The 1,153,433-nt window shown below is 47.0% G+C and overlaps 2 protein-coding genes, 1 long non-coding RNA gene and 1 pseudogene across 3 annotated transcripts; 3 read left to right on the top strand and 1 right to left on the bottom strand.

The window, feature by feature from the left end:
- Window positions 1-274,222: 274,222 nt before the first annotated feature.
- LOC146829875 (vomeronasal type-2 receptor 26-like) lies at window positions 274,223-286,227 on the top strand. Its single transcript, XM_085606552.1, has 2 exons — window positions 274,223-274,238; window positions 285,326-286,227. The coding sequence occupies exons 1-2, from the start codon at window positions 274,223-274,225 to the stop codon at window positions 286,225-286,227; spliced, it is 918 nt and encodes a 305-aa protein (XP_085462678.1).
- Window positions 286,228-380,408: 94,181 nt separating this feature from the next.
- LOC146829872 (uncharacterized) lies at window positions 380,409-1,055,200 on the top strand. Its single transcript, XM_085608537.1, has 12 exons — window positions 380,409-380,512; window positions 438,361-438,446; window positions 477,698-477,811; window positions 605,247-605,351; window positions 726,227-726,277; window positions 775,996-776,049; window positions 778,582-778,635; window positions 788,415-788,465; window positions 800,218-800,271; window positions 872,519-872,537; window positions 979,086-979,148; window positions 1,050,354-1,055,200. The coding sequence occupies exons 2-12, from the start codon at window positions 438,380-438,382 to the stop codon at window positions 1,051,231-1,051,233; spliced, it is 1,512 nt and encodes a 503-aa protein (XP_085464663.1). The 5' UTR covers window positions 380,409-380,512; window positions 438,361-438,379; the 3' UTR covers window positions 1,051,234-1,055,200.
- Window positions 453,908-457,329, bottom strand: LOC146829874 (uncharacterized; annotated as a pseudogene).
- On the top strand, window positions 562,661-565,544 carry LOC146829873 (uncharacterized). The gene is made up of 3 exons (XR_014962049.1): window positions 562,661-563,576; window positions 563,624-564,429; window positions 564,915-565,544. It is a non-coding gene; the product is annotated as an uncharacterized LOC146829873 (long non-coding RNA).
- Window positions 1,055,201-1,153,433: the final 98,233 nt, after the last annotated feature.

Below are 1,153,433 nucleotides of genomic sequence, written 5' to 3'. Positions count from 1 at the left end.
ACGAATCGTACTTCCTAGGTTGTAAGAAAATTTGACGGGGGCGAGTTGTACGGGAAAAACGCTCCATACAACGATTTGTACAGCCTTTTTCCAGGATTGGAATCGGCCCCTAAGAGTTCGTGATGTCTCGCCTACATATCCTTTGTTGCAGGGACAAATTAACAGGTAGATAATGTTCTTAGTCTTGCAATTGCTTATACCTTTAGACATAATCGTTTGTCCATTAAAATGCAGTTCTTTCATTTCTATTGCCAACGGACAAACCTTGCAGGTACCACATTTGTAATTTCCTTCAATTTGGGTCATGCCTTCAGTACTTCTCTGTATTGGCTCTTTTTGTATTGGCATGCGAGATCTGACAACAAGATCTTTGAGATTTCTGTTTTTACGGTAAGCAAAAAGAGGTCTCTGTAATATGTCTGATTTTGCTCTATTTAGATTAAGAAAATTCCAATTGGAACAAATAATTTGACGGATTTGTTTGTTTAACAGTGAATGACGTGTTACAAAGACTAGTTTTGTATCTTGTTTTTGTTTTGTACCCCGTAAAAGGTGTTGTCGATCATAGAACCTTGCGCGTTTATATGAATCTCTGATTCGTCTATTGGGATAACCTCTATCTAGAAATTTAGTTCTCATATCCATTGCTCTTTTATCATAATCTTCCAACTTTGTGCAATTACGCCTCAGGCGTAAAAATTGTCCAAAGGGATTACTCTTTTTTTGTGTAGTGGGGTGAAAACTATTGTAATGCAGGAGAGTATTGCGAGCGGTTGGTTTAATGAAAAGATCTACAAGTAATTGACCACAGTCATGTTTAATCAATATATCCAAGAACTCCGTCTGTGTGTTGCTAACATGAGACGTAAAGTTCAAATTGATATCGCACATATTAAGCCATGTAATAAACTCAGTTAAAATGTCTTCGTTGTCATCCCATATAAACAAAATGTCATCTATATATCGAGACCAATGAAGTATGGACTCGAAGAAAGGGGCCACTTCATTAAAGTTGTATTTTTTTCGAAGTGTGCCATATAGATGTTGGCTATTGTTGGGGCGCAAGATGCTCCCATACTTACTCCTTTTATTTGTCTATACAGTTCTCCTCGAAATTCGAAAACATTTTCCTCAAGAAAAATTCGTAGGCACTCGATAATAAAATTAGCATTACATTCGATGTTGTATAGGTCTAGAAACCATTCTACTGCTGTTATTGCTCCATCACATGGTATGTTTGTATATAGACTTTCAATATCAAGTGTAACTAACTATTGTCTCGTAGGATTAAAAGATGTAGCTTCTAACAAATTAATAATCTGATGAGTGTCTTGGACATATCCTGGAATTTCCTTTATATATGGGCGTAACATGGCGTCCAAATATTTGGATATTGGTTCCGTAACGGAACCGATAGTAGTAACAATTGGTCTAAAAGGTGGATCATACTCATCTTTATGAACTTTGGGTATACCATATAGGCTGGCCAGCCTAGGGAACTCTATGTTCATATAGTCAAATTCTTTGTCACAGATATATCCATTTTTTAGGGCCTTACTTGTAAGTCTGTATATTTTATTTTTTATCTTTTCAGTAGGGTTCCTTATTACTTTAGTGTAAAATCTGCCATCAACCAACATTTCCTCAATTTTCTTGGTGTAAATCATAGTATCAAGTATAGCTATTCCGCCTCCTTTGTCACAGCTTTTTATTGTGATTTCAGTAGAGCAGTTTTTTTAAAGCTTCATGTTCTTCGGTTGAAATATTGAACGGTGATTTAGGTATATATTTCGTAACAGATGGTAGTTTATTGAATACAACTCGTTCAACAATTGGGGGACAGGTCATTCCAGGACTTGATGGTGATGTAAGAGGAGAAGTGGCCTCTGCTGCAGCTGCGATGGATGCAGGGGTTGTAGGTGAGGGCGAGGGAAGAGGAACGTAGGTATCTGGAGGTTTGATAGAAATTCCATCAATGGTTGATGCAGGTCGGTCCTTGATCATGAAGGGCTTTGGTAGAGTTTATAAGGATCGTGATCTGGCATCTCTTCTTGATGGGGAGTCAGTGGACATTTCTGAGGTGGGAGGTGTGGTGTGAATGTTTGGGAAGGTCCAGAATGAGTCTGGCTGCATCATTCTGTTTAGTCTGCAGTTTTCTGAGGAGCTGGATGGGGATGCTGGAATAGAGAGTGTTGCCATCGTCGAGGCGGCTTGTGACAAGGGCTTGTGTCAGTCTTTCTGTTGTTGATTGGGATCCATCTGAAGATTCTGCAGAGCATGCAAAGTGTGTGGAAGCAGAAGGAGGCAAATACGTTAACTTGTCTTTTCATGTTCAGTTGACTGTCAAGGATGATCCCTAGGTTGCTGTTGGATCGCGCTGATGCTGCCTTGAAGCCTTTACTGCTGGGGGAGAATTACTGCCTCCCAAGGTCTTACACTGCAGTAGAACACCAATGTTGGAGCCGAGGGAGTGAGCCACAGTCATCAAGAGCCACTGGATGCTATGTGTCCCATAAGACCCTCTTGCTACTTCACCTGCATGTTGTCAGCTTTATTTCAGTGCTGAGGCACATACACTGCATGGGATATGTGCGGGCTGCGCCCGGGCAAAGACAGGGCCAAGGGTGGGCCCGTCCTGAACCCGTCAGTACCAGGAAGAGCCAGGGCGGTGCCTTTCTTCTTTCATCATCCATCACCCATCATTTACCATCTGTGGGGGTAAGAACTGTGGCTGTTAGTTTTTGAGGAGCTCTTCTGACTCTATGGTTATGCAACGTCAAACAGTTTCTTGAGTTTGGCTTTGTTGGCTTTCTGATGTGAGGAACTTCTGCTTACAGTTGTTTATTAAACATCCACCCTCCTGGTCAGAGACCTGCACTCTCCCCTGGAGGTCCGCTGTTAATGCCGCTGCTCTGTGCAGTACTCTGAGCAGGTAGGTGTTCGAGCTCTGCCTGTGCTCTATTGTGCCTGTCTTCCTGAAATTTTCCTGTCTTTTCTATTGTGCCCGTTTTGCGTTCATTTTTCTCTGTCTTTGTTATTGTGTCATTGTGCCTGTTTTTACTGTCTTTTCTTATTTTTGTCTGCCTTGTCTTTCTCTGTTAGTTTCTGGACATCCTGCCTGTTTTCTCTTTTCCCGCAGCTGCTGGTCCCCGCTCCCACCGCCCAGCTGTGCTTCTCTCCCCCCTTCCCTATTTAAAGGTGCTGGTGCGCTGAAGGCAGGCCAAAGGCAAGCCCGTCAATGCCCGTCCACGACCCAACTAGCGCCAGGGACACTGGTTCTCCGGCCACCCACCACTATAACTCTGCTGCCCTCCTCAAACTCAACCCCGGAAGGAACAACAACTGCCAGCTGTCCACACTGAACAACATCCACAGCCAGTTCTCCTGCCACCACAGCCACGGAACCGTCACTATCCTCTGCACCATCATGCCCACTGCCCCCATGCTGGATGCCAACACAACCAAAGCCCTGAAGTGCATCCTCCTCAACATGCGCTCCCTGCACAAACAGGCCGTTGAAATCTGGGACCTTCTGACACCCATTGCCAGATGTTGCCTTCTTCGTGGAAACCTGGACCAATGCCTCTTTCACCCCGACATCACCACCACCATTCCAGACGGCTACAAGATCCAGAGAAAGGATCGCCCCACATGCTCAGGAGGAGGACTCGCCATCACACACAAGAGCTTCCTCCGACTCTGCATCTCCACCACGAGCGACTCCTTCGCCACCACTGAACAACTTCACTTCCAGATCCAGACCAGCACTAGAACCACTCTTCATGGTATCCTCGCCTACAGACCCCCGGACCTCATGCTTTCTTTGCCAATACTATTGCTGACCTCATCGCACCCCACCCCATCACCTCCATGGAATACATACTCATTGGAGACCTGAACTTTCACCTCGACAACCTCAGCCACCCCAACTTCGCCGCCCTCCTGGACAACCTCGCCAACATCAGACTGAAACAACCGTCTGCACACCTACCCACAAGTCAGTACACTCCCTGGACCTGATCTTTGCAGGTAAGAACAACGTCTGTTTCTCCCACACCCACAGCCCCTCTGGATGGTCCAACAATGCGTACACTTTACTTTAAACACCACCATTGCTCTCAAACCCACTCCTCGCCCTCAACAAAGGAACTGGAGCAAGGTCACTGAGGAGCACCTCAGCTCCACCCTCAGCCACGACCCCCCCCGCCTCGACAGATGCCATCTCTGCAGCCAAGGAACTACACCACTGGATCACCAACTGTGACGACAAGCTTGCACCCCTCCGCCCCACCGACAGACAACGCCACCTAAACGCCACCTGGTTCACCACTGACCTCCAAGAAGCCAGACGCTCCTGCAGACGTCTCAAAAAATGATGGAGAAACAGCAAAACCACGGAAGACGACCACCTAAAAGAACGCCATGACAGACTAAAACCAACACATAATATCCACAAAGAAGACCTTCAATCGGAACAAAATCCTCACCAACTCGAGCATCTCAAAGGAACTCTTCAACATCATCCAGCAATTCATCAAGCCCCACAGCGAAGCCACAGATGTCACTCCCTCACAAGACCTCTGCATCAAGCTGGGCTCCTACTTCCACCTGAAAATCAACGCTCTCTACGACAACTTCAGCGAGCAGACTCCAGAAACCACACTTCCCTCAAGCAACAACAGCCAGCCCACAATCACTGCCTGGACCCCGGTCAACACCCAAGATCCCACTACTACCATGAAGAGCACCCACTCAGGAGCCCCCATTGACCCCTTCCCTCTGCATTTCTTCCACAGAGCCAGCGTAGCCATTGTGCCCAAGCTACAACGCACCATCAATGCCTCTTTCAAATCTTGCACTTTCCCAGATGACTGCAAATGCGCAGCAGTCAAGCTTCTCCTCAAGAAACTCTCCACTGACTGGATGAACCTGAAGAACTACCGACCCATCTCTCTCCTTCCCTTCCCAGCCAAAGTCACAGAGAAGATCATCAACACCCAGCTGACTAACTTCATCGAAGAGAACTCCATCTTCGACCCCTCCCAATCCAGATTCTACAGCAACCACAGCACTGAGACTGCCCTCCTCTGCACCTCTGATGACCTCTGCATGGTCCTCGACCAAGGTCACACCTCAGCCCTCTTCCTACTCAACCTCTCTGCAGCCTTCGACACGGTCTCCCACGGCACCCTCGCAGCCAGAATCCATTACACCGGAATAGAAGGAACCGTCCTCGACTGGCTCCGCTCCTTCCTCGCAGGCAGAACCCAAAGGATAAGACTCCTGCCTTTCCTCTCTGAACTCACAGAGATCAACTCCAGAGTATCAAAATGATCTTCTCTTAGTCCCATGCTCTTTAAAATCTACATGGCCCCCCTCACAACCATCGTCTGACAGCATGGATTCAGCATTGTATCCTACACCGACGACACCCAGCTCATCCTCTCACTCACGAAGGACCCCGAAACCACCAGAACTAGCTTCCAAGAAGCAATGAAAGATGTCACAGCTTGAATGAGCTGCAGCTGCCTAAAGCTCAACTCGGAGAAGACAGAAGTCCTAGTCCTTGGACCCTCCCCCTCCGCTGGGACAACTCCTTGTGGACCTCCACCCTTGGCACCCCGCCACCCCCACGGACCACATCCGAAATCTCAGCATCATACTCGCCTCATCCTTCACCATGACATCAGATCAATGCCGTTGCCTCCACCTGCTTCTACACCCTCCCCATCCTCTGCAAGACCTTCAAGTGGATCCCCCTTGAGGTCAGAAGAGCATCACACACACACTCATAACAAGCAGACTGGACTACGGAAATGTCCTATATACTGGAATCAACAAATCCGTGCTAGGCAAACTCCAGACCATCACGAACACCGTGGCCAGACTCGTCCTCGGAATACCACGACATGAGCACATCACCCAACACTTGCATGTACTCCACTGGCTACCCGTCTAGAAGAGAGTAACCTTCCAGCTACCCACCCCTCCTACAAATCTCTCCACAACAGCAGACCTAAATACCTCAATGAAAGAGTCTCCTTCTAGGTACCCAAAATTAAACTCCGCTCCGCTGACCTCGCCCTAGCAGAAACCCTGCGCATCCGCAGAATAAGGGCGGGTGGATTAGCCTTCTCCTACATCGCAGCCAAAGCCTGGACCGAGCTCCTAGTCAACATCAGACTCTCCCCACTCTGCACACCTTAAGGAAGAGCCTCAAGACCTGGAACGAGCTCCCGGTCACCATCAGATGCTCCCCCACTCTGCACACCTTCAGAAAGAGCCTCATGACCTGGAACGAGCTCCCGGTCACCATCAGACGCTCCCCACTCTGCACACCTTAAGGAAGAGCCTCAAGACCTGGAACGAGCTCCCGGTCACCATCAGACTCTCCCCCACTCTGCACACCTTAAGGAAGAGCCTCAAGACCTGGAACGAGCTCCCGTCACCATCAGACGCTCCTCACTCTGCACACCATAAGGAAGAGCCTCAAAACCTGGAACAAGCTCCCAGTCACCATCAGACGCTCCTCACTCTGCACACCTTAAGGAAGAGCCTCAAGATCTGGAACGAGCTCCCAGACACCATCAGACTCTCCCCACTCTTCACACCTTAAGGAAGAGCCTCAAGACCTGGAACGAGCTCCCGGTAACCATCAGACGCTCCTCACTCTGCACACCATAAGGAAGAGCCTCAAGACCTGGAACGAGCTCCCGGTCACCATCAGACGCTCCCCACTCTGCACACCATAAGGAAGAGCCTCAAGACCTGGAACGAGCTCCCGGTCACCATCAGACGCTCCCCACTCTGCACACCTTAAGGAAGAGCCTCAAGACCTGGAACGAGCTCCCGGTCACCATCAGACTCTCCCCCACTCTGCACACCTTAAGGAAGAGCCTCAAGACCTGGAACGAGCTCCCGTCACCATCAGACGCTCCTCACTCTGCACACCATAAGGAAGAGCCTCAAAACCTGGAACGAGCTCCCGGTCACCATCAGACGCTCCTCACTCTGCACACCTTAAGGAAGAGCCTCAAGATCTGGAACGAGCTCCCAGACACCATCAGACTCTCCCCACTCTGCACACCTTAAGGAAGAGCCTCAAGACCTGGAACGAGCTCCCGGTCACCATCAGACACTCCTCACTCTGCACACCATAAGGAAGAGCCTCAAGACCTGGAACGAGCTCCCGGTCACCATCAGACGCTCCCCACTCTGCACACCATAAGGAAGAGCCTCAAGACCTGGAACGAGCTCCCGGTCACCATCAGACGATCCCCACTCTGCACACCTTAAGGAAGAGCCTCAAAACCTGGAACGAGCTCCCGGTCACCATCAGACGCTCCCCACTCTGCACACCTTAAGGAAGAGCCTCAAAACCTGGAACGAGCTCCCGGTCACCATCAGACGCTCCCCCACTCTGCACACCTTAAGGAAGAGCCTCAAGACCTGGAACGAGCGCCCGGTCAACATCAGACGCTCCCCCACTCTGCACACCTTAAGGAAGAGCCTCAAGACCTGGAACGAGCTCCCTGTCAACATCAGACGCTCCCCCACTCTGCACACCTAAGGAAGAGCCTCAAGACCTGGAACGAGCTCCCGGTCACCATCAGACTCTCCCCACTCTGCACACCTTAAGGAAGAGCCTCAAGACCTGGAACGAGCTCCCGGTCAACATCAGACGCTCCCCCACTCTGCACACCTTAAGGAAGAGCCTCAAGACCTGGAACGAGCTCCCGGTCACCATCAGACGCTCTGTCAGGATTGCCAAACCCTACCATGGAAAAAGACTAAGAATCAGTATGGTGGTGCAGAGCAATTTCATCCCTAAAATGGCCGCCAAGAGTCACATACTGAGGCGACAGGTTAGCACTCTAGTGTTTAGGAGAAAATCACGAAGCTCCAGGTGCAGCGCCTGAGCTGTGGCGCAGTTCACCAGAATTCACCGTGAGTGAGGTTAGGAATCTTAGCGTCGCGTATTTGTCAGGGAAAGATAATACTGCGTCGCGACCTTACTTGGCGTAAGAAGGAGTCCCAGTCCGTAGTTGCTGAAAGAAGAAAATACAGTAAGACTGTTCCGTGTTTTTGGATTAATTAGGAGCATTCCTGTGAGGAAGGATTTCAGTTATTCTAACGCGCTTGAGAGAAAAATGCGCACCCAGTGAACATTACACTAATGAAAGATAGAGTCAGCACAAGTCCGTGTAGCAATATGCGCGGGCGAGTTCTGACTAGTCTCTACATAGTTATCTAAAAAATTAAAGCCAGCACATAAAAGACTAGAGGAGGAAATATAGACAGAAAGTCTACGTGTATATACTGAATAGCTGGCAACGCAACTATATATATATATATATATATATACATATTAGAATGAGAATATATACTTTCAGTGTACATAGTTAGTAAGATATAGCAACCTCGCCTGGTGTAGGCGAAGAAGGAGCAAATCAATATATATATATAAATAAGTAGGAGATACTACTACACAACAGACCCCCAGTGTACTACAAGCAGAGTTTAAGAACAGGTAGACTTAGTAAAAGACAAAGAATTATAAAGAGAGCATAAGGAGAAAATAGGATAAGAAGTAATTACTCACGATTGTAGTTTCAGCACATGAAGCCAGAACAGTAGAACATCATCTAGAAGAGAGGCAATGGTCACACCAAGTCGGGGTAGGTGAACATGAGAGAGTGAATACATAGTGGTTAATATTACATGTAATAGAAAAGGTTAATGAATGTAATTCCCTTACAGAAGAAAACATATCCCGTGCTAAGAGTAGAAGAAGGAAGAAGAAAAACGTCTAAAGCTGAAAGAAGAATCAGACGTGGTGCGACTGTCTCTTCTCTGTCCCATCCCCTTTCCCCCTTTGGTCTTCGTAAGCATACATGCTGATAAGTGCGTGGTGCTGAGAAGATACGAGGGTGGCATTGGGAAATTGCGGCATTCTGTTCCTGTGCTATAAAGGATTGATTGGGCTTCTGACAGAGTGAAGTGCCCACGTTAAAATTAGCACCCGAGCAGAATGACGGAAAGTCTAGATTTAAAGAAGTTAGGAGAAATATTGGAAGGAATACAAAGGGAGTTAATCACAGTTAGAGAAGAGAATAGGGAGCTTAAAAAAGAAACAACGGAGTTGACCCTAAAAGTGAGTAGTTTAGTATCCAGTCCTAATTTAAAATTTGCAGCCTCTTCTGAGGGAAATCTTAGTGATGCATCTGTTTCCCAACCCAAGATTACAACACAAGTTATCCATTCACTCTCCCCTGTTATTCCTCTGGCACCACCTGAGCACTTTAATGGAGATCCACAGAAGGCTCAAGTGTTTTTGACACAATGTACTTTGCATTTTATGTGTCGTCCGGCAGTATTCCCCGATGCGCAATCTTGAGTGGCATTTATACTATCATATTTGAGTGGAGACGCAGCATCTTGGTCTATTCCTTTGGTCACCAGAAATGATCCTATTCTGTATGATCTGGATGAATTCAAAAAAGAATTTCTGTGAATATTTGATAGACGGAGGGTCTCTCAAGCAACAGATAATGAGTTACTGGAAATCAAACAGGGCAGTTATGATCTAATTGCTTATTTGGCTCAATTTAATAAATTGGTAGTAGAGACGGAATGGCCGGAGAACAAATGAGCAGCAGTCTTCTATCGAGGCTTAAAGGACGAATTAAAAGATGCCTTGGCACAAGTGCCTAATAGACCCACGGAGATCTCAGCATTAATAGACCTAGTTTTGGAAATTGATTTTCGTCAAAATGAAAGAAGAGGCGAGAGAAAGAGAGATTATAGACCCAGTGTGCCAAGGTTTGATCGAGCCAGGACAGAGGGCAGTAAAGAGTTAGATTTGTCTCGGGTCAGTGAACCCATGCAAATTGGAGCAATTCGAGGACCCCTGTCAAAAGAAGAAAAAGAGAGACGAAGAGTAAATAAGCAATGTCTCTATTGTGGAGGAAGTGGACATTTTGTTCGGAATTGTCCAAAAAAACCCAAGCAGACATCGTCGGAAAACGCCTCGCACCACCAGTAAATGGAGTTGGACTGGTGGTTGCAGACTCTAAGACAGCTCCAGATACCCACACCTTGGCGAATACCTTGCAATCTGCTTCTCCACATTTGGTTTTGATGATGACCTCACGGTTCAGAGAAAAGACATTGAAATTGGTATCAGTAATGATCGATTCCGGGGCTACGGGCAATTTCTGTGATCTAAAGTTTGCAGATAAGATTGGGCTTGGGGCTACTAAAAAGGAAAAAAGTGAAGCAGTTCGAGCAGTAAATGGGACCAATCTCTCATCTGGACCCATAGTGAGTCATACAGAGCCGGTGGAATTGGAATCAGATGAAGGACATCTAGAAACATTGCAATTCAACTGAATTGATGCTCCGCAATTCCAATTGATACTAGGATTACCATGGCTCACAGAACACAATCCTACCATAGATTGGGCAGCTCGATCCATAACACTCGACTCAAAATATTGTATGGAAAATTGTCAAGGAGGATGTAAGAAGGTACAAGAGAAAACACCAGCATATCATTTAAGTGAAAAAGAGACTACCGTTTGTGTGATAGATACAACAAAACTTCCTGAGCAGTATCTTGAATTCCAAGACGTTTTTAATGAGGTGGAAGCTGAAAAGCTTCCTCCACATAGAGAATACGATTGTAAAATAGACCTGGAACCAGGATCCAATCTTCCATGTAGTAGAATTTATGCCTTGACCGAGCGAGAAGATGAACATTTGAAGGAATACATACAGTAGTATCTAGAAAATGGATTCATCAGACCCTCCCAGTCCCCAGCATCTTCTCCACTATTTTTTATTCCAAAGAAGAGTGGAGAGTGAGAACGTGCATAGATTATAGGGCAATCAACCGAATAACCATGGTTATTCCGTCAGGTGAAAGCACTAACCCCAAAAACTCCATGTTGGACCCGGCCTCGTGGCGTGGTCCTGGCCCCCTTTTGTTTGCATTCAGTCCTTCCCTTACACCCGAAGGCCCACTGCAAAACTTGTGATTGGGGCATAACTACTCCAAATGTTGTGAAAAATCCCTCCAAGCAGAAATGGAGGATGTTCCTTCTTAACTGCCGTTCCCTGCCCAAACACCATACTGAACTGGCCATGCTGATAGAGGAGCTCAATCCAGACGCCCTCTTTCTAACAGAGACATGGCTTCAGCTAGAAACTGATCCTGCAATAGCATGGGCCACCCCCCAAGGCTATACTATTAAACATTTGGATCGCAAGACTGGCAGAGGTGGAGGGCTGGCTATTATCTATAGGGACAACTTTAGATGCCGCATCACTCCCTCCCCCATGCCAGCCTGTGAGAACCTACATTTCACTCTTGAGTTCTCCCCATCCACTACTTTCTCCGGTATCCTAGTCTATCGACCACCTGGCACCCTCAACAACTTTATCACTAACATGACGGATTTAGCCGCCAACCTAGTGCTCACCTCGGCAAATTTCACCCTGCTGGGCGATCTTAATTTACACCTAGATGAGCCACTTGATTCAACAGCCAATAGTCTTCGAACAAACTTTCAGTCCATTGACCTGGCTCAGAAAGGCTTTCAATCAACGCATGTTAAGGGACATCTCCTAGATCACATCTACAGCAATCTAGATAGCTTAACCGTCGAGGCTCCAATACCACTATCCTGGACCGATCATTTTTTAGTACCTTTTACATGGTCCACTTGCTCCCCCCCCATCTCACAAAATCACAATAAGCAGCGGGGAAGAAAATGGGCCTCCCTCCCACTTTCTAAGTGGAAACCGGCTCTTATAGAACACCTACCCCCAAATGTGACCAATCCCAATACAGCCATTGTCAATTTTGATAACTGGATTTCCAGTTCCCTTGACCTAGTCCTACCAGAGGAATCTTTGCACTTAATAAACAGAGCCAAAGTGGCCCCCTGGTACTCCCCGACTCTCAGGACTATGAAGCAATCTTGCCGCAAACTAGAGAGAGCCTGGAGACAAGATTACTCACAATCAAAGAAAGTTGAGTATAGAGCCGCAATAAAGCTCTATAAAAATCAAATAAAATCTGCGCAAGCCCATTTTTATGAAGCCAAAATCAATCTAGCTGCAAACTCCCCCAAAGAAATTTTTAAAATAGCCAAATCTTTAATTTCTCCCCCTCCCCCCGAGCGTCTGTCACCTGACGGCGCACAAACCCGTTGCAATAATTTAGCCACTTTCTTCTCCCAGAAGATCCAGGCCATCTATTCTTCATTTTCTACTGGCAGTGATGACATGGACCACACCACCACTACAGATTCTGACTTCTTAGCCCCCAGCTCACTGGATGAATTCCCCCTCCTAGATTCCGACACTTCAGACAGAATGCTTCTTAAAGTCATCTTGGGATCCCCCAATGACCCAGCACCCCCGCAAACTCTCAATAAGGTGATGGACATCATCCGCCCTGTCATTCTGGATGTCCTTAATGCTTCCATCTCCTCTAACTCCGTCCCAGCACCATGGAAATGTGTGATGGTTAGGGCCCTTTTGAAAAAACCCACCTTGGACCAGAACAACTTGGCCAATTTCCGCCCCATTTCCCTACTTCCCTGGATGAGCAAACTGCTTGAAAGGCACATCAATAATATCTTAGTGGACTACTTAGAATCAAATAGTCTGCTATGCGCCTCTCAGACGGGTTTCCGCCCGCAGCATGGAACTGAAACTGCTCTCCTAGCAGTGACGGAAGAAACTAGATTGGTGCTGGACCGGGGAGGAAAAGCAGCCATCATACTACTCGACCTCAGTGCCGCGTTCGACACTGTCAACCATGCCACACTGCTACACCGTCTGAAAGGCATGGGCGTGTCGGGCGCGGCCCTGGAGTGGCTGACCTCCTTCCTGGACGAGCGCTTCTTCCAGGTGTTTGAGGGCAAAGCAGTCTCCCCTAAGCAACCACTTAGATGTGGGGTTCCTCAGGGCTCCTCCCTGAGCCCCACACTTTTTAATGTCTATATGCGACCTCTAGCGGAGATAGTCCAGCCCTTTGGCGTGCGTATTGTCACCTACGCGGACGACACCCAGTTGGTGGTCTCTCTGGACCACACTGAGGAGCCGTCCAACACCCTGGGCCTCTGTCTAGAGGCCGTTGCTAAGTGGATGCAATCATCCTGTCTCAAACTTAACGGGGAGAAGACAGAGATTATGCTATTGGGTAACCCTTCTCCGACCATTTTGACATCAATTTGGCCCACCTGCCTTGGTGCTCCCCCCCTCCCAAACCGCAGATAAAGAGTCTGGGAATCTGGCTCGATAAAGCGCTGGACTTCTCGGTCCAGGCTACCAAAACTGCCTCCACGTGTGTCGGCCTAATGAAAATGCTCCGCAAAGTACTCCCTCTGCTTCCTTTCCAGGCGAGGAGAATCATGGTTCAGGCCCTGATACTCTCCCGCCTGGACTATGGAAACGCGCTATATCTGGGTGCCCCGGCTTCAGTGACCAACAGGCTCCAAGTCACGCAAAACTGCGCCGCCCGATTATTATTCAACATCCCCCGCTGGCAGTCAGCCAAGAAAGCTCTAAAAGAATTGCACTGGCTCCCGATGGCTGCTAGAGCACAGTTTAAGGCTATGTGCATTGTGCACAAATCTTTCCATCGAACAGGCCCTGCCATCCTGTCCCCCTTAGTTGTGCCCTACGCTCCATCCAGAGCCCTTCGCTCGGGATCATTGCACCTAGTTACCACTTCTAAAATCAACAAAGCACGTTGGGGCGGCCGTTCCTTCTCTCATACTGCTGCGAGACTTTGGAACTCCCTCCCCTTAGCCCTCAGAGAAAATAATAACCGGCTGGCTTTTAGGAAAGCTTTGAAAACCCACCTGTTTGCAAAAACGTGCTAGTCTCACCCTGCGGCCCGCCACAGTGATCAATTAAAGCGCTGCGAGGCCTCCGGGTAGTCTATGCGCTATATAAATATAATTTTTCATTTCATTTCATTTCATTTTTAATTGCCCAGTACATATAAGTAGAATTGATTATATCTTAATTCTATGGGAAGTGCTTTTGGAGTTAGGTAAATGGAATTCCTGACATTTTTTGGGACTATTCTGTGACCAATGACGTCACCATGATGAATGATGTATTGGTCCAAATCTTATTTATTGACTTTTTTGGCAGATTCGGTTTCAGGTTTTTTATTTTTGCATAGTTACTAAAAACTGTTTCAGTACAATAAAACAATCAATACAACCATTGGCACACACCAGTAAAACCATGAATGCACACAGTGAAACCATTGACACACACCAGTAAAACCATGAATGCACACAGTGAAACCATTGACACACACAGTGAAACCATTGACACACACAGTGAAACCATTGACACACACAGTGAAACCATGAATGCACACAGTGAAACCATTGACACACACAGTGAAACCATGAATGCACACAGTGAAACCATTGACACACACAGTGAAACCATTGACACACACAGTGAAACCATTGACACACACAGTGAAACCATGAATGCACACAGTGAAACCATTGACACACACAGTGAAACCATGAATGCACTCAGTGAAACCATTGACACACACAGTGAAACCATTGACACACACAGTGAAACCATTGACACACACAGTGAAACCATGAATGCACACAGTGAAACCATTGACACACACAGTAAAGTGCAGTGCGATGCACACATGTCTGGTGGTAGCGCCCAGCAGGTGTCGAGCGCATGAAATGTAATGCTTCATAAAGAGCTTTTTTGTGTTTTTGTTGCCACGGTGTAACTAAGAAGAACAGCTTTTTCAAAGGATGCGCCCGTGTCTGCGCATGCGCCTGATACTCACAATGAAGCACCGACCAAAGTGTTCACTTTGCAGCGGAGGCAGGAAGGCGCTCGGGGAATAAACCGCTGGACTGTGGTGTCCAAAAGAGAACAGACCCACTGAATGTAATGAATCTACAGCCGGACACATAGAGAATCCCTCCAACCAATGCAAACGGGAACTAATGAAGGACATTTATTACCTTCAAATGTGCAAGCACACCAATGAATGCACATTCACACCAATGAATGCACATTCACACCAATGAATGCACATTCACAACAATGAATGCACATTCACACCAATGAATGCACATTCACACCAACGAATGCACATTCAGACCAACGAATGCACATTCACACCAATGAATGCACATTCACACCAATGAATGCACATTCACACCAACGAATGCACATTCAGACCAACGAATGCACATTCAGACCAATGAATGCACATTCACACCAATGAATGCACATTCACACCAAGGAATGCACATTCAGACCAACGAATTCGCATTCAGACCAATGAATGCACATTCACACCAATGAATGCACATTCACACCAATGAATGCACATTCACACCAAGGAATGCACATTCAGACCAACAAATGCACATTCACACCAACGAATGCACATTCACACCAACAAATGCACATTCAGACCAACGAATGCACATTCACACCAATGAATGCACATTCACACCAATGAATGCACATTCAGACCAACGAATGCACATTCACACCAACGAATGCACATTCACACCAACGAATGCACATTCAGACCAACGAATGCACATTCAGACCAATGAATGCGCATTCACACCAACGAATGCACATTCACACCAATGAATGCACATTCAGACCAATGAATGCACATTCAGACCAATGAATGCACATTTCCAGAAACAAATATACATTTATTCAGTATCCACGGAACATCACATTTCCAAGAGTGAATTCAACGTGAATGGACTATAAAAGAAGCTGTATTCACCCAGGAAAGATGCCACAGTGCATGCACACGCACTCCACTAAAAATATGGAGGACTACCTATTGAGACTGACCATTTCTGCACTGAGCGCTGCCTATCAGGCAATACTCAATGAGCTCGGGTAATCAGTCTCAGAAGGACGAAGAACTATGCTACCCCTCCTAGGACTGCAGCCTTTGTCCCGTGACTGCCATCCCTGCCAGGGCACAATATTGGCACACACGTCACAACACACGTGCGTGTCGGTCATGCGCAGTGTGCACAAGGATGGATGGAACGTGTGTAGTCTGATGTGATATTTCTTTTTTTCCCTTTATGTTACATTTTCTATTTCCTAGAGTTCTGCCTTTGGAAGCTGTAAATCTTCCTGGAGTAGATGGTTTTGGGTGTATCGCTTTATGGTGGTGATGGGAGCTTGCGTGGGTGAGTGTCCAGAAACCCCTCTGGGATTGGTTTGTGGGAAGGGATAACGTAACATGTGCTTTCATCCCTGCTGACGTCAGGCATTGCTCGTTATCTCACAAGTAAAGTCCCTGGGGGCCAAGGGCCAGCAGCCCATGGCAAGCATTAGGGTACAGCGAGGCGTGCCCCGCGGGGCATGGGGCGTGGGTGGGTGTAGGTGTGCCCGCCAGATCGCTGCTGTCTGTGGGCATAGTAAGGCAAACACCTCGGGTCAGACGCACTTCAGTTCAGAATATGTACACAAACAAAAAATGCAAACAAGAAATGCATATATTCCACCAACTGCAATACGGGGGGCTTTCCACTGCTCTGAGCAGAATGCACTTTGTTAACGTGTCTGTCCACGAGTATTAAACTCGTGTTTTATAGATATTTCGAAGTGAGATCGTTGTTGAGACTAAAGGCTATATTTTCTTCATGATACCGCAGCACTTTAAATAGGGACTGATTCATTATTAATACTTCCTAGTAGGGTGTTCGGGACACCAAACCTTAACTTCACAATCTCCCTTCGCCTGGCCTGAGTTTAGAATAGTTCACCCTTCAGATGTACGTGCTTCGGGTTCGCCTGTTTTAAGTCGCTTCAGAGATACTGGGATCATCTCTCACTTTTTAGCACGAGGCTCTTTTTGAACTTTTTTTGAAATCTTTCTCCTTTAAGAAAGTGAAAGCACTTTACTGACCTGTTTAGCTGTGACGTTTAATGTTTACTCGTGATTTTGCTCTGATGGTTAATCTGTGATCTGAATTTTAGGTGCTGTTTCCTGATGATGCGTTTAGAGGAATTCTCCTCCTCTATGGACTAGAAATGTCATCGGGGATGAAATGTGTTTATTGAAGTTTCTATTTTAATACCACACGCTGCTCAGTAAAAAAAGGAATCCGTTGATATTAAGAAACTCCAATAATCCCCTCAAGCTGCTGAACAAGAAACATGTTTGACCACAGAAGGGCGGGGCTATCAGTCAAAACCCCAAAGAGCACCCGGAGCAACGAGGGCAGAGGGTCATTCTCGAACTGAGGGCTGAAGCATGGAATGACCTTCCTCGGCCACTCCCCATTCAGTCAGAGAATCCCTCTAGGAAGCTCCTATGACCCGATTGGTTCACTACAGTGTGAACGTTGATCTTATAGCGCTGTGAGTTACCTGGCTAGCTCCCGGAAGCCTTTGGGGCAGTTGTTTGTGAGTGCGCATTAGCTAGTGCTCTGGGGTCAGTTTGGTGGAGAGGACCACACCCTCCACTGAACCATCTTTCTCTCCTGCGCACAGGAGGTCAGGAAAAGGCTTACTCTCCTCCTCCGTTCCCGCATCTGTGGCAAGAAGCATGCCCACTTCAGACCTCTCAAAGTGGTGCTTCAGGCGGTTCACATGCAGGACCCGCAAGGGGTTCCTGGGAGACTTAAAGTCCACCAAGTAGGTAACAGGACTTTTGTGCTCCACCACCTCAAATGGACCGGTCCACTTTTCTTGGCGCGCACAAGGCTCCACTGGGGCCAGTACCCAAACCTTCTGACCAGGTTGAAATTCGACCAGAGTGGTATTCTGGTCGTACCAATGTTTCATTTCCTCCTGGCTGGCTTCCAGATTTGCCTCAGCAATATTCCTGAAACGCCGAGTCTGGTTCCTGAAGGCCAACATGTAGCTAAATACATCTTGGGGAGGTTCCCTGGGAGATTGCTCCCAGCCTTCCTTGACCAGACTCAGAGGCCCTCTTACCGGATGGCCGTAGAGCAGTTCAAAGGGATTGAACCCTAAGGACTTCTGTGGCACCTCACGGTATGCAAACGACAGGCATGGAAAGAGGACGTCCCACTTATGCCTCAGGGGCTCTTCTAGGCCCATGATCATGCCCTTCAAGGTCCGGTTGAACCTTTTAACCAGACCGTTACCTTGGGGGTGGTAAGGAGTGGTGAACTTGTAAGTTACCCCACACTCCTTCCACAGAGACTTCATATACTGGGAGATGAAGTTGGTTCCCCTGTCACTCACCACCTCTCTGGGGAACCCCACACGGGAGAAGATCCCCATCAGTGCACGTCCCACCACGGGGGCCGTCACTGTCCTGAGCGGGATGGCTTCAGGGTACCGGGTGGCATGATCCACCAAGACCAGGATATACCTGTTGCCCATGGCTGTCTTGGGGTCCAGAGGCCCCACAATGTCAATGCCCACTCGCTCGTATGGGGTACTCACAACTGGAAAGGTCTGGAGTGGGGCTTTGATCTTCCCCCCACTCTTCCCTCTTGCCTGGCAAGTCTCACAGGTCCTACAATATGTATCTGAGCTCTTGCACATCTGGGCCAATAAAAGTGGGTGACCAGCCTCTCAAAGGTCTTGGTCTGCCCCAGATGTCCTGCCAATGGAATGTCATGAGCCAACCCCAGTAGGAAGGACTCGGGTACCACCAGCACACGGGCTGACCCCGTCTCAGCAGCCTTAGGCTCGCTATACAGGAGACGGTTCTCCCAATAAATCTGATGTGAACCAGACATGTCACCTGCTGCCTGGGCTGCAGCCTGTCGCCGCATACCCTCAAGAGAAGGGCAAACTCTTTGCTGCTCACAAAACTCCTCCCTGGTGTGCCCTCCTTCCTGCTGCCAATGGGTCAGCTCAGGCAGGTCCCCCAGGTCGGCACTCTGCTCCCCGGTAGGCTCCAGGGCATCCCCCTCAGGGTCTGCTCCCTCCTGGGCCGTGGGAACCAAGGGGGCCGGCTTCCCGCGCCCCCTGCCCCTTCTCTCTAAGGCAGGGGCCTGGGCCATACTCTCAGGCTCCAGGTCTTTCTCAACACCCTCTCTGGCTGCCATGGACCGAGTGGTAGCACATGCCCACTCAGGCAGTCCCAACATTTGTAAGTGAGCTTTCCTCTCCACTGTAGCCCACGGTGAGTTCTCTAAATCATTGCCCAACAGACATTCCACAGGCATGGCGGGCCTCACAGCCACCTGAAGAGTTCCTGAGACCCCCCCCCCCACTCAAAGGGAACCTGAGCCACCTCACATTGGCTCTCTGTGTTGTCTGCAGACCCTACTGGGTAGAATGCATGGGGCACAACCTGCTCCTTGGACACCAACAGGGAGCTGACAGCAGTTACACTGGCTCCTGTGTCCCTCAGAGCCTCCACTCTATGGCCATTGATGGTTACCCACTGCCTGTATTTTTTAGTGTTATCAGGCAGTGCAGGCTTAGGAACCATTTCAAAGTCTCCTAGTGAGACAAGGGTCAATTCTACGGGATCCCACCCACCTTGGGCACCCATCTCCTCCTCCCCCAGGGCTACACTAGCAAGCTGGAGCGGTGGTGCACGGGTTGGTGTAGGAGCATCCCTTTGAGGACACTGTGGCTCAAAGTATCTGTGGCCCACTTGACCACACTTAAAACAAGTAAGGGGCCCCCTCTGAACAGGCCTACCTGTTGGGGGCACTGGTTTCTTATCTTGGGAGGCTGAGACACCACTGCTTGGTTCCCTTGGGAATTACTTTGGAGTCCTTTGTGGAACTCCCTGGGTTTACCCCTGTCCCCCCCACCTCTCTGCTGGGGACCCTGCCCACCTTTGGCGAAGTCTCCCACTGGACCCTTGCGAACCCGGGTGCTCACCCAGCGATCTGCCTCCTCAGCAAGCTTCCTAGGGTTAGTTAGCTTGCAATATATCAGATGCTGGCGTAGCTCAGGAAAACAATTACTAGAGAAATGCTCCCATGCAATCAAATCATACAGTTGCTCAAAAGTTGCTACTTTACTACCTTTTACCCAGCGCTCCATTGCTCTGCAAAAAAAGACACATATTCAACCCACGTGGTACCCTCTAACTTCTTGCAGGTTCTAAATCTCTGCCTGTACATTTCAGGGGTCAAACCATAGCGGGTAATCAAAGCTTCCTTCATGTGGGCATAAACCATCCTACTGTCTGGGGGCAGATCCAACAAGGTATCCCTCCCCTCACTCACAAAGCGTCCCCACAACCCCACTCCCCAATCCTTCTCAGGGACCCGGTGGGACACCATAGCTAATTCATAAGTGGCAAACCATTGCCCAATATCTTCACTTTTATGGAAATCCTTAATAACCTCTTTAGGTATATACACTCTACTCTCAGTATGCACTACTGGTATGCTGCCACCAGAGGGTGAGATCTCTATACTATTTGCTTTAATCTCCAGCTCCCTCAAAATTCTCTCATGTTCAAGTTTCACCTTCATCATCTCAAATTCTAACTTCTTATTCTCTAGGTCTCTCTGACCATCCAATTTAAGCTTAGCCATCTCATATTATGCCGCCTATCTCTCTCCCTGTCCTCCATCTCTTCTGGAGTCAGACCCCTTGAGGACACACTAGTGCCCGGGCTGGAAACTGCTTTATCCCCTACCATATCTACCACTTCATCCTGCTGCTCTCCTGCATTCTCTCCCCCCTCCACAGGCTCTTCCCTATTCCTAGGGGCATCCCTGGCTTCTAACCAGGCCCTCAGCGCCTTGTAATACTCCTCCCTTCTAGTGAGACCTGTGATAGGGACTGTGAAGCGTTTGCAAAAATATTTGAGCTGCTTGGCATTGTAGGTTTCTAATTTCGCTTCTTCCCAGGAGAGATCCTCAGAGGCATTGGATCTGGGCATTGTGGCAATAACTGGCAATATCAATCAAAAATAGAATCAAAAACCTCAAAAACGTACGTGGTTATGTTATGGTCTGCACTCACTAGCAGTGTACACTATAATTACTGAATGCAATCATAAATGCAAGTCCAGATCCCACCGCTGACCACCAATGTTAGAAATGGGGGTCTCTAGTTGGCAATGGCTGGCCACTGTCCAAGTAGGGACCCTTCTTCCTAAGTCAGTAAGGAGTAAGCAGACTACACCCTTTGATAACCCCTGCTCAACCCTGTGGTAACGTAGCACGAGCAGCTAGGCTTATCTCAGAGGCAGTGTGTGAAGCATTTATGACCATACACCGTAACACAATGAGGAACACTACAAAGGGACACCACACAAGTAGTTATAAAAAATAGGTATATTTATATAGACTTAATCACAAGACCAATTACAGTAAAAATTCACAATACTAGAAAAATAGGGTTACTTTAAAAATGCTGCAAAAATAGTTCAAGGTGCACAAAATGATGTTCAGTTCAATGCAGTGGTCTCTGCGACCCTTTTACTCACAAGGTATCTGGATTCTATAGCAAAGCAACAAAAATGTCGCTAAGGAGTTGTAGCGAAAAATTTCCTCACGCTAACCAGCGATGCATTGAATCCTTACCGCAAGGGAGGATGATGCGCTGGGAGCGACGATCCTGATGCGATGCAGGGAAAATGGCGAACGCACAGCGTCCGCGCTGCGATGAACTTGGTGCGATAATTTTTGGTTAGCGAGCGTTTTGGGGCACGCTAAGAAACAATGCGACAATCTTCAGGTTAGCAAGCGTTTTCAGGCCCGCAGTCAGGCGATACAATAACTTGGGTTAGCAAGCGCTTTGGAACCCGCTGACAGGTTCTGCGATGATCTTCGGGATAGCGGGCATTTTCAGGCCCTCAGACAGGTGATGCGACGTACTTGGGTTAGCGGGCGTTTTGGGGCCCGCTGACAGGTAATGCAATGATCTTCGGGGTTAGCGAGCGTTTTCAGGCCTGCCGAGAGGTGATGCGATGATCTACGGTAGCGAGCGCTCGGCGGCAGCAGAGCGACGATTTACCTCACGCTTTCTAGCTGCAGTGGCTCGCTAACGGGGGTTAGCCACGATTTTTAGCACTCTTTTCTCAACAGTAGAACTAGAGGCCCTGGATCTCACAGGAGCCTCACCTGCAGATAGAAATCCTCGCTGAGAGGAAACAGGAGTCTGGTGGTGGAGTCTGATGAACCTGAGAGGCTAGCTCTCTTCTAGCCCTTGGGTGATTGCTGTAGCCAAAAATAAAGGTTCCTTCAAAGTCCTTTACCTCTTCTCCCAAGTCCAGTAGTAACCACTGCAGGCCAGTCCAAGAAACAGCACACAACCACAAGGACAGTCCTTCTCCTGCAGATTCCTGTAGTTACACGGACAGAGGTTCTTCTTGTTGTCTAGGAGCAATACAAATTGTAGGGGTTTGGGCACAAATATTTATACCCCCAAAGTCTTTGTTCTTAGGAGTCACAAGTCTCTGAACCCAGCCAGAACCAGTTCTGCCCAGCCCTGGAGCACTTTGTTTACCAGGCTGCATCCTTCCTTTCAGAGAGAAGGGGTCTGTCACAGTGGGAGGTGGAGCCAGCATTCACCTTGCCAGGCACAGCCCTTTCCAAGAGCAGGAGCTACCCCTCCCCTCACTCCAAGGCAGATCTCTCGATTCAACCTAGGTCTGACTCAGCCTGCCCTGTCCCTCCAAAACCAGACAGCCAATACACATAATAGCAGAGCAAACTGGAAGGCTTAGGCAAGAAAGTAACTATACTCTAAAAGTGGTAGTTTCAAACACAGAATATAAAAATAACCTTCACTAAAAGATGTATTTTAATATTATATTCTGAGCTCAGACATACTAAATTCGTTTTTCTACCATGTTCTGTGGGTCAGTTAGGACTATAGAATGTAATAGCCAAACCTCCCATTCTGGCCTATGGAGAACAGGTAGCCTTACAGTAGTGAAAAACGAATTTGGGTGTAATTCACTACCAGAACATGCTACACACATTAGAGCATGTCATGCCTTACACATACAATGCACCCTACCATAGGGGTGAATCACATGATGGAAGGGAGACTCACGCCAATGCTGCCAGGTCTAACAATCACGCTCTTGTTAGCAGCAGTTTTCACGGCCAATCCATGAAGCTATAGCGATGTAGCGACGTCTTGTACATACGTCGCTAACATGGCGATAGTTTTACGCGGTAATCAGCGATAAAAAAACTGCTTCTAACTAGCGTTAGCGATAGTTATCGCTAGTCCTTGTACATATGCCCCACAGGCTTCCTCTCCACCGTAGGAGCGTAGATATCCATATTGTAGCAGGTGCAGTGGCACCAGGGCCCAGAGATGGAGCCCTCCTCGGATCCTAAATATGACCTTCTAGAACGACTTTATTCTCTTGCAGGAGGGCCCAGGACACCCATGGTGCGCCACGGCTCACAAACACAGCTCTTAAGCTGTAACAGCCGGAATACCGATAACGGTTCTCTTCAGGGGTGGAGAGGGGGTGTGGGGGGTATTTGGCAGTGGCACAACTCAGCTCTCTGTGTACAAACGGGGTCACCCCTAGCAGGTCCCTATTTGGCCCAAACCCTTTAAGTGTCAGTCAAACTAAGTGATCTACCAGCAATAATTTTTTTTACAGGAGAACCCCATTGTTCTGCGGTACCCCACTGTAGCTCGGCATAGGCTTAGGGGTGTATTCAAACAGTGAGCACCCAAGGCAGACCTTCAGGCACCCCCCACGGAGCGGTGCACATATGCTTATTTACCCTTTATGTTTCGAGGACCAGGCCTCATGCGCCTCGTAGAACTGTGCATGTGCTACATTCATATAGTTGTGTATCAAACAGGAAAATAATAAATTGTCCAAACTTCTTCATCAGACAGGGGACATGGGAGAGATAGTGACCAATGACGCAAGGTTCCCCGAACTCTGAACCATCTGAGCCCTGCTGACGCTGTCGCGGCTCCCCGAACTCTGAACCACCTGAGCCCTGCTGACGCCGTCGCGGCTCCCTGAACTAAGAACCTCCGGTGCCTGCTGAGTGACTCGCGGCCCGCTCCTCCAAGAGAATCGGCCGAGATCGCCGAGAGAAGCAACATCCCCTCAGCTCGAGGATTGAGAGCAGTGCGCCGGATACCTCGCAGAGACACTAATTGAAAGACTGTCCCGCTACCCCTTTTCCCTCATCACAAGATCGCTGCCGCTTGTGGCATTAATTCTGCAGATCCCTGACAACTACCGATAAAAGCTTAATAACGACTACTGTGTGGTGTCCCTCTATCCGAAGAGAAGGTAGCGCAGCGCGTGCGATCCTAGGTGCGAGACCCTTCCAGGCTCTTGCTCGGCCTATATCTGGGAAGGGTGGGCCTCAGGGTGGTCAGGAACCCATTCCGCAGCCTCCCCGGTGAACCCCTTCTAACAATGAGAATGATTAAAAAACTCCTACCCTACCTCCCCATGAGCATGGCCAGAACTCTGGTCAGTGCACTAGTTATTTCTCGCATAGACTATTGTAACGCGCTCTTAGTCAATGCTCAGGAAGGAGTTTAAAAAAAGCTACAGTTGGTGCAGAATGCTGCGGCCAGACTGATCACGGCCACCCCCAAGTACACTCCCATCTCTGGCGCCATCGAACAGCTTCACTGGCTGCCAGTCAAGAAAAGAACCACATTCAAAGCTCTTTGCATTGCGTATGAGGCAATTCACTCTCAAGGCTCTGCCTTTTTAAAGGACGCTTTCTGCCCCTATAATCCTGTTAGATCCCTTCGATCCTCTTCTGCCGGTTTTATGCAGATCCCAAGGACTAAGAAGGTCTCATGGGGCGACAGGTCTTTTATAGTGACCACTATCAAACTATGGAACAGTCTTCCACGCTACATCAAAACCTGTACCTCCCTTCTTTCTTTCCGCAAACAGATAAAGACTTGGCTGTTCAAACAATAACTACTCATGGACATGTACAGTGGACACTCAGCGCCGAGACACCCTCGGGTATTTGTGCGCTTAATACATTTTCTAAAATAAATAAATAAATAAAATTGCTGGAGTAGCGTCTCTTTTGTGACACACTCCAGCAATGCATCATTTTTGTGCCTACAGATACGTCAGAAATACTGTAACTTCTTGCGACATGATGCGTCATACTGTAAATATGATGCATCCAGCATGTCCCAAGGAAGGCGCAATGAAAAGTGACGCATCGCTGTTTTCATGCAGCGATGCGTCACTTTTCATAAATGAGGCCCCTTGAATAATTCAAATGGGACCGTGGAAGATCAGGGACGAAGTTTCAATCAGAGCAACATTTTAAGTTCCGGCGCATGTTTATATCATCCAAGCCTCAGCCGTTACCCCAGTTATGTCACCCGGTTGAAGAGTTTAGGTTGTCACTATAACTACAGTAAGATGTTAACCATGGTGCTAGGCGATAGACGATCATCCATAGACACATACTTTCTCATGTAGACAGAGACAATTGAGGAAATAGAGTACGTATCTTACGATGAAATTTGGTTTTATACAAAGTCTTGATGTATGCTTTGTAAGATGTTTTTTCCTGAAGTAATTGCAAAGTATGCACAGTGTGTAAATAAGAAATTCAGCCGTGAACCATCCTCTGCTACCAGATTTATTAGCCCTTTCTTTTGTGTAATTTTCAGAGACCATAAAGCGCTATCGGACAAATCGAAGTTCTCAACTTCTAAACCTCCTACTTTGTTCTAAGCAGAAAATCTAATTGCTCAGTCCATTCTGCCCTAACTTAAATCACACTTCTAGCAATTGATACGCTTACATCCCATTCTCATGAGACTGTTCAATCAGGTTAAAGCAAGATGATACAATTTTGTGCTTTTTTAGGTTCCTAGGACTCCTTACAATAGAGCTTGTCTCAGCGTCTTTCCAGCGTACATTATCTGTAGCAGGATGAGATACAGGGACCTCTCATTAAAACATTCCAGGAATATCAAACTAAAAGAGAACATTTTTTTACTTGGGAAAGAACGAAAAGGAACATTGCGTTCAATAATTAGGATTCCATCTTTACCTAGAAATTAAATGTACGCATTTCATAAAACAAAATGGCAGACTGCAGCAGTCATTTTAAAATGCATGGCTACATAACCTTTGGTCGATTTAAATGTGAGTAAGCATAGTTAGTAACTATTATTTGTGTATGTATGTGTAAATGTCATTTAATGCAACATTTTAATATACAAAAACAACTTTACAAAATGTAGAAGGTACATATTTATGTGTGTGTGCGAATGCACAAATACCGGTGTATGTGTATCTGATTCTCTGTATTTGTCTAAAAGTGTGTGTTTCTGTGTGTATGTCTGTGTGTGTGTGTGTGTCTGTGTGTGCATATGTGTGTGTGTGTGTCTATATGTGTGCCTGTGTGTATGTATCTGTGTGTATACCTATAGGTTTGTGTCTGTGTGTCTCTGTATTGTGTCTGTGTGTGGCCACGCATGTACAATTGATTCAGCACTTTATGGGAAAGCTGTCATTGGGACTAGACTTATTTTCTCTGCTTTTGTACACTTTGTTTGTGTTTCATATATTTTTGCTTGTAAATGGCATTGCTGGAAAATAAAGCATCCTTCTCGGTGCCATCCCGTGCTACTTTAGGGCCATATTCCTCAATCAAACTGTGTGGTATTTCCCAACTATGGCACTACGTCCAAGTCTGAGTTCTGCACAGACTGATAGAAAGTCTGTACTATCACAGTTTGCTCATATAATCACACTACATCAGGGGACCTGGGTCAGCCTAAAGACCAGCCAATCTACTGTAACAGCCAAGGTGCCAACCAATAAAGGCCTGAAACAAGGTCTGTCCTCACCCCCTTCTCTTTAATCTTTACACAGCAGACCTCGGAAAAGCCCTGGAAGGCACAAGTCTATTAAAATCAAGGCTGGGAAAAACGCGGCTCCAAATCCTTCATGACGAGGATATTGTAATTATGGATCATAAGCGGACCGGTCTACAGAAAGCTCTCAATGCCCTCCACAGTTATAATCAAAAGAACAACCTCAAGGCAGACCAGGAGAAGACCAAGATACTCATCTTTGGGAAGTACCAGTGAAAGAAAAGAGCTCAATGGCACCTAGGCGATCAGCAAATTAAAAAATGCACGAGTTATAACTACCTGGGTGTCAGGCTATCGGAAGGGGCTAAACCAGCTTCCCACTTAAAATACCTAAGAAGCAAGGGGGCCAGCATCATTTACAGTTTGAGACGTCTAAACCAGCGACTTCACAGTCCGACTGCAGAACCCATCCTGAAAGTTCTAAGAGCAAAACTAGTTCCCTCTCTTAACTATGATCATCTGGTATTTCCGAGTGCATTCAATAAGCTTCTTATGAACCTCCAAATCTCTGCTTACAAGAAGGTTCTAGCTCTCCCTCGGCAGACCAGGAGAGCCAGAGTAAAACTGGAGCTGGGACTCGCATACCTGGACATCATTTGCTCAGGGAACATAATAAAATACTACATTAGTACTTTGCGTGCCTCAGCAACCTCACTGAAAGCTCAAATCAAAACACCCTTTGAAGAGGGTGGCTCCCCATGGCAGGCCCAGTTGGTAGCAGCTACAAGGCATCTTGAAATAGAAGTCCAAAATCTGCACAATCAGGATATCCCGGCCATAGCCTGGAAAAAAACAGTGAACGCACAGGTCAAGAGAATATCTTTGAAAGGGACCTGAACAGTTTACACTACCAACCCAATCTCTCTACACTGGACGCCTATTATATCCTGGGAAAACCTCAGCCATACTATGAACAAGCTTTGACAGTCCTGGCCTGAATAGAATCACCTACATGAGACTTCTCGCACTGCCCATTGTGGACTTCAATCCATCCTGGGCCCGGCAAGACAACTCCACCGCCTTTCGTCTATGTAGCTACCACCGTGAATCTGGGCTTCATCTGCTGTGTTGCTGCCCAAAGCTGGCAAGACAGCGGCACTGCTGGGTACTCCCAATTTGCAGGCCTCACAGTTTTAGACAATGTAGAGAAGTCTCAGAGCTGTGCTTCTTCGCCAACACAGCACAAATTGTGGCCCGACTAGGGAAATTCATTGATGCAATCCGGGCTGCACTGACACAAACCCCTAAAGTCACAGGCTGTAGCCAGTTGGCCAACAAGCCAGAGTGACTATCATTAAACCAGTCCTCAAAGCAAAATATCAGCCCTGTGTCTACAGCATATTCAGAGTCCAGCCTCGGATTCCATTCATCACAAATCCCAGGCACACAAAGGAACAAAAACACTATCAAGACTAGAGGACTAAACAAGCAAGATAGACAAGCTAATCCAGGTATCTGGCACAGAAACGAGGAGAATTATGTTACTTTAAATGTTTAGTCTCCATAAAATGAACATTCATTTTATTGGGCATAGGGCCCATCTAAAAGACTTGCAAACTGGCCTCCATTTTGGACAATTGCTTTTATGATTTTATAGCTTTTAGCAAACTCAGTTAGCCCTCTATCATTTCCTTTTTCTTTTCCTTCTCTAAACATGGAAAATGTAACATATTGTAATGATTTTAATTAATTGAACAATAAAGAAGAATACACCATAAACCAATCGCTGCAGGCTTTCACTTTTTTTGGCCAGTTTCCCATTGGAAACATCTCTAGGCTTCTTTTGGCAAAATCTGCAACGGGAGTACCACAGAGGTGTGGTAATTCTATGCAATTCCACTTGTTGGGATTAACAACAGACACTGATCGGTCTATGAATTTCACCACAGTTCATTTGGAGACCCTTAATCTTGGAATGTTCCATGTATCTGTTGCATGAGGTTTAGCAAGAGGTTTTAGAATGTTATTCTCAAATCTTTGCACTCCCTGGACTCTTCCTGCAAATTTGAACCTTTTGTTAGTTTTCAGATTCGGTATTACCGGGACTTGCTGGGACTGCTGTTTGCCACAGCTGAGATCAACAAGAGCCAGGATCTGCTGCCCAACATCACCCTGGCTTTGAAGATCTCTGACCCCTGCATGTGGGAGGCACGAGCTGTGGAGGAGGTTCTTTCAATCCTTTCCGGGACTGAAGAGCACATTCCCAACTTCCTCTGCCAGCCTCACCCACGTCTACTTGGGTTTGTCGGTGGTGCTGCGTCTTCAATTTCGATTGCAATGGCTTCTGTGCTAGGTCTCTACAGCGTTCCTCAGGTATGGATTTTACAGTTCCTGGAAGTACATATGTGTGCATGTCGAGTGCTCTGCAAGGTCAAAAGCACAGACACAGTCAGTGAGTGATTGGAGGGGGAGCTGGGTCCTGAGGGTGGTGGTGGACTGTCACTTGGCCGTGAGTTAGAGTTCTATGAAGACGTTTGTCTTCAGCACCTTCCTAGACTGGAGCTGGTTGGATAGGCCTGAGGTAGAGAGAGATGTTGCTAGAGGCTGTGGGCAGACAAATTGAGAATGCCTGAATGCCTTGAATTTTCTTTTTTGCATTTCCTCACCTCCATGTGATGTTGCCCTGGCTGAGGGTATGCCGCGGGATATGGCAAACTTGTAAGCTTGACAGGCAAGCGTGCTAGTCATGATGACTTTGAAAATGAATTAACTATTTTAAAGCATTATGGAGACCAGCAAATGATGCCAGCAGAGTTCCATAAGGCTGGGGAGGGTGGGATCATATGGTCATATTTGTTCTTGCTGTGGTGGAGTGAGCCTGTGTGGAGCTTGCAAGGCAGTGGAGCTGACGATGGCATCATCCGTATTTAAGAATACATGGCTCAAGTCACCATTCTGAAGTCACTTTCTGGGATGAATGATTTCACTTTTTTCAGTAGAGAGAGCTGGTACTGTCATGTAGTTCCTATAAACCAATTTAGGATCTGCGTGTTTAGAGAACATACACTGTAGGATTGGTGTCCAGACTGATTCTAGATACCCCTACGGGGTAGGTTGGCCTGTATACCAGCTCGCTCACAGTGCCACTTACCAAGGAGAGAATAGTTCTTGGCAACCCTCCAACATGACAACCCTGATCCCTCAGGATCGTGGAAACAGTGTGTTACTTTACACTCAGTCACTCGTGCTCACTTTATCTCAGAGAGATATACAGAATAAATGGTAGGGACGTTTTTCAATAGCATTTATTGAACCAGCGTCATTCTAGTGTAAAATAGGTTTGCTGAAACAACCATTAGACTGAAACAGACATAAATGATTACAAGCACTAAGGGCCATATGTAGGTAGCCTAACATTTACCACTTCATAAATACCGAATTTTACCGATTCGTTATTTATGAAGTGGTAAATGCTATGTAGGTAATTGGTCGGTAAATATTACAGATTCGGAAAAATTCGGTAATTACCAAATCGGTATTTACCGATTCGGTAATGAGGCATACCTTCCCATTGATGGGAAGGTATGCCTCATTACCGAATCGGTAAATACTGATTCGGTAATGGGGGAGCACATGCAAGGGTGGCAGGGTGTCACATTGACACCCTGTTGCACCCCTGATTCGGCCATGTGTGCACATGTGGCACACATACATGCCCTGAGGGCATGTGTGTCTGCCACATTGCACACATCTACGGGCAAAATATTGCATTTACACACATATTCGTCATTTACCACCAACTATTAGTTGGTGGTAAATAACGAATCCCCACACACACCACACAGTCCCCCTACATCTCATTTCTGTATTCGGAATTTACCGAATCGGTAAAATTACCGAATCGGTAATTTTACCGAATCGGTAATTTTACCGATTCGGTAAATTCCGAATACAGAAATTCTCCCCCTACATCTCAAAAGCCAAAATACCGGTCGGTAACGGTATAATTACCGAAAATCGGCCGTTACCGACCGGTATTTGGCTACCTACATGAGGCCCTAAAAGAGTAAAAGGATGGTAGAGTTCTACCAGCATCCTAAAACAATGAATACAGGCAAGTATATAAAATACATGACAGTAGTAAATGCGTACTCCTACGATGTGACCCTAGCTAGATGTACCTAAGTGTATCTAGCATGTATGTAGGTGTAAAGCCAAGAATCCCTCTAGGGTAAAGTCAACCCCATTACCTGAGGTGAGAGACTATGGGACCTCGTCTTGGTCTCGGGATGAACACCCCGCGAGGGATGTCAGACCACTGCGAGCTGGAGTATCTGCGTGCAGGAACCTCAGAGTCTTGCATCAGTGTGTTGGCATTTTTCTCCTCTCTTGCCTCAGAATAGATACGGTGTTTATACTCCCAATGTGGTTCCCCCAGGGGATATACCTTACTGTGTCATGTCGGACTAGCATGACGGAAGGAATGACCCTATACATAGTTATTATGCAGGAGATGGTGTCCTGCTGTGATTCTAAGAATCCTCATGCATAATGAAAGAGGCTAGTTTTGAGAGAAAACCCCATACCATGTAGGCATTACCGTAACTAGGTAAAGAGTCAGTACCAAGAAGGTTTATGTAATGTAATGGCAGGGGAAATGTAGGTGAAAGGTCGGGTTGCTGCCTCAGCCTATATTGGGCACCTGTATGAAACATAACTCCTACTCCTCATCCGACTGGACGACAACATTTTAATAAAGTCTAACTTTTGACAGCTGTGAGCTGGCACCATAATTCAAAGTAGCAAAATAATAGTTACTAAAAATCCAACAACTTTCCACATAGAATTTATTACACATATTGCAAACATAACTCCTACTCCTCATCCGACTGGACGACAAATGAAAAATACTACATGTACTTCTAAAATACGCAGAGAATCTAAGAAGCAAAAAATGGATAAAATATTGCTTAAAATTCTAGTATAAGATGTAAAAGTCTCTTAAGGAATTATCTTAAAATATGTTCATATATAGGTTTTGAACAACTATGAGTGCCTGAAAGCCATGCAATACTAAGAATAATCTATTGATTAAGATTTCCAAATTTAGGTTGTTTTGAAAAAGGCAAAATTTTCCCCAGCGTACGATGAGCCAATATGTTTATGCGGCCTGGCCGGGAGATGCAAGTACTTTCTGTTGTTACTTCAGCTGCGCTGTCGAGCATCGTCAGAGCCCATTCCCCGTTCAGAAGGTGAGTCCTTAGTGTCTGGGCATATCTAAGTTTGAGACCTGCCACGTTCTAATTTATAAACGGAGGTTTTGATTTTGGCTTCTCTTCTTTTTTGGAAGTATAGTCAGAAGTGTGAGCGTGTCTCTGGACTATGTACGCTCTTCTTGTCTGTGTTCTGACCGTCTTTCTCTCTCAGAGTTTCTTGGTGAACCCTGAAAGGAACAAGAGGAATGTGTATCTGTATCCTGATACCTGTCGGGTTTTTGAATGTTATCTCTATTCCTAAGGTTGTCGCTCCTTTCGGAGGGCTCCTGTTGAGGAGACCCATCCCTAGATTGAGATCTATTCTCTCTATTTTTTAGTTTTTGATTGTTTTTGCTCCATTTCTTCTTCGAAGAATCAAGTGTATGCTTGGTGTTATCCTTTTCAGGACCACACATGAGTTGAGGATTTGTTGCTCTAGCTCTCAAACTATCTCTACCTCATTCAACATGGGTGTCTACGAGAATCTTAGGTAATTCACGATCCTGTTTTAAAGCAGTGAAATCCTTCAGGCGTTGGTGTATTGCAACTGCTGCTGCCTCCCCTTTAATGTTAGGTAATTTGATAGCTGATTCCTGGGCAAAAGTTCCTAACAATGTCATCCCTGAATTCAGAGCACGTTCTGCTCCGTACTCACTCTGTATTTGTCTTAATACATCTGGTAATACTGCTAATGTTGGGAAACCATGGGTTCTGGTTTATTTGACAGCGAAAACTGTACCTCAAGTGGTTCTAAGAATCCTCATGGATAATGAAAGAGGCTAGTTTTGAGAGAAAACCCCATGTCATGTAGGCATTACCGTAACTAGGTAAAGGGTCAGTACCAAGAAGATTTATGTAATGTAATGGTAGGGGAAATGTAGGTGAAAGGTCGGGTTGCTGCCTCAGCCTATATTGGGCACCTGTATGAAACATAACTCCTACTCCTCATCCGACTGGACGACAACATTTTAATAAAGTCTAACTTTTGACAGGAGTGAGCTGGCACCATAATTCAAAGTAGCAAAATAATAGTTACTAAAAATCCAACAACTTTCCACATAGAATTTATTACACATATCGCATGAAAGTAGTTATAGAACTTGGTTTCCTGAAGTTATCTAAGCAGCCCTATAGCAGCCTCTTCTGAATGGCCGGCCTTTGACACCCTGAGCCAAGTTGCAATTAGGTGTGAAGAGACCTGGGGCTGAAACAAAAGAGACATCTGGTGGGAGGGGATATGCTGCCTGCAGATGTCAAAACAAGATGGAATTGGGGAGAAAAACTGGTCTTCAAAGGGAGAAGCCCAGATAGCACAGGAAACCAAGCCCACCCCATATCCTTGATCCCCAAACAAATGGGCGCCCCTCTAATCAGATTAGGAGAGGTGCTGGAAGGGGAGTTTAGGGACTGTTAGACACACCTGTGGGGTGGGTTAGCTAGATCTGTACTCCAAGGAGAGAATTTCTCCATTTCTATTTTTGTTGAGTGGTGCATTCTGGGACAGAAATAGGCCAGGCTTCTCAGGAAGTGGTAATCATAGAGGGTGGCAACTTGAACCCCATTGTTTAGGGTTGCCCCCTTCTTGCCAGCCCAGAATGTGGAATAAATATGGGAGAGCTACAGAGCACCTGTGATCCCTCCCTGGACACATCTGGAGATGGACTGCCCTGCTGGACCCTTGGACCACATAAGAAAGGGCTGCATTCATAAGGACGACAACTAATGCACTCACAAGGCTTCAAAGCAAAAAAAGTTTGCCTGTCTCAAAGGATAAAGGAGAGGAATCCCTCATCAGCAATAGGTACTAAAGTGCTCGAAGAAGCTACTCGCAACTTCACCAACAAGGACAACTCTAGCTGACAAGCTTCACCTGGATTTTACTTGGGTTGACCAGATGCATTGTGGGAGTTGTTGTTCCAGACCCCAAGAGGCATACCAGAGAGTCTGAACCCTTGGCTGGTGCTATGGATCACTTTCCTGCATAAAAAACTCCATATAAGAACTCCTGAAAGTTGGGGGAACTTTAGGCAAAGTTTTTTGGAAAACTTCCATGAGAAGACCTGCACCGTCTACGAGAGTCAATCCAGCGATGTCAAACCCTGATTCGGCCTGACTTTGAGGGTAAGCACTTCCGATGATAAAGAAAAAGACCTCCAGGATTCATCGAGGCATCATGCTGCAGCAGGCCTTCATCCAACCGGAGTCTAAATATGAGGACCCACTTGCTCGAAGTCGAGACAAAGAGCTCCAAAAAAGTGACTAAGTCAGGAGGTAAAAACTTGCCCCGGCCCTACCGCTCATCATAGTCGATCTGCCCTCCATCATGGTTGGCCTGAAACTTTGACTTTGTCCCGTTCCAGCGCAACCAGATGGCCGCAGTTGGCGCTTTTCACTTTTCGGTGCTAGAAAGCACATTTTTACATATGATCTGTAAAAATTCATATCTACTGTTCCTTACATTGGATATTGGTACATTTTGGTGTCATTTTGAAGATAAATACATTCACTATTTGTGTTAATAAGTGCTGGATTTTGATTGTGCATTGTGCCCTACCTATTTTCTGTTTTGGTGATATTAAATGCTTTACACACCTGTCTCCTAAGTTAATCCTGGCTGCCCATCAGCAAAGCTACCAAGGGGTGAGCAAGGATTCCTTTTTTGAGACTTGACCTTGTTTGTGATTGCGGTGTTAATATTAGCAGTAGGTATCCACCTGCACCTATTATAAACCACCTTCCTCCAGTGGTAAAAAGGGCAGTGTCTATGATTTGTAGGTTAACTGTCGGCATGTTTCAACATGAGCTGAAGCCAGATATGTGGTCATCCAGGAGATGGTTGGAGTTGATGTGATCTTGGAGTTGAGCATACACTGCTTTTTCGAATATCTTGCTGCTGAAGGATAGGCTTGCCATGTTACTTTAGTATGTGCCAATGTCACTCTATTACATTCTTGCTATTTCCATCACAAAGAGCTTTATTGTTCAGAAAACCAGGTCAACAAATTGGTTTATACATAGCAGAATACCTGCTTGACAGTTCTGGGATAAAAGTTGTTTGAGGTCAGTAATGTGTACCTGTTAGACCTGGCACCTTGGCGTGAGTTTCCCTTCCACTTTTTGATGGTGTGCCTCGATTGTTTTGCTGGTGTTGTCCGCTCAGGGCACGGCGCCACGGCTAATCTGTGCCGCAGTGCAAGTGCTCCCTAGGTAAAGTGTACCTGTAATTGATGTTCATGATTGGTTCATTGGATTCACTGTCAGTCCCCAGTAAAGTGCACCAGGGGTGCCAGGGCTTGTGAATGCCAATGCTGCTGGTGGGCTTGCAGCGCTGGTTGCGCCACCCACAGAAAGCGGCCTTGTAAAGTGTGTCTAGGGTCTGCCACCGCAGACCCTGTGCACGGTCCGGGACCGTCGCGCTGACTGCGCAAGTGCCCCCACTTGCCAGTCCCTAAACCTTCCCTTACCTGCATATTAGCCACCCCTCTGGTAGGCCCAAGGGCAGGGTGCATTGTCGGCATAAGGTAGGACATGCCCTGATGTGTGTGGCATGTCTTAGTAGTGAATTACAGCCCTTTCCGTTTTTCACTATTGAAGGCTACCTGCTCTCCATAGGCCAGAATGGGCTGCTGGGATCACGCCAACGCTGTGACCCCAGTGGACTCAGAGAGCATGGTAGAGTGTCAAGTTTAGTATGCCTGAACTCAGAATAATAAAATACTTCTTGTAGTCAAGTTTATTTTAATATCCTGGGTTTGTAAATACTACTTTTAGAAAGTTAGTATTTACTGACCTGACCATCTCAGTCCGCCTCTGCTGTGTATGTGTGTTCTGCCTAGCAACAGTAAGGAGCAGGGTGGGGGGATCCCCAGAGACAGGTTGGCTGCCAGGTGGTGGGCCGGGAGATGACACCAGGATGGGTGGGAGGAGTACACCTTGACTCTTGAATAGACCTGTGCTCTGCCACCACAAAGCCGGCGCCGCCCCCTGTGGAGCGGCTGATGTCTCTGCCCTGCTGCTGAAAGGAAAGAGCGGAGTCACCATAACAAAGTACTCCAGAACTGGACTGAGCCAGGCCTAGGCCCCCTGGCGCTAAAGAACAAAAGAATCATGGTATAAAAGTAGGAGCCTGGCTCCTAAGAAATCAGAATCCTGTTTACCACAAAGAACCTCTGCCCGACTAGAAGGAGAAGGAGACGCTGGAGGAGCTGGCCTGCTGCTTGCCTTGCTGAGAAAGGAGAGGAAGAGACGACTGAAACGACTTTGCTACTTTGTGCTTGAACATTCTCCAAGGGCTTGATCTGAGCTTGCCCCCTGAACTGAACCCCAGGACCAGTGGGTTCTCTGTGCTTTTGCTCGTCCTCCGATTCGAGCCGTGTGTGCATCCCGCTGGAAAAGAGACTGCGCCCCTCAACGCCCCTCCTAGGGTCGTGACACTCAGGAGCTCGCCTGCCGCAATCCCGTGAGAGCCCCGCTCCGTCCGGAGCCGCTCTCTGCCCCCGGGCTAGGCCGCCTGCCCCCCTGTCACCGCCTGCCACTGGAGCGCGCTGAACGCGCTATCACCCCTCCCGCCGGAAGCCGTCCGACGACTGTGATCTACGCCGGGTCATCCAGCTGCACTGACGGTGCCCTGTGACCCCGCTTCGCTATCCTCGGACATCTCAGGCCGCGCCGCCCCCGCTGTGGAGACCCCCCTGCACCGCCGTGCTGAGGGTCGCTGGCCGCGCCTGCCTGCCTGCCCACCCCTGCTGATTGAGGACCCAAGAACACTTCTCAAGCTGAGAGTCGCACCGACCGGTGCTGGCTCTCCACATCACGAAAGAAGTTCCAGTATCGGGCTCGGGGCCCGCAACGCCTTATTTCCCCGTTCGCAGGAACCGATCTCTGTGAGTACTGGAACTACAAGTAACATTTGCGAGAGACTACAAAGTATCCATTTGAAACTACGAACCAAGAACATTTGCCTGCTGTATAACCTGGTGGCCTAGCGAAAACGTTATTGGTCTTGTGATAAGTCTGCTGAGATATATCCCTATTTTTACATAAAGAAGCGTATTTTTATATATATCCAAGTCTGGTGTCCGTTTCTGGGGGGATTGATGTATTTACTGTGTGTGCGATTGTAAGTGCTTAACCAACAACGCCTGAGGAATCGCCTTGGCTGCTCACGCCACGCACCTAGAGGGTGAGCAAGGGTCATTCGCAAGGGGTTATCCTGCGCCCTGACGTGGAGGAGAGGGTTCCTGCTTGACACAAGGGCAACCTTGCGCCAACCAGAGATCCCCGACTCTAACATTGGTGGCAGCGGTGGGATTTCGGATTTGCACTTGTAATTTGCATACAGTGAATTATTAATCACCAGATAGTGAGAGCAGACCAAATAACGCAGCCACAGGTTTTCATTTTTCGAACTTTGTTGAGACATCTGCCATTACTGCAACCATGCCTAGCTCACTCTCCGCTGGGAGAGCACTCTCTGTGATTTCTGGAATAGATGAGGTGGATTGGGAGAGACTGGAAGGCTACTCGATGGAGCAATTGAAAGGCTACAGTGTAAAATTCCGAGTTCCCCATGCTGGGTTCAAGAGAAAGAACCAGTACACCAAGGCGCTGAGAGCCTGGAAGGAGTCACGAGACCCACGAAATGCGGGGGACATCGTTCCACCCGACAACCTTGAGGAGCCCAGCAGAGTCCGGTCGCCAGAGGAGCTGGCAGACAGGGCAGCAGACAGGGCGCATGCAATGGAGATGGCAAAGTTGGCAGGACAAATGGAAATGGAAAAGCAGAAGTTGGCCCTGGAGGCACAACAACGCCAAATGGATCATGATATCAGATTGAAGGAGTTGGAGCTGAAGGCGAAAAGTTTGGACACCGCTCCTTCTGGTGGCAGCACTCCACCGGTGCAGGTAGAGTCCAAGGTGTACATCCCCAAAGATGTAGTAAAGGAGTATTTTAGAAAGGATGACATAGGGCAGTGGTTTAGAGCCTACGAGGTGGCCATGTCTTCACACCGGGTCCCTGAGAAAGACTGGGGAGCGGGGTTGTGGGGAATGTTCCTTGCTGAAGGGCGTGACACACTGTTAGATTTACCCTTAGATCTCCAAGCCTCATACCCCCATATGAAGGAAGCTTTAATGACCAGGTATGGGTTAACTCCTGAGCTATATCGACAGAGGTTCAGGGAGACTAAGAAGATCCCTGAGAGTACGTATGTGGAGTATGTGACCTTTTTCTGCAGAGCACTGGATGGTTGGGTGAAGGGTAGCAAAGTGAATGATTATCAAGGGCTACTTGATTTAATTGCATGGGAGCACTTGTCCAGTCAATGTTTTCCTGAGCTACGCCAGCACCTGATTGATAGCAAGCTGTCCAACCCGAGGAAGCTTGCTGAGGAGGCGGACCGCTGGCTCAGCACCAGGGTCCACAAGGGTCCAGTGGGAGACTCCGCCAAAGGTGGGCAGGGTCCCAGCAGAAGAGTGGGGGGGACAGGGGTAAACAGAAGGGGTTCCAAAAAGGCCCCCAAAGTAATTCCCAAGGGAACCAGCAGAAGGGTTCTCAGCCTCCCCCACCCCCGCAGCAGAACGGGGCCCCTACAGGTAGACCTGTTCCAAAGGGGCCCTTCAATTGTTATAGGTGTGGTGACCCGGGTCACATTGCCTCTGATCCTAAGTGTCGCCTGTTTGGTAAGACCGCACCCACTGGTGCTCCACCCCGGCAAGTAGCTAGTGTTAACTTTGGAGAGGAGATAGCAGTCCAGGAGGGTGGGGGTCCCGGGCAGATGACCCTAGTCTCGCTAGGAGACAGTGAGATGGTCCCTGAAACTTACTTACCCTCTAACACTAAGAAATATGGGCAAGTAGAGACCATCAATGGAAAGAAGGTTGAGGCTCTTAGAGATACAGGAGCCAGCGTGACCTCGGTGAGGCAACACCTGGTGTCTCAAGAGGAGATTGTACCCAATGCCTACTGTAGGGTTGTCAATGCTGACAACATAGAGAGTCGTTGTCCAATGGCTCAAGTTCCCTTTGAGTGGGGGGAGGTCTCTGGTACTCTACAAGTCGCTGTGAGAACTGACATGCCTGTAGACTGTCTGCTAGGGAACGACCTTGAGAGCTCCCCTTGGGAAAAGGTGGAGAAGACCACGCATCTGAGGATGGTGGGTCTACCCGACTGGGCGTGCGTGACCACCCGGTCCATGGCAGCCAGTAGGGGTGTTGAGAGGGTCCTGGAGCCTGAGGGAGAGGTCCAGGAACCGGCCTTAGGGAGAAGGCGCAGGAGGCGCGGGAAACCGGCCCCCGAAGTTCCCACGGCCCAGGAGGAAGTAGACCCTGAGGGGGATGCTCTGGAGCCTACCGGGGAACAGATTGCCGAACTGGGAGACTTGCCTGAGCTGACCCATTGGCAGCAAGAAGGAGGTCCCTCCAGGGAGGAATTCTGCAGGGAGCAGAAAGAATGCCCTTCTCTCGTGGGTATGCGGCAACAGGCTGCAGACCAGGCCAGTGGTGTTCAGGCCAAAACACACTACGTGTACTGGGAGAATGACCTCCTGTATTCCGAGCCTAAGGCTGCTGAACCTGGGTCAGCCCGTGTGCAGGTGGTACCCCAGAAGTTCAGAACCTTCCTACTGGGGCTGGCTCATGATGTGCCGTTAGCAGGACATTTGGGGATGGACAAGACCAAGGCTTGTCACCCACTTTTACTGGCCCCAAATGCACAAGAATTCAGATTCCTACTGCAGAACCTGTCAGACTTGCCAGGCAAGTGGTAAGAGCGGAGGGAAGCACAAGGCTCCTCTGCAACCTTTCCCTGTGGTCGGTACGCCATTCCAACGAGTGGGTATTGATATTGTGGGGCCTCTGGACCCCAAGACGGCCCTGGGCAACAGGTTCATCCTGGTCTTGGTGGACCATGCCACCCCGTACCCTGAAGCCATCCCTCTGAGGACAGTGACGGCCCCCGTGGTGGGACGGGCACTGATGGGAATTTTCTCCCGAGTGGGATTCCCTCTAGAGGTGGTGAGCGACAGGGGGACCAATTTCATATCCACATATATGAAATCCCTGTGGAAGGAGTGTGGGGTAACTTACAAGTTCACCACTCCTTACCACCCCCAAGGAAATGGGTTGGTTGAGAGATTCAACCGAACCCTCAAAGGCATGATCATGGGCCTGGACGGTCCAATGAGGCATAAGTGGGACGTCCTCTTGCCATGCCTGCTCTTCGCTTACCGCGAGGTGCCACAGAAGTCTCTAGGATTCAGCCCCTTTGAGCTTCTGTATGGTCACCCGGTAAGAGGACCTCTGAGTTTGGTAAAGGAAGGCTGGGAGCAATCTCCCAGGAAACCTCCCCAGAATGTATATAGTTACATGCTGGCCTTCCGAAACCAGACTCGGCGTTTCAGGCAACTTGCTGAGACAAATCTGGAAGCCAGCCAGGAGGAGATGAAGCGGTGGTACGACCGGAATGCCACTCTGGTAGAGCTTCAACCTGGACAAAAGGTGTGGGTCTTGGCCCCAGTGGAGCCTTGTGCACTTCAGGATAAGTGGACAGGTCCATTTGAGGTTGTGGAGCGCAAAAGTCCTATCACCTACTTGGTGGACATGCAGACTCCCAGGAACCCTTTGAGGGTCCTACATGTTAACCGCCTTAAGCCCCACTTAGAGAGGACCGAAGTGGGCATGCTGCTGGCCACTGATGATGGAATGGAAGAGGAGACCGAGCCTCTTCCTGACCTCTTAGTGGCCTCTGAGAAAGATGGGTCAGTGGATGGAGTTAACCTCTCACCCACCCTGACGCCCGAACAACAGGAAGATTGCCGCCACTTGCTGGGACAGTTCTCCGACCGATTCTCCCTGGTTCCTGGTGTCACAGATTGGTGCGTCCATGATGTGGACACAGGAGACAGCTTACCTGTGAAGCACAAGGCTTACAGGGTAACTGACAGGGTCAGAGCTTGCATCAAGGAGGAGGTCTCCAAAATGCTTGCGCTAGGGGTGGTTGAGTCCTCCAGCAGTCCTTGGTCCAGCCCCGTGGTCTTGGTCCCCAAAGCTGCTGCGCCGGGAGCCACACCTGAACTCCGGTTCCGTGTGGACTACAGAGGACTCAATTCAGTAACAAAGACTGACGCGCACCCCATCCCCAGAGCTGATGAGCTCATTGATCGGCTGGGGGCTGCCCGGTTCCTCAGTACGTTTGATTTAACGTCTGGGTACTGGCAGATCGCCTTGACCGATGGGGCCAAAGAGAGGTCAGCATTCTCTACACCAGATGGGCACTTCCAGTTCCGAGTCATGCCATTTGGGATGAAGAATGCCCCTGCCACCTTTCAGAGGTTGGTCAACCAGGTACTGGTTGGGCTGGATGCGTTCAGTGCCGCCTACCTGGATGACATCGCGGTGTTCAGTGCCACCTGGCCCGAACACCTGCGCCACCTCTGGGAAGTGTTGATGGCTCTGCGCCGAGCAGGCCTCACGATCAAGGCCAGCAAGTGCCAGATCGGGCAGGGTTCCGTGGTGTACTTGGGACACCAAGTGGGGAGTGGCAAGGTGGCACCCTTGCAACCCAAAATTGAGACCATCCTGGCTTGGGAACCCCCCAAGACGCAGACCGTAGTGAGGGCCTTCCTGGGGCTCACTGGGTACTACAGGAGGTTTGTCAAGGGCTATGGAACGATTGTTGCCCCCTTGACAGAGCTGACTTCCAAGAAGCAGCCCAGGAACGTGATTTGGACTGACACCTGTCAGAAAGCTTTCGACACCCTGAAGACTGCCATGTGCACGGCGCCCGTGCTCTTGGCCCCTGACTTCTCCAAGGAATTCCTAGTGCAGACAGACGCTTCAGAGCATGGTGTAGGGGCTGTTCTCTCACAGATGACTGAGGAGGGCTGGGACCAACCCGTAGCCTTCATCAGTAGGAGGTTACTTCCACGGGAAAGTAGGTGGAGTGCAATTGAGCGAGAAGCATTTGCTGTGGTCTGGGCGCTGAAGAAGCTAAGACCCTACTTGTTTGGGTCTCACTTCCGGGTTCAGACGGACCACAGGCCCCTCAGATGGTTGATGCAAATGAGGGGTGAGAACCCGAAGCTGTTGAGGTGGTCCATCTCCCTACAGGGTATGGACTTTACGGTGGAACACCGTCCTGGTACAGATCACGCCAACGCTGACGGTCTGTCCAGGTATTTCCGCCTTAGTGACGAGGAACCCCCTGGGCAAGGGTAGTTCTCCCCACATTTCAGCTGGAGGGGACACGTGTTAGACCTGGCACCTTGGCGTGAGTTTCCCTTCCACTTTTTGATGGTGTGCCTCGATTGTTTTGCTGGTGTTGTCCGCTCAGGGCACTGCGCCACGGCTAATCCGTGCCGCAGTGCAAGTGCTCCCTAGGTAAAGTGTACCTGTAATTGATGTTCATGATTGGTTTGTTGGATTCACTGTCAGTCCCCAGTAAAGTGCACCAGGGGTGCCAGGGCTTGTGAATGCCAATGCTGCTGGTGGGCTTGCAGCGCTGGTTGTGCCACCCACAGAAAGCGGCCTTGTAAAGTGTGTCTAGGGTCTGCCACCGCAGACCCTGTGCACGGTCCGGGACCGTCGCGCTGACTGCGCAAGTGCCCCCACTTGCCAGTCCCTAAACCTTCCCTTACCTGCATATTAGCCACCCCTCTGGTAGGCCCAAGGGCAGGGTGCATTGTCGGCATAAGGTAGGACATGCCCTGATGTGTGTGGCATGTCTTAGTAGTGAATTACAGCCCTTTCCGTTTTTCACTATTGAAGGCTACCTGCTCTCCATAGGCCAGAATGGGCTGCTGGGATCACGCCAACGCTGTGACCCCAGTGGACTCAGAGAGCATGGTAGAGTGTCAAGTTTAGTATGCCTGAACTCAGAATAATAAAATACTTCTTGTAGTCAAGTTTATTTTAATATCCTGGGTTTGTAAATACTACTTTTAGAAAGTTAGTATTTACTGACCTGACCATCTCAGTCCGCCTCTGCTGTGTATGTGTGTTCTGCCTAGCAACAGTAAGGAGCAGGGTGGGGGGATCCCCAGAGACAGGTTGGCTGCCAGGTGGTGGGCCGGGAGATGACACCAGGATGGGTGGGAGGAGTACACCTTGACTCTTGAATAGACCTGTGCTCTGCCACCACAAAGCCGGCGCCGCCCCCTGTGGAGCGGCTGATGTCTCTGCCCTGCTGCTGAAAGGAAAGAGCGGAGTCACCATAACAAAGTACTCCAGAACTGGACTGAGCCAGGCCTAGGCCCCCTGGCGCTAAAGAACAAAAGAATCATGGTATAAAAGTAGGAGCCTGGCTCCTAAGAAATCAGAATCCTGTTTACCACAAAGAACCTCTGCCCGACTAGAAGGAGAAGGAGACGCTGGAGGAGCTGGCCTGCTGCTTGCCTTGCTGAGAAAGGAGAGGAAGAGACGACTGAAACGACTTTGCTACTTTGTGCTTGAACATTCTCCAAGGGCTTGATCTGAGCTTGCCCCCTGAACTGAACCCCAGGACCAGTGGGTTCTCTGTGCTTTTGCTCGTCCTCCGATTCGAGCCGTGTGTGCATCCCGCTGGAAAAGAGACTGCGCCCCTCAACGCCCCTCCTAGGGTCGTGACACTCAGGAGCTCGCCTGCCGCAATCCCGTGAGAGCCCCGCTCCGTCCGGAGCCGCTCTCTGCCCCCGGGCTAGGCCGCCTGCCCCCCTGTCACCGCCTGCCACTGGAGCGCGCTGAATGCGCTATCACCCCTCCCGCCGGAAGCCGTCCGACGACTGTGATCTACGCCGGGTCATCCAGCTGCACTGACGGTGCCCTGTGACCCCGCTTCGCTATCCTCGGACATCTCAGGCCGCGCCGCCCCCGCTGTGGAGACCCCCCTGCACCGCCGTGCTGAGGGTCGCTGGCCGCGCCTGCCTGCCTGCCCACCCCTGCTGATTGAGGACCCAAGAACACTTCTCAAGCTGAGAGTCGCACCGACCGGTGCTGGCTCTCCACATCACGAAAGAAGTTCCAGTATCGGGCTCGGGGCCCGCAACGCCTTATTTCCCCGTTCGCAGGAACCGATCTCTGTGAGTACTGGAACTACAAGTAACATTTGCGAGAGACTACAAAGTATCCATTTGAAACTACGAACCAAGAACATTTGCCTGCTGTATAACCTGGTGTCCTAGCGAAAACGTTATTGGTCTTGTGATAAGTCTGCTGAGATATATCCCTATTTTTACATAAAGTAGCGTATTTTTATATATATCCAAGTCTGGTGTCCGTTTCTGGGGGGATTGATGTATTTACTGTGTGTGCGATTGTAAGTGCTTAACCAACAACGCCTGAGGAATCGCCTTGGCTGCTCACGCCACGCACCTAGAGGGTGAGCAAGGGTCATTCGCAAGGGGTTATCCTGCGCCCTGACGTGGAGGAGAGGGTTCCTGCTTGACACAAGGGCAACCTTGCGCCAACCAGAGATCCCCGACTCTAACAGTACCTAAGTTGTAGAATAGTTGTGCGATAGCACATAGGAAACAGTGCAGCGTCCATAAGTGTCAACTCGTCCAAATTGGACTCGATCCTAAAGACTATGCTGGTGGTTGTTGACAACATGAGGATCTAGTTTGCTTTCAGGGTGGGAGGATCTGGTCCATCTTGAGAGCTGCTGGGGAGATGCCTTGAGTCAGAGTAGCATTGACGGTGATAAGAAGAAGGAGAGAGCTTCTTTCTATGAGGATGACTTTGATGAAGGACGAGGGTAAGATATCGTCTGTAAAGAAGGTGGTTTTGAAAGAGTTGAGAATGTTGGTGAGTTTGGCTTTTGGCTGGGATTTGGAAGAGGACCATTTTTAAGTGATCGATCTCCGGCAAGGCGACTCACACCGACACTGGCAGATCGATCCTGAGTGGTAATTGAGGGAGTCTCAATACAGTCTCCACGCTTTTTCCTAATGAGTTGTTTTTGTGTAAACTGTCCTCAGTGATGTCATTTAAACCGTTTAGCACAGTTTGTGTATCTATTCATGACCTAGAATAAGGGAATATTTGAAATCATTCATTATGTGTTTTTACCTTGACCACTCCTCCTCTTGTCACACATCCTTTGTGTTTTATTCTTTGTAAAGGTTTAAATATCTGTATGTACAATAAATACAGAACTTTTCCGAAAAGACATGGATGCCCCAATAACAGTTGGGCGCCCCGTTAGAGGCGACAGAGCTGGTCTTGCTTTCGCTGATCTATTGATGGTGACATGGAGTCACCTTTTGCTCCAATATTCATGCTTAGAAGATGCATACATCAATACGGCCAAGTTACCTATAATAGGCTCTACTCTTAGAGCGGAGGCAGAACATTGACTGCAGGAAGTCTCATTCAATCAATCAATCAATCAATCAGGGGTTTGTAAAGCACGGCTACTCGCCCGTGAGGGTCTCAAGGCGCTGAGCGAGGACATGAACCAGGATACTTTTAAACTTGATTTCGCTCATCCTGCCATACAAGTCCATCCAGCGCTGGAACACAACAATCGGGCGGTGAAGGGGGAGGCTCGGTCCCTGATACACTATGACTTGGGGCTTTGGCTTTAGAAACTGTGTTAGTTGATTACACTCACCAGGAAACACTAATGCACATTTGCACATTCGTTTGCTCTATCGGGCACGAAGTAACTCTCGTAAGGCTCCAACCATGCAAGTCTGTCCACTGCTGGGAGATCAGTGGATGTCCAGGAAAGGGAGGAGCCTAGGCCCCTTCTACACTGTGATTGGCCATTGGGCCCTCTTGAATAGACTATTCACAGTTACATATTGTAGGAGGCTGGCTTAGTATATCGTGCTCACTTATGTAAGTGTAGCACCTGCACTAATCCAAAAAACCCTTATGGTGATTTTCGTGGTCTTAGACAACCTTAGAAAGACTCTCTAAGTGGTAGCTGTGGAGAGCAGCCTTTAGGCGTAATCCAGAAGGAGTGTAAGGGAGTTTGTTTTACCAGTACTAATCATATAGTGTACGTTAAATGAAAAAGAATCACACAGTGTATTTATAAAAATAGGTATTTATTATACACACTCACTAACACATTGCAATATCTCCTCCCCAGAGATATAATAACATTACAGATGATATTTCAATATGAGAACAGGTAAGTAGCACAAATACACAGTGGTCGCCAGGGGGAGATCAACCCATATACTATTAAAGTGGAATGCGAACCACGACCGAAGTCGAGACTGGACCCAGAAGACATAGATGAGCCAGGGACCCAAGGAACAATCCAAGGTAAGTACCCAGGAACTCCACAGAGGCTGTGTGCAGAGTGGGAACATGACCGCGTGCTCAATACAAGTCAAAGGGTAAGTCGGGGTTGCAGTTTTGACAAAGAAGGTCCCTTCCCAGAGGAATAAACAACAAAGCATTAGAACAGGGGGTCCAAGGGAAAACATTTAAAGACCCAGTTGTTTCAAATCCCTTAGAATCAACATGTAAACAACCACAGAAACCTAGGGTCTAAACAGTCGAGCGCTTTAAAGCACAGTAAGAGACAGTCTCATAATGTGAAAAGAAATCCCATCAGCCACCGAAGTAGCATGCATCATCATTTGGGATATATTTGTAGTTGCAAAGCCCTAAGACAACCGAGGGCTGCAACCTTTTTGAGCAAAGAGCACACAAATACTGCAAAAATATAATGAATGCAAAATAAATTGTTTGAGAAAAGAGATCCCTTCAATATGATACTGCAAATGATTTTAGTGGTGATGGTTGCAGTGCAAGTGAAATAGTGTGCAAAAACCTAAAATTGACTGCCAGGACAGTAGAACAACTTTAATAAACGCTGTCCTAGTGACAAGATTAAAAAGCCAGTGCAAATATAGTTTTAAATAATAACTGCTTAAGTCCTTCCCAGAGGACCCTAAAGAAACCCTGTGAGAAGTTGGAAGGTTGGAGAGTCACCCCACCCATGGATATCCCAAGGAACCAGGATACCTACACCAGGGAAGCCGGGTGCATAGTGTCAAAGTGACATCCGTAACCAGAATAGAGGACTTCAGTGAAGATGCCGCTGGTGAAGAAGGTGAAAGAGTCAGGTGGAACCCAAAGGTATTTCAAGATGAGAGGTACCTGCAAGCAGAGGGTACAGAGTCTATGCCACTCAGGAGTGACCATGAGGCATGGAAGACGAATACTCGCCGATGTCAGAGATGCAGGAGAATTGACGGTGCCCTTGGAGTTGCAGCTGCGTGAACTAGGTGACGTTGTTGAAGACCAGGAGCCATTCATGAGCTATCCCACGTTGGATGTCAAGAGCCAGTGGGTCCTTGTCCGTTGGGAGCACAAACAAGCCTTGTTGTGTGAAAAAGGTGCAGTGACAGGACCAGCAAAGTCCAAGTGACTCACCAGGAGCAGGTAGGTAGGAGTGGGCCACAAGCAAGCAGGGGATCACACTGGAGCCAAAGAAGACCCTCAATAAGACCCACGGGCCGAAGGCATGAGTCGCAAGAGGACCTCGAGCAGCTCAACAAAAGTTGAAGATCCATGGTGCAGAGGATGCGGGGCAGGTGAAGATCTTGGTTGCAAGAGATGCTGGAGGCTGGAGCTTCTTGGAGCCCAAAGGAAATGGCAAGTTTACGCTATGCACAGTGGTACTACTCCAGTATTTCCAATGAGGGATTCTGTCTTCAAACTTGCTGTGAAGACAATGCAGGCCTTAAGGGTGTTCCAGAACCACCATCTGTGTTGATGAACCTTTCGTAGGAGTTCAGGAATAGCAGACATGTCAGCTTCGCTGCAATGCCTAGAGATGCAGGAAAGTGACTCCTTCACTTCAAGGGAGATTCTTTGGTGTGTCTTGGATGTCCATAGGCCTGTAGAAGAACCTGCATGGAGCACAGGCACAGATGACGCAGAAGACTGGAAGGACGATGAGACCAGAAGCAGCAAGAGTTTGTCCCGAAACCAAGGACCCACCCACAGGTAAGCCCTTAAGTACCCTAAAGAAAGGGTTGGGACAATTATGGGGTCCCTCCCACAGGAGGGACTGGACAGTGGGAAGGACACTGCAATGTCCTTTGTCCATTTTTGTGCCAGAGCGGGAGCCAACAGCTCCTGAGACCGGTTCTAACTGGAGTATGCAAGGAGGGCACCAAATGTGCCCTTCAAAGCAGTCTAGTGGTGCTGGCACATGCTCCCACCCTGGCCCCATACACTAAATCCTTCTGGGAGTTGGTCACACCTCCCTGTGACAGAAAACCTATTGTCCTGCCTTCCCATGGCTTAGCAGGAGGAGGGCAGAATCGTGTCTGTGGTCGGCAGCAGCCATAGTTTGCTTTCCGGATCTAGTAGACTGGTACCGGGCGCACTGAGGGCCTCCCGTAGGAGCTTTACAGTGCATGGACTCATTCTCCCAACACCTAAGTACTCACCAAGGTCCAAATTAGGGAGGAAACACAGAGACTGGGGTCCTGATTAGCAATTTACTAGTCAGAAAAATATAATGACACCAGCAAAGAGTGGAGGTGACCATTACAGCAGATCCTACTTTCCTAAGCATATGTAATAAAACAGCTTGAGACTCACGTCATGACAAACTTCTCCTTCTTTTAGACAATCCAGCACCACAAACCCTGTTACGTAATACTATATTTACGTGTTTATCATGTGTTTACATGCATGATTCACTCACATCACACAATAATGTATCACTTCTCTCCTCTATCTCTTTCAGTGCATAGTTCTGTCCACATCTTGAGGCCCTACCTTTACCCATGTTTAAGGGGATTTCAATCGCAGGGACAGGGGTCTGCTTTAGAAACAAAATGTTTCCGTATGGGCATCCCTAACATCTAGTCCCTTTTCTGAAACCTCCATGGGTCTGACTTTCATCAAGTAGGAACCCCCTTCTTTCCAGCAGGATTTGCACAGTGTTTGGTTAAAATATACAGTTGTAAATATCGGGAGATATAAATTTGAGAAAAAATATTATGACACAAAAGAATTGTGATGCAGAAATAGCATTGTCAAGAATATCATTTTTTTAGGTAAGTCATATTGTTGTAAAGAATATCGATGTTTTGATTACGGTTTTCAGTAATATCATTATTTTTACATTTTTTAGTTGATATTTTAATTGTATGTATTTATATTGCTTATATAATTGGTCATAAATATTTTTAATGCAGGTTGTAATTTTAGTTGGTTTACAACCTTTAATTTAATTATTAAGAGTAATGTATAGTGTTGTATTGGAGTGTTCGGTTTGTAGATGATAGGGTGGGATGTTAATTAAGTAGTAATTAATAACACATGTATTACTTGGTAAATATGTTATTTAATTGATGATTAGATATGTAAATTGTGTGTCAATTATTTTTTGTACTTGTATTTTGATTGTGGGTTGTTAGGTTTGTGGGATGTAGGGTGGAAAGTTAGTTAAGTATTAATTAATTAATTTATATTTGATATTCAATTGATTTAAGTGAATTTTAAATATGTAAATTGTGCAATGTTTATTTGTTTACTTATATTTTAGTTGCGGGTTGTTAGAATTGTGAGGGTATAGGGTGGGAGGATAATTAAGTGATGAGTAATTAAGAAATTATTATTTGTTAATTAATTATTTAATTGAATTTAAAAAAAAAATTATTGTGTAATATTTTTTTTAACTTTAGTTGTGGGCTGTTAAGTTTGGAGGGGTATCGTGTGGGAAGTTTATTACATAATAATTAAATAGCAAATTAAATAGCAAATAGTTAATAATTGATCATTAATTAGTAGATTGTTTAGTACATATGTAAAGTGTTTAATTATTTTACAATATATATTACTTTATTAATGGATATATTATTCTTACTGAACACTCAAGTAGTGCTCGCTTAAAAATGTTTAAAACTCTAGACAGAATAGAAATATAATAGAGAATATCTAATATCGATGGAGTCCTAAACTGTATGTACCAGTGATGTTTAAGCTTACTGAGCACCTTTGAGGCACCGGATACAATTTCCCTAGGCTTTGTTAGCCTGCACTGCGAGCTGCAATCCAACTGAAGCAACACATTAACAAATAAAGACAGAGGAGCCACAACCCTGGTACACAACCTAGCTGGTTGACTCAGTTCTGCAAAGCAGCAAGGAAGGACTGCTCCAAGTCCTGTATTGGGGATCACAGGGCGATAAAGTGCCAAGCAATCCTGCATAGGAACAAGAAATCATGGGAGGCATCTCAGTGGGAGGACTCAACAAACTCCCTCTATAATCCCAATCCAATGGTGTTCTGGAAGATTGTGGCTATTGGAAGCTGCTCCCTAGAGAACCCTAGCGCTCCGCTCTGATGCTGCTCTTCACCCCGAATCATGGCGCCCCGCTTTTCAGAGCTCTGTAAGGAGCAAGAAATAAATACTTTATCGCCTGAAACCAAAACGCTAATGGCTCAGGTAGGTTTGCAAAACGGAATGGACAGAAAATCTTTACTAGAGTTTGGGATAGAAGAAATGGAATAGGCCCCAAGCCTAATAAAAAGAGAAAAAGCTCCCAGACCAGACAGCATTCCTGGGGACTTGTACCTGGAAGAACCAGCTATATGGATCCCTTATTTAAACATCCTTAGTACATTTTTAAACATTAAGAAATCCTCCCTTCCTGGTGAGGTGTGATCAATTTCCTCCTCTTTAAAAAGGGGCAGCTGGGATCTTCCAACAAAATATAGACTGATCCGATTGATCGACATCAGACAAAAACCTTCTGCAGGCAACTGCTGTCAAGACTCCTGGAGTGGATCTCTGACCATCGTATCCTTTCTGATTTCCAGGCAGGGTTCAGGGGCAGGGTTAGCACCCCAGATCAGGTGTTCCGATTCAAGCTGATAAGTTGGACATACGTTGACCTGAGGTGAGAACACTTATATTTGGCCTTTATGGACCTAAGGGACGCTTTCTTTCAATGTCATTCCCAGTGATAACTTGCGGAGGGTACTATGAAATACCAGGGCACTTATTAAGAATTCTGGTCGGTCTCCACCCTGAAACCTGAGCTCAAGTGAGGTGGCATGATGATCAAAATCTCACCTGGAGAATCCCAATCAAGCGTGGCTTAAGGTAAGGGTGAGTCTTAGCCCCAACTTTCTTTAGTGTCCATACTAATGGCGTAGTGGACTGGCTCGCCAACTGTAACCATGATGCTCCAAAATCTGTGGGTATCACCACTCCTGAGCTGTTGTTTGTGGACGATACTCTTGTACTCTCCAGCACTCCTTTGGGGCTGTAGGCCCTCTTGGATAAGTTTACTTCCTTCTGTGAGGCCAGAGGGCGAGAGAGAAACACTTCCGATTCGAAATTCATGACGATTAGGCCCCACTGCTCATTTAGCAGTAGGATGTCCATCAAGGAGGATCCCGTAGAAAAAGACCAAAACTAAAACTTTCTAGGTGTTAGATTGGCCGACAATAGCTTGTGGGGTCTGCAGATAGCAAAAAGCAAATCCATAATCCAGCACAGGGCAGCTGCTATTGTAAGGAAATTCAAGGCTACCTCCAGTGGAAACATTTCTCCAGTGCTTGAAGTAAATAGGGCCACGGCCTCGGCAGGGGCATGATATGGCACTGAGCTCTGGGGTAACGCTGATATCTCTTCCATGGTGCTTCCAGAGCATACATTTATTAGATCTATCTGTGGCCTGCCCTTGAGCACCCCTTTGGTCCCTCTTCGCCTTGACAGAGAACTGCAAAGGATGAATCTGCAATAACCTTAAAAATGCTGAAGTAATGGATACGGATCAGGATAGTCCCAGAATTAGCCCCTTATCGTGAAGCCTTATTTGAACGAATTGATTTGGACAGAAGGGTCTGCATCTATGGCTTAATAAGGTTAAAATGCTCAGATCCTTTATAAAAAATGGAAGACGTCTGGCACACTCCATTGGTATTACATAAAGACATGTAACCAGAGTGAAGAAAAGCTTTTGGGAGTGTATTTTAGTGAAACATCCAGCTTCGAGCCCTACTTAGGATTAGACCAAGCCATGCCAGAAGCCTTCATATTAGGTTTAGATCGGGCATCCTTCCCCTAAAATCCTTCACATCAAATGGGATAAGCCTGCCAATTCCACTGCAGACTTTGTGCCTGAAGACCCTGGATTCCGAAGCCCTCTTTTTGTTCTTCTTCCCGGATTACTCGGTCCCAAGGAAATGGTGGATTGTCCCTGTCTGCCGGCTGCGAGGCACAGAACATTGGCCGCTAGGCTACTGAGGTGTGACACCTCGCAACATCTTGTGTTCACCACCTCTAGATATCTCCTCTGGGCCTGGTGACTTCGTTCATGGAAAATTTAGGACCTCTGTGATAATGTCCCGTAAGAAGCATGCCCCATGAACTACACACAGGCATCTTTCTTTTAATGTATTTTTATTATTCTGTCACTATAGTCTATGTTTTAGCAGTAGATACAATCACTGTTAAACCTCTACAAGACCCTTACCGGATCCAGACACAAATTGCAGCCTGGAATTGCTGCACATGCACTTCAAAATTGTAATTGTCCACTAATAAATGATAGAGGGAGAGGGACAATCTATAAATAGTTATAAATCAGTTTTCTATGGTCCTGACTGATCAATTGAACAGCTTCCAAGTGCATTCTGTATCGCATATTGGTCTTGCCTTTGCTCTAGGCCTCATCGACAGAGATTAAGAACAAACATAACTTTACTACAAGGCACGACGGACCATGTAGGATTTTTTCTCTGGTTTTTGTTTTTGTGCCTTCTCTTTCAGTGGATCTATTCGAATAGAGAATCACCGCATGTAACGTATCCTACAGGATGACCACTAAGAGCCAAGCACTGCATGACCATGACGACAATGCTTTGTGATTTTATATTTTTTTTATTGTTTGTATTGTGCAGCTTTTATGGCCTATCACCAAATTAAAGTATTCAATTTTGAACTGAATAATGTCTCCTGTATGGGTACATTTGTCTGGAATAGAATTTCTTTAGTATTATAACTTACCACGAATGGGTGCACAATTTTCAAAATGTTTCTAGAAAATGATGTTTGAGTATAAAACAGATAACACAACAATATTTGTGTTGATATTGTCTATATCCTCATTTCTTCTGACTCACATATTGAACGTTTTTCCCAGCAAGTTCATTAATATTGTAATAGCATACTTTTCATAGCCTTTGTATGTGTTTTTACATTAAAGTTAAAATTATAACTCAGAAAGAGAGCATTCAGGTTTTAGTATATTGTATAGTATTAGGTTTCATATATAAATGTTTTTTTTGAGCATGTGAGTCTCTACTTTGTTTTAATTTACTGTTTATGGTTATTTTTCATGTGCTCAGTTATTATTTATTTTTAATCTGTAAAACCAGTCATTAAAATGTGGTTGTAATATTATTATTTTTTTAAAGGTGATGACTTTCATTAGACGCTCTCAGAAGTCAAACACACAAACTTCAGGGTGAATGTGCTTCCTGGTCAGTTCTCGCAACCCTCTCGCAAGCTTATAAATTTGGGATTGAGTAAAAAAAAAGGATTTTGTTGTAAAAATTAACAAAGTAACAGATTACAGAAGTTGATTGTGTTAGTAAAACTGATCATTATCTCTTCCTTTGAATATGAAAATCAATAATATTTTCCGATCTCACGAGAAGCTTGCGGGAGTCAAACACACAATCCCCTACATGGACTCTGAATGGGCGGTATTTTCTGTTTGGCTCCCACAATCTATCTGTGTGATTTTGCATTTGGGATTAGGTAAATAACAGTATTATCTTGTAATACTGAAAAAATTAAGACAATTGAAATGCTGATTAGATTGAAAAAATTGATTATGAATTGTTCCGTGAAATATATAAAGCAATAACATTTCTACAATCTCGTGAGATGCAAGCCGGACTCTCCCGAAAGGTTCGAGAGAGGAACCACACCCTAAGGAAAGATTGTGATTGGTTCATATGGATGTCTTTTTTTAAAAGTAAAAGATTCCACCCTTTATACACTTTGGTGAGAATATCCATATTTGCCTTCCTTTCCAATCCTGCTTCCCTATTGTGCAGAAAGAAGTCTTCATGTTATTCAGAAGAACAACCATTGACTTCTGCACCACCTCAGCCACCAGAGCCAGCCAAGGAGTCCTTGGTGTGGCAATTCTTTGAAATGGGGTCAGGTGGCAAGAAGGCATCAGTAAAGTACGTGACCTGTAAACTTTGCAGCAAAGTTCAGCCGGGTGACCGGAAATAAACATTATAGCATGAGTACCGCAGGGATGTGGAGACATCTGAGGCCTCTGCCTCCTTAAAGGCTTGCATGGACTGATGTGGCTCGTGCTGCAGAAGTAGACTACTCTACTGGGGCTTCAACATCATTGCACCAGGAGGTACTGTGCCTCCACAGGTTCTTACTGCACAGACGGACAATAACCCTGCTTTTTTAATAAAGTGCTAATTTGCTGCTTATGCAAGCAAATCATATTTTTATCTGAAACAAGCTTGCCCAAAAGCAGGAGTGTCCTCTTAGGCAGCAGGTTTTTTTTAATCATTTGTTTGGAAGTTTTTTGTTTTTGTTTTTAAGAAGATGCTGTTTTTATTTGTTTAACACCTCCATAGTAATGTTTTTGTCTAACCTTTTAAAAAGAAAACACCCCAAAACTACTTATGCCTTTTAGTACCCATTAGTATTGGGGGAGAAAGTAGACTCAAATGAGACATGTTCACAGTATACCAACAGTGCACAGTAGGGTGCAAGAAGACAATATAAAATACCACTGACCCCTCTCCACAACCTAACATCTGTGTATAGTAGACTATGGCGAGAGACTGCCCTCTCCAGTGAAACCTTGCAAGAAGATAACCCTTGTGTGGAGTAGGGTGTGACGAGACACTGCCTGTCCACTCACACCTGTCCCCAGGCTCACTGGTTTGCATAGTAGGGTGGGAAACGTACACATCTCACATGTAAGATCTTACTATTCTATAGTAAGTATGACCTCTTCACTGAGACCTCCACTCATGAAAATGACCATATGTATTAGGGTGTGGGAAGGCATTTCACTGTCCGGTAACAGCTGTCCCCAGCAGGACAGACATGTACAGTAGTGTGAAGAGAAACATTCTCCTCTCCACTAACACCTGCAAAGTTTCTCATGCGTACAGTTTTTCAAAAGAGTTCTCAAAGGCTAGTTCGGAGAGAGTTAACTGCAGCGCTCTTCATGTGCTTCCACATCCTTTTAACCCGGATACACTGTGCCTGCTCGGGTACTCGCTGGTGAACAAGACAATAATCCGACTTGTTTCAACAAGGCTCTTTTTACTGCTATAGTAAGCAGATAATAATTTCTTCAGAGACAAGTTTCCCTTTTCCTCCTAAAAAAGAAAAAATAACAAAAAGATGAATGGACATACTGATCAATAATTGATGACAGTGATACACCACTATACTGTCTAAGCTTTACTACATTTTTCACCCACAATTATGTATTTATATCTAGTGCACCGGTAACTTGTTCCTTTCTCCTGGAAAATTCCATACCCTCAACCATTCTATTTTTATATTTTCAAAATTAAATTATTACATTCCGCGAATCCTGCTTCCATAACAGATTATAAAGTAACAAATCCATCTTCACACACTTTTGTTGACACTCCCCACAGTTTTTCACACTGCAAATATTAATATCATCACTCAAACACCTCCGAGGGCTAAAGTATATGTACAGTGAGGTTCATAAAAACACTAGGGCTTGTACTAACACATTCCACAATCTTTCTTTCATAGTTTGAGAAACACTGCTTTCTTTACTTACAAGTATATACAGTTGGAACACTTCCTTTTTCTACACAACCTGTAAAACCTGCTGAAATCTCTCTACATTCCAATGTCTACTTCTCAAAAGCTATATTAAGAGATCTACCCCTAAACAGCTTTTCACTATGTAAACATTGTCTAGAATAAGTTAACCAACATTAGTACACTTACTGACACTTCACAACAAAGTTTATAAACCATAATATTAAGTACCTAAACATGACACTTTTTCTTAAATGCAGCTGAAGACACCAGTCTCTTTCAGCTCCACATAAATTCACCTCTGCTGAGCACAGCTGAAATAGACTTCCTTCTACTCCAAATTGCCAAGGACAAACTGACCTATCACTGATTCTGCACCCAATGACATCACAGCATTTCTTTAACCATGTAATAAGAATGGTAACTATTGATTAAGCCTCGTCCCTTTTTTTTACTTCTCCCCATATGATCTCACAAGACTCTCTTGGGATCATAAAACACTTCATGGCAGGCACAGTAATTTTCAGTGCTGCTCTTATGAGTGTCTTGCAGGATTGTATGAGCCTCATGCGGCAAGCCTCACCCCCTGAAGTTTGCACTCTACTCTCACAAGACTCTTGCAGGAGTGCAACATACTTGTAGGGAGATAGTAGCATGTGGGAGGGACTAGCCTTATTACTGAAACCCTTTTCTTGTGTAATGGGTGTGCATACTTGGGTGTTAGAAGGCACTGCCCTCTCCTTTCAAACCTCTCTCTCAAATGTCAAGTATGCATAGTAGGATATATGAAGGGATTGGCCTCTCCACTGAGACCTGTCTCTTGGATGACAGGTGTGCACAGTGGGGAGTGCGGAAAGACTAGCATCTCCAATGAGACCTTTCTGTCTGATCACAGATGCGCATAGTAGGGTGTGTGGTGGGACTGGAATCTCTAATGGGATCTCTCTCTGTAATGATAAGTCGGCATAGTAGGGTGTGGGTATGGATTGTCCTCTCCTTTGAAACCTCTCTCTCAAATGATGGCTGTGCATAGTAGGGTGTGTAGAGGGACTGGCTTCTCTGCTGAGACTTCTCTCTGTAATGATGTGTGTATGTAGTAGAGTGTGGGAACAGATTGGGCTCTCTCTCAGATGATGAGTATGTGTAGTAGGGTTTGTGGAGGGACTGCCTACTCCTCTTGCACCTCCCTCTCTTAGATGATGGGTGTGCATAGTAGGGTGTGTAGAGGGACTGGCTTCTCTGCTGAGACCTCTCTCTATAATGATGTGTGTATGTAGTAGGGTGTGGGAACCGATTGGGCTCTCTCTCAGATGATGAGTATGTGTAGTAGGGTTTGTGGATGGACTTCCTTCTCCTATTGCACCTCCCTCTCTTAGATGATGGGTGTGCATCGTAGGGTTTGTGGAGGGACTGGCCTCTCTGCTGAGACCTCTCTCTCTAATGACAGGTGTGCATAGTAGGGTGTGTGAAGGGACTGGGCTCTCCACTGAGACCTCTCTCTGCAATGATAGGTTTGCAAAGTAGGGTGTGGGGAGGGACTACAATATCCTGTTAGACCACTTTCTCAGATGATGCATGTGTGTAGTAGGGTATGTGGATATAGAATGGCCTCTTCTTTCAGACCTCTATCTTAGATGACAGATGTGCATGGTAGGGTGTGGGGAGGGACTAGCCTCATCTTTCAGACCCCTCTCTTAGATAACGGGTGTGCGTAGATGTGTGTGGGGAGGGAATGGGCCTCCTGTCAGACCTCTCTCAGATGGTGGGTATGCCTAGTAGGGTGTGGAGAGCGGCTAGACTCTCCTTTCAGACCTATCTCTCAGATAATGGGTGTGCATAGTAGGGTTATGGGCGGGGATAACCTTTCCTTTCACTCCTTTCACACATCTATCTCAGATGACAGGTGCGCACAGTGGGGTGTGGGGAGGAACTGGCCTCTCCTTTCACACCACTCTATCAGATGACGTGTGTGTGTGGTAGGGTGTGGAGAGGGGCAGGCCTCTCTGCTTAGACCTCACTCTGTAATAATAGGTGGCAGTCGCCAGTAGGTACTTATAGTTAAGACCTAGCTTCCATTGGAACTTTTGTTTTGCCAATAACTTGGCACTGTTTGATAAATCTTCACAAAATTTTCAAAACTAGTTTGACGCTCACTTGAGCTACTGTCTTGTAAGTTTCGGGTTGATCTGTCAAGCTAGAGCTGAGATAAAGAGAGGGTCCTAAAACATGTTTTCCCCATGTTAATTCCCATAGGAACTTTAGACACAGCTACAGCCTGAGACACTGGACAGAATGACAACTAATTTGGTTGTAAGGTAGATATTCTTCCAGAGAAAGGCCATTTCGTATTTAGTGTAAATCTGTTTAGTTGTTGCATACTTATTCAAAGAAATTCAAATTTGTATATATAGGATCCAACATTCCCTGTGCTTAAATTTGATTGGCTGCCAACACTTCAAACCAGGAAGTGTTGGCAGCTATCTTGGAGTCCCAAAAAACATAAACGAAAGAGAAGGAGTCAGGCTAGGAATACCCTGACCCCGTAGGCCTCTTGGGGGGTCCCGGGAGCCGCACTGTAGCTGGAAAAAAAAACCAAGAAGCACAGTCTCCCGCGATTCAAGACTTTGCCCCTTTCTTGACCACTCTGGAAATGTGCCTCCTGGTGTACTACTGGCTGGGGGATGAAGTCCCCTTAGATGTTGAGGGTCCTTGGGGGCCAAGAACCCCTTCTTTTTCCTCCAGTAAGTCCCACACCGTGAGATTGCTGAGAGTTCATGGGAGGCCCGCTCTCTTTCTTTGCCACTCTGCAAACACACCTCCTGGCACACTACTGGTTGAGGGATGTATATGTATACATATCCATATAGGTGCAATATGTAGATAGAGTAAGACAATCAACTCTATATTGGTTTTACATTTATTAACATATTTATTCATCCTCACTGTTCCAGAGGTTTCATAAGGTTCTCTTAGAGGAAAAGGTTTTATAGTCTGGAGATTTGATAATCACAATAAGATATAGCATTTTATCAATGACTCAATGTTTGAGGAGGAATCCATCAATGCCTATACAGGGCAAAATGATTATATTTTTATTACAATGCAGGAATTCAGCATTATAAATTATATAATTGTGAAATAAATATTGCTCTATGATTATAGAATACCAACCAATATGAATCTGAAATATTTAAAACCCGTTCTTTGTAAGACAATAAAGGTATCTGGCAAGGCAAGAATAACACTGTTTTAAAATGGCTGCGCCAGTTGCACACATAGGAGACTGAATATGAACAGATTACTTTGTTTGCGGCTATCACATCTATGTTGTTGATTGTAAATGGTTTGAAAAAAGCATGCACAACAGTAAAGACGCTGACATTGACAAAAGGCTGTTGAGGCCTGTTAGAAATGGGGGTCTCTAGTTGGCAGAGGTAGGTACCATGGTCAAAATAGGGACCCTTCTTCCTAGTTAGGATAAGGGTGTTACACTCCTAAAATAACCCCTGCCCACTGCCTTGGTAGCTTGCCATGAGCAGCCAGGCTTATCTTAGAGGCATTGTGTAAAACATTTGCTCATAACCAGCAGTAATACAGTGTAAGCACTACAAAAGGACACCACACCAGAAAAATATCCAATAATTTTATATACTTAAGACAAGACCAAGACTATACAGTACTTAGAAATCTTCGGTTATCAAAATAACCTTGAAAAACAGTTCCTTGAAGTCGATAGCTCCCTCTAGGGCTATCACCGTCATGAACAAACAAATCCAAACAGTTCTTGCTGACCGCGGCGTCGTGGGCCAGCTACGGTGTCGGGAAGACCCGCAAAACAGTAGCTTTAGAAATGCAGGCCATCAGCAACCTCTAGTTGAGCTCCGAAAGCACAACATCTGCAGGCGTCTGTTCCCAGAGGTCGGTGCAGGAGTCGACGGGCCCTTGAAGCCACAAGCGTTATAGATCGAAATCCCCACGGTTGAAGTCAGGAGCGCTGGTGTCCGCAGGCATCCGGTGCTGCGGTGTGAAGTGCAGTGGTGTGGCATGCAATGCCCTCAGGTCACGGTGCAAGCTACAGCTCTGTGGCAGCGTCAGATGACATCGGCAGTCAGACCAGGGTCATGGTCCGAAGTGATGCGGTGTTCGTCACGGTGCAGGCAGGTCACGGTGCACCAGTGTCGGTAGCCCAAGGCTGCGGTGCGAGATGAGGGTGGTGCATCACGTAATCCTATGAGCGGTGCCCTCGAACCACGGTGCAAGCAGCAGCCTCAATTCCGGCGTGGAGCGGCGGCATCGCGGATACCAAGGTGGCGTCATGAAGCAAGGCGATGCTGAGTACAGTGCCCACAGGTCGTGGTGCGAGCAGCGGCTCTGTGGCAGCATCGGCATGTGTCATCGGAGAGACCCATGTCACAGTGCGGCATTGCGGCAGTGTGCTCTGCCGTCCCTTTAGGAAACGGAGTCAGCAGCGGTGTCGTAGACGGCGTCGGATTGCTTTTTTTCTGTAGCAGCACACAGGCTCTGCAATGGCAGGCCAGAGTTACATTTACAGGCTGTTTGCGGTGGGGGGGCACTGCAGCCCACTAACAACATTTGATTTACAGGCCCTGGCACACTCTGTGCACTTTACTAGGGACTGACAAGTAAATGAAATATGCCAATCATGATAACACCAATCCATAACACAATTTACAACAGGAGCACTTACATTAAGCCAGCAAAAACAGAGTCAAAACCGAGAGGTCAGAAAGCAAAAACTCAGGGGATACACGCCAAATGATGCCAAGTCTAACAAGGCCGAAACACGTATGTCCGTGCGCTGGTGGATTTCAGAGTGTGCAGTGATTCCTTTGAGAGGCATGAAAAAACATATATGAGTATACATAAATATGTGTGTGTGGCTGTGTATATTTAAGGGCTCAAGTTTGCTGAAACTGACACATTATTACACATGGTGCATATTGGAAGCAATGCACAAAGGTTATGGTTTAGTGTTAGTAAGCAGATATATTAAACAGAAGATGAAATGTATTTGATTCTCTGGCAATTAATGTTTTGTAAATTATGTAATGATGCACAAACAATAACTAAACATTAGAATGTTAATATAGACTCATTGGTCTGTTTTTTTCTAGTACATGATAATCATAAAATAGTATTTATAAAGTTATTTATAATGTAAGACAACAAGCGGATCTCTGATCTGACAGATATCAGTCTTTCCTTTATGTCCATAGCTGTTGTAGTTTTTGAGTTATCATATGGTTTAGATATGTATAACTAAAGTTATTTGAGAGCCTATTGCGTAGGCCACTGTGTAAACGAATCCTATGGATACAAGTGATTCACTGCAATAAACAAGCACTAAGGTAAACTGAAGTCTGTGCCCAGCTGTTTAAATTGTGACAATTAGTGGATTGGAGGTGAGATACACACACACAAACACACACACACACACACATATATATATACATAGGTTTCAGGCATGTTATAGTTAGAAATTAGCATTTAAAAAACCTTAGAAATTCACTGAAAAAACAGAGGTTTCAGGGACATGTTAGTTGGACATTTCACTTGTACAAAACCAGTGAATTTCGGCCATTATAGTTAGTTCAGCTAACTATATCTTGCGCCCCTGTCAGGACACAAGAGGACCTCATCGCCCCACCAACAATGCACCAAGAAGTGTGTTTGTAGAGTACACCAATTTGACAGTAAGCTAGATCTTGGGCCACGGATTATGCCTTTTGTGATTTGGCTTAAATTTGTTCAGTAGTTTTTGAGACATTAAGGGCCACATGCAATTGTATATTTGGGCGGTTGGGTCAGTGAGAGGCTCAAGAAACTCTTCTTGGGGTGCCAATTTAAAAATGGAACATTCAATTGACCGAGAGAGCTTTATTTACCTTGGACTATCTCGCTTCTGCGGGAGTCAGACTCCTACAAAGTGGGAGCAAACACAAAGTCTGTTCCCAGCAAGCAATGCGTGATGCGTACACTGATGCCGAAGGAGAAACGAATTTAAATATTTCTCTCGAGATAGAAGCAAAATGATCTGCCTCCTGCGAGCGGGAGCAGTGCCGGCATGGCGGGGGTTGATTTACGTATGGCAATTAAATATTGCTATATGTTAAAAGAACCATGGAAATTCACTGAAAAAACAAAGGATAAGGTAACGTTACAGCGAGATGTGATTAAAAGATCCGTTTTTGTTTAAGGAAAAACCTTAGAAATTCACTAAAAAAAACAAAGGTTAAAGTAACATTATAGTTAACTATGATGAAAAGATCTGGTTTTGTTTAAAAGAACAAAACTTACAAATTCACAGAAAAAAACATAGGGTAAACTAACAATATAGTGAGGTGAATTTGTCAGTGACATCATTAACTTTGTGAACAAAAAAACATAGAAATTCACCAGTTATAGATGGCACAGCTAAATATAACTTGTACCCCTCCATGCATTTCTTATGACCTCACATATGACATCACTCATGACATGATCTATGACATCCTTTACAATATCACTGATGACATCTCAAATGGCATCATTGATGACATCACTACTGACATCACCCAAGATTCTTTTGTTCACATGGCTTCATAAGCAGGTGTAGCATTAGAGCTCTGAAAGTAAGTACAAAATAGTTCAGAAGAATATGAGGCATCATTAATGCCATCACAGAAACAACTCCCTCAGGTGTAGAAAGCATGGGTTATGAGCCACATTGACCGTATACCACACAATGCATGGGTAGTTTTGTTCACATTAACAATCAACCACAGATATATATGACACCCTCATTGCATATGGTGTTCAATCTGTATACAATTATTCAGAGAATGTGAAGTTCTTAAAAATATGAACACCTGTTCCAAAACAAATGCCCTACTGTGGACAGCTTTAATTTAACATTGGAAGACATCAACGTTCAACTTAATAAGTACACACAAGAAATCAATGAAAGAAAAATGCGCAATTACAAGCGTGACACCATCGACTATAAACTGGGAGAAGTTTTTTCTTGGACAGTAGTATATGCCAGACACAGACAAAATCGACCTTACAGGCAAAATACTGATACAGAAACATCATCCTCAGACAGCGAGATCAGATCCAAATCGCAAAGAACAATGATTGTACAACCTCTCACTACAGCCAACATAAAAGCACCACAAATTTCTGGTGTTCCTTTTTTTGAGGAGGGCAGAAGAGACAAGGACGACCCAGGAGGAGCAACAGAAAAAGAATAAGAGAACACAGATACAAGGATCCTGCCAGCAGCCAGCAAGAGACTCAAGGGGAAGAAGACCTAGATTATAGCAACTTGGTCATCAACATTTCTACATATGTGCTCAGCCCGATTGAGACTAAAACTTTACAAAAAGATGCATCTTTTGTACCTACTTGTCACACCAACTGTCTAGAGCTAGAGATTAGCTTTTTCAAATTGATGCATAATTTACGCTTAAGAAACTTTTTAGAAAATGTCATTGAACAGCGTGGTTCTGAAGAAGACGACCTGTTAAGAGGTCTAAGACCAAAAAGAACCTTTATGGCTCCGGTCAGCCACAAAAGTTTTGACATTTTGGAAAATTTAGTTAAACACGACTTACAGTCATTTAACTTTAAGAAAAAAATCCAAACATCGAAATTTAACGATCAAAGAAGCCGAAACACTGAAACGCTTAGCGAGCATTCCCACCATTACATGTCAAAACTTTTACAAAGGAGGGGCATTGGTCATTAGGGATACCACCTTTACCAACAACAAGTTCAAAATCATGTCATGGACATCGAAACATACTCTATGCTTGAACACAACCCAACTGAGCAATTTTCCACCAGTCTCAAATGTATTTTGAAAAGAGCTGTAGACAATGGAGTTATCACTGAGAAAGTGAAAAGATACCTGATGCAAACCAATCCTAAAGCGCACACAATGTACATGTTACCCAAAGTACATAAAAATCCACATCAACCTCCATTCGGACCCATCGTCTCCACTAGATGGAGTTTACACGAACCTGTAGGAAAAATCCTCGACAAATATTTACAACCTTTTGCTCTCAACATGAGAACCTACGTCAAAGACACTGCGGATTTTATTTCCAGAATCAATCAAATCACGTTTACAGTGGATGACAAAATGTGGTTGTGCAAAGTAGACGTCAGAGCATTATATTCTTCTATCCCTCACAATCTGGGTTTAGAAGCCATTGAAGACATTTTATCACATTCAAACCTTGACTCTGACCTTCAACTCTTTCTCATGGAACTACTGCACTTTCCTCTTTATCAAAGCTATGCTAAGAGGGAAGACCAGTACTTTTTACAACTCGTGGAGATATCCATGGGTAATCGCGCAGCTCCAGCTTATGCCAATATCTTTATGCTCAAATTTGAGGAAGACAACATTTTGAGCTTACGCATCTAGAAATAACATTCTTTAGTCTTTCTGAGATATATAGATGATATTTTCATCTTATGGAAAGGCCCTCAAAGCTTGTTTATTCATGCCCTCAACGCTTTGAACGAAATTCATGACAGAATTCAATTTACACATGAAGTTCATGAGAACACCATGGCATTCCTTGATGTACAAATGAGTAGAATTTCCAATAAACTGGAAACTAATATCTACAGAAAAGCAACTGATAGGATTAATGTGCTGCATTATAACAGCTTCCATCAACAATCCCTTAAGAACCACCTACCGTACTCTCAATTTTTACAAGTGAAACGCATTGTGTCTCATCCTTAAATCTGTGTGGAACAAACCAACACCATGGTAACGAGATTTGCACAACATGCTTATCCCTAGAATGTGTTGGAACAAGCCATACTACGAAGCACCACAAAAACTCGATCTGATCTCCTCTTGAAAACCCAGAAGAAAGAGCAAAAACGGATGGTAGTGGTATCAACATTTTCAACAATGAGCTACCGTTTCAAGAAATTGACTAACAAACACTGTTCCGTCCTTAGTATGGAACCAGATTTCAAAGGACTCTTTTCTCAGAAACCAATCTTTGCATACAACAGATGCAAAAATGTCAAAGGACTACACACACGACAGCTCAAAGGCACAACAGAACTGATGTACAAAGGTTCCATTCCTTGCTATAACTGTAGCAACTGTAATAATCTTATAAAAGGAGCATGGATGACCCATCCCATGAAAGGAACAAGAAACAACCTTAGAGTCACCGTGAATTGCAACACTTCCAACGTGATTTATCTACTGAAATGGCTTTGTGGCCTAGTATACGTGGGCAAGACTGAGAGAAAAATCAAAACCAGAGTCCATGAACACAAGAGCAGCATCCAGACCAAAAACACAAAGTCAGAGGTTGCCGCCCACTTTCTTGAACACTATCATAACATCAGCCAACCTACATTTTTGGTGTTTGAAATCATGGAGAAATTGGAAAGAATAGACAATAACAACTGTCTTCATAAAAGAGAAAACTACTGGATTAAATTCCTCAACTATCTCAAGTCCAATGGCCTTAACGATAGAATGGAATTCCTGTGTTACTTATAAACTCTGCATGGACCTTTAGCACTTGCTCAGCTCTCTTTATCTCACTCCATCACAACCTGGTTGTAGTTCATACTTGTGCTGTATTACTTTCTATTTAAGATGATACTCTTTATTTGTCTATATGACTTCTTTCTCTGACTTGCTGGTACTACCTGTCCAGCTTTTCTTCCACCCTCCCCCCGCCCCAGAGGGAAGGATAAGCCCGCTCCAGACTATCCAAACCCTCAAAAAAAATGCCTAAAAACACACACATGAAATGAAACAAACTGTCACCTGTCCTATCGTGACTTAAGATCAAAAAAATTATTATTATTTTTTAAAATTATTTTTATATACATTAGCAGAAAAAAAAGGGGGTGGGAGGGAGGGTCACAAAAAACAACCGCCTCGTTTCCTCAGCCACTAGTTTCCCACCCAACCGCCTTCCTAACGTGCGAACTTTCATAAGCCCCGCCCCCTACCTAACTACGTATCTCGCTGCGTGGTTTGTACCATCGCGCGAATCGTCCCAGGGTAAGATAAGATAAGATAATTTTTATTGCACAGTTAATTAAAACTTACAATTTAAGATACACAATTTAAAAAAAAAAAGATGCATGTCAAAAGTAAAAATTAATTGCCAGGAGTTAAAATTATGAAGTTCATGTTAATAGTTTACATTTTTTTGTTATTGTTCGTTAGAGCTGTGGCCCATAAGTTTATGCTCAGAGGCACTGTCTGTCTGTTTCTCAGGTTCCTCGTTTTGTGTCTCCTTAATTCTCTCCGCCACTACGTCAAAGTATTTTGTGAATCTGCAGTTTAATTGGGTTTCCTGCGGATTGAAACATACTTTGACTGCGTGTCTACAGGTTCTAATACCCTTTTTTGTTTCCATATTGCGCGTAATAAGGATCTCCTTTTGTCCGTTAAGATTGGGCAGATACATATTATGTGGGTTAGATCTTCAGGTCCTGTACTGCAGAGACGGCAAGTTTTGTCTTCCTGATTCCTTTTCCATGGAGCCAGGTGAGGGAGAATTGGTAATATACCGAGTCGCAGTTTTAAAAATTTCTCTTTGGTCTTCTGTTTGAATCCGTGGTCCATATACGCTTGAGGCTTTAATGTTTTATAGTCGTTTAGGACTGTCCATCCGTGTGCCCTTTTTGCTAGAGTTTCCTTGTCCTCTAGTAGCGATGTTATTTTTGTAACCTTTGTTACTAGTATTTTAAAACTTTTGTGGTCTACTGGGGTGTTCCAGAGGTCAGACAGTTCAAGTACTTCTAACGATTCCATCAGATATTTCCTTGCGTATGATCGTTCTTGTTGCTGCAGCTCAATCCAAAGGTGGGCGTTTAAAGTGCCTTGCTCCGCATTTCTAATCTTATGCCAGCATTTTATGAAGCTGCCCCTTCTTTCCACTGTCTGTTTTTGAACCCCGAACTCCAAACGGATTTGCCCAGGTGATACATAATTGGGTAGCCAAAAGATGGATCTGTAAGTTTTGCTGATCACTCTGTCGAGGGTAAGAGCATCTTTTCCGAGAGTTGGTTCGCTCCCGTATGTTAGCGTGGGTTGAAGGCGAGCTCTCAATACTTGTAGAAGCGGGTCAAGCGTGTAGTCTGGCAATATTTTCTTCAAGGGGGTCATCGCGAGACAACTCATGGTGCCTTTTCGTTGTAACGTCTCTAATTGTGGTTTGGACGAGCCTCTGCTGTCTACTAGGACTCCCAGGTATTTTTAGCATGCTACATGGTCCAGTTTATGTCCGTCCAAGTACCAGCAGTTTTTCCTGGCCTTCTTATAATTCACAGCCATAGTTTTTGTTTTCTTTAGGTTGATTTTTAATCCATTACGCTGTGAAAATGTACTGGTAGTGTTTAGAAGTTGCTGAAGGCCAATTGGAGTTCGACTTATTAGAACCAGGTCATCGGCATAGAGGAGGTTGGACAGCGTGATGTCCCCCAACCGTGGGGCGTGCGATTTAGTGCTGTCCAATTCCCCTGGTAGATCTGCAAGGAAAAGATTAAACAAAGTAGGGGCTAGGACGCACCCTTGCTTCAGTCCTTTAGAGGTGTTGATTCGCCTGGAGAGGTGCGTCCCGTCTCCCAGTTTAATCTTAACCCAGGTGTTGGTGTGAAGTAAGATTAGCTGCTTCAGGAGGGGTTGCGGTATCCCCCATTTGTCAAGCTTTCGCCAAAGTTTTCCCCGGTCCACATGGTCGAAGGCTGAGCTGTAGTCGATAAAACATAGAAACAGCGAGTTCTTTCCTACTTTGGCCGCGTCTGTCAGCAGAGTTAGTGCCATAACATTGGTGGTAGTTCCTTGTCCTCTGCAGAACCCTGTTTGATTTGCCGGGATTATGTGATTGGACGCTGCCCAAGATGTCAATTCGTCCAATAGAATGCCAGCGTAATACTTTGCTTCTATGTCAAGTAGAGCGATCAGCCGATAATTGCACGGATCACTCCTGTCTCCTTGCTTGTGAATTGGGCTTATGGTCGATCCTTGCCAGGATTCCGGGCAGGTTTCTAATTCTTGTATGCCCACAAAGAGCGGTACTAGTGTGTTGCTCCAGAATTCGATGTCCTGCTTAAATATCATCGGTGGAATCCCATTTGGGCCTGGAGCTCCTTCCATTTTCCCCTTCTTAATTTGAATTTTTATCCGATCCGCTGTTATGTTGATTTTGTTCTCTATGATGCTTGTTAGTGTGCTGTTGTTCTTTGCCCTATCAGTCTTCTTTTGGTCGTATTTTCCCGTTGTCCTTTCCTTGAGATTTCTAGACCCTTTTTCAGTCTTTCCCGTTTCATTGACCTTCTGATTGTTGTCTGTTTCTTGTGTTGTCAGGGCTGTGGGGTTACATTCGTCGGTTTGGTTAAAGTGATTGTGCAGGTAGGCAGCCCAAGCTGCCTCTGATATGTAGGAGTTTATTCCTTGATGGCCTGGTCGCTGCAAGCTGTGAATTGTTTGCCAAAATTTGGCGCTGTTTTTTAGTTTCAAATCGTACTTTATTTTTGCCCAGAGTTCGTCATTCGCCTGTCTTTTGTTTTCCCACGTTGCCTTTCTTAAGTTTGCTTTTCAACCGCGTAGAGCGTCTTGCAAAGGCCCTTTTTTTGGCTGTATACGGAGTTGGTTTAAAGTTTGCTTTATATTCCGTTTAATTCTTTTTATCTCCAGCGTGTTAGTCTTACTCGGTGCAGACTTAGGAGTTTTGCCTTTGACTGGCCTTGTTTTTGTTGCATATTTGGTCCCCAGAGTCTTTGTATACCACTCCCAGGCCTCTATTGGGTTTGCAACCAAATTGCCCTGATGAATAAGCTCCTTCGCGTTTAAAGACAGTTCTTCGATGTTATTTTGTTTATATCTTATGCGTTTGAAGTCTGATGTGTATTCGGATCTAGCGCATGCCCTGACTTCCGTGGGGTTAGCTCTGGTTATCCTTAGAACAATTTCTTGTGGCAAATGGTCACTTTGGTCACTAACACCCAGCTTAAATGATTTGATGATGTCAAATAGAGGGAGAGTTGCAAATGCATAGTCTAGGTAGGAGGAAATTGCTGCCGAATGGTAGGTTGATGCTGGAGGGGTGTCTTCTTTATACTGGCCGTTCAGCGCCCTTAGGTTTAATTGCTCTAATTCTTTTAACAATTGGTTCGAACAGTTGGTTTGTTTAGTTGGAAGTGGTTGTGCCTGAGTTGGTATTCCCCAGGCTCTGTTAAGTTCGTATACCAAATCATCGTCCGTTGCGGTCCCAAAGAGAAACAGGTTGAAGTCTCCTGCCAAGATTAAATTTTCAACATCCCCCTAATCCATAATTCTTGCTGTCTCTTTGACCAGCTCTCTTGCACCTTTCCGTCTGTGCTTCGGGTGTATATAAGAGTTAACTATTACCAGGCGGTGGTCCGGCTTTCTGGTGTTGATTGTTATCTCAATCGCCTGTATGACGTTAGGAGCTATAGTTTTAATCTTTATTTCCTTCATTGATCCTACTTTGAGGATTGAGGCAAAGATCATTAATCCGCCTGAGCTATGGCCAAAGGGTGAGATCCTGGTAGCTGGGACGATTTGCGTCATGTAGCCTTCAAGGGCAATCTCAGCTTCTTCCCAGGTTTCTTGAAGTAGTATCAAGTCAAATGTCCTTAAGTATTTTAGTGTTTCATGATCATCCAATTTGTCAGTCAAGCCATTGATATTCCAAATACATACTCTGAGGTTGTTCAATGTTGTGTGTGTTGAGCGCTGCACAGGGGGTCCTTGTCATTGCCCACCTCTGTTTGTTATTGTTCGCGCTATTATGTCCTGATTAGGAGCTATAGATTTCATTATTACCGTTTTAGTGTGTAAGGACCTTCCTTGGCGGCCTGGCGACTTGCTGAGGGCTCCTTTTAGAATTGATGTAGCTTTGAGCGGATGTTCTTTTTCACTCTCCTTTGAAAACGGTGTTGGGTAGGCGGCCTTCTGCCTGGTTCCAGCCTTGTTCCCCATTGATCGAATTTGTTAAGTTCTCCTAAAATCCGGTCGACCAGATCATTTGACGCCCATGTTGTCTTTGTTGTTTCTAGTTTGGACTGGTCGAGTACAGGGGGACACCCGGCTCGCGCCAAGGTCCCCCCGGTTCCCATCGCGCAATAAGACAAACCACACAAATTTGACTTAGCAAAAAAGGTCACTTTATTAGGACAGGTAACCAAGAACACACTTATTGAGACAATATACATATTATCAAAATGCTTCCAAACATTTTTGCCACAAACAAGTCCAAAAATACCCCAACCAAAATTTACCATAAAATACCCCATGTACTGCCCAATGGCATCATTTCCTTTTTGACCATTTTGGTTTACCTGTCCAGCTTTTCTTCCACCCTCCCCCGCCCCAGAAGGAAGGATAAGCCCGCTCCAGACTATCCAAACCCTCAAAAAACCACCACCCAGGAAAAGCCAAAGAGTTTTCCTGGCCCCACCAAAAGAAAATTGCTCAAAACAAACATATTCTACTTTAAACGTTGGTCACACCAAAGATTCTCATTCCAAAAACCCGCCAGCAAGTCCCTGAATTCCATCATATAATAGGCTTGACCTATCTGGGATAAATGAACCCCATCCTCCCGAAAAAGATGATGCTCGACACTGGTAATGTTATCATGAGGCAAAACCTGAATACCCATTGCATTGCAAAACATTTTCATCGCACGTTTAGTTTTTTGCGAGCTTTTTCCATGGCTGAATGATTGCGAGCCCCCCTCCACTGTTGTCTATAAATAAATTCGGACCACACCAGAGACGTACCCACCCAGTTATTCTTGATGACTGCTAGATCCAATTGCATTTGCTTCAAGAGCGATAGCCCAGATAAAGATACAAGATCATTCTCACCTAAATGTATTATTAACAAGTGTGGAAAACCTCTTTCAGCTGATAATTCAGATAGCGTAGAAAACAACTTGCTCCACCTCATCCCACCTTTACCCTTCCATAGAACTTCGTGGCCCTTGCTAGGAAGTCCGAGCGACCTGCAGTAGATCTGCCGTTCTGCAAAGACAGCAGACCATTTGACGAAGTAATGACCTATGATCCAAGTACGCATTTTTGAGGAGAAAGAATTGATGGCACGACCTAGGCAGAAAAAGCAAAAATTAGCCTGCATCATAGCAAACGTATATGTTATCACAGTCTGACATAACGAGAACAACATGCAGACTTCCGCCTACCAATCCTCTTAATGTCCTCCCAGTCCCAGCCCAATTTAGCCACTTCCGTAGCTGCCCCGATCCTAAATGAGTGAGTCCCAAAAAGTAAGGGGTCCTTCCCAATCCACTTCAAGGATTTGCGTAAAACAACCAATAAATGAGCATCAGTAATTTTTGTCCCATCTTGATGCAAAAATATGGGCCCATGTATGAAATCAGGGGAACCTACAAATGAATCCCATTCCCCAATAGGACAACATCCTTGAACACCACTACCACTCAACTTAATCCAAACACCTTTGCCCAATTGATCAGTTTTAGACTTCTTCAAAAATAACCTGATTGACACCCCTCGTTGAAAATCAATTTCACTGGACCGAATCCCCATTTGTCCTCGCAATCCCAATAATTCTGAAACTCGAAAGGCACCAAAAAACAACCAAATCATGCATAGACAAAAGTGCGAAACTTCCCAAAGGTCATAACAACAAAAAGGCAATTGAACTAGTAACTGCTGTAAAAGCCCAAAAGTAATAGGTTCTCGTAAGGGCCCGGACTGTATTCGCTCCCTGCTCAAACCTTTTAGCATCCGACGCAACAAAACATCCCCAACTAAATCTTGACCCCACCATAACTGCCCATAAAAAGAAATCCCAGCCAATTTGCCAGAAATGGTTGTGTGTGATAAACCTTTATTGATTAAATATAAAACAAACTGTAACATATAGAAATTGGAATCCACTAAAGGGCGTTCAAAACAGTGTGATCTCGTAAAAGTTAAAAATTCAGACCAAGCCTGTTGATAACTGCGTCTAGTAGCAGGGGCTATAGATTTCTCGACCAAATCGATGATCCTCATTCCCCCAGCACCCAGATGTCTTGCGGGATTGGAGTTTTGTAGGTGTCCGCACCAGGCGCCAAGTTGCGGAATTTCTGCCAATTAGAACGAGACAAGGCGTCTGCAATTGAGTTATTGACACCTGGAATGTGCCTTGCTCGAAAAACAATATTGCATTTTAGACTGTGTAACATGAAAAAACGCAAAAGCCTCAAAACCCGCAGATCTTTGGCCTTCTGATTATTTATGAGCTGAACCACAGCCATGTTATCAATTTGGAACATTACACACCTGTTACTGAATTCCACACCCCAAACCATCATAGCCACAATTAGTGGAAACAACTCAAGGAAAGCAATACTGCGCCCTTGTGATAACCAATGGCGTGGCCATGCCTCTGCACACCAACGACCCTCCCAAAAAAGTCCAAAACCATGTGCCCCAGAGGCATCCGAAAAAATCTGTATCTGCCAAATAGTATTGTCTCCAAGATAATATAAAGAAACGCCATTGAAATCTGACAAAAAGGTTAGCCACACCAGAAGATCTTCCTTGATGGCTTTTGTAAGACGAATTCTGTGGTGAGGAAGGTAAGCTCCAGACATCGCAAAGCCCAACCTTCTGCAAAAAGTCCTACCGGCCCTAACAACACGGCAAGCAAAATTCAGGTAGCCCAAGAGCCGTTGGACTTGCCGAAGCTCAATCTTATCCTTGCCAAGAACCTCCAACAGAAAAGACCTGATCTCTTCTACCTTTACAGCTGGCAAACTAGCCATCATAGTTACAGTGTCTATCTCTATGCCCAAAAATACGAGCTTAGTGCAGGGACCTTCCGTTTTTTCAGGAGCCAGCGGTACACCAAACTCCTCAGCCATGTCCTGGAAGAATTTGAGACCTTTATGACATTGTTTGAGGTGTGCATCGCCAATGAACATAAAATCATCTAAGTAATGACAAACATGTGTGTGGCCACTCCTCACTGAAAAACACCATTGCAAGAACGTGCTAAATGTTTCAAACAAGGCACAAGACACTGAGCACCCCATAGGAAGTACTTTGTCAACGTAAAAAGCTCCATTAAAAAACATACCTAGCAATTCAAAATCCGATGGATGGATAGGGAGTAAACGGAAGGCAGATTGAATATCACATTTTGCTAGTTCTGCACCAGCCCCTACCTCCCGCACCAATCTCAAAGCATCATCCACAGACGTATAAGAGACATTGGAATCATCCGAAGAAATAAAAACGTTAATAGATTGGCCTTCCGGCCATGACAGGTGAAGAATCATTCTGAATTCACCAACCCGTTTTTTAGGGACTACCCCCAACGGAGATATTATCAAATTTTCCAAGGGGCATTGACTAAAAGGCCCAGCTACACGACCAGCTTGCATTTCGGCCTCCAATTTCTGTTGCACCACGTGAGGCAGTTCCTTAGCAGATTTTAAATTGTCAGCCCAATGGTGATAACGAGGCCCTTGGTAGCCAATCCGAATACCTTCTTTAAAACCCCAAAACAATTTGGACGCAGCTTCATAGTCAGGATAAACTTCCAACCAAGGCATCAAACGCATCAGTTTAATTGGGGTATGAGCCCTTTGACATAAGTTGAGGGAATCCCCCGCCACCCCTTGGAAAACTCCCTGAACCCCCTTGAGGCTGTTTAGCGAAGCAGTGGGTGATGGCATGTCTACCGCCACATTGAGAGCACTCGTGCTTAAACCTACAGAATTGCCTGATGCATGAGCCCCGATTAAAATTCCAGCAGGCACCTGGCGTCGGCAAGTGTCCCCTACCTGCAACCCCCGCCCCAACTGGAGCGGGGTGAGACAGAAAGGGCCGATATATAATCGGCAGACCACTTGCAGTATGCATCGACGCAAGCGGCTGAGCAGAGGACATCCACTGCAACCAAAGCTCTTGATCCACCTCACCCCACGGTTTATCTTTAAACATACTGATCCTAGCTCTAAATTCTTCATCGCAATTAAGCCATGCATAGCCCCCAAATTGCAGGTGTGCCTTACGAATGGTGTCCATATATTTAAACAATGAAATAGCCCTGTCCGGATACCTCTCACATTACACGCTAGCATATATATATCAAAAAGGCCGCAGTCCAATTTTCTATAGACTTTGGGACCCTGGGCCGCCTAGAAAGCTCCCATTCCTCTTCCTTGGACCCTTCTCTGGCTTGGATGTCCCTATGAAGGAGTTTAAAAACGTCGACAAATTCATGCAGCCAAATCTTGTTCTTGGTGGTAACTGACAGATGTATATCTAATGGCATGGCAAGACCCATATAAGGAAGCTTCTGCCGAGTCCTAGCAGTAACCTTCACCTGTCCTGAACCAGTCGGACCAACCTCAGCAACCCCACTACCCAAAAAAGACAATTTGCTGGAACTATCCGCATTACCAGAAATAGATGTTCGAAAAGCCTTGTCCCTTGTATCCCCACCAACACCAACACCCAACACCTTAGACGCAATTGACTCGTCCACCCCCACCGAGCCCGGCGTAAGTTTGCCTACCAAAGGTTGTGACCAAGCAGCCCACCAATGAGGCTTACCTGACATTAGTTGTGCAGCACGCTTCTGGAATTCCTGAGGATCATCACGACGCCGATAATCGTGACGCCGCTCTTGATCCGACGTGAAATCTTGATTTCTGTAAGACACTAGAAGAATTGATTGCCCCCGCACCCTTTGGAGGCACGAAAGGAACATATTCGGAACAAAAACCATTACCCCCAAGATCCCTTTCTTGAATCCCATCTTCAGTACCATGATCATAGCCCAGACCTCGAATACCATGCACCTCTGAAAATTCCAATACATCCCTGCTTGTACTTGGCATTTCGCCATCACCCGCCCTACCATCGTAAAACTCCCAATTGATCACAGGCCTCCGATTAGAGAGCCCGGCCGCTAGACCAAGATCCACACCTGATCCGCTTAATGAAGATGACACGTTACCAAAAGCCGAAACCTGCTTCTGAAATGCTTTACAAGGAAAAACTTGAGCTGCCTGCTGGCCTGTATAACTTACCGCCTCCTCGCCGCTCGTGCCAGAATGCAATAACTTACCATGACCAGAGACATGATTAGAACCATCCACCTCCGACGAGTCAGGAACAGCATGCTCAACCCAAACCCATTGACCACGTTGAGGACCAAACGGAGAATCAAAATCCACCTGCGGGTGACAAGGAGGGGGACAATGTCTGAAGGGTTAATAACAGTATCTTCTTGCAAAGGCCCAGCATCTTCTAATGACCTCTGTTCAACTACAGCCATGGCCTCTGAAACATCCTCACCCAAAGGGAAACAAGAAGGAGTAACCTGCCCCAAGCCAACTGTTGATGTATGAGCGAAACCACCTTTAGCCCCAGGGGGGCCTCTAGGTAAAGGGGACTCCCCAGAAACTGATAACAGCTTACCAAAATAAGCTTCCTTCACTAGGCGCTCCCCATAAGCCTCAGCAGGGATAGAAAAAGATGACCTTTCCTGTAAAACCTCCTCTTCCCCCCACTATCGCTAGGAGAGTCCACCAAAGCTACAGAGCGTCCAAATGGCAAAACAGGGGGAGCAATGTCAATATTATACCCAGAAATGTTACTGGGTCTGTTCAAGCAGTACTCTGTGTCCATCAAAGACGACCGTTTTGCAGGAGAAGGGGACTCAATAAACATAATATCAGCACCCTCACTAGACATTCCCCTCCCCTTCCCACCTATACCTCTGAGTGATGATGTAGGCAGGCTTCTTGAAACAGCACCGCCCCTGGTGCTGACGTGGCGACGAGCTCGTCCCACACGAGTCACTGAGACCGCCCCTGACTTCCTCACCGTGACTGATGGTGCAGAGGCGCAGTGCGCTGTCAGGAGCCGGGAATGGGCGCTCCGACGAGCAGACCTGCCGCGTTGTTCCTTATTTGAAAAAGGAGCGAGTTCACCGCTGGTGGCAATCTCCTGCACACGGCCCTTGACAGGAAGACAAGCCGCCACAGCGTCGCTCACACCCTTCGCCGCCACTCTCTTCGGGCGCCTCACAGCTGATGATATTAAGGCGGGAACACCGGGGCCAGTAAGTCCACATGGCCTGCCTCCTACAGAACACGGAGCGCATTCTGGACTGCTGAGCTGTCAGCCGTGACAAACTTCTCCAGTGAAAAACAGACTAAATAACTCAAATGAGGCAAAACGTCACAAAAAACAACCGCCTCGTTTCCTCAGCCACTAGTTTCCCGCCCAACCGCCTTCCTAACGTGTGAACTTTCATAAGCCCCGCCCCCTACCTAACTACGTATCTCGCTGCGTGGTTTGTACCATCGCGCAAATCGTCCCAGGGGGACACCCTGCTCGCGCCAAGGTCCCCCCGGGTCCCATTTGTAGTCCGTTTTTACTTGTGATGCTTCAGCTTTTATCACAAAGTCTCTAACTCGGGTTACACTTTCAAGTTTACGCACTATGTGCAGCGTCTAAGTACATGTGAGTACATTGACTCATGCCTGCTCATGCCAGAGGGGTCATTTGACAACTTTTTTCTATTTCAGACACCGGGAGGTGACACACTTATCGGACACTCTGGGCCCGATTCACAGTACAAACTTAAGACAAAATCCTAAACTTAGTACCATTTTGGTATTCACAGAATGCACTTACTACTTCTGGTATTCACAGAATGAACTTACTACTTTTGCAATTCACAGAATAAACTTACTACTTTTGCTATTCACAGAATGGATTTACGACTCCTAACTTTACGTCCGCACTCGGGCCGGAAATTCCGGCCCGGAGGCGGAGCTTCCGGCCCGGAGGCGGAGCTTCCGGCCCGGAGGTGGGGATTCCGGTCAGTGGCGGATCTCCGCCACTGGCCGGAATCCCCACCTCCGGCCCGGAATCCCCACCTCCGATGTGAATCGGGCCCTCTGTTTATTTCCGTTTAATCAACGTTGCATGACACCGTCACTTAAACGCATTTCTCGCCTGGCTCCATTACATTTAAACACTGCTTGATATTATGCTCAAACTCACTTTTATTGTTTTTGACGTCCTTTAGATGGTTTTGTTTCAACATGCATGCGTCTGCACATGGTTTGGAATACACTTCTGAGATCACCCTATTGTAACCGACTAGATTGTCGACATTGTTTAGCTTTTTGTCTTTATGTTAATTTTTTTCACCATTAGCATTATACACGCAGTACAGCAGCTCTCTTTATTTTTTATTTCATTCACCGTTATCATACGGTGTATATGTGTTACACTGATTTGCCTTTGTATTATGACACTGGTGTTTGGACACCCGTGATATAGTTTACTTGTGATAGAGTTATGATAATCCGACAGTTTCAGCCTCCATTGTGGGTTTCACTTATTGTATCATTGTTTCATTTACCCTTGTAGACTTTGTCACCTGACAAAGGGCGATAATGTCCCAAAATGCATCGGGAGAATCATGTTTGAACGCTTGATGGTTAAACTTAAATCTTTCAATTTGGTTTGTTTGATATGAAACCAATATAATCCATTGAATAAATCTTCTATGAAAGCACTGTTTTATTGAGGACTTCAACTTTATTCGCAGGATCCATCACAAACTTTAAATATCCCACTTTGCAGGCTCCACGCTGTGCTCAGGGGGACGTCCCCTGATCAGGAGACGCTGCTTCTGCACGTCAGCTTTAATTTGTTTCATACCCCTGACAGTCACCAAACCTCCATCGAGAAATTAAGTTGACATCAATAGAGAAGTGGGTTCTGTAAACAGTATTCACTCCATGGAGTCCCACACCGTTTGTAGACAGTGGAACTCTCACAAGAAATACACTACAGAGTATTAAATGTATGTACTAAGAACAGTATATACTTTATGCAACACTTGTTAAAAAAGACACTATTTGCTCAAAATAAGCAGCATCTGAAGGTGCTAAAGATCGCACTGCCTGCAGCCTTCATACTGTGGTGACACTTTATAGACAGCCCATCTTCTGAAGCCAAACAAGCACATGTACATAGGTCAATACCTGGTGCACACAGTCTTCTATGTTACGTAGAAATTGTCATGCTGAAACGATTGTCTCTAATAACTCAAGGCTGCTTGCAAAACTTAATACATTGTATGTAGAATCTTTGCCCTGTTGTAAATTTTTTCTGTAGAGCCTAAACACTTGTATGGAACATAATGGACACAAGTTGTCAACTGTCACCTGCACACAATGCAAACGTGTAATGTTTTCAATACCTCTAGACACCTATGATGTATTAGGAGCACATTCATTTTGTAATCAGTTTCACCCATTAACTGGACACAGGCTGTACACAAATTAGGCAGACAAGTAATATAGTAGTTACCCGCCACTAATTAAACTATAAAACAAACTAGCTCACTCATTGGGTGATGTCATCAGTAACATTTTGAACAAAAAAACATATCAATTCACCAGTTATAGTCTGCTAACTATAACGTGTGCTCTGCTATGCACTGCTTATGACCTGCCATATTACATGACTCATGACATGTTCTATGAGATCATTTATGACATCACTGATCATATCTTTAATGACATAATTTTAAAGGGGAGGGAGCCACATGCCCCCCTTCCACAAGACTAATTGGGTCCTGGGCACCCCATCCCCCAGTGCCTTTACTTTTTCAAAGGTGAAGGGGGACACATGGCCCACTCCCAAGCCTCTTTAGACTTGTGGGTCCCAGGGCCATTTTTTTAAAGTGGAGGGGCCACATGGCCTCCTCCCTGAGCCTTTTCTTGCCCCAGGGTCCCTATTCCCGAGCCTGTGTTTACTACAGGTGGGTGCCCAGGTATCCACCCAAGGCACTTACTATGCACAATGTTGGGAGCCCCAGGCGGAACCCAGGACCCCGTTGCTTCAGCCAGCTCCCAGCGTGCTGTGGGGGATGGTATTGCTCCGACCCACAGGGTGCATGTATTTATGCTGGTCCCTCTGGGCGGGACTTATCTGGTGATGTTTGCCTGCCCGCCGGTTCAGCATTGCCCTTGCCCACAGGGAGCAGATACATATGCTGCTCCTTTGGGGCAGGAGCAATATTTTGATCTGTTTCCCTGCCTGCATCACTTTGGGCAGAGCACCAGATCAAACATCTGCTCCCAGCTGGTGGGAGAATTTTCAAAGATTCCGCCCACTGGGAGCAGACATTATGTTTGCACCCGTTTGGCAGGAATTTTGAAAATATGCTGCCAGACAGGAGAAAATACATGTCTCCCTGCATGTCCTGGTGCAGACAGAGAAAGTGATGTGTACTGGTGGTGGGCTCCCTGGTACATAGCAAAATGTTCCGCCCTGGGGAATGGGGGTCCCCGGGGGCACAGAAGGCTTAGGGAGGGAGCATGGACCCCTCCCTTTTAATGTAAAAATGTAACAAGGCATTTCAAAGGCTGGGGGAGAGAGTCCTGTGGCCCCCTTCCTTTTTGGAAAATTGTGGCCCAGGGTGGGCTTTCCAGGGCTTATAATGGCTGAGGGGGGTTTGTATGCCCCTGCTCCAAGTTCGGCTCAGTGAGGGGGGACACCCACCTCCTCCGCACAGTAATGAATTAGGACCCTGGATATGGGGTTCCCCAGAGCCAAATACAACTCAGAGAGGAGGGCCCTGTGCTCCCTCCCCTTAGTTCCACAATGCTAGTGGCTCTGAGCCACCATTTTTTTATGTTTGTGTATCCTGCGTTAGTACTGCACGATCGCAGCAAAAATTGACAATTTCTTTGTATTTAGGCCCCTTATATGTAGCTAGCTTGTGTTATGTGCAACATTTGACCTTATAACATATATTTTACCAGTAGCCGTACAATACAACTGTATTAAAATGTATGTAGGAACAGTGTACACTTCATGCAACACTGTCAAAAAAGACACTATTAGCTTACAATAGCCAAGGTCTGGATGTGCTAAAGATCCTACTAACTGCAGCTTCCATATTGTGATAAAATCTTTACAGTTAGCCCATCTTCTGAAGCAAAAGAAGCATATGTACATAGGCTAGTACATAGTGCAAACATACTTTTATGTTATATAGAAATTGTCATGATAAGACGACTCTGTCTAATAACCCAAGGTTGCTTGCAATACTTAGGGGTCGATTGAGATCTCGTTCGGAAAGGCTCTGAATCGGATTTGCTGTATCTGATTTGGAACCCTTGTTTCCGACCGAATCGTACACAGTTATGAACTACTGAGTACGATGCCCGGAAACCATTAGGGCTGTCTGAATCGGTTCCGAAAGGCATTAGGGCAGGTTGAGCCTTTCGGAGCTGATTCGTACAGCTCTATGGACACTGTTTCCGAGCAAGCGATTATGATGACCGATTCAGACAGCTGTTTCAATTGGGTTTGCCTGAAATGAAACAGCTGTCAGAATCTGTCTTTAGGGGCCCCTAGCAGGACACCCTTTACCTGGAGCCCTCTGAATTGGGCCCGTGGAGGTATCCATGGGTCCCCTCTTCCCAACCATGCACAGTGTGTCATGCACCATGGGGTGCCCGCCACAGGGTGCATGATTTTACCCCGGTACCCATTTCTTCAATGGGAGACTGTGTTCTCATTTGGAACACAGGCTCCCATTGAAGTCAATGGGAGGCCAACCAAATTGTTTTCAGAAGCATCTGAATGCGTCCAAATCGCTTGGTCGGACTCCCCCAATACGAGTCGTCCGGAAGGCATTCTGAAACCAAATCGGTCGGAATGCTTTCCGGACAAGATCGTAATCGGCCCCTTAGTATCTACTACGTATAATTTTGACCTATTGGAAACTTTTTCTGCAGAACCAAAACACTTTTGAGGAACATTCTGTCAGCTGAACACAGAGTTTCTCTTCAGTACAAAGATAGATAATGTTTTCAATACCTCTACACACCTATGATTCATTATGAGCACATGTTTTTTGTAAACATATATTTTGTAAACACTAACACCCATTAGCAGACACAAAATTAGATAGAAAAGTAATATGGTAGTTTCCCACCACCATGTACACTGTAAAACAAAATAACACCCTTGTTAGATGATGTCATCAGTGTGTCATCAATTATGTCATTTGACATGTCATCTGTGATGTCATAAATTATGTTTAAACATGTCACAAGTAATGTCATATGTGAGGTTATGAGCAGTGCATGGTGGGGTGCAAGTTATAATTAGCTATGCTAACAAGTGAATTTCTGTGCTTTTTTTAGCTCCAAACAGTAATGTTGTCACTGGCATATTTATCAAACTATAATATTACTTTAACCTTTGTATGTATATATATATATATATATATATCTTCAAAGCAACTCGGCAGCGTCCCCCACCAGAGTATCCACGGCACAGAGGAATTCCACAGCACGGCAAGGTAGTTCAATTTGTGTTTATTTCATTTTCATCAAACACCAGGTGCAAAACAGCAGGGACGGTCGACGCGTTTCGGCGAATGCCTTCAACTGGACCATAGAGTCTCATAGTCTAGAAAGTCTTTTTTAAAGTGGTAGAGTGCAAAAAAAAAATTTTTTTAAAAAGGGATTACCTTGTTTGTTTAAATAGATTAGAATGTTAACCCAAAATTCAACTTGTGTGAGTCTGGTATGAAGTAAGTGCCATTTTTCTTTTAGTTTTGCTTTTTTTTGTTAAGTATAAATATACAGACAAAATTGGCGGTATTTTCAGTAAAGTACTTAACCTTATATCGGCATGAGAGAAATTTGGAAAACTTTCACACATAGACATAAAACGTGATGAACTCGAGAAATATTCAAAACATACTCATGTTTGTGTATGCATTCAGACAAGAGAAGAACACTGGGTTGAAGCTGTAACTAGATTGTGGATCGATCTTTAGACTGAATCGATATTTAAGAAAATACAGTTAACACTTGATACCATGACCTCAAGTGGCACTATCCCAAGCAGATAAGTTCCCAAAGGTGTGGGATAAAATGAGAAAGTGACCTGTGCAATGTGCAAATTGCATATCAACAAAACAGAGTGCTATGATCTCATGAGGCATGTTTTTAAAAACTAAAGATTAAAGTAATAGGCACTAAGTGCAAGTAATATTGTGCAAATTAGCAGGTTCAAACTCGTAAGTGCAAATTGCAATAACTGTCGCATAGTGCAAAAATATTGTGCAAAATAGCAGTTACGGCCTCATAAGATATATACATTTTTTGTGTAAGATGTATTTTTAAATCCTACAAGTTAAAGTAACTAACACATAGTGCAAATATGTTGTGCAAAATTGCATTTTCAGGATTAAAAAATACTTTGCCATTTTCCAAATTTGATATTTTCAAAATTCCTCATAACCTTTAAAAAATTATATTTTATATATATTGACTTGGGATATGTCACAGTCCAATTATTCAATGTATATTTTTTCAGATTCAGTCTATGTTAAATCTTGTTCTTACAGCCATGATTTTTTCAAAACTCATACTTGTCATTCTCCCTGATTTTTCCATGAGCAAATTAATTTAAGACTAGGACTTCCATAGGGTTTATAGGTGAACATGTAATTCTGCATCCAAATTGTGGCCAAAAGGTTTTTCTGTTCCCAGATCTATTATGAATTTGGACTCTGCTCTTCTAAGTTCCAGGGTTTTATCACCACATCTTTCACTTTGGCTCCGAAATGGCGTAACCCTTGTGCATTCCCTTGATGTTTTTCGGAAAAATGCTTGGCCATTGGGTACGCCAGATCTTTATTTTTTATTGCTCGTAGGTGTTGCAGGATGCGTAGTTTTAATTTATCGATGGTGCTCCCGACATACAATTGTTTGCAAGGACATTCTAAAACATATACCACGTATTTTATTTCACACGTGATATGTGCAATAATCCATTCCTTTTTTCCGTTTGCCAATGTATACGAGAGTGTATTAGTTCCATGTTCACACGCTTTGCATTTGGAGCATTTCCAGAATCCAGGCGTTGTCAGCCAGGTTCCTTTTTCCTTTCCGGGTCTGTTAAAATGACTTTGTGTTAGGATGTCACCTAGTGAGGAAGTCTTCCTATAGGTTATTTTAGGAGTCGATGGTAAATTTCTCTTTAATGAGTCATCAAGCAAAAGTATATTCCAATTCTTTTTGATGATTTTCCTTAGACACTTGTTGTCAACATTAAAATCCAGAATTATCCGAATTGTTTCATCATCATCCAGGTGATCTTGTTCTTTCAGTAATTCTGAACTAGGTTTTTCCATTATCCTGTTCTTAGATTCTTCTATGACTTTCAGGGGATAATCTCTTGCCAGAAATCTAGCACCTGTGTCTTCTAGATTTCTCTCTATAGCATGGGTTTCTGAACAGTTCTTCTTAATGCGAAGCATTTCGCCGTATGGAATACTCCATTTTAGATGTTGTGGATGTCCGCTATTGGCATGGAGGATGCTGTTCGTTGCCGTAGGTTTCCTATGGATTCTAGTACAGAGCTGCTGTTTCTGTGTGAATACTTCTACATCCAAGTAGATCACTTGATTTTTACTCCAATTGGACGTGAAGGATAAGTTGAAATTATTCTCATTCAGGCTCTGGATGAATTCTTGCAATGTCGATTCGTCTCCTTCCCACAGTAAAAACGAATCGTCTATGTACCTCATCCACGCTTTGATATTGGGCCTGTATCTGCTCTGTAGAATACCATCTTCCCAGACTGCCATGAATAGATTGGCATATGTCGGGGCAAAAGAAGTCCCCATTGCTGTGCCTTGTCTCTGGAGAAGTATCTCCTCATCAAAAAGAAAAACATTGTGGTGCCGATTCCGATCCTGGAAAAACCGGGTACGAACCGTCGGTCGGAGCGTTTTCTCCGTCCGACTCGTACCCGGGAAAAAAACCCTACAAACTTGCAAGTACGATTCGTACGGAAACACCATTTCCGTACGAGTCGGAAAAAACACCAACCGACTGAAAAATACATACGAATGAGATCCGGACGTGAAGTCCGGACGGAGGTAGACCTGTTTTTACGTACCAGCAAGTGCGATTCGTACCCACAGCAGTCCGGACGGCAATATTTTTACGGCACCCAAAAAGTGCCGAAAAAGCTAAGTACGCCGTGATGCCAGCGGAATAGGGGGCCCGGTACGCGCCGTACCCCCCCCAGCCGCCGTATGTATGCGCCGTACCCCCCCCAGCCCCCGTATGTACGCGCCGAACACCCCCCCAGCTCCCGTATGTACGCGCTGTACCCCCCCAGCCCCCGTATGTATGCGCCGAACATCCCCCCAGCCCCCGTATGTACGCGCTGTACCCCCAGCCCCCCGTGTATGTACGGACCGTACCCCCAGCCCCCCGTGTAAGTACGAACCATACCCCCAGCCCCCGTGTAAGTACGGACCGTACCCCCACCCCCTTCCCACCTATACCTCTGAGTGATGATGTAGGCAGGCTTCTTGAAACAGCACCGCCCCTGGCGCTGACGTGACGACGAGCTCGTCCCACACGAGTCACTGAGACCGCCCCTGACTTCCTCACCGTGACTGATGGTGCAGAGGCGCAGTGCGCTGTCAGGAGCCGGGAATGGGCGCTCCGACGAGCAGACCTGCCGCGTTGTTCCTTATTTGAAAAAGGAGCGAGTTCACCGCTGGTGGCAATCTCCTGCACACGGCCCTTGACAGGAAGACAAGCCGCCACAGCGTCGCTCACACCCTTCGCCGCCACTCTCTTCGGGCGCCTCACAGCTGATGATATTAAGGCGGGAACACCGGGGGCCAGTAAGTCCACATGGCCCCGGGTCCCATTTGTAGTCCGTTTTTACTTGTGATGCTTCAGCTTTTATCACAAAGTCTCTAACTCGGGTTACACTTTCAAGTTTACGCACTATGTGCAGCGTCTAAGTACATGTGAGTACATTGACTCATGCCTGCTCATGCCAGAGGGGTCATTTGACAACTTTTTTCTATTTCAGACACCGGGAGGTGACACACTTATCGGACACTCTGTTTATTTCCGTTTAATCAACGTTGCATGACACCGTCACTTAAACGCATTTCTCGCCTGGCTCCATTACATTTAAACACTGCTTGATATTATGCTCAAACTCACTTTTATTGTTTTTGACGTCCTTTAGATGGTTTTGTTTCAACATGCATGCGTCTGCACATGGTTTGGAATACACTTCTGAGATCACCCTATTGTAACCGACTAGATTGTCGACATTGTTTAGCTTTTTGTCTTTATGTTAATTTTTTTCACCATTAGCATTATACACGCAGTACAGCAGCTCTCTTTATTTTTTATTTATTTCACCGTTATCATACGGTGTATATGTGTTACACTGATTTGCCTTTGTATTATGACACTGGTGTTTGGACACCCGTGATATAGTTTACTTGTGATAGAGTTATGATAATCCGACAGTTTCAGCCTCCATTGTGGGTTTCACTTATTGTATCATTGTTTCATTTACCCTTGTAGACTTTGTCACCTGACAAAGGGCGATAATGTCCCAAAATGCATCGGGAGAATCATGTTTGAACGCTTGATGGTTAAACTTAAATCTTTCAATTTGGTTTGTTTGATATGAAACCAATATCATCCATTGAATAAATCTTCTATGAAAGCACTGTTTTATTGAGGACTTCAACTTTATTCGCAGGATCCATCACAAACTTTAAATATCCCACTTTGCAGGCTCCACGCTGTGCTCAGGGGGACGTCCCCTGATCAGGAGACGCTGCTTCTGCACGTCAGCTTTAATTTGTTTCATACCCCTGACAGTCACCAAACCTCCATCGAGAAATTAAGTTGACATCAATAGAGAAGTGGGTTCTGTAAACAGTATTCACTCCATGGAGTCCCACACCGTTTGTAGACAGTGGAACTCTCACAAGAAATACACTACAGAGTATTAAATGTATGTACTAAGAACAGTATATACTTTATGCAACACTTGTTAAAAAAGACACTATTTGCTCAAAATAAGCAGCATCTGAAGGTGCTAAAGATCGCACTACCTGCAGCCTTCATACTGTGGTGACACTTTATAGACAGCCCATCTTCTGAAGCCAAACAAGCACATGTACATAGGTCAATACCTGGTGCACACAGTCTTCTATGTTACGTAGAAATTGTCATGCTGAAACGATTGTCTCTAATAACTCAAGGCTGCTTGCAAAACTTAATACATTGTATGTAGAATCTTTGCCCTGTTGTAAATTTTTTCTGTAGAGCCTAAACACTTGTATGGAACATAATGGACACAAGTTGTCAACTGTCACCTGCACACAATGCAAACGTGTAATGTTTTCAATACCTCTAGACACCTATGATGTATTAGGAGCACATTCATTTTGTAATCAGTTTCACCCATTAACTGGACACAGGCTGTACACAAATTAGGCAGACAAGTAATATAGTAGTTACCCGCCACTAATTAAACTATAAAACAAACTAGCTCACTCATTGGGTGATGTCATCAGTAACATTTTGAACAAAAAAACATATCAATTCACCAGTTATAGTCTGCTAACTATAACGTGTGCTCTGCTATGCACTGCTTATGACCTGCCATATTACATGACTCATGACATGTTCTATGAGATCATTTATGACATCACTGATCATATCTTTAATGACATAATTTTAAAGGGGAGGGAGCCACATGCCCCCCTTCCACAAGACTAATTGGGTCCTGGGCACCCCATCCCCCAGTGCCTTTACTTTTTCAAAGGTGAAGGGGGACACATGGCCCACTCCCAAGCCTCTTTAGACTTGTGGGTCCCAGGGCCATTTTTTTAAAGTGGAGGGGCCACATGGCCTCCTCCCTGAGCCTTTTCTTGCCCCAGGGTCCCTATTCCCGAGCCTGTGTTTACTACAGGTGGGTGCCCAGGTATCCACCCAAGGCACTTACTATGCACAATGTTGGGAGCCCCAGGCGGAACCCAGGACCCCGTTGCTTCAGCCAGCTCCCAGCGTGCTGTGGGGGATGGTATTGCTCCGACCCACAGGGTGCATGTATTTATGCTGGTCCCTCTGGGCGGGACTTATCTGGTGATGTTTGCCTGCCCGCCGGTTCAGCATTGCCCTTGCCCACAGGGAGCAGATACATATGCTGCTCCTTTGGGGCAGGAGCAATATTTTGATCTGTTTCCCTGCCTGCATCACTTTGGGCAGAGCACCAGATCAAACATCTGCTCCCAGCTGGTGGGAGAATTTTCAAAGATTCCGCCCACTGGGAGCAGACATTATGTTTGCACCCGTTTGGCAGGAATTTTGAAAATATGCTGCCAGACAGGAGAAAATACATGTCTCCCTGCATGTCCTGGTGCAGACAGAGAAAGTGATGTGTACTGGTGGTGGGCTCCCTGGTACATAGCAAAATGTTCCGCCCTGGGAATGGGGGTCCCCGGGGGCACAGAAGGCTTAGGGAGGGAGCATGGACCCCTCCCTTTTAATGTAAAAATGTAACAAGGCATTTCAAAGGCTGGGGGAGAGAGTCCTGTGGCCCCCTTCCTTTCTGGAAAATTGTGGCCCAGGGTGGGCTTTCCAGGGCTTATAATGGCTGAGGGGGGTTTGTATGCCCCTGCTCCAAGTTCGGCTCAGTGAGGGGGGACACCCACCTCCTCCGCACAGTAATGAATTAGGACCCTGGATATGGGGTTCCCCAGAGCCAAATACAACTCAGAGAGGAGGGCCCTGTGCTCCCTCCCCTTAGTTCCACAATGCTAGTGGCTCTCAGCCACCATTTTTTTATGTTTGTGTATCCTGCGTTAGTACTGTACGATCGCAGCAAAAATTGACAATTTCTTTGTATTTAGGCCCCTTATATGTAGCTAGCTTGTGTTATGTGCAACATTTGACCTTATAACATATATTTTACCAGTAGCCGTACAATACAACTGTATTAAAATGTATGTAGGAACAGTGTACACTTCATGCAACACTGTCAAAAAAGACACTATTAGCTTACAATAGCCAAGGTCTGGATGTGCTAAAGATCCTACTAACTGCAGCTTCCATATTGTGATAAAAACTTTACAGTTAGCCCATCTTCTGAAGCAAAAGAAGCATATGTACATAGGCTAGTACATAGTGCAAACATACTTTTATGTTATATAGAAATTGTCATGATAAGACGACTCTGTCTAATAACCCAAGGTTGCTTGCAATACTTAGGGGTCGATTGAGATCTCGTTCGGAAAGGCTCTGAATCGGATTTTCTGTATCTGATTTGGAACCCTTGTTTCCGACCGAATCGTACACAGTTATGAACTACTGAGTACGATGCCCGGAAACCATTAGGGCTGTCTGAATCGGTTCCGAAAGGCATTAGGGCAGGTTGAGCCTTTCGGAGCTGATTCGTACAGCTCTATGGACACTGTTTCCGAGCAAGCGATTACGATGACCGATTCAGACAGCTGTTTCAATTGGGTTTGCCTGAAATGAAACAGCTGTCAGAATCTGTCTTTAGGGGCCCCTAGCAAGACACCCTTTACCTGGAGCCCTCTGAATTGGGCCCGTGGAGGTATCCATGGGTCCCCTCTTCCCAACCATGCACAGTGTGTCATGCACCATGGGGTGCCCGCCACAGGGTGCATGATTTTACCCCGGTACCCATTTCTTCAATGGGAGACTGTGTTCTCATTTGGAACACAGGCTCCCATTGAAGTCAATGGGAGGCCAACCAAATTGTTTTCAGAAGCATCTGAATGCGTCCAAATCGCTTGGTCGGACTCCCCCAATACCAGTCGTCCGGAAGGCATTCTGAAACCAAATCGGTCGGAATGCTTTCCGGACAAGATCGTAATCGGCCCCTTAGTATCTACTACGTATAATTTTGACCTATTGGAAACTTTTTCTGCAGAACCAAAACACTTTTGAGGAACATTCTGTCAGCTGAACACAGAGTTTCTCTTCAGTACAAAGATAGATAATGTTTTCAATACCTCTACACACCTATGATTCATTATGAGCACATGTTTTTTGTAAACATATATTTTGTAAACACTAACACCCATTAGCAGACACAAAATTAGATAGAAAAGTAATATGGTAGTTTCCCACCACCATGTACACTGTAAAACAAAATAACACCCTTGTTAGATGATGTCATCAGTGTGTCATCAATTATGTCATTTGACATGTCATCTGTGATGTCATAAATTATGTTTAAACATGTCACAAGTAATGTCATATGTGAGGTTATGAGCAGTGCATGGTGGGGTGCAAGTTATAATTAGCTCTGCTAACAAGTGAATTTCTGTGTTTTTTTTAGCTCCAAACAGTAATGTTGTCACTGGCATATTTATCAAACTATAATATTACTTTAACCTTTGTATGTATATATATATATATATATATATCTTCAAAGCAACTCGGCAGCGTCCCCCACCAGAGTATCCACGGCACAGAGGAATTCCACAGCACGGCAAGGTAGTTCAATTTGTGTTTATTTCATTTTCATCAAACACCAGGTGCAAAACAGCAGGGACGGTCGACGCGTTTCGGCGAATGCCTTCAACTGGACCATAGAGTCTCATAGTCTAGAAAGTCTTTTTTAAAGTGGTAGAGTGCAAAAAAAAAATTTTTTAAAAAGGGATTACCTTGTTTGTTTAAATAGATTAGAATGTTAACCCAAAATTCAACTTGTGTGAGTCTGGTATGAAGTAAGTGCCATTTTTCTTTTAGTTTTGCTTTTTTTTGTTAAGTATAAATATACAGACAAAATTGGCGGTATTTTCAGTAAAGTACTTAACCTTATATCGGCATGAGAGAAATTTGGAAAACTTTCACACATAGACATAAAACGTGATGAACTCGAGAAATATTCAAAACATACTCATGTTTGTGTATGCATTCAGACAAGAGAAGAACACTGGGTTGAAGCTGTAACTAGATTGTGGATCGATCTTTAGACTGAATCGATATTTAAGAAAATACAGTTAACACTTGATACCATGACCTCAAGTGGCACTATCCCAAGCAGATAAGTTCCCAAAGGTGTGGGATAAAATGAGAAAGTGACCTGTGCAATGTGCAAATTGCATATCAACAAAACAGAGTGCTATGATCTCATGAGGCATGTTTTTAAAAACTAAAGATTAAAGTAATAGGCACTAAGTGCAAGTAATATTGTGCAAATTAGCAGGTTCAAACTCGTAAGTGCAAATTGCAATAACTGTCGCATAGTGCAAAAATATTGTGCAAAATAGCAGTTACGGCCTCATAAGATATATACATTTTTTGTGTAAGATGTATTTTTAAATCCTACAAGTTAAAGTAACTAACACATAGTGCAAATATGTTGTGCAAAATTGCATTTTCAGGATTAAAAAATACTTTGTCATTTTCCAAATTTGATATTTTCAAAATTCCTCATAACCTTTAAAAAATTATATTTTATATATATTGACTTGGGATATGTCACAGTCCAATTATTCAATGTATATTTTTTCAGATTCAGTCTATGTTAAATCTTGTTCTTACAGCCATGATTTTTTCAAAACTCATACTTGTCATTCTCCCTGATTTTTCCATGAGCAAATTAATTTAAGACTAGGACTTCCATAGGGTTTATAGATGAACATGTAATTCTGCATCCAAATTGTGGCCAAAAGGTTTTTCTGTTCCCAGAGCTATTATGAATTTGGACTCTGCTCTTCTAAGTTCCAGGGTTTTATCACCACATCTTTCACTTTGGCTCCGAAATGGCGTAACCCTTGTGCATTCCCTTGATGTTTTTCGGAAAAATGCTTGGCCATTGGGTACGCCAGATCTTTATTTTTTATTGCTCGTAGGTGTTGCAGGATGCGTAGTTTTAATTTATCGATGGTGCTCCCGACATACAATTGTTTGCAAGGACATTCTAAAACATATACCACGTATTTTATTTCACACGTGATATGTGCAATAATCCATTCCTTTTTTCCGTTTGCCAATGTATATGAGAGTGTATTAGTTCCATGTTCACACGCTTTGCATTTGGAGCATTTCCAGAATCCAGGCGTTGTCAGCCAGGTTCCTTTTTCCTTTCCGGGTCTGTTAAAATGACTTTGTGTTAGGATGTCACCTAGTGAGGAAGTCTTCCTATAGGTTATTTTAGGAGTCGATGGTAAATTTCTCTTTAATGAGTCATCAAGCAAAAGTATATTCCAATTCTTTTTGATGATTTTCCTTAGACACTTGTTGTCAACATTAAAATCCAGAATTATCCGAATTGTTTCATCATCATCCAGGTGATCTTGTTCTTTCAGTAATTCTGATCTAGGTTTTTCCATTATCCTGTTCTTAGATTCTTCTATGACTTTCAGGGGATAATCTCTTGCCAGAAATCTAGCACCTGTGTCTTCTAGATTTCTCTCTATAGCATGGGTTTCTGAACAGTTCTTCTTAATGCGAAGCATTTCGCCGTATGGAATACTCCATTTTAGATGTTGTGGATGTCCGCTATTGTCATGGAGGATGCTGTTCGTTGCCGTAGGTTTCCTATGGATTCTAGTACAGAGCTGCTGTTTCTGTGTGAATACTTCTACATCCAAGTAGATCACTTGATTTTTACTCCAATTGGACGTGAAGGATAAGTTGAAATTATTCTCATTCAGGCTCTGGATGAATTCTTGCAATGTCGATTCGTCTCCTTCCCACAGTAAAAACAAATTGTCTATGTACCTCATCCACGCTTTGATATTGGGCCTGTATCTGCTCTGTAGAATACCATCTTCCCAGACTGCCATGAATAGATTGGCATATGTCGGGGCAAAAGAAGTCCCCATTGCTGTGCCTTGTCTCTGGAGAAGTATCTCCTCATCAAAAAGAAAAACATTGTGGTGCCGATTCCGATCCTGGAAAAACCGGGTACGAACCGTCGGTCGGAGCGTTTTCTCCGTCCGACTCGTACCCGGGAAAAAAACCCTACAAACTTGCAAGTACGATTCGTACGGAAACACCATTTCCGTACGAGTCGGAAAAAACACCGACCGACTGAAAAATACATACGAATGAGATCCGGACGTGAAGTCCGGACGGAGGTAGACCTGTTTTTACATACCAGCAAGTGCGATTCGTACCCACAGCAGTCCGGACGGCAATATTTTTACGGCACCCAAAAAGTGCCGAAAAAGCTAAGTACGCCGCGATGCCAGCGGAATAGGGGGCCCGGTACGCGCCGTACCCCCCCCCAGCCGCCGTATGTATGCGCCGTACCCCCCCCAGCCCCCGTATGTACGCGCCGAACACCCCCCTAGCTCCCGTATGTACGCGCTGTACCCCCCCAGCCCCCGTATGTACGCGCCGAACATCCCCCCAGCCCCCGTATGTACGCGCTGTACCCCCAGCCCCCCGTGTATGTACGGACCGTACCCCCAGCCCCCCGTGTAAGTACGAACCATACCCCCAGCCCCCGTGTAAGTACGGACCGTACCCCCACCCGTGTAAGTACGGACCGTACCCCCACCCGTAGCGCTGGGGGTCCGCTCCGTACATACACGGGTGGGGGTACGGTCCGTACATACACGTGTGGGGGTACGGTCCATACATACACGGGGGGCTGGGGGTACAGTCCGTACTTACACGGGGGGGTACGGTCCGTACATACACGGGTGGGGGTACGGTCCGTACTTACACGGGGGGCTTGGGGTATGGTCCGTACATACACGGGGGGCTGGGGGTACGGTCCGTACTTACACGGGGGGGCTGGGGGTACGGTCCGTACATACACGGGTGGGGGTACGGTCCGTACTTACACGGGGGGCTGGGGGTACGGTCCATACACACACGGGGGGCTGGGGGTACGGTCCGTACTTACACGGGGGGGCTGGGGGTACAGTCCGTACATACACGGGTGGGGGTACAGTCCGTACTTCCGCGGGGGGGCTGGGGGTTCAGCGCAAATACATACGGGGGATGGGGGGGTACGGCGCGTACATACGGGGTCTGGGGGGGGTTCGTCGCGTATGCGGGCACATGTCTCCATGGTTGCTATGGGAGTTCGGTCCGTACGGTGTTTTTACCATGCAGTTGTAACATCGGACGCCCGGTACGGATCGTACTTGCGCGCTCGGACTTGAGTTTTCACATTTGTACGTAAAATCGTCCGGGGACGTGTCGGAAACGTTTTCCGACCCGAGGATGTGTGGGGGAATTTTCCCGATGCGATTCGTATGGACTTTTTCCCATATGAATCGTACTTGCCAGTTTGTACGGTACTTGTACGATTCGTACGGAAAAAAATCCGGATACGATTCGTACGGGGAAATTTTTTCCAGGATCGGAATCGGCCCCTGTGTGTCAAACAATAATCCAACATGTCTATGATCATTTGTGAATGTTCCAAAAAGCTCAATGATCTAGTTTCCAAAAATGTACTCACTGCTGCAAGACCATCTTTATGACAAATGGATGTGTACAATGAGGTCACATCTATTGTGATCATGATCTGATGTTCGTTCCAATGGATGGATTTCAATTTATTCAAAAAGGCCGTCGTATCTTTTAGGTATGAAGGCAATTTCATCACATATTCAATCAGGAACACATCAATGTAATGGGATGTTCTTTCCAACAGGGAACCCATGGAACTGACAATTGGCCTGCCTGGGGGGTTTACAGTTGACTTATGCACTTTCGGAAGAAAGTAAATTGTGGGTGTGACTGGATTATCAACCTTGAGGTACATGAATTCCTCAAAGTTGATTAGCCCTCTCTCCTTCCAGGTCAGTAGTTGTGAATGATATTTTGTGGTCCATTGTATCATCGGATTTTTGTCTAATTTTTTATAGTGATCCTGATTCGTCAGTTGTCTGTGGGCTTCAACAATATATTGCTCACGATTTTGTAGGACAATATTGCCGCCTTTATCGGCGGCCTTTATGATGACGTTGTGGTTGTCTCTTAGTTCTTTCAATGCTTTCTGTTCTCCCCGTGTGAGATTCCATGATCATTTAGTGTTCCTCCTCGATTTTCTCACGGAAAGTTGGTTGATTTCATCTACTACAATTTCATGAAATAGGTCGATCTTATTTCCAGGGGGTAGCTGTGGACAAAATTTAGACTGAGACTTCAATCCACTTTCACCGCCTAAATGAGTGTTGATGCCTTCATCTTGACAGAATTTTAAATCGTCTTCAATGCTGGAACTAGAATTAATACATCTGTCAGGGTTCGAACTTCCAAGGTTAGACAATGTTTTTAAGGCTGGCAGGTCTGTACGATTGAGTGGGGAAATGTCCTGAATTTTGGAGGCCAATACCTCTCCTACTGGTGTCAATTTTTCTTCAAAGTATTTTTTTAGCTTGGCTTTGCGACAGAACTTGTATAGGTCAATGCGTACATTTGGAATATCCAAAGTTGTATTAGGGCAAAATGTAAGTCCTTTATTGAGCAGGCTGCTGTGATCTGAGTTTAGGATCATACTGGAGAGGTATATATATTGGAAAAAGAAAGAACCCACGTGGCTGGCACTCACGGGCAGAAAGGATATAGGCTCTTGCCAGGTAAGTGGCACTCAGCACACACGCCCCCTCAATGCCACTGATCCGACACGTTTAAGGAATTCTTTCTTCCTCATGGATCACTTAAGAAACAATGCGGCAAGCAAATGGGCTGCAAGGAATTGTCCTCCTTTTATTTTTAACAGGAAGTCTGCCTCAAGTGAGATTAATTAGCTGTAGCATTCTGGGTATTGCAGTCCAATTATAATTTATAAAACCCAAGTGGGGCGTCTGCCGCAATGTCTTTAATAAAAGTTCTTTGCAGAAGGAGCCAATAAGCACCGCACTAACCATGGACAAAGCAGCCTCCAGGCCACCCGCATCGCACTCCCGCCATGTGTCACAGGGGCGGCTCTGCTTGGATCCTGCAGAGGTGCCACACCGTGGCCGGGTTATGACCACATATTCCATTGAAAAAAGAAAGAACCCATGTGGCTGGCACTCACGGGCAGAAAGAATATAGGCTCTTGCCAGGTAAGTGGCACTCAGAACACACGCCCCCTCAATGCCACTGATCCGACGCGTTTCAGGAATTCTTCCTTCCTCATGGATCACTTAAGAAACAATGTGGCAAGCAAATGGGCTGCAAGGAATTGTCCACCTTTTATTTTGCCTCAAATGAGATTAATTAGCTGTAGCATTCTGGGTATTGCAGTCCAATTATAATTTAGAAAACCCAAGTGGGGCGTCTGCCGCAATGTCTTTAATAAAAGTTCTTTGCAGAAGGAGCCAATAAGCACCGCACTAACCATCGACAAAGTAGCCTCCAGGCCACTCGCACCGCACTCCCGCCATGTGTCACAGGGGCGGCTCTGCTTGGATCCTGCAGCGGTGCCACGCCGTGGCCGGGTTATGACCACATATTCCATTGAAAAAAGAAAGAACCCATGTGGCTGGCACTCACGGGCAGAATGGATATAGGCTCTTGTCAGGTAAGCGGCACTCAGCACACACGCCCCCTCAATGCCACTGATCCGACGCGTTTCGGGAATTCTCCCTTCCTCATGGATCACTTAAGAAACAATGTGGCAAGCAAATGGGCTGCAAGGAATTGTCCACCTTTTGTTTTTCACAGGAAGTCTGCTTCAAGTGAGATTAATTAGCTGTAGCATTCTGGGTATTGCAGTCCAATTATAATTTATAAAGCCCAAGTGGGGCGTCTGCCGCAATGTCTTTAATAAAAGTTCTTTCAGAAGGAGCCAATAAGCACCGCACTAACCATCGACAAGTGCATTACGGGGCGGCAGTTATAGTTAGCGCTGCTAATTATAATGGCTGAATTTCTCTGGTTTTGTACGAGTGAAATGTCAGCATAACTATAACTTCCATGAAACCTATGGTTTTTTCAGTGAATATCTAAGATTTTTTTAAATTTAAATGCTAATTCCTAACAATAACGACTCTGAAACCTGTGTTTTTTTCAGTGTATTTCTAAGGTTTTTTAAATGCTCATTTCTAACTATGCCTACATAGGTAGGACATGTACAAAAAGAGGAAGAAAGAAGCAGAAAGAAGCAAGAAAAATGCAAAAAGAAGCAACAGAGGTGCCGAAAGACGTCTACTTCGACTGCACCTTTCCACCAACTTATACAAAGTAGCCCAATCACTAATCCTTCCCCCAAGATGTCTTATACCTCAGTTTTCTCTTCAAGGTTTACTATTCATAGACTGCTCAGAATGTTATGCCTACCAAATGAAAAACAGCAATCCGAACCATATCACTCATGTAAGTCTCGCCAAGTTTGTGAAGGTATGTATGCATGTGTCTCTACTATCACCTAGTGAAATGTTACATGAAAATGAACATACAGATACTTGAAGACCTGTGTTTCAAACAGCATGCTCTGTAAATGTGTTTACAAAAAGTTATATGCATTTCTTTCTGCTCACAATACAGGGCACATGGGTATTCAATAGTATATTTGAAGGGCTCTATAACACCTATATACATAAGACATGTATGCCTGTGCAACCGAATGACAGAGCAGAACTGAGAAGATTTGACTACCTAAAGTAGAAGCTACCCGCTTTTTAAGCTACCTTCTTTAGATGTATAACACATTAAGAATACATGTACAAGTAGACGAATACCTTAATCATGAGAGCACGCAGACCTTTAAACTTGACAGCTTGCACTTCCCATTTGAGTACAGAAAGAGGCAAGAGAAGTGCAGAAACAGGCAACAGAGGTGCAGAAAGAGGGAAGAGGGGTGCAGAAAGAAGCAAGAGATATGCAGAAAGAAGCAAGAGAAGTGCGGAAACAAGCAAGAGAGTTGCAGAGACAGGCAAAAGAGGTACAGAAAGAAGGAACAAGGGTGTAGATAGAGGCAAGCGAGGTGCAGAAAGAGGGGTACAAAAATTTACCAGAGAGGTGCAATAAGAAGCAAGAGCAGTCCATAAAGAACTAACAGAGGTGTAGAAAGAGGCAAGAGGGGTGCAGAATGAGACAAAAGAAATGCATAAAGAAGCAAAAGAGGTGGAGAAAGAGAAAAGGGGTGTAGGCAGAGGCAAGAGAGGTGCAGAAAATGGGAAGAGGGGTGCAGGAAGAGGCAAGAGGGGTGCACAAATTTGCAACAGAGGTGCAGAAAGAAGCAAGAGCAGTGCAGAAAGAACCAACAGAGGTAAAGAGAGAGGCAAGAGGGGGCAGAAAGAGGCAAGAGATGTGCAGAAAAAGGGAACAGTGGGTGCAGAAAAAGGCAAGAGAGTTGCAAAAAGAGGGAAGAGGGTGTGGAAAAGGACAAGAGAAGTGCAGACAGGAAACAGAGGTGCATAAAAAAGCAAGATAGGTACATAAATAATCAAGAAAGGTGCAGAAAGAGGCAAGATGGGTGCAGAAAGTGGCAAGAGAAGAACAGAAAGAAGCAAAAGAGGTGCAGAAAGAGGCAAGAGGGATGCAGAAAGAGGCAAGAGAAATGATGAAAAAGGCAAGAGAGGTGCAGAAACAGGCAACAGAGGTGCACACAGAGGGGTGCAGAAAGAGGAAAGGGGTGCAGAAAGAAGCAAGAGATATGCAGAAAGAAGCAAGAGAAGTGCAGAAAGAAGCAAGTGAGGTGCAGATAGAGGCAAGAGAAGTGCAGAAAGAACAAGAAAGGTGCAATAGGAGGCAAGAGAAGTGCAGAAAGAGGGAAGAAGGTGCAGAAAGATGCAATAGAAGTGCAGAAAAAGGAAGAAAGGTGCAGAAAAAAGCCAAATAAATGCGGAAAGAGTTAAGAGGGGGCAGAAACAAGCAAGAGTGGTTTGCACTCCATTAGTACCAATTTAACACCCACATTTAGCAATAAGTAAGAGGTGACCATTCTAGGTTTGCAAAGGGCCTTCCACCATGCTATAACACTTGTCGCTGCATTTTTGGTAACGTTTGAGCCTTTTGAGCTAGAATCAAGGTTTTTTTTGTTCAATTCTGCAGATTATGTAGCAGATGATGTGTTATGTGGCAAATGAGGAAAATATATAATTGTGTGAAAGTCAGTGCAGCCAAGCAGTCGCATAATTCCAGTGGCCCTGCTCATACCTCTGACTAGGTCCAGAAGTGCTCCTCAGTGGTTCCTTCTTTTTTGTCTCATTGAGTTTATAGTTTAGATTCTATGGAAACAAGGAAGAGTAAACCTTTGGACCGCACTCCACAACACAGACTACCATACCACATAATTACTCTCCAAAACACATAATTCCACCCCACATAATTCTTATACACTAAATCCCACATACTTTCTATCCACAAAATTTTACTGCCCAACATACCACAAAATACCACTACACATAAAGTGCATTCACTCCACTCTCATTTACAATGCCAATAGCTCTAACTCTCGCAAATGTAAGACATATTACATTGCAAATACTGCTTTAACTAGTCGTCGCATGTGCAGAGTAGTGGAGAAAGGGGGCTGGTCCCCGACCGGTGCTCAGGATTTGCAGGAGGTACCAAGAGGGCTTCTTGGCCCCCAGGGAGTAAAGTGGACTTCATCCTCCAAACAGTAGTGTGCCAGGAGGCACGTTTGCTGAGTGATTGAGAAAGGGGGCGTGGACTCCAAAGACCTCTTAGCAATCCCACTCTGTGGGACTTACTGGAAGTAACAGGAGGGGTAGTCCTTGGGGTCCAACTACCCCTCCTATTACCTCCACTAAGTCCCACAGAGCAGGATTGCTAACTTCTCATAGCAGGCCACGCCCCTTTGCCCAACACTCTTGAAACACACTCCCTGGCCCTCTCTTGAATGGGGATTTAAGTCCCCTTCACTGCTGGGGGTCCTTAGGAGCCAACTAGAATACCTGTTACCTCCAGTAAACCCAACACACCTGGATTGCTGAGAGATTGGAGGATGAAGTCCACTTCAGTCCTGAGGTTTTCAGGACAAAAGGGGACTTCATCGCCCCACCAGCAGTGCGTGAAGAGGTGCGTTTGCAGAGTGGTTTAAAAGGGGTGTGGCCTTGGACCACCTCTCATCAATCCCACTGTGTGGGGCTTATTGAAGGTACCTGGTGGGCTAGTTGACCCCTAAGGAACCTTAGGATTCAAGGGGACTTAATCCCCCAACCCAGAACGCACCAGGAGGCACATTTGCAGAGTGGTGGAGGGAGGGGGCGGGGCCTCCTGCGAGTTGCCTGTTTCTTTTTATTTTATTTTAGGTGGGGGGCTGTCTGGTCCCCCTTTAATTAACCCTTTTGGCCCCCGGCCTCCAGCTTCTGGTGCACTGCTGGTGGCGCGATGGGGTCCTCTTGTGTCCTGAGGACCTCAGGACACAAGTGGACTTCATCCTCCAAGCAGCAGTGCACCAGAAGTCGCTTTTGCATTGTGGTGTAAAAAGGGGCGTGGCCTCAGAACACCTCACTGCAACACAGCTCTGTGGCACTTAATGGAGGTACCTGGTGGGTTAGTTGGCCCCCAGGGACGCTCAGGATTCAAGGGGACTTAATCCCCCAATTTACAATGCACTAGGGGGCGCGTATGCACAGTGGGGCAGGGGAGGACGTGGGGCCTGATATAACAAGTTAGCAATCTTGCTGTGTGGGACTTACTGGAGGCAATAAAAGGGGTAGTTGGCCCCCAAGGTTGACGTTGGGGGCTAACTACCCCTCCTGTTACCTCCAGTAAATCCCACACAGTGGGATTGCTAAAAGTTGTTTGGAGGCCATGCTCACCTTTGTCCACCACTCTGAAAACGAGCCTGCTATGTTATAGTTAGAAATTAGCATTTAAAAAACCTTTGAAATTCACTGAAAAAACATAGGTTTCAGGGACGTTGTAGTTAGAAATTAGCATTTAAAAAACCATTGAAATTCACTGAAAAAGCCATAGGCTTCAGGCACGTTATAGTTAGAAATTAGCATTTAAAAAACCTTAGAAATTCTCCGACAGAAACATAGGTTTCAGGGACGTTATAGTTAGTTGGACATTTTACTCATACAAAAACACAGAAATTCTGCCGTTATACTTAATGCATGTGCATTGTGGGGGCGTGAGTTATAGTTAGCTGAACTAACTATAACGGCAGAATTTCTATGGTTTTGTACGAGCGAAATGTCCAATTAACTATAACGTCCCTGAAACCTGTGGTTTTTTCAGTGAATTTCTAAGGTTTTTAAAATGCAAATTTCTTACTATAACATACCTGAAACCTATGTTTTTTTCAGTGAATATATATATGCACACATACATTTACATATAGATACCTAGTGCATGTGTGTATGTGTTACTGATCGATTACTATCCTTAATTTCTTTAATTTCTCTATTTCTCTTTAATTTTGTTAGTAGGGAATGACTGGTGTGATTGTTTTTTTCAATACATGTTCACCTAATCAGCTGATACACAAGTATCACATTTAGGCCCCAATTAAAGACCAGGAGAAAAATGAAATGATGACTCCTCACGGTTGGTGTTTCTCATACCGACCATCATTTCCACCCACTACTCCTGGTATTAGAAGTTATGCCCCTTGGAATGCGGAGTAACTGTGCAGACATAGAATTATTGGGTGGAATTCCACACAGTATTCTGTATTCCAGGGGGTGTAATTTAGGCATTTATCACTTTCTTTGAGCAGTCCATAAATGTCTGAAGATGGGGCAGAGCAGAATTCCACATTGAAATGCTCACCTACATTACTTGTAAATGGGCCTTTTTCAATCAATCAGTATATTTGTAGAGCGCTTCTTGTCACCTGTGAGCGTACCTAGGTGCTGGAAGGACCCAGTTGATTAGGAAGAGATGGGTAGGTCCCTAGCTAAAAGGGTAGCATGTCTTTGCTGCTAGGTGGAGAAGGAGCCACCTCTGCATCTGCTACGTTGGATGGGTGGGTAAGGGTTAAAGAAACAGATGGGGAGCAGAGGTGTCTGGTGGGCTGATGGAAGTTCAGGCAGTGGTTCAAGTAGGCAGGTCCACAGTTGTGTAGGGCCTTTTATGTATAGGTCAGGAGCTTGAACTGGCATTGTTTCTGTACAGGGAGCCAGTCGAGTGCCCTGATGTAGAGGGTGATGTAGATTCATCTAAGGAGATCCAGGACAAGTATGACTGTGGCGTTATGTATGGTCTGTAGTCGTAAGAGGAGGTGAGATACGATCCCTGCATAGAGAGTGTTGTTGTAGTCTAGTTGGTTGGAGACGAGGGCCTGAGTGAATGTGCATCCTGTGCTTTGGGATAGTCATTTAAATATATATCAAAGCATAAAGAGGATGAAGAAGCAGCAGGAAGAGATAGAGTTGACCTGGGTCATCATGGCTAGCTAGTTGTCCAGAATAATGCCTAGGATCCGAGTTCTGAGAGCCACCAGGATGCGCCCCATGAGGAGCTCCTATGTCCAAAACTCAGTACCTCTGTCTTGTCCATGTTGCGCTTCTGGTAGTTGTCTTTCATCCAGTTGGTGATATTTGTCATGCAGTTGTGGAAGTTGTTCTTGGTGTTGGTGGTGTCTTTGGAAAGGCAGAGGATGAGTTGTGTTTTGTCGGCGTAGGATATGATTTTGAGTCCCTGGGTTTTGGGGATGCTGGCCAGAGGTGTCATATAAGTGTTGAAGAGGCTGGGGCTGAGCAAGGATCCTTGGGCTACTCCACAGCTGATTTCCTTGGTTGCGGACGACAAGGCAGAAAGGCAGACTTTTTGTGTTCTTCCTGTAAAGAAAAAGGTGATCCATCTGAAAGTGGCTCCTTTGATGCCTATGTTGTGCAGCCTTGTGATGAGTGTGTGGTGTGAGAACATATCGAAGGCTGGAGAGAGGTCTAGGAGTATCAGACCCGCAGTCTCTTCTCAATCGAGCAGGGCTTGGATGTCATGGGTAGCCACAATAAGGGCTGTCTCAGTGCTGTGATTGCTGCAGAATATGGATTGGGAGGAGTCGGGTAGGAGGTTGCAGTCCAGATGTGAGGAGAGTTGTTGATTGATAGCTTGAGGTCTTAGTACTTATTATTTATTAGACTTTCAGTTGTGAAGCATCCCTGAGTATTCATCTGTGCGCTTTTCTTGCTTTTTAGATCAGTCATGCCGCACAACACGATGTACTGAGTGACAAAGCTCAGTTCCCATCCTTTCTACGCACTGTCCCAAGGCTGAGCCCTCAGACTTCAGCACTTACCGAGTTGGTAAATCATTTTGCATGGACTTGGATAGGACTTTTGTCCTCGGATTACGATGTCTGCTACATGATGAGCAAGTTGATAAAAGAGAGCATGGAAATGGCAGGAGTTTGTGTGTCCTTTTGGGAGACAATCTTTGAGAAGTACACCAAGGAAAAGATGAGAAGCATCGCTTTGAGGATAAGGAGCTCCTCTGCCAGGGTTATCATTTGTGATTGTTATGAGATGGACCTCAAACCTCTTCTTCAGGAGCTCAGTGACTTGAACGTAACTGGTAAAATCTGGATTTTCCCAACTGCTTTAACATTTTCTCCAAGTTATTTTCCGTGGTCCTCATTGAGATTACTGAACAGCTCCCTTATGTTGGTGCTCCACGCCCCAGACATACCCGGATTGAAGACATTCATAGAGAGCCTTCACCCCTCAAGGTTTCCTGAAGATATGTTCACCCATTCCTTCTGGGAGGCAGCCTTTGGGTGTATGTGGTCAAACAATGCCAGCTCTTCAGGATCAGTGCCAGTGGACGCTAAGGATGGGGAGCTGCAGTGCACTGGCACAGAGGTGCTCGAAGATCTGGAGACAATGTTTGTATTGTCTGATATGAGTTACACTTATCACATGTATCTGGCAGTGTATGCCCTGGCACAGGCTCTGCAGGACCTGATCTCATGCACACCTGGGATGGGACCCTTCCAGAACAGCAGCTGTGCTGAGGTGGGACATCCAAAGCCGTGGCAGGTAAGGGCATGTTAATGTATTTATAATGATTTTAAAGCACTAAAGCTACCAGTACATTATTTCTGAGCACCCGAAGACCTAATGCAATCCTCCATATTTCACCATGTAGGTCTATGCTATTTGTTTTTGTTTTTACCAAAGCCTGATATCTGCCCAGTTACGTTGAAAACAGGACTGTTATGCGTCTGTATGGGTACTGTTAGAAGCCATATTAATAATGATCACCCAGGTTTGAGGTCTCTATTACTGACCTCAGAATAGAGAAAGGTATCTCAGTTAAATACACCATTCCTAGTTCAGTAATCCCATACAGGAAGGTCTCTCACTCCTCTCAGATCACTCTGTAACAGGCTCACACTTATCATGCACTCAGAGCCAGGGAAACCCCTCTACCCAATTCTCATCCTCAATACACTCTGCACCTACAATTTGTCCCACTTCCGCCACGCATGTAATCTTACGCATTCTGATCAACGCTCTTCTGATCTGCCTCCTATTGCCACTCTAATTCAGGCATTAAGAGGTTTATTAGGCAGGAACAGAACCAGCCGACTCTCTAAGAGACTTAGCCCCAGATTTATATCTGGGTGGGTGGCCCACCATTCCCCCATTGGGACGGAGTACATTGCTTCGTCCCCATGGTAGAGAGGCTGCCCACCTAATTTATAAATGACAGCCAAGCAGGCAGCCAAGCAGGCAGCCAGGCAGGCAGCCAAGCAGGCAGTCATTTATAAAGGCATTGGCAGGAACCGCCGTCATGGTTGTTCCTGTTAATGCATTTTACTGTTTGCTGCAGGGCTTAGTCCTCCAGCAAACAGTACCCTTTTTTCTCCCCTGAAAATGAGAATTTGTTTTTGAAAAGAAAAATGTATACTTCCCTCACCATGGGAGTCCTCTTTCATGGTGAGGGGAGCATCAGAAGGGTTTTACTTTTCCTTACCGCTAGCTGTTGCATGTCGATAAGGAACGCTGAAAAAAGACTACATGTCCGCCCATCTAAATTGTAGCATTTCTCTGATGGCCCTTAAACTCCAGGGCTAACAGAGGGGGTTAACCACGGCACGGACAGAGTCGTTTCCCCAGTGATTAACCCTAAGGTCTGCCTGCGTATAGGCAGACGCACTATTGGGTGGGAGGGAACTCCATTGCCGTTTCAAGGGAGTACCCTCTTCCCCAATATATAAATCAGTCTCTATGTACCTTTCATGCCCATTATCATTACCATCACTTCATTTCTCCTCTCATTAACTGAGAGTTTATGAGCAAGAGAAAAAGAGGCTCAGACGTCAAGATGTTTCAGCAGACCGATGGGGTAAGAGACATTAAAAACAGACAAAGTGGAAACTCCTCTAGACCCAAAGTTTGGGTGATCTGTAATATGTTGGTGTAAAAGAGATTGGAAATTGTACAAATATAAAGATAATAACATCGAGACCAATATACAGCCGTGTTATAAGCTATTGTTTTCCAAAATCTTATTGGAGCATTCATTTCCAGTGGCAAGAGAACTCTTAACCAGTTATTTGAGTGAAGAGATATCAGTGGGTGCAACAACTCATATGGGAAAACAAATTTAGTACATTTGTGCCAAAGTGAATGCCAAAATTCACATATGCCAGATATATTTTAATTTTCTGAGATTTCATCTACTCCTCACTTTCCATATACAAATAAACAATGTTTATCATACAACAAACCTAACAAAAAGGTGACTGTTCAATTGGCAAGAGCTGGACTGCACCACCGGGGAAGCTGCATCTTTTAGTAGGCATTTCACAACAAGCATTTGCAATGCAACAGCTCTCGCATTTGCGAGAGATAGAGCTTTTGGCATTGTAAATGACAATGTCTTTTACATATGTGATTTGGTTTGAAGTGGAGCGGATGTATGTGGTATGCAGTGAAATTATATGGGTTGAATTGGAATTGTATGGGGTGGAATTGAGTGGCGTGTAGTGTATTGGAATTATGTGGTAAGCTGCAAAGATAGCGTTGAGAGCTGCACAGACTAGATAGAAAGGAAGATAGAGATGAATAAGTAATTTGTGCTCAAAGTGGTGAATGAACTCCAGACAGAGGAGCAGAAAGAGTGTGCGAGAGAGAAAGAAGGGGAGAGCAGGCTACAGATGCATTTGAGGGAGCACTCATGTATGGAGAAAACACCTTACAAGAGGAGGAGAGTGTGGGTTTGAGGAACAGAAACCTTGAAAAGGCACAGGAAGAAAACTGTGCTCAAAGACCTGAAGTCAATCATATGAGAGAGGTGGGAAGCGTGCATGTGAGAAAGGGGTAAGAGAGAGTAAGAGAATGAGGGATGAGTGGAAGTGGTACCTAGAGGTATTGGGTGAGAGGTAGACCAGTGTGCAGCATGAAGAGGTACAGCAAGGTAGCATGTGTGAGCAGGTATTATAGAGAGGAGAGAGGGAGTGTGAGGGAAGGATGCAAGGGGGCAGTGGGATTGTGAGATGAGAGGGGCAGTGGTAGTCTCATGGGCAGATGAGAGGGGTAGTGGTTGTGTGGGAGAGAGATGACAGGGGTTTGTGGAAGTGCAGGGGAAATTTGGGTTGGGTTGGAATTTGTTGTGGAATTGTGTGGTGTGGAGTTGTGTAGTGGAAATAAGTAGCATGGTGTGCCGTGGAATTATATGGATAGTAATTAAATGGTATTGAGTGTACTGGAATTATTTAGAGTGACATTGTGTGTTATGGAGTTTATTCTGTGTAATGGTATTGGTGTTGTGGAGTGGCGCGTTGTGGAGCTGAATTATGTGGTGTGCTGTTAAAGTTTGTGGCATGATCTGTGGTGTTGATTGCAGGTATGTGCTGTTTTGCAGGTTGCCTTGTAGGTCACAACAGGAAAGCTAGAGAGGGCAAAAACCAGGTAACACTGAGTTTGGAGAAATGGAAATTTAAATCTACTCAGACCATATACAGACACATTAGGAACATGAAAAAATGTCTGCAGGTAAACACTGATGAACGAGACAGGTCATTAAACTGGCCCAGGAGGCAGAAACAATGGAAAGGTACAGCAGTGATTCAAATGAAATGAGAAGCCAACACTTTGAGAGCACAGAAAACAGTTTGGATCTGCAAAGACCAGTACTAGGGTGACATATTTAAGGACTTCTAATATCTACCATCATAATGTAATACTGCCACTGAGAGTAGTTTGATACAGCACAACTACACCCAGTACTAGGAGCATTAGTGCCGGAAATTGGAGAACATATGGCACAGCGAGAAATCGCCGGACAGCCGCGCAGCCCACAAAGATGCCATCCTCAACCACCACCACCTCATCAGGACCGCCAAGAGGACTTCCTTCAAAGACCGCCTCGACAACAACGCACACAACAGCAAGAAGCTCTTCAACATCGTGAAGGAACTCTCCAACCCCAGCTCCAACGACATCCCGCCGTCGCAAGCCCTGTGCGACTTCCTCGCCACCTTCTTCCACCGCAAGATCACCGACATCCACGATAGCTTCAACCCCCAGACGACCCTAACAGGCCCCAACACGCCAGAACCCACACACCCCACCGACCACGAACCCCTGACAACCTGGGCCAACGTGAGCATCGAAGACACAATGAAGACCATGGGCACAATCCACTCCGGCTCGCCGTCTGACCCTTTTCCCCACCACATCTTCGACAAAGCCGGCAGCTCCATCGCACCCCACCTGCGCAACATAATCAACCTCTCCTTTGAGACCGCGACCTTCCCTGAAAGCTGGAAACATGCCGAGATCAACGTCCTACTAAAGAAACCCAAGGCGGACCCGAGCGAACTCAGAAACTTCCGGCCCATCTCCCTGCTCCCGTTCCCAGCTAAGGTCAGCAAGAAGATAGTCAACATTCAGCTCACCCGCTACCTCGAAGACTACAGCATCCTGGACCCCTCTCAGAGGATTCCGCAGCAACCACAGCACCGAGACCGCCCTCATCGCCGCCACAGACGACATCAGGATCCTACTGGACAAAGGCGAGATGGCGGCCCTCATCCTTCTGGAACTCGCCGCCACCTACGACACTGTCTGCCACCACACACTATGCACACTATGCACACACAGGGATCCGAGACAAGGCCCTGGACTGGACCTCCTCCTTCCTCTCCGGCAGAACCCAGAGAGTCTGCCTCCCCCCATTCCGATCCGAAGCCTCTGAGATCATCTGCGGCATCCTGCAGGGATCCTCCCTCACCCCCAACGCTATTCAACGTCTACATGCCGCCCCTCGCATGCATCACCTGACATCACAACCTCAACTTAATCTCCTACGCCGACGACACGCAACTGATCCTCTCCCTCATCAAGGACCCACTCACCGCCAAATTAAACCTCCACCAGGGAATGAAGGCCGTCACCGACTGGATGGAGGATAGCTGCCTTCAGCTGAACACAGACAAGACGGAGATTCTCATCCTCGGGTCAAACCCCTCAGCATGGGATGACTCCTGCTGGCCCGCGTTGCTGGGGACCCCCCCGGCGCCTACTGACCACGCATGCAACCTGGGAGTCATCCTCGACTCAAAACTCACCATGACCAAACAAGCCAACACAGTCTCCTCCACCTGCTTCAACACCCTCCGTAGGCTCCGCAAGATCTGCAGATGGATCCCGACAGACTTAACAAAAACAGTCACCCAGGCCCTAGTCAGCAGCAGACTCGACTACGGAAATGCCCTCTACACCAGAGCCCGGACCAAGCTCATCAACAGACTACAGAGAATCCAGAATGCCTCTGCATGCCTGATCCTCGACGTCCCGCGCCGCGACCACATCACCCCCCACCTGAGGAACCTGCACTGGCTCCCTGTCGACAAGAGAATCTCCTTCATGCTCCGGATTCACGCTCACAAGGCACTCCACAAGACTGGCCCAGCCTATCTCAACAGTCGACTCTCCTTCTACGTACCCAACAGGAAACTCTGCTCCACAGACCTCTCCCTGGCCACGGTCCCGCGCTTCCACAGAACCACATCCGGAGGCAAATCCTTCTCCCACCGCGCCGCCAAGACCTGGAAATCCCTCCCCCTCAACCTACGACAAACCGAAGACCTGCTGACCTTCAGGAGACAACTCAAGACCTGGCTTTTCGACCAGTAGCAGCAGCACCCTCCCCCAGCGCTTTGAAACCCTCGTGGGTATGTAGCCCGCTTTACACATTATTGATTGATTGATTGATTAGTGCCCTCAATGAGCATATGAATTATAGTGGGAGTAAAGAATAATGAAAAAAATGGTGGCAGCGGTTGGCATGAGATGCACAAACAAAAGAGCGCAGGCATGCTCATCTAAAGACTGACATACCCATGGAAGGTTTAAAAAACACAAAGAATGTATATTACCAGCAGTGCAGAGCAAGGAGAACAACCCGGGACACCCAGGAAGACCAATGATCAGATAAAGATAACACTCTAGTTTGCAGAGATGATGGCACGCTCAGACAGGTGTGTGCAGTCGCATAACGGGACAGGAGGCGGGTTTTAAATGGTTGATGTGCAGGGGCGCGGGAACGGATGCGGTCAACCTAAGACATGAGAGCGATGCAGTGGTGAGATGCTGCTAGTTTAAAGCTCCCAGGGTTCTATCAGCACACTTCAGATATGATCCAGTTAGACGCGGGATGCGGCCAGGATTCTGCTGTGGGTTGGAAGTATCTTAGCTAGGAAGAAGATAGGGTGGGGCCACCCCGGCCTAGCGAAAAGCAGATCATATTTGAGACATGTCTGTCGGATAAGCATTGCATGTTGCCTGACATGAGGTAGATTTTGAAGCAGACATGCCATTTCCAGACATTGCATGTACTTAGACCGGCATTAGGATATTTGTCCTCGGTCTTTGGTGTTCGGCCCTCTGTCCTGCTGTCCCAATAACGGATGCTGTGCAGCCCTTCCGGGTATGATATAGAAGCGCGCAGCTGCCAATCAGAGTTCTCGTCTCGGCCGCAGTGCCGCTGTCCCCGCGTTAGGCGTTGGGCTGCCTTTGTGTTGTTGTGTCCTGCTGGACACAGTCGAGTGTTTCTGCCAGCCACTCCCCCGAGGGCTGGCCCACACACACACCCCCTCACCCATCCAACACGGACGTCACCAGTCAGGTGACCCAGCTAATAAAAGGGCCCGAGTGCACGTGCTCGTGGCTAGTTCCTAGTACAGCATTCCAGTGTCTGTGTCTTCATCCATACACTATGTGGGCCTAGGGCCCAGTACATAACACTGGCGACGAGCGTGATTTTGCCTGCGTGTGCTGCCGCCTTGTTGAAGGTGGTAGAGGGGAGGAGGCTAGCCCATGGAGAGGGCAACCCCCACCAGTGGCGAGAACGCGGCTGCAGACCGGACATTATCCCCCAGAGTTAAACTGGAACGAGCGAGCTGAGTCCTGCCGGCCGAGAGACCGTCGAGGATAAGGAGAATTGTAGCCCATGGCAAGGGCACCCTGCACATTCTGCCCGGCAAAGAGCGGTGACAAAAATGGGAAGCGTTGTAGGTAGCGCCACGCTCAGCCTCAAGGTGCCTCATTGCTGCCGACTTTTTTCTGCATGAAGCCTCACCTGCCCCCGCAGTGCCTAAGTGAGCAGAAAAAGGAGGAGAGGATAAACACCCCAAACGGCATCCCCAAGGCAAGTTGCAGTAGCTGCCTAACACCGGTGAGATCGAGAGCCCCCGTTATGCCTGTAACAAGCTTGTGCCGATGTTAGGCCCAGGCGGTCTCTATCGCAAGCAGAGAGTGCCCGGATGCCCCACACGGAGTGTGCGAGTTAGCCTACAGCCCTGCATCAGTATATACGGAAGCCCTGTGCCGGCGTCCCCTGTGAGCGTAGAAGGTCCACACTTAAAGCCTTTGCCGTGGCCTGTGAGGAGTGGACCCGCATGGCTATAAATAAATGCACCGATCTACGGCCCCGAATGTGACTGTAAAGGAGGGCGGCCAGGCATTTTTGAAGCCAGAATTAGGCATCCCTCACACCTCTCTATTGATGCCTAATCAGCGCGAGCATAAGGTGAATGCTCCGCAGCATAAAATAAACCTTCCACGACCTTAGTGAAACGCCCCCTGGTAACTGGTGCGAAATTGCTGGACGGAGCCTCGCATATTGGATTTAAAGAAAACTGGCTGCCACTGCCCCTGCGATTTTGACCCTACACAGGCACCATGTAGGAGGAAGATAAAGATTGCAGTTTGTCCCCTAGAGGGGAAGAGCCTGTTTTTGACAAAGAGAGTGAGAGAGCCCAGACTGTGATAAGAGGCAGTGCAAATGAGCTCACTTATAGTGCCCACAGAGACTGCTAACTCTCACGAAGGACTCCTGAGGCTAAAGCTGCACCAGCCAAGAACTCTATCCTGGCAGTGAAGAGAACACTTACGAAATGTTCTCCTAAAAGAGGAAAAGAGAGCATTCACGCTCCTGGTAGCAGGACGTCATCCCTACAAGACAGTGCAAACACACAGGGCACAAGCAGACAGCACCCATGAGGACTAGCTACCAGCCCCATTACTGCTTGAGCTGAGAAACAATACAGCCCATGAAGACACGGCACACAGGAAAAGACCCCCAGGCCGCTGGAGAGAAGAAGAGACCCCCAGGCCGGTGGAGAGAGAGGGAGACCCTCCCAGGCCGGTGGAGAAAAGGAGAGACCCCCAGGCGGGTGGAGAGAGTGAGAGACCCCCCAGGCCGGTGGAGGGAGAAGAAGAGACCCCCCAGGCCGGTGGAGTGAGTGAGAGACCCCCCAGGCTGGTGGAGGGAGAAGAAGAGAGCCCCCAGGCTGGTGGAGAGAGTGAGAGACTCCCAGGGCTGGTGGAGAGAGTGAGAGACTCCCCAGGCCGGTGGAGAGAGTGAGAGACCCCCCAGGCCAGTGGAGTGAGTGAGAGACCCCCCAGGCCAGTGGAGTGAGTGAGAGACCCCCCAGGCTGGTGGAGAGAGAAGAAGAGACCCCCCAGGCTGGTGGAGAGAGACGAAGAGACCCCCAGGCCGGTGGAGAGAGAAGAGTCCCCAGGCCGGTGGAGAGAGAGAGACCCCTGACCAGGAGAGAGAGACACCCTGCTGCCATGCACACAGAGCCACCCTGATGCCACTACCAATGTCTTCAGTCAGAGAATTACCTACCCTGGAAAGCTGAAAGTGTAGTGAACCGAGAGAAGAAGCCACGCAACAGTGACAAGCTCTAATGAGAAATGCGAGCATTTGCACGCCAACTTGCGGTGAATGGTCCCATCGCAGTAAAGAGAACCTGGCTGATAGTTCTCAGAAAAAGGGATAGACAAGTATATACAGTATTTGTGGCAAGTGACCACCACAGCAAGAAAAGCAAGTATACAGCGCCACTGCTGCCAGAGCAGAGGCAAGGAAAAGAGGAGACAGAAGGGCGATTACCCGCCATCTGCAAAGCACCAAGGAAATTCCCAGAAGGGAGAGGGGCCCTGTGTGGCCTGAAAGCAGGAGGAAGAGAGATCGTAATCACCCCACCTGCACCAACGTCGCCCAGCAGTGGGCCAGAGATTATTCAGGGAGTGCCCCCAATACTGCCTTAAGACTGCGGTGTGCAACAGTCCAGTGCAGGCAGGAGGAGAGTCCAGCACTCCGAGTGGCGCGTCACCACTACTGACGCAAGAAAAGGGACATACTTACCTCCCATAGCAACCCTAAATTGCAGCCATAATATACGGATCCCTCAAAGCACGCCTACTTTCACTACCGTCCCTGAAAGTGGCGGACGGACCTGAGAAGACGCCCCGTCCTCTCTGACAGGACTGGATTGGTGAGAGGTTGGTGGCGGGAGCAAATGCAAAGCTCAGAGAACACGACGGAGTGAACAGGAGATCTGTACAAGTTTGCCTGGCCTTCTCGCCACATTTTTCAGAAAAGATACGGAGTGGAGAAATATAGGACGGTAACAGTCCTAGGACAAGAAAGCAGACGACAACTGGTGCGCAGTGGAAGTCAACAAAGGGACGCCGTTCACCAGAGTGCACCTTCTAACACACGCCAGCCACTGGGGTGCGGGGACGTCATTTTTCTCAGTGACCGTCAGCCACCTGTCGCCGGCTGCGTAAAGAAAAGGGCATCCCTGTTCTACTTACACAAATGCCAAATCAGAAGAGCTGCACCAAGTGTCCGACGAGTATCATGACTGCAAAGATTCGCCAGTCATCCCTACTCACTGCCAGCTGTCACCAGATGTGGTGCGAGTCGTCTCATGGCATCCACTCCATCATCTGTCATGTGCATCACTGCCATCCTTGGAGCATCAAGAACAATGACTGGAGTCCCACACCATTTGCCAGAACCAGCGACGATCCGAAAATACAGTGACCATCTGTTGAACCAGCGCATGTCCTGATCCTGGTAGCGAGAGCATGTTTCTGCCCAAGACACATCCACCCCTGAAGTTTGCACGAGTGACGAGGCAGTGGCTCCAGAGTCAGAGCCCATATGCAGTCCCGGAGCAACTCATCCAAGGGGCCTCCCAGAGCGTGAGAGATGGCTTGTACTGTGCCTCACCAATGGATTCCAGGAAGTACCCAGGCCATCCAACCGAGAATTTCAACAGGTCACAGAAGGCCAAGACTGTCGTCAAAGGATCAAGCGACACAATTGTCTGGTGTGTTACAGTGGACTCATCTATACGCTCCTGATGCACCCATGTTGAACAATAAGACACTGATTGCCTCACAGCAAGAGTACGCTGGACAGATGGACATCACGTAGGTGGACCATCCCACAACTGAAGCGAAGCTGAAAGGTCCGGATTTCAGCAGCATCGTGTTCATCCCCAGATATACCTGGTTAAAGTATGGACATGTGCAAAGACGTCTGGGTGCTCCCAGCTGCACCTGTCCACCGCTGTCCTGCGAGCTACATCTCTGAACTGTGGGACTTCCATTGTTTTTGTTGTTTTTCTCATTCCTTCCCGTAGGTTGGACTTTTGTTTGTTGTTTTTCGTTTTATTAAAATTTGGGAGGAATGTTGTGTCCTGCTGGACACAGTCTAGTGTTTCTGCCAGCCACTCCCCCGAGGGCTGGCCCACACACACACCCCCTCACCCATCCGACACGGACGTCACCAGTCAGGTGACCCAGCTAATAAAAGGGCCCGAGTGCACGTGCTCGTGGCTAGTTCCTAGTACAGCATTCCAGTGTCTGTGTCTTCATCCATACACTATGTGGGCCTAGGGCCCAGTACATAACATGTGTGAGGGGCCTGCTCCTCTGTGTCTCCCTCTTTGGTGGCACTGACCCAGGGTGGGTAGGGGGAGTGTTGTAGTGTTTCCCTGCTGTAGGCCTCTTGCTTCAGTGCCTTCTTGCTACGTCAGTGTATATTCAAGGAGATAGTCCTGGGTACAACAATAAACTTGTGCCATTGCTGAATAAACGGCTAGAAAGGTGCATTGGGTCTTGAAATCAGGGCCGCTTTGGAGTGTTAAAGAGTCGCTGGTATATGTTATGCAAGGTATGGAAGGCTGCATGCGTGTGTGCCTGCTGCAGGCAATGCTTGTGATAATATCGGGGAGACAGGCCCAGCAGACTTCAAGCCAGGTCCACAAACAGCCCCAAATGGCCCATACTCTGATCTGTGAAGCCAGTCCTTCTGGCGCTGCCTGGTTGCCTTGTCGGCCACTCAATCTTGTGTGTATCCGTATCACACATTGTGATGTTGTTCTGGTTTTGTAGTGCGAAGAGCTCGGCTACTGTGTGTGTTTTACTGTACATATGTGTAAATGGCAGAGGGTGTCCAGCTGGCCAGTATGACAGTGGCATGCGTGAAGGTGCTACCGTGTGTGTTTTACTGTACATATGTGTAAATGGCAGAGGGTGTCCAGCTGGCCAGAATGACAGTGGCATGCGTGAAGGTGCTACCGTGTGTGTTTTACTGTACATATGTGTAAATGGCAGAGGGTGTCCATCTGGCCAGTATGACAGTGGCATGCGTGAAGGTGCTACCGTGTGTGTTTTACTGTACATATGTGTAAATGGCAGAGGGTGTCCAGCTGGCCAGTATGACAGTGGCATGCGTGAAGGTGCTACCGTGTGTGTTTTACTGTACATATGTGTAAATGGCAGAGGGTGTCCAGCTGGCCAGAATGACAGCGGCATGCGTGAAGGTGCTACCGTGTGTGTTTTACTGTACATATGTGTAAATGGCAGAGGGTGTCCATCTGGCCAGTATGACAGTGGCATGCGTGAAGGTGCTACCGTGTGTGTTTTACTGTACATATGTGTAAATGGCAGAGGGTGTCCAGCTGGCCAGTATGACAGTGGCATGCGTGAAGGTGCTACCGTGTGTGTTTAACTATACATATGTGTAAATGGCAGAGGGTGTCCAGCTGGCCAGTATGACAGTGGCATGCGTGAAGGTGCCACCTTTGTGTTTTAGTGTCTGTCGCTGTGCCACAGTCGCGGAATTTTAGTGACAAGTGTTTCTGTACTTGTTTTATATTCCCAGGAGCTGCAATTTTGTCCATGGGACTCCAATTTCAGACATAAATCCATCCATACACCAGAGCAGAGTTTAAAACAAGCAAGATTCAATGTATGCAGAGAGAGATGTGGGATGTGCGCATCATGTATTTGGGCACCTCTAGAAGAAGGCTTCGTTCACTTAAAATATGCAATCATGTTTGCATGTATTTTTTAAACATGATTCATGTTCTGAACTCCAGAAAAATAAAAACATATATTGAAGGACAAGGGAAGGGGAAAGCAGACAGCTACAGAAGTGAATGCAGTGTTCAAACCTGATGGGACCTGAGTTTGTTTTATTTGCAGTATTAGGGGCATATAATCAAGGACGGCGTTAAAATTATCGCTGCTTTAGCAGCAGGAAACTGCCGCTAAAGCGGCGATAATGGGCTTGATAATATGCCGCAGAGAATTCCAATAGAAGCCCATGTCCACACCAGAACATGGGAATTCTCAAGGCCATATTATCAAGCCCATTATCGCCGCTTTAGCGGCAGATTCCTGCCGATAAAGCGGCGATAATTTTAACGGCGTTCCTTGATAATATGCCCCTTAGTTTTCTGCTCGACATGAAACACAGAGAAGACAAATAAAGATTCATTAAATGTGAGCTAAGGCAGAAAATAGGCAAGAGGTCTGAGAAGGCAAAGAGACACGACCGCAGATGAGGAGGAGGGGGCAGCTGTAAAAGAGAGAACAGCCCGAAGCGAGGGATAGGCGAGAGTGTGTTTTAGTGTTTGCCCGCAGTAGTTTGCATGGGGGTGAGGCGTTTGTAAAACCCTCTAAACTGTGCAAAGACTGCAAAACAAATTCCACAAAATCTACCCAGCTCAATACATTTGTGTAAAATTAGCAAATTAACATTGTAAACAAAATTTCTTACATGGAGAGGTGACTCACGTTCCTTGAGAATGTTTTCCCTTCACTTTTTCCATAGTTAAGCATCAACAGTCCTTGAAGCGTGCGCGGGCCGCCCGAGAGTCCGAGTTTTGGGCTGCAGCTACCAGCAATGGGGCAGCGTCACTGCTGCAGAGAAGTAAGAGGCATATTTACAAGGGCTTTATCTCCGCTTTTTTGGCTTACAAAGCCCAAAAAGCAGAGATACAACCAGCGCCCTATTTACAAGAGGGTGCTAACATGCATAATCGCATGTTAGCACCTTTTCCCCCAACGCCTCCCTTTGCATCTCCAATGAGATGCAAAGTGGGTGTTACTGGGCGTAACCACGATGGACCACCTTGCAAATATCGCTGATGTTTACATCGCGATATTTACAGGTAGCCCACAGGATTTTAGCACACATTAGATTTTGGCAAAAACATCCGTTTTCGCCAAAATCTAACGTCTCCTAAAATTCTGACCTAGCCATCCCTAACATAGGGGGTGGATTATGCTGATACGACCCTGTGGGTCGTATCAGAAAGGTTATCGCCCTTTTGCAGGGAACATCGCTGGAAAACCAGCGATGTTCCCTGCAAAAGGGCGATAACCTCGCTATCTCTGGAATTTTGATCGCCCTGGAGTAACGCGTTGTTAATTACGCGCTACCAACCTGCGATAATATAATCATCGCTAAGCACGGCCAGCGATAATTATCGCTGGCCCTTGTTAATATGCCCCTAAGTCCCTGCAGTGTGTGTTCATAACTCCAATGCTTGCTGCTATAGGATAGAAAGTATAGAAATAACGAGCTACCTTACTTCCAGATCTTAAAATCACTCTGTTTGTGTTTGGTTTCACTGAGGGAAGGGTTTTTTACGGCCCGCCATCACCCTGTTCAGTGAAAGGAGAGCAGTTTGGCCAAAAGAAAAGCTGCGTGAAACGCACAAGCAGAGCTTCTGAACCAAGGAAGTTGTAATATCGTGGGTGACTAGGCCAAACTGCGTTAAGGACCACTCGGACACACAGGTGTGGCATTGATGGTTAGCCACAAAACATCACCATGCCCGGTGCCCTGGGCGTTTTATTAGCACACTCACGTGGTCTTGACCTTCGTCGAGCCCACCTACAAAGCCCTCTTTTAGGGGGGTGCTTACTGGCAACGCTTCCCCTGTCGTTGCAAGAGGCGTGGGCTGCCCCACCGTCTCTCGCGATACTACATTCCTCCTTAACCAGGAGGCAAATTGAATAATCATAAACAACGTAAACATAAACTTTCAGTCCTGACCGTTGGCTGCCGGTCGAGTTATAACATAATGAAACAGTCTTACTTGGGAGTTGGCGGCAACCGCTCACCCTGGCTGCGACCCGACATCCGATCGCCGATTAGCCACTGGTTACGTAGTCCTTGTACCTCTGGGAGGTCTTTGGGAAGGGCCGGAGGTGGTACCGGCTTTGACTGTCCCGCAGCTGCGAGTCTGGAGACTGGTCAACTGGATCGTAGATGGAAGTCCAACTTTGATCTCCTTCCGACTCCCGGGCCGATGGCGGCGAAAATGACAGGTTGGTAGAGCAGTCTGTGGGGCTTGACTGCCCTTGTTCGGTCCTTCTGTTCCTCGGGTTTGCAGGTCTACTTTGGGACGTCTCGTCCTGATCGGGGGTTTCCGCTGGGTCGCATTCTTCTGCGGGTGGGACCTTTTTAAAGAATGACACATTGCGGGTAACTGTCTCGGAACCCCTCTGGGCGGTCATCATGGTACCGTTGATGGCAATGATAGTCCATGGATGTCATTCGAACGATGTCTGCACAAGTACCTGGTCGCCCACGGCGATTGGGCTCTCCATGGCACATCTCTTCTGAGATGCCGCGCCGTTGTTTTTTGTCGCCTGAGGTCATATAGATTCGGAGGACTCGCGGCTCTTTCTCATGTGGAGTGATAGGGAATGGTGTCAGTGACTGTTCGGCCAAAACACAGGCGGCTCGGGGATACACCTGTGGTACAGTGGGGTGTGAGCCGATACTCCTGGAGAAATTGATATACAGCTCGTTGTAGGTTGAGTCCTTCTGACAACGCGATCTGTATGGTCTTGTTCAGAGTTTGCATCAGCCGCTCTACTTCGCCGTTGGCCTGGGGCCACCTAGGCGTAATTTTCCGGTGCTTTATTCGATGAGACGCTAGGTATTCAGCGATGTCCATGCTGGTGAACGGTGGTCCGTTGTCAGTCCGGAGTTCTCCAAACAGCCCGTGAGTGTCTATCACCTTTTCCAGTTTAGGGATTACTTCTGCCGCAGACGTGGAGGAAACGAACTCTACTTCCGGATACCTAGAAAAGTCATCAACAATTACCAGCATGTGTCACCCTCCTGGAAGACTGCCGAAATCCGCGCTGACTCTATCCCATGGGCTGCTGGGGCTTGCCTCGGTGATCACCGGTGCTGGTCTGCTCGGGAGACTCGTGGCGAGGCATGCGGGGCAGTGTTGTATGAGTGATTCAATTTGGTTGTCCAGGCCGGGAAACCACACTTTGCTACGAAGCCGGTTCTTGGACTTGACGATCCCTTGATGTGCTCCATGGGCAAGGAGCACCGCTTGTCTGGTGAGGCTTGCAGGTAGAACCAGGCGTGGGCCACGCAGTAGACTTCCTTCTGCCGATACCGACAACTCATGACGGACTTGGTGTAGCGATTTTAGCGTAGCTTGGGCTGCTGCTGTGCGCATGGGTGACGGGTTTTGGAGAGGCTGCCAGTCTCCGGAGCCAACTGCTTGTATCGCCATTTGGAGGCAGTCATCGTCTTGGGTGGCGGCTATGACTTCTTGCAATGACATCGGGAGGGGTCGGGACCTCTCGACAACCATCCACACATAATCTTCTGTGGCGGCTGCTTCCTCGGCTTCGGGAGGGGTGACTGGCCGGGCACGCCGTGACAGGAAATCGGCAGGGTTCCATGTGCCGGGTCGGGATTCTACCTTCAGCTGGAACTCCTGTAGCTGTAGTATCCACTTCTCAATCCATGGAGGGGGCCGGGACGACGAGCCTTGGAATAGCGGAATTAGTGGCTTGTGATCAGTAATGACCGTGAACGGATGGCCGTACAGATAAATGTGGAAATGGCGGCATACCCATAGAATGGCTATGGCCTCTCTTTCAATTTGCGAGTAGCGCTGTTCAGTAGGCGTTAGAGTTCTGCTTGCATAGGCTACTGGCGCCCAGTCTCCGCACCTCTGGCGTTGTGGTAATATGGCACCAAGACCAGTGGGGCTGGCTTCTACAACCAGTTGGGAGTCATGTCGCGGGTCAAGGTATACGAGAGTCGTGTCGGCGGACAACGCGGCCTTGGTCTGCTGGAATGCTTGCTCCTGTGCTGGGCCCCAGGTCCAGTGGGCGGTGGTCTTTGTGAGTTCTCGCAGTGGACCTGTCAGATCCGATAGGTTCTTGATGAACCGGCCACAATACGTGACCATGCCCAGAAAGCTGCGGACTCCGGTCACCGATGTGGGGGCTGGCGCTTCTTGGACGTCCTTTACTTTAGCGGGATCAGGCCCGATGCCTTTGTCTGAGAAGCGATATCAGAAGAAGCTTATGTCCCGGCGTAGGAACTCGCATTTTTCCTTGTGGAGTGTTAGGCCGCAGTCTCTCAGGCGTGTGAACACTGCGTTGAGGTGGATGATGTGTTCTTCTAGAGAAGTGGCGTGGACCAAGAACGTCTCCAGCCGCTCCACCCACTCCTTCCATCGCGCAGCTTGGGAAGGCAGCGAACCAGTTATGGCAAAGGGCTCCAGAGACGGGACGGTGGTCATGGTGGCACCGCTGTGGACGACTCCTGGGGCGCAGGAAGGCTATGCAGCGGCATCTGCGGGGCACTGGAGAAGGAGCCAGAGAGATGCCAGGCGGTGGCGTATCAACTGGTGGCTGACTAGCAGGAGGTGGCGGCTGGGAACTTGATGGGGACGTGCGCACCACAGGCAGCTGGGACCGTCCCACAGCCGGGGGTCATGTACTCGTGGCGCTTGTCAGTTCCTGTGCCAGTGAGGAGTGTGACTCCGATGTGAGGCAGCATAGCACCGTGGGGCACAGTAGTGGCAGTTGCACTTGGAGGGGTGTGCTCCCTTGAAGTGTCTGGCAGTCACTCTCGTGGGCAAACAGTGGTGGTTGGTGGCCAGAGATGCGAGGAAGAAGGCTCTACCCAGTTGCCTGCAGCGCACGTCTCCAGGGGCAGGGTCACCCACAGGTTTTGCTGGGGGAAGGCCGTAGCGGGTGCGATGTCGTCACACGGCCAGAGAAGGCCGTGAGCGCTTACCGCTTTGATGACGTTCAGCAGGCACTGGCACACGCGCTCCAGCGCTTCCGCCCACAACGTGCTTCAGGTGAGCACCGACGGTCCGGCAGGGCTGCTGTGAGGCCTCAGAGACAGGCGGGGACGCAGGCGATGCTCGCGCCAAGCGAGGCACTCCAGCGGGAGGGGCTGCAGAGCGGCAGGCAAGTGCGCGGCGGCGTCAGGCAGGCAGTACGGCGGGTCAGAGGTATGGCAGCAGCTTGCTGACACCACCTCGTCGCCAGTATAATATCGTGGGTGACTAGGCCAAACTGCGTTAAGGACCACTCGGACACACAGGTGTGGCGTTGGTGGTTAGCCACAAAACATCACCACGCCCAGCGCCCTGGGCTTTTTATTAGCACACTCACGTGGTCTCGACCTTCGACGAGCCCACCTACAAAGTTCTCTTTTAGGGGGGTGCTTACTGGCAACGCTTCCCCTGTCGTTGCGAGAGGCGTGGGCTGCCCCACCGTCTCTCGCGATACTACATTAGTGTTTATTTTCTGCCTGGCTCGGAAATGTCTTCTCTGTGAGGCGAGCGAGAGTACAAGGAATGAGCTAAACAAGTTAACACAAGCAGCTGCGCGTCCCCAAACAGCTGAAATAAAAAAAAAGAATATTGTGCAAAGCGGGTGAATAAATGAAAAGAGCATTGCGTCCGTGACGCGTGTGTCACGAGGGAAGTGCTTGAGTACAATGAAGCATGGCAGCCTTGAATCAGATCCCATATGAGTGTGCAAGCCACAAATGCTGAATAACCAGCATACAACATTCCAGTGAGGAGACGGGCAGGCACCATTTCCAAAGCAGCCCTCGTAGGCTGGATTAAAAGCAATGCAGTATAACCAAAGAATTCCCCAAACAACAAATAAACCCTGAAGGCGTAAGGAAACGGCACCTTACTGGTGCTCCTTAGCCTTCAAAGAAAGTGACGTGCCGGCTATTACAAGCACTTAGGAGGCACCAAAGAAGAGCGTTTCGAGAATCAACCAATCATAAGCAGCAGGCGGGAAAATTGTCGGAATATCAAATACAGCAGGTCTTGCAGACAGCGCATGCGCTGTATCTCGACCTAAAAATCGTCCCTGTAATGTCTAAAAGCAATTGGACAACAATTGTTGGAAGAATACGGTCTCGTTTTGTGTAAAGGGGCAATATATACCACCTTTCCAAGACATGGGAGTGACATCTGCCTCCAGACAACAGTCAACCTGTGGTTTCAACATTCCAGCCCATAAGAAGGGGTCTGCTTTACCAAGGCAGGCTTGGATACCATCCTGCCCCTGTGCCCGGCTGTAGTTAACTTCTAAAGCAGCTTTGGTGACGTCATCCTGGATAAATTCAAGATGTTTCACAGAGAATGACAGCCTCGGGTCGGGAAGATTGGACTAGTTGATTCGTACAACTTAGAAAAACAGAAGCACCAACAACCTTCCCCTCCCAGGGTTGGTGTTTTTTTATCTCCACCTTTACTTTTTCCTATCAAATACCAGACTTTACCTATATGAAGATGAGTGAGAGCGGACTGAATGTCAAACTAAACTTCACCTCTTGATTATTTGTATTTCTTTTCCTATCAAACTTAGGGGCATATTATCAAGGACCGCTTTAAAAGTTATCGCCGGTTTAGCGGCAGAAAACTGCCGCTAAAGCGGCGATAATGGGCTTGATAATATGCCCTCGAGAATTCCGATAGAAGTCCATGTTCTGGTGTGAACCTGGGCTTCTATGGGAATTCTCCAGGGCATATTATCAAGCCCATTATCGCCGCTTTGGCGGCAGTTTCCTGCCGCTAAACCGGTGATAATTTTAACGCCGTCCTTGATAATGTGCCCCTGAGTATTCTTGAAGGGTCTAAGGATGGGATGGTTATTAGACAACTTTCTGCTACCCTGGGACGATTTAAACTAGATGCAAAGATATCTCACGAAGAACTCAGAATAGCGGCAAAGGTGGTACTTTTGCAGGATGTACTTTTAAAGATCCAAACAAGCAATGAATTCATATATCACTCTCCACATGTTTAAAAACATGTCACATGGTCTGAATGAGATCATGGGACATGTAGAGCTGTGCCTGTCACTCCAGCAATTGGGCATATTTTCAAATTAGCGATCCCATTTACACCCCAAAATATTAAGATATAATCAGTCAAGGAGCTTGCAAACCTCGTTTCGGAAAAGTCATTCAAAAATGATAATTAAAACAAAAATAGATAGATATATATATTAAAAATAAATAAAAAAATTATAGAGAAGCGATTGTTCAAATCGTCCATTCATCACAGCCACATTTATTTCCAAAACCCAAATTAGCAAATTAGAGGCGCGATCACAGCACCTGTTAATTGGTAGCTTTGGGGATGTAGGACCTCAAAGTGCATCTAATCCCAAAGTCCTGTTTTCCTACAAGCTAAGGTTGAGATTCTAGTATTGAGATCTCCAGATACAATTAAAACAGATTTGGGACCTATAACCAATAAACCTGTAAAATCCATTTAGCAGATCGTACATTGTTAGACCTGTCAGCAATTGGGGGTCTTCCCCCAAAATTTTTGCCAAACCCCGTTATTTTTTTTTCTGATTTTTTTTTTGTTGAACTTAGGACTCTGTGCACTTTACCACTGCTAAATTGTGCTAAAGTGCATGTGCTGACTCCCTAAAACACAGTAAAATTGGCTTACACCCAATTGGCACATTTAATTTACGTGCAAGTGCCTAGTAAAGTGGCACTGCTTGTAGCCACAGCCTATAAATTTAATGCCATTAGTAGGCCTTCAGCACTTATTGTGCCACTCACTTATATAGCCTTTTAAACATGGCTCAGGTTTGCCACTACAACCTTTGTGCAATTTACACTGCCAATTCGATCTGCCAAAATACACTTTTTGCCAGGCCTAAACCTTCCTTTTTAATACATATAGGCTGCCCCTAGGGTGACCCTTAAACATCCCATAGTGCAGGGTACAGAGTTCTTAAGAGGTAGGACATGTATGTTTATGTTTTACATGTCCGGGTAGTGAAAATCTTTTACATTTGTTTTCACCGTTGCAAGGCCTACCTCTCCCGTAGGATAATATTGGGTTACCTCAGTGGCTCCCAAACTTTTTCGACCCACAGCTCCCTTGACAACTGGCCGTGGCTCCCCATTACATTACTTGTGTGGGCAGTGGTGGAGTTGAATTTGCGCCAAAATAAAAATGGCTGGATGAGTCTCTGCTTTGAGACCATATTCTCGATCAAGAGGTGTCTTGATATGACTTGACACCTCTAATGGCTAAGGAGAAACTGCGTCGTTTAATTTGTCACTACCAGGAACGCTTTAGGATGGGCATTACCCACAACCTTTTGTTTTTCATACAATATATATATATAACATGCATACTTTCAGGGGCTTTCTGTCAGCCCTGTTCCTCCATTATGAGTCTACTGTGGTGTCAATCACACTTTGCGTATGCTACCACCACACATGGAATGGGGCACAACATATGCCCACTTCAACCACTGGTTTACCTGACTGTGAGTGGTGGCACTCCTTGCTTGCATGGTATGGATTGTACTGTTCATTCATGGGCCTTCTGGCAGAGAGCTTGTAGAACGATGGCTAATGCAGCGGCAGTTCACAGCGCGGGGAAAGAGACAGTGGAGGGACACACAACACAATAACATGCCAAATGTAATCCAGGCAGCTTGTTGTTTCTGTACACAACCAGATACTGACAGAGGGTACATGTACATCCCCACTGTATTCATTCTGGAAGCAAAATTATATTCAGTGGGGTAGCTAGCCACTGTGCCGGCCGTGGCGGATGCTGCTTTTGGCTCGTGAGAGCAGGGGGTGGGGGTGGGGGTGCTGGCGCTCTGCCCACGGTTGCCGCCCTGGGGGCAAATGCATGAAGAGCGGGGGAGGGGGTGAGCCGCCGCCCCAAACCTTGTGCCGCTGGGGGTGGACTGCCCCCTCCTAGCTACACCACTGATTACATCACACATTTTGTTACAGGGGTTAGCCTGAGAAATAATGGTAATTTAAAGGCGAGATTGACTGTTACAAATACAGGACTGAGGGGAATATTATCAAGAGAATTATCGCTGCTTTAGCAGCCGTTTTCGGCCAAAAAGCTGCGATAATTCTATCACTGTATCAACAAGGGCACGCTAACGCGTGTTTCCTTGTTTAAGCAGCCCTTTAAACGCCGCTTTGCATGTCAGCGATGAATATCGCTAATGACATGCAATGTAGGCGTTCCTTTTTATTGCTCAATGGAAATCCGCACTGACACAGCAGCACAAGATGATCAAGCCTCGTGCCAACCCGTGATGCAATAAAATAAACCGCGCTAACCGAGGTTATCGCAGGTTTGTACCGCCTGGTCAGAAACTGACCTAGCCATACTTTTAATGGCAGGTGGATTGTACGGCTGAGGCAACGGGGCATATTATCAAGGAAACACGATAAATATTGCATTTCCCACTTTGCGCAATTCTGTTTCAAGCCGCTATCGCTGGATTTAATCGCCTTGGAGATATGCATTGATAATAATGCGATATCTCGGCTATTAAATCCGGCGATACGCGGCGTTAAACAGAATCGTGCAAAGCGAGAAATGCAATATTTAGCGCGTTTCCTTGATAATATGCCCCTGAATGTAGAAAAACATGGTAACACTAGCATGTTTCACTTCTTCAAAAGAGAGTCCTGATATAAAATATCCGCAGTACTCCGGCAAAGCTGAGAGAGTGCAACCGTGAAAACAAAACTGAGCCACCTTGAGGGTGCTTTTTGTCTGGATGAGGTGACTCACTAAAGAGGAAAAACATGGGTAGGTAGAAGTTGTCCGTCAGCAATCACAATGATGCAACTAGAGCCTCTTTTCCCAAGTTTGGAAGTATGTGCTCATATTGCCATCTAGTGGCTGTTATAGGATATGCAGTTCATTGAAACAATCTGCAAAGCTTCACTGCTGAACAATGTGTGCAGCATTGATAGTTTTGTAGTGAACACTGCACCCCTGGATGAGTTTGGTGGCACACCTGGGTGCCGTGGCGCACAGTTTGGTAACGACTGGGTTACCTTATTACCAGATAACTACGAGCAACACTTTGTGCTTTGAGGCACTATTCTCTAAAACAGCTTACCTCCTGTTCTTCTAACTGCATTTTTTTGTTTTGTTGTGTTCTCAATAATTTCTTAAATGTTATGCTATTTTTCTAAATTAGTGTGGGGTTTTTCTTGTGTTGTGTTTTGACCTTATTGCTGTTTGAAGTTCAGCATAAATACTTTCCATATTGCCTCTAAGTTAAGCTTGGCAGCTTTCTGCCAAACGAGCAAAGGGTTAAGCACAGGTTAATTTGTGGTTGCTTCTGACTTCACCATGACAAATAAATTGTGGTTGCTGCTGGAATAGGGTTTCACCGTCCTCAACCATTAACTTAATTTGCTACAAACAGCAACAAAGAAAAATAATAGAAGGACCATAGTAGACATTACACAATACAAATTTGCACAATAAGTCATCTGATCTCAAATAAGAACAATAAACAACCATAGCATTGGGAATGTGACTGTTAGACCCGGCCTTGTGGCATGGCCATCCCTGACCCCTGGCCACACCCCCTGACCCGTACACCTCATTCAGTCCCTCAGTACACGGCCTAGCCAGTCCTGCCCACCAGGACCCACACACACCCGACCCGGACTTCCCTGTCAGTGCCCTCCATCTTCCCAGCACCACCGGGCCCGCGTGCCCACTTCCTGCACCTACGATGGCCGCCCGGCCCCAGCACAACCCAGGCCTAGAGGCGCCACCACGGCTGGGGAACATCGCGCTCCCATAGAGTGAGAGAGGGAGGAGCAGTTTCCATCACACCTCTGGCCTCCCCTCGGGAGATGGGTTTCGATCGGCCCTCTGGCCTCCCTGAGGGCTGGCTCCATGCCTTCTGGGTGTCTGGGACTCCTCCCGATCCGGCCCTGAAAGGATCAAAGGAAAACATGGCAGGAAACTCCAACGAGCGCCCCCCAGGCGCTAAGACCCCTGCCTACACGGACCCCGGACATCAAAGAGGAGCTGACCTATATCAAGGGGTGCTCTGGGGCTATCTGGCAGATTCGACTCTGGAACGACGAGAGCCCTGCTGACGTGGTCGCGCCTCCCCTGCAACCTTGGAACCTCTGAGCCCTGCTGAGTGACTCGCGGCTCCCCTGAAGATCGTAAGACCTCCGAACTTGTGCTTGAGCTCTGCTGAGTGACTCGCGGCTCCCTTGAAGATCGTAAGACCTCCGAACTTGTGCTTGAGCCCCGCTGAGTGACTCGCGGCTCCTAAAGACTCCTCTGGTCCGGCTGGACCGCAGCGTATCCCCCGGCTCGAGGATTGTGAGCTGTGTGTTGGGTACGCCCCTGCATCTATCCGGATCCCCCAAAGACTGTCCCGCTACCCCCTTCCCTACCGAGACTCTCTGAGCCCGTGCTCTATTTTGTACATATCTACCTTGGTGATCATAAAGATCTGACGAAGCTGAATAGATAAAGATCTGTTCCCAAGAACCTACCGTGTGGTGTCTCTTTGTCGTGTGGTGCCGTGTGTGCGATCCTAGATACGAGACTCTTCCCCCTGAGGAGTCTCCCGCCAGTGCCCGGCTACGATACCCCGAGTGTAGGTCTCAGGGTGTTCAGGTAACCTCCCTGACTCCTCTGGGGTCACCTTCTAACATTGGTGGCAAGCGACGGGATTCGGGCCCATCATCTAGAGATCGTACCATAAGCAGCGGACGCACCACCGGCAAAAACGGCAGAAGAAAACGCCATGAGCCTCACAGAAACCAACGCGAGTGCTGTGTTCCAGGCGGAAAAACTGGAAGAGTACACGCACAAAGAACTGAAGCAATTCTGCAAAGAACTAAAAATCGCTACCACTGGTCTCAACACCAAAGAAGATATGCAGAAGGCACTGAAAGCTTGGGTGGAATCCGGAGCCCCCCGCCCAGAAGGAGCGGTGGAGCTCCACGACGAAGCTGGACTCTCCCCAAGAGAAAGCAGCAGCAACCAGGTACGAAGCTTCGTACCAGACGGGGGTCTATCCCCGGAAGAACTCGCAGACAGAGAGAGAAGTCGTAATCACGAACTCGAACTGAAAATTGAGGGCGAGTTGAAATTAGCTGAGAAAAAGCTAGCAGTGGAACAGATGCGGGTGCAAGGCGAGCTGGAAGAGAAGAAACTCCAACGAGAGCACGAAGGATGAAGACTTCAACTGGAGCACGAACGAAGCTTGAAAGAAATCGAGCTCAAGGCAAGGAGCGAAGAAACTCAACCCCCGGAGAACAGGGGGGCGCCACCACAGGTGGAACAGAAGGTCCACATCCCCAAAGATGTGGTCAAGGAATATTACAAGAACGATGACATCCAACAATGGTTCAAGGCCTACGAGGTCGCCATGACCTCCCACCGAGTCCCGCAGAAAGATTGGGGGGCCGGGTTGTGGGGCCGATTTATGAGTGAGGGGAGAGACACCCTGCTCGACCTACCATCCTCCATGCAGACCTCCTACAGCCACATGAAGGAGGCCCTCCTCACAAGGTACGGCCTCACCCCGGAGATGTACCGCCAGCGGTTCTGGGACTGCAAGAAGATCCCCGGCACCACGTGGGTGGAGTATGTGAACTTTTTCAGCTGTGCATTCGACGGGTGGATTAAGGGCAGCAAAGTAACCACCCTGGACGAACTAACCGACCTCATGTTATGGGAACACCTGGCGGCGAACTGCTTTGTGGAGCTATGCCAGCATCTGCTCGACAGCAAGCTCACGTATCCGAGGAAGCTGGCTGTCGAGGCGGATCGCTGGACCAACACCCGGGTCTCCCGGGGCCCTGTAGGAGAATACCCCCGAGCCAGTCAGGGACCACCCCGCCAGAGAGGGGGGGGAAACCAGGGAGGGTAGAGGGAACCCCAGTCCAGTCCCCCAAAAAGCCAACCTCCGCACTTCCCGGCACCCCCACCAGCTGTATCCGGTCCAGCCGTGAGACGGGGGCACCGGGTGACCATCACTTGTTTCCGTTGCCAGAAGCCCGGCCATTACGCCAATGACCCCGAATGCCCCATGGCCCTGTGCGTCCCCACTACAGCCCCCCCCCGCCAGACAGATAGCCAACGTAGCCCTAGGGGAGGAGATTGAGGAGACCGTAGAATAGGAACCCGCCGCCATGGCCTTAGTATCATTAGGAGACAGAGAAATGGTTCCTGGGAGCCTCCTGCCCTCCAACACGAAGAAATATGGGCAGCTAGTGACGATCAATGGCCAACAGGTAGAGGCCCTTCGTGACACCGGGGCGAGCATCACCGGTGTCCTCAGCCACTTAGTCCACGAAGACCAGATCCTCCCCAACCTATTTTGCCCTGTAATTACAGCCGACAACACTGAGAGTCTCTGTAAGGTAGCCTTGGTGCCTTTTGAATGGGGCGGAGTGGTCGGTAAATTGAAAGTAGCAGTGAGAACCTCCCAGCCGGTCGACTGTCTCCTGGGGAACGACCTGGAAAGTTCCCCCTGGAAGCAAGTCGAGCACAAGGCCCACCTAGGGATGATGGGTCTCCCCGAGTGGGTGTGCGCCACCACCCGATCTATGGCGGACCGACTGTCCCCCCTTGGGGAAGTCAAGGACGCACCTGCCAACGCGGACAGGATTGTCCCAGCCGAGGTCCCCCACATCTCCCCACGTGGAGAATCGGTCACCAGCAACGAACCCCTACCGTCCGACCCCGCACAGATCGCAGAGTTAGGCGATCCGCCCGAGTTGGCCCAGTGGCGCCACGAGGGAGGCCCCTCCCGAGAGGAGTTCTGCCAGGAGCAAGCCACCTGTCCCTCCCTGGTCGGACCCCGGCAGCAAGCAAAGGCCCAAGCCGCGGGCGACCAATCTGGAACACACCGGCTATATTGGGAAAATGACCTATTGTACAGCGAGCAGAAGTCGGTGGAGCTAGAATCAGCCCGGGTGCTGGTGGTACCCCTACGCTTCCGAGACTTCCTCCTGAGCTTGGCTCACGATGTCCCCCTCGCAGGCCACTTGGGCCAAGACAAAACCTACAGCCGCCTAGTGACTCACTTTTACTGGCCTAAAATGAAAGCAGACGTAGCAACCCACTGCAAGTCCTGTCCCACGTGCCAGGCTAGTGGGAAAAGTGGAGGAAAGCGCAAGGCGCCCCTCCAACCCTTCCCGGTCGTCAATACCCCGTTCGAGTGGGTCGGGATCGACATCTTGGGGCCACTGGACCCCCCAACCTCACAAGGTCACCGCTTCATCCTCGTCCTAGTGGACCATGCCACCCGATACCCGGAGGCCATTCCCCTACGCACCATCACCGCCCCAGTGGTGGGCCGGGCACTGAAGGGGATCTTTTCCCGTGTGGGTTTTCCCCGCAAGGTCGTAAGCGATCGCAGGACGAACTTTATCTCCAAATACATGACGTCCCTGTGGCAACAATGTGGAGTGTCCTATAAGTTCACCACACCGTACCACCCCCAAGGAAATGGCCTAGTAGAGCGGGTTAACCGGACTCTGAAGGGGATGATCGCGGGCCTGGAAGAGCCCCTCCGGCACAAGTGGGACATCCTGCTCCCCTGCCTCTTGTTCGCCTACCGGGAAGTTCCCCAGAAATCCTTGGGGTTCAGCTCCTTTGAGTTACTCTACGGGCACCCCGTCCGGGGGCCCCTCAGCCTGGTCAAGGAAGGATGGGAGGCGGCGCCCCGAGGCCCCCCCGAGATGTGTTCCGATACGTTCTGACCCTCCGAAACCAGACAAGGAAGTTTCGAGAACTGGCCGAGGCCAACCTGGAGGCGAGCCAGGAGGAAATGAAGCGCTGGTACGACCAGAATGCCACTCTGGTCGAGTTCCAGCCGGGTCAGCAGGTATGGGTCATGGCCCCCGTGAAACCTTGCGCCCTTCAGAATAAATGGACCGGGCCCTTCAAAGTCGTTGAGCGGAAAAGCCAGGTCACGTACTTGGTAGACGTCCAGTCCCCTCGGGACCCCCTTCGGGTCCTTCACGTGAACCGCCTTAAACCCCACTTCGTACGGACGGAGCTGAGTTTGCTGCTGGCCACCGATGACGGGCCGAGGAGGAGTCAGATCCCCTCCCTGACCTCCTGTGTACCAAGGAGAAGGATGGCTCCATGGAAGGAGTGAACCTCTCTCCATCCCTCACTTCCCAGCAACGTGAGGAGTGCCACCAGCTCTTAGGGCAGTTCCCCGACTTATTCTCTCTCGTCCCCAAAGTCACTGACTGGTGTGTCCATGACGTGGACACCGGCGACAGCCCGCCAGTGGAGCAACGAGCCTACCGAGTCCCTGATCGAGTCCGGTCCTGCATTCAGGCCGAAGTCTCGAAGATGTTGACCTTGGGAGTGATCGAACCCTCACACAGCCCCTGGGCCAGCCCTGTGGTACTGGTCCCAAAAGCAGCGGCCCCCGGTGTCGCCCCAAAACTCCGATTCTGTGTGGACTACCGGGGACTCAATGAAGTCACCCGAGCCGACGCTCACCCCATTCCCCGAGCAGACGAGCTCATTGACCGTCTCGGGTCGGCTCATTTCCTCAGCACATTCGATCTAACCTGCGGGTACTGGCAAATTGCGCTCACAGAAGGAGCCAAGGAGCGGTCCGCCTTCTCCACCCCGGATGGGCACTATCGCTTTCGCCCTTCGGGATGAAAAATTCCCCGGCCACCTTCCAGCGACTGGAAAATAGAGTCCTGGCCGGGCTGGAAAAGTTTAGCGCCGCATATCTGGACGATATCGCGGTTTTCAGTTCCGAATGGAGTGAGCACCTCCAGCACCTCCGGAGGGTGCTAACGGCCCTGCGCCAGGCAGGCCTCACAGTAAAAGCCAGCAAGTGTCAGATTGGGCAAGGTTCGGTGGTCTACCTAGGGCACCGAGTCGGAAGCGGGCAGGTCGCCCCTCTGCAGCCTAAGATCAACGCCATCCTAGCCTGGGAACCACCCACTACCCAAACGGAGGTCCGAGCCTTTCTGGGCCTCACCGGCTACTACCGGAGATTCATCCGGGGGTACGGCAGCCTTGTCGGTCCCCTCACGGAACTCACGTCCAAGAAACAGCCCAAGAAAGTGCAGTGGACCTCTGCCTGCCAGGAGGCATTCGATGCCCTGAAAGCGGCCATGTGTACTGCCCCTGTGCTCCAGGCCCCCGACTACTCCAAGGAGTTTGTGGTACAAACTGATGCCTCCGAGCATGGCATTGGGGCAGTCATGTCACAGGTGAATGACCAAGGCCTAGACCAGCCCGTAGCCTTCCTCAGCCGAAGGCTGTTACCCACAGAACAGAAGTGGAGCACCATTGAACGCGAGGCGTTAGCCGTAGTCTGGGCCCTCAAGAAACTCCGACCCTATCTGTTCGGCACCCATTTCAAAGTCCAAACCGACCATCGCCCCCTGCGATGGCTCATGCAGATGCGAGGAGAAAACCCCAAACTATTGCGGTGGTCAATCTCCCTCCAGGGGATGGATTTCACCGTACAGCACCGCCCTGGTACTGACCGCGCCAACGCTGATGGCCTCTCCCGGTTCTTCCGCCTCAGCGAAGAGAACCCCCAAGAGGATGGGTAGTTCTCTCCGGCTTCCAGCTGGGGGGGACACGTGTTAGACCCGGCCTTGTGGCATGGCCATCCCTGACCCCTGGCCACACCCCCTGACCCGTACACCTCATTCAGTCCCTCAATACACGGCCTAGCCGGTCCTGCCCACCAGGACCCACACACACCCGACCCGGACTTCCCTGTCCGTGCCCTCCATCTTCCCAGCACCACCGGGCACGCGTGCCCACTTCCTGCACCTACGATGGCCGCCCGGCCCCAGCACAACCCAGGCCTAGAGGCGCCACCACGGCTGGGGAACATTGCGCTCCCATAGAGTGAGAGAGGGAGGAGCAGTTTCCATCACACCTCTGGCCTCCCCTCGGGAGATGGGTTTCGATCGGCCCTCTGGCCTCCCTGAGGGCTGGCTCCACGCCTGCTGGGTGTCTGGGACTCCTCCCGACCCGGCCCTGAAAGGATCAAAGGACAACATGGCAGGAAACTCCAACGAGCGGCCCCCAGGCGCTAAGACCCCTGCCTACACGGACCCCGGACATCAAAGAGGAGCTGACCTATATCAAGGGGTGCTCTGGGGCTATCTGGCAGATTCGACTCGTGGTCGCGGCTCCCTTGCAACCTTGGAACCTCTGAGCCCTGCTGAGTGACTGGCGGCTCCCCTGAAGATCGTAAGACCTCCGAACTTGTGCTTGAGCCCTGCTGAGTGACTCGCGGCTCCCTTGAAGATCGTAAGACCTCCAAACTTGTGCTTGAGCCCTGCTGAGTGACTCGCGGCTCCCCTGAAGATCGTAAGACCTCCGAACTTGTGCTTGAGCCCCGCTGAGTGACTCGCGGCTCCTAAAGACTCCTCTGGTCCGGCTGGATCGCAGCGTATCCCCCGGCTCGAGGATTGTGAGCTGTGTTTTGGGTACGCCCCTGCATCTATCCGGATCCCCCAAAGACTGTCCCGCTACCCCCTTCCCTACCGAGACTCTCTGAGCCCGTGCTCAATTTGTACATATCTACCTTGATGATCATAAAGATCTGACGAAGCTGAATAGATAAAGATCTGTTCCCAAGAACCTACCGTGTGGTGTCTCTTTGTCGTGTGGAGCCGTGTGTGCGATCCTAGATACGAGACTCTTCCCCCTGAGGAGTCTCCCGCCAGTGCCCGGCTACGATACCCCGAGGGTAGGTCTCAGGGTGTTCAGGTAACCTCCCTGACTCCTCTGGGGTCACCTTCTAACAGTGACTAACAATTGTGAGGTTTGCCAATCAAAAGATTATCTCAACAAAATGGATAACCCCACACGTGGGCGACCTCTGATTGGAGGTGTGGCTGGGTAACAATAAACTAGATACTTATCTAAGTCAAAATCATTGATTAACCAGGTTTCTTGTAAACAAATAATTAATACATCATCAAAAAGATAACCAAAATGACCTTGTGACAAGAATGCCCAGCCCAGCCACATTCCAGCTACATACCTTCCACAAGGTCCTAGGGGCATATTTACAAGCTGGCGATAAAAAATTCTCGCCGCTTTTGCGGCCGAAAAGCGGCGATCATTTTATCGCCTAATTAGCAAGGCCACGCTAACGCGTGAAACCTTGCTTTAGCGTGGGGATTCCTAACGCCCAGCATTGCATCTCTAATGAGATGCAAAGTGGGCGTTCCTGACCTAACATGACAGGAGGAATGTTGCTAAGCGACATTTCTCCTATCATCAAGCCCCACGCTATGAAGCATAGCGTCAAGAAAAGTAGCGATAACCCCTGTTATCACTTCTTTCTTTACGCCTGCTTCAGGACTGACTTAGCCATGATATCCTATGGAAGGTGGATATCATGGCTAAGTTTGTGAGTCCCTATCAGCAAGCTAACGCCACATTGCGATAGATTATTGCTGGGTTTCCAGCGATAATCTCACGTTAGGCAGTTAGTGTGAGGATTTTTATCGCTGAGGAGATAAGCGTTGCTAATTGCACGCTATCTCAGCGATAAACATCCATGTTACCCAGCGATAATTATCCTCACACTAAAAGCACTGAGCGATAATTATCGCCGGGTGTTACTGATATGTCCCCTAATAGGAGTGATTGCTGGCAAGTGCATTAGGACACCAAGACCATTGTTAGACGGACCGGGAGGGTCGGCCGAGGACAAGGGGAGAGGTCTCCGGGGAGAGCCGTCTCCAGCGATCGTACAGATAAATAACTTCCCCCCCACAGACAGATACCACACAAGGAGAAGAATTAGCGTTCTTTATAGGCAATTTCTTAAGGTACGATGAAATGGTACAAGGAGGTCTGGACTCAGGGGTCCCCTCGATTCAAGTCTCTCAAGATGGGGGAAAGGGGGTAGCGGGACAGTCTGGTTACCCGTCTGGTAGTTGAGATGGTATGGTGGATAGCTCACAATCCTCAAGCTTGGTGTTCTAGTTGGGACGGGCCGCGGCAGCGCCAGCAGGTCCCGGTGAAGATGGTCGATACACGGTCCGCGGCAGCGCCAGCAGGTCCCGGTGAAGGTGGTCGATGCACGGTCCGCGGCAGCGCCAGCAGGTCCCGGTGAAGATGGTCGTTACAACGGGCCGCGGCAGCGCCAGCAGGTCCCGACGAGGATGGATGTTGCAGAAGGCCGCGGCAGCGCCAGCAGGCAGGACGATGGTTCACAAGGTAGGGCTACGGCAGCGCCAGTAGTCCGTCCAGGCTGAGTTCTCTCGGTGTCTCTCGACTCCAGGATACAACTGCCTTCCTGCTCTGGAGCTGCTCCAGTTATAGGGCTGACGCCCTTTGATGTCCGGACCCTCGCAGTTGGAGGTCGGAGGGTCCGGGATGAAGGTGTCCAGACACCCAGCAGGGGGTGGAGCCAGCGCCTGGGGGAGCTGGAGGCGATCGGCACCTGGCGGGGGAGAGCCCTTGGCGCTTCGTTCTCCCATTGACCTGCCAAGTGATCCGCTCACCTCCTGGGTGGTTGGTGGTGCCGGGATGTCGGGGCCGGCCAGGCCCTGGGTTAGGGTCGGGTGGAGGCCACGCGGCCTCGTGGCGCAGGGCCCAAGATGGCGGCTTGATCCGGCCGGGGGAGCCGGTGGTGGCTTGGTCCCGTGAGACATGGAGGTCCGGGGGCAGGAGTTCCGTCGGGAGATGGGGTGCGGGTGATTTTTGTGGGTCACGTCTGGCGGGCCGGGGCTTGGGCCCTGTCATGCGGGGAGGGAGCAAGCCCTTCGTGTGGCCTGTCCAACATGCGTCCCCCCCAGCTGAAGGCGGGGAGAGTCACCCATCTTCCTGGGGACTCTCCTCGTCGAGGCGGAAAAAGCGTGACAGGCCATCTGCGTTGGCGTGGTCTTGGCCCGGTCGATGTTCTACGGTGAAGTCCATTCCTTGCAGGGAGATGGACCAGCGCAATAGTTTTGGGTTCTCCCCCCGCATCTGCATCAGCCACTGCAGGGGTCGATGGTCGGTTTGTACCCGGAAGTGGGTACTGAAGAGATAGGGCCGGAGCTTTTTGAGGGCCCACACCACTGCGAAGGCCTCCCTCTCGATTGTGCTCCAGCGCTGTTCTCGGGCCAGGAGGCGTCTGCTGATGAAGGCCACCGGCTGGTCATGACCCTCGGGGTTCAGTTGGGAAAGAACTGCTCCGATGCCGTGGTCGGAGGCGTCTGTTTGTACAATGAATTCCCGACTGTAATCGGGGGCCTGGAGCACAGGGGCGGTGCACAGGGCGGCCTTCAGCTTTTCGAAGGCCGCTTGACAGTCGGGAGTCCAGTTAATCCGCTTCGGCTGGTTTTTGGACGTGAGACCCGTGAGGGGCCCCACAATGCTGCCGTAGTCCCTCACGAACCGCCGGTAGTAGCCGGTGAGCCCCAAGAAGGCTCGGACCTCGGTCTGGGTGACGGGGGGCTGCCAGGACTGGATGGCAGCAATTTTAAGTTGCAGCGGGGCCACCAGCCCGCTTCCTACCTGGTGCCCGAGGTAGGTCACGGACCCTTGACCAATTTGGCATTTGCCGGCCTTAATCGTGAGGCCGGCCCGCTGGAGGGCCTGCAGGACCTCTTGGAGGTGGAGGAGGTGGTCGGACCAGTGGCGGCTGTACACAGCGATATCGTCCAGGTAGGCGGCGCTGAACTCTTCGAGCCCCGCCAAGACCTGGTTCACCAGACGTTGAAACGTAGCGGGGGCATTCTTCATGCCGAAGGGCATGACCTTGAAGTGGTAGTGGCCATCGGGGGTAGAGAAGGCGGACCGTTCCTGAGCCCGGGGTGTGAGACCGATCTGCCAGTAGCCCGCTGTTAGGTCGAAGATGCTGAGGTAGCGGGCGGCCCCCAGCCGGTCGATTAATTCATCCGCTCGGGGGATAGGATGAGCGTCGGTCCGGGTGACAGCGTTCAAGCCCCGGTAGTCGACGCAGAATCTCAGTTCAGGAGTGGTGCCGGGGGCAGCGGCTTTGGGGACCAGTACAACCGGGCTGGCCCAGGGGCTGTCCGAGGGCTCGATGACCCCGATCGTGAGCATTTTGGCCACTTCTTCTTGGATGCAGGCCCGTACCCGATCTGGCACGCGGTAGGCCCGGTGTCGGATAGGGGGACTGTCCCCGGTGTCCACGTCGTGCAAGCACCAAGGGGTGATCCCGGCGGTGAGGGAGAACAGTGTAGCGAACCGTAGCAGGAGGTCCCGGCAGCCCTGGCGTTGCTCTGGGGTGAGGGCATCGGAGAGCCGGACCCCGTCCACGGAACCGTCGTTCTCCTGAGTCCTCAGGAGATCCGGGAGGGGTTCGGAGTCCTCCTCCGCCCCACTGTCCGTAGCCATCAGGAGGCTGAGTTCTGAGCGCACAAAGTGTGGTTTGAGTCTGTTGGTGTGGAGGACCCGAAGGGGGTTCCGGGGGGTCCCCATGTCGATGAGGTAAGTGACGGGGATTTTGCGCTCGACCACTTTGAAGGGCCCCGTCCACTTCTCTTGCAAGGCACATGGTTCGGTGGGGGACATCACCCACACTTGTTGACCAGGTTCGAACTCGACGGAGGAGGCATTGTGATCGTACCATCTTTTCATGTCCTCCTGACTGGCCTCGAGGTTCGCCTTGGCCATCTCCCTGAAGCGCCGGGTCTGATTGCGTAGGGCCAGGAGGTACTTGAAGACGTCTGGAGGGGTCTTTAGGGGGGCCATCTCCCAACCTTCTTTGACTAGGCTGAGGGGCCCCCGCACAGGGTGCCCGTACAGGAGTTCGAAAGGGCTAAAGCCGCGGGACTTCTGGGGAACTTCTCGGTAGGCGAAGAGGAGGCACGGGAGTAGTACATCCCACTGGCGACGGAGGGGCTCTTCCAATCCCCCAATCATCCCCTTGAGGGTGCGGTTGAATCGCTCCACTAGTCCGTTCCCTTGGGGGTGATAGGGGGTCGTGAATCGGTAGGTGACCCCGCACTGTTGCCAGAGGGACTTCATATATTTTGAGATAAAGTTCGTGCCTCGGTCGCTGACGACTTCTCGGGGGAAGCCCACCCGGGAGAAGATCCCCATTAGGGCCCGGCCAACCACCGGAGCTGTTACAGTTCGTAGGGGCACCGCCTCGGGGTAGCGGGTGGCGTGGTCCACCAGTACCAGGATGAACCTATGCCCTTGTGCCGTGCGGGGGTCCAGGGGCCCCACAATGTCTATTCCTACCCTCTCGAACGGGGTGGTGACCACTGGGAAGGGTTGCAGAGGGGCTTTCAGCTTACGGCCGCTCTTCCCGCTGGCCTGGCACGTGGGGCAGGACCGGCAGTGGTTCAGGACGTCGTTCCGCATCTTCGGCCAGAAAAAGTGGGTCACTAGGCGACTGTAAGTTTTGTCCTGGCCCAGGTGTCCAGCCAGGGGGACATCGTGGGCCAGGGTGAGCAGGAAGTCTCTGAAGCGGAGAGGTACCACCAGTACTCGACCGGCCCCTAGCTCTGCGATTCTTTGTTCGCTGTATAGCAGGTCGTTATCCCAGTAGACCCAGTGAGTTCCGGTGGAGTCCCCTGCGCTCTGGGCGCTGGCTTGTTGGCGGAGTCCCTCGAGGGAGGGGCAGGTCTTTTGCTCCTGGCGGAACTGTTCTTGGGTGGGCCCCCCTTCTTGACGCCACTGAGCCAGGCCGGGAAGGTCCTGGAGTTGCGCGTCCCCTTCGGTCGTTGGTTCTGGGGGGTTGGCCTCGTCGTTGTCCTCTACTGGGGCGACCGGGGGCGGAGGTGCTGGCCATTCCGGTTCTTCTGATCGGGGGACGGCACGGGCGGCCATGGACCGGGTGGTTACGCAGGCCCAGTCCGGGAGGCCCAGCATCCCCAGGTGCTCTCTTCTTTCGACGGTGGCCCACGGGGAACTCTCAAGGTCATTCCCCAGGAGGCAGTCCACGGGGGCATCATCCCGGACCGTCACTTTCAACAGGCCGGAGACCCCTCCCCATTCGAAGGGGACGCAGGCCATTTGACACAGACTTTCGGAATTGTCGGCTGAGCGGACGGGGCAGAGAATGTTCGGCAGGATCTGCTCGGGCTTCACCAGGTGACAGCGGACGGCCGTCACACTGGCGCCTGTGTCACGTAAGGCCTCGGCCCGATGCCCATTAATGGTTACCCACTGGCCGTATTTCCTGGTGTTGGCGGGTAGGGGAGCCCGCGGGACCATGTCTTTTCCCCCTAGGCACGCTAGAACCATGGCGGCCGGTTCCCACTCTTGCTGGGCCGGCTCATACTCTTCCTGTTCCTCTGATAGTCGTTCTTCCCCCAGGGCGGCGGCGGCTACCTGGCGGGGCTTTGGTGTTTGGTTCTGCGGGCAGCTCGGGTCATTGGCGTAGTGGCCGACTCGCTGGCATCGGTGGCACGTGACGTTGGCTCGGAACCCCGGGCGCATCGGGGGGTTGCCCCGGCCGGCCGGGGGCGGGGTGCTGGCCACGGGTGTTGCCGGGATGGTGTCTCTCCCTCGCCCCTGGCCTCCTCCTCCTCGGGGACGGTGCTGACCCTGGTTGTTTCGGTTTTGCTCGTGTGGTCCTCTCCGGCCCACTTGGGTGCTTTCCCATCGGTCAGCTTCAGCGGCGAGTTGCCGGGGGTCAGTCAACTTACTGTCGAGGAGGTGCTGCCTGAGCTCGACGAAACAGTTGTTCGACAGGTGTTCCCATACTATAAGGTTAAAGAGTTGCTCGTAGGTTGTTACATGGCTCCCCTTTATCCAACCCTCGAAGGCCCGGCTGAAATAGTTGACGTACTCCACCCAAGTTGTACCCGGGATCCGGGTGCAGTCTCTGAACCTCTGGCGGTACATCTCGGGTGTGAGGCCGTAGCGGGTGAGGAGGGCAGCCTTCATGTGGTCGTAGGACGACATTTGGTGATCTGGGAGCTGCAATAGGGCATCGCGGCCTTCGTTGATGAACCTCCCCCATAGTCCGGCTCCCCAATCACTCCGGTCGATCCGGTGGGAGGTCATGGCGATCTCGTAGGCTTTGAACCACTGTTGTATGTCGTCCTCTCGGACATACTCTCGGACAACATCTTTGGGGATGTGGACTTTTTTCTCGGTTGCTCCCGGGGTGTGCGGTCGCTCAGGCACCCCCGGTTCTTTATTCTGTTTCCGGAGTTCTATTTCCGCCAGTTTGCGCTCGTGTTCGAGTGTTATTCTTTTTTCCTCGAGCTCTCTCTGCCTCTGTTTTTCTTCCCGTTCTTCTCGGAGCCGCAGATGTTCTAGATTTAGTTTCTGCTCAGCTAACTTTAGTTCACCGTCCATCTTGAGTCGTGCCATTTCCAACTCATGTAATCTGGTTCTTTCTCTTTCTTGGATTTCCTCCTGCGAGAGGCCCGTTCCCCGCTCCTCGGGAGCCGTGGCGTTCCCCTCTGGTACGACACTGTTTTGGTCGGGGGATCCGGTGGCCCCAGTTTCTGCCCACGACTCAAGGGCGCGCTTCAAATCGTCTTTGGTACTCAGGCCGGTGGTAGCAATGCCTAGTTCCATGCAGAATTGTTTAAGTTCGCGGTGGCTATATTCTTCCAACTTATCCATTTGGAACTTTTCAGTGGAACCGCTATCTTTGGCTGACATCGTGGTTTTGTCGTGGGGTGAGCTACTCTCTGTACAATTACGCGTTGATTCGGATCGCGCCGCTGGCCACCAATGTTAGACGGACCGGGAGGGTCGGCCGAGGACAAGGGGAGAGGTCTCCGGGGAGAGCCGTCTCCAGCGATCGTACAGATAAATAACTTCCCCCCCACAGACAGATACCACACAAGGAGAAGAATTAGCGTTCTTTATAGGCAATTTCTTAAGGTACGATGAAATGGTACAAGGAGGTCTGGACTCAGGGGTCCCCTCGATTCAAGTCTCTCAAGATGGGGGAAAGGGGGTAGCGGGACAGTCTGGTTACCCGTCTGGTAGTTGAGATGGTATGGTGGATAGCTCACAATCCTCGAGCTTGGTGTTCTAGTTGGGACGGGCCGCGGCAGCGCCAGCAGGTCCCGGTGAAGATGGTCGATACACGGTCCGCGGCAGCGCCAGCAGGTCCCGGTGAAGGTGGTCGATGCACGGTCCGCGGCAGCGCCAGCAGGTCCCGGTGAAGATGGTCGTTACAACGGGCCGTGGCAGCGCCAGCAGGTCCCGACGAGGATGGATGTTGCAGAAGGCCGTGGCAGCGCCAGCAGGCAGGACGATGGTTCACAAGGTAGGGCTACGGCAGCGCCAGTAGTCCGTCCAGGCTGAGTTCTCTCGGTGTCTCTCGACTCCAGGATACAACTGCCTTCCTGCTCCGGAGCTGCTCCAGTTATAGGGCTGGCGCCCTTTGATGTCCGGACCCTCGCACTTGGAGGTCGGAGGGTCCGGGATGAAGGTGTCCAGACACCCAGCAGGGGGTGGAGCCAGCGCCTGGGGGAGCTGGAGGCGATCGGCACCTGGCGGGGGAGAGCCCTTGGCGCTTCGTTCTCCCATTGACCTGCCAAGTGATCCGCTCACCTCCTGGGTGGTTGGTGGTGCCGGGATGTCGGGGCCGGCCAGGCCCTGGGTTAGGGTCGGGTGGAGGCCACGCGGCCTCGTGGCGCAGGGCCCAAGATGGCGGCTTGATCCGGCCGGGGGAGCCGGTGGTGGCTTGGTCCCGTGAGACATGGAGGTCCGGGGGCAGGAGTTCCGTCGGGAGATGGGGTGCGGGTGATTTTTGTGGGTCACGTCTGGCGGGCCGGGGCTTGGGCCCTGTCATGCGGGGAGGGAGCAAGCCCTTCGTGTGGCCTGTCCAACAACCATGTGTTATCCTCCATATTTAAAAGGTCTCTTACAAGCCACATACTTTACTTTCTCCTTTGCTTGTCTAAAGTAATTCACGTTAACTGTAAAATTTGCCACAAGGGAATTTAAGATCCCTGTGGAGGTAATCTGAAAGGAAGGATCAGAAAAGTGTGGCAGGAAATGGGGAGCAAGAGAGGCACAGAGCCCATTCTTCACATCAGTGCCAAAGACAGGAAGAATGGATATACCCGTTTTATAAAAGAATATACTGTGTTTCGGTACTTGAAAAGGAATTCATTCTGAGTGAAAATGTACAGTGGACTCATTCACCTTGTCAGTAAACTGCTTCCCCTCCTGCACAACCCTGCCTGGCAGCTCCTGCCCCTGCCCCTTGCTGATCTGGGTTCGAAACCCTTTTCCACCTGCAGGCGCCCACCTGCATATCATCCCTGGTGGTCCAGTGGGGAGCATCTCTGCTCTGCTCTTTGTCTCTCTGCCATCTGTCATTCTGACATATCTTTCCTTCCTTTTATAACTCTGCTTTATTTCCACTTTTTGTCTCTTTCGATCTTGCCTCTTTTCACTTTTTGTGCCTTTTTCCCTCTGTGCCCCTGCCGATGTTCGTCCCCGGCCCCCTCCAGCTCTACTTTCCCCTTTCCCGTCTCCCAGCTGTTCTTCCCTCCCCCTCACACTACTGAATGGCAGCCGCTGTGCGGTGAAAGGAGCAATCTCACTGACCTTGTCAGTGAACTTCTTCCCTTCCCGCACAGCTCTGCCAGGTAGCTCCTGCCCCTGATCCTTGCTGGTCTGAGTTCAAGGCCTTCCTCCACCCGCAGACACCCACCTGCACCTCACACCTGGTGGTCCAGTGGGGATCAGCTCTCCTCTTCTCAGGCTCTGCCCTCTGCCTCTCTGCTTTCTGATCTCTTTTTCCTTCCTTTTATCTTTTCTGCTTTTTCACTTTTTGTCTCTTTTCTTTCACTCTTGCATCTTTTCTCTTTTTGACCTTTTGTCCTCTGTGTCTCTTTCACTGCTCGCCCCCGTGACCCACCCTCCTCCAGCACCATTTTACTACTTCCCACTTTGCCACTTTCTTGCCTGTCCAGCGATCCCCCTCACACTATTTGATGGCAGCCACCATGGCCGCTAAGTGGGCGTGCCTCTGGCATGCCAAAGGCAACCCCATCTGCACCCGTCCATGCATGGGCCGAGCCCAGAGCCATGGACCCCGGCCCTCGGACCATCCACCACTACGACACCAGCACCCTTCACGCCCTCAACACTGGATGCCACATAGCCTGCAGCTGGGTATCACCAAATCACACCCAGGGCCCTTTTTCCTGCCGAAACTGCAGCTGCACCTTCGCCTGCCATGGCACACCAGCCCCACCCACGGCATGATCGACAAATACCGGACTAGACTGCCTCATCTCTATCTTGCTCACCGCACACTCCCTCCACAAACATGCAGTGGAGATCTGAAACCTACTCGACTCCATCTACCGAGACATTGCCTTCCACACGGAAACCTGTATGAACTCCACCTATCCCCCACAAGATCATTCACGAGGACCGCATCAACAAACCAGATGGAGGCATCACCATCTTACACAAAGCACTCTCTCCCTCACCACCCACTCAGACAACCGCTCAACCAACATGTAGCTCCTCCACTTCCAGGTCCAGACCAACCCAAACGCCACCATCTGCGGAACCCTCATTTACAGACCCCCAGACCCATCCACCCTTCAACAACTCCATCATCAACTTCATTGCATCCTATGCTCTTGCCTCCACAGACTACATCATCCTCTGTGACCTCATCTTTCAGCTGAAAAGCTCCAATGACTAGAACACCTCATCCCTGCTGGAGAAGCTTGGCACTGAAGGACTCAAACAACTGATCACCTCCCCAACCCACTCCACAGGACATACGCTCAACCACATCTTCTACACCAGTGACAACATCATCTTCAGCCCCACATCTGAGCTCCTTTGGACCTACTACCACTGCGTCCACTTCTCCTTCACAAAACCCAGCGTACACCAACACGCCCTCCGCTAACCTCACAGAAGTTGGAACAAGGTCACTGAAGAACAGCTCACCACCTCCCTTAGCAAAACCCCACCACTGACATCCATGGAGGGTAATAACTCAGCACGCAACCTCCACTGATGGGTCTCCAACTACGCCGACACACAGGCTCCCCTAAAAAAAGTTCCAAGCAAGCGACATTTCAAGAAAGCCAGCTGATTATCTACCACCCTTTATGAGTCCAGATGCACAATTAGACAACTCCAGTAGAGATGGAGAAGCAGCAAGACCACTCAGCCTTCAAAACCGCTGTCAAAGCACACCACCACCTCATTAGAACAACAAAGAGAGCATCCCTAGAAAAAAGAATCAACACCAATGCATTCAATAGCAACAAACCTTTCCCTGTGGTCAAAGAATTCACCAAACCCAGTAGAGAGACAGCAGACATCCAACCCTTCCAAGACCTCTGCAACAACCTTGGCACCTTCTTCCACCACAAGATTGAGTAGATTTATGAAGCTTTGACAGCCTAGATACCCAAGACCCTCCCACCCGCAACCACAGCACTCAAGACACCAGACGCCAGCAGTCCCTGCTCAGCTGAATCTCCCTCGCTGCCGATGAGACCCTCAAGATCATGAAGAGCATCCACTCTGGAGCACCTCCGGACCCCTGCACGCACCTCATCTTCAACAGAGTTGACACCTCCATTGCCCCCAAACTCTGCTGCACCATCAACTGCTCCATCTTCTCCACCACCTTCCAGGAAGACTGGAAACATGCAGATATCAACCCCTTGCTGAAGGAACCCTCTGCCAACCTGTGGGACCTCAAGAACGTCAGATATATCCCTCTGCTCCCCTTCCCAGCCAAGGTCATTGAGAAGGCCATCAATGCCCAACTTTCTGAGTTTATCGAAGCGAACCACGTACTGGACCTCTCTCAATCCAGCTTCCGAAGCAACCACAACACCTAGACTGTCCTCGCCTCCACAGACGAAACCTGCAACCTCCTCAATCGGGGCGAAACTGCAGCCCTCATCCTCCTGGACTTCTCAGTCACCTTCGATACCATCAACCACCGCACCCTATGCACACAACACCACAATGCAGGCATCCATGTCAAAGCCCTAGAATGGATCTATCCCTTTCTTACAAGCCAAACACAGAGAGTCATACTAACACAGTTTTACTCTGAACCCACAGAGATCAGCTGTAGAGTGCCTCAGGGCTCCTCCCTGAGCCCCAGTCTCTTCAACATCTACATGGTCCCACTCACAGCTATCATTGGGAACCACAGACTTAACACCATCTCCTATGCCAACGACACCCAGCTAATTCACTCCCTCACCAACGAACCCACAGTTGCCAAGAACAACTTCCTTGGTGGGATGAGGGCTCCCAGTCAACAAAAGATTCACCTTCAAGCTTCTCACACACAACGACAAAGCCCTTCATGACATGGGACCTGCATATCTTAACCACCTCCATGCACCCACCAGAGACCAAACTGGACCTGGCCACCATCTCACGGATCCGCAAGACCACAGCCTACCTTGCCACCAAGACCTGGAACACCCTGCCCCTCCACCTCAGGCAATCACCGTCACTGCCCCAATTCAGAGAGGAACTAAAGACCTGGCTCTTTGACTGAACCACAGTGCCTTAGACAGATCAGCAGTCCCCCTTCCCCAGCGCCTTGAGAACCTTACGGGTGAGTAGTCGCACTTCACAAGACACCTGATTGATTGTTTCAAAATCTGACCCTTTCTGACATAACGCTTTATCTCAACCATAGTAATATCCTGAGAGAATATGAACCTAAGTTCATATACATTAAAAATATGTTTCTTAAAAGCTGATAATTCAGGTAAGTGTAACTATGAGGTGTAGAAAACAATTCAGCACATTTTAGAATAGGTGAGTGGATGCAGGGGTCAATACTTCTTGAGAGATGGCTAACTCACCATTACCTAATCCGCTCTCATTTTTGGAGGTAAACATGGCAGCATTTGGATTGAGATAAACATTTCCCCCTGCCCTAGCCATGATAACACCGAGGTTACTCTCACCACCAACATTCCCTCTGCCATCTCTCATCAAGTTCATACTGTGAAAATACAACATCTCATCGTAGTATCTGTCATTGTAGGAATACTGTCCTGTAAAAACATAGGTGTCACAGAATCCTCTTGGGTGGAGGTCCTCCTTTCCTCCAGCACACCTGGTGTGTTTCCCTTTTTTATGATACTTTGATACATCAGGTATTGATATATTATCAAAACAATTAATCTTATTTACATACCTTCCACTGACCAGCCTGAGCAACACCGTCAGTTTCATTACTTGAATTAAACTTAATCAACCCCACCCTATAAGAAGAGTTTACATTAGTCACGCATTTTTCCAACTTGTGTGACGTAAGAAGAATGCAATCCTTTGACTAAAATAGGCCTAGGAAGTTAGTTAATGGTCTAATAGGGCTTGATATGCAAATATGTTCCCCCACAAAGTCCCTGTTTCAATTCAAATATAAATGTCTTTTGGGCCAGCCTGTCCCATGCCAACCTAGATAACTCACAGCATCAACAATTGTGCACCCACAGAAAGGAACGCAGGATCAGGCCAACTGGATCGACATCAAACGAGGCCCAAAGGAACCCAAAGTTCTAAAAGGTCTCCATCAAAAGATTGAGGGACATATTTATCAATCTCTCACTCATCGCAGTGCAGCAAGACACCTTGCTCCGCTGCACTGCATGAAAGGGAGAGGGAAGAACCTGCACTGCATGAAAGGGAGAGGGCAGAACCTGCACTGCATGAAAGGAAGAGGGCAGAACCTGCACTGCATGAAAGGGAGAGGGCAGAACCTGCACTGTATGAAAGGGAGAGGGCAGAACCTGCACTGCATGAAAGGGAGAGGGAAGAACCTGCACTGCATGAAAGGGAGAGGGCAGAACCTGCACTGCATGAAAGGAAGAGGGCAGAACCTGCACTCCATGAAAGGGATAGGGCAGTAATGCATTATATCTATCAAGATATGGCACATTCCTTTTTTCTCCTTGCACTGCTGCACAATGTGCTGCTGTGTGCCAATGAGGGCACCCTTGCGCTGTGGTGCAAAGGTCACGGCATTGTAGGCAGGATTGGTTTTGTGGAGAAAGGGGCACCTTCCCGCACAAAACCAATCCTCAGATGCAGTTCCTCTTTTCACAGAATGCAGCACACTTAAAAAGAGAAACAATGCACAGAAATAAAGATATTTCTCCTTTGTGCTTCCACACAGCATTTTGACACATTGCCAGGTCTACCACTCATGGTAAATGTGGGAATGCGCCACAATCTATGGATGGATGCATGGGAACACCCATGCTCCATCCAAGGAACGCCTTCCCAGGGAAATGTAATGCAGGGCAGACATTTCTGCTGCATTGCATTACTCTAGATTTAGCAGGCCACACAGGGCTAGGTATCCTCATTAGTTTGAGTCCTTGAACCATGGTTATACCTGGTCCCAAACTCAAGTTATGCATTAAAAGGTGTTACAATGAGACAGCCATCCTTGCCAGGACATGTAAAATGTAAGAACACATGTCCCACATTTGAAGTACCATTCACCCGGCCCTGTGGCCCTTCGAGTCTACCTTACGGGTGATTTATCACTGTTAAAAAGGAAGGTTTGAGTCTGAAAAAGACTTACTTTGCCAGCTTGAACATGCAGTTAAAAAGCTGCCACTTGTGCTTTGCTTTGTTACTTTTGTGGTGGCACAATAGGTGTTGCAGTCTACTAATGACATTTAACTTACAAGTCCTAGTGCACAGAGTTGCATTTATTGTGGATTTATAGGTAAATTAAATGTCCTAATCAGGAATTAGCCAATTCTACATGTTTTTAGGGGCCGGAGTACGTACACTGGATGCTGCGTGGCAGCGCCTCATTATTCAGAGTCCATGCTCCAGCAAAACAATTGAGCAAAATGTGTGTGTGTGTGTGTGTGGGGGCATGCCCACGCAAAAAAGGCATTATATTACTGATAGAAATTACATCTTTGAGGTACTTGGCCAATTTGCTCCGGAGTGCTTCACTGCTACTTATATTCCTGGATCTGGGAATGACAGCCGTCTCCCAAGGGCCAATATTCGACCAGTGCTTTTCTGACAGAGGGTTTATTTATTAATTATAAGTGTTATATAGCGTGAACATGACCCAAGAGGGTATAAGAGCGCTCTACAGATGATCAGGGTGAGACAATCATAAACCATAATAAGAATCACAGTAACAGGGACTAGCAGCATTCAGGCGGGGTGAAGGACTCCCATCAGTCCAACATAGCACGTTATCACTGGTCAGGGTGAGAGGAAGAGGCAATGCAGGCAATAATAACCAATAATAACAATTGGATCAACAGTACAGGAAGTAGCAGTACCCTGGAGGGTTCAAGAACTCCCTCTAGTCCAACCGAGAGATCAACAGAACAGGCCACAGCCTGGTGAGTTAGACCACAAGTGCGGACCCTGTGCGTTATCAGTGCGGGAGAGCAGGGCTCAGGGGAGCTAGAGCAACATTGTGTTCACCAGTAGCACCTTCACTTGTTTTTTGAAAGACGCATGTGAAGGGTTAACTCGGATTTGAGAAGGTAGGGAGTTCCAGAGTCTCTGGCAATGCTGGATTGTAAGTTTTCTTCTTCTTGAATTTCTGTGGTTTCAACAGTAACGACGAGGAGCTCCTTGAGGTTCTAGAGCCACCAGACAGCTGTTTCCGTGCAATCTACCTCGGGGTGATGGAGTGAATGGTTTTATGTGTCATGCAGGCAATTTTAAAATGAATTTTTGCCTCGTAAGGGAGCCAGATTAGTGAGTTCAAATGAGGTGTGATGTGGTTATTGCATTTAGATTCAGTAATGAGCCTTGCAGCTCAGTTAAGGGAAACTCTAATCTCAAAAGCCAAAAAAAGAGTAACATTTCCATCGTCCAATCTGGGTATTAGTAGGGCTTGAGCAACTGACTTGAAGTCGTTGAGGGGGAGAAAGGGCTTGATTTTCCTTAAGATGCTCATTTGAAGTTAGAACCTCTCGTGGCTGAGTTGATGTGCTCCTGCATGTTCAAGTTCCTGTCAAGCATTAATCTCGGTGAATTCATGGAATCGATGAGGTGCAGAATGCAATTGAGGGTTAATAAATGTTTCATCCATTCAGCAATGTTGAGTGACTGTTTGGGGATACAACTAAAAGGAATTCTGTCTTGGGAATATTTAGTTTTAGGTGGTTGCAGGTAATCCAATTTTGGTTTTTTTGTACAGTTGCATTGAGAGACCAAATATCTTCAAGGGACGATATTTTCAGGTAAAGTTGGGTGTCATCGGTGTACACGTGATAATTGATATTTGATGATTTCAGAATTTCCGTTAACGGCTGAAAGAACAGTTTAAAGAGAGTGAGTGAGAACGAGGAACCTCGCAGAACACCTGATGAGACAAGTGTGGAGTTGGACAGGGAATTATTAATGTTTATATTTTGAGATCTAATGTGGAGGAAGGAGGCAAATCAGTCTAGAACGGGACCAGAGAGCCCAACCCTGCCTTCCAGTAACTCAAGGAGGCTGTCATATTTGACTGCATAGAATGCTGATGAGAGGTCGAGGAGGATTAGAAGGCAAGATTCATTTTGATCAAGCATTTGCAATGTGTTGTCAACTATGTTAGTTAGAGCTATTTCAGTACTTTGTTCCTGACGGAGGCCGGATTGGTATTAGTCTAAGAGTTGGAATTGCTCTCTGTGATTGCATATCTGGGTATAGGCGCATTTCTAGAGGAGCTTTGAGAAAGTCAGGATGCTAGAGATAGGGCGGAAGTTATTTAGATGAATGTGGTCTGCCGTGGGTTTTTAAGAATGGGGGTAATCTATCTGGGCTCGAGGCAGTCTATTATAGTGCCTTGAAGTAATGAAGCATTTACTATTTTGGTCTAGAGTGGGAGAAGAGAGGTTTTAATCTCACGGAAGAGATTTGAAGGAAGATCGCTGAATTGATTTGAAGGTTTAAGTTGTGACAGGATTTTTAGTATGGTCCTTTCATCAGAGATTTTCAATGAATACCACGAGGCATTATTTTTGGGTGGGTTGCAGGACACTCAGGCCACACGGGTGGGTGGGGGCTGATGTGTGAAGCACCAGGAGGTAATTCAATGCAGTCCCTGAGTCACTTTAAATCTTTTCTGTTTTCCCAAGAAGAAAGCAGCAAGTTCTTCGCAGTTGGGCTGCAGGTTAGACCCAAAAAGATGGCTGGGTTGCCGGTTGGATTGCAGTTTAACGAGTTCAAACAGAGTTTAGGTTGGTTCCTGGTGTTGTTAAGCTGTTTCCTAAAGAAGTTTGCTTTGGAGCTATGTATGCGTTTGTTGTAAATGCTTCTTAGAGATCTCAGGTGCTTGAGGTGTTCGAGAGAGAGGGAGAGTCTCCATGACCATTCAGCCAATTTTAGATTGTGTCTTTCAGCGTTTAGGCTACCATTGTACCAAGGCTTGGAGTCTTTGATAGCCTAAGGAACTAGCACAATATTGCTTTGTCCTTGAAGAGATTATTTTTATATAGTCATTATATAACCCCGTTGATTAATAATGTGCAATCTCTTATGATGTCCCTCAGCCTGGAAGAACTATGGACTAATTGGAGGGGCTGGCCTGTGGTAGCAAAGAATCAAATACAAGTAAATACTGGCAATAAGTGATTGAAAAGATATGGACATTCTAGACAGGGGTCTCTCAGTGTAGCCTCTCTGAATTACAAATGCACTCCCTTATTTGAACCTTTCTGTGATGTCATCACACCTTCTGTTGTCAAACAGTTATATGTCGAATTCTCCTTATATCTTACTTGTAGAGCCCACCCGGCTTGTAAAGCGACAGACAAAACTCTTTTGTAATTCTTATGTAAATCCTGAGAGGAAATGAATAATCCAGATTTGAGGTTTTATTTGGGCAACTCAATATATAGTTCCCATACGGACTCTTAGAACAGATACAGGTGAAGCCATTGTAGGTACGTTGTTTCTCATGACCATCTAGTGAACGGGGAAGAGCTTCATTGATAAAGGGCTAATTTTCTTAACAATCACCTATTGCTTTTTTAATTGTGTTTAAATATTCATAAAGTTATGATGACAATCGTTTCTAATATCCTTTGCAATGTATGTTTAAAATGGGATCTGTTGAACATGGCCCTCTCGGCAGGGCCACCCCCAAACCTTATGTCTTTTTCACTCCAAAATTTGCTGAATTAATTTTTGTTGACCTTAGGAATCTGTGCAATTTATCACTGTACTTACTCCGCTAAACATGTTATAATGGCTTTACACCGGTTTGGCATATTTAATTTATTTGTTAGTCCCTTTTAGAGTGGTATACCACATACTCGGGGGCTGTAAATTAAATGCTACTAGTGGGCCTGCAGTATTTATTGTGCCATTCTCCTAAGTAGCACTTCAAAACTTGTGCCAGGCCCGCCATTGCAGCGTGAATGCAGTGTCACACTGCCATGTCGACTTCGCATTTAAACCCCCTTGGCAAGCCTTAAACTCGCCTTTTATTACATATAAGTCACCCTTAAGGTAGGGCCTAAGTAGCCCATAGGGCTGTGTATTTAAAAATTAGGGCATGTACTTTTAAGTTTTACATGCCTCGAAAGTGAAAAACTACCAAATTAATTTTCCACTGCTGCGATATCTACCTCTCCCATAGGATAACATTGGGGATTCATTATGACTTTTAGTAAGCTGTAATTCCTAATTTAGATGCAGTAATGGTCAAGCTGAGCCCTGCAACCATACCTGTCCCCTTGATTGCTAGAAGTGACTCTAAGGGCTAGTTTTATGGCCTCCTATTCAGAGCCACAGTGATATAATAGGCTCCCACCATCTTGAACCCGCACCTGGCCCCAGCCTAAGTAAGTCCTGAACCCCCAAGCGGTCTCCATCCTGCCCTGGAGCCTAGGTTGTGCTGCTAAATGTGCCTGGATGGCCAACTTCCAAAACTGAGGACTTGCTCAAAAAGTGCTCTAAGATCCAGGAGGAGACCTGAACCAACCTGCTCGTCTATCCGCCCATAGTCCATCGCTGAGCAGATTGACTTTGTGACTTCTCCTGCTACGTCTTCCAATGCAGCAGCAAATCCATTTAAGTGGTGCTTTCCCAGAGGGATATCCGACCTTGTGGAACTGTCTTTGGCTACAGACTTCTGCTTCGTCCTGCCGGACATTTTTGACTTCCATCTCGACAGCTAAGTTCGAAGATAAAAATCTTCACCGCGGCTTCGCTCCACAGCTATCCGACGATGATGCTCCCTCCTCAGACATTTCTGCAGCTTGCTGCTCTGATCTTCTACCTTCTCTGTAAGTTTTCTTCAAACATATTCTAAGTCCGAAGGTAAGTGCTGTCCAGGCCCAATCCACTTCTTGTTTTTGATCTGTGTTCCTTCGCTGTCTGCCTTAACCTTTGACTATGACCTGGTCTTGTGTGAACAGATGTCCTGACTGGTTAAAGGTATATTCCTAATGTGAATTCTTGAGTGTGTTTATTCATGCTAAAAGGAGGTTTGGAGCCAACTAATATTAAATACTCCAGTGAATCTCACAGACCTGCTCAGTAGTTTGCACATGTCACAGTCCATGAGGTTCTCTATCCCATGCTGGTATGTTGACTAAATCTACACTTCCAGAGGGTGTAGAGAACCCATGTCTTGGGTCATGTTCTAAAGAAGTTCCATCAAGGAAGTGAATGTAGGTATTGTATTAGTGGACACATCCTATCTGACCTCTTGAGTATCTCCTCTCTCTGTTGTGATTCAGTCAGCTCACCATCTGTAGATTCTCACCCTCCTTCTCCTTCCAAGTAGAGATGTCGTTAGGATCCTACATTTTTGTTTCTATTGATGCATTGTGGACTTTAAAAATGTACATTTTTTTCCACCTAGTTCTGAGTAGCAAAGAATAGCTTTTACTGCATTTCCTAAATATATCTTGAACACATTTGTGCATCGAGTACAGTTCACTCATGCTGTGTGTATTGTGAATGTTTGTGATTTCACAAAACATTTGTAAACCTGGTCCTATGTCTAACCAAACTGAGCTAATGTTCTTTTGAAATAAAAAAAAAAATCTGAAGCTCAATTCAATAATTGGAATTTCCTGCACTACACAAGAGTTATCTTGATGGAGAAAGCAAAGTGAATGTTTCTGTTCACCATTTTCCAAAGAGTCCTGTCATTTTGTATTTCAGACCTTGCACTATGTGAGGGGTGTGCATTTTAACATGAGCTCTGGAGAAGAAATCGTCTTTGATAAGAATGGTGACGCGCCGGCTGTGTTCGATGTTGTCAATATTCAGATCTTCCCCAGTGGCATTGTTCGACTGGTGAACGTGGGGGTGTATGATGCCACTGCTCCCAAAGGAATGCAGGTCAGGATGAAGGATGAATACATAATGTGGAACACAGACCACAATGAGGTGAGAATCCAGGAGGGATTTTGTCATAGAAATAGACTGGCCCTACAGCTTGAAGCATGGTTTGCATTGATACGAATGGTGAGGATACTTCCAGGGATTGTGATGAGCTGCATTAATTGCCTTGATTTCTTATGCTTGGAATATTTTAAAATGTCTTGTGGCGTGAATCAAACAGGAGACAATTCATCATTCACTGCTGTTCAACAAACCCATCCAGGAAAAGTGTACATGAGACAACTAAGGGGAGGTTTGTTTGATGAAAAGTATAACATTTGTCTCTGCCAGGTTTCAGATTCCAGGCAGTTTCCATTTCAACCCCCAACGCCGGATTCGCATCACACCACACCTGAAGAAGCTCCTCATATACAAATGAGCACAATTATAACTCCTCTCCAACATAATTGGCTTAGTATACCTCAACAAGTGCATCTGCCTGCACAAACCTTCCAGACACCACTGCTCTTCCAGTTTCCTACTTGTACACATCCAATACATATTTAAAAACAGATCTGCAAAGCAAGCATTCTCCTCCGAAAGGGTGGAACAATCTGCTACTTTGAATAATAGTCTCCTTACTTCTAGAATTCCTCAAGAAGCAGAAGACTTGACTTCTTGAGTAGTTCCTCGGCCTTGAGTTTTGCTAGACTAACATCGGCTCAGCGGCAGGATACCCTCTCTGGTGATAGTACTCTCTACAGAACTGTATAACGTAACGCAATATAACATAGCATAACAATGATACAGCACACTTCAGCTCTCTCAGAGCACCGGTGCCAATGCAGGGACCCTTAGAAGAATAGAATATGATTTTATCAATAACACAAGACCAAAAAAATAAAAATCCAATGTGTAGAAGTTGAGATATGGATTTTTAAACAGTAAATTTCAAAATAGCGATTAGAAGCAATAAGCACTTAAATGGGTCATCTGGTTGTGCTAGACCGGGGCAAAGACAAAAGTTCAGGCCGACCGAGATGGACCACGTGCCGGATGCAGGGACCCACTTGGGCCCACAGAACCAAATTACTTTGATCAGGGATGCATCGTCAAGGATGCAAGTTGCAGCCAAAGCTATGTGTTGGTGTCCAGCCATGCAGTGAATGAGACATGTCAATTTTCACCACTTAACTGCAGCGATTGTGAGTTCCAAGTTTGAGCACGGGTTCCAGATGCGATGAGTGGCTGCTGCTCCTGCAGTAGATATTGGTTTGATAACAAAGGCGATGAGCTAGTTCTGAGGCCCATGCAACAGGTCCGCTCCTCTCAACAACTCGGATGTGCTGGTTCAAAGGGCGATGTGCCTAGTCCGCCCTCTCCAACTTCGAGGAGGCGCTGGTTCCGCTTCACCCAAAGGCAAAGATGTGTCGGTTCTCATGAGGATGCATGGGTTCTGGATGAAGAAGCAACTTAGGCCTCACTTCCAAGGGTCGAGGACGGGGTGGCAACACTTGGCAGGGCAGACTCACAGCTTCCAGAGTACCAGTGCCGCTGCAGATATGTCAAGTCTTTGATATCCCTGAAACTTGGAACAGGAAGAATACCAGTCAGTCCTTTGAGTCACTTTGGGTTCAAGTGATGCAGGTGTGGTCCTTCTCACCCAGGCAGGAGAACAGCAGGCAGAAGAGCAGCTCACATGGGCAAGAGCACAGTAAAGCAACAGACCAGCAGAGTGGCAATCATTTCAGCAGAATTGTAAGCACATTCCTGAGTAGGATAGTGTCACTCGTGTTGCACTCGGAATAAAGAACAGTTCATCTTTTTCAGTAAAGTAATCCAAACAAAGGTGGTTCTGAGGTTGTTTGGGCATTCAGGCATAATGTGATATAGAACCAACAGAATGCATACAATTCTATGAGACTACTGAAGAAAAAGGCTTAATAAATTTAATTTAACTGTTCTTTATTCCGAGTGCAACACGAGTGACACTATCCTATCAGGAACGTGCTTACAATTTTGATATTGACATCCCCGCTCAGGGGGATCTACTCGTCTGCACCAACAACGATTTTTAAATTGAATTTACATCGATAAAATTGAGTGCGCACACTCTGTTTTTCAATAGTAATCATTTCAGCAGCGCAGCAGTGCTCCTTCCTGGCAGAATAGTCACAGGTCGAGAAGTGTACGGATTTGGTATCATCAATGGTCAAGTACTTATACCCATTGGTGCCTTTGAAGTGGAGGAGATTTCAAAGAATTTTGACATGCACAGAGGACCTCCCTTCCTGCCTTAGCTATAGACTTACTACAGAGGGGTAATCAGCCCTTTGTATGGAAACAGGACACAGCCCTTTCAAGTGTAAGTGTCAGCCTTCCTTCCAATCCTTCTCAAGATAGCCCATCTGTATGCAGATGACCACTCAGGTACACTTACCCTTCCTTTGTATGTGGCTGTCTAGAGGAGTGCAGGATGCCAGCTGTCACCCACCCCAGACGTGTATTCCAGAGACAGGTAGAAGGCACCAAATGTCTAAAGTAAGTACCCTTGCGGCGGAAGCCGGGGGTGTTGCTCCTCAACTTTTTAAAATTGTACTCACTTGCACTGTTTTCTGTTGATTTTAGAACGTTAACTGTGTTTATCTTGCTGCACTTTTCGCGAGCGCTGCTGGGGGAAGATCAATATCCCGGTTAAACGTCACCACCCACGTAACTCGGGGCAACACCCCTTCCAAGTAGCCACGCCCCCTCCCGGAGGCTTAAAACGCCGTGCTGAGCTGCAGCCGGTGTTGACCTGCTAGTTACCCTTGAGGCGGAAGCCGGGGGTGTTGCTCCTCAACTTTTTAAAATTGTACTCACTTGCACTGTTTTCTGTTGATTTTAGAACATTAACTGTGTTTATCTTGCTGCACTTTTCGCGAGCGCTGCTGGGGGACGATCAATATCCCGGTTAAACGTCACCACCCACGTAACTCGGGGCCACGCCCCTTCCAAGTTGCCACGCCCCCTCCCGGAGGCTTAAAACGCCGTGCTGAGCTGCAGCCGGTGTTGACCTGCTAGTTACCCTTGAGGCGGAAGCCGGGGTTGTTGCTCCTCAACTTTTTAAAATTGTACTCACTTGCACTGTTTTCTGTTGATTTTAGAACGTTAACTGTGTTTATCTTGCTGCACTTTTCGCGAGCGCTGCTGGGGGAAGATCAATATCCCGGTTAAATGTCACCACCCACGTAACTCGGGGCCACGCCCCCTCCTCCTACTTATTACCATGCTCACCTCTCGGAAGCGCAGCGGACGAGCGCAGCGGGCACACCATCGGCACGCTGAAGACACGCCAAAGACTAGCCCGTCTGTGCCCGTCCGTGCCAGGACGGGGCATGGGGCAGAGGCCACCGCTCCCCCTGTACAATCCAGGCTGGTAAGATCGTCGTCGGAATTGAAAGCTCTACGCCCTACCCCCAATCCTAGGTGCACAATAGGTAATCTCCATAAAATTGGAATATGCTCTTGCGCTAACTGCAAACTGACCACTTCAATATGTCAACCCCATCTTGACACCTCCAGAAGACACAGAAAACGCAAATTATTGCCCAAAAACGAGCCTCGAAATTACGTTTTTTATAGTACTAATTGTCGTTCATTACCGAAACATAAATATGACATTTTCAAGTTTTTAGCTGAAAACAATCCCAGTGCCCTCTTTTTAACTGAGACTTGGCTGCACGATAGTGCCGGACCGGATATTGCTACCGCCCTCCCTGACAACTACGCCATTGCCAGAATAGACAGGAACAAACAGTTAGGTGGCGGAATAGCAATTATTTTTAATAGAGATTTAAAATGCACTCTTGAACCAGTAGCTATTTCAGACTGTGAAGCGGGCCTTTTCAAAATTTCTCTGAAATCGAATTTCACGATGTCAGGCCTTTTGATTTATCGTCCCCCAGGAAACCCCTCTCAATGGGTATCAAATTTAGCCAATCTCATCATCCCTCATTATATTACCTCAAGTAATTTTTCCCTGCTGGGCGATTTTAACTTGCATCTAGAGGACCCCACCATCCCTTCCTGTTCTAACCTACTTGACGACTTGAAGGCTCTAAATTTGTCTCTGATCAACTCTAGCCCTACTCACATAGCTGGCCATTTGTTGGACCCTATATTTTCCAACATCAGAGAACTAAAATGTCTCGCTACTATGCCCATATGCTGGTCTGACCACCATCTAATAAAATTCAGCATCATTTTTCCTCCCTCCCTTAATTTGCAATATGATTTCCCAGATACATCTAGGAAAAATTGGAAATCAGTGAACTTAGAATTGCTAAATTCAACATTACAAGACAACCCTCCGGGTAATAGCCCAAATATGGACAGCTTAGCGGCTGCAGCACAAAAGTGGCTTAGCGATGCCGCTAACAAATGCTTGCCCTCTACTTGCATTAAAGGGAGCAGACACCGCCACCCGGCTCCATGGTTTAATGATAGCCTAAAAGCCGATAAATCTAAATGTAAAGCGCTTGAACGCAAATGGCGTAAAAACTACGCCTCTGACGCCAAGAAAAGCTATCATGAAGCCAGGAATTTGTATCACACGGCCTGCGCAAAAGCAAGAGCTGCATTCGTCTCAAAAACCATCTTGGAAGCCACCAATATGCCAAAAACCCTATTCAGCAAAGTTAAAGAATTGGCTGGTGCTCACACTACAGCTGCAGCACCTCCACTTAACACTCAACAATGCCAGGCGTTAGCACTCTTTTTTACTAAAAAAATTGATAAAATCGTCCTAGATATTAATGCTAACAATAAAGAACCACCCTCTTTTTTTGACTCAGATTTAACTCCTCCTTGTGCCAACACACTGGAATCCTGGCCTGCTCTCTCAGTAGATAAACTAAAAGTGATTCTTAAGACCATCAAATCCGGCTCCCCTAGGGACCCTATTCCAATCAAAATCATTAAACAATTTTGTGATAGTTCCTTAGAAATCATTACAAACCTTCTGAACTCCTCTCTTGACCTTGCCACTGTCCCAGCCCTATGGAAACATGCCATGGTTACTGTTATATCCTGAGTTTTACTTATTGTAATGAGCCTAGGTCCTCCTAGCTGCTCAGCCAGAGTGAGAGATGGTAACGGAATGTTGGTGTGACTGTGATGAATGGAATGCCTGGGTGCCTGTGTGGGTGAGTGATGACAGTTGGAGATGGGCTGAGCAGCTAGGCAGGCTGCTCCTGGTGGGGCCGTGTTATGGGCTGTAACAAGGGCCTAAGTTGTGGCTAGAGTAAGAGCTGGTACATGGCTTAACCTAGACTGATGCCACCTGGAACTGGAACTAATAAAGAAGACTTGAAACCTACATCATGGCTACCAGTGTATACTTCATGTAAGAGTACAACATAATTTTGGCGACGAGGATGGGATTGTGTGTAAGTCGCCCTGCGCTTCACTGTTGTGTACCCTCTATGTGGTCCATATTGTGGTACACGTGTATTTGTAGTGTCGGTTCACCCTTGATGTCTGTTTTTGGCCTCGGGTGTTTGTCGTGGTGTGTTCACCTTTCACTACGTGTATTTTGTATGTTCAGGGGAAAGAAGGAGGGGGTCACTGCTAGTTAGACAGTGTTAAGTTTTCCCCAAAGTACGCAGTGTTAGGTGCGTTGTAAATTGGTATAATATTTTTTATGAGGGAGGATGGGTAATGTTGATGATTGTTTTATTATGATATGTCATTTTTGCCTATCTTCTCTTTAATCTGCTTTGTTCTTGCTTTAGTGATGTTTTACTTTTGGTTGCCTCCTTGAGTTATGGACATTACGGTTTATTTTGTGTATAGTTCTTTGTTGTAGTAATGTAAACTTTGTTTTCATTTTAAAAGGAAAGGGATAATGTTATATCCTGACTTTTACTTATTGTAATTAGCCTAGGTCTTCCTAGCTGCTCAGCCAGAGTGAGAGATGGTAACGGAATGTTGGTGTGACTGTGATGAATGGAATGCCTGGGTGCCTGTGTGGGTGAGTGATGACAGTTGGAGATGGGCTGAGCAGCTAGGCAGGCTGCTCCTGGTGGGGCCGTGTTATGGGCTGTAACAAGGGCCTAAGTTGTGGCTAGAGTAAGAGCTGGTACATGGCTTAACCTAGACTGATGCCACCTGGAACTGGAACTAATAAAGAAGACTTGAAACCTACATCATGGCTACCAGTGTATACTTCATGTAAGAGTACAACAGTTACGCCTCTTCTAAAAAAACCTACTGCAAACCCGGAAATCCTTGCCAATTACAGACCCATATCCCTGCTCCCTGTGTTCTCCAAATGTTTGGAGAGGCACGTGCATTCTGTTCTATCTATTTTTGCTGAAGAAAACTCTCTTCTGCACCCCTCACAGTCGGGTTTCAGGGCCGCATTTTCTACAGAAACCGCCCTGCTTGGAGTCATTGAGCACATTCGTAAGCTCCTTGATCAAGGTCAGACGGTCGCGCTCGTGCTATTAGATCTGAGCGCGGCCTTCGACACCATTTCCCACGAAACTCTCGTTAAGGAATTGTACAAAAATGGTGTACGCGGAAAGGCACTGGATTGGATCCGGTCCTTCCTGGCAAATCGAACCTTCCAAATTACTTCTTCACGAGCCTCCTCGGATACCTTGTTGGCACCCCATGGAGTGCCTCAGGGGTCTATTCTCAGTCCTTTGTTCTTTAATTTATACCTTAGACCCCTGGCCGACCTTGTTGAACAATCTGGTCTCACTTTTATGAGCTATGCTGACGACTCCCAAATCATTTTTTCCCTATCCGAATCCTGTCCCAACTCCCCCTCTCTACTTAAAGCAGGACTCCTAAACATCCTGAATTGGATGACGAGAAATCAACTAAAACTCAACGGTGACAAGACAGAGATTCTGGTTCTGGGAAAACATCAAGATCTGTGGAATCCCTTACATTGGCCTGATCAGATGGGCGCTCTTCCTACCCCGGTGACCCATATTCGAAATCTGGGATTTATTCTTGATAACTCCCTTTCCATGAATCACCAGGCCAGTAAAGTTACTGGTCTATGCCTCACCATAGTCAAATGGTTGAGGAAAATCCTCTGGATACTTCCTCCTTCCACGCAGAAGACCGTAGTCAATGCCCTCATAACATCGAGGCTTGACTACGGCAACATTCTGTATCTGGGCGCCAACAAATCAGTAGTCGGCCGACTACAACTGGTGCAAAACGCAGCTGTGCGTCTATTGTACAATATTCCTAAAAACTCCGGAGTCTCGAGTCACCGCCGGGAACTCCATTGGCTTAGGGTTGAAAACAGAATCCGCTTTAAAGCCCTGGACTTTATGTTCAGAATTAAAACGGGCACGGCACCTAAATATCTTCTAACCCTAGCCCACCTCTACACTCCCAAACGTAACCTTCGATCGCAGTCGGCAGCCTTTTTCTGCGTGCCGAGATTCAAACGGGAGAGAGTAGGTGGCAGATCTTTCGCCCATCTGGGACCATCCCTCTGGAACACGCTCCCTCCCTTCATCCGAAAGGAGGAAAATTATGCCAGGTTTAGAAAGCATGTGAAGACCTGGCTATTTGAACAATAAGGTGGCAATTACGATCCGGTAAAAAAAATTCCCGTACGACTCGTATCCGGTCTTTTTACCGTACGAATCGTACAAGTGCCGTACAAACTGGCAATCACGATTCGCACGGTAAAAAGCCCATACGAGTCGCATTGGGAATAATTCCCCACACGTCCTTGGGTCGGAAAAAGTGTCCGACACGTCCTCAGACGAGTTACCGTACAAACGTGAAAAGCGAAGTCCGACCGGGGAATCACGATCCGTCCCGGGCGTCCGATAGTACAACCGTATGGTTAAAAGACCGTCCGCACCGAACTCCAATAGCAACCATGGAGACGTCCAAACAGGTGCCCGGTACGCGCCGCACCCCCCCCAGCCCCCGCATGTACGTGCCGTACCCCCCCCAGCCCCCGCACGTACGCGCCGTACCCCCCCAGCCCCCGCATGTACGCGCCGTACCGCCCCCAGCCCCAGCATGTACGCGCCGTACCCCCCCCAGCCCCTGCATGTACGCGCCGTACCCCCCCAGCCCCCGCATGTACGCGCCGTACCCCCCCAGCCCCCGCATGTACGCGCCGTACCCCCCCAGCCCCCACATGTACGCGCCGTACCCCCCCCAGCCCCCGCATGTACGCGCCGTACCCCCCGTGTATGTACACCCGAGTACGTGTCGAACCCCCCGTGTATGTACACCCGAGTACGTGTCGAACCCCCCAGTGTATGTACACCCGAGTACGTGTCGAACCCCCCCCGTGTACGTACACCCGAGTACGTGTCGAACCCCTCCGTGTACGTTCGAGTCGTACCCCCACCCGTGTATGTACGGTGCGTACCCCCAGCGCGACGCGCTGGGGGTACGCACCGTACATACACGGGTGGGGATACGACTTGAACATACACGGGTGTACATACACGGGGGGGTTCGACACGTACTCGGGTGTACGTACACGGGGGGTTCGACACGTACTCGGGTGTACATACACGGGGGGTTCGACACGTACTCGGGTGTACGTACACGGGGGGTTCGACACGTACTCGGGTGTACATACACGGGGGTTCGACACGTACTCGGGTGTACATACACGGGGGGGTTCGACACGTACTCGGGTGTACATACACGGGGGGGTTCGACACGTACTCGGGTGTACATACACGGGGGGTACGGCGCGTAGATGCGGGGGCTGGGGGGGGTACGGCGCGTACATGCGGGGGCTGGGGGGGTACGGCGCGTACATGCGGGGGCTGGGGGGGGTACGGCGCGTACATGCGGGGGCTGGGGGGGGTACGGCGCGTACATGCGGGGGCTGGGGGGGGTACGGCGCGTACATGCGGGGGCTGGGGGTGTACGGCGCATACATGCGGGGGCTGGGGGGGTACGGCGTGTACATGCGGGGGCTGGGGGGGGTACGGCGCGTACATGCGGGGGCTGGGGGGGGTGCGGCGCATACATGCAGGGGCTGGGGGGGGTACGGCGCTTACCGGGCCACCTACTCTGGTCGTTTCGCGCCGTACTTCGCATTTCCGACACTTTTTGGGTGCCGTAAAAATATTGCCGTCCGGACTGCTGTCGGTTCGAATCGTAATTCCTGGGTCGTGAAACGCTGCCTGGAAGCGTCCCGACGTCACGTCGCAGCATTCCTGGATCACATTTGTATGCATATTTTCGTCGGTCGGTGTTTTTTACGATTCGTACGGAAATGGTGTTTCCGTGCGAATCGTAATTCCATGTTTGTAATGTTTTACGACCGGGTACGAGTCGGACGGGGAATACGCTCCGACCGATGGTTCGTACCCGGTTTTTACCGGATCGTAATCGGCACCTAAATCTCAATAGCCATTACCCTTTCTCCTGTCTTCTAACTAGCTGTGTCTAGGCGCCGGGAAACCCTTCTTGGGTAGCTGTTGCGCCCTACAAATTGAAAAAATAAATAAATAAATAAATGCCAACTTTCTAAAAGTGGCATTTGCTAAACGGGAATCTTAAATCCAACTTCACCATAAGTTGTGATTTTAAATTGTAAGTTCAGTGTCTATTTCTTCACAATTGAGAATTACACTTGAAGATGTAATAATGTAACCCCAAAGTTGTCTTAAGGGAGAGAAAGGCCTTGCAGTATTGAAAAAGAAATTGGGAGTTTTACACTTTAAGGACATGTAAAACTAAAAAGTGCATGTTCTGCCTTTTAAATACATGGCACTCTTCCCAGTGGGTAGACAAGGCCTACTTTAGGGGGGGACTTAGATGGATGAAAAGGGCAGGTTTATGTCTGGCTAGAGGGTTAGCTTGCCAGGTCAATGTTGCAGTTCAAAACTGTACATGCAGGTTTTGCAATGGCAGGCCTGAGACATGGTTAGAAGGCTACTTGAGTGGGTGGCACAATAAGTGCTTCAGGCACAATAGTAGCACTTAATTTACAGACCCTGGGCACATGTAGTGCACTTTACTAGGAACTTATAAGTAAATTAAATAGGCTAATTGGTAACAAGCCAATGTTACCATGTTTAGGGGAGATAGCACAAGCACTTTAGCACTGGTCAGCAGTGGTAAAGTGTGCAGAGTCCTAAAACCAGCAAAAAATTGTTTCAGAAAAATAGAAGGAGGCAAGAAGAAAGTTTGGGAAAGACCACCCTAAGGCTGTTAGGTCCAGCAAACCCAAATATTGTAGCTGCAACTTCGAGGTTGCTCTAGCAGGTCTTTGATCAGCAAACTGTTCATAGTAGTTGTAAATAAGCTTATTCTGGGTTACATACCAATAAAATCATAAAAACAGGTAAAACGGCCCACATTTATGACATAGGTGCTGATTCCAATACGGGTCGGAAAGCACTCCGACTGAGCCCGATCCGGAGTGTTTTCCGACCGAGCCGGAGTCCTGCAGTCCGACCGAGCGAGTATGATTCGGCCGGATGCTGTCGGACTCGGTTTGTGGTCGGACTCCCATAGAAGTCAATGGGAGCCGGTCGTACGACGCGTACAAGGGCTCCCATTGACTGAATGGGTACGTCGCGGACAAGTGCGCCCCCTACAGTGGATACGCGTCGGTGCCATCCGCACTGTACATGCCTGTGTTGGGGAGACCCATGGGTCTCCCCCTGTGTCCGAGTCGTAAGGCTGCGGGTGACAGGGGGTCCGATGCGGACCCCCTAAGGCAACCACCTGGACGTTTTGCGAGCCGGACACTCCGGCTCGCACCGGCTGTCCGACGCGTGCATCGTACTGACTCGGTCGTAAATCGCATCCATTGCACGCCACGGTTAGCTTACGACGAGACGTATGGAGCGGATCGGACCCGGAAACGACTCGGTCGGTGAATTTCACGTAGCTCGCATCGTACTTGCTCGCTCGTACAGCTGTACGAGTCAGGCGGAAAACACACGTACGGCTCATACTTTTTCCGGCCGGATCGCGTTCGGTGACCTTCCAACCCGGATCGGAATCGACCCCTAAGTAGTAAACCCCCATGTGTGAGGATCTCTTATACAAAAGATATAAAAAGTAGAGATTTACAAAAATCTGTGGGAATGATAATGTTCCTCTCCGATTTGTATTAGAGACTATCTTCCTGAAGCAAGTCATATTGTAAGCATGCAATGTCTAGCATAATTGTGACCGCTCTTTACTGGGTTAGGGTGTATGGAACCCCAGGGCTGGGCCATTATAGAATATATGCAAATGAGATTCTGGGCAATGGTGGAAGTTCCTTGGGCTGGTTTAGAGCATGTCCATAAATTGGTCAGCCAGATAGACATCCCACAGTTATGGATCAGCCTAGAATACATTTCCATTGGGGTGGAAGGAAAAGTAAAGGCCAAGTTTATGACCTGACATCTATGCACATACAAGTCTGAGAGCAGCGGGGGTTGACTTTTCGTATGGTCATATAATATTACTTTACATTAAAAAAAAACCTAGAAAGGCATTGAAAATTCAGTTTTAGAAATTCACTTAAAAAACAAAGGTTAAAGTGATGTTATAGGTGTCATAATAAGATCTGATTTTTTTTTTTTTTAAAGTTACAAATGACCTGGACAAAGTTAAGGATAATGTGGGTGATGTTATAGTTAGGTGAAAACTTTAGTGCCAACATAACGTTTTGAACTAAACAAAACACAGACATTCATGAGATATAGTTACCAGAGATAACTATAACTAGCGCCCCAGCCATGCACTGCCTATGACATCACTCATGACATGTTCTATGACATAATTTCTGACATCACGAATGAAGACTCAAATGACATAATTAATGACATCACTGATAACATTACTGATGACATCACACAAGCTTCTTTTTTACACATTACTCTATAGATTAGTATGGCACTAGAGGCCGAACGTAAGTACAAAGTGCTCAAAAATACCATGAAGCATACAACTGATTTAGATGTAGCAGGCTTGTGTTATGTGTAACATTGACCCAATAAATGAGTATGATTTTTATTTTTAGTATTAAATTATATTTAATTGCATTTTTAACTTTTCTAAACATTTAATTTTACATAATTTCCTATTAGGTTTTATTTCAATTCCCTACCTCCATGAACTCTATGGGAGGGCGCTGCAGTACCAGACCATGATCATGTGTGGACCTAGACTTACTACTGTTTTTATTTTTGTAGCAACTTACCCTTAGATTTTGGAAATGAGCTAAATGTAATAAACTTGCTCAAAAGTGTAAATTACTCAAAAGAGTAAGTTGGCTTTGTGAATTATGATATGGTATAGTAGTGTGATATAGTAGTAGGAGTCGGAAGTATGCACTGCACGGTACCTTAGCATATAGTGTGGAATCTCTTTATAGTACTAAAGTATAAGTAGAGAGGTTTTAACATTCTATGCAAGTTATCGCTTTCATCGTCAGAGTTATGGTTTTATTTTCTCATCCGTATCTGCTTTCTGTCTTAGGTCCCCAGCTCCTTCTGCAGTGAGAGCTGCCATCCTGGGTTTAGACAGGCTGTGAGGAGAGGGCAGCCCAGCTGCTGCTTTGACTGTGTTCCCTGCTCTGCTGGAGAGATTTCTAACGACACAGGTGAGAGCAGAGGTTAGTTTATATAAAATAAAAAAGAAGTGCCAGGGCCATTCTGAGAAGGCCACTGCAGATGGCAGCACCCATTTCCCCTGCAAGCGCTGCCAACAATAGCACCGATACAACAGCAAACTATTGCCCTTCCACAAGTGTCACAATTCTGACTATTCCAGACCCCTCAAGCTATAAGAATGGCATGAGCAGCAGGTATTAATGTGAAGGACTACATTAGAAATTACCATCTTTATGCGGTATTCCCCCAGATTTATGCCTTCACTACAGTATTTTTGGTGAAACTGTCTTTGTTGGTGTTAGAAATTGGGTTTCTGGTTGGCAGAGGTGTGCACTCTGTCGAAACAGACACCGCACTCCTAGTCAGGGTAAGTGTAGTACACACTAAGGGCCTCATGTAGGTAAATAAAAATTACCGATTCTTAAATACCGAGCCGTACCGAATCGGTATTTAAGAATCGGTAAGTTATATGTAGGTAAAAATTCGGTAACAATTACCGAATCGGTAACATTCGGTAATCAAGAATCGGAATTCACCGAATCGGTAAATACCGAGGTGGTATTTACCGAATCGGTAAATACCGCGGTGGTATTTACCGATTCGGTAAATACCGAATCGGTATTTACCGAATCGGGAAAAAAAATAACATGACTTGATGAAATAGCCAATCCCGTGCAACCACACCCCACCCAACCAGGAAGTGGCCACACCCAGGCAGGTGCACACAATTAACAGACCCTGGAGAGGCTTGGAGTGCAGAGGAGAGGCAGGGAGCCAGTGCCTGTTTGTGCGGCAAAAATACATCATGTCCAGCCAGAGGACACAGAGAGATGGAGGAAAAAGGAGGAGGAAACTGAAATTCAGCCCCAAGGAACTCCAGGTGCTGGTGGAGGAGGTGGTGAAGCAGCACCAGAAGCTGTTTGGGAGGCAATCCCTGCAAGTGCCTGAGGCTGAAAAGCGCAATATTTGGCTGGCCATCCAGGCGCAGGTCAATGCTGTGGGAGTGACCCACAGGGACATAGAGGTCCTCAAAAAGCGCTGGTATGACCTGAGGATTGTAACCAAGAGGAAGATGGGGGAAATCCAGAACGAGGCCAGCCAGACTGGAGGTGGAACCAACAGGGCACCTGCCCTCACCGAACTGGAGGAGCTGGTGGGGGCCACAATCGAGAATGAGAGCGTCGTGGGTCTTGGGGATGCTGACAGCTCTGCCAGAGCCGCCACCCAACAAGGTAAGACGAATGCACAGTAATGTAGCCCCCCCTACCCCTATCCCACATCCCCCATTGTGAAATGAGTATCCCACTCCAGTCCATGTGTTAGTGCAGACAGGCAATGCATTCTGGGAGATGTAGTCAGGGAAACCCCAACCATGAAGTAAATAGCACAGGACAACAAGGCATGTTACACACATTAGGCACAAGGAGGCAGAGGACAAATTTCGAGTGTAACATGATTTATTGTGATGCTTGCAATGCAGCCCTTCGGGGACACTGAGCCGATGTTGCATTTCTGTCCACAGATGTGACATCACGCAGGACAGGACATGCTGCAGGAGAGAGGGCACACCGGCCACACAGATCAGCTCTGGCCAGCACAAGTTCAGCCCAGGGAGCAGGGCCACAGGCAGCCGCACCACTAACACAGGCAGCCTCGCCTCAACCAGAGCCAGCCTCACCTCAACCAGAGCCAGCATCACCTCAACCGGAGCCAGCATCACCTCACCCAGAGCCAGCATCGCCACTCATGTTTGAGTCACCGGCCACATCACCGCCTGCAGGTGTGAGAATGAGGAGGTGTCCTGCCGCCAGGCTGCGAGCCTTAGACACCTCGTCTGATGACAGCAGGGGCGCTGAGCAAATTACTATGCCCCAGGATGGGAGCCATGCCACTGTGCCCTACACCTCACAGGCAGCACAGACGGGTGCAAGAGGGTGCCGCAGGTCGCGTGTCCAGAGTCCACCAGCAAGCATTGACAGCCATGGTGTCTTCTCGGGGCTCGAGGGCCAAATGTTAAAACAACAGTGCCTGCAAACAAAGGCAGTCATGTCAGTCCAGAGGCATATGCGGTGCGTGAAATCAACATTTGTCAACATAGACAAGAACATCAGCACAATGGCAGTGGGGATGGGTGAAATGGCAGCGGGCATTCGGGACATGTCCCAGTCAATCCAGCAGTTGTGCAACAAATTAGATGCTGACATAGATGCACGGCGCCGGGAACGGCAGAGGAGGGACACTAACACCAGGGCACTCAACCGTCTGGCAACTGCCACTTCTCTACTCTGCCGGCGCTCTGTGTCGATGCAGGAGGGCCTGACACACTGCTGCAGCGACGTGTCTCGGGGGATGGTGCAGGTCACAAGTGCACTAGAGGTGCTATTAACAAGTCAGGCGGCGACAACTGCTGCAGGGGATGCTGCGGAGAGCATCGACTCCAGCAGCAGGAGCAGCATCACACCCCCCGTCCCAGAAGCACGAAGGAGCAGCAGGCGGCTTGGGGTTGGCTGTAGTGAGGATGCTCAATCCGTGCCATCCCACACTGCAGCGCGTATGCGCTAACATTGATGCAGCCCTGCGTAGCCAATTCCCAATGGGTGACGTAACCCTGGACTTACTCCTTGTATATATGCTATGTTGCCAGATTGGCTTGATCTTGTTTTCATGGCGTAGTGCCGCATTAAAACTACGTCATGACATACCACAACTGGCTGTGTCCCCTTACTTACTCAGAAATAGTTGCATGTGATCTCTGCCCGTCTCTCTCTCCCATCTATTGCAGTTGGCACTCCAGCTGCGATGCCCTCTGGCTGGCCTGACTCATCCTCGTTGTCCTCAAAATCTGTTAGTTCCACATCTGTACCTCTCTTCGTGGCAAGGTTGTGCAGCATTGCACAAGTGGCAATGATCTTGCAGCAGTTGATCGGTGTGTACTGGCGTGCACCTCCGCTCTTGTGGAGGCAGCGGAACCTGCTTTTCAGTAGTCCAAACGTGCGCTCCACCACATTGCGTGTAGATTTATGTGCCACGTTGTATCGTCTCTCACTCTGGGTTGATGGGTGTAGGTAGGGAGTGAGGATGAATGACCGGCAGGCATATGCACTGTCGCCTAGGTGAGTAAAAGGGAACCATCAGTCACATGCCTCAATACACTATGATTTGCAAGTTTCATGGGGCGTCACTGTTACTTACCTAGCAGGTATCCCTCTCCAATTCTCCGGCAATCAGTCGTGTGTAGATCCCACTGTTCTGGAAGATGTAAGAGTCGTGGGTGCTCCCAGGAAACTTCGCTACAATATCAGTGATGATGTTCCCTGCATCACAGATCACCTGCACATTGATGGAGTGGGTGGACTTTCTGTTCCTGTAGATGTGCTCTGTGTCAGCTGGTGGGCAGATTGGGATGTGTGTGCCATCAATACAGCCAATGACATGGGGGAACTGTGCCATGTGATAAAAGTCAGTTTTAGTTTTCTGCAGTTCAGCCTGTGTGATTGGGAAGCTGATGTAGTGGTGCATTCTCTGCATCATGGCATCCAGGAACTTCCTGAAGAAACGGGACAGGCAACTCTGGGATACACCGCCCACCGCAGCTATCACCCCCTGGTAACTGACAGATGCAAGTAAATGTAGGCTGCAGAGCACCTGCACATGTGGTGGTATGGCATGCGCCCTTCTTGTTGGCTGGTCCAGGAGTGGGTGCAGGTCCCTTATCAGGTCCATGATGGTTTGGGGGTGTAGCCTGTACCTTTCATGTATCTCTGCATCAGTCAGTTGGAAGAGTGTGATGCGCTGTCTGTAGATGCGTTCCTCCCGTCTCCATATCCTCAGACCTGCTGCCTGTAGACGTAGGCGCCTTGCAATGACATACAGAGCGGCCATGTTGTCCACGCTGTTGCATTTTGGGATTGCTTATATGGTCTGTTGATGGTTACCACCTGCTTTCAATCAGTGTTAATTACCGACTCTTAATTACCGATTTTCATGGATTTCTTCATTACCGATTTTACCTACATGTCTTTTTCAGTTTTACCACTTCATATTTACCACTTCATATTTACCGATTCATATTTACCACTTCATATTTACCGATTCATATTTACCACTTCATATTTACCGAATCGGTAAATATGTATTCGGTAATTATGAATTGGTAATTTCGAATTTGGTAATTATGAATCGGTATTTACCGCTTCATATTTACCGAAAACTGGTTTTTGGCCTCCTACATCTCACTTGTCTAAATACCGGTCGGTAACGGCATATTTATCGAATTTCGGCCGTTACCGACCGGTATTAAGCTACCTACATGAGGCCCTAAAAGTTTACTGTGCTCACCCTTGGGGAGCTTGACACAGAGCAATGAGGCTGAACTACAGAGGCAATGTGTAAAGTATTTGTGCACTCACACACAGTAACACAGTTAAAACACCACAAAAGTACTCCACAACAGTTTAGCTATATAGCCAATATTTACCTGCGTTAAACAAGAGCAAAACAATAAAAATCCAACACAGATGTCAAGTTATGAATTTTGCGGTGGTTAGTCAAAATATCGAATTTTAAATACCGACCTACATTAATATCTAGTTTTTAATATTGTGGGGACAGAATTTCGAAGACAAGAATATCGTTGACCAGAATATCAACCCCAAAGTAAGTAATATCGTTTTTTTTTTTATATCGAAGTAAGTAATGTCGTAAGCAAAAATATCGTTGTCAATAATATCGTTTTTTTTTTTTTTTGTGTCATGTATTTTAGTATGTATTTTCTATGTATGTTAAACATTTTTTAATGTATCTTAAAACATTTTAAAATAAATGTTTAGAAATTAGTATTTTGCATTTTAGTATCAGAGCGGGTTGTGGGTTTATAGGGGAATAGGGTGGGAAGTAATTTAATTATAATTAATTATTTAATATGATTTATTAATTGGTATCTATCATTAATTATTTGTTAATTATTAATTGGCAATACATTTTTATTACTTAGTTAATTATATTAATTATAATGAATTTATTCTTAATTTTTATTTATTGTTATTGTTAATTTATTTATTGTTAATTAATAATTAATTGGTGATTTATTTTTATTAAGTGCTTAATTGGTAATTAAATTAATTATGTGATTTTTTTATGTGCAGTGGGTTGTGGGTTTATAGGGAATAGGGTGGGATATAATTAAATGTAATTAATTAATGATATTGTTTTTATTTATTGGTATTTATTAATAATTAATTGTTAGTTTATTATTAATTGGTAATTAAGTGGCATTAATTAGTTAAATATATTAAATATAAATAATGTATTCATAATTTTATGTGTTGTTATTGTTAATTAATTTATTGTTAATTATAATTAATGGGTGAATAATTATCATTTGATAGTTAATATGTATTAATTAGTTAATGTATAACTATATTAATTATAAATAATTTATTAATTGTTATTACTTGATTAATTGTATTTTTGTATGTGTATTGTGTTGTGTGTTAAAGGGGGAATAGCGTGAGATGTAATTTAATGCTATTTATTAAATATAAATTTTAATTTATTGGTATTTATTAATAAATATTTTGTAAATTAATTATTAATATGTTATTTCTTTATGAAAAATTATTTAATTGATAATTATGTTAATTAAACCCCTACGTTATCCAGCGCTTTCCCTACTGTTTCACTCACTGGAGTGGGAATAGTAATTTTTACCCCTACGCTATCCAGCGCTTTCCCTACTGTTGCACTCTCTGGAGTGGGAATAGTAATTTTTACCCCTACGCTATCCAATGCTTTCCCTACTGTTGCACTCCCTGGAGTGGGAATAGTAATTTTTAACCCTACACTATCCAGCGTTTTCCCTACTGTTGCACTCTCTGGAGTTGGAATAGTAATTTTTACCCCTACGCTATCCAGCGCTTTCCCTATCGTTTCACTTACTGGAGTGGGAATAGTAATTTTTACCCCTACGCTATCCAGCGCTTTCCCTACTGTTGCACTTTCTAGAGTAGGAATAGTAATTTTTACTCCTACGCTATCCAATGCTTTCCCTCCTGTTGCACTCTGTGGAGTGGGAATAGTAATTTTTACTCCTACGCTATCCAATGTTTTCCCTACTGTTGCACTCTCTGGAGTGGGAATAGTAATTTTTACCCCTACGCTATCCAATGCTTTCCCTACTGTTGCATTCTCTGGAGTGGGAATAGTAATTTTTACCCCTACACTATCCGGCGTTATCCCTACTGTTGCACTCTCTAGAGTGGGAATAGTAATTTTTACCCCTGCGCTATCCAGCGCTTTCCCTACCGTTTCACTTACTGGAGTGGGAACAGTAATTTTTACCCCTACGCTATCCAGCGCTTTCCCTACTGTTGCACTCTCTGGAGTTGGAATAGTAATTTTTACCCCTACGCTATCCAACACTTTCCCTACTGTTGCACTCTCTGGAGTAGGAATAGTATTTTTTACCCCTACGCTAACCAACACTTTCCCTACTGTTGCACTCTCTGGAGTAGGAATAGTAATTTTTACTCCTACGCTGTCCAACGCTTTCCCTAATGTTGCAATATGTGGAGTAAGTATATATATTAATTTATATGTACATGTTTAATACATTTTAACATTATGGGGCCGATTCCGATCCTGTATTTTTTTTTCCCGTACGACTCGTATCCGTATTTTTTTCCGTACGAATTGTACAAGTGACGTCCGACCCGTGAAGTACGATCCGTACAGGAAAAAGTACATACGGATTGGCCCGATTTATACGAATCGTGGTGGGAAAAGTTGTACGAGACGGACCGGGACACTTCTCCGTACAAATCGTAAAAATGAAGTCCGACCGTACTAGTACGATCCGGACCGGCTTTCCAATTTACGATTCGTACGGAAAACGTCCCGTAAACGGGGAATGACTTTGCCCGCTACGAAGTGAAGTTTATACGCACCGTACCCCCAGAGCGAAGGTATGGTGCGTACCCCCAGTGTGAATGAACGGTGCGTACCCCCAGCGCGTAGGTACGCACCGTACCCCCAGCGCGTAGGTACGCACCGTACCCCCAGCACGTAGGTACGCACCGTACCCCCAGCGCGAATGTACAGTGCGTACCCCCAGTGCGAATGTACGGTGCGTATCCCCAGTGCGTAGGTATGCACCGTACCCCCAGCGCGAATGTACGGTGCGTACCCCCAATGCGAATGTACGGTGCGTACCCCCAGTGCGAATGTACGGTGTGTACCCCCAACATCGCGTATATACGGCGGATGTTGCAGGTACGCACCGTACATAGGCGATGTTGGGGGTACGCACCGTATATACGCGATGTTGGGGGTACGCACCGTACATAAGCAATGGAGTGTATGCAACGTACATAGCAATGTCCGTGTATGTACCAAACATCCACAACAGGTGTGTGGCTGTACGACTCGTACCCCTGTACGTACTGAACCACGGACACTGTAAAACAGCACAAGGAGGGCCTATTCGACTCACACAACACCCCAAAACACATCTACAATGCACAAAAAATGGAAAGGACTGACCTGGACACATCCAAACAGGCAAACAGAGGGCCAAACTCACAACCACCCCATATAACACACCCATCAAAAATTCAAACTGAGCCCCACCCACAAATGGACCAATAAAAAGGGCCCACACACACAAACCATGAGCCTTTGCAACAGACACACTGCAGCTACAGAGCACACACAAACAACTGCACCCATCCACCTTAACATATACACCTTCACACACCCTCCTTCACACATACCCCCTCTCCACATTCAGACCCACACCGTCACATTCAGACCCACACACCCACAACCATCCACACCCTCACCCCACACCATACCCACAGAAAAGAATCCAAAGTTCACAAGGGAGGAGCTGGAGATCCTTGTCAATGAAGTCATCAGAGTCGAGTCACAGCTGTTTGGAACATTGGTCAGACAGACCAGCATAGCTGAAAAATCATGCCTGTGGCAGAGGATCGTCGATAGGGTGAATGCTGTTGCACCCATCAGAAGGACCAGGACCAAATGCCAAGCCAGGTGGTACGATCTGCGGAGGGCGGTCAAGAGAAAAATGAATGAAGACCATGGCCAGAGCAACATCACTGGAGGTGGTGCGCCCCGCAGACCAGTACATTACCATCCCTGGGAGGAGAAGGTGATGGCCCTGCTTCCGCCAGTGGGAGTACATGGACTTCAAGGACTTCTAGAGCCTGGTGAGTACACAAACAACTTACATAACATGGGGTAATAGCATCCACACCCCAACTACACCAAATGCACGCAACTACCCCCAAGCCCTCACCGGCCAGAACCACACTCAAAAACAACGCGAATGCCAATAACATGTGTATGCCCCATTGAGAAAGCAAGGCCATGCTATGTCCCATGCTACACGAAGCACCAACCCAAGAATGGATGTCCGGTATGCTGGGAGGGTGAGTGCCACAAAACGCATGTTTGAATTCTAAATCAGACACAATTGCCCTCATCCCATATGGCCCAGCTACATACCCATGCACCATGCGCAATGCACAGGGATTGGGAAAGTACTGACAAGATAGCTCACACTCGGCCCTGGTGTAGGCAGCACAAGTCCCTCCTGTGACCAGTGCAAACACAAACACAACAAGGTCAGATAGCTAGGACAGGAACTCACACTCACTGTCATGGCAGCATGCTCCATGGGGGGACAGCTACATCACCTGGGAGCCCCAGTGCCAAATCACACTACACCCACCAGCAGGCCCTGTCACACACACCCCTTACACAAGCAGACACCACCAGGACAGGCAATGGATTTACCCACTGTCACAATGGACATGTAACACAACAAGACCAATACATAGCCGAAGAAGCACCCAAGCCACAAATCTACATGTCAAAGACTCAGGAGAACATATCAATCTGTCCCCCGCAACATACCCATTCACAAGTGAACATTGAGGAGAATGCTAGGCACATACAACTACCTGGAGGAACAGTGCCAACTTGAATGTGTATGAAACATGCATGTTGCATGAAACAGCATTAGCATTGTCTGTCTCTCACACACAGGGCAACGTGAAGAACAGCCCCCCAACAATGGGGGTGAAGAATCACAGTCACAGGCTCGGGAGGAACCTGATCCCACCGGCAGCGACGCCTCTCAACACTCCGCGGATGAGCCCGACTGACCTGGACCCTCTGGTGTCCAAGCCCCTGCAGAACCTGGTTCAGGAACATCTGTGCCAACCACCACCCCCATTCCTGCCACATCCCAGGAGACACAGAGGAGCCCTGCCCGCAGTGAACAACAGAGCCAGTCTGACCAGGAGGGACAAGGTGCGGCGGGCGCCCAGGAGGAGGCAGACAACACCGCCACTGCCATCCCTCACAGGTCCCGTCGACCCGATGTGCCCACAATGGCAGGCCAGGCTCGTGTGGGCAGGGGTGGTGGGAGTGGAGGCAGGCGGAGGCGAGACCCTGACCAGCCAGCTGAAGGGACCGGTATGTCACACATCCACAACATCATGGAGGCATACCGGCGTGACACCAGGGAGATCAGCCAGGTAGTGGTGACCCTCACAGAGATTAAAAAACAGCAGGCGAGCAACACGCCAGTCAACAACAACACCAAAGACGGATGGAGGCAAGACTGGCTGAGCTCCTGGCGGTGCAAAGGGACATAAGTCATTCACTCCGTCGGATCGTCGACAACATGGGCAACCCTCCCTGTGCCACCAGGCGCAGACCAGCACCAGCCACAGGGAGGGAGGAGGAGGAGGATTCGTCCGATGGAGCGTCCCAAGCATCGTCAAGGCCTGCATCTGAGGGTCCCGCGAGGAAGGTTGGTCGTCCACGGAAAAGACCATGAGAGGCAGCGGCCCATCCACATCTCCCAGGTCACCTGGCCTGGCACCTGGCCTTCATGTGCGACAGCATCACCTCATTGACTGACATCATCTGCCACATGGACTTGCTGGTCACAGTCTGACCAATGATGACAAACACTGTGGACTGGACTCTGATGACTTCAAATGCCAAGGATCCCATCTCCCCCTGTGAACTTTGGATTCTATGGTCCCTGCATTGCCCCTTTTTCTGTGCACAAATCACGCCCCAGAGCTAGAAATAAAAAAATTAAGAATTGAAATTTCATGTTGCAGTCATTTAGCATGAGTCCACAACATACGTGTGGGGATATGTCAAAGTATGCCTGAGTGTGGAACTAACTCCAGCCATCCATACACTTGGATCTGAGTCTGGTCGAGGACACACATGGGTCACAATGTATCACAAAATACAGACATGGAGCCCAATACTCACCCATGATGGCCTCAAGCTGCTGAGGGTGGGTTGCTATATTGCTCAGACAGACCAATTTGGAAGAGTTACATGAAGGTGTAGAGGTCATGGGTCATGTTGATGTGCCCGGGGAGGGAGTACCAGGTCTGTTTTGCGAGATGGGAGAACTATCTCCTGCATGCAGATTTTATGTGGATGTGATGAATGTTGGCCAGGGCAAGGTGGGCTGCATGGAGTTGGGCCAACGGGGTGTTGGATGACACACATCCAAGGTTGGTTTGGGTCTGGGGTTGTGGACTGCCTCCTGAGTGTGGTTGAGGAGTCTGAAGGTGATCCTGCAGCACACAGTGAGCCATTGTACCTCTCTCAGGTGGACGGTGATGTGGCTGGGGCGGGGGATGTTGCAGATGAGGTGTGCGGATGCACCCTGGATGTGGATAAGTTCTCCTGCAATTTTGCTGTTGTCCTCCATAGAGGCCGGTGCTGTAGTTGAGCCGGCTGGTGTCCTGGACCAGGGGGACGGTTTGTCTTGCCTTGGAGTGGATCTATCTGTGGGTCATTTGCAGTATGTGGAGGGTGTTGCAGCATGAGGTACATATGGTGGTGAGTTGCATGTTAATTGTGAGCGATGGGTCCATGATGAACACCAGCTTGCATGCATGGCCACTGGGTGCTGGTGCAGTGCACAGACCAGTGGGACACAAGGAGTTGACCCAGCCGTAAGGGGACAATCCTCAGATGATGACCTCTGTCCTGTCCAAGTCCAGCCTCAGGTGGCTGATGTTCAGCCATTCATCAACGGATCTCATGCCTCCTTGAAGTTTGGATGAGGCAATGGCTGGCTCTTTGGTGAGTGTGAGGAGCAGCTGGGTGTCAATGGCATACGAGATGATGATGAGGTTGTGTGCGCATGTGATGGTGGAGAGGGGGGTCATGGAGACATTGAAGATCGTCACGCTGAGAGAAGAGCCCTGGGACATGGGCCAGATGACCCCAGTGTACTACATGTTGCAGGGTGGAGGCAGACTCCCTGGGCCTTGCTGGTGAGCTACTTTCTGATTTAATCCTGGGCCCTCCTCTGGATACAAGTGTTGGAGATGTGTGAGCTGACAGTGTGGTAGCACATGGTGTAGAATGGCGTTGAGAGGTCAAGGGCGGTGGTCTCACCATTGTTGAGCAGGGCAAAGTAGTCGTTGGTGGTGGCAATGATGACGGTTGCAGTGGTGTGATTACTGTGGAAGACGGTCTGGTGCCGGTTGGCTGGAGCTGGTTGCATGGAGGAAATTGGTCAGTTGCTTGTTGAGTGTCTTCCTGATGACATTTGCTGGGTAGGGAAGCAGGGTGATGTACCAGGAGATCCTGCGGTTCTGCATTTAGTTGTTTAAGAAGGGCCTGGGGCTCTGCATGCCTCCTGCACCCATGGAATGTGGCGAACTCAAAGGAGACATTCATGACATGCTGGATGTGGTATTCAAGGATGGGGAATGATGTGGTTGAGATGTTGTGTGGGAAGGGGCCTGATGGAGAGCCAAAGTGGATGGTGCACATGAGCCCGGTTGTGTACTTGCTGCTGACGGGAGTCCAGGACCTGAGGGGGGTTTGTCCAGCGGATAATAGTGCTGTGTGCCTCTGTGTGCCAAGGCTGTTGTGTATGGCCATGAGCTTGCAGTGGTACAAAGTTGCAAGGGATGGGGTCTGCCTTGCAAGGGTAGGGTGTCTTGGATGGAGATCTGCTGTCAGTTCACTCACAATGCTGATGAGCTCCTTGATGTCGTGTGTTTGGGTGTCTCGGCACTATCTGAAGTATCTCCACTTGTCCTTGCTGATGATATGGTGATGGCTGTGTGTGGTGTTTTACAGGGCTGTAAGGAAAATGATGGCTCTTTGTGTTGCAAGGTTTGCACAAGAGTCCGGCTAGGTCTGTAGGAGTCCAGTAGGTCTGCCTTGTCCCAGGTGCCTTAACTGTTGTGCTTCACAGGAAAGTCCGTCAATGTGGCAAGATTGTTGGATCAGTTACTGATCCAGTGCGTGAGTTTGCAGGGCGTGGCGGTGGTGTTGTTTTGAGTGTCCCACACAGCTTGTCTGTGGCGACTTACATCAAGCATCTTTGGGGGATCGGTAGCGGGGTGTGTGGCACTGTGTTGCTTGTTGGAGACGTGGATTCAAATGTTGATGGACCAATGATGGATGGTGGTGTGGTTCCCCTCCAGCAAGAAGTTACTGGCCCCCAGCCACATTTAGCCCGTGGAGGTGAGGGCTTGCGTGCAAATGTACGTGTTGATGGCTTAGCGGAATTGTGGATGTAGGCCTGCAGATCTGTAGATGAGTGTTACTCCGAGGGTTGCCAGGGAGTTGCTGCAAACCCGGACTTGTGACTCTGAGGGTGTACTTGTGAATAATTAGCAATTCAGCCCCCGGGATTGGTGTTGGTGTCCCTGCGGGTGATCTTGGATCCATCTGAGATGGCAATGAAGACGTAATGTGCTGAGGATGCTTTTGTCCAGGTTACTGTCATGAAGGTGATGAGTGGGGCTGTAGTGTTGAGGAGGTAACAGAGTCCAATGGCGTGCTGGTGGATGGAGCGGGTGTGGAGCAGGAGGCACATTACCTGGTTGTTCTGACAGGGTCTGGTAGGCTGGGCAGCGCTGTGTAGGCAGTTGGAGTAGCACACTCAGCATGTGAAGGTGTCATGTGTGTGCTTAGGGGTTACCTGATGGCAGGCGGATGATTGTCACAAGGACATTGCTTGGAGAGTGGATGCAGCATGAGCCTGTTGGGTGACGTGGGTCATGCAAGGACCAGATGGTTGTGCACTGTGCATGTTGCAGGTGCAGACGGTCCAGCCTTTGGCACGGCGCTGGGGCTACAGTGGCACAGAAAAGCTGCTGGCTGCATTTCAAATGGGTGGAGGGGGAAGGGCTGAGCATTTTTGAGGCGTGGGGGTTGCAGAATCAGGGCACTCGGAGTGGAGGGGCCGCAGGTGAGGCAGCAGCAGGCGGAAGGGGTTAGAAATCATGCAAAAATCAACACACAAAGACAAGGAGGTCTGCAAGGCACAGTGCAACAGGTGTATGTCAAGGAAGGAGTGTCAGGTCACTCATGGGTCACTACGAGAAAATGTATGATCAATCACCATAAATTACAGCCACTGTATCAGGCAACAAAATGCGGAGATGCGCAAAGGAGACACACCATCTGCAGGCGTTGACGTCCCGTTGTGGGGAGCAACCTGCACAAATACATACACAACCAGGTACTTCATGCACAATAGAGATCATTAGCCATAAAGCACTGCATGCATGTTGCTAAAGTACACATACACTCATATGCTCAATCTTTGTCAATTATGCCATAGATGACGCATGCAAACTGGTAAGAGATCTGCAGTGACAGAAATGAGGCACTCTGGATTGTGCTGAACACCTTTATTCCACATACACACACAAAGGGAAACATTGTCAGAAATTGCCTGAGCCCTATTCTGCCATACCTGCTGGTGACCTCGACCTCTGCCCTGTGCCCCTGTACCGCCGCTGAAGCTCCTGGGCTCGCCGTGCTGCGCCTCTCCCCTGCTGCCGCTGTTCAACTTCGCGGCCGAGTGCAGGGGAGACTACATTGCCCAGGATTCCTAGCGCACATCTTCGTCATCCTCGTGCCCGGAGGCGCACAAAAGGACGCGGCTCCCTCCGCGTCGCGGGACGCGCGCGGGCGGGCGGCGCCGGGCTAAGCCTGGGACAAGGGCGGGACCGTCTGGGCCACATCTCTTGGTTCACGATACTGGGTTAGTACGGAACCTTCCTAATTGACACTTATTGGACTATATATATTGCTGTTATGCGTATAAGTTACCTACCTATTGTGCTTAGCACGTTTTATTGCTACCCATCTAAGGTATAGAGATTATTTATATCCTTGGGTGAGATTATCTAGTTTACTTTTAGATAGTGTTAGATCTACTGTTAGATTGTACTTTACTCGTTGTGTTTCCTAACTGAGAAAATGATGAAGCGGGGAAAGAAAGTCAAAACTAAGACCCCAGTCACACGGTCACACACCAAGTCATTGACCACAAACTCCCAACCCTTACCCACTCTGACTGCCATAGATAAAATGTTGCAGCAGACCATCGGTGTTGTGGCAAACGCTATTGAGAACACAGAGAGACGGCTCTCTATTACACCATCACTATGTATCCCAATACAGGAAAGAGACACTTCAGTCACTATGACTGAAGCGTTGGAGGCCAGCTCTTATATGACATCATCTTATATAGACCTGCCCTGTAGTCAGTTGCCTGCAGAAAATTTGAAACACCCCCATTGCAGATCTATTACTCTGACCCCCCCTCTTGCCGTAGTGAAAAGGTTGGATGTATGTAAGCCTTGTCCTAGAAATAAGAAAAAAATTATCCTAAATAAATCGAGTAAAAATATCCACACAAATCACGATCTGGTGACTCCATCCAGCAATCTATCCAAATCTACGCCAGGAATACCATGTTGGGTTGCTAATATGGTTTCGGACCTACAAACGTCCTTAGAACGGATAATTAATACCCAACTTAAGCCCCTAGTATCAAAACTTGATAAACTCATTTCTGTGATGAATACCAGAGGTGGAGGGAAAACTGAGGTAGCTAACTCCCAAAGAACTCTTGCGTCCCTTGCTATGGAAGCCCAACCACGTAATGCTTCCTGCAATTTAATAGCTGGAAATAATAGCCCCCCAGCACAGACTACCAATGCAGGAGCAACCCTAGGTGCCCAAAGACCCATACCCACCCCACTCCAAGCCTCGCCTAGAACTGGTTCCCAGGAAAAGAGTAGCCAATCTACAAAAAATCTGACAAGTACAACCAATACATTTTTCATTAAAGCAAAGGAAGGTGAATTGAGGGATAACATTAATACATCTATGAAAAGTAATATGATACTAAGAACCATTACCCAGCCGTTGCCAACAATAAATTTACCCTCTGAAGCCCAACCATTTGTTGTCGCACTTGTGGGTGTACCACCCTTAAGTGAGGGGAAAAGAGAAAGGGAGGATGAGCTAAAAGATAAGTGCATCCAGTGGCTCACGGTAAATAGACCCCTACCAGGAAATATTTCAGGCGAAATCCTGTTGGCTAGAAGAGTGGGTTGGATTGGGAGGAATCCAAAGACCGTGGCAGGGGATGTAATAATTTTAAATTTCTGGGATTCCACTGCCGTACAACATATATGTAGTACTGATACCTATAGACAAAATACCCAAATATCTACATTACATCTCTCATATTTCTACCATACCCCTAGCTTGGAACTACACCGTCCTAGAGCTAGGTTCGACAACAGGGGCCATTACCTCTCATCTTGTAACCCGGAAAATAGAGGAACATATAGGGAAGGTTGGCCTACCCGTGCTCCCCTCTTCCCGCTTCAACCAAATTGGAATAGATTCAGTGTTTTGGAAGAGGTAGATTGACTTAGTCTAGGCGTAAAACCAAACCAACAAGCCATTAATGAAGCCCCTAGCCGGACAAGGTCCTTAGAGGAGAAAATCCCATTAATAGATCTTACAGGCAATCTACAAATTGATGAGATGTCTGGGGGAAGGGCAAATAACATAAGTAGTTTGGCCGCTGAGGGCCCTGATGATTTGATACAAGGTTGTATAAAATTGGTTTCATGGAATATAGCCGGCCTAAAAAAAAAAAAAAAAAAACAACTGTGTACCCCAGAGTGGCCTGCATTTATGGCAAAATTTGATATTTGCCTATTGCAAGAGACCTGGGCATTGGAAGATAGCATCAGTTCGACTTTTGCTACCTACGACATTTTGGCAACATCCACAGGCAAAGGCCGCCCTTCTGGCGGGTTATCAATTTGGATAGCTACACATTTTGGAATCCAGGCCACGCAAATACCAACAAAATCCCTGGATCTCCAATGTGTCCTATTAAAACCTCCAAATAATCCCCCAGTAGCATTAATAAATGTTTATTCGAGACCAATTAGAAACGGCAAAAAATCAGCCACAATCAACGATTTGGCCTCATTTATTTTAGGGCTAGACCCCTCCATTGCTATAGTTCTTGGTGGGGACTTTAACTGTCAATTTGAACCGCTGGGTGGTGTTGAGCTGGGCGACCAGGACGAAGTAGATGTGCTATGGCACATCCCAGATCCTGATATTGCCCCAGTCAGAGCCTGGACACCTTTGGTGTTACAGGTAAAATCCCTCTCCCTTGCAATGTCCTTGCGGGCATGCAATGGGAGAATGGATTCTGACCGCCCAGCAATAGGAACATTTAATCGGACTAATAAGACCTCCATCATTGATTATGTAATGGTAGAAGCCAAAAATTGGGATAAGCTGAAGGACTTTAGAATAGAAAAAAGGCAGGACAGTGATCATAATGCACTGGTCTTAACTTTGAAGCCAGGGTCTTTCGGACTAAAAAACTCTGAGACCAAATTAACTATTCAATTCCCCCCCTCGTACTAACCAACAATCGAAGGAGGGTGAAATGGCCCCATTTGGCAAAGTCACCTTCACAGCTTGCAAAAATCTATCAAGCAGTGATACCCTTTATATCCCAGATGGCTGCCGAAATCGGGCATACACAGGTATTAGAAATACATAAACAACTAGTTACGGTGCTGGGAGATGTTTTCTATCCTGCAGCCAGAACAAAGAGGTGCGTACCTAAAACCTATCCTTGGTATAATAGTGCGTGTAGGAAATTAAAAAAGGAGCTCCTTGCAGAAATTAAACTAAAAAATAAACTGAATATCAGAGCTGCTAGGCAAGCATATAAGGAGGAATTGTCCAGGAGTAGGATGGAATGGGAAGAAGAGAGGTGGGAAAAATTGAGGGATGCCCTAGTATCAAAGGACGCTAAACTTTTTTGGGCACTAGTGAATTGCACCACGAGAGATAGCGGGGAATCCTTCTTGCCAAACATTGCTTCTTCAGTGTGGGAAACACATTTCGCCGCACTGTATACTTCTCCCTCGGTTGCAACTTCGGAGCATCCGAATACGGATATGGCAATGAAAATAGATGACCATCTCTGCACTCCACTGGACTTAGACCCCACGCACGAGTGTCGACTGCAGTGGACCACAGACTGTGGGGACCAGTTAGGCCATTTAGACACCAGGGTGCGGTTGGCTTTTGAAAGTGTTGAGAGCATCTCAATCAAGGAAGTAGAATCCGCAATCGCTACACAGCCCCCAAATAAAGCGCCAGGCCTCGATAAAGTGCCAGGCTATCTCTTCCGCTCCCAACCCAAAATTTGGGCACCCTACTTAGCCGTACTATTTAATGCAGTTTTGCTAGGAGCCAATCTGCCAGATACCTGGGCCGGGGCCGAAATTGTTCCTATTTTTAAAAAAGGCTGCCCCTTAGCTCCCTCAAACTATAGGCCGATAAGCCTCCTGGATACTACACAGAAACTTATGGGCCGGATTATATTGGACAGAATATTAGGGTGGGCGGAGGAGAATAAAATAATAACTACTTTTCAGGCTGGGTTTAGAGCTGGGATTTCGACTCTGGACCAGCTTTTTAGATTGCAGGTCCTGTTCTGGAAGACTGTTAGTTTGGAGGGCGGTAGTCTTTACTTGGTCTTTGTAGACTTATGGGCCGCTTTTGATCTTGTGCCCAGAGAGAACCTATGGAGGGTTTTGGAAGATCTAAACCTCCCGCCCTACTTACTAGATGTCCTGAAGTGTTTCCATAAAGGGAACTACGCCCAGATACGTTGCGGGAAGAATGGAGAACTATCGGACCGCTTTCCTGTTACTAGAGGAGTACGCCAGGGCTGCGCCCTGGCTCCCACACTTTTCAGCCTCTATATAAACGGTTTGGTGGGTAAGCTAGATACTGTCAAGAATAGCGATGCCCCTCGGTTGTCATCTGGCCGGGTGCCTGCTTTGATGTTCGCAGATGAGACTTTATTGCTGTCCCGAACCTCTACAGGCATCCAGAGGGTATTGGACGGCTTTGTAACATTCTGCGCCTCGCGGGGACTTGAGATCAATTTAGAGAAGACGAAGTTCATGATCTTCGGCCCCCCGAAGCGCACCCGCCCCTGCCCAGTTTTAAATGGCATCCCACTTGAAAGGGTCAGAACTTTTGTATATCTGGGTGTTACCCTGACTGAATATTTCAGTTGGGGTCCCCAGGTAGTCAAATCGGCCCTGAGGCTCACACAGCTAGCGGGTGGTATTAATAAGTTCCAAAGGAAAACGCAATTTAAACCAGTCTCTCCAGGTCTTGAAATGTATAGTGCCCAAGCCAGACCCGCCGCAATGTACGGCGCAGAGCTCTGGGGTCATACTCGCGTATTGACCCCATCTAAGGTCGAACATACATTTATTAGAAACCTGTTAGGGCTCCCTCAAAGCACCCCGCTTACACCCTTGAGATTAGACCTAGATCTAGAGCCTATCTCTGAACTCTTACCGAGCCGACCTCTCCTGTATTGGAGAAGGTTGTGGTCAGCGCCCGAGCTCGTTGACTATAGAGCTGAGTTCTCAGCAATTTGGGATCAGCTGAAGAGTAGAAATATACCCTGGCTATCCCATATTAAAGCTGCAGTATATCAGATAGGCCTGCCCCAATTATGGGAGACCCCCGAGGAAAGTTGTATAGCGGTACAGAGAACGGAGCTATTGGTTCTATTTAGACAGTACAATCTAGCTCTGCTATACCGCTTACCATCCATGGGTAGGTTGACCATAGAATTCCTACAAATAAAGTTGGCACCCAGCAGGGAGGAGTTTCTAGATTTGATTCAGCCCCCCATGGCTAAAAAACTATATATCCAATTAAGGTATGGTTGCCTACCAATCGGGGAACTGACTTGTAAATGGATGGGAAGAGGTGAGGGGATTTGCCCTGTTTGTAATGAAACTAAAGAAGACCTAGCCCAAGTTTTATTCTTTTGTTCCGCCTACAATGGAATACGTAGATCTTGGCTTGTCCCACTGTGCAGAAATCTGGGCCTAAAACAATGTGCCCAAGCCTGTAGGATCTTACGTTATGATACTTCACCCCCTATTGTGTTCTCTGTTTCTCGCTTTTTATATGGCATGTGGCGAAGGAGGTCTGCTCTGATAAATTAACTAACTAACCAATTGTTTTTATATTGATGAATTAAATTGCCTATTATTTCTTCTTTGATAAACTTCTGTTTAATAACTTTTTATCTCATGTACTAAATTATTTATGTATTTTATCTTGTATGTACATATTTTATTTGTGCTTTTATGGTCATCGACCGAAATAAAGCTATCAAAGAAAGAAAGATATGCATCCATATTAACAGACTCACAGGTCAGTTGACAGAACATGTGGGACATACGCTGGACCCCCCCTTCACAACACGGATGATGTCAATCCCAATGAACTGGCACACAAGGTAAGGGGATGAGCAAAACACATCCTGCTGCACATGGAGAGGCTGCAATTCCCCATAGAGCATGTTGTTTGGATGTCCCCCACTATGTCCACCCGTAGCATCTGCAATGTTTCAGAGGCAAGGTTCTCACACATTGATGCCTTCATCAGACGCCATACTCCACTACAGATGACTGTCAAGAAGGGTGACTATCATGTCATGGGAGTGATGCTACATGTTATATGCTCCATGGTGAGAAGACATGTATGCATGGTACCACAACATGCACAGAAGCAGTCACCACACATTCCCAACCTGTACCACCACCAAAAAGCCTTGCTGCAATACTTACCCAAACTGACATTTCCACATGTCCGTGCATGGAACGCTGATTGAGCACACGTTGCAATCCTCACGAGGAATAGCAGGACAACGATGACACGAGCAGACAACAGGCGCAAAATACCTGGAAATGACAGACACACGAGAAGTCACCTACAACAATTCTCACCGCACACATGGAAATTTATAAAACATGAACAATGTTGGACACATGTAAATTGCAAATCAAGTCTCTCCACAAAACTGTGTTGCATGACATCATCACTCGAGTGACACATCAGAACACACATCCAAGTCACTTTGCATTCAGTCAGCTGGACACACACATTGCAACACATGCCACTCAATGCTACAAGCTTGCACACTCATAGCCAGTGACTCACCATTATGAGAAGAAGTTGCTTATGAGCTGACTCCGGATATCATCCCCCTCCTCCTCCTCATCACTAGCCTCGTGACCAAGCCCTTGATCCTCCACGGGTGGATGCTCCTGCTCATCCGGATCAAGGATGAGTGGCACTGCCTTCTTAACAGCCATGTTGTGCAGCATGCAGCACACGATGAAGATTTGGCAGACCTTCTCCGGGGCATAAGGGAGGGACCAGCCTGTCTTGTCCAGGCACCAGAATCGGCTCTTCAGGAGTCCAAACGTCCTCTCAATCACTCGCCTGGTCTGCCCGTCTGCATTGTTGTACCTGTGATCTGCAGCTGTTCTTGGGTTGCGGAGAGGTGTCATCAGCCATGGCATGTTGGGATAGCCAGAGTCCCCTACATGGAAACATCATGTAAATAGGTGGGTCAGGAGAGGCCGTAAGAGACAAAGATACCGCAACACATAGGACAAAAAGACTATACCCACCAACAAGACATGCTCGTTCAGTGTGCAGCCGCAGCATCATTTGTGGCACCTCGCTACGCCTCATGATGTAGGCATCGTGTGCTGATCCTGGAAAACGTGCACAGACATGTGAAATCAGCATGTTAGCAAGACACACCACAAGGGCATTTATCGAGTGGTAATGTTTGCGGTTGCGATAGGCTTGTTCCTGTGCCTGTGGTGGTAGAAAGCCACATGTGTACCATCAATGGACCCAATGACATGGGGCATCCCACCCAGGGCATAGAAATCACCCTTGACATCTGTCAACCCCTCTGGAGTAGGACATTTGATGAATTCATCAAGGAGCTCCAATATGGCTGCTAAAACATCATGCAGGACACGGTTGAACATAGTCTGTGACATCCCACCCACATCAGCTATGGTCAATTGAAACGTACCTGTGGCAAAAAAATGTAAGGCTGCCATCACCTTCATCTTGGGGTTCAGCGCAGTAGGATACCTGTGTTGCGGTTGGAGGTGTGGTGCCAGCTTGTTTGTCAAGTGCTCAATCAACTGTTGAGTGAATCTGTAACGGCGGATGCAGGCACGTTCCCTCATGGCAGCCAAGTCTGGCATTAGTCTTGGGACAGGTGGTGCCCTGCAAAACATAGTTTTGAAGAATGAAGATTGAGAGTTGGCCAACATAAATGTCAATAAACATAGCACATGCTACACTGCTAATACACATCAGGTAACTATGGAGTCGGGTGTGTGCAATACATCCAGGACACAGATGCCAGCTTGCTGGCACTCCTACAAAAAGCCTGATACACCTGTTGATTGTCAAGTCTACATGACATGCCCTGAAATGATTTGGGGGCCAGTCTGAGTGAAGAGCCACAGATATGACCGGAGTGACACACAACCACATAGCTGCATTGGAAGGATGTCATCTCATCCAGACAGCTGACTGCAAGGCACACGCACAGGTCAAATGGAATGTCAAATGTACATATCAAACACAGTGCGATGAAGGTGTACACGTGACAACACAAAGACACAGCCATTGAGACAACAAACACATGTATGACTGAAAATATATGATGTCCGATGCACACAGACCCTACAGCCTTGGGAATCCACATGTGGCATGGTGTGCGTAGATGTGTTACATGCCCATCTCCACACAGACCCCTGTTGGATGCACCAACAGCAGATGCCGTTGACGGGACACTGACATCAAGCTCATGGGAACACATGACACACACCTGACATAGTCCCAAAGGGGCACGCTGATCGTGACAGGTCAGTTGATAAAGTGTCCCTGTACCTGGCATCAGGAGACAGGTGCGGGTGTTGATGACTGTGCCACCCACTGCTGCTGTGCATGACACAGTTGGACTGCAGACACACATGTGGCAAGTGTCAAGGTGATGTGTGCCACATCGTGCCCCATCACACATGACATGTGTCCACAGGTCAGAACACATCAATTGTGCAACTAGATGAGATGACCTGTGCAGGATGCAGGGTAGGAATGCAGTGGAACGGATTTCTCCTGATGTGTATTTTGAGGGGGGATTCTTCGTCTGCTGGTCATATGTGTAATGTTGGTCTTCAGGACCCTGGGTGTGAAAAATTAATAAAATCTTTTACCATAAAAAAAAAAATAGATGAGATGACCTGTGCAATATCACTGGCTAACACTCCTAGGGCCTGCACATGAAAGTATGCAATGACAAGTACTTGATGGACATCCATGTGCGACTCGTAGCCCTCCATTCCTGGCATGTGTATGCCTGTATTACCATTGTAAGCGTGTGAAATGCGTACCCGTACGTGTACGACTAGTGCATACCCGTAAGGGGATCGCAACAGTAGTACACGTACGTGTACTACCAGTGCGTACACATACGTGTACTAAGGTAGTACACGTAACCTTAGTACACGTACGTGTACGCACTGGTAGTACACGTACGTGTACGCACTGGTAATACACATACGTGTACTACCTTAGTACACGTACGTGTACAACTAGTGAGTACACGTACGTGTACTACCAGTGCGTACACGTACGTGTACTAAGGTAGTACACTTACGTGTACTACCTTAGTACATGTACGTGTACAACCAGTGCGTACATGTACGTGTACTTCCTTAGTACACGTACGTGTACTACCAGTGCGTACACGTACGTGTACTAAGGTAGTACACGTACGTGTACTACCTTAGTACACGTACGTGTACGCACTGGTAGTACACGTACGTGTACGCACTGGTGGTACACGTACGTGTACGCACTAGTTGTACACGTACGTGTACTACCAGTGTGTACACGTACGTGTACTAAGGTAGTAAATGTACGTGTACGCACTGGTAGTACACGTACGTGTACGCACTAGTTGTACACGTACGTGCCCATAAGGGGATCGCACTAGTAGTACACGTACGTGCCCATAAGGGGATCGCACTAGTAGTACACGTACGTGCCCATAAGGGGATCGCACTAGTAGTACACGTATGTGTACTACTAGTGCGTACACGTACGTGTCAAACGCACTGTGCAACTGGTGCCGTAGGGGTACGTGTCAAACGCACCGTACCTGTGTGTGGATTTCAAAATTACATAGGGGACACATAAGGGACAAGTATTAGGCCCTAAATGCATGCTGGTTGTCATGGAGACAGAGTTTTCAGTTCAAATTTGTCCATCAGGTGTCCTGGAAAAGTCAGTCGGCCACAAAATACAATGTTGCAAAGTGGTTGTTGACTTGACATGATGCTCAACATTTGAACGATGCAAATGCTGTCACTGGTGTATGTTTAAAGGGATTGGAGTAAACGTAAGATGCGAATGATTCTGACCAATCACTATGTACTCCTCAAAATGAATGCCCCTCAGCAAGACAGATATAAGGCAGCCAGAACCCATGAGAGGGCACTTGCCTGCACAACTTTCCTGTCGACAACACTGCTGCTGTCTCTGCTTCCCTGGACCATGTCACATGCTGTGGCGAGGGCCCAGCCATTCACCCAGGAGGAGAATGAGGCCTTGCTGGACGCCCTCCTCCCACAGTACCCCAGCCTGTATGGGAGACCAGGGGTGCAGGTGAGTGCTGAGTCCACTACCTTTGCCTATGCACCTGTTGTGTGACTGTCAATATTGTGTCCAGGTGGGACTGACATGCAATGTTGTTTAGAGTGAGTTCCGGGGGGGAAGTCATGCTTATGGCTCTCATGCAGAGCATCATGTAGTTCCTGTGTGCACTCCTCACTTGCATAGTGCTTACAGTGACTTTCACTGCATAGTGCATGACACATTCAGCCTGGCAAATCCTTGGTGTGTTTTTTTTGTCCTGAGGTGATTCAGTGGCCCCCCGGTGTGACAGGTGACTGTACCTACAGATGTGTATGAGTTGAGTGGACCGGTGGTGAGAGTGTCCAAATGATGTGTACGACCTCATGGACCTAGATGTGTGTGAATGTTCCTTGTCATGTGGGTGAGTGTCTATGTGAAGTGTTGCACCACAGCTGCATGGTGGAGGCTACAGATCTACCCATCTGATGTGACAAGTGAGCCGTGCTTCGTGTCTGACTTGCAGAGCTAGCACGACACCTGTGACTCCCCACTGGCAAATGGCACATGTGCAGAGTGAGGGTTGTATCCGCTGTTGTCAATGACAGGCGAGTGATCTGTGGCTGGGTGTGTCTGTCTAGTCTGCTGAGGGTGCGTCAGTGGAGTGGGACATGTGACTGCATGGCACGTGCTGGCCATCAGCCTGCTGTTGCATGTGCTGCACAGTGTGTGGCATGTTCATTGAGTGTGTTGCACACCTCATGCCACCTGTAGACTTTCAATGCCATGTACTGGATTGGCGCTTGCACACAGGCCAATTTCATGTTGTGAATGAGGCTATTCATGTCAGCATCCTATGCCCTGTTCAGCATTTCAAAGATGTTCTAATGTGTGTCTCTGGGACATGGAGCAGGTGTATTGATGTTGTGTCACTTTGTCATCCTGACATGTAACTGCCTACGAGAAGGGGTTGATCTGGACCAACGTCGTCAGGGCCGTGAGAACTGCGGGGGAGCGTGATCGGCAGCTGCCCCAGGTCCGCAAGAGGTGGCAGGACATCCGGTGCTGGACCCGGCGGATCGCCCGGGTCCAGCTTGAGCTCTCGCCTCCTCGCCCCCACGGTGGCCGCCGATGCCTGACCCCCCACATGAAACGTGTCCTGGCGGTGGTCTTCCCTGACCTCGATAGGCAGTTACAGGAGAGACTGCAGCAAGGACGGGGTAGGTACATGGCTTTTTGTCGTGTTATGTGTCGCCAGCTTTAGGAAGTGCTATTTTGCATGAATACACTCACAGAGTTCATATGGGCAGTGCATTTTCTGTTCCCAAATGTCACCTGGGGCTCTTTTTCATCCCTTACTCTCCTTGACATGTGTCCCCTGGTGTGTGTGTAATCACATTTGCACATGGTCATCTAGGGTGCCAGTACATCTAAGTGCACATTGCTTTCTGCATCATGTGGGAGGGTGGCCTGTGACTTGTGTCGCTACCTTGCCTGTGCCATGACCTGTTCACTATGTAGGGGGTCCATAGTTGTTGTCACTGATGCTGATTCTCAACATAGGAGTGTGAGCTTTCAACTGGACACCCTTGCAGCATGCATGTGCAATGTTGTGGCCTCAGACATGATGTGCAGGAGTGTGAGATATGCATAGTGCCATGACGGTTGTACATGGTAGAGTCAGCTCAGTCCAGGACCATGGAGCAGTGTGCCCACTACAGTCCCCTGAGACACCCTGGCCTCCTAATCATGTGTGCACATTCTCTGTGTGTGCTGCATAGGTCTGCCTCTGTGGCGTTGTTCCCTGCCCTACTTTTATTTGGTTAATGTGTGCTGCATGTGTCCACTGGACAGGGATACAACATTTTGCTTGTGCATACTCACACTGGCCAGTGCCTGTGCGGCTATTCACAACAATCTGTTGATGGTTGTTTGTAACAAATATGTGTTGTCAGCCCCACGAGGTGATGTGGTGTCAATGAAGCAATTTTCCAAGCACAGTTGTTGTAACCCTGAATAAGAGGTGTCACTTCTTGATCTGAATACATCACATAGACTCAGGTATTTGGGGAGGGGGGTGCGGGAGAGGCATACATGTGCAACTCTAATTCTTCAGTGGCAGGTCTGCCTTGTGTGGGAGAATTGCCTGGACTAAAATACACTGGGCAGTGCCCCTGTGATGCTGGCCAGTGCTCAATGTATGTGCTTTGCAGCCTGTGTCATTTTTTTACCAACAAGAATCCTGCTCATACATTTTTGGCACATGTGTGGTTCAGATGCAACGCAGTTTGGACGTGTGCTGACATCTGTGTGTACATTCAGGCTTGCAATGAGGGTGTCCCCACAGTACCGCTGGCCTTTTTTACCACCCAATTGCAGTCCCATTAGCTTATGCATTGTCCTGTTAAGAAAACTAGTGTGCCTGCATGCAATATGTCGCACAAGGCAGTGCACAAAAAAGTACATTGACACTGTCATGGAATGAGCTGGCACATTTTAAATGAGGCTGCTGTTATAAATAAATGTTGTCACTGATTCTCCATATACATGTGCCCACGGTGGTCTTGGTTTTGTGAGACTCATTAGTTGTTGGTGATACAAACTAACGTGTGTCAAGACGTCCAGACCTCCGTGGCCCCATGTATATGTATTTTCTGCAACACAATGTATTTCTAACAGTGGCTCCTCCGAAAAGGTGCCAGCTTCTTCAATGGCAGTGTCAATGTACTTTTGTGTGCACTGCCTTGTGCAACATCTTGCATGCAGGCCCATCAGTGCTTTTAGCAAAATGGCCAATTGGCACATCCCACACATGTAGATTGGTTGAAGTTGTGTGAGTCCCAAGGTACCAACTTTTGTTCGTTTTGTGTTCCAAGGGACTTACAGGTCTCTGAGTGTGGTGACACCTTGAGTATTGAGGTGTGTTAGTTAATCTTGAGTGCACCACTCCTGTTTCTTTCAGGGTAAACAAGAGGTGTCATGACTTCATTGTATTGCTGTGCTCACCGGTTCACAGACACTAGCTTCTCAGTGTATTGCTCATTCAAGTTGTGGCCTTTTGTGTATTGAGTTTCCTGGTGTCAAAGTGGCATGGTGGGTCTACCAACTGGGCAGTACAGGGCTTACATATGTGCGGAGTAATCCAGCTGTTACTCATGACGCATTGCCTGATATGCACTGTGACCTATTGTTCTTGTGCTCATGTGTCAGATGTATACAGGTGACTGATGCTTTCTGGCTTCTTCTCCTTGCCCACAGCATCATCATCCACACGCGAGGGAGACACCGGCATGGACCTTGAGGAGGGACACAGCGACAGTGCCACCAGTGCTGTGGAGTCAGCAGGAGACAGTGGCAAGGAGGGCGAGGGGAGTCAGTCGGAGGAACTGTCCGGAGGCGAGAGCATGTACGACACCGACGGGTCCCAGACTGACATCCTTGAGGAGGCAGAGGATGCAACAACATCTGGCAGCATCCCACGATCTGTACCCGCCTCCTCCATTGCCATCTCCGCCTTCCCAGTTGCTCCCGTCCCTTCTGTCCGTGCACGGTCCCACCATGTCTCCTTCAGACCAGGCACCGCAGACCCTGCCCCTGTCACCCCTGCTGCCCTCAGTGAAGAGTTTGTGGACACACTGCACCAGTTGCAGGTTGGTCAGGCATCGATGCTGCATGTCCTCCATGAACACACTAGACTGCTCACACAGTTGGTGTTGTTCGTGCAGAGCATGTCATCAATGATGAATGAGCAGCGCAGGTTTCTGTGGTCCATGGACTCTTCAGTGATGGAAGCAGTGTCTCTCCTATGGCGCTCTGTCCCCCCCTACCCCGGACCCATCCACATTGCCCTCTCCCATGCCTGTCCAAAGCACACACAGACAGTCACAGGCACACACCACACCAGACACATCCAGCACACCCCCAACTAAGGCACAGCGCACACCTCCTGGCACGCACACTCAGGGGGATGTAGTCACACCACAGGGTCTGGGGGCAAACGGCAGACAGGCAGCCACAGTCAGAGTCTGCAGTCCTCACGACCCACTTCCTCCAAATCCACTCCCCTTAGCTCCCCTGCCAAGACATCACCCAAATTGACCAACAGGGCTAGTCAGTCCCTCAGCCCCACTGTGACACCACCCCGCAAGCGGTTGAGGAAGTCTCCGGCCAGGGGATTTAAGTCCACCCCCATTTCCACCACCTCCCCCGAGAGCGCTGCACACCATCCCTCAGACACCCCCCCTCCGTTGGCCCTGGTGTTCGTTCCGGTGCAGGGGTTCCTCTGGACGCCCTGGCTGCAGTGTGCAGCGAGCTGCTCACCACCACCTTTGGTGCTGCACCACCCCCTGTGGTGGATACGTCCAGCCCTGCACCCACCACACCTACCCAACCCACTCCTGTCCCTGCGGTGCCTGGTACTCCCACTGATGATGCCCCCCCGGTCGACAACCCTTGAGGTGACTTTGTGCAGGCAAGGTAGGGGTGGACACACTCGCATACGTCCACCCTTGGACTCGAACTATGGACTGGCCATTGGCCTTTGTAAATAGTGTTTTATAACAAGTTCTTATTTTTGTGTGCTGAATAAAGTCTTTTCTTTTAGTTTCCACACTATTGCATTTCAGGTACTTGATGTTGGTGATGAGGCCCATGAAGTTTGTGTTCTGGTAATGTGTTAGGGTTCTGAGAAATGTTTTAGTATGATGGTCATGAGGTGGACCATGGTATCTGTGTGCCATCTCAATGTCTGTGCAAATATTCATTGGTAGTGTGTGTTCCTTTGGATTGTGATATATTGTCCCAGGAAGTGTTCCTTCCTCTGTGGCACCTGACATGTTCCCTGCAAACAGTTGCACAATTGTTGTGCTGACCTATGTCAACATATCCTTTGTTGGTGATGGATTCCTTCAACAATGGCCATGCCTGCTCACCGATGTCTCCTGCAGTGTGCAGCGCCGAGCTCACCTCCACCTTTGGCGCTGCCCCACCCCCTGTGGTGGAGACGTCCAGCCCTGCACCCACCACACCTACCCAACCCAGTCCTGTCCCTGCGGTGCCTGGTCCTGCCACAGATGATGCCCCCCCCGCCCCCCGGTCGACAAACCTTGAGGTGACTTTGTGCAGGCAAGGTAGGGGTGGACACAGTCGCCTACGTCCACCCTTGGACTAGAACTATGGACTGGCCATTGGCCTTTGTAAATAGTGTCTTCTTAATTTATTATTTTTCTGTGCTGAATAAAGCCTTTTCTTTTAGTTTCAACACTATTGCATTTCAGGTACTTGATGTTGGTGATGAGGCTCATGAAGTTGGTGTTCTGGTAATGTGTTAGGGTTCTGACAAATGTTTTTGTATGATGGTTGTTGGAAGGCGGACCCCGAGGAGTCGGCGAGACCACCCAGGGGGGGCCCCCACACTGCACGAAGTAGCCGAGCGCTGCAGAGAAGCCTCCTGAGAGGTCCTTCTCCTATCCCGTACTAGCACAGTAACACCACCACACAGGACTCAAGGAAGTTGTCTCAAGACGAGCAATTCTTTATCAGCACTTAAAGGTTACGGGATCAATATTTACACGAAAGGGATCGAGGGATCCACCAAAAAATCTCAGTGTCTCTTTAGAAGGGTAGGGGTAGCGGGACAGTCTTTGGCAGGAGCTCGGTACGAGGGTACCTGGGGCCCAGTTCTTATCCTCCAGCTGGAGGACCTCCGGATCTCGGAGGGGTCGAGCCGCGACGGCGTCAGCAGGGCTCTGGCGTTCAGTTCGTGGAGAGCCGCGATCAGATCAGCAGGGCTCTCAAGATGGTTTCTGCTCAGCTCGAGCCGCGACGTCGTCAGCAGGGCTCCGAGGGAGGTTTCAGCGAGGTTGGGCCGCGACAGCGTCAGCAGGGCCCCGATGTTCCGGGGGGCTTCAAGGTTTCAACAAGAAGGAGCCGCGACGCAGTCTGCAGGGCTCGTGGTAGTTCAAGCAAGAGTTCTTCTCCGTAGGGTCGGCCGCGTTTCGATCAGCAGGGCTCTCGACTCCGGGATACAACTGCCGATCTGTGGCGGGGTCGCCCCAGATATAGGTCTGGAGCCCTTTCATGTCCGGACCCTTGCGCCCGGGGGGGCGGAGAGGCCTGGTGGAGATGGCCAGACGCCCAGCAGGAGAGGCGCCAGGCCCAAGAGAGTTGCAGGGCGATCACACCTAGGGATGGGAGGACAGTTGGGGGTCCCATCGATACTGTCCTCCGCCGGGGGCGGTGAATGGTTCATGTGGCACCCCCTGGCCAGTTCTTGGTGCGTCGATGTCGGGGCTTCGCTGGGGCCGTGGCCGGGTTGAGCGGGGTCACGCCGGCTGGCGCACAGAGTCACGTGGATGCCAACAAGATGGCGGAGCCCCGAGGGGTATGCGAACTCGTGCGGCTCGGGATGAGGGGTCTCGGTGCAGCTCGGAAGGGTGGCCCGTGAAGGCCGGGGCGGGGAACGGGCACAATCCACGGGGGTAAGGACCACGCCACGAGGCCGGGTCCAACAGGCGTCCCCCCCAGCCGAAGGCATGGAGAGTCACCCATCTCCTTGGGGATTCTCCTCGTCAAGGCGGAAGAAGCGGGACAGGCCGTCGGCGTTGGCGTGGTCATTGCCGGGCCGGTGTTCAACAGCAAAGTCCATCCCTTGCAGCGAGATGGACCACCGCAGCAGCTTGGGGTTTTCGCCCCGCATTTGCATTAACCACCGCAGGGGCCGGTGGTCGGTTTGGACCCGGAAGTGGGTATCGAAGAGATAGGGCCGGAGCTTCTTAAGGGCCCACACTACAGCGAAGGCCTCACGCTCGATGGTGCTCCATCGCTGCTCCCGGGGCAGTAGCCGTCGGCTGATGAAGGCCACTGGTCGGTCGAGCCCCTTTTCATCGGCCTGGGACAGGACGGCCCCGATCCCATACTCGGAGGCGTCCGTCTGCACCACGAACTCCTTACTGTAGTCAGGGGCCTGCAGCACAGGGGCAGTGCACATCGCTGTCTTGAGGGTTTCGAAGGCTGCTTGGCAGCAGGGTGTCCAGTGCACCTTCTTGGGCTGTTTCTTGGACGTGAGCTCTGTGAGGGGACCAACAATGCTCCCATAGTCCCGGATGAACCGCCGGTAGTATCCGGTGAGGCCCAGGAAGGCCCGGACAGCTGTCTGGGTAGTGGGGGGTTCCCAGGCCTGGATGGCATCGACTTTTGGCTGGAGAGGGGCCACCTGCCCGCTTCCCACTTGATGGCCCAGGTAGGTCACTGATCCTTGGCCGATCTGGCATTTGCTGGCCTTGATCGTGAGCCCGGCCCGCTAGAGGGCGGCCAGGACGGCTTTGAGGTGAAGGAGGTGCTCCGCCCAGTGGTTGCTGTACACGGCAATGTCATCCAAGTAGGCCGCGCTGAAGGCCTCGAGCCCGGCCAAAACCTTGTTTACAAGTCTCTGGAAAGTGGCCGGGGCGTTCTTCATGCCGAAGGGCATCACCCGAAAGTGGTAATGCCCATCAGGGGTAGAAAAGGCGGATCTTTCTCGGGCGCCGGGGGTGAGCTGGATCTGCCAGTACCCGGCGGTGAGGTCCAGCATGCTTAGGTAGCGGGCGGCCCCCAAGCGGTCGATGAGTTCGTCGGCCCGGGGTATAGGATGGGCGTCCGTCTTGGTCACCGCATTCAGGGCTCGGTAGTCTATGCAGAATCGTAACTCCGGGGGGTGGCCGGGGGCTGCTGCCTTTGGTACCAGGATGACAGGGCTGGCCCACGGGCTGTCGGAGGGTTCGATGACCCCCAGGGCCAGCATCTTCGCTACTTCGGCCTGGATGCATGCCCGCACTCGGTCGGGTACCCTGTAGGCTCGGTGTCGCACGGGGGGGCTCTCCCCGGTGTCGACGTCGTGGACGCACCAGTGGGTCACCCCCGGGGTGAGGGAGAAGAGGGCTGCGTAGTCCTGCAGCAGTTGTTGACAGTCGTCCCGCTGTTCCGGGGTCAGGGAAGAGGCGAGTTGGACACCTTTGATGGATCCGTCGTGGACGTTGGACTGCAAGAGGTCGGGCAGGGGCTCGGAGTTGTCCTCGCCCCCCTCGTCGGTCGCCAGTAGCAGGCTCAGTTCGGTCTGGGCAAAGTGGGGTTTGAGCCTGTTAGCATGTAGAACCCGGAGGGGGTTCCGGGGGGACTCCAGGTCGACTAGGTAGGTGACGGGGCTTTTCTTCTCCACCACCTTGAAGGGCCCGGTCCACTTGTCCTGGAGGGCGCAGGGTTCAACCGGGGCCATGACCCAGATTCTCTGGCCTGGCTCGAATTCGATGGTAGAGGAGTTCCGATCGTACCACCGCTTCATGTCCTCCTGGCTGGCCTCGAGGTTGGCTTCGGCCATAGCTCGGAACTTGCGGGTCTGGTTTCGGAGGGTCAGGAGGTATCGGTAGACATCAGGAGGGGCGCCTTGGAGCTTCGTCTCCCAGCCCTCCTTGACCAGGCTGAGCGGTCCGCGGACCGGATGTCCGTACAATAGTTCAAACGGGCTGAACCCCAGGGACTTCTGCGGGACCTCCCGATAGGCAAACAGGAGGCACGGCAGCAGGACATCCCATCTCCGCCTTAGGGGCTCTTCCAGGCCCTGGATCATTCCCTTTAAGGTTCTGTTGAACCGCTCAACCAGTCCGTTCCCCTGAGGGTGATAGGGGGTTGTGAATTTGTACGTGACCCCGCACTGCTGCCACAGGGACCGCATGTATTTGGAAATGAAGTTCGTGCCCCTGTCGCTCACCACTTCGCGGGGAAATCCCACTCGGGAGAAGATCCCCATCAAGGCCCGGCCTACCACGGGGGCCATTATAGTTCTTAGCGGGACCGCCTCCGGGTACCTGGTGGCGTGGTCCACGAGGACCAGGATGAAGCAGTGGCCCAGGGCGGTCTGGGGGTCCAGGGGCCCCACGATGTTGATTCCGACCCGTTCGAACGGGGTGCTGACGGCTGGAAAGGGCTGGAGGGGGGCCTTGACCCGACCCCCCGTCTTCCAGCTGGCTTGGCAGGTCTGGCAGGACCGGCAGTGGTTGTCCACGTCTCTCCGCATCCAGGGCCAGTAGAAGTGGGTCACCAGACGGCTGTAAGTTTTGTCTTGCCCCAAGTGTCCGGCGAGGGGCACGTCATGTGCCAGGTTGAGCAGGAACTCACGGAAGCGTAGGGGGACCACCAACACGCGGCTGGCCCCGAGTTCTGCCACTTTTTGCTCACTGTACAACAGGCCCTCGGCCCAGTAGACCCAGTGGGTGCCGGTCTGGTCCCCGTTGGCTTGTGCGGACGCTTGTTGTCGGACCCCTTCGAGAGAGGGACAGGACTGCTGTTCTTGCTGGAACTGCTCCCGGGTGGGGCCCCCTTCGTGTCGCCATTGTGCAAGTTCTGGTAGGGCGCCCGGGGAAGCAATCTCCTCGGGGGAGGATTCACTAGGTCCAGGGTCGGTGTCCGCCTCCCCCTCGCCGCAGGCGGGGGGTGGTGCGAGCCCCTCGGGCTGGGCGGCACCGGGGGCCAGGGACGAGCAGGGGGCCGGGGCGGTCATGGACCGGGTGATGGCGCAGGCCCATTCTGATAGTCCCAGCATTCGGAGGTGCTCTCGTCGCTCTACTTGAGCCCAGGGGGAACTCTCCAAGTCGTTCCCCAGGAGGCAGTCTACGGGTGCGTCGTCGCGGACCGTCACCTTTAGCAGGCCTGTCACCCCTCCCCACTCGAAGGGGACCAGGGCCATCTGGCACAGGCTTTCGCTGTTGTCGGCCGTCCGGACGGGGCACAGCACATTGGGTAGGATCTGTTCGGGGGTCACCAGGTGGCAGCGGACAGCGGTGACGCTGGCGCCGGTGTCACGAAGGGCTTCGGCCCGTTGTCCATTGACGGTGACCTGCTGCCTGTTAGACGGACCGGGAGGGTCGGCCGAGGACAAGGGGAGAGGTCTCCGGGGAGAGCCGTCTCCAGCGATCGTACAGACGGGTAACTTCCGCCCAACAGATGTACACCACACAAGGATAAGGTTTAACGTTCTTTATAAGCGATCTTTAGGTACGATAGAATGGTACAAGGAGGTCAGGACTCAGGGGTCCCCTCGATTCTAGTCTCTTGGTTGGGAAAGGGGGTAGCGGGACAGTCTTGTTACCAATCTGGTAGATGCGATGATATGATGGATAGCTCACAATCCTCGAGCTCGGTGTTCTAGATGGACGGGCCGCGGCAGCGCCAGCAGGTCCCGGTGAAGGTGGTCGTTACAACGGTCCACTGCAGCACCAGCAAGTCCCGGTGAAGGTGGTCGTTACAACGGTCCGCGGCAGCGCCAGCAGGTCCCGACGAAGGTGGTAGTTACAACGGTCCGTGGCAGCGCCAGCAGGTCCCGACGAGGATGGAGGATGCAGAAGGTTGCGGCAGCGCCAGCAGGCAGGACGATAGTTCACAAGGCAGGGATACGGCAGCGCCAGTAGTCCGTCAAGGATGAGTTCTTCACGGTGTCTCTCGACTCCAGGATACAACTGCCTTCCTGCTCTGGAGCTGCCCCAGTTATAGGTCTGGCGCCCTTTGATGTCCGGACCCTCGCACTTGGAGGTTGGGAGGTCCGGGATGAGGGAGTCCAGACACCCAGCAGGGGGGTGGAGCCAGCGCCCGGGGGAGCTGGGGGGCGATCGGCACCTGGCGGGGGAGAGCCATCGACACTTCTTTCTCCCATTGACCTGCCAAGTGGTCCGTTCACCTCCTGGGTGGATGGTGGTGCCGGGATGTCGGGGCCTGGCCAGGCCCACGGTTAGGGTCGAGCTGAGGCCACGCGGCCTCGTGGTGCAGTGTCCAAGATGGCGGCCGGGCCGGGCGAGGGAGCCGGTAGTGGTTCGGCCCCATGATAGTCCGAGCTTGGGTCCTGATTTACAAAGATTTGGCACTGCCCTAAACCAAACCAAAAGGGCATGAATGTGCTGTATTAATGAAATGTGATGCATTCCTGTCCTTTCTGCCTGTGTCAGCACAAAAATTGGAGCCTTGTGCCAACGCAGACACCCTTCCACCATGGTTCAAGGGTCTCTGCATTGTTGACACCATTCTTTTTTGTGCAGGAAGGGACATCCTGGGGAGGCATATGGCCCAAGGTGGGTTTCTGCAGGCCCAGAGAGGGTTCCGTATGCCTGAAAGTTTAAAAGCTCTGATAAGCTCACAATCAGAGCTCCAGAAGGTGTACAGGGTGTCATTACCATGACCCCGAACTCCATTGAGCATGCAATGTTGTCACTATTTGAATGTGAGTATCTGCCCAAATTCATTGTAGGTAGAAACAGACAAAAGGATACTAAGGACCCAAGGGCAGGTAGCAGCTAGAAGAACAAGAAGAAAACAGCACCTTTTATGAGTAAAACATGGCAGAATGATGCATGGTACCCGTACCTTGATACGTTACCTAACCACTGGCTCAGGTGCAAAATTTTAAGACTAAGAATAGGTATTAATCCTTAGAGAATAAATGATAAAATATGGTCAGTAACGATGCAGCCCGATGGCAGTTGTAGATGTATGCTAAGAAATAAATGTGATACCGTGCATATATTGGTTGACTGTAGGATGGTCTCAGCCCAGCGGAAACTCTGGCTGAGGCCTATATTCTTAAAGTATGGTATTAAAACGCAGGCTCAAGCTATAGAGCTTCTTACCGGTATGCCTAATATTGATGTTGGTATTGCTATTGGTAGATATATGCAGGCGGTGAAAAGATGTTTTATGAAAAATGACTCTGTGAATTAAGCTATGAATTGAACCAGCCCTATAGCAAAGTAAACCATGACTTTTATCTACGGAGGTTTTTTTTGTTGTTTTTTTTATATACTGGAATCATTTTAAATGTTAGTTTACTCTTAGGAAGGCACTGGAAATATTAATACTATGGAATAACTTTTTAGGAAACCCAATTGTATGAGATATTGACATAAGGCTTCGATTGACTGGAAACATTGATGGTATTATGATGATTTTTAAACTATTTATGAATAATGTTGGACTTGGCCCTTTTTGCAGGGTCATCCCTGAACTTTTTGCCTTCCGCCTATATTTTCTCTGACCTGTTTTTGTTGGTTTTATGGCAATTTACCACTGCTGATCAGTGCTAAAGTGCCTATGCTCTCTCGTGTAAATTGATGTATTGATTAGTGACTCCATGATTGGGTTATTTGATTTACGTGTCAGACCCTAGTACAGTGCACCATGTGTGACCAGGGCTTGTAAATCAAATGCTGCTGGTGGGCGTGCAGCACTGGTTGTGCCACCCACAGAAGCAGCTTGTAAAGTGTGTCTAAGGTCTGCCACTGCAGAGCCTATGTGCAGTCTCTGACTGCCATGTCCCTAAACCTTCCCTTATTTTCATATCAGACACACCTAAGGTTATCCCAAGGTCAGGGTGCATTGTACGTATAAGGTAAGACATGCCCTGATGTGTGTGGCATGTCCTAATAGTGAATTACAGCCATTTTCGTTTTTCACTATTGCAATGCTACCTGTTCCCCATAGGCCAGAATGGGCAGTTTGAATATTACATCTTAGAATCCTGGCAGCAAACCGTGGGCACATTGCTGCTCTTACCAGACACTACCCACAGCATGAGCTGGTCACTGAGTTCTGGGTTTCTGCTCCCATGCCACTACCACTCGCCTGGGGTGCTCCTCCATGCTTGCCTGTACCCTGGAGACAAGCAGAGAGTCATGCCCATCTCCCTTTAAATGCTTAGTGCATCCATATTTCCATATTCCCAGGTCATACATGTGGCTGCGTGCTGGGGACACCGTTCAGATGGCATGCGATACATCACATGCCATTACATCACGGTTGTTACAACAACCGCGTTGTTACATTGTGAACCAATCCAACACCTTCCCTGCTGTTGAACAAACTGGAGTAGGAATAGTAAATTATAGTAAATTATACTATGGTTTGCGATGTAACAATGCGGTTGTAACGACTGCGTTGTAATGGCATGTGATGTTTCGCATGTTTAGTAAAGAGGTATATTCCTGCGTGCCATAGGAAATGAATGGTATTATTAGAATGCTGAGATGCCTCTGGATGTCCTGAAGAGTGCTCATTTGAAGCTTTTTACCCAGCCAGGGCTCCAGTAGGTAAATGCATCCACTTAAATGTTCCCCCCTGTTACCAATTATACACAGGATCCTTGAAACTTAGTTATGTTCCTGCAAATTAGTAGCGGCAAGAGGCGTGGGACCGGTTTGTTGTCCAATTGTCCTCTCTCTGCATTTAGAGGACCTTTTCTGGCCCATCATGGGGTCCCATAGGCCTGGCTCTTCAGCCACTTTATGGCCATGTCCATTGACCCTTCTGAGAGCATGTCCTCCTGGTGGACAAACAGGTGGGTGAAGCAGATGTCCTACGCAAGGTGGTCATACATAGACCTGGGTCTTCTGCCACCTGCCATCCCTGTTCATAGGCTACAGGCCCTTCCATGATCCTGCTTTCCTGGAGTGCAGGCTGGGAGACAAAGCAGATATCCTGACATCCTGTCAGGGTACCCTGCTTGAGGATGGTGTCCCCAGATCGGTACTCTGATCCATGGGGCATACTTAGTCTCTTCAGATATGGACTGCTTGGCAAGTCTCAATTGTTGTTTCAAGCAAAGGACTTCCACCTAACATGCAATGGTTTGACTTAAGGATGTTCCTTTAGGGCCTTCCACTGAGCCTACTTGCCCATCTCACCTGATATGTCATGGAGGTGGATCATGAGCATGTGAAATACGACTTGGAAGATGGTAAACTGTGTCTGGGCAGGGCAAAGACAGTGAACACTTTGGTGAGGGTATGTAATGGGTGTAACATGCAAATCAGTCTATCAACATATGTAAAGAGGATAAAGACTAATCAAGGCATTTGGTAGCTCATTCCTTCCAAAGTTTTTGTAGTTGTTTTCTGGTAAAGCAAATAATTTCGGCCAAAACACTCCCAATCTATTTTTAGATTTTAAATGGGATGAATGCCAGTTTGATGGCGTGGAGTCAGGCATTGAATGTGGATGCCTAGTGGGCATCTTTTGGTAAGCAGAACCAGCACTGCAGGATGACTTGAATGTTGGGCTAAGGCACACAACGCCAACACTCATCAGATCCCAGAGAAGTTATTGGTTCATTATAGACAGCGAAACAATGAGCACAAAAGTCAGATTCTGCTAAAGAATGTGCAGAAACTCACTGCCAAAGCAAGTAGAACTTGAGGGCACATTCCCTCACAGATCAGCATGATGACCAGGTGGCTCAAGGTGGGAATAATAGTGTTGCCAGCGGCAAACCATTTGATGACTCTAGAGCCCTGTGACTTCTGGCTTGTGGCTCCAATGTGCGTTGGTAATCTGTTTGGTGTTTCCAGTGTTCCTTGCCTATTTGGTCAGGGGCTGACTTGGGCTATCTGGTTGGCAGTTCTATGGTGCCAGAGCATTCTGGGACATTCTGATCCAATGTGATTAAAATATTTGATCATAGGTTCACCTCGGCTCTATGGTCAGTGGAGGGCAAGGCTACCAAGTTGGAAAGTGGCAGCCAGGGTGACCCGATTGGACTGGCTCGAGGGTGACACAGGTCATCTGGTTGGTGTCTGTCCAAGGCCATATGATTGGTGGCTAACCAGGGTCATCTGGTCAGGCACTAGTCCAGGCCATTTGGTTTTTGTCACCCCTCCTGGATTCCATAACTTCCCACTTCATACGAGCTTAATAGCTTATACCAATTAATATTTATACTGATGTTTTATAAATCAATGTGTGTGTGTTCATTCTACATTTTTCAAGCAGCCCAGAGTTGTAAGCATCCAAGTTGTCTTCATCATCCTTCCAGGCCGATTTCTTATGTCCCTAATGTCCTATTGCTTACTCAGTTTGATATAGAGCTCCATTCAGTGGGACAAAATGGCCTATGTTTGAGGAGGTGAGAGTGGGAGTTGCTTCATGCCAAATGTAGCTAAGACAGATCATTCCTTTCACAGTGTTGTTGATTACACGGCATGCCTTAGCCACCGAAGAATTGAACAGAACACTGTTAAAAAAAAACCTGTGCCTCTGAAAAGGAATGGACTGGAAACTGAAATAAGCCCTGGCAAAAATGTTCAGACCAACCGTACACGCAGAGAAGCTGTCACTATGATAAAGGCCATCGAGCATTCTTTTGTAATGGTGTCCATCCTTCTCTAAAAACCCAAAATAAAAATGCTAGAGTGGTAACATGTCAATCTGACCCTGTCTGTATATTGATATATACAGATATTTTGGAGCCAGTCATCTTCTTCATATTCTCAGTGGCTTCAGCTGGGGAGCGTGAATGCACACCTACAGCTTACAATGCCTCTAGTATAAAGTAGGGGACACATTGAATAATTAATGGCATTTGTTATTCTGTATCTGAATATCTTCACATCTAACATGGGCTTCAAATGGAATTACATAGAGCATATTATCAAGCCCTTTATCGCCTGTCTTGATAATATGCCCCTAACTTTTATAGGGGAATTTTTATAGACAGTCATCTAGCTTCTAGATGGCTGGTCAGGTAGGCCTGTTGGGCTGCACAAGGCCCATTCACAGTTGGACTAAGCTCTGCTATGTTTTTTCAGTTCTTCCCTTGTGCCTACAGACTTCTTAGCCATTGTTTTACTTGCATGTTAACCAGAAATGGCTTGGCCTATGAAGAGTGTCTGGTAATAAATGCTACACAAGCAGGAATTAAGCTGTTGACATTAGACATGTCCAGCAGGACATTTTGCAACATTCAGGACTAAAAGAAACAACACAAAGTACAAGTGTAACAAACCATCACTGAGTAGGCTTTTTAGGTGTCACTACAGATAGTTTTGTTTTGTCTGACTAGGAGACTTCATGTTAGTTTAGAAAATGACACAGAGATGAGGAACTTAGGTTAGTTAGACCACTTCTGCCATCAGCTTCCTTTTGTTTTTTAATGGTTTGCATTGGCTTAGGTGGGAAGTCTATTAGTGCTGAACACAAAGAGGTATACATAACGAAATACCTGGACATGTAACAAAAAGAAAACTTGGAACCTAGAAAAGCAGAGAAGTATTCATTTAATAGGACAAAATCCCTCACCCACCAGAGGTGGCATGCTTCATCAAAGGGATTCACCTCACACCATGATAGCAGATCACAGTGCGGGCGACAACTCCCTCTCTAATCGGCAGGAGCTCTTCGGGTGTTTTAGTATGTTGTGATAATCCCTATTGAGTCAGCCGGGTGTTAAGGCTAGCAGAGTGTATAAAGTGCAAACGAAAATACTGTAAGTGACGTGGTTACAACTAACTCTAAAACAGACATTGAGCTTTATTATTGTTTGTTTAGGGTTGAAATAGGTGAATAAGCTAGACAGCAGTCAGTTAACCCTACCTCTTCATCTCATGATCAACATGTTTCTGCAGCTTGCTTTAGATAATTGTTTATCTAAATATGCAATTCATTGCATTGCAGGGGAGCCCAGTTTAATTCGCCCCATCATTAAATAAAGAAAGGTAGGTGCTAAAAAAAAAGATAATTTATCACAGAATATATGTTTAATGTGTTCCAAGTGCTCCTGCACCACAGTTAAGCTTCAATTAATCTAACCCATCCCATTCAAGAAGCTTCAACCGGCAGAGCATTAGTTGTGAACACCACTACTTTGGAATGTTGAACGCTAATTGATGATTTATAACTCTTCTCTCAGCCTCCGAGGTTTACAGGTTTGTCAATTTTCCGATGTAATACCTGTAGCTCCACACACGACATGGCACACTACACCGGGCATTCTTCGTGGCGCTCAGAAAAGGGGAAAACCTAATAGCAAAAGAATGGCACGTACAAGGGCAAGAACAATTCACCCTGGAAAGGCAAAAAAAAGCAGAAAGCACGAAGCTCATGGACAGAAAGAGTTAATGGACATGACGGGCAAGCAGCGGCAGAAAGAGGTCGCGTGAAACCTGCCAGGAATCAGGCCACTTGGCGCGCGCCCCTCTCGCTTGACACACACGCCTTTGCAGATTGGGCGTGTTCAGGGAACGTGTGTGAACTCCTCTGGACTTCTCATTCACAACAGGGCTGTGGCCTTATTGTTGTGAAACCTCTGTCAGGAAGCAGAAACAGCATGGTTTATTTATACTAAACTGTATAGGAATATTTCACAACTTAAATATATAACAAGCATTTGCAATGCAATAGGTCTCGCATTATTAAAGTTTGAGCTACTGGCATTGGTAATAATAATGCAACACCAATAGCTCAAACATTCAGTAACGCGAGACCTATTGCATTGCAAATGCTTGTTGGATGTGAGTCCCGTGAGGGGCCCCACAATGCTGCCATAGTCCCTCACGAACCGCCGGTAGTAGCCGGTGAGCCCCAAGAAGGCTCGGACCTCGGTCTGCGTGACTGGAGGCTGCCAGGACTGGATGGCAGCGATCTTGAGTTGTAGAGGGCCACCAGACCGCTTCCCACCTGGTGTCCGAGATAGGTCACGGACCCATGACCAATTTGACACTTGCTGGCCTTGATTGTGAGGCCGGCCCGTTGGAGGGCCTGCAGGACCTCTCGTAGGTGGTGGAGGTGGTCGGACCAGTGGCGGCTGTACACAGCGATATCGTCCAAGTAGGCGGCGCTGAACTCCTCGAGCCCCGCCAAGACCTGGTTCACCAGTCGCTGAAAAGTAGCTGGGGCATTCTTCATGCCGAATGGCATGACTTTGAAGTGGTAGTGGCCATCGGGGGTAGAAAAGGCGGATCGTTCTTGAGCCCGGGGTGTGAGACCGATCTGCCAGTAGCCCGCTGTCAGGTCGAAGATGCTGAGGTAGCGGGCAGCCCCCATGCGGTCGATCAGTTCATCCGCTCGGGGGATGGGATGAGCGTCGGTTCTGGTGACAGCATTCAAGCCCCGATAGTCGACGCAGAATCGGAGCTCAGGAGTGGTGCCGGGGGCAGCAGCTTTGGGGACCAGCACGACCGGGCTGGCCCAGGGGCTGTCCGAGGGCTCGATGACCCCGAGCGTGAGCATCTTTGACACCTCCTCTTGGATGCAGGCCCGTACCCGATCTGGTACGCGGTACGCCCGATGTCTGATAGGGGGACTGTCCCCAGTGTCCACGTCGTGCAAGCACCAGGGGGTGACCCCTGGGGTGAGGGAAAACAAGGTCGCAAACTGCAGCAGGAGGTCCCGGCAGCCTTGGCGCTGTTCCGGGGTGAGGGCATCTGAGAGTCGGACCCCGTCCACGGAACCATCTTTCTCACGAGTCTTCAGGAGATCAGGGAGAGGCTCGGAGTCTTCTTTCGCGCCACTGTCTGTAGCCATCAGGAGGCTGAGCTCCGAGCGCACAAAGTGGGGTTTGAGTCTGTTGGTGTGGAGGACCCGGAGGGGGTTCCGTGGAGATTCCACATCGATGAGATAGGTGACGGGGCTCTTGCGCTCGACCACTTTGAAGGGCCCCGTCCACTTGTCCTGCAAGGCACATGGTTCGGTGGGGGACATCACCCACACTTGTTGGCCAGGTTCGAATTCGATGGAGGAGGCATTTTGATCGTACCATTTTTTCATGTCCTCCTGACTGGCCTCAAGGTTCGCTTTCGCCATTTCTCTGAATCGCCTGGTCTGATTGCGTAGGGTCAGGAGGTACTTGAAGACGTCTGGAGGGGTCTTTAGGGGGGCCATCTCCCAACCTTCTTTGACTAGGCTGAGGGGCCCTCGCACAGGGTGTCCGTACAAGAGTTCGAAAGGGCTGAAGCCGAGGGACTTCTGGGGGACTTCTCGATATGCGAAGAGGAGGCACGGAAGTAGCACATCCCACTGGCGACGGAGGGGCTCTTCCAATCCCCCAATCATCCCCTTGAGGGTGCGGTTGAATCGCTCCACTAGTCCGTTTCCTTGAGGGTGATAGGGGGTCGTGAATCGGTAGGTGACCCCGCACTGTTGCCAGAGGGACTTCATATATTTCGAAATAAAGTTTGTGCCTCTGTCGCTGACGACTTCTCGGGGAAAGCCCACCCGGGAGAAGATCCCCATTAAGGCCCGGCCGACCACCGGGGCTGTTACAGTTCGCAGGGGCACAGCCTCGGGGTAGCGGGTGGCGTGGTCCACCAGTACCAGGATGAACCGATGTCCTTGTGCTGTACGGGGGTCCAGGGGCCCCACAATGTCTATTCCCACCCTCTCGAACAGGGTGGTGACAACTGGGAAGGGTTGCAGAGGTGCTTTGAGTTTGCGGCCGCTCTTCCCGCTGGCCTGGCACGTGGGGCAGGACCGGCAGTGGTTGAGGACGTCGTTTCTCATCTTTGGCCAGAAAAAGTGGGTCACCAGGCGACTGTAGGTTTTGTCCTGGCCGAGGTGTCCAGCCAGAGGGACATCGTGGGCCAAATTTAACAGGAAGTCTCTAAAACGGAGGGGCACCACCAGCACTCGACTGGCCCCTAACTCCGCGATTCTCTGTTCACTGTACAATAGGTCGTTGTCCCAATAGATCCAATGGGATCCGGTGGTGTCCCCTGCGCTCTGGGCGAGGGCTTGCTGGCGGAGTCCCTCGAGGGAGGGACAGGTCTTCTGTTCTTGACGGAACTGTTCCTGGGTGGGCCCCCCTTCTTGACGCCACTGAGCCAGGTCGGGAAGGTCCTGGGGCTGAGCGAGCCCTTCGGGGGTTTGCTCTGGGGGGTCGGTATGGTCGGTGTCCTCTACTGGAGCGATCGGGGGAGGAGGTGCTGGCCATTCTGGTTCTTCTGGTCGGGGGATGGCACGGGCGGCCATGGACCGGGTGGTTACGCACGCCCAGTCCGGGAGGCCCAACATCCCCAGGTGCTCTCTTCTTTCTACGGCGGCCCACGGGGAACTCTCAAGATCATTCCCCAGGAGACAGTCCACGGGGGCATCATCTCGGACCGTCACCTTCAACATGCCGGAGACTCCTCCCCATTCGAAGGGGACGCAGGCCATCCGACATAGACTCTCTGAATTGTCGGCTGAACGGACGGGGCAGAGAATGTTCGGCAGAATCTGCTCTGGGTTTACCAGGTGACAGCGGACGGCCGTCACACTGGCCCCCGTGTCACGTAGTGCTTCGGCCCGGCGTCCATTAATGTTCACCCACTGACTATATGTTCTGGTGTTGGCGGGTAGGGGAGCCCGCGGGACCATGTCTCTTCCCCCTAGGCACGCTAGAATCATGGCGGCCGGTTCCCACTCTTGTTGTTCCTGTTCGCATTCTTCCTGTTCTTCGGAGATTTGTTCTCCCCCCAGGGCGGCGGCAGCTACCTGGCGGGGTCTCGGAGTTTGGTTCTGTGGACAGTTCGGGTCATTGGCGTAGTGGCCGATTCGCTGGCATCGGTGACACGTGACATTGGCTCGGAACCCCGGGCACATCGGGGGGTTGCCCCGGCTGGCCGGGGGCGGGGTGCTGGCAGCGGGAGCGGCCGGGACGGTGTCTCTTCCTCATCCCTGGCCTCCTCCTCCTCCTCGGGGACGGTGCTGACCTTGGTTGTTCCGGTTCTGTTCGTGCGGCCCTCTCCGGCCTACTCAGGTGCTTTCCCACCGGTCAGCTTCGGCGGCGAGTTGCCGTGGGTCAGTCAATTTACTGTCGAGGAGGTGCTGCCTGAGCTCGACGAAGCAGTTGTTAGAGAGGTGCTCCCACACCATGAGATTAAAAAGTTGCTCGTAGGTCGTTAAGTGGCTTCCCTTGATCCAACCCTCGAAGGCTCGGCTGAAATAGTTGACATATTCCGCCCAAGTTGTACCCGGGATCCGGGTGCAGTCTCGGAACCTCTGGCGGTACATTTCGGGTGTGAGCCCATATCGGGTGAGGAGGGCAGCCTTCATGTGGTCATAGGATGACATCAGATGGTCTGGGAGCTGTAACAGGGCATCGCGGCCTTCATTGACGAACCTCCCCCATAGACCGGCTCCCCAGTCACTTCGATCGCTCCGGTGGGAGGTCATGGCGATCTCGTAGGCCTTGAACCACTGTTGTATGTCGTCCTCTCGGAAATACTCTCGAACGACATCCTTGGGGATGTGGACTTTCTTTTCTGTCGCTCCTGGGGTGCGCGGTTGCTCGGGCACCTCCAGTTCTTTGTTCTGCTTCCGTAGGTCTATTTCTGCCAGTTTGAGCTCGTGTTCGTACGCTAATCTCTTTTCTTCGAGCTCTCTCTGCCGCTGTTTTTCTTCCCGTTCTTCTCGGAGCCGCAGATGTTCTAGGTTCAGTTTTTGTTCGGCTAATTTTAGTTCACCGTCCATTTTGAGCCGTGCCATTTCTAACTCATGTAGTCTGTTTTTTTCTCTCTCTTGGATCTCTTCCTGCGAGAGACCCGTTCTTCGCTCCTCGGAAGCCGTGGTGTTCCTCTCTGATGCTGCAATGTTTTGGTCCGGGGGTCTGGCGGCCCCGGTTTCTGCCCACGACTCAATGGCATGCTTGAAATCGTCTTTAGTACTCACACCGGTGGTAGCAATGCCTAGTTCAATGCAGAATTGTTTCAACTCACGATGGCTGTACTCTTCCAATTTCTCCATTTGGAATTTCTCGGTGGATCCGCTCTCTTTGGTTGTCATTGTGGTTTCGTCGTGGGGTGAGCTACTCTCTGTACGATTACGCATTGATTCGGAACGCGCCGCTGGCCACCAATGTTAGACGGACCGGGAGGGTCGGCCGAGGACAAGGGGAGAGGTCTCCAGGGAGAGCCGTCTCCAGCGATCGTACAGACGGGTAACTTCCCCCCCACAGATGTACACCACACAAGGATAAGGTTTAACGTTCTTTTATAAGCGATCTTTAGGTACGATAGAATGGTACAAGGAGGTCAGGACTCAGGGGTCCCCTCGATTCTAGTCTCTTGGTTGGGAAAGGGGGTAGCGGGACAGTCTTGTTACCAATCTGGTAGATGCGATGATATGATGGATAGCTCACAATCCTCGAGCTCGGTGTTCTAGATGGACGGGCCGCGGCAGCGCCAGCAGGTCCCGGTGAAGGTGGTCGTTACAACGGTCCGCGGCAGCGCCAGCAGGTCCCGGTGAAGGTGGTCGTTACAACGGTCCGCGGCAGCGCCAGCAGGTCCCGACGAAGGTGGTAGTTACAACGGTCCGCGGCAGCGCCAGCAGGTCCCGACGAGGATGGAGGATGCAGAAGGTTGCGGCAGCGCCAGCAGGCAGGACGATAGTTCACAAGGCAGGGCTTCGGCAGCGCCAGTAGTCTGTCAAGGATGAGTTCTTCACGGTGTCTCTCGACTCCAGGATACAACTGCCTTCCTGCTCTGGAGCTGCCCCAGTTATAGGTCTGGCGCCCTTTGATGTCCGGAACCTCGCACTTGGAGGTTGGGAGGTCCGGGATGAGGGAGTCCAGACACCCAGCAGGGGGGTGGAGCCAGCGCCCGGGGGAGCTGGGGGGCGATCGGCACCTGGCGGGGGAGAGCCATCGACACTTCTTTCTCCCATTGACCTGCCAAGTGGTCCGTTCACCTCCTGGGTGGATGGTGGTGCCGGGATGTCGGGGCCTGGCCAGGCCCAGGGTTAGGGTCGAGCTGAGGCCACGCGGCCTCGAGGTGCAGTGTCCAAGATGGCGGCCGGTAGTGGTTCGGCCCCATGATACAGAGGTGTCCGGGGGCAGGAGTCCCATCTTGAGACGGGGTGCGGGTTGCTTCTGTGGGTAACACCTGGAGGGCCGGGACTCGGGCCCTGTCATGCGGGGAGGGAGCAAGCCCTTCATGTGGCCTGTCCAACACTGCCTGTACTTCTGGGTGTTGCTTGGGATGGGGGTGCGGGGCACCATTTCTCGGCTACCCAGGCAGACCAGGGACATGGCTGCCGGCTCCCATTCGGTGGTCCCTCGGTCGGGGGTTTCTTCTTCCTCTTCTCCTTCTCCCAGGGCGGCGGCCGCAAGCTGTCGGGGCGGGGGCCCGCCGGCCCCGCTTCTTCGGTTCAGGGGGCAGACCGGGTCGCTGGCATAGTGTCCGGTTTGTTGGCAGCCGTAGCATGTTACTGGTGGCCGTGGTCCGGTTCTGGCCGGGGTCGCCCCCCTTCGGGCTAGGCTCAAGGAGAGGTGTTGCTGCGGTGGCCCTCGAGGGGGCTCCTGGGGGCCCCGGCGGGGGGTCCCGGTTCCTGTTCGGCCCTCCCCCTCCACCGCGTTGGCGGGGGGGTCCGGTGGGGTTCCTCTGGTACTCCCCCATCGAGTTCCGGGGGACTCGGGAGTTGACCCATCGATCGGCCTCGACGGCGAGTTTTCGTGGGTCGGTCATCTTGCTGTCGAGGAGGTGTTGCCTTAGCTCCACGAAGCAATTGTTGGAGAGATGTTCCCAAACGATGAGGTCGACCAGCTGCCCGTAGGTGGTGACTTTGCTACCCTTGATCCATCCTTCTAGGGCCCGGCTGAAAAAGTCCACATATTCCACCCAGGTAGTACCCGGGATCTTTTTGCAGTCTCTGAACCGCTGGCGGTACATTTCCGCGGTTAGCCCGTAGCGGGTGAGCAGGGCCTCCTTCATGTGGTCGTAGGAGGTCATCACCTCCTCCGGCAGCTGGAGCAGTGTGTCTCGACCATCACTCAGGAACCGCCCCCACAGGCCGGCGCCCCAGTCCTTTCGGGGCACCCGATGAGAGGTCATGGCCACCTCGTATGCCTTGAACCATTGTTGGATGTCGTCATTCTTATAGTACTCCTTGACGACCTCTTTCGGGATATGTACCTTGGCCTCGGCAGGCGGTAGGGTGTCTCTAGTACTGGGGGTGTCGGTCCCCCCGTTCTTGGCCTTGATTTCAAGCTCTTTGAGACTTCGCTCGTGCTCAAGGGTCAGTTTTTTTTCCTCCAACTCTCGGTGCCGTCTCTTCTCTTCTATCTCCTCTTGAAGCCGTAGCTGCTCTAGGGCCAGTTTTTTTTCCGCCAGCTGGAGTTCGCCGTCCAGCCGCAGTCGTGCGAGCTCTAGTTCGTGGTTCCGGACCTTCTCCCGCTCTCGTATTTCTTCTTCGGAGAGGCCGGTTTCTAGGCTCTTTCTTCCTCCGGTTGCCGGAGTCAGTGCGGTTGATGTGGCCTCAGTCAGGGGCAAGGGACCTTCTTCTTGGGAGTGGCCTGCCTCGGCCTCCAGCCAGGTCCTCAGGGCTCTCTGCATCTCCTCTTTGGTACCTAGGCCGGTGGTTGCAATGCCTTTGTCCTTGCAGAACTGTTTCAATTCCTTGTGCGTATATTCCTCCAACCGTTCGGGCTGGAACTCCATGGTCGCGTTATTTTCCTGTTTGCTCATGATTTCTGTTTGACTGGATGGGTAGCTAGTGGGTACTGGCTGGTACGTACTGCGTTCGGCTCGGATCCCGTCGCTGGCCACCAAATGTTGGAAGGCGGACCCCGAGGAGTCGGCGAGACCACCCAGGGGGGGCCCCCACACTGCACGAAGTAGCCGAGCGCTGCAGAGAAGCCTCCTGAGAGGTCCTTCTCCTATCCCGTACTAGCACAGTAACACCACCACACAGGACTCAAGGAAGTTGTCTCAAGACGAGCAATTCTTTATCAGCACTTAAAGGTTACGGGATCAATATTTACACGAAAGGGATCTAGGGATCCACCAAAAAGTCTCAGTGTCTCTTTAGAAGGGTAGGGGTAGCGGGACAGTCTTTGGCAGGAGCTCGGTACGAGGGTACCTGGGGCCCAGTTCTTATCCTCCAGCTGGAGGACCTCCGGATCTCGGAGGGGTCGAGCCGCGACGGCGTCAGCAGGGCTCTGGCGTTCAGTTCGTGGAGAGCCGCGATCAGATCAGCAGGGCTCTCAAGATGGTTTCTGCTCAGCTCGAGCCGCGACGTCGTCAGCATGGCTCCGAGGGAGGTTTCAGCGAGGTTGGGCCGCGACAGCGTCAGCAGGGCCCCGATGTTCCGGGGGGCTTCAAGGTTTCAACAAGAAGGAGCCGCGACGCAGTCTGCAGGGCTCGTGGTAGTTCAAGCAAGAGTTCTTCTCCGTAGGGTCGGCCGCGATTCGATCAGCAGGGCTCTCGACTCCGGGATACAACTGCCGATCTGTGGCGGGGTCGCCCCAGATATAGGTCTGGAGCCCTTTGATGTCCGGACCCTTGCGCCCGGGGGGGCGGAGAGGCCTGGTGGAGGTGGCCAGACGCCCAGCAGGAGAGGCGCCAGGCCCAAGAGAGTTGCAGGGCGATCACACCTAGGGATGGGAGGACAGTTGGGGGTCCCATCGATACTGTCCTCCGCCGGGGGCGGTGAATGGTTCATGTGGCACCCCCTGGCCAGTTCTTGGTGCGTCGATGTCGGGGCTTCGCTGGGGCCGTGGCCGGGTTGAGCGGGGTCACGCCGGCTGGCGCACAGAGTCACGTGGATGCCAACAAGATGGCGGAGCCCCGAGGGGTATGCAACCTCGTGCGGCTCGGGATGAGGGGTCTCGGTGCAGCTCGGAAGGGTGGCCCGTGAAGGCCGGGGCGGGGAACGGGCACAATCCACGGGGGTAAGGACCACGCCACGAGGCCGGGTCCAACAATGGTCATGAGGTGGACCATGGTATCTGTGTGCCCTCACAATGTCTGTGCAAATATTCATTGGTAGTGTGTGTCCATTTGGTTTGGAGAGATTGTCCCAAGGAGTGTTCCTTCCTCTGTGGCACCTGACATGTTCCCTGCAAACAGTTGCACAATTGTTGTGCTGACCTGTGTCAACATATCCTTTGTTGGTGACAGATCCCTTCAACAATGGCCATGCCTGCTCACCGATGTCTCCTGCTGAATCGTCTGTGCCTTCCTTGCCAGTCACTGTACTTGTGTTTTGGGTATGTAGGAATGGCATCAGGGACCAATTGCCCCTTTTCAGCACCATGCATGTGTGTAATCACGGCCTAACACACAAATGACACGTGTTAGGCAGGGTATTTGGGCACCTGACTCACAATTGTGGGCATTGTATCTAGTCGCAGTAAACCCTATTCCTTCCATGAGAGACAACATCTGGGTGGCTGGACCAACACCTGGACATTCCTATCACTCCTGGGATATGCATGACAGTGTGTGTTCCCTTTGGCTATCTTATTTTTGTATGCAGTTCCATGACTATACATTCTGTTGGCTTGAAATCAGGGTGTGTATTGTGCTGCATCCGCCATGGGTGGGTATGCATGTGTTATATGTCCTCACACCCACATGTGGTGTGTCATGCAGTGTGTGAAAGAAATCCATCCACCTGGGAGTGGGACACTGCTGGGAGTACTCTGCACCCACCCTCATATGCCTGGACACTGCTGGGAGTCCTCTGCACCCACCCCTCATATGCCTGGACACTGCTTGGAGTCCTCTGCACCTATCCCTCATATGCCTGGACACTGCTGGGAGTCATATGCACCCACCCCTCATATGTCTGGACACTGCTGGTAGTGATATGCACCCACCCTTCATATGTCTGGACACTGCTGGTAGTGATATGCACCCACCCCTCATGTGTCTGGACACTGCTGGTAGTGATATGCACCCACCCCCATATATCTGTCCACTGCTGGGAGCACTCTGCACCCACCCCTCATATGCCTGGACACTGCTGGGAGTCATATGCACCCACCCACGCACGCCCTTGGAGCTGTACACTGCTGGCCAGGACCTACACACACAGCAATATGAAGGTAACATGCTGGGCCAGTCCTCTAGGCCCACATTCCTGGCGTGTACGCCTCGTATCCAAAATTTACTGCTGCTGTAACGGGGTACGTGTGGTACGGACTGTACACATGGTACGGTGCGTACCCCTATGGCACCATGTCAACTTAGGTACGGACCGTACCCACGCATGAATGCGTGGGTACGGTGCTACCTAAGTTGACATGGTGCCGTAGGGGTACGCACCGTTCCCATGCATTCATGCGTGGGTACGGTGCGTACCCCTACGGCACCATGTCAACTTAGGTAGCACCGCACCCACGCATTCATGCGTGGGTACGGTCCGTACCTAAGTTGACATGGTGCCGTAGGGGTACGCACCGTACCCACGCATGAATGCGTGGGTACGGTGCTACCTAAGTTGACATGGTGCCGTAGGGGTACGCACCGTACCCACGCATTCAATTCAATTCAATTCAACAAATCTTTATTTGATTGTTACATCATGAAAGATACACTACAATAAAAGGAATAAAAGGGTATATATAAGACAAAGACAGAAAACCTCAGAATGGGACCAGCCCTAGAGGTCATACTAAAACCAATATAACATAGCATAGCGATCTTCCAATTTTGATTAAAAAAAAAAACTAGGAATAACGGGGCATAGGTAGATTTGAATTTCTAAAGCTTAAGGAACTAAAGGGTTGTTCCTATTCACCTGGACCCTGCGTATAGCCCAGGACCAACTGAAGAATTTAGCCAGAGCAACGACTATGTCCTCTCGGGTGTTAGTTCTCAAAATACGCATAGCTGTTTTATGTGATCTAGTGCATAAATTTGAACAAATCGGCTTGAGCCATACTTGCCTAGGGAGAGCAAAGGCTGGGCACACAAACAAAACATGGGCGGTAGTCTCTTCCTGTGTTATACAGGTGGGGCAGTATCTGTCAGCTCCACCCTTCCACTTGTAGCTAAAGGAATTGAGCGGGAGGGACCTGTGAGAAGTTGGCCTGGTATATGATGCTCACTAGTTAAAGTGATCACCTTGTACCATGCCAAGCAACCCTTATGGTGTGGTTGTAAGTCAACCTTTTCGGACTAGCTGCCCTAGTGGTAGCGTAGGCTAAGCAGTCTTTGAGGCTAAACTCGTGATGCGTGTTAAGCAGGCTGTTTTACCAATAGTAACCCCCTTTTATACCAATGAAAGGACACCACACAGATATATATTCAAAATATATATGTATTTATTTCTCAGAGTAACCCCTAGTCTCTTTATGAGCACAGGAGCACAAATCGTCAAACAAGATTATCACAGAATATACAGAAGTTGCACTTTATATGGATAGGCCCTGGTGGCCACTCGAACCATATACTAAAATAGTGGTATGAGTACCACGAACAGAAAAGGGAAAAGGCCTAGGGCCTCTAGAATCGCTGGGCCTACACGGAGCTAACTTCAGTTAGTGACCAGGAGGTCCACGGGTTGCGTGTGCAGAGCAAATAGTCACACGCGGGCTCCCATAGGTTTCAATGGGTGCGTAAAAAGTACAAAGTTACTGCAAAAGGAATCTTCCGGATGACCTAGGAACTTAAGATTTGGAACACAGGCACTAGAGATGTAATACTACACGTGGGCACAGGAGTGCCAGCTTTACCTCACCCACAGGAAGCGGGTGCATAGGCCTCGAAGTGCGTCGGGTTTCTTCTATCTGTTCCGTGGGGCCTGTAGACAAAAGTGCTGCAGGCGGTCGGTCGGGAAGAGATGCAGTGGATCCAAGGGTGGATCGGAGATGTTGAAGACCTGAAAGCAGAGGGGACAGTGTTCACAGTCACTAGCCAGTGACCAGCGTGGCACCAGGTGGGTACCAGGCGATGTCGGGTGCAAACAGGTGGAAAGGTGTAGCTTGTCTCTACAGCCACGTGGTCTCTGAAGGTCGACGACGTCCAGGAGTCGAGTCACGAGCTGTCCCACGCAGGCTCTCGCTGTCGGCGGTGTCGGCGACTTGATCGAAGCAAACAAGCCTTGGCAAAAGCAATTGTTGTGGGCAAGGAGATAAGCTGATGGTTCTGACCAGCAAGGTCAGAGGGACTGCTCCTTTGGAGGGGAGCAAGGGCCAGTCTGGAGCAACCAGACCAGCGGTGTTTGTCGTAGATTTCGTCGCCAAGATGGCCACTAGCCAGCGGGCCAGCAACCGGTTAGGCGCGTCGAGTGGCAAAATGCAGAAGGGCCCCACGCAGATCGTGGAGATGCTGGAGGGCTCACCTTTGGTGCAGATGCTGCTCGAGGGTTGGGCTTCTCGGGACCCAAAGCACAACTTGGAGGGAGCCTCGGTTGTTGCACTGGTCAGCTTGTCGTAGTCGTTCCAAGATGGCCGGCTCCACGTGTCTCGGTGCCTCCACGGGTCTCCTCTTTGCAGGGACTGTGGATCGGGCGGTGAGAGGTCTGGAGGTCCAGGTCTTGTCAGTCTCTGGGCTCGGGCTCCGGCGGGAGGCGGCGGCAAAGCAGACGTTGATTCGCTGGATGGTGCTTGCGTTAGCAAGGTGGTCACTCCCTGACCACAGGGGAGATTTTCTTCAGTCTTCTGTGCAGCAGAATGTCGAAGTTCCCGTCTTCTTCTTAGTTTTAAGTTGATTCCAGGATGTCTGAAGTCTTAGGACACAGCTCCTACCTTTAAGCGGATTCTAGGGGCCGGACTACCTGCTAGGTCCCTCCCTAAGGGTGGGACCAGGAAGGGGGGTGGTTACACCCCCAATCCTTTGTCCAGCTCGCCCCAGGCCCGGGACTGGTGTGCCCCAGGACCGGTTTGAACTGGCATATGCCCCGAGGCTCCTTGTGAGCCACAGGCATGTCTGGTTTCTTTCAAGCCCTACCTGACCAATACACAAAACCCTGTCTGGGGTGGTGCACGCACCTCCCCTGGCAGGAAACCCTTTGTCCACACCTCCCAAGCTGGAAGGACTCCCAGCAGCAGGAGGGCAGACTTGTGTCTGTGGTGGCAGCATCCATTTTGTGGAGCTGAGGCTATGTCTGATTTTACCCGGGTTTCAGGCACTGTACATGTCGTGTCCCTCTAGAAGGGTGGAATGCTAACCCCGTCGCCAGAATTGGCGAGGGGTTAGTATTCCAATTCGTATGACACCTTACTCGACATGTTTTGATAAAGCCAAACCAAAGATAGCATTTAACCGCGAGGTTCATAATGCACTTAAGAGTATATGGTATGACGATATCTGGAAACAGTAGAAGGAAGTTGTTCCGACCACTGCAGACAGGCTCAGCTCATGTCAGAGCACCATCTCACATGGAAACCAAGCACTCTGCCTTCAGGATTGTTAAGGCCTGCCATAGGAGTGACTGATAGGTTAACATGTGTTCCATTTAAGGTTAGGTATAGGTATACTACACCTAAGTAAGAGGTGGTTACACCAACTTACCCCAGCTGAGTGATCAGCCAGTTGTGTCAAATTTGTTAGGCCAAGCCTGGGGTGGGATAATACAGGCTTCAGCCCCGGGCAGGCCTTGGGTACACCAATGCCCTGGGTACCTAGTGTACACTGGTACAGGGGCTGACAGGGTGATCCAACCAATTGGGTATGTACCTAGGGTACATGGAGTCCATTTTAAAGAGAGAGCAGATAGCCTGAGAGCCTGAATGGCAGGATCTCAGGCCAACTAAGTCGAAAAACCAGCTAGACACTAGGCAAAAAATTTGGGGGTAACCATAGTCAGATATCCACCTTCCTACACAACCCCCCCCCAAACGAAGGGAGATAAGGCTGACCTTGACCAGGTAAGCCTATATTGCCCAAGTGGCCATATAAGGAGGAACCAGCACTGGCATGGTTACCCCCTGTCTCACGGTCCACTAAGCAATCCCTCACCCTAAGGGTATCAGAGGGTCTCCACCATAGGGAATCTCTACCTGTGGTGTGTCTTGGCAAAGTAAAAGGCTGGTGTTGAGATGGAGTACTGAAGTGAGTGTCCTCAAAGTGAGGCCTCAGCTTCCTCCAATCATCCTCCACCATGGATGCCTTTCTTTCCTTAACTGAGTTGCACTGTGCTCTCAGGGTCAGCCTCTGGCTACCTAAAGCTGGAGGCTGGGTCCCTTTTGTGGGCTTACTGGAGGGACAGTTCAGGTTTGGGGCCCTAAGGTCCCAGGTTTGCCTGTGCCCAACAGAATCCCTCTGGGGGAGGTCCCTAACTACCTGGAAAGGAGATCCCTCAGGAATGTTTTTACCCATCACCTGACTAGGGCTACTAGCCAGGCAATCCTCATTCTTTTGATGGGGGGGTTCTTGTGGACAGGGGCCCTCTGGGGGTCCACTGGCCTCCCTGACCTCTGCAGCCCTGGGCTGACTGAGGCAGGGTAGAGAGAGGCAGGCTACCTGCACCAGACTGGGTCCCACCTTGGAAGGGGCCACTGACATCAGAGGCTCTGCCAGGCCAGGCCTGGCTACCTCTGGGGCAGTTCCTTCACAAGGGGTGAGGTCATATCCCTGAGGAGGCTGACCTTTTCCTAATGTCTGGGGAGAGGGAGACTTTTCTTCCTCCCCACTACTCTCAGTTTGTGTGGAGTGATCCATTGTTTCAGGCTTCACTACACCTATGTCAGTCTGAGTATAGGCTGAGACCATTACAGCCTTGCCAACCTTTTCAGGGGGGCACTCAGTTTGTGTTTGAGCTGTGACTGTCACAGCTCTGCCAGTCTCTACAGGGAAGTCTGTCTGTGCCTGGGCTGTGGCTACCACTGCCCTTCCAACCTTTTCAGGGAGGAAAGCTACTTGGACAGGGGTTGTGACTGGCACAACCCCACTACCCTTTTGTGAAAGGCCTACCATTTTAGAATGGGTGTCTTGTTCAACTCTAGCCCAGGCTGAGAGTTCTAAGTCATTCCCCAGTAAGCAGTCTACAGGCAAGGTTGGGGACACTGCCACCCTTTTAGGGCCAGTGACACCTCCCCAGCTGAGATATACCTCTGCCATGGGATGACTTTTCTGTTTGCCATCAATGTTAGTTACCTGGTAGGAGCAACCAGGCAAAAGCTGCTCAGAGGGAACTAGCCAATGGGCCACCATTGTGATGCTAGCTCCAGTGTCTCTGTAGGCCTCAGCTTTTGTACCATTGATGTAGGGTTCCTGTCTGTACCTACCCAAAGTGTTGGGACAGGCAGTGAAGTTGGCAAACCCCATGCCACCATCACAGACAAGAGTAGTTGCTGTAGGGGAATTGGCTAAGCCAGGGTCCCCCTGTGTTCCCCAAGTAAACCCACCCAGATTTCTGGGGGCACTCCCACCACCTGGGGGATTACTGCTGACAGTAATAGGTGGTGTGACAGGAGTAATTGGAGGAACAGTTTTGTTTTTAGCCCTTGGGCAACCGCTGTCAGTTTTCCAATGCCCAGGAGTTTTACACTCATGGCAGTAGGGCTTTTTAGCTGTGGTAGAGGAGGGAGTTTGGGACCCACCACCCTGTGTGGAGTTTTGGGGCCCTGAGGAAGGTTTCCCTTTTTCTTTATCCCCACCCTTCTCTTGAGGCTTGGTGGTATCTTTCTTTTGGTCACCACCCTGGTTTTTAGGCCTGATCCTGGTCCTGACCCATTTATCTGCCCTCTTTCCCAATTCTTGGGGAGAGGTCAAATCTGAGTCTACCAGGTGTTGATGGAGAAGCTGGTTTTGACAATTACTTAAAATCTGCTCTCTCATCATCAAATTATACAATCCTGTAAAATCAGATACCTTACTTCCCAGCAACCAACCCTCCAAAGCCTTAGTTGCACATTCAACATATTCAGACCAGTCCTGAGTCTGTGTCTTTTGGGTGTCTCTGAACATTAACCTGTACTGTTCAGTGGTTAAGCCTAACCCATCAACTAGGACACTCTTCAGGACTCTGTAATTTCTGACATCCTCTTCTCTAACAGTGAGGAGTCTGTCTCTGCCTCTTCCCTCAAAGGAGAGCCAGAGGATTGCTGCCCACTGGTCTTCAGGAACCTGCTGTACTTTGCAGGCTCTCTCAAGAGCAGTTATCCACTTGTGGATATCATCCCCACTTTTGTAGGGGGGCACAACCTTAGACAGGTTTCTATGATCGAAAACCCTATCTTTGTCCTTAGGGACAATGCTGCCACCAGTGGGTACAGACCCACTCTCTTTATGCTGTCTAGCCCTGCTCAGTTTCTCTTCCATCAGGGCTACTTCTAGCTCCTGCTTCCTGATCCTCAGCTGGGCTTCTTGCATCTTGGCCTCATGTTCCCTCCTCTGAGGGGTGGTCATCCTTCTCCTGGAGTGACCTTGAGAGCCTCTAGAGCCATGGGAGGCATTGGAGTCACCTGAGCGATTCCTTTGCCTTCCAAGCCCTGGGTTAAGTCCACTGGGGAGATCCAGTGGGGTGAACCCACTGTCAGTCCCCAATAGCCTTGGTTTAGCTGGGCCAAGTATAACACTTGGCACTGGGCTAGTTCTCCCTTCATCCTCACCACTGTCTGAATCCCCCTCACTTTCTTCCTCTGTGGTAGGCATCCCATCTAAGGGGTGACTATTGGAAAGGGGTGTCTCAGTGGCCTCTTCAGAAAGGGGGCCTCCTGTTCCTGTCCCTAAGGGGGCTAACTGGGAAGCTTTCCTGAGCTCTCTCTGATCCTCATCTTCTTGCAAGAGTGCTCTGAGCACAGCAGAGGTGGGGTTCTTGGGCTGTTTAAGGCCTCTAAGAGTTGCCAACTGCCTGAGCTCATTTTGATTAAGGGTAGCATAGATGGATGGTGCCCTCGGGGGGTCACTCTCAACAGAGATGGGTACATTGGACCCCTCTGCCCCAGCCATTGCTCTTAAGTGTGGGTGGATGTGTTGCAATCTACCTACACTTGGGTTTACCTACTAAACCTATCTAGTAGTTGTAGTCAGGGTGTGCTACTCCCTTTGCTCTACAACAACTAAGTTCAGTAGAACTTAAGTATATCTAATCTTGTTTTATATGTACCTACAGGTACCTATGTGATCTTTCAATTGGTAACCAAGAGATTACAATGGTAAAACACAGCAAGCTCAAATCCAACCGCTGCTCACCAATGTGAGAAGTTGGCCTGGTATATGATGCTCACTAGTTAAAGTGATCACCTTGTACCATGCCAAGCAACCCTTATGGTGTGGTTGTAAGTCAACCTTTTCGGACTAGCTGCCCTAGTGGTAGCGTAGGCTAAGCAGTCTTTGAGGCTAAACTCGTGATGCGTGTTAAGCAGGCTGTTTTACCAATAGTAACCCCCTTTTATACCAATGAAAGGACACCACACAGATATATATTCAAAATATATATGTATTTATTTCTCAAAGTAACCCCTAGTCTCTTTATGAGCACAGGAGCACAAATCGTCAAACAAGATTATCACAGAATATACAGAAGTTGCACTTTATATGGATAGGCCCTGGTGGCCACTCGAACCATATACTAAAATAGTGGTATGAGTACCACGAACAGAAAAGGGAAAAGGCCTAGGGCCTCTAGAATCGCTGGGCCTACACGGAGCTAACTTCAGTTAGTGACCAGGAGGTCCACGGGTTGCGTGTGCAGAGCAAATAGTCACACGCGGGCTCCCATAGGTTTCAATGGGTGCGTAAAAAGTACAAAGTTACTGCAAAAGGAATCTTCCGGATGACCTAGGAACTTAAGATTTGGAACACAGGCACTAGAGATGTAATACTACACGTGGGCACAGGAGTGCCAGCTTTACCTCACCCACAGGAAGCGGGTGCATAGGCCTCGAAGTGCGTCGGGTTTCTTCTATCTGTTCCGTGGGGCCTGTAGACAAAAGTGCTGCAGGCGGTCGGTCGGGAAGAGATGCAGTGGATCCAAGGGTGGATCGGAGATGTTGAAGACCTGAAAGCAGAGGGGACAGTGTTCACAGTCACTAGCCAGTGACCAGCGTGGCACCAGGTGGGTACCAGGCGATGTCGGGTGCAAACAGGTGGAAAGGTGTAGCTTGTCTCTACAGCCACGTGGTCTCTGAAGGTCGACGACGTCCAGGAGTCGAGTTACGAGCTGTCCCACGCAGGCTCTCGCTGTCGGCGGTGTCGGCGACTTGATCGAAGCAAACAAGCCTTGGCAAAAGCAATTGTTGTGGGCAAGGAGATAAGCTGATGGTTCTGACCAGCAAGGTCAGAGGGACTGCTCCTTTGGAGGGGAGCAAGGGCCAGTCTGGAGCAACCAGACCAGTGGTGTTTGTCGTAGATTTCGTCGCCAAGATGGCCACTAGCCAGCGGGCCAGCAACCGGTTAGGCGCGTCGAGTGGCAAAATGCAGAAGGGCCCCACGCAGATCGTGGAGATGCTGGAGGGCTCACCTTTGGTGCAGATGCTGCTCGAGGGTTGGGCTTCTCGGGACCCAAAGCACAACTTGGAGGGAGCCTCGGTTGTTGCACTGGTCAGCTTGTCGTAGTCGTTCCAAGATGGCCGGCTCCACGTGTCTCGGTGCCTCCACGGGTCTCCTCTTTGCAGGGACTGTGGATCGGGCGGTGAGAGGTCTGGAGGTCCAGGTCTTGTCAGTCTCTGGGCTCGGGCTCCGGCGGGAGGCGGCGGCAAAGCAGATGTTGATTCGCTGGATGGTGCTTGCGTTAGCAAGGTGGTCACTCCCTGACCACAGGGGAGATTTTCTTCAGTCTTCTGTGCAGCAGAATGTCGAAGTTCCCGTCTTCTTCTTAGTTTTAAGTTGATTCCAGGATGTCTGAAGTCTTAGGACACAGCTCCTACCTTTAAGCGGATTCTAGGGGCCGGACTACCTGCTAGGTCCCTCCCTAAGGGTGGGACCAGGAAGGGGGGTGGTTACACCCCCAATCCTTTGTCCAGCTCGCCCCAGGCCCGGGACTGGTGTGCCCCAGGACCGGTTTGAACTGGCATATGCCCCGAGGCTCCTTGTGAGCCACAGGCATGTCTGGTTTCTTTCAAGCCCTACCTGACCAATACACAAAACCCTGTCTGGGGTGGTGCACGCACCTCCCCTGGCAGGAAACCCTTTGTCCACACCTCCCAAGCTGGAAGGACTCCCAGCAGCAGGAGGGCAGACTTGTGTCTGTGGTGGCAGCATCCATTTTGTGGAGCTGAGGCTATGTCTGATTTTACCCGGGTTTCAGGCACTGTACATGTCGTGTCCCTCTAGAAGGGTGGAATGCTAACCCCGTCGCCAGAATTGGCGAGGGGTTAGTATTCCAATTCGTATGACACCTTACTCGACATGTTTTGATGAAGCCAAACCAAAGATAGCATTTAACCGCGAGGTTCATAATGCACTTAAGAGTATATGGTATGACGATATCTGGAAACAGTAGAAGGAAGTTGTTCCGACCACTGCAGACAGGCTCAGCTCATGTCAGAGCACCATCTCACATGGAAACCAAGCACTCTGCCTTCAGGATTGTTAAGGCCTGCCATAGGAGTGACTGATAGGTTAACATGTGTTCCATTTAAGGTTAGGTATAGGTATACTACACCTAAGTAAGAGGTGGTTACACCAACTTACCCCAGCTGAGTGATCAGCCAGTTGTGTCAAATTTGTTAGGCCAAGCCTGGGGTGGGATAATACAGGCTTCAGCCCCGGGCAGGCCTTGGGTACACCAATGCCCTGGGTACCTAGTGTACACTGGTACAGGGGCTGACAGGGTGATCCAACCAATTGGGTATGTACCTAGGGTACATGGAGTCCATTTTAAAGAGAGAGCAGATAGCCTGAGAGCCTGAATGGCAGGATCTCAGGCCAACTAAGTCGAAAAACCAGCTAGACACTAGGCAAAAAATTTGGGGGTAACCATAGTCAGATATCCACCTTCCTACAGGACCCCACTCTAAACTGATGATATAGTTTGCGGTCCACTACTCTGGAGATGAAATTCCAATAAGGTTCAAAGCTACTTAGGAACTTGTGTTCCAAGAAGAGGCCAGTTAGTGAGCTACTATTTGTCTCAGACTATAGTTTCCGCGACCTGGATTAACAATATAGGGTTTTATAATCTAATTTACTGGGGAATTGATTGCCCCTAGGATCCAACCACAAATGGCCCAGCCCCGTATCAGTCAGACCATTTTTAATATATTGAAGCCAGACTATTCTCCTTTGCATATGAAGATCCTTAATATACCAAATTGCGTTGGCATAAGATAGAAGTTCAGGGGTGGTCCACAGTCTTCTTCAATAGGAGAGGGGTCTGAACCCAGCGTCAGCGTCAACCGCCCTGCACCCCAGATCTAACAATAAGGGCTGAATAGGTGTAGACTGGGGGAGGGTGGTGAATGAGCGCAGAAACTTATTTTGGGCTTTGACTAGGGGCGATAGGTTATCTTAGCCCCAGATCTCCGCCCCATATATGGTTGATGCTCTAACTTTCCCTTTGTATAAAGCAATTGCAGGTCCCACTGATTTTGTATAGGAAGCTCCAAATTCTTTCAATATAGCTCCAGCTAGCTGATTATGTTTAAGAGCAAATAAATCAATTTGTGGCTTCCAGGTCAACTTTCTACTCATTGTGATGCCCAATTATGTAAATGTGTCAGTCTGTTCTAAAAGAATGCCGTTCAGTGACACTTTACTCTTAACTGTATTATGTTTGTGCATCACCATGTACTTGGTGTTTTCGACATTGATTACCAGGTCGTGGTCATTACAGAACACCATAAATCGATCCAGGGCCCGCTGCAGACCAGATTGAGTTTTTGATAAAATAAGCGTGTCGTCTGCAAACATGAGAAGTGGGACCCTGGAATCATCTAATGAAGGGGCGTCGGTTGAATAATTTGTATAATAGGAGATGACCCTATTCATATAAAGGGAGAACAAAGTTGGAGCTAAAACGCATCCCTGCCTAACACCTCTATGTACAGGGAATTTATCAGTTATCTCACCCTGTGGGCCCCATCGAACTTGTGCAAAGTTCGAGGTATGGAGTTCAACTATAAAAGATAAAAGAGGCAACAGCATACCGACTTCCTTAACGGAATCCCACAATGTATTGCGGGGGACTAAGTCAAACGCAGATTTTAAATCAACAAAGGCTGCAAACAAAGTCCCCCCCGATAAAATGACCGTACGCCAGTAAATCATTATAAATCTAAATACCTGGTCAATTGTGCTTACGTGTGACCTAAAGCCGGCTTGATAAACAGATAACACCCGAGACTCATCTATCCATTCATGGACCCTAGCTAATATAGTCCTAGCCACTATTTTTTTAAGTGAATCAATTAGGCTAATGGGTCTGTAATTGCAGGGGCAAGAGCGATCTCCTTTTTTAAAAATCGGAACAATTTCTGCACCTGGCCAGGAGACAGGCAAAGGTGCGCCCGAGGTAAAGCATTTAGCAAAATAAGAATGTACTTTGCCCAATTATTTCTATCAAATTTAAAAAGGTCCGAAGGAATGCAATCTGGGCCAGGTGCCCTGCCAACTGGTGCCGAATCTATGGCAGCCTCAACTTCCGCCAGGCCAAAAGTTAAGACCTCTGAAGTTGCTAGATCAATATAGCCAGGCACGGAGCTTCGAGGACAAGTAAACTGGGCTTGGTAATGGGAAACCCATTTGTCAGGGGGAACATTATTGTGGGGGGTGGGGACATCCACCCCACTGCCCCATTTTATTAAGTGCCAATATTGTGTCCAGTTCTTCTCATAGGAGGCTTTTGTTAGCTCCTCCCATCTATCCTTGTCAAAACGTTTTTTTGCCTTTTGAAGGACCCTTTTGTATGCGACCCTAGCAGATTTAAATGTCTGGATGTCTTTAGACTTAATTGCCAGGGAGAGCAGCTTAAAAGCTGCTGAGCACTCTTTATCGTACCATTTGGCTGCCTTCCGTACAGTAGGTCTGCTTTCCTTTTTTTAAATGGTTAATAGGGACTTCACCTTACCAAAAAGAACCTCATGTTCGCTCAATAAGCAATGAGGGGGTTCATCTAAAAAGTTGAAGGCTAAGAGAGTTGACATTGTTTCCTCGGTAAGCTTACAGAGTTGACTTTGGATACTATCGTTTTCCAATATAAAAACCCACTTCAAGCGACGAAAATTATTTGATACTGCAATATCTCCTACCAACATTTCCCGCTGAAGATTATTGCTCGCTAGTATCTTTAAAGCCAACCTCATTGATAGGGGATCATGATCACTTTCAGGTCTATTAATTACAGTCATGTCCAGTACAATAGACCATAGGTCCAAACTGACAAGGATATAATCTATCCTGCTGCCGCTCCTCCCGTTTGAAAAGGTGTTACTACCATTAAGATCTGATGGAGTTCTCCCATTTACAGCTCTCAGACCCCGCCCCAAAGAAAATCCTTTAAGTTGGAGGGCCGCCTCGGTCCACTTTTTAATGGGGGCTAGGGACAAAGATGGAACACCCCAAATGGAATCCTCTTCTGCACTTAAATTACCATCTTCGTAGCCCAAGGGCTCAAAGGTGCAGTTAAAATCACCCGTTATCACCAATGATTTGGGGCAATTTAGATCATCAAGAAAGGAATCCAGATGCTGTATAGTAGGGGACAATCTGCCCCCCACTTGCCCTCGCGAGTAAATATTAATTAAGGTGAACACCACCATGCCATCCCTCGAGATTTTAAGGGCCAGGATATCTCCATCATTCGTGAGCATTTCTCTGATCTGAAAAGATGAATGTTGCTTGACCCATATTAATAACCCTCCACTAGGTCGTCCTTTCCCTTTGGTAGTTGCTGCTTTCCCAAAAGCCAGATAGCCCGGGCGGTGAGTTGTAGACATCGACCTGGTCTCCTGTAGCGCAACAAAATCATGGTGATCCACCAAATCCGACCATTCAATTGAAGAGAGTTTGGAGGATAAACCAGCAACATTCAAAGACATCAAGAGAGAAGAGTTTATACTTAAAGAATTCTCACAAGGGGCCTGATGTTCTATAATAGGAAGGGTCTGTGTCACAATTGAAGGATCAAGACCTTGGGCTATTGTTGGGGCTAATAAGGGGAGAGGCAGATGGTTAGGACCTTTTCCACACTCCTCTATAAGATCCTTTTGTGGCAGATTACTTGATAACGGTCAATCGCAATCTTCTAAGTCAGATAATGGAGCAAACCTATTGTGAACAGGGGCCTCAAAAAGTCTGGGGCCACGTCTCGAGCTTACTCTCGAAGAACCGGGTCCCTTAGTAGGGATCCGTGGGCGGGATAGATATAGACCCTGCTCGTAGAAGAACCCCAATGGTAAAACCACTATTGAATCAGCTTTAGACCTTAAGGGCCCACTCAGAATATCAAGTATCACTCTGGGGGACTGGATGTTATCGAAAATAACTGTCACACAGTCACCTTTCAATTCCTTATTTCGAGGGCCGACCCATGGACTACGTCTAGCCATAATCATGTGATTAAGAATGTCCTTATTCCAATAACCTACTCCCTTGAGTTTAACGCTAAGCCAGTGTCTTATTTTATGCAAGAGTTGCCATGGGGATTCGGGGCGTCTACTCTGGCTTTGAGGCACGTCACTCAGAATAACCTCTAGGGGTGCAGCTTCCGGCGGTAGATGGAGGGAACCACTGTTAAGCCTAGATCCTTGCATAAACTTTTCGTCTTTCATATCGGTATGTGATAGAGTTCTTACCCTATGTGGGTGTTTACTGAGTATATCGCTACTACTAGCATGTGGGAGACCGTTGAACTTACTACCTGAAATCGTTATGCGCTCCAAAGGGGAGCACAAAGGTGTTTGAACAAATTCTCTCGGCGTATTACCCAAATCACCCGAATTCCCAGGGTGTGAAGGTAGCCTACTAATTTGAGATGGAGCCTTGACAGCACCCTTCCCCATTGTATTAGAGTCCCCAACGGGTTGTCTTAGGGGGTCCACTGTGAGCTGGGATGAAGAGATGCTACCAAGCCTAATATCACTAGGATTGGTAGGGGGCTGTTTTAGGGCATGTTGACCTTCATTAGCAGAAAAATCCTTGTTTACAGAATTGCCTATCTTAAGGAGCTTAGTTAAGTTTTCCTCAATTTTATTCAATCTGTAAGTAATGGGAGTTAATAGAGTGGACATGAGGTTCTCTAATCTGCGCCACATATCTTCACCACCTCGAAGGCTAAAATCAGCAGTTTCTTGGGAGTTCGGGGTAGTTAATGGGCTGGGGGGGAGGGCTAGACCATTACCCTGATTAGAGTTTGCCTCCTTGGCTTGAATGTTAAGTCTCGGCACTTTGGCGGCAGAAGGTCTTTGCGACTCACCACCCCTTTTCCTTTTAGTGGTAGAATCAGATGTGGCTGCAGTGGGTTTAGAAATATTTACCACAGCGGCTCTAGTAGTGACTCTTTTCTTTTTGCTTCGAGCAGCTACTTGCGATGGAGGAGGGGAAATGATGGAATTAGCAAGTTTGTCGCTAATGCTAAGTTGGGAGCCCGGTGACTCAGTGGCCCTCGTCTGCAAGACCAAAGAGGAGGGTTGAGCAGGTGAACGGACTACGGCCAACGGACCCAAGGAAGATCTTTTGTTCAACAGGGGCTCTAAAGAAAGCCGTCGCTCCGTGTTGGCAATCTCTTTTTCCAGCACTGAGGCTGCTCTTGTTATGAATTGATCCAGGGTGCCCACCACTACTCCCCCAGTAGCCATAGGAGTCTTATTGTTTACCCTCCTACTCATTATTAAAAGAGCTACGACTAGGCTAATATAACACAAGACAAACAGATACAAAGAAGTAGCTTTCCACAAGGAGGGGAAGGGCACCACCCAAACAATGTAAGAACGTTAAGGGGGTAGCCCAACCCAACTTCCTTCGACCTTTGACGGCCCTCAGGCGGTCTCACCTTTTATCCTGCGTGACCCGCACAACAAGACCAGCAAGAGCAGCAAGAGCAGCGAGGTCCAACGATAGCCGATTGGCACAGGTAAGGGAATGTCACAGAGGATCCAGGGACTTAAAGTCTCATAGAGCTTGGCGACGTCGGCACTACACAGTGAGTGAAGTGGCTCCATGTAACAACGGGCCGCAAGCAGAGTAAACAAACTAATCACACGTCCACAGTCACAACAGGACTTACAGTTATGTACTCCTGCTGCGGATGTTAGAGGGGTTGCACAGACCGGCCTCCTCCGGACCCTGATGGGCAAGGACGGGCCCGCCCTTGGCCCAGGCTTCGCCCGGGCGCTGCCCGCGCGCGTCCCGCGCTGCTGTGGAACAGCGGGCCTTAAGTGAGACCCGGGCGCTGACTGATGACGTCAGCGGCAGGCACCCGGGGCTTAGGGTGCTGGGAAGTGAAGTTTTCCTGTGGCCGTTCCCCTCACGGCAGCAGTGTTGTCCTTCCTGTGCTGGAGTGAGGTGAGGACCCCCAGAGATGGCCGTTTCCCTCACGGCAGGCTCCTGATACAAGGTATGGCACCGGGTCAGAAATGCGCGTCCCGCGCTGAGGTGGAACATCGGGCCTTAAGTGAGACCCGGGCGCTGCCTGATGACGTCAGCGGCAGGCGCCCGGGGCCTAGGATGCTGGGAAGTGAAGTTCTCCTGTGGCCGTTCCCCTCACGGCAGCGGCGTTGGTTTTCCTGTGCTGGAGTGAGGTGAGGACCCCCAGAAATGGCCGTTTCCCTCACGGCAGGCTCCTGATACAAGGTATGGCACCGAGTCAGAAATGCGCGTCCCCATGAATGCATGGGTATGGTGCGTACCCCTACGGCACCATGTCAACGTAGGTAGCACCGTACCCACGCATGAATGCGTGGGTACAGTGCGTACCCCTTCGCACCATGTCAACTTAGGTAGCACCGTACCCACGCATTCATGCGTGGGTTCGGTCCGTACCTAAGTTGACATGGTGCCGTAGGGGTACGCACCGTACCCATGCATTCATGCATGGGTACGGTGCGTACCACTACGGCACCATGTCAACTTAGGTAGCACCATACCCACGCATGTATGCGTGGGTACGGTGCATACCCCTACGGCACCATGTCAACTTAGGTAGCACCGTACCCACGCATTCATGCGTGGGTACGGTCCGTATCTAAGTTGACATGGTGCCGTAGGGGTACGCACCGTACCCACGCATTCATGCGTGGGTAGGGTGCGTACCTAAGTTATCATGGTGCCGTAGGGGTACGCACCGTACCCACGCATGTATTCATGGGTACGGTGCGTACCCCTAAGGCACCATGACAACTCAGGTACGCACCGTACCCACGCATGAATGCGTGGGTACGGTGCGTACCTGAGTTGTCATTGTGCCGTAGGGGTACGTGTGGTACGCACCGTACACCTCCACTTCCGTTGTTGCGGTATGCAGGGGTTGCTGGACATGGCCCCCAAGTGACCAGTCTCAGGTGGTAATGTATGACCTCCATATTATAGGTTTGGGTTTGAGTATGGGGTATGTTTCCTGCCCCTCACCCCCCCTGGCCCCTGGGTGTTGTTCTCACCTTCTGCGGCGTGTGCATTGGGTGTGGTGCACCAGGTCGTAGGCCAAGAGGACCGGGATGACACGTACGATGGGGTTCATGGCTGTACGTTGCGTACCGGGGCTCCGTGGCGTAGGGTTCTGCTTTCCCGGCAGTTTTTCGCTCCCGTAATCAAAACATGGTACGTAGTGACGTCGGGACGAATCGTACTTGCTGGTCTGGAAAACGTTGCTTAAATACGTGCGGACGTTGCGTACAAGCAATCCGGATCAGAATCGTTGGTATTTTTTAGCTGTATGGTTTTTTGTACGATTCGTACAGAAAAAGGCTTTCTGTACGAATCATACTTCCTAGGTTGTAAGATGAGTTTACCTGGTACGAGTCGTACGGAGAAAACGCTCCGTACGACTATTCATACTGACTTTTTACAGGATCGGAATCGGCCCCTATATGTATTAGTTATTATTTTTTAAATTTGTTTAATATTTATACCTATTTTTTTTTAAATATATGTATTATTTACTTATTTTTACATTATTATTAATGCATTTAAAAAAACGATATTTTTAACAACGATATTTTTGACAACGATATTTTTTTTCCGCTATTTTTGAACTTACCTTTATGTAGATAGGACTTAGATATTTTTGACTTCGATATTTATGTGTCGATATTTTTGTAGGTCGATTTTCTGTCTGTCGATATTTAGTCAGACATTTGAATTTTGCAAGATTAAACAAAAATGCAGTGCTTAAAAAGCAATAGTTCCAACAGGGGTTATCTGGTCACGCTTGACCAGGGCAAATCCAAAATTTCTGTCTGACGACAATGGAGCGTGGGTGGGATGCTGGAGTCATGCAAACCTGCTGAAAGTACCCTGGTTGCGTCAAAGTTCGGGGATGATGCTTTGAGCAAATGAGGGCATGCGACTTTGGCAAAGGAGATGAATTGTTTCTGAAGTCCGGCAACGTTATAGATGCATTGATGTCAAGCAGTGATGTGCATCGAGCCGATGTGTTGATTTTGAACTGCTGGGATGTAGGCGATGCACGCAGCACACAATAAATGCATTGCTGCTAAGCCGCACAGGACCGGGTATGCGTTGGCTTCCGGAGATGATGCATTGCAGACGTAGGTGATGCAGTGCCCAAGACTCATGCAGCAGCGATTATGCGGAGGTGCTGTGTCAGCAAATTCGGGTCTGCGTTGTAAGTTGATAGTTTTAGGGATACTTCAAACAAAGGTCTTTGTAGGGCACAAGACCCTGCCCTTTCCTGCCCTGGCTTCAGACTCAATGTAGGGGGTATGCAACCCTGTGTGTGGGAACAGGTACTGCCCTCTTCAGGTACAAGGGTCAACTCCTCCCTTTCACTCTTGCTCAGGAACACCCATCAGCCAGGGGATTGAAGTACTGGGTATTTTAGACCCAGCGGTGCAGGGGCACACACCCTATGACTTCTGGGTTTCACCCTGTTCCGGACCTACAGAAACACAGAGTCTTCTGGGTGAAGTCAAAGAATCGTTTATTGGCTGCAGACCAATTACAGGTATCCTAGAAGTACAACAGCGTGTATGTTCTCAGGAGACTGCTGAAAATCATGGAAACGGACTTCGCATTAAATAGGCCTTTTCCGGCCTCAAGCATACATTCCTAGGTTTTATGATACGGCAATATACAAGGATATGTTACAAAGAAAAGGCAAAGTCATGATGACCATCCCACATTCCAGTTCGGCCAGTTCACAATGATTTACACAATAAGGTTCAGATCCCACGTTAGATGTAAGCAGACCCCCCAATAAACATGAGCATCTCCTGTTTTGGGAAACAAGTCATAAAGCAGGAACAAGCAGGTGTGGAAGAGATTAGCCGGAGGTTGAGGGTAGAATGAAAGGGTTTTATGATGGGTCAAACCCTGATGCTAATCACAGGTGGAGAGAGGAAGGGGAGCTCGTGAGACCAGTTTGACCCGGGGCAGCAGAGCCAGCTGCCCAGGTCACAGAGAAGTCACGGGAAAGCACATGTACTGTGAGGCCCGTATTTGCTCCATTATAGCCTATGTGAGGGCAATGACAAGATGGCCACTGCTTCCAAAATGGAACCCGCGTAGTGAAGCAGAATAACGTGTACACAGTGCATCCATAGCTAGAACGACAAGTAAAGCACTCGTACATGCCGCATTCACCATTTGCGGTTCGCTAATACCAAGATAGACAGGGGTAGGGCCCTGTCCCCTACGCGGTGACAGAGATTAAAGTACGACAGACCCTCCTTTTGCCCTTACATAGGCAATCACTATACTCATCTCAATCCGAATCTAGGTCAATGTCTGCAAAGTCATGGAGATGTTGTTGTAGCATCATCCTATTACTTAGCTCATCCCTCGATACAGGCTTCCTTACACACAAGGTAGCACAGAGGCCACACATCGCAGGAGCACACTGTATGCACAGACAGAACAGGAAAAGAATGGCTAAGATCATTCCGATGACCATCAGAACTTTCCAACCCCAGGCAGATATCAGTTCCCAGAACCACCCCACCAGTGACCAATCTCCCTTATCCACGTGTATGGCTTCAGATATCTTATGGAGTTTGGAGATGGCCTGATACACCGTTGGAGCGTTATCTGGTATGAAAATGCAGCAACTGGATTGGATAACTTTGCATACCCCACCACGGTCTGCAAGAATAACGTCTAGAACCATGCGGTTCTGCAAAGTCATAAGGCGATCCGCTTGGAGCTCAGCTGTCAGATTACTAAGGGCACCAGCCGTTACATTTATAGTGGATTCAACCACACGCGTCAGCTGTCTCAGGTTCCTACTATTGACCATAGGTCCCTAAAAAGGCAGGAAACCCAAGAAGAAGTCTCCTGCTTCCTGACCGGCAGTGTCATCCTTACTTATCACACCTTTCACAACTCTGGTCTTGTGATAATCAGAGGCAGCAGTAAAGGTCGGCGGTAGCAGATTCGCAATATAACATGTGCCCGAGAAATCAGGGGGCAACCATGTATATGCTCGATCATTACAGATGAAATATGTGCCCTTGGCAGCTAGAAACGCAGGGGAAAACTGTGACGGGAAAGTGTACGTTTCAGTACAGTCACTTCTTCCCAGTTGAGCCCTAGGGTTCTGACCATTACCCTGTAAGCAGAACCGACCCATGTGGGGTACGACCCAGATTGGAGATGAGATTTGTCGCTGTCTTTCACCCAGACTAATACTATACCCCGTCGCATTCCATCCTACATAAGGTCTCAGCTCTTCTTTGGGAATAGTCGAGTATGCGTCAATATCTCTACTCATATCGGCAATTCCTTTCATCAAGGCCTTATTATTGGTGATAGGTCTGATGGAACGCGGTTGGCGAGGGGAGTACGTATCTAGAGCATAAAGAAACATGGTCTGGAATGCCCATGACGATCCATTTGAACTATACGGCAGCACCAGGTAGGGAATACCCTTGTTAATGGTATGTGGCATTAACCCACAGACCCAGCAATTGGTCGTATTCACTACTAGCTGGTGCTGGTGCAGGAGCTGGATAAACGAGTTATTTACGAACTCCGATCGTCTGGTCTGTTCGTGCTCAGGCAAAGGGTGAAAAGAGTGAGAGGAGGCGGTAGAAAGAGGTGTAGGCTGTTCAGTGGGTGCAATGGGCTTTTGAGCGGAGAAAAACACAAATCCTACAATAAACATCATGATACTACACAGTGTAAAAAGGCACAAAAAGACAAAACATTTACTTTTTACAATTCTACACATCCTGGCTTTAAAGTTCATTTCCTCAATTGGTCTCTCCATCTTAAAAAACTCCATCCTCTACTCGGGCCGCTCGCGGCGGATGAGTTTCTTCTGCTGAGGAGTACGCCTGTCAGTCCAGGGAAACGCCCTAGACCAACCAGAACCGTCGACCTAGCGTCTTCGGCCTGTACCCCAAAGTCTTGACACCGCGACCCTGCGGCAGAACCCGGATGGTGGTTCGAAAAACAAAAAATCAAGAAAGTCTTTCAGATGGGAGAGTAAAAAATGTCAAACAGGAAATAGTAAGGAAATCTTTATTTGTCCATGGGCCTAGGTCTCAAATTATAACGGAGACGGCCAGGTGCTGTTTGGTCTCGAAACAAAAGTTCAGGCTCAGTGGTGTCCAGTCGACTTGAAGGTGGCACAGCTTCCTGCAGAATATTGTCACTCTCTTGGTCTGAAGCTGTGTCTCTTAGGCGTGCATCACTGAATGGTATGAAACGAGGTACAGTGTCTGTCTCAGAGTCGGCGATACCCTCTTTGACCCACTGGTCATATGGCAAAGGCAAGGGGACTACCTTGCAGTGGGTACCATGAATCCAGTGCTTCTTCCCTTTCACTCGCACCGCTGATCTTGTCGACAATAGAACAAGATGAGGGCCGATCCAGCGAGGCTCGTCGTTGCTCTTGCGCTGGAAATTCCGGACCAGGACCCACGTACCAGGGTTGATAGGGTGTCCAGGAGTTTCAGAGGCTTGAGGGAGAGTATCATGTACCTGTTGGTGCAAAACACGCAGTTTAACAGTCAAATCATACAGGTAATCGAGCAGTACTGGATGTTCTATTTCACTAAATTTCGTGGGCCTTGGCACACCCCATACATTAGCCGGGCGGCCAAAGACGATCTCATAAGGACTAAGTCCCACTCGTGAGTGTACGGTCATTCTGGTGGACAGGAGTGCTAGAGGCAGGGCATCAGGCCATTTAAGACCAGTGCTCGCCTGAATTTTGGCCAACTTGAGCTTTAAGGCTCCATTGTAGCGCTCTACCAATCCAGCTGATTGGGGGTGATTTGCAGCGTGAAACTTCTGCTGGATACCTAATCCTTCACATACATTCTTCATCACTTTACCCACAAACTCACTCCCATTATCACACCATACCATTCTCGGCATTCCAAACCTGGGGAAGAACTCTTTCACGAGGGCTTTGGCTGTGGACAGGGCAGTGTTATCTTTTAGAGGATAAGCCTCTATCCATTTTGAGAAAGCACAAACAACCACTAGTACATACTTTAGGTTGTTGCATCTTTCCATGTGAATAAAGTCCAGCTGCAAAACTTCGAATGGACATGATGGGGTGCAAAGTGACCGGCTGGAGTTGGGGTTCCCCTACCAGGGTTGTACTTCAAACATACCATACAATTCTTGACCACATTCTCTGCACACTTGGGAATCCCAGCATTCTGCCATACTGGAGCCAACAACTTACAAATTCCTTTCGTACTGATGTGTGCCATTCCATGTGCCATAGTAACTACTGGAAGCACATATGCATCAGGCAACAACCATCGCCTATGTTCTGTCAGATCAATCCAACAACCATTCTCATCCAACTCACCCATACTCTCTCTCCACTTGCTTAACTCTTCCTCTGTGGCTTCAGCCTGAAGCGACCTCACACTCTCTATGGTGTTTTCACACATTCCCACATCATTAACCCATCTTGCGGGGCCTGCAACATACATTCTAGTCTTCACATTCTGTGCCGTTTCTCTCGCAGTCTCATCAGCAAACGCATTCCCACGACCAACATCATCAGTGACTTTCCTGTGCGCACTGCATTTCATGATCGCAACTTGCAACGGTAGGGTCAGTGACTCAAGGAGATCATTCACCAACTTGCCATTCTGGATTTTAGCTCCATGTGACGTCAGGAACCCACGCTCCTTCCATAATCGCCCAAAATTGTGAGCCACGCCAAAGGCGTACTGGCTATCTGTGTATATATTCACTCTCATTCCTTCAGACAACACGCATGCTCTCGTGAGGGCGATTAACTCTGCTGCTTGGGCCGAATTATGTGGCACTCGTGCAGTTTCCACAACCGTATGTAACGTCGTGATAGCATATGCAGCAGTCGTGTCACCATTAGGGAGCTTGAAGCATGAACCATCCACCCATAAGGTACCATCACACTCAGTCAGGGGAGTATCTTTCAGATCCACTCTTCCTTTCGTCTCTTCTTCCGTTCTGAACAGGCAGTCATGTTGCTCAATCTCATCCGAATCTGCTGGAATCGGCAACAACGTAGCTGGATTCAGCGTATTGCATCTTTTTATGTGTATGTGATTCGCTAACAGTGTAAGCTCGTAGCCCGATAAGCGTGCACTAGTCAAGTGTTGTGTCTTAGTTCTATTCAATAATGTGTCTACAGCATGTGGAACCATAACGATCAATGTGTTGTCCATTACCAGACCAGCAGATTGTCGGATAGACATTGCCGCAGCAGCAGTCGCTCTCAGACAGCTTGGCAATGCCCTCGCTACAGGGTCCAAGGCGGATGAAAAATATGCGCATGGGCGCGGCCTGTCGCCAAAAGGCTGTGTTAACACTGACAACGCACATCCATCTTTCTCGTGGACATACAATGTAAAAGGTTTGCTGTAGTCAGGAGTACCCAACACAGGAGCCGAACACAATGCATTACGCAATTCCACAAAACTTTTCTGGCACTCTTCAGACCATGGGATAGGATTCGGTGTGTCTTTGCATGTTAAGGCTAACAAAGGTTTCGCCAACAAGGAAAAGCTAGGGATCCAATGCCTACAGTATGAAGTAATGCCCAAGAAAGCACGCACTTCTCTCTGTGTCTTTGGCACACTCAACTGTGTAATGGCTTGAATTCTCTCTGGGGTCAGTCTCCTTCCCTCCTTCGACAAGAGATGACCTAAGTAGGTCACTTCTTGTCGACAATATTGCAGCTTAGAGAGAGACACCTTGTGATGAAAAGCAGATAAGTGGCGCAACAGTGACAATGTAGCTTCTCTGCAGATCTTTTCAGTATTCCCAGCAATTAGTAAATCGTCCACGTACTGAATCAGGATAGCGCCACTGGGTAAAACAAGTGCATCAAGCTGCGCTTTCAAAGCTTGACTGTATATGGATGGACTCTCACAGTAGCCCTGGGGAGCGCGTTTGAAGCGGAAGCTTCGGCCTCCCAGACTAAAACCAAAAATGTCTCTGCTCTCCTCTGCAATTGGGATGCTAAAGAAAGCATTCTTCAAATCGATCACGGAAAACCATGCAGCAGAGGCTGGAATCATCGTTAACAAGGCAGTTATATCAGGGACAACTGGAAACTGTGGCACAACAATCTTATTAACCTCTCTAAGATCAATCACGAATCTGTAAACAGGTGGCTGTGAAGGGTCCGTTCGTTTTAAGACAGGTAAAATCGGACTATTGCAAACGTTGCCTCTTGTTTCTTCAATCACACCCTTATTAATCAAGTCGCCGACAATGTCTAACAATGCTTTCTGGCCTTCATTAGAGATTTTGTACTGGGGAATACGTGGCAGTCTGACATTAGCCTTTAAAGTCACCACGTATGGCGGTATCTCCAAGAGGCCCACATCATTGGGACCAGTAGCCCAAAGGGCATCTGGAAGGGATGACAATTCAGGTGGCATTGTATTTTTGGACAAGTACATTGGGGAAATCACTTTCTTGCCTAATGTAAGTTGCACTCCCGAAGGAGAACAATACAATGTAGCATTCAATCTTTTCAACAAATCTAATCCCAGTAAATTCTCACCACAACCTGTCGTCAGAATGAGGGGTGCTTTCAGCTCACAAGGTCCAACAGAAAGTGACATAGGACTAGAAATCGGGTTTCTAACCGGGGCGCCAGAAAAACCTACTGAAACATTTATATCGCCAGACAAAGGTGCGCCAGGGAGTTTTGAATGCATGATTGAACTCTTTGCAGCACCAGTGTCTAGCAGGAAAGGCTCCGTTACATTTGCTGTAGTCACCTCAACATACGGTCCGCTCTGATCCACTGGCACTGAAACAACTCCCTCTCTCTGTCTACGGCTGTCCTAGTAATCATTATTTTCTACATCGCCATCCTCTGCATAATAATCATTATTATAATACTGGGCCGTATTACTAGTCGCGTTAGCTTGCTGAGCAAAGCTATTAATGGTATTTTGAGGCGGCAGAGGACGCGCGTTCTGGGGAACATTTCCACGCCCTCTACCTCTAGGAGCTTGCTGACCACCTCTACCTCTTGCGCCATACATATTACCATTCCGCTGCATTAATTTAGGGCAACTATATTTAAAATGACCTTCCTCTTTACAGTATGAACATTGGTTGGGACCTACAGGGACACGTGGCTGATAATACCCGTTCATTTGCTGATTGTTCTGAAACTGTGGGGGTTGGTGATAGACACCTTGGGGTTGCCTATAATTATTCTGACCTCCACGTGGTGGATAGGCCTGCTGTAAAAGGACCTTTGTCTTCAATTCCTTCGTTTTCTTCTCTGTTCTATCTTTCTCGTCTTTATCTCTGTTTTCATAATACTGTGCAGTAGCCAGTATTTGTGCTGAAGAGGAAACAGCCCAAGAACTCTCTGAATCTTTCAACTTTTTACACAGGTCGGGAAGTAAATTCTGCACAAACTTATCCACAAATAACCGTTGGCCACCCTCAGTACTCATATCCTGCCCACTGTGGTCAATAAACGTTTCCTCAAACCTAGTAAAGAAGTCTGACACTGTCTCATCTTTCTTCTGCTTACATGCAGATAACTTGTCCCAATTTACGCGCATTGCAGGCATTAGGGTCTTCATATACGTGATGATTCTACCAGGGAGTTCTGCTACTAGAGGCTCCGGTTTCGCACCACCAGTTTGTCTTGCATCAGCAGCAATAATGTTAGCCCATGTATCCCCTAATTCTGCATCATGATCCGCATTACGGATTGACCCCCATAGGGGCTGTGGAACAACATTACCAAACAACATGTCTATGTCGGCCAGATTCATAACGCATGACCCTGCCGTCTGTGACAACTCTTTATAATAACCTGCTGGGTTTTTACGGGGATCAGGTAAGGACTGCTTAAGCGCTAACACCTCAGAACGCTTCCATGGAACATGCACCCAAACACGCTGGAAATGTGCTGCCACAGCGGGGTTACCACCGGCAGCTGCAACCGCTTCCTTCCATACCGGGGGAACTTCTCTCATGGGGTATTGTCGCGCCTTTACCTTTTTCCCCACAAGGGCATCCTGTTCGAACAATGGCTGTTGACAATCATCATTCCTGAAGGACAATACAACTGCAACTGCTTTATCTATATCGCGGTCCACAATCATACCAGCTCCAAAATCAAACCTCACTCTACACAATTCCTGCGGCCTCGGATTTCTACCACTATCCTCCAATTCTTCACAGAGAATTTCGCACATTTTCTCGAACACATATCTCTGCTTCGGGGCATCCCACTGATGGAAAACACTAACAACTGATTCCACATCATACAATGAAGGGAAAACAATCCATCTGTGCGCCATGCTGTCTATTACCTTCTTCTCATCAGGGGTAGGCAACTGACTACGCAATTGCTTACGCTGCAGACAACTCAAAGAGAGGCGACATTAATGAAGTAACCACATTAGCTAAACGCTGTCGCGCTGAAGGAGAAGCTGAGGCAGAAACAGGGGGGAAAACAGAGGGAAGAAAAGAGGACGTAGGAACAGGTACCGAAGTGGTGCAAGGAAAAGTGTTGGGAGAGGCAGCTGCTGAATTAGGCAAAGTCAAAGGAAGTGCGGGGGCAGTTGGAAGCACAACTGGCGGCCCTTGAGAGGGCTGCGTTACATGAATAAGAGCCGGCTGTGCAGCAGCTGGCGGTTGCGGCAAAGCTTGCAATATATTAACTGGAGGCGGCATATTCACAAGCTGGGGAGGTGCCGTGGCATTTTGCGCATATGGGGGTGGCGAACTCAACAAATGTGACATCAGGGGATCTTTCTCCTTGTCTTCGGACTCATTCTGCTTAGAGTGTGGTAAAGCCGGGTAACATTTGTCAATCCCTAACTTACGCTGCCTGTGCAATTGCTCGCTCATCTGCTCCTCTTCATTGTCCCTAAATTGTACAGCTGCCTGCATTACTGACATACCTTTCTCTCTTTTATTCTTTTTCGCTAGCTTAATTTCTTTCTGTTTGGCTTCCTTTCGCCATAAGCGGAAAGAGTCAAACATCGCCGGCCGGGCTTTCTTCTTAAACAATTTAATTTCTAAATTATCTAGAATGTCGGTATCAAAACTACCATTTTGGGGCCATTTTAGAACACCGTCTTTCCTAGTGTAGTGGATCCATACTTCGTTATATGCAATGGGGCCTACGCCATGCTTCATATAGAGCTCATAAGTTGGAGTTCCAACCGGAGGAACCGGACATGATTCCTCTAGCTGGAAATCTTTTCCACAACCCAAACAGAATATTCTACCAAATATTCTAGAACCAGGCATCTTCGCTCACTAGTCTAGATCCAAACGTCAAAGGATTATCGATTACGATAGTCTCGTGAATACACGAGTCCTCTGGCTTTGGGGTTTGCAAACACCAAATCACCAATTACCAAATCAAACCAAACGATCCCGAGGGATACCAAAACAAATGGGAGACGCTCCACTTATACTTAACTGAATATTGTTGATCGATGACGTCACCAGAAGACTCTCTCGATTGTTTCGCTCTCTCAAACTCGTCAAGGGTCCAAAACAGGTCAATTAATCAGGGCAGCAGTCCTTCGTAGCCGTCGGGACGCGGAGAACCTCGCAGAAAAGACTTTCGGACCACGTCGACATGCAGGGGTCGATGAAGTGGCGGCCTTCCTCCGGAATTTCCACACGAAGCTCCTCACGAACCTCTGGCTTGGACTGGTACCGCTGAAATCGGCCCGAGTTGGGCGCCAAACTGAAGTACTGGGTATTTTAGACCCAGCGGTGCAGGGGCACACACCCTATGACTTCTGGGTTTCACCCTGTTCCGGACCTACAGAAACACAGAGTCTTCTGGGTGAAGTCAAAGAATCGTTTATTGGCTGCAGACCAATTACAGGTATCCTAGAAGTACAACAGCGTGTATGTTCTCAGGAGACTGCTGAAAATCATGGAAACGGACTTCGCATTAAATAGGCCTTTTCCGGCCTCAAGCATACATTCCTAGGTTTTATGATACGGCAATATACAAGGATAAGTTACAAAGAAAAGGCAAAGTCATGATGACCATCCCACATTCCAGTTCGGCCAGTTCACAATGATTTACACAATAAGGTTCAGATCCCACGTTAGATGTAAGCAGACCCCCCAATAAACATGAGCATCTCCTGTTTTGGGAAACAAGTCATAAAGCAGGAACAAGCAGGTGTGGAAGAGATTAGCCGGAGGTTGAGGGTAGAATGAAAGGGTTTTATGATGGGTCAAACCCTGATGCTAATCACAGGTGGAGAGAGGAAGGGGAGCTCGTGAGACCAGTTTGACCCGGGGCAGCAGAGCCAGCTGCCCAGGTCACAGAGAAGTCACGGGAAAGCACATGTACTGTGAGGCCCGTATTTGCTCCATTATAGCCTATGTGAGGGCAATGACAAGATGGCCACTGCATCCAAAATGGAACCCGCGTAGTGAAGCAGAATAACGTGTACACAGTGCATCCATAGCTAGAACGACAAGTAAAGCACTCGTACATGCCGCATTCACCATTTGCGGTTCGCTAATACCAAGATAGACAGCGGTAGGGCCCTGTCCCCTACGCGGTGACAGAGATTAAAGTACGACAGGATGGGCCATCAGGATGTGAGTGATACACCTGAGCTTCTTTTGTGTGTGTCTGTCAAGAGGAAATGCACAAAGCCCAGCTGTCACCAAACCTAGACGTGTATACCAGAGACAGGCGGAAGGCACCAAATGATTAAAGTAAGAAAAGGCCAACTTTCTAAAAATGTCATTTTCAGACCTGCAATTTAAAAAACAACTTCACTAAAAGATGTGTTATTAAATTGTGAGTCCAGAGATGCCAAACTTACTGTTCCTTCTTTTCCCAATTGGAGTTACACTTGTAAAATGTTTCAAGGCAGCTCCAATGGTAACCTATGGGAAAGATAGGCCTTGCATCAGTAAAAAACAAATGTAATAGTTTTTCACTACCAGGACATGTAAAATGTAAAGTAGATGTTCTACTTTTTAAACACACTGCACCCTGACCTTGGCGCGGCCTAGGGCCTACCTTAGGGGTGACGTATATACAATAAAAAGGAATGTTTGGGCCTGCCAAGTAGGTTATCTTGTCAGTAGAAATTTGCAGTTTAAAACCACACACAGGCTCTCTAGTGGCAGGCCTGAGACATGTTTGAAGGGCTACTCATGTGGATGGCACAATCAGTGTTGCAGGCTCACTGGTAGCAATTGATTTACAGGCCCAGGGCACATGTAGCGGATTGTACTAGGAAGTTATCAGTAAATGAAATATGCCAATCATGGAGAAACCAAATGCCATTACATCTTAGAAACAGAGCACATGCACTTTGGCACTTGTCAGCAGTAGAAAAAGTGCACAGAGTCCTAAAGTCAGCAAAAATGTAGTTCCGCACACAGTCAAAAACAGAAGGTCAGACGGCAAAAAGTCAGGGTAAACCACGCCAAATGATTCCAAGTCTAACAGTTGGCATACAGACTTTGTGCACTTTACCCCTCCTAACTAGTGGTAAAGTGTGTGTGATGATCCTTTTAAACATGGTTAAATTAGAATATACCCAATCGACACATTTCATTTACTCATCAGTAGCTAGATAGTATATAGTACTTGTCATGACCCCTTTCAGAGAGCCAGGGGGCACGCAGGGTCTATTGGACCGAACCATGGTGGTTGAGGCCTTTTACTCCTGCTCTCCCAGGGCCACACCCACTGTGAGTCCTGAATATCTGGGCCAAATACCTCTTCTGTACTTGACTCTCAGTGGTAGCTGTGGTCAAGCAGGCAATGCTCCCTTGGGGGGAGGGGGGGGGGGGTTGCAGATACAGGTTGGTGAACATGACCCATAAATCAAAGTGCATACAGTAAGAAACAATAAAGCAATGTCTGGCCAAATACTTGTTTTATAAGAAAAAGTTGTATTTCATTTCTGGCTCTACACATGCAAAGGAATACAACATTCAGAATCAACATACATTTCCCCTTTGATGTTGGGACTCTAGTAGTTGTCAGACAAATCCCTGCCCCCGCCCTTTGTGTAAGATGTTCAGGGTTATTACCTATTCACTGATAGCGATCTCAGGTATTACAAACCATTAGGCCATACTCAAGAGTTCTCCCTTCTGACTCTTCAGGATCTCAGTCAAAAGTGTCTATGGTGCCGCAGAACGTTTATCAGCCCACTTCTCATTGGACCGCTCTTGCATCACAGCAGAGTTCAGTGATTCAGGGGAGCCTTCAATGCACACCTGCAAGTCCTGCTTTAGTCTGAGAAGTCAAGCTGCTTGTGGCTGTTGCTGCAGCACTCGGCTGAGCAGGTTCTCTCTCTGACGAGGTGAAGCTGGAGGTCCTTCAGATGTTGGAGCAGCTCCCGGCTCATGTAGAAGCGGTAAGGTGATTTGGTTCGATGGGGGTGGGGAATCCAGTGAGGATATAACATCATCCACAGCGTCTCCCACAGTCCTCTTCATTGAGTCGGGGCAGTTCCTTTGTGGCGCAGGCCAACCCCCAATTCATGGCCTCAGTCTCTCTATTGGAAACGTTGGTACCAGCAGCCCCTCCTGGTGTATATGGTGATACAGGGTGCATGCTCTTCCACCCCAGTGCCCCAGCCTGGACAGTCACAAGTCTTAACTTTTCTGGAAATTCTTTTCCAGTGGGCTCCTCTGGCATACAGGGTCACCACAGCGTGGGTGTGGCAAGACCCGCACGATGCTCGACATATGTCTCAGTCTACGTCGTCCCTCTCCTGGCAGACGGGGATTGTAAAAACAATCTGGCCAAATTAGAGCATAGCTGAATCCTCACACCGCACAGAGGGAGTCCTCACGTTGGGGTTCTTCATTCGACCTTGCTCCCTCCAACGCTCACCTCTTCCTCACAGGGAACCATGCTCTTGGCAAACAGGCATGCACTGTTTCTCCAGACTCTAAGGCGGGTGGTCTTTGTGTCCCTGGGTGGTGGCCCTGCACCCAGCAGGAGGCTAGCAGGCCTAGGCTCCCAATCCTGGTTCCACAAACAAATCTTGCAGAGCTTCCCCTTCTCACACAGCCCGTCTGGCTGCTTGGCAGATGACATTTGTCGGGGACTCAATCTTACCTTCTTGTGGTCCTTTTCCAGACACTAAATCGAATTTAGGGTCTGGGTATTAGAGGTTTTGTGTTGGGGTCCTGCTTCTTTTGAAGTGGGCACTTCTCCTGTTCATCTCCCTACATGAACTAGGTCTGCCACAGCAGGCACGACTCTGAAGCTGATTGTCCACAACACAACTGATGGGAGTGACTATAGTTTATGCCTGGATATCAGCCACACAGATTTGTGCATCAAAGGGTTAATCTCAGGCCCCCAGACCTGTTCATCCGTGACAAAAAATCAGCATTAGGGATCCAGACAACAGTGCCGTTGGGCACCCGGGGCTAGGGGTATATGTTTCCTGCCATGCAGAGGACCTTTCTGTTCCAACAACACTACTTATACCATAGGGCTTGTAAATTAAATGGCACAAGTAGGCTGCAGCACTTATTGTGCCACCCACTAAAGTAGCATTGAAAACCTTTCAGGTCTTCCATTGCAGTCTGTGTGTGCAGTTTTAAGCCTGCCATAGCCCTTTTGCCAGGCCTAAACCTTCCTGTTTAATACTTACGAGGTATCCTAAGCTATGCCCTAAAGGCTCATGAGGCAGGATATTTAGAAAGTTAGACATGTCTATACATTGAAAGAAGCATCCTTGAACATTAGAGAGCTCTCAGAAATGTGGATAACAACTATCCAGTGGCAAGACATGTTTCTTTAATGCTTAAAGTACCAACGAGATGTATCCACGTAAATATTCTTTGATATTGACAAGATATGTAAAAATATACACCGGGCTGAAAGAATTATTAACTTTAGCAATTAGAATCTAAATACATTCTGAATTTACAGAAGAAACACTGCGGGTCTCAATAAGGATGAGGGACTGGAGATTCATGAAGGTTATTTGGATGTGAACCCTGAGGTTCTGAGAAATATTACGCTTACCCGGCTATAACAGGCTGTATTAAGATCTTACGACGTGCTCTCCTTGGGCTCTGAAGAATGATGTGTTATTTCACAGATGTATTGATTTGATTGTCTAATCTGACTACTATCATTTGAATCTCACCAGTTTGACTGGAACATTTGCACAAATATCATGTATTTTTAATATTGTGTGATTCAGTCTCTGACATCTGTTATGCTCTGCATTATGACAAACTCGCCTGATGCATTTCAGTCTATGCAACAGGTAATCATGAAGTACCGACTGGGGTGGCATTACACAAATGTGACTGGTGGCGAATTGATAATTTATGTATTTGGACGAGTCGCCTCAAATTGATGCAGGATTCCTGCCCTGGAGAGAAGGGCCCGGACCGAAGTCCATGAGATGTGTTTAATTTCAAACTAATTCCTCATTTTCCTTCCTTTTTTCTTCCTTTATTATATATGATGTTTTTGTTTTACTGTCTAATGGATCATACTAGGTTGATTAAGAGGACATTCTTTCATATGGACTCACCGTATATCCACATGGTACATCTTATTTGTTAGTAATTTTTCACTCTCTATGAGTATTGAGCTAGAAGGGTGATGGGGCTTCACAGAGCAAAAGAGGACAAGACAGACAGCAGAAAAACTAGCATGAAAGGGAAAACAGAGGCAAATAAATGAGCAGGAAAGGCAAAACAGAAGGCAGAAAAGCTAGCAGACTTATGCATCCACTCACAGACCCTCACAGACACTCATGCACCGACGGCCATGCCTACTCAGTGAATCACACACCCATTCACAGACTCTCATGCACCCACTCACAGACCTACCTTCAAGATTCCTGCCACAGCTCACCTCCCTTGACTATCACAATCTACAGGCATATCATTCCTCCCAACACTTATGAATTAACTAACGTCTTGTACCCTGATGTTTGACCATATTACAAGCTGTTGGTGATAGGCAGCTGGTGTCCCCTGGTTTGTTTGATAAGGATTAATAGTTTTTACAAATGTTTTACCATGCATATGCAAGGTCAGGTTTCAGGCGCCGTGGAAACATCCGGATAATCCACCAGAATAAGTATCAAGCAACCACATAGATGACCTCAATGTGAAACTTCCAGAAGGAAGACCTCATCAAATTAATCTCCTGCACCAGTTCCTTGCTATAAGCAACTATACTGTGACCTTTGTGAACATTCTAAAGCACATTTTAGAAGACAGCCTCATCAAGTTAATTATCTGTACTTGCTCCTTGTTACAAACAATTTGAATGTGACCTTTATGAACATTCTAAAGCAGTCTTATTTAAAGACTGTCATCACTCTTCTCCTTCGCTTAGCCTCTTCGCCTGCTACTTACCTGTTTTCCAGCTTCTAGGACTCTGTCTTGCCAGCTCCTTTGATCCTCCAACTTGGAACCCACAGCAAAGAATGTCCTGTATTAGCCTTACACCTGGATGGAAACAAGAACAAGAAGAAAAGGAGAGACTCATTGACAGACTTGAATTTACTACGTACTGAGCTCAGTCACACTATTGCGCTGCAAACTAAGGTAACCAGTGCTTTTGTTCAACTTGTGTCTTCTGTGGGCAGGCCTCTGCCAGGGAGGACACTTGGTTGAATCTAACCTCATCCAAATTTGCTTGTGGATTTGATGCAGAAATCATACTCACTACAGTTTCGAAAACTTTGATGAAGTAGTCTCTACGGACAATCTAAATGAAAACAAAACAACAACAAAACTAAAGGTTGTTGATTCGAAAAGCTTTCGTGGGCTGATACCTTAAAAGATAGAGTTAATACTAGACTAAAGCCTTATTAATTGTTTGTTTATAAATAACATATCTACCAGTATCATTTATCAGACTGGTGTGAATGCCTGTTGCAGTGTTGCTGCTGAGTAGGCGAGACACAGCATCTTTGACTCTATGCGTTCGCTCCATTCCTTCCCCCTAGGATTTGCCACCGGAGCAGTGTCTCCTTTTGTAAATCGAGGGCAAGTCTTGGAAGGATTTGGGAACTAGCATTGCTGCCCCTTTGGAATTCACTGGGATATCTGGGTAAGTGGCTTATGACACCTACTCAGAGAGTCATGCACCCACTCACAGACCCGCGCAGACACTCATGCACCCACTCACAAACCTACTCAGACACCCATGCACCATCTCAGAGACTCATGTACCCCCTCACAGATGTACTCAGAGACTTACATAACAACTCAAAGACCCACTCAAAGACTCATGCATCCACTCACATACCTTCTGAGAGTGTTATGCAACCACTCACAGTACCACACAGATGCTCTCACACCAATCATAACCTACTCAGAGACTCATAAACCCACTCACAGATCCACTGGGACACTAATACACCCTCTCACAAGCCTACTCAGACACACATGCACTCACTCTCAGACACACTCCTACATTTACACAGGCATTTACAGACCCACTTAGACACTCATGCACATACTCATAGGTTCACTCAGAGACTCATGCACCCACTCACAGACGAGGTCCGATGCAGGAACCCATCAAAGACCCTCTCAGAGAATCATTCTTTCATTCACATATCCACTGAGAGACTTATGCACTCACTCAGAGACCACATAGAGACTTATGTAACTACTCACACACCTACTCAGGGACTCATGAACCCACTCACATACCCACTCAGAGATTAATGCATCCAGTCACAGACCAGCTGAGAGTTACACAGCCACTTACAGAACCACTCAGACACTCATGCTGCCACTCACAGACCCACCCTGAGACTCATGTACATACTCACAGACCCACTCAGAGACTCATACACCTACTCACAGACCCATTGAGACACTCATACACACTCACAAACCCACTCAGAAACATATACATCCACTTAGATACTCATACACCCACTAACAGACCCACTCAGACTCACACACCCACTCACAGATCTTCCCAGAGACCCACACCTCCATTTACAGACCCACCCAAATACTCAGACACACATGCACTCACTCACAGACTGACTCACTCACTCACATACCCATTCATAGATCCACTCAAACTCACACACCCCCTCACAAACCTATTCTGAGACTCACACACCCACTCATCCACCCAGTGAGATACTTTTTCAGCTACTCCCAGACCCACTCAGATACTCTCAAACCCACTGACAGACCCATTCAGATACTCCCACACCCATTCACAGACCTGCTGAGACTCTCATGCACTTACTCGCAAACCCACTCAGAAATTCATACATCCACTTAGATACTCATGCACCCACTCACAAACCCACTCAGACACAATAATCCACTCACAGATCTACTCAGAGACTCAGACACCATACATGGACCCACTCAGAAACTCAGGTACTCACTCACTAACCCACTCATATAATCATGCACCCACTTATAGACCCATTAGGACACTCATGAACTCACTCACAGACTGACTCATGCACTCATGCACCCATCACAGATCCACTCAGTCTCACACACCCACTCACAGACCCACTCAGAGACTCATGCAACCATTCACACCCTCAGTGAGATACTTTTGCAGCCACTCCCAGGCCCACTCATACATTCACAAACCTACTGACAGGCCCATTTAGACACTCTCACACCCACTCACAGACCTACTGAGGCACTCATGCACTCATTCACACATTCACTGTCAAATCCCTGTCTAGGTTACTGTTACAGTTAGAAAATACAATTAAAATAACCTTAGAAATGTGCTTAATAAACAAAGGTTACAGTGATCTTATAGGTAGGGAATAACATTAAAAATCTGTAGAAATTCACTAAAAACCAAAAGTTACACAAACATTATAGTTAGAGAATAGCATTAAGAAAATCTTAGAACTTCTCTGAAAAAAAATAAAGGTTACAGGGAAGTTATATTTAGGCTTAGATTTCACTTGTGCAAAACCAGTGAAAGTCAGCACTTATAGTTACCTGAGCTAACTATAACTTATGCCACCACAATGCACTGCTTATGACCTCACATAATATATCACTCTTGACATGATCATGTCATCAATAATGACATCATTAATGACATCTCAGATGACACCAATGATGACATCATCCACAGAACCTCTCGCTCACCCATAGAACCTTTCATACACCCACTCCTACTCCCACACACACCCTCAGATACCCATTCATAGGCCCATACCAATACTCCCACAGCCAAAACCTCATCTATAGAGCTACTCATACATCTACTCACTCATACTGTCACTCACACACCCACTAACCCAACCATACAGCCACTTGTGCACTAGTTAACTCACCAATTCAGCCACTCAAACATCAAGTCTTACAGGCATACAGGCACTTATATGCCCACTCATATACCATTGCAGCCACTTACATACCCATTTAATCACCCATACAGGTACTTGCACACCCACACACTCCCCCTTACTGCCACTCGCTCACCAATACAGCTACTCACACACCCACTCACACATCCACAGAACCACTTACATACCAATTCATGCATCCAGACCCACTCACTCACCCTTACAGCCACTCAAATAGACATTTAATCTCCAATACAGCTACTCATGCCCATTCACCTACACACACCTACCCACTCTCCAATACAACCACTTCACTCACCCATACAGCTACTTGCATACCCACGAACACATCCATATTATGCATGGGCAGAGATCGAGGAGTTCTGCTACATGGAACTCATCAAAGCGATTAAAAAAAACTCCACGGAGTTCCTCAAGCAGCGGAGTGCGGCACCATCTTCCATCCACGCTGATCCTCCTGCCGCTCAGGAAAAAACTAACCCGAGCTGCAGCTTGCGCTCGCCAACTTACTGTTGATGAGCAGGAAAGGGGAAAAATCTCTGCTATGCTGCCCGGAGCAGAGTTTTCTGCACTCCCGGAGCTCCGCGTAGTGCAGATTGTAGAAAACTCTGCAAACTCCGTGGTCAGGGCTGAGTTCATGGCTTAGACACAATATATATATAATACCACTCGAACACCCATACACCCACTCAGACATCCACTCACACACTGATACAGTCAAACAGCCATTCAGATGAAATATGTTAGAAATAGTGAGACTAATTACTAGTACAGAAAGAATAGTAATTTAATTTGTGCTGTAGCTTAGTATATATCTTTAAGTCTCAGAAACCTTTACAAAACACTCTCACGGTGTTAGAATAGAAACTGTTTACGCTTACGCAGAGCTCCATGTAAGTTAGCATTTGCTTCACCATTTTCTTTTTGGGCGCCATTTTAGGCCATTCGAAACTGATCTAGTTCAATTCTGAGAAATGCTCCTCTCTAAGTTTCGTTTCTTCACTTTTGTTTTGTTTCAGGAATGAGTACACTGCTCATGTCAGCACATAGCTTTCTCACTAAATAGAGGCCCTCTCCCACTTGTCTGGTGGCAGGCTCCAAATAGAATGACATTTTAACGATAATTTAATCTACAGATTAGTTCTTTTCTGTTATTGATCTGAAAAACACATTTTCAGTATTTCTATCCATTCAGTTAGTAGGCATTTGTTTAAATTCACTCTGCTCTGACCAGCCGAAGCTTTAGATTCTGTCTCGCTCCTCAGGGCTATAAGGAGAGTCCTAGTTTTTATAGTCAAGCATTGAAAAGTCAGCTGGATTCACTATCGCTTCCTCCAGGTAATGTATTTTAGCAATATGTCGATGACCTGTTAATTGCTTCTGACACGGAATAGGGTTGCAAAGACAGAACAGTGAAATTGTTATTGCATTTGGCACATAATGGTCATAAGGTCTCTCTTTCCAAATTTCAGTATTGTTGACAGGAAGTTACCTATTTATGTAACCTACTGTCGAAGGAGGGTAGGAAGTTGACCCCTGAGCGTATCAGTACCATTGTTAAAATGCCCATTCCACAAACTCAGAAAGACGTTCGTGCTTTTGTAGGTATTACTTCCTACTGTCGGCAGTGGATCCCAAATTACTCGCTACTAATTACGCCTTTGCTTGCATTTACACTGAAAGCAGTGCATGAGCCTTTGCCTTGGACGCCCGAAAGCCAGCAGTCTTTTTAGCAATTAAAAACTTTGCTTTGTTTGGCTCCGGTGCTTGGAACACCAAATTATAACAAACTGTTCGTGCTCTATGTCCACAAGATGGCCGGCTGTTCACTTTCTGTCCTAACACAAGTTTGGAGATTAGCAGAGACCTTGCGCTTACTTTTCTGCTGTGCTTGACCCTATTGCCAGGGCCCTTTCGAGCTGCCAGAAATCGGTTGCAGCTGTGGCTTCTTCAATCAGGCAATCGGCTGGACTTGTACTTGATACTGACCTCATAGTTATGGTGCCCCATGCTGTGGGGTACCATAACTATGAGGGGGCATCCCGGCTTTGCGCCGGGATGCCCCCGGGTAAGCTGAGCGCATTATAAATTTCATATTATTATTAATATTATTTTTTGTGGATACACTTTTGAATAAGACATAGACACAGCACCTCACCATTGCACATCTTACTGGCTATGAATTGACATTGTTCGCTATACATATTATGATTAAGAGATGTGCCACTCCGAACCCAGCCACGTTACTCACCCCACCTTTCTGGGGATGATGCAGTCGACAAACATAACTGTATTTTCCGGACAGAGGAAGAGATGAAAGGATGTGTAGAACTGACTGATGTTCCCTTATCTGACCCTCAAGGAGATCTATAAGTTGATCGCTCTTGTTTTAAATTACCAGATGGCACCACCACTGTTAGACCCGGCCTTGTGGCATGGCCATCCCTGACCCCTCGCCACACCCCCTGACCCATGCACCTCATTCAGCCCCCAAGTACATGGTCTAGCCGGTCCTTCCCGCCAGGACCCACACACACCCGACCCGGACTTCCCCGTCCATGCCCTCCATCTTCCCAGCACCACAGGGCCCGCGTGCCCACTTCATGCACCTACGATGGCCGCCCGGCTCCAGCGCAACCCAGACCTAGAGGCGCCGCCCCGGCTGGAGGACATCGCGCTCCCACGGAGTGAGAGAGGGAGGAGCAGTTTCCATCGCACCTCTGACCTCCCCTTGGGAGATGGGTTTCGATCGGCCCCCCGGCCTCCCTGAGGGCTGGCTCCACGCCTGCTGTGTGTCTGGGACTCCTCCCGATCCGGCCCTGAAAGGATCAAAGGACGACATGGCAGGAAACTCCAACAAGCGGCCCCCAGGTGCTAAGACCCCTGCCTACACAGACTCCGGACATCAAAGAGGAGTCGACCTACCATCCTCCATGCAGACCTCCTACAGCCACATGAAGGAGGCCCTCCTCACAAGGTATGGCCTCACCCCGGAGATGTACCGCCAGCGGTTCCGGGACTGCACGAAGATCCCTGGCACCACGTGGGTGGAGTATGTGAACTTTTTCAGCCGTGCATTCGACGGGTGGATTAAGGGCAGCAAAGTAACCACCCTGGATGAACTAACCGACCTCATGTTATGGGAACACCTGGCCGCGAACTGCTTTGTGGAACTACGCCAGCATCTGCTCGACAGCAAGCTCACGGATCCAAGGAAGCAGGCTGTCGAGGCGGATCGCTGGACCAACACCAGGGTCTCCCGGGGCCCTGTAGGAGAATACCCCCGCGCCAGTCAGGGACCACCCCGCCAGAGAGGGGGGGGGAACCAGGGAGGGCAGAAAGAATCCCAGTCCGGTCCTCTGAAAAACCAACCTCTGCACTTCCCGGCACCCCCACCAGCTGTATCCGGTCCACCCGTGAGACGGGGGCACCGGGTGACCATCACTTGTTTCCGTTGCCAGAAGCCCGGGCATTACGCCAATGACCCCGAATGCCCCATGGCCCTGCGCATCCCCACTACAGCCCCCCCAGCCAGACAGATAGCCAATGTAGCCCTAGGGGAGGAGATTGAGGAGACCGTAGAGTGGGAACCCGCCGCCATGGCCTTGGTATCATTAGGAGACAGAGAAATGGTCCCTGGGAGCCTCCTGCCCTCCAACACGAAGAAATACAGGCAGCTAGTGACGATCAATGGCCAACAGGTAGAGGCCCTTCGTGACACCGGGGCGAGCATCACCGGTGTCCTCAGCCACTTAGTCCACGAAGACCAGATCCTCCCAGATATATTTTGCCCTGCAATTGAGGCTGACAACACTGAGAGCCTCTGTAAGGTAGCCCTGGTGCCTTTTGAATGGGGAGGAGTGGTCGGTAAATTGAAAGTAGCAGTAAGAACCTCCCAGCCGGTCGACTGTCTCCTGGGGAATGACCTGGAAAGTTCCCCCTGGAAGCAAGTCGAGCGCAAGACCCACCTAGGGATGATGGGTCTCCCCGAGTGGGTGTGCGCCACCACCCGATCTATGGCGGCCCGACTGCCCCCCCTTGGGGAAGTCGAGGACGCACCTGCCAACGAGGACAGGATTGTCCCAGCCGAGGTCCCCCACATCTCCCCATGAGGAGAATCTGTCACCAGCAACGAACCCCTACCTTCCGACCCCGCACAGGTCGCAGAGTTAGGTGATCTGCCCGAGTTGGCCCAGTGGCGCCACGAGGGGGGCCCCTCCCGAGAGGAGTTCTGCCAGGAGCAAGCTACCTGTCCTTCCCTGGTCGGACCCCGGCAGCAAGCAGAGGCCCAAGCCGCAGGCGACCAATCTGGAACACACCGGCTATATTGGGAAAATGACCTTTTGTACAGCGAGCAGAAGTCGGTGGAGCTAGGATCAGCCCGGGTGCTGGTGGTACCCCTACACTTCCGAGACTTCCTCCTGGGCTTGGCCCACAATGTCCCCCTCGCCTGGCCACTTGGGCCAAGACAAAACCTACAGTCGCCTAGTGACTCACTTTTACTGGCCTAAAATGAAAGCAGACGTAGAAACCCACTGCAAGTCCTGTCCCATGTGCCAGGCTAGTGGGAAAAGTGGAGGAAAGCGCAAGGCTCCCCTCCAACCCTTCCCTGTCGTCAGTACCCCTTTTGAACGGGTCGGGATCGACATCGTGGGGCCCCTGGACCCCCCAACCTCACAAGGTCACCGCTTCATCCTCGTCCTAGTGGACCATGCCACCCGATACCCGGAGGCCATTCCCCTACGCACCATCACCGCCCCTGTGGTGGGCCGGGCGTTGATGGGGATCTTTTCCCGTGTGGGTTTTCCCCGCAAGGTCGTGAGCGATCGCGGGACGAACTTTATCTCCAAATACATTACGTCCCTGTGGCAACAATGTGGAGTGTCCTATAAGTTCACCACCCCGTACCATCCCCAGGGAAATGGCCTAGTAGAGCGGTTTAACCGGACTCTGAAGGGGATGATCGCGGGCCTGGAAGAGCCCCTCCGGCGCAAGTGGGACGTCCTGCTCCCCTGCCTTTTGTTCGCCTACCGGGAAGTTCCCCAGAAATCCTTGGGGGTCAGCCCATTTGAGTTACTCTACGGGCATCCCGTCCGGGGGCCCCTCAGCCTGGTCAAGGAAGGGTGGGAGGCGGCGCCCCGAGGCCTCCCCCCCCGAAATGTGTTCTGATACGTTCTGACCCTCCGTAACCAGACTAGGAAGTTTCGAGAACTGGCCGAGGCCAACCTGGAGGCGATCCAGGAAGAAATGAGGTGCTGGTGACCAGAATGCCACTCTGGTCGAGTTCCAGCCGGGCCAGCAGGTATGGGTCATGGCCCCAGTGAAACCTTGCGCCCTCCAGGATAAATGGACCGGGCCCTTCAAAATCGTTGAGCGGAAGAGCCAGGTCACGTACTTGGTAGACGTCCAGTCACATCGGGACCCCCTTTGGGTCCTTCACGTGAACCGCCTCAAGCCTCACTTCGTGCGGACGGAGCTGAGTCTACTGCTGGCCACTGATGACGGGGCCGAAGAGGAGTCAGATCCCCTCCCTGACCTCCTGTGTACCAAGGAGAAGGATGGCTCCGTGGGAGGAGTGAACCTCTCTCCATCCCTCACTTCCCAGCAACGCGAGGACTGCCGCCAGCTCTTAGGGCAGTTCCGCAACGTATTCTCTCTTGTCCCCCAAGTCACCGACTGGTGTGTCCATGACGTGGACACCGGAGACAGCCCGCCGGTGAAGCAACGAGCCTACCAAGTCCCTGATCGAGTCCGGTCCTGCATTCAGGCCGAGGTCTCGAAGATGTTGACCTTGGGGGTGATCGAACCCTCAGACAGCCCCTGGGCCAGCCCCGTGGTACTGGTTCCGAAAGAAGCTGCCCCCGGTGTCGCCCCAGAACTCCGATTCTGTGTGGACTACCGGGGACTCAATGAAGTCACCCGAGCCGACGCTCACCCCATTCCCCGAGCAGACGAGCTCATTGACTGTCTCGGGTCTGCTCATTTCCTCAACACATTCGATCTAACCTGCGGGTACTGGCAAATTGCGCTCACAGAAGGAGCCAAGGAGCGGCCCGCCTTCTCCACCCCGGATGGGCACTATCGCTTTCGCGTGATGCCCTTCGGGATGAAAAATGCCCCGGCCACCTTCCAGTGACTGGTAAATAGAGTCCTGGCCGTGCTGGAAAAGTTCAGCGCCGCATATCTAGACGATATCGCAGTTTTCAGTTCCGAATGGAGTGAGCACCTCCAGCACCTCCGGAGGGTGCTAACGGCCCTGCGCCAGGCAGGCCTCACAGTAAAAGCCAGCAAGTGTCAGATTGGGCAAGGTTCGGTGGTCTACCTAGGGCACCGGGTCGGAAGCGGGCAGGTCGCCCCTCTGCAGCCTAAGATCGACGCCATCCTAGCCTGGGAACCACCCACTACCCAAACGGAGGTCCGAGCCTTTCTGGGCCTCACCGGCTACTACCGGAGATTCATCCGGGGGTACGGCAGCCTTGTCGGTCCCCTCACGGAACTCACGTCCTCGAAACAGCCCAAGAAAGTGCAGTGGACCTCTGCCTGCCAGGAGGCGTTCGATGCCCCCGTGCTCCAGGCCCCCGACTACTCCAAGGAGTTTGTGGTACAAACTGATGCCTCCGAGCATGGCATTGGGGCAGTCCTGTCACAGGTGAATGACCAAGGCCTAGATCAGCCCGTAGCCTTCCTCAGCCGAAGGCTGTTACCCAGAGAACAGAAATGGAGCACCATTGAGCGCGAGGCGTTCGCCGTAGTCTGGGCCCTCAAGAAATTACGACCCTATCTGTTCGGCACCCATTTCAAAGTCCAAACCGACCATCGCCCCTTGCGATGGCTCATGCAGATGCGAGGGGAAAACCCCAAACTACTGCGGTGGTCAATCTCCCTCCAGGGGATGGATTTCACCGTAGAGCATCGCCCTGGTACTGACCACGCCAACGCTGACGGCCTCTCCCGGTTCTTCCGCCTCAGCGAAGAGAACCCCCAATAGGATGGGTAGTTCTCTCCGGCTTTCAGCTGGGGGGGACGCGTGTTAGACCCGGCCTTGTGGCATGGCCATCCCCTCGCCACACCCCCTGACCCGTGCACCTCATTCAGCCCCCAAGTACACGGCCTAGCCGGTCCTTCCCGCCAGGACCCACACACACCCGACCCGGACTTTCCCGTCTGTGCCCTCCATCTTCCCAGCACCACAGGGTCCGCGTGCCCACTTCATGCACCTACGATGGCCGCCCGGCTCCAGCGCAACCCAGGCCTAGAGGCGCCGCCCCGGCTGGAGGACATCGCGCTCCCACGGAGTGAGAGAGGGAGGAGCAGTTTCCATCGCACCTCTGACCTCCCCTTGGGAGATGGGTTTCGATCGGCCCCCGGCCTCCCTGAGGGCTGGCTCCACGCCTGCTCTGTGTCTGAGACTCCTCCCGACCCGGCCCTGAAAGGATCAAAGGACGACATGGCAGGAAACTCCAACAAGCGGCCCCCAGGTGCTAAGACCCCTGCCTACACAGACTCCGGACATCAAAGAGGAGTTGACCTATAACAAGGGGTGCTCTGGGACTATCTGGCAGATTCGACTCTGGAACGACGAGAGCCCTGCTGACGTGGTCACGTCTCCCTTGCAACCTTGGAACACCTGAGCCCTGCTGAGTGACTCGCGGCTCCCCTGAAGATCGTAAGACCTCCGACCTTGTGCTTGAGCCCTGCTGAGTGACTCGCGGCTCCCCTAAAGATCATAAGACCTCCAACCTTGTGCTTGAGCCCTGCTGAGTGACTCGCGGCTCCCCTGAAAGTCGTAAGACCTCCGACCTTGTGCTTGAGCCCTGCTGAGTGACTCGCGGCTCCCCTGAAGATCGTAAGACCTCCGACCTTGTGCTTGAGCCCTGCTGAGTGACTCGCGGCTCCTAAAGACTCCCTCGGTCCGGCTGGACCCCAATGACCACAGCGTATCCCCCAGCTCGAGGATTGTGAGCTGTGCGCCGGGTACGTCCCTGCATTGATCCGAATCCCCAAAGACTGTCCCGCTACCACCTATCCCTACCTAGACTCTTTGAGCCGGTGCTCTATTTGTAAATATCCACCTTGTTGATCATAAAAATCCTACGAAGCTGATTAGATAAAGATCTGTTTCCAAGAACATACAGTGTGGTGTCTCTTTGTCGTGTGGTGCAGTGTGTACGATCCTAGATACGAGACTCTTCCCCTGAGGAGTCTCCCGCCAGTGCCCGGCTACGATACCCCGAGGGTAGGTCTCAGGGTGCTCAGGTACCCTCCCGGTCTCCTCTGAGGTCGCCTTCTAACAACCACTGTGGCTTATGCTATCACTACATTGCAGACGGTGTTAAAGACATCACAAGTTCCCTATCAGTTGGCTCAAGCTGCTGAGCTTGCTGCCCTTACTCGAGCTTGCAAATTGAGTGAAGGGTTGGTTGTCAATATTTATACTGACAGCAAGTACGTATTCGTGTTTTCCCACAATTTTGGGGGGCTTTGGGCAGAGAGAGTGTTTCTTTCCTCCCATGGTACCAAGATTCAGCATGGACACCTTATATTGCAGCTTATGTCTGCTTTAACGCTCCCCAAGAAATTGGCAATAATCAAGTGCAGTGCCCATAGAAAGGTTACAGATGATGTGGGAAGAGCAAATGCTTTGCAGATCAGGTAGATAAGGAAACAGCCTGAACTAAAATGAAACGCATGTTTGTTGCAGGTCCGGCTAGGTAGGTTCCCGAGGTTATGTTTGAGGATACTCTTGGGAGTGTAAAGAAGCCACAATAGAGGAGCTGGCTCAATAGCAGGAGAGTATGGCACAGTTGAATGACAAAGGATGTTGGATTGATAAATCAGGGAAGCAGTGATGAATGTTGCCAGACCCATATGTTCTTCCAGTGGTAACTGTGGCCCATGGTTCAGCTCATAGTAGTGCAAAAGGCATTCGTAAATTGTTAGCCCCTGTGTGGCATAATGATAATATCCCTAAGACAGCTGCACATTTGGTGAAATTCTGTATGGTCTGTATGATGCTTAATCCAGGTAAGGTTACCCCTTTACCACCTGGTAATTTTGCACCGTCCACTTTTCCTTTAGAGGACCTTTAAATGGACTACATTGAGTTAGAGAGATGCAATAATATTAAGTACATTTTGGTGGTTGTCCGTGCGTTCAGTAAATGGGTTGAGGCTTACCCCACTAAAGATAATACGGTCATTACGACTGCGAAGTGTACTCCTTAAAGAGAACTTTCCTCCTTTCTGCTTGCCCTGAGTTACCTGGAGTGACAATGGAAGTAAATTTAATGGGAAAGTGATTACATTGATTTGTGAGGGGTTGCACGTTAGGCAGAACTTTCATGAGGGCAATCACCCCCAGTCAGCTGGCCTTGTTGAGAAGTACAATGGTACTCTCAAACTGACAATGGCAAAAATCCAAGAGACAACAGGGATTGGCCATCTGCTCTCTCGTTAGCTCTTTTGTCAACAAGAACCACAGCACATTCTAGAACAGGATTGTCACCTTATGAGGTCGTGTTTGGCCGCCCGAAAAATGTGTGGGGCATCTCACGTCCTCATAAATATTCTGATATTGAGTATCCTTGTTGCTTGATTACCTTGGCCAGTTAACAGAAAGTTCACGTTCTATTCTCCAACAGGTGCGAGAGTCCCTACCGTCTGTACCAGAGGTGCCAGGCGACGACATTCAGCCTGGAAATTTTAGTCTCATCCGGAACTTCCAGAGGAAGAAAAGTTTGGAGCTTGCCTGGAAGGGTCCTGAGCAGGTTCTGTTGGTGATACTGATGGTTGTAAAGGTTGCTGGTCGAAAGAAGTGGGTCCAAGCCACTCACTGCCAGAGGATTCCTTTGCCGTTGCCCTATGACCAGTGGGTCAAAGAGCGGTGGCGACACTCAGTGTGAGCAGGTGGCCAAGTTTGTTCCCTTCAATGAAGCCCAGCTGACCTGGACGCAGACTGATAAGGAGAATGATGATGTTTTAAATGAGGCTGTTCCCCAGAAATTTGAGCTATTCAGGAGCCTTTGTTTATTGATCATACAGTGCAGAAAGTTACCAGGTACAATTTGCGCCCTCTGCTGAGGCATATTAAGTCCAAGGAGAAGAAAGATTAGGAATGAGCTGCACAAGATAGGTAGTACTGAGTCAACGGAATTAATTGAAATCAGTGACAAATTTTTTCCTCACTTTGCCCTTATCGTCTGAACATTAGCTAGGGAAAACAGAAATATACCTTGCAGGCTTTACCTTCTTTATTGAGTTTAGGACAGAGCAAGCTCCACCGCCAGTGCTCAAGAGCGCCAACTTATTGAAGGACGGACATTGGGAACTTGTATATTTTCTTTGCATTTTTGTCTCTTTTCAATTTATTATGCATCCCTTTGGTAGAAAGGCTGCTGATGAAGAGCAGCCAATGGTTCTTGTTGCCCAGGCTAATATGATGGGACATGGAAAAACAAAATGATCTGTGTTGTTCCTTTGGTTCTGCTTATAATAATATTGTGTGGGGTGTCATGGGTTTGGGAAATGATCAAAGTGTACCTTCCTTTGTGCAGCAAGGGTAAGTTTATCTCCCTGAAAAGAGACAAAAGAACAGCCAGAGTAATGTATTTTTAGAAACACATAAAAGGTTCTTTGGAGAAGAGACAGCTTGTTACCCCAACCGATCTGTTGCTAGTGTGTGGACTGCATAGTCATTGTCACTTGTAAACTATACTTATACTCAACCACCTCAATTCATTTATTTATTTGTATAGCGCAGCTAACACCCTAGCAGAATTTATGCCGTAAAAAGCCAAGTCTTCAAACCCTTCCTGAAAGAGATCAGGTCAGGTGAATTTTTAAGTCTGTATAAGTCGTGATTTGGGGACATCCAGCAACATGTGTGAAAAGGACCGCAGCATTCTGGTCGGTGCATACCAGCGAAAATGGTCAATCAGATATGCAGGGCCCTGATTATGCAGTACCTTCAAGGGAATGCACAGTGCCTTAAAATTAATCCGTTTTTCCACTGGAAGCCAGTGTAGAGCATTGAGGGCCGCCTTTGCGGAAGAATATTTTGGCATTCCAAAGAGCAATCGGGCGGCAGAGTTCTGTATAACCTGCAGTTTAACAAGAAGAGCTTTGTTTATTCCAATCAGAAGGCCATTGCAGTAGTCCAGCCTCGACAGGACTAGTGCTGAGACCACTGTTTTCTGCAGGTCCAGTGGTACGAAAGGGAAGATTTTCCTCCAAACCTTCAGAGTGTAACAGGTAGAAGAGGTCATCGCTTTCACATGATGGGAGAAGGACAGGGTGGAGTCAAAGATGACTCCCAGATTTTTTACCTTGGTGGCTGGAAGGGGGGTCTAATTCTGTAACCAGTCCAAGGACCAGAAAGATAAATCTCTGCGCAAAAGAAGAACCTCTGTCTTATTAGAATTCAACTTGAGACAGTTTTCTGACATCCATCTGTTCACCTGTCGCATACAGGTGTGAAAGTTATGAACTGCATTACAGGAATCATTTGAAATGGAAACTATTATCTGGGAGTCATCTGCATATGACACCATGGCAAATCCGTAGGATTTCATAAGCCTAGCCATGGGGAACACATATAGATTAAAAAGGGTCGGGCTCAAGGACGAGCACTGTGAGACCCCACACGGAAATCTGAAGCTCTGGTAACTGAGACCATCCATTTCCACACATTGTTCCCGGTCTGAGAGGAAGCTTTTAAACAACGATAGGGTGGCAACAGCTATGCCTGTTTCTTGGAGAAGGTGTATTAGGAGGCTATGATCCACCGTATCGAACGCTGCCGAAAGATCCAGTAGGATCAGTGCAGCCATGCCTCCCTTATCTACAGAGCGCCTGATTTCTTCTGACGCCGTGATCAGTGCAAGCTCGGTGCTATGCCCACTTGGGAAACATATTCAGATGGATCCAGAATAGCATTGCTAAGGATAAATGTAGCCAGTTCGTGGTTGATATATTTTTCCAGAAGTTTTGCAGATAGTGGCAGGCGGGCAATGATGCGATAATTATCTGGGTCTGTTTTATCCAAGTTTTCTTTTTTTTAAAAGTGGTAAAATATAGGTATTTTTCCAGTTTTAGGGAAGATACCGGTTTTAAGGACGAGATTGAATATCTCCGTAAAATGACAGGCGGCTAACTCGGTCGCAGAGAGTATTATCTTAGGAGGACATGGGTCCATCGGTGAGCCAGATTTGGTGGCAGAACAAAGTTTAATGAACTGCTCATACTTTATAGGCAGAAACTCAAAAAAATGTGCAGAGTTGGGGCTGCAGGAGTTATTAAGGTCATGTAGGTCCAGACTTTCTGCATCAGATGATGAAAACAGGGTGAGAGATACAGTGAACACTAGCGTCCTGTAATCCCCTCTAGCCACTTTAGAGAGTGCAGACTATGTGATAATATCAACTCCAGATCGCGCTGTAAACATATTGGGCCCGATTCACAGAACTAACTTAAGACAAAATCCTAAACTTACTACCATTTCCGTATTCACAGAAGGCACTTACTCATTTTGGTATTCACAGAAGGCACTTACTCATTTTAGTATTCACAGAAGACACTTACTCACTTCGGTATTCACAGAAGTTAGGAGTCCTAACTTTAGGACTCCTAAATGCCTTCTGTGAATACCAAAAGTCTTAAAATTAGGATTTTTCTCAGTTTAGGAGTCGTAAAGTTAGGACTCCTAACTTTACTACTACTAAACTGAGAAAAATCCTAATTTTAAGGCTTTTGGTATTCACTGAAGGCATTTAGGAGTCCTAAAGTTAGGAGTCCTAGCTGTACTACTACTAAACTGAGAAAAATCCTAATTTTAAGACTTTCGGTATTCACAGAAGGCATTTAGGAGTCCTAAAGTTAGGACTCCTAACTTCTGTGAATACCGAAATGAGTAAGTTGCTTCTGTGAATACCAAAATGAGTAAGTGCCTTCTGTGAATACCAAAATGGTAGTAAGTTTAGGATTTTGTCTTAAGTTGGTTCTGTGAATCGGGCCCATGGTAAATACAAAGGGGCAGATTTACAAGGTCTAGCGCTTCTCTGCAAATCAGCAGGGATGTGCCAGAACACTTGCGACCCGCAAAACCACCCGTGCGCCACCACTGATGCGCCGCATTTACAATGCGGCGCGTCGTGGCGCATGGATCGGCAGATGCGTGTCACATCCCCCAGCAGAAATGCGGCGCATTGCTGGAGTCGCGTTGCAAGCGCGACGCGGCTCCAGCAAGGCTCGGGGGTTCCTTATGGCTACAATGCTGTGTCAATCCTAGGCGCAGGGTTTTGACGCAGCATGGCAGTAAAAGTGACTCAGTGAAATCTTGTAGATTTCACTGCGTCACTTTTACGAGGCGTACCTGCGAGGGAACGCCCACCCTGCGGTGGAATGCCCACATGAAACCTGACGCAGGTTTCATGTGGCGCAGGAGTTTACAATATGACGTATCTCCCTAGATGCATCACGTTGTAAATACAGCGCAACATGGCACATGATTTACGCCGCCGCTGCTTCACAGAAGTGACGCAATTGCGGCATAAACGTGTTGCAAGGGGCTTGTAAATCTGCCCCAGAGTACCTTACTACACAAGGTAGAAGCAAAGGTATCACAGAATCAATCAATATATCAATCAATCATTTGTAAAGCACACTACATACCCGCGAGGATCTCAAGGTGCTGGGGGGGGGGCTGCTACTGATCGAACGGCCAGGTCTTGAGTGTTCTCCTGAAGGTCAGCAGGTCTTGGGTCTGTCGTAGGCTCAGTGGGAGGATGTTCCATGTTTTGGCGGCGAGGTGGGAGTAGGATCTCCCGCCGGTGGTGGTTCTTCGGATGTGCAGGACGGTGGCTAGTGAGAGGTTGGCGGAGTGTAGCTGGCGGTTGGGGATGTAGAAGGAGAGACGTCTGTTGAGGTAGGTAGGGCCGGTCTTGTGGAGTGCCTTGTGTGCGTGGATGAGGAGCTTGAAAGATATCCACTTGTTGACGGGGAGCCAGTGCAGGTGTGGGGTGATGTGACTGTGGCATGGTACGTCGAGGATCAGTTGTGCAGAGGAGTTTTGGATGTGTTGTAGTTGTTTGATGAGCTTGGTCGGGGCTCCCGCGTAGAGGGCGTTTCCGTAGTCGAGTCTGTTGCTGACGAGGGCCTGGGTGACTGTCTTTCTTGTATCTGTTGGGATCCATTTGTAGATCTTGCGGAGCATGCGGAGGGTGTTGAAGCAGGAGGAGGAGACAGCGTTAACTTGCTTGGTCATTGAGAGCGTTGAGTCTAGGATGATTCCCAGGTTGCGTGCGTGCTGTGTGGGTGTCGGGGCTGTCCCAGTGCTGTTGGCCACCAGGAGTCATCCCAGGCTGAAGGGTTGGAGCCGAGGATGAGGACCTCCGTCTTGTCCGAGTTCAGCTTTAGGCGGCTGATCTTCATCCAGTCGGCGACGGCCTTCATTCCTTCGTGGAGGTTGGCTTTGGCAGTGATGGGGTCCTTGGTGAGGGAGAGGATCAGTTGAGTGTCGTCAGCGTAGGAGATTATGTTGAGGTCGTGCTGTCGGGCGACGTGTGCAAGCGGGGTCATGTAGATGTTGAACAGTGTCGGGCTGAGGGAGGATCCCTGAGGTACGCCGCAGATGATCTCGGAGGCTTCGGATCGGACTGGGGGGAGGCGGATGCTCTGGGTTCTGCCTAAGAGGAAGGATGTGGTCCATTCCAGAGCCTTGTCTCGGATCCCTGTGGCGTGGAGGCGTGTGTGTAGTGTGTGGTGGCAGACGGTGTTGAAGGCGGCGGAGAGGTCTAGGAGGATGCGTGCTGCGTTCTCACCGTTGTCCAGCAGGGTCCTGATGTCATCGGTGGCGGCGATGAGGGCGGTCTCGGTGCTGTGGTTGCTGCGAAACCCTGACTGGGAAGGGTGCAGGATTCTGTTTTCTTCGAGGTATCAGGTTAGCTGTCTGTTGACGATCTTCTCAATGCCCTTGGCCGGGAGCAGAGAGATGGGCCGGAAGTTCTTGAGGTCTCTTGGGTCTGCCTTGGGTTTTTTGATTAGAGCGTTGATCTCAGCGTGTTTCCAGCTCTCTGGGAAGGTCGCGCTCTCGAGGGAGAGGTTGATGATGTTGCGCAGGTGGGGTGCGATGGAGCTGCTTGCTTTGTTAAAGACGTGGTGTGGAAATGGGTCTGACGGCGAGCCGGAGTGGATTGTGCTCATGCTCTTGATGGTGTCATCGATGCTCACGCTAGCCCAGGCTAGCAGGGGGTCGTGGTCGATGATGTGAGGAGAGTCTGTTGTGTTGCTGTCTGTTGGGGCTGTCTGGGTGTTGAAGCTGTTGTGGATGTCTGCTATCTTGCGGTAGAAGAAAGTGGCGAGGGAGTCGCACAGGGCTTGCGACGGCAGGATGTCGTTGGTGTTGGAGCTGGGGTTAGAGAGTTCATTCACGATGTTGAAGAGCTACTTGCTGTCGTGTGCATTGTTGTTGAGGCGGTCTTTGAAGGAGGTCCTCTTGGCAGCCTTGATGAGGTGGTTGTGGATGGCGTCCTTCTGTGCTGCGAGGCTGTCCGGGGTCTGTTCACTGTGCTGTTTCTTCTCTAGCTTCGGGCAAGCTTGCTTGGAGGCTAGGAGTTCTGGGGTGAACCAGCTGGCCCTCTTGCTGGTGTCTCTGTAGGGGGGTTTCTTCAGCGGGGCAAGGGTGTTGGTGCAGTCCTCGATCCAGCGTCTGAGGCTGTGGGCAGCGTTGCAGTGTTGGAGGGTACGGTGGGTGGGCTGAGAGCAAGGTTTCCATGAAGTTGATCTTCGGTGATTTTGCTCCAGCAGCGGCAGGGGATCTGTTGGGTGCGGTGGTGTGTGCTGGGTTTCTGGAAGGTGAAGTGGATGCAGCGGTGGTTGGTCCAGAGGAGTTCGGTGGTGTGGTTTGAAGGAGACGTGCGGCCTTGAGGAGAAGACCGGGTCGAGCATGTGGCCGGTGGAGTGAGTGGGCGTAGTGACGAGTTGCCTCAGTCCAAGGTTGGCGAGGTTATCGATCAGGGTTGTGGTGTTGCTGTCGTTGTTGTTCTCAAGGTGAAAGTTCAGGTCTCCGAGGAGGATGTAGTTGGTGGAGGTCAGGGCATGCGTGCTGATGAAGTCGGCGATGGAGTCGCTGAACTGGGGGCGGGATCCGGGGTGTTGGTAGACGAGGGTGCTTCTGAGGGTGGAGTTAGGGTCTGTGTGGATCTGGAAATGCATGTGTTCGGTGGTGCTAAGAGTGTCGTCGGTGCTAGTTGAGACCCTGATGCTGTTCTTGTGGACGATGGCGATTCCTCCTCCGACTCCATTGCTGCGGTCTCTGCGGGTGATCTTGTAACCGTCTGGGATGGCTAGGGTGATGTCGGGTGCGGAGGAGTCATTCATCCACATCTCTGTCAGGAAGGCGACAACCAGGGATGTTGTGTCGAGCAGGTCCCAGAGCTCGACGGCGTGTTTTCGTGCGGAGCGGGTGTTCAGAAGTATGCATCGGAGGTGGTTGAGGTCTTTTTTGGCGGGTGGGCCGTCGGCTCTGAGGCTGGTGTAGCTGCAGTTCTGGCAGGTGAAGGGACCATGTGTGCGTTTCGGGGCGGCCTTGAAGCAAGTGTGGGTCCGTCCGGGGTTGAGAGCATGCAGAGTGCAGGCATTGTAGTGGCGGCGTTCCTTGTGGCGGGTGCGGCAACCAGGGGTTCTGGCGCTGGGCGCGGTCCCGGCGCGGACGGGCTTGTCTTAGGCGTGCCTTCGTCGCGCCAGTGGTGTGCCCACTGCGTGTGGTCGCGCGGCGGCCGGCATATATGGGGAGGTGGGAGGGAGGAGCAGCTGGGAGGTGGGAGGTGGGGGCAGCGAATGGGCAGACAGGGGGGCGGGGACGCAGGGGACGCAAAGGCGGGAGCGGGACGACAAAGGGCACAGAAGGCAAAAAAGGCACAAAGTAAGGGGGTAACGAGTGTTGCAGAAGGCAAAGAAGGTTACAGAAATACAGGGCAGCGAATGGAACAGAAGGCAAAACGGGCACAATGGGCACAGGATTACCGGGGCAACGAGGGAGCAGAAGCAAAATGGGCAGAGAGACATGGGAGCAGCGAGGGGAACAGAGGCAAAAACCGGGCAGAGAGACACGGGGACAGCGAGGGGAACAGGGGGAAAAAAACGGGCACAGAGCAAGTACAGGCAGCTGGGGGGACAGAGAACAGCAGTTACGGGCACAACAAAGACGGAAAGCAGTACAGGCAATACAGTGAGAATCGACCTATCTCGAACTTCCTCAGCAGCGGCAGACACACAGGCGGTGCTGTGCGGCGGGGAAGCGACCTACCAGGTAGGGTCAAGTGTCGCTCTCCTCACCGCGCAGCGGCCGGCATATATGGGGAGGTGGGAGGGAGGAGCAGCTGTGAGGTGGGAGGTGGGGGCAGCGAATGGGCAGTCATGGGGGCGGGGCCGCAGGGGGCGCAGCGGCGGGAGCTGACGACGAAGGGCACAGAAGGCAAAAAGGCACAAAGTAAGGAGGCAACGAGTGTTACAGAAGGCAAAGAAGGCTTGGTCAGGTACATTGTCTTTGGGATCTTGTACTCGGTTGAGGTTTAGGACCGTAGCGTACAATTCTTTAGAATTATTCTTCGCTTATCAATTGTTTCCAAAAAATACTTGATTTTAGCATTATGGGTCATTCATTTGATTTGATTTGATTTTTAGACTTGTAAAGCACGCGTATGCCCGAAGGCGTCTTGGCGCTGGAATTGGCAGGAATGCTGAAACTTTAGTAGGCCCTGGTAGTCCTGATATTTTAGTTGACGAATAGCCAAGTTTTCAGTAGTCTTCTAAAAGCCATGACGTGCTATTCTTTATCGAGATCGGTAAACGATTCCAGGTCTTCACTGTCCCTAATAAGAAACTTCTGACCCCCAGCGAGCCTTCTTGTGCCTGGGAATTGACAGCAGTTGTGAGTGAGCTGACCTCAGGTTTCTTGCTGGCAAATATCTTCTGAGGTGCGTCCTCAAATACAGTGGTCCTTTTCCCTGTAATGCCTTATATGCTGGGCATTGTGACTGAATACAATTGCTTTCTCCACTGGAAGCCCATGGAGATCTCTCAATCGGTGGGAAACAGGTTCATATTTAGGGATGTCCAAAATTAATCTTGCTGCGGCATTCTGCATTCGCTGGAGCTTCAATAAGAACTGGGACTGTAGCCCCACATATAGGGCATTGCCGTAGTCAAGTCTGGAAAGAGCTAATGCTGTCACCAGCGTCTTTAATGCATCCAAGGGGATAAAAGGGCGTATTTTCCTAATCATTTTTAAAATGCCCCAAAAAGTAGATGCAAGCTTATTGATTTGACACTCAAATGTCAGTTTTTCATCAAATACCACCCCTAAGTTCCTGACCTTTGGGACCGGGGTAGGGCACTCACCAAGATCAGCTGGCCAACATCTTGGAGAACAAAAGGAGGTGTTTGACCCTAATAGCAGAACCTCTGTTTTTTCGCCATTCAATTTAAGGCAATTATTCTGCATCCTTGTATTTATCTGAGACATGCAGATGTTAAACCGATCACCTGTCTCCTCGATATTATTTGAGACTGTAACCACCACCTAGGTGTCATCAGCATATGTGACCCCTGAAAACCACATTTCCTGATGATCGCTGCCAGAGGGGCCACATAAATATTAAAAAGTGTGGGGCTAAAGGAGGAGCCCTGAGGCACCCCACATGGCAGTTTAAAGGATTTAGATGCCGATCCATCCACTTCTACTATAAAAGTTCTGTCCATTAGATAGGATGGCAGTAGGGTAATCATGGTATCTTGGAATCTCAGGTCCGTTAGCCTAACCAATTAAAATCTCGTGGTTGACAGTGTCGAAGGCCGTCGACAAATCTAACAAGATCAAGGCGGCCTTTCTTCCTGCATCCAGTGGTTTTTTTTTAGTTCCTCTGCTGCCATAACCAAAGCAGTCTCTGTTCCGTGGCCCTCTCTAAACCCATATTGTGAGTAGTCCAGGAGATCTCCGGTGGAAATGAAAGTTGTAATCTGCGTATTGAGTAGTTTCTCCAGCACCTTAGACAGAAAGGGGATCCTGGAGATTGGCCGGTAGCTACTGGGTTCACTGGAGTCAAGATTAGATTTCTTTAATAGAGGCCGGACTGAGGCCGTCTTCCATGCCTCTGGGAACAGACCAGATCGTATTATCTCAGAGAACACTGCTTTTATTTGCTCACTGAATAATTCTGGGAACAGATGAAAGATTTTAGGTGGGCAGGGGTCAGACGGAGCTCCAGGCTGGTGTGGCGGTCCTTCCGGGAGATCTTGTATCCTTGGGGAATGGCAATGGCGATGTCAGGTCCTGTGGCGGTGTTGGTCAAGGTTTAGTGAAGAATGCAACGTCCGGGGTGGTGGTGTCGAGGAGGTCCCAGATTTTGATGGCGTGTTTGTGGAGGGATCGGACGCTGAGGAGAATGCATTGCAGGGTCTTTGGTGCAGTCGCGTTGTTGCAGGCGGGTTGTGCTGTATCCGTGGTCTTCGCAGTGCTGCAGGATTGGTGACAGGAGTGACAGCTGAAGGGTCCATGGGTGTCGGCTGGTGATGCTAGCTTGCACTTGTTGTTGCGACCTGAGTTGAGTGGGTAGAGTGCCGCTGGGTTGTAGCGTTGGCAGTTCGGAGGTCCAGGATTCATGGCACTGGTCGCGGACGGGCACAGATGGGTTTGCCTTTGGCGCGCAGCGGCCACCTTTAAACAGGGGTCGGGGAGGGCTGGACAGCTGGGAAGCCGGAGCGGGGAGGGGAAACTGGCTTGGGTTGGTCGCGCTGGGGGGAGGGGCCGTGGGCGCGGCAGCGGCGGGGCAAAAACGGGAGAGAGGTGTTTTGTGAAGAAAGAAGCACAGTCTTCTTGTAGAAACAGGATTTATTCAGTGGTAAGGAACAGACCCCTGGGACACAACTCTCTCCAATCCAACAGCAACTCCTCTGTATACAATCCGACAGATGGTTGCCAAGAAACCCCAGTGTTCCATGAACTTAAAGGAATACAACACATCTTCCCCCTTAAAATAAAAAAATAAAAAAACTATGTACATATATAATCTTTATATTTTTTAGGCATAGTACATTGTCGTCTCAAATTTGTTCTGACCTTAACAACAGGTAATGCAGCAGGACCGGAATTGGCTTTGCCCGCCATGATGTTTTGTTGCGTACTAGAAGGCAGGGCAACTTCAGTGTCAGGGCGTGGTGATATCTTCCTGGTGTTCCACCACTTTCCATCATCCAGTCTTACACTGTTACCTTTAACCATTATGATTTTTTTTGGAGGAGACCACTTAGAATGACCTTTTCTTGCTTTGTCTCCAATAAATACTCTCACAAACATACCTTGCATAAAACATCGCTTTGGTTTCACAATGTTTTTGTTAAAGCGATCACAATAAGCTTTTTGGTATTTTCCTACTCTATCCCGCACCACCTCCAAATTTGCATTGTATACTCCAGCTCTATTCATCCAAGGTGGCACAGCCACAGAACACGGAACTCTCCCCTTAAGTAAGGAAAAAGGTGTTTCCTTCATCACCGAATGAGTAGTACGATATGACCACAACATGTCTTTGACCTGTTGTTTCCACATCTCTATGTTTCTGCACGCCAATTGGATACATTCAACCAATACCCTGTTGAAGCGTTCTACTAGCCCATTACCCCTTGGGTGATAGACTGGTGTGGTAGTATGTTTAACTCCCCATTTCCTAAGAAACATATCAAATTCATCAGATATGAATTGGGGTCCATTATCAGTGACAATTTCGGTGGGGCAACCTTCCCTTTGGAAAATGTCCTCACAAAATGAAATAATACTTGTGGACCTAACTTCTTTAACAAAAGCAACTTCAGGCCATTTGGAAAAATAATCCACCATGACTATGACAAATCTGTCTGACACGTTCAAAACATCAAAAGGTCCACAAATATCAATGGCTAATTTATACCAAGGACCTTTAGGCATGGGAGAGGACTTTATGGAAGTTTCCTGAGAGGAATGAGTCTTGTCGCTGCACGCACAAGCCATGCAGTCATGAACAAAGCGCTCAATCTGAATGTCCATACCGGGCCACCAAAAATCCACCCTGATCTTTCTTTTCATAGCTGACATTCCCCCATGCCCTTCATGCATGATGTCCAGTAATCTATTTCTTAGTTTCTCAGGTACAACCAACCTGCTACCTCTTCTCAGTAAGTCATCCATCACGTTTAACTCAGACCATATCAATTTGAATGAGTTCAAATCTTTGTGTGATTTCCATCCATGTTCACAACTTAAAACTTTTATGATTTTACTTAATACCGCATCTTCTTCGATGGCTTTCTTCCACTCAAACTCACTGATAGCCATACAAACATCTTTTATTTCAGCAACCATCCATTCATCATCATCCTCTTCATGCATGCCTTTTAATGGCAATCTAGATATACAATCTGCATTTACATTCCTTGCACCGGTGATATATTTTATGTCAAAACATATTCTTGCAGACGGTATAACCATTTGGCTATCCTAGGGGTAGCCTTGCTTGCGCCCCTTGTGGAAAATAGATCTATCAAAGGCTTATGATCGGTATGTAACTGGAACTTGGTTCCCCATATAAATGTTCTAAAATACTGTATACCCCACCAACATGCCAAAGCTTCCTTTTCAATGGTGGAATATGAGTGTTCTGCGCCTTTTAATGTGCGGGAGGCAAAAGCCACCACCCTTTCTTGTCCCTTATGCACCAGGATTAGTACTGCACCTAATCTGTTATTACTGCCATCAGTAGTAATAATGGTTTCATCGTTGGGATCAAAAGGCTTCAATGACACCGCATTAATAATGCTTTTCTTAATAGAATCAAAATTTTGTTGGCACAAATCAGACCACTCAAATTTGATACCTTTCCTCATTAAATTCCTAAGCTCATGTACCTTGTCTGCAAAATGGTGCACAAATTTAGAGTAGTACTCTGCAAGTCCTAGAAATGACCTGAGTTGATCTCTATCCCTTGGGGCAGGAGCTTTTTCAATGGCTTCAACTAAACTACGTTTTGGTTTCACTCCTTCACAGGACAAGGTGTGACCTAGATACTCCACCTCTTTGACCCCGAATTTGCATTTCTCTAAAGCAATCGTAAGACCAGCTTCAGAAAGTCTTTTGAGGACTTCTTCCAGAATTGAATCGTGGTTGTTATCATCACACTCCCATACCAACACATCATCTTGAAAAACTACCACATTTTTTAAACCTGTTAGAATAGATTGCATCACCCTTTGGAAGACGGCTGAAGCAGACGCCAACCCGAAACGCATGCGTTTAAATTGAAAAGCTCCTTCCGGAGTGATGAAAGAGGTGATGTGTCTAGAATCTTCGTGTAGTAGTATTTGATGGTATGCATTTGACAAATCTAAAGTGGTGAATTGCGTCCCCCCTTTGATAGTAGCTAACATTTCGTTTATCCGAGGAAGAGGGTGCCGGTCTATCCATATGTTGTCGTTTACATCCCTCAAGTCAATGCACATCCTAATATTCCCATTTGGTTTTCGGGCTAAAACTACCGGACTTAACCATTCAGACGCTTCAATTCGCTCAATTATACCTTCATTACACAATCTGATCAATTCATCCTTAAGTTTTTCTCTCAAAATTAAAGGTACATTTCTTACCTTGTGTACTTTAGGGATGGCATCTACTTTTAAGATAATTTTGTGTTTAAATTTTTTTAAACATCCTAATTTTTCACTAAACAGTTTGGGAAATGTATTGATCCATTTTGAAGTTGTGCCCGGTGAAGTTAATAAAACTTGTTGGGGATGATTAGGGTTTAACACTATATTGAGTGCTCTCTGTTCCTTCCAACCTAACAGAGATCTTCCCTTTTTCACTATGTATAATTTGGCTGTTGTCTTCCTGTCTAAGAAACACATCTCGCTTTCTATACATCCCAACACAGGAAGCTTTTCACCACAATACCCCTCTGGTACAACGTCAGTGGAATGTAATTCCTCTAATTTACCACCTAACCCTTCCCAAATAGATTTATCTATGATAGTAAATGGGGAACAAGAATCTGCCCATACATGTACATCTTTGTTCTTGATCTTAATAACACATTTGGGTGGGCTATAAGTATCTTGTTTGTTCGCTTCACATTTGAGAACTTGACATGATTCGATGACCATAACCTCAACATCATCATTCTCGCAGTCGTCATCGTAGAACAACTCCTCCTTGTGAAGCAGATCATCCTGAGCCACCAGATTAACTGACTTGGATATTGTAGAAAGTCCCGAGCTCCTACACCATCTTGCAAAATGCCCTAACCTTTTGCATTTGTGACACCTTGTTTTTATTGCAGGACAATAAGTGGCATCAGCTGTATGTTTAGGGCTGCCACACCTATAACAAAATCTGTGTTTAGATCTAGTGTTTTCTTGTCTGTTAACAGATATGGTTTTGCCCCCTGTTCTTTTAGCGCTCCTCTTTATATTGTGTACAGTGTCATCCTCTTGTGGTGTTTTTGGAGATACAGTATTTAGTTCCTTTACATATCTGGAAGTGTTCTCCATCCCTTTGGCTACCGATAGTGTTTTGTCTAAGGAGGGATCTTTTAGACCAAGAAGTTTTTCTTGTATTTTTTAAATTTGACATTCCATTAATTAGTTGATCCCTAATTAGATCGTCCCTCATATCATTGAATTTACATGTAACAGCTAACATTCTCAAATTTGCTAAGTATTGTTCAATGGTTTCTCCTGCAGCCTGTACACGTGAAAAGAAATTGTGTCTCTCCACAACAACACTGACTTTTTTTCCAAAATTCTCCTCTAACGCTTTTAACGCAACTTCATATACATCAACGTTGCTGTCTCCCGAAGATTCATTGTCAGTACTGGCTTCAGTAAAAATGGCTTCCATTAAAGGTAATGTCTTTAAAATATTCCTTCCTTCCGAACCCAAAAATTTTTTAAAATTGCCAATTTCCTTTTTGAAACGTAATCATCACCCCCAATGGCTTCTAAATAAGTTTCAAAAGTTTCCTTCCAGTGTTCCCACAACATGAATGGTTCACCAGGACTTGGTAGGAGGAACGGTGGTGCAGGAATCACCTGTGAAGACATTGTTCAATGAGACCACAAAAAAAACTTGTAGTTGCGCTGCGTGCTTAGTAAACTTGTGTCTTGCCACACCCAAGCAGATCAGAGATGAAGAAAAGGAGAAAAAAAAATCTTACTAAATGCTTCTTTGGCAATCAAAATTTACAAAACCACGAATATTATCATCAACTGTTTTTAAATGAAAAATTCCCAAGTGGTGGTGTGCATGTTGAAAATCAACATGCAAATAATATCTATAAAGCGATATATAAAAACAAACAAGGTTTCCTTTTTTAAAATGGCTGCATGTTTTCTATGTGGAGTTAGTCCTTTGTTGATATTCTTAGCGTCAGCGTCGTTGCGTGTGCAAGATCCTTTGATGAGTCGGTCTGAAGGAGCGCTCGTGTTTAGAACGCAGCGGGAAGAATGTCGGACTGGAAAAAAATCAACAAACTCCAGGTACGTGTGCGTTTGTTTTTTTTTTTTTTAAACAAACACGGTACCGTCAGAAAGTTCAAAAGTATGAATGCTGAGCGAGACGTCCCCCGATGCTAGGCTCACCACAGCAGAGAACACAACGAAAGCTCTCGGATGCAAATCTCAAAATCGAGATTCGTGTCAAACTTCAATTTTGCTGTATAACACATGTATCATTGCAGGGGAAATGCTAGTCAAAAGCAGTAAAGCACACGACAGCAAGTGGAAGGCAGTAATCCAACTCCCCCAACAACAAAGTGTGAAACTAAAGCGGAGATTTTCCGTTTCACACGCGGCACTGTTGCATTGCACATCAAGGAAATGTGGCGAGAAAAAAAAAATGAAATCACGATGCTTGACCACCACAGTGCTTGAGCAGAAAAAAATAATTATATGGAGATGAGCAATTAATGTCAAAAAGTGAAAAAAAACGAATAATCCAAGGGTCACTTACAGTCCTTAATGAGTTCCACCACAGTCCTCAAAAATATTCCCATTGTAGGGTAGCTTCCTCGCTCGTCGCCAGTTTTGTGAAGAAAGAAGCACAGTCTTATTCAGTGGTAAGGAACAGACCCCTGGGACACAACTCTCTCCAATCCAACAGCAACTCCTCTGTATACAATCCGACAGATGGTTGCCAAGGAACCCCAGTGTTCCATGAACTTAAAGGAATACAACAAGGTGTACAGAAGAAAGAGTAGAAAACAGAGTAAAAGTGAAAAGGAGGATGGAAAGTGATAGAATGAGAGTGACAGTAAAAGGGTGAAAAAAGAAGGTGAAAGGAAAGAGGTGAAAGGGAAAAGCAAGCAGAAAAACGGAGTGAGAGAAAGAGTGAGAGGTCCACTGGAACACCCGGGATTAGGCGCAGGTATAGCCTGCGGGTCAAGGAGGAGCTTAAACACCAACACTCGAGAGTACAGGGCACAGGAGGACCTTAAACACCAACACTCGAGAGTACAGGGGCGCAGGAGGACCGTAAACACCAACACTCGAGAGTACAGGGGCGCAGGAGGACCTTAAACACCAATACTCGAGAGTACAGGGGCGCAGGAGGACCTCAAACACCAACACTCGAGAGTACAGGGGCGCAGGAGGACCTCAAACACCAACACTCGAGAGTACAGGGGAACAGGAGGACCTTAAGCACCAACACTCCAGAGTACAGGGGCGCAGGAGGACCTTAAACACCAACACTCGAGAGTACAGGGGCGCAGGAGGACCTTAAACACCAACACTCGAGAGTACAGGGGCGCAGGAGGACCTTAAGCACCAACACTCGAGAGTACAGGGGCGCAGGAGGACCTTAAACACCAACACTCGAGAGTACAGGGGCGCAGGAGGACCTTAAACACCATCACTCGAGAGTACAGGGGCGCAGGAGGACCTTAAACACCAACACTCGAGAGTACAGGGGCGCAGGAGGACCTTAAACACCAACACTCGAGAGTACAGGGGCACAGGAGGACCTTAAACACCAGCACTCGAGAGTACAGGGGCACAGGAGGACCTTAAACACCAACACTCGAGAGTACAGGGGCACAGGAGGACCTTAAACACCAACACTCGAGAGTACAGGGGCACAGGAGGACCTTAAACACCACCACTTGAGAGTACAGGGGCGCAGGAGGACCTTAAACACCAACACTCGAGAGTACAGGGGCGCAGGAGGACCTTACTTGATGGTGGAGCTACGAGGGTGGGAGAGCAGTTTCAGAGACAATAAGTCATGGATGATACTTTGCTTGATGAATGATCCCTCTATCTCGACAGGAACGCCATAGGTCTTTGGTGAAGTCTGCAAGGTCTTTAGCTCTGACTCTTCCTAGTTTGTTTATATAACGGTGGAGGGGGAGAAGGCAACATTTTACAGGAGTTGGAACCAAACATTTTACATTGAAGTAGCCTCCAAGCAGCTCTTAGTAGTCTTTATGACACTGATTTTCTTCTAGGGACTATTTCCCCCCTGTGACAACCTTTCCCCACCCTGCGCCCCAACCTATTCTGTTGGCGTTTGACTATAACATGATATCTAGGTCCCAGACAAAAATGTATTTTGTCTTTTTGGGACAGCCACCATTCCAACTCCTCCCTTGCCCTCCAGAGAAAGGGACATTAATGCTGAATAAGGGCGGCCTCCGCAGAGATGAAGGGCTTTGTGCCATCGTGGGGCTCGACAGGGAAGCAGATCTGGAAAGATTTCTTGAATGAATGTGGATGAAAGGCCAAATATTCTTGCTAACCTAGAAAGGGGAAATCTTTCATTTAAGGATTGGCCGAATCTCTTTCTTTACTAACTCGATCCTCCTTTGTAGAAGAAAAAGTACTGACTATACGGCGTCTATTGTGATACCCAGAAACTGGGGTCCATATTTATGAGCCCTGTTGTTTTGCGCTTGCACCATGCAATGTGGTGTAAGTGTGGCACAACTCATAAATCAGATTTATGAAGCCACGAAAGGCCACCTTGGGTGGCCCTGATTGGCTTAATAAATTTAGAGTAACACAACAAAGGACAAATCGCTGTATTACGTTACTCGGCCCTGGGAATGCATTCCATGGGAATTGCGTGTGTGTTCCAATGCAGCTCCCAGGGTTTTTGACGCATACCCAGATTTACCAGAACTGGTAAACCTGAGAATGCGCCAAGAAGTTATTCCTTTCAGGGGAGGTGTAACGAGGACAAATATGTTCATTTCTCAACGTTACTTCCTCTTTCAATGAGTGCTGCATCCTGAAGCACACATAGAAAGAGGAATATGTCTCACAGGATTGTTTTGTGCAGGAAGGTGTCCTGCATGCATCACCGGCACCCTTGCACCATGGTACATGGGTGCCTGTGTTGGCACTAGGCAGCCCATTATGCACCAGTGCTAGAGAAAGGGCAGGAATGCATTCTATGACATTATTTACAGAGCACTGCTGCCCTTTCCCTGTGCCAAAGCGCAGCGAGGTGGCTGGCGGCGCTGCACCACAATCTCATAAATAAGCCCCTGCAATCGATATTGACTCCGTCTGGTTTATTACAGAACCCAGCCCTGGAGGGGGAAAAGTACCCACTGCATGTCAGTGTGTGACAACGGCTTGGAGTGAGCCATTGTCAGCATGTTGTCTAGATATAGGACAAACATGACCCTATGCAATCTTAGCAGTGCAACGACTGGCCTGGTAAAGCACCAGAGGACCGGTGAGAGACTGAAAGCAATCGATTTTTTATGGGACCTTTCATTATCCAAGAGAAACTGTAAAAAATGTGTGTGAGAGTGATAAAATGAGACAGAGTTGTGAGCACAGGATACCAGCAGCCGTGGTGGAATAGAAACCCAAAACAACCCTTTATAAGTTTTTTTTAAAGTGTAATTTCTAGGGGTAAAATATTTTTCAATACTAATGGATTTTTTGATTATTGATAACCATAACCAATAAATTAATAGTTTTGCACCTAAAACGAGTTTTCAATACATGTAGAAGTGTGTTTAAATATGTGTTTTAGTTGTGCCATATTTTGCATTTTAGATGACATGATTGTTATTTTCTGCTTAACTATACAAACTACTCCTGCTCCTGCCCTCTCCCAATCAATGTCCCTTATGTGATTTCTTAGACTGTTGCATCTGCAGAATCTGCAGGGCACAGGACACTTCGAGTCAGGGCCGGACTGGCCGTAGTGGGCACCGGGTGTATCCCCAGTGGGCCGCCAGGGTGGGGGCCAGTTTCGGGCTGCTGAGGGGGCTGTTTTTGTCACCAGGGGCCAGCAATATTGGGCCCCTGTAACAAAATCGGCTGAAACTGGCCTTTGCAAACAGCTCGGCCGCACCCCCCCTTGGCCCCCAGGAGGGGGGGGGGGGGGAGGGGGGGGCAGCCGAGCAGTTTGCCAGGGACGATTTCGGTTCCCAATCCGGCTCTGCTTCGACTGTATGTATTTTGAATGATGCTTTGATATGAATTGGGTCTGTAGCTGGCAGAGGTATGCACCCTGTCCAATTAGGGGCCACAATCCTAGTCAGGTAAGTTAGTCACAAACCCTAAAGTATCCTGTGAACACCCTCTGGTAGCTTGTCACAGAGCAGGCAGGCTTCACTTAGGAGGCAATATGTAAAGTATTTGTGCAACATAACACTCAGTAACACAATGAAAACACCACAAAAAGACTCCACACCTGGTTAGAAACATATCTTGCATTATTATGAATAAAACAGGACCAAACCAACAAAAAAACAATAAGTAGAAAAGGAGGTATGAATTTTTAAAGGCTATCTAAAAATATAGTGCTTAGAATCATAAAGCGCCAACCTGGGCTATCTGGTCATGTTTGACCGGGTCAAATCCAAAAGTTCAGGTTGACTGTGATGGAGCGCAAGTTGGGTGCAGGGTCCAGCCTTGGCCCGTTAAAAACAGCACCTTTGGTTGGAGGATGCGTTGATATCGAGGGCACGATGTGTGGAGCAGGGAGGCAATGCGTTGATTCCGATTCTTAGGTTTTGACTGGAATGTGTCATCGTCGGGCCTCTGCACTCAGGGATGCAACATCATTGTGCATCACTGAATGAAGGTGATGCTTCATCATTTGGTGAGATACATGAATTTTGTTACAGCACATAAAATCCACTTCCAAGGACCCGGGACTATATTGGCACCATGTGGAAGAGCAAGACTGGCATATGGCAGAGTCCAGGTGATTTTGCAGGGTTGTTGGAAGTTTTAAATGTCCCTGAGACTTTAGAACAGGGAGGAAGTCAGCATGCCCTTGAAATTACTCTGGGTTCAAGTGAGATGGGTTCAGTTGTTGTCCTCAAAAGGGCAGAGGGTAGCAGACTGCAGGACAGCATAGCAGAGTAGAAAAGCAGTTGTTCCAGTGCAGCAGTCCAGCAGAGTGGCTGTCCTTGTAGCAGCATAGCAGCCCTTCCTCCTGGCAGAGTTCTTCACATGTCCAGCAGTGTCAGAGACCACATACTTGTACCCAGCTGTGCCTTTGAAGTCGGTGTGACTTCAAAGAAGGGTCTTTGAAGTGCACTGAGGTCCTTTCTTCCTAGCCCTGGCTCCAAGCTATCTACAAGGGGGTAATCAACCTTTTGTGTGGGGACAGGATACTGACTATTCCGGTGTATGCATGGATGTCATTTAGGGTTCACCAGGGGTTGCAGCTGCGACCCCTGGCTTGCCCCTTGCAACCCTGTCACCGCCTTTGAGACCCCTTGCCTCAGAGTTGGCAAAATCAGTGTTAGTAATGCAGTGGCTATGGGCGTTAGTTGGGGCTGCACTCTCTTTGTATTCTGTCAATTATTTTATTAGACTAATTGTGGATAATTTATATATATATATATATATATATATATATTCACTGAAAAAAACATAGGTTTCAGGGACTTTATAGTTATAAAGTAGCATTTAAAAACCATCAAAATTTACTGAAAACACAATAGGTTTCAGAGACGTTATAGTTTGATGGACACTTCACTCGTACAAAACCTGAGAAATTTGGCCGTTATAGTTAGTTGAGCTAACTATAACTCGTGCACCCTCCATGCACTGCTGAAGACGTCACATATTACATCATTCATGACATGGTCAGTGACATCACTGATGACATCTCAAAAGACATCACTGATGACATCATCCAGTGACTGTGTGTTTCTGTAAAGTTAGACTATGTTTTATAAATATATATGCAAATGTGTATTGAAGTGTGAGTGGGTGTTTGAGTGTCTGAATAGATGACTGACTGTATAAGTGAGTGATTAAACGTGTCTGACTAAATGCATGGGTTAGTGACTAAACTATGTAAATGTCTGTATCAGTCTGTCAGTTGGTGTGTAAGTAGCTGCATGGATTGCTGAGTAGCTACATGAGTGTCTATATGGGTTCTTGATTGGTTGACAGAGTATCTGCATGGGTGCCTGAGGGTCTGTGTGGGTGAGTGGGGGCTGTGTTATTCTGTGCATAGATGTGTGAGTGGGTGATTCACTGGGTGTATGGGTTCAAGAGTACATCTGTGAAGGGCTGTATGGGTGGTTGAGTATGTGTATGGCTATGTTGGTGAGTGAATGGATCTCTCAGTGGCACATGTATGAGTAACTGCATATGTGAAAGGCAGTATATGTAAGTGTTGGAGTATATAAATGACTATACATGAGAGTGAGTGATTGTGAGAGTGGCTGTATGGATGAGTGTGTGCTTGTATCATTGATTGTATAAGAGAGTAGGTATGTGTTATTATCTGTATGAATAAGTGAGGTGGTGTGTGTATAACTGTATAGGTGAATAAATGGGAGTGTCATTGATTCTTTGCATGACTGACTAGGTGTGTGATTAACTCTATGGATGAGTGGAAGTGTGTGAGTGTCTGTATAGGTGTATGAGTGCAAATGATAGTGCTGTATTGATGAGTGACTGCATGCGTGAGTGACTGTATGGGTGAATGAGTGGATGTGTGTGTCGACCTAAGAATCAGTGTATGTAGTAATTGGTATTGGTGTGTTTATGGTTTCAAAAATGGTAGTCTGTATTTCAGAGTAAGTGTATCAAAGGATATATTTGCGTGTGAGGAGGTGCATCAGATTATCACATGGATGATGTCATCAGTGATGTCATCAGTGATGTCATTTGAGATGTCATTAGTGATGTCATCAGTGATGTCACTGGCCATGTCATGAATGATGTAATATGTGACTTCATCAGCAGTGCATTGAGGGGGAACGAGTTATAGATAGCTCAACTAACTATAATGGCTGAATTTCTCAGGTTTTGTACGAGTGAAATGTCCAACTAATTATAAAGTCCCTGAAACCTATGGTTTTGTTTTTTAAATGCTAATTTCTAACTGTAACGTCCCTGAAACCTATTTTCAAAGGTTTTTTTAATGCTAATTTCTAACTGTAACGTCCCTGAAACCTATGTTTTTTTCAGTGAATTTCAAAGATTTTTTAAATGCTAATTTCTAACTATAACATAGCAGTCGCGCTTGCAGAGTGGTGGAGAAAGGTGAGTTTGGCCTCCAAAGACCTTTTAGCAATGCCACTGTGTGGGATTTACTAGAGGTAACAGGAAGGGTAGTTAGCCCCCAACGTCAACCTATGGGGGCCAACTACCCCTTTTATTACCGCCAGTAAGTCCCACACAGCAGGATTGCAAACTTGTTATATCAGGCCCCGCCCCCTCCCTGCACCACTGTGCAAACATGTCCCCTGGCACATTGTAAGTTGGGGAATTGAGTCTCCTTGAACTCTTAGGGTCCTTGGGGGCCAACTTGCCCACCAGGTGCCTCCAGTAAGCACCACAGAGCTGCATTGCAGAGAGGTGTTCCGAGGCCACATCCATTTTTACACCACACTGCAAACACGGCTTCTGGCACACTGCTGCTCGGAGGATGAAATTCACTTGTGTCCTGAGTTCCCACATGCCTGTTTCCTGGTGTGTCAACAGTTTCAACAGTCTGCAGACGCTTCCTAGTGGGCTCGCTAGAAACACTGTGTGTGGTCAATTTTGCAGATGTAATAGTATGTTTATGCATCTCCAGATGACAATAAGGTAGAAGCTGCTGGAGATTTCAGGAAAATGGGATTGTGTGAAAGAAACCGATCCCTGATTGGTTATAGTCAAGTCCTGTGTGAATAACTTAGCGAGACATATTTCGGTCAAAATGAGGAGCTATACCAGTTCAATACACCTACTACCCAAAGGTGCTAATTACACATCAGAAAGACTGATTGGTGTACACATATGCAAAACAGAACTTTACTCAGCATCCTCATAAGTACATATAAATGGCAAAAATATAATGGATCAATTTGTCAGTCATAAAAGTATTAATCAACAATCTCATAATAAGCACCACTAGAAAAACTACGACGGTCAATGATATTTTCCTTCAAAGTAAAAGTAAGCGCAAGAGTCCATCAATGTTTCAAGTCTTCATCTTGTCGGTTTATTCCTTTGGTAGTCCCAGCAAGGATTCAATAGAAGCCACTGAGGGAAGTGTATTCTCCAGATTTTTGTTAATCGCCCACAAACCTCTGTTAAAATGTTGACATGTATTTCATACACATACATGAACATGAACTATAGAACACATATCACATGATATTTTGTTTTCGAAACCTCAAAGAAAGCATCTATTTACACTTCTTATTAAAAAAGAGAAATTCATCATTTGTAACATCAATATATTAAAAGATAGAATTTTATACCAGTCAGCCACATCGTTATGTACTCACATTCAACATGTAGGCCATTTTTTACATATATGGAAACAACATTATGAATATAACCGTCCACCCCACAACTTTTTAAAATCATTTCCCCATCATTGGCTTTTTGCTCACGGTGTTGGTGCATCAATACATGCGCTTTCCAATACACCTAGAATATTAGTAATCATAAAAACAACAACATTTCTAATGTTTATGAATGATGATGATGGGCAGTATAGGTGTAGAGGAAATCTATTATTATTTGTCATGCAGAACATTCTTTAAAAAATGAATTAATATTCAACATCAATCTATATTTACTATTTGTCGCTCTAACGTCATAAGTCCAGTACACAACATGTCCAGCTGATAACAGTTTATAAACATGAAATGACATCACAAGGTTGCATCCATCCAATGTCTAATTACTCTCATTGTTGCTCTATCAGTGCACGCGCTTTCAGTGCACTTAGCATGTTGGTAATAATAAAAACATCAACACTGAAAGCATTAATGTGTAAACGGAAGGCGGCTACCAAGGATGTTATTTAGGGGTAGCCAGGGGTCGCAGCTGAGACCCCTGGCTTTCCCCTTAAGACCCTGGTACTGCCTTTGCAACGCCTGGCCTCTGAGGTGGCAAAACCAGTGCCAGGAACAGCGGGATAGCTCGCCCTTTTGGATGTTGTTCGTGGCTGTACTTTAGTTGTTTTCTTAAATGTTATATTACACTTATAGTAAATAATATTTTATTATTCACTATTAGTGTAATAAAGAATAGATTACAATAAGCTGAAATGAGACCCTCTCTGGTAGCTGAGGTGACATAAAAATGCTTTAAAATGTATGTTGTGTGCTTATTTGTGGGAGTGTGTTTAATAGAGGCAGTGTATGTATGTGTAAGCATTCTTGTGTGAGTTAAAGTAAAGGTTAAATGATGTGTGCTATCACTTCCACTACCCCAGGCATTTTGGTTAATTGATGTTCATGGCGCCTGTCTTTGCAAACCTTGGCCTTTTATTATTACTAATATTCTAAGCGTACTGGAATGCTTTGTTCAGCAAAGGGAGGGCATGCAGGGATGGTATTGGGGGCATGGGTACATCTCTTCATCACAGCAGAGCACAATGTAGGATGTTAGTTAGTTGTGATACGTTTTTATGTATTAGATGTTTGGAATATTGTTCACATTCACCTTTCTAATGCTTTTCTTGACTAATGCTTCAATTATTAATGTGCTGATTAATTTCTGATTTTTTGATACAATATGATAACGTATTATTTTGATTTATAGAAATATCTTGTATTTAATGACTCTCTTCAATGGCTGGGAACCACTCCACATCGAATCAACCTTACAGTGTCCCTTTAGGTCTTTTAGGGCCTCATGTAGGTAGCATACAAGTTACCACTTCTTAAATACCGAACGTTACCGAATCGGTATTTAAGAAGTGGTAACTCGTATGTAGGTAATCATTCGGGAAATATTACCGAATCGGTAAAATTCGGTAATTACCGAATCGGTATTTACCGATTCGGTAATGAGGCATACCTTCCCATTGATGGGAAGGTATGCCTCATTACCGAATCGGTAAATACCGATTCGGTAATGGGGGGAACACATGCAAGGGTGGCAGGGTGTCACATTGACACCCTGTTGCACCCCTGAAGCGGCCATGTGTGCACATGTGGCACACATACATGCCCTAAGGGCATGTATGTCTGCCACATTGCACACTTGTAGGCGCTTTGAAATGCATTTACACATCCATTCTTCATTTACCACCAACTATTAGTTGGTGGTAAATACCGACTCATAACAACACCCACACACTCCCCCTACATCTCATTTCTGGATTCGGAATTTACCGAATCGGTAAAATTACCGATTCGGTAATTTTACCGATTCGGTAAATTCCGAATCCAGAAATTGTCCCCCTACATACCAAAAGCCAAAATACCGGTCGGTAACGGTATAATTACCGAAAATCGTCCGTTACCGACCGGTATTTGGCTACCTACATGAGGCCCTAAGTCTCTGGGCATAACTCCTCCACAATGTAGCTCACAAGCGTGGGAGAGATGAGACCTCTAACTTTTTTCTTCAGTCTTTTTCTCCCAATGGGCTACAGAAAACATAACCAAGGGGCAATTTTGTCTGCTCACAAAAGCAACACTTTCTCCCTAAGATCAATGTGACACTTCATAAGTATAGAAATTGTAATCAGTAACCAACTCCCTTCTTTACTTCAGATTCCACTGACTGCTGGCCTTGTCCTGAAGACCACTGGCCCAACGAGGATAGAACCCGATGTGATCTAACAACTTTCCAGTTCGTGTCCCATGAGGAGCCTTTGGGAATCACACTTTCGTGCCTCGCCATGCTTCTCTTCCTAGTCACTCTCCTTGTTCTCTGCATCTTCAAGAAGTACCAGGACACGCCAATTGTCAAAGCAAACAATCGAGAACTCAGCTATGTGCTTCTCATCGCCCTCATGCTCTGTTTCCTCGCTCCCTTTACCTTCATTGGCCATCCCATGAGGGCCACCTGCATGATCCGACAAAACTCATTTGGGGTCATCTTTGCCATCAGCATTTCCACCATACTGGCAAAGACCATCACTGTGATTATAGCGTTCAATGCTCGCGATCCCACCAGCAGTTCTTCAAAGTGGCTTGGGACCAGAGTTCCCAGTGGGGTGGTCCTTCTGTGTTCATTTGCTCCAGTTCTGATTTGCACAGTCTGGCTGCTTCTTGATCCTCCATTCCCAGTGAAGATACAGATGGGGGGCACCACCATCATCCAGTGTGACGAGGGATCCGTTCTCTTCTTCTATCTGATGTTGGGATATCTGGGCTTGTTGGCCACTGTCAGCTTTGTGGTTGCATTTTATGCCCGTAATTTGCCTCAGAGTTTTAACGAAGCCAAGTTCCTCACCTTCAGTATGCTTGTGTTTCTGGCCGTCTGGATCTCTTTCATACCCGCATATCTCAGCACACAGGGGAAGTACATGGTGGCCGTGGAGATCTTCGCCATCTTGTCTTCAGGTGCAGGACTCCTGGGGTGTATCTTCATTCCCAAGTGTTATATTGTCCTCTTGAAGCCGGAGATGAATACAAAGCAATACCTAAGGCAAAGACCTGTTTTGAAATAAATAGTGAACTAATATCTAAGATTTTGCAGATATAGTTTCGGCACTATCCTCTGATTGCTCGTGCTGTTGGGAAATGGGTGTAGGGTAAATGTTCTCACTTCTTGTGGTCTTCCCTTTCCTAGACACCTTCTGGCAACATGCTGCAAATACAATGAATGCCACTTGAGTCACCTTGTTTCACGCCACAGTTGGTGCTTTCACAGGATTCTGATGATCTCTCTAATTTGACTGGTCGCGTAGAGTGATGGATTGATACATCTATTGCAGTGGATAAAGTGTGAATCTTAAGATGATGGGGACCAACTCCCCACCCCAATGCATGAGCACAGCAACCGCAGCTACACATGAACAAACAATATACCGAGTGCTCGACCAACAACATGTCTTAGATGCGGCACCATCTTCATGCCTTCCCGACTCCTCCGGGTGATTTGTCTATAGAGCCTTCTGAATTATATTCATGTTTGAGAGTGTCTCTGATGTCTTGTAATGCCCAGAATGCTTAGTTCTCAAGCTATGGTCATCTGTTATCATTCCCCATATGCTCACTCTTGGTTACGGCAGAGCTGGACGGTGACTCTTCATGGTCTCTTCACGATGGGACTGACATTGGGCTTGAGATGAAGCTGTTTTGTTAATGTTACTACTGAAATATTGGTTATAAGTTGTCAGTGCTGCTACAGAATAATCAATGTGATGCTTTGCAAAGCTGAGGATTGATTCTCCAAAGCCACTATAGCTGAGTCCATCCCATGGAAGGAAAGGCTGGTGGTTCTTGGAGAGTGTCCGAGACATCTGAAGTGATCCATCAAATGATTGGAGCACTCACTAAGCGGCAGCTCCCTGCAGGCTGGGAATTCTCAGCTGGTTTGGAGGCGTGTAGGCCAATCTGGATATGTGAGTATAACGTCCCTTCTGGTCCACAACATATTTACTAAGCAATTGTAATACAACGATGCTGCGTCCAGGATCATGCATGCAAAGAATAGTTGAAAATACAGAAAAGTTTCCCGAAGGTCCAGTAGGACTGTGGCGCAAGACACATTGCTGCAGTGCGCGAAAGGGAGACGGCAGGAAAGTGCCAAAATTAACAATAAATGGTGCATTCCTGTCCTCTCCTCATGCTTCCACACTTGTGGCTGCTTGCCACCAACAAGGCATCCTTGCACCATTGCAGGCAGGATTTTTGTGAGCAGGAAGGTACACCTTCCTGCACAAAAACAATTCTCTGAACTTATCCTAATTCCATATGTGCTGCAGAATTCAGCACACACAGAAAGAGAAAAAAGGAGGAGAAATAAATATATTTCTCCTTGTTGTGCCTCTGGTAAGTCATAGCATTTTGGCACATTCCCAGATCTGTCCCTCATTGTAAACCTGGGAAAGCGCCAAAATACATTGTTTACTGGTGACAACACCCAGACTCCATTCATGGAACGCCTCCCTGGAGCAGAGTAAGGCAAGGCACCGACTTGCACTGCCTTGCTTTACCTGAAATTTACTAAGCACCACAGGACGTTAGTGTTGCGTTGCCCTTCCGTTACCTTTCCTGCGGATAGGGCAATGGAACACTTTGAAAAATGTAGCCCAAAGTTTTAAAATGAAATAAGAACTTTTCTAAAGGCTGTAGGTTTGTGGCACTACACTTGATAGCTCCCTGTGTGTTTTAAGTCAGGACTACGTTGCTCATTTAGACATCTAGTCTATGTGTCCCCCTGCAGGCTTTCAGATTGGCCCCTTGAAATGTCTATAAGTGCAGAAAATCTTTGTTGGGTCCTGATTAGCTGCAGGGGTAAAGTTTCCAGTTGCATTACCAAAGAGCTGTACAGTGACTGGTGGTGGTGTTTTAGGGGCAAATGCACAAGGAGCTATTGCCAAACCAACAGCACTTTATTGCAGCCAAAGTCATGATAAAAATACCTCCCCATTCACAAGCCGGTGTAAACAGCAGCCAGCACCAGTTAACCCACAATAGCAGCCGCAAAAAATATCACCACAGAGGACCCGCGCAACTATCGCTAATGAGATGCAGAGTGGGCGTTCCCGTGCCAAAATCCGCAACAACATCACACCACAACATTCTCTACGACCAGCCACATTGGCGATAAAAACACAAAATAGGCGATAAGGTGCGTTAGCACCAGGAAATCTACACCTGCTCTGACCTGGTGTAAAGTCGGACGGCAGCCTGCACCACAAAAGGGAGACCAGCCCAGGGCCACAGCCAGAGGACAGCAGAAGGCATGGAGCCACCCATCATAAGGCCCGGACACCCAAGAGGGCCACAACACCCTCCGATACCACACCCAGGCCCGCAACACCCCCCCCAGACCACCCCCAACCCCAGACTAAGAAACTGCACACCAACACCATGAATCCCAATACAAATATTTTGCCTGATGTCGCACAAGCAAGAAAATCAACAGACATACATGCACAGGAAATGGACACTCAGTCAAACAGCAATGCAATCACCAACACAAAACACCATACAAACAAAAGCCCAAACAACCTGTAGGATGAGTCCTAGCGGCTCCTTACTGGACAATCCGTAGCACACAGCCTGGAAGACTAAATCCAAGAGAAGAAGGTGTGCAATGCGCCCAACAAAAGAAAGAGAGGGAGAGAGTGAGGGAGAGAGACGGAGTGAGATTGCACAAGCAGCGCAAGGCCCCTCGGGCATCTGCCTCCACATGCCAACATGTGTGTGTATATCGCCATCTGTACGCCATGAGCAAAAGGCTGTGTCCCAATCTCAGCGCCAAAGCCACATCACATTCCAAAAACGTAAGTAGTAGTCAGACAAACATCAGGGATGAAAGCTCCATTGTTCCAATGCATAAGAAGGGAGGACACCTGCACCTCTGACCTTGGTCCAGAATGCGCCTGGAACACCCTGAGAGAGATGCCATGGCAGACGGGGACAACTCCCACACCATGCATTCCGCAAATGAACTATCCAACTCTTCCACACCCCACACACAGAAGCCCCTGCCTGGGATGTATGACGTTACAACGCATGCTGTTACAACGCATGCTGTTACAACGAAAGTTTTACAACGCGAGTGCATTGACAACGCAGGACATTACAACGCAAGTCTTTACATCGACTTGCACTAGATGGCGTGCTAACATTAAAAAAGTGTAATTTACTATTCCAACTCCAGTCCACATAACAGTAGGGAAGGTGTTGGGATAGTAAACTACACTATTTTTAATGTTAGCACGCCATCTAGTGCAAGTCGATGTAAAGACTTGCGTTGTAATGTCCTGCGTTGTCAATGCACTTGCGTTGTAACAGTTTCGCTGTAACGGTAGTGCGTTGTAAAAGTTGCGTTGTAAAGGTTGTACCCCCCTGCCTGTGGTACCCCCGCATGGCATGCCCTTGACACTCATGGCAACAGCAACCCACTCTCCCCAACTTTGCACACACATTCGAATCATTGCTCAGAGCTGTGGCATATCCTCCACACAACTGCCGCAGTTCAGAACAGTGCCGGTTCCACGAGACGCACCAATGCAATGGCAGGCCATACCGGGCACATGCACAACCCCGTCATGTGGAACAGTACCGTGCACAGATGCTGCATTTACTGGGCGCAGTGCCACTGACAGTGTTGCGGATCAGTTACCGGCTCAGCTTCCCCATTGCCTACGTCACATGCGTCCAGCCATGGTTCCACTGCCGAACATGCACATTCGAGTGTCCCATGGATGTCTGCCTATCCTACACAACTGTTGATGAATTGGACTAGGACTTGTGTCTGCGCCCCCTGTTGGATCACGGACAGGAGTGTAACTGAGACAGCCGTGCATGGGATGCCTTGACATACTGCGTATGTATTGGTAGTTGGGCATGGGAGATTGCACAATTCCTCGTGTGCCGTGACCACATCGAGGCGCTCCCTTATTGGGCTTTGTTGCGGATTGGTGAAACGGCGTGGGCTGAGCACACCTGCCCGGACCACTTAATGGATTGGCTCACCCTGGGGTTCCTTGAGCACGACAACTACGTACTATTGGAACACTTTGCACATGAAAATGCACGGGCATTCATGGATGAGAAACTACGTTCCTGCAGCCACATCCGATTGTCACCCACAGCACATGTCCCAACAACTTTTTGCATCGTGGGGATTGCTCACACATCCCACCACGACAGTGGATACGTCTGCCTTCGTCAGGGCCCTGGATGCATGTGCATGGAACAACGCGTGTGTACACACACCTTTTCAAGGTGATGCAGGTCCATGCCCGGTGCAACAAAGCGTTGTTTGGCAACTTTGCCTATTCGGACACACTGCTGAGGGAGAGCACACACATGGCAATGTAGCACAACATGTGAAAGTGTCGGACCCTAACACCTGATCACTGTCAGCAGAGCAGACAATCGGCGCACTCCGGAGACACAGCTCTATGCAAATCCCATGGGCAGTGAGTTGTGCCCCCTCACACGGGGAAATGGGCAGACGCCAAACAACACTTGACTCATCCAGCAAGGCAAGGTGGGCTGAGAGCGTTGCCATCCGTTATGAATGTTGCCCATTTTAGCCCCAACATTTTCTGAACTTCGACATGTACCCATGCTGCGTGTAAGTGTCTTAAGCATGTCCCTGACTGTTGTGGCTGTTGCCTCGTCCGTATTGACACGCACATGCCAATAAAGTCTATGCAACTCCACTGGTGTCTAACTGTGAGGTGTGTTGTTTGGATTTTCCACTCTTGCGCCAAAATGAGCATCGTACCTACACAGGGAGGAACTGACTGACGCTTGTGCAATGGGGGGGGTCCCTTTTGCAAGCTCCACTTCTGTGAGCCAGACTTTGTTATTGGTTAGGTGCTGGATGCCATGTGCACTTACGTGACTTCAGCAATGTGAGTATGGTGTCCAACCCCTGACCATGTGGAGCAATGTCATATGTCACAACAAAATGTGTCCACACGGATGTGTGTGAGTAGGTATCCGACGTGAACTTCTGGTGTCACATGTGCTGTAGGACACCACTCCTGGCCTGCTTTTGTTTGGGCCAGTCCTACACACGGCCCTATGCAAGACATGGACGTTTGCCTATATTGGGGGTTGTGAGATTGTTGTTGATGTGCACTGGGGACACAGCTAGTACTCACCTTCACAGTCATTCAATTGGCCATGTGTCTCAGGGATACACATGCGCATAGATGTCAGTTACCAGGGTGTACCTTCATGTGCAATCATTGTACCTACATCCAGCCATACTTCCATATGTGAGTGAACATAGTGATGACACATCTGTGTGTTTCAGAAACCTATCTGCTGCTAAAGTATTCCTGCTGCCTAGAACAAGCATCTGAGGAAGCCGAGTCTTCGCCCACCCGTCTCCCGCCGCCTGACCCTTGTTCCATCTGTGGGTCGGACCGCTGAGCGGATGCGCATAAAATTGTTGTCACCCCGGTCGAGTGGGGAACCTTTCAGAAACCTATCTGCTGCTAAAGTATTCCTGCTGCCTAGAACAAGCATCTGAGGAAGCCGAGTCTTCGCCCACCCGTCTCCCGCCGCCTGACCCTTGTTCCATCTGTGGGTCGGACCGCTGAGCGGAGCGCGGTGCTGCGGCTTGCCAAAACTACATTTCCCAGCATTCCCGGCGACGCTGACCGCGTCAATCGAGCGCCAGGAGGCGCATAAAATTGTTGTCACCCCGGTCGAGTGGGGAACCTTTCAGAAACCTATCTGCTGCTAAAGTATTCCTGCTGCCTAGAACAAGCATCTGAGGAAGCCGAGTCTTCGCCCACCCGTCTCCCGCCTCCTGACCCTTGTTCCATCTGTGGGTCGGACCGCTGAGCGGAGCGCGGTGCTGCGGCTTGCCAAAACTACATTTCCCAGCATTCCCGGCGACGCTGACCGCGTCAATCGAGCGCCAGGAGGCGCATAAAATTGTTGTCACCCCGGTCGAGTGGGGAACCTTTCAGAAACCTATCTGCTGCTAAAGTATTCCTGCTGCGTAGAACAAGCATCTGAGGAAGCCGAGTCTTCGCCCACCCGTCTCCCGCCGCCTGACCCTTGTTCCATCTGTGGGTCGGACCGCTGAGCGGAGCGCGGTGCTGCGGCTTGCCAAAACTACATTTCCCAGCATTCCCGGCGACGCTGACCGCGTCAATCGAGCGCCAGGAGGCGCATAAAATTGTTGTCACCCCGGTCGAGTGGGGAACCTTTCAGAAACCTATCTGCTGCTAAAGTATTCCTGCTGCCTAGAACAAGCATCTGAGGAAGCCGAGTCTTCGCCCACCCGTCTCCCGCCGCCTGACCCTTGTTCCATCTGTGGGTCGGACCGCTGAGCGGAGCGCGGTGCTGCGGCTTGCCAAAACTACATTTCCCAGCATTCCCGGCGACGCTGACCGCGTCAATCGAGCGCCAGGAGGCGCATAAAATTGTTGTCACCCCGGTCGAGTGGGGAACCTTTCAGAAACCTATCTGCTGCTAAAGTATTCCTGCTGCCTAGAACAAGCATCTGAGGAAGCCGAGTCTTCGCCCACCCGTCTCCCGCCGCCTGACCCTTGTTCCATCTGTGGGTCGGACCGCTGAGCGGAGCGCGGTGCTGCGGCTTGCCAAAACTACATTTCCCAGCATTCCCGGCGACGCTGACCGCGTCAATCGAGCGCCAGGAGGCGTATAAAATTGTTGTCACCCCGGTCGAGTGGGGAACCTTTCAGAAACCTATCTGCTGCTAAAGTATTCCTGCTGCCTAGAACAAGCATCTGAGGAAGCCGAGTCTTCGCCCACCCGTCTCCCGCCGCCTGACCCTTGTTCCATCTGTGGGTCGGACCGCTGAGCGGAGCGCGGTGCTGCGGCTTGCCAAAACTACATTTCCCAGCATTCCCGGCGACGCTGACCGCGTCAATCGAGCGCCAGGAGGCGCATAAAATTGTTGTCACCCCCGTCTCGCGGGACGCGAGCGGGACGCCGGGCGAAGCCCGGGCCAAGGGCGGGCCCGTTTTAGCCCGTTCTAGACTGTGAGAGACTGGACTGGGCCAGCCCTCTTTCCCCTAACCTCAGATTCACCTGTGGTAAGACGATATATATTCATATTCAAAGTGTAATTGACTTATTATATTTACCATCAGGGCATTTCTGCTCAGGTTTGACTGATCATAATGTCGAGACAAAAAACACCTGTCACCCTGGCAAACACAATGGACAATTATTTGGTCCAGGTAGTGGCAAAGATTAATAATGATCGGAGGTCTTCCCTGGGACTTATGGATTCCCCACCTTGTGCCCAAATTAACCAATCAGGGATATTCCAGTCTGCTAGAGATGAAATCACCACCATCGACCCGATTGAGGACCCCTATGATTCCTCCACAATAAATGTATCCACGGCTTCTATTGTCCAACAACTTGATCCCTTTGTTGATCTACTCATCCTAGAAGAGCCAAATAAATCTGACACAATTGTGGAGCTAGATCCAGAGAGCAACACTCCTCCCACTCCTGTCCCTGCACCAAGAGCTAAAAAAGGGATTACTAAGGTACCTCCTAGAAGAGGTGGCCTACGTTCCTGTAAAACTAAATCTGTAACCCCACCAAGAAGAGCAAAGAAAAGGGTGGAAGAAGGGATAAGGAAAGAAGAGAACGAAAGTGTAGATTGGGAGGATACCTTTTTAAATAAGCTCATGGGAACACTGGAGTCCAAATTATCAGGGTTAATGAAACCTCTTATATCAAAAGTAGACCAATTAGCTAATAAAGTTAATAAATTAGAGACCCTCCTAAGAAAAACCAATGAGGGGGTGGGGGAAATATCAAACCTAATAATAACCAAATTTGAACATATAGAGGCTGCAGGGAAAACACTTGGGGGAATTATAAATACAGGCCTACAAATTCCACCTGACCATATTCATCAAGCCTGCTCTGGACATGGTGAGACTCCTAATACCGCCTCAACATTAGAAACAGTACAACCAGTAGGCAATACTACCTCTGAGACTCTAAATCCAGAAACTGGCCCAGTTGAATTAATCGTTGAAGCTTCCCCCTTGATTCTAGTACTCGCAAACACACCAACGCTGAAAATAGGGCAGATCGAGTCCTCGGACTCCTTACGAAATAAGGCTCTGCAGTGGCTTAGCAATAACATGCACATATCCCCCTGGGGTAAGGAAAAATTATCTGATGATCTGCTCATAGCAAGAAGGGTTAAGTGGATAGGCACTAAGGCAAAGAAATTTCAAGGGGATTGTGTGGTTTTGAATTTTAAGGGCCCTGAAGTTTTATCTGATGTCCTACGGAACATCTTCCCTCCACAACTTAGAACAGCAGAAATAATACCACTGACACTGGATTTCTTCTATAGTAGAAGAGGACTAGTAGCTAAACCTAGCATATTGAGAACAAAGTGGACAGTTGTGGGAAATAGAAGGGCCAGGACTGACCCATTATGCGAGTGGGGGTTAAGGTTGGATAACCACTACTCCGCGCTATCTGACCTAAACGAGTGTGATTGACTCGCATGTGCTTTTCCTGTCGCTCCTGAAATCCAGCTGCACCAGGGACATGATAGGACTCTTATTTCTAATGAGCCTGTATTAGATAAATTGACCCCGGTCTCTAAGGCATCCCCCACTCCCTCCCCAGAGGATCTAAGTAGAGTTTGGATGGGGCAAAAAAGAACACTAGAGGTAATTGAGAATCCACCAATATTGAATGGTGACTTAGTGCCAGGTATAGAACTCGAAGATCGAATATACACTTCTGATATTGATCAGATTCAGCACCAACTGGACATATTGCCATTATCTATTATTTCTTGGAATATAGCTGGCATTACAAACAAGCTAAACATCCCAGATTGGGTCGATTTTATCGACCTTTACGATATAATAATGTTGCAAGAAACTTGGGCGCTCACCCCAATTTTCCGGCAAGGGTATTTGAACTTTCATGTCCCAGCCATAAGAAACCGAGTGGGTCGACACTCTGGGGGCCTGTTAATTTGGGTACGTCAAACATTGAATTGCTCAGTTAAACAAAGGTCTATACCCTCTAATGATATTATAGCTCTTGACATTAGTTGGCAAAATGGTCAACAACTAGCCCTGTTCAATCTCTATTCCAGGGGAGTTGGTAGGGGTAAACCATCAGAGACCCTAACGACCCTCGAGCACTATATTGAAATGCTACCAGTGCTACCCCATGTAATAATAGGCGGGGATTTTAACACCACCTTCGAACCTTTGGGCGAAGAGGATAGGACCCTGGCCGAAGATGTGGAGAATTCCCCAACTGGATATCCCAGCAATTAGAAAATGGAGCACAGTAGCAATCCAACTGAAGAGTCTTTGTCTATCAAGAGGGCTCAGAGCAGTAAATGGACGGGCATCCTCTGATTTAATGGGGAAAAATACATTCGATAACGGTCGAGCAGCCAGCAGAATAGATTATATACAACTGGACGTAAGGGCTTGGGATAAATTGGTGGATATGGAAGTGAAAGACAAAATAGAAAGTGATCACAATCCACTGTGCCTGACACTCCATCCCTACCATGAAATGTCCGATCTTCCAAGAGGGAACCAAATGGTGACGCAAGATCTTGTAAGCTCAAACAATCTTCGCCACCTGAAGTGGAGTATGCTCTTAGAAGATGTTGTCAATCTAGAGACTCTAAAGGAATTAGTGGTGACCGAGGTATTCAAGATTAAGTGCCATTATGGGAGGACTGATTTTACAGACTACATGATGGCTGCCCACGAGAAACTATTTTCGAAAATTCAAAGTTTCTTTGTCAAAACAGTAGCCTCAAATAAAAAGAAAAAAGTCCAAGAGAGTAAAGGGTGGTATGACAGGAGTTGCAGGATAGCACGAGATAACCTTAGCGTGGAACTGAGAACAGGAAATGCAACAGCAGTAAGGTTGGCGAGAAACCAGTATAGACAGGTCCAAAAACTGGCAAAGAAGCGTTGGGATGAGGAATGTTGGCGCGAACTCAAGGAGGCGTGTGCCTCCAAGGATTCTAAGCGCTTCTGGACCACAGTAAAATGGGAAAAGGGTGGCACAGCACTCCATCCTACGAACCATGTTCCGAAAAGCAATTGGGTGGAATACTTCCAACCACAGTATGCTTGTAATCCCATATTTATCATTGGTTGTCCGCCTCCACAAGTTTTCTACAAATCTCCAATATTTGTTGAAAAGGATGTGAGTATTGTACTGGATTGTGTGGCTGGGGGCAAAGCTCCAGGCATGGATGGAATTCCGGCTGATATATTTTTATCGGATCGTAATTCCTGGTGTACCTATTTTGCAATGCTGGCTAATGCGGTGGCAATGGGAGGGAAAGTGCCTGCCTCATGGAAGGGAGCCGAAATTATTCCCATATTCAAGAAAGGTGATAGAACCCTGGCCAAAAATTATAGACCCATTAGTCTGATTGATACAGCACAAAAACTAATGGGCCGATTAGTCCAAAATAAACTGCAGCAATGGATCAACGAAAATAATATCTTGTCATCTTATCAAGCTGGATTTCGCCCTCTAACTAGCAGCGTTGATCAAGTCCTCCACTTTTTAACCATCTACTGGAGAAACGTTACTCTAAAGAAGGGGACATTGTATGCAGTTTTTGTGGACCTAAAAGCCGCTTTCGACTTGGTCCCCAGAGAAAAACTCTGGCAGACCTTGGCGGACGTGGGCTTAAGCCAGGAATTGCTTACACTCCTTGTTCGTCTCCACGAAAATAATTTTGCAAGAATAAGGTGGGGCAAGCAAGGAGAAGTAACTGATCCCTTTCCGGTAGAACGTGGGGTGAGGCAAGGGTGTGTCCTAGCACCGACTCTCTTCTCAATTTATATAAATGGCATCGTTGAGCATCTAGAGAAGATTGCTAGTGACGCCCCAGTAATCGCAGGCTCTCGTGTACCTGTCCTCATGTTCGCGGATGACACGCTCTTACTTTCCCGCACCCCCAGTGGGCTTCAAAAAGTGGTTGATGCCTTTGGTATATTTTGTGACGAGAGGGGCCTTGAACTGAACACCTCCAAAACAAAATTCATGTGCCTCAACCAGCAGTCCACCTTCAAAGGTGTAATAAAATATAAAGGTACACCCTTAGAAAGGGTGGACTCTTTCTCTTACCTAGGTATCACTCTACAAGGAAAAATGAGTTGGAAACCACACATAACCACAACTTTACTAAAGTTTAGGCAGCTAGCAGGCGCAATTACCCTAAAACACCGCTCCTCGCTGACAAAGCCAGTAAATTGTGTGTTGGAAATATATTCTATGAAAGTACTGGGGGCTTGCTTATATGGCTCTGAATTATGGGGGTTTTCTAATTTGAGAGAACTGGGCCGAGCAGAAAACAGGTTTTTACGAGGGATTGTGATGGTCCCCCAAAGCACACCCACAATCCCACTAAAATTGGATATGGGAAGAAAAGGAATAGAGGACATAGCGAGGCTACGCCCTCTTCTATATTGGAGACGGATTATGGTGACCCCAGAATTAAGCCATTATGCGGCGGCACTGACGGACGTTATTAAATTCGACCGTTTCCATACTATCCCATGGCTAAGGGAGCTCCGGGGACTCCTTATAAAATTGAATTTGAATCATCTATGGGACACCAAAGACGTAACCTGCTTTCCTACGAAGGCAAAGCTGAAAGATCTATATTGGGAAATGGTATATCTTACAATGTTTAGTGACGGCACAAGCACAAGCCTAACATCTCGCTCCTTAGACATAAAAATGTACCCTTCTTGCGAAATTTTTTGGGATATTATTGAAAAACCCTATGATAGAAAACTTTATTTTCAATTTCGCATAGGTACACTCCCGGTGAATGCGTTTAAGAAGCACTGGTCCCCAGCATGGGATGAACATTGCCACCACTGTAATGAACAAATTGGTCATAACCAGGCTGGGACAGGCCATACGGCGGTGATGGCTGCTACTGCCTCCTTCCCCACACAGTAGTTCACATCCCCTTCTTACTCCCCTGATACGGGTTCTGTGTCCGGTATGTGTGGTGGGGTGATGGCTGCATCACTGTGTGCCACTGACACATCAATCAATCAATCAGAGTATTTGGAAAGCGCGCTACTTACCTGTGAGGGTCTCAAGGCGCTGAGGGTGGGGGGGGGTTCCGCTACTGCTCAAAGAGCCAGGTCTTGAGGAGTCTTCTGAATGCGAGTAGGTCTTGGGTCTGCCGTAGGTAGGTAGGGAGGGTGTTCCAGGTTTTGGCGGCGAGGTAGGAGAAGGATCTGCCACCGGAGGTTGTTCGTTGGATGCGGGGGACATCGGCGAAGGCAAGGCTGGCGGAGCGGAGCTGGCGGGTGGGGGTGTGGAAGCTGAGTCTGGTGTTCAGGTAGGCTGGTCCGGCATTGTGGAGTGCTTTGTGTGCGTGGGTAAGGAGCTTGAAGGTCATCCTCTTGTTGCCGGGTAGCCAGTGTAGGTCTCTCAGGTGGGGCGTGATGTGACTGCGGCGGGGGACATTGACGATTATGTCAGGATTACCACTCGGTAATGCGCTGAGTGCCGAAAACTCGAACTCCCGAGCAGCAGCGTGACCGCCGCTCACGGACAAAAAAACTACGATTCCAAGAAAGCTCGGGTGAGACCCGCTCCACGTAACAAGCGTACGCTGAAAAGAACGCATATAGGCGGAAACACCTTTGAGGGCGGCGCCGAATATTCCCGGATGTTACCCGTCTTTGCAGTGAAGCATCGGCAGTTCTCCTCGGCTGGAACTGCGTTCCTCGGCTTCCCGAGTCTCACCCCAACGAAGGCACTCCCGCTAGCTACCAGTCCGGAGCCCTTTTGTCATCCAAGGAGTACAGAGCTGCTCCACCGTGGCGTCCGTGCTCCTCTGCTCCCGGCTCCTCCTGGGGCATTGAGTGGTAGCGCGACGCCACCTTCAACGCCCAAGGAGTTCCGGGCCAGTCAACCTTGTGTCAGCGCTCCTCTGCTCCCGGCTCCTCCTGGAGCATCGAGTGGTAGCGCATCGCCCAGAGCCCAAGGATTTCCGGGCCTCCGCGAGCCTAGTAGACTTGCGCTCCTCTGCTCGCTGGTCAGCAGAGCATTGAGTAGCAGCGCCAACACCACCCCCGTCCACGACCATATTACAGCGAGTCTCATAGCGGCGAAGACTCCCCCGACGAGACACAGCAGTACCGTGAGGTAACGTTGCTGGATGCCCCTGTACATTCGTCAAGAAAAGAAGACGAAGCGTATTCGCCCCTCGCAGGAAATACTTTGGGGACATTACGCTCATGCAAGTGAGCCGCCCCTGGCTCCCAGATACCAGTGCCTAGTACGGTACCGTGGCCAAACTCCCCACCTAACCTCAGTGACTTAAACTGATAGGTGTCGAGGAACAGATACATATCCCAAGCAAAAAAGGCGGGAGGAGACGACAGGTAAGAGGGAGATACCCAAGGAAGGGAACCCGGGGAGGTGGTAGGAGAGTCTATTACTCACTATATGTTTGTCTTGTTACAGGTCTCCCTCCCAGCCGTCCCTATCCCTCCTTCCCACGCTCACCTGCCTCCTCCATCCATGTGTGTTACACATTCTCCGGACTAGGGGCAGATGGGAGGTGGACCCCATATAGAGCATCAGCGCCATCCTGAGGAGAGGAAACCTGAGGGGAACACGACAGATTAGTCGGGCTGAGGTGTTTTGGATGCGTTGTAGTCATCGTAGGTGTTTGACTGGGATTCCTGCGTAGAGTGCGTTGCCGTAGTCCAGTCTGCTGCTGATGAGGGCTTGTGTCACCGTTCTTCTTGTTTCGGTCGGGATCGACTTGTAGATCCTGCGGAGCATGCGGAGGGTGTTGTAGCAGGAGAAGGAGACGGTGTTGATCTGCTTGGACATGGAGAGGGAGGAGTTGAGGATGAATCCTAGGTTGCGTGCATGGTTGGTGGGAGTTGGTGCTGTTCCCATTGTGGTCGGCCACCAAGAATCATCCCAGGCTGAGGGGGTGGGTCCAAGGATGAGGACCTCCATCTTGTCCGAGTTCAGCTTGAGGCGGCTGCTCCTCATCCAGTCGGCGACGGCCTTCATCAGACTGAGAAAGGTGATGGGGCAGCATTACTGTGTGCCACGGACACATCAGGGGTCGGAGCTGTGTGTGTCGATGTTCCCGCTGCAGTCATCTGGAAAAAGCTCAGCAGCAGCAATGGCAAGATGAAGTACTGCAGGGCATTGAAGTCCCCAGCTACTACTCGCTGGTGTCCAGCCGTGTCAGACATCCTTCCAGCCTGCATCCGCTCCATGGTCTCCATTGACCTCTGCATCTGTCCCAACTCTGTACTGTCATGGCTGGTGCCTGTCTGCCCACACAGTTCTTGTGTACTATTCATGGCACCAGCGAGGTCAGCCAAGGTCTGTGGCGAGCATGGTGTGGACAGGGGGACTCAGACACCCAGGTATGGCTTCGAGTTTGGCTGCCATGAGCTCGAAACCCACCCGCAGCTGTATAGCCAACTCCACCTGGGAAGACCACACACATTGTATGTGCTCCATGTATTGGTCGGGGGGTCCTGGGAGACAGCTGTGGTGGTGTGTGTTTCCTGCTGTGTGGTCTGTGCAGGTGGTGGGGTCACCGTGAGGTAGCTGGACTGCCCTGCTCCTGGATGTGGGGTGCAGAAGCTGTCCAGTATCTGTTGGAGGGTATCTTGACATATGTGCAGGTTGTCCTCTACATCATCAATGATGGGGTTTGTGTTCTGCTCTGCAGTAAGTGTTGATTGTCCCTCTGCAATGTTAATGGGAGATGCAGGTTTACAGGGTTTCACATGTATTTTGTTGATTTGCATATGTTTACATTCAGCCTGCATGCCAATGTACATTATGAATGTTTTGGGGGAGCTGGCTATTCGATGGCAGTCAGTGTGTTTTCCGAATACATGATGGATGTGTGGTGGTACCCGTTCATTATCATCACACTGTGTCAGGCAATGCCAGATGTGAGTTGACTGTTACTATGCACAAGCAGAACCTGTTGTGGGCTCTGTCCTGTGGTGCTGGTGTTGCACATTGTACCACATTGCAGGTGCTGCTGATGTCCTGTGATTCCTATGTGTGTGTGCTGCATTGTGGGGGAGTTGCCCCTGCAGCTCTGATTTCGTGTGGCCTTCTCCCTTTGAGGCGGAGTGCCTTTGAATTGTGTGCTTTTCGGGGCCTGATTTGCTTTTGACTTGGGTCATATGTGCTGTCGGACAGATTTTGTGGCCTGGTGCATTGTTTGTCTGCTGTGTGTATTGTAAGGCATGGGTTGTGGGTGCACGTGGACATGTCAGGGTGTGACCTGCTCCTTTTCGGATGTGATCCGCATTGGGCTATTTCCATGTCGATTCGCGGGCCATGTCATTTTTTTGGGGCTGCTGCCATGCTATCGGGCATGCAGTGTTACTTGCATAGTCAGTGTGGGACACAGAGCCGCTGCTTTGCTGGATTTGGCACATGTGCATGGGTTGGTGGTGATATTGGTGATAGAGGCCCCTCTGGGCACATTGTGGATGGGGGCCTACTTGGCGTTTCTATGTGTGCTGCAGTGTGCCAAGGCAATCAGGGACATGTTCGACGGTCATTGTGGGTGTGCAGTGTGCTACACATACTTCTGCATGTGTGCCATTATGCCCATCTCCCGTGTCCCCCCGTCCCTGGTCATTACTCACCCTGTTGCAGTTGGGTCAGGTCATATCGTGCTGTGTCCAAGTCCCCCAATCCTGCCACCACCTCCTCACTGCTGACTATGGCCACCATTTGCTCCAGCTCATCCAGCTCCTCCTGTGTTGCAGGAGACCCACCTCCAGTCGCCGTTGCTGCCTCCCTGTTGTCGGTGAGCTTATGTTTGGTTTGCATTTTCAGATCATGCCAGCGCCTCTTGACCTCCTTCAGTGACGTCCTGGACACTCCGACTGCATTGACGTTGGTTACGATGGCCTGCCATATTTCAGTTTTGGTTGCCAGTGCTGCAGTGGAGGTGCTGAACAGTTGTTGATGGTGTTCGGTCTCCTCCATGACGAGGATCTGGTCTTCCTGCACACTAACCCCGTCTTCCTCTTCCTCTTGTCCTTGCCCTTCTACGCACGCGGGGTTCCTGGCTGGTCCTCCATTGGGCTTGTGGTGTTCGGCTTGTCCTCTGCACTCGGTCCGGGTGCATCCATGTTGCTACGCAGTTTGAAATGTTTTTTGGCTTTTTTTTTTCTTGCTTTTATGTTCCTTTTTTCCGCCAGACACGTGGGATTTGCAGGCCTGTGGCTGGTCTTCGCTGATTTGGCCTCATCGCATGAATGGTCGCGTTTCGCATTTTTGCGGCGTGGTGTTGATTTTGACGCTGACATTTGACTTGTTATCTGCTGTCTATCGCATAGTACCATCTTGTTGTGAATTCAACGTTGACACGGGGTTATTTTCCGATGGGCTGCAATATTGAAAGTTGCGTTATGCTACTCTTGCGGTAGTTATCACACGTTCTTGTGAATATACGCCTTAGTGTTTTATGGCCTATGGTTGGCTATCAGTAGCAGGGAGCAGTAGGTCACATGACGCCTGATCTGCACAGTGTCCCTTTAGGCACGTCAGTGTTCTGCTAGCCATTGGTTGGATCTTTCGAAGGGTCCTGAGCATTGGGAAGTATTGCATGCCTGTTGACGGAGTGGAGCAGTGGGCTTCTTGGACCCTGTTTCATTCAGTGACTTTTGGGGCCTTCTGTCAATTTGAAAACAAAGGTCTACTATGGTTCTTTGACATTTTCTAAGCACAAGATAACATTTAATTTATCATGTACACCTGTATTTAGTACTGTTATTACTACCTCCAACTTAGTTTCTGCTCCTTTGGTAAGATTTCAGGGACTTCAACAAACATTCTTCAAAACATTTCCTTGGGGCATCCCCTTGAGTAGGGTATGTAGGTGTACATGTCTTTTAAATGCCCACTATATTTTGCATTACTAGTTTTCCTTATAAACATAGCTCCATACGTGCATCACTCAAGATAGCTGCTTGTTTAAAAAACCCTATCCGACAGAACTACAATTCACCTGAAACATCTGCAGAATGTACATCTGCAGCAACTACTGGCTTGCCAGAGATCCAAAAATCTTGGAAGCTGCCACAGCGCCATCAGCGGCACCCCAGTCTGCAGGGAAACTATGCGGTGAGCCAGAGGAAGTCTTATCCACCCCTCAAGGCTCCAGGCTTTTTGACTTCCCCTGATTTCCAGCTGGGCATCCGAGGCCAGTGATGCCCTCATTGCCCAAGCTGGTGACATGGACTGAGACAGCTTTCAGCAGAACCCAGAGGGTAGGACAGGTACGACCGGCTTGCATGAATCCCCACAGGGGTAATGCAGTGAGTCACTTGGCTTGAAGGCTGGCATGCAGCGAAGTTGTGCCATGTGGTACCCAGTTGGATCAGGGGCTTGGACTTCCCCATGCAGGTTCATGGCTGCCCCTGACGGCAGCAGTCAACCTTGATGATATACCTGCTGGTGGTGAGATAGCAGAGGATCTTGGACACAATGGTTCCATAATGCTGTTGCTATTAACTGCCTGCATTTAGGATATGCATAATGGGCCTGTTTCCTCACTCAAACAAACATGCAAAAAAATAAAGCAATGAAGATAGATTACGTAAAAATAAGAAACGAGGACCTCGAAGATGACCAGGATTAGGTAATCTCAGAATAGTCAGAATCCTTAAAGTCATGAAACAATGGAGGTGTCTGCTAATGGGAGGCATAGGTTAATCTGTTTTAAATTTGAGGATAGGGCCTAATATACGCAGATGTCTTAGGGGAGGGGGTGGACCTCTAAGTTTGAGAACTGATTGAAATATCTCCGTATGTGTAGAGCAGTCAGACGTGAGTGCACCACATTATAGAGACCTTTGGGGCCTGCGTCATTCATACCATTCCAATGGAACTAACCTGCATTACTTTTGTGTCATTGGGTGCAACAGATGGTAGATAGTGTTGCTGCAAATGTTCACGGTGTCCAGGGGTCACGGTTCCACATCACACACGATAGCCACAGGCCTCAGCTTTGCTGTGGACTCAGGGTAGCCTCGGGGAAGTCTGAAAATCCACCTCTGGTGATGCAAAGACTTCAGCGTCCGGCGGGAGCTTCAGAGTTGCAGACCGGTCAGTTACTTCTTTGGTGCCTGCCAAGCAGGGGAGTCACTCCTTGACCCCAAAGGAGATTTCTTCAGTCTTCTAGTCAGGATAGAACGTCAAAGGTCCAGGATGTACATTGCAGAGTTTCGTCCAGGGTAATCTAATCTCCTGGGGACTGGATTCCTATACTTATACTAAGTTTAGGGGATGGACTAACTCTTAGGCCCCACCTATGGGTGGGCCTGGAAAGAGGGGTGGTTACACCCATTTCCTTTGTCCAGTTTCGTGCCAGAGCAGGGGCAGGTAGCCCCTGCAACCGGTTTGAACTGGACTATGCACAGGGACACCAAATGTGTCCCCAGTGCAGGACTTCAAAGCACCAGAGAGTGCTCCCGCCCAGCCCCAATACACATCTGCCTGTCTGGGGAGGTGGTTACACCCCCCTTCGACAGGAAACCCTTTGTCCAGGCCTCCCCTGCCAGAGTTTCGGTCAGCAGCAGGAGGCCAGACCCGTGTCTGTGGCAGAGGCATCCATTTTGTGATGCCAGGCTCAGGAAAGTCCGGGTTTGACCAGTGTGAAGGGTGGAATGCTAACCCCACCGCCAGAACTGGCAGGGGGGTAGTATTCCAAAGCGTTTGACACCAAACACGACATGTCTTGATGCAGCCACTCCAAAGTTAGCATTTACCACGAGGTTATAATGCACTTAAGAGTATATGGCATGGCTGTATTAAAGAACAGCCATACGGAAGTATTTCCGAAAGCTGCAGAGGGGCTCAGCTCATGCTTGGGCACCCTCTCACCCAAAACCAAGTACTCTGCCTTCAGGATTGTTGTTAGAAATGGGGGGGCTCTGGTTGGCGCAGGTAAGTACCAGCGACAAGCAGGGACCCTTTACTTCTAGTCAGGGTGAAGGATGACTCTTTAGAATAACCCCTGCTCACCCTCTAGGTGCGTGGCACGAGCAATGAAGGCTAAACTTCAGGGCGAACACGGTTAAGCATTTGTAATCATACATACAGCAAATACATCGCATGCACCACAAACGGACACCAGGAAGGTTTTATATAAGAATAAGGCTTTTATATATATATATTTAATGCAGACTTATTACAAGACCCAGTAACGTTTGAAAGGTTGGGCCACGATATCTATTATTGCGGAAAGTTCTTTCGTGCGGGGCAACAAGGTGAACGTGTAGGACGACAGGGAAAACAAACGTTGCGGACCCTGGATCCAATGCGAGGTCGAGTTCATGTGTTACAGTACCTTGTTTCTTTGTAAAGGCGGGTGCGGGGTGTCCAGCCGCTCTTCAGAAGGGCGAGGCGGCGGCCGAGGCTACCACGCTTTACGGGGGGATCTGGTCCTTCGGGCTTACAGGGGGAGTGGTGTGTCCAGGTGGGCAGGTGAGCAGAGCGGGGCAGCCGGGTACGTTTTCCACATCCAGGCCGTCTGAGGCTTTTAGAGTGCTCACAGCGCCGATTCCGGCTGGAGGGGTGAAGGCACACAGCGGGCCTCCAGCAGGCGAGGTGACGGGGGCAGCCCAGCACGGTGTAGAGAGAGCGGCTCGGTCGAGCGAGGCTCTTCTCAAGGCAGGAGCGATTAAGCAGCCCGGTCACAGCCCAAGGAGGGGCTAAAGAGCACCAGAGTCACGGCTCTGGCGAGGGAAGGAACACCACAGTCCAGCGGTAGGCGAGTGAAGGTCAGGATGAGCCCAATGGTCCTGGGGCTCAGTTCAGGGGGCAAGCTCGCTTCCAGGCCCTTGGAGATTGTTTTGAAAGCACAAGGTCTTTGAAGTAAAAATGGAGCAAGTCTTAGTAAAGGGTCCTTCTTCTCTCCTTTGGCAGCAAAGTCACCACTGCAGGCCAGTCCCCAGGATAGGGACAGTCTTCCTCCTTACAGCTTTCCTGGTGCCTCCTCCTCAGGCAGAGATTCTTCTTGGTTCAAAGCAGATCTAGTTTCTTAGGAGCAGGGCTCCTACATTTATACTACATTTATTTTGTTCCCCCAGGCCAGGGGGGCCCATGCCTAGTTCAGTCCAGTTCTGGAGCACTTTGTAGACGCGATGCAGGCTTCTTCTTTCAGGGTGCAGGGCAGAGTCATCAGACGCTCCACAGGGGGCGGATCCGGCATTATGGTGGCAGAGCACAGTCCTATTACACAGCAGATACACATCACACAGAGGCGGGCTAAAATGCTTAGGCAAGCAAAGGCCAACTTTCTAAAAGTGGCATTTGCAAACGCAGAATATTAAAATAAACCTTATGAAAAGATGTACCTTATTATTCTGAGTTCAGGCATACTAAACTCGAGTTTCTACCATGTTCCCTGGGCCTGTTAGGATCATAGGATGTAACAATCTTAACAGCCCATTCTGGCCTATGAGAACAGGGTAGCCTTACAATAGTGAAAAACGAAAATGGCTGTAATTCACTATTAGGACATGCCACACACATCAGGGCTTGTCCTACCTTATGCTTACAATGCACCCTGCCCTTGGGCCTACCATAGGGGTGACTAATATGAAGTTAAGGGAAGGTTTAGGGACTGGCAAGTGGGGGCACTTGCCAGTCAGCATGACAGTACCAGACTGCACGCAGGTTCTGCAATGGCAGACGTAGACATATTTTACCAGGCCGCGTCTGTGGGTGGCACAACCAGTGCTGCAAGCCCACCAGCGGTATTTGTATTTACACGCCCTGGCACTCCTGGTGCACTTTACTGGGGTCTGATAGTAAACCAAATGAGCCAATTATGGACTCCAACCAACATAGCAAATTACAATGGGGAGAGCATATGCACTTTAGCACTGATCATCAGTGGTAAAGTGCCCAGAGTCATAAAACAGCCAACAACAGGTCAGACAAAATGCAGGAGGAAGGCAAAACGTTTAGGGATGACCCTGCAAAAAGGGCCAAGTCCAACAATTGTCAAGGCCTGCCATAGGAGTGGCTTATAGGTTTATATGTGTCTGTATATATATGTGGATAGAGGTAGCCTATACCACTGTAAGGGGTGCAAGCACACCCTTACCCAGGCTGCAGTAGCAGACCTGTGGTGCCATTTTGGAGTGCTTCCCAGGGGTGGCATAATACATGCTTCAGTCCCTGGTAGGCCTTGAGGTACCTACGCCCTAGGTACATAGTATACCATATACTAGGGGCTTATAAGGCACTCCAGAATCCAATTAGATATGTACCTAATGTACATGCAAACCATTTTACAGAGAAAGCAGATAGACTGGGGCCCTGAATAGCAGTGGGGGCAACCATATAGTCAGATTCCACCGTCCTACATAACCCCCCCTCCCCAAATGAAAGGAGATAAGGCTAACCTTGGCCAGTTGAGCCTTTGTTGACTAAGTGGCCATATAAGGAAGCACCTGCACTAGCATAGTTGCCCCCTGTCTTATGGTCCACTAAGCTATTCCTCACCCTAAGGGCATTAGAGGATCTCCACCATGGGGAATTACTACCTGTGGTGTGTTTTGGTAAAGTAGAAGGAAGGTGAGGTGTCTGAGTAGAGAGGTGAGGCCCTAATAAAGTTGGCCTCAGCTTCCTCAGATCACTTGTCACCATGGATGCCTTACTTTCCATGAGTGAGTTTTACTTTGCTCTAAGGGTCAACCTCTGGCTGCCTACAGCTGGAGGCTGGGTCCCTTTGGGTGGAACACTGGAAGGGCTGGGCAGGTGTGGAACCTTTGGGTCCCATGTTTGCCCTTGCCCAACAGAGTTCTGCTGGGGGAGGTCCCTACACAATGGTAATGGGAATCCCTCAGTGTATTGAGAAATTCCACCTGGCTAGAGCTACTAGACTGGGTGCCCCATATCTGCTGATGTGGGGGTTCCTCTGGACAGGGGGCCCTGTGGGGTCCACTGACCTTCCTGACATCTGCAGCCCTGAGCTGACTGAGGCAGGGTAGAGAGGGGCAGGTTACCTGCTTCAGACTGGGTACCACCTTGGAAGGTTCCACTGCCATCAGGGGTGTTGCCAGGCCAGGCCTGACTACCTCTGGGGCAGATCCTTCACAAGGGGTAGGATCAGTTCCCTGAGGAGGCTGACCCTTACCTACTGTCTGGGGGGAAGAAGATTTATCTTCAACCCTTGTGATCTCTTGTGGAGGAGAGTGGGCCATTATTTCAGGCTCCATCACATCAAATATTTTCTGGGTTTGGGCTGTGGCCATCACAGCCCCACTAACTCTTTCAGGGATGCCCAGCATTCTTAGATGAGTTTGGTGTTCAACTTCAGCCCAGGCTGAAATTTCCAGATCATTGTCCATCAGGCAATCTACAGGCAAGTTTGGGGACACTGCCACTCTTTTTGGGCCTGTGACCCCTCCCCAGCTGAGATTGACTATGGCCATGGGGTGATCTGTTCTGACACCATCAATGTTGGTCACCTGGTATTTAAACTCAGGTAAAAGCTGCTGAGGGGGGACTAGTTTCCCTGTCACCATGGTAACACTAGCCCCTGTGTCCCTGAAGGCCACAGCCTTCTGACCATTAATCAGTGGCTCCCATCTGTACTTTCCCAATGCATTGGGACCTATGGTAAAAGTGGCAAATCCCATGCCACCATCAGAGTCAGAGGAGTCAGGTGAGGAGGCCCTTCCTAAATTGGGGTCTACCTCTGTTCCACTTGCAAAAGCACCTACCTTTTTGGGTGCACTACTCCCAACTGGGGGATTACTACTGGTAATACCAGGAGGGGTGGTAATGTTAGTTGGTGGAACATTTTCTTTATTGTCAATCCTGGGGCAACTGGGATCAGTTTTCCAGTGCCCAGGCTTTTTACAGACATGGCAATATAGTTTCTTTTCAGGAGAGGAAGGAGTTTGGGACACATCCCTAGAAGAGGACTTTTGGGGCCCTGTAGTGGACTTATCCTTAGATTTATCCCCACCTTTCTCTTGGGGCTTGGTAGAATCTTTCTTCTGGTCACCCCCCTTTTTCTTAGGCCTTACCCTGGTTCTGACCCATTTGTCTGCCTTCTTTCCCAATTCTTGGGGAGAGGTCAGATCAGAGTCCACCAGGTGCTGGTGTAAAAGCTGGTTTTGACAATTACCAAGGATCTGCTCCCTCATAATCAGATTGTACAATCCTTTGAAGTCACACACTTTACTGCCATGTATCCAACCTTCCAGAGCCTCAGTAGCACAATCAACAAAGCCTACCCAGTCTTGAGTCTGAGCTTTTTGGGTGTTTCTGAACATTAACCTGTATTGTTCAGTGGTTAGGCCAAACCCATATATCAGAGCACTCTTCAAGACCTTGTAATCATCAGCATCCTCTTCTCTTACAGTGAGGAGCTTGTCTCTACCTTTGTCTGCAAAGGAGAGCCATAAGATTGCTGCCCACTGACCTTGAGGGACCTTCTGTACTTTACAGGCCCTCTCCAAGGCAGTTATCAATGTGTGGATGTCATCCCCACTCTGGTAGGGAGGGACAATCTTACATAGGATTCTATGGTCATAAGACCTCTCCCTATCTCTAGGGAAACTGCTGCTGATGCAGCGCGGAATACTAAATCCCTCTTTACGTCACAGACCATAGATCTCTACAACCACATTCATCTACTCATTCACTGGTGGGGCCCATAACACCAACATTCATTCAGTCGAGACCTACGGTGCCTTTGAGAGGTGATTCGTTCTACTCCATACGCTGCAATGAGAGGAAATACACAAATTCCTAATGAGCACTAGATTGACCTAACTTTCCCTACCTCACCAGGAACTAATCATTAACTCAGTAAATCCTCCCATGGATAGGCCATGGACCAGCAGGTTGCTGGGTAGAGTAACGTTTACCTATCTAGACAATAAACCATCAATACATTTTACAAATAGTAATAACCCGACACAATTCTGTAATTAATATCAATGTTTATCTAAAATAAAGCATAAAGGAAATCATAAACATTCAGCAATTTGGTTCGCATATTTACCTAGTCTGGCTAAATGTCGCCCTCTAAGTCAGGTTCAAGTCTTTGTCTTTATGCCCATAAGAAATCAAATAGTTTGTAAAGCAATGGGGCATCAATCAGTACATCAGAGTCTCGGGCAGACCACTGTCCAGCAGAGTCACCGTCCTCTCCGTCAGCATAACGTCAGGAAGTCAAGAAGATGTCAAATGATGGCGTTTTTTACCCTCTCTAGTCTACACCTTTTATAGGAAAATTTGCATTAACATGTAACAATATATGATTTTCAACCATTCCCATTGGCTGGGACAGGATCTCCTTTCCTGTTTCTCAGGCGCAAAATGTTTCATTCAAAAGTAATTAAAATTGTATTATTAACTCGCAACATGTTTCACGTTCACTCGGGTCCTTTTGGTTCCCACTCGAGTTGGTGTTTGTGATGTCATCAATTCTCACAATTTTGCTCACGGATTGTCCTTTGTTCAATTGGTCGGCTAGACACACTAGCATAGTTCATGAATGCAAAATGTTTCAATTTTGTTGTAACACAATTTTCTTCAGATTATTGGAGCATCTGGCAGGCAGCCCAGAAACTTCTGTGTGGACTACAGTTGAGTCGAGGTCGCTCAGAGTTCAATGTTGCTAGCAGCAACGCATGCGCACTTCACTTAAGGGTTTTCGAGCGTCTCTGTCAGTCAGAAAGGAATGGCAGCCATTTTGTGGCCACTCCGGAAAGGTCAACTTAAGCAAGAAAACACAAAAAAGTAATTAATACATAGAAATGATTATTAAAATGTTTTTCCCCTGCTAAACCCTTTATGTGTGTGTATTTATCTAGCAGTAAGCAACACGCTTTGCAGATTATACTAACATTTAAAGCACAAATCACAATTTACATTACGCAAGCAACACATAACATACAGATTCTAAATATCCATCATTAGTATGCGTACGGAAATTAATTTACGTATTAATTAGGCCATGCAAATGCAGTTACCACGTGTATTTTATATTAGTAATGTTGGTTAATGTCAAACCTGGGATGTTCTCTCTCTCCTCTCCTGGGAGGTTTCCCTCCCTCTGTGAGAAGGAACAGAGGTTCCTATAGAGGAGTTAGACTGGATAGATCCCCTTGACTGACTATCTATCCCTTCTAGCCCTACTTTCAACTCTGCCTGAAGGAATAAAGGAGGGAGCATTGTTACCCCTAGGCCCACCCTCACCTGCTGCCCCACCCAAACTGTCTACCTTATCAGGCCCACTAGGCCCTGTGATATCATCCAGCTTAAGTTTCTTTATGAGATCCTGGGTGGTTGGGCTTTTGCCTCTCTTCAGCTTCAAAATGGAACATAAGGCCCTAAGCTGAGCAAAGGAGAGATCCTCATATTTATTGGGAAGGAGCTCAGTGGTTCCTGGTAGGGACCCACTGGTTCCTGGCAGGTTAGACATTACTAATGTGGTGTGGTGTATTGCACTACCTACACTAGTGTGGCCTACTAAACTCTCTTGAGTTGTAGAAAGGGTGTGCTATCCCTTCACAGACAACTCTAAGTTCAGTAGAACTTACTTTAGCTAAACTTGATATTATATTTACCTCAGGTACCTTTAGTGGTTTTCAGTTGATCAATTCAAATGAGATTATCTGGTAAAACAATAGCAAGCTGGAATCCCACACGCTGCACACCAATGTGAGAAGGTAGCCTGATATATGCTGTCCACTAGTTCTAGTGGGCACCTTGTATCAGTCCAAACAACCCCTTATGGTGATAGGTTAAAGGCAACCTTTATTGAAAGCGATCCTAGTGGTAGCTATGGAGAGCAGCCTTCAGGCTAAGTCTTGAAGGAATGTAAAGCAGCTTTGTTTTTGTGATGCCAGGGTTCAGGAAAGTCCTACCAGGTTTGACCAGTGTGAACATGTCTCTCCCTCTAGAAGGGTGGAATGCTACCCCCGCCACCAGAACTGGTGGGGGGGAGGTAGTATTCCAAAGCGTTTGACACCAAACACGACATGTTTTGATGCAGCCATCCCAAAGTTAGTATTTACCGCGAGGTTATAATGCACTTAAGAGTATATGGTAAGGCTGTATTACAGAACAGCCATAAGGAAGTATTTCCGAAAGCTGCAGAGGGGCTCAGCTCATGCTTGGGCACCCTCTCACTCAAAACCAAGCACTAGGAGTGGCTTATAGGTTTATATGTGTCTGTATATGGTAGTGATATAGGTAGCCTATACCACTGTAAGGGGTGCCAGTAAACCCTTACCCAGGCTGCAGTAGCAGACCTGTGGTGTCCTTTTGGAGGGCTTTCCAGGGGTGGCATAATACATGCTTCAGCCCCGTGTAGGCCTCTGAGGTACCTATGCCCTAGGTACATAGTATACCATATACTGGGGGCTTATAAGGCACTCCAGAATCCAATTAGATATGTACATAATGTACATGCAAACCATTTTAGAGAGGAAGCAGCTAGGCTGTGGTCCTGATTAGCAGGGCCACAGGCAGACTAAGGTCGAAAAACAGTGAAACACCAACAAAAAGTGGAGGTACCCATGTGAAAAAGATCCTACTCTCCTCCAGGGCAGCAGCTGAGGGAGGGCGTAGGGGTGGAAACTCCCCTGACCCTACCCCTAATGCTGACCAGACTGATGACAATGATCAGAATCTGGTGAACCCAGCTCTCCTGGATGAGGATGAGGAGGATGACAACAATGCTCCCTCCTTTATTCCCCCAGGAAGAGTTTAAATAGGGGTAGAAGAGATAGGTCTCTCTCAAGGGGACCTGTCCAGTCTAACTCCTCTATAGGGACCTCTTTCTCTTCTCACAGAGGGAGGGAAACCTCCCAGGAGAGGAGAGAGAGACTGCTGAAGTATGAGCAAGACAAGTTCAACCTCAGAAAGCAGCAGATGGCCTTAGATAGGGAAGCTCTAGAGCTCTACAGAGCTAGTAAAAAGGAGGGACTAGAGTCCCTTGGTGGCAGCAATTTCCCTAGAGATAGGGAGAGGTCTTATGACCATAGAAACCTAAGTAAGATTGTCCCTCCCTACCAGAGTGGGGATGACATCCACAAATGGATAACTGCCTTGGAGAGGGCCTGTAAAGTACAGAAGGTCCCTCAAGGTCAGAGGGCAGCAATCTTATGGCTCTCCTTTGCAGACAAAGGTAGAGTCAAGCTCCTCACTGTAAGAGAAGAGGATGCTGATGATTACCAGGGCTTGAAAAGTGCGATGATAGATGGGTTTGGCCTAACCACTGAACAATACAGGTTAAAGTTCAGAGATACCCAAAAAGCACAAAATCAAGACTGGGTTGACTTTGTTGACTGTGCTGCTAAGGCTCTGAAAGGTTGGTTATTGGGCAGTAAAGTGTGTGACTTCATAGGATTGTACAATCTGATAATGAGGGAGCAGATTCTTAATAACTGCCAAAATCAGCTGTTGTACCAATACCTGGTAGGCTCTGACCTGACCTCTCCCCAAGAATTGGGAAAGAAGGCAGACAAATGGGTCAGAACCAGGCTGATGCAGAAGGTACAGAACCAAGGTGGTAACCCAATGAAGCAGGATTCTAAGAACTCTGACAAGGGTGGGGACAAGGGTAAAGACTAGAAGTATCCTCAAGGGCCCCAAAAATCTTCTTCTAATGGGGAGTCACAGTCTAACAGGGGAAAAGGCCAAATGAAACCTTGGTGCAAAATCTGTGAACAGAAAACTCACTGGACCAGTGACTGCACCAAGTCCAAAGAATCTACTCCAGCCACCATTGCCCCTAAGGCAACTGTTCCCCCTAGTACAGCTACAATAGGTGGTGGCAATGTTCAGAATAAGTGTGTAGTAGGGTTGACCCTGGGTTCTGAGATGGACTCTGGCCTAGTCAGAGTTCCAACTCAGGCTGTGCTTGTCTGTGATGGGGGCATGGATATGTCCCCTTGTGTGAGTTCCAGTAGTCTGGGCAAATACAGACAACAGCCTTTCATAAATGGAGTAGAGGCTTGGGCATTCAGGGACACAGGAGCAAGTGTCACAATGGTGATAAAAGATCTTGTGGATCCTGGGTAGATCATACTTGGTGAAATGTCCCAAGTGACCAATGCTAGCAATGTCAGAACAGACCATTCTCTGGTAGTTGTTAACTTCTCCTGGGGAGGGGTAACTGGCCTTAAGAAGGTTGTGGTAAGTGCAGAGCTACCAGTACAGTGCTTGCTTGGCAAAGATCTAGAGACTTCAGCTTGGGCTGAAGTGGAGCTCAGGACACATGCAGAAATGTTAGGGATCCCTGCTCATGTCTTTGCTGTGACCAGGTCACAGGCAAAAATGCCTAAAGCTGGACAGGCCCTGGATTCTGGAATAATGGACCAGGTGCCTCACAAGAGGAGGAGCAGTAGGGTTAAGGCAGAGCCTTCCCACCTGACTCAGAATGCTGATCAGTCTCCTCAGGGAGATGATCTTTAGCCTGAAGAAGGAACTGTCCCAGATGAGCTTCAACCTGACCAGGTTGCGTTCTTGGGGACAGGGGGCCCTTCCAGGTCTGATCTGAGCCAGGTGCAGAAAACCTGCCCCTCTCTTGAACCCCTCAGAAAGCAAGCTGCTGATGAGGCTGCTGGGAATGCTAGTGGCACCCATAAAATTTATTGGAAGGATGGACTCCTTTACTCAGAGAGTAGAGACCCCAAGCCTGGTGCATCCAGGAGGTTGGTTATACCTCTGAGGTTGAGGGGTTTCCTATTGACACTAGCCCATGATATTCCCCTAGCAGGACACCTGGGCCAGAACAAGACTTTGGACAGAATTGTCCCTCACGTTCACTGGCCCCACATGTCTGAAGACACAAAGGAGTCTTGTCGCTCCTGTGTAATCTGCCAAGCCAGTGGCAAAGCAGGTGGCACTACAAAGGCCCCCCTGATACCACTACCTGTGGTGGGGGTGCCTTTTGAAAGGGTAGGGATTGACATTGTTGGTCCCATGGATCCCCAAACAGCATCTGGGCACAGATTTATACTGGTGGTGGTGGATCATGCCACCAGGTACCCAGAGGCAATTCCCCTAAGGACCTCTACAGCACCTGTGGTGGCAAGTGCTCTCTTGAGTGTATTCTCAATAGTAGGCTTTCCTAAGGAGGAAGTATTTGACAGAGATGCAAACTTCATGTCTAGTAACTTGACTGCTATGTGGAAGGAGTGTGGAGTGAACTACAAGTTCACCGCACCGTATCACCCACAATGCAATGGTTTAGTTGAGAGGTTCAACAAAGCCTTCAAGGGCATGATTAAAAGACTCCCAGAGAAGCTTAGGCGAAAATGGGACCTACTCTTACCCTGCCTTTTATTTGCATACAGGAAGGTGTCTCAAAAGGGGGTTGGTTACAGCCCATTTGAACTTTTGTTTGGTCACCCTGTCAGGGGTTCATTGTGTTTGGTGAAGGAAGGATGGGAGTTACCTCTCAAGCCCCCAAAGCAAGACATAGTGGACTATGTACTTGGTCTCCGCTCCAGGATGGCTGAATACATGAAAAAGGCAAACAAAAACCTTGAGGCTAGCCAGGAACTGCAAAAAGCCTGGCATGACCAAAAGGCTGTACTGACTGGTTAACAGCCAGGACAGAAAGTGTGGGTGTTGGAGCCTGTGGACCCAGCAGCCCTCCAGGACAAATGGAGTGTCCCCCATATAATTGTTGAACAGAAAGGGGAGGTTACCTACTTGGTAGACCTGGGAACCCCGAGGAGTCCCCACAGGGTACTTCATGTCAACAAACTAAAACCATATGTTGACAGGGCAGACATGGGCTTGCTCATGGCTACTGATGAAGGGCAGGAGGAAGAGAGTGACCCACTCCCTGACCTGCTCGCTCATAACCCTGATGATGGCTCAGTTGATGGTGTAGCCTTGGCAGGCAGCCTCACTGACCAGCAGCAAACTAACTGCAGAAACCTTCTCAGCCAGTTTAGACATATGTTTTCTCTGACTCCAAGTCAGACCACCTGGTGCACTCATGAAGTGGACACTGGGGACAGTCTACCTGTGAAGAATAAGATCTACAGGCAACCTGGCCATGTCAGGGACTGTATAAGGACAGAAGTCCGAAAGATGTTGGGTTTGGGAGTTTTTAAATCCTCAGATAGCCCTTGGGCTAGTCCAGTAGCCCTGGTATCTAAACCTCACACCACAGATGGCAAGAGAGAAATGATGTTTTGTGTAGACTACAGGGGTCTCAATGCAGTCACTAGGACTGATGCCCATCCCATTCCCAGGGCAGATGAGCTGATAGATACTTTTGCCTCAGCCAAGTTTCAAAGCACATTTGACCTGACAGCTGGCTAATGGCAGATCAGACTATCTGATGATGCAAAGCCAAAGACGGCATTTTCTACCCCTAGTGGGCACTATCAGTTTGTGGTAATGCCCTTTGGTTTGAAGAATGTACCTGCCACTTTCCAAAGCGTGGTGAATCAAGTCCTTACAGGCATGGAAGACTTTAGTGCAGCATATCTAGATGATATTACTGTCTTTAGCTCCACCTGGGGGGATCACCTGATCCCCCTGAGGTATGTTTTGGAGGCCCTGCAAAAAGCAGGCCTAACTATCAAGGCTACCAAGTGCCAGATAGGGCAAAGTCAGGTTGTGTACCTGGGCCACCTTGTTGGTGGAGGCCAGGTTCAACCATTACAGAGCAAAATCCAGACCATAATGGACTGGGTTGCTCCAACTACCCAGATTCAGGTGAGAGCCTCCTTAGGCCTGACTGGGTACTATAGGAGATTTGTCAAGGGGTATGTGTAGGAGAGGAGGATCTGCACTTATGTTGTCCCCACTTTTTTTTCTGATTTTTACACTGGTTTCTGGCTATAGTCTGGCTGGGTCCCTGCCAATCAGGGCCCCAGCCTCTCTATTCTCTCTAAACGACTTGGAGTGCACTAGTGATTGGATACTGTGGTACCTTATGAGCCCCTAGTATATGGTATCTTAGGTACCAAGGGCATAGGTACTTCACAGGCCTATCAGGGGCTGAAGCATGTATTATGCCACCTGTGAGAATTTGGCCTGGCATATGCTGTCCACTAATTATAGGGGACACCTTGCACCAGTCCAATTCGACTCTTAAGGTGATAGACAACCTTTAAAGAAAGCTATCCTAGTGGTAGCTGTGGAGAGCAGCCTTCAGGCTAAGTCTTGAAGGAGTGTTAAGCTTATTGTTTTACCATGGATAACCTCTTGAATGACCAAATGAAAGAGTAGTCTACACAGGTATATATTCAAAATATATGTATTTATTCTAAGAACAAATCCCACTAGTCTCTTGTGAGGCTGGAGGTAAAGATACAATTCAATAAAGCATTTATAATCACAATAAATAGCACTGGAATCATAGGTCCCCGGGGGGGACCAAACCATATATCAAAAAAGTGGTATAAGAACCACGACAGTTCTGAAGACAGTGCCTAGGGCACTTAGGATCGCTGGCCCCTTACAAAACCACCCAAGGTAGTGAGGAAGGGGACCCACGGGAAGCGGGTGCAGTGTTTAAACTACAGTCGGGATCCCTATTAAACCCTATGGGAAATGTCGCAGTTGGAAAATGCAAGAATCTATACACTTCTAGCATAAGTTCGAGTTCAGGAGTTTTAAGTTAAGCTCTTGGAGGGCCCACACCCACGACAGTACCGAGGTACCACTGTTACCTGCCCCAGGGAAGCCGGGTACATAGGTCGTTTTCGATGTCGGGTCACGATCTCGTTTTCAATGGAAAAAGGTGAAGAACTGCTGCTGGCGTGAAGCGTTGTGGATGTCGTGCAGATTTTGAAGATGTAGATCTTGAAGGAAAGGACCTGAAAGCAGAGGGGACAGAGTCTGGGTCACTAGCCAGTGACCAGGAGGCTCAGGAGAAAGAGCCCTTCAATGTCGGGTGCTTCCAGGTTGAAGACGGGTAGCTTGGATCAGCAGCCACGGAGTCCAGGAGGCTTCAAGGAAGGCCAGCTGCCTGATGGAGACTGTCCCACAAAGGATGAAGGCCGCTGCGGTGTTAGTGTCCGGATGGATCCACTAAGCCTTGGCAACCGCAACCCATGCAAGGATCAAGAAACAGCTACGGTGCAGACCCACGGGGTCTGAGTGAGGTCTCCAGCAAGGAGACTGTAGAACAGGCCTGGAGCAACCAGGGGAGCTCTTGGAAGTGAAGATTGACCTCGGCTATGGCCCACCAGTCAAGAGACAAGGGACCACGGGAGGCAGCAGTTTGGAGTGCGTAAAGATGCGCCCACGGGTCGCCGGAGCGGGCTAGGGTATCGATCTTTGGCACAAGTGATGCTGAGAGGTTGGCTCAATGATGGGCCAAAGCACAACTTCCCCACTTGTCGGGGTCGTGTGCTATGCAAGAGGTGGCTGGTGTCCTGGGATATTGGGTAACTTGGCACCCACGGGGTCCACGGTACTCAGCCTTGCTGTGCACACTCACTGGCCTCTGGGATTCATGGGAACCCACCTCAGGTTTGGCAGAAGTCTTTGATGTCCATAGGAGCAGCGGAGTTCCAACCGGGTCACTTGCAGTGTTCAGGTGCCTGCCAAGCAGGGGGGTAACTCCTTGATCCCAAGGGAGATTTCTTCAGTCTTCTAGTCAGGATAGAACGTCAAAGGTCCAGGATATATGTTGCAGAGTTTCGTCCAGGGTAATCTAAAGGTGCAAGGACTGGGTTCCCATACTTATACTAAGTTTGGGGGATGGACATACTCTAGGGACCCACCTATGGGAGGGTTTGTCCAGTTTTGGTAATCTATTCTCCAAGGGACTGGATTCCTATACTTATAGTAAGTTTAGAGGATGGACTAACTCTAAGGCCCCACCTATGGGTGGGCTTGGAACGAGGGGTGGTTACACCCATTTCCTTTGTCCAGTTTCGCGCCAGAGGCAGGCACCAAAGAAGCAACTGTCTGGTCTGCAATTCCGAAGCTCCCGTTGGACGCCGAAGTCTCTGCACCACCAGAAGTGGATTTCCTGACTTCCCCGAGGCTACCCTGAGTCCACAGCAAAGCTGAGGCCCGTGGCTATTGTGGGTGACGAGGAACCGTGACTCCTGGGCACCGCGTACTGTTGCTGGTACATCGACTTCCTGTTTATCCTTGAAGTTCTGCTTTGGGCTCCGAGTAGCCCCAGCCATGAGCACTGACTGCACTGAAGATCTCTGGCCTTCACCCCACGAGTGACCCGTGGGTTGGGTTCCGGTGCGACCACTCGAGGCTCCTTCGCGATCGCTAGCACCTTAGCTAGTGGGTCCCTACGAAGGCTACTCCGTTTCTCCTTGGGCTTTCCTGGTAGCTCCAGATGTGTCCCGACTTACCCTTGCTGGGTGAGTCCCTCAGACTGCACTGACATCCTTCTTCTCTTTCCACAAGACTTCTGGACCTCGTGGCTGAAGAGTCAAGACACCCGTCAACTCACCTGAAGCACCCGACATCTGTGGGTATTGGTCCATCCTGCCCTCGGTCACTGGCAAGTGACCCAGATTCTGTCCCCTCTGCTTTCAGGTTCCTTCCATCCTAGATCCAGGCTTGGATCTCTTTGGACACTTCTCCTCTTCATGGCAGCAGCACTTCTTCGCCAGCTGCCATTGAAATCGACGACGCGACCCGACACCAAAAGACACCTATGCACCCGGCTTCCCTGGGTGAGGTAAAATGAGTACTCCGGTGCTCCCAAGGGTGCTAGCCCTAGAACTTCTTAATTCCAAACGGGTTTGGTCCTAACTTGATTCTAAGTGACCCTAATCTTTAAATTTCCAACCGTGACATTGCCCACAGAAGCTAATGGGAACCCGCGGTTGTGTTTACACACTGCACACGGCCCCCGTGGGTCCCCTGTGTCACTACGTTGGGTGGTTCCTTGGGGTCCCAGCGAATCTACAGGCTCTAGGCCTTGTGTCTAGTTCAGTCGTGGTTCTTATACCACTTTTTTGATATGTGGTTTGATACGCCCCTAGGGCCCAAACGTGTATTTGTGCTAGTACTGCTGATTGCTAACTTGTAAATTAAGTACTTCGAACTCCAGTCTCATAAAGAGACTAAAGGGGTGTGTTTTATCCTAAATACATATATTTTAAATATATACCTGGTGTGGTTGTCCTTTCATTTCATCATTCAAGAGATTATAGACTGGTAAAACAAGCTGCTTTACATTTCTTCAAGACTTAGCCGAAAAGCTGTTCTCCATAGCTACCACTAGGATAGCTTTCAATAAAGGTTGTCTTTAACCTATTCACCATAATTGGTTGTTTGGACTGATACAGGGTGCCCACTAGAAGTAGTGGACAGCATATATCAGGCCAACTTCTCTCAAAGCATGCGTGGTAAATGCATGCAGAGTAAAGTCACAAATTGGGACAGAGGAATTCCTACACCTGATCATGAGTCAATCAGAAAATGGCCTCAGGGAGACAGCTTGTCAACACCATTGCAGTGGCCAAACATGCCAATGAGATTCATATGGCCATCTTTGCTGTGTGTTTGGGGAACATGCCATTGATATGTTTGGCTCAAAGATAAGCACTGCCACTTCTTTGAAGATGGTATGCAGCATACCTACAAATTCACAGTGCCGAGCTGTGTCTGCGAACTTACGCACTGAAAAGCACTGCCTCCTTGTGTTTCATCGGGCACACTTGCACAGTCATCTCAGTCAAGGATGTACATGCATTCCATGTCATCTGATAGTCATCAGCAACCCCACTTACATGTCTCCTCTCCTATCAGTGCACTCTGCAATCCACAGGCATGTGCTGTGGTGACGTAACCGATAGACCTAGGGGCATATTGACAAGGAAGTGGCAGAGACAGAGGTTAGCCTTTTTGGATTAACTCCTCTCTCCACCACTTTGGAAATGCAAGGCTGCACCATATTATCAAGGATATGGTGCAGACTTGCGTTTCTCCCTGCGATGGTCCCTGGATAAAGCTCCACGGGTGAACCGAACATAAGCCGCAGCAAGCGCAAACCGCGTCTCATCCCCACGCTTCCCCAGGCGACTGTCCATCCCCAAGCGTCGGCAGTCTAAGTCAAGTGGCATCCCTGCTCCTGTCCGCAGATGCCACGGGTGGAGATCAGCTCTGTGTCCGTCCTCACACCCCCTCAAGATGGAGTCGGCGGTGACCCACGACAAGCAAGAGAGGAGTTGCACACCACACGTGGCAGGCCGCCACGGCAACGGACACTCCTACAGCACAGCGACACGTGACCGGACGTCACAGCGCACAGCAAGTAAGGAGCCCTTCACGCAGAGTGAACAGTCCAGACGAGCACACCGGAAAACCGGAAGGAGCAGTCGCCAAAACGGCGCAAGCAGGAAGCCTCAAGAGAAGGAGAAGACGCCACTCTGCAAAGGAGGCAGAATAGTGTCATGATGACACAGGGCAGACAAACACCACAGGCACGCAAGATGGAACAGAGAAGGGCAACAAGACCAAGGACTCGCACCAGCACAGAGGAAGGTTCTCATCCACACAAGCCAGCCACCGGGGTGCAGGGACGTCACTGGAGACAGCTTCGCGGGAGGACCTACCGTAAGCCGCGAGCAAGCGCAATCTGCGTCCTGGCCCCACGCTTCGCAGTTCAACCGTCCTCTCACCTGTCGCCGACTGCTTGGTATCGATAGCACCCCACCTCGCAATGCACCTGCCTGAAGTCAACGGAGAGGTGCCACAAAGTCCATCAAGTCCTTCTCACTCCCTAAGGTCACCCAGACCGAAAATCACCGCCTGTCTGCCCACTGAAGAAAACTAACAACCTGTTACCACCTCCCAGGTGCATCATCAACAAGGAGCATCGCACCACCCGTGTGAATCCACACACGCCCCAAGCAACCGGAGCGCAACGAGGCGAATCATCCAGGAACAGTCTGTGCACCCCAGTCAACCTACAGCCTGCCGAAGTCGAGCACACCCGGTCATTGGAAGATCCGCCCTTGTGGACTACACAAGACCTGGCCGTGGCCCTGTTGGGAGTTCTGCAGCGACCCCTAAGTGTGGCCTACGCAACGGCCCGCACAGCCCACGCGGTCACGTGGCAGTCCAGGGGACAAGGGCCTCGACGGAGTTCCCGTGCGAAGGGAGTCCGAGTAGGAGAGATGTGTCGGCCACAGCTCCACGTCAGGTGCAGGAAACACGAAGGTCACGGCTGAAGACTGGTCACCCACAAGATCGCCAGAGGAGGGCGCAGGACCCTCGTCCAGACTGCGAGGATGCCCAGACAACGACACCACCCTCGGAGGCTACATGAGCAACTTGGCTGTGAATCCGTCGGCAGTTCCTCAGCGACGCCTTTGCGCGGCTCACACAAAGCCCCGCACGGTCCACACGGTCCCATGACAGCCAGCAAGAAAAGCCATCCAAGAGGCTCCAGTGGCAGAGGAGTCCAGGCGAGGGAGGCAAGTCGAGCGTCGCTCAGCAGTCAGGAGTAAGGAGGGTCACCGAGCACGTAATCCCCACAGGAAGGCCTCACTCCCCGAGATAGTCTCCGACACCAAAGTGGATTTCACCACAGCTCCAGATGCAATCACACTGAACACTTATATATAGACTTCAACACCGCGAGACCAGGCCGGTCTAAAGAACACCACCAAAGCGACTGATGGCATCCCGACCGTGCGGTCTGAGGCTCAAGCGCTGACTGGCTGACGGCCTGTATTTTCTCACTTGGTGTTTTTGTGTTATTTCTGTGTTTTACTACAGGTTGGACTCCTGTTTGGTTTTTCATTAAAGTTTGGGAGGGATGTTGCATCCTGCTAGATGCATTCTAGTGTTCCACTGCTGATGTAAGACACTGTACACCCACCCACCACAGGCGTCACCAGTCAGGTGACCCTGTTAATAAAAGGGGCCGGGCGCACGTGCCCTGGGCCAGTGTTAGTACCAGACTAGTGTGTCCCTGTGGTCCTTGTCCGAGCATGTGGGCCTAGGGCCCGTGACGTAACACACATAACACAAAGTAGACCGGAACAGCTGAAACGGTGCAAATATATTATGATCTGCACAGCTATGTAGTGCTACAAACTATTCCTAAGATTAATAAAAATTAAAGGACCAATCCGAAAGTGCAGAGACATGTGTAGTCTCACGATATCACAAAGGCAAGCAGAGAGAAAAGAAAAAAGCAAAAGCAAAGACAAAACACAGGTATAGAAAGTGAACCAAGATGTAAAGATACTTAAAAATATCAATTAGTAAAACATCTGCTCATGAGTAATAATGTCAAAACATATCGCAATACAATATAAAAAAATTGCACTATAATAGAAAACAGACATTAGTATCTCTTCAGATAGAGGAGCAGCATGACTGATCGGACTGGAATGAAGGAGGTGAAATGCGATACGAGTTAAAAAAGATAAATAATATGGCGCAACATGTCACCCACACCTGTACAGAGATACTCTTGTTAAGTGTTAAAAACATTGTAGTGGTCTTATCAGAAGATATGATTATACAGTTCCAAGTGCACAATACTATTGGTTCTGACATACTTTGAAGGCATAACAATACACAAACAAGTACATTAGATTCCCACATCAATTCACATGCTACAAAGCAGGCCACAATACACGGATTCAAGGTACATATTCCAACATATGGTGGCAAGCAACAAGAAATATAAATACCACAGTCAAAATATGAGTGCAACTGTAGACCTATATAAGATGATCAATCGGCAGTATTGTAATAAATTGTATTCTAGTATATTGAAAATGTCTAAAAACAGATGGTATAATTAGAAATAATGGTCAGTATAGATATTCACAGCATATATCCCTCATTGGACAGGCTGGAAAAGAGAAGTATCTGATCAATGTTCATAGGTGACACACAAATCGATCCATATGGCAACCAATGTTCAAACAATTAGTAATGCCAAAAAATATACTAGAGTAAGATACCACATATACGACCAGTGTACAGGGTACCTAGTCCCCCCAAAAATATTGCATCTCTGAATCACAGTTAAGACCATGTTCAACTGCGTGTAAGCGCATGATCCAAATTGCTTCCGTTCTCCTTAGAAGCAATTCTCTGTTACCACCCTGTGGGCTAGGGTCTATACGTTCAATTCCAAAGAAACAAAATTCCTTACGCGGTCCTTGCGCTGTACATACAGTTGCATTGGTGGCTACCGGATACCTCACATCTTGCTGATGGAGTGCCCTAACATGCTCACCGATTCTCTCTTCTAAAGGTCGTATGGTGCTACCCACATATTGCTTGCCACATTGACATTCAATTACATAAATAACAAACCTAGTCATACAATTGATATTGGATTTAATCTCATAGGTTTTGGTGTTATAACCATTTGACCTTATGATTAGCCCACCTGCACACACCACAGGATCCACATTTGTGGAAACCAGTGGTATGAGTGGTGAGCCAAGTCTCTGTTGGACCAGTCTTAGGTACCGTCGGGCTCAGCCTGGTACGCAGTGTCCTGCCCCTTCTGAAATACACCCACACACCAAACCGGGCTTCCAAGAAGTATTGCTGTAAGTTGCAACATGGATGATCAACAGCTGGGGGGTTCTATACGCAGAGGAGACATGAGTCCTCGTCCTCGTAAGCAACCCATCAGCATGTGACAGCACCTGGTGGGCCAACACCTTCGGCAGGCCCCCCCAAATCTAGGTACCTAGGCACCGTATTTGACTCCTCCCTCTCCATGAACCAACAGGTCTACGCAGTGCCCTGCAGCTGCTTCAGCTGTCTCTGCGTCCTCCATGCGACCTTCACATGGATACCCCATTGTCAGGCAGGGCAGTCACCCACACAGTCATTGCCATCAGGCTGGACTACGGAAACACACTATATGCCCACATGGGCAGGTGTGCGTTCAGCTTACTCTTGACTGTCCAGCACAACACCGACACACTGGGCCTTGTGTACGTACTTTCCTCCGTCACAATTACTTCGTTCCCACCTCTCCCGCATTTGCAAATGAGTGGCGGAGGGGCTAGGCCTTTGGGGATGGTATGTCTACATAGCCAGCCCCAGTTCCACAGGTACTTGTGTTGTTGGGGCTGGTAAGTAGGCATGTTGATTGCCATGTTGTATGTGAGATTGTAACATGTACATTCTCACAATTGTTAGTTGCATGTATGTGGAATTGAGGCATGTCTGGTGTTAAGTTAGTATGTGCCATCCTGGAAATTCTGGTTTATGATGGATTTTAGGAAGATGTAGGAATCATGCACACTCCCTGGAAACTTGGCTATGACATTAGTGAACAGTCACCGGTGGTCCACTATTGCCTGCACATTCATAGAATGGGTGTGCTTTCTGTAGCGGTATATTTGTGCGCTGTCCGCAGGGGGAACAAATAGGACATGTGTGCAGTCAATTGACCCCAACACCTGCGGAAATCCGGCTATGGCGGGAAAGCCTTGCTTGGTCTCAATCTGTTCCTGCACTGCGTTGGGGAAGTGAAGGTGCAGGGGTATCAGGCTGAGTATGCCATCCAAGACAGTCGGGGGGGGGGAGATTGAAAAGGATGCCTGTGAAACTCTGCCGACTCTGGCCGTTGTAGGTTGAAAGGTCCCAGAGGCCAAGATGTGCAGCACAGCCAGCAGCTTTGTCTGCGGAGGGATGCTGGTTCTCTGCTGTGTTGGTGGCGTCAGCCTGTGGGCTGTCAGGTTCAGGATGTGTTAGATGGATATCCTTTTGAGCCTGTAGTGGGCAATGACATCCTCTGGCATTAGGTCTGCGAGGCTGAGACGTCTGGCAGGGCCCGCTGTCTTCCTTGGCGCTGTCTCGGTGGTGGTCCTTGGGGAGGTGGCAGTGGCGGTGGCCTTTGTGTGGCTCCAGGCTGAATGATTAGTACCTCCATGGCGTCAGTCGGTCTTCAGATGGGGCTCTGCGCTAGTCTCCCTTATATACCTCCCTTTATCACCATTTTTGGACCAGCTTTTTTCTGCTCTTAAGTTCCTGCAGCTACAGGGCCTTAGCGTGACTTTTTGTATCGATTTGCTGGTCCGGCCCATTATTACTAATAGTGTGATGTGGTGTTAGCGATATTTTTCGAACGCCTACTTTGCATGTCATTAGCGATAACTATCGCTGGCATGCAAGGAGATCAAAAAAACGGCTGCTATCGCTGGCACTATTCATCAGTAGGTCACACACTTGTAACTAATATTTTTTAAATCAATGTACAGAAATATTTGCATATTGCGAGAGCATAATTTAAAACTGTCTGTAACAATCATAGAATCGTGCATGTATATCAAAAGACTTGAACAGACAAGTTCCTCAAAAGTTATTTTGGAGGAGTTGTGATGACAAAATCTGAAGCAATTCAGGAAACTCGGGGGCTGACATCACAGTTTTACAGGTGCTAACATAGAGCAAGGCGAGAGAATGGCAGATGAACAGCAGACTGGAGGCCGCGACAAACATTAGTTTGAAATATGTGCGTGCACGGTGGACAGGAATAGGAGTCATGGGAAACCTTGAAACGGGTCTCCTTGTAAAGTCATTTCATCTTCATGCCTCTCTGGAGGAGGCCCTTCAGGACTGGTGGCAAAGGGATCAGCACAGCAGTGTCTTCCTCTAAAGAAGAGCAAAAGTCAATGTTGCTTGTTTCAGGGAACAAAGTGCATCCAAAGGACATACAAGTTTAAAAGCAATTGGGCTAAAAAATGTTTGCAAAAGGCCCTGGTCCACTCTCCATACAACACATTCCTTTGAAGAACCAGTGCTAAGATGGAAGCGATTCTACGTCTTCTGTAACTGAAGGAGGAATCACAGTTTGTCTTTCTCAGAAAGTTTTCAGTTGATAGATTGAGGTGCAATGTCCTCATTACATACCAGAAAAAAGATGGACAACCCAATCAACCCTTGTAAAATAAAATATTAACAGCTGAAAGTGCCTATAAGGGATTCACTTAGGCGCACTCAGTCAAACTATTCATGCAATAATATATCAAGGTTCCAGCCTATAACCTGACCTTCACTCGCACGCCGCTGGACTGTGGTGTTCCTTCCCTCGCCGGAGTCGTGACTCCTGTGCCCCCCAGCCCCTCCTTGAGCCGTGACCAGACTGTTTAGACGCCCCCGCCTTGGGAAGAGCCTCGCTCGATCTGAGCCGCTCCCCCGACGCCGTGCTGGGCTGCCTCGTCACCTCGCTCGCCGGAGGCTCGCTGCGCACTCTCACCCCTCCCGCCGTAATCAGCGTTGTGAGCATCCTCAAGCCTCGGACGGCCCGGACGCAGGCTGCGTGCCCGGCTGCCCCGCTTTGTTCACCCGCCACCTGCAACACCCCGCTCTTGCCGTGAGTCCGAAGGACCAGACCCCCATCGTGAAGTGTGGGAGCCCCGGACGCCGCCTCGCCCTTCTGACAAAGAGCCGCTGAAATCCCGCACCCGCCTTCGCGTCAAGAAACAAGGTACTGTACTTACAAACTCAACCGCGAGCTCGCATCGGATCCAGGGTCCGCAACGTTCTGATTTCCCTGTCGTCTGCCGCGTGCTTCCCGGTTGCCGCCTCAGTGCGAAGTGCGCTGAGGCCCACAGTCACCTTTGTGCCCGCCTAAGAACTTTCCGTAACAAAGAGAACTTTACCGTATTTATAGAAATTGTGGCCCCACTGTTTCACCGTTACTGGGCCTTGTACTGAATCTTCTGAAACTATATAAAAGCCTTATTTTTATATACAACCTGATTGGTGTCCGTTTGTGGTGCATGCAAGGGGTTTACTGTATGTGTAATTGCAATTGCTTAACCGTGTACGCCTGAGACTTAGCCTAGACTGCTCGCGCCACGCACCTAGAGGGTGAGCAGGGGTTATTCTGAGGAGTCATCCTTCGCCCTGACTAGAAGTAAAGGGTCCCTGCTTGTCGCTGGTACTTACCTGCGCCAACCAGAGCCCCCTCATTTCTAACAACAGGGCTAATAAGAAATAGCGGTGGAATAACACGTGCCCACTGCCTCTACTGGGGATCTCCTCCACAGACGAGCTCAGCCAGCAAAGAAGGCCCCACAGAGATTTCTTAGTAGTGCAGCATCTCTGACAAGCTGGCAGGGCTGGGGCAAGTACTTGGTATTGTTTCTTATACATTTTTAACACGACCACTCGACATTATAACTTTAAAACAAGTATGATGACTTCGTAAAACATTTGTGCTTTTTAAACAAGTTCAAAATGGGTACGAAAAAGACCTTGTTTTCAGTAATCCTATTGAGTGTGTGCTTGTTTAAACGTTACTGGCTGCTAAAGAAGGAGTAAGGGGTGATTACCAAGCATCAACAAACAATAACATGGCTCAGCCATTTATACTGCGCGTGGTGAGTGGACCCACGTGCTATCGCGATCCACGCAGTGGTGGCGCTTTAAACAAGATGGACGCAACCCAAAAAAGTTAAACCAGAAGACTGGACCCGCTCACACACTCGACAGGAAAACGAAAACAACAAACTCCTTTAGAATACTTCACTAACGGTGTATGTGCTCCAGGAAATCAAATAACTAGATTTCAAAAGCTAGCAGACACCATCAAAGTGTGCGCCTTTTAATGGATGCCCTGTCTCCCCTTCAGAGGGTGGCACGTTCTGGTGAGTTATACTCTGAAGCCAACCTTGGTTTGCAGGCGTTGGCACCATGACTGGCAGACACTGCGTGCTGCATGTGTTCAGGAACCAACACTGCCTGCACAACAGCAACCCCTCCTCATCCCAGCCCCGATGGGGACCTGTCGGGCTGCAGCTATCCAAGGCCAGCCCCCTGGAGGCTTCTGTGCCCAATAAACACCACCAATTATGCCTTTATTTTTCCACCCAACTAGCGGATGGTGGGGCTCAAATTTCCTTTCTTGGACCAGCGGCCCAGTCTCCCTTGCTTCTCCACTGGATACCGACACTCGGTCACCTGCAGACGCTTGAAGGCAAGGGAGGCGATGGACATACCAGACAGATGTCTATAGGTGTCCCCTCATTGATGCCAGGAGCGCATGATTACCACCCCCCCCCTCCAATCCCCGTCCTATTCCGTACTTGTGGAGATGATCACCTCCCTGACAGGAAAAAGAACAGAAGAATGCTCGGACCCCTTACCACACCCCCTCCCCCTGGGTGTACATAACCAGGACCCGCCCAGCGTTCTACCTGTTATACTATACGATCCATGCTGTTACACTATACGGTGCGCGCTGTTACACTATAAGGTGCGCGCTGTTACACTATAAGGTGTGCGTTGTTTCAATATACAGTGCACACTGTTACACTATATGGTGCGCGCTGTTACACTATACGGTGCGCGCTGTTACACTATATGGTGCGTGCTGTTACACTATAAGGTGCGCGTTGTTTCAATATACAGTGCACACAGTTACACTATACGGTGCGCGCTGTTACACTATAAGGTGCGCGTTGTATCAATATACAGTGCACACTGTTACACTATACGGTGCGCGCTGTTACACTATACGGTGCGCGCTGTTACACTATAAGGTGCGCGTTGTTTCAATATACAGTGCACACTGTTACACTATACTGTGCGCGCTGTTACACTATAAGGTGCGCGTTGTTTCAATATACAGTGCACACTGTTACAATATACGGTGTGCGCTGCTACACTAAAAGGTGCGCGTTGTTTCAATATACAGTGCACACTGTTACAATATACGGTGCGTGCTGTTACACTATAAGGTGCGCGTTGTTACACTATAAGGTGCGCGTTGTTACACTATAAGGAGCGCATTGTTTCAATATACAGTGCACACTGTTACACTATACAGTGCGCGCTGTTACACTATACGGTGCACGCTGTTACACTATAAGGTGCGCGTTGTTTCAATATACAGTGCACACTGTTACACTATACGGTGCGCGCTGCTACACTATAAGGTGCGCGTTGTTTCAATATACAGTGCACACTGTTACAATATACGGTGCGTGCTGTTACACTATAAGGTGCGCGTTGTTTCAATATACAGTGCACACTGTTACACTATACGGTGCGTGCTGTTACACTATAAGGTGCACGTTGTTTCAATATACAGTGCACACTGTTACAATATACAGTGCGCGCTGTTACACTATAAGGTGCGCATTGTATCAATATACAGTGCACACTGTTACAATATACGGTGCGTGCCGTTACACTATAAGGTGTGCATTGTATCAATATACAGTGCACACGGTTACACTATACGGTGCGCGCTGTTACACTATAAGGTGCGCGTTGTTTCAATATACAGTGCACACTGTTACAATATACGGTGCGCGCTGTTACACTATAAGGTGCGCGTTATTTCAATATACAGTGCACACTGTTACAATATACGATCCATGCTGTTACACTATACGGTGCGTGCTGTTACACTATAAGGTGCGCGTTGTTTCAATATACAGTGCACACTGTTACACTATACGGTGCACGCTGTTACACTATGAGGTGCGCGTTGTTTCAATATACAGTGCACCCTGTTACACTATACGGTGCGCGCTGCTACACTATAAGATGCGCGTTGTTTCAATATACAGTGCACACTGTTACACTATACGGTGCGCGCTGCTACAATATAAGGTGCGCGTTGTTTCACTATACAGTGCACACTGTTACAATATACGGTGCGTGCTGTTACACTATAAGGTGCGCGTTGTTTCAATATACAGTGCACACTGTTACACTATACGGTGCGCGCTGTTACACTATAAGGTGCGCGTTGTTTCAATATACAGTGCACACTGTTACAATATACGGTGCGTGCTGTTACACTATAAGGTGCGCTTTGTATCAATATACAGTGCACACGGTTACACTATACAGTGCATGTTAAAATATATACGCTGTGTGCTGTTAATCTATATGGTGCATGTCGTTACACTATACGTTCCATGCTGTTTCACTACACACTACACACTGTTACACTATATGGTGCGCCCTGTTAGACTATAAGGTGCGCGTAATTTCAATATACAGTGCACACTGTTACACTATACGGTGCACATTGTTTCACTATACACTACAGACTGTTACACTATACGGTGCGTGCTGTTACACTATATAGTGCGCGCTGTTACACTATACGGTGCGCGTTGTTACAATATACACTGCATGTTCTTACAACATACGCTGTGTGCTGTTACTCTATATGGTGCATGTTGTTACATTATACGGTCCATGCTTTTTCACTACACAGTCCATGCTGTTTCACTATATAGTCCATGCGTTTTCACTATACAGTCCATGCTGTTTCACTATACAGTCCTTGCGTTTTCACTATACAGACCATGCTGTTTCACTATACAGTCCATACGTTTTCACTATATGGTCCATGCTGGTAGACTATACGGTATATGTTTTGTTACACTATACAGTCCATGCTGTTACACAATACAGTACCCGCTCTTACACTAACGGTGCATGTTGTTTCACTATATGGTACATGTAATTTCACTATACGGTCCATGCGGAGCTTGCCTCCTGTTGGAAGTCTCCCAACCATCAAAGACTTAAAGTTCATCTGCTTACAGCACTGGAAACTGTGTGTTTTGTGCTGCAGCGGAAGAAAAACCACTAGGATGTCGTAAACAATGTCTCTGGCGGCTCTGTGACTCCAAGGCACGGTATAGAGCATTGCCCCGCAACCCTGGTCTCACTGCAGTCGCCGGTCACCGTCGTCACCGAGCCGTGTCTTGCACGTGACCGCACTTCATATCACCGCCCTGGTATCACTGATGTCACTGCCTGCACTGTGACCTGTGGATACCGCTTGAGAGGAACACGAATCATCAGCCCGCTTTACACTGCAGCCCTAGTCTAACCAACAACACCACTCCATGTAACATCGACACCGCTGCTTGTGCCGCGGCCTGTGGACACCGCTCGTGAGGTACACAAACATTGCCACATCCCACACTTCAGCCCTGGTCCACAGACGCCCACACAATTAACTTCAGTCTCATCAATAGACACTGCCGCTTGCACCGCGGCCTGTGAACACCGCACGAAGCATCGCTCCACTTTGCATTGCTGCCTTGGGCTGAGTCCAGGTGGCCCACTGATCCAGAGACTTCTCCCCGGCAATCCTGACCCGGGATCCAGCATTGGATGACCTCTCCTGAACTTCCCCACCACGCCTGCATCTTGAAGGGCCCCCCAACTGAGACCAGGTCCGGTGAGAAACTAGGCCCTGCCAGACACCCCAGCACCCGCATCCCCCAAACCTCGGTGTGCCGACCAACAGTGTCCTAGCATCCTCCCACTATCCAACCTACCTCCCCTGTTGGATTCCTTCAGCCAGTCTGCCAGAATGAGCCTGCAGCCTTTTTCTCCCACTGAGGTTCTGCACTGATTTCTAGACGTCACTCGACGCCTCCTTTGCACTCTGCAGCCGGCCGCCGTAGTGCCGCTGGTGGTGCAGTCTTAGGTGCCGATTAGGATCCTGGAAAAAATTTCCCCAACCCAATTGAATCTGGACTTTTTTCCGTACAAATGGTAAAAGCGCCGTACAAACTGCCAAGTACGATTCGTATGGGAAAAAGTCCATACGAATCGCATTGGGAAAATTCCCCCACACGTCCTCGGGTCGGGAAAAGTCTCCGACACGTCCCCGGACATTTTTACGTACAAATGGGAAAACTGAAGTCCCAATTCGCAATTACGATCCGTCCCATCCGTCCGATTGTACAACTGCATGGAAAAAAGACCGTCCGGAGCGAACTCCCATAGCATCCATGGAGATGTCCAAACAAGTGCCCGGTACGCGCCGTACCCCCCCCCAGCCCCCTGTATGTACGGAGCATACCCCCGTACCCCCCAGCCCCCCGTATGTACGGGGCGTACCCCCGTACCCCCCAGCCCCCCGTATGTACGGAGCGTACCCCCCAGCCCCCCGTATGTACGGGGCATACCCCTGTACCCCCCAGCCCCCCGTATGTACGGAGCGTACCCCCTGGGGGTCCGCACTGTACATACAGGGGTGGGGGTACGCTCCGTACATACGGGGGGCTGGGGGGTACGCTCCGTACATACGGGGGTTCGGGGGTTACGGGGGTATGCCCCGTACATACGGGGGGCGGGGGGAGGTACGGCACGTACCGGGCCCCCTAATCAGCTCGCATCGCCGCGTACTTAGCTTTTCCGGCACTTTTTGGGTGCTGTAAAAATATTCCCATCCGGACTGCAGTCGGTGCGAATCGTAATTGCTGGTACGTAAAAACATGCCTAACTCCGTCCGGACGTCACGTCCGCGGTGTCCCGGATCACATTTGTATGTATTTTTCTGTCGGTTGGTCTTTTTTCCGATTCGTACGGAAATGGTGTTTCCGTACGAATCGTAATTGCCTATTTGTAAAGTTTTACAACCCGGTACGAGTCTGACGGAGAAAACGCTCCAACCCACGGTTTGTACCGGGTTTTTCCAGGATCGTAATCGGCCCCTTAGTGTTACTTGGTGGCCCCTGCAGTGCTGACCTCAAAACCCATGGCCTGTGTCCCTGAACAGCGGGTGCTTACCTGCAGCCGGTGCCTCCCCGAGGTGCCCCCAGATCCTATAGGCTAACAGTGGGCCCAGTGACCTCTGCACCCGGCCGCCCAAGTGCAAAAGGTGGTGCAGTAACTACCTTGTTCCGACCCTTACCCAGTGTTAGTCAGAAACCTTGGAGACTGACCTTGTAAGTCGAATGTTTACCTAAAAATTACTTACCTGTCTTTCCTCCTGTCGGATTGCATTGGTTTCTCTGAATTTTGATACTTTAGAGTATATTTTTAGCCCCTTTTTTCTCAATAGTTAGACTGTATTACATAATTCCCATATTAGCATATAGAGCCATTGTGCTACAATGGGGAAAAACGAAACTGGCAGATTTTCCCTCACCAGGGCATATACAACATCTTTTATAAATCCTCCGAATATAGTTACAAGGCACACTACCCCGGGGGTGTCTAGGGGAGCCTTTTGGAGTAACTTGTATGTAAAAATAAGGTTGTTTGAGACTTTAGAGGCACCTTTAATTCCAAAGTCAAATTTGCATGTAACTTTTTTTTAATAGGAGCCTGCAGGGCAGTGCTGGCTTATAAAATGACAACAGGCACCACAGTAGTGCCCACTCCAGTGCAGGAAATCTACTGGGCCTTTAGACCCAAATGATCTACCATATGCTAGATCTTGGGTACTCGCAAACATTTCACCAGGGGCTTCAAAGTATGGTCTGTGGTGTGCCCGAGGGCCACATTGATGTCAGCATGGTGGGAGCGGGTCTTTGTGGGGAACAGGGTTTTGAATTGGTAATGCCCCTCTGGTGTGGAGCATGCTGACCTCTCGTTCGCTCCTTCAGGGAGGGCTATTTGCAAGTAACCTGAGGTCGTTTTATCACCCATCATGTTTTGTATAAGTCGGACATCTACAGATTGTAAATTCAGACAGTCCTCAGACCCCAACTCTGTAACTGTTCTCCCGGGTGTAATGTTTAATTAAACAAACTGTTCTTCTTTTGACAAACACCTCTTGCCTTCTGTTATTAAAGGGATTTCAAATGCAAGCAAAACGCCAAATGTAAGTTAGAGAGGGTATAAAGATAGAATATCGACGGGAAAATATCGACTAGCATTAATATCGTGGTAAGAATATCGACTGTGAAAAATATCGTAATAGAAAATATCTTTGTAAAAAATATCGTTTCGTGAGAATGACAAAAATATCGTCATAAAAAAATATCGATGAACAGAATATCGTTGATCAAAATGTCGTTTTATATAATATCGACAGAAAAATATAAGTTGTTATAAAATTTATAAAAAAATATGTATTATATTTTAAAAAAACTTACAAAACTCCTACTAGTAATAATATGTGTTAAAAAATATTTTCTACAAAAGAATTGTTAAAATTTTAGTAGCGGGTTATTGGTATTATAGGGGATAAGGGTGGGTAGTAATTTAAAATTTGGTTTTTAAAAAATTTATAAAATATAAACAAATTAGGAAATATTTAAGAAATCCAAATTTTAATTAGTAATTTAAAAATGTAGTGTTTAAAAATTGTATAAAATATTAATAAATTAGAAATGTATAATGAAATCAAATTTTAACATCGAAATTTAACATTTTACACGAAATGTATTTTTTTATATTAATACAAAATATTACATTAATATTGAAGAAGCGTTATTTTGGTATTATAGGGGAATAGGGTCTAAAAAATATTTAGATAGAAAAATTTATATTGTTTACTAACCTGCACATTTCCTGACTTATGTTGGATTGGAGTTAGAATAGTAAATTATTATAAAATATAAACAAATTAGAAAATAATTAAGAAATTTAAAATTTAATTTTAAATTTCTAATTGTTTACGAATTTAAATTTGTAATTAAGTTTAAAAATTTCAAATAAAAATTTTAGGAGCGGGTTTTTGGTATTATAGGGGATTAGGGTGGGTAGTAATTTAAAAATGTAGTCTTTAAAAATTGTATAAAATATTAATAAATTTGAAATTTATCATGAAATCAAAATTTAACATCGAAATTAAAATTTTTACACGAAATTTATTTTTTAATATTAATAAAAAATATTAAATTAATATTGAAGAAGCGTTATTTTGGTATTATAGGGGAATAGGGTCTAAAAAATAATTTAGATAGAAAAATTTATATTGTTTACTAACCTGCACATTTCCTGACTTATGTTGGATTGGAGTTAGAATAGTAATTTATTATAGTTTACTATCCAGCACTTTCCCTGAGTTATGTTATGTTTGGAGTTAGAAAAGTAATTTATTATGGTTTACTATCCAGCACTTTCCCTGACTTATGTTGGATAGGAGTTAGAATAGTAATTTATTATGGTTTACTATCCAGCACTTTCCCTGACTTATGTTGGATTGGAGTTAGAATAGTAATTTATTATGGTTTACTATCCAGCACTTTCCCTGACTTATGTTGGATTGGAGTTAGAATAGTAATTTATTATGGTTTACTATCCAGCAGTTTCCCTGAGTTATGTTATGTTTGGAGTTAGAATAGTAATTTATTATGGTTTACTATCCAGCACTTTCCCTGACTTATGTTGGATTGGAGTTAGAATAGTAATTTGTTATGGTTTACTATCCAGCACTTTCCCTGAGTTATGTTATGTTTGGAGTTAGAATAGTAATTTATTATGGTTTACTATCCAGCAGTTTCCATGACTTATGTTGGATTGGAGTTAGAATAGTCATTTATTATGGTTTACTATCCAGCACTCTCCCTGACTTATGTTATGGTTTACTATCCAGCACTTTCCCTGACTTATGTTATGTTTGCAGTTAGAATAGTAATTTATTATGGTTTACTATCCAGCACTTTCCCTGACTTATGTTGGATTGGAGTTAGAATAGTAATTTGTTATGGTTTACTATCCAGCACTTTCCCTGAGTTATGTTATGTTTGGAGTTAGAATAGTAATTTATTATGGTTTACTATCCAGCACTTTCCCTGACTTATGTTGGATTGGAGTTAGAATAGTAATTTATTATGGTTTACTATCCAGCACTTTCCCTGACTTATGTTGGATTGGAGTTAGAATAGTAATTTATTATGGTTTACTATCCAGCACTTTCCCTGAGTTATGTTATGTTTGGAGTTAGAATAGTAATTTATTATGGTTTACTATCCAGAACTTTCCCTGCCTTATGTTGGATTGGAGTTAGAATAGTAATTTATTATGGTTTACTATCCAGCACTTTCCCTGAGTTATGTTATGTTTGGAGTTAGAATAGTAATTTATTATGGTTTACTATCCAGCACTTTCCCTGACTTATGTTGGATTGGAGTTAGAATAGTAATTTATTATGGTTTACTATCCAGAACTTTCCCTGAGTTTACAATTTATTTTTGATCAAAAGGGTATTTAGTCTTCTGGAACGCGTAGACCCTCGGTTTGAGTCGTCACATACTGTAACTACATATTCTGTGGGAAAGTTATGTCAATCCTGGCTGCGACATTCCACCTTAGCATCTGTCAAAGTTCATTTATCGAAGTTACATGACAAAATAGATTTGAATTATTTTGTTAAAGGTCCTGTGGGTGGCAGAACCAAAAGGTGGGCGTATGCTATTTACAACGAAGTGTGGAAATTTTCGCAAATTGAGGCGGCTTCAAGATTGAGAGCTATTGACCAAGCAAACATGGAAAAGGTTTTAGCTGTTATAGATAACAGCATTAGCACTCTCTCTTTCAGAATTTATACATTAGATAATATTGTTTCGTCAGTTGTTGATATTGTGCATGATGATATGTCTGTGTTATATAATGGTCAAAACCAGTTGCGTTCTGTTATGCAGTTTGCATGGACATTGCAGACGTTAAAGGCAGGGAGGGTCCCTTGGGACTATTTGAGCACTACATCGTTATTCATTCCTTTTAACCTTACTGATAAGCAGCGATTTATGTCCATGAAAGATGCTACATATTCATTATTACATATTGAAAAATTAGAACCGTTACCTTTCTCTGTGGCGGAAATCTATTCAGTCACGTGGCTTATACACGGGTTGATAACTCTACCGTTCGCACTTCTTAAGTTTACGTCTTGTATGAAACATTATGCTCTGGGTAGATATGAACAGCTGGGCACCGCTTTCATACATGAGGTTTGGTCCCTCCCCTTTACGTATAGATGTACTAGGGACGGAACTGAGGTTTATCTGAAGGGTGAGGAATGTACCACGACACCAGATCATTCCTTGGTATGTAGGCACATTCAATTACACGGTGCATGCAATGTACAAGCCCCGATTTTGGCCTGCGTCCTACGAGGTGTCCCAGTGCCTGTGATTACGCCTTCTTTGACGTTGCTTGCAAACAGTAGTTATTTAATTTTGAATAATGAAGCTTGCTGCGGGATGTTAGTGGGAATCCCATATATAGTAACTGTATCGCAGAGGGTTGTCTGCTGCAATAATGTTCTCTTTTCACCCCCGCACGGGCGGCTGGATGTTTCCATCTGGCCTTCGATTCCAACCTTGAAAGCAGAGTTCAACAAGTTGAGCAGAATAAGAGCTGTATTGTCCCAAAAAGAGGTGCCATTGACTTCCTCTCGTGAAACATTTGTCCTTCACGTTGCTAATACGCGCACTGAGGTACAGGCGGTTTTGAATACTGACCTCCCCCTACATTTTGGAGCTTTGATCCAAACTATTTTCAATGCCTCGTCCACGACCGGCCTGGCTCATTTTTTTAAACTTGTAGGCTCAGGCCTCGTGACCTCTTTCCAAACTATTTTTGGTGTGATTCCGGCATTTTTTCATTCGATTTTCTCGAGCATCTTTGGAGGTGTTCCGCTGCTTCTGGCGCTGGTGGCAGCTGTGCTGCTTTTACTTTTCATACTACGGAATGGCTGCTGTTTCTGTGCCACACGAGCACCTGTCCCGTCTGCATCTTCTTCGTGATAGGATGCTTGACTTTTATGGTACTCTGCCATTGGCGACTTTAAGCCTGGCATATGGATTATCCTTCAGGTATTCCTACTTCACCTGCGTGCAACCTGTATTTCACTGCCTGGATTGTCCCTTTGAATGGCCTCTGGATTTGTGCTTGACCAACACGGTGTCTCCGGTGCCGGATTTCGATCGACTGATGAGGCCCTTAGTGTCTCACAAGTTGGCCTGTTCTGGTGTCCGGATTATGGCTTGTGGTGCGGCGCATGGTATCCTGGGTAATTGGGACATATCAACGGCTGCCTACGACTTCTTGGCTATGAGCTATTTAGAGGAACATTCCGGTTGCCCTCTGATTGTGCTAGAGGCTCCGATGGTTGAAGAACACGTATGTTCCTTTTCTTTAATTAATTGGATGGCTGAGACTTTTAGTGGCCCTGCAAACGATTTTTTGTTGGAAGCAGTTGCCACGTATGCTGCCTATACATTCATGGATTAACTGAACTATCGTCCTTTGCGCCTGTGCTACTGGACAGCAACCTAGCGCAGCATTCATTTTTTTTTCTAATCATTGTGTTACTTATAGTATTTGGATGATAGTAGTTGTTAATATATGAAGTAAATTGTACATTTACTTAGCAAGTTTAAATAATTTTTATCAGCTATCTAAGTAGACATGGATAAGGTAGTTAATAAATGTTTTTACATGTAAGTTTCTGGTCGTTGTTGATAAGTTCAACATGTTCTTTTTTCACTCTAAAGAAGAACACTTTTTAATTTAGGGAGTTTATCTACTTTATGCTAAGTTCGAATGAAAAAAGCAATGGGATTTTACTTACTTCAAGTGTAGTATGACGTTTTGTAGTTGTAGTCGTAGGTTTGTATTCTCTTCTCTCAGCAAGGTAACCGTTTTTCTCCAAGTTAGGCCCAAAAATGGTAAATTACGTTAAGTGTATAATTGTTTTTATATTAGTGAGTTAATTAATGGTAGCTTTTGATTGGTTCAATTAGTGAAATTTCAAAATCATTGGTCGAGAACGTTATTTTGAATTAGAAAACCGTTAAATAATTATATGTGTGAATAGTTTTGTAAAGTAAAATAGTTAAAAAAAGTGTGCAAAATAAAAGCATAGTGCATATCGCGTTGGTAATAAAAAGACGATATTTTTTGTATATTTCTATAAGCAGATAGGTCGTCGATGTTAGTGTAGTCGATATATATGTCTAAGGTCATGTTATTTAAAATAAAGTCGATCATGTAGTAGTCGATATTTATGTTGTCGATATTAGTGTGAACGATATTAGGGTTGTCGATAAAAAAAAATCGATATTTGTGTGATTCCTTGTTTAAGTATAGGATGACGATATTAATGTAAGCGATATTTTAGTGACGATATTTATTTCTGACGATATTTATGTTAACGATATTCCATCATGGAACCTTAGAGAGACAGTATAAGGGCCTCTGGCCAAATGACTATCTGAAAGGTGAGGGTAGGCAGACACTGGGATCCCGTTCCAGACTGCTTGTTTATGTAACATTTTGTGACCGTGTTGTCCGTTCTTAGCAAAACAACCTGAGTGCGAAGTAAATGAGAGAAGTGAAGCACAGCTAGATATACTGCTCGCAGCTGTCTCCAATTCAAGGAATGAGTCTTTTCTTACGGCGACCACTTCTCCTGAAGTGAGAGATGGCCTAAGGTTGCACTCCACCCTACTTTGCTTACATCTGCAGTCAGGACCTGCGGAGTGGGGAGGGACAAAGGGTGCAGCCACTGCATCATGTGTCAAATGTCGGTGGAAACAGGCACCATGTGTTCCAGGGGCTAAGATCCCAGCTTCAAATGCCTCAGAGAAAGCAATAGGCTCCTTAAAGCACCAGGGACTGTGGGAGACTGACGAATCCTCGATCTGTGTGTAAATGAGCATGGATGAACTGTAGATCCTGAATGGGCTCAAGGTGAGGCTTTCCCAATTTATGAGAAGAGCAAAGTGCTTCAAAACCAGGCAAACAAGATGTATTTGAGTCTGAACAATGGCTGTGATGGGTTATAGAGAAGCCAGTCGTCCAGGGAAGGGTGGATCACTATGCCAAGCTTGTGGAGATGTGCCACAGCTGGAGCCGTTTCTTTGGTGAAGGACCTTAGTGCAGTTGAGAGACGAGTAAGTACCTTGAACTGCCAATGACAACCCTCCACACAGAAACAGAGATACTGCTGATAAATAAATTGGAATGTGAAGGTAGGCATCCCTCAAATCCAAGGAAGCAATCCATTCTCCCGGTCGAAGAGTGTCCATCTGAAACCAAGTCTTGTTTAGAAACATGCTCAGATTGCTAATCAACGTAAAAAATGTATCCGCCTTCTGGACCAGAACCACAGTGGAATAGAAGACTTCCCCCTTTAGGTTTTCTGGAACTGGTGTGATAGCATTTTTATGAATCATCTCTGCAATTTCCTGTGCAAAGATAGAATCTCTGGATGTATGCCCTGGGAATGAAAGAGTGGCCTGGACCTAACTGAGTAGGTAAGTTTGCAAAACACAATGTGCACTGTCTTTCAATGATGCTCAAGACCCAGGATTTGAAACATCTTTGTCGTCTCTGAAGCAAAAAGGAAAGAGGTCTTCCCTTTGGGAGGTCGGCATAGTGAGGAGCGCTTCCCTGACTTCACAGGAGCGGGAAGTTGAGGCTTGGAATCTGTCTATTGGGAAAGGATTAAGGCTGCCTGTCCCTTCCTTCAAGCCGGAAGGGAAGTCCTCGCTGACGTTTCTTCCTGGAAGTTTTATGACACAGACCTGTTTTTGGCTGAAACCTGAAGAGCTGGGCATGCTTCTAACGTTTGAAAGCTTTGTGAAGCATATCTTCCAAGTAGTCACCAAATAATTTACCACCAGTAAAGCAATCCAGATTTTTGAGCACCATCAACCTTCCAGTCTCTTAAGTATATATGGCGTCAAGCAGAAATGGAGGAAGCAATAGAAGAGGCTGATGCCTTCAAGATATTGCAAGAGACATCTGCGAGAAATTTAAGCCCGAGAACTCAAGCCACTCCACTCCACTTAGAGCCAAATTCAACCCTGAGAAGCCTCCACCTTACGATCGACACAATCTGTCATGGGAGCTTCCTCAGTCATAACGGACTGCTAAATTAGCCAGCATAAGTGTAGGAGTGTAGGATCTGCTTCTTATGGTTACCCCCACTTTTTGCTGATGTTTCACTGTTTTTCGACTTTAGTCTGGCTGGGGTCCTGCTATTCAGGACCCCAGCCTAGCTTCTGCCTCTCTAAATTGATTCCTAGTACCTTAGGTACACCACAGATTGGATTCTGGGGTGCCCTTATAAGTCCCTAGCATATGGTATACTATGTACCCAGGGCATAGGTACCCCAGAGGTCTACCAGGGGCTGAAGCATGTATTATGCCACCCCTGGGAAGCCCTCCAAAATGACACCACAGGTCTGCTACTGCAGCCTGGGTAAGGTGGTGCATGCACCCCTTACTGAGATATAGGTTCACTATATCTCACCCTATCACTGCACATATAAACCTATCAGTCACCCCTATGGCAGGCCTTATCAATCCTGAAGGCAGGGTGCTTGTTTTTGTGTGAGAGGGTGCCCATGCATGAGCTGAGCCCCTATGCAGCCTTCGGAATCTCTTCTCCGGGGTTGTCTGTATTGCAGCCTGACCATATACCCTTAAGTGCATTATATCCAAACAGTAAATGCTAACGTTAGACTGGCTGCATGGAAACATGTCATGTTTGGTGTCAAACACCTTGAAATCATACCCCCACACCAGTAACTGGTGTGGGAGTATGATCCCACCCTTCTAGAGGGAGAGACATGACAGCACCGGTATACCCGGTACCAGCTTAAAAGAGCCCTGACATCAAAAAATGGATGCTGCCGCCACAGATATGAGTCTGGCCTCCTGCTGCTGACTGAAACTCTGGACAATAGGTTTCCTGTCACAGGGAGGTGTTATCACCTCCCAGACAGGCTTTAGTGGATTGGGGCTGGGTGGGTGCACTCTCAGAGTGCTTTGAAGTCCTGCACTGGGGGCACATTTGGTGTCCCTGTGCATAGTCCAGCTCAATCCGGTTGCAGGGGCTACCAGCCCCTGCTCTGGCGCGAAACTGGACAAAGGAAATGGGTGTAGCCACCCCTCTTTCCAAACCCTCCCATAGGTGGGTCCCCTGAGTTAGTCCAACCCCTTCCTTGGGTATAAAGAAGGAACCTCTGTAACCAGACCTTTAGTTATCCCTGGACAAAACTCTGAAACTGAATCCTGGACCTTCATCGATCTGTTCAACACCAGATGACTGAAGAATCTCTTGTGTGGTAAAGGAGCTACTCCCCTGCTTGGCAGGCACCAAAGATGCATCTGTTGGGTCTGCATCTCCGAAGTTCCAGCCAGACGCCGAAGACTTTGCAACACCAGAGGTGGATTTCCAGGCTTCCCAGAGGCCGAACCGAGTCCCCAGCAAAGCTGAGACCAGTAGCCCTCGTGGGTACAGTGGAACCGGAACCCCTGGACACCGTGCACATTTGCTAGTGCAATAGCTTCTCGATGTCCCTTGAGCCTGTGCATTGAGTTACTTGTAGCCCAGACCCGAGCAGTGAAACCTTCGAAGAATGCTGGCCTACCCACTCCGAGTGACCCGTGGGCTGCCATTTTGTGATTTCTCTTGAGGTCCCTTTGCGATCCCTTGTCCGTCAACTTGTGGGTCCCTGAGAAGGGTAACTTTACTTTGATTGGGCTTCCATGGTCGCTCCAGATGTGCCCTGACTCTCCATTGCTTGGGGAGTCCCTAGTACCTTGCTAGTCCCCATCAAAGCATCTTTCTACTTTCTGCTGTTGCCAAGGCTTGTTGTATCCAATCCAGGCACCGATGCTGCAGCACTCGACATCCTTTGAGATTCTGCTCAAATCCAGCTCCTGGTTGTCCTCGACGCCTCCTGGTCCTCGTGGCTGAAGAGTGAAGCTTCACCTCTTTCACCTGAAACACCCGACATCGGTGGCCATTCGGCTGTCGTGCCCCTGGTCACTGGCAAGTGACCCAGACTCTGTCCCCTCTGCTTTCAGTTTCTTCACATCTCTGATCCAGCCTTGGATCTCTTCGGACACTTCGCATCTTCCAAGCAGCAGCACTTCTTCGCCAGCTCCCATTGAAAACGACGATGCGACCCAACACCATTTGACACCTATGCACCCGGCTTCCCTGGGTGAGGTAACTCGAGTACTCCAGTGCTCCCGTGGGTGTTGACCCTCGAACTGTCTAAGTCCAAGAGGGTTTGGTCCTAGTCTATACCCCCAGCCCACCTAGCCTTCCTACCTAGAGCTAAATCCTCTGTGAACAGGAGCAAAGAGGGACCCCCGTCAACTGCATGCTCATTAACTGCAGATCAGCCTCTAAACATGCAACCGAACTAGCAGAGGCCATCCTCTCCCATAATATAGACATAGCATTCATAATGGAGACCTGGCTCAATAATCTCTCCTACCCCGGCAGGGACATGGTGGTGCCTCCTGGATTCACAATGATCAACAAAGACAGGCAGATGAAAAGAGGTGGGGGAATAGCAATCATCCACAAAAACAACATCTCCATCACGGAAACTTCCTCCTGTCTGTATAGCTCCTTCGAATGTCTCTCAGTCACCATCAGAATTCGGGGTTCACCTTTCCGACCTGATTGCCCATTGCGCACTCGGCAACTCTAACAGCATAATTCTGGGCAATCTCAATCTTAGATGAAATGAAACAAAAAAACGCTCATTCAAACCCTAAACACCCTACTACTAGAAAACAATCTGACCCAACACTGCTCAGAAGAAACTCATCATAGAGGTGCAATCCTCGATGCAATTATAGCCGGAAGCAATGCAATCTCCATCGACCACATCCTCCCCGTTGACTGGCCCGATCACCACATAGTTCTTTTTCACATCAACCACACGTTCTTGTCCAAGCAAATCCCCACGCAAGACCCCCCCAAATGGGCCAGGAACACAGCCCAGATCCCTCGTGCTGACCTAGAAGAAAGAATTAGCGCGCTTCTCCCAAACACCGCGGACCTCCTCTCAACTACTGAACTCACCTCTCTCTACAACTCCAATATGACGCGCACCCTGTATCCCCTTGCCCCCTTGAAACTAAAAAAATCCAGGATCATTTCCTCCAGATCATGGTTCTCCTCCGACAAAAATGATGAAAGAAGACAGCTAAGAACAGCTGAAAGAATTTGGAGGAATAATCCCTCCGGCATCCATCGTGATCAACTCCAAGTTGCACGCAGGAAGTACAAAAAGCACATTAAGAACAACAATACAGCTTTCTTCTGCTCTGCTCTAGATACCGCCAAAAACCGTCCCAAAGAGCTTTTCAATATCATCAGGAATCAAACCTCTAAACCTATACCCTCCTCAACACCGGCATCCAAAGGACGATGCGACAACTTCGCCATCTTTTTCAATGACAAAATCGCTAAGATAGATCTCTCACTCAGCTCAAATCTCATCCCCTCCACCGAGATCATTTCGAACAAAACTCTTGTCGGCTCCTCCGTGAACCCCCCTAAACACTGGTCCTTCTTCATTCCGATCCAGGAAGCAGAGATAATCAAACTAATCTCCAATGCTACACCCTCATCCCACGCCCTGGATCTGCTACCTCCTCACATGACCAAAGACATGAAGCTCGTCCTAGCCCCGCCATGGTGCAGGATCATTAACAGCTCACTGAGCTCTGGAATCGTACCTGACTGCCTCAAAGTAGGCCAAGTCACGCAACTGCTGAAAAAACCAGGGCTAGACACTGAGGATCTGAATAACTTCAGACCTGTATCGAACCTGCCTCTTTTGTCCAAGATCTTCGAAAGATGTGTACTCCCCCAGTTGACTCAACACTTGAAAGACATCAATCTCCTTGATCCCCATCAATCGGGCTTTAGAAAAGGCTGCAGTACCGAATCCGCAATCCTCAATGTCATAGACGATCTACTCAAATCCCTTGACACGTATCAATGCTGCCTTCTCATCCTCCTAGATCTATCGGCCGCATTTGACACAGTTGACCACAAACTGCTTATCAAGGCTCTTCAAGAAAGGGCCAGTCTTCAGGAGACGGTTCTCCACTGGTTCACTTCCTTTCTCCACCACCGCTCACAAAGAATTAAAATTAAAAACTTCGAGTCCGACCTCCACCCCGTCATCAGGGGAGTTCCTCAGGAGTCAGTGCTTTCCCCGCAGCTTTTCAACATTTACATTGAACCCCTCACCACTCTACTCAGGAAATCCAACATCCCCTTTCACTTATATGCAGACGACACGCAGCTTTATTTGGAAACCACTTCAATTGACGACATCCAAAGACTTAACACCACGCTCATGGAGGTTCAACACTGGCTCACAAGTAATCACCTGAAACTCAACCAAGAGAAAACGGAAATACTCCTCATCTCCAACAAAGACGAAATCCCCAAATCGAAGAATGGCTCAAAGCAATTGACACCCTCAATGGTAACCTCTCCTTAGCGGATTCGGTAAAATCCCTAGGGTTCACCCTTGACCCGAAACTGGACATGAAGAAACACATTTCAAGAACCGCTAATAGTGCCTTTCTCAACCTGAAACTACTATACACAATAAAACCCTTCCTCCCACCCAAGGACCTTCAACAAGCCACACAAGAGCTAGTGCTCTCCAGAATAGACCATGGGATTGCGACCCTGACAGGGACAGCAAAATCTCTCCTCACCCTCCTGAAGACAACCTTCAATGCAGCTGCCAGAATGGTTACGGGTACTAAGAAATTCAAACACATCTCTCCCGCTCTCCAAGAACTTAAATGGCTCCCAGTTGAGTTGCAAGCCAGCTTTAGAACAGCCTGCATCACGCACAAAGCTCTACACACAGGCAAACCGGAATACCTGGCCGCCAAACTTAAAAGGGCCGGCCAGTCCAGAAACCTCAGGAGCTCCAACTCTTTACTACTCATCCCGCCAAAAACTCGTAAGCAGAAAACCGCAGCCAAATCATTTGCTGGAAACGCACCTAAAATATGGAACTCCATCCCCCCACATCAGAACAACCCCCTTGTTTCCAAAATTCAAGACACTACTCAAAGCCCTCTTCCTCGACTGCTCTCGAACGAACCGATAGAGCATAGGATGTTCCTCAGCCAACCCCCCACCGTACCTTAATGTGGGACCAATGTCACTGTCTCGGATCAAGAAAACTTTCTTTGTACAAACCAATTGAACAATGAATACGCTAGGATGATCGTCTGGTTTGTATTGCATCCCCCTTCCCTTTGCTTATGTACCTGTTCCCCACCCTGCGCGATCCCTCTTGCTCTACCTATTACCTGTACCGTCTATTCGCTCATAATTGTATATGCTGTAAAGCGCTCTGATACCCCCGGCTCCAGCCAGCGCTATATAAAACTCCTAAATAAATAAATACATTTCTAAGTGTTCTTTAACTCTAAAAATCTAACAAAGACTTTCCCCATAGAAGCTAACGGGAGCTCGCGGCTGTGTTCTCACACTGCGCACGGCCCCCGTGGGTCCCCTGCGTCACTACCATGGGTGGATCCTTGGGGTCCCAGCGATTCTCCAGGCTCTAGGCCTTGTGTCTAGTTAAATCGGGGTTCTTATACCAGTTTCTTAGTATCTGGTTTGGCTTGCCCCTAGGGCCTAACGTGAATTTGTGCTACTTTACTGTAATATTTGAAGTGTAACTTATGTGCCTTTGCCTCTAGCCTCATAAAGAGACTAGTGGGGTTTGTTTAGTAATAAATACATATATTTTAAATGTATATACCTGGTATGGTTTCCTTTCATTAAGCCACTCAAGAGATTATAGACTGGTAAAACATGCTGCTTTACATTCCTTCAAGATTTAGCCTGAAGGCTGCTCTCCATAGCTGCCACTAGGATAGCTTTCAATATAGGTTGTCTTTAACCTATAACCAATAAGGGGTTGTTAGGACTGGTGCAAGGTGCCCACTATAAGTAGTGGACAGCATATACCAGGCCAACTTCTCACTATAGGATCTATCTTAAAAGTTGATAGAATTGCCACATCACTTTCCGCCAAAGGATAAATATGTGATAGGAATTTGGGGAGGTCTGCTTTTTCTAGATTCTTCTATTCCCTCAGTAGAATATCTAAGATCTTCTTGTTCACTGCCAAACATGTAGGAGGCTGAAAAAGACCCAAACCAGTGCTGGGCAACTCATCCTCCATGGGAATATTCAGATTGTCCCCCAGATATCTGAAGAGAGCTAAAATAAAGGGAATAAGGAGAACTAGCGTTATCCCTTGATTAATGAATAGTTTCTGACAAGGAGGCAATGAAGAGCTGAATCTGATCCTCAGACAGTCCAAAACCCTCAATAACAGCCACTGGACTATCCACATCCTCGTATGCGTCTTCCCATCAACATGGTTGCGGCTGGTACAATGATGCCTCTCAGCTGATCGCTTCTTGTGCTCCAGAGCAAACGACTGGTGAAATGGAAAAGCATACTCAGTTATGTAGCATATAAGGACCCCATGTCTGTCTGACAAAGAGCCAAAGAAGAAAAGCTCCCAAAATGTGCAATTATTTAGAGAGACAGCTGCCATGCCTACTTAGATAACAGAAGTTGTATTCTCCAACTGTTCATAACTTGTAGAAGCATTAACTGACAGATCTGTCCTTCTGTGCCAACGTTCCAGCACAGAACGTACTACGGTGACAATGGGGATGGAGGAAATATAGGAGACGAATCAAAAGGCACATGCTAACCATACAAATACATTAATCATTATGTAAATACAAACATACATGTACAGGAATGGTATAAGTTATATCTTACACTACAACCATTACAACACATCTCCTTCCCATAATCGATTATTTGAAAACATAGTCCCGGTGCCACCCGGGTGGTCGGTGTACACGGGACCTATGGATCCTCTCTGACTGATCCTGGTTGAGGAATCACCCGAATCAGAATCCCTCTCATGTAAGGGTTATTACACTTGGAACTTCTGTCCATGCTCCGAACTCTTCCATCCTCGAGCCTCACTGCTTGGTACTGACCTTAGTCACTCTCACTGGTTTGGAAAACCTGTTGATTCCGCCCTTAATGGTATCCGGTGTTCTGACCACAATCCAATCACCCACTTTCTATTTTCCACCAACTACTCCATGTTTACTGTCATATCTTCTTTTATAATGATTTTGATGACTTCTGATACATTCATCCACAATTTCTTGGTGAACCCATCTATCTTCCCCTCTTCCCATCCAACTAGTAAACAATTTAGTAACAAGTAGTCTACCTTTAACCATCAAAAAAGGAGAAACTCCTGTAACACAATTAGGGGCGGTGTGATAAGACCTCAGCAACTTATCTATAGCACTGTGTGCAGGAACCCCTGTGACCTGTGCTGACTGAATACATTCCTTTACCCTCTTGTCAGTCACAATGGAACTAGGCATCCCTTCCATCATGAAAGTATCAGATAGGAAATCCATCCTGTCCTGTGTAGTGATGCAACTAACCACTTCCACAATGATCCAGTGCGAGTAATAGTCCACCAGTACGATAATGAACTTTCCAGCCCACATGAGACTGTTGAGAGGACCCACTATTTCTACCCCTAGTTTGTCCTGCGGTTTGGTGGGTAAAGTTACTGGAGACAAAGGCGCTTTTCTGATCTGTTTACTTGCGTCACTCATGGAACACACAAGGCATTCTTTGACCTTTTCTTCCACTAGACTATCCAGACCAGGGAACCAATAAGTTGGTAACCATGAGAGTCTGACTCTGAGCTCCTGTTTCCTTGAACAAAGTCCATGTTAAAATGATAGCCCTTTAAACCCAACATCCACTTTGCTATACAAGGAGTAGTGTGTTCCCTCCCATTGATGGTAAAAATGTATGTTAGGGGTTTATGGTCTGTTCTTATTGTAAAGGGTAGACCCCACAAAAATAATTTAAAATGAGCAATCCCACCAAAGCAGGCTAGCGCTTCCCTTTCAACCTCAGCAACCTCAAAACCCCTAGAGGACCTGCCTGTCTTCCTTGTCTCCCATGAACACCAGATTTGTTCATCTGCGACCTTTAGCCTTGGCCGGAAATCAATCAATCAATCAATGTACTTATAAAGCGCACTACCTACCCATGAGGGTCTCAAGGCGCTGAGGGGAAAGGTGTGCCACTACTGGTCGAAGAGCCAGGCCTTGAGGAGTCTTCTGAAGGTGAGTAGGTCTTGGGTCTGCCGTAGGTTGGTAGGGAGGGTGTTCCAGGTCTTGGCCGCGAAGAAGGAGAAGGATCTGCCACCGGAGGTAGTTCGTTGGATGCGGGGGACCATGGCGAGGGCGAGGCTGGCGGAGTGGAGCTGGCGGGTGGGGGTGTAGAGGCTGAGTCGGCCGTTCAGGTAGGCTGGTCCGGTGTTGTGGAGTGCTTTGTGTACGTGGGTGAGTAGCTTGAAGGTGATCCTCTTTCCGACGGGAAGCCAGTGTAGGTCTCTCAGGTGAGGGGTGATCTGGCTGTGGCAAGGGACGTTGAGGATCAGTCGGGCGGAGGCGTTTTGAATGTGTTGCAGTCGTCGTAGGTGCTTGGCCGGGATGCCTGCGTAGAGTGCGTTGCCGTAGTCCAGTCTGCTGCTGACGAGTGCCTGGGTCACCGTTCTTCTTGTTTCAGTGGGGATCTACTTGTAGATCCTGCGAAGCATGAGGAGGGTGTTGTAGCAGGAGGAGGAGATGGCGTTGACCTGCTTCGACATGGAGAGGGAGGAGTCGAGGATGAATCCCAGGTTGCGTGAGTGGTCGGTGGGTGTCGGTGCTGTTCTCAGTGTGGTCGGCCACCAGGAGTCGTCCCAGGTTGAGGGGGTGGTGCCGAGGATGAGGACCTCCGTCTTGTCCGAGTTCAGCTTCAGGCGGCTGTTCTTCATCCATTCGGCGACGGTCTTCATTCCCTCGTGGAGGTTGATTTTGGCGGTGTGCTGGTCTTTGGTGAGGAAGATGATCAGCTGGGTGTTGTCGGCGTGGGAGATGATGTTGAGGTCATGCTGGCGGGCGACGTGTGCGAGGGGGGCCATGTAGATGTTGAACAGCGTCGGGCTGAGGGATGATCCCTGTGGTACACAGCAGATGATGTCGGTGGCTTTGGAGCGGAAGGGGGGAAGGCGGATGCTCTGGGTTCTGCCGAAGAGGAAGGATGTGGTCCAGTCCAGGGCCTTCTCTTGGATTCAGGCTTCTTGGAGGCATGCCATTAGTGTGCGGTGGCCGAGCGTTAGTCCGCACCACTCTGCACCCGCCATCCACGGCCCGAGCTCGAGTGGGCACACCCCACGAGGAGGTCACCCGGTGTTCCTGACCCATGATCCAGTGACCCCTGGCCTGCCTCCAGCCGACGCTTGCTACCTAAATCCAGAAGTTTCCCCCAACTGCAACCAGGAGCTGACCCCAGTTAGCACCCCTGCACCTGATGCCCCTCGGCCTTGTGTGCCCAAACCAACGGTGCCTAACCAGCCCCTAACCTCCCAACTTACCTCTCAAAGTGGTGGTCTCACCCAGAAGTCCTTCGTCTCCCTGCCTGCAGTGCCTTTGCAAACCAGAGGTTCCCTATTGAAAACAACAGGGCGACCAATGTCGAAACAGCACCCTTCACCCTGCCACCCTAGTGCATCTGAGGGTGCAGCTTTGGTGCTACTTTGTTTCCCCATTTGCCCTGAGCTAAGGTCCAGGAGCTTTAATCCCACAACCGTGTGGCATGCTCGTCAGCAGCCACCAACCGGAGGCCCCCTATCCCCCTTTGGATAACATTGGCCCTCAACACTCTGCACCCGGCTGCCCTAGTGCTGATGAGGGTGTAAAAAGAGTGCATCCTTGACCCTGGGGGGCCCCTGAGTCTACCCCCAGAACCTCAATTCCCGCTACCAAATACTTACCTCAAAACTGATAACAATATTTTCCTCCATAGGATAACATTGACTGTTTTTCTGTGAAAAGTTTCTACGTGTGGAGTTTGAGAAACTAAAGAAATTCTTTAAAATTGTACTATTCAACCAAAACGATTTTACTTACCTGTTTTCAGGAAATGTCCCAGAGTAGTATGTAGGTATACTACTCTGTGTAAGCCTAGTAATCTCAAAAGTTACTTTCCTGCTATTTTACTAAAAAGCCTATTCAAGTCTATGTACTGCATTTACTAAGTATTGCATTTCTCTGCATCCATACTGTAAATCAAACCAAAGAGCATATACAATTATAATTGAAACTGTATTCCAATTGCATTACTACTGTAAAGTATGTATTGCTTACCGGTGCCAGGCTTGCTTGGTTCTAGAAAACAAAATAACTAAAAGAATATTTTTATACAAAAACAATTGGTCTGAAGTTCAGTGTGTGAGTGTGTGAATTCATTTGCTGATTGAGTGTGTACAACAAATGCTTAACACTACCCTCTGATACTGCCTTACTGCTCGACCACACTACCACAAATAGAGAGTGAGGTGCTATCTAACTTCACCTCTGCCAGCTTTGGGGTGCCACTGGACTCTGTGCACACGATATCTCACTTTGGTATAGTATATACAGCGCCAGCTTCCTACAGGGGTGCTTTAATTTTTAGAGCTGCAAAGGACCACAACTACCAGCAATCACAGGTAAAGCAACACCCTTTCTGCCAGTCAGTCAATGTGATGGAGTACTGAAGAAGCCATAGACTGTCTTCAGACTTAGAACCACAACACCAAGAAACCCTGGGGCATATTCTCAAGGATCTATCGCCGAGTTATCGTCACTTTATCTCAGCCAAAGTCATGATAAATTAATCGCCAAATTCATTGCCCCATTCACAAGCTGATGCAAACAGCCGATACCACCAGTTTACCTGCGATAGCAGCCGCAAAAAAACATTGCCACGGATGGCCCCGGCAACTATCGCTAATGAGATATAGAGTAGGCGTTCCCGAGCATAAAGCCGTGACAACACCACACCTCAACATTCTCAACGACCAGTCAGATCTGCGATAAGAACACAAAACATGTGATAAGGCGCAATAGCAGCAGGAAATTAACACCTGCTCTGACCTGGTGCAAAGGTGGACTTCAACCTGCACCATAAAAGGGAGCCCAGCCCAGAGCCACACCTGAAGAACAACAGATGCCATGGAGCCAACGATCATGCAGCTGAGAGCCCAAGCAGGGCACAACACCCACCGCCACCCTCCCCTGGACCACCTCTCCCCCCCAGGGCCCCACCCCGGGCCCCACCCACCTCCCCCGGACCAAGAGACTGCACATCAACATCACAAAATCATGAACAAAATCAATTGCCTGATGCCGCAGAGTCACAACAACTAACAGTCATGTGAGTACAGAAAAAGCAGAATGAATCATTCACCATTGAAAGTCCAAACAAAATATCACAATCAAATTTCTCTCCAAACAACTATTTAGAAGAGTCATGGCAGGTCATCTCTGGAAAATCTGTAAGTGACAGCCTGTAAGGCAATATGCAAGATAAGAAGGTGTGTCAGGCACTCCTCAAAGGAGAGAGAAAGAGAGAGAGAGAGAGAGAGAGAGAGAGAGAGAGAGAGAGAGAGAGAGAGAGAGAGAGAGAGAGAGAGAGAGAGAGAGACTGAACAAGGAGCGCAAGGACAATCAGGCCCTTGGTTCATACATGCCAACTGTTGCGTGTGTTTCACAATTGATGCACCCTAAATCTAAGGCCTGGCATCAATTTCAGCGCAAAGGCAACATCACATTTCAGAAATGCAAGCAGTAATCAGACTAAAATTAGGCCTGAAAGCTCCTTTGTCTCAATACACAAGGCGGAAGAACATCCGAACATCTGACCTTGGTCTCCATTGCGCCCAGCACCCCCTGAGTGAGATACCATACCAGACTCCTACGACTCCCACACCACAAACTGTGCTAATGTAAGAGCAACATGTCCACACCCCACACACACTTGTCCCTGCTTGAGGTACACCTGCATGGCATGCCCCCAACACATTGCTAAAAAACAACCCATACGTCCAAACATTGAACACACATACGACTCATTGCTCCGAGCTGTGGCATATCGTCCACAGAACTGCTGCCGGGCTGGGAAGTGCCGGTGGTACGAGACCATTAAACGCAATGGCAGGCAATCCCGGGCACATGCACAACCCCTGCCACGTCCCGTGCATGAATGCTGCATCTAGTGGGAGCTCTGCCAATGGCAGTTTTGTGAATCAGTTACCGTCTGAGTTTCCAGCATGCGTACGTCACATGCGTCCAGCCCTGGTTCCACTATTGATCATGCACATTTAAGTGACCCATGGAAGTCTGCCTATGCAACACAATGGTAGCCGAACTAGATTATGACTTGTGTGTGCGCCCCCTGTTGGCCCACGAACAGGAGTGCAACCGGGATAGCCGTGCATGGGATGCCCTGGTCTGTGGCATAGGTGCTGGCAGTAGTGGATGGGAGATTGCACAAGTCATCGTGTGCAGTGACCACATCGAGGCGCTCCCCTATTGGGCTGTGTTGTGGATTGGTTAAACTGAGTGGTAGGAGCACAACTGTCCGGACCAGTTAATGGATTGGATCTCCCTTGTGTTCCTTAAATTCGAGAACGACGTACTTCTGGGACTGATTGCCTATGAAGCAGCACTCGCATTCATGGTCGAGTAATTACCTTCCTGCAGCAACAACTGATTCACACTCAGAGCACAGGTCCCAATACCGTGTTGCATCATGGAGGAATGGTCCCATAAGCCAGAACAACAGTGGACATGTCTGCATTCGCTCAGACTCAGAATGCATGTGCGTGCACCTTCGCGTGTTGTCATACACCTGTGCAAGGTGTTGCAGCCCCATGGGCGGAGCTGCACAGCGTCATTTGGCAAAGTTCCTAAATCTGACATACTGCTGGAGGGAGACTACACACATGGGAATGTAGCATGACATGTTACCTTGTTGGTCCCTTTCACCTGCTCACTGTCTGCATAGCACACATTCGGCGCAGTCCATGGTACAGCTCCATGCAGATCCCATGGGCTATGAGTCGTTTCCCCTGACATGGGGCTATGAGCAGACGCCAAACAACACATGACTCGGCCAGCAAGGCAAGGTGGGCTGAAACCGTTGCCAACCGTAAGGATATGTGTTCATTTTTGTCTCCCCATTTCTTGCACCTCAACACGTTCCCATTCTGCCTGTAAGCGTCTTAAGCATTTGTCTGCCTGTTGTGGCCCATTACTTACCCGTACTGACACGCACATGCTAATAGAGTCTATGCAACTTCACCAGTGCACACCTGTGATGAGTGTTGATTATATTGACAAATTGTGTGCCTCAATGAGCATTGTACGTACACAGGGACGGACAGACTGCCTCTGGTACATAGGTGGTGAATCCCTATTTGCAGCTCCACCTCTGTGAGCCAGACATTGTGTTTGGGATAGTTGCTGGTAGACCTGTGCTCTTACGTGTCTTCAGCAATGTGAGTATGGTGTCCAACTTCTTGCCATGTGGATCAATATGATCCATTAAAACAGACTGTGTCCACACTGATGTGTGTGAGTACGTCATGTGAACAGATGTTCTGTAGCCACATGCGATGGGGACACTACTTCAGTTGGGCTACCGATTCTGAAATTTACACACACAGCCCTATATAATACATGGATGTGGGGCTACGTTGGGGGATGTGAGATTATTGTTCATGTGCAATGAGGCCACAGCTAGTTCACACCTTCACATTCATCTAATTGGCCATGTGAGTCAGGGTCAAACATGCGCATTGATGACCTTTACCAGGGTGTTCCTTTTTTGTGCAACCAATGTCCCCACATTCATCCATACTTGTATACGTGAGTGAACATAGACATCACACATCTGTGTGATTTGGAATGTTTTATTCACATTGTGGGGAGTGTCGGAGCTGGAGGGGTACATGGCCAGTTCAAGCCCACATTACGTGGTTGCCCAGTGGTGGGACAACCAGAGTCCTTGGGGGAATGCAAAGTTAATCTGAAGAGGAAGAGTTCAGTCCGCAGCCGGGTTGCTTTGTCATTGGTACCAGAGCACATATGGCAGTTCATGTCGGGGTCCAGGTGAATGTCGCAGAGTGTTCCTGGGGACAGTGGGAGGTGTTGTTCCATGGCATGATGCATAGAGCTGAACCAGACAGGGACTGGCCATGTGGCGGGTACGGTTGCTATTGCCTCCTTCCTCACACAGACATTACCCTCCACATCTTACTCCTCTGAGACGTCTTCTGTGTCCGGTGTGTCAGGTGTGTGTGGTGGTGTTATGGCTGCATCACTGTGGAGCACTGACACATCAGGGTGCGAAGGTGCTAGGGTTGCATCACTGTGTGCCAATTACACATCAGGTGGTGGAGATGTGTGTGTCGAAGTTCTAGCAGCATTTATCTGGGACAGGCTCTGTGGCAGCAATGGCAAGATGAGGATCTGCAATGCCTGGAAGATCCCAGCTACATCTCGCTGGTGTTCAGCCATGGCAGCCCTACTTCCAGCCTGCATCTTCTCCATGGTCTCCATTGTCCTCCGCATCTGCGCCAACTCTGTGCTTTTATCGCTGGAGCCTGTCTGACTTAACAGTTCTTGTATCTGAGTAATGGCCCCAGCGAGGTCAGCCAAGGATTGTCGGTGAGCAGGGTGCGGACAGTGGGTGTCCATTAGGGACTGTGAGGGGTCCCTGATGGGACTCAGACACCCATGTATGGCATCGGGTTTGGCTGCCACGAGGTCAAAACCCACCCGCAGCTGATCAGCCATCTCCTCCTGGCATGCTAACACATGGTGTTGGAATTCCGTGTGTTGGTCGTGGGGGTCCTGTGAGCCAGCTGTGGTGGTGTGTGCTTCCTGCTGTGTGGTCTGTGCAGGGTGTGGGGTCACCATGATGCAGCTGGGTCTGCCCTGCTCCTGAGGATGGGGTGCGGAGGCTGTCCACGAGCCGTTGGAGGGTGTCAGGGCAAATGTGCAGGGTGTTCTCTTCATCATCACTGTAGAGATGTGTGGTCTGCTCTGCAGGAGGTGTTGATAGTCCCTCTGCAATGTAACGGGGAGTTGCAGGTTAACAGTGTGTTCCATGTATGTTCACACTTTGTACATGCTTACATACAGACTGCATGACAATGTACATTGTGACTGTTTTGGAGGAGCTGGCTATTTGATGGGAGACAGTGGACATTTCAACTACATGACGGATGTGAGGTTGTACTCATACAATATCATCTCACAGTTTCCTGCAATGCCAGATGTGATTAGCCAGTTTCTACGCACGGGCGGCACTAGTTGTGTCCTCTCTCCTGTGGTGTATGGGTTGCACTTTGTACCCTATTGTCGTCCACGTTGATGTGCTATGACTGCTATGTGTGTGTGCTGCATTGTTGGCGAGTCGGCCCTGCAGCTCTGACTTGGTAGCCCCTTATCCCTGTGATTCGGTGTGCCTTTGACGTGTGTGCTTTTCGGTTGCTGGGATGTTTGTGACATGGGTCATTGGTGCAGTTGGACATATTTTTGTACTCTTGTGCATTGTTTGTCTGCAGATGTGTTTTTGACGTCACGGGTTGTAGGTGCATGTGAATGTGTCAGAGTGTGACCTGCTCCTTTACGGATGTGATCCACACTCAGCCACCTCAAAGTTGTCTTGTGCACCATGTCATGTATTGTGACTGCAGCCATTCTATCGGTCATGCAGTGTCACTTGCATAGTCCGTGTGGCTCACAGAGCCGCTGCTTTTCTGGATTCAGCACATGTGCGCTTTAAAATATTTTATGGGGTTAAGGCGTCTGCCACAGAGCTGGCCAGTAAATCTCAGGGAATATTAATAATGGTGAGCTATCTCTGGAGGTTAAAGCATTTTGTTGGAGAGATCTGTGTTTTATAACAGCGTAAAAGGTTCTACATGTTCTACCATTTGTCGTGCAGAAGGACTTGAACACCAAAATTCCTTCAACAGTCACTCGACAGTTTACATTACAGCATCTTATTTATTATTAGGGTATTTTTATTATGAACATATTTCTAGACTAAACAGCATGCAGGCGCTCAGGAAAATAAAAACTGAATCAATACATTGATGGACTCAACCAAGTGAAACTGCATAAACAGTTGTGTTTTGTGACGTGCATGAGCACCGAACCAACTGGTCCAGGAATAATATTGTATGTGGAGAGCTATGCACTGGTGATTGGGGCTCATCCAGCTCCTCCTGTGGCGCAGGAGTCCCACGTCCACTGATGATTGGAGCTCATCCAGCTGCTCCTGTGGCGCAGGAGTCCCACCTCCACTGATGATTGGAGCTCATCCAGCTCCTCCTGTTGCGCAGGAGTCCCACCTCCACTGATGATTGGAGCTCATCCGGCTCCTCCTGTGGTGCAGGAGTCCCACGTCCACTGATGGCTGGAGCTCATCCAGCTCCTCCTGTGGTGCAGGAGTCCCACGTCCACTGATGATTGGAGCTCATCCAGCTGCTCCTGTGGCGCAGGAGTCCCACCTCCACTGATGATTGGAGCTCATCCAGCTCCTCCTGTGGCGCAGGAGTCCCACGTCCACTGATGATTGGAGCTCACGGAGTCTCCACAATGAAGTGGTGATGAGGAAGAAGACTACAGGTTTCAAAGTCAGTGGCCTAATGATAGATGTGTGCTGTGGCTTCCATCAAAAAGCTCCACACAAGCTCACACATTTAAACTGAGGCGTCACAAAAGGTAAAGTGAGAAACATTCATCAAAACCCTTAAGAAAACAGAACAATTCTGCCTGGGCAGTCAGATGACCGTAATGCTTCAAACCGAGCACAGGTTAACCTATAGACCTTCCTGCTATATTGGTTCTATGTGCTTCAAATAGAAGCCTACAAAAGGGGCCCAACAAAACCTGCCTCCACTTACTTAGTTGATGAGTGCTCTGCTGTGAGAATGACATACATGAGCTTAGAGGGACATCTAATGAATCAAACCCCTGTATATAAGTAAGTCCCATGCACTCGCTTACAGAAAGCACGCCTCTCTTAAGTACCTGTGTGCCCTTGTTTCCCCTCCGTGGCATTTACATTTAAATGAGGTTCCAGGCCGCACCAAGTCAGGATACGTCATCAAAAGGAGCCGCCTAATGACCCCTTAACTTGGCCTTTATCTTCACGGCTGGAAGTGACTATAAAAATGCCCTCCTTGCAGCCTGCACATTGTTTGTGAGAACGCAATGCAGGAACTGCCCTGCACGAGTGGCTCGGCTCTGCTTGCAGGAAGCAGGACAGCTGAAGTTTTCTGCCGCCCAGCCCCGATTTCACGGGCGCTTTTGTAACAAGCATTGGCAGAGCCAATAGGTGTCGCTTTTGGGACCTTACAAGTATTTAGTTATGCAGCACAATATCCCTGGTGCAACAACGTCAACTGTTGCATGGCTAAACACTTATAAGGGCCCAAAGGCGAGACCTATTGGCTATGCCAATGCTTGTTTTTCATTAGAGATGTGCGGCTCCGAAATGACAGGGTTTTAGTTGCAGCGTTGTAGGTAACACAAAACAGGCGATCTACGGTAGGACAGGAACTGCAGAGCTACGTTTCATATTCAGAGACTCGGTGGAGTGAGTGTAGTAGGCAGGCGGATAGTAAAGCATGCACTGAACATCAAGAAATTATAACACTACCACGCCTTTGGTTTGACAGCACTGTCCTGAAATAGCCATACACAGAAAACAGACTACAGGCGACCTTTTACCCGGCTGGAGCACGAGTGCAACCTCTTCATGAGAGTGCAGAGAGGTGCGCGAGTACAGCGTTAGACTGTACTGCTGTTTTATAGCGCTTTATAGCTATGGTAGGCACTGGTTCTGAAACAAGTCAGGCAACTTCTGAGCAGCAGTTGCTATGAGCCAATACAGCCCTGTCACAATAGAGACGGCTGTTATCGGACTCCTATTGTGAAGCGCTCCGACACCTTCGGGTAAAGTCCGCGCTATATAAAAACGCATAAAATAAATAAATAAAAACACCAAACTAGGGGGCATATCAACAAGGGCTTTATCTCTGCTTTTTTGGCTTTAAAAGCAAAAAAAGCAGAGATAAAACTAGCACCCTATCAACATAACTACATTTATCTACATGGGGAAATGCTCGAAATCTGGCATGGATCCGGCCCTCCAGGACCGACTTTGGAGAACGCTGATGTACGATACCAACACTTACAGTGGGCTTTCAGTCAGCCCCTTGCTTATCATTGGTTGGCTAGCTTGTCAATCTCATTTGCTTCCTTCTTATTCAATGGCTTTCCTTCCTCTTCTTTTGTCAGTCCCTCCCCTGGAGCACAGCTTCTTCACCATCCTATTGATTGCACGGCTTGTAACCTTCCACTGCTTACATTCAAGGAAGTATTTTTCTTTTGCTTTCAGAACTCCGTGTGTTTTCTATCTCTCTCCATTTGATTGTCTCCCGCAGATCCTTGTCATACTGCACGCTACATGCAATGCTCCCACACACCTGCACACCCCTTGAACTCTGTTGAAACCGGTACTTTCTGCACGGCTGATTCATGACCCCAGCCAGGCAGAACCTCCTGCTCCCTGTGCTCACCCTTGGGTAGCTTAGCACTGAGCAGTCAGCCTTAATTCAGAGGCAATGTGTAAAGCAAAGGCACAGCAGCCACACATCATCAACATGCAGAGTGCCACAAAAGAGACTTCGCACAGGATGAACGCAAAGCGTTTCTATTTTATACACACATTCAATCATTTGAAAATGAACAACAGGTACCTTTTGGCATAAAACACATTTGGAATTATTACTATCAATACTAGCATGCACAATACGGACAATTTCTAATCACCCCGCACCCCAGAGAGAGATAGAGCACCCTCAAAGATTGCAAAACGCTCGCACACAGTTTTAGGGGACACTTGGGTCACAAAGATATCAAAGATTTGTACATGCATGAAACAACTTTTTAACAGCACTGCATGCCAAAGCCAGACGGGTAAATCCAATGTCAAATGTATTAAGCGTTTCACATGAAATCAATGTGTAACGCGGCACCGCCGGCCAATGTAATGAATCACAGGCAGTCTGCAGACAATCACTTCCACTCACACAGTACTCGCCCAGCGCCGCTGCACGGTGTGACCGGAACCAGCCCAGTCCATACAGAACTCTCTTTCACACATATGCACTCAGCACCCTAATGATGTGCTACTGGGACATAGCAGGTCAAATGGATAAGACCCTGGCCCCAGTCTCCCTCCACTCTCTCGGCCACCCCGATGGTCCTATACCCCCACATGGAAGACAACCAGCCCCTCCTCCGTGACAAGAGGCCACACGTGTCTGAAGTCACACTTAGTCTGGGTCCTTGGGCAGCAGGTGGGATGTGTAGCAAGCTTTAATTAGGGGGTAGACTTAAACAAGGAGAGTTTAGCTGCCACTTTGGAAGATCACCCACAGGTCACAAAACACATTTGAGCCATGCATACTTTGACCCGCTTCCAACAGTCGCGGAAGTGTTCCTTCAATCCAGTGAATCTCTATTCGCACCAAGAGGTCTTAGGGAGGGGCCAGGTGTAGAAAGGGTAGTTGGTCCACTGCAATGAGAGTCAAAAGGGAATAACTGATGAATGAGGAGTAACATGAGGGAGCCTCTCGGTAGGATGAAGCACCCCGACAGGTACACAATGATCGCGGTCAGGCCCAGGCAATCTGGGCACAGCATCTGGTGTGCATTGGTATGCGTCGCACCAGCCACTACAAATCTGATATACGAAGAGTTGCAACTCTGCACCTCCCTGGAAAGGAGGCACGATGACCGGTGCACATTGATATGGGTTGCACCAGGCAATTCCGGTCACACACACAAAGAGTTGCAGATTCTGTCCCTTCCTAGAAATAAGGCAAAATGTCAGTTGCATGATGGTTCAGGGTACAGCCGACCAGTCCTGTCAAACACACAGGTGTGAGGTCAGCAGAGCCACATGAAGTAGAATGAGGCTCTACCAGGGGTACACATCCTTCTCCGAGTGTAGCACCCTGTGAATAGGACATGGTACGCAATGAGTATGCAGTCTGCATGTCGCACAATAGAGATGCGGCATGATTGACGAAGTGAGCCATATGGGTCCCGCAATTGCTGAATCTGATTACCGCCACAAGACGCTTATGAGTGGCAGGGTCCCTGCAGTTCAGGTACCACACGCCTTAGATGCACTAGACAATCCGGTCTCCAGGCACATGTCTTAGTTCCACGCTCACACCACGCTACCCAATGAAATTCAGCAGCCGTTGTGTTACTTGAGAGGGCACCACTCTCCAGATGTCAGGTCGATGGTGTAGGTCCCTTGTGGGAGATCTTTGATGTCCCTGAGATCTCAGAGAGAACAGGAGGCCCTCAGATGGACCCTTGGTGAACAAATACTTCAGGGTGCCACACTTCAGCAGGTCCTCAGCCAAGCCAACCACTATGGGCAGTAATCCTCCATGAGCGTGACAGAGTCCACTGGCAGTGCACCATGCTGTCCCAGGTCTCCGGTTCATGGTCCCGACAAGTGAATGTCTCCATGAGCAAAGGAACTTCTACATCTCTTGTCTCAGAATGAGCACTGCCCCAACTGAAGGATGGCACCAGTAGTTACACTGACCTGTGCCTTTGAAGTTGGGGGGTGGCTTAAGGGGTTTCCATTTGAACCACATATGTCTCCCCTAAATTGTAGGCCTGTCTGCCATGGGGCCGTGGATTGTAGCTCCTAATCTTTAGTGGGGCCATTATCTGGCCCCAAGAGGCCAAGTGTCAAATCCTCCGCTCCCCATCTTTTCCATCCGACCATCAAATGGCAGAGGTCTGTCATTTCAATTGTATGTCCATGGTCGCTGGGGAATGCACAGATGTGCTCCCCGACCCCTGGCATCCACTGGAGTCAGGCAACACAGTACACAAGGCTCTTAGAGCATAGAAATGCCCATTTCCATAAGTGGCATTTCGAAGCGAATTATGCCAAGACCACCTTTACCACTGGAAAGGGTCATGTGCACTAGTACGCACACAGCCCAGCAATGGCAGGTCAGTCACATAGTCCATAGCATCAGAGGTGCAATTGCGCCCGCCCATGTCTGCAATGGTAGACTGGACATGGGTTAACTAATACGGTTGTCAATGCATACGCACAGGCCTAACGCAGGCTGCACACACACTCAGGGGCACCATTGTCACGGGTGCACACACACAGTGGCCTGCGATGTCAGGCTGCTCATGAGTTTAATCATGATTAAAGGCTCCCGGTTTTATGGTATTTATTTTCTTAACATTTCCGTCTGTATTTATTTATATTTATTTTTCGGTCATTTTATCTGCATTTATCCACATTTATTTATGTCGCAAGCAAAAAAAAGACGCCTCAGCTAGAAATTTTTCCCAAGTATTTAAATAGACAATGAGCACTTGGTTTGTATAGGTTTAGATAGACGTATGTGGATGGGTAAGTGGGTAAATGCTTTTCAACAAAGAGATCCTTTGGTTACCTGCAGTTCATGAATTGTTATCCTTCTAATATAGCACCGTGAGCTATGATGGACATGTGTTTCCTACACCTTGTAACCCTCACTGTCTTATGTAACACATCCTACACATTGATTTACACACAGATTATTTATTGTCAATGTATAATGTGTAAGTGTGATGCAAAGCGCTCTGACACTGCATTGGGATGAGTAGCGCTATAAAAGAAATAAAACATAATAGAGGTATTTAAATTGCTATTTGTGTAAATACTGGGACACACCATTACATCTAACATTCCTACAGTGCATGCATATCTCTTATACACAGGGACTGATGAAAGTCAAACATATGCCTCTCGTAAGTACCTGAGAAGTGATAAGCTGTGTGCATTTGTTTTCCCTCTAATGCTCTTAGTTGTGAGTCTCCTACCCACCCCCCTAGTTTTAATCGAGGATACTACTACAAAAGGGGGGCTGATGGCTCCTTACCATCTCGGACACTACAACAAAAGGAGTCCGGATGGCCCCTTACCGTCTAGGACACTACAACAAAATGAGGGCTGATAGCCTCTTACCATCTAGGACACTACAACAAAAGGTGCATGATGTTTCATTATATGAAGCATGCTGTTATACTATATGCCCCATTCTGTTTCACTATGTGGCCCATGCTGTTTCACTTGCGGCCCATGCTGTATCACTTTACGGTCCATGCTGTTTCACTATATGGTGCACGCTGTTTCACTGTACGGTCCATGTTGTTGCACTATACGGCCCATTCTGCTTCACTATACAGCCCATGTTGTTTCACTTTACGGTCCATGCTGTTTCACTATATGGTGCATGCTGTTATACTAAACGGCCCATGCTGTTTCACTATACGGTTCATGCTGTTTCACTAAATGGAGCATGCTGTGACAGTATATGGTGCTTGCTGTTACTCTATACGGTGCATACTGGTACACTATACGATCAATTCTGTTACACTATACGGGCCATGCTGTTTCACTATACATTACATGCTGTTTTACTAAATGGAGCATGCTGTTTCACTGTACGGTCCATGCTGTTTTACTCTACGGCGCATACTGTTACACTGTACCGTGCATGCTGTTACACTATACGGTCGATGTTGTAACACTATGCAGTGCATACTGTTACACTATATGTTCCATGCTGTTTCACTATACGGTCCATGCAGTTTCACTATATGGTGCATGGTGTTTCACTGTATCGTCCATGCTGTTACACTATACGGCCCATGCTGTCCCACTATTCAGCCCATGCTGTTTCACTATACGGTCCATGCTGTTTCACTATACGGTGCATGCTGTTACACTATATGGCCCATGCTGTTTCACTATACGGTTCATGCTGTTTCACTAAAAGGAGCATGCTGTTACAGTATATGGTGCAAGCTGTTACTCTATACAGTGCATACAGGTACACTATACGGTCCATTCTGTTACACTATACGGGCCATGCTGTTTCACTATACGGTTCATACTGTTTTACTAAATGGAGCATACTATTTCACTGTACGGTGCATGCTGTTTCACTCTACGGTGCAGGCTCTTACACTATACGGTGCATACTGTTACACTATGCGGTCGATGCTGTTACACTATGCAGTGCATACTGTTACACTATATGTTCCATGCAGTTTCAGTACACGGTCCATGCAGTTTCACTATGCGATACATACTGTTTCATTTTATGATGCATGCTGATTCACCGTACGGTTCATGCTGTTTCAATGTACGGTCCATGCTGTTTCAGTATACGGTGCATGCTGTTTCACTATAAGGTGCATGCTGTTTCACTATACGGTGCATGCTGTTTCACTGTATGGTCCATGCTGTTTCAGTATACGGTCCATGCTGTTTCACTATACGGTCCATGCTGTTACACTATACAGTGCATACTGTTACACTATACGTTGCATGCTGTTTCACTATACAGTGCATGCTGTTTCATTGTACAGTGCATGCTGTTACACTATACGGTGCATGCTGTTTCACTATATGGTCCATGCTGTTTCACTATTCGGTGCATGCTGTTTCACTATACGGTGCATGTTGTTTCACTGTACGTGCATGCTGTTTCACTGTACAACCCGAGCTGTTTCACTATACGGTGCATGCTGTTTCACTATACGGTGCATGCTGTTACACTAAACGGTGCACTCATTTTCACTATATGGTCCATGCTGTTTCACTATTCGGTGCATGCTGTTACACTATACGGTGCATGCTGTTTCACTGTACGTGCATGCTGTTTCACTGTACAACTCGAGCTGTTTCACTATACGGTGCATGCTGTTTCACTATACGGTGCATGCTGTTACACTAAACGGTGCACTCATTTTCACTATATTGTCCATGCTGTTTCAGTATATGGTCCACGCTGTTTCACTATAGGGTGCATTCTGTTAAACTATACGGTGCATTCTGTTACACTATAAGATGCACACGGTTTCACTAAATGGTGCATGCTGTTACACAATGCGGTGCATGCTGTTACACTATAATGTGCACGCTATTACACTATACGGTGCATGCTATTTCACTATACAGTGCATGCTGTTTCACTATACAGTGCATGCTGTTTCTCTACAGGGTGCACGCTGTTACACTAATCGGTGCATGCTGTTTCACTATTTGGTCCATGCTGTTTCACTGTACGGTGCATTCTGTTTCACTATACGATGCACACTGTTTCACTATATGGTGCATGCTGTTACACTATACGGTGCCTGCAGTATCACTATACGGTGCATGCTATTTCACTATACGGTGCATGTTGTTTCACTGTAGGCAAACACTCTTGGGGAGCCTATTCCAGCGGAGAAACATACCTCATCTTTCACTGCAAAGTCTTTTGCCCATTCCCGCCTCCCGCCGCCGCAGCTCCATCCATCGCGGCCGCGGAGAGGAGGTGGGGACTACCTCTCCCAGGCTCCATAGTGGCAGGAAAGCCGCCAACGCTGTTTCCGTGCCCGGAGGCGCATAAAAGAGAAGCCCAGGCCCGGCAGAGCGGGCGCTAGGCAAACACTCTTGGGGAGCCTATTCCAGCGGAGAAACATACCTCATCTTTCACTGCAAAGTCTTTTGCCCGTTCCCGCCTCCCGCCGCCGCAGCTCCATCCATCGCGGCCGTGGAGAGGAGTTGGGGACTACCTCTCCCAGGCTCCATAGCGGCAGGAAAGCCGCCAACGCTGTTTCCGCGCCCGGAGGCGCATAAAAGAGAAGCCCAGCCCCCGCGTCGCGGGATTGCGCGCGGGTAGCGCCGGGCTAAGCCCGGGCAAAGGGCGGGCCGTCTGTGGCCATCAGGGGCAGACAGAGGCCAGGCCGGGCTACCCCCCAAAGTCCCTCCTGAAAGACATTGAGAAGCAGAGGTCACACTCCAGAGCCTTAGGCCTGCGCAGATATTATTCTTTCACGGACTGGCTGTCACCATCTTTTCGAAAAGGACATAAGGTTGTTAACTGATTAAAGTGGTACTTTGTAGTAATTATCCAACATAACTCTTCCCTTAAATATGGAAAAACGTAAATGTGCGGCGGGCACTTTAGATGCCTATTTACTGAGAGCCGAATCGTAAATAGATCAGGAAATATTATCTACCGAGAGGAGGCTCTCGCTAGACCTATCTAGCAGGGCACACAGAGTTTCTGATACCATCAGTCCCTCCCTACTAAATAAAACACCTACTTTGATATTTTCACCTGATCCCCTGGTTCCCACTCCTCAAAAATCTCCTGAGATTATAGAAGAACCCCCAAAAACTACTCCCCCACAAATTAAAGGACCCTTAACCCGGGGGAAAAATAAACAAAAATTGAACGGAGGAAGGGGGGCAAACAAAAAAAAGGGCGCTCCCAAAAAAAAGAGGGGAAGATTTCATCCCATCCAGTCCTTTGTAATACAGGAACGCAGACAGAGGAGAACCACCAAAACCACCAAAATCCCTCTGCCTATTTAGAAACCCTCGCTGCAATGACAGAGATGATCTCCAAACAATGTGAAAAATCACTACAAATATTAGTGAACCAAGCACTGGAAGAGAAATTAGGCGAAACAATTTCCAATCTTTCCGAAATTTTCGAAGACAAATTTGTTCGATTAGAAAAATTAGTACTCGACAGTCAAACACGACCTAACTTACACAGAGTCCAGGTTGACAATAACCAACCAATCCCTCAAGAGTTATACCCTCTACCACCTGAAAAGGAACGCCCCAATAATCCTACAATAAACACCCACATTTTCCCCCCTATAGTTTCACTAGATAAAAATCAGGGAACAAAAGGAGACACTAGACCAAATGGAACAGTGGAACAACTTATAAGACCCTATGAAGGACCTCAATAAGACAAAACGATTTCACCAAAATCTTTCCCAAACCCAAATCAAGAACTCTTAAATTTGCCACCTGCTGCCTGCCCCTACGCCCTAGTTTTAACCGGTGTCCCACCTTTAAACAAAGGATCAACTGAAACATGGATCTCACTCAGAAACAAGGTCACGGACTGGCTTATCAAATATACATTTTTTCACCCAAATCATATTAATCAGATCTTGATGGTTGGGAGAGTAGGCTGGATCGGTCATTCCCAAAAAAGCATTACAGGAGACTGTATAGTAGTAAACTTTAAATCACCAAGTCTAGTGCGTTCCTTACTCATGGCCAATAGGGGAAAAACAAATCCAAAAACAGCAATTAACTTGGCATCACTCAACTCTTTCTACTACACAGAACCAATCCCTGACAACAGACGGAATGGCTGTATCCTACTACAAAATAGGTTCGAACAACTCACAACATTAGAGGAGGTGGACTGACAATCAACACCGTCAGATAACGCCATTTTCCAAAATGCAATTCAGACAGACAGTGGAGTTAAAAACACCCCCGATCAAATCGACAGTCAAGGTAAAAGTACGGCATATTCTATTTCTCTGATCTACTGGAACTTCAACTGATTCCTTACCCCATCCTAGGCAATCCTATGCATGAGTAGAATCTTGAGAATCAGACGGCCCATAGTCAGACATTTGATATTGGTTCCTTCTGTCAAAAGTGTTAAACCCATCCTGCCCACGTATATTAGCATCAAACCTAGAATGATCACCTGTGCTTCCTCTAGGCCCTGAATATCCTGGTCGATTCCTCATTTGTCCCCGACCACGTGTATACTGCGGAGCACGTAGTGCTGGACAATCCAAAGCCCAGTGGCCAAATTTCCTACATTACGCACACTGGTCAGCAGACAAATTCGAACGAGTATAAGAAGGGAAAGACGAACCATAAGACCCACGTCCACCTCTATCACTACCTCTAGAAGGCGGACCATAAACCTGAGCCAACATAACCTTCATTTTTAGTTCTTTAGTCTTCTTATCCTCATTACCCTTTGCTTCTAATTCCTGGCGTTCATAATACTGAGCCATAGTCAAGAGAGAAACCGGAGAAGAGGTAATCCATGAACTCTCGCTGGCTTTTAGGCGACTAGCTAATCCTGGCAACAGGTTTGCGACATATTTATCGACAAACAGATGTCTGCCCGTGTCATCTGTCAAGGACTGGCCACTGAAATCGTGGAATGCTTCTTCAAAGCGTGTAAGGAAATCCGAGACGATTCATCTGCCTTTTGCTTACAAGACGCTAAAACAGTCCAATCTATCTTTTTAGGGGGAATAATCATTCTTAACTTAACTAATATAGCTGCGGGAAGATCTAAAATTAACTGACATGGCTTCTGTGCGGGTTCCCTTTCTTCATCCATTTGTTCTAAGTCTTTCCATAACGCCCCAAAAGCTGCACGATCATCAATTTTACGAACAGTTCTCCACATATCAGGCGGTAATATCAATCCGAAAAATAAATCAATATCAGGCAAAGTCATAGTACAAGAGCTAATAGCACCCTCAACTTCCTCATAAAAAGCGACTGGATTTTTCCGCGGATCAGGCAATGCAGTTTTAAGTGCCATGATATCCGTCCTATTCCAAGGAGTGTAAACCCAATTATAGATAAAATAACCCTTAGCATCGATAGAAGCCTTATCATCACTTGTACTCTGTCCTTTAGGAGGAACATACAAAGGCGCGGCCTCACGCATAGGTTTCGCATGAACTATCATAGTCTTATCTGTTCCGGAGATAGAAGCTTGTGCCATGCCGGTCTGAGATGTCTGTGCAGCTACGTCTGCAGCCTTTTTCTCCTCTCGCAAACGGACTGCATCGACACGCAGTTTCACCAAACGCCTAATTGTATCATTCACCTGGGGGAAAACAAAAGAACCATCACGCATTTGCTGATAATCAGCTGCTACATCATTGGGCTCTAACTCCTCAGAATATTTCCTAAACAGCTCAAGGAGCTCTGCAGCAAAGATCTCAGTAAAATACAGCTGCTCCCTTTCCTGCCACCCTTTCATACTATCTCTAAGTTCAGAGGCAGGGACAGTACTACAAACTGCTTTTCGAGCATCAGATCTAAGCTGGGACGAACGCGCAGCGGAGAACATAGAACGAGTTTCTCGTGTCTTGTGTTCCTCCGAACCGGAGTCCTCATCTAACTCATGAGGGGCGGAAGGAACAATATACGGAGGTGGAGGACGATCTAATAATAAGAAATCGTCTTGTGGTTTATTAAGTATAGGATAAAGGGGCCGCCGAACAGCATATTGGCCAGTTACCTGTAAATTGAGCTCCCTATCTTCTCTCTCTTTTAACTCTTTTATTTCTTTGTTCTTCAGCTCTAATGCTTTCACATAAATGTTCTTTCGCTGTTCTTTTTCAATCAAAGCTTGCTCACGCTTCATTCGTTCACGCACTTCTTTCTCCCACATTCGTACACAATCAAACATATCTTGCCTAGTCTTTCGCTTACACAGACATTGTTCCACATACTCAATCTTTCATAAATCAAATGACCCATACATAGGCCAACGCAACTCAGGATCCTGAAGTACCGGGGATTTTAGGACCCCAGCGGTGCCAGGGGTAGCACCCTATGACTTCGTTTTGTTGTTGGCGTAGTATTATAAAATTCCACTCTCATGGTAATATAATAAAGAACTTGGCAAAGAAGCTGAAATATGAAAAGACATCTTTATTAAACTCAAATGAGTGAGACTACGTCGCACAGAAGCCTTAGCAACTGAATGAGGCAGTCTCTAGAACAAAAACCAGTCTTCTCTTTTATACAGAATATTACGCTTTGGGCAACACCGCCCCTGTTTCACAAGTGGTCATTCACATATTTTGGCTTCAAAGAAAAGGCAGAGTCATGATGACAATCCCACATTCCAGTTCGTTCAGCCCTCAATCATTTAACCCAGCAAGACTCAGAACCCTCATCAGATATCAGCAGACCCCAATAAAACGGGCACCTCCTGCTCGTAAAACAAGCCATAAAGTAGGAAACAGAGTCAGATGTGAAAGAGATTAGCCGGAGGCTTGTGTGGGATGAAAAGGCTTTATGGTGTGTCAAACCCTGATGCTAATCACAGGTGGCCGTAGGACGGGGAGCTCGTGAGACCGGACTGACCTGGGGCAGCGGAGCCAAGCTGTACAGGTCAAAGAGAAGTCAAACAGAAAGTACATGTGTTCTAAAGGCCCGTACTTGTTTGTAATGTGTAGCCTATGTGAGGGCAACCATAAGATGGCCACCGCTCTAAGATGGAACCCATGAAGTCAATGTATAATATCGTATACATAGTGCATTTATCGATGAAATGTAATGAAAAGCACTTGTACATAACGCATTGGCCATTCGCGGTTCACTAATACCCGAATAGACAGGGGTAGGGCCCTGCCTCCTACGCGGTCCCAAATTTCAAAGTACCACAATCCTTCCGAGTGTATTTATTCCATAATGTGCTGTACATTATAGAAGAAAGACCATGCTTAATATACATATCCCTATTAAGGGTCCCCTCCGGGGGGGCCGGTTGTGCTTCATCAAGTCTCAAATTAGTAACACTACAAGAGCAACACATCCTTCGAAGTGTGCTAAAAACAGGCATGCCAAAAATAGTGCAGAATATGCAGTATTATAATCAAAGTAGCACTTAAGGTACCTTTAGTACGATGTGCCGTTCAAATCAATTCAGATAGAGAAAATTCTCCTCATTACCTGCCTATATAAGTTGCAACTTATATATACATATCATAACAAACCAAGTTGGCCAACCCAAAATGCGCAATCCAAAAGCCACAGTAAGTGTTACTAAACTACCGTACCAATCCCAGGCATCAAAACCAACAGCAAGAGCCGCAGAAGGACACTTACCAATCACTTGGTGTCCAGGTTTCAACTGCCAAGTTCTAAATTCGACCAAATGGTCACTGCACGGCGAAGCAACAGAAGAGATCTCAGTCGAGGACCGGCGCCACCTGGATGGTCAGATCAGAAAGAAAGGAAAAACGCAGTGGTGCCAAGACTCGGGTCTCATCAGGCAGCGATCGCGTCCAGGGCGAGATTCTAATCCTTCGTTGCGACCAATCCTTTGGGCATCCGAGTCGCCGATGAGCCCCACTGATTGGGCGCCAATTTGTGGTAATGGACCTCAGCTAGGCCTACCAGTGCAAGGGGTTCGCCCTTCTCTGCACAGAGTCCTCAGACCAATAGGAAGAAGTTGGCACAGAAACTGGAATAGAAAATACAAAGTTTATTAAACCTCATGAGGTGGAACTACATTCAAACAGCACCCTTCGGTATTGAGTGAAGTAGCAAACTGAACAGAAGGGCCATGGTCCTTTTATACCCACAGAGGGGCTGAAAGAAGGCGGTACGAGCACACATAAGAAGAGTTTATGCACATAGATGGTCATACAGAAACTGCATAGTCGACAAGTAGGAGGAGTTAACAGTTTGCCAATGCTAGTAAACACACCCTGACAGTTACATACTACTAAGAGCTGCAATCTCAACTGGGCATGTGCAAAAGTAGCAAATACTAAATATAGTTTGTTTCTAGGCAGATTACAAGAGCAGTTAACACTAAAGGAGGACAAGGCACATGGTGAGCACATGGCAAACAAAATGGCTGCCAGAAATACAAAATGGATTCCACAAAATGGACAAGATAGTCTCTAAATACCAGATGAATTCCGTTAATGCTAATCCAATCGCAGCCAATTTACGACAAAGCTAGCTCTGAACACAAGCAGTTCTGGAAAGGCTCCGGGCCCCGATGGGGTCCCTATGGACCTCTATAAATCGAACATCGACCTTTGGGCCCCCTTACTACTTAAGGTCCTAGAAGCAATGGGAAAGGTGGGACTACCCGACTCCTGGTCTAATTCTATCTTAGTCCCTATCTTTAAAAAGGGCAACAGAAACAGCCCAACGTGCTATCGACCCATATCCCTATTGGATTCGCTAGGAAAAATAGTAGGAAGAATCCTCCTGGCACGCCTACAAGACTGGGCGGAAACAAACAACATAATATCCGATCTGCAGTACGGCTTCAGGGAGGGAAAAGGCACCATCGAACAGGTCCTAAACCTTACACTGCTGAGAGGAAAGTATGTCCAGGCAAAGGGTGGCAGCCTTTGCATGGCATATGTAGACCTCTCCGCAGCCTTTGACTGCGTGGCGCATAATAAGCTGTAGAGCATACTGATTGACATGGGAGCTGACACAAAACTGGTTAACTACATTAGGGAAATCTACTCTAACGCAATTGCAAAAGTAAGATATGGTTCAGGGGGGCAGCTAACGTCACCGTTTGGGGTTGAGCGGGGAGTCAGGCAAGGGTGCGTCCTCGCTCCCTTCCTTTTTACCCTATATACAAACGGCCTAGAAGCAGCTCTGCTGAAGGGATGCCAGGATCAACCACAAATCCAAAAGCGCCCGATCCCCGCTCTCCTTTATGCGGATGACGCAGTTATAATTGCTCATACTCCTCTTGAACTACAACGCTCTTTAGGTAGATACAAAAACTTCATGAACCAACTGGACTTAAATATTAATGTTAAAAAGACATTTATAATGACATCAGGGAAACAAATCCGTAAAGATAAAGGTATCTACCTAAATAAAACAAGAGTAGATAACACAAACACCTATCCATACCTGGGAGTCATAATAGACAATAAAGGTACTTGGACTAGAAAACTTCAATTCCAAAACACAACTATGGCACTGGTAGCGTTCGCACGGAGACTCGGCAAGAGACCACCAAAAGAACTGCTTGACATCTATCACTCAAGATGCCTCAGTACGGCTATTTACGAGGCAGGGATCTGGGGAAACGCACAAGTGGACTCGATTCAAAAAGCAGAGAACACTTTCCTGAAATTTCTACTGGCTGTCCCGTCGTCTACCTCAACATATAGCATCCACATTGAATTGGGTCTTCCATACATTACAGATGTGATCCGGATGCACCCAACTCTTCTCTGGCACCGCTTCTGGACCACAACAGAACTAAAACTTACACAGGCACTTATTACCGATTGTATGAAATTAGATCATGGGCTCCAAATCACTTGGCTATCTTATGTAAAAAAAAAAATTCTGACCTGGGACACGACCACTTTTATTTTAAGCCACAGGAATTAAACTCAATCCCCAGAAAGAAATTACGAGACAAGTGTTTAAGCCATCTTGCCGATTTACGCCTGGTTTTAGAAACAAATAAACTTCTGTGCAGCATTCTCTCCTTATTCAAACAACAGACAAGATTGAGCCTTATTTATTTATTTATTTATTTATTTATGGTTTTTATAGAGCGCAACACTCATCCCATGGGATATCACGGCGCTATATACCAAAGAAACTACCACTGGCATGTGCTGAGATCATTGAGGGTTGGGGAAGAGATAGGTCTTTAATTTTCTTCGAAACTGGAGGTAGTTCGTGGTATGTCTTAGGTCAGAAGGTAGTTCGTTCCAGCTTTTTGCCGCCAGATATGAAAAGGAACGACCACCTGTTCTGGCCTTGTAGATACGTTTCGTTTTTGCCAGGGCCAATTGGCAGGAGCGTAGGTTCCTGTTGGGTACGTAGAATTCAATTTTTCCATGAAGAATTGAGGGGCCAATCTTGTGTAGGGTCCGATAGGCATGGTTAAGCAGTTTAAAAGCAGCCCGCTGACGCATCGGAAGCCAATGAAGTTTGGTTAGGCATTCCGATGCTGAGTCACGATAGCCTTTATTGCAGATGAGTTTAGCCGCCAGATTTTGCAGAACCTGTAGACGGGAGAATAGGTATTCATTCATCCCTACGAACAGTGCATTGCCATAGTCCAGACGACTAACCAATAGGGCCTGTGTCACTGAACGTCTGCAATCTAGGGGTATCCAGGGAAATATCCTAGCAAGGAGTTTTAGTATGGCAAAGCCCTTGCCAAAAAGGGATCGAACGTGGTCTTTCATGGATAGTGTGTCGTCCATGATAATACCTAGGTTCCTAGCGTGTTGTTTAGGAATAGGGGCCGATCCCAATGAGGGTGGCCACCAGGTATCATCCCACATACGTTTGGCGCCTCCGAACAAAAGAATCTCTGTTTTGCCTGCATTCAGCTTTAAACAGTGATCGTGCATCCATCGTGCCATTTCAGAGAGACAGTCGTGTAATTTGCTTTTGCAGGTTTCTGGTCTCTCATCCATCGTCATCATCAACTGCGTATCATCCGCATAAGAGCAGATTCCAATACCCCACTTCCTTCCGATGTCCGCAAGAGATGATATATAGACATTGAAAAGGGTGGGGCTCAGTGAGGCGCCCTGAGGAACCCCGCAGTCGATGGGATTGGGCCTTGAGTGGAATTGGCCCATGTGTACTGCCTGGGTGCGGTTGCTCAGGAAAGAGTGTATCCAGTTCAACGCTGTGGATTGGACTCCTTTATCCTGGAGTATGTTCATCAGACACTCGTGGGATACCGTGTCAAACGCCGCTGACAGATCCAGCAGTATCAGTGCTACTGCTCCACCTTGATCGGTGAAGGATCTGATACTGTCGGATACTGCCAGCAGCGTTGTCTCGGTGCTGTTATTGGCTCTAAAGCCGGTCTGGGAGATATCTAAAAGGGAATTGTCTTCCAGGTATTTAGTCAGTTGCTTATTTACCAATTTCTCCAAGGCCTTGGAGAGGTATGGGAGCTGGGAAATTGGTCTGTAGTTTTCAGGATTGGAAATATCAGACCCAGCTTTTTTCAATAGTGGGGTCACGGAGGCGTGCTTCCAGGCAGCGGGAAAAGTGGCAGTGGTAAGTGATTTTTTAAAGAGTCGAGTGATCACAGGGCAAAGTGTAGACGCGATTTCTGCGAACACAAAGTGAGGACAGGGATCTGAGGGTGAACCTGATTAAACCGTGTTTAAGACTGCTCGAACCTCAGCTTCTGAGAATGGTGCGAAACTGGTTAGCCGAGGTGTGTTTCCTGGCTCTGGTAAGACTATAGATGTTTCTGGAGACATCATGATTTTGGGTAAGTTATCTGAATTGTTATGGGTATCTTGGGAGGTGAAGGAAGAGTATATTTTCTTAATTTTTTCAGAAAAGAAAATATTGATACGCTCACAAACCTCAGTCGAGGGAGTGAGTGTTTGTGAAGTGCTAGGTGGTTTACTAAGCTCCTTCACTATCCTGGACAACTCTTTCGCTGAGTTGTTATTTTCTTGGATGCGCTTGGTAAAGTAATCCTTTTTTGTGTTTTTAATTGCAAGAATATACTGTTTTCGTTTGTGAACGTAGGTTAGTCTTGTTTCATTATCTTTAGATTGTCTCCATAAGTGTTCCGGTTTTTGGCATTCCTTTTTGAGACCTTTTTGACCTTGTCCTTTTTTACCTTAAATTTAAGCACCTACGATAAATACTTACTAACAAGATTACGATTCAATATTTTTCACCGATTAATTACCTTTCCAGTGACAAATGATTGGTCAAATCAACTGACCCTCTGTCCGTGCGACAATCTCTCTGCTCAGTCTACCCTGCACGTAATCATGTTCTGTAAATTTTACACTGAACCAAGAAAGTCATACTTGATTCCCTTGCTGAAACTGATAGGTCTAAAACAATGTCGACCTGCCCTTATGGCTCTCCAAATGCTAGAAACAGAATTGTTGGTGATAAATATGGCCAAGTTTAAAAAAATGTGTGTACGGCATAGAACAAATCTCTAAACCGTAATTTGTCTTTCGAAAAGTATTTTAATCACGTCAAAAACTGTAATACAAAATCTAAATGACTACAAGACAGTTTTTGTTAAAAAATAATCCACCCTACGATGAACTGGGAACACCCCCCCAATGCATCCTAATTTTGCTGCTGGGGGGTCTGTTTTTTCCGTCTTTTAATCTCATAGTCTATATAATTTATGTAAAGATAAAACGATAATTAACTGAATATCTATGCACTTATGATTGCTATTTTGCACAGATTTTTACCTTGCTGGCATAAAAGCCTTCTTTTAAAAAAAATCATGTGTTTTACTCATTGTAATGTACAGAAACGATGTTAAATGTAAAATGTAAAATGTAAATGTAAATACCGAATAAAGCTTTTTCTGATTCTCTGATTCTCTCTGTACGGTGCATTCTGTTTCACTATACGATGCACACTGTTTCACTATATGGTGCATGCTGGTACACTATACGGTGCCTGCTGTATCACTATACGGTGCATGCTATTTCACTATACGGTGCATGTTGTTTCACTGTACAGTGCATGCTGTTACACTATACAGTGCACGCTGTTTCACTATATGGTGCACGCTGTTACAATAATCGGTGCATGCTGTTTCACTATTCGGTCCATGCTGTTTCACTGTAGGGTGCATTCTATTTCACTATACGATGCATGCTGTTTCACTATACGATGCAGGCTGTTTTACTATATGATGCATGCTGTTTCACTACATGGTGCACGCTGTTACACTATACGGTGAATGTTGTTGCACTATACGGTGCATGCTGTTTCACTATAAGATGCATGTTGTTTCACTGTACGGTGCATGCTGTTTCACTATACGTTGCATGCTGTTTCACTATACGATGCATGCTGTTTCACTATACGGTGCATGTTGTTTCACTATACAGTGCATGCTGTTACACTATACGGTGCACGCTGTTTAACTATACGGTGTATACTGTTTCACTATACGGTGTATGGTGTTTCACTATACGGTGCATGTTGTTTCACTATATAGTGCATGCTGTTTCACTATATGGTGCATGCTGTTTCACTGTACGGTGCACACTGTTTTACTGTACGGTACACACTGTTTCACTGTACGGTGCATGCTGTTTGACTATATGGTGCTTGCTGTTTCGCTATTCAGTGCATGCTGTTTCACTATACGGTGCATGTCTTTTCACTATTCAGTGCATGCTGTTTCACTATTTGTTGCAAGCTGTTTCACTATTCGGTGCATGCTGTTACACTATATGGTGCATGCTGTTTCACTATACAGTGCACGCTGTTTCACTATACGGTGCACGCTGTTTCACTATATGGTGCATGTTATTTCACTATATGGTGCATGCTGTTTCACTATACAGTGCATGTTGTTTCACTATTCGGTGCAAGCTGTTTCACTATTCGGTGCATGCTGTTTCACTACACGGTGCATGCTGTTTCACTATACGGTGCATGTTGTTTCACTATTCGGTGCATGCTGTTTCAGTATACAGTGCATGCTGTAACACCATACGGTACATGCTGTTTCACTATACGGTGCATGCTGTTTCACTATTCGGTGCATTCTGTTTCACTATACGGTGCATGTCATTTCACTATTCGGTGCATGCTGTTTCACTATTCAGTGCATGCTTTTTCACTATTCGGCGCATGCTGTTACACTATATGGTGCATGCTGTTTCACTATACAGTGCATGTTGTTTCACTATGCGGTGCAAGCTGTTTCACTATTCGGTGCATGCTGTTTCACTATACGGTGCATGCTGTTTCCCTATACGGTGCATGTTGTTTCACTATTCGGTGTATGCTGTTTCAGTATACAGTGCATGCTGTAACACCATACGGTGCATGCTGTTTCACTATACAGCGCATGCTGTTTCACTATTCGGTGCATTCTGTTTCACTATACGGTGCATGTCATTTCACTATTCGGTGCATGCTGTTTCACTATTCAGTGCATGCTGTTTCACTATTCGGTGCATGCTGTTGCACTATATGGTGCATGCTGTTTCACTATTCAGTGCATATTGTTTCACTATACAGTGCATGTTGTTTCATTATTATTCGGTGCATCCTGTTTCACTATATGGTGCATCCTGTTTCACTGTACGGTCCATGCTGTTTCACTATACGGTGCAACCTGTTTCAGTATATGGCGCACACTGTTACACTATAGTGTGCATGCTGTTTCACTATATGGTGCACACTGTTACACTATAGGGTGCATGCTGTTTCACTATATTGTGCACACTGTTACACTATATGGTGCATGCTGTTTCACTATATGGTCTACACTGTTTCACGTATGGTGCATGCTGTTTCAGTATATGGTGCACACCGTTTCACTGTATAGTCCATGCTGTTTCACTATACGGTGCATGCTGTTTCACTATATGGTCCATGCTGTTTCACTATACAGTGCATGCTGTGAAGCCGCAGGTCTCACATTTCAGGGAAGGAAGCGCGGTAGGCATTCAATCCTTCACATTAACTACTCTCTCTAGCCTGCCACTTGTTCATTTATATCATGTCTTGTTCTCTTGTACATCCTCCCTGTCACCTCTAATAATGTGCCTGATGTGCGGCGCCACTGCTCATGCCTCACACTTCACTTGTCCTGGCGCTGAAATGCTGCACACAGATGTCGCGCAAGTCGATGTAGTGACGACAGGCACGTGCACCCTCTGCACTCTGACCCGAGGGTCACATTTAGATGTCTGCAGCAGGCGCTGTACCCGCTGAGTGGTGCTCTGTGCTAGGATGTCTCTTCATCAATGAGCCTCCGTGACACCCCCTTTCTCCTCCCCTCGCCCCCCCTTCAAGTCTTCTGCCCTGCCCTCCCTCCTATGCACTGCCCAGCCTTTCCTCTACCGTTCTTTCGTTACTTTCCCTCCCCGGGGCTAGCTTGGGCTGGAAGATGGGGGGGTCGGGTGAATTTCAGGTTTACCATCGGCCAACCTAGCATGTGTATTATAATACATTATAGGGCACCGTACAGGCCTCGAGCATGGGCGAGCTGGGCGCAGGCCCAGGGCGCCATTTGTCTGAGGGGCGCATGGAGCTGGGCATGAAGATTATTTGAACAGCAGCAGCGCCCTTCTCGTCTTGCTCCAGCCTTGTCCCTGTCCCTTCGTTTCTGTTTGAAGTGCCAATTAAAGTGGTTTTAGTCCTTCGTTATCACACGGGGCGATGTTTTTAACACCCCTCAGCCCCCCAACCCCCCTCTGACCCCTGCTGGAGCACGTCAACCATCAGCAGCTGGGTGATGTGGGTGGGCTGACTGAGCCCCGGTCTGTCTGTGGTTAGGGGCAGTCCCTGCTCAACTCGTACTGACCAGTGAGCACAGAAGAGACCCCTGCTGCCTCCTTTAATTCACTACCAACAGCGAGGGTGCCACATTTCTATCCGCCCAGGGCGCTATCTTAGCACAGGCCGGCTCTGATAGGACAAGCAGGGTGCAGGAAGAGGGTTTAAGGGGTGGCAGGAAGGAAGAGGTAGGCGGGTTGGTAAGGATCGTAAGTGAGAGAAAACACACTTTGTGAAATAAGCAACATTTGTGGAGTCTTTCCAAAGAGAGAGAAAGAGTGTGTGCTCGTTTGTGACCGTGTGTGTTAATAATCCTGGTGAAATCCAACACACTCGGCCGAAAACACCTCGCCTAACTGTTCATCCCAAAATACGTTTACTAGGGGGGTGTAATACCTCAAACGACCCCCCTGAAGCCACGCCTCTGCTCCTCCCCCATATAAACTGTACTGACCCCACTCCCCCTTCAGAAGCAGACAGGGGGTGTGGCCTAACTGCCGGAGCTGCCAACTTTTGGTTTGGAAGTGAGCAACCAGTTTAAGTCTCGGCGACGGCTCAGCATCCTGTGATTCTGGGCAAATCATTCAATTTCCCTGCCTTAAAATAAATACCTAAAAATAACTCCGGCCTTGTGCAACATAAGCTGATGGTCGTGTAGAGCGCTCCAAAGCCCAGGGCCGAGTTCACGCTATAAAACCGGAAAAAAGTAGATTCGAAAGTGAAACAAGTTCCGGCCAATGAGCTCAGACTGGGTAGGGCTCTGAGGTTCCCCAAAGTATTTAAAGCTCCGTCGTTTCCCCCAAACCCTCCGAGCTGCCGAGAGAACAAGGCAGAAGAGAGAGCAGAGCGCAGTGCAGGCGTGAGAACACCCCCAGCATCACCGCCCCAATTAAAGCACAAGGGGGGCACAGGTGAGCGGAGACACTATCACTACGGATGGGGGTGCAGGTGAGCGGGCTCACTATCACTACGGGGGCGCAGGTGAGCGGAGACACTATCACTACGGCTGGTGGGTGCAGGTAAGCGGGTCACTATCACTACTGATGGGGGTGCACAGGTGAGTGGGGTCCCTATCACTACGGGGGGCGCAGGTGAGCGGGGTCACTATCACTACGGGGGGCACAAGTGAGTGAGGTCACTATCACTACGGGGGCACAGGTGAGCTAGTTTCACTATCACTACAGATGGGGGGCACAGGTGAGCGAAGTCACTATCAGTACGGGGGCACAGGTGAGCTAGTTTCGCTATCACTACGTATAGGGGTGCACAGGTGAGCTGGGCCTCTATCACTACAGCTGCGGGGGCGCAGGTAAACAGGGTCCCTACCAGGCGCGCAACACCCATTGGACTCAAAGGGCTTCAGCCCCCCCTCCCCCCTCCCCCCGTCGTGTGTGGCAGCCCGGGATGAGACAGCCTCGCGGCGCACACACAGCCGCACCCGAGCACTTCACAGGTCTTTAAAAGACCATTTGCATGTTAATAGGGCCTCCCTGTTGTTTCACCCCTTCTAAGAGCCCCTGCAGCTCCACTCTGCCTATTGCTTAAAGTTCCCGCCCCCCCCCGAAATTTTTTCTTAGCCACCCCCCCCTCCGAAATTTGGCTCTAGTTGCGCCTCTGGTCAATACCACTACAGATGGGGGTGCACAGGTGAGCGGGGTCACTATCAGTACGGCTGGGGGCAAAGGTGAGTGGGGTCAATATCACTACGGGGGCACAGGTGTGCTGGTTTCACTATCACTACAGATGGAGGTGCACCGGTGAGCGGGGAGGCATAGGTGAGCGGGGTCACTATGACTACAGTGGGGCACAGGTGAGCGGAGTCACTATCACTACGAGGGGTGCAGGTGAGCGGAGACACTATCACTACGGCTGGGGGGCACCGGTGAGCAAAGTCACTATCACTACGTGGGGCACAGGTGGGCGGGGTCACTATTACTACGGCTGGGGGGCGCAGGTGTGCGTGGTCAGTACTACTACGGCTGGGGGCACAGGTGAGCGCAGTCACTATCACTACGTGGGGCACAGGTGAGTGGGGTCACTATTACTACATCTGGGGTGCAGGTGAGCAGAGACACTATCACTATGGCTGGGGGGCGCAGGTGAGCTAGTTTCACTATCACTACTGATGGGGGTGCACAGGTGAGCGAAGTCACTATCACTACGGATGATACAGAAGTGACCTGGTTTCACTATCACTAAGGGGGGCACGGGTGAGCGGGGTCACTATCACTACGGGGGGCACATGTGACCTAGTTTCACTATCACTACGGAGTACGGATATGGGTGCACAGGTGAGCTGGGTCACTATCACTACAGCTGGGGGCGCAGGTGATCGGGGTCACTATCAATCACTACGAATGGGGGTGCACAGCTGAGCTAGTTTCACTATCACTAAGGGGGAGCAGAGGTGAGCGGGGTCAGTATCACTATGGGGGGCACAGGTGAGTGAAGTCACTATCACTGCGGGTGGTACAGATGTGAGCTGGTTTCACTATCACTAAGGGGGGGGCACAGGTGAGCTGGTTTCACTATCACTAAGGGGGGGCACAGGTGAGCTGGCTTCACGATCACTATGGGGGGCACAGGTGAGCGAAGTCACTTTCACTATGGATGGTATAGAAGTGATCTGGCTTCACTATCACTAAGGGGGGGTCACAGGTGACGCTAAAGCAGAGTCTGTCACACATCACTCTCTCCCTGACCCGGGAGACACTGAGTCACACGGCAGGTTCATCTACCTCCGAAAGGCTGTCAGCAGGGCTGCCGGCCGGGGTCAGTCGCACAGTAACCTCGCCCGCTCCTTCAAAAGGGGCTGTAGCTCCGTCAGTCACAGTTGCATCTCGGGTGTCCCCGTGGGGCTGGTAGCATCAGAGAAGTCAGTCACATGACAAAGGTACTGATGGTGACTGACCCTTTCCCAGCCGCAGTTGCCCCCTGGGGCAGGAGGACTGGCTGGCGATGCTTCAGTGTGGGAGCTTCGGTGTCCTTCGCGCTCTGCTCCTAAAGAAGAGGCCTCGCAGCGCTAGCATACCCCATAGGGTCAGTCAGATGAAGGAATAAATGCCTGCCTCAGGGGTGTTCCTCTCTTGCGTGACTCTCTCCCGATGCAATCCGAGTGGTGAGGATACAAGGTGGGCGCTCACGCGGAACCCGCTGCACAAGTCCGGGATGTACCACCAGCATCATGAGGGGCGGGGGGTGGGGGGGGGGGGCCTGGCTCAGATCGGTTGACACGGGGGCGCCAAAATAGCTCTATGGGCTTGATTAGCACTTCTCAGCCTTCGCTAAGCATATAGCGTCTAGAAATGCAATTGGGGAGCACGCTGCTCTTAAATTCATATGTTTTAAATGCATTTGTTTAAAGACGCGCTAACCATATTTAGACTCAACATGCCTCAGTAAACAGAGCCATGGTGACGCACCGGGGTGGGGGTGCTGGTATGCGTGTATGAGGTGCCCCTCCCACAGCCTACAGCTGATAACGAAAGTGTATTGTGCTGGTGACTGACGCATTACTAGTTTACTTCCTTGTGGCACCGCTGCCAGCAGCCTGTGCCCATCCCCACAGCTGAGGCCTGTCACCCCGCATGGGCAGGCTCGGGACTTGTAAGTGGCCCGGGCCCCTCCGGCTCGCGGCCATGAGGGAGGCGGGGAAAGATTTCTGTTTTTTTTTTTTTTTTTTGTTGCTTATTTATATAGCGCGAACTCGACCCGAAGGTATTGGAGCGCTTTACATAGCACCGTATTTACATTACACATTCAGGCTCGGGGAGATTAACAGGCCCATGCATCAAGCACAAAACCGGTCGCAAACGGGCAGATTCTCAGAATCCGCCCCTTTGCGACCGGTATTTTTGCATTTGGGATGCATCATCCCAAATGCACAAATCGCTATTTAAGGAATCTCAAAATAGCGATTCCTTAAATAGCGATTGCATTTAAGGAATCCCTAATTGAGATTCCTTAAATGCAATGCATCACAGTTTTAAAAATAGCGATTTCGCTATTAGCGTGAGCAAATTACCATGAGGCAGGACTTCATGGTAATTTGCGAAAACTTAGAAAAATGCACTTATTTGCATTTTTCTAAATTTCATGTTGCACACACACATGCCCTTAGAGCATGTGTGTATGCAACATATGTGCAGAGTTAACATACATGGGTGCAATGGGGTGTCATTTTGACACCCTTGCACCATCGAAATTGCGGGAGCAATTTGCGAGTACCTATTGGTACTCGCAAATTGCTCCCGCAATCTCCAATTCAAACCTATGGGCCTGGAGGCCCATAGGAATGAATGGGAAGACATTCCTTAATTGCGACTCGCAATTTGCTAGTCGCAATTAAGGAATTTGTGGGAATCGCTATTTCTTTAGCGATTCCTACATGCTTAGGGTTTTGCTATTCCTTAATTGCGATTCCTTAATTATCGCAATTAAGGAATCGCAAAACCCTATGATGATGCATGTGCCTGTAAGTGATTTGCCCAGAATCACAGGATGTGGACGCGACCCCGAGGCTCGAATCCTGGTTTCCTGCACCAGAGGCGGCAGCGCAGCCGACGGACCACAAGATGGCCGAGCAAGTTAACAAATATCGACCTAGCCAATGGAATTTTAAGAAGCGCCGCGACTGATACACTCAATAGCTTTTGCTGCCCAACCTCATAAGGATGAGAGTCCAGTCAACAGGGCTAATAATAAATAGCGGTGGAATAACTCGTGCCCACTGCCTCTTCTGGGGATCTCCTCCACAGACGAGCTCAGCTAGCAAAGAAGGCACCACAGAGATGTCTTAGTAGTACAGCATCTCTGACAAGCTGTTTCTTATACATTTTTAACACGACCACTCGACATTATTACTTTAAAACAAGTATGATCACTTCGTAAAACATTTGTGCTTTTTAAACTAGTTCAAAATGGGTACGAAAAAGACCTTGTTTTCAGTAATCCTATTGAGTGTGTGCTTGTTTAAACGTTACTGGCTGCTAAAGAAGGAGTGAGGGGGCCATTACCGAGCATCAACAAACAATAACATGGCTCAGCCACTTACACTGCGTGTGGTGAGTGGACCCACGTGCTATCGCGATCCACGCAGTGGTGGCGCTTTAAACAAGATAGACGCAACCAAAAAAAGTTAAATCAAAAGACTGGACACGCTCACACACTCGACAGGAAAACTAAAACAACAAACTCTTTTAGAATACTTCATTAAGGTGTATGTGCTCCAGGAAATTAAATAAGTAGATTTCAAAAGCTAGCAGACACCATCAAAGTGTGCGCCTTTTAATGGATGCCCTGTCTCCCCTTCAGAGGGTGGCACGTTCTGGTGAGTTATACTCTGAAGCCAACCTTGGTTTGCAGGCGTTGGCACCATGACTGGCAGACACTGCGTGCTGCATGTGTTCAGGAACCAACACTGCCTGCACAACAGCAACCCCTCCTCATCCCAGCCCCGATGGGGACCTGTCGGGCTGCAGCTATCCAAGGCCAGCCCCCTGGAGGCTTCTGTGCCCAATCAACACCACCAATTATGCCTTTATTTTTCCACCCAACTAGCGGACGGTGGGGCTCAAATTTCCTTTCTTGAACCAGCGGCCCAGTCTCCCTTGCTTCTCCACTGGATACCGACACTCGGTCACCTGCAGACGCTTGAAGGCAAGGGAGGCGATGGACATACCAGACAGATGTCTATAGGTGTCCCCTCATTGATGCCAGGAGCGCATGATTACACCCCCCCCCCCCCTCCAATCCCCGTCCTATTCCGTACTTGTGGAGATGATCACCTCCCTGACAGGAAAAAGAACAGAAGAATGCTCGGACCCCTTACCACACCCCCTCCCCCTGGGTGTACATAACCAGGACCCGCCCAGCGTTCTACCTGTTATACTATACGATCCATGCTGTTACACTATACGGTGCGCGCTGTTACACTATAAGGTGCGCGCTGTTACACTATAAGGTGCGTGTTCTTTCAATATATAGTGCACACAGTTACACTATACGGTGCGCACTGGTACACTATACGGTGCGCGCTGTAACACTATACGGTGCGCGCTGTAACACTATACGGTGCACGCTGTAACACTATACGGTGCACACAGTAACACTATACGGTGCGCACTGTTACACTATAAGGTGTGCGCTGCTACACTATAAGGTGCGCGTTGTTTCAATATACAGTGCACACTGTTACACTATACGGTGCCCGCTGTTACACTATACGGTGCGTGCTGTTACACTATAAGGTACGTGTTGTTTCAATATATAGTGCACACAGTTACACTATACGGTGCGCGCTGTTACACTATACGGTGCGCACTGGTACACTATACGGTGCGCGCTGTTACACTATACGGTGCACGCTGTAAGACTATACGGTGCACACTGTAACACTATACGGTGCACACTGTAACACTATACGGTGCGCACTGTTACACTATAAGGTGTGCGCTGTTACACTATAAGGTGCGCGTTGTTTCAATATACAATGCACACTGTTACACTATACGGTGCGCGCTGTTACACCATACGGTGCACGCTGTTACACCATATGGTGCGTGCTGTTACACTATACGGTGCGCACTGTTACACTATACGGTGCACGCTGTTACACTACACGCTGTTACACTATACGGTGTGCGCTGTTACACTATACGGTGCGCGCTGTTTCGCTGTACACTACACACAGTTACACTATATGGTGCACGCTGTTTCACTGTACACTACACACGGTTACACTATACGGTGCATGTTACAATATACGCTGTGTGCTGTTACTCTATATGCTGCATGTTGTTACATTATATGCTCCATGCGGTTCCAGCATACAGTGCACGCTGCTACACTAAACGGTCCATGCTGTTTCATTATATGGTCCATGAGGTTTCAGTATACGGTCCATGCTTTTTCACTATACAGTCCATGCTGTTTCATTATACAGTCCATGCGTTTTCACTGTACAGTGCATGCTGTTTTATTATACAGTCCATGCATTTTCACTATATGGTCCATGCTGGTAGACTATACGGTATATGTTTTGTTACACTATACGGTCCATGCTGTTACACAATACAGTACCCGCTGTTACACTAACGGTGCATGTTGTTTCACTATATGGTACATGTAGTTTCACTATATGGTCCATGCTGGTACACTATACGGTAAATGTTGTTACACTATACAGTACATATAGTTTAACTATACAGTCCATGCTGTTACACTATACGGTGCATGCTGTTACACTAAACGGTCCATGTAGTTTCACTATACGGTTCATGCGGTTTCACTATATGGTCCATGCTGGTACACTATAGGGTACATGTTGTTACACTATACACTACACACTCTTACTCTATACGGTGCACGATGTTAAACTATACGGTGCACGCTGTTACACTATACGGTGCACGCTGTTACACTATACACTACATACTCTATATGGTGCGCGCTGTTACAGTATACGGTGCACGCTGTTACACTATACACTAGAAACTCTTACTCTATATGGTGCGCGCTGTTACACTATACGGTGCACGCTGTTACACTATACACTACACACTCTTACTCTATACGATGCGCGCTGTTACACTATAAACTGCATGTTGTTAAAATATATGCTGTGTGCTGTTACTCTATATGGTGCATGTTGTTACACTATACGTTCCATGCTGTTTCACTATACACTACACGCTGTTACACTATATGGTGTGCGCTGTTATACTATACAGTGCACGCTGTTACACTATACGGTGCGCATTGTTTCACTATACACTACAGACTGTTACACTATACGGTCCATGCTGTTTCACTATACACTACACACTGTTACACTATACGGTCCATGCTGTTTCACTATACACTAAACACTGTTACACTATACGGTGCGCGCTGTTACACTATACAGTGCACGTTGTTTCACTATACACCACACACTGTTACTCTATATGGACCATGTTGTTACATTATACGGTCCATGCGGTTCCAGCATACAGTGCACGCTGTTACACTATACGTTCCATGCTGTTTCACTATACACTACACGCTGTTACACTTTACGGTGCGCGCTTTTACACTATATGGTGCACGTTGTTTCACTATACAGTGCACACTGTTACACTATACGGTGCACACTGTTATACTATACAGTACATGTTGTTACAATATACGCTGTGTGCTGTTACTCTATATGGTGCATGTTACATTATACGGTCCATGCAGTTCCAGCATACAGTGCACGCTGTTACACTATACATTCCATGCAGTTTCTCTACATGGTCCATGAGGTTTCAGTATACGGTCCATGCGTTTTCCCTATATGGTCCATGCTGGTACACTATACGGTAAATGTTGTTACACTATACAGTACATATAGTTTAACTATACAGTCCATGCTGTTACACTATACGGTGCATGCTGTTACACTAAACGGTCCATGTAGTTTCACTATACGGTTCATGCGGTTTCACTATATGGTCCATGCTGGTACACTATAGGGTACATGTTGTTACACTATACACTACACACTCTTACTCTATACGGTGCACGATGTTACACTATACGGTGCACGCTGTTACACTATACACTACATACTCTATATGGTGCGCGCTGTTACAGTATACGGTGCACGCTGTTACACTATACACTAGAAACTCTTACTCTATATGGTGCGCGCTGTTGCACTATACGGAGCACGCTGTTACACTATACACTATACACTACACACTCTTACTCTATACGATGCGCGCTGTTACACTATAAACTGCATGTTGTTAAAATATATGCTGTGTGCTGTTACTCTATATGGTGCATGTTGTTACACTATACGTTCCATGCTGTTTCACTATACACTACACGCTGTTACACTATATGGTGTGCGCTGTTATACTATACAGTGCACGCTGTTACACTATACGGTGCGCATTGTTTCACTATACACTACAGACTGTTACACTATACGGTCCATGCTGTTTCACTATACACTACACACTGTTACACTATACGGTCCATGCTGTTTCACTATACACTAAACACTGTTACACTATACGGTGCGCGCTGTTACACTATACAGTGCACGTTGTTTCACTATACACCACACACTGTTACTCTATATGGTCCATGTTGTTACATTATACGGTCCATGCGGTTCCAGCATACAGTGCACGCTGTTACACTATACGTTCCATGCTGTTTCACTATACACTACACGCTGTTACACTTTACGGTGCGCGCTTTTACACTATATGGTGCACGTTGTTTCACTATACGGTGCACACTGTTACACTATACGGTGCACACTGTTATACTATACAGTACATGTTGTTACAATATACGCTGTGTGCTGTTACTCTATATGGTGCATGTTACATTATACGGTCCATGCAGTTCCAGCATACAGTGCACGCTGTTACACTATACATTCCATGCAGTTTCTCTACATGGTCCATGAGGTTTCAGTATACGGTCCATGCGTTTTCACATTTTTTTTTTTTTTTTTGCAAAAACATTTTTTATTGCATATTTTCAATTACAAATACCTTTCGTTAATTTCTCCTGCCGAAGGACATATCCGACTTCCGGAGATCAATGTGGTATACGATCCTATTCACTGTCATCCAGATAGTCTGTACCCATCAGCACTCCTATATGCGTAATCTCCACCCCCCCCCCCCCTCATGTCAGTGTGCCAAAATACAAGGTATAAGGATGATTCTCTCTTTTTAAACCGCTGTGTCATTGGTTGCGGGCTACTCCCCCCCCCCCCCCCTTCAATGGTCAGGCTCAGTTCTGTAAGTAAAAGTGGTGTACTCGCTCCATCGCTTGTCCATGTGTTTTCACTATACAGTCCATGCTGTTTCACTATACAGTCCATGCATTTTCACTATATGGTCCATGCTGGTAGACTATACGGTATATGTTTTGTTACACTATATGGTCCATGCTGTTACACAATACAGTACCCGCTGTTACACTAACGGTGCATGTTGTTTCACTATATGGTACATGTAATTTCACTATACGGTCCATGCGGAGCTTGCCTCCTGTTGGAAGTCTCCCAACCATCAAAGACTTAAAGTTCATCTGCTCACAGCACTGGAAACTGTGTGTTTTGTGCTGCAGCAGAAGAAAAATTACTAGGATGCCGTCAACAATGTCTCTGGCGGTTTCTGTGACTCGAAGGCACGGCGCAGAGCATTTCCCCTCAACGTTGGTCTCCTCGCCGTCGCCGCCCGCCGTCATCACTGAGCTGTGTCTTGCATGGAACCGCACTTCGCATCACCGCCCTGGTATCACTGATGTCACTGCCTGCACTGTGACCTGTGGATACCACATGAGAAGAACACGAATAATCACCCCGCTTTACACTGCACCACTTCATGCAACATCGTCACCGCTGCTAGTACCGTGGCCTGTGGACACCGCTCGTGGGGTACACAAAGCATTGCCACATCCCACACTGCAGCCCTGGTCCACAGACGTCCACGCAATTAAGTTCAGGCTCATCAATTTGCACCGCGGCCTGTGAACACCGCACGAAGTATCGCTCCACTTTGCATTACTGCCTTGGGCTTACCTGTGTAATTACTTGCCTGTCTTTCCTCACGTCGGATTGCATTGGTTTCTCTGAATGTTGATACTTTGGAGTATATTTTTAGCCCCTTTTTTCTCAATAGTTCGACTGTATTACATAATTCCCATGTTAGCATATAGAGCCATTGTGCTACAATGGGGAAAAACTAAACTGGCAGATTTTCCCTCAGCAGGGCATATAAAACATCTTTTATAAATCCTCTGAATATAGTTACAAGGCACACTACCCCGGGCTTTTGGAGTGACTTGTATGTAAAAATAAGGTCGTTTGAGACTTTAGCGGCACCTTTAATTCCAAAGTCGAATTTACATATAACTTTTTTTTAATAGGAGCCTGCAGGGCAGTGCTGGCTTATAAAATCACAGCAGGCACCACAGTAGTGCCCACTCCAGTGCAGGAAATCTACTGGGCCTTTAGACCCAAATGATCTACCATATGCTAGATCTTGGGTACTCGCAAACATTTCCCCAGGGGCTTCAAAGTATGGTCTGTGGTGTGCCCGAGGGCCACATTGATGTCAGCATGGTGGGAGCGAGTCTTTGTGAGGAACAGGGTCATGTGGGCATAGGGGAAGCGAAGCATGTACATTGTGTGGTCAGTAAGCCATAGTTATTTTGGGGGTTTCATTCCATGCTGCCCTCTAAATTAACCCCTTGTACGCTCATGACGAGCCCAGATCGTCATGAGGCACAGTGGAGCTGTGCTCATGACAAGCTGGGCTCGTCATAACGGTTGCGCCACTCCCACGCGTAATTTATTCGCCGCATGTGCGGGAGAATCAATTAGTGGGCGGAGTCGTGACGAGCCAAGCTCGTCATGAGCACAGCTCCACTGTGCCTCATGACGAGCTGGGCTCGTCACGAGCACAGCGCCGCCACCCCGCCACCCCCCCCACCCGCGCCCCGGGGCAATTACCCCCGCGGCGAAGGGGTTACGCCCCTAGTCTCTAGAAGAGTCACAGATTTGACCATACTGTATTAGTAGTATCTGAATCGCTGTCCCTCTACCGCATCTTGGGGTAAGCCTCCTCTGTTTGCTATCGTTACCTTGGGAGAGTTAAAAAGAAGCAACTTGATTACTGAATTGGAATGACAGAATTGCACAATGTGAAACCACAAAACCTGGGATCAATCTCGGCTTTCCAAGTTGACTACATTGTGTGATTGTATTTATTTATTTTCGGCATTTATAAAGCGCACTGTCACCATTGCAGGCATCCTGGCGCTGACTGGATCAAGAGTGATGTAAAATGAGGCAAAAAAAACAAAAAAACCCGAAAGTTATCAGACAGATGATTTGGGGAATAACCAGGTTTTGATCCTTCTCCTAAATGGGAGAAGTTCAGAAATATGCCTAATATCAGCAGGGAGCGAGTTCCAAAACTTGGCAGCAGTTACCTCGAAGGATCTGCCTCCAGATCTAACTCTCTTGAATCTGGGAACCACTATCAGTTTGGCCTCAGAGGAGCGAAGCTGCCTGGCTGGAGTGTACCACGTAAATTTCAATTGTAGGGAGGCAGGGCCAGTTCCATGGAGCGCCCTAAATGCTATACAAAGGGCTTTGAATTGTACTCTCTGCCTCACCGGTAACCAGTGTAGTTTACTCAGAGAGGACGACCCGTGTGCTCTTCTCGGATGCCCCAAGGCCAGTTTAGCAGCTGCTGATTGAACCCTTTGGAGCCTGTCCAGCAGGAATCCAGGGGATCCCAGCAGAAGGGCATTGCAATAATCCAATCTGCTGAGGATGGTGCATCTTACCACTTGAACACGAGCATGTGGGGGAAGGAGAGGAAGGACATTCCTTATGGAACGGAGGATGGCAAAGCAGCAAGCAGTAGTCTTATGGATATGCGTCTCCAAACTGAACTTGTAATTTAGCATGACCCCTAGGTTACGCACTGATTTCACCGGCCGGACAGTGGTCCCCGTTTCAGGGGGCCAGAAATTATCAAGGAAGGGTCGGGGAATCTTAGTTCCAGCGCAGAAGAGCACCTCCGTTTTCCCTGCGTTAAACTGAAGGGAGTTGTCCCTAAGCCAACGGGAGGTGGCACGCAAGCAGTTGTGAAAGATCTCAACCGAAGAAGAGTCCTCACCCTCCAGCGAGAGGATCATTTGCGTGTCGTCGGCGTAGTTGACAATTTTAATATCAAAACTTTTAATTAGCGTAATCAGGGGTCTAAGATAAAGGTTAAAAAGGATTGGGCTAATTGCAGAGCCCTGAGGGACCCCGTGTGAGATCAAAGTAAAGGCTGACTGAAAAGGAGGGATAGACACCGCCTGCTTCCTATCCTGTAAAAATGAGTGGAACCACTGCACTGCCGACCCTCGTACTCCCGCCTCAGACAGCCGCTTCAACAAAATCTTATGGTTCACCGTGTCGAAGGCGGCAGACATGTCAAGCAGGATCAAAAACGTCGGCTGCTTTCTATCTGCACGCCTTTGGAGTTCGTCCATAGCGGTGATAAGGGCGGTCTCGGTACCGTGAGCGGGCCGGAAGCCGAATTGATCAGCATCTAATAGTTGAAGACGTTCCAAATGATTGGAGAGGGTGTTGCTAACCCATCTCTCGACAATCTTAGCTGGAAATGGTAGCAGAGAGATGGGACGATAGTTTTTTGAGCAGTCCGGGTCTAGAGAGGGCTTTTTTAGTAAAGGAGATACTAGCGCCCGCTTCCATTGAGCTGGAACAGTCCCAGTCGCAAGAGATTGATTGCAAATAAGATGGAGGGATGGGAAAAGTTCCTTCTCAAATTCCTTCCAAATATTTTGTGGAACAGGGTCTAAGGGAGACCCCAAGGAAATCTCCCTGGCTAATTTACCGAAAGCTTCATACGTAAGAGGAGGAAACTCGAGTAAAAGATCATTAGAAGCCAGCGTTGGACCTACAAAAGGGTCCACTAAGGATCCCAATCTCAGATCAGGGGGAGGGATAAAGTCTAGCGAGGGGATGATGGAATTTTTGGTGACACTATTCATAATATTAAAGATGTTTCTGGGGCTGTTGGTGGAATTACAGATCGTGGAGGAATAATAATCCGCTTTTGATTTATTAATCAGGTTCTTATATTCACCAACTTTATTTTTCCACAGCTCCTTAAAAGTTTCTGAATAGTCACGTCTCCATCTTCTCTCGGCTTGTTTGCAACATTGCTTCAGATCTTTTAAGGATTCATTGAACCAAGGAGCGGAGTCATTGCCCTTACAGCTGCGAGATTTTAAAGGGGCATGGACATCAAGGATAGTTGTGATACCTGTGCAAAGTGAGTAGTTTTCATCTACCTGTTTTTTCTCATCAAAGAGTTGCTCCAACTGGAACACTACCCCCGAAGAGTGCAGATGAGTAAGAGCTTTCCAGTCTCTACAGTTAATTTTTCTGGTCAACCCAGGAGCCTTATGATGGCCATCGTTCACGTGTATAAAAAATTTAATAAGTGAGTGGTCCGTCCAGTCCATAGGTAGGGTTTCCCCCATCACAACTAACTGGGGATCTGCGAACAATAAATCTAAAAGATGTCCGCCTTTATGGGTTGCTCCGGTGACCAACTGAGAGAGGCCAAAGCTAGCGCAAGAGTGAAAAAGGTTATTGAGACCCGAATCGAGAGCGCCATTGCGCCAGAGATTAAAATCCCCAAGAATGAGCAGTTTGTGATGGGAAAGTGCGATATTAGTCAGGGTGACCAAGAGCGCTTGTTGATGCTGGAGGCTAAACGCCCCAGGTGGGCGATAACATACTATCCCCGTGACAGTAGTACCAGGGTGGGCCTGAATTGATAAACCCAACAATTCAATGCCAACGGTCGGGTCTAGGGCGAGAGTTTTAATGCTACAAGATGCCTTAAAAATGACACCTACCCCCCCCTCCTCTCCCACTAGCCCTAGGGGTGTGTAGAAATTTATACCCAGGAGGACATGTAAAGCCGGGATCAACCAGGCAATCGGGGCGAGTCCATGTTTCAGTCATGAAAAGAGCATCTAGTTCATGAGTTTCAATAAGTAGCTGGATCTCAATACTATGCCTAGGCAGGGACCTTACATTCAGAAGGCCACATTTTACCAGATTGTTGCCCAGAAAATCGGCTCGCGGAAAGGCTGCATGTAATAAGGTGACAGTGCCTTTGTTTGCATGTAGCTTACCCAGTTGCAAGAGCGCCTCTCTGGAGTAGGGAGGGCCAGCTGGAGGCATGCTGAAGTCTGTTGGGCTAAAACAGGCAGCGTAGCTGGCGCAAGGCGCTACCTTAGCGCGGACGGGCACAGACGGGCTTGCCTTAAGCGTGCCTTCGGCGCGCAAACGGCGCGCCCGCTGCGCTCGTCCGCTGCGCGTACGGAAATGGCACATGATTTATGGAGGAGGAGAATAGGGGAGGGGGGGTGTGGCCTCGAAGGGGCGTGGCCGCAGTGAACGCCGGTGATGGCGGCAAAAGTGAACACTGTGCAGCTTCCGCGACAGCGCTGAAACTGCTGCGCGGCCTGGTTAGGAGCACACAAGTTGCTTGAAAGGTGAAGAAGGGAGCGAGGGGTGAGTAAAAACACAATAATTAGTGACACTCAAAGTTTTTTTAAAAGCAAATCATGCTCCCGGCTTTCCGCCTCCAGGAGATAAAGTCAATCTAAGCAGCGTATGTATTCCACGCCTTTAAAGGCTCAGAGGGGGCGTGGCCTCAAAAAGGGGCGTGGCCGCAGCGAACGCCGGTGATTGCGGCAAGAGTGAACCCTGTGCAGCTTCCGCGACAGCGCTGAAACTGCTGCGCGGCCTGGTTAGGAGCACATAAGTTGCTTGAAAGGTGAAGAAGGGAGCGAGGGGTGAGTTAAAACACAATAATTAGTGACACTCAAAGTTTTTTTAAAAGCAAATCACGCTCCCGGCTTCCGCCTCCAGGAGATCAAGTCAATCCTAAGCAATTGTTTTACTTCACTTTGCCTCCTTTTTCTTTATTATCATATACAAAAGCGCCTTGAAACACTCGGGTTCTGGTTGCTTTTCATTCCACTGATATAATCTGATGTAGTAAGGCGAAACGCCTCTGCATAGTAATAAACTACCCTTTTGCATCGTGTATTGGGCATGTTTAATGCTAGACATTTTAAAAGGAAATGTGTTGATTTAGTTAGTGGTGCAGGACACCTTATATGGTTCCTTTCTTGTACGTAATTTAGGTTTAGGCTTAACTGTTTATTTAACAACTTTCTGTATGTTAGTGCTCTCTCGAGAAATTACAGCTGGCCGCATCCGAACGTCAGGAGCGACGCAAGCAGCCCGCGGGCTGCACTTTGGGTATTACTGACCTAGGGGCTGACAGGTTGGTTGTCACCCAATTACCATATACCTTTTAAAGTCATCTATTCTTTATTGTTCGAGTAATAATCCTTGCAATTGAGATGAGTGACATATATAAAACCCAATTCATGAGTCATTTTAAAGGATTAAATATGTCGATTAGCTAGAACCATTAGCAATTCCATCAAACGCTTCATTGGTTACATATCGTACTAGGACATTGATACCACATATACACATCGCTATCACAGCCGCTTATTGATCATAATAAAAGTAACATATAATGATGAACTAGCACTATAAAACTAACTGAGTAGGTAAGTTTGCAAAACACAATGTGCACTGTCTTTCAATGATGCTCAAGACCCAGGCATTGAAACATCTCTTTGTCGTCTCTGAAGAAAAAAGGAAAGAGGTCTTCCCTTTGGGAGGTCGGCATTGTCAGGAGCGCTTCCCTGACTTCACAGGAGCGGGAAGTTGAGGCTTGGAATCTGTCTATTGGGAAAGGATTGAGGCTGCCTGTTTCTTCCTTCAAGCCGGAAGGGAAGTCCTCGCTGACGTTTCTTCCTGGAAGTTTTATGACACAGACCTGTTTTTGGCTGAAACCTGAAGAGCTGGGCATGCTTCTAACGTTTGAAAGCTTTGTGAAGCATATCTTCCAAGTAGTCACCAAATAATTTACCACCAGTAAAGCAATCCAGATTTTTGAGCACCATCAACCTTCCAGTCTCTTAAGTATATATGGCGTCAAGCAGAAATGGAGGAAGCAATAGAAGAGGCGGATGCCTTCAAGATATTGCAAGAGACATCTACGAGAAATTTAAGCCCGAGAACTCAAGCCACTCCACTCCACTTAGAGCCAAATTCAACCCTGAGAAGCCTCCACCTTACGATCGACACAATCTGTCATGGGAGCTTCCTCAGTCATTACGGACTGCTAAATTAGCCAGCATAAGTGTAGGAGTGTAGGATCTGCTTCTTATGGTTACCCCCACTTTTTGCTGATGTTTCACTGTTTTTCGACTTTAGTCTGGCTGGGGTCCTGCTATTCAGGACCCCAGCCTAGCTGCTTCCTCTCTAAATTGATTCCTAGTACTTTAGGTACACCACAGATTTGATTCTGAGGTGCCCTTATAAGTCCCTAGCATATGGTATACTATGTACCCAGGGCATAGGTACCCCAGAGGTCTACCAGGGGCTGAAGCATGTATTATGCCACCCCTGGGAAGCCCTCCAAAATGACACCACAGGTCTGCTACTGCAGCCTGGGTAAGGTGGTGCATGCACCCCTTACTGAGATATAGGTTCACTATATCTCACCCTATCACTGCACATATAAACCTATCAGTCACCCCTATGGCAGGCCTTATCAATCCTGAAGGCACGGTGCTTGTTTTTGTGTGAGAGGGTGCCCATGCATGAGCAGAGCCCCTATGCAGCCTTCGGAATGTCTTCTCCGGGGTTGTCTGTATTGCAGCCTGACCACATACCCTTAAGTGCATTATAACCAAACAGTAAATGCTAACTTTAGACTGGCTGCACGGAAACATGTCGTGTTTAGTGTAAAAAACCTTGTAATCATACCCCCACACCAGTAACTGGTGTGGGAGTATGATCCCACCCTTCTAGAGGGAGAGACATGACCGCACCGGTATACCCGGTACCAGCTTAAAAGAGCCCTGACATAAAAAAATGGATGCTGCAGCCACAGATATGAGTCTGGCCTCCTGCTGCTGACTGAAACTCCAGCAGGGGAGGCCTGGACAATAGGTTTTCTGTCACAGGGAGGTGTTACCACCTCCCAAACAGGCTTTAGTGGATTGGGGCTGGGTGGGTGCACTCTCAGAGTGCTTTGAAGTCCTGCACTGGGGGCACATTTGGTGTCCCTGTGCATAGTCCAGCTCAATCCGGTTGCAGGGGCTACCAGCCCCTGCTCTGGCATGAAACTGGACAAAGGAAATGGGTCTAGCCACCCCTCTTTCCAAACCCTCCCATAGGTGAGTCCCCTGAGTTAGTCTAACCCCTTCCTTGGGTATAAAGAAGGAACCTCTGTAACCAGACCTTTAGTTATCCCTGGACAAAACTCTGAAACTGAATCCTGGACCTTCATCGATCTGTTCAACACCAGATGACTGAAGAAACTCTTGTGGGGTAAAGGAGTTACTCCCCTGCTTGGCAGGCACCAAAGACGCATCTGTCGGGTCTGCATCTCCGAAGCTCCAGCCAGACACCGAAGACTTTGCAACACCAGAGGTGGATTTCCAGGCTTCCCAGAGGCCAAACCGAGTCCCCAGCAAAGCTGAGACCAGTAGCACCTCGTGGGTACCGTGGAACCAAAACCCCTGGACACCGTGCACATTTGCTAGTTCAATAGCTTCTCTATGTCCCTTGAGCCTGTGCATTGGGTTACTTGTAGCCCAGACCCGAGCAGTGAAACCTTCGAAGATTGCTGGCCTACCCACTCCGAGTGACCCGTGGGCTGCCATTTTGTGATTTCTCTTGAGGTCCCTTTGCGATCCCTTGTCCGTCAGCTTGTGGGTCCCTGAGAAGGGTAACTTTACTTTGATTGGGCTTCCATGGTTGCTCCAGATGTGCCCTGACTCTCCATTACTTGGGGAGTCCCTAGTACCTTGCTGGTCCCCATCAAATCACTTTCTCCTTTCTGCTGTTGCCAAGGCTTGTTGTATCCAGTCCAGGCACCGATGCTGCAGCACTTGACATCCTTTGAGATTCTGCTCAAATCCAGCTCCTGGTTGTCCTCGACGCCTCCTGGTCCTCGTGGCTGAAGAGTCCAGCTTCACCTCTTTCACCTGAAACACCCGACATCGGTGGGCATTCGGCTGTCGTGCCCCTGGTCACTGGCAAGTGACCCAGACTCTGACCCCTCTGCTTTCAGTTTCTTCACATCTCTGATCCAGCCTTGAATCTCTTCGGACACTTCGCATCTTCCAAGCAGCAGCACTTCTTCGCCAGCTCCCATTGAAAACGACGATGCAACCCGACACCATTTTGACACGTATGCACCCGGCTTCCCTGGGTGAGGTAACTCGAGTACTCCAGTGCTCCCGTGAGTGTTGACCCTTGAACTGTCTAAGTCCAAGAGGGTTTGGTCCTAGTCTATACGCCCAGCCCACCTAGCCTTCCTACCTAGAGCTAAATCCTCTGTGAACAGGAGCAAAGAAGGACCTCCATCAACTGCATGCTCATTAACTGCAGATCAGCCTCTAAACATGCAACCGAACTAGCAGAGGCCATCCTCTCCCATAATATAGACATAGCATTCATAACGGAGACCTGGCTCAATAATCTCTCCTACCCCAGCAGGGACATGCTGGTGCCTCCTGGATTCACAATGATCAACAAAGACAGGCAGATGAAAAGAGGTGGGGGCATAGCAATCATCCACGAAAACATCTCCATCACGGAAACTTCCTCCTGTCTGTATAGCTCCTTCGAATGTCTCTCAGTCACCATCAAAACACACGACACCAAGCCCACACTTTGCCATCTTCTTTACCACCCCCCAGGCAACTCCTCAGAATTCGGGGTTCACCTTTCCGACCTGATTGCCCATTGCGCACTCGGCAACAGCATAATTCTGAGCGACCTCAATCTTAGTTGAAATGAAACAAAAAACCGCTCATTCAAACCCTAAACATCCTACTACTAGAAAACAATCTGAGCCAACACTGCTCAGAAGAAACTCATCATAGAGGTGCAATCCTCGATGCAATTATACCCGGAAGCATTATACCCGGAAGCAATGCAATCTCCATCGACCACATCCTCCCCGTTGACTGGTCCGATCACCACGTAGTTCTTTTTCACATCAACCACACGTTCTTGTCCAAGCAAATCCCCACGCAAGACCCCCCAAATGGGTCAGGAACACAGCCAAGATCTCTCGTGCTGACCTAGAAGAAAGAATTAGCACGCTCCTCCCAAACACTGTGGACCTCCTCTCAACTACCGAACTCACCTCTCTCTACAACTCCAATATGACGCGCACCCTGTATCACCTTGCCCCCTTGAAACTAAAAAAATCCAGGATCATTCCCTCCAGATCATGGTTCTCCTCCGACAAAAATGATGAAAGACGACAGCTAAGAACAGCTGAAAGAATTTGGAGCAATAATCCCTCTGCCCTCCATCATGATCAACTCCAAGTAGCACGCAGGAAGTACAAAAAGCACATTAAGGACAAAAAGACAGCTTTCTTCTGCTCTGCTCTAGATACCGCTAAAAACCGTACCAAAGAGCTTTTCAATATCATCAGGAATCAAACCTCTAAACCTATACCCTCCTCAACACCGGCATCCAAAGAACGATGCGACAACTTCGCCATCTTTTTCAATGACAAAATCGCTAAGATAGATCTCTCACTCAGCTCAAATCTCATCCCTCCACCGAGATCAATTCGAACAAAACTCTTGTCGGCTGCTCCGTGAACCCCCCTAAGCACTGGTCCTTCTTCATTCCCATCCAGGAAGCAGAGCTAATCAAACTAATCTCCAATGCTAAACCCTCATCCCACGCCCTGGATCTGCTACCTCCTCACCTGACCAAAGACATGAAGCTCGTCCTAGCCCCGCTATGGTGCAGGATCATTAACAGCTCACTGAGCTCTGGAATCGTACCTGACTGCCTCAAAGTAGGCCAAGTCACGCCACTGCTGAAAAAACCAGGGCTAGACACTGAGGATCTGAATAACTTCAGACCTGTATCGAACCTACCTCTTTTGTCCAAGATCTTCGAAAGATGTGTACTCCCCCAGTTGACCCAACACTTGGATGACATCAATCTCCTTGATTCCCATCAATCGGGATTTAGAAAAGGCTGCAGTACCGAATCCCCAATCCTCAATGTCATAGACGATCTACTCAAATTCCTTGACTCGAATCAATGCTGCCTTCTCATCCTCCTAGATCTATCGGCCGCATTTGACACAGTTGACCACAAACTGCTTATCAAGGCTCTTCAAGAAAGGGCCGGTCTTCAGGAGACGGTCCTCCACTGGTTCACTTCCTTTCTCCACCACCGCTCACAAAGAATTAAAATTAAAAACTTCGAGTCCGACCTCCACCCCGTCATCAGGGGAGATCCTCAGGGGTCAGTGCTTTCCCCGCAGCTTTCAACATTTACATTAAACCCCTCACCACTCTACTCAGGAAATCCAATGTCCCCTTTCACTTATATGCAGACGACACGCAGCTTTATCTGGAAACCACTTCAATTGACGACATCCAAAGACTTAACACCACGCTCATGGAGGTTCAACACTGGCTCACAAGTAATCGGATCTCTGACATATTATCGAAAGAAACCTTATCGAACTACAAAAATTTCGCAACAAAAATATCGACATCAAAAATATCGATATTGTATACTTAATTAAAAAACTACACTAATATCGACACAACAATATCGTAATACAACTATATCGATCACAGAAAAATCGCACACACCAATATCGTAATACAAAATATCGACATAAATAAATATACCACATGTAAAAAATATCGATAACCAAAATATAGACATCAATAATATCGTTTTTTACATATATCGAAAATTCACGTAAAACCAATACTTTAAACAACATAAATACAGTATTTTCCTAAAACATACATTTTCCAATTATATTCAACTTAAACATAAATATAACTATAAATATTTAACAACATAATAAACACAAACAAAAATAATTATCAAATAGGCATTTCAAACATATTCTAAAAAATTAATACACATTATAAACAATGATTTTCTATATAATTATTAAAAACTCTCCTCCTTTAAAAGAAATTATACTCTTAGTTAGCATTTTCCATAAAAGGAAACCAATTAAGTAAAAAAAATTCAAAACATCCAATAGAAAGGCCACACACAGAAATAAACCAATCACCTTCAAGAAACAATTTTAAATCCACTATATAACCAATAAAAACAAGTCTTCTACTGTGCCTTAAACCAAAGCATTAAAAGAAGAAGAAACTCTGCTAAACAGAAGAAGCCTAAATCCTACTACACTTCTAAAAACGTAAGTAAATTACCTTTTCTAACTAAACCGCCAAATTAAACTAAAACACTAATTTCTCTTTACTCAAAAAACTAACTTATATATTTCATCTCTTTATATTTCCACTACAGATATTACTCTAAACAGCTAAAGAAAAGATTGAACATTGCCAGGAAAGACTCACAAAAAAGTAAGTATACTATCAAAATTCTTTCTAAAATATTAGTTAAATCCTACTCAAACCCCAAAACATACTAAACCCCAAAACAAATCCATGTTCTCTTTTTTAAGTTTTTAATAACCTGTATAAATTAAAACCTATAGTCTATACCAAACAGCAATACCACCCCACTTAAAATATTAAAACAGCCAAAACAATATATTTTCACAGACTACATCAACTAAACAGCATTTTGTCTACAAAGAACATCTTCATTCAAATACAACAAAAACACTTGGTAAGTATATATAAAAAAATTATTTTTTGCTATTTTCATTTAAATATATAAAGTACTATTTCATATATTTTCATATACATTTTTTCCAGATTTCTAACACATCACAATGACAGAAGGAGCCCAATTTATATCATCACAGAAAGGAAAATTCCTATTGTTACATGGGTTACACATACACCCAAGAAAAGCAGACTGACTAAAAGTGAACTGGAAGTGTTAAAAATATTATTCAAACAAATGCTATGGTCGCGCAACAACAAGAGAAACAACTGTACTATATACTAGAGAGCATAATCATCCACCCAATATCTCTGAAATAGAAGTAAGATCAACACTTGAAAATATAAAAGAATTAAGCACTGGTTCACAAACTGCTACAAGTGTAATCCTAAAAGAACTATTACCTAAAGTGCCCGAAGAAGCAAGAGGCCAATTACCATCAATTGCTTCTATGAAAAGAACAATTGCTAGGACCAAAAAATCAACCACAACAACAAAACCATCACCTAAAACTTTTCAAGATATCATCATTCCACCAGAATTAACTATCACCCACCATAAAGAACCTTTTATTTTTTTTTATAACAAAAGTACAGAAAAAAGAATTATAATGTTTGCTACTGCAAACAATATAACTAAACTCCAACAATGCCAAACATGGATGATGGATGGCACCTTTACAATATGCCCAAAACCTTTCTACCAGCTTTACACAATACACGGTCAATATCACAACACTTGCATACCTTTCATCTATGCACTATTACCTAACAAACAAAATACAACATTTAATGAAATGCTAGGAAAAATAAAACCAGAATCAAACGATTTTTCCCCTCAAAGAATTATCATAGACTTTGAGCAAGCCATGATAAATTCCATTCTAAAACTGTACCCCCACACATCTATCCAAGGATGTTACTTCCATCTAAACCAATGTCTATGGAGACATTTACAAAAATCTTCACTAAGTGTAGAATATGCCACAAACATAACTTTTGCACATCAAATAAAACTTCTAACAGCCCTAGCTTATGTACCAACCACAGATGTTGCAGAACATTACAATATTTTATTAGAAGGTCAATTCTACCAGCAAAATGAACAAAAGTTATCTCCCCTCTTAGATTATTTTGAGGATACCTGGGTGGGGAGACTACACAGATCAGGCCATAGACGTCAGCCAAAGTTCCAAATACCTTGGTGGAATGTATATCTAACTACACTCAACCAAGAATCCAAAACTAACAACGCAGTCGAGGGCTGGCATAATGCATTTCTAACTTCCACTGGAAGAACAACTCCAACACTAGAAAAACTACTAATTTCCATACAAAAAGAATAAAGTTTCCAAGAATTAAGAATGAAACAATCTGTCCTACAATTAAAACCAAAACAATCTAGACAAACTACTCAAATGTATAGTTACCTACAACAACAAGTACAGGTATACCCTTCCACAAGAGGACTTGAGTACTTAAATATAATAGCTAAAACTCTCCTCTAAACCATTTCAACAAATTAACCCACAATTCTACTAAAACAACTATCACAACATAAAGAAACCACTTTATTATATCCAAAAATTAATTAGTTTGTCTAAAATATATAAATAATTTATATATACATTTAGACAACATAATTAAACAAAACAAGTACACAACAACAATCATAAAAATACAATATTTTCCCACCCACAATTAAAATATTTAAAACAACTTACCTGTCTCGTTGCTCCAATACGATAATTAAATTTCTTCCAAATAAATCCAGGTAGTTCAAAATCCATAGATATCAAAAATAAACCCAAATAAAATGGAAAAATACAATTGTTTTTCGAAAAAATCATCTAGGCAAAAAAATGACAATCCAATAACCATAAAAATCCCGAAAAATATTAAAAAGATAAATAACCGCTCCTGGAAACCCGAACAATAAAGGAAGTGTAAAATAAATATTAGTAAACACAACTAACACACTCTTCCTTTAAAAAAAAACGGAATTTGAAAGAAACGAAATATCTTCTCCGTAAAACCTACAAAAGAGAAACAAACATTCCCACCCACACACAAACACACATAATGCACCTAAAAACATCACTACAAACATTATTCAAACACTATAAAACTTTAACACACATAAATAACAAAACACTAACTAGGCGGCAAACACGGAACACAACGTAAATTATAAAATCGTATACAAACTATTACTAACACCCTAACTTCTAAAACATCACTCCACACACACACTTATTACAACATTACTAGTTCCAGAAAACACTTAAAACTATTTAATAATAAAGAAAATAACTCTTACCTTCTCAAACGCGAAACAGCTCCCAACCGCGACCTGGATTCTACCAAAAAAAAAAAAAAACAGCGAGCGGTTACAAAATAAAAGACCCAAACAAACATAACAACTAAAAAAAAAACAAATAAATATCCAAACTATTTATTTAACATTACACATTACTTTAAAAATTAGTAAAACATTTTAATAACATACTAAAAAAGAATACCTATTTATTTTATATACGTGAACATTCTTTAAAATTATTTAACTTATAATAATAAATATAATAAATTAATTATATTTACTACTATAACAATAAAAATGTATATATTAAAAAAAATGTATGAACATGATACAATATATATCTAGAACATACCAGAACTTAAAATAAACAACTGTTATAACATATAAAAATTATCAATATTAATTATCTAATATTGATAATTAAAATATATTAATCCTATATTTCAAAACATACAATTTCTTATAATTTCAAACAAAGTGTACAAATGTTTACAGTACACAATATAAATAAAAAAATGTTAAACAGCTGTAAAAATCTGGAAAAAAAATGGTTTAATTTTTTTTCTGTTAATATATTAATGTATAAAATATACATTACAAAAATTGATATCCATTATAATATATTTCTTACAATAATACAAATGTAAAATCCGAATTATTTTATTACATGTTTATTTCAATGTTAAAATATGCCTACTAATAAACAATATTTTCTCTGTAATCAATATACCTTCCAACAACTATAAAAATAATTAATATTTTTCTTTGCACTGTTTAATACAAAAAATTTCAATTTGCATTCTGATGTGACTTCTATGTTTTATCCAATAAAAACTAAAATCTACAGAATTATTTTAAATTAAAACAAACTAATTTAACTGTTCCTATTCAACTCTATATTTAATAATAATAACTGCTGTTTAAAAAACTTAATTAATTTACTACTCCCACTAGACACTTAACTTAATTAATTTACTATTCTCACTCCAGTTTATATTTAATTAGGAAAACTGCTGGACACTGAAGTTAATTAATTTACTATTCCCACTCCAGTCTACATTTAATTAAAATAAGTGCTGGACACTGAAGTTAATTAATTTACTATTCCCACTCCAATATATATTTAAATAGGGAAACTGCTGGACACTAAAATTAATTAATTTACTATTCCCACTCCAACCAATATTTAATTAGGGTAGGTGCTGAACACTGAACTTAATTAATGTACTATTCTCACTCCAATCTATATTTAATTAGGGTAGGTGCTGGACACTGAACTTAAATAATATACTATTCTCACTCCATTCTATATTTAATTGCTGTAGGTGCTGGACACTAAACTTAATTAATTTACTATTCCCACTCCAGTCTATATTTAATTAAGATAAGTGCTGGACACTGAACTTAATTAATTTACTATTCTCACTCCAAAATATATTTAATTAGGGTAGGTGCTGGACACTGAACTTAATTAATTTACTATTCTCACTCCAGTCTATATTTAATTGGTGTAGGTGCTGGACACTAAACTTAATTAATGCACTATTCTCACTCCAGTCTATATTTAATTAAGATAAGTGCTGGACACTGAACTTAATTAATTTACTATTCCCACTCCAATATATATTTAATTATGGTAGGTGCTGGACACTAACCTTAATTAATTTACTATTCTCACTCCAAAATATATTTAATTAGGGTAGGTGCTGGACACTGAACTTAATTAATTTACTATTCCCACTCCAAAATATATTTAATTAGGGTAGGTGCTGGACACTGAACTTAATTAATTTACTATTCTCACTCCAGTCTATATTTAATTGGTGTAGGTGCTGGACACTAAACTTAATTAATGTACTATTCTCACTCCAGTCTATATTTAATTAAGATAAGTGCTGGACACTGAACGTAATTAATTTACTATTCTCACTCCAATCTATATTCAATTAAGATTAATGCTGGACACTGAACTTAATTAATTTACTATTCCCACTCCAATATATATTTAATTATGGTAGGTGCTGGACACTAACCTTAATTAATTTACTATTCTCACTCCAATCTATATTTAATTAGGGTAGGTGCTGAACACTGAACTTAATTAATTTACTTTTCCCACTCCAAAATATATTTAATTACTGTAGGTACTGGGCACTGAACTTAATTAATTTACTACTCTCACTTCACTCTATACTTAATTATGGTAAGTGCTGGACACTAAACTTAATTAATATACTATTTCCACTCCAATCTATATTTAATTAGACTAGATCATGTACACTGACCTTAATTAATTTACTATTCCCACTCTAATATGTATTTAATTAGGGTAGGTGCAATATAAATATATACAAAAATCTTTTTTTTTTTTTTAAATCATTATTTCAAATTTGTAATAAAACACTCCCCCCTTATCCTCTACAAATCCAACTCCCCAATCCTAAAATTATAAAAATATTTAAAATTTGAATATATTATTATAACTAAAAAATTACTCTATTACAAATTTTCAAAACTTTTTTAAAACACTCCCCACCCTTATCCCCTATAACCCAACATCTCACTCCTAAAAATAAATATAAAATTCTTAATTTAATTAAATATTTCTAATTACATGTCATAAAATATTAAAAAATAACATTTTTTTTAAACACTCCCCACCCTTATCCCCTATAACCCAACATCCACCTCATAAAATTAAATATTAAAATCTAAATTTATAAAATTAAATATAAAAATCAAAATTCATTTCAATTTTTTAAATAAATCTTATAAAATATTACAACAAAAAAAAATCTTTAAACACACCCCACCCTTATCCGCTATAACCCAACATCCCACTCCTAAAAATAAATATTAAAATCGAAATTTAATTCAATATTTCTAAATAAATTTTATAAAATATTCCAAAATGTATAAACATTTTTAAACAACCCTCCCCACACTTATCCCCTATAACCCAACATCCCGCTCCTAAAATTAAATATAAAATTCAAAATTTCTAATTAAATTTTACAAAATAAATAAACATTTTTAAAACACTCCCCACCCTTATCCCCTATAACCCAACATCCCGCCCCTAAAACAATATAAATATTTTTAATATTGTATACATTTCAACAATTTATACAAACAACTTAAAAATATTAACTAAACATACAATAACGATATTTTGACATGTCGATATTCTTACTAACGATATCACTTACATCGACAAATAATGAAAAAACGATATTTTTAATTTCGATATTTTTTACATTTGATCTTTTTTACTCGATTTAGGTCCATCGATATTCAAAAGTCGATATTTAGACTACTCACCCCAATAATCACCTGAAACTCAATCAAGAGAAAACGTGCGTATTGGATCAATTGAATGTTTTGGACTACAGTGTAGTCACAAAGCAAGTTATAACACTGGTGATGGATAAGTATTGAGCACTGTATCAGCACCCATTACTAGTTTGTTTGTTTGTTACAAGCCAATTTGTACGATATATGTACATGTGGTGATGTGCAGATCAATTTAGCATATCCATCTCTTGGTTTATGGACTCACATCTGAAATCCCGTTCTGGTTGTGTCTCCCTATGATGATCTGTTCTGACACTGGCGTACTCATCATAACACAGGTTGTGGGACTGTGTGATTGATGTGATGGGTGAGTGTAAGTCTTGGTTGGACTGTAGTAGTCAATTTGATGTTTGTAGACATGTATTGCTCTGTCAACAATTTGTGCATTGGGACAAATGAGGTGTGAGATAGTAAAAAAGCTAGGACTAGGTTATACACCTGATTGGTTGGATGTTTTGTCTTGCTACTTGGTAGATCAGTTATTGGTTTTGACTACACTTTCCTGTGTGATTTATACATGTTGTATTTTCTTTAGCAGCTATCCAGAGTAAACTGTGTACTTCCTCTAAGGTGTTTGTAAAATGGTAAAGTAATATGGATGAATGATGTCACTTCCTGCAATGTGACTTCCTATGACATGAAATGTAGTGGTCTTTATATGGATATCAGATCTTAGGATTTAGTCCATATCACTGGTGAATAGAGGTGTGGGCATAGTGCCAGTGAATATGTCTTGGTGGACATACTTTGGTGAGTACATTGGGGTTCTGTTGCCCTGTGAAGTTTTGCTGTGTGTTATGGTGGACTAATGCATTCACTTTGTGATACGTACACAAATGTGACTATGGGCATTCCTGTTCCACCATCAAATACATTTACATTGAACCCCTCACCACTCTACTCAGGAAATCCAACATCCCCTTTCACTTATATGCAGACGACACGCAGCTCTATCTGGAAACCACTTCAATTGACGACATCCAGAGACTTAACACCACGCTCATGGAGGTTCAACACTGGCTCAACCAAGAGAAAACGGAAATACCCCTCATCTCCAACAAAGACGAAAACCCCCAAGTCGAAGAATGGCTCAAAGCAATTGACGCCCTCAATGGTAACCTCACCTTAGCGGATTCGGTAAAATCCCTAGGGTACACCCTTGACCCGAAACTGGACATGAAGAAACACATTTCAAGAACCGCTAATAGTGCCTTTCTCAACCTGAAACTACTATACACAATAAAACCCTTCCTCCCACCCAAGGACCTTCAACAAGCCACACAAGCGCTAGTGCTCTCCAGAATAGACCATGGGATTGCGACCCTGACAGGGACAGCAAAATCTCTCCTCACCCCCCTGAAGACAACCTTCAATGCAGCTGCCAGAATCGTTATGGGTACTAAGAAATTCGAACACATCTCTCCCGCTCTCAGAGAACTTAAATGGCTCCCAGTTGAGTTGCGAGCCAGCTTTAGAACAGCCTGCATCACGCACAAAGCTCTGCACACAGGAAAACCGGAATACCTGGCTGCCAAACTTAAAAGGGCCGGCCAGTCCAGAAACCTCAGGAGCTCCAACTCTCTACTACTCATCCCGCCAAACTCGCAAGCAGAAAACCGCAGCCAAATCATTTGTTGAAACGCACCTAAAATCTGGAAATCCACCCCCCCCCCACCTACATCAGGACAACCCACTCGTTTCCAAAATTCAAGACACTACTCAAAGCCCTCTTCCTTGACCGCTCTCGAAGAAACCGATAGAGCATAGGATGTTCCTCAGCCAACGCCCCACCGTACCTTAATGTGGGACCGATGTCACTGTCTCGGATCAGGAAAACTTTCTTTGTACGAACCAATTGAACAATGAGTACGCTAGGATGATTGTCTGGTTTGTATTGCATCCCCCTTCCCTTTGCTTATGTACCTGTTCCCCACCCTGCGCGATCCCTCTTGCTCTACCTATTACCTGTACCGTCTATTCGCTCATAATTGTATATGCTGTAAAGCGCTCTGATATCTACGGGTCCAGCCAGCGCTATATAAAACTCCTAAATAAATACATTTCTAAGTGTTCTTTAACTCAAAATCTAACCATGACTTTCCCCATAGAAGCTAACGGGAGCTCGCGGCTGTGTTCTCACACTGCACACGGCCCCCGTGGGTCCCCTGCGTCACTACCTTGGGTGGATCCTTGGGGTCCCAGCGATTCTCCAGGCTCTAGGCCTTGTGTTAAGTTAAATCGGGGTTCTTATACCAGTTTCTTAGTATCTGGTTTGGCTTGCCCCTAGGGCCTAACGTGTATTTGTGCTACTTTACTGTAATATTTGAAGTGTAACTTATGTGCCTTTGCCTCTAGCCTCATAAAGAGACTAGTGGGGTTTGTTTAGTAATAAATACATATATTTTAAATATATATACCTGGTATGGTTTCCTTTCATTAAGCCACTCAAGAGATTATAGACTGGTAAAACATGCTGCTTTACATTCCTTCAAGATTTAGCCTAAAGGCTGCTCTCCATAGCTACCACTAGGATAGCTTTCAATATAGGTTGTCTTTAACCTATAACCAATAAGGGGTGATAGGACTGGTGCAAGGTGCCCACTATAAGTAGTGGACAGTATATACTAGGCCAACTTCTCACAATAGGATCTATCTTAAAAGTTGATAGAATCTCCACATCACTTTCCGCCAAAGGATAAATATGTGATAGGAATTTGGGCAAGTCTGCTTTTTCTAGATTCTTCTATTCCAACTACATCGCACCCCACGCCATTACCTTAACAAACTACATACTCATTAGAGAACTGAACTTCCACCTCGACAACCCCAGCAACCCCACCTCCACTATCCTTCATAACAACCTCGTCAGCATTGGGACTTAAACAACTCATCAACACACTGACCTACAGAGCAGGACACACCCTCGCCATTGCCCACAAGAGCACCCTCTGCCTCACCACCTCCAGCGAATCCTTCCCCTCCACCAAACACCTGCACTTCCAGATCCAGACCACCCCCAAATCCACACTCCGAGGAACCCCAGCAACAGACCCCCAGGCCGCCAAAAACCCTTCGCCACCGCCAACTACATCGCACCCCACGCCATCGCCTTAACAAACTACATACTCATTAGAGAACTGAACTTCCACCTCGACAACCCCAGCAACCCCACCTCCGCTATCCTTCGTAATAACCTCATCCGCATCAGACTTAAACAACTCGTCAACACACCGGCCCACAGAGCAGGACACACCCTCGACCCATCTTCGCGGCAGGAAACATCATCCAATTTAGCCACACAACGCAGCCGCCATAGACCAACCACCATTGCATACACTTTGTCATCAACAAGCCCAAGGCACCCAATCCAACCCCACGCCCACCACAAAGGAACTGGAGCAAGGTTACCGATGACCAACTTAATTCCACCCTCACCCAAGACAACCACACCTGGACACCCGACGCAAACGACGCAGCCAGAGAACTCCATGCCTGGATCTCCGACTGCGCAGACGAGCTCGCCCCGCTACGCAACCCCGACAGACAATGTCCCAGGAAAGCCGCCTGGTTCACCACCACTCTCCAAGAAGCCAGACACACCTGCAGACGACTGGAGAAGAACTGGAGAAACACCAAGACAACCGAAAACCACACCCCCTACAAGGATGCCATGATGAACTACCACAACCAGATCAGAGCCACCAAGAGGAACTTCATCCACAACAAAGTCCTGGCCAACTCCACCAACTCCAAGGAACTTCTCATTCAAGAATCCATCAACCCACGCAGCAAAGCCACAGATATCACCCCATCCCAAGACCTCTGCGACAAGCTTGGAACCTATTTCCACCTCAAGATCAAAAACCTCTATGACAACTTCATCGACCATCCACCAGGCGCCACAGACGACCCCCGCCCCCAGAAACATCAGCCAGTCCACCATATCCAATTGGACACCGATCACGGCCAAAGACACCACCTCGACTATCAAAAGCATCCACTCGGGGGGCTCCCACCGACCCCTGCCTCCCTCAAATCTACCACAGAGCCGGAGATGCCATCGCATTCGAACTACAATGCACCATCAACACCACCTTGAAAACAGGCACCTTCCCAGACGACTGGAAGCGCTCAGAAGTCAGACCTCTGCTCAAGAAGCCCACAGCTGGCCCCAACATCCTCAAGAACTATCGGCCCAGCTCGCTCCTCCCCTTTGGAGCCAAAGTTGCAGAGAAAACAGTCAACAGGAAACTGACATGATTCATTGAAGAGAACGCTGTCCTCGACCCGTCCCAATCCGGAATCCAAAGCAACTAAAGCACAGAGACCGCCACTCGCTGCCACAGATGACATCCGCACCCTCCTGGACCAAGGCTACTTAGACACCATCTCCCACCGCACACTAGTCGCCAGAATGCACAGCGCAGGTGATAGAGATCAGGGTATCCAAAATATGCCCACTACCACGGATAGAGTAATCTCACAGTTACACGCACATACATTCATCATACGCTAGGGCCCATTTCACTAACATACGCTCAAATACTCTACCAGCAATAAACCTGTGGGAAGAAAACTCCTAAACCACCCTGCATCTATATCGAGGACGATAGGACCTAATTATAGTGATTGTCCTTAAACATACTCTATATAATCTATACAACATATACAATAATGATCAAAAATATAAACCCAATAATTGACAAGAAAGAAAATTCAACACCATGTTTAAAAGTTATATTGCTTTATCTAAAAAGTAGTCAAAGAAAATCAATCAGAATAAATCATTTCTCATAGTTACCTATTCTAACTAAGTGTCAGAACGGGTCAGGACAAGTCTCTCGGTAAAGTCTCTCAAGACGAAGTCCCTCAGCATCGATCCTCAGCAACGCAAGTTCACGCGGCAAAGGTAAAATGGCAAGTGGGGAGAGCCCTCCCTAAGCTAACATTCTTATAGTGCAAATTACAATGGAAACACACATAAAGTTATTCAGCATCCGCTGAATCACTAAGCAAAGCGAGAAGGAAGGAATGTATCATTGCTACATCTGAAAATCTTCGCTCAGGAAAGTTCACAAAATATAAAACTACGGAACAGGAACCAAAAACTACAATGTATTTAAACAGTTCCGTCTCTCCTCGGCAATCGAGCCACAGTTCACAAGTTTTCTCCAAGGCTCCTTTGTCTCTCAGAGATTACCAAGGACGTTCCATTTCTTTTGGAGATCCTCCAAACTGCTGATGTCCTCATGGAAATTTTCACAACGAGGACTATGGTCAGTTGTCTTCAACCTTTTTCCAGCAGGGGTCTCCCTTGCCACATCACAGAATATGCCACAGCCAGGCTTCGAAATTCAGTTAACTCGGTTAAGGCCTTCATAGGCCACAATAGACCATCTTAATTAAAGAGACAAAATAAACGTTACTACAGCATAATGATTAAACAGTGTTAACCCCACTAATACCCTTATGTGTATGTATTTATCTAGCTTTTGCAACATAAAAAAGCATTAATTCAGACAGCGTTTTGGTGCTCAAAATAAACAGCACATAGCAACGTTTAAACATGAAAACTTGCACGTTTATTATTAAAACAGAAACAGCACAAATAAGCTAACCCTCGTGTAACTTTCTCTTATGTTAGAACAAACGGATTGATTAGTAAAATCACACTTGCACAAGACAAATAATTAATTGTTAATTATTAATAAATTAGTAAAACGCATAGACATGCCAGAGCTTCAAAAGCCCTTGAATTTTCTAAAAGAAAACTCTGCTCCAGCAATCCCCCCTTTGGTGATTTTATCACCAAATAAACCCAAAAAAAAAAATTAGTGAAAATTTAGTCCCATTTTAGGAGAAATCAGAAATGTCTTTCTCCTTACACAACATTACACACCAGTCACTCTTTCATCATCTCTCTTTGTCTCTAAATAAACACTCTCCCTCAATTCTTCTAATTCAATCTCTTGTGGTTCTCTTTTCAAAATTTTTGAATTCTTATTTTTCTTTTCTTTATTCAATTTCTCTTTCCCTCTCCTTTTTTTACAACACACACACACTAATCTTAGTATCAGTAAAGCAACAATCATACAAGACAAAGGAAACAATATTCTACCTATAATAGTACTACCTATTTTTGCAATAAAATCCTTAACAGCTATCATCTTATTAGCTATTTTAGTCCAGAAACTCCCAGTTTCAAGTGGTACTAATTCTTCATGCAAATCAGTAATATTTTTGATATAGACCTTCAGGTCTTTACTTTCGTCAGGAATGTAAGTGCAACAATGTTGAACTTTCAATATTCCACAAACTCCACCCTCCTTGGCCAATAAAATATCAAGGGCAAGTCGATTTTGCATTGACATGGCACGTACGGCACTTAATTCCGTATTCACCAAAAGAAACCCTCCTGCGGTATTCGTCGATAAGCGATCAACCACTGTGGACAGTTTCCGAATTCCATAAGCATTTAAAGAAATTCCCACTGCTGGAATCAAAACCCCAAAAATGTCACCCACAATTTCAGACCAAGTTTCTCTCTTAAAACGTGTTAATAAGTTAATATCTTCTACATCTCTTATTTTATCTGTATGAAAAATCTTAGGAAAAACCAGGCCCACATAACATGTGCCATACCAATGGTCAGGCAACTTGTAATAAGCCTTGTTCCCACAAACATAGTACACTCCTGGAAAAATTGTATCTTCTCCCCCTCTGAAACCCCAACCTGTCGCAACGAAGTATGTATCATGGCACTCACTAGTCCCCACGAAATATGTATCATATTGGGATTTCCTTCTAGTACTGCATAGTTTACCCTTCTGCGGTGCATCTAGAGCTAAAGTCGGACTAACCCCATTTTTCAACTCTTTTCCCATCTCAATGTCCCAAATTGTCTCACCCACTTCATATTTTCCCGCTTTCTCATGCATGTTCACTCTCCTTTCCTCTACCATATCCAGGAAAGCTTTCTCCTCTTCTTTCAGACTGCAAGTTAAATTATTCTTAAAAATGTAATCTAATGTTAATCCTTTTTCTTCAATAAAAATCTCACCAAAAGTGTTAGCTTCTTTAGCTGGATTCAGCTCTTTGTTCATTGGCAAGTGCCCAAAAATACTATCTCTGTTAGACATCTTAAAATCTATTTTCCCTAACAAATAAAAAACACTACTTAAAATACTACAAGAAATACCATATGTAGCTGGTAAATGGTGATAAGTAACACCCTCTGAAACGGATGCAGGTAACTGCATGCAGACATAGCAATCCCTTACTTCCATTGTCTTCACATATTCATACAATAGTTTAGAAAAAACATTACTGGAAAAATTATTAATTGACCTATCTTTGTGTATGTAACTACTACTTCTAATTGGAATTACTTTTTGTGAATTCTTCTCTATATTAGTCATATTTTCTGTGTCCATCCCAAATTCAACCTTAAAAGTTACTAATAAAACTAAAACACCCCATAGAAGCATTAATAATCCAGTACAGCAGCAGCACATCCTACACCACCTTTTAAAGAAGGCACATCTATTTTGATTATTCTCTATGTTAGCCATTTTACTATTTTGCTTTAACCTCTACTACTCCACTACTGAAATTAGAACTTTTCAAATTTTCAACGTTTGTTCCAAACTCTTCAGCTTCTTCAAAAGATCTTTCCGTTCACTCAGTCCAAGTGAATCTTTCTTTTACTCAGTTTGGATACTTATCATTTTTCACTCCAATTTCTTCAACATCAAATTGTATCAGATCTCCAACACTCAAATCCAAATCCTCAGTATCTGACTCTTCTCCAATGTCAGTCAAGAGTACTTTCAGGATTTCACCAGTGTCTTCCTCAACCACTCCTCGTACGGTCTCCTCTCGATTTCCTTGACTTTCCACCTCTTCACCTTCAGGCAGTGTCACATACATCCATTCCGGCGACCTATACTTCTGGTTAGGTTTTCTCACTCTTTTGACTTCTTCTGGTTCTTTCGATTCTTTTGATTCTTTCCCTTCAGCCTTTGAACTTTGACTCGATATTTCATTCACTTGTTCAGCTTTTGATGAATTACTCTGTATCTCACCCTTTTCACTCGGTTGTTAGGCCAACGATCTCCTTTCACAACCTTTTTCGGTTTCACTTCTTTATCATTCCTTTCTCCAATCCAAGTTCTCTTTCTCAGAACTCGACCCTCTGTTTGTTCATTTTCATCATCCGATTCTGTTTCAATTGCCTTTTGCTTTCGTTTCTTAGCAGTTTTCTTTTCTTTCACAGATTCTTTCACCACTATTTGAGACTTCCCTACTTCTGTCCCTCCTCGGGTCTCCGACACGCAATCTTCTTGCTGTCTACTTGTCCCTTCACCTAGCTCCTCATCAATGTTCCCTACACCTCCTCGGGGGTCTTCCGCAATCTGTCCCTCTCTATCTCCTTCTGACCCTGCTTCTTCAAGAATAATCTCAAGTGGTTCTTCAATCTCCTCCTCTTCTGATTCAGGAGTAGTCTCTGTATGATTTCTCTTTTCTTTTCTTTTTCCTCCACTGCTACTTGAAATTTCAGACTCTTTAACAGAATCTGATCTTCTCTCTGATACTCGCAGTGATTCTCTTGAAGCTCTCTCTGCTTCTTTTCTCACTGATTCCGTATCTTCAGTATCTTCACCATCACTGGAATCTGACTCTTCAAAATACTCTTTACCAGTCCCTTCTTTTGGATTTGGAACTCTCAGAGTATGACTTGCATGTACCCAGTGCTTCACTCCAGCACACTTTACTGCAGTCGTCGTAGTCAGAATAACTTGTCTCGGCCTTCCCCACCTTGGAATCAAGCAATTTCTTCTTCTGTGCACCTTAATCCTCACCCAGTCTCCTGGACTTAGATCATGGGCTTGCTTCTTCTCAAGTGTGGTAGCTTCTTCTCCAACCTGGTGAAACACAGAATGAACTGCGTCAGCCAGGCCTTTACAGTAATCCAAAATCATGTCATCAGTTATTGTCACCAATCTATTTACAGGCACGAATGCATGGCGCATTGCACGTCCCATAATTATCTCATGCGGGCTCAAACCTGTAGTTCTATCTGGAGTAGATCTCATAGTCATCAGAACTAGAGGTAAAACGTCTGGCCATTTCATGCCAGTGGCTAAGCACATCTTTCCAATTCTATTCTTGATTGTGCCATTGATCTGCTCAACCACACCAGAAGCCTCTGGTCGGTATGCACAATGTAGCTTCTGCTGTATTTTCAATGCTTCACAAATCAAACCTATGAGTTCATTTTGAAAGTGTCTACCTCTATCAGATTCAACTGTAACTGGAAACCTGTACCTAGGAATCAACTCTCTCAACAGTAATTTTGCCACTGTTAATCCATCATTTCTTCTAGTCGGGTAAGCTTCCACCCACCTTGAAAACAAACAGACTACCACTAAAACATACCTCAGTCTGTTCACTTGGGGCATTTCAATGAAATCAATTTGCATTCTTGTAAAAGGACCTCCTTCTCTGCCAAGAGTCCCTAGACTCACCACTGTCTTTTTCCCAGTGTTAAACTGCTGACAAATCAAACACCTTTGACAGATGCTCTCTGCAATTGTCCTGAACTTTGCATTGTACCAGGTTTGTTTGAACGACCTGACCATCGCATCCCTCCCCAGATGTCCCTGGCCATGATACATCCTTGCCATTGACGACAAGATTGAGTTTGGCATTACTGGTCTGCCATCTCTGTAGACCCAAACATGGTCTGTTTCTCTTGGAGCACATCCTGCCTTAATCCAATCTTGTTTCTCTTCTTCTCCTGCCTCATCTTGTAACTGCTTCACTTCATCCCACGTTTCTAGGACATTAGTAAACATCACAGAAAGGAAAGACATTTCTCCCTCTCTTTCCCTATTAATCGATTGATTCGTCTTGGCACAATATTGTGCCACATCATTTGCATAACGGTTTCCAACCGTTATAAAATCATCCCCTGGACCATGGGCAGCACATTTTACAACCGCTAACTCCTTAGGCAGCTGTATCGCCTCAAGAAATTTTCCAATCAATTCAGCATTCTTTATCGGAGTTCCACCCGATGTCAAGAAACCTCTTTGTAGCCAAAGCTGGCCAAAGTCATGCACCACTCCAAATCCGTACTGACTATCAGTCAACACAGTTGTCCTCAAATCTTTCCCAATCTCACAAGCTTTCGTCAATGCCACCAATTCAGCAACTTGCGCAGATTTCACTCCTTTCAATGGTGATGCTTCCATGACCTCTGAAACTTTGCACACTGCATATGCTGCACATAGCACACCATTATCATTCCTCAGGCATGATCCATCCACAAACAACACATGGTCATTCTCAGGTAAGGGAATATCCCTTATGTCTGGTCTCGGTTTTGTACAGTACTCAAGCACATCCAAACAATCATGATCATCTTCCATCTTTATACCCACATTTTCAATATCCGGCAATAGTGTCTCTGGATTCACATTCACACATCTCTCAAGAGTCACATTTGATGCTCCCAGAATCACCTTTTCGTACTTAGTCAACCGACTATGTGACATGTACTGAGTTCTGCTTCTTGTCAAAAGAATTGCCACATTGTGAGGTACGAATACCCTTACAGGATACCCCATTATGATTCCCTCACTCTGTTCCAGGCTTCTGCATGTTGCAGCCACAGATTTTAGACAACCTGGTAAACCCACAGCTACAGGGTCAAGTGTCGATGAGAAGTACGCAATAGGCCTTCTCAATTGTCCATGTTTCTGGATTAACACTGAAAGTGCACATCCATTTCTCTCACTGCAGTACAACTCAAACTCCTTTTCGTAGTCAGGCATACCCAAAGCTGGAGCTTCACACATTTTACTTTTGAGCTCTTCAAATGCTGCCAATTGTTCTGCATCCAGATCCAATGGATCTGTCATTTCACTTTTTGTCAATTTAATCAATGGCTTTGCTATCAGGGAAAAATTAATTATCCACTGACGACAATATCCCACCATACCCAGGAACATTCTCACTTCTCTCTGGGTTTTTGGAGCTTTCATTTCTCTGATTATTCTAATCCTGTCAGTAGTCACTTTTCTCAGACCTTTTTCAATATTGTGCCCAAGATAATGCACCTCTTTCTTGCAAAATTGCAATTTGGCTGGAGATACCTTTAACCCTCCATCTGCCAGATGATTCAGTAAAGCTATGGTATCCACTTCACAAGCTTCACGTGTCTTTGATGCCACAAGTAGGTCATCAATATACTGCACTAACACTGAATTCTCAGGCATGATCAGACTTTCCAACGATCTTTTCAATAACTGATTGAATATCGAAGGACTCTCCGTATACCCCTGTGGGATACGACACCATGCTAAAATACGCTGGCCAAACCTAAATGCAAAAATCGGCTGGCTATCATGATGCAATGGAATTGAAAAGAACGCATGACACAAATCAATCACTGTATACCACTCAGCATCATGTGGAATTTGATACAGAATCACTGATGGATTTGGCACAATGGGAAAACATGCCACCACAATTTGATTAACTTTTCTCAGATCTTGCACGATCCTAAATTTGCCATTGGGCTTTTTCAGTCCCATTATCGGTGAATAACATGGACTACTCAATAGTTCTATCAGAACTCCTTGCTGAATCATTTTCTCAATTATAGGAGTTATCCCTTCAATTATTTCTGGTGTCATTTTGTACTGAGGAATGTTAGGATATGTAATTCCCTCTTTCACTGCAATTTTCACTGGATCTACATTATTCATCAATCCCACATCCTCTCCTGTAAAATCCCAAACTGCTCTTTTCACTGTGTCTCTCAGCACTTGAGGCAAATCCTCCGGATTGAACACAGCAAATGCACCAATTAACTCACTTTCTCTATTTTCTAGAGTCATTCGGTACAAAACATCATCATCTGGTGTCTCAAAAGCTATTCCATCTGGTGTACAAAAAATTGTGCAGTTCATTTTACACAATAGGTCCCTACCTAACAGGTTCACTGGACTCGTGTCACAGACAATAAATCTGTGCATGTCTGAAAATTTCCCTATCTGTACTCTTACTGGTTCAGTAAGACGTGTTCTGATTTGTGTATTGGCTACACCAACTACTTGGATTGCTTCATCCGAGAGAGGAAGATTTCTAACATCTGTTGACCTGACAGTTGACCTTGTCGCACCTGTGTCTACCAAAAAAGTAACACTATTTCTAGAGTTGCACCAAGTATGCACTCTTCCTCCTCTCTTCGGCACCGTCAATAATCACCCTCAGACTCACTCCCTTCACTCTTTAACAAGTACTGTTGTACTTTGTTAAAACGTCTTTGTTTGTTTACCTGCTCATCATTGAAGAATCCCGAGTCCTGATTGTACTTTTGTACCCCTCTATTCTGCGGCAAGGGCGGTTTTGGCTCTTGACTCTGCTGTCTCACAACTTTCTGTTGCTGTTGCTGCTGGTTATTTCCTTCATTCTGCACCTGTTGATTTAAGGATTTACCCTCATTATTCACTAATGGTGGATTAGGACATTCTGATCTCCAATGTCCCAGTTGGCCACAGTTGTGACACGGGAACTTTTTCTTTGCTTCCTCAAGACTTCCCTTTCCTTTTCCTGCATACCTAGGTCTATTCCCCGCATTATTTCCTGGATTATTTGCCTGTTCTACCAACTGTGCTTCCTGTCTTTCTGCAACTTTCACTTGTGCCCACATCGCTTTCTCTTTCAGCTTTCTTTGTTTTGCTTCAATTTCATCACTGAAGTATTTTGCATGTCTCAGAATCTCATCTACCTTCTTACTCTGCCAATCCACTGTGTGTTCACGAATTCTCTCACCAATTTCAGGTCTTAGACCATATACAAATCTGTATACAAAATGCCTCAAATCCTTGTCACCCAGGTGTTCATCTCCACTGAATTGTTTAAAAGCCAGTATCAGCCTTTCGTAAAAAGCATGAACTGATTCTTTTGCTTCCTGTTGTGTTCGATCTATTTTAACCCAGTCTGTCTCTTTTGGAGGAACTTTACTCTTCAGGTATACCATCACCTGATCATACTTCCTCATTACTTCTGGATCTGGTGCCCCTGTTCTTGGATCTCTTGGATACTCCTCAGTAGGCCAACTCACAACTATTTTACACTCAGTCCACAAGTCTGCTGGAACAATTATATCAAACAGACTATTCAGGTCAACCCACAGCACTTTTGACAATTTCACAAACCTGTCTACCTGCCTATACCACTCGACGGGCTTTTCTCTCAATCGAGGGAAATCATTCGTAAATGATAAAATATCCTGTCTGGTCCATGGAACATGTACATATCCTCCTCCAGGTATTTCTCTCATGGGATAATGCTCCACTGGTTTCTCCTTTTCTCTCACTGGAAATGCTGAATACGTTGTTCTATCTTCAGATTCCTCTCTTTTCTTATACCACCTATCCTTCCACTTTTCTACATCACCCCATCTTCGCAATAATGCCACCATTTCTTTAATCTGTCCTGTTCTACCAGAAGTATTCAAATTTTCTATGTCTTTTTCTGTGAAATCCATCCTGTAGGTTTTCTGCAAAGCCTTTACTTTATCAATGTCAACTCCTTGCTCATTTGCTATCGCTCTTAGTCTATCATGTGTATTTCTTGCTCTCCATGTTATGCTTTTACACATAAACATCAATTCACCATCATGATGACTCTTCAGGATTTCTGTTGGAACTGTTCCTGTCACAAGCTCTTCTAATTCTATACGCAACTTAACCACATCAATAACTTGTGAATCCTTATCTTTTTTCTGAAGAACTTTCATCCAATCATTCAAATCATCAACTGTTATTTCAGCAGTTTTTCTCACTGGAACCACTCTTTTCTGCGGTTCTAAAATTGGCATCCCTGAACAACTAGGTTCACTAGTATCCAGTAGTTCACTACATGTGTCATGTCTGGTTTGTCTCAGGTCACTTCTCCCTGTTCTTTTACCTGAATCTCCTGAAGGACCAACCGAATTTGTCAAATCATTCGCAACATATGGAACTACCAGTCCATTTTCACCTGTCCTCTGTTTATCAAACACAGGAATAACCGGACCTATAGTTACAGGCACCGTAACAGCTTCCAGATTTTTCGTTAACTCCCTAATTTTCTCAGTCAGTTCTGTTGTCGTCTTTGCTAATTGTCTGGCATTGTCCTCACTACCTCGATTCCCTTTCTCCCTGAAAGAACTACTACCTCTTAATTCAGGTGTCACTTTTTCTTTTTCAATAATACAGACTGTATCTCTTATCGGAGAAACAACTGGTGTACTCTCATCTGGTTCTGGTCTATATGGAGGTGGTCTCTTGTAAATCATGTCATTTAAGACCTCATCATCATATTCATTAACTCCAACTGCTTCTTCTTCAACTGTTCTCATAGGATATAATCCCTCTGACATACTAGCATCTCGCCATCTTTTCATTCGATCATGATGTGTTTCACGATCATGTCTCCTCCCAAACATGTACCTGTAGTACCCTCCAGATCTTTGCTTTTCTCGGTCATGAACTTCCTCTTCCCATTCCACTAAAGCCTCGAACTGTGTAGGTCTTGGCTTCGGATCTAAGCATAACATCTTTTCCCGTAAATTTCTCAACACGGCCAATTAAATGAACCATGTTCTGGAAATGCTAAAACACCATCTTCTTTAGTATACCTAACCCAATTCTGCAACCATATACAGGTATGTAATCCATATTTCGCAGCCATAAAGGATGCAGGTGTTTTCGCTGGAGGTAGCAACTCACCCTCTCTCGTCTTAACCTCTTTATCCTTACTAAACCACTTTTTAACCTTTCCAAAGAATGTTTTTTTCTTTTTATCTTCTTGGTAATACATTTTAGCGCTTACCAAAACTCTCTACTCTTTCCGTATTATAAATATACAATACGAGGTTAGGTTGAAAAGCTCAATTCCTGCTAACGCACCAATACTGGAGCGTCTACGTCACTAAACAGCTCTTCCAATCCCTGCGCGACTCACACTAACGCACCAATCCTAGCGCGAACCCTATTCTGATTCACTATCCAATCAGAGCGCGGACTTTCTGACGTCAACAGTCGCTGCAGTCTCTGTCTCCTGTCTCTGTCACTCGTCTACCCCTCCTTTACAAAAACTCTCAGTAGATTTCGTGTCAAAATTTCTACAAAATCTATTAGTTACAACATAAAAACATCTCCATTGTCTGCTTCGCTAACCACAGAATAGTAAAAAGAGAGTCTATTTCTCAAGAGTCAACAAACTTTCATACATCTCATAACTGTTTCCTCTAGGACTTATCCAAAGAGTCTTACAATCAATTAATGTAAACACATTCACGCACATTCATACGAGAAAAATATAGTACATGCACACAGAATCCTGCTTCCCGAGAACAGCGCACAATCTGTCCCACTACAGAATTATAACTCACATTAACTAAGCAGCTTACCTCTGCCCAGTTCCTCAAACAAGCTCAGAGAATACCTATTACTCCTCCCGCAATAAGCTTTAACGGAAATCCTTACGGATCCCTGGGACTTAAGACCAGAGTTTCAAAGATAACCTTCACTACGATACACACTCCTTATATACCAGAAATATATTCTAATAGTAACATACAATAATGTCACTGATTCCGAACCCAGACAATGTGAACGCGCAACTTCAATTGTCACACGTTATTCCTTACAATCCCGTCTTTCCCGAGAGCAGCATATACCTTCCTCTGCCCTACTACGGAACTACTACCAGCTTCCAAATTCCAGAAGCACTACATATAACTCAACATGACGAGTCCAACATATAGTATTAGTACATATACCAATATCATCAAACTAAAATCAATAATCAATAAGCTAATATACAAGCAATCTTATCTTATCAGATCAAGACAACCATCTATAACCATCCTCTGCTACCAGAGAAATTGATAGAGATCAGGGTATCCAAAATATGCCCACTACCATGGATAGAGTAATCTCACAGTTACACGCACATACATTCATCATACGCTAGGGCCCATTTCACTAACATACGCTCAAATACTCTACCAGCAATAAACCTGTGGGAAGAAAACTCCTAAACCACCCTGCATCTATATCGAGGACGATAGGACCTAATTATAGTGATTGTCCTTAAACATACTCTATATAATCTATACAACATATACAATAATGATCAAAAATATAAACCCAATAATTGACAAGAAAGAAAATTCAACACCATGTTTAAAAGTTATATTGCTTTATCTAAAAATTAGTCAAAGAAAATCAATCAGAATAAATCATTTCTCATAGTTACCTATTCTAACTAAGTGTCAGAACGGGTCAGGACAAGTCTCTCGGTAAAGTCTCTCAAGACGAAGTCCCTCAGCATCGATCCTCAGCAACGCAAGTTCACGCGGCAAAGGTAAAATGGCAAGTGGGGAGAGCCCTCCCTAAGCTAACATTCTTATAGTGCAAATTACAATGGAAACACACATAAAGTTATTCAGCATCCGCTGAATCACTAAGCAAAGCGAGAAGGAAGGAATGTATCATTGCTACATCTGAAAATCTTCGCTCAGGAAAGTTCACAAAATATAAAACTACGGAACAGGAACCAAAAACTACAATGTATTTAAACAGTTCCGTCTCTCCTCGGCAATCGAGCCACAGTTCACAAGTTTTCTCCAAGGCTCCTTTGTCTCTCAGAGATTACCAAGGACGTTCCATTTCTTTTGGAGATCCTCCAAACTGCTGATGTCCTCATGGAAATTTTCACAACGAGGACTATGGTCAGTTGTCTTCAACCTTTTTCCAGCAGGGGTCTCCCTTGCCACATCACAGAATATGCCACAGCCAGGCTTCGAAATTCAGTTAACTCGGTTAAGGCCTTCATAGGCCACAATAGACCATCTTAATTAAAGAGACAAAATAAACGTTACTACAGCATAATGATTAAACAGTGTTAACCCCACTAATACCCTTATGTGTATGTATTTATCTAGCTTTTGCAACATAAAAAAGCATTAATTCAGACAGCGTTTTGGTGCTCAAAATAAACAGCACATAGCAACGTTTAAACATGAAAACTTGCACGTTTAATATTAAAACAGAAACAGCACAAATAAGCTAACCCTCGTGTAACTTTCTCTTATGTTAGAACAAACGGATTGATTAGTAAAATCACACTTGCACAAGACAAATAATTAATTGTTAATTATTAATAAATTAATAAAACGCATAGACATGCCAGAGCTTCAAAAGCCCTTGAATTTTCTAAAGGAAAACTCTGCTCCAGCACAGGCATACAAGGAACAGCCCTGGACTGGATCCGATCATTCCTCACCGGAAGAAGCCAAAGGATCAGACTCCCACCCTTCCTCTCTGACCCCACAAAAATCACCTGCGGAGTCCCACAAGGTTCATCACTGATCCCCACCCTCTTCAACAGCTACATGGCCCCCCTGGCAGCCATCGTCCGACAACACGGCCTCAACATCATATCCTACACCGATGACACCCAGCTCATCCTCTCCCTCACCAAAGACCCCACCACAGCCAAACTCATCTTCCAGAAAGGAATGCAAGACGACGCAGTCTGGATGACCAACAGCTGCCTGAAGCTCAATGCCGAGAAGACAGAAGTCCTCATCCTCGGTACCAGCCCTTCTGCATGGGACAGCACCTGGTGGCCGACCGCCCTCGGAAGTCCACCTACCCCCTCAGACCATGCCAAGACCCTCTGCATCGTACTCGACTCATCACTCACCATGAACCGACAGGTCAACGCCGTCACCTCCAGCTGCTTCAACACCCTCCGCATCCTCCGCAAGACCTTCAAGTGGATCACCCCTGAGTCAAGGAAGACAGTCACCCACACACTCATCACCAGCAGACTGGGCTATGGAAAAGCACTCTATTGCGGCAACAACAAGTCCCTACTCCACAAACTCCATACAATACAGAACACCGCCGTCAGACTCATACTCGGCATCCCTTGAGACAAACACATCAGTCAACACCTACGAAGTCTCCACTGGCTCCCTATGGAGAAAAGTTTCACTTTTAAAATCCTCACTCACGCCTACAAATGCCTGCACAACAACGGACCCAAATACCTCAACGACAGAATCAAATTCCACGTACCCAAAAGAAACCTCCTATCTTCCAACCTCGCACTTGCCGAAACCCCGCGTATCCACAGAGCCAGAGCAGGCAGAAGATCCTTCTCTCACATTGCAGCCAAGACCTTGAACGAGCTACCGGCAGACATCAGACGCCTTCAGGAAGACCCTCAAGACCTTGCTCTTCAGCTAAAAAGATCTGCGCCCTTCCCCTCAGCGCCTTGAGACCCTCACGGGCGAGTAGCGCGCTTACAATTCTCTGATTGATTTATTGATCTTTGCCAATCAGGTTCCCAGGGCCTTTGTTTTTTCCTAAAAAACTGTACCTTGTAACCCCAATTGGCCCCTCTCTGGCCACATGTCAGTCCCTTGTAAAAGGTACTATGGGTACCAAGGGCACCGTGGCTAGGGAAGGCCTCTAAGGCTGCAGCACTTATTGTGCCAGCCTTAGAGGCCCTGTACCTTTATATACACACACACACACACACACACACACACTGCCATTGCAGGCTGCGTGTTTTGGTGCAGAAAAAAGTGAAGAGTTGACATGGCACACATCCCTGTGTCCCATGCCAATAACCCAGTGCCCTGGCATAGGTCAGCCACCCCTCTAGATGGGTGCACTATACCAGTGGTGAGGGTACAGGTGCTTGAGCCCTGTACCCCTACCGAGTCTAAGCTAATTAGTAGACATTCTAAGTGCAGTACTGCCACTAAGAGTATATGGTTGTGGGAGTTTGTCATCAGGAACTCCACAGCACCATAATGGCTTTACTGAAAACTGGGAAATTTGGTATCAAACCTCTCAGCACATTAAACCCACTCTGATGCCAGTGTGGGGTTTAATGAAAAATGCACTCAGAGGGCATCTTAGAGATGCCCCCTGAAAAACGATCAGCCTCTGGTAGGTTCCTTGACTGGTACACACCAGCCTGACACCACATGTTTCTGGATCCCTGGGGTGTGAGCCTTCGCTCCCTGAGCCCAGAAACAAAGCCTTTCCTGGGCGGAGGTGTTCACACCTTCCCCAGGCCATGAAAAGCCATCTGTGGCAGGGAAGCTCCAAAGGCCTTGCAGCCTTTGTGATGCAACCCCCAGCCTCTCCTGCTGTCGGGAGCAGGCCCCCTTCCTGTCTCCCCTCCTTTTTGGTGGGAAGATAGGCTGAAAAAACTAGCCAGCCCAGAAGGTGTGCCCAACTCTGCCAACTCCACCCCTCAGGTGGGGGTGGCGAGGTGAAGCCCACTCTTCAGTGCCTGTCATCTTGCAGATAGCAGGCACTCCCCAATCAGGAATAGGGATTATGCTCACTCCCCCATGTGGGGTGAGCACACCAAGAGTGTAGTCAACATAAGGTCAGTAGCCCATTAGCTACTGACCCTGAGACCCCTTAAACAACCCCTAAATAGAGTATTTAGGGGGTAGCCCTGAACCAAGAAAGCGGATTCCTGCAACCTACGAAGAAGAAGGACAAAAGAAGATACCCGGCAGAGGAGACTGCAGAGAACAACTGACTTGGCCCTAGCCCTATCAGCCCGTCTGCAGTTTCCAGAGATCGTGCGCCAGAAGTCGACCTGCCCTGCAGTCAGCGACCTCCAGAATCCTGGGAGGACTGACTGCCTTCAACAAAGACCAGATCTCCTATGGACAGCAGCTCTGTACAAATGAAACATCCAAGAAAGACTCCAACCTGCTGAGGACAAAGAAACCCGATGCCTGGAATCACCACTGCACCCGTCGCCTACGGCCCGAGTTCTAGTGGCCCACCAGTCCAAGTGAGGTCCCCCAATGCTCCAGAGTCCGAGTCCACTGTGGGTTGACCCCTCCAGGACTCCCCGACGTCGCCTGCAGCCTCTGCACAGAGACCCCCTCAACAGCGAGTGGTGAAATCCGACCTCAAAGATACCCCGGCATCCAGCCACCCTGCGCCCTGGAGAAAAGAACCTGAGGGGCACCTATGTCCCTGAGCCCTCCAACTTACCTGCCCAGCTGTTGGTTCCTCCCGGAAGTCTTCCTGGACCGAGCATGCAGCTAAAACCCAAAATCACAAATCCCCATTGAAAACAACAGGGCACTCAACGCCAAAACAGCAACCTGCATCCAGCCGCCCCTGTGCCACTGTGGGTGCACCTTTTGTGCTAAACCGGATTCCCCTTTGCCCTGAGTCTAACACCAGGAGATTTGCTCCCACAACCTTGTGACCTGCTCGTGAGCAGCCACCAACCGAAGGCCCCCTTTCCCCTATTGGATAACATTGGGCCTCAGCACTCTGCACCCAGCCTCCCTAGTGCCGCTGAGGGTGTAACAAGAGTGCATGCTTGACCGTGGGGGAACCCTTGTTCTAACCCCAGAACCTCAACCCCAAAGACAGAGTATTTACCTGATAACCGATAACTTCATTTCTCTCCATAGGACTGCATTGACTGTTTTTCTCTGAAAAATGTTCCAAGTGTGGAGTTGATTTGTATGGAAACCTAAAAAACTACAACTGTGCAAAACTGATTTTACTTACCTTTTCTCTAGGAAATGTAACAGTGTGATATCTAGGCATATCACACTGAGTAGAAAAAGTAACTTAAAAAGTAATCTGAAAAGTAATCTGTACAGTAATTTCGATATTTTGACTTTCCTGTATTTCAATAAAACTGCATTTGAACCTGCATTCAATTGTAAACATTGCATAAAAACTTTGCAAAGCATTTATTTCACTTACCTGTGCCAGGCTTGGTCTGGTTCTAGAAATAAAATAACTAAATAATATTTTTATACAAACACAATTGGTCTGAGTTCAGTCTTTGAGTGTGTGACATGAATTGCTAACTGAGTTTGTACAACAAATGCTTAACACTACCCTCTGATACAGCCTTACTGCTCGACCACACTACTACAATAGAGAGTAAGGTGCTATCTTCTTTACCTCTGCCTACCTTTGGGGTTCTACTGGACTCTGTGCAAACTATACCTCACTTTGGTATAGTATAGACAGAGCCAGCTTCCTACACCATCTCGAAAATGGCTGCAGCGAATCCTATCATGTTTGGTATAAAAAATGTTGGGATCATATCCCCACACCATAAACGGTACGGGAGGTATGATTCCAACCCCTGGAAGAGCCCTCTGTTAGGCTCTCAGTGTTCCCGGTACGAGCCTTCTTGACCCGGACAGCACAAAATGGTTGCTGCCGACCAGAGACACATTTTTGCCCTCCTGCTGCTGAGTTAAGCTCGAGCAGAGGAAGGTGGAACAATAGGGATCCTGTCACAGGGAGGTGTGACCACCTCCCAGACAGGATTTAGTGTATTAGGGCTGGGTGGGTGCGTTTGCCAGTGCCTGAAAGTCTGCATGCGGGGCACATTTGGTGTCCCTGTGCATAGTCCAGTTCAATCCAGTCCTGGGAGCCGTTGGCTCCCCCTCTGGCGCGAAACTGGACAAAGGACATGGGAGTAACCTCCCCCCTGTCCAGACCCTCCCCTGGGAGGGACTCCTGAATCTTCCCAACACTTTCCCTAGGGTACTTAAGGGCTTACCTGGGTGTAGATCCCTAGATTCATCGTGGGATAAGATTCAGAACCGAAACCACTGCCCTGCTACAGTCTGGGCACTCTGGACTTCGTTTGGCCTGACTTAGTCTCCCTTCCAGTCTGCTGCATCGCCTGTGCATCAAACAGGAACTGTCCAAGGCCTGCGAAGCATCAAGGACAACCAAAGTTATCTCCCTTGGAGTGAAGGAGTCACTCCCCTGCATTCGCAGGCACTGCAACTAAGTCAACTGGTCTGCAGATCCCGAGCTCCTCCGGACTCCGTGGGCTCTGCGACATAGGTGGTGGTTTTCCTCAGCTCCCAAGGGCTGCTCTCCCCTCTTACCAAGTTTGAGGCCAGTAGTCCTTGTGGGGGTTGAAATAACCAAACCGCTGGGTACTGCATCCAACTTGCAGTTGCAAAGGCTTGTTGGTATCTTTACAAGAAGATCTTCAGGCTCCAAGTAGCCCCAACATTGAGCATCTCCAGTGACCAGAAGCTACCACCACACCACATCATGTGCATCGTGGCTTGCATCTTTTGGCAAACTGATTGAGGCCCTCTCGTGACTTCTGTGCCTCTGGCCTTTGGGTCAGTTTGAGGGTCACTTTTGTTGTCCTTGGGTTCTCCTGGTTGCTCGAGGCCTGCCCTGACTCCCCTGTTTGTGGTGAGTCTCCTGGACCTTGCTGGTCCCAACCATGCACCTTCTTGACTTCCTGCATGGGTTGCATTTGCCAAGGCTTGTTGGTTCTCCCGCCAAACACCGGCCCCTCAGCACTCGTCATCCTTCATGGGACAGCTCGTTTACGGCTCCGGGTCATCCTCAGCATTGCCTGGTCCCCGCAGCTGCAGAGTCAAGGTCATCGACATCTATCCTAAAGCACCTGACATCGGTGGGCATTCGTCTACCAAGCCCCTGGTCACTCTCAAGTGATCCAGTCTCCTCTGCTTTCAGGTACTCTCCATCAAGAATCCACATTTAGGTTCCTCCAGACATTTTCTCTTCTTCCAGCCGCAGCACTTTCCTGAAGTCCTCCATTGGTTTTGATGGCGGTTTCCGGCACCGCTTGACACCTATGCACCCGGCTACCCTGGTTTGGGGTAGGTGAGTACTATGGTGTCCATGGGTAGGGTGGCTCTCCAATCTTCTTTCTTCCATGGGGTTTCTTCAGGGTCCACTGGGAAGGGTCCTTAAGCTTTAAAAATCCACCTGCCACTTACACGTAGAGTTGTACTGCACGCGTCCTCAGTGGGGTTCCGAACTACTTACCTTGGGTGGTTCCTTGGGTCCCCAGTAATTCTACAACCTCTCAACGTTGTTCTGGCTTGAGTCGTGGTTCTTATGCCACTTTCTTAGTATATGGTATGGTCCCCCCTGGGGCCCACCGTGTATCAGTGCTATTTACTGTGATTTCTCTGCTAAAGTATTGTGTGCTTTGTGTCTATCTCCATGTGGGAGAAATTGTAACGTACTAGATGGTGTTATATAATAAATACATATTTAAAAAAAAAAAACTTTGTGTTTCCTTTTCATTCAATCTATAGTATGAGATTGTATTCTGGTAAAACAATCTGCTTTACATTCCTTCAAGACTAAGCCTGAAGGTTGCTCTTCACAGCTACTACTTGGATAGCTTTCTAAGGTTATCTGAGACCTCTTAAATCACCATAAGGGTTGTCTGGACTGGTGCAAGGTGCCCACTGACATTAGTGGACATCATATACCAGGCCAGCTTCTCACATCTATCATGAGTACATTTGAGCGCATTTCAAGTATACCAGCAAACCCACCCGATTTAGGCAGAAGATTCACACTTTTGTAAGCTACACATTAAACAATGTTGGCTTTTGTCAACATAAAGCTTCCTTTACCCAAGGATTGAAAAAACGAACTCTACTGCCAGCCTATTCAACCAGGCATAATATTCCATATGCAGCACATTTCCGTGTAGATGTGATTGCTTTAGCTGCCTGCGCCCTCCGGATGTGAGACTACTCTCCTACGCAAAGTATTCTTTCTCAGCCTTACCCACCTGCACTCATTTTAGAAGATTGAGGCATTTTTACCAACAGACCATGACCCAAAGCAAGAGAGAAATACAGAAAGGAGAGAGATAAGAATACAATGATGAAGGCAGAAAAGGGGATGGAAAAACAATGTGCAAGAATATGCAATTTTAGGGACGTGAAAGAAAGAGGTGATGGCAACCTTGGCATTCAGCAATAGGACCCTAAGAAAATGTTTGGGGCTCTGCATTTTATGCTCTTACAAATTACACACTGCCCCCCCCCACCCAAATGCCACCTCAATATTTAGCAGCAGACATCTCTCATGTTCTTATTGTTGCCATAACTATATCTAAACCACTCTCACATGTACCAGCTCACCCTGGACCAGTAACACCAGACTGCACGCAAAAAGAATGGACCACACATTTCAAAGTTAGTGGTATCAACGCCACATCAAAGTAAGTGTAAGTCGCACAGTATCCAAGGATGAGGAGATGGTGACAAGAAAAAGGCACATTTAATTCCAGTCCCAACTGGCACTTTATATAAAATATTGGCCTTTCTGAGGAAATATGTGTAAACTACCCAAGAGGAGAAATGTAGGAACAGTGATAGACACACCAAACTATCACCAGACTATGCTCGCTAATAAGACCGCTGCATATTCTAGACATGTTACACTGCCAACAGGGTGCACCCGAGGTGGCTTACTTACCTACTGGTTTACAGTATCACTGACTTGTGGGCTCACCTGTTCACTGTAACCTCATCCTGAAGGAGCCAGCACTAGGGAAGCACACACGATCGTTCATTTTATAGATAGCATAACTCTGAATTACATCAGTCTCCCAAACCTAAGAGCATCATAACAACAAAACTAAACTGTGTTGTTTTTTAATACAGTTTTTGCAAACTTGCAATATCGCTGCAGTAGGTAGGTGTGAGAATTGCATAAAAATAAACCACCCATACCTCGGCAGGGCAACAACTTGGCAAAATTTAATACAGCCATATCCAGGGCTCTCGAATATGCAGAGTTACAAAAATGCAACTTGTCTTCCTTTTAAGGAAAGCTCTTCACACTTGGTGATTGATACTGGAAAATAAAGCACAACATGTCAAATGTTTGGAAATGATATTGTTGTGGTGTGACAGATTTAGATACTTCTGCACAAAACTGAAATGTTTGGGTCATGGAGGAGCAAGCAGGTGTATGCAAGGCAGTCCTTGTTTGAAGTGAAAAGGGCACAGTTGCAGCATTTGTCTGCCACCCACGCTCTAACCTCACGTGCCAAGAATTGAAGACAAAGGATTCCCCTTTGATGTAAAACAGGAGAAATAGGAGGAATAAAGTTATGTCCATCTAATTGCTGAAATGAACGATGTGAAAGCAGAAAACCTGGGATTAATCCCGACTTCCCAATTCTGTGCTCCTAGAAAAATCTCTCTATTGTTTGATTTAATAGGCTGTAATGTTGGACCATGTATAATAAAAGTCTAGGATGTGGGGAAAGGAGGAACCAAATAGGTTCACGGCCAGGAAGAGACGTTTGATGAAAGTTTGACTGCAAGGTCCTCCTGAAGCTCTAAATAAGACTCTTCTTAAGAAATGCGAACATAGCGACCACATGGGTCCGTATGTTTGGCATGAATGGGAAGGGTGATCGGACATTCCACATTTGAATGCAAACAAATAGGATACTAACGGGGATCCTTGTGAAGTGCTGATGAAAGCCAACTAGCCCGGTGAGGCATTGGTGTGATGGGTGAAACATGCGGACCCAGGGTTACAGAGGGTACTAGTTTCCTTAGTGTATCCCCACCTATTTTTAACTCTATGAGAAAATCAAACTAACCCTCAGGACACTGTAGACTATTTTAACTCTAGGATCCTACCCAATAACCAAAGACCTTCCTTGGCAACCAAGGTTGAGTCCACCCAGATACATTAGCTATCTGGACGAGGCCTCTGTGATGGAGCACGTCACTTGGAATCCCAGTGGTTAAGAGCCCTTTTAATACCATAGGGTGATACTTTGGCCTGGTATGGAGAGAGGCTAAGGACGGTAGGGCTTTGTTCCTGTTTTTCTATGGTTCGGTGTTTGGGAAGGGGAGCAAACACTGTGTCCCTTCTCACTCACTCCTTCTTGGAATATAGTAAAAAGAATCCAAACCACATATGTAATACATGTGGCTTCTACCTGCCAGCCACACTCTAATCTCAGGCACCAACAGTTAAAGACAAAACATTGACCTTTGATCAAAATTGAAGAAATAAAGAGATGTCTATTAGCTGAATTGCCCATGACCTCCGTATGCCAGGTGTGGGCCATGGTGATGATTGACGGCTGTCGTCCATGTGCAATGCTCTCTCGAGGAAGGCCATCGCACTGTGCAATGCTGTGACCTGAGGGGCTGTTATCCTGTGTCTGCTGTCATAAAACCCTTATGCCAGGAGGGCGGCTGTGGTGAAGTGGGAGAGAGGTCGCCATGGAGCAGCAGCAGCTTTTGAAGGAGGAGCCAGAGTAAGAGCAATGATTCAACTATCCAAGAATCCATGAGGACCCCAGACCTGCCACCGGATTCAGGGAGGCTTACCTCATCGAGGAGCATGTGGACCCCTGCAGCCTCTACCGTAGCATCCAGTCTTTTGCTCGCCACCGGGCTGCAGACACGAGTCAGGGCACTCCAACCCCCCACGCCAGTGAAAGCGGGTAAGACTGAATATTGGGCCGCCAATACTGGGCTTGCTCTGACTGACACACGACAGTGCAGCGGCACTTTGACTTTCTCAAAGCCATTATGTGTCTTCTAAGACTTAAACTCACTAGCGGGGCCTTCATGGAAAGCCACCTCACATAAAAAAGGGAAAAACTTAAATTCTTTTACAGAGAATTGGAACTCGAGAGCTGATTTAAGGAAAGCTAGTGTGCCTGCCTTTAGAACACTGCGTATATTATTTGTACACAAAATACACGGGTAGATGTACGGGAATGCCAATGCACCACCAATGTAAAAATTATTGGATGTACGGTAACACAAGGTAGTGCAATGGGCTGTCTTGCGTATTTGTTATCCCGAAGAGCCACACAAAATCTATTCCATGAGGTTATCTCCACTTTGTATGTGTGCTGAAGAATGCATCTATGCAAAGAGGAAATAACAAGGAGAAATGGATATATTTCTCCTTGTTACACCAGCCTTGGTTAGACTCACTAGTTTGGTGCTAACCTATGTTTACAAGTCTTTGTAAATATCGGTTTGCACCAAAATATATGGGTGGATGCACAGGAATGCCCAAGGACCACCCCTGTAATGACTACCTGACGTAAGGTAACTCAAGGCAGGGCAATGTGCTGCCTTGTGGTGATTATTTTTTGTGTTTGATTTTTTTTTACACACCCACACAAACAGGATCTGTGTGGTACTGTAAAACCTAAAATAGATTTATGTTAGGGTTGTGCCAGAAAAGTTACTCAACCCTGACTCAAAATCTGGGCCTTAGTTTATACATTTGTTTTTAAGTCTGTCACAAAGATAGTGGCAACAAGGTGAAAACTAACAGTAAATCTGTTGTGCTTAATTGGTTGCAAAGACAGTATTTTAAAATATCTTTTGGAGTTAAGGCACCTGCTGCAGAGTTCTGTGTGTTCCCAGTAAACCTGAGTGAATAATAATGGTAAAATAGCTCTGGAGGTTAATGCACTTGCTGGGAAGATCTGTGTTTTGTCGAGCCTTTGTTTTGACTGAAAGTATCATAGAGGGTTCATATTTCTCCTGCAAAGCACATCATGTAACAGGCAAATTACAGATTTTATGTTATGTAGATAGGTGAGTGGGTTACTGTTTTGAACACAGAGATCCTTATGTTACTTGCAGTTGCATTGTGATCCTTCTAATATAGCACAGTGAGCTATGAAAGATGATGAGGCACTTCCACACCTTGCAAACCTCGCTGTTTTATGTAACACACCCTGTACATTGATTTACAAACTTATTATTTATTGCATATGTAATATGTAGGTGTGATGTAAAGTGCTCTGACACCCTGCACTAGTATGAGTTGCGCTATACAAGAAAAAATAGTGTTCTTAAAATTATTTCAAGTAAGTGCTATCTAAATGCAATTTATTTTGTGTAAATACTGGGAGAGACCACCACATCTGACATTCTCACAGCACAGGCATATCTCCTAAACAGGGACTGAAGAAAGTGAAAAGCTGCATCCCAAGTATGCGCGAAGGGCTAACAAGGTGGGAGCCTTTGTTTCCCCTCTGCTGCGTTTGCACCAGGTGTGAGGCTCCTGATTGCTCCCAGCCAGGAGACTGGGACAAAAGGAGGCCTGATGACCCCTCAGATGTAGCCTTTGTTATCGCCCAGCTGTGAAAGCAGACAACGTGCAGGCGCTCCTGAACGTGTCCGGTGTCTATACATTTTTCTGTGGGGCCCAACTTGTTGGCAGGGTAGACGGCGTCCACACTGCAAAAATACTGGGTGGATGCCGTCCACCCGTGTGTACCTCTGACTTGTGCCCCGGCTATGTGGCTGCCGTGCTGGGGACAACAGAAATGCTCGTGGCTGGAGACGTGACTGTATGAGGGCCACCGAGCTGGGCCCAAGTGTCCAGCAGCACAGATCATAGTCACACATTGTGATTGGTCTGAGTAAGGCATCAGCCCCGCCAAAAACTAAAAAATAAAGGGGCGAACGCTTACAGATCTCACACATAAGAAAGGTCCCACCTTTTATTAATAGAGAATAGAAGCGTTGGTGGCAGGGAGAAATTAACCCCTATACTCCTGATGCTATGCATACACAGCACCCTACGTACTAGGAGTAACAAGCATTGGCATAGCCAATAGGTCTCACTTTTGGGACCTTATAAGTATTTAGGTATGCAACTGTTGCATGGCTAAATACTTATAAGGTCCCAAATGCGAGACCTATTGGCTATGCCAATGCTTGTTAACCTTGTGACAAAACTCAAACCTGCATAAAAAAACAGAAGCCTGTATTTAGAAGGCTTCAAAAGAATAAACTGTTTGAAATATCACTAGCTGCTGTGAAGCCTTAGAAGAATTCTCCAACTTGTTGGCAGCTAGGGTTTATTGGCACTACAGTGCCAACCAGTGTTTAATGTGTAGAAAAAGCTTGTGAGACATAGGCTCTGTAAATTGGCAAAACTAAGAAGCTTTGGGCTTGCCAGTGTGTGCAGGGGTGCCAGTTCTTTATTAAACAACTCACTCTTTCCGTCAACAGAGGATTAAAAGGATGACCGAAACATCTTAAAGCGAAAAACAGATGGTCACAAAACCATAATGATTAGTATTAAACCGGGTACAAGAGGTATTCCATGTAAGAAGGAAGCGTGCGAGGGGCATCGTATGCAAAAACAGAAGTGGGGCATCAGTACATTTTTACAAAAATTCAGACAACAAAGATTTAGCAATATGACTAGTAGGAGAAGCCTCTACAGCCATTCTTTGACTAGACCATGCAATGCTGGAACTAATAGCTGCCGGTGCAAAAACGCAGGTTTCGACTAATGCAGCAGGACAGCTTTGTGAATGAGGGCACGTGGCTACTGCCAATCAGAAAGTGCCTTGTTGAGAATGGAGAAGCGACATTGAAATATTGAGCTCTTAGCTGAATGGCTGAGCTCTGTCCAGGAGAAAAGTCATGTAAAATCTGTTCACTTTTGAAAGAGAAGGGCTGAGGCACCAATGGGTAAGGGGGCTGCCACAAAGCCTCTTTCTGTGTGTTGTGTGCTGGCGTGACGTCTCACACTGACAATCTCTCATCGCGATCACTCTAAAAGCGAAAGTGATTGCGATGACGCACGCTAGGGATGCGCGCGCAGCAGCGGGGGGAGGGGTATGGTGCTGAAGACTGGTGAAGGAGATGGCTGGGCGAGAAGGGAGGGGGGAATGCGGGGAGCAGCTGTGCGCATGCACACCATCGTGCACTGTAGCTTGTCGCCAGCACAAAAGGGTGGGTAGCACTTTCTAAACCCACCTACTAAATGTCTCGCCAGACCAACGCATGCGCTGGGTCAGGCGAGACCTAAAAAGGGGAAGCCTGGAACCCCATACCCCGAGAGACCCAAAGCTTACCTAAAAAGGGCTTTATGGGATCCAAGGTCCATATTGAGGTGCTGATGAGCAGACCAAGAAAACAGGAAGTGTTTTGGGCTCCGATCCTCTTCATCACTACTATGGTGGGAGAAGTGCCTCTGGAAATGCAGCATTTGTCTCCACAATTATTAAAAAAAACAAGTCTTGGCATAGCCAATAGGTCTCGCCCTTGGGACTTTAAAAGTGTTTAGCCATGCAACAGTTGCATAACTAAACACTTATAAGGTCCCAAAAGCGAGACCTATTGGCTATGCCAATGCTTGTTTTAACTGCTGCAATCTATTGAAGCCTCACGGAGAACATGCGGCCGCAAAAGTGAAAGTAATCGCGGTAAAGCGCGATGCGCGTGCCCACGCACATGCACTGTAGTTCTAGGCTGGCCTGGTAGCACTTTTTGGAGCCCTCACAAAATGTCTCGCCAGACCAGCGCATGCGCTGGGTCAGGCGAGACCTAAAAAAGTAAGAGGGAGTTGTTCGGGTTTTTTTTTGTATCTTAAATGCAAAAAATAAAAAAAGGAAAGCTTACTTTTCACTTCAAAAGTAAATATTTATTTGCAACTAATTTATAAGTTAACATAGGAATACCTACAATCTATTTTTGTTCATTGTGCAAAACGTTTTAAAGGCAGTAATGACGGGCTAATTTGAAGGGTGGAAGAAGAAAGAGCGACATGAGGTGTGCGATACCGAGAACATTACAAGCACTCTTTCGGAGGAAGAACGCAGCTTCTGTCCAAACACATCCTGTATTCCTGAATACTAGCATGGGTGGAACCAAAGCGCCTTTCTTGGTGATTCTCACAGAATTGTCTGGCGACAGCTGTTTGCGCGGTGATAAAAGTCACAGGGTCATAGGAGGTTCTAAGATCAAGGTTGCAATGTACAAGACTGTTCTTCTGAGTCCTGAATCTCTAATTGTAGAATCATGTTAACTCTTTTTTCTCTTTTTTACAACAGGTTCATCTCCTGCCTCGCCATGGCTCAGTACACAATCCTTGCCTTCGTTGTGATTCTCTTCGCTTTATCTGGATACTATCTGGGAGGTGAGTGCAGCAAAGAGTCCGGTACGAATGAGTGGTCTGAATGTTGCATCCGCTATCTTGGATTGATGTGCAGACTGCACCCACAGACCCAGCTGGGCATGCACCAGCCCTACTGCGAATCCCTATGAGAGAAATCACAGGGAAAAACAAGCATTGTCAATGCAAATCAGTCTGGCTTTAAAGGAATGTTGTATGATAATGTGAGTATTATGAATAAATAGAATGGAAATTTAAATAGCATGGGAAGATGCATTTGTGTGGAATTAACAAACTGTAGGATAATATTGGTTTAGGTTAAAAGGTCAGGTGAGAGTTTCACTGTAAAGCCATGCCTAAACATCCATGTAGGTTAATGACTGCCCTCATTCAATCTGTGCTGCTGCCAGAGAAAAAACAAATCTGGCTGTCTAAGACACTTTAATAGCATTACAGTATCTGTGTGCCCCTGAAAGTTCATGCTCCAACAGCTGGACACATAAACAAAACGATCACAGCTGTGTGGAGGGCAAGCACCTTTTGTGGAGGCACAGAACTTCTGCCCAATCAGAACATGTACTCCTGGCTGCCAACATGTGGGCGGAGCCTAAGCCTCCCTCCTGGTGATTCTGCACTGTTAATATAGAGCACAAAAATTTGAATATTCTGTTCGGGGGGAAATGTATTAATAATACAAATCCTTTCTAGCTCAAAGACAAACTGAAGATCAAACACATTTCTAGTTAGCTCTTCCTATCAGCAATGAGAAATCAAGAGTTATTTCCGGGAACGTTCTTGAATGGTTCAAATCCTACCTAAAGAACAGATCAGAAAGATTTCTGGTGAATAAGAACCTGTCAACATCATACCCCATCCAGATAGGGGTTCCACAAGGATCAACCCTCTCCCCGTCACTATTCAACGTATACGTAGAACCAGTAACGGACATACTCCACCGTGCCAACATCCTTTTCCACATGTACGCCGATGACACTCAGATCTACATTAAGATATCCTCCTTAGAGGAGATCAGAACAATGAACAAGGCTCTACGAGCGACGATGCAATGGCTAACTATCATTCAGCTTAAACTAAACGCAAAATACCCAGAATTCCTCCTAATCTCCCCGCCAAAAGTCCGCCCATTATGAAGGAATGGACCAATTTGATCACTGCACTCAATTGCACCCTGATCACTGTAGATTTCACCAAATCTTGAGGAATAACGCTAGACCAAAGCCTAAACATGCAGTCACACATTAACACTCTGGCGAAAAATGCAAGATTTCACCTGAGCTACATTAAGAAATTGAAACCTTTCATCGAAACGGTGGACCTCAAAATGGCAGTTCAAGCATTAGTAATCTCGAGGATTGAATACGGATGCACAACACTTTCTGGACTCCCCAAAATTGCAACAGCACCCCTTAAAGCCTGCCTCAACGCAGCAACAAGGCTCATAACAGGTTCTAAAAAATTCGACCACATCTCTCCTCACCTGAAACCACTGAACTGGCTACCTTATGAAGCCAGGATTCAGCTCAAACGGGCGTGCAAAGCTCTATGCTTCAAGTCACCAAGATACCTAGCACAGAAACTGGTGATTTCTGGGGGAAACAGTCCATCAAGGAGCGCCAGAGACCTAGTGCTGAAACCACAGATTTTCCGCAAAAAAAAAGTACAACAGTGTTCTCAGGTGCCGCACCGAGAATATGGAATTCGCTACGCCAGACATCAGAAGGCTACTCAACCACGCAAGATTCATGAAAGAAACCAAGATCTTCTTAATGAGTAAATTCCTACCGTAAACATTACAGGGCATCCACACATGGCTCGCCCACATACTCTCGCTCAAGGACACAAGAGTTTTAGAGCTAATGTCGTTTGTCCATTACAGGGCTCTTGCGTCCCTTCGGGACATGGTCCCTCTAGTATTACAGCATGCGAACGTTCTATAACAGTTATCAAAAGAAATAGAGATGTCAACTTTAAACTGGATTGGAATATATTTAATGCTATACAGAACTTTTTACTGGATAATTTGCCTTGTCATGATCTATGAAGCGCTCTGATACCCTATGGGGTCAAGTTCGCGCTATACAAAACACTGAATAAATAAATAACTGTTTACAGTTTTATGTTCCATCACCATATCTAATTACGTGTGGATCTTTTTACCATATTGCTGACTCCAACTAAATAGTGTAAACGTCTTAGCCCAGACTATAGCTCATTCTTCTCCCACAAATGGTGCCAACATGGGTCTTCAGTTACTGAATGCTCCTGGTGTGTCCTCCCTCCAAGTAAATGAGTCAGATAGCACTGTGCCTAGTCCATGGTTAAAAGTGCTCATCATGAATATAAACTCTTAGCTGATGTTCATTTCAAGGACTGGCAAGGCAGGGAGAAATGGAGACGTTAATAAAACTGGAAATAGTTCAAAATAAAAAAAAAGAAGGTCCACGATATACTGACTAAAGCCCTTCAATTCTTACGTGGCCTCAAGAAAAAAAAGCACGGTCTAGAAGTTCAACCATCTTGACAGAAACGTATAAATTAGCCCCTAATAGAGAGCAAAACATAATTGTAGGAGAGAACCTCCTGAGTTCCAGATGTTTGATGAGCTCAAGGGGTAAAGCAGAGAGACTCCAACACCATGAACACACAGAAGGGTCGGCTGGAGGGGCTGTAACAGGGGAAGCTGCGAGTACGGCGCTCACAAACGCAACCCAGACCGTTCAGATAGGTTGTGGGACTTTGCGTAAAAATGAGTGTTCCTGTAAGAAACAATAGTGGAATAATAGCGCTAAGCAGCGCAGTCTTTTTTTATTAGTTTTATATAGCGCACTAAACCCGAAGGTATCAGAGCGCTTTACATGCCCGCCAGTTGTGTTACGGATGGACACATTCATTTTTGTTAGGCATAGGAAGATTAAGTGATTTGCCCAGAATCACAGGATGTTGAGCGTCCCTGCCAAGACACAAACCTGAGTTCCCTAGCTCCTAGGATGACTGCTTATGTCATTAGGCCACACCCTCTCCCCAGATAATAAGTAAATTACATAAGTAAATTAAAGAAAGCCAGAAATGCCCTACACAGCGGTTTAAAAATACACCCACGCACAACCTAAGCCAGACCCCCTAAAATGATTCACCTGAGAGCTCACCAACAAACACAATTCCTCAAGCTGCGGATTCAGAGCCCGCGTTTTAGGTCTTGCCTGGCGTTAGGAGCGCACATGCGCTGACCTCGCCATGCAAGAGCTTCTTGGAATCAATGGCATTTTAGAAGCTAGCTTTCTGCTCCACCCTTGTTTTCCATTGGTGCGCGTCATTTTGCGTCACTAATTATGCTAAATGGGGTGTTGTGATTGGCCAGGAGGCTTTTTAGGCCCTCCTGCTTTCCACCCTGTCCACTTTTTTCCCCGCCCACGTGCACTGGATCTTTTACTAGAGGCTTTACACGATGTCCTTTAAAAGACAGTAAGCACTCTTTTCTTTACATTGTCAGCGCCGCCCGCTTTGGCTGCGCTTGTTTTTATAGCAAGAGGCCGTCCAACACTACAGTGTGCTAGCATTTTCCATCCGTTTTTGAGCTTGTCTCAAACTGTAACGGACTCATTGCAGCCATGAACACGACAAAATAAATGAACAGTCTGGTGAAAGGAGAGGGGTCAAAAGCACCCGGCACAGCCGCTGACCTTTGCAAACATAGACTAGGGTGTAGAAATGCTTCTTTGAGAGGGTGGGTAATGCAGTGCGAAAATGGGGTGGCTACGGTGCAGGGCTATGCCAGAGGGAAGGTGGGGTGTTACGCATAAGATGCAGTGCGCCATCGGCGGTGCAATCCAACAATGGTGGCGGACTGCTGTTTTGGGGTTTCAGTGTTATGTTTTTCTACATTTATTCCGACGAAGGAGGGGTTGAATATAGGTTGGAGAGTCAGCTATCATGCAATAAACATATATAAAATATGCAAAAATGAGCACTGTTAAACGGGTCTTCTCTGTGGGGAGCAACCACGCCACGTGTGTGCGTAGCACTAAGTCTCTCCTGCTTTACTGCAGATATGTGTAATTAAACATGCCATATCTGCGTGCGGTGTGGTGTGGTCTACAAAGGGGCAGGGCTGAGGCTCACGGCAGGGTCGCCTTCTCCATTCTTGGCTGAAATAATTGCAAGTAGCTCTACTTTATCACAGGGAGGACTTAGAACCCATGGCAGGTCTGCAGCATTAACATTCTTTAAAGGTCCTGAAAAAAGTGTTTTGTGCATGCAGCACCTCTGCAGCTGCTGGTACTACTACACTACTGCATCTTTGTGGGATGCTCCTGCTGACAGACAGGCTGGCACAACAAATCCCGCGGTCCAGACAGATATAAAAGTGGAATTCCACAGCCAGCCAACAGGAAGGTGCGGGGGGAGGAACCGAGTGATTGACATGTTATTCGGAGTAGAAAGTAGTAAACCAGCTCTGCCGCTGCAGACAGCTTAGGGTTCCCAGAGCAGGGCTGCACCCCCATCAAAACAAAGAGCTACGGAGGGGGGGGGGGTGCCTGCCCAACTCGTCAAGAGCTTCTGGAATATCTCAATAACAATCCATAATCCACAGGAAAAAGGGATCAAACCGGGAGCCAAGTTGAACCCCTCTTTACAGCCATTCCGAGATTGAGGTGAACGAGAGGAGAAAATGCAGCATTTAGCCTAGCTAAATGGGAGCTTGTAAGGGTGTGAGGGGAAGGCAGAAGAAAAACCAGCACATTAGCTGCTGCCAACTTAAAAATAGAGGGACCGCCAACCCTACCAAATAAACCCGTTAAGGTTGTCACCGTTCTCAGGAAAGATTCAGGCCATGTGTTTACCTATTACTATTCTGGAAGGGCGAAGACCTGGTCAGTGGATAAAAATGTGTACATTTTAAAAAAATATTTGCAGCATGGCAGTTATCCCTTTTTTTTTTTTTTTTTTTTTTTGTTCAAATCATTTAAAATATTTACATAGCTCAAACATGCTTTTTTTTAGGTGATTTCAAAATTGGAAAATACCAGCTTTCACTGCTTTTGCCAATTCTGTTTTTGTACTTCCACGTACAAATAAATAGAGGCCACGCCAGTAAAACACTGACCAAGTAGCAATTCTACCCAATATAGATCTAGAGGGGCTGCACCATGGGTCAGGGGCTTAAATATCAATGGTGCAGCAGGTGCATTGCCACCCAGGTGACTGAAAAGCCACTGAACCCTGATTACTGATGCAAGTGACTGGCAAATCAGTGGTCAGAGAAACCCAATTTCCTTGCCTGCAAGAAAGCCAATGTCACTCTTGATTTTCAGCGCAATAACAGCCCCCAGCCTATAACTGGAAGAAGGAACGAACTCCGGCCCAAAGTACATAATCTAGGGCCTTATGGACATTACCAAACCCATCTCCATAATAGTCCCCAATACAGAACCACTTTTTATCCAACTTTAACACACAATCCCTCCCAAGTTAAACCTGACAGCGTTAAAATATCAAAAACACTTTACATCACACTTTTAACTATTTAAACACAAAAACCTGAATGTGTACGTTGCATAAGATGAAAGAAGTCATACAGCAGTAGAGACAAGTCAAATAACAACACGTGCTTGAAAGAGTTGGAACAAGCATTTGCAATGCATTAGGTCTCGCATTTGAGAGTTTGAGCTATTGTCATTGTAAATGACAATGCCCTGAATTTATGTTTTTTGAAACCTGCAAGTGGTGCACAAACACGCACTTTAAACTGATAGTCCTTGCTTAGGAGAAGCAAGGATGGTAGTAAATAGGTGCAGTTACTGCCAGCAATGCTTGTTGTAAGCAATGACTATGTACAAAGTGTGTGTTTATGCACCGCTTGCAGGTTTTCATAACACATAAATAAAAGGCACTGTCATTTACAGTGCTAAAAGCTCAAATTCTCGCAAATGCGAGACCTATTGCATTTCAAATGCTTGTTTTAGAAAGCGTTAGAAGTTACAGGCATACTTTAGAGGGATTTAATGCTACAGAGCATTATGAGGAATTTAGATTTGTTAACCTAGTGCGCACATGGTCCTCTGATCATGGGGTTTTAGCTTATAGAAAGGTTGTTACACGATGTGGGGCCTAATGATTTATTCTAACTGTGCTTCCAGGGGCAGGGCATTGACAGCCCGTCATTCACTGTGTTTTTGACCCTGTGCAATTTCTAGAAAACCTCTCTAGTCTTTTAAAGAGTAAGGTGAAATGCTGCCTATGGCCCCTTCAGAGTCACTACCCTCATTGTACAAGGTCATGAGAGTGGTATTTCCAGGTCTTTAAAGAGTGTACTGTACAGTAAAATTATTGGAAAGAAACAACGTTGGTTGCTCACCTTTAACAACGGGACGACCAACACTTGCCTGGCAGTCAGCATCATAGGGTTACTGTTGGATTGCAGCACCCCAGATGCTGTCATTATGTCTTGGAATGACAACATCGGTTCTTGGAAGTACTTTACAACCAGGGAGCGTGTGAAGAACAAGACCGTTAATGTTCAGCATGAAAATCACTATTACGGCATCTAGAATGTTGAGGGCTTTTTAGGAGCTAAGTACGTGTGCACCCATTGCTTCCGCATCTACTTTACTCAGGCATATCACCAGTGTGAAATTCACTTAAGATGTGTCAAAAGCACATGTGTGTCGTAGTCGCTGCCCAGTAGGTGCAGTGTCGCAACTGTAATCTGCTTTGTCACTCGCAAAACTGCTTGAGCATACACAACAGGTATGTCATGTGCATACTTAAAACAGATTGTGCGGGGTGTGGGCACTACATGGCAAAAGAACACAAATGCAAAGGCATGAAATGTCCCAGGTGTAAAGTGTCTTTTTAGACTGGAAACACAGGTGTTACATGGCTAAAGGGTGACCCCAGACCAAAACAGAAGACTACATAGTGTTTGATGTAGAGTGTACACAAGAGACAGCTATACACCAGCCTAACTATATTTACGCTCATCATCTAACTTCCGATGACAACTGAGAGTTTGAAAGTCATTCATGCGTGAACGATTTCCTCAACACTTTCATTCAGCCAAAATTCAAAGGCTATACCCTGTTGGCTTATTACTCAAAAGCATATGACTCTTTCTTTATTTTACTAAATATGATTCGCAAAAATATGGCTGCAGAACTTATCACACAGGGTTCCAAACTAATGCTGTTAATGGCTGGGCCGTTGCAAATAAGGTTCATAGATACCCTACATTTTTTCCCCATGAAATGGAGTACACTACCAAAAGCCTTTGGTTTGCCTGGGTGTAAAGGTTATATCCCAAACCTTTTTTAACACCTGGGATAATCAGAATTATGTGGGCCTCATGCTGCCACCCGACAGCTACGGTGTGGAGGATATGATGCCCGCTGAGAGAGGTTTATACAATGGTATGGTAAAAACAAAAATAAGTTTCACTTTCAAACAGAGCTGAAGGCTTATTGTCACACTGATGTAATGATCTTGCGAAAAGCCTGTAATCTTCAGAGATGTTGTGGAGGAGATGACTAAGCAGAAAAGGGTTTTGAAACCCAATACCCCCAAGATGACAAAATCCATAGACTGCATAGACCCTTTTCAAAACATCACGTTTGCTTCCGTGTGTATGTCTATCTATAAACACATGTTTTTAAGTACCTCTACAGCAGTAAACAAACGTTATTCAAACCCATCTACCCAATCGCTCATGTACGTCTCTGCCAAGGAAGACATCCATATTCAACATGCATTACAGGGTGGTGATTACCGCTTAGGTCTTTATCACCTAGATGGGTATGCAGTAATTAAGGGTGTTGCAACTGCTGTTGAATACAACGGGTGTTTTTACCATGGTTGTCCTCGTTGTTACAAACCCCACAAGTTTAACAGAGTGTTGGGTACCAAGTTTGAACATCTACACAGACGTACTCTGGTGAAGGCCCAAAATGTTGAAAACAGTGGCTTTGTTATAAGAGCCCTTTGGATTGAAAATTGCACCTCTCCAATGAACAATTCTTTGTTTCCCGTTATAAAACCGGACAACTCATATTGTCTAGTTTTAGATTAGATATTGAAACACTTGCACAAAGACATTTGCAGTCCAAAATGCACACAGTGCCACATTAATAAATAACACTGTGGGTAAAAAATATAAAACACTTGATATCTCAAATGGAATTTTACTGCCAACATATAGCACCTGAAAGCATGTATTTAACCCCATTCTCCTCTTTGGGCTCCCACGGCACTTTTGTCGACTCCCCCAGGGGTATAAGAACAGCCCAGGATTATTTTCAGCTGAGTAACTGAGTTACTACAAAATTTGGATGAACAAGCATTGTCCTATGTGGATTATATTTATCTAACGGATGATGATTTAAAGAAGCACTTGACAAGGGTGAGCACCATCAGTTTATAACTTTATAAAATCAACAATTGCCCATCTCAGTGTCCTATTTTTGGTATATGAGCTTTCAAGTGAAGGGAAAAGTCTGGCAGCTATTTTTTTTGTTGGTATCACAATACTGACTCAGTTATTTTTGTGAGTAAAGTAGAGGATGAAGACCCTTTGCGAAGTGATTATCTAGGCAATTTGTCCTGCGAACTTGATAAGGATGAGTATATTGTTGAATTCACCTCATCGGGGCCCAAGACCTATTCTTACAAAACGACACAACAAGTATTCTGAAAGTCAAAGGCATCACATTCAATTTTAACAACGCCTTCAAAATCAATTTTAACAGTCTGTTGGACCTGGTGCACAAATACTCTGCATAGGGCGACAGTGAAAATGATAAAAACAATAGTTTTATATTAGCTTGCAAAGTCATATAATAAAAAAGTGGCAAATTACAACACAGCCCTTACATAAAACCTTACGCGTAGTGTTTGATAAAAGGGTCCTGACAGAAGATTACAAAACCCTGCTGTACGGTTATCAAAAGACATTAGAGACATGGGCCCCCACACTATACGTTTTAGCCGGTCCCTCAAATTGAGGTAAAAGCTACTTTATAAAGAAGCTCTTAGAAAATGCTCCCAGGGTTTTATCGCAAACCCCTACCCATATTGTGTGGCTTTATTCTTGCTGGCAAGGTCTGTATACTGAACTATTCCTAAGGTTCCAACATATCATGTTTATAGAAGTTATACCTAATAATCTCAACAACGACGCATTGTTACCTACGAACCTTGTAAACATGGTGATAGTAGACGACCTTATGCATGAAGGTGAGGATCATCCTGAGCGAAAGAAAGCTTTTACCTAATATTCACACCATCACAATCTGAGCATATGCTACATCATGCAGAAGTTGTTTTACAAGGGTAGGAGCAGTCATTCTATAGCTCTCAATGCCTCATTACTTGTTTTATTTAAAACCCCCATGACAAACAGCAGATATCCATCATAGCTAAATAGATGTATCCGGGAAACACCCAGTATTTTATGGAAGCATTTAACAATGCTACAGAGAAAACCCCACGGCTACTTGCTGGTCAACTTAAAAAAATAACCCTCTATAAGACTACAGACTACGGTCTGGTATTTCCCCCATGATCTCCTGGTCACTAATGCACTTAAGTCCAAGGTCAGAGCCTATAAAGAGTCACTAAAGATTTTTTGTAACATTTACAATGTAGACATAATAATATAAGGTATTGTTCATGTCTGACTGTCTACTGTGTAGTTTAGACCTCCTAAAAATGCTGGTTACAGCTAGCCCCCACCAAAGAAAGGCCATCCTGTGAGTGCCTTTGGATGATTTAGTGGCTGCCATTGCATAAATAGCCCTAAACACCCTAAAATCTAAGTGTCACCTTATCAAGAAGCTCAGTGATAAAGTCTTCCTACATTTCCAAGAAGAAACTGGTAAAGCAATCGGGTGCCTAGAAAACAGTTGGAACAGCTGGGGCTGACAACAGACAATGTTTGGGATTTAAGGAAAAATGAAACGCTCCACCTGAATGCTGATATTAAAGACATTATGAACCAGGCTGATTTAAAGCCGTACAACAAAGCGGGTCTTTACTCCAACTCACGAAAAAACTTTTAAATCTATTATAAGCAATGGAATACCGAAAAAATAAGCTAACTCTATATGCCCCTGCCTCTCAACAGCCGCAACCAACCCCTGTAATGTCTCAACATCAACAACAACCGCCTCAGGCACCACCACCAGCCTCAGATATCTTTGTTGATGACCTGTTAAAAAGTCAATGGTACCGGGAGGGCAGCACAAATGTTGAGTACATTTGTAGCTTCTAAAGACCTGACCTTGTGGAATGAGAGGGATAAATCCCTCAAGAAAGGGCACCCGATTGGTGAGTCCCACATGTACGACCTAGTCAAAGGTCTCACACACCCCAAACCACTATTGCACAAGAATGCTACTTGAGGCTGGAATCCGATTCAGCGAGCCTCTGCAGAATTCCACATCCCTTTGATGCTCATGCGTGGTGGTGACCACAGATGCATGCTTGAAAGTTTGAAGTCAGCCTTCCCTCCTTAGCCAGCAGCCTCTAGCATTCTGCAGCTATCCCCTCTTGGAGCACCCCGGCTACGTCTGCTGGACCTAGAAAAAAGACATTGGTCAAACAGCACGCTTGGCTTACAAACTAATGTTTGATCACTTGTATACACGATCCAATGTTTGGGTGTATAGTTATGCAATGCCTAACGTACACGCCTGATTTTTTTCTTCTTATATTTCTGTAGTAAGTCTTTCAATGTAATACTTGTACTGAAACTAATTGAAATAAACACTTAACTTTTCAACCTGATTCTGTCTTCTTTTAAAGCATTTTAATTGTGGTTGTTGGTGTCAGAATAAAAATGAGGAGTCTGAATTCATGTTTTAAATGCCTTTATTTTAGACAGGGCCATCACACATGCATGTTTTTCAAGACCTTACAATTTTGAAAAACAGTGTATTCTGTTTTAATAGAGCACACCGTAGCCTTGGAGTTTTCTTTTAAATATTTCACAACTGTACTGTCATTGTCAACAAGGTCGTTCGAAATAGGTTTAAGAAAGTTCTAAATGTCATATACTCTGACGTTTTACTAATAAAATATATATACAGTTTTCCCCGCATGTAATGGCTAGCGAATCCTGGACCCTCATCTTGTTATACTCCACCCATGCTGCAGCTTTTTTCACATACTTGAATATGACTATTTTATCGTTGCTAAGCTGTTGAACTGTCAAACACAGTAACCTTGTCAATATCCATAAACATGGCCACCCAATGTGTTCCACCCTTGTAATGCAGATCTGTGATAAAGACAAGCGTGCAGGGTCTTTCTAAAACTATTTCCCCCGGTAGCCTGTTGCTTGGAAAAACACCTAAAAAGTATTTCTTAACATATTTATGACAGCTTAAAAACTCCCGTATCTGAACCGTGTCCAATTCACAATATTTGAAAGATAGTCAAACAAAATCTGCCGGGCGTGGTTGACCTGAATGATGCTGTTGAATGCAGAGAATACGACAATGTTCACATTCACAGGCAAGTGTTGACTAAACTGTATTTCAGCTTTTAGAGTTCTGTTATTGAGGAAATTAAAATGGTCCCCCTCTTCCATGTCAGGAGCCTGATCGAACAAGAACAGTGTGTAGCAGGACCCATATCCTTCTCTTGTCACCGTCCAGTTCCTTGTCTTCAAACTGCACATATGTATCCTTGTAGAAGAGACACCCGCTGAAAGCTGAGCATCAAGGCATCGCTACTTTAATTTACAATACTCTCTATTTAGGCATACATGTTATCACTCTGCGTGAGGAGTCGATCCCCGGGGGTGATGTCCACCTGATTAAACATGGTTGTGATGGTGTAAGCGATCGTTACCACGTTAGCGGCTGCTGCAATGTTGGAGCCGTCCACTTTTGTGATTTTACATACAAGATGCAGTAGAGTATTGTTGAGATCCATATACATATCCATGTACCCCGACACAAAAAGCTCTATTGGCACCAATAGCGTCAAAGCGGCTATAGGCTACACCTCCATTAAAACACTGCTTTCGATGCTGGTGTGGGTTTTAGAGAAAACAAGTTTAACTCTGACTTGGCACATTTACCGATGCTCAATGTACAAAGGCTATGTTTCAGGTTGACGGAATAGCAATTATTAGATCTTCTCCTCTGTCTATTCAATTATACACCTGAGGCACCAGGTGAGTCTGCCTTTATAATGAATTTAACATAAGGGTTCTAGTTTGACTTTCCCCAGGTAGATGAAGCTATACATGCCTTATCTCTCCCATACCACTGGTGTCTACTCTATGTTACCGGAAATTGTCGGAAATTATTTTCTGCTCATCTCCGTGATTTCTTCTCTGTTTCTTTCTCTTTATCTCAGACTCTACAAAACATACTGCTACTGAGGTTAATTCTGCCATTTTGAGGTTCAAATCCATTTTAATTACCTATCACTGCTACTGATCAGCTTTATATAGAAGATGTGAGATGTCCACACTCGTAGTATTTCCCTAAATTTTAAGCTGTTATTCACCAGGTCTCAACATCTCACCTTAAGTCTTTATAAATAGAGCATGGACTGCACAGAAGTAAACTACTTAGTTCCTAATAGGGTTATTGACCCTAACAGAGGTTTTTTTTAACTTAAATTACTATATTAACGGTCAATTCAATTTCACGTAGTGGTAGTGTCATTTTATTGTACAGATTTGTTTATTCCACATTGGTTTGGATACAGTGTTTTTCACGTCCTGACACTTTAGGATACTATGCTCTCCTCACCACACACTAAAATGGGAATATGTGTTTTGGGAATTAAGAATTTTATTTTTGTCCTAGTCTTGGGTATGTTATATAATTGTTTTCATTTTTGTTCCCATTTTGTGAGCTCTGTGGATGTCTTCTTTATATTCATCAGATATATGTATTTTCCATGTGGGGTTTTGTGATAGGAACCTGTGGATTGTCTGTTTATATTAATGAATTGTTTTAATGTTAGTTGATGTAGTATATGAATCTGTGGGCCGTCTGTTATTATTAATGTATATATATTTTTAATGTTTGTTGATGTATCCTTGATGTCATGTCTTGTCTATAACATTGCAGCCCTGACAAAGTTCCCTCTGGCAAAAATCGTTAACGAAACGTGTTAGCTTTGTACCAGTTTTAAAGATTGATGTGAATAAAAAGAAGTCATTTTGGAAAGATTTGTATCTGTGTGTATTGACTTCCATTCTTTCTTGTAAACTTGGCGATTTCCGACACCTCCGGACGGCGGGTGTGGGAAGTGATTGCACCACTTTCGAAAATATTGTACATGTGGACTGGATGTGCTTGACCTTGGTCTGCTGTTTGCCCTTTCTTTGTTAGTATGTTTCAGGTTACGGCGCTTTAAAAAATATTTACTTTAGAGGCTTTTCTCTTTTTCTCTGAAGCTCTCTTGCATCTTGGGGTTCTTTGTTATGTGAGTGCTTTTTAAAAAAACTCTTCCTTTCTCCACCTTCAAGACCGTTGCTTCCTTTTAATACTTCTTTGTGGCTTGTACACCAGTCCCGCTCCTTCTTGGGGTTGTTTGTTCATGTGCTCGGTGACAGCAGACGTCACAGAACCAACCACATCGAGGGCAATGTTCGTAGCCACTGCTTTAATGTGGGATTTTGCAATTTCGTAGCCGCTTCTCAAGAAAGGCATAGCTCTTCTAAACAAACTACGGAAGAATCTTCCGGAACCAGCCCTGTGCATAACGGGTTCCCCTTGAAAATACAGAGTCCCTCCATATCTGGCCTGGTTTCTTTAATAGTCCCTGTACATAGAGGGGTCACCATATGTTTTCACGATCACCATAATGCCTTCTTAATAGTCACTGACACGTCTCCGTCTTAAATTAAGCTTAACAATAACTTTCCCATATTTAAAGGAAACCAGCTCAGACTAGTCATTGAAGATCACTATTGAAATAGCGTCAAAATGGTTTTTAAAAATTGCTACGTAGTCAGCTTTATTAAACTGTATATTAACCACTGTATTTTTGCTCTTCACCTGAACCTATCTTAACAGCGGTGAATAACTATCACTGATCCTCTGCGCCTCTCAATATTGCTATAGTTGCAGAACGTATTGAAGTCTCATTGATATCGGGTCACACAGGATACGGATCGACCTGGCTTTTTATATGTTGCATGGTACCTAAAATCCTTCTTAATTTACTAGCACAGCTAAACACTGTATTGCAATTTGGAGCTTCAAGAAACAGCAGTTTCCATCTTGACACATGTGGTGAGACCGTCCCATACTCACATACCCTGCAAGGAGCTGACCAGCATTCAGCTGTTACATTTCTCAGGCCATCTCCACCATTTGATAAATGCAAGTCTGTTAGCCCCGCTACCTTTCCTTTTCTTAATCTTTTCAACCCTGTGCACCCTGTTCAGATCATCCGGTACCTTTCATAACTCCTCCTTGGAAAAGATGCCCAACATCGTTTCCCTATCGGAGTCGATTAACCTGTAAATATACACACCCTATTTAAGCTCCACACGTTCCACTTTAAATATCTCACCGCTAAAATCTGCTGTTATCCCTTCGTAAAGACCCTTTCAGTTTTAATATCCTAATATGATCCCCTTTTTTAAAAACAGGTTTCTTACCCTTGCAGCGAAACGGTTTCCGTACACCGCTCTCCAAACCAGTATAAAATTACCAGGCGTTACCTCTACAGGGGACGTTTTGATGGTTCTGCGAAAAAGAGTGGTATAAACATCTATAAAAGCCTGTAGAACATCGACGTATCTCCACATATAAGACTTTAAAGTTCTTTTAAAATGCTCTACAGCAGCTGCTTTTACCTCTGTCTTCATTACCGAAGATGGCTTTCAAAGCCTCTGACGCTAACCTCACTTTTATCGCATAGCACTTCTGCAAAGGCATACTTGGACAATACATCTATGAACGTTAATATATATCGAGCGCTGTTATTATGTTTGCTAAATCTTGTCCGCCTGCCATTGATAATCTATTTGTGTGATAACGATGGCCAGTCTTCTCTTAGAGCGCCTCCTGGCTCGTTTGTGGATTGAATGCGGTTCCTCCCTAGATAACCAAGTCATAGCCAGGGCTCTTTTTTTGGTTCAGTTTTAACTAAAGCCTTTCTAAACAATGCTTTGGCAGTTCCGACCTCTCTTGTATCAAAATAAAGCTTTCTTAACCTGCCCCCTGACATGTTATCATCCGCTGCAGCCCAAGATATGAAAGACGCATGTTAGTTTAATGACATTTTATTTAAAATAAAGAATATTAGCAAAAACATAATCAGGACATACTTTACATTTTCTTAGTACAGCTATGCACTCATTGACTCTAGAAGGACCTTCCAACACTGGCAAAAAATATATATCCAAGACGCAGCACATAGACATCTTGCCCAGTGACATTCTGGTGTTTGTTCTAAAAATGCGTAAGTATGTAATATTAAATAATAGCATAATTATTTTAAAACAGTCTTCGTGGGGCTAAAGACCTGATTCTTCTACTTTTAAAATAAATATTGCACATCTGCCTTTCAACGAGTCTTTCTATCAAAATATGTACACAACCCAGGCATACCATAGAGTTTTGAGCATAGTTTGCTGGAGTATCTGATCTCTTTGAGCGCCAATGATAAGATCTTAATCATATCAGTGTTGAAATATTTATTTTCCTCTGACAGCCCATACACCACCCTTCCCAGTTTATACACCTTGTATGGTTCTAACAAACTACGTATATGCCGGATTGTTCTTGATCTGTATGAGTCGCATAGACACTTGTGAGCCTCCTGCTGCAGATCCTTAATTTTATACCCGTAACAAATGCTGTAATAGTCACGTTTGATACATGCGAGTACAACTGCCGCCACAAAACCTTTAACAGGCAATATGGCATCGTAGGGGACGCCTGGAGTTTCCTTTTCAAAATGGGCGCTCTTAAAGGCACAAAAATATTTCTTATTAGACTCTGTTTTGGCTTGTAGAACTTTCAGTCTGTTTTGAACACTGTAAGCAGTATACATTTATGTTAACTTTTGATGGCTCCCCTCTGCCCTGTTTCTTTTTGGTGAGGCTTTCTATGGTTCAAAAGAAGAATGAGAGACAATCAATTAGTTAAAAATAAAATACCGCAATATACACGTTAAGTTTCTATAATGTTTCTACTAACCTCGTCATTTTCACGGCCCTTGATGACATCTCTGAAATCGTGAGAGTCACTTGGAAGCATCACATGTGTTGGAGCTTGTGCCCGGCTGTTGCACAACGACCTCTTCGGGAGCCAGTTCTTCTAAAAACCCTATACCTGAATAGGTGAGTTAGGAGGGACTATAGAAATTGTTACTAACATTTACGGCGTCACTCAAGGCCTCGCTGCTGCTGTCAACTTTAATCAGGGATGCCAGCTGAGGCCAGTCCTTGAGGCTGAGCACTTGCACCCAATGGAATCTTTAGGAGCTCCCTGTTGAGCATACCCGCCCAAGACCAAAGGTGTTAGGCTACAATAATATCTATCAATAATTGTCTGACCGCCCATAAATGAGGTCCTTTTGATGAGGGGGTTGTATCTCTTCATATGGACAAGGCACTCTCTTTCTGTAGGCCAACTCCTGGTAGCTGCACAGTTCACTTAAGAGCACCTTATATGTATTCTATGTACCCCAAAAAGAGGCGTACACCTCAACATCACATCATGGTCACAGGGTCCCCATGGGTTCTGGGTCGCTAAAGGCTCCTACACAACATCGACCTTACATGATCCCATCCCCCAGGGACACATGACCCTTATGTCAGTTCCAGTGTGGGATCCTCAAGGGACCGGAAGTCGCAGTCCATGATGATATCACTTCAGTGAGTGGGACAACTGTCACTTTTTGGATGATGAGCAAAAGTATCCCCTCCTTCTACGCCTCTGCTTTCCTTTTTCTCATTGTAGTTTTGCAATAAAGTTTTTTTGCTTAAAGATCTACGATAACACCACAGATTTGCTTAATCTTAACAGATAACTCAATCAAGCCGGGTTTGTAAAGCGCGGTTACTCACACATGAGGGTCTCAAGGCCCACTGGGTAGGGGTGCAGTGGGTCAGACACGGAGCTGAGTTCATTCAAAGATCCAGGTCTTGAGGTCCATCCTGAATTGCGAGGGTGATTTCCTGAGGTGGATAGGCAGGGTGTACCATTTCTTGGAGGCGAGGTAGGAGAACGACAGTCCTCCAGTTCTGGCTTTGTGGATTCGTGGGACGGTAGCCCGGGAAAGTTGGGCGAAGCGGATGTGTCTTTCACATAGAATGTGAGGCAGTGATTCAGGTATACGGGCTCGGCGTTGTGAAACGACTTGTATGTGTGGGTGAGGAGTTTGAAGGTTATTATTCTGTCGACTGGGAGACTGTGGAAGTTGCGGAGATGTTGAGTGATGTGGCTGAACCAGGGGTGTTAAGGATTAGTCTTGCTGAGGCATTCTGGACATTCTGGAGTCTTTGGAGGAGTTTTTGGGTGATGCTGACATAGTGTGTTGCCGTAGTAGAGTCTGCTGCTGAGGAGGGATCCATCTAAAGGTCTTTGGAAGCAGGCGAAGTGTGCTGAAGCAGGCCAAGGAGACGGTGTTTATCTGGCAGTCCATTGTGAGCGAGGAGTCCAGTACGATGCCGAGGTTTTATATGTAGTTTGTGGGGGTAGGGGGATTTTCTTGAGCAGAGGGCCACCAGGAGTCGTTCCAAACGGAGAGGGAGGCTCCCAGGATGAGGACTTTTGTCTTGTCCGAGTTGAGCTTCAAGCAGTTGTCCTTCATCCAGGCGGTGACTGCTTTCGTTCCTTCGTGTAAGTTGTTCCTGGCAACAGTGGGTTCTTTGGTGGGGGAGAGGATCAGCTGGGTGTCATCAGCGTTCAAGAAACGATGTTGAGCCTGTGGTTCATGACGATGGGTAAGAGGGGGGCTATGTAGATGTTCAAGAGGATGGGGCTGAGGGAGGAGGCCTGGGGTAGCTCCGCAGCTGATCTCTGTTGGTTTCGAGAGGTACGGTGGGAGTCCAACCTGTTGTGTTGTGCCTTCGAGGAAGGAGTGGATCCAGCTGAGGGCCTTGTCTCGTATACCAGCGTCGTGGAGTCTTGTGGCTAGGGTGCGGTGGGAGACAGTGTTGGAGGCCACCAAGGTTCTGTAGGACGAGTGCTGTAGTTTCGCCCTGGTCAAGGAGGGAACAGATGTTGTCGGTGGCAGCGAGGAGGGCGGTCTCGGTGCTATGATTGCTTCGGAATCTGCATTGGGAGATTTCCAGGACGTATTTGCTTTCGAAAAAGTTGGTGAGCTGGGTGGTGATGGCTTTTTCGTTGACTTTGGCTGGGAAGGGGAGCAGGAAGATGGGCCTGAAGTTCTTGAGGTCCGTCGGGTGAGGATTGAGTTCAGCGTGTTAAAAGACCTCAGGGAAGGTGGCTTTCTCGAGGGAGCAGTTGATAGTTCGGCATAACTCGGTACGATGGCGGAGGCGGCTCTTTGGAAGATGCTGCTCGGGCAGGGGTCCAAAGGTGCTCCAAACTGGAGTCTTTTCATGGTCTTTATGGTGTCGTCCATGGTGAGTGGGGATCAGCTGTGCAGAATCAGTTGGGGGGGGGTCATCGTCGGTTGTGGTGGTTGCTGGTGCAGTGGGCATGGGTGTCAAGTTGTCCATAGATAGTCTTTATCTTGTGGCAGAATAAGGTGCAGAGTCCGTTGCAGAAGTCTTGGGTGGGTGGGATGTCTGTGGCCTCACTGTTGAAATTGGGAAACTCCTTCATGATGCTGAAGAGTTCTTTGCTATTGTGTGCGTTGTTGGTGATTCTGTCTTGGAGTACCTACTTCCTTGTGGTTTTGATGAGGTGGTGGTGTACGGTGGTGGCTGCTTTGAAGGCGGCATTGACTTAATGGGTTTTGTTGCTCCTCCATGTCTTCTTGATCCATCTACAGGTGCGTCTGGACTCTTGAAGCATGAGGGTGAACCAGCTTGCTTTCTTGATTTGTTGTTTACCAGTGGCTTTCTTGATGGGGGCAAGGGTGTTGGCACAGTTTATGATTCATTGGTGGAGGTTGAGTGCTGTGGTGTTGACGTTTGAGGATATCGGTGGTGATGTGTCATTGAGGATGTTGGTGAGTTGATCTTCTGTGACTCTGTTCCAACTTCTGCGGGGTAAATGGTGGGCATGCTGGTATACCATGGATTTTGTTGAAAGAGAAGTGGATGCAGTGGTGGTCGGTCCAGAGGAGTTTGGTGGTGTGGCTGTAGGAGATGCTGTTTCCTGCGGCAAAAAGGGTAGAATGTGTCCTGCTGTGTGCATGGGAGAGGTGACTAGCTGTTTAAGTCCTACGTTGGCAATGTTCTCAAGGTGGGAGGAGATGTTGGGATCGTTTTGGTTGTCCTGTGGAAGTTGAGGTCTCAGAGTAGGATGCAGTCGGTGTATGCAAGGGCCTGGGGTGCGATGAGGTCGACGATGGCATCGGTGAAAGAGGTGTGGGGTCCAGGTGGTCCGTAGACAAGAATGCCACGGAGGGGGGGGGGGTTCGGGTTGGTCTGGATCTGGAAATGTTCCATGTGGGTCATTGGTTTGTCTGTGTGGGTGGTGAGGCAGAGGGAGCTTTTGTGGACGAAGGCAATGCCTCCTCCTGGTCAGACAGGATAGTCCTTGCAGATGAACTTTTAGCCCTCGGGGATGGCGGTGGCAATGTCTGGTGCTGAGCTGGATTTCATCCAGGTTTCCATCAGGTAAGTGATGTCAGGCGAGGCGGTGTCGAGGAGGTCCCAGATCTCTGTGGTGTGTTTGTGGAGGGATCGTATGCTGAGGAGGATGCACTTGAGAGGCTTGGGTTTGATGAGTGCCAGTAGGTTGGGCGAGGGAGCCAGAGTACAGATGTGGGTGAAGGCGAGGCGGCATTGAAGGCAGAAGTTTGCGGGCCATGGGTGTTGGTCAGTGTCAAGAGCTGACAGTTGTTGTTTCATCCGTGGTTGAGATTGCGGAGGGCCCCTGGCACTGGGCGCAATCTGGTCACGGATTGTCACGGATGGGCGCAGATGGGCTTGCCTTTGGCGCAACCATTGGTGCACCAGCAGCGCAGTCACCATTATGTAGTGTGAGGGGGGAGGGCTGGTCAGCTGGGAAGCGGGACGCAGGAAAAAATGGTGCACTGGAGGGGGACGGGCAAGAACCCCGGAGGTCAGCAGTGGTAGGGAAATGGGAAAGCACTGGAGGGCAAGAAAAAAGGCAACCAAAGTAAAGAGGCAAGAGGAAAAAACTGAGAAATAGAAAAGAAGAGAAAAAAGGCACAAAGGGTAGGAGGAAAGAAAAAGAGAGCAAAGAAAAGACAGAAGCAGCAGAAGAGCAGAATGCTCTCCAACTGGAAACCCAGAGATGAGGCGCAGGCAGGAGCCTGCAGGTAGAGGAGGGCCTTCGAACACCAGACCCAGAAGGGTCAGAGCGCACTCAGTGACACTGGCCAGGTCTGTGGGGTGCATCAAAGGGGGACAGGGTACAGCAAAACCGGTTCCTACTGAGGCCAAAACAGCAGGAATCAATAGTGGCTTTCAAACAGTGGCAGAAATATCAGGCAATAAATATAACAAAGCATCTATGTCAAGAAACCAAGGGGGGTGGCCAGGCCCAGCCTGTTCCAGCCGTGGATAGGTACAGACAGGATTGCCCTTGGAAGGAAAAAACCTGGCTCTTTATAGCACTAATGTGTTTACTGGGCAATGGAGTCCTGCCCATTAAGGCAGCTGGATCCCACTCTGCTCAGATCATCTCACTCAGTTCCTAACTTCCCATAAAATCCTGCACTCGTTGTCCTTCTTGATTGCCTCACAGGAAAGGATTGTGATGAGGTATTAAAAGCAAGTAGTATGGGATTAGCAGGCTGTGGCGATTAACGGGGTCCGCTTGCAAAGTCCGTTTACACAGCATAGCTCCGTGGACAGTCAGTTCATACGTTATACCATTCCACATGAAGGGGAGTTTGGGGGGTAGCTAACCAGAGGGAAGTCTGCGCCCCAGGCAGATTGGCAGGGTGGTGCAGTCCAACAACTCAAAACCAAAGGGGATGATGGACGGAGTGTTGAACATTGCAAGCACTCGCCCCCAGTCAACTGATCTGAGTTTAATCCATCATTCTTAACTCACTCCACCACCCCAGTTCAGACATGGCCATATGCAAATCAGTCTGACCCTGTGCCTCGTTGGAACAGTCCAGCCCGAACTGCCAAGCCATGTCTTCCCTGGACCGGAAACCAGCATCCTGGGACCGGTTTCTAGCTAATCCGCCGTCCTCATCCAGGCTAGCTTGAATCCAGTGGCAAAGTGAGCAAGGGCCCCACATCTGGGGGTCAGATCAGTTGACTGGGGGTGAGTGCTTGCAACGTTCAACACTCCATCCATCATCCCCTTTGGTTGTGCGCAGTCCAACAACTGCCATTTTGTGTTGGGCTATGTACTAGTCCAAAAAAAGCCCAACGTCTATTTAGGGGGTGAAGCTTGGACTACCAGCCACCATTTTAGATTCAGGTGACCTGGTGGCTGGCAGTCCTTGTCAGGGGTGTTCTTTGTCCCTCCCTTTCATCCCTTAAAATAGGGTTATCGGGGGAAGAATTTTTTTGGGTTGGTTATTTTGGGGCATGAGTTGAGACCGGTGTGCAGGAACATGTTTTGTGCGCGCTGTCGCTTGAAACAGGTGCTATGTTGGGCATGAGAAGTTTGAAAGAAGTTTGCAGAAGTTACTTGGCATTGCCAGTTGGGGATCCATGTAAAAGGGGAGGGTAGGCATGTAATTAAAGGTTCGCTTTAAGACATAGGTTCATATAGATACTCAAAGTGAGTAAACTTCAGTCACTCACTGAATGTAGTCGGTGCGTTAAAAAGTGAGTAAAGTCCAGTCACTCACAAACTTCTCCGTTTGATAACAGGCGCGTTTCCACATGCCTGGCTCTGTACAGCAAGAACCCTGATGCTGTACCACTATTCTTACTAATGAAGTTTGGGACTCGTTCTACTACAACACGAGCGCTTCTGTCTTTTTGACTTTCTACGCATCACAAGAAAACATACTTGAAAATTGGACAGACTGAACTTTACTCACTTTTTAACGTGCCGACTACATTTATAACTCTCGACATTGGAAAGGGTTTTGAAGTCTCAACTTGCAGCTAAAAAACGAAGTATCTGACTCATCAGTACTGCTGTGGTATATCCTGTACCATTGAGGGATCACAAGGATTCACGCTCTGATTCGTTCAACTATTTTATGAGCCTTGAAAAAGTCATGTACACGACGAAACACGTGTCGGCTGTCTGCATCAACAACATTTACTCCATGTCAACACAATCAAGAATATACATGTTTTATTGTGCTTCTGTACTTGGATGATTACTGTCTTTATTGTACACACTGAATGAGGCTTATGCTTAATAAAATAACTGACAACAAGGTCAGTTGTGAAACTCAATAGCGGTTGTGCTCTGTAATCAAATAATTGTTCTTCATTATTAACTTGCATTCAATACAATAATCACAGACCACCAACCTCAGTGTTTCATGTTTGTATCATCTAATTTATTTCAACAATACTCTCTCTTTCTCTCTCTCACTCTTTCTCGGTCTTCCTCGCTCTCTCGCTCTTTCTCTCCTCCGTTCTCTCACTCTGTCTGTCTCTTCTTCTCTCTCTCTTTCTCTCTCTCTCTTCCTCTCTCACACTGTTTCTCTCTTCTTTGTATCTCACTGTTGTGTGTAGATTTAGATTCCGTAAATAGGTTTCCCGATTTATGCCCTTATATAGGTACAATTCATATTGCCCTTATTTAGTCATAGAAAATCCAGCCCTTAGTTAGGCATTGTCCATGCTAACCAAATACAGGCACGGTCTCCTACATCTGTCAATCCACATCACGAGTTCTTGGAAAACCAGACTCTTAAGCCTTTAGGAATTTCCCTTGCTTGGATATTAATTTCTCCAAGAACTCATTATTATGCATGAACATCTATTCCTTAGGGGTGCATTCATGATGTTCTGATGACTGACTTTTACGTCAATACAAGCATTCCCAAACACCTTTAAGGTATAAATATACCTGCACTTGCCCTGGCAAACCACGGTTCCGGTATGGTCCAGTTCGACTGCCTACTTGCGGTCCGCCACGGCAAGTTCAGAAGGAGATCGAGTTCCAGCCTGATGCACTGACCAGATGCTGTCATCCTCCTCGCAGAGAATCCAGCTCTGGTGTTTCTGACTCTCCTTGCGGGGTGTTAGATATCGAGTCCAGGAAAGAGATTCCAACCTCGCACATTCTAAGGTATGGAGCAGACTAGAACTTAGAGAAACTTTTGGCAACTCTTGGCAAAACGAAATTATACCTAGCTATTCTTTAGAAAACAGCACCTACTTCTTACCTCGTACTACACTTGGGTTAGGTACACTGGGGTAGAACTATTTAGAAGCATCAGATGAGTATTCACATTTTAGCCTGTGTTATTTATGTATGTATTTTAATTAATATATGTCATAGCTACAAACCATGCTATTGCAATATTATTTTATCTTACTGCTAACTCTGTACATATTGTACTTCGCAGCCTGTCTTACGATTGTACCAGTTCATATCTGTTGCACGAGAAATAAGACTGTTCAATAAACCCTTATTATTATATTGGGGAGGAGCCAAGATGGCGACCGGGACGGCAGCGTAGACTCCCGGCTCCGTGAACCTCCGCATCCCGCACGGATATCCTGCCTGAGATCCTCAACCTGTGCTACGTGGTCGTGTTTCTGAAGGAGAGGGGCTCCCGACTGTGTGACTCCGAGGTTTCTAGCTGCGGTATCGCCGGAGAAAACTGCGTCTGACCTTTGCGGCCTGTGCGGCCCTGGAGCCGGGACATCGAGTGGACGTCGTGGCCGGGTGGCAGTGCGACAACAGCGGCCGGTGGTGACTGGGTGGAGTCGGCCCACCGGAGCGGTGCCAAACTCGGCCTACATTTCGGCGTGGTCACTTCTACTGCCCAGCGTGGCGGACCGAGTGCATGACCGGGGGTGCAAATCTTAGATCCTCCGGTGACTGCCCTTGCCTTGCTGGTGAGCTGCCCGGCCGCCGTCCGTATCCTGCCCCGATCATTGCGGGCCGCCCCCGGATTTCTACGGGAGCTGGTCCGTGGTGGGGACGACTGTTGCCCGTGACCACGGATAGTTTTTTGCCTGCCCCCGGAACCCGGTCACCCACGACGTGGACATCGCGACGCTTCTCCCGGGGTCCCGGCCCCGGTGAGGGTCGGGCATACTTGGCGGCCATCTTGGGGCGATGAAGCCTACCATCCTGTCCGCTGGGCCGCAGCGGGCCTGTGAGCGTACGACTTTTGGGAGTGTGGCGGCGAAATCACAGAGAGCTGAGCTGGGGTACGGCGACCTCCTCGAGACTCTTGGTACTCTTCACTCCTCCTTGGTTCATGGTTTCGTGATCTTGGGGAGTAAGCTCGATGGTGTGGCGTCGGAGTTGGGGCAGTGGCGGCCCGCCTGTCCGCACGAACGCAGAGACTACCCACACTGCGCGCAGGAGGACGCTGTGGCGGCCACCCCTGAGGTTAGTACACAACTGGACGCTCCGGCCAGTATGCTACAGTGTGTTCGACCTTCTGAGGGCCTGATCTGTCCCGGAGGCGTTGGACCTGAGTGGGATGTGGTGGCCTCATCCCGTACATGCCCTCCTGCGACCCAGGGACAACTCCAGCAACTAATGTCTGCTTTGACTGCTTCTGCCTTCCTGAACCTTGCGTGCAGTGCAGATCCTAGGGCAGCACTGGGAAGCCTGTTTCTTCACGCGGCGGACTGTGTTGATGCTCAGAGACTTCCACCCCACCTGTGTGCGTCGCTTCTCTGTCGTTGTTGGACATTTCTCTGCCTAGGAACATTGGGTATGGTGCTGGGTCGAGGGGTTGGCATGGGCAGAATTCCAAAGAGTGGTCAGGGATAAGGCTGGCCCCTCGGGGGTGGTCGCCTAGTGGACGGGCGGGCTTAGGGGTGGCGTGCTCTCCTGACATGGCTCCTGGCACAATAGGTGCATAATGCTCCCCATCGTGGTTTGAGAAGATTGTCTTTGTGCTGTTCCTTGTTCACTTTAGGGGAACCTTACCGTGCGGGAAGGAGAAGCCGGGGGTCTGTTATGAAGGCCCTCCTCCAGTTTATAAATTCTTTCCCTACCCCCCGTCTGGTGGGGGTCCTTTCCTACTTCTTTTTCCCTATTCTCCTATATTTCGGGTCTGGTTCCAGGGCGACAGGCACACTGCTGGGGGGGGGGGCCGTACTCATCTGCAGAGGTGCAGGGTGGGGGGTTGGGGGAGGGGATTCTGTATTCTTTCATCTCTTTTTCCACGGCCTCCTTTTTCTTCTCTGATTCTTTTTGTTTTTCTTTTTCTGGGATCAGCGTGATACACCTCCTTTTGCTATGCCTCGTTGCCGTTCCATGTGTTCACAACTTCCGGGGTGTTCTTGGGGAGTTCTGGCCGGGGACTGCGGGCGCAACTGTATTTTATGTTCTTCCCCATCCTGATGTTCTTGTGTTTGCGCCAGTGACCTAATAGATTGCTGTAAATCGCTAACGTTCATTACTCTGCATATCCGTGATCGTTGTTTTAAAATTGCTTGTCACCTGATCCTTCTCCCTTGTTTTATCATAAAATGAAAACCTCTTTCTCCTGGTGCCCTACTTACGCTGTTCACAGTATTAGCAGTGCGATTTTGCTCCCCGAAGTGCTGCCTGTGTTTATACTTGTCGTTATTGCTCTGATTGCTTAGCGGCCGGCCCTGGGGGGTTGTAGGCCCATACTTGTTCTTATTGAACTGTCAATAAAGGTTTTCAAAAAAAAATAAATAAATAAACCCTTATTATTGAAAACGCCCGTCTCTCTATTTCTATGCAACTCTGTAGAAACGAAGCATGCACGATTGACTGAGTGAAACTGTTATCTATTGTTTCCACGGTTCTGAGATTGTTCCGACTCTAAGGGAAACCAAGTTGTCATGTTTATGCGGTTGTCAGATACTAATCCCTTCTTGTTTATTTGAGAAGTTTCTAGTGACCTCTGAGTTAGCTGGCACATACAAGTAATTAAGTTTAATGTACTCGATAGAGACATACTGACCTCAGTCCTATGTCAAATCTATAGTGTATATTATTCCAATGCGCAGGCCCGATCAGGAATATAGGAACTACACTACATGGCACCCAACGGTTTGGTAAGGCACTAATTTAATGCTAGATACTGAAGTAACTCAGTCATGCTTTTCTCAGAGACCCCCTACTCATAATACTCCATAAGAGGTCTGGAGTGGGTAGGGAAAATATCCGCCATAGTTGAGTAGGACAAAAATCATATGTATTAGCTGTTTGGTTTGTTCAACGTTGAAGGATACAGTTATCCAAAATATTGTGCACCTTATCTTTGTTCCCTTGAAACTTGCTCTGCATTTTTCATTTCAACATGTCTGAAAGTGACACAAGCACCGTGACCGGTGGGGCTGTAGCCGACCTAGTCGCAGTAGCTTTTAATCGTACAGCTTTTCAAGAAACTGGCAGGGATGCTATAATCATCCCTCCAAATTTAAGAAGAGCCATCACTCTAAAACGTATAAAACCTGGCCTAACACCAAGATAGTATTCCCAGAATCAAATCCAGCAACTAAAACATTTCACTTCTACAAAGAAGATGAACCACCAGAGGAATATATTCCTTTCAAGGATATTGAAATTCCACTCACATACCAGGAGCATGAGCTCTGGTTTAAAGGCGCCCTAAAACATTACAATCACATTACCAGGCTCGGTCCACTGAGTAGACTAGGAGCAACATGGCCGATTTTAGCTGGCTACACACCTCATCCTGACATTGAAGAAAAGTCAGACGTAGAATTACTTGCTCAACTCAAGGAGTTGATCAAAATCTACAGACAATTAGTTCAATATGTCATGCAGACTTTCACAGTCCAACCACCATTAACCATTCAAAATCCAGCTCCTCATCAGGGGAATACACTAAAAATCACTCCATAGACTTTACACGCAGTCATGGCTAAAATGCCCACAAAACGTAAACAAATTCCATTCTGGACAGCTCAAAAAATTACTCAAATCGAAGCAGTATTTGCTAATACCAGCCCTTATGAGAAACACAGAATTCTAACAATCTGTTTACCAATGGAGATCACACCACATCTGGAAGACTACACCACTTGGGGCACAGTCTTTGCTGCAATCTACACAAAAACACATGGTGTTCCGTCTATGGCGGTAATACCTGACGTCATGAAACCGCTTCAAAACGAATACAGGGCAGAGCCTGCTCTGAATTTTGGTATGAAGTTACTTAAAAATTTCGACCAGGTCTCAACAATAATATTATCTAATAAAGGAGAAGCAGCATCAGTGGCGATCCGCCAGAAATTAAGGGAATTTGATGCAACAGAACAACCACAAGAACTAGCCAGGATAATTGAAAAATCCTGTGATGAATTAGGCCGAGACAGATTGGGAGGGAAAACAGTTAAACCACAACTGTCTGAAAGTCCTGATAAGGTGTTTCCTAAAAACACTCCTACCTCTTCTAAAAAGAAGTGGGAAAATAAAAAACCACATTCAAAAGAGAAAGATTCTCAATCCCGATGTAGGTCTCCTCAAAAGGAGCCCACCGAAAGGAGGTATAACCTCAGGAATAGGGATCATTTGAGAAAACCTGACAGGTATCAAGATACTGATACACGTTCCTCTCGTGCCTTTCAGACATCTTCACAGACATCCGAAAGAAGAGGATGGTCAGAGAACAAAGAAGAACGCGTAAAGTCCAAAGACGATCAACACTTTCAGAAAAACAAGACAAAACCGCAATTCTCCAAAATGAAGGTAGCAGGTCTGAAGATCAGACATGCCGAGGATTCTGAGAACACAACTCAAGAACGGAGAATGGGCTCAGACCATGCTGGAAAGTGCAGCAGAAGTTACAGTAGCTCGCCAGATCTGAAGGGGCTTCTGGAGACAGTGGACTTAAATGAGGACAGTCAATTTGAAATTGCAGACACCAGGGTTAGTTCTCCGCATAGGTTATATGAAATAACACTCTGGATGGAAGGAGACATTCCAAGAAAAGTGAAAGCACTCTTTTGGGAGCGACTTTCAAAGGGTTATGATATACTGCTAGCAGAACAAGACTGGCCACCAGAATTTGTCAGGGAGTGCCCACATGGCGAAAACATCATTATGCCAGCCTTCTCCAATGATGTTCTAGTACACTTAAAATATACTTATGCCAGGAAATGGGCAGTTGTCCAGGCCCCAGCATTATATAAGAATCATGTAGGATGGGATGAGGACTCACCTCACCACAAAATCCAGTAAAAAAAATCAACCAACTGCACAAAGGCAGTACCCAGTTAAGCAATAAGCTAAAAAACAAGTCAGGGAGATCTTAGATCAACTTGTATGCCAGGGGGTGATTGAAACATGCACCTCATCAATGAACAATCCTTTGTTTCCTGTCTCCAAACCAGACAATACATATCGTCTAGATTTGGAATACAGACACCTAAACTCTTGTTGTAAACTTTTGCAGTGCAAAATGCACACAGTACAGCATTAATGAATAACATTGTGTGTAAAAAGTACAAAACCACATTAGACATTTCAAATGGTTTCTTTTGTCAAAATATTGCACCTGAAAGTAGATATTTGACCGCTTTCTCAATAATGGGGACCCAGAATAAATGTCGCCTCCCACGGGGTTCAAAAACTGTCCGAGGTTATTCTCAGCAAAAGTAACAGAGTTACTACAAATTTATAATGACGAGGCATTATCATATGTCAGTTATATATATCTGACAGACGATGACCTGGACAGACACTTGAACAGGGTGAACACCATTTTCCTGGGCTTCACCTCTGAAGGTTATAAATTCAATTTTAAAAAATAAAGAATTACCCATCTCACCGTCTTTTTCCTAGGATATGAACTTTCAAGTGAAGGCAAAAGTCTGGCAGCCAACTTTTTAGAAAAATGTGTGCTGCTCCAACCTCAGAAAACGCAGAAAAACTTACAGTTGATTCTAGGATTCCTGAATTTTGGAAGAACATACATTCTAAACAACGCAGAGAGGGTTAAACCTCTCTACGAATTAATCAAACCTGATTTCACAGTCACAACTTGGACACAAGAACACACAGAAATTCTACGTTCACTTCAAACAGACATGTTAATAACAAAACACTTGCAAACACGCATAAATGTACGCAACTTAGTGATCCGAATCATTCTGGGTCAAAGCGGATTCACCTACTTAACTTTTAACGAAGGTGAAAAAGTACCAATTGCATACAAATCCCACTTGTATACACAAGCAGAAATGAAATTCACTTCTACAGAAAAGATTCTGACAAAAGTTCAAACCGCTGTAGCAAAAGAGAGGGCCCTAGCTCAGGGGAAACGCATAATGGTCGTGACTCCGGTACCAGCCTTGGAGGCAGTTACTAAAGCTAGTATTCCGAATTCAAAAGCTTTACATCCAAGATGGATACAATGGGTTTATTCTCTTGCTGCAACTGATGTTGAATATGTTTTTGATACTTATTTGAAAACGCAAGCATTCCTGCAGGACGAACACAAATGTCCTCTGCCTACTGAAATTCTCCCTCTTGATCAGTAAGAATTTATAATTTATACTGACAGATCTGCAAAACCCGCTATGGAAAGTAAACCAGCTTACAGTGCAGCATGCGCGATCGTTAAAGGTCGTATGTACGATGGTAAATTCAGACCAATGGTCTCAAAAACGCAATCTCTAGGAGATTGTACAGCTCAGCGAGCTGAACTACAAGCATTCAAGATGGCACTTGAAAACACGGATCGCGAATTCCCCACATTCATAGTGTGTGATTCTTTTTACTGTGTTCAATAATACAATGAATATTTACAGAATTGGCTTCAAAATGGTTTCAAAGATGCAAAAGGTGGCACAATCGAGCATAAAATGCTTTGGGAACAAGTAGTTCAGTTCCGAAACGGACTACAAAACACTCACGTGATACACACGCTGAGTCACCAACGTGATGGTGTTCACGATGCAGGGAATTCATTGGCTGATGAAGCCGCGAAGGGGGCTGTGCAAACGGCTTCCATAGCTGCAATCACTCGTTCAAAAACGAAAATTGGCAGTGAAATAATGCTGGCTGTCAATGCTTCAAGCAAAGGCAGCGGTTCAGCATTACCTAAAAGTTTCCACTCAAATACTCATATATAATTGATGCGAACAATGTTCTGTTTGCTCGAATCCCTGGAGTGGGGGATATGGTAATACCAAACATGCAACGAAGAGCAGCTTTGATTTACGAAGCACATCTGGGAGAGGGTCTGACACATCAAGGGATCTCTAAAACAATTTTAGAACTAAAAGAGATGTACTGGTCGCCAGGAATGAAAACATTGGTACCCATTTTTATCAATGATGCATAGACTCAATAGAGATCGTAGTACAGAACGCCACCAGGCACCTGTCTACAACGTAGCCAGCCCAGTACAGACACCATTGTTAGACAGCATTAGACTATCTACGTGCAGGCGTCCTTGGACAGATGCAATCCCATGAGCACTAAATCTAGGTTCCTATGGATATGGCCTCAGCGCTCGGCTGACGCTCGAACTGTTATAAAAGATTTGCGAGTCTTTATCGGCACATATGCAATTGGCACACTACATTCTGACCAGGGTCCTGCGTTTAGCTCTCGAGCTTACAAAGAAGCCATGGCCAGTTTGGGCGTTGCATTGCGGTATTCTTCTCCATTCCATCCTGAGGGAAATTCTGTTGTGGAAAGAAAAAAATGGGACATAAAGCAGTCTATAACAGCTAGGGTATTAGGTTCGGGTGATGGTTGGGTCAAACACCTTTATGGGGTTCAGTGCGCACTTAGTAACTTGCCAAGAAGTTCTCTAGGGGGTATCACTCCATATAAAGTTCTATTTGGAACTAGAATGTTGGTACCGGACCTTGATATGCAAGGCACAGTGATGGAAAATAAGCAATTTGATATCCAAGATTGTTTGGCTGTTTTACAGGACTTAAATGAACTAAGAACGAAACAAAGCAACGTGCTCCTGAAGCCAACCATCACTGGGGAAAAAACAGCCGTCCCAGCAAGGCCTGTCTGGATCCCAAAGCTTAGTGATCTAGTCAGAGAAAAAATCGTGGACAAGAAGGAATTTGGGCCTTCTTACAGACAACCAGTACCTGTCCTAGCAATCCACGGATCAAGAACAGTACTTTTGCGGCCCCTTGCTGGTAAAAAGGAGAAAAGATTTGTTTCCATCGACCTGATCAAACCACACTATGTGGCCGATACTAAGCAGTAGGCCAAGTGGACTCCGCCAATATAGCAGACACACTCCTCTAGCTACAATCCAAGAGGTTCAAATTGAGAGACTTATCATCTTTGAAGATTCTACAGTGAGAAATAAAGGACTAAGCAACAATGCCATGGAACTTACACCTCTTGAGACCCAAATAACAGTTCATACTGAGACGCATGTCTACAACGGAGTAACAAGTGATCAACTGGTTCCAGCGAATTCAACAAATCCTGATGCAATTCCAACCATTGACAGAACTGCCTCTGACTATTTCATGAATTTTGAAACGTTTTCTGAGGATCCCAGCAAACCTGAAACGATGCCAGCACAAAGAACTTTCAAAGAACAATCGACAGACTTTTTTCATCTCCTGAAAAAGACTTATCTAGTTTCACCATGGATTGATCTATGGATTGTTTTGGGAATATTCTTCTTTCTACTTTGGTTAGCTCTGGTAATAAATCTGGGTATGCTGATAAATGGACGATATATTCAAATGGACACAGCAAGTAAAAGAGTGAACTTACTTCTCCAACCACACAAACCATCCCATCGTGAAGCAAGATACTTGTCAGCAGTGAACATCACAGCCGTTTCTATATACATGATGGTATAGGTTGGGACCAAACTCAATATGACATTTTTGGCCCGTCTGAGCTTTTGAAGATTCCACACTTATTTAAGATTTCATTGAGCGATTTTATTACCTCTAATACCTTTTCTGAAGATTGGTACTTCAAGACTGTTAATAACATGATGTCTGATCTAGAGATGTCTACTGTATTCACAAATCATGAATATTTAGAGGGTTCATCGGACTATGAACAAATGTATTGTTATAACCACTATAGTCGTCATTTCTTGCATAACGCCTAGAAATGTATTTATGTATAACCAATTGGGAACATTGTCCTACACCTCCAAAGAGTAGCTCAAAAACTTTTGCAATGAAATTTCCATATTTTTCAGGGTTCAACTTGTCAAATCCAGAAATGTTTTATTTTAAGAATATGAATGAGAGGAACGAAAAATATTTTAACCAATATGAAACAGATTTATTCTGCAGCCTTTATTGCCCAACTATCTAGACAGTGTTTTGACTTTTGGAAAGACAACATTGAGACAAAAACTGTCTGGGGTACAAAAGATTGGCAAGTACAGGGGGTAGAAGCTTTGTTTAGAGCCTGTATCATCCCTGAGAAAATTATGTTTTTGAATGACACTGTCCAGCAAACGTCTTGCCTTGGGTTAGCCAAGATCAAAGACATGAAAACACCGGCAATACCTATACCTGCAAGTAAAAGCACTACATGGGGGGAGGTCGACGTACATAATATTTTGCATCACAACAGATCAGATCCATAATTGAAAAAATGGTTGCTCTGGCCCACAGACACAAACAACTGTCAAGATTGATTCCTGAACAAAACACAGGGTTTCACTATCAATAGGCCAGACCCACGCTATGTTTAGAGACAGCAAGCATCCAGGGGTAGTAATAACATACAGTGTAGGTAAACTTTGCCTTGATTGGCTCCAGAAAGCTACACTGCAGGATTAACAATACTTAACTTTACTTCAAGAAGGCGCAGACCTTAGGGAATTCATGCTAGGACCAAGAAAACCATGTCAAAAACGTTTCATATATGCCGGTATCTACGCTGCTTATAATGAAATATGGAAGGTTATCCAAGCAGAGACTGCAGAACGAATACGAGAAATTGATCGCATTAATTTAGAGAAAACTCTCTCTGTAGTAGACAATGGGTTAACTACTCCGTCGTCAAGAATATATTCATTGGACAGCATTGTGTCTTCTGTCATAGACATCATGGAACAAGACTTGGTCATGTTGCAACATGGTCAGTCTCAGCTACGTTTTATCATGCTATTGGGCTGGACGCTACAAAACTTGCCTGCAGGCTATGTGCCATGGCATTTAATCAACACTACGTCACTGTTTTCAGAATTCAATCTCACTGATAAACAGATCAGCCTGACACAAAGGGGAGCAGACTACACTGAGCTGAGCATTGAAAAACTGGAGAAATTACCATTCGCAGTGGCAGAAAAAACAGCTACTGAATGGCTCATACATGGTAAAATTACTCTGTCTGTTACAACTTTCCATTTTCAGTTTTGCCTAAAACATATACCAATTGGCAAATATGTAAGGTTGGGTAAAGGACACATCAAGACATCCTGGGAATAACCTTACACACATAGATGTTGGAGTGGGGAACGTGAAGTATTTTTTAGTGGTGAAAACTGTGAACACACAGTAAGCGGTTCTCTCCTTTGTCAGGGTATTAACTTACACGGGGCCTGTGATGATCCCACTACAAACTTATCCTGTCACCTGCAAAGTTCACCAGCTGCAGTGATTAATCCAATTTTTGGCCAACTTTCTAATGGGAGTTACATTATGTTGAATGATCACAGCTACTGTGGCATGTGTCCAGGTATTCCATATCTAATTACGGTTACATCCAGGGTCACTTGCTGTATGCAAGTCTTGTTTCCACAAATAGACACAGTCAGGGAGCCGCCTTTGTGGCCTTCACTGAACATCTCTTCTATACGAATTGATACTGTAAGCAGAATGAAAGCCATTCTTTTGCAAAAAACAGTGCCACTGACCTCGGCCAGAGAAACCTATGATCTCCAAGTCCTAAGGACTTCTGCAGAGATGCATACCCTTTTGTACACAAACTTCCCTGTACATTTCTCAGAAATGTTGGTTCGTATCTTAAACATATCTGATACGAGCGGTGTTATACATGTATTTAAGAACGTGTGTGCAGGACTGTTAGCACCTTTTCAAGCAGTCCTCTGAATTTTTCCAAACTTTGTGCACTCTGTGTTTGGCGGACTGCCGCTCATTTTAGCACTCATTGCAGGGATCCTGTTTTTGCTCCTACTGCTATGATATGGCAAGTCAACTCACCATCGACACCTAATTCACCATGGAGAGAGCTCTATTGGAGATGAAGTGTCATGAGCGCATCGTCCAAATTTTGGGTTTACCTCGTATACGAGAATTAAATACCACATGGTTTCTGTTATTCAGACCAATCTGGCAAGATTGCAGCTTACCTGTTGTACTCTGCCTGCAGTGAAGAATGCATGCTAGACATCTGTCTAACACTCCCATCAGTCATGCCTACGGATATCGATGCTCTGCTGGACCCGGTAATGGCCCATGCTCTGTGTTGTCCCCAGCAGCTACCAATCCTGCTGACGGCATTCATTGAGATCTCACAGACGCAAATTGCTACTGCTGAGGTACGAGAAGAAACATCAGGCTCGCAGGTAACATTCGATTCGAACATTGCTGATGCAACCAATGCTGAAGGCGATAGTTCACATCTATGTGCAGTTAATCTTCTAAACAAGGTATTCCAACTTTCACCTACAACGGTAGATTACTTTTTGTCTACAGGATTAGAAGATTTCATGTTTTCTCCAGGCCACACACTGACTTTTGATTCAGGCACACAGTGTTCCGATGAGACTCTGAATTTGGCCTTTATTCTTTTCAGACACAGGACTAACTTTGGAACTTTTTCCTATGATTAATTTTGTTTTGCCAAATTTGTATTTTTTCATTTTTTGGCAGAATAATCTGCTTATAGTAGAACTATTAATGGAGAACAGAATTCTTTGAATATCTTCCAGGGACATTATGCCACATTGTTACATCAACAATTGATTTGTGTTAACCTGATATGAAATGGTTTCGGCCCCTTTTCTTTTGTATTAAAGAGCCATTTCATCATGTGTATATATTTCTAGTATCATTCTTTTTAGCATTTCCACACATATGCTTAGAATGAAATATTGCTTTTAATATGTACAGCACCTTATGCATAGCAATGGGTTTGTAATGCATTTTTAGGACATATGTTTTTAGATATGCTTTAGCATGTTTTGGATTATCATGCGATACTCTCTTTTAGACATGTTTAGAATGTTTAGTATTTAGTAATGTCGTTCCTACGAAAATGGAGTGTGTGTTGTGTGTAGATTTAGATTCCGTATATAGGTTTTCCGATTTATGCCCTTGTATAGGTACAATTCATATTGCCCTTATTTAGGCACAGAAAATCCAGCCCTTATTTAGGCATTGTCCATGCTAACCAAATACAGGCATGGTCTCCTACATCTGTCAATCCACCTCACAACGAGTTCTTGGAAAACCAGACTCTTAAGCCTTGAGGAATTTTCCTTGCTTGGTTATTGATTTCTCCAAGAACTCATTATTATGCATGAACATCTATTCCTTAGGGGTTCATTCATGACGTTCCGATGCCCGACTTTTACGTCAATACAGGCATTCCTAAACACCTTCAAGGTATAAATATACCTGCACTTGCCCTGGCAAACCACGGTTCCGGTACAGTCCAGTTCGACTGCCTACTTGCGGTTCGCCACGGCAAGTTCAGAAGGAGATCGAGTTCCAGCCTGATGCACTGACCAGATGCTGTCATCCTCCTCGCAGAGAATCCAGCTCCGTTGTTTCTGACTCCCCTTGCAGGGAGTTAGATATCGAGTCCCGGAAAGTGATTCCAACCTCGCACATTCTAAGGTATGGAGCAGACTAGAACTTAGAGAAACTTTTGTCAACTCTTGGCAAAACTAAACTATAGCTATAGTTAGCTATACTTTCGAAAAAAGCACCTACTTCTTACCTCATACTACACTTAGGTTAGGTACGCTGGGGTAGAACTCTTTAGAAGCATCAGATGAGTATTCACATTTTAGCCTGTGTTATTTATGTATGTATTTTAATTAATATATGTCATAGCTACAAACCATGCTATTGCAGTATTATTTTTTCTTACTGCTAACTCTGTACATATTGTAGGTCGCAGCCTGTCTTACAATTGTAGCAGTTCATATCTGTTGCACGAGAAATAAGACTGTTCAATAAACCCTTTTTATTGAAAACACCCGTCTGTCTATTTCTATGCAACTCTGTAGAAACGAAGCATGCACGACTGACTGAGTGAAACTGTTATCTATTGTTTCCACGGTTCTGAGATTGTTCCGACTCTAAGGGAAACAAAGTTGTCATGTTTATGCGGTTGTCAGCTACTAATCCCTTCTTGTTTATTCAAGAAGTTTCTAGTGACCTCTGAGTTAGCTGGCACACACTAGTGATTAAGTTTAATGTACTCGATAGATACATACTGACCTCTGTCCTATGTCAAATCTATAGTGTATATTATTCCAATGCGCAGAGCCTATCAGGGATATAGGAACTACACTACAACACATCTTTTAAGAAATGGTGATAAATAAGGTTCTCGTGCAGGTCAAAAAAGTGCAGAAATTTAAAATGCAGACGCTCCTTTCAATGGAAAGTTTTGTATATTACGGTTGGGCTATGATCCAGTCATCTACACCATAAGAAAGTTGGGGCACTGACATTCCCTGTCTCCCAACTGCGTGTTTAGTAGTTTAAGTAGAGTTTTCTAAAGCGTTGACGTTTCGACTCCCTGTTTAACATATGTGACTGATAACATCAAAGGGGTTCTTCATCAGGAAAAAACGAAAAAACATTATGCAGTCCCCCAAAAGGTGGCCACGTGAGAACTCTGGAATTAATCAACCAAGATGTTTGTAGTCCGATAACAGCAAGGATGAGCCAAAGTATGTGTGTGCGTCCTTAATTGAATCGGATCACATGAGTGAAGGCTGGGTAGTTGCCTTGTGCAAGGCTCAAAGCATAATCATTACGTTCGGTGTTGGTGACGCTTGCACAACATCTTCTCACACTGTACCTGCTGTGTCTGGGAGGGGTTAGTCCTGCTCTGCCTGCTGCCAGATAGATTCTTGCCCTGCTGCTTGCACCAGTTGCACACCTGTTGCTAATGAGGAAGGATTGCACTGCTGCAGCTCACGCTGTACCTGTTGCTTGACAGCATCTTGCACTGTGATCGGCCTGTAATAAGACATAACATTGGTCGCCTCGGGGGGGAGTGTAGGCCTTCACTTCCTTGGCAAAATCTTTAAAAACTTCAATTAATTGGGTTCATATGAAATCCATCCAATGTATTTGTTATCGACATATCTCAAAGAAAAAACTAGTATATACGAGTACAAGTGAACGTGTATGAACACACTGCATCCCAACAGACATCCTATTACCATCACACAATCAGTAATGATCTGCTCACGAGGCTGCGGAGCTGTGAGCCAGATGCTGTGTGGTTACCAATCGTGTGTCGGCACCGATTGTTGCGCTACGGTTGCCTGACAGACTTTTCTCCTGCTGCCTGTGCTCTGCCTGTTTAGTATGGTGCTGCCTGTGCTCTGCCTGTTTAGTATGGTGCTGCCTGTGCTCTGCCTGTTTAGTATGGGGCTGCCTGTGCTCTGCCTGTTTAGTATGGTGCTGCCTGTGCTCTGCCTGTTTAGTATGGTGCTGCCTGTGCTCTGCCTGTTTAGTATGGTGCTGCCTGTGCTCTGCCTGTTTAGTATGGTGCTGCCTGTGCTCTGCCTGTTTAGTATGGTGCTGCCTGTGCTCTGCCTGTTTAGTATGGTGCTGCCTGTGCTCTGCCTGTTTAGTATGGTGCTGCCTGTGCTCTGCCTGTTTAGTATGGGGCTGCCTGTGCTCTGCCTGTTTAGTATGGTGCTGCCTGTGCTCTGCCTGTTTAGTATGGTGCTGCCTGTGCTCTGCCTGTTTAGTATGGGGCTGCCTGTGCTCTGCCTGTTTAGTATGGTGCTGCCTGTGCTCTGCCTGTTTAGTATGGTGCTGCCTGTGCTCTGCCTGTTTAGTATGGGGCTGCCTGTGCTCTGCCTGTTTAGTATGGTGCTGCCTGTGCTCTGCCTGTTTAGTATGGTGCTGCCTGTGCTCTGCCTGTTTAGTATGGTGCTGCCTGTGCTCTGCCTGTTTAGTATGGTGCTGCCTGTGCTCTGCCTGTTTAGTATGGTGCTGCCTGTGCTCTGCCTGTTTAGTATGGTGCTGCCTGTGCTCTGCCTGTTTAGTATGGGGCTGCCTGTGCTCTGCCTGTTTAGTATGGTGCTGCCTGTGCTCTGCCTGTTTAGTATGGGGCTGCCTGTGCTCTGCCTGTTTAGTATGGTGCTGCCTGTGCTCTGCCTGTTTAGTATGGTGCTGCCTGTGCTCTGCCTGTTTAGTATGGTGCTGCCTGTGCTCTGCCTGTTTAGTATGGGGCTGCCTGTGCTCTGCCTGTTTAGTATGGTGCTGCCTGTGCTCTGCCTGTTTAGTATGGGGCTGCCTGTGCTCTGCCTGTTTAGTATGGTGCTGCCTGTGCTCTGCCTGTTTAGTATGGGGCTGCCTGTGCTCTGCCTGTTTAGTATGGTGCTGCCTGTGCTCTGCCTGTTTAGTATGGTGCTGCCTGTGCTCTGCCTGTTTAGTATGGGGCTGCCTGTGCTCTGCCTGTTTAGTATGGTGCTGCCTGTGCTCTGCCTGTTTAGTATGGTGCTGCCTGTGCTCTGCCTGTTTAGTATGGGGCTGCCTGTGCTCTGCCTGTTTAGTATGGGGCTGCCTGTGCTCTGCCTGTTTAGTATGGTGCTGCCTGTGCTCTGCCTGTTTAGTATGGGGCTGCCTGTGCTCTGCCTGTTTAGTATGGTGCTGCCTGTGCTCTGCCTGTTTAGTATGGTGCTGCCTGTGCTCTGCCTGTTTAGTATGGTGCTGCCTGTGCTCTGCCTGTTTAGTATGGTGCTGCCTGTGCTCTGCCTGTTTAGTATGGGGCTGCCTGTGCTCTGCCTGTTTAGTATGGGGCTGCCTGTGCTCTGCCTGTTTAGTATGGGGCTGCCTGTGCTCTGCCTGTTTAGTATGGTGCTGCTCGCGCCGCTCCAGCCCTCCCTGAGCTCCTTCGCTCACACTGGATTCTCTCTCTTCTCCTCAGGCTGGTGGTTGGAGGAGAGCAAGGAGAGGGCACTGGCGTTGGCTCCGTCCACATCTCTGGCCAAACCCTCCGGCAGTGGGCATGTATTTCCGAGAGGTCACTCCAAGGACACTGGTGAGTGTGTAAGAGCTGCCCTTTGAGGGGCTCCTCTTTGAGCGTCCCATGTACTACCGAGGCGGCTGTCATTATTGGAAATGTCCCAGCCCTTGTTCTATGAGGAGTTGTGCTTGTGGAAGAAGGGAGGCGTGGGCGTCTCCAAAGGTGGATCTCAGCTTTGTGGCCTGCTTCAATAATCCTCATCACTTTCCCACTAAAAGAGAAAAAAAGGCTAAAGTTGGCCTGCGCCTGCCTCTCGTCATACATCACATTACACGTTGACGCTGTACTTGGTTGGATAGGTACATCTGTGTTTATTAGTACCTGATCAGAGATTTCTTCTCTTCCTATGCTACCGCCCAACTGAAATCTGTGCAATTCCAAGAATCGGATGAGGTGGGTTCACTCACGTCATCTGACATGCTTCATCATAGGCCACCTCACACCACTATGGCGGGATGAGGAGGCCGATGATGCAGTTGACCTCAAGTGGGACTATCTGGAGGGCATTCTTAGAAATTATTTATCTGAACAATTGTCTGGGATTCAGTTCTCCTAGCTAAGAATACCTTGGAGATAAACCACAAGAAATCCTTTTTAGGTGGAACTCTAGGTACAAATAAAAATACTTAGAATATGGTCTGTGACTGTTCTTGGCTACCATGGCCCTTATGTACCCCTGTGGTGCCAACATGTTTCTGCCCAAAGTTAGCCTAAACAGGTCTCAGGCATTCTTCACAACTTTAATTAGGATCCCTGTGTTAGTCTATATGACTGATACTCAAAGTATGGCACGGGGACCGCATGCGGCCCTCCTGACATTTACATGCATCCCCTGGTCAACATTACTCGACTCAGCACAAGCACCATAAAGATATCAAATAAACAGGCAAGCATTTATTTAAAAGTTAATTAAAGTTAAAGAATGAAAGTAACTAGGGTGTCCTGCACCTCTTAACTTTAGCAAAGCTCATTTTTAAACACATCTTGCAGCAACAGTGTAAACATTTGATGAAGTTTTTTCTAAATTCAAAAAGTATATTTCATTAACATGCAGAACACTTTCTTCTTAGTATATCAGATTATATCAGTGCGTTGAGAAGTATTTATTCGTTTAAAATGATAGCTTTAAAATATGAGTTTAAAAGCGTTAATTCTTCCCTCCACCCTGAGAACAATGCAAATACTGAACTAAGAGTTAAGCCAGTTGTTATGTCCATCCTCCCGAGGGGCCGGGGTTTCTATTGTACATGAACAACATTATAATTTATCAAATCAAGCACAGGAGAGGATTTTGTACAGCGCACATCATGAAGTTGTATTTCGAGGTCTTCCTTCAGGTGATAATGGAAAAAAGGAGGGAATGTGAAAACAATTGCCTTGGATAACACAATTTGGTCAAATGGGGAAGCTGGGATTGATCCCAGGCTTTCTGGTATCGCATTATGCAGTTCATCACTAGATACATATGCTTCACTTCCCCTATACCCACCGTAACACAGATACCGCCTGCAAACCATCCTGCCCCAACAACCACCCCACTGGCACCAACGCAGCCCTCGGCACATCACAGACCAAACATTTTGCTGCCTGGAAAATGTTTGCGAATACGCATGGTCTATATAGTGAATGTAAAGGAGAAGACATACCTCACCTTGTCATATCAATGGTTAACTTACCTGAGTACAGGTGAAGATAAATCAGAGTATTCAGGTAGACAATCAATATCTAACAAAACCACATGGAAATAAAAGTATGTAAAACTTAAATGTGCAATCATGGCACGTGAGACATCACACAAGTAAACACTGCATGCGCGGGCAAGTGAAAGCATGTGAGGATGAAACCCTGCTGTGTTGCCGTGTACCACCCTCTACGTTACCTAACCAGAGAGCCCCGTTTGTCATGGTCTGTTCAGAGGTGGGCGACTCCTATTGTCACACTCTATGAGAAATATATATTTACATGTGTGTCACAATGGAGTGATATCTATGGTTAAGGCTGATGTTGTTGAGGGGTTAGCATTGCTCTATATGCCTTAAAAGGTTATACGCCCTCCGTATTCCTACCCTGCCCCAAGTACCACTGTCTAGTAGACGGTTACAATGAAAAGGCATCAATTTTATACTGCAATGTGCTGCCCTTAATTGGATTTGTATCTTTCACCACGTTTATCAGTCTGTAAGTGATTACAAAGCATTTGCCGTCACCTGAGTGGGGCTGGGTCAGCGTGCTGCACTTGCCGCTATTGGTCCCGGGGTTGGATGGGGTAATGCATCCCCTGGGAGAAGGCATGGAAAGTGATGGTGTAGTGGACATACTAGGTAGTATAACCATACAGCGCGGGGACATACTAGGTAGTATAACCATGCGCTATATAAACTTCTATATTATTATTATATTAGTGGAGCATCAGATGCGTGGCATATGGACTGGAAATCGCAGAGACGCGGCGCAGCCTTTCGTTTGTGCCCAGCAGTGGGGGCAATCAGGAGGACTCTATGTCCCAGGAGCCTGTGAGAGCGAGCACCGGATAGCAAGCCCCTCCCCCTCACCACCGGGGCTACAACAACTCCTTGCGCCTCCCGCTCCGCGGGAGACGCGGCACAGCTTTTCGTTTGTGGCCAGCAGTGGGTCAATCAGGAGGACTCTGTGTCCCAGGAGCCTGTGGGAGCGAGCACCGGATAGCAAGCCCCTCCCCCTCACCACCGGGGCTACAACAACTCCTTGCGCGTGCCGCTTCGCGGGAGACGCGGTGCAGCCTTTCGTTTGTGGCCAGCAGTGGGGGCAATCAGGAGGACTCTGTGTCCCAGGAGCCTGTGGGAGTGAGCACCGGATAGCAAGCCCCTCCCCCTCACCACCGGGGCTACAACAACTCCTTGTGCCTCCCGCTCCGCGGGAGACGCAGCGCAGCCTTTCGTTTGTGGCCAGCAGTGGGGGCAATCAGGAGGACTCTGTGTCCCAGGAGCCTGTGGGAATGAGCACCGGACAGCAAGCCCCTCCCCCTCACCACGGGGTATAAGTTTGCCAGAGTCTTCCCGTGACGCGGGACGCGCGCGGGCCCCGGGCAAAGCCCGGGCCAAGGGCGGGCCCGTCCGAGCCCGTCTCAGCCAGGAAGAGCCAGGGCAGGGCCACCCCCCTGACATCCATAGTTTTCCATCGACCGATTCAAATTGACTGTGCTGCCACTGGACTGCCCACAAAGGTACTGTTTATACTGTCCACAAACATTCCCTTCGTGGCCTCATAATGGGCAAGAGGAAACTTATGGAGGGAACAGGGGGAGTGGGGGGACCGAATGCTGCAAATGTAGGCCAGGGCGCTAGAAAATCCAAGAAAGCTAAGAAAAGTAAGAGAATGCTTAGCGAACATGTTATGGATCGAATCGAAACACTAGTTGATGAGTGTGAGGGTATACTAGCGGCAGATTCCATCCAAAGCCTAGAAGTTAACAAACGACCACCGCCAGTTCGTATACCCAAGATGTTTTGTAAAACGTCAAGTATAAATTCGGCTACTGGAAGTAGTAATATAACACATAGTCAATCTAGTTTAGGGTTGACCATCATCTCGCCCGATCAAGCACCCCTTCCCTCTTTGGCACAGCCAGAAATGAGTCATCTAGAGCCTTCTGTTATAGTTTGCACTAATCACTATACAGCTCTGGCTGAGGAAATAACCCCACCCGACGATCTGGCCACCCAAGCACTCTGTCTTTCTCAAATAAATAGCGAAATAGACCTTAATGCAAGTGGCCGGACGTTGATGTCAATTATAAACTCACTTGTAGCTCAGGTGAGGGATCTTAAATCTTCAGTTCTAGACTTAACAGCCACCGTCAGGACACTATCTCTCCAACATACGGCCCACATACCTCGAGATGCTCCTCCCCTACCTGTACCGATACAAGATAATACTATTATTGCAGATAAATCTACTCCCGTGCATGCCAGACTCGCACCTACTCTTCCCCCTCACTCACCGGCAGGGCAAAATGCGACATCTCTGCTGACCAAAGCTAGAAGGCAAGCTAGAGTTACACAGAATAATAGCGATATCCATCTCGCAACCCCAAGAGCTAGACCTCTACTGCCAACTCCAATCACATCCGGCCCGCACTTTCCCGGACCTGCCACCACACGTAAGAGGCAACCAGTGTTTATGGTTAATGTCGCAAAATATTTGGGCCATGAACCCGAGGATTCTCTTAAGAATAAGGTCATCCATTGGATCCGTCATGTTAGAGGGTGCCGGTCGCTGATAAGAGAAGATATTGCTAAGGTTAAAAGGCACTCCTCTCATGACCTTCGACTAGACACAATAGAAATCACTTTGATTTCCCCCAGTTGGCTGAGGACCAATTAGCTTTAGAATATAGGACCTCTGCCCCTGGTTCATCCGATATCCAATTTAGATCTACCCCACTCGATTCTAATACAAACATGAGGGCCACAGCTCCCAAACACAAATCATCCAGGGAATCGCAACTAGACAAAAATGACTGACTATCTCCAGTTGCACAAAGCTCTCTTGGGCACAATATAATTCAGGAGTGTGCTACTTTGGCCAAACATTCTAATGCACCTATTGTACGGCCTAGTTTATCTAACCAGACGTTATCATCTGTCATTGAACTACCTCATACACCTATTAGTAAACAACATTCCCTGCATATAGATACAAGTATTGGTGAACAAGTGTGTCCCAGAGATAGTATTTTCAATCTTAAAATTATCTCTTGGAACATAGCCGGTCTGTCTAAAAATCTAGCCATACCTGATTGGAACAAACTTATTGACAACTACACCATTTGCATCTACCAAGAGACCTGGAGTATGATTCCCCACCATAAAGTTGGCTTTGCTTCCTATTTTATTCCTGCAGTATTACCAGTATCAGGAAAGGGGCGGCCATCTGGTGGCCTCCTTATTTGGGTTAGCATTACCCTGGATTGCACGATACAAATAACTGAGTGCAACTGTCCAGACCTTCTAAGACTGACCCTTAGGGACAATAAAGGAGGGAGGTCTTTAGAAATTTTCAACATCTATGTACGTGGCCCAAAAGGTGGAGCCCAGTCTCCAATAATCAGCTGTTTGGAAGCAGAACTTTCTCGTTGCGCCCCTGAATCTAACATCCTGGTGGCGGGAGATTTCAATTGCACATTTGACCCTCTCACCACCGAGGACCTGTTGGGTTCAGAGGAGGATGATGTAAAGCAGGGAATCCCCCTGCTGATTCTACCCCCGATAAAAAGGTGGACTCAGCTAGCCATCCACCTAAATTCTATATCATTAGAGTATGGTCTTAGGGCTACTAATGGAAGATCACCCTCCGACCCCTTAGGAGCACATACATATATAACAGGGTGGGCTTCTCCTCACGCATTGATTACATCTTGCTAAATCAAATCTCTGGAGACATCTAATAGACATGGAGGTTGTATCTACTACCGATAGCGACCATAATTTGCTGTCCTTGTCGCTAAATCCCTTATGGCTCCCCAACCCAGAAAATACGAGTAGAGAGGCCCATATGACATCAAGGGAGGTTACCCCCTCGAATTGAGGAAGGCGCCTTAAATGGCAAAAGGTAGCCATGGATGAGGGGAAATTATCTGCTATAAGGGAGACCCTGACTGAGGCCCTGAGTGACCTACAAGAGATCATTACAGATTTAGATGGTACTCAGAAGGTATTTTCAATCTATGAGGGTTTGGTCAATACTCTGGGATCCTTATTTTGTACAACTACGGGCAGCAAACCATGTACCTTGAGTAGGAACACCACCAACCCATGGTACACGAGGACTTGCAGACGGAAACAATCTGCCCTAATCATGGCCGTTAAAGGCAAGTCCCCTGACAGGATCCAGACTGCTAGACAGTCCTTAAAGCGAAGAGAGAGTGGGAGGAACAGCACTGGCAAGCATTAAAAGCAGCCAGCATAGGGAAGGATGCTAGCCTTTTCTGGAATCAGGTCAGGAAAAAGGTTCGCCCGACAGTGAGCTAATAACGAATAACATCCCGAGCAAGAGATGGTATGACCATTTTCTGAACCTATACTCTGGTCCACAGGAAATCATCCACGAATAGTCCCGGCCAAGGCAGCAGGACCTGATGGTCTGCCAGGGGACCTCTTCCGAGCAGATTCTGCGAAATGGGCAAAACTTATTGCACTTTTAATTAATGCTATTGACCGCGGTTGTTCCATCCCAGACTCCTGGAAGGGAGCAGAAGCTGTGCCTATTTTCAAAAAGGGGGATAGGGATGACGCTGCCAACTACCGCCCGATAAGTTTGATCGATTCAACCCAGAAAGTAGTTGGTCGGGTATTGCTAGAGAGGATCCTTGCATGGGCTGACGAAAATAGGATCCTTTCCGACTATCAAGCTGGCTTTAGAGCGGGTACAGGAACCATTGAACAGGCGTTCAGGCTATTACTCCTATATTGGAAGGTGGTCAAGCTAGGCAAAGGCAGTCTTTACCTCGCATTCATTGATCTAAAGACTGCCTTTGACCTGGTCCATCGTGAGCACCTGTGGCAAGTCCTGTCAGAGCAGGGGGTGCCCAGGTACATCCTTAATATGCTAATTCATCTGCATGAGGACAATTATGCCCAAATAAGATGGGGTTCACAAGGGCAAATAACAGCACGGATACCGGTGAAAAGGGGAGTCCGCCAGGGCTGTGTGCTAGCTCCCACCCTACTCTCTTTGTATGTGAATGGGGTGATTGAGCACCTACATCAAATACCATCTGATGCCCCAGCCCTGGCGGGGGAAAAAATCCCGACTCTCCTGTTCGCACACGATACCCTCCTTATTTCAAAAACCCCAAAGGGCCTGCAGACTCTTCTAAATAGCTTCGACCAGTTTTGTAACACCAGAGGGCTTTCCATCAATACCCAGAAAACAAAGTTCCTAATTCTAAATCCACCTAAAACACTTAAAAAACCAATGAAATTCCCCCGTTATAGTTAGTGCAGGCAACTATATCTCATGCGACCGCAATCCTCTGCTGATGACGTCAGATATTACATCACTGATGACATATGTGTCTTTCTGAAAAATAAATATTTGTAATATATGTATAACTAAAGATTAATGGAAGAAGACATTGGGTAAATAAGTGTCTAAATACAGTGATGTAATATCTGACGTCATCAGCAGAGGATAGCTCTAGGGGGATCCTATCAGGGCCAGCCGCCTTCCCATTAGCTAGGTCCGATAGTGCAGTCTCTAGTTCTACCATTGTAATTTCTTTCTCCAATTCTTCTCTATCTCCTTGATCCAGTATTCTAGATACCTCTGGTTCTGGTAGCCACTCACTGAGAAAAGTTTTTATGTCTCTTGCGGATAGATGTTCATTATCGTTTTGGTATAGTTTTTGGTAGTATTTACGAAAGACTTCCACAATGTCTTGAGGGAAGGTGTACTGTTGACCCTCGTATTCAATATTCTTTATCTTTTTGTATGTTTCTTTTTGTCTAGTTTTGAGAGCTAATTGCCTCCCTGCTTTTTCCCCTGCTTCATAAATTCTGTCTCTATTAGCTTGATAAATTTCCGCTGCTTTTTGTGTTAGCGAGCTATTAATTTCTGTTTTTAAGATCAGTAATTTTTGCAATGTATCAGAGGTTGATATTCCTTGCTGAATTTGTTTAGCATGCGTTATTTCCAGATTAATAAATTCCGCATTAAGTTGTTTATTAATGCTATCCTGAGTTTTCTTACGGTTAGCTACAAAGGCTATAGTCTCTCCTCTAATTACTGCCTTAAAACAGTCCCATACGCTGAATCTGGGTGCACTATATTGATTACTATCAAAGAAAGATTGAGCACATGATGTAATATAGTTAATATAATCTGGATTAGAAAAAAGCTTTCGGTCAAACGACCATTGAATGTTAGGTCTATTAAAGTTATCCAGTTCAAAAGTTAACGTAAGTGCGTTGTGATCAGAGATGGTTTTGGGGGATTTAATTATATCTATTAAAGCTGTCCTGTGTATTGATGTCATAATGTAGTCTAGTCGTATATACTTGTTGTGGGGATAAGAATAATAGGTGAAGCCATTATCCTTCTGTCTTAAACTGTCCCAAGTATCCCTTAAATCATGACTATCCATCAAATGGGATATAGCCCTATAAACTTTAGGTTTCCGACCACTATACTTCTGTGGGAGTCTGTTGTTCACTAGTTTTTCAATATTTATGTTAAAATCCCCACACAAGATAAGTGGACCGGCCCAAGAAGCCAGTTCTAATTCAAGTTCGATAAAGAGTTGTGGGTCGTCCAGGTTGGAGCCGTAGAGTGAGCAGATGGTTATATCCGACTCTAATTGAACGACAGCCCACCTACCATTTTTATCGACAAGGCGGCGTCTAGGACTACCCAAACTAGGTTTTGCCAGAATGGCGACCCCCCGTGTTTTAGACGTTTGAGATGTTGCTGCTATCAAATTGAATCCGGGGATTTTTAATAGATTTTTATCACATCCAGCTATGTAGGTCTCCTGAATACAGAGAATATCGACAGGATCCTGTCGTAACAATTGAAAAAGCTGGGCCCTTTTTCTGCCGTCATTGAGACACAACATGTTCCAGCATCGCAATTTTACTCTCCCCATTCAGACCTATTTCCCTTTAACCCGGTACCATCAGTATTACATAATTTGCACCACCACCAGCCAACATTAAATTTGATAATTACACTGATTTTCCTCACTCCGTTCTCGTTAGTCATAATTAATGTAAGTCTCCATTCGCTAAAAGAGATTAGCGTATCCAAAGAGCTTTTAAGATTTCTTATATTACAGATCAAATTCATTTCTGCGTTTTTTCCCCCCCCTCATCCCCTCCCCACCCCCCTTCCCACACCCCCTCCCCCTCCCGCTCCCTACAAACCCCTGCGACCCACCCCCCACCCTCCCCCACCCGTAATCTGAGGCAATTAGACTCTATGAGAGTCTTTAGTGATGGAGAGACGCTCCCAAGCCAAATCTAGACTGAGAGAAAAAAAAAAAGATAAACTATTGAAAAAGAAGAAAAAAGAAAAGAAGGAAAAAGAAAATAATAAAGAAGGTATAGAGAGGCATATAGAGGCACATAAAGACAACTTGATCTAATATATCTTTGTTGCTATATAAAGTCTCAGTAATGTCCAATATGGTCTCTGTTCACCTCTCCCTATTCATCAAGTCCAGCATCCAAGTCCTTTGATCTCTCTATTCCTAAACATCACTAATAGGCCTTTAAATGAGGCTATCTAAATATTCCTTGGCTTTTACTTCTGAAGTAAAAAATTTGATTTGGCCATTGTATAGCACTTTCAGTTTAGCTGGGTTATTAAGGTATACTTGTGCCTTCTTCTCCGTAAAAGGTTTGATAAGTTGTCGCAGGCGCCACCTCCTTTCGACCGTAGTGTGACAAAAATCCGGTCTAACAAAATAGGAAATAGAGTCCCGAGTCCGCCGAGCTTCTGGCCTGGCTTTATCTGAGATAGCTTGTCGGAGAAGAAAGTTTCCAAAAAATACTAGGACTGCTCGAGGATAATTTCCTTGTTTCCTAGTGCCTTTCATTGCGATTGGAATTCTGTGCACCCGTTTCACCTCAAGCTCCCAGTTCCACGAAGAGAGCTCAGGAAGTGTATCTTTAAAGAGTTGGATGATGAAGGCTCGGATATCAGTACCTTCAATATTTTCAGGAATTCCGAGGACGCGTAGGTTGTTGCGTCGTAAGCGGTTTTCCATGTCCTCGAGCTTCCATCTGACGTCAGTTAGTTCTGCTTCGTGTAGTTTAACTTGTTCCTGTGTGATCGTAGCCTCTGCCTCATTAATGACTATACGATCTTCCATTTCTGTCATTCTGGTATTGAAGGTGTTAACTGATCTTGACAGTTTACGAACTACACCCTGAACCTTCTGTAAAGCTATTTGTGCTTTGCGTCCGTCCCTTGATGGCGGCGGCCTGTTAGACCGCTATGAGGCAGCTCCCAAGCCAGCGCTTTAAAAGAAGACTAAATTAAGTTAAATAACAATGAAAATCAAAGGACTCACCCCATTTCTCGCTGCCATTTAAATCCTAGTTGCGATCCTGGAGTGATGTCCGGGAACAGACTGGAAGATCGACTTTTGAACTTTACACCGGACCCGAGTGCATTACAGCTACGTTTTTCGTTTTGCACCTCCTTGATTGGGGTACTTGTGTTGCGTTTAATTGCCCGTATACAGACCGCTGGGGCAGCTACGCGAGTGAAGCAAGACGGACTTTTGAAGTCGGATCAATCGACTCTGCTCTCAGACACAGCTTCGCCCTCACGGAGTGTTTTCTGTGTCCCTGTCCCCTTTTGTACCGCTTTGTTCGCCATAAGTTGGCAGGGTATGCTCAGACGTGAGTCCCTTGCTCACTTTGCCACTGGATTCAAGCAAGCCTGGCTGAAGACGGCTGAAATGCCAGAAACCAGTCCTAGGAAGCTTGTTTCCGGTCCAGGGAAGGCATGGCTTGGCAGTTCGGGCTGGACTGTACTCATGAGGCACAGGGTCAGACTGATTTGCATATGGCCATGTCTGAACTGGGGTGGCAGAGTGGGCTAAAGAACGGTGATGGCTCAAACCCAGATCTGTTGACTGGGTGTGAGTGTTTGATTGGTTCTGATGCTCCGTCCATCACCACCCCCTTTTGTACCGTTCTGTGTCCCTGGTGGCATGGCGCCAAAAAACGCCGCTGCGATAGCCGCTGCTGCAGCCAACACTAGAGCAGCGAAGCAGGCTCTCCGAGACAAAGAGCTGGCTGTGAAACAAGGCGGCACATGTTTGGAGGACTGTGGGGATGTTACTGATCGCGATGCAGGAGCTGGGAAATCAGCAAGGAGATCGAGACAACAGCCAAGTACAGCTGGTCCATCTGTGATTGAATTGCTTCGAAAAACTCCCGCTTCAGTACTTGCTCCGGTCCCTTCAGTACTGAAATCAACCGTTTCTCCATTAGCCGTGGATATCCCTGAGTCTACAGTGACACCTTGTGGACAAACTCAGAATGGCAGAATCGAGGACAGGGAAATAATGAACACCAGCACAAATATTTCTACAACTATGAGAAAGGACAGCCCTACGATATGCAAGGAGCCTTCAGCTGCACTGGCAGGAACAACAGATTCTAAGGTGGGGACAGACCCTAATGCTGGAACACAAGGTATGGAGAATTTTCCCTTATGTGATACTCCTGTTTTTTCTACTGTTTCGTCACCCTCTTCAACATTATTGACACAGATACAGACCACTTCAGTAGGCTCACTTGCGTCAGCACCGGCAACACTACTTGATGTTATACCATTGGTTAGTAAAGCCCCAGTGATTCTGGCTGTGCAGGAAGATCAAATATTGCAAGAACAGCCCATATGTAATGGGCTAGGAGGTGATCAGGGGACTGCAGATCCTAGAGCCATCTCAAAAAATCTGGGAGACTTGTTGGAGACTTCCGACGGCAAGGAAGAAAACGATGGAGACGAGATAACCCCCGACCCTACCGACACCGACAGGGACCCTTCAGAATTCTATTCAATATCGGAAGGGATAGAAGACGAAAGATGGTCAGATGACTCTGAACCTGATATTGAATCTAACAGTGGTTCCGAGACGGAGAGTGACCATGCGGTGAGAATGGCAGAGTCTAGGGAAAATAAAAGAGCTACTATACGGAAGAAAAGGGCCCAGGGGTTGACTTGGGATTACTCCCCTTCTACTGTGTTGGGGTCCCAAGAACATGCCATCGGCTCTAGACCGACGCAGCGGTGCTCTCCACATCAACAGGATGCTACGCTCTCCATGGTGATGGATACAGTCCTCCAGGCTATTGCCTCCCATCGAGTATAACAGTTTTTAATGCAATATGATTGAGTGTTAAATTATTGAATATAATGTTAATTTATTGGCATTTGTTTGCACTCAGCATACTTCCTCATACTAGCACACTATTGCAGGGATCTGTTTGATGGGTTCTAGGATCAAGATACATGGAGGTTTTTTGGAGTACCATTGGGGATTTATCCCATTATTTGACTACATAATACTCCGAAAAGATAGGCATTCTTGTGGGTATTTTACCAATCAGTGTATACCTTTATATATGGCAAGATTACAATGTATACAACGCAAACTTTTGTTTAGTATATATTTGCACATCAAGCACAAGTCTGTTTTCCCTTTCCATGTTTTAACCACATCACATGCTAAGTAAGGTTCTTCCTATTTAAGGAAGTGATGTATTTTTACTTGTTGTCATGTGATCAAGGCTCAGGGAGAGCCGAAACGTTATGATGACATCGATGCAGTTGAGCGAATAAAACTCTTTGCACTAAAGAAGGTGGTCCGTGTTTGTGTTGTTGAGCGGAGGCTACGAGGAGGCAGCCCTGCCAGGGATACAACTGAACTGATATATATATATATATATATACACCAACAACGATTCCGATAATTGCTTAGAGGCTGTCTTTGTAGGGCGGTCCTCGCACAGGGTATCAGCACCCTGTAATATAAATACCCAGTTTTCCAAATACAATGAAAAAACGCCAGGACACCTTGAAATTGCAGAAAGATAGTACTGACTGCACCAGCAACGAAAGGTGAAAACCCCCCAAAAAAAATTAATACGTAGTTTATTGTAAAATAAATATATATAAAAAATAATACATAAATAAATTAGCATTTAAAAAACCGTACAAATTTACTGAAAAAACCATAGGATTCACACACGATATAGTTGGGAATTAGCCTTTAAAAAACCTTGCAAATTCACTTAAAAAACCATAGGTTTCACACATGTTATAGTTAGGTGGATATTTCACGCCTAAAAAACCAATGAAATTCCCCTGTTATAGTTATCACAAGGATGATGTCATCAGTGATGTCATGAGTGATGTCATGAGTGATGCCACTGACCATGTCATGAGTGATGTAATATGTGACGTCATGAGCAGTGGATTGCGGCCACGCGAGTTATAGTTATCTGAACTAAGTATAACGGGGGAATTTCATTTGTTTTATACGAGTGAAATATCCACATAACTATAACATGTGTGAAACCTATGGTTTTTTAAGTGAATAAATATATATATATATATATATATATATATTCACTGAAAAAACCATAGGTTTCAGGGGTGTTATAGTTAGCTGGACTTTTCACTTGTACAAAACCATTGAAATTCCCCCGTTATAGTTAGTTCAGCTAACTATAACTCGCGCGCCCGCAATGCACTGCTGATGACGTCACATATTACATCACTCATGACATGGTCAGTGACATCACTCATGACATCACTGATGACATCTCAAATGACATCACTGATGACATCGCTGATGACATCATCCAGTGAATGTGTGTTTTTCTGAAAATTAAATATATTTATATATGTATATCTCAAGGTCGATGGAAGAATAAATGGGTATATAAGTGTCTAAATGGATGATTTGTTTTTGAAAAATTGATTGTGTAACTGACTGATTAAGTGTATCATAGTGAATACATGGCTTAGTGAGTAATGTTTAAATATGTAAATATCTGTATCAGTCTCTCACTTTGTGTATAAGTGGCTGCATGGGTTGGTGAGTAGCTACATGGGTGTCTATATAGGTTATTAGTTGTTTTTTTGAGTATCAGTCTGAGTGTCTGCATGGTTCGGTGGGGGGTATTACGTAGTGCATAGGTGCATGAATGAGTGACTCACTGTTTGTATGTGTTGAACACAGCATGTGTGCAGGACTGTATGGGTGGATGAGTGTGTGTATGGGTGTGTTAGTGAGTGAATGACTGTCTCAATAGTGTCTTTATGAGTAACTACATATGTTTTAAACTAGTATATGTGACTATTGGTGTATATATGTGAGTATATGTGAGAGTGAGAGATTGAAAGAGTTCCTGTATGAATAAGTATGTGTTTCTATAAGTGATTGTTTAAAAGACTAAGTATGTGTAAGTTTCCGTAGAAGTAAGTATGGTGGTGTGTGTATAACTGTATATGCAAGTAAATGTATGTTTGATTCTTTATTAGCATGAGTGACTATGTGTGTGAGTAACTCTATGGATGAGTGGCATTGTGTAACAGGATGTATAGGTGTATGAGTACATATGATGAGTGAGTACATGTATGAGTGACTGTATATGACTGTTGGTGAATGAGTGGATGTGTATGTGGATCTTAGAATTACTGAAGAGGTTGTTGTAACTGGTATTGGTATGTCCATTGTTTTGAAAATTTTTGTCTCTATTTTTGAATGTGTGTATCAAAGGTTATATTAGGGTGAGAGGAGGTCTGCCACTCGATCACAAGGATGATGTCATCAGTGATGTCATCAGTGATGTCATTTGAGATGTCATCAGTGATGTCATGAGTGATGTCACTGACCATGTCATGAGTGATGTAATATGTGACGTCATCAGCAGTGCATTGCGGGCGCGCGAGTTATAGTTAGCTGAACTAACTATAACGGGGGAATTTCAATGGTTTTGTACAAGTGAAAAGTCCAGCTAACTATAACACCCCTGAAACCTATGGTTTTTTCAGTGAATTTCTGAGGTTTTTTAAATGCTAATTCCTAACTATAACGTGCCTGAAACCTATGGTTTTTTCTGTGAATTTCAAAGGTTTTTTAAATGCTAATTTCTAACTATGCCTACAGAGATAGGACATGTGAAGAAAGAAGAAAAAATGCACAGAAAGAAACAAAAGAAGTGCAGAAAGAAGCAACAGAAGTCCTCAAATATGAAGATAAGTGCAGGAAGAAGGATAACGTGCAGAAAGAACAAAAAGAAGAGCAGAAAGAAGCCTTGTTGCAAAATCATCCTGTACCCTCAACTTTTTCAGACGGATACTGGTGGTAACTGAGTCTGACTAACCAGTCCTAGAGCCAGTGCTATGTTAAAAGACACTTAGAATACAGTGAAAACACCTACATACACTAGGGAACATTATGCGTTGGGGTCCCCCTGTGATTAGCATGACCTCCTCTGTAAGCCCCTAGTGTATAAAAGGGCATGGGGATTAAAACTACCTCTTAAAACAGGCCACAGGGCGTTTTTGCACACGTTAACTCAGGCCCCGTCCCCTCCCTTCACCACTGTGTAAACACGCCCTGTGTCCATTTTTAGTTGGGAGATTAAGTTCATTTGAATCCTCAGGGTCCCTAGGGTCCAACTAGCCCACTAGGTACCTCCAGTAAGTGCCACAGAGCTGCGTTGCAGAGAGGTGTAAAAAGGGGCTTGGCCTCAGAACACCTGGCTGCAGCGCAGCTCCCTGGCGCATACTGGAGATGCCTGTTGGGGGCGCGTTTGCAGAGTGCTGCATGGAGGGGGCATGGCCTCCGGCACGATGCCAGTCTTTTATTTATTTTAGTTTTTTAAGAAGGGGGGCTGTTTGGTTCCCCTTCTTATTCTAATTTATTGGCCCTGATGACCCCATCCCCCAGGGCCAGTCTCCTAATTATATTTTTTTGACCCCAATCCCCAGGGCCGGCCACTGTTTTTTATTATTTTTAAAAAATATATATTTATAGACACACCTAGGACATGCTGGACAAACCGTACGTACGTACCTATCACCATGACGATTTGCGTGATATTCATTAAAAGGCGACTATGCATGCAATGAATCCACGTGGAATGTATTTACACCACTAGTGAAGCTCTGACATGTCTGATGCCCTACCGTGCCTAATCCTGGTAGACACCCTTGTCGTTTATTTATACAAACATGGGTAGCTATTGACGGGCACATTTAATACACATGCACACCAAGCCATTCAAAGGGGATTCGACAAAAATTCGACCAAAACTATGCAAGAAACCCCCCTCACGGTTAATAAAACACACATCCACTGCCGGATGTGTAATACTTTTTATTTTACTCTCTGGAAAGGGGACGAACATCACTTTAGAGTCACAGCGTGCTCCTGACAGAGCCCAATGCTGTGTTACACCCACCATTGCCTGCCGAGTGCCACACACCTCTGTGTTGTATTCCACTAGCTAGTGCATATGCTATGACACTCTCTAGCCCATGTGCACTGTAACACCACCCCGTGAATATGTCATGCCACACTTGTCTTCGCACGGGTTATATTGCCCCATCTAACGTGCCTTTCTCGATGCCTATGTTATAACGCACAGTGCTATGCCATACATATTACAATCTGGGATCCATATCTTTGTCACAGTGCATATGCAACGTTACACTCCCCAGCACATATTTTATATTACAACTTTAGAGACTAGTTAGGTTACACAACACTGCCCTGTGCATATTACACTCCAAGGCGCATATCGCATAGCACGCGCTAGTGCCTGTGCTATCTTGCGCTCTCCAATGAATCTGTCATTGCGCACAATGTATTGCATATTATATTTCACGCCTGGTTCATCTTATATCACACTTTTTGGTGCATAGTTTATACCATACACTATATCTAGTTTTCATTTTCAATCGTGCTCTCAGGACTATGTTCTATATAACACTGTGTTCACCTACCCTTTTCACGGGCATTACATTTTGCGATAGGGGGTGGAGGGTCAGGGGTGTTTCTGCCAAGGGAGCCCGGAGTCACAGTCACAAACGTCCTCTTCTTCCTTAATAAAAGTGAGATTATGCTGCATACGTGTTCATATTTTAAGTAGTTCGCACAGACACAATGTTTTAAAAACAATAAAGTTCCTAATACCCGCCTTCTCTGAACAGTTAGCTTGCTGCCCCATCCCCTTCCTCCCTATCCTCTGTTGTGTGAATCCATGGACTAGCCTCCTCCCTCCTGCCATGCATGGTCTGATGTGCTGCCACTGCCCTCAATTTAGTATGATGTACCAGTCCACTCCTCCTGCCCTCCATTGCCCAATTCTATGCCCCATCATTGACCTCCTGCTTAAACTCTGTGCTTAGCTTGCTGCCCCTATTCTCCTTTCCCCTGCCCTCCGATGTCTTTGTGCATGCCCCTGCTCCATCCTTTTTGCCCACCATGTCCCATGGACCTGCCACTCCTATCTACTCTGAGTGCTCTGTTGAGCTGCCACTCCCCTCCCACCTGCCTAGCATTGTCAGATGACTGTAACCTGTCCCTGCCACCTCCACCCTGCCTGTCCACATGCCATGCCCCTCTCCTCTTCCTCCTGTCCTACATGGTCCATTGTACTGCCACACCCTTCTGCCCTCCCTGGTCTGTTGTGCTGCAACTGCTCCTCCTGCCTGCCCCGTGTGGTCTGTTGTGAGGTCCCTTCCCCTGAACTTTCTTGTCTGTGCACAGGTCCTGACCCTCCCTTCTATCCTCCATCGTCCTTTGTGCATGCCCCTCCACCCTCCTTCTTGCCCATCATAGCCATTGTTCTGCCACTAACCCTCCCACTTGCCATGCATGGTCTTCTGTGCTGCCATGGCCCCTCCCACCTTCCCTATGTGGTCAGTTAGCTGCCCTGACCCCCTCCCACCTTCCCTCCATGGTCTGTGTGTATGCCATCACAGTCTCACTGTTGCTCTTCATGGTGTGTCTTGCTTCTAGTGCCCATCCTGCCTGACCTCCATGGCTATCTTGCTGCTCCTGCCCTGCCCCCTTGCCCCCAGCCCTACTCCCTCCCTCCTGGCTTGTCTGTTCCATTGTAATGCCCCTGATCCGTCCCTCCTGCCCTTTATGGTCTGTTATGCTGCAGCTTTCTCTCCTGTCTGTCCATTATGGTCAGCTAGCTACCATTGCCTCTTGCCCCTCTGTTCTCTGTTGTCCATGTGCATGGTCCTGTCCCCTCCCTCTTGCTTTCTATGGATTGTTGTGCTGCACTCCCGTCCTGCATGCCCTGTGTGGTGTATTGTGCTGCTGCAAACCCTGATGCCTGCCCTGCAGGGTCAGTTTGGTGCACCTCTCCATGTCCCTCCTGTCCTCTGTTATCCAAGTCCATGTCCCTATCCCATTTCCTTCCATGATCCAATGTACCATACTTGCGAACATTTTGAACTTGGTAAGAGGGAGATTTTGAAAAAAAACTGGGGTATTGATTTTCCCCTTTGAGTTACATTGAAAAAGAGGATATTGTAGACAGGAGACAGATCAAATAAAGCCCATTTGAGCTTAAAAACATTGGACGTTTCCTGGCTGAATCAGGTCTGTTGGCATGTATGGTTGTACTACCATTGCCTCTTCCTTCTGCCCACAATGGTCTATTACATTGCCACAGCCTTGAAGGAGGGTAGATTTTGTATCACAGGGGGCCCCTGGCCCGTTCTGTCCACACCTGAAATATGAGACCCTTGTCCTTGACCTGCCAGCTGCATTTGTAGGCCGTATTAAATTGACCAGCGGGTCCTGTGTTGCTATATAATTATCCTGAGACATCCTTACCACTCAGCCAGCATAAAACCCCTGTGTAGGCCCTTCTGTTCAATATGTAGGCCTCTTTGTTAAATTGACCATAGCTCTGCAATTTTAGTGTATAGCAGTCTGAAGGCAGGTCTGCGAGGCCTTCTGATCCAAACTAGTAGCCCCCACCCTACCCGAGTGCTCCGTGCTCGGTATCAAAGTTCAACATCCCCCTGAAGCTGTCGACATACAGTAGGCTGCATCCTGGACTGGTACTTGCTTCCTGGGCAGGTTTCCCGCTTTTAAGGAAGTGGCAACCGCAGAGCGTCAAGTTAGGAGAACTGAGGAGATTTTATACATGAATATATTGAATTCCCGTACAATACCCATTATTTTCTGCTTGCTCTATGGAACTTACGATAAGCGATTGGCCTGAGAGACTGACCTTTTCACCCAGTCCATTGTCAGCATTAAGTGGGTAAATGACGAAATGTCTGGTAAAATCTGCAGACGAAGCTTTTGGGTAGCATACGTAGGTAGATGTAGCGTGCAAAGGAGCCCACAAAATGATATAAAAAGGGAGCACCCGCAGATATCGACGGACTACCTCGCCGTCTGTATGTAGGTTAACAGGCAGTGCAGGTTTTCCCCAAGAGCTGGGAGCTCTTGTCTTCCTTTGCTTAAAATGTCTTGCTCTGCTTTGCTTGAAGTATCTTATTCTATTTTACCTATATGAAATGTCATGTTATGTTTAACCATTGTTCTCTTTACTTTTGCATTTAAAAGATTTTGTATTGTAATTGCAGGAATGCTTGCTCTAAGAGTAAACGTGAGTGTTCCTAGGTAACATTTTCCTTGGTGTAACTTGTTTCTCATGATGCATTTATAGATGTGTTTTCTCTCTCTCTCTGTCAGTACATTAATTGAGATACAGAGAATATTATGACAGCTGTATGATTATCTGGATTCTGTATTTTGTACTTTATGTCTCTATTCTGCGGTTTCTTTGAAGTTGCATCTTCTCATTAAACTGCCATTGTATTCTGCCTCCAATTCCATGTCTCATATGTCTGTTTTCTTCATTTTTGGAGCAAGCGTTCCTAGGCACCCCGGCTCAAATTAAGGTGCCCCTTTTGTCCCTGACTCACTCTCCTGCTCAGTTCTGTGGTGGCTCCCGGGGATCTGGGGACCGCCCCTAGCTTCCTTGACCCGTAATAGATCTTCTCTCCAACAGCCTCTCTTGCAAGTCCTGTATTGTTGGTTTGTTGCCCCTGCTCCCCTTTCCACTGCCCTCCATAGTCTGTTGTGCTTCCACGGCCCTTCCTGCCTGCTCAGTGTGGTTAAATTGTTGCCTTTGCACCCTCCTACCTGCCTTCAATTTTCAGAGTCCGTGCCCCTGGCCTCTGCCTCTCAACAGTATCCTAATGAACAACTAGATTGCTAACATTCTATATTTATTACAAAAGTGTGGAACGCCTGACATCATCTTGATGTAATCAAAACTGTAATACCTAGAGCATTTCCTTTAGAAATTACATATATGAGAGGGTCTTATTGGCATCAAAATTATGGTTAGTGCTCTAAAAGACTAAAATAAGGACATATTTTCTGAGTTTTCAAATAGCGACAAAGCACTTTTAAATTATTTGTTATCTTTATGTTTTTTTATCCAGTTGACCACTTGATTAAATGTTGCACTTAGGGGAGAGGATGTGGTGTTATTTCCAGAACTGCAGACTTTGCAACTGGGGAACCAGGTTGAAGTTTCTGCTTCAGCTCGACATTCTGTGATTCTGGTCAAATCACTTAGTCTCCCCATGTCTACAACCAAAATGAATTTGTTCTTGTGTGATGTAACCAATGCTCATGTAAAGCACTCCAATACCTGACAAGTCTGCACTATATAACACTGCAAAAACACTAAATAATAAGTGTTTTGCACACTTCTGTCATTGGGCTATATTTGGGCTACATCTGGGTGATTTTGGGCTACATTTGGGCTCTTTTGTCTCCGGTGGCCATCTTGGGAGATTTATTTGTTATGAAGTTTCCTAATTTCCTCATGTACTGCAGTCTCCTCAGTAGGAAATGCTTTCAGTTTTTTACTTTGATTCCATCATGAAGGTATTCAGATATGTCACACATTTGCCATAAATTCTGAATGTTAGCACTCTAGTTGCTCATTAGATCACTGTAGTAAAACTACTGCACCATGGAAGTCTGCTCCTGGCATTAAAAGTGCATGTTTCAGTCTGCATGTCAGAATTTTTTAATGAAATAGAAGAGGATTTGAGAAGTCACTCAAAATGTGCCCTCATTTTCTTTCTTCAGCATTAATCATAATTTCTATGGCAAAATGAACCTCCTCATTGTGTTCCTTTTTAAATTAAATGTTTTAAGTGTTACCAGTTTATTCCAATCAAGATGGCTTCAGGTGTGCCATACTTTTGTCATAATGAAGACAGTAAGCGCTCTAGTTGTTTTTAAGAACATTCTGGGACATTCTGTCATTGGGCTATACTTGGGCTACATCTGGGTGATATTTGGGCTACATTTGGGCTCTTTTGTCTCTGGTGGCCATCTTGGGAGACTTATTTGTTATGAAGTTTCCTAATTTCCTCATTTACTGCAGTCTCCTCAGTAGGAAATACTTTCAGTTTTTTACTTTGATTCCATCAAGAAGGCATTCAGATGTGTCACACATTTGCCATAAATTCAGAATGTTAGCACTCTAGTTGCTCATTAGATCACTGTAGTAAAGCTACTGCTCACCAGGGAAAACTGCTGCTGGTATTGAAAGTGCATGTTTCAGTCTGCATGTCAGAATTTTTTAATGAAATAGAAGAGGATTTGAGAAGTCACTCAAAATGTGCCCTAATTTTTCTTTCTGCAGCACTAATCATACTTTTTATGGAAAAATGAACCCCCTCATTTTGTTCCTTTTTAAATTAAATGTTTTAAGAGTTACCACTTTAATCCAAGCAAGATGGCTTCAGGTGTGCCATACGTTTATCATAAGTAGGACTGTTAGCGCTCTAGTAGTTCTTTGGAACACTCTGGGAAGCTGCAGTAGAACACAAAGGAATCAACTGACAGTCTCTGCCCTTGTTGGATGTACATGTTTTACTGAGAATGTCAGACTTCATTCTCACATGACTGAGAACGATAATGTGAATTTACAGAAAATAAGCTCTCAGTTTAGCCTATAGATCACCTTCCAAACCTCTGTGGTAAAAGCATGAGAAAATATTTTTCTCTCAATCATGATATCCCAGCAGAAGGCTTTTTCACATGGTAAAATCACCTTAGAACATACCACAATTCCTAAAATGAGTATGGTACCATCAACAAATGATTTATAATGTAACTAAAGTCTTAAAACCTTCTATTAACTGCAATGCTTTTTAATGAGGTGCTATCATGTATATTGGTCCCAAGATGGCTGCCAACACTTCTTGGATGAAGTGCTGACAGCCAATCAGATCTCAGGATGAGATGTGTGGTTAGGCTCCGCCCACATATATATATGCTTTTAAATGCTATTTTCTCGGGAAATACTGAACAGATTTACACCAGACCTGCAAAAGGCACTTCCTTGACCTTATGGCTACCTCTCTGCCAAATTTCAAGTAATTCTGTTCAGCCGTTCGGGCTGTAGCTGTGTCTAAAGGTCCTATGGAAAAATGCATGGGGAAAACGTGTTTTGGGACCCCCCTTTTTTCTCGGCCCCTGCTTGACGAATCCCCCCGAGACTTTCAGGGTAGGAGCGGAGCGTAGCGCCCCACCTATTTTGAAAATTTCGCGAGGATTCGTCGACCAGCGCCAAAGTTATTCCAAATAGAATGTTGCGGATTTCCTATGGAAACAGGGTCCTAACTATAACTACCTACTGGCGACCGCCAGTAGGTAATATATATATATATATATATTCACTGAAAAAACCATAGGTTTCACACATGTTATAGTTAGCGGAAATTTTACTGATAAAAAACCAATGAAATCCCCCCGTTATAGTTACTGCAGGCAACTATAACTCACGCGACCGCAATCCTCTGCTGATGCTAATACTGTATTTAGACACTTATTTGCCCATGTCTTCTTCCATAAATTTTTAGCTATACATATATAACAAATATTTTTTTTTCATAAAGACACATATGTCATCAGCAGAAGATTGCGGTCGCGTGAGTTATAGTTGCCTGCAGTAACTATAACGGGGGAATTTCATTGGTTTTTTATCAGTAAAATTTCCGCTAACTATAATATGTGTGAAACCTATGGTTTTTTCAGTGAATTTGCAAGGTTTTTTAAATGCTAATTCCTAACTATAACGTGTGTGAAACCTATGGTTTTTTCAGTGAATTTGTACGGTTTTTTAAATGCTAAGTTACTTTACGCCATTCGTGGCGTGCGCGCCCACTTAACGCAGTTCGTTCTGTGCGCGCACGGTGCGCTTCGCGCACCGTGCGCGCAAAGTGAGCACGCGGTGCGCTTCGCGCACCGTGCGCCCACTTTACGCAGTTAGTGCCATGCACGCACGGTGGGCACGCGGTGCGCTACGCGCACCGCGTGCCCACTTTACGCTAGATGGGCCATGTACGCACGATGCGCTTCGCGCACCGTGCGCACATGGAGGACATATGATGTACTTCGTTTTGAATGGTAATATTTTAATTTTTCGTATATTTTATAAGCCATGCACAAATGGTGCCCTTCGGGCACCATTTGCACACGGGGGGGAGAGAGTGTGGATAATTTTTTTTTTTTTTTTTGAATATTTTAGTTTATCTCATCTGTGATAAGCAATGCACAATTGGTGGACTTCGGCCACCAATTGCACACGGGGTGGAGAGAGTGTGGATGATTTTTTTTTTTATATAATTTTTTACCGTACGCGTACGGTAAGCGTAATCGGCGAAATTACCGAAAAAATAAAAATTCCGTTTTTGGCCTTGGGGGATCTTTGGGGACTCCCTCACCATGCCTATGTGTGTGGGAGCTGTCGAAACAGCCCCATTACATGTTTTTGGGCTTTAAATCACTCTCAGTGCGAGAGAGAAAATGGCGGCCGCCGCTTCCTGGTTTCGGCCGATTCAAATGTTTACTAAGATCTAAGAGCCAATCAGAATCGCGCTCGCGCACGCCACCGTACGCGTACGGTAAGCGTACCGTAAGCGCACCGTAAGCTGGCTCAGATATATATATTGATTTAAAGGCTATTTTCTCAGAATCTACTGAACAGATTTACACCAAACCTACAAAAGGCACTTCCTTGACCTGAGGACTACCTCTCTGCCAAATTTCTAGTAATTCTGTTCAGCCGTTCGGGCTGTAGCCCTGTCTAAAGGTCCTATGGAAAAATGCATGGGAAAAACGCGTTTTGGGACCCCCCTTTTATCTCAGCCCCCGCTTGATGAATCCCCCCGAGACTTTCAGGGTAGGAGCGGAGCGTAGCGCCCCACCTATTTTGAAAAATTCGCGAGGATTCGTCGACCGGCGCAAAAGTTATTCAAAATAGAATGTTGCGGATTTCCTATGGAAACGTGGTCCTAACTATAACTACCTACTGGCGACCGCCAGTAGGTAATATATATATATATATATATTCACTGAAAAAAACACAGGTTTCAGGGACGTTATAGTTCGTCTAACATTTCACCCGTACAAAACCATAGAAATTCAGACGTTATAGTTAGCTGAACTAACTATAACTCTTGCCCCCGCAATACACTGCTGATGACGTCACCAGTGATGTCACTGACCATGTTATGACAACAATGATGACATCATCCAGCGAGTGTGAGTGTTTCTATACATATATACAGTGCTTCATTTGTAAAATATAAAGTGCAGGTTCTTAAATTTTTTGAGGAGGCCACACCCACTTGTCCAGCTTCGCCCACTTCCTCCAGAGGCTCCACCCACTTCCTTTATTGGTTCCACCCACATCATCAAGCCTTAACACATCATAGCCAACTCCTCACATCTTGAGTTCCGCAAGAAGCTGAAGACCTGGCTCTTCACATAAGAACTTCGAGGACCTTACACCTGCCCAAGTGCCTGGATACCCTCTTGGGTGATTAGTGTGCTATACAAATCAATACTGAAACATAACATAATGTAACATATGGAAGCCTATGACAACTTAAAAGTGATCTCAAATAAGAGAATGTGTGCAAATCTGAAAATGCAGCTTTAGGAAAGGTCAATAGAGTACTTGAGGCAGTTTTGCAAACTAAAGAGAATGTGCTTGTGCTGTGCTGTGTAAAAGAAAGGGAGGGATGAAGGAAGGAATACATTAAAGAAGGCAGCATCAAATGCAGGGTGGAAAGGGGTACTGGAGTAAGGATATAAATAAGTAATGGATGAAAGAAGGAAGATATAAGAAAATAATGTGAAAAGAAGATATTAAGGGATAGAAGGAGAAAGGAAATCAATGATGTGTGATAGATGAATAGAAAGAAGAAAGAAAAGGAGGAAGAAAAACAGAAGGAAGGGTTGGGGATAAGAAAGGAAGAAATTAAAGAAGGGATGAAGGAAGGAACGGGCAAAAAGAAAGTACAAAATGAATGGAGGAAAAAGGATTAAATGCACCAAGGAAGGAAGGATTGGGAATGAATGAGGGTGTAAGGAAGGAATGAGGGTGTAAGGAAGCAAGAAACAAGAAGGGAAAGAAGGCATGGCTGGAGGTGCTGAGGCAGAGAAAAAAGGAAAAGACAAAAGATGGGATGAAGGAAAGAAAGGAGGTCAGGGGAACAGTTACGAGTATGAAAGGCACTGGGTATAGGAGGCACAGAGAAAATAATAACAGTGCAATATTGCAAAGAAATTGAGAAAAAAAAATTGAAATACATTTGTGTCCTTAACATACCATGTATGTTTGTACAGCACATATTCACCAAAGGAAGCCTTGACAATGAATTTAAAATGTGGTGATCCAGCTCACCGGCACACATTTTATTGACCTCAGGAAGATGAAAGACTGAGGTGCCACACCAAGATTTAAATCTATGACCCTGAGAACAAACACTGATTCCGGGAGTGGATATAAAAAAATATGCAAGAAGGAAAAACATAAAATGGGAGTGAGGAAGGAGGAGAGGTTTGAATGCAAAGATAGATTCGGTAGACAAAAAATGTTGAAGAGAAGTGAGAAAAATACACAAATACTTTCCTGCTATCAACTAACCTGCTTCAGCCCACTGCCAACCACATTTTAAATCACAAAGTGCATACACTTGTGATTCTGGATGAGAGTATCCTTTTTAAAAGCATTCTTTGTTTAGGGTTCTCGTTAGCCAGTCTTTTTAATTTGGCAATGTCAAAAGCAACTTGTAGTTTAGAAATGGCCTTCTTTTCAGGTATCTGTTATTTCTTTCAGCTATTTCTTCTAACAAATGTGGACTTCTTATATCCCACAGCTGAGCTAGTGCAAACTATCTGTCGCAATGAAAACACTACAAAAATGGACAGAGTCCTCATTTTCAAGGCAGACACACAAATGACACAATCAGCAAGGGCCCTCCCAGTGCCAAAAATGATTACCTGATCTTTGAGGGATGACGGGCTAGACACATTGTGTTGCGTCACCTTGTGCTGACTGGGTTCAGAATGTGCAGCTATGCCTGCTGCCCGGCTGCCCCTCGTAATTATGCCAGGTCCTGTGCCACGCAGTTAGAGTGCTGGTAGTTACTAAGTCCAGAGCAGCACGTGCACACTGTACTTAGTTTTGGGCCATGAGTACTAAGTTCGAAAGCAGAATTACAGACAGCTCTCCAGGTCCGCGTTGATAAAAACGCATGCTACGAGTATGCACTCTTTTCTAGTTTCAAAAAGGCAGGGCAGCAAAATAAATCTACAGAGGATTTCATAGCATCAGCCTATCAAACCCAAACTGTGTGACTCAAGCGCAGCTTCTGGCAACCATCGGTCGGATTTCACATGGCAATAAATCTGAAGCGCAGAGGCCCTCGGCATGAAAGACATGAGATTAATCATGTGCCTTAGTGCCGGATATGTATTTATTTTTGTGCGGCTCTTGTTGCTTTTATTGTATTGTAATTGCATTTATATAGCGCTTACTACCCATGATAAGGCCTCAAAGCGCTTTATCAGCGAGTAGCACACTACTCGGGAGCCCATAAAGGATTAGTGTGGAGTTAGTATAGTAAAATATGAAAGTAATTTGAGTGGTGTATAGGTTAGTCAGTTATTTGGATTCAGAAGGATAGCAGAGGAATAGAAGAGGGAAACAGGTTAGCATTACATAGCGCTTGTTGCCCCTGATGGGTTGTTAAAGAACTTTTTTCGGCGAGTAGCACGCTACTCCTGAACCCATAAGGATTAGTGATGAATTAACATAGTGAAATATGAAAGTAATTTGAGTGGTGGATATTAGTCAGTTATTTGGATTGAGAAGGATCGCGGAGGGATAGAAGAGGGAAAAGGTTTACATTTATATAGCGCTCGTTACCCCTGATGGGGTGTTCAAGCTACCCCGGAGTTCTCATCGCGAAAAGGTACGTACATCAACACTCTTCCCTTGGGTGCCAGAAAGAGTGTAGTCAAATGGAATCCTAAGCCGCATATCAGCATTAAAGGTTTGGGCAAGCATTAACTCTCGTGGCCAGTATACAAAAGAGCTGTGGTCCTCCAATACACCTGCAACCATTTCCCTTGTCGTGCTAGATTCAACTTCAGACAACTGCAGTTCAATCAAGAATGGGCAACATGCATGGCAACGAAATTGATAGACTTGAACTATTTCTCAATTTAACCAGAAGAAAACATGTTGGTAGGCACTACACATGTAGAAAATGTGTCACAGCACAGGAGAGACCTTTCCTGTAATGTGCGCTTGAAAGTGGAGGCAGCGCAGCAAACTGAAATGTGAGGAAAAGAAATGGCCCACGATAAACAATACTTGCATAGGCCTACCTCTAACTTGGCGCAGGAGTAAGGCATGGGCAGTCTTAAATGGGGCTGATAGACCAGAAAGAACTCAAGCGGACATGGGCAACATTCAGAAGCGTCAGAACTGTCACCCTGCCAGATTCAGCTACTCAATGTGAATGAAGCCCAGAAAACCACTCGCCACAAAATCCTGTAAATTTTAAACATATTGGAAATGTACTTTGCTGTCCAAACTATTCAGAATGTCAGCCCAGAGTTCGGAACAGGGCTTCTGTAGTAATAAACCTACCTAGAAGCAATGTTATTGAAACAAGATAAAAGATGTTATGATTAGCTGCAGGAAGCTAGAATAGCCATCCATTTTGAGAGCAGAATGGCTTTGCACACACTGGTTTTTGCTCTTTCTCCTGTCTTTGGATAGGACTGCATTACGTTTGCTTGATTGGTAAAGCAGAATGTTAACAATAATGCCACAGTGCACTCAGACTGGAGATGCAGGAAAATCTTAGGTCCCACTTAAGACAGCTGTGCACAACAACGCACCAGAATCTTCAGCAACATGGCTTTATTGCCGGGAGGGGGACTACGGACCATGTTAGACGACTTATTTCCGTGTTTGATTAGGCCCAGGCGATGAGTGTTCCTGTAGGGGTGGCCCTGTTGGATGCCGAAAAGGCGTTCGACAGGGTCTCCTGGGAGTATTTATGGGCAGTAATGAGGTGGAAGTCATTTCCTAATGGCTTCATACGGGCAGTACAGTCAATGTATTCCACCCCGGTCGCAATAGTACGGCTGGTGGGAGAGGAGTCACAGAGGTTTTTGATTAACAGGGGCACCCGGCAGGGGTGCCCCTGCTCCCCACTTCTCTTTGCCTTATTTATAGATCCTCTTATCTCTAGACTAGAGGCTGATATGGAAATTAGACCTGTAATGGCGCAGTCATATTCAGTCAAAGTCCTAGCATATGCCGATGACTTGGCAGTTGTGTCTACAGATATGAACAAGGCACTGCAGAGAATTGAGGTCATCACTAAGAAGTTTGGAGCAGTGTCTGGTTATAAATTAAATTTAGGGAAGACACAAGTGCTACATACAGAGGTTGGACTATCATCCGAGATGGATTAGTCACAGAGGCAATATATTTAGGCATAATTATCTCACCTCAAATTCAAAATATTCCAAAGATTAATGTGGAACCGATGCTAGCATCCTCGAACAAAACTTTGTAACGACTAAATCGGTTGCACCTGTCTTTATAAGGAAGGGGCAATGTTCTGAAAATGTCGATTTTTCCGAAGTTCTTATATTTGTTTCGGGCTATTCCAATTCTCTTTCCTAAATCTATATTTGCTAAAATAGAACGAATGTGTTCATGATTTCTGTGGGGTTATCGCCGATCTAGAAGAGCAATTAAATGGCTATATTTGTCAAGGGAACGGGGAGGTTTGGGTCTTCCAAATTTTTATCTATACTACTGTGCCACGTTACTTCAATTTATGGGAGTCCTGGTTTGCGGTAGGATGGCGGTTTTGGATCCCGCTTTCTCACCCTCAATATATGAATGGTGTCTGGGTGAATCGGCGCAAGGGTTACTTTTAAAAGTTTTGGAGCCAAGCTACTACAAAAAGACTAGGTTCAAAATTATCCAGGCAGCACATTTAGTTTGGAAGAGGCTACGTAAGCAGTTTCATATCCCTAGCATTATATGGTATACCCCATTGAATTCGGCTGCCATATTACTTGCTGTATTTCAGGACTCGATTATGTGGAGGTGGGCACAGCATGGTAGTAAACTAATTGGGGACTTGGTGGAGCAGGGAGAGATGGTGTCGTTTTCAGCAATGCAAGGGAGATTTAGGGTTGGAAAGGCTGATTGTTTTAAATACTTGCAGCTGAAAAGTTTCCTGCAGGGTGCAGTTACGGGGGGTAGATACCAGGTCCGACAGATTCGAATTCTGGATTTAATGAAAGGGAATTGTAAAATAGGGCAAATATATATGGAACTTATGTTGACTGTCGTGGTGGACCCTTGGTTTTCTCCTCGGGATGACGCTGATGCTATAGAGGGGTCCCCCTCCCATCCGTCCCCAGCCCGGATTTGTAATATATACCCTCGGACTCAGGAGACAGGTGGGCGAGGGAAGGAAGGGAGGAGTCAGCAGGGAAGGATACCTGAAACGAAACAAGGAGACGTTTTAGACGCTGCGCTGTTCGTCCCCTCCCCGTGGACAGAGCTTTCTCCGAACGGTTCCCCGCTTTACCTGTCTCTCTTCGTTCCAGCTATTGGTCAATCAATGGTTGGTTTTCTGGCCGTGGTCCATGCCCAGTTAACAGCACTGGTGCGATGACCCACGTTCGTAAGTGAGGTTCAGAGCAGGCTCAGGGGGGGTTGCTCTTGTCTCCGTAGCCAGGTCAGCCCAATGCTTCTTGAGCTAACAGAAAACCGCCGATGGCGCTACTACTCCAAGCCCAGGTATCCGTGGGGCCGAGGAGCGCCGTGTCAGTGGATTCCGTAATGAAGAGAAGTGCAACACAAAAGAACGAACAAAATAACGGGAGGAACTTGGGTACCTGCACGTGGTTGCTCGAATGTTTGAGGGATCGGAGAGCTCTCGGCACCCAAGTACGGATACGTCTATCCAAGGCGGTCACGCTACCTCACTACGCTCAATGAGGAGGAGCAGAGGAGCGTGTGGTCAATCTCAGGTGTACGTGCTAACGCTCCGTGCTCTTCGCGGAGGAGGAGCGCGCACCCGGGATACGTCGGCCCGGCAATCCTTGGGCGTCTCTGAGAATCTGTTGGCGAAGGCACTCACCTCTCTCACTGGAGGTAGTTGAGTCAGAGGAGAGAACTTCCTGGAATACGGGGAGTGTCAGGAGGGAACCGCAAGCTGGGGAATCCCGATGTCTTGGCTGGATAGGACGCTGTGGAGGTGCGGGCCGTTGACAGGAAACGGGAAAGTCTGGAATCATTGGCACCGCCCCGGACGTCGGGACGGCTTTTATATCCGGACGCGCTCACTGCCCCTGGGAGCGTGTGGTCGCGGCGCCTCTTGGGAGATGTAGTTCAGGCGCGTTGTCCCACATTGGAGGTTGCTTGGTCCCGCTCCCGCCCTCGATCATGACATTGACACAATCTGATGATATGGCTAGACAGGAAGCAATATGGGAGGAGAAATTGCGGGCAAGCAACCTGGATTTACAGCTGGTAATGCAAATCGCTGGCTCTATTTTGCTCTCTGGCAGCCTTAAAAGTCAGTCATATATGGCTATGTTTAATTTGTACTATACGCCTGCAAAGATCGCAAAATGGAAGGCGGGGAGGGGGGATAAATGCTCAAGATGTGGTCTTCATGCGGCAGATTCGATCCATATGTTCTTTTCATGTCCCGTACTTCAGCCACTCTTGCTGGACATTGAGCATTTCATGTTGCAATCCTTGGGAATTTCGATATGTATAACAGCAACTTTGGTTTTGTTTGGTATAGAATTTGGCATAGAGTCGGGTAGGCGAGCGGCACCTCATAGAGGTCTTAAGTTTATTTGTATGTCGGTTCTGAGGTTATGTATAACGTCTCAGTGGCTTGACTCGGAGCCCCCGTCTTTTGCTAATTGGAGGGCTAAGATTATCTCAATATATAATATAGAATCGGCATTGTATAAACTGGGGGCCTCGATATGGGAGCCGATAAGAAACTGGGTACAGTAAGGATGTCTAGTTTATCTGTATCACTGCTATATTGTTCTCTCTCTCTTCCTTTTTTTTTTTTTTCTAATGAAATGTTGCCTCGCTGAATCAATAAAATAAAAAAAATTTAAAAAAAGAATCTTCAGCAGAACGAACTGGGAAGAATAGCTTTTTAGGACGTGCAGCCTTAATTCTAGGAGATATTACAATGTTCCACACTGAAGTTTCCGTGTGAACCTATCAGAATTCAGATAAATATGTTATCTGCTTCAAAGAGCTCTTTCTGCGAGTAGTTGTTTCATGTTACTGAGCGGGGCGTGATTCAGGATGGTCGACAAATCTTGCACCCAATTTTCATCGCAAGAAGCGCTAACAATGATTTTGATCAAGTCATTTTGGAAGGCACTTCTCTAATAATAATTTGTCACTTTTCTGTTCTTTGCTATATTTGGGTGTCAAATTGGTGAGGAGGTGAAGCCTTTTCCCAGACAGTGTCAACGTGCAAAAATGACAAAATAATGAGGTAATATTCTCCCCTCCCCGGCCCTGACGGGTGAGTAGCCACGCTTTACAACCATGGTTGACTAATACACATGCTAAATATACTGAGGCAAACTGCGAGTTGCACCAACTACGCGTCCATGTCCACAAAGGTATTCATAAACTCACACTTTAAAAACTTTCTCTTACCAGAAGCGACTCAAAGCACGTTGAAACGAAGCAAACGACAGCTATTCTAAAACATCACACTGCTAAACTATGTGAGAAGATTACACTAAGCAGGAAATAAGTGGCCCAACTAGATCGCAATGAGGGTGTCAGGGAAAAATATCGGGAATGCGAGTAACATAAAGCACTTCACGCCCTGTTTCACAAAATAACAATTTATTCACTGGATTTTTAGAAGCCCGATAGCAACTGCACCACGTTACCTCTCTACTTATGAGGCAGGTAAATCGAGTCCATGAAACTCATACCTGCTGCTTTGATCGTGGGTGCTCGTTTAAATTCACTTCTGCTGGCAGTTTTACGTTGTTGTAAAACATTTGACCTGCAGTACTGCACAATTCCAGCCTTCCTTGCCCCAGTTCAGCCAAAAGCCCACCCTCGGCAGTTCCCCAACGAAAATGAAAACATGTTCTTTGTGGAAGGCAGGCTCGATCTGCTGACGTGACATCACTAACGTGATGAACGTCATGATGTTGATCTTTTAACATGCCTGGACCGGGGTGGGCCTCCGTAAGAGGACATACCAGGCAGCAACAGAGAAAGAGCAGGAATTAATTTTTAATAATTACCGTGCCCTCTGCTGGAGGAGAAAGATCGCATAGACCCGGCCCGGTGATTTAAGTGCTGGTGCTGAGCACCAGAAAGCACCGGCACAAATTAAGCACTGTATATATGTACGCCAAGGTGTATTGAAGAATGAATGGGTGTATGAATGTCTGTATGAATATTCAGTGAGTATGTGACTGACTGTGTAAGTGAGTGATTGTATGTTTCTCAGGGAATGTATGGTTGACGGACTAATCTGTGTGAATGTCTGTGTCAGTAGGTCAGTTGGTGTGTAAGTGGCTGCATGGGTTGGTGAGTAGCTACATGAGTGTCTATACTCACTCATCAACTGTCTGGGGCCGGATAGACCTGCATTTTTTGCCGCGGACACTTTCGCTGCTGGGGCCCTGACGCTGTGTGTTCTCCTCCGTCGCCGTTGCTCGCAACACCGCACGGCCGCCGTGGGGGGAGACTACAGCTCCCAGCCTGCACAGCAGCAACCAGCACCGCCCACTTCCTGCCTGAGCGCGCCCGGAGGCGCTTAAACATCAGCTGGTTCCTCGGTGGAGCGGGGGCTTCACTCATCAACTGTCTGGGGCCGGATAGACCTTCATTTTCTGCCGCGGACACTTTCGCTGCTGGGGCCCTGACGCTGTGTGTTCTCCCCCGTCGCCGTTGCTCGCAACACCGCACGGCCACCGTGGGGATAGACTACAGCTCCCAGCCTGCACAGCGGCGACCAGCACTGCCCACTTACTGCCTGAGCGTGCCCGGAGGCGCTTAAACATCAGCTGGTTCCTACGCGTCGCGGACGCGCACGGGCGGCGCCGAGCGAAGCCCGGGCAAAGAGCGGGCAGTCTGTGGCAGTCGTGGGCAGGAGGAGGCAGGGCTGGGCCAGCCCCCTGAGAGCTTATAATGGGTAAGCGAAAACATACTGTAACTACAGACCAGGGAAGTAAGAAGGCTAAGGCGCCTAGACACTCTGAGTCCATCATCTCTTACCTCTCATCAACGGTGGGTGCGCTGACCAAGGAAGTTGCAAATGCTGAATTGGAGCTGGGCTTACCCTCTACCTCATTGTCTTTGCCTGCACATACTATCAATGCTGCGCCACTTGCACCATTAGAACCGGAGGTGCTTATTGCAAAGGTCAACTCAACCGCAACAACCAATGCACCCACTGCGCCCCTTCTACCTGATGACATCCAGGTCCAGGCTTTGCCTGAGACCATACAGCCACGATATCAAGACCCTAAAAAAAACTTGAAAAGGAGGAGAAAAGTTGAGGGCAATCTAGCAACAGCTCAAGTACGGGAGGCTACTCTCGAAGACCAGTTAGAGACACTGTTCACTGCCCGTATCGAGCCCTTATTGTTGGGTATCGCGAAGGACATCGTTGAGACACTGAACACTTGCCTTGCCGGGTTATTGACAAAATGTTCTTTAATTGATAAACTGGTCAAAGACTTCTCCTCAATCTCCCCCCAATTGACAGGGGGAAGTGTGTTACGGGACCTAAGGCCTAGTAATGCTAGGGAAACATCTGATCCTAGTTTGCCCAGTTGCGGGAGGGCCCCAGTCATGGAGGGGGCGGGAAACCCAATAAGTAACAGCACTAACCTAAGCCCAGTGCCAGGGGGGACCAAGCTAAGACCTCAAAGGAGGAGCAGTAATCCAAGAAAGATAGTAGCAGATATGGGGCTAAAGGGTTGTAAATTAAACACCGATCTGCCCCCGGAGGCAGCCCCTCTAGTTGCAATCTTCATTGGTGTACCCCCTCTGGCAGAAGGAATGGGTGAATCGGCCTCTGCTTTAATTACAAAGGCAAGGTCATGGTGCGCGGAGGCAAGCAGTGGTGGGACCGAAATCGCCAATAAGGTGATATTTGCTAGCAGGGTAAGGTGGATTGGAAAACGAACAAAGAAAGTGCAGGGCGATTGTGTTATTGTTAATTTTGATCGCCCAGACTTGGCTGATAGATTATTCTGGGATGGATCGGATATCTCAGGGACCGACCATTTGAGACCTATTCCCCTGGGGTATTTCTACCCTCCCCCAACGCCAGCCCCCGGTCCTTGGGACAACCGCCTAGGGCGAGTTAGAGGGAGTATGTACTCTATAGCGGGCAGTGGAGGCCCAGTGACATTGACACAATATAACCTTGTGAGGGATTCTGGTACCCGGGCAGTTTTGGCTGCACACCCTGTGCATAAAGTCAAGGAAGGCGAGGGTTTGGCTTTGATCAATCGATTTTCTCCCCTTTCTGACATTGAGGAAATCGATTGACAGCCAGCCTCAGCACAAGTCATTAGCTCTAGAACCCCCACTCCCGGTGAGCCTGAAGTATGTAAATTGATCAGCTGGAACATTGCAGGGGCAAGAGCCAAGAGGGGAGATATAGCCTGGATTGAGTTTATTAGTGCCCATGACATCATAGCGTGCCAGGAAACCTGGGATACTTTTTCTAATTTTTGGCTAGACGGCTTTATTACCTTTGCTATCCCAGCTGTTCCTAGTATGTCTGGTTTTTAGGCAGGTTCAAAGTGGTTCATCAAACCTTTTAATTGTAGAATGGGCAGTTTCACCCAACTGCAACGTTCTCATAATTAATTTTTACAATTCCTGGGATAGAGATACAGAAACAGACCACTTAGATTTCTTGGACAATTTCCTCTCTATGTTCAGACAAAACAATCGCACAAACTGTGAGCTGGTTCTATTAGGCGATTTTAATGTTCACCCATGTAGTGACCTGTGCGTGGTAGGAGACCAGGCGGATATGATGGCTATACAGACATCCCATTTCGAGCATTCTAAGGGGGGAGAAGCCCTTGAGGAGTTGCTCGCTAATCATAACTTGTATGAAGCCGACATTTCGGAGAGCGGGGCAAGAACCGCCTCTTATAAAGGATCAATCCCCGGTTCCATACTTGACTATATCTTCCTGACCCCAGGCTTTTAACCAGAGTTGTGTCCTATAACGCAATAGTTTCAATCCACAGTGACCACAATCCTGTTTTGCTTGTGGTCTTGTGGGGTGAACGGCTGGACGTTAAGTCTCGCCTTAGTATTCCGGGACCAGCCTTATGCCCTACAGATCAAGGTAGAAAGCTTAAACGGGCGAATGTGGTGCCCGGGAATTTTATGCAGGAATTACTCCCTAAAATAGAGGGGCTAATGGGGATCTGTCAGGAGGAGGGTGCCCCAGCACATGAAGTCATGGGGGCGTTTGAAGGTATTTGTGCGCAAATTTCCGAAGCCCTAATGGTTAAATGCACCCGGGGGTGGAAAAACAACATAGGTGGTTTGATGCAAAGTGCTCCAAAGCCCATAAGGCTTTAATGACGGCTCTGAAAAGTAATCCGAGAGATAGGACTGAGATCGCTGAAGCAAGAAAGGTGTATAAGGCCACCATTATGGGGAGAAAGCAAGTTATAAAACAAGCGGCGTGGGAGAAACTAATGTCAAGCAACGTTTTGCGTGACAGCTCTCAGTTTTAGGCCACCGTGAACCAATCCTTTTTCTCAGATGTGGATAATAAGGTAATGGACTGTGTTATCACGGATGAAAAGTGGCTTAACCACTTTAGAACAGTTTATGGTGCTAGTGACTTGGGTACTCCTAATAATCGGTGGGAGCCCCTACATTGTGCACCGTTAGTTTTTACTCCAGCTGAGGTGGAGAGGGCAATTTTGGAGACATCCAAAAAGAAAGCCCTTGGGCCGGATGGGGTCCCGGGTGACTTTTATATGTACTCCCCAAAACTCTGGGCAGGGGTCTTAAGCCATGTTTTCACAGTTGCTAACAGTAATATCTTTCCTAGCAGCTGGGCCACATCAGTCATCAGTCAGTGGAGTGGTGTGGCTCACTGGTTAGAGGCAGCAGACCCGGAAGCAGAGGACGGCCCGGGACCCGGGTTCAATTCCCAAAGCGGCAGGGTTGTGGACCAGGGCCAGCGGACTCGATAATTCTCGCTTCGGTGCCTACTCTAACCAGGGATCACACTCGGCAACTCTGAGCATTAGCTTGCCTCATCTCCACAACAGCCCCCCACATTCGCTGGGGATGCCTGGTTTCACCTTGGAGATACCCTGGAGGGACAATCTCACAGGGATAACCAGGACGGGTTCCACAGCGGTCTACAGCGCCAGGACGCCTCAGGGCAGCAGTGCGCTTTACAAGACACATTACATTACATCGTGCCCATTTTTAAGAAGGGCCAGCGTGTTGACCCGGGGTGCTATAGGCCCATTTCCCTCCTAGACTCTGCTATTAAGATCTTACTCTATCAACTTAGAGAAAATATCGAGAGGAGGGGAGGACTGTCAAATGTACAGTATGGCTTTAGGGAAAAGAGAGGCACTGTGGACCAGTGCTTGAATCTCCATATGCTAATATCTAAATACACAGTTGCCAAGGAGGGGAACTTGTTCTTGGCGTTCATGGACCTCTCCTCGGCATTTGACTTAGTGAATAGGTCAAACCTGTGGGTTGCCCTATTGGAGCTGGGGGTTGATAAGTCACTTGTGAACTTCATGGCATCACTCCACCAGGAACTTTTTGCCAAAGTAAGGGTCACAAAAGAGGGAAGGTGTACCAGTCAATTCAAATCGGAGAGAGGAGTGCGGCAGGGCTGCATCTTGGCCCCCCTCCTTTTCACCATCTATATAAACGGCCTTGGTAAACATCTTGAGACCGAGGGGGGAGAGGTGCCACGTGTAGGAGAGATAAGAATACCTCTTCTCCTATACGCGGATGATGCAGTCCTGTTAGCACGCACCGGGGTGGCCCTTCAGCATTTGTTGGATTCATTTGGGGCATTCATGGACCAGTTAGAGCTCAAAATTAATGCCAATAAGTCCCATACCATGGTGGTGGCCGGTCACAGTAAGAAGGGTAAAAATATTTCATTTTTTCGTAAGGGCGAGGTAGTGTCCAGGGTTACATCTTTTCCCTATCTGGAGGTAACATTCAATGAGAAGGGTACCTGGGGACCCCAGATTAAGATAAAGAACCGTTCAATGGCGAGAGCCACATCGGCCCTTATGGGGTTCGCAAGTAGGCTGGGGGCAAGGCCAATGGAGGCCCTCTTAAAAATATATAATGCTAAGTGCATCGCAATAGCCATATACGGTTTGTCATTATGGGGGTATGTTACCCAGGAAACCCTACAACAAGCAGAAAACAAGTTTCTAAGACATCTCCTCTCCGTTCCCCGGTCTAGTGATTGGATACTCTGATACCTTATGAGCCCCTAGTATATGGTACCTTAGGTACCAAGGGCATAGGTACTTCACAGGCCTACCAGGGGCTGAAGCATGTATTATGCCACCCCTGGGAAGCAGACTAAATCTGACACCACAGGCCTGCTACTGCAGCCTGGGTGAGGTAGTGTTAGCACTCCTCACTGAGATATAGGTACACTATATCTCTACCTGCACACACATATAAACCTATCAGTCACCCCTAAGGCAGGCCCTATAAATCCTGAGGGTAGGGTGCTTGGTTTCCATGTGAGGGGGTGACTCTGCCGGAGCAGGGCCCCTCTGCAGCTCTCAGAGTCTATTCTCTGTGGCTGTTTGTGGATGCGGTTAAACCATATACTCTTAAGTGCATTATAACCTCGCGGTTAATGCTAACTTTGGGATAGCTGCATCAAAACATGTTGGGTTTGGAGTCGAACACTTTGGAATCATACCCCCACACCAGTAACTGGTGTGGGAGTTTGATCCCACCCTTCTAGAGGGATAGACATGTACCTACTGTGGAAACACGGTAGAATCCTGAAGAGCCCTGGCATCACAATATGGATGCCACCAGTCACAGACACTGGGCTGCCCTCCTGCTGATGACCGAAACTCGCAGTGGAGGAGGACCAACAATAGGTATCCTGTCACAGGGAGGTGTGACCACCTCCCAGACAGGGTTTAGTGTATTGGGGCTGGGTGGGTGCACTTCTAGAGTGCTTTGAAGACTTGCACCGGGGGAGCAGTAGGCTCCTCTGTGCATACACCAGTTCAAACCAGCTCAGGGGCTACCAGCCCCTGCTCTGGTGTGAAACTGGACAAAGGGAAGTGGGTGTAGCCACCCACTCCCCTGACCCTCCCATAGGAGGGGTCATAAAGCTAGTCCCTCCCTTCCTTTCAGTGTAAGTTTGGGAACCCTTGCCATCGCAAACTAGATACCCCTGGACGACGCTCTGAAGATGAATCCCGGACCTTCGACGTTCCATTACCTCTGAAAGACGGAAGAATCTCCCTTGGAGTCAAGAAGTGACTCCCCTGCTTGGCAGGCACCAAATCTTGTACCGCTCCCTGGGTACCGGGCACCACTATTTTCGAGTGCACCCCCTATGCAATGTTCTATGAACCTGTGCATTGGACCACATGTGGTCCAAGCCTCCAGCAGGAATTCCTCCGAAGATCATAGGCCAACCCCGTCCTGAGTGACCGTGGGCCCCTGTTGAGTGAATCCTCTTTTCGATCCCTTGCCGGTTGGCTTGTGGGTCCCCAGAAGGCTTTCTACAGTTCCAAAGGGCCTTGGATTCCACTAGACACTTCTCCTGTCTTCACAAGCAGCAAGTCTTCATTGGCTCCCATTGAAAACGACACCGCGACCTGACACCAAAAGAAACCTATGCACCCGGCTTCCCTGGGTGAGGTAACTCCAGCACTACGGTGTACTGTGTGTGTTGGCTCTAGAACTACTGTAAGTGACTTGCTTGTAGACTCTCCCAAAGTATCCTAAAACTCTTCATTTCCAATCGCGACTTGCTTCATTGAAGTCAATAGGGATTTGCGGCTGTGTTCTCACACTGCATGCGTCTCCCGTGGGTCCTTTACTTACCTGCCTTAGGTGGTTTCGCGAGGCCCCAGCGTTTCTGAAGACCCTAGGCCTTGTCCCTGTGCAAGTCGTTGTTCTTAAGTCTCTTTTTTAGTGCATGGTCTGGTACGCCCCTAGGGCCCCAGACATATTTGTGCTTAATTTATTGTGAAACGTTGATTTATGCATATGTTCCTGACTTCTACTCTCATAAAGAGATTAGCAGAGAGTTGTTAGTAATAAATACATATATATTTGATATATATACCTGTGTGGTGTCCTTTCATTTAGTGATTCAAGAGATTATAAGGTAAAACAAGCTGCTTTACATTCCTGTAAAGACTTAGCATGAAGGCTGCTCTCCACAGCTACCACTAGGATAGCTTTCTTTAAAGGTTGTCTTAAACCTACTACCATAAGAGTCAAATTGTACTGGTGCAAGGTGTCCACTTTAATTAGTGAACAGCATATACTAGGCCAACTTCTCACATTGGTGGGCAGCGTGTGGGATTCCAGCTTGCCATTGTTTTACCAGAAAATCTGTATTCTGAGGGTAGAGGTCCAACCCCTGGAGCCACCAGGAGGTTGGTAATACCTCAGAAGTTTAAGGGGTTCCTCTTGACCCTAGCTCATGATATCCTTTTGGCAGGTAATTTGGGACAAAACAAGACCTGGGAAAGGCTTGTTCCACATTTTCATTGGCCACATAAGTCAGAAGACACAAAGGAGTTTTGTCGCTCCCGTGTCACCTGTCAAGCCAGTAGCAAGGCAGGTGGCACAACAAAGCCCCCCTGATACCACTACCTGTGGTGGGGGTACCCTTTGAAAGGGTAGGGATTGACATTGTTGGTCCCCTTGACCCTCAAACTGCATCTGGGCACAGATTTATCCTGGTGGTAGTGGATCATGCCACCAGGTACCCAGAGGCAATTCGCCTGAGGACCACCACAGCCCCTGTGGTGGCAAGAGCCCTCATTGGAGTTTACTCCAGAGTGGGTTTCCCAAAGGAGGTCATCTCTGACAGAGGTACCCACTTCATGTCAGGATATCTGAAAGCAATGTGGAAGGAGTGTGGTGTAACTTACAAATTCACCACCCCTATCAACCACAATGCAATGGGTTGGTTGAACGTTTCAACAAAACCCTTAAGGGAATGATTAAAGGACTCCCAGAGAAGCTTAGGCAGAAATGGGACCTTCCTTCTTCTTCCCTGCCTTTTGTTTGCATACAGAGAGGTTCCACAGAAGGGGGTTGGTTACAGCCCATTTGAGCTTCTGTTTGAACACCCTGTAAGAGGTCCATTATGTTTGGTAAAAGAGGGCTGGGAGTTGCCTCACAAACCCCCCAAAAAGGATGTGATGGACTATGTACTTGGTCTCCGCTCCAGGATGGCCGAATACATGAAGAAGGCAACCAAAAACCTGGAGGCCAGCCAAGAATTACAAAAAGCTTGGTATGACCAAAAGGCTGTACTGACTGTGTACCAGTCAAGACAGAAAGTGTGGGTGATGGAGCCTGTGGCCCCATCAGCCCTTCAAGACAAGTGGAGTGGCCCCCATACAATAGTTGAGCAAAAGGGAGAAGTCACCTATCTGGTGAATCTGGAACTCCCAAGAGCCCCCTGAGGGTCCTCCATGTCAAAAGATTGAAACAATATGTTGACAGGGCTGACATGGGCTTGCTCATTGCAACTGATGAGGAACAGGAGGAGGAGAGTGACCCTCTCCCTGACCTGCTCTCACAGAACCCTGATGATGGGTCAGTAGATGGTGTTGCTTTGGCAAGCAGCCTCACTGACCATCAGTGCAGACAAGTTCTGCAACAGTACAGACATATGTTTAGCCTGACCCCTAGTCAGACTACCTGGTGCACCCATGAGGTGGACGCTGGAGACAGTCTGCCTGTCAAGAGTGAAATCTATAGGCAAACTGACAATGTCAGGGACTGTATCAGGACTGAAGTCCAGAAAATGTTGGAGTTATGTGTGATTGAGCCCTCAGATAGCCCTTGGGCTATCCCAGTAGTCCTAGTACCCAAGCCTCATACCCAGGGTGGTAAGAAAGAAATGAGGTTTTGTGTAGACTACAGAGGCCTCAATGCAGCCACAAGGACTGATGCCTATCCCATACCAAGGGCATATGAGCTGATTGATACTTTGGCCTCAGCCAAGTATCTGAGTACATTTGACCTAACAGCTGGCTACTGGCAGATCAGGTTAGCTGATGATGCAAAAGCCAAAACAGCATTTTTGACCCCTAGTGGGAACTACCACTTTGTGGTGATGCCCTTTGGATTGAAAAATGCACCTGCCACTTTTCAGAGGTTGGTGAACAAAGTTCTGTCAGGGATGGAAACTTACTGCTCAGCTTATCTAGATGATATTGCTGTCTTTAGTTCCTCCTGGCAGGTCACCTGGTCCACCTCAGAAATGTTTTGGAGGCTCTACAGAAAGCAGGCCTCACTATCAAGGCCACTAAGTGCCAGATAGGGCAGAGTCAGGTTGTATACCTGGGCCACCTTGTAGGTGGGGGCCAGGTTCAGCCTTTGCACAGCAAAATCCAAACCATCATGGAATGGGTAGCTCCAACCACACAGACACAGGTGAGAGCCTTCTTAGGCCTGACTGGGTACTATAGGAGGTTTGTAAAGGGATATGGATCTATAGTGACCCCCTTGAATGATCTTACTTCAAAGAAAATGCCAAAAAAGGTTCAGTGGACAGCTAGCTATCATAAGGCATTTGAAGACCTAAAGCAGGCCATGTGCACTGCCCCCATCTTACAGAGTCCAGACTACACCAAAAAGTTCATTGTCCAAACAGAAGCTTCTGAGTTGGGTGTGGGAGCTGTACAGTCTCAACTGAATGATGAAGGTCAAGACCAGCCAGTAGCTTTCATTAGCAGAAGGCTGACCCCTAGAGAGAAAAATTGGTTAGCTATAGAGAGGGAGGCATTTGCTGTGGTGTGGGCCTTGAAGCTGAGGCCATACTTGTTTGACACTCACTTCATAGTTCAGACTGACCACAAGCCCCTCCTATGGCTCAAACAGATGAAAGGTGAAAACCCAACACTTTTAAGGTGGTCCATTTCCCTACAGGGGATGGACTATACAGTGGAACATAGACCTGGGACCCAACATGCCAATGCAGATGGACTCTCAAGGTATTTCCACTTAGAACACGAAGACTCAACTGGTCAAGGTTAGTTTAATGTCCCTGCGTTTGGGGGGGGGGTTGTGTAGGAGAGTAGGATCTGCCTCTTATGGTGCCCCCACTTTTTTTCTGATGTTTACACTGGTTTCTGGCTATAGTCTGGCTGGGTCCCTGCTAATCTCTGCTCTCTCTAAACATCTTGGAGTGCATTTTAGGTGCACTAGTGATTGGATACTGTGGTGCCTTATGAGTCCCGAGTATATGGGACATTATGTACCAAGGGCATAGGTACTTCACTGGCCCACCAGGGGCTGAAGCATGTATTATGCCACCCCTGGGAAGCAGACTAAATCTGACACCACAGGCCTGCTTCTGCAGCCTGGGTGAGGTGGTGCTAGCACCCCTCACTGAGATATAGATTCACTATATCTCTCCCTGCACACACATTTAAACTTATCAGTCACCCCTAAGGCAGGCCCTATCAATCCTGAGGGCAGGGTGCTTGGTTTCCATGTGAGGGGGTGCCTCTGCCTGAGCAGGGCCCCTCTGCAGCTCTCAGAGTCTATTCTCTGGGGCTGTTTGTGAATGCGGACAAACCATATCCTCTAACCTCGCGGTTAATGCTAACTTTGAAATGGCTGCATCAAAACATGTCGTGTTTGGTGTCAACCGCTTTGGAATCATACCCCCACACCAGTAACTGGTGTGGGAGTATGATCCCACCCTTCTAGAGGGATAGACATGCATCTACTGTGGAAACGCGGTAGAATCCTGAAGAGCCCTGGTGATGAATACAGGCCCCAGCTAGGCCCGCAGGACACAAGGGTTCGCTCTCCTGTAATGGAATCTATAAGGAAGTTGGCACGGAAACTGCAAAGTACAAAAACAGCATTTATTAACCCTTAAGGGTGGTCCTACAATCCACACAACACTCTTCAGTATTGCATAGAGTAGCACAAAGAACTTGCGTACATGGTCCCCTTTTATACACAATAGAGGGGCTCATAAGTGGGTGGATACAACATGAGATCGGAGAACATTACCATTTATGGTCATTTTCGATACTGAATCAATACATGGGCGGAGCCAACACACTCCTTGAGCCCGCGAAAACATGGTCAAGCAAGGCTAACTGATAACAGATGTGGTCAAGTCTGGGCATGCGCCAGATGGACAAAAGGGCTATTTATAGACTGTTACTGGGCAGATTACAAGAGCAACTAACACAGAGGGTGGACTCTTCTCGTGGTGAACACGTGGCAGCATGACAATACAAAATGGAGTCCAAACTTCGGTCAACATAACGGAGAAAACATGATCTAAAGGGAGGGAATAATGTCTTTAGTAAATGCTTAATCACATCGCTGTTTCAATTTACAACAGACGACCCTTTCAGCATTTACTGAAGACATCCGGTTTAACGGGATAATCATCATATATGTCAATTGTCATCATTCCTTCGACTTCTTTAGCTAAACGCTTCTGGTGAGCAACATCGGCAATAGCTTTCTTATCTGGGATGCAGAATGAGACGCACACGGAACAGAGCAATGGACCACATTGAACACACATACAGAAAAGAGACCAGTTAAGACCTTCCATCCCCAGGCAGTAACCAATGCCCAAAACCATACAGAAAAGGACCAAGTGCCGTTTTCTGTATGGATTTCAGCTGCAATTTTGTGCAGCTTATTAATAGCGTTATAAACTGATGGCGTATGATCAGGGATAAACACACAGCAGCTACTTCCAATAATTTTACAAGCTCCACCTCGATCAGCTAACATTACGTCTAATACCATACGATTCTGCAATGCAACAATCCTAGTGATTTGTAACTCTTCCGTAAGATTCCCAAGAGCAGCAGCAGTTTGATTTGTCACAGCTTCTACCACTCTTGTTAATCTTCGGATCTTCCTACTGTTCAAAGCGGCTCCAACAAAGAAAAACAGTCCTAAGTTAAAATCAATATACTGCTGCAGGCTGGTATCAGTCTGGTCCACATCATCAATCGATAGAGTACGTTTATACCTATTTACAGTATTCAACAATTTCAAATCTTTATGATAAGATGCGGGCGCTAGGAATACAGGAGGTAATAGAAATGATACATAGCATACCCCAGACCACCCAGCTGGCAGACGGTAATAACCTTTATTTCCACACACAAAGTAAGTATTATGGGACGCTAGGAAGGTACTATTATTCAACCCATCAATGTTCAAGACAGTGATGCAATCACTGACACCAACAGGAATAAAACCCACACTCTGGACACACAGGTCCGCTTGAGCTTGTGCCACTTGGATCACGAATTTGTCCTTCCCCACAGTGTCTCTGGTGTTCGTGAAGATATAGGGAATGGATTCATTGTCTGGTCGGTACTCTTCCCATTCCCAAATTGTCCCATTCGCTTGCGGATATCCATTTTTATCCTGATGACATTCTTTATTGAGTCTGAAAAGCAATCGTCCCACTGTTGGTTTCCGAGTGGCAAACAACAAGGTGTACCATGCTCTACAAGAGCCATTATGAGAGAAAGGAAGTGGTATGAAGGGCGTACCTCCTCTCTTCTGATGGGCTGGCATCATCCCACATATCCAACAGTTCGTAGCGTTCGTAGCAACGTGGGTATGATGCAGCATCTGGATGAAAGTGTTATTCAAATAAGACTGTCGATGCTTCAACTCTTGATACGGTAATGTATAAAAGTAGTGCTCCGCAGGCACCGGAGTCGTCAACACAAGTGTTTTCCGAGCAGGAGTTACCTCCTCCACAAACCATGTGGTTATCCCAACAATAGCTACTGTCAGCATGAACCCCAATGCGCAAAGGATTTTCTTCTTCTCCATGTCAGAAAAAATAAACACTCTAATATCTTCCTGAAACTAAAAGTCTGTCAGAACTCTTCCCCTTGGGCAGCGGTCGATTTCTTCACCAGCGGGCCAAGACGGGTGTCGCTACACTAATGCAGGGCTGATCCCCCCCCCCTTGCCTCATCGGCTCTCCGTTTCACTAACCCAAGGGCCGTTCTGACAGTATGTCCCGGTACTGGAGAACTCACTTCCTTGGTCGAAGATGATATCGCCTTCCTCCAGGAGTCGCGTGGTCCGGAAAGAGCTCCTCTGTGGCGTTTGGCTCCGTAGCACGGCCTGTCTCTGCAGCCAGGATCTCTCGTTGATCGGTCAGCACGGCAGGCTCCACCAATCCGGGTGGTACCTTCCGACAGTGCAGAGAATGGATCCAATTCTTTCTGTTGGAGACTCGCACAGCCGTTCTCGTTGCGAGGAGGACTTGCTCAGGGCCCACCCATCTCGGCTCCAAACTGTTCGTTCTGTCGAATACTTTCACCATGACATGGTCACCAGGCCGGAGACCATGTCCTTCACCGGTAGACCGATCAGGGAGCGCCTCTCGGACCTGTTGATGAATAGAAACCAAGTTATCCGTTAACTGTGCCAGATAATCGTTCATCATTACACAAGGTACATCATACACAGCCTTAGGTTTTGGTGGACCCCAAATATTCATTGGGCGTCCAAAGACGACCTCATACGGTGTAAGGCCAGTCCGAGAGTGTGGTACCGATCTAATTGACAATAACGCCAGCGGTAGAGCATCTGGCCAAGTCAAAGACGTCGAAGCTTGAATTTTAGCGATCTTAAGCTTCAGGGTACCATTATACTTCTCGACTAGGCCTGCAGACTGAGGGTGAAACACGGCGTGGAACTTCTGAGTGATGCCTAGGCCCTTCAAGACATACTTTATAACATCCGCTACAAAGTGAGGCCCATTATCACTCCACAGAAGTCTACAGACGCCATATCGAGGAAAGAACTCTTTCAGCAGCAGCTTCGCTGTAGTCATTGCAGTATTGTCCTTCGTAGGGTACGCCTCAACCCATTTACTGAAGGCGCAAACCACTACTAGAACATACTTTAAATTGTTACAGCGCTCAAGCTGGATGTAATCCATCTGCAAAACCTCGAAGGGTGCAGTGGGTGTCACAAATCCTCCTGCTGGAGTTCGAGTACCCTTTCCTGGGTTATACCTCAGGCAGATCATACAGGTCTGCACCACCCTCTTTGCCGTGCTAGCAATCTCTGGATGCTCCCAGACTTGGGTAAGCAATTTTACAATTGCGGAAGCTCCAACATGTGCTAGCCCATGTGCCATCTGAACCATAGGTTGTACAAAAGCCGTAGGTAATTTCCATCTATCCATCTGCTTATTTCTCCAGCAGCCTTCATCATCCAGTTCTCCCTCGCTAGCCCATTGCTCCCGCTCTTTATCAGAAGCGGTCCTTTGCATTTCTCGCACTTCCTCCCTCGCATCGTGCCATCTTTCCACTTGTGACTTTACTACATACATAGCTGTAGCCCCAGGCTGCATCGCAGTCTCCCGTGCTACTCGGTCTGCTAACGCGTTCCCTTCTCCAACTTTATCAACTACTTTCCTATGGGCGCTACACTTAACGATGGCAATTTTCTTTGGGTATGTCAATGCAGTTAAAAGATTGTGAACTAACTCTCCATGCATTATCTGTACTCCATGTGACGTTAAAAACCCTCTCTCCTTCCAGAGTAGGCCGAAGTCGTGCGCTACTCCAAAGGCATAGCGGCTATCTGTATAAACATTCACACACAATCCTGTACTGAGCTCACACGCTCGTGTTAATGCTATCAGTTCCGCTGCTTGAGCTGATTTCTGTGGTATGCGTGCTGTCTCCACTATTGTTTGCAGTGTGGTAATTGCATACGCTGCTGAAGTCGTACCATCTGGTAGCTTCAGGCATGATCCGTCTACCCACAGTTCTCCATCTACATCTGGAAAGGGCGTATCCTGGAGATCAATACGACCCTTTGTTTGTTCCTCGGTCACAAGAATGCAATCATGCGCTTTCCGCGCCTCGGGCTGGGTCTCGGGGTATGGCAGCAATGTGGCCGGGTTTAACGTTACGCACCTTTTCAACGTAATATGAGGAGCCAAGAGCGTCAACTCATATCCCGTTAAACGGGCACTGGTCAAATGCTGCGTCTTTGTTTGATTAAGCAGGGCATCAACAGCATGGGGAACTAATACCAACAGCTTATGAGATAACACAATTCCCTCACTTTGGCGTATTGACACAGCTGTCGCCGCAACCGAGCGAAAACACCCTGGTAATGCTCGGGCGACAGGGTCAAGTACAGCCGAAAAGTATGCACAAGGGCGCTGCTTATCACCGTGCATCTGCACTAAAACTGACAATGCACATCCATCTTTCTCATGCACATACAACGAAAAGGGTTTTGCATAATCAGGGGTCCCTAACACTGGTGCTGAACAAAGGGCCTGTCGTAGTTGCTGAAAAGCAGCGTCGCACTCATCTGACCAGGGGATTGGGATAGGCGTGTCCTTTGTCAAGAGAGCTAACAATGGCTTAGCTATGTGTGAAAACCCCAATATCCACTGTCTACAAAAAGAAACAAGACCCAAAAATGCACGCACATCCTTCTGCGTGGACGGTCTCGGTGTGTCCAAAATTACTTGGATACGATCTGGTGTGAGTGCACGCCCCTCCTTAGACAAAAGGTGACCCAAATAAGTCACCTTTGGTCTACAAAATTGCAATTTCTTCCTAGATACCTTATGATTGTGGGATGCCAAAAAGGAAAGCAAGGATAACGTACTTTTTTCACACAACTCCAGGGTGTCAGCCGCCAGCAAGATGTCATCGACATATTGAATGAGGGCGACCCCCTCGAGCAGAACAAAAGAATCCAACTGTCGTTTCAAAGCCTGACTGTAAATACTAGGGCTTTCTGTGTAGCCCTGGGGGATCCTACAAAAACGGTAAGATCTATTATTTAAAGTAAACCCAAAAAGATATCGACTATCGGGGTGAATGGGAATGGAAAAGAAGGCATTTTTCAAATCAATCACTGAGAACATGGTCGCCGTAGGCGGGACCAAGGTAAGCAATGTCGTGATATCGGAAACCACTGGGTACTGAGGTATCACGATCTTGTTCACTTCCCGTAAATCAATTATGAACCGATAAACCTTAGCATCCGTGTCTTTTTTCAGAATGGGGAGAATCGGACTGTTACAGATATTATAGGGAACTTCCTCCACTACACCTACTGCAATCAAATCTTGCACAATCTGTATGAGAGCTTCCTCGCCCTCCTGGGAAATGCGGTACTGCGGGAGGCGTGGTAACACCGCCCCCTCCTGGACGCTAATGTGGACCGGTGGAATCACCATCAGTCCCACATCTGTGTCCGAAGTAGCCCACAAAGCACGAGGGAGGGTAGCTAACAACGCATCCTCTGATATCGCACACATCCGCTCAGACCGGGGGTAGTTGTCATTTAATATCACCCTCACACCATCAGGGGAGCAGCGGATCGTAGCTCTAAAATGCTTTAACATATCAAGGCCCATAATGTTATCCGGTGTGTACGGGGCAAGCAGAAACGGACAGGGTGCAGAAAAAGAATCAACCTTAAATGTGAGGGGCTGTGAAAGAGGGCTTCGGGAGAGTGTACCGTCAAACCCTACCGATGTAACCATTAAGCCGGATGGGGGAGCCCCCGGAACCAATTGCCTAGACAATGCACTACGGGTCGCCCCTGTATCCACCAGGAACTGGTCAGTAGAGCCCAAAACCTCAGCCGATACATAAGGACCCGTCTGATCGACCGGCACCTCAACTGATTCTAACCCCCATCCAACGCTGTCCTATGCATGCTGAGAATCATGGTACCCCGATCGGTCAATCTCCGACACGTGATACTGATGCTGGCGATCGAAAACATTTGGTCGATCTCGGTGCTGTCCAGCAGAGTCAGAACGAGTCTGTTCATTAGAGTTCCCCCTAAAGTTCGAGAAACCCCCTCTACCTCTCGGGCCCCCTGAAATATGTCCCTGACGCGAAGCACGCAACACCGGGCAATCCCTGGCCCAATGGCCCGATTGCTTACAATACGCACACTGGTTCCTATTCAGATCAGATCGGCCCGAGGGGGGACCATAAGATCCTCCCCTTCCTCTATTATTGCCCCGTCGGGGCGGGCCATATACTTGCGCCAACATCACCTTCGTTTTTAGATCTTTCGATTTCTTCTCCTCCTGACCCTTCGCTTCGTGCTCCTGACGCTCATAATACTGAGCGATAGTCAGGAGGGCCGTCGGGGTCGCGGAGGACCAAGAACTCTCACTCGCTTTTAAACGGGCCGCAACTGCCGGTAGCAGATTGGCCACATATTTATCCGCGAAAAGGTGGCGGCCCGTTTCGTCAGTAAGCGACTGGCCACTAAAGTCATGAAACGTTTCTTCAAAGCGCGTGAAGAAATCTGCAACTGACTCGTCAGCTGTCTGTTTACATGCAGTTAACATATTCCAGTCAATCTTTTTAGGGGGAATAATTGTTTTCAACTTAGCTACAATAGCAGCAGGGAGATCTAAAATACTCTGGGGTGGTTTCTGTGCGGGCTTCCGTTCCCTATCCTCATCCTCAAGCTCAGACCACCGGGCCTTGAAGGCAACTGTATCATCTACCTTTCGGACAGATCGCCACGTATCCGGTGGTAGAATAAGGCCAAAGAACAGGTCTATATCCGCTAAGGTCATGATGCAAGAATTCAAGGCCCCCTCGACTTCTTCGTAGAAGGCCGCTGGATTCTTGCGGGGGTCAGGCAATGCATTCTTTAATGCCATAACATCAGCTCTATGCCACGGAGTATAAACCCAATTATACACAAAATATCCCTTAGCATCGGCGGAGTTAATGTCCGAGCTAGTCCCCGCTCCTTTAGGAGGAACATACAAAGGCGCCGCCTCTCGCATGGGTTTAACATGCACTACGACATCCTTATCTGACTGGGAGGTGGATGGGTGGCCTTCTGCGGTACACGGATCCGACTGCTTCTCCTCCCCTGCTCGGTGGCGCGCTTTTTCTTTAAGGGCCAGCACCTCGTCCCGCAAGACGAACAGCCGCCGAGCCGTATCAGGAGCCTTAGGGGGAGAAAAAACACCATCATGCAATGCTTTAGCATCCGATGTCACATCGTCAGGCTCAAAGACACTAGAATATTTTCGAAAAGCAGCAATCACTTCCTCAGCGAAATGACTCAGAAAATACACCCTCTCTCTATCCTGCCACGATCCCCAAGTATGGAGCAAGTTCTCCATGGACATCTTGCCCTTAAGTGCACGGAAGGAAAGATTCCGAAGTTCAGCCATTTGCTCGGTCGACAGCATGGACCGTGTATCTACCTTACCCGGACCCGGGACAGAATCTTGCGGCCTCGGAGCAGATGCGCCGACATAAGGGGGCGGAGAGCGATCTAATAAATAAAAATCATCATCAATATTATTAAGGACAGGATAAAGTGGCTGCCGAACAGCGTATTGACCCGAAACTTGCAGCCTACGCTCTTTCTCTTGTCTGCCCGTCTGCTCTCTGTCCTCCCGACGCTTCACTTCCTGCGCTCGCACATGATCATTCTTCCGCTGTTCTTTATCAAACAGCGCTTTCTCACGCTTCTCTCGCTCACGCACCTCCTTCACCCATAACCGCACACACTCAAACATATCCTCACGAGCACGTCGCTTACACATACACTGTTCCACATACTCAATCTTACGTATATCAAACGATCCATACAAAGGCCATCGCAACTCAGGATCTTTCCTCGTATATTTCCTCCATACTGTGCTGTACATTATGGAAGAAAGACCATGCTTCACATACATATCCCTATTAGGAGTCCCCTCTGGGGGAGCTGGAGCAGATTCCTCGAGGTTCAACCGGTTTCCAAAGCAGCAACACCACTTACGGAGTGCGCTAAAAGCAGGCATGCTCAGAAATAATGCAGAATATGCAATATTATAGAGAAAATGGCACTTAATCGTTGCGCCGTTCAAAGTTACACAGCTCCGGAGAAATCTCTCCACATTACCTGCCTATATGTGTTGCAACGCATATATTCTCACAAAGACAAATACAAAATATGACTAGTCATCACAAATCAAACTCAAATAGCCAAACCAGGCTTCAAAGACTCGGGGCAAGTACCGTACGACGGTTCTTACCAATCAAGAGTCCAGATTCCAACTGCCAAGCTCCAAAATCGCCCAAACGGCTCTCACGGCAGGACCGACAGAAGAGGTCTCAGTCGATGACCGGCGCCACCCAGACGGTCAGCTCGGAAGGGAAGGAAGAAGAACCTCGGGATGCCAGGGCTAAGACGCCGCTGGCAGTGATCACGTCCCCGGCCAAACTCCTCACCTTCGTCGCGACCAGTCCTTCGAGCATCCGAGTCGCCGATGAGCCCCACGTGACGGGCGCCAATTGATGAATACAGGCCCCAGCTAGGCCCGCAGGACACAAGGGTTCGCTCTCCTGTAATGGAATCTATAAGGAAGTTGGCACGGAAACTGCAAAGTACAAAAACAGCATTTATTAACCCTTAAGGGTGGTCCTACAATCCACACAACACTCTTCAGTATTGCATAGAGTAGCACAAAGAACTTGCGTACATGGTCCCCTTTTATACACAATAGAGGGGCTCATAAGTGGGTGGATACAACATGAGATCGGAGAACATTACCATTTATGGTCATTTTCGATACTGAATCAATACATGGGCGGAGCCAACACACTCCTTGAGCCCGCGAAAACATGGTCAAGCAAGGCTAACTGATAACAGATGTGGTCAAGTCTGGGCATGCGCCAGATGGACAAAAGGGCTATTTATAGACTGTTACTGGGCAGATTACAAGAGCAACTAACACAGAGGGTGGACTCTTCTCGTGGTGAACACGTGGCAGCATGACAATACAAAATGGAGTCCAAACTTCGGTCAACATAACGGAGAAAACATGATCTAAAGGGAGGGAATAATGTCTTTAGTAAATGCTTAATCACATCGCTGTTTCAATTTACAACACTGGCATCACACAAATGGATGCCACCAGTCACAGACACTGGGCTGCCCTCCTGCTGGTGACCATAACTCGCAGTGGAGGAGACCCAACAATAGGTATCCTGTCACAGGGAGGTGTGACCATCTCCCAGACAGGGATTAGTGTATTGGGGCTGGGTGGGTGCACTCCTAGAGTGTTTTGAAGTCATGCACTGGGGGAGCAGTAGGCTCCTCTGTGCATACACCAGTTCAAACCGGGTCAGGGGCTACCTACCCCTGCTCTGTCGCGAAACTGGACAAAGGGAAGTGGGTATAGCCACCCATTCCCCTGACCCTCCCAAAGGTGGGGTCATAGAGCTAGTCCTTCCCTTCCTTTCAGTATAAGTTAGGGAACCCTTGCCATTGCAAACTAGATAACCCTGGACGATGCTCTGAAGATGAATCCCGGACCTTCGATGTTCCATTACCTCTGGAAGACTGAAGAATCTCCCTTGGAGTCAAGGAGTGACTCCCCTGCTTGGCAGGCACCAAAACTTTGAATCATTGGTCGCAAACTTTCCCACTCCTGCCATAGTCTGAAGTCCCTGCAGCCCCAGAAGTGGATTTCCTGACTTCTCCAAGGCCATCGTGAGCCCCCAGCGAAGGTGAGGCAAGTGGACCCCACGAGCGATGAGGAACTGCAATACCTGGGTACCGGGCACTATTTTCGAGTGCAACCCCTTCACGACATTCTATGAACTTATGCATTGGATCATGTGTGTATGTAAAAAGCATGAGAGGGACCCCACTGCCCAAGAGACAGGGTACCACAAGTATGTAAAAAAGAGAGATTCTCTTGGGTGTATAAGACCACCTAGGCTACAACCATGTCAAGTTTACTCAGACCATGCAAACCAACTCTACCAAGGGTCTAAAATACCCACAACAATAGCCGCATATATCTCAAAGACAAAGAACCAAATTGAGTAAAAATTAATATTGTGATTTATTAATAACAATTTATCCACATATCAGTGATTGTGTACTCAAATTCATATAAACAATCAAAAAAAGGGAACATAAACAATGTCTAAAAACATAAAAGTTAGAGAGCCAGGGTACAATGTGAAATCAATACATTCATCACAGAATGGTATAATTCCAGTGTACATTCATATGTATATGTGTATCACAGGTCTATTTTTGATACAGTAGATCCAAGTGTGAGACAATTTCTGGATTTTAGACCAATTCTGGGTAATACAGGCGTCGACGCGTTTCGGTGGTAAATTCTAATTAAAATCCACCTTCTTCAGGACAAAGATAAAAGCTCTCCAATATTTTTGAGCAATTTAAAAACCTATTAAAACAATGAAAAAGAAACCTCATTTAGAATCATAGAGGTAATTTATCATTTTTATAACCACAATACTAATAATGGTTCCACTACTATAAATCATCCACAAACATTGTCATATGCATTGTCTAATGTTTAACAAAAAAAGAAATTATTTTTAATACACAGCGGTATGTCTCATGTGTTACTATATAGAGACTGGAATCCCGCTACTATCATACATCTATCGGGCAAAGAGCCCCAAATAGTATTTGTCAGTGAGTGCATGCGGCTACCGGTGACCAATTCACCGAATCTCGAGTTCATGTCAATCCCAGTCATACAAATATCATACATACTCCTTATGGTTCAAGTACCCAGACCCAAAGGTAACAAAAGGTGCTTCAGGGTTAACCGGTGGAACCATAATATCCAATCATACCCTAATTTTCTTGTTATATGTGAAATAACAATAATACATACCCCTATTGCGGGTGCAGTCCATTCTGAAGAACAGATATATGAATGTTATCTGTTGCAAGGAAATTCTTGATATAGTCCTCAAAGAGTCCCAGTTTATTCAGACTAGGGATCTAACGGGAAATATATATATATAGAGAGAGACTCTTAGATATAGTCCTAATCTCAACACAGTTTTTTTAAAATAAGATGTGGTCGTGTGATTTTACCCGCTTACCTCAATAATTATAGGTTACTGCGGAAATTGGGGGACTCTGCCCAATAGGATCCGGTACATTCGTGCATCAAGATACTGCATCGATATTGCACGGTTGCCACTGTCCAACGTTAGCTCCTCGTTGAGGAGTTTGTTCCAAATGTGCACCTATAATATTAATTAAGGCATCGTAAGGTCTATGAGTAATAAATGTAAGTCACGAGTCTCCTACGAGTCATATTTAAGTTCAATTTAGTTAACTGAATACAATAGGGGTATGTATTATTGTTATTTCACATATAACAAGAAAATTAGGGTATGATTGGATATTATGGTTCCACCGGTTAACCCTGAAGCACCTTTTGTTACCTTTGGGTCTGGGTACTTGAACCATAAGGAGTATGTATGATATTTGTATGACTGGGATTGACATGAACTCGAGATTCGGTGAATTGGTCACCGGTAGCCGCATGCACTCACTGACAAATACTATTTGGGGCTCTTTGCCCGATAGATGTATGATAGTAGCGGGATTCCAGTCTCTATATAGTAACACATGAGACATACCGCTGTGTATTAAAAATAATTTCTTTTTTTGTTAAACATTAGACAATGCATATGACAATGTTTGTGGATGATTTATAGTAGTGGAACCATTATTAGTATTGTGGTTATAAAAATGATAAATTACCTCTATGATTCTAAATGAGGTTTCTTTTTCATTGTTTTAATAGGTTTTTAAATTGCTCAAAAATATTGGAGAGCTTTTATCTTTGTCCTGAAGAAGGTGGATTTTAATTAGAATTTACCACCGAAACGCGTCGACGCCTGTATTACCCAGAATTGGTCTAAAATCCAGAAATTGTCTCACACTTGGATCTACTGTATCAAAAATAGACCTGTGATACACATATACATATGAATGTACACTGGAATTATACCATTCTGTGATGAATGTATTGATTTCACATTGTACCCTGGCTCTCTAACTTTTATGTTTTTAGACATTGTTTATGTTCCCTTTTTTGATTGTTTATATGAATTTGAGTACACAATCACTGATATGTGGATAAATAGTTATTAATAAATCACAATATTAATTTTTACTCAATTTGGTTCTTTGTCTTTGAGATATATGCGGCTATTGTTGTGGGTATTTTAGACCCTTGGTAGAGTTGGTTTGCATGGTCTGAGTGAACTTGACATGGTTGTAGCCTAGGTGGTCTTATACACCCAAGAGAATCTCTCTTGGATCATGTGTGGCCAAGCCTCCAGCAGGATTTCCACCGCAGATCAGAGGCCTACCTTGTCCCGAGTGACCGTGGGTTCCTGTTGGGTGAATCCTCCCAAGGTGTCTTCGCGATCCCTTGCTGGTTGGCTTGTGGGTCCCCTGAAGACTTTTCTACAAAACCAAAGGGCTTCCCTGGTTGCGCCAGGCCTGCCCTGACTTACCCTCGCTGGGTGCGTCCCTCAGACCTTGCTAGTCTGCACCGCTGACTTTTTACACTTTCCACAAGACTTGCTGTTACCAAGGCTTGTTGGCTCCAATCTGGACACCGACTCCTCAGTAAGCTGCAGACTTTGTGTGACACGGCGAATCCAGCTCCTGGTCATCGTCAACGCCTGCTGGACCTCTTGGCTGAAGAGTCAAGACACCCATGGATCACCTGAAATCACCCGATGACTGTGGGCATCCATCTTCCTGGCCCCGGGTCACTGCCAAGTGACTTTGAACACTGTCTCCTCTGCTTTCAGGTCTTCTTTCTTCTGAATCCAGCCTTGGATTCCACCGGACACTTCTCCTGTCTTCACAAGCAGCAAGTCTTCTTTGGCTCCCATTGAAAACGACGCCGCGACCCGACACCAAAAGACACTTATGAACACGGCTTCCCTGGCTGAGGTAACTCCAGCACTATGGTACTCCTGGTTGTGATGGCTCTAGAACTACTTACCCTGTAAGTGACTTGCTTGTAGACTCTCCCGAAGTACCCTAAAACTTTAAAATTCCAACCGCGACTTGCTCCATTTAAGTCTGTTGGGATCCGTGGCTGAGTTCTCACACTGCATGCGTCTCCCGTGGTTCCTTTACTTACCTGCCTTGGGTGGATTAGTGAGGCCCCAGCGCTTCTGAAGGCCCTAGGCCTTGTCACCTTGCAAGTCGATATTCCTAAATCGCTTTTTTAGTATATGGTCTGGTACGCCCCTAGGGCCCCAGCCATATAAGTGCTTAATTTCTTGTGAAACGTTGATTTGTACATATGTTCCTGACTTCTAATCTCATAAAGAGATTACTAGAGTGTGTCTAGTAACCAATACATATATATTTTATATATATACCTGTGTGGTGTCCTTTCATTTAGTAATTCAAGAGATTATAAGGTAAAACAAGCTGATTTACATTCATCTAAAGACTTAGCCTGAAGGCTGCTCTCCACAGCTACCACTAGGATAGCTTTCTTTAAAAGGTTGTCTTAAACCTACTAACATAAGAGTCTAATTGTACTGGTACAAGGTATCCACTTTAACTAGTGACCAGCATATTCCAGGCCAACTTCTCACAGAGGTGTTGACATAGGTAAGTGACGTGCAGAAAGAGGCAAGTGAGGTTTGGAAAAGAAGCAAGAGAGTTGCCGAAAGAGGCAAGAGAGGAACTGAGAGGAAACAATTTGAAACAATGTGAAATGCAGAAAGACGCACATGAGGTGTAGAAAGAGGTACAGAAAGAGGCAAGAGAGGTGCAGAAATGAGCAAGAGAGGTGAAGAAAGAGGAATGTAAAGTGCAGAAAGAAGCAAGTGAGGTACAGAAAGAAACATTAGGTACAGAAAGAGGCACAAGAGGAGAAGAAAGAGGCAAAAGAAGTTCAGAAAGAGGCAAGAAAAGGTCAGAAAGAGGAAGAAAAGTGCAGAAAGAGGAAGAAAGGCACAGAAATACAAAGAAAGGTGCAGAAAGGAGCAAGAGAGGTGAAGATAGAGGCAAGTGAAGTGCAGAAAGAAGCAAGAGATGTGCAGGAAGAAGAGGGTGAGGTACAGAAATAGGTAAAAGAGGTACAGAAAGAAGCAAGAGAGGTACAGAACGAAGCAAGAGAGGTACAGAACTAAGCAAGCAAGGTGTAGAAGAAGCAAGAGAGGTTCAAAAAGTGGCAATTGAAGTGCAGAAATGAAGTACTGGGTTTTTCAGAACCAACCCAGCGGTGCCAGGGAACACACCCGAAGACTTTGAGTTCTTCCTGTCTCATACCACAGAAACACCGAGTCTTCTAGGTGAAGTCAACAATCGTCTTTATTGGCTGCAGACCAACCACAGGTATCCGAGAAGTACAGCATGGTGTATGTTCTCAGGAGACTGCTCCCAACCAAAAACCAGTCTTTTCTTGTATACAAAATATTAAGCTCTGGGCAACACCGCCCCTATTTTACAAGTGGTCATTCACATATTTTCGCTTCAAAGAAACAGCACAGTCATGATGATAATCCCACATTTCAGCTCGGTCTGCCCACAATTATTTACCCAGAGAGGCTCAGAACCCTCATCAGATATCAGCAGACCCCAATAAAACGGGCACCTCCTCCTCGTAAAGCAAGCCATAAAGTAGGAAACGGAGTCAGGTGTGAAAGAGATTAGTCAGGGTTCGTGTGGCATGAACGACTTTATGATGTGTAGCGCCCTGATGCTAATCCCATTTGGCCGTTGTAAAAGGAACCGGCCGGACAGGACTGACCTCGGGCAGTGGAGTCAGTTTGCACAGGTCACAAAGAGGACACAGAAAGTGTGTGTGTCCTTTAGGCTTCGACATGGCCTAAAAAGGCAGCCTATGTGAGGGCAACCACAGAATGGTTACCGTTCTAAAATGGAACCCGAGGGTTCGATATGCAGTATCGTATACACGGTGAATTAATCGGTGAAACATGACGAAAACACTCATACATACCGCATTAATCATTTGCGGTTCACTGATACCAAAATTGGCATGGTAGGACCACGCCTCCAACATGGTTCCGAAATTTACAGTACCACAGACCCTCCTTTTGCCCTTACATAGGCAATAACTATACTAATCTGAGTCCAGGTCTACATTCATAAAGTCATGGAGATGTTGCTGTAGCATCATCCTATTGCTTAGCTCGTCCCTTGATACAGGTCTCCTTACACATGATGTAACACAGAGGCTACACATGACAGGAGCACACTGCATACATAGACAGAACAGAAAAAGAATGGCTAAGATCGTCCCAGTGACTATTAGAATCTTCCATCCCCAAGCTGATATCAGTCCCCAGAACCACCCCATCATCGACCAATCTCCTTTATCCACGTGAATGGATTCGGAAATCTTATGCAGTTTGGAGATGGTTTGATAGACCGTCGGAGCGTTATCTGGTATGAAAATACAACAACTTGATTGGATAACCTTACATACCCCACCACGGTCTGCGAGTATGACATCTAGAACCATACGGTTCTGCAACGTCATGAGGCGATCCGCTTGGAGCTCAGCTGTCAAGTTACCAAGGGCACCTGCCGTTACATTAATAGTGGATTCAACTACACGAGTCAATTGTCTCAAGTTCCTACTATTGACCATTGGTCCCCAAAACGGCAGGAAACCCATGAAGAAGTCTCCCGCTTCCTGACCGGCAGTATCCTCCTGACTAGCAACGCCTCGCACAACTCTGGTCTTGTGATAATCAGAGGCGGCAGTAAATGTTGGCGGTAGCAAATTTGCAACACAACATGTGCCCGAGAAATCGGGGGGCAACCATGTATATGCTCGGTCACCACACACAAAGTATGTACCCTTGGCAGCCAGAAACGCAGGGGAAAACTGTGATGGAAACATGTACGTTTCAGTACAGGCACTTTTCCCTAGTTGAGCTCTTGGATTCTGACCATTGCCTTGCAAACAGAACCGACCTAGGTGTGGTACGACCCAAATTGGGAATGAACTTTTACGCTGTTTTTCGCCCAGACTAATGCTATACCCCGTCGCGTTCCAACCTACATAAGCACGCAACTCATCCTTGGGAATAGATGAATATGCATCGATATCTCTGCTCATATCAGCAACTCCTTTCATCAAGGCCTTATTGTTCGTGCTAGGTCTAGTGGAACGCGGTGGTCGCGGGGTGTAGGTCTCAAGAGCAAAAAGAAACATAGTCTGGAATGCCCATGATGACCCATTATAGCTAAACGGCAGCACTAGATATGGGATACCCTTATTAATGGTATGTGGCATCAAACCACACACCCAGCAATTTGTTGTATTCATAACTAGTTGGTGCTGGTGCAGGAGTTGAATTAATGAATTATTGACAAACTCCAATCTTCTAGCGGACTCGTGTTCAGGTAGAGGATGAAAGGAATGCGAAGAAACAGTAGGAGGAGGTATGGGCTGTGCAGTTGGTTCAAATGTTACTTGGAAAGAGAATAAAACATATCCTATGAAAATCGTCATCACACTCAGTAACATGGAAATACATAACATCAAAGAACGTTTTCTTGTCATCACTGTACATATTCTGTCTTTGCAGTTCATTGGTTTAGCAGGTCTCTCATTCTCAAAAAACTCCATCCTCTCTGAGTGCTGCTCGCGGTGGTAGGGTGTTCTATGCTGAGGAAATACTTCTGTCAGTCCAGGGCAACTCCCTAGACCGACCAGAACTGTCGACCTAACGTCTTCAGTTGCACTCCAAAGACTTGGGCAACCGCGACCCTGCAGCTGAACCCGGATGGCGGTTCGAAAAGGCAAAAAAAATAAGCAAGTTTCTCAGAAAAGAGAGAGCTGCACTTCCCAAAAATTTAAAAATAGCAAGGGAAAGGATAAGAATTTTATTTGTCCATAGTCCTTGGCCTCAAGTTGTAGCGATTTCTCCCAGGTACTGTCTGGTCTTGAAACAAGAGTTCAGGCTCTGTAGTGTTCAATCGAATTGACGGTGGCACAGCCTCTTGCAAAATGTCATCGCTTTCCTGCTCAGAGCTTGCTCCTTTCACGCGTGCATCGCTAAATGGCACGAAACGAGGCACAGTGTCAGTCTCAGAATCAGCGATACCCTCCTGGACCCACCGGTCGTACGGTAGAGGCAAAGGGACCCTCTTACAATGTACGCCGTGAATCCAGTTCTTTTTCCCTTTCACTCGAACAGCTGATCTTGTCGAGAGAAGGACGAGATGGGGGCCGGTCCAACGGGGCTCATCATTTTTCGTTCTTTTGAAATTTTTGACTAGTACCCACGATCCAGGATTGATAGGATGCCCTGGAGCTTCAGAGACCTGAGGCAGAGTATCGTGGACCTGTTGGTGTAAGACACGCAATTTAGCCGTCAATTCATACAGATAATCAAGCAGTACTGGATGTTCAATTTCGCTGATTTTTGTCGGTCTTGGAACACCCCATATATTGGCCGGTCGGCCAAACACAATCTCGTACGGACTTAGTCCCACTCGTGAATGCACAGTCATTCTTGTTGATAGGAGTGCTAAGGGCAGCGCGTCAGGCCATTTAAGACCGGAGCTCGCCTGAATCTTAGCCAACTTAAGTTTCAAAGTGCTGTTGTAGCATTCTACTAGTCCAGCTGATTGGGGGTGATTTGCAGCGTGGAATTTTTGCCTAATACCTAGTCCCTCACATACATTCTTCATCACTCGACCCACAAATTCACTCCCATTATCACTCCAGACCATTCTCGGCATTCCAAACCTAGGGAAGAATTCTTTGACAAGGGCTTTAGCTGTGGATAACGCAGTATTGTCTTTTAGGGGATATGCTTCTATCCACCTTGAAAAAGCGCAAACAACAACAAGTACATATTTCAAATTGTTGCACCTTTCCATGTGGATAAATATATAGCTGCAAAACCTCGAATGGATACATTGGAGGCGCAAAATGACCAGCTGGAGTTGGGGTTCCCCTACCAGGATTGTATTTCAAACATACCATGCAATTTTTGACCACATTCTCTGCACACTTGGGAATTCCAGCATTCTGCCATACTGGAGCTAACAACTTACAAACCCCTTTCACACTGATATGCGCCATTCCATGTGCCATCGTCACCACTGGAAGCACATATGCATCAGGTAACAACCATCGCCGGTGTTCTGACAAATCAACCCAACAACCATTTTCATCCAATTTACCCTTACTTTCTTTCCACACATTCAACTCTTTCACTGAAGCTTCAGCTTGAATAGACTTCACGCTCTCTATCGTATCTTCACACATTCCAACATCACCAGCCCATCTTGCAGGGCCTGCAACATACATTCGATTCGTCACATCTTTTGATGTTTCTTTTGCGATTTCGTCAGCAAATGCATTACCACGACCAACATCATCAGTAACCTTCTTGTGTGCACTGCATTTCACAATCGCAACTTGTAACGGTAGGGTCAGTGATTCAAGGAGGTCATTCACCAACTGACCATACTGAATCTTAGTTCCATGCGAAGTCAGGAACCCACGTTCTTTCCACAAGCGCCCAAAACTGTGGGCCACGCCAAAGGCATACTGACTGTCAGTATATATGTTCACTTTCATTCCTTTCGACAACACGCATGCTCTTGTAAGTGCAATTAATTCTGCTGCATGAGCTGAATTATGTGGTATACGAGCAGTTTCAACAATCGTGTGCAAAGTTGTGATAGCATACGCAGCAGTCGTCTCACCATTCGGAAGCTTGAAGCACGAACCATCCACCCATAAGGTACCATCACACACAACCAGGGGAGTGTCTTTAAGATCCACTCTCCCTTTTGTTTCTTCTTCTGTTCTGAACAGACAATCATGCTGTTCAATCTCATCTGTGTCTGTTGAAATCGGTAATAATGTAGCTGGATTCAACGTATTGCACCTCTTTATGTGCACATGACTCGCTAGCAGTGTCAACTCGTACCCTGACAATCGAGCACTAGTTAAGTGCTGTGTCTTGGTCCTGTTTAACAATGTGTCCACTGCATGTGGAACCATTACAATCAATGTGTTATTCATTACTAACCCAGCAGACTGTCGAATAGACACAGTTGCTGCCGCTGTGGCTCTCAAGCAACTTGGCAATGCCTTAGCTACTGGATCCAAAGTCGACGAAAAATACGCGCACGGACACTGTCTGCCTCCAAAAGACTGTGTCAGCACTGACAACGCACAACCTTCCTTCTAGTGAACATACAATGTAAAAGGTTTACTGTAGTCGGGGGTACCCAACACAGGAGCCGAACATAATGCCTTACGCAATTCCAAAAAACTTTTCTGACACTCTCCAGACCATGGGACAGGATTCGGTGTATCTGTGCATGTTAATGCTATCAAAGGTTTTGCCAGCAAAGAAAAACTCGGGATCCACTGCTACAGTATGAAGTAATACCCAAGAAAGCACGCACCTCTCTCTGTGTTCTTGGCACGCTCAATTGTGCAATGGCTTGAATTCTTTCTGGGGTCAGTTTCCTTCCCTCCTTCGATAAGAGATGACCTAAGTAGTTCACTTCTTGTCGACAATATTGCCGTTTTGAGAGAGACACTTTGTGATGAAAGGCAGACAAATGACGCAACAATGAAAATGTAGCTTCTTTACAAATCTCCTCAGTATCCGCGGCGATTAGTAAATCGTCAACATACTGAATAAGGGTAGCACCACTAGGTAAAACAATTGCATCAAGCTGCGCTTTTAAAGCCTGACTGTATATTGATGGGCTTCCACAGTAGCCCTGTGGAGCGCGTTTAAAGCGGAAGCTTCGTCCTCCTAAACTGAAACCAAAAATATCCCTGCTTTCCTCTGCAATCGGGATGCTAAAGAAAGCATTCTTTAAATCAATCACTGAGAACCAAGCAGCGGAAGCTGGGATCATAGTTAACAAGGCAGTTATATCAGGGACTGTAGGAGAGTAGGGTCTGCAATCCTATGATCACCCAGATTTTTTGCTTTTGCTTCATTGGTTTACGACTTTCTCCGGCTGTGGGCCTGCCAATCAGACCCACAGCCTAGCTGTTCTCTCTCGAAATTAACACACATGTACATTAGGTGCATCCACTAATTGGAACTGGGCCGCCTTGTCAGTCCCTGTCTCAGCATACCACAGGTATCCAGGGCATCGGTGTACCCAGGGCCTACCAGGGGCTGAAGCATGTATTATGCCACCCCTGGAAGGGCCGCCCAAATCTGACACAACTGGCTGCACGACAGCTGGGGCCACGTGGTGTAATCACCCGTTGCTGTAGGTGTAGTATTCCTACACCTAAACCCTAAAATGGACACATGGATTCCTATCAGTCACTCCTATAGCAGGCCTTATCCATCCTGAAGGCAGAATGCAGGGAATCATGTGGGACGGTGCTCTGGCGCGAGCTGAGCCCGTCGACGGCTTGCGGAACCAAGTCCTAATAGCCGTTCCATGGTGACGCGGGCCAACTACTTTTAATGCATTATAATCCTTGCGGTTATTTGCTAACTTTGGCATCGCATCACCTACACATGTCGAGTAAGGTGTCATACGAATGGGAATACGAACCCCTCACCAGTCCCGGCGACGTGGTTAGCATTCCCCCCTTTTAGAGGGACACGACATGGAAGTAACCTTGAACCCCGGTTAAAGTTGACTCAAGCCTCAGCATCACAAAATGGATGCTGCCACCAGACACAAGTCTGACCTCCTGCTGCTGGGGGACCTTCCAGCAAAGGGAGCTTGGACAAAGGGTTTCCTGTCGAGGGCGGTGTTAGCACCATCCCAGACAGGGTTTGTGTATCCCAGGTAGGCAGGGCTGAAAGGAAGGTGATTGCAAGTGGCACCCCGGTGCTCACTGTGCATAGCCCGGCTCAAACCAGTTTCGGGGGCACACCAGCCCCTGAGCTGGCGCGAAGCCGGACAAAGGATAGGGGTGTAACCACCCCCCTCCTGGCTCCACCCATAGGTAGAACCTAGTCACGGGCCAGCCCCTTTTCTTAGAATAAAGGTAGGAGCGAGTCCCCTTCCCAAATTGGATAATCAGATACTCGGATAACTCCGAATCACGAACCACTTTCCACGAAAGGAACTCTTGACTATTTTCTGAAGACTCTCCCTTGTGGCTAAGGAGTAGCCACCCTGCACCAGCAGGCACCACCTAAGCGCTTGCGGTTTGCTGCACGTCTCTCCTACGGATCAAGACTGCCCAGCTCGACGAGACCCGAGTCCCTGCCATCTCCGACCTTTTACCTACCTCATCAGCCCAGCTGAGAGTCGTAGGTGTGACGAGACCTGCGGGACCGGCTATCTTCAGAACCTGCACGACGCTTATCTAGCACGCCCACCGAGGGACCCTCGAGTGAGTGCACCTAGGGTTTGAGAAGCCCTAACCCTGAGCAGCTCCAGCATCGAAGTCTGTCTCCCCAGCATCCACGAGATCTGCGTGGGGGCCCTTCCGCTCCTTGCTGTTCACCGCGTTGTCCGACCACTTGCCGACCGGCTTGTGGCCCTCTTCACGACGCTCCAAGATTGTTTGCATCCCCGGTCTGGTTGCTCCAGACTGGCTCTTGCTCCCCTTCAACAGAGGAGTACCACGGACCCTCCTGGTCCACTCCCGACGCCATCTTGACTCCCCCGCTTGGGTTGCCACTGCCAAGATCCGCTGCCCCTTCCTGGGCCCAGCATCATCGACAGCAGACACCTTCGTGGGACAGCTCGCCCTCCATCCTGGTCGCTGCCGCGCCTCCTGGTCCGAGGAACAGCCGAGTCCGATGTCACCCACTCACCTGGTCGAGGTGACTTCAGCCGGTACCCTCCTGGTACCCACACGATCGCTGGCTAGCGGTTGAGAACTGAGTCCCCTCTGCTTTCAGGTTTCCTTCATCACCGATCCAGGCTTGGATCGCTCTGAACATCGTCACTGGTCGCCTGCCAGCAACTTCTTCTTTCAGGCTCCTGAGACTACACGAGGACTCCAGACATCTTGCCGAACTTCACGCAGCCGCAGCCTCCGGGCTAGGTAACTCGAGCATTTCGGTGCTCCATCGCAGGTTCGCTCTACAAGTGTCCAGTTCCTTTTTCGTTTAGTCCCACTGATCGGAACACTCCGGAATCAGTACCTCCAGACTCTATCCATTCGCATTTCACTGTTAGTGTAGATGGTTTCTCGTGCCCTCGGGCATTTGTGTAAATTGTGCAACTGAAGTATTTTCTTAAGAGTTTTGTAGTGTGCTTAGCTCCCTGACTCATAAAGAGCCAGGGTAGTCTTGTTATAAATAAATATCCTTTTATTTTCATAACAACTTGTGTGGTGTCCTTTCACTTGGTGTTCAAGGGGTATATGTGATGGTAAACAGCTGGCTTAACACGCCCTCTAGAGTTTAGCCTAAGACTGCTCGTATCCACGCTACTAGGATAGCTGGTCTATAAGGTTGACTTACAACCAATCATCAATAAGGGTCGTTTGGAATGATACACAGTGATCACTAGAATAGTGAGCACTACATATCAGGCCAACTTCTCACATTGGTGAGCAGCGGTTGGGATTTGAGCTTGCTGTTGTTTTACCACACACGTATCCTAAGAATATCGCGGTGAAAGATCACATAAGTACCCAGGTACATATAACTTAACTTAGAATACTCCGAGTTCTACTGAACCGGCTGTTGTAGTGTAACAGGGCTTAGCACACCCTGACTACAACTCTTAGCAAGGGATCAGTAGGTAAACCCATAGTGTAGGTAGGTGCAACACTTACACCTCACTAGAAAAGCATGTCGGTCCACGGAGAGTCTGCAGGGACTCCCTTAGTGGTCAGTGACCCTCCACAGGTCGTGTCACGATATGCAACTCTTAGCTTCAAGGAGATGAGACAACTGTGTGCCTCCCGGAAGCTAAACCAGGGTTCTAACCCTACCATCGCAATACTGATAGGTCTCTTAGAGGCGTACGATGCTAGGAGGTCCTCTAACCCAGGTCCCCCCAGTGCAGATGGGAACATGCCTCCCTTAGAGGGAACCCTCGGTGACCCCGACCTCCACACAGAGGAGGAGGACGAGGACGAGTTATCGGGAGACGAGGCAGACAAAGGTCCAGTGGTAGTCGGCAGGCTTACAAGGACCAACTTAAGCAGGCATGAGAATGGAACTGGGGGAGCCCCGGACCCACGCTCAAGCAGGCCTAACCTTGGGAACGGACGAGCTAGGTCTCTCTCCAGAGGCTCTGGCAGATCGGTTCATACACATGTCTCTCAGGCATCTTCTCAGAGAGGAATGACTTCCCCTCAGAGGAGGGAGCATGAAGCGAAGATGCGGGAGGTCAATCTGAGGATCGAGCGGGAAGAACTTGCCCTCGCCAAAGAAAGACTTGCCTTGGCCCGAGAGCAGAAATTAAGTGGGTTAGATCCCACTGGTGGCAGCATTCTCAATAGAGAGAAAGACAGGGGTATAGACACTAGACACCTGAGTAAAATAGTGCCCCCCTTTAAACAAGGGGACGACATCCACAAGTGGATAACTGCCTTGGAGAGGGCCTGCACTGTCCAGTGCGTCCCCCCAAGTCAGTGGGCAGCTATACTGTGGCTTTCCTTTGAAGGTAAAGGAAGGGACAAGCTCCTCACTACAAGAGCTGAGGATGCTAACAACTACCAAGTCCTGAAGAACACACTGATTGATGGGTTCGGCTTAACCACGGAACAGTACCGGGTGCTGTTCCGGGACACCCAGAAAATTCAGTCTCAGGATTGGGCTGACTTTGTCGATTGTGCCACTAAGGCTTTGGAAGGCTGGTTGCTGGGTAGCAAGGTTACTGATTACACAGGATTGTACAATCTTATCATGCGAGAACAGATTTTAAACAACTGTCAGAACCAATTGTTGCATCAGCACCTTGTCGACTCGGATCTGACCTCTCCCCAAGAATTGGGAAAGAAGGCAGACAGATGGGTCAGAACAAGGGTCAAGCAGAACCAGAATCAGAACCAGGGTGGTCAGAAGAAAGCAGACCAAAAGGGTAACAAGAACGAACAAAATGACCAGAAGTCTTCGACAGGTCCCCAACAAACCAAAGAGGGTGGGGGTCAGGCTTCACAGAAGAAGAAGACTCAAGAAGGCCAGTCAAAAAGGTGGTGCCAATACTGTAAAAGTAAGACTCACTGGTTTAGTGAGTGCACCAAGAAAGGAGGGCAAACTCCTGCCACTGCAGCCCCTAAGGCACCTGCGCCCCCTAGTACAGTCAGCAGTGGTAGTGCGCCTCCCAAGGCATTAGTTGGGTTAACCTTGGGAACCGAGGGGAGTGACGACTTAGTCGGCACGCTCACTCAGGCCGTCCTTGTCTGTACAGGGGATATGGATATGTCCCCTGATGCCAGTCCCAATACTTTGGGCAAATACAGACAGACACCTTTGATAAATGGAAAAGTGGCTCAGGCCTACAGGGACACGTGTGCCAGTGTCACCATGGTGACGCCTAACTTCGTGGACCCTGGACAGATCATGCTAGGTACCAGTTACCTAGTGACCAATGCCAGCAACGTCACTACCAATCACAGTATGGCAGTTGTTGATTTCTCCTGGGGAGGGGTAAGTGGCCCGAAAAAGGTTGTGGTTAGTTCAGACCTCCCCGTAGAATGTCTGTTGGGCAATGATTTGGAAACGTCACAATGGTCAGAAGTGGAGCAGAGGACTCACATGGAGATGTTAGGCGTGCCAGCACATGTCCTTGCTGTGACCAGGTCACAGGCCAAAAGATGCCCCACTGAACAGGTGCTGGATCCTGGAAGAACGGACCAGACACCTTCCAAGAAAAGGAGCAGTAAGGGTAAGGCTTCGCCTTCCCCCTTGCCCCAGGTCGTGGATCAAGTCTCCGAGGAGGCTGACCTTAAAGAACTGAGGGAAACTGAGCCGCAAGAGCTTGAACCTGGTCAGGTTGAGTTTCTGGGCTCAGGGGGACCCTCCAGGGAAGACCTGGGGAAGGCACAGTTAGACTGCCCCTCACTTGAACCCCTCAGAGAGCAGGCCGCTGCTGAGGCTGCAGGGAACGCCACAGGTACCCACAAAGTGTACTGGGACGATGGACTCCTGTACTCCGAGGCAAGAGACCCCAAACCTGGTGCGACCAGGAGGCTGGTCATCCCCTTGTCTCTGAGAGGTTTCCTTCTCACCTTGGCCCACGAGATTCCCCTTGCAGGTCACTTAGGCCAGAATAAGACTTGGGACAGAATTGTTCCACACTTTCACTGGCCCCACATGTCCGAAGATACGAAGGAGTTTTGCCGCTCCTGTGTCACTTGCCAAGCCAGTGGTAAGTCAGGTGGCACGACAAAGGCCCCCCTCATACCACTCCCAGTGGTGGGGGTACCCTTTGAACGAGTGGGGATCGACATTGTCGGACCAATGGAACCCCAGACAGCATCAGGGCACAAGTTTATACTGGTGGTGGTGGACCACGCCACCAGGTATCCTGAAGCTATTCCCCTTAGGACCACTACAGCACCTGTGGTGGCACGGGCCCTACTTGGAGTGTTCTCCAGAGTGGGCTTCCCTAAGGAGGTCGTCTCAGACAGAGGTGCAAACTTCATGTCGGGATATCTGACTGCTATGTGGAAGGAATGTGGTGTCAACTACAAGTTCACCACACCCTATCACCCACAATGCAATGGGCTTGTTGAGAGATTCAACAGGACCCTAAAAGGGATGATTCATGGACTACCTGAAAAGCTTCGGCGGAGATGGGATGTCCTGATACCCTGCCTCTTGTTCGCCTACAGAGAGGTCCCGCAGAAGGGGGTTGGCTACAGCCCTTTTGAGCTTCTGTTCGGACATCCTGTAAGGGGACCCCTTTGTTTGGTAAAGGAAGGATGGGAGAGACCTCTCAGAAAGCCGGCATCAAACATTGTGGACTATGTGCTCGGTCTCCGCTCGCGGATGGCGGAGTACATGGAAAAGGCGTCTAAAAACCTGGAGGCGAGCCAAGAATTACAGAAAGCTTGGCACGACCAAAAGGCTGTCCTGACTGTGTACCAGCCTGGACAGAAGGTGTGGGTGCTGGAGCCAGTGGCCCCAGCAGCACTCAAAGACAAATGGTCTGGGCCCCACACGATCATTGAGCAAAAGGGAGAGGTCACCTACCTGGTAGACCTGGGAACTCCCCGGAGCCCCCACAGGGTGCTCCATGTAAACAGGCTCAAGGCATATGTCGACAGGGAGGGCATGGGCTTGCTCATGGCCACAGATGAAGGACAGGAGGAGGAGAGTGACCCTCTCCCAGACCTGCTCTCTCAGAACCCTGACGATGGATCAGTAGATGGTGTTGTCTTTTGTGGCAGCCTCTCTGGACATCAACAAAAGGATTGTAAACAGGTTCTTCAATCCTTTCGACATATGTTCTCTCTGACACCCAGTCAGACCAAGTGGTGTACCCATGAGGTCGACACTGGGGACAGTCTACCCGTAAAGAGTAAAATCTATCGGCAACCTGATCATGTCAGAGACTGCATCAAGACAGAGGTGCAAAAAATGTTGGAGCTGGGAGTCATTGAACCCTCGGACAGCCCCTGGGCTAGTCCCGTAGTGCTCGTGCCGAAACCTCACACCCAGGGCGGTAAGAAAGAGATGAGGTTTTGCGTGGACTACAGAGGTCTCAATGCAGTCACTAAGACTGACGCCCACCCGATACCAAGAGCAGACGAACTTATCGACCGGTTGGCCTCGGCCAACTACTTAAGTACGTTTGACCTGACAGCTGGGTATTGGCAAATCAGGTAAGCTGAGGAGGCCAAGCCCAAAACAGCATTTTCTACCCCGGGTGGGCATTATCAGTTCGTGGTCGTTGAAGCATTACGCGTTGTGAAGACGTTTACGAGGACGCTACGCTGCTGTGGGGCTCCAGGATCGCCTGAACACAACGGGACTGCGAGGACCGGGGAGCATTGCTAATCCGGCTCACCTGCTCCTCTTCCCGCTGGTTACTTTGCCGACGCCATGCCTCGCGGCCCCCGCTGCGCGGGAGCCGCTCGTAGGCTTCAACACCATCATTTAAAAACTCGGCTTGTGCTCTGAAGGTTGGGTCTCCCTTTTGCTCCCTCTGCCCAGGACGCTATGCTGCTGTGGGGCTCCAGGATCGCCTGAACACAACGGGACTGCGAGGACCGGGGAGCATTGCGCTCCGCTAATCCGGCTCACCTGCTCCTCTTCCCGCTGGTTACTTTGCCGACGCCACGCCTCGCGGCCCCCGCTGCGCGGGAGCCGCTCGTAGGCTTCAACACCATCATTTAAAAACTCGGCTTGTGCTCTGAAGGTTGGGTCTCCCTTTTGCTCCCTCTGCCCAGGACGCTACGCTGCTGTGGGGCTCCAGGATCGCCTGAACACAACGGGACTGCGAGGACCGGGGAGCATTGCGCTCCGCTAATCCGGCTCACCTGCTCCTCTTCCCGCTGGTTACTTTGCCGACGCCACGCCTCGCGGCCCCCGCTGCTCGGGTGCCGCTCGTAGGCTTCAACACCATCATTTAAAAACTCGGCTTGTGCTCTGAAGGTTGGGTCTCCCTTTTGCTCCCTCTGCCCAGGACGCTACGCTGCTGTGGGGCTCCAGGATCCCCTGAACACAACGGGACTGCGAGGTTCGGGGAGCATTGCGCTCCGCTAATCCGGCTCACCTGCTCCTCTTCCCGCTGGTTACTTTGCCGACGCCACGCCTCGCGGCCCCCGCTGCGCGGGAGCCGCTCGTAGGCTTCAACACCATCATTTAAAAACTCGGCTTGTGCTCTGAAGGTTGGGTCTCCCTTTTGCTCCCTCTGCCCAGGATGCTACGCTGCTGTGGGGCTCCAGGATCGCCTGAACACAACGGGACTGCGAGGACCGGGGAGCATTGCGCTCCGCTAATCCGGCTCACCTGCTCCTCTTCCCGCTGGTTACTTTGCCGACGCCACGCCTCGCGGCCCCCGCTGCTCGGGAGCTGCTCGTAGGCTTCAACACCATCATTTAAAAACTCGGCTTGTGCTCTGAAGGTTGGGTCTCCCTTTTGCTCCCTCTGCCCAGGACGCTACGCTGCTGTGGGGCTCCAGGATCGCCTGAACACAACGGGACTGCGAGGACCGGGGAGCATTGCGCTCCGCTAATCCGGCTCACCTGCTCCTCTTCCCTAAGACACGCCCCCCTCATTATTTAGCTACGTCCATGTGAATCCGCAGCGCGGATCGCAGCGCGGGCGAAGCCCGGGCCAAGGGCGGGCCCGTTGTAGCCCGTTCGAGACCGAGAGAGACCGGACCGGGCTACCCCTCTTTCACTCATGGTCCAGCGTGTATGTGCTCATTTCACGTAATTCCTATTGCATGTGGTTCTATTGTTTGTCACATTGTTTTGTGGAGGATACACTGCAGCTATATTAGTGTAACTGCTCACTGTGGTGCATCCTAATTGAGCATGGCAGCTAAAGAGGGTAGAAACCATGTGACCAAAGGTAACCTCACTGGTACACTAGATCAATTTATAGTGAGAGCCAATTCGGTGATTGATCAGGGTATTGTCCTCATGGAACGCAGAGTGTCGCAGGACCTGGCCCTGGCAAGAAGATCTTCTTTGGGCCTCCTTGCATCTGCACGCACCCCAAATGGTACTGGTGCGAGTAGTAACGTCCTCCCTCTAACCCAATTTATCGATGAGACCTCAAGTAGTGAAGTTTCTAGTGATAATGACCCCGCGGTCAACCAAAGAATTACATCTCCCCCAGTGACTAGGTTGGGACCGATCCTACGGGAAAAAAGGGCTATTAAGGTAGGGCTGTCTACAAAAACTAAGCCAAAAGCTATCAGGCAAGTTCGCACCAAGCCAGGGGGAGCCAAATCTGCACAACAAGGCGCAGCTCCAGTGGCTGACTCGGTGGCTAGAGATGGACAGGGTAGCTGTTCCCTCCCCCCAGCTTTGTCTTTTTCTAAGTCCCCTGGGGATCACCCTGCTCAGGCACCAGCTCCTCCCGTACTGATGACACAGTCACCAGGGGACGCAATAGCTCCGCAGCAATTAGATCTACTGCTGCGCACGCTATTGGTACCCCTGGAATCTAGGTTAGAGGGAATAGTGACCCTTCTTACTAAGCTTGTACAACGAATTAAGGATCATACTGAGGGTGCTAACAATAATAAAGTATTCCCCCCATGCTTTTGCAATTGCCACTGTACCACTATAGCCGGAGCCTTACCAGTCCCCACGGCCCATTGTACAGCTCCACGGCCACCATCTGTCCCGAAAGCTACATCACCGGTAATTCCAGCCACACTTAACACTCACTCACACGTACAGCACGAAGTTAGGTCTCTCACTGACCATCATATAGATAGAACCATCTTGCGAGAGGCTCCCTTGGGTAACAATAGTGACAACGTGAGGACAGCGAAGAAGCGAACCCAGGATGAGGCTACCAGGTTGACTTCTAGAATAGACTTGCCCCCGGAAGCTAGCCCATACATGGTTGTCCTTACAGGGGTTCCCGAAATCAATGACCCTAGCATTGAGGAGTTCTAGAACCTAAAAAATAAGGCAATCCACTGGCTCTCAAACCACAGGCCCTTGCCACCGCAGGCTAGCTGTGAGATCATTATGGTTAGAAGGGTGGGGTGGGTAGGGCACACCCCTAAAAACTTAACTGGCGATTGTGTCATAGTTAACTTCCGGGACGCCAGGATAGCAGACTACATCTGCAACTGGGAAAAACCCCGTTTAGATACCAATATTGGGGTGCGCCCCCTCTCCTACTTTTACCCAAATGACCACCGGAGGATAGAAGAGAGTGGCTGGACATATATTCCGCATTTGCAAAGGGGAGGTGGTGGGAAATTAAGACATGTGCCCTCTGACGCAGAATGGGCTTATCCAGTTTGTTCAAACAGGTTTAGCTGTCTCGACCAGGTCGATTGACTGGCTAAGTCAAACCATGTAGCTCAGGGTTTTATGGGGGATAGCATTCTAGGTCTAGAGCCCATTGGGTTGCTTGAGGAAGGGAATTTGACTTTTGATACCAAGGGGTGCACCTCTATTACAGTGGGGACCAGTAACACCAGTACTAATGGCAACCCCCAAGTGCACTCCCTGCATTCTTCTGCTCCCCTTCTAATGTCAGCTACCTCCCATAGTGCTAGTTCCACCCTTATTGGGGAAATTGATCCCCATCAGAAGAGTAGTCTTTCTTCTCTACCAGATCCCCCATCTCAGCACACACTTCGTCCCCAATGCATGAACTTACTATCATGGAATGTGGCAGGCCTAACAAACAAGTTAGCATGTCCTGAATGGGGCTCTTTTGTGGATACTGCTGATGTGATTTTATTGCAGGAGACCTGGGCTAGGGAGGTGGTTCATAGAGCCGGGTTTGCGTCCTTTAACATCGCAGCTCGGTGGGGAGGCAAGGGCCGCCCTTCTGGTGGCCTGACTACATGGATAGGGGTACACCTGGGTTGCAGCGTGGATTTGATCCAGACCAATTCGCATGATATCCTATGTGTCCAACTGTCCTGGCCTAACTTATACAAACTGGCAGTTGTGAATGTATATTCACGCCCTACTGCTATGGCTAAGGAATCTAATACCATAGGGGAACTATCATCCTTTCTTGAATCTTTGGACCATGATATTCACTGTGTGATTGCAGGAGACCTCAATTGCCACTTTGAGCCCCTCCAAGGACTGGGTGAGGGGGCACTGCAGGAAGAAGATGAGTTCTGGGGCATCCCCCAGTGCAGGTCCCCTTATGCAAAGGCATGGACCCCACTGGCTATGCAGATTATGACTTTAACCCTGCAGTTTTCAGTTAGGGCGGTTAATGGCCGGATGCCCTCGGACATTCCCTCCAAATGTACCTATAACAAAAAAGACCAAGAATCCCATCTGGACTACTTCATGGTCCAGACCAGGTTATGGTCTAAAATCATGGATTTGGAGGTTGTGAATAGATCGGACAGCGATCATAACGCCCTACTGTTGAGAATGGAATTGCCAAATTCTGCTAAAGCCCATACGGAACCAACCGCCGACTTAGGATTGGTTCTTACTAACAACAGAAGGAGGGTTAAGTGGGAAACCCTGTGTGAAAGGCGGGATGCATTGCCAAGCTTATACTCATCTATTCTCCCCCTGCTCAAGATGGCAAGTGATATCTGGGACAAAGGGCAGACCAAGGATAATTCTGCACGCTTCCTCACTGTGCACCGGGAATTAATTGATACCCTTGCAGGCTTTCTAAACCCTATCGTTCCCATTAGGCAATCTAGGACTATCCCCCCATCCTGGTACAATGCCTTATGCAGGAGTGCTAAATCTGCTTTGATTAATGCCATCAAAACCGGCAGTGACAAGCTAACTATCTGTTCACTTAGGGTTGCCCACAAACAAGTTTTAAAACAGGCTAAGATAGATTGGGATTGGGAGCGATGGGAAAATTTATCATCAGCTCTTGCTAATAAGGAACTGAGTAGATTCTGGGCCATTATGAATTCTGGGTGTGCGGAACCCCGTAATGCCATCGAAGTTAATCTTGATCCGGGGGTGTGGGAATCCCATTTTAAAACTCTTTATGCTGCCACCTCTGACTTAGATCTTTTGCCCTTTCGGCTACCCTCTGTGGGGGATGCCGAAGTTTTGGAATTCACCGTAGATGATGTTACGATTGCCATAGGAAAACTGGCAATGGGTAAAGCACCGGGTATAGATAAGATACCCGGGGATTTGCTCAAAGATCAGCCCAAGATATGGGCACCGTACCTTTGTGCACTCTTCAACTCAATTTTGCACGGTATAGAGGTCCCGGGCTCTTGGTTGGGAGCGGAAATTGTACCTATATATAAAAAGGGTTCGCCCTTGCTCCCCGCTAACTACAGGCCCATCAGCCTCATTGACGTCCCACAAAAAATAATGGCAAGACTAATTTTAGATTGCTTGCAGGACTGGATCAATGAGAATGATATCCTCTCTCCATATCAGGCTGGTTTCAGAAGTAAAACATCTACCATGGACCAGATCTTCCGGCTAGTAATGCTGTACTGGAAGACTGTGGTACTGGAGGGTGGCAGCCTCCACATGGTATTTGTTGATTTACGCTCTGCGTTTGATACTGTTCCTAGGGGCAAACTTTGGGCTGTTTTACGTGATCTGGGTGTACCCATTTCCCTATTGGGTATATTGGTGAGGCTGCATACTGAGAATTTTGCCCAGGTCAGGTGTGCAAGAGGAGGTGTACTGTCCGACAGGTTTCCTGTAAACAAGGGAGTTAGGCAAGGGTGTGTCTTGGCCCCTACTCTGTTCTGTATATATGTGAATGGACTGATAGCCAGCCTGGATGCAGTCCCTAACAACGATGCACCCAGGCTGGCAGGCAGGAAAGTAGCAGCCATAATGTTTGCGGATGACACCCTGCTCCTTTCCAAGACACCAATGGGCATCCAACGTATATTGGAGGGATTTAACAACTTCTGTAGAGAGCATGGACTACAGATCAATGTAGATAAGACCAAATACATGATCTTTAATCCCCCAATACACACTAGGCCACCACCTACCCTTGATTCAGTTGCACTCGAGAGAGTTCACACCTTTCAATATCTTGGTGTTACTCTAAGCGAAAAACTTTCCTGGGGCCCACATCTTGCCAAATCCCAACTTAAACTGACCCAAATAGCTGGGGGAATTTTAAAAATGACAAACGCCTCTACTTTTAAACCCATCAGCCCTAGTCTTGAAATTTACAAGATGAGGGCCAGAGCGGCTGCATTATACGGAGGGGAACTATGGGGGCACGCTACTAGACCAGGATTGACTAAAGCTGAGAACAACTTCCTGAGACAACTGCTCGCGCTCCCCCAAAGTACACCCCTATTACCGCTGAGGCTCGATTTGGGCATACTCCCCATTCAGGAGGAACTAGCTATCAAACCGCTCAGGTTTTGGAGGAGGATCTGGCTGACCCCCGAGCTTGAGCAGTACAAAACAGAGCTCCAAGAAATTCTGAGATTAGGCAGGGCAGCACATATCCCTTGGCTTTCCTACATCAAAGACGAACTTACGAATTTGGGTCTTGCAGATATGTGGGTGAATCCAGCAACAGCTTGTAGAGAGATCTCAGGGAATACATTCACTGAGCTATACAGATCTCGATGTTCTAATGCATGGCTCCATGATTCAAAAAATGGTACCATGGTGAAAGCATTCATAAAGATCAAATCTGTTTACTCATTTGAAGATTTCTTGGATGTAATTTTCCCTGTCATGGCTAGGAAGCTATACATACAATGGAGGTTTGGTGCACTCCCCCTAGCGTGTCTAACAAGTAAATGGTACCCGACTAGGTCCCCACAATGTCCTGGCTGTGGTATGAATAAAGAGGATGAAAGCCACATTCTTTTTTTCTGTCCTCTCTACAGTAGAGTAAGGCAGAAATGGATCGTACCTATCTGTAGGAACCTTGGATTTAGGAAGTACTCAGATGCCCTAAGGGTTTTTAAGACTGAAACTGCAGGACACATTGTATTTGCTTTAGCTAAGTATCTGCATGCTTTCTGGATTAAAAGGAGTTTTATACTAGCAAACACTGCCTAGTAGCCGGGCATGTATTCTGCTTGTGTAATCCCAGTTATAGATACAATGATGTGTCTTAACATCAACATTGACATTGACTTCCATTCCTGATCTGTATTTGCCTATGTCATTTTAGACGTTGTTTTAATATTGTAATTTTAATGTGTATAATATGTTGTGTACTCTTTTATGGCTGAAATAGTGCCGAAATAAAGATTTAAAGAAGTTCGTGGTAATGCCCTTTGGTTTGAAAAATGCACCTGCCACCTTCCAAAGGCTGGTGAATCGAGTTCTCACTGGGTTGGACGACTTCTGTGCGGCGTATCTGGACGATATCGCTGTCTTTAGCTCCACCTGGGAGGATCACCTGGTCCACCTGAGGAAAGTGTTAGAGGCCCTGCAGAAGGCAGGCCTCACTATCAAGGCCACCAAGTGCCAGATAGGGCAGACACAGGTTGTATACCTGGGCCACCTTGTAGGTGGAGGTCAGGTTCAACCATTGGAGAGCAAAATACAGGCCATCCAGGACTGGGCTCCTCCAACCACCCAGACTCAGGTTCGAGCTTTCTTGGGCCTGACTGGTTATTACCGGAAATTTGTCAGAAATTATGGATCCATTGTGACCCCGCTAAACGACCTGACAAGTAAAAAGATGCCAAAAAAAGTTCAGTGGACAGCAAGCTGTCAGAAGGCATTCGATGACCTAAAGCAGGCCATGTGCACAGCACCTATCCTAAAGAGTCCAGACTACTCCAAACCATTCATTGTCCAAACAGACGCTTCGGAGCTGGGTGTGGGAGCTGTTCTATCGCAACTGAATTTTGATGGTCATGACCAGCCCATAGCTTTTATTAGCAGGAGGCTGACCCCCAGAGAGAAGAATTGGTCAGCTATTGAGAGGGAGGCCTTTGCTGTGGTTTGGGCCCTGAAGAAGTTGAGGCCATACTTGTTTGGCACTCACTTCAAGATTCAGACCGACCATAAGCCCCTCTTGTGGCTAAATCAAATCAAGGGTGAAAACCCCAAACTACTTAGGTGGTCCATTTCCCTACAGGGGATGGACTTCACAGTGGAGCATAGACCTGGCACAGATCATGGCAATGCAGATGGGCTCTCCAGGTATTTCCACTTAGAGCAAGAAGACTCACCTGGTCAAGGTTAGCTTATTGTCCCAAAGTTTGGGGGGGGGTCATGTAGGAGAGTAGGGTCTGCAATCCTATGATCACCCAGATTTTTTGCTTTTGCTTCATTGGTTTACGACTTTCTCCGGCTGTGGGCCTGCCAATCAGACCCACAGCCTAGCTGTTCTCTCTCGAAATTAACACACATGTACATTAGGTGCATCCACTAATTGGAACTGGGCCGCCTTGTCAGTCCCTGTCTCAGCATACCACAGGTATCCAGGGCATCGGTGTACCCAGGGCCTACCAGGGGCTGAAGCATGTATTATGCCACCCCTGGAAGGGCCGCCCAAATCTGACACAACTGGCTGCACGACAGCTGGGGCCACGTGGTGTAATCACCCGTTGCTGTAGGTGTAGTATTCCTACACCTAAACCCTAAAATGGACACATGGATTCCTATCAGTCACTCCTATAGCAGGCCTTATCAATCCTGAAGGCAGAGTGCAGGGAATCATGTGGGACGGTGCTCTGGCGCGAGCTGAGCCCGTCGACGGCTTGCGGAACCAAGTCCTAATAGCCGTTCCATGGTGACGCGGGCCAACTACTTTTAATGCATTATAATCCTTGCGGTTATTTGCTAACTTTGGCATCGCATCACCTACACATGTCGAGTAAGGTGTCATACGAATGGGAATACGAACCCCTCACCAGTCCTGGCGACGGGGTTAGCATTCCCCCCTTTTAGAGGGACACGACATGGAAGTAACCTTGAACCCCGGTTAAAGTTGACTCAAGCCTCAGCATCACAAAATGGATGCTGCCACCAGACACAAGTCTGACCTCCTGCTGCTGGGGGACCTTCCAGCAAAGGGAGCTTGGACAAAGGGTTTCCTGTCGAGGGCGGTGTTAGCACCATCCCAGACAGGGTTTGTGTATCCCAGGTAGGCAGGGCTGAAAGGAAGGTGATTGCAAGTGGCACCCCGGTGCTCACTGTGCATAGCCCGGCTCAAACCAGTTTCGGGGGCACACCAGCCCCTGAGCTGGCGCGAAGCCGGACAAAGGATAGGGGTGTAACCACCCCCCTCCTGGCTCCACCCATAGGTAGAACCTAGTCACGGGCCAGCCCCTTTTCTTAGAATAAAGGTAGGAGCGAGTCCCCTTCCCAAATTGGATAATCAGATACTCGGATAACTCCGAATCACGAACCACTTTCCACGAAAGGAACTCTTGACTATTTTCTGAAGACTCTCCCTTGTGGCTAAGGAGTAGCCACCCTGCACCAGCAGGCACCACCTAAGCGCTTGCGGTTTGCTGCACGTCTCTCCTACGGATCAAGACTGCCCAGCTCGACGAGACCCGAGTCCCTGCCATCTCCGACCTTTTACCTACCTCATCAGCCCAGCTGAGAGTCGTAGGTGTGACGAGACCTGCGGGACCGGCTATCTTCAGAACCTGCACGACGCTTATCTAGCACGCCCACCGAGGGACCCTCGAGTGAGTGCACCTAGGGTTTGAGAAGCCCTAACCCTGAGCAGCTCCAGCATCGAAGTCTGTCTCCCCAGCATCCACGAGATCTGCGTGGGGGCCCTTCCGCTCCTTGCTGTTCACCGCGTTGTCCGACCACTTGCCGACCGGCTTGTGGCCCTCTTCACGACGCTCCAAGATTGTTTGCATCCCCGGTCTGGTTGCTCCAGACTGGCTCTTGCTCCCCTTCAACAGAGGAGTACCACGGACCCTCCTGGTCCACTCCCGACGCCATCTTGACTCCCCCGCTTGGGTTGCCACTGCCAAGATCCGCTGCCCCTTCCTGGGCCCAGCATCATCGACAGCAGACACCTTCGTGGGACAGCTCGCCCTCCATCCTGGTCGCCGCCGCGCCTCCTGGTCCGAGGAACAGCCGAGTCCGACGTCACCCACTCACCTGGTCGAGGTGACTTCAGCCGGTACCCTCCTGGTACCCACACGATCGCTGGCTAGCGGTTGAGAACTGAGTCCCCTCTGCTTTCAGGTTTCCTTCATCACCGATCCAGGCTTGGATCGCTCTGAACATCGTCACTGGTCGCCTGCCAGCAACTTCTTCTTTCAGGCTCCTGAGACTACACGAGGACTCCAGACATCTTGCCGAACTTCACGCAGCCGCAGCCTCCGGGCTAGGTAACTCGAGCATTTCGGTGCTCCATCGCAGGTTCGCTCTACAAGTGTCCAGTTCCTTTTTCGTTTAGTCCCACTGATCGGAACACTCCGGAATCAGTACCTCCAGACTCTATCCATTCGCATTTCACTGTTAGTGTAGATGGTTTCTCGTGCCCTCGGGCATTTGTGTAAATTGTGCAACTGAAGTATTTTCTTAAGAGTTTTGTAGTGTGCTTAGCTCCCTGACTCATAAAGAGCCAGGGTAGTCTTGTTATAAATAAATATCCTTTTATTTTCATAACAACTTGTGTGGTGTCCTTTCACTTGGTGTTCAAGGGGTATATGTGATGGTAAACAGCTGGCTTAACACGCCCTCTAGAGTTTAGCCTAAGACTGCTCGTATCCACGCTACTAGGATAGCTGGTCTATAAGGTTGACTTACAACCAATCATCAATAAGGGTCGTTTGGAATGATACACAGTGATCACTAGAATAGTGAGCACTACATATCAGGCCAACTTCTCACAGGGACAACTGGAAACTGTGGCACAACTATCTTATTGACCTCTCTAAGATCGATCACAAACCTGTAAACAGGTGGCTGAGAGGGGTCGGTACGTTTTAAAACAGGCAAAACAGGACTATTGCAAACATTGCCTCTTGTCTCTTCAATTACATCCTTTTCAATCAAGTCATAGATGATTGCTAACAATGCTTTCTCACCTTCATTAGAGATCTTGTACTGGGGAATGCGTGGCAATTTAACATTGGCTTTCAAAGTGACCACGTATGGCGGTATTTCCAAGAGACCCACATCATTAGGACCAGTGGCCCAAAGGACATCCGGAAGAGACGACAATTCAGCTGGCAGTTTATTCTTCGACAAATACATCGGAGAGATCACTTCCTTACCCAGTGTAAGTTGTACTCCCGAGGGGGAACAATATAATGTCGCATGTAATCTCTTTAACAAATCCAATCCTAACAGGTTTTCACCACAACCTGTCGTTAGGATAAGGGGTGCTTTCAGCTCACAAGGTCCAACAGAAAGGGGCATAGGACTAGAGATCGGGTTCCTATCCGGGGCGCCAGAAAAACCTACTGAAACATTCATTTCGCCAGACAAAGGCGCGCCAGGGAGTTTTGAGTGCATAATTGAACTCTTTGCAGCACCAGTATCCAACAGAAAGGGCTCTGACACATCCGCTGTAGTCACCTTAACATACGGTCCACTCTGATGCACTGGTACTGAAACAACTCCCTCTCTCTGTCTATGGCTGTCCTAGTAATCATCACCTTCCGCATTTCCATCTTCTGCATAATAGTCGTTATTATAGTACTGAGCTGTCCTACCAGTTGTATTTGCTTGCTGATCAAAACTATTCATCGTATTTTGAGGCGGAAGGGGACACGCGTTCTGGGGAACATTCCCACGCCCTCTACCTCTAGGAGCTTGCTGACCACCTCTACCTCTCGCGCCATAAGCATTATTCGTGCGCTGCAACAATATAGGACAACTATACTTAAAATGCCCTTCTTCTTTGCAATACGAACACTGATTGGGGCCCACAGGAACACGCGGTTGGGAATACCCGAACCTTTGCGAGTTAGTCTGAAACTGTTGGGGTTGTTGGTAGTTACTCTGACCTTGCTTATAGTTATTCTGATCTCCACATGGCGGGTAAGCCTGCTGTAAAAGAACCTTCGTCTTTAATTCTTTTGTTTTCTTGTCTGCTCTATCCTTCTCATCTTTATCCCTATTTTCGTAATACTGTGCAGTAGCCAGTATTTGCGCTGATGAGGAAACAGCCCAAGAACTCTCCGAATCCTTTAATTTCTTACACAACTCGGGAAGCAAATTATGCACAAATTTATCAACAAATAACTGTTGACCACCTTCCGTACTCATGTCTTGACCACTGTGGTCGATAAACGTTTCTTCAAACCTGGTGAAGAAATCAGACACTGTTTCGTCTTTCTTTTGTTTACATGCGGATAATTTATCCCAATTCACACGCATCGCCGGCATTAAAGTTTTCATATAGGTAATAATTCTACCAGGGAGTTCTGCTACTAAGGGCTCGGGTTTCGCACCACCAACTTGTCTAGTGTCTGTAGCACTGATATTAGCCCATGTGCCACCTAGTTCTGCAGCATGATCTGTATTACGAATCAGCCCCCATAAAGGCTGCGGAACGACATTCCCGATTAACATATCTATGTCAGCTAGGTTCATGACACACGATTCTGCAGTCTGTGATAACTCCTTATAATATCCTGCAGGGTTTTTACGGGGGTCGGGCAATGTCTGCTTAAGGGCTAAAACTTCTGATCGCTTCCAAGGAACATGTACCCAAACACGCTGAAAATGAGCTGACATAGCAGCGATACCTTGAGCGGCATTAGCTGCAACAGCGTTCTTCCATACTGGAGGGACTTCTCTCATAGGGTATTGTTTAACCTTCCTATCAGAGGAGTCATGTTCAAACAGTGACTGAGAAGGACCCCCGATCCTAAAAGACAATAATGTCGCAATTGCTCTCTCAACATCGGGACCCACAATCGTACCTTTTCCAAATTCGAACCGTACATGACACAGCTCCTGCGGGCTTAAATCTAAACCATTATCTTCCAATTCCTCACAGAGGAATTCACACATTTTCTCAAAGACGTATCTCTGTTTTGGTGCTTCCCATTGATGAAAAACATTTACAACAGACTCTACATCATACCTTGAAGGATAAACAATCCATCTACGTGCCATGCGGTCTAATACTTCTTTCTCTCCAGGACCAGGCAGCTGACTACGCAACTGCTTACGTTGTGAACCAGGGGTCGTACTAGATGACCCAAAGAGAGGCGATATAAAACTAGTGACCGCACTAGCTATTCGTTGTCGTGTAGAAGGAGAAGTTGAGGCAAGAACAGGGGGAAAGACAGAGGGAAGAAAAACGGGTGCAGATACAGGTACAGGGGTCGCATCCGGAAGAGCACCGAGGAAGACAGTTGATGTACTAGGTAAAGTCGCAGGAAGCGCAGAAGAGATAGGTAGCGAAACCGGCGGCCCTTGAGAGGGCTGCGCCGTAGGCATAGGAGCCGGCTGAGGAGGAGCTGGCGGCTGCGGGAAAGCTTGCGGCAAATTAACTGGAGGCTGTACATATAAAGGTTGCGGAGGCGCTGTAGCACTCTGCGCATACGGGGGTGGCGAACTCAACAAATGTGACATTAGGGGATCTTTCTCCTTTTCTTCTGACGCATCTTGCTGAAGGGGCGGCAAAACTGGGTAGCATTTATCAATCACTAGTTTACGTTGCCTGTGCAACTGCTCATTCATTTGTTTTCCTTTATTATCTTTAAACTGCAAGGCTGCTTGCATTATCGACATACCTTTCTCCCTTTTATTTTTCTTTGCCAGTTTGATTTCTTTCTGTTTAGCTTCCTTTCGCCATAGGCGGAAAGAATCAAACATCGCCGGCCGGGCTTTCTTTTTAAATAATTTTACTTCTAAGTTATCTAGGATTTCTGTGTCGAAACTACCATTTTGGGGCCATTTTAAAACACCATCCTTCCAGGTGTATCGGACCCATACTTCATTATACGTAATGGGGCCCACGCCATGCTTCACATAAAGCTCATAAGTTGGAGTTCCAATTGGAGGAACCGGACACGAATCCTCTAATCGGGAGTCCCTATTACAACTCAAACAAAACAAATTTCCAAATATACTAGAACCAGGCATCGTCGCTCACTAGTCTAGTTTCAAACTTCAATGGATTATCGAATACGATAATCTCGTGAATACACAAGTCCTTCGGCTTTGGCACTTGCAAGTTCCAAATCAAAGCGATCCCAAAGGGATACCAAACTAAGAACCAAACTAAGGACTGGGAGACGCTCCACTTATACTTAACTGAGGTATTGATGACGTCACCAGAAGACTCGTTTAATCGTTTCGCTCTACCAAATCATCAAGGGTCCAAAACAGGGCGATAGTCAGGGCAGCAGTCCTTTGTAGCCGTCGGCAAGCGGGGAACCTCGCAGCAAAGACTTTCGGACCACGCCGACATGCAGGGGTTGATGAAGTGGCGGCCTTCCTCCAGAATTTTCACACGAAGCTCCTCACGAACCTCTGGCTTGGACCGGTACCGCTGAAATCGCCCCACTTTGGGCGCCAACTGAAGTACTGGGTTTTTCAGAACCAACCCAGCGGTGCCAGGGAACACACCCGAAGACTTCGAGTTCTTCCTGTCTCAGACCACAGAAACACAGAGTCTTCTAGGTGAAGTCAACAATCGTCTTTATTGGCTGCCGACCAACCACAGGTATCCGAGAAGTACAGCACGGTGTATGTTCTCAGGAGACTGCTCCCAACCAAAAACCAGTCTTTTCTTATATACAAAATATTAAGCTCTGGGCAACACCGCCCCTATTTTACAAGTGGTCATTCACATATTTTCGCTTCAAAGAAACAGCACAGTCATGATGATAATCCCACATTTCAGCTCGGTCAGCCCACAATTATTTACCCAGAGAGGCTCAGAACCCTCATCAGATATCAGAAGACCCCAATAAAACGGGCACCTCCTCCTCGTAAAGCAAGCCATAAAGTAGGAAACGGAGTCAGGTGTGAAAGAGATTAGTCAGGGTTCGTGTGGGATGAACGACTTTATGATGTGTAGCGCCCTGATGCTAATCCCATTTGGCCGCTGTAAAAGGAACCGGCCGGACAGGACTGACCTCGGGCAGTGGAGTCAGTTTGCACAGGTCACAAAGAGGACACAGAAAGTGTGTGTGTCCTTTAGGCTTCGACATGGCCTAAAAAGGCAGCCTATGTGAGGGCAACCACAGAATGGTTACCGTTCTAAAATGGAACCCGAGGGTTCGATATGCAGTATCGTATACACGGTGAATTCATCGGTGAAACATGACGAAAACACTCATACATACCGCATTAGTCATTTGCGGTTCACTGATACCAAAATCGGCATGGTAGGACCACGCCTCCAACATGGTTCCGAAATTTACAGTACCACAGAAATAGGCAATAGAGTTACAGAAAGAACCAAGAGAGGTGCAGAACAGAAAGAAGCAAGTACGGTGCAGAACGAAGCAACAGAGTTGCCGAAAGAGGCAAGAGAAATACTGAGAGGAAACTGAGGTGCAGAAAGATGCAAGAGAAGTGCAGAAAGAGGAATAAAGGTGCTCAAAGTGGAAGAAAGGCGCTGAAAGAGAAAGAAAGGCAAATAAGGAGGAAGAAAGGCACAGAAAGAGAAAGAAAGGTGTAGAAAGAAGCAAAAGAAAAGCAGAAAGAAGCAAGAGATGTGCAGAAAGAAGCAAGAGGTGCAGAAAGATGAGAGTGAGGTACAGAGATAGGCAAGTGACATGTAGACAGAGGTAAGTGAGGTGTGGAAAAGAAGCAAGAGAGATACAGAAAGAAGCAAGAGAGGTGGAGAAAAAGGAATGTAAAATGAAGAAAGACGCACATGAGGTGTAGAAAGAGGTACAGAAAGAGGCAAGAGAGGTGCAGAAATGAGCAAGAGAGGTGAAGAAAGAGGAATGTAAAGTGCAGAAAGAAGCAAGTGAGGTACAGAAAGAAACAATAGGTACAGAAAGAGGCACAAGAGGAGAAGAAAGAGGCAAAAGAAGTTCAGAAAGAGGCAAGAATAGGTCAGAAAGAGGAAGAAAAGTGCAGAAAGAGGAAGAAAGGCACAGAAATACAAAGAAAGGTGCAGAAAGGAGCAAGAGAGGTGAAGACAGAGGCAAGTGAAGTGCAGAAAGAAGCAAGAGATGTGCAGGAAGAAGAGGGTGAGGTACAGAAATAGGCAAGAGAGGTACAGAACGAAGCAAGAGAGGTACAGAACTAAGCAAGCAAGGTGTAGAAAGAAGCAAGAGAGGTTTAAAAAGTGGCAATTGAAGTGCAGAAATAGGCAAGAGAGTTACAGAAAGAAGCAAGAGAGGTGCAGAACAGAAAGAAGCAAGTACGGTGCAGAACGAAGCAAGAGAGTTGCCGAAAGAGGCAAGAGAGGTACTGAGAGGAAACTGAGGTGCAGAAAGATGCAAGAGAAGTGCAGAAAGAGGAAGAAAGGTGCTGATAGTAGAAGAAAGGTGCTGAAAGAGAAAGAAAGGCAAATTAAGAGGAAGAAAGGCACAGAAAGAGAAAGAAAGGTGTAGAAAGAAGCAAAAGAAAAGCAGACAGAAGCAAGAGATGTGCAGAAAGAAGCAAGAGGTGCAGAAAGATGAGTGTGAGGCGCAGACATAGGCAAGTGGCGTGCAGAAAGAGGCAACTGAGGTGCAGAAAGAGGCAAGAGGTACAGAAAGGAGCAAGAGAGGTGCAGAATCAAAAGAAGCAAGTGAAGTACAGAAAGAAACAAGAGGTACAGAAAGAGGTAAGGGAGGTATAGAAAGAGGCAAGAGAGGTACAAAAAGAGGCAACTGAGATGCAGAAATAGAGACAAGAAACGTGCAGAAAGAGACGAGAGATGCAGAAAAAGGCAAGAGAGGTGCAGAAAGAGGCAAGAGAAGATCAGAAAGAGGAAGGAAGGCAAATAAAGAGGAAGAAAGGCAAAGGAAGATGCAAGAGAAGTACAGAAAAATGCACAAGAGGTGCAGAAAGAATCAAGAGAGGTGCAGATAGAGGCAAGTGAGGTGCAGAAAGGGGAAGAAATGTGCAGAAAGAGGAAGAAAGGAGCAAGAGAGGTGAAGACAGAGGCAAGTGAAGTGCAGAAAGAAGCAAGAGATGTGCAGGAAGAAGAGGGTGAGGTACAGAACTAAGCAAGAAAGATGCAGAAAGAAGCAAGAGAGGTTCAAAAAGTGGCAAGAGAAGTACAGAAAGAGGCAAGAGAGTTACAGAAATAAGCAAGAGAGGTGCAGAACAGAAAGAAGCAAGTACGGTGCAGAATGAAGCAACAGAGTTGCCGAAAGAGGCAAGAGAAATACTGAGAGGAAACTGAGGTGCAGAAAGATGCAAGAGAAGTGCAGAAAGAGGAATAAAGGTGCTCAAAGTGGAAGAAAGGCGCTGAAAGAGAAAGAAAGGCAAATAAGGAGGAAGAAAGGCACAGAAAGAGAAAGAAAGGTGTAGAAAGAAGCAAAAGAAAAGCAGAAAGAAGCAAGAGATGTGCAGAAAGAAGCAAGAGGTGCAGAAAGATGAGAGTGAGGTACAGAGATAGGCAAGTGACATGTAGACAGAGGTAAGTGAGGTGCAGAAAGGGGAAGAAATGTGCAGAAAGAGGAAGAAAGGAGCAAGAGAGGTGAAGACAGAGGCAAGTGAAGTGCAGAAAGAAGCAAGAGATGTGCAGGAAGAAGAGGGTGAGGTACAGAACTAAGCAAGAAAGATGCAGAAAGAAGCAAGAGAGGTTCAAAAAGTGGCAAGAGAAGTACAGAAAGAGGCAAGAGAGTTACAGAAATAAGCAAGAGAGGTGCAGAACAGAAAGAAGCAAGTAAGGTGCAGAACGAAGCAAGAGAGTTGCCGAAAGAGGCAAGAGAGGTACTGAGAAGAAATTGAGGTGCAGAAAGAGGCAAGAGAAGTGCAGAAAGAGGAAAAAAGGTGTTGAAAGAGGAAGAAAGGTGCTGAAAGAGAAAGAAAGAGGAAGAAAGGCACGGAAAGAGGAAGAAAGGTGCATAAAGAAGCAAAAGGAAAGCAGAAAGAAGCAAGAGATGTGCAGAAAGAAGCAAGAGGTGCGGAAAGATGAGAGTGAGGTGCAGACATAGGCAAGTGACATGCAGAAAGAGGCAAGTGAGGTGTGGGAAAGAAGCAAGAGAGATACAGAAAGAAGCAAGAGAGGTGAAGGACGAGGAATGTAAAGTGCAGAAAGACGCAAGTGAGGTGTAGAAAGAAACAAGAGGTACAGAGAGAGGCAAGAGAGGTGCAGAAATGAGCAAGAGAGAAGAAGAAAGAGGAATGTAAAGTGCAGAAAGAAGCAAGTGAGGTGCAGATAGAAATGATACCTACAGAAAGAGGCACAAGAGGAGTAGAACGAGGCAAAATAAGTTCAGAAAGAGGCAAGAGGTTCTGCTTATAAAAGCTACTGGCTGGTCTTGCCCATCATCATTCATTTGAGACCGTACCGCTCCCACACCCAGCTCAGAAGCATCTGTTTGGACAATAAACTTTTTGGTGTAGTCTGGACTACATCTGTAAAATGGGGCAGTGCACATGGCCTGTTTTAGGTATTCAAATGCCTTTCTGACAGCTAGCTGTCCACTAAACCTTTTTTGGCATTTTCTTTGAGGTAAGATCATTCAAGGGGGTCACTATAGATCCATATCCCTTTACAAACCTCCTATAGTACCCAGTCAGGCCTAAGAAGGCTCTCACCTGTGTCTGGGTGGTTGGAGCAACCCATTCCATGATGGTTTGGATTTTGCTCTGTAAAGGCTGAACCTGGCCTTCACCTACAAGGTGGCCCAGGTACAAAACCTGACCCTGCCCTATCTGGCACTTAGTGGCCTTGATAGTGAGGCCTGTGTTTTGCAGGGCCTCCAAACATTTCTGAGGTGGACCAGTTGATCCTGCCAGGAGCAACTAAAGACAGCAATATCATCTAGATAAGCTGAGCAATAAGTTTCCATCCCTGTCAGAACTTTGTTCACCAACCTCGGAAAAGTGGCAGGTGCATTTTTCAAACCAAAGGGCATCACCACAAAGTGGTAGTGCCCACCAGGGGTTGAAAATGCTGTTTTGGCCTTGGCTTCCTCAGCTAACCTGATTTGCCAGTATCCAGCTGTTAGGTCAAATGTGCTAAGAAACTTGGCTGAGGCCAAAGTATCAATCCGCTCATCTGCCCTTGGTACGGGATAGGCATCAGTCCTGGTGACTGCATTGAGGCCTCTGTAGTCTACACAACACCTAATTTATTTCTTACCACCCTGGGTATGAGGTTTGGGTACTAGGACTACTGGACTAGCCCAAGGGCTATCTGAAGGCTCAATTACACCTAACTCCAACATTTTCTGGACTTCAGTCCTGATACAGTCCCTGACATGGTCAGGTTGCCTGTAGATTTTACTCTTCACAGGCAGACTGTCTCTAGTGTCCACCTCATGGGTGCACCAGGTAGTCTGACTAGGGGTCAGGCTAAACATATGTCTAAACTGTTGCAAAACTTGTCTGCATTCAGTTTGCTGATGATCAGTGAGGCTGCTTGCCAAAGCAACACCATCTACTGACCCATCATCAGGGTTCTGTGGTAGCAGGTCAGGGAGAGGGTCACTCTCCTCCTCCTGTTCCTCATCAGTTGCCATGAACAAGCCCATGTCAGCCCTGTCAACATATAGTTTCAATCTGTTGACATGGAGCACCCTAAGGGGCTCCTGGGAGTTCCAAGATTCACCAGGTAGGTGACTTCTCCCTTTTGCTCAACAATTTTATGGGGGCCACTCCACTTGTCTTGGAGAGCGGCTGTGGCCACAGGCTCCAACACCCACACTTTCTGTCCTGGCTGGATACAGTCAGCACAGCCTTTTGGTCATACCAAGTTTTTTGTAGTTCTTGGCTGGCCTCCAGGTTTTTAGTTGCCTTCTTCATGTATTCGGCCATCCTGGAGCGGAGACCAAGTAGATAGTCCATCACATCCTGTTTGGGTGGTTTGAGAGCTAACTCCCAGCCTTCCTTCACCAAACATAATGGACCTCTTACAGGATGCCCAAACAGAAGTTCAAATGGGCTGTAACCAACCCCCTTCCGTGGAACCTCTCTGTATGCAAACAGAAGGCAGGGAAGTAAAAGGTCCCATTTTCGCCTAAGCTTTTCTGGGAGGCCTTTTATCATTCCCTTTAGAGTTTTGTTGAAACGTTCAACTAACCCATTGCATTGTGGGTGATAAGGAATAGTGAATTTATAAGTTACACCTTACTCCTTCCACATTGCTTTTTGATACCCTGACATGAAGTTGGTACCTCTGTCAGATATAACCTCCTTTGGGAAACTCACTCTGGAGAAAACTCCAATGAGGGCTCTTGCCACCACAGGGGCTGTGGTGGTCCTCAGGGGAATTGCTTCTGGGTACCTGGTGGCATGATCAACTACCACCAGGATAAACCTGTGCCCAGATGCTATTGGAGGGTCAAGGGGACCAACAATGTCAATCCCTACCCTTTCAAAGGGCACCCCCACCACAAGTAGCATGGGGGGCCTTTGTTGGGCCACCTGACTTGCCACTGGCTTGGCAAGAGACACAGGAGCGACAAAACTTCTTTGTGTCCTCTGACATATGTGGCCAATGAAAATGTGGAACAAGCCTGTCCCAGGTCTTGTTTTGGCCCAAGTATCCTGCTAAAGGGATGTCATGTGCTAGGGTCAAGAGGAACCCCTTAAACTTCTGAGATATTACCAACCTCCTGGTGGCTCCAGAGGTTGGATCTCTAGCCTCGGAATACAGGAGTCCCTCATCCCAATAAACGTTATAGGACCCACTAGCAATCCCAGCAGCCTCAGCAGCAGCATGCTATCTGAGGGGTTCAATAGAGGGACAACACTGTTGCTCCTTGCTCAGATCTTCCCTAGAAGGTCGCCCTGCCCCCAATAACTCAACCTGATCAGGCTCAAGTCCCTCTGGGGCAGTTCCTTCTTTAGGATCTGCTTCACCTCCCTCAGAGGGGATGGCACTACCTTAACCCTACTGCTCCTCTTCTTGGGTAGCATCTGGTCCATAGTTTCACGATCCAGAGCTGGTGCAGCTTTATGCATTTTGGCCTGTGACCTGGTCACAGCAAATACCTCTGCAGGTATGCCAAACATCTCAGCATGAGCCCATAACTCTACTTCAGACCAGGCTGAAGTCTCTAGATCATTGCCCAATAGACATTCGACAGGGGGGTCTGCACTGACCACTACCTTCTTGAGACCAGTCACCCCTCCCCAGGAGAATTTCACAACTGCCAGACCATGGTTGGTCCTGACATTGCTTGCATTGGTAACCTGGTACATTTCACCCAGGATGATCTGCTCAGGGTCCACAAGATCCGCTGCCACCATGGTGACACTAGCACCTGTGTCCCTGAATGCCAAAGCCTGTTTGCCATTTATTACAGGCTGCTGTTTGTATTTCCCCAGATTACTGGGGCTCACTAGCAAGGACATATACATTTCTCCATCACAAATCAGCAATGCCTGAGTGGGTACTCTGACTAGGCCAGAGACCACTTCAAAACCCAGGGTCAACCCTACTACACCCTTATTCTGATTACCACCTTCACCAGTTGCTGAACTAGGGGGAACAGTTGCCTTAGAGGCAGGAGTGCTGGTGGTTTGGTCTTTGGGCTTGTTACAATCAGAAGTCCAGTGCCCTTTCTGTTTACAGAATTTGCACCAGGGCTTCTTATGGCCTTTTCCTTTGTTGGACTGTGACTCCCCAGATTTGTGGGTCCCTTGTGAAGACTTCTGGTCTTTTGACTTATCCCCACCTTTATCGGAGCCTTTAGGATCTTGCTTCTTGGTGTCACCCCCTTGTATCTGGGTTTTCTGCCTCAACCTAGTTCTGACCCATTTGTTTGCCTTCTTTCCCAATTCTTGGGGTGAGGCCAGATCAGAGTCCACCAGGTACTGATGCAACAACTGGTTTTGGCAATTATTAAGGATCTGTTCTCTCATCATAAGATTATACAATCCCTTAAAATCAGTTACTCTACTACCAACCAGCCAACCTTCGAGAGCCTTGGTTGCACAATCTACAAAGTCAGTCCAGTCCTGATTCTGTGCTTTCTGGGTGGCTCTGAACTTCAACCTGTATTGCTCAGTTGTTAAGCCAAACCCATCTATCAATGCACTCTTCAGGACTTCATAGTCATCAGCATCCTCTTCTCTAACAGTGAGGAGCTTGTCTCTACCTTTATCAGAAAAGGAGAGCCACAAGATTGCTGCACACTGCTTTTGGGGGACCTGTTGTACTCTACAGGCCCTTTCCATAGCAGTTATCCATTTGTGGATATCATCCCCATTCTGGTAGGGAGGAACAACCTTGGACAGGTTCCTATGGTCTGGAATGTAATCTCTGACTCTAGGGATACTGTTGCTGCCACCAGGGAGTTCTAACCCCTCTTTTCTAGAATGTCTCTGGAGCTCAAAGGCTTCTTTGTCTAATGCCGACTGCTTGGCCTTAAGGGTAAATCTAGCTTCCTCATACTGCAGCAGTTTGTACATTCTTTCAGAGGAGGTCTCTCTTCTATTAAAGTATGAGTTCCTCTGCTGGACAGATTCTCTGCCAGAGTGATATGAGTGGTCAGATTCCATTGAAGGGGACCTAGGCATCTCTCCCACTCTGTCAGTTCTCTTAGGAAGAAATCTTCTGTCCTTTTCAGATCCCTGTGGATCTGGCCCTTCAACCACAGAGTCCAGGTCATCTTGATTTACATCATCTGACCCAGAGACTGTAATTGACCCATCCCCTGATTCAGACCTATTAGCTCCTAGAGCTAATCTAAGATCATCTGCTGTCAGCATATCTATCAGGTGTAGTGTTGAGGGACTCTGTCCTAGCTTCAGGTGCCTTGCAGCACACACGGCTTTCAAGTCAAAGAAAGTCATGTCCTTATACTGAAGCTGAGTGGACCCACTGGCTCCACCCTTTGAGGACATTCTAGTGTTGTGCAGTGTTGTACTACCTACAGTAGTTTGTCGCCTACTGATCCTAGCTTGAGCTGTAGCAAGGGTGTGCTATTCCTTCACACACAGCTCTAAGTTCAGAAGAACTTATTGATGCTAAGCTTGACTTTATATGTACCTTGAGTACCTTTAATGGTTTTCAGTTAGTAATTCAATTAGAGATTTTCTGGTAAAACAACGGCATGCTAGAATCCCACACGCTGCCCACCAATGTGAGAAGTTGGCCTGGTATATGCTGGTCACTAGTTAAAGTGGCCACCTTGCACCAGTTCAATTCGACTCTTATGGTAGATAGGTTTAAGTCAACCTTTTAAAGAAAGCTTTCCTAGTGGTAGCTGTGGAGAGCAGCCTTCAGGCTAAGTCTTTAGAGGAATGGAAAGCAGCTTGTTTTACCTAATAATCTCTTGAATTACCAAATGAAAGGACACCCCACAGGTATATATATAAAATATATATGTATTTATTACTAGACACACTCTACTAATCTCTTTATGAAATTAGAAGTCAGGAACATATGCACAAATCAACGTTTCACAACAAATTAAGCACTTATATGGCTGGGGCCTTAGGGGCGTAACAGACCATATACTAAAAAAGAGGTATAAGAAGAATGACTTGAGAAGGGAGAAGGCCTAGGGCCTTCAGAAGTGTTGGGGCCTCCCTAATCCACCCAAGGCAGGTAAGTAAAGGACCCACGGTAGACGCATGCAGTGTGAGAACACAGCCACGGATCCCAATAGACTTCAATGGAGTAAGTCCCGGTTGGAATTTTAAAGTTTTAGGATACTTCGGGAGAGTCTACAAGCAAGTCACTTACAGGGTAAGTAGTTCGAAAGCCAACACACATAGGAGCACCGGTGGGCACAAACTACTTCACCCAGGGAAGCCTGGTGCATAGGTGTCTTTTGGTGTCGGGTCGTGGTGTCGTTTTCAATGGGAGCCAAAGAAGACTTGCTGCTTGTGAAGACAGAAGAAGTGTCCGGTGGAATCAAAGGCTAGATTCAGAAGAAGGAAGACCAGAAAGCAGAGAAGACAGTGTTCAAAGTCACTTGCCAGTGACCCGGGCCCAGGAAGATGGATGCCCACAGTCGTCGGGTGATTTCAGGTGATCATGGGTGTCTTCACTCTTCAGCTACGAGGTCCAGGAGGTGGCGACGACAACCAGGATCTGGATTCGGTGTGTGCCACGAAGTCTGCAGCTTATTGACATGTCGGCAACCAGATTGGAGCCAACCAGCCTTGGCAACAGCAAGTCTCGTGGAAAGTGTAAAAAGTCAGCGGGGCAGAACAGCATGGTCTGAGGGACTCACCCAGCAAGGGTAAGTCAGGGCATTCCTGGCGCAACCAGGGGAGCCCTTTGGTTCTATAGAAATGGCATAACAACAACAAAAGAGCGTGACGCGGGAAAAAGGTCGAATATACAATGATTCACTATGTGCTTGGAAAGAGTGTGAAGGAAACAGAATCCATCTGATGAAAAGTAAAACCCTCACTCACCAACATAGTTGGTGACATGCTTCATCATGGGGTTTTAACCAGAGTAGCCTTATGCACCTCTGGTGTGCTTCAACGCTTGAGATTAAGGCGGAGCAACAATTTCAGACTAGAATAAAGTGAAGTGATAGGTGTGGAATAAGTGAAAGGGAAAAAAGATTTTTTAAAAATCATGTATCGTACACCAAAACATTTTAATAGTGACGAGACAGGAATATGTTAAAAACTGTGAAGGACAATTGCTACTGACATTAATTTGGTCAAATTTATCCTGTGGGTGGTCAAGCGGTCGACATGTTTCAGCTTATCAAATGTTTGTTCACTAAGCTTTCACCAGGCTGCAGTAGCAGGCCTGTGGTGTCAGATTTAGTCTGCTTCCCAGGGGTGGCATAATACATGCTTCAGCCCCTGGTAGGCCTGTGAAGTACCTATGCCCTTGGTACCTAAGGTACCATATACTAGGGGCTCATAAGGTACCACAGTATCCAATCACTATATGCACTCCAAGTTGTTTAGAGAGATCAGTGAGACTGGGGCCCTGATTAGCAGGGACCCAGCCAGACTATAGCCAGAAACCAGTATACATCAGAAAAAAAGTGGGGGGCACATACGTGCATATCCTACTCTCCTACAGGTGTAAAAAAGAAAGAAGCAAGTAAGGTGCAGAACGAAGCAAGAGAGTTGCCGAAAGAGGCAAGAGAGGTACTGAGAGGAAACTGAGGTGCAGAAAGAGGCAAGAGAAGTGCCGAAAGAGGAAGAAAGGTGCTGAAAGAGAAAGAATGGTGCTGAAAGAGAAAGAAAGGCGAAGAAAGTGGAAGAAATGCACGGAAAGAGGAAGAAAGGTGCAGAAAAAAACAAAAGAAAAGCATAAAGAAGCAGGAGATGTGCAGAAAGAAGCAAGAGGAGCAGAAAGATGAGAGTGAGGGGCAGAAATAGGCAATTGAGGTGTGGAAAAGAAGCAAGAGAGGTACAGAAAGAAGCAAGAGAGGTGAAGAAAGAGGAATGTAAAGTTCAGAAATAAACAAGTTGTACAGAAAGAGGCAAGAGAGGTGCAGAAATGAACAAGAGAGGGGAAGAAAGAGGAATTTCAAGTGCAGAAAGAAGCAAGTGAGATGCAGAAAGAAACTATAGGTACAGAAAGAGGCATGAGAGGAGTAGAAAGAGGCAAAAGAAGTTCAGAAAGAGGCACGCAAAGGTCAGGAAGAGGAAGAAAAGTGTCAAAAGAGGAAGAAAGGCACAGAAATACGTAGAAAGTTGCAGAAAGGAGCAAGAGAAGTGAAGAAAGAGGCAAGTGAAGTACAGAACAAAGCGAGAGAGGGGCAGAAAGAAGCAAGAGGTTCACAAAGTGGCAAGAGAAGTACAGAAAGAAGCAAGAGAGTTACAGAAAGAGGCAAGAGAAGTGCAGAAATAAGGAAGAGAACTTCAGAAAGAGGAATAAAGTTGCAGAGAGAAGAAGAAAGGTGCAGAAAGAAGCAAGTGCAGTGCAGAGAGAAGCAAGTGCAGTGCAGAAAGAAGTAAGTGAGGTGCAGAAAGAAGCAAGAGAGGTACAGAAAAAAGAGAGTGGGATGTAGAAAGAAGCAAGAGAGCCACAGTAAGAAGCTAGATAGGTGCAGAAAGAAGCAACAGGTACAGAAATGGGCAAAAGAAGTGCAGAAAGAGGCAAGAGAAGTGCAGAAAGAGGAAGAAAGGTGCAAAAAGAGGAAGAAAGGCACACAAATAGAAAGAAAGGTGCAGATAGAGGCAAGTGAGGTACAGAAAGAGGCAAGTGAGGTGTGAAAAAGAAGAGAGGTACAGAAAGAAGCAAGAGAGGTACACAAATAGGAAGAAAGGTGCAGGAAGTAATAAAGGTACAGATAGGAGCAAGAGAGGTGAAGAAAGAGGAAGGTGAAGTGCAGAAAGAAGCAAGAGATGTGAAGAAAGAGGCAAGTTAAGTTTAGAAAGAAGCAAGAGATGTGCAGAAAGACGAGAATGAGGTGCAGAAAGAGGCAAGAGAGCTGCTGAAAGGAAAGAGCTGCAGAAAGAAGCAATGGATTTGCAGAAAGAGGAAGAACACTGCAGGATTAAGCAAGAGAAGAGCAGAAAGAAGCAAGAGAAGTGATGAAGCAGGCAAGAGAGGTACAGAAAGAAGCAAGAGAGGTGCAGAGTGCAGACAGAAGCAAGAGAGGTTCAAAAAGAGACAAGAGGTACAGAAAAAAGCAAGAGAGGTACAGAACAGAAAGAAGCAAGTGAGGTGTAGAAAGAAGCAAGAGGTGCAAAAAGAGGCAAGAGAGGTGTAGAAAGAGGCAACTGAGGTGCAGAAGAGATAGAAAGGTACAAAAAGAGGAAGACAGGTGCACAAAGAGGAAGAAAGGTGCACAAAGAGGAAGAAAGGAACAGAAAGAGGCAAGAGAAGTACAGAAAGAGTCAAGAGTAGTGCAAAAAGAAACAAGATAGGTCTAGAAATAAGCAATAGAAGTGCAAAAAGAAGCAGGAGATGTGCAGAAAGAAGCAAGAGAGGTACATAAAGAAGAGACTGAGGTGCAGATAGAGGAAGAATGCTGTAAAGCGGAATAAAGGTGCCGAAAGGAGCAAGATAGGTGAAGAAAGAGGAATGTAAAGTACAGAAAGAAGCAAGAAATGTGTAGGAAGAAGAGAATGAGGTCATAAAGAGGCAAGAGAGGAACAGGAAGAGGCACGAGATGTGCAGAAAGTAGTAAGAGAGGAACAGAAATGGGAAAGAGAAGTGCAGAAAGAGTCAAGAAAGGTACAGAAAGAGGCAAGAGAAGTGATGAAAGAGGAATAAAGATGCTGGAAGAGGAAGAAAGTTGCAGAAAGAGGAAAAGGAGCAGAAGTAGGAAGAAAGGTACAGATAGAGGCAAGTGAGGAGCAGAAAGAAGCAAATGAGGTGTGGAAAAGAAGCAAGAGAGTTGCAGAAAGAAAAGAATGAGGTGCAGAAAGAGGCAAGAGAGCTGCTGAAAGAGGAAAGAGCTGCAGAAAGAAGCAAGAGATTTTCAGAAAGAGAAAGAAAACTGCAGAATTAAGCAAGAGAAGATCAGAAAGAAGCAAGAGAAGTGATGAAGCAGGCAAGAGAGGTGCAGAAAAAAGCAAGAGAGGTACAGAAAGAAGCAAGACAAGTGCAGACAGAAGCAAGAGAGGTTCAAAAAGAGACAAGAGGTGCAGAAAGAAGCAAAAGAGGTACAGAACAGAAAGTAGCAAGTGAGGTGCAGAAAGAAGCTAGAGGTGCAAAAAGAGGCAAGAGAGGTGTAGAAAGAGGCACCTGAGGTGCAGAAGATGTAGAAAGGTGCCAAAAGAGGAAGAAATGTGCAGAAAGAGGAAGAAAAGTGCACAAAGAGGAAGAAAGGAGCAGAAAGAAGCAAGAGAAGTACAGAAGGAGTCAAGAGTAGTGCAAAAAGAAACAAGATAGGTCTAGAAATAAGCAATAGAAGTGCAAAAAGAAGCAGGATATGTGCAGAAAGAAGCAAGAGAGGTACAGAAAGAAGGGACTGAGGTGCAGATAGAGGAAGAATGCTGTAAAGAGGAATAAAGGTGCAGAAAGGAGCAAGATAGGTGAAGAAAGAGGAAATGTGTAGGAAGAAGAGAATGAGGTGCGGAAAGAGGCAAAAGAGGAACAGGAATAGGCACAAGATGTGCGGAAAGAAGAAAGAGAGGAACAGAAAAGGGAAAGAGAAGTATAGAAAGAGGCAAGAGAAGTGCAGAAAGAGGTAAGAGAAGTGATGAAAGAGGAAGAAAGATGCTGAAAGAGGAAGAAAGTTGCAGAAAGCGGAAAAAGGGGCAGAAATAGGAAGAAAGGTGGCAAGTGAGGAGCAGAAAGAGGCAAGTGAGGTGTGGAAAAGAAGCAAGAGAGGTGCAGCAAGAGTCAAGGGAGCAGCAGCAAGAGGCATATGAAGTGCCGAAAGATGTAAGAGAGTTAAATAGAGGCAACTGAAGTACAGAAAGTAGCGATGAAGAAAGAGGCCAGAGAAGTACAGAAAGAAGCAAGAGAACTGCAGAAAGAGGAAGAAAGGTACAGAAAGAGGACGTGAGGCACAGAAAGAAGCAAGAGAGGTGCAGAAAGAGGCAAGAGAGGTGCAGAAAGAGGCTAGAGAAGCAAAAAGATGCAAGAGGGGTACAGAACAGAAAGAAGCAAGAGATGTGCGGAAAGAGGCAAGAGAGGCACAAAAAGAACCAAGAGGTACAAAAAAGAGGTAACTGTGTTGTGGAAAGAGGCACGAGAGGTGCAGAAAGAGGCAAGAGAAGTGCTGAAAGAGGAAGAAAGGTTCTGAAAAAAGAAGAAAGGTGCTGAAAGAAGAAAAAAGGTGTACAAAGAGGAAAACAGACACAGAAAGAGGAATAAAGGTACAGAAGAAGCAAAAGAAGTGCTGAAAGAAGAAAGATGTGCAGGAAGAAGCAAGAGAGGTACAGAAAGAACACAGCGAGGTGCAGATAGAGGCAATTGAGGTACAGAAAGAGGCAATTGGGGTGCAGAAAAGAAGCAAGAGAGGTACAGAAAGAAACCAGAGAGGTGCAGAAATAGTAAGAATGGTGCAGAAAGAGGAATAAAGTTGCAGAGAAGAACAATACAGGTGAAGAAAAAAGGATGCAAAGTGCAGAAAGATTTATGAGATATGCAAGAAGAAGAAAATTAGGTACAGAAAGGAGCAAGAGAGGTGAAGAAAGAGGCAAGTGAAGTGCAGAAAGAAGCAAAAGATGTGTAGGAAGAGGCAAGAGACGTACAGAGAGGTGGAGAAAGAGGCAGGAGATGTACAGAAATAAGGAAGAGAACAGCAGAGAGAGGAAGAAAGGTGCAGAAAGAAGTAAGAGAGGTGCAATTAGAGGTGCAGAAAGAGGCAATAGGTACAGAAAGAAGCAAGAGAGGTACAGAACAGAAAGAAGCAGGTGAGGTACAGAAAGAGGCAAGAGAGGTACAGAAGGAGGCACACGAGGTGCAGAAAGAGGCAAGAGAGGTACAGAAAGAGGCAACAGAGGTACAGAAAGGAGAAAGAGAAGTGCAGAAAGATGACAGAAGTGCAGAAAGAGGCAAGAAAAGTGCAGACAGTGGCAAGAGAAGTGCAGAAACAAGAAAATGGTACAGAAAGAGAAATAAAGGTGCAGAAAAGAGCAGGAGAAGTGAAGAAAGAGGCATGTAAACTGCAGGAAGAAGCAAGAGATGTGCAGGAAGAAGAGATTGATGTACAGAAAGAAGCAAGAGAGTTACGGAAAGAGGCAAGAGAGATACAGAGAGGTAAGAGAAATGCAGAAAGAAGCAAGGGAGGTGCAGAAAGAGGCAAGAGATTTGCATAACGAGGCAAAAGGGGTGCAGAAAGAGGTAACAGCTGCAGAAAGAAGTAAGAGAAGTGTAGAAAGAAGTGGGAGGTGCAGAAAGAGGCAAGAGAGGTGCAGAAAGAGGCTAGAGAGGTACATAGAGGGAACTGAGGTCCAGAAAGAGGCAAGGGAAGTGCAGAAAGAGGATGAAAGATGCTGAAAGAGGAAGATAGGTGCAGAGAGAGGAAGAAAGGCGCAGAAAGAGAAAAAAGGTGCAGAAAGAGGCAAAAGAAAAGCAGAAATAAGCGAGAGGTGCAGAAAGAAGAGATTGAGGTGCAAATAGAGGCATGTGAAATGCAGAAAGAGGCAAGTGAGGTATGGAAAAGAAGCAAGGGATATACAGAAAGAAGCAATAGAGGTGCATGAATAGGAAGTGTGAGACGACAAGAAGTAGAAAAACAAAAAAAGAAATATATAAGACCTAATATTTCCAAAGTTCAGAAAGATGCTCTTCTTTGGTGCATGAATGTATTGTTGAGGCTTCCCCTCTTGTATTAGTTCCTGCCAACGTACCCTCCTTGTCGTCTGATAAAGTGGAATCTATGCCAAATGCTTTCTTATTGATGGCCTTTTTGTACATTATTTGTTCATAATTATTCTAATGTGTAGATTGTCTAGTGAGGATGGATGATGTGTATGACTGAGATGTTTATACGTTTGATTGCAGCTTTTTATGTATTGGTGTCAAATTGTCCAAAATTAAATTAAGTCAAATTGTTGATCTTGTTGTGGTAATGATGTTTATTTTGTTTGTTTTTGCAATGAATATGTTTTATTAACTGAAAATGCAGCTAATATAAAAAGGTAAAACATTTACACGGATTAAATCCAACGGAAAAAGTGGTTGCTGGTGTTACTGTTTCATTCAGTTCCCCCTTTTAAATATAGGTGAGTCGTGTGCAGCACTGGCTTCTTGTTTTGGTCTTTTGATGATATTTGGCTTAGCCTTGCTGCCATTTGAGACAAAACCCTTCTTGGTTTTCAAAGAAATATATATAGGCATGCACAGAAAGAGGCAAAGAAACAGTGGGACGAGGAACGGTGGCATGATTTGAGACTCGCCTGTGCAGCTAAAGACCAAAAGCAATTTTGGGCTATAGTCAAATGGGATAGAGGTGGGATTGCCCCTCCGCCTGAAAATAATGTTGCTAAAAATCAGTGGGTTGACTTCTTCAGTCCCCAATATGCTTCCAATCTATCTGAAGATGAGTGCTCACTCCCTCCCACCATTTACTATCAAAGGCAGTTATTTTCGCTTAAGGATGTTAACTTAGCACTTGATTGTGTGACAGGAGGTAGAGCTCCAGGAATGGATGGGATACCTGCCGACGTGTTTTTAAGTGATCGACCATCTTGGTGTCAGTATTTTCAATGGCTAGCTAATTCCGTGGCCATGGGTGCTCCTATTCCCACCTCATGGAAAGGTGCGGAAATAATTCCAGTTTTCAAGAAGGGAGACAAATCACTACCCAGCAACTACAGACCTATTAGTCTTATTGACTCTGCCCAAAAACTCATAGGTCAATTAGTGCAAAACAAATTACAATCCTGGGTAGAAGAAAATGACATTTTAACCCCGTATCAAGCTGGTTTTCGACCCTGTACTAGTTCTGTTGATCAGGTCTTCTATATTATAGCACTTTATTGGAGGAACGTGAAATTGACCAATGGGACTCTTTATGCGGTCTTTATAGACCTGAAGTCAGCTTTTGATTTGGTGCCCCGCTCTAAATTATGGAGGGTTCTTGCTGATGCAGGGATGGCGCCGGAACTGTTAACGTTACTAGTCCGTTTGCATGAAAACAATCACGCAAGAATCAGATGGGGGCTCAGGGTGAGGTGACTGATCAATTTCCTGTCGAGCGTGGTGTTCGTCAGGGGTGTGTTTTGGCGCCCACACTGTTTTCCCTGTACATCAACGGCATTGTAGACCATCTTAGCCGCTCCCCTACGGATGCTCCAGTATTAGCAGGGGCTCGCGTGCCTGTTCTCATGTTCGCGGACGACACGTTGATTGTTTCGCGGACACCGAGCGGGCTTCAAAAGGCACTAAATATGTTTGGAGATTTTTGTAAATCACGTGGTCTTGAAATAAATACCTCCAAAACCAAGTTTATGTCCCTAAGCCAGCGGAAAAGATTTAGAGGTGTAATTAATTTTAATAATACCCCGTTGGAACAGGTCGAGGCATTCACCTACTCAGGAATATCCCTCCAGAGTAACATGTGTTGGAAAAACCACATTGATATGGTTGCCCTAAAATTCCACCAGTTGGCGGGGGCAGTAGCCTCCAAACATAAACTTTCCCTAACCAAGCCCATTACTCCTGTCCTAGAAATTTATAATATGAAAGTCATAAGTGCTTCATTGTACGGTTCAGAACTGTGGGGCTTTGCTAACTTGAACCAATTAAGTTTGGCAGAAAATAAGTTCTTACACTGCTTAGTTGGAGTTCCTCAAAGTACCCCAACAATACCGCTCATATATGACATAGGCAGAAAAAAAATAGAGTATATAGCACGGCTACGTCCTCTCCTTTTTTGGCGACGGATTATGACTACTCCTGAACTTACCCATTATGCCATCGCCATGAAGGATATTATTGCGGCTGATCACTTTCACTCTATCCAATGGCTAAAGGAAATTAGGGGCTTGCTAACTAAATTAGAATTAGGCTACCTATGGGACGAATCAAGTGGCTTAAGCTTTCCATCTAAGCAAATCCTCAAAAAAATGTACTGGGATATGACCTGGACGTCTGTCCTCAGTTCTGGCCAAAATGCTAAGCTAGCAGGTCGTTTCCTTGACATTAAATCTATACCCTTCTGTGAGGCCTATTGGGACATCATAGAAAGGTCCTTTGACAGGAAACTGTATTTTCAGTTTAGAATTGGGACCCTGCCTGTAAAAGCATTTACCCATAGATGGTCATCTACCCAGGATAACAAATGCCATCATTGTAAAGACCTGATCGAGGATATAGGCCACCTGTTGTTTGTATGTCCTTTGTATACCAAACCTCGTCACAAATGGCTAAAACCAGTGTGCCTAAATTTGGGGACACGTAGGTACAAAGTGGCTCTAAGAATATTTGAATCTGATTGTTCCCCTCCCATGGCTATTGCTGTGGCAAAATTCCTAGGGTGGGCTTGGATTATTCGTTTACGCACCTTAAAATCTTTAGAAAGATGAATGAATGTATGAATTCCTGATACCTAAGAATGTATGATCAATTTTAACATCAAGTTTTCCTTTTTTCAGAATTGTTTTTAACCATTGTTGCTGAAGCTTTTCTTTTAACTTTCTTAATTCGCCAGCATCATGATCTAATGAGTTTTCAAGGGAAAATATGGATATTGTATTTTATTGTAGTGTTTATGGTATATGTTAGGATGTTATATGCTTTTATGACATGCTGTCGAATAAAGCTTTGAAAATTGATTGCAAGAGAGGTGCAGAACAGAAAGAAGCAGGAGAGGTGCAGAAAGAAGCAGGAGAGGTGCAGAAATGGGCAACAGAAGCACAGAAAGAGGCAAGAGGTACAGAAAGAGGCAACTGTGTTGCAGAAAGAGTCAAGAAAGTTACAGAAAGAGGCAAGAGAGGTGCAGAAAGAGGCAAGAGAGGTGCAGAAAGGGGCAAGAGAAGTGCAGAAAGAAGAAGAATGGTGTAGAAAGAGGAAGAAAGGTGCATAAAGAGGAAGACAATTGCAGAAAGAAGCAGTAGTAGTGAAGAAAAAAGAAATATGTGCAGAAAGAAGCAAGAAAGGTGCGGAAAGAAAAGAGTGAGGTGCAGATAGAGCCAATTGAGGTGCAGATAGAGGCAATTGAGGTACAGGAAAGAAGCAAGAGAGATACAGAAAGAAACAAGATAGGCTCAGAAATAGTAAGAATTGTGCAGAAAGAGGAATAAAGTTGCAGAAAAGAAAGGAGAGGAGAGGCATGTTAAGTGCAGAAAGATTCAAGAGATGTGCCGCATTTCAAGCTTACTAATAGACGAGGCAAGATGGCCGCTGACTGACTGCAGTGAGAAGTCGCAGTTCTCTCTCCCCCCTTCCTATGCTTTAATCGTATTGTAAAGGATGCTGGAGGTCCCTTTTCAAATAAATTATCGCTTGGCTCCCTGGGCGCAGGATCTTTATCTGCTGCGGTGGTTTCTGCAGGTAGCGGAATCTCTTGCACAATACAAATCTGGTTGGTTGTCTGGGCTGCTACAGTGGTTGAGAGTCAAGCGTAGCATGGCGCCGAGGGGACTCAAGCAGCTGAAGGAGCAGAATGGTCAGAAAGACCAGAACGAGAATGGCGGTATTAAAGAAATGCCGAAGGACGTGGCAGCCTTGGTTTTTAATCAGCGAGGCATGGGACAGCCTCGCAGGGTAATTGCCAAAAAACCCGATGAGCTGTGAGGCAATGGCGGCAGTGAAACCGCTCTGACCGGCGGTAGTAAAGATCCAGCTGGAGTAACTTGAAAATCTGCGGTGGCAAGAGCTGGAACAGATGCGGGTAAATTTAAAGAACCTAAAGAAACCGTATTTCGGCAGCCTACCTTGATCGAGTCTTTTTCCAAGAAATCGGTTGAGACGGTGGAAGCTGCGGCTGGAGCCTCGGTGCTCGACGACGCTGGAAGTTTGGTAGCTGAGCAACAAGCAGATACAATGTTGCAGGTACTTCCTGCAGATGTTCAAAGGAAGCCGAGTGCCAGGTTTACGGGACTAACAGCTAGTGTTCAGGACACACGGAGTACTGAGGTAGGCAATCCCGCTTGTGGCACCATGGACTTGATCACGATTGAGGTGGTGAAGGAAGGTGGGTGCTTTAAGCTCGAGATAGTTGGGGTAGCGGTCGGGGGAGAGGCTCCACCGAGTGCTAATATGAACAGCCATGCAAATACCCCCTAGCTACCTCCTCAGCACCTGTTGATGTGGTGATTTTAAATCAAAAATATCAGGTGAAGAGTGGATCACTGGTCCTGAAAAAAACAGGGTATTCAATTTTGGTACAGAGTACTGTTAAGAAACCCTCATTCACGTTTTTGCAGTTGGATTGAAGCGGTATGTTTCGATTCTCCGCTCTGTGATTAACAACGTGACAGCATCCTCATTGGGTTAATGAATGCTTCATCCACCCGGAGGTTTTTATCCCACTGGTTATTTCAGTAGTGATCGTAGAAAAAAGGATTGTGAAGTTGCGTCAGAACTGACTGTAGCTTGAGGATAGATTTTATTGTTGTCACCAAATGTAAGAATCACCACGCGCTCTTTGACATTCAAGCTATCCATACGTTTTACCTACCCTCACCATAGGTCGCTCAGACCTTGGCTACAAATGTAAGAATCACAGATTTATTTAAGCTTACGGACTCCTTGATATTAACACGATCAGTATGTTTCATTTGTACTTACCTTAGTTTGTTGACTCCTATGAGAATAACCTTTCATGGATACAGTTATGAGCACTTATTCAGTGACATTTCAAGCATTTACTTGTATATAGTGTTTTTAAGATAACAAAATGGTTGCTGTGTAAAGTTTCCCCTTTTGTTCTTGTTTAAAAGAGGGTCCTTCTTTGCCATCATTGAAGTGAAAATGATAGTGGTTTGATAAAATTGCCATTTTCCAGTTGCTAAAACGGCTGATGCTTTGAGATTTTAGCATTGTTACAGCATCTGCACAACTTAACATAGTTTGTTTTCTTCTCTTTTATTTTTTTCGCCCCCGCCCCCCCCCATCAATATAGGTTCAAATTGAACATTTGTATGGAATAATCTTTCCATCTTTTCACCAGAGGCCTGTTAAGATTAGGGTCTTCTTTCACTTTGCTAGGTCCTGATGAAAGCCCACGTGACCCTTTGGGGCACTATGGAGGGCTGAAACATGTCGACCTTTCTATGGACATTTTTATAGTGCACTAGACCGTAACCAGTCTAGTTTGTGCACACAGAATAGTTTTTTAACAAACTCGAACCCAGTTTAATAAAAGTTACATACTGGTTTTACAAGCTTTTTAAACACCTTTAATATTTTTTTCTACACAGCACTTCACTACACATTGACACTCTTCACAATCCTTTTTTCTACGATCACTACTGAAATAACCAGTGGGATAAAAACCTCCGGGTGGATGAAGCATTCATTAACCCAATGAGGATGCTGTCACGTTGTTAATCACAGAGCGGAGAATCGAAACATACCGCTTCAATCCAACTGCAAAAACGTGAATGAGGGTTTCTTAACAGTACTCTGTACCAAAATTGAATAACTGGCTAAAACTGTTTCTGACGCAGAGGAGGAACTGAACTTAGCAATCCTCTCTAGGGCCTCTGTGGACCAGGCGCTCTTAAGTGTGATATGTGCCAAAGCGGAGGGGAGCGAAAGCATGGCTATTAAGGCGGCTGCGACCTACTTAACAAAACATTAGCAATGTCACGAACTAAGCAAGCGCGTGGGGCATATACTGGCGGTCCGTACAAGGCAGAGATCGGCTTTGGGAGAAATTAAAGAGATCTCGGATGGTAATGGTGGTACAGTCGTGGATCCTGAGGGGATCTGGGAGGTTTTTAGACAGTTTTATGCCAGGTTATATAGGGAGGATCAGCCAACTGACTTTTTAGACATTCAAGGGTATCTCAGGGACATCTCTGCTCCTATACTTTGTGAAGGGGACAGGGATGCACTCGACGCACCCTTGACTTCCGAAGAGATAGCCGCAGCATTTAATAGTCTTCCATCTGGTAAAGCCGCGGGACCTAATCAGATCCCCATTGAATTTTATAAAGCATTTCAAGGGGTAATTTGTTCTGATCTGGTAGATACAATACTGCAGGCTCAATCAGGAAACTCCGTACCAAGTTCTTGGGCAGGCGCTGATATAGTGGTGATACTGAGAAAATGTAAATCACCTTTAGAACCAGGGTCTTATAGACCTATAACCCTTATGAATTTCGATGCTAAGATTTTGTGTAAGGCAATGGCTCTTAGATTCTGTGAGATTATAGGGCAGTTGGTAAATTCTACTCAACACGGTTTATCCCAGGGAGGGGCACTACACAGCATGTCTGGAAGGTCATCACCCTCTTCGATGCCATGGAAGTCTCAGGAGACCCTATGGCGGTCATGCTTCTGGATGCAGAAAAAGCATTTGATCGGGACTCCTGGGACTATCTTTGGACGGCCGTGGGCTGGTGTGGTATTGGGGAGAGATTTATTAAGGCTATCCATGCTCTTTACCAATCCCCTACAGCTCGACTCAGAATCAATGGAGTGTACACGGCGTCCTTGGAGATCAAGCGTGGCACTCGGCAAGGGTGTCCGTGTTCACCGCTGTTATTTGCGGTATATATTCACCCATTGATCCGCAAATTGGAAGCAAACGATAAGATCCCCCTGATAAGGGTTCAGGGCCAAGTTTTTAAAACCCTGGCATACGCAGATGACGTGGCTATAGTGACTCCTTCTCCTACCAGCGCTATCCTTGAAGTGGAAGCGGAGGCAGTGGCATTTGGCCAGATTTCAGGTTATGCGTTAAATGGTCCTAAGACCCAGATTATTAGGAATGGTCGAGCAGAATGTAATGATGCATGTGTCGTTGATTCTGCTGCATACTTGGGGATTAGTATCTCGGCAGACCTGGATATGATTGTCGAGAGAAATATCAAACCCATAATCGTTAAAGCCAAAAAAGACCTGGACAGAATGCACAACCTCCATTTTTCCTTAGCTGGGCGCTCTAATGTTGTGAAAATTATCATTTTGCCCTAGTTTCTCTATTTATTTAGCACCATACCATTGATATTTGAGGTTAAATGGTTCATGGAGTTGGACCACTTAACTAATAGATTTATCTGGGCGCACTGGAAGACCAGGAAGGCCCTTCGCTTCATGTCTCTTCCTAGGGCCAGGGGAGGTTGGGCGGATCCTGATTTTAAGATGTACTACTGGGCAGCAGCCCCCCAGTATATGTGTGGGCTGCTAGGGGGGATGTGTCAGACCCACAGGTTAAGTTAGGCTCTACCAATATATATGCTATACTTATCGGCGAGGAGGCAGAGAACTGTTTTCTTAAATATACTGATCCCAGTTATTTCAAAAGAACTAGATTTAAGACACTGATGGCAGCCTATAAAATCTGGGCGTCATTCTGTAAAAAATATGGGCTTGGCAGATTCAATGCATATACTCGGATGGATAGGAATGTTTCTCTCCCGGCGGAAATATTTGCAGATTCCGCTATGGCTGAATGGGGACGACGGGGACTCCGGAAATTTGGTGATCTGATGGGGTCTGATGGAGCTCTCCAGTTCTCTGATATACAGGGCGTGTATTGTATCGATAAAAATAATTTTTTCAAGTATTTGCAGGTCCGGAGTTATTTAGCTAACAAGCAGGGAGGCTCCGCTGGGTTTTGTAAAAATAGGATATTGGATATTATAGAGGTTGGTGCAGAGTGTACTATTTGAAGGTTCTACTCGGAGCTTTCTGCTTCGAAGGGTGATGATCTGGAAAAATATCGGGAAAAGTGGGCAGATAAGCTTGGGGTAGACCAGGATTGTTTCCAAGACTCTCTAAAGTTGGGACGGACTATACTTTGTTCTGCAGGGCTACAGGCCCAACAATAAAAAACGATCTATTGTCTGTATCACACACCTGCAACGATAGCTCAGTGGGGGGGGGGCGGCGTAGGTATTATGTGTCCCCGGTGTGATAGTTTAGATGCAGATATAATTCACATTTTTTCATCTTGTCCTCAACTTCAGCCATTACATAGAGCTATTGAATCTTTTTTGGATAAAACTTTAGGAATCAGCGTTTCCCTTACGCCAGCTTGGATTATTCTTGGGTAAGCGGGGTAGATGGGCAATGTCTGTTACACTATTTCTTATTTATGGCCATGTCGGTTCCACGAATGTGTGTTGCAACAGCATGGTTAGATAAGGCAGCTCCAACCTTTCATCAGTGGTTGGCTAGGCTGCTCTCTGTGTACAATTTAGAGAAAGGGATTAATGTAAGGAAGGGTAAAAAGTGGAGGATTTGGGGGGAACGCATTTGGGAACCCATCATGAGTTGGGAGGAGAATGTGTAAAATTTGAATTTATGTTAATTCCTTTTTAGTAGCTCCATGATTTATTTGTTCATCTCGGATGAGTGGTTGTTCTATGTGTAAATAACTTGAATTGTTGTTGTGCGGTAAGAGAAAAATCCAATAAAATTCTTTTTTTTCAAAAAAGATTCAAGAGATGTGCAAGAAGAAGAGAATGAGGTGCAGAAAGGAGCAAGTGAGGTGAAGAAAGTCAATTGAAGTGCAGAAACAAGCAAGAGATGTGTAGGAAGAAATGTGAGGTGCAGAAAGAGGCTAGAGAGATGCAGAAAGAAGCAAGAGAAGTACAGAAAGAAGCAAGAGATGTGTAGAAAGAAGCAAGAGAGGTTCAAAAAGAGGCAAGAGAATTGTAGGAGGCAAGAGAGGTATGATCCAGCGGCATACTATCAACAGATACTCTACTACCATATACTCACCTGGGCCCATAAAGACACACAAAATTTGAGTAAACCGCTGGAGTCGAAGTTTATATATGTGTTCACAATATCCAGGATTAGTTATTCATTCCTCTTAACTAACCTCTCACTGAGCAAAAAGTTATTTCCTCTGTTCGATGGATCATTAGTTGAACTCATTGATGGTGATAATTAACTTAGTTCTAACTTTTCTATACCTTGAAGTAAATAACCACAGACTCAGGAAAGTTTCAAATCTTTATCTAAATTAAATACATGTGAACCACTTCAAAAACACAGTACAGTCGCCATCATTCGGTGAAACATTTACCTGGAACTCACACAATAATCAATGCTCAGAAAGGGAGAGGACAGAGAGATCATTCACTAATAACGAGGAAATTATAATTACCAAGAATGGTGTGAAGACCAACCCCCTGGCCAAGAGGCTGGTAAGGGTCTCCCTGGATAGGTCAGGTGACAGAGACTTCAGGACAGGATTCAGGACAGGATAGTAGACCTCTCTAAAGTACAGTTGATTTTGTCGCACCCCTTTCTGACAATCTCTTCCTCCTCGAGATTCTTCCGCGATCTTCTGATCTAACCCAATTAAATAGGATGGAAATTTTCAGCATATCTCCCAGCAACAGCATCTCCCACTAAACAGACAGCATGCCGAGCTCCGGTAACTATCTAACTAAAGCTATCTTAATTATACCTTTTGTTCTTCATGTTCCACCCACTAAAGTTTCAATATCGTAAAAATATGAATTCTAATTGGTCAGGCAAGGGGGGAAGATCATCACACCATGCTTACATGTCATTAATTCAGTACCACTATTGTTCATAAACCTGTCCCCTTACGTTTTATTCATAAGTTTTAATTCACACACGTATTCATATTTTATTTGAAACAATTTTATAACAATCTGTCTTCAAGTCCACATTTGTTTAACTTTTCACCATCCGTTCCCAGGGTAAAACACACTGCGACCTTGGCTTCCATTTAACCTCTATGTCATCATTCCGAGTTAACTGTCAGTAGACATGCGCAGTCTTGCCTTTACTGAGCTTACTTCAGTTATACATGAGAGCCCCAAATGCGCACTAATAATAAAGTCAGAAATACAAATATTAAGTTCACAAATAAAGTGGTCACACTGTATACCACCCACCTCCACTCTATTCCCCTTTCCTTATTAAAACTTTTCTCACATTAGCGTTAGTAGAATAGCTTGTTTTCCTTTCAGCTAAGCAGATGCCATGCACGCAAGTCTCTAAGACTTCATTTTAGTGCCTTCTGCTCATGTGCAAGAATTTCCCTTCAATCGATAGCTCTTCATACTGCATAGATGCATTTGACGCATGCACAGTAAAGATTTCCTATTCAAAGTGGTTTTAGTCCTACGTTCACGCTATCCACATTAGTAAACACATAAGCAAGCTTCACTAACCCACTTATTCATGTGGTGTGCACTAGTTTTACACAAAACAAATTTAATAACTTGTTAGTGGTTTCAGCAGCACAATCCTGCATATCTCTGCCTGGGCTTGGTGGCTGTCACCTTTCAGCAGCACAATCCTGCAGATCTCTGCCCGGGTTTGGTTTCAGCAGCACAATCCTGCAGATCTCTGCCCGGGCTTGGCGGCTGTCACCTTTCAGCAGCACAGATCTCTGCCCGGGCTTGGTGGCTGTCACCTTTCAGCAGCACAGATCTCTGCCTGGGCTTGGTGGCTGTCACCTTTCAGCAGCACAATCCTGCAGATCTCTACCCGGGTTTGGTTTCAGCAGCACAATCCTGCAGATCTCTGCCCGGGCTTGGCGGCTGTCACCTTTCAGCAGCACAAATCTCTGCCCGGGCTTGGTGGCTGTCACCTTTCAGCAGCACAGATCTCTGCCTGGGCTTGGTGGCTGTCACCTTTCAGCAGCACAGATCTCTGCCCGGGCTTGGTGGCTGTCACCTTTCAGCAGCACAGATCTCTGCCTGGGCTTGGTGGCTGTCACCTTTCAGCAGCACAATCCTGCATATCTCTGCCTGGGCTTGGCGGCTGTCACCTTTCAGCAGCACAATCCTGCATATCTCTGCCTGGGCTTGGTGGCTGTCACCTTTCAGCAGCACAATCCTGCAGATCTCTGCCCGGGTTTGGCGGCTGTCACCTTTCAGCAGCACAATCTTGCAGATCTCTGCCCGGGTTTGGCGGCTGTCACCTTTCAGCAGCACAATCCTGCAGATCTCTGCCCGGGTTTGGTTTCAGCAGCACAATCCTGCAGATCTCTGCCCGGGCTTGGTGGCTGTCACCTTTTAGCAGCACAATCCTGCAGATCTCTGCCCGGGTTTGGTTTCAGCAGCACAATCCTGCAGATCTCTGCCAGGGCTTGGTGGCTGTCACCTTTCAGCAGCACAATCTTGCAGATCTCTGCCCGGGTTTGGCGGCTGTCACCTTTCAGCAGCACAATCCTGCAGATCTCTGCCCGGGTTTGGTTTCAGCAGCACAATCCTGCAGATCTCTGCCCGGGCTTTGTGGCTGTCACCTTTTAGCAGCACAATCCTGCAGATCTCTGCCCGGGCTTGGTGGCTGTCACCTTTCAGCAGCACAATCCTGCATATCTCTGCCTGGGCTTGGCGGCTGTCACCTTTCAGCAGCACAATCCTGCAGATCTCTGCCCTGGCTTGGCGGCTGTCACCTTTCAGCAGCACAGATCTCTGCCCGGGCTTGGTGGCTGTCACCTTTCAGCAGCACAGATCTCTGCCTGGGCTTGGTGGCTGTCACCTTTCAGCAGCACAGATCTCTGCCTGGGCTTGGTGGCTGTCACCTTTCAGCAGCACAATCCTGCATATCTCTGCCTGGGCTTGGCGGCTGTCACCTTTCAGCAGCACAATCCTGCAGATCTCTGCCCTGGCTTGGCGGCTGTCACCTTTCAGCAGCACAGATCTCTGCCCGGGCTTGGTGGCTGTCACCTTTCAGCAGCACAGATCTCTGCCCGGGCTTGGTTGCTGTCACCTTTCAGCAGCACAGAGCTCTGCCTGGGCTTGGTGGCTGTCACCTTTCAGCAGCACAATCCTGCAGATCTCTGCCCGGGCTTGGCGGCTGTCACCTTTCAGCAGCGCAATCCTGCAGATCTCTGCCTGACTTGGTGGCTGTCACCTTTCAGCAGCACAGATCTCTGCCTGGGCTTGGTGGCTGGCACCTTTCAGCAGCACAATCCTGCAGATCTCTACTTGGGTTTGGTTTCAGCAGCACAATTCTGCAGATCTCTGCCCGGGCTTGGCGGCTGTCACCTTTCAGCAGCACAGATCTCTGCCCGGGCTTGGTGGCTGTCACCTTTCAGCAGCACAGATCTCTGCCTGGGCTTGGTGGCTGTCACCTTTCAGCAGCACAGATCTCTGACCGGGCTTGGTGGCTGTCACCTTTCAGCAGCACAGATCTCTGCCTGGGCTTGATGGCTGTCACCTTTCAGCAGCACAATCCTGCATATCTCTGCCTGGGGTTGGCGGCTGTCACCTTTCAGCAGCACAATCCTGCAGATCTCTGCCCGGGCTTGGTGGCTGTCACCTTTCAGCAGCACAATCCTGCAGATCTCTGCCCGAGTTTGGTTTCAGCAGCACAATCCTGCAGATCTCTGCCCGGGCTTGGTGGCTGTCACCTTTCAGCAGCACAATCCTGCATATCTCTGCCCGGGCTTGGTGGCTGTCACCTTTCAGCAGCACAATCTTGCAGATCTCTGCCTGGGTTTGGCGGCTGTCACCTTTCAGCAGCACAATCCTGCAGATCTCTGCCCGGGTTTGGTTTCAGCAGCACAATCCTGCAGATCTCTGCCCGGGCTTGGTGGCTGTCACCTTTCAGCAGCACAATCCTGCATATCTCTGCCTGGGCTTGGCGGCTGTCACCTTTCAGCAGCACAATCCTGCAGATCTCTGCCCTGGCTTGGCAGCTGTCACCTTTCAGCAGCACAGATCTCTGCCCGGGTTTGGTGGTTGTCACCTTTCAGCAGCACAGATCTCTGCCTGGGCTTGGTGGCTGTCACCTTTCAGCAGCACAATCCTGCAGATCTCTGCCCGGGCTTGGTGGCTGTCACCTTTCAGCAGCACAGATCTCTGCCTGGGCTTGGGGGCTGTCACCTTTCGGCAGCACAGATCTCTGCCTGGGCTTGGTGGCTGTCACCTTTCAGCAGCACAGATCTCTGCCTGGGCTTGGTGGCTGTCACCTTTCAGCAGCACAGATCTCTGCCCTGGCTTGGCGGCTGTCACCTTTCAGCAGCACAGATCTCTGCCCTGGCTTGGCGGCTGTCACCTTTCAGCAGCACAATCCTGCAGATCTCTGCCTGGGCTTGGCGGCTGTCACCTTTCAGCAGCACAATCCTGCATATCTCTGCCTGGGCTTGGCAGCTGTCACCTTTCAGCAGCACAATCCTGCAGATCTCTGCCTGGGCTTGGTGGCTGTCACCTTTCAGCAGCATAGATCTCTGCCCGGGCTTGGTGGCTGTCACCTTTCAGCAGCACAGATCTCTGCCTGGGCTTGGTGGCTGTCACCTTTCAGCAGCACAGATCTCTGCCCGGGCTTGGTGGCTGTCACCTTTCAGCAGCACAGATCTCTGCCTGGGCTTGGGGGCTGTCACCTTTCGGCAGCACAGATCTCTGCCTGGGCTTGGTGGCTGTCACCTTTCAGCAGCACAGATCTCTGCCTGGGCTTGGTGGCTGTCACCTTTCAGCAGCACAGATCTCTGCCCTGGCTTGGCGGCTGTCACCTTTCAGCAGCACAGATCTCTGCCCTGGCTTGGCGGCTGTCACCTTTCAGCAGCACAATCCTGCATATCTCTGCCTGGGCTTGGCGGCTGTCACCTTTCAGCAGCACAATCCTGCATATCTCTGCCTGGGCTTGGCGGCTGTCACCTTTTAGCAGCACAATCCTGCATATCTCTGCCCGGGCTTGGTGGCTGTCACCTTTCAGCAGCATAGATCTCTGCCCGGGCTTGGTGGCTGTCACCTTTCAGCTGCACAGATCTCTGCCTGGGCTTGGTGGCTGTCACCTTTCAGCAGCACAGATCTCTGCCTGGGCTTGGTGGCTGTCACCTTTCAGCAGCACAATCCTGCAGATCTCTGCCCGGGCTTGGTGGCTGTCACCTTTTAGCAGCACAATCCTGCAGATCTCTGCCCGGGCTTCGTGGCTGTCACCTTTCAGCAGCACAATCCTGCATATCTCTGCCTGGGCTTGGCGGCTGTCACCTTTCAGAAGCACAATCCTGCAGATCTCTGCCCTGGCTTGGCGGCTGTCACCTTTCAGCAGCACAGATCTCTGCCCGGGCTTGGTGGCTGTCACCTTTCAGCAGCACAGATCTCTGCCTGGGCTTGGTGGCTGTCACCTTTCAGCAGCACAGATCTCTGCCTGGGCTTGGTGGCTGTCACCTTTCAGCAGCACAATCCTGCATATCTCTGCCTGGGCTTGGCGGCTGTCACCTTTCAGCAGCACAATCCTGCAGATCTCTGCCCTGGCTTGGCGGCTGTCACCTTTCAGCAGCACAGATCTCTGCCCGGGCTTGGTGGCTGTCACCTTTCAGCAGCACAGATCTTTGCCCGGGCTTGGTTGCTGTCACCTTTCAGCAGCACAGAGCTCTGCCTGGGCTTGGTGGCTGTCACCTTTCAGCAGCACAATCCTGCAGATCTCTGCCCGGGCTTGGCGGCTGTCACCTTTCAGCAGCGCAATCCTGCAGATCTCTGCCTGACTTGGTGGCTGTCACCTTTCAGCAGCACAGATCTCTGCCTGGGCTTGGTGGCTGGCACCTTTCAGCAGCACAATCCTGCAGATCTCTACTTGGGTTTGGTTTCAGCAGCACAATCCTGCAGATCTCTGCCCGGGCTTGGTGGCTGTCACCTTTCAGCAGCACAGATCTCTGCCTGGGCTTGGTGGCTGTCACCTTTCAGCAGCACAGATCTCTGACCGGGCTTGGTGGCTGTCACCTTTCAGCAGCACAGATCTCTGCCTGGGCTTGATGGCTGTCACCTTTCAGCAGCACAATCCTGCATATCTCTGCCTGGGCTTGGCGGCTGTCACCTTTCAGCAGCACAATCCTGCATATCTGTGCCTGGGCTTGGCGGCTGTCACCTTTCAGCAGCACAATCCTGCAGATCTCTGCCCGGGCTTGGTGGCTGTCACTTTTCAGCAGCACAATCCTGCAGATCTCTGCCCGGGTTTGGTTTCAGCAGCACAATCCTGCAGATCTCTGCCCGGGCTTGGTGGCTGTCACCTTTCAGCAGCACAATCCTGCATAACTCTGCCCGGGCTTGGTGGCTGTCACCTTTCAGCAGCACAATCTTGCAGATCTCTGCCCGGGTTTGGCGGCTGTCACCTTTCAGCAGCACAATCCTGCAGATCTCTGCCCGGGTTTGGTTTCAGCAGCACAATCCTGCAGATCTCTGCCCGGGCTTGGTGGCTGTCACCTTTCAGCAGCACAATCCTGCATATCTCTGCCTGGGCTTGGCGGCTGTCACCTTTCAGCAGCACAATCCTGCAGATCTCTGCCCTGGCTTGGCAGCTGTCACCTTTCAGCAGCACAGATCTCTGCCCGGGCTTGGTTGTTGTCACCTTTCAGCAGCACAGATCTCTGCCTGGGCTTGGTGGCTGTCACCTTTCAGCAGCACAGATCTCTGCCTGGGGTTGGTGACTGTCACCTTTCAGCAGCACAATCCTGCATATCTCTGCCTGGGCTTGGCAGGTGTCACCTTTCAGCAGCACAATCCTGCAGATCTATGCCCTGGCTTGGCGGCTGTCACCTTTCAGCAGCACAGATCTCTGCCCGGGCTTGGTGGCTGTCACCTTTCAGCAGCACAGATCTCTGCCTGGGCTTGGTGGCTGTCACCTTTCAGCAGCACAATCCTGCAGATCTCTGCCCGGGCTTGGTGGCTGTCACCTTTCAGCAGCACAGATCTCTGCCTGGGCTTGGGGGCTGTCACCTTTCGGCAGCACAGATCTCTGCCTGGGCTTGGTGGCTGTCACCTTTCAGCAGCACAGATCTCTGCCTGGGCTTGGTGGCTGTCACCTTTCAGCAGCACAGATCTCTGCCCTGGCTTGGCGGCTGTCACCTTTCAGCATCACAGATCTCTGCCCTGGCTTGGCGGCTGTCACCTTTCAGCAGCACAATCCTGCATATCTCTGCCTGGGCTTGGCGGCTGTCACCTTTCAGCAGCACAATCCTGCATATCTCTGCCTGGGCTTGGCAGCTGTCACCTTTCAGCAGCACAATCCTGCAGATCTCTGCCTGGGCTTGGTGGCTGTCACCTTTCAGCAGCATAGATCTCTGCCCGGGCTTGGTGGCTGTCACCTTTCAGCAGCACAGATCTCTGCCTGGGCTTGGTGGCTGTCACCTTTCAGCAGCACAGATCTCTGCCCGGGCTTGGTGGCTGTCACCTTTCAGCAGCACAGATCTCTGCCTGGGCTTGGGGGCTGTCACCTTTCGGCAGCACAGATCTCTGCCTGGGCTTATTGGCTGTCACCTTTCAGCAGCACAGATCTCTGCCTGGGCTTGGTGGCTGTCACCTTTCAGCAGCACAGATCTCTGCCCTGGCTTGGCGGCTGTCACCTTTCAGCAGCACAGATCTCTACCCTGGCTTGGCGGCTGTCACCTTTCAGCAGCACAATCCTGCATATCTCTGCCTGGGCTTGGCGGCTGTCACCTTTCAGCAGCACAATCCTGCATATCTCTGCCTGGGCTTGGCGGCTGTCACCTTTTAGCAGCACAATCCTGCATATCTCTGCCCGGGCTTGGTGGCTGTCACCTTTCAGCAGCATAGATCTCTGCCCGGGCTTGGTGGCTGTCACCTTTCAGCTGCACAGATCTCTGCCTGGGCTTGGTGGCTTTCACCTTTCAGCAGCACAGATCTCTGCCTGGGCTTGGTGGCTGTCACCTTTCAGCAGCACAATCCTGCAGATCTCTGCCCGGGCTTGGTGGCTGTCACCTTTTAGCAGCACAATCCTGCAGATCTCTGCCCGGGCTTGGTGGCTGTCACCTTTCAGCAGCACAATCCTGCATATCTCTGCCTGGGCTTGGCGGCTGTCACCTTGCAGCAGCACAATCCTGCAGATCTCTGCCCTGGCTTGGCGGCTGTCACCTTTCAGCAGCACAGATCTCTGCCCGGGCTTGGTGGCTGTCACCTTTCAGCAGCACAGATCTCTGCCTGGGCTTGGTGGCTGTCACCTTTCAGCAGCACAGATCTCTGCCTGGGCTTGGTGGCTGTCACCTTTCAGCAGCACAATCCTGCATATCTCTGCCTGGGCTTGGCGGCTGTCACCTTTCAGCAGCACAATCCTGCAGATCTCTGCCCTGGCTTGGCGGCTGTCACCTTTCAGCAGCACAGATCTCTGCCCGCGCTTGGTGGCTGTCACCTTTCAGCAGCACAGATCTCTGCCCGGGCTTGGTTGCTGTCACCTTTCAGCAGCACAGAGCTCTGCCTGGGCTTGGTGGCTGTCACCTTTCAGCAGCACAATCCTGCAGATCTCTGCCCGGGCTTGGCGGCTGTCACCTTTCAGCAGCGCAATCCTGCAGATCTCTGCCTGGGCTTGGTGGCTGTCAACTTTCAGCAGCACAGATCTCTGCCTGGGCTTGGTGGCTGGCACCTTTCAGCAGCACAATCCTGCAGATCTCTACTTGGGTTTGGTTTCAGCAGCACAATCCTGCAGATCTCTGCCCGGGCTTGGCGGCTGTCACCTTTCAGCAGCACAGATCTCTGCCCGGGCTTGGTAGCTGTCACCTTTCAGCAGCACAGATCTCTGCCTGGGCTTGGTGGCTGTCACCTTTCAGCAGCACAGATCTCTGACCGGGCTTGGTGGCTGTCACCTTTCAGCAGCACAGATCTCTGCCTTGGCTTGGTGGCTGTCACCTTTCAGCAGCACAATCCTGCATATCTCTGCCTGGGCTTGGCGGCTGTCACCTTTCAGCAGCACAATCCTGCATATCTCTGCCTGGGCTTGGCGGCTGTCACCTTTCAGCAGCACAATCCTGCAGATCTCTGGCCGGGCTTGGTGGCTGTCACCTTTCAGCAGCACAATCCTGCAGATCTCTGCCCGGGTTTGGTTTCAGCAGCACAATCCTGCAGGTCTCTGCCCGTGCTTGGTGGCTGTCACCTTTCAGCAGCACAATCCTGCATATCTCTGCCCGGGCTTGGTGGCTGTCACCTTTCAGCAGCACAATCTTGCAGATCTCTGCCCGGGTTTGGCGGCTGTCACCTTTCAGCAGCACAATCCGGCAGATCTCTGCCCTGGTTTGGTTTCAGCAGCACAATCCTGCAGATCTCTGCCCGGGCTTGGTGGCTGTCACCTTTCAGCAGCACAATCCTGCATATCTCTCCCTGGGCTTGGCGGCTGTCACCTTTCAGCAGCACAATCCTGCAGATCTCTGCCCTGGCTTGGCAGCTGTCACCTTTCAGCAGCACAGATCTCTGCCCGGGCTTGGTGGTTGTCACCTTTCAGCAGCACAGATCTCTGCCTGGGCTTGGTGGCTGTCACCTTTCAGCAGCACAGATCTCTGCCTGGGCTTGGTGGCTGTCACCTTTCAGCAGCACAATCCTGCATATCTCTGCCTGGGCTTGGCGGGTATCACCTTTCAGCAGCACAATCCTGCAGATCTCTGCCCTGGCTTGGCGGCTGTCACCTTTCAGCAGCACAGATCTCTGCCCGGGCTTGGTGGCTGTCACCTTTCAGCAGCACAGATCTCTGCCTGGGCTTGGTGGCTGTCACCTTTCAGCAGCAGAATCCTGCAGATCTCTGCCCGGGCTTGGTGGCTGTCACCTTTCAGCAGCACAGATCTCTGCCTGGGCTTGGTGGCTGTCACCTTTCGGCAGCACAGATCTCTGCCTGGGCTTGGTGGCTGTCACCTTTCAGCAGCACAGATCTCTGCCTGGGCTTGGTGGCTGTCACCTTTCAGCAGCACAGATCTCTGCCCTGGCTTGGCGGCTGTCACCTTTCAGCAGCACAGATCTCTGCCCTGGCTTGGCGGCTGTCACCTTTCAGCAGCACAATCCTGCATATCTCTGCCTGGGCTTGGCGGCTGTCACCTTTCAGCAGCACAATCCTGCATATCTCTGCCTGGGCTTGGCAGCTGTCACCTTTCAGCAGCACAATCCTGCAGATCTCTGCCTGGGCTTGGCGGCTGTCACCTTTTAGCAGCTGTGAGACCGGCCTCACGGCGTATGCCCTCCCTATCATCCCGCCAACCTGCAACCACCCCCAAGACACGGCATCTCCGACTCCGGCCGCCCCAGCCACACAGACCCGAGGGCCGGCCAGAGTCCCCAACAGACTCGACACCCTACCACGCATGCCCGACCGAGGGAGCGGGAACCCCCGAGCTAGACCAAGAGGCGCCAGCCCAGCCGCACCTCGGATCACCTTCCCCCGGGAGGGCTCGATCGGCCACCAGGCCCCTGGGGAGCAGGTGCCTCGCCTGCCGAGCGTCTGGGGACCCTCCCAGACCCACCTGAAAAGACCAAAGAAACGAGCGGCAGGAAATCCCGCCGAACCCCCTCAGTCACCAAAGACCCCTCTCTGCGAGGACTCCGGACTTCAAAGGGCAGGGAAGTATAACAGGGGGTGCCGGAGGGACGAATGGCGAAGAAGACCTGGAACCATCGAAGCCTGCTGACGCTGTCGCGGCTCCCGAATACCGAACTACCTAGGCCTGCTGAGTGACTCGCGGCCCCCAGCCATTGAACCATCTGAGCCCTGCAGACGAGATCGCGGCTCCCGAACTCCGAACCACCTGGGCCTGCTGAGTGACTCGCGGCCCCCAGCCATTGAACCATCTGAGCCCTGCTGACGAGATCGCGGCTCCTGAACTCCCAACCACCTGGGCCTGCTGAGTGACTCGCGGCCCCCAGCCATTGAACCATCTGAGCCCTGCTGACGAGATCGCGGCTCCCGAACTCCGACTACCTGTGCCTGCTGAGTGACTCGCGGCGCTCCCCTCGAGTCCGAATTGGCAAGAGATCGCCCAGAGAAACAACACCCTCCAGCTCGAGGATTGTGAGCTATCCGCAGGATACTTGGCAGAGACACTACCTTCAAAGACTGTCCCGCTACCCCCATTCCCCTACCACGATTTGCAGTATCTTGTGCCGCTGATGTACTACTTACTCCTTGGATCATAAAGATCCCTTGAAACCTTCGATAAAAGAACCTATCGTCCTACAAAGAATACGTGTGGTGTCCTTCTGTTCGTAGTGTGCGTTCAGAGTGTGCGCGCCTGGCTCGGCCTACTGGGGAGAGGTGGGTCACCGGGGTGGGCAAGACGTGTACCGAACCCCCCTCTGGCGGACACCTTTCCAACATTTGGTGGCAGACGACGGGATACGAGCCGACACCGAAAGAGAGCGTGCAAAGAACGACTGACGCACTACCAAACAGAGATGGAAGGAGAAACCTCCCTGGGTGCCGCAGGTACCGAGATGAGCTCACCGTTCCGAGAGGATCAATTGGACTATTATACGCATAGAGAGTTAAAACAATTTTGCAAAGACCTTGGAATCGCTACCACCGGATTAAGCACAAAGGAAGACTTCCAGAAAGTATTGAAGACCTGGGTCGAGACGGGGGCGCCCCCGACCCAAACGGAAGGAGACTCCGCCCATGAACCACGGAGCCTCCCGGTAAGAAACAACGGGCCAGAGGGGAACTTGTCCCCCGAGGAACTAGCAGACCGAGAGAGAAACGGCAACCACGAACTTGAACTGGCCAAACTGAAAATCGAGGGAGAAATAAAACTGGCCGAGAAAAAGTTAGCCGTCGAACAATTACGGCTACAGGGGGAACTCGAGGAGAAGAGACGCCAAAGAGAGCACGACGAAAAGAAACTCCAGCTGGAACATGAACGCAGCCTGAAAGAGATCGAGTTGAGGGCTAAAAGCGAAGAATCACGACCTTCCGGGAATCTACCATCCGCTCCCACCGTGGAAGCTAAAGTCCACATCCCCAAGGATGTGGTAAAGGAGTATTACAAAAACGACGATATCCAGCAGTGGTTTAAGGCCTACGAGGTCGCCATGACCTCTCACCGAGTCCCGCAGAAGGATTGGGGGGCTGGCCTGTGGGGCCGGTTCCTAAGCGAAGGAAGAGATAGCCTGCTGGATCTGCCCTCCACGGTCATGAACTCCTACAGCCACATGAAGGAAGCCCTTGTGGGCCGGTATGGACTCACCCCCGAGAGGTACCGGCAACGGTTCCGAGATTGCAAAAAGATACCGGGCACCACATGGGTAGAATACGTGAACTTTTACAGCCGGGCCTTGGACGGGTGGATCAAGGGCAGCAAGGTCTCCACCTTCGAAGAACTGTTTGATCTGATCGCCTGGGAACATTTAGCGGCCAATTGCTTTGTAGAACTGCGCCAACATCTCTTGGACAGTAAGCTCACCGACCCTCGGAAGCTGGCTGCCGAGGCTGACCGTTGGGTGAACACCCGGGCCGCCCGAGGCCCCGTGGGAGACTACGGTCGCCACAGTCAAGGACCCCCCCGCCAGAGGGGCGGAGGAAACCACGGCCGACCGAGAGACTTCCCAGGGGGCCCCCGCACAGCCCTCCCAGCAGTCCACCAGCGGCAGGTCCAGCTCCGTCCCCAGCCAGCACCGGGGCCCCGGGGCGGCTAGGGCCTCGAACCAGGATCACCTGCTTCCGCTGCCAACAGCCCGGACACTACGCCAATGACCCTCAGTGTCCCCAGTATCAACGAACCACAACGACCAACCCCCCGGCCCGGCAGATGGCCTCCGTGGCCCTAGGGGAAGAGATAGAGGACTCGGAAGAGTGGGAACCAGCTGCCATGGCCCTGGTCTCCCTTGGTGATCGAGAGATGGTCCCCGGGACCCCCTTGCCCGCCAACACGAAGAAGTACCGACAGCAGGTGACCATCAACGGCCACCGAGTCGGGGGCCTCCGCGATACCGGAGCAAGTGTCACCGCGGTCCACCGTACCCTAATCTCCGAAGACCAGATCCTACCTGGGGCCCTCTGTCCGGTCATATCCTCCGACAACTCTGAGAGCCTCTGCCAGATGGCTCTGGTGCCTTTCGAGTGGGGAGGAGTCTCCGGAGAATTGAAGGTAGCCGTCCGAACATCACAGCCCGTAGACTGCCTCCTGGGCAACGACCTTGAGAGTTCCCCGTGGGGGCAAGTGGAACGAAGAGCCCATCTCGGGATGATGGGCCTACCCGAATGGGTCTGCGCCACCACGCGCTCCATGACCGCGCGATTGCCTCCCTCCGAGGGCGGTGAGGCCCTCCCACCGAACACTGTCCCCGAGAACCAGGACACCCTACCGGGAACGGACAGCCCTCCTTCGGAGGGAGAAGAAGACCCAACCCCAGGAGAAGGGCCGGAACCTTCCGCCCCTGAAGCACTGACTGAGCTCGGAGAACTGCCCGAGATGGCCCAGTGGCGCTGTGAGGGAGGGCCCTCCCGTGAGGAGTTCTGCCAGGAACAGGCCACCTGCCCTTCCCTCGTGGGACTCCGACAACAAGCAGAAACCCAGACCGCCGGTGACCAGACCGGGACCCACTGGGTCTATTGGGACAATGGCCTCCTCTACAGCGAACAAAAGTCAGCCGAGCTAGGCGCAGCCCGAGTACTGGTGGTACCCCTGCGCTTCAGAAGCCTCCTCCTGGGCCTGGCCCACGATGTACCGTTGGCAGGACACTGAGGCCAAGACAAAACATACCAGCGATTGGTTACACACTTCTATTGGCCCAAGATGCGAGCAAATGTAGAAGTCCACTGTAAATCCTGCCTCACGTGCCAGGGCAGTGGGAAGAGTGGCGGAAAGCGCAAGGCTCCATTACAACCTTTCCCCGTTGTGAGTACCCCGTTTGAGCGGGTCGGCATCGACATCGTGGGACCCCTGGATCCGAAGACCACCCAGGGCCACAGATTCATCCTCGTCCTGGTGGACCATGCCACCCGCTACCCCGAGGCCATTCCCCTCCGCACCGTGACGGCTCCCGTGGTGGGCCGGGCTCTCATGGGGATCATCTCCCGTGTCGGGTTCCCTCGCGAGGTTGTGAGTGATCGCGGCACTAACTTCATATCCCGCTACATGAAGTCCCTGTGGCAGCAGTGCGGAGTAACCTATAAGTTCACGACCCCCTACCACCCCCAGGGCAACGGCCTGGTGGAACGCTTCAACCGCACCCTGAAGGGGATGATCCTGGGCCTCGAGGAGCCCCTGCGCCGGAGATGGGACGTCCTCCTCCCTTGCCTCCTGTTCGTGTACCGGGAAGTTCCCCAAAAGTCCCTGGGGTTCAGCCCATTCGAACTGCTATATGGACACCCCGTCCGGGGGCCCCTGAGCCTGGTCAAAGAGGGCTGGGAGACAAGCCCCCGGGGGACCCCCCCTGATGTGTTCCGCTACATCCTGGCGCTCCGCAACCAGACCCGGAAGTTCAGAGAGCTCGCTGAGGCTAACCTCGAGGCCAGTCAAGAAGAGATGAAGCGCTGGTATGACCAGAACGCAACTCTGGTCGAGTTCCAGCCGGGCCAGCAGGTTTGGGTCATGGCCCCGGTGAAGCCCTGCGCCCTACAGGACAAATGGACTGGCCCCTTCAAGGTGATCGAGCGGAAGAGTCAGGTCACGTACCTGATCGATGTACAGTCCCCACGGAACCCCCTCCGGGTTCTCCATGTGAACCGTCTCAAGCCCCACTTTGTGAGAACGGAGTTGAGTTTGCTACTGGCCACCGATGATGGGGCAGAAGAAGACACTGAACCTCTGCCCGACCCCCTGTGCGTGAAAGAACTGGATGGTTCCATGGAGGGAGTGAAGCTGTCCACCACCCTCACTCCCCAACAGACCGACGACTGTCGCCAGCTGCTCAGACAATTCGCAGACCTCTTCTCCCTCATCCCAAGGGTCACCGACTGGTGTGTCCACGACGTAGACACCGGCGACAGCCCACCTGTGAGACACCGAGCCTACCGGGTGCCTGACCGGGTCCGCACCTGTATCAAGACCGAAGTACAGAAGATGTTAACCCTTGGAGTGATCGAACCCTCCGATAGCCCCTGGGCCAGCCCGGTAGTCCTGGTCCCGAAAGCGGCCGCCCCTGGGGTCGCCCCCGAACTAAGATTCTGTGTGGACTACCGGGGGCTCAATGCGGTCACCCGGGCTGACGCTCACCCTATTCCCCGCGCCGACGAGCTCATCGACCGCCTTGGGGCCGCACGTTTCCTCAGCACCTTCGACCTAACCTGCGGTTACTGGCAGATTGCGCTCACGGAGGGAGCAAAAGAACGCTCCGCCTTCTCCACACCCGATGGACACTACCGCTTCAGGGTCATGCCGTTCGGGATGAAAAATGCCCCGGCCACTTTCCAGCGGTTGGTAAACAAGGTACTGGCCGGACTCGAGGAGTTCAGCGCAGCGTACCTTGACGACATAGCCGTATTCAGCTCTCAATGGCACGAGCATCTCCAGCACCTCCGACAAGTACTGATGGCCCTGCGCCAAGCCGGCCTCACAGTGAAGGCCAGCAAATGCCAGCTCGGACAAGGCTCCGTGGTCTACCTGGGGCTTCAGGTGGGCAGCGGGCAGGTCGCCCCCCTCCAACCAAAGATCGACGCCATCAAGTCCTGGGAGCCCCCCACCACTCAGACGGAAGTCCGGGCCTTCCTGGGCCTCACAGGATACTACCGGCGGTTCATTAAAAACTATGGTAGCCTCGCGGGCCTCTCACAGAGTTGACCTCCAAAAAGCTCCCGAAGAGGCTGCAGTGGACCCCCCCGTGCCAGCAGGCGTTCGACGCCTTGAAAACCGCCATGTGCACCGCCCCAGTACTCAAGGCCCCCGACTACTCTCAAGAGTTTGTGGTCCAGACCGACGCATCCGAACACGGCATCGGAGCCGTCCTCTCGCAGTTCAACGACAAGGGCATAGATCAGCCCATAGCCTTCATCAGCCGAAGGCTGCTGCCTCGAGAACAACGTTGGAGTACCATAGAACGAGAGACCTTCGCCGTAGTCTGGGCCCTCAAGAAACTACGGCCCTATCTGTTCGGAACCCACTTCCGAGTGCAGACGGACCACCGGCCCTTGCGGTGGCTGATGCAGATGAGGGGAGAGAACCCCAAGCTATTACGATGGTCAATCTCCCTCCAAGGGATGGACTTCACTGTCGAGCATCGCCCCGGGACGGATCATGCCAACGCCGACGGCCTGTCCCGGTTCTTCCGCTTCGGCGAGGAGAACCCCCCAGTGGATGGGTAGTTCTCCGCGCCTTTCAGCTGGGGGGGACGCGTGTGAGACCGGCCTCACGGCGTATGCCCTCCCGATCATACCGCCAACCTGCAACCACCCCCAAGACACGGCATCTCCGACTCCGGCCGCCCCAGCCACACAGACCCGAGGGCCGGCCAGAGTCCACGACAGACTCGACACCCTACCACGCATGCCCGACCGAGGGAGCGGGAACCCCCGAGCCAGACCAAGAGGCGCCAGCCCAGCCGCACCTCGGATCACCTTCCCCCGGGAGGGCTCAATCGGCCACCAGGCCCCTGGGGAGCAGGCGCCTCGCCTGCCGAGCGTCTGGGGACCCTCCCAGACCCACCTGAAAAGACCAAAGAAACGAGCGGCAGGAAATCCCGCCGAACCCCCTCAGTCACCAAAGACCCCTCTCTGCGAGGACTCCGGACTTCAAAGGGCAGGGGGAGTATAACAGGGGGTGCCGGAGGGACGAATGGCGAAGAAGACCTGGAACCATCGAAGCCTGCTGACGCTGTCGCGGCTCCCGAATACCGAACTACCTAGGCCTGCTGAGTGACTCGCGGCCCCCAGCCATTGAACCATCTGAGCCCTGCAGACGAGATCGCGGCTCCCGAACTCCGAACCACCTGGGCCTGCTGAGTGACTCGCGGCCCCCAGCCATTGAACCATCTGAGCCCTGCTGACGAGATCGCGGCTCCCGAACTCCGACTACCTGTGCCTGCTGAGTGACTCGCGGCGCTCCCCTCGAGTCCGAATTGGCAAGAGATCGCCCAGAGAAACAACACCCTCCAGCTCGAGGATTGTGAGCTATCCGCAGGATACTTGGCAGAGACACTACCTTCAAAGACTGTCCCGCTACCCCCATTCCCCTACCACCGATTTGTAGTATCTTGTGCCGCTGATGTACTACTTACTCCTTGGATCATAAAGATCCCTTGAAACCTTCGATAAAAGAACCTATCGTCCTACAAAGAATACGTGTGGTGTCCTTCTGTTCGTAGTGTGCGTTCAGAGTGTGCGCGCCTGGCTCGGCCTACTGGGGAGAGGTGGGTCACCGGGGTGGGCAAGACGTGTACCGAACCCCCCTCCGGCGGACGCCTTTCCAACAGCAGCACAATCCTGCATATCTCTGCCCGGGCTTGGTGGCTGTCGCCTTTCAGCAGCATAGATCTCTGCCCGGGCTTGGTGGCTGTCACCTTTCAGCAGCACAGATCTCTGCCTGGGCTTGGTGGCTGTCACCTTTCAGCAGCACAGATCTCTGCCTGGGCTTGGTGGCTGTCACCTTTCAGCAGCACAATCCTGCAGATGTCTGCTCTCAGCCGGCCATCAGTACTTTCTTGGCTCATAATGCAACAGACAGGCCAATGGATGCACCTTGGACAAAGCTAAAAGTAATCCTTATGTATGTTACATTTGTTCCTTATAAAGTAACATTTGAATTCATGTAAATGTTTTAAAATACATCAGCAGGTATGAAAGCAGACATGGAGCACTATTCTCTAATTCTGGAAGAAAAGATCAATAGATTCAAAACACATCACTTAGTGACGTGCAAAAGATCATTTGTCACTGAATCTCGATTTTCACACATTGTCGTTAGTGATCTATATAGTTTTATCAGTAAAGCCGCACATTTATTGGCCATTTTCAAAGAAAAAACGTGGTCCTTTTAAACAACAGTGTACTACCATAACATGCATTATTACTATATGTGCAGGAATGTGCTCTAAAATACACCACCGGTTGCATACCACACATGTACAACTCTCCTGCCCAAGGGGGCGTGGCTTATGTGCTACAATGTTTAATTGTGTGACGCTTTGGGGTGTACCACGGATAGCAGCACCCCCACCTGAAAACTGCTCCAGCTCCACTGATTCTGGGGACCATTAGTGGTCCACAGCTTCACACTGTAAGGCCCAGACTTAGCGATTTATCACACAATGCAGCATTCTAATTAGCTGCACTGCATTGTGCCTCAGAGGACACATTCCACACAATCATATCTACAAAGATTTAGCCTGCAGCTTGTGTCATCCCTTGTTCTTACACACAACCCCTGGCTCAAATGTGCACTTTGCAGCTCACATGCAATGTGTTAGGTTTCTTCAAGTGAATACATTTCCCTTTGTTTACACCTGCATCAAAAAGGTGTTAATTGTTTTATGCAAAACGCACTGTGGTTCTCTCAGTAGATCAGGCTTTGCATCAAACCTATGAGCGTTTGCATTGATCTGCCCCAGAAATGCTCCTGTGATGCAAAGTGAGGTTACACTGGGAAACAAAACATAAAAAATAACAGGCTGCACTTCACAGCATGATGCCAGCACTGGCTCAAGGAAGTAGTAAATATGGGCCGAAGAGTCTCACTGCTCCTCAAAGGCAGCACCTGAGGATACGAACTAAGATTTCCCAGCTAAGGATGGCCTTCACTCTATTAGGAGATGAACTTCTATTTGCACACTTGTGGTGCTTCCCATTTCTAAATGTTGCAAACCATCTTTTTTCCCTCAGGTCCTGAAGAGTTCAGTGCGGGCGCGAATTGGTATCTACCGTATTTATCCATTGCTCTGTCAACGTGCACCACTGTGTGTGTTTGTGGATGGATCTTTGTCAGAGGTAAGTGCCAGGAAAATATACTGCTTGTTCTGTAAAAGTATGTGCAGTGAAGATAGACTTATGAACTGGGGAGTCAAGTTCAAGTCCCAGTCTTGGCTCAACATTTTGTGATCTTGGGTGTATCACTGGATCTGCCTGTGTCATGCAAACTGGTGTTCATGTAGTGTAATCCGATGCTCATGTAAAGCGCTATAATGTTCGCACTGTATAAATCTGTAGAAAAATTGGGTAGTACATGTGGGTACCACCGGAGCTTAAACTAGGAGAGCAGGAAAGAATGAATGAAAGACAGAATAGCATGTTTAACTGAAAAGGATATACATATTAATCAATTGAATTGTTTTGTTGCTCAATTATGAATTTACCTTAAAAAAAAAAGACAAGAGGCGTTTGGCAAAACAGTAACAGCTGGTGTGAGAAGTTGGCCTGTTATATGCTGGTCACTAGTTATAGTGGCCACCTTGCACCTGTCCAATTCGACTCTTATGGTAGATAGGTTTAAGACAACCTTTTAAAGAAAGCTATCATAGTGGTAGCTGTGGAGAGCAACCTTCAGGCTAAGTCTCTGAGGAATGTAAAGCAGCTTGTTTTACCTTATAATCTCTTGAATTACCAAATGAAAGGACGCCACACAGGTATATATATATCAAATATAGATGCATTTATTACTAACAACTCTCTGCTAATCTCTTTATGAGATTAGAAGTCAGGAACATATGCACAAATCAACGTTTCACTACAAATTAAGCACTTATATGGCTGGGGCCCTAGCGGCGTACCAGACCATATACTAAAAAAGAGGTATAAGAAGAACGACTTGCAAGGGGACATGGCCTAGGGCCTTCAAAAGTGCTGGGGCCTCACTAATGCACCCAAAGCAGGTAAGTAAAAGACCCTCGGGAGACGCATGCAGTATGAGAACACAGCCGCGGATCCCAATAGACTTCAAAGGAGCAAGACGCTCCTTTGGAATTTTAAAGTTTTAGAATATTCGGGAGAGTCTACAAGTAAGTCACTTACAGGATAAGTAGTTCTAGAGCCAACACACATAGGAACACCGGAGTGCACTAGGTGTCTGGACTAGGCCCTTTTTCTAGCGGCTTCTGTTTGGGCTAGCTTTGGGCTTCTTTTACTGGTCTTTGGGATGCTTCCGTAGAGCATCATGTGATTTGCTGATTCTGATGTGATGTGCCGGAGAGGGCCCCCATGTGTTTCTGATGTGGCAGTGTCCGAGGTTATTGCCACCCCAGATGGTGTGTGCGAGGCCATGTGTGTTGGCTGATTGCTAGGCCTAGAAACAGCGGTGAGCGTATTTCTGAGTATCTTGCATGGAACTATGATAGATTTTTGTGGACTGTCTCCATCCTGGCACGTGCCTCTCCATCTGATTGCATCTTATCCAAGATTTTTGGGCCTGCTGCCCCTGGCTGTGGCAATGGATTTCTAACTGATGGTCTGTACTTTCATTGTTTGGAAGGGACATGACCTGGCGAACAGGCTCTGGATGTTCGGAAAACCTTGATGGAAAGATGGAAAGGAGGAGGCAGAATTTTGCTTCATGCAGAGTCCAGTGCAAGGTTAGAACTTGACAAAATGTGCCCATATAAGTGGGCTGGGACAGCTGATTGCTCTGATGAACTTCCCTACTGACTCGGTGCCATGCGGTGGTGCAATCTGTCAGATTTGTGCATGTGCTATGGTGGCATTGGGCTCTGCACTATCCCCATCATGTGTGAGACTTGGCTTCTGACACCGGAAAACAGCTTCATTTTAGAACTGAAAGGGGGCCTCCGTGTGTAGGATGTCTGCAGCTTCTGGGGAGCTGTTGGGACTACAGGCCATGATGGAAACATGGATCCCGGGCCAGATGCACAAGAATAGGGTTCTTTCAACCTAGTGATCAGAACCTGTCCCAAATTCATTTGGGTGAGGGGACCTGGGTGTCTGTTTCTATGCTTCTTACCCCTCATCAGACTGCCCTCCTCCTGGGGGGGCCAACCCCGCCCCAGGGAATCAGCAGCACAGTGGGGACTCTAGAGCAAATGCGGCTTCCTGATCATTAAATCCTACAGCAGCCCTGAGTTTTTCAGAACGCAAGTAAAGGTTTCAAATCCTAATATTGTATCACTAGTCTTAATTTTGAAGTGAGCGTGAAGTGGATGCTTCACATTGGTTTTTTTAACTTACTGCATATTTGAGTTTTGCTATTGTGTAAAGGCGTTACCTCCCCAGAGAGTTACCCCTCCCTGCCATGGTTTTGGCCCTGGTCCTTGTTGGGCTGGGTTCCCTGTCTGTGGTTGCTGTTGCTCTGTGGTGGTCAACCACTGACCCCTGTTGCGGTGGTGCAGTGGCTGAATGACCCCCCTGCGGCTGAGTGTAAAATGCATTTGGGTTTCCCTGGGCTTGGTTTCGTGTGTGGGGACTTTGTAGGGGATGGCCCTGGTCCATTGACCTTCATTTGTGATATGCCTTTAGCCGCCATATGTCTGCTAAGTGAACCACCCTGAGGCAATAGTAGCATTAACTAAGGTCTGGCACTACTGGCCTCCGTCGTTATAGATAGGTGGAGATGCTCTGGGGTTTTGCAGCGTGACTCCCTTCAAGACTAGTGCACCTTGAGGGTGGCCCAGTTTTTCCAGGCATGCTCCTGGTTGAGGACCTTTTGAGTGGGTCGCTGAGTGGGTGATATGTGTGACGTCCTGCTTGTCTCATACTCAGCTTCGTTCCCCAAGTGGCCAAGCTGGGGAAGCTTTCCGGTGACGGCTCTCTGTCCACTCCACATGCAGTGTTCTCAGCAGTGGCTGCGCATCTGGGTACAATATCTGACAGCAGAATGTGAGCTGCAGGCGTGGGTAACACAACACATTGGGCCAGGCAGCCTCGTCTGATGTCTTCAAGGCTGGGTAACACAAAAAATGGTGCCAGGCAGCCTCGTCTACGCCACCTTTCTGCACACAGAGGTGGCATTGGTGTGACAGAGGCTGTGTTCAGTGTTCCCAGAGGCATGCGTGTTTTGGCTGTTACATCTGTTGCCCCTATGTGCCTTGGCCCTGCTTTCCAGCTAGTCTCGGGGCCCCAGCAACTGTGCCACACATGTCATAATCTTGACTTCCTACCTCCTTAAGTGCCCTATTGATTATCAGGGCCCTCGTCCTTTTAGCTGTCTCGACTAAAAGGTGGTCTATGCGACATACCCACTGCCGAGTGAGTTCACAAAATTGAAAGACATTCTCTGTATATTCTAGCACCATACCAGTGAAGGGTGTCTACTAAAAGAAACCTCCTGGTGGCAGTCACCAGTAGATAGTTATAGTTAGGACTAAAGTTTCCATAGGAAAAGCTTTTTTAGTTTTGCCAATAACTTTGGCACCGCTCAACGAATCTTCACAAAAGTTTCACAAAGCTTCCCCTTTTTGGATCAGCTGCTGAGTTGAAAGTTATGTGGTGATCCGTCAAGCGGGGTCGAAGAAAAAAGGGAGGGACCCAAAACACGTTTTACCCATGTTATGTAAACGGGGATTTTTCATTTTTTGAACACGACTACAGCCTGAACCACTGAACGGAATTACACCATATTTGGCAAAAAGCTAGATGTTGCTCCAGAAAGCGTGCTTTTTGTGATTTGGTGTAAGTCTGTTTAGTAGTTTGTGAGATATTTATCTTAAAGTAATATAGATATCTGGGGACACGAGTCCTTGCAGTGGACTCGCAGATCATACTAAAATTTGATTGGCTGCCAACACTTCAGCTAGGAAGTGTTGGCACCCATTGTGGGACTCGGCTTGAAGCTGAGTCCTACAAACAAAGTAAAAATTAAAGAAAAAGGGGCAGGGTATGAATACCCTGAACCCCCAGATATGGTGGGGGTCCTGAGGGACCCAGCTGGGGTTAAAAAGGATTTAAAAAAAAAATGTTGCTGTTAATTTGCAGGTGGATCCGTGTGTCTTTTTTCTAAAGGTGGGGGTCAACTACCCCTCCTGTTACCTCCAGTAAGTCCCACACAGTGGGACTACTAAGATGTCTCCAGAGGCCACACACCCTTTCTCCACCACTATGCAAACACAGCTCCCGGAGCACAACTGGTTGGGGTTGAATTCCACTTTACTCCTGAGGGATCTTGGGGGCCAAGAAACCCTCCAGGTACCTCCTGTAAATGCAACACAGCATGATTCCTGAGAGCTGGTCACACGCCCCACCCTGTTTCTCCATCACTCTGCAAACATGGCTCCTGGCACACTACTGGATAGGTGATGAATTCCACTTTACTCCAGAGGGACCTTGGGGGCTAAGCCCTCCTGGTACCTCCTGTAAGTCCTAAACAGCATGATTCCTGAGAGCTGGTCAGACCCCTGCCCCCTTTCTCTAACACTCTGCAAATGTGACTACTACTTAAAAAACCATAGGAAAAAAACAAAGGTTACAGGACATCATAGTTAGGAATTAGCATTTAAAAAACCTTAGAAATTCCCTGAAAAAAACAAAGGTTATCCTAAGCGAGTCACCCATAGAGCAGTCAATCACACAGCCACTTACTCCCCGATACATATACACAAACACACCCACTCACTTACTCATACAGGTACCAACACGTATTCACTCACCTATACAGTTACTGACATGCGTACACACTTACCCATACAGCCACTCCCACATTCACTCACTCACCCATACAGTCACTCATTTATCTCATTACTCACTTATACTTTCTTTCATATACACAGTCACTTACTCATATACCACTGACATATCCACTCATTCAATCACGCAGCCATTCACACACTCACCCATACTGCCCTTCACACACACACTCACTAACCAATTTAGCCTTACTTGTTGTCTGTGCTAGCTCACTCGGCGTAAATCTCCTCTTTTACTCCCCAGGCCTGTAGCCATTCGGCCATAAGGAGGTGGAGCCAGAGGCGGGGCCCAGGCACAAAAGCTTGCCGCAGCGCGTGAGCGGACAATTGTGATTGTGTTGCCGCGCGGACCTGCTGCGAGTAGCGAGCTGTGTTAGAAATTGAAAAATTGACATTTTTAAAACTGCTTTTAGAAATACATACTTTTAGCCTTACTTGTTGTCTGTGCCAGCTCACTCGGTGTAAATCTCCTCTGTTACTCCCCGCCCCAGGCCTGTAGCCAATCGGCCGTATGGAGGTGAAGCCAGAGGCGGGGCCCAGCCACAAATGCACACCGCAGACTGGGAGCGCAGTGGATGCGCGCAGTGGGCGCACCGGCGGCGCGCCAAAGGCAAGCCCGTCTGCGCCCGTCCACGCCCGGCCGGGACCAGGTGCCACAAACTATGGCCAAATTATTAAATACTCTTCTAGGATGCTTCGGTCATTAGCTAATTTCCGCCTCCCCCTTAATCAGGTTACTTACAATCGCATCAGGGAAAACAGCATATATCTAGAACAGCGCCACCATTCAGCTCCCCCCACCCCCTGCCCCCATCATCCCTCTATTTCTGCTCCCAAAACTACAAACCAGACCGCTCTGCGCATCTTCTATCTCAATACTCGCTCCTTGGTTAAACACCGACTAGATATCTTCTTGCTGCTTAGCTTTGAAAAAACAGATGTCCTTCTGATTACAGAAACCTGGCTTACCCAAGATTCTGCACCAGACATCCTAGCGGCACTTCCCTTGGAATATTACATTTTAGCTGCTAATCGGCCCCGGGTAAAAACTGTGGTGGGGTTGCTGCTATCATTCACAAAGACTACAAGTTTACCTCCCTTACACCTCTTATCCTCCCAGAGGTGGAGAACATAGTTATCAAGCTAGATGCCATCACCGGCTCTGTCATTTTCATGCTAATTTACTGGCCCCCTCAGGCTATGCTTATCTTTCCGCTCTCCTTGAGCGAACAAATGGCCAACCTTGTCATGAATTACGCAAGTGTCATGTTATAGGTGACTTGAATTACTGGTTCAATGACGCCCTGGGTGGGCCACATGCTGCAGAGTTATCGGAATTACTCTCCAATCTGAACCTTGTTCAACACGTATCCTTCCCCACCCATGTAAAGGGACATACCCTGGACCAAATTTGGTCCTCTAACCTTACATTATCGGTGCTCACTATCTCACCTTGCATATGGTCTGACCATCATCTAATCAATTTTATAGTCACTACTAATTCTAAGATAAAGACCCCTTAACTGGTGGAGGCATGACTAGGAAATGGAGGTCCATTGACAAATTGGGATTCACCGACACCTTAGTCAGGTCTGTACCCGCCTTTAAACCAGATGTTAACACCATGGAAGATAACATCTCGGAATGGCTATTAAAAGCTTGTGACACTCATGCCCCACTCAACAAATTCAGTCTAATATTTCAAGTGTATAGAATCACTTGATCCTGCCGTGTGCAAATATGGAAATTTGCCAAAAATATAACCACAAAATTAGAAAAGTCTTTCATACATTACACATTGTTTTAATCTGTCTTGCTTCAACATAAACGTAATATCAAAGTAATCAGATCAAAATCTTTTAATATAATGAAATGCTCGATGTAGAAACCAATATAATCCTAGCTGGTTATATTTTTGGCAAATTTCCATATTTGCACAAAGCAGTGCGGGCAGGGTCAAGTGATTCTATACACTTGAAATATTAGGCTGAGTCTTGGTAATAGGGAGAATAGCTACCTCCTCCCCCCCCCCCCAGCACGCCCAAATTAAACACTAGTGTAATATTTAACTCAGGATTGAAAAATTTTGAAATCAGGTGTGCGCAGTACAAAATTAGTAGTATTCAGCCACTCACCAAATTCACACGCACTCAACATATAGATGCCCATAAATGGTTCTCCACCGAGTTAAAAAAAAAAAAAAACTCGAGCTCCGTCAGAAAGAAAGAAAATGGAGGCTAAGATACTCCACGGAGGACAAATTGCAGTTCTCTTTAGCTCGTAAAGACTATAAGAAAGCTATACAGGAAGCCAAAGCGACCTATTTCTCTGCCAGAATATTAAATGCCCATAACAAGCCGAAGGAAATCTTCACCATAGTTAATGACCTCTGCAATGCCGACAGAACCCATCCTAATCAGACACCTACTCAAGATTTTTGCAATTCTTTGAACAACTACTTCCTAGATAAAATATCTATTATCAAAGCTAGCATTCCCACTACCCCCATTTCCCTGCCATTTGCCCCCAGACTCTTTCAGATTTGTTGGCTCGCGTCAAATCTGGCTCCCCGAATGACTGCTGCCCCCACACATTCTAAGGGACGCCTTGTCCACCCTTCCTCATAGCGTGCTTCCCTTCCTTAACGAGTCTCTCCTCCAAGGCAAGGTTCCCACTGCCTTCGAGAACGCAATAGTGGCCCCTCTACTAAAAAAAACAGGGGCTGACCCCCTGAATCCCTCTAATTATCGCCCCATCTCTCTCCTTCCCTTTTTGGCCAAGATCCTAGAGGCCCACGTTGCTAGGTCCCTTTCTAATTTTGTCGAACAGTCTGAACACCTAGAGCCTAATCAAGCTGGTTTTCGACCCGCTCACTCAACTGAGCCTGTTATCCTCACAGTACTGGTCACCTTGAGAGCAAACGCAGACAAGGGCATCCCTCAGGCCCTGGTACTCCTGGATCTGTCGGCCGCATTCGACACGGTCAACCATAACATTCTGTTGGCCTGTGTCGAACAGGTCGGCATACAGGGTTCTGCATTCAGCTGGATTAATTCCTTCCTTGACGGCAGAACACAAGCGGTCTGTCTTGGCCCTTTTACAGCTCCTAAGATCGCCACCTCATGCGGTGTCCCTCAGGGTTCGTACCTTCCCCCCACCTATTTAATCTTTATTTAAATCCTTTGATTAACTCCTTAAAAAACAGGAAGATAACCACCTTTTATTATGCGGACGATCTTCAACTCGTCTTTACATTGGACTCCCCGGACTCTGCCCTTGAATTCCAAGCAACTATGCTTCATATTCAGCGATGGATGAACCTCAACCAAGCTAAACCCCGGCAAGACAGAATTAGTCTTGCCGGGAAAGAGCGAGATCGCTTGGGGCCCACACTTCTGGCCGACTGATCTTAGACCACCCCCCACTCCCTCTTCTTCAGTGAAAAGCCTGGGAGTCACTCTAAATGCCGACCTCTCGTTCAGGGGACAGGTGGGGACAGTAGTCTCCTCCTGTGTTTTCCAACTGAGGAAAATCAGGAAAATCACCCATCTGCTGACTCACTCGGCTTTCATTCAGGTTGTGATAGCCCTCGTACTATCGCGTATTGACTTTTCCAACTCCATCTATCTCGGTCTGCCTATGTTCCTACTCAAACGCTTACAAATAGTACAGAACCAGGCAGCGAGATTAATCTTCAAACAACCTAAATGGCAATCGGCCAGCCCCCTACAAGCCAAACTGCACTGGCTACCTATCACCCAACGTGCAGCTTTCAAGACTGGATGCTTGATTTTCAAGGCCTTGCATTGCAGGAGCCCAAAATTCATCAGCCATATGATTGTAAAACATGTCCCACGCCATTATCTATGGTCTGGCCATCTTAAACTACTAACTATTCCGGTCATCAAACTCAAACGTCAGGGAGGGTGCAGGTTCTTATACCTTGCCCCGAGATTTTTGGAACTCCTTACCATTGGACATCAGGATTCAGGATAACCTGATGGGGTTTAGAAAGGCTCTCAAGATTAGTCCTGGGCGAAAATTCCATTACGCTCGCGGAAATTGCGTTAATTTGACAATTTCCGCAATCCGCATCTTACCGGAAATTTTTTGCTTGCTCGCGCTGTAAAAAAATACATTCTCGCGTGCGCGCGATCGCCTTACCTGAATCCCTGCATTCGCCGACAAGTTTTCCCGATCCGGTCGCGTTCTCCATGAGATGTTGGGTTGCTGGTAGCCATTTGCGCTGTCTCGCGACAGTTCGCGCCCGCAGTAACGTCATTCGTCACGCGATCACGTCTTTCATCTCGTGATCATGCACCGTGAGACAAGTGAAAACAAGATGGCCGCGCCCGTGAGCAACCACATGGGTAAGTTGGTGAGCCGCGACCACGCAGAAAATACCGCGAACGGGCGGGGAAAAAACTTCCGCGTCTTCGCGATATTTGTGCGTGTTTGCGGAGATTTTTAACATTTTCGCGATAGTTTGCAAAAGTGAATTTCGTAAATTCCGCCCACCCCTACTTAAGACCTGGCTTTTTGCGCAAACCTATGCATAGCTCATCTCGCTGTGACACACTTAATGATCAGCGCCATGAAACCTTCCGGTGACCGTGCGCTTTACAAGCTCCTATTAACATAACATAACATAACAAATACAGCCACTGACTCACTGACTCACCCACTCACTCATCCATACAGGCAGTCACACACACCCTCACCCACCCACACAGACAACCAAACACTCACCCAAACAGTCACAAATGCACTCACACACAAATACAGCCACTTAGACACCAACTGAGAGACTGATAGAGACATTCACGCAACCAGTCACTCACCCATACATTCACTGAGACAACTAATCACTCACTTATACAGTCAGTCATGCACCCACTGAATCATCCTTACAGGCACTGATACACTCACCGATTCACCAAAACACCTTGGTATATACATATTTAACATTCATAAACCTCTTAAAAACACTCAGTCACTGGATGATGTAATCAGTAATGTCATTCGAGATGTCATCAGTGATCCTGTCATGAGTGATGTAATATGGGAATTCAGAAGCAGTGCATTGAGGTGGTGCGAGTTAGAGTTAGCTCAGCTAACTATATCTGCTGAATTTCACTAGTTTTGTATGAGTGACACCTGGGCCTAACTTTACCATCCCTGTAACCTTTGCTTTTTTCAGTGTATGTGAGTGTATTCTCTGAAGTATAAATAATGATGTAATAATTCATTAGCAATTGATTTGCATTGGATATGAGTTATGACCATTTTGAGAATAATTAAATCAACAGAAATATTTGCAAACTGGCATATAAATATGTGTTTTGACACAGCTTGTACATCAACATCTCCTCAAAACATAACAACATTCTCATAAACATATGTATAAGAAATAGCAATAACAATGTGCACTTTAATTTGAAGCTTGAGCATTTAAGCATTTAATATTTATACATGTATTCATACAAGATTTGTTTGCCAATTTAAGACCTCATTTATGTTTATGAAACAGGTAAATGTGAGATGTGGTTAGTCTGTCTTTCATTACTTATAAATTGGTAAGAACGCCGGAGCGCATTGCATGTGATCAAGGCCATCTGTTTGGACCCAAACGCGTCATAGATACGACTGAGCAAGAGCAATAAATTCATACACTTTATTTTTTGGAGTCCGTGCCCGCTTCTTTGAAGTATTGCATTGGGATTGTTCTACAATATACATTCCTTTGGAAATTGAAGGTATCAATGGGTTATTAGATGCAACTAGCGACAAAGATCTGGTCACCAAAGGTCGGGCTGATATTGATACTCGAATCAAAAAACACGAGGACACAATAAAAATGCGTAAAGCCTATAAATTCGCACGTGACCTTAATGATTATGCAACAGGACAAATTTTTACGTTCTCAAAAAAGTTCGACAATTATAAGCGACAAGCACTTGTCAGTCAGGCACCAGTGGTTGAGTCAGAGATTCTGGTGCAAACCCATCAGTTACCATGGACTCCGATATTGACTCTTTAACTTCCAACAGTGATTCGGATGACAATAGACGCACTATGCCTAACAACACGTCAATGATTAGCAATAAAATATCACCCGCTGAGGAATTGAATTTTATCAGAGAGGATCGGAGACAAACCTTGCGACTGAGACATCCTCATCCACAGCAAGAGCAACAAGAACATACCTCAATCGGAGCAGAAGAGAGAGGCGGGTCAAATGCCGCAAGAGATTCAAACAGAGGGTACAGGGGAAAGAAATGGAGGAATCAAAATACATTCCAAACCAAACAGTAATCAATCTGACCAAATTGACAAATACAGAAATTCAAATTCAGAGTTTGGGACATAATGTCCAATCAACACATTCTCTTACAGTCAAACAAGAATAAACATGTTTAAATTAATCGGAAAAATCAAATTGATGAAATTCTTCCAACTCAATAAATATTCTCCCTCGACCCCTGCCATGCCAGTTGACAGTACCACCATTGAGACTCCACAGGTAAAAGATGTTCCGTTGCTTCAGACTGTTCTTCATTTCTCTGAAACTGAACTAGAAATTGATCAAAGTGTGTCCACTCAAGTAGAGCTACAGAATACCAGCTCCAAGCCCGTTTCGACCTTCATCCACTTTTCAACCTCTCATGCAAAGAGATGCTGTTGATATTTTTAGTGAGAGAGTAACTGACGAGCTAAAGCAACTGTACTGTCACGTCAATTCCAAAATAAAAATGAGCAATTTCAAAAATACTCAGTACCATACTCTGATAAACAAACTAAAGAAAAAACTTGACATCATAATTAATATGTCTGATAAAGGTGGCAACGTTGCGCTATGGCTTAAAGATCAACACCTTCCAGAAGCCATTCGACATCTGGGCGACATATCATGCTATAAAAAATCCTCTAGACAAGAGATGCGTATGGTTCAAGAGAAAGAGAATGTTGCCTCCACTTTTTTTCTGATGTATACACTGGTTTCTGGCTATAGTCTGGCTGGGATTCTGCCAATCAGGGCCCCAGACTCTTTGTTCTCTCTAAACGACTTGGAGTGCATATTAGGTGCACTAGTGATTGGATACTGTGGTACCTTATAAGCCCCTAGTGTGGTACCTTAGGTACCTAGGGCACAGGTACTTAACAGGCCTACCAGGGGCTGAAGCATGTATTATGCCACCCCTGGGAAGCAGACTAAATCTGACACCACAGGCCTGCTACTGCAGCCTGGGTGAGGTAGTGTTAGCACTCCTCACTGAGGTATAGGTTTCCTATTTCTCACCATACACACACAGATAACCCTATCAGTCACCCCTATGGCAGGCCCTATCAATCCTGAGCACAGGGTGCTTGGTTTACATGTGAGGGGGTGACTCTGCCTGAGCAAGGCCCCTCTGCAGCTCTCAGAGTCTATTCTCTGTGCTGTTTGTGGATGCGGTTAAACCATATTCTCTTAAAGTGCATTATAAATGCTAAATTTGGAATGACTGCATCAAAACATGTCCTGTTTGGTGTCAAACAACTTGGAATCATACCCCCACATCAGTCCATGATGTGGGGGTATGATCCCACCCTTCTAGAGGGGTCGACATGTACCCACTGTGGAAACACGGTAGAATCCTATAGAGCCCTGGCATCACAAAATGGATGCCACCAGCACCGACACTGGACTGCCCTCCTCCTGCTGCTGACTGAAACTCGCAGTGGAGGAGGCCCAACAATAGGTATCCTGTCACTGGGAGGTGTCACCACCTTCCAGACAGGATTTAGTGTATTGGGGCTGGGTGGGTGCACTCCTAGAGTGCTTTCAAGTCCTGCACTGGGGTAGCAGTAGGCTCCTCTGTGCATATGCCAGCTCAAACCGGTTCAGGGGCTTCAGCCCCTGCTCTGGCACGAAACTGGACAAAGGGAAGTGGGTGTAACCACCCACTACCCTGACCCTCCCAGAGGAGTGGTCATAGAGCTAGTCCCTCCCCTACCTTTAGTATAAGATAGGTAAACCTTGCCATTGCAAGTTGGATAACCCTAGACGACGCTTTACAAGAAGAATCCTGGCACTTCGACGTTCCACTACCTTTGGAAGACAGAAGAATCTCCCTTGGAGTCAAGGAGTGACTCCCCTGCTTGGCAGGCACCAAAAACTCTAATCAACGGTCCCAAACTTTCCCGCTCCTGCCGGAGTCCTAAGTCCCTGCAGCCCCAGAAGAAGATTTCCTGACTTTTCGACAGCCATTGTGAGTCCCCAGCAGAGCTGAGGCGAGTGGACCCCACGAGTGACGAGGAACAGCAATACCTGGGTACCGTGCACTATTGTCGAGTGCAACCCTTTCACGATATTTTATGAACTTGTGCATTGGACCATTTGTGGCCCAAGCCTCCAGCAGATTTTGGAGTGAAAATCAGAGGCCTACCCCATCCCGAGTAACCGTGGGCTCCTGTGAAGCATTTCCTCAAGAGGCGTCTTCGTGATCCCTTGCCCGTTGGCTTGTGGGTCCCCTGAAGACTTTCTAACTGACTAAAAGGGCTCTCCTGGTTGCTCCCCACCTGCCCTCACTCACCCTCGCTGGGTGAGTCCCTCAGACCTTGCTGGTCTGCACCACCGACTTTTCCCACATTCCACAAGACTTGCTATTGCTAAGGCTTGTTGGCTCCAAACCGGTTGCTGACACAACAGTCAGCTGCAGAAGTTGTGGGATACTCCAAATCCAGCTGCTGGTCATCATCGACCTCTCCTGGACCTCATGACCGAAGAGTCAAAACACCCTCGATGACCTGAAATCCCCCAACATCCGTGGTCAGCCATCTTCCTGGCCACTGGTCACTGGCAAGTGACTTTGAACACTGTCCCTCCGATTTTCAGGTCCTCTTCATCTTGAATCCACCCTTTAAAAATCCAACCGCGACTTGCACCATTGTAATCAATAGGGAACCCGCGGCTGTGTTCACACACTGCACGCGTCTCCCATGGGTCTGTTACTTACCTGCTAACACTGCATTAGTGAAGCCCCAGCGATTCTACAGGCCCTAGGCCTTGTCATTTTGCAAGTAGACTTTCCTAAACCTCTTTTTTAGTATATGGTCTGGTATGCCCCTAGGCCCACAGCCATATTTGTGCTTAACTTATTGTGAAACATTGATATTTGAATGTGTTCCTGGCTTCTAATCTCATAAAGAGATTAGTAGAGTGTGTCTAGAAATAAATACATATATATTTGATATATATACCTGTGTGGTGTCCTTTCATTTGGTAATTCTAGTGATTATAAGATAAAACAAGCTGCTTTACATTCCTCAGAGACTTAGCCTGAAGGCTGCTCTCCACAGCTACCACTAGGATAGCTTTCTTTAAAAGGTTGTCTTAAACCTATCTACCATAAGAGTCTAATTGGACGGGTGCAAGGTGGCCACTATAACTAGTGACCAGCATATGCCAGGCCAACTTCTCACAGTAACGGAATGCTTGATGCAGTGGAAAAGACAAGGCTTGCTAACTAAAGGTGAACTGAACTTTTTAAAAGTGGAATTCCCAGTAACACCTATTCTATATTTTTTGCCAAATGTGCACAAGAAAACAGATATTATTCCTGGTAGGCCAATTGAAATGAAATGAAATTCTATTTGTATAGCGCATGGCTACCCTGAGGCCTCCCAGCGCTGCTCAAAAAAAGAACAGAGGCCGTGCTGCTACGGAAGCATCTTGAAAAGGTGGGTTTTCAGGAGCCTCCGGAAAGCCAAGAGATTATTATTCTCACGAACAGTGAGGGGGAGAGTGTTCCAGATCTTGGCGGCATTAAACGAGAATGAGCGACCACCCCATCTAGGTCTTTGTATTTTCTTGGGGGTGGCCAGGCACAAGGAGCTGGAACGCAGAGTCCTGTGGTCAAGATAGGGGTGACCAGGGAATGCATGATGACCGGACCAGTTTTCCAGATGGCGTTGTGAGCCAGGCACATAGCTATAAACTTTATCCTGGCAGAAATAAACAGCCAATGAAGATTCTTCAGTGCTGGTTTGCAGACTGCCACCGCGGCGTCTGGAAGAGCATGGGCACTGTACAGTTCTGCGTTACTTGTAGTTTGTGGATAGTAAATTGGGGAGCCCCGAGATAAAGGGCATTCCCGTAGTCAAGGCGAGAGAGAATAAGGGCCTGCACCATAATTCTTCTCGCCTGAAAGGGAAGGAGGGTGATGATTTTCCACAACATTCTCATCAGTCCATAGCAGGTGGCTAAGAGCTTGGTGGCCTGGTGGTTGAAATCAAGAGAGCTGTCAAGCCACATGCCAAGGCTCTTAATCTGAGTCTTTGGAGGTGGAGCAGGGCCTAAGCGGACTGGCCACAGAGAAACAGGGAAAGGGGATGGAGGATTACCCAGGAACATAATCTCCGTTTTGTCCCCATTGAGCCCGAGGCAGGAGAGTTCCATCCACTCGGCCACCGACTCTAGGCAAGGGCCTAGGGTGCTAGACGACCCCTCAGAGTGATTTAGTGCTACCACTAACTGAGTGTCATCTGCGTAGGTGATGATCTTAATGCCGAATGGATGGACAACCTCGGCCAGAGGACTCATGTATATATTAAAAAGCGTGGGGCTCAGGGCAGAGCCCTGTGGTACCCCACAGCTGAGAGGTAGCCGGTAGGATACCACATCTCCCTCAAAGACCTGAAAACATCGGTCACTGAGAAAGGACTGGAACCAGGTCAGTGCCGTGCCTTAAACTCCCATATTTTCAAGTCGATGGGCCAGAATGTCACGGTTGACAGTGTCAAACGCGGCACTGAGGTCCAGGAGGATAATTGCAGCTGTTCCCCCTCGGTCCAGCAGCCTCCTTGCCTCCTCCTTCACCACGAGCAGGGCCGTTTCCATCCCATGCTGAGGACGAAATCCTGTCTGAGAGTCACATAACAGGTTCTTAGATTCTAAATAATCAACCAGTATGGTGTTAATGTGTCTCTCAAGCAGTTTGCTCAGCCAGGGGAGGAGGGAAATTGGACGATAGTTGGCCAGATTGACCTGGTCCAGACTGGGCTTCTTCAAGAGGGCCCTAACCATCGCGCATTTCCATGTTGTGGGAATCATACCAGAGGCGACCGAGGAATTCAGAACATCAAGGATGACTGGGCGTGTGGATTTAATGACCAGGTTAAGATGTTGTGGGGGAGCGGGATCCAATGGGGAGCCTGAGATTGCTTTAGAGATGACCAGGTCCAGAGACTCATCATCTAAGGGGGGCACTCCTCTAATGAGCATTTGGCCGTGGAGATAGGGCTGCTTGTTACCGTTGTCATGGGCTTGAGTGTCGTGATAGAGAAAGAAGAGTAGATGTTTTGAATTTTTTGATAGAAGAAAACTGCTAGATTGTTGCATCGTGTAGGAGATCCTTCTGTTGTTGCAGGTCTCTGAGGAAGAGTGATAAGTGATTTTGGAATGCGAAAAGTCTCCTTAGGGGAGTTAGCCGCTGTGCTAATTTTCTCATTATAAAAAATTATTTGGGTGATTTTAATTTCAGATTTGTATAGCCTGATTGCTTTCCTATACTCCACTTTCCTGGTTTCTGAGAAGTCTTGTCTCCAACTTCTCTCTAGTCTTCTGCAGGATTGCTTTAATACCCTTCATTTAGGGGAGAACCAGGGAGCTGTTTTCTGTCTAGTTTTTTTATGACTAGGTTCCTTGGGAAGAACTAGGTCATGGGAGCTTTGGATCCAAGTATTAAAATTACTATTCGCCAGATTGGGATTAGGATCCATGGACGGTCTTGTATTTTCAAGGGCTACCATCCAATCAGTGGAGGAAAGCCTAAACCATTTCCTTCCCAAGGTAGATGTTGTTTCCTGGGGGGATGGTGGCATGAAGGTATCCCAGATTAGAGGGATTAGGAAATGATCCGTCCAAAGGAGTGGGGAGGGGCTCCCTACGACCAGGTTGTCCAGATTGCTGAATACGTGATCAAGGAGATGACCCTTGTGTAGAGGTGAATCCTTTTTGTTTAAGCTGTAAAGAAGTTCACAGGCTACACGGTTAGAGGGATCATCTAAATGGATATTGAAGTCGCCAAGTAGCGTAAAGTTAGCTGTAACCAGTGCGATATTGGCGGTTAAGGTGGAAAGATTAGGGAGAATTGCCCTAGGACTCCTGGGGAGCGATAGATCAGTAGACCAGAGAAGGTGCTCATTGGTGAAAACTCTAGGGAAAAAGCCATGCTTTCATACTCTGATAGCATAGTCGGTGTGGTTCGACAATTAAAGGTGTCTTTAAATATGATGGCCAGGCCTCCGCCTCTGCCCGATGTACGATCAGCTCTGAGTATTGAATAACCCTGGTGAAGGGCCTGAATAATGGCGGCGTCACTTTCAATCTGAAGCCAGGTCTCTGTTAAAAAAAGAGCATCTGGCTCGAGCTCCTCTAATAATAAGGCTATTTCGACGGAGTGTTTGGATAACGATCTGCAATTTAACAGAAACATCCTTAATAGGGTGTTAGTATGAGGTCTAAAATGTTTGAGGTGTAAACTGAAAATTGCAGTGAGGACAGTGGGAGGGGTTGTTGGTAATGTTTAATGAATGTAAGCATTTGGGATTAGTGTTCTTTCTCAGTTCAAGCAAAGAATGCGAGATGTAAGTAATAGGGCTTTTAGTAAAATGACAAGGGGTAGTGGCCCCTGGGCCCGGTCGGGAGTGGACAGGCGCAGATGGGCGCAGACGGGCTTGCCTTTGGCGCGCCCGCTGCGCTCGTCTGCTGCACGTTAGCGCCATCTGCCCTGAAATAGATTAGATCACCTGAAGAGCTGGAGCGGCACCCTGCCAAGATGGCCTCCTAAAAATGGCTCAACCAGGAAGTGGTAGGCTCGGTAATCTCCCTCCACACAACCAGCATGGGAATTGCTGTGGTAGACCGGGGAGTCAGCGAGCCTGTGGCGAGAGGTAATGGGTGAATTCAATTTGCAATGTGACTTTTAAAACAATACAAGTGCAATTCTAAAAACGATTTTACAAAGCGCAGCAGTGCGGGCCGAGCAGAACTCTGCCTCCTTGCAGCTACGCGTCAGCGCCCTGCCCCTAAAATAGTCAAGATCGCCTGAAGAGCTGGAGCGGCACCCTGCCAAGATGGCCGCCTAAAAATGGCTCAACCAGGAAGTGGTAGGCTCGGTACTCTCCCTCCACACAACCAGCATGGGAATTGCTGTGGTGGACCAGGGAGTCGGCGAGCCTGTGGCGACAGGTAATGGGTGAATTCAATTTGCAATGTGACTTTTAAAACAATACAAGTGCAATTCTAAAAACGATTTTACAAAGCGCTAGCGCAGCAGTGCGGGCCGAGCAGAACTCTGCCTCCTTGCAGCTACGCGTCGGCGCCCTGCCCCTAAAATAGTCAAGATCGCCTGAAGAGCTGGAGCGGCACCCTGCCAAGATGGCCGCCTAAAAATGGCTCAACCAGGAAGTGGTAGGCTCGGTAATCTCCCTCCACACAACCAGCATGGGAATTGCTGTGGTGGACCGGGGAGTCGGCGAGCGTGTGGCGACAGGTAATGGGTGAATTCAATTTGCAATGTGACTTTTAAAACAATACAAGTGCAATTCTAAAAACGATTTTACAAAGCGCTAGCGCAGCAGTGCGGGCCGAGCAGAACTCTGCCTCCTTGCAGCTACGCGTCAGCGCCCTGCCCCTAAAATAGTCAAGATTGCCTGAAGAGCTGGAGCGGCACCCTGCCAAGATGGCCGCCTAAAAATGGCTCAACCAGGAAGTGGTAGGCTCGGTAATCTCCCTCCACACAACCAGCATGGGAATTGCTGTGGTGGACCGGGGAGTCGGCGAGCCTGTGGCGACAGGTAATGGGTGAATTCAATTTGCAATGTGACTTTCAAAACAATACAAGTGCAATTCTAAAAAACGATTTTACAAAGCGCTTGCACAGCAGTGCGGGCCGAGCAGAACTCTGCCTCCAATTATATCTGCACAAAGGAGTTGATTGGAAAAAGTTTCCAAATATGTGGACTATTTTCTTCAGCCATTCGTCTCGGCCTTACCATCTTTTGTCAAGGACACTCCTGACTTTCTAAACAAAATCAAGAATGTAGTATGGCAGCCTGACTACATACTAGTTGTAATGGATATAGAATCGTTATATACTAGTAATAATCACTCCGATGGTCTGTCAGCAGCTAAATACTATCTATCAGAAAGGGATATTGGCATGAGAGAACATAACACCATGTTACTGAAGATGATTGAACTGTGTCTCCATAACAACCATTTACTTTTTGGCCCTGAGGTTTACCAGCAGCTGAGAGGTGTGGCGGTGGGGGCATGCTTCCCCCCCAGCTATTCATGCTTACATGTGGGCTGGTGGGAGGAGCATGTCCAAACTGAAAGGGCCAATAATGTGATGTACTTTTGGCGTTACATTGATGACATCTGTATGATATGGAAGGGCAGTAGACAAATGACCAATGAATTTGTTGACTCTATCAATACTAACAACTTAAATTTGAAATTCACTGCTAATATTGATGAAGCCAATGTTGAATTTCTTGATGTATCTTTGTACGTTAATGCGGGCAAGCTGCATACCAATTTACATCGAAAGGTCACCGCGGGGAATTCCATTTTACATGCGGACAGTGCCCAGCCCCACCACACTATTCGCAGCTTTCCATTCAGTGAATTCCTTCGAATTTGCCGTATCTGCAGTGAGGAACTAGAATGCATGACATGTCAACAAGAAGCCTTTTCCCTAACAAAAGCTAATTTGTCGCCCAGGGAAGACCTATTAATTGCCAAAAAAGATCAAGCTCTGCCTCTTGTTCAATATAATTCTGATCCAGATAAAATGAATGTGAGATTCATCACCACTTTTGGTCAGCAAGAAAAAAAGATACGCAACATGATATATTCACAGTGGCCTATTGTGTTAACTGATCTTACACTTAAATCTATTCTGCCAGAAATACCGGCAATCACATTCAGAAGGGCTCCCTCTATGAGGGATGCTCTTGTCAAATTAAGCCCAGAAAATACCCCAAAAACAACTTGGTTGACTAAAAAGGGCTTTTTTAATTGTAATCCTTGCTGCCAACAGCACTGACTATATCACGGCATTTAACAATAAAAGGATATCTATTAGGGATTATTTAACATGCCGTACAGAATTTGCGATATATAAACTTAGCTGCACTTGTGCTCTTGACTACATTGGGAGTACAACTCCCTGTACATAAGCGCATTTTACAGCATGTGAGGGCTGAAGAACCAGAACCTTATGGGCCTGGCGGCGCAGGGTACGCCTTAATCTCCTGGGTTCACCTGCTTTAACTAACTGAGACACAGGACACTCTGTCAGGCGTAAAAGATCCGATTTATTAGCTGCAGCTAGCACAGTTGTCCTAGAAGTACACAAGGTATATTCTCAGGAGACTGCCACTTCACTCCGTGGCGCACAATCTTTTATAGTACAAAAATCACGTATACATTAACTAAGAATACACCTAAAACATACATGAAGAACCAATAAGAATAGTTTAAGGACAGGATAGAGCCAATAGAAACAGTTGGAAAACAGAAATATCAAGTAACCCGAAGAAGCCTCTCCTCCAGTTGTGTTTGCCACCCCTCCCCACTGGTTAAGGTATTAACGGGTCTGTAACTGACTTGCAGGTGGCGAGGCGCGTTTATGTGTTTTGGAGGACAGTTGTGAAACGAGAGAATACGAGCAAAAGACAGCGAAGGCCAGGTGATAAGAGAAAGTCAGAGAAGAATAGTGTGAGCCAACAGATAGTTGAGATAGGGATTAGGAAAACCAGACGGGATTAGTGTACTCGGTCAGACCCTAACACCAGCTTTGTAAATAGAGGCAGAAGGCTGTTTTAACACGATATTGCAGAAAAAGCAGAAAAGACTTCGTTCGCCGTGCTGCCTGAGTGAGGGCAACATAAAATGGCGGCGGAGCACAAAATGGCGGGTCGATACGATCGTAATTAAAAATCGAATTTCCTCAGGGCAATTGTCAACTCGGACCCCAATTACTCAGTGGCTAGGCATTTTAAGCTGGTCCATAATAACAAACTCAAGGACCGTCAATACACCGTTCTAGGGGCTGTTCCCACTTCTGGACGAGGTGGTAATCGCAAAAAACTCTCCGTCAGTTGGAGACCCACTTCATATTGTCCCTAGACACTAAAATGCCGAATGGCCTCAATAACAGCGAGGACTTTTACAACTGTCCATAACATGCTCTGTGTGTCTTACAACATGAGGGTTGCTTAACTAATTGCTGATTCAGTACTGATTTTAACTATTGTGATGAATCGGACCTTGTATAACATTGTATCTACCATGAATTTCTTTGTCATGTATTTATGTCCAATAAGTGCACCTTAAGGATTGCACTAATTTTTATGCACATATAGGCACTAGATCACTTTACAGACTTTATTAGGTATTTATGCAAATGGATAGACCAGACATTTTCTTGCTGCTATATATCTTGAGATATTCTGCAGATTATTGATCAAATAGCTATTTTGAACATTACTATATCATGACTTGATTCTCTTTTTGCTGCTATACATCTTGCGACATTTTGCACATTTTCAACCAAACAGATAATTTGCACATTGCTATACTTGGTATATCATGACAAGAAATCTTTTGTTGCTGCTTTATATCTTGCGACATTTTGCACAGTATCAACGGAGCATCTAATTTGTATATTCCCATACCATGACAAACCAACTTTTCGCAGAATATTCAAACATTTCCAATACATTTACTTTATAGTTGAAATGTTACCATTCTATTGCACTTGCACTTTATTCAACAGTAGTTGTTGGTCTTCTCTTGAGCAATATTAAGGCACTTGCCCTTTTTTTCAATGGTTTCTGTTGGACTTTGAGTATTTTAAGTCCCCTTGAATCCTGAGGGTCCTTGGGGTGCAACTAGCCCACCAGGTACCTCCAGTAAACGCCACAGAGCTGCGTTGCAGAGAGGTGTAAAAAGGGGCGTGGCCTCTGAACACCTCTCTGCTACGCAGCCTTGTGGCGCATACTGGAGGTACCTGGTGGGCAAGTTGACCCCCAGGGACCCTCAGGATTGAGGAGGAATTAATTCTCCAACTTAAAACGCGCCACAGGGCGTGTTAGCAGACATGTCACCTCAGGCCACGCCCCCTTCCTTCACCATTGTGCAAGCGCGCCCCATGGCGAGTTGTAAGTTGGGGAATTAATTCTCTTTCAAAACTGAGGGTCCCTGAGGTCCAACTAGCCCAACAGGTATCTTCAGTATGCGCCAGGGAGCTGCGTTGCAGACAGGTGTTCAGAGGCCATGCCCCTTTTTACAGCTCTCTGCAACGCAGCTCTGTGGTGCTTACTGGAGGTACCTAGTGGGCTAGTTTGAGCCTAGAGACCCTTAAGATTCAAGGGGACTTAATATCTCAACTTAGAACGGCCACAGTGTGCGTTTACACAGTGGTGAAGGGAGTGGACGGGGCCTGAGGTGACGTGCAAACACGCCCTGTGGCGCATTTTAAGTTGGGGAAATAATTCCCCTTCAATCCTGAGGGACCCTGGGGGCCAACTAGTTCACCAAGCGCTTCCAGTAAGCGCCACTGCGCTGCGTTTCAGAGAGGTGGTGCAAGCCGTGCCCCTTTTTACACCTCTCTGCAACGCAGCTCTGTGGCGCTTACTGGAGGTACCTAGTGGGCTGATTGGACCCTAGGGACACTTAGGATTCAAGGGGACTTTATCCACCAAATTAAAACGGCCACAGGGCGTGTTTGCACATGTCAGCTCAGCCCTCCTCCCTTTACCAGTGTGCAAACGCGCCCTGTGGCGCACTTGAAGAGGTAGTTTTAATCCCCCTGCCCTATTATATACTAGGGGCTTACAGAGGAGGTCATGCTAATAACAGGGGTACAGCAACGCATAGTGTTCCCTAGTGTATGTAGGTGTTTAAACTGTATTCTAAGTGTCTTTTAGCATAGCACTGGCGGTAGGACTGGTTAGTCAGAGTCAGTTACCACCAGCACCCATCTGAAAAAGTTGAGGGTACAGGATGATTTCGCAACAAGGCTTCTTTCTGCTCCTCTGTTTGTTCTTTCTGCCTGTCTTCCTTCTTCCTGCACTTTTCTTCGTCTTTGAGAACTTCTGTTGCTTCTTTCTGCATTTCTTTTTTTCTTTCTGTGCGTTTTTTCTTCTTTCTTCACATGTCCTATCTCTGTAAGCATAATTAGAAACTAGCATTTAAAACACCTTCGAATTTACAAGAAAAAAACATAGGTTTCAGGTGCGTTATAGTTACAAATTAGCAGTTAAAAAACCATTGAAATTCACTGAAAAAAACATTGGTTTCAGGCACGTTATTGTTAGAAATTAGTATTTAAAAAACCTTTGAAATTTACTGAAAAAACCATAGGTTTCAGGAGCGTTATAGTTAGCTGGACATTTCACTCGTACAAAACCATTGAAATTCCCCCGTTATAGGTAGTTCAGCTAACTATAACTCGCGCGCCCGCAATGATGATGTCGCATATTACATCACTCATGACATGGTCAGTGACATCACTGATGACATCACTGATGATATCTCAAATGACATCACTGATGACATCGCTGATGACATCATCCTTGTGATAGAGTGGCAGACCTCCTCTCACCCTAATATAACCTTTGATACACACACTCAAAAATAGAAACTGACATTTTTTAAACAATGGACATACCAATACCACTTACAACACACCTAATTAGTAATTCAAATATATACACATACATCCACTCATTCACCAACAGTCTCTATACTGTCACTCATATATGTACTCACTCATCATATGTACTCATACACGTATACATCCTGTTACACACCACCACTCATCCGTAGAGTTACTCACACACATAGTCACACATGCAAACAAAGTATCAAACATCCATTTACTTGCATAGACAGTTATACACACTAGCACACTTACTTCTACAGAAACTTACACATACTTACTCTCTTAAACAATCACTTATAGAAACACCTACTTATTCGTACAGGAACTCTTCCAATCTCTCACTCTCACATATACTCACTTATATACACCAATACTCACATATACTAGTTTAAACATATGTGAATACTCATAAAGACACTATTGAGACAGTCATTCACTCACTAACACGCCCATGCACACACTCATCCACTTATACAGTCCTGCACACATGCTGTCTTCAACACATTCAAACAGTGAGTCACTCATTAATGCATCTATGCACTAAGTAATATCCCCACCAAACCATTCACGCACTCAGACACTCATACTGATACTCAAAAAACAAGTAATAACCCATATAGACACTCATGTAGCTACTCACCAAGCCATGCAGCCACTTATACACAAAGTGAGAGACTGATACAGATAGTTACATATTTAAACATTACTCACTAACCCATTTATTCACTAAGATACACTTAATCAGTCAGTTATACAATCAATTTTACAAAACAAAATCATCCATTTAGATACTTATAGACCCATTTATTCTTCCATCGACCTTGAGATATACATATATAAAACATATTTAATTTTCAGAAAAACACACATTCGCTGGATGATGTCATCAGTGATGTCATCAGTGATGTCATTTGAGATGTCATCAGTGATATCATGAGTGATGTCACTGACCATGTCATGAGTGATGTAATATGTGATGTCATCAGCAGTGCATTGCGGGCGCGCAAGTTATTGTTAGCTGAACTAACTATAACGCAGGAATTTCAATGGTTTTGTACGAGTGAAATGTCCAGCTAACTATAACGCCCCTGAAACCTATGGTTTTTTCAGTGAATATATATATATCATATATACACATTTTTTTCCCCTCCTTCGCTTGTGTAGCAGCCACTGCGCACCAGACCAGACCAGAGGGCGCGTCATCGTTTCCAGATCACCCAAGCTCGATCCGGTAATTATTCCACCAGAACCTCAGTTTTCCAAGGGACAGACGACGCCATGTGGTGACAAAAATAGGCTTTATTTGTCAGTTATATATATATATATATATATATTATCTACTGGCGGTCGCCAGTAGATAGTTATAGTTAGGACCGTGTTTCCATAGGAAATCCGCAACATTCTATTTGGAATAACTTTGGCGCCGGTTGACGAATCCTCGCGAAATTTTCAAAATAGGTGGGGCGCTCCGCTCCGCTCCTACCCTGAAAGTCTCGGGGGGATTCGTCAAGCGGGGGCTGAGAAAAAAGGGGGTCCCAAAACACGTTTCCCCATGCAATTTTCCATAGGGACCTTTAGTCCAAGGTACAGCCCGAACGGCTGAACAGAATTACTTGAAATTTGGCAGAGAGGTAGTCCTCAGGTCAGAGATGTGCCTTTTGCAGGTCTGGTGTCAATCTGTTCAGTAGTTCCTGAGAAAATCAAAAGTAAAATCATATATATATGTGGGCGGAGCCTAACCACACATCTCATCCTGAGATCTGATTGGCTGTCAGCACTTCATCCAAGAAGTGTTGGCAGCCATCTTGGGACCAATATACATGATAGCACCTCATTAAAAAGCATTGCAGGTAATAGAAGGTTTTAAGACTTTAGTTACATTATAAATCATTTGTTGATGGTACCATACTCATTTTAGGAATTGTGGTATGTTCTAAGGTGATTTCACCATGTGAAAAAGCCTTCTGCTGGGATATCATGATTGAGAGAAAAATATTTTCTCATGCTTTTCCCACAGAGGTTTGGAAGGTGATCTATAAGCTAAACTGAGAGCTTATTTTCTGTAAATTCACATTATCTTTCTCAGTCATGTGAGAATGAAGTCTGACATTCTCAGTAAAAAATGTACATCCAACAAGGGCAGAGACTGTCAGTTGATTCCTTTGTGTTCTACTGCAGCTTCCCAGAGTGTTCCAAAGAACTACTAGAGCGCTAACAGTCCTACTTATGATAAACGTATGGCACACCTGAAGCCATCTTGCTTGGATTAAAGTGGTAACTCTTAAAACATTTATTTAAAAAGGAACAAAATGAGGGGGTTCATTTTCCCATAAAAAGTATGATTAGTGCTGCAGAAAGAAAAATTAGGGCACATTTTGAGTGACTTCTCAAATCCTCTTCTATTTCATTAAAAAATTCTGACATGCAGACTGAAACATGCACTTTCAATACCAGCAGCAGTTTTCCCTGGTGAGCAGTAGCTTTACTACAGTGATCTAATGAGCAAAAAGAGTGCTAACATTCTAAATTTATGGCAAATGTGTGACACATCTGAATGCCTTCTTGATGGAATCAAAGTAAAAAACTGAAAGTATTTCCTACTGAGGAGACTGCAGTAAATGAGGAAATAAGGAAACTTCATAACAAATAAGTCTCCCAAGATGGCCACCAGAGACAAAAGAGCCCAAATGTAGCCCAAATATCACCCAGATGTAGCCCAAATATAGCCCAATGACAGAATGTCCCAGAGTGTTCTTAAAAACAACTAGAGCGCTTACTGTCTTCATTATGACAAAAGTATGGCACACCTGAAGCCATCTTGATTGGAATAAACTGGTAACACTTAAAACATTTAATTTAAAAAGGAACACAATGAGGGGGTTCATTTTGCCATAGAAATTATGATTAATGCTGAAGAAAGAAAATGAGGGCACATTTTGAGTGACTTCTCAAATCCTCTTCTATTTCATTAAAAAATTCTGACATGCAGACTGAAACATGCACTTTTAATACCAGGAGCAGACTTCCATGGTGAACAGTAGTTTTACTACAGTGATCTAATGAGCAACTAGAGTGCTAACATTCAGAATTTATGGCAAATGTGTGACATATCTGAATACCTTCATGATGGAATCAAAGTAAAAAACTGAAAGCATTTCCTACTGAGGAGACTGCAGTACATGAGGAAATTAGGAAACTTCATAACAAATAAATCACCCAAGATGGCCACCGGAAACAAAAGAGCCCAAATGTAGCCCAAAATCACCCAGATGTAGCCCAAATATAGCCCAATGACAGAAGTGTGCAAAACACTTATTATTTTGTGTTTTTGCAGTGTTATATAGTGCAGACTTGTCAGGTATTGGAGTGCTTTACATGAGCATTGGTTACATCACACAAGAACAAATTCATTTTGGTTGTAGACATGGGGAGACTAAGTGATTTGACCAGAATCACAGAATGTCGAGCTGAAGCAGAAACTCCAACCTGGTTCCCCAGTTGCAAAGTCTGCAGTTCTGGAAGTAACACCACATCCCCTAAGTGCAACATTTAATCAAGTGGTCAACTGGATAAAAAAAACATAAAGGTAACAAATAATTTAAAAGTGCTTTGTCGCTATTTGAAAACTCAGAAAATATGTCCTTATTTTAGTCTTTTAGAGCACTAACCATAATTTTGATGCCAATAAGACCCTTTCATATATGTAATTTCTAAAGGAAATGCTCTAGGTATTACAGTTTTGATTACATCAAGATGACGTCAGGCGTTCCACACTTTTGTAATAAATATAGAATGTTAGCAATCTAGTTGTTCATTAGGATACTGTTGAGAGGCAGAGGCCAGGGGCACGGACTCTGAAAATTGAAGGCAGGTAGGAGGGTGCAAAGGCAACAATTTAACCACACTGAGCAGGCAGGAAGGGCCGTGGCAGCACAACAGACTATGGAGGGCAGTGGAAAGGGGGGCATGGAGAGGTGCACCAAACTGACCCTACATGGCAGGCATCAGGGTTTGCAGCAGCACAATACACCACACAGGGCATGCGGGACGGGAGTGCAGCACAGCAATCCATAGAAAGCAATAGGGAGGGGACAGGATCATGCACATGGACAACAGAGAACAGAGGGGAAAGAGGCAATGGTAGCTAGCTGACCATAATGGACAGACAGGAGAGAAAGCTGCAGCATAACAGACCATAAAGGCTCAGGAGGGATGGATCAGGGGCATTACAATGGAACAGACAAGCCAGGTGGGAGGGAATAGGGGTCTGCACATGGAAACAGAGGGCTGGGGGCAAGGGGCAGGGCAGGAGCAGCAAGATGACCATGGAGGTCAGGCAGGATGGGCACTAGAAACAAGACACACCATGGAGAGCAACAATGAGACTATGATGGCATACACACAGACCATGGAGGGAAGGTGGGAGGGGTTCAGGGGCAGCTAGCTGACCACACAGGGAAGGTGGGAGGGGCCATGGCAGCACAGAAGACCATGCATGGCAAGCGGGAGGGTTAGTGGCAGCACAATGACTATGATGGGCAAGAAGGAAGGTGCAGGGGCATGCACAAAGGACCATGGAGGATAGAATGGAGGGTCAGGACCTGGGCACAGACAAGAGAGTTCAGGGGAAGGGGCCTCACAACAGACCACGCGGGGCAGGCAGGAGGAGCAGTTGCAGCACAACAGACCAGGGAGGGCAGAAGGGTGTGGCAGTACAATGGACCATGTAGGCCTGGAAGAAGAGGATAGGGGCATGGCATGTGGACAGGCAGGGTGGAGGTGGCAGGGACAGGTTACAGTCTTCTGACAATGCTAGGCAAGTGGGAGGGGAGTGGCAGCTCAACAGAACACTCAGAGTAGATAGGAGTGGCAGGTCCATTGAAGATGGTGGGCAAAAAAGATGGAGCAGGGGCATGCACAAAGACATCGGAGGGCAGGGGGAAGGAGAATAGGGGCAGCAAGCTAAGCACAAAGGCTAAGCAGGAGGTTAATGATGGGCCATAGAATTGGGCAATGGAGGGCAGGAGGAGTGGACTGGTACATCATGCTAAATGGAGGGCAGTGACAGCACATCAGACCATGCATGGCAGGAGGGAGGAGGCTAGTTCATGGATTCAGACAACAGAGGATAGGGAGGAGGTGGATGGGGCAGCAAGCTAACTGTTCAGAGAAGGTGGATATTAGGAACTTTATTGTTTTTAAAATGTGTGTCTGTGCGAACTACTTAAAATATGAACAATATGCAGCATAATCTCACTTTTATTCAGGAAGAAGAGGACGTTTGTGACTGTGACTCCGGTCTCACTTGGCTGAAACACCCCCTGAACCTCCACCCCCCATCGCAAAATGTAATGCCCGTGAAAAGGGTAGGTGGACTCAGTGTTATATAGAACATAGTCATGAGAGCACGATTGAAAATGAAGACTAGATATAGTCTATGGTATAAACTATGCACCAAAAAGTGTGATATAAGATGAACCGGGGCGTGAAATATAATATGCAATACATTGTGCGCAATGACAGATTCATTCGGGAGCGCGAGATAGCATAGGCACTAGCGCGCGCTATGCGATATGCACCTTGGAGTGTAATATGCACAGGGCAGTGTTGTGTAACCTAACTAGTCTCTAAAGTTGTAATATAAAATATGTGCTGGGGAGTGTAACGTTGCATATGCACTGTGACAAAGATATGGATCCCAGATTGTAATATGTATGGCATAGCGCTATGCGTTATAACATAAGCATCGAGGAAGGCACGTTAGAAGGGGCAATATAATCCGTGCGAAGGCAAGTGTGGCATGACATTCACGGGGTGGTGTTACAGTGCATATGGGCTAGAGAGTGTCATAGCATACGCACTAGCTGGTGGAATACAACACAGAGGTGTGTGGCACTCGGCAGGCACTGGTGGGTGTAACACAGCATTGGGCTCAGCCAGGAGCATGCTGTGACTCTCAAGTGAGGTTCGTCTGCTTTCCAGAGAGTAAAATGAAAAGTATTACACATCTGGCGGTGGATATGTGTTTTATTAACCGTGGGGGGGGTTTCTTGCATAGTTTTGTCGAATTTTTGTCAAATCCTCTTTGAATGGCTTGGTGTGCCTGTGTATTAATTGTGCCCGTCAATAGCTACCCATGTTTGTATAAATAAACGACAAGGGTGTCTACTTGGAGAGTACCAACCGGCGGGGGTGCCGGGATTAGGCACGGTAGGGTGTCAGACACGTCAGAGCTTCACTAGCGGTGTAAATACATTCCATGTGGATTCATTGTATTCATAGTTGCCTTTTAATGAATATCACGCAAATCGTCATGGTGATAGGTACATACGGTTTGTCCAGTATGTCCTAGGTGTTTCTATGAATATATATATTTTTTTAAATAATAAAAAACAAAGGCCGGCCCCGGGGGATGGGGTCCCCGGGCCATAAGTGGCCTGAGGAGGGGGGCAACGCAGCCCCCCTCCTAAAGAATAAAAAAAAAAGGCCATGACCCGGGGGTTAGGGTCCCCGGGGCCGATTAAGGCCTTGGGAGGGCCAAATTAATTTTTTTCAACAAAAGAAATTAGGGTGCAGGCCCTGGGGGATGGGGTCCCCAGGGCCAATAAATTAGAAAAAAAAGGGGGGGCCACACAGCCCTCCTTCTTAAAAAAATAAAATAAATAAAAGACCGGCATCGTGCCGAGGCCAAGCCCCCTCCTTGCAGCACTCTGCAAACGCACCCCCTGGCCAGTTGTAAGTTGGGGAATTAATTCCCCTTCAATACTGAGGGTCCCTGAGGGCCAACTCGCCCAACAGGTATCTCCAGTATGCGCCAGGGAGCTGTGTTGCAGACAGGTGTTCTGAGGTCACTCCCCTTTTTACACCTCTATGCAACGCAGCTCTGTGGTGCTTACTGGAGGTACCTAGTGGGCTAGTTTGACCCTAGGGACACTTAGGATTCGAGGGGAGTTAATCTCTCAACTTAGAACGGCCACAGGGCGCGTTTACACAGTGGTGAAGGGAGGGGACGGGGCCTGAGGTGACGTGTGCAAACTCGCCCTGTGGCGCGTTTTAAGTTGGGGAAATAATTCCCTTTCAATCCTGAGGGACCCTGGGGGCCAATTAGCCCAGCAGGTGCTTCCAGTAAGCGCCACTGCTCTGCATTGCAGAGAGGTGGTGCAGGCCGTACCCCTTTTTACACCTCTCTTCAATGGCTCTTACTGGACGTACCTAGTGAGCTATTTTGACCCTAGGGACCCTCAGGATTCAAGGGGACTTAATCTCCCAACCTAAAAAACGGCCACAGGGCGTGTCTACACAGTGGGGAAGGGAGGGAATGGGGCCTGAGGTGACGTGTGCAAACACGCCCTATGGCGCGTTTTAAGTTGGGGAAATAATTCCCCTTCAATCCTGAGGGCCCCTGGGGGCTAACTAGCCCACCAGGTGCTTCCAGTAAGCGCCACTGAGCTGCGTTGCAGATAGGCGGTCCAGGCCGTGCCACTTTTGACGCCTCTCTGCAACGCAGCTCTGTGGCGCTTACTGGAGGTACCTAGTGGGCTAGTTGGACCCTAGGGACCCTCAGGATTCAAATGAACTTAATCTCGCAACTAAAAACGGCCACAGGGCGTGTTTACACAGTGGTGAAGGGAGGGGATGGGGCCTGAGGTGACGTGTGCAAACACGCCCTGTGGTGCGTTTTAAGAGGTAGTTTTAATCCCCTGCCCTATTATATACTAGGGGCTTACAGAGGAGGTCATGCTAATCACAGGGGGACCCCAACGCATAGTGTTCCCTAGTGTATGTAGGTGTTTTCACTGTATTTTGAGTGTCTTTTAACATAGCACTGGCTCTAGGACTGGTTAGTCAGACTCAGTTACCATCAGTATCCGTCTGAAAAATTTGAGGGTCCAGGATGATTTTGCAACAAGGCTTTGAAATTCACTGAAAAAACCATAGGTTTCAGGCACGTTATAGTTAGGAATTAGCATTTAAAAAAACCTTAGAAATTCACTGAAAAAAACATAGGTTTCAGGGGCGTTGTAGTTAGCTGGACTTTTCACTCGTACAAAATCATTGAAATTCCCCGTTATAGTTAGTTCAGCTAACTATAACTTGCGCGCCCGCAATGCACTGCTGATGACGTCACACATTAGATCACTCATGACATGTTCAGTGACATGATGTGTGTATCAAAGGTTATATTAGGGTGAGAGGAGGTCTGCCACTCTATCACAAGGATGATGTCATCAGTGATGTCATCAGTGATGTCATTTGAGATGTCATCAGTGATGTCATAAGTGATGTCACTGACCATGTCATGAGTGATGTAATATGTGACGTCATCAGCAGTGCTTTGCGGGCGCGCGAGTTATAGTTAGCTGAACTAACTATAACGGGGAATTTCAATGGTTTTGTACGAGTGAAAAGTCCAGCTAACTATAACGCCCCTGAAACCTATGTTTTTTTTAGTGAATATATATATATGTATATATATATATATATATATATATATATATATATATATATATATATATATATATATTACCTACTGGCGGTCGCCAGTAGGTAGTTATAGTTAGGACCACGTTTCCATAGGAAAACCTCAACATTCTATTTTGAATAACTTTGGCGCCGGTCGACGAATCCTCGCGAATTTCTCAAAATAGGTCGGGCGCTACGCTCCGCTCCTACCCTGAAAGTCTCGGGGGGATTCGTCAAGCGGGGGCTGAGATAAAAGGGGGGTCCCAAAACGCGTTTTTCCCATGCATTTTTCCATAGGACCTTTAGAACGAGCTACAGCCCGAACGGCTGAACAGAATTACTTGAAATTTGGCAGAGAGGTAGTCCTCAGGTCAAGGAAGTGCCTTTTGTAGGTTTGGTGTAAATCTGTTCAGTAGATTCTGAGAAAATAGCCTTTAAATCAATATATATATCTGAGCCCGCTTACGGTACGCTTACCGTACGCTTACGGTAAGCGTACGGCGGCGTGCGCGAGCGCGATTCTGATTGGCTCTTAGATCTTAGTAAACATTCGAATCGGTCGAAACCAGGAAGCGGCGGCCGCCATTTTGTGTATTTCACTCTGAAAAAAAAGAGTGAAAACAAGGAAAGGGGGCAATGAGGAGAGTTACAGACCCCCTAACATTTGTAAGGGGGTCAAAGAAGGACAGAAAAGTACAAAAAAAACATTTATTGATTTAAAAAAAAATCACGGGGTACGCGTACGGTAAGCTTACGGTAAGCGTACGGTAAAAAAAAAAAAAAATAGATAAATGAAAAGCAGATTTAAGAGTTTAGAAATTAGGGAGCTCTAAAAAGAGCTGTTGTGTTTATGAAGTCATTTTTTTAGTGGTACCTACAAGTAAGTACCGATGCAGAGTCTAAGGTTCAAGAGGAAGACTCTGTTCCCTTCATCATTGAAGTGCACACCATCTCCTCTATAAATGTCTTGCATGTCATAACGCAAGTTGTTGTGGTAAATGGCACCCATACCATAGTCACGGAGGAAAGCAGAAACAGATTTGTTGACGTGCTTTCTTGCTTTGTCAATCTGTGGACAGAAATGATTGGACCAGTTCCATTTTTGCCTTTGGCATATGTTGGAAAACACAAAGGCAGTTTTAGGGAAAAGTGTAAACAGTTGTGCAAAGGTGTCCTTCATAAGCATTTCCAGACCTACCCCAGTCAAAGTGCCTAGGTCATTGCCACCACAGTGCACTATTATGAGGTCAGGGTGTTGGATTTGAATGAAGGATTTCACCAATGGCATCAATTGGTGCCACTTTAACCCTCTCTGACCAATCCATTTAATGTCTACATTTGGCAAAGCAAGGTCTCTCACCATATCTGTTTTCTCTGCAAACTTTTCACTCCAGAAGACATAGCTGTGCCCTACAATCCACACTGTGAACATCTTCAAAGGAGAACTGGATGCACTCAGGAGGTGTCTTTCAGTAGAATGGCAATAAGAAAAGAAAGACAGTTTGGAAATGGAGGCATACATATTTTTTTAAAACAAAAAGAACTGATTGGCTGTTTCATACCATTCTAGAATAAAAACTAGGCTGTATGTGAAAATTAATAGAAGCATGTTTTGTATTGGTACAAAAAAATGTGTAACCAAAGAACAGTACTATGGATTTGCTGTAAGGTTTGAAAAGTCAAGCACTCTTGCTCTGTGGAATTGAAACATTGTGTGTCGAACTTCTGACCTAACTGCACACAGCAGTGTTCCATGAGCTGTTGCTATGGTAGCAGGCAGAAGTCAAGTTGGGGGAAGGGTACTAGGCAGAAGTCAAGTTGGGGGCAGGGTACTTTTGGAAAAGGGTTGGTTTTCAACCAATAGAAATGTGTGAATACATGTGAAAAAAAGGGGGAAGCACTGAGATTTGAAACTTACATGTATATGTGTGGAAAAATAGAGGGAAAGTTTGCCATTATCTGGTTCTGCTGAGAGGAGAGAGGTGAACAGAACAGAGATCCTGGCTCTGATAATCTGCTGTTTGAGTGTCACATTTCTTTCACAACTAACTAATTTTAAAGGTGAGTTTACAGTTTGAGAGGGGATGTATGTGGTAACTTAAGAAATGAATAATAGAAATGGGAATTGTTTTTGTTGTAGTTACACATGGTGGTTTCATAATGTGTCAGTGTGTAAAAGTGATTTACACTTGCCCCGAAAAAAAAAAAGAGCAGTAAGTGTGCTTTCAAATTGGCAAAGAAATTTCGTTTTGGCACTAATGTGAAAACATGACTCTGTGTGCATAGAAGAATTATAGGCAGAGATTTATTGCGTCTTGCTCTGGTGATTTCACAGTTGCATTAGATGGAAAGGGGGAGCGAATTTTTGGGGGAAGAAGCAGAGGCTTAGCACACACCCATGTCCTTGCCGTGTATAGTCATGCACAGTATTTACAAGCGAGTGGGGTTTTCAGGTTTAAGTCTGTAATGCAAATACATTCAGCATCACTAAGGCTGGTTGCCCTTGGTGGAGTGTAGGCAGTCACAGAGAATGCACATGGTGGTGGTCTTAAAAAAAAACAGCTTGGACACGTGCAATTAAATAAATCAAAAATAGTGGTTTCATAATGTGTCAGTCTGTAAAAGTGATTTCAAATTGTAAAAAGAGATTTTCACTTGGCCCGAAAAAAAAAAGAGCAGTAAGTGTGCTTTCAAATTGGCAAAGAAATTTCGTTGTGGGACTAATGTGAAAACATGACTCTGTGTGCATAGAAGAATTATAGGCAGAGATTTATTGCGTCTTGCTCTGGTGATTTCACAGTTGCATTAGATGGAAAGGGGGAGCGAATTATTGGGGGAAGAAGCAGAGGCTTAGCACACACCCATGTCCTTGCCGTGTATAGTCATGCACAGTATTTACAAGCCAGTGGGGTTTTCAGGTTTAAGTCTGTAATGCAAATACATTCAGCATCACTAAGGCTGGTTGCCCTTGCTGGAGTGTAGGCAGTCACAGAGAATGCACATGGTGTTGGTCTGAAAAAAAAACAGCTTGGACACGTCCAATTAAATAAATCAAAAATAGTGGTTTCATAATGTGTCAGTCTGTAAAAGTGATTTCAAATTGTAAAAAGAGATTTTCACTTGGCCCGAAAAAAAAAGAGCAGTAAGTGTGCTTTCAAATTGGTAAAGAAATTTCGTTTTGGCACTAATGTGAAAACATGACTCTGTGTGCATAGAAGAATTATAGGCAGAGATTTATTGCGTCTTGCTCTGGTGATTTCACAGTTGCATTAGATGGAAAGGGGGAGCGAATTATTGGGGGAAGAAGCAGAGGCTTAGCACACACCCATGTCCTTGCCGTGTATAGTCATGCACAGTATTTACAAGCCAGTGGGGTTTTCAGGTTTAAGTCTGTAATGCAAATACATTCAGCATCACTAAGGCTGGTTGCCCTTGCTGGAGTGTAGGCAGTCACAGAGAATGCACATGGTGGTGGTCTGAAAAAAAAACAGCTTGGACACGTGCAATTAAATAAATCAAAAATAGTGGTTTCATAATGTGTCAGTCTGTAAAAGTGATTTCAAATTGTAAAAAGAGATTTTCACTTGGCCCGAAAAAAAAAGAGCAGTAAGTGTGCTTTCAAATTGGCAAAGAAATTTCGTTTTGGCACTAATGTGAAAACATGACTCTGTGTGCATAGAAGAATTATAGGCAGAGATTTATTGCGTCTTGCTCTGGTGATTTCACAGTTGCATTAGATGGAAAGGGGGAGCGAATTTTTTGGGGAAGAAGCAGAGGCTTAGCACACACCCATGTCCTTGCCGTGTATAGTCATGCACAGTATTTACAAGCCAGTGGGGTTTTCAGGTTTAAGTCTGTAATGCAAATACATTCAGCATCACTAAGGCTGAATGCAATTGCTTTCACAATTAATAGTGAAATGCAATTTATTCTGAAAACAGCAAAAATAAGGCAAAAATATTTTTTGGTAAAAAATGTAAATATGTGTACTGTATTATTAAATGGTTTAAAAATATTAATACTTTTTTCTTTATTTTCAGATCGATATAGAAAATTTTCGGAAACTACAACCATTTTAAAAACTATTTTTTAAAAAAACAAATGAATAAATATTTTTTTGAGTGAGTATGGTAAGTCAATAATAAAAATTGTAGTCTCTCAAGGACTTTATAATGTGATAAATGATTTTTAGTGTTTTTTTAAAAAAAATAAAAAAAAGGTACGCTTACCGTACGCGTACGGTAAAAAAAAAAAAAAAAAAGTTTTTAAAAACAAGTAAAAAAAAGATGGAAGATAAGGTTGGCTCTTAAAAGAACCGTTGTGTTCATGCAGGGACAGAGGAAAGGAAGCATGGGAAAATCATTCAAAGCTACAAATGTGCTGATCTATTTTGTTGTTCACTAGGGAAACACTGGTCTCCCTATGACAAATTAGACCTTTACAAAATGTGCAATGAATATCAACCTTCCGAAATCGAAGGTTCATTTCCAGAGGGCCAGCAAAAGGAGATTCTCCCCCCACAGATGAAGGGCTCACCTGACCTGCAGAAGAAGGAGTAAGCCCTGCAGGTGATGGTCCAGGCTGAGCTGCTGTGGATGTACTGGCTCGTCTTTCTGAAGAGTTACCTCCAAAAAGATGACCATGTGTCCTTCTGTGTACATCCTGGAGGTGTCTCTTCATGGTGTGATTCCCAAAGGAATACTTCCTGTTAGGATTACCTCTAGAAAGTACACGCTTACACAGCTTGCAAGTAACTAAGGGTGCATTCACCTTTTGCTGGCCTTCTGGAAAAGTAAAATAATCCCAAACATAAGAAGGCTTTACTTTCCTCGCTCTCTGCCTCAAGACAGTGCTGCTGGTGCTAGCCTCACTCTCAGAAGAGCTCTGCTGTTCTGCCATCGTATCCCAAAGACAAACCAGCTCCTTCTCCCAAGGGATCACAAGCAGAAATGAGGGGAATGGGTGTGGTGTAGGAGAGTTCTAGAACTGAAAGTACTTTCAACCAATCAAAAGTTGTGTTTCATGATCACATGACCTACCGTACGCTTACGGTGCGCTTACGGTGCGCTTACGGTACGCTTACGGCAAAAAGTACGCGTGCGCGTAAAAAAGACACGCGCTTCCGCGCATGCGCATAACAGTCACTCCCCGGCACTTCCGCGTAACGTGCGCGTGTGGCGTAAGCGCGCACGCGTCCCACGCGCAGTACGCGCGGCTACGCAAATTGCGTAACTATACGCAAGCAGCGTAGATAGATTACGGACGTTGCGTAAACCGTACGCTTACCGTGAGCTTACGGTACGCGTACTAAAAAAAAAAAAAAAAAAAAAAATCTGGTAATAAATTTTACATGTTTATTTTAAAAAATATATTAAAAAAAAATATTTAAGGATTTTAAAAATTTAAGCATAGTCTTTATAAAATGAAAGAAAATTAAATTAAAAATATGTTTGAAAAAAATGAAGAATAAAAAAAAAAATTAGCATTTAAAAAACCTTGCAAATTCAATGAAAAAACCATGGGTTACACACACGTTATAGTAAGGAATTAGCATTTAAAAAACCTTGCAAATTCACTGAAAAAACCATGGGTTTCACACACGTTATAGTTAGGAATTAGCATTTAAAAAACCTTAGAAATTCACTGAAAAAACCATAGGTTTCACACACGTTATAGTTAGGAATTAGCATTTAAAAAACCTTAGAAATTCAGTGAAAAAACCATAGGTTTCACACATGTTATAGTTAGCTGGACATTTTACTCGTAAAAAACCAATGAAATTGCCCCGTTATAGTTAGTTCAGCTAACTATAACTCGCGCGCCCGCAATGCACTGCTGATGACGTCACATATTACATCACTCATGACATGGTCAGTGACATCACTCATGACATCACTGATGACATCTCAAATGACATCACTGATGACATCACTGATGACATCATCCTTGTGATAGAGTGGCAGACCTCCTCTCACCTTAATATAAGCTTTGATACACACATTCAAACATAGAGACTAAAATTTTCAAAACAATGGACATACCAATACCAGTTACAACAACCTCTTCAGTAATTCTAAGATCAACATACACATCCACTCATTCACCAACAGTCCTATACAGTCACTCATACATGTACTCACTCATCATATGTACTCATACACCTATACATCCTGTTACATAATGCCTCTCATCCATAGAGTTACTCACACACATAGTCACTCATGCTAATAAAGAATCAAACATACATTCACCTGTATATACAGTTATACACACACCACCACACTTACTTCTACGGAAACTTACACATACTTAGTCTTTTAAACAATCACTTATAGAAACACATACTTATTCATACAGGAACTCTTTCAATCTCTCCCTCTCACATATACTCACATATATACACCAATAGTCACATATACTAGTTTAAAACATATGTAGTTACTCATAAAGACACTATTCAGACAGTCATTCACTCACTAACACACCAATACACACACGCATCCACCCATGCAGTCCTGCACACATGCTCTGTTCAACACATACAAACAGTGAGTCACTCATTCATGCACCTATGCACTACGTCATACCCCCCACCGAACCATGCAGACACTCAGACTAATACTCAAAAAAACCAACTAATAACCTATATAGCCACCCATGTAGCTACTCACCAACCCATGCAGCCACTTATACACAAAGTGAAAAAATGATACAGATATTTACATATTTAAATATTACTCACTAAGCCATGTATTCACCATGATACACTTAATCAGTCAGTTACACAATCAATTTTTCAAAAAGAAATCATCCATTTAGACAGTAATATACCCATTTATTCTTCTATCAACCTTGAGATATACATATATAAAACATATTTAATTTTCAGAAAAACACACATTCACTGGATGATGTCATCAGTGATGTCATCAGTGATGTCATTTGAGATGTCATCAGTGATGTCATGAGTGATGTCACTGACCATGTCATGAGTGATGTAATATGTGACGTCATCAGCAGTGCATTGCGGGCGCGCGAGTTATAGTTAGCTGAACTAACTATAACGGGGCAATTTCATTGGTTTTTTACGAGTAAAATGTCCAGCTAACTATAACATGTGTGAAACCTATGGTTTTTTCACTGAATTTCTAAGGTTTTTTAAATGCTAATTCCTAACTATAACGTGTGTGAAACCTATGGTTTTTTCAGTGAATATATATATATATATATATATATTCACTGAAAGCGTATTCGCTGTTTTTTCAAAAAAAAAAAAAATTATTTTTTGGTCTTGGATGGCCTTCTGGCACACCATAACCAAGGCTAGGTGGTTAGGAGCTGTCTAGCCTGCCCCCTTTTTATGTTATCCAACTTTGTTTTTCCTCCACCCCTCCGAGTGCGAGAGAGAAAATGGCGGCCGACACTTCCTGGTTTCGACCGATTCGAATGTTTACTAAGATCTAACAGCCAATCAGAATCGCGCTCGCGCACGGCACCGTACGCGTACGGTAAGCTTACGGTGCGCGCTCAGGGCGCGCTTACAGATATATATATTGATTTAAATGCTATTTTCTCAGGAACTACTGAACAGATTTACACCAGACCTACAAAAGGCACTTCCTTGACCTGAGGACTACCTCTCTGCCAAATTACAAGTAATTCTGTTCAGCCGTTCGGGCTGTAGCTGTGTCTAAAGGTCCTATGGAAAAATGCATGGGGAAAACGCGTTTTGGGACCCCCCTTTTTTCTCAGCCCCCGCTTGACGAATCCCCCGGAGACTTTCAGGGTAGGAGTGGAGCGTAGCGCCCCATTAGTTTTGAAAATTTCGCAAGGATTCGTCGACCGGCGCCAAAGTTATTCCAAATAGAATGTTGCGGATTTCCTATGGAAACAGGGTCCTAACTATAACTACCTACTGGCGACCGCCAGTAGGTAATATATATATTACCTACTGGCGGTCGCCAGTAGGTAGTTATAGTTAGGACCCCTTTTCCATAGGAAATCCGCAACATTCTATTTTGAATAACTTTGGCGCCGGTCGATGAATCCTCGCGAATTTCTCAAAATAGGTGGGGCGCTACGCTCCGCTCCTACCCTGAAAGTCTCGGGGGGATTCGTCAAGCGGGGGCTGAGATAAAAGGGGGGTCCCAAAACGCGTTTTTCCCATGCATTTTTCCATAGGACCTTTAGAACGAGCTACAGCCCGAACGGCTGAACAGAATTACTCGAAATTTGGCAGAGAGGTAGTCCCTAGGTCAAGGAAGTGCCTTTTGTAGGTTTGGTGTAAATCTGTTCAGTAGATTCTGAGAAAATAGCCTTTAAATCAATATATATATCTGAGCCCGCTTACGGTACGCTTACCGTACGCTTACCGTAAGCGTACGGTGGCGTGCGCGAGCGCGATTCTGATTGGCTCTTAGATCTTAGTAAACATTCGAATCGGCCGAAACCAGGAAGCGGCGACCGCCATTTTGTGTATTTCACTCTGAAAAAAAAGAGTGAAAACAAGAAAAGGGGGCAATGAGGAGAGTTACAGACCCCCTAACATTTGTAAGGGGGTCAAAGAAGGACAGAAAAGTACAAAAAAAACATTTATTGATTTTTAAAAAAATCACGGGGTACGCGTACGGTAAGCTTACGGTAAGCGTACGGTAAAAAAAATTAAAATAAATAAATGAAAAGCAGATTTAAGAGTTTAGATATTAGGGAGCTCTAAAAAGAGCTGTTGTGTTTATGAAGTCATTTTTTTAGTGGTACCTACAAGTAAGTACCGATGCAGAGTCTAAGGTTCAAGAGGAAGACTCTGTTCCCTTTATCATTGAAGTGCACACCATCTCCTCTATAAATGTCTTGCATGTCAAAACGCAAGTTGTTGTGGTAAATGGCACCCATACCATAGTCACGGAGGAAAGCAGAAACAGATTTGTTGACGTGCTTTCTTGCTTTGTCAATCTGCGGACAGAAATGATTGGACCAGTTCCATTTTTGCCTTTGGCATATGTTGGAAAACACAAAGGCAGTTTTAGGGAAAAGTGAAAACAGTTGTGCAAAGGTGTCCTTCATAAGCATTTCCAGACCTACCCCAGTCAAAGTGCCTAGGTCATTGCCACCACAGTGCACTATTATGAGGTCAGGGTGTTGGATTTGCATGAAGGATTTCACCAATGGCATCAATTGGTGCCACTTTAACCCTCTCTGACCAATCCATTTAATGTCTACATTTGGCAAAGCAAGGTCTCTCACCATATCTGTTTTCTCTGCAAACTTTTCACTCCAGAAGACATAGCTGTGCCCTACAATCCACACTGTGAACATCTTCAAAGGAGAACTGGATGCACTCAGGAGGTGTCTTTCAGTAGAATGGCAATATGAAAAGAAAGACAGTTTGGAAATGGAGGCATACATATTTTTTTCAAAACAAAAAGAACTGATTGGCTGTTTCATACCATTCTAGAATAAAAACTAGGCTGTATGTGTAAACTAATAGAAGCATGTTTTGTATTGGTACAAAAAAATGTGTTACCAAAGAACAGTACTATGGATTTGCTGTTAGGTTTGAAAAGTCAAGCACTCTTGCTCTGTGGAATTGAAACATTGTGTGGCGAACTTCTGACCTAACTCCACACAGCAGTGTTCCATGAGCTGTTGCTATGGTAGCAGGCAGAAGTCAAGTTGGGGGAAGGGTACTAGGCAGAAGTCAAGTTGGGGGCAGGGTACTTTTGGAAAAGGGTTGGTTTTCAACCAATAGAAATGTGTGATTACATTTGAAAAAAAGGGGGAAGCACTGAGATTTGAAACTTACAAGTATATGTGTGGAAAAAAAGAGGGAAAGTTTGCCATTATCTGGTTCTGCTGAGAGGAGAGAGGTGAACACAACAGAGATCCTGGCTCTGATAATCTGCTGTTTGAGTGTCACATTTCTTTCACAACTAACTAATTTTAAAGGTGAGTTTACAGTTTGAGAGGGGATGTATGTGGTAACTTAAGAAATGAATAATAGAAATGGGAATTGTTTTTGTTGTAGTTACACATGGTGGTTTCATAATGTGTCAGTCTGTAAAAGTGATTTACACTTGCCCCGAAAAAAAAAAGAGCAGTAAGTGTGCTTTCAAATTGGCAAAGAAATTTCGTTTTGGGACTAATGTGAAAACATGACTCTGTGTGCATAGAGGAATTATAGGCAGAGATTTATTGCGTCTTGCTCTGGTGATTTCACAGTTGCATTAGATGGAAAGGGGGAGCGAATTTTTGGGGGAAGAAGCAGAGTCTTAGCACACACCCATGTGCTTGCCATGTATAGTCATGCACAGTATTTACAAGCGAGTGGGGTTTTCAGGTTTCAGTCTGTAATGCAAATACATTCAGCATCACTAAGGCTGGTTGCCCTTGCTGGAGTGTAGGCAGTCACCGAGAATACACATGGTGGTGGTCTGAAAAAACAGCTTGGACATGTGCATTGAAATAAATAAAAAAAAAAGGTTTCATAATGTGTCAGTCTGTAAAAGTGATTTCCAATTGTAAAAAGTGATTTTCACTTGGCCCGGAAAAAAAAGAGCAGTAAGTGTGCTTTCAAAATGGCAAAGAAATTTCGTTTTGGGACTAATGTGAAAACATGACTCTGTGTGCATAGAGGAATTATAGGCAGAGATTTATTGCGTCTTGCTCTGGTGATTTCACAGTTGCATTAGATGGAAAGGGGGAGCGAATTTTTGGGGTAAGAAGCAGAGTCTTAGCACACACCCATGTGCTTGCCATGTATAGTCATGCACAGTATTTACAAGCGAGTGGGGTTTTCAGGTTTCAGTCTGTAATGCAAATACATTCAGCATCACTAAGGCTGGTTGCCCTTGCTGGAGTGTAGGCAGTCACCGAGAATACACATGGTGGTGGTCTGAAAAAACAGTTTGGACATGTGCATTTAAATAAATTAAAAAAAAAGGTTTCATAATGTGTCAGTCTGTAAAAGTGATTTTCACTTGGCCCGGAAAAAAAAAGAGCAGTAAGTGTGCTTTCAAAATGGCAAAGAAATTTCGTTTTGGGACTAATGTGAAAACATGACTCTGTGTGCATAGAGGAATTATAGGCAGAGATTTATTGCGTATTGCTCTGGTGATTTCACAGTTGCATTAGATGGAAAGGGGGAGCGAATTTTTGGGGGAAGAAGCAGAGTCTTAGCACACACCCATGTGCTTGCCATGTATAGTCATGCACAGTATTTACAAGCGAGTGGGGTTTTCAGGTTTCAGTCTGTAATGCAAATACATTCAGCATCACTAAGGCTGGTTGCCCTTGCTGGAGTGTAGGCAGTCACCGAGAATACACATGGTGGTGGTCTGAAAAAACAGTTTGGACATGTGCATTTAAATAAATTAAAAAAAAAGGTTTCATAATGTGTCAGTCTGTAAAAGTGATTTTCACTTGGCCCGGAAAAAAAAAGAGCAGTAAGTGTGCTTTCAAAATGGCAAAGAAATTTCGTTTTGGGACTAATGTGAAAACATGACTCTGTGTGCATAGAGGAATTATAGGCAGAGATTTATTGCGTCTTGCTCTGGTGATTTCACAGTTGCATTAGATGGAAAGGGGGAGCGAATTTTTGGGGGAAGAAGCAGAGTCTTAGCACACACCCATGTGCTTGCCATGTATAGTCATGCACAGTATTTACAAGCGAGTGGGGTTTTCAGGTTTCAGTCTGTAATGCAAATACATTCAGCATCACTAAGGCTGGTTGCCCTTGCTGGAGTGTAGGCAGTCACCGAGAATACACATGGTGGTGGTCTGAAAAAACAGCTTGGACATGTGCATTGAAATAAATAAAAAAAAAAGGTTTCATAATGTGTCAGTCTGTAAAAGTGATTTCCAATTGTAAAAAGTGATTTTCACTTGGCCCGGAAAAAAAAAGAGCAGTAAGTGTGCTTTCAAAATGGCAAAGAAATTTCGTTTTGGGACTAATGTGAAAACATGACTCTGTGTGCATAGAGGAATTATAGGCAGAGATTTATTGCGTCTTGCTCTGGTGATTTCACAGTTGCATTAGATGGAAAGGGGGAGCGAATTTTTGGGGGAAGAAGCAGAGTCTTAGCACACACCCATGTGCTTGCCATGTATAGTCATGCACAGTATTTACAAGCGAGTGGGGTTTTCAGGTTTCAGTCTGTAATGCAAATACATTCAGCTTCACTAAGGCTGGTTGCCCTTGCTGGAGTGTAGGCAGTCACCGAGAATACACATGGTGGTGGTCTGAGAAAACAGCTTGGACATGTGCATTTAAATAAATCAAAAAAAGTGGTTTCATAATGTGTCAGTCTGTAAAAGTGATTTCCAATTGTAAAAAGTGATTTTTACTTGGCCCGGAAAAAAAAAGAGCAGTAAGTGTGCTTTCAAAATGGCAAAGAAATTTCGTTTTGGGACTAATGTGAAAACATGACTCTGTGTGCATAGAGGAATTATAGGCAGAGATTTATTGCGTCTTGCTCTGGTGATTTCACAGTTGCATTAGATGGAAAGGGGGAGCGAATTTTTGGGGGAAGAAGCAGAGTCTTAGCACACACCCATGTGCTTGCCATGTATAGTCATGCACAGTATTTACAAGCGAGTGGGGTTTTCAGGTTTCAGTCTGTAATGCAAATACATTCAGCTTCACTAAGGCTGGTTGCCCTTGCTGGAGTGTAGCACTCTGGTCATGGGCTTTTTAAAAAATCTGAAAAGTGGTTTCATAATGTGACAGTTTGTAAAAGTGATTTTCACTTGCCCAAAAAAAAGAGGAGTTTGTGTGCATTCAAATTGGCAAAGAAATTTCGTTTTGTGACTATTGTGAAAAGAAATGTAGTAATATATTTAAATACAATAAAGGATTTTTTTTTAGTTTTTTTCAGGTATTGCTGAAGAACAGTGAACAAAATTTAAGATGCCTACAAAATCTAGAGTTCAAAAAACGCTAAAAAAAAAAACTATATTTGAAGACAACTGGAGGACCAAAGTTAGTAGAAGATGCTCATGTTGGGAAAAAGAAAAAATCTTCTGGTAAGCAGAAAAAACAATTTCTTAAAAAAATATTCAAAACAAAGAAAAATGTACAAAATGTCTGTCCTGGAAAGAATGTAACAAAACGAAGAGAACAGCAAAAAATTGAGAATTTAGTTAATGCAAATATACCTTCTGCAACTGAAAAGTTTTACATAAACAGAAAAACAGCGTTTAAAGAGATAGGTAGAAAAATGTTTCAGAGAAGAGTTATGTCCAATTTGATAAAGGATGTGAAGAAATATAAGCAAAAGGCAAAATATTACAAGAGAAAAAAAGAAATTGAAGCCATTGCAGCAAAAGCATTAGAATTAAAAAGGAAACTATTCATATTAATTTTGAATAGGATGCGTACATTAGATAAAATGGTTAATGTACTGAAATCACAAAGCAAAAGCAAAAGAGTAGTGAACAGAACAAACTTTTGTAAAGTGTTTTTAGGAAAGTGGATGCATAGTTCAAGTAGTGAACCTTTTTTTAATGAAGAGAGCTATTTTCAAAGTAATAGTTTGCTGCATGCAGTTGACACCAGAGGTCGTTCATACGAAGTAAAAAATGGTTGCATAATGGAGAAGGAGATAATGGTTCCAAGAGATGAGGTACAAGTGATGGCAGATGAGGCAATGGGGAGACGTCCTAAAGCCCCAGTGTACACTTGGAATTGTAGTAGTATTTGCACTGTGCGTCAGGAATCTATTGACAGATTTCGAGAGTTTCTAAGAGAATATAGTAAAAAAAGTGTAAAACAGAAGATTAAGGTGCTTCAAAGTCTGGATCCATGCAGAGTGAGAGAGAATACTGGTTTGCAGGGTCATTCTCTGGCTTGTCTATCTAGAAAAGTGTGCAATAGTGTTTTCCATCATTTTAGGATGCTGGCTGTTCATCATACTGAAATGAGAAAGTTTGTGAGACGGTTGTATTTTGCCAAAAGTCCAGCAATAAAGTTAAATGAATTGAATAGGGCTCTGTTCCGAGGAACGGTATCAGATGTAGAGAAGGTTGTTGATGAAATTCAGTTTTGTTACTTTGGTCCTGAACAAAACAGTGCAGAGAAGGACACAGTAAATGAGGAAGAAGTGGAAGAGAATGTAGAACCTTCTGTAAGTAAGACATTTAATGATCACATAACAAAATTTGCAATAGTCTCTAATGAAAGACCAAATGTTACTTGTATTTGTTGCCGCAGAACTCATTATAGAAAACAAACTAGGAATGTTGATCTCTACAGAAAGAGTGAAAATGAAGATAATTATAAGTGGAAGGATTTTGCCACATATATATTTCTTGAAAATTGTTTTGAATTGGGTGAAGATCAGCGTATTTGTAAATACTGTTACAACAAGTTAGAGGAAAATAGAATGCCGACCAGAGCTGTACATAATAATTTAGAATTGGATGCTATTCCTGCTGAACTTTCTGAATTAAATACATATGAGTCTATACTCATTCAATGTGTTCATCCGTTCCAGACCATAGTACGTATGGAGCCCAAAACTGGTAAATTACCTCCTTCAGATTTACTGAGAGGTTTAAAAGGTAGAGTGGTGTATTTGCCCTTGGATTTGAAAAAAAATATGGAAACTATTGATGCGGATACTTTGGAAACTGAACCATTAATTATTCTGGTTAATGGTGTACCTACAAAGAATAAGAAGATTTGGCAGGAGCTGGTAGATGTGCGGAAAGTACAAAGAGCAAATTTGTATTTGAAAAAAAATAACAAATGGTATGAATCAATTTATATAGAAGAAGAAGAAGAAGACGAAGATTTTCAAGAAGACACAGAAACACCAACTGGACAAATTGAAAAAGTGGACAAGACAAAGGAAGAAGAAATTTATGAACATTTTAGCATACATCCTCTTCATTCGAAAGAAGTTATGGGAGACAATATTGATCTCTTTCAGATGAAGAAAGCAAAAGGAACTCCCATGAGTGTATGGGAGGAGAGCTTGGAAGCTCGATGTTTTCCCCAGCTGTTTCCTACGGGAAAAGGAGGACGATACGATGAACGTCCAGAACAGATTCCAGCTTCAGAGTATCGGACTACAAGACTATATGCTGAAGATCCCAGATTTCGACAAAGTATTCCTTATTTGTTCCATCTTTTATTTGAAAGCGACTTGTCTGCACTGTCTTATGCAGTAAATCACATTTTAAAAAGTGGAGTACATTTACAAAATGTGTCTGCTAAGGATTTTATGGAGAAAGTGCAGCACCGAGATGATCATTTGGAAACACAACTGATCAATCTGATGGCTTGTCAGCGTGGGACAAATGAATATTGGTACCGACGCCATGGTGAACTAAAATGCATGTTACGCAATTTAGGAACACCAACATGGTTCCTTACCCTAAGCTGTGCCGAGTACGCTTGGGATGATTTACTGGATTTTCTACGAGAGGCCAATTCAAACATTAAAAACATCGAATACAAAACAGCAGGAGAACTGTGCTCATTGGATCCGGTTAATGTTTGCAGATATTTCAATCATAGATTTGAGGCTATGATGTCCTTCATCTGCAATAAAAAAAATCCACCCCTTGGAGAAGTAGTGGATTTCTTTTGGAGAAAAGAGTACCAGGCAAGAGGTGCTCCTCATATTCATATGCTGTTGTGGATCAAGGATGCCCCAAAGTTTGGAACAGATACTGATGAAGCAGTGTTATCTTACATTGAAGAATATGCAACATGTGGTATACCAAAAAGCACAGAAGAGAACAAGTTAAAGGAGCAAGTTTTACGTTTCCAAAGTCATCGGTGTGGAAAATACTGTCGACGGAAATACAAGAGCAAAGAAAAATACTACACTAAATGTCGATTTGGATTTCCTAGACCTGTTCTTTCAAATGGAAGAGTAAACAGTTTTATGTCAGCTGTGAGACATACTATCACAAGAAAATCACCTAAGAATACCTACAACCTTAAAAGAAAAGAAGAATCAAAAAATATAAATGACTACAACTCAGTCATTTTATCCATGTGGAACGCTAACATGGATATACAGTATGTAGCTGACAATTCCATTGCTGTTGCACGATATGTAACGTCTTACATTACGAAATCAGAAAAAACAGAATTGAAGGAAATGTGGGAAGAGATTTCTCACGAGAAGACTGTCAGTAAGAAGCTGTTAGAGTCGGGGATCTCCGGTTGGCGCAAGGTTGCCCTTGTGTCAAGCAGGAACCCTCTCCTCCACGTCAGGGCGCAGGATAACCCCTCGCGAATGACCCTTGCTCACCCTCTAGGTGCGTGGCGTGAGCAGCCAAGGCGATTCCTCAGGCGTTGTTGGTTAAGCACTTACAATCATACACACAGTAAATACATCAATCCCCCCAGAAACGGACACCAGACTTGGATATATATAAAAATACGAGTCTTTATGTACAAATAAGGTATATATATCTCAACAGACTTATCACAAGACCAATAACGTTTTCGCTAGGCCACCAGATTATACAGCAGGCAAATGTTCTTGGTTCGTGGTTTCAAATGGATAGTTCGTAGTCTCTTTACTTGTAGTTCCAGTACTCACAGAGATCGGTTCCTGCGAACGGGGAAATAAGGCGTTGCGGGCCCCGAGCCCGATACTGGACTTCTTTCGTGATGAGGAGAGTCGGCACAGGTCGGTGCGACTCTCAACTTCGGGAAGTGTTCTTGGGTCCTCAATCAGCAGGTGTGGGCAAGTAGGCAGGCGCGGCCCGCGACCCTTTGGCACGGCGGTGCAGGAGGGTCTCCACAGCGGGGGCGGCGCGGCCTGAGATGTCCGGGGATAGCGAAGCGGGGTCGCAGGGCACGGTCAGTGCAGCTGGATGACCCGGCGTAGATCACAGTCGTCGGACGGCCTCCGGCGGGAGGGGTGATAGCACGTTCAGCGCGCTCCAATGGCAGGCGGTGACAGGGGTGCAGGCGGCCTGGCCCGGGGACAGAGAGCGGCTCCGGACGGAGCGGGGCTCTCACGGGGTGGCGGCAGGCGAGCTCCTGAGTGTCACGGCCCTAGGAGGGGCGATGAGGGGCGCAGTCTCTTTTCCAGCGGGATGCACACACGGCTCGAATTGGAGGACGAGCAAGAAGCACAGAGAACCCACTGTTCCTGGGGTTCAGTTCAGGGGGCAAGCTCAGATCAAGCCCTTGGAGAATGTTCAAGCACAAAGTAGCAAAGTCTTTTCAGTAAGTCTCTTCCTCTCCTCTCTCAGCAAGGCAAGCAGCAGGCCAGCTCCTCCGGCGTCTTCTTCTCCTTCTAGTCGGGCAGAGGTTCTTTGTGGTAAACAGGATTCTGATTTCTTAGGAGCCAGGCTCCTACTTTTATACACCAATTCTTTTGTTCTTTAGCGCCAGGGGGCCTAGGCCTGGCTCAGTCCAGTTCTGGAGCACTCGGCTATGGTGACTCTGCTCTTTCCTTTCAGCAGCAGGGCAGAGACATCAGCCGCCCCACAGGGGGTGGCGCCGGCTTTGTGGTGGCAGAGCACAGGTCTATTCAGGAGTCAAGGTGTACTCCTCCCACCCATCCAGGTCTAATCTCTCTACCCACCACCTGGCAGCCAACCTGTCTCTGGGGATTCCCCAACCCTGCTCCTCACTGTTGCCAGGCAGAACACATACACACAGCAGAGGCGGACTGAGATGGTCAGGTCAGTAAATACTAACTTTCTAAAAGTAGTATTTACAAACCCAGGATATTAAAATAAACTTGACTACAAGAAGTATTTTATTATTCTGAGTTCAGGCATACCAAACTTGACACTCTACCATGCTCTCTGAGTCCACTGGGGTCACAGCGTTGGCGTGACCCCGGCAGCCCATTCTGGCCTATGGAGAGCAGGTAGCCTTCAATAGTGAAAAACGACAAGGCTGTAATTCACTACTAAGACATGCCACACACATCAGGGCATGTCCTACCTTATGCCTACAATGCACCCTGCCCTCGGGCCTACCAGAGGGGTGGCTAATATGTAGGTAAGGGAAGGTTTAGGGACTGGCAAGTGGGGGGCACTTGCGCAGTCAGCGCGACGGTCCCGGACCGCGCACAGGGTCTGCGGTGGCAGACCCTAGACACACTTTACAAGGCCGCTTCCGTGGGTGGCGCAACCAGCGCTGCAAGCCCACCAGCAGCATTGGCATTCACAAGCCCTGGCACCCCTGGTGCACTTGACTGGGGACTGACAGTGAATCCAATAAACCAATCATGGACATCAATTACAGGTACACTTTATCTAGGGAGCACTTGCACTGCGGCACGGATTAGCCGCGGCGCAGTGCCCTGAGCGGACAACACCAGCAAAACAGTCGAGGCACACCATCAAAAAGTGGAAGGGAAACTCACGCCAAGGTGCCAGGTCTAACACGTGTCCCCTCCAGCTGAAATGTGGGGAGAACTACCCTTGCCCAGGGGGTTCCTCGTCACTAAGGCGGAAATACCTGGACAGACCGTCAGCGTTGGCGTGATCTGTACCAGGACGGTGTTCCACCGTAAAGTCCATACCCTGTAGGGAGATGGACCACCTCAACAGCTTCGGGTTTTCACCCCTCATTTGCATCAACCATCTGAGGGGCCTGTGGTCCGTCTGAACCCGGAAGTGAGACCCAAACAAGTAGGGTCTTAGCTTCTTCAGCGCCCAGACCACAGCAAATGCTTCTCGCTCAATTGCACTCCACCTACTTTCCCGTGGAAGTAACCTCCTACTGATGAAGGCTACGGGTTGGTCCCAGCCCTCCTCAGTCATCTGTGAGAGAACAGCCCCTACACCATGCTCTGAAGCGTCTGTCTGGACTAGGAATTCCTTGGAGAAGTCGGGGGCCAAGAGCACGGGCGCCGTGCACATGGCAGTCTTCAGGGTGTCGAAAGCTTTCTGACAGGTGTCAGTCCAAATCACGTTCCTGGGCTGCTTCTTCGAAGTCAGCTCTGTCAAGGGGGCAACGATCGTTCCATAGCCCTTGACAAACCTCCTGTAGTACCCAGTGAGCCCCAGGAAGGCCCTCACTGCGGTCTGCGTCTTGGGGGGTTCCCAAGCCAGGATGGTTTCAATTTTGGGTTGCAAGGGTGCCACCTTGCCGCTCCCCACTTGGTGTCCCAAGTACACCACGGAACCCTGCCCGATCTGGCACTTGCTTGCCTTGATCGTGAGGCCTGCTCGGCGCAGCGCCATCAACACTTCCCAGAGGTGGCGCAGGTGTTCAGGCCAGGTGGCACTGAACACGGCGATGTCATCCAGGTAGGCGGCACTGAACGCATCCAGCCCAACCAGTACCTGGTTGACCAACCTCTGAAAGGTGGCAGGGGCATTCTTCATCCCAAATGGCATGACTCGGAACTGGAAGTGCCCATCTGGTGTAGAGAATGCTGACCTCTCTTTGGCCCCATCGGTCAAGGCGATCTGCCAGTACCCAGACGTTAAATCAAACGTACTGAGGAACCGGGCAGCCCCCAGCCGATCAATGAGCTCATCAGCTCTGGGGATGGGGTGCGCGTCAGTCTTCGTGACTGAATTGAGTCCTCTGTAGTCCACACAGAACCGGAGTTCAGGTGTGGCTCCCGGCGCAGCAGCCTTTGGGACCAAGACCACGGGGCTGGACCAAGGACTGCTGGAGGACTCAACCACCCCTAGCGCAAGCATTTTGGAGACCTCCTCCTTAATGCAAGCTCTGACCCTGTCAGTTACCCTGTAAGCCTTGTGCTTCACGGGTAAGCTGTCTCCTGTGTCCACATCATGGACGCACCAATCTGTGACACCAGGAACCAGGGAGAATCGGTCGGAAAATTGTCCCAGCAAGTGGCGGCAGTCTTCCTGTTGTTCGGGCGTCAGGGTGGGTGAGAGGTTAACTCCATCCACTGACCCATCTTTCTCAGAGGCCACTAAGAGGTCAGGGAGAGGCTCGGTCTCCTCTTCCATTCCATCATCAGTGGCCAGCAGCATGCCCACTTCGGTCCTCTCTAAGTGGGGCTTAAGGCGGTTAACATGTAGGACCCTCAAAGGGTTCCTGGGAGTCTGCATGTCCACCAAGTAGGTGATAGGACTTTTGCGCTCCACAACCTCAAATGGACCTGTCCACTTATCCTGAAGTGCACACGGCTCCACTGGGGCCAAGACCCACACCTTTTGTCCAGGTTGAAGCTCTACCAGAGTGGCATTCCGGTCGTACCACCGCTTCATCTCTTCCTGGCTGGCTTCCAGATTTGCCTCAGCAAGTTGCCTGAAACGCCGAGTCTGGTTCCGGAAGGCCAGCATGTAACTATATACATTCTGGGGAGGTTTCCTGGGAGATTGCTCCCAGCCTTCCTTTACCAAACTCAGAGGTCCTCTTACCGGGTGACCATACAGAAGCTCAAAGGGGCTGAACCCTAGAGACTTCTGCGGCACCTCTCGGTAAGCGAAGAGCAGGCATGGCAAGAGGACGTCCCACTTACGCCTCATTGGACCGTCCAGGCCCATGATCATGCCTTTGAGGGTTCGGTTGAATCTCTCAACCAACCCATTTCCTTGGGGATGGTAAGGAGTGGTGAACTTGTAAGTTACCCCACACTCCTTCCACAGGGATTTCATATATGTGGATATGAAATTGGTCCCCCTGTCGCTCACCACCTCTAGAGGGAATCCCACTCGGGAGAAAATTCCCATCAGTGCCCGTCCCACCACGGGGGCCGTCACTGTCCTCAGAGGGATGGCTTCAGGGTACCGGGTGGCATGGTCCACCAAGACCAGGATGAACCTGTTGCCCAGGGCTGTCTTGGGGTCCAGAGGCCCCACAATGTCAATACCCACTCGTTGGAATGGCGTACCGACCACAGGGAAAGGTTGCAGAGGAGCCTTGTGCTTCCCTCCGCTCTTACCACTTGCCTGGCAAGTCTGACAGGTTCTGCAGTAGGAATCTGAATTCTTGTGCATTTGGGGCCAGTAAAAGTGGGTGACAAGCCTGTCATAGGTCTTGTCCTTCCCCAAATGTCCTGCTAACGGCACATCATGAGCCAGCCCCAGTAGGAAGGTTCTGAACTTCTGGGGTACCACCAGCACACGGGCTGACCCAGGTTCAGCAGCCTTAGGCTCGGAATACAGGAGGTCACTCTCCCAGTACACGTAGTGTGTTTTGGCCTGAACACCATTGGCCTGGTCTGCAGCCTGTTGCCGCATACCCACGAGAGAAGGGCATTCTTTCTGCTCCCTGCAGAATTCCTCCCTGGAGGGACCTCCTTCTTGCTGCCAATGGGTCAGCTCAGGCAAGTCTCCCAGTTCGGCAATCTGTTCCCCGGTAGGCTCCAGAGCATCCCCCTCAGGGTCTACTTCCTCCTGGGCCGTGGGAACTTCGGGGGCCGGTTTCCCGCGCCTCCTGCGCCTTCTCCCTAAGGCCGGTTCCTGGACCTCTCCCTCAGGCTCCAGGACCCTCTCAACACCCCTACTGGCTGCCATGGACCGGGTGGTCACGCACGCCCAGTCGGGTAGACCCACCATCCTCAGATGCGTGGTCTTCTCCACCTTTTCCCAAGGGGAGCTCTCCAGGTCGTTTCCTAGCAGACAGTCTACAGGCATGTCAGTTCTCACAGCGACTTGCAGAGTACCAGAAACCTCCCCCCACTCAAAGGGAACTTGAGCCATTGGACAACGACTCTCTACGTTGTCAGCATTGACAACCCTACAGTAGGCATTGGGTACAATCTGCTCTTGAGACACCAGGTGTTGCCTCACCGAGGTCACGCTGGCTCCTGTATCTCTAAGAGCCTCAACCTTCTTTCCATTGATGGTCACCACCTGCCCATATTTCTTAGTGTTAGAGGGCAGGTAGGTTACAGGGACCATTTCACTGTCTCCTAGCGAGACTAGGGTCATCTGCCCGGGACCCCCACCCTCCTGGACTGCTACTTCCTCCCCAAAGTTAACACTAGCTACTTGCCGGGGTGGAGCACCAGTGGGTGCGGTCTTACCAAACAGGCGACACTTAGGATCAGAGGCAATGTGCCCCGGATCACCACACTTATAACAATTGAAGGGCCCCTTTGGAACAGGTCTACCTGTCGGGGCCCCGTTCTGCTGCGGGGGTGGGGGAGGCTGAGAACCCTTCTGCTGGTTCCCTTGGGAATTACTTTGGGGGCCTTTTTGGAACCCCTTCTGTTTACCCCTGTCCCCCCCACTCTTCTGCTGGGGACCCTGCCCACCTTTGGCGGAGTCTCCCACTTGACCCTTGTGGACCCTGGTGCTGAGCCAGCGGTCCGCCTCCTCAGCAAGCTTCCTCGGGTTGGACAGCTTGCTATCTATCAGGTGCTGGCGTAGCTCAGGAAAACATTGACTGGACAAGTGCTCCCATGCAATTAAATCAAGCAGCCCTTGATAATCATTCACTTTGCTACCCTTCACCCAACCATCCAGCGCTCTGCAGAAAAAGGTCACATATTCCACATACGTACTCTCAGGGATCTTCTTCGTCTCCCTGAACCGCTGTCTATATAGCTCCGGAGTTAACCCATACCTGGTCATTAAAGCTTCCTTCATATGGGGGTATGAGGTCTGGACTTCCAAGGGCAAATCTAACAGGGTGTCCCGCCCTTCCGCAAGGAACCTTCCCCACAACCCCGCTCCCCAGTCTTTCTCAGGGACCCGGTGTGAGGACATGGCCACCTCGTAGGCTCTAAACCACTGCCCTATGTCATCCTTTCTAAAATACTCCTTTACTACATCTTTGGGGATGTACACCTTGGACTCTACCTGCGCTGGTGGAGTGCTGCCACCAGAAGGAGCGGTATCCAAACTTTTCGCCTTCAGCTCCAACTCCTTCAATCTGATATCATGATCCATTTGGCGTTGTTGTGCCTCCAGGGCCAACTTCTGCTTTTCCATTTCCATCTGTCCTGCCAACTTTGCCATCTCCATTGCATGCGCCCTGTCTGCTGCCCTGTCTGCCAGCTCCTCTGGCGACCGGACCCTGCTGGGCTCCTCAAGGTTGTCGGGTGGGACGATGTCCCCCGCATTCCGTGGGTCTCGTGACTCCTTCCAGGCTCTCAGCGCCTTGGCGTACTGGGTTCTCCTCTTGAATCCAGCATGGGGGACTCGGAATTTTACACTGTAGCCTTTCAATTGCTCTATCGTGTAGCCTTCCAGTCTCTCCCAATCCACCTCATCTATTCCAGAAATCACAGAGAGTGCTCTTCCAGCGGAGTGTGAGCCAGGCATGGTTGCAGTAATGGCAGATGTCTCAACAAAGTTCAACAAATGAAAACCTGTGGCTGCGTTATTTGGTCTGCTCTCACTATCTGGTGATTAATAATTCACTGTTATGCAAATTATAAGTGCAAATCCGAAATCCCACCGCTGCCACCAATGTTAGAGTCGGGGATCTCCGGTTGGCGCAAGGTTGCCCTTGTGTCAAGCAGGAACCCTCTCCTCCACGTCAGGGCGCAGGATAACCCCTCGCGAATGACCCTTGCTCACCCTCTAGGTGCGTGGCGTGAGCAGCCAAGGCGATTCCTCAGGCGTTGTTGGTTAAGCACTTACAATCATACACACAGTAAATACATCAATCCCCCCAGAAACGGACACCAGACTTGGATATATATAAAAATACGAGTCTTTATGTACAAATAAGGTATATATATCTCAACAGACTTATCACAAGACCAATAACGTTTTCGCTAGGCCACCAGATTATACAGCAGGCAAATGTTCTTGGTTCGTGGTTTCAAATGGATAGTTCGTAGTCTCTTTACTTGTAGTTCCAGTACTCACAGAGATCGGTTCCTGCGAACGGGGAAATAAGGCGTTGCGGGCCCCGAGCCCGATACTGGACTTCTTTCGTGATGAGGAGAGTCGGCACAGGTCGGTGCGACTCTCAACTTCGGGAAGTGTTCTTGGGTCCTCAATCAGCAGGTGTGGGCAAGTAGGCAGGCGCGGCCCGCGACCCTTTGGCACGGCGGTGCAGGAGGGTCTCCACAGCGGGGGCGGCGCGGCCTGAGATGTCCGGGGATAGCGAAGCGGGGTCGCAGGGCACGGTCAGTGCAGCTGGATGACCCGGCGTAGATCACAGTCGTCGGACGGCCTCCGGCGGGAGGGGTGATAGCACGTTCAGCGCGCTCCAATGGCAGGCGGTGACAGGGGTGCAGGCGGCCTGGCCCGGGGACAGAGAGCGGCTCCGGACGGAGCGGGGCTCTCACGGGGTGGCGGCAGGCGAGCTCCTGAGTGTCACGGCCCTAGGAGGGGCGATGAGGGGCGCAGTCTCTTTTCCAGCGGGATGCACACACGGCTCGAATTGGAGGACGAGCAAGAAGCACAGAGAACCCACTGTTCCTGGGGTTCAGTTCAGGGGGCAAGCTCAGATCAAGCCCTTGGAGAATGTTCAAGCACAAAGTAGCAAAGTCTTTTCAGTAAGTCTCTTCCTCTCCTCTCTCAGCAAGGCAAGCAGCAGGCCAGCTCCTCCGGCGTCTTCTTCTCCTTCTAGTCGGGCAGAGGTTCTTTGTGGTAAACAGGATTCTGATTTCTTAGGAGCCAGGCTCCTACTTTTATACACCAATTCTTTTGTTCTTTAGCGCCAGGGGGCCTAGGCCTGGCTCAGTCCAGTTCTGGAGCACTCGGCTATGGTGACTCTGCTCTTTCCTTTCAGCAGCAGGGCAGAGACATCAGCCGCCCCACAGGGGGTGGCGCCGGCTTTGTGGTGGCAGAGCACAGGTCTATTCAGGAGTCAAGGTGTACTCCTCCCACCCATCCAGGTCTAATCTCTCTACCCACCACCTGGCAGCCAACCTGTCTCTGGGGATTCCCCAACCCTGCTCCTCACTGTTGCCAGGCAGAACACATACACACAGCAGAGGCGGACTGAGATGGTCAGGTCAGTAAATACTAACTTTCTAAAAGTAGTATTTACAAACCCAGGATATTAAAATAAACTTGACTACAAGAAGTATTTTATTATTCTGAGTTCAGGCATACCAAACTTGACACTCTACCATGCTCTCTGAGTCCACTGGGGTCACAGCGTTGGCGTGACCCCGGCAGCCCATTCTGGCCTATGGAGAGCAGGTAGCCTTCAATAGTGAAAAACGACAAGGCTGTAATTCACTACTAAGACATGCCACACACATCAGGGCATGTCCTACCTTATGCCTACAATGCACCCTGCCCTCGGGCCTACCAGAGGGGTGGCTAATATGTAGGTAAGGGAAGGTTTAGGGACTGGCAAGTGGGGGGCACTTGCGCAGTCAGCGCGACGGTCCCGGACCGCGCACAGGGTCTGCGGTGGCAGACCCTAGACACACTTTACAAGGCCGCTTCCGTGGGTGGCGCAACCAGCGCTGCAAGCCCACCAGCAGCATTGGCATTCACAAGCCCTGGCACCCCTGGTGCACTTGACTGGGGACTGACAGTGAATCCAATAAACCAATCATGGACATCAATTACAGGTACACTTTATCTAGGGAGCACTTGCACTGCGGCACGGATTAGCCGTGGCGCAGTGCCCTGAGCGGACAACACCAGCAAAACAGTCGAGGCACACCATCAAAAAGTGGAAGGGAAACTCACGCCAAGGTGCCAGGTCTAACAGAAGCTGTACAGTTTCAGTTTGAAGATGTTATCGCATCGAGAAATTGGATCCTACGAATGTTCAGATAGGTTATCTTCTGCAAGTCTCTACTCGAAGTCAAGAAGAATAATTTGGGCAAGTTTAGGCCTTGCAGCAATGAGAAATCGGGTACTGAAATCTGTTGGAGAAATTGAATATTTGGCCGAGAATGACCCAGAAAGTACAGATATATTGAAAACAAACATGTTGGACACATATTATCCCAAGAGAAGTCATCATCTGGAGAACATGTGTCTCTATGAAGTGTTGCAGAACTACATTTATTCACGGAAAGCTGCAGAAGACATTAATAATGGAAAATATAAAGTTGTTGGTGAAGAAGGATGTTTGGTGAAGCAAACCAAAGGAAGTTTGATAAATCACCGGAAGCTGAGTTGCGACACTACCGACAAGAAAGAATTTTACTACTTGGCTCTTTTACAGTTGTTTAAACCATGGCGTACAGAGGATGAACTACTGGGAGAATTTCAAAGCTATGAGGATTCATTTAATGCTTGCAAAGACAGCATACAATGCAATACATTCACAACTTATCTGCAAATGTTAAATGAAGAAATTGAACAGGAAACTACAATTGCAGCAGAAATAGCTAGAGACAATTCTCAGGACAGCCAAAGTTCAGGAGCACACAGTCAAGATCCCCTAGGACAACCAATCGTTGAAAATGAAGCATCAATAGCCATGAATGAAGTGGAAACGGCTATGAATCAAGCTCAAGAAGAATTTATAGACTTAGAAAATTTGGAAAGACAACTGAATCAAGAGCAGCAACAAATTTATGAAGAGATCAAAAACAAAATTGATCACGGATTTCTACATGTAAAAAAAGAGTGCTCATGCACATCATTTCATCCAATCAGGATGTATGTAAGCGGACAAGCTGGCACTGGAAAAAGTTTCCTAATTAAAGTCATCAGAAGCTACCTAAAGCAAAAAACGGATTCTACTTTGTCTTGTGTGGTTACTGCTCCAACTGGGTTAGCAGCATATAACATAAAAGGAATCACCTTACATCGTTTGCTAATGTTACCAGTGGAGCATGAGAACAAAATACAATTCAACAAGCTAACTGGAGAAGCATCCTTGGAAGTTTCACGAGTATTGAAGAAGATGCAAGTTCTCATTATTGATGAGGTGAGCATGGTATCAAACTTAATGCTTGCCTTTGTGCATTTAAGAATGCAGCAAATTTTGAAGACAGACTATGACGTGTTATTTGGTGGAAAACACGTCATAGTTTTTGGAGATCTTTTGCAACTTACTCCAGTTAAAGGACAACCAGTGTTTAATACTGTGACACATGAAGACACGAAGAAGTCATTGGGAAGCATCGGAAATACAAATATTTGGTCCTTCTTTGAGTACAAGGAACTTACAACTAATATGAGGCAAGCAAACGATGAAGAATATGGAAGTATTCTGAAAGATATCAGAATTGGACTACTCACAGAAGTTGGCAAAAAAGCATTACAGAGTCGGCTGCTACATAATTTATTTCCAAAGGAAGAAATAGTTGCAGAGAAAATATACAAGAATATTGCAGAAAACAAAAGTGTCATCTGCTTAATGCCAACTCTACGTGAATGCTCAATATTCAATGAGGAGCTTTTGAAATTGGAAAAGGAAGAGATCAGGAAATTGGAAGCAGTGGACAAAATTGAGGATGGAAGAATTACTGTCACAGTAACAGGCAAACTGAAAAATAAATTGGACTCACTAGAGAAGAACATCTCCAAAACAGCTGGATTAGAAAAAAATCTATATGTTTGCATGAACTGTAGAGTGTTTTTAAGGAGAAATTTGGATGTTGAGAAAGGTTTAGTTAATGGAGCGATGGGAAGAGTTGTGGGTTTTATTAATTATCAGAAAAAAGAAGGAATTGAATGTTTAAAAATAAAATTTGATCATATAGATGAAGTTAAAGATATTTGTCGTTGTACAGTTCGTTTTATGCTTGTGAAAGACTTATATGTACGTAGGAAGCAGTTTCCGTTTTCTCTAGCATATGCTGTAACTATTCACAAGTCTCAAGGATTGACTGTAGATTGTGCATTTGTGAACATTGGTTCAACTGTGTTCAAAGAAGGTATGGCATATGTTGCTTTGTCACGAGTCAAAACATTATCAGGTTTATTCATGATAGACTTTGAAGAATCAAAAGTTAGTGCTGATACAAATTGTGTAAAGGAGTATAATAGATTAAGAAGAAGCTATGCTCCTCATTTAGGTCAGTATCCTGTGTTGGAGAAACGTGTAGTTTCTCGTAAAAGGAAAAATGAGAATATCTGTAGTGAAGATGTAGAGAAGAGGAAAAAAAAGAGGAGTGATGTAATTGCAAGCAAAAAGAAAAAGGAAAATGAAGAACAGGTTGTAGGATGTCATTTTGAAAATAGCTCTGGTGTCAACTGCTACGCAAATGTAGTGCTGAATGTTGCATTTTATCTGGAAAGTTTGCAAGAGCAGATAATAGTAAATCAGGGAAAAAGATTCTGTTCAGAGCTGAGTCTCCTTTTTCAAAAGCTGAGTAAAGATAAAACTCAAATAGAAAGTGCTACTGACATTAGAAAACTTTTAGATGTATGTTCAGGACGAACACAGTTTTCTCAAAATGAACAGCAAGATGCACATGAATTTTTGATGTATTTTCTTCAGGTAGTGGAAGAAGAAGGAGTTCCCATTGACATTTTTTTTGGTCTCTCTTATAAATGGGAACATAGTTGTGATAATTGTTATAATATAAGTGGCTCTATTGTTGATAATGAAAGGTTTATTTATTTGACATTGCCAGAGAGTAAAACAGTCACTTTTGCAAAATTAGTTAAAGATGCTAATCATAGCATGAAATGTGGTGAGTGTAATTCTGACATGTTTTCAACATTAAATTTAAAGGAATACGGACAGTATGTAATTTTAATGATGCAACGATGTAGAGCTGATGGTTCAAAATTGTATACTTTAATAAAGAAGTTTACAGGACAGCAATTATCAATTTCAGGAAAAACTTTTGTAACTGTTGCAATAATTTTTCATGATGGACCTACTGTTACTTCTGGACATTACACAGTTTATCTTAAATGTGAAAAAGGCTGGACACTGTGTAATGATTCTCAATTGATTTTCAAACAACGTTTGCCTTTTGATTTAGCAAATTCATATCTAATCTTCCTGAAACCTAAATTTTAGAGAGACTTGGCAAGATCTGGACAAAACAATTTTACCATTTTACTGGATTACCATTGCAATTTTGTAAAAAAAATTTTTTTAAAATTATCATTTGGCCTAATGGAAAGATAACCAATTGTAATGTGGACTTTTTTAATTTTTAATGAAATTTTGAAAAACCAATAATTTTGAGATTATCGGTAACTTCTGCACATTTTATATTTTGGAATGTTATTGGACTGCCATTGGAAATTTTTTCAAAAATGATTTAAAAAATTACTATTTGGCCATGTGGAAAAGTAACCAATTCTATTGTGGACTAAATAAATTAATCAAAAAATTTTCGTGAACCAAAATGTTACAGAGAATCTGTGAGATCTGGACAAATTAAACTTTAGAATTGTATTGGATTACCGTTGGTAATTTAATCCAAACAAAAATTTAAAATTACTATTTGGCCTAAAGGAAATGAAATCAGATGTTTTTTGGAGTTATTTGAGATATAATATTGTGATTATACTTCTGAAACAAACATATCAGACGGTATTTTAAAGGAATAAGTATTGGTATTAGATGATATTTTTTTACAATATTATGCATTTCTATAATGTTAAGTTTAAGTAAAAAAAGAATCAGGGCTTTTTTAATACAATCTTTGTGATTGGTATTTTTTTTTGCCCGCTGTAAAATGATGAATGCAATTGCTTTCACAATTTATAGTGAAATGCAATATATTCTGAAAACAGCAAAAATAAGGCAAAAATATTTTTTGGGAAAAAATGTAAATATGTGTACTGTATTATAAATTGTTTTAAAAATATTAATACTTTTTTCTTTTTTTTCAGATTGATATAGAAAATTTTCGAAAACTAGAACCATTTTTAAAACTATTTTTAAAAAAAACAAATGAATAAATATTTTTTTGAGTGAGTATGGTAAGTCAATAATAATAATTGTAGTCTCTCAAGGACCTTGTAATGTGATAATTGATTTTTAGTGTTTTTTTTTAAAAATAAAAAAAAAGTACGCGCACCGTACGCGTACGGTAAAAAAAAAAAAAAAGTTTTTAAAAACATATGTAAAAAAAAGATGAAAGATAAGGTTGGCTCTTAAAAGAACCGTTGTGTTCATGCAGGGACAGAGGAAAGAAAGCATGGAAAAATTAGTCTCTGTGACAAGTGTGCTGATCTATTTTGTTGTTCACTAGGGAAACACTGGTCTCCCTATGACAAATTAGATCATGACAAGAGGCACATCGAATATCAACCCTCAGAAAATGAGGGTTAATTTCCAGAGGGCCAGCAGAAGGAGATGTTCCCCCCACAGATGAAGGGCTCACCTGACCTGCAGAAGAAGGAGTCAGCCCTGCAGATGATGGTCCAGGCTGAGCTGCTGTGGATGTACTGGCTCGTCTTTCTGAAGAGTTACCTCCAAAAAGATGACCATGTGTCCTTCTGTGTACATCCTGGAGGTGTCTCTTCATGGTGTGATTCCCAAAGGAATACTTCCTGTCAGGATTACCTCTAGAAAGTACACACTGACACAGCCTGCAAGTAACTAAGGGTGCATTCACCTTTTGCTGGCCTTCAGGAAAAGTAAAATAATCCCAAACATAAGAAGGCTTTTGTTTCCTCGCTCTCTGCCTCAAGACAGTGCTGCTGGTGCTAGCCTCACTCTCAGAAGGGCTCTGCTGTTCTGCCATCGTATCCCAAAGACAAACCAGCTCCTTCTCCTAAGGGATCACAAGCAGAAATGAGGGGAATGGGTGTGGTGTAGGAGAGTTCTAGAACTGAAAGTAGTTTCAACCAATCAAAAGTTGTGTTTGATGATCACATGACCAACCGTATGCTTACGGTACGCTTACGGTACGCTTACGGCAAAAGTGCGCATGCGCGTAAAAAAGACACGCGCTTGCGCGCATGCGCATAACAGTCACTCCCCGACACTTCCGCGTAACGTGCGCGCGTGGCGTAAGCGCGCACGCGTCCCACGCGCAGTACGCGCGGCTACGCAAAGTGCGTAACTATACGCAAGCAGCGTAGAAAGATTACGGACGTTGCGTAAACCGTACGCTTACCGTGAGCTTACGGTACGCGTACTAAAAAAAATTAAAAAAAAAAAAAAAACTGGAAATAAATTTTACATGTTTATTTTAAAAAATATATAAAAAAAACATATTAAAGAATTTTAAAAATTTAAGCATAGTCTTTATAAAAGGTAAGAAAATTAAATTAAAAATATGTTAGAAAAAATTGAAGAATAAAAAAAAATTAGCATTTAAAAAACCTTGCAAATTCACTGAAAAAACCATGGGTTTCAAACACGTTATAGTTAGGAATTAGCATTTAAAAAACCTTAGAAATTCACTGAAAAAACCATGGGTTTCACACACGTTATAGTTAGGAATTAGCATTTAAAAAACCTTAGAAATTCAGTGAAAAAACCATAGGTTTCACACATGTTATAGTTAGCTGGACATTTTACTCGTAAAAAACCAATGAAATTGCCCCGTTATAGTTAGTTCAGCTAACTATAACTCGCGCGCCCGCAATGCACTGCTGATGACGTCACATATTACATCACTCATGACATGGTCAGTGACATCACTCATGACATCACTGATGACATCTCAAATGACATCACTGATGACATCATCCTTGTGATAGAGTGGCAGACCTCCTCTTACCCTAATATAACCTTTGATACACACATTCAAAAATAGAGACTAAAATTTTCAAAACAATGGACATACCAATACCAGTTACAACAACCTCTTCAGTAATTCTATGATCCACATACACATCCACTCATTCACCAACAGTCCTATACAGTCACTCATACATGTACTCACTCATCATATGTACTCATACACCTATCCATCCTGTTACACAATGCCACTCATCCATAGAGTTACTCACACACATAGTCACTCATGCTAATAAAGAATCAAACATACATTTACTTGCATATACAGTTATACACACACCACCACACTTACTTCTATGGAAACTTACACATACTTAGTCTTTTAAACAATCACTTATAGAAACACATACTTATTCATACAGGAACTCTTTCAATCTCTCACTCTCACATATACTCACATATATACACCAATAGTCACATATACTAGTTTAAAACATATGTAGTTACTCATAAAGACACTATTGAGACAGTCATTCACTCACTAACACACCCATACACACACTCATCCACCCATACAGTCCTGCACACATGCTGTGTTCAACACATACAAACAGTGAGTCACTCATTCATGCACCTATGCACTACGTAATACCCCCCACCGAACCATGCAGACACTCAGACTGATACTCAAAAAACCAACTAATAACCTATATAGACACCCATGTAGCTACTCACCAACCCATGCAGCCACTTATACACAAAGTGAGAGACTGATACAGATATTTACATATTTAAACATTACTCACTAAGCCATGTATTCACTATGATACACTTAATCAGTCAGTTACACAATCAATTTTTCAAAAACAAATCATCCATTTAGACACTTATATACCCATTTATTCTTCCATCGACCTTGAGATATACATATATAAAACATATTTAATTTTCAGAAAAACACACATTCACTGGATGATGTTATCAGTGATGTCATCAGTGATGTCATTTGAGATGTCATCAGTGATGTCATGAGTGATGTCACTGACCATGTCATGAGTGATGTAATATGTGACGTCATCAGCAGTGCATTGCGGGCGCGCGAGTTATAGTTAGCTGAACTAACTATAACGGGGCAATTTCATTGGTTTTTTACGAGTAAAATGTCCAGCTAACTATAACATGTGTGAAACCTATGGTTTTTTCACTGAATTTCTAAGGTTTTTTAAATGCTAATTCCTAACTATAACGTGTGTGAAACCCATGGTTTTTTCAGTGAATATATATATATATATATATATTCACTGAAAAAACCATAGGTTTCACACACGTTATAGTTAGGAATTAGCATTTAAAAAACCTTGCAAATTCACTTAAAAAAACATAAAAAAACCATCCGCTGCTGATGACGTCAGATATTACATCACTGTATTTACACATTTATATACCCATGTCTTCTTCCTTTTATTTTTAGCTATACATATATTTATGTATTTTTTTTCAAAAAGACACATATGTCATCAGTGATGTAATATCTGACGTCATCAGCAGCGGATTACGGTCGCGTGAGTTATAGTTGCCTGCACTAACTATAACGGGGGAATTTCATTGGTTTTTCAAGAGGAAAATGCCCAGCTAACTATAACATGTGTGAAACCTATGGTTTTTTAAGTGAATTTGCAAGGCTTTTTAAATGCTAATTCCTAACTATAATGTGTGTGAAACCTATGGTTTTTTCAGTGAATTTGTACGTTTTTTTAAATGCTAAGTTACTTTACGCCATTCGTGCCGTGCGCACACGGTGCACGCACGGTGGGCACGCCGTGCGCTTTGCACACCGCGCGCCCACTTCACGCAGTTCGTTCCGTGCGTGCACGGTGAGCAGTTAGTGCCGTGCACGCACGGTGCACTTTGCGCACCGTGCACGCACGGTGGGCACGCAGTGCGCTACGCGCACCGCGCGCCCACGTTACGCAGTTAGTGCCGTGCACGCACGGTGCACTTTGCGCACCGTGCATGCACGGTTGGCACGCAGTGCGCTACGCGCTACGCGCGCCCACGTTACGCTTAATGGGCCATGTACGCACGGTGCGCTTCGCGCACCGTCCGCACAAGGAGGACACATGATACGCTTTGTTGTTAAGGGTTTTGGGATAATCTATTATTCGTGTATTTGCTATGCACGCACACTGCGCTCCGTGCGTGCATAGCACACACGGGGGGATTGACATTGCAATTTTATTTTTAAGCATTTACACCGTGCGCGCACGCTGTGCGAACCTCGCGGAATTTTTTACATTTCTATAGTGCGCGCACGCTTCGCGCACTCGGCGATTTGACGAAAAAAATTACATTTTTTTAATTGCCCTTGGGGGACCTCCTGGGACCCCTTGACCCCTGCTAGGGGGTCAGGAACTGTCCAGCGTGACCCCTTTACATGTTTTTGTCCTTTATGTTTCACCCCCCTCTCAGTGCGAGAGACAAAATGGCGGCCGACACTTCCTGGTTTCGACCGATTCGAATGTTTACTAAGATGTAACAACCAATCAGAAGTGCGCTCGCGGACGGCCGAGTGCGTGCACCCTGCGCGCACGCTGCGCGCGTATAGATATATATATTGATTTAAATGCTATTTTCTCAGAAAATACTGAACAGATTTACACCAAACCTGCAAAAGGCACCAAACGGACCTTATGGCTACCTCTCTGCCAAATTTCACGTAATTCTGTTCAGCCGTTCGGGCTGTAGCTGCGACTAAAGTCCCTATGGAAAAATCCATGGGGAAAACGTGTTTTGGGACCCCCCATTTTTCTGGGCCCCCGCTTGACGAATCACCCCGAGACTTTCAGGGTAGGAGCGGACCGGAGCGCCCCATTAGTTTTGAAAATTTCGCGAAGATTCGTCAATCGGCGCCAAAGTTATTCAAAATAGAATTTTGAGATTTCCTATGGAAACTCGGTCCTAACTATAACTATCTACTGGCGACCGCCAGTAGATAATATATATATATATATATATATATATATATATATATATATATATATATATATATATTCAAACCACCTCCGATTCCACCGCAGAAATCAGACTCCCACACTTGGGTGAGCTTCACCATTCAGCTTAAGTTTATTAAATCAGCTTGACGCGTTTCGGCACACTTGCCTTTCTCACAATCCAACGATAGAAGTGATCTTCCTATCACCTGCACTTCCCACCACTCTGCGAGCATGAAGCACATCTGTACATAAACCTTCCGGTCTTCCGTTAACTGATAGGCTAAAAAGTATGTTATTGCAGTTCGTTTAAGTGTCGTCACTTGAAATTGGAGAAGAAGCCTATCAGTTAACGGAAGACCGGAAGGTTTATGTACAGATGTGCTTCATGCTCGCAGAGTGGTGGGAAGTGCAGGTGATAGGAAGATCACTTCTATCGTTGGATTGTGAGAAAGGCAAGTGTGCCGAAACGCGTCAAGCTGATTTAATAAACTTAAGCTGAATGGTGAAGCTCACCCAAGTGTCGGAGTCTGATTTCTGCGGTGGAATCGGAGGTGGTTTGAATACTAAGCCACTAAACGCTGGGATAGTGGCAGCTCCGACGCGACCTCGTTCAGGTGCCTCTTCGACTTTCCTGGCAGCTTTTTGGAGTCGTGTTTGCAAGCACTACGAAGATGGCCCCCCCTGCTCCTGATAAAATGTGCCGGAATATGGCATGCCGAGATTGCTGATCGTAACTGTGAGCTCTCCGTTAATCGGAACGCGGAACGCGGGAACAACACAGCAACAGGTAACGCCATTGGCCACCACGAAGGCAGCATTGGGGAGAGGATACCGGGACATTGTTTACCGGCGGGTGAGACTTAACACAGCATATAGTTTATTCAAGCGGAATTTTGATGTGGGAAGCATTTATATCTTGCATTTGATATAAAGTCAGAAATGGATACGTTGATGAGATTGCGGGAGGAAGCCGCTGACTCGGTCTTTAGTGAAAAAAAAAATATATATATATATATATATACACTCACTTCCCTTCTCTGCTCAGAGTACTGTCATCCAAGCCATGATTCAAACTAGGCCAGATTATGGCAACATCTTTAACTGGGGTCTGACAAGACAGTAATCAGACGTCTTCAGATGGTTCAAAACACTGCAGCTAGGATTTTATTTCAGCTCTCCAAATACTCTTCTTATCCGGTCTCCTTCATGATCTCCACTGGCTCACAGTGGATAAGTGGTGCATCAACTTCAAGGCTCTCTGCTTTATGTACAAGTGACTGAGTGTTTGAAAAGTTTCAGCAGTCCGTCTATCATCGACTTATGTTTCCTTTGTTCACCCTCCCCGTTTTTCTTAGCAGTATGTAAAGGTATTCCCATCTTTTGCCACAAGTTTTTGTTATTGATACAGAAGACTACACGGACATCTCCACCAAAGAAAGAAGCACTTACTTCATTTAGTCAACAGGAAGTATCCCTGTTAGAAGCTGATTCCCCTCTTTGTAGTCTTATCATCTACTCTTGACGAAGATTTAATTTATGTTGTCACAAATTTATGGATTAAGATGCTTGAGGAACAATCACATTACCGAAATTACATGCACACAAGGTCACTGGAGACATTACCCCTTGGTCCTTCACACAGCTGTATTACAGAATATGCATGAGATATTTTTCCAGTGAGGTAGCGCTTACTAACTAACCAGATGAAGGTACTCTAGTTGGGTAGACCTTTTGGTAAAACTGGGGATTCTTCCGGGGAAAAATGAGGCTCCAGTCTAGACGACGTGTGCATTTTACAGAAATTAGACCTCAACAGGAAGCACTAACAAATATAAACATAGCAGGTGCCCCGGCTGAAGCTCCACTTCAGTAAAGCACAAACGTTCATAACTCTTGGGCTTGGCTAAGGCTATTCAAATGTGTTTCCCCTCATATTCAATCTTGGAAAACAATCTGAAATCCTTAACGAAGGTGAATGCATTGGTGATCTAATGGTGCATAGTCTGATCTGTAGTTACTGTGATGAGTGGTTTCTTTCTTTTCACCAGATAAGAGCAGAGTCCATGATTCTCCCTTTTACATACCCTAAGTATGCAAATGCCCTAAATCCATAGCGCTACTCACACCCTTTCACAGACTCACACAGCCACACACACATCCACTCACAGGCACTCACACAGGCACTCACACACCCACTGACAGACCTTCACAATCACATACACACCCACTCACTGACACATAGTGCCACTCACAAACCCATTCACTGCAGTCCTTCTCTCTCTAAACATAAAGAGGGCTTTCACCAGGGTACATTGGTTTGCCTGTTTAAACTCCTGGGTAGTATAGGCATGGGAGTGAAAATGAAAAAATATAATCAAGCTTTAGTCTGCAACACCTCCACTAATGTTAAAATACAACAGCGAGGTTTCGTCATCCATCCCTATATCTAGAGGCACAGACAGGGTTCTCTCCTATCCCTGCGATGGAGCAAAGTCTACAGGATGCTCTAATGTCTGCTTTCTGTAATCTGCAAGCCTCTGCCCTTCTGTATGTCCTCCTCTGTGTTATGGAAGGAAAATAAAGTGTCCAACGCTTCCTTTCCCTCCACTCTCTGATTCATCTCAAACCTTTTTAAGTCGACTATGGACTACCGAACACGCTTTCCAAGCTCCTCTCTCTTTTTTACATCCAATTCATTTAACTAACTGGTGCACATGTCCACCATTTCCACATCAATACACCTGTCCCTATCCAGAAACACATGGGATCTCAAGAGCTCAAATTTACAAACTTAACAGAGCTAATCCTACAGCAGAAAAAAAGCACATGTGACAAATGTACTACCTGTTTACTCCTATCCTTTCAGATCCGCAGTGGCATGCTATATGCAGCAAACTACTCCAATGCCTTATCAAGGGTAGACAGCTCTATATAAATAGCATTTGCAATTACACTGGAATGCAGAAAGGTGTCTAGACAAGCAAACAGAGAGGAAAGAACTAGCGTCCCCAGGACAGTACCAGTGCTGCAAGGGTCCCCGGTAAATAACCACTGTTCCTAGAGTCCTCAGTACAGGACCACTGCTTCTAGAATTACCTGTACAGGACCACTGCTTCTAGAATTTCCTGTACAGGACCAGTGCTGCTAAAATCCCCAGTACACGGCCAGTGCAACTAGATTCCCCTTACAGTACCAGTGTTTATCGAGTCCCAAGTACAGGATCAGTGCTGCTAGAGTCTCCAGTACAGGGCAAGTGTGACTAGAGTCCCCTTACAGTACCAGTACAGGATCAGAGCTTCTAGAGTTCCCCTTATAGTACTTTGACTGCTAGAGTCCCTATTATCATACCAGTGCTTCCAGAGCCATCCCTTACAGTCCCAGTGCTGCTAGAGTCCCCCATACAGTACCAGTGCTGCTAGAGTCCACCATACAGTACCAGTGCTGCTAGAGTCCACAATACAATACCAGAGCAGCTAGAGTCCACCATACAGTACCAGTACTGCTAGAGTCCCCTTAGAGTCCCAGTGCTGCTAGAATCCCGATTAGAGTACCAGTGCTGCTAGAATCCCCTTACAATACCAGTGCTGCTAGAGTCCCCAGTACAGTACCAGTGCCGCTAGAGTCCCCTTACAGTACCAGTGATGCTAAAGTCCCCATTACAGTACCAGTGCTGCTAGAGTCCCCTTACAATACCAGTGCTGCTAGAGTCCTCTTACAGTACCATTGCTGCTAGAGTTCCTCTTACAGTACTAGTGCTGCTAGAGTCCCCTTACAGTACCAGTGCTGCTAGAGTTCCTCTTACAGTACCAGTGCTGCTAAAGTCCCCTTGCAGTACCAGTGCTACTAGAGTCCTCTTACAGTACCATTGCTGCTAGAGTTCCTCTTACAGTACTAGTGCTGCTAGAGTCCCCTTACAGTACCAGTGCTGCTAGAGTCCTCTCACAGTACCATTGCTGCTAGAGTCCCCTTGCAGTACCAGTGCTGCTAGAGTTCTCTTACAGTACCATTGCTGCTAGAGTCCCCTTACAGTACCAGTGCTGCTAGAGTCCCCCTTACAGTACCAGTGCTGCTAGAGTCCTCTTACAGTACCATTGCTGCTAGAGTTCCTCTTACAGTACTAGTGCTGCTAGAGTCCCCTTACAGTACCAGTGCTGCTAGAGTCCTCTTACAGTACCATTGCTGCTAGAGTCCCCTTGCAGTACCAGTGCTGCTAGAGTTCTCTTATAGTACCATTGCTGCTAGAGTCCCCTTACAGTACCAGTGCTGCTAGAGTCCCCCTTACAGTACCAGTGCTGCTAGAGTCCTCTTACAGTACCATTGCTGCTAGAGTTCCTCTTACAGTACTAGTGCTGCTAGAGTCCCCTTACAGTACCAGTGCTGCTAGAGTCCTCTTACAGTACCATTGCTGCTAGAGTCCCCTTGCAGTACCAGTGCTGCTAGAGTTCTCTTACAGTACCATTGCTGCTAGAGTCCCCTTACAGTACCAGTGCTGCTAGAGTCCTCTTAAAGTACCATTGCTGCTAGAGTCCCCTTACAGTACCAGTGCTGCTAGAGTCTTCTTACAGTACCATAGCTGCTAGAGTCCTCTTACAGTACCAGTGCTGCTAGAGTCCTCTTACAGTACCATTGCTGCTAGAGTCCCCTTACAGTACCAGTGCTGCTAGAGTCCCCTTGCAGTACCAGTGCTGCTAGAGTCCTCTTACAGTACCATTGCTGCTAGAATCCCCTTACAGTCCCAGTGCTTCTAGAGTCCCCCTTACATTAACAGTGCTGCTAGAGTCCCCTTGCAGTACCAGTGCTGCTAGAGTCCTCTTACAGTACAATTGCCGCTAGAGTTCCTCTTACAGTACTAGTGCTGCTAGAGTCCCCTTGCAGTACCAGTGCTGCTAGAGTCCTCTTACAGTACCATTGCTGATAGAGTCCCCTTACAGTACCAGTGCTGCTGGAGTCCTCTTCCAGGTTCAGTGCTGCTTGAGTCCCCGTACAGTACCAGTGCTGCTAGAATTCAGTTACAGTACCAGTGCTGCTAGTATCCACCATACAGTGCCAGTGCCGCTAGAGTTCCCTTACAATACCAGTGATGCTAAAGTCCCCATTACAGTACCAGTGCTGCTAGAGTCCCCTTACAATACCAGTGCTGCTAGAGTCCCCTTGCAGTACCAGTGCTGCTAGAGTCCTCTTACAGTACCATTGCTGCTAGAGTCCCCCTTACAGTACCAGTGCTGCTGGAGTCCCCCTTACAGTACAATTGCTGCTAGAGTCCAACATACAGTACCAGTGCTGCTAGATTCTTCAGTACTTGACCAGTGCTGCTAGAGTCCACCATACAGTACCAGTGCTGCTAGAGTCCCCAGTACAGTACCAGTGCTGCTAGAGTCCACCATACAATACCAGTGCTGCTAGAGTCCCCCTTACAGGACCAGTGCTGCTAGAGTCCACCATACAGGACCAGTGCTGCTAGAGTCTTCTTACAGTACCAGTGATGCTAAAGTCCCCATTACAATACCAGTGCTGCTAGAGTCCCCTTACAATACCAGTGCTGCTAGAGTTCCTCTTACAGTAAAGGTGCTGCTAGAGTCCCCTTACAGTACCAGTGCTGCTAGAGTTCCTCTTACAGTACCAGTGCTGCTAAAGTCCCCTTGCAGTACCAGTGCTGCTAGAGTCCTCTTACAGTACCATTGCTGCTAGAGTTCCTCTTACAGTACTAGTGCTGCTAGAGTCCCCTTACAGTACCAGTGCTGCTAGAGTCCTCTTACAGTACCATTGCTGCTAGAGTTCCTCTTACAGTACTAGTGCTGCTGGAGTCCCCTTGCAGTACCAGTGCTGCTAGAGTCCTCTTACAGTACCATTGCTGCTAGAGTTCCTCTTACAGTACTAGTGCTGCTAGAGTCCCCTTACAGTACCAGTGCTGCTAGAGTCCTCTTACAGTACCATTGCTGCTAGAGTCCCCTTGCAGTACCAGTGCTGCTAGAGTTCTCTTACAGTACCATTGCTGCTAGAGTCCCCTTACAGTACCAGTGCTGCTAGAGTCCTCTTACAGTAACATTGCTGCTAGAGCTCCTCTTACAGTACTAGTGCTGCTAGAGTCCCCTTACAGTACCATTGCTGCTAGAGTTCCTCTTACAGTACCATTGCTGCTAGAGTCCCCTTGCAGTACCAGTGCTACTAGAGTCCTCTTAAAGCACCATTGCTGCTAGAGTCCCCTTACAGTACCAGTGCTGCTAGAGTCTTCTTACAGTACCATTGCTGCTAGAGTCCCCTTACAGTACCGGTGCTGCTAGAGTCCTCTTACAGTACCAGTGCTGCTAGAGTCCCCTTACAGTACCAGTGCTGCTAGAGTCCCCTTGCAGTACCAGTGCTGCTAGAGTCCTCTTACAGTACCATTGCCGCTAGAGTTCCTCTTACAGTACCAGTGCTGCTAGAGTCCCCTTACAGTACCAGTGCTGCTAGAGTCCCCTTACAGTACCAGTGCTGCTAGAGTCCCCTTGCAGTACTAGTGCTGCTAGAGTCCTCTTCCAGGTTCAGTGCTGCCAGAGTCCCCTTACAGTACCATTGCTGCTAGAGTTCCTCTTACAGTACTAGTGCTGCTAGAGTCCAGAGTACAGTACCAGTGCTGCTAGAGTCTTCTTACAGTACCAGTGCTGCTAGAGTCCCCCGTACAGTACCACTGCTGCTTGAGTCCCCGTACAGTACCAGTATAGCTAGAATCCCCCTTACAGTACCAGTGCTGCTAGTATCCACCATACAGTACCAGTGCCGCTAGAGTTCCCTTACAATACCAGTGATGCTAAAGTCCCCATTACAGTACCAGTGCTGCTAGAGTCCCCTTACAATACCAGTGCTGCTAGAGTCCCCTTGCAGTACCAGTGCTGCTAGAGTCCTCTTACAGTACCAGTGCTGCTGGAGTCCCCCTTACAGTACAATTGCTGCTAGAGTCCAACATACAGTACCAGTGCTGCTAGATTCTTCAGTACTAGACCAGTGCTGCTAGAGTCCACCATACAGTACCAGTGCTGCTAGTGTCCCCAGTACAGTACCAGTGCTGCTAGAATCCACCATACAATACCAGTTCTGCTAGAGTCCCCCTTACAGGACCAGTGCTGCTAGAGTCCACCATACAGGACCAGTGCTGCTAGAGTCTTCTTACAGTACCAGTGATGCTAAAGTCCCCATTACAATACCAGTGCTGCTAGAGTCCCCTTAGAATACCAGTGCTGGTAGAGTCCCCTTGCAGTACCAGTGCTGCTAGAGTCCTCTTACAGTACCATTGCTGCTAGAGTCCCCTTGCAGTACCAGTGCTGCTAGAGTCCTCTTACAGTACCAGTGCTGCTAGAGTTCCTCTTACAGTACTACTGCTGCTAGAGTCCCCTTACAGTACCAGTGCTGCTAGAGTCCTCTTACAGTACCATTGCTGCTAGAGTCCTCTTAGAGTACCATTGCTGCTAGAGTCCTCTTACAGTACCAGTGCTGCTAGAGTCCTCTTACAGTTCCATTGCTGCTAGAGTCCCCTTACAGTACCAGTGCTGCTAGAGTCCTCTTACAGTACCATTGCTGCTAGAGTCCCCTTAGAGTACCATTGCTGCTAGAGTCCTCTTACAGTACCAGTGCTGCTAGAGTCCTCTTACAGTACCATTGCTGCTAGAGTTCCTCTTACAGTACCATTGCTGCTAGAGTCCCCTTAGAGTACCAGTGCTGCTAGAGTCCTCTTCCAGGTTCAGTGCTGCAGAGTCCCCTTACAATACCAGTGCTGCTAGAGTCCCCTTACAGTACCAGTGCTGCTAGAGTCCTCTTACAGTACCATTGCTGCTAGAGTCCCCTTAGAGTACCATTGCTGCTAGAGTCCCCTTACAGTACCAGTGCTGCTAGAGTCCTCTTACAGTACCATTGCTGCTAGAGTTCTTCTTACAGTACCATTGCTGCTAGAGTCCCCTTAGAGTACCAGTGCTGCTAGAGTCCCCTTGCAGTGCCAGTGCTGCTAGAGTCCTCTTCCAGGTTCGGTGCTGCCAGAGTCCCCTTACAATACCAGTGCTGCTAGAGTCCCCGTACAGTACCAGTGCTGCTAGAGTCCCCTTACAGTACCAGTGCTGCTAGAGTCCACCATACATGACCAGTGCTGCTAGAGTCTTCTTACAGTACCAGTGCTGCTAGAGTCCCCCGTACAGTACCACTGTTGCTTGAGTCCCCGTACAGTACCAGTGCTGCTAGAATCCAGTTACAGTACCAGTGCTGCTAGTATCCACCATACAGTACCAGTGCCGCTAGAGTTCCCTTACAATACCAGTGATGCTAAAGTCCTCATTACAGTACCAGTGCTGCTAGAGTCCCCTTACAATACCAGTGCTGCTAGAGTCCCCTTGCAGTACCAGTGCTGCTAGAGTCCTCTTACAGTACCATTGCTGCTAGAGTCCCCCTTACAGTACCAGTGCTGCTGGAGTCCCCCTTACAGTACAATTGCTGCTAGAGGCCAACATACAGTACCAGTGCTGCTAGATTCTTCAGTACTAGACCAGTGCTGCTAGAGTCCACCATACAGTACCAGTGCTGCTAGAGTCCCCAGTACAGTACCAGTGCTGCTAGAGTCCACCATACAATACCAGTGCTGCTAGAGTCCCCCTTACAGGACCAGTGCTGCTAGAGTCCACCATACAGGACCAGTGCTGCTAGAGTCTTCTTACAGTACCAGTGATGCTAGAGTCCCCATTACAATACCAGTGTTGCTAGAGTCCCCTTACAATACCAGTGCTGGTAGAGTCCCCTTGCAGTGCCAGTGCTGCTAGAGTCCTCTTACAGCACCATTGCTTCTAGAGTCCCCTTACAGTACCAGTGCTGCTAGAGTTCCTCTTACAGTACCAGTGCTGCTAAAGTCCCCTTGCAGGACCAGTGCTGCTAGAGTCCTCTTACAGTACCATTGCTGCTAGAGTTCCTCTTACAGTACTAGTGCTGCTAGAGTCCCCTTACAGTACCAGTGCTGCTAGAGTCCTCTTACAGTACCATTGCTGCTAGAGTTCCTCTTACAGTACTAGTGCTGCTAGAGTCCAGAGTACAGTACCAGTGCTGCTAGAGTCCCCTTACAGTACCAGTGCTGCTAGAGTTCCTCTTACAGTACCATTGCTGCTAGAGTCCCCTTACAGTACCAGTGCTGCTAGAGTCCCCTTGCAGTACCAGTGCTGCTAGAGTCCTCTTACAGTACCATTGCTGCTAGAATCCCCTTACAGTCCCAGTGCTTCTAGAGTCCCCCTTACATTACCAGTGCTGCTAGAGTCCCCTTGCAGTACCAGTGCTGCTAGAGTCCCCTTACAGTACCAGTGCTGCTAGAGTCTCCTTGCAGTACCATTGCTGCTAGAGTCCCCTTAGAGTACCATTGCTGCTAGAGTCCCCTTACAGTACCATTGCTGCTAGAGTCCCCTTACAGTACCAGTGCTGCTAGAGTCCTCTAACAGTACCATTGCTGCTAGAGTCCTCTTACAGTACCAGTGCTGCTAGAGTCCTCTTACAGTACCATTGCTGCTAGAGTCCCCTTACAGTACCAGTGCTGCTAGAGTCCTCTTACAGTACCATTGCTGCTAGAGTCCCCTTAGAGTTCCATTGCTGCTAGAGTCCCCTTACAGTACCAGTGCTGCTAGAGTCCTCTTACAGTACCATTGCTGCTAGAGTCCCCTTAGAGTACCAGTGCTGCTAGAGTCCTCTTCCAGGTTCAGTGCTGCAGAGTCCCCTTACAATACCAGTGCTGCTAGAGTCCCCTTACAGTACCAGTGCTGCTAGAGTCCTCTTACAGTACCATTGCTGCTAGAGTCCCCTTAGAATACCATTGCTGCTAGAGTCCCCTTACAGTACCAGTGCTGCTAGAGTCCTCTTACAGTACCATTGCTGCTAGAGTCCCCTTAGCGTACCAGTGCTGCTAGAGTCCCCTTGCAGTGCCAGTGCTGCTAGAGTCCTCTTCCAGGTTCAGTGCTGCCAGAGTCCCCTTACAGTACCAGTGCTGCTAGAGTCCCCGTACAGTACCAGTGCCGCTAGAGTTCCCTTACAATACCAGTGATGCTAAAGTCCCCATTACAGTACCAGTGCTGCTAGAGTCCCCTTACAATACCAGTGCTGCTAGAGTCCCCTTGCAGTACCAGTGCTGCTAGAGTCCTCTTACAGTACCATTGCTGCTTGAGTCCCCCTTACAGTACCAGTGCTGCTGGAGTCCCCCTTACAGTACAATTGCTGCTAGAGTCCAACATACAGTACCAGTGCTACTAGATTCTTCAGTACTAGACCAGTGCTGCTAGAGTCCACCATACAGTACCAGTGCTGCTAGAGTCCCCAGTACAGTACCAGTGCTGCTAGAGTCCACCATACAATACCAGTGCTGCTAGAGTCCCCCTTACAGGACCAGTGCTGCTAGAGTCCACCATACAGGACCAGTGCTGCTAGAGTCTTCTTACAGTACCAGTGATGCTAAAGTCCCCATTACAATACCAGTGCTGCTAGAGTCCCCTTACAATACCAGTGCTGGTAGAGTCCCCTTACAGTACCAGTGCTGCTAGAGTCCTCTTACAGTACCATTGCTGCTAGAGTCCCCTTACAGTACCAGTGCTGCTAGAGTTCCTCTTACAGTACCAGTGCTGCTAAAGTCCCCTTGCAGTACCAGTGCTGCTAGAGTCCTCTTACAGTACCATTGCTGCTAGAGTTCCTCTTACAGTACTAGTGCTGCTAGAGTCCCCTTACAGTACCAGTGCTGCTAGAGTCCTCTTACAGTACCATTGCTGCTAGAGTTCCTCTTACAGTACTAGTGCTGCTAGAGTCCAGAGTACAGTACCATTGCTGCTAGAGTCCCCTTACAGTACCAGTGCTGCTTGAGTCCCCTTACAATACCAGTGCTGGTAGAGTCCCCTTGCAGTACCATTGCTGCAAGAGTCCCCTTACAGTACCAGTGCTGCTAGAGTTCCTCTTACAGTACCAGTGCTGCTAAAGTCCCCTTGCAGGACCAGTGCTGCTAGAGTCCTCTTACAGTACCATTGCTGCTAGAGTTCCTCTTACAGTACTAGTGCTGCTAGAGTCCCCTTACAGTACCAGTGCTGCTAGAGTCCTCTTACAGTACCATTGCTGCTAGAGTTCCTCTTACAGTACTAGTGCTGCTAGAGTCCAGAGTACAGTACCATTGCTGCTAGAGTCCCCTTACAGTACCAGTGCTGCTAGAGTCCCCTTACAATACCAGTGCTGGTAGAGTCCCCTTGCAGTACCAGTGCTGCTAGAGTCCTCTTACAGCACCATTGCTGCAAGAGTCCCCTTACAGTACCAGTGCTGCTAGAGTTCCTCTTACAGTACCAGTGCTGCTAAAGTCCCCTTGCAGGACCAGTGCTGCTAGAGTCCTCTTACAGTACCATTGCTGCTAGAGTTCCTCTTACAGTACTAGTGCTGCTAGAGTCCCCTTACAGTACCAGTGCTGCTAGAGTCCTCTTACAGTACCATTGCTGCTAGAGTTCCTCTTACAGTAAAGGTGCAGCTAGAGTTCCCTTGTAGTACCAGTGCTGCTAGAGTCCTCTTACAGTACCATTGCTGCTAGAATCCCCTTACAGTCCCAGTGCTTCTAGAGTTCCCCTTACATTACCAGTGCTGCTAGAGTCCCCTTGCAGTACCAGTGCTGCTAGAGTCCCCTTACAGTACCAGTGCTGCTAGAGTCCTCTTACAGTACCATTGCTGCTAGAGTCCTCTTACAGTACCAGTGCTGCTAGAGTCCTCTTACATTACCATTGCTGCTAGAGTCCCCTTACAGTACCAGTGCTGCTAGAGTCCTCTTACAGTACCATTGCTGCTAGAGTCCCCTTAGAGTTCCATTGCTGCTAGAGTCCCCTTACAGTACCAGTGCTGCTAGAGTCCTCTTACAGTACCATTGCTGCTAGAGTTCCTCTTACAGTACCATTGCTGCTAGAGTCCCCTTAGAGTACCAGTGCTGCTAGAGTCCTCTTCCAGGTTCAGTGCTGCAGAGTCCCCTTACAATACCAGTGCTGCTAGAGTCCCCTTACAGTACCAGTGCTGCTAGAGTCCTCTTACAGTACCATTGCTGCTAGAGTCCCCTTAGAGTACCATTGCTGCTAGAGTCCCCTTACAGTACCAGTGCTGCTAGAGTCCTCTTACAGTACCATTGCTGCTAGAGTCCCCTTAGCGTACCGGTGCTGCTAGAGTCCCCTTGCAGTGCCAGTGCTGCTAGAGTCCTCTTCCAGGTTCAGTGCTGCCAGAGTCCACTTACAATACCAGTGCTGCTAGAGTCCCCGTACAGTACCAGTGCTGCTAGAGTCCCCGTACAGTACCAGTGCTGCTAGAGTCCCCTTACAGTACCAGTGCTGCTAGAGTCCCCCGTACAGTACCACTGCTGCTTGAGACCCCGTTCAGTACCAGTGCTGCTCGAATCCAGTTACAGTACCAGTGCTGCTAGTATCCACCATACAGTACCAGTGCCGCTAGAGTTCCCTTACAATACCAGTGATGCTAAAGTCCCCATTACAGTACCAGTGCTGCTAGAGTCCCCGTACAATACCAGTGCTGCTAGAGTCCCCTTGCAGTACCAGTGCTGCTAGAGTCCTCTTACAGTACCATTGCTGCTTGAGTCCCCCTTACAGTACCAGTGCTGCTGGAGTCCCCCTTACAGTACAATTGCTGCTAGAGTCCAACATACAGTACCAGTGCTTCTAGATTCTTCAGTACTAGACCAGTGCTGCTAGAGTCCACCATACAGTACCAGTGCTGCTAGAGTCCCCAGTACAGTACCAGTGCTGCTAGAGTCCACCATACAATACCAGTGCTGCTAGAGTCCCCCTTACAGGACCAGTGCTGCTAGAGTCCACCATACAGGACCAGTGCTGCTAGAGTCTTCTTACAGTACCAGTGATGCTAAAGTTACCATTACAATACCAGTGCTGCTAGAGTCCCCTTACAATACCAGTGCTGGTAGAGTCCCCTTGCAGTACCAGTGCTGCTAGAATCCTCTTACAGTACCATTGCTGCTAGAGTCCCCTTACAGTACCAGTGCTGCTAGAGTTCCTCTTACAGTACCAGTGCTGCTAAAGTCCCCTTGCAGTACCAGTGCTGCTAGAGTCCTCTTACAGTACCATTGCTGCTAGAGTTCCTCTTACAGTACTAGTGCTGCTAGAGTCCCCTTACAGTACCAGTGCTGCTAGAGTCCTCTTACAGTACCATTGCTGCTAGAGTTCCTCTTACAGTACGAGTGCTGCTAGAGTCCAGAGTACAGTACCATTGCTGCTAGAGTCCCCTTACAGTACCAGTGCTGCTAGAGTCCCCCGTACAGTACCACTGCTGCTTGAGTCCCCGTACAGTACCAGTGCTGCTCGAATCCAGTTACAGTACCAGTGCTGCTAGTATCCACCATACAGTACCAGTGCCGCTAGAGTTCCCTTACAATACCAGTGATGCTAAAGTCCCCATTACAGTACCAGTGCTGCTAGAGTCCCCTTACAATACCAGTGCTGCTAGAGTCCCCTTGCAGTACCAGTGCTGCTAGAGTCCTCTTACAGTACCATTGCTGCTAGAGTCCCCCTTACAGTACCAGTGCTGCTGGAGTCCCCCTTACAGTACAATTGCTGCTAGAGTCCAACATACAGTACCAGTGCTGCTAGATTCTTCAGTACTAGACCAGTGCTGCTAGAGTCCACCATACAGTACCAGTGCTGCTAGAGTCCCCAGTACAGTACCAGTGCTGCTAGAGTCCACCATACAATACCAGTGCTGCTAGAGTCCCCCTTACAGGACCAGTGCTGCTAGAGTCCACCATACAGGACCAGTGCTGCTAGAGTCTTCTTACAGTACCAGTGATGCTAAAGTCCCCATTACAATACCAGTGCTGCTAGAGTCCCCTTGCAGTACCAGTGCTGCTAGAGTCCTCTTACAGTACCATTGCTGCTAGAGTCCCCTTACAGTACCAGTGCTGCTAGAGTTCCTCTTACAGTACCATTGCTGCTAGAGTCCCCTTACAGTACCAGTGCTGCTAGAGTTCCTCTTACAGTACTAGTGCTGCTAGACTCCCCTTACAGTACCAGTGCTGCTAGAGTCCTCTTACAGTACCATTGCTGCTAGAGTTCCTCTTACAGTACTAGTGCTGCTAGAGTCCAGAGTACAGTACCATTGCTGCTAGAGTCCCCTTACAGTACCAGTGCTGCGAGAGTCCTCTTAAAGTACCATTGCTGCTAGAGTCCCCTTACAGTACCAGTGCTGCTAGAGTCTTCTTACAGTACCATTGCTGCTAGAGTCCCCTTACAGTACCAGTGCTGCTAGAGTCCTCTTACAGTACCATTGCTGCTAGAGTCCCCTTACAGTACCAGTGCTGCTAGAGTCCCCTTACAGTACCAGTGCTGCTAGAGTCCTCTTCCAGGTTCAGTGCTGCCAGAGTCCCCTTACAGTATAATTGCTGCTAGAGTTCCTCTTACAGTACTAGTGCTGCTAGAGTCCAGAGTACAGTACCAGTGCTGCTAGAGTCTTCTTACAGTACCAGTGCTGCTAGAGTCCCCCGTACAGTACCACTGCTGCTTGAGTCCCCGTACAGTACCAGTGCTGCTAGAGTCCAGTTACAGTACCAGTGCTACTAGTATCCACCATACAGTACCAGTGCCGCTAGAGTTCCCTTACAATACCAGTGATGCTAAAGTCCCCATTACAGTACCAGTGCTGCTAGAGTCCCCTTACAATACCAGTGCTGCTAGAGTCCCCTTGCAGTACCAGTGCTGCTAGAGTCCTCTTACAGTACCATTGCTGCTAGAGTCCCCCTTACAGTACCAGTGCTGCTGGAGTCCCCCTTACAGTACAATTGCTGCTAGAGTCCAACATACAGTACCAGTGCTGCTAGATTCTTCAGTACTAGACCAGTGCTGCTAGAGTCCACCATACAGTACCAGTGCTGCTACAGTCCCCAGTACAGTACCAGTGCTGCTAGAGTCCACCATACAATACCAGTGCTGCTAGAGTCCCCCTTACAGGACCAGTGCTTCTAGAGTCCACCATACAGTACCAGTGCTGCTAGAGTCCCCTTACAATACCAGTGCTGCTAGAGTCCCCTTACAATACCAGTGCTGGTAGAGTCCCCTTGCAGTACCAGTGCTGCTAGTGTCCTCTTACAGTACCATTGCTGCTAGAGTCCCCTTACAGTACCAGTGCTGCTAGAGTCCAGAGTACAGTACCAGTGCTGCTAGAGTCCCCTTGCCGTACCAGTGCTGCTAGAGTTCCTCTTACAGTACCATTGCTGCTAGAGTCCCCTTAGAGTACCATTGCTGCTAGAGTCCCCTTACAGTACCATTGCTGGTAGAGTCCCCTTACAGTACCAGTGCTGTTAGAGTCCTCTTACAGTACCATTGCTGCTAGAGTCCTCTTACAGTACCAGTGCTGCTAGAGTCCTCTTACAGTACCATTGCTGCTAGAGTCCCCTTACAGTACCAGTGCTGCTAGAGTCCTCTTACAGTACCATTGCTGCTAGAGTCCCCTTACAGTACCAGTGCTGCTAGAGTCATCTTACAGTACCAGTGCTGCTAGAGTCCTACTTACAGTACCAGTGCTGCTAGAGTCCTCCTTACAGTACCAGTGCTGCTAGAGTCCCCTTACAGTACCAGTGCTGCTAGAGTCCCCTTACAGTACCATAGCTGCTAGGGTACCCCCACAGTACCAGTGCTGTAAGAGTCCCCCTTACAGTACCAGTGCTGCTAGAGTCCAGTTACAGTACCAGTGCTGCTAGAGTCCCCTTGCAGTACCAGTGCCGCTAGAGTTCCCTTACAGTACCATTGCTGCTAGAGTCCCACTTACAGTCCCAGTGCTGCTAGAGTCCACCATACAGTACCAGTGCTGCTGGAGTCCCCCTTACAGTACCAGTGCTGCTAGAGTCCTCTTACAGTACCATTGCTGCTAGAATCCCCTTACAGTACCAGTGCTGCTAGAGTCCTCTTACAGTCCCAGTGCTGCTAGAGTCCCCTTACAGTACCAGTGCTGCTAGAGTCCCCTTACAGTACCAGTGCTGCTAGAGTCCTCTTACAGTACCATTGCTGCTAGAATCCCCTTACAGTCCCAGTGCTGCTAGAGTCCCCTTACAGTACCAGTGCTGCTAGAGTCCCCTTACAGTACCAGTGCTGCTAGAGTCCTCTTACAGTACCATTGCTGCTAGAATCCCGTTACAGTACCATTGCTGCCAGAGTCCCCTTACAATACCAGTGCTGCTAGAGTCCCCTTAGAGTACCAGTGCTGCTAGAGTCCCCTTAGAGTACCATTGCTGCTAGAGTCTCCTTACAATACCAGTGCTGCCAGAGTCCTCTTACAGTACCAGTGCTGCTAGAGTCCTCTTACAGTACCAGTGCTGCTAGAGTCCAGAGTACAGTACCAGTGCTGCTAGAGTCACCTTGCTGTGCCAGTGCTGCTGGTGTCCTCTTCCAGGTTCAGTGCTGCCAGAGTCCCCTTACAGTACCAGTGCTGCTAGAGTCCCCTAACAGTACCAGTGCTGCTAGAGTCTCCTTACAGTACCAGTGCTGCTAGAGTCCCCTTACAATACCAGTGCTGCTAGAGTCCCCTTACAGTACCAGTGCTGCTAGAGTCTCCTTACAGTACCAGTGCTGCTAAAGTCCCCTTAGAGTGCAAGTGCTGCTAGAGTCTCCTTACAGTACCATTGCTGCTAGAGTCTCCTTACAGTACCAGTGCTGCTAGAGTCCTCTTACAGTACCATTGCTGCTAGAGTCTCCTTACAGTACCAGTGCTGCTAGAGTCCTCTTACAGTGCCAGTGCTGCTGGAGTCCTCTTAGAGTACCAGTGCTGCTGGAGTCCCCTTACAGTACCAGTGCTGCTAGAGTCCTCTTACAGTACCAGTGCTGCTAGAGTCCTCTTACAGTACCATTGCTGCTATAGTCTCCTTACAGTACCAGTGCTGCTAGAGTCCTCTTACAGTTCCAGTGCTGCTAGAGTCCTCTTACAGTACCATTGCTGCTAGAGTCTCCTTACTGTACCAGTGCTGCTAGAGTCCTCTTACAGTACCATTGCTGCTAGAGTCTCCTTACAGTACCAGTGCTGCTAGAGTCTCCTTAAAGTAACACTGCTGCTAGAGTCCGCTTCCAGGTTCAGTGCTGCTAGAGTCCTCTTACAGTACCAGTGCTGCTAGAGTCCTCTTACAGTACCATTGCTGCTAGAGTCTCCTTACAGTACCAGTGCTGCTAGAGTCCCCTTACAGTACCATTGCTGCTAGAGTCCTCTTAGAGTACCAGTGCTGCTGGAGTCCCCTTACAGTACCAGTTCTGCTAGAGTCCTCTTACAGTACCAGTGCTGCTAGAGTCCTCTTACAGTACCATTGCTGCCAGAGTCTCCTTACAGTACCAGTGCTGCTAGAGTCCAGTTACAGTACCATAGCTGCTAGGGTACCCCCACAGTACCAGTGCTGCTAGAGTCCCCTTGCAGTACCATTGCTGCTAGAGTCCCCTTAGAGTACCATTGCTGCTAGAGTCCCCTTACAGTACCAGTGCTGCTAGAGTCCTCTTACAGTACCATTGCTGCTAGAGTTCCTCTTACAGTACCATTGCTGCTAGAGTCCCCTTACAGTACCAGTGCTGCTAGAGTCCTCTTCCAGGTTCAGTGCTGCAGAGTCCCCTTACAATACCAGGGCTGCTAGAGTCCCCTTACAGTACCAGTGCTGCTAGAGTCCTCTTACAGTACCATTGCTGCTAGGGTCCCCTTAGAGTACCATTGCTGCTAGAGTCCCCTTACAGTACCAGTGCTGCTAGAGTCCTCTTACAGTACCATTGCTGCTAGAGTCCCCTTAGCGTACCAGTGCTGCTAGAGTCCCCTTGCAGTGCCAGTGCTGCTAGAGTCCTCTTCCAGGTTCAGTGCTGCCAGAGTACCCTTACAATACCAGTGCTGCTAGAGTCCCCGTACAGTACCAGTGCTGCTAGAGTCCCCTTACAGTACCAGTGCTGCTAGAGTCCACCATACATGACCAGTGCTGCTAGAGTCTTCTTACAGTACCACTGCTGCTTGAGTCCCCGTACAGTACCAGTGCTGCTCGAATCCAGTTACAGTACCAGTGCTGCTAGTATCCACCATACAGTACCAGTGCCGCTAGAGTTCCCTTACAATACCAGTGATGCTAAAGTCCCCATTACAGTACCAGTGCTGCTAGAGTCCCCTTACAATACCAGTGCTGCTAGAGTCCCCTTGCAGTACGAGTGCTGCTAGAGTCCTCTTACAGTACCATTGCTGCTAGAGTCCCCCTTACAGTACCAGTGCTGCTGGAGTCCCCCTTACAGTACAATTGCTGCTAGAGTCCAACATACAGTACCAGTGCTGCTAGATTCTTCAGTACTAGACCAGTGCTGCTAGAGTCCACCATACAGTACCAGTGCTGCTAGAGTCCCCAGTACAGTGCCAGTGCTGCTAGAGTCCACCATACAATACCAGTGCTGCTAGAGTCCCCCTTACAGGACCAGTGCTGCTAGAGTCCACCATACAGGACCAGTGCTGCTAGAGTCTTCTTACAGTACCAGTGATGCTAAAGTCCCCATTACGATACCAGTGCTGCTAGAGTCCCCTTACAATACCAGTGCTGGTAGAGTCCCCTTGCAGTACCAGTGCTGCTAGAGTCCTCTTACAGTACCATTGCTGCTAGAGTCCCCTTACAGTACCAGTGCTGCTAGAGTTCCTCTTACAGTACCAGTGCTGCTAAAGTCCCCTTGCAGAACCAGTGCTGCTAGAGTCCTCTTACAGTACCATTGCTGCTAGAGTTCCTCTTACAGTACTAGTGCTGCTAGAGTCCAGAGTACAGTACCAGTGCTGCTAGAGTCCCCTTACAGTACCAGTGCTGCTAGAGTTCCTCTTACAGTACCATTGCTGCTAGAGTCCCCTTACAGTACCAGTGCTGCTAGAGTCCCCTTGCAGTACCAGTGCTGCTAGAGTCCTCTTACAGTACCATTGCTGCTAGAATCCCCTTACAGTCCCAGTGCTTCTAGAGTCCCCCTTACATTACCAGTGCTACTAGAGTCCCCTTGCAGTACCAGTGCTGCTAGAGTCCCCTTACAGTACCAGTGCTGCTAGAGTCTCCTTGCAGTACCATTGCTGCTAGAGTCCCCTTAGAGTACCATTGCTGCTAGAGTCCCCTTACAGTACCATTGCTGCTAGAGTCCCCTTACAGTACCAGTGCTGCTAGAGTCCTCTTACAGTACCATTGCTGCTAGAGTCCTCTTACAGTACCAGTGCTGCTAGAGTCCTCTTACAGTACCATTGCTGCTAGAGTCCCCTTACAGTACCAGTGCTGCTAGAGTCCTCTTACAGTACCATTGCTGCTAGAGTCCCCTTAGAGTTCCATTGCTGCTAGAGTCCCCTTACAGTACCAGTGCTGCTAAAGTCCTCTTACAGTACCATTGCTGCTAGAGTTCCTCTTACAGTACCATTGCTGCTAGAGTCCCCTTAGAGTACCAGTGCTGCTAGAGTCCTCTTCCAGGTTCAGTGCTGCAGAGTCCCCTTACAATACCAGTGCTGCTAGAGTCCCCTTACAGTACCAGTGCTGCTAGAGTCCTCTTACAGTACCATTGCTGCTAGAGTCCCCTTAGAGTACCATTGCTGCTAGAGTCCCCTTACAGTACCAGTGCTGCTAGAGTCCTCTTACAGTACCATTGCTGCTAGAGTCCCCTTAGCGTACCAGTGCTGCTAGAGTCCCCTTGCAGTGCCAGTGCTGCTAGAGTCCTCTTCCAGGTTCAGTGCTGCCAGAGTCCCCTTACAATACCAGTGCTGCTAGAGTCCCCGTACAATACCAGTGCTGCTAGAGTCCCCGTACAGTACCAGTGCTGCTAGAGTCCCCTTACAGTACCAGTGCTGCTAGAGTCCCCCGTACAGTACCACTGCTGCTTGAGTCCCCGTACAGTACCAGTGCTGCTCGAATCCAGTTACAGTACCAGTGCTGCTAGTATCCACCATACAGTACCAGTGCCGCTAGAGTTCCCTTACAATACCAGTGATGCTAAAGTCCCCATTACAGTACCAGTGCTGCTAGAGTCCCCTTACAATACCAGTGCTGCTAGAGTCCCCTTGCAGTACCAGTGCTGCTAGAGTCCTCTTACAGTACCATTGCTGCTTGAGTCCCCCTTACAGTACCAGTGCAGCTGGAGTCCCCCTTACAGTACAATTGCTGCTAGAGTCCAACATACAGTACCAGTGCTACTAGATTCTTCAGTACTAGACCAGTGCTGCTAGAGTCCACCATACAGTACCAGTGCTGCTAGAGTCCCCAGTACAGTACCAGTGCTGCTAGAGTCCACCATACAATACCAGTGCTGCTAGAGTCCCCCTTACAGGACCAGTGCTGCTAGAGTCCACCATACAGGACCAGTGCTGCTAGAGTCTTCTTACAGTACCAGTGATGCTAAAGTCCCCATTACAATACCAGTGCTGCTAGAGTCCCCTTACAATACCAGTGCTGGTAGAGTCCCCTTGCAGTACCAGTGCTGCTAGAGTCCTCTTACAGTACCATTGCTGCTAGAGTCCCCTTACAGTACCAGTGCTGCTAGAGTTCCTCTTACAGTACCAGTGCTGCTAAAGTCCCCTTGCAGTACCAGTGCTGCTAGAGTCCTCTTACAGTACCATTGCTGCTAGAGTTCCTCTTACAGTACTAGTGCTGCTAGAGTCCCCTTACAGTACCAGTGCTGCTAGAGTCCTCTTACAGTACCATTGCTGCTAGAGTTCCTCTTACAGTACTAGTGCTGCTAGAGTCCAGAGTACAGTACCATTGCTGCTAGAGTCCCCTTACAGTACCAGTGCTGCTAGAGACCCCCATACAGTACCACTGCTGCTTGAGTCCCCTTACAATACCAGTGCTGGTAGAGTCCCCTTGCAGTACCAGTGCTGCTAGAGTCCTCTTACGGCACCATTGCTGCAAGAGTCCCCTTACAGTACCAGTGCTGCTAGAGTTCCTCTTACAGTACCAGTGCTGCTAAAGTCCCCTTGCAGGACCAGTGCTGCTAGAGTCCTCTTACAGTACCATTGCTGCTAGAGTTCCTCTTACAGTACTAGTGCTGCTAGAGTCCCCTTACAGTACCAGTGCTTCTAGAGTTCCCCTTACATTACCAGTGCTGCTAGAGTCCCCTTGCAGTACCAGTGCTGCTAGAGTCCCCTTACAGTACCAGTGCTGCTAGAGTCTCCTTGCAGGACCAGTGCTGCTAGAGTCCTCTTACAGTACCATTGCTGCTAGAGTCCTCTTACAGTACCAGTGCTGCTAGAGTCCTCTTACATTACCATTGCTGCTAGAGTCCCCTTACAGTACCAGTGCTGCTAGAGTCCTCTTACAGTACCATTGCTGCTAGAGTCCCCTTAGAGTTCCATTGCTGCTAGAGTCCCCTTACAGTACCAGTGCTGCTAGAGTCCTCTTACAGTACCATTGCTGCTAGAGTTCCTCTTACAGTACCATTGCTGCTAGAGTCCCCTTAGAGTACCAGTGCTGCTAGAGTCCTCTTCCAGGTTCAGTGCTGCAGAGTCCCCTTACAATACCAGTGCTGCTAGAGTCCCCTTACAGTACCAGTGCTGCTAGAGTCCTCTTACAGTACCATTGCTGCTAGAGTCCCCTTAGCGTACCAGTGCTGCTAGAGTCCCCTTGCAGTGCCAGTGCTGCTAGAGTCCTCTTCCAGGTTCAGTGCTGCCAGAGTCCCCTTACAATACCAGTGCTGCTAGAGTCCCCGTACAGTACCAGTGCTGCTAGAGTCCCCTTACAGTACCAGTGCTGCTAGAGTCCCCCGTACAGTACCACTGCTGCTTGAGTCCCCGTACAGTACCAGTGCTTCTCGAATCCAGTTACAGTACCAGTGCTGCTAGTATCCACCATACAGTACCAGTGCCGCTAGAGTTCCCTTACAATACCAGTGATGCTAAAGTCCCCATTACAGTACCAGTGCTGCTAGAGTCCCCGTACAATACCAGTGCTGCTAGAGTCCCCTTGCAGTACCAGTGCTGCTAGAGTCCTCTTACAGTACCATTGCTGCTAGAGTCCTCTTACAGTACCATTGCTGCTTGAGTCCCCCTTACAGTACCAGTGCTGCTGGAGTCCCCCTTACAGTACAATTGCTGCTAGAGTCCAACATACAATACCAGTGCTGCTAGATTCTTCAGTACTAGACCAGTGCTGCTAGAGTCCACCATACAGTACCAGTGCTGCTAGAGTCCCCAGTACAGTACCAGTGCTGCTAGAGTCCACCATACAATACCAGTGCTGCTAGAGTCCCCCTTACAGGACCAGTGCTGCTAGAGTCCACCATACAGGACCAGTGCTGCTAGAGTCTTCTTACAGTACCAGTGATGCTAAAGTCCCCATTACAATACCAGTGCTGCTAGAGTCCCCTTACAATACCAGTGCTGGTAGAGTCCCCTTGCAGTACCAGTGCTGCTAGAATCCTCTTACAGTACCATTGCTGCTAGAGTCCCCTTACAGTACCAGTGCTGCTAGAGTTCCTCTTACAGTACCAGTGCTGCTAAAGTCCCCTTGCAGTACCAGTGCTGCTAGAGTCCTCTTACAGTACCATTGCTGCTAGAGTTCCTCTTACAGTACTAGTGCTGCTAGAGTCCCCTTACAGTACCAGTGCTGCTAGAGTCCTCTTACAGTACCATTGCTGCTAGAGTTCCTCTTACAGTACTAGTGCTGCTAGAGTCCTCTTCCAGGTTCAGTGCTGCCAGAGTCCCCTTACAGTATAATTGCTGCTAGAGTTCCTCTTACAGTACTAGTGCTTCTAGAGTCCAGAGTACAGTACCAGTGCTGCTAGAGTCTTCTTACAGTACCAGTGCTGCTAGAGTCCCCCGTACAGTACCACTGCTGCTTGAGTCCCCGTACAGTACCAGTGCTGCTAGAGTCCAGTTACAATACCAGTGCTGGTAGAGTCCCCTTGCAGTACCAGTGCTGCTAGTGTCCTCTTACAGTACCATTGCTGCTAGAGTCCCCTTACAGTACCAGTGCTGCTAGAGTCCAGAGTACAGTACCAGTGCTGCTAGAGTCCCCTTGCCATACCAGTGCTGCTAGAGTTCCTCTTACAGTACCATTGCTGCTAGAGTCCCCTTAGAGTACCATTGCTGCTAGAGTCCCCTTACAGTACCATTGCTGGTAGAGTCCCCTTACAGTACCAGTGCTGTTAGAGTCCTCTTACAGTACCATTGCTGCTAGAGTCCTCTTACAGTACCAGTGCTGCTAGAGTCCTCTTACAGTACCATTGCTGCTAGAGTCCCCTTACAGTACCAGTGCTGCTAGAGTCCTCTTACAGTACCATTGCTGCTAGAGTCCCCTTAGAGTACCATTGCTGCTAGAGTCCCCTTACAGTACCAGTGCTGCTAGAGTCATCTTACAGTACCAGTGCTGCTAGAGTCCTACTTACAGTACCAGTGCTGCTAGAGTCCTCCTTACAGTACCAGTGCTGCTAGAGTCCCCTTACAGTACCAGTGCTGCTAGAGTCCCCTTACAGTACCATAGCTGCTAGGGTACCCCCACAGTACCAGTGCTGTAAGAGTCCCCCTTACAGTACCAGTGCTGCTAGAGTCCAGTTACAGTACCAGTGCCGCTAGAGTTCCCTTACAGTACCATTGCTGCTAGAGTCCCACTTACAGTCCCAGTGCTGCTAGAGTCCACCATACAGTACCAGTGCTGCTGGAGTCCCCCTTACAGTACCAGTGCTGCTAGAGTCCTCTTACAGTACCATTGCTGCTAGAATCCCCTTACAGTACCAGTGCTGCTAGAGTCCTCTTACAGTCCCAGTGCTGCTAGAGTCCCCTTACAGTACCAGTGCTGCTAGAGTCCCCTTACAGTACCAGTGCTGCTAGAGTCCTCTTACAGTACCATTGCTGCTAGAATCCCCTTACAGTCCCAGTGCTGCTAGAGTCCCCTTACAGTACCAGTGCTGCTAGAGTCCCCTTACAGTACCAGTGCTGCTAGAGTCCTCTTACAGTACCATTGCTGCTAGAATCCCGTTACAATACCAGTGCTGCTAGAGTCCCCTTACAATACCAGTGCTGCTAGAGTCCCCTTAGAGTACCATTGCTGCTAGAATCCCCCTTACAGTACCAGTGCTGCTAGAGTCCCCTTAGAGTACCATTGCTGCTAGAGTCTCCTTACAATACCAGTGCTGCCAGAGTCCTCTTACAGTACCAGTGCTGCTAGAGTCCTCTTACAGTACCAGTGCTGCTAGAGTCCAGAGTACAGTACCAGTGCTGCTAGAGTCACCTTGCTGTGCCAGTGCTGCTGGTGTCCTCTTCCAGGTTCAGTGCTGCCAGAGTCCCCTTACAGTACCAGTGCTGCTAGAGTCCCCTTACAGTACCAGTGCTGCTAGAGTCTCCTTACAGTACCAGTGCTGCTAGAGTCCCCTTACAATACCAGTGCTGCTAGAGTCCCCTTACAGTACCAGTGCTGCTAGAGTCTCCTTACAGTACCAGTGCTGCTAAAGTCCCCTTAGAGTGCAAGTGCTGCTAGATTCTCCTTACAGTACCATTGCTGCTAGAGTCTCCTTACAGTACCATTGCTGCTAGAGTCTCCTTACAGTACCAGTGCTGCTAGAGTCCTCTTACAGTACCATTGCTGCTAGAGTCTCCTTACAGTACCAGTGCTGCTAGAGTCCTCTTACAGTACCAGTGCTGCTAGAGTCCTCTTAGAGTACCAGTGCTGCTGGAGTCCCCTTACAGTACCAGTGCTGCTAGAGTCCTCTTACAGTACCAGTGCTGCTAGAGTCCTCTTACAGTACCATTGCTGCTAGAGTCTCCTTACAGTACCAGTGCTGCTAGAGTCCTCTTACAGTTCCAGTGCTGCTAGTGTCCTCTTACAGTACCATTGCTGCTAGAGTCTCCTTACTGTACCAGTGCTGCTAGAGTCCTCTTACAGTACCATTGCTGCTAGAGTCTCCTTACAGTACCAGTGCTGCTAGAGCCCTCTTACAGTACCAGTGCTGCTAGAGTCTCCTTAAAGTAACACTGCTGCTAGAGTCCGCTTCCAGGTTCAGTGCTGCTAGAGTCCTCTTACAGTACCAGTGCTGCTAGAGTCCTCTTACAGTACCATTGCTGCTAGAGTCTCCTTACAGTACCAGTGCTGCTAGAGTCCTCTTAGAGTACCAGTGCTGCTGGAGTCCCCTTACAGTACCAGTTCTGCTAGAGTCCTCTTACAGTACCAGTGCTGCTAGAGTCCTCTTACAGTACCATTGCTGCCAGAGTCTCCTTACAGTACCAGTGCTGCTAGAGTCCAGTTACAGTACCATAGCTGCTAGGGTACCCCCACAGTACCAGTGCTGCTAGAGTCCCCTTGCAGTACCATTGCTGCTACAGTCCCCTTAGAGTACCATTGCTGCTAGAGTCCCCTTACAGTACCAGTGCTGCTAGAGTCCTCTTACAGTACCATTGCTGCTAGAGTTCCTCTTACAGTACCATTGCTGCTAGAGTCCCCTTACAGTACCAGTGCTGCTAGAGTCCTCTTCCAGGTTCAGTGCTGCAGAGTCCCCTTACAATACCAGGGCTGCTAGAGTCCCCTTACAGTACCAGTGCTGCTAGAGTCCTCTTACAGTACCATTGCTGCTAGGGTCCCCTTAGAGTACCATTGCTGCTAGAGTCCCCTTACAGTACCAGTGCTGCTAGAGTCCTCTTACAGTACCATTGCTGCTAGAGTCCCCTTAGCGTACCAGTGCTGCTAGAGTCCTCTTCCAGGTTCAGTGCTGCCAGAGTACCCTTACAATACCAGTGCTGCTAGAGTCCCCGTACAGTACCAGTGCTGCTAGAGTCCCCTTACAGTACCAGTGCTGCTAGAGTCCACCATACATGACCAGTGCTGCTAGAGTCTTCTTACAGTACCAGTGCTGCTAGAGTCCCCCGTACAGTACCACTGCTGCTTGAGTCCCCGTACAGTACCAGTGCTGCTCGAATTCAGTTACAGTACCAGTGCTGCTAGTATCCACCATACAGTACCAGTGCCGCTAGAGTTCCCTTACAATACCAGTGATGCTAAAGTCCCCATTACAGTACCAGTGCTGCTAGAGTCCCCTTACAATACCAGTGCTGCTAGAGTCCCCTTGCAGTACGAGTGCTGCTAGAGTCCTCTTACAGTACCATTGCTGCTAGAGTCCCCCTTACAGTACCAGTGCTGCTGGAGTCCCCCTTACAGTACAATTGCTGCTAGAGTCCAACATACAGTACCAGTGCTGCTAGATTCTTCAGTACTAGACCAGTGCTGCTAGAGTCCACCATACAGTACCAGTGCTGCTAGAGTCCCCAGTACAGTGCCAGTGCTGCTAGAGTCCACCATACAATACCAGTGCTGCTAGAGTCCCCCTTACAGGACCAGTGCTGCTAGAGTCCACCATACAGGACCAGTGCTGCTAGAGTCTTCTTACAGTACCAGTGATGCTAAAGTCCCCATTACAATACCAGTGCTGCTAGAGTCCCCTTACAATACCAGTGCTGGTAGAGTCCCCTTGCAGTACCAGTGCTGCTAGAGTCCTCTTACAGTACCATTGCTGCTAGAGTCCCCTTACAGTACCAGTGCTGCTAGAGTTCCTCTTACAGTACCAGTGCTGCTAGAGTCCAGAGTACAGTACCAGTGCTGCTAGAGTCCCCTTACAGTACCAGTGCTGCTAGAGTTCCTCTTACAGTACCATTGCTGCTAGAGTCCCCTTACAGTACCAGTGCTGCTAGAGTCCCCTTGCAGTACCAGTGCTGCTAGAGTCCTCTTACAGTACCATTGCTGCTAGAGTCCCCTTACAGTACCAGTGCTGCTAGAGTCCTCTTACAGTACCATTGCTGCTAGAGTCCTCTTACAGTACCAGTGCTGCTAGAGTCCTCTTACAGTACCATTGCTGCTAGAGTCCCCTTACAGTACCAGTGCTGCTAGAGTCCTCTTACAGTACCATTGCTGCTAGAGTCCCCTTAGAGTTCCATTGCTGCTAGAGTCCCCTTACAGTACCAGTGCTGCTAAAGTCCTCTTACAGTACCATTGCTGCTAGAGTTCCTCTTACAGTACCATTGCTGCTAGAGTCCCCTTAGAGTACCAGTGCTGCTAGAGTCCTCTTCCAGGTTCAGTGCTGCAGAGTCCCCTTACAATACCAGTGCTGCTAGAGTCCCCTTACAGTACCAGTGCTGCTAGAGTCCTCTTACAGTACCATTGCTGCTAGAGTCCCCTTAGAGTACCATTGCTGCTAGAGTCCCCTTACAGTACCAGTGCTGCTAGAGTCCTCTTACAGTACCATTGCTGCTAGAGTCCCCTTAGCGTACCAGTGCTGCTAGAGTCCCCTTGCAGTGCCAGTGCTGCTAGAGTCCTCTTCCAGGTTCAGTGCTGCCAGAGTCCCCTTACAATACCAGTGCTGCTAGAGTCCCCGTACAATACCAGTGCTGCTAGAGTCCCCGTACAGTACCAGTGCTGCTAGAGTCCCCTTACAGTACCAGTGCTGCTAGAGTCCCCCGTACAGTACCACTGCTGCTTGAGTCCCCGTACAGTACCAGTGCTGCTCGAATCCAGTTACAGTACCAGTGCTGCTAGTATCCACCATACAGTACCAGTGCCGCTAGAGTTCCCTTACAATACCAGTGATGCTAAAGTCCCCATTACAGTACCAGTGCTGCTAGAGTCCCCTTACAATACCAGTGCTGCTAGAGTCCCCTTGCAGTACCAGTGCTGCTAGAGTCCTCTTACAGTACCATTGCTGCTTGAGTCCCCCTTACAGTACCAGTGCAGCTGGAGTCCCCCTTACAGTACAATTGCTGCTAGAGTCCAACATACAGTACCAGTGCTACTAGATTCTTCAGTACTAGACCAGTGCTGCTAGAGTCCACCATACAGTACCAGTGCTGCTAGAGTCCCCAGTACAGTACCAGTGCTGCTAGAGTCCACCATACAATACCAGTGCTGCTAGAGTCCCCCTTACAGGACCAGTGCTGCTAGAGTCCACCATACAGGACCAGTGCTGCTAGAGTCTTCTTACAGTACCAGTGATGCTAAAGTCCCCATTACAATACCAGTGCTGCTAGAGTCCCCTTACAATACCAGTGCTGGTAGAGTCCCCTTGCAGTACCAGTGCTGCTAGAGTCCTCTTACAGTACCATTGCTGCTAGAGTCCCCTTACAGTACCAGTGCTGCTAGAGTTCCTCTTACAGTACCAGTGCTGCTAAAGTCCCCTTGCAGTACCAGTGCTGCTAGAGTCCTCTTACAGTACCATTGCTGCTAGAGTTCCTCTTACAGTACTAGTGCTGCTAGAGTCCCCTTACAGTACCAGTGCTGCTAGAGTCCTCTTACAGTACCATTGCTGCTAGAGTTCCTCTTACAGTACTAGTGCTGCTAGAGTCCAGAGTACAGTACCATTGCTGCTAGAGTCCCCTTACAGTACCAGTGCTGCTAGAGACCCCCATACAGTACCACTGCTGCTTGAGTCCCCTTACAATACCAGTGCTGGTAGAGTCCCCTTGCAGTACCAGTGCTGCTAGAGTCCTCTTACGGCACCATTGCTGCAAGAGTCCCCTTACAGTACCAGTGCTGCTAGAGTTCCTCTTACAGTACCAGTGCTGCTAAAGTCCCCTTGCAGGACCAGTGCTGCTAGAGTCCTCTTACAGTACCATTGCTGCTAGAGTTCCTCTTACAGTACTAGTGCTGCTAGAGTCCCCTTACAGTACCAGTGCTTCTAGAGTTCCCCTTACATTACCAGTGCTGCTAGAGTCCCCTTGCAGTACCAGTGCTGCTAGAGTCCCCTTACAGTACCAGTGCTGCTAGAGTCTCCTTGCAGGACCAGTGCTGCTAGAGTCCTCTTACAGTACCATTGCTGCTAGAGTCCTCTTACAGTACCAGTGCTGCTAGAGTCCTCTTACATTACCATTGCTGCTAGAGTCCCCTTACAGTACCAGTGCTGCTAGAGTCCTCTTACAGTACCATTGCTGCTAGAGTCCCCTTAGAGTTCCATTGCTGCTAGAGTCCCCTTACAGTACCAGTGCTGCTAGAGTCCTCTTACAGTACCATTGCTGCTAGAGTTCCTCTTACAGTACCATTGCTGCTAGAGTCCCCTTAGAGTACCAGTGCTGCTAGAGTCCTCTTCCAGGTTCAGTGCTGCAGAGTCCCCTTACAATACCAGTGCTGCTAGAGTCCCCTTACAGTACCAGTGCTGCTAGAGTCCTCTTACAGTACCATTGCTGCTAGAGTCCCCTTAGCGTACCAGTGCTGCTAGAGTCCCCTTGCAGTGCCAGTGCTGCTAGAGTCCTCTTCCAGGTTCAGTGCTGCCAGAGTCCCCTTACAATACCAGTGCTGCTAGAGTCCCCGTACAGTACCAGTGCTGCTAGAGTCCCCTTACAGTACCAGTGCTGCTAGAGTCCCCCGTACAGTACCACTGCTGCTTGAGTCCCCGTACAGTACCAGTGCTTCTCGAATCCAGTTACAGTACCAGTGCTGCTAGTATCCACCATACAGTACCAGTGCCGCTAGAGTTCCCTTACAATACCAGTGATGCTAAAGTCCCCATTACAGTACCAGTGCTGCTAGAGTCCCCGTACAATACCAGTGCTGCTAGAGTCCCCTTGCAGTACCAGTGCTGCTAGAGTCCTCTTACAGTACCATTGCTGCTAGAGTCCTCTTACAGTACCATTGCTGCTTGAGTCCCCCTTACAGTACCAGTGCTGCTGGAGTCCCCCTTACAGTACAATTGCTGCTAGAGTCCAACATACAATACCAGTGCTGCTAGATTCTTCAGTACTAGACCAGTGCTGCTAGAGTCCACCATACAGTACCAGTGCTGCTAGAGTCCCCAGTACAGTACCAGTGCTGCTAGAGTCCACCATACAATACCAGTGCTGCTAGAGTCCCCCTTACAGGACCAGTGCTGCTAGAGTCCACCATACAGGACCAGTGCTGCTAGAGTCTTCTTACAGTACCAGTGATGCTAAAGTCCCCATTACAATACCAGTGCTGCTAGAGTCCCCTTACAATACCAGTGCTGGTAGAGTCCCCTTGCAGTACCAGTGCTGCTAGAATCCTCTTACAGTACCATTGCTGCTAGAGTCCCCTTACAGTACCAGTGCTGCTAGAGTTCCTCTTACAGTACCAGTGCTGCTAAAGTCCCCTTGCAGTACCAGTGCTGCTAGAGTCCTCTTACAGTACCATTGCTGCTAGAGTTCCTCTTACAGTACTAGTGCTGCTAGAGTCCCCTTACAGTACCAGTGCTGCTAGAGTCCTCTTACAGTACCATTGCTGCTAGAGTTCCTCTTACAGTACTAGTGCTGCTAGAGTCCTCTTCCAGGTTCAGTGCTGCCAGAGTCCCCTTACAGTATAATTGCTGCTAGAGTTCCTCTTACAGTACTAGTGCTTCTAGAGTCCAGAGTACAGTACCAGTGCTGCTAGAGTCTTCTTACAGTACCAGTGCTGCTAGAGTCCCCCGTACAGTACCACTGCTGCTTGAGTCCCCGTACAGTACCAGTGCTGCTAGAGTCCAGTTACAATACCAGTGCTGGTAGAGTCCCCTTGCAGTACCAGTGCTGCTAGTGTCCTCTTACAGTACCATTGCTGCTAGAGTCCCCTTACAGTACCAGTGCTGCTAGAGTCCAGAGTACAGTACCAGTGCTGCTAGAGTCCCCTTGCCATACCAGTGCTGCTAGAGTTCCTCTTACAGTACCATTGCTGCTAGAGTCCCCTTAGAGTACCATTGCTGCTAGAGTCCCCTTACAGTACCATTGCTGGTAGAGTCCCCTTACAGTACCAGTGCTGTTAGAGTCCTCTTACAGTACCATTGCTGCTAGAGTCCTCTTACAGTACCAGTGCTGCTAGAGTCCTCTTACAGTACCATTGCTGCTAGAGTCCCCTTACAGTACCAGTGCTGCTAGAGTCCTCTTACAGTACCATTGCTGCTAGAGTCCCCTTAGAGTACCATTGCTGCTAGAGTCCCCTTACAGTACCAGTGCTGCTAGAGTCATCTTACAGTACCAGTGCTGCTAGAGTCCTACTTACAGTACCAGTGCTGCTAGAGTCCTCCTTACAGTACCAGTGCTGCTAGAGTCCCCTTACAGTACCAGTGCTGCTACAGTCCCCTTACAGTACCATAGCTGCTAGGGTACCCCCACAGTACCAGTGCTGTAAGAGTCCCCCTTACAGTACCAGTGCTGCTAGAGTCCAGTTACAGTACCAGTGCCGCTAGAGTTCCCTTACAGTACCATTGCTGCTAGAGTCCCACTTACAGTCCCAGTGCTGCTAGAGTCCACCATACAGTACCAGTGCTGCTGGAGTCCCCCTTACAGTACCAGTGCTGCTAGAGTCCTCTTACAGTACCATTGCTGCTAGAATCCCCTTACAGTACCAGTGCTGCTAGAGTCCTCTTACAGTCCCAGTGCTGCTAGAGTCCCCTTACAGTACCAGTGCTGCTAGAGTCCCCTTACAGTACCAGTGCTGCTAGAGTCCTCTTACAGTACCATTGCTGCTAGAATCCCCTTACAGTCCCAGTGCTGCTAGAGTCCCCTTACAGTACCAGTGCTGCTAGAGTCCCCTTACAGTACCAGTGCTGCTAGAGTCCTCTTACAGTACCATTGCTGCTAGAATCCCGTTACAATACCAGTGCTGCTAGAGTCCCCTTACAATACCAGTGCTGCTAGAGTCCCCTTAGAGTACCATTGCTGCTAGAATCCCCCTTACAGTACCAGTGCTGCTAGAGTCCCCTTAGAGTACCATTGCTGCTAGAGTCTCCTTACAATACCAGTGCTGCCAGAGTCCTCTTACAGTACCAGTGCTGCTAGAGTCCTCTTACAGTACCAGTGCTGCTAGAGTCCAGAGTACAGTACCAGTGCTGCTAGAGTCACCTTGCTGTGCCAGTGCTGCTGGTGTCCTCTTCCAGGTTCAGTGCTGCCAGAGTCCCCTTACAGTACCAGTGCTGCTAGAGTCCCCTTACAGTACCAGTGCTGCTAGAGTCTCCTTACAGTACCAGTGCTGCTAGAGTCCCCTTACAATACCAGTGCTGCTAGAGTCCCCTTACAGTACCAGTGCTGCTAGAGTCTCCTTACAGTACCAGTGCTGCTAAAGTCCCCTTAGAGTGCAAGTGCTGCTAGATTCTCCTTACAGTACCATTGCTGCTAGAGTCTCCTTACAGTACCATTGCTGCTAGAGTCTCCTTACAGTACCAGTGCTGCTAGAGTCCTCTTACAGTACCATTGCTGCTAGAGTCTCCTTACAGTACCAGTGCTGCTAGAGTCCTCTTACAGTACCAGTGCTGCTAGAGTCCTCTTAGAGTACCAGTGCTGCTGGAGTCCCCTTACAGTACCAGTGCTGCTAGAGTCCTCTTACAGTACCAGTGCTGCTAGAGTCCTCTTACAGTACCATTGCTGCTAGAGTCTCCTTACAGTACCAGTGCTGCTAGAGTCCTCTTACAGTTCCAGTGCTGCTAGTGTCCTCTTACAGTACCATTGCTGCTAGAGTCTCCTTACTGTACCAGTGCTGCTAGAGTCCTCTTACAGTACCATTGCTGCTAGAGTCTCCTTACAGTACCAGTGCTGCTAGAGCCCTCTTACAGTACCAGTGCTGCTAGAGTCTCCTTAAAGTAACACTGCTGCTAGAGTCCGCTTCCAGGTTCAGTGCTGCTAGAGTCCTCTTACAGTACCAGTGCTGCTAGAGTCCTCTTACAGTACCATTGCTGCTAGAGTCTCCTTACAGTACCAGTGCTGCTAGAGTCCTCTTAGAGTACCAGTGCTGCTGGAGTCCCCTTACAGTACCAGTTCTGCTAGAGTCCTCTTACAGTACCAGTGCTGCTAGAGTCCTCTTACAGTACCATTGCTGCCAGAGTCTCCTTACAGTACCAGTGCTGCTAGAGTCCAGTTACAGTACCATAGCTGCTAGGGTACCCCCACAGTACCAGTGCTGCTAGAGTCCCCTTGCAGTACCATTGCTGCTAGAGTCCCCTTAGAGTACCATTGCTGCTAGAGTCCCCTTACAGTACCAGTGCTGCTAGAGTCCTCTTACAGTACCATTGCTGCTAGAGTTCCTCTTACAGTACCATTGCTGCTAGAGTCCCCTTACAGTACCAGTGCTGCTAGAGTCCTCTTCCAGGTTCAGTGCTGCAGAGTCCCCTTACAATACCAGGGCTGCTAGAGTCCCCTTACAGTACCAGTGCTGCTAGAGTCCTCTTACAGTACCATTGCTGCTAGGGTCCCCTTAGAGTACCATTGCTGCTAGAGTCCCCTTACAGTACCAGTGCTGCTAGAGTCCTCTTACAGTACCATTGCTGCTAGAGTCCCCTTAGCGTACCAGTGCTGCTAGAGTCCTCTTCCAGGTTCAGTGCTGCCAGAGTACCCTTACAATACCAGTGCTGCTAGAGTCCCCGTACAGTACCAGTGCTGCTAGAGTCCCCTTACAGTACCAGTGCTGCTAGAGTCCACCATACATGACCAGTGCTGCTAGAGTCTTCTTACAGTACCAGTGCTGCTAGAGTCCCCCGTACAGTACCACTGCTGCTTGAGTCCCCGTACAGTACCAGTGCTGCTCGAATTCAGTTACAGTACCAGTGCTGCTAGTATCCACCATACAGTACCAGTGCCGCTAGAGTTCCCTTACAATACCAGTGATGCTAAAGTCCCCATTACAGTACCAGTGCTGCTAGAGTCCCCTTACAATACCAGTGCTGCTAGAGTCCCCTTGCAGTACGAGTGCTGCTAGAGTCCTCTTACAGTACCATTGCTGCTAGAGTCCCCCTTACAGTACCAGTGCTGCTGGAGTCCCCCTTACAGTACAATTGCTGCTAGAGTCCAACATACAGTACCAGTGCTGCTAGATTCTTCAGTACTAGACCAGTGCTGCTAGAGTCCACCATACAGTACCAGTGCTGCTAGAGTCCCCAGTACAGTGCCAGTGCTGCTAGAGTCCACCATACAATACCAGTGCTGCTAGAGTCCCCCTTACAGGACCAGTGCTGCTAGAGTCCACCATACAGGACCAGTGCTGCTAGAGTCTTCTTACAGTACCAGTGATGCTAAAGTCCCCATTACAATACCAGTGCTGCTAGAGTCCCCTTACAATACCAGTGCTGGTAGAGTCCCCTTGCAGTACCAGTGCTGCTAGAGTCCTCTTACAGTACCATTGCTGCTAGAGTCCCCTTACAGTACCAGTGCTGCTAGAGTTCCTCTTACAGTACCAGTGCTGCTAGAGTCCAGAGTACAGTACCAGTGCTGCTAGAGTCCCCTTACAGTACCAGTGCTGCTAGAGTTCCTCTTACAGTACCATTGCTGCTAGAGTCCCCTTACAGTACCAGTGCTGCTAGAGTCCCCTTGCAGTACCAGTGCTGCTAGAGTCCTCTTACAGTACCATTGCTGCTAGAATCCCCTTACAGTCCCAGTGCTTCTAGAGTCCCCCTTACATTACCAGTGCTGCTAGAGTCCCCTTGCAGTACCAGTGCTGCTAGAGTCCCCTTACAGTACCAGTGCTGCTAGAGTCTCCTTGCAGTACCATTGCTGCTAGAGTCCCCTTAGAGTACCATTGCTGCTAGAGTCCCCTTACAGTACCATTGCTGCTAGAGTCCCCTTACAGTACCAGTGCTGCTAGAGTCCTCTTACAGTACCATTGCTGCTAGAGTCCTCTTACAGTACCAGTGCTGCTAGAGTCCTCTTACAGTACCATTGCTGCTAGAGTCCCCTTACAGTACCAGTGCTGCTAGAGTCCTCTTACAGTACCATTGCTGCTAGAGTCCCCTTAGAGTTCCATTGCTGCTAGAGTCCCCTTACAGTACCAGTGCTGCTAAAGTCCTCTTACAGTACCATTGCTGCTAGAGTTCCTCTTACAGTACCATTGCTGCTAGAGTCCTCTTAGAGTACCAGTGCTGCTAGAGTCCTCTTCCAGGTTCAGTGCTGCAGAGCCCCCTTACAATACCAGTGCTGCTAGAGTCCCCTTACAGTACCAGTGCTGCTAGAGTCCTCTTACAGTACCATTGCTGCTAGAGTCCCCTTAGAGTACCATTGCTGCTAGAGTTCCCTTACAGTACCAGTGCTGCTAGAGTCCTCTTACAGTACCATTGCTGCTAGAGTCCCCTTGCAGTGCCAGTGCTGCTAGAGTCCTCTTCCAGGTTCAGTGCTGCCAGAGTCCCCTTACAATACCAGTGCTGCTAGAGTCCCCGTACAGTACCAGTGCTGCTAGAGTCCCCTTACAGTACCACTGCTGCTAGAGTCCCCCGTACAGTACCACTGCTGCTTGAGTCCCCGTACAGTATCAGTGCTGCTCGAATCCAGTTACAGTACCAGTGCTGCTAGTATCCACCATACAGTACCAGTGCCGCTAGAGTTCCCTTACAATACCAGTGATGCTAAAGTCCGCATTACAGTACCAGTGCTGCTAGAGTCCCCTTACAATACCAGTGCTGCTAGAGTCCCCTTGCAGTACCAGTGCTGCTAGAGTCCTCTTACAGTACCATTGCTGCTTGAGTCCCCCTTACAGTACCAGTGCTGCTGGAGTCCCCCTTACAGTACAATTGCTGCTAGAGTCCAACATACAGTACCAGTGCTACTAGATTCTTCAGTACTAGACCAGTGCTGCTAGAGTCCACCATACAGTACCAGTGCTGCTAGAGTCCCCAGTACAGTACCAGTGCTGCTAGAGTCCACCATACAATACCAGTGCTGCTAGAGTCCCCCTTACAGGACCAGTGCTGCTAGAGTCCACCATACAGGACCAGTGCTGCTAGAGTCTTCTTACAGTACCAGTGATGCTAAAGTCCCCATTACAATACCAGTGCTGCTAGAGTCCCCTTACAATACCAGTGCTGGTAGAGTCCCCTTGCAGTACCAGTGCTGCTAGAATCCTCTTACAGTACCATTGCTGCTAGAGTCCCCTTACAGTACCAGTGCTGCTAGAGTTCCTCTTACAGTACCAGTGCTGCTAAAGTCCCCTTGCAGTACCAGTGCTGCTAGAGTCCTCTTACAGTACCATTGCTGCTAGAGTTCCTCTTACAGTACTAGTGCTGCTAGAGTCCAGAGTACAGTACCATTGCTGCTAGAGTCCCCTTACAGTACCAGTGCTGCTAGAGTCCCCCGTACAGTACCACTGCTGCTTGAGTCCCCTTACAATACCAGTGCTGGTAGAGTCCCCTTGCAGTACCAGTGCTGCTAGAGTCCTCTTACAGCACCATTGCTGCAAGAGTCCCCTTACAGTACCAGTGCTGCTAGAGTTCCTCTTACAGTACTAGTGCTGCTAGAGTCCCCTTACAGTACCAATGCTGCTAGAGTCCTCTTACAGTACCATTGCTGCTAGAGTTCCTCTTACAGTACTAGTGCTGCTAGAGTCCAGAGTACAGTACCAGTGCAGCTAGAGTCCCCTTGCAGTACCAGTGCTGCTAGAGTCCTCTTACAGTACCATTGCTGCTAGAATCCCCTTACAGTCCCAGTGCTTCTAGAGTTCCCCTTACATTACCAGTGCTGCTAGAGTCCCCTTGCAGTACCAGTGCTGCTAGAGTCCCCTTACAGTACCAGTGCTGCTAGAGTCTCCTTGCAGTACCATTGCTGCTAGAGTCCCCTTAGAGTACCATTGCTGCTAGAGTCCCCTTACAGTACCAGTGCTGCTAGAGTCCTCTTACAGTACCATTGCTGCTAGAGTCCTCTTACAGTACCAGTGCTGCTAGAGTCCTCTTACATTACCATTGCTGCTAGAGTCCCCTTACAGTACCAGTGCTGCTAGAGTCCTCTTACAGTACCATTGCTGCTAGAGTCCCCTTAGAGTTCCATTGCTGCTAGAGTCCCCTTACAGTACCAGTGCTGCTAGAGTCCTCTTACAGTACCATTGCTGCTAGAGTTCCTCTTACAGTACCATTGCTGCTAGAGTCCCCTTAGAGTACCAGTGCTGCTAGAGTCCTCTTCCAGGTTCAGTGCTGCAGAGTCCCCTTACAATACCAGTGCTGCTAGAGTCCCCTTACAGTACCAGTGCTGCTAGAGTCCTCTTACAGTACCATTGCTGAAAGAGTCCCCTTAGAGTACCATTGCTGCTAGAGTCCCCTTACAGTACCATTGCTGCTAGAGTCCTCTTACAGTACCATTGCTGCTAGAGTCCCCTTAGAGTTCCATTGCTGCTAGAGTCCCCTTACAGTACCAGTGCTGCTAGAGTCCTCTTACAGTACCATTGCTGCTAGAGTTCCTCTTACAGTACCATTGCTGCTAGAGTCCCCTTAGAGTACCAGTGCTGCTAGAGTCCTCTTCCAGGTTCAGTGCTGCAGAGTCCCCTTACAATACCAGTGCTGCTAGAGTCCCCTTACAGTACCAGTGCTGCTAGAGTCCTCTTACAGTACCATTGCTGAAAGAGTCCCCTTAGAGTACCATTGCTGCTAGAGTCCCCTTACAGTACCAGTGCTGCTAGAGTCCTCTTACAGTACCATTGCTGCTAGAGTCCCCTTAGCGTACCAGTGCTGCTAGAGTCCCCTTACAGTACCAGTGCTGCTAGAGTCCTCTTACAGTACCATTGCTGCTAGAGTCCCCTTAGCGTACCAGTGCTGCTAGAGTCCCCTTACAATACCAGTGCTGCTAGAGTCCCCGTACAGTACCAGTGCTGCTAGAGTCCCCTTACAGTACCAGTGCTGCTAGAGTCCCCCGTACAGTACCACTGCTGCTTGAGTCCCCGTACAGTACCAGTGCTGCTCGAATCCAGTTACAGTACCAGTGCTGCTAGTATCCACCATACAGTACCAGTGCCGCTAGAGTTCCCTTACAATACCAGTGATGCTAAAGTCCCCATTACAGTACCAGTGCTGCTAGAGTCCCCGTACAATACCAGTGCTGCTAGAGTCCCCTTGCAGTACCAGTGCTGCTAGAGTCCTCTTACAGTACCATTGCTGCTTGAGTCCCCCTTACAGTACCAGTGCTGCTGGAGTCCCCCTTACAGTACAATTGCTGCTAGAGTCCAACATACAGTACCAGTGCTGCTAGATTCTTCAGTACTAGACCAGTGCTGCTAGAGTCCACCATACAGTACCAGTGCTGCTAGAGTCCCCAGTACAGTACCAGTGCTGCTAGAGTCCACCATACAATACCAGTGCTGCTAGAGTCCCCCTTACAGGACCAGTGCTGCTAGAGTCCACCATACAGGACCAGTGCTGCTAGAGTCTTCTTACAGTACCAGTGATGCTAAAGTCCCCATTACAATACCAGTGCTGCTAGAGTCCCCTTACAATACCAGTGCTGGTAGAGTCCCCTTGCAGTACCAGTGCTGCTAGAATCCTCTTACAGTACCATTGCTGCTAGAGTCTCCTTACAGTACCAGTGCTGCTAGAGTCCCCTTAGAGTACCATTGCTGCTAGAGTCCCCTTACAGTACCAGTGCTGCTAGAGTTCCTCTTACAGTACCAGTGCTGCTAAAGTCCCCTTGCAGTACCAATGCTGCTAGAGTCCTCTTACAGTACCATTGCTGCTAGAGTTCCTCTTACAGTACTAGTGCTGCTAGAGTCCCCTTACAGTACCAGTGCTGCTAGAGTCCTCTTACAGTACCATTGCTGCTAGAGTTTCTCTTACAGTACTAGTGCTGCTAGAGTCCAGAGTACAGTACCATTGCTGCTAGAGTCCCCTTACAGTACCAGTGCTGCTAGAGTCCCCCGTACAGTACCACTGCTGCTTGAGTCCCCGTACAGTACCAGTGCTGCTCGAATCCAGTTACAGTACCAGTGCTGCTAGTATCCACCATACAGTACCAGTGCCGCTAGAGTTCCCTTACAATACCAGTGATGCTAAAGTCCCCATTACAGTACCAGTGCTGCTAGAGTCCCCTTGCAGTACCAGTGCTGCTAGAGTCCTCTTACAGTACCATTGCTGCTAGAGTCCCCCTTACAGTACCAGTGCTGCTGGAGTCCCCCTTACAGTACCAGTGCTGCTAGAGTCCAACATACAGTACCAGTGCTGCTAGGGTACCCCCACAGTACCAGTGCTGTAAGAGTCCCCCTTACAGTACCAGTGCTGCTAGAGTCCAGTTACAGTACCAGTGCCGCTAGAGTTCCCTTACAGTACCATTGCTGCTAGAGTCCCACTTACAGTCCCAGTGCTGCTAGAGTCCACCATACAGTACCAGTGCTGCTGGAGTCCCCCTTACAGTACCAGTGCAGCTAGAGTCCTCTTACAGTACCATTGCTGCTAGAATCCCCTTACAGTCCCAGTGCTGCTAGAGTCCCCTTGCAATACCAGTGCTGCTAGAGTCCCCTTACAGTACCAGTGCTGCTAGAGTCCTCTTACAGTACCATTGCTGCTAGAATCCCGTTACAGTACCAGTGCTGCTAGAGTCCCCTTAGAGTACCATTGCTGCTAGAGTCTCCTTACAATACCAGTGCTGCCAGAGTCCTCTTACAGTACCAGTGCTGCTAGAGTCCTCTTACAGTACCAGTGCTGCTAGAGTCCAGAGTACAGTACCAGTGCTGCTAGAGTCACCTTGCTGTGCCAGTGCTGCTGGTGTCCTCTTCCAGGTTCAGTGCTGCCAGAGTCCCCTTACAGTACCAGTGCTGCTAGAGTCCCCTTACAGTACCAGTGCTGCTAGAGTCTCCTTACAGTACCAGTGCTGCTAGAGTCCCCTTACAATACCAGTGCTGCTAGAGTCCCCTTACAGTACCAGTGCTGCTAGAGTCTCCTTACAGTACCAGTGCTGCTAAAGTCCCCTTAGAGTGCAAGTGCTGCTAGATTCTCCTTACAGTACCATTGCTGCTAGAGTCTCCTTACAGTACCATTGCTGCTAGAGTCTCCTTACAGTACCAGTGCTGCTAGAGTCCTCTTACAGTACCATTGCTGCTAGAGTCTCCTTACAGTACCAGTGCTGCTAGAGTCCTCTTACAGTACCAGTGCTGCTAGAGTCCTCTTAGAGTACCAGTGCTGCTGGAGTCCCCTTACAGTACCAGTGCTGCTAGAGTCCTCTTACAGTACCAGTGCTGCTAGAGTCCTCTTACAGTACCATTGCTGCTAGAGTCTCCTTACAGTACCAGTGCTGCTAGAGTCCCCTTAGAGTACCATTGCTGCTAGAATCCCCCTTACAGTACCAGTGCTGCTAGAGTCCCCTTAGAGTACCATTGCTGCTAGAGTCTCCTTACAATACCAGTGCTGCCAGAGTCCTCTTACAGTACCAGTGCTGCTAGAGTCCTCTTACAGTACCAGTGCTGCTAGAGTCCAGAGTACAGTACCAGTGCTGCTAGAGTCACCTTGCTGTGCCAGTGCTGCTGGTGTCCTCTTCCAGGTTCAGTGCTGCCAGAGTCCCCTTACAGTACCAGTGCTGCTAGAGTCCCCTTACAGTACCAGTGCTGCTAGAGTCTCCTTACAGTACCAGTGCTGCTAGAGTCCCCTTACAATACCAGTGCTGCTAGAGTCCCCTTACAGTACCAGTGCTGCTAGAGTCTCCTTACAGTACCAGTGCTGCTAAAGTCCCCTTAGAGTGCAAGTGCTGCTAGATTCTCCTTACAGTACCATTGCTGCTAGAGTCTCCTCACAGTACCATTGCTGCTAGAGTCTCCTTACAGTACCAGTGCTGCTAGAGTCCTCTTACAGTACCATTGATGCTAGAGTCTCCTTACAGTACCAGTGCTGCTAGAGTCCTCTTACAGTACCAGTGCTGCTAGAGTCCTCTTAGAGTACCAGTGCTGCTGGAGTCCCCTTACAGTACCAGTGCTGCTAGAGTCCTCTTACAGTACCAGTGCTGCTAGAGTCCTCTTACAGTACCATTGCTGCTAGAGTCTCCTTACAGTACCAGTGCTGCTAGAGTCCTCTTACAGTTCCAGTGCTGCTAGAGTCCTCTTACAGTACCATTGCTGCTAGAGTCTCCTTACTGTACCAGTGCTGCTAGAGTCCTCTTACAGTACCATTGCTGCTAGAGTCTCCTTACAGTACCAGTGCTGCTAGAGCCCTCTTACAGTACCAGTGCTGCTAGAGTCTCCTTAAAGTAACACTGCTGCTAGAGTCCGCTTCCAGGTTCAGTGCTGCTAGAGTCCTCTTACAGTACCAGTGCTGCTAGAGTCCTCTTACAGTACCATTGCTGCTAGAGTCTCCTTACAGTACCAGTGCTGCTAGAGTCCTCTTAGAGTACCAGTGCTGCTGGAGTCCCCTTACAGTACCAGTTCTGCTAGAGTCCTCTTACAGTACCAGTGCTGCTAGAGTCCTCTCACAGTACCATTGCTGCTAGAGTCTCCTTACAGTACCAGTGCTGCTAGAGTCCAGTTACAGTACCATAGCTGCTAGGGTACCCCCACAGTACCAGTGCTGCTAGAGTCCCCTTGCAGTACTATTGCCGCTAGAGTCCCCTTAGAGTACCATTCCTGCTAGAGTCCCCTTACATTACCAGTGCTGCTAGAGTCCTCTTACAGTACCATTGCTGCTAGAGTTCCTCTTACAGTACCATTGCTGCTAGAGTCCCCTTAGAGTACCAGTGCTGCTAGAGTCCTCTTCCAGGTTCAGTGCTGCAGAGTGCCCTTACAATACCAGGGCTGCTAGAGTCCCCTTACAGTACCAGTGCTGCTCGAATCCAGTTACAGTACCAGTGCTGCTAGTATCCACCATACAGTACCAGTGCCGCTAGAGTTCCCTTACAATACCAGTGATGCTAAAGTCCCCATTACAGTACCAGTGCTGCTAGAGTCCCCTTGCAGTACCAGTGCTGCTAGAGTCCTCTTACAGTACCATTGCTGCTAGAGTCCCCCTTACAGTACCAGTGCTGCTGGAGTCCCCCTTACAGTACCAGTGCTGCTAGAGTCCAACATACAGTACCAGTGCTGCTAGGGTACCCCCACAGTACCAGTGCTGTAAGAGTCCCCCTTACAGTACCAGTGCTGCTAGAGTCCAGTTACAGTACCAGTGCCGCTAGAGTTCCCTTACAGTACCATTGCTGCTAGAGTCCCACTTACAGTCCCAGTGCTGCTAGAGTCCACCATACAGTACCAGTGCTGCTGGAGTCCCCCTTACAGTACCAGTGCAGCTAGAGTCCTCTTACAGTACCATTGCTGCTAGAATCCCCTTACAGTCCCAGTGCTGCTAGAGTCCCCTTGCAATACCAGTGCTGCTAGAGTCCCCTTACAGTACCAGTGCTGCTAGAGTCCTCTTACAGTACCATTGCTGCTAGAATCCCGTTACAGTACCAGTGCTGCTAGAGTCCCCTTAGAGTACCATTGCTGCTAGAGTCTCCTTACAATACCAGTGCTGCCAGAGTCCTCTTACAGTACCAGTGCTGCTAGAGTCCTCTTACAGTACCAGTGCTGCTAGAGTCCAGAGTACAGTACCAGTGCTGCTAGAGTCACCTTGCTGTGCCAGTGCTGCTGGTGTCCTCTTCCAGGTTCAGTGCTGCCAGAGTCCCCTTACAGTACCAGTGCTGCTAGAGTCCCCTTACAGTACCAGTGCTGCTAGAGTCTCCTTACAGTACCAGTGCTGCTAGAGTCCCCTTACAATACCAGTGCTGCTAGAGTCCCCTTACAGTACCAGTGCTGCTAGAGTCTCCTTACAGTACCAGTGCTGCTAAAGTCCCCTTAGAGTGCAAGTGCTGCTAGATTCTCCTTACAGTACCATTGCTGCTAGAGTCTCCTTACAGTACCATTGCTGCTAGAGTCTCCTTACAGTACCAGTGCTGCTAGAGTCCTCTTACAGTACCATTGCTGCTAGAGTCTCCTTACAGTACCAGTGCTGCTAGAGTCCTCTTACAGTACCAGTGCTGCTAGAGTCCTCTTAGAGTACCAGTGCTGCTGGAGTCCCCTTACAGTACCAGTGCTGCTAGAGTCCTCTTACAGTACCAGTGCTGCTAGAGTCCTCTTACAGTACCATTGCTGCTAGAGTCTCCTTACAGTACCAGTGCTGCTAGAGTCCCCTTAGAGTACCATTGCTGCTAGAATCCCCCTTACAGTACCAGTGCTGCTAGAGTCCCCTTAGAGTACCATTGCTGCTAGAGTCTCCTTACAATACCAGTGCTGCCAGAGTCCTCTTACAGTACCAGTGCTGCTAGAGTCCTCTTACAGTACCAGTGCTGCTAGAGTCCAGAGTACAGTACCAGTGCTGCTAGAGTCACCTTGCTGTGCCAGTGCTGCTGGTGTCCTCTTCCAGGTTCAGTGCTGCCAGAGTCCCCTTACAGTACCAGTGCTGCTAGAGTCCCCTTACAGTACCAGTGCTGCTAGAGTCTCCTTACAGTACCAGTGCTGCTAGAGTCCCCTTACAATACCAGTGCTGCTAGAGTCCCCTTACAGTACCAGTGCTGCTAGAGTCTCCTTACAGTACCAGTGCTGCTAAAGTCCCCTTAGAGTGCAAGTGCTGCTAGATTCTCCTTACAGTACCATTGCTGCTAGAGTCTCCTCACAGTACCATTGCTGCTAGAGTCTCCTTACAGTACCAGTGCTGCTAGAGTCCTCTTACAGTACCATTGATGCTAGAGTCTCCTTACAGTACCAGTGCTGCTAGAGTCCTCTTACAGTACCAGTGCTGCTAGAGTCCTCTTAGAGTACCAGTGCTGCTGGAGTCCCCTTACAGTACCAGTGCTGCTAGAGTCCTCTTACAGTACCAGTGCTGCTAGAGTCCTCTTACAGTACCATTGCTGCTAGAGTCTCCTTACAGTACCAGTGCTGCTAGAGTCCTCTTACAGTTCCAGTGCTGCTAGAGTCCTCTTACAGTACCATTGCTGCTAGAGTCTCCTTACTGTACCAGTGCTGCTAGAGTCCTCTTACAGTACCATTGCTGCTAGAGTCTCCTTACAGTACCAGTGCTGCTAGAGCCCTCTTACAGTACCAGTGCTGCTAGAGTCTCCTTAAAGTAACACTGCTGCTAGAGTCCGCTTCCAGGTTCAGTGCTGCTAGAGTCCTCTTACAGTACCAGTGCTGCTAGAGTCCTCTTACAGTACCATTGCTGCTAGAGTCTCCTTACAGTACCAGTGCTGCTAGAGTCCTCTTAGAGTACCAGTGCTGCTGGAGTCCCCTTACAGTACCAGTTCTGCTAGAGTCCTCTTACAGTACCAGTGCTGCTAGAGTCCTCTCACAGTACCATTGCTGCTAGAGTCTCCTTACAGTACCAGTGCTGCTAGAGTCCAGTTACAGTACCATAGCTGCTAGGGTACCCCCACAGTACCAGTGCTGCTAGAGTCCCCTTGCAGTACTATTGCCGCTAGAGTCCCCTTAGAGTACCATTCCTGCTAGAGTCCCCTTACATTACCAGTGCTGCTAGAGTCCTCTTACAGTACCATTGCTGCTAGAGTTCCTCTTACAGTACCATTGCTGCTAGAGTCCCCTTAGAGTACCAGTGCTGCTAGAGTCCTCTTCCAGGTTCAGTGCTGCAGAGTGCCCTTACAATACCAGGGATGCTAGAGTCCCCTTACAGTACCAGTGCTGCTAGAGTCCTCTTACAGTACCATTGCTGCTAGGGTCCCCTTAGAGTACCATTGCTGCTAGAGTCCCCTTACAGTACCAGTGCTGCTAGAGTCCTCTTACAGTACCATTGCTGCTAGAGTCCCCTTAGCGTACCAGTGCTGCTAGAGTCCCCTTGCAGTGCCAGTGCTGCTAGAGTCCCAGTACAGTACCAGTGCTGCTAGAGTCCCCTTACAGTACCAGTGCTGCTAGAGTCCACCATACATGACCAGTGCTGCTAGAGTCTTCTTACAGTACCAGTGCTGCTAGAGTCCCCCGTACAGTACCACTGCTGCTTGAGTCCCCGTACAGTACCAGTGCTGCTCGAATCCAGTTACAGTACCAGTGCTGCTAGTATCCACCATACAGTACCAGTGCCGCTAGAGTTCCCTTACAATACCAGTGATGCTAAAGTCCCCATTACAGTACCAGTGCTGCTAGAGTCCCCTTACAATACCAGTGCTGCTAGAGTCCCCTTGCAGTACCAGTGCTGCTAGAGTCCTCTTACAGTACCATTGCTGCTAGAGTCCCCCTTACAGTACCAGTGCTGCTGGAGTCCCCCTTACAGTACAATTGCTGCTAGAGTCCAACATACAGTACCAGTGCTGCTAGATTCTTCAGTACTAGACCAGTGCTGCTAGAGTCCACCATACAATACCAGTGCTGCTAGAGTCCCCCTTACAGGACCAGTGCTGCTAGAGTCCACCATACAGGACCAGTGCTGCTAGAGTCTTCTTACAGTACCAGTGATGCTAAAGTCCCCATTACAATACCAGTGCTGCTAGAGTCCCCTTACAATACCAGTGCTGGTAGAGTCCCCGTGCAGTACCAGTGCTGCTAGAGTCCTCTTACAGTACCATTGCTGCTAGAGTCCCCTTACAGTACCAGTGCTGCTAGAGTTCCTCTTACAGTACCAGTGCTGCTAAAGTCCCCTTGCAGTACCAGTGCTGCTAGAGTCCTCTTACAGTACCATTGCTGCTAGAGTTCCTCTTACAGTACCAGTGCTGCTAGAGTCCCCTTACAGTACCGGTGCTGCTAGAGTCCTCTTACAGTACCATTGCTGCTAGAGTTCCTCTTACAGTACCATTGCTGCTAGAGTCCCCTTAGAGTACCAGTGCTGCTAGAGTCCCCTTACAGTACCATAGCTGCTAGGGTACCCCCACAGTACCAGTGCTGTAAGAGTCCCCCTTACAGTACCAGTGCTGCTAGAGTCCAGTTACAGTACCAGTTCCGCTAGAGTTCCCTTACAGTACCAGTGCTGCTAGAGTCATCTTACAGTACCAGTGCTGCTAGAGTCCTCCTTACAGTACCAGTGCTGCTAGAGTCCTCCTTACAGTACCAGTGCTGCTAGAGTCCCCTTACAGTACCATAGCTGCTAGGGTACCCCCACAGTACCAGTGCTGTAAGAGTCCCCCTTACAGTACCAGTGCTGCTAGAGTCCAGTTACAGTACCAGTGCCGCTAGAGTTCCCTTACTGTACCATTGCTGCTAGAGTCCCACTTACAGTCCCAGTGCTGCTAGAGCCCACCATACAGTACCAGTGCTGCTGGAGTCCCCCTTACAGTACCAGTGCTGCTAGAGTCCTCTTACAGTACCATTGCTGCTAGAATCCCCTTACAGTCCCAGTGCTGCTAGAGTCCCCTTACAGTACCAGTGCTGCTAGAGTCCTCTTACAGTACCATTGCTGCTAGAATCCTGTTACAGTACCATTGCTGCCAGAGTCCCCTTACAATACCAGTGCTGCTAGAGTCCCCTTACAATACCAGTGCTGCCAGAGTCCTCTTACAGTACCAGTGCTGCTAGAGTCCCCTTACAGTACCAGTGCTGCTACAGTCTCCTTACAGTACCAGTGCTGCTAGAGTCCCCTTACAATACCAGTGCTGCTAGAGTCCCCTTACAGTACCAGTGCTGCTAGAGTCTCCTTACAGTACCAGTGCTGCTAGAGTCCCCTTAGAGTGCCATTGCTGCTAGAGTCTCCTTACAGTACCAATGCTGCTAGAGTCCTCTTACAGTACCATTGCTGCTAGAGTCTCCTTACAGTACCAGTGCTGCTAGAGTCCTCTTACAGTACCAGTGCTGCTAGAGTCCTTTTACAGTACCATTGCTGCTAGAGTCCTTTTACAGTACCATTGCTGTTAGAGTCTCCTTACAGTACCAGTGCTGCTAGAGTCCTCTTGCAGTACCAGTGCTGCTAGAGTCCTCTTACAGTACCATTGCTGCTAGAGTCTCCTTACAGTACCAGTGCTGCTAGAGTCCTCTTACAGTACCATTGCTGCTAGAGTCTCCTTACAGTACCAGTGCTGCTAGAGTCCTCTTACAGTACCAGTGCTGCTAGAGTCTCCTTAAAGTAACACTGCTGCTAGAGTCCGCTTCCAGGTTCAGTGCTGCTAGAGTCCTCTAACAGTACCAGTGCTGCTAGAGTCTTCTTACAGTACCATTGCTGCTAGAGTCTCCTTACAGTACCAGTGCTGCTAGAGTCCTCTTACAGTACCATTGCTGCTAGAGTCTCCTTACAGTACCAGTGCTGCTAGAGTCCTCTTACAGTACCAGTGCTGCTAGAGTCCTCTTAGAGTACCAGTGCTGCTGGAGTCCCCTTACAGTACCAGTGCTGCTAGAGTCCTCTTACAGTACCAGTGCTGCTAGAGTCCTTTTACAGTACCATTGCTGCTAGAGTCTCCTTACAGTACCAGTGCTGCCAGAGTCCTCTTGCAGTACCAGTGCTGCTAGAGTCCTCTTACAGTACCATTGCTGCTAGAGTCTCCTTACAGTACCAGTGCTGCTAGAGTCCTCTTACAGTACCATTGCTGCTAGAGTCTCCTTACAGTACCAGTGCTGCTAGAGTCCTCTTACAGTACCAGTGCTGCTAGAGTCTCCTTAAAGTAACACTGCTGCTAGAGTCCGCTTCCAGGTTCAGTGCTGCTAGAGTCCTCTTACAGTACCAGTGCTGCTAGAGTCCTCTTAGAGTACCAGTGCTGCTGGAGTCCCCCTACATTACCAGTGCTGCTAGAGGCCTCTTACAGTACCATTGCTGCTAGAGTCTCCTTACAGTACCAGTGCTGCTAGAGTCCAGTTACAGTACCATAGCTGCTAGGGTACCCCCACAGTACCAGTGCTGCTAGAGTCCCCTTGCAGTACCATTGCTGCTAGAGTCCAGTTACAGTACCAGTGCTGCTAGAGTCCCCTTACAGTACCAGTGCCGCTAGAGTTCCCTTACAGTACCAGTGCTGCTAGAGTCCCCTTACAGTACCAGTGCTGCTAGAGTCCCCTTGCAGTACCAGTGCTGCTAGAGTCCCCTTGCAGTACCAGTGCTGCTAGAGTCCCCTTGCAGTACCAGTGCTGCTAGAGTCAAGTTACAGTACCAGTGCTGCTAGAGTCCCCTTACAGTACCATTGCTGCTAGAGTCTCCTTACAGTACCAGTGCTGCTAGAGTCCTCTTAGAGTACCAGTGCTGCTGGAGTCCCCTTACAGTACCAGTGCCGCTAGAGTTCCCTTACAGTACCAGTGCTGCTAGAGTCCCCTTACAGTACCAGTGCTGCTAGAGTCCCCTTGCAGTACCAGTGCTGCTAGAGTCCCCTTGCAGTACCAGTGCTGCTAGAGTCCCCTTGCAGTACCAGTGCTGCTAGAGTCCAGTTGCAGTACCAGTGCTGCTAGAGTCCCCTTACAGTACCATTGCTGCTAGAGTCTCCTTACAGTACCAGTGCTGCTAGAGTCCTCTTAGAGTACCAGTGCTGCTAGAGTCTCCTTGCAGTACCAGTGCTGCTAGAGTCCTCTTAGAGTACCAGTGCTGCTGGAGTCCCCTTAGAGTACCAGTGCTGCTCGAGTCCCCTTACAGTACCAGTGCCGCTAGAGTTCCCTTACAGTACCAGTGCTGCTAGAGTCCCCTTACAGTACCAGTGCTGCTAGAGTCCCCTTGCAGTACCAGTGCTGCTAGAGTCCAGTTACAGTACCAGTGCTGCTAGAGTCCCCTTACAGTACCATTGCTGCTAGAGTCTCCTTACAGTACCAGTGCTGCTAGAGTCCTCTTACAGTACCATTGCTGCTAGTGTCTCCTTACAGTACCAGTGCTGCTAGAGTCCTCTTAGAGTACCAGTGCTGCTGGAGTCCACTTACAGTACCAGTGCCGCTAGAGTTCCCTTACAGTACCAGTGCTGCTAGAGTCCCCTTACAGTACCAGTGCTGCTAGAGTCCCCTTGCAGTACCAGTGCTGCTAGAGTCCAGTTACAGTACCAGTGCTGCTAGAGTCCCCTTACAGTACCATTGCTGCTAGAGTCTCCTTACAGTACCAGTGCTGCTAGAGTCCTCTTAGAGTACCAGTGCTGCTGGAGTCCCCTTACAGTACCAGTGCCGCTAGAGTTCCCTTACAGTACCAGTGCTGCTAGAGTCCCCTTACAGTACCAGTGCTGCTAGAGTCCCCTTGCAGTACCAGTGCTGCTAGAGTCCCCTTACAGTCCCAGTGCTGCTAGAGTCCCCTTGCAGTACCAGTGCTACTAGAGTCCTCTTAAAGCACCATTGCTGCTAGAGTCCCCTTACAGTACCAGTGCTGCTAGAGTCTTCTTACAGTACCATTGCTGCTAGAGTCCCCTTACAGTACCGGTGCTGCTAGAGTCCTCTTACAGTACCATTGCTGCTAGAGTCTCCTTACAGTACCAGTGCTGCTAGAGTCCTCTTACAGTACCAGTGCTGCTAGAGTCTCCTTAAAGTAACACTGCTGCTAGAGTCCGCTTCCAGGTTCAGTGCTGCTAGAGTCCTCTTACAGTACCATTGCTGCTAGAGTCTCCTTACAGTACCAGTGCTGCTAGAGTCCTCTTACAGTACCATTGCTGCTAGAGTCTCCTTACAGTACCAGTGCGGCTAGAGTCCTCTTACAGTACCAGTGCTGCTAGAGTCCTCTTAGAGTACCAGTGCTGCTGGAGTCCTTTTACAGTACCATTGCTGCTAGAGTCTCCTTACAGTACCAGTGCTGCTAGAGTCCTCTTAGAGTACCAGTGCTGCTAGAGTCTCCTTGCAGTACCAGTGCTGCTAGAGTCCTCTTAGAGTACCAGTGCTGCTGGAGTCCCCTTAGAGTACCATTGCTGCTAGAGTCTCCTTACAGTACCAGTGCGGCTAGAGTCCTCTTACAGTACCAGTGCTGCTAGAGTCCTCTTAGAGTACCAGTGCTGCTGGAGTCCTTTTACAGTACCATTGCTGCTAGAGTCTCCTTACAGTACCAGTGCTGCTAGAGTCCTCTTAGAGTACCAGTGCTGCTAGAGTCTCCTTGCAGTACCAGTGCTGCTAGAGTCCTCTTAGAGTACCAGTGCTGCTGGAGTTCCTTTACAGTACCTTTTAAAATTGAGAAGGGTGTGAGGCAGGGTTGCGTCCTTGCCCCTTTCTTATTCTCAATATATACTAACAACTTAAATAAGGTATTGATCGATAACTGCAAGATGCACTGAAGATGGGTGGTGGCAAGACAAAAGTGAGGAGATTTCACATTGAGGGCAATAGTATAGAATGTGCTGATTAATTCGCCTACTTATGCATCCTGCTTGGTAACAGTCTCACATGGAAACAGAAGGTAAGAAACCGAACAAATGATAATAAAGAGCTTAGCCGCTCTTTTTAAATTTGTGAAAGTCCTTGGTAATAGGCCCTACAGGAAATGATTACAATCTATTTAGCGAACACCATATCTATAGCGACCTATAGGGCAGCAATATAGGGCACTGCACATGCTGAACCCCTTAAAATCATAGAAGACAAGTTCGCCAAGAGGCCACTGTCTGTCCCGGGCTCATTGCAGATAGAGAGCTCGAGCTGCCATACATTAGCGATAGTATTAAAGTAGCCCCGCTATTGCTGTGACTTTCAATATGGAGAAGAGATGAGGCGCCCCTCAGCCAGCACACCATAAGGGGTGCATGAATGTACATCACGCAGAGTCCATTCCCTGGCTTACATGTGTCAGACAGACGTTTGCCCCCTTGGGTTTGGCACAACTTTATCAAAACCCTCGTTTCTGAAATCAAGACTGAAAGATATCTTTCTAGCTCATTGCTCTCATGCGAGCCAGGCAAGGAACGCGGCAAAACATACAATGATTTTGCATCAAGCTGTCCCGCCCATCTTGCCCGGGGCCTGTCCCCACCTTTCTTTCATTGTGACCCACCATCAGTGTTACTTTCTGACTAGGTTCCGCCTCAAGGACATCCCTCTAAGGCTGATACATACTCGTCAACTGGTCTTCCCGCTTGCCCATGCGATGCATTATCTCAACAAACTACCTCACATATCCTGTTTTTTGTGTTTTTTTCGGGAAAGAGGAAAAAGTATATTTTCCCTTTACTGCGAAAGTTTAGTTTAACCAACCACACTTTGGCACGTTTAGTTCTTCAACAATTAGAAACGCCATTTGTGTGTCTTGTGATGGCATCTATTTTACAAGAGGCCATAAAAAGTAGAAGGGCCTCCACCCTATCTCACCTAGAGATCCTCCAGTCTGGATAGATGTATAGTAGTTCCCACAAAAAGAGGAAACAGGCTATCCACATTCAGCACTTTTTGATATATCTGTTCCTACTAGTTATTGCAGTATATATGATATTTATCTACAGGAGCAACTGATATTAGCTTTTCATGTCTGGCTTGTTTATCTACATTTTAAAGGGCTTTTATCTTTTCTTTTATCAAGTCATAAATTGTATGCTGTTAAACGTGGATTTAATGTATAATCGACTCCTTGTATGATATTTTATGTACTTTTATACATTTTTAATGCAAATAAAGTTTGCTTTTTGATTGATTGAACTTACATTTGTGAATCAGGATCAAAGTGTCTATCTAGGTTTATGTGAGAAAGGGTGTCTCTTCGTGCAGTCACTCCCATTTGTGGTGGACTAATTCTGCTAGTTTTAGAACTCTGCACACTGGGAAACTGCTGTCCAGGCCCCAGTGTATGCCCTCTCAAACAATCAATCAATCAATCAAGTCATTTGTAGAGTGCACTACATACCTGTGAGGGTCCCAAAGCACTAGGGAAGGGGGGCCGCTACTGATCAAAGAGTCAAGTCTTGAGGAGTCTTCTGAAGGCCAGTAGGTCTTGGGTCTGCCGTAGGTTGGTGGGGAGGGTGTTCCAGGTCTTGGCGGCGAGGTGGGAGAAAGATCTGCCGCCAGCTGTCCTTTTCCGGATGCGGGGGACTGCCGCCCGGGTGAGGCCGGTGGAGCGGAGCTGGTGGGTGGGGGTGTAGAAGCTGAGTCGTCTGTTGAGGTAGGCTGGTCCGGTGTTGTGAAGTGCCTTGTGTGTGTGGGTGAGGAGCTTGAAGGTTATTATCTTGTTGACGGGGAGCCAGTGCAGGTCTTTCAGGTGGGGTGTAATGTGGCTGCGGCGGGGGATGCAGAGGATCAGACGTGCAGAGGCGTTCTGGATGCGTTGCAGCTGTCTCAGGAGCTTGGCCGACGTTCCTGCGTAGAGGGCGTTTCCGTAGTCCAGCCTGCTGCTGACAAGGGCCTAGGTGACCGTTCTTCTCGTTTCGGTGGGGATCCACCTGTAGATCCTGCGAAGCATACGGAGGGTGTTGAAACAGCATGAGGACTTCTGACCCCTAAAACATGGTGAAATTGGCTAAATTCCAATTGATATATTCGACTTCCCAATAAGGACATAGATACGAAATGCAACATTAGCATGGAAGAGTTGAACGCCACCTATGGACTGTTGTGGCTTCCACTGGGCGGACAAGGAAACGTTGCTTAAGGCCTACCTGTGCAGCCCGGTGACTTTCAAACCTGCAGAAAACCTGTCAAAAGGACCTTTTCTGACAGGAGTGAATCTACGTTTAGCAAGTAATAAGTCCCGGAAGTTGGCTATGTAGACCACCAGGTGAGCTAGCTGGTTTCGAAAAGTGGAACATGTAAGAATGTAATGTGTGCATGTTCCTTCAGTGACCAGCTCCCAAAAGTTATTTTCACCGGTAGAACTGCAGCTGGTGTTATGAATAAAAAGCGAAAGTACTATCAGCATATTCATCCTCTATCTCTTTTGGGGGGGTTAAGCTATGGGCACTCTTTTCAACATTTATTAAAAATCCAATTCAATGGTGAAGTTGGATGCTTGATAAATAAGAAAAGTAACTTTTAAAGTTATAATTTTGATGCCTAAAGTGCCCACTGGGTGATTGGCATTCTCCTGTCAGTGCTGCTGTCATGAGATGTGAACTCTAGACAGTAGATCGGGACTGGCAGGATGGGTCAGGGGAGCAACGTGACTCAGCTTAGCGCAAGCGGGGCAGCTTGGAATGTCCAGGAACTTCACAACCTTAAAAGGGACCAGGGGAGACCTGTAATTTGATAGATTAGTGCAAAGGGAAGCTTGGAGAAGAGGGGTCTTTTGACTGCAGAATACACATCAGTCCCTTTACTTTGGCCTCAGTGGAAGAAGGAGCTGGCCCCAAAACCAGTTTAGGAACAGCTGAGGAGAGGGGACATCTCATGGTGTGCTGAACGTGTGCCACAAGATCCCTCCAGTGACCGAAAGATTCTGCCAGACTGGATTTTGCTGGGAATTGAGCAGTGTTCTGATAGTTTGGAATGAAGCAAATAGGATGTGCAGCAACAATGGGAAGGTTTGCCCCTGAGAATGTTTAGTCCATTATTTTGGGAGTGCCTAGGAGTTACATCACCCCTAGTGGCTAGTGAACTGAACAAAAGTAACACTTCGCCCCCAGCTTCTTAAGAGTCTTTCTGGACCTGTGTCAGAACAGAATATGACTAGACCTACAATCTGTGACTGATGTAGAGATGTGAGGGCTGGGCCTGACCCTACTTGTACCCAGGACTGAGAAGTCGACTCCATGGGTGAGTTGGCTGACCTCTTGTGAGGCTACAGGGACATCAAAAGCTACAAGAGGCCTTTCCTGGAGTGAACAGATGACCAGCTACAACTGGACCTGACTTAAACCTTGTTGGTGGTCAATGCTGGAGTGTGCCTGGCCTCATATTGCTGCCGATATCGCTGCTCCTTGAAGCCTTAGAGGAGACAAAGAAGAAATGCTACAACAAATCTGAATAGTTATGATGTAGAACTTTTTGAGACTTTCAAGACCTCCAAAGCTTCAGAGAGACCTTTCAGCAAGGGTGTCTGATTTCCAGAGAACTTTGTCAGACACAGCTTCAGGTTTGCCATGCTGGAAGCTTTGTGGCCAAAAACAAACTGTGGCCCTCTTGTGCAAACAATGTTACATTCGCACAGGTTCCAATTCTTAAAATAAAAGCCTTTGGGACCGCAAAATGGCATTTAGGAAAAATCAAATTGCAACTCAGTAACATATTATGGAATCAGAATTTGGGTTTGCGAATACATACCACATTTGTATTTGGAAGGGGTGAGTTAAGAAGAGGTCCCTTCCAGACACTGAATAATGAAGGTATTTAGGAATGTTTTGCAACTGAAAACTTTGGTGTCATTTGTCTTATTACACTTTTTAATAGTTAGAAATTAGTTGCTGGATTTGTATTGAGTTGTGTTTTTACTAATTGTCTGTTGTGGTGTTGCTAAATACTGCGCCCAGATTTATATTATTAAATTGTGTATTTGACCCCACAGCATCTGGGGGAATTATTATTAAGGTAGGACTCACAACTTCCCCAGCTAATAACCTATTTTTCTACTGTGTCCAACAATCTTTTTTTGCTTTTGGCTTTTTATGTTTGCTGGTATTACATTTTGTAATGTTGTAATTTAGTAGTAGAACTGATTTCAGTGTATGGACAATAACATGAGGGCACAGAGTCATTCATTCTGAGCTCATGTCTTGAAACAGACAATGGGCCTCATTTATGGGCTTTTGCCTTTCGGTAGTGGCGCAGGCTTTGCTGCGGCGCTGCCCTACCGCAAAAGAAAAGGGCAGGAATGCGCCATATCTATTAGATACGGCGCATTCCTGTACTTTTCCCTTGCGCCGGCCACAAAGGGCTGCCGAGTGCCAACGCATGGTGCAAGGGTGCCTGCATTGCGGGGATGATTATTTTTGAGCAGGAAGGGAAACATGAGGCTTTTTCCTCTGCATTATGCATCACACATAGAAAGAGGAAACAAAAGGAGAAATAAAGATGCCTCGTAAACCTGAGGCAGTGTCAAAAAGCCATGGATGTTGCTTGGAACACCCCAAGCAATGCCCATGGAATGCCCCTTTCAAGCAGTTTTCTGCGTGAAAGGGACACATATTTATAAGGCCATAAAAAGCCACATAACGTGGCTTTATGTGGCCTTATAAATATGCTAGTGGCAATTTGCCACCGGAACGTCAAAAAAGTGACTTAACCTTCTGGTTCAGGAAGTGAGCTCAGAATGTGACCTGACATATACTCACAATGCTGACTTGTTGTTCATTTGATAGGACAAAGATGTCTACACACAACTCACAGTCTTTCTATTTTGTTCAGAGAGAAGAGAAAGCGAGGCAAGAGAGAGGAGATATAAGGAGAAAAACGAAGGTAAGACTTGCAGTCTTCACTACTGTAATGAAGTTTTTCTGATGCACGAGTCCTGAGGAGACTTCGGATACATGACAAAGGTTCAGTTCCAGAGACTGGAGCAGAGCACATGAAACTTACACAAGGTATAGAATGAAAAAAGGTTCTGACACAGAGACTGGAGCAGCACACACACAACTTACACAAGGTATAGAGTGACTAAGGTTCTGACACAAAGACTGGAGCAGCGCACAAACAACTTACACAAGGTATAGAGTGACAAAGGTTCTAACGCAGAGACTGGAACAGCACACACAACTTACACACGGTATAGAGTGACGAAGGTTCTGAAGCAGAGACTGGAGCAGCGCACACACAACTTACACAAGGTATAGAGTGACGAAGGTTCTGACGCACAGACTGGAGCAGCGCACACACAACTTACACAAGGTATAGAGTGACGAAGGTTCTGACGCAGAGACTGGAGCAGCGCACACACAACTTACACAAGGTATAGAGTGACAAAGGTTCTAACGCAGAGACTGGAACAGCACACAAACAACTTACACAAGGTATAGAGTGACGAATGTTCTAACGCAGAGACTGGAGCAGCGCATGATGCAGCGTGGAATCCAAAATCCTCCCTTCGTCACAGACCAGAGGTCTCACTATCACATTCTATCAATACATTCACTGGTGAGGCCCATAACACCAACATTCACACTTCACTGGTCTGTTTTCTCAGGAGATGATTGTTCCAAACGCTGACATGAAAGGAATACCTTTTAATTTGGGAAACTATACATTTTATATCTATGCTCTAACATATTCTATATTAAACCTTCTAAATATCCCTTCCATGCGATGCGACGGATCTGTTAGTTGCGGGTTTAAATGAACTTCTAATTCACTCTTCTACCTTTTAGTTTGAACATTTCTCATGAATAAACAACACAACTCATTTGAATGATCAATAATTAAACTTTATCTAAATTAAATGCAAATCTGGAAGGAAATGTTATTCAAACCGCAATTTACCATATTTACCTATTCTGGCTAATTGTCGTCCTCTAAGTCGATCAGGTAGTCATGCAGTACGCTACAGTCCCACAGATGGGGCTGAGACTATAAGAGCGTATTCGTCAATCTATGCCCATATAATTGGTTCAATTCATCAGGAAGTTGGGCAGCAAATCAGTCCGTCAAAGATTCAGGGAGACAGCTGTCCTGCAGCGTCACCGTCCTCTCCGTCAGCATAACGTCAGGAAAAAGAAGCTTGCAGCGTAAACCCCCACTATTCTACCATATTTTATAGTGATTTCAATGTCAAAATGTAACAAAAATGAGTTATCTAGCATAACAGCAACATTTAAAGCAATTATACTTACTATTTATGCGACTTACAATATACTTGACAAAAGCAACACTTAACATGAAATATTCTGATTTCTCTAATATTAGTATGCGTACATATTTTAGTTTACATATTAATTAAGCCATGCAAATGCAAATCCCACGTGTAATTTATATATTAATAGGGTTGATTTAGTAAATCACTTCAAACAATTAATACGATTATACTTAATTGATTATTCTAATTAGTATGAACATGCAAATGGGGAGTGTATACAAAATTTTACATCACCCTCTCCAGCACGCACACACAACTTACAAACTAGAGCAGTAAACACAACTTACAAATATGATAGAGCAACAAAGTTTCAGGCACAGCGACTGGAGCAGCGCACACACAACTTAAACAAGGTATAGAGTGACGAAGGTTTTAACGCAGAGACTGAAGCAAAGCACACACACAACTTAAACAAGGTATAGAGTGATGAAGGTTCTGACGCAGAGACTGAAGCAGAGCACACACAACTTACACAAGGTATGGAGTGATAAAGGTTCTAACGCAGAGATGGGAGCAGCGCACAAAACTTACACAAGGTATAGAGTGACAAAGGTTCTAATGCAGAGACTGGAGCAGCACACACACAACTTACACAAGGTATAGAGTGACGAAGGTTCTAACCCAGTGACTGGAGCAGAGCACACACAACTTACACAAGGTATAGAGTGATGAAGGTTCTGACGCAGAGACTGGAGCAGCATACACACAACTTACACAAGGTATAGAGTGACAAAGTTTCTGATGCAGAGGCTGGAGCAGCGCACACACAACTTACACAAGGTATGGAGTGATAAAGGTTCTAACGCAGAGATGGGAGCAGCGCACAAAACTTACACAAGGTATAGAGTGACAAAGGTTCTAATGCAGAGACTGGAGCAGCACACACACAACTTACACAAGGTATAGAGTGACGAAGGTTCTAACCCAGTGACTGGAGCAGAGCACACACAACTTACACAAGGTATAGAGTGATGAAGGTTCTGACGCAGAGACTGGAGCAGCATACACACAACTTACACAAGGTATGGAGTGATAAAGGTTCTAACGCAGAGATGGGAGCAGCACACACAAAACTTAAACAAGGTATAGAGTGACAAAGTTTCTGATGCAGAGGCTGGAGCAGCGCACACACTACTTACACAAGGTATAGAGTGATGAAGGTTCTGACACAGAGACTGGAGCAGCACACACAACACCTTGAACAAGTCATAGAGTGAAGAAGGTTCTAACGCAGAGACTGGAGCAGCGCACACACAACTTACACAAGGTATAACGTGACAAAGGTTCTAACGCAGAGACTGGAGCAGCACACACATAACTTACACAAGGTATAGAGTGATGAAGGTTCTGACACAGAGACTGGAGCAGCACACACACAACTTACACAAGGTATAGAGTGACGAAGGTTCTAACCCAGTGACTGGAGCAGAGCACACACAACTTACACAAGGTATAGAGTGATGAAGGTTCTGACGCAGAGACTGGAGCAGCATACACACAACTTACACAAGGTATAGAGTGACAAAGTTTCTGATGCAGAGGCTGGAGCAGCGCACACACTACTTACACAAGGTATAGAGTGATGAAGGTTCTGACACAGAGACTGGAGCAGCACACACAACACCTTGAACAAGTCATAGAGTGAAGAAGGTTCTAACGCAGAGACTGGAGCAGCGCACACACAACTTACACAAGGTATGGAGTGATAAAGGTTCTAACGCAGAGACGGGAGCAGCACACACACAACTTACACAAGTTATAGAGTGATGAAGTTTCTAACGCTAGACTGGAGCAGCACACACTCAACTTACACAAGGTATAGAGTGACGAAGGTTGTAACCCAGAGACTGGAGCAGCGCACACACAACTTACACAAGGTATAGAGTGATGAAGGTTCTGATACAGAAACTGGAGCAGCACACACACAACCTACACAAGGTATAGAGTGACAAAGGTTCTGATGCAGAGACTGGAACAGCACATACACTGTAGCAGCACACACACAACTTACACAAGGTATAGAGTGACGAAGGTTCTAACCCAGAGACTGGAGCAGCGCACACACAACTTACACAATTTATAGAGTGACGGAGGTTATGACACAGAGACTGGAGCAGCGCACAAACAACTTATGCAAGGTATAGAGTGACGAAGGTTCTGATGCAGAGACTGGAGCAGCACACACACAGCTTACACAAGGTATAGAGTGACAAAGGTTCTGACGCAGAGACTGGAGCAGCACCCACACAACTTACCCAAGGTATAGAGTGAAAAAAGTTCTAACACAGAGACTGGAGCAGCACACACAACTTACAAAAATGATAGAGCGACAAAGGTTCATTCACAGAGACTGGAGCAGCACACACACAACTTACACAAGGTATAGAGTGACAAAGGTTCTAACACAGAGACTGGAGCAGCACACCCAACTTACAAAAATGATAGAGCGACAAAGGTTCAGGCACAGAGACTGGAGCAGCACACACAAAACTTAAACAAGGTATAGAGTGATGAAGGTTCTGACGCAGAGACTGGAGCAGCGCACACACAACTTACACAAGGTATAGAGTGATGGTGCTTTCAACGCAGAGACTGGAGCAGCACACACACAAATTACACAAGGTATAGAGTGACGAACGTTCTAACGCAGAGACTGGAGCAGATCACACAGAACTTACACAAGGTATTGAGTGACGAAGGTTCTGATGCAGAGACTGGAGCAGCGCACACACAACTTACACAAGGTATGGAGTGATAAAGGTTCTAACGCAGAGACGGGAGCAGCACACACACAACTTAAACAAGGTATAGAGTGAGGAAGGTTCTAACGCAGAGACTGGAGCAGAACACACACAATTTCACAAGGTATAGAGTGACGAAGGTTCTAACCCAGTGACTGGAGGAGTGCACACACAACTTACACAAGGTATCGAGTGATGAAGGTTCTGACACAGAGACTGGAGCAGCACCCACACAACTTGCACAATTTATAGAGTGACAAAGGTACTGACACAGAGACTGGAGCAGCACACAAACAACTTATGCAAGGTATAGAGTGACGAAGGTTCTGACGCAGATACTGGAGCAGCACACACACAACTTACACAAGGTATAGAGTGACAAAGGTTCTGACGCAGAGACTGGAGCAGCACCCACACAACTTACCCAAAGTATAGAGTGACAAAGGTTCTAACACAGAGACTGGAGCAGCACACACAACTTACAAAAATGATAGAGCGACAAAGGTTCAGGCACAGAGACTGGAGCAGCACACACAAAATTTAAACAAGGTATAGAGTGATGAAGGTTCTGACGCAGAGACTGGAGCAGCGCACACACAACTTACACAAGGTATAGAGTGATGAAGGTTCTAACGCAGAGACTGGAGCATCACACACTCAACTTACACAAGGTATAGAGTGACGAAGGTTGTAATCCAAAGACTGAAGCAGCACACACACAACTTACACAAGGTATAGAGTGACGAAGGTTCTAACGCAGAGACTGGAGCAGAGCACACACAACTTACACAAGGTATTGAGTGACGAAGGTTCTGATGCAGAGACTGGAGCAGTGCACACACAACTTACACAAGGTATGGAGTGATAAAGGTTCTAACGCAGAGACGGGAGCAGCACACACACAACTTACACAGGGTATAGAGTGAGGAAGGTTCTAATGCAGAGACTGGAGCAGCACACACTCAACTTACACAAGGTATAGAGTGACGAAGGTTCTAAGCCAGAGACTGGAGCAGCGCAAACACAACTTACACAAGGTATAGAGTGACAAAGGTTCTTACGCAGAGACTGGAGTAGCACCCACACAACTTACCCAAGGTATAGAGTGACAAAGGTTCTAACACAGAGACTGGAGCAGCACACACAACTTACAAAAATGATAGAGCGACAAAGGTTCAGGCACAGAGACTGGAGCAGCACACACACAACTTAAACAAGGTATAGAGTGATGAAGGTTCTGACGCAGAGACTGGAGCAGCGCACACACAACTTACACAAGGTATAGAATGACAAAGGTTGTAACCCAGAGACTGGAGCAGGGCAAACACAACTTACACAAGGTATAACGTGACAAAGGTTCTAATGCAGAGACTGGAGCAGCACACACATAACTTACACAAGGTATAGAGTGATGAAGGTTCTGACACAGAGACTGGAGCAGCACACACACAACTTACACAAGGTATAGAGTGACGAAGGTTCTAACCCAGTGACTGGAGCAGAGCACACACAACTTACACAAGGTATAGAGTGATGAAGGTTCTGACGCAGAGACTGGAGCAGCATACACACAACTTACACAAGGTATCGAGTGACAAAGTTTCTGATGCAGAGGCTGGAGCAGCGCACACACTACTTACATAAGGTATAGAGTGATGAAGGTTCTGACACAGAGACTGGAGCAGCACACACAACACCTTGCACAAGTCATAGAGTGAAGAAGGTTCTAACGCAGAGACTGGAGCAGCACACACTCAACTTACACAAGGTATAGAGTGACGAAGGTTGTAACCCAGAGACTGGAGCAGCGCACACACAACTTACACAAGGTATAGAGTGATGAAGGTTCTGATACAGAAACTGGAGCAGCACACACACAACCTACACAAGGTATAGAGTGACAAAGGTTCTGATGCGGAGACTGGAACACCACATACACTGTAGCAGCACACACACAACTTACACAAGGTATAGAGTGACGAAGGTTCTAACCCAGAGACTGGAGCAGCGCACACACAACTTATACAAGGTATAGAGTGATGAAGGTTCTGACGCAGAGACTGGAGCAGCACCCACACAACTTACACAATTTATAGAGTGACGGAGGTTATGACACATAGACTGGAGCAGCGCACAAACAACTTATGCAAGGTATAGAGTGACGAAGGTTCTGATGCAGAGACTGGAGCAGCACACACACAGCTTACACAAGGTATAGAGTGACAAAGGTTCTAACACAGAGACTGGAGCAGCACACCCAACTTACAAAAATGATAGAGCGACAAATGTTCAGGCACAGAGACTGGAGCAGCACACACAAAACTTAAACAAGGTATAGAGTGATGAAGGTTCTGACGCAGAGACTGGAGCAGCGCACACAAAACTTACACAAGGTATGGAGTGATGGTGCTTTTAACGCAGAGACTGGAGCAGCACACACACAAATTACACAAGGTATAGAGCCACGATGGTTTTAACGCAGAGACTGGAGCAGCACACACACAACTTACACAAGGTATAGAGTGACGAACGTTCTAACGCAGAGACTGGAGCAGATCACACACAACTTACACAAGGTATAGAGTGAGGAAGGTTCTAACGCAGAGACTGGAGCAGCACACACACAATTTCACAAGGTATAGAGTGACGAAGGTTCTAACCCAGTGACTGGAGCAGTGCACAAACAACTTACACAAGGTATAGAGTGATGAAGGTTCTGACACAGAGACTGGAGCAGCATACACACAACTTACACAAGGTATAGAGTGATAAAGTTTCTGACACAGAGACTGGAGCAGCACACCCACAACTTGCACAAGCTATAGAGTGAAGAAGGTTCTGATGCAGAGACTGGAGCAGCGCACACACAAGTTACACAAGGTATTGAGTGATGAAGGTTCTGATGCAGAGACTGGAGCAGTGCACACACAACTTACACAAGGTATGGAGTGATAAAAGTTCTAACGCAGAGACGGGAGCAGCGCACACACAACTTACACAAGGTATAGAGTGAGGAAGGTTCTAACGCAGAGACTGGAGCAGTGCACACACAACTTACACAAGGTATTGAGTGATGAAGGTTCTGACGCAGAGACTGGAGCAGCAGCCACACAACTTACACAATTTATAGAGTGACAAAGGTTCTGACACAGAGACTGGAGCAGCACACAAACAACTTATGCAAGGTATAGAGTGAAGAAGGTTCTGACGCAGATACTGGAGCAGCACACACACAACTTACACAAGGTATAGAGTGACAAAGGTTCTGACGCAGAGACTGGAGCAGCACCCACACAACTTACCCAAAGTATAGAGTGACAAAGGTTCTAACACAGAGACTGGAGCAGCACACACAACTTACAAAAATGATAGAGCGACAAAGGTTCAGGCACAGAGACTGGAGCAGCACACACAAAATTTAAACAAGGTATAGAGTGATGAAGGTTCTGACGCAGAGACTGGAGCAGCGCACACACAACTTACACAAGGTATAGAGTGACGATGCTTTCAACACAGAGACGGGAGCAGCACACACACAACTTACACAAGGTATAGAGTGATGAAGGTTCTAACGCAGAGACTGGAGCATCACACACTCAACTTACACAAGGTATAGAGTGACGAAGGTTGTAATCCAAAGACTGGAGCAGCACACACACAACTTACACAAGGTATAGAGTGACGAAGGTTCTAACGCAGAGACTGGAGCAGAGCACACACAACTTACACAAGGTATTGAATGACGAAGGTTCTGATGCAGAGACTGGAGCAGTGCACACACAACTTACACAAGGTATGGAGTGATAAAGGTTCTAACGCAGAGACGGGAGCAGCACACACACAACTTACACAAGGTATAGAGTGAGGAAGGTTCTAACGCAGAGACTGGAGCAGCACACACTCAACTTACACAAGGTATAGAGTGACGAAGGTTCTAACCCAGAGACTGGAGCAGCGCAAACACAACTTACACAAGGTATAGAGTGACAAAGGTTCTTACGCAGAGACTGGAGTAGCACCCACACAACTTACCCAAGGTATAGAGTGGCAAAGGTTCTAACACAGAGACTGGAGCAGCACACACAACTTACAAAAATGATAGAGCGACAAAGGTTCAGGCACAGAGACTGGAGCAGCACACACACAACTTAAACAAGGTATAGAGTGATGAAGGTTCTGACCCACAGACTGGAGCAGCGCACACACAACTTACACAAGGTATAGAATGACAAAGGTTCTAACGCAGACACTGGAGCAGCACACACAAAAATTACACAAGGTATAGAGTGGCGAAGCTTCTTACGCAGAGACTGGAGCAGCACACACACAACTTACACAAGGTATAGAGTGAAGAAGGTTCTAACCCAGTGACTGGAGCAGAGCACACACAACTTACACAAGGTATAGAGTGATGAAGGTTCTGATGCAGAGACTGGAGCAGCGCACAAACAACTTACACAAGGTATAGAGTGACAAAGGTTCTGATGTAGAGACTGGAGCAGCGCACACACAACTTACCCAAGGTATAGAGTGACGAAGGTTCTAACACAGAGACTGGAGCAGTAAACACAACTTACAAATATGATATAGCAACAAAGGTTCAGGCACAGAGACTGGAGCAGCACACACACAACTTAAATAAGGTATAGAGTGATGAAGGTTCTGACGCAGAGACTGGAGCAGCGCACACACAATTTACACAAGGTATAGTGTGACGAAGGTTTTAACGCAGAGACTGGAGCAGCACACACACGACTTACACAAGATATAGAGTGACGAAGGTTCTAACGCAGAGACTGGAGCAGAGCACACACAACTTACACAAGGTATTGAGCGATAATGGTTCTAACGCAGAGATGGGAGCAGCGCACAAAACTTACACAAGATCCCTCCAGTGACCGAAAGATTCTGCCAGACAGGATTTTGCTGGGAATTGAGCAGTGTTCTGATAGTTTGGAATGAAGCAAATAGGATGTGCAGCAAAAATGGGAAGGTTTGCTCCTGAGAATGTTTTGTCCATTATTTAGGGAGTGCCTAGGAGTTACATCACCCCTAGTGGCTAGTGAACTGAACAAAAGTAACAATTAGCCCCCAGCTTCTTAAGAGTCTTTCTGGACCTGTGTCAGAACAGAATATGACTAGACCTACAATCTGTAATTGATGTAGAGATGTGAAGGGCTGGGCCTGATCCTACTTGTACCCAGGACTAAGAAGTCGACTCCATGGGTGAGTTGGCTGACCTCTTGTGAGGCTACAGGGACATCAAAAGCTACAAGAGGCCTTTCCTGGAGTGAACAGATGACCAGCAACAACTGGACCTGACTTAAACCTTGTTGGTGGTCAATGCTGGAGTGTGCCTGGTCCCATATTGCTGCCGATATCTCTGCTCCTTGAAGCCTTAGAGGAGACAAAGAAGAAATGCTACAACAAATCTGAATAGTTATGATGTAGAACTTTTTGAGACTTTCAAGACCTCCAAAGCTTCAGAGAGACCTTTCAGCAAGGGTGTCTGATTTCCAGAGAACTTTGTCAGACACAGCTTCAGGTTTGCCATGCTGGAAGCTTTGTGGCCAAAAACAAACTGTGGCCCTCTTGTGCAAACAATGTTACATTCGCACAGGTTCCAATTCTTAAAATAAAAGCCTTTGGGACCGCAAAATGGCTTTTAGGAAAAATCAAATTGCAACTCAGTAACATATTATGGAATCAGAATTTGGGTTTGCGAATACATACCACATTTGTATTTGGAAGGGGTGTGTTAAGAAGAGGTCCCTTCCAGACACTAAATAATGAAGGTATTTATGAATGTTTTGCAACTGAAAACTTTGGTGTCATTTGTCTTATTACACTTTTTAATAGTTAGAAATTAGTTGCAGGATTTTTATTGAGTTGTGTTTTTACTAATTGTCTGTTGTGGTGTTGCTAAATATTGCGCCCAGATTTATATTATTAAATTGTGTATTTGACCCCACAGCATCTGGGGGAATTATTATTAAGGTAGGACTCACAACTTCCCCAGCTAATAACCTATTTACCTAAAACTTAAACAAGGTATAGAGTGACAAAGGTTCTGACGCAGAGACTGGAGCAGCACCCACACAACTTACACAAGGTATAGAGTGACAAAGGTTCTTACGCAGAGACTGGAGTAGCACCCACACAACTTACCCAAAGTATAGAGTGACAAAGGTTCTAACACAGAGACTGGAGCAGCACACACAACTTACAAAAATGATAGAGCGACAAAGGTTCAGGCACAGAGACTGGAGCAGCACACACAAAATTTAAACAAGGTATAGAGTGATGAAGGTTCTGACGCAGAGACTGGAGCAGCGCACACACAACTTACACAAGGTATAGAGTGACGATGCTTTCAACGCAGAGACGGGAGCAGCACACACACAACTTACACAAGGTATAGAGTCATAAAGGTTCTAACGCAGAGACTGGAGCATCACACACTCAACTTACACAAGGTATATAGTGACGAAGGTTGTAATCCAAAGACTGGAGCAGCACACACACAACTTACACAAGGTATAGAGTGACGAAGGTTCTGATGCAGAGACTGGAGCAGTGCACACACAACTTACACAAGGTATGGAGTGATAAAGGTTCTAACGCAGAGACGGGAGCAGCACACACACAACTTACACAAGGTATAGAGTGAGGAAGGTTCTAACGCAGAGACTGGAGCAGCGCAAACACAACTTACACAAGGTATAGAGTGACAAAGGTTCTTACGCAGAGACTGGAGTAGCACCCACACAACTTACCCAAGGTATAGAGTGACAAAGGTTCTAACACAGAGACTGGAGCAGCACACACAACTTACAAAAATGATAGAGCGACAAAGGTTCAGGCACAGAGACTGGAGCAGCACACACACAACTTAAACAAGGTATAGAGTGATCAAGGTTCTGACACAGAGACTGGAGCAGCGCACACACAACTTACACAAGGTATAGAATGACAAAGGTTCTAACGCAGACACTTGAGCAGCACACACAAAAATTACACAAGGTATAGAGTGGCGAAGCTTCTTACGCAGAGACTGGAGCAGCACACACACAACTTACACAAGGTATAGAGTGAAGAAGGTTCTAACCCAGTGACTGGAGCAGAGCACACACAACTTACACAAGGTATAGAGTGATGAAGGTTCTGATGCAGAGACTGGAGCAGCGCACAAACAACTTACACAAGGTATAGAGTGACAAAGGTTCTGATGTAGAGACTGGAGCAGCGCACACACAACTTACCCAAGGTATAGAGTGACGAAGGTTCTAAAACAGAGACTGGAGCAGTAAACACAACTTACAAATATGATATAGCAACAAAGGTTCAGGCACAGAGACTGGAGCAGCACACACACAACTTAAATAAGGTATAGAGTGATGAAGGTTCTGACGCAGAGACTGGAGCAGCGCACACACAATTTACACAAGGTATAGTGTGACGAAGGTTTTAACGCAGAGACTGGAGCAGCACACACACGACTTACACAAGATATAGAGTGACGAAGGTTCTAACGCAGAGACTGGAGCAGAGCACACACAACTTACACAAGGTATTGAGTGATAATGGTTCTAACGAAGAGATGGGAGCAGCGCACAAAACTTACACAAGATCCCTCCAGTGACCGAAAGATTCTGCCAGACAGGATTTTGCTGGGAATTGAGCAGTGTTCTGATAGTTTGGAATGAAGCAAATAGGATGTGCAGCAAAAATGGGAAGGTTTGCTCCTGAGAATGTTTTGTCCATTATTTAGGGAGTGCCTAGGAGTTACATCACCCCTAGTGGCTAGTGAACTGAACAAAAGTAACACTTCGCCCCCAGCTTCTTAAGAGTCTTTCTGGACCTGTGTCAGTACAGAATATGACTAGACCTACAATCTGTAATTGATGTAGAGATGTGAAGGGCTGGGCCTGATCATACTTGTACCCAGGACTAAGAAGTCGACTCCATGGGTGAGTTGGCTGACCTCTTGTGAGGCTACAGGGACATCAAAAGCTACAAGAGGCCTTTCCTGGAGTGAACAGATGACCAGCAACAACTGGACCTGACTTAAACCTTGTTGGTGGTCAATGCTGGAGTGTGCCTGGTCCCATATTGCTGCCGATATCTCTGCTCCTTGAAGCCTTAGAGGAGACAAAGAAGAAATGCTACAACAAATCTGAATAGTTATGATGTAGAACTTTTTGAGACTTTCAAGACCTCCAAAGCTTCAGAGAGACCTTTCAGCAAGGGTGTCTGATTTCCAGAGGACTTTGTCAGACACAGCTTCAGGTTTGCCATGCTGGAAGCTTTGTGGCCAAAAACAAACTGTGGCCCTCTTGTGCAAACAATGTTACATTCGCACAGGTTCTAATTCTTAAAATAAAAGCCTTTGGGACCGCAAAATGGCATTTAGGAAAAATCAAATTGCAACTCAGTAACATATTATGGAATCAGAATTTGGGTTTGCGAATACATACCACATTTGTATTTGGAAGGGGTGTGTTAAGAAGAGGTCCCTTCCAGACACTGAATAATGAAGGTATTTATGAATGTTTTGCAACTGAAAACTTTGGTGTCATTTGTCTTATTACACTTTTTAATAGTTAGAAATTAGTTGCAGGATTTTGATTGAGTTGTGTTTTTACTAATTGTCTGTTGTGGTGTTGCTAAATACTGCGCCCAGATTTATATTATTAAATTGTGTATTTGACCCCACAGCATCTGGGGGAATTATTATTAAGGTAGGACTCACAACTTCCCCAGCTAATAACCTATTTACCTAAAACTTAAACAAGGTATAGAGTGATGAAGGTTCTGACGCAGAGACTGGAGCAGCGCACACACAACTTACACAAGGTATAGATTGATGGTGCTTTCAACGCAGAGACTGGAGCAGCACACACACAACTTACACAAGGTATAGAGTCTCGATGGTTTTAACGCAGAGACTGGAGCAGCACACACACAACTTACACAAGGTATAGAGTGACGAAGGTTCTAACGCAGAGACTGGAGCAGATCACACACAACTTACACAAGGTATTGAGTGACGAAGGTTCTGATGCAGAGACTGGAGCAGCGCACACACAACTTACACAAGGTATGGAGTGATAAAGGTTCTAACGCAGAGATGGGAGCAGCACACACACAACTTACACAAGGTATAGAGTGAGGAAGGTTCTAACGCAGAGACTGGAGCAGCACACACACAATTACACAAGGTATAGAGTGACCAAGGTTCTAACCCAGTGAATGGAGCAGTGCACACACAACTTACTCAAGGTATAGAGTGATGAAGGTTCTGACACAGAGACTGGAGCAGCATACACACAACTTACACAAGGTATAGAATGACAAAGTTTCTGATGCAGAGACTGGAGCAGCGCACACACAACTTACACAAGGTATAGAGTGATAAAGGTTCTGACACAGAGACTGGAGCAGCACACCCACAACTTGCACAAGCTATAGAGTAAAGAAGGTTCTAACGCAGAGACTGGAGCAGTGCACACACAACTTACACAAGGTATTGAGTGACGAAGGTTCTGATGCAGAGACTGGAGCAGCGCACACACAACTTACACAAGGTATGGAGTGATAAAAGTTCTAACGCAGAGACGGGAGCAGCGCACACACAACTTACACAAGGTATAGAGTGAGGAAGGTTCTAGCGCAGAGACTGGAGCAGCACACACTCAACTTACACAAGGTATAGAGTGACGAAGGTTCTAACCCAGAGACTGGAGCAGTGCACACACAACTTACACAAGGTATTGAGTGATGAAGGTTCTGACGCAGAGACTGGAGCAGCACCCACACAACTTACACAATTTATAGAGTGACAAAGGTTCTGACACAGAGACTGGAACAGCACACAAACAACTTATGCAAGGTATAGAGTGACGAAGGTTCTGACGCAGAGACTGGAGCAGCACACACACAACTTACACAAGGTATAGAGTGACAAAGGTTCTGACGCAGAGACTGGAGCAGCACCCACACAACTTACCCAAAGTATAGAGTGACAAAGGTTCTAACACAGAGACTGGAGCAGCACACACACATCTTACATAAGGTATAGAGTGACGAAGGTTCTAACCCAGAGACTGGAGCAGCGCACACACAACTTACACAAGGTATAGAGTGATGAAGGTTCTGACGCAGAGACTGGAGCAGCACCCACACAACTTACACAATTTATAGAGTGACAAAGGTTCTGACACAGAGACTGGAGAGGCACACAAACAACTTATGCAAGGTGTAGAGTGACGAAGGTTCTGACGCAGAGACTGGAGCAGCACACACACAACTTACACAAGGTATAGAGTGACAAAGGTTCTAACACAGAGACTGGAGCAGCACACACAACTTACAAAAATGATAGAACGACAAAGGTTCAGGCACAGAGACTGGAGCAGCACACAGAAAACTTAAACAAGGTATAGAGTGATGAAGGTTCTGACGCAGAGACTGGAGCAGCGCACACACAACTTACACAAGGTATAGAGTGATGGTGCTTTCAACGCAGAGACTGGAGCAGCACACACACAACTTACACAAGGTATAGAGTCACGATGGTTTTAACGCAGAGACTGGAGCAGCACACACACAACTTACACAAGGTATAGAGTGACGAAGGTTCTAACGCAGAGACTGGAGCAGATCACACACAACTTACACAAGGTTTTGAGTGACAAAGGTTCTGATGCAGAGACTGGAGCAGCGCACACACAACTTACACAAGGTATGGAGTGATAAAGGTTCTAACGCAGAGACGGGAGCAGCACACACACAACTTACACAAGGTATAGAGTGAGGAAGGTTCTAACGCAGAGACTGGAGCAGCACACACACAATTACACAAGGTATAGAGTGACGAAGGTCCTAACCCAGTGACTGGAGCAGTGCACACACAACTTACACAAGGTATAGAGTATTGAAGGTTCTGACACAGAGACTGGAGCAGCATACACACAACTTACACAAGCTATAGAGTGAAGAAGGTTCTGATGCAGAGACTGGAGCAGCGCACACACAAGTTACACAAGGTATTGAGTGACGAAGGTTCTGATGCAGAGACTGGAGCAGCACACACTCAACTTACACAAGGTATAGAGTGACGAAGGTTCTAACCCAGAGACTGGAGCAGTGCACACACAACTTACACAAGGTATTGAGTGATGAAGGTTCTGACGCAGAGAATGGAGCAGCACCCACACAACTTACACAATTTATAGAGTGACAAAGGTTCTGACACAGAGACTGGAGCAGCACACAAACAACTTATGCAAGGTATAGAGTGACGAAGGTTCTGACGCAGAGACTGGAGCAGCACACACACAACTTACACAAGGTATAGAGTGACAAAGGTTCTGACGCAGAGACTGGAGCAGCACCCACACAACTTACCCAAAGTATAGAGTGACAAAGGTTCTAACACAGAGACTGGAGCAGCACACACAACTTACAAAAATGATAGAGCGACAAAGGTTCAGGCACAGAGACTGGAGCAGCACACACAAAATTTAAACAAGGTATAGAGTGATGAAGGTTCTGACTCAGAGACTGGAGCAGCGCACACACAACTTACACAAGGTATAGAGTGAGGATGCTTTCAACGCAGAGACGAGAGCAGCACACACACAACTTACACAAGGTATAGAGTGACAAAGGTTCTAACGCAGAGACTGGAGCAGAGCACACACAACTTACACAAGGTATTGAGTGATGAAGGTTCTGACGCAGAGAATGGAGCAGCACCCACACAACTTACACAATTTATAGAGTGACAAAGGTTCTGACACAGAGACTGGAGCAGCACACAAACAACTTATGCAAGGTATAGAGTGAGGAAGGTTCTAACGCAGAGACTGGAGCAGCACACACACAATTACACAAGGTATAGAGTGACGAAGGTCCTAACCCAGTGACTGGAGCAGTGCACACACAACTTACCCAAGGTATAGAGTATTGAAGGTTCTGACACAGAGACTGGAGCAGCATACACACAACTTACACAAGCTATAGAGTGAAGAAGGTTCTGATGCAGAGACTGGAGCAGCGCACACACAAGTTACACAAGGTATTGAGTGACGAAGGTTCTGATGCAGAGACTGGAGCAGCACACACTCAACTTACACAAGGTATAGAGTGACGAAGGTTCTAACCCAGAGACTGGAGCAGTGCACACACAACTTACACAAGGTATTGAGTGATGAAGGTTCTGACGCAGAGAATGGAGCAGTACCCACACAACTTACACAATTTATAGAGTGACAAAGGTTCTGACACAGAGACTGGAGCAGCACACAAACAACTTATGCAAGGTATAGAGTGGCTAAGGTTCTGACGCAGAGACTGGAGCAGCAGACACACAACTTACACAAGGTATGGAGTGACTAAGTTTGAGGTGCAGAGACTGGAGCACCACTCACACAACTTGCACAAGGAATAGAAAGATAAAGGTTCTGACACAGAGACTGGAGCAGAGCACACACAACTTATACCAGGGCTAGAGCGCCAATGGTTCAGGCACAGAGACTGGAGCAGCACACACACAATTTGCACAAGGTATGGAGCGACAAAGGTTCAGTTGCAGAGAGTGGATCAGTGCACACAATGTACACATGGGACAGAGCAACAAAGGTTCCGGCACAGAGACTGGAGCAGCGCATTTTCAACCTACACAAGGTATACAGCGCCAAAGGTTCAGGCACATAGACTGGAGCAATGCACACACAACTTACACAAGGTATAGAGCGACAAAGATTTAGGTGCAGAGAGTGGAGCAGTAAATGCAACTTACACAAGGGATAGAGCAACAAACATTCAAGTTCAGAGAGTGGAGCAGTGCACACACAACTTACAGAATGGATAAAGCGACAAAGGTTAAGGCATAGAGACTGGGGCAGCACACACACAACTTTCACAAGGTATAGAATGGCAAAGGTTCTGATGCAGAGACTGGAGCACCTCACATATAATGTACACAAGGTATAGAGTGACAAATGTTTAGGTGCAGAAACTGGAGTCTTGAGGTTCTTCCTGAACTGGGGCAATGTGGGAGATTGCCGGAGGTGGAGGGTGTTCCAGGCTTTGGCTACGAGGTAGGAGAAGGACTTTCCTCCTGTTCTAGTCTTGCTGATATGTGGGATGGTAGCCAGTGAGAGCTGGGCTGATCAGAGGTATCTTTTGCGTGCGTGAAAGCAGCGGCGACTGTTCAAGTATGCGAGTCCGGTGTTGTGAAGGGCCTTGTATGCATTAGTGAGGAGTTTGAAGGTTATTCTTCTTTCAACTGGAAGACTGTGGAGATCGCGCAGGTGGTGGGTGATGAGACTGCGATGGGAAATGTCAAGGATCAGTCTGGCTGCGGCGTTCTGGGCAGTCTGGAGTTTGTGAAGAAGTTTCTTGTTGATTCCAGCCTAGAAAGCATTGCCGTGATCCAGTCTGCTGCTAATGAGTGGGTGCGTGCCAGTTTTTCTGGATTCGGTTGAGATCCATCTGAAGGTCTTTTGAAGCATGCAGAGTGTTTTGAAGCAGGTTGAGGAGATGGCATTGATCTGGTAGTTCGGGAGTCAACCTTTACAATGCAGTCATTACATCGCACTACATTTACAATGTTGTCATTACATCGCAACATCCTTTACAATGCTTGTCACTACTGTGAAAAGGTGGCCTGATATATGCTGTCCACTAGTTCTAGTGGGCACCTTGTACCAGTTCAAACAACCCCTTATTGGTTATAGGTTAAAGACAACCTTTATAGAAAGCTATCCTAGTGGTAGCTATGGAGAGCAGCCTTCAGGCTAAGTCTTGAAGGAATGTAAAGCAGCTTGTTTTACCAGTCTATAATCTCTTGAATGATCAAATGAAAAGACAACCACACCAGGTATATATTCAAAATATATGTATTTTTAGGTTAAACACACCCCTCTAGTCTCTTTATGAGACTGGAGTTCAAAGTACTTTAGTTACAAGTGTTTAAGCATCAGTAAAAGCACAAATACACGTTTGGGCCCCAGGGGCGTACCAAACCATATACTACAAAAGAGGTACAAGAACCACGACTGTAATAGGCAGTGTGCCTATTGCCTCTAGAATCACTGGGACCACAAGGAACCACCCAAGGTAGGGACACAGGGGACCCACGGGAACTGTATGCAGTGTGGAAACACAACCGCGGGTTCCTATTACTTTCTATGGGGAATGTCGCGGTTGGAATTTTAAGGATTAGGGACACTTCAAATCGAATTAGGACCAAACCCTTTTGGAAGTAGACAGTTCTAGGGCTGGCACCCTCGAGAATACCGGAGTACTTGAGTTACCTCACCCAGGGAAGCCGGGTGCATAGGTGTCTTTTGGTGTCGGGTCGCGTCGTCGATTCCAATGGAAGCCTGCAAAGAACTGCTGCTGCCGTGAAGAGGAGAAGTGTCCGGACAGATCCAAGCCTGGGTCTAGGATGTAAGGAACCTGAAAGCAGAGGGGACAGAGTCTGGGTCACTTGCCAGTGACCTAGGGCAGGATGGACCAATGCCCACAGATATCGGGTGGTTCAGGTGAGTTGATGGGTGTCTTGACTCTTCAGCCACGAGGTCCAGGAGGTGTCGATTAAGTCCATAAACCGGATTCGAGCTGTCCCACAAAGTTTGTTGAGTGCTGCGGTGTCGGCGACCAGAAAGGACCCAACAAGCCTTGGCAACAGCAAGTCTCAGGAAATCAGATAAAGGCCACGGTTCAGACCAGCAAGGTTTGATGGACTCACCCAGCAAGGGTAAGTAAGAGCAAGACTGGACCAACCAGAAAAGCCCAAACAGAAGTGGACTTGGCTTGGTGGGAACCTGCTAGCCAACGGGCTAGTGATCGCGAAGGAGCCTCAAGCGGTCACACTTGGAGCTGGCCCACGGGTCACTCGTGGAGTGGAGGCCAACAATCCTCAGTGCAAGAGGTGCTCAAGGCTGGGGCTACTCAGAGCCCAAAGCACAACTTTGAGGATGACAAGGAAGGTGCTGTTGCTGCAAAAGTTCTCAGTGTCCAGGGGTCATGGTTCCACGTTACCCACGATAGTCACGGGCCTCAGCTTTGCTGTGGACTCAGGGTAGCCTCGGGGAAATCTGGAAATCCTCCTCTGGTGATGCAAAGACTTCGGCATCTGGCGGGAGCTTCAGCAATGCAGACTGATCAGTTGCTTCTTTGGTGCATGCCTAGCAGGGGAGTCACTCCTTGACCCCAGGGAGATTTCTTCGGTCTTCTAGTCGTGATAGAAAGTCTAAGGTCCAGGACATACGTTTCAGAGATTCGTCCATGGTAATCTAAAGTCCTAGGGACTGGATTCCTATACTTATACTAATTTTAGGGGCTGGACTAACTCTAAGGCTCCACCTATGGGTGGGCCTGGGGTGGGGGTAGTTACACCCCTTCCCCTTTGTCCAGTTTCATGCCAGAGCAGGGGCTGAGTGCCCCTGCAACCGGTCTGAACTGGGCTATGCACAGGGACACCTTGTGTGCCCCAGGCAGTGTCGCAAAAGCATTCTGTGAATGCACCCACCCTGCCACAATACACATCTGCCTGTCTGGGGAGGTGGTTACACCTCCCCTCGACAGGAAACCTATTGTCCAGGCCTCCCCTGCCGGAGTTTCGGTCGGCAGCAGGAGGCCAGACCCGTGTCTGTGGCAGTGGCATCCATTTTGTGATGCGAGGGCTTTGAAAGGATTTAACCGGGTTTAGCCAGTGTGAACATGTCTCTCCATCTAGAAGGGTGGAATGCTACCCCCGCCGCCAGAACTGGCGGGGGGGTAGTATTCCAAAGCGTTTGACACCAAACACTACATGTTTTGATGCAGCCATCCCAAAGTTAGCATTTACCGCGAGGTTATAATGCACTTAAGAGTATATGGTATGGCTGTATCACAGAACACCCATAAGGAAGTATTTCTGAATGCTGCAGAGCGGCTCAGCTCATGCTTGGGCACCCTCTCACATAAAACCAAGCACTCTGCCTTCAGGATTGTCAAGGCCTGCCATAGGAGTGGCTTATAGGTTTATATGTCTGTATAAGGTAGTGATATAGGTAGCCTATACCACCACAGTAAGGGGTGCAAGCTAACCCTTACCCAGGCTGCAGAAGCAGACCTGTGGTGTCATTTTGGAGTGCTTCCCAGGGGTGGCATAATACATGCTGCAGCCCCTGGTAGGCCTCTGAGGTACCTATGCCCTAGGTACATAGTATACCATATACTAGGGGCTTATAAGACACTCCAGAATCCAATTAGATATGTACCTAATATACATGGAAACCATTTTAGAGACGAAGCAACTAGGCTGTGGTCCTGATTAGCAGGGCCACAGACAGACTAAAGTCAAAAAACAGTGAAACACCAGCAAAAAGTGGGGTACCCATGTGAAGCAGATCCTACTCTGCTACAACTACAATGCAGCCATTACATTGCATGTCACTACAACGCATGACACTACAACACATGTCACTACAATGCAGACATTACATTGTATGTCATTACAATGCATACCATTACAACGAATAGTACCCCTACACTATCCAACACTTACCCTACTGTTGCACCCCCTGGAGTTAGAATAGTAATTTTTACCCCTACACTATCCAACACTTACCCTAATGTTGCATCCCCTGGAGTTAGAATAGTAATTTTTATCCCTACACTATCCAACACTTACCTTAAATGCAATGTAATGGTATGCGTTGTAATGGAATGAGTTGTAAAGGTATAATGCGATGTGTTGTAAATGTAATTTAAAAAAATTGTTTTAGTGGTATGCGATGTAAATGTATGCGTTGTAAAGGATTTTGCGATGTAAAAACTGCATTGTAAAGGCATGCGTTGTAAATATATGCATTGTAACGTCATACATTCGGTGGTTCATTGTGAACAATGAGTCTAGTAGGATGCAGAGGTTTTGTGCATGGTCTGTCGGGTTAGGGGGATTTCCGAGGGCGTAGGGCCACCAGGAGTCATTCCATGCAGAGGGGGTGGAGCCAAGGATGAGGACTTCTGTCTTTTCTGAGTTGAGTTTCAGGCAGCTGTTCTTCATCCAGGAGGTGACAGCTTTCATACCTTCTTGGAAGTTGTTTTTGGTGATGTTGAGTTCGTTGGTGAGGGAGAGGATCAGCTGGGTGCCATTGGCTTATGAGACATGTTGAGCCCATGGTTCCTGACAATGGTTGCTAGGGGGGCCATGTAGATGTTGAAGAGGTTGGGGCTGAGGAAGGAGCCTGGGAAAATCCACAGTTGGTCTCTGTCGGTTGTGAAAGGTAGGGAGGGAGACTGACACGCTGAGTTCTGCCGGTGAGCAAGGACTGGATCTAGTAGAGGGCCTTGCTGCAGATGCCGGATTCGTGGAGTCTGGTAGCAAGGGTGCGGTGGGAGACAGTGTTGAATGCTGCCAAGAGGTCCAGGAGGAGGGGGGCTGCCATTTTGCCTTGATTGAGGAGGGAGTTGATGTTGCCAGTAGCAACGAGTAGGGCAGTCTGGGTGCTGGGATTACCTCGGAATCCAGATTAGGAGATGTCCAGGACGTGGTTAGCTTCAATGAAGTTTGCCAGCTGGGTGATGACTGCCTTTTCAATGACTTTGGCTGTGAAGGGAAGCAGGGAGATGGGCCTGAAGTTCTTGAGGTCAGTAGGGTCCACAGAGGGTTTCTTCAGGAGGGGGTTGACTTCGGCACATTTCCAATCGTCGAGGAAGGTGACGGTCTCGAAGGAGCAGTTAATCCTCCGATGTAGTTCGGTTGCGATGGCAGAGGCGACTCTGTGGAAGATGTGGTGTGGGCAGAGGCCTAAGAGTGCTCTGGAGTGGATGCTTTTCATGGTCTTCAAGGTGTTTTCTGTCGTGAAGGGTGGGGTCTGGTGGGTGGCATCGCATGATGGGGAGCTGGAGCGGTGAGGTGATCTTGGTTGTCAAAGTTATCGTAGATCATCTTGATCTTGTGGTGGAAGAAGGTGCTGAGTCAGCCGCAGAGGTCTTAGGAGGGTAGACATCTGTTGTTTCGCTGCAGGGTTTGGTGAATTTCTTGATGATGGAGTAGAGTTCTTTGGTGTTGTGTGAGTTGGTGAGGATTATGTCTTGGAGGGATTTTTTCCTTGTGGGTTTGATGAGTTGGTGGTATGAGGTAGTGGCTGCTTTGTAGGCAGCATGTTTTTCCAGAGGTTTGTTGTTCCTCCATATCTTTTTGAGTCATCTGCAGGAGTGTCTGGATTCTTGGAGAGCAGGGGTTTTTCAACTTGCAGTCTTGATCTGTCTTCTGGTGGCTTTCTTGAGGCAGGTGAGTGTGTTGGCGCAGTTTGTGATCCAGCGGTGAAGGTTGTGTGCTGGGTGTTTGCACCTGACGAATTTGGTGGTGGAGTGCTGACGAGGGCGGAAGTGAGCTGGTCTTCGGTGACTTTGTTCCAGCTTCTGTGGGGGAGGCAAAAAAAATGTTTAAAAAGAAAAAAAATGTAAATCCGTATTTGTAAAGCGCAAACTACTCACCCTTACAGGTCTAAAGGCGCTGGGGGCCGTCGTGGAAATTAAGTGAGCTATTGCCCAGAGTCACATAGTGCTGAGCTGAGCTGAGCTGCTGCTGGAGCCGGAGATTGAACCATGAACTCTGTGCTCTGAAGCCAGCTGCCCTGGCCGCTGCACCACACCTCTCCACATGGTGCGACGGGGGTGCTTGTGTACGGTGGGCTTTATGAAGAAGTGGATACAGTGGTGATCTGTCCAGAGAAGTTTCATGGTGTGGCTGTCGGAGACATTGTTTCATTCGGTGAAGATGGGGTCGAGTGTGTGTCCCACTGTGTGCGTGGGGGCGGAGACTAGTTGTTTCAGTCCTATGTTGGTGAGGTTCTCTAGGAGGGAGGTGGTGTTTAAGTCATCATGGTCATCCAGGCGAAAGTTTTAGTCTCCGAATAGGATATAGAGGACATGGGGTGCGATGAGGTCAGTGATGGCGTCGGTAAACGGAGCGTGGCGCCAGGTGGCCTGTAGATGAGGGTTCGGCAGAGAGTCATTTTGGGGTTGGACTGGATCTGGAAGTGGAGGTGCTCCATGAGGGTCGTTGTGTTGTCCGTGTGGGTGGTCATGTGAAGGGTGCTTTTGTGAACAATGGCAATACCTCTTCCTGGATGGGTGGGACGGTCCTTGCTCAAGATCTTGTATCCATCGGGAATGACGGTGGCAATGTCAGTGCAGAGTTGGTATTGGTCCAGGTTTCTGTGAGGAAGGCGACATCAGTGAAGTTGGTGTTCAAAAGGTTTCAGATTTCTATGGCATGCTTTTGTTGGGAACGTAGGTTGAGGAGGATGCAGTTGAGTGGTTTGTGAGCAGTGATGCCTGGTAGGTTGAAAGATGCTGCTGTGGTATGGAGGTGGGTGAAAGTTATGTTATGTTATGTTATATGCATATATATCGAGTGCAGCTACTCAGGAGTGTCCCGGCGCAGTACCTTTTGGGCAAATGGGAGTCCGTCAACAGAGTTCTATACAAAGAGCAGTGTTTATAACCATTTCCTAAACAGCTTCGCATCTTGGATGCAGCGCAGTTCCAAAGGAAGTGCGTTCCAAGCCATAGCGGCCCTATAAGCCAGAGAGCTACCCCCCATTCTCAGCAGACGGAAACGTGGAATCACCGCAAGAAGCTGTGCCATAGAACATAGGTTTCTTGGGGGCACGTAGAATTTAAAATGCTTCCTTAGGTAGCCAGGGCCAGACTGATACAGGGCTGCATGCACTGTGGTAAGGGCTTTAAATCTCACTCTTTCTGAAACCGGCAGCCAGTGGAGATCACGCAAATGTTGTCGTATGCTTGACCTTCGAGGAATATTCAATAAAACCCTGGCTGCGGCATTTTGGATAGACTGGAGTTTTTTCAACTGGTAACCAGGAACGCCCACATAAAGAGCATTCGCATAGTCAATTAGTATTAGGGCGCGAATGACCATCTCTTTAGCCGGCTATGGTAGAAGTGGCAGATATTTCCTAAGAGAACTTAGGACACCAAAACATTGTCCGGCTAATTTTTTTATTTGAGTTGGAAACCTGGGATCCTCATTGAACCAGACTCCCAGATGTTTCACAGGATGACCCGAATTGGGAATAGGATATTCGGCTGGCCATAATGATTTCCTTGAAATGCGGAGGAAAGATCCCGCACAAGAGGATTTCGGACTTATCCTCATTGCACTTAAGCTCTGCAACACAAAGCCATTTAAAAACAGCTGACAAGCAGGTTCTAGCCTGAGCCGGGGAAGATTCAACTTTATTCCAAGTGAAGAGGAGCTGGGTGTCATCAACATAAGCGACGACCTTGGCCCCCAGCTCCTCAGCCAGATAAATCAGAGGGATCATATAAATATTGAAGAGGAAAAATGAACAACCTGACAACTATCAGCCCTCTGTGGCTAGACACAAGCTACACCTTATTCACCAAGGTCTGGGTTTTTCCCTAACATCTGAATTACACCCTATATCATACCCGCATCCTCAGTAACGTACTTGATAGCAAACGTTTCCATGAAACATCAAGTCAACGTTGTCTCCTCGGCCTGCTTCCACACACTCCGCATGCTGTGAAAGATTTTTAACTGTCACCCCACCAACGGAGCCAGTCGAGGGCGGATCCCTGTATGCCGGCGTCGAGAAGTCTGGCGGTGGGAGATGGTGTTGAAGGATGCGGAGAGGTCTCGTAGGATGAGGGCTGCGTTGTGGCCTTGGTCGATGAGCGTGCGGATGTCGTCTGTTGCAGCGAGGAGGGTGGCCTCAGTGCTGTGGTTGCTGTGGAATCGGGATTGGGAACGGTAGAGGATGGAGTTCTCTTTGATGAAGTTCGTTAGCTGGAAGTTGACGATCTTCTCAGTGACTTTGGCTGCAAAGGGGAGGAGTGAGATGGGTTGGTAGTTTTTTTTTAGTTCCTGAACCCAAACTTGAGGAGGTTGAAATGGATCAGGAACTTACTCATAGCAGGAATGTTCCACCAGAAAGCAGTCACTAAAATATGACCTTTTAAAGTAGGAGGCCTTAACAGCACAAAAAAGGTGATGTAATGTGCAGAGAGGCTTAAAGAGAAGAGCAGCCAAAGTAGTTTTTCTCTAGTAGACCTGTTGAACTAGGAAGGAGGGTGCGGCAATAAAGATAAGAAGGGGAGGTTGATTATTAAACACATTATTCCAGTTAAACCTGGGGATACTTGTGTACATTCGGCCCAGATCGTATTTCAGCTATTAACTCAGCTACTAACTGAATATAAGCATAAGGAAAGAAGATTTTTAATCCTGAAGGGTATATTATTTGGTGGGAATATCGTCCTCATCAAGTCTATTCTTCAAACCTTGATTAATCAGGATTCCTACCAAAGATCAGTAATATTCAACATAGCTCTCTCATTCCCCATTGGTTGGGGTGCCAGGGATGGGGAGATTTCAACTGCATTGAGATATAGAACTAGACAGATCACATTGCCACTTCCCACAGCAGTGGTGCACAAAGCAGAAAAACCCTTGCAACCTAGTGAGTCCTAACGGACACACCACCCCCAGCCAGGGTGGATTCCTATTTCTCTATCCTACATGAGCTGCACAATTGATTAGATAAATTAATGTTCTCACCTCAACAACATGCAAAAGTGTGAGATACAGAACATCTAATACATACCCTTCTCTAACCAGAATCCTTTACTCCTACGGATTAACGGAAGCCGACGGAAGGCCACCTCCTCTAACTAGAAACTAAACCTGGATGTATTGGAGGAGCAGGTATTTAAGCAAAGGTTGAGACACGGTATACAGAATTTCTTCCTTGATAATAGAAACATGGTCTCCTTACCCCTTGCAGAATGGAAGTACTTTAAGACTGTGTTAAGAGGCAGCAGAAATAAGGGTTCACCCGACACCACTTAGGGGCATAACCGACAAAGAAAAAGTGGTAAGACACAAGGAGATGGTAGACCTGTCCTCCCCTTTGCGGTAAAAGTCACTGAGAAGATCGTCAATGTCGAAGACCTGAGAGACCGGAGATGCAGTCCTCTCTGATGGACTCCACAGAGAAACTAGCACAGGTGACAGAAAGGCTACTCTGCTTTGATGATAGAAGAGATTACTTTATACACACTCAATGCAGCTCTGGACAGGGAAGTGGATTTGTGATTGTGGATTGTTCACCCTGGTCACTGAAACCTTCGTTTGAGTGGAGCAAAGCAGGGCAACCTATCGTAGAATCTTAACTGCAGGACTGCAGGTTCAAAGGGCACTGTATGTTGACAATATGTAATTGTATCTAAGAGAACACTCAGACCTGACAGGGGCAATTAGTGTCTAACAGCATTATGGTAGGGTATCCAGGCGGCATGTGAACTAGACTAAATCAACCATTTCCCCTGGTTTGTATGGGGGATTTGTAGTATTCTCCTGGTCTTTGTTAGAATGTTGAGCATGGAATCCAGTGTTGTGTTCCATGCTCGAGAGTTGCTGGTTCCTCGTCAGTTTATCTACAAGACAAATAAACAAGTCCTACCTTGAACATCATCTTGGCTCCTGTCTTCAGTCACAGCATAAGTTCTGACAACGATCTGGTGAGTCACTTACACAAACACACGGAGGCCATCTATGACGTGGTGTCATGTTATTTGGATATGGCGTCTTGAAGAGGCTGGCACATTCAACGGACAATTTGTGCAACTGCATGAAAACAGAGATGGAGTCAATTAGTGTTTCTTGGGTTTGAAACAGAATTTGGTCATTGCGCGTTAGCTAGGAAACATTGGTCGATTATGCGTTTCAGCAGGCTTGCCTAGCTACTTCACGCAGCATCAGTTTCATGATGTCGCGGCAGGACCAGGTAGCCTCTTGTTGACAAGTCAGGAAGTTGGTGGACAGCGCTGCTCTACTCGTAATTGTACAGAATCGGCAAGTCAAATCCTCCAATCTTTATCTACATAAAAGATTTGTGGTACCCGAGCCTTGTTTAGGAGGTGAAGCCAATGCTGACCTCCACACCAGTGAGTGAGTGCAACGCTGATCTGCACAGCACTATTGCGAGTCATTTCTTACGCAGTGTGTTCATGCTGCCATGATTAGTCTGAGAGCAGGCCAGCAGTGGTGCACCTCTTCTATAGCTCTTGACATGGGGATTGCCTACGTCCCAACGCTGATTTGCATAGCATGCACGGTATCTAAAATACAGTGTAAAAATATATGTTTGACTTGTTTCCACCTTTTTTACAATATTGACCCTATTTGTGCACTGCGTTATATCTGTGGGGCTACTTTATTACAGAACAAGGTATCTTTAGTTGTTGTTTAATTCAGTGTGCACTATCTACCGTTTAGTGTTATTACTCCTTAATTTACCAGTTTGTTTCCTCATAATCAGAGTCATGCAGGCTGTAACACCACCACCAACATTTTTAGAAACACCGTGTGATCCTCCCATACAACGGAGACAGTGGTTCGATGCATTTGAAATTTAGTTGGGGGCCATTGGTGTGCTTTGTTTCTGGGCAGAGAGAAGGAAATACTTGCTTCTTTATGCATTAAGGTTTGTATTAAAACATTTGCCTGAACCCGTTGCTCCTGGGAGGAGGAGGAGTTGGATGAGTATTGTTAGACCTGGCACCTTGGCGTGAGTTTCCCTTCCACTTTTGATGGTGTGCCTCGACTGTTTTGCTGGTGTTGTCCGCTCAGGGCACTGCGCCACGGCTAATCCGTGCCGCAGTGCAAGTGCTCCCTAGGTAGAGTGTACCGGTAATTGATGTTCATGATTGGTTTATTGGATTCACTGTCAGTCCCCAGTAAAGTGCACCCGGGGTGCCAGGGCTTGTGAATGCCAATGCTGCTGGTGGGCTTGCAGCGCTGGTTGCGCCACCCACAGAAAGCGGCCTTGTAAAATGTGTCTAGGGTCTGCCACCGCAGACCCTGTGCGCGGTCCGGGACCGTCGCGCTGACTGCGCAAGTGCCCCCACTTGCCAGTCCCTAAACCTTCCCTTACCTACATATTAGCCACCCCTCTGGTAGGCCCAAGGGCAGGGTGCATTGTAGGCATAAGGTAAGACATGCCCTGATGTGTGTGGCATGTCTTAGTAGTGAATTACAGCCCTTGTCGTTTTTCACTATTGAAGGCTACCTGCTCTCCATAGGCCAGAATGGGCTGCTGGGATCCCGCCAACGCTGTGACCCCAGTGGACTCAGAGAGCATGGTAGAGTGTCAAGTTTGGTATGCCTGAACTCAGAATAATAAAATACGTCTTGTAGGCAAGTCTATTTTAATATCCTGGGTTTGTAAATACTACTTTTAGAAAGTTAGTATTTACTGACCTGACCATCTCAGTCCGCCTCTGCTGTGTGTATGTGTTCTGCCTGGCAACAGTAAGGAGCAGGGTTGGGGAATCCCCAGAGACAGGTTGGCTGCCAGGTGGTGGGTAGAGAGATTACACCTGGATGGGTGGGAGGAGTACACCTTGACTCTTGAATAAACCTGTGCTCTGCCACCACAAAGCCGGCGCCACCCCCTGTGGGGCGGCTGATGTCTCTGCCCTGCTGCTGAAAGGAAAGAGCAGAGTCACCATAACAAAGGGCTCCAGAACTGGACTGAGCCAGGCCTAGGCCCCCTGGCGCTAAAGAACAAAAGAATTGGTGTATAAAAGTAGGAGCCTGGCTCCTAAGAAATCAGAATCCTGTTTACCACAAAGAACCTCTGCCCGACTAGAAGGAGAAGAAGACGCCGGAGGAGCTGGCCTGCTGCTTGCCTTGCTGAGAAAGGAGAGGAAGAGACTTACTGAAAAGACTTTGCTACTTTGTGCTTGAACATTCTCCAAGGGCTTGATCTGAGCTTGCCCCCTGAACTGAACCCCAGGAACAGTGGGTTCTCTGTGCTTTTGCTCGTCCTCCAATTCGAGCCGTGTGTGCATCCCGCTGGAAAGAGACTGCGCCCCTCATCGCCCCTCCTAGGGCCGTGACACTCAGAAGCTTGCCTGCCTCAAACCCGTGAGAGCCCCGCTCCGTCCAGAGCCGCTCTCTGTCCCCGGGCCAGGCCGCCTGCATCCCTGTCACCACCTGCTACTGGAGCGCGCTGACCGCGCTTTCACCCCTCCCGCCGGAAGCCGTCCGACGACTGTGATCTACGCCGGGTCATCCAGCTGCACTGACCGTGCCCTGCGACCCCGCTTCGCTATCCCCGGACATCTCAGGCCGCGCCGCCCCCGCTGTGGAGACCCTCCTGCACCGCCGTGCCAAAGGGTCGCGGGCCGCGCCTGCCTACTTGCCCACACCTGCTGATTGAGGACCCAAGAACACTCCCCAAGCTGAGAGTCGCACCGACCTGTGCCGACTCTCTTCATCACGAAAGAAGTCCAGTATCGGGCTCGGGGCCCGCAACGCCCTATTTCCCCGTTCGCAGGAACCGATCTCTGTGAGTACTGGAACTACAAGTAAAGAGACTACGAACTATCCATTTGGAACTACAAACAACGAACATTTGCCCGCTGTACAACCTGGTGGCATAGCGAAAACGTTATTGGTCTTGTGATAAGTCTGCTGAGATATATATACCTTATTTTTACATAAAGAATCGTATTTTCATATATATCCAAGTCTGGTGTCCGTTTCTGGGGGGATTGATGTATTTGCTGTGTGTGTGATTGTAAGTGCTTAACCAACAACGCCTGAGGAATCGCCTTGGCTGCTCACGCCACGCACCTAGAGGGTGAGCAAGGGTCATTCGCGAGGGGTTATCCTGCGCCCTGACGTGGAGGAGAGGGTTCCTGCTTGACACAAGGGCAACCTTGCGCCAACCAGAGATCCCCGACTCTAACATTGTTGGCAGCGGTTGGGATTTCGGATTTGCACTTGTAATTTGCATACAGTGAATTATTAATCACCAGATAGTGAGAGCAGACCAAATAACGCAGCCACAGGTTTGTAATTGGTGAACTTTGTTGAGACATCTGCCATTACTGCAACCATGCCTGGCTCACTCCCTGCTGGAAGAGCGCTCTCTGTGATTTCTGGAATAGATGAGGTGGATTGGGAGAGACTGGAAGGTTACACAACGGAGCAATTGAAAGGCTACAGTGTAAAATTCAGAGTTCCCCATGCTGGATTCAGGAAGAAGAACCAGTACCTCAAGGCGCTGAGAGCCTGGAAGGAGTCACGAGACCCACGGAATGCGGGGGACATCGTTCCACCCGACAATCTTGAGGAGCCCAGCAGAGTCCGGTCGCCAGAGGAGCTGGCAGACAGGGCAGCCGACAGGGCGCATGCAATGGAGATGGCAAAGTTGGCCGGACAAATGGAAATGGAAAAGCAGAAGTTGGCCCTGGAGGCACAACAACGCCAAATGGATCATGATATCAGATTGAAGGAGTTGGAGCTGAAGGCGAAAAGTTTGGACACCGCTCCTTCTGGTGGCAGCACTCCACCAGCGCAGGTAGAGTCCAAGGTGTACATCCCCAAAGATGTAGTAAAGGAGTATTTTAGAAAGGATGACATAGGGCAGTGGTTTAGAGCCTACGAGGTGGCCATGTCCTCACACCGGGTCCCTGAGAAAGACTGGGGAGCGGGGTTGTGGGGAAGGTTCCTTGCGGAAGGGCGGGACACACTGTTAGATTTGCCCTTGGAAGTCCAGACCTCATACCCCCATATGAAGGAAGCTTTAATGACCAGGTATGGGTTAACTCCTGAGCTATATAGACAGAGGTTCAGGGAGACCAAGAAGATCCCTGAGAGTACGTATGTGGAATATGTGACCTTTTTCTGCAGAGCGCTGGATGGTTGGGTGAAGGGTAGCAAAGTGAATGATTATCAAGGGCTGCTTGATTTAATTGCATGGGAGCACTTGTCCAGTCAATGTTTTCCTGAGCTACGCCAGCACCTGATTGATAGCAAGCTGTCCAACCCGAGGAAGCTTGCTGAGGAGGCGGACCGCTGGCTCAGCACCAGGGTCCACAAGGGTCAAGTGGGAGACTCCGCCAAAGGTGGGCAGGGTCCCCAGCAGAAGAGTGGGGGGGACAAGGGTAAACAGAAGGGGTTCCAAAAAGGCCCCCAAAGTAATTCCCAAGGGAACCAGCAGAAGGGTTCTCAGCCTCCCCCAACCCCGCAGCAGAACGGGGCCCCGACAGGTAGACCTGTTCCAAAGGGGCCCTTCAATTGTTATAGGTGTGGTGACCCGGGTCACATTGCCTCTGATCCTAAGTGTCGCCTGTTTGGTAAGACCGCACCCACTGGTGCTCCACCCCGGCAAGTAGCTAGTGTTAACTTTGGGGAGGAAGTAGCAGTCCAGGAAGGTGGGGGTCCCGGGCAGATGACCCTAGTCTCGCTAGGAGACAGTGAGATGGTCCCTGTAACCTACCTGCCCTCTAACACTAAGAAATATGGGCAAGTAGTAACCATCAATGGAAAGAAGGTTGAGGCTCTTAGAGATACAGGAGCCAGCGTGACCTCGGTGAGGCAACACCTGGTGTCTCAAGAGCAGATTGTACCCAATGCCTACTGTAGGGTTGTCAATGCTGACAACGTAGAGAGTCGTTGTCCAATGGCTCAAGTTCCCTTTGAGTGGGGGGAGGTCTCTGGTACTCTACAAGTCGCTGTGAGAACTGACATGCCTGTAGACTGTCTGCTAGGAAACGACCTGGAGAGCTCCCCTTGGGAAAAGGTGGAGAAGACCACGCATCTGAGGATGGTGGGTCTACCCGACTGGGCGTGCGTGACCACCCGGTCCATGGCAGCTAGTAGGGGTGTTGAGAGGGTCCTGGAGCCTGAGGGAGAGGTCCAGGAACCGGCCTTAGGGAGAAGGCGCAGGAGGCGCGGGAAACCGGCCCCCGAAGTTCCCACGGCCCAGGAGGAAGTAGACCCTGAGGGGGATGCTCTGGAGCCTACCGGGGAACAGATTGCCGAACTGGGAGACTTGCCTGAGCTGACCCATTGGCAGCAAGAAGGAGGTCCCTCCAGGGAGGAATTCTGCAGGGAGCAGAAAGAATGCCCTTCTCTCGTGGGTATGCGGCAACAGGCTGCAGACCAGGCCAATGGTGTTCAGGCCAAAACACATTACGTGTACTGGGAGAGTGACCTCCTGTATTCCGAGCCTAAGGCTGCTGAACCTGGGTCAGCCCGTGTGCTGGTGGTACCCCAGAAGTTCAGAACCTTCCTACTGGGGCTGGCTCACGATGTGCCTTTAGCAGGACATTTGGGGATGGACAAGACCTATGACAGGCTTGTCACCCACTTTTACTGGCCCCAAATGCATAAGAATTCAGATTCCTACTGCAGAACCTGTCAGACTTGCCAGGCAAGTGGTAAGAGCGGAGGGAAGCACAAGGCTCCTCTGCAACCTTTCCCTGTGGTCGGTACGCCATTCCAACGAGTGGGTATTGATATTGTGGGGCCTCTGGACCCCAAGACAGCCCTGGGCAACAGGTTCATCCTGGTCTTGGTGGACCATGCCACCCGGTACCCTGAAGCCATCCCTCTGAGGACAGTGACGGCCCCCGTGGTGGGACGGGCACTGATGGGAATTTTCTCCCGAGTGGGATTCCCTCTAGAGGTGGTGAGCGACAGGGGGACCAATTTCATATCCACGTATATGAAATCCCTGTGGAAGGAGTGTGGGGTAACTTACAAGTTCACCACTCCTTACCATCCCCAAGGAAATGGGTTGGTTGAGAGATTCAACCGAACCCTCAAAGGCATGATCATGGGCCTGGACGGTCCAATGAGGCGTAAGTGGGACGTCCTCTTGCCATGCCTGCTCTTCGCTTACCGAGAGGTGCCGCAGAAGTCTCTAGGGTTCAGCCCCTTTGAGCTTCTGTATGGTCACCCGGTAAGAGGACCTCTGAGTTTGGTAAAGGAAGGCTGGGAGCAATCTCCCAGGAAACCTCCCCAGAATGTATATAGTTACATGCTGGCCTTCCGCAACCAGACTCGGCGTTTCAGGCAACTTGCTGAGGCAAATCTGGAAGCCAGCCAGGAGGAGATGAAGCGGTGGTACGACCGGAATGCCACTCTGGTAGAGCTTCAACCTGGACAAAAGGTGTGGGTCTTGGCCCCAGTGGAGCCTTGTGCACTTCAGGATAAGTGGACAGGTCCATTTGAGGTTGTGGAGCGCAAAAGTCCTATCACCTACTTGGTGGACATGCAGACTCCCAGGAACCCTTTGAGGGTCCTACATGTTAACCGCCTTAAGCCCCACTTAGAGAGGACCGAAGTGGGCATGCTGCTGGCCACTGATGATGGAATGGAAGAGGAGGCCGAGCCTCTTCCTGACCTCTTAGTGGCCTCTGAGAAAGATGGGTCAGTGGATGGAGTTAACCTCTCACCCACCCTGACGCCCGAACAACAGGAAGATTGCCGCCACTTGCTGGGACAATTTTCCGACCGATTCTCCCTGGTTCCTGGTGTCACAGATTGGTGCGTCCATGATGTGGACACCGGAGACAGCTTACCTGTGAAGCACAAGGCTTACAGGGTAACTGACAGGGTCAGAGCTTGCATTAAGGAGGAGGTCTCCAAAATGCTTGCGCTAGGGGTGATTGAGTCCTCCAGCAGTCCTTGGTCCAGCCCCGTGGTCTTGGTCCCCAAAGCTGCTGCGCCGGGAGCCACACCTGAACTCCGGTTCTGTGTGGACTACAGAGGACTCAATTCAGTCACGAAGACTGACGCGCACCCCATCCCCAGAGCTGATGAGCTCATAGATCGGCTGGGGGCTGCCCGGTTCCTCAGTACGTTTGATTTAACGTCTGGGTACTGGCAGATCGCCTTGACCGACGGGGCCAAAGAGAGGTCAGCATTCTCTACACCAGATGGGCACTTCCAGTTCCGAGTCATGCCATTTGGGATGAAGAATGCCCCTGCCACCTTTCAGAGGTTGGTCAACCAGGTACTGGTTGGGCTGGATGCGTTCAGTACCGCCTACCTGGATGACATCGCAGTGTTCAGTGCCACCTGGCCTGAACACCTGCGCCACCTCTGGGAAGTGTTGATGGCGCTGCGCCGAGCAGGCCTCACGATCAAGGCAAGCAAGTGCCAGATCGGGCAGGGTTCCGTGGTGTACTTGGGACACCAAGTGGGGAGTGGCATGGTGGCACCCTTGCAACCCAAAATTGAGACCATCCTGGCTTGGGAACCCCCCAAGACGCAGACCGCAGTGAGGGCCTTCCTGGGGCTCACTGGGTACTACAGGAGGTTTGTCAAGGGCTATGGAACGATCGTTGCCCCCTTGACAGAGCTGACTTCCAAGAAGCAGCCCAGGAACGTGATTTGGACTGACACCTGTCAGAAAGCTTTCGACACCCTGAAGACTGCCATGTGCACGGCGCCCGTGCTCTTGGCCCCTGACTTCTCCAAGGAATTCCTAGTACAGACAGACGCTTCAGAGCATGGTGTAGGGGCTGTTCTCTCGCAGATGACTGAGGAGGGCTGGGACCAACCCGTAGCCTTCGTCAGTAGGAGGTTACTTCCACGGGAAAGTAGGTGGAGTGCAATTGAGCGAGAAGCATTTGCTGTGGTCTGGGCGCTGAAGAAGCTAAGACCCTACTTGTTTGGGTCTCACTTCCGGGTTCAGACGGACCACAGGCCCCTCAGATGGTTGATGCAAATGAGGGGTGAAAACCCGAAGCTGTTGAGGTGGTCCATCTCCCTACAGGGTATGGACTTTACGGTGGAACACCGTCCTGGTACAGATCACGCCAACGCTGACGGTCTGTCCAGGTATTTCCGCCTTAGTGACGAGGAACCCCCTGGGCAAGGGTAGTTCTCCCCACATTTCAGCTGGAGGGGACACGTGTTAGACCTGGCACCTTGGCGTGAGTTTCCCTTCCACTTTTGATGGTGTGCCTCGACTGTTTTGCTGGTGTTGTCCGCTCAGGGCACTGCGCCACGGCTAATCCGTGCCGCAGTGCAAGTGCTCCCTAAGTAAAGTGTACCGGTAATTGATGTTCATGATTGGTTTATTGGATTCACTGTCAGTCCCCAGTAAAGTGCACCCGGGGTGCCAGGGCTTGTGAATGCCAATGCTGCTGGTGGGCTTGCAGCGCTGGTTGCGCCACCCACGGAAGCAGCCTTGTAAAGTGTGTCTAGGGGCTGCCACCGCAGACCCTGTGCGCGGTCCGGGACCGTCGCGCTGACTGCGCAAGTGCCCCCACTTGCCAGTCCCTAAACCTTCCCTTACCTACATATTAGCCACCCCTCTGGTAGGCCCAAGGGCAGGGTGCATTGTAGGCATAAGGTAAGACATGCCCTGATGTGTGTGGCATGTCTTAGTAGTGAATTACAGCCCTTGTCGTTTTTCACTATTGAAGGCTACCTGCTCTCCATAGGCCAGAATGGGCTGCTGGGATCCCGCCAACGCTGTGACCCCAGTGGACTCAGAGAGCATGGTAGAGTGTCAAGTTTGGTATGCCTGAACTCAGAATAATAAAATACGTCTTGTAGGCAAGTCTATTTTAATATCCTGGGTTTGTAAATACTACTTTTAGAAAGTTAGTATTTACTGACCTGACCATCTCAGTCCGCCTCTGCTGTGTGTATGTGTTCTGCCTGGCAACAGTAAGGAGCAGGGTTGGGGAATCCCCAGAGACAGGTTGGCTGCCAGGTGGTGGGTAGAGAGATTACACCTGGATGGGTGGGAGGAGTACACCTTGACTCTTGAATAAACCTGTGCTCTGCCACCACAAAGCCGGCGCCACCCCCTGTGGGGCGGCTGATGTCTCTGCCCTGCTGCTGAAAGGAAAGAGCAGAGTCACCATAACAAAGGGCTCCAGAACTGGACTGAGCCAGGCCTAGGCCCCCTGGCGCTAAAGAACAAAAGAATTGGTGTATAAAAGTAGGAGCCTGGCTCCTAAGAAATCAGAATCCTGTTTACCACAAAGAACCTCTGCCCGACTAGAAGGAGAAGAAGACGCCGGAGGAGCTGGCCTGCTGCTTGCCTTGCTGAGAAAGGAGAGGAAGAGACTTACTGAAAAGACTTTGCTACTTTGTGCTTGAACATTCTCCAAGGGCTTGATCTGAGCTTGCCCCCTGAACTGAACCCCAGGAACAGTGGGTTCTCTGTGCTTTTGCTCGTCCTCCAATTCGAGCCGTGTGTGCATCCCGCTGGAAAGAGACTGCGCCCCTCATCGCCCCTCCTAGGGCCGTGACACTCAGAAGCTTGCCTGCCTCAAACCCGTGAGAGCCCCGCTCCGTCCAGAGCCGCTCTCTGTCCCCGGGCCAGGCCGCCTGCATCCCTGTCACCGCCTGCTACTGGAGCGCGCTGACCGCGCTTTCACCCCTCCCGCCGGAAGCCGTCCGACGACTGTGATCTACGCCGGGTCATCCAGCTGCACTGACCGTGCCCTGCGACCCCGCTTCGCTATCCCCGGACATCTCAGGCCGCGCCGCCCCCGCTGTGGAGACCCTCCTGCACCGCCGTGCCAAAGGGTCGCGGGCCGCGCCTGCCTACTTGCCCACACCTGCTGATTGAGGACCCAAGAACACTCCCCAAGCTGAGAGTCGCACCGACCTGTGCCGACTCTCTTCATCACGAAAGAAGTCCAGTATCGGGCTCGGGGCCCGCAACGCCCTATTTCCCCGTTCGCAGGAACCGATCTCTGTGAGTACTGGAACTACAAGTAAAGAGACTACGAACTATCCATTTGGAACTACAAACAACGAACATTTGCCCGCTGTACAACCTGGTGGCATAGCGAAAAGGTTATTGGTCTTGTGATAAGTCTGCTGAGATATATATACCTTATTTTTACATAAAGAATCGTATTTTCATATATATCCAAGTCTGGTGTCCGTTTCTGGGGGGATTGATGTATTTGCTGTGTGTGTGATTGTAAGTGCTTAACCAACAACGCCTGAGGAATCGCCTTGGCTGCTCACGCCACGCACCTAGAGGGTGAGCAAGGGTCATTCGCGAGGGGTTATCCTGCGCCCTGACGTGGAGGAGAGGGTTCCTGCTTGACACAAGGGCAACCTTGCGCCAACCAGAGATCCCCGACTCTAACAAGTATCATCAAATTGTAAAAAAAACTTAGTGGGAGATTTGATACTCAGCCAAGTCTGGTGGTTTTGCGTTATAAATTTTTCTTGCGAACTCAAAATCCAGGAGAAGATGTTGACACATATATCACAATAAACAACAAATGCCAATGCTGATCTCTCTTTTATACCTTATTTCAAATACATCACAAAGAAACGAAACCAAGTGACCAATAAAGTTTTTTCTTTTTCAATTGATGAATATATCAATGTTTATTTAAACAACAAAATCAATTAATAACCTAATCATAGATCCTTATGGTCATTTTCTAGTTCAACATTTGAAAGCTGGAACAATTCCGGACGGCCTTCAAATTCGTAATGTACCTGCAATTTTCACGGAACACCCGTTGTATAAAAAGGGTTATAGCTACATTGAGACCAAATGTAGCAGGGATCTTATGGTTCTAACTGTGGAAACAGCATTGAGAATCTCCAAAAAGCAACTGGAAGAGATAGAGTCTCTAGAGTCTGAAATCAAAAATAACCAAACTATAGTAGACTCAAAAGCATTGTTGGAGAAAGTCGATAAGGAAATCGGAGAATTTAAAGACTATACAGTCAATCAAAATAGCAATAAATTTGAAAGGGATTCAAAATACTTCAGTTTGGAAAAGGTGTATCCATATCTTCAGACAGACTTCTACTCAAGAGTTGAATCACGTAGATATCTACAGGAATATCAAGGAAGATCTAAAAATAACTTTGTGACATTTTCAGAAACCTCGTCGTCCTCAAGTGGGAGTGAGACTGATAATAACGAAGGTCGCAGGAATCTAAATAGAAGAGGTAATTTCCAGCAACAACAACCTCCTTTTTTAGGATGAGGCCAACAGAGAGCACGTGGAAAAACCAGATTCATCAATCAACCATGGGAGATGTCCACAAGAAGACAGAATTACAAGAATTAACGGTCTCTCCCAATTTTCAACCTTTCTAAAAAAACGTTATCTGTCAATGAGCAATGGGTTTTGGAAAAAGGATTATCTTTCGTTCCCACAAAGAGTACAGACTTCGTTCGACTGAAAACAGAGGTCATCGAATTCTGTAGGAAGATACGTCTAAAATCATTTTTTTTACAAAATTCTTTCATTCCAAGCTTGGAAGTAACAGATCTAAGGAACACGTCATCTTTCTGTCCTCCAGCTGCAAAAAATGCTAAAGAGGAAATCACATTTGAAAGAACGGTCTTATCAGCCATCGCAGATGTGGAAAAGAAAAAGCGTTTTATTAAACACAATACTTCTAAATTAGAGAAAGAAGCCCTCCTCAATTTGGAAAATGACCAATCAATAACAATTAAACAAGCGGACAAGGGGGGTTCAATTGTGATCTGGGGAACAACAGACTACACACTGGAAGTCATGAGACAACTAGGAGATGTGGAATGTTACATAAAAATCGCAAAGACCCAACCCTTGATTTACAGGGAGCTCGTTTTGAAATCTTACAGAAGGTGTTTGACCAGGGTTTCCTCGGCAAAAAAGAATAGGAATATTTGCAGAATAAACCTCCTAGAATCCCATTGTTCTATGTACTTCCGAAAGTACATAAGAATGAGGCTACACCCACTGGAAGACCGATTGTTTCGGGCTGTGAATCATTAATGGAACCTATTTCGAAGTTTGTTGATTTTTTTCTAAAACCGTTCATGTCCGAAGTTCCTTCTTTCTTACAAGATATGGCCGATTTTATTAACAGGCTGGAGTCTATACGATTTGTCCAAGGAAACCAACTCTTGGTCACACTAGATGTGGTCTCCCTATATACGCAAATCCCTCAGGATGAAGGATTGGCAGTAATCAATGCATTTTTGAGTGGTAGAGAAAAACAGACACAAATTCCAACAGATTTCATAATACAACTAGCCAGTTTCACACTCAAAAAGAACTATTTCAATTTCAATTGTGACTTTTACTTTCAAGTGAAAGGAGTAGCAATGGGGTGTCCATTTGCCCCTGAGCTAGCTGTTCTTTATATGGCCAAATACGAGGATCAATTAGTGTACAACTACAATCCCTTCTCCCAATTTATTGGGAGTTGGGTATGATTAATTGACGAAATTTTTATGGTTTGGGGTGGTCCTGTCGAAGATCTCACTAAATTTCATGAATGGTTGAAAAATAGATCTGTGGATATTAAGTTTAGCCTCAATTGTTCCAAAAAAAAAATGCCTTTTCTTGACGTTGAGGTATATGCAGAAGAAGACAGATTAGTCACAACATAGTTCAAAAAAGCCACAGATAAGAATAAAGTCCTACATTTTTCAAGTAATCACCCCAAAAGTTTAAAAGACAATTTGCCCTATGGTCAATTTTTAAGGATTAAAAGGAATTGTACCTACAAAGACTAATATACTTTCCATGCCACCAAGTTGCTAGGTGACCTGATGAATCGAGGTTACCCTAAAAAGTTATTGAAAAGAGCAATGAAGAGAGCGTGGTTTACCCCGCGAGAGGTACTACTTGAAAGAAGAGAGAAAACACCAGTGGACAGAATAGTTTGTGTGTCAACTTTCTGCCCCAGTTCCAATCGCCTAAAAAAAAGTTATTAATCAGAATTGGCATCTACTTAAAGGAGTAGATAAGTCATTGACTTTTAAACCACTTTTTGCTTTTAAGAAAGATAGGAGTATTGCGAATCAAATTATAAGGGCAGCGATCTCCCAACCAAAACCAAAGACAATACGTGATTATGTAGGCTTGGCACCGATAATTGGTCACCACAATTGTGACACCTGTTCCTGCTGTGAATCCACTCAAGAAGGTGCTTTCTTTTCACATAATTCCATTCATTGGAAACATGAATCTTTTACAAATTGCAAATCTAAAAATGTTGTGTACGGAATCATTTGTCCATGCAGGAAACTGTATATTGGCAAAACTAACCAGGAAGTAAGAGTTAGGATTTCACAACATAAATCACGAATTCGGAAAAATGTCCAAACAGCTCCCCTGGTAATTCACTGGAGGTTAAACAATCATGTCGAAAAGGATCTTAAATGGACTGGGATTTCAAAAGTTGAACTGGATACCAGAGGCGGTGATTTAGAATTAAAATTGACTCGCAGCGAAGCAATGTTGATTGTAAAATACAATTCAGCAGTTAACGGTTTAAATGAATTATCAGAGATCTACAAACTGGGATAAGATACTTCACCACTGATCACACCATTCACATGATGCATTTTTATAATTATCAATCTCAGCACTCACTCGCATTTGCGTGGCTTAAATAATGAAAATACTGGCCAGATACACAATTTTTTGTTGCCACTTATTGAGTCCTATTGTGCGGAATGATGAATTCCCCTCTTCTGTATAAAAACAAAATAAGGACTCAAGCTTTGCACAATATCTCAAAAGAGACCTTTATTGTGTAGTCTAGTCATTTTGTATGTCGGTATGTGCCATTGTCAATGCACTAGAATGCTCCTATTACCTTCATAAGATCCTTTGTTTTATTCAGCCCTTCCTGAAGTTATTCACAACTATATCCCTCACGTGATCCTGCGCCGGACTGCGCATTTTAAAGAACATGACCATCACGGGACGGCATTAGATGGCAGTACCACGGAATTTTACATTCATGATGACTGGATGGAATCTGCAATTGCGGGACCGCTATGGACCCGCTGCATTGTCTGAATTATGTGAACAGTGGTCTAATACAAAAAATATGTGTCATTAGGACCCTGAAAGTGAATAGTCATGACAATCCCGTCGGTGGGCTTTCTTGATAATACTGAGTTGCATCTTTAATGGTTTAAAGCAGTCAGATTCATTGTAGATGTATTTCCAACTACACCTTTCATGAGACTTAGCGTCAGTACGCGCCTCGGGAAGGACGTGGTGATCACGTGATACCGAGAGAAAAAATGAAACCATGGCTGAACGGCGGTATTATGGAAGTAAATACCCGTGGCGTCCCGTTGGATGTTAGAAGCACGGAACCACGAAGAGCTTACTCTTTAATCTAAATCAGGTTTGTCAGTGTGAGAAAGCCCGGACATGCATTATGGAAGAGTTTTTGGATAAGCAGGAGATTAATGGCGCTTTTCTTGTGCCCCCGTTTTTGGTTTGGAGTGGATGCTCAAAGAAGAAGCGATGCACAATTGAAGGACTTACGAAGAGAGTTTTGTAGAAGGATTTAAAAGGAGTATCTCAAGTAAGTTTATCTTTCTGACTACATACATACGAAGGATGACTATCCTTTATTTTAAACCAACTAAATGGCCTTTATTAACCTTTTGGTCATAGTAAGCCTGTTGTCGGCTGTTAAATTGTAAGAGCAAGCTGGTGCTATGTATATTTGGTGGTCTCTGGCTCCGTGAGAGAAATTGCGGAGATTGGTCACAAGTAAGTGCGATTTTGTGGTGTTGTAGCACATCTTGTTTCGCCATATGGGTGACTTTTTTGTATATAATGTGAGAAAGCATTCTCAGTGGGTGTTGGTTGATTTATTGTTGCAGATAAACGCGCTAATCATTCTGAAGATTAGTAGATCGGCTGATCTATTAACTAAAAATAAGTCAAGGTAAGCTCATGATACTTGAGAGGATTGAGGCTAGAAGAGTAGGGGGTTTTTGGAGGATATAGAGTGACTGTGATTTGTTTTGTTTTGTTACAGCTTTGTCGGTCCTGAAGAGGACACCAATAATTAAATTGGGGTGTTCGAAACGTGTCGACCTGTCGGATTGCAGACCTTTTGAGTGTTTTGTATATGTTTGAAATATTTGGAATTGTGGATAATTACTTTGAAATTTATTCACCCTAGGTCTTGTCGTTTTCAAGTATTGTCTTTTTAAATTATTGTAAAATTAGTTTTGCAGTATGTGATGAGGGCGTGCATGAATGATTGGCTGTGTGGCTGTTAGATCAAATGTGTACAAGTTTGAATACTGAGTGTGAATCCAATTAGGGAATGTGTTCCAACGTATGAGTGTGAGTATGAAAGAACTGAGTATTAATGAAATATGGGAGCTATGTGATATGTAAAAAGAGTATAAGGATCTATGATTAGGTTATTAATTGATTTTGTTGTTTAAATAAACATTGATATATTCATCAATTGAAAAAGAAAAAACTTTATTGGTCACTTTGTTTCGTTTCTTTGTGATGTATTTGAAATAAGGTATAAAAGAGAGATCAGCATTGGCATTTTGTTGTTTATTGTTCAAATTGTGGCTCTGCCTTGCTGATTAGGAGTCCAAACCCCGGTTGTTACAACAACGACACATATATCACAGCATTACAAAGGTTGCTTAGTTGAGTGTCAATTTGCAAACATTGCAGATCAATTAGTAAGGGATCAATTAATTTGTCATTGCAATGATAAGACTATGACACCAAAGCTGCTCTCCATGGGTAATCCTTTTTTAGATGAAACAATAAAAGTTGCCAAAAGTGTTGAAACTTCACAAGTGGCAGCTAAAGAACTGGAGGGAAAGAGCAATGAACAAGTATCAGTAGTTAAAATAAAAGGTGGAGGAGATTTGAGAGACAACAGGCAAGGAGACAGATTGCGACCTGTACAATCTGACAAATCTGTATCATTTTTCTCCTAGCAAAACATTTGCTACTGTTGTGGATACCGTACACATGGAAAAGTGGGTAGACAATGTCCAGCAAGATTTGTTACTTGTAGGTTGTGCAAAAGCGTGTCAAGCATCTAAGACAAAACAACAGTCCTTTGTCACATGTGTGTCGGACAGTGACATTCGTAGAGAGGATGAATTGTGTAGAACTAAGGATCTTAGGGACATGGTCATGGTGATACGAAGTGATGAAGTCAAAACTGGTAATCCCGATTTGTGTGCAGATCCATATGTCGAGATCGTGGTGGGAAAGAAAAAGTTGAGGTTGCTGGTTGATTCTGGAGCACAGATCACCATGATCCCACAAAGTTTGTTTGAAAATGTGTGGCATACTAGTCAGTTGTTACCACCAGACTCAAAAGCAGTATCTTATGAGAGACGTAGTAAAAATCTGTGTGGCTACAGTGAAGATAATGGAATTCAAGGAACGGAAAATAGCTGGGAAGGTCTATGTGAATCACAAAGGTTTGAACATCCCAGGGTGGTTCCACGAAGGATGGTTCTCAAACCAGGAGCAAGTGAACAGGTGTTGCCGGTAAGAGATATTCTTGAATTTGAGAAACTCATAAATATATTTCTACATGTGTTCTCAGGTAACTTGGGACGAGTTCAAGACTATAAACATAAAATAATAGTAAAAGAAGGTACACATCGAGTAAAACACAAACTCAGGAGTTTGCCGTTGAGAATACAAAAAGACCTGGAAAAAGAGTTGGCCACTCTGGGGAAAAATTGTATATTTAACCTATTGATTCATCATTATGGTTATCTCCCTTGATAGTAGCTCACAAACAGAGTGGGAAACTTAGGATTTGTGTGGAATTGTGCTGCCTTAATAAAGAAATCTGGTTGGATTCCCATCCCTTACCTAACATCAATGAGCTGCTAGCTAGTCTTAAAGGGGCAAAATGTTTTACTAAATTTGACCTATCTTCAGCCTACCATCAAATTGAACTGGAACCAGAATCAAGACGTCTAACAATGTTTGTCTCCCCTTTTGGTACTTTTCAGTATTGCCGCATGCCTTTTGGTCTTGCATCTGCGGCCTCAGTTTTACAGCGTTCTATGGCGGACATCCTGAAAGGTATCAATGGGTTGTCTGTGTTCAGGTAGACACATGATTGTATTCTTGAAGAAGTGTTAGATATATACCAACTTAAAGGGGTTTTACTGAGGAGAGATAAGTGTGTTTTCTTAACTGATAAGGTTGAGTATCTGGGACATTCAGTGTCCAGTGATATGATATTACTCCGAAATCTAGTTTGGTTGACAGCATAAATCAGACATAGCCATCTTTGGATAAAGCTGGGCTCAAATCTTTCCTAAGGGTGTGTGAATTTTATTTGAGATTTATCAAGAATTTTGCCACCAGGTTGAGACAGTTATCACACTTACTTATGAATGGGGTTGCCTTTGTGTGCACTGCAGAGTGTCAAGAAGTTTTTGTATGGGTAATAACTCAACTTGTTTCTCTCACAGTTTTAAAACATTATGATACTGAGTTGCAATGTGTTTTGACAGTGGATGCTAGCAATATGGGTGTGGGAGTGGTACTGAGTCAAGAGGAAGGTGGTAAAATCAGAAGTGTTGGGAATGCCTCACGAGTCTTAAACAAAGCTGAAAAACAGTATTCAGTAATTGAGAAAGATTTGTTAGCCTGTTGTTGGGTGGTTATAACATTCAGAAATTATGTGTAGGGAAGGAAGTTCAGAATACAGACAGATCATAAACCTTTGATTTGCATTTTGAGTGGCAGGAATCCTAGAGGGTTTACTCCACGTATAGCATGATTGTCATCTAAACTTCTGCAATTTGATTTCATACCAGAGTTGATTCCTGGTAGTAAGAATAGATGGGCAGACTATTTGTCGCATTCTTCTGAGTGTGTTGAGGAAGAAAGTGATGCAGTAGATGACGACAAAGTTGATTGCTTGCTGGCTGCAATTGATCTACCAGAGTTTTGAGCCATTAGTGAGTGGCGAAAGGGCTGGAATACTTTAAGAAGTTGGGGTGGTCTTGTGAAAGGAATCTTTCTTTTGATTTTAAGACCTTTGTAAAAATAGTGGATGACTTTTCAGTTGAGGATGGATTGTTGTTGAGGGCAGATAAGTTAGTTCCGCCTGTTGTGTTGAGGAAGGAAATTGTAGTTTGTGCCCATGAAGGTCATCTTGGGGCTACCATGACAAAGAAACGGGTGAGATTGTCTTTTTGGTGGCCTGCAATGGACCGGGAGATTGAAGAAGTGGTCAAATAATGTGTGATATGTGATAGAAGTGACAAAACTATCAAACGACATACTCCTTCTCTATGTCCCATTGATGAGCCTGCTGCACCATGGTAGAAAGTTGGAATAGACATTGTGGGACCATTTCACGAATTGGCACCTTCATCAAAGTTTGCGTCAGTCATCATTTACTTTTACACAAAATGGCCAGAAGTCAAGTATGTGAGTGAAGTCACGTCTGGAGTGGTTGTTGATTTCTTGAAAGACATCTTCCTAAAGGATAAGGGTATGCAGTTTGTGTCTAGTGAGGTGGAGAATTTTTTGCAATCTTGCTGTGTAAAACATCTGAGAAGTTGACTGTATCACCCCCAAACCAATGGTCTGGTGGAAAGGATGAATCGGGTGTTAGGGGAATGTATACAGGGGGCTGTCAACAATATATGTGTGGTGGCTAATTCAGTGAGGACAATGTTGTGGTTTTATTGCACAACGCCTCATGCTTCCACTGGTGTGACAGCGTTTGAGTTGTTACGAGGTCATAGAGTGACTACAAATACTTGTCCCGTTTGGATGAATAACTGGGTCAAGTTAGGTTAATGGTCAGATAGCAGTATGCAGAAGCATGTAGAGTTGGCCCATGTAAAACAAAAAAGTTATTTCAATGTTAAAAGACAGTTAAACGTTTTGAAATTAATGTTGGAGATCTTGTGCGTGTAAAAAAGTTGTAAATGTGAGAAAAGTAGGGTCCAAGTTTGAAGCACCTGTGAAGGTAATGGAAGTGAAAGGGAACAGTTTACAGACAGAGGGAGGTCAATGGTGGAATGGCTGTAGATTGACTAGAGTGCTTAGGGAAACCATGGGTGGTCATGAAGGTAATGGTCAATGGACTGAGAGTATGGAGTGAGTGAAGAGAGGTGGCTGTGTGAGACGCAGTACTAGGACAAGGAATGTACCATAGTGGTTCTGGAAATGATGCTGTTTTATTTCCTGATTATGCTCTGATTCTTTCGCTTCTTTCAAATTCCAGTTTTCAATGTTGGCTTGGTAATGATATGCTTTCTTGTGTTATTTTTTTTCTCTTTATCGTTTAGTTTTTTATTATGTTTTTGCTGATGTTATTTGGTTCATATTATATAATATTTAATGTTGTATATCAGTTCTGTTTTCCGCTTTTGTATATTGTTATGGGTTTGCATACCGTGTTTTGATCTCCTTAAAGGGAAAACCCATGTAGTATTCTCCTCGTCTTTGTTAGAATGTCAAGCATCAAAACCAGTGTTGGGTTCTGTGCTCGTGGGTGAGATCCAGGAAAGTGACATTTACGGAGCAGCTCAGGTTGGTGAGAGTTGCTGGTAGCTTGTCAGTTTACCTACATGACAAATAAACAAGTCTTACCTTGAAATCCGTCGTGACTCCTGTCTTCGGTCACAACAGAACTGATATACAATGCCAAGGCATCCTGCAAAAGGAAGTTCAGGATAATGCACTTTCGAGTACCTGGGAGTACAAATCTACAATACAGTCTGCATTACTTATTAGGGCAGTGAGAGCCACAGTAACATATTGGAAGGACCGCCCACTGACCGCATGCCAGGTTAGCCTTAGCAAGAATGGTGATGCTGCCCAGACTTCTATATGATTTCTTTACACTCCCTATTAGGGCCAACAAATAAATACTTAAAGAAATCTATTTGAGCCTATTGAACTTGAGTTTGAGAGGAAATAGGTGTGAGGTGGCACTAACTAAGTTATGTCTACCTGGCCGTGATGGGGCCTGGGAGACCCAATTATGAGCTGAACTATCTTACGGGCCAGCTGCAGTCAGAGACTAGGCAAGTGTTGAATGCACTAGACCTCTCTGACCCTGAGAACACAACAGGGATAGAAAGATTGGAGAACCCTAGTGACCTGGGTGTACAAGATACAATATCTCTAAGGTGGCCTAATTTTGAACTGAGCCAGAGGTGTGATGATACACTGCAGACTCAAAAGCAGACTGTGCAAATTGTATCATGGAATTACATCTTGTATACTTTTGAATGGCTTATTAGTATAATGTCAAATGAGGAAAACCAATAAAAATGTTCTTGTTGATAAAAGGATGAAACATGTACATCCAAACTATTCTAAAGTCTGCTCTTCAGAGAGAGATAAGTACCTGTGTGGAGAAAGCGGTGATCAATGGTTGGATCTGTCAGAAGGAATCCACCCTCCAAGGCCAACAAAAACCGAGGGTACCGTATTTTTATACATTACCCCAGGTTCATAAAGTTATCAGACCTCCCCCTGGTTGACCTATTGTGTCAGGAATAGACTCAGTTTTCGAACCGCTATTCCAATTTTGTGATTTTATTCCCTGAGGCCAATTATACCGTGAATGCCGGCCTATCTTAAAGACACCAGGGAAGTCTTTAACTTAATTAAGGACATTAACTTCGATCCAAGTGGGGAGATTTTGATTGGACTCGATATTGAGTCATTATATGCAAATATCCCCCAGCGGGAAATGCTCAGGGTCATCGAAACATCCTATTTGCAGAAAATTGGAAATATCAATCACCCAGCTCTTTTGTCCTCTGTCTATCTGAGTTGGCACTTACTAGGAATTTCTTTCAATACAAAGACACTATATATTTACAGCGCCATGGTACTTCCAGAGGAAGTTTTTTCGCTCCCAGCTTAGCCTGCCTTTATGTGTCACATTTTAAGAGTGATTATGTATACTCACAGGTGAATCCATTTCTAGTCCACATCAGAGTCTGGAAACGGTGTATTGATGATATCCTGCTCATCTGCCCTGTGGGAAATACTTACTGCTGCGAAGAAATTGCTCAGAGTTGGGCCATTTTGAAAAAGAGGCAACAATACTTCGCCACAAACTACAGAAACAACAATACCCATACCATTTTGTGTAAAGAGCCTGGAAACGGGCTAAAAACAACCACAGAGATGCTCTTTTGGAAACTCATGTACGAGAGAAAGAGGACAGAATTATATGTGTTACAACATTCAATAACACGTGAAACTATGTCAAAAAGATAATCACGAAAAATGAGCGTATCCTCAACTCCAATGGGTTGGGTCTGAAGGGCCCCTTTTTTGATTTAAGAAGAGTGCGAGTATCAGAAACATCTTGGTACACACAAGACCAGTAACAACCAAACCTAGCTACAGGATAAATCTGACATCTTTGGGACTACCACCAATCACTGGACACTTTGCATGTGGTTATTGCAAAGCCTGCCCACTAACAAAAAACAGCAAAACGGTAGATGTGGGTTTACCATCTTCATGGGAATTGCGCAACTATACCACATGCAACATGTGATCTACCTCATAAAGTGCCCATGTGGCTGCCAATATGTTGGCATGACAACTAGGCGAGTAAAAGTCAGGATCCTGGAACACATGAGCAAGATTAGATGTGGGAGGTTGACAAGCAAATTGACGACTCATTTTATGGAAATGCAACACTCCGAAAAAGATTTGAAATGGACCGTATTAGACAAACCATACATTCCACCAACAACCAGGGATGTTGCACAACTGCTTTTTCAACATGACCAGAGATGGGTCCATAGGTTAAAAAGCAGCAACCAGGGACTGAATGATGCCATCCCTTTCTATCATCTGAAATCTACAAGGTAGGACATGGGAGGTGGTACACATATAAGAAGAATAAAGGTATAAGACCCCCAGTCTTAGGTTATCACTAAGCACAAAATCGAGTATACATACAAATACACCATGAGGTATGTATAAAAGATTTATCTCCCATCAAATCAATACCGAGGTGTTCTTTATACAACCAGAATGAATACCTTGTAGGTTTGGACAGTAGGGGCATGGGCTACACAGAGATCCTGAACTGGTGGATGTATAAACCTTTGCCTTTTACTATACAAAGTTATTTTCTGAATTTTCTACTTAGGCATTGCTTACTCCATAATTGACAATCAGGTCAATCTCAGGTAATTTTCGGCTGGGTAAAGTCAGTGGTACAATTAGATCCTTTACTTATGAGGGGAGTCCAGAGGTTGATAGAAAGACATCAACCTGTCTAAGATGGCCGGTGGACTGGGTATCCGTCACCGCTGTGAATAATAACCATTTGCCAAGATCGAAATCAGGCTCTATGACAGCAACATATTCTCCTAATACCACACAGGACTCTGAATAAAAAGCGTAAGCTGGACTTAACCTCTTCTGTGCCCATGACGAGATAGTCTCGTCATGGAGCACGGTCGCGCTGTGCCCATGATGAGACTATCTCGTCATGAAACCCGCCCACTAAGGAAACGCCCGGCACAGGAGGGGGAAAGGGCGTGGCACCGAAGGGGTTAAAAGATGAGGACAAGTGATTGACGTGGCAGAAATAGCAAACAGACTGAGCAATGCTACATCAATGACTTTAAGGCCATTAGCCACGTTTATACTGTCCAACAACTTTAGTAGATAGAGATTGCAAGCCGCACACCAAAAGTAGTGTAGCACAGAACCAGAAACAGAATGTACAGGCGACCATATTCCGTTGGTATGCTCACTGCATGTATTATATATCGTTGATACTATACAGCTTGATGGTAACTGGCTACTTTTTCCAACACCCATAAGATTGTTTTTAATCACTTTAAAATGCTGTTTAGTACATTTTGGATGTGGCAGGTTATTAAGACAAATATAAGGGTTAAAAGTGAGACACTGGGTTCAACTAGAGGCTACACCAATAAGATGCTTTTATTTTCATTCAGAGAAAAGAATTGAAAAAGAAGAAAGGGAGCAGAGACATCGAGAGGAGATGGAACGTGAGTGAATACGATGCTTTTGTTTTTTATCTGTTTCTAATAGTGCTTTAGACCTGAAAACATTGCTACTAGCCATGGACAATCAATGCAACTATCCTACCGACAGGCATATAACATACACTGAACACAGGAAATGATGCAGAGGTATAGTTATGGTGCTGAGCATCTCAGGTGCAGCAGTCAGAAGCACGCTCACACATGCAATGAGGTAAAAAAGTAAGACACTCTCCCAGCTTTTATTTTTTATCCACTTTATGTCTCTTCTCTGTTCTCTTTATACCTCTTATTTCTCTGCCTTTGCCCTTTATCTCTCAATTGTGGGGTTCTGTCTCTTTCACTAATGCTCTCATTTCCAGCTCCAACAGAATCCGTATCTCTACACACCAGGGACATTTTCAGGCACAGGCAAAATAGGCCATTGCCCAGAGCCCACACCTTCCAAGGGACACCAGGGAATGTAAACTTTATCTCTCTCTCTCTAGCTCACCTCTGTTTATTTCTATAACTGTACCTCTATTCTTCTCTCTGCATATCCCCAACCTCTGTCTCCCATTTCCCAGTGTCATTTTGGGGTGCTCGGAAAGACATATTTCAACTGTTTTGGGGGAAACTATTTCTGTAAGTTTGGTATTCATCATGTAGGCTCCAACGAGTTTGAAAGTGGATAATTCAATTGAAAGTTGTTATGAACAGGGGGCCCCAAAATATTTCTTACCTAGGGCTCCAAAAATCCTGAATACGACACTACAACACATGCAAAAAAACAAACAACATCATATTCTGCAAGGCCCACGCTCCATGTCACTGCAGCACACACAGAACAGTTACTGTTGACTGCTGACAGAGACACTCCCGCAATTACCAACACAGCAAAGAGACATGATGTGACTTATTTCAAACTATAGAGATCTCACTCTGTATATATATATATATATATATATATCCAAAGCAATTGTCGATTCCTCTTCGTTAAATCAACAGCCGAAGACCATAACGTTGCAAAAAGCGGTGATTTATTGTCACTTCGCACACAACCCAACGCGTTTCGGGGACAACTTCTTGATCACGAGTAACAGGTATCGTTAGCCAATCTGCTTAAATAAACAAACCATCATGTGACAAATAATAATGGAAAACAGACTTGAAGAGTTACCATCACTCAAAAAGTCATTTTAAGATTAAATAAATGTGACAAAAACAAGAAATGTTATTCAAAGCATTGGAAACATAATAATTGCTGTTTTAAATTATTTTTCACAATGTTCCTTCACAATGGAAAGATAAATAGTCTCATGGATTAGCTCTGAAATTCATTAATCATGTCATTTTTAGCTTTCAGTCCATTCAATAGAACCCTGGGAAAACTTAATTGTTCCCCTCTTTAAATTGATAAATCATACCTTGAGTCATGCTCAAGAAGATAATAAAGCCCCAGTGGGCAATCATTATGTATCTCGAAATAAATATATATAAGGGTGTCGGACGAAAAATTGGCTGATCTTCTATAACAATGAACAGAACTCCATCCTTTTCATGACTGCTTCCTAATCCAACAAATCTGCGATCTAAACAAAAACCAACAATAATCAATAAGTTTCCATAAATAACACATTGACAAACAGATACACATAAACATACAAAAATGTGTGATGTCGCAGGCTATTAAAAAGATCTTACTTCTTAGAATAAAAAATGTTAGAAAAACAGTGTTAAATAAATTCCCTTAGGAAAATCTGTTATACTCTTGGAAAGATCTTGTAGATACAACTCATTAAAGTTTTGTAAAAATACCTATCACATTAAGTTACGTAAACATTAACAATTGTAGAGGCATGGATGCAGGAAAAACTGGCAGGATTTATGGGCGAGATTTTAATACAAACCTGGGTTGATTGAAAATATTTGACTTACTTAACTTCAAGAGTTTCTTTTAAATTTCTCATCAAATTTGTATCAAATGTTGTGGACTTCTATCCTAAGTGTACAGACAATTCTTCATCACAATTATGTCCTTCAGGGGCCATTGTGCGATATTGGATGATCAGCCTCGATTCTAAGCGTCTTAGATCTTGTACACGATTACCTCCTCTTATGTTGACATTAACTGAATCCAAGACCACGAAAGATAGTAATCTTTCATCTTTATTGTGGGCTGTCTGAAAATGTCTAGCCATGGGGTATTGTTTATCACCATTTCTTATGGCTCTAAGGTGTTCAAGTACTCGCTTTTTGGCTTTATGTAGTGTGCTTCCTATGTACGTCTTTTTGCAAGGACATTGGAGAGCATACACCACGTGATCTGTGTTGCAGGATAGATGTTTTTGAATTGTGAATGGTTTGCATGAAGGTGATAATTTGCACTCTTTACAGTTTTTACTATATTTGCATGCTTTGCAATTGCGACAAGTGAAGAAACCCTTGATGTTAAAACCCTTCTCTTTAAGACAAATATAAGGGTTAAAAGTGAGACACTGGGTTCAAAGGTTTTGAACTAGAGGCTACATCAATAAGATGCTTTTTATTTTCATTCAGAGAAAAGAATTGAAAAAGAAGAAAGGGAGCAGAGACATCGAGAGGAGATGGAACGTGAGTGAATACAATGCTTTTGTTTTTTATCTGTTTCTAATAGTGCTTTAGACCTGAAAACATTGCTACTAGCCATGGACAATCAATGCAACTATCCTACCGACAGGCATATAACATACACTGAACACAGGAAATGATGCAGAGGTATAGTTATGGTGCTGAGCGTCTCAGGTGCAGCAGTCAGAAGCACGCTCACACATGCAATGAGGTAAAAAAGTAAGACACTATCCCAGCTTTTATTTTTTATCCACTTTATGTCTCTTCTCTGTTCTCTTTATACCTCTTATTTCTCTGCCTTTGCCCTTTATCTCTCAATTGTGGGGTTCTGTCTCTTTCACTAATGCCCTCATTTCCAGCTCTATGGGGTCCACCTCCTGATAGCTCAAAAGGCCTGACTTGAAAACACAGACTCTATCGAGTGATCAGGTGAGGGAAGGAAAGGATGGGTTCAGCAGGGAGGGAGATCTGGAAAGGAAAATACACAAAGATCAATACCTTATCAATAAAAATGTTTCTTACGCACTCCTGCCAGTGTCCCTTACAACAACATGTACCTTGCCCCTTTTAACTCCTGTACCTGTAAAGGAAAAGAACGGTTCCTTATGCCTGGGTGTAGCTTCTGAGAAGCCACGGTCTCTATCTTGTTCTAGAGATGGGAGAGCACAGTTACTATGGTAATACAAAGAGCGTTCTACACTAGCGTTGTCAAAGTACATATGGATAGACAAACATTGACATACATGACGCGTACCTACAAACACACAGCAGCAGGCTGCAGGGGTTTATCGGAGCTGACTTTCACGGAGCTCAACCAGCCCTGCTACATAAGGCGAGAATTAGAAATGATATTAGATTTCCCCTTTTGAGTAAGGGAAGCACCCTGGAGCCATAAACCAAACAAGGAACTATTCGGTATTTGCCAGGCCTTCCAAGGCCATACAAAGTTCTTCACACCCAAAACTGTTACGTACACTAGTCAGGGCGTGTATCTCATGGTGCGGGCCTCTTCGGAAACCCTTCAGTTATAATGTACGTGTCTTCTGTGTTCCGGCTGCATTGAGACTCATACAGCCCCGAACCACAGAGACACTACGACATGAAACAATAAAGGAGAGTAGACCGCAACAGCGGCTTGGACCTTCCTGATCCGAAGGGGGGGCGTGTAGCAAGCCCGCAAGAGCCGAATGCGGCTCGTCCAATAGGCCTGCAAGTCGCTCCCTCTGTTAGCCAAGCAACATGTATCCCAGGCCCCCTTTTTGCCCAGGGGAAGTTCAGAAACAGGTGCGAGGCAGGAATCCTCCTCGTAATCAATATGACATGCAGCCCTTTCGTAGAGCGGCCGAAACTGGCACCCGATATACAGGCGCCTGCTGAGGCGAGTAAAGTGAAGAACAGGGAGTCCCCAAGACCTGTACCGGTGCAACCGCACCCCTACCGACTCTCGGCGTCTTCTCCCTTCCTGGCTCTCACTCCGGAATTAGCAGTGCCACTCCTCGGGAACCCGGAAGTATTTCAGGATTCCCCGAAGTGCGTCATGACGTAGGCGCTGAGCCAAAAACCAATGAAATTTCCCCGTTATAGTTAGTTCAGGTAACTATAACTCGCGCGACCGCAATCCACAATGTGTCATTTCAGATGTCATCGGTGATGTCATCAGTGATGTCACTGACCATGTCATGAGTGATGTAATATGTGACGTCATCAGCAGTGCATTGTGGGCGCGCGAGTTATAGTTACATGAACTAACTATAACGGGGGAATTTCATTCGTTTTTTCAAGAGAAATGTCCAGCTAACTATAACATGTGTGAAACCTATGGTTTTTTTAGTGAATTTGCAAGGTTTTTTAAATGCTAATTCCTAACTATAACGTGTGTGAAACCTATGGTTTTTTTAGTGAATATATATATATGTGTATGTGACCAAGACCACGGACGTGGTCGAAACGCGTCATCCTTGTTTGCCATACCAAGATTAAACTGCTGAAACTGACCGAGTGGGCTTGTGTGGATTCTTTTGTGAAAATATTTTTCTAACCTGCATATATGGCATGCAGAGAAATCCTGCGAGATCTTCATTTTGCAACAGACCTCCGAAGAAGGGTCATGAGCCTTGAAATGCGTAAGGTCTAAGAAAAAGAATTTGGAAGAGCAAGACCAGTCACCGTAAGGAAAACCACATGGTTCCTCCACCATTTGTGTGCGTCCCTAAAGCTGTCAGGCTTTTTTTTTTAATTCTGTTTATTAATAAATGGGCAGATTGAAGACTCATTACAAATTGAAAAATTGTTGCTGTTTGTTTGGTTCAAAGACCGATGGCACATACACGTCAATAATGCAGTTAACACATTAAACATGAGATTGAACAATATAAATCCCCTGATTTCCCACCACCTCCCTCATTCAGAACCTTCAGCAGATGTCGTCATAGGCGAAGTACAAATATATCCCCTATATTTGTTCCATGCTCCCCATCATATTCTCTCCCATTTGTGGGGACAGCTCCGGTGGACATATGCCGCTTTTTCCGCCACCATGGCCTCGTCCATATCTGTGCACCAGTCATGGAGCTTTGGCGAGTACAGCGAGCCCCACAATCAAGCTATATTGCGTTTGGCTAACATTATCCCGATGGTCGCCCAATCTTGTGCTGCATGGGTAAGATCAGTGGGCTTCCATATGTTCAAAAACATCTTTTGGACTCCGGCATAAGTGAGACTTCACCAACTTGGGATATAGTTCACATCACCGCTGTCCAGTATGGCATTATCTGCGGACAGTGCCATAAGGTGTGATAGAATGTACCCTCCTCCCCACAGTCTCTCAAACAAAATGGATTTGTGGCACTCCCTATCTTGTGTAAGGTCACCCTGGTGTAGTATGTGTGATGTAGTATCTTGAGTTGTATCAGTCTCAATCGTGAGGGTATTGCTACTTCGCGCGGGGATGAGAGTGCCTCCTGCCAATCCATGTCATCTAAGTCCCCCATCTCAGTGGACCATTTTATGCATAAAGGGTGAATTGGATCTGGTAAGTTGTTGACGAGTTTACGGTAAGTAAGAGAGGTAGCCTTTTTATCCATGTAGTCAGTCAGTAACCTATCCTCCAGGGGAAAGGCCTCCGGCAGCGCAGTGCCAGGTGGTTTAGCTGCTGTGAGTGCGTGCCTGATCTCTATGTATCGGAATATTTCCGAGGGTGCCAACCCGTATTGTTCCTGCAGGTGTGCAAATGTAGCCATCTCACCCTTAATCCATAAGTCAACTACCGTAGAGATGCCTATAGTATCCCATCTGTGGAAACCTTTACTATTTCTAAGTCACCCTAGCCGTTGTGTGTCCCAAAGTGGGGTTAGTTGGGTAATGACCCCTTTCCAGCCTAATTTTGTAAGTGCTGTGTACCAAATCTGGACTGTATGTGTCATCGGTCCGACTAGGGGGGTAGATCGCTTTTTGGTATATAGAGCCCTCATGACTCCTCCCTCTCCTAACCCACATTTGTCCGCTTTGAACGCTGGATCCGTTTGTGGGGCATGTATCCACTGATTAAGCACTTTCAACTGCGAGGTCCAGTAATACAATTGTATGTTGGGAAGAGCTATGCCTCCATCATACCAACCTCTGACCAATTTGACCATGGCAATGCGTGCTGGTTTGTTCCACCACAGCAAACTAGAAACCTTCGCCATTATCGCTTTATAGTAGTTTGTTGGCACTAGAAACGGAGTATTCGGCAGAGCATAAAGAAACCTCTGGAGTGCCTCTGAATCAGTTCATTTTACAGTCCTTGATGCTCCAGATCAAGTCGGGCTCGCCCAATGACCCCGCGCCCCCGCGATCTTTGATCTCGGTTAGCCCTCTCATTCTGCCGACTATCATGGATCTGCTTAATGCCTCCCTAACCACCGGCATAGTTCCGCTTCCTTGGAAACAGGCTATGGTAAAAGCCCTGCTTATAAAAACCAACTTAGATAGTAACAATCCAGCTAACTATCGTCCAATCTCTCTCTTACCTTGGCTCAGTAAGATTTTAGAGAAACATGTCAATAAGTCTTTGACAGAGTTTCTCGAAACCCATCACCTGTTAGATCCCTCCCAGACTGGGTTTCGGCCCCTGAATGGAACTGAGACCGCTCTGGTTGCAGTGACGGAAGCGGCTAGGAGGATTATCGATCAAAGAGGTACCGTCGCCATCTTCCTCCTTGATCTTAGCGCTGCTTTTGATACTGTGAACCACAGCATCGTTCTCCAGAGACTCTCTAATCTGGGAGTCTCCACCCATGTTCTCTACTGGTTTAAATCCTTTCTGTCCAATGGCTCTTTTCAGCTCTTCGAGAATGATGCCACCTCCCCTCGTAAACCCCTAGGGTGTGGAGTACCGCAGGGTTCTTCATTAAGTCCAACACTTTTCAATATTTATATGACCCCGCTGGCTGCGATCGTCCGCCCTTTCGGTCTCAAAATCGTAACCTACGCAGACGACATGCAGTTAGTAGTCGCTCTTAATCAAACCCTGACACAGACTAACAATAGCCTGAGGGACTGCCTAGAAGCAGTTGCTTCTTGGATGACCTCCTCCTGTCTTAAATTAAATGGAGATAAGACAGAGATGATGCTCTTGGGCAATTCATCAAATGCCATCAATAACTTCCTCTGGCCATCCTGCCTTGGCCCCACTCCTATTCCCAAGGACTCAATTAAGAGCTTGGGTATCTGGCTGGATAAGTCTCTCAACTTCTCATACCAGGCGGCGAAGCTTTCACCCACCTATGTCGGTATGCTCAGGCTTATCAAAAAAATTCTCTCCAGACTCCCCTTTAAAGCCAGACAGATCATGACACAAGGACTGGTACTTTCTCGTCTGGATTATGGCAACGCCCTCTATCTAGGGGCACCCCAGTCTACCATCAATAAACTTCAGGTCATCCAAAACTGTGCAGCACGAATGCTCCTGCAAGCTCCCTGCTTCGTTTCAATAAAATCTGGTTTAAAGAAACTGCACTGGCTCCCAATTAGAGAAAGAATCGCCTTCAAGAGCTTATGTATTGCCCATCGCTCTTTCTGGAAGACTGGCGCCACCATAAACCACTCACTGATTTCCCCCTACGTTCCAACCAGATATCTCAGGTCAGCATCCTTGTTCTTGACCACAGTGCCAAAAATTAAGAGAACCAGAGCGGGCGGACGATTGTTCTCCTATAACTCTTCAAAACTCTGGAACTCTCTCCCTTTTCATTTACGCTCTGAACCCAACCATCTTTCTTTCCGAAAGGGGCTAAAAACGCTGCTGTTTACCACCACAGATTAGGTTCCTCTATCCACTCACGCATACGCAGGTCTCTAGCGCTGGGACGCCTCAGGGTAGCCATCGCGCTCTATAAAAACTCTTTTCATTCATTCATTCATTCATTCATCATTTTAAAAAATTGCAGCTTTCCCAAGCAATGTCAATGGTAGGGAGTGCCAGTGTACCGTGTCACTTTTGAGACGTTCAAGGGGAGGGATGAGATTTTTTTTTATGAATTCATCGGGCCTTGGCGTGATGTGGTTACCTAAATACTTAAAACTGCTCTCTGTGATCTGCAAAGCACAGCCTTTTGGGAGTTGCGGTGGTGGGCCAAGAAGTACATATAAAATCGATTTAGACCAATTAATGGTGTAGCCAGAGACTTGGCCATGGAGGTTACAGATATTGAGGAGCACTAAGATGGATCGCCTGGGAGATGTCATATATAGTAACACGTTGTCTGCATATAGGGAGATGCGATCCTCCCATTCCGCCATCCATTTGAGCCCTCGGATAGTTGGTTCCCATCTAATCCAAGTAGCTAAAGCGGCGATCATTTTAACGCCGTCCTTGATAATATGCCCCTTTGTCTTTTCAGCTGTAATAAGCAAGGACTTGTTTGTACCTGGCTTTTTTCCCGGGGGAGTAATCTACTCTCCAGAGATTGAAGTACTGGGTTTTTCAGAACCCAGCGGTGCCAGGGAACACACCCTAAGACTTCGAGTCCTTCCTGTTTCAGACTACAGAAACACAGAGTCTTGCTGATGAAGTCAAAGATCGTATTTATTGGCTGCAGCCAGTAACAGGTATCCTAGAAGTACAACACGGTGTATATTCTCAGGAGACTGCTCAACCTTACAAAGCCAGTCTTCTCCTTTTATACAAAATATTATGCTTTAGGCAATCATTCCTTATTTTACAGAAGACCATTCACATATTTTCACTACAAAGAAAAAGCAGAGTCATGATGACAAGCCCATATTTCAGTCTGTCCAGCCCTCAATCAATTACCCGGCAAGGCTCAGTACTTTCATCAGATATCGACGGACCCCCAATAAAAACGGGCACCTCCTCCTCGTAAAGCAAGTCATAAAGAAAGAAGCAGGGACAGGTGTGTGTAAGATTAGGCATGGTTTGTGTGTGATGAAAGGTTTTATGATATGTTGTGCCTTGATACTAATCTCATTCGGCCACTGGGAAAGGAACTGGCCGAACAGGTTTGGCTTCAGGCAGTGGAGTCAGCTTGCCCAGGTCACAGAGGAGTCAGCAAAGGTGTACGTGTCCTTCAGACTCGTTTTTGGCCTTAGTCATTGGTCTATGTGAGAGCAACCACAAAATGGCTGCCGTTGAAATGGAACCCGAGGTTTCAGGACGGAAACTCTGATTTCAGGGTGATTTCGTCACCCAAATATGAATACAATGCTTGTGCATAGTATTCTAATCATTGTCGGTCTGCTGATACCAAAATCGTTATGATACGACGATGTTTATAACACGGGTCCAGAATTTTCAGTACCACAAGATGCTCTTCCCGCCTACACCTCAATTGTGCGTCAGAGAAAACCAGGGAGCGGAAGGACTTTTCCTATGGCTCTTCAACGTTTTCACAGCTACTGCTTTGCTGCACGCTGTCTCCAGCCATTGTGTAAAGCTGGTAGCTGCCTTGTTATTATCCATGTCAAAGTCTGGTGAAGAATTAGAAAGAGCCTCCTGTAAAGCCTCTAACTTAGCAGTTTTCCAAGACCGAAACTTAACAACTCTGGCACTGTTATTAAGTTCCACTCTACTACACTGGGTCGAAATAGAGAAGAAAATTGCCATGTGATCCGTCCACAGAAGTGGAAGGGTCTTAACTATGCCGAGATCGGCATTGTTAGTAAAAATTCCATCCAGTGTATGATTGGCTTTATGAGTGGGGACATCAATTCGTTGTGATAGATTAAAACTCTTAAGAGTGTGCACCAAAAGTCCTGTCTCTGCATCAGAGGGTGACTCTAAATGAAAATTAAAGTCCCCTAACGGCCTCAAATTTGACTAGGTGATACTAGGTTCCATGAGAGATTGGATTTTATCAATAAAGCCCCTCCTGGGGACGGGGGCGTCAGTATACTAGCAATCCTTGAAATAAGTAGGTTTTAGTTAACCTGAGGCGAAACCTAAGTGCATCACACTCTACGTGCAACTGACCTCAAGCGAATTGCGATGAATAATCGCTATTCCCCCTCTTTGATCTAGTCTGTCCAATATTTAAACCCACACAGGACAGCAACCTTAATGTCTGGGTCAGATGCACTGTCAGCCTAGGTATCCGTAATGAAAACAATATCAGGATCGTGCTGAGCCATACAAAACGGCAAACTCAAGTTTATGCTTAATAAAGAACCTAGTAATGAGAAGCAGACAGTGGTGTACTTTGATGGCTGAGAGCTTATCCAAGGAATTTATAGTAGGGGGGCTGGAGGAGACATACACTGACCTAACCTCCAGTTTCTTAGTAAAGCCACACCCTAGACAACTATAATCCACATTACTACCACTGCAGTTATGAGGAAAGCAGCAACTGTTCTCAGCAGCACTCCTCCCATAACTAATGCGTGGGGCAGGATCCCTGGCGCCGTAGGTGAAGCATGTGTATGTAAATGTCAGTATAGATTCTAATGGAGCCAAGAATCCCCCGGGGAAGTGCTGACCCCTCGCCTGATGGTCTGAATGAAGGATCCCGTCTCTGCGTCGAGGATGGCACCCTGCAAGGGATGTCAGATCTCTGCCTGTCGAAGGATCAGCCTGCAGAGTCTTGGTCCAGCCTGGAAGGAATTCTCGTCTATCTTTCTAAGGGGCAGTGAGGGTCTTTTATACGAAAGTGGTCACGCCAGGGTTTCTTCCATAATCAATATGTTTTGAAAACATTCACTAATCCTTTGCTAAACAAAAACACTCATGCACAGCTGGCTGTTGGCCATGGATGAAAAGAAATGGTGACCCTTGTACAGAATAAATCTACCAAGCCTGGGGACATGTTTATGTGCGTTAGTTACAGGGATTAAGAAGATAGGGTACCGAGAGCCTGTTTGTCGAAGAGACAGAAGTAAGCTACTAGGTAAAAGGTCACCTGTGTACGATCATTATGCCACGTGATTGGGACGAAATGTATGTAATTGGTATGTACATGATGTGACTATCCTAAAGGAAATGGTTTTGAGATTATGATATGCAAATACTAAAATGGCTTTGATGAGCGCAATCCCGGGCTCGCTCGCTGTTGATGTTTGTTGGAAAGGTCACTAAAAAAAGCGATCTAATATAGCGGCCGGGTCGTGACCAAGGTGACGCACCATACGTCAGCTTTGAGGAAATAAAGGTTGGTGAGGCATCAGCGGTCCTAGAGTGCCACGCACTTTTGTATCATAAGGAGAGAGGACCTTATGTATGAGCGCTGCAGCATGAGCATGATTCACGGGCACTCCGGGGCATTCAGGAGCCAGCGGCACATGCCAACATGAACATGTATACCGGCAACTCCTGCACGCTGCTGCACACACTTGTACGCTCCTGCACACTCCTGTACATACCTGCATGCTCCTGCACACACTTGCATGCTCCTGTACATACCTGCGCACTCCTGAACACTCCTGTACATACCTACATGCCTACTCCGGCACACTCCTGTACATACCTGCACACTCCTGTACATGCCTGTACGCTCCTGCACACTCCTGTACATACCTGCACACTCCTGAACACTCCTGTACATACCTATATGCCTACTCCTGCACACTCCTGTACATGCCTGTACGCTCCTGCACACTCCTGTACATGCCTGCACACTCGTGTACATACCTACCTGCCTGCTCCTGCACACTCCTGTAATACCTGCACACTCCTGAACATGCCTGTACGCTCCTGCACACTCCTGTACATACTTGCATGCTCCTGCACACACTTGCATGCTCCTGTACATACCTGCGCACTCCTGCACACTCCTGTACATACCTGCACACTCCTGTACATGCCTGTACGCTCCTGCACACTCCTGTACATACTTACACACTCCTGCATTCTCCTGTACATACCTGCACACTCGTGTACATACCTACCTGCCTGCTCCTGCGCACTCCTGTAATACCTGCACACTCCTGTGCATGCCTGTACGCTCCTGCACACTACTTGACATACTTGCACACTCCTGCACACTCCTGTACATACCTGCACGGTCCTTGACCTCTCCGAAATAGTTTGGGAGACATATGTGGTTGTGACCTTTACCCATTAGTTAACAGGCACTACAGATTCCCAAAGCATTTTATTGAAGACAATATATCTACATATCATGCTGCATTTTAACTGTGATCCACTGTTCATGTGGGAACATTTACTTACCTATAATTGTTCAAGTACTTGTACTTGCTGCAAAATCATAATTCTGCAAATACTGTTGTGTTATTTGTGCATCAGCACAGAGGAGGCTTCACAAACTAATGTTTTTTTAACTTTGATTCAGAGAGAAGAAGCGACAGAGAAGAGATATCGCGATTACTTAAGGCGGCACAAGGTGAGATCATACATAGAAATTGCCTTTCTGTTCACAACTGGAACTCATTGTATGTTCACAAATACATGTTCATGGTAACAGTTGTTTACACCACATCCCTAGAAAATACAAAAGGAGACAAGGTCAACACATACAATGAGAGCAAGAAACCATCAAACTAGTAATGGAGTGACATTTAGAAAGACAGAAGGAGACACATAACCATGAGAAGGATACCTCTCTAGGCCACTGAGAAAAGACCAGTTGATAAGAAGAAGATGAACTTTAAGGGAGACTTCTGGTGGAGGAGGGAAGATGCACAAATAGCAAAAAGAGACACATGAATGTAAAGAGAGGGATAAGAGAAACACAGCAGAAAAGCAAGAAGCCGGGTGTCATTAGCTAGGACGAGAGGAAGGCTGAAATAAAAAGGGGAGAAGGGAAACACTGAAAGAAAGGAAAAATATTTTCTTCAACCTTATAAATAAGACAATACACATCCCTGCACTCCCGAGTAAGGCTCAGTAAATTAAAAATGGAGCTGAAACTTGAAGGTATATTTTGTATGCTCTCTTATTAGCATGTATGCATCATCATATCTCTATCAGTCTTTGAGAGCAGCATTCATGGTGGGCCCCCTTATCTCCAGGAGGGGATAGACGGCTGAAGCTTAGGCAGTGCATGCCACAAGTTATTACTCTCAATAAACTCCATGTCCTGTTAAAATTATACCTTCGAAAGTATTCAGTATTTTATTAACACACAGGAAAGATATGGCAGTTCAAATAAAGTTGAGCACAGACGTGTGTGGCAGCTTTTGTGGCCTAACTAGAAGCACAATCCTAGCACTCACATGCTGAAGTACTGTACTGCATTGACATGAAGCCCGGTGGGTAAAGCTGTTCTGTGAATCCTCTTTGAAAGGCCTGTTAAACGCTTGGGCTACTAAGGGCTCAGATGGATGAAGCCGTTGAGTGGCTCAAGGGTGCCAGAGGGAATGTTACCATGTCTGAAGCTGGCACTCCTGAGACGAGGCCTCCTGTGGACCCACCCTCTCACCAGGTGGGACTGAGAAGGACCAGTTAGCGTGTACCCATATTTTCAAAGAATAGTATCTTCTAAACTATAAAGGCTGTGGAGATAATTCCAGTACTTTCAGAATGGAGGGGGGACAAGAGCCACAGGACACTAGTATGCAGACTGGCAATTTAGAACCTTGGGGACATATTTATGTGCAAGGTACGCAGCGCAGCGTATCACTCGCTGTCCTGCATGACAGGGAAAGGGCAGAATTTAAAAGAATACAGCACATGCCTATCCTTTGTCCCTGCGCTGCCTTCATTTTGGCTGCCTAGCACCAATGCAGACCCCTTGAACCATGGTGCATGCAGTATTCCTTCCTGCACAAAAGCAATCCTTAGAGGCATATTCCTATTACTATGTGTGCTGTGGAATTCAGCATACATAGAAAGAGGAAGCAACAAGGAGAAATAAAGATATTTCTCATTACTACTCCTCACCTGGGAAGGCAAACCTTTGGCCCATTCCCAGATCTACCACTTCTGGTAAATCTGGCAATGCATAAAAAATCATGGCTGTTGCAAGGGAACACCCACACAACGCCCATGGAATGCCTGCCCAGGGCAGAGTAACACAATGCAGTGATTTGCAATGCGTTGCTTTACTCCAGATTTATGAAGCCACTCAGGGCCACGCTAAGTGGCCTTATGTGGCTTCATAAATGGCATTTTGAACTTCCGTCGCGTTTGCACCTCAATGAGTGGTGCAACAGCAACGCATTTCTCCTCATAAATATGTCCCTTGGTGCATTCCTAGGGCTGCTAAGAGAGGCACACGCAAGTGTGGTACACCGTAGGTTGGGGATGATGCAGGTTCAACACACTCACTAGCAATGAAAAGCCTTGCATGCAATCCATGGTCTCAAAGCCTACTAAGTCTTGGGATTCCTCATTGCTTGCATTGGTTATTTCTTCAGAAGTTTTATAGAGCTGAGAAAGTACTTTTCACAGGTTAAAAGACATCAAGAGTGTCCACAGGGAATGTTATGCATTAATGAGCAGCATCAGGGGAGGGAATGAAAGAATAACAATTTACACGGTTTGAAGAATAAATCTGAGTCTGAAGGATCACAAGGCCCCATATGGATAATCTCCATGAAGACTTCAGTTGGCCTCAGTCAAGTCAGATTTTCTCTTCTCCAATCATAGACCTTTCCCTCACCTCAATGGGAACTGCAACAATCAGATTCCTGTTCCTTGAAAAATGTCTCTCTAGAAATATGTGGAGTGGGGCACTCGCTTACAGTGGAGTGTTACAGCGGAGTGACTTGCGATTGGACAGACCACTACCATATCACCTACCTCATCAATGCCACCATGATCCCAAAAAGAGCTCCACTAAAGAAACCAAAACATTGGAAAAAAAGTTTGTAGAACGTAAACCTTAATGACTTATCTGCCCTTGGTAACAAAGCCCTGACACCCCAGTTGGAAATGGTAAATGTTCATGACCTTATAGAGGACTACAATATTTCCATCTTGAACATTCTTGAATCAATCGCCCCCTACATATAATAAACATATCCAGCAAAGTCTCCAAACCTTGATTCAATGAAAACTGAAATATGCAATTTGAGACTAGCAGAGAGCCTGGAGATCCTCACCATCCATGGGGGACAACGAAACAGTTAAGATCGAGACTAGGAGAGAGAGCCTGGAGATCCTCACCTTCCATGGATACCTGAAAAGATTAAGATTGAGACTAGCAGAGAGAGCCTGGAAATCCTCACCATCCATGGATACCTGAAAAGATTAAGATTGAGACTAGCAGAGAGCCTGGAAATCCTCACCATCCATGGATACCTGAAAAGATTAAGATTGAGACTAGCAGAGAGCCTGGAAATCCTCACCATCCATGGATACCTGAAAAGATTAAGATTGAGACTAGCAGAGAGAGCCTGGAAATCCTCACCATCCATGGAGCACACAAAACAGTTAAGATCATTGAGGAACACATACAACAAAAGAATAAAATGTTAAAAAGTTAGCTTCTTAAGAACTCAACTAGACCAAACAAGAAATCAACCCAAAAAGCTTTAAAAAATTGTCAAGCAACAATCCAAAAACCAACTTAACCCTCCTGGTAATGGGTCCAACACGCTCCCAAACTGCAAGAACATTGCCTCCTGCTTCATGGAGAAAACAGAAATTATTGAAAATGAACTGCAGTCAGTGAGGGAGCTCCTGCCGCCTATCTTACACACCATTCCTCATCCTTCACAATCTGTTGATCCTGTTTGTCACCCCTGGAATTCTCCCAAAAACAATGCCTTCCAGCATACATTCACTCCCCTCAAGGAAAGCAACATTCAAAACAGGCTTACAGTGTTGAAACCTTCCAACCACTTCATTGACCCTTTACCTCTGAATATCTTTAAGGATATCAAATCGTCCATCCTCCCTTTATGGACCAAGATCGTAAATACTTCTCTCCTCCAAGGTACTATCCCTGACTGCCTAACGTTAGGGCAGGTAACCCCCATCTTGAAAAAAAACAACGGCAGATTGCTCAGACCTATTGTATCTTGGCCCTAATCCTACATATGTATAGGTGGATGAGACATTTTATTTTCTCAGGGGATATCCCTTGGAATAAGTAAAGCCTGTCTGCTCCTACGGTGTGAGGTATGAGTAAACATATGTAGCACAACCTGTTTGTGGTGTGAGTGCCCACGGTGTTGATAGCTAATGTTGTGAAGCCCTGCGCAGTGCAGTGCGTGAGGAATGCTAGTGTTTGAATCAGTATAGGTCTAAGTGAGGTGGGAGAGGTACCTATGCAAGCGTTGCAAGAATGTCAAAATAGGTTCTATGAAACTAGGCAGATGTCCGGCTCCGAAGGGGCGTGAGAGCACCCATGCTAAACGGAGAGTGTAGAAGAATACATAAGTATGTAACTATGGAAACGTTCAAAGGTCATGTGATGGTCTTCAGGGGAGATGTCTGTCGTCTGGGCGCACAGGGGTGTCTTGTCTTGGTGCAGTGCACAAAACAGTCTTTTTAAAAAAACATTTCCTTAATGTCAAATTGCAGTCTGTGCTCTTGAGCAGTTGGACTTGTTGAAGTCCTTTTGGGGGCTTTGGTTGAAGGGGTGCTGGTCTGCTGGAGTACATAAGGCTCAATAGCAAACCTGTTGAATAAGAGCTGTGGGTTGTAGGTTAGCTTGGAAAAAAACACATTGTTAGACAGTTTTCGGAAAATCGCTGTGCCTTCTTTTAAGGGGTACACTCTATAGCTTAACTATGTGTAAAACTTTCTAGTGCGGTACTGGAAGGAGGGAATGGTGAGTTTGAGTTCTGTTATGGCTATGACAGGGAGATTAATTTTTCTCTGCAGGCTGCTTCTGTTAAATGGATGAGTGTATGTGTCATTTTACCATTGTGGGATGTCCTTTGAACTGCATGTGCTGTGTGCAATATGAGGGGAAGTGGATACTTCATACTTTTTAGAGGCTTGTCAGACAGGTACACTCCAGCCGAATACTTTAACCGTGCATCAGCCACCTTGAGGATGGTAGGTGTTACTCGGTATGGCCCTTCAAACTTAGTCTGCTTCCACTTCAGCCCAAAGTTGCAGATGTGGACCTCTTGCCCTGGTTGAGGTGTCGGGTAGGGTAATTTTGTGCTGGAGCCCATAGAGCTCCAGTGGTAGACCTGTTTTGATAGGAACTTGGCTGTTTTTGTTCATTCAGAGAGGTACACATGCAATTCCGACCCTAATGCCTGAGGGCTTGTTGCAGCACTTAATTTGGTCTGGGTCATTGGGACGGGTGTTCCCATCATCCTGTGGTTATGATCTGACTAGACTGTGGGGCATAACGGGTTTCCCGTGAATGTGTGGTGATGTATGAGGTTGTGTGTTGTCTGTGTGCAGCCCCTGGCTAGCTGTGATTCTTTTCATAAGACGGTGCTTCCTCTTGTAATTCTCTCAGATACAAAGTGTCTCTGTGTATCGTTTTTGTGTTACAGTTCGGTCCTCTCAGTCTGCTGTTGGTTCGGTATGTGTGCCTCGCTGGCCTTCCTGTATGCAGCTTTTTTGCCGTTTTGGTTGGTCAGTGCGATCCCCGGGATTCGAAGTCTCTGCACATCTATCAGTAACTCCAGGAGATCTCGGTGTGCGATTGGGGTAAAATCTGATTTTAGAAACCCCCGTCTTCTCCACCTGTCTTTGCTAGAGCCCGCAGTGGTGGTGACATACGCGGAGTCGAAGCAAATGGTCACTGTCCTCCCTGAGCTTTGCGTGAGGGCTTCAATTAAAGGCGTTAGCTCTACCACCCGTCGCTGAGAGGTAGGGGAGGAGGTTCAGCTGTGCGGTGACTACAGCCGCCCCCGCATGCCTTTCTTGGTCTATTGTGGAGGATCTGTCGATGAACAGCGCCTCGCTGTCTGGAATGGAATCCTCTGTGGCCTGACTGATCCCTTTGGGGGGTGGGTTGCACAGTCATGAGTCTCCTCGCCCTCCTTGACCTCATGTGCTAGGAAGGTGGCAGGATTTACCAGATGGCACAGTACTATTCTTAAGGATGGCCTAGAGAGCAATAGTTCATATCCCAACACCTGTTGCATAGTCTGTATGACTGCAAACAAGGAATGCTCCTCATACAGTGTCAGCGGTGCTCTTATCACGATGGAGGTGCTTTTGTTGACATCAAAGGCTGCTGCTGCCAGGACCTGCTCACACGGGAAATTAACCTGCATAACTAAGTCCAAAAGCCTGCTGAAATACAACAGGGGCTTGTGTCCCGGGGTACTTTTGTGTCCGTCTCTGTGGCTGAATAGGAAGAACGCCTTCATATAGTCAGGCGTTCTTAAAACAGGGGAGTATGATATTTTGGCCTTCAGCTTGTCACAAATTTCCTGCATCCCTGGTGTTCATGCCAGCTCCTCATGGCTTATTTTGGCCATCTTCTTTGTCCCCAGCAAGGGGCCACTGTGTGTGCTATAGTCAAAGACGCATTGTCATACATAGCTGTGCAGGCCTAAAAACTTCTGCTCACCTCTTTTTGTTTTGGTGGCAACATTGCCCTGATAGACTCTGCGCATTCCCGCTCAATCGATGAGCGATGACTTTACCCAGATAGCGAACCTCCTGTTGCATATATTGCACCTTTCCACCTTATATCCTTTTGCGGCAAGTGCATTTCGGAGGGCTATCATTTCCTAGCAGCATAGATTCTCGGAGGGACTGTTGAACAAGATGTCATCAGCGTATTGTGTAATTTGCTGCTTGACAGGAAATTGTGGAGATCCTTCCTCAGTATTCGGTCAAAGATACTGGGGGATTTGCAGTACTCTTATGGCAGTCTTGGTTACAACAGCTGAACCTCACAGATGGTGAACACAATAAGCTACTGGGTGTTGAAGTGCAGCAGGATGCTGAAGAACACGTTCTTTTATATCTAGCACAGGGAAGTAGCGAGCATCTGTTGGTATGCTAGTTAATATGGGTACAGTACCACTGGGCACTCTGTTATGAGGGGGCGCAGGTTTTGAACCAGGCACCAAGCCCCCCCTTGCTCTTTTTAACCAGAAAGATCAGAGAATTAAAGGGGGGGACTCCTATGTGGAGGACTCCTTGGTCCACTAGCACATGGATCATGGGTGATATGCCTTTATCTGCACTCCTTGGTGAATGGGTATTGGCACACCTGCCGCAGGATGGCCCCATAAGGTAATGTTACTCGTACTGGGTACGCAGTGTTAATGAGCCCTACATTGTAGGGCCCCTTGGTCCACAGTTGTGGCACTGTGGTCAAATCGTGCTGCTGCCATGTTGTGAGCAGCACTAGGTGCAACGGGGACTCACTCCAGACCTCTACCCTAAGTTGGGATTAGCAGAGATAAACTCTGAGGCCCCCGGACATTGGCGAAACAAATGGTCATCAGTTATCTCCTGTATACTGAGGCCACGCGAGGTGACGATGACACAAGCCCACATTGCAACCCGCTTGGTCTCTTTCCAGTAGGACACTGTACCTGGGCCATATTTCAATAGTCCCCGACCAGAGCAGGGCTGCCCCTGATGGTTCCGCATCATGGTGACCTTACCAATGGAACACAAATTTGCGTGGCAGTTGCAAATTCTGTACTAGCAGCGTCAGTGTGTTGGCAATGAGAGTGGGGACAGCATTGGTAAAGGCCGGCAAATTGGTGGGTGTTGCTCTCGCTTGTCTGGCTGTGCCCTGCGGGTGCATCAAGGGCTTGGCTCTGGGAGCGGTAACCTCAGGGGTCGAGCATGTCACTGTCCCGTCCTCTGAGGATAAATGGTCATGTTTAATTTGGCCATCAAGTCTCTGCCCAGGAGATTAGTCGGTGATAAGGGGTGATACAGTAGCTGCCCTTTCACTCGGTTACCTCCCTCTTTCGAACTCTAGGCATTTTGTGAAGGGGACCCTCAAAACCGCGACCGAGAATCCCTGTGTGTCCATGGAGTCCCTGCACAGGGGCACAATCCCTTCCTTTAAACAGGGCTATGTTGCCCCTGTGTCAATTAAGAAGCTGTAGGGTGTGTTCTTGATTAATATTGTCACGATGGGCTCTTTATCGGATCGTCGGGTGATGGATAATACAGGGCATGTGGCAGTGGGGGCTTGGTTTTCGCCCAATGGTCACAGAGTCGGTCCGCATTTGCCCGGCTGTTTACTTAATGTTGTAAAAGGGGTGGTGGATTGGTCCTGGCTTGTGGGGGTCTCCGTACAACTTCCTTGACCCTTGTGAGTACATGCAAGATCCTACTTGAACCTCTGTGGCAGTTCCCCCATTGCTGCCGTCAACTTCTGTGCCATTGCGGCTACAGCTGTTCTGACCTGGGCCTCCTTCTCCCTATGCGGCATCTCTGCAGCCTCATCCAGGGTCTTTCCTCTTCCTTTCTGCTCTTATTTCCCTTCCTTTCTCTGCTTGCCTCTTTTCCCACCTTACGAGGCATTGCTGCATGTAGGGGAAATCCCAGTTGGGATTTCCTCTTTCATATCTGATTCAATCCTCTGCCATATGTTATGTGTGCATATATCATGGTGTACATTGACATTGGGTTCACTGATGTTATGTTATGTTATGTTATTGAATTTTGTATAGCGCGACAATTACCCAGAGGTGTCCTGGCGCTGTCTAGCAAGTCCCTGAGGATCCACAGTCAAAAACAAAGAATGGAAGGAAGGCCGGGATTATTCCATACGGAACAGCCAGGTCTTAAATTCCTTTTTGAATGGCAGCAGATCCGTCACAGTCCTGAGATACGGAGGAAGTTCATTCCAAGCTTTAGCAGCCCCGTAGATAAAGCTCCTGCCTCCCCAGCGAGCTTTCCTAATGCGTGGGACCTGAGCCAGATTGGCTCCTTTAGATCGTAGGCTTCTACCCGGCACGTACCAGTGTAATCTGTTCTATAAAAAATCTGGACCTAGGCCGTGCAGTGCCTCAAAGGAACCGAATACGACTATTGACCGCTAGCCAGTGCAAGGTTTTTCTCCTACGGACGCTGAGGCAAATCTCGAAGCGCCCGTAAGAAGACGGATTGCAGCATTCTGCAGAATCTGAAGTTTGCTCAATGCCCTGCATTGCGCATTTAAATACAGACCGTTGCAATAATCCAATCTAGCAAGTACCAACCCCCTGACCACCGTGTGTCTGCAGTCCTGGGGTAACAGGGGTAGCACTTTCCTCAGCATCCTAATGGTATACCTGGTTTTTGATGTCACCTCCTTGATGTGATAATCTAAAGTCAATCTGTCATCCAGGATTATGCCGAGGTTTTTTGCTTTTACAACTGGAACTGGAAGCGTGCCCAGAGAGTCCGGCCAGCATGCTGGGGTCCAGAAATTAGTGATATTTCCGAACAGAATAACCTCTGTTTTGTCTGAATTCAATTTAAGGCAGTTCTTCGCCATCCAGCTCCCCACTGCTAACATACACTCCCGCAGGCGTTTTTCCATGTCAATCTCCCCTCCTGGGGTCAGAGAGACCACGATTTGAGTATTGTCTGCGTAAGAAGTGATCCCAAATCCATAGGCGCTAATAACAGGTGCCAGTGCGCTCACAGAAATATTGAACAGCGTGGGGCTAAGTGATGACCCCTGAGGGACGCCGCAAGGTGTGGAGAAAGGTTTAGACTGGAATTCCCCCAAGGTGACCACTTGTTTTCTGTCTGTAAGAAAGGATCTAATAAGGTCCCAGGCTTTTCCGCCAATACCACACATTTTTAGACGATTCAGAAGTATGGAGTGGTGGACGGTGTCGAATGCTGCCGACAGGTCGAGCAGGATCAGCGCCGCTTTCCCTCCCTGATCCACTGCCTCTCTAATTTCTTCCGTGGCTTTAATCAAAGCAGATTCTGTACTATGACCTGGCCTAAAACCATATTGCGTGGGGTCAAATGCTTAAGTTTCGGCCAGGAAGAGACTAAGTTGCTTATTCATAAATTTTTCGACCAATTTGGCCGGGAGGGGAAGTCTAGCAATCGGGCGAAAGCTATTAGGATCATTTAAAGGCAGGTTGGTTTTTTTTAGGAGTGGTAAGATTGAGGCAAGTTTCCACAGCTTTGGAAAGATGCCAGTTTCGAATATAAGATTAAATATGCTCGTAAGCCTTGTTCCTATCGGGCCCGACGCCAGTTTAGCCCCCCTGCTGGGACAGGGATCAAAAGGGGAGCCTGAGTTGATTTCCCTCAGGCCTCTTTGTGTGTCTAAAATAGAAATTGTCCGGAATTTATCAAAAGTTGGGCCATCCTCAGGCCCTGGGCCTTCCTTCCACAGTTTCAAAGTGCCAGTACATCCCTTGCTGAAGACGTCAAAAATGCGTTCTACCTTGGTCAAAAAGAACTTGGCCAGATCTTCACAAAGTTGTTGGCTAGGTTGGACTGGGCTTGGCTTTGGAGAAGTCAACAGCGTGACTGTCTTGAACAATTCTTTAGCTGTATTTTTGGATTCTAAAATCTGGGCTGAAAAATATAATTGTTTTGCAGATGTAATTACATGTTTATAGGTTTGTAAGCTGATTCTATACGCTTTGCGCTCAGCCTCCATGTAATTACTCCTCCAGGCACGTTCAAGTTTCTTACAAATGGCTTTTTGTTTTCTAAGTTCCTGGCATAACATAGCTACACACTTACATATTTATACCCTAACGTGAATGCAGAATGATGCATTTTGGTTATTAGAAACAGGCCGGCTCCAGGGCGGTGTGACCAGTGCTGACTCCGGGTGGGGGTGTTGTGTTTGCAAGTAAATAATGGTTTTAAAAGCACTTGCTGCTGGGTTCCTGGCCTTTAGCAATTTTCAGGCAACAATAAAAATGTCAAGAAAACTCATGTGATTAATGAAAGAGATCAGAGCTTTGTCTAGTGGAAGTTTTGACTAATAATAAGGTAGTGCCGAGGGGCAATGTGCTGCAGATCCATAGTGCATACATTGCAAATAGGTCAGTGCGTTACTGCTTCTGTCAGAAAGGTCTTTTTGTCACTTGCAGTTAATAATTTAAAATCCTAACATAGAACAATAAGCTGTTAACTGTCAAAGATATGCATGCAAACTGCAAGGTATAAATGAGAGCATTATGGATCTTTCCTCAGTCTTTGATTATCCTAATGTTGCAAAAAAGGTTCATTTGGATAGAAATCAATTCTGGTTATTAAAGAGAACCCCCCAACTATGGTGTTACATTATAAATTCAGAGTTTGTGTTTCTCCAGACCAATCACTAATAAACTATAGTGCCCACTAGTATGGCTGTCATGTGACCCCCACACCTTGTGGTCCTCTGTCTTCAGTAAAATTTTCTATACAGTGATTTACACACATATGATTGATTGTCTCTGTGTAATGTGCGTGTGATGCAAAGTGCTCTGACACCCTACATTGGTATGAGTGGCGCTATAAAACAAATTCAATGCATCTGAGAGAGAGAGTGGATATGGAGACTTGAGGGGCACTGTTAGAGGGTGGTGGTGAGGGAATCCATGGCAGGATGGTCATTGGGGGGTGTCAACAAACATTGTCGCACAGGGCGCCACCAGCGCTAACGCCGGCCCCGGTTATAAACATTTTCATGAATCATACATGGAAAACTGCACCAGCGGCCAGTTTTGAGGTGCACATCACTAAAGCTTTCTGAACTCCTTTTTTCCCACTAGTGAGGCAGAAGTTCTGCCTCCAAAAGTGTTTTTGCTTAAACCCCTACCAATTCTGGGGGGCAGAATTGACTTCTGCCCACAGCAGGGGTGGCGTCCATGCCCTGTAATGCCCACTGTCGGCACTTTGCTTGATAATATGCCATTGTGGGGAAATATTGTGCCCGCTTAAAAGGGTTTACGAGACCAGAGTCACCCTTTGTGGACATGCTCCTCGTTTAATCCAGTAATTTGCACAAGTAAATTAGATTTTGTAAATCGGGCAAATCGTTTTTAAACAGAAAGAGAGCATAGGAAGGGGGGCAAGTCTGGGCAGGACATCAGCTTGCCCTTTGACCCTTAAAGCACTGAAGCTTAAAATCAGTTTGTATTGCTTAATATATCCAGAAAATGGTTCAGAGTGACCTTTTAACGGGAGGGTTTATAACTGACCTTTGCAGTAGTAGTGGGGAGCGCTCCTTAAATGTAATTGATGATAAAAGCAGAAATGCAGGCTAGCACATTACAAAACGAACAGATGCTGACACCTGCATCACTCAAGCTAGAGTTTAATTCAATGTTCCTCTTATTTTACTTCAGAGAGAATCGGAGAAAGACTCGAGCAGATGCAGAGAACTGTGCAGAGGACAGAAGGTACAGTACCAGTAACATACATGTGGGTTCTGATTGTAACTTCTGGATGGAAGAGAAGCTACGGTTCCATTTCTAGACATATGGGACCCGATTCACAAAGGTAAACTGAGACGAGAGTCTGACTTTACGACTTTCAGCATTCACAAAGGTGATTCACGAGGAGTGAAGGTAGACTTTTTTCTCAGTTAACCTTAAGTTTTGGTCTTAAGCTTAACTGAGGTCAGAGGTCCTTAGACTTATATTACAGTTTTATAAATGATTATTTTCATTTCAAATATTTTATGCCACAATACAAAATAAATAAAATCCAATGCTACCATATAGACAAAGCAAGTTCAGGTAACTATAACTCGCGCGCCCACAATGCACTGCTGATGACGTCACATATTACATCACTCGTGACATGGTCAGTGACATCACTGATGACATCACTGATGACATCTGAAATAAACACATTGTGGATTGCGGTCGCGCGAGTTATAGTTACCTGAACTAACTATAACGGGGGAATTTCAATGGTTTTTTACGAGTGAAATGTCCAGCTAACTATAACATGTGTGAAACCTATGGTTTTTTAAGTGAATTTGCAAGATTTTTTAAATGCTAATTCCTAACTATAACGTGTGTGAAACCTATGGTTTTTTAAGTGAATTTGTAAGGTTTTTTAAATGCTAATTTATTAAATTTTTTTTTTATTTAAGTTTTTTCACCGTGCGATTTTATGGAAAAAAAATAAAATGTTTTTTTCACCCTTCGGAGTCCTTCAGGGACCCCCTGACAAAGGCTAGAGGGTCAGGAACTCTCTACCCTGCCCCCTTTTCACGTTCTCCACCTTTCTTTTTCAGTGCGACACACAAAATGGCGTCCGACACTTCCTGATTTCAACCGATTCGAATGTTAACTGACATCTAACCACCAATCAGAATTACGGCACCGTGCGCGCTTATAGATATTTATGTACTTTTAACTGCAATTTTTTCAGGAACTACTGAACAGATTGACACCATATATGCAAAAGGCACATGCCTGACGTGAGGACTACCTCTTTGCCAAATTTCAAGTAATTCTGTTCAGCCGTTCGGGCTGTACCTTCGACTAAAGGTCCTACGGGAAAATGCATTGGGAAAATGCGTTTTGGGACCCCCCTTTTTTCTCGGCCCCCGCTTGACGAATCACCCCGAGACTTTCAGGGTAGGAGCTGAGCGGAGCGCCCCATTAGTTTTGAAAATTTCGCGAGGATTCGTCAACCGGCGCCAAAGTTATTCAAAATAGAATTTTCAGATTTCCTATGGAAACTCAGTCCTAACTATAACTATCTACTGGCGACCGCCAGTAGATAATAGATATATATATCTGTATATATCTATATATATCTCCTACTGGCAGTCGCCAGTAGGTAGTTATAGTTAGGACATATTTACCATAGGAAATCTTCAACATTCTATTCCCAATAACTTTGGCGCCGGTTGACGAATCTTCGCGAAATTTCCAAAACGTTTGGCCAGCTCCGGTCCGCTCCTCTCCTGAAAGTCTTGGGGTGATTCGTCAAGCGGGGGCCAAGAAAATAGGGGGGGTCCCAAAACGTGTTTTCCCCATGCAAATTTTTCATAGGAACCTTTAGTCGCAGCTACAGCCTGAACTGCTTAACGGTATTGCACCAAATTTGGCAAAAAGGTAGCCCTTGGTTCAGAGTCGTGCCTTTTAGCGAAATGGTGTAAATCCGTCCAGTAGTTGCTGAGAAAATCAAAAGTAAAATCACATATATATCTAGGGCCGCGGATCCTCCCGAGCATGAGCTTTATGCTAATTGGCTGTCAACACTTCAAACCAAGAAGTGTTGGCAGCCATCTTGTGCCTCGGTAGAACCGAGCCACAAGAAAGCAGAAAAAAAACACGAAAAACGCAAAAGAGGGGCAGGGTAGAAACACCCTGACCCCCTAGGCCTGCTTAGGGGGTCCCACAAGGACCCCCAGGGCCCAGATATTAATTTCTTTTCAAATCTGCAAAATCTGCTCACGGTGCGTGGATCCTGCCGATGAAAAAAACCAAAAATGAAGCGCGGGCTCCCGTGCCTCGTTGTTAATTAGCCCCATGGGGCCAGGTCCCGGGGGCAATATGCATAATGTATTGGGGGGCCCAGAGGGGTCCCCCAGCCCTGGGGACCGCCAGCCCCCCGGGGCTTTATAAAATGATGTGCTCTCAGCCCCCCCTTAGCCCCGGGGGAACGCCATCCCCGGGGCTACAAAATGAAATGGGTGGGGGGCTCAAAAGCCCCCCAAACCCGGGGATTGCCACCCTGGGGCTTTATTTACATATTTGCAGGGGGCTCACGGCCCCCCCGCAGCCCCAGGAACCGCCACCCCCGGGGCTTTTTTTAAAAATACAAAAACTACCTGTGTGGGGGGGCTTGAGCCCTCCCACATGCCCTGTGGACTGCCACTTTCCCGGGGCACTAAATATTTAAAATAGGGGGTCTGCTACGGACCCTTAAGCCTGGGGACCAGCACCCCCCGGGGCTTTGAATTAAGTGGGAGGGGGGCCGTGTGGCCCCCCCTGGAGCCCTTAATGGCGCTGGGGACCACCACCCCCCAGGGCCGACTCCTGCAGTGTCCCAGGGTGCCCACCCGCGGGACACAATAGTTTGCTATGGCAGGGCAGGAGGGTCGCGGCTCCCGCCCTGCCATAGCAAACTTGGTTTGGATTTTGAAAGAGAGAGCAGGAAACCTACTCTCTCTTTCAAAATTCAAACCAAATTGCTTTTCCACACGGGGAGCTGCATCTTAGCAACTCCCCATGTGGAACAGCAATGCCGGCTCCCGCAGCAGGCGGGGAGCCTGCGGGACCATGGGGGGATTGGGGACCCCCCACGGCCCCCAACGGAGAGGGCCAGTCCCGAGGGATGGGGTTCCCTGCCCATAATTTAAAAGAAAAAATTTAAAACAAAAACTAAGGGCAGCCCTGGGGATGGGGTCCCCGGCGCCATAAGTGGCCAGAGGAGGGGGGCAACGCAGCCCCTCTCCAAAACAAGACAAAATCAAGAAAAAGGCCATGCCCCGGGGGATGGCCTCGGGAGGGGGACCACGCAGCCCACTTCCTAATTTCGTTTATTTAAAAAAAAAAAAATTGGGGGCAGGCCCTGGGGGATGGGGTCCCCAGGGCCAATAAATTAGAAAAAGAAGGGGGCCACACAGCCCCCCCTTCTTAAAAAAAAGAAACACAGGATCGCACCGGAGGCCACGCCCCCTCTTTGCTGCACTCTGCAAACGCACCCGTTGGCGCGTTTGCAGATGGGGAACGAATTCCCCTTGAATACTGGGGGTCCCTGGGGGCCAACTAGCCCACCAGGAACCTGTAGTATGCCTTAGGGGGCTGCATTGCAGAGAGGTGTTCTGAGGCCACGCCTCTTTTTACACCTCTCTGCAACGCAGCTCTGGTGGGCTAGTTGCACCCCAGGGACCCTCAGGATTCAAGAGAAATTAATCCCCCAACTTAAAATGCGCCACGGGGCACGTTTGCACAGTGGTGAAGGGAGGGGGTGGGGCCTGAGGTAAAATGTGTGCAAACAGGCCCTGTGGCGTGTTTTAAGTTGAGGAATTAATTCCTCTTCAATCCTGAGGGTCCCTGGGGGCCAAAAAGCCCATCAGGTACCTCCAGTAAGAGCCACGGAGCTGCGTTGCTGAGTGTTGTAAAAAGGGGTGTGGCCTCTGAACGCTGCTCCCTGGAGCATACTTGAGGTACCTGGTGGGCTAGTGGTCCCCAGGGACCCTCAAGATTGAAGACAAATGAATTCCCCAACTTAAAATGCGCCACAGGGCCTGTTTGCACACATGTCACCTTAGGCACCGCCCCCTTCCTTCACCACTGTGCAAACGTGCCCCCTGGCCAGTTGTAAGTTGAGGAATTAATTCCCCTTCAATACTGAGGGTCCCAGAGGGCCAACTATCCCATCAGGAATCTCCAGTATGCGTCAGGGAGTTGCGTTGCAGACAGATGTTCAGAGAACATGCCCCTTTTTACACCTCTCTACAACGCAGCTCTGTAGTGCTTACTGGAGGTACCTAGTGGGCTAGTTGGACCCTAGGGACGCTTAGGATTCAAGGGGACTTAATTTCCCAACTTAGAACGGACAGAGGGCGCGTTTAAACAGTGGTGAAGGGAGGGGACGGGGCCTGAGGTGACGTGTGCAAACACGCCTTGTGGCAAGTTTTAAAGTTGGGGAATTAATTCCCCTTTAATCCTGAGGGCCCCAGGGGGCCAACTAGCCCACCAGATGCTTCCAGTAAGTGACACTGCGCTGCCTTGCAGAGAGGTGGTGCAGGCCGTGCCCCATTTTACACCTCTCTGCAACGGCGCTTACTAGAGGTACCTAGTGGGCTAGTTTGACCCTAGGGACCCTCAGGATTCAAGGGGACTTAATCTCCCAACTTAAAAAACATCCACAGGGCGTGTTTACACAGTGGTGAAGGGAGGGGATGGGGCCTGAGGTGACATATGCAAACATGCCCTGTGGCGTGTTTTAAGACTGGGAAATAATTCGCCTTCAATCCTGAGGGCCCCTGGGGGCCAACTAGTCCACAAGGTGCTTCCACTAAGTGCCACTGCGCTGCATTGCAGAGGGGTAGTCCAGGACGCGCCACTTTTTACACCTCTCTGCAACACAGCTCTGTGGCACTAACTGGAGATACCTGGTGGGCTAGTTGTACCCAAGGGACAATCAGGATTCAAGGGGACTTTATCCCCCAAATTAAAACGGCGTGTTTGCACATGTCAGTTTAGCCCCCCTCACTTCACAAGTGTGCAAACGTGCCCTGTGGCGCGTTTTAAGAGGTATGTACTAGGGGTTTACAGAGGAGTTCATTCTAATCACAGGGGTACCCCAATGCATAGTGTTCCATTGTGTATGTGGGTGTTTTAACTGTATGCTAAGTGTCTTTTAGCATAGCACTGGCTCTAGGACTCACTCCCCTTGCACTCGTCTAGTGACCCATTCAGCACCATGTACTAATCCATTCACTGCGCCAAAACCCAAACACATGTAAATTCACACAGGCACTCTCCTTGCAGTACTCTAATCATTCAGTCAGTACCCAAGTACTCATGCAGAGAACCAGGTCTTAACACATGGACTGCTCCAACCCCTCTCCAATACGCATGCAGTTCTCTAACCACCTACACACTGGTCTTTCACACCTTCAATTCCATAGTCAGTATCCATACACTTCCAGCAATCACCCTGTCGCTCCCCTTGCACTCCTCTAGTGACCCATTAAGCATCATGTACTAATCCATTCACTGCGCCAAAACCCAACTACTTATACATTCACCAAGTCACTCTTCTTGCAGTACTCTAATCATTCTGTCAGTACCCAAGTACTCATGCACTGAGCCAGGCCTTAGCACATGGACTGCTTCAAATGCCTATCAACTATGCATGCAGTCCTCTAACCGCCTACACACTTCTCTTTCACACCTTCAATTCCCGAGTCAGTATACATATACTTCCAGCAAACACTCTGTCAATCTCCTAGCACTCCTCTAGTGACCCATTCAGCACCATGTACTAATCCATTCACTGCGCCAAAACCCAAACACTTATAAATTCACCCAGGCACTCTCCTTGCAGTACTCTAATCATTCAGTCAGTACCCAAGTACTCATGCACTGAGCCAGGTCTTAGCACAAGAACTGCTTCAAACCCCTATCCACTATGCATGCAGTCTTCTAACCACCTACACACTTGTCTTTCACACCTTCAATTCTCCAGTCAGTATCCCTACACTTCCAGCAAACACCCTGTCACTCCCCTTGCACTCCTCTAGTGTCCCATTCAGCACCATGTAGTAATCCATTCACTACGCCAAATCCCAAACACTTATAAATTCACCCAGGCACTCTCCTTGTAGTACTCTAATCATTCAGTCAGTACCCAAGTACTCATCCAGCGAGCCAGGCCTTAGCACATGGACTGCTTCAAACCCCTATCCACTGTGCATGCAGTCCTCTAACCACCTACACACCTGTCTTTCACACCTTCAATTCTCCAGTCAGTATCCCTACACTTCCAGCAAACACCCTGTCACTCCCCTTGCACTCCTCTAGTGACCCGTTCAGCACCATATACTAATCCATTCACTGCGCCAAAACACAAACACTTATAAATTCACCCAGGCACGCTCTTTGCAGTTCTCTAATCATTCAGTCAGTGCACAAGTACTCATGCAGTGAACCAGGTCTTAACACATGGACTGCTCCAACCCCTCTCCAATACGCATGCAGTTCTCTAACCACCTACACACTGGTCTTTCACACCTTCAATTCCATAGTCAGTATCCATACACTTCCAGCAATCACCCTATCGCTCCCCTTGCACTCCTCTAGTGACCCATTAAGCATCATGTACTAATCCATTCACTTCGCCAAAACCCAACTACTTATACATTCACCAAGTCACTCTCCTTGCAGTACTCTAATCATTCTGTCAGTACCCAAGTACTCATGCACTGAGCCAGGCCTTAGCACATGGACTGCTTCAAACACATATCCACTATGCATGCAGTCCTGTAACCACATACACACTTGTCTTTCACACCTTCAATTCCCCAGTCAGTATCCATACACTTCCAGCAAACACCCTGTCATTCCCCTCGCACTCATCTAGTGACCCATTCAGCACCATGTACTAATCCATTCACTGCGCCAAAACCCAAACACTTATAAATTCACCCAGGCACTCTCCTTGCAGTACTGTAATCATTCAGTCAGTACCCAGGTACTCATGCAGTGAGCCAGGCCTCAGCACAATGTCTGATTCAAATGCCTATCCACTATGCATGCAGTCCTCTAACCACCTACACACTTGTCTTTCACACCTTCAATTCCCCAGTCAGTATCCATACACTTCCAGGAAACACCCTGTCACTCCTGTTGCACTCCACCAGTGACCAATTCAGCACCATGTACTAATCCATTCACTGCGCCAAAACCCACCCACTTATAAATTCACCCAGGCACTCTCCTTGCAGTACTCTAATCATTCAATCAGTACCCAAGTACTCATGGACTGAGCCAGGCCTTACCACATGGACTGCTTCAAACGCCTATCCACTATGCATGCAGTCCCGCAACTAACACCCTTATAGTTCTGCACTTGTACATTCAACAACAAAAAAAGAATATTTCAGTTTCAATATTTTAAAAAACATTGTTATTTCCATTTATATAACAAATATATAATGTAACTTTAATAAAAAATATGTAAAAATAAACAGTTAAACTGTAAAAAATCAGTATCAACAAAATACATATAACTATTATTACTTTAAAAAAATATCATTTAAAAAACCTTTGAAATTCACTGAAAAAACCATAGGTTTCAGGGCTGTTATAGTTTGGAATTAGCATTTAAAAAACCTTAGAAATTCACTGAAAAAACCATAGGTTTCAGGGCTGTTATAGTTAGCTGGACATTTCACTCATACAAAACCATTCAAATTCCTCCATTATAGTTAGTGTGGTAAATAATTTAATTACCGGTACTTAATTTGATGCGGAAAACTAATAAGATCAGCTCAGTAAAATAAGAGGCAGAATCCGTGGTATTAGAGGTTCGGAACGGGCTTTATTCCTATACAAAGGAACATAATTCGAATTATGGGCCTTCTATTCCATCACCACGAAAGTTCAGGAAGGAAGGAACAATACATTATTGACAGGTAGGCAGTTTTATAGAAAATACATTACAGTAAAGCAGATGCAAGAGGCGTAACAGCTGATAAAGGTGCATACGTAGCTAATAGAGGGCGTAATTTAATAAACGTCGTCATACATGATGTCATGAGTGGGTGGATCCATAAGAGAATCCTGCAATGTCAGCAGAAATAGTTGGCAGAGATGCGCGCGCAGCCGCATGACGTGTGATTGACGTGCAACGAGAGGGTGAAGGGGCTTTGACATTTAGCTCTACATGTGAAGACAAAAGTCTGGGGTTATGTCAACCTAATCCCAAATCATATCTAATATCCTATGTTTAAAGAACTGTGTTATCCAAAAAGAGAGGTCTCTTAGGATAGAATCTTATTCTATACTGACTATACTGACTATTAGTGCGTGTACAAGCGTCTAAGTGTCTACACTAGATGCGAGGGGGTAGGAATATTCCATGGTAACGGGGTTATGAATTACTTGCATGAGGGCAGCGAGGCCTGGCCCTTTGCACGGTAGTTGGAGGAATGTTTACCTAAACTACTAGACAGGAATGCATCGGATGAGGAGCGAAGGAGATAATCTCGAAGGTGAAATACAGTTTTTGGCAGGCGACGGGCTGGATCAGGCACCGTTAGCCGCGCAGGGAGTAAGACAAAGTTCATGGTCACAGATGCAGGCTCAGACTGGAGCTTTCAGAGGCAGAAGGCAAGAAAAGGCTTAGTGGCAGAATCAGGGCCTACTCGCCTGGACTGTAAAATGGGATAAATGAACCATATAAAGCCGGTGGCCTTTCATACTTAGGAATAGAATATCCGGCCCATTCATGGCGGATCTGAAAGAGGACATGTTGACGGTGGACGCACATGTATTTGCGTCTTCATAACTGGAACTGGAGGGAACATACATGTACTTGTGATTTATACATGAAGCCGTTGGGGTCCAAGATAGGGGACATAACCGACCATAAAAATCCATATTTCCACATTCCCTCCTTGTCCCCTACTGGCCCTTAGGAGATATCAATCTTCATCAATCCATCGATCTGTTCATATAACATCATTTGTTCTTCTTTCTTCTTCCGGGATCTCGAACGAAGACTTGGATGTGGGATACACGGGGTGGCACACAGACCACAAATCGCTGGCCCACATTGTAGACATAAGCAGCAACTGAATAGTATGAGAAAGCCAATACCTAGGAAGGAGAGCATTCTCCATCCCCAGGCTGACAACACGCCCCAGAACCAACCGGACCAAGTCCAGGTGCCTGGACTCTGGTGTATCTGGCTTACAATCTTATGAAGGCGGGTTATGGCTTTATATACTGACGGTGAATTTTCTGGTATGAAAATGCAACAACTTGATCCGATGACCCTACAAGCTCCGCCCCTATCGGCCAGGATGACGTCAAGGACAAGACGATTTTGAAGCACAACAATCCGCATAGCAGACTGTTCTTCTGTTAAATTGCCTAAGGCGGAAATAGTTTCGTTCACTACTGCTTCAAGGGTTCTGGTTAATCTACGTATCAGCTTACTATTAGTGACTGTACCTATATAAGGAAAGAAACCTTTATTGAAATCTGTGTATTTTTCCCATGCCGTTTCAGCGTAATCGACAATTGGGAGATCTCTCTGCTGTCTATTGTGTACTAAATGGGTATTTCTGTGATAATCAGGAGGAGCTAGGAAAACAGGTGGTAGGAGGAATGCTATGTAACAGGTACCATCCCAATCTAGAGGTAGGCGTATATATGCGGTCTGGCCACATATAAAGTAGGAATGACGAGAAGCTCTAAATGTAGACTTGCCTTGATCACTGAATTTTATCACAGTGGTGCATTTACTATGGCCCATGTGTATGGAGCCATTCTTTCTTACATAGTTCCCCTTTTACTGGGAATACGGGCATGGCGGACAAGATTGGTGTAGCTTCAGATTCAACGTTCAGGATCATGAGGTTAAGTGTAAAATTACCTAATCCGTATACTTCATTTTCTAGATCAGTTCCTGTTCTTTTAGGAAGTCCCTCCTTGTTAGGGTAGCAGACTTTAAGCAAAACTAAGTTCAGGTTTCCCCATACCCAGTTGTCTTGATAAACTGCGGAATTTGAATCTAGAGAATCGATCAAACTAAACCATGCTCCACAGGAGCCATTGTGTGTGAACGGATAGGGAAAGAGGGGCAAAACTCCCTTATAGTTCTGATAGGGAGGGAGTCGGCCACATATCCAACAATTTGTAGCATTGCTAGTCTGATGGGAATGATGTAACATACTAATAAAAGTGTTATTGCGCAGCGCAAATCTATATGACAACTCATGCGGAGGAAATTCACTAAAAGAATGTTCTGCAGTTATATTATAAGCATGCTTAGGAATAGGATAATATATGTGCAACAATATACTTGCAGTGATTATTAGAAGACTTAAGAAAAACAAAATTAATAACGTCACTGTGCAATGACTACGCAGTGATTTACAGTACGCATGTTTCTTGAGCAACATTTGATTATTTTTTCTCTATTCCGGTCCAGAGGATACATGTCAGAGACAGATTCAACCGATTCACCTTGGAGAGGACTTAAACAATCAAATTGTCTGACTGACTGGACCTCAATTTTAGTCTATATAGTTCTGAGTTCGATTGCTCAACCAAAGGGAGCTTTGAGTCTGTCTTTGAGGAAATACAGGGTTTAGTCTCTATATCGGATGGTAGTCCATAAAATTTCTTGATATGACTTGAATGTATCCAACCTTTGCGACCTTCGATCTTCACGGCTGTCCTCGTGGTGAGCAGTACAAGTTGAGGCGATTTCCACCTAGGATCCAGCTGAGTCTTCCGGTCAAAATTCCGCACTAACACCAGGTCCCCGGGAACTACGTCATGGGGTTTCACCTCGGTGTTGTCGGGAAAGGCTGCAGCTACCTGTGAACGACAAGATTGTAGTGCAGACATCAAGGAAGCCAGGTAATCTGTCAGCATATTACAGTCAACATCAGTTATTTTGCGTGGTATAGGCGTCCCCCACATATTTGGTGGTCTACCGAAGATCACCTCATACGGGGATAGCCCTGTTCGAGAATGTGCTACCATTCTCATGTAAAAGAGTGCAACTGGTAAGGCTACTACCCAATCGACACCTTTCTGTCTACATATTTTGGACAATCTAATTTTCAGAGTTTGATTATGTCGTTCCACGAGACCTGCTGCCTCGGGGTGTCGGACACAGTGAAATCTCCATTGATAGCCTAACAAAAGTGAAACGTGTTTCATTAGTTCGGATGAGAACGGCTGGCCGTTATCTGAGTAGACAACACGTGGTAAACCGTACCGTGGGAAGAATTCTCGAACTAACTGTTTGGCAGTAGTCGGGGCAGTGTAATCTGAAACCGGGTATGCTTCTGTCCAACGGGAAAGAGCACAGACAACTACGAGAACATATTTGAATCCTCGACATCGTTCCATCTGGATATAATCCATCTGGAGGACTTCAAAAGCATGATTAGGAGGTTGAAATCCACCCTGTTCTACGGGGATGCTTTTACCTGGATTAAACTGACAACATATCATACAGGTACGAACTTTTTGTTTAGCTGCGGCTCGCAAATGTTTGTTGAACCAAATGTGTTGAATGCTGTCTAGCATAGCCTTTTCTCCTAGATGCGCTGGACTATGTATAGTGTTAATGATGACTTGGACCATTGAGTCGGGAAGAAACCATATAGATTTTTCCATCGTCATCCATCCCTGATCTGTTTGGATCCCTCCTAATTCAGTCCATTTCTTTATTTCATCTGGTGTAGCATGTGTCTGTATGTCAATTACGTCAAGAGCGGGATCCTTAACCGTCATGCAATGTGTTGGTGTCAGAACTATTGTCTTTGTCATGTCAGATGTGTGAGTTTTATTCTGAGCAGTCTGTTTAGCTGTTCTGTCAGCTAGGTCATTGCCTTGGGAAATGATATCAGTAACTTTCGTATGAGCTTTACATTTCATAATTGATATTGCAGTGGGTAGATGTATTGCATCTAATAAGGCATGAATGAGGGGTCCGTGCTGAATGTGGGCACCGTGAGAAGTTAAATAACCTCTCTCTCGCCACAGCACGCCGAAGTCATGTACAACTCCGAATGCATAACGTGAATCAGTGTATATGTTGACTTTCTTATTTGTGGCTTGAATACAGGCTTGTGTCAGAGCGATGAGCTCTGCTGCTTGAGCTGACAAGGTATTTATGCAATATGTTTCAATGACTTCAGTGTCTGTTGTGACTGCATACGCGGCCACTAGCTCTCCTGTACTTGTTCTCATACATGAACCATCTACATACAACGTCAGGTCTGGATCTGACAATGGGACGTCTGTCAAGTCTTGTCTGGGTTTCGTCGTGATAGTAATAACTTCAATACAATCATGTGCTAGTGGGTCTGTTCCGTTTACTGGCAAAAGTGTGGCAGGATTTAACGTATTACAACGTCTGATTTCTATATGTGGCTGAAACAATGTTAATTCGTAACCGGTAAGTCTTGCTATAGTCAAGTGTTGTGTCTGTGTGCGGTTCAAGAGAACTTCTACTGCGTGTGGTACTTGTACTGTCAGTTGGTGTCAGGAACGCTCCCGTTTATGCTAGGCATCATGATGACAAGAAAAGACATGTCTCCATAAAGATCCCGGCAGCCAAGTATCCGCGTTGGAGGAGAATTAGTCCTGGTTGGAGGTCCTTCTTGTGTGCAGTTATTGGCAATTTGAAGCACCCCTTAGCAGGGGATCGAGACTCGACTGTGTCCACTTTCAGTGGTGGTGCGCGGTCTAGTAGTACGCCCTCGAGACGCTTCGGAAGAACTGATGCGCATGCGCGAAGATCGCGCGGCGCACTTCAACGATTTGAAAACCGTTGACAGGAGCGTTCTCCCTCAGCGCTTCTCGTCAACTTACTGAAGTACCTCAGAGAACTTATAAGACGACTCAAAGATATCAGTAGGGAAGTAGCGAATGCTATCTTGTAATTCTTGCATGTATATTAGTTTTCTCAAGCCTTTTCTGAAATTCTTTACCAGAGAAACAAGGTGAAAACCAGAGCAGCTTCTGACCTCCGTCGAGGGAAAAGGCAAGAGTCGAAGTTTGGTAAGGGGAGTTGCTTCTGTGAAGAGAAGAGCCCCCGTTTCACAAGTAAGAGTGTTCAAGTGATTTTCAAAGTCCACGTTTGCAGACTAAGAGACTGTTGGTGATTAAGAGTAGCAGTAACAAGGAATCGTTCAACCTAGTGCTCTAGAGGTTATCAAGAACTGAACCAAAAAGAACTAAGTTATGGTTGGACTTCCAAATTGATTGAGAACTACTTATGAGGAACTCAGTATATTCTTCTATTTAACCTTGAGGGATACACATGTTGTCTATGTGAGAAACTTCCTAAAAGCAAGGTGACATTCAAGCTCTTGGGAGTTTCCTTCCAGTCGGTCAGATAATTACACAATCCAGACAAGGCATATAGAGAGGAGCTAGCCTCAGCTGGGACTCAGGTAAATAGGTATAAAATAGAAAGAGAGAGAGCAAGAGAGGTAATTGAGAACTTTGGGCAAGTTTATGTTGTGTTCTCTTTTGCAGGTGACTTTCTTTCTGAACATAGAAGTGAGGAGAGCGACCTGAGTCAAGAGGCAGTCTCTCTTGTTTTGTCTTCCACTTCCCCTTTCCCCCGGGCTGAAGTCAGTGACAGTTGTCTTCACCTGTCGCTGGCTTTGGCAGGAAGGATTTGGGACTAGTCATCTGCCTCCGAGGGAATCGACCCTCTGCCGTTTAAGCAGTTCTGACAGATTGAAGTGCCTACCTCTTAATTGAGGATTGCAGATTCCCTCCTGGGCAGTATGGCTGAGGGTATAGATTTAAAATCCTTGACTAGTATTTTGACCAATATGCAGGAACAATTAAATAGTGCCCTAGACGATAACAAATCCCTGAGGGAGGAAGTTAAGAGGTCTAGTCATGAATCCATGCAAACAAGGCAAAAATTAGATGAGCTGGTGGCTTCAGGGTCAGTTCTTAAGGGTTCCCTACCTACGTCAAGTTACCCCTCCTCTGCAGACATTTCCACTCAAGTCATTCACGCAATCTCGCCAATCATTCCTTTGGCGCCCCCAGAAAGATTTGGTGGAGATCCTCTTAAGGCGCAAATATTTTTGACCCAGTGCTCGTTGCACTTTTTATGTCGCCCAGTGATCTTTGCTGAAGATCAATCTAAAGTGGCCTTTATCCTGTCGTATCTGAATGGCGATGCAGCTGCCTGGTCTATGTCTCTGGTCACCCGGAATGATCCAGTTTTGTATGATTTTGAAGGTTTCAAAAAAGAATTTTCAAGGATTTTCGATCGACGCTCTGCATCCCAAGCCACGGATAATGAGTTGTTAGAACTCAAGCAAGGATCTCGAGACCTTGTAGGATATCTGGCGCAGTTTAATAAATTGATTGTAGAGACCAATTGGCCTGAAGAAAAAAGAGCAGCCATATTTTATAGAGGATTGAAGGATGAACTAAAAGATGCGCTCGCCCAAATTCCTCGAAGACCCACAGAAATTTCAGAACTGATTGATTTGGTGCTACAGCTCGATCACAGACTGAGTGAGCGACGTAGTGAAAAGAAAAAAGACTTTCGACCTTTTCCTCCTCGCTTTGACCGAGTTAAGACGGAAACTCACAAGAATTCAGACGGGGCTTCCACCGAAGAACCAATGCAAATTGGATCCGTCAGAGGGCCCTTGACTAAAGAAGAAAAAGAGCGTCGACGAAGTGCACAACTCTGTTTATATTGTGGATCAGCAGGGCATTTTGTAAAAGAGGGTCCAAAAAGACCAAAGGTTTCTCAGCAGGGAAAAGACAAGCTTCACCCGTAGAAGGAGCTGCGCGGGTGGAAGCAATTACTAAGTCAGCTCAAGAACCTCAGCAAGTTGTGAACACTTTACAGTCTGCCGCTCCCCATTTGGTAGTCTCCTTTACCATAAGTTTTCGAGGATTGGAAATAAAGAAGGTCTCAGTGATGTTAGATTCAGGGGCTACCGGAAATTTTTGTGACATCAATTATGCCCGCCAGCAAGGAATCAAGTTTGTCAAAAAAGAAATTCTGGAAGCAGTGAGGGCTGTGGATGGTACAAATCTATCTTCAGGACCTATCACCCACGAAACTGAATTAGTTCGATTAAATGGACTAAATGGTCATTCGGAGTACATGACGTTCAATCTAATTGATGCTCCTCAGTTTCAATTAATTTTAGGACTTCCGTGGCTGACAGAGCACAATCCAAGCATAAATTGGAGTAAGAGAACAGTTGTCATGGACTCCCCCTTCTGTAAGGAAAATTGTTTCAATGATCAGATCCAATCTAAAGAAGAATCGCCAGTTCTAGGTCTGGTCCACCATCCAGTTCAAATTTGTTCAGTGGAAACCAAAGAAATTCCATTTGAGTACAAGGATCTATCATCAGTATTTGACAAAAAAGAGGCCGAAAAACTCCCCCCTCATCGCCCATATGACTGCAAGATTGAACTTGAGCCTGGGGCAGTGCTCCCGTGCAGTCGTATATATGCCCTTACCGAAACTGAGAATCAATTTTTGAAATCTTATCTAGATCAATATCTAGCAAATGGATTCATACGCCCCTCCCAGTCCCCAGTTTCCTCTCCCCTATTTTTTATCCCCAAGAAAGATGGAGATCTTCGAGCATGTGTGGATTACAGAGCCTTGAATCAAGTGACTGTAAAAAACCGTTACCCTCTTCCTTTGATCTCAGTGTTACTGGATCAAGTAAAAGATGCCAAGGTGTACACTAAATTGGATTTAAGAGGGGCATATCATCTGATTAGAGTGGCAGCTGGCGATGAGTGGAAGACAGCGTTTCGCACCCGTTATGGATTGTTCGAATATCAAGTAATGCCATATGGGTTGTGCAACGCTCCCGCAGCCTTTCAGCATTTTGTAAATGATATCCTCGGAGAATTTTTGGACCGAGTGGCGGTGGTGTACATCGATGACATTTTGATTTTTTCACAAAACAAGGATGAGCATGTGCAACATGTGCGAGCCATTCTCACCAGGCTGTTTGAAAATCACCTTTACGTAAAATTGGAGAAGTGTGCGTTCCATGTTGAAAGGGTTGAGTTTTTGGGTTTTGTGCTCACCCCTCAAGGCGTCAGTATGGATACCACCAAGGTGAAGGCAGTGCAAGAGTGGCCATCTCCAACGAATGTCAAAGAGATTCAAAGTTTTTTGGGATTCTCCAATTTCTATCGAAGATTCATCCCAAATTTTTCCCGCGTGGTAACCCCCATCACTTGTCTCTTGAAGAAAGGAGTGAAGTTTGTCTGGGGAAAAGAAGCTGAAGAGGCTTTTCAATTTTTAAAGAAATCTTTTACTCAGTCTCCAGTTTTACTGCATCCCAAGACGGAAGATCCATTCTATGTAGAAGCAGATGCTTCGGATGTCGCCATTGGGGGAATTCTCTCTCAACGCCATGCAGACACCGGACAACTTCACCCAGTAGCCTATTTCACCAGAAAGTTGACTCCACCAGAGTGTAATTATTCCATTGCCGACAAGGAGTTGTTGGCAGTGAAATGCGCTTTTATCGAGTGGCGACATTACTTGATGGGAGCTAAGCACAAAGTCACAGTGTTCACTGACCATCGAAACTTGCAATTTTTAAAGTCTGCTCGCACTCTGACTTCCAGGCAATTGCGATGGTCCTTGTTTTTTGCGGACTTCAATTTTGTGATCACTTTCCGGCCAGGGGCCAGTAATGCTAAAGCAGATGCACTCTCCAGAATCGACTCCAATTCCCAAGAAAAGATCCAAGAGTCTCAATTTATTATCCCGGAGGAGAAAATTATATCAGCCACAAACCCTTCAGATTTTTCAACTGAGATTAAGAGATCGATGACTAAAACAGAAATGAGTCAATGGGCCTTGGAGGAAGAAGGTAGAGAACTAAAGAATGAATTACCTTACTATGAAAATCGTCTTTTCCTTCCAACAAAGGCTCTCCAGGAAAAGGCCCTGAAGTCCTGCCATGACAATCTGTTAGCGGGTCATAAAGGAATTTGCAAGACAGTTGAATTGGTGGAAAGAAATTTTTGGTGGCCAGGGATGAGACCGCAGATACGACAGTTTGTGTCCACTTGTGAAAGATGTTTAAAAGGGAAATCAGACCGTAAGGCCCCGCAAGGGTTGTTAATGCCATTGTCCACTCCACCACATCCTTGGCATACGGTTTCTATGGATCTGATTGTAGATCTCCCTCCAAGTCAAGGATTTAATACCATCCTTGTAATGGTAGATACCTTTTCAAAGATGGCTCATTTTGTCCCACTTAAGAAAATTCCCAATGCTCCAAGTTTAGCTCAGTTGTTTTCCCAACATGTTGTGAGGTTACATGGGATTCCAAAAGTTTTGATTTCCGATCGAGGCTCGCAATTTGTTTCCCATTTTTGGAAGGCCTTCACTAAGAGGTTAGGAATAGATGCTCGCTATTCCACTAGTTTTCACCCGGAAACAGATGGGCAGACAGAAAGGGTGAATCAAGACCTAGAACAGTACCTCCGGCTTTATCTCTTAGATCAAGGGGCAGAGTGGTCAGAGTTGGTGTGGGCAGCAGAGTTCGCCTATAACAATGCCAAGCATTCTTCCACGGGAAATTCACCATTCTATCTAAACTATGGTAGACATCCTAGTTTAATATTAGACAAGGAAGAAAGTCCAGTCCCTGCAGTAGAGGTATATGTAAAAGAAGTTCAAAATTCTTTAGCTCAAGTAAAAGAAAATCTAACCAAGGCTAAGACTTCTTATAAAACTCAGGCAGATAAGAAAAGGAGAATCAGTCCAGTTTTTAGCCCAGGAGATAAAGTGTGGCTATCCACTAGGAACCTCAGGTTAAAAGAAAATCGAAAGTTTCAGCCTCGCTTTATTGGTCCTTTCCAAGTAGACAAGATGTTAAATCCAGTGACAGTCAGAATCCATTTGCCTTCCCATCTCAAGGTCCATCCAACGTTTCATGTATCCCTGCTAAAAAAGAGTCCACCTAATTTGAGACGTCAGGCACCTACTAAACCAGTTTTGATAGATGGAGAAGAGGAGTTTGAGGTACATAAAATTTTAGACTCCATGTTTAGGAAGGGCAAATTGTGTTATCTGATTGACTGGAAGAACTTTGGTCCAGAGGAAAGATCATGGGAGCCTCACACCAGCATACATGCTCCAAGATTGATTCGTGAATTTCATAAAGCCAATCCAGCAAAGCCTAGATTGGGGGAGCGCTTTTTGGTGGGAAGTACTGTCAGGAACGCTCCCGTTTATACTAGGCATCATGATGACAAGAAAAGACATGTCTCCATAAAGATCCCGGCAGCCAAGTATCCGCGTTGGAGGAGAATTAGTCCTGGTTGGAGGTCCTTCTTGTGTGCAGTTATTGGCAATTTGAAGCACCCCTTAGCAGGGGATCGAGACTCGACTGTGTCCACTTTCAGTGGTGGTGCGCGGTCTAGTAGTACGCCCTCGAGACGCTTCGGAAGAACTGATGCGCATGCGCGAAGATCGCGCGGCGCACTTCAACGATTTGAAAACCGTTGACAGGAGCGTTCTCCCTCAGCGCTTCTCGTCAACTTACTGAAGTACCTCAGAGAACTTATAAGACGACTCAAAGATATCAGTAGGGAAGTAGCGAATGCTATCTTGTAATTCTTGCATGTATATTAGTTTTCTCAAGCCTTTTCTGAAATTCTTTACCAGAGAAACAAGGTGAAAACCAGAGCAGCTTCTGACCTCCGTCGAGGGAAAAGGCAAGAGTCGAAGTTTGGTAAGGGGAGTTGCTTCTGTGAAGAGAAGAGCCCCCGTTTCACAAGTAAGAGTGTTCAAGTGATTTTCAAAGTCCACGTTTGCAGACTAAGGGCCCGATTCACAGAACAAACTTAAGACTAAATCCTAAACTTAGTACCATTCTGGTATTCACAGAATGCACCTAGTACTTCTGGTATTCACAGAATGAACTTACTACTTTTGCTATTCACAGAATGAACTTAGTACTTTTGCTATTCACAGAATGGATTTACGACTCCTAAACTTACGTCCGCACTCGGGCCGGAAATTCCGGCCCGGAGGCGGAGCTTCCGGCCCGGAGGCGGGGCTTCCGGGCCGGAGGCGGAGCTTCCGGGCCGGAGGCGGAGCTTCCGGCCCGGAGGTGGAGATTTCAGCCATAGCTAAATCGGCCGGAATCCCCACCTCCGGGCCGGAAGCTCCGCCTCCGGCCCGGAAGCCCCGCCTCCGGCCCGGAAGCTCCGCCTCCGGGTCGGAAGCTCCGCCTCCGGGCCGGAATTTCCGGCCCGAGTGCGGACGTAAGTTTAGGAGTCGTAAATCCATTCTGTGAATAGCAAAAGTACTAAGTTCATTCTGTGAATAGAAAAAGTAGTAAGTTCATTCTGTGAATACCAGAAGTACTAAGTGCATTCTGTGAATACCAGAATGGTACTAAGTTTAGGATTTAGTCTTAAGTTTGTTCTGTGAATCGGGCCCCACGAGACTATTGGTGATTAAGAGTAGCAGTAACAAGGAATCGTTCAACCTAGAGCTCTAGAGGTTATCAAGAACTGAACCAAAAAGAACTAAGTTATGGTTGGACTTCCAAATTGATTGAGAACTACTTATGAGGAACTCAGTATATTCTTCTATTTAACCTTGAGGGATACACATGTTGTCTATGTGAGAAACTTCCTAAAAGCAAGGTGACATTCAAGCTCTTGGGAGTTTCCTTCCAGTCGGTCAGATAATTACACAATCCAGACAAGGCATATAGAGAGGAGCTAGCCTCAGCTGGGACTCAGGTAAATAGGTATAAAATAGAAAGAGAGAGAGCAAGAGAGGTAATTGAGAACTTTGGGCAAGTTTATGTTGTGTTCTCTTTTGCAGGTGACTTTCTTTCTGAACATAGAAGTGAGGAGAGCGACCTGAGTCAAGAGGCAGTCTCTCTTGTTTTGTCTTCCACTTCCCCTTTCCCCCGGGCTGAAGTCAGTGACAGTTGTCTTCACCTGTCGCTGGCTTTGGCAGGAAGGATTTGGGACTAGTCATCTGCCTCCGAGGGAATCGACCCCCTGCCGTTTAAGCAGTTCTGACAGTTGGTGTCCTAACACTATGGCATCGCTTTGTCTGATTGCTAAAGCTGTTGCTGCCACTGATTTCAGGCACGCAGGCAGAGCCTGAGCTACGGGATCTAATGTACTAGAAAAATAAGCACATGGTTTGTGTGATCCTGCTTGTTCCTGAGTGAGTACTGACAAAGCAGTACCTTCGCGTTCTGTAACAAAGAGCGTGAAATGTTTATTGTAACATGGTGTTGCTAAAACAGGTGCTTGACATAAAGCTTTCTTTAGGCTTTCAAAGGCTTGTGTATGTTCCTGAGTCCAAGGGAGGACAGTCGATGTGGCCGCCTCCTGTGTTGTCAACTGGATGAGCGGTTTTGCTAGAAATGCATATTGAGGGATCCACTGCCTACAGTATGAAGTGAGGCCTATAAAAGCCCGCACCTCCTTTTGTGTCTTGGGTATTGGCATGTTAGCGATTAACTGGATGCGGTCGGATGTAAGCTGCCTTCCCTCCTTGGACAGCGAGTGCCCAAGGTAAACAACTCGCTGGACACAGAATTGCAGCTTAGAAGGGGACACCTTGTGCCCCTTTTCGGCCAAAAATTGTAAAACCGTCAGTGAAGCTTTTTCACATTCAGTTTCGCTTCGGGCGGTGATCAGCAGATCATCGACATATTGAAGCAGGGCAGTGTTGACTGGCATGTGGATACTGTCAAGTTCTCGTTTCAGTGCTTGGCTATAGATGCTGGGGCTTTCTGTGAATCCTTGAGGTGCGCGTGTGAATTTAAAGCTTCGTCCATTTAAACTAAATCCGAACAAGTATTGGCTTTCCGGATCTATTGGGACGCTGAAAAAAGCATTCTTGAGATCAATTACAGTAAAGAATGTTGCTTCGGAATCAATGGCTGTCAGTAATGAAGAAATGTCTGGAACTACGGGGTATTGTGGTACAATACATTTATTTAATTCGCGCAGATCAATAACCAATCGATATACTGGCGGGGCTTTTGGATCAGTTCGTTTAAGAATCGGGATTATCGGAGAATTACATACATTGGAGTCGGTTTCGACAACCACTCCTTGTGCAATGAGCTCGTCAATGATTTGCAGTAAAGCCACTACAGTATCTGGGGGTAACTTGTATTGTCGCATTCGTGGTAGTACTACTCCTGTCTTTAGTGTGACTCGATATGGTGTAATGTTCATGCAACCAACATCTGTAGGGCCTTGTGCCCATAAATGTGTGGGTAAAGTCTGCAGTCGGTGATCCATGTCTCGGGACACATAGTGCCCTTTGAAATCACGTAAAAACAATCTTACTCCTTCCGGAGAACAACATATTATAGCTCCTAGAGCTTTCAGTGTTTTTATACCTAACAGGTTTTCTGGACATGATTTAGTAAGCAATAAATCTGTAGTTCGTGTCAAGGGACCAATCGTAAGTGGAAGAGGCTGTGATACTTCGTTAACGATAGGTTTTCCTGAAAAACCAAGGGAAATATTCTGTGAGCCTGAGAGGGGTGCCCCTGGAACTTCACTACGTTTTATGGTTGTTCGGCTTGCCCCTGTATCAAGTAAAAATTTTCTATCCTGGCCTAATAGTTCACTATGTACATAAGGTCCTTCTTGATCTACAGGGACCTCGATAAGGGGTAAGCCAACTTCCCTCTCTAGGCTGTTTCATGAGTATCGTTGATAATCAGGGTAGTCATACTGTGCGGTCTGGTACATCTGTCGTGTCGTTGTTGGTGTGGCAGCAATAGGCTGCGGTGGTGGAGCTGGCATAGACTGTTGCGGAGCTGGCATGGCCTGTGCATGCTGCGGGGCTCCTTGTTGGTTCTGATCCTGTCTAAGTGGCCGTGGTCTTTCTTTTGTATTACCTATGGCGATATTATGTTTTAAAACTGGACAATCGTGTACATAATGACCTGGCTGTTTACAATAGTTGCATGTCCCTTTTGCAGAACCTGCTGAAACACTGGACTGTGTCATACCCTTTTTATGACCGTCAGCTGGAACTGTCTGGGAAACTAGCATTTTCATTTTCGTGTCTTTCATGCGTCTTTGTTCATGTTCTTGTTCCTCTCTAATTCTATTGTGATGGTACTGTAGCATTTGTAACATTTGTGACGGAGTGTTACCTTTCCAGGTACTCTCGAATTTCAATACTCTATTCTTAACTTGGGGCAGGGCATTTTCAACTAACTTTGTCACAAACAGATGTGGATACGATTCGCTACTTGCTTTTATTCCACTATTTATACCAAAACATTTTTCGAATCGGGCATAGAAATCACTAGTGTCTTCATCTTGCTTTTGTTTACAGGCTGAGATTGCACCCCAGTCTTCCTTTTTCGTAGTTAATAAACGTGGCAGTACCTGTACTAATAAACCTGGTAGTATTTTGGTCTTTTCCCCAAGCCCTAAACCTGGACCTCGAGCTGTTTCTTCGTTTTCTAATGCTGTCCAATCTATCTTTTGGTCTCCCACCTCCCAATCCTTTTCTCTGAGTTTTTCGTAAATGCCCGCAGGCATTAATACCTTTAATATTTTCATAATGTCGGGATAGGTATACTCTCCCATGAGCAACATGTCTTTAATTTCACGGTGGAAACCCGCTGGGTCTTTGTCATGACTGGGTACCACTTTCTTCATTTCTAATAGTTCCATTTTAGATATGGGTGTGTATACAAACACACGTTTAAACTGATTGTCCTCACCTTTTATCGGGTGTACTTCGCGTAAGGGATTCTGTCTATCCATATAATACGTCGTTCTTTCCTTGATGGGCAGTGAGACATGTTCGGGGCATACAAAAAGAATGTACTGCTTTCTGGATTCTAGTATTTCTCTAATTAACTCAGTACCTGAACCTCTCCATTTATTCGTGAGTAATTCAGTCAATATATCAGGTAAGGGACCAGGATCGGAGTGTTGGCTTTTATATAATATAAGGAGTTGTTGAATCATGTAGATACCAGCTAAACGCTGTTCATCTGGGGTGAGGTTCAAAAACGTGTGCGCTAGTGTATCATCACTATATTTTCCGGGACTGTCAACCCAGTGAACGGCTGACCTGGCTAATTCTTGTTCGTCCATAGAATCTAGTATATGATAACCCCTTCGTTCTCGAAGTAATTTGTCAGCGGCATGGAACGAATATTCGGGGGACCTTATATTTATTATAGGGGTTTGGAAATCTCTGTTATTAACTGGACGTATCGAACGTATCGGATCAGTAAAGCATCTAGTATTATTACAAGATCTTTCTCTACCTACATAGGCCATGGTTTCTAACTGTCCTGTGGGTAGTTCCAATTCTTCCTCCTCCTCGTTTTGTTCAGGCTGGTCTACCGCTAATCTCTCTTCGTGTATTCGTTCTACTTCTTTGCGGATCTTTCGGCACATAGCTACTATACTTAATAGTTTATCATGTCTCCCCTCTGATATATTCCGACTCCATGTGGTAAGAATCCGCATTTCTTCCGGATTTACCCCTGGTCGGTCTTGATTTCTGATCACAAAATTTATGAGGAAACGTAACAGTTCCCCCTGTATCTCCACTTTCTGGTACTCCATGGCTCTATTAATACTTTCAGAATCTCGCCCTGACTGGACAAAGTGATATATATTTTCTAAATGTGTAGTCATTCCTGGTAGCCTCCCCAAATATATTGCAGCTCGTCGGATACGTAATGATGCCAGCAGCATTTCATCCTCTTTGCCGGGCACAGGGTCATATCTACAATCTACTAGAAGTTCCTTAAGCATGTCGGGAGTTACTAGTTTGGGCGTACGTTGGTGGGCTAATTCTTGAAAGGAAAGTTTATTTACTCTGGGTGGCGTGGAAAAAATGTTTGTTGTACCTCCTGTAGCACCGCCTGGGGGCTGGATGTGAAAGGATTCGTTGAACGTGATATAGCAACCATAGGTGTAGGTACAGCTGTAGAAACAGATGTGCTTGCCGGAACTTGTGTCGGAGTTTGTTGTTGCGGAGGTACAGACGGAGGGTCTTGGCGTTGAACCCCCTCGGCAGGCGGTCTATGTGGTGCAGTATTAGCATACTCGGGAGCTGCGTCGTCTAAATAAGAGGAAGGAAAACATCTTCTGCGGTTCTGGGATGCCCTTTGGGATGTGCTTTTATCGGAAACAATGGAGGTGGCAAGTCTTTGGGTATCTCCAGAGTAGCCTTAGGTAACCCTTCGGCCAGAAGAGGATACATACCATTCATAAGGGCATTTCTTTGTCTGTCTACTTGTTCTGCTTTTGCTCGGGTACCTTCTTCAATTAATAGATTTTCTCGGACTTTATTTGAATTCTCCTTACTCTTCTCTTCCTGTCTGAGTGCTTTTTCTGTACGTCTATACGATTCTTTACGCCATAATTCAATGGCATCTTTCTGTGATTGTCTAGCTTTCTTTTTCCATAATTCTTCCTCTACTTTCATGATGCAATCTGCATCCCAGGTCCCAGCTGCGGGCCATCTCTGATTTTCTGGTAATTCCTTGGTGTAGTCTACCCATAAATCAAGAAATAATATGGCGTCTAGGCCATGTTTATGATACATGAAGTACCCTGGAGTGTCCCTAGGAGGAATGGGAACAGCTTCTTCGAGTACCCCTTTTCTAGTTTTGATCTGTCTTAATTTCGCAAAGAGCAGCATATTGAGAACTGATCTGATACCTAATTTTGAACACGTTTAATACAACAAAACACAATAATGAACAGTCATTCACACCACAATATGTAGAACGTATTTAAAACATTTAACATTTAACATTTAATGAACAACAATGATGGCCATTTAGGGATCTAGTCACTAAGCATAATACTCGGCACTAACTAGGTAATTCTGAATTATATACTAGACATACTAGATATACTGCTAAACAGTACAGATACACTGCTAAAACAGTGCAGACCGGATTTCTGTACCCAAACCCGTCTTGACCGGCACAACCTATGTGCACGTCAGAACGCCTCCCCGGCAATGGTACTCACCGGGTAGCTCGGAACGGAAGGCCTCGGAACTGAACTGAACTGGACTTGGACCGGACTGGACTCGACTCGAAACTTCGGAACTTCGGAACCTGGTGGGCCTCTGTATACCTCGGATCTTGCTCTCTCAGCTAGGCTCTGGTCGGGATACTTCGCACTTCTCACCGCCTCGTCTGGGTGTTGATCGCAGCCTCAGTTACCCCCGCTCGGCAGGAGGGAGATACAGGAAATCCTGTGGGTACGCGTTGTTGTCCGTCCAGCTGTGGCAGGAGACCGGGTCTGCAACGCACCTCCGGCGCGTGAGATGAGAAAGTGTCCCTGTTCGGGCGCCATATATGTGGTAAATAATTTAATTACCGGTACTTAATTTGATGCGGAAAACTAATAAGATCAGCTCAGTAAAATAAGAGGCAGAATCCGTGGTATTAGAGGTTCGGAACGGGCTTTATTCCTATACAAAGGAACATAATTCGAATTATGGGCCTTCTATTCCATCACCACGAAAGTTCAGGAAGGAAGGAACAATACATTATTGACAGGTAGGCAGTTTTATAGAAAATACATTACAGTAAAGCAGATGCAAGAGGCGTAACAGCTGATAAAGGTGCATACGTAGCTAATAGAGGGCGTAATTTAATAAACGTCGTCATACATGATATCATGAGTGGGTGGATCCATAAGAGAATCCTGCAATGTCAGCAGAAATAGTTGGCAGAGATGCGCGCGCAGCCGCATGACGTGTGATTGACGTGCAACGAGAGGGTGAAGGGGCTTTGACATTTAGCTCTACATGTGAAGACAAAAGTCTGGGGTTATGTCAACCTAATCCCAAATCATATCTATATCCTATGTTTAAAGAACTGTGTTATCCAAAAAGAGAGGTCTCTTAGGATAGAATCTTATTCTATACTGACTATACTGACTATTAGTGCGTATACAAGCGTCTAAGTGTCTACACTAGATGCGAGGGGGTAGGAATATTCCATGGTAACGGGGTTATGAATTACTTGCATGAGGGCAGCGAGGCCTGGCCTTTTGCACGGTAGTTGGAGGAATGTTTACATAAACTACTAGACAGGAATGCATCGGATGAGGAGCGAAGGAGATAATCTCGAAGGTGAAATACAGTTTTTGGCAGGCGACGGGCTGGATCAGGCACCGTTAGCCGCGCAGGGAGTAAGACAAAGTTCATGGTCACAGATGCAGGCTCAGACTGGAGCTTTCAGAGGCAGAAGGCAAGAAAAGGCTTAGTGGCAGAATCAGGGCCTACTCGCCTGGACTGTAAAATGGGATAAATGAACCATATAAAGCCGGTGGCCTTTCATACTTAGGAATAGAATATCCGGCCCATTCATGGCGGATCTGAAAGAGGACATGTTGACGGTGGACGCACATGTATTTGCGTCTTCATAACTGGAACTGGAGGGAACATACATGTACTTGTGATTTATACATGAAGCCGTTGGGGTCCAAGATAGGGGACATAACCGACCATAAAAATCCATATTTCCACTCGCGCACCCGCAATGCACTGCTGATGTCACATATTACATAATTCATGACATGATCAGTGACATCACTGATGACATCACTGATGACATCACAGATGACATCATCCACGTGACAATCAGATACACCTCATCATACACTAGTATAACCTTTCATCACTCACTGTAAAATACAGAGTACCATATTTGAATCCATTGACACACCAATACAACTTTCTAGAAACCCACTCAGTGATTCCTAGATCTACACACACATCTAATCACTTACCTATAGATTCACTCATACATGCTGTCAATGATCAATAGAACACTATCAAATATACTTAAACACCTATATCGACATTACACAATAGCACACATCCCATTCACGTATGCAGTCATCCTACTCACTTATGCACACAATGGATCATACTTACATTTAGTCAGCTCCTTATAGAAACACCACTTCATTTATTCATATATATAGTAACTCATACTTAGTGTGTTATAAAATAACTATTACAAGTATACAGTTATCCATACAGTCACTCATACAATCACTGAGACTTTACATACACAGTGAGAACAGTGACAGGGTATAAGATGCTGCACCAAATACTGGTGTTCTTGTACAATATCTAATACATATTAGTTATTTCAACCAGTAGTGGCCCAACAAATGCCCACCTCCCGAAGCCAGCCACCAATTTGGTTTCAAATATAAAACAGATATACAGAAAGAAGGGAGAGGCAATGCTATAATGACCAAAGAGTTAATCTCTTTCATTCATCACAGACGATGACAGAATAAATGATTTATGTAGCCGGAAATGTTCTTAGTCTTTTTTTATTTCAGTTTTGTATGTATAGAAGCAAAACAGCCAACGCATTTCACCCTTTCAGGCTTCTTCAGGGCTGTGAAACAGTATACAAATATTCAATATAAAAATACTTTATCTACCACTTTTATTCTACACCATCATAATACATACACATAAAAAACACTATTTACAATTAAAAGAAAAAGGAGTGACCAAGGTCTGTTGTGAAATCACAAACAGTATAGATGTTTTGATATCATAACAGCAAAATATCAGGAAATGGAAAAAAGGGAGGAGAACAAACCACGTTTCAAAATACACCATGTATCTGGGATGTATAAAGTCTCATATAATTAAATGCCGATGTGCACGTTATCTTGGCGAAAGAAGAAAAAGAACTGACTTCATACAATGTGTTAAAAATACTAATACTGTATTTCTATATGAGATCACTGAGATACAAATGTCAACTGTATAAGGATACTACTCATTATGTTAAGTTCCCACCAACTATAATGTTTCGCAGAGTCTTCGGCTCGGAGTTTTCCGATACTCATTCTAGACACTTTCAAATTTTAGGATATGCACTTTTATAATTTTAGAGGATGAGAGAGACAACATTTCATTGATTTGAACAAGGGCATAGTACAAAGAAAAGTTCCATAGGCAAATCTGAATTTCAACAGAGTGACGCATATTTCCTTGTCCCACTTCAACAAAGAAACAGTAATCAATACCTACTAGTGTCAAAGTTACTGTAGGTACATATTCTGGTCCACGTTTCTCTTTCCAATTCAGCGGGTCCTACTACCACATCAATAAGTGAATGTGCTCAATCGCCCAATCTAGACGTGAGAAAAAGCAACTCTCTTACTTGTCCATACAGATTAAGGGACATAGTACATCACGGGGACGCGTACCCCATATCTGCTGGTAGTTAAAATGAAATAATAAATACCTTCCAATAGTAACTAGGGTCTCTTTACCAAATCCTGGTCTACATTTCATCCTAGGACCTTACAGTAAGACAAAGATACTGGCATTCCAGTCACTTATCCTTAAGGGTATGATAGGTAATATAATCATATTTTCAAGGGGACGTGCCCTGCCCCAGCAACATGTACTTAATGACTTAAAAACGAACTATAAACAGCATATACCTTTCAAAAGTGTTTTTATGGGTTTGGACAAAGGAAGTGGTTATAGCAGAATCAAACCCACAATGTTCTGGTTGGTGGACCATTGATTCTACTTACTGAGCTAGTCAGATAGTGGCTGCCCAAAAACATCCGTGCCCAAACTCAAACCTAGTTGTTCTCTTATATTATTTCATAGACACTACGTTTATACCCTTAGTTTCTCATTTATTGATTGAGAGGCTAATTCCTCCTGGTATGGAGGTAACTTGGATCTCTATACCAAGTCACGGTCCACATTCCATCCTATGACCTCACAGATAGACAAAGATACTAGCACTCCAGTCACTTATCCCTAAGGATAAGATAGGTGATATATTCATATTATCAAAGGGACGTGCCCTGTCCAAGCAACATGTACTTAATAGTTTAAGAACAAAACTGTAACCAGCATGTACCTTTCAAAATCAAAAAGTTGTCCTTCTATGTGTTTGCGTCCACACCCATGGTAAGTCCAAGGACCTCGAGAAATAGACAGTAATGGCGGCGCTCAATCGCTACCCCTACATGAACAGAACAAGGGATGTCCTTATTACTCCTCTGTCAATAGTATATACAATCCCCCAGAGGCTACGTCTGGTCCCCTTTTAAAAAATTCAAATACCATCAAGCAAACCCCCTAAGTTCAGTCTAGTGCCCTTTTAAAATTCTTTTTTCAAATACCATCAAGCAAGCCCCCTGAGTTCAGATCACATATGTTACACCAATAATCAACTAACCTATTCAACATGGAGACTCCTCTTCCAGACACAGGTCCGGCGTACTGAGAGGGTGCTAGCAGACCTTTGCTTAAATAGCAAGATCATGGAGGTTAATTTGCCCCAGCTGTGTGTGCCGGTGATGTTATCCCTAGCACTAGAACGCTAACCCTCCCTTCCATGTTGGAAGTCAGTGCACATGTATCACCTCCAACCGTTGGGCCGCCTTGCTTCCAACTATTATATTAATTACCAAATATATTAGTGTGCACACACCATCAATCCAATAATAATTGCATAAAAATAAAACAGAGGTTTAAAAATTAAATATCGTTAGTGGTCAAAAAAGGTGGGCATAGCTATATCTAACCCATGGTGTTCTAGTTGATGGAACATCGTTTTTGTTTACTGGGCTACCCGGATAATGGTTACTCAGTTACTTCCGTGTCCATACTCTAACCTTATTTTCTTGCTGTTGCGCTAGCCCTATCTTCTATGGTGTGAGTCAACTCACATATAGCGCTTCCAACAGTTGGACTTCATTACTTGCAAAGATTGCATTAATTACCAAGTGTATTCGTATGCCCAAAACATTTTACTGATGATTATTGCGTACAAATAAAAATAAAACGGAGATTTAGAAATACAATATCACAAATGTTCCAAAATAGAGCGGTATTGCTATATTGAACCCATAGTGTTCTGATTGATAGAACACCATTCTTGTTTACTGAGCTAACCAGATACTGGTTACTCAATTACATCCGTGTCCATACTCCAACCTTATTGTTAACTTCTTAATGTTGTGTGGACACTGCGTGTGTGACCTAGATATCTCGCTTAATAATTGGGAGGCTGTTTCTTTCAAAAACATGTAAAATTCAGCATAAGACATAAGCAGTGGGTATAGCAGTATCGAACCCACAATGTTCTGGTTGGTAGACCATCATTTCTACTTACTGAGCAGGTCGGATAATGATTGCCCAACTACGTCTGTGACCATATTCGAACCTTGTTGTTCTCTTATGTTATTGTATGGACACTACGTGTTTAGCCTTAGTTTCGCGTTTATTGATTGCGAGGCTGATTCCTCCTGGTGTGGACATAATCCCCGCTAACACACCCTACTTATGCATTCTTATTTCATCAGTACTTAGTCATAAGAGATGCACACCAAGGCGGTGACATGGACTAGAAGAAAGAGCCCCCAACTTGCATGGATTCTTCATGCTCTTAAAAAAGAGGCAGAAAACATAATTCTCCTACAATGTAACCATTTCCTGATTAACAAATTGGTGGCCAAACAACATATTCGTTATGTAAATAAATGAACTCAGAATCCAAAACATACATGTAATGCTAAGGAAGTCAAACAATATACCTGTTTCATAAAAGATGATGCATTTCATTATCCAAGTTCAGCCCCATACTTATGGACCTAAGTCTAATGATCCATTTGGCCTCTAGTTGACGTACCTACCCAGGCTGCAGTAGCAGACCTGTGGTGTCATTTTGGGTGGCTTCCCAGGGGTGGCATAATACATGCTTCAGCCCCTGGTAGGCCTCTGAGGTACCTATGCCCTCGGTACATAGTATACCATATACTAGGGGCTTATAAGGCACTCCAGAATCCAATTAGATATGTACCAAATGTACATGAAACCATTTTAGAGAGGAAACAGCTAGGCTGCGGTCCTGATTAGCCGGGCCCCAGCCAGACTAAGGTTGAAAAACAGTGAAACACCAGCAAAAAGTGGGGGTACCCATGTGAAGCAAATCCTACTCTCCTACACAACCCCCCCAAACGCAGGGACATTAAACTAACCTTGACCAGTTGAGTCTTCATGTTCTAAGTGGAAATACCTAGAGAGTCCATCTGCATTGGCATGGTTACTCCCAGGTCTATGTTCCACTGTAAAGTCCATCCCCTGTAGGGAACTGGACCACCTAAGCAGTTTGGGGTTTTCACCCTTCATTTGTTTTAGCCATAAGAGGGGCTTATGGTCTGTCGGAACAAGGAAGTGAGTACCAAACAAGTATGGTCTCAACTTCTTCAGAGCCCAAACCACAGCAAAGGCCTCCCTCTCAATGGCTGACCAGCGTTTCTCTCTAGGGGTCAGTCTTCTGCTTATGAAAGCTACTGGCTGATCCTGACCTTCATCATTCAATTGTGACAGTACAGCCCTTACCCCCAATTCAGATGCATCTGTTTGGACAATTAACTTCTTGGCGTAGTCAGGACTCTGCAGAATGGGAGCAGTGCACATGGCTTGCTTCAGGTCATCAAATGCCTTTTGACACCTAGCTGTCCAGTGAACCTTTTTGGGCATTTTTTTTAGAAGTTAAGTCATTCAGGGATGTCACTATTGATCCACTCGCCTTGACAAATCTCGAATAGTACCCAGTCAGGCCTAAGAAGGCGCTCACCTGAGTGTGGGTAGTTGGAGCAATCCATTCCATTATGGTCTGGATTTTGCTCTGCAATGGTTGAACCTGGCCTCCACCTACAAGGTGGCCCAGGCACACAACTTGACTCTGCCTTATCTGGCACTCAGTAGCCTTGATAGTTAGGCCTGCTTTTTGCAGTGCCTTTAACACATTCCTCAGATGGACCAGGTGATCCACCCAGGTGGAGCTAAAGACAGCAATATCATCTAGATATGCTGCAGTAAAGTCTACCAGGCCTGTAATGACTTGATTCACCAACCTTTGGAAAGTGGCAGGTGCATTCTTCAAACCAAAGGGCATTACCACAAACTGATAGTGCCCACTAGGGGTTCGAAAAAGCTGTCTTTGGATAATCAGCTGGTCTGATCTGCCAGTAGCCAGCTGTCAGGTCAAATGTGCTTAGAAACTTGGCTGAGGCCAAAGTATCTATTAGCTCATCCGCCCTGGGGATGGGATGGGCATCAGTCCTAGTGACTGCATTGAGACCCCTGTAGTGTACACAAAACCTCATTTCTCTCTTTCCATCTGTGGTGTGAGGTTTAGGTAACAGGACTACTGGACTAGCCCAAGGGCTAACTGAGGATTCAATCACACCCAAATCCAACATCTTTTGGACTTCTGTCCTTATACAGTCCCTGATATGGTCAGGTTGACTGTAGATTGTATTGGTCACAGGTAGACTGTCCCCAGTGTCCACTTCATGAGTGCACCAGGTGGTCTGACTTGGAGTCAGAGAAAACATATGTCTAACTGGCTGAGAAGGTTTCAGCAGTTTGCTGCTGGGCAGTGAGGCTGCCTGCCAAGGCTACACCATCAACTGACCCATCATCAGGGTTCTGAGAAAGCAGGTCAGGGAGTGGGTCACTCTCTTCCTCCTGTCCTTCATCAGTAGCCATGAGCAAGCCCATGTCTGCCCTGTCAACATATGGTTTTAGTCTGGTTACATGAAGTAACTTGTGGGGACTCATTGGGGTTCCAAGGTCTACCAAGTAGGTAACCTCCCCTTTCTGTTCAACAATTGTATGGGGTCCACTCCATTTGTCCTGGAGGGCTGCTGGGGCCACAGGCTCCAACACCCACACTTTCTGTCCTGGCTGGTAAACAGTCAGTACAGCCTTTTGGTCATGCCAGGCTTTTTGCAATTCCTGGCTAGCCTCAAGATTTTTGTTTGCCTTTTTCATATACTCAGCCATCCTGGAGCAGAGACAAAGTACATAGTCCACTATGTCTTGCTTTGGGGGCTTGAGAGGTAACTCCCATCCTTCCTTCACCAAACACAATAGACCCGACACGGTGAACAAACAAAAGTTCAAAAGGGCTATAACAAACCCCCTTTTGAGTCACCTCCCGGTATGCAAATAAAAGGCAGGGAAAGAGTAGGTCCCATTTTTGGCTAAGCTTTTCTGGAAGCCCTTTAATCATGCCCTTTAAGGTTTCGTTGAACCTTTCAACCAAACCATTGCATTGTGGGTTATAGGGTGTGGTGAACTTGTAAGTCACTCCACACTCCTTCCACATTGCTCTTAAGTAACTAGACATAAAGTTTGTGCCTTTGTCTGATACTACCTCCTTAGGAAAACCCACTCTTGAGAAAATTCCCAACAGGGCTCTTGCCACCACAGGTGCTGTAGTGGTCCTAAGGGGAATAGCTTCTGGGTATCTGGTAGCATAATCCACTACTACCAGGATAAATCTGTGCCCAGATGCTGTTTGGGGATCCATGGGACCAACAATGTCAATCCCCACCCTTTCAAAGGGCACCTCCACCACAGGTATTGGTATCAGGGGGGCCTTTGTAGTGCCACCTGCTTTGCCACTGGCTTGGCAGGTTACACAGGAACGACAACACTCCTTTGTGTCTTCAAACATGTGGGGCCAGTGAAAGTGAGGGACAAGTCTGTCCCAAGTCTTCTTCTGGCCCAGGTGACCTGCTAAAGGGATATCATGGGCTAGGGTCAATAGGAAGCCCCTGAACTTCAGAGGTATAACCAACCTCCTGGTGGCACCAGGCTTGGGGTCTCTACACTCTGAATACAGGAGTCCATCATCCCAATACACCTTATGGGGACCACTAGCATTCCCAGTAGCCTCAGCAGCAGCTTGCTGTCTGAGGGTATCAAGAGAGGGGCAGCTCTGCTGCTTCTGGCTCAGATCTGCCCTAGAAGGGCCCCCTGTCCCCAAGAACTCAACCTGATCAGACTCAAGCTCTTCTATAAGTAACTCCTATGGCAGGCCTTGACAATCCTGAAGGCAGAGTGCTTGGTTTTTATGTCAGAGGGTGCCTCTGCATGAGCAGAGCCCCTCTGCAGCATTCGGAGTACCTCCTCTGATGCTATTGGTGGTGCAGCCTGACCATATAACCTTAAGTGCATTATAACCTTGCGGTAAATACTAACTTTAAACTGGCTGCACGGAAACATGTCGTGTTTGGTGTCAAACACTTTGGAATACTACCCCCCCCCCACCAGTTCTGGTGGCGGGGGTAGCATTCCACCCTTCTAGAGGGATAGGCATGTACACACTGGTCTAACCAGTAAAGACTTTCTAGAGCCCTGGCATCATAGAACAGATGCCACTGCCACAGACACGGGTCTGGCCTCCTGCTGCTGACCGAAACTCCGGCAGGGGAGGCCTGGACGATAGGTTTCTTGTCACAGGGAGGTGTAACCACCTCCCCAGACAGGCAGATGTGTATTGGGGCTGGGAGGTAGCACTCACTGGTGCTTTGAAGTCCTGCACTGGGGGCACACTTGGTGTTCCTGTGCATAGTCCAGTTCAAACCGGTTGCAGGGTCTACCTGCCCCTGCTCTGGCACGAAACTGGACAAAGGAAATGGGTGTAACCACCCCTCTTTCCAAACCCTGCCATAGGTGGGTCCCCAGAGTATGTCCAACCCCCTATCTTAGTATAAGTATAGAAGCACAGTCCTTGAGACTTTAGATTACCCTGGACGAAACTCTACAACATATATCCTGGACCTTTGACTTTCTATTTCGACTAGAAGACTGAAGAAATCTCCCTTGGGGTCAAGGAGTGACTCCCCTGCTTTGCGGGCACCAAAGAAGCAACTGTCCAGTCTGCAACTCTGAAACTCCCGCCGGATGCCAAGTCTTTGCATCACCAGACGTAGATTTCCAGACTTCTCCGAGGCTACCCTGAGTCCACAGCAAAGCTGAGGCCCGTGGCTATCGTGGGTGATGTGGAACCGTAACCCCTGGACCCCGTGAACATTTGCCGGTACATCATCTTCCTGGTCTTCCTCGAAGTTGTGCTTAGGGTTCAGAGTAGGCCTAGCCTTGAAGATCTCTGGCCTCCACTCCACGAGTGACACATGGGGTAATTTCCAGTGCGACTGCTCGGGCTCCTTCGCAATCGCTAACTCGTTGGCTAATGGGTCCCCACGAAGACAACTCCTTTTTTTGCTTGGGCTTTCCTCATTGCACCCGACGTGCCCTGACTTACCCTCGCTGGGTGAATCAATCAGACCTTGCTGGCCTGCACCGACGTCTTTCTTCTATTTCCACTTGACTTGCTGTTGCCAAGGCTTGTTGGGTCAATTTTGGTAGCTGACATGGCAGCACTCGACAGACTTCGTGGATCAGCTCGAATCCAGCTCCTGGTCATCCGCAACGCCTCCTGGACTTCGTGGCTGAAGAGTCAAGACACCCGTCAACTCACCTGAAGCACCAGTCATCTGTGGACATTGGATTTTCGTGCCCCTGGTCACTGGTAAGTGACCCAGACTCTGTCTCCTCTGCTTTCAGGTTCCTTCCATCCTCGATCCAGGCTTGGATCTCTTCGGACACTTCTCCTCTTCACGGCAGCAGCACGGCATGCCAGCTTCCATTGGAAATGACGCCGCGATCCGACACCAAGAAACACCTATGCACCCGGCTTCCCTGGGTTAGTTAACACGAAGACTTCGGTGCTCCCCTGGGTGTTGGTCCTAGACACCTCTAAGTCCAAAAGGGTTTGCTTGTAGTTGTCCTCTAAGTGTCCTTAACTTGTAATTTTCCAACCGCGACTTTCCCCATAGAAGTTAACGGCGATTCGTGCCTGTGTACTAACACTGCACGCTTCCCCCGTGGGTCCCCTACGTCCCTACCTTGGGTGGTTCCTTGGGGCCCAAGCACTTCTAAAAGCTCTAGGCCTTGTGTCTAGCTCAGTCGTGGTTCTTATACCACTTTATTAGTATATGGTTTGGTACGCCCCTAGGGCTCCAATGTGTATTTGTGCTTTTACTGTTGAATACTGATTTGCAACTTAAGTACTTCAAACTCCAGCCTCATAAAGAGACTAGAGGGGTGTGTTTTATCTTAAATACATTTATTTTGAATATATACCTGGTGTGGTTGTCCTTTCATTTGGTCATTCAAGAGATTATAGACTGGTAAAACAAGCTGCTTTACATTCCTTCAAGACTTAGCCTGAAGGCTGCTCTCCATAGCTACCACTAGGATAGCATTCAATAAAGGTTGTCTTTAACCTATCACCATAAGGGGTTGTTTGGACTGGTAGAGGGTGCCCACTTTAAGTAGTGGACAGCATATACCAGGCCAACTTCTCACAAACTCCTGACTGCTCACACCATGACCCCTAACTGCTCTTTCTGTGTCCCTTGACTGCTCTCCTTGTGAACCCTGACTGCTCCCCCCGTGACTCCTGACTTCTCTCCCTGTGACCCCTGACTGCTCATACCATGATCCATTGACTTCTCTCCCATGACTCCTCAATGCTTTCCCTGTGATAGCTGACTGTTCACCTCTTGTCCCCTGAATGATCTCCCTGTGACCCTTGACCCTTGAGTGCTCACCCCGTGACTCCTGACTGCTCTCCCTGTAATCCCAGACTGCTCAAACCGTGATACCTTGACTGTTCTCCCTCTTACACGTGACTGCTCTTCTTGTGACCCCTGACTGCTCCCCCTGTGACCCTTGACTGCTCTCCCTGTGACCCCAAACTGCTCTCCCTGTGTCCCCTGACTGCTCTCCCTGTGACCCATGGATGCTTACCCCAGTGACCCATGACTGCTCTCCCCGTGACCCCTGACTGCTTACCTCTTGGCCCCTAACTGCTCTCCCTGTGATTCCTGACTGCTCACACGGTGATCCCTTGACTGCTCTCCCCATGACACCTGAATGCTCTCCCTGGGACCCCTGACTGCTCCCCCCGTGATCCCTGAATGCTCTCACTGTGACTGCTTAACCCGTGACTCCTGAATTCTCTCCCTGTGACCCCTGACTGCTCACCCCGTGACTCCGGACTGCTCTACTGTAACCCCTGACTGCTCACACCGTGACCCTTGACTGCTCTTCCTGTACACCCTGACTGCTCCCCTAGTGACCCCTAACTGCTCTCCCTGTAACCCCTGACTCCTCACCCCGTGATCCCTTGATTGCTCTCCCTGTGACCCCTGACTGCTCTCCCTGTGACCCCTGACTGCCCCCTGTGACCCCTGACTGCTCACCCTGGAGCTCCTGACTGCTCTCCATGTGACCCCTGACTCCTCACCCTGTGATCCCTTGACTGCTCTGCCTGTGACCTCTGACTGCTCTCCCTGTGACCCCTGACTGTTCCCCCTGTGACCCTTGACTGCTCTCCCTGTGACCCCTGACTATTCTCCCTGTGACCATTGACTGCTCACACCTTGATCCCTTAACTGCTCTCCCTGTGATCCCTGACTGCTCCCCCTGTGACCCCTGAGTGCTCTCCCCTGTGACCCCTGACTGCTCACCCGTAACTCTTGACTGCTCTCCCTGTGACCCCTGACTGCTCCCCCTGTGATCTCTGGCTGCACACTGCTGTGACCTGTGACCCTTGACTGCTCTCCCTGTGTCCCCTGACTGCTCAATCTGAGACCCCTGACTACTCACCCGTGACATTATCTGCTCACGCCTGTGACCCCTGACTACTCTCCCTGTGACCCTTACTGCTCCCCCTGTGACCCCTGACAGCTCTCCTGTGATCCCTAACTTCTCTCTGTGATACCTGACTGCTCATCCCATGACCCTTGACTGCTCTCCCTGTGTCCCCTGACTGCTCAATCTGAGACCCCTGACTGCTCACCCGTGACATTATCTGCTCACGCCTGTGACCCCTGACTACTCTCCCTGTGACCCTTACTGCTCCCCCTGTGACCCCTGACAGCTCTCCTGTGATCCTTAACTTCTCTCTGTGATCCCTGACTGCTCATCCCATGACCCTTGACTGCTCTCCCTGTGTCCCCTGACTGCTCAATCTGAGACCCCTGACTGCTCACCCGTGACATTATCTGCTCACGCCTGTGACCCCTGACTACTCTCCCTGTGACCCTTACTGCTCCCCCTGTGACCCCTGACAGCTCTCCTGTGATCCCTAACTTCTCTCTGTGATCCCTGACTGCTCATCCCATGACCCTTGACTGCTCTCCCAGTGACCCCTGACTGCACACTCGTGACCCTTGACTGCTTGCCCTGTGACACCTCACTGCTCTCCCTGTGATCCCTGCATTCTCTCCCTGTGATCCCTGACTGCTCACCCCGTGACCCTTGACTGCTCTCCCTGTGACCCCTGACTGCTCTCCCTGTAATCCCTGAATGCTCACGCCATGACCCTTGACTGCTCGCCCTGTGACCTCTGACTGACCTCCCCTGTGACCCCTGACTCTTCACTCCGTGACTCCTGACTGCTCTCCCTGTGACCCCTGACTGCTCCCCCTGTGACCTCTGACTGCTTACCGCTGTGACCCTTGACTGCTCTCTCTGTGTCCCCTGACTGCTCTCCTTGTGACCCCTGACTGCTCACCCCATGACCCTGTCTGCTCACCCTGGGAGCCTTACTGCTCACCCAGTGATCCCTGACTGCTCTCCCTGTGACCCTTGGCTGCTCACCCCTGTGACCCCTGGCTGCTTTCCCTGTGATCCCTGACTGCTCTCCCTCTGACCTCTGTCTGCTCACCCCGTGACTCCTGACTGCTCTCCTGTGACCCCTGACTACTCATACCGTGACCCTTGACTGCTGTCCCTGTGAACCATGACTGCTCACATAGTTATACCTTGACTGCTCTCCCTTTGACCCCTGACTGCTCTCCCTGTGACCCCTGACTGCTCCCCCTGTGACCCCTGACTGCTCACCCCGGGGCTCCTGATTGCTCTCCCTGTGACCCCTGACTCCTCACCCCGTGATCCCTTGATTGCTCACCCTGTGAGCCCTGATTGCTCTCCCTGTGACCCCTGACTGCTCACCCCGTGACCATTGACAGCTCTCCCTGTGACGCCTGACTGCTCTCTCTGTGATCCCAGACTGCTCACCCCATGATCCCTGACTGCTCTCCCTGTAACTTTTGACTGCTCTCCCCTGTGACCCCTGACTCTTCACTCTGTGACTCCTGACTGCTCTCCCTGTGACCCCTGACTGCTCCCCCTGTGACCTCTATCTGCTTACCGCTGTGACCCTTGACTGCTCTCCCTGTGTCCCCTGACTGCTCTCCTTGTGACCCCTGACTGCTCACTCCGTGACCCTGTCTGCTCACCCCTGTGACACCTGACTGCTCTCCCTGTGACCCTTGTCTGCTCACCCCTGTGACCCCTGACTGCTTTCCCTGTGATCCCTGACTGCTCTCCCTCTGACCTCTGTCTGCTCACCCCGTGACTCCTGACTGCTCTCCTGTGACCCCTGACTGCTCATACCGTGACCCTTGACTGCTGTCCCTGTGAACCCTGACTGCTCACATAGTTATACCATGACTGCTCTCCCTTTGACCCCTGACTGCTCTCCCTGTGACCCCTGACAGCTCCCCTGTGACCCCTGAATGCTCACCCGGGGCTCCTGATTGCTCTCCCTGTGACCCCTGACTCCTCACCCCGTGATCCCTTGACTGCTCTCCCTGTGACCCCTGACTGCTCACCCCGTGACCCTTGACTGCTCTTCCGGGGACACTTCACTGCTCTACCCGTGACACTTGACAGCTCCCCCTGTGACCCCTGACTGCTCTCCCTGTGATCCCTGACTGCTCTCCCTTTGGATCCTGACTGCTCACCCTTGTGTCACCTGACTGCTCACCCCTTGACCCCTGACTGCTCTCCTAGTGAATCCTGACTTCTCACATCATGATCCCTTGACTACTCTCCCTGTGACCCCTGACTGCTCTCCCTGTGGCCCCTGAATGCTGTCCCTGTGACCCCTGACTACTTACCCCATGACTGCTTACCGTGACTCCCTGTGATCCCTGACTTCTCACCCCTTGACTGCTCTCTCTGTGACCCCTGACTGCTCTCCCTGTGACCCCTGACTGTTCCCCCTGTGACCCTTGACTGCTCTCCCTGTGACCCCTGACTATTCTCCTTGTGACCATTGACTGCTCACACCGTGATCCCTTAACTGCTCTCCCTGTGATCCCTGACTGCTCCCCCTGTGACCCCTGACTGCTCTCCCCTGTGACCCCTGACTGCTCTCCATGTGACCGTTGACTGCTCACCTCTGTGAAATTTGACTGCTCTCCCCGTGACCCATGGATGATTACAACTGTAACCCATGACTGCTCCCCCTGTGATCCCTAACTGCTCCCCCTGTGACCCCTGACTGCTCTCCCTGTGACCCCTGACTGCTCACCCCTCTGACCCCTAACTGCTCACCCCTGTGACCCCTGACTGCTCACCCCTGTGACCGCTGACTGCTCACCCTTCTGACCCCTGACTGCTCACCCTTCTGACCCCTGACTGCTCTCCCTCTGACCCTTGACGTCTCTCCCTGTGATCCCTGACTGCTCTCCCTATGACCCCTGACTGCTCACCCCGTGAACCCTGACTGCTCTCCCTGTGACCCTAATTGCTCTCCCTGTGACCCGTGACTACTTACCCCATGAGTGCTGACCCTGTGACTCCTGACTGCTCTCACTGTGAACCGTGACTGCTCTCCCTGTGACCCCTGACTGCTCTCCCTGTGATCCCTGACTGTTCACCCCGTGACCCTTGACTGCTCTCCCTGTGTGACTGCTCTCCCTGTGATCCCTGACTGCTCTCCCTGTCACTCCTGACTGCTCTCCCTGTGACCCCTGACTGCGCTCCCTGTGACCCTTGACTGCTCTCCCTGTCACCCCTGACTGCTCTCCCTGTGACCCTTGATTGCTCTCCCTGTGACCCCTAAAAGCATCCCCTGTTATCCCTGACTTCTCTCCCTGTGACCCTTGACTGCTCTCCCCATGACCCTTTACTGCTCTCCCTGTGACCCCTGACTGCTCCCCCTGTGACCCCTGAGAGCTCCCCTCTGTGACCTTGACTGCGCAACCTGTGAGCCATGACTGCTCTCCCTTTGACCCCTGACTGCTCCCCCCGTGACCCTTGACTGCTGACCCCATGACCCTTGACTGCTCTCCCTGTGACCCTTGACTGCTCTCCCTGTGACCCTTGACTGCTCTCCATGTGACCCTTGACTGCTCACCTCTGTGACATTTGACTGCTCTCCACGTGACCCATGGATGATTACCCCTCTGACCCATGACTGCTCCCCCTGTGATCCCTAACTGCTCCCCCTGTGACCCCTGGCTGCTCTCCCTGTGACCCCTGACTGTTCACCCCTCTGACCCCAGACTGCTCACCCCTCTGACCCCTGACTGCTCACCCCTGTGACCCCTGACTGCTCACCCCTGTGACCCCTGACTGCTCACCCCTCTGACCCCTGACTGCTCACCCCTCTGACCACTTACTGCTCTCCCTCTGGCTCTTGACGTCTCTCCCTGTGATCCCTGACTGCTCTCCCTATGACCCCTGACTGCTCACCCTGTGAACCCTGACTGCTCTCCCTGTGACCCTAACTGCTCTCCCTGTGACCCCTGACTGCTCTCCCTGTGGCCCCTGAATGCTGTCCTTGTGACCCCTGACTACTTACCCCATGACGGCTGACCCCGTGACTCCTGACTGCTCTCCCTGTGACCCCTGACTGCTCTCCCTGTGAACCCTGACTGCTCTCCCTGTGACCCCTAACTGCTCTCCCTGTGATCCCTGACTGTTCACCCAGTGACCCTTGACTGCTCTCCCTGTGTGACTGCTCTCCCTGTGATCCCTGACTGCTCTCCCTGTCACCCCTGACTGCTCTCCCTGTGATCCCTGACTTCTCTTCCTGTGACCCCTGACTGCTCTCCCTGTGACCCTTGACTACTCTCCCTGTGACCCTTGACTGCTCTTCCTGTGACCCCTGACTGCTCTCCCTGTGACCCCTGACTGCTCTCCCTGTGACCCTTGACTGCTCTCCCTGTGACCCCTAAATGCATCCCCTGTTATCCCTGACTTCTCTCCCTGTGACCCTTGACTGCTCTCCAAGTGACCCTTTACTGTTCTCCCTGTGACCCCTGACTGCTCCCCCTGTGACCCCTGACAGCTCCCCTCTGTGACCTTGACTGCACAACCTGTGACCCATGACTGCTCCCCCAGTGACCCTTGACTGCTCCTCCTCTGACCCTTGACTGCTCTGCCCATGACCCTTGACTGCTCTCCCCATGACCCTTGACTGCTCTGCCCATGACCCTTGACTGCTCTGCCCATGACCCTTGACTGCTCTCCCCATGACCCTTGACTGCTCTCCCTGTGACCCTTGACTGCTCTCACTGTGACCCCTGACTTCTCTCCATGTGACCCTTGACTGCTCACCTGTGTAACCTTTGACTGCTCTCACCGTGACCCATGGATGATTACCCCTGTGACCCATGACTGCTCCCCCTGTGATCCCTAGCTGCTCCCCCTGTGATCCCTAACTGCTCCCCCTGTGACCCCTGACTGCTCTCCCTGTGACCCCTGACTGCTCACCCCTCTGACCCCTGACTGCTCACCCCTGTGACCCCTGACTGCTGACCCCTGTGACCCCTGACTGCTCACCCGGTGATCCCTGACTGCTCTCCCTGTCACCCCTGACTGCTCTCCCTGTGATCCCTGACTTCTCTCCCTGTGACCCCTGACTGCTCTCCCTTTGATCCTTGACTTCTCTCCCTGTGACCCCTGAGTGCTCTCCCTGTGACCCTTGACTGCTCTCCCTGTGACCCCTAAATGCATCCCCTGTTATCCCTGACTTCTTTCCCTGTGACCCTTGACTGTGCTCCCCGTGACCCTTTACTGTTCTCCCTGCGACCCCTGACTGCTCCCCCTGTGACCCCTGACAGCTCCCCTCTGTGACCTTGACTGCGCAACCTGTGACCCATGACTGCTCTCCCTTTGACCCCTGACTGCTCCCCCTGTGACCCTTGACTGCTCTCCCCTTGACCCTTGACTGCTCTCCCTGTGACCCCTGACTGCTCTCCCTGTGACCCTTGACTGCTCTCCCTGTGACCCCTGACTGCTCCCCCTGTGACCCTTGACTGCTCTCCCTGTGACCCCTAAATGCATCCCGTTATCCCTGACTTCTTTCCCTGTGACCCTTGACTGCTCTCCCCATGGCCCTTTACTGCTCTCCCTTTGACCCCTGACTGCTCCCCCCGTGACCCTTGACTGCTGACCCCATGACCCTTGACTGCTCTCCCTGTGACCCTTGACTGCTCTCCCTGTGACCCTTGACTGCTCTCCATGTGACCCTTGACTGCTCACCTCTGTGACATTTGACTGCTCTCCCCGTGACCCATGGATGATTACCCCTGTGACCCATGACTGCTCCCCCTGTGATCCCTAGCTGCTCCCCCTGTGATCCCTAACTGCTCCCCCTGTGACCCCTGACTGCTCTCCCTGTGACCCCTGACTGCTCACCCCTCTGACCCCTGACTGCTCACCCCTGTGACCCCTGACTGCTGACCCCTGTGACCCTTGACTGCTCACCCGGTGATCCCTGACTGCTCTCCCTGTCACCCCTGACTGCTCTCCCTGTGATCCCTGACTTCTCTCCCTGTGACCCCTGACTGCTCTCCCTTTGATCCTTGACTTCTCTCCCTGTGACCCCTGAGTGCTCTCCCTGTGACTCTTGACTGCTCTCCCTGTGACCCCTAAATGCATCCCCTGTTATCCCTGACTTCTTTCCCTGTGACCCTTGACTGTGCTCCCCGTGACCCTTTACTGTTCTCCCTGCGACCCCTGACTGCTCCCCCTGTGACCCCTGACAGCTCCCCTCTGTGACCTTGACTGCGCAACCTGTGACCCATGAGTGCTCTCCCTTTGACCCCTGACTGCTCCCCCTGTGACCCTTGACTGCTCTCCCCTTGACCCTTGACTGCTCTCCTTGTGACCCCTGACTGCTCTCCCTGTGACCCTTGACTGCTCTCCCTGTGACCCCTGACTGCTCCCCCTGTGACCCTTGACTGCTCTCCCTGTGACCCCTAAATGCATCCCGTTATCCCTGACTTCTTTCCCTGTGACCCTTGACTGCTCTCCCCGTGGCCCTTTACTGCTCTCCCTGTGACCCCTGACTGCTCCCCCTGTGACCCCTGATAGCTCCCCTCTGTGACCTTGACTGCGCAACCTGTGACCTATGACTGCTTCCCCTGTGACCCCTGACTGCTCCCCCTGTGACCCTTGACTGCTCTCCCCAAGTCCCATGTCTGCTCTCCCTGTGACCCCTGACTGCTCTCCATGTGACCCCTGACTGCTCTCCCAAAGACCCATGTCTGCTCTCCCTGTGACCCCTGACTGCTCACCTCTGTGACCTTTGACTGCTCTCTCCGTGACCCATGGATGATTACCCCTGTGACCCATGACTGCTCCCCCTGTGACCCCTAACTTCTCCCCCTGTGACCCCTGACTGCTCTCCCTGTGACCCCTGACTGCTCACCCCTCTGACCCCTGACTGCTCACCCCTCTGACCCCTGACTGCTCACCCCTCTGACCACTGACTGCTCACCCCTCTGACCACTGACTGCTCTCCCTCTGTACCTTGACTGCTCTCCCTGTGACCCCTGACTGCTCACCCTGTGAACCCTGACTGCTCTCCCTGTGACCCTAACTGCTCTCCCTGCTCCCCCTGACTGCTCTCCCTGTCACCCTTGACTGCTCCCCCTGTGACCCCTGACTGCTCTCCCTGTGACCCCTGACTGCTCTCCCTGTGACCCCTGACTGCTCTCCCTGTGACCCTTGACTGCTCTCCCTGTGACCCCTAAATGCATCCCCGGTTATCCCTGACTTCTCTCCCTGTGACCCTTGACTGCTCTCCAAGTGACCCTTTACTGTTCTCCCTGTGACCCCTGACTGCTCCCCCTGTGACCCCTGACAGCTCCCCTCTGTGACCTTGACTGCACAACCTGTGACCCATGACTGCTCCCCCAGTGACCCTTGACTGCTCCTCCTCTGACCCTTGACTGCTCTGACCATGACCCTTGACTGCTCTCCCCATGACCCTTGACTGCTCTGCCCATGACCCTTGACTGCTCTGCCCATGACCCTTGACTGCTCTCCCCATGACCCTTGACTGCTCTCCCTGTGACCCTTGACTGCTCTCCCTGTGACCCCTGACTTCTCTCCATGTGACCCTTGACTGCTCACCTGTGTAACCTTTGACTGCTCTCCCCGTGACCCATGGATGATTACCCCTGTGACCCATGACTGCTCCCCCTGTGATCCCTAGCTGCTCCCCCTGTGATCCCTAACTGCTCCCCCTGTGACCCCTGACTGCTCTCCCTGTGACCCCTGACTGCTCACCCCTCTGACCCCTGACTGCTCACCCCTGTGACCCCTGACTGCTGACCCCTGTGACCCTTGACTGCTCACCCGGTGATCCCTGACTGCTCTCCCTGTCACCCCTGACTGCTCTCCCTGTGATCCCTGACTTCTCTCCCTGTGACCCCTGACTGCTCTCCCTTTGATCCTTGACTTCTCTCCCTGTGACCCCTGAGTGCTCTCCCTGTGACTCTTGACTGCTCTCCCTGTGACCCCTAAATGCATCCCCTGTTATCCCTGACTTCTTTCCCTGTGACCCTTGACTGTGCTCCCCGTGACCCTTTACTGTTCTCCCTGCGACCCCTGACTGCTCCCCCTGTGACCCCTGACAGCTCCCCTCTGTGACCTTGACTGCGCAACCTGTGACCCATGAGTGCTCTCCCTTTGACCCCTGACTGCTCCCCCCGTGACCCTTGACTGCTGACCCCATGACCCTTGACTGCTCTCCCTGTGACCCTTGACTGCTCCCCCTGTGACCCTTGACTGCTCTCCCCTTGACCCTTGACTGCTCTCCTTGTGACCCCTGACTGCTCTCCCTGTGACCCTTGACTGCTCTCCCTGTGACCCCTGACTGCTCCCCCTGTGACCCTTGACTGCTCTCCCTGTGACCCCTAAATGCATCCCGTTATCCCTGACTTCTTTCCCTGTGACCCTTGACTGCTCTCCCCGTGGCCCTTTACTGCTCTCCCTGTGACCCCCGACTGCTCCCCCTGTGACCCCTGATAGCTCCCCTCTGTGACCTTGACTGCGCAACCTGTGACCTATGACTGCTTCCCCTGTGACCCCTGACTGCTCCCCCTGTGACCCTTGACTGCTCTCCCCAAGTCCCATGTCTGCTCTCCCTGTGACCCCTGACTGCTCTCCATGTGACCCCTGACTGCTCTCCCAAAGACCCATGTCTGCTCTCCCTGTGACCCCTGACTGCTCACCTCTGTGACCTTTGACTGCTCTCTCCGTGACCCATGGATGATTACCCCTGTGACCCATGACTGCTCCCCCTGTGACCCCTAACTTCTCCCCCTGTGACCCCTGACTGCTCTCCCTGTGACCCCTGACTGCTCACCCCTCTGACCCCTGACTGCTCACCCCTCTGACCCCTGACTGCTCACCCCTCTGACCACTGACTGCTCACCCCTCTGACCACTGACTGCTCTCCCTCTGTACCTTGACTGCTCTCCCTGTGACCCCTGACTGCTCACCCTGTGAACCCTGACTGCTCTCCCTGTGACCCTAACTGCTCTCCCTGCTCCCCCTGACTGCTCTCCCTGTCACCCTTGACTGCTCCCCCTGTGACCCCTGACTGCTCTCCCTGTGACCCTTGACTGCTCTTCCTGGAATCCCTGACTGCTCTCCCTGTGACCCTTGACTGCTCTCCCTGTGCACCCTGACTGTTCACCCCTCTGACCCCTGACTGCTCACCCTGTGACCCTTGACAGCTCCCCCTGTGACTCCTGACTGCTCTCCCTGTGACCTTGACTGCGCAACCTGTGACCCTTGACTGCTCTTGCTGTGACCCCTGACTGCTCCACCTGTGACCCTGACTGCTCTCCCTGTGACCCCTGACTGCTCACCCCTCTGACCCCTGACTGCTCAACCCTGTGACCCCTGACTGCTCACCCCTCTGACCCCTGACTGCTCTACCTCTGACCCCTGACTCCTCTCCCTATGACCCCTGACTGCTCCCCCTGTGACCCCTGACTGCTCTCCCTGTGACCCCGGACAGCTCACCCTGTAACCCATGACTGCTCCCCCTGTGACCCCTGACTGCTCTCCCTGTGCCTGCTCTCCCTGTGACTCCTGACTGCTCACCCTGTGACCCCTGACTGGTCACCCCGTGACAGCTCTCCCTTTGACTCCTGAATACTTATCCCATGACTGTTCTCCCTGTTACACCTGACTGCTCACCCTGTGAGTGCTCTACCTGTGACCCCTGACTATTTAACCCGTGACTGATCTTCCTGTGACTCCTGACTGCTCTCCCTGTTGTTGGAAGGCGGACCCCGAGGAGTCGGTGAGACCACCAAGGGGGGGGGGGCCCTATCACTGCACGAAGTAGCCGAGCGCTGCCGAGAAGTCTCCTGAGAGATCCTTCTCCTATCCCGTACTAGCACAGTAACACCACCACACCGGACTCAAGGAGGTTGTCTCAAGACAAGCAATTCTTTATCATCAATAAAAGGTTACGAGTTCAATATTTACACGAAGGGATCGAGGGATCCACCAAAAGTCTCAATGTCTCTTTGGAAGGGTAGGGGTAGCGGGACAGTCTTTGGCAGGAATGTGGTACGAGGGTACCTGGGGCCCAGTTCTTATCCTCACGCTGGAGGACCTCCGATCTCGGAGGGGTCGAGCCGCGACGGCGTCAGCAGGGCTCTGGCGTACAGTTCGTGGAGAGCCGCGATTCAATCAGCAGGGCTCTCAAGATGGTCTCTGTTCAGCTCGAGCCGCGACGTCGTCAGCAGGGCTCCGAGGAAGGTTCCAGCGAGGTTGGGCCGCGACAGCGTCAGCAGGGCTCCGATGTTCCAGGTGGTTCAGAAAGAGTTCACAAGAGAGAGCCGCGACGCAGTCAGCAGGGCTCGTGATGTTTCCGACAAGAGTTCTTCTCCGTAGGGTCAGCCGCGATTCGATCAGCAGGGCTCTCGACTCCGGGATACAACTGCCGAGCTGTGGTGGGGTCGCCCCAGATATAGGTCTGGAGCCCTTTGATGTCCGGACCTATGCGCCCGAGGGGGCGGAGTGGCCGGGTGGAGGTGGCCAGACGCCCAGCAGGAGAGGCGCCAGGCCCATGGGAGTTGCCGGGCGATCACACCTCGAGAGGGGAGGACAGTTGGGGGTCCCATCGATACTGTCCTCCGCCGGGGGCGATGAATGGTTCCTGCGGCACCCCCTGGCTAGTTCGTGGTGCCTCGATGTCGGGGATTCGCTGGGGTCGAGGCCGGGTTGGTGCACGGGGTGACGTGGATGCCAACAAGATGGCGGAGCCACGAGGAGTATGCGACCACGTGCAGCTCCGGGTGAAGGGCCTTGGTGCAGTTCAGACGGGTGGCCCGTGAAGGCCGGGGCGGGGAACGGGCACAATCCAGGGGGTTAAGGACCACGCCACGAGGCCGGGTCCAACAGGCGTCCCCCCCAGCCGAAGGCATGGAGAGTCACCCATCTCCTTGGGGATTCTCCTCGTCAAGGCGGAAGAAGCGGGACAGGCCGTCGGCGTTGGCGTGGTCATTGCCGGGCCGGTGTTCGACGTCAAAGTCCATCCCTTGTAGCGAGATGGACCACCGCAGCAGCTTGGGGTTCTCGCCCCGCATTTGCATTAACCATTGCAAGGGCCGGTGGTCGGTCTGGACCCGGAAGTGGGTGCCAAAGAGGTAGGGCCGGAGCTTCTTGAGGGCCCACACCACAGCGAAGGCCTCGCGCTCAATAGTGCTCCAGCGTTGCTCTCGGGGCAGTAGTCGTCGGCTGATGAAGGCCACTGGTCGGTCGAGCCCCTTTTCGTCGGCTTGGGATAGGACGGCCCCGATCCCATACTCGGAGGCGTCCGTCTGTACCACGAACTCCTTCTGATAGTCCGGGGCCTGCAGCACCGGGGCAGTACACATGGCTGTCTTTAGGGTGTCGAAGGCTGTTTGGCAGCGGGGTGTCCAGTGTACCTTCTTGGGCTGCTTTTTGGACGTTAACTCTGTGAGGGGGCCAACAATGCTCCCATAGTCCCGGATAAACCGCCGGTAGTATCCGGTGAGGCCCAGGAAGGCCCGGACAGCGGTCTGGGTAGTGGGGGGTTCCCAGGTCTGGATGGCATCTATCTTCGCTTGGAGGGGGGCCACCTGCCCGCTCCCCACTTGATGGCCCAGGTAGGTCACGGATCCGTGGCCGATTTGGCATTTGCTGGCCTTGATTGTGAGCCCGGCCCGCTGGAGGGCGGCCAGGACGGCCTCCAGGTGGAGGAGGTGCTCGGCCCAGTGGTTGCTGTACACGGCAATGTCATCTAAGTAGGCCGCGCTGAAGGCCTCAAGCCCGGCCAAAACCTTGTTCACCAGTCTTTGGAAGGTGGCCGGGGCGTTCTTCATTCCGAAGGGCATCACCCGAAAGTGGTAATGCCCATTGTTAGACCTGGCACCTTGGCGTGAGTCTCCCTTCCTCTTTTTGTCGCTGTGCCTCATGTGTTTTATGGTGTTGGCCGCTCAGCGCGCTGTGCCACTGCCAACCAGTGTCGCGGTGCGAGTGCTCCCTATGTAAATTGTATATGTTGGTTGGATTCCATGATTGGACTGTTTGATTTACTGTCAGACCCCAGTAAAGTGCGCCAGGGGCGCCAGGGCATGTAAATGCGAACACCGCTGGTGGGCTTGCAGCACTGGTTGTGCCACCCACAGGAGCGGCCGGTAAAATATGTCTGAGGTCTGCCATCGCAGAGCCTGCGTGCAGTCTGGTACTGACGCGCCGACCGACAAGTGCCCACACTTGCCAGTCCCTAAAACCTTCCCTTAGCTGCATGTTAGTCACCCCTCTGGTAGGCCCACGGGCAGGGTGCGTTGTAAGCCTAAGGTAGGACAAGCCCGGATGCCTGGCATGTCCTAGTAGTGAATTACCGCCATCTTGTTGTTCACTACTGCAAGGCTACCCTGTTCTCATAGGCCAGTATGGGCGGCCTGGATTATTACACCCTATGATCCTAACCGACCCAGGGAACATGGTAGAAGATCGAGTTTAGTATGCCTGAACTCGGAATAATAAGGTACATCTTTTCGCAAGGTTTATTTTAATATTCCGGGTTTGCAAATGTCACTTTTAGAAAGTTGGCCTTTGCTTGCCTAAACATTTCAGCCGCCTCTGCATGATGTGTATCTGATGTCTGGCTGGTGTGAGTGACAGGGCTGGGGGAACCCAGATGGGCAGGGCTAGGTAGCCTGGTATGAATAGGACGATCGACAGGTAGATGGGTGGGAGGAGTGCTCCTAGGCTCTGAATAGGACAGTGCTCCGCTACCTCGATGCCGGCTCCACCCCCTGTGGAGCGTCTGATGACTCTGCCCTGCACTCTGAAAGAAGAAGCCTGCATCACGTAAACAAAGTGCTCAGAAACCGGACTGAACTAGGCAAGGGCCCCCCTGGCCTGGGAGAACAAAAGATTTGCTGTATAAATGGAGGAGCCCTGCTCCTAAGAAACTAGATCCGCTTTTGACCAAGAAGAATCTCTGCCTGAGGAGGAGGCACCGGGAAAGCTGTAGGAGGAAGACTGTCCCTATCCTGGGGGATTGGCCTGCAGTGGTGCCCTCGCTGCCAAAGGGGAGAAGAGAAACTGTTGCTGAAGACTTTGCTTTATTTTTACTTTCAAGACTTGTGCTTTTCCAAAACGATCTCCAAGGGCTTGGAACTGAGCTTGCCCCCTGAACGGAGCCCCAGGACCATTGGGCTCTACCTGATCTTCACTCGCCTGCTGCTTGACCGTGGTGTCCTTTCCCTCGCCGGAGCTGTGACCCTCGTGCCGCAGTCCCTCCCTGAGCCGTGACCAGGACTGCTTAGCCGCCCCCGCCTTGGGAAGAGCCTCGCTCGATCGGAGCCGCTCCCCCTACGCTGTGCTGGGCTGCCCCGTCACCTCGCTCGTGGAGGCTCGCTGTGCACCTTCACCCTCCCGCCGGAATCGGCGTTTGTGAGCATCTCCAAGCCTCGGACAGCCCGGACGCATCGGCGTGCCCGGCTGCCCCGCTTTGTTCACCCGCCACCTGCAACACCCCGCTCTTGTCGTGAGCCTGAAGATCAGACACCCTCGTGAAGTGTGGGAGCCCCGGACGCCGCCTCGCTCTTCTGTCGAAGAGCCGCTGAAATCCCGCACCCGCCTTTGCGTCAAGAAACAAGGTACTGTACTTACGAACTCGACCGCGAGCTCGCATCGGATCCAGGGTCCGCAACGTTCTTATTTCCCTGTCATCTGCCGTGGGCTTCCAAGTCGCCACCTCAGCCTAGAGTGTGCTGAGGCCTACAGTCACCTTGTGCCCGCCTAAAGAACTTTCCGTACAAAGAGAACTTTACCGTATTCCTAAGAATTGTGGCCCCATCAGTTCAACGTTACTGGGCCTTGTATTTAACTCTGCTGAAACTACATAAAAGCTTATTTTTATATACTACCGGATTGGTGTCCATTTGTGGTGCATGCAGGGGGTTTACTGTATGTGTAATTGCATTTGCTTAACCGTGTACGCCTGAGACTTAGCCTAGACTGCTCGCGCCACGCACCTAGAGGGTGAGCAGGGGTTATTCTGGGGAGTCATCCTTCGCCCTGACAAGAAGTAAAGGGTCCCTGCTTGTTGTAGGTTCACACCTGCGTCAACCAGAGCCCCCTCATTTCTAACATTGGTGGCAGCGGTGGGATTTACGGATTTGCATTTGTGGTTTGCGTATAGTGAATCACTGATCACCACGTAGTGAGAGCAGACCAGTAACACAGCCACAAGGCTAGCATTTGTTTTTGTTTTGCCAAGAGTCTCCGTTGCTAGAGCCATGCCTGGTTCACTTTCAGCCGGAAGGGCGGCTTCCATAATCTCTGGATTTGAAGACGTAGATTGGGAGGAAGACGCACTTCAGAATCGTACCAATGAAGACTTGAAAGGTCTTTGCTCCAAGTTCAGGATTGCCCAAACTGGATTGAAAAACAAGACCCAATTTGTGAAGGCGCTGAGGGCCTGGTATGAGTCAAAGGCACCAGAGAATCAAGTGGAAGTGGTTCCACCAGAAAGCGTCCATGAGTTTGGCAGATGCCTGTCGCCAGAAGAGTTGGCGGACAGGGCAGCAACCCGGGCACACGAGGTGGAAATGGCAAAACTTCATGGGCAGATGGATATGGAAAAACAAAGATTAGCCATGGAAGAAAAGAAACTACAATTAGAGCATGACATGAAGCTGAGGGAGCTGGAGCTGAAAGCAAAAAGTTTGGAGCTTAATCCCTCTGGTGGCAGCACACCGCCAGTACCGGCGGAACCAAGAGTTTATATTCCCAAGGATGTAGTGAAGGAGTTCTTCAGGAATGACGACATCGGGCAGTGGTTCAGAGCCTACGAGGTAGCCATGTCTTCCCACCGGGTCCCTGAGAAAGATTGGGGAGCGGGGTTGTGGGGAAGGTTCCTGAGTGAAGGGCGGGACACACTGTTAGATTTACCTGTTGATGTTCGTAATTCTTATGCCCATATGAAGGAAGCATTGATGGCTAGGTATGGGTTGACCCCTGAGTTATATAGACAGAGGTTCAGGGGTTGCACTAAGATTCCCAATAGTACGTATGTGGAGTATGTGACTTTCTTTTGCAGAGCGCTGGATGGTTGGGTAAAGGGTAGTAAGGTAAATGATTATCAAGGGCTTCTTGATTTAATGGCATGGGAGCACTTGTCCAGTAATTGTTTTCCTGAGCTACGCCAGCACCTGATCGATAGTCAGCTGACTAACCCGAGGAAGCTTGCTGAGGAGGCGGACCGCTGGGTCAGTACCAGGGTCCACAAGGGTACCGTGGGAGATTCCGCCAAGGGTGGGCAGGGTCCCCAGCAGAAGAGTGGGGGGGACAGGGGTAAACAGAAGCAGTTCCAAAAAGGGCCCCAAAATAGTCCCCAAGGGAACCAAGGGAAGGGTTCTCAGCCTCCCCCACCCCAGAAACCGACCGGGGCCCCGACAGGTCCTCCTGTTCCAAAGGGGCCCGTAAGATGTTACAGGTGTAACAATTTGGGGCATTTTGCCTCTGATGTAAAATGTCCGTTGTTTGGTAAACCAGCACCCACTGGTGCTCCACCCCGGCAGGTGACTAGTGTAGCCTTGGGGGAGGAGAGGGATGTCCAAGGTGGGTGGGGTCCCGCAGAGATGTCCCTGGTCTCGCTAGGAGACCGTGAAGTGGTCCCTCCAACCCAGCTGCCTGAGAACACTAAGAAGTACAGGCAGTGGGTGACCATAAATGGCCATAGAGTGGAAGCTCTTAGAGATACAGGAGCCAGTGTGACAGCTGTCAGGTGTCACCTGGTGTCTCAGGAGCAGGTGGTCCCCAATGCATTCTATCCCGTTGTTGCCGCTGACAACACAGAGAGACACTGCAAGGTGGCTCAGGTTCCCTTTGAGTGGGGGGGGGTCTCTGGTACTCTTCAGGTAGCTGTGAGGCCCGCCATGCCTGTAGACTGTTTGTTGGGGAACGATTTGGAGAGCTCACCTTGGGCTAAGGTGGAGCGGAGTGCTCACCTGGAGATGTTGGGTATGCCGGATTGGGCGTGTGTCACCACACGGTCCATGGCAGCCAGTAGAGGTACTCAGGAGGTCCTGGAGCCTGAGAAGGAGGCCCAGGAACCGGCCTCAGAGAGAAGGAGCAAGGGGCGCGGGAAGCCGGCCCCTGAAGTTCCCACGGTCCAGGAGGAAGCAGACCTTGAGGGGGATGCCCTGGAGCCTACAGGGGAGCAGATAGCTGAACTGGGAGACCTGCCGGAGCTGACCCATTGGCAGCAGGAAGGGGGTCCCACCAGGGAGGACTTTTGCAAGGCACAGAAGGAGTGCCCTTCTCTCGTGGGTATGCGGCAGCAGGCTGCAGACCAGGCCGCAGGTGATCAGTCAGGATCGCATTTCGTTTACTGGGAGAACGACCTCCTATATACAGAGCCTAAGGTTGCTGAGCCTGGGTCAGCCCGTGCGCTGGTGGTACCCCAGGACTTCAGAGCCTTCCTACTGGGGCTGGCTCACGATGTGCCATTGGCAGGGCATTTGGGGCAGGACAAGACCTTTGAAAGGCTTGTCACCCACTTTTATTGGCCTCAAATGCGCAGGAGTTCGGATACTCACTGCAGGACATGCCAGACTTGCCAGGCAAGTGGAAAGAGTGGAAGGAAGCAGAAGGCTCCACTCCAGCCATTCCCTGTGGTCGGTACCCCATTCCAGCGAGTGGGGATTGACATTGTAGGGCCACTGGACCCCAAGACAGCGATGGGCAATAGGTTCATCCTGGTCCTGGTGGACCATGCCACCCGGTACCCGGAAGCCATCCCTCTGAGGACAGTGACGGCCCCCGTGGTGGGACGTGCACTGATGGGAATTTTCTCCCGAGTGGGATTCCCTCTAGAGGTGGTGTCTGACCGAGGTACCAATTTCATGTCCAAGTACATGAAATCTCTTTGGCAAGAGTGTGGTGTAACCTACAAGTTCACCACACCTTACCACCCCCAAGGAAACGGGTTGGTTGAGAGATTCAACCGAACCCTCAAAGGCATGATAATGGGCCTGGAAGGACCCATGAGGCGCAAGTGGGACGTCCTCTTACCATGCCTTCTCTTCGCTTACCGTGAGGTGCCACAGAAGTCTCTGGGGTTCAGTCCCTTTGAGCTTCTGTATGGTCACCCAGTCAGAGGACCTCTAAGTCTGGTCAAAGAAGGCTGGGAGCAATCTCCCAGGAAGCCTCCCCAGAATGTATATAGTTACATGCTGGCCTTCAGGAATCAGACTAGGCGATTCAGGCAACTTGCTGAGGCAAATCTGGAAGCCAGCCAGGAGGAGATGAAGCGGTGGTACGACCAGAATGCCACTCTGGTAGAGCTTCAGCCTGGACAGAAAGTATGGGTCTTGGCCCCCGTGGAGCCGTGTGCGCTCCAGGATAAGTGGACCGGTCCCTTTGAGGTGGTGGAGCGCAAGAGTCCTGTTACCTACGTGGTGGACCTGAAGTCTCCGAGGAACCCCTTAAGGGTCCTACATGTCAACCGCCTCAAGCCCCACTTGGAGAGGTCCCAAGTGGGCATGCTCTTGGCAACAGATGCTGGAATGGAAGAGGAGACAGAACCTCTTCCTGACCTCCTGTCAGCCAAGGAGCAAGATGGGTCAGTGGATGGTGTCATCCTCTCTTCCACCCTGACCCCTGAGCAACAGAATGATTGTCGCCAGCTGCTGGGACAGTTTTCTGACCTGTTTTCCCTGATCCCTGGTGTCACTGATTGGTGCGTCCATGATGTGGACACTGGGGATAGTCCACCTGTGCGGCACAAGGCCTACCGGGTGACTGACAGGGTGAGGACATGCATCAAGGAGGAGGTCTCCAAGATGTTTGCCCTCGGGGTAATTGAGTCTTCTAGCAGTCCTTGGGCCAGCCCCGTGGTCTTGGTCCCAAAGGCTGCAGCGCCGGGAGCCACACCCGAACTCCGGTTCTGTGTGGACTACAGAGGACTCAATTCGGTCACTAGGACCGACGCACACCCCATCCCCAGAGCTGATGAGCTCATCGATCGGCTAGGGGCTGCCAACTACCTCAGCACGTTTGATTTAACGTCGGGGTATTGGCAGATCGCCTTGACCGAGGGGGCCAAAGAGAGGTCAGCATTTTCCACCCCAGATGGGCACTACCAGTTCCGGGTTATGCCATTTGGGATGAAGAATGCCCCTGCCACCTTCCAGAGATTGGTCAACCAGGTGTTGGCTGGGCTGGATTCGTTCAGTGCAGCCTACCTGGATGACATCGCAGTGTTCAGCTCCACTTGGGAGGAACACTTGCGTCACCTCTGGGAAGTGTTGATGGCGCTGCGCAAGGCAGGCCTCACGATCAAGGCGAGTAAGTGCCAGATCGGGCAGGGTTCCGTGGTGTACTTGGGACACCAAGTTGGGAGTGGCCAGGTGGCACCCCTTCAGCCCAAGATAGAAACCATCCTGAATTGGGAGGCGCCCAAAACCCAGACGGAGGTGAGAGCCTTCCTAGGTCTCACCGGGTACTACAGGAGGTTTGTCAAGGGGTATGGCAACATGGTTGCCCCCTTGACAGCGCTGACTTCGAAGAAGCAGCCCAGGAAAGTGATCTGGACTGACACCTGTCAGAAAGCTTTTGAGGCCTTGAAAACTGCTATGTGCACGGCGCCCGTGCTCTTGGCTCCCAACTTCTCCAAAGAGTTTATCGTTCAGACAGACGCTTCAGAGCATGGTGTGGGGGCTGTTCTTTCACAGATTAATGAGGAGGGCCTAGATCAACCCGTAGCCTTTCTTAGCAGGAGGTTACTTCCACGGGAACAAAGGTGGAGTGCTATTGAGCGTGAGGCATTTGCTGTGGTCTGGGCGCTGAAGAAGCTAAGACCCTACTTGTTTGGGTCTCACTTCCGGGTTCAGACGGACCACAGGCCCCTCAGATGGTTGATGCATATGAGGGGTGAGAATCCAAAGCTGTTGAGGTGGTCCATTTCCCTACAGGGTATGGATTTCACGGTGGAACATCGCCCTGGTACAGATCACGCCAATGCTGACGGTCTGTCCAGATTTTTCCGCCTTAGTGATGAGGAACTCCCTGGGGTAGGGTAGTTCCCCCCACTTTTCAGCTGGAGGGGACACGTGTTAGACCTGGCACCTTGGCGTGAGTCTCCCTTCCTCTTTTTGTCGCTGTGCCTCATGTGTTTTATGGTGTTGGCCGCTCAGCGCGCTGTGCCACTGCCAACCAGTGTCGCGGTGCGAGTGCTCCCTATGTAAATTGTATATGTTGGTTGGATTCCATGATTGGACTGTTTGATTTACTGTCAGACCCCAGTAAAGTGCGCCAGGGGCGCCAGGGCATGTAAATGCGAACACCGCTGGTGGGCTTGCAGCACTGGTTGTGCCACCCACAGGAGCGGCCGGTAAAATATGTCTGAGGTCTGCCATCGCAGAGCCTGCGTGCAGTCTGGTACTGACGCGCCGACCGACAAGTGCCCACACTTGCCAGTCCCTAAAACCTTCCCTTAGCTGCATGTTAGTCACCCCTCTGGTAGGCCCACGGGCAGGGTGCGTTGTAAGCCTAAGGTAGGACAAGCCCGGATGCCTGGCATGTCCTAGTAGTGAATTACCGCCATCTTGTTGTTCACTACTGCAAGGCTACCCTGTTCTCATAGGCCAGTATGGGCGGCCTGGATTATTACACCCTATGATCCTAACCGACCCAGGGAACATGGTAGAAGATCGAGTTTAGTATGCCTGAACTCGGAATAATAAGGTACATCTTTTCGCAAGGTTTATTTTAATATTCCGGGTTTGCAAATGTCACTTTTAGAAAGTTGGCCTTTGCTTGCCTAAACATTTCAGCCGCCTCTGCATGATGTGTATCTGATGTCTGGCTGGTGTGAGTGACAGGGCTGGGGGAACCCAGATGGGCAGGGCTAGGTAGCCTGGTATGAATAGGACGATCGACAGGTAGATGGGTGGGAGGAGTGCTCCTAGGCTCTGAATAGGACAGTGCTCCGCTACCTCGATGCCGGCTCCACCCCCTGTGGAGCGTCTGATGACTCTGCCCTGCACTCTGAAAGAAGAAGCCTGCATCACGTAAACAAAGTGCTCAGAAACCGGACTGAACTAGGCAAGGGCCCCCCTGGCCTGGGAGAACAAAAGATTTGCTGTATAAATGGAGGAGCCCTGCTCCTAAGAAACTAGATCCGCTTTTGACCAAGAAGAATCTCTGCCTGAGGAGGAGGCACCGGGAAAGCTGTAGGAGGAAGACTGTCCCTATCCTGGGGGATTGGCCTGCAGTGGTGCCCTCGCTGCCAAAGGGGAGAAGAGAAACTGTTGCTGAAGACTTTGCTTTATTTTTACTTTCAAGACTTGTGCTTTTCCAAAACGATCTCCAAGGGCTTGGAACTGAGCTTGCCCCCTGAACGGAGCCCCAGGACCATTGGGCTCTACCTGATCTTCACTCGCCTGCTGCTTGACCGTGGTGTCCTTTCCCTCGCCGGAGCTGTGACCCTCGTGCCGCAGTCCCTCCCTGAGCCGTGACCAGGACTGCTTAGCCGCCCCCGCCTTGGGAAGAGCCTCGCTCGATCGGAGCCGCTCCCCCTACGCTGTGCTGGGCTGCCCCGTCACCTCGCTCGTGGAGGCTCGCTGTGCACCTTCACCCTCCCGCCGGAATCGGCGTTTGTGAGCATCTCCAAGCCTCGGACAGCCCGGACGCATCGGCGTGCCCGGCTGCCCCGCTTTGTTCACCCGCCACCTGCAACACCCCGCTCTTGTCGTGAGCCTGAAGATCAGACACCCTCGTGAAGTGTGGGAGCCCCGGACGCCGCCTCGCTCTTCTGTCGAAGAGCCGCTGAAATCCCGCACCCGCCTTTGCGTCAAGAAACAAGGTACTGTACTTACGAACTCGACCGCGAGCTCGCATCGGATCCAGGGTCCGCAACGTTCTTATTTCCCTGTCATCTGCCGTGGGCTTCCAAGTCGCCACCTCAGCCTAGAGTGTGCTGAGGCCTACAGTCACCTTGTGCCCGCCTAAAGAACTTTCCGTACAAAGAGAACTTTACCGTATTCCTAAGAATTGTGGCCCCATCAGTTCAACGTTACTGGGCCTTGTATTTAACTCTGCTGAAACTACATAAAAGCTTATTTTTATATACTACCGGATTGGTGTCCATTTGTGGTGCATGCAGGGGGTTTACTGTATGTGTAATTGCATTTGCTTAACCGTGTACGCCTGAGACTTAGCCTAGACTGCTCGCGCCACGCACCTAGAGGGTGAGCAGGGGTTATTCTGGGGAGTCATCCTTCGCCCTGACAAGAAGTAAAGGGTCCCTGCTTGTTGTAGGTTCACACCTGCGTCAACCAGAGCCCCCTCATTTCTAACACCCATCCGGAGTCGAAAAGGCGGATCTTTCTTGGGCGCCGGGGGTGAGCTGGATTTGCCAGTACCCGGCGGTGAGGTCCAGCGTGCTCAAGTAGCGAGCGGCCCCTAGGCGGTCGATCAGTTCGTCGGCCCGGGGTATCGGGTGTGCGTCCGTCTTTGTTACTACATTCAGTGCTCGGTAGTCCACGCAGAATCGCAACTCCGGGGGGTGACCGGGAGCTGCGGCCTTGGGCACCAGGACGACAGGGCTGGCCCACGGGCTGTCGGAAGGCTCGATGACCCCCAGGGCCAGCATCTTCGCTACTTCGGCCTGGATGCAGGCCCGCACTCGGTCAGGCACCCGGTAGGCTCTGTGTCGTATGGGGGGGTTCTCCCCGGTGTCGACGTCGTGGACGCACCAGTGGGTCACCCCCGGGGTGAGAGAGAAGAGGGCTGCGTAGTCCCGCAGTAATCGCTGGCAGTCGTTGCGCTGCTCCGGGGTCAGGGACGAGGCGAGTTGGACACCTTCGATCGATCCATCATGGATGTTGGACTGCAAGAGGTCGGGCAAGGGCTCGGAGTCGTCCTCGCTCCCCTCGTCGGTCGCCAGCAGCAGGCTCAGTTCGGTCCGGGCGAAGTGGGGTTTTAGCCTGTTCGCATGTAGGACCCGGAGGGGGTTCCGGGGGGACTCCAGATCGACCAGGTAGGTGACGGGACTTTTCTTCTCCACCACCTTGAAGGGCCCGGTCCACTTGTCCTGGAGGGCGCCGGGTTCGACCGGGGCCATGACCCATACTTTCTGACCTGGCTCGAATTCTACCGTAGAAGTGTTGCGATCGTACCACCGCTTCATGTCCTCCTGGCTGGCCTCGAGGTTGGCTTCGGCTATGGCTCGGAACTTGCGGGTCTGGTTTCGGAGGGTCAGGAGGTATCGGTAGACGTCAGGAGGGGCGCCTCGGGGCTTCATCTCCCAGCCCTCCTTGACCAGGCTGAGTGGTCCGCGGACCGGGTGCCCATACAATAGTTCAAACGGGCTGAACCCCAGGGACTTCTGCGGGACCTCCCGATAGGCAAACAGGAGGCAGGGCAGCAGGACATCCCATTTCCGCCTGAGGGGTTCTTCCAGGCCCTGGATCATCCCTTTCAATGTTCGGTTGAACCGCTCAACCAGCCCGTTCCCCTGAGGGTGATATGGGGTCGTGAACTTGTATGTGACCCCGCATTGTTGCCACAGGGACCGCATGTACCTGGAGATAAAGTTCGTGCCACGGTCGCTCACCACTTCGCTGGGGAATCCCACTCGGGAGAAGATCCCCATCAAGGCCCGGCCTACCACAGGGGCCGTTATAGTTCTGAGCGGGACCGCCTCCGGGTACCTGGTGGCGTGGTCCACGAGGACCAGGATGAAGCGGTGGCCCAGGGCGGTTTGGGGGTCCAGGGGTCCCACAATGTCGATTCCGACTCGTTCAAACGGGGTGCTGACGGCGGGAAAGGGCTGGAGGGGGGCCTTGACCCGACCCCCCGTCTTTCCGCTGGCTTGGCAGGTCTGTGCAAAAACAATGGTTCTGTCGGAGTATAGACGAACTAACTTAATAGGTGCTGAATACACTTTTGATTATCAAGGACACACACAAACCCAAAGAAACAGGACAGAATCCAAGTCACTTGATAGAGTGATATTAATTGATGTATCAAGAGCACCAAAGTATTTACAGGGTAAACCAACCGAAAAACACAATTGTAGTGAAACAATTAGTGAAGCAGTGATACTTTACACAAAACACATCACATATAACGAATATGTACAATGGACAATACATAAAAATAATCAACAAACAAGGTCCTATTTACAATACATAAGCCACTTAAGGGTTCAAATTTCCTTGTTGTCTGAGTGGATTTGCATGTGACGCATAGGACATGTAACGTCGACGTTTCGACCCGAGGATAATTGTGCCAATTAATACGCATCAAGGTGGGTCTTCATCAGGACAGACGTGGTTGGGGACCTGTAAACGCAAGGGGTATGGTGTCAGGGCAGTGTGTGCGTTACATGTAATGGAGATAATTAATTACCCAATTACGATCAATTATCTCACCTGGGGAACCGACTTAGTTATGAGGAAAATGATTCCTGTTGTCGCTAATGCAGATGGCCAACATCAAATGTGGAAATAATATTTAATTCCTGCAAGAGATTAGAGAGGAGGGACTAATGTAAAGTCTGGACAGGCTGCGTTGGAAATAATTAACCCCTTCGGTGCTCATGACGGAATGGTTCCGTCATGACCCACGGTTGAGCTGTGCTCATGACGGAACCATTCCGTCATGAGCACACCCGCGCAAGATTCCGTCAGCACAGCGGCGGAATCTGCGCAGCATCGAAGGGGTTAAAACATACCTGTTTGCACACGAGAAGAACGTACCTCTGGAGCGGGGATATTTGATTTGGAAAGGAGAGTGGTGCTGTCTCTACAATCGCCACGTACTGTAATAACAAAGGGTAGAGGCGCGTCTGAGAAATGGAACAAGGGAATCATCAAGAAACAAGATGCCTGTATACGTATCCTCTACACATAAAAAGGAATTTAATTCAGGAAGAGGACACTTAAAGGCACGTGGTGATTAAGTTCAGGACGTAATGTATATCCAACATACACAGAATAATAAAGTGCTGGTTGTGCCTGGCGCAAAAGCGCAATATATCACAAAATATGGTAGGGCTGCACGTGAGTAGCATAAATTTCTAGTCGACCTAATACCCATTTACCAGTAGAATCAACTTGGTTGTGGGTATTGCCGTATATTATTGTTATAACCTTCTAGTAGACCAAGTTCCCATATACACTAAAGGTGACAACAATATCAGGACGTGTTTTATGGTGCGACTACTAACTAACTAGCGATGTTGCCGTATATTATTGTTATGCCACTCAAAACATCCATATGCAAATAAAGTTACAATCAACTAGGAGTTTGCCGTGTATTGTTATTCCACCACTTACAACATCCATGTGCAAGCAAAGTAACAAATAATGTCAGGTGGTGTTCAAGTTACGGCTACTAAGTTCAAGCGGTGAGCCATACGCCGAATTACTTGGAGTCCGTGAATGGACAACTTGTTCCGTCAACGGCTCAGCTGCAACTGACAGCGAGCTCACGCCCAAGCTAACTATATGACGTGATTGGGAGCCGTGGGCGCGCGACTGCTGGAATGAATCAGCAGAAAGTGGAAAGCCAGGGATGGATTTGAGGGCGGGCTCATACGGAATGGTTATGAACGGACGGGACCGGTGTTTATTAAAAAAGGGAGGAATAGAATGGGTATTACGCAGGTGAACTTTTTCCTCAATGTGGTGAATGCGAATGTACTTCCAAGTGACGGCAGTGCAGGCATGAAAATTAACATATTTCAGCTTTCTTAAATACATCATCTGTTTTGGATACAGCAATGTGGTTAATACGGATGTGCTGCGAAATTTACCTTTTGCATTTTTCTCAAACGTGGCATCCGTTCCGCACTAGGGGTACACAGATTATAAATGACACGATTCAAAAGTCACATGACAATTGTGATGGCAGAAGTCATAATAAGCCCCATATGTATACTATGATGACAAACATGTTTAGAACTAGAGTTGCAGAAATTGTCAACATGAGGTAAGAAAGCCTGAACATATGTTACGCTGGAAAACATGAATGAAGCATACTTAAGGCAAAATTACTTGATGTATACCCCGTACTCCATCTTCAACCAGATCAAGAATAGAGTTTAGAGTTTGCTCATTTGTAAATAAGTCTCCTCATGTTCATTCAGCCCACTGTTGGTGGCATCAAGGAGATGGATCCAACGGCACTCCTTGAAATTGAGAGAAGTGCCCATGTTGCCGCCCCTTCTGTGTAGTGTAACCTTCTCCAGCACCCACCACTCTAGATCCTGATGTGTGTGTCTTGTGTTTGTGTAGTGTTCTACAAGTGGAGCCCCAAGGGATTTACATTTGATCCTGCTCTGGTGTTGTTGGATCCTATTTTTCACTTTTTGTGTAGTTTGGCCTACATATATCATTTTGCACGGACATCTAATTGCATAAATCACGTTTTGGCTGTTGCAATTTGAAAAGTGGTTAAGGGAATACGTCTTTCCCAGGTGATCGAAACTGGTTCCAACTATGGTGTTCGGACAGACCTTGCAGTGACCACATTTGTGATGTCCTTGAATTTGTGGTAGTTGTAGCAGAGATCTTACGTTGGGTGTTGGTGGGGGTTCCAGGTACGAGGATACTACAAACTCCTTAACGTTTTTAGCACGTTTGAACGCAAACATAGGAACTTCAGGATAACCAATGTCAGGGCCCACCAGATTCCAATATTTTCTAATGACTTTGTTGATCTCGTTACTTCTGGTGTTAAATGTGGTAACACAGATTAGTCGCCCAATTTCTTCGTTTTTGGGTTGCACCTCAAGGAGCGTTTCTCTAGGCCTATACCAGGCCCTTTTTCGTGATCTGTTCAACAGGCCTTTAGGGTATCCCCTCTCCCTCAGTTTGGCCATGAGAATGTCGGTTTCCTTGAAATAGTCACTTCTTCTTGAACAGTTGCGTCTCAACCTTAAAAATTGTCCATACGGAAGATTATCCCTTAGGTTTCTGGGATGGTGAGAATTATATTGTAACAAGGTGTTGCGGTCTGTAGGCTTCTTGTATAGAGACATCAAAATGCTACCGTCTTCTGCTTGCAAAGTCAGATCTAAAAAAGGTATTGATTCACTGTTGTATGACATGGTGAATTGAATGTTTTGATTTCGTGAGTTTAACCAAGCTGCAAAGGCTATTAGTTGATCTTCTGTCCCAGTCCATAGCATGAGGACGTCGTCTATATATCTCTTCCACGCCGTGATGTTGTCAATGAAAGGATTCAAAGCCGAGTAGATGGTGCTGTCCTCGAAATGATCCATATACAGATTCGCTAAACTCGGCGCGAATCCGGCCCCCATGGCTACTCCTCTACATTGAAGGTAGAACTCGTTGTAGAAGATAAAGTAGTTTTTTTCCATTGCAATGTGAAGTAGTTTAACAAGGAAGTCTGTTGGAACCCAGTGCGGTCTTGGACGTGAATCCAATACGTTACTCATGACTTCTATAGCCTCATGTTGTGGTATGCTGGTGTACAGTGAGCATACATCTAGAGTTGCAAACAGTTGCAAGGAACAGTCAAATGGTTGGCCTTCAAAAATTTGGATGGTATGCATGGTGTCCCTAATGAAAGACCTTGTTTCCAAAACAAACGGTTGTAAAAAACTATCAAGATATTGGTTCAGGGGTTCCAGGATGGAGCCACAGCCAGACACAATAGGTCTTCCGGGGGGTTTTGAAAGGTTTTTGTGGACTTTAGGAATGGTGTATATCGTGGGAATTCTTGGATCAGTTTTATTGAGGAATTTGCTCTCAGATTCCGCGAGGAATCCCTGTTCAACACCGTAACTTAATCACCACGTGCCTTTAAGTGTCCTCTTCCTGAATTAAATTCCTTTTTATGTGTAGAGGATACGTATACAGGCATCTTGTTTCTTGATGATTCCCTTGTTCCATTTCTCAGACGCGCCTCTACCCTTTGTTATTACAGTACGTGGCGATTGTAGAGACAGCACCACTCTCCTTTCCAAATCAAATATCCCCGCTCCAGAGGTACGTTCTTCTCGTGTGCAAACAGGTATGTTTTAATTATTTCCAACGCAGCCTGTCCAGACTTTACATTAGTCCCTCCTCTCTAATCTCTTGCAGGAATTAAATATTATTTCCACATTTGATGTTGGCCATCTGCATTAGCGACAACAGGAATCATTTTCCTCATAACTAAGTCGGTTCCCCAGGTGAGATAATTGATCGTAATTGGGTAATTAATTATCTCCATTACATGTAACGCACACACTGCCCTGACACCATACCCCTTGCGTTTACAGGTCCCCAACCACGTCTGTCCTGATGAAGACCCACCTTGATGCGTATTAATTGGCACAATTATCCTCGGGTCGAAACGTCGACGTTACATGTCCTATGCGTCACATGCAAATCCACTCAGACAACAAGGAAATTTGAACCCTTAAGTGGCTTATGTATTGTAAATAGGACCTTGTTTGTTGATTATTTTTATGTATTGTCCATTGTACATATTCGTTATATGTGATGTGTTTTGTGTAAAGTATCACTGCTTCACTAATTGTTTCACTACAATTGTGTTTTTCGGTTGGTTTACCCTGTAAATACTTTGGTGCTCTTGATACATCAATTAATATCACTCTATCAAGTGACTTGGATTCTGTCCTGTTTCTTTGGGTTTGTGTGTGTCCTTGATAATCAAAAGTGTATTCAGCACCTATTAAGTTAGTTCGTCTATACTCCGACAGAACCATTGTTTTTGCACATACTATCACACCCAGGTTCTGAGGGTTACTGGGTTGCCCCATTATCGTTAATGGCTTGGCAGGTCTGGCAGGACCGGCAGTGGTTGTCCACATCTCTCCGCATCCGAGGCCAGTAGAAGTGGGTCACCAGACGACTGTACGTTTTGTCTTGCCCCAAGTGTCCGGCGAGGGGCACATCATGGGCCAGGTTGAGAAGGAACTCCCGGAAGCGGAGGGGGACCACCAACACGCGGCCGGCCCCGAGTTCTGCCACTTTCTGTTCACTGTACAACAGGCCCTCGGCCCAGTAGATCCAGTGGGTGCCGGTCTGGTCACCGTTGGCTTGCGCGGTCGCCTGCTGTCGGACCCCTTCGAGAGAGGGACAGGACTGTTGCTCTTGCTGGAACTGCTCTCGGGTGGGGCCCCCTTCATGTTGCCATTGCGTCAGTTCTGGTAGGGCGCTCGGAGAAGCCATCTCTTCGGGGGAGGATTCGCTGGGCCCGGGGTCGGTGTCCGCCTCCTCCTCGCTGCTGGCGGGAGGGGGTGTGAGCCCCTCGGGTCGGGCCGTCCCGGAGGTCGAGGAGGAGCGGGGGGCCTGGGCGGTCATGGACCGGGTGATGGCGCAGGCCCAATCAGCCAGTCCCAACATTCGGAGGTGCTCTCGTCGTTCTACTTGAGCCCAGGGGGAACTCTCCAAGTCGTTCCCCAGGAGGCAGTCGACCGGGGCGTCGTCGCGCACCGTCACCTTCAGCAGGCCCGTCACCCCTCCCCACTCGAAGGGGACCAGGGCCATCTGGCATAGGCTTTCACTGTTGTCGGCCGTCCGCACAGGGCACAGCACATTCGGTAGAATCTGTTCAGGGGTCACCAGGTGGCAGCGGACAGCGGTGATACTGGCGCCGGTGTCTTGCGAAGGGCTTCGGCCCGTTGTCCGTTGACCGTGACCTGCTGCCGGTACTTCTGGGTGTTGGTTGGGATGGGGGTGCAGGGTACCATCTCTCGGCTACCCAGGCAGACCAGGGACATGGCTGCCGGCTCCCACTCAGTGTTTTCTCGGTCGAGGGCCTCTTCTTCCTCCTCTCCCCCCAAGGCGGCGGCTGTCAGCTGCCGGGGCGGGGGCCCGCCGGCCCCGTTTCTTCGGTTCAGGGGGCAGGCCGGGTCGCTGGCAAAGTGTCCGGTTTGTTGGCAGCCATAGCAGGTCACTGGTGGCTGTGGTCCGGGTCGGGCCGGGCCCACCCTTCGCGCTAGGCTCGGGGAGAGATGTGGCTGCGGTGGCCCTCGAGGGGGGCTCCTGGGGGCCCCAGCGGGAGGGTCTCGGTTCCTGTTCGGCCCTCCCCCCCCACCGCGCTGGCGTGGGGGTCCGTTGGGGTTCCTCTGGTACTCCCCCATTGAGCTCCGGGGGACCCGGGAGTTGACCCATCGATCGGCCTCGACGGCAAGTTTGCGCGGGTCGGTCATTTTGCTGTCGAGGAGGTGCTGTCTCAGTTCCACGAAGCAATTATTGGAAAGGTGTTCCCAGACGATGAGGTCGACCAGTTGTCCGTAGGTGGTTACTTTGCTGCCTTTGATCCACCCTTCTAGGGCCCGACTGAAAAAGTCCACATATTCCACCCATGTGGTACCCGGGATTTTCTTGCAGTCTCGGAACCGCTGGCGGTACATCTCCGCTGTTAGCCCGTATCGGGTGAGCAGGGCCTCCTTCATGTGATCGTAGGAGGTCATCACCTCCTCCGGTAGCTGGAGCAGCGTGTCCCGCCCTTCACTCAGGAATCGCCCCCACAGGCCTGCGCCCCAGTCTTTTCGGGGCACCCGATGGGAGGTCATGGCCACCTCGTAGGCCTTGAACCATTGTTGGATATCGTCATTCTTGTAATACTCCTTGACGACCTCCTTCGGGATATGCACCTTGGCCTCGGGGGGCGGTAGAGTGTCTCTAGTACTGGGGGTATCGGTCCCTCCGTTCTTGGCCTTGATCTCGAGCTCCTTGGGACTGCGCTCGTGCTCAAGAGTTATTTTCTTTTCCTCCAACTCCCGGTGTCGTCTCTTCTCTTCTATTTCTTCTTGAAGGCGTAGCTGCTCGAGGGCCAGTTTCTTTTCTGCCAGCTGGAGTTCGCCGTCCAGCCGCAGTCGGGCGAGCTCTAGTTCGTGGTTCCGGACCTTTTCCCGCTCTCGTATTTCTTCCTCGGAGAGGCCGGTTTCTAGGCTCTTTCTTCCTCCGGTTGCCGGGGTCAGTGCGGTTGCTGTGGTCTCCGTCAGGGGCAAGGGCCCTTCTTCCTGGGAGGGGCCTGCCCCAGCCTCCAACCATGCCCTCAGAGCTTTCTGCATCTCTTCCTTGGTACCGAGGCTGGTGGTTGCAATGCCTTTGTCTCTGCAGAACTGTTTTAATTCTTTGTGCGTATATTCCTCCAGCCGTTCGGGCTGGAACTCCATTGTCGCGTTGTTTTCCTGGTTGCTCATGATGCTATTCGTTTGGATGGGTAGCTAGTGGGTACTGGCTGGTACGTACTGCGTTCGGCTCGGATCCCGTCGCTGGCCACCAAATGTTGGAAGGCGGACCCCGAGGAGTCGGTGAGACCACCAAGGGGGGGGGGCCCTCTCACTGCACGAAGTAGCCGAGCGCTGCCGAGAAGTCTCCTGAGAGATCCTTCTCCTATCCCGTACTAGCACAGTAACACCACCACACCGGACTCAAGGAGGTTGTCTCAAGACAAGCAATTCTTTATCATCAATAAAAGGTTACGAGTTCAATATTTACACGAAGGGATCGAGGGATCCACCAAAAGTCTCAATGTCTCTTTGGAAGGGTAGGGGTAGCGGGACAGTCTTTGGCAGGAATGTGGTACGAGGGTACCTGGGGCCCAGTTCTTATCCTCACGCTGGAGGACCTCCGATCTCGGAGGGGTCGAGCCGCGACGGCGTCAGCAGGGCTCTGGCGTACAGTTCGTGGAGAGCCGCGATTCAATCAGCAGGGCTCTCAAGATGGTCTCTGTTCAGCTCGAGCCGCGACGTCGTCAGCAGGGCTCCGAGGAAGGTTCCAGCGAGGTTGGGCCGCGACAGCGTCAGCAGGGCTCCGATGTTCCAGGTGGTTCAGAAAGAGTTCACAAGAGGGAGCCGCGACGCAGTCAGCAGGGCTCGTGATGTTTCCGACAAGAGTTCTTCTCCGTAGGGTCAGCCGCGATTCGATCAGCAGGGCTCTCGACTCCGGGATACAACTGCCGAGCTGTGGTGGGGTCGCCCCAGATATAGGTCTGGAGCCCTTTGATGTCCGGACCTATGCGCCCGAGGGGGCGGAGTGGCCGGGTGGAGGTGGCCAGACGCCCAGCAGGAGAGGCGCCAGGCCCATGGGAGTTGCCGGGCGATCACACCTCGAGAGGGGAGGACAGTTGGGGGTCCCATCGATACTGTCCTCCGCCGGGGGCGATGAATGGTTCCTGCGGCACCCCCTGGCTAGTTCGTGGTGCCTCGATGTCGGGGCTTCGCTGGGGTCGAGGCCGGGTTGGTGCACGGGGTGACGTGGATGCCAACAAGATGGCGGAGCCACGAGGAGTATGCGACCACGTGCAGCTCCGGGTGAAGGGCCTTGGTGCAGTTCAGACGGGTGGCCCATGAAGGCCGGGGCGGGGAACGGGCACAATCCAGGGGGTTAAGGACCACGCCACGAGGCCGGGTCCAACACCTGTGATCCCTTGAGTGCGCTCCTCGTGACCCCTGAATGCTCTCCCTGTGACCCCTGACTGCTCACCCCATGACCCCTAAATGCTCTCCCTGTGACCCCTGACTGCTCACCCCTGACTGCTTACCCTATGACTCCTGACTGCTCTCCCAGTGACCCCTGACTGCTCTCCCTGTGACCCCTGACTGCTCTCCCTGTGTGACTGCTCTCCCTGTGATCCCTGACTGCTCTCCCTGTCACTCCTGACTGCTCTCCCTGGGATCCCTGACTTCTCTCCCTGTGACCCCTGACTGCTCTCCCTGTGACCCTTGACTGCTCTCCCTGTGACCCCTGACTGCTCTCCCTGTGACCCTTGACTGCTCTCCCTGTGACCCCTAAATGCATCCCCTGTTATCCCTTACTTCTCTCCCTTTGACCCTTGACTGCTCTCCCTGTGATCCTTTACTGCTCTCCCTGTGACCCCTGACTGCTCCCGCTGTGACCCCTGACAGCTCCCCTCTGTGACCTTGACTGCGCAACCTGTGACCCATGACTGCTCCCCCTGTGACCCCTGACTGCTCCCCCTGTGACCCTTGACTGCTCTCCCCATGACCCTTGACTGCTGTCCCTGTGACCCCTGACTGCTCTCCATGTGACCCTTGACTGCTCACCTCTGTGACCTTTGACTGCTCTCCCCGTGACCCATGGATGATTACCCCTTTGACCCATGACTGCTCCCCCTGTGACCCCTAACTGCTCCCCCTGTGACCCCTGACTGCTCTCCCTGTGACCCCTGACTGCTCACCACTGTGACCCCTGATTGCTCACCCCTCTGACTGCTCACACCTCTGACCACTGACTGCTCTCCCTCTGACCCTTGACGTCTCTACCTGTGTACCCTGACTGCTCTCCCTGTGACTCCTGACTGCTCACCCCGTGAACCCTGACTGCTCTCCCTATGACCCTTACTGCTCCCCCTGTGACCCTAGACTGCTCCCCCTGTGACCCTTGACTGCTCCCCCTGTGACACCTGACTGCTCTCCCTGTGACCCTTGACTGCTCTCCCTGTGACCCTTGACTGATCTCCCTGTGCTTCCTGACTGCTCACTCCATAACCCCTATCTGCTCTCCCTGTGACCCCTCACTTCTCATCCCGTGACCCCTACCTGCTCTCCCCGTGACCCCTATCCGCTCTCCCTGTGACCCCTGACTTCTCACCCCGTGACCCTCGGCTGCTCTCCCCATATCCCCTGGTTGCTCTCCCTGTGACCCCTGACTTCTCTCCCCGTGACCCCTGACTGCTCACCCTGTGACCCCTATCTGCTCTCTCTGTGACCCCTGACTTCTCTCCCCGGGACCCCTGACTGCTCACCCTGTGACCCCTATCTGCTCTCCCTGTGACCCCTGACCTCTCACCCCGTCACTCCTTGACCGATCTCCCTGTGATCCCTGACTGCTCTCTCTTTGACACCTGACTGCTCACTCTTATGTCCCCTGACAGCTCACCCCTCTGACCCCTGACTGCTCTCCCCATGACCCCTGGCTGCTCACCCCTGTGACCCCTGACTGCTCACCCCGTGACCCCTAGAGTCAGCCTATAAAGGAGGCCTGTTATGTTTCCTTCAGCTCACAGGAGTGTCTGCTTCTGTGGCTCACAGGCTGCAGGCAATGCATGTCACAAGGACCCTTGACTGCTCTCCCCGTGACTCCTGGCTGCTCGCCCTTTGACCCTGTCTGCTCTCCTCATGACCCCTGACTGCTCACTCCTGTGGCCCCTGACTGCTCTGCCCATGACCCTTGACTGCTCTCCCTGTGACCCCTGACTTCTTTCCCCATGACCCTTGGCTGCTCTCCCTGTGAACCTGACTGCTCTCCCTGTGACCCCTGACTTCTTTCCCCATGACCCCTGGCTGCTCTCCCTGTGACCCCTGACTTCTTTCCCCATGACCCCTGGCTGCTCTCCCTGTGAACCTGACTGCTCTCCCTGTGACCCCTGACTTCTTTCCCCGTGACCCCTGGCTGCTCTCCCTGTGACCCCTGACTTCTTTCCCCGTGACCCCTGACTGCTCACCCTGTGACCCCTACTCGCTCTCTCTGTGACCCCTGACTTCTCTCCCCGGGACCCCTGACTGCTCACCCTGTGACCCCTATCTGCTCTCCCTGTGACCCCTGACCTCTCACCCCGTCACTCCTTGACCGATCTCCCTGTGATCTCTGACTGCTCTCTCTTTGACACCTGACTGCTCACTCTTATGTCCCCTGACAGCTCACCCCTCTGACCCCTGACTGCTCTCCCCATGACCCCTGGCTGCTCACCCCTGTGACCCCTGACTGCTCACCCCGTGACCCCTAGAGTCAGCCTATAAAGGAGGCCTGTTATGTTTCCTTCAGCTCACAGGAGTGTCTGCTTCTGTGGCTCACAGGCTGCAGGCAATGCATGTCACAAGGACCCTTGACTGCTCTCCCCGTGACTCTAGGCTGCTTGCCCTGTGACCCTGTCTGCTCTCCTCATGACCCCTGACTGCTCACTCCTGTGGCCCCTGACTGCTCTGCCCATGACCCTTGACTGCTCTCCCTGTGACCCCTGACTTCTTTCCCCATGACCCCTGGCTGCTCTCCCTGTGACCCCTGACTTCTTTCCCCATGACCCCTGGCTGCTCTCTCTGTGACCCCTGACTTCTTTCCCCATGACCCCTGGCTGCTCTCCCTGTGACCCCTGACTTCTTTCCCCATGACCCCTGGCTGCTCTCCCTGTGACCCCTGACTTCTTTCCCCATGACCCCTGGCTGCTCTCCCTGTGAACCTGACTGCTCTCCCTGTGACCCCTGACTTCTTTCCCCATGACCCCTGGCTGGTCTCCCTGTGAATCTGACTGCTCTCCCTGTGACCCCTGACTTCTTTCCCCGTGACCCCTGGCTGCTCTCCCTGTGAACCTGACTGCTCTCCCTGTGACCCTTGACTGCTCCCCCTGTGACCCCTGACTGCTCCCCCTGTGACCCTTGACTGCTCTCCCCATGACCCTTGACTGCTGTCCCTGTGACCCCTGACTGCTCTCCATGTGACCCTTGACTGCTCACCTCTGTGACCTTTGACTGCTCTCCCCGTGACCCATGGATGATTACCCCTGTCACCCATGACTGCTCCCCCTGTGACCCCTAACTGCTCCCCCTGTGACCCCTGACTGCTCCCCCTGTGACCCCTGGCTGCTCTCCCTGTGAACCTGACTGCTCTCCCTGTGACCCCTGACTTCTTTCCCCGTGACCCCTGGCTGCTCACTCTTGAGCCCCCTGGGGGTCCGCCCAAAAAGGAGGCCTGTGATGTTTCCTTCAGCTCACAGGAGTGTCTGCTCCTGTGGCTCACAGGCTGCGGCAATGCGTGTCACTAGGAGTGTCTTCACCGAGGTCAGTGACCCCTCACAGATAAGAGTGACTTCGCGTCCTCTGATGTGTCCCCTCCTGCGGCAGCCACCCCGGAGGCAGGGTCCCTCTTTGTTTACCTCATGAGACTCTTCCATGTTCCATGTGTAAAGCAGATGTCAGCCATGAGCGTTGAACGCTTCCACTAACCTTCTCTTTCCTTTATTCTACAGATCGGGAAGTTATCGAACGGTAAGAACTCATTCTCTGGAGACTTCAGCAATGACAGTAAGTGGGCATTGAGGGGGGGATTGAGGGGGGGCGGGCGGCTGTCGTGCTCCCTCGCTGTGAGGCTACCATGGTTACTCAGATTTGATGATGACGCTGTTCTCTCTCCCCTGGTGCACGTGTGCTGAGGGCACCTTGAGACCCTCCCTGCCCCGGCTGCATCAGATCTGAGGCAGAGGGTCCCCCTGGTAAGACCCCTGGGGGACAAGCGGGCGGTGTTAGGGGGGAGGTGCGATGGGGCATCTTTACTATAATGAAATGATTCCGTTTGTTTTCTATTTACATTTTTGTTCTTTGACTGTCGGCCCTGCTGGTAGATAGCTCTCACTGGCAGTGCACTGGAGTCAGGGAGCTACCCCCTAACAATGGTGGCAGTGATCCACCGAATACACACAGATCTCTGCAGCAGGTACATTAACCTTATTCCTATTAAAAACCAGATATCTACAGTAGTTATGTTAACCTGCTGAGCTATCTTCCGCAGATCATTCTCCCGCAGACGCGCACAGATTTCTGCAGTGCGTAAATTAACTTCAGGGGACCTCCATTCATGTTTTAACCTGTAAAATGCCTGTTTTTCCTGTTTTATTGTTTTGGGCCTGTTCTTTTCCCCACTTTCTTTCTGTTATTTGATGACATGGCTTTGGGTGTGGTCATTCCTCCTTTAGTTGTCAGCACCAGGACACCCTTGCTTGGATACCCTGGCGCTGCATAGACGTGACATGACGTAGAAGCCGCAGGGTCAGCAGTGTAATGTTGCCCCTAGTGGACCAGCCCAGCCCGCATTATATAGTGAGGGGTGTGGCCCAGGAGGCCCCCACAACGCCACCACAGTAGGCTGGCCCAGCGTACGCACGGCCAGCACGTAAAGAAGGTCCTGGGCGTGAGCTCAGCGCGAGTCTGGCCGCTAACTGCAACACGTGTGTGCGTGTGTCAGTTATTTGTAGGCCCCACATTGAGGACACTACACTGGCCTCACGCTGCTGCCCCCGTGCCTGCCGCCAGCACCCTCATCGCAGGAGCGCCCCTGCCGCGTCTCCTGCCTCACCTCCGGTGTGCTCGCCTGTGAACACAGGGCTGCACCACGAGGCCGGCTCCTGCCTGCGCTGGATCCTGGTGCTGCCTGTGGCCGTCGCCGCCTGATCCTGCTTCCGCCTCCCGGCCAGCCTTCCGCCATTCCTGCGGCCCTTGGCGTTTGCGGCCTGCCACAGCAGCTGACTGCAGCCCGGCCTTCCGCGCTGAGGTGGACTTCAGTCTGTGTGCAGGTGGCCCCCCTGGCATCCCTGAAGCAGGTGCACGTGTTGGGCTCCGCCCCCCTGCTAACATCGCTGCCTGCAGAAATATAAGGGGCACAGAGGAAAAAAACCAAACCTTCCTGCGTGCCCGCTTCCTGCACCACGTGGCACTGGGCATCAGCGTGCACTCGTCAAACAGCATGGCAAGGTCCTGTCTGGCTCAGGCGAGCCCCCACCCACACTGCCCTTGCCCTGTGGGTGTGCAGGCCCACCAGCTCCTCACCAGTGCTACCCTCCTGCTGCACCCCCGTCTGTCACCTTACAGAGCCTGATTAGCCAGGAGCACCTCCACTGAAAAAGGCGAGCGTCCTGACGCCACTTGCGCCACCCCGGCTACGCCCGCGTCCACACCAGCAAGGCCACAGTTCCCCCGCTCAAGCCCTTCACCGTCACGGGGCCTCCATCCTCCCAAGCAGCGCGCTGGAAGGAATGGGTGGAGCGTCTGGAGAACTTCTTCAATGCTGCAGACATTGCGGCCCCTCGACGAAGGCCCATGCTCCTCCATCTAGGCGGGGCAGACAGCCACAAGATATCCAAACGGGTAAGGGAGGCCGGCCCACCCAGGAACTACGCCATGATGCGTGACGCCATTACGGCCTATTTCGAGCCATTCGCCAACCCAGACAACAAGCGTTTCCTGCTCCACCAAGCTCACCAGCTCCCAGAGGAATCTGTGGACGTGTTCTATGCCAGGCTGAAGGAACTAGCGAGCACCTGCACCCTCCCAGATCAGGACGATGAAGTCTGGGCCCAGTCATTCAGGGCTGCAGGTCCTCAAAGCTGCGTGAATGGGTCCTGCAGGAACACAACATGCCAATGAGGGACATCTTAACACTTGGCCGCTCCAAAGAACTGTCGAAAGCCAGGGCGGCACAAATGGACCCTAAACCAGCCGCCACCGTCAAGGAAGAACCGGTGTGCGCCCTTCGTACCGACACACAAGAATCGCAGCCAAGAACCACACGGCCGAAGACAGCCACGCCCGCGCAGACGTCGCGCAGTCGCCCCTGCGGATGTTGTGGAGGCCCTTCACCCCACGACGGATCCTGCCCCGTGCAAGGCAAAACCTGCAGTGCCTGCGGAAAAGTAAATCACTTCTTCAAAGTGTGTCTATGTACACCGAGAAGAAGACAGACTGGCCCGCCTCGGAGAGTCCGCGCAATAGCACCCTGATGGTCCAGCGAGCAGCAACATGGATGACGATGAATCCGATCCCGCCACTGTTCACGTGTTCAGGATGCTAAACACTCTATCGGCCACTCAACCTGCTACGCCCATGTGCAACGTCAAGGTACAAGACCAAGCAGTGGCAGCCCTCATTGACATTGGCGCCACCATCAACCTCATGGCAGCCAGCGTCTACAGAAGTCTACCAAATCCACCAATGCTCCGCCCCACCAGGGTATTAGTCTACGCCCACGGCACCAAATATCCGCTCAGGCTGTGCGGAGTATTCCAGGCCGATCTCTCTCATGAAGCCGCCCACAGGCAAGCCAAAGTGTATGTATCCCAAGAAGGCTCCGAGTTTCTGCTAGGCTGCAGAACTGCACAGGACCTCAACCTGATTCACTTTGCATTCACCGTACATGCCAATGACCTGAACTACCTGTTGCAAGGGAATCGGATGCCTGAAAGGCCCCGCCATCCACCTACACATCGACAAGTCATCGCCACGATTGCTCTCTGCCACCGGAGGATTGCTTTCCATCTGCGCCCCAAAGTAGAGGCGGAGCAGCGTCTTCTTGAGAATGCCGGAATAATCGAACGGGTGCGAGACCCTACCCCGTGGGTGTCACCCATTGTCGTCCCGAAGAAGCCAAAGCAGCCCGACGCAGTCCACATCTGTGTGGACATGAGGGTCCCAAACCTAGCCATCAAGCATGAGCACCACTTGACCCCGACGGTGGACAACATCATCGGGGAACTGTCCGTCTCCAAGTGGTTTTCGTAAATGGACCTCCACTCTGGATACCACCAGATTCCACTCCATCCAGACTCTCGCCCCATCACAACATTCTCCACCCATGCAGGGCTCTGGCGCTACACTCGCCTCAATTTTGGAATCTCCAACGCTGCTGAGGTCTACCAAGAAATAGTCAGGAATGTCCTCCAAGGACTGGACGGTGTCCTCAACGTCAGCGATGACATTCTTGTGCATGTGCCCACTCTGGAAGAGCACATCCAACGCCTCCAAGCAGTGTTCACCCGACTCCGTGACAGTGGACTCACCCTCCACCGAGAGAAGTGCGAATTCCTGAGGAGGGACATCAGTTTTTTAGGTTACTGCTTCTCCGACAAAGGCATTGGCCCAGACCCGGACAAGGTAAAGGACATTCAAGACGCTCCAGCCCCGACGTCAGTGTCCGGAGTCCACAGCTTCCTGGGTATGGTCATGTATTGTGGACGTTTTATCAAGAATCTATCGGACCTGACTGGCCCCCTACGAGAACCTCACCAAGACCACCAGCCACTGGGTGTGGGAGGCAGATCAAGGAGAAGCGTTCCAATGGACAAAAGCTGCCCTATCGGCTGACATGACTCTGGTGTATTTCGACCCCAGACACGAGTCCCAGCTGGTGGTAGACGCCAGCCCCACGGGCCTGGAGCAGTTCTATCCCAACAGCAAGCTTGTGGAGGATGGGCCCCTGTCGCCTATGCCAGCAGGACCCTCACGCCCACGGAGCAACGCTACTCTCAAATTGAAAAAGAGGCCATTGCGATCTTGTGGGGTTGTCGCCACTTCCACATTTATCTGTACAGACACCCATTTATGGTGGTGACTGACCACAAACCCCTCATTCCACTCTTTCAGGGGTCGTCATCACATCCTGCCCAGAGGATAGAAAAGTGGGTACTACAGCTCCAAGAGTTTCAATTCACTGAGGGGTACAGACCAGGCACCCGCAACCCAGGTCACAGAGCCAGAAGCGGCAGAAGCGACAGCCACCGAGGAATACATGCGGATGATCATCGAACGGTCCAGGCCCCTCCCAATCTCGCTAGAAGAAGTGGTACAAGCAACCAAGGAAGACGACTGCCTCCAGATCGCCATCCAGGCACTCTCCTCAGGAGATTGGAGGCCACTCCAAAACCCAGCATCGTTTTGCACCACAGAAGCACAGACCCCCTTGAAAGCCCTACACCAAGTGCGCCACGAACTATCAGTGTCCACCGATGGCTGCCTTCTGAGGGGCCCTCGCCTTGTCCTACCAGGGCGCCTGACCCACCAAGCCACCCTCCTCGCACATGGAGCGCACCAAGGGATCGTGAAGTCAAAGAACCGCCTCAGGAGCAAGGTCTGGTTCCCGGATCTCGATCAACAAGTCGAGTCGATCATCCAGCGCTGCCCGGTGTGCCTAGCTACCTGCCTTCCCAGCCGACCCGCACCAGTCATCACAGAAGCAGGTCCCAACTTCCCATGGGAAAAGGCTAGCGCGGACTTCGGCAGTCTCCCCGGAGGAAAGTATATGCTGGTAATTGTAGATGACTTTTCAAGATACCCAGAAGTCGAAATCATCTCCTCCACAGCAGCTGGAGACATCATCCCTAAACTTGAAAAGGTCATGGCCACCCTTGGCCTGAAGGGGGAACCCTGAACGGATAACGGCCCGCCGCTCACCAGCGCAGAACTTTCAGACTACCTCGCGTCCCACCGAATCAAACATCGCCGGGTAACCCCCAGATGGCCCCAGGCGAACGGAGAAGTAGAACGGCTGATGCGGACACAAAATAAAACAATCCAAATAGCCCTGGCCGACGGCCACGTTCTTGAGCAAGCTCTGTACCAGTTCCTTTGGGAATATATCCTCACACCCAACTGCACCACTGGAATCTCCCCGAGCCGCCTATGTTTTGGTCGGACTGACACCATCCCACACCATCCTGTGTGGACAGAGTCCCCAAACACTCTGAACCAGTCGCTAGCACGGAGGACGAAAACCAACCATGATGCCTCACGGAGGAGACACGCTGCAGAGAGCATAATCACGGTGGGTGATCAAGTTCTTGTGCGAGATCGTCACCCTGGTGGGAAGTTCAGGATGCCGTTCGAGCTGGATCCATGGACAGTAACAGATGTCAAAGGCACGATGATGACAGCTTCCTAGGGACATGAGAAAGTAACCCGGAATGTGTCTTTCTTCAAGAAGATTCCGGCCGACGAGTCTGAGGAGTTCCCAGTGCTCGACGATTCTAACACCACAGAATTGGACAATCCACGGAAACCAGCAGAAGATAGTGATTGTCCCATGTCTGTCAGCGGAAAAACCAGCCAGACCACCCATGCTCCGGAAGAATCCCAAGGCCAGGATTGCCGAAGCGGTCCGCCAGCACAAGAAACTGGAAGTCAAGCTGATGTGCCATTGACCCCTTCAGACAGGAACAGCCAGAGCCGGTACAACCTGCGGCCCCATCCTCGGCTATCCCAGAAGTACCAGGACTTTGTAGCCCGCTGTCGACCCCTGTAAGCCGAAGCCAGAGAAGTTCAGGCAGACCAAGTAAGACTGTTCCATGAATATGTTATCTGTCAGAGACTGATGTTTACAGTTTTGAGTTATATTAGTTACACAGTTTGGTTTGTTTATTCCTTAGGCAGAGGAGGAATGTAATGTTGCCCCTAGTTGTACAGCCCACCCCGCAGTGTATAGTGAGGGGTGTGGCCCAGGAGGCCCCCACAACGCCACCACAGTAGGCTGGCCGAGCGTACGCTCGGCCAGCATGTAAAGAAGGTAATAAAAGGCCCAGGTTCCTGGGCGTGAGCTCAGCACGAGTCTGGCAGCTAACTGCAACACTTGTGTGCATGTGTCAGTTATTTGTAGGCCCCACACTGAAGACACTACAGGCAGCATCAGCTCTCATTTCGATGCTCCTGATTCCATGGTTTGCCTCCCTATTCATGTATGGTTATTGTTTCCCCCCCGCCCCGAGAGTCCATAGTTTTGTTTGGACCTCTTGTATCCTTCCACTGCTGACATCAGGGAACTACTTTTTACATGTAGCCGCGAGCCAGCTTTAGCTATCTCACTATTCTAAAAAAGGGATAAAAAAACACACATACATAGCTACTGGGAGGCAAGATGGCGGCCGCGCTGTTGGCCGGTTGAGCGGGCTGCTCCTCACTCCCCTCGCTGTTTGTTATAGATGCGGTGAATCTGCTTTGGCTGATTTGCTTTTACCGACGACTCGACATTGAAGCATGAAGAACGAACTGATGTGCTGGCGTTTGTTGCTGTTTGGTAATTCCTTTCGCCGGCTTGTCTATCTGGATTGTTACTGCTCTACGCAAAGATTATCGGATCACGGAGTGCAGGTGATGGCGACAAAAACATCCCGCTCAGCAAGACTGCGTACTGCTGCAATTCAGTCCGGCACGGCGGTTAAAACATGTTTGGCTGCCAATACTGCTAATACTGCTAACGCTGCTCTAAGCAAAAAAACTTTAATCTTACCTGACTCTAAGGGGGCCAGAAGGCGTATTCAATCACCACCAGCTATAGTGTTGGAAGTCTCGGGACAGGGCGCGAAAAGCTTGTTGGACGGCTCTCTAAGCACAGACAAAGTTTGCACTCCCGCTACACCAGTAATACCCGCGATGTTCACGCAAAAGGTGAAAAGAAGGAAACGAGTGGACGAGTCAGCTATCCGGATGAAGCAAAATGAGGAGGCGGATGGCCTGGAGCGCTACGCGGGTATTATGGTGAGTGTGGAGAGTGCAAAAATGGGGATGGTGGAAGATAATGTAGTGCCTTTAGCCTCAGTTCATTCAGCTGCCTCGCAGGGCTCACAGGGCTCTGAGCCGGGTGACAATGTACTCACTGACTGCATTCTGGGAGATGAAGTGCAGCCAGCAGAAATAATTATACAGCCTACTGATAATGCCTCCTTAGTATTGATGGCCGATAGTGGAGGAGCTAGGAGGATTATAACCAAGAGTGTCAGGTCTGATGAAAGGACTGGTGCTGCTATGGATATTGCTAGCGCTTCTACTCTGGCGGACAATCACTGTCATTTGGAGCTCTGTGAGCCACCTGATAAATTATCCAGTGCAGACGATTTCTTCTCCTTGTCAGATCATTCATCAGATGAGAGTTTTATGGAAGACGAGTTGGAAGAAGGAGGATCAGGCATAGGTGGGGACAAGGTGACAAGACCTCTAAATGGAATGAATTTAGAGAATCCAGAGAATGTAATAAGTGCTTCGAATGCTTCGAATGCAGCAGAAAGAGCTGAAAGACAGAGTCTACCAGGATCAGATGTGTCGCTCTCTTGGGATTATGAGGGTTCGCCTAATACAATTGTCCCTCCTTCAGAATCCCACTTATTGGTATCCGCTGATGAGGCTGCTGCAAGGAGCGAGAAAGGGGAAATAACGCTGGCTACTATCTATGACCTGATTGTGGTGCATAGGGCAGAAACCCAGGCCGAAAGTGCCCGAATGAAAAATTCATCTAAAAAAATACAGAACTCGATTCGGTGGGTGGTGAAGACATGCACGGATATGTCTAATAGAATTAGCGAGGCTGAGTCACGGATATCCGCTTTGGAGGATGATCTCACTAAGCAGAGAGAAATTACGGGATCCATGAAAGCTCATCGTGATGACCTACAGTGGAAGTTGACTGAGTTAGAGAATCGTGTAAGACGTAACAATCTTAGAATTTTGGGGGTCCCGGAAGGTAAAGAGGGAGCGGATGCACGCAAGTTCGTGGCTGAACTGCTGAGCGAGGCGTTCCCGGAGCTCGTGCAATGGGACTGGCAAGTGGAGATACAGCGAGCACATCGCTTTCCAGCAATCCAGAGAAAGAAGCCGGCCCAGAGTATTGCTTATCCTCGTGCGATTCTTATCTCGCTAAACAACTTTCTGGCTCGTGAGGCCCTTTACAATATTGCACGACCTAGTAAGAGAGGTCATGCGAAAGACTGTGATTTTTTTGTGAGGCCTGATTTTTGCCAGTCCACAGTAGAACTTCGTTGGAGGATGCGACAGTTGATATCGCAGTTTCAGGATAAAGGGGCTCAAGTCTTCCTGCAGAACCCGTCAAAGTTGAAGATTGTAGTTAAAGGGCGGACAATGATGTTCTTTGACGAGTCGTCGGCTAAGGAGTTTTTACATACACTATAATATCTAATAGCTAATTTTTTTGAACAGGAAGGCTATTAGTTAATAATGGGCTTGATCTTTTTTTTTGTTTAATTCACCTGTTTGATGGAGAAAACTTAAGTGCAGTCAAGCAGTTTCAGCTTTGTTTTGGGGGAGGAGAAGAGGGGAGTGGGAGGTGAGGGTGCTTGACTCTGCATCGTAAGGGATTGTGATCCCAACGTCTCATGGGGGTGGTAGGGTGACTGTGGGGAGGAGGGGGTGCGGGTGCTGGGAGTGCAGGGGGTGTCTGCATTGGGTGGGGGGGTTCAGGGGTTCTAGGGGGGGCTTGGGGGTGAAAACTTCAGCAGTTGATGATTAATTTCATATTGGTATGGAGGGAATCCTTCAATTTATTTTTCAAGTACTAGGCTGATAATGGTAGTAGCGTACTTAAGCCAGGGAAGAAATGTTGAACGTAAGGGGGGAGAGTTTGGGAAAGAGAAGTGATGATGTTGGGAAAATTTATAGCAAAATAAATGGGTAAACTTACAGTTTGTTCTCTTAATATATGTGGGTTAAATGATTCTAATAAGAGGAGGGTTTTGGCTAGGATAACCCAGGCTCTGTCTTGGGATATTTTGTGTCTACAAGAGACACATATCTCATGGGCGAATCGAGATTGGCTCAAGGCTTTGGGTATGGATCTGGCTGTCTGCTCACGTCAGTCAGTAAGCTCGAGGGGGGTTGCTATTTTATCTAAGAGAGGGGTATTAACGGTTGGGAAACATAAGGAGGTTAATTGGGGGCGCTGGGTTATCGCTGAGCTTATTGTTAATAGTAACAAGTTTACAATTTGTACTGTTTATGGCCCGAAATTAGATGAAGCAGAATTTTTTGATAAAATTAACTTAGAATTGTCTACTTGGAGACAACCGCTCATAATTTGTGGGGATCTAAATATACACTTGAATGAGGGGTTTGATGTCAAAGGTAATCAGGCTTATCAGGGTAGGAAGCCTAGAGTATTTAAAAGTTTGCGTAGTCTGGTTACTGATCAAGGACTATTTGATGCTTGGAGCGAATTAAATGCTAATCAGCCAGGCTATACGTTTTTCTCAGCCCCTCATAAAAAATTGGTACGATTGGACTATTTTTTTGTTTCTAACTCCTTGCTCGGAAAGGCGAGCATATTTACGTTGCCTAGGTTTATTTCTGACCATAATCCTGTAGTTTTAAAAACTGAGTTTGATACAGATACCCCACGAAATTTTGAGTGGACATTTGACAGGAAAATGCTGTTGGATACTGAATATTGTAACCATATTAAGGATTGGATCTCAAGTTTTTTTGAGATCAATAGGAACTCTGCCTCTGTAGGCATGGTATGGGACGCTTTTAAGGCGTGACTTAGGGGCGAGACTCTTAGCTATGCTGCCCATAAACGTAAAAATATGAAGGTAGGTTTGGAAAATCGTATCAGGGATTTAAGCAATATTGAACGTGAGTTGGATAAAAAAATTAAAGAAGGAGCGGATCTGATTGAGATGATGAGAAAGCTAGCTATTAATAGATCTGTTTTATACCAACAGTTTGCTGAGGAGGCTGCTGCCAAGTTTCAGCTGTACAAAAGGGAATGTTATGAGTATGGGGAACAGACTCGCAGGGTTTTAGCCAACCGACTCCGACAAAAGGAGGTACAGAACAAAATCCTTAAAATTAAAGATACTCAGGGAACAATTCAGGTAGCGTCTCAAGGGGTGAGGAAAGCTTTTCAAATTTTTTATGAGAATATATATCGGAATGAGGAAACTGAAAATGCAGAGAACTATCTAGCAGGGATTGCCTCCTCTTCTTTGATAGCAGAACAGAAAAATATTTTATCTGAGCCATTAACGCTAGAAGAGGTGGAGGCTGCTATTTTTTCGTTTCCATGTGGCAAGGCGATGGGCCCTGATAAAATACCTTTGGAGGTTTACAGGAAGTTTAGGGTAGAGCTGGGGTTAGAGTTATTGGCGGTGCTGCAAAACGCTTTTAAAGGCTCTCTGCCGGACTCTTGGGCTAAAACGATAATTATGGTTTTTAAGAAAAAGGGGAAGGATGGGCTACAATTGGGCTCATACCGACCCATTTCTTTAATAAATGCAGACAGCAAAATTTACTCAAAACTTCTTGCTAGGAGAATCTCGAAAGTTATTATCTCAATTGTTTCTCCGCGTCAGCATGGCTTTATTGCCGGACGAGGTACTACTGATCATATCAGCCGATTCATATCTCTTTTGAATTGGGCACAGGCAACGGATTCGCAGGTTGGGGTGGCCCTGTTGGATGCCGAAAAGGCATTCGACAGGGTCTCCTGGGCTTATTTATGGTCGGTACTTAAGTGGAAGGGATTCCCCCCTGACCTTCTGAAGGCCATACAGACTATATATAGGAAGCCGGTTGCTGTTGTAAGGGTTTCAGGGGTGGAATCAGAGGAGTTTAAAGTGTTAAGGGGCACACGACAAGGATGCCCGTGTTCGCCTTTTCTCTTTGCTCTGTATATAGAGCCGCTGATTTATAAACTGGAACATGACACACTAATTATTCCCGTCAAACCTCAGGTACATGAGGTGAAAGTTTTAGCCTATGCTGACGATATAGCAGTCTTGTCAAGTGATGTGGTTAGAGCGCTAGATAGAATAGAGATTTTGACAAATGAATTTGCCAGGTATTCAGGCTATAAGCTGAATCTAGCCAAGACCCAGATTCTACACTCGGAAAAGGGACACCCAGTAGACTCTAAAATAGTTGATGAGGCAGTATATCTGGGCATTCGAATCTCGGCGAAAGTACAGGATATTCCATCCTTGAATGCTGAGCCTATTGTTTTAGATTCTAATAAGACCTTGGAGAGAATGGATCATCTGCACTTATCACTTTATGGAAGAAGTAACGTTATTAAAATGTTGATTTTTCCGAAGTTTCTTTATCTATTTCGGGCTATTCCGTTAATGTTTCCCAACTCTTTATTTCTGACGATAGAAAGGCTTTGTTGCCGGTTTTTATGGAGCTATAAAAGGGCGAGAAAAGCCATGAAGTGGCTTTATCTACCTAGTAATCGTGGGGGGTGGGCTATCCCTAATTTTCGTGTATATTATTATGCATCGATGCTTCAATATTGTGGAATTTTGATTTATGGAGAATGGGTAAGGCAGGATGTGGCTACATCTCCCTCTATTTTTGAATTAGTGTTGGGCTCAGAAGCACGGCATCTATTAGTTAGAGTTATAGAGCCTAGTTACTATAAGAAAACTAGATTTAAAATTCTGTCTGCAGCTTTTTCGGTATGGAAGAAGATATGTTGGCTGTGTGAGATAAAGGAAGTTAATTGGTATACACCGATTGGCTTGCCTGGGGCTGCATCTACAGTCCTAATGGACTCTGTTGCTCGGAAGTGGCGGTCGGCAGGTATTTGGACTGTGGGGGATTTATGTGAACATGGTCAAGTAATGTCATATGCCTCAGTGAGGGAGAAATTCGAATTAGATAAGGGAGACTTTTTAAAATATTTACAGGTGCGTAGTTATTTAGACAAAGCCATTATGAAGGGCATTTGCTCATTTGAGGAAATTCCCATACTTAAGGTTTTAATACGTAAGGGGAATTTGTCACAACTATATAAAGAAGCTACTCGCGGACAGCAAGATGACCTCCCAATGCAGGAATCAAAATGGGAAAGAAGGCTTGGGATTCAGAATATAGACTTGCAGGAGTCTCTAGAGTTGGCAAGCTCTATTCTGTTTTCTGGGAGTTTAAAGAGTCAATTCTTTATGTCAATCTTTGATCTTTATTATACTCCAGCCAAGATTGCAAAATGGAAGACAGGAAGGGGGGACAAATGTGCGCGGTGCGGTGAGATTGCAGCGGATGCTGCACATATGTTCTTTTTGTGCTCGTCACTGGCCCCCTTCCTGGGTGAACTGAAAATTTTTCTGAATACCTCTTTAGGATTATCGGTAGTTCTTAATCCGGGTTTAGTTTTGTTTGGTATTGAGCTTGATCCATCAATTAGTAGAAGGTCAGCACCACAAAGGGGTTTTGTATTTTTATGTATGGCTGTGATGCGTCTTTGTATAACTTCAAAGTGGCTAAGTCCGGATCCTCCTGTATTCTCTGAATGGAGGTCAAGGATCCTTGCCCTATATCATATGGAATTGGCTCTTTATAAATTGAAGGGTTATAGAAGAAAGCAATTTGGGGAGCAATTATGGGCACCGGTAACAGATTGGCTGTGAATTGTGATAAATGCTCAATATGTTGTGAAATTATGTTTATTTTTGATCTGTATTTAATGTGGCTTTTATGTATACTTTATGTAATCTGACACTGATGAATAAAAATTATTTAAAAAAAATAAAAAAATACATAGCTACATACAATGCGAGGCTTTGGGTCATCCCTTTTTAGCCACTGGTCTGTTCAAAGGTCAATCAAAATTAGCTTCCACAGCACACAGCCTGAGACAGCAGCGCTCAGCCCTCTTCACCCATTCGATACTTGTCTGTGAATGACACCATTTTGCTTCAGCAAAAGTGTATGTTGCCTAAAAGAAGTACACTTTGATGCCATGGCTCATGGGGAAGTGAAGGGGGGGGGAGTTCATTTTTCGTCCAGTTTCTTTTTATAATCATTTTAGACATCCTTCTGTGTTAAAACTATGGGGCATATTTACAAGGAATTAATGCACCAGAACTCACGTTTTCCGACATCCTTGTAGGAAAGAAGATGCAGATGCAGGGGAATGTATTGTAGCGTGTTTAATAAGGAGACACATCTACACAGTCTCTTAGTACAGTACAAAATGCCGATGAGGCGTTCTCTCTCCACAACACTCCAATCACCTTTTTCAAAAGATACAGATCAGATAAAGCTCGTGCATAAGATGAGAGACAGACATGAGCCATGACACGCAGTGCCATGTTCGTGTCTGTCACACACCATAAGAAATGCAACAGTTAACCCAACAATTCTGGTGGCGTTAACTCCTTCACCTTATTTACAAGGTGGCATTGAGTCACTTAACGTGGCTTAACACCGCCTTGTAAATAAAGCCCCAGTTCAGGCAGCAATTAAAACAAGCATTGAAAATGCAATAGGTCTCGCCTTTGATTAAGTTAAAGCCATTTGCTTTGCTAATGGTATTGTATAGCAAAGCAAATGGCTTTAACTTAATGAAATGTGAGACCTATTGCATTTCTAATGCTTGTTTGACATTAACATACCTTACCTGTCATGGGATTAGCTGTTCTGGCAGCGGACTCTGCTCTCTGAATCAGTAGTTATAACCAGACCTTTTTATCGGATCCACAGGAGTAAATGCTTTTTGGCCACTCAAGTAAAGTCCCACTGATATGAACAAACCTAGGTCCCAGCACTACAATTCTAGTGCATATTTGCATGCACGTATGTGTAGGTGTGGCCTGCATGATGCATTTTTATTGTGTGTATGAGTAATGGAAGTCTGTGAGTTTCATTTTAAAAGCTTGTGTCATGGTGATCTTCACCAAGTGGAATTGTGTTTTTTTCCAGATGGTAGAATTGTATTGCTGACGTTCATGAAGCTGTAAGGAGGAGGCAGGTCTCACTTTAGATTTAGAACTTCTCAATAAAGTGTGAAATAAAGTGCATCTAAAGTATTCACTTTATCTGAGGTCCGTGGCCGGGAGCCCCGGGTTCCAATGTTGTCCTCGGCTTAACATCCTGTGATTCTGCGCACTTCCTTTATTCTCCAAGTGCCTACGAGAAAATTAATATGTCCTCGTGTAACATCACTGGAGCTCATTTAAAGCGCTCCAATACTTTTGTGTCGAGTTAACGCTATATACAATTAAAAAATAATCCAAGCGCGGTTCTGAAAGTGAAAGTGAAAGAGGACCGCGCTGGAGCCGGAGCATGGGGATTTCTTGTCTTTATGGGGCCATGTGTTCCTAACACATGGCCCCGACAGACGCAAAGCAGGCCACCGAGTCCGGCTCGGAGGCCAAGGGGCGTCCACTAAAAACCCTAATTTCAAATGGAAGGCCACCGTTTACCATAAACGGTGACGCCAGCCAATGGAAATAAGGGGCGGGGCTTAAAGCCCTTTTCTAAAACTACTAATTAACAATAAATCTTACCGAACGTGCTACGCATAAAAGGGGCATGCAATGGGTTTTGCACTGGGCGTTCCGCCGCAACACCCATGCTTTTTGACGCTGCCCCATATTTACAAGATCTGGGGCAGCGCCATAAATACCAGCAGGGAATATCTGTTCTTAAGCAGGCGATACGAGGAGAAATGTTTTATTTCTCCTTGTATTTTGCTCTTTCCACCTGTGCTGCATCCTGCAGCACACATAGAAATAGCAAATCGCCTGTAAATAATATTTAAGTGCAGGAAGGTGTCCCTTGCTGCACATAAATTATTTCCCCTTCACCGCAGGCACACTAGCAAAAAGGCACTAGGGTCCCTGCACTGGCGCATGGCAGCTTTATTTGGGCTAGGGGTGAATCAGGAGAACGCTGCATTTTTGTATTTTGAAACTGTTGGAACGCGGCGTTGCCAATTTTGGTGTAACAGTTTCTTGTAAATATGCCCCTATGACTTTTGCTTATAGTAAATCTAAACCAATTTTAATTTAACTTTGCACGGATAACAATCATATTTTCCTGTGATGTGCATTCAAACTAAAAAGGGTGTCTATACCTGTTATAAGTACACCTACCTCCTAGGAAACACAGATATATTCCATTGAAGTTATATAGGTGCTTGGAGCATGAGCGCTGAGTCAGGGAGCAGCCGTGAATGGCGCGAACGGAGAGGCTGTGAATGGAGATGTGGTGCGTTGCATCGCTGTGAGGTGAGACACGAGCGGGCTATGAAGATGAGCCGCGATTGGCGCAATTGGCATGTGGTGAGCCTGGCGTGTGGTGAGCCCAGCCACCAATTACAGCACTACAGCCGCCAAGCCACTACCACCGCCGCAATGCTGCTGTGGTGCAGCGAGGCGGGCTGCAAGGAATCGCAAGCGGCGGCTGGTGAGCCAACTACAGCACCATCACAGCAAAGCCAGTTACCGGTGCGAGCGCGAGTGTGAGCGGTAGGAGGAGACCGCTGCAGGTTTCAAGTCAAGCCGGGTTCAGCCGGGTTGATCAGGGTTGAGGGGGATCAACTAGCAGGGCAGAGTCTATTTCCCTGTACTCCCGCTTTCCCGCTCCCCATTCCTCTTTGCCCCCTTCTCCCCAACAGCTTAATAGCATCCCTAAGCAGAACGTGCAGGCAGGCAAGCAGGACGGGTGGAGCATTTTTCAGTGCCACCCATTAAACCGCACCACTGCACCACTGTGAGGTGGAGAGGAGGGGAAACAGCGTTAAAGCAGCATAAATCAGCGTCAGAGCCTATGAGAAGACCAGACTGCAGGAGGTGGTTCATTGCACACCAAAGAGTGGTTAATAAAAAAAACGAAAATTGTGCAGAACTGGACCAAGGGGGGGGGGGCACCAGTTCCTTGCACGTGTTATCCTCCTCTGAAGTCAAGCAACACAGAGTAAGAGCTGTTCTGCACACTGTTTTCTGAGTAGCAACTGCCTAGTGTGACTTGGCGCAGCTGGCGCTGAACCAGGGCGGGAGCAGCGTGGTGTCGGGACAATGCTGGCTGTGTCTGGTTGCGCCTGGACTTGGGGGCATTTGAGGGAATTTGAGGGAACCAGAGGAAACTTGAAAAGCAGCCTGAGGCATCATCCTAGGACTGCCCTGGAAACATCATTGGCTGCTGCATTGGGAGCATCATAAATTCATCATAAATTCAGACATTTATGACTGAGAACAAAACTTTTTCAAAAACCCTCAACACTTGTAATTCTTCAAAGGCCGCTTGTATAGACTCCTAAAGGTTTTACTAACAAAATAAAAATATAAATAGCCTCAGCAAAGTACAGCATGAGATCAAGTCATGTACGAGGAGGCCCGATGCTCAAAGGAAATAAAAATGAACGTAAGCGGATCGCTAAGAAGTTAGAGGGCTCCAGGGAAGAACCCCAACTAAAACCAGGCCTGCTGTACAGCGTGACTGCTCCTTAATTGAAATAATTACAGATATAAATGTCTCAAGCGAGCGAGCATTTATCAAAACTGCAAAGAATCAAATCTCCAAAATTCTACCAATCTCTTTTCTAACCAAAGATTTATACAACATTTTGCTTTTTAAAAAAATGCGGGGGACACTCTCCTTTCAAACGCCAGAGAACTGCCGGGTCTTCAGTCACCTCTTCAGCCGTTACAATTCACTGGCTCGCTGAGAAGCGTTACAAAAAGGAAAGTCCAAGGACGTTGGTCGACAACCCCAGGCCTTAGGATATAACATCAACCCCACAATGCCAAAAGAAACTGGAGGCTCAGGACACCAAATCCCCAGTCAATAAAGTTGTGGTCAATACAGAGCTAATCCATGTACATAGGACCAACGAAGCGTATAAAATCTCCGTAGAAGGACCAGGAGAAGGACAAACAGATACACATGAAATACCAGCGGCCAGACGGTCACTCTACAGCAAAAATTTAATAGGCAACTGCGCTATGACTAACGTACAAACGATCTGTGAACAGAGAAGCCCAGAGGAACTTAAGCAGCCTAGGGACATAATGTACAAATATATGAAGGAAAGGAAGGAGTGGAGTGAAACAGAACTCTCTCTGGCACTTTCGGTAGCAACAACGAATGACTAAGCGATAGACTATAAAATGCTATTAGCATCGCCATCAAAACAAGCAAAATGGAATAGGCCAGCAAATCACTCCTTGGAAGACCCAGAAGCCTCTTCATATTTGGGGAAGGAAGAGTGGGAGGGCATTTTGCTGCCTACGCTCAAGACAACAGTAGGAGTGGGCCTCCCGCAAACACTTTCAACACAACAGTCGAAGAGAATCAAGAACACCAGGCTGCCAGGGAGACTAGCGGGGAGCAAAATGTTACAACAAACTTAGGAAGTCAACAGGGGTCTCCAAAACATACAGATCACGGAAGCTCCTGGCCAAGTCTGCTAAAAACAGTGCAACTCCTGGTAGAGGCACTCCAATATCAATATGATAAAATGGACGCACAACTAACGCTATTAAATACACTGTCTTTGTGGCTGCTATTGACAGAAAGTTATGCACATTATCCACGTTTTTACAAAACACGCACGATCAATCGCAAGGTATCAATCAAAATTGTGGATACGGCCCGATTATTGACAAATTAGCCTCCCTTCCAGTAATGCTGAGTGACTTGTGTACACAAATTAAAAGGGCTCTGCAGTGTTCTAACAACCAGTCTTCAGACGGAAAGCCGGAAAAGGAAATTCATGAACCGATAGAAACACACTCAGCCAAAAACTCCAACGAAGAGAATCCCGCGACAAAGATAAACCCAATATAAACAGTATAAGAACAGAGGGTAGCAAAACTAAAACAATAGTAGGTCAAATATCCGATGCTCTATCGAGAGATACTTTAGTTAACAAAATGAACGCAAGGCAAAGACAACCAAAAAGATGGAAAGGCCGAAATCAAAAAACAAATTTGAATCAAGACGGATTCATGTGCCTTTTTGGGTCATCATTAGCACAAAATGAACTTACGCCTGAAAATGACATCAATTTAGTTGGGGTTCTTAAAAGGAACATAGAAGCTGCAAAATGATCAAATTAAACCTCCTTTAGCGGAATGCAAGAACAGATAGATGCAAGCATTTGGGAAAGCTGAGAATGAAGAGCTAGAAGTCCCGCACAAAAAAGGAATAAAGAGGAAAATGGATCTCTTGAACCTAACCAGACATTACCTCAAAATAGCAATACCTCAACATATTTAGGCACTAATCGAGCAACCACAACCAATGGTGAAAAAACTTTTGTAACAAGCCTAAAGAAATGCAACGACCAATGCTCACAGAATAAAAAGTCAGGTGAAATAAAGAGAAACGCTTACAAAGACACAAATGACATCCAAGCAGCCTCCAATATTCAAGCAACCCCCATTATACATACAGGGGCCAAATGGAGACATGGAATTCAGGCACCTGCAGAACAATCAGGAATCATGTTAGATCCCTCCTGGCAGGGAACTGGAGGCCAACCGTGTGAGCTAAGACAACAAGTAATACCTCAAAGTGAGGAAGAAAAAGTGGAATCATCCAAACATCAGGCATTATCAGAAGCTTGAAGACACGAGCCCACACCACAACCCTCAGACAACCAAGGAACCATCAACTCAGAGAAATCAAGGAAGGAAACAAGTGCTATATGGTTTAGACCTGACTATATCTGTAAAGGCAGACATGACATCCTGAACCGAGATAATATTCTACGGCTCCTAAAGAAGTAACAACTTTAGACTTGGTTTCAATTGAATTAATCAAAAATAGGGATGTTATGGACGGTGAAAAAACCAAAAAACCTGGACAACGTCATCAATTGTACAACAAATACTGCTAGAAGTCCACACATTTAAAAACTGGGGTATAACAATCACTCCTTCTATAAAGCCAGGATACCCTGATTTGCTAAATCCGGGGACAATGATGGGGGATCAGGTCACTTTGAAAAGATCTGGAATATCAGTGCTGAGAGGAGCAGTGGTGCACTGTAGAACGAGCAACGAGCGATCTCCTTGTAACATCAGAAGGGACCAGGACACTACAATGTCACCAAGCTGGCAAACAGATATAAGATGGATCGCTAGAACAATAAATAACCAAACAAAATGAAAATATACCAGCTCACAACGAAGATCTGGCAATCATGGACATTTACGAATATGTTCATGGAATGTAATTGGTCTAGCTAACAAAATGACTGATCTAGATTTTGTTACATACATCAGGTCTTTTGACATTGTGGTATTACAGGAAAAATGGCAAATAGACCCTCCGCACCTTCAGGGATTTTTGCATTTCTTTACTAATGCACTTAGGAGAGCAAAATATGGACACCTCCAAGGTGGACTAGTAACCTATGTTTCAGTCACAAGTATACTTATAGCTAATGAAGTTGGACCGACGTCTTCAGCAACAATGGCAATAAACCTTCTAACTTTGCCCTTAACACCAGGTAAAAGGGGCATTTATCTTACTCTGATCAATGTTTACGTCCATCCAAAACAGAAGACAAAGGCAGCAAAGTAACTATGCGATTTTCTGGAGGTGTGTATAGGTGAAGGAATAACAACAGATCTTATGCTTACCGGGGACTTTAACCTCAAACTAATGGGTACTTCATCAGTTGAAGTTCTATTGCAAAATTCAATCTGGAACATCCCATTACAAGGGAAACTGCAAACAATTATACAAACCAAAACTGGAAGCAGATACTGGAGGAATTCGATCATTTAAACCTCAGAGCAATAAATGGAAGAACTGCTGGAGATAACCCCCCAGCCACAACACATTATTCAACAAAAGTTAATACAATACTAGATTATACCTCCAGCTCCCTACCTCTATTTCAAGATATTTCATAAATAAAGCTGACTGTGATCATCGCACCTGTAGTCTTGTTGAGGGTGTTGGCGTCCCTTAGATCCCTCCCATTGAGGTAGCCATAGATTAGGTTATTGCTATAACACACTTTATTGCAGATAAAGGTTACAGGGGATACACAGTTCGCCAGACTTAAGGAATTGTAGCACCACTGTCCCACTTCATCCAGATCTGTCTTCTCTGAGTCTTCCTGGGTGGGATTCGCTTCTCCCGGTGGGTTGTTTGTGGCGTCAAGGAGAGGTAAAAAAAGAAAAGTAAAAAAAACACAAGAAAACAAGGATTAGGCTGTTGGCCTGTGATGTCAAACAGAAACAAAGGGGGGGGGGGGAGTTGTGCAAGCCTTCACCCATATCCTGACTGTGAGGTGCCTAGGGTGAGAGAGCCAAGTGAGTGTGTTAAGTGCCGCTCTTTAATCCTGTCCACCAGCCCTTAAAAGAAAAGAAACGTGCTAATGGCACTTGCATGTAACCGCGACCCTCCGGGGTCATGGTGAAGGGAGATCCAGCCTCCTCACTCGCCTCTGGAGTACTGGTCTTAATCGCAGTGTTCTGAGAGCGCCCTTTAGGACAGCTGGTGGTTTCCTCCTCCTCCCACTCTCCTGGGGCCGATTGCTCCCCGACGCCGCTGTTCTTCACCTCGTTGCTTCCTCTTTTCTCCGCCTCGCTGCTCCCTCTGTTCTCCACCTCGTTGCTTCTGCCGTTTTCTGCTTCGCTTCTTCCTCCTTCTTCCGACTCTTTTCGCCGAACGCCGGAGTCTTTTCCCGGCGTTTCTTTATCCTCCCACTCGCCAGCCGCGTCCTCATTGTGGTGTGCGTCAGCGACTAGAACGCTGCCCTCACGTCCGGTTTGGCTGAGCGCCGCTGTGATCTTGAACATCCCGGGTGTGACGGTGACTTTCTCACAGTCCCCAAGAAATTGTACTTAAAGTAAGCAAGCCCAAATTTGAGCGATCTTTGGCTCCTCAGGAATCACTTTTTACCATCAATTTTAAAAGAATTAGGTTCGCAGCAGCGGCCAACGTTATCATGCTGGAAAACACAAAACAGCACTTTAGTGCAAGGGTCGGCTCAAGCGAAGTCGAGAAATGGGAGCACTTTACAGCATCCATGGCAGCATATGCTACCAGAACTAACCCACGGGTACAAATGAGTCACAGTAGCATGAAGTGTGTCTTACAAGATTATAAAAAGAAGATCAGGCTCACAAAAAAGTCAATTTACCAAATGTTGAGACAACGTCAGCTTCATCCAGCAGATAAAGTGAAACTTGAATTAAACAAAAATGGGACGCTAACAGATCTGTGGAGGACAATCTCTGGGCAAAACTACATGTTGACACTAAACAGAGTAACAGTTCAAGATTCTGGAAAACTATAAACCAATTTATATGACCTTTGCATGATAGTTTCCTCTAAGATTACAGAAGAAGTATGGGTAAGCTACCTTAAGAATCACTTTAATTAAGATATGGAACCTACGAGTCTGGAGCTAAGATCTGAAAATGCTTCAAAAAGCGTTATTACTAATAAAGCATTGACAGTTCATACAACCTCTGACAAACCTGAAGGTCAATCATTAATAGATGATGGTCTGACGAGCACAAACAACATTAAGCACCAAATTAAAAAAGGAAGGAGAGAGGGGGCGCCTGGTCCAAGTGGAACTCCGCCCATCCTTTATAAACAAGATGCGAACGAATGGTCAGCAGCACTGGAACCACTTTTATGCAAATACGGTACTTCAACAGACTGCCTGACTCCTGGAAAGGATCAATAATTTCTCCAATTTTTAAGTCAGGGGGTAAGTCACTCCCACAGAACTATCGGTTAGTGGCCCTTAGGGATAATGAGGCAAAGTATTTTACAGGAACACTCTTGGAGGAGCTGCAGGCCTGGGCCAAAGTGAATTCTTTAATTCCAGCTAATCAGACTGGCTTCGCCAAAACAGTTGGAACAATCATAAATATTCTAACCACGGGAATGCTAGTAGACCAGGCAGAATCAACGAAAATGCCCATTCATTTCTGCTTCATAGATTACAAGGCTGCCTTTGACCACATAAATCGGAACATCTTATGGTCCAAATTGAGCAGCTGGGGGATTCCAAAGTCTCTGTTAGATTTGTTGATCAGCCTTCACATGGACACATGGGTCCAGATAAAGTTGGGTGATGGGTCACTTCTGTCAAGACGTATATCAACCAATAAAGGGCTCAAACAGGGATGCGTTGTAGCCCCCACATTATTCAACTTGTTTTTATCGGACCTCACCCCGATAATAAATAGCTGTAACTCTCACGCTCCCAGGTTAGGTGGGTTATCACTACCGTGTCTCCTCTATGCGGATGATATAGTCCTAATCAGCCATACACAAGTAGGCTTGCAACATCTTGTGAACGCTACGCAGGACTATTCTAAAGCAAATGAACTGACCATAAATCTTGAGAAAACAAGGACAATGACGGTTACCAAAAATAGGACAAAAACAGCTACCTGGTTTTGGGCCAGTGCCAATATTGAGGATACGTCAGTATATAAATATCTAGGATTACAAATCGATGAAGGTGGCCACTTCACTGCACAGAAAACCAGTATTAGAGGCAAAGGCCTTGCTTTAGCAATCTCCTTAAAAACAGTAAACTAACTGGTCCATCGCTCCTGCCTCTGGCTCAAGTGATACGAGCCAAACTTCTGCCAACAATTGCTTACAAAAGTGAAGTGCAGAGAGGAGGCGATGTAAAAACTCTTGATAACACAGTCATAGCTGCATACAGGATTATTCTTGGTCTGCCCAAACATACTTCAAGAGCAAATCAGGCTAGAGTTTGGTGTTCAGAAACAGTCTTTGGCAAGACAGGGGGCATACATAACTACCTGGGACAAAGTGCGGAAATCCAACCAAGGAACTCTCAACGAATATCTATGGAAGGAGTTAGAGCAACACTCAGCCTCACCAGCTGCCAAATACCTTAAAAGCAGTCTGGCGAAAACCGGCCTAAATCAATCCTGGAAAAATTGGTCAGGAAGACAGTTAAATACCTCTCGTGGGTCGCGGATAAGGCAACCCTCTCGAAAAGGTCACATGGCTGGATGACCCTGAACACGTACTCCAGAATTACCTTGACCTGAGCTATGCCAAAACTGCATAAATGAAGTTCCTGAAGTACAGACTGGGCCTGCTACCCTGTATTCAGTATTTTCCGCATTGGCTAAAGGAAAAGGCGGGCTACTCCTGCCGTCTAAGCGGTTGAACGCCTGAAGATCTGCTGCATCTGTTATGCTCCTATAATGAACTCTTGGAAGAACGAAAGCGTTTGTTGAAATACCATTTTAATAAACGTGGGTTACGCTCAAGAAGACAAGCAGTTCTAGCCTGCTTTGCACCTAATGACCCACAGCTGAACTGCAGCCTGGTGAAGTTCATGAGGGTGGTGGAAAAGAAAATGCCAACACCAGATTCATAATCTATTACAGGATAGTATCCTAACACAACAGCAAATCTATTTATGGACGCTTAAATTAATAATTTACAGAAATTATTTTAAAAAGATAAAAGATGTACATTATGAAATATTTTTTTAACATTGTATGCAGAATTGTTTTAAGCTTGATGTTTTTGTATTGAATTGGTTTTTATTAACTATGCAAATAAAAATGTATTTACTTACTTACATTAGAATTATATTCAATATCTAATATATCAAAAAAGAAAAATGTTTATTACAAGTATATGACTGCCACATCTAGGCAAGGTATGTTTTCGTTTTGAAAATGTAACACATGCATTAATTTTCGAAGGACAAAATTATTGTCGCTGCCAATGCATTATTAGTCAAGCCTAGAGTCAGCGAGCATGTGCTGCTCTGCAAGACTTATTGTAGAGGAATAGGCAATAGAAGCCCCGCCCACTCTCCGCCCATATTTGCCATTGGCTTGTGTCATTGCCTCTCCTAAATTCTGGCTTCTGATTCATAAATAGGTTTGTCAGTCTCTCCTTAGTACCGCCTCCTCTTCATTTGTAACCTCCATGGCGACTGGCCCCTTTACTTTGGTTGTTACACGGTACGTCTTCTTTAGTCTTTCAGCACTATTTTCTTTAATGAGGTTCTCCTACTGCAGATACAATGTGCTTTGGTGCCATCTTTACTTCATTCTCCCTCCTGTTGTCCGTGCCTTATCCACCAGACGCCCTCCCGTTGTCTGTGTATCTCCCCCACGCCATCCCTCCCATTGTCTCTGCCTTCTCGCCAGCTCTCCCGTTGTCCATGCCTCCTCCCTCCCTGCCCGCCCTCCCTCCCAACATTTGTGCTTTCTCCTCCACCCGTCCTCCCTCCCGTTGTCTGTGCCTTGTCCCCTCGCCCGCCCTCCCACCCTCCCGACATCAATGCCTTCTCCCTCCACCCGCCCTCCCTCCCGTTGTCCGTGCCTTCTCCCCCCACCCTCCCTCCTATTGGCCGTGATGTCTACCATTTGCAATGCAATAGGTCTCGCGTAAATGCGAGACCTATTGCATTGCAAATGCTTGTTATTATTTTTTTTGGTCCTCGGTGGCAGTGGACGGCTCTCCTCTTCCTGTTTTTCCCCACCCTCTACCCTGCTAGTCAGTTGCTCCACAGTCCTCCCATTCTCGTACCGCTTACATGTGTTTGTGTTGCTTTTGTGAGGAATCAGCAGTTGTGCACTTCATCCAATCCCCTCACTTCCTAGCTCATCCGTGGCTCACCTCCCTAACCCTTCATACCTAACTTTACTCTTTATTTTAATTACTTCTGTGAGGGCCCAGCGGCTGCCACTGTTACCAGATCACTTGCTTCTCTATGTTTGTGTGACTTCCCCATACACAATTTCATTTCCGAATGTACCCTTCAAAAGTGTCTGTATTGGAACAGTAAAGTAAGAATAAAATATAACAAAAAAAATCATTACAAAATGATCATGTGCATGAACACATATTCACTTGAACCTGCAGCCATCTTAAAAATGCTTTTGAATGTTTTAAGGGAAAAAAACACCATTCTAAGATGGACACTTGTGCATGCACATGCCTGCAGAGGTATGGGCAGACATTTTGAAAACAAAATTCAAAGTAAAAAAACACTTTTATTTTTGCATTTGCCAAATGGTCAAACCAAAAACCCAGAACAATAAGCACAGAAATGTTGCCCTGAAGCTCTGGAGTCAGGGAATACCACATGTGTGGGTTTACTTCATTTCGAGGCAGAATCATGGTTTATGGTGCATGGTTCCTTTGATGACAGATATCAAACTCAGGAATATATGGAAAGTATAAATACTATGTAGTTTCTGATTGTGTCCAATTTAAACTCTCTTGGTGTAAGCAAGACCTTCCTTGTCCTGGCTGACTCGTATAGTTGCCCAGTGGGACCAGGGTGCCCAGAGTGCTTGTTCAGGGTCTCCTATGGGTCACATATAGCACCCCTAGGCTGTATGGAAACATACCATAACCATATACTTTTAAAATCTACACAGCTTGTGATTTCTCTTGTTGGGTGCCATACCTCCCTCACCTTGACTGGCTGGCCAGGAGATCTCACAATAATAATATGTTCAACAGATTTTTAGCATTTTTTCTCCAAAACATGGTAAATCCTTCCAGTCTCTCTCGCGCAAGAACATATCACTAGGTCTTTTGATTGTAGGGGTACGAGGCTTTTATAGATATTTACATGGCTTTGGGAGCCATCATGCAATAAACTCAAAACAGTGCATGTTGGAAATTTTCATAGCAACTGCAAGCAGAAAGCCACCTTTGACTGCCTATCTTTCTTACGCAGTTCTCAACTCTGGGCAGTATGGAAACATAACACAGCCATATATTTTGAACATCTACGCATGATAAGGTTTCTACTGCTGGGCGCCATACCTCCCTCACTGTCGTTGTCTGGCTAGAACACCGTGCTGACCAAGACATTTTACGGATTTTTAGCATTTATTTAACCAGACAAGGCAGTTGTCCTCAGTTTTCTTCACACAGGAACATATCCCCACCAAGGGACCTATATCTGTGTTTTCCTGTGGGTCTTCCGAGTGTGGGGTTATCAAACATGTGAGTTTCTATAGGTTTGATTATGGACCCACACACATGACAACAGGGAACGATTTGATGAGGGATATTCCATGGAAGATATCTGCAGTATTTGAATCTAGTGTCGGCCACCACTCAGGGAAAACTGCCAACTCCAGATATTTCTGAAAACACTAGAGACACTGAGGAATACAGGATGGTGTGGCTTGTGTGAATCCCAAATTATTATTCTTCCCAGAATCTCCTACAAATGTAAAGGTTGGGGTAGACTTGCAATTTCTTCAGTTTCGGATTTCAGCCAACTTCAGAACTACAAGCAAATGCAACAAGCATGGGCATAGCCAATAGGTCTCGCCTTTGGGACCTTATCAGTATTTAGTTATGCAGCACAATATCCTTGGTGCAACAACATCAACTGTTGCATGGCTAAACACTTATAAGGTCCCAAACGCGAGACCTATTTTCTATGAAAATGCTTGTTTAGATTGTGAGCTTGAAGGCTACAATACACTCTGTGCTCCATTCCTGCTGCTGTGTAAGGAAAACATGCATCCATCACTTGTCATTGAGCTGGTATTGGTATGTTCATGTTTGAGATAATTGTTCCCTGCTCATATTTTCAGTGGCACTTGCTGTAGTTTTAACTGTTTGTAGCCCCCATATGTTGTTTGGTAAACTGTGTCACAGGCTGCTGTGTCTTCATATATAAAAGTGTACAAAGAAACATTGGAAAAGCCTGTAGGTTTTGCCCATAAAATGCTGAGCTATTGTCTTTTCAATGTTTATTTGCATTGGCACAAGCCATTCCTTACATGGTCACCAGTGCGTCATGTCCCATGAGCATACATGCATTCATGATGACTAATGCACACATATGGAGTGTGAGAAGTTGGCCTGATATGTAGTGCTCACTATTCTAGTGATCACTGTGTATCATTCCAAACGACCCTTATTGATGATTGGTTGTAAGTCAACCTTATAGACCAGCTATCCTAGTAGCGTGGATACGAGCAGTCTTAGGCTAAACTCTAGAGGGCGTGTTAAGCCAGCTGTTTTACCACCACATTTACCCCTTGAACACCACGTGAAAGGACACCACACAAGTTGTTATGAAAATAAAGGATATTTATTTATAACAAGACTACCCTGGCTCTTTATGAGTCAGGGAGCTAAGCACAATACAAAACTCTTAGGAAAATACTTCTGGTTGCACAATTTACACAAATGCCCGAGGGCGCGAAACCATTACACTGCAAGTGGAAGGGGAGAGGTTAGAAAGGCTAAAGTTACTGATTCCGGAGTGATCCGATCAGTGGGACTAAACGAAAAAAAGGAACTGGACACTTGTAAAGCGAACCTGCGATGGAGCACCGAAATGCTCGAGTTACCTAGCCCAGAGGCTGCGGCTGCGGGAGGTTCGGCAAGATGTCGGAAGTCCTCGTTGTAGTCTCAGGAGCCTGAAAGAAGAGTTGCTGGCAGGCGACCAGTGACGATGTTCAGCGAGATCCAAGCCTGGATCAAGGGATGAAGGAAACCTGAAAGCAGAGGGGACTCAGTTCTCAACCGCTAGCCAGCGATCGTGGGGGCGCCAGGAGGGTACCGGCTGAAGTCACCTCGACCAGGTGAGTGGATGACGTCGGACTCGGCTGTTCCTCGGACCAGGAGGCGCGGCGGCGACCAGGATGGAGGGCGAGCTGTCCCACGAAGGTGTCTGCTGTCGATGATGCTGGGCCCAGGAATGGGGCAGCGGATCTTGGCAGTGGCAACCCACGCGGGGGAGTCAAGATGGCGTCGGGAGTGGACCAGGAGGGTCCGAGGTACTCCTCTGTTGAAGGGGAGCAAGAGCCAGTCTGGAGCAACCAGACTAGTGATGAAACAATCGTGGTGCGTCGTGAAGAGGGCCACAAGCCGGTCGGCAAGTGGTCGGACAACGCGGTGAACAGCAAGGAGCGGAAGGGCCCCCACGCAGATCTCGTGGATGCTGGGGAGGCAGACTTCGGTGCTGGAGCTGCTCAGGGTTAGGGCTTCTCAAACCCTAGGTGCACTCACTCGAGGGTCCCTCGGTGGGCGTGCTAGATAAGCGTCGTGCAGGTTCTGAAGATGGCCGGTCCCGCAGGTCTCGTCACACCTACGACTCTCAGCTGGGCTGATGATGTAGGTAAAAGGTCAGAGATGGCAGGGAACTCGGGTCTCGTCGAGCTGGGCAGTCTTGATCCGTAGGAGAGACTTGCAGCAAACCGCAAGCGCTTAGGTGGTGCCTGCTGGTGCAGGGTGGCTACTCCTTAGCCACAAGGGAGAGTCTTCAGAAATAGTCAAGAGTTCCTTTCGTGGAAAGTAGTTCAAGATTCAGAATTATCCAATTTGGGAAGGGGACTCGCTCCTACCTTTATTCTAAGAAAATGGGCTGGCCCGTGACTAGGTCCTACCTATGGGTGGAGCCAGGAGGGGGGTGGATACACCCCTATCCTTTGTCCGGCTTCGCCCCAGCTCAGGGGCTGGTGTGCCCCCGAAACTGGTTTGAGCCGGGCTATGCACAGTGAGCACCGGGGTGCCACTTGCAATCACCTTCCTTTCAGCCCTGCCTACCTGGGATACACAAACCCTGTCTGGGATGGTGCTAACACCGCCCTCGACAGGAAACCCTTTGTCCAAGCTCCCCTCGCTGGAAGGTCTCCCAGCAGCAGGAGGTCAGACTTGTGTCTGGTGGCAGCATCCATTTTGTGATGCTGAGGCTTGAGTCAACTTTAACCGGGGTTCAAGGTTACTTCCATGTCGTGCCCCTCTAAAAGGGGGGAATGCTAACCCCGTCGCCAGAACTGGCGAGGGGTTCGTATGCCAATGCGTATGATACCTTACTCGACATGTGTAGGTGATGCGATGCCAAAGTTAGCAAATAACCGCAAGGATTATAATGCATATTCAAGTAGTTGGCCCGCGTCACCATGGAACAGCTATTAGGACTTGGTTCCGCAAGCCGTCGACGGGCTCAGCTCGCGCCAGAGCACCGTCCCACATGATTCCCTGCACTCTGCCTTCAGGATTGATAAGGCCTGCCATAGGAGTGACTGATAGGAATCCATGTGTCCATTTTAGGGTTAGGTGTAGGAATACTACACCTACAGCAACGGGTGATTACACCACTTTGCCCCAGCTGTCGTGCAGCCAGTTGTGTCAGATTTGGGCGGCCATCCAGGGGTGGCATAATACATGCTGCAGCCCCTGGTAGGCCCTGGGTACACCGATGCCCGGGATACCTGTGGTATGCTGAGACAGGGACTGACAAGGCGGCCCAGTTCCAATTAGTGGATGCACCTAATGTACATGTGTGTTAATTTCGAGAGAGAACAGCTAGGCTGTGGGTCTGATTGGCAGGCCCACAGCCAGGGAAAGTCGTAAACCAATGAAGCAAAAGCAAAAAATCTGGGTGATCATAGGATTGCAGACCCTACTCTCCTACATGACCCCCCCCCAAACTTTGGGACAATAAGCTAACCTTGACCAGGTGAGTCTTCTTGCTCTAAGTGGAAATACCTGGAGAGCCCATCTGCATTGCCATGATCAGTGCCAGGTCTATGCTCCACTGTGAAGTCCATCCCCTGTAGGGAAATGGACCACCTAAGTAGTTTGGGGTTTTCACCCTTCATTTGATTTAGCCACAAGAGGGGCTTATGGTCGGTCTGAATCTTGAAGTGAGTGCCAAACAAGTATGGCCTCAACTTCTTCAGGGCCCAAACCACAGCAAAGGCCTCCCTCTCAATAGCTGACCAATTCTTCTCTCTGGGGGTCAGCCTCCTGCTAATAAAAGCTATGGGCTGGTCATGACCATCAAAATTCAGTTGAGATAGAACAGCTCCCACACCCAGCTCCGAAGCGTCTGTTTGGACAATGAATGGTTTGGAGTAGTCTGGACTCTTTAGGATAGGTGCTGTGCACATGGCCTGCTTTAGGTCATCGAATGCCTTCTGACAGCTTGCTGTCCACTGAACTTTTTTTGGCATCTTCTTACTTGTCAGGTCGTTTAGCGGGGTCACAATGGATCCATAATTTCTGACAAATTTCCGGTAATAACCAGTCAGGCCCAAGAAAGCTCGAACCTGAGTCTGGGTGGTTGGAGGAGCCCAGTCCTGGATGGCCTGTATTTTGCTCTCCAATGGCTGAACCTGGCCTCCACCTACAAGGTGGCCCAGGTACACAACCTGTGTCTGCCCTATCTGGCACTTAGTGGCCTTGATAGTGAGGCCTGCCTTTTGCAGGGCCTCTAACACTTTCCTCAGGTAGACCAGGTGATCCTCCCAGGTGGAGCTAAAGACAGCGATATCGTCCAGATACGCCGCACAGAAGTCGTCCAACCCAGTGAGAACTCGATTCACCAGCCTTTGGAAGGTGGCAGGTGCATTTTTCAAACCAAAGGGCATTACCACGAACTGATAATGCCCACCCGGGGTAGAAAATGCGGTTTTGGGCTTGGCCTCCTCAGCTAACCTGATTTGCCAATACCCAGCTGTCAGGTCAAACGTACTTAAGTAGCTGGCCGAAGCCAACCGGTCGATAAGTTCGTCTGCTCTTGGTATCGGGTGGGCGTCAGTCTTAGTGACTGCATTGAGACCTCTGTAGTCCACGCAAAACCTCATCTCTTTCTTACCGCCCTGGGTGTGAGGTTTCGGCACGAGAACTACGGGACTAGCCCAGGGGCTGTCCGAGGGTTCAATGACTCCCAGCTCCAACATTTTCTGCACCTCAGTCTTGATGCAGTCTCTGACATGATCAGGTTGCCGATAGATTTTACTCTTTACGGGCAGACTGTCCCCAGTGTCGACCTCATGGGTACTCCAATTGGTCTGACTGGGCGTCAGAGAGAACATATGTCGAAAGGATTGAAGAACCTGTTTACAATCTTTTTGTTGATGTCCTGAGAGGCTGCCACAAAAGACAACACCATCTACTGACCCATCGTCAGGGTTCTGAGAGAGCAGGTCCGGGAGAGGGTCACTCTCCTCCTCCTGTCCCTCATCTGTGGCCATGAGCAAGCCCATGCCCTCCCTGTCGACATATGCCTTGAGCCTGTTTACATGGAGCACCCTGTGGGGGCTCCAAAGAGTTCCCAGGTCTACCAAGTAGGTGACCTCTCCCTTTTGCTCAATGATCGTGTGGGGCCCAGACCATTTGTCTTTGAGTGCTGCTGGGGCCACTGGCTCCAGCACCCACACCTTCTGTCCAGGCTGGTACACAGTCAGGACAGCCTTTTGGTCGTGCCAAGCTTTCTGTAATTCTTGGCTCGCCTCAAGGTTTTTAGACGCCTTTTCCATGTACTCCGCCATCCGCGAGCGGAGACCGAGCACATAGTCCACAATGTTTGATGCCGGCTTTCTGAGAGGTCTCTCCCATCCTTCCTTTACCAAACACAGGGGTCCCCTTACAGGATGTCCGAACAGAAGCTCAAAAGGGCTGTAGCCAACCCCCTTCTGCGGGACCTCTCTGTAGGCGAACAAGAGGCAGGGTATCAGGACATCCCATCTCCGCCGGAGCTTTTCAGGTAGTCCGTGAATCATCCCTTTTAGGGTCCTGTTGAATCTCTCAACAAGCCCATTGCATTGTGGGTGATAGGGTGTGGTGAACTTGTAGTTGACACCACACTCCTTCCACATTGCAGTCAGATATCCCGACATAAAGTTTGCACCTCTGTCTGAGACGACCTCCTTAGGGAAGCCCACTCTGGAGAACAGTCCAAGTAGGGCCCGTGCCACCACAGGTGCTGTAGTGGTCCTAAGGGGAATAGCTTTAGGATACCTGGTGGCGTGGTCCACCACCACCAGTATAAACTTGTGCCCTGATGCTGTCTGGGGTTCCATTGGTCTGACAATGTCGATCCCCACCCGTTCAAAGGGTACCCCCACCACTGGTAGTGGTATGAGGGGGGCCTTTGTCGTGCCACCTGACTTACCACTGGCTTGGCAAGTGACACAGGAGCGGCAAAACTCCTTCGTATCTTCGGACATGTGGGGCCAGTGAAAGTGTGGAACAATTCTGTCCCAAGTCTTATTCTGGCCTAAGTGACCTGCAAGGGGAATCTCGTGGGCCAAGGTAAGAAGGAAACCTCTCAGAGACAAGGGGATGACCAGTGTGAGAAGTTGGCCTGATGTATGATGTCACTAGTTATAGTGTACACCTTATATCAGTCCAAATACCCTTATGGTGATTGGTTGTAAAGTCAACCTTATAGACCAGCTATCCTAGTGGTAGCATGGACAAGAGCAGTCTTAGGCTAAACTCTGAATGGCATGTGAAGCCAGCTGTGATACCATATATAATCCCTTGAATACCAAATGAAAGGACACCACAACAGATATATATATAAAATAAAGTGTATTTATTCTAAGCAAACCCTCAGCACTCTTTATGAGATTAGAGGTAAGTACAACACAGTCTTATTTATGCATACATTAAGTCACACAGGTAAGTAATACAGTTAGGCCCTAGGGGCCACGCAAACCATATACTAAGTAAGTGGTATAAGAACCACTGTCACGGAAATAGAGTAGGCCTAGGCCTAGGGAATCGCTGGGGCTACACTACACTAGCGTTAGTTAGGAAGTGGGAGGCCCACGGGATTCGTGTGCAGAGTGGAAACACTCACGCGTAATGCGTAAAAGTCAATAGCAATAGTACAGTTTAGAAAACGGTAGATTTAGGACACTTCCGGAGTAGCTAGGAAGTTGAGACTTGAAAACTAGACACTAGGATAGTCACTATCCTGATGAGCACCGGAGTACCCAAGTTACCTAGCCCACAGGCTGCGGGTGCATAGGGGTGAAGATGCGTCGTTTTCGTCGTCGACTCCTATGGATGCCTGAAGAAAGATGCTGACAGGCAGTCAGTGAAGAGTGTCCGGTGGATCCCAAGGCTGGGATCAAGAAGAGAAGAAACCTGCAAGCAGAAGGGACAGAGTCAAGGTCACTAGCCAGTGACCACGTGGAACCAGGAAGGAACCAGGCGATGTCGTGAAGATTGCAGGTGAAGGTGAAGCTTGTCGCTGCAGCCAGGAGGACCAGGAAGCGTCGAAGACGACCAGGACCAGGAGGCGAGCTGTCCCACGAAGGCTCTTGCTGTCGGCGGCGTCGAAGTTGGACTAGGACTCACCAAGCCTTGGCAAGCGGAACCCACGAAGAACGAAGGACTTGCTTCTGGTGCAGACCAGGAAGGTCTGGGGTGCTTCTTCTTTGCAGAGAAGCGGGAGCCAGTCTGGAGGAGCCAAACCAGCGCAGAAGATTTCAGGGTGCGTTGTCACAAAGGCCACTAGCCAGCGGGCAAGCAACCGGACAGACGCGGCAAGCAGGAAAATGCTGAAGGGCCCCACGCAGGACTCGTGGAGTGTGGGGGGCTGATCTTCGGTGCAGATGGTGCTTGGGGTTGGGGCTTCTCAATCCCCGGTGCACAACTTCGAGGGTACCTCAGAAGCTGCGCTGTAAGTTACTAGCCACTTTTTCCAGGTAGCCGGTCCCACGTCGCTCGTCGCCTCCACGGATCTCAGCTCTGCTGCAGATGTGGATGAGGGTCGGAGAAGTCTGGAAGTCAAGGCTCTGGTCGGGCTCTGCAGTCGGTTCCTCGTAGAACGGTCGCAAAGCAAAGGGTAGTCTCTTGATGGTGCCTGTTTGCACAGGGTAGCCACTCCTTGGCTACAAGGGAGATTCTTCAGTCTTCTTCTTTCGTCGAATGTCGAAGGTCCAGAGTTTCTGTTCAGTTTTGCAGGTTCAGGATAATCTAAAGTCTTGAGGCCCAACTCCCACTCTTATACTACTCTGGGGGGCTGGGATACCTGCTAGGTCACGCCTTATGGGTGGGACCTGTGAGGGGGTGGTTACACCCACTTCCCTTTGTCCAGTTTCGCGCCAGAGCTGGGGCTGGAGTGCCCCAGCGCCGGTTTGAACTGGACTATGCAAGGAACACCTTGTGTGCCCCAGGCATGTCTCATTCCTTTCAGCCCACCCTGCCCCAATACACTAAAGGCTGTCTGGGGAGGTGCTAGCACCTCCCCAAGCAGGAAACCTATTGTCCAGGCCTCCCTGGCTGGGATCACTCCCAGCAGCAGGAGGTCAGACTTGTGTCTGTGGCAGCAGCATCCATTTTGTGATGCTGAGGCTTTGGTTAGAGATAAACAGCAAAGTAGGATTTTAACATGTCTCTCCCTCTAGAAGGGAGGAATAATATCCTCATCACCAGAAATGGTATGGGGGTATTATTCCAAAGTGTTAGACACCTTACACGACATGTTTTGATAAAGCCAAACCATAGTTACCATAACCGTTTAAGATTATAAGGCACTTTAAGAGTATATGGTAGGCTATATCATAGAACAGCTATAAGGACATGGTTCCGAAAGCTGCAGACAGGCTCAGCTCATGCTAGAGCACCATCTCACATGTTACCAAGCACTCTGCCTCCAGGATTGTTAAGGCCTGCCATAGGAGTGACTGATAGGTACACATGTGTCTATATATAAGGGTAGATATAGGCATACTATATCTAAGCAAGGGGTGATTACACGACCTTGCCCCAGCTGAGTGATCAGCCAGTTGTGTCTGATTGGAAGGCCAGACCAGGGGTGGCATAATACATGCTGCAGCCCCTGGGAGGCCTAGGGTACACCTATGCCCTGGGTACCTAGGGTACACTGTACAGGGTCCAATAAGGTGATCCTTACCAATTGGTTATGTACCTAGGGTACATGGAGTCCATTTTAAAGAGAGAGCAGACAGCCTGAGACCCTGAATGGCAGGATCTCAGGCCAACTAAATCGAAAAACCAGCTAGACACTAGGCAAAAAGTTGGGGGTAACCATAGTCAGATATCCACCTTCCTACACAACCCCCCCCCAAACGAAAGGAGATAAGGCTGGCCTTGACAAGGTAAGCCTCTATTGCCTAAGTGGCCATATAAGGAAGAACCAGCACTGGCATGGTTACCCCCTGTCTCATGGTCCACTAAGCAATCCCTCATCCTAAAGGTATCATAGGGTCTCCACCATAGGGAATCTCTACGTTGGGTGTGTCTTTGCAAAGTAAAAGGCTGGTGTTGAGATGGAGTACTGAAGTGAGTGTCCTCAAAGTGAGGCCTCAGCTTCCTCCAATCATCCTCCACCATGGATGCCTTTCTTTCTTTAACTGAGTTGCACTGTGCTCTCAGGGTCAGCCTCTGGCTACCTAAAGCTGGAGGCTGGGTCCCTTTTGTGGGCTTACTGGAGGGACAGGTCAGGTTTGGGGCCCTAAGGTCCCATATTTGCCTGTGCCCAACAAAATCCCTCTGGGGGAGGTCCCTAACTACCTGTAAAGGGGATCCCTCAGGAATGTTTTTACCCATCAAATGGCTAGGGCTACTAGCCAGGCAATCCTCATTCTTTTGATGGGGGGGTTCTTGTGGACAGGGGCCCTCTTGGGGTCCACTGGCCTCCCTGACCTCTGCAGCCCTGGGCTGACTGAGGCAGGGTAGAGAGAGGCAGGCTACCTGCACCAGACTGGGTCCCACCTTGGAAGGGGCCACTGACATCAGAGGCTCTGCCAGGCCAGGCCTGGCTACCTCTGGGGCAGTTCCTTCACAAGGGGTGAGGTCAGATCCCTGAGGAGGCTGACCTTTTCCTAATGTCTGGGGAGAGGGAGACTTTTCTTCCTCCCCACTACTCTCTGTTTGTGTGGAGTGATCCATAGTTTCAGGCTTCACTACACCTATGTCAGTCTGAGTATGGGCTGAGACCATTACAGCCTTGCCAACCTTTTCAGGGAGGCACTCAGTTTGTGTTTGAGCTGTGACTGTCACAGCTCTGCCAATCTCTACAGGGAAGTCTGTCTTTGCCTGGGCTGTGGCTACCACTGCCCTTCCAACCTTTTCAGGGAGGAAATCTACTTGGACAGGGGTTGTGACTGGCACAACCCCACTACCCTTTTGTGAAAGGCCTACCATTTTAGAATGGGTGTCTTGTTCAACTCCAGCCCAAGCTGAGAGTTCTAAGTCATTCCCCAGTAAGCAGTCCACAGGCAAGGTTGGAGACACTGCCACCCTTTTGGGGCCAGTGACACCTCCCCAGCTGAGACATACCTCTGCCATGGGATGACTGTTCTGGTTGCCATCAATGTTAGTTACCTGGTATGAGAAACCAGGCAAAAGCTGCTCAGAGAGAACTAGCCTGTGGGCCACCATAGTGATGCTAGCTTCAGTGTCTCTGTAGGCCGCAGCTTTTCTACCATTGATGTAGGGTTCCTGTCTGTACCTACCCAAAGTGTTGGGACAGGCAGTGAAGTTGGCAAACCCCATGCCACCATCACAGACAAGAGTAGCTGCTGTAGGGGAATTGGCTAAGCCAGAGTCCCCCTGTGTTCCCCAAGAAAACCCAACCAAATATTTGGGGGCACTCCCACCACCTGGGGGATTACTGCTGACATTAATAGGTGGTGAGACAGGAGTAGTTGGAGGAACAGTTTTGTTTTTAGCCTGTGGGCAACTGCTGTCAGTTTTCCAATGCCCAGGAGTTTTACACATATGGCAGTAAGGCTTTTTAACTGTGGTAGAGGAGGGAGCTTGGGACCCATCACCCTGTGTGGAGTTTTGGTGCCCTGAGGAAGATTTCTCTTTTGTTTTATCCCCACCCTTCTCTTGAGGCTTGGTGGTATCTTTCTTTTGGTCACCACCCTGATTTTTAGGCCTAATCCTGGTCCTGACCCATTTATCTGCCCTCTTTCCCAATTCTTGGGGAGAGGTCAAATCTGAGTCTACCAGGTGTTGATGGAGAAGCTGGTTCTGACAATTACTAAGGATCTGCTCCCTCATAATCAAGTTGTACAATCCTGTATAGTCCTGCACCTTGCTGCCAGTTAACCAACCTTCCAAAGCCTTAGTGGCACAATCCACAAAATCAGACCAGTCCTGTGTCTGTGTCTTCTGGGTGTCTCTGAACAACAACCTATATTGCTCAGTGGTTAAGCCAAACCCATCTATCAGAGCACTCTTCAGGACTTTGTAATTGTTTGCATCCTCATCACTGACTGTGAGGAGCTTGTCTCTACCTTTGTCAGAAAAGGAGAGCCACAAGATAGCTGCCCACTGACTCTGGGGAACCTGCTGTACTTTGCAGGCCCTCTCCAAAGCAGTCATCCACTTGTGGATGTCATCCCCATTCTGATATGGGGGGACTATCTTGCTTAGGTTTCTATGGTCATAAGACCTATCCCTATCTCTAGGAATGTTGCTGCCACCAGTGGGTTCTAACCCACTTAACTTTTGTTCTCTAGCCAGAGCAAGCTTCTCTTTGGCAAGGGCAAGTTCTTCCCTCTGAATCCTCAGATTAGCTTCCCTCATTCTGGCTTCATGCTCCTTTCTCTCATGGGAAGTCATTCCCCTGTGAGAGGAAGCATTAGTGATGTTAGAGACATGGGAGTGGATGGATTCCCTTGAAGGGGATCTGTCCCTCCTGCTTCTCTGTGTAAGCCTACTTGGGGGTCTGTAAGGGGGGACCCCATTCAAACTCCCATGTAAGCTTAGGTTAGCCTGGCTAAGTCTTCCTACTTGGCCCTGGCTGTCTACCTCTTCATCTGAAGTCTCCTCTGACTCCTCTGTGGTGGGTAGACCCTCCTCTGTACCTAGGGTACCTGCCTGAGATGCCCTAAGAGTATCATACTCCTCTAGGAGTTGTCTTAACTGAAGGAGGGTAGGGTGTGCACTCTGTTTTATTCCTCTGGAGGTACACAAGTGTCTCATCTCCTGGAATGTTAAGGTATCATATCTAGAGGGGGTCTTTTGCAGACCTGATCCTCCTGAGAGAGCATCTACTTGATCTCCTCTCAGAGACATGATCTAGTGAGGGTGTGGTGTGTGCACCTACCTACACTAGTTGTTTCTACTAAACCTCTCTAGTAGTTGTAGTCAGGGTGTGTTGCTCCCTTCAACCTACAACTACAAAGTCCAGTAGGACTTAAGTATTATAATCTATGTTATATGTACCTAGACAATATCTGTGTGATCTTTCAATTTAGTATCTCAAGATTACAATGGCATTACAACAGCAAGCTCAGATCCCAACCGCTGCTCACCAATGTGAGAAGTTGGCCTGATGTATGATGTCACTAGTTATAGTGTACACCTTATATCAGTCCAAATACCCTTATGGTGATTGGTTGTAAAGTCAACCTTATAGACCAGCTATCCTAGTGGTAGCATGTACAAGAGCAGTCTTAGGCTAAACTCTGAATGGCATGTGAAGCCAGCTGTGATACCATATATAATCCCTTGAATACCAAATGAAAGGACACCACAAAAGATATATATATAAAATAAAGTGTATTTATTCTAAGCAAACCCTCAGCACTCTTTATGAGATTAGAGGTAAGTACAACACAGTCTTATTTATGCATACATTAAGTCACACAGGTAAGTAATACAGTTAGGCCCTAGGGGCCACGCAAACCATATACTAAGTAAGTGGTATAAGAACCACTGTCACGGAAATAGAGTAGGCCTAGGCCTAGGGAATCGCTGGGGCTACACTACACTAGCGTTAGTTAGGAAGTGGGAGGCCCACGGGATTCGTGTGCAGAGTGGAAACACTCACGCGTAATGCGTAAAAGTCAATAGCAATAGTACAGTTTAGAAAACGGTAGATTTAGGACACTTCCGGAGTAGCTAGGAAGTTGAGACTTGAAAACTAGACACTAGGATAGTCACTATCCTGATGAGCACCGGAGTACCCAAGTTACCTAGCCCACAGGCTGCGGGTGCATAGGGGTGAAGATGCGTCGTTTTCGTCGTCGACTCCTATGGATGCCTGAAGAAAGATGCTGACAGGCAGTCAGTGAAGAGTGTCTGGTGGATCCCAAGGCTGGGATCAAGAAGAGAAGAAACCTGCAAGCAGAAGGGACAGAGTCAAGGTCACTAGCCAGTGACCACGTGGAACCAGGAAGGAACCAGGCGATGTCGTGAAGATTGCAGGTGAAGGTGAAGCTTGTCGCTGCAGCCAGGAGGACCAGGAAGCGTCGAAGACAACCAGGACCAGGAGGCGAGCTGTCCCACGAAGGCTCTTGCTGTCGGCGGCGTCGAAGTTGGACTAGGACTCACCAAGCCTTGGCAAGCGGAACCCACGAAGAACGAAGGACTTGCTTCTGGTGCAGACCAGGAAGTTCTGGGGTGCTTCTTCTTTGCAGAGAAGCGGGAGCCAGTCTGGAGGAGCCAAACCAGCGCAGAAGATTTCAGGGTGCGTCGTCACAAAGGCCACTAGCCAGCGGGCAAGCAACCGGACAGACGCGGCAAGCAGGAAAATGCTGAAGGGCCCCACGCAGGACTCGTGGAGTGTGGGGGGCTGATCTTCGGTGCAGATGGTGCTTGGGGTTGGGGCTTCTCAATCCCCGGTGCACAACTTCGAGGGTACCTCAGAAGCTGCGCTGTAAGTTACTAGCCACTTTTTCCAGGTAGCCGGTCCCACGTCGCTCGTCGCCTCCACGGATCTCAGCTCTGCTGCAGATGTGGATGAGGGTCGGAGAAGTCTGGAAGTCAAGGCTCTGGTCGGGCTCTGCAGTCGGTTCCTCGTAGAACGGTCGCAAAGCAAAGGGTAGTCTCTTGATGGTGCCTGTTTGCACAGGGTAGCCACTCCTTGGCTACAAGGGAGATTCTTCAGTCTTCTTCTTTCGTCGAATGTCGAAGGTCCAGAGTTTCTGTTCAGTTTTGCAGGTTCAGGATAATCTAAAGTCTTGAGGCCCAACTCCCACTCTTATACTACTCTGGGGGGCTGGGATACCTGCTAGGTCACGCCTTATGGGTGGGACCTGTGAGGGGGTGGTTACACCCACTTCCCTTTGTCCAGTTTCGCGCCAGAGCTGGGGCTGGAGTGCCCCAGCGCCGGTTTGAACTGGACTATGCAAGGAACACCTTGTGTGCCCCAGGCATGTCTCATTCCTTTCAGCCCACCCTGCCCCAATACACTAAAGGCTGTCTGGGGAGGTGCTAGCACCTCCCCAAGCAGGAAACCTATTGTCCAGGCCTCCCTGGCTGGGATCACTCCCAGCAGCAGGAGGTCAGACTTGTGTCTGTGGCAGCAGCATCCATTTTGTGATGCTGAGGCTTTGGTTAGAGATAAACAGCAAAGTAGGATTTTAACATGTCTCTCCCTCTAGAAGGGAGGAATAATATCCTCATCACCAGAAATGGTATGGGGGTATTATTCCAAAGTGTTAGACACCTTACACGACATGTTTTGATAAAGCCAAACCATAGTTACCATAACCGTTTAAGATTATAAGGCACTTTAAGAGTATATGGTAGGCTATATCATAGAACAGCTATAAGGACATGGTTCCGAAAGCTGCAGACAGGCTCAGCTCATGCTAGAGCACCATCTCACATGTTACCAAGCACTCTGCCTCCAGGATTGTTAAGGCCTGCCATAGGAGTGACTGATAGGTACACATGTGTCTATATATAAGGGTAGATATAGGCATACTATATCTAAGCAAGGGGTGATTACACGACCTTGCCCCAGCTGAGTGATCAGCCAGTTGTGTCTGATTGGAAGGCCAGACCAGGGGTGGCATAATACATGCTGCAGCCCCTGGGAGGCCTAGGGTTCACCTATGCCCTGGGTACCTAGGGTACACTGTACAGGGTCCAATAAGGTGATCCTTACCAATTGGTTATGTACCTAGGGTACATGGAGTCCATTTTAAAGAGAGAGCAGACAGCCTGAGACCCTGAATGGCAGGATCTCAGGCCAACTAAGTCGAAAAACCAGCTAGACACTAGGCAAAAAGTTGGGGGTAACCATAGTCAGATATCCACCTTCCTACAACCAGCCTCCTGGTCACGCCAGGTTTGGGGTCTCTTGCCTCGGAGTACAGGAGTCCATCGTCCCAGTACACTTTGTGGGTACCTGTGGCGTTCCCTGCAGCCTCAGCAGCAGCCTGCTGTCTGAGGAAATATGAATTTTGTGATCAGTTATGTCCCCTATCGTAGACCCCAACGGCTCCATGTGCATGCTATAAGTACATGTATGTTCCCTCCTACTCCAGTTTTGAAGACGCAAATATATGTGCGTCCACCGTCAACATGTCCTCTTTCAGATCCGCCATGAATGGGTCAGATATTCCATTCCTAAGTATGAAAGGCCACCGACTTTATGTGGTTCACTTTCCACATTTTACAGATTCAGGCGAGTAGGCCCTGAATTCTGTCATCAAGCCTTTTTCTGCCTTCTGCCTCTGAAAGCTCCAGTCCGAGCCAGCATCTGTATCCATGAACTTTGTCCTACTCCCTGCGCGGCTAACGGTGCCTGATCCAGCCAGTTGCCTGCCAAAAACTGTATTTCACCTTCAAGATTATCTGCTTCGCTCCTCACCCGATGCATTCCTGTCTAGTAGTTTAGGTAAACATTCCTTCAGCTACCGTGCAAAGGGGCCAGGCCTCGCTGTCCTCATGCAAGTAATTCATAGCCCCGTTACCATGGAATATTCCTACCCCCTCGCATCTAGTGTAGACACTTAGACGCTTGTACACGCACTAACAGTCAGTATAGTCAGTATAGAATAAGATTCTATCCTAAGAGACCTTTCCTTTTGGATAACACAGTTCTTTAAACATAGGATATTAGATATGATTTGGGATTAGGTTGACATAACCCCAGACTTCTGTCTCCACACGTAGAGCTAAATGTCAAGTCCCCTTCACCCTCTAGTTGCACGTCAATCACACGTCATGCGGCTGCGCACGCATCTCTGCCAAATATTTCTGCTGACATTGCAGGATTCTTCTATGGATCCACCCACTTGTGACATCATGTTTAATGACGTATTTTAGTTACACCCATGTTCACGCCTTTTTTTGGTTACGTATGCATATTTTATCTCTCTTATCAGCTGTTACGCCTCCTGCATCTGTTACACTATAATGTAAATCTTATAAAAGTGATTACCTGTCAATAATGTATGCGCCCTTCCTTCCTGAACTTTCGTGGTGATGGAATAGAAGGCCCACAATTCGAATTGGATTCCTTTGTATAGGAATAAAGCCCTTTAAAACCTCTAATACCACGGATTCTGCCTCTTATTTTTACTGAGTTATTCTCACTAAGACTTTACCGCATAAAAAATAGTACCGGTAACGAAATATTTACCACATAAATTGGCGCCCGAATAGGGACACTTTCTCATCTCACGCGCCGGCGGTGCGTTGCAGGCCCGGTCTCCTGCCACAGCTGAACGGACAAAAAAAACGCGTACCTGCAGGATTTCCTGTATTTCCCTCCGGCCGAGCGGGAGCGACTGAGGCTGCGATCAACACCCAGACGAGGCGGTGAGAAGTGCGAAGTATCCCGACCAGAGCCTAGCTGAGAGAGCAAGATCCGAGGTATACAGAGACCCACCAGGTTCCGAAGTTCCGAGTCCAGTCAAGCCGAGTCCAGTCCGGTCCAGTTTCAGTTCCGTTCCGAGGCCTTCCGTTCCGAGCTACCCGGTGAGTACCATTACCGGGGAGGCACTTTACGTGCACATAGTCTGTGCCGGTCAAGACGGGTTTGGGTACACAAATCCGTACTGCACTGTTTCAGCAGTGTATCTGTACTGTTTAGCAGTATATATAGTATGTCTTGCATATAAATAAGTATTATCTAGTATCAGTATAATGTCAGTAACTAGTTTTCTATTAGTTATCATTGTTCGTAAAACTGTTAAATGTTAAATGTTTAAATACGTTCTATACATTGTGGTATGAATGACTGTTCATTATTGTGTTTACTGTATTAAGTGTGTTCTAGTAATAAGGTCTAAAAATGCCGCTCTTTTCGAAACTAAGACAGATCAAAACTAGAAAAGGTGTACTCGAAGAAGCTGTTCCCATCCCACCTAGGGACACTCCAGGATACTTTATGTATCATAAGCATGGTCTAGATGCCGTATTATTTCTTGATTTATGGGTGGACTACACCAAAGAATTACCAGAGAGTCAGAGATGGCCCGCAGCAGGGACCTGGGATGCAGATTGCATCATGAGAGTAGAAGAAGAATTATGGAAAAAGAAAGCCAGACAGTCACAGAAAGATGCCATTGAATTATGGCGTAAAGAATCATATAGACGTACAGAAAAAGCACTCAGACAGGAAGAGAAAGGTAGAGAGAATTCAAATAAAGCTCGAGAAAATCTATTACTTGAGGAAGGTACCCGAGTAAACTCAGAACAAGTAGACAGACAAAGAAACGCCCTTATGAATGGTATGTATCCACTTCTGGCCGAAGGGTTACCTAAGGCTACTCCGGAAATACCAAAAGACTTGCCACCTCCATTGTTTCCGATAAAAGCACATCCCAAATCACATCCCAAAACAGCAAAGGACGTTTTTCTTTCCTCCTATTTAGACGACGCAGCTCCCGAGTATGCTAATGCCATACCACCCACATCGCTTGCCGATGGTGTTCAACACCAAGAGCATACGTCTGTACCCCCGCAACTACAAACTCCTACACAAGTTCCAACAGGCCCGTCCGTCTCTACAGTTTTTCCTGCATCTACAATCTCTGTTTCACCTTCAACAAATCCTTTCACGTCCAGCACCCCAGACGGTGCTACAGGAGGTACAAGCTTTTATAGGCCTCACTTCATACTGTAGGCAGTGGATCCCTCAATATGCATTCCTAGCAAAACCACTCATCCAGTTGACAACACAGGAGGCAGCCACATCGACTGTCCTCCCTTGGACTCAAGAACATACACACGCCTTTGAAAGCTTAAAGAAAGCTTTATGCCAAGCACCTGTTTTAGCAACACCATGTTACAGCAAACAGTTTACACTCTTTGTTACAGAACGCGAAGGTACTGCTTTGTCAGTACTCACTCAGGAACAAGCAGGATCACACAAACCATGTGCTTATTTCTCTAGTACATTAGACCCAGTAGCTCAGGCTCTTCCTGCGTGCCTGAAATCAGTGGCAGCAACAGCTTTAGCTATCAGACAAAGCGATGCCATAGTGTTAGGACATCAATTGACAGTACAAGTACCACATGCAGTAGAGGTTCTCTTGAACCGCACACAAACACAACACTTGACTATAGCAAGACTCACTGGTTACGAATTAACATTGTTTCAGCCACACATAGAAATCAGACGTTGTAATACGTTAAATCCTGCCACACTGTTACCAGTAGGCGGAACAGATCCATTGGCACATGATTGTGTCGAAATTATTACTATCACGACAAAACCCAGACAAGACTTGACAGATATCCCTTTGTCAGATCCAGACTTGACATTGTATGTAGATGGGTCATGTATGAGAACAAGTACAGGAGAGTTAGTGGCTGCTTACGCAGTCACAACAGACACTGAAGTCATTGAAACAAATGGTATTAACACTTTGTCAGCTCAAGCAGCAGAGCTCATCGCTCTGACACAAGCCTGTATTCAAGCCAAAAATAAGAAAGTCAACATATACACAGATTCACGTTATGCATTCGGAGTCGTCCATGACTTCGGCGTGCTGTGGCGAGAGAGAGGTTATTTAACTTCTCACGGTGCCCACATCCAGCACGGACCCCTCATTCAAACCCTATTAGACGCGATTCATCTACCTACTGCAATATCGATTATGAAATGCAAAGCCCATACAAAAGTTACCGATATCATTTCTCAGGGTAATGACCTAGCTGACAGAACAGCTAAACAGACTGCTCAGAATCAGACTCACACAACTGACATGACAAAGACAATAGTTCCGACACCAATACATTGCATGACAGTTAAGGATCCCGCCCTTGATGTAATTGACATACAGACACATGCTACACCAGAAGAAAGAAAGAAATGGACTGAATTAGGAGGGATCCAAACAGATCAGGGATGGATGACGAAGGAAAAATCTATATGGTTTCTTCCCGACTCAATGGTCAAAGTCATCATTAACACAATACATAGTCCAGCGCACCTAGGAGAAAAAGCTATGCTAGACAGTATTCAACACATTTGGTTCAACAAGCACTTGCGAGCAGCAGCTAAACAAAAAGTTCGTACCTGTATGATATGTTGTCAGTTTAATCCAGGTAAAAGCATCCCCGTAGAACAGGGTGGATTTCAAACTCCCGATCACGCTTTTGAAGTCCTCCAGATGGATTATATCCAGATGGAACGATGTCGAGGATTCAAATATGTTCTCGTAGTTGTTTGTGCTCTTTCCCGTTGGACAGAAGCATACCCGGTTTCAGATTACACTGCCCCGACTACTGCCAAACAGTTAGTTCGAGAATTCTTCCCACGGTACGGTTTACCACGTGTTGTCTACTCAGATAATGGCCAGCCGTTCTCATCCGAACTAATGAAACACGTTTCCCTTTTGTTAGGATACCAATGGAAATTCCACTGTGTCCGGCATCCCGAGGCCGCAGGTCTCGTGGAACGCCATAATCAAACTCTGAAAATTAGATTGTCCAAAATATGTAGGGAAAAAGGTGTCGACTGGATAGTAGCCTTACCAGTTGCGCTCTTTTACATGAGAATGGTAGCACATTCTCGAACTGGGCTATCCCCGTATGAGGTGATCTTCGGTAGACCACCAAATATGTGGGGGACGCCTATACCTCGCAAAATAACTGATGTTGACTGTAATATGCTGACAGATTACCTGGCTTCCTTGATGTCTGCACTACAATCTTGTCGTTCACAGGTAACCGCAGCTTTTCCCGATAATACTGAGGTGAAGCCCCATGACGTGGTTCCTGGTGACTTGGTTTTGGTCAGGAATTTCGACCGGAAGACCCAACTGGATCCTAGATGGAAGTCGCCTAAGTTAGTTCTACTGACCACAAGGACAGCCGTGAAGATCGAAGGTCGCAAAGGGTGGTTGCACTCGAGTCATATCAAGAAATTTTATGGACTACCATCCAGTGTCAATACTGAACCCTGTATTCCCTCAAAGACAGACTCAAAGCTCCCCTTGGTTGAATTAACCAAACCAGAACTTTATAAACTAAAATTGAGGTCTAGTAAATCAGACAATTTGATTGTTTAAGTCCTCTCCAAGGTGAATCGGTTGAATTTGTCTCTGACATGTATCCTCTAGACCGGAATAGAGAAAGAAATCAGCGAATGCAGCTGAAAAAGCATGCGTATTGTAAATCGCTTCGTAGTCACTGCACAGTAACATTATTAATTTTGTTTTTTCTAAGTCTTCTGATTATTTTTTCCAGCATACTACTGCATATGTATTACCCTATTCTTAAACATGCTTACAATATAACTGCAGAACATTCTTTTAGCGAATTTCCTCCGCATGAGTTGTCATATAGATTTGCGCTGCGCAACAACACATTCATTAGTATGTTACATCATTCCCATCAGGCTAGCAATGCTACAAATTGTTGGATATGTGGCCGACTCCCTCCCTATCAAAACTATAAGGGAGTTTTGCCCCTCTTTCCATATCCGTTCACACACAATGGCTCCTGTGGAGCATGGTTTAGTTTGATTAATTCCCTAGATTCAAATTCCGCAGTTTATCAAGACAACTGGGTATGGGGAAACCTGAACCTAGTTTTACTTAAGGTCTGCTACCCTAACAAGGAGGGACTCCCCAAAAGAACAGGAACTGATCTAGAAAATGAAGTATATGGATTAGGTAATTTTACACTTAACCTCATGATCCTGAACGTTGAATCTGAAGCTACACCAATCTTGCCCGCCATGTCAGTATTCCCAGTAAAGGGGGAATTATGTATAAAAAAGAATGGTTCCATACACATGGGCCACAGTAAATGCACCACTGTAATAAAATTCAGTGATCAAGGCAAGTCTACATTTAGAGCTTCCCATCATTCCTACTTCATATGTGGCCAGACCGCATATATATGTCTACCTCTAGATTGGGATGGTACCTGTTACATAGCATTCCTTCTGCCACCTGTTTTCTTAGCCCCGCCTGATTATCACAGAAATACCCATTTAGTACACAATAGACAACAGAGAGATCTCCCAATTGTCGATTACACCGAAACAGCGTGGGAAAAATACACAGATTTCAATAAAGGATTCTTTCCCTATATAGGTACAGTCACTAATAGTAAGCTGATACGTAGATTAACCAGAACCCTTGAAGCAGTAGTGAACGAAACTATTTCCGCCTTAGGCAATTTAACAGAAGAGCAGTCTGCTATGCGGATTGTTGTGCTTCAAAATCGTCTTGTCCTTGACGTCATCCTGGCCGATAGGGGCGGAGCTTGTAGGGTCATCGGATCAAGTTGCTGCATTTTCATACCAGAAAATCCGCCGTCGGTGTATAAAGCCATAACCCGCCTTCATAAGATTATAAGCCAGATACACCAGAGTCCAGGCACCTGGACTTGGTCCGGTTGGTTCTGGGGCGTGTTGTCAGCCTGGGGATGGAGAATCCTATCCTTCCTAGGTATTGGCTTTCTCATACTATTCAGTTGTTGCTTATGTCTACAATGTGGGCCAGCGATTTGTGGTCTGTGTGCCACATCGTGTATCCCACCTCCAAGTTTTCATTCAAAATCCCGGAAGAAGAAAGAAGAACAAATGATGCTATATGAACAGATCGATGGATTGATGAAGATCGATATCTCCTGAGGGTCCGTAGGGGACAAGGAGGGAATGAGGAAATATGAATTTTGTGATCAGTTATGTCCCCTATCGTAGACCCCAACGGCTCCATGTGCATGCTATAAGTACATGTATGTTCCCTCCTACTCCAGTTTTGAAGACGCAAATATATGTGCGTCCACCGTCAACATGTCCTCTTTCAGATCCGCCATGAATGGGTCAGATATTCCATTCCTAAGTATGAAAGGCCACCGACTTTATGTGGTTCACTTTCCACATTTTACAGATTCAGGCGAGTAGGCCCTGAATTCTGTCATCAAGCCTTTTTCTGCCTTCTGCCTCTGAAAGCTCCAGTCCGAGCCAGCATCTGTATCCATGAACTTTGTCCTACTCCCTGCGCGGCTAACGGTGCCTGATCCAGCCAGTTGCCTGCCAAAAACTGTATTTCACCTTCAAGATTATCTGCTTCGCTCCTCACCCGATGCATTCCTGTCTAGTAGTTTAGGTAAACATTCCTTCAGCTACCGTGCAAAGGGGCCAGGCCTCGCTGTCCTCATGCAAGTAATTCATAGCCCCGTTACCATGGAATATTCCTACCCCCTCGCATCTAGTGTAGACACTTAGACGCTTGTACACGCACTAACAGTCAGTATAGTCAGTATAGAATAAGATTCTATCCTAAGAGACCTTTCCTTTTGGATAACACAGTTCTTTAAACATAGGATATTAGATATGATTTGAGATTAGGTTGACATAACCCCAGACTTCTGTCTCCACACGTAGAGCTAAATGTCAAGTCCCCTTCACCCTCTAGTTGCACGTCAATCACACGTCATGCGGCTGCGCACGCATCTCTGCCAAATATTTCTGCTGACATTGCAGGATTCTTCTATGGATCCACCCACTTGTGACATCATGTTTAATGACGTATTTTAGTTACACCCATGTTCACGCCTTTTTTTGGTTACGTATGCATATTTTATCTCTCTTATCAGCTGTTACGCCTCCTGCATCTGTTACACTATAATGTAAATCTTATAAAAGTGATTACCTGTCAATAATGTATGCGCCCTTCCTTCCTGAACTTTCGTGGTGATGGAATAGAAGGCCCACAATTCGAATTGGATTCCTTTGTATAGGAATAAAGCCCTTTAAAACCTCTAATACCACGGATTCTGCCTCTTATTTTTACTGAGTTATTCTCACTAAGACTTTACCGCATAAAAAATAGTACCGGTAACGAAATATTTACCACATGTCTGAGGGGTTCAAGTGAGGGGCAGTCTAACCGTGCCTTCCCCAGGTCTTCCCTGGAGGGTCCCCCTGAGCCCAGAAACTCAACCTGACCAGGTTCAAGCTCTTTCGGCTCAGTTTCCCTCAGTTCTTTAAGGTCAGCCTCCTCAGAGACTTGATCCACGACCTGGGGCAAGGGGGAAGGTGAAGCCTTACCCTTACTGCTCCTCTTCTTGGAGGGTGTCTGGTCCATTCTTCCAGGATCCAGCACCTGTTCAGTGGGGCATCTTTTGGCCTGTGACCTGGTCACAGCAAGGACATGTGCTGGCAAGCCTAACATTTCCATGTGAGTCCTCTGCTCCACTTCTGACCATTGTGACGGTTCCAAATCATTGCCCAACAGACATTCTACGGGGAGGTCTGAACTAACCACAACCTTTTTCGGGCCACTTACCCCTCCCCAGGAGAAATCAACAACTGCCATACTGTGATTGGTAGTGACGTTGCTGGCATTGGTCACTAGGTAATCGGTACCTAGCATGATCTGTCCAGGGTCCACAAAGTTAGGCGTCACCATAGTGACACTGGCACAAGTGTCCCTGTAGGCCTGAGCCATTTTTCCATTGATCAAAGGTGTCTGTCTGTATTTGCCCAAAGTATTGGGACTGGCATCAGGGGACTAATCCATATCCCCTGTACAGACAAGGACGGCCTGAGTGAGCGTGCTGACTAAGTCGTCACTCCCCTCGGTTCCCAAGGTTAACCCAACTAATGCCTTGGGAGGCGCACTACCACTGCTGACTGTACTAGGGGGTGCAGGTGCCTTAGGGGCTGCAGTGGCAGGAGTTTGCCCTCCTTTCTTGGTGCACTCACTAAACCAGTGAGTCTTACTTTTACAGTATTGGCACCACCTTTTTGACTGGCCTTCTTGAGTCTTCTTCTTCTGTGAAGCCTGACCCCCACCCTCTTTGGTTTGTTGGGGACCTGTCGAAGACTTCTGGTAATTTTGTTCGTTCTTGTTACTACCCTTTTGGTCTGCTTTCTTCTGACCACCCTGGTTCTGGTTCTGCTTGACCCTTGTTCTGACCCATTTGTCTGCCTTCTTTCCCAATTCTTGGGGAGAGGTCAGATCCGAGTCGACAAGGTGCTGATGCAACAATTGGTTCTGACAGTTGTTTAAAATCTGTTCTCGCATGATAAGATTGTACAATCCTGTGTAATCAGTAACCTTGCTACCCAGCAACCAGCCTTCCAAAGCCTTAGTGGCACAATCGACAAAGTCAGCCCAATCCTGAGACTGAATTTTCTGGGTGTCCCGGAACAGCACCCGGTACTGTTCCGTGGTTAAGCCGAGCCCATCAATCAGTGTGTTCTTCAGGACTTGGTAGTTGTTAGCATCCTCAGCTCTCGTAGTGAGGAGCTTGTCCCTTCCTTTACCTTCAAAGGAAAGCCACAGTATAGCTGCCCACTGACTTGGGGGGATGCACTGGACAGTGCAGGCCCTCTCCAAAGCAGTTATCCACTTGTGGATGTTGTCCCCTTGTTTAAAGGGGGGCACTATTTTACTCAGGTGTCTAGTGTCTATACCCCTGTCTTTCTCTCTATTGAGAATGCTGCCACCAGTAGGATCTAACCCACTTAACTTCTGCTCTCGGGCCAGGGCAAGTCTTTCTTTGGCTAGGGCAAGTTCTTCCCGCTCGATCCTCAGATTGACTTCCCTCATCTTCGCTTCATGCTCCCTTCTCTGAGGGGACGTCATTCCTCTCTGAGAAGATGCCTGAGAGGCATGTGTATGAACCGATCTGCCAGAGCCTCTGGAGAGAGACCTAGCTCGTCCGTTCCCAAGGTTAGGCCTCCTTGAGCGTGGGCCCGGGGCTCCCCCAGTTCCATTCTCATGCCTGCTTAAGTTGGTCCTTGTAAGCCTGCTGACTACCACTGGACCTTTGTCTGCCTCGTCTTCTGTTAACTCCTCCTCGTCCTCCTCCTCTGTGTGGAGGTCGAGGTCTGGGTCACCGAGGGTTCCCTCTAAGGGAGGCATGTTCCCATCAGCACTGGGGGGACCTGTGTTAGAGGACCTCCTAGCATCGTACGCCTCTAAGAGACCTATCAGAATTGCGATGGTAGGGTTAGAACCCTGGTTTAGCTTCCTGGAGGCACACAGTTGTCTCATCTCCTTGAAGCTAAGAGCTGCATATCGTGACACGACCTGTGGAGGGTCACTGACCACTAAGGGAGTCTCTGCAGACTCTCCGTGGACCGACATGCTTTTCTAGTGAGGTGTAAGTGATGCACCTACCTACACTATGGGTTTACCTACTGATCCCTTGCTAAGAGTTGTAGTCAGGGTGTGCTAAGCCCTGTTACACTACAACAGCCGGTTCAGTAGAACTCGGAGTATTCTAAGTTAAGTTATATGTACCTGGGTACTTATGTGATCTTTCACTTCGATATTCTTAGGATACGTGTGTGGTAAAACAACAGCAAGCTCAAATCCCAACCGCTGCTCACCAATGTGAGAAGTTGGCCTGATATGTAGTGCTCACTATTCTAGTGATCACTGTGTATCATTCCAAACGACCCTTATTGATGATTGGTTGTAAGTCAACCTTATAGACCAGCTATCCTAGTAGCGTGGATACGAGCAGTCTTAGGCTAAACTCTAGAGGGCGTGTTAAGCCAGCTGTTTTACCACCACATTTACCCCTTGAACACCACGTGAAAGGACACCACACAAGTTGTTATGAAAATAAAGGATATTTATTTATAACAAGACTATCCTGGCTCTTTATGAGTCAGGGAGCTAAGCACAATACAAAACTCTTAGGAAAATACTTCTGGTTGCACAATTTACACAAATGCCCGAGGGCGCGAAACCATTACACTGCAAGTGGAAGGGGAGAGGTTAGAAAGGCTAAAGTTACTGATTCCGGAGTGATCCGATCAGTGGGACTAAACGAAAAAAAGGAACTGGACACTTGTAAAGCAAACCTGCGATGGAGTACCGAAATGCTCGAGTTACCTAGCCCAGAGGCTGCGGCTGCGGGAGGTTCGGCAAGATGTCGGAAGTCCTCGTTGTAGTCTCAGGAGCCTGAAAGAAGAGTTGCTGGCAGGCGACCAGTGACGATGTTCAGCGAGATCCAAGCCTGGATCGGGGATGAAGGAAACCTGAAAGCAGAGGGGACTCAGTTCTCAACCGCTAGCCAGCGATCGTGGGGGCGCCAGGAGGGTACCGGCTGAAGTCACCTCGACCAGGTGAGTGGATGACGTCGGACTCGGCTGTTCCTCGGACCAGGAGGCGCGGCGGCGACCAGGATGGAGGGCGAGCTGTCCCACGAAGGTGTCTGCTGTCGATGATGCTGGGCCCAGGAATGGGGCAGCGGATCTTGGCAGTGGCAACCCACGCGGGGGAGTCAAGATGGCGTCGGGAGTGGACCAGGAGGGTCCGAGGTACTCCTCTGTTGAAGGGGAGCAAGAGCCAGTCTGGAGCAACCAGACTAGTGATGAAACAATTGTGGTGCGTCGTGAAGAGGGCCACAAGCCGGTCGGCAAGTGGTCGGACAACGCGGTGAACAGCAAGGAGCGGAAGGGCCCCCACGCAGATCTCGTGGATGCTGGGGAGGCAGACTTCGGTGCTGGAGCTCCTCAGGGTTAGGGCTTCTCAAACCCTAGGTGCACTCTGTCAAGAATTCCTGTCATGCGAGGGGAGGAAAACGGTAACCAGCGAAAACGGACTACATCTCCCAGGATGCTTAGCGGTTGAGAGGTTATGTAAACAGGAGAGCTGTTACATAACTCAAGGAAAACACGCCCTTATGTGAACAGGAGAGCTGTTACATAACTCAAGGAAAACACGCCCTTATGTAAACAGGAGAGCTGTTACATAACTCAAGGAAAACACGCCCTTATGTAAACAGGAGAGCTGTTACATAACGCAAGGAAAACACGCCCTATAAAGGGAGGAACCGGGAGGTACAACGCTGTCGGATATTGTGTTTACACCGACGTACCTGCTTAGTGAAGAGCAGTGTTCCGGAGTGGTGCTCCAGTAAGGCAAGAACGGAGGTAGGTCGAGTCGTTACTCCCTGGGCCGTGTCTTGCCCCATCGTCACCTGTGAAGGACCCGGAAGCTCTACCGGATAACCATTGAGCTTCGCTTTTTGACTCGGCTGAGTCAAAGCGCAGTGGCGCTTTTGCTGGTTGGAGTCGTAACTCCCAGCCCGACCAGAGATACAGGGACTGCCAGCTGTAACGCACACCAGGAGGTGTTTGCCGCGTTACAGACTCGGAAGTCCACGGGATCGATCGAGCGGCTGCTCTCGGTTCAGTCTTCTTTGCTTGTGATTGGGGTATCGGTGACGCATCACCAGGAGGTGACTCCGCGTCCCGGTGCAGTCTGAGGAAGAGGTTGAGCGGCTGCTCCCTTCAGGTAGAGACCCCGGCTGGGTGTTTCCCTGACTCCTCGATTCTCCCCAACACTCTTCGTGCCCCTCACAGCCTACCGATTGGCATTGTCGGCCATTTCATTTCTGCCCTCTGTTGGCATACGCCGGGATCGGCGTATATGCAGAGGACGGTTAGGACCATCCGTGCTGTGGGCTGGTAACGTACTTAGCCTGGAGGATTCCAGTGACTATAACCTTTGTTTATTCCTTGTATTATTTTTGCCTTCATTAAAATAACTAAACCTTCACAAGTGGTTGCGTTCTCATTATCGTGTCTGTTAAACGATCCTGAGAAGTTCAGGGCGTTACAAAATATCCGACCTTAATAAACACTAACTGTCTCCCGGTCGATAACAGACATGGCAACACTTGATGATGTGCTGGCTGCTTTAGCGACCGTGCAAATTGAATTGGCTGCCTCCAGGCAAGAAACAGCCGATGTAAAAGCCAGACTGGATGCTATCCAATTGGACCCGCTCACGCCCAGCACCTCCCTCACGAACCAGACCCCTGCGGTAGTAGTGGAAATGCCGGTAGCCGTCCCCTTGGCAACACCAGAGAGGTACAGTGGGGATCCTAACACAGTGCAGGTATTCCTCACACAAGTGGCGCTACATTTATCGTGCAAACCAAGGGCGTTCCCCACGAGTCAGGCTCGTGTGGCTTTCCTTATATCCTATTTGGCTGGAAACGCGGCACAATGGGCCGTACCTCTGGTGAGCAGGGACGACCCCATCTTATGTGATTGGGGTGCTTTTCGCGAGGAATTCCTAAAGGTCTTCGACAGAAGGGCTGACTCGTACACGGCGGACCGTGAAATGCTTGAGTTGAGACAGGGATCCAACGACCTGGTGCAGTATCTCAACGCGTTCCGAAGGCTGGTTGCGGAAACCAAGTGGCCTGTTGCTAAACAGACGGCGCTCTTCCATCACGGGCTGTGCGAGGAGCTCAAGGACGCTGTGGCTCATATAGACCCATAACCCAAGACATGTGAGGGCCTTATCAACCTGGTATTACGGCTGGAACATAGGCTAAGTGAAAGAAAGGGGGATCATGGGAGAAAAGGAAAATCCCTTCCATCCTATGTGACAGTGGGAAGTCCTGAAACTGCCACCGCATCCAAGGGAGAACCCATGGACATCGGCGCAATACGAGCGAGCCTCACAGCCACGGAGAAAGAGTCACGCCGTAAACAAGGATTGTGCCTATATTGTGGCAAAAAAGGCCACTACGTACGTGAATGCCCTGCCAAACCGAAGACGTCACGTTATCGGGCCAACCGGTCGGTAACAGCCGTGGTGGACGTACCGGCGGAAAACTAGAGGACTCCCAGACCAAAGAAGGGGCATCTCGGAGTCACTCATCCATCCCTTCACTTTCCAACTCGGTCACTAAGGGACAACGACACCTGTTTCTCACGGTGCACGTGGGAGTGCATGACCAGTGGATACCCGTTGTGGCCATGGTGGATTCAGGGGCCACTGGCATGTTTATGGACCACAACGAGGCATGCAGGCTAGGGCTAGTGCTTCTTCCCAAAGCTGTACCCGAAGACGTCTATGCTGTAGACGGAAGGCGATTGGTGACGGGGCCCATCGGGCAGCACACGGGGGTCCTTCCGATGAGATGTGGGAGGAACCATTTGGAACAAATCGATTTTAACATCATCCGAGCGCCCCAATATGGCGTCATATTGGGATTGCCGTGGCTACAGAAACACAACCCCTCTGTGGATTGGCCAACACATCGCATCGAACTGACGTCACCGTATTGCATCCTGCATTGTGGAATAAGAACGGAATCCCTTGACGCAGATGAGAGCGGGAGTCAGACGGTGGCTACAGCGGCAGAAAAAGATGTGGCTCTCCCCCAGGCCTATCACAGTTTTGAGGATGTATTTGATGAGGTGAAGGCGGAAGTGCTACCACCACATAGACGGTTTGACTGCCAGATCGACCTGGTGCCAGGGGCCAGCGTTCCCAGCGGCAGGCTGTATGCCCTGACGGAGCCTGAAAACGTGCATCTCCGGGGGTACCTGGATAAACTCCTCAAGCTAGGATTCATCCGCCCGTCCAAGTCTCCGGCCGCCTCGCCACTCTTCTTCATCCCGAAGGCTAATGGGGAGCTGAGAGCCTGTGTGGACTTTAGGGCATTGAATGCGATAACCGTAAAGAATCGGTACCCCTTGCCTCTCATCAGTGTACTTCTGGAACAGGTCAAGAAAGCTCATATCTACACCAAGTTGGATTTGAAAGGGGCATACCATCTGGTGCGCATGAGGGACGGAGACGAGTGGAAGACCGCCTTTAAGACCAGGTTCGGCCTTTTTGAGTACCTCGTCATGCCGTTCGGTCTGTGCAACGCCCCGGCAGCCTTTCAGTACTTTTTGAATGAGGTATTCAGAGAGGAGTTGGATATCTACGTGGTCGTATATATCGACGACATCCTCATCTATTCGTCCAGTGTGGAGGAGCACGTACACCACGTCAAAGCTGTGCTCCAAAAGCTGAGGGAAAACATGCTGTTTTGTAAACTCAGCAAGTGTGACTTCCACGTCACATCCGTGGAATTCCTCGGAGTGATGCTGAGTCCAGAGGGACAGGAGATGGCAGAACGAAAGATCAAGGCGGTGAAAGAATGGCCGGTGCCCCAAAGCGTGAAGGACGTCCAAAGTTTCATTGGCTTCGCCAACTTTTACAGGCGGTTTATAGATGGATTTTCGAGATTGGTGGCCCCAATCACACAGCTACTGAGGAAGTCCAAGGAGTTTGTCTGGTCCCCTGAAGCGAACACAGCCTTTGAGGCCCTGAAAAGCGCCTTTGGTAAGGCGCCGGTGTTGGCTCACCCCGATCCGGATCTCCCCTACGTGGTGAAAGCGGACGCATCGGATGTGGCGCTGGGGGCTATCTTGTCCCAACGCAACCACGACACAGGGGTGCTTCATCCCGTTGCGTACATGTCCCGCAAACTCAACGACGCCGAACGCAACTACCATATTGCGGAGAAGGAGCTTCTCGCAATCAAGGACGCCTTCACCGAATGGAGGCATTGGTTGATGGGGGGAAGACATGTGGTATCGGTGTACACGGACCATCGGAACCTACAGTTCATGACGGCCACAATACACCTTTCTCCCAGACAGCTGCGGTTGGATGATCTTCTTTGCGGGGTTCAACTTCCGCATCACATATCGGCCGGGGACGGAAAACCGGAAGGCGGATGCCCTATCCCGTCAATCTGCAGTTAAGGAACCATTGCCTGCGACCGAGCATTCCATCATTTCCCCGAGGATGGTATTGGGGGTTATCCAACCGGATACTTTCCTGAGGGGAATAAAGAGAGGGATCAGGTCATTCGCATGGCGGAGGTGTCTCCTCAGTCACAGAGAATGGCAGCTGAAGGACGGGATACCCCTGAAGGGCAGGTGCCTATTGATACCCACGCCTAGGCTAAGGAAACAAGCATTCATCTGGTGCCATGACTCTCCATGCGCAGGTCATTTGGGCTTTGTAAAAACGGTGGCTAGCATGGGACGGCATTTCTGGTGGCCAACCATGAGAGTGGATGTCAGGAGGTGGGGACAGGAGTGTCCTACGTGTGCTACCATGAAGGCCGACCATGGCCGAACCCAAGGGCTCTTACATCCACTTCCGACCCCGGATAGACCATGGGATAGCATATCTCTGGACTTCGTGGTGGGCCTACCGGTAGACCAGGGGATGACGGCAATACTGGTGGTGGTGGATTACTTGACGAAAATGGGGCACTTCATCCACTGCAAGAGAGTCCCTACGGCCGGGGAATTGGCGTCACTACTCCTAAAGAATGTGGTACGACTGCATGGATTACCTGGGGTGATCGTGTCGGACCGGGGGTCGCAGTTTACTGCGCAATTCTGGAAGACTTGGTGCACTGCGCTGCATGTTAAGACCGCCCTGTCCACCAGCTACCACCCTCAAACGGACGGCCAAACCGAGCACCTGAACCAAACGCTCAAACAGTATCTGCGATGTTTTGTGGACCAGGGCAGGGAAGAATGGGTCGACTTGCTATGGGTTGCAGAGATAGCCTATAACAACGCCACTCACAGCTCCACACAGTCATCTCCGTTCTATAGCAACTATGGCCAACATCCCAGGTTCTTGCCATTTCTACATCCGTTCAGAGAGGACAGGATTCCCGCCACAGCGGACAGGGTGGCACACATAAAAGACACGTTGATGCGCTCAAGGGCTGTCCTAATAGAGGCCAAGAGAAGATACAAGGCTGCGGCAGACAGGAAGAGAAGGCCCGGGCCACTGTACCGCACTGGAGACTACGTCTGGATATCCACAAGAAACATGAGGTTTCGAAAGAACAGTGTGTTCCATCCCAAGTACATGGGCCCCTATCGAATTACCAAGTGTATGGGTCCCGTGAACGTGAAGGTGTGCTTGCCCCAGTCATTGCGGATACACCCTGTCTTTCATGTATCATTGCTCAAACCAGCACCCTCCAAGCCGTCTGGGACACCCAGGCCGGTATGCGTGGAGTCGGAGGTGGAGTATGAAGTGTCGGGCATACGGGCGTCCAAATGGCGCAGGGGGAAGCTGTGGTACCTGGTTGCGTGGAAAGGCTATGGCCCGGAGGAGCAGTCATGGGAACCGGCTGCAGGGGTTCATGCTCCGCGCTTGGTCTCCTTGTTCCATCGGCGTTTTCCTGCCAGCACTGGACCCGTGGGGAGCCGCTGAGAGGGAGGATGTACTGTCAAGAATTCCTGTCATGCGAGGGGAGGAAAACGGTAACCAGCGAAAACGGACTACATCTCCCAGGATGCTTAGCGGTTGAGAGGTTATGTAAACAGGAGAGCTGTTACATAACTCAAGGAAAACACGCCCTTATGTAAACAGGAGAGCTGTTACATAACTCAAGGAAAACACGCCCTTATGTGAACAGGAGAGCTGTTACATAACTCAAGGAAAACACGCCCTTATGTAAACAGGAGAGCTGTTACATAACTCAAGGAAAACACGCCCTTATGTAAACAGGAGAGCTGTTACATAACTCAAGGAAAACACGCCCTATAAAGGGAGGAACCGAGAGGTACAACGCTGTCGGATATTGTGTTTACACCGACGTACCTGCTTAGTGAAGAGCAGTGTTCCGGAGTGGTGCTCCAGTAAGGCAAGAACGGAGGTAGGTCGAGTCGTTACTCCCTGGGCCGTGTCTTGCCCCATCGTCACCTGTGAAGGACCCGGAAGCTCTACCGGATAACCATTGAGCTTCGCTTTTTGACTCGGCTGAGTCAAAGCGCAGTGGCGCTTTTGCTGGTTGGAGTCGTAACTCCCAGCCCGACCAGAGATACAGGGACTGCCAGCTGTAACGCACACCAGGAGGTGTTTGCCGCGTTACAGACTCGGAAGTCCACGGGATCGATCGAGCGGCTGCTCTCGGTTCAGTCTTCTTTGCTTGTGATTGGGGTATCGGTGACGCATCACCAGGAGGTGACTCCGCGTCCCGGTGCAGTCTGAGGAAGAGGTTGAGCGGCTGCTCCCTTCAGGTAGAGACCCCGGCTGGGTGTTTCCCTGACTCCTCGATTCTCCCCAACACTCTTCGTGCCCCTCACAGCCTACCGATTGGCATTGTCGGCCATTTCATTTCTGCCCTCTGTTGGCATACGCCGGGATCGGCGTATATGCAGAGGACGGTTAGGACCATCCGTGCTGTGGGCTGGTAACGTACTTAGCCTGGAGGATTCCAGTGACTATAACCTTTGTTTATTCCTTGTATTATTTTTGCCTTCATTAAAATAACTAAACCTTCACAAGTGGTTGCGTTCTCATTATCGTGTCTGTTAAACGATCCTGAGAAGTTCAGGGCGTTACAAAATATCCGACCTTAATAAACACTAACTGTCTCCCGGTCGATAACAGACATGGCAACACTTGATGATGTGCTGGCTGCTTTAGCGACCGTGCAAATTGAATTGGCTGCCTCCAGGCAAGAAACAGCCGATGTAAAAGCCAGACTGGATGCTATCCAATTGGACCCGCTCACGCCCAGCACCTCCCTCACGAACCAGACCCCTGCGGTAGTAGTGGAAATGCCGGTAGCCGTCCCCTTGGCAACACCAGAGAGGTACAGTGGGGATCCTAACACAGTGCAGGTATTCCTCACACAAGTGGCGCTACATTTATCGTGCAAACCAAGGGCGTTCCCCACGAGTCAGGCTCGTGTGGCTTTCCTTAAATCCTATTTGGCTGGAAACGCGGCACAATGGGCCGTACCTCTGGTGAGCAGGGACGACCCCATCTTATGTGATTGGGGTGCTTTTCGCGAGGAATTCCTAAAGGTCTTCGACAGAAGGGCTGACTCGTACACGGCGGACCGTGAAATGCTTGAGTTGAGACAGGGATCCAACGACCTGGTGCAGTATCTCAACGCGTTCCGAAGGCTGGTTGCGGAAACCAAGTGGCCTGTTGCTAAACAGACGGCGCTCTTCCATCACGGGCTGTGCGAGGAGCTCAAGGACGCCGTGGCTCATATAGACCCACAACCCAAGACATGTGAGGGCCTTATCAACCTGGTATTACGGCTGGAACATAGGCTAAGTGAAAGAAAGGGGGATCATGGGAGAAAAGGAAAATCCCTTCCATCCTATGTGACAGTGGGAAGTCCTGAAACTGCCACCGCATCCAAGGGAGAACCCATGGACATCGGCGCAATACGAGCGAGCCTCACAGCCACGGAGAAAGAGTCACGCCGTAAACAAGGATTGTGCCTATATTGTGGCAAAAAAGGCCACTACGTACGTGAATGCCCTGCCAAACCGAAGACGTCACGTTATCGGGCCAACCGGTCGGTAACAGCCGTGGTGGACGTACCGGCGGAAAACTAGAGGACTCCCAGACCAAAGAAGGGGCATCTCGGAGTCACTCATCCATCCCTTCACTTTCCAACTCGGTCACTAAGGGACAACGACACCTGTTTCTCACGGTGCACGTGGGAGTGCATGACCAGTGGATACCCGTTGTGGCCATGGTGGATTCAGGGGCCACTGGCATGTTTATGGACCACAACGAGGCATGCAGGCTAGGGCTAGTGCTTCTTCCCAAAGCTGTACCCGAAGACGTCTATGCTGTAGACGGAAGGCGATTGGTGACGGGGCCCATCGGGCAGCACACGGGGGTCCTTCCGATGAGATGTGGGAGGAACCATTTGGAACAAATCGATTTTAACATCATCCGAGCGCCCCAATATGGCGTCATATTGGGATTGCCGTGGCTACAGAAACACAACCCCTCTGTGGATTGGCCAACACATCGCATCGAACTGACGTCACCGTATTGCATCCTGCATTGTGGAATAAGAACGGAATCCCTTGACTCAGATGAGAGCGGGAGTCAGACGGTGGCTACAGCGGCAGAAAAAGATGTGGCTCTCCCCCAGGCCTATCACAGTTTTGAGGATGTATTTGATGAGGTGAAGGCGGAAGTGCTACCACCACATAGACGGTTTGACTGCCAGATCGACCTGGTGCCAGGGGCCAGCGTTCCCAGCGGCAGGCTGTATGCCCTGACGGAGCCTGAAAACGTGCATCTCCGGGGGTACCTGGATAAACTCCTCAAGCTAGGATTCATCCGCCCGTCCAAGTCTCCGGCCGCCTCGCCACTCTTCTTCATCCCGAAGGCTAATGGGGAGCTGAGAGCCTGTGTGGACTTTAGGGCATTGAATGCGATAACCGTAAAGAATCGGTACCCCTTGCCTCTCATCAGTGTACTTCTGGAACAGGTCAAGAAAGCTCGTATCTACACCAAGTTGGATTTGAAAGGGGCATACCATCTGGTGCGCATGAGGGACGGAGACGAGTGGAAGACCGCCTTTAAGACCAGGTTCGGCCTTTTTGAGTACCTCGTCATGCCGTTCGGTCTGTGCAACGCCCCGGCAGCCTTTCAGTACTTTTTGAATGAGGTATTCAGAGAGGAGTTGGATATCTACGTGGTCGTATATATCGACGACATCCTCATCTATTCGTCCAGTGTGGAGGAGCACGTACACCACGTCAAAGCTGTGCTCCAAAAGCTGAGGGAAAACATGCTGGTTTGTAAACTCAGCAAGTGTGACTTCCACGTCACATCCGTGGAATTCCTCGGAGTGATGCTGAGTCCAGAGGGACAGGAGATGGCAGAACGAAAGATCAAGGCGGTGAAAGAATGGCCGGTGCCCCAAAGCGTGAAGGACGTCCAAAGTTTCATTGGCTTCGCCAACTTTTACAGGCGGTTTATAGATGGATTTTCGGGATTGGTGGCCCCAATCACACAGCTACTGAGGAAGTCCAAGGAGTTTGTCTGGTCCCCTGAAGCGAACACAGCCTTTGAGGCCCTGAAAAGCGCCTTTGGTAAGGCGCCGGTGTTGGCTCACCCCGATCCGGATCTCCCCTACGTGGTGGAAGCGGACGCATCGGATGTGGCGCTGGGGGCTATCTTGTCCCAACGCAACCACGACACAGGGGTGCTTCATCCCGTTGCGTACATGTCCCGCAAACTCAACGACGCCGAACGCAACTACCATATTGCGGAGAAGGAGCTTCTCGCAATCAAGGACGCCTTCACCGAATGGAGGCATTGGTTGATGGGGGGAAGACATGTGGTATCGGTGTACACGGACCATCGGAACCTACAGTTCATGACGGCCACAATACACCTTTCTCCCAGACAGCTGCGGTTGGATGATCTTCTTTGCGGGGTTCAACTTCCGCATCACATATCGGCCGGGGACGGAATACCGGAAGGCGGATGCCCTATCCCGTCAATCTGCAGTTAAGGAACCATTGCCTGCGACCGAGCATTCCATCATTTCCCCGAGGATGGTATTGGGGGTTATCCAACCGGATACTTTCCTGAGGGGAATAAAGAGAGGGATCAGGTCATTCGCATGGCGGAGGTGTCTCCTCAGTCACAGAGAATGGCAGCTGAAGGACGGGATACCCCTGAAGGGCAGGTGCCTATTGATACCCACGCCTAGGCTAAGGAAACAAGCATTCATCTGGTGCCATGACTCTCCATGCGCAGGTCATTTGGGCTTTGTAAAAACGGTGGCTAGCATGGGACGGCATTTCTGGTGGCCAACCATGAGAGTGGATGTCAGGAGGTGGGGACAGGAGTGTCCTACGTGTGCTACCATGAAGGCCGACCATGGCCGAACCCAAGGGCTCTTACATCCACTTCCGACCCCGGATAGACCATGGGATAGCATATCTCTGGACTTCGTGGTGGGCCTACCGGTAGACCAGGGGATGACGGCAATACTGGTGGTGGTGGATTACTTGACGAAAATGGGGCACTTCATCCACTGCAAGAGAGTCCCTACGGCCGGGGAATTGGCGTCACTACTCCTAAAGAATGTGGTACGACTGCATGGATTACCTGGGGTGATCGTGTCGGACCGGGGGTCGCAGTTTACTGCGCAATTCTGGAAGACTTGGTGCACTGTGCTGCATGTTAAGACCGCCCTGTCCACCAGCTACCACCCTCAAACGGACGGCCAAACCGAGCACCTGAACCAAACGCTCAAACAGTATCTGCGATGTTTTGTGGACCAGGGCAGGGAAGAATGGGTCGACTTGCTATGGGTTGCAGAGATAGCCTATAACAACGCCACTCACAGCTCCACACAGTCATCTCCGTTCTATAGCAACTATGGCCAACATCCCAGGTTCTTGCCATTTCTACATCCGTTCAGAGAGGACAGGATTCCCGCCACAGCGGACAGGGTGGCACACATAAAAGACACGTTGATGCGCTCAAGGGCTGTCCTAATAGAGGCCAAGAGAAGATACAAGGCTGCGGCAGACAGGAAGAGAAGGCCCGGGCCACTGTACCGCACTGGAGACTACGTCTGGATATCCACAAGAAACATGAGGTTTCGAAAGAACAGTGTGTTCCATCCCAAGTACATGGGCCCCTATCGAATTACCAAGTGTATGGGTCCCGTGAACGTGAAGGTGTGCTTGCCCCAGTCATTGCGGATACACCCTGTCTTTCATGTATCATTGCTCAAACCAGCACCCTCCAAGCCGTCTGGGACACCCAGGCCGGTATGCGTGGAGTCGGAGGTGGAGTATGAAGTGTCGGGCATACGGGCGTCCAAATGGCGCAGGGGGAAGCTGTGGTACCTGGTTGCGTGGAAAGGCTATGGCCCGGAGGAGCAGTCATGGGAACCGGCTGCAGGGGTTCATGCTCCGCGCTTGGTCTCCTTGTTCCATCGGCGTTTTCCTGCCAGCACTGGACCCGTGGGGAGCCGCTGAGAGGGAGGATGTACTGTCAAGAATTCCTGTCATGCGAGGGGAGGAAAACGGTAACCAGCGAAAACGGACTACATCTCCCAGGATGCTTAGCGGTTGAGAGGTTATGTAAACAGGAGAGCTGTTACATAACTCAAGGAAAACACGCCCTTATGTAAACAGGAGAGCTGTTACATAACTCAAGGAAAACACGCCCTTATGTGAACAGGAGAGCTGTTACATAACTCAAGGAAAACACGCCCTTATGTAAACAGGAGAGCTGTTACATAACTCAAGGAAAACACGCCCTTATGTAAACAGGAGAGCTGTTACATAACTCAAGGAAAACACGCCCTATAAAGGGAGGAACCGAGAGGTACAACGCTGTCGGATATTGTGTTTACACCGACGTACCTGCTTAGTGAAGAGCAGTGTTCCGGAGTGGTGCTCCAGTAAGGCAAGAACGGAGGTAGGTCGAGTCGTTACTCCCTGGGCCGTGTCTTGCCCCATCGTCACCTGTGAAGGACCCGGAAGCTCTACCGGATAACCATTGAGCTTCGCTTTTTGACTCGGCTGAGTCAAAGCGCAGTGGCGCTTTTGCTGGTTGGAGTCGTAACTCCCAGCCCGACCAGAGATACAGGGACTGCCAGCTGTAACGCACACCAGGAGGTGTTTGCCGCGTTACAGACTCGGAAGTCCACGGGATCGATCGAGCGGCTGCTCTCGGTTCAGTCTTCTTTGCTTGTGATTGGGGTATCGGTGACGCATCACCAGGAGGTGACTCCGCGTCCCGGTGCAGTCTGAGGAAGAGGTTGAGCGGCTGCTCCCTTCAGGTAGAGACCCCGGCTGGGTGTTTCCCTGACTCCTCGATTCTCCCCAACACTCTTCGTGCCCCTCACAGCCTACCGATTGGCATTGTCGGCCATTTCATTTCTGCCCTCTGTTGGCATACGCCGGGATCGGCGTATATGCAGAGGACGGTTAGGACCATCCGTGCTGTGGGCTGGTAACGTACTTAGCCTGGAGGATTCCAGTGACTATAACCTTTGTTTATTCCTTGTATTATTTTTGCCTTCATTAAAATAACTAAACCTTCACAAGTGGTTGCGTTCTCATTATCGTGTCTGTTAAACGATCCTGAGACGTTCAGGGCGTTACACACTCACTCGAGGGTCCCTCGGTGGGCGTGCTAGATAAGCGTCGTGCAGGTTCTGAAGATGGCCGGTCCCGCAGGTCTCGTCACACCTACGACTCTCAGCTGGGCTGATGATGTAGGTAAAAGGTCAGAGATGGCAGGGAACTCGGGTCTCGTCGAGCTGGGCAGTCTTGATCCGTAGGAGAGACTTACAGCAAACCGCAAGCGCTTAGGTGGTGCCTGCTGGTGCAGGGTGGCTACTCCTTAGCCACAAGGGAGAGTCTTCAGAAATAGTCAAGAGTTCCTTTCGTGGAAAGTAGTTCAAGATTCAGAATTATCCAATTTGGGAAGGGGACTCACTCCTACCTTTATTCTAAGAAAAGGGGCTGGCCCGTGACTAGGTCCTACCTATGGGTGGAGCCAGGAGGGGGGTGGTTACACCCCTATCCTTTGTCCGGCCTCGCCCCAGCTCAGGGGCTGGTGTGCCCCCGAAACTGGTTTGAGCCGGGCTATGCACAGTGAGCACCGGGGTGCCACTTGCAATCACCTTCCTTTCAGCCCTGCCTACCTGGGATACACAAACCCTGTCTGGGATGGTGCTAACACCGCCCTCGACAGGAAACCCTTTGTCCAAGCTCCCCTCGCTGGAAGGTCTCCCAGCAGCAGGAGGTCAGACTTGTGTCTGGTGGCAGCATCCATTTTGTGATGCTGAGGCTTGAGTCAACTTTAACCGGGGTTCAAGGTTACTTCCATGTCGTGCCCCTCTAAAAGGGGGGAATGCTAACCCCGTCGCCAGAACTGGCGAGGGGTTCGTATGCCAATGCGTATGACACCTTACTCGACATGTGTAGGTGATGCGATGCCAAAGTTAGCAAATAACCGCAAGGATTATAGTGCATATTCAAGTAGTTGGCCCGCGTCACCATGGAACGGCTATTAGGACTTGGTTCCGCAAGCCGTCGACGGGCTCAGCTCGCGCCAGAGCACCGTCCCACATGATTCCCTGCACTCTGCCTTCAGGATTGATAAGGCCTGCCATAGGAGTGACTGATAGGAATCCATGTGTCCATTTTAGGGTTAGGTGTAGGAATACTACACCTACAGCAACGGGTGATTACACCACTTTGCCCCAGCTGTCGTGCAGCCAGTTGTGTCAGATTTGGGCGGCCATCCAGGGGTGGCATAATACATGCTGCAGCCCCTGGTAGGCCCTGGGTACACCGATGCCCGGGATACCTGTGGTATGCTGAGACAGGGACTGACAAGGCGGCCCAGTTCCAATTAGTGGATGCACCTAATGTACATGTGTGTTAATTTCGAGAGAGAACAGCTAGGCTGTAGGTCTGATTGGCAGGCCCACAGCCAGGGAAAGTCGTAAACCAATGAAGCAAAAGCAAAAAATCTGGGTGATCATAGGATTGCAGACCCTACTCTCCTACATGGAGCACATGGGTAGACATCTTAAGAAGGGGTTTCTGTTAAAGGGAAGACATTCCGACGGCCCATGCATTGTGACATCCATGGGCCGACTGAAGATCCCCCACTTTAAATGGGCCGACAGTGGGGAGTAGGAAGCTTTTCCTATTTCTGAGGCCTAACCTCAGAGATTGTATTCCATCATCAGTCCTCTCAAGGTAAAGCCACATGAAGTCTCACTCATCTCTAAAATTCTCTTTTCTGTTGCCTCTCCCCTCCGTGTCCTCCTCGGGTTTTCTGGAAAGGTTGTCGGCTCTAGAAGCAGGAAGCTCTCGGGCAGAAGCTGTATTTTGCAAATAAAATCATAAAAAAGATGAAGTGTACGTTCCTTGCAAAGTGTCCGGTCTTTAACGGCGACATCATAGCCTCAAACAAACTTTGAAAGGATGAAAATAAGGCAGGATAAGCAAATTGACAAGCGCCTGATCATAAGATGGCAACTGTGTAGGACAGCACTATGTTTTCTCTGTTGAATCTCGCAAGATATTTACTTCCGGTGGATGTTAGTGACGAAAGGGATGCAAGTTTGAACTGAAATTGGTGGCTGGTTTGAAGAAAGAGAAAGATCCTTGTAGCTTAATTGCCGGTAAGTACCTGCAGGAAGTGGCAAGCGATTTGCTTCTTGCAATACGCAAGAGTACGCGATGCTTGCTTTATTGGGAAAATATTAGACTGCATTTAACTTTTGGGTCGGTGTGGGTAGATGACTTGTTTATCTTGGTTAAAAAGCAGGGTTCATGGAAATAAGCCAGGATGGATCGTGCTTTATCAGATGACAGCACAAAACAAGCATTGGCGCGGAACCGTAAAAAGTAACGCGGCCGCACAGCCGTGAAAGTGATCACGATGCAATTAATGACCCATGATGGAGGAAAGACAGATGGCGGTTGCGCACGTGCACGCGTGCGTAACCGCAAGCTTGAGGCCCGCAACAGCCTGTGGTAGCACTTTCAAAACCCACTAACTAAATGTCTCGCAGCGCATGCGCATGCGCTGGCTCAGTCAAGACCTAAAAAGTCCTACCATCCAGCGTTGCCATACTAAATCCAATAAAAACATTACCGCACATGTGTGGGTGGGCCTATTGCATGGGACAAGAATAGGTCAAAGTTGTGACCTCATTAGGAGCACATTGATGGATACTACATTGACTTCTAACTGGACTTCTCACAGTCACAGATTCGGCCTGTTCCTTTCAGTTACAATAGGACCACCCACATGTGAGGTACTATTTTAACACTAGACATATGAGAACGCTGAATGCTGGGAATTTTGCTGTTCCTGAAAAATGTAAGAACACTCCATCAAAGAAATATGAAGAAATGTGTTTTTTAACTAATGGTTGAACTGTTTAGTGCATTCTGGGCACACCAATTGGTGGCAGCACACATACCACACTGCCCGGGCTCTACTAGGCGTCTACTCTTCAGATTTGTCTGAGGCTGGTCCTGGGTCCAAAAATGGCAGCAGCTTCTCACATTTCAAAATAAGCCTAATTCTAAGATTCTTTCTTGCGCTAGCTTACCACAGTCAGAGCCTTGGGCCTTTTCGGTCCTAGGCAACACATGGGTGGGTTCCCGTTTTAATCGGAAGATGTGTGGGAATTAAAGATGGCTGACCATTAGCTGTTACCTATGGTCTAGGCTGGCAGCTGCTTTGCGGGCCTTCAGAGAGTTAGGGCGATGTGAGCAGAGATTCGGGAACGAAACACGTTACCGCTAAGTGGCGTCACAACCTCGTCAGTACTTTGCAATATTTAGACTTTTCTTTAAACCAAGGTGCGAGCCCTCACACCGCTGCCAGGCTCTTGTGTGCCCTTCATCAAAGCCCGGCTCTCTCCCCCTCCTAACTGGTGCCCTCACATCACTGCCCAGCTCGCTGATGCCCTCAGATCAATATTTGATGGGTGTTGCTTGAAGGCGCCCACACATCACGTCCAAGACTGTGCATTCCCTCGCATCACTTCCTATCTTGTTCATGCCCTCACACCACTGCCTCTGCCTGTCTAGCACCCTCTGATGTCTGCTGCTCTCACCTAACTGCACGGCTCACTGGCCCTCAATTCAACTGGCTGACTCAAGGCCCTCAGTACACCGTCCTGGTCACGAGCCATCATATCACTGCCCCACTAGAGTGCCCTCACACACATCACTGACCGACCGTTTTGCATCCTCTAAAGCCTCCTGCTCACACATGCCCTAACGTCACTGCCCGGTTCCATGTCCTCCTGAGTCCTGCTACTGCCCTGCTCGCAGCCTCTGATGCCTGTTGCTCACTCCGTCGGTTGCGGCTGCCTCGCTTCTTGTTTTGTCGGCGATGTCTGATGGCGCCGCTAAGCAGCTGTGAACCAGCATGTTCGTGCTGTAGTAAAACGTAAACAAACATACCTATTCATGCCGCTGACTAATAAGCTGCCTTTATCACCCCCTCCCCCGCGTATCCTTTTATGACGTACCTGAACACCCGTAAAGGGCCGCACAAATACAGTATCACAGCAGAGCAATAAAGAAATGCCTGTACATGCCTGTACCATCAGCCTTCAAATGTAATTTAGAGCTTCCGTTTATGGGGCTAGCACAGCATTCCGTGTAGGGGGACGAAATCTATTAGATAAGCCACCCCAAAGACAAGTCCCTTCTGCCACAAAGTCTGTCCTTGTTACATTTGTTGACTTGCAACCGAGTGCATGCCTTCTTCCGCATGCCACAGTAGCTCAATTCCAATGAACATGAGGCATTAAGCACGTCATAGAAAAACACTCGCGTGGCCTATTTCATCTTGCCTATAGTCAGTGATGTGTGTGCATTCAGATTGTGTCCCACTTGTAATAACGGAGCCACCCGGCCCGTGCACACACGCCTTCCACGCACTCACGCATCCTGAGGGTGGGCGCGCCCGAAGGCATAAATAAAGGGGCGCAAGACGGCTCGGGGTCTTTGGCCCAGCCCATAACCAAGTGTCCGTGTCCCCGATTATTGGTGTGCCCCGCCCGAACATTATAGACGGGCCTAGTTGGTTGTCACCTCACCAAACACTACACTGGCGACGAGGCGGGTCTGGCCCACGCCTCGCCACCCTTCCTGTGTGGCTGCCGGTACCTGTGGTCGAGAGGCGGCCTTCCTGACCCCGCGCAGCTCCAGACAGCAAGGCTGCGTGTGTCTGGCGGCAGGTGCCCACCCCGCTGCCTCCGCTGTTGCCAGGACCTGGCGTCGGCCCGTGGAGCGGCATCAAGGTGAGGCCGCCTGCCCCTGTGTGCCCGCGAGCGCTGCTCCAGCACTTGAAAGTGCCGCCCTCGCACACGAGCCCGTCACCGAGAGGGAGGGCCGCATCTTCCCTCCGCATCGGCGCGCTCGCTTCGCTGGAAGTTCTCGACCCTCGCAAGCTGGGAACTGCAGGCGGCTGGGGCGGAGCAGACCCCCCCCTCCTCCTCTGAATCTTCTAGTGCTCAGCCAACGAGCGAAAGGAGGCGTCTGAGGGCACAGGGGAGGCCTAGTTCAACCCAGGGAAAGTCACAGCCTGCAGTGAAGGGGACCAGGGTTTCGCCGGAGCAAAGAGGTTGGTGAGCCCTGACCCAGGGCAGAAAACCACACACAAGGCCACCACGAGGAGACAAGGAGTAAGCATCTGTCGCCCAGCCAGTACCACGACCCCGGCGCGCATCCGCGCCCAGTGCCCACACTCTCCTGGGAGTCACCTGGGTGGCAGAGATGTCTGACCCCGGCGCTAGCTGCGGGGGCACCCCCCCCACCAACGGGACCGCCACCCCGAGTACAACAGCCACCGCAGCAGGCCGCGCAGCAGGCCGCGCAGCAAGCGCCCGCCCCGCCCAGGTACGGCACGGCGGCCCCGCTGCCGCCATTCAGCGAGCTCTCGGACCCATCCACAGCTGCGATGCGATGGCGCTGCTGGATTGGCCGTCTGGATCACTACTTCGTCAGGGTGCGGGAAACGGATGGGAGAGTGAAGAGATCCCTCCTCATGTGCTACGGAGGGGCTGAACTGTATGATCTCTTCGAGACCCTGCCAGACAGAGGGAATGACGGCGACTACGCTAGTGCCGTCGCGGCCTTGAACCACTACTTTGATCCGCAGACCAATCCCGACTTCGAATGGTTCAAGCTCCGCCAGGCGCAACAGGGGGAGACCGAGACCATCGACATCTTCTATGCCCGCCTCCGCAAACTCGCAACCTCGTGCACGTTACCGGACCAGAGAGCGGAAATTCGTGCACAGCTCATTCAAGGATGTCAGTCAGTCCCGCTGCGACACCTAATCCTACGGCAACCGGGAATTACCCTAGATGAAATTCTGGTACTGGCCAGGTCCCACGAGCTTTCAAATGCGCGCGCGGACGAAATGGAAGCGGCCCTCAACAGGCCCACAGCGCCGCAACGGATGCCCACGGTCAAGGAAGAGAGAGTGGATGTGCTCCAGAGACGGCCGTCCCAGTCACGAGGAGCCGCAAGGGCTCCACAGAAGGGTACCTGTGGCAACTGCGGCCTGGACCACCCTCCCGGGGGGAGGTGTTTCGCGGGAGGGAAGACGTGCTCGCAGTGCGGGCGACTGAATCACTTTGCAAAAGTTTGCAGGAGTGGAAGGGGACGAAGCAATGCCTCAGGATCACGGGGCGTCACGCCCAGCCTGCGTCAAATGACGCTGGAAGATCCACCAGCCCACAGTGACAACACCCCTCCAGGTTTCGACTGTGGAACAGAGGACGACGAAGTGTTCTTTGTTTCATTTGTCGGCAGAGAGGGAACAAGGCGTAGACCGCCACCCATGTGCGACATCACCGTGGCAGGGTCCCCCGTGAGCGCCCTCATAGACACCGGAGCGTCAGTAAATGTGATGGACAGTGACCAATACGAGAAGCTGTCGCCGCGCCCACCGCTTCGACCGTCCAAGGCGCAAATATTCACGTATGATATGTGGTAAATAATTCTCCTTTACCTGGACATAATTTGATACAGAAACATAATTAAATAGCTCAGTAAAATGAGAGGCAGAATCCGTGGTATTAGAGGTTCGGAATGGGCTTTATTCCAATAATCGATTATAATCGGTTGCTCCAAGTTCCATCACCACGGGGGTTCAGGAAGTGAAGTACATACTTTATTGACAAGAAGTAACCTTTATAGTACATACATTACAATGAAGCGAATGCAATAGGCGTAACAATTGATAAGGAAAATGACGATTTGTCTGCGTAACCAAAAATGGGTGTAATAAGGCGTAAAAATGAACATAATTGGTTATGATGTCACCTATAGGCGGATCTATAAGATAATACTTGGCATAGATGCGCGCGCAGCAGTATGACGTGTGATTGACGTGCAACTAGGGGGTGAAGGGGACTTGACATTTAGCTCTACATGTGGAGACAAAAAGTCTGGGGGGTCAAGTCAACCTAATCCCAAATCATATCTAACATCCTATGTTTAAAGAACTATGTTATCCACAAAAGAAGGACTCTCGGACAGAATCTATTCTATACTGACTGTGCGTGCGTGTACAAGCGTCTAAGTGTCTACACTAAATGCGAGGGGGTAGGAATATTCCATGGTAACAGGGCTATGAATTACTTGCATGAGGACAGAGAAGTCGAGCCTTTTGCTCGGTAGCTGGAAGAATGTTTACTTAAACTACTAGACAGGAATGCATCGGCTGAGGGGGAAGCAGATAACTCGAAGGCGAAATACAGTTCTTGGCAGAGAATAGGCTGATGTCAGGCTTCGTGAGCCGCGCAGAGAATGAGACAAAGTTCATGGTCACAGATGCAGGCTCGAACTGGAGTTTTCAGAGGCGGAAAGCAAGAGGAGTTTGATGACAGAATCAGGGCCTACTTGCTTGGACTGTAAAATGGCATAAGTGAACCATATAAAGGCGGTGGCCTTTCGTACTTAGGAATGGAATATCCGGCCCATTCATGGCGGATCAACAGAGGACATGTTAACGGTGGACGCACATGTATTTGCGTCTTCATAACTGGAACTGGAGGGAACATACATGTACTTGTGACATGCACATAGAACCGTTGGGGTCCAAGATAGGGGACATAACTGATCGGAAAAATCCATATTTCCACATTCCCTCCTTGTCCCCTACTTGCCCGTCAAGAGATATCAATCTTCATCAATCCATTGATCTGTTAATATAACATCATTTGTTCTTCTTTCTTCTTCCGGGACGAACGAAATCTTGGTGGTGGAATACACGATGTGGTACACAGACCACAAATCGCTGGTCCACATTGCAGACATAGACAGCAACTGAATAGTATGAGAAGGCCAATACCTAGGAAGGATAAAACTCTCCATCCCCAGGCCGATATCACACTCCAAAACCAACTGGACCAAGTCCAAGTGCCTGGGTTCTGGTGTATCTGGTTTACAATCTTATGAAGGCGAGTGATGGCTTTATATACAGATGGCGAATTTTCTGGTATGAATACGCAGCAGCTTGATCCGATGACCCTACAAGCTCCGCCCCTATCAGCCAGGATGACGTCAAGGACAAGACGATTTTGAAGCACAACAATCCGCATAGCAGACTGCTCTTCCGTTAAATTGCCTAAGGCGGAAATAGTCTCATTCACTACTGCTTCAAGGGTTCTAGTTAATCTACGTATCAGTTTACTATTAGTAACCGTACCTATATAAGGAAAGATGCCTTTATTGAAATCTGTGTATTTTTCCCATGCTGTTTCAGTGTAGTCGACAATTGGGAGATCTCTCCGCTCTCTGTTGTGTACTAAATGAATATTTCTGTAATAATCAGGAGGAGCTAGGAAAACAGGTGGCAAAAGGAATGCAATGTAGCAGGTACCATCCCAGTCTAGAGGTAGACGCATATATGCGGTCTGACCACATATAAAGTAGGAGTGGCGATAAGCTCTAAATGAAGATTTGCCTCGATCACTGAATTCTACTGTAGTAGTGCATTTACTATGGCCCATATGTATGGAACCAACCTTTCTTACACATAATTCACCCTTCGCTGGGAATACTGACATGGTGGGCAAGACTAGTTCAACTTCGGATACGACATTCAGAATCATGAGATTAGGTGTAAAATTACCTAATCCATATACTTCATTTTCTAGATCAGTTCCTGTTCTCTTGGGGCGACCCTCCTTGTCAGGGTAGCAGACCTTGAGTAAAACTAGGTTCAGATTTCCCCATACCCAATGATCTTGGTAAACTGCTGTGTCTGAGTCTATGGAATTGATTAAACTAAACCATGCTCCACAGGATCCATTATGTGTAAACGGATGTGGAAAGAAAGGCAGGACTCCTTCATAATTCTGATAGGGAGGGAGTCGGCCACACACCCAACAGTTAGTGGCATTACTAGTCTGATGGGAATGATGTAACATACTAATGAAAGTGTTATTGCGCAGCGCAAGTCTATAAGACAATTCATGCGGAGGTAAGTCACTAAAAGAATGTTCAGCAGTAACATTATAAACATGTCTAGAAATAGGGTAATATATGTGCAACAATATGCTTGCAGTAATTATTAAAAGACTCAAGAAAAACAAGATTATTAATGTCACTATGCAATGGCTACGCAGTGATTTACAATACGCCTGTCGTTTCATCATTTTTCGCGATTGTCCATGATTCAGGTCTAGAGGATACATGTCAGAGACAGATTCAACCGCTTCACCTAGGAGAGGACTTAAACAATCAAATCGTCTGACGTTCTAGGCCTCAATTTAACTTTGTAGAGGTCAGTTTCAGTCTTTTCAACCAAAGGAAGTTTTGAATCAGTCTGTGAGGGAGTGCAGGGCACAATGTCTATATCCGAGGATTGTCCATGAAATTTCTTGATATGACTTGAATGAATCCAGCCCTTGCGGCCCTCGATCTTCACGGCTGTTCTTGTGGTCAGCAGAACCAACTTGGGTGTCTTCCACCTGGGCTCCAGCGGAGTCTTTCGGTCGAAATTTTTTACAAACACGAAATCACCCGGAACTACGTCATGGGGTTTCACCTCAGTGTTGTCGGGAAATGCTGCAGCAACCTGTGAACGACAAGATTGTAGTGCAGACATCAAGGAAGCCAAGTAATCTGTCAGCATATTACAGTCAATATCAGTTATTTTGCGTGGTATGGGCGTCCCCCACATATTTGGTGGTCTGCCGAAGATCACCTCATACGGGGATAGCCCTGTTCGAGAGTGTGCTACCATTCTCATGTAAAAGAGTGCAACTGGTAATGCTACTATCCAGTCGACACCCTTCTCTCTGCATATTTTGGACAGTCTGATTTTCAGTATCTGATTATGTCTTTCTACGAGACCTGCTGCCTCGGGGTGTCGAACACAGTGGAATTTCCACTGATATCCTAGCAGAAGTGAAACATGTTTCATTAATTCGGATGAGAACGGCTGGCCGTTATCTGAGTAGACAACACGTGGTAAACCGTATCGTGGGAAGAATTCTCGAACCAACTGTTTGGCAGTAGTCGGGGCAGTGTAATCTGAAACTGGGTATGCCTCCTTCCAACGGGACAGAGCGCAGACAACTACGAGAACATATTTGAATCCTCGACATCGTTCCATCTGGATATAATCCATCTGGAGGACTTCAAAAGGGTGGTCAGGAGGATGAAATCCACCCTGTTCTACGGGAACGCTTTTTCCTGGGTTGAACTGGCAACAGATCATACAGGTACGGACCTTTTGTTTGGCTGCTGCTCGTAAATGTCTATTGAACCAGATGTGTTGAATGCTGTCTAGCATAGCTTTTTCTCCTAGATGCGCTGGACTATGTATAGTGTTAATTATAACTTGGACCATTGAATCAGGGAGGAACCATACAGACTTTTCCTTCATCATCCATCCTTGGTTCGTTTGGATCCCTCCTAATTCAGTCCATTTCTTTATTTCGTCTGGTGTAGCATGTGTCTGTATGTCAATTACGTCAAGGGTAGGATCTTTAACTGTCATACAATGTGTCGGTATCGGGACTATTGTCTTTGTCATGTCGGGGGTTTGAGTTTGAGCAGTCTGTTTAGCTGTTCTGTCGGCTAGATCATTGCCTTGGGAAATGATATCAGTAATCTTCGTATGAGCCTTACATTTCATAATTGATATTGCAGTGGGTAGATGTATTGCATCTAATAAGGCATGAATGAGGGGTCCGTGCTGAATGTGGGCACCGTGGGAAGTTAAATAACCTCTCTCTCGCCACAGCACGCCGAAGTCATGTACAACTCCGAATGCATAACGTGAATCAGTGTATATGTTGACTTTTTTATTTGTGGCTTGAATACAGGCTTGTGTCAGAGCGATGAGCTCTGCGGCTTGAGCTGACAAAGTATTTATACGATTAGTTTCAATGACTTCAGTATCTGTGGTGACTGCGTAAGCAGCCACTAACTCTCCTGTACTTGTTCTCATACATGAACCATCTACATACAACGTCAGGTCTGGATCTGACAATGGGACATCTGTCAAGTCTTGTCTGGGTTTTGTCGTTATAGTAATAACTTCAATACAGTCATGAGCTAGTGGGTCTGTTCCGGTTACTGGCAAAAGTGTGGCAGGATTCAATGTGTTACAGCGTCTGATTTCTATATGTGGCTGAAACAATGTAAGTTCATACCCTGTAAGTCGCGCTATAGTCAAGTGTTGTGTTTGCGTTCTATTTACAAGGACCTCTACTGCGTGTGGTACTTGAACTGTCAATGGATGTCCTAACACTATGGCATCGCTTTGTCTGATTGCTAAAGCTGTCGCTGCTACTGATTTCAGGCATGCAGGCAAAGCCTGAGCTACTGGATCTAATGTACTAGAAAAATAAGCACATGGTTTGTGTGCTCCTGCTTGTTCCTGTGTGAGTACTGACAAGGCAGTACCTTCGCGTTCTGTAACAAAAAGTGTAAACTGTTTTCTGTAACATGGTGTTGCTAAAACAGGTGCTTGACATAAAGCTTTCTTTAGGCTTTCAAAAGCTTGTGTATGTTCTTGAGTCCAAGGGAGAACAGTCGATGTGGCTGCCTCCTGTGTTGTCAACTGAATGAGTGGTTTTGCTAGAAATGCATACTGAGGGATCCACTGCCTACAATATGAAGTGAGGCCTATGAAAGCCCGTACCTCCTTTTGTGTCTTGGGTATTGGCATGTTAGCTATTAACTGAATGCGGTCGGGTGTAAGCTGCCTTCCCTCCTTGGACAGCGAGTGTCCAAGATAAACAACTCGCTGGACACAGAATTGCAGCTTAGAAGGGGACACCTTGTGCCCTCTTTCGGCTAGAAATTGTAAAACTGTCAGTGATGCTTTTTCACATTCCGGTTCGCTTCTCGCGGTGATCAGCAGATCATCGACGTATTGAAGCAGAGCAGTGTTAACTGGCATGTGGATACTATCGAGTTCTCGTTTCAGTGCTTGGCTATAGATGCTGGGGCTTTCTGTAAATCCTTGAGGTGCGCGTGAGAATTTAAAACTACGTCCATTTAAACTAAATCCGAACAAATATTGGCTTTCCGGATCTATTGGGACGCTGAAAAAGGCATTCTTGAGATCGATTACAGTAAAGAATGTTGCTTCGGAATCAATAGCTGTCAGTAATGACGAGATATCTGGGACCACAGGGAATTGTGGCACAATGCATTTGTTTAACTCGCGCAGATCAATAACCAATCGATATACTGGCGGGGCCTTAGGATCTGTTCGTTTAAGAATCGGAATTATCGGTGAATTACATACATTGGAGTCTGTTTCTACAACTACTCCTTGGGCAATAAGTTCGTCAATGATTTGTAGTAAAGCCACTACAGCATCTGGTGGTAACTTGTATTGTCGCATTCGTGGTAGCACCACTCCTGCCTTTAATGTGACTCTATATGGTGTAATATTCATGCAACCAACATCAGTAGGGCCTTGCGCCCATAGACCTGTAGGTAAAGTCTGCAGTCGGGGATCCATGTCTCTAGACACATAGTGACCTTTAAAATTTCGTAAAAACAACCTTACTCCTTCCGGAGAACAACATATTATGGCTCCTAGAGCTTTCAATGTTTTTATTCCCAGCAAGTTTTCTGGACATGATTTAGTAAGCAATAAATCTGTAGTTCGGGTCAGAGGTCCTATCGTAAGTGGCAGAGGTTGTGACACTTCATTAACAATAGGTTTTCCTGAAAAACCAAGGGAAATATTCTGTGAGCCTGAGAGGGGTGCCCCTGGAACTTCACTACGTTTTATAGTTGTTCGACTTGCCCCTGTATCGAGTAAAAATGTCCTATCTTGGCCTAATAATTCACTATGTACATAAGGTCCTTCTTGATCTACAGGAATCTCGATAAGGGGTAAATCAACTTCCCTCTCTAGGCTTGTTCATGCGTAACGCTGATACTCAGGATATTCATACTGTGCGGTCTGATACATTTGTCGTGTTGTTGTCTGTGTGGCAGCAACAGGCAACGGTGGTGCAGCTGGCACAAACTGTATTGGCTGTTGTGCGGCTGGCATGGCCTGGGCATGCTGCAGAGCTCCTTGTTCATTCTGCTCTTGTCTAAATGGCCGTGGTCTTTCTTGTGTTTTACCTATGGCGATATTATGTTTTAAAACTGGACAATCGTGTACATAATGACCTGGCTTTTTACAATAATTGCATGTCCCTTTTACAGGTCCCGCTGAATCGGAATGTGTCATACCCTTTTTATGTCCTTCAGCTGGAACTGTCTGGGAAACTAACATTTTCATTTTCGTGTCTTTCATGCGTCTGTGTTCATGTTCTTGTTCCTCTCTAATTCTATTATGATGGTACTGTAACATTTGTAACATTTGTGATGGAGTGTTACCTTGCCAGGTACTCTCGAATTTTAATACTCTATTCTTTACTGGTGGCAGGGCATTTTCTACTAATTTTGTTACAAACAGATGTGGGTATGATTCGCTACTTGCTTTTATGCCACTATTTATACCAAAACATTTTTCAAATCGGGCATAGTAATCACTAGTGTCTTCATCTTGCTTCTGTTTACAGGCTGAAATTGTACCCCAATCTTCCTTTTTCGTAGTTAATAAACGTGGCAGTACCTGTACTAATAAACCTGGCAGTGCTTTCGTTTTATCCCCAAGTCCTGCTCCTGCAGTTCGGGCCTTTTCTTCTGCTTCTAACACTGACCATTCTATCTTTTGGTCTCCTACCTCCCACTCTTTTTCCTTGAGTTTCTCATAAATACCAGCAGGCATCAATACCTTTAATATTGTCATAATGTCGGGATAGGTATACTCTCCCATGAGTAACATGTCTTTAATTTCTCGGTGAAAACCCGCTGGATCTTTGTCATGACTGGGTACCACTTTCTTCATTTGTAACAATTCTATTTTCGATATGGGCGTATATACAAATACGCGCTTGAACTCGTTGTCCTCGCCTTTTATTGGGTGCACTTCTCGTAAGGGATTCTGTCTATCCATGTGATACGTGGTTCTTTCCTTGACGGGCAATGAGACATGCTCTGCGCATACAAAAAGAATATACTGCTTTCTTGATTCTAGAATTTCTTTAATTAATTTAGTACCTGCACCTCTCCATTTATTCATAAGCAATTCAGTCAGTATGTCAGGTAAGGGACCAGGGTCCGAATGCTGACTTCGATATAGTATAATGAGTTGTTGAATCATATAAATCCCAGCTAACCTCTGTTCATCTGGGGCAAGATTCAAAAATGTGCGTACTACTGTATCATCACTATATTTTCCGGGACTGTCCACCCAATGGACAGCTGCCCTGGCTAAATCTTGTTCATCCATAGAATCGAGAAAATGATAACCCCTTCGTTCTCGGAGTAGTTTGTCGGCGGTTTGGAACGAATGCTCGTTAGACCTTATATTAATTATAGGTATTTGGAAATTCCTGTTATTATCTGGACATATCGGACGTATCGAGTCAGTAAGACGTCTATTATTATTACAAGATCTTCCTCTACCTACATAGGCTATGGTGTCTGACTGTCCTGTGGGCAGTCCTGACCCTTCTTCCTCGCTTTGTTCGAACTCGTCTACCTCTAATCTCTCTTCGTGTAGGCGTTCTATTTCTTTACGGATCTTTCGGCACATGGCTATTATACAATTTTGTTTATCATGTCTCCCTTCAGATATATTCTGGCTCCATCTTGTAAGAACTCGCATTGCTTCCGGGTCTACCCCCGGTCGGTCTTGATTTCTGATCACACAGTTTATGAGGAAACGTAACAGTTCCCCCTGTATCTCTACTTTCTGGTATTCCATAGCTCTGTTAATACATTCTGGATCTCGCCCTGTTTGGACAAAATGATATATTTCATCTAGATGCTCAGTCATTCCTGGTAACTTTCCTAAATACACGGCGGCTCGTCTGATACGCAATGAGGCCAGGGTCATTTCGTCCTCTTTACCGGGCACAGGATCATATCGGCAATCTATAAGAAGTTCCTTCAGCGTACGGGCACTTATGAGTTTGGGTGTACGTGAATGTGCTGACTCTTGAAAAGTAAGTTTATTTATTCTGGGTGGCGTAGAAAAGATATTGGTAGCACCTCCCGTGGCCCCATCTGGGGTGTCGGGTGTGAAAGGATTCGTCGAACGTGACACAGCAACTATAGGTGTGGACACAGCTATAGAAGTAGCTGTAGGAGCGGATGCAGAAACAGATGTGCTTGCCAGAACTTGTGACTCGATTGGTTGCTGTAGGGATACGGGTGCTGGATCTTGGCGTTGGACCTCCCCGGTATGCGGTCTATGCGGGGCGGAATTTGCATATTCGGGAGCTGCGTCATCTAAATATGAGGAAAGAAAAACATCTTCTGCGGTTCTAGGATGCCCCTTAGGATGTACCTTTATTGGGAACAATGGGGGTGGCAAGTCTTTCGGTATTTCTGGAGTAGCCTTAGGTAATCCTTCGGCCAGAAGGGGATACATACCATTCATAAGGGCGTTTCTTTGTCTGTCTACTTGTTCTGATTTCACTCGGATACCTTCCTCAATTAATAGATTTTCTCGAACTTTATTTGAACTTTCTTTATTCCTTTCTTCCTGTCTCCGTGCTTTTTCTGTGCGTCTATGAGATTCTTTACGCCATAACTCAACGGCGTCTTTCTGTGACTGTCTGACTTTCCTTTTCCATAACTCTTCCTCTACTTTCATGATGCATTCTGCATCCCAGGTTCCCGCTGCGGGCCACCTCTGACTTTCTGGTAATCCCTTGGTGTAGTCTACCCATAAATCAAGAAATAATATAGCATCTAAGCCATGTTTGTGATACATGAAGTGCCCTGGAGTGTCCCTAGGAGGAATAGGGACGGCTTCTTCGAGAACCCCTTTTCTAGTAGTGATCTGTCTTAATTTCGAAAAGAGCGGCATATTGACAACTGATCCGATACTTAATCTTGAACACACTTAATACAGAGAGCACAATAATGAACAACCATTCATACCACAATATGCAAGACGTTTAACACATTAAACATTAAACATTTAAACATTTTTAACCTTTAAAATAACCAACAATGATGATCGTCTGCATAACTAATCACCAAGCTTAATTCTTGACAATAACTAGATACTTCGGAATACTTGATATACTGCTAAACAGTACAGATACACTGCTAAAACAGTGCAGACCGGATTTGTGTACCCAAACCCGTCTTGACCGGCACAACCTATGTGCACGTCAGAAATGCCTCCCCAGTAATGGTACTCACCGGGTAGCTTCGGAAACGGAAGGCCTCGGTAACTTGAACTTGAACCGGACTGGACTCGACTCGACTCGTCGGACACTGGGCTTGACTTCGAACTGGTGGGTCTCTGTATACCTCGGATCTTGCTCTCTCAGCTAGGCTCTGGTCGGGATACTTCGCACTTCTCACCGCCTCGTCTGGGTGTTGATCGCAGTCTCAGTCGCCCCCGCTTGACCGGAGGGAGATACAGGAAATCCTGCTGGTACGCGTTATTGTCCGTCCAGCTGTGGCAGGAGACCGGGCCTGCAACGCACCGCCGGCGCGTGAGATGAGAAAGTGTCCCTATTCGGGCGCCATTCATGTGGTAAATAATTCTCCTTTACCTGGACATAATTTGATACAGAAACATAATTAAATAGCTCAGTAAAATGAGAGGCAGAATCCGTGGTATTAGAGGTTCGGAATGGGCTTTATTCCAATAATCGATTATAATCGGTTGCTCCAAGTTCCATCACCACGGGGGTTCAGGAAGTGAAGTACATACTTTATTGACAAGAAGTAACCTTTATAGTACATACATTACAATGAAGCGAATGCAATAGGCGTAACAATTGATAAGGAAAATGACGATTTGTCTGCGTAACCAAAAATGGGTGTAATAAGGCGTAAAAATGAACATAATTGGTTATGATGTCACCTATAGGCGGATCTATAAGATAATACTTGGCATAGATGCGCGCGCAGCAGTATGACGTGTGATTGACGTGCAACTAGGGGGTGAAGGGGACTTGACATTTAGCTCTACATGTGGAGACAAAAAGTCTGGGGGGTCAAGTCAACCTAATCCCAAATCATATCTAACATCCTATGTTTAAAGAACTATGTTATCCACAAAAGAAGGACTCTCGGACAGAATCTATTCTATACTGACTGTGCGTGCGTGTACAAGCGTCTAAGTGTCTACACTAAATGCGAGGGGGTAGGAATATTCCATGGTAACAGGGCTATGAATTACTTGCATGAGGACAGAGAAGTCGAGCCTTTTGCTCGGTAGCTGGAAGAATGTTTACTTAAACTACTAGACAGGAATGCATCGGCTGAGGGGGAAGCAGATAACTCGAAGGCGAAATACAGTTCTTGGCAGAGAATAGGCTGATGTCAGGCTTCGTGAGCCGCGCAGAGAATGAGACAAAGTTCATGGTCACAGATGCAGGCTCGAACTGGAGTTTTCAGAGGCGGAAAGCAAGAGGAGTTTGATGACAGAATCAGGGCCTACTTGCTTGGACTGTAAAATGGCATAAGTGAACCATATAAAGGCGGTGGCCTTTCGTACTTAGGAATGGAATATCCGGCCCATTCATGGCGGATCAACAGAGGACATGTTAACGGTGGACGCACATGTATTTGCGTCTTCATAACTGGAACTGGAGGGAACATACATGTACTTGTGACATGCACATAGAACCGTTGGGGTCCAAGATAGGGGACATAACTGATCGGAAAAATCCATATTTCCACTGCGGGGTGATCTTCTTGTGAACCAAGTGCACGATCTGCATGCCCAGGAGATACTGAAGGACATCCCCATGCTATTTCACGGCCTAGGATGTCTGCGAGGGAAGCTGTTCAAGTTGCACGTGGATCCCACGGTCCGGCCCATGGCGCTCAGACATCGAAGGGTGCCGTTCCACCTGCGGCCACAAGTGGAGGAGGAGCTGAGAAAGCTGGAAGAATTGGGGGTGATCGAGAAAGTGTCGGGCCCCACTCCCTGGGTGTCGCCCCTCGTCGTGGCCCCGAAACCGAAACAGCCGGGGGCCATTCACCTATGTGTTGATATGCGCCTCCCGAACAAGGCCGTAAAGCGGGAACGCCACCTCACACCCACGATGGACGACATCGTAGCAGATCTCAACAGCGCCAAGTGGTTTACCAAGCTGGATCTCAATGCGGGGTATCACCAGCTGGAGCTCCACCCGGACAGTCGCAACATCACGACGTTTTCCACCCACGTTGGCCTACGTCGTTACAAAAGACTGATCTTTGGCGTCTCATCGGCCGCTGAGGTGTTTCAAAGTGCAATCAGGGAAACGCTGTCTGGACTACAAGGTGTCATAAACTTAAGTGATGACATCCTAGTGTTCTCAAAGACGCTTGAGGAACACCACAAACACCTCAGGGACACCTTACAGCGAACGTTGCCAACATTCCACGGGAGAGAACAAGGGAGTAGAACAAGGGGGGGGAACAGGAAATACCAAATGGTAAATTGCAATTACAACACACCTTCCTTCCATACAGAATAATGAAGAGTTCTTGTTAACGTCTACATCATATTATAATCTCTGTGCCATATCGGTCTTTTACAGTGGGGTCTTAAACATCTACCATCATGTTTCGAATTGTTAGTACCAGAGACTTTTGGTGGAAGAGTGGCACTTGGAATTGGAATATCAATGCTGTTATCTCTAGCAGTTCTGTCCTGACTCCACATTTGACCATCATCAAGACATACCACATTTTTGAAGACCTTGCGAATTCTCTTCCTTTCAGAAAACTTAGATGACCCTGAATGGGTATAAATAGGTAACTTTACTCTTACCCAATCTCCTTCTTTCCAGATGGTTTTCCTCTCCGATACCTTAGCATTATACCTGTCAACATAACGCTCTTGGTGATCTTTTATTCTTCCCATCATCTCACTACGATTGACTTCCTCCACAAGATTTCCCACCAACCTTAGCGGACTCAATTTGGTACCAGGTTCCCTACCTTTGAGTGCTCTGAACGGTGTTACCTTAGTTACAGAATGAGGTGTTACAAGATAGGACCAAATCATGTTGTCTAATTCTTTCTTTATATCATTTCCTTTCAAACTATTCAATTGAATACAATCTTTAATCATCCTGTTCACCCGTTCCACCAGACCATTTGCCCTAGGACAGTATAGAGCAGAATATTGAAGTTTTACAGAGAAAGTATGTAAAAACTCTTTCATTAAAGAAGATGTAAATTGTACCCCATTGTCTGTTATTAAAACTTGGGGTACTCCCTCACTTCTGAATACATCCTGAAGAAATGCAATAACGGTGCTGGTAACTACACTGTCTACTGTCCTGATTACAACCCATTTAGAATGGTAGTCCACTAATGTTAGGATAAACTTACTACTCAAACCTTTAACATCAATTGGACCAATGATATCGAGTGCCAATTTGTTCCAAGGAGAATTAGGTACTTCCACAGCTGATATCTTTCCTTTTTGTACATGTTTACTCTTGTCACTTTGTGCACAACTTATGCATTGTCTAATGTTCCTTTCTATCATTGAGTCCATGCCTGGCCACCAATAATGTAACCTTATCTTATTTTTTGTTAAACTGCGACTTAAATGTCCTTCATGTGCTAATAACACTATTTTCTCTCGTAGGTTCTCTGGGGGAACAAGTTTATTTCCTCTATAAACCTTTTCATCTTGTAAGGAAAGTTCATTTCTCACATCCCAGTAACCTCTAATGTTACCATCTAATTTAGAGCACTCATTTGGCCACCCCTTTGTTATCAATTCTTTTACAGTCTTGAATGTAGCATCATTCTCTACACTTACTTTCCACTCATCTTCTTGTATACCTTCTGTAATAGTGGCCACTATGAATTCATCTGGCTCACAATTGTCTTCTCCATTAGCTTCTAGAGGTAATCTTGATAAAAAAATCTGCTGCATGGTTGCTGGGTCCAGGAATGTACACAATTCTAAAGTTGTACCCTTCTAATCCCAGGAACCACTTTGAAATTCTTGGAGTGGTTCTTTCAATATTTTTTACTGAAAAGACATGATCAGTTTTTATGACAAAAGGAATTCCCCATAGGAACACCCTAAAATGCCTTACCGCCCAAATGCATGCCAACGCTTCCCTTTCAACCACCGAGTATCTTGCTTCTGCATCTGACAAGGACCGGGACGCAAAAGCCACGATTCTCTCTTCTCCATTCACCACTTGGCTTAAAGTGGCCCCCAACCCTTTAATGCTTGCATCGGTGGTGAGTATAGTGGATTTACATGTGTCAAAATGTCCTAAAAAAGGTGCATTGATTATGCATTCCTTAAGGTCATTAAAAGCTTTTTTACAATCTTTGTCCCATGCAAACCTTACATTCTTCCTTAACAATGCACGTAAAGGGTGAGTAATTTCTGCAAAATTCTTTACAAATTTGGAATAGTATTCCAACAATCCCAAAAAGGACTTAATCTCCTCTTTGGTGGTAGGTTCCGGTGCAGATTTGATCGCATTGATCAAATTGATTTTGGGTTTGATACCCTCCTTTGAAATTACATGACCCAAGTATGTAACGGATTTCACTCCAATTTGGCATTTTTCTTTTTTTAATGTCAATCCTGCCGTTTTCAATCTTCCTAACACTTTCTTAAAATTCTCATTATGTTCTTCTTCGTTTTTTCCAAATATAAGTAGGTCATCCTGGAAACATAATACACATTCTATTCCATTGAGTATTCTTTGCATAGCCCTCTGGAATACTGCAGCTGCAGATGCCAAACCAAATGGCATCCTGCAGAATCTGAATGCCCCAAAAGGTGTGATAAACGATGTTAGATGTTTACTGGTGGGGTGTAATTCTATTTGGTGATATGCTGATGACAAATCAATAACCGAAAAAATTTCTGCATCACCAATTTGACTCAGCATTTCATTTATATTAGGTAAGGGATGTCTGTCAATCCATATATTATTATTTAACTCCCTCAAGTCGATGCATAACCTGATGGCTTTCTTATCAGGTTTAGAAGTGATGACAATGGGTGCCACCCAATCTGCACTTTCAATAGGTTCTATAACATTTTGATTCACAAGTTTCTCCAGTTCTAGTTTAAGAGGTTCTTTTAACAGTATTGGCACATTTCTACACTTATGTGCTACGGGTTTGGCATTTTCTTTCAAAATTATCTTGTGTTGAAAATCCTTCAGACACCCTAATTTCTCTGTAAATACTTCTGGATATTCTTTAACCAATTCAGTTCCACACACCGATCTATCAACCAAAAGAACAGGACATTCAGCACTGGGGTCAAGCTTGATGCCTAAATCCCTTTGGTGCGCCCAACCCAGAAGATTTGAACCACATTTGGCAACATACACCTTACCCACAGTACTTCTTCCTTTGAACATTATCTTCATGACTGCCATCCCCACTAACGGTGTTGGGTCTTTGTTATATCCTACAGGCACTACATCAGGTTCCACAAGTGATACAACATTTTCCTCAAACTTAGATTGAAAAGTTTCTCTATTGATAAAGGTAAACGGGGAGCACGAATCTGCATAGACTTCTACCCTTTGTCCCTCAAGTTCTATTTCACATTTAGGTAAGTCAATCACATGCACACCATTTTTCCCCACCACATCCACTTGTAAAACAAATTTACTGTTGCTCTCTTCACACAAGCCAATAGAATTTACATTTTTCTCTGCCATGTCCTTGCACATGCGTGCAAAATGCCCCTTACGGTTACATTTTCTGCACAAAGCAGTTCTGGCCCAACATCCCATGTTATTAGCTAAGTGTCCTGAGCTTCCACATCTGAAACATCTCATCCTGTTCTCTTGAGGCATCGTCTTCCTCTGTTGCTCATTAGTGTTATCATACCTTTTTTTACTATTAATGGTACACACATTAGTAAATTCTTCGCCTACCACCTTTACCTCTTTTTCACTCTGAACCGACATTTCTTTTATGCATACAGCTGTATGCTCTATACTCTTTGCAATTTCTACTGCTTTTTAGGTCTCGCCTTGGCAGCGCATGCGCTGCATGCGCTGTCTCAGCGAGACTTAAAGTAATCTGTATATTGGCTTCAACTCAGTGTAATTTCTCCTGCCCCTCATGATTGGTTTAAGTCTGGCATTGCTGTTGTTTTCTTGATTTCCGTTGGCTGTTGGCCCTATGGTAACTTCCGTGTAGTCCCGAGGCAGCGGCGCCTGACTACAGTTTCACTCCGCTCGCACTTAATTGCCTGCAGTGTGCCATCTGGTTGGGGGCGTGGCCCCCCTCCTCTCCCTCGTTCCGCGCGGCCGCTTGGTTTTTTTACCGTGAGGTAAGCTCGTTTCATTTTCGCATTATGGGCGATGCAATTGCAGTCTGTCTGCGTTGCGGAGGGATCGTGCTCCGAACTCTGGAGTTACACCGGCAACCAGCCACGCCTACTTCCTGGAGATAACTGCAACAAAGGCGGCCATCTTTGAAGGGCAGGATTGGAAGTTAATGAAAGCTAATGCCATTATCAGGTAAAGCAAATGTGAGAAAATGCATTGTTTTTTGATTTCAATAGGATTCTTGTAGTATCTTGTTAAATTCGCTTCATAAAAAGAATGTTTCAAAAATTTTACAAAGATAATGCAATAGGAGCAATTACCTATTACTCAAAATGTTTTTCGAGCGAGTCGAGAATTATTTTCAGCATTCTGTACATTAGGTACAACGGGTGTCGGATTACTCCGATTACACTGAGATACTGGTTTTGCACATTCAAAACGGCCGCCTGAATGCACCTTCCGGGGCAAGAGGCACGTCCTTGACCACCTGACTCATAAGCTATTGGCCAATAGGATGCTGGAAGCGGCGCTGGATCCGCCCTCGAGATGTATGGTTTGGGGCTACGCTGCAAATTCAGTAATGGAGCAGCTCCAAGAGCTGCAGCAGGCAGTTGGCACCGGGGGCGGCCGCGACGCTACCACAGCGTTGTTATTCTTTTTACCCCTATCTAGTAATGCAGCCCATTTGGAGAACTGACCCGGGTATTTCAGCATCAAGTGGCCACCAGGACAGTATCACTGGGTGGCCCGCTCTGAACTTTCACAACAGCAGGCCGGGTGGCTAATGCTCCCGGAATCGCAGCCTCGCCTGAGCTCAGCCTGCCTGCAGTGCCTCAGCCAGCCCTTGCAGGCCAGAGTAGGTTGCTGCCTAGAAGCGCCTCTCGTCTGCAGCCGCTGGACACACAGACACTAAGACTCATCTGCAGCCAGGCCGCGTCCCAAGTAGGTATTATAAAATTTCAGGTCTTGATGCTCCATTTCCCTCTATTATTACCCTCTATAATGCCCCATTATTGTGTCCGGTACCTGGTTATTGCCCTGCCATATTGTCTTGTCCTCTTTTGATGCCTTGTTATTGTGCCCTCTCATCACACTACAGCACCTCTGATTCGCTCCTCTGCCCTCTCCTTTGCCCTATTATTACCCAATCTGAAGCACCACTTTTATTCTCTCAGACGCCCTGTTATTGTTTTATCTAATTTGCTGTTATTCTTTCCAATGATGCTTCGTTATTAACACCTCTGAGGCCCTATCATTGTCCTTTCTGATGCCATGTTAACCTCCTCCCCTCCCCGATGCCCTCTTAACGCTCTCTCTGATGCAGTATTATTACCCTTTCTAAAGTATTATTTTTTCCTTATTTATTGCCCTGTTATTAACCTATTCCGTGTGCTATCATTGTCCTACCTTATGCCATTATTGCCTGCTCTGTCTCCCTGTTAATGCCCCCTCTGATGCCTTAATCTTTAATGAATTTTTCCTACTGCAGGCAGGACATGCTTTCCAGCAACATTCAGCGCACCATGCGCACTTTCACTTTCCAAGCAGCCAGAACAATGGCGGTCGCTTCTTTGAATAGGTCTCGCATTTAAGAGTTTGAGCTATTGGCATTGTAAATGACAAAGCCTTTTACTTATGTGTGAATTAGCAAAACAGAAAAATAAAAGGCATTGTCATTTGCAATGGCAATAGCTTAAACTCTCGCAAATGCGAGACCTATTGCATTGCAAATGCTTGTTTAAAATCAGGGTTTCCTACCAATAACTTTTCCTGTATCTTTTTATTATTCGTACATCTAACCAGTTGATCCCTGATTAGAGAATCTGTTAACTCATTGAATTCACATGTATTAGCCAAACCTCTCAATATCGCAATGTAGTTACTTACACTTTCATTTTTTCCTTGAATCCTACCATAAAATTTATGTCTTTCTAAAACTACATTTATCTCATCTGCAAATTGTATTTCTAATTTTCTAAGAGTAACTGTATACACATCTCTTTCTTCTAATTCTTCATCTTCATCCTCAACCTCAGGTAAACTATCAAACACTTTTCTCCCTTCCGCCCCTAAATTATGTAATAAAATGTGCTGTTTACGCAGTGCTGAAAAACCATTAACACCTATAGCAATCAAGTAAGTTTCAAACCCTTTTTTCCAGTTCTTCCAGGTCATGCTTGGTTCCCCTGCTTCTGAAAGAAACGGAGGTGGTTGACTCATACTTGCCGCTGCCATATTTCCTGTCAGATGAGCTATTATCAATCTAAAATTGGTTACCCATGCACCAGATACTCTCCTGAAGTACAGTTGTTTTAAAGTCTCACTGTTCTACTTTTTCCAGGATCTATACCTTCTCTCCTGATGAAGTAGTAAGATTTCAAAGTTTTTCCCAAAACTTCTGAGGAAATTCGGTTGTTAATTCAGTTCTGTGCCCCTAATCTTATAAAAAGCTTTTAAGAAGTCACCAGGGCACTTGTTTTGAAAATTCGACGATCTTTCACGCCATTAAAATTCGTCTGCAAGTTTGCGAACACACTTATCAGCAGTAAGCTGCTGAACTATACCCCTGAGCCTTCGCAGAGTCAAGCGCAATGGCCCTCACAGCCGCGTTGCCGCACACGCAAGAAGACTCACCGTAACTACCACAGCTTTACCAGTCACTCGCGATCCCCACTTAGACCTGCAAGTGCTCCTGAGCCAGAGACACTACCTCCAGTTACGGTTGATCCGCCTTCTTCCTCAGTGCCTCCTATTACGGTTGATCCGCCTTCTTCCTCACGTGGTGTACAACACTCCTCCTCCTTATACCACGGCCCGGATGAAGAACACTCAGCCAAAGACACCGCCTCTATTCCGGGTGATCCGCCTTCTTCCTCATGTGGTGTTCAACACTCCTCCTTCTTTTCCACGACCCGGATGATATACACTTCTCTTCACCACATGGCTCATGCGCAATACACCGGTGCACAGTGACTTCCTGAATATCTGTGTCGACCAGTGATTCTCGTCGCTTCCTCCGCTTCCTCTATTTTTTTTTTTTTTTTATTCCTTTAATTCGATTCTTGTACTACACTTCCGACTGTAGGCCACTCATGAAGGGGAAAACGACGCGTTGCCCTTCCCGCAACAGCTCGTCGCCAGTGAAATAAAGACAGGAACAATCATAAGGTAAGCAAATTTATTCTGTCTTCGTCGATCTCCATAGCCTCAGTGACAGTTCCAAGGCGCTTGCCATAGAACGTTGCCAACATTCCACGGGAGAGAACAAGGGAGTAGAACAGGGGGGGGGGGGAACAGGAAATACCAAATGGTAAATTGCAATTACAACAGCAAGCCAAGCCCGAAGGGCTCATCCCATGAATCTCCAGGTCGGAGACAAAGTCATCGTAAAGGATCGCCACCCGAACTGGAAGTATCGCACACCGTTCGAACCAGAAGTGTGGGACGTGGTCAACGTGCACGGCACCATGGTGTCGGCTAGGAGAGGAACCCGGGTAGTCACCAGAAATTCATCCTGGATGAAGAGAGTCCCCACGGACATGGGTGAGTCGGACCAGCCAGGGGAGGAGCTAGAAATAGGAGGAATTCTAACCCTTACAAGGAACCAAGGGAATCACCCGGTGGAGGTGCCACCGCAACAGGGGACAGAGTCAGGGACGAGGGGAACGGCGAGGAGCCAAGAGGAAGCCGTTTCCTTCCCGGAGGAAGAGGCCGGTGGGTCCGGACCCAATGAGATCTCCCGGAGCCAGAAGTATGGTCTCCGGCCGAATCCGACCCCGAGTCAGAGACTGAGAGACTTTGCGTGGTGTGCTCATTAAGACTGAACAGTTCCTTAGAAAGAGTTGTTGTATCTGAAAGATTGGAGGGATGTAATAACGGAGCCACCCGGCCCGTGCACACACGCCTTCCACGCACTCACGCATCCTGAGGGCAGGCGCGCCCGAAGACATAAATAAAGGGGCGCAAGACCGCTCGGGGTCTTTGGCCCAGCCCATAACCAAGTGCCTGTGTCCCCGATTATTGGTGTGCCCCGCCCGAGCATTATAGACGGGCCTAGTTGGTTGTCACCTCACCAAACACTACACCACGGTATATTTACAGCACAGGTATTACAATTCACGCTAAACAGCGCTATAAGGGGCATCAGTGTGCAGTAAGAATGCATTTCTGACTGAAAGAGGTATAAATTCGATTTTTTTGTAAACGCCCTTCAAGGAACCTGTTATCTGCCATTGTAACATGTATATATGCATTTATTATGCACATCACTTGAGTGTGCGAGTTTCAGAATCTATACACGGTTCTAGGATGTTGGATGCTTGTTGCCTGGCAGTGAATGAACAATCCTCGGGCACGTGGGGCGGGATGCGGGCGTGGCAGGTAGAAGTTGTTTCTGTCTGTACTCGAGGCAGCGCGCGCCACCCATTGGATGAATCGAGCACTTACCAAGTACTCGTGTACACGTCAAAGGTTGTTCAGTTGTTACTGTAATATAAAAAATATATGCACTGCTTTCCATAACAGATGTATCGCAGAAAAGCAGACTGGTGAGCGGAAATATATTACAAATAGTTTTAGACAGCCGAGTACTCAAAACTCATTTACATGTTTGCAGATTGGCATGCGACCTTAAAGGGGCACCCAGTAGCATGCGGTACAAATTAAAATGCAAGGGGCATATTTACAAGGCGGCGATAAAAAATCCACGCTAGCCGACGATCATTATCCGAGCGCTAAGTGCACTTAGCGATAATTATCGCCGGTTGCTGCTGATATGCCCCGAAGTTCTTTTCGCATAGTACCTGCAGCGGTCTACAACAATAAGACTTCGAGAATGTTCTTCGAGTGACGTCTGGCTTCCCAGCTTTTGAGGCTAATCCGTTTCAAGGGTGGAGATGAAGACACTGGTATCATCTAGGGCTATTTTTTTTCACGCTTGTGTGTGCATCCTGCTGTCACATTGTCGCCCTGTCTCACCTTTGCTCAGTCACACCTCCCAGTCCAATAGATTTACTTGGTTTCGACTCGGTTCACGAGTGTGAGAAGCTACACAGGACACTTTCCTCGGGTATTTTGGGACTACATCATCCCTTTACATCCCTGGGCCATGGTGGCACTGCTCCCGCAGCGCTATGGGGGCCAAGACTGCACCAGGCGCTTCGAGGCTCGTGAGTCAGCACTAGGGTGGCACTCATGAGGGCACCATAGTGGTTCTGTGTCGGGATACAAGTTGTTTGCTACATTAGAAACCTAATGATGCGCGTCGTGACCCTGTATACATATTTGAAATGTCACGATTTATTTTAATACTGTTCACCACAATTAGCAGAGGGCGCCGGTAACATATGAGGCTCGCCCCCCTATAAGTGTCTTGTCGGGCTGCTGATCAATATGTTTTCGTTGTTAATTTGTACCGCTAGCTTGAGAAGTAAATCGCATCTAGCTGCACCAAAAGTAATGTTAAGGAATCAAAGAATGAAAGGGTTACAGACTAAGGGGCATATTATCAAGCCAGGCGATAAAATTATCGCCACTTTAGCGGCAGAAAACTGCCGCTAAAGTGGCGATAAAGGGCTTGATAATATGCTCTATGGAATTCCAATTGAAGCTCAGGTTAGATGTCCTTCACATCATAATTTTATCGCCGAAATAGCAAGGCCACGCTATCGCATGAAACCTTGTATTAACGCAAAAATTCTTAACACCCAGCTTTGCATCTCTAATGAGATGCAAAGTGGGCGTTCCTGACCTGCCATGACAGGAGAAATGTCACTAAGCGACATTTCTCCTCTCAAGCCCCACGCTAGGAAGCATAGCGGCAGGAAAAGTAGCGATAACCCCTGTTATCGCTACTTTCCTTACGCTTGCTTCAGGACTGACTTAGCCCTGATATCCTATGGAGGGTGGATATCATGGCTAAGTATGTGAGGCCCTATCAGCAAGCTTACGCCACATTTCGTGAGATTATCGCTGGGTTTCCAGCGATAATCTCACGTTAGGCAGTTAGCGCTAGGATTTTTATCGCTTTTGAGATAAGCGTTGCTAATAGCACGCTATCTCAGCGATAAAAATCCACGCTAGCCGGCGATAATTTTCCTGGCGCTAAGTGCGCACAGCGATAATTATCGCCGGGTGTTGCTGATATGCCCCTTGGTTTGTTAGCAATTGCAAATGGTGCTTGTTGAGGTCAATTTACTACAAATGTTACTTCTTTGCTGAGTAAAACCCCATCCTCCTTCATGGTGGAGCCTTAACTCGAGCACGCGCCTAGTCTGGTGTTTCCATTCCTTGTAACATCTGTGGTCTTGATGTCTCTTCAAGCACGCGTTCAAGGCCCCCTCCTGCCCCTCAAAGGCGAGTCCACCCTGGGAAGAGCACGCGAGCTTCGCAGGATGAGCGACAGGGGGAGGGGCGGGGCCACTGTCCGAGAAAGGAGTCAATGTATTATGCACTCCTCAGGTCTCTAAATTTACGTAGTGCTAGACCAACAATATTGGTACTGGGCTATTCTGGTTGTCCATATATGAAATGTATTTTGAAGATACGAGGGGTGAACGAAGTGAAGTTCGGGTCAAGAAGAAGAACGATTGCAGTATGTTCCTCGCCTGTGCTGGTTCATTTGTAACTCACCAAGCCTGAATTCATAGTGGCTGCCGCTATGAAATATTGTACCCATGTTTCGCTGTGGTCTGTCAGCGGGTGTCTCTGTATTTCCGATTCCCGTCAATGTGACGGTAGAAAGAACAGGAAGGAGCTCTTAGGTTTGGGTGACATGGTTTGTTGTGGGCAAGTGGCTCCTTCCAATGAAGTCTTTCACCAAAATTATCTTCATGCCATTGCAAAAAATACTTTGTAGGAAGCCGATGTCTAATAGCAAGTGTTTCAGCGATTACACGACTCAACCAGTGTTGATATTGGCTGTTTTTGCTCTGTGAACCCAATCTTTGGCTATCAAAACAAGTGCAACACACGCAAATAGGAGAATGAATAGACTTGCACACAGACCTCATACGTAGCAAAACGACTTACACCAACCAAAGGCGAGACCTATTGGCTATGCCAATGCTTGTTTTGTTAGGCACGGGGATATTTACTGATTTTCCCAGAATCACTGATACCCGATACCTTCGGGTCAAGGTCGTGCTATATAAAACTCAGGCAGGGTCGCCAGTAGTAATGCAAACATGCACTGGTAAATGCAGTTATGCAATATAAGTTAAAGAAACTCTATAAAAGTGTTCTGACTGAGAAAGGCAATATATTGTAAATATTTCATAGGAGCAGTAATTCTAAAATCCAGCTTCCACACCATTTAAATTCCAGATATTCAACTTGGTGCTTCATTAGACTGGCTCAGGAGTTGACTGGGCAGAGCAGAGTTACCCGATCGGGAACTGCAACCAATGCGGGCCCCGGAGGAAGCAAGGTCGGCAGACCAGTCTTCCCCCGGGGTATTCGCACGATACCAGGGTTAGATAGTGGAAGGGGGTGGGAACTAGGCAAGTATAAAAGGGGGCAGGGGAGGAAGCCCTTCCTCTTCCTGCCTCCTAGCGCCGTCAGGATAGGGAGTTAGAAAGTTTGAGGAGTTAGGGTTAGGCCTGGTGACCCGGTCGGTCGATCGGGTGGACGGAATGGTTAGCGTCGCAGGGGTCAGCGCGCGCTTCGTGGAAGGAGCCTGAGGGGAGACTTCAGGACGGCGCTCGACGCGTACGGCATGGCGGACCCGGGCGCGGAGGCGGTGAGAGCGGCGTTGCAGGTGTTGGGCCGGGCCGGGAGATCGGATCTCCTACGGCCCGGCGTACTGGACCAGGCGTGGGTCGGAATGACCCGGGCGCCTCGGTCCGCTTCAGCGGGAGTAGCAGCGGCGGTGGCGGCATGCCTGGAGGAGCCCCCACTGCTGAAACCAGGTACAACATACGTGGGCGATGCAGGCGGCATTCAGAGGGGGCGAAGCGCAGGGGACAGCGTCTGAGCCTCCCCGCGCAGGCTACGAGTGAGCACACGGGTGAGTCGCGCAGCGCGCGTGTGTGTACGGGGGAGGCTGAGGTATCGGGCAAAACGCAGGAGGTGGGATTGACGGCTCTAGGGGGGCCCAATTCCCAGGAAGAGGACAGCGAGGACTGTGTAGGGGATGGGGGACAGCTGAGTGGGGGTGAGGAGCAGGTCGGGGACGATTTTGAGCTGGTATTTTCGGGGAGTGACTCAGTTGGGGGAGAGGAGGGGTGAGGGGGAGAGCAGCCAATTGAACTTGCTCGGAGTGGGAAGGGTGGGGGTGTGGGGGCAAGGGCAAAGGCCTCCTTAAGGTGGCGCTGGGGGCCCTGGGCACCGGGTGCGCAGCGTGGCGGGTAGGCGGGCCTGGTACCGGGGGCCAGGGGGCGATGGGCGGAACGTTGGGACGTCATGTCTCTGGATGAGCGGATTCGGGAGCAGCGACAGATTATCGAAGACACCGAATTGAGGTGGCAGGCGCTCTGCGAGGCCAGGGAGATGGGCTGGGGGGTTGTGCTGGGGGGGGGTGGTTCTGCCAGCACGCCGCTTTGTCACGGGGGCTGAGAGTGAGCAGGTCAGGGGGGCTAGGGCACGAGGCCACTGGGTTTGGGTGGACGAGATAGGAACTGCAGTGACGCAGAGGCCTGATGGCGCTGGGGCTCCCCCGGGCTTCGACGGTCTGGGGGGGTGCAAGCCAGCGGTGGAAGATGGCAGAGGCAAGGGTGGGCTGGCGGGGTGCAAGACGGCCTCCAAAGGCCGAGGCGAAGCAGCAGGGGGGTCCGCGGCGGCCTGCCCTCCATCGAGGGAGCGGGCATCGTCGGCGCCGGAGTGTGAGTTTGTGCCTGGCATGAAAGGGAAAGGTGTGAAGTGGGTAGTGAGTGAGGTGCGAAAGGAGTATGTTGAGGTGGAGCAAGAGGAGCAACTGGATTATGACTCGGATAGTGAGGAGTTGGAGGAGGGTTAAGTGCGTGAATGGGTTGGGGGTCGAGAAAAGGCGGCAGCAGGAAAGATTGGTGTTTTACAGGCGCCACGGGCCAGCCGTAGCGGGACCATGAAAGAAAGCCTGCAGTCTGCGGTCGCAGGAGGGAAGGACCGGGCGGTGCCCCCGAAACTGGCAGGTGAGAAAGCATGGTGGGATGCGTGGGGTGAGGGAGCTAAAGGGCGGAAGAAAGCATATCAGTCTGTGGGGGTGGGGGAGGGGTCTGTGCGGGATGGGGGTGCACCGGCCAAGGCGGCGGAGTCAGTAGGCGGGGGGAAGCACCTGGTGGGTGCTGGAGTTCAGACGGATAAGCCAGGGGAAATGGAGGGGAAAGAGGAATCTGGGGAAAAGCATCAGAAGAAATTACCGTATATGGGCTTGGCTATGCCGTTAGGGTCACATTTGTCGGAGAAGACACGGTCCAGTATTTGGAAGCATGAATATGTAGATGTTTTCCAGCTGCAACACAGGGAAATTCAGGCTAAGGAGGGTTCGAAGGAAGAGGTGTCGTACTTTAATCTCTGTGACCGCGTAGGGGACAGGGCCCTACCCCTGTCTATTCTGGTATTGGCGAACCGCAAATGATTAATGCAGCATGTACGAGTGCTTTATATATCGTTCTAGCTATGAATGCACTGTGTACACGTTATTCTGCTTCACTACGCGGGTTCCATTTTGGAAGCAGTGGCCATCTTGTCATTGCCCTCACATAGGCTATAATGGAGCAGATACGGGCCTTACAGTACATGTGCTTTCCCGTGACTTCTCTGTGACCTGGGCAGCTGGCTCTGCTGCCCCAGGTCAAACTGGTCTCACGAGCTCCCCTTCCTCCGTCCACCTGTGATTAGCATCAGGGTTTGACCCATCATAAAACCCTTTCATTCTACACGAGCCTCCGGCTAATCTCTTTCACACCTGACTGTTCCTGCTTTATGACTTGTTTCCCAAAACAGGAACTGCCCGTGTTTTATTGGGGCCTATTGATATCAAATGTGGGATCTGAACCTTACTGTGTAAATCATTGTGGGCTGGCCGAACTGGAATGTGGGATGGTCATCATGACTCTGCCTTTTCTTTGTAATGTACACTTGTTTACTGCCGTATCATAAAACCTAGGAATGTATGCTTGAGGCAGGGAAAAGTGTATTTAAGATGAAGTCCGTTTCTATGATTTTCAGCAGTCTCCTGAGAACATACACGCTGTTGTACTTCTAGGATACCTGTAATTGGTCTGCAGCCAATAAACGATCTTTGACTTCACCCAGAAGACTCTGTGTTTCTGTAGGTCTGGAACAGGGTGAACCCAGAAGTCATAGGGTGTGTGCCCCTGCACCGCTGGGTCTAAAATACCCAGTACTTCAGAGGAATGGAAATTGACCAGGCGGCCGAGGGTACCGGTTAATATGGAAAATTGGACGCCCGCCTTTTTGATTTACGCAAGTATATATTGCGAAAAACACCAGGATAGGGCGATTGCGCTCCTGAAATATATGGACATTATTCGCAAAGCTCAGATGCATTTCGGGGGCTTTGCTTGGTTGAGTTACGACGAGGAGTTCCGGGCACGGGTTAGTGTTAATCTGGACAAGCCTTGGGGTGAAGTGGATCAGGAGTTGTGGGTGCAATCGATGTCTTCCACGCAGTCGGCGGCGTCCACGCATACGGCTAGTGGTCTCCCGGTTTCTTATCGGCCTTTTCAGTCACATCCCGCCCAGTCTGAGGTGGGGGGCACGGAGGTTCCAGTGGTTCAGGGGGAGGGCAGAATGGGCCTACAGGGACAGGGGGACAGCAATCTAAACCTGGGGGAGTTACCGTTGGGGCATGTTGGAACTTCAGTAAGGGCTCTTGCACCCGCTACCCGTGCAAATTCAAGCACGAGTGTTCCAAGTGCGGCGGGCGGCATCCGGTCACGCAATGTTTTACGCTGGCCACTCCCTCCGAGCAGTGGTGGATCACGAAAGGACGGGGGCAAGCTGGACCAAAGGGCTCCTACGCTGGTTGATGTTGGAGCCATGGGTCCATGGCTCTCGAGGTACCCTGATACGGAAGCGGCGCTGAAGCTCTACTGGGGTTTTTCGGAGGGGTTTCGCGTGGGGTATCAGGGTCCCAGGTAACGGAGGTGGGCGAAAAACTTGAAGTCTGCAAAGGAATTGCCGGAGGTGGTGGAAACTAAGTTGCGGAAGGAGGTGTTGGAGGGTAGAATTGCGGGTCCCTTTGCGTCGTGGCCGATGCCGGATCTCATCATTTCTCCGTTGGGGGTGGTACCCAAGAAGGAGCAAGGGGAGTTTCGTCTGATACATCATTTGTCCTGGCCGGAGGGGGCCTCCGTGAACGATTTCATTGCGGCGGAGGATTCTAGGGTATTGAACGCCTCGGTAGATGATGCGATCGGTTTGGTCCGGGCGGGTGGCCGAGGGGCAGAATTGGCGAAGTGTGACATTAAATCTGCATTTCGCCTCCTTCAAATTCATCCGGCGGACTTCTCACTGCTAGGCATGCAGTTTGGGGGTGCCATCTTTGTGGACAGAGTTTTGCCAATGGGCTGTGCGATTCGTGTGCGTTATTTGAAACGTTCAGTTCATTCCTCCAGTGGGCCTTCACGGTTAGAAGTGGGCACCGGCTGGTGTCGCACTATTTGGACGATATTTTGTTCATTGGAAAGGGTCAGACGGGCGAATGTGCGGAGGCATTGGGGCAGTTTCAGCGACTGGCCCGGGATTTTGGGGTCCCATTGGTGCCTGAAAAGACGGCTGGGCCCAGCTGTTGTTTGACTTTCCTGGGCATCGAACTGGACTCCGTGGCCTGGTCGGCATGGTTGCCGGAACAGAAGGTGGGGGAGATTCAGGAATTTTTGCTGCAGGTGATGGGGGAGCGGAGGATTGCGTTGCGAGAGGTACAGCGACTGTTGGGGTTGTTGAATTTTGCGTGTCGCGTGGTGAGGGCAGGAAGGACTTTCTGCCGGCGCCTGGGCATGGCCATGTCTGGGGCTGTGCTGCCACATCATCGGGTACGTATCTCGCTGGGGGTGAGGGCAGATTTGCGGATCTGGCACTGTTTCTTGGCGGATTTCAATGGTGTGTCCTTGGACTTCCCGTATGACAGGATGGTGTGGCAGGTGCAGTTGTTTTCTGACGCGGCTGGGGCGGCAGGGTTTGGCATTTTCTGGGACGGGCGGTGGTGCGCAGAGCCGTTGCCGGAACATTGGCTGCAGCAGGGCAGGAGCATTGCGTTCCTGGAGTTTTTTCCTTTGCTGGTCGAACTGGAGGTGTGGGGCAGGGAATTCCAGAACAGGTCTGTTCTGTTTCATGTGGATAACAAGACAGTTGTGGACCTGGTGAACAAGCAAAGGGCGAGGGACCTGCGAGTGCTGCGCCTGCTGCGCAGTTTTATGCTGCTATGTCTGCGATTTAATGTGCTTTTCCACGCGCAACATGTTCCAGGGGCAAGCAATGACATTGCGGATGCATTGTCTCATTCGCAGTAGCAGCGTTTCAGGAGGCTTGCCCCGGGAGCGGAGGCTTGCAAGACCAAGGTGCCGGAGGGTATCTGGGCTTGGGGGGGAGTGAGAGTGGTGGACTTGGTAGAAAAGTCAGTAGCGGATTCCACTCGGTGCTCCTACCGGTTGGCATGGTCTGAGTTCAGCGCTTTTATGGGTGGGGGTGGTGTGTCTGGGCGGCTGTCTCAGAGTAGCTGTGAGCGAGGGGTCGTGCAGTTGTTTTGCGTTGCATGGATAGGGGGCTGTCACAGGTCACGATTGCGGGGAAGCTGGCGGGGATTTCCTTTTATAGCTTGCTGCATTTTGGTTTTGATCCAGCGAGAAGCGAGCTGTTGAGCAGAATGTTGAAAGGTTGGGGGAGGGAAAAGGAGGGTTTGGGGGGGCCATTAGGGAGGCCATTACGTTTGAGTTGTTGGAAGAAGTGCTAGTGGCGTTGCCGCATTGTTGTTATGATGTGTCGGAGTTGGCCTTGTTTAGGCTGTGCATGGTTTGGATGTTTTTTGGGGCTTTCGGGCCTTTCGGGTGTCAGAGCTGGTTGGGTCTAGGGGGTCCGCTGGCAGGTTGTTTGAGGATGTATATGGTTGGGTCGTTCAAAAACGGACCAGGCGGGGAGGGGTAAGTGGGTATGGTTGAGGGAGAATGGTTGCGGGGGAGCCTGCCCAGTGCAAGAATGGAGAGACTTTTGTCGGCAGGCGACGGTGGGGGGGGAAATATTTTCCCTTGCCCCTAGGGGGCGAGTTACTGCTTTTCAGCTGCTGGCGGTGTTGCGCATGGTGCTGAAGCGGGTAGGCAGGGACCCGGCGAGGTATGGGACACATTCTTTCCGCATCGGCGCGGCGACAGCGGCTGCGCGGCTGGGGTGGTCTGGGGAGGAGATTAGGCGATCGGGAGGTGGAGGTCACGTTGCGGTGAACGCTATGTGCGTAAATGAAGGCAGGCGAGAGTGGCGGCGGAGTTCATGGTTTGGTGGCGAAGGGACGGTTGGGTTTCGTTGTTCTAATCTATGTTTCTTTCGAAGGTTGTGTGGCGGGGCCGGGAGCCAAGACGGTTACCTGGATTGTTGGACATTCCTTTGTACACTGGGCGTCCAGATATGCGGACAGGCAGGTTTACGGCCGTGGCCTCGGCCTGAGGAGCAGTCATCACGAGTGGCATGCGCTGGGGGGCTCTATTGCCCTGGCTGACCAAAAAAGTATCGCAGAGAGGATGCCCGGATATGATCGTGATCCATTTGGGCGAAAATGACTTGGTGAAGCAATCTGGGGTGTCCTTATTACATCTGATGCAAAGAGACTTGGAAGCGATGCGCACCAATCTGGTTGGCGCCTGTATTGTGTGGACTGAATTCATACCGCGCCGGATTTGGCGGGGAGCATTGAAACCCGCAGCGGTTGAGAGGGCTCGACGTAAGCAGAATGAGGCTATGAGAGTTTTCTGTGGTAATGCTTGGATCAAAGTGGTTTCTCACAGGGGGATACGGCTCGAGGAGCCCCTTCTTTTTCGAGACGATGGAGTGCACCTTTCGCACATGGGTAATGCATCTTACATGATGGAAATGAGGGATGTTATCAGTGGGCTGTGAAACGAGTCGATTTGGTGTAGGCAGATTTGAGGGCGAAAGGTGCACTTGAGCTGGGTGGGGCAGGTAACCGCCCTACGGGGGTTTCCTGGTTGGCGGTATTTGGGAGGGGGGGGAGTCCATGACGGGCATACTCACCCTTCCGGGGAGGGGGATACAGGTGCAAGGTGGGGGTACGTCATGCAGGAGTGCAATAGCTGGAGATGCTGGAAGAGGTTGGAAAGAGAAGTGACGAAGCGAATGGGATAAGTGAAGAGGTCGATGGGTGATGTGGGACTGAGTAGTTGGAGTGTGGGAGTGAATGGAGGAATGGAAGACATGAGGTTGGGGGGGATTGTTTGGAGTTGTTGATGTTATTGTTATATTTGGTGTCAACCCTGTCCTAATAAATGGCCTTTTACGCTAGCTAGTCGGTGTGGAGTGGTTATTGCGCGAATGATCCAAAGGACACTGGGAAGAGCACGGGAAGAACTGGGGTCACCGACTCCCACTAGTCGTTCCTTATTCATCAGGGGATTCTGAACTTTCTACCGCGAATCCAAGTGAATTCTGCACTACTTCGGTTAACAATGTGGTAATACTGTACCCAGGGAGGAAAGGCAGTATGTGCTATCAGCAATGCTCAGTGTGGCATTAGCATATCCGTTGAGCGACAGTGGCTCATAGCGAGTCCCAGACATCTTGGAGGTGAGAAACACACTCCATGGTGGTGACAACAGTCAGAGACTTTCCTAATGACAAAAGTTATTTTGAATTGTCTATGTATTTTATATTTCCACCAATCTTGTCGGTGCACTTCAAGCTAATTATTCTATGCAATAATAATTTGTTTTTAAAATAGTGCTGGCTACCACAGTTTTGGCATCCGTAAGCGGTGTAAATAATTGGGGCACAATTAACCTATTTACTAGCACTAAAATTATCGAGCTGAGAAGGTTGAGAGGTTAATGCTGCCCTGTCAGGTTTCGAACTCGTTCCTTGCGGGTCACACATTCAGATGTCACAGGTGCATGTAAAGCCATGTTGCTCTTTCATGTTTGGCGCAGTTTTCTTCTCGGTATACCCTTACCACCGCCTCGGCTCAGACCTTCAGAGGAGCCGCACCAGGCCAGCTCACACAGCTTTCAGCTGCCCCTCTCAGAAGGATGTGTCTCCTGGAACTAATACATTGATGCCCCTCACGTTTGTTCGACCTTTGAAGGGTCACCTGTGTTTGATTGGTAAATGAAACCCCATTACGTATGCCAGAGCCGCTTTTGAATCTCCCATCTGCCAGCTCCAGGGATCAGTACCACATCCTTTGAATAACATGCACCTGATACAAGGGAGCATACCTTCATACATCTTCTGTTTCAGAGGCGCTGTTGGAAGCCCAGGCAGCAGATATAAACAAACTGAGAAGCATTCTCGGTGGCTCTGTGTATCCCATGAGGTACTTTTATAAATCGAGGAGTCAAAGACATTTTCTGCATTTCTTCTCTCTGCCAGTGGGTGGTGCCAAGAAATCAGTTATCAGAAGTTACCGCTTTAACTTTTTTTATACAAACAGTAGGACACAGAATGTGGTCTGTTTTGTGTCTTGCTCTTTTGTTCAGAACGAAACAGATGAGTGTTACTAGAAGAAGCAAAGTCCTTGGTATGTTGAGGAAAAAGAAGTCATATGATAGCAATTGCTTCACTGCGGATGTGCGAAACATTAGATGCTACTTTTGTTTAATTAACTTTATGAAGTTAAACAGAAAGCAACATCTGGGCAGTGCACACCATAACTTAAAACAAAAAAGCAGGTGCAATCGGAGAAGGCTGTGGCATAACGGCCAGACCTGCCTACTTGTTTGAGTCTGGGTAAATTATTTAATCCTCCCATGACTAAAAACAGAAATGTGCCCTTGTGTAATGTAACTGGTGCTCATATAAACCACTCCTATACCTTTGGGTCGAGTTCAAACCATATAAAACTGCAAAACAACAATGTAGAGAGATCGATTGCATCTCATGCATGACATGGGCCATAGTAAACCCTGGCTGTTTGAGCACGATGAAGATAATAATAAAATAAGTGCCGGCATGAAACTGACCAGGCACATGGAGTTCGTATGAGAGGGGGGGGCACATTGAGAACTGTCAGAAATGCACGCAAGCTAGGTGCAGGCAAAACATTTTTTTTAAAGTTCAGCTTCAAAAGCGGATGGAAACAGTAATTGGGCCTCAGGACACTAATAAAAGCAAAAACACGAGGAAGAACAGGAAATAGCATGCTACAGCCAATAGAAATGGAGGAATAGTAAGTGACAAGCTCAGGAGCCAATGAAAAGCAGGGGGGCGGGATGTAAGCCCCTTTTAAGATATATATCAACAATAGATTTCACAACCACAGCGCAAGCGATGTGCAGGTGTAACCTAAAAAGGCTTTGTCAAATTGGAATGCTTTTAATGGATATTAAATAATAGCCACAGCTGCAATGCCTGAGCATGAGGGTAATCTGTTCGGAATAAGACTGCCAATCGCCACATGATTTATCACTCACATATCAAATATGCTTAGAAAATGTAACCATTTTTCTACAAACATCAGCTTATGAGTTCTGAAAATACACACATTTTTGTATCAAATACATACTTCTTAATTTTGGTTTACATATATTCAGAGAAGCTAAAACTACTAATTTAGTAAGCAGGGCTGCATACAGGAGAGCTACTTCCAGGTAGCTGGAGAGCTGTGAGTAGCTCACGAGCTACTTGTTGTAGAAGCCTGGCGTAGAGTGACTGTTGAGGCTGTCATAGTGAGGAGCGTGTCAGATATTTGTGACCACTATCGTGTAACAGAACACAACTGACTTATCGTAGCATGTCCTACTTCTCATGACAATATCTCTAGCAGTTTGAGTTTCGGTTCATGACTGCCAGGTAACATTTATCACAATTTTTCAAGACTGTGTAATAGCTGCTGTGTCACAATGTTCTCCCTCACATCATCATAGATTTTATAACCAATTCGTCTTGCCAAGTGTTCGCCCCGTCAGTTCTAAGCTTCTATATTAAGTGCTGTGGATTCCTGAGTTTACTCCCTTAAATTTACCCCAGTTTTTCAACTGTGCTCCCATGGGGGATTAGGGTGACGCTTAAGGTGATTCTCTCTGCTTTGTCTCCGTCCAGTGATTCTGTTGCGTTCACGTCAATGCTGGTAAGGGGTGGAGTCCATAACTTTCTACCAGAATATTTAAGGACTTCCAGTCCCCAACAAGTCATCATTGGGTTTGATCCCTGCTCCAGTCCAGCTTTTCCAGCAGAGGGGTTATTTGTCTGTCTTTATCCCCGTGCTTCCATTTTGTTGAACCCCAGAGCACAGGTACTGGTTGATTTTGAGCTTTTCAAGGGCGTTGATCCGTACAAGGGCTTTAGCATGCAATGGGCTCTAATGGCAGTTTAAAAAGAAGAGGAGACAATGGCATCACTGTTGTGTACCTCTTTTAATTGATTGTGAATGTCCTTGAAAGGAGACCATCATCAGCTGTGACATCAGATTCTCATGTGTGTGGGATATGTGCTACTTGTACATATCCCACGGATACAGAACCAGATCAGGAGGACGAGCGTTCTCTTACATCGCTATTAAAAAATAGAACAACCTCCCACTCCACATCAGAGCCTCCACCTCTCTTCTTGAATTCAGCAAGGAGCTGAAGACCTGGCCTTTCAATTAGCCAACCCACCATAGACAAGGCTAGGCACACACACCTGCTCCACACCAGGATAGCCTTGCAGATGATAGTGTGTTTTGTAAATACACTTAACATCACAGATATGTCCTGCACATGCCAGAAATCTAATTACAAGTGGTAGGTTTGTTAACTGTATGTGTTGGATGTGTATGAGTAGAAGTCCCGCGGAAAAGAGCTGTCTGGGGAAAGGAGAGGAGATGCAACTGTTTAGGTAGGTGGTGCCTTAGTTGTGTAGTCCCTTGAATGTGGGTGATGAGTTTGAATTGAGAGCATATGTGTATCAGGAGCAAGTGCAGTTCCTTGAGGTGTGGGGTGATGTGAGTTCTGTGTGGCTGGTTGAGGATGAGCCTAGCGGCTGAGTTCTGGATGGTTTGTAGTCTTCTAGTGAGCTGTTTGGGGATCCCAGCATAAAGGGCGTTCATGTGGTCCAACTAGGGCATGAGTGGCAGTTTTTCTAGTGTTACTGTGGAGCCATTTGAAGATCTTCCTCATCATCTTTGGTGTGTGGAAGCATCATCCAGTGATGGTGTTGACTAGTGCTGTCCTGTCCAGTTTGCTGTTGATGATTATTCTGCGGTTCTGGGCATGGGCTTTGGGTGTGGGTCCTATTTCGTCCGGACACCAGTTGGAGTCCATGGTGAGATATTCATGCCAAAGGGTCGTGTCTTGTCGGTGTTGAGCTTGAGACAGTTGGCTTTCATCCAGTTAGTGACTTCAGTCATGCAGACGCTGAACTTGTTCCTTGTGTTGTGGTTCTTGCCCGAGAACGAGAGTGTGAGTTGCCTGTCATTCGAGTGAGCATGTCGATTTTGTGTGAGCTGATGACATTGGCCAGAGGGATCATGTATGCGTTGGAAATGGTGGGGTTGAACGATGAACCTTGAGGCACTCTGTGGATGAATTTGCGGGCTTCCGAGGACTAAGTTGTCAGGCATACAGTTTGTGTTCCATCCATTAAGAAGGAGCAGATCTAGTGAAGAGCGGGTTCTTGGATGCCAATCTTGTGCAGGTGTCTGATGATGATGTGGTGTTAGACTGTGTCAAATGCTGAAGAGGAGGCCAGGTGAATGAGGGCTGCCATATCTCTTCTGTCAAGGATCATGCAGATGTCGTCTGTGGCGGCAATGAGTGCTGTTTCTGTACTGTGGTTGGGCTGCGTCCGGACTACATGGCATTGAGGAGCTGGCGGTTGCTGAGTTGGTCTCTGAGGCATCGATTGATTTAGAATATTTTCCATTTTTAGTAAGACCATCAACATGTTTCAACCCCTATTCTAAGGCCTCTCTGGTCCAGGGCTTTCATCAGGACGTATATTAGTATTAATTGCCCCGTATTACATACACTCACAATTTCCTGTGCATATACAGGGCATGCAATGCTAAATTGCATACAAAGTGAGCAATTTTACTCGCCCCTGTAGTCACACAGCCACTTAGGACCCGATTCACAAAAGTTTAGTGTCAAGTTAGAATTACTTTTGTACTACTAAACCGATGCCAAACCTATTTGGGGATTAACAAACAAATGCTGATTAGTATTAGCGTTGCTCTGTATGGAAAAGTAACACAAAGCAGTGTGAATTGCTGCTTTGCGTTACTTTGCATTAAGGGGGCATTGCATAGGTGGTACATGGGCATTTCCATGCAACCACTCATGCTTTTTGACACTAAACATTATCTACCTACATTAGTGCACAGGGTTTAGCGGCAAAAATGAACGCTGCTGGAAAGTAGGTGTTAAAAGGAGAAACTTTATATTTCTCCTTTATTTTCCGACTTTGCGTGCATGCTGCACTGTGCAGCACATATGCAAAGTAGGAAAAGCTTTGAAGTGTGTCTAGGCATAATATTTTGTACAGTAAGGGGTATGTGTCTGAGAACAACATACTAACATGTTTGCTTTATTTCAGGATGATCCGGCTCCCCGATGGCACAGTGAAGGCAGAGAGGAGAACTACAATCACCAACTACGGGTAGGTGTTTCTACCACCATAAACTACTCTCTGTTTTAGGAGATCTGTGTAAAGTTTTATAATCGTGCCTCAGGTGCCAACAGTTGTCACAGGACAGTAGAAAGACGCAAACTGAAAAACATTAAGAAAACTCTCAGTAAACATTAAACATCCATGAATAGGGTTACCAGTTTGTAAGGTGTATTTATTTATTTATTATAAATGCAAGTGGTGTTGTTCAAGTCTTTTCCAAATGTAGGATTCGGTTCCATTCTTAGGTTTTCTTTTAACAACTCATAGTCATCTAATATGCTAGTTTCAAGACTACCCTGACCTCCGAACCCTGAGTCCACCAGCTGCTTTTAGAGGCAAGCCGACCATCATGGTTCTGCCCTTGGTGGTATCAAAGAGAAAAAAGCATTGGCAAAGTCTATCGATCTAACCTTTCACTTAGCTACAGTTACCGCAAGTACTAGAGGTCCATTCCAAGTGAGAAAAACTGTGTGAAGTCTTTAACAAGACTGCAGCCCTTCAGAACCTTACTCGCTATACCTCTCAAGTCAGAAGCTACGGCTTAACAAGTCTGTCACAGTTCTGTAATAACGGTCATTGTTAATAAGTTTCCCTCTGAATATGATGCAATTGCGCAAAATGTCCTTCACAATGATGAGAGGTTGTCTCTTCAACATAAAAATGTACATATCCACTTTTGTTACTCTAAAAGCTTTGATAATTTTTCATGAAGGCGCAGTTCTGCAAGTCATTACTAGGTGTCCCTTATAAATCAAATTCAAAAGCAATGAAATTCTTACATCAACCTGCAGTTCCATTAGTTGTCACAAGGTGTCCCAAAGCTTTCCCTAGGGGAGGGTGGCTTTACTGCAGCCTTGTTTATTATTTTCTTAACATTTTTTTAATTGTACATCCAACTTTTCCGTGCAATAGTGATTAAATACATAATCTACAACACTATAATCAAAATTGTTCCTGCAAGGCTATGCCGGCCTTTCTCCACACAACGTGATAAAAAATGCAACATAACTTCACACATATCCACAATCATTCATCGAACATACCGCAGTATAAACCAACATATCAAAACATTCAAAGGTCCTATAGGGAGACACAAAAAGAATACACGCATCGAAAGCTCTTATATCTGTGATTGTCAAATCCTTCAAGACTGAATTATAGAAGTTTCTTCTATTGTATACTATAATGTACAATATACTTTATAGACTATTAAAATATTCTTATTGAATGGCTTGACCCATTGAAACATTCAGTAAAAATAATTATAATTCAACATGTTATTATACAAAATAATTTAGCATTTTTCTTAGTTAGCATAGCCTTCAGGTCCCCACTTTGTTACTGCAGCCCTGAGAAGAATAACCTGCAGCAAATTGTGGGGGTGGGGGTGTGGCTTTGGCATATTAATGTCCATACACAGTTTTGCACTTTTAACCAGTTTTGCTTGTTTTCTATAGGATTCATTATTTGACCTGGTTTATAATGAGGAATGCACATTGCAATTTACAACAACTGTCTTGAGGGTAATGAAAATAGTTGATGTAATCCTACTATACATAAGTACAAGCAGTCATTGAGAAGAGCAAATGTCCAACAATTTTGATTTTGTGGTATCTAATTTTAGCTGGATGTGTCCCTATGCAAGGGCAAAATGCAGTCACTCAAGGAAAAAGCATCTCATGGGTGTAGTGGGGTGTTCTGTTGATCCATATCTTTTGTTGGGGTGGGAAGGAAGGAGTATCATTTGAGTCACATTTCAACAGACCAATGGTGAGAGAGTGTTGATTTGGAACATGTACATTTGTATGTATTTTCTGGAGGATGGTTTTTGGAAAACATGAGGCGGGCAAGACAGCTAACGCTGTCTTTAGGTAAACCTAAAAAAAAGAAAAATGACCCACTCAGCCTAAAAGAAAACTCCCAGGGTGTATGCTGCATTAGTTTTTTTGTTGGTGAAAAGGAAACTCTAATTTCTTACTAAAAAACAAAAACTGTGGCAGGCATGTACCAAATATGCAATGCCTTCAGATGAACTGCTGTGAAGGCTCAGAGATCACAGTTGGGTTGGCTGTGATCTCTTACTCCATGTGGCAGACGTAATGCCCTCTGCCACCCTGACGCACAGTAGATCGCCCACCAGACTTGAAATTATGCCCTATATCTTGTAATCTTACCAGTCAGTACAAGATTACTGTGATAGAGAGTCTGGTAGAACTCATCTACACACATCATTGACCAAATATTGTATCTAAATATGGCACATGCAGCATTCATCTGAGTTCAAGCACGCTCCGCCATTCTAATGTAAATATGCCCCTGTATACATAAAGTGTCACTGGGCCACAGGGACTTCCAGGTCTATTGTCGATGCAGGAATATATAGATGGCCATTTATATAGAACAAACAGTGCCCTAAAGAATGGCAAAAAATAGGTGCACGGATGTTCAGAGGGAGGAAAGGTATGCAGACAAGACAAGGGAGATTACCAAAATGGGCCTCCTTTCCTCAACAGCAGAAACCCGCTCACAAAATGTTTACTACAAAACATTAAAATACTGGGTTGAGTCTTGTACTGCAATTCTTGTGCCACTTTCACTGAATTCCAAGTCACTCTTGGCTGTACCCTGGACACCAACCTCAACCCTAAGGAACAAATTAGCAATAAAATCAAGACGGCCTGGTATAGGCTCTCTCTTCTAAAGAAGCTGAAAACATTTCTTGCAGAAAGTGATTGCAGGACCGCTTTTCAAGTCCTAGTGCTCTCTGTTGGACTTAGCTTTCTCTTCATGGTTATCCCCAAATGTTTTGCCTTCACCCTCCTATTTATGAACCTGTTTTTGTTGGCTTTAAGGACTGTGAGTCAGTGCTGAATTGGTGGTGCTCTCTTCTTTAAAAATGTTGAAATTGGCTCACACCCAAATGGTACTAGTGGGCTTGCAGTACTACTTGTGCCACCCAGTTAAGTAACCCGTTAAACATGTCTCAGGTCTGCAATTGCAGCCTGTGTGTGTAGTTTTAACCTGCCATATCGACCTGGCAAACAAAACCTTTTTCCAGGCCTAAACCTTCCTTTTTAAGACACATATGCTACCCCTACGGTATGCCCTGGACAGCACCTAGGGCAGGGTGCATTGTATTTAAAAAGTTGGGCATGTACTTTTAGTTAACTCCAATATCTGTTTTTCACTACTGCAAGGCTTGCATCTCTCATAGGATAACATTGGGATACCTTATTACATTTAATCAGTGATAACCTTTGCTTGGGAGAAGGGCGGAAAGTCATGTTTGGTGTCTGATGAATTGTAATGTAAACCCTCTTTAATGGTAAGTTGAAGTTGAATTTACAATTCTGAAAATTTCACTTTTAGAGTGTTGGCATTTTCTTGTCCTAAATATATGGTGCCTGCAGCATGTTCATGGGTCACATAACTAGGTGTAGCTGGCAGTTGGTCTTTGTGAATTCCTCCCAGGCAGTGAGACAAGGGGGAAATAGGTATTGACAGGATGGGACATCACTGTGTTACAAGCCACTCACCTGAATTCCAGGATTTTCCTTTGGGGAGAGACGACAAAACTCAATGCCTCCTGTGACCATTTCCCAGCAGCAATTTAAGTAAATAGCACTGTGCCAAAAGAGGGCACAAGGGAAAGGTGTGAATGAAGGGAGAAACACAGAAAAGATAAACGAACTGGATCACGGAGCGTCTCGGAGAAGAAGAAGTGACAGATATTGGAAGATCTGCTGACATTCTCTCAACCAGGTGACCTCCTTTCCTGTTGAGATTGTTAGTTTTCCTGTGGCTCTGTTGTTTGTAAACTTGTGGCTACCTTTTTAGGAGTCTTTGGTTTTGCAGCACATTCTCTAGCGAAATGTCCAGCTTTTCCACAATAAAGACATAACAGCAATTTACGTCTTTGGTGTTTCTCTGCTGCAGAAAGTGGATCCCGTATTCCACCTATTGCATAGGTTCTGTGTTTGGTGTCTTGGGCTCAAGTTCCTTATGTATCTAGCTGAGACCTCTCTCCCTTTCTCTCTCCTAAGCGGTGATCAAACTTTACCACCAAGTCTATGAAGTCAGAATAATACTATGTGAGAGAGAGCATTTTAAGATCATCAAACCATGATAAAAAAGAGAGGTTCTTATTTCTTCAGGCCATCTAGTCTCTGGTAGGGCTTAGTTGAAATTGGTGATGCATGTCAATTGTCAATAAGTCTTTAGAGCTTTGATGTAAGTTAAGCAACTCATTGTTGTTTGACTGAAAAAACACATGTATAGCAAACAATTTCATTATTGCTGCCTTAAAGGCAGGCCAATTATAGAAAAGAGGGCAATTGTTATCTATTAATGGAATGGACCAATTCGCTGCCACTCTGCCATGATAGGATAAGACGAAGGCTATCTTAGAAGCGTCTGTGGGAAAGGCCTGAGGATTGCATGTGAAATGACACTGGCATTGGCTAACAAACACAGCAAACGTACCTCTATCCCAAAAGATGCGCTCAGGTGTAACCAAAGTTACTGGTGTGGGTACAGCTACTGTGACCTGCAATGGAGTCCCTGTGTTTTTATGAGTGGGTCGTGAAGGGGAAGCTTTAGTCTGCGTGCTAAATGCAAAGTAATGAAAAATAATGTTTAGAGGATCTTCCTAGATTATCCCAGGGAGAATCTCTGGGTTTGTAATGTACTAACTCCTTCCTTAATACCTGACATTCTTCTTTACCAGCTGGAAAGGAACTCTTTTTAAAGAACTAAGGCATGCCAAGGCATGGAGATGATAGTTTACCATAACACTCTGTCAGGATGAGGGGCAGGAGCTGTCACCTACTACACTTGCACTTCAAAACCACTGTTCCATCACACATTCACAAAGGGTTTCACACTAGTCTATTGTGACCCCAGGCAATCTGGGGCCAGGGCAGGGAGAAAGGAAATTCCAGACACCTCTGCAGAGAGGGGGAAACTCTAGAAGCTTATCCCACCTCAAAGAAGGCACCAAGTATAAATATTGGGCCCTCAGACTCAACTTTGAGATCAATTCAAGACCTGTGGAAGACTCAGAAGAAGGACTGCTCTACATCACTGCTACTCTGCTGCAAGAAGAACTGCCCAACTGCTCTGCTGCCCTGTTGCTCCTCCTGCAAGAGGGACTGCTCTGCTGCCCTGCTGTCTGAGGAAGAAGGACTTAACTTGAACAATGTCTACAAGGGCTAGTTAGCTGGCCTACTGTTTGGTGCTACAGAGATATAACGTGCGTTTCTGCGCTGACGCAACCCAACGCATCTAGACGCAGGACCATGCATTGCAGCTCCAGTTCAGAGGCCTTGAAAGCACCGACCCAGCACAACACATCTTGATGCCCACAACCAGCCCTGCTCGATGCATCTCAATGCAGGACCGCTCATCGCAGCTCCAGTTCAGATGCCCCGCATGCACCAATCAAGCACAACACATCTAGATGCTGCCAACCGGTCAAGCTGGACGCATCATGTCTTCAGCACCAAAGCGTCTCAATGCAAGTCCTTGCTGTACCAACAACTTCATCCATATTGACGCTGTGCATTTGAACACTGGACCTCACATCGCAATCTCCTGTTGATCACTCAATCGACCTCGACACCAGACCTTGCGTTGCAGCTTCTGTCAACTGCTCCTTGACATTCATGCAGTGCAGGCCCACGCAAAGACTTTGCATCTTGAGGCATCAGGACACATGGTACTTTCAAAGAATACTGAACTCAGTCCTGAATCCATCCAGCTTCATCGTGGTTGACCTGAACTTGTGACTTGGTTCCGGTCCCCTGCAACCACATAACCATGATTGGCTCTTTTTCCTTCTATGTGCTATTTGTCTTTTAAATTGAATGTCTCCAGTTCTACTAATTGATTTTTTGTCATTGCATTCTTAAATTATTTATTACATTTACTCTATTTTTCTAAATTGCTGTGGGATTTTTCTCATATTGTGTTTTCACTTTATTTCTATTTCTGTTTTCCATAAATGCTATACATATTGCCTCTAAGTTAAGCCTAACTACTTTATGTCAAGCTCCCTGAGGGTTAAGCACATTTTCATTTGGGGTCTGATTGTGTTTTACTCCTACAATAATTGTTGTTGTTGCTTGATTAGGGTTTTACACCCTACAACCAATATCCCATTATCCTACACTCTTGCATCTGGTTGTTGGTCCAGCCCTGCAGCATGGCCCCCCAGACTCCACATCCTAATGAAACTCCATTGTCTCTCGTTGCACTCCTGCACCATCTTCAGGACCAGTTGCATCATGTTCAATGCCATGACAACCAGCACCCAAGCTTATCCTGAGAGTGCCTGGTAGTTATTGCCAATTTCTGGTGGATCTCAGCACACCCGCAGGCAGGACACCATCAGACTGCAGATCAAGAAGAGCAAAAGGCAAAAATAAGAAGGCTGCAGACCAATGGATATCGTAGTCTTGCTTGCCAGAGATGGCTGACTGCTGAGTTCACTGAGGATTTGGAGGTGATGAAGCAGACTTTGCAAGTAATGTGGGCTGACAGGGGGTGCCAATAGAGTCCTTGAAAGTGGGTGAGATTATCGCTCTTCCCGAGTCCCATGATCAGTCAGGCAGTGTCATGAAGAAAACCTTTACGAAAGACTAATGTTCCTATGGGATGGAAATGCCTCTGAGGTTGCATAAGACTTGTGGTTGGAAGCTGTTCTTGAATTTGCATTGAGAGAAAAATTTTTACTTGGTGAAGCATGTGTAGTTAGTGCCAGGCACTTGTTATCTTTTATGAGCTCCTCTTTCTGATGGTGAGATTGTTGCTGATGTGGAATCCCAGGGATATGGCATTGGCGACAAGTTGTGTTATGAAGTTGTCCAGGTTCAATGTTCAAGAGTCACACACTCCTGTTTTTGTATTCACTGTTGATGCTCTTTGACTTCGGGGGGGGAGGGGCTTCAGGCATGTCTTGGACATTCAGGCTCCGATGGAAGCACATCAGTCTTTCACCTTTTGTGTGTTTCATGTACCACCCTAAGTGTTCACTGTGTCACTGGAACCAAGCTGTACCTGGCTGATGGGTCCATAACTAGGGCAAACTCAGTCCTAGGTTTTTTTGTGTTCCGGCTAAGAGAGGACCTGGCCTGGCAGTTCGGGCTGGACTGTTCCCATTGGAGTAAGTTCAAGACTGATTTGCATATGGCTGGGTCCAAACTGGAATGGCGAGCAAAAGAACAAGGGGTTGGAGTGCTACCTCGAGCTATTGCAAGCGGTTAGACCCATTGCAAGCTACCTCCCATCACCTTTTGTGTGTTTCATCAGTCTTTCAGCCCAAGATGATATTTCCTGATGTAACTTTGAGTTAATTCTGTGTGTCATTTTCCTACTGGTGACTCATGATTTCCTTGTCCATGTGGAAGTGTGAGGATTACTGGAGGCAACCTGGTGATGTGTGGGTATCGCACCCCGCACCCATGCCTCCACAGACTCCATACTACTCAGAGACCTAAACTTCCACCTGGGCAACCATGATGACCCAACACCAGCACCCTCCTAGATAACCTCACCAACATAGGATTGAAACAGCTTGTCACTGCCCCCACGCATGCAGCAGGACACACTCTCGACCCCGTCTTTTCAAGAGGAAATAGCGCCTCCTATAGCCGCACCACAGAACTGCACACCACCCTCCCCGCAGAAGCTGGAACAAAGTCACTGAAGTACAGATCACCTCCGCCTTCACCAGCATCCCACCTCCATCGACACTAGATGCCAACACCGCAGCACGCGACCTCCACCTCTGGTTTACCAGCTGCACAAACAAACTCACTCCCCTCAAGAAAGCCTCAGGGAAAAACATCAAGAAAGCAAATTGGTTCACCTCTGCACTCCAAGAATCCAAGCAATCCTGCCAAGAACTCGAAAAGACATGGAGGAACAGCAAAACACTAGAAACACGCACCACCTACAGAAAAGCCACGACAGCACACCACCAACTCATCAAAACCACAAAGAAGAACTTCCTCCAAGACAGAATCCTCACCAACGCCCACAACTCAAAAGAACTTTTCTCCATCATCCAGGAATTTTCCAAACCCAGAAGCAAAACTGCAGACATCACCTTCTCCCAAGACCTCTGCAACAGACTCAGCACCTTTTTCCACCTCAAGATTAAGATGATCTACAACAACTTTGGCAACTAAAACCTCTGCATTGCTTCAGTCCCCACCCCAAGAAATGCCATCCAACAGACCCTACCCACATGAACCCCGCTCACGACAGAGGACACCTTAAAGATCATGAAGAGCATCCACTCCAGAGCACCCTCAGATCCCTGTCTCCCCCACATCTTCCACAGAGCTGCCATGGCCATTGCACCCAAACTACACTAAACCATCAACTGCTACCTCGAGACTGCCACATTCCCTAACAACTGGAAACACGCCAAAGTAAACTCCCTCCTGAAGAAACAATCCGCAGATCCGATGGACCTCAAGAACTTCAGGCCCATCTCACTGCTTCCATTTGCAGCCAAAGTCATTGAAAATGCCGTCAACATACAGCTAGCAAATTTCATCGACGTCAATAACATCCTGGACTCCTCCCAATCTGGATTCCACAGTAACCAGAGCACCGAGACCACCCTACTCGCCACCACCCATGACGTCCACGCCCTCCTCAACCAAGGCCAAACGGCAGCCCTCATCCTCCTGGACCACTCAGCTGCCTTTAACACCATCTCACACCGCACACTAGTCACCAGACTCCATGATGCTGGCATCCAAAAAAAGACCCTAGACTGCATATGCTCATTTCTCACAGGCAGAACCCAGCGAGTCAGACTCCTACCCTACCTCTCAGAACCAACTAAGACCAGATGTGGAGTACCCCAGGTATCCACCTTCTTCAACATCTACATGGCCCCCCTCGCAACCATTGTCTGAAACCATGGGCTCAACATCGTCTCCTACACAGACGATACTCAGCTTATCCTCTCCCTCCCCAAGGAACCCAACATCACCAGGCACAACTTCCAAGAAGGGATGAAAGCCGTCACCACATGGATGAAGGACAGCTGCTTGAAACTCAACTCCGAGAAAACTGAAGTCCTCATCCGTGACTCCAAGTGAAGTGGTCAACTGTGTCCCTCATATCATGTAGCCTGCAATCAGTTTGCATTGTAGTATTGTGGAAGCAAGGGGCAGAGAGAATCCTGCACCCTTTCTCCCCTCCACCCCATTCAAATAGCATTGCAGTATTGTGAAGTTGAGGGACAGAGAGAATCATGCACCCCTGCTCCCACCCACTCTCGCTCTGGTAGAAGTCTGTTATTTCAAAATGAACCATGATGTAATGCAAGACCTGACAACACCAGAGGAGTAGTGTTGTTCCATGTTTATAGAGTGGTCAGGAAGAGGAAACAGTAGGCTGCAGAGATCTGCACTGCGTGGACATTGGCAAGGCATGGCCGAACAAGTAAACAAATAAATCATAACCTTGGGTCAAAGAAGATGACATCAAGCATGAATGGAACCTTTAAAAAAAGTTCCTGTGAGGTTAGTTGACAGGTGGCTACTAAGTCCACTTGGAGCAAATCCCCTTTTCTTCATAGTGGACAACACCTTCAGCGTCGTGTTAAACCACGGTTTGACCGATTCGAATACAATTGGCTATTGCCTGTATGATATTTCTTGAGGAGCAGGGCATTAAGGGCTTCTGGAATGATTAGTTGAAGAGAGCGCATCAATGCTTTATATGGATTGAGTTCAAGATATTCAGGGCATAGCTCTTGAAGGGGCTTGTGAGAGAATTTGAAGCCTCTTGAAAGAGTGATTTCCTGGCATATCTTCTCATTGCTTTGCAGAGTTTAGGAATTACATTTGGGGGAGGGGTGCTAGGTATTCAGAGGTATTTCAGCTTATAGCTTTGTATAAGAGCTGTGTGATATTGAACATATGCCACTCTTCCAGGGGAAAGTAGAGTAGGCTGATACATACTCAGTCAGGCTAAGTCTTGAAGGAATGTAAAGCAGCTTGTTTTACCAGTCTGTAATCTCCAGCGTGCCTAAATGAAAGATAACCACACCATGTATATATTTAAAATATATGTATTTATTTCTAAACACACCCTCCTAGTCTCTTTATGAGACTAGAGGTCACAACAAATACTTACACTTCAAATAATCACAGCAATAAGCACAAATACATGTCAGGACCTAGGGGCGAGCCAAACCATACACTAAAATAGCGGTAAAAGAACCACGACTTAACTAGACACAAGGCCTAGAGCTTGTAGAATCGCTGGGACCCCAAAGGAACCACCCAGGGTAGTGACACAGGGGACCCACAGGGGCCGTGTGCAGAGTGTGAACACAGACGCGAGCTCCCATTAGTTTCTATGGAGAAAGTCGCAGTTAGATTTTTAAAGATTAGGGACACTTAGAATTGAGTCAGGACCAAACCCTTTTGGACTTAGGAAGTTCTAGGGCTAACACCCACGGGAGCACTGGAGTACTCGTGTTACCTCACCCAGGGAAGCCAGGTGCATAGGTGTCTTTTGGTGTCGGGTCGCGTCATCGATTTCAATGGAAGCTGGCGAAGAAGTGCTGCTGCCGTGAAGATGCGAAGTGTCCGAAGAGATCCAAGCCCATATCGAAGATGAGAAGAACCTGAAAGCATAGGGGACAGAGTCTGGGTCGCTAGCCAGTGACCAGTAAGACGATAGGCCGATGCCCACCGATGTCGGGTGATTTCAGGTGAAGAAGGTGAAGCTTGACTTTTCAGCCACGAGGACCAGGAGGCATCGAGGGCAACCAGGAGCTGGATTCGAGCTGTCCCATAAAGGATGTCGAGTGCTGCAGCGTCAGTGCCTGGATTGAACACAACAAGCCTTGGCAACAGCAACCCACGCAGAAACGAGAAAGATGCTTCGGTGCAGACCAGCAAGGTCTGGGGGACTCACCACTTGGTAGGGAGTCTTGGCACATCTGGAGCAATCAGAAAAGCCCAAGGAAATTCAAAGCTACCCTCTCAGGGACCCACCAGTCAACAGACCAGGGTTCGCGAAGGGACCTCAAGACGAAACACAAAATGGCGGCCCACGTGTCACTCGGAGTGACCAGGCCAACAATCTTCAACAGATTCAGTGCTCGAGGTAGGGGCTACAAGTCAGCCCAAGCACGACTTCAGGAGACGTCGAAAAATCAATGCACTTGCAAAAGCACACGGTGACCAGGAGTTCCGGTTCCACGTTACTCACGAGGGCTGCGGGTCTCAGCTTTGCTGGGGACTCGGGTCAGTCTGTGAGATGTCTGGAAATCCTCTTCCTGGGCTGCAAATTCTTTGGAGTCCGGCGGGAGCTTCGGAAATGCAGACCGGAAAATTGCTTTGTTGGTGCCTGCCAAGCAGGGAAGTCACTCCTTGATCCCAAAGGAGATTTCTTCAGTCCTCTAGTCTTGAGTAGAGCATCGAAGTTCCAGGACTCAGCTTCAGAGTTTCATCCAGGGATATCTAAAGTTCTGGTTGCAGAGGTTCCTTACTTATACCTAAGGAAGGGGTTGGACTAGCTCTGGGGACTCACCTATGGGAGGGTTTGGAAAGAGGGGTGGCTACACCCATTTCCTTTGTGCAGTTTCGCACCAGAGCAGGGGCTGGAAGCCCCTGGAGCGGATTGAGCTGGACTATGCAGAGGGACACCAAATGTGCCCCCAGTGCAGGACTTCAAAGCACTCAGAGAGTGCTCCCAACCAGCCCCAATACACATAAGCCTGTCTGGGAGGTGGTTACACCTCCCTGTGACAGGAAACCTATTGTCCAGGCCTCCCCTGCAGGAGGTTCAGTCAGCGGCAGGAGGCCAGACGCGTGTCTGTGGCTGCAGCATCCATTTTGTGATGCCAGGGCTCTATTAAGTTTCTACCGGGTAAACCAGTAGGTACATGTCTCTCCCTCTAGAAGGGTGGAATTCTACCCCCGCTGCCAGAACTAGTGGGGGGTAGGATTCCAAAGCGTTTGACACCAAACACGACATGTTTCTGTGCAGCCATCCCAAAGTTAGCATTTACCGCAAGGTTATAATGCACTAAAGAGTATATGATCAGGCTGCACTACAAACAGCATCAGAGAAGGGTCTCCAAACGCTGCAGAGGGGCTCTGCTCATGCTGGGGCACCCTCTCACATTAGAACCAAGCACTCTGCCTTCAGGATTGATAAGGCCTGCCATAGGAGTGACTTATAGGTTTATATGTGTGTATATATATATATATAGTGATGTAGGTAACTTATATCACAGTAAGGGGTGCACGCACCACCTTACCCAGGCTGCAGTAGCAGACCTGTGGTGTCATTTGGGGTGGCTTTCCAGTGGTGGCATAATACATGCTTCAGCCCCTGGTAGGCCTCTGGGGTACCTATGCCCTGGGTACATAGTGTACCATATACTAGGGACTCACAAGGGTACCTCAGGGTCCAATCTGTGGTGTACCTAAAGCAAATGCAATCAATTTAGAGTGGAAGCAGCCAGGCTGGGGCCCTGAATAGCAGGGTCCCAGCCAGACTAAAGTAGAAAAACAGTGAAACACCAGCAAAAAGTGGGGGTAAACATGTGAAGCAGATCCTACTCTCCTACACAGCCCCCCCCCAAACGCAGGGACATTAAACTAACCTTGACCAGTTGAGTCTTCATGTTCTAAGTGGAAATATCTGGAGAGTCCATCTGCATTGGCATTGTTACTCCCAAGTCAATGTTTCACTGTATAGTCCATCCCCTGCTTCTCCATTTATCCACATCTCCCCATTTTCTAAATAAAATGATTATTTCCTTAATCTGACCTATCCGTCCTTTGGTGTTTAAATTTTCAATATCCTTTTCAGTGAAATCAATTCGATATGGTTTTTGCAAAGCTTTTACCTTTTCAATGTCTATTCTCATTTCATTTGCTACTTCTTCTAACCTTTCATGTAGGGTTTTCGCTCTCCATGTCACACTTTTGCACAAAAATAGTAATTCCTCATCCTGATAAGTTTTCAATTTCTCTGTGGGGATAGTCCCTACTATTAATTCTTCTAATACCATTCGTAACTTGGCCACATCAATTGATTGGGATTCTTTATCTTTTCTCTGTAAACTTCTTAACCATTCACTTAGTTCTTCTGTAGATGGTCCTACTGGTTTCTCTATGCTACCTTGTTCTGAATTCTTTTGTGGCTCTAGTAATTGTTTGCACTGAATCCCTGAGGCGGAAAGCCGGGGAAGCTCTCTTCATTTTAAACTTGTTATTATTTTAAAAGTGTATTTGACCATTGTACTGTTTCGTGTCGTTTTAAACATACCCGCTGCTGCGATCTATGCCGCACGGGTCCCCACGCACAAAGTACCCTCTGTAAACTTTTAATCTGTGCCTGGTACGGAAGGATCCTCTCCTAACTAATACCTGTTGCCGCAATTTATGCCGCACTGGTCTCCAAGCGCCTGACGCTTACCTCTCACCGCCGCAGCCGAGTTGGGGCTACTATCAGGTGGGGGGGTCGCCATATTGGACGAGGAGTGGGTCGGCAGACTAGTGCTCGCCCCTCCCACCAATCCCCAGTACAAAAGCCGCGCTGTTCTGATCGCGTGTCCCTTGCTTGCACTGAATCCCTGAGGCGGAAAGCCGGGGAAGCTCTCGTCATTTTAAACTTGTTATTATTTTAAAAGTGTAATTGACCATTGTACTGTTTCGTGTAGTTTTAAACATACCCGCTGCTGCGATCTATGCCGCACGGGTCCCCACGCGCCTGACGCTTACCTCTCACCGCCGCAGCCGAGTTGGGGCTACTATCAGGTGGGGGGGTCGCCATATTGGACGAGGAGTGGGTCGGCAGACTAGTGCTCGCCCCTCCCGCCAATCCCCAGTATAAATGGCCTCACCCCACAGGAAGCGCAGCGGACGAGCGCAGCGGGCACGCCGTCAGCGCCGAAGGTGTGCCTAAGGTAAGCCCGTCTGCGCCTGTGCGCGCCAGACCGGGCCTAGGGCCCCGGACTCCTGCACCCTCCAGTCCAGCACCAATTAGCTACTCGCAAAAGACCCTCCTCCAGCTCAGGAACCCCACTTTGGATCTATGCTTCCACTCGCTCTCCCCAGCAGACCAACAAACAAGCTGCCATCGTTGCTCTTACAGCCTGGAACCCCACACCCCCCCCAAAGAGCTCTGGGCTAAGATCCCTCCCCAAACATAGTGCAGAAATTAACCTACTCCTGTTAGAGACAGACCTTGAGGTTCTGTTCCTCACAGAGAACTGGATTAATACAACATCGGACCCTGACATAGTCCAAACACTGCCACCGGGGTATCTAATCAAACACCATGATAGACCATCCGGGATAGGGGGGGAGTCGCCATCATCTATAAAACGCATCTGTCCTACCATTTTAGAGACAGCCCGATCCAGGATTGCGAAAACATCCACTTTTCGATCCACCTCTCCCCGCTTAAAACACTCTCAGGCCTCCTTGTCTACCGGCTGCCGGGAACGCAAGGTCAGTTTGTTAACTCCCTCGTGGAAACTATCCCGTACCTAGCCTGTCTCTCCCCCAACTTCACGGTTCTAGGAGATCTCAACGTCCACTTTGACGACCCGTCAGACAAATTAGCGGTAGACCTTAAGGAAGACTTAACTTCCCTTAACCTTGCTTTGAAAAACCAACATCCTACCCACATCAAGGGCCACCTCTTGGACCCCATCTTCACCAACATTCCCGAACTGACCACAACCGAGCCCCTCCCTATTCCCTGGTCAGATCATCACCTGATCCCCTTCAAGTACCCGATCTCCACGGAAGCCCCAACCAGATCCCCCCCCCAGGCTCCATCCCGCCCTTGGTCAAAACTAGATATAGAAGTCTGGACCGGCAAATTATCAGCCTCCACTCCTATTCTCGATCCAGATCCAACTTTGGCGGATCACCAATTCCGTTCCTGGATCGTTAAATCCCTCGATTCAGTTCTCCCTAATAAAACACTCCCCAGTAAGAAGGAAACATTTAAATCTCCCTGGTTTACACCTGAGCTGCGCGAACTAAGAAAGATCTGTAAAAAACTCGAACGCCTTTGGAGAAAGGACTGGGAAACAAAGAGTAAAGGAGAATACAAATCAGCGATGAAGCATTACAAAACTTGCTTAAAAAATACCCAAGCCACCTATTACGAAGGTAAAATACGAGCTGCAGCCAACTCCTCCAAAGAAACATACCGGATCATCCATTCTTTAATGAAAGCCCCAGATCCTCTGCCCACTACCGATCCCTCAGGCTCCAGATGTAACCAATTAGCTGAGTTTTTCTCCTCCAAAATTACCAATATTTTTAAAACCCTCCCCTCCCAGACCACCTTTCTAGACCCGGTACATCCTCCCACTCGCCCTGACACCCCTCACCTTGACGCCTTTTCTCCAGTATCCACAGAGACATTACTTACTACCCTAAACTCAGTAAAGAGCGGAGCCCCTACAGATCCAGCCCCAATGAATAAACTAAAATTGGTCGCCCCCACGATATCCCCCCTACTCACCAAACTTATTAACGCCTCCCTTACCCAAGGTATTGTTCCTACTAACTGGAAAAGAGCCATAGTCCTCGCCCTTCTGAAGAAACCCCACCTCGACCCCTCTGACCTGGCGAATTTTAGGCCAATCTCTCTCCTTCCAGGCATTAGAAAGGTGGCCAAAAAAATTGTGAACCAGCAACTCTCCACCTTCCTAGAGTCCAACAATCTCCTCCGTCACTCCCAGACAGGGTTCAGACCAGGACAGGGCACTGACACCGCCCTTCTAGCGGTGATGAAAGAAGCAAGAACCATCTTGGATACAGGAGGATCAGTAGCAGTGATCCTCCTGGACTTAAGTGCTGCCTTCGATACGGTGGACCACACCATCCTTGTCCACCGTCTCTTCAGGGCAGGAGTCACCGGCACCGCACTGGCCTGGCTCAAATCCTTTTTGGAACACAGGACCTTCGAGGTGGCTGACGGACATGTACACTCCAGAGCACTCCCCCCTCCAGTGTGGGGTCCCCCAGGGCTCCTGCCTGAGCCCCACACTTTTCAACGTGTATATGTCCCCCCTTGAAGACATTGTGTCACCTTTTGGAATAAAGGTAGTCATATACGCCGATGACACTCAACTAGTCGTCTCCCTAAATCAGTCAGCTCACTGCATGGAGAACCTGGCCTCCTGCCTTCAGAACATATCCAAATGGATGTGTGACTCTCGCCTCAAACTCAACGGAGAGAAGTCTGAGATCCTACTACTTGGTGATCCACACAAACTCCCCATTTCTCTCTCATGGCCGCCCTGTATGGGGACCCCCCCACCCCAAAAAAGGAAATCAAGAGCCTAGGCATTTGGCTGGACCAAGACCTTAACTTCAAAGTCCAAGCAAGGAAAACCGCCGGCACCTGTTTCGGCCTTATGCGGACAGCGAGGAAAATCCTCCCCCTAATCCCCCCTCAGTCCAGAAAGCTCCTAATTCAAGGCCTGATCATCTCAGGACTACGGAAACGCCCTGTACCTAGGTGCCCCAACCTCAGTCATTAACAAATTGCAGCACGTCCAGAATGCAGCCGCCAGGCTCCTCACTGGGACAAAACCCAGATGCTCTGCGAAACCTGCCCTCAAATCACTACACTGGCTCCCAATCCAGGAACGAATTACCTTCAAAACCCTCTGTATCACGCACAAAATATTTCACGGCAGAGGCCCACCCATACTGAGACCTCTTATCAAACCCCATCAATCCACTAGGCAGTTGAGGTCAAATACCCTTTCCCTGGCCAGCGTCCCTAGAATAAGTGGTCTCTTCCCACTAAATGCCCCTAAGCTATGGAACGCCCTTCCCCTCCCCATTCGAACGTAAACTGACCTGCTGTCCTTCCGTAAGCGATTGAAAACCTGGTTATTCCCTTAAACGACTTCCCTTCTGTATCTTGAAGTTCTGGCCATTCCCCCCCTCAACCCCCCTCCTGGATCTGGCAGGTCGAGTATCAGCGCTGGGACGCCCCCGGGTAGCTACGCGCTCTATAAATCCGATTCAAATTCAAATGATTCTACTGTCATCCTACTCTTTTCAGGAAAATTCTGACTCATGAATGGATTGTTTGAAACATTTGGTTCGATCATACTTATCGTCTGTCTCCATGGATTCTCATTTTGGCTCGGGTGTGGCTGTTCAACCTGTTTATGTCTCTTATAAGGAACTGTTAAACAACGTTCGCTATCTTTTTGTTTATCGAAAATGGGCATTACTGGACCTATCGTTACTGGAACAGTTACAGCTTCTAAATTTTTTGTCAATTCCCTTATTTTGTATATGTATGTATGTATATTGCATTTGTAAAGCGCGCAGTTACTCACGAGTATCCCGGCGCTGAGCGCAACTGGGGAACCCATCCTGGCTTTCCCTGTGAGATGATCCCTACTGGGAATCTCCAAGGTGAAGACAAGCATCCCCGGCGCTGGTGGGGCCGTAAGTGGAGATTAAGCAAGCTATTGCCCAGAGTTGCTGAGTGGGATCCATGATTAGAGTAGGCACCGAGAGAATTATCGAGTCCGCTGACCTTGGCCCAAGACCCTGCCGCGTCAGGAATCAAACCGTGGTCCCGGGCCGACTTCTGCTTACGGGTCTGCCGCCTCTAACCAGTGAGCCACACCAATCCATGTTAATTGTGGTTTTTGCCAATTCTGCTGAATTTTCACCATTTATTCTATTCTCTGACTTCTTTTCTACCTCTCTGATGGAGTTACCCTTCTCTAAATCTTGCGACATTGGTTCTGTCTTAATAATTCGTAATGTTTCTTTCATTGGGGCACTTGATGTTAATATTTCTGGTTCTGGTCGATACGGTGGTGGATTTTTATAAAACATGTCATCAAGAACATCATCTTCTGATTCATTCACTCCATATCCTCTTGATTCTACATTATGTCTTTTCTATGTAAATTTTCGTCCTCCGTTATCCTCTGCAGTTCATACAGGAAACAATCCTTCAGTCATACTAGCATTCTGCCACCTTCTCATCCGATCATCGTGACTTTCGTGTCCGTACTGTCGACCAAACATGTACCTATATCTTCCGCCACTTCTCTGTCTCTCTCGTTCATGCATCTCATCTTCCCATTCTGTCAATGCCTCAAACTGTGTTGGTCTAGGTCTTGGTTCTAAATTCATCATTTTCTCTCTCAAGTTTCTCAAAATTGCCAAATTAAATGAACCATGTTCTGGGAAAGCTAGGACTCCATTGTCCTTCGTATATTTTACCCAATTTTCTAACCAAATACAAGTATGATATCCATATTTCGCAACCATAAAGGATGCAGGGGTTTTTGGTGGAGGAAGTAACTGTCCTTCCCTTGTCACAATCGGTTTGTCCTTTTTAAACCACCATTTAATTCTACCAAACCATGACTTTTTCTCCTTTTCTGGAGGATCGTAATACATTTTCCTGTCTTCCGTGTATCGCTAGTCTCTCCTTACAACTGTACTGCTATTCTGTCCAATCGTAGCGCGACTCATACTAACGCACCAATCCGGAGCGTCTACGTCACCTCTGTAGTTTTCCAATCCCAGCGCGACTCACACTAACGCACCAATCCGGAGCGTCTACGTCACCCTGTAATTCTCCACTCCTAGCGCGGCGTACACTAATGCACCAATCCAGAATGTCTCTGTCTCTAGCTAACTGGCCAATCCCAGCGCGGTCTTTCTGACATCAGCAACTTCTGCTCCTGCTCCCGCTTCTATTGACCCCTCCTTTATAAAAATTTCTCGGTAAGTTTCTCAAACTTTTCAAATTTACAAATCTGTTAGTAACTACATAAAACACCACCATTGTCCGCTTCGCTAACCAAAGAATAGCAAAAGACCTTTCCCACAAGAATTCTGTCTTTCCCGAGAGCAGCACTTACCTCTGTACTACTACAGAATCGTTACTTCCGTTGATAAAGTAGCATATCCCTCTACCTTACCCTTCTAACAAGCATCAACCAACCGCTTCTCTAGAATTAAGACACCTAGTTGGAGACCCAATGCTCTTGAGAAATAAAACCAGAGTTTCGCAATTAATCGGAATGCTTTTTCATACACACACTTTCACACAGAAAAATGTAGTTTATTCACACAGAATTCTGTCTTTCCCGAGGACAGCGAACAGTCCGTCCTGCTACAGAATTATAACACTCGTTAACAAAGCAGCGTTTCCCTCTACTCTGTCCTTCTATCAAGCTCAGAGAACACCTGCTACCTTTTCAGTGATAAGCGTTATCAAAGTACCTTCTGGCATCCTGGTACCTGAGACCAAAATTTCACAGGTAACCTTTGCTATCATACACGCTTCTCTCACACAGAAAATGTCTTCTAATGGTAACACACGACGATGCTACCGAATCGAACCCAGACAATGCGTTGTGCAACTCCAATCGTTACACGTTTCCCCTGTGTACCTACAGGGCAACAACAATTCTGTCTTTCCCGAGAGCAGCGCTTACCTCTGCTCTGCTACAGGACCGTTACAAACTTTCGACTTTCTACATCCCAGAAGACGTGCTAACGACATAAAACTCAACGCAACTCAACATAGAGTGTTAGTGCATAAATCAATATCAATCAATAATCAATAAGCAATGTACAAGCAATAATAACCAAACCAAAACAATAACAAACCATAACTCTGCTACCAGAAAAACTGATGCAGCGTGGAATACAAAATCCCTCCCTCCGTCACAGACCAAAAATCTCACTAACACATTCAATCAATACATTCACTGGTGGGGCCCATAACACCAATATTCACTCATCATCGGTCTGTATTTCTTGGGAGATGATTGTTCTTCCATACGCTGACATGAAAGGAAATACCTTTAACCCTAATGAGCAATGAATCCACATAACCTTCTTCAACTCATTTGGTCCTAAATGAATCTGTTAGTTGCTGGTTAGGTTAATTTCTAATTCTCTATTTACTTTGAATTAATACATTCTCTATGAATAAACCACCCAACTCATTTCGTAATTAATCAAATCAATCTTTATCTAATTAATGCAAGTTAAATCATTTGTTATTCAAACCGCCAATCATCATATTTACTTATTCTGGCTAATCCTCGTTCTCTAAGTCAAATCCAGTCGTCCTGTCAATGTATGCCCATTATATTTAGAAAGTTCAGTTCATCAGGAAATTGGGCATCAGTTCAGTCCGTCAAAGATTCAGGGAAAACATCTGTCCTGCAGCGTCACCGTCCTCTCCGTCAGCATAACGTCAGGAAACGAAAAGCTAGCATGCGTTCAAACCTCACAATTCTACCATAATTTATAGTGATTTCAATGTCAAAATGTAACAAGAATTAGTTTTAGACTGTTCTGATTGGCTAATCAAGGGTCGTCCTACAAAGTTCTCATAAGGTTTAGTCCATTGTGTCAACACGCTTGCTGGTTCCGGTTTTTAAAGACAGTCTATTGTTCCCAGGGTCCTGGCAGGCTTCCCAGGACGACCTTGATGGGTACAGTCTGGCTCGGGTCAAGACGAGGACACTGTTGCTGGCGTTGGCGCAGGCGCACTTCACCCAGAACCTCGTGGAGCGGCTTTAGTCACGTCGTGTGCAGGAGGCGGCCATTTTGAGGCAGGCCCAAATGGTCAACTTAAGCAAAACAAACACAAAATGTAATTAATTAATACATAGAAATGGCTAATAAAATGTTAAACCCTCACTAATTCCCCTATGTGTATGTAATTATCTAGCATAATAGCAACATTCAAAGCGTTTATACTTACTGTTTATGCGACTTACAATTTACATCCCAAAGCAACATATAACATGCAATATTCTAATTTCTCTAATATTAGTATGCGTACATATTTTAGTTAACATTAATTAAGCCATGCAAATGCAAATCCCACGTGTATTTCAGTTATTAATAAGGTTCGTTAATACTTCTCACTTCAAACAATTAATAAGATTATAATTAATTGATCATTTTAATTAGTATAGACATGCAGAATGTTGCATTACCCGCTCCAGCAAGAGCGCTTTAAAATACACATCTGACTGTCGGTTGGAGGATGGCTGGAAACAGTAGTAACTTGGCCATAAAATAAGAGGCATACAGAGGGACCGATCCTGTCACCCCAATGAACACGAGCCCAGGCCAGCTCCACTACTGCGCCATACAGCCTCGTGGTCTGCAGCCATGTCACATGTGCTGCTCACTTCACATGGGAACATTTCAAACTAGGAGGGAGTCAGCGAAACCACAAGCAGCGCGCCAAGAAGCTCTTGCTATATGGGTTGGCGCGCGTGAACTCTGCTCGCTCACTCGTGCCAAGCAGCCGCAGCATCAGGGCGGCCGAGAAGACGAAAGATGGCAGCCCCTCCTCCGCATGTCACTAAGATAGATGATGATTTTGGCCGATGCTTTTCCCTTGAAGTTGAACTTCTCATATACAAAGAAACTTGCTTTGTAATTAGCACAGACGCCCCTTGCAAACGAATTGCCCTCATACTCCCTTTTCTCTGAAATGAACATTAAAACATATGTAGTTTTCAAGAGATCCAGTCTGCCAGAGATCGCCAACACTTTCCTTTCTTCGTCTTCCATTCTTTTTCTCCAGACGCTGCGGATAATGGCAACATTTCCACAACAGAATTTTGTTCCTATTTTTTTTCTTGTTAAGTCTAGACGTTGTAGAATGTGTCTCTCCACCTGCAGTCCTGTGACCCCTTTCTTATTCCCTGAAGACAGGCTGTCAGATGTTTGTTGACACCAGGGGAACATCCAGAAAGGTCTTCCTTTTCTTTTTTTTCGGCACACGTTGTCCTTTAAACTCGTCTCCATTGTAGTGAAGTACAAAGATGCTGGGGGGGTTCTCTCATGGCGGGGGCTCCTTCATTACTTAAAAAGCATGGAGTCCGGCAAGAACAGTATTGTGTGAGTCTCAAATTGTAGAAGATTGTGTTTACAGGCAAACCTCAGTTTTGTACCACAGGGGCATATCAGCAACAACCGGTGATAATTATCGCTAAGCGCACTTAGCGCTCGGATAATTATCGCCGGTTAACGTGGATTTTTATCGCTGAGATAGCGTGCTATTAGCAACGCTTATCTCATTAGCGATAAAAATCCTAGCGCTAACTGGCTAACGTGAGATTATCACTGGAAACCCATGTGGCGTTAGCTAGTTGATAGGGCCTCACAAACTTAGCCATGATATCCACCTTCCATAGGATACCATGGCTAAGTCAGTCCTGAAGCAGGCGTAAGGAAAGTAGCGATAACAGGGGTTATCGCTACTTTTCCTGACGCTATGCTTCATAGCGTGGGGCTTGAGAGGAGAAATGCCGCTTAGCGACATTTCTCCTGTCATGGCAGGTCAGGAACGCCCACTTTGCATCTCATTAGAGATGCAAAGCTGGGCGTTAGGAATTTGTACGCTAAAGCAAGCTTTCACACGTTAGCGTGGCCTTGCTAATTAGGCGATAACATTATCGCCAGCTTGAAAATATGCCCCACAGTCCCTAAAGTAAATGATCCGCAGTATATGTGGTTAGGCACCAGGCCTTTTCAGCTGAGTTTCTGGTACTACATGCACCCTTTCAACATCGAAGTGGGGAGCTTGGTCATTTAATTTAATATATTAATCCAAAGGTCCTCTACCAGTTTTCTCTGCAATGCCCACCGGGCGCCAGTAATACACATGGACCATCCCTCTGGACCTTCGCCCTAGCATTCAACCCGTAGGCGTGCTCTTTGACGTGAGGCACCTCTGTTTGCAGGAATGTGAGAGTGTTGGTGTGTTCATTCAGAGTGGCCTCTACTGTGAGGACCCTTGCTGCGATCCACGGCCACTTTATGAATCTTGTCCTCCAGGACTTATCATGCTTCCTTGATGGCTGGAAACAGTTCCTTGGGCGTCAGCTTCCACCTCAGAAACGAGTTGTTTGTCTCTGCCCTCATACGCTGCTCTACGCCTGAAAGCAAACTTGCCCATTTTGTGGGTTTGCATTGGTTTTGGGGGTTTACCACGGACCATTGGATCACTCCATTTTTGGATGCGCTCCTACTAAGCGGGATCATCCATGGTGCAGGTTCTCGCGGTCCCCACTTCTTCCTCTGTTGCTAGCACCCACAAACAGTCATCTCTGACACAGCACAAGAGAGAGAGCAAATGGGTGCCGAATTAATGATCCGACGAGCCTTGGGAATCTTCAGTTTTCGTATTCTCAGCTGGACCACAAGTATCTCCCCTGCTTTGCAGGCCCAGAGCCCCCCTGATCTGTAGTCACGTGGCACCACACCTCAAAGTGCACTGGCCCCATGTGTAGATGATAATGCACAGATCCACTTAACATGTCACTTCCTGGATGTTAAGCCTGACAAACTTGCCGTGGGTCTTCGCCCAAATGCTTTGTCTTCATATCTCCTGTTTTCTAAATTTGTTTTTGTTTCCATTAGGACTCTGTGCACTTTACCACTGCTGAATAAAGTGCTTGTGTCCTCTCCCTAAGATATGGTAATATTGCCCCACACCTGATTGGCACATTTACTTTACTTATAAATCCCTGGTAAATGGTCCTGCATGCAACCAGGGCCTGTAAATGAAATGCTACTAGTTATGTTGCGTTATGTTATAAGCACTTTTAGAGCACATGGCTACCCATAGGCATCCCAGCACTGATAGCACCGCACAAAATACGTATTTGGGGGGATCCTATTCTTGGGATGAGTTTTGAAAAAGGGAAGCAGCCAGCTCTCAGAGTGGAGAGAAGAGGGGGGGCATTCCACAAGAAGGCCGCTCTATACAAGAAGCAACACCCTCCTAATGTGATGGATGATCGCGGGTTGGGCAGTGGAGGACTGCAGTGTTCTCTGAGGGAGATAGAAAGAGAATGAGGGCTGGGAAATCACAGGGCTCTCGCCACTCAAGGCCTTGTGGGCAATGCAGAGTGACTTGAACCTGATTCTCTCGTCCACTGGCAGCCAATGAAGGGAGTTCAAGGCTTGTCTGGCAGATTGGTGTCTAGGGATTTCAAGCAGAAGCCTGGTGGCACAATTCTGGACCACCTGCAGTTTCATAATCGTTCCCTTTGGAGCACCAAGGTAAAGGGAGTTACCATAATCCAAAATGAGAGTCTGGAACATCAGTCTCCTGGCGGTGAAGCAGAGGAATGGAAGAATCTTCCTCAGCATCCTGAGGAGCCCATAGCATGTGGCAGCCAGCTTCACTGCCTGAAGGTTGAATTTGAAAGATTTGTCTAACCAAACCCGAGGCTCTTGATTGCATTTTTTGGTGAGGGACGGGGGCCTAAGCAGCATGGCCAGTCTAGCTTGCAACTCACTTTATCACCATTCAATTTAAGGCAGGAATGTTCCATCCATTTGGCAAACTCCCTTAGGCAGAGCTTCAAAGTGGGGGTGGAGGGGGGGATTTTTTGTTCATGTTTGAGGGAGAAGATTCATTGAGTGTCATCCACAGAGGTAACTATCGAGACTCCAAATGGGGTAACGATGGCTGCCAGAGGTCTCATATAAACATTAAACAAGGAGGAGCCCTGAGGTACTCAGCAATTAAGTGGGAGAGGGTCAGAGAGGCCATCATCGTCTTTGAAGACCTGAAAAATGCTGTCTTGCAGGAACGATTTAAGTCATAAGAGGGCAGTTCCTGAGACTCCCATGTTCCCCAATCTCTGTGTAAGGATGTTGTGAATTACGGTATCGAACGCAGAACTCATATCAAGCAGGATGATGCGACTGATCCTCCCTGGTCGAGTAATCTCTTGGATTATTCAACCACTACTAAGAGGGCAGTCACTCTGCCATGACGGGGTCTAAACCCTGTCTGGGTAGGGTGGAGTAGGTTGTAACTCTCTAGATGATTGGAAATAATCTGGTTGGAGTATTTTTCTGCTATTTTGCTAATAAAAGGAAGGAGAGAAATGGGCCGGTAGTTCCCCAGCTCCAGTGGGTCCAAGTTTGGTTTTTTCAGTCGTGCTTTGACCATAGCAAGTTTCCAGGCTACTGGGATGTCACCTGAGGTGAGAGAAAAGTTTATCACTTTTCGCCTGGCAGTGAGAATCTCATCCGTGTCTATAGCTAGAATGTGTGGGGGAGCCGGATCACAGGGAGAGCCATATTTATTCTGTTGTAAGATCTTTGTTAACTTGTGAGAATCAATCTCGGGAAATTCTGTTAATCCTAAACCAGAAAAAGGCAAGTGAGCGTTAGTGCACAGAGATGAGGGAGTGGTAGAGGGGGCATGAAATAGACCATAGATATCTTGAATTTTCTGGTCAAAAAGAATGGCTAGGGTTAAGTAGACTTTTGGCAATGCTGAAAATTTCCCGTAGTGAATTGATTGCAAGAGTGATTTTCTATTCAAAGTAAAATTCTTGGGCTTTTTCAATTTCTTTTTTGTAGGTTTTAACGGTAGGTCTATAGCTCTGCTTGCTTACTTCCCCAAAAATCTTTCCTCCATAATCTCTCTGCTTGTTTACAGTGTTGTTTAAATTCATGTAGCTTGGGGGTATACCAAGAAGACAATTTTTCTTTGGCTTTCAGGGGGATGACCTGATCCAGAGAGGATGTGATCCAATTAGTGTATTTGTCATAGGCGTAGGTAGGGTTTTCATCTAGGGTGGGTCTGAGGTCAGTAAGGCATTGTTTCCAGGATTCTGGTGACAGACTGGGTGTTTAGGCAAAATATTGAGTTGCAGATTTTGACAGACAAGAAAACAGGGTTTAAAATATTGTGACGTAAATATTGATGTTAAGAATATCGATGTCAAGAATATCGATTTGGAGGTTAAGTAATATTGATTTTTAAATATAGAAGTCATTGATATCGTTTGCAAAAATACAGTTCTTTAAAATATTGTTTTTTAAATTAGTGTTATGTATTTTAGTATTTAATTTAAATGTATGTGATTTAATTTTTTGGTATAAGTGTTGTTTATGTTTTTTAATATATGTGTTAAATGTTTAGTAGTTATTAAATTTAATTTAAATAAATGTTGTGTTTTTTAGTTCCATAGCAGGTTGTAGGTTTATAGGGGAATGGGATGGGAACTAATTTAATTATAAGAAATTAATGATTATTTTTATTTAATAATATTTATTTAATTGATATTTAATTGTGTTAATTGTGCTTAAATTTTTTTTGGGGCATATATTTTATGTGTGGGTTGTTATGTTATGTTGTGTTATAAGTACTTGTTAGGCACACGGCTACTCAGGAGTGTCCCGGTGCGGGAGCCAAATAATAACATAGGAGCTAGTAACGGGTATAGCAAATCAACTAAACAGCAGAGTTTTAAGTTGTTTCCTGAACAGCCTAGGGTCCTGGGTGCTGCACAGTACAAATGGAAGGGAATTCCAAGCTTCTGCCGCTTTAAAGGAGAGGGAGCTACCCCCATCCTTGTCTGATGGAAGCGAGGGATCACCTCCAAATGCTGTGAGGCTGAGCGTAGTTGCCTCCATGGCGCATAAAATCTAAAACGTTTCCTAAGGTAAGGTGGGCCAGACCCGTGCAAGGCTGCATGGGCCAGGGTCAGGGCTTTGAGCCACCGGGAGCCAGTGTAAGTCACGCAGATGATGATTAGCGCTAGCCCTACCCGCTACACCTAGCAGGATTCTGGCCGCTGCATTCTGTATTGCTTGTAACTTCCTAAATAAATACCCTGGCAAACCAATGTACAGGGCATTGGTGTAATCAATGCGTGTTAGGATCAGGGCATGGGTAACCATTTCCTTTGCAGCTCTGGGAAGCAAGGGCAAGAACTTCATCAGGGATTTCATAGTTCCAAAACACTGACCTGCTAATTTCTTTATGTGTCGCAAAATGAGGATCTTCACTGAACCAAACCCCCAAGTTCTTAACTGATGAACCCTCCGAATTTGGTACAGAGTAGTCTGTTGGCCGCTGTGCTTCCCCAAACTGTGGCGGGAAGGACCCATACAAGAGAATCTCTGACTTATCCTCGTTGCTCTTGAGCTGAGCAGCTGCAAGCTATTTAAAGACGCCAGTAAGACATTCCTTGGACTGAGTTGGATCAGTGTCTTTATCCCTCCAATTGAAGAGGAGCCGGGTATAATCCGCATAGGCAATGATGTATTTAATTTTTTAATATTAAATATATTTTTATTTTATTTTTCAGCATATTTAGATTTTTTTATAAGCTTTGTTTTTAAAATTAGTTTATTTTGTTGATAATATTCTATTTGTTTTTAATGTTGAACAGACTGCAGTGAGAATACTACATTTTACCCCTTCACTATCCAACACTTTCCCTACTTTTGTACTGAATGCAGTGGAATAGTAATTGTTACCTTTCACAATCCAACACTTTTTCCTACTATTGTGTTGACTGGAGTTGGACTAGTAAATTTTACCCCTCCACTATCCAACACTTTACCTACTGTTGCACTTATTGGAGTGGGAATAGTAAATGTATCCCTTCGCTATCAAACAGTTTTGCTTTTTTTGTACTGGCTGGAATGGATAAAGTAAATATTACTTATCTGCATTCCAACACTTTTACTACTGTTGCATATATTGGAAGGTAATTTGTAAATTTTAACCAGTTGTATTATTTTTGCGTTGTGCGACTTGGGAAGGGTCCATTTTTTATATATTAATTTTAATACTTTTCATAGTTTGGTATAAATTGTAGTGGGAGCATTATATTTATTAAACTTTACATTTTATAATATATTTTTTGCTGTTATAATTTATATTATTACATTTGTATTCATTTAAAATCATAGTATTTCTAGTTGTTAATATTTTTAATGTGTAAAATAATGTTTGCATCATTTAAACAAATTTAAGTTGTTTAATTTACTATTTAGTTATAACGTTTTTTATAAAGATTCTATGTTAATGGTATATGTATATATGTATATATATATATATATATATTCACTGAAAAAACCATAGGTTTCACACATGTTATAGTTAGCTGGACATTTTACTGATAAAAAACCAATGAAATTCCCCCGTTATAGTTACTGTAGGCAACTATAACTCACGCGACCGTAATCCTCTGCTGATGCTAATACTGTATTTAGACACTTATTTGCCCATGTCTTCTTCCATTAAATTTTAGCTATACATATATTGCAAATATTTTTTTTTCATAAAGACACATATGTCATCAGCAGAGGATTGCGGTCGCGTGAGTTATAGTTGCCTACAGTAACTATAACGGGGGAATTTCATTGGTTTTTTATCAGTAAAATGTCCAGCTAACTATAACATGTGTGAAACCTATGGTTTTTTCAGTGAATTAGCAAGGTTTTTTAAATGCTAATTCCTAACTATAACGTGTGTGAAACCTATGGTTTTTTCAGTGAATTTGTACGGTTTTTTAAATGCTAAGTTACTTTACGCCATTTGTGGCGTGCGCGCCCACTTAACGCAGTTCGTTCCGTGCGCGCACGGTGCGCTTCGCGCACCGTGCGCGCACAGTAAGCACGCGTACGGTGAGCGTACCGTAAGCGCACCGTAAGCTGGCTCAGATATATATATTGATTTTAAGGCTATTTTCTCAGAATCTACTGAACAGATTTATACCAAACCTACAAAAGGCACTTCCTTGACCTGAGGACTACCTCTCTGCCAAATTTCTAGTAATTCTGTTCAGCCGTTCGGGCTGTAGCCCTGTCTAAAGGTCCTATGGAAAAATGCATGGGAAAAACGCGTTTTGGGACCCCCCTTTTATCTCAGCCCCCGCTTGACGAATCCCCCCGAGACTTTCAGGGTAGGAGCGGAGCGTAGCGCCCCACCTATTTTGAAAAATTCGCGAGGATTCGTCGACCGGCGCCAAAGTTATTCAAAATAGAATGTTGCGGATTTCCTATGGAAATGTGGTCCTAACTATAACTACCTACTGGCGACCGCCAGTAGGTAATAAGTATATATATGTACATTTCTTTATAATATAAATTAAAATTATTAGTTTAATAACTTTTTTTGTAAGTAGATATATTAAATATTCACTGAAAAAACCATAGGTTTCAGGGGTGTTATAGTTAGCTGGACTTTTCACTTGTACAAAACCATTGAAATTCCCCCGTTATAGTTAGTTCAGCTAACTATAACTCGCGCGCCCGCAATGCACTGCTGATGACGTCACATATTACATCACTCATGACATGGTCAGTGACATCACTCATGACATCACTGATGACATCTCAAATGACATCACTGATGACATCACTGATGACATCATCCAGTGAATGTCTGTTTTTCTGAAAATTAAATATGTTTTATATATGTATATCTCAAGGTCGATGGAAGAATAAATGGGTATATAAGTGTCTAAATGGATGATTTGTTTTAGAAAAAATGATTGTGTAACTGACTGATTAAGTGTATCTTAGTGAATACATGGCTTAGTGAGTAATGTTTAAATATGTAAATAACTGTATCAGTCTCTCACTTTGTGTATAAGTGGCTGCATGGGTTGGTGAGTAGCTACATTAGTGTCTATATAGGTTATTAGTTGGTTTTTTGAGTATTAGTGTGAGTGTCTGAGTGTCTGTATGGTTCGGTGGGGGGTATTACGTAGTGCATAGGTGCATGAATGAGTGACTCACTGTTTGTATGTGTTGAAGACAGCATGTGTGCAGGACTGTATGGGTGGGTGAGTGTGTGCATGGGTTTGTTAGTGAGTGAATGACTGTCTCAATAGTGTCTTTATGAGTAACTACATATGTTTTAAACTAGTATATGTAACTATTGGTGTATATAAGTGAGTATATGTGAGAGTGAGAGATTGGAAGAGTTCCTGTATGAATAAGTATGTGTTTCTATAAGTGATTGTTTAAAAGACTAAGTATGTGTAAGTTTCTGTAGAAGTAAGTGTGGTGGTGTGTATATAACTGTATATGCAAGTAAATGTATGTTTGATTCTTTATTAGCATGAGTGACTATGTGTGTGAGTAACTCAATGGATGAGTGGCATTGTGTAACAGGATGTATAGGTGTATGAGTACATATGATGAGTGAGTACATGTATGAGTGACTGTATAGGACTGTTGGTGAATGAGTGGATGTGTATGTGGATCTTAGAATTACTGAAGAGGTTGTTGTAACTGGTATTGGTATGTCCATTCTTTTGAAAATTTTCGTCTCTATTTTTGAATGTGTGTATCAAAGGTTATATTAGGGTGAGAGGAGGTCTGCCACTCTATCACAAGGATGATCTCATCAGTGATGTCATCAGTGATGTCATTTGAGATGTCATCAGTGATGTCATGAGTGATGTCACTGACCATGTCATGAGTGATGTAATATGTGACGTCATCAGCAGTGCATTGCGGGCGCGCGAGTTATAGTTAGCTGAACTAACTATAACGGGGGAATTTCAATGGTTTTGTACAAGTGAAAAGTCCAGCTAACTATAACACCCCTGAAACCTATGGTTTTTTCAGTGAATTTCTGAGGTTTTTTAAATGCTAATTCCTAACTATAACGTGCCTGAAACATATGGTTTTTTCTGTGAATTTCAAAGGTTTTTTAAATGCTAATTTCTAACTGTGCCTCAAGAGATAGGACATGTGAAGAAAGAAGAAAAAATGCACAGAAAGAAAAAAAAGAAGTGCAGAAAGAAGCAACAGAAGTCCTCAAAGACGAAGAAAAGTGCAGGAAGAAGGATAACGTGCAGAAAGAACAAAAAGAAGAGCAGAAAGAATCCTTGTTGCAAAATCATCCTGTACCCTCAACTTTTTCAGACGGATACTGGTGGTAACTGAGTCTGACTAACCAGTCCTAGAGCCAGTGCTATGTTAAAAGACACTTAGAATACAGTGAAAACACCTACATACACTAGGGAACATTATGCGTTGGGGTTCCCTTGTGATTAGCATGACCTCCTCTGTAAGCCCCTAGTATATAATAGGGCAGGGGGATTAAAACTACCTCTTAAAACAGGCCACAGGGCGTTTTTACACACACTAACTCAGGCCCTGTCCCCTCCCTTCACCACTGTGTAAACACACCCTGTGTCCGTTTTTAGTTGGGAGATTAAGTTCATTTGAATCCTGAGGGTCCCTAGGGTCCAACTAGCCCACTAGGTACCTCCAGTAAGTGCCACAGAGCTGCGTTGCAGGGAGGTGTAAAAAGTGGCACAGCCTGGACCATCTCTCTGCAATGCAGCTCAGTGGCGCTTACTGGAAGCACTTGGTGGGCTAGTTAGCCCCCAGGAGCCCTCAGTATTGAAGGGAAATTATATCCCCAATTTAAAACGTGCCATAGTGCGTGTTTGCACACGTCACCTCAGGCCCCGTCCCCTCCCTTCACCACTGTGTAAACGCGCCCTGTGGCTGTTCTAAGTTGAGAGATTAAGTCCCCTTGAATCCTAAGGGTCCCTAGGGTCAAACTAGACCACTAGGTACCTCCAGTAAGCGCCACAGAGCTGCGTTGCAGAGAGGTGTAAAAAGGGGCTGCTGCAAACCCTGATGCCTGCCCTGCAGGGTCAGTTTGGTGCACCTCCTGTCCTCTGTTATCCAAGTCCATGTCCCTACCCCGTTTCCTTCCATGATCCAATGTACCATACTTGCGAACATTTTGAACTTGGTAAGAGGGAGATTTTGAAAAAAAACTGGGGTATTGATTTTCCTCTTTGAGTTACATTGAAAAAGAGGAGATTGTAGACAGGAGACAGATCAAATAAAGCCCATTTGAGCTTAAAAACATTGGACGTTTCCTGGCTGAATCGGGTCTGTTGGCATGTATGGTTGTACTACCATTGCCTCTTCCTTCTGCCCACAATGGTCTATTACATTGCCACAGCCTCTCTTGCAAGTCCTGTATTGTTGGTTTGTTGCCTCTGCCCCCCTTTCCACTGCCCTCCATAGTCTGTTGTGCTGCCACGGCCCTTCCTGCCTGCTCAGTGTGGTTAAATTGTTGCCTTTGCACCCTCCTACCTGCCTTCAATTTTCAGAGTACGTGCCCCTGGCCTCTGCCTCTCAACAGTATACTAATGAACAACTAGATTGCTAACATTCTATATTTATTACAAAAGTGTGGAACGCCTGACGTCATCTTGATGTAATCAAAACTGTAATACCTAGAGCATTTCCTTTGGAAATTACATATATGAGAGGGTCTTATTGGCATCAAAATTATGGTTAGTGCTCTAAAAGACTAAAATAAGGACATATTTTCTGAGTTTTCAAATAGCGACAAAGCACTTTTAACCCCTTCAGCGCTGCGCGGATTCCCCAGCGGTGCTGAAGGGTTCTAGCGCGGGCGTGGTCATGACGGAACGGTTCCGTCATGAGCACAGCTCAACCGATGCTCATGACGGAACCGTTCCGTCATGAGCATCGAAGGGGTTAAATTATTTGTTATCTTTATGTTTTTTTATCCAGTTGACCACTTGATTAAATGTTGCACTTAGGGGAGAGGATGTGGTGTTACTTCCAGAACTGCAGACTTTGCAACTGGGGAACCAGGTTGGAGTTTCTGCTTCAGCTCGACATTCTGTGATTTTGGTAAAATCACTTAGTCTCCCCATGTCTACAACCAAAATGAATTTGTTCTTGTGTGATGTAACCAATGCTCATATAAAGCACTCCAATACCTGACAAGTCTGCACTATATAACACTGCAAAAACACAAAATAATAAGTGTTTTGCACACTTCTGTCATTGGGCTATATTTGGGCTACATCTGGGTGATTATGGGCTACATTTGGGCTCTTTTGTCTCCGGTGGCCATCTTGGGAGATTTATTTGTTATGAAGTTTCCTAATTTCCTCATGTACTGCAGACTCCTCAGTAGGAAATGCTTTCATTTTTTTACTTTGATTCCATCATGAAGGTATTCAGATATGTCACACATGTGCCATAAATTCTGAAAGTTAGCACTCTAGTTGCTCATTAGATCACTGTAGTAAAACTACTGTTCACCATGGAAGTCTGCTCCTGGTATTAAAAGTGCATGTTTCAGTCTGCATGTCAGAATTTTTTAATGAAATAGAAGAGGATTTGAGAAGTCCCTCAAAATGTGCCCTCATTTTCTTTCTTCAGCATTAATCATAATTTCTATGGCAAAATGAACCCCCTCATTGTGTTCCTTTTTAAATTAAATGTTTTAAGTGTTACCAGTTTATTCCAATCAAGATGGCTTCAGGTGTGCCATACTTTTGTCATAATGAAGACAGTAAGCGCTCTAGTTGTTTTTAAGAACACTCTGGGACATTCTGGGCCCAATTCACAGAACTAACTTAAGACAAAATCCTAAACTTACTACCATTTTGGTATTCACAGAAGGCACTTACTCATTTTGGTATTCACAGAAGACACTTACTCACTTCGGTATTCACAGCAGTTAGGAGTCCTAACTTTAGGACTCCTAAATGCCTTCTGTGAATACCGAAAGTCTTAAAATTTGGATTTTTCTCAGTTTAGGAGTCCTAAAGTTCGTACTCCTAGTTTTACTACTACTAAACTGAGAAAAATCCTAATTTTAAGGCTTTCTGTATTCACAGAAGGCATTTAGGAGTCCTAAAGTTAGGAGTCCTAACTATACTACTACTAAACTGAAAAAATCCTAATTTTAAGGCTTTCGGTATTCACAGAAGGCATTTAGGAGTCCTAAACTTAGGACTCCTAACTTCTGTGAATACCGAAATGAGTAAGTGCCTTCTCTGAATACCAAAATCAGTAAGTGCCTTCTGTGAATACCAAAATGGTAATAAGTTTAGGATTTTGTCTTAAGTTAGTTCTGTGAATCGGGCCCTCTGTCATTGGGCTATACTTGGGCTACATCTGGGTGATATGTGGGCTACATTTGGGCTCTTTTGTCTCTGGTGGCCATCTTGGGAGACTTATTTGTTATGAAGTTTCCTAATTTCCTCATTTACTGCAGTCTCCTCAGTAGGAAATACTTTCAGTTTTTTACTTTGATTCCATCAAGAAGGCATTCAGATGTGTCACACATTTGCCATAAATTCAGAATGTTAGCACTCTTTTTGCTCATTAGATCACTGTCGTAAAGCTACTGTTCACCAGGGAAAACTGCTGCTGGTATTGAAAGTGCATGTTTCAGTCTGCATGTCAGAATTTTTTAATGAAATAAAAGAGGATTTCAGAAGTCAAAATGTGCCCTAGTTTTCCTTTCTGCAGCACTAATCATACTTGTTATGGAAAAATGAACCCCCTCATTTTGTTCCTTTTTAAATTAAATGTTTTAAGAGTTACCACTTTAATCCAAGCAAGCTGGCTTCAGGTGTGCCATACGTTTATCATAAGTAGGACTGTTAGCGCTCTAGTTGTTCTTTGGAACACTCTGGGAAGCTGCAGTAGAACACAAAGGAATCAACTGACAGTCTCTGCCCTTGTTGGATGTACATGTTTTACTGAGAATGTCAGACTTCATTCTCACATGACTGAGAAAGATAATGTGAATTTACAGAAAATAAGCTCTCAGTTTAGCTTATAGATCACCTTCCAAACCTCTGTGGGAAAAGCATGAGAAAATATTTTTCTCTCAATCATGATATCCCAGCAGAAGGCTTTTTCACATGGTGAAATCACCTTAGAACATACCACAATTCCTAAAATGAGTATGGTACCATCAACAAATGATTTATAATGTAACTAAAGTCTTAAAACCTTCTATTAACTGCAATGCTTTTTAATGAGGTGCTATCATGTATTTTGGTCCCAAGATGGCTGCCAACACTTCTTGGATGAAGTGCTGACAGCCAATCAGATCTCAGGATGAGATGTGTGGTTAGGCTCCGCCCACATATATATATGAATTTACTTTTGATTTTCTCAGGAACTACTGAACAGATTGACACCAGACCTGCAAAAGGCACTTCCCTGAGCTCTGGACTACCTCTCTGCCAAATTTCAAGTAATTCTGTTCAGCCGTTCGGGCTGTACCTTGGACTAAAGGTCCCTATGGAAAATTGCATGGGGAAAACGCGTTTTGGGACCCCCCTTTTTCCTCAGCCCCCGCTTGACGAATCCCCCCGAGACTTTCAGGGTAGGAGCAGAGTAGAGCGCCCCATCTATTGTGAAAATTTCGCGAGGATTCGTCAACCGGCGCCAAAGTTATTCCAAATAGAATGTTGCGGATTTCCTATGGAAACACGGTCCTAACTATAACTATCTACTGGCGACCGCCAGTAGATAATATTTTATTCATTATATATGTGTGTTGAACTTTTTTAAATTAAGTTTATTTGCTAAAAGATATACAATAAATATTTTAGATTTTTTTTAAATTAATTTTACTATTTAATATATTTCATGTTTATTATTTTTATTTTATATATAGTTAATAATCGATATTTTATACAACTATATTAATGACATTGATATTTTTGGGGGATATTTTTGTACTTACCATTATAAGTATAGGATGTCGATATTTTTGACATCAATATTTTGGTTACGATATTTTTGTATGGGGATATTTTGAGTGTCGATATTTTCTCAGTGTACCACAGTCTGGACCACCTAATGTCTTTACCAGAGAAGGTGTTGTGGTGGCGCGTTGGTGGGGCTGTTTCCCAGATTGCCAGGATCAAAAAGTGATCTGACCAGGTTACGCAAACGGGAGGCAAGACTTTCTGAGTCGTTCGTCATTGGAAAACACTGGGTGAAGCACGTGCCCTTTATCATGAGTAGGTCCTATCACCCTCTGTGTAAGGGATGAAGTAGGGGTAGTGGTCGTTTGGAGGGTGAAGGCGCATTGACCGCAAGATACTGCTCCCTTGAGCACTTTAACCTGCGCTAAAGTGCATGTGCTCCCTCCCTTAAACATGTTATGATTGACTTACACCTATTTGATATATTTAGTTTACATGTAAGTCCCTTGTAAAGTGGTATACCATATACCCTGGACCTGTAAATGAAATCCTACTAGTGGGCCTGCAGCACACAAGTAGCCTTTCAACCCTGTGTGTGCACTTTACTGCCACTTTGACTTGGCGTTTAAAATTACTTGCCAAACCTTAAGTTCCCATTTTATTACGTATACGTCACTCCTAAGGTAGGCCCTAGCCAACCCTAAGGGCAGCGCGCTGTGTAAGTAAAAGGTAGGACATGTGCTTTTATATTTTACATGTCTTGATAGATGACAGTCTATTTTGTTTTTCACTCCTGGGAGGCCTACTTCTCCAGTAGGGTAGCATTGGGAATTCCATAATACACTTTTAAGCTATAATCAGAGAGGAGTAGCTTTTCCATTCTTCATATGTTTGGAATGATCTTGATAAATCCTCTTTCCTGGTCAAGTTGGATTTACCATTGCTGTTTTCGAAATCCACTTTTAAAAAGTGGACATTTCTCTGCTTGTAGGTCTTTTTGCCTTACAGCCTGTCTCCAATACACATCTGGGTTGGGTGACAGCTACACTTTTTGCATCCCCTCTAGACAGCCCTAAACAGAGAAACATGAAGCTCATCTTCATTCTGAGCACTCATCTGATGGTTCTTCCGGAGCAGGGAGGAGTGGGAGGGACTGACACTTACACTTCAATAGGTACTGTCCTCTCCACATACAATGCACTGATTTACCACCCACTCCAGGGTTAACCTGGCAGACAGTACTGCGCTGAAAGGGTTTGTGTGCACTTCAGAGGCCAGTCTTTGATGTTGCTGTTGAGATTGATAAATACAATTGCAATGTACAACCTGACGTATGCATGCATAGCAGCTGCACTACCAATAAATGCAATATCGATGTACGCTGTAATCTATGCACGCACAATGATGTCAATACCAGGAAATTCAATACCGTTGTATGCTGTTAATATTAGTGAAATTTATAAGAGCGCTCGATGGCCAAAAGGCATCTTGGCGCTCGCTTTGACACTGTCGAGAAAAACTGAGAAGGGAAAATGAAACTCATTCTGCATTCAACAGCCAGGTTTGCAAAGTCTTCCTAAACATCAATCGATTGGGAATGGTCCAAACATTTGCTGCTCCAATTACAAAACTTATTCCACCCCAAGAAGATCTTTTACACCTGAGGACTACCTCACATTTACCTGTTGCGGACTGTAGTGTTCACCTAAAACAACTTTTATTAAAAAAAAACTGGACCTTAGTTGTGTAACCCAGCAGTTCCCAATCTATGAGCAAAGGCAACCCTGTGCGTCATCAAAACTGGCCAGGGGCACCAAGTACAGATGCACACAGATGTGAACCACTGCCTCCTAAATGTGAATATCCGCAGTAAAACAGTAAATGACAGCTGCTGATCAACAATCCGATTGCTGCCTAGTCACAAAGCACCTCAACAGCAGTTTTTAGGGAGATGGTGACATCTTGCAGTAGAAAGATGTCATCTGCCCTCGGACTGTATGTGTTTAATCTTCATTTGCTTATTCACGTATGGAGGATGATCCATTAGAAGCCAGAGAAGTCTCAAATGCCTCACCAGAAACCCTCCCATGGTGAAATGTGTATTTTGGAATCATTGCAGCTGAACCTCAAATATTTATTTCCCTGCACTTTGCCAACTATTGTCATCCTGCACAATTCATTTTGTATCATTTCCAAATTCATTCTCTGTTACTGCCATATCCATCCTGATGCCAGGAAAGAGGCCTTTTCTTGCTGTGACTGTTAATGCTGCGTCACACGCCATGTGTGAACTCAAGCCACTTTAAAAAAAAAGTGTCTGTCCAGTCGCTTCCTTGTTGCCTGGATACGCATGAAATATTGTAATATTTTACAATGGTCAGTGGAGGGGGGCTTGTGTGAAGAGCACAAGAAGAAGCTGAAGCTCTTCTGTGAGGAGGACAAGGAGGTCATCTGTGTCATCTGCAGGGAGTCCATAGACCACTGATCACACACTGCACTCCCAATAAAAGAAGCAGCCATGGAGTACAGTACAAGGTAAGGAGCCGCAGACCACAGATCACACACTGCACTCCCAATAAAAGAAGAAGCCATGGAGTACAGTACAAGGTAAGGAGCCGGAGACCACAGATCACACACTGCACTCCCAATAAAAGAAGCAGCCATGGAGCACAGTGTAAGGTAAGGAGCGGAGACCACAGATCACACACTGCACTCCCAATAAAAGAAGCAGCCATGGAGTACAGTACAAGATCAGGAGCCGGAGACCACAGATCACACACTGCACTCCCAATAAAAGAAGCAGCCATGGAGTACAGTACAAGTTAAGGAGCCGGAGACCCCAGATCACACACTGCACTCCCAATAAAAGAAGCAGCCTTGGAGTGCAGTACAAGGTAAGGAGCCGGAGACCATAGATCACACACTGCACTCCCAATAAAAGAAGCAGCCATGGAGTACAGTACAAGGTAAGGAGCCGCAGACCACAGATCACACACTGCACTCCCAATAAAAGAAGCAGCCATGGAGTACAGTACAAGGTAAGGAGCCGGAGACCACAGATCACACACTGCACTCCCAATAAAAGAAGCAGCCATGGAGCACAGTGTAAGGTAAGGAGCGGAGACCACAGATCACACACTGCACTCCCAATAAAAGAAGCAGCCATGGAGTACAGTACAAGATCAGGAGCCGGAGACCACAGATCACACACTGCACTCCCAATAAAAGAAGCAGCCATGGAGTACAGTACAAGATCAGGAGCCGGAGACCATAGATCACACAGTGATCTCCCTACAAAGGAGGCAGCCATGGAGTACAAGGTAAGGAGCCGGAGACCACAGATCACACACTGTACTCCCAATAAAAGAAGCAGCCATGGAGCACAGTACAAGGTAAGGCGCCAGAGGCCACAGATCACACACTGCACTCCTAATAAAAGAAGCAGCCATGGAGCACAGTACAAGGTAAGGAGCCGCAGACCACAGATCACACAGTGATCTCCCTACAAAGGAGGCAGCCATGGAGTACAAGGTAAGGAGCCGGAGACCACAGATCACACAGTGATCTCCCTACAAAGGAGGTAGCCATGGAGTACAAGGTAAGGAGCCGGAGACCACAGATCACACACTGCACTCCCAATAAAAGAAGCAGCCATGGAGTACAGTACAAGGTAAGGAGCCGCAGACCACAGATCACACACTGCACTCCCAATAAAAGAATCAGCCATGGAGTACAGTACAAGATCAGGAGCCGGAGACCACAGATCACACACTGCACTCCCAATAAAAGAAGCAGCCATGGAGTACAGTACAAGGTAAGGAGCGGGAGACCACAGATCACACACTGCACTCCTAATAAAAGAAGCAGCCATGGAGTACAGTACAAGATCAGGAGCCGGAGACCACAGATCACACACTGCACTCCTAATAAAAGAAGCAGCCATGGAGTACAGTACAAGGTAAGGAGCCGCAGACCACAGATCACACACTGCACTCCCAATAAAAGAATCAGCCATGGAGTACAGTACAAGGTAAGGAGCCGGAGACCACAGATCACACACTGCACTCCCAATAAAAGAAGCAGCCATGGAGTACAGTACAAGGTAAGGAGCCGGAGACCACAGATCACACACTGCACTCCCAATAAAAGAAGCAGCCATGGAGCACAGTATAAGGTAAGGAGCCGGAGACCACAGATCACACACTGCACTCCTAATAAAAGAAGCAGCCATGGAGCACAGTACAAGGTAAGGAGCCGGAGACCACAGATCACACAGTGATCTCCCTACAAAGGAGGCAGCCATGGAGTACAAGGTAAGGAGCCGGAGACCACAGATCACACAGTGATCTCCCTACAAAGGAGGTAGCCATGGAGTACAAGGTAAGGAGCCGGAGACCACAGATCACACACCGCACTCCTAATAAAAGAAGCAGCCATGGAGTACAGTACAAGGTAAGGAGCCGCAGACCACAGATCACACACTGCACTCCCAATAAAAAAATCAGCCATGGAGTACAGTACAAGGTAAGGAGCCGGAGACCACAGATCACACACTGCACTCCCAATAAAAGAAGCAGCCATGGAGTACAGTACAAGGTAAGGAGCCGGAGACCACAGATCACACACTGCACTCCCAATAAAAGAAGCAGCCATGGAGCACAGTATAAGGTAAGGAGCCGGAGACCACAGATCACACACTGCACTCCTAATAAAAGAAGCAGCCATGGAGCACAGTACAAGGTAAGGAGCCGGAGACCACAGATCACACAGTGATCTCCCTACAAAGGAGGCAGCCATGGAGTGCAAGGTAAGGAGCCGGAGACCACAGATCACACAGTGATCTCCCTACAAAGGAGGTAGCCATGGAGTACAAGGTAAGGAGCCGGAGACCACAGATCGCACACTGCACTCCCAATAAAAGAAGCAGGCATAGAGTACAGTACAAGGTTAGGAGCCGGAGACCACAGATCACACACTGCACTCCCAATAAAAGAAGCAGCCATGGAGTACAGTACAAGGTAAGGAGCCGGAGACCACAGATCACACACTGCACTCCCAATAAAAGAAGCAGCCATGGAGCATAGTATAAGGTAAGGAGCCGGAGACCACAGATCACACACTGCACTCTTAATAAAAGAAGCAGCCATGGAGCACAGTACAAGGTAAGGAGCCGGAGACCACAGATCACACAGTGATCTCCCTACAAAGGAGGCTGCCATGGAGTACAAGGTAAGGAGCCGGAGACCACAGATCACACACTGCACTCCCAATAAATGAAGCAGCCATGGAGTACAGTACAAGGTAAGGAGCCGGAGACCACAGATCACACACGGCACTCCCAATAAAAGAAGCAGCCATGGAGTACAGTACAAGTTAAGGAGCCGGAGACCACAGATCACACACTGCACTCCCAATAAAAGAAGCAGCCTTGGAGTGCAGTACAAGGTAAGGAGCCGGAGACCATAGATCACACACTCCACTCCCAATAAAAGAAGCAGCCATGGAGTACAGTACAAGGTAAGGAGCCGGAGACCACAGATCACACACGGCACTCCCAATAAAAGAAGCAGCCATGGAGTACAGTACAAGTTAAGGAGCCGGAGACCACAGATCACACACTGCACTCCCAATAAAAGAAGCAGCCTTGGAGTGCAGTACAAGGTAAGGAGCCGGAGACCACAGATCACACACAGCACTCCCAATAAAAGAAGCAGCCATGGAGTACAGTACAAGTTAAGGAGCCGGAGACCACAGATCACACACTGCACTCCCAATAAAAGAAGCAGCCTTGGAGTGCAGTACAAGGTAAGGAGCCGGAGGCCACAGATCACACACTGTACTCCCAATAAAAGAAGCAGCCATGGAGTACAGTACAAGGTAAGGAGCCGGAGACCACAGATCACACACAGCACTCCCAATAAAAGAAGCAGCCATGGAGTACAGTACAAGTTAAGGAGCCGGAGACCACAGATCACACACTGCACTCCCAATAAAAGAAGCAGCCTTGGAGTGCAGTACAAGGTAAGGAGCCGGAGGCCACAGATCACACACTGTACTCCCAATAAAAGAAGCAGCCATGGAGTACAGTACAAGGTAAGGAGCCGGAGACCACAGATCACACACTGCACTCCCAATAAAAGAAGCAGCCATGGAGCACAGTACAAGGTAAGGAGCCGGAGACCACAGATCACACACTGCACTCCCAATAAAAGAAGCAGCCATGGATACAGTACAAGATAAGGAGTCAGAGACCACAGATCACACACTGCACTCCCAATAAAAGAAGCAGCCATGAAGTACAGTACAAGATAAGGGGCCGGAGACCACAGATCACACAGTGATCTCCCTACAAAGGAGGCAGCCATGGAGTACAAGGTATGGAGCAAGAGACCACAGATCACACTGTGTGTCCTCAATAAAGAAGCAGCAATTGAGTGTAAGTTAAGGTGCCCAGAGACACCAGATCAAACAGTGCTCTCCCCATAAAGGAGTAGCCATGGAGTACAAGATAGGGTGACAGAGCGAACAAGAATCCAGGAACCACAGATCACAGTGTACGCCTCATAATCCAGGATGACATGAATAGAAAGTGCACTGTACCCTGCCTAGATCTTGTTGATCTGATGATCTTCAATGTTAACTGTAATTTTATAGGCTTACTATCTCAGATTATAATACCTAATTGGCTTCATCCCAATTATTTTCAGTTGAAAAATTGAAGTACTCCTAAAGCCGATTTACATCCCCCCACCCGACAAAAAAAAGTAACATAATGGGGAGCAACGATCAACCGCCAATAGGTCAAGGGAGCCGCAGGTCAAAAAAGTTTGGGAATCACTGGTGTAAACTATGCACGCACAGTAATGGCAATACCAGTAAAGCCAATGTTAATGTACACCGTAGCTTATGCACGCATAATGGCGTCAATCTCAGTGAATTCAATGATGATGGACGATGTAAAAATTGTATGTATAATAATGAGACCATGGCTAAATATATTATCAATGACCACCATGTTACACGTGCACGCACTCACAAACTTGTATCATTGCTGTCGGATTCATCGGAGATTACCTCCCCATCTACTCCAGGTCAGAGATATGTGGTCAGACAGGCGCTATGACACAAACCCAAGCCTACCAATCGACAGGTCACAGGTGGGGTTACCCATAGCCCGAAGACAAAAACACACTCAGGGAAAACCCTGATCGATCCAACAGATAGGTAGTCACAAACAGGACCAAGGAGATAGGTTCCAATAAAACACATTTGGCAAAAGGCATTCATCACACGCTCACCACACCGGACAGCTATACAAACACACTGGCCCACACTAGGTCTCCCCAAAGCCGACAGCCATCTATGTGTCCCCCTTATCAGATGGTTGTACTTGTTGTTTATGACTATGATGCTTTTCAATGAATATTGAAGTGTTTTATTGTACTCACAAAATGTATATTTGTGATGCCAAAACTTCTGTACTCCGAGACTGTCTTCAGATGCACCTCTGTCGATACTCTGCCTGGCGCTGCATTTAATTAAACCAATGTGTTCCTGTTTTGCTAAACGCCTCTTGTCTTCATTTACTTATGTGTAAATTTATATTCAAGCAACATTTTAGCGAGCCAGCAAGGAGAGATTGGTTTATCGAGCCCGACTGCTGGTGACGGAAGGACCCCGGCCTGAACAGATTCACATCTTTGCTACGAGATCAGCGAGCAGGTGCCATAATTGATAAGAAGTTCTGCTGAATCCATGGGCAGAGGTCCATCTGGAGACAGCTGGTGTGGGGTAAGAGACTACATCTGATCCTTAGTCCCAGTATGTGGCGAGTGGCAATCTAGGATAAGGTTGAAGATCACTTTTGCTCTTCCCCTAGTCAACAAGCTAGAGAAGGCAAAGGATTTCTGACATATTCTCTCGACATGTTCCCCTTATCTCGCACCAGTTTGGGAAAGTAGACAAAAACACCCTCTAAGAGAAAAACAATCTTGAACACTAAGAGAGAGGTGTGGTGCAGTGACCAGGGCGGCTGACTCCAGAGCACGGGGCTCACGATTCGATCGCCGGTGGTATCTCAGCCCAGCACCATGTAAATCTGGGCAATAGCTCACTGAGGGGCATATTAGCAAGGGCAATATCGCCGCTTTAGCGGGACCTTTTCCTGCTAAAGCGGCGATAATTCTATCGCCCTATCAGCAAGCTGTCGCTAGCGACAGCTATCTGACGAAAGCGACCAGTTTGGGTGCTGCTTTGCATGTCAGCGATATTTATCACTAATGATATGCAAAGTAGGCGTTCCCCACCAACAGACCTGGTAAACAGCCGCTAACAGGCCTATCACCTATTAGCAAGGAGGCCCTGGCCCCGGATAGCGACGTGAAAAGTCGCGGTAACCTGGGTCATCGCCGGTTTTTTAACACCTGCTATTTTCCTGACTTAACCATACCTGACATGGGGGGTGGATTATGCTGATATGACCACAGGGTCGTATTAGCAAGGTTATCCCCCTTCCCCATGCAACATCGCTGGTTTTGTCGCGATGTTGGCCCTTCCCTCCCGCCATCGCTAAAATATTTATCGCCATAGCACTAATTGCTGCTAATACAGCGTTAGCGTGGCGATATATTCCAGCGATAGCTGGCGATAAAAATATGGCCCTTAATCTTCCTGACAAACCCCAGTGCCTTGAGACCCTTAAGGGTGATTAGTTCACGCTTTACAAATACCGGGTTATTTATTTATTTAACAAGAATAACCTGATAACCGTGAGTAACCTAGATGCCTCCTTGTGTGTGCAGAGCTCAAGCTAGACAGAGTCAAAATTCAAGATGGAGTTAGAGCATGTTAAAGCTCATAGATAAAACTCCATTTCACAATGTACAACATAATGCACATTTGCGCGCTCTTGCCTACAGCACTATACTCTGAGACAGAGAAGTACATTCCACACATTTCTCTCTCTCATGCTTTCAAATGCACATCCCACACTATACTGTTCCTGGCAAGGCTAAGGCTGTCCTACTCTGTGAAACACTCCCACTCTGAAGCTACAAGGAGGCATGAAATGAAATCTCAAGTCCATGCAATTGGATAAAGAATGATGTTGTGCTTTCAAAATAGAGTGAATTAAAACACATGGAGTCAATTAAAACAATGGTAGTCAAAGGTCATCACGTGGTCACAATACATAGGAATGTATGTTACAATACAGCTGGGCACACCACCTCATGGTGGGAGCGCCCAACAGGCTAGCATGCAAAGTGCACAAGGATCAAGAGATGCAGAACACACTCATGCCCACTGAGTCCACCGAGACTAGGTGGAGAGCCGGCCAAGGTACATAGGGACAATGGCGGCAGCAACGAGCATGCTCCAGGGGTTGCCCGATTCGGCATTTAGCACCACTCCAACACTTGCCCAAGAGGGAAAGTGGCACAGGCAAGGTGGAACCATATTGCGTGATGCGTCCCCCGCATTGAAGGCCACCTATCTGCTACCTAATTTGTTGTCCCGCCCAACGACCCCTGGAAGAAGTCCGGCACACCCGACCGGAAGGATGTATCCTTGCCTGCCACATGGGAAAAACTCCAGGCCCCGAAATAGGCTGGCAACAAACTCCACTCCCCTGTGCAGTGGTCCCCTTGGGGGACCAAGTAGCAGGTGTGGTTGCTCTCCAGTAGACCCCGAGCTTGCAAATGGCGCATGGCTTGAAGAGGACTAATCCACGGAACCACAGAGGGATTTGACAGAGTGCCTGCACCAGAGGGCAACAAGGCTGGCAGCACCCAGAGAATGTCACTATTGCTACCGGAAAACAACAGGACAGACTATTGTCTCCTGAAAGCATAGCAGAAACAAAAAGGCATAATCCCAGGACAGGTCACACAGAACACCCATCTACAAAATCAAACCAAAAGCAATGCCATTGCAGCTTCCAATCAGCCCCAGCGAAATCAGGCAACCTGTGCTCTGCCACAGCAGGGACTGGATGGTTGGTTGAGTGCACAGCAACAGTCACCGCTGACAGGGAGCCCAGCACAGCAAGCGACAGGGGGCACAGCCACAGCAGGGAGGAGTATCTGTTTGGGGAGGCAATGACTTTAAGAAATCACAAAATAAGAACACACAGTAGCATACGATCACACCAAAAAGGATGTATCCCCGTCACACCATTGGGCAGATACATTTCTTTACCTACATCAGCAACAGTTGTGTAGGCTGCCAAATGCTAGGTCGATCAGCAGGCCACGTCAGAATTCATCATCCAGGTGACCATAGGGTCTAATCCTCCATCTACTGTTGTCCCCCCAGGTAGGGCTAACTGACTACGCCCCAGGGGGAGGACAGTCTGACGGAAGAAGCAGGGCGGCCCCTCAGCTGGTACATAAAAGCGGGCACCCAGGACCGCTCACCCAATTCCAACTTTAGGTGGGCTACATATGTCTGGCCAACGTTAGTGTTAACCAGCAAGTGGAGGCCCACCTTTAATTCCATAACGAGTTGATTGCTCGGTTGTGGGGAGCTGGGTTCTGAACATGCATAGGGCAAAAATGTCCTCAAAACTTCAAAGAACGGCAATCAGACAACCTCAGTCTGTAGTAGCAAATCTATTGAGACCATTAACACCAATCACATGGGGCTGAGCATGACGAGTCTCACTGGCCCACCCGACTCTCATCGGAAAACACAGCAAATAAACCCAATCCCAGTTATTTCCCTGCAGGCACTATAGGGTCCAAAAATTACCCTCCGACCACCTCCTGTATTCCTTGTTAAAGCACAGTTCGCGGAGTTGTACTACTCGGAACTCCACGAAGTGCACAAAAAACTGCTCCACACAACGCGGAGCTCCGCAAGCGGATGAGTTTAATAGAAAAATGCCCTGCGCGGTGATTGCGCAGTGCCAGATGCATGTCCGCGCTGTGCAATCATTTCGAACGGCACCATGCACAGCGTAACCGTCCCTGCTTTCCTTTTCTACCGCTCGAGTAGATTTTTACTCAGTGCGAACGGGCTGTTGCTCAATACGAGCTGCCGCGAACATGCGTGACCACTCGCAATGAGAAACCTGACCCCCCCCTCGTTGAGAAATCTCATTGGGATGTTGATTTTCCACACTCGCCAACTTGATGTTGATGATCGCGAACGAGGAAAAATCTCATCGGGAGGTTGATTTTCATCGCTCACGGTCACCAACTTGACGTTGATGAACGTGAGCGAGGAAAAAACTCTGCTCTGCTATGCGCAGCGGAGTTATTTGGAACTCCGCAAGCTCCACGTACCGCAGAGTGCAGCAAACTCCCCGAGCAGAGCGGAGTTCACTGCCCAGGGTTACTCATTGTGCGCCACGTGCAGGGACCAGAGAAAGGCTCAAATGCCAACAGACAGTTATGACCAAACAGTTATGACTCCACTGCATCTCAAAATTGCACGCATCTCATGCAGATCAAAAAGAAACCCCGAGTCTGAGTAAAATAGCACACCTTTTTAAGGAGCAGACCACAGAGGAAAATACTGTCCCCACTATACGAATCAGAAGGGGAAACAAAAGTACAATTAAAACTAAAACAAACTTTTAACTCACCATTCCCTAAAAACTGCTATCACAACTCTTTGGCATCCTGCTGGGTAACTACATGCTCCAGTAAAGACTTAAAATATACCTGTTTAAAGAAAATCAGGAGTTGTTCTAAAAACTGTCTAGCAATGTGTTTTTTTCCAAGCTAACAAACAACCCACAGCTCTTATCCTGCAGGTTGGTGATCTAACCACTGTGCACCATCATTTCAGCAGCTGCCACCTGTTCAGTCGAAGCCTCCAAAATAAATTTTGATCACATCCTCGAGAAGGATCTCTGACATATTATCGAAAGACACATTATCGAACTACACAAATATCGCATCAAATATATCGACAGCAAAATTATCGACATTGTATACTTATTTAAGAAACTACACTAATATCGACACTACAATATCGTAATACAATTATATCGATCACACAAAAATCGCACACATAAATATCGCAATACTAAATATCGACATAAGTAAATAAATATAACACATGTCACAAATATCGATAACCAAAATATAGACATCAATAATATCGTTTTTTTAAATATATCGACAATTCTAATACTAATAAAACCAATACTTTAAACAACATAAATACAATATTTTACGAAAACATACATTTTCAAATGATATTCTACTTAAACATAAACATAACATTTATAACGATCTCAATATTTAACAACATAATAAGAAAACACTGAAATAATAATTGCATTGGCATTTCGAACACATTTAAAAAAATTACAACACATTATAAACAATCTTTTTATATATAATTATTTAAAACTCTCCTCCTTTAAAACTAAATATACTCTTACTTAGCATTTTCCATAAAAGGAAACCAATTAACTAAAAAAAATTCAAACCATCCAATAGAAAGGCCACATACAGAAAACAACCAATAACATTCAAGAAACAATTTAAAACCACTATATAAACCAATTAAAACAAGTCTTCTACTGTGCCTTAAACCAAAGCATTGAACGAAGAAGAAACTCTGCTAAACTGAAGAAACCTACATCCTACTACTATTCTAAAAACGTAAGTAAATAATCTTTTCTAACTAAACTGCCAAATTAAACTAAAACACTAATTTATCTTTACTCAAATAAATAACTAACTTATATATTCCATCTCTTTATGTTTCCACTACAGATATTACTCAAAACAGCTAAAGAAAATATTGAAGATTGCCAGAAAAGACTCACTAAAAAGTAAGTATACTATCAAAATACTTTATAAAATATTAATTAAATCCTACTCAAACCCCAAAACATCCTAAACCCCTAAACAAATCCATGTTCTCTTTTTTAAGTTTTTAAAAACCTGTATAAATTAACACCTATAGTCTATACCACTGGGCATGAGGGAAGGCTCTGTTTGGTTAGGGAGAGGTTGGGCTCCTGCATCTTATTTATTAGGGAGGAGGGGCACATAGTAAGAGGGGTAGGGGACGGGGGTACATTGAAATGTGGTGGGGGAGAGGGGAGGGTAGAGAACTGGGTGGGAAGGTTGTTCCTTCTCCTGAATAATTGGTCTTGATGATAAATGTGTGGTACTTCCAGGACAGGTGAAGGCGGGGGAATGTTTGTTGAGTTGTTGATTTGTAAAACAATAAAATACGTTTCTACAAAAAAAATATAGTCTATACCAAACAGCAATACCACCCCACTTAAAAAACTAAACCAACCAAAACAATAAATGTTCTTTAACTTTCAGAGACTACATCAACTAAACAGCATTTTGTCTACAAAGAACATCTTCATTCAAATAAAACAAAAACACTTGGTAAGTATATATAAAAAAGTTGTTTGTTTCCTATTTTTATAGAAATATATAAAGTACTATTGCATATATTTTCATATACATTTTTTCCAGATTTCTAACACATCACGATGACAGAAGAAGCCCAATTTATAACTTTGCAGAAAGGAAAATTCCTATTGTGTTACATGGGTTACACATACACCCAAGAAAAGCAGACGGACCGAAAAGTGAACTGGAATTGTTCTAAATATTATTCGACCAAATGCTACGGACGAGCAACAACAAGAGAAACAACTGTACTATATACAAGAGAGCATAACCATCCACCCAATCTCTCTGAAATAGAAGTCAGATCAACCCTTGAAAATATCAAAGAATTAAGCACTGGTTCACAAACTGCTACAAGTGTAATCCTAAAAGAACTATTACCTAGAGTGCCCAAAGAAGCAAGAGGCCAATTACCATCAATTGCTTCTATAAAAAGAACTATTGCTAGGACCAAAAAAGCAACCACGACAACTATACCATCCCCTAAAACTTTTCAAGATATCATCATTCCACCAGAATTAACTATCACCCACAATAATGAACCTTTTATATTTTTTGATAACAAAAGCACAGAAAAAAGAATAATAATGTTTGCTACTGCAAACAATATAACTAAACTCCAACAATGCCAAACATGAATGATGGATGGCACCTTTACAATATGCCCAAAACCATTCTACCAGCTTTACACAATACACGGTCAATATCACAACACTTCCATACCTTTAATTTATGCACTATTACCTAACAAACAAAACACAACATATAATGAAATGCTAGGAAAACTAAAACAAGAATCAAATGATTTTTACCCTCAAAGAATTATCATAGACTTTGAGCAAGCCATGATAAATTGCATTCTAAAACTGTACCCCCATACAGCTATCCAAGGATGTTACTTCCATCTAAACCAATGTATATGGAGTTATTTACAAAAATCTTCACTAAGTGTAGAATATGCCACTAACATAAGTTTTGCACATCAAATAAAACTTCTAACAGCCCTAGCTTATGTACCAACCACAGATGTTGCAGAACATTACAATCTTTTATTAGAAAGTCCATTCTACAAACAAAATGAAGTAAAGTTATCTCCCCTATTAGATTATTTTGAGGATACCTGGGTGGGGAGACTACACAGATCAGGCCATAGACGTCAACCCAAGTTCCAAATACCTTGGTGGAATGTATATGTAAGTACACTCAACCAACAAGCCAAAACTAACAACGCCGTCGAGGGCTGGCATAATGCATTCCTAACTTCTACTGGGAGAACAACTCCAACACTACAAAAACTACTAATTGCCATACAAAAGGAACAAAGTTTCCAAGAATTAAGAATGCAACAATCTGTCCTACAATTAAAACCAAAACAATCTAGACAAACTACTCAAATGTATAATTACCTACAACAACAGGTACAGCCACAAGAGGACTTGAGTACTTAAATATAATAGCTCAAACTCTCTTCTAAACCCTTTCCTAAATATTAACCCACAATTCTACTAAAACAACTATCACAACATAAATAAACCACTTTATTATATCACATATTTAATTATGTGGTCTAAAATATATAAATAATTTATATCTACATATATTTAGACAACATAATTAAACAAACCAAGTACACAACAACAATATTAAATATATAAGATTTGCCCACCCACAATTAAAATATTTAAATGAACTTACCTGTGTAGTTGCTCCAATGTGATAATAACATTCCTTCCAAATAAATCCAGGTAGTTCAAAATCCATAGGTATCAAAAAGAAATCCAAATAAAATGGAAAAATACAACTGTTTATCGAAAAAAACGTCTACGCAAAAAAACGACTATCCATTAACCATAAAAATCCGGAAAGATATATTAAAAAGGTAAATAACCGCTCCTGGAAACCCGAACAATAAAGGAAGTGTAAAATAAAGATTAGTAAACACAACTAATACACACTTCCTTTAAAAAAAATAAGGTGTTTGAAACCGACGAAAATATCTTCTCCGTAAAACCTACAAAAGAGAAACAAACATTCCCACCCACACACAAACCCACATAAGGCACCTAAAAACATCACTACAAACATTATTCAAACACTATAAAACTTTAACACACCGAAATAACAAAACACTAACAAAGCCACAAACACGGAACACAACGTAAATTATAAAACCGTATACAAACTATTACTAACACCCTAACTTCTAAAACATCAATCCATACACACTTATTACAACATTACTACTTCCACAAAACACTTAAAACTATTTAATAATAAAGAAGAAGAAGAAATATACTTTTATTTGATTTCATAAAAATCTTAAAAGGGTGGAGAATACCACCATAAATAAAACATTCAAGAATGTACATTGTAATTGGTGATATAAAAAGTAAACAAAATTAACATTTGAGCAAAAATTTCGAATGATTTTAAAACCAGTTAGTCTAATACAGCGTAAGTTAGTTGGCGGATTCTGTGTTGGCCAAGTCTTTTGCTGCATTTTTTAGAAAATGTATGACTCTGCAGGACAGTGGAATGGATGAGCCCGTAAGACAGTGAATCACTGCCGCTCTACAAGTTCTTATTTGTTCCGTCCTAAAGATCTCCCGGAGGTCCTTTTTGCGCTTTTCTGCCAGAGCAGGGCAGATGCATAGTAGATGCAGTAACGACTCATCCCAAGCTCCACACAGGCGACATTCCGTTGATTGCCATGCTTGTTTTCATTTTGGGGTCAGGTCCTTTGAGGGATATGACCCTAGCCTTAGTAAAGTGAGAAAATGTTTTTTCTCAGCGGATAAATGATCCTGCAAGTAGGGTTGGGGTTGCAGCCTCTGATATGACTGAATCACGGCCCAGGCATGTTTGTTTTTTGCTAAGGCAATTTTATCTAGTGATATGGAATGCCGTTTTGTGGCTTTATTGACCAATAATTTGAAGCAGGAGTAGGTGGGGCTGTAAGCCATGCCTCCTCTAACTTCAGAGCTGACAGGGAAGCCTTCAGAACTTTGAAAATTGAATTTGTAAAGCTTGCTTGCTTTTCAATTTCCTCCCAACAGTAATGTGCGAGTGTGTTTTCCTCCGCATCGCGCATCCTCCAGTAATACTTGACTAGGGTGCCTTGTTTGTCAAGGATCTGATTTTTTAAACCATACTCGAGGCGAATTTGAGCTTGCGGGATGTGTCGGGGAATTGCGAACAGCTTCTTAAAGAGGATTGACTGTTCCAAATTCAAGCCTATGGCGTCCTTGCCATTCAAGATTTCTGTGCCATATGAGATGGAGGGCAGGAATCTTTGCTGCTATAACCTTTAATAGGTGCCCAGTGGAGCCCCCTGCAAGTTTGTTTTTTAAGGTTTTGAAAGCGAACTGCAGCTGTTTGGATTTCGTATGGCCTTGAGACATGTGGGTCTTAAAAGTGAGTCTGCGATCGATTTGGAAGCCGAGATATTTGTATGAATCTACCTCGGTCAGAGGTCGTTTGTCCAAAATCCAGGTAAATTTGCGGTTAGCATTATGATGTTTATTAAAGCTCATCACCTTAGTTTTTTTATGGTTGATGGTCAGATGGACCGAGGTGGTATAGGCTCCGAGTTCAATAATTAATCGTTACAGACCAATTGGTGTTTGCGCCAGTAACACGATGTCATCCGCATATTGGAGGCTGGATATAGGTGTTGTACCAAGTTTTGGAGGATCACATTGGATTGACCGAAGATGCTCATCCAGATCAGCGGTATAGATGTTAAAAAGGCATGGTGCCAACACGCACCCTTGTTTTAGCCCGTTGAGTGTGTGAATTTTCTTGGTGATGCTGAGTCCGTCTCCTATCCTAATCTGGACCCACGTTTCGGAGTACAGGTTGATTATGGCCTCCAGCAACTTTGCTGGGACGCCCCAGTTACGCATTTTTGTCCATAGCCTAACTCTTGAGACCTTGTCAAAGGCCGCTTTGAGGTCGATGAAACAAGCGTAGAGTGGCCTTGAGGTGCTAAAGGCTTGATTGGCCATGAGGGTTACTGCGGAAATGTTTGTCAAGGTGCCCATCCCGGCCCTGAAACCAGTTTGTGTTGCGGGAATAAGGCTTGTTCTCGCCACCCAGTCCTCTAGATCTACCAGCAGATTTGATGCGTAAATTTTTGCCTCCACATCAATTAGCGCAATCAGTCTGTAGTTTGCAGGATCGGAACAAGAACCCGATTTGTATATTGGGCTCAAAATGCTTCCCCTCCAGGATTCAGGGATCATATTAGAGGTTAGAATGTCCGAAAAGAGGGGGGACAAATGATCTGCCCAGAATGATGGATTGTGCCGAAACAAGGCATTCGGTAGGCCATTGGGCCCAGGGGCACCCTCAGATCTAAGTTTTTTTATTATTTTCAGAACTTGTTCTTTAGGGATCCGCGAAGGAAAATCGGAATCAGAGGGGAAGTTATTTTTCATTGAGTCTCTTGTGGTGACTCTGTTACTGAATTGGGAGCCGCTGTCAGTGGAGCCTGGGCCGAAGATTTCATTGTATAGTGATTCAATGTGGGCTCTCCATGTATCCTCCATGATGTCCGAATTGTGATGGCGTTGCCTGCCATTAATTAGCTGGTTGATGTTTTCCCAAAAAAGCTTGGAGTCTCTTTGTTTGCAAGAGTAGTGGAGTTTCGCCCAAAGATTTTCCTGAAATGCTTTCTTGGCCGCCTTAATATCTTTTTTGAGATCTTTTTAATAATAAAGAAAATAACTCTTACCTTCTCAAACGCGAAACAGCTCCCGACCGCGACCTCGATTCGACCAAAATAACCCCAAACAACAGCGAGCGGTTACAAAATAAAAGACCCAAACAAACATAACAACTAAAAAAATACCAATAAATGCCCTAACTATTTATTTAACATTACACATTACTTTCAAAATTAATAAAACATTAGAATAAAATACTCAAAAAGAAGACCTATTTTTTTTATATATGTGAAAATTATTTAACGTATAAAAATAAATATAATAAATAAAATATATTTATTAATATAATAATAAAACTGTATATATTAGCAAAACAAATTGATGAACATGATATAATTAATATATTGTATCTACAACATACAAAAACTAAAATTAAAAATAAATATTCTAAAATGTAAACAATTTCAATATTAATTATCTAATATAAATATTAATAATTAAAATATATTTATCATATATTTCAAACCATACAATGTCTTATAAATTCAAATAAAGTCTAAAAATATTGAGAGTACACAATATAAATTTAAAAATATTAAACACCTATAAAAATCAGAATTGTTTTTTTTTAATTATTTTGTGTGTTCATATATTCATGTCCAAAATATACATTAAACAAATATATATCCATTATAAAAAAATTATAACAATAATACAAATGTTAAATATTAATTATTTTATTACATGTTTATTTCAATGATTTAATTATTAGAATATGCGTAATAATAAACAATATTTTCTCTCTAATTAATATACATTCCAACAACTATAAAACAAATATTATTTTCCTTTCTACTATTTTATAACAAAATTTGGAATTTGCATTCTGATATAACTTCTATCTTTTATCCAACCAAAACTAGAATCTACAGATTTTTTGTAAATTAAAACAAATTAATTTAACTGTTCCTATTCAACTCTATATTTAATTACAATATTTGCTATTTACCAAACTTAATTAACATACTACTCCCACTACAGACTGAACTTAATTAATTTACTATTCTCACTCCAACCTATATTAAATTAGATTAGGTGCTGGACACTGAACTAAACTAATTTACTATTCCCACTCCAGTCTATATTTAATTAAGATAAGTGCTGGACACTGAACTTAATTAATTTACTATTCTCACTCCAACATATATTAAATTAGAGTAGCTGCTGGACACTGAACTTAATTAATTTACTATTCCCACTCCAGTCTATATTAAATTAAGATAAGTGCTGGACACTGAACTTAATAAATTTACTATTCTCACTCCAACCTATATTTAATTAGAGTATGTGCTGGACACTGAACTGAATTAATTTACTATTCCCACTCCAGTCTATATTTAATTAAGATAAGTGCTGGACACTGAACTTAATTAATTTACTATTCTCACTCCAACCTATATTACATTAGAGTAGGTGCTGGACACTGAACTTAATTAATTAACTATTCCCACTTCACTCTATATTTAATTAAGATAACTGCTGGATACTGAACTTAATTAATTTACTATTCTCACTCCAACCTATATTTAATTAGAGTATGTGCTGGACACTGAACTTAATTAATTTACTATTCCCACTCCAATCTATATTTAATTAAGATAAGTGCTGGACACTGAACTTAATTAATTTACTATTCTCACTCCAATCTATATTTAATTAGGGTACGTGCTGGACACTGAACTAAATTAATTTACTATTCCCACTCCAGTCTATATTTAATTAAAATATGTGCAGGACACTGAACATAATTAATTAACTATTCTCACTCCAACCTATATTAAATTAGAGTAGGTGCTGGACACTTAACTTAATAAATTTACTATTCTCACTCCAACCTATATAAAATTAGAGTAGCTGCTAGACACTGAACTTAATTAATTTACTATTCCCACTCCAGTCTATATTAAATAAAGATAAGTGCTGGACACTGAACTTAATAAATTTACTATTCTCACTCCAACCTGTATTTAATTAGAGTAGATGCTGGACACTGAACAGAATTAATTTACTATTCCCACTCCAGTCTATATTTAATTAAGATAAGAGCTGGACACTGAACTTAATTAATTTACTATTCTCACTCCAACCTATATTACATTAGAGTGGGTGCTGGACACTGAACTTAATTAATTAACTATTCCCACTCCAGTCTATATTTAATTAAGATAAGTTCTGGACACTGAACTTAATAAATTTACTATTCTCACTCCAACCTATATTTAATTAGAGTATGTGCTGGACACTGAACTTAATTAATTTACTATTCCCACTCCAATCTATATTTAATTAATATAAGTGCTGGAGACTGAACTTAATTAATTTACTATTCTGACTCCAATCTATATTTAATTAGGAAAGGTGCTGGACACTGAACTTAATTAATTTACTATTCCCACTCCAGTCTATATTTAATTAAGATAAGTGCTGGACACTGAACATAATTAATTTACTATTCTCACTCCAACCTATATTAAATTAGAGTAGGTGCTGGACACTTAACTTAATAAATTTACTATTCCCACTCCAGTCTATATTTAATTAAGATAAGTGCTGGACACTGAACTTAATTAATTTACTATTCTCACTCCAAACTATATTACATTAGAGTAGGTGCTGGACACTGAACTTAATTAATTAACTATTCCCACTCCAGTCTATATTTAATTAAGATAAGTGCTGGACACTGAACTTTATTAATTTACTATTCTCACTCCAACCTATATTTAATTAGAGTATGTGCTGGACACTGAACTTAATTAATTTACTATTCCCACTCCAGTCTATATTTAATTAAGATAAGTGCTGGACACTGAACTTAATTAATTTACTATTCTCACTCCAACCTATATTAAATTAGAGTAGCTGCTGGACACTGAACGTAATTAATTTACTATTCTCACTCCAGTCTATATTAAATTAAGATAAGTGCTGGACACTGAACTTAATAAATTTACTATTCTCACTCCAACCTATATTTAATTAGAGTATGTGCTGGACACTGAACTTAATTAATTTACTATTCCCACTCCAGTCTATATTTAATTAAGATAAGTGCTGCACACTGAACTTAATTAATTTACTATTCTCACTCCAACCTATATTACATTATAGTAGGAGCTGGACACTGAACTTAATTAATTTACTATTCCCACTCCAATCTATATTTAATTAAGATAAGTGCTGGACACTGAACTTAATTAATTTACTATTCTCACTCCAATCTATATTTAATTAGGGTAGATGCTGGACACTGAACTTAATTAATTTACTATTCCCACTCTAGTCTATATTTAATTAAGATAAGTGCTGGACACTGAACATAATTAATTTACTATTCTCACTCCAACCTATATTAAATTAGAGTAGGTGCTGGACACTGAACTTAATACATTTACTATTCCCACTCCAGTCTATATTTAATTAAGATAACTGCTAGACACTGAACTTAATTAATTTACTATTCTCACTCCAACTTATATTAAATGAGGGTAGGTGCTGGACACTGAACTAAATTAATTTACTATTCCCACTCCAGTCTATATTAAATTAAGATAAGTGCTGGACACTGAACTTAATTAATTTACTATTCTCACTCCAACCTATATAAAATTACAGTAGGTGCTGGACAATGAACTTAATTAATTTACTATTCCCACTCCAGTCTATATTTAATTAGGATAAGTGCTGGACACTGAACTTAATTAATTTACTATTCTAACTCAAATCTATATTTAATTATGGTAGGTGCAAAACACTAAACTTCATTAATTTAGTATTCCCACTAATAAATATATTTAATTACACTAGATCATGTATACTAATCTTAATTAATGTTATATTCCCACTCCAATATGTCTTTAATTACAGTAATTACAATACAAATATATAAATATACATTTTTTTAAAAATAATAAGTTTTAATCATTATTAAAAGATTTACATAAAACAATACCCACACTTATCCTCTACAAATCAAAATCCCCAATCTAAAATTTATCCCTAAATATTATATTATAATATATTAATTTTTATTATAAATTACTCAATATTACTAATTTCAAATAAATTGTTACAACACTCCCCACCCTTATTCCCTATAAGCCAACGTCCCAAACCCCAAAAACATTTTAAATTGTACAATCAAAATCAAAATGTATACATACTTTTTTATACAATATTACCAAAATTTTACACATTGTTATCAAACTCCACACCCTTATCCCCATAACACAACATCTCACTCCTAAAATTAAATATAACATTCAAAATTTAAATATAATTTTCTAAATTTTGTATACAAATTATTCATACATAAATCAAAATTTTAAAAACACTCCCCACCCTCATCCCCTATAACCCAACATCCCACTCCTAAAAGATAATATAAAAAAAATATTTTTATTCAAAATTTCAAATTAAATTTATTAAATATTCCAAATTTAAAAAAGATTTTTACAACACTTCCCACCCTTATCCCCTGTAACTCAACATCCCACTCCGAAATTTTTAACTAAATTTCTAAATTACATTTAAAATTATAAATATTTTTTAAAAAACATTCAAAAATATATAAACATTTGCTAAACACGTCCCACCCTTATTCCCTATAACCCAACATACCACTCCTAAAATTAATGTTAAATTTTTAAATTAAAATTACAATTTGTACATTAATTTTTTTAAACATTCTAAAACATATAAACATTTTTAAAACACTTTCCACCCTTATCCCCTATAACCCAACATCCCGCTCCTAAAATTATTTGTAAAATTCTAAATTATATTTAAAGTTTCTAAATAATTTTTTTTTTTAAATTAAAAAATATATTAAAAAATTTAAAACACTTACCACCCTTATCCCCTATAAACCAACATCCCGCTCCTAAAATTATTTGTAAAATTCTAAATTTAATTTACAATTTCTAAATAATTTTTTTTTAAATTAAAAAATATATAAACATTTTTAAAACACTTCCCACCCTTATCCCCTATAAACCAACATCCCGCTCCTAAAATTATTTGTAAAATTCTAAATTTAATTTACAATTTCTAATTTTTTTTACAAAATATTACAAAATATATAAACATTTTTAAAACACTTCCCACCCTTATCCCCTATAAACCAACATCCCGCTCCTAAAATTATTTGTAAAATTCTAAATTTAATTTACAATTTCTAAATAATTTTTTTAAAAAATTAAAAAATATATAAACATTTTTAAAACACTTCCCACCCTTATCCCCTATAAACCAACATCCCGCTCCTAAAATTAAATATACATTTCAAATTTTAAATAAAATTTACTAATTAAATTTTAAAATATATTTTTTAAAAAATTAACTTTTTTAAAACACTCCCCACCCTTATCCCCTATAACCCAACATCCCGCCCCTAAAACAATATAAATATTTCTCATATTATATACATTTTAACTATTTATACAAACAACTTCAAATATTTACTAAACACACAATAACGATATTTTCACATGTCGATATTATTACTAACGATATTACTTACATCGATATATAATTAAAAAAAAAACGATATTTTTCACATCGATATTATCTATTTCGATATTTTGTACATTAGATATTTTTGACTCGATATTTATGTCCCTCGATATTAAAAAGTTGATATATAGACTGCTCACCCTCCATAAGGACTTGCACAAGCCAACCGCTCAAGAACACAGAGTACAAATTGATTTTACAGCAGTTTTTGGTAACAAAGTCTCTTTGTTGCTCTTCACCAAGCCAAGACACCTCTGGACACCCAGACAACAGACATCGCACCTGAAGACCATCCTACAGCCTAAGAATGTTTTTTAAGTTATGTACCCCTGCATTTTTGTACACACTCTGCTGAGCCATGGTGCTCGCGTGCCCTGTCAATCCCTGAAATATGCCTAGTCCTACAAAACTTGCTTTGATATTCTTGCAACGCATGTGCAGAGACCTCTCATACCTCACACACCTACACTGAAACCAATGCTAGCATCCCACACGCACAACACAGTGCACTCATATACCACAGCTGGTATCAACACATGACCACCATGGGCACTCAAACCATGAACAGATCATGTTTATATGCACACTGATACCCCACGCCTTAGGGGCAGACAGACTTCACTTACTCCAAGAGATAGCCCTTGAGAAATCCAAATGTCTCATCCACCTGTATCTCTGTAGGATTAGGGCAAAGATACAACCCAGTAGAGAAGAACTACATAAAGTTGTAGTAAACATCTCCCGATATAAGGCCAAGCCCACAACACTGTACCTTTTTACTGAACCTAGAGACATTTAAACAGAGTTAGACAGACTGTGCAGATGGGGCACTGTAGGGGAGTACAATGAGACTTTATAGAAAAGAGGTTCTTAGAGGTAGCAAAACCACCGCTCCAGTTTCAAAACGAGTCCACCCATGCATCTGTTTGTGTTCCCCGGATGGCTGTTAACATATTTAGAGCCGCCTTTTTTAATGGCAAACGGATCACCGGATTTTTGTAGTTCTCGTCTTATTTATATTCAGATAAATGTTCTCTATTTTTTTTAACTGTTATCGACTTTTTTTGTTATATTTTCACTGTGTTGCTGTATGAGTTAGTGCACAAATACTTTTCACATTGCATTCTAAGTTTAGCCTGCGTGCTCTGTGCCAAATTACCAGAGGGTGAGCACAGTATAATTTAGTCTGTGTTGTGACTTATCACAAAAAATATGGTAGCCCCGGAATACTACATACAGACTATTTACCAGAGTGGGTCAACTATTTAAGTCCCAATTTGGAGTGTAAGAGGACCACTGTCCTAATACGGACATGAGGGAAGCTTTTCCTTATGGAAGAGTAGGCCTCACACGCTTACTAGTGTCATGCTTCATCATCAGCAACCCCTCCCCACCCTGGTAGGACAGTGCCATTAGGGCAGACTCGACCTCCTGATGGACTTAGACAGGAAGGAGTTCTTAGACAAAAATTACTGGACGAAACAAAGGTAAGTCCAGATTCACCTGCTCCTGATCTGGGAAGGGGATGATGTCCTTTGCAGTCGCACACTAATAACAAAATGAAACAATCATAATTCTAGTGAATAGTTTGGCTTTTAGTGTTGAAGTGTCTCAAGGTCATCAATCCAATACATGTAAGCAAAAAACACTCCATGTCAGGTAACCAAGTACTGAAGGTAGGGAGAGGCTAGTAGTATGATGGCCCCCCTTGAATGAACTTGAGGGAATTATCCGTAAGATAAATGTTCAAAGAACCTCCCACTTCTACTGTAACCAATGGTAAAACACACACACTATACAATAACATAAACACACATATGCTGGTGTTATCTGGTATAGTCACACAATAGTAGCAAAGTAAACAGAGTAAGGATTTTGTTTATAAAATAAGTACTGCTGTAGGTGTCATATTGCCCGGCCCATACTTAATATAAATGTTTCTTTGAATAATCATGTCCCCATATTACCGGAATGGAGGGAGCCGCTAGATGGATGAAGGCCCCCTTTGGGGGATGAGAGGTGTATTGGGTGCTGTGATTTACCGTGACTAGGATTGTTCTCCCTACTTGCCAACTAGAGACCCAATTTCTAACAATGGTGGTCTGTGGTGAGGATAGGACATACTAGTGGGAGAATCGTAATTGGGACTGCACCGTGCTTGGGATTTCCCCGGAATTACGACCTGTGTAAATAGACTAAAAATTATTGCTCTGTCTGGTTATGAAGTAAATATGAAAAATCCAATGTTAAATCAAAATATTGTGTTGGAACGTCCGAATAACAAGCCTTGAAAAAGCCCTGGCCCAACTTTGAGCCCCTGGTTGAAACACGTGTCGGCTGTTCACTTTGATTGTAAACGTGAAGAAAGAAATAATAAGGCTGTTTATTTTGTTGCAAACGTGAAGAAAGAAATAATAAAATGAATAGGCAAAATAAAAACTTGCACTGATCCAAGTACTTTGATCATCTTTATTTCAAACTAACCCAGGAGGAGTTCTTGACTCACACCTTAAGCCTGTACTTTTTCTGAGACCATAGAGGTCCAGTGTCTCGAGTCAATGTCCATCAGCAACAAGTTATATGGACCTTAGCAATCCTGTACCTGAGGATAGGACTTGTGTTCGTGCACTGCCATACAATAGCAGTCTGTTGTATAACCATGAAGAAAGAATTAAGGAACATTTTTTAAAGAAGGGCACTGACCGAAGAGTCTGATCATGAATTTTGGCAAAGTAAAAAAGGTTTGTTACAGTATGTGACACAATTTTAGAAATTAATTGTTGAAACCAATTTGCCTGAAGAAAAAATAACTACCATTTTCTATAAGGGTCTGAGTGCTGAATTTAAAGACAATTACTCAAATTGAAAAATCACCAGATCCCATAATTTAACCCTACCATGCGTCGGACGCGCAGGAGCCATCTGACGCAAAAGTGCTCATGTGCGTCGAACAGCTCTCGCGTGTCCGATAGCATGGCACAGGGAATCCCTCTGGTGCCCACACCAGAGGGATGCCCTTTCCCACTAAACAGCCTCGGGAACTGGGGAAAAGTTTACCAAGGCTGTTTAGTTGGTTTCCCTGAAATTAAAATCAGCACGCAATCTGCGTGTAACTGTAAACTCAGCATTCTAAACCTGCATTCACTTCACTATGCTCTGACACTAACATCACAGTTCTACGGAGCCCATCACGAGGCAAAAGGGTTTCTTCATCGCTAACTCACACAACACTACAGAGATGATCACATATTTATTTGGACCAGGGACTGTTGTCTTACACAGAGATGCATTAAATGTACTGGTAATATTGGGTGAAAACATCGGAAATAATTTTCTTAAACAGGCGGTATGGCATGTAGCTGCCACCGCTTTGGATGCTTTGATTTTTTTGGGCTAGAATTATTCTTGGTCTAGCCCTATTGCTTATCAGGACAAGATAGGAACTTGCAAGGGGAGAGCAATGGAGAAAGATACAAGACTAGAGTATGGCCAGGGTATAGACTCAAAGAACCTTACAGTGTTAGCAGAATGCACATTATATTGTCTTTAGTGTTTCTGGTTTGGTATTTTTCTGATGGATGCTAAAGATTTTCTTTCTTTGATTCGATCATGAAATGTGTGGCTGTATGAACCATTTGTGAGCGCAGGTCACACCAGCTCTCACTTGCTGCTACTTCTTTTCACAGTACTACCGATCCTGCTGTGAGCCAGCATCAGACAGCCTCAGCCTCGCCTGCCAGTGACCCCAGGCCCAGGTTCCAGTGCCCAATGCCAATTTCACTTCCCACCTTGCAGTATTTTTCCATCCCTTTTTCCCTCTTTTCCTCCTCCCCAGCACCTCTCCCCTTGACCTATTTAAAGAAGGCTACAGCACAGCCGCAGCACTGATGCGCCAAAGGCAAGCCTGTCTGCGCCCAGCTGCATCTGGACCACACACAGCGCCAGGAACCCTGTCCTTCTGCCCTCCCACAGATAATCTCCTGCTGACCTCTGTTCCCTGGACTACGGACCCAACAACAACTACTGCCTCGCATCTCCTCGCTCCCCAATGGCACTGTTCATCTGCCTCTGCTGCAGATTCACCAATATCCCAGGACAGACCACTCCTGCAGAAACCCAAGCCACACCCTCTCTGCTGGCCGCTACCTCACCCGAGCCACTCATCCAGTTCACTCTACAAACACGCCTTCGAAGTCTGGGACACCGTCTCCACTCTTGCCCCTGCCATGACCTTCATCACAGAGACCGAGCTCAGCCAGGCTTTGATCCCTGACATCGCCACTGCAACACCCACCAGCTCCAAGATGAAACACCAAGTCCACACCAACTTAGACGGAGGCGGCATCGTACACAAGGAATCAATCACCTGCACTACCACCAAAGACAACACCACGTCAATCATGGAATACCTGAACTTCTAACTACACACCGACCACAAAACCCCCATCAAAGGCACCCTCACATACAGACACCCAGGACTGTGAACAGGTCTCAGCAACGCCATCACAGAATTCATCACCCCACTCACCATGGAATTTGAACACTACATCTTCGTGGGAGATCTCAACATCCACCTGGATGACCCCACAGACACCAACTCCACCGACCTCCTGTAACAAATGGACAACATTGGCCTCGCACAGCTTGTCTCAGACCCCACACACAGAGCAGTACCAACGCTGGACCCTATCATCACGTCCAGCAACAGAGTCAGATATAACCACACCATGGAACTCATCTGGTCCGGCCATTTCATTGTACACTTCACCATTTCCAGCCCTCTTCATATCCCCCAACTGCCACAGCACCCCCTTTCACAGCTGGACTAAGGTCACACAGAAGCAGTGGACTGACACCATCAGCATCACCCAGATATCCATTGCCACCAACCTAGACCAGGCAGTAAAGAACTTCAACGCCTGGATCACCAGTGCCGCTGGCTGAGATGCCCCCACCAAACCAGCCAAAATGCATGGATCCACCAAACAAGCCAGCTGGTACACCCCAGAACTCAGCACGGCGAAACGCAGATGCAAGCAGCTAGAGAGAAAATGACATACCAGCAGAAGCAACACTGATCAAGCCACCTTCAAGTCTGCCCTCAACAACTACCACCACCAACTCAAAGACGCAAAAAAGGAGGCCCTGGCAAATTGTGTCGATGCCAGTGCAAACCAGACCAAGGAACTCGTCATCATCGTCAAAGAGTTCACCTGCCCATCAGCCACTGAACACTCGATACCCTTCTCACGGGAGCTCTGCGACACACTAGCAGACCACTCTCGCAGACCACTTCCACAACAGAGATAGCCACCATATACAGAAACTCCAATCCCCATCCCACCAATTTCTCCAGCCTTCCCACTTCCAAGAAGACGGCCACTGACAACCCGCTCACCACAAGGGAACAGCTAAGCACACTGAACACTACTGACTTCATTAACTCCATCCATTCAGGAGCACCCTCCGACCCACACCCCATACCCCCAACAACTCTTCCACCTCAGAAGCGATGAGATCAGCTACTATCTCACAACCATCCTCAACACCTCAATCATCACAGCCACCTTTCTTGATGCCTGAAACCCTTTTCAGACCACAGCAATCTCCAGAACTACTGCCACATCTCACTTCTCACATGTCCCACCAAGGTCCTGGAGAAAGTAATCAACCTCAGCACCAAGACGGCCCTGATCGCTGCAATAGATGACATCCACACCCTGCTCAACAGAGGAGATTCGGCTGCCCTGATCCTTCTTGACCTCTCCGCAGCCTTCCACACTTTCTTCCACCACACTCTCATCAAATGTCTACACCAGACCGGAATCAAAAAGGACGCTTAGATGGATAGCAAACACAACAAGCTGGTGGACAGAGTGCCGAAACTTTTCAACCACTCACACCTAGCCACAGATCTGGGTTTAATCCATCGTTTTTTTGCTCACTATGCCGCCCCAGTTTGGACCCAGCCATATGCATATCAGTCTTGACTCTTGACCAGGATAGCTTGAATCCAGTGCTCACTTTGCCACTGGATTCAAGCTAGTCTGGTTGATGAGGGGTGTTACCCCAAAACTAATCCCAGGATGCCTGTTTCCGGTCCAGGGAAGACCTGACTTGGCAATTCGGACTGGACTGTTGCTATGAGGAACAGGGTCAAGACTGATTTGTATATGGCTGGGTCTGAACTGGTGTGGTGGAATATGAAATGTTACATTGCATGCGACACATCGCATGCGATTACAACGCAGCCGTTACAATGACTGCGTTGTTATAACGCAAATCATTACATAGCAAGTCGTTTCAACGACTTGCTGTAGGGGGCGCGCTGGACTTAGGAATAGTAAAATTTACTATTCCAACTCCAGTGTGTGCAACAGTAGGGAAGGTGTTGGAATAGTAAATTATACTATTCCTTAGTTTAGCGCGCCCCCTACAGCAAATCGTTGAAACGACTTGCGATGTAATGGTTCGTGTTGTAACAAAGCAGTCTTTGTAACGACTGGGTTGTAATCGCAAGCGATGTATCGCGTGCGATGTATACTCTGTTTCCTGGGGTGGTGAAGTGAGCTAAAGAACGATGATAGATTTAACCCAGATCTGTGACAGGGGGTGAGTATCTGAAAAGTTTCAGCGCTCTGTCCATCATCTCCTTGTGTTTGCTTTGTTCCCTCACAGCGCACACATAGAGTCTGCCTCCCGCCCTTCTGCTCACAACCCAAGTGCACCATCTGCAGTGTCCCTCAAGGTTCGTCATTCAGCCCAACCCTCTTCAAATTCTACATGACGCCACTAGCAGACATCATCAGGACCCACAACATTAACATCATCTCCTGTGCCGATGACACCTAGCTCGTCATCCCGCTCTCAGATACCCCCACCACCACGAAATCCAATTTCCACAACTGCATGAAGAATATCTCAGCCTGAATGAAGGACAACTGCCTTAAGCTCAACAAGGATATGATCAAGGTGCTGATTTTCGTCAGCCACGCCACCCTCTGGAATGATTCCTGGTATGCGTTGAAACTCAGACTCACCCCCACAAAATAACATGCCCGCAACCTCAGCATCATTCTGGACAGCAAACTATCCATGAAAAAAACAGGTCAATGCTGTCTCCTCCGCCTGCTTCCATACTCTCAGCATGCGCTGTAGAATTTTCAAATGGCTCCCAATCAGCACCAGGAAAACAGTGACACAGGCCCTCATCACCAGCTGTACCGACAATGGCAATGCACTCTATACTGCCAGCAAACTCATGAGAAGACTTCAGATGATATAAAACGCAGCAGTGAGACTGACCCTCAGCCTGCCCAAAGGGACCCACATCACCCAGGACCCGAGAAACCTCTACTGGCTCCGCATCCAGAAAAGATGCCTTTTCAAACTCCTAACCCACTCCTACAAAGCCCATCATGACCTCAAACCTGCATAAAAGAACCACTGCCTGAACTTCCACCAACATTCCAGGAATCTCCCACCGCCTACCTCACCCTCACACAGGTACTGTGTATCCACCAATGCCGCACCAGAGGACGCTCCTTCACCTAACTCTCAGCCAAGTCCTGGAGCGCCCACCCCCTATACCTCCGAACATCACCCTCGGCAGACTTTAGGAAGAAGCTCCAGACCTGGCTCTTTGACTGAAAACCACAGCCCAGCAACTGTGTATACCCTCACGGGTGATAAGCTGCGCTCTACAAATACAGCATGATTAGTTGATTGATAGGACCTTTTAGTGGTTTTGTTGTACCTTTTCTATGTCTTTGGAAATTAGTTTTGTCCTTGTCTGAGTGTGATTTCTACCATTCGGTGTACTATGTCTAGAATGTGATGTGTCGAATGTGCAAGATGTCTACAGTCCAGGATATCTGCATTTTGAACAAAATCTAACAGGGGTACATTTTAGGGTAGCATTTACACAACATCTCAGTGGGTTTCCTCAACATAGGGGTGGGCTAACTTTCACTGCAAATACACATGATACATACCCTTTTGATGATTTTCATCCAAATACAGGAAGTTTTATACATACACACTGCTGCTGCAATCTGGGTTAACTATGAACCCTACTGTGACCTAGAAATCTTGTTGGGATATCAAGATCATCAGGCATGGTTTGGTGGTCAACTACTCCATATAGTTCAAATATTAGCCTAAGTATGTTGAGCAACGACAAGGCTACCTGGCCCATGTTATCTGTGTGTACTCCATATTTGTTCCCGGTCCTGCACAACATACGCATCCCACAGTGCAGGCAATTAGTCCACAGACTATTAATGCCATTTTGGGCAAAGAACCCACAAAACAAGCTGAGATTCTGTGTTGAATCTCTTGTAAAACCAACCAGCTCGATGTGGTCTGTTGTCATGCAACACCTTAAGATAATCATAGGTGGTAACTATGTGAGGTCCATCGGCCATGGTATCACCTGTAGAAGAGTGCACTACTTGAGGAGCAATGTGTATAACACCCCCCCATTCGAGGTATTACTGGAAATGCAAAAAGAGCCTGGATTTATGAATGGGCTTGATAGGAGTTTGGAGACAGATTCCTTGATCGTTCTAGTAGCATTCAAGAAGCCACAGTTCTGGGAGTACGCCAGCGGTTGGCAGCGGTTCCCATTAAAGAAGACTAACAAGTGCCTCCTAGGATTAATTCAGAATTTATCCTTTATTGGGGAAAGGAAGCTAGTCTGCAAGACATTATTCCTTGGCTCCATGTAAAGTACAGCCTTTCCCATTAAAGTTAAGGAATTCACCCTAAAGGAAACGTGCAGCTGATTTAGCTGCAAACCCTGTGGTGGAAACCATTAAGGCAGCTGCTCTAGCTACATCTTAAAGGAAGATCAATGCAGACATTTTAGTGGCAATACAAGCAACATTCACAGGGGGAAAGCCCCCTGATGGATTTCCCTCTAAATGCCCTTGCGCAGTCACTAAAGATAATTTTGCTACGGTTTTGAATCCTGTGTCCTAATCACGTGAATGAACTGCTGCAGCAGTCTGCATGGAACAACGGACCATAGCACTGGATTCAGGAGTTTGTACACAGTGCTGTTCGATAGCTACAACAGCCTAAGTCCATCGGTTGGTCTGCGGTGTCCTGAAGAGACTCTCTGGTCCGTTCTGCTGGTATCAAAGCATTGACATACATACGATAATAGGACACCAGCACCTACTCCCACAAAGAAACTGGACCAGAATCACCAACGACCAGCTCACCTCCTCACTCAGCAATTCCACCCCAACCATTGCGGAAGACGACAACCCCAACACCACAGCCCGAACCCTGCACAGATGGATCTCCGACAGCACCAACACCATAGCCCCTCTCAAGAAAAACAACAACACCCACGCCAAGAAGGCCAGATGGTGTACCACCAAACTGTGAGAGTCCAGACACACTTACCACCGACTCGAAAAGGCCTGGAGGAACACCAAATCCACAGAAGCCTACAACAACTTCAGAGCCGCCACCAACGCCCACCACCAACGAGGAAAAAAGCAAATGAAGACAGAATCTCCACACACGCACACCACAGCAAAGAACTCTTCAACATCATCAAAGAGTTCACACAACCCACCAGCCGGTCTACTGACATCCCTTCCTCACGAGACCTCTGCAACAAACTCAGCACCTTTTTCCACCACGAAATCAAGAGCATCTACGACAACTTTGACAAAGACAACCAACACACTGAACCCTCACCAACCACCCCGACACCCTGAAGCCAGTGATTGACAACTGGACAGCCCTCACCACAGAAGACACACTGAAGACGATGAAGTCAATCCACTCCGGGCTCCCCACGGACCCCTGCCCCCCACATCTTCAACAGAGCTGCCGACACCATCACAACGATGCTCCGCCACACCATCAACTGCTCCCTGGCGCCCACCTTGTTCTCTGAAGGACTGGAAACACGCTGACATTAACCCCCTCCTGAAGAAACACTCAGCGGACCCCACCGACCTAAAAAACTACAGACCCATCTCCCTGTTCCCGTTCCCAGCAAAAGTCATCAAGAAAGCCATTAACAGCCAACTCGCCACACCCCTCCCAATCCGTCTTCAGAAAAAACCACAGTACGGAAACCGCCCTCCTCCCCGCAACAGACGACATCCGCACCCTACTGGACAAAGGAGAAACAGTAGCCCTCATCCTCCTCAACCTCTCAGCGGTGTTCGACGCAGTCTCTCACCGCACCCTAATACAAAGACTCCACGACACAGGGATCCAGGATAAGGCCCTCGACTGGATCCGCTCCTTCCTCTTCGGCAGAACGCAGCGGGTCAGATTCCCTACTTTCTACTCAGACCCTACACCAACCACCTGTGGAGTCCCTCAGGGGTCCTCTCTCAGCCCTACGCTCTTCAACGTCTACATGGCTCCGCTCCCGCCCATCGTCAGAACCTACAAACTCAACATTGTGTCATACACAGACGACATCCAACTCCTCCTCTCCTTATCCAACGAACCCAACACTGCCAGACACAACTTTCAAGAAGGCATTGAAGCCGTCACCAAATGGATGCAAAACAACTGCCTACAACTAAACACCAACAAAACAGAAGTACTCATCATGGACCCAAACCCCGACGCTTGGAATGACACCAGGTGGCCCCCCGCCCTCGGAAGCCCACCCATCCCCACGGACCACGCACGCAACCAGGGAATCATCCTGGACTCTGAGCTCAAAATGGACCACCAGATCAACTCCGTCTCGTCGTCCTACTTCTGCGCCCTCAGCCTCCTACGTAAGCCCTTCAAATGGATCCCCCTCGAACACAGAAAGACCGTCACTCACGCCCTGGTCACCAGCAGGCTCAACTACGGCAACACACTGTACGCCGGAATAAATAAAAACCTCACCCGCAAGCTACAGAACATCCAGAACGCTGCCACAAGACTGGTCCTCGACCTGCCAAGCCACTGCCACATCTCGCAGCATCTGCGCACACTCCACTGGCTCCCCATCGAGGCTAGAGTCACCTTCAAGATGCTCACCCACGCACACAAGGCCCACTACGGCAACACACTGTACGCCGGAATAAATAAAAACCTCACCCGCAAGACAACAGAACATCCAGAACGCTTCCACAAGACTGGTCCTCGACCTGCCAAGCCACTGCCACATCTCGCAGCATCTGCGCACACTCCACTGGCTCCCCATCGAGGCTAGAGTCACCTTCAATATGCTCACCCACGCACACAAGGCCCTTCACTACACTGGACCAGTATACCTGAACAGCCGACTCAAATTCCACACACCCCAAAGGTCCCTACGATCAGCCCAGCTCTCCTATGCCATGGTTCCCTGCACCAGAATGACCAGATCGGGAGGCCGCTCTTTCTCCTTCCTCGCAGCCAAAGCATGGAACGACCTTTTGCTCCACCTCAGACAGACAACATCGCTCCCCATCTTCGCAAGAAACCTCAAAACCTGGCTCTTCGACAGACCCCCTTGTTGATGGACTGGAACCTGTGAACCCCCCACCCCCCCCCCCAGCGCTTTGAGACCCTTACGGGTGAGTAGTTGCTCTCAACAAACGCTTGATTGATTGATTGATTGATTGACTGATTGATTGATATCATGATGCTGTGAGAACACATATATATTACTGCAATGATGTTTCAGGCCCTTTGTTTCCTTTATGGATACACTAACATACCCATGGTGGTTCTGGTGCCGCTGATGCGATAGATCTGTGGTTTAGCTGTGACCCATGGGGGCATTGTTCCTTTGTTTTATACACTGACCTGGGTCGGTCCTTGTGGTCTGCTGTTTGACCACTGGCAGTGCCATAGCTCTGCCACAGGTCATGTCTCTGTTAGAGATAGTCAAGCACTGGTAGAGGTAAACTGGGAGATCCTGATGAAGGCCTGGGCGGCAAGTTTCTTACTGCCACCTTCTGCTTCATGGTACCATAATCTACATTTTCTCTTGTTTCCCTCCCTTTAAAAGGGCATGATTTGCAAGTTCCCTCTGCTGCTTCTTGATACATTACAGCCACACAGCATGCAATGTCGCCTTTCAGCTGTCTGTCAGCATTGGTCTGGCACCCTCCAGCCCTCTTTGAAGCCTGCCTTAATGACTGTATCAATCTATCCCATCTGTGCTCTGAGTTGTTGCTTTTACGGAGCTGTCCTAGCATACTTTAATGTGACATTTTGGTGCCTACTCTGTGTATTGATGTGATCTCTCACTTTCTCTTTTAAGGCATCCCAGAGGCTACGGCAGTCGGGCGGATGAGCTCAAAAGATTTCTGGATGAGAAACGGGAGGCGTTGGTTCAGCACATCAAAGACCTGCGCGCCATTGCGGACTCCAGCGACAAGTTTCACAAAGGAGCCACCATTGCCAAACTGACGGGCACCACAGCGAGCGCAGCCGGTGGCATTATCTCCATTGTGGGTCTCGCCTTGATCCCCGTGACTCTGGGGGCATCGGTAGTACTCTCTGCAGTTGGGGCTGGAGTTGCTATTGCTGGCGGGGTCACTAATGTTGCAGCAGGGGCTTCTGAGGCAAAGAGTAGTTCAACTGATAAAAAGGATGTACAGAAGATCTTGCGCTCCTCTGCCGAGGACCTTGACGACGTGTGGAACGTGATAGATGACTATGCGCAGTATATCTTGACTCAGGTAAATGAAGAGTCTCGAGAACGTTTACTGAAAGAATTAGAGGACATTAAATGGGAATTCTTCAATGTGGCAGCAATGGATGACATCGATTTCAAAATTGATGCATCCAATTTTGTAAAAGACTTTATAAGATCACTGACTGTGCTGATTACAAGTCTGCTGGATGACATCATCCGAGCCGCTGCTGCTGGGGCTGCCAAGGCGGGGGCACGGGCTGCAGCTGGGACAGCAGCAAAAGTCACCGGCATCGCTGGTGCAATCTTTCTGCCTTTCGATATGTTTGACATAGTAAGGAGTTCTATCCACATCCATAAGGGCGCAAAATCAGATATGGCGGCAAAGATTCGTGAGATAGCTGACAAAATGGAAAGGCTCATCGTACGACGACCTCAGGGCAACGCGCTTTTAGGTACTAAGAGAAGAAAAGAAATTACTGACAGTCCAAAGGGTGGACATTAGGTGGAGGGCGCAATGTGTGCCAGCAACACAAAATCTAAAACCTAAAAGATAAACCATTGAAATCTTAGCTCGTTCTTAATTTGCGTAAAATGGTGTGGTGTAAATTGTGTGGTGTAGATGGTGTGGTGTAGATGGTGTGGTGTAGATGGTGGTATATATGGTGTGGTGTAGATTGTGTGACGTAGATGGTGAGGTGTAGATTGGTGTAGATGGTGGCATATATGGTGTGGTGTAGATTGTGTGGTGTAGATTGTGATGTAGATGGTATGGTGTAGATTGTGTGATGTAGATGGTGTGGTGTAGATGGTGTGGTGTAGATGGGGTGCTGTTGATGGTGTGGTGTAGATGGTGGTGTAGATAGTGTGGTGTAGATAGTGTGGTGTAGATAGTGTGGTGTAGATAGTGTGGTGTAGATGGTGTGGTGTAGATGGGGTGCTGTGGATGGTGTGGTGTAGATGGTGGTGTAGATAGTGTGGTGTAGATAGTGAGGTGTAGATAGTGTAATGTAGATGGTGTGGTGTAGATGGTGTGGTGTAAATGGGGTGCTGTGGATGGTGTGGTGTAGATGGTGGTGTAGATGGTGTGGTGTAGATGGTGTGGTGTAGATTGTATGGTGTAGGTGATGTGGTGTAGATGGTGTAGTGTAGGAATTTTTCCTGAGGTCATCATGGCTTCCTATTGTATGTGCACCAATCTGCCTCTGTAAAACACAAACGTGCTAATGGTGTAGAGTAAATTCCCTGGAGCTTTTTTTTATAGAATTTGGGCATATTTGTTGAATAGTGTTCCCTGAGTGGCCTATCAGATGGCAGTTTTTATTTTGTTTTGTTTTTTGGTGTGCCTTTGGTACCGCTGTAGTCCCTATGGACCTGTAGAGTAAATGATAGAATGATGTGTCACTTCTGGATGGCAAGCTAGCACAGCGAATCTGGAAGTTAAAAAAAGTTTAGATTAATATGAAGGGGTCATTTTATTTAAAGTGTGAGACTAGTGGTTTTCTGACAGGCCTATACAACTAATAAAAATTGTCATTTTTTTGGTCAGAATTTGCACATGGGTATATCCACATTGTCTGCATTTTCCTACCTCTTTTTTGTGCCTTTTTATCTTTTTTGAGAGTGTTCAACTGAAAAACGAATATATAGAAAATGGCTCCTGGAGGAGATGAGATACTGAGATTTGACAGGATTGTGTTCACCATGCGTTGCACAAAGTAACACATGTGCAACACAATTCTTCCCACGCATTCACCCATGTATTTTGGTGCATTCTCAAAATTACCAAGACTGGTAAACCTGGGAATGCATCAAAATTGTATGCCTTCCCTATACAGGTAAACCAAAGAGAAATATCTTTATTTCTCCCTGTTGTTTCCTCTTTGTAAGTGTGCTGTATTCTGCACCACACTTAGAAAGAGGAAAAGGCCTCCTAGGATTGCTTTTGTGCACAAAAACAATCCTGCCTGCAACCCAGGCACTCTTACACCATGCCGTAATGGTGCCTGCATTGGCGCTAGGCAGCCACAAGTGCGCATGTGCAAAGAGAGAGCAAAAATGTGCCATATCAGCCTAGCGCCTAGACTCCCTCACTTACATGGGACTGGTCCTCCAACCAGTAAAGCCACATTCGGGCCCCAGCCTTAGTACCTAAAGGCCCGCTTGCTCCTGATACTCCTTTCACCTACTCTCCACTTTCTCTCAGCTTGGGCCTTCCGCCCTTGATTTCACCCTCTTTGTCTTCTCGAGTTTCCTCTCTTTCGCTCTGCTCTGATAATCTCTCTTGGACTCCACATTATCTCCTGTTGCTTTTGACCTTGTTTGCTCCTTTTGGGCTATACTCTGCACTTTTTCAGTTTTGAGCTCTTTCTGTGTCCTTTCTTTGGACTCTCTTTACTTTTTTTCACACACTACATGCTTTCACTTGACTTCACTCTTTGCCACCTTACTTTGTCTCTGAACTCTTGCACTGTGCGCTCTCCTTTAATTTGCCTCTATTGCCTCTTTTTCACCTCTTTTTGCCTCTATCATCTTCCTCATTGTCCCCAGGCTTTCGCCTCCTCTCTCCTGTGCTTTTTTCCTCTTCCACCTCCCCCCACACCTTACTTGCTCTCCAGTATCTTTTTCCCACCTGTTCCTAGACCAATCTACCTTCCCCCTCTACTCCTACTTAGGTGCCGATTCCGATCCTGGAAAAATCGGGTACGAACCGTCGGTCGGAGCGTTTTCTCCGTCCGACTCGTACCCGGGAAAAAAACATTACAAACATGCAAGTACGATTCGCACGGAAACACCATTTCCGTACGAATCGTAAAAAACACCGACCGACGAAAAAAAACATACCAATGTGATCCGGAACAGCGCCGACGTGATGCCGGGACGCATTCAGGGTGCGTTTCACGAACCAGGAAGTACGATTTGAACCGACAGCAGTCCGGACGGCAATATTTTTACGGCACCCAAAAAGTGCCGGGAAAGCGAAGAACGCCGCGATGCGAGCGGAATTGGGGGACCGGTACGTGCTGTACCCCCCCAGCCCCCCGTATGTACGTGCCGTCCCCCCAGCCCGCCCGCGGATGTACGCACCGTCCCCCCACCCCACACCCGTATGTACGGTGTGTACCCCCACCCCACCCCGTATGTACGGTGCGTACCCCACCCCCGTATGTACGGTGCATACCCCCACCCCGTATGTACGGTGCGTACCCCCACCCCCGTATGTACGGTGCGTACTCCCACCCCACCCCGTATGTACGGTGCGTACCCCCACCCCTGTATGTACGGTGCATACCCCTACCCCCGTATGTACGTTGCGTACCCCCAGCTACAGGGGTAGGGGTGCATTATATTCACCGTTAGTCAGCACCAGTATATTAATCGATGTAAGCTAAGAAGTGCCATAGAAATGTATTGTCAAAATCGTTTAACGTAGAGGTGATTAGAAATGTAATAACGCTTTTCGCGAAGAGTAACGCTGCAGATTATCGTGAATGTATTCAGTAAATGCATAATGATTAGTTCCATGCAATGCAATGTATTAGGTTAAACGTGTGCCATGTTAGAGTTACACGTGTATGTTGCTTATTCACTTATATGAGAATAATGAACTAATGCTTAGAGTGTGATTTAGTGATGTGTTTAACAGTGTAAAGGCCTGATCGCACATACCTTTAAAGAGAAGGGCCTGTTCATTTTCTTATGTTAGCTAAACATTGTAGGCCGAAAATGATTTCCCTTGGTAAAGGCTTTGGGTTGCAGGGAGATGCAAAATCCTGGAGAAGAGAAAGTTTTCTGTTCCCATGTTTCTGTTGCAGGTGCAAGGACATTTAGCTTGTTAGTGAGACTTGGTCTTTGTTTTAGGAGTTAGGATGCTAGGAGAAGCCAAAAGGGGAGTACGTTGGAATGTGAGGATGATACTTTCAGCGGAGAAGGTGCCTGGGACCCAAGGTCAAGCTAACCGTCGTTGGATGCGATACAAGTCTCACCGGAAAAGTACTGGGAGAAGACCTGGCTGAAGAGGTGTGCCGAAGGGCGTGTTCTACGATTTTGGGGTTTCGTATTAGGGACAGTGCCCCGTGGGTTGAGCAGTTGAGGTTTAGATGGGAAGCTAGAAGGAGCATCTTAGATCGAGCTCTGACTAAGTGAATGCACTTCTTAGGAAGTCTTCACTTGTGACACCTTTTATTCTCTTGCCTGGGAAGGGAATTGTTAAGTAGGGATGTCACCTTAGAGTTAGGGTAGGGATAGATTAATTTTTTTTTCCCTTTTAGACTGATGATTTCTAATTTGGACATTGGCTTAACCATTGCTTTCTTGATGCTTTTATAGTCAGTGATTCTTTTTGCTATGAGTCGGATGAGAATCCTACGTAGACTTGCATTTGTATCAGTACCCATTTATCTTCTTCACCTTGTACTAAGGTGTTTGTATGTGCAGTTATTCCTGATTGTAATAAAATCCTACAAATTTTAGATTCGGAGTCAGTGGTCCTTTCCAAATGAGATCTAATTTTGGAGATTATGTTTTGATAATTATATTTCCTCCCCTCTACACTATTTAGCAGATATTAAGATCCTGGCGACCTGAGAGGATTCTTGGAGATAAACAGGTAGGCAAGAATCCGGCCCTATCAACGCGATAACCAGGCAATATTATCCAGCGATAGCGGGCGTTAAAAAAAGTAATGCTAAGCTCCCTTTGCGTTAATTTTCCCTGTTCCTTGTTAATATGCCCCTTTGTTTTTTCGCATTTTGAACATATATCACTAAAGTTAAGATGGGAAGCAATATACCTAACATGCAAAATTCCTGAAACTATCACCCCGTGTAAACAATATTTCCTAGCTCGTTACTAATCCGTATAATGTTTACAGTCAAACCAGCATTATAAAGATGAGTGTGGCGTCATTACCACTTGTGCTTAGAAGTACATCTTCTACATTCCAAACACTAAACACATAAAAGCTGTTCATGATAACATGTGACCTGGATCATGGCGGGCGCCAGCCAACCGGCCGCTGGTCAGCTCACCAGTGGTTCTTGCACGAAGGCCCCCCGCTACCTCTGGCGCACCCCGACTGCTCCTGACCTCCTTGGGGTTGCCGTCTTCAGCCCCCCCCCCCCCCATGGTGGCGAGGCCGTGGATGGTGGGGGCGTTGAGCTCCGTTCCACTGGGAGGGCACGGGCCGTACCCCTCATCCAGAGCCAGCATCAGCCAAACGAGCCATCCTGCGGCCATTCTCGGCGAGGGATGGGGTTCTCCCCAGGAGGTAGGAAGGCGCAAGTTCCATCTTAGAAAGGTTGGTTGCCTAAGTGGCAATTTAATTGCGCCTGAGACCTTTTGCCACATCAAGCCCACAGTGATTCCTCCTTTACTGACCTCCAATGATAAGGTTGCCGGGGGCCTTGGGATCGCTTTGGCTCAGCAGGGAGGGGCAGGTTCCTCTGGGTATGGAGAAAGGTGGAAACCTCCAGAACAGTAACCTCTAGCCTACGGGGAGAGTGTGCAGCTAAACTCCTGTGACTAGGGGGGCCCTATCACTCCAGCGCTAGGATTATAGGGGCTAGCAGAGACCCTTCCATCTAATGAGCGGGCATCTGCAAACATTATAGCTATGACTGCTAAGGCGCAGAGTAAACCAACTGGACGGACTGGGAGAGAAAGGGGATGAGCTGGAAAAACAGAGAAAGTTGGATTGGCAGGAGTGGGCAAGAGCCCAGGACCTGAGGCAGAGGAAGGAAGACAAGGCCTTTGCGGTTTCGGGGTTCTTAAAAACACGCTGGATATCGATCTTACTTCTGAGATTCAACTCCCTTTCAGGAGGAATCCGTGGTGGCAGAACCCCAGGAAAATCCTAACCAACCTCCTTACCTATACAGCCAAGGAGGCAATTCTGACTACAGCACTAAAAGAAGGCCCTTATACTACTGGATCATACTCGTTCTCTACAAGATCAGACGTCTGCCATGCTACGGCTCAGAAGCAGTGAGAGCTGGGGAAGAGGATGGAGGAATTCAATAAACTTGAAGCCAAAGCTCAGTTAAAGTGTTCAATCCGAGTGGAGGAAGTTGATGCCCTGATTGACGAAGTTAGGAAGGGAGCAGATTCTTAGGATAAGCGGGGGGTGTGGGCTCTATAAACTAGACCGCTAGGCTTTATGCCTACTATGTTAGGGAGGGTTCCCCAGGGCTGGGCGGGGGGCGGGCATAGGATTGGGTGGGTTGGGTGGAAGGGTGGATTGGCACGAAGTGGGGAGCAGTGGGAAGAAATTAAAAAAATAATGTCCTCTATATAACTAGAATGAGTGGATTATTCGGATTACAGTTCCGGCTCAACGCAGGGGTGTTTTTTTTTTTATCCTCATAATGAGAAGTGCTAATGAGCTTACACTCCTATCTTGGAATATCAACGGGCTTAGGTGTAAACGTAGGCAGAGGTTGGCAATGAAATATCTTGAGGAGTGTAAGGTGGATGTATGTTTGCTTCAGAAAACCCAATTGGAGACAAATAAAAGTTGAACCTTATTCTCAAAGTATTCCTGGATAGAGTGTTTTTCAGCCTCAGAGCAAGTAGTGCACTGTAAAGGGGTTGCTATTCTAATAAGACGGCGCAGGATGTGTTATTAAATCCTCTAAAACTGACAAAGCTGGAGGTGGATAAGCATAACCCTGGGCACAACTAGTCTGTGTCTCCTTTGACGGGCCCAGTATTGATGATCCTTCTCATATATCTGACCTAGAATGGAATTTGATGGAAGTAACTTCTCCAGTAATAATAGGGGGGTTTCTCCAGTAATAATAGGGGGGTTTCAATGTCCTTTTAGACCCAATACAGGATAGATCAAGCAGAAAGAGCCATGATTATGCTCCCTGTGTGCGTCAGAACTTAAAGAATATGCTTCAAGATCTGGCGCTTTTAGATGTGTGCAGGGCGGCTAGTCAAGGTTTTACCTTTCACAGTAAAAAGTATGGTCACTTTTCCAGGCTAGATTACCTCTTTGCAGACAGGGCTGTTATAGAGGCGATAACAACAATAAGTATCCTCCCTGCCCATATTTCAGATCATGCTGCGATTAGTATGTCCTTATTGAGATATGGTAGAGGATCTAGGCCAAGATGGACATTAAAAAGGGCCATTTTTTTTTATCCTGAGATAGGCGAGGCACTGAAACAGGCTAGTCTTGCCTACTTTAAGGATAATATTGGCTTCACTTCCTTAGAATTCGTGTGGGATGATTTCAAGGAATACTTAAGTGGGGTTCTGAAAAATCTGGCATATATCAAAACGAATGCCGAGAGATAAAGCATAAAGGAACTTGGGAATAAAGTAGGATTGCTTGAGGCTGTCTTGCAACGGGTTGGTTCGGGGACTATTGCTGCAAGGAGACAGACACAGAGACTCTTAGAAGAGGCAAGGCAAGACTATAGAATCAAAGTGGATCAAAAATGCAGAGAGCAGTGGCAAGCCAGACGTCTGCAGAGTTTGAATATGGAGAAAGGGCAGGTGCATTTTTGGCGTGGAAAGATAGAAAAAACAGATCAGGAAACATCATCAAACAATTGGTTGTGAATGCTAGAGGGGATGTCTCAGATAAAGTAGAAGACATCCAAGCCTCCCTAGTTTTCCTATTTTCTACATTGTAGATCTGTCCCAATCAAGACTCTCTCCAAACTTGGTTAAGCAAGATACAACTCCCTAGTATAACTAAGGAGGAGATCTGTTTAAGTTTAGCTAATAGTAGGAATGGTAAGGCTGTGGGTACGGCTGCCCTCCCAAATGCAGTTTATAGTTTATTAATCGAGGGATTGGTTCCAGTCTTGGAAATCCTCTTTAAGTCAATATATAGACAGGGGGTTCCGTCCTAAGATCTTGGAAAAAGGCCACAATACTTCTCATCCTGAAACCTTCTAAGGATCTCAGCAGAGCCGACTCCTATAGGCCAATCTCCCAGCTGAATGCGGAGTACAAAATCTTTATGAGTATTAAAGCAGGGAGATTGGCTAAGCTGCCCCATAGCTAATGCGCCCAGATCAGAAGGGCTTCATCCCCAAGAGGCGAAAACAGGAGCAGACTCAATAAATTATTGGCACAATAGACCTTGCCATTGAATGATCTTCCCCATTGGCAGTGATCACTATGGATGCGGCCAAGGCTTTCGAGCGTGTTGGATGTTTCTCTGGGAGCTCATTAGAAAAATTGGGGTGTGACCCATGATTTTTAGACACACTTCAGTTGATGTATGAGGGCGTTTCAGCTAAGATCCTCTTAAATGACACACTGGCATCTAGTTTTAGTATTTCAAGAAGGACACGGCAGAGTTGCCCCCTATCTCCCCTGTTGTTTGATATTATCTACTGGCGGTCGCCAGTAGATAGTTATAGTTAGGACCGAGTTCCCATAGGAAATCTGAAAATTCTATTTTGAATAACTTTGGCGCCGGTTGACTTATCTTCGTGAAATTTTCAAAACTAATGGGGCGCTCTGCTCAGCTCCTACCCTGAAAGTCTCTGGGTGATTCGTCAAGTGGGGGCTGAGAAAAACGGGGGGTCCCAAAACGCATTTTCCCCATGCATTTTCCCATAGGACCTTTAGTCGAAGGTACAGCCCGAACGGCTGAACAGAATTACTTGAAATTTGGCAAAGAGGTAGTCCTCAGGTCAGGCATGTGCCTTTTGCTTAAATGGTGTAAATCTGTTCAGTAGTTCCTGAGAAAATCAAAAGTAAAATCACATATATATCTGGGCGGAGCCTAACCACACATCTCATCCTGAGATCTGATTGGCTGTCAGCACTTCATCCAAAAAGTGTTGGCAGCCATCTTGGGACCAATATACATGATAGCACCTCATTAAAAAGCATTGCAGTTAATAGAAGGTTTTAAGACTTTAGTTACATTATAAATCATTTGTTGATGGTACCATACTCATTTTAGGAATTGTAGTGTGTTCTAAGGTGATTTTACCATGTGAAAAAGCCTTCTGCTGTGATATCATGAATCATGTTTGAGAGAAAACTATTTTCTCATGCTTTTCCCACAGAGGTTTGGAAGGTGATCTATAAGCTAAACTGAGAGCATATTTTCTGTAAATTCACATTATCTTTCTCAGTCATGTGAGAATGAAGTCTGACATTCTCAGTAAAACATGTACATCCAACAAGGGCAGAGACTGTCAGTTGATTCCTTTGTGTTCTACTGCAGCTTCCCAGAGTGTTCTAAAGAACAACTAGAGCGCTAACAGTCCTACTTATGACAAACGTATGGCACACCTGAAGCCATCTTGGTTGGAATGAAGTGGTAATTCTTAAAACATTTAATTTAAAAAGGAACAAAATGATTTTGTCATAGAAAGTATGATTACTGCTGCAGAAAGAAAAATTAGGGCACATTTTGAGTGACTTCTCAAATCCTCTTCTATTTCATTAAAAAATTCTGACATGCAGACTGAAAAATGCACTTTCAATACCAGCAGCAGTTTTCCCTGGTGAGCAGTAGCTTTACTACAGTGATCTAATAAGCAACTAGAGTGCTAACATTCTGAATTGATGGCAAATGTGTGACACATCTGAATGCCTTCTTGATGGAACCAAAATAAAAAACTGAAAGTATTCCCACTGAGGAGAGTGCAGTAAATGAGGAAATTAGGAAACTTCATAACAAATAAATCTCCAAGATGGCCACCAGAGACAAAAGATCCCAAATGTAGCCCAAATATCACCCAGATGTAGCCCAAATATAGCCTAATGACAGAATGTCCGAGAGTGTTCTTAAGAACAACTAGAGCGCTTACTGTCTTACTTATGACAAAAGTATGGCACACCTGAAGCCATCTTGATTGGAATAAACTGGTAACACTTAAAACATTTAATTTAAAAAGGAACACAATGAGGGTGTTCATTTTGCCATAGAAATTATGATTAGTGCTGAAGAAAGAAAAATTAGGGCACATTTTGAGTGACTTCTCAAATCCTCTTCTATTTCATCAAAAAATTCTGATATGCAGACTGAAACATGCACTTTTAATACCAGCAGCAGACTTCCGTGGTGAGCAGTACCTTTACTACAGTGATCTAATGAGCAACTAGAGTGCTAACATTCAGAATTTATGGCAAATGTGTGACATATCTGAATACCTTCTTGATGGAATCAAAGTAAAAAACTGAATGCATTTCCTACTGAGGAGACTGCAGTAAATGAGGAAATTAGGAAACTTCATAACAAATAAATCTCCCAAGATGGCCACCAGACACAAAAGAGCCTAAATGCAGCACAAATATCACCCAGATGTAGCCCACATGTAGCCCAATGACAGAAGTGTGCAAAACACTTATTTTTTGTGTATTTGCAGTTTTATATAGTGCAGACTTGTCAGGTATTGGAGTGCTTTACATGAGCATTGGTTACATCACACAAGATCAAATTCATTTTGGTTGTAGACATGGGGAGATAAAGTGATTTGACCACAATCACAGAATGTTGAGCTGAAGCAGAAACTCCAACCTGGTTCCCCAGTTGCAAAGTCTGCAGCTCTGGAAGTAACACCACATCCTCTCACCAAGGTGCAACATTTAATCAAGTGGTCAACTGGATAAAAAAAACAAAGATTACAAATAATTTAAAAGTTCTTTGTCGCTATTTGAAAACTCAAAAAATATGTCCTCATTTTTGTTTTTTTAGAGCACTAACCATAATTTTGATGCAAATAAGACCCTCTCATATATGTAATTTTTAAAGGAAATACTCTAGGTATTACAGTTTTGATCACATCAAGATGACGTCAGGCGTTCCACACTTTTGTAATAAATATAGAATGTTAGCAATCTAGTTGTTCATTGGGATACTGTTGAGAGGCAGAAACCAGGGGCACGGACTCTGAAAATTGAAGGCAGGTAGGAGAGTGCAGAGGCAACAATTTGACCACACTGGGCAGGCAGGAAGGGCAGTGGCAGCACAACAGACTATGGAGGGCAGTGGAAAGGGGGGCAGGGGCAACGAACCAACAATACAGGACTGGCAAGAGAGGCTGTGGCAATATAATAGACCATTGTGGGCAGAAGGAAGAGGCAGTGGTAGTACAACCATACATGCCAACAGACCCGTTTCAGCCAGGAAACGTCCAATGTTTTTAAGCTCAAATGGGCTTTATTTGATCTGTCTCCTGTCTACAATCTCCTCTTTTTCAATGTAACTCAAAGGAGAAAATCAATACCCCAGTTTTTTTTCAAAATCTCCCTCTTACCAAGTTCAAAATGTTCGCAAGTATGGTACATTGAATCATGGTAGGCAGGAGGAATTGGGGTAGGGACATGGACTCGGATAACAGAGGACAGGAGGGACATGGAGAGGTGCACCAAACTGACCCTACAGGGCAGGCATCAGGGTTTGCAGCAGCACAATACACCACACAGCGCATGCGGGACGGGAGTGCAGCACAACAATCCATAGAAAGCAATAGGGAGGGGACAGGACCATGCACATGGACAACAGAGAACAGATGGGAAAGAGGCAATGGTAGCTAGCTGACCATAATGGACAGACAGGAGAGAAAGCTGCAGCATAACAGACCATAAAGGGCAGGAGGGACGGATCAGGGGCATTACAATGGAACAGACAAGCCAGGAGGGAGGGAATAGGGGGTCTGCGCATGGAAACAGAGGGCTGGGGGCAAGGTGGCACGGCAGGAGCAGCAAGATGACCATGGAGGTCAGGCAGGATGGGCACTAGAAACAAGACATACCATGGAGAGCAACAATGAGACTATGGTGGCATACACACAGACCATGGAGGGAAGGTGGGAGGGGGTCAGGAGCAGCTAGCTGACCACACATGGAAGGTGGGAGGGGCCATGGCAGCACAGAAGACCATGCATGGCAAGCGGGAGGGTTAGTGGCAGCACAATGGCTATGATGGGCAAGAAGGAGGGTGCAGGGGCATGCACAAAGGACCATGGAGGATAGAAGGGAGGGTCAGGACCTGGGCACAGACAAGAGAGTTCAGGGGAAGGGGCCTCACAACAGACCGCGCGGGGCAGGCAGGGGGAGCAGTTGCAGCACAACAGACCAGGGAGGGCAGAAGGGTGTGGCAGTAAAATGGACCATGGAGGACAGGAGGAAAGGGATAGGGGCATGGCATGTGGACAGGCAGGGTGGAGGTGGCAGGGACAGGTTACAGTCATCTGACAATGCTAGGCAGGTGGGAGGGGAGTGGCAGCTCAACAGAACACTCAGAGTAGATAGGGGTGGCAGGTCCATGGAACATAGTGGGCAAAAAGGATGGAGCAGGGGCATGCACAAAGACATCAAAGGGCAGGGGGAAGGAGAATAGGGGCAGCAAACTAAGCACAGAGGCTAAGCAGGAGGTCAATGATGGGCCATAGAATTGGGCAATGGAGGGCAGGAGGAGTGGACTGGTACATCATGCTAAATGGAGGGCAATTGCAGCACATCAGACCATGCATGGCAGGAGGGAGGAGGCTAGTCCATGGATTCAGACAACAGAGGATGGGTAGGAGGGGGATGGGGCAGCAAGCTAACTGTTCAGAGAAGGTGAGTATTAGGAACTTTATTGTTTTTAAAATGTGTGTCTGTGCGAACTACTTAAAATATGAACAAGTATGCAGCATAATCTCACTTTTATTCAGGAAGAAGAGGACGTTTGTGACACTGACTCCGGGCTCACTTGGCAGAAACACCCCCTGACCCTCCACCCCATCGCAAAATGTAATGCCCGTGAAGAGGGTAGGTGGACGCAGTGTTATATAGAACATAGTCCTGAGAGCACGATTGAAAATGAAAACTAGATGTAGTATATGGTATAAACTATGCACCAAAAAGTGTGATATAAGATGAACCGGGGCGTGAAATATAATATGCAATACATTGTGCGCAGTGACAGATTCATTGGAGAGCGCGTGATAGCACAGGCACTAGCGCGTGCTATGCGATATGCGCCTTGGAGTGTAATATGCACAGGGCAGTGTTGTGTAACATAACTAGTCTCCAAAGTTGTAATATAAAATATGTGCTGGGGAGTGTAACGTTGCATATGCACTGTGACAAAGATATGGATCCCAGATTGTAATATGTATGGCATAGCACTGTGCGTTATAACATACACATCGAGGAAGGCACGTTAGATGGGGCAATATAACCCGTGCGAAGGCAAGTGTGGCATGACATATTCACGGGGTGGTGTTACAGTGCACATGGGCTAGAGAGTGTCATAGCATACGCACTAGCTGGTGGAATACAACACAGAGGTGTGAGGCAATCGGCGGGCACTGGTGGGTGTAACACACCATTGGGCTCAGCCAGGAGCACGCTGTGACTCTCAAGTGAGGTTTGTCTCCTTTCCAGAGAGTAAAATAAAAAGTATTACACATCCGGCGGTGGATGTGTTTTTTATTAGCTGTGAGGGGGGTTTCTTGCATAGTTTGGTCGAATTTTTGTTGAATCCCCTTTGAATGGCTTGGTGTTCGTGTATATTAAATGTGCCCGTCAATAGCTACCCATGTTTGTATAAATAAACGACAAGGGTGTCTACTTGGAGAGTACCCACCGGCGGGGGTGCCGGGATTAGGCACGGTAGGGCGTCAGACACGTCAGAGCTTCACTAGCGGTGTAAATACATTCCATGTGGATTCATTCTATGCATAGTCACCTTTTAATGAATATCACGCAAATCGTCATGGTTATAGGTACATACGGTTTGTCCAGCATGTCCTAGGTGTTTCTATAAATATATATATTTTTAAAATAATGAAAAACAAAGGCCGGCCCCGGGGGATGGGATCCCCGGAGCCATAAGTGGCCTGAGGAGGGGGGCAACGCAGCCCCCTCCTAAAGAATTTAAATAAAAAAAAGGCCATGACCCGGGGGTTGGGGTCCCCGGGGCCAGTAAATTAGAAAAAGAAGGGGGGCCACACAGCCCTCCTTCTTAAAAAAATAAAATAAATAAAAGACCGGCATCGCGCTGGAGGCCACGCCCCCTCCTTGCCTCACTCTGCAAACGCGCACCCTGGCCAGTTGTAAGTTGGGGAATTAGTTCCCCTTCAATACTGAGGGTCCCTGAGGGCCAACTAGCTCAACAGATATCTCCAGTGTGCGCCAGGGAGCTGCGTTGCAGACAGGTGTTCTGAGGCCACGCCCCTTTTTACACCTCTATGCAACGCAGCCCTGTGGCGCTTACTGGATGTACCTAGTGGGCTAGTTTGACCCTAGGGACCCTTAGGATTCAAGGGGACTTAATCACCCAACTTAGAACGGCCACAGGGTGCGTTTACACAGTGGTGAAGGGAGGGGACGGGGCCTGAGGTGACGTGTGCAAACACGCCCTGTGGCGCGTTTTAAGTTGGGGAAATAATTCCCTTTCAATCCTGAGGGATCCTGGGGGCCAACTAGCCCACCAGGTGCTTCCAGTAAGTGCCACTGCTCTGCGTTGCAGAGAGGTGGTGTAGGCCGTGCCCCTTTTTGCACCTCTCTGCAATGGCGCTTACTGGACGTACCTAGTGGGCTATTTTGCCCCTAGGGATCCTCAGGATTCAAGGGGACTTAATCTCCCAACTTAAAAAACGGCCACAGGGCATGTTTACACAGTGGGGAAGGAAGGGGACGGGGCCTGAGGTGACGTGTGCAAACACGCCCTATGGCGCGTTTTAAGTTGGGGAAATAATTCCCCTTCAATCCTGAGGGCCCCTGGGGGCTAACTAGCCCACCAGGTGCTTCCAGTAAGCGCCACTGAGCTGCGTTGCAGAGAGGTGGTCCAGGCCGTGCCACTTTTTACACCTCTCTGCAACGCAGCTCTGTGGCGCATACTGGAGGTACCTAGTGGGCTAGTTGGACCCTAGGTACCCTCAGGATTCAAATTAACTTAATCTCCCAACTAAAAACGGCCACAGGGCGTGTTTACACAGTGGTGAAGGGAGGGGACGGGGCCTGAGTTAACGTGTGCAAACAAGCCCTGTGGCGCGTTTTAAGTTGGGGAAATAATTCCCCTTCAATCCTGAGGGCCCCTGGGGGCTAACTAGCCCACCAGGTGCTTCCAGTAAGCGCCACTGAGCTGCGTTGCAGAGAGGTGGTCCAGGCCGTGCCACTTTTTACACCTCTCTGCAACACAGCTCTGTGGCGCATACTGGAGGTACCTAGTGGGCTACTTGGACCCTAGGGACCCTCAGGATTCAAATGAACTTAATCTCCCAACTAAAAACGGCCACAGGGCGTGGTTACACAGTGGTGAAGGGAGGGGACGGGGCCTGAGTTAACGTGTGCAAACACGCCCTGTGGCGCGTTTTAAGAGGTAGTTTTAATCCCCTGCCCTATTATATACTAGGGGTTTACAGAGGAGGTCATGCTGATCACAGGGGGACCCCAATGCATAGTGTTCCCTAGTGTATGTAGGTGTTTTCACTGTATTCTGAGTGTCTTTAAACATAGCACTGGCTCTAGGACTGGTTAGTCAGACTCAGTTACCACCAGTATCCGTCTGAAAAGGTTGAGGGTACAGGATGATTTTGCAACAAAGCTTCTTTCTGCTCTTCTGTTTGTTCTTTCTGCACGTTATCCTTCTTCCTGCACTTTTCTTCGTCTTTGAGGAATTCTGTTGCTTCTTTCTGCATTTCTTTTTTTCTTTCTTTGCGTTTTTTCTTCTTTCTTCACATGTCCTATCTCTGTAGGCATAGTTAGAAATTAGCATTTAAAAAACCTTTGAAATTCACTGAAAAAACCATAGGTTTCAGGCACGTTATAGTTAGGAATTAGCATTTAAAAAACCTTGGAAATTCACTGAAACTCGCGCGCCCGCAATGCACTGCTGATGACGTCACATATTACATCACTCATGACATGGTCAGTGACATCACTCATGACATCACTGATGACATCTCAAATGACATCACTAATGACATCACTGATGACATCATCCTTGTGATAGAGTGGCAGACCTCCTCTTCCCCTAATATAACCTTTGATACACACATTCAGATATAGAATCTACAATGTTCAAAACAATGGACATACCAATATCAGTTACAACAACCTATTCAGTAATTCTAAGATCCACATACACATCCACTCATTCACCAACAGTCCTATACAGTCACTCATACATGTACTCACTCATCATATGTACTCACACACCTATACATCCTGTCACACACATAGTCACTCATGCTAATAAAGAATTAAACATCCATTTACTTGCATATACAGTTATACACACACCACCACACTTACTTCTACAGAAACTTACACATACTTAGTCTTTTAAACAATCACTTATAGAAACACATACTTATTCATACAGGAACTCTTTCAATCTCCCACTCTCACATATACTCACTTATATACACCAATAGTCACATATACTAGTTTAAAACATATGTAGTTACTCATAAAGACACTATTGAGACAGTCATTCACTCACTAACACACCCATGCACACACTCATCGACCCATACAGTCCTGCACACATGCTGTCTTCAACACATACAAACAGTGAGCCACTCATTCATGCACCTATGCACTACGTAATACCCCCCACCGAACCATACAGACACTCAGACACTCACACTAATACTCAAAAAACCAACTAATAACCTATATAGACACTAATGTAGCTACTCACCAACCCATGCAGCCACTTATACACAAAGTGAGAGACTGATACAGATATTTACACATTTAAACATTACTCACTAAGCCATGTATTCACTAAGATACACTTAATCAGTCAGTTATACAATCAATTTTTCAGAAACAAATCATCCATTTAGACACTTATATACCCATTTATTCTTCCATCGACCTTGAGATATACATATATAAAACATATGTAATTTTCAGAAAAACACACAGTCACTGGATGATGTCATCAGTGATGTCATGAGTGATGTCACTGACCATGTCATGAGTGATGTAATATGTGACGTCATCAGCAGTGCATTGCGGGCGTGTGAGTTATAGTTAGCTGAACTAACTATAACGGGGGAATTTCAATGGTTTTGTACGAGTGAAAAGTCCAGCTAACTATAACGCCCCTGAAACCTATGGTTTTTTCAGTGAATTTCTAAGGTTTTTTAACTGCTAATTCCTAACTATAACGTGCCTGAAACCTATGGTTTTTTCAGTGAATATATATATATATAGAACCTTTGGCCCAACTTTTGAGATTAGATGCCCTCTTGGTACCTTTTAGTTCTCCACCTTACAGCAATATGGTTGCAATTTAAGAGGACGGCCTTCTGATCTATACGGCAGACCCTACCGCAACCATTCCGAGAACAGATTACCTTGTAGCTGAATTTGGGGCTCTCTCAAGATATTCAGTGAATACTTCTAAAACTGAGTTAATGTGCTGGAATGTTAGAGATTGGGGCGGGAGAGTAAGCTCAAACTTTAAATATTTGTGGATCATAATTGTTAATGATGTAGATAAAATCCCCAGCTCAATCTGCAGAGGGTCGCTACAGAAATAGACTGCCTACTAGCCAGGTGGAAAAATTTCCCGTTAACCATCTTCGGGCTTGTCAATTTAATAAAAATGTTGATACTCCTCAAATTGACTAATCTCTTTAATGCTATCCCTCTTATGTTTTCAAAATCCTACATTGACAAAATTCAGAGGGAGGTAGCCAGTTTTATTTTGGCCTATAAGGGGGCAGGTTGGCCTGGAAAAAACTTAGACAAAGGTTTAATAAGGGAGGGTTGGCCTTGCCTGATTTTAATCTATATTGCACAGCTTTCCAATCTAAAAATATTCGGATGCTGCTGGGGAAGCCTGATGATTCCATGTGGGGAAAGCTATTAGGGGAAATGGTGAGAGAGGCGAGCACGGTGGGATTTCTCTACAAGTTTGGTGCTCCCAGATTTTTTAAGAAAGTTCGATTTAAAGTACTGAGTTCCACGCTAAACTTATGGTACAAGATGAGGAGAATGTGGCAATTAGGCTACTACTCAGATTTGGCCCCAATTTGGGACTCCCCTGGTACTCCGACATGTTTGAAAGACAAGTCAAGTCTTCCACTCAGGAGGGCGGGCCTCAATATATGAGCAGATTTGAGGACAAATGAGGGCTTGCTTCTATGGGAAGTTCTTAAGGCAAAAACTGGAAACAATCTTTTGAAATTTAAATTTATCCAACTGTCTTCTTGGTTTATGGCCTCAAAACAGGAGTTAGGGGGCGACTGGGAGCTAGAGACTTTTCTCCATGGTATAAGACCCAAAAGCAAGAAGGTTGCAAGGTGGTATAGAAACTTCTGGAGGGGGAGGAGAAGAAGTTATCATCTTCCCACCTAGTATGGAGTGGAGCCTTTCAGGAGAGGGACATTAAGTCGATTTGGGATAACTCCCTGAGGCTCTTGTATTCTATTGTCAAACCTGCTAATCTGAAGAGGAATCACTTCTTCACTATTAATCGACTTTACTGGACTTTAAAATTGCAAAGTTTGCCCCTCAGCCTCCTCCTAAGTGTATAAGGTGTGGACATTTGGACGCTGATGATGTCCATATTTTCTTTCAATGCCCCAGGCTAAGAGCTTATTGGGGGGATATAGAGCTCTCTTTGAAGGATATCATGGGTGTGGGAATCACACTGAAAGCATTGCTTGTCCTATTTGGAGTAGACAAGATACCTAGTAATCTCTTGAGGTGATCGCAGAGACAGCTGCTTTTCTACCTGATACTAATAGCCAGAAGGGAAATCTGTCAGGGTATGGTGGTTAGATCAAGGTATAGAAACAAGTTGCTCTCCACCGATATGGACTGATTTTTCCTCTTGGTACTGTCCTCTGGGCACCGGCCATCTATCCCAATGATTACACCAAGGCACCAACATTGGTGAAGGTCCTGTATGGTGTCAGGACCCAGGGCGAATGCAGTGACTGCTGGGCGGACAGATAGATGGTGCGGTTTCCTTGAGAGTTGCAGATGCTCTTGGTGGTATGAGGATAACAAAAATACAAAAATAAAAACAAATAACAATAAGTCACCTGTAAAGAGCAGGTGTTACAGTTCACTGTGTGGCTGACGTCATTTTTAGAAAAACTGTGCTCAATACTTTGAAAAAAGAGAAGAATTCCTAAAGCTATGTAGATACTACTTGTAGGAACGTGGGTTATTTGTTGCAAAGCATGTAAGTTCTTCAGAAGTAATACATCAGCAACTTTCCTGTTACCGTCAATAAAGTTCCCCATTGTAGAACTTGACTCTCCCAGAGTGGTGAAGCAGAGCAGTCCAAGCTCTACTCGGGGAGGTGGTTTAGACTTGTACCCCCAGGGGCTGACACACACAGCAGCACTCAATGAATCTTTGTCAATGATTTTTCCTATGGCAAGGAAATGTACTTTATTATACGCACACTAGTAAATACTACATATACATTTACAAATAGCTACAATTACATGGACGAAAATACCGCAGCTGACACCCTTAAAACAGTTTACATCCCAACAAGCCATAAGCCCTATAGTGACAATACCCCCACCTAAACGCAATTTAAGAGGGTGTCATTATCAAAAAGGCAGGGCTACTGGCTTGCTCAGGTGTACCCAATTAATAAAAGCAAATGTATGGTAAAATAAACCAATACAGAACTGTTGGAGTCAATAGGGACGGCGTCATCTTACACATTCTTTAAGACTTGTCATGATTCATTGTTAACCTTGAGTTTGTCAATAAAACATAAAAAAATATGTCAATGACTTTCATTAAAACATGTAATGATCGCCTCAAACGAGATGTACGTCACTGAGGAGCGCTGTCGCTGACCCTGTTGGGGAGGGCGGCGCTCTTTAAAATGATGGCCCTGCCTCGGTTTTTATACGTACTGGAAAATACGCCGTACCAGATACCACTGGCTTACTTTCGTACAATTGCGGCGCAAGTCACTAGCCTCCTATGGAGTAACGGGCTGGCACAAATTGCGCAATCTAAACTGATCCGCGGCTGGTACGACGAGGGTATAGCACTCCCCAATATCCAACTTTACTACTGGGCGGCACAGCTGAAGGTAATCAATCAATGGCTCCACGCACCGCAGTCCGACCCACCATTTAAGGCAGACAGGGACATACTGGGCACGAGGGGTATGTTGTCACCCCTATACGACGGAAGACTGGCCCCGGAGTTAATTGGCCCTCTGAGACAGACCGTTGTCATCTGGCATGCGGCCCAGGCCAGACTGGGATGGCGTGGGGTTTTGACCCAGCTCACGCCTCTGTGTGATACAAAGCGGTTGGGGCGGCTCAGGAACAGCAAGGGCTTTGACAGCTGGGACAGCATCGGGATCTCCGTTGTGGACGACATGTGGTATAAAGGTGCAGTGGTCCCATTGACACGCCTGCAACAACAATACAAACTAGCGCCCTCGGAATGGTTCCGATATACGCAGATTAAGCTTGCCTTGGTATCAAAGCTGGCACCCGGCGCGGAGGTTCCGGAGGCATCTCCCATGGAGGACAGGTTGCTGACAGATTATATGCCAAAGAAGGCCACATCACTCACGTACCGTAAGCTAGTAAACAATCTGCTGGACCCAATGGGACCCCTGCGAGAGAAATGGGCCCGTGATGTAGGCGAGTTTGATGATCCGGAATGGCGGGAGGCGCTAGCTTCGCCGCGAGAGGCAGGTATACCCTCGAGGCTAAGGCTGGTACAGCTCCGGATTCTGCACCGCTCATATTACACAAGACACACGCTACATAAAATGGGTAGAGCACCACACCCATTCTGTCTGCGCGGCTGCGGGGAGGAGGGTACCTTCTTTCATACCATCTGGGAGTCTCCTATAATCCAAGAATATTGGAGGCGGGTGATGCGGACGATGTCACAGTCGGGGGGAGTGTCATTGGTGCCGGAACCCAGGCGCTGTCTGTTAAATGTGTGGGAACCTAATGACCTCAACCGCCAGGCTCAGAGCTGGGCTACATTGGGGATTGTGACAGCTAAATGGAACATTGCCCAAAAATGGGGGGCGGGGGAGGCACCATCGCTGTCCGCATGGGGAAGGGACATGGATGCAGCCATGCTGGCTGAACGATCAGCATTCATCAGGCGGGGATGCCCCCGTAAATGGGATAAGGTATGGGGGGCATGGAATAAATTTAGAGGAGGCATATGCGATCCGCCGCCAATGCAGGACGATGATACCTCTGACACAGACTGACGGGAGAGGCTTGGGGGCGAGAGTATGGGGCGTTGATATCAGAAATGTAAAACTGTGTAGAAGTGTCTTCAACTGGTTGGATGTAAAGTCATGTGCTGTACTGCTAAGTGATATGGAAAAACTGTATAATCAAATAACAATATGTTTTGTTCAAAGGAAAATAATAAACTATTTAAAAAAAATTTAAAAAACATGTAATGATTGACTGTGAACTTTGTGCTTGTCAATAAAAGCTTTGTATGATCATGACTAAGCCATTTATCATTGCATTGTCAAAATTGCTGAAATTAATAAAGCGTTATCAAATTCATTCAATGGATGAAAGTCCTTTTTCTATTCGTAACCTACTGCCACAGCAGCTTGAAGACCTACCCACAGAGATCCCCACACTCCCCAGCCCATTATCAAAATCTCTAGAAGTGCTTTAAATGAGAAACTTCTCAGGGACATCAATGTAACCCCAGAGAGACTTAGGGCAACTTTTATGAGGTATCTTCTGGAGGCTGCTGCTGCACTTCCTGCCTCCCCCAAATATACTTTCTAAATATTGGCCGGACCACTGCACTTCCTGAGCACCACAGAAAAAAGATATACAAATTTGGAACCCTCCCAGGGGCAAATGGGGTGCCTCAGAACCCTGTGGATTGACTAGTCTATGAGTGACTTTCCCACTTTCCGCGATGTTTCTTTCGATGTTTTAGAAACACCCCCAATGCTGCCCTTTACATTTCTTTAAAGTGTTGTTGCTCCTGCCCCTTTGATAGAGCACCTGCATGTAACTAGATTGGGGCAGCGTGAGGAGCTCACTTTTGTGCTGCTCGACTGGCTTCCCATCTAGCTGACACTGCTCTAGGGCCAGTATGTGGGCCAGCATATCATTTTTCCCACCATCGCCGTCTAAATCAGGAACCAGTTAGGGTGGTGTGTTCCCTTCTCTCACAGACACAGGAGTGGGTGTAGCACATCGCAGGAAGAGGAGTTCAGTGGCACTCAATCAATCAATCAATCAATTAATCAATCAATCGGGCTTATAAAGCGTGCTACTCACCCGTGAGGGTCTCAAGTCGCTAGGGGGAGTAGCTCCCGATCAGTCGAAGAGCCAGGTTTTGAGGACCTTCCTGAACGCGTGCAGGGTTGGGGAGCTTCTGATGTTTATGGGGAGCTCGTTCCAGGTCTTGGCTGCGATGTAGGAGAAATCTCTCCTGCCTGTTCTGTTTCTGCGGATGCGGGGGACCTCAGCCAGGGCGAGGTTGGCGGAGCGGAGGTTCCTCTTGGGTATGTGGAAGGATACTCTCTCGTTAAGGTATTTGGGTCCAACGTTGTTGAGGGATTTGTAGGCGTGGGTGAGGAGTTTGAAGGTGACCCTCTTCTCGACAGGGAGCCAGTGTAGGTCTCGTAGGTGTTGGTAGGTGTTGGGTCATGTGTTCGTGGTGTGGTGTCCCAAGGACGAGTCTGGCAGCGGCGTTCTCACCCATTGTTAATGTCCCGGAGACATTGGTTCACTCAGGAAAGCTGTCTAATGCCTTGGGCCCTGGGGGATGGGGTCTTTGAGGCCTAGGGTGATCTCAGGATGTCGGATTCCATATATGTCCCATTCTCCTTGAAATAAAAGTGAGCATGTGTTGACTTCTTGGGCTTTGGCTTTCCATGGGGGGCTCTGTAGAAAATTCTGCAGTATGCTATGTGCTGTGTTTCCTGCCTGCCCCCTGGGGGAGCTAGGCTTTCTTCCTCATTTTCTACAGCCCTGTAGGGATACTGTTAATGGGGAAGGATTTTTGGGGGTTCCTGGTGACAACCTCTAGTCACCGGGAGCATTTCCTTCCAGCCTCCTTGCCTTAACACTTTACTTTTGTTCCTGGAGTTGGATTTCTTGAGCTTGCATGCAGAACCAGCTCACCCCAAAAGATACAGAGAACCCTGAAGGGTCCTCCATTCAGGTCTATCCCTCAAATGGTAAAAGGGGGGCAGCACCACTGGCCACGGAGAAACATTCACTGTCCCTTATTGCCTGTGGGAGTCAAGGTCCTTCAGTACATCTTCTCAGTGGGTCAGGTGGCTTCTTCTTCTAGCTGGGAATTATTTTCACCTTTGTCGTTCCCAAATCCAGTGAGTTCTCAACAATCTTACCCTTGTGTGGGGGTCTAACAACCCACACAAACGTTTTAAAGTTTTGATATTGTGTGTTTAACTCACCCTTGGCCTGCATCTGTTAGATGTAAAGTGTTATGCAGTGCAGGAGTGGTGACTCTATGCTGGATGTATGTGTGCCTGGGAAGGGTACAGCACAGGGATGGAGCAGTGCTGTGCAGTGCAGGAGTGGTGACTCTGTTCTGGATGTATGTGTGCCTGGAAAGGGTGCAGTACAAGGTTAGAGCGGAACTGGCCCGTTTATGCATGGTAAGTGCGTGTACTGGTTGTATGTATACCTGAGAGGAATACATTACATGAGAGATGTAATGCTATGCAGTGCATGTGTAGTGAAAGCATGTGCTGGGTTATGTGTGCTCTTGAAAAGTACAATACATGAAGGGTGAAGTGTTGTGCAGCATGTGCATGGTGAATGTGTGGGCTAGCAGTGTGTGTGTTTGTATGTAGCATCCCATGGCACAATACAGAAAGGCTACACTACCGATTAGTGTGTGCAGAGTGAATGTGTGTGATGAATTTATGTGTGCCTGGGGTCGCACAATACATGAAGGTCACAGTACTGGACACTGTGTGTGATACGTATATACACTGAATACGAGTGTGCTCTTGATGGTACATTATATGGAGGACACTGGATTACATTTTAGGAAAGTCCAGTCCTTCCTGGTGAGGACATGAAGATGAGAGGAATACCCCCAGACAGATATGTGGATTGCTGCATTCCTGTGACCTGGGAGGGACACACTGGAGAGGGAAGAGATAGATTCCCCCCATTCTGTAGACATTCTATTGAATAGATAGCAGACACAGCACCTTACCAGTGCGCGTCTGACTGGATATGAGCTAACTTTGTTCGCTCCACATGTCACCATTAAATGATGTGTCACTCTGAATCCAGCAACATTACTACCACTCCCTTTGACAGAACATGAAGCAGATACACATGACTATGCACAGAACAGAGGAAAAAACGAAGGGACAGGTAGACCTGACTGATGTTCCCGTATCTGACCCCCAAGGGGAACTATATGTCAATGGATCCTGCCTTAAGTTACCAGATGGCACTACTTCTTTCGCATATGCGATCACCACATTGCGCACCGTCGTAGAGACTTCACGCGTCCCATATCAACTCGCTCAGGCTGCTGAGCTGGTAGCCTTATTGATAGCTTGTGAGTTAAGTGAGGGAATGGCTGTTAATATTCTTACCGATAGCCAGTACACGTTCTGAGTCGCTCATAATTTTGGGCAACTCTGGGCAGAGAGGGGGTTCTTGACATCCCATGGGTTGAAGATACAGCATGGCCCGTTGGTCCACAGATTATTGGCAGCTTTGATGTTACCCGAAAAGCTGACAATAATAAAATGCATTGCCCACAAGGTAGTTCCAGATGATGTAGGTAGGGCAATGCATTTGCGGACCAAACAGCTAGAGAAACTGCTAGAACGGAAATGACTAAGATCTTTGTGGCAGGACCTGCTAGGTGGGTACCTGACAATACAATGTATGAGAACACTGTAGATAGTGTTAAGGACATACAGAATGAGGCCGCAGCAGATGAAGTGGCTGTATGGCAGGAATGGACAGGCACTTTAGATGAAGATGGGTGCTGTACTGATCTATCAGACAGCCAGAGATGGCACCACCCTCATTTCCCTTTGAGGTTCTTCAAATGGATTTCATTGAGCTAGAACGAGTGAATAATTTGAAGTACGTCCTAGTGGTAGTGTGTACTTTCATTAAGTGGGTGGAGGCGTACCCTGTGAAGGAAAATACTGCTAGTTCCACGGCGAAAGCACTCATAAAAAAGTTCTTTCCTCGCTACGGATTGACTCGGGTGATCTGGAGTGACAAAGGCAGCCATTTTAATGCCCTACTTATGCAGTTGGTATGTGAAGGGTTGCATATAAACCAGAAATGTCATGCCTCAAATCACCCTCAATCTGCAGGAATGATCAAGTTAAAACTTGCCATAATACAGGAGAGCACAGGCCCGAAGTGGCCGGACGCGTTACCATTAGCCCTTTTATCCACAAGAATGACTGCACACTCGAGGACAGGTCTATCTCCCTACGAGGTAGTTTTTGGGTGCCCTGCTAATATCTGGGGTGTCCCTAGACCCAAGAGATTCAGGGAGATTGAGTATCCGATGATGATAGATTACCTTAATGAGTTAACATCAGCAGATCGAGGAGTCACTGCGACCACTTTCAGAGAGTCCTGGACATACGCTGTAGCCCGGAGACTGGGTCCTAATCCAAAATTTTGCCTTGCTGGCTCGAGCCGAAACAAGTGTTGTTGGCCACAAGAACTGCGGTGAAGGTGGATGGGAGAAAGCATTGGATACATGCCCACCACACAAAGAAGAAACCGCTGCCACTCCCTTATGACCGGTGGGTCCAAGAAGGAATTGGAGATCAGGAATGTGACCAAGGTTTGTCCCCTTTTCAGATGCCCGACTGACTTGGACGGAGACAGAGAAGGAAGATAACAAAGTGCTTCTGGAAGCTGTCCCTTGTGAAATAAGGGCAGCCCGAGTGTCCTCTGACTCTGAACAATGAGTGTTGGAGTCTGAGTGTTGCTGGGCCTGAAACTCCGTTGCTCTTTTCTGATCAAACAGTGCCTGGGTCTGCACGATATGATCTGTGCCCACGTCAAACAAGGGAAATAGAGAGTCATGGACTTAAGTTTATGGGAAGAGCACGATATCTGTAGTGCCTGCCGCAAAAGAGAGACACTGATGCATTGATTTGAACACCTAGACTTCCAAGTTAGCTGCAAGTGTGCCAAGACTCTTCTCCTACAACCTCAACGATTTGCCAAGAAAAAACCTTTTAACCGGTCCTTCTCTGGTATGGCTCCGAGGCTATGGAACGCTTTGTCCAGTGAAACAAGAATGAACCCTTCCACTGCCTCCTTCAAAAGAAAAGTGAAAGCTCTCCTCATTGCTAAATTCATGTGAACTCTATGACTATTCACTGTATTTTTTTAATTTTTTTTTATTGGTTGTGTCTTTGTATACTATATCATGCCTTCTTATGACCTGTAAAGCGCTCTGATACTCGCAAGGGCACTCCGACAGATACTAAGAAGGACTGGTCCTAGAAGACGGTGTAGACTGTGAGGCCCCACATGGAAGAAGATGTCTGGTACAGTTTGATAGACAATAGAAGCCTACCAAAGAGGCTTAGAATGGACTTTGGCGTAGTTGCCCATCGATTGAAGAAGGTCGCAAGTGAGTCCAATATTATTGGATAAAGTTGATGTTAGATATGTTTCCATTTGGGTGATAAGTCGTGCAAGAAGAGCAGCCTCTGGCGGCTCCGCCCTTAGGTCAAAATAATCCTGGATGGCCTAGTTGGACCACTAGAATCAAAATTGTGGTATTATTTTGTATCTTTGTTTTCAATCAATCAATCAATCAAGAAATTTATAGAGCGCGCTACTCACCCATGAGGGTCTCAAGGCGCTGGGGGGAGGGGGGTTGGTGCTGCTACTGCTCGAACAGCCAGGTCTTGAGGTGTCTCCTGAAGGTGATGTGGTCCTGGGTCAGACGTAGGTGGGTGGGGAGGGAGTTCCATGTCTTGGCGGCCAGGTAGGAGAACGATCTTCCTCCGGTGGTGGTTCTGCGGATCCGTGGGATGGCGGCGAGGGCGAGGGTGGCGGAACGGAGCTGGTGGGTTGGAGTGTAGAACGTGAGGCGTCTGTTGAGGTGTTCGGGTCTGGCGTTGTGGGGTGCTTTGTGTGCGTGGGTGAGGAGCCTGAACGTGATTCTTTTGTTGACGAGGAGTGCAGGTCTCTCAGGTGGGCGGTTATGTGGCTGTGTCGGGGGATGTCCCGGATGAGGCGTGCGGATGCGTTCTGTATATGCTGGAGTCTGTTCTGAAGTTTTGCTGTGGTTCCTGGGTATAGGGCGTTTCCGTAGTCCAACCGGCTGGTGATGAGGGCCTGGGTGACCGTCCTTCTTGTTTCGGTAGGGATCCACCTGAAGATCTTTCGAAGCATGCGCAGGGTGTTGAAGCATGAGGACGAGATGGCGTTGACTTGTTTGGACATGGTGAGCGAGGAGTCCAAGATGAATCCTAGGTTGTGTGCGTGGTCCGTGGGTGTCGGTGGGGAGCCCAGCACGGTGGGCCACTAGGATTCGTTCCAGGCAGATTGTGATGTTCCCAGGATGAGGACCTCCGTTTTTTCTGAGTTTAGCTTTAGGCGGCTGTATTTCATCTATTCCGCGACGTCTTTCATTCCTTCCTGGAGGTTGATTCTGGCAGTGGCTGGGTCTTTGGTGAGGGAGAGGATCAGCTGGGTGTCGTCGGCGTAGGTGATGATGTTGAGGTTGTGTTTGAGTACGATGGCGGTGAGGGGGCTCATGTAGACTTTGAAGAGGGTTGGGCTGAGTGAGGAGCCTTGGGGTACGCGGCAGATGATTTTGGTTGCCGCAGACCAGAAGGGAGGGAGGCGGACTCTCTGGGTTCTGTCGGAGAGAAATGAGGTGATCCATTCCAGGGCCTTTCCTTGGATCCCTGCGTTGTGGAGGCGGGATCTTAGAGTTCGGTGGCATACAGTATCGAAGGCGGCAAAGAGGTCTAGAAGGATGAGGGTTTCCCCGTTGTCGAGCATGGTCCTGATGTCATAGGTGGCTGCAATGAGGGCGGTCTCGGTGCTGTGGTTGGCTCGGAAGCCTGACTGGGAAGGGTCGAGGGAGCCATTTGCCTCGAGGAAGGTGGTCAGCTGTTTGTTGACAGTCTTCTCGATGACCTTCGCTGGGAAGGGAAGAAGGGAGATGGGCCGGAAGTTCTTGAGATCCTTTGGGTCCGCTGTGGGTTTCTTCAGTAGGGCGTTGATCTCGGCATGCTTCCAGCTCTCTGGGAAGGTGGCGGACAAGAAGGAGTTGTTCATGACGTTCCGGAGGTGGGGTGCGATGACGGCGTCTGCTTTGTTGAATATGTGGTGAGGGCAGGGGTCTGATGGTGAGCCGGAGTGGATGGTGTTCATGACGTGGGTGGTGTCCTCGATGCTGATGGGGGTCCAGGTGCTGAGGGTGTTGGTGGGGGGCATTGTCTCGGTGGCTGGTAGTGGGATCTGGGCGTCAAAGCTGTCGTGTATGTCGGCGATCTTGTGGTGGAAGTAGGGGGCGAGGAAGTCGAAGAGGTCTTGCGAGGGTGGTATGTCGTTGGAGTTGGCACTGGGGTTGGAGAGTTCTTTCACGATGCTGAAGAGCTCCTTGCTGTTGTGCCCGTTGTTGTCTAGGCGTTCTTTGAAAGCGATCCTTTTGGTGGTGCGGATCAGTTGGTGGTGTTTGCGGGTGGCGTTCTTGAGAGCTGTGAGGTTCTCTGTTGTTTGGTCGTGGCGCCAGGTCTTGAGGGTTCGGCATGATTTCTTTGTGTTCTTGAGGTCGTCGGTGAACCAGGTGGTTTTCTTGTTGCTGGGCTCGCCGGAGGTTTTTTTTAATGGTGCGAGGGTGTCGGCGCAGTCACTGATCCACTGTGTGAGGTTGCGTGCGGCGGCGTTGGCGTCAGTTGCGTCATTTGGTGGGTTCTGGCTCAGTGATGTGGTCAGCTGGTCTGTGGTGACTTTGCTCCAGCATCTGCGGGGTATCTGTTGTGGGCGGTGGTGTGATGTGGTCTTCTGGAAGGTGAAGTGTATGCAGCTGTGGTCTGTCCAGTGTAGGCCGGTGGTGTGGCTGAAGGAGACATTGTTGCTGGCAGAGAAAATGGGGTCCAGCGTGTGACCGGCGAGGTGGGTGGGGGTGGTCACCAGTTGCTTGAGTCCAAGGTTGGCGAGGTTTTCAAGTAGGGAGGTGGTGTTCTTGTCGCTGTTGGTCTCCAGGTGGAAGTTCAGGTCGCCCAGAAGAATGTAGTCTGCGGAGGTGAGGGCATGCGCACTGATGAAATCGGCAATGGCTTTGCTGAATTGTGTGCGTGGTCCCAGGGGTCTGTAGAAGAGGGTTCCCCAGAGGGTGGTCTTGGGGGTCAGTGTGGATCTGGAAGTGTAGATGTTCGGCAGAGGGGAGGGCGTCCTAGGTGTTGGTCGTGACGCTGATCGAGTTCCTGTGGATGATGGCGATTCCTCCTCCGGTTTGGTTGATGCGGTCCTTCCGGGTGCTCTTGTAGCCATCCGGGATGGCTATGGCGATGTCGGGGGCTGAAGAGGCGTTCATCCAGGTTTCCGTGAGGAAGGCGACGTCCGGTGCAGTTGTGTCGAGGAGGTCCCAAAGTTCAATGACGTGTTTGTGGACGGACTGGGTGTTGAGTTGGGTTGTTGTTGAATGGTCTGGGGGCAGGGTGGTGGTGCGGAGGCAGGTGAAGTTGCACGTTCAGCAGGAGAAGGGTCCATGGGTGCGCTTCGGGGTGGCTCGGTAGCAGGTGGATGATTGGCTGGTGTTGAGTGTGTGGAGGGTGGCGGTGTCGTAGCTCAGCCTGGTTGTATGGCTCCTGCGGGGGCCAGAGGTTATTGTGCTGGGCGCGGTCCAGGCGTGGACGGGCACAGACGGGCTTGCCTTAGGTGCGCATTCGGCCAGCGGCGTGCCTGCTGTGCGCGGCCGCGCAGCGGCCTGCATTATGAGGGGTCGAGGGAGGGAGGAGCAGCTGGGAGGGGGGAGCCGGAGCGAATCGGGGCTCTGGGGACGGGTCCGCAGGGGAGGCAGCGGCGGGAAACAGACGCAGGGCAGACCCGGGATGGGGGCGAGGGGAATGAGCGGCACAGACAAGGCAATACAGAATAATGGGATACAACAGTGGGTAAAAAAACGGCACAGACAAGGCAATACAAGTTGGGAATTAAAAACAGTGGGAAAAGCAAAGAAAGATAGAAATCAAGACAGCAAAAAGAAAGACAGAAAATTAGGGAGAAGAGGCACAGAGAAACAACAAGTACCACTGAAGGAGACCCACCACTGGGCCACCAGGGATCGAACCGGCAGGCAGCAGGGCTCAGGGGCACGGCAGGAGCAGGGTGTGCTACCGCGTTGGGGGAGCGACCTGGCCTGAAAACAGGGTCAAGGGCCGCTCCCTCAGCGCGCAGCGGCCCGCATTATGAGGGGTCGCGGGAGGGAGGAGCAGCTAGGAGGGGGGAGCGGGAGCGAATCGGAGCTCTGGGGGCGGGTCCGCAAGGGAGGCAGCGGCGGGAAACAGACGCGGGGCAGACCCGGGATGAGGGCGAGGGGAATGAGCGGCACAGACAAGGCAATACAGAATAATGGGATACAACAGTGGGTAAAAAAACGGCACAGACAAGGCAATACAAGTTGGGAAATAAAAACAGTGGGAAAAGCAAAGAAAGATAGAAATCAAGACAGCAAAAAGAAAGACAGGAAATTAGGGAGAAGAGGAACAGAGAAACAACAGGTACCACTGAAGGAGACCCACCACTGGGCCACAAGGGATCGAACCAACAGGCAGCAGGCCTTAGCGGCACGGCAGGAGCAGGGTGTGCTACCACGCTGGGGGAGCGACCTGGCCTGAAAACAGGTAGTGTTGCCTACTTTAAGGATAATATTGGCTCCACTTCCTTAGAATTCGTATGGGACGATTTCAAGGCATACTTAAGCGGGGTTCTGCAAAATCTGGCATATATCAAAACTAATGCCGAGAGATAAAGCCTAAAGGAACTTGGGGATAAAGTAGGATTGAGGCTGTCTTGCAACGGGTTGCTTTGGGGACTATTGCTGCAAGGAGACAGACACAGAGACTCTTAGAAGAGGCAAGGCAAGACTATAGAATCAAAGTGTGCCAAAAATGCAGAGAGCAGTGGCAAGCCAGATGTCTGCAGAGTTTTGAATATGGAGAAAGGGCAGATGTATTTTTGGCGTGGAAAGATAGAACAAACAGATCAAGAAACATCAGCAAACAATTGGTTTTGAATGCTAGAGGGGATGTCTCAGATAAAGTAGAAGACATCCAAGCCTCCCTAGTTTTCCTATTTTCTACATTGTAGATCTGTCCCAATCATGACTCTCTCCAAACTTGGTTAAGCAAGATAAACTATAAACTGCATTTGGGAGGGCAGCCGTACCCACAGCCTTACCATTCCTACTATTAGCTAAACTTAAACAGATCTCCTCCTTAGTTATAGGTGCATCTACTATCTCCCGACTCTCCTTAGTTAGATTAGGGAGTTGTATCTTGGTTAACCAAGTTTGGAGAGAGTCTTGATTGGGACAGATCTACAATGTAGAAAATAGGAAGGTGGATATCATGGCTGAGACTGCCCTGCCCTATCAGCAAGCTATCGCCAAACGTTGTGCGATTATCGCTGGATTTCCTGGACCCTTGACCTTCCTGGTAGGTTGCTCCCCCCCGCTGCAGCTCCACCTGCACCCCGGCTGAAGTGTCCGATCACCGCCGAAGTAGAGGCCCTCCACCACCCGCAGGCTTCCACCTGTGCCCCATCCCTGGTGGCCAGTGGTGGCCTTGGTTTGTATCCGCTCCTGTGCCTTCTCTGCCTGTCCGCTCCTCTTCTGTGCCCCCCTGCCCCCCGCTTGCCATTCTGTTCTGTGCCCCGTTTTATTCTGTGCCCCGTTTCACCCGCTGCTGCCCCCTTGTTTGTTTCTGTGTCCCGTTTCTCCTCTGCTGTTGCCCCGTTTGATTCTGTGCCCGTTTCCCCGCTGATGCCCCCTTGTTTGTTTATGTGCCCCGTTTCTCCACTGCTGTTGCCCCATTTGATTCTGTGCCCTGTTTCACCCGCTGCTGCCCCCTTGTTTGTTTCTGTGCCCCGTTTCTCCTCTCCTCAATCTCGTTTTCTGCTGCCCCTTTTTGATTCTGTGCCCCGTTTTTCCTGTACTGCTGCCCCCTTGATTCAGTGCCTCTGTTGCATTTACTGCTGCCCCGTTTTGATTCTGTGCCCCGTTTTTCCTGTACTGCTGCCCCCTCGATTCTGTGCCTCTGTTTCGTTTACTGCTGCCCCTTTTTGATTCTGTGTCCCGTTTTTCCTGTACTGCTGCCCCCTTGATTCTGTGCCCCTCTCACTGCCTTCCCTGCCTTTCTCCTCCCCGCGGTCGTACCGATCCGCTCCCCAGCCCCGTACCCGCCGCTGCCTCCCCTGCAGCCCTTCCCCCTCCACTCCCATTCGCTCCACCTGTCCCTCGCCTCCCAGCTGCTCCTCCCTCCCCACCTCCCCATATATGGCGGCCGCTGTGCGGTGAGGAGAGCGACCCTTGACCTTCCTGGTAGGTTGCTCCCCCCCGCTGCAGCTCCACCTGCACCCCTGCTGAAGTGTCCGATCTCCGCCGAAGTCGAGGCCCTCCACCACCCGCAGGCTTCCACCTGCGCCTCATCCCTGGTGACCAGTGGTGGCCTTGGTTTATATCTGCTCCTGTTACTCCTCTGCCTGTCCGCTCCTCTTCTGTGCCCCCCCCGCTCGCCGTTCTGTTCTTTGCCCCTTTTGATTCTGTGCCCCGTTTCACCAGCTGCTGCCCCCTTGTTTTTTTTCTGTGTTCCGTTTCTCCTCTGCTGTTGCCCTGTTTGATTCTGTGCCCCGTTTCACCCGCTGCTGCCCCCTTGTTTGTTTCTGTGCCCCGTTTCTCCTCTGCTGTTGCCCCGTTTGATTCTGTGCCCTGTTTCACCCGCTGCTGCCCCCTTGTTTGTTTCTGTGCCCCGTTTCCCCTCTCCTCAATCTCGTTTACTTCTGCCCCTTTTTGATTCTGTGCCCCATTTTTCCTGTACTGCTGCCCCCTTGATTCTGTACCTCTGATTCGTTTACTGCTGCCCCTTTTTGATTCTGTGCCCCGTTTTTCCTGTACTGCTGCCCCCTTGATTCTGTGCCTCTGTTTCGTTTACTGCTGCCCCTTTTTGATTCTGTGTCCCGTTTTTCCTGTACTGCTGCCCCCTTGATTCTGTGCCCCTCTCGCTGCCTTCCATGCCCTCTCGACCCCTACCCCTGCCTTTCTCCTCCCCGCGGTCACCCTGATCTGCTCCCCAGCCCTGTACCCGCTGCTGCCTCCCCTGCAGCCCCGCCCCCTCCACTCCCATTCGCTCCACCTGTCCCTCGCCTTCCGCCTCCCAGCTGCTCCTCCCTCCCCACCTCCCCATATATGGCGGCCGCTGCGCAGCCGCGCAGCGGGCACGCCACTGGCGCAACAAAGGCACGCCTAAGGCAAGCCCATCTGCGCCCGTCCACGCCTGGCCCGCGTCCAGCGCCAGAACCCCTGGCCCCCGCAGCAGCCACGAGGACCGCCTCCGCTACGACGCCAACCCCCTCATCACTCACAACCCAGGAAGGACCCACACCTGCTGCAAGGCCGTCCCGAAGCACACCCACGGTCCCTTCACCTGCCGGAACTGCAGCTTCTCCTGCCGCGAAAGCGCCAAGACGCCTGCCATGACGGAACCCAACTAGCTTAGATGCATCCTGATCAACACCCGTTCTGCACACAAACACGGCGTCGAACTGTGGGACCTACTCAACACCACATCACCGGACGTTGCCTTCCTGACCGAGACCTGGATGAACGAAGCCTCCTCGCCAGACATCGCCATAGCCATCCCAGACGGGTACAAGATCACCCGCAGAGACCGCACCAACAGGGCCGGAGGAGGAATCGCCATTGTCCACAAAAACACCATCAGGATCTCAACAAACACCAATGGCACCCTCAGCACCGCCGAACACATGCACTTCCAGATCCACATGGACCCCCAAGACCACCATAAGAGGCACCCTCGTCTACAGACCGCCAGGACCCTGGCCTCAATTCTGCGACTCCATCGCCGACCTCATCAGCACGCACGCGCTGACCTCCACCGACTACATCCTCCTCGGAGACCTGAACTATCACCTGGAGAACAACAACGACAACAACTCCTCCACCCTGATCAACAACCTCGCCAACCTCGGACTGAAACAGCTCGTCACGACGCCGACCCACATCGCCGTCCACACTCTAGATGCCATCTTCTCCTCAAGTCCCCATGTCACCTTCAGCCACGCCTCCGAACTCACCTGGACAGACCACCACTGCATCCACTTCTCCTTCTGAAAACCCCTCACACACCACTGCACACTACAGACCCCCCGCCGATGCTGGGGCACTACACACAAACCTCGCACTCAAACCACCAACTAACCCCACCACCCCGGATGAGGGTGCACTCACCCTCGAACGCTAGATGAACGACTGCGCCAACACTGTAGCCCCACTGAAAAAACCCACCAGCAGAGACATCAGCAAAAGAGTCAGCTGGTTCACCCCGGAACTCCTCGACTCAAAACGCACCTGCCGGAAACTGGAGAACATATGGCACAACGACAAGACGCCAGACAGCCGCGCTGCCCACAAAGACACCATCCACAACCACCACCACCTCATCAGGACCACCAAAAGGACCTCCTTCACAGACCGCCTTGAAAACAACGCACACAACAGCAAGGAGCTCTTCACCATCGTGAAGGTACTCTCCAACCCCAGCTACAGTGCCAACGACATCCCACCATCGCAAGCCCTATGCGACTCCCTCGCCACCTTCTTTCACCGAAAAATCACCAACATCCATGACAGTTTCAAACCCAGGACAACTCCTGCAGACCTCGTCGCACCGGACCCAGCGCACACCACCACCCACAACACCCTGACAACCTGGGCCAACGTGAGCATCGAGGACACAATCAAGACCATGGGCACAATCCACTCCGGATCCCCGTCCGACCATCTCCCGTACCACATCTTCAACAAATCCAGCAACTCCATCGCACCCCACCTGCACAAAATCATCGACCTCTTCTTCAAGGCTGCCACCTTCCCTAAGAACTGGAAGCATGCCAACATTAACGCACTACTGAAGAAACCCAAGGCGGACCCGAGCGACCTCAAGAACTTCCGACCCATCTCCCTGCTTCCGTTCCCAGCAAAGGTCATCGAGAAGATAGTTAACACCCAGCTCACCTGTCACCTCGAAGACAACAACATCCTGGACCCGTCCCAATCAGGATTCCGCAGCAACCACAGCACCGAGACCGCCCACAGACGACATCAGCATCCTTCTAGACAACGGCGAGATGGCGGCCCTCATCCTCCTGGATCTCTCCGCCGCCTTCGACACCGTCTGCCACCGCACACTTCGCATGCAACTCCAAGACACAGGGATCCGGGAGAAAGCCTTGGACTGGACCACCTCCTTTCTCTCCGGCAGAACTCAGAGGGTCCGTCTCCCCCCATTCCGGTCCGATGCCTCCAAGATCATCTGCGGCGTTCCTCAAGGATCCTCCCTCAGCCCGACGCTGTTCAACGTCTACATGGCACCACTAGCACGCATCGCCCGACAGCACAACCTCAACATAATCTCCTACGCCGATGACACTGAGCTGATCCTCTCCCTCACCAAGGACCCCCTCACTGCCAAATCCAACCTCCACCAGGGAATGAAGGCCGTCACTGACTGGAAGGAGGATAGCCGCCTTAAACTGAACACAGACAAGACAGAGATCCTCATCCTCGGGCCCAACCCCTCTGCATGGGACGACTCCTGGTGGTCCACATCACTGGGGACCCCCCGGCCCCCACCGACCACGCACGCAACCTGGGAGTCATCCTCAACTCGAAACTCACCATGACCAAACAAGTCAACGCAGTCTCCTCCACCTGCTTCAACACCCTCCGCATGCTGCGCAAGATCTACAGATGGATCCCGACAAACACAAGGAAAACAGTCCCCCAGGCCCTAGTCAGCAGCAGACTCGACTACGGAAACGCCCTCTACGCCGGAGCAACGTCCAAACTCATCAACAGACTGCAGAGAATCCAGAACGCCTCTGCACGCCTGATCCTTGATGTCCCGCGCCACGTCCACATCACCCCCCACCTGAGGAACCTGCACTGGCTCCCCGTCGACAGGAGAATCTCCTTCAAGCTCCTGATCCACGCACACAAGGCACTCCACAAGACCGGACCAGCCTATCTCAACAATCGACTCTCCTTCTACGCACCCAACAGGAAACTCCGCTCTGCTGACCATGCACTGGCCACGGTCCCGCGCATCCATAGAACAACTTGCGGAGGCAGAACCTTCTCCCACCGCGCCGACAGGACTTGGAACACCCTCCCCCTCTACCTACGACAAACCGAAGACCTGCTGACCTTCAGGAGACAACTCAAGACCTGGCTCTTCGACCAATAGCAGCAGAACCCCCCTCCCCCCAGCGCCTTGAAACCCTCACGGGTATGTAGTGCGCTTTACAAATTACTTGTTTGATTGATTGATTGATTGATAATCGCATATTTGGCAGCTTGCGCCTGGAATTTTATCGCTTTTGAGATAAGCGTTGCTGATGGCACGCTATCTCAGCAATAAAATTCAGCGTTAGCCAGCGATAATTATCTTAGCACTAAGTGCGCTTAGCGATAATTATCGCTGGTTGTTGCTGATATGCCCCTGAGTATTTTAGATCCTTCCATGAGAGAACTATTCCAGATAGTGAGGCCATACCCATACAGATAATTGATACACCTGCCCCATTTGGTGTAGAAGGGTTTGGGAGTATTCCTGTGGGTCAGAGTCATTATAATTACACAATCACGTTGACCACAAATAGTAGTCCACCCTTGCTTACAGCCCCAAATGTATATTTTGTCTGTGGGACACATGCTTATGTATGACTCCCAAGGGGATGGGCTATGTTTCTTTCCTTCTACCCCCAGTTTACTTAGCCCCGTCCAATTATCATAAGGATCATCAATTACAGAAAAAGGGTGCCTCATTGGCTAGAGTAAAGAGAACTGTCAACACTGAGGATGTTGATCAGGAAGATACTACATTGCAGCAATTTGTTGATGCTATGGAGGACTTGTTGCCTCTATGGGGACCTATGTATAATAGTAGGGAAATTCGCCATCTTACTAGAATAGTGGAAGCTGTCATTGACACTACTGCTGGTATACTCACAAATATTACAGCTGAGCTTCAGGTGACCAGGCTTGTTGCTCTTCAAAATCGGATAGCTCTTGACGTGATCCTTGCAGACAGGGGTGGAGCCTGTCATGTGATGAGCAGCAGCTGCTGTGTTTATATCCCAGACCACGCCCCTACTGTTTATTCAGCTATTCAGAAACTCCATAGGTTAGCTTCTGACATACATATAGATAATGGTACAGGGTCTCTGACACAGTGGTTCTGGAGTCTGATGTCTGCATGGGGATGGAAGATTCTCATGGGTTTAGTAGTAGTTGCAGGGATCATCTTTACTTGTTGCCTTTGTGTGAATTGTCTTCCATCCTGTTGCATTTATTGCATGGCTAAACTCACCCCCTCTGTTCCAATAAGTGAGTCAAAAGCCAGGGATGCGAGTATGATGTTGAAAGAACTTCAAGAACTTATGGATATCGACAAAGGTATTTTTGAGGATTAAATATCCGTATTCTACTGAATCTCGCCGTAGCCTTGCATAGTTGCATATCCCTTAAGTTCTCCCTCATGCTGGTAAATGATTAAGAGTAAGTCTGATGGCCTCCGCACATTTATATTTAGCTTATAACTCTAAAAGGAGGGTCTGTAGGTTTCAAAATAATCAGGGCTAGGCCCCTTATGTTACGCTATTTACATTAGCCTTATCTAGCTAATTATAACAGTGTTAAGTATCTATCTTTACAAACCCACTGAGCTATAATAATAAAGATGATGTTTTACAGTCAAAGTTAGTCTTGGACAGGTGGCATCCATTTTTATTGGCCGGCCGCCATTTTATATTTTGGTTATATATGAGCACGCGGTGAGCTTCAAACTGCGAACGAGGTAGACTCAGATAGTTACGCCATGACACTTGTTGTTCACCTAATAGGTATACGCCCAACTTCGTTTTTGTATTGAGTAAGGGGCGCTGTCTCGCTAATGAATAGGCCCTTTCTGTGTGTGTAAGCAATGTGCTGTTCACAGCACCTCTCCTACATTGGGAGGAATAGGGATGCAGTTGGCTGACCTTGACTAAGAGATATCATGTACCCGTCTCGAGCTGGTGATGGACGCCCCTCTGCCTCCCTAGAATATGCATCCTAAACCTGTAACTTTCTCTTGTAGGTGAGCTCTAAAGGTTCATGACGTATTTGATGTATTATACTATGCTGCGCATAATTATTGATTCAGTCCAGTAGCAAGCATGGCATGCAGCTTGTTGTATTTGGGCTCCTCTGCAGAGTATTGCTAATGAACTGCTTGTTCGTATTGTCTACTGGCTGACCAACTCTTAAATAATATAGGTAAGGCTGAGAGGTGGTTTAGTAACCCGAGTGACCCTATTCGGGTCACTTCTGTCAAGAATTCCTGTCATACGAGGGGAGGAAAACGGTAACCGGCGAAAACGGACTACATCTCCCAGGATGCTTAGCGGTTGAGAGGTTATGTAAACAGGAGAGCTGTTACATAACTCAAGGGAAACACGCCCTTATGTAAACAGGAGAGCTGTTACATAACTCAAGGAAAACACGCCCTTATGTAAACAGGAGAGCTGTTACATAACTCAAGGGAAACACGCCCTTATGTAAACAGGAGAGCTGTTACATAACTCAAGGAAACACGCCCTTATGTAAACAGGAGAGCTGTTACATAACTCAAGGAAAACACTCCCTATAAAGGGAGGAACCGGGAGGTACAACGCTGTCGGATATTGTGTTCACACCGACGTACCTGCTTCGTGAAGAGCAGTGTTCCGGAGTGGTGCTCCAGTAAGGCAAGAACGGAGGTAGGTCGAGTCGTTACTCCCTGGGCCGTGTCTTGCCCCATCGTCACCTGTGAAGGACCCGGAAGCTCTACCGGTCAACCATTGAGCTTCGCTTTTTGACTCGGCTGAGTCCAAGCGCAGTGGCGCTTTGCTGGTTGGAGTCGTAACTCCCAGCCCGACCAGAGACACAGGGACTGCCAGCTGTAACGCACACCAGGAGGTGTTTGCCGCGTTACAGACTCGGAAGTCCACAGGATCGATCGAGCGGCTGCTCTCGGTTCAGTCTTCTTGCTTGTGATTGGGGTATCGGTGACGCATCACCAGGAGGTGACTCCGCGTCCCGGTGCAGTCTGAGGAAGAGGTTGAGCGGCTGCTCCCTTCAGGTAGAGACCCCGGCTGGGTGTTTCCCTGACTCCTCGATTCTCCCCAACACTCTTCGTGCCCCTCACAGCCTACCGATTGGCATTGTCGGCCATTTCATTTCTGCCCTCTGTTGGCATACGCCGGGACCGGCGTATATGCAGAGGACGGTTAGGACCATCCGTGCTGTGGGCTGGTAACGTACTTAGCCTGGAGGATTCCAGTGACTATAACTTTTGTTTATTCTTTGTATTATATTTGCCTTCATTAAAACAACTAACCCTTCACTAGTGGTTGCGTCCTCATTGTCGTGTCTGTTAAACGATCCTGAGACGTTCAGGGCGTTACAAAATATCCGACCTTAATAACACTAACTGTCTCCCGGTCGATAACAGACATGGCAACACTTGATGATGTGCTGGCTGCTTTAGCGGCCATGCAAGTTGAAGTGGCTGCCTCTAGGCAAGAAACAGCCGATGTAAAAGCCAGACTGGATGCTATCCAATTGGACCCGCTCACGCCCAGCACCTCCCTCACGAATCAGACCCCTGCGGTAGTAGTGGAAATGCCGGTAGCCATCCCCTTGGCGACACCAGAGAGGTACAGTGGGGATCCTAACACAGTGCAGGTATTCCTCACACAAGTGGCGCTACATTTATCGTGCAAACCAAAGGCGTTCCCCACGAGTCAGGCTCGTGTGGCTTTCCTTATATCCTATTTGGCGGGAAACGCGGCACAATGGGCCGTACCTCTGGTGAGCAGGGACGACCCCCTCTTATGTGATTGGGGTGCTTTTCGCGAGGAATTCCTGAAGGTATTCGACAGAAGGGCTGACTCATACACGGCGGACCGTGAAATGCTTGAGTTGAGACAGGGATCCAACGACCTGGTGCAGTATCTCAACGCGTTCCGAAGGCTGGTTGCGGAAACCAAGTGGCCTGTTGCTAAACAGACGGCGCTCTTCCATCAAGGGCTGTGCGATGAGCTCAAGGACGCCGTGGCTCATATTGACCCTCAACCCAAGACATGTGAGGGCCTTATCAACCTGGTATTACGGCTGGAACATAGGCTAAGTGAAAGAAAGGGGGATCATGGGAGAAAAGGAAAATCCCTTCCATCCTATGTGACGGTGGGAAGTCCTGAAACTTCCACCGCATCCAAGGGAGAACCCATGGACATCGGCGCAATACGAGCGAGCCTCACAGCCACGGAGAAAGAGTCACGCTGTAAACAAGGATTGTGCCTATATTGTGGCAAAAAAGGCCACTACGTACGTGAATGCCCTGCCAAACCGAAGACGTCACGTTATCGGGCCAACCGGTCGGTAACAGCCGTGGTGGACATACCGGCGGAAAACTAGAGGACTCCAAGACCAGAGAAGGGGCATCTCGGAGTCACTCATCCATCCCTTCCCTTTCCAACTCGGTCACTAAGGGACAACGACACCTGTTTATCACGGTGCACGTGGGAGTGCATGACCAGTGGATACCCGTTGTGGCCATGGTGGATTCAGGGGCCACTGGCATGTTTATGGACCACAACGAGGCATGCAGGCTAGGGCTAGTGCTTCTTCCCAAAGCTGTACCCGAAGACGTCTATGCTGTAGACGGAAGGCGATTGGTGACGGGGCCCATCGGGCAGCACACGGGGGTCCTTCCGATGAGATATGGGTGGAACCATTTGGAACAAATCGATTTTAACATCATCCGAGCGCCCCAATATGGCGTCATATTGGGATTGCCGTGGCTACAGAAACACAACCCCTTTGTGGATTGGCCAACACATCGCATCGAAATGACGTCACCGTATTGCATCCTGCATTGTGGAATAAGAACGGAATCCCTTGACGCAGATGAGAGCGGGAGTCAGACGGTGGCTACAGCGGCAGAAAAAGATGTGGCTCTCCCCCAGGCTTATCACAGTTTTGAGGATGTATTTGATGAGGTGAAGGCGGAAGTGCTACCACCACATAGACAGTTTGACTGCCAGATCGACCTGGTGCCAGGGGCCAGCGTTCCCAGCGGCAGGCTGTATGCCCTGACGGAGCCTGAAAACGTGCATCTCCGGGGGTACCTGGATAAACTCCTCAAGCTAGGATTCATCCGCCCGTCCAAGTCTCCGGCCGCCTCGCCACTCTTCTTCATCCCGAAGGCTAATGGGGAGCTGAGAGCCTGTGTGGACTTTAGGGCATTGAATGCGATAACCATAAAAAATCGGTACCCCTTGCCTCTCATCAGTGTACTTCTGGAACAGGTCAAGAAAGCTCGTATCTACACCAAGTTGGATTTGAAAGGGGCATACCATCTGGTGCGCATGAGGGACGGAGACGAGTGGAAGACCGCCTTTAAGACCAGGTTCGGCCTTTTTGAGTACCTCGTCATGCCGTTCGGTCTGTGCAACGCCCCGGCAGCCTTTCAGTACTTTTTGAATGAGGTATTCAGAGAGGAGTTGGATATCTACGTGGTCGTATATATCGACGACATCCTCATCTATTCGTCCAGTGTGGAGGAGCACGTACACCACGTCAAAGCTGTGCTCCAAAAGCTGAGGGAAAACATGCTGTTTTGTAAACTCAGCAAGTGTGACTTCCACGTCACATCCGTGGAATTCCTCGGAGTGATGCTGAGTCCAGAGGGACAGGAGATGGCAGAACGAAAGATCAAGGCGGTGAAAGAATGGCCGGTGCCCCAAAGCGTGAAGGACGTCCAAAGTTTCATTGGCTTCGCCAACTTTTACAGGCGGTTCATAGATGGATTTTCAGGAGTGGTGGCCCCAATCACACAGCTACTGAGGAAGTCCAAGGAGTTTGTCTGGTCCCCTGAAGCGAACAAAGCCTTTGAGGCCCTGAAAAGCGCCTTTGGTAAGGCGCCGGTGTTGGCTCACCCCGATCCGGATCTCCCCTACGTGGTGGAAGCGGACGCATCGGATGTGACGCTGGGGGCTATCTTGTCCCAACGCAACCATGACACAGGGGTGCTTCATCCCGTTGCGTACATGTCCCGCAAACTCAACGACGCCGAACGCAACTACCATATTGCGGAGAAGGAGCTTCTCGCAATCAAGGACGCCTTCACCGAATGGAGGCATTGGTTGATGGGGGCAAGACATGTGGTATCGGTGTACACGGACCATCGGAACCTACAGTTCATGACGGCCACTAGACACCTTTCTCTCAGGCAGCTGCGGTGGATGATCTTCTTTGCGGGGTTCAACTTCCGCATCACATATCGGCCGGGGACGGAAAACCGAAAGGCGGACGCCCTGTCCCGTCAATCTGCAGTTAAGGAACCATTGCCTGCGACCGAGCGTTCCATCATTTCCCCGAGGATGGTATTGGGGGTTATCCAACCGGATACTTTCCTGAGGGGAATAAAGAGAGGGATCAGGTCATTCGCATGGCGGAGGTGGCTCCTCAGTCACAGAGAATGGCAGCTGAAGGACGGGATACCCCTGAAGGGCAGGTGCCTATTGATACCCACGCCTAGGCTAAGGAAACAAGCATTCATCTGGTGCCATGACTCTCCATGCGCAGGTCATTTGGGCTTTGAAAAAACGGTGGCTAGCATGGGACGGCATTTCTGGTGGCCAACCATGAGAGTGGATGTCAGGAGGTGGGGACAGGAGTGTCCTACGTGTGCTACCATGAAGGCCGACCATGGCCGAACCCAAGGGCTCTTACATCCACTTCCAACCCCGGATAGACCATGGGATAGCATATCACTGGACTTCGTGGTGGGCCTACCGGTAGACCAGGGGATGACGGCAATACTGGTGGTGGTGGATTACTTGACGAAAATGGGGCACTTCATCCCCTGCAAGAGAGTCCCTACGGCCGGGGAATTGGCGTCACTACTCCTAAAGAATGTGGTACGACTGCATGGATTACCTGGGGTGATCGTGTCGGACCGGGGGTCGCAGTTTACTGCGCAATTCTGGAAGACTTGGTGCACTGCGCTGCATGTTAAGACCGCCCTGTCCACCAGCTACCACCCTCAAACGGACGGCCAAACCGAGCGCCTGAACCAAACGCTCAAACAGTATCTGCGATGTTTTGTGGACCAGGGCAGGGAAGAATGGGTCGACTTGCTATGGGTTGCAGAGATAGCCTATAACAACGCCACTCACAGCTCCACACAGTCATCTCCGTTCTATAGCAACTATGGCCAACATCCCAGGTTCTTGCCATTTCTACATCCGTTCAGAGAGGACAGGATTCCCGCCACAGCGGACAGGGTGTCACACATAAAAGACACATTGATGCGCTCAAGGGCTGTCCTAATAGAGGCCAAGAGAAGATACAAGGCTGCGGCAGATAGGAAGAGAAGGCCCGGGCCACTGTACCGCACTGGAGACTACGTCTGGATATCCACAAGAAACATGAGGTTTCGAAAGAACAGTGTGTGCCATCCCAAGTATATGGGCCCCTATCGAATTACCAAGTGTATGGGTCCCGTGAACGTGAAGGTGTGCTTGCCCCAGTCATTGCGGATACACCCTGTCTTTCATGTATCATTGCTCAAACCAGCACCCTCCAAGCCGTCTGGGACACCTCGGCCGGTATGCGTGGAGTCGGAGGTGGAGTATGAAGTGTCGGGCATACGGGCGTCCAAATGGCGCAGGGGGAAGCTGTGGTACCTGGTTGCGTGGAAAGGCTATGGCCCGGAGGAGCATTCATGGGAACCGGCTGAAGGGGTTCATGCTCCGCGCTTGGTCTCCTTGTTCCATCGGCGTTTTCCTGCCAGCGCTGGACCCGTGGGGAGCCGCTAAGAGGGAGGATGTACTGTCAAGAATTCCTGTCATACGAGGGGAGGAAAACGGTAACCGGCGAAAACGGACTACATCTCCCAGGATGCTTAGCGGTTGAGAGGTTATGTAAACAGGAGAGCTGTTACATAACTCAAGGGAAACACGCCCTTATGTAAACAGGAGAGCTGTTACATAACTCAAGGAAAACACGCCCTTATGTAAACATGAGAGCTGTTACATAACTCAAGGGAAACACGCCCTTATGTAAACAGGAGAGCTGTTACATAACTCAAGGAAACACGCCCTTATGTAAACAGGAGAGCTGTTACATAACTCAAGGAAAACACTCCCTATAAAGGGAGGAACCGGGAGGTACAACGCTGTCGGATATTGTGTTCACACCGACGTACCTGCTTCGTGAAGAGCAGTGTTCCGGAGTGGTGCTCCAGTAAGGCAAGAATGGAGGTAGGTCGAGTCGTTACTCCCTGGGCCGTGTCTTGCCCCATCGTCACCTGTGAAGGACCCGGAAGCTCTACCGGTCAACCATTGAGCTTCGCTTTTTGACTCGGCTGAGTCCAAGCGCAGTGGCGCTTTGCTGGTTGGAGTCGTAACTCCCAGCCCGACCAGAGACACAGGGACTGCCAGCTGTAACGCACACCAGGAGGTGTTTGCCGCGTTACAGACTCGGAAGTCCACAGGATCGATCGAGCGGCTGCTCTCGGTTCAGTCTTCTTGCTTGTGATTGGGGTATCGGTGACGCATCACCAGGAGGTGACTCCGCGTCCCGGTGCAATCTGAGGAAGAGGTTGAGCGGCTGCTCCCTTCAGGTAGAGACCCCGGCTGGGTGTTTCCCTGACTCCTCGATTCTCCCCAACACTCTTCGTGCCCCTCACAGCCTACCGATTGGCATTGTCGGCCATTTCATTTCTGCCCTCTGTTGGCATACGCCGGGACCGGCGTATATGCAGAGGACGGTTAGGACCATCCGTGCTGTGGGCTGGTAACGTACTTAGCCTGGAGGATTCCAGTGACTATAACTTTTGTTTATTCTTTGTATTATATTTGCCTTCATTAAAACAACTAACCCTTCACTAGTGGTTGCGTCCTCATTGTCGTGTCTGTTAAACGATCCTGAGACGTTCAGGGCGTTACAACTTCCTTCTGCATAGATAGCAACAACAGTGTGGTGATGGCAAATCACCCCGTAAGCAGGAAGGGCTGCCTTATATCAAGGTTTGGTGAGGGTCAGTCCATCACTTGAGAACTGTGAATTGTGTGACTAAAAGTCACCACCGAGCATTGAGGATTATGCTGGAGTACCCCATTGAATAAAGGAGGACACCTTGAGTGCATCTCCACATCATTGTGACCCCCGCAGGGGGCATGGAAATCCAACCCAACTGTGCAGGTAGAGCACCCGAGGACCGCTGCTGAAGCCGGCTGCATAAGCTCAGGAGAGAGAGCCAGTGTGCACAGCTCTCATGTCGCTGACTCTTCCACCAGAGCAGTGTGAGTGCATACAGTCAGGCACTTGCTGAGAATGTGAAAACTTCCTTGGTGCTGGAGAAGGTAAGACTGGCTTCAGGCCAATTGGCGATTCACTGAAAAGGATGCTCTGGAGTCAAGACACTTTGGACTGCTTTGCTAAGAGTCGGGTGGACTCTTGAGTTGAGGCCTACTAGTGAGCATTCCCTGGATGCAGCCACCACTGAATGGGGAATTACCCCTACCACATTATGAAGAGCGGGTGGGACAGTGATTTGACAGTGGAAAGCTAGAGCCCATAACCTCAATGGCAATTTGTTATTGTTCATGTATGTTGCAATATTGCTTTGAATGCATATAAATAGAAGTAAAATACTTATTTTTACTATAAAAATAAGTATTTGACTGGACATCGATTTATTAACACTGCTGCACGCAGTTTGCATTATGATGTGTGCTCACTAACCTGTATTCATACTCCCCCCCCCCTCCCCCCCCCCCCCGGGAGCCTTAAACTGCACGTTCATATGTACCACTGAGAGTCAAGTGCAGAAGGGGTACATGACCAAGTTGCTCAGGATGCATCAAGGACATTCAAGAACAATATTACACAATCCCTGTGGCCCTCTGAAAGGGGTTCTGACAATGTGCACATCAGTAAGTGTAGGACGCTGGCTTCTTATGTGGTGGTGCCAATGTAAGAGCACGCCATGGAAAAGTCTGCAGAACCCTTGTTAGTTTACAGGGCTTACTGCAGAATTTCTACATAGAACTCCATTAAATCACTTGGGATTACACTAGACAGAAGCCTGAATATGAAAGAACATATCAATGCTGCAAAAAAAGTGTCTTCTACAAACTAAAATACATTTTAAAAAAATTAAGCCTTTTACTCCCTCCGAGGACTTTAAGACTGTAATCCAATCCCTTGTTCACCTCACCTCACTCAGCTCAGGGGTTGTCCACACCAGCTGAACCCATGCCTGGCAAAGCAGATCTTCTGGGGCCTCAGAGCCTTGCACTCTACTACTGGCAAACCTAAAGTGTACCAGGCAGGAATCTGTTAAGACAGAGTATGCTGTAGTGTGTCCTTACGAAAGCTCAGAGCAACAATCCCTAACAGAAGTGTCTAACACCAACATGGACTGATGTTCAGTGACCCCTCCATCTGGAGCTGACACCCCCTGGCTACCTTGTGTCACAGCGGGCTCTACCTATCTCCTAAATGTCCACCTTCTAAGGGGCCACCACCCCTTGTCCATATGGGTCACAGGACCTACCTCACCAGGCTGGGTATTGCCACAGTCACCACCTCAGGATCTCTTAGATGACATCCTTCACTGTACTCGGGCAGTTGCCTACCCTACCCTGAACCACAGGGTTCACCAATCCCAGGAATCTAGGGAGACCCCACCCTCTGTCTTAGCTCTCCAGGGTCAGTCACTAGGCCCATTTGGGGAAACTAGGGCACTCACTACCTACCATCTATCTCATCAGGGGCTCCCACTTCACCTACTACCTCAGGAATCGTCCCCTTAGTAGGCCTCCCACTACTATGGACCACATTTGGATAGCTCACGCACTCAGAATGTTTTACTTTCATGCAGCGCAACAAGCCACCTTGATGTGCTGTGCTGCACTGGGTGTGAGGGAAAGGATAGCAGTGTGGCATATTATACAGTGCATTCCTGTCCTTTTCTTGCACTGGCACACAAACTGTTGCCTAGCACCCACACAGGCACCCATGGTGGAAGGGTGCCCGCGTTGCAGACAGAATTGTTTTTGGGAAGGAAGGGGCACCTTCCAGCACAAAACAATCCTCTGAGGATGTTTCTTCTTTCTATGTGTGCTGCAGAACGAGGAAAACTTGAGTAGAAATTGACATATTTCTCGTTGTTATGCCTCACCTGGGGAGGTGTAGCATTTTGGCATATTTCCAGGTCTACCTGTAATGGTAAATCTGGGAATGCTCCAAAATCCATGGGTGGATGCGTGCGAACACCCATGATTCACCCAGGAAAGACCTCCCTGGAGTAGAGTAACACAACGCAATGATTTGTGCTGTGTTGCATTTCTCTAGATTTGCGTGGCTTCATGAATCTTACTTTAGTGTTGCGTCACCCTTGCGCTCCCCTTCCATGGTGCAAGGGCGGTGCAATTCCTTGATAATTATGCCCCTCACCGTGGAAAAGTTTCTCTGGGGCCACTGTGCTAGTGGTTGTTGGCCTGAATGTTGGACTCAATGGAAGCTCCTTCACATTGAAATGTGTATTGCCTATGACAAGTGCAACAATTTCCTGGTGCCCCTCAATCCTCTCCTATACCCCTAGAAACAGGGCCCCTGATTATTTGGTATAACTATGAGTAATCAAAGACCATGGTGTGAGCTCTCTGTGATCTTCTTGTCTTGAATCAGGCTCCCAAGATGTAACTTGCCATGGGTCAGTAAATGGTTTGGCACTCTGATCTGGTGCACAGTGCTAATACTTCTGTGCAAGATGCGATCAAAGACTCTGAACAAACTGATGAGCCATTTGGTAAGTTCATGTTTGGTTTTAGTGCAAAATAACATAAAGTACATTATTGTCTCCTGACCACCCATGTCACAGTCACAGATGTCGGAAGCGACACAACTGTTAGAGAATTTGGAAACTTATGTTTGAATGGGTAAAATGGACAGGCGGAATTTTAGATATAAAGTGCGGCATGTGTCGTGGTTGATGTCATTCAAGTGTTGTTCCATGCCAGTGATATTTGCAAGTTAATCCACAGGTAGAGTGCACAAAACCCACTCTGACGTGCAGGTACCTGTGCTGGGTGGTCCTAAAGTTGCAGTAGCAGCATGTTAAAAATGAAACCATTGACTTAAATCAATAATACTTTAAAAATAATGATGATATTCACAACACATGCTGCATGTTTGTATGAAGCTTGTTGATGAAAGATGCTACCACCTATATGAATTTCAAAGGGGTTGCAGTAATGTTATATGGTCTATTTTGGCATTTGTTAATGTCCTCAGAGCATGACAAAGCCATCAGGCCTTCCTTTTTGATAATATCCCTTTACATTGTGTGGGGGTATTGTGATTATTGGGTTCAGTGCTTGTGAGAGCGTGAATTATTCTGAGGGTCTCAGGAGGGTATTTCAATCTACCTAATTGTACATATTTGTACATTAATGTATAGTGTGTGTAATAAAGTAATTCTCATTTTTATACGGAAAAAGCACTGACTGGACAATCATTTTTTGAGTGTTGTTGTTGCGTACCAGCAAGCAGGAGGGAAGGGTATTAGCCCACGTCATTTTCTGTGTGAAGGCCTTGGATTGCTCCGCTTTGCCACCCTGAGAGAGTCAAGTACTTGTTTCCCAGTATTACTTGTGAAGGATCCTACACAACTAATAACTTACTTTCTTACAATACTCTAAATTAGTACAAAATAATAAATGCTCTGGTACATCTCTGTGAAGTCTATACTGGTCATCACCCTTCTTGGGCTGAATAAGGGCATATATTCAGTGGCTAAAACAAATCATATATCTCTGCAACAGGCTCTAATATACTAAGGATCTGATTTGAAGTGACGTATTTCGGATTGTACTGACGAGAGGAGTCGACTGTGACACAGTAATCTCAATTACATATATGGACTGGATTCGGGAGATATACCCAATTTAAGATTTTGGTAGTCCCAAGCCACAATTAAATCCTTCGTGGTTTTGTGTATATTATACTTCAAAAATGATTGTAGTGCATGATTTGCATCTTTTTGATGTTTGGGATGGAATTAGTTCCGCCTGAACAATTGATGGTTGCTCTCTATCTGTTTTGACCTGATGATGACCTGTCAAATCAATAAGGTTGAAACGTTGATAACGCCTTCCTTGGAAAAAAATAAGTGGAAGCATTAAGTGCATTCTGTCTTTGTGATCCCACAAAACCTATTGTTGTATACAATATTTCCTTTTTTGCCATTTTTGTTTCTAATATAGTTTGTCCTTTGTCAATGATACTTTGTTTGCGTAGCCCTGGGAGCATCTTGTGTAATAAAGTATATATGAATTTTTTATTAATAAAATAAAAAAGAATTCGATAACTTTTTGAGGGTATTGAGTTAGTGGATTCTTTAATTGTATTATTTGAAGTTATAAATGTTTTTTCTTTAAACTAGGAATCTGAACCATTGTAGCGTTCATGTTGATTTAGATCTTGGCGGATCTTGTTCCACCTTTGCTTTTATGTCAGTTTCTCCATCCACCTACTAGGCGGTCTGCCGCTTTATTTAGATACTGGTTGTTCCATGGGTGATAGTCCATCAGAGTGCTGAATTTACCTTCTGTGTTGACAGCACCATAGGCAAAAGCAGCTGTCATAGGGAGTCTAGCCAATATTTGGGCGGGGCCAATCACGAAATGCCTTCCCGCCGACATAACTGTGGCGGGTAAACCTCCACACTTTAGTTGGCGGTGTCGAAGGTCTACTTCTGTGTCTGACATGAAATCCAAGTCCTAACAAGTAAAGCTCCCTCACGACCTATATATAATTTCTTATATTTATCAAACTGTTTATTAAAACATATAAAGAGATATGGGCTTTTGAGCAACCAAATCAATTTGCCACTCTAGTTTATTTCTTTACTCTTATTTATTTTGTTTTTAGATTATCCTTTTTTTTAATATAATATAAATCAATATTCATTTATGACATCATTACAATTCTACATTTCCATTATTTACATCAATTACCTAATACAAAATTATTATTCCAAACCGAACCCAGGTAGAGAACACATATCACTCATACTACTCATTCATACATCCACATACCATCCACATCCCATATGTAAGTCTAAATAGTTATCCCAATTAGCGCTTGTAAGTTGATTACAGTCTCTATGATCCTAAAAGGAAACTACTAAAGCATTAGTAGGATTTGAAAAGGACTTGGTCAATGCGTTTCGGTGGCATAAAGAAACGTAGAAGCCACCTTCATCAGGACCCGCTACTTCTCACATCACAGGTTCTCGAACCCTGGGGCTTCCTAAAAAAATATATATAATGAAATCAATTATCAGCCCAAAACTATCTAAAATATAAAAGACACTGATTGGACCAGATAGCCAACATTTACAATATGTACCAACATAACAGTACACAGGTATCGTGTTGTCTCGTACAAAAGTACAAATATTAATAACCCAAACACATGTGACAATACACTTAGTGATACCTTATATCCCCTATACAGAAGCAAAAAGAGGGAAGTGATCTTGTAAGTCTAAAAGGAATATATCCAGGTTAGGCTGTATTATATAGGGAGAATTATTTCCAAAATACAGCTTGAATATTCTAATCTAGTCCTGCCATAATTCTTTAAATAGATACTTACTATATACGCATCTGATACTGGGGTGTAGTATTTCCTGATGTTACAACACACGGCAACCACAGATATGCCCTATGTAACGATGCCCTGACAAGGTCAAAACAAAGAGAGAACAAAAGGGTAGTTGTAATTATATACTGGTTCTCATTTTGCTATACTATACTCCAACCTTTATCGGCCGTTCTTATATCCAGACATAGTGCTCACTTACCAGCAAATAACACCTTTGATTTCTTCTTATTATTGGAAAATGCCCCGATCCATACGATATTTGTCTAAAAATATGCTCCGTATACCTGTGTGGGAGAGTTTTCATTTTTAACATTACCTCCCATATTGCACTATAAATGGCATCCTCATCGTACTCTCTCTCCAAGATGAAAATAAACGGACTGAAATACCTTAGTATCGTGTCTCTTATTGGAGTCACAATGCGATTTCCGTTTCATCAATATCCAGATACACAGCAGCCCCGGATGGGATTTACGTTTTTATAATTCCTCGTAATGTCCCTATTACAAGAAAGCACATGAATGTAGTAATATATTTTACTACGAAATCAAAACTGAAGACAAACAGAACGGAGCCTCAACCATATAAATCACGTATTCAGATTTGACACAATATATTACCTACATCCCCTGCGTAGAAAAAAATATAATCCCAAAACGGCAGACACTAAATAGTCTAAGCTACTCAACATAGACTTATGCCCACTTCCCCTAGGTAAGAGAACTCCAAGACGGCAATCTCTTAATAGTTCAAGCTAGCAGCCCCAATATCCGTTTACAAGCGAAGGCTAAGATAAAGACTCTACAATTGGTCAAAGTCTATAATTTTACCAATACAATAAACACAGCCTATTTGCTCCTAACTCACCTTTTTTTTAAATTTACATGTCCATCCTCCATTCATATATCGAAGTCATCGGGTCTCCTTCCTGTAGGTCGGTGAGACGTACCGCAAAGAAATATCTCTATTTATACTATTCCGGTCTCCATTGCAACGCTTACACGATTGCCAAAGTAACATCACCTGTTAATTTCACAGACAAAGACGACGGACTACCCACCTATACTGCTGCGGGCGCCATCTTAAGTAAGTATATTGCATACCGCATGTTCCAGTCTCCATTGCAACGCATTCAAGCTTGCCAAAGCAACATCATCTGTTAATATCATAAACAGGGATGACCAAGTCCTTCCTTTGCTGCTGCTACTTGACCTCAAAGCAAATCAACCCCATTGGCGGCAGAATCGAAGGTAAGCTTCTTTTTTACTTGTTTCCTTTTGAATTGTATGATTACATTAGCTCTGGACTCATGCATTTTTAAATCTCTCCTACAAGCAATAGTTTAGTAATGTACAATGCGCATGTGTGTAATGTTCTCGTTTTAGAAATTTAAAGAAACACACCTAATTATGAAATTTGATGCAAGCTGCCCTTGTGATAATTGACACTTACACAAAAAATAATATAAAATTATAAACATATGTATTACACATTATTGGAATAATTTAAATTTAATATAGAGTAGATATTGCACTAGACAAGGTGAAGTCTTTTTTTAAACTAACTGTAAAATTAATGTTAGTTCTAAATTTAAATCATTTCATATATTTATTAATGTAACATTTCCCTTGTCTAGTGCATCTTCTGTATTTGGTTTCATTTTGTCTCTTTATTTTTTTAAAGTGTAAGTGATATTTCTATCAATTATCAAGTTAAAAAAACTTTGTTTGGTGTGTGTATCCATTACCATGATGAATGATTGCATCAACATTTAAATGGCCTTCATATTCTTTTTTTTCGTAGTTTATTGACTTTACAAATGAGATGTTTAAAAATATTGTATTTTCCGACATAATTGTAAGTAAAAAATATGTAATTCATATTTTCATCATTAACATTTCTAGGAATCAATGAATTGCAAATTAAAAATACTGTCAGGACAAACTTTGTAAAATTTACATTATTTCAATTAACAAATAAGAAACTTCTCCCATATATATTTTATATTTTATTTAATGCAGAACATAAAAGGGTAACCAAAACCTTTCCCTTTACAACAGGCTGTCAAAGTGGTGCCCAAAACTTGCCTCCTATACAAACTGCCAATGGGTAACCTCCTCAGGAAGTGGCATCTCCTTGCCACAGAGCAAGGACCTCAAGGATCCTTCTTGGGAAGGGTGGGTTTAGGTTTGGAAGCGGTGAAGGACAGAGCACATAAAGATCAGAAGGAGGAGAACAGGAAAGGGGGGTATGCAGGATTTGGTTTGGGAGGCAGAGGGAGCTGGAGAAGGTGATGTGCATGTATCTGTATGTTATGTTATGTTATGTTATGTTATGCTATGCAATGTTATGCTTTGTTATGTTATGTTATGTTAAGTTATGTTATGTTATGTTAGGTTATGTTATGTGGGATTTATAAAGCACGCAGTTACTCAAGAGATTGTCCCGGATGCGTTTTTGAGACCTGTTGGCATAATTCTCTCCACACCTACCTGCCGTGAGGGGAACGGCCATCGCAGCGGGCTGTCTGTGACCTTTGTTCTGCACATGATCTTCGCCGCCGTGAGGGGAACGCCCAACGAGAACTACATCCCCCAGCATTCCCTGCTCTCGGCGCTTGTTGGTGATGGCGCCTGGTAGCGCCGGAACACTATTTAGGCCGCCAGGTGCCCCACAGGAGGTCGGGCTGGGCCATTCCCCCTTACTGGTGATAACGGGTTAGTTGGTTTCTTATGTTCAGTGATTTAATTCCTTTATCCTCCCGTAGTAACCAGTCAAAAGCTGTAAATATAGTGTTGCTTTTTTATTAACTCGCGTCCTTTAGCTAATTAGCTAATACCTACAAGGTTGAGTGTGTCCTTAAGTGACTGGTGTTTTAATCATGGGGAAACATTGTAAGTCCTCTACTGCTCGACCAATGACTAGGCAACTTGCTAATTCGAATCCGCCGCTCCCGAGCCTCACAGCCATCGATAAAATGCTCCAGAAAACCATTGGGGTGGTAGCCACAGCAATTGAAAATACTGAAAGGCGGCTGTCAATTACTCCCGCTATTCCTCCTGCACCCCCTCTGGATGATGGTTCGGTAGAGTCTTTTAACCAGGTTGATGCGGAAGCCCTGTCTTTTATGCTGCCCTCTTTTACTCACCTACCTTGTGCCCAGATTCCATCAGCTGAGAATGTGCAGGTGGAAGCTGGTCCGCTTTCATCTTCTTTGGTATCTATAGTGACACATAAAAAGCGGCTGAAGGTAAAAAAAAGAAAGAAAGCTAAAATAATGGCAAAAAATGTTGCCCCCTCCTTGTCTAGCCCTGATTATTCGGACACTGTTCGCCATCCACCTATCTCAAGTCCGCCGGTGTGGGCTACCAATTTATTAATAGATCTACAGTCTCACATTGACCAGACACTAAACGCTCTTTTAAAAACTCTGTCGACACAGATCGACAGATTAGTAACCTTGATCAATTCTAAAGGTGTTGGGAAAAAACAGTCAAATTCTGCTCTGCGAGATTCTGGCAACTTGGAGGGTTTGGGAATACCAACCACGACTAGCCAAGCTACCTCACAGGTTCCCTCTATCTCTCCTCAATCTATTTTACCTGAGTCAGTCCAGCTGCCTCTGATGATGCCAGCGTTACCTCCGATTGTTGTTGGTCCTTCTATTTCTTCCAACACGACTCGAGTTCCTATTGGTCCAGCCTCTTGTGAACAACCTCCCAGTACTAAGGCTTGCGCTACACGGAGCCTGGGGGTGGGTAGGCTGCTTCCCCACCCGGTTGTGAACACAGGCACAACGGGTTCGGTTATATCTCCTTCCTATCCGCAGCTCCCCCCCGAGGCTTCACCCTATGTCGTGGTGCTCACGGGTGTACCTCCATTATCTGGTGATAGGGGGGAAACATACCAAGAATTAAAAAATAAAGTCATCCACTGGTTATCTAAATATAGACCACTGAATGGAGTAGGTCGGGGGTAGATCCTTTTTGTACGTAGAGTTTGTTGGTTGGGGACCAGACCTAAAGATATTGGTGGGGATTGTGTCCTAATTAACTTTAGGGACCCGAGAGTAGTGGGCCACATACTGGAATTTGGAGGGATGACTAAATTAGGCTCTATTGACACCTGTCACTTGGGGTATTTCTATATGCACCTTTGTGCTCCAAGCCCCTTGGAACTACCCTATTTTCATCAAGCCACCCACCAATCTCATTATAATATTCCGGTTGCCAATCCATTCGATGTACTTAGCTTTGTGGATTTACCATCATCTCCAAGGCACACCAATGGAATGCTTACGCATGTGGAAGGGGGTCAGGTAAAGGGTGGCGGTAGTATGGAAGCGGCTCTCTTTAATCCAGCATGCGGAATCGGGATGGGAGTAATTTTTATCTCCCTATCTCCCCAAGATAACAGTTTTACTCAAGGGTCATCAGAGTCTGGTCTTTTAAACTGTATAGCTTCCCCCATTTCCGTTGACTGTGACCCTCTAGTGGATAGTCCCCCCAAGTAGCTACACGCAGACCCCTAGTAGGGTCCTGGAACGTGGCTGGTTTGGGGTCTAAACTCCCCAATCCAGAGTGGGGAGAGCTAATGGACAAATATGATATTTGTTTATTTCAAGAAACGTGGCTACGGTCCACCCCAGTGAGGGTGGGTTATGCATCTTTTTTTGTTCCTGCGGTGCAAGGTGCCAGGGGTAGACCTTCGGGGGGGCTAGCTGTCTGGGTTGCCACTCACCTAGGTTGCTCAGCCAAGATCATAGACACACAGTGCCCTGATATCCTTTGCTTGTTACTAACCTTCCCCGCTGGATATTCGCTGGTAGTACTTAATGTCTACTTGCGTCCCCATCCTATTCAGCTGGGCTTATCGATATTAGGTGCCTTAGATGTCATTTTACATTCTCTTTCTCCTTTGTCCCACAAAATTATAGGTGCCGATTTTAATTGCCATTTTGAACCCCTCCTTGGGATCCCCTCTGCTACTTTAGATGAGGATGAAAATTATAAAATCCCAGATTGCATCATGTACCCAGAAAAACGGTTGTTGCCTTTGGCCCTTGAGATTAATAAGATAGCTATTCTACATTCCCTGAGGGCCTGTAATGGTAGACTTCTTCCCGATGTCCCGGGTTCTTATACCTTTAATAGACCCGGGAATTGTTCTACAATTGATTATATCTTGGTGAATGTCGAATTTTGGGGCTATCTAGGAGCTTTTTCTGTTATACCTAGGGTTGACAGTGACCACAACTTATTGTCATTAGAACTGGTCACTAGTATCGGTGGTCGTATAGTTCCTGGGGGTCCAGGTTTGCCAAGAAGCCAGAATTTGGTTTTAGCTGCAGGTGGAAGACGCATCAGGTGGGCAAGGATCGCGACTGAGGAGGCGAAGCTGGCGGAATTGTATCGCAGCGTCGCCTGCTCTTTGGTGGAGGTTTCCCACCTTTTGAGTCCCAATGGAGATATTTTTCAGCATTATCTCCCGGACCTGCAGGGTATTCACAATAAACTTCTTGGTTTTTTGGCAGGCTACTTTTATAGCTCTATCATACAGAGGCCAAGGACTCCAAAGTATGATCACTGGTATAACAAAAGCTGTAGGCTGGCTAAGACTGTTTTGATTAGGGAAGTAAAGGTGGGTACTCAGTCAAGTATTAGAGCTGCAAGGGTCTACTATAAAAACCTAATAAAAGAGGCAAGATCTGAGTGGGAGGACTCAAGGTGGTTGAGCATGAAACTAGCTTTAGAAGATCGTGATCCTAGGGCATTTTGGAATCTTGTTCGAGCTGGCTCGGCAGAAAGTCCGTCTGCTATCATTCCTAATCTTAGCGAGGAGGTTTGGCTTGAGTATTTCAAGCCCCTCTATGCGCTTAGTAATACCGATAGTAGATTAGACCTAGTAACTCAGCCAAATGATATTGTTGTGGCTTTTCCGGAACATGTGGATCTGGAGAGTCGATCCTGCACCCTTTCGGAAATTGAGTTGGCCCTTAGTACTCTATCTGTGGGGAAAGCCCCGGGTCTCGATAGGATTCCAGGTGATCTATTTCGAAGCGAAACAAAAATCTGGGCTCCCTACATTCGGGTCTATTTTAATGCTATTTTGCAGGGCCTTGAGATTCCCCACTCTTGGTTAGGAGCCGAAATTATACCCATCCATAAAAAATCTTCCCCTTTGGACCCGGCCAATTATCGCCCCATAAGCCTGATTGATGTTCTACAGAAACTGTTTGCCCGCATGCTTTTATCAAGATTACAGACTTGGATGGAGGAACATCAAATCCTAACCTCCCTTCCAGCGGGCTTTCGAGCAAAAGTCCCATTGATCAACTGTTCAGGCTACAGTTGGTCCATTGGAAGACAGTTTCTATGGGTGCAGGCAATCTGTATCTGATCTTCGTGGACCTTCGGTCCGCGTTTGATATGGTCCAAAGGGAGAAACTATGGGCTTTACTATTGAAGATGGGCGCTCCCCCTTATCTCTGCCATTTATTGAAACGTATGCATGAAGGTACCTATGCAAGGGTGAGATATGGGAGATGTGGGGAAATTTCGGGTCCATTTCCGGTTGAAAAGGGTGTGAGGCAGGGATGTGTCCTGGCTCCAACACTATTCTCCCTCTTTATTAATGGGCTGATTGAGCACTTATTGTGTGCTACTAATCTGGATTCCCCAATGTTAGTGGGGCGTAAGATACCTGCCCTAATGTTCGCGGATGATACGCTCCTATTGTCAAAATCATTTATGGGCATCCAGCGTACCTTAGAGGCATTTTGCTCCTTTTGTAAAATAAGGGATCTTGAATTGAACTTAGCTAAAACCAAATTTATGGTCTTCAGCTCTAACTCAGCCAATTGTCCTCATCCCCAGTTGGATGGTGTAAAGTTGGATCGCGTATCCACATTTGATTATCTGGGGGTAACCCTTAATGATAAAATGAAATGGGGTTCTCATATGGCGAAGGCCAATTTGAAGTTACCATAATCCGTGGGGGGTATTCTGAAGGTTTTTAATAATACTTCTTCTAAACCCATTGGCCCCCCTATGGAAATCTATAAAACCCAAGTTAGAGGGGGTGCGCTTTATGGCGCAGAGCTCTGGGGCCACTGTAGTATCGCCCCTCTAACCTTAACGGAGAATTCCTTCGTTAGGCGACTTCTGAAATTACCTAAGAGTACTCCCTTAGTCCCCCTGAGATGGGATCTAGGTTTAGTTCCCATTGAAGAGATCGCCCTGAACCGCCCACTCCTGTATTAGAGACGAATCTGGTCAACAACCGAGCTTGTAAGCTATAGGCAGGATCTCTGTGATCTCTTATCAAGAGGGAATTTGGGGAAAATACCATGGCTGAATCTTTGCTATGGCTTAGGTATGCGGGATTTGTGGTTGGTACCTGAAGAGTCCTGTCGTTCGCTAGCTAAGAAATCATTGACGGTGGCTTTACAGCAGCACCGAAAGGAAATGTTATTACATTCTTCCTTGGGTAGGCTTACTAACACCTTTTTGGACATCAAGACTAGCCCCTACTTTGAAGTTTTCTTGGATGTTATTCAGCCCCCATTGGCCAAGAAATTATACATTCAGTTCAGACACGGCTCATTACCACTGAGGGCTTTTACCCATAGGTGGTCTAGTGCGCCTTGCCCTACGAGCTTATGTCCAGAATGTATTGATACCTGTGAGTCAGAGTTGCATGTTGTCCTTTTTTGCCCTCTTTACACCATGGCAAGAACAAAATGGATCATTCAACTCTGTAAGTCTAGGGGCCTTAGGGACTATCGGGAGGTGTTCAGAATTCTCAAATATGACAGTACCCCCATGATAGTGGTTGCAACGGCTAGATTCCTTCTCTCCATGTGGTTTTCTAGGTGTAAAAAACTACAAAATATAAGGTAATACCCTGTGTATAAAGCTGACTTTAGTGTTGTTGTGAAAGAATGTCCAGATACGAGATTATTTAGGGTTTGGACACCTTTATACTTCGCCCCCACTATTAATGCTTCAATTGTGTCTTATTGAAATTTTATTTGTAAAACAAGTTTTTTATGATGGATTGTATTTTATGCAATTGTACATTTTAACCATTTTTATTGTATATATGTATTTATGTCTTTTTATGGTATTATACCGAAATAAAAGCTTTTGACTGACTGTTATGTTAAGTTATGTTATGTTAGGTTATGCTATGCGATGTTATGCTTTGTTATGTTATGTTATGTTAGGTTATGTTATGTGGGATTTATGAAGCACGCAGCTACTCAAGAGATTGTCCCGGCGCTAACGGAACAGTAAGGGCAAAGAAGAGAGCGAAACAGCTGTCTACTGGATAAAGAGCCAGGTTTTAAGCATTTTCCTGAACAGTCTTTTGTCATCTCTATGCCTAAGTTCTAAAGGAAGTTTGTACTAGCTCATTGGCCTCAAAAGAGAGAAAGACCGCTAGCCAACTCTTGCAAGCCGGGCTCTTGAAACCGTGGCCAAGAGAATGTTGGAGGAGCACAGCTTTCTGAAAGGGCTTTAGAAGGAAATCCTCGAAGATAGATAGTCTGGTCCCGAGTGGTAAGGCTTTCTCTGCACATGGAGAGGGGTCTAAAAAGAATCCTCTTGTGCACAGGAAGCCAGTGCAGCTTCTGCAGATAGAGAGAAATGTGCTCCCTTCTAGGTAAACAGAGAGCGAGCCAAGCAGCAGATTTATTTAGAGTTTGTAGTTTCCTCAACAGGTTTTGCGGGAGACCACCGTATAGGACATTGGCATAGTCCAGCCTGGATATGACCAACGCCAACACCACAGTGATCCGTATTGGGACCGATAAAAAGTGTAGGAATTTCTTGAGCATGTGTAGTATGCCAAGACATTTGCCAACCACTGAATTAATTTGATTATTCAAGGACAATTTATCATCAAATGTCACACCCAGATTTTTGACTATTCCCACATGCCTATTGGGCGGAGGTACCCCCTCTGGCCAGTGCACATCCAACTTGAGGTCAAAATTATGACCCACACAGAGCACCTCTGACCTTCAGTATTACACTCCAGTTGGAAGAAACTCATCCAGCGGAAAGTGGCTGAGAGGCATGGTTTTATATCATCTTGTTCAACTGGCACCCCTTTGTCAAATGTGAAAATAATCTGGGTGTCATCGGCATAGGAGATCGTTTTAGCCCAAAATGACTCCACTAATTCAGCAAAGGTATTGATATGAATATTAAACAGAGTGGGGTTTACAGCTGACCCCTGCGGGACCCCGACTGAGACATTTTGGCTGCCCGAGGAGAAGGGAGGTAGCCAAACATCTTGCTTTCTATCTTCTATGAAGGATTTCAACTACTTCCAAGCCTTGTCTCTGATGTCAATCTCCTGAAGTCGGTAGAGCAGCCAGGCATGCGGGACCATATCGAATGCTGCAGATAGGTCTAGCAGTACAAGGACTGCCCTACCACCAGCATCGATGGTGCCTTTTGCAGTTGTATATGGGTTTGATGCATGTTGTGTATGTTTCTATGTGTGCTTTTTGGCAGGTGTTTGGTGTTCGGTGGGTGTGTGTATTTGGTTTGGGTGAGTGTTGTTTTGTTTGTAGATGTGCATTTGTGTCAGTGTGTTGGTTTGGATGAGTGTGCTGTTGAGGTGGTTGGTGTGGCTGTGGTGCCTGTGTCTGTATGTTTTGCAGTTGCATGTGGGTCTGCTGTATTTTGTGTATGTTTAAAAGTGTGTGGTTTGGTTGGTGTTCGGCATTCTGGTGAGTATGTGTGTTTTGGTTTGTTTGGTGTTGTTTTGCATGTAGGTATGCTTTTGTGGAAGTGTGTTGGTTTGGATGAGTGTGCTGTTGAAGTGGTTGGTGTGGTTGTGGTGCTTGTGAGTGTGAGTGTGCTGCTGGTTGTGGGTGTGGTGCTTGTGGTGCGTGTGGATATTTTGGTGGTTGTTGGTGTGCTGGTAGTTGTTGATATGGTGGTTGTGGGTGTGGTGGTGGTTGTGGGTGTGGGTGTAGAGTAGTGTCAATAGTATGGGTATGTTGTTTGTATGTTTGTGTTTCTTTCTGTTTTTGTGCTCATGTGTGTGTGATTGTGTTGCATGGGTCTGTTGAAGTGGGGACCTGCAAAGACGTGAGTGTGCTTGGGATTGGGGTGGGAGTTTGGTATGGGTTTGAGGAAGGGACCTGAGCTGGGGCACAAGATTGGTCTGCTTGGGAGGCTGCTGTGAGCAAGGAGGCTATTTTTGCTAGTGATCTCTGCAAGCCAGACAGTGTACTGTGAAAGGCATCCAGAAATGCAACCATTAGTTGCGTTTGGAAGCTAAGGCCTAGGATACCATTCACTATCGCCGTCTTGTCTACAGAGATACCTTGTAAGAGGTCAATAGACTTCTCACTCAGAGCAGCCGGTTTCTTATGTTCAGTGATTTAATTCCTTTATCCTGTAGGAGATGAGGTGCCTGTGGTAAAGGAGACCTCAGCCCTTTAAGGGGGTTGGGTTTTGGCCAACATAGGGGGGAGCAAGAGGGAGTGTTGAGATGGGTCTCTGAGTGCCAAACAAGGATGAAGGTGGTACAGTTCCTGTAGGGCCCACCACCACTACGGACTGGTCACTTGTGGAGGCCTTCGAAAATGATCCACGCTCCTGTTCCCTTAGCCTCCAAGCCACTGTGCCCATCGGTGTCCGAATGTCTCACCACCCAGAATACAGTGGCCAGCTGCTTCCCCGCCTTTGAGGCCCATGTCACCTTCTCCTGCTTTTGAGAATTCTGAAAAGACATATACAACTCTTTTATTGTATCTGTGTAAGTAGAACTGATCGTGAATGTTTTTAGCCAAACATTTTTCAATTTTCTATATTTCACCTGCTTCAAGGCTCTCAAACTATGGTTCATTTTATCATTATCTCAAGCATATAGGGAACATCTTCAGAAACCATATGGTCACAGTTAAGTAATTTCCCACTATTGCTCCTATCTTATTTTTTTATCATTTCTCTTATTCATATTCAATTCTCTCCAGGAACGTTTAACATCTCTGAATGGTTCTGATTGGATGTTTAGAGTAGTGAACCTATGTCACAAATATCAATGTAAAGCAAAAAGTCCCTTTGTACATTGTGTGTACAAGCCAAAAACGCTGATTTATTGTTATTTAAAAAAATATAAATATGAATCAATATGTTTCAATATTTACTGTAATGTTATACCAATATTTGTATAAACTCAAAGTCTGTTTCTTTTCTTTGGGCTTTACACAATGGTAACACTTATTTCAAGTAACTTAAGAATTTTCAAAATTAATGTTATGGATTTAGTACTTAAATTACTTTTTAATGTATCACACCCTATGTATTTACTTATGATATTGAAGAACTTCATAAATAAATGTGTAGATATTTTAAAATTACTTTTACAGCATAAGTAAATACATAGGGCTTGATACATTTCATATCCACTTTAGTACAGAGCAAACGGTTTTTCCATTTGACTCCAGAATATCTTGAGTTTTTTTTCATTTGTTTTTACCATTTTAAAAAACAATGTAAAATAATCTCGCTTTGATCTTAGGTAAAATTGGTACATTACAGTGAATGTTAAAGACACTGATTCAGATATATCTTTCAAAATAAAAATTAAAATGCATATCACAATATGAAAAATATTAAACCTTGATGAATTTCTAAAATTTCCTAAAGAGTAATGTTTTGTGACTGATTTGGATTTTTCCAGTTGAGATGCTCCAACACATATTTGACAGCACATTCCATCTGCAAAATCCCCTTTCACTAATCTATTTATATTCATTATTGATTTATTGTTTGAACATAACCAAAGACATCAAAATAATGTTTTTGGGTAAAGGTTGCTTTGTCATCAATGTGTTCACATTGCTGTATGTTTTTTTTTAAATGTATGCCTAACAAATTCATTTTTCCTTAAACAGACTGGCTTGCATGAGTAAGACATCATGCAAATCTGCCACTTTTAATATAAGTGAAATTGTATTTTTTAGTGGAAACATGTTTGTAATATGTTTTTAATGAAAAATGTAGCCATTAATTCTTATGTTCCTAGTCATTTTGGCTCACATGCTCACTATTGTTTAATGTCAAAAATAGCAACGGTGGACCCCGAGTTCTGCACCTCACGCTAGTTCCAATAAATGTGGTCCCTGCGCTATCAACCCCAGTGCCGGCCGCTGCACGACGTCACTGTGCTCCAGATCTAGCGGTTGATAACAAAGATGTGGGGGGCGCCAGGTAATGGAGTCCAGAAACCAACTAGTAGTGTCAACCAAGTTCTTCATTTAAAAATCATATGTGCCATCACCGATATGAAATGTCAGGCAGATGCTGCTGATGATGCTGCTGCTGCTGCTGCTGCTGATGCTGCTGATGCTGCTGCTGCTGCTGATGCTGATGCAAATGCTGCTGCTGCTGATGCTGCTGCTGCTGCTGCTGCTGCTGCTGATGCTGATGCAAATGCTGCTGCTGATGCAAATGCTGCTGCTGCTGCTGATGCTGATGCTGATGCAAATGCTGCTGCTGATGCTGCTGATGCTGCTGCTGCTGCTGATGCTGATGCTGATGCAAATGCTGCTGCTGATGCAAATGCTGCTGCTGATGCTGCTGCTGATGCTGATGCTGCTGCTGCTGATGCTGCTGCTGATGCTGCTGCTGATGCTGCTGCTGCTGCTGCTGCTGATGCTGCTGCTGATGCTGCTGCTGATGCTGCTGCTGCTGCTGCTGATGCTGTTGCTGTTGTGCTCTCAACTGCCCATGAAGTTAGGGATAGGCCAACGCAAGAATGCTGGCAATTTGGGGGTCAGAGTGTGGCCCATGCGCTTCACATGTTGGGAAGACTGGCTGAACTGGACTTTAGCTGACATCTTGGTCCAACGTCCAAGGTCCTCCTTTGCATGAAAAGTTACAGAAAGCAAAACTCAAATTAGCATTGATTAATTAAGCTATGGAAGCATCAAATAATACGAAGTTTAAATCAAACAAGAGTTATATAAAAAGAGGACGAATAAGCATAGAATCCCCTCACAGGAAAGAGAAATGAAAAGCCACTTCTCTCTAATGGAGGATTCACATTCTCCTGCTTTGCTCTCAGCTGCATAGAAACAGTCTGCTCTGAAATCTGAAAAGATCTGAGAAGGTCTCACAAGACGGTACAGCCAGGTTAAAGTGAGATGATACAATCATATGCTTGAAGATTCAGGGACCAGCCAGGACTCTGCAGGTGTCTTCGTGAATACAGTACTCAATAAAACATTTCATTAAGATTGCAAAGAAAAGAAAGAACATGTATTCTCGTGGGTATGAAAGCAAAAGAGCATTGCATTCACTCTAGATTTACATAGAAAGGTAATGTTCACTATCATTAAGATGAGGGACCGGAGGCGCAACTTAGTCATAGATTTATTCAGCTTAAAACTACTGCCACACGCCAAGATCCTGTCTGAAAGGCCCACATTATTAGGCCAAGTAAAGACATCCAAGTATTTCAGTGCCCATTTTGAATTGTGTACCCAAATGTAAACATGTGAAGAAGAGCAATAAACATTGAAATATGTATTAAAATAAGTGCATGCACTTTCATGCTTAGGGTGGTCTGCCCCCAAATGTTTTGCCTTTACCCTCAACTTTTTTAACTGAATTTGTTTTTGTTGGCTTTAGAACTCTGTGCTCTTAACCACTACTAACCACTGCTAAAGTGCTTGCGCTCTCTCCTCCAAAACATTTTAGAATTGATTTACACGTGATTGGCATATTCAATTTATTTATAAGTCCTTACTAAAGTGGCATTACCTGTGCCCGGGGCCTGTAAACTAAAAGCTACCAGTACTGATTGTGCCACCCACATGAGTAGCCCTGCAAACATGTCTCAGGTCTGCCTTTGCAGCCTATGTGTACAGTTTTAAACTGCCATTTCCATTTTTACAGTCCAAACCTCCCTTTTTAATACATATAAATCACCTGTAGGGTAGGCCCTGGCCAGCCCAGAGGGAGGGTGTAGTGTATTTAAAAAGTAGGACGTGTATTTATTTTTTTATGCATTTTTATTAGAAAGCGTATTTTTAACTTTTACATATCCTTATAGTGAAAATGTCTTAAATTTGGTTTTTGCTATTGGATGTCCTACCTTTCCTATAGTATGAGCAGAGGAGGTACCTTATTACATTTAATAAACAGTAACTTCCTAATGCGAACAGTTAACAGTTCATATTTGGTGTGTTCAGAATTTTAATAGAAACTCCTCTCTTATGGTAAAGTCAGCTATTAAATTACAATTTTGAAACTGCCACTTTTAGAAAGTTAAGAATAGCACTCCACTTGGGGGTGTGTGTCCCCTCAATGCACAGCGTAATATCCGTTAATTTACATTAAGTCAGTTTGACACAGGTTAATCCTTTTTCATGAATTGAATTTATTCACTTTAAATGTTGTTTGTAATCCACTTAGATACAAACTGAAAACAGTAAAACTGGAAACTCCAAGTAATATTCCAAATGTGTGGTCCCCAAAAAATTGGTGGTCCCAATGCATTTGGAGATACTAGGAGCCCTTCATCAGGGGAATGTTAAACTCCTAAAAAATGAAGCAGAAAGGCTGGGGTCACTGAATAGCACTGTTCATACCCTTGGCATACAGCATTTGTTGCATGTTTTGTGCTGTGAGAAACCCATCAGTTGTTAATTTGTGAATGCCAGCTGGTGTCATAGTGACTGCTCTGTCATGCAATCCAGAAACATGTGTTTAAGACATGCATATTAGTTAATGTGCTCTTATGGGTTAAACAGGCGACGTTGTCCCATTAATTAAGTGGTGAAAACACGAGTCAACATAAACTAAAAGTGCACAAAAAATGGACTTGTGCCCGTAAATAATGGTGAGATGAGCACATCCTGCCATTGTGGCAGAGCTCAAAGAAACGCGGTTCAAAAATATACACTATCAATACATAGAAATCTAAAATCTTACAGAGGTTGATGACCGCTGGCACAGATAAGATCCCTACCAAATTCTACAGGTTTTTTTTTGCCAGCTTAACGTTGTGCCTAATGGACACTTTTGTACAGATTCAGGAGGGTGTGGCAGCTCCACAGTCATAGTCTTCGGCAAATATTGTCGCGTCCCCAACTAAAATAAGCAAGAATTGGGCTCATATAGGCTCATAACCATGAATAATCGGGGACACTAAAATCTATTCTAAGATTTTGGCCACCCGCCTGCCCAGTGTGATAAGCAAACTTCTGTCTCCTAGGCAACATGGATTTATACCCGGGAGAGAAATAACGGACCATATCCGGCATGTTATATCTCTCTTTGATGATGAATGCGGTTGCTTGGGACCCTATGGGTTTAATTCTACTAGATACAGAAAACAGGAACACGTTCCCCCCACTGACACAATATATAGGCAATAAGTCCATAAATTAAACTGTGTCCACAGACCAAACAAAAAAAACAAAAATGATGCTGTACATACTACTGTAACTGTCGTAGCAAAATTGCTGCTGATGTTCAATTAGTGGTGCTTCACTGTCTTGGTTATATTGTATTCTCTCAATAATTCCTTATTTTTTGCTGTTGTTTTGATATGTTTGAATCAACTTTAAATATTGTTTGGCTGTTTCATTACAGTTGGGTTTATGCATATGATTGTTTTCTTTCTATAAAATCCATTGTGTCAAAGTCTATTTTATAATGTATTTGATGTATATGTAATAATTGAACATCAGTAGCAATTTTGCTACGACAGTTACAGTAGAATGTACAGCATCATTTTAGAAAAATAAATGAAAATGTGAAAAAAAGAATTTGAATTTTTTTTTTTGTTTGGTCTGTGGACACAGTTTAATTTATGGACTTATTGCCTATATATATTGTGTCAGTGGGGGGAGCATGTTCCTGTTTTCTGTATTGATTATTCCCTGACTACCTTCCCCTCCCATTCATTGCTTCAGGGTCCCTCTTTGTTGTATTATTGATATTTTTAATTCTACTAGACGCAGAATAAGCGTTTGATAGGGTGTCCTGGCGCTACCTCTGGGCATCCATGAGCAGGTTCGGTACAGGGACTAGATTTATGAAGGCAGTGAGAGGTTTGTATCAAAATCTTAAGGCAAGTATCTTGAAATGAGTGGGCAATCAGGATCATCTATGATCCAGCGGGGGACAAGGCAGGGTTGTCCCTATTCCCCTGTACTTTTTGCCCTAGACATTGACCCCTTTATTCAGAGGCTTAATACTGACCCTGTAATACAGTCAATCTGTTTTCATGGATGGGACACAAAGATCCTTGCATATGCTGATGATGTAGCGATGGTTACTTTCAATCCAGGGGTCGCTTTAAAAGAGATTGAGGATAAGACCCAAGTGGCTATTAATTGCACTGTAGAACTGAGGGACAACCGAGTGGTGGGCAGTGCTGTTTTTTTTAGGAGTTATTATGACAGCAGATGTGGACACAATTGCAGATAATAATGTAGAGCCGTTTGGGAAAGCCAAAAAAGATTTTAGCAGGATGAACAATTTACATCTTTCTTTAATAGGCAGGAGCAATATTGTTAAATTGATATTCTTATCACAAGTGTTATATTTTCCCGGCGCTATCCCTCTGGAAGTGGGGAACCTGTGGTTTCAAAGGATCATGGTATTCAGTTTTCTATCTGCAGTTATCAAATCTTGAATGGCACTTAAGTTCCTCACACTCCCGCCAGAGAGAGGGGGGTGGGCTGACCCGAATTTTAAGTAATGCTATTGGGCAACGGTACTTCACCAGATGGCCATTCCCCTTCAGGATAAGGATGAGGCTCATGTTGCAGATAATGGTTCTCCCTCTCCTTTTGAGTTGATATTGGGGGAAGAGGCCTGAGGATGTCTCTGGGGGCAAATAGAGTTCAGCTATTTAAAAAGGTCTGATTTATGTTTCTTTAGGGTCTTTTAAAAATCTGGTCTGCACTTTGGAAGAAATTGGGGATCAGTTGGTTGAATTTTTAAATCCTGCTGCTTAATAATCCCAAACTACCTGATATGTTTTGGGATCCTTATGTGAATCGCTGTGAGGGGCATGACTGCAGACAGTTTGGTGATTTTTACTCCTACGCAGATATAGTTTCCTTTGAAGAACTCAAGGCAGACGTCAAAGTTAGTCGAAAGGATTGTTCTTTAAATACATTCAAATTCGGGACTTTCTTGGTTCGAAGGGAGAGGGTACTTGTGGGTTCTCTAGGGTGGAACTGGTTGATATTATTAGGGGGGAGTATTTGCTCAATTGGATGCTTACATGGGTTCTTGAATTCTCTTTTGAAGGATGATCTTGAAAAACACTCTGGGAGATGGCGAGAGAAATTACAGACTCTGACTCTGGCGTCTTTTGAGTCTCTAAGCTTCGCTTAATTTGTTCTCCTCTCTGCATGCTCACAAGCCAAACATTATAAACCTGCTCGCTGGTGATTTTTGCATTGAACCATATGCACCTTACCTAGAACTCATTAAGGAAAAGGACCTCTCATGGGAGATTCCCGCTCTCGTAAAATCAGAGAAACGGCCCTGCAGATCATAAATTTGATGGTCTTGTATTGTCTAAGACCTGGGAATAGGTGATTCCCCTCAGATACAAGGGGGAATAATAGCAGCCACATTGATTATATCCTTCTGGATTTGAGAATTTGGTACGAGATATCAGATCTGGCAGTGAGCAATCATTTCCGAATTCTGTTCCATTGGGACAAGATGTCAATCAAGGGCAGAGGGGTGTCGGACAAACAATATGCTATTAATCCAGTAGTGGTAGCTAGTAGCAAGCGTACTATCAGATGAGAAATTATCAGGCAATCTCTATAAAAAGGCTCTGAATGGATTTATGGTGCTTTCTTTCACAAAACGAGTTCACACCTGTTCAGATAGTTGCTGCTCGTGAAAACTTCTTTCGCATTTGGGTCTTCTATTGATCAAACATTGCCAGGAGAGAAAGGGTCCCAAACCAGTGAGGTCCAATGAATGGTTTAATGAAAACTGTAGACTAGCTAAGAATAACCTCATTGAATGTTTTGTGACCTTGAATGCAGTCGCAAAACATTTGCATTTTACCACACTTTCCCCTTTGTGAATGTATGCAAAAACTTTTTTTAAGAGCAGGCAGTGGTCCCAGGGACCACTGCCTGTTCTTAAAAAATGAGAAATTAAATATTAATTCTTTTTTCTAACGCAACCCGTTTTCCTTTAAGGAAACAGGCTTCATTTACAAAAAAAAAAACAATTGCTTTATTTTCCTGGGGGGGTCGCAAATTGTGACTTACCTCATTAATATTAATGAGGTAGGTCGATTTGGGACCCCCATGAATTGCTGTATGAATTCTCGGAGTTTCAGACATTTGTACTAGTGATTACCTACTTGCGATTCTCTGAAAATCCAACTAGGTAATTGATATTACAAATGTTGATACCTGTGGCCCTATATCTCTACCAAGTAGTCATATCACGGGGGGTTTTGGGAAAGGGGTAGTGAGGGATGGTGTCTACACCAGACTCAATGTTCAGGGCAATCAAGCAGTAGTATACCTTACAGAGGTTCCCAAACTCTCCAAGGATGGGTATGAATACCAGGACCCACTCAAAAACAAGGTTATCCACTGGTTTTGGTCTACTCAACACTGTTACTCAATTATTCAAGATGGCATCAAGTATGTAGAAAGAGTGCCCCTTCCAGGGTCACCATAGGTTATGATTCAAGTCGGTTTCTTTAAAAAGCACATGGTTGTTGGATTATTGTTAATTGACTCCCGCACTATTCCCTCTGTGAACGCCTCCATTACCATCAGATTTAGACCCCAAGTCAGGCAAGATTCAGTGTTACCTAGGCCTGTCCCGGCAGGGTACCACACAAGCAGCATGGGTGATTTGAGAGGGCAAAGATAACTTTGGGCCGAGGGTCTGATTTCCCCAGACAAAAACCTAGGGTCTCATGGGCCATCCTCAAACTCGCACCAGTCAGTAGTCTCTATCCATCCGGGGTTGGCCAAAAATTCTGAGGTTCATTGTGAGCCAAGTGTCGTGGACTCAAGGAGGGGTAGGGCACCCACCCATCTCGATACTGTGGAAAGGGGGGAACCCCTGGATCGCTGCAGTAACCCCAGAGTTTGTGATCATTATTTAAGGTTCCTTGTTTGGAATGTGGCAGAAATTTCTAAGCTTATAGGTGACCCAGAATGGTGTACTTTCGTGGACTCCTATGATGTGATTTTATTTCAAGAAACCTGGAGTCTGTGTACCCCCCATTGAAGTGGGTTTTCTGCTGATTGCATAAATGCAACTTGGAAAGAGATGTGTGGTCCCTCAGGAGGTCTAGCAGTCTGGGTCAAAACTGCACTAGGGTCAAAAGTCAAGCTGGTCCACGTTGAATCGCAAGATATGTTAGCGTTAGAGCTGACACTTTACAATGACTGGAAAATTAGGATTTTTCATGTATATTATAGAGTGGTGCGGTCTCTGAGGAAACCGACACGATCCGCATCCTAGACCAAGCCCTGTCCAAACTCTCAGATAATGTTTCTGTGTTAGTAGTGGATGAGCTTAACTGTACCTTTAAACCCCTCACCCTTACCCCGTCAGATTTGACTGAGGAGTGGGACCGTGAGTGGCACATTCCACAGTTAGATATTCCTACAGTCAGGTGGATAAAGAGAGGAGGCCAGGTGCTGGTTCTTACTCTGCAGCACGACCTGAGAGCAACTAACGGGAGAACAAACTCTGACCCAAAATGAGATTTCACATTTAATAGACCGAGCCATGCTAGCAGAATTGATTATTGTTTGGTTGCCCTCAAACTCTGGCCCCAAGTCCATGACATGACAGTGGCCAAAAGAATAGGTAGTGACCATAATGCCCTTGTCATGTCTCTTATTAAACCAGGCATTCATGAACCTGACATTACGGGAAGACCCGATTTGGGAGCCCCATCCATCACGAACAACCTGAGACAAATTAGATGGGACTGGGTGGAGGAACACCCGGAGGTTCTTGGCGCAGTTAAAGGCAAAGTCCACCTGGAGCTGGAAGAACTGGCCAAATACCCCACAAATGATGTAGTGTAGATTTTGGGCACCCGCCACAAATCACTCTATAATGAGATTAGGGACATGCTGAGTAAACCGTGTAAGGTGCTAAAAAAGGAGGTAAGAGATAAGAGATGTGACCCCTAGGTTGCTTGGCTTAAGGGTAGAAAGCTGGCTCCGGAGTTTACTGTGCAACCGGAGAAGTGGGCATCTCATTATGGGTCCCTTTATGAATCAGGCATCACAGTAATAGAGGAAGCTGGCGATAGAAGGGGGGAGGTCCCGACCGGAGTGGGTGAAGCTCTGTTTTTTTCCACCGAAGAAACTCACGCATCGATTCATTCGTGTGTTCCAGCCCATGCCCCTGGCCTCGATAGAATTCCGAATGACTTGTATAGAGAGGATATTATCCTTTGGGGCTTCTATATAAATTTGCTTACCAATTCCATTACATCTGGTGCTACTATGCCCCCATCGCGGAAAATAGCAGAAATAATCCCCACCTATAGCTAAACTGGCTAGTTATAGGCCCATATGCCTCATTGACTCCCTGCAGAAAATCTTTCTTCTGCAAACGGATCTTGGCTATTATCTAGGACGGGATCCTAGATTCACGAATCTTGAGTGAATATCAAGCTGGTTTTCGAACAAAAACACGTACCCTGGATCAGGCCTTTTGCCTTCTTTGTATTTATTGGAAGGAGGTTGTTATTAAGGGAGGGAAGCTTTATGTGGCTTTTATTGATTTATGGTCTGCGTTTGACTAAGTTCCCTGAGCCAGTTTATGGAGAGTTTTAAAAGAGATGGGTATACCAGGAAATCTGTTAGATATTCTACTTCGATTGCACTCATCAAACACAGCTCAAGTTAGGTGGGGGGAGAACAATCAAGTAATGGAGAATTTCCCAATTCCACGTGGAGTGAGACAGGGATGCGTGTTAGCTCCCACACTTTTTACGCTTTTTAGGTCTCGCTGAGCCCCAGCGCTTGCGCTGGCTCGAAGAGACATTTTGTATGTGGGCTCCAAAAAGTGCTACCAGGCCAGCCTAGAGGTACAGTGCATGTGCGCGGGCGCGCGCGCCGCGCTTACTTTCACTTTTGCGACCGCACGGCCGCTTTGATCGCGATCACGGCCAACGCTTGTTTTTCATTACTACAAGCTTCCTGCGTCCCGCGGCCAATGCTTGTTTGGACTTGGACTGCCGAATTCCAGACTTAAGCTCATGTGCGCAGAGGTGCCAACATGTCGGAAGAAAATCGCTCTAGAAACTCGTCCCAGCGATCCGGTTACATTCTCTGCAGACCCGCAGGGCTGTGCCAAGCGATCTCCGTGCCCTCCTCACCGCCTCGCTCTGCCCAGCATTGACTTGTAATGTATTCTGGTAAGACTCCCCGGGCCCTTTTAGAAGCATTGTGCGCGTTCAGTTGTGTCTCGCGCCGACTTGTGTGGATTTAATCCTGCGTTTTCGAGAGAGCGCTGTGTGAATCGGATTTCCGCTCTCTACTAAATTGCTGACCTTAAAGACCTGGGTTTGAACCCGAGGTTAGGCACTTGGCAACGATAATGACAGACTTTAAACATCACTTTATATCCTTGTGTTTCAAAATGTAAATAATGCCTATCGTTATAAATCATCTATAAAGTGAAACGCCCCAATGACACAATTGCACATTTTCTTATCCTAATTTCTGCAACTCTTTCTGAAATATACCCCACACTCCAAACTTGTTTATGAACAGCACTTCAAGTCAGAAGTGCCCCTACTATAGTGGAAATGCCATTTGTAAAGTGCACGGATGGTATCCTTACAGCCAGGTCTGCAGATCTAGCCAGTACCCACCAATAACAAAATAATCCCCGATGCAACACAATCGGGTCCTTTGATTCAAGAACATTATTCTGACGTGTAATCCTAAAAAGGCCCCCAGATGGATTCTCTTTTATATATATCGCGAGCTTTGAAGTATTAACATTACGTCTCATGCTCTCCAGGTTGTAGTACGCAATGTATAGTGCAGTTGCATTTGCAAATCATCATTGTACATCTACTATGTAATAAGATTTATATTTGTTACATTATTTTTTAAATGGTCGGTTTTTCATCTGTAATGCCTTGTGGTTATCTGCTAATGGAATTTATGGCCTTTCCAGGTTCTGCCGCCCTGGATTAAACTAGTATCCTGTTACTAATTGATTTCCGCCCGGATTTTCTTTGAAATGCTTGTTGTAATTGAAAGCAGTCCCCAAAGAACCTTTTTCGTCACTGTTTTTGTCCTAGTTTATTAAATAATAATAATACACAGCAGAGCCGTGTGCCATGTTTTACAACAGCAGTAATGAAAATGTTGTCCTGAGCACAAAAATCAACTTGAAGAATGCCTGAAACTTCCCTCTCGCAGTTGTTTCAACACAAGGTACTCGCGGTATGCTATATGGCAGTTGTGCAATACGCCGCGCTCTCCATACAGGGGCTTAATTTCACCCGGTGTTTCACGGTATGCACCAAAACATATTAAAACATAAAACAATATGGCTAATATGTATGATATGCTATAGGGCATTTATGCAGCGCGCCACTCTCTCCATACAGGGGGATTAATAGCTGCATTCCACGTGTGATGTTAAGCACCGGCTTCTTGCTGCGCAGCGTTTTGCCTGCTTTTAAGAGATGACGCATTATATTGGCCAGGGTGATGTAGTAAGCGCTATATAAAACGCAACGTCATGGTGTTATATAACATTATGTAAGTCAGTCGTCACTGTCCCATTCATTCCCACCCAATGGCTTAGTAACCAGGACGCAGCGTGTGATGTTAACCACCGGCTTCTTGCTGCGCAGTGTTTCTGGTGCAAATAGTCCTTTTTGAATTGTTTACATTTAAATGTTTGAAAGCGCTGCACAGGTTTCAACCCTATGAGTTATATGGGGTGCTGGAAACTCCCGGGAGACTCAGTGAGTGCTGTGGATGAGTCGCACAGTCAGTCCTCGGCTAGTGTTTTTGTTGCAAGAGACAATACCTGTGCCGTCCATTAGGGTGCAACAATGAGACGGGAAGCATCTCTACTCTTTTCTGCAAGGAGAGAACTCCTTCAGTAGGAGGGAAGTTATAGTACATCTCAGCAAACCTACAGTGGATGCTTTCAGCCGGAGAGTAGAGCAGACCTGCAATACTCACTGAAAGAGTAACTGCACTTCTGAGCAGAGCTGCAATACTGTCAGTGGGACAGTAACTGGACCCCTCAGCAGACCTACAATACGCTCAGTGGGAGAGTACCTGCACTTCACAGCAAACGTGCAATTCTCTCAGTGGGTGGGTAACGGCACATATAAACAGACCTGCAAAGTTTTCAGTGGGAGGGTACTGGCACTTCTCAGCAGCCCTACCATGCATTCTGTTGGAGTGTAACTGCACTTCTCAGCAGACCTGCAATGCTTCCAGCACAAAAGCACTTCTCAGCAGATCTTCGGTGCTTTCAGTGGGAGGACGCCTTCATTTCTCGGAAGAGACACTCATTTCACCAGGGAGCACTGCTTGGCAAAGGCAATAGGTCTGGATTTAATGTGCTACCGCAAATACAGGCATGCACCACCGTGCCCCAGGGGTGTAACACAGGCCCCCGCATCCCCCGTGGTGTGGGGGGGGCCTGAGCTGAAAGGGGCCCCCTCAGCACAGTACTAAGGCCTTAGAGCTCCGGGTTAAATCCAGAGCGGGGCCCCTCTGTGTACCTTGCAGGGGGGCCACCTCTGCTTTTGTTACATCACTGCTGTGCCCAGATGACTCTTGTTGTGTCTCTGAGTAACCTGTCTCTTCCTGTGCATCCCATCTGTGCCTTTTAAAAAACAAGCATTTGCAATGCAATAGTTCCGCATTTGCGAGAGTTTAAGCTATTGGCATTGTAAATGACAATGCCTTTTATTTATGTTTTAAAAACCAACACGTAAATAAAAGGCATTGTCATTTACAATGCCAATAGCTCAAACTCTCACAATTGCGAGACCTATTGCATTGCAAATGCTTGTTATACATGGGGTGGTAGATTTTTTAGATCGTGATGAGTGTGATGCTCCCAAAATAGGTCTAAGAAGAGCACCTGCTCTTCTCTTCGCCCACGACACCCTTCTAATTCCCGAATCCCCGCAAGTTTTCAACAACTCCTGAATGATTTCACACGATTCTGTGATGAGCGGGGCCTGGTATTACATGAGGCCAAAACAAAATATATGATTTTCACAAGAGGAACTGGTAAACCATCCAAAAAACGTGTGTCTGTAGGGAGCACTCATTTGGAGCGAGTAGATGTCTTTGATTATTCGGGTATCCGCCTGACCCCAAACACACATCGAGAAATTGAAACTGTTACTAATTCAGCAGCCCGCTCACATTAGTAAAATTCATTGAAATATGCTGTCTAGGCAAGTGGCCCCAGCACTGGAAATCTACAATATTAAGGTCCTGGGGGGGTCCTTTATGGAGCTGAATTCTGGGCACTGGTAACACAAATTGTTTGTCTAGTATAGAAAATCATTTTTTGAGGTCTCTGTTAGACCTACCCCTCAGTACCCCTCTGACTTCCCTTTATCTGGAATTTGCCCATAGACAGCTGGCCTAAACGTTAGATTACAAATTACTCATATTTTGCTATTGGTTATGTACTGTTGAAGAGTTTACCTCCTACCATGAGGCCCTGTCTGTCCTTTTGAAACTCTCCCAGGTAACCTCGGTTCCATGGTTTAGCTCATTGAGGGACTTATTGTGGATGCTTGAAATGGAGGCGTTTTGGTCCAATTTGGAAAGTCTGGCTCTTATTCCGAGGGCCAGGATTAATGTGATGTTCTGGGAAACATCAGCTTGATAAAACCAGAGGGTAGTTTGACCCAGGAGTTCCTTAATTTCAAATTTGTTTCCCATTATTAGGACACCATTGATTAAATTGTTCCCCCTCTGGCACGCAAATGTTTTTACAGTTTCGCTACAATCCTTTACCATCTAAATTGTTTTGTATTAAGTAGTTTTGCAATGTTTTTAATTGTGATATCTGTCCCTCGTGGAAAGTCATCCCAGAATCCATTGTGCATCTACTATTCTTTTGTCCACACTACATATCTCTGAGGATAAAGTGGATAATTCTGTTATGCAGATTGGCTGGTCCAGGCCATCACCTAGAGATGTTGAGAATCTTGTACACAGATACACGTACGGTAATAGCTTTGGCCTTGCCAAATATTGGTATGCACTTTGAATCAAGAGTTCCAAATGTTTCCTATGAAGTACTGTATTTTTTTACTTGCTTCTTCTTCCACTGTCTTTTAAACCATTTTACCACACTTATGTCTTTTTTTTTTTGTTTTAAATAATCAAGAAAATGTTTTTTATATTCTGTTTTTGTACTCCTCTTGTGCTGTGTACTTTTTAAGATCTCTGTGCTCGAAATAAATTTATATATGATGATGGTAGTCCTTTTAATTACTCCTCTCTTGAATATTTGTATTCTTTTTATTGGTGTCATTTTAAACTCAATGAATTTCAATTGTTATTGTAAGAATGAGTTTGTAGATGAATTGCTTTTAACTGGATCATGCCGGATGGGCATGGTAGTTCCTCATGGTTTACAGACTGGGTTATATCCATCCCCAGCCGGCGTCGGCAGTAGTACCGAGCGCCTTAAGCGGTTATTGCACGCTGGACCCGATTATGTTAATCCCCCTACAGTCAGCATGCTGCATAAACCATGTTTTAGTGTAAGGAAGAACCCGCATGCTTACTGTGACATATGTTGGTTGAACCATTTATTCTCATGTCTCTTTATTCTATTTTAAGCTGTGTGTTCTTTTTAGCTTTTATGACACGAGCTGTTGAAATAATACTTATATGATGATGATAAAAAGATCTACATTATTAGATGAGGAGGTAATGGAGAGAGTAACATGAATCTAAAACAGAGTGCTCGGCTATCACAAGGTTTTTGCAAAAAGGGCATCTTCCTTCCCTATTTCTCCACCCCAAGAAATATACAAAAGTAAAGCCAGAGGGGGCAGCCCTTCCTGGGGCTGAAATTTGGGGCATTGCTATCTGGACAGTCTGGAAATTACTGAAAATGCATTTCTTAAGACACTACTAAAGATTCCCCAAAGCACTCCCACACTTGTGATTCATATGGATTTAAATGTAAGATCCATTTCTGGTATTGCCGCATAGAGACCTATCTAAAATTGGATAAGAGTATTGTTAACAGATGAATTAGAGCCGTACAGGGAATGGTTTCTAGGGATGATAGAAGGCTCATGTGCACATAAAATCCCTTGGTGTTTTTACATTAAGAATTGGCTATCTAAGCTAGGCCTGCCGGAGTTCTGGGCTAATCCTTAGAGCTCATGAAAATGCTATTGAAAAGCTCAAATTGACCTATTGGAAATGTGTGCTAGGAGGGAACATCTCAAGAGTACACTCATATAGATGTTACAGATGCATACAGGTGTTTTTTATCTTCCAAATGTTCCTTTGAACTTGAGATATACTTAAATATTATAAGTAAACAGTATGCACAAGTACTATTTGCCCTCACGGGATCATGGAAAAACAAAACCGTGTGCTAAATACCTGTCCAATGGGATGTGCAATGACACAGACTAAGGAGCACGTCCTATTCTTTTGCACAGCCTATAAGAATCAGCAAGCACTTTGGATTAAACCACTATGCAAATTGCCGGGTTTCAGGGATGAGGGTTTGCAGAACTAGCACTAGCGGCCCAATCGTGTTTTCAATAGTCACATTTTTATCAGCCATAACGCATGGCAGATTCAAGAAAATCTAGGGTCAAGATATGATGTTTGTTTGCTTAAATGGTGCCCGAGCTGCTAATATTGCACGGCCAAAAAAAACAACTTTTTTCTTATTTCTTTTAAAGATTTGAAATGCTTTTATTGTTTTTATTAATTTGTATGTGATTTTATTCATGTATTTTATTGCTTGATATGAACATATGTATGTACCTTTTATGGTTTATGTGAACTGAATAAAGGATGATGATGGTGATTTGTACTTTACACCTGGGAGGATTGTCAGATGCAGAGGGGCCAAGGGGGCGTGCTGCCCTCGTCAACGCTTCTGTAATATCCAGCTCAAAGTCAAAATGTCTGTAACCCCCAGCTCATTTTGTTAAGAATCCATGATGACATACAGGCTGTGCATGGCCTCAGCCCGGCTTGACCACAATCCTCCATCCTTTCATCAATGGCTGGCTCGACTATTGGCAGTGCACAACCTTGAAAGTGCTTTGTACTCACGAAAAGGCAAAAACACCAGAAAGAAGGGACTACAGATCTGGACACCTCTTGCTGGGTGGACCACAGGTCAGTGGGCGCTAAGGGGTCTGCAGGAAGGAGACAGGGCGATGGGACAGATTGTTTTTTGTTATAAATGGCACCGTGTATTTATGACCTTTAGGGCATTTGCCTTGTTCCTCCTGTGTAGTAGGGATCTACGCCTGGACGTACAGGGTTCCTGGATGTTATGAATGAATGATTATTATGCAGTGAGCACTTCTTTATGGAAAGGTTTGTTGGCTAACCAAGGAGCCTATAACTAAATGTATTTACTGATAGGAACGTATCTGCCATGCTGCTGTTGTATGGTATATCATTGTATTTCTCTTGTGTTGTGGGAGAAAAGATAAACGTTTTATAAATAAAAATATTTAAATTGGATTTTTGCCATTTTGATCTTGTTTGTTTATTTCTTAAAATCTACACTAAGGGGCATATTATCAAGCACGGCGTTCAAATTATCGCCGCTTTAGCGGCAGAAAACTGCCGCTAAAGTGGCGATAATGGGCTTGATAATATGCTCTGGAGAATTCCCATAAAAGCCCATATTCCCACCAGAACATGGGCTTCTATTGGAATTCTCAAGAGCATATTATCACGTCCATTATCGCCGCTTTAGCCACAGTTTTCTGCAGCTAAAGCGGCGAAAATTTTAACTCCTTTTCTTGATAATATGCCCCTAAGTTTCTAGCCTGGAGTTGGATCTTCTTTGTGGTGTGTTTTCACTTTATTACTGTGTAAAGTGTTGCACAAATACTTCACACATTGCTTCTGAGTTACGCCTGACTGCTCTGTGTCAACCTGCCTGAGTTGTGAGCACAGGTTAATTTAGGGTTGCTTGTGACTTCATTCTGCTTTAGTAGGGTCTCACCCCCCTCAACCAGTAACCCCATCCCTTACAGCAAACAACTTTAGCCATTTTAAAATGCAGGCCTACAGTAACTATGGTCAATCTAAACATGAATAAACATAGTTATATGCAAATGTATAAATGTTTTTTTTTTTTTGTATACAAATCATTTTTATTGAAAAAGAGAAAGGAAAGGAAGAAAGAAAGAAACACAAGGTCACCGATACATAAAATGAATTACATACGTTGTCATAAGAAATCATACCAAATAAAGGCAGGATAATACACTATTCCGTGATTTACATGAAACACATACCATGAGATCCGAATGTGAAGTTCGAATTGAAAACAATTGCTACCTGTACAATGTCCTTGTCCAGATCCCTGTATTTAAAACTATTTGTATCCATTCCCGTGTACTTCATTCCCTTTAGGGATGATGGTTCCGCCCTTGTTCCACCTCACCTTACATTATAAAGTATACGACAAGTAAACTCCACTTCGCTACTGATTTTACACACGACTATAACTCATCATGGAGGATCAAATGAAAACGATGAAGCATCAAGAGATTTCCAAAGCTTCTTATGGGAAGCGCGCCATGGGGAGGAATGCAGCTCCTCTTAGAAAGGATAACCATTCTTGCCATATTTTAAAGGACACCTCAGAAGCGCTCTTCCATTTACATAAGACTACTTTACAGGCCAGGGTGAGCAATAGATCAAGCAATTGGCGGTCATGTTCGTTAACTAGGTTCGGGTCTAGGACACCCAGTAGGACATAAACGAATTCCCTCGCAGGTTTGATACTGAAAATATGCTCTATGCAATCAAACATTTTCCCCCAGTATGTTTCCAGAGAGGGACAGTTAAAAAGCATATGGGCCAAATCCCCTACAGCTGAGTCACAGTTCCAACACTTAGGGCTATCTCTCAGTTTAAGTTTAAAAAGCTTATCTGGCGTCCAGTACGTTCTGTTTAATAACATGTATTTGGTTTGGGATAATATCGGAGAGACTTTGTTAGAGAAAGCAGTGGTGTGAATCATGTCCCAGTCAAACGTCAAGCCCGTAGAATTGGGTTCCGACTCCCATCGAATCTCACTTCGCCTGTGGGTCTTCCTAGGTAGAGGGAGGAGAAGCTTTTATGTTTTCGAGACAAAGTGACCAGCGCCATGATACATGTTATATGGGTCTTAAGCCAGGGATCACAGGGTTTAAGAGAGTGTGTAGATAAAAGGTTTAGCTTCAAGAAGTCATAAAAGTCTATCGGCGCAAGATTATGTAGAGCCTGGATCGAGGAGAACGGTAGAGGGTGTATCCCTTCATACAGGTCACTCACCAAATTGACACCTTTCTTGGACCAATAGTCCCATTGGAGGGGTTTTCCTTCAATCTTAAATGAGGGGTTACGCCATAAGGCTACCAAGGTAGTTTTTTTGATTTTTAAGCCTGTTTTGTGGGCTTGATCGAGTCTTAGCAGGGCACGTCTTGTGTTTAGTAAAATATATTTTGAGTGAGGAAGATGGGAGAGATCCATAGTGAGTAGGGCAGTAAGGGGAACGTTATCAATGAGGGATTTCTCAACATCCAGCCACAGCGGGGTGTAGGCCGAATACTCAATCAGCCATTGTGCGCCTTGTTTACACAGGAACGCAGTTTGATCATTTCTGAACCTGGGGAGACCCAGGCCGCCTTTTTCTTTAGATAGCTGTAACTTCTTCATTGATATCCTGGGTTTCTTCCCCTGCCACAGGATTGTACCAAAAAGCTTGTCCACCCTGGTTAAAAAGTCATCCGAAAAAGTCATCGGCAACATACTCGCCAGGTAATTCACCAATGGAGTTACCATCATTTTCAGGGTTTCGGCCCTGCCCCACCATGATAGGTACTTAGGAGACCAACCATCTAATAATTTTGATATTTTCTTTAGGGTCACGTTTTCGTTAAAGCTTAGAGTTGAAATTAGGTCCTTATCAAAGTCCAACCCCAGGTACTTGAAGCAATCCGTTTGCCAAGTTCGACCGGAGTCCCCCAGCACATCCTTATTTCCCTGATTATTTAACAATTTAACCTCCATTTTATCCTTATTTAATTTATACCCCAATACCTTCGAGAACTCGTCAATAGTAGACATGAGGGCCGGTATAGGCTCCTCCGCTTTTTCCGAGACAACCAGAACGTCATCAGCATATGCGGTTAGTTTTATTGTACAGTCTTTAAATGGAATTCCCGAAATGCCCTTATTATTCCGTAAGGGGTGGAGGAATGGTTCGATCGTCAGTAGGAAAAATGAAGGGGAGAGGGGGCACCCCTGTCTGGTTCCTTGCTGTAATCGGAATGATGAGGAGAACGAGCCTCCCGCTCTAACTCTGGCAGAGGGGCAGGAATAAAGGGATATCGCCATCTTCATAAAGGACGTTCCTAGGTTAAATTTATTTAACACTGCCTCCAGATATGTCCAGTCTGTCAAAAGCCTTTTCGGCATCGAGCGTAATTGCTACAGTGGGGGTGGTAAGAAGCTTCGCCTTTTCGAGTACATGTGCTAATGTCCTGATATTGTCACTGGATAACCTATATTTCAAGAAACCTGCCTGGGAGGGGTGGATAAGTTTGGGCAGAACTTTCTGGAGGCAGTTGGCTAAGATCATGGCTAAGAGCTTACAATCAAGGTTAATAAGAGAGATAGGCCTATAGTTTTTAGGGAGTATTGGGTCTTTCCCTTCTTTGGAGAGGACGGCAATGATAGCTTCAGATAGTGTGCCTTTCGCTTCCCATGTACTATTGATTTCCTGAAACAGGTGTAGGAGTGGATGTGATAGGAGAGAGGAGAAGCACTTATAGAATCTAGCAGTGAACCCGTCTGGTCCGGGGGCCTTTCCACATTTTAACGATTTGATAGCCTTCTCAATCTCCTGGATCGTGATTGGGTTATTAAGATCGGTTTGATCGGCAAGGGAGAGAGACGGTAGCTCGCATTCCCCTAAGTAGTCCTGAATTTTGGTTTCCTCCACCTCTACGTTCTTTGCATAGAGACGCTCATAAAAATCTTTAAATATATCTGCGATCTTTACAGGATCTGAGTGGGCCACCCCAGATTGATCTTGAATGGAGTTTATTGTGTTTTTCTTCCCATCCTTATTTGATTCACATAGCTTAAATTGTTTCCTCCTATTCAGCCATACCCCTGCTCTTTCACTTACTATTTTGTTGTATTCATCTTTCTTATTGGCCAACTTATTCAGTGTATCTTCTTTCCTATAAAGCAGATATCTATCCTCTAGGGCAGATATGTCTCTTTCTAGTTTTTCTAGAGCCTTGTTATGATTCTTGTTCATAGCTGACCTAATTTTGATAATGACCCCTCTAACAGTACTTTTTAGCGCTTCCCAACGGGTCAGATCAGTGGTGTCCCCCCTAATGTTATGTTCCAGGTAATCTTTAATGGCAGACCGATGCTGCTCCTTTTCAAGTACCTCCTCATTGAGCCGCCACATTGATTGACGGGTAGACGATTTCACATTAGAAATGGACAGTGATATACACAAATGGTCAGATATAACCCTCGATTCTATTGTTGTCTCCTCTATTCTGGGGATGCCATTTTTCGTGATGAATAAGTAATCGATACGGGAGAACGAATCGTGTGGAGATGAGTAAAATGTGTAGTCTCTTCCATCAGGATTTTGCAACCGCCATGAGTCCACTAAGTTAAATCGGGTACAGAGGTTAGTGAAGGCCTTGTGAGACTTACTGCCACGGAAGGTGCATCGGGAATCCCTATCAAGAGTTGGGTCGAAGGGTAGATTAAAATCTCCTGCGAGAATGTGTATAGCTGAGTCAGGGATGGTATCAATTTGCTTAGTGAGGTCTGACCAAAAACTTAAATCACATGTGTTAGGAGCATAAACATTTGTGACATAGAATTCAGTATCATCTTTGAGCAACTTGGATGTGACCCACCTCCCCTTAGTGTCAGCCGTGGAGGAGAGCAAGTCAACATTGGATTTTTTTGATATTAATGTTAAGACGCCATTTTTCTTGCCTATTGCCTCCGATCCTGCCACTTCGACATAGAATTTATTCCTAAGTGCATTAAATTGTTTAGCATCGATTTTAGATTCTTGCAGTAGGACAATATTTCCCTTTTGTCTGCGTAGGTAATCTAGGACTTTCTGACGTTTAACAGGTTGATTAAGACCTTTAACATTAAGTGAGAGTATTTTCAGGTTGTCCACCTTCGCTATGCCGAGCGATGTGTCAATTGTGGGTAATGAGATAGAGAATTAATGGAAGATCGTTTCCAGTCAGATAGGCAGAGTGCTCATAAGATCCGCGACCGATCCTGACTAAAGTACAGCGGTGTTTGTATGATGTAGATAACAATACCTGAACCTGCAAAAGCAGAGCATCAATAGGGATAAAGACAGCATTAATTGTGGAGCAATAGAGAACGTCTTCAGAGTACTGACAATGTGGGCAGCCTGATCCTGGTATGCAGTAAATAATAAAGACATAGACAAGAAACAAATAAATTCCAAACTCTTACCCCGCCCTACCCTACCCCCCAACCCTCCCCCATTCCCCACCCCTCCCAACCCACCCATCCCACCCCGAAAGAAAGTAGTAGGCATGGTCACAAGGAAAAAACAGCGTCCCTCCCATGGCCTTGAACAGAAACCATATTGATATTTGGAAACTGGATCAACAATTGAAACATCGTAGAACATTGGTTGCCGGAAGCAGTGCATTCATAAACCATTATACTTTAAGATCACATGTGGTATAGGTACAGCGAGTCGTGTCACTCTTGAAATAGTTTGCTTACTTACTACAATCTTCTTTGCTACAGATTTACTACATTTCCCTTTACCACAAACCTGAATAACCCATCTCAGAGAGTAACACATTTCAGGTGGGGTACGGAGTGAGCACAGCTACTTTGAAAGGCTGTGCCATTAATGTTTAGAGCAGATTTGTAGGTGAATCTAGGACAATACACTCAGCCAAAAATAACCTGGAAACATAGAGGCATAGAGGCAGGGCTCCCCCTCCCCACAACACCGTCTTACGTAGGACGAGATCATTATTAAGGACCTATCTTGCAACAGAGCAACTTAACAACTGAGCAATGTACATTGCAATTATGCGGGATACAACGCAGACAGCTGGCAGCTGGAGAGTAGAGAACTCTTTCAGCATATGATATCAGAGACCTGCTTAAGGAAAAGGATACTCATTTAGGAGCAGCTGCGGAGACCAGCGTCATCGTGTCCATATGGAGATCGTCTGGGCCGTCTAAGAGCCTTCTGAGCATTTGTGGGTCCGTGAAGATCTGAGGAGTACCTTGAATAAGCACACGAAACCTTGCTGGACCTATGAATCCGAATTGGTGGCCCAGCGACCGTAGCCTTGGGCGAAGAGCAAGAAAGGCCTTTCTCACATCAACAGTCTCCTTACTGTAATCCTGCGAGATGAAGATCTTGCTTGATTTCCACATAATGTGGTTGTTTTTGCGCACAAAGGATAACATTTGCTCCACATGCTGATATCTCAGGGGTTTACAGACGATGGGCCTGGGACCTTTTTGGCTCAACGTGATCCTACCGGGAACTCTGTGCGCCCTGTCGAATTCGAGCGGTTGATGAAAAGTGAGGTTGGTTGCTTGCGAGAACCATGACTCCAAGAAGGAAACACATGAGCTGAAGGCTTCATCTGAGCCTTCCGGTATTCCAAATATATGGAGGTTCCCCCTTCGATTCCTATCCTCCAACTCGGACAGTTTCTTTGTCATCTGTTCTGAGGATATAGAAAGGCTTTTAAGAGTTTTGCAGAGCTTTGTCTCCGAGTCTTCTAGAAGGCTGATCCTTGATTCTGTTTCCGTGAGCCTAGATTTGGTATCTCGAATATCTTTCCTAATAGCCACGATTTCCTCCTTTGTGGATTTCGCAAGGTCATGTACTTCCTCAAGTTTATTTAGTATGATATCCATTGTGTCGTTGACGTCTTTCCTGCCCTTGATAGGTGAGATCGGGTTAGGAGGTTCGGCCTTGAGCCTCTTAAGATTTTTTGCCTCTTTCTCGCCCATAATGACACTTGCAGCGGAGTACTTGCACAGAGTTCCTCTACTTCACCTTCTGAGCGACAGGCCCAGTGGTAATCCCAGTGGTAATCCCAAGGGCTAGTGAGGATGCTAATGAGGATGCGTAGGATGAGCAGTGTGCAGTGTGCAGTATGCCGGGATGACCACCTTCAATTTAGAGCGCAACCCCTGATCATAGAGGGAGTGGAGGTTACCAAAGCCCTTCCTAGGGCATATGGTCTGTGCGGGCTCAGATCAGAGGGCTCAGAGGGTCCAAACCAGAGGATGTGACTGTACCATTCCGCCTGCCATCACAATATAGCCTGTCTTCATACAAGCTCTCGTATATTGCCTTCTTCATGCACTCGCACTGTTATTGAGGCTTTGCACACATGCCTCATCAAGCTTCAGGTAGCAGGGCCAGGAAGTCGCTTGCATGTGCCCCCTCCAAGCGCTATACTCATACACATTAAACAGCAACAGCCCCTCAGAGACTCGATTTTAAGCCGTGAACGCGCCTGTTAGCGCGCCCGCCATTTTGTGAGGTCTTCGGTTTTCACCACAATGAGGAAGCACAGGTGACTCAAGGATACCACAAGTGACTCAGGGGTACCACATCATGGGGTCAGCGGCAACGCGAATACTTGCTCGTTGCTGCAGAGTAAGTGCAGTTCTTATTATGTGTATAAATGTGTCTGCGTTTACGTTTAGGCTTTAGGCGCGTCCGCCATTTTGTATGTGCCGTGTGCCCGGGCAGCAGAGATCGGCGTTAGAAGGCGGTGGTGGACAGCGCGCTCAGGTCCGTACTCACTCGGTGGCCTCGGAAGCCTAGTTCCTCCCAATGCAGGTAGGCAAACAGCTACCACGGGCTCAACCGCTGCAGGAGTTGCGGGAACTCTGCGGATCCATGGCCCTCTCGTTGACGGCAGGGTTTCTGGTGTCAGGGCTCTCACATGTTTTTCCGCGTCGGAGCCTCGTAATGTCCCAGGAGCCAGCCTCGAGTGGAACCCACACTTCCGATCCCCGAATCCGTCTTCAAAGCAGTTTTTGCCATAATCTAGGTGTTCCAAAATGTTTATTGAGCTGGTCGTCACGGGAGGAGTGTTGTTTTAATGCAAAACATTTAATAATGATACGTGTTTCTAATTCATCCCTCTGATGATTCTGAGAATCACTAAAAACCATATTTTCACTAAATACAAATTTCCCATCATACTGAAGGTGATGACTTTCACAGCTTGCTATCCTTTTTAGATCACAATAAACCCTATCTTGACTGTCATGTACTTCATACTCTGTGCTCTTCCTCGTCTTGCCTCTCGTTGCTGACAGCTGCTTCCCTCTGTTGCAATATGACCCACCCTTTGCTGAAAATATTTTAATCTCTTTATAAAAACAAAAATGGATATCACACAAATCAAAAATATTAGTATAGGGGTTAGTATACTTTTTGAAATTCCACCACTCATGCCACTAAACAACTCACCAATGTTGGAAAATCCTTTATCACTTCCCAGACACCTGTGTTCTCGAAGTAATTACCTTGCAAGAAATTAATGACATGTTAGTTATGACCTTTTTAATCTCATTACTTTTATCTGGTACATAGGTGCAGCATTTCTGAAAACAAAGCATGCAGCATACTCCGCCCTCTCTTGCTCATAAGATAGTTAAAGCATGCCTATTTTGTAAAACCATACATTTATAGCCATAAACTCAGTATTTATTTCAGTTAAAGTACTATCCTTGTTAGTGGCCAACTAATCTACCAAAGTATACAGGTTTCGAACCTTCAAGTCATTTAACAGTACACTTCTAGAGAGTTTCATAGCTCCAAATATATTGCCTACCACTTGTGAAGCGCTACGCTTAGTCTTTCTAAAGGCCACTACTCTCTTATCACTTGTATCATCTAAATGATACACTTCAGGAAACACTAAAGCTAAATAGCAACTGCCTACCCAACTGCACGGAAGCTGAAAATAGTCATTTTTCCCTCGCATATAATAGACTCCACTAATAATGGATACTAATATGATAAAACTTGATCACCTATAACCTTGAATGTGTGTGCACAATCACTACAAACCACCATTTCTGGACTTACCACACACAAATGCATTTTCTTTTGTAAATCTAGACTATGTTTCCGATGTATTTCTGACTCCATTACTGTTTCTTTCTTCCAACCACTCCTGTCTCCTTTCTTTACCACTTCTCAGTCTTTGTTCTCCTTTTATTCAATTCTTCTATAAAATCTTTCTCAGCCCTATTCAATTTATATGAAGCTTTAGAGTTAATTAAATGAGTGAAATTAAATTGTGTGCTAAACCATATATAATGAGCTATCTTCTCCACGGGTTTACCCCCAGCATTCAGATATAGGGCCTTATTACGAGTTTGGCAGTCCTACAGCGGAGGCGGTCCTCCACTGTACTCCTCTGTAGGACCACCAAACCCATAGTGTAACCACCCACCAGATCAGAAGTTAAATCCAGGTCTGGCGTTTGGTGTTGCAGCAGTCTGACTGCTGCTCATAGAAGAGCCTATAATATAGACCGCCGAAGTCAGACCGCCGACTGCAACTTGCAAATCCTTTAGAACAGTTTGAGCGTCAGCCGAGCGCTGGGGCTAAACCCACAGGAATTTAGAGCATGAATCCACTGCTACCAAGATGTACTTATGAGCCCCATCAGATTGTAAGGGGTCACAGTGGTCCAAATAGACACATGCGAGAGGTCTGTCTGATATCAGCAATTGTGTCTGTGGTGGAGTAGCTAAGGTGGAACTCTTCATCTGCTGACAACCCTTGGTCTGTGTGGTAAGACCTGGCCACCAATAACGTTGTTTCAGTAGTGAAACGTTTGCAGTAATACCTGCATGTGATGAACCCAGAACCTTGTGTGCAACTAGAATTAAACCTAATCTGTGATCCATGTTTGGTACTACTTTATCCCCCAGTGCTGGAATTTGAGCATACGGAATATTTTGCACCTCTAACTTTTAGGAATACTTGAGAGGAAATCCTTTTGGCAAGCCTAAGCTTTTTTTATGCAAAGCGATGACAGCTACCATTATCTGTGCGTCTATCCTCGTGCTAGAATGAGTGATTGCAGCGACGGCAGCAGTTCACACTGTCGCCTTAGCAGCTTCATCAGCCAAAGAATTCCCTCCAACATGCATGCCAACATGCTGATGATTCAGCGTATGAATCATGTGAGCCTGTGGCAATCCTTTTTTTCAGCTCTGCCACTTGTTCCCAAAGCATCTCATGCTACATTGTGAAACCTTGGGAATCTCTAAACCCATTCTGGCCCCAATAGTGAAAGTATTCGTTATATAACTGGACACAATAAAATGAATCACACACAATAAGTGTGGGGAATTCTCGATCCGTATTTTTTAGTGCCAGCATCAGGGCTTTTAGTTCTGCCAGCTGTGCCTTGCAAACTCCTAGAGACTTCGTCTGTGTATTGCTAGGACGGAACTTACCATCCCGTATGTCCGTTTAGAACTGCGCATGCGGTGCTGTATTACTGTTTACTTCCAACAGCAGGTTGAGCAGAACCGTCAGTGTAAATAATATATTCATACTGATCTAGAGGCATTATTTCATTTGAAAGAGGATATTCTTGTTTGTTCTGCAAAAATGTTTGTGTTTTAATGTAGAATCAAATGTGTAGTCTACATCTGTTCCAGTGAGAGAATTAGCCCATTGTATCTATTGCGGATGCAGTGTTTTAGTGTTTGAAATGCTTACTTTAGTAACAGCCTCTAAGGTTGGTACTGGAGTTACGAAAATTATTCGTTTTCCTGAGACAGTGCTCTTTCTCTCACTACAGCAGTCTGTACTGCTGTGACAACATTTTCTGTTGATACAAAACGCATCTCAGTGTTCGTGTACAAATGTGATTTGTATGCAATGGGTACAGTTTTGCCTTAATTGAAGGTTAGGTAAGTGTACTCAGATTGACCTGTGATTACACGGATCACCAAATTTGTAGTATTTACACGTGTATGTAAATTTTTGGAAGCTATCATGTCAGCTTGTAGGAAATGAACAATTTCTGTATGTTCCTGTGTCCAATTTCAAACTGAGAAATCAGGTTTAAATAAGTCATAGAAAAGTTTTACTTTTTTTGCATAATCTAAAATGTATATTCTGCCAAAATTTAGGAGTCCTAAAATGGATTGTAAGTTTTTCAGGGTCTTTGGAGGTTGGAGCAGCGCACACTTTTCTAAACAATTAGCTTCTAGGCTTTTCCCTTCACTTGAGAGTTCATATCCTAAAACATAGGGCATTGAGGTGGGTAATTTTAGATTTTTTTAAACTTAAATTTTGTAGCCCTCAGAGGTGAATACCAAAATTATGTTGTTCACCATGGTCAAATGATCCAATAATCCATCGTCCGTCAGATGAATATCATCTACATTGGACAATTTTGAAGTAACTCTGATACGCTTGCTAAGAATAACCCAGGGCTATTCTTATACCCTAGGGGCAATCTACAGAATTTACGTTGATAGCCAAGGGCCGAAAATGCTGTAAAATATCTGCTCTCAGGCACTATATTTTGGCAAAAGAATCCATTTGAGATATCTAGTGTTGTTTCCTATTTTTTCCGCACAATGTTATTCATTTAATACGCTACTGTGTACCTTTTGTACTGCAAATGTTTTCGTGCATATGTTAAAATGCCTGTATTCTAAAACTAGACAGTATGAATTGTCGGGTTTCATTCCTAGAAACAAAGGATTATTGATGGAAGAGGTGCAATTCTAGACTATAACCTGGTATTCAAATTGATCTAAGATCTCCCTGACCTAATTTTTTCGCATCATGTTTTATTGGGTAATGTCTCTGTGGAGTTAGAGTCGTTTTTACTGATCCATGGTGAGGTGACTCAGTATCCCAACTTACATGATTGTGGTATAATGCAGGAGCTAGTGCTACCACCCACTCCTGCGTGTATGAATGTTTTAATGATTCTGGAACGAGGTTTGAAAAAGCAGCTAAAATAATTGTTTCTCCTTTTGGGCAGTCCATAACGAACTCAGGTGGCCAGTCTTTTTCCACTAAAAGGATATCATATTCATATGTCAGGTTCTCCCAAAGGAGACATTTCACTTTCCTGGGTATGTCCCCCTCCATATGGAGTGTTATTTCATTTAACTGATGTGGGACACTTACCCTAGTATCAGGTGTCTCCACCGTGATATACTCATTCAACGCAGCTGTCACCAGAAATTCCATTAGGTTCTGGCAAGCTATTGTTACTTCTGCTGCGCTGCCTAGCATCGTCAGAGCCCATTCCCCGTTCAGAAGTTGAGTCCTCAGTAGCCTGGGCATTTCTTATTTTAAGGCCAGCTACTTTCTTCTTTTTAAATTGAGGTTTACTCTTGAGTTTATCTTCTTTTTGGATAATGTAGTTTGAAGTGCGATGTGTGTCTCTTGGCTTGACACGCTCTTCTGATCTGTGTTCTGACCGTCCTTCCCTTTAGGAGTTTTTTCATGAACCCTGAAAGGAACGAGAGGAACGTGCATCAGTATCCTGATACATGTCAGGTTTTTTTTTATGTTATCACGGTACCTTAGGTTACACCTCCTATCAGAGGGCTCCTTTGGAGGAGACCCACTCCTGGACTGATTGTGACACATTCTGCCTATTTTGTTGTTGTTTATTATACCATTTAATTTTAGAAGAATCGGGTGCTCACTTGGGTTTATTCTTTTCAGGGTTACCCATTAATTGTGTTTATATAGGTCTAGCTCCCAAATTATCCCTACCCAATGAAGCATACGTTTCTTCATAATTGTAGGTAATTCTCACTCCTGCTGTGAAGGAGTGCATTTCCTCATACATTGGCATATAGCACCGCTGCTGCCTCCCCTTTTATGTTTGCTAACATAATTGTAGATATCTTGGAAAACTTGCCTATTTATTTCTTCCCTAAGTTCAGGGCAGGTTTTGCCCCGTACTCATTCTGTATTTGTCTTAATACCTCCGGTATCACTGCTATTGAAGGGGTGCCATGAGTTTGGGTATAGATGACAGCAAAAACTGTACCCCAAGTGGTACAATCCTCTATCTGGGGAGCTCTTCCCATTGACAAGGGGATAATTAGTATTTTGTGTTTTTCTTGTGGGTCTGTGTGTGGAAACACTGCCTCTTGCTGTGCTATTTTTCAGCTATCCTAAAATTGCCAGAGACCCTACATCTGAAATCCATGATCTTACACAAAGAGGGGTGGAAGGTGGCTACCTCACAGAGCAGGAACAAGGTTTCCTAAATAAAAAAGATCCCCGCATACCAACGATTTACACACTACCCTGAGGAACTTCGATTTTCGATCACGATCGAATCGACCCGCCATTTTGTGACCCACCGCCATTTTGCGTTGCCATCACTCAGGCAGCACGGCGAACGAAGTCTATTCTGCTTTTTCTGTAGCCTGGTGTCAAAATACGTCCTCGGCCTTTATTTGCGAAGCTGGTGTTAGAACTAGCCGAGTACACTAATCCCTGTCTGGCTTTCCTAATCCCTGTTTCAACTATCTGTTGGCTCACACTATTCTTTCCTGATCATATCTTATCGACTGGCCTTCACTGTCTCCTGCTAGCATTCTCTCGTGTCACGACTGTCCTCCAATACACACAAACGTATCTCACCACCCGCAAGTTAGTTATAATCTGTTAATGAATTAGTTTGAGGGTGTGGTGACAAACACAGTTAGAGGAGAAGTCTCTTCGAGTCATCTGATATTTCTGTTTTCGAACCTTTTCTATTGGTTCCGCTTTGTTTTCCAACTTTCCCTATTGGCTCTTTTCTTATATGCTTTGGGAGCGTATCTCGTTAATAATTGTGTATTGTATAGTATTTAATCTGATGTGCCACAGAGTGAAGTGGCAGTCTCCTGAGAACCTACTTTGTGTACTTCTAGGATAACTGTGCTAGCTGCAGCTAAATAAATCCAATCTTCTAACGCCGACAGAGTGTCCCGTGTCTCTGTGTAGCGAAGCAGGTGAACTCCGGATACGGAGGGCGTACCCTGCGCCGCCAGGTCCAAAAGGTTCTGGTTCTTCAATTGGCGCCCAACGTGGGGCGGCTTCAGTGGTACCGGTTCTGCTCGAAGGTCGTGAGGAACCCCGCAAGAAAATTCCGGAGGGTTCGCGAGCCACACTAAGCGACCCCTGTATGTCGAAAGTGGTCCGAAGGTCTTTTGCAGCGCAGTTACTCCTTCCTGACGGCTACTGACGACCGCTGCCCTGACTGCCGCCCTGCTTTGGCCCATTCCTTTGATGATGTATGGTAAGGCGAGACGATAGACGGGCCTCTGTTGGTGAAAGAAGACGTCCTTAGTTAAGTATTTTCGTGGGTCGCGCCCACGATTTGGTTCTTTGTTTGATGTCCTTAGGTTTCTTAGATTTAGCTTTTGCAAAGGCTAAAGCCGAGGGTAAGTGCATTTGTGCTACGTAAACTGAGTTTTACTCCCTTGAAGTTTGTGAACAGTCTGGAGACATCTCGAGATGCCTGGTCTGACTAAGTTTGGAAGAATTTGTTGTCTTGGTTGTAATAGGGATTCCCGACTTGAGGACTCTTGTCCGATTCCTTCGGTTGGAACTCCCACATATGAGCTCTATTCGAAACATGGTATCGGCCCCATTGCCTTTAACAAGACATGGACTCGATACACGAAGAAAGATGGTGTTCTCAAATGGCCAGAAAACTGTAGTTTTGATCCTGATGTGCTAGACAATTTGGACGCAGTTTTGTTCAAAAGAGAAGCCCGGCCGGCAATGTTTGACTCTTTCCGCCTTTGGAGTAAGGAAGCCAAACAGAAAGAAATTAAACAAGCAAAACGAGATAGGAAAGCACAGGGTATGACAATTATACAGGCTGCCCAACAGTTCAAAAATGATGAAATTGACAATGCGACTGAAATTTCAGAAAGACAACATCGTATGGCGATAAATAAATGCTATCCGGTGTTGCCTGTTTCTCCTTCTGATAATAAGAAAGATATAGAAGAAGATCCCCTAATGTCTCATTTATTAAGGTTGCCTCCAACCTATGCGCAAAATACCAATGTACCTCAGCTGTTACAGCCTGCTCAGCTGCCAGTGGTACCTCCGCCGGTTCCGGCTCTTCAGCATTTGCCTCCTCCAGTATTACCGCCCTTGCCGGTTTTATCATTAGTCTCAACTTCTTTGCCTTCATCTCCTGATCTTAGCTCTCCTTTGCCTTCTGCTCCTCCTGCAATTATCAGTTCTTCTCCTGTCAGTTCTCCTAATACTCTGTCTCCAGTTCTAATGTCTAATTCACCGTCTGTGCGTAAGCGTCTCACAGATTCTGTCACTAGTATTCTATCTCCTTTCTTTGGAGCTTTTAATGTGTCTCCGGCTTTTGCTCGAAGACAATCTCGTAGTCAGTTCCCAGATTTTGAGGAACGAGAGAAGCTAGACTCTCTTGCACGAAGATGGATCAAGAAGGGTCCACAATATAGTGTGCTTGATATTATGCCTACCTTTTTGCAATGGAATGCGCCTACGCAGAGATATGTTTTTAATGTAATGTGCGACACTCTCATTAAAGAATGGGAAGATATGAGTTCGAGTCCGATCTCACAAGATCTGTTAAATGTTCAAGCTGATTTTGAAAAAGGACTTATTGTAGGTTCCAAAGTTGAGGAAGCTGTAAGGACACTTATCTCTTATAGATCCTTATTGTTTTCTCAGATTTTTCTTGATTCCGATCCGTCGGTTAAACTGACGTCAAAAAATTACCCTATGAGAGAGGTTCCTCCAGTTTGGAAGGAGGCAGTTGCGGGAGTAGGTGGTAATGCGCCTATTCCTGCTCATTTTTAACGTATATGGGTACATGTCCCTTGGAAGAGGTCTGAAGTTTTGGCTCTTAAACAGACTCTACCAGATCCTCGTAAGAACCCTGCAGGTTATTACAAAGAATTATCGCAGACAATCGATGCTTGCATTATGAATCTAGCAGATATTGATATGTTGATGGGTAATGTAGTCCCACAGACAATATGGGCTAAAATTCGTAGAGAGGACCACGCGCAAGAACTAGGAGCTACTTGGGATGTTATAGCTAATACAGATAGAAACCAAGTGGGTGGCGCAAAGCCTGACGCTTTGATCTCGGAACTTCCTGGTAGAATCATCACGTTAATGAAAACTATGATGCCTGCACTGAGAGTTAATTGGGATAAACTGGCAGCATGCAAACAAAAGAAAGATGAAAGTGTCTCTGACTTCTTTACTCGTTTTGAGGAGACATTTATCGACCACAGTGGTCAGGACATGGCTACCGAGGGTGGACAGCGATTATTCGTGGACAAATTTGTATTCAATTTGCTTCCTGAGCTGTCACACAAATTAAAAGATTCAGAAAGTTCTTGGGCTGTTTCTTCTTCTTCTCAGATATTGGCTACTGCACAATATTATGAGAATAGGGATAAAGAAGAAAAAGAAAAGCAAGAGAAAAAGACGAAAGATTTGAAAACGAAGGTTCTTTTGCAACAAGCCTATCCACCACGTTATGCTCAGCCCCAAATTCAGCAGCCCCCGCAGTTTCAGAGGTTGTATCAAAAACCTGAGCCATACAATCCGCGACCTTTGTTAGGTCCTAATCAATGTGCCTATTGTAGGGAGGAAGGTCATTTTAAGAATAGTTGTCCGGTTTTATTGCAGCGCAATGGAGCGTTATCTGCTCCACGAGGTTGTGCTGGCCTCCAGTCAGCAAACAAAGGTAGAGGTCGAGGTGTGTTAACTCAAGAACAGCGTGCCCTTCCTTCTCCCAATTCCATTAACTACTTTGATCAGCAAAATGTGAGATCTGCACAGTATTACAATGAAGACCATTATGTTGAAGGCGAGAATGAGAGCCCTCATGCCAACTAGGACAGCCATGGACAAAGTAGGGGAGTTGTGTCGATTCCAGTAGATCAAAATGGCCCTTATGTCAATGTCACTACAATGGGTATATCAGAGCCATTTCTTCTAGATACTGGAGCAATGAGAAGTTCTATCATTCATTCTAAACTCCCTGGGGCACCTTTGTCTGGCTTAACGAATGTTTCTGTAGGATTCTCTGGCGCCCCTGTTCGCAATCCGGTTTCTTGCCCTTTGCCTATTTCAGTTGGTCCTTATGATTTGGAAGCTCCACTTCTGTTGACGAATGGTTGCGGTGAGAATCTGTTGGGTCTAGACCTATTGAAAAGAATGCATGCTACAATATATTGTTCTCCTTCTGGCGTACATCTCACTCTAGGTCAGAAGTTGATCTCCCCAATGTATTTGTCCAAAGATCAGTTTCCTCCTGAGTTGCTTTCTCTTCCAACAGCGCTTTGGGCCACGGGTCCGAACGATGTGGGTTGTCTTGAGATTCCGCCTTATGTTGTCACTCTCAAGCCCAATGTTGAATTACCACGTATCCCAATATATAGAATTTCTGCTGAAGGTGAGAAAGCGCTTTTGGAAATCATTCACGATCTCTTTCGGAAGGATGTGGTTGAAGAAACAAGAGGTAACACATGCAATAGTCCTATTCTTCCTGTTAAACGTACTGATCCTTCTCAGCCTCCTGTGTACCGTTTTGCAATTGATCTGCGAGAAATAAACAAAATTGTGATTCCACAATTTTCTGTTGTTCCAGATATCACTGCTTTGTTGACAATGATACCTTCCACAGCGACTTGGTTTTCTGTTATCGATCTAAAGAATGCCTTCTTCAGTATTCCCATTGCAGAAGAGAGTAGGGACATTTTTGGTTTCTCTCTTGGAGGCCGAAGCTTCCGATTTAAGCGCGCACCCCAAGGCTATTGTGAAAGTCCCTTCATTTATAGCCAAGCTTTAAAATGTCATCTTGATACTTTTCACTTGCCGATTGGTCCTGCTCTTATTCAATACATGGACGACTTGTTAGTCACCGCCGATACAAAAGATATCTGCAAAGATGTCACTGTTGCACTGTTACGCCACTTGTTTAAACTGAATCACAAGGTTTCACCTTCCAAACTACAATATGTTTGTCAAGAGGTTACCTACTTGGGTCATCTCCTATCAAAGGAGGGACGACGGTTGACACGAGAACGAATTCAGGCGATTGCACGATTGTCTGTACCATCCACACAAAGGTGCCTTTCTGGGTATTACTTCTTACTTTAGACAGTGGATCCCTAACTTCTCTTTGATCGCCAAACCTATGTTGGCACTCACTTTAAAAGATACGCCTCAGCCCCTTCCTTGGACTGATGAGTGCCAAAGGAGTTTCACTGATTTACGCACTGCTCTCTGTTCTGCTCCTGTACTAGGCACCCCAGATTACACTAAGCCTTTTACGCTGTATGTTCACGAGAGAGCAGGTTGTGCATTGTCAGTCTTGACACAGCAATTTGGAGACAGACAGCGGCCATGTGCCTATTTTTCGGCTACATTAGATCCCGTAGCTAAAGCATTGCCCAGTTGTCTCAAAGCAACAGCAGCAGTAGCAATTTCTATCCGACAGTCTGCTGGAATGGTGTTGGATAACACTCTCATTGTCATGGTGCCACATGCAGTGGATACTTTGCTAAACAGAACAAAAACACAGCATCTTACGAGTGCACGTTTAACTGGTTACGAGCTGACGCTTTTGGCTAGTCACGTACACATCAAACGATGTAATACCCTGAATCCAGCTACTTTGTTGCCCCTTCCAAATGAGGAGAGTGTTGAGGATCAGCATGATTGTTTCTTCCGTACTGAGGAAGAGTCAAAAATCCAACACGTGCAGTTTTTCCTTCCAAAGAAAAGCTGAAAATGATGTACTGGGAATGGGTTTATAAACTAGAAATTGCCCAAGGCCTTTCCTCACAATTAACGTCCCGCTTCCTAGAGTTTAAATTCCAACCCCTCAAAGAGAAGTTCTGGGACATCATTGAAAAAACCACTGATCGCAAGCTATACTTTCAACTGCGGGTGGGTACACTACCCGTTGCAGATTTCACCTCTAGATGGGGGGGAGCAGGCATTAACAAGGATAGGTGCTTTAGATGCGTAGATGAATGCGAAAATATAGGTCATGTACTATTCTTTTGCCCATTGTATGCAATTCCGAGGGAAAAATGGATAAAACCAATTTGCAAGTCCATGGGCATTAAAAGATATGCTATTGCCCTTCGCATTCTATGCACCGACCCTGCACCTCCGATCTGTGTAGCTGTAGCAAAGTTTATAGGATGGGCCTGGGGCATAAGGTTAAAAGCTTTGAAACTTAATGTTAACTTCTTACCCATAAGTAACTCAACATCTTGTTAACATTACCCGCTGCTGTTATTATAAGTAGGAAATCAAGGTGCCCATAATGTTATATTATGTTATTCCCTGTGTAATTTAAGCTGATATAAGCTGGTTCGAATTTTATGATTGTGGAGCTCATTTTTAACTTTTTCTTCTTAAAGCATGAATTAGCTTGACGGACATTGAATAATTTATTTGGAATTTTATTCTTTTTTTAGGTAATTTATATAATTGTAAATAAATGTTTGTAAATGTGCTTTTATGTCTTAATTGCCGAATAAAGCTGATTGATTGATTGATTGACAAAAGGAAGAATTGACCTGAGAGACACACCGCTAGAGAATCCGGATGGAACTCTATGGGTAGATGGTTCTTGTTTTAAGACACCTAATGGAGATACAGTTTCAGCCTATGCTGTAACTACCTTACATACGATTGTGGAAACTGCACGCATTAGACACAATTCAGCGCAAGCAGCAGAGTTGATAGCACTAACGAAAGCTTGTGTATTATCGAAAGGGAAAAGAGTGAATGCGTACACTGACAGCCAATATGCTTTTGGTGTAGCGTTCAGTTTTGGGCGTCTCTGGAAGGAAAGGGGATTCCTAACTTCACATGGCACCAAAATACAGCATGGTCAGTTAGTTACTGATCTCCTTGAGTCACTTGCTTTACCCGTCCAAATAGCGATAGTGAAGTGTAGTGCACACAAGAAGATTACGGATGATGTTGGACGAGGAAATGCATTTGCTGATGAAAGAAAACAGAAAGAGAGGAATGTGTGAGAATACAGTGGAAAGCGTCAAAGCGATTCAGAAAGAGGCTTCAGAAAGGGAGTTGAGCAAGTGGAAAGAAAGTACGGGAATGTTGGATGAGATGGGTTGTTGGGTAGAATTATCCGAACATCAACGTTGGCTGTTACCAGATGCCTATGTTCTCCCAGTGGTTACTATGGCTCATGGTCCAGCTCACTTAAGTGCAAAAGGCATTTGTAAACTTCTGGCTCCAGTGTGGCAAAATGAAAATATCCCAAAATGTGCAGACAATGTAGTAAAGCACTGTATTGTTTGTTTAATGTACAATCCAGGAAAGGGAACCCCAACTCCAGCAGGTCACTTTGCTCCTCCGACATACCCATTTGAGGTATTGCAAATCGATTACATTCATATGGAGCGATGCAACAACCTCAAATATGTTCTGGTGGTAGTATGTGCCTTTTCGAGGTGGATAGAAGCATATCCTTTAAAAGACAACACAGCTTTATCCACGGCTAAAATCCTACTAAAAGAGTTCTTCCCCAGGTTTGGTTTGCTGCGCATTGTCTGGAGTGACAATGGGAGCGAATTTGTTGGCCAAGTCATGCAGAAAGTTTGTGCAGGTCTTGGAATCAAGCAAAAGTTCCACGCGGCAAATCACCCACAATCAGCGGGTTTAGTAGAATGTTACAATGGAACCTTGAAGTTAAAGTTAGCAAAGGTTCAAGCAAGTACTGGACTCAATTGGCCCGATGCTTTGCCGTTAGCTTTGCTATCCACCAGAACTGCAGTACACTCTCATTTGGGATTTAGCCCTTACGAAGTGGTATTTGGCCGTCCGGCTAACGTATGGGCAATACCTCGCCCTAAGAAATTCTCAGACTTGCCATATCCAATGTTGATTGATTATCTGCATGACCTTACAACTAAATTGTGTGTTCTTCATCAACAGGTTCAGAGTGCTCTGCCGGAGGCCTCCACAGACCCAGGTCACTCCATCCGACCAGGTGACTGGGTTTGCGTGAAGAATTTTCAAAGGTCCAATAATCTGCAGCCCAGGTGGCGGGAGCCTCGAGTGGTGTTGTTGACCACAAGGACAGCAGTCAAAGTCGAAGGAAAGAAAAATTGGATTCATGGTGTGCATTGCAAGAAAGTACCTTTGCCCTTGCCTTTTGACCAGTGGGTTCGTAGAGGGGTTGGTGACTGTGAAGGCGAAACAGTTCCACGATTTGTACCCTTTAGCGATGCACACCTGAATGGGACACTGTCTGAGAAAGAGGACGACGACATTTTACAGGAAGCAATTCCATCGCATCGTCGCTTGAATACGACTGAACCAAGAACATTGTTTCAAAATCAGAGTGTTCCGGGGAAGGAACGTTATAACCTTTGGCCCAGACAAAAGAACATTTGAGACTTTCTTCTCCCTTGTGTAGTGTTCTGTCCCGGTTGCAGGGTCACGGTAGGAGTCTAGGTCACGACCTGAGTAGTGACAATAGGTCTGCAGGATCTTCAGTGTCATAGGACGGTTGAGCATCGTGACTTCAGTGATTGAAGAAGATTGCCATGAGCATCCACTAGTGAAAATGGAAACTACACCAAGTATTAAAGAAAGAAGAAATGAACTGAAGAAAGCATCTTGTAAAATAAGGTACAGTCGTTACAGTGTAACTCTATGTATTTTGATATCATTATGTATTGCTTTGGCGATTATTGGTTGGATAGTTTATGTTTTGCAGCCAAAAAATACCTCCCCTTTTTCCTCTTTGCCTTCTTCTACTATCTCTTCACACCTCTTTCATACTCTCCCTTCACATGAACTTGTCAGAAGAACCGAGTATTACAACAATTCCTTTATCCAACTATTACATCAGCATCAATTAGTGGTTAACATAACTGATTGTTGGGTATGGGGTCTTATGCCACATACCACCGAGAAAGGAATGCCATATCTAGTTCTTCCTTTTTCTTATGAGGGTTCTGCTTGGGCATTCTTCGTCATTTTCTCCAATGCTTATCAAAGCAAATTCAGACGGTCTGTTACTTCACAAATTAATTATCCGGATTTTAGTCATAGTTCTTTGATTAAGGGTATGGTAGTTATGGCTAAAATCATGGAGAACAGCAAAATTTCCATCGACGAAAGGAAAGCATACACCAATTGGAACGTCACACAATATATGTCGAGTCTTAATAGTAAAGTGGGAAAAGGAAAGTCCTCGCCAATCTGGACTATACCGCATCAAGGTAACTTCTGTTTACAGACAAACGATCACTCTTCTGACACTGCACAAAAGAGTAACTGCTCCTACACGTACATTTATTCCTCTCAAAACTCGCCTCCTCTAGTGCCGTCTCTAGGCACCTATTTCATCTGCTACGATAGAGCTTATACTTGGTCACCAACGGGTTTCTCTGGTACTTGCTATATAGCCTTTCTTCTTCCTCCTACTTACACTGCTTCTGCCAATTATCACCGAACCCGTTACGGCAGAGGGATTATTGATTCAAAGGACACAGCAGGACAAGAGGGGGGAGATTTCCTTAAAGGTTTTCTTCCCTTCTGGGGTCCAATGGCTAACAGCAGAAATATAAGGCAACTGGTCCGTGTCGTAGAGACTACAATAGACATCACTGTAGGAACCTTAAGTAATATCACGGCAGAACTACAGGCGGATCGTCTTATGACCTTGCAAAATCGAGTTGCCTTAGACTTTATTCTTGCCGATCGTGGTGGTGTGTGTAAATTGATCGGGTCAAGTTGCTGTATTTTCATTCCTAATGACGCTCGGACAGTATACCAAGCTATCTCCAAGTTGCACATAATCTCCGAGTCTATTCATCAGGACGAAGGAGATTGGTCTTTAACGGAGTGGTTTTGGGAACTACTGTCCAAGTGGGGTTGGAAAGCATTGACATTTGTTGGAATAATCTTGACCATTATATTTTCTTGCTGCCTTTGTATGCACTGTGGTCCCGCTATCTGTGATCTTTGTGCTACCATGTGCATCCCAAAACCCAAGCCACAAGTAACGGAAAACATAAGAATGATGTTACAGCAACAGCTCGATGACCTCATGGCTATTGACGTGGACTCAGATTAACGTGAGTCTATCTTGCCTGAGTTCTGGCAAAAGGAGGGTCTGAGGAACTTCGATTTTCGATCATGATCGAATCGACCCGCCATTTTGTGACCCACCGCCACTTTGCGTTGCCATCACTCAGGCAGCACGGCGAACGAAGTCTAGTCTGCTTTTTCTGTAGCCTGGTGTCAAAATACGTCCTCGGCCTTTATTTGCGAAGCTGGTGTTAGAACTAGCCGAGTACACTAATCCCTGTCTGGCTTTCCTAATCCCTGTTTCAACTATCTGTTGGCTCACACTATTCTTTCCTGATCATATCTTATCGACTGGCCTTCACTGTCTCCTGCTAGCATTCTCTCGTGTCACGACTGTCCTCCAATACACACAAACGTATCTCACCACCCGCAAGTTAGTTATAATCTGTTAATGAATTAGTTTGAGGGTGGGGTGACAAACACAGTTAGAGGAGAAGTCTCTTCGAGTCATCTGATATTTCTGTTTTCGAACCTTTCCTATTGGTTCCGCTTTGTTTTCCAACTTTCCCTATTGTCTCTTTTCTTGTATGCTTTGGGAGCGTATCTCGTTAATAATTGTGTATTGTATAGTATTTAATCTGATGCGCCACAGAGTGAAGTGGCAGTCTCCTGAGAACCTACTTTGTGTACTTCTAGGATAACTGTACTAGCTGCAGCTAAATAAATCCAATCTTCTAACGCCGACAGAGTGTCCCGTGTCTCTGTGTAGCGAAGCAGGTGAACTCCGGAGAAAGAGGGTGTACCCTGCGCCGCCAGGTCCAAAAGGTTCTGGTTCTTCAACCCAAGGTACCTAAAGACCTTGCACAACCCCAAGGGGAAACCAATCGTATCAGGTTGTGGGTCTATCTTGGTGCCCATTAACAAATACATTGATAACATCTTTAAACCTATGGTAACGAAAATAAGATCGTACTTTAGAGACACAGTGCATAATATACAGCTGGTAGAAGGGCAACCATTTGATGTGACCAAACAATTTATGGTGACACTAGATGTCACTTCTCTCTATACAAGCATTCCAAAAGACAAAGCTTTAGAGGTTATACATAAGGTGCTTGACGGTAGGGACGACCACATTCGGTACCAACAGAATTTTTGACAGAACTATTAAATGTGGTTATGAGAAAGAACTACTTCCATTTTTGTAATCAAATTATATCCAATGCAAGGGTGTAGCGATGGGAGCTGTATTTGCTCCAAGCCTAACAAACCTCTATATGGCCAATAATGAGAATGCATACATATATAATCATGATAACCCTTTTTTAAACAACATTACTGTATGGAAATGTTTCATTGACGA

The sequence above is a fragment of the Triturus cristatus genome, chromosome 5_2 (genome assembly GCF_964204655.1).
Source record: "Triturus cristatus chromosome 5_2, aTriCri1.1, whole genome shotgun sequence".
Classification (NCBI taxonomy): domain Eukaryota; kingdom Metazoa; phylum Chordata; class Amphibia; order Caudata; family Salamandridae; genus Triturus; species Triturus cristatus.
This window is presented reverse-complemented; position numbering and strand designations above follow the sequence as displayed.

Excerpts from the sequence above, each read along its gene's own strand:
- LOC146829872 (XM_085608537.1), top strand. The coding sequence starts at position 438,380 with ATGGCTCAGTACACAATCCTTGCCTTCGTTGTGATTCTCTTCGCTTTA. Across the intron at positions 776,050-778,581 it reads ACATCGAGAGGAGATGGAAC|AGAAAAGAATTGAAAAAGAA; the intron begins GTGAGTGAATAC and ends ATTTTCATTCAG. Across the intron at positions 788,466-800,217 it reads ATTACTTAAGGCGGCACAAG|AGAGAATCGGAGAAAGACTC; the intron begins GTGAGATCATAC and ends ATTTTACTTCAG.